The 983,064-nt window shown below is 42.6% G+C and overlaps 5 protein-coding genes and 3 long non-coding RNA genes across 21 annotated transcripts; 3 read left to right on the top strand and 5 right to left on the bottom strand.

Annotated features, from left to right (window-relative positions):
- Positions 1 to 40,591: 40,591 nt before the first annotated feature.
- flt1 (fms related receptor tyrosine kinase 1) lies at positions 40,592 to 225,151 on the bottom strand. 3 transcript variants are annotated; one of them, XM_087988200.1, is made up of 30 exons: positions 224,402 to 225,151; positions 200,663 to 200,750; positions 195,173 to 195,390; positions 188,800 to 188,924; positions 184,579 to 184,738; positions 181,061 to 181,197; positions 176,648 to 176,822; positions 174,783 to 174,900; positions 167,056 to 167,225; positions 162,808 to 162,964; positions 137,465 to 137,585; positions 123,202 to 123,310; positions 106,085 to 106,144; positions 100,132 to 100,278; positions 98,828 to 98,959; positions 95,804 to 95,910; positions 89,452 to 89,587; positions 82,250 to 82,354; positions 81,476 to 81,589; positions 80,753 to 80,841; positions 78,484 to 78,634; positions 76,881 to 76,978; positions 74,187 to 74,309; positions 73,976 to 74,087; positions 69,721 to 69,820; positions 66,012 to 66,117; positions 63,835 to 63,974; positions 59,784 to 59,868; positions 51,677 to 51,771; positions 40,592 to 42,703 (listed from the first exon to the last, which is right to left on the bottom strand). In XM_087988200.1, the coding sequence occupies exons 1-30, from the start codon at positions 224,460 to 224,462 to the stop codon at positions 42,487 to 42,489; spliced, it is 3,756 nt and encodes a 1,251-aa protein (XP_087844326.1). In that variant the 5' UTR covers positions 224,463 to 225,151; the 3' UTR covers positions 40,592 to 42,486. The 3 variants fall into 3 exon arrangements, with proteins under 3 accessions (XP_087844326.1, XP_043547949.2, XP_087844325.1); XM_043692014.2 differs by having other exon boundaries at positions 105,833 to 106,144; XM_087988199.1 differs by lacking the exon at positions 81,476 to 81,589 and having other exon boundaries at positions 105,833 to 106,144.
- On the top strand, positions 223,304 to 239,110 carry LOC148149809 (uncharacterized). The gene is made up of 3 exons (XR_015757447.1): positions 223,304 to 223,855; positions 224,027 to 224,223; positions 238,723 to 239,110. It is a non-coding gene; the product is annotated as an uncharacterized LOC148149809 (long non-coding RNA).
- A 227-nt stretch (positions 239,111 to 239,337) lies between these two features.
- pomp (proteasome maturation protein) lies at positions 239,338 to 257,051 on the top strand. 2 transcript variants are annotated; one of them, XM_043692016.2, is made up of 6 exons: positions 239,338 to 239,465; positions 240,720 to 240,820; positions 243,984 to 244,044; positions 253,550 to 253,651; positions 255,407 to 255,500; positions 255,810 to 257,051. In XM_043692016.2, exons 1-6 carry the CDS (start codon positions 239,463 to 239,465, stop codon positions 255,875 to 255,877), a joined length of 429 nt encoding a protein of 142 aa, XP_043547951.1. In that variant the 5' UTR covers positions 239,338 to 239,462; the 3' UTR covers positions 255,878 to 257,051. The 2 variants fall into 2 exon arrangements, with proteins under 2 accessions (XP_043547951.1, XP_043547950.1); XM_043692015.2 differs by lacking the exon at positions 239,338 to 239,465 and adding an exon at positions 239,828 to 239,890.
- Positions 257,052 to 290,871: 33,820 nt separating this feature from the next.
- LOC122550773 (lysosomal proton-coupled steroid conjugate and bile acid symporter SLC46A3) lies at positions 290,872 to 316,765 on the bottom strand. 6 transcript variants are annotated; one of them, XM_043692017.2, is made up of 7 exons: positions 316,679 to 316,747; positions 313,727 to 313,855; positions 310,729 to 310,940; positions 304,745 to 305,612; positions 301,367 to 301,450; positions 297,782 to 297,938; positions 290,872 to 296,017 (listed from the first exon to the last, which is right to left on the bottom strand). In XM_043692017.2, exons 3-7 carry the CDS (start codon positions 310,918 to 310,920, stop codon positions 295,948 to 295,950), a joined length of 1,371 nt encoding a protein of 456 aa, XP_043547952.2. In that variant the 5' UTR covers positions 310,921 to 310,940; positions 313,727 to 313,855; positions 316,679 to 316,747; the 3' UTR covers positions 290,872 to 295,947. The 6 variants fall into 6 exon arrangements, with proteins under 6 accessions (XP_043547952.2, XP_043547954.2, XP_043547953.2 ...); XM_043692019.2 differs by having other exon boundaries at positions 313,727 to 313,851; positions 316,679 to 316,731; XM_043692018.2 differs by lacking the exon at positions 313,727 to 313,855 and having other exon boundaries at positions 316,679 to 316,765.
- Positions 316,766 to 431,209: 114,444 nt separating this feature from the next.
- On the top strand, positions 431,210 to 887,267 carry LOC122550775 (microtubule-associated tumor suppressor candidate 2-like). 3 transcript variants are annotated; one of them, XM_043692024.2, is made up of 17 exons: positions 431,210 to 431,325; positions 431,893 to 431,959; positions 587,064 to 590,171; positions 616,840 to 617,086; positions 619,431 to 619,475; positions 653,983 to 654,192; positions 729,907 to 730,062; positions 762,737 to 762,835; positions 784,340 to 784,557; positions 831,908 to 831,974; positions 847,690 to 847,904; positions 852,881 to 852,986; positions 858,634 to 858,707; positions 864,729 to 864,827; positions 876,144 to 876,263; positions 878,424 to 878,521; positions 878,968 to 887,267. In XM_043692024.2, the coding sequence occupies exons 3-17, from the start codon at positions 587,466 to 587,468 to the stop codon at positions 879,176 to 879,178; spliced, it is 4,671 nt and encodes a 1,556-aa protein (XP_043547959.2). In that variant the 5' UTR covers positions 431,210 to 431,325; positions 431,893 to 431,959; positions 587,064 to 587,465; the 3' UTR covers positions 879,179 to 887,267. The 3 variants fall into 3 exon arrangements, with proteins under 3 accessions (XP_043547959.2, XP_043547960.2, XP_087844329.1); XM_087988203.1 differs by lacking the exon at positions 431,210 to 431,325 and adding an exon at positions 431,617 to 431,730; XM_043692025.2 differs by lacking the exon at positions 619,431 to 619,475.
- LOC122550776 (uncharacterized) lies at positions 574,364 to 582,569 on the bottom strand. The gene is made up of 3 exons (XR_006311940.2): positions 582,501 to 582,569; positions 581,621 to 581,724; positions 574,364 to 576,729 (listed from the first exon to the last, which is right to left on the bottom strand). It is a non-coding gene; the product is annotated as an uncharacterized LOC122550776 (long non-coding RNA).
- On the bottom strand, positions 625,819 to 636,465 carry LOC122550777 (uncharacterized). Its single transcript, XR_006311941.2, has 3 exons — positions 636,268 to 636,465; positions 633,625 to 633,723; positions 625,819 to 627,176 (listed from the first exon to the last, which is right to left on the bottom strand). It is a non-coding gene; the product is annotated as an uncharacterized LOC122550777 (long non-coding RNA).
- Positions 887,268 to 890,519: 3,252 nt separating the features above from the next.
- Positions 890,520 to 964,053, bottom strand: LOC122550778 (high affinity cationic amino acid transporter 1-like). 4 transcript variants are annotated; one of them, XM_087988204.1, is made up of 14 exons: positions 963,829 to 964,053; positions 951,814 to 951,950; positions 951,626 to 951,712; positions 925,873 to 926,272; positions 924,306 to 924,464; positions 918,673 to 918,847; positions 916,639 to 916,766; positions 913,505 to 913,727; positions 908,891 to 909,030; positions 905,063 to 905,165; positions 904,264 to 904,475; positions 901,831 to 901,997; positions 900,531 to 900,639; positions 890,520 to 897,281 (listed from the first exon to the last, which is right to left on the bottom strand). In XM_087988204.1, exons 4-14 carry the CDS (start codon positions 926,240 to 926,242, stop codon positions 897,082 to 897,084), a joined length of 1,986 nt encoding a protein of 661 aa, XP_087844330.1. In that variant the 5' UTR covers positions 926,243 to 926,272; positions 951,626 to 951,712; positions 951,814 to 951,950; positions 963,829 to 964,053; the 3' UTR covers positions 890,520 to 897,081. The 4 variants fall into 4 exon arrangements, with proteins under 4 accessions (XP_087844330.1, XP_043547966.1, XP_043547962.1 ...); XM_043692031.2 differs by lacking the exons at positions 908,891 to 909,030; positions 951,814 to 951,950 and adding an exon at positions 907,750 to 907,886; XM_043692027.2 differs by lacking the exon at positions 951,814 to 951,950.
- Positions 964,054 to 983,064: the final 19,011 nt, after the last annotated feature.

Below are 983,064 nucleotides of genomic sequence, written 5' to 3' on the forward strand. Positions count from 1 at the left end.
AATGGAGAAGAACAGACAAAGGAAGCACAGGGTGAGGACAGTGCAGGAGAGAGAGAGAGAGAATCTGCACAGTTACTGCCTTTGCTGTTTTGAATTCATAGAGTCACAGAGATGTACAGCATGGAAACAGACCCTTCGGTCCAACCCGTCCATGCCGAACAGATATCCCAACCCAATCTAGTGGACATCGGAGTGTGTCTAGGAAAATTAACAAACAGTGGAATTTACAACTAATCTTGGAGGAACCTGTTTGGGCGAAGTTCTCAGCACAGAATCCGATAAGTTAATCGTTGTTTTAAGTGTGTTCAACAGAAAGGCTGCAGTAGTGAGTAGAGTGGGTTTTTTCTTGTTTAGATGTTTTTGGAGATATGTCTCTTGATTAAACTTCAAATATAAGCCATCACTATTAATTTAACCTGGGGCAGTGTTTTGTAGAGGAATAAGACGGTGTTATTTTCTGTGTCTGTAGATTGTGAAGAAGCAAAAATGGCCTTTAGTACAGTGACATGTTCTACTTGTCAGTGTGAGAGTTTAAGGGTTACTGCAGATTTTATCTGCCATAAATGCTGTTGGATGTGAATCTTATCAGATCGAATGGAGAGACAGAAGCAATGAGGAATTTGCAACAGCAACAGTATGTGATGGATGGCAGTTATAGGAAGGGGGGAAAGTCTCAGATACAGTCACATAAATGGGTTAACTCCAGGAAAGCGAAGAGAGGTAAGCACCTAATGCAGGAGTCTTTTGTGGATATACCCATTTCAAACAGGTATGCTGTTTTGGAAAATGTAGGGGGTGATGGATTCTCAGGGGAACGTAGCACAAACAGCCAAGTTTCTGGTATTGAGATTGGCTCTAATGCAACGAGAAGTTCATTGGCTTCCAAGAGATCAATTGTGTTAGAGGATTGTGTAGTCTGAGGTACAGGCGTATGCTTCTGTGGCCAGCAGTGAAAAAGCAGAATGCTATGTTGCTTCCCTGGTGCCAGGATGAAGGATGTCTCAGAGAGTGTGCAGAATGTTCTCACAGGGGAGAGGGGCCAACCAGAGGTCATTGTCCACATTGGAACCAACAACACAGGAAGGGAAAAGGTTGAGATTCTGAAGGGCGATTACAGAGAATTGGGCAGAAATTTAAAAAGGTCCTCGAGAGTAGTAATATCTGGATTACTCCCAGTGCTACGAGCTAGTGAGGGCAGGAATAGGAGGATAGAGCAGATGAATGCATGGCTGAGCTGGTTTTTGGGAGAAGGATTCACATTTTTTGATCATTGGAATCTTTTTTGGGGTAGAAGTGACCTGTACAGGAAGGATGGATTGCATCTAAATTGGAAAGTGTTTAATATACTGGCAGGGAGATTTGCTAGGGTTGCTCGGGAGGATTTAAACTAGTAATGTGGGGTGGGACCCAGGGAGATAGTGAGGAAAGAGATCAATCTGAGAGTCGTACAGTTGAGAACAGAAGCGAGTCAAACAGGGCAGGCAGGGACAAGGTAGGACTAATAAATTAAATTGCATTTATTTCAATGCAAGGGGCCTAACAGGGAAGGCAGATGAACTCGGGGCATGGTTAGGAACATGGGACTGGGATATCATAGCAATTATAGAAACATGGCTCAGGGATGGGCAGATCTGGCAGTTAATATTCCAAGATAGAAATGCTACAAGAAGGATAGAAAGGGAGGCAAGAGAGGAGGGGGAGTGGCACTTTTGATAAGGGATAGCATCACAGCTGTGCTGAGGGAGGATATTCCCAGAAATACATCCAGGGAAGTTATTTGGGTGGAAGTGAGAAATAAGAAAAGGATGACCACCTTATTGGGATTGTATTATAGACCCCCTAATAGAGGGAAATTGAGAAACAAACTTGTAAGAAGATCACAGTTATCTGTAAGAATAATATGGTGGTTATGGTAGGGGATTTTAACTTTCCAAATATGGGACTGCCATAGTGTTAAAGGTTTAGATAGAGAGGAATTTGTTAAGTGTGTAGAAGATAATTTTCTGATTCAGTATGTGGATGTACCTATGTGACCAGGTGCAAAACTTGACCTACTCTTGGGAAATAAGGCAGGGCAGGTGACTAAGGTGTCAGTGGGGGAGCATTTTGGGGCTAGCGACCATAATTCTATTAGATTTAAAATAGTGATGGAAAAGGATAGATCAGATCTAAAAGTTGAAGTTCTAAATTGGAGAACGGCCAATTTTGACGGTATTAGGCAAGAACTTTCAAAAGCTGATGTTCGCAGGTAAAGGGACGGCTGGAAAATGGGAAGCCTTCAGAAATGAGATAACAAGAATCCAGAGAAAATATATTCCTGTCAGGGTGAAAGGGAAGGCTGGTAGGTATAGGGAATGCTGGATGACTAAAGAAATTGAGGGTTTGGGAAAGAAAAAGAAGGAAACATATGTAAAGTATAGATTGGATAGATCGAGTGAATCCTTAGAAGAGTACAAAGGAAGTAGGAGTATACTTAAGAGGGAAATCAGGAGGGCAAAAAGGGGCATGCGATAGCTTTGGCAAATAGAATTAAAGAGAATCCAGAGTTTTTACAAATACATTAAGGACAAAGGGTAACCAGGGAGAGAATAGGGCCCCTCAAAGATCAGCAAAGCAGCCTTTGTGTGGAGCCGCAGAAAATGGGGGAGATACTAAATGAATATTTTGCATCAGTATTTACTGTGGAAAAGGATATGGAAGATATAGACTGTAGGGAAATAGATGGTGACATCTTGCAAAATGTCCATATTACAGAGGAGGAAGTGCTGGATGTCTTGAAATGGGTAAAGGTGGATAAATCCCCAGGACCTGATCAGATGTACCCGAGAACTCTATGGGAAGCTAGAGAAGTGATTGCTGAGCCTCTTGTTGAGATATTTGTATCATCGATAGTCACAGGTGAGGTGTCGGAAGACTGGAGATTGGAAAACATGGTGCCACTGTTTAAGAAGGGTGGTGAGGACAAGCCAGTGAACTATAGACCAGTGAGCCTGACCTCGGTGGTGGGCAAGTTGTTGGAGGCAATCCTGAGGGACAGGATGTACATGTATTTGGAAAGGCAAGGACTGATTAGGGATAGTCAACATAGCTTTATTCATGGGAAATCATGTCTCACAAACTTGATTGAGTTTTTTGAAGAAGTAACAAAGAGGATTGATGAGGGCAGAGTGGTAGATGTGATCTATATGGACTTCAGTAAGGCGTTTGACAAGGTTCCCCATGGGAGACTGTTTAGCAAAGTTGGATCTTATGGAAAAAGGGAGAACTAGCCATTTGGGTACAGAACTGGCTCAAAGGTAGAAGACAGAGGGTGGTAGTGGAGGGTTGTTTTTCAGACTGGAGGCCTGTGACCAGTGGAGTGCCACAAGGATCGATGCTGGGTCCTCTACTTTTTGTCATTTACATAAATGATTTGGATGCAAGCAAAAAAGGTACAGTTAGTAAGTTTGTAGATGATACCAAAATTGGAGATGTAGTGGACCGCGAAGTGGGTTACCTCAGATTACAACAGGATCTTGACCAGATGGGCAAATGGGCTGAGAAGTGGCAGATGGACTTTAATTCAGATAAATGAGAGGTGCTGCATTCTGGGAAAGAAAATCTTAGCAGGACTTATACACTTAATGGTGAGGTCCTCGGGTTATGCTGAACAAATGGACTTTGGAGTACAGGTTCATAGCTCCTTGAAAGTGGAGTCACAGGTAGATAGGATAGTGAAGAGGCGTTTGGTATGCTTTCCTTTATTGGTCAGAGTATTGAGTACAGGAGTTGGGAGGTCATGTTGCAGCTGTACAGGACATTGGTTAGGCCGCTGTTGGAATATTGCTTGCAATTCTGGTCTCCTTCCTATCGGAAAGATGTTGTGAAGCTTGAAAGGGTTCAGAAAAGATTTACAAGGATGTTGCCAGGGTTGGAGGATTTGAGGTATAGGGAGAGGCTGAACAGGCTGGGGCTGTTTTTCCTGGAGCATTGGAGGCTGAGGGTTGACCTTATAGAGGCTTACCTAATCATGAGGGGCATGGATAGGGTAAATAGGCAAAGTCTTTTCCCTGGCGTCGGGGGAGTCTAGAACTGGAGGGCATAGGTTTAGGGTGAAATGGGAATGATATAAAGGAGACCTATGGGGCAACTTTTTCACACAGTGGTATGTGTATGGAATGAGCTGCCAGAGGAAGTGGTGGAGGCTGGTACAATTGGAACATTTAAAAGACATTTGGATGGGTATATGAATAGGACAGGGTTGGAGGGATATGGGCCAGGTGCTGGCAGGTGGGACTAAATTGGGTTGGGATATCTGGTCTGCATGGACGGGTTGGACCGATGGGTCTGTTTCCAAGCTGTACATCTCTATGACGATGACCTCTCATCCTCCTTTGCTCCAATGAGAAAAGCCCTGGCTACCTCAGCCTTTCTTCATAAGGCATGCCCTCTAGTCCAAGCAGCATCCTGGTAAATCTCCTCTGCACCCTCTCTAAAGCTTCCACATCCTTTCTACAATGAGATGACCAGAACTGAACACAATATTCCAACTAGGGCTTTTTAGAGCTGCAGCATAACCTCATGGCTCTTAAACTCAATCCTCCCCGCTAATGAAAGCCAACACACCAGATGCTTCTTAACAACCCTATCAACTTGGGTGGCAATTTTGAGGGATCAGTGGTCATGGACCCCAAGATCCCTCTGCTTCTCCACACTGCCAAGAATCCTGCCTTTAACCCTGTAGTCTGCATTCAAATTCAACCTTTCAAAATGAGTCACATCACACTTTTCCAGGCTGAACTCCATCTGCCACTTATCAGCTGAGCTCTGCATCCCGTCAATGCCCCGTTGCAACCTACAACAGCCCTCCATGTTATCCACAATTTCACCAACCTTCATGTCATTAGCAAACCCACCCTTCAACTTCCTCATCTAAATCATTTATGAAAATTACAAAGAGCAGAGGTCCCACAACAGATCCCTGCAGAATACTGTTGATCATTTGTCAAGGGGTGAGAGCGAGGAGCGGAGGACTGCTGGGAAGATGAGTAAAACCGTTTAAAAATACTTACCTCAGGCATCAGGGCCTCCATTTGCCGAGAGGTGCGAAGTGGGGTTGGCGGGTGCGGAGGACTGCTGGGACAATGAGTAAAAAACAAAATTTTCAAACAGAGCAGCAAGGAGAGAGGGCAGAAGAAACTAGGGCTGCCAGGAAGCTTTTAAGTGGGTGAGATCTATGTCCTGGATATCTTTGGCACACCCGCACCAATCAACCCCACCACCCCATGGCCGAACATTTCAACTCCCCCTCCCACTCTGCTGAGGACATGCAGGTGCTGGGCATCCTGCATCACCACTCCCTTACCACCCGACGCCTGGAGGAAGAACGCCTTATCTTCTGCCTCGGAAACCTTCAACCCTATGGCATCAATGTGGACTTCACCAGTTTCCTCATTTCCCCTCCTCCACCTTACCCCAGTTCCACCTTCCAGCTCAGCATCGTCTTCATGACCTGTCCCACCTGTCAATCTTCCTCCACACCTATCCACTCCACCCTCCTCTCCGACCTATCACCTTCACCCCCACCTCCATCCACCTATTGCACTCTCAGCTATCTTCCTGGCCCCCCCCACCCCCAGCCCCATCCCCTCCCAACTAGCCATATAAACCTCAGTAAATTTGAACTTATGGTGCAGAATAAGACACAGATGCTGGGTTCTCATTCATTTGTCACCTTGTCTTGACTTCTAATAACCTCAGACCAAGCGGTTGAAAGGCATATCTCTAATATTTGAATTTCTGTAGTCTTGCAACTCCTTCCAATACTATAATCACGTATCCTTTGTTTGCATTCACTCATGTTTCTTCATGACTCACAATTTCTTCTCTCAACTCTTTCTACTTCACTCTTCTTCATACTCAGTTGTTTTGTAAAGATTTTCATCATCTCTCCTCATGTTTACTTTTGCTATTTTCTTTTCCTATTGGGACAATGTGAAATGGCTTGGGATTAAAAACTTTGCATTAATACAAGCTGCTGATGAACATGGCAGTTGGTAATTTTGTTGCTGTTCCTGATTTCTGCCACTAGATGGTGGCAGAGAATCACATCATGGCAAGGTATTAGCAACTAAATTTGGATCATTGCTAAATCATTGTCTGAGTGGACATAGCCTTACAAGAATCTATTCTAAACACGTGCCAAAAAAGTTGATGATAGCTAATAACATGAACTGCTTATGATGTGCTTCAGTATTTTGAACCAATTTTGTTGGTTTGGTGGGAATCCTGTGGTCCTACTTCTGATGGGGCAAGTTATGGGTAGGCAGGATGATGGGCCACCAGAATCCCATTGCCTTCCCCACTGGGTGGATGGGGAAACCAAAGCTGGACTTTCCAAGCCTGCCTTCAGTTGAGACACTCAAATGGATCTTAAAGTGATCATTAATTGACTGCTCACAAGCCCATTCCTGCATGCGTGGTAGGTAACTCAGCTCCAGGTGGAGAAAAGGAGATTCGTTCTCCCGACTGGTAAACCAGTCATGATGCTAAGAGGTTAACGGAGGAGGGTCAGTGGGGGAGGTGAGAGTGACCTCCTGCTCATGATTTTGACTCCCACCCAATTCAAGAGCACATTTGTTTCGCAGATCTCATCTCCATTCTGGGAGCCTGGTGCTTGAATCAGCAGCATCCTTTATGGTACCTGTAAGTGAGACAGACTGGCAGGAGCTCCTTGATCTGTATCCTAATCCTAGTTGAATGCCAAACCCCCAACTCCATCTATTGATTGGAGAGGTGCCCAATTGTCAGAAGATTCAGTAGTCTTTCAGTGTTTAACAGGGTTTAGGTTACTTCCCACATTCAGACCTGATCTGAAAATGAGAAGGTTCTGATCTTGGTTACAAATGTAAGTTTCAGTCCTTCTGCCACTCAGCCATACTTGGAAGAGATCAATGTCAAAACGTTCACATCACCAAAAATAGGGATCATATTTGACAGAGAGGCATAAGTGGCCATAGTGATGACATGTCATGAGATTGAATTTAATGATCTATATTATTCCAATGTGGAGAAATGTGGTAATTTACATTGTGCGGCAGAATGAAGATAAAAGTAAATAAAAGTAAGCCTTCAAGAGGAACAAATGATCAGAATATGTATACCAGATATATAAGCATAAATAGGTGGAAGGAGTTGATTAAAGTTTCAACAAAGCGTATATCTTCTAAGGATGTAAAGTACAAAGGTGTTAAACCTACAGCATCGTTATTGGAGGATAGCAAAAGTATAACACTATGGATGCTGGAGATCTGAAATAAAAACAAGTGCTGGAGAAATTCAGCCAGACTGGCAGCAACTATATAGTGAGAAATAGCTTACAGACTGAATTTTCCGAGCTCCTGAACAACATGGCAATGCTGAATCAGTTAGGAAAATGTGATGAGATTGTACACATGAGATTTCTTGACCTCGCGGGAAAAGCAGTCTGAATTTTCATTGTAAGGTTTGGATATGGAAATAAGAATCTCACTAGTGAATGGCGAGAGGCCTATTTACATGCATTTGCATCTCATTAATCTTAATCTCACCTTGTGTAATTTTGTACTTTCCCATGCAGCGGACAGAAACTTTGTGCTGACAATTCCTAACACCAATGTCTGAGTAGGTGCCTGGCAGCTCCTGCTTTCCACTTGGTCTTCTGATCAGCAGTCTACAACATCTCAATATGTATCCCTGGGCAGCAATCACTTGCAACCCCTATCCATTTTGGCATCGGATATGCCCAGCACCACTTCAATGCTACACTTTGGAGTGCATCAATACTTTTACATTGCATTGCTGTTGCCAGGCTGTTTTGTGTGCATAGACAGGCACCCACTTTGTGCATCAGAACAGAATGCATCTCTGGGCATTCATTCACTTCATCGTACCCTACTTGCCTTTTTGCATGTTACCTCATCATTCAGAATTAATAGATTCACAATTTTTTTTTGTCTTGTCATTGGCAGTTAACACAGAAAGATGACAACTTGTCACGTTTGCCCATAGTGATCAGTCAAAACGTGACATGACATGGTGCTACCTCAATGTTGCATCTGCAACATGTACCAGTAGCTGGTATGGCAAACACAATAATATGGTTCAACCAAATCACTCACTCAAAGTCTAAGTATGGGCAGTTGGCTTCAGTCAAGTCAAGGGCACTGTCTTTATTCTGGGGGTACCAGCATAATAAATCAAATACACCCTGATATTAGTTCAGGGGCTTGGAAACAATCAGTTGAGTCCTCTGGGTGGTCAAGGATAGGTGTTCGATATTATTGCATTCTGCAGATTGGTCTGCAGTCAGACCTGCAGATCCAGTGCAACCAGACAGGGGATTAGTAGTAAGTCAGCTGAGAGCTGCACAGATATCAGTTGGTGCAGGGGCATAGTCAGTCCTGAACAAGGATGACATAGCATACTATTCTGGGCATTAGAGCAGGAGCAACATTCCCTTAAACCCAGTTCTACTCTGGTATGGTACTAAGGATGGGTAGCCTCTGTAACTTGGATTCTGTAGCTACAATTACAGTGACAATCAATCCGACAGTTGATGATGTAAAGTTGCAACACATATACAAAAGTGAGTATCCTTTTCCAATAATGTGTTACCGTGTCACTCGTGCCCATCCAGGTAATTAAACATTAAAGTGGTTTTCAATGATCTGCTCCGCTCTCAAAGATCAGATGGCAGAACATTGTATGAGGCTTTCCTTTTTTTACATCACCCTCACTATGGGGAAGTGATGGTTGAGTGATATTATCACTAGACTATTAATCCAGGCAACTAAGTAGTGTTCTAGGGACCTAGTGTCAAATCCTGCCATAAAGATGTGGAATTTGAATTCAATTTAAAAAACTGTAATTAAGAGTCTAATGATGACCGTGAAACTGTTGTCAATTGTCTGAAAACCCCATACGTTTCACTAATATCCTTTAGGGGGGGAAATCTGCCATCCTAACCTGGTCTGGCCTATATGTAACTGCAGATCTTTCTAAGGTGTTGATTGTCAGCTCCCCTCCCCTCTGGACAATTAGGGTGGGCAATAAATGCTTGCACAAGCCAGTGATGCCCCCCCCCATTCTGTTAATGAATACAAAAGAAAAGTGTACTGTGAAGGGCTGTTCCTGGCTGTCAGCTTTTGGCCTAGTGTGGTGCTTGGCATTAATATGACACTGCCGGTGGAGATCCTGGAAGGTTTCAGCAGTGGTGCATATGTTTGTCGTTGATGAGCATAGGGGTTGCATTACTAAGGCACGGTACATGCCATAATAAAGTGAGTAACATTAAATTGCATGATAAAACTTGCTGGAGCTGACAGAGAAAAAAATGTTCGTGAAACTCCTCAAAATCAACACTGAACTGATGTTTGGTAAAATTCAGCCAATGCTTGAAGTCCAGTGACTCTTCGTTTGGATGGAATGTCTGGTCTTGTGTTTCTTGTTAAAAACTAAATGTTACAATGGAGTGAAGCTGAAATTAATTTGGCTAACATAGTGTTTGAGCAGTTTTTGTTCAGAGGAGAGATTAAAAACTTAGGACTGTTTATTTGGAGCAAAGTGTTAAAATGTGATCTATAAAATGAGTTTAAAATTGAAAAACAAAACATAAATTACTGGAGAAACTGCAGTTTTGGCAACATATGTGGAGAGAAAGCAGAGTTAACGTTCTGAATCCAGCGACTCTTCAGAACAGAGAGATCTCAATAAAATAGATTTAAAAATCTTAATCTCGTTTTTCTGAGTTAGCAACTAAAGTTTATTATTTCTAATAAGACAATGAGAGAAAAAGAAGTTTTGCCTTACAGATAATTGATCAAGTCTATATGGTCCAAAACTCACAATTCCAATAGTCCTTCATGAAACATTTTTTTCCCCTGTGGATAAAATTGACATCAGAAGTTCAATGGCAGCAATAATTACATTTTCCAGGAGAAACTTTGACAAGCCTGTTACTTTCCCAATTTCTCCAAAGGGTTCTGTCTCCAGTAACAAATAGAGTGAAGGATTTTTGCTGAAACAGAATAAATCACAAAGTACAACTTAGACTTTTAAATGAGACAAGAAATGGACACAAAAGTTAAAGAAAAGTTAGTATGGAGGTTTTAAAAGTAAATTCTATAAGTATGAGTCTCCACACTTGGAATTTTTTGGTGTCAATAATTAGGATTTAACACATCATTAAAAATTCACTTACTCCTGAATGCATAAACATTAACGCTAGAGTGTTTATTTGGTGCTTAGTGGGTAGTACAACTAATACAAGTTTCAAGGCTAAGCCTGTTGGCAAGGTACTATCAAAGGGCAACCTGTGGAAGAGCTGGATAACATATAATTAAACCTCTGAATTTCTACAGTTAACTGGCTATGTACTGAGTTGCTATCCAACTTACTCTGTAATGGTAAACACTAACCACATCATTACTCATAACACCCTTTCACAGCAACAGTGGGTCATACATTTCCCACCCAGCCTTCTAAATGAAATAGTTTGCCACTCATGATTTCACGTCCATTCTTGCTTTCTGCATTTCCTCCGTCTGCCTCTCCATTGTGTTCTTCCCTTTCCGATAAGAATTCTAACCTCCTTCGTTGGTACAATTTTCTCTTTTCCCATAACTTACCCAGACCTGAATACTGCATTTGGTTTTGAGCTTCCATATGCAAATTTAAATCACATTAATTAATTATTAACACTCTTTTGATCTTTTAGTTTTAATTAGCTGAAAATATTGACAAGGGGAATATTGTGCTAATAGCATTACTGGGAATTGGTCTGGAAATGTTATTTTGCCCATCATTTTAGTGGAGGATGTGTGGTTAACTCCTTCAAATTGTTAGACTCAGTTGGTGCTGAATAATCCTGGGTTAATCCCTATTTGTAATGAGTTGCCGTCTTAACAGCTAACGTCTGTAACTTTAGTTGTGTTAGCTCTGACTATTCAAGTAAAACAAATAACAAATTGAGTTAAGCAGTAACAAATATTTGTCTTGATTCTGTATAATAATTTGATCTATAGAAAAGTTTCTATATTGTTGCTCATCATGGGATATTCTCTATGAATCATATACATTTTTATGACAGAATGAGACTGTCTGGTTCATAGTGAATGGGCTGTTATGAGCTTCACATCAAAGTACCTATTTCTAATCCTTTTATCCCGCTCTTCCCCTGCACCTTTTAATGTTTTACTTTGTGTTTTTCTCCCTTACACTGATTGTCTGGACTTCAATAGCTATTTTCTGTAATGCATTCATATTCTAAATACGTTGCATGGGAAAGCTTTTAACATCCTCTTTATATTTCTAGTATTCTTAAATTGGCATGCTTTTCACTTGGCATGCTCACAACAAGCAACAGAAATAATCTGTCACTATTTACCCCTTCAAAATTTAAAACATTTTTATTAAATTCTTAATTTTCTGCTATAATTGATACACCTTCAGATTTTTGAGACCCTTTTTAACTAATTCTGCTATTATGGTTTCTAACAGCTTTCTGACTGATTGAAAACTAAATACTTTTCCTGAATTATCCTTCTTCCATGTCTTGAACAATTGTGCAAAATTTGCTAACTATAAGGAATCCTGAATACACCAAAATCTGTTTGCAAATTATGTCTAGTACCACTATTATTTTATCACAAACTTGCTTTGGAATGCTGGAGTGTACACTATAGAAGGAATGTGGTGACTTAAAAAAACTTTACATTAACTATTTTAAAATGGTTTCCTTGTAATTTAGATCAATGTATCTGTTGTTCTCCTGTCTTTCATGTTCCTTTTTAAATGAAGTGAAAATTAAATAGTGATTGAGAACCAGTTAATGGCATGTTGGCCTTTAGGATATTTGATATGCATACCATGCACCTATCCTGGACAAAAAGTAAATGACTGAATGTAGTACTTTAGAAAGGAATAGACAAGTACAGATTTATTCAGTCAAATTCACCATATCTTCTAAAATAATTCATTGTTTGCCTGAGTCCAGCATTTCATTCTGCATTGCATCTGTTTCTCCCAAAACATTCCCAATTCAATAAACTGCAAAATATTAAACATAATTAAAATTATGTTTTATTGTTGAATGTTAATATATGTACAGGTATGAAACAAAGTCAAAGGAGTATTCTTAGTCAATGAGTGGAACTTGTGTCACAAAAGGCATGTAGTTTTAGTAGCTCTTGCTAGAATGAACAATGAACAAAAATAACCATGTTTACATGCTCAAATGATTTTTTTTGTTTGTTGAAATTGAAAATGCCCAAGTCACTTTCTTTGCTGATAATACTTAAAATTTAAATCAATGGATTATAATTTGGAAGTGAGTTAATGAAAGTGTGGCAGTGAGGGAAGGAGCAAGGATTCATCCATCAAACACACAGTCTGAGAACACCAAGGAGTTGGTAAATTTGAATAAATAGAACTATGTCACTCAATTAGGTCATTGTCCAGATCCTGTATTTCTATGGATGTTGTTTAGGAGCCAGTAATTGGTTTCTGAGGATAAGAATTTCTGGTGGTGAGAAAAGAAAAATTTGCACTCCTATAGCAATTGTCCCAACATAAGGCATCCTAAATTACCTTACAGTTAAAGAAGCACTTTTGAACTGTAGTCACTATTACAATATTGAAAAAGCCACAGGCAATTTGGAAGCATCCAAAGCCTGCAATGTGGTAACAACCAGGTCATCTGCCTTATGATTTTTGACTAACAACTAAATGTTGGGCAAGACACTGGGGATAACTCCCTTTCTTTTATTGTAAATATTGCCATGGGCTATTCTATATCTAAGAAAATCAGTTGTGCTTTGGTTTAAGACCTTAAATAGAAGACATCTTCAACAGTAATGCACAGGAGAGTCAACCTTGATTTTTGTGCTCAAATCCTGGAGAAGAACTTGCTACCACGCTCTTCATGCTTGGAGGCAAGCGTGCCACAAACTGAGCCATGGTTGACAGCACTAATTATCTTACACTTCATGATAGCAAATTCTTATGGATAAAAAGGGTTTTTTGAGTATTGCCTGACATTTTGAAAGCTATACAGAGAAACATTTCACTTTTATTTTAGTCAACCTAGTCATCAATGACAAGATTACAAGTATAAAACCAGAGAAAATTTGACCCTGCCAATGACCATTAGTTATTGTAAAATCCAATCCATTTCACTGATGTTCTTCAGAGAAGGCAATCTGCCAGCCTTCCCTGATCAATGTGTGACTCCAGACACAGCAATGTGGTTGATTCAGCTGACTTTGAATCACCCAACAAATCACTTAGTTGAAGGACAATTAAGGAAAGGCAACAAATGTTGGCCTTGAAAGTAACATTCAAATGCTATGAGTTTTTAAAAAATACTTAATCATTTTTCATTATTGGAAAATTCTGTTGAATTTGTGGTATTTGCAGACTCACTAATTTGCGATTAATTTTTTGAAGGTTGAACAATTGAGAGTCTTCAAGGTATTGACCACTTCTTTCAGTAGCTAAAAGTGCTAATAAAATATAGGCCAGTGAAGTAAAATACATTTAGGAAATGAGCATGTCTGTGTTGTGCAACAGTATCTCTTAAAGGGAAGTGATCAGAAAGGAGATGTAAGGATGTGAAATTATCACTTAATAAAGATGTTCTAATGACTGAGACTAATATAAGAAAAGCATGTTGAGTTTTATATTGTGTTGTTGGGGACTTTGAATAATCAATAAAAAATAATACTCAGCATTCTGAGTACTGTAGTTGTTTACATAATAAAAGATGGTGAGACTTTGAAGTGGAGGACAAGAAGGTTGATCACAAATCTTTGAGCTGTGAGCCTTGTTGACTGCCTCCAGTGCAAACTTAGGAAAATGAGGTTTAAATGTTTTAAACTAAAGGAAGATAGGAACCAAACCAAGTAATACCAAGTAACTCAATATTTTGAAACAAACAGGAATAGTGGTAAGAGAAATTATATCAAGCTAGGCTAAATGCCAGAAACCTACTCTGCAACCACCCCAAAGCGACCATGTCCTGAGAACAGAATTGTATGCAATATTCCAAATGTAGCCTAACTGAAGTTTTATATAGCTGTAGCATAACTAGCCAACTTTTATATTCGATGCTCTGACTGATGAAGACAAACATGCTGTATACCTTCTTGACCTCCTTATCCATCTGTGTTGCCACTTTCAGGGATTTGTGAGCCCGTACTCCCAGATCCCTCTGTATGTCAATGCTCCTAAGGGTTCTGCCATTTATTGTATAATCTACACCTGCATTTGATCTTCCAAATTGCATTACCTCACATATAGAAAAGCAGAGAGCTGAGCAATTTAATTGTGTCTCTACTACCACCTTCCCCTATTGATACTAAGTAATAACAAATTTTTAAAAATGTAAATTCAGGATGTTTCGTAAAAAGGACAATTTTCATGGGTCTCATTACATGTTTCTGAACTGAACAGCTTTGTGTAAATAAATTTACTTTGAAATTTGAGTCACTATTTGATCTTCCTTTAAAAGCCAGAATTATCCCACACAAAAAATGTAGCCAGGAACGTAAGAGCATTGCACACTCAGTTGAAATGTTGCCATGCTCTCTGCCAATACATAGTTATTCAACTTATGATATGCCTAGAGAATGCCCCAAAAAACATTGAACTCTTATAGTAAAATGAAACATTTTAACTGTTTTTTGCTTCACAATTGATTGGGTTTTTGACTCATTTCTTTGCTTAACAGTTGACAAATGTTTTTATTTTTTAAAACTTTATTACAAAATTCGGTAACAATTAAATTTAGTCTACATTCAACTTCCAAACCCAGATTTGTAATTATTTGGAAGCTCATTCACATTTTATCCTGTTTCCCTGTCCACTGTACAGAAACATACTTCATTCATGGAAGACTGGTTAGCAAGGTTAGATCTCATGGAATACAGGGAGAACTAGCCATTTGGATACAGAACTGGCTCAAACGTAGAAGATAGAGGTTGGTGGTGGATGATCAGATGGGCCAATGAGCTGAGAAGTGGCAGATGGAGTTTAATTTAGATAAATGCAAGGTGCTGCATTTTGAGAAAGGAAATCTTAGCAGCACTTATACCCTTAATGGTAAGGTCCTCGGGAGTGTTGCTGAACAAAGAGACCTTGGAGTGCAGTGCATAGCTCCTTGAAAGTAGAGATGCAGGTAGATAGGATAGTGAAGAAGGCATTTGGTATGCATTCCTGTATCAGTCAGAGAGTAGAGTACACGAGTTGGGAGGTCATGTTGCAGCTATACAGGACATTGGGTGAGGCCACTTTTGGAATATTGTGTACAATTCTGGTCTCCTTCCTATTGGAAGGATGTTGTGAAGCTTGAAAGGGTTCAGAAAAGATTTACAAGGATGTTGCCAGGGTTGAAGGATTTGAGCTATCGGGAGAGGTTGAATAAGCTGGGGCTGTTTTCCCTGGAGCTTCGGAGGCTGAGGGGTGACCTTGTAGAGTTTTATAAAATCATGAGGGGCATGGATAGGATAAATAGGCAAAATCTCTTCCCCCTGGGGTGGGGGAATCCAGAACTAGAGTGCATAGTTGAGAGGGAAAAGATATAAAAGAGAGCTAAGGGGCATTTTTTTCATGCAGAGGGTGATACATGTATGGAATGAGGCTGCCAGAGGAAGTAGTGGAGGTGAGTACAATTGCAACATTTAAAAGGCATCTGTATGGATATATGAATAGGAAGGGTTTGGAGGGATCTGGGGCAGCTGCTGGTAGGTGGGTCTAATGTTGGGATATCTGGTCGGCATAGATGAGTTGGACTGAATGGTCTGATTCCATGCTGTACATCTCCATGACTCTATCTGTTATCTCCCATTCTGCACCAAGTTCACAGGGACTCTCCTTCTCTGTTTCAATTGATAACTCACAAAGGCATTCTGCATTTCTTCCCCTTCACCACCACCCCCATTCACTCAGCCCAGATGACAAGCTCCTTATGGCCATTCCTGTCTGCAAATCTTGTTTGATGTTATCACTTTGTTCTGGCATCAGTCTCCATTGCAGGCAGGAATTCCTGATTTATAGCCTGACCGAAAACTTACTCACAGAACTGAATACCAGTCCACGGCAAGATAACAGCATGATAGAGCACAAAACAAATTTTGTCTGCAAGCTATCCATTCTGCATTCCAAAAATAAGCTCCAGAAAACCTTCAAGGCATCCACAAGACCTCTCTCTCTAAAACTCCACAGGATGGCTGAAGTACAACCTATGCTCCTATTTGCTAGCTCTATAGAATCTCACAACAATAACCAACTGCTCCCTGTTGACTTTGCTGATTGATTTCCACCCTGACTGTTGCAATCTGCATCACATCTGTGACCTTAATTTGGTACATCCCTGGAGTTAAATTGTAGGAATGCAGTAGCCTAGTGATTATGACACCAGACTAGCCAACTAGAGCCTGTACGTTCATAGGTGGCACAGTGGCACAGTGGTTAGCACTGCTGCCTCATAGCACCAAAGACCTGGGTTCAATTCCCGCCTCAGGCAACTATCTGTGTGGAGTTTGCACATTCTCCCCGTGTCTGCCTGGGTTTCCTCCGGGTGCTCTGGTTTCCTCCCACAGTCCAAAAATGTGCAGGTTAGGTTAATTGGCTATGCTAAATTGCCTGTAGTGTTATGTGTATGGGTATGAGTGGGTTGCTCTTCAGAGGGTCGGTGTGGATTTGTTGGGCCATAGGGCCTGTTTCCACACTGTAATTAATCTTAATCTAATATCGTCTTAGACAGTTGGGGAAAGTAATAATGTAAGCTGTGAGATTGTTGCCACACCTTCATTGGTTCACCAATATCTCAGTGCTTCCACGTGGTCTGAACTGCAAATGACCTAATACCACTCTGAGGTGCCAAGCAACCTAGTTTATAGACAGTTACAACAAATTTTGTAAGAAAGAGGTTTTATCAATAATTTTACAATAATTGTGACCCAATGAACATTGTAACTTTCTCTTCCCTGTAGATTTAAACCCAGGTTAAAAAAGTTGTCCCATGAACTACAGAATCACGTTGCATTATCACCCTAGGTATGTTTGTTCTTACTAGCAAGGCAGACCCATCAGAGGTTGATCTACAATAAGCCATGAGAGTGACCCTGTAGAGTCTTCAATATTGAGTCTGGACCTCAAAATCTCATACCGCAAGTCAGGCAAGATCAGAGCAATCTTTGCAGTAAGCAACTATAGTCTGAAAAACTTCGGCTCAGAGTTCCCACACTGGAGTCTGAGTTGGAGAAAGGCAGAGGTATCTGGATGTTTTGTTCCAGTAGACCTTTTGATATGTCAATGATCAGGGATCACAGGATGTGACTGTGAATGTGGCAAGTATGGGGATCGTGTGATGGAAAAGCCTCAGCCCTTGACTTTGATCACATTGCTTGCTATCTTAGGAGATGAGAAGAGGGATTGCAGGGAGGATGAACAAACTGACCACAACTCCATAGCATAGAATGCTATTTCAGTGGGTGGAGCTCAAAGGAGGTGATCAGGGAAAGTAGAGTCAGGGGACTGGGTATTGTTCTTTACCACTATGTTTGGGAGCTCCAAAGGTTGTGTTACAATGTCCTGCCAGTGTTAAGGACATCTCCTGCAGCTAGAGATGGTATTGGAGGGGATTGATCCAGTTGTCCAGGTCTAAGGGGAACCAACAACACAGGTAGCACTTGATCAAACATATTTGCTTAAGGTTTTTCAATAGTTAGTGACTGATTTAAAATGTAGAGCATCAAAGGTGATCATGGAAATGGAAGATGGCTATGAGCAAACTGCAAATGGCGGACTAATGATTTTTTTTCTGTCTGAATGTGGGGACTCTAACTGTGAGTGATGTGAGGCCCACCAAGGAGCAACTGCATTAATCAGGCATATAGTCCCGGTTCGAGCCATCTGTAATCTCAGTATCCTGAATGTGAATTGCATGCAGTGTCAAACCGTGTGGGACGCAATTCCTGGTCCCAAGCAATCTTGATCATGTCATTGGTCATTACAGGTTGAAGATAATCACTTCATAATCAGAAGCAGTAACTTTAGAGTGTCACCGGCAGGCCACAATTCATGAAGACAATCCAAAATCTCATTGGCTGCACAAGAGCAAGGAACTAATTTCCTCTGTCTTTGAACTGTACTTTTTGCCAACGTATTCTTATACGCAATGCTGTCTTTCTTGGGTGATGTGGGGAGTGAGGCTGAGGAGACATGGTAACAGTAACATGCAGTCTCCTATTATATTTATGTGGCAGGCTGTGTGCTGCATTCATCCCACCAATGTCCCTATGTCTAAGGTCTATAGGAAGATGTTCCATGCCCTCCTTGTCAAAATGCTCGATATCCAATTGTCTGGAGGGCTGTTCTAAATCGCCATTTGTGTGTGATACAAAATGCTAACTGCTCACATTACTAAGAACCTTGTCTGATCCTGATACTCCCCACACAGGATTGCTGAAACAGTGACCACTGGACCCAGCCACAGTAAGGATTATTGTCACTGTGGCCATGGATGCAACAAAGACCGTAAGATCATAAGGTGTGGAGCAGAACTTGGCCGTTTGATCCATCTGCCATTTGATTATGGCTGTTAAATTTCTCAACCCCATTCTCCTGCCTTCTTCCCATAACCCATGATCCTCTTACCAATTAAGAACCTATCTATCTTTGTCTTAAATGCACTCAATGACTTGGCCTCCATAGCTCTCTGTGGCAATGAGTTCCACAGATTAACCATGATTTGGCTGACAAAATTCCTCCTTATCTCAGTTCTAAAGAGTTGTCCCTTCACCATGAGGCTGTGCCCCCGAGTCCTAGTCTCACTTACTCGTGGAAACATATCCTCCACCTCTACTCTATCCATGCCTCTCAGTATTCTGTAAGTTTCAGTCAGATCCCTCCTTCATCCTTCCAAATTCCATCAAGTACAGACCCAGAGTCCTCAACCATTCCACATCTGACAATCATTCTTATAAACCTTCCCTGGGCCCATCCAATACCAGCACAACTTTCCTTAGAAATGAGACCCCAAAACTGCTCACAATATTCCAAATGTAGTCTGACCAGAGCCCTATACAGCCTCAGCAATACATCTCTGCTCTTGTATTTTGGTCTACTTGAAATTAGTGACAACATTGCATTTGCCTTCCTAACTATGAACTGAACCCACATGTTAACCTAAAGAGAATCGTGAACTAGGACTGTCAAGTCCCTTTGCACTTCAGATTTCTGAAGCCTTTCCCCATTTATTCTTTTGAACAAAATGCATAACCTCACACTTTACCACACTGTATTCCATCTACCACTTCTTTGCCCACTCTCCTAACCTGTCTAAATCCTTCTGTAGCCTCCCTGCCACCTCAATACTACTGTCCCTCCACCTAACTTTGTGTCATCTGCAAATTTAGCCACAAAGCCCTTAGTTCTTTTGTGCAGATTGTTACTGTTTAATGTAAATAGTTGTGGTGCCAAAACTGAGAGAAAGTGAGGACTGCAGATGCTGGAGATCAGGGCTGAAAAATGTGTTGCCAAAAAAGCGCAGCAGGTCAGGCAGCATCAAAGGAGCAGGAGAATCGACGTTTCCGGCATAAGCCTTTCTTCAGGAATGAGGAGGGTGTGCCAAGCAGGCTAAGATAAAAGGTAGGGAGGAGGGACTTGGGGGAGGGGCGTTGGGAATGTGGAAGGAGGTTAAGGTGAGGGGTGATAGGCCGGAGAGGGGGTGGGGGCGGAGAGGTCGGGAAGAAGATTGCAGGTCAAGAAGGTGCAATCATCTTCACTCTCCGCCTTCTTGACCTGCAATCTTCTTCCCACCCCCTCTCTGGCTTTTAATGCTATCACCTGTTCCAGCAGTTGATAGCAGCATCCATTAAGCTAAACCTTCAGGGCCACAGTCACCTTGGCAGCCACAGTTACTGCTGCCTTCCACTGGGCTAACCTCTCTTTTCCTCCTTGCTTTGACTGTCTCCTTGTTGAAGCATAATTGCCAAGTGCACTGCTCAGTGCTTGGGTACAGGTAAGAGAAATGCTCTCTGAAAACCATCAACTCATAGATCCCTCATTCTCTTCTCTCTGTGTACAGCTGGTTTTCAGTGCTGCCTCTGCTCCCTCTCTGCCACTGAAGCGCCTGTAAAAGGGAGCAAGTAGTATATTCAAAGACCCTACCTGAAGCAAACAATTCCTTTCAAGCATTCAGCATCATTTTCTTATTGATTTAACCAACATTTCATATCTCCTCCAATATCCTTGTCCTTCTACAATCTAGTAAAAATGCTTGGAGTTGGATGATGTTATTTTTAATTCCTGCTCTTGAGGCTGAATACTATCTGCTCTCTGCATAATTCCAATGCATGCCTGGAACACCCATATTATTATTCTTTACAATGTGGAGATCAATATCAGAAATGATCAGGAGTGGCTCCTAACTCTGCCCCACCCTTATTTTCAACCTCAACTGGTTCCCATCACACTGAAACAATCTGCACTACACAGTCAAGTTTTTTAGATTAGATTTCCTACAGTGTGGAAACAGGCTCTTCGGCCCAACAAGTCCACACCAACCCTCCGAAGAGTAACCCACCTCCTCTCTGACTAAGGCACCTAACAACTATGGACAATTTAGCATGGCCAATTCACCTGACCTGCACATCTTTGGAATGTAGGAGGAAACTGGAGTACCCGGAGGAAACCCATGTAGACATGGGGAGAATGTGCAAACTCCACAAAGACAATCGCCCACGGCTGGAATCGAACCTAGGACCTTGGCGCTGTGAGGCAGCAGTGCTAACCACTGAACCACCGTGCCACCCTTTGCAGGCAAAATCTGGACCACAAGAACACTATCTTCTGTTGTGTGATTCTATGTAGGACTGAATAAGCACGACGAAACTAAATGAGACATGATGCTGAGGGCCATTAATAATGACAAACGTGGAAAGAGTTACAAGCTGTGACTTCATATCCTGAAATGTCTCTAATTACCTGATCACCATGAAGCCATAAGAACATTACTAGTGCAATGAAAAGTGTAGAAGTACGTGCATGAATCAGCAATGATGTATCTTTGACTAAAGTACAAACATTTTACTACAGAGCACTTCCTGCAGACTATTTCTAAAATGCTGAACAGATTATCTTACTTAGATACCATCCAAAAGTGTCCAGCCACTTTGGTTCATTCTACTCAAAATTCAGAAGCAGCTGATAAAATGACTCAGGGGCTTAGCACTTAAGATCAGTGCACCACAACTAGCTTTTTAATATTAACAATTTGGCAGACTGCCCAGATATGTACTTTCCATAGAAACATAGGATAAATGAAATGTGAGGAGACATTATATCTTCATAATGTCAACTCTCCTTTAGATCTACCGATATTTCCAGTCCTTTTTGGTTTTATCTCACTCAAATCTAGCATTGCAAATTTAATTCCATCTTCCTGTCTGTGATTAGCACTTCACAGGTTTCTTCAGTAGGTACCCAAGAAGGCACAGTCAGTGACAGTGCAAAATGAATAAATTTCTCCCACTGTTAGACAGATCATTCTCATGCTTACAATTTTGAGAGTACAAGATACTGTTTACTGTTTGTAATATTCTTGATTTGGAGATGCCGGTGTTGGACTGGGATATACAAAGTTAAACATCACACAACACCAGTCCAACAGGTTTATTTGGAAGCACTAGCTTTCGGAGTGCTACTCCTTCATCAGTTGGTTGTCAATGCTCCGTTCTTCATGATTTTGTTACACAAAGAGTTAAATAATTATATTTTAAAGAGACAACACTTATTCTGAATTTAGATTCCAATTGCAAAGGTTGAAAGGTGGCCAGTAACATTTGTAATCTATAATGACCATCTCCAGTAATAAACAATCGAACCATCACCCCTTGATATTTAATGGCATCCCTGAATCCCCCAGATCTTTATATATCGTATTTATCAACTCACTGTTCAACCACTCAAATATAATTATTTAACTCTTGGTGTAAAAAAATCATGAAGAACGGAGCTAACATAACATATACTCTCATTTCTGTCCGATCCTATTTTCACTGCAATGTAATAGTGTACATAATGAAATCATGCCCATATTTACTTTACAGCAAATTCCAAATAAAAAGAGAATGTAGCTGGAATGTTCCTTTGATGGATTTCTACATTTGAAAAAGAGTACCATATTATGGAAAATTGAGGGGAAAATGCAGGCATTGTTTGCAGTATCCCCAAAATGCGAAATTCCTAATTTTGGCTATATCACAATACAACACTCCCAGGTGGATGCCAGACACAATGAAAACCAAAATCAAAAATAAATTACCACAAACCTCCAGTTGAATTTAATGTGGGGCTCTCAGTTAAGTGAGGATATAGGTTGCTTGGCTACATGAGGGATTGGTCTTTGTCTGGTGATGGAGGCAGAAAGGTCAGGAACATAGAGATACAGAGCCATAGAGATGTACAGCATGGAAACAGACCCTTCGGTCCAAATTGTCCATGCCGATCCAATCTAGTCCCACCTACCAGCACCTGGCCCATATCCCTCCAAATCCTTCCTATTCATAAACCCATCCAGATGCCTCTTAAATATTGCAATTCTACTAGCTTCCACCACTTCCTCTGGCAGCTCATTCCATACATATACCACCCTCTGCATGAAAAAGTTGCCCTTTAGGTCTCTTTTATATCTTCTCCTCTCACCCTAAACCTACGTCCTCTAGTTCTGGACTCCCCCACCCCAGGGAAGAGACTTTGTCTATTTATCTTATCCAAGACCTTCATGATTTTAGAAAGTCACTCCTCAGCCTCTGATGCTCCAGGGAAAACAGCCCCAGCCTATTCAACTCTCCCTGTAACTCAAATCCTCCAACCCTGGCAACATCCTTGTAAATCTTTTCTGAACCCTTTCAAGTTTCACAGCATCCTTCAATAGGAGGGAAACCAGAATTGCATGCAATATTCCAAAAATGGCCTAACCAATGCCCTGTACAGCCGCAACATGACCTCCCAACTCGTGTACTCAATACTCTGACCAATAAAGGAAAGCATACCAAACACCTTCTTCACTATCCTATCTACCTGCAACTCCACTCTCAAGGAGCTATGAACCTGTGAACTCCAAGGTCTATTTGTTCAGCAACACTCCCAAGGACCTTACTATTAAGAATAAGTCCTGCTAAGATTTGCTTTCCCAAAATGCAGCATCTCGCATTAATCTAAACTAAACTCCATCTACCACTTCTCAGCTCATTGGCCTATCTGATCAAGATCTCATTGTAATCTGAGGTAACTTTCTTCACTGTCCACTACACCTCTAATTTTGATGTCATCTGCAAACTTATTAACTATACCTCTTATGCTCACACCCAAATCATTTATATAAATGATGAAAAGTAGTGAACCCAGCACCAATCCCTGTGAAACTCCACTGGGCAAGGGCTTCAGTCTGAAAAACAACCCTCCACCACCACCCTCTGTCTTCTACCTTTGAGCCAGTTCTGCTATCCAGTGTCTCATGGGGAACCTTGTCGAACGCCTTACTGAAGTCCATATAGATCACATCTACCGCTCTGCCCTCATCAATCCGCTTTGTTACTTCTTTGAAAAACTCAATCAAGTTTATGAGACATGATTTCCCACGCACAAAGCCATGTTGACTATCCCTAATCAGTTCTTGCCTTTCCATATACATGTACATCCTGTCCCTCAGGATTCCCTCTTAACCACCACACACATCAGGCTCATTGGTCAATAGTTCCCTGGTTTGTCCTTACCACCCTTGTTAAACAGTGGCATCACGTTAGTCAACTTCCAGTCTTCCAGCACCTCACCTGTGACTATTGATGATACAAATATCTCAGCAAGGGGCCCAGCAATCACTTCCCTAGCTTCCCACAGAATTCTAAGGTACAGGTGATAAGACCCTGGGGATTTATCCACTTTTATGTGTTTCAAGACATCCAGCACTTCCTCCTCTGTAATATGGGCATTTTTCAAGATGTCACCATCTATTTCTCTATATTCTATATCTTCCATGTCCTTTTCCACAGTAAACACTGATGAAGAATACTCGTTTAATATCTCCCCCATTTTCTGTGGCTCCGCACAAAGGCTGCCTTGCTGTTCTTTGAGGGGCCCTATTCTCTCCCTAGTTACCCTTTTGTCCTTGATGTATTTGTAAAAACTCTTTGGATTCTCCTTAATTCTATTTGCCAAAGCTATCTCGTGTCCCCTTTTTGCCCTTCTGATTTCCCTCTTAAGTATACTCCTACTGCCTTTATACTCTTCTGAGGATTAATTCGATCTATCTTGTCTATACTTGACATATGCTTCCTTCCTTTTCCTAACCAAACCCTCAATTTCTTTAGTCATCCAGCATTCCCTACAACTACCAACCTTTCCTTTCACCCTAACAGGAATATAATGTCTCTGAACTTTCATTATCTCATTTCTGAAGGCTTCCCATTTTCCAGCCGTTCCTTTACCTGCGAACATCAGCCCTCAAACAGCTTTTGAAGGTTCTTGCCTAATGCCATCAAAATTAGCCTTCCTCCAATTTAGAACTTTAACTTTTAGATCTATCCTTTTCCATCACAGGGTGGCATGGTGGCTCAGTGGTTAGCACTGCTGCCTCACAGCACCAGTGTCCCAGGTTTGATTCCAGCCTCAGGTGACCATCTGTGTGGAGTTTGCATGTGTGCATAGGTTTCCTCCCACAATCCAAAGGCATGCAGGTCAGGTGGACTGGCCATGCTAAACTGCCCACAGTGTTAGGTGCATTAGTCAGAGGGAAATGGGTCTGAGTGGGTTACTCTTCAGAGGGTCGGTGTGGATTGGTTGGGCTGAAGGGCCTGTTTCCACACTGTAGGGAATCTAATCTAATCACTATTTAAAAACTAACAGAATTATGGCCGCTAGCCCCAAAGTGGTCCCCCACTGACACCTCAGTCACCTGCCCTGCCTTATTTCCCAAGATTTGCAGACGCTGATGTTAGACTGGGGTGTAAAAGTTAACAATCACACAACACCAGGTTATAGGCCAACAGGTTTATTTGGAAGCACTAGCTTTCGGAGCGCTGCTCCTTCATCAGATGATTGTGGAGAATAAGATTATAAGACACAGAATTTATGGCAAAAGTTTATATTGTGATGTAACTGAAATTATATATTGAAAAAGACATGGATTGTTTGTTAAGTCAGTCATCTTTTAGAATGACCATGTTGGTTTCAGTTCTTTCATATATAAATTGCAAAATTTTTTTTAAAAGTTACATTCTCAAGTGAACTTTAACAATTGGTGTCATGACAGGCAACAATGAAAAGTGATCAAGCAAAGGCTGATAGCCAAGTTCAGTACCCATGAGGATGGCCTCAACTGGAACCTTGGGTTCATGTCACACTACAGGTGACCCCATTGCACTATACAGACACACAAACAGACACTCCTACACATGCGTGTGCACACACGCACTCATGCAGACCCTCTTTCATATGCTCACACATATATCCCCGCTCACACCCTCTCACAGACTTATACCCCTTTACACTCACATACACACATTTGCTCACAAACACTCATAACACCTCCCACCCGCCCCAAACACACACATCCATATGCACACATACACATATAAGCTTGTGGGGTAAATCTGTACATGCAGAATTACATTTTACTTTGCTCAAAAGCTGCATGAATCCATGTAAGATTCTGTAAATCAGTTTTTTTAGGTTAGAATCAATCTAATCATTGTAGCACAGATAACCTCATAGGGAAGTTTCAATACATTATCTGGGCCGAAATGACACCAATTGTTAAAGTTCACTTGAGAATGTAACTTTTTTTAAAAAAGTTTTGTGATTTAACACCATAAGAAATAGGAGTGGAAGTAAGGCTATTCAGCCCATTGAGTTCACTCTGCCATTCAATCATGCTGATGGGCATTTCAATGCCACTTACCTGCACTCTCCCCATATCCCTTAATTCCTTGCAAGATTAAGAATTTATCAATCTCTGCTTTGAAGACATTCAACACCCCGGCCTCCACTGCATTCTGTGGCAGTGAATTCCAAGGCCCACCACTCTCTGGCTGAAGAAATGTCTCCTCATTTCCATTCTAAATTAACCCCCTCTAATACTAAGGCTGTGCCCACGGAAACAACTTCCCAGCGGCCACCCTTTCTAAGCCAAGCATTCTCTTGTAAGTTTCTATGAGATCTCCCCATAACCTTCTGAACTCTAATGAATACAATCCCAGGATCCTCAGATGTTAGGCCTACCGTTCCAGGGATCATCCGTGTTAGTGTCCGCTGGACATGCTCCAGTACCAGTACGTCCTTCCTGAGGTGTGGGGTCCAAAACTGGACACAGTATTCTAAGTCAGGCCTAACCAGAGCTTTATAAAGTCTTAGTAGCACTTCACTGCTTTTACATTCCAACCCTCTTGAAATAAATGACAACATTACATTTGCTTTCTTAACCACAGACTCAACCTGCAAGTCAACCTTTAGAGAATCCTGGACTAGCACTCCCAGATCCCTTTGTACTTTGGCTTTATGAATTTTCTCACCGTTTATAAAATAGTCCATGCCTGTGTTCTTTTTGTCCAAAGTCCAAAACCTCACATTTGCTCACATTGAATTTCATCAGCCATTTCTTGGACCATTCTCCTAAACTGTCTAAATCTTTCTGTAGCCTCTTCACCTCCTCAGAACTACCTGCCTGTCCACCTAACTTTGTATCATTGACGAACTTCACCAGAATGCTCCCAGTCTCTTCATCCAGATCATTTACAGATAAAGTGAACAGCTGTGACCCCAACTGAACTCTGTGGGACACCACTTGTCACCAGCTGCCATTCCAAAAAAGAAGCTTTTATCCCAACTCTCTGCCTTCTGTCAGACAGCCAATCCTCAATCCATACCAGTAGCTCACCTCAAACACCATGGGCCCTCACCTTACTCAGCAGCCTCCCGTGAGGTACTTTATCAAAGGCCTTTTAGAAGTCTAGGTAGATAACATCCACGGGGTTTCCCTGGTCTAACCTACTTGTTACCTCTTCAAAGAATTCCAACAGGTTTGTCAGGCACAACCTCCCCTTACTAAATCCATGCTGACTTGTTCTAATTCGACCCTGCACTTCCAAGAATTTAGAAATCTCATCCTTAACGATGAATTCTAGAATTTTACCTACAAACGCGGTTGGCTGATCTGCCTATAATTTTCCATTTTTTGTCTTGATCCTTTTTTGAAAAGGGGGGTTACAACAGTGATTTTCTAATCGTTTGGGACTTTCCCTGACTCCAGTTATTTTTGAAAGATTACAACCAATGCCTCTACTATTTCTTTAGCCACCTTCCTCAGAACCCTGGGATGCAGTCCATCCGGGCCAGGAGGTTTAACAATTTTTAGCCCTTTTAGCTTATCAAGTACTTTCTCCTTTGTAATGGCCACCATACACAATTCTGCCCCTTGACTCTCCTTAATTGTTAGGATATTACTCATGTCTTCCACTGTGAAGACTGACACAAAGTGTTTATTAAGTTCTTCAGCTATTTCCTTATCTCCCATCACTAGCCTTCCTGCATCAATTTGTAGTGGCCTAATCTCTACTTTTGCCTCTCGTTTGTTTCTTATGTATTGAAAGAAACTTTTACTATCATTTCTAATATTACTGATATTGGATCCTCTCTTTCCTTATTTCTCTCTTTGTTATCCTCTGTTTGTTTTTGTAGTCTTCCCAATCTTCTGATTTCCCAGTGCTCTTGGCCACTTTATAGGCTCTCTCTTTCTCTGTGATACATTTCCTGAGCTCCTTCGTCAGCCATGGTTGTCTAATCCCCCCAACAGGGAATCGTACTTTTCTTGGGGATGTACCTTTGTACTGTGTCCTCAATTACACCCAAAAACTCCTGCCATTGTTGCTCTATTGTCTTCCCCACTAGGGTCTGCTTCCAGTCAATTTTCGTCAGTTCCTCTCTCATGCCCCTGTGATTACCTGTATTTAACTGTAACACCATTACATCCGATTTTGCCTTCTCTCTTTCGAACTGCAGATTGAACTCTACCATATTATGATCACTGCCTCCTAAGTGTTCCATTACTTTAAGATCTTTTATAAAGTCTGACTCATTACATAGCACTAGGTCCACAATACCCTGCTTCCTTGTTGGCTCCATCACAAGCTGTTCCAAAAAGCCATCCTGTTAAGCATTCCATGAAGTCCCTTTCTTTGATCCACCGGCAACATAATTCACCCAGTCCATTTGCATATTGAAGTCCTCATGATCACTGTGACCTTACCTTTCTGACATGCCTTATCTATTTTCTGGTACATCTTGCGCCCCTGGTCCTGACCACTGCTGGGAGGTCTGTACATAACTCTCATTATAGTTTTTTTTGCCTTTGTGGTTCCTCAATTCCACCCACACAGACGTCACATCATCTGACCCTATATCATTCAGTGCCATAGATTTAATTTCATTCTTAACCAACAGGGCAACCCCACCCCCTCTGCCCACTTGCCTGTCTTTTTGATATGTTGTAAATCCTTGGATGTTTAACTGCCAGTCCTGAACCCCTTGCAACCACGTCTCTGTGATGCCTACCACATCATAATCATTCACGATGATTTGTGCTGTTAATTCATCTACTTTGTTTCGAATACCACAAGCGTTGAGGTAAAGCACCTTGATGCTAATTTTCTTATCCTCATGACTTACATCACCTTTAGTAATATGTCCTGTTATCCATCCTTTTTGCTTCATTCCTAGTCTGCCTCGAACTTAAACCCTGCACACATGCTAACCTGCTGCTTATCTTTCTACTTGACTCCATACTCCCAGTTGCTTTACCTTTCCCTTGTCCGCCGACTCACAAGTTTAAAGTCCCAGTGACCACCCTATTTATCATTTTCGCCAGAATATTGGTTCCAGATCAGTTCAGGTAGAGATTGTCCCATCAGTACAGAACCCCCTGGTTCCAAAACTGATGCCAATGTTCCATGAAATGGAATCCCTCTTTCCCACACCAATCTCTTAGCCATGTGTTTACTTCCCTAATTTTCTTATCCCTATGCTAATTAGCATGTGGCTTGGGCAGTAATCCAGAGATTATGACCCTCGAGGCCCTGTTCTTCAATTTCCTTTCTAGTGTTTGACAATCCCCAAACAGATCCTCCTTCCTAGCCTTGCCTATGTTGTTAGTGCCAACGTGGACCACAACAACTGGATCCTCCCCCTCCCGCTCCAGTATCCTTTCAATCAGTTTGGCGATGTCCTGCACCCTGGCACCAGGCAGGCAGCAACACACCATGTGGGACTCTCTATCCGGCTCACAAAGGATACTATCTGTCCCCCTAATTATAGAATACTCTATAACAACTACTTGTCTTTTAGCTCTCCCCTCTTGACTGGCCTCCTGACCATGGTGCCGTGCTCAGCTGGCTCAACCTGTCCATAGCCCTTTACCTCATCCGTACAGGGAGGCAAAAATCTCATACCTGTTGGCCAAGGTCGAGGGCTGAGGCTCCTCCACTCCTGAACTCAGAATCCCCCTACCTGCCTCACTTACAGCCATACCCTGTTGTTCCTGATCACTGACTGAATTTGAGTAACTTAATCTACTGGGTGTGACTGCATCCTGAAACAAGGTGTCCTGAAACAAATCTCCCCCTCCCGGATGTACCGCAGAGTTTGAAGCTCAGATTCCAGATCATCAAATCTGATCCGGAGTTCTTCCAGCAACTATTTACGGATGAAAGTACTGAAACCAACATGGTCATTCTAAAAGATGGCAGACTTAACAAACAATCCAGGTCTTTTTCAATATATAATTTCAGTTACATCACACTGTAGGCTTTTGCTATAAATTCTGTGCCTTACAATCTTATTCTCCACAACCACCTGATGAAGGAGCAGCGTTCTGAAAACTAGTGCTTCCAAAAAACCTGTTGGACTATAACCTGGTGTTTTGTGATTTTTAACTTATTTCCCAAGAGTAGGTCAAGTTTTGCACTTTCTCTAGTAGGTACATCCACATACTGAATCAGAAAATTTTCTTGTACACACTTACCAAATTCCACTCCATCTAAACCCTTAACACTACTGCAGACCCAGTCTATGTCTGGAAAGTTAAAAATCCATACCATAACCACCCTATTATTCTTACAGATAACTGAGATTTGTTTCTCAATTTCTGTCTGACTGTTAGGGGGTCTATAATACAATGTTCGAGGAGAAAGTGAGGACTGCAGATGCTGGAGATCAGAGCTGGAAATGTGTTGCTGGAAAAGCCCAGCAGGTCAGGCAGCATCCAAGGAGCAGGAGAATCGACGTTTCGAGCATGAGCCCTTCTTCAGGAATGAGGAAAGTGTGTCCAGCAGGCTAAGATAAAAGGTAGGGAGGAGGGACTTAGGGGAGGGGCGTTGGAAATGCGATAGGTACTTTCATGTACTTACCCCCACACTCTGGGTTCCTCAACTGTTCCAGAATCTTCCATCGGCCTCCAAAATCACTCGGGCGCCATTAACCACGTGGCCGCTGCAGTTCCTGCGGCAGCAACTGCCACCGCGAACCATGACGTCACTTCCGCCCCCACCGACCTTGCAGCCTCTGCGATCGCCGCCCAGACAACCGCCTCCACGATCGCCAGGAAGACCATCGCCGACAGATTCGCAGCCTCCGCGGGGTCCACGGCTATTGGGAATAACACCGTTTCTGTCGTCGCCACAGCCACTTCCGCCCCCTGGGTTGCCGTCACCGCAGCAGTGACATCACTACCCTGCACAACCACCACACCGCATGCATCTCCGCCCCCACGCCGATCTCCGTCACCACGCCTAACCCCGCCACAAGCCGATCTCCGTCCCTGCCCCCACACCCAACCCCACCCCCACTCCCAGCTCCAGCCCCACACCAGGTCCTAGCTCCCATCACTGCCATGTTTTCACCTTCTCTCCAGAACTACCCCTCTCTAAGGATGAAAGATCAGTCCTCAGCAGAGGCTTCACCTTCATTCCCCTACGCTCTCGGATTAACGAGTTCAACACGCGACGAGACATCGAACAATTCTTTTGCCGCCTTCGCCTCCGCGCCTACTTCTTCAACCAGATTTCTCGCCCACCCTCTGACGACCCCTTCTCCCGCCTCCAACACACCCCATCCACCTGGACACCCCATGCTGGCCTCCTACCTGCCCTCGATCTCTTCATAGCCAACTGCCGCCGCGACATTAACCGCCTCAACCTCTCCACCCCGCTCACCCACTCCAACCTCTCACTCTCTCACCCACTCCCTCCGTTCCAGCCCCAACCTCACTATCAAACCAGCAGACAAGGGAGGCACGGTAGTAGTCTGGCGCACCGACCTTTACACTGCTGAGCCAAACGCCAGCTCGCGGACACCTCCTCCTACTGTCCCCTTGACCATGACCCCACCTCCCACCACCAAACCATCATCTCCCAGACCATCCATAACCTCATCACCTCAGGGGATCTCCCATCCACCGCCTCCAACCTCATAGTCCCACAACCCCGCACCGCCTGTTTCTACCTCATGCCCAAAATCCACAAACCTGACTGCCCCGGCCAACCCATTGTCTCAGCCTGCTCCTGCCCCACCGAACTCATCTCTGCATACCTCGACACGGTCCTGTCCCCCTTAATCCAAGAACTCCCCACCTACATTCGGGACACCACCCACGCCCTCCACCTCCTCCATGATTTTCGCTTTCCTGGTCCCCAACGCCTTATTTTCACCATGGACATCCAGTCCCTGTACACCTCCATCCCCCATCACGAAGGACTCAAAACCCTCCGCTTCTTCCTTTCCCGCCGTACCAACAAGTACCCTTCCACTGTCACCCTCCTTCGACTGACTGAACTGGTCCTCACCCTGAACAACTTCTCTTTCCAATCCTCCCACTTCCTCCAAACCAAAGGAGGAGCCATGGGCACCCGCATGGGCCCCAGCTATGCCTGCCTCTTCGTAGGATATGTGGAACAGTCCATCTTCTGCAGCTACACTGGCACCACCCCCCACCTTTTCCTCCGCTACATCGATGACTGTATCGGCGCTGCCTCGTGCTCCCACGAGGAGGTTGAACAGTTCATCCACTTTGCCAACACCTTCCACCCCGACCTCAAATTTACCTGGACTGTCTCAGACTCCTCCCTCCCCTTCCTAGACCTCTCCATTTCTATCTCGGATGACCGAATCAACACAGACATTTACTATAAACCGACCGACTCCCACAGCTACCTAGACTTCACCTCCTCCCACCCTGTGCCCTGTAAAAACGCCATCCCATATTCCCAATTCCTTTGTCTCCGCCGCATCTGCTCCCAGGAGGACCAGTTCCAATACTGTACAACCCAGATGGCCTCCTTTTTCAAAGACCGCAATTTCCCCCTGGACGTGATCGACGATGCTCTCCACCGCATCTCCTCCACTTCCCACTCCTCCGCCCTTGAGCCCCGCCTCTCCAATCGCCACCAGGACAGAACCCCACTGGTCCTCACCTACCACCCCACCAACCTCCATATACATCGTATCATCCGTTGTCATTTCCGCCACCTCCAAACGGACCCCACCACCAGGGATATATTTCCCTCCCCTCTCCTATCAGCGTTCCGAAAAGACCACTCCCTCCATGACTCCCTCGTCAGGTACACACCCCCCAACAACCCAACCTCCACTCCCGGCACCTTCCCCTGCAACCGCAAGAAATGCAAAACTTGCACCGACACCTCCCCCCTCACTTCCCTCCAAAGCCCCAAGGGATCCTTCCATATCCGTCAGAAATTCACCTGCACCTCCACACACATCATTTACTGCATCCGCTGCACCTGATGTGGCCTCCTCTATCTTGGGGAGACAGGCCGCCTACTTGTGGAACGTTTCAGAGAACACCTCTGGGACACCCGCACCAACCAACCCAACCACCCCATGGCTCAACACTTCAACTCCCCCTCCCACTCCACCAAAGACATGCAGGTCCTTGGACTCCTCCATCACCAGACCATAGCAACACGACAGCTGGAGGAAGAGCGCCTCATCTTCCGCCTAGGAACCCTCCAACCACAAGGGATGAACTCAGATTTCTCCAGTTTCCTCATTTCCCTCCCCCACCTTGTCTCAGTCCCAACCCTCGAACTCAGCACCACCTTCCTAACCTGCAATCTTCTTCCTGATCTCACCGCCCCCACCCCCACTCCGGCCTATCACCCTCACCTTAATCTCCTTCCACCTATCGCATTTCCAACGCCCCTCCCCCAAGTCCCTCCTCCCTACCTTTTATCTTAGCCTGCTGGACACACTTTCCTCATTCCTGAAGAAGGGCTCATGCCCGAAACGTTGATTTTCCTGCTCCTTGGATGCTGCCGGACCTGCTGCGCTTTTCCAGCAACACATTTTCAGGTCTATAATACAATCCCAATAAGATGATCATCCCTTTCTTATTTCTCAGTTCAACCCAAATAATTTGCCTGGATGTATTTCCAGAAATATCCTCCCCCAGTACAGCTGTAATGCTATTCCTTATCAAAAACGCCATTCCACCTCCTCTCTTACCTCCCTTGCTGTCCTTCCCATAGCATTTGTACCCTGGAACATGTCCATCCCTGAGCTATATTTCTGTAATTGCTATGATATCCCAGTCCCATGTTCCTAATCATGCCCTGAGTTCATCTATCTTCCCTGTTCTGCCTCTTGCATTGAAATAAATGCAACTTAATTTATCAGTCCTACCTTGTTCTCTGCTTTTTCCCTACCTGCTCTGATTGTTTGACTTTCTTCTGTTCTCAACCATACCAGTCTCACATTGATCTCTTTCCTCACTATCTCCATGGGTCCCACCCACCCACCCCCATCTTACTAGTTTAAACCCTCCTGAGTAGCTCGAGCAAATCTCCCTGGCAGTATATTAGTCCCTTTCCAATTCAGATGCAATCTGTCCTTCTTGTACAGGTCACTTCTACCCCAGAAGAGATTCCAATGATCCAAAAAAATGAATCCTTCTCCCGTACACCAGCTCCTCAGCCATGCATTCATCTGCTCTAACATCCTATTTCTACCCTCACTCACTCGCAGCACTGGGAGTAATCCAGGTATTACTACTCTCAAAGACTTCCTTTTTAAATTCTGGCCTAACTCTCTATATTCCCCCTTCAGAATCTCATCCTTTTCCCTTCCTATGTCATTGGTTCCAATGTGTACAATGACTTCCTGCTGATCCCTCACCCCCTTGAGATCATTCCACACCCTCTCTGAGATATCCTTGATCCTGGCATCAGGGGGGCAACAAACCTATCTGATTTTTCGCTGCTGGCCACAGAAATGTCTGCCTGTGCCTTGGACTAGAGAGTCCCTTAACACAATTGATCTCTTGGAACCTGATGTACCTCTCATTGCGTTAGACCCGGTCTCAGTACCAGAAACTTGGCTGTTCATGCTACATTCCCCTGAGAATCCATCACCCGCTACATTTTCCAAAACAGTATACTTGTTTGAAATGGGGATAGCCACTGAAGACTCGTGCACTACCTACCTATCTGTCTTACCTTTCCTGGAGTTAATCCATTTATGTGGTTGTATCTATGACTTTTCTCCCTTCCTATAACTGCCATCCATCACACCCTCTTGCTCTTGTAAATTCCTCATTGCCTCTAACTGTCTCTCCAACCGATCCATTCGATTTAATAGAATTCGCAACTAACGGCATTTATTGCAGATATAATCCTCGGTAACAAGTAAACTCTCACTAAACTCCCACATCTGACAAGAAGAGCATATCATCCTACTAAAGGCCATTTTTGCTTCTTTCAATCTACAGACCCAGAAAATAGCACTGTCTTATTCCTCTATAAAACACTGCTCCAGGCTAGCTTAATACTTATGGCTTATATTTTTAAGTTTAATCAAGAGACATATCCCAATATAACATATATTCAAGAAAGAACCCACTCTACACACGACTGCAGACTTATTGTAAGACCACGCCTAAAATATTCACTTTTCTGTTTCTGTGCTTTTACCTCTCCCAAACAGGTTCCTCCAAGATCAGTTGTGAATTTCACTGTTTGTTAATTTTCCCAGACACTCTGATGTCCAGTGATACATGAATTCAAACAGCAAAAGCAGTAACTGTGCAGGTTCACTGCTGAGTCAGGGAGCAGTGTGGGTTTCCTTTTCTTTTCCTTTTGCATTTTCTCTCTCTCTCTCTCTCTCTCTCTCCTGCACTGACGTTGCCATGTGCTTCCTTTGTCTGTGCCTCTCCCTTTTAAAAGTGCTGTTGCTTTGACTCTTGTTTTCTTCAAAGTTCCAAAACAATGCAACAGCATATAAAGCAGTAATTGCTGCGCCTGGAACTCAAGGAAATCACCTTCAACGCCTAAAATGCCTCAAAAAAGAAGCAGCCTGTTACAGCCAGAAATTTTTCACAACCTCCATCTCAGATTACCCACAATCCTTGCATTTGTCAGGAATGACAAAAACTACAAATTGCCAAAGTAATTTCAAATTTTCAGTGCTTTTTTGTGTTGTCTTTGTCTATGTTGGGAACACTATACTTTACAATTCCACATGCACCTCGATTCTGCTGTGAAGGTTCTCAATCAGTTGGGAGAGTCTGCTAAGGGGTTAGGTACATGCTGGCAGGTAAATGTTAAATATTTTAACAATTTTTAATGTCATTATTATATGATGAATTGTAATGTAGATTTCTTTTAACTGTAATTTTTCATTTTAAAGCTTAGTTCTTAAAAGTAATTTGACTATTGTATTAATCTACATAGTTAAATCTTTGAAATGCATTGGAGTATTTTCCCCATTGGGAAAAGTGCTCTTATGTAATCAAGCTGAAGAAAATGCTGTTAAAGATCTCTACATTAATGATATAAAGTGTTGGTAAACCTTTTAAATTGAAATAGAAAATTTACCAAGTTTGTCTTTAGGAAAAGAAATAAAACTTACTCTTCTGACCAGACAACTATAATTGTCATATAGCTAGCATTGCTAAGAAGGAAAGCTATCTGTTTCAACAATTCTATTATTTATATTTTCAAAACTGTTTTGATAGCTGAGACTGTTAGAATTAGAATTAGGTTTTTTGTCACGTGTTCTCAAGTACAGAAAAACAGGAGTAGAGCAAAAGGTGTACAAAGTCGCCATTCCTAGCGCCTTCTTTCATAAAAAGATATCTCAATATAAAACCTTGGGCACAAAATAGAAAAATAAAGAAAAAAATTAAATGTTCAACATTACTTTTTTACTTGATACTAAGTAGAACTGTAAAGAAATACAGTTAATGGTCCAACATTACAATCCTTCTATAGCCATGCAGTGGGCCTGCAGTAGCCCGACAAGTGCTTACTCCCTCCTGGGCCCACAATCCCCATGAAGGATAACTCTCCCCCACGCTGAGCTGAGTCCCTCACTGCCGACTGCCGTTCGAGCTTGCCATCTGCTTTGTCGGGGAATGACATCGGGGTTTGCCAGTCTCCTCATTGCTGACTGCCATCTAGATTCACCAATCATTTTGTGGCCTATCACCATCTAGGCTTACTAGCCGACTGTCAAAATCCTGCCAGCCCCAGCCGCTGCCACACTCCAGTACTTTGTTTGAATTTCAAAAGCTCCAGAATGAAGTGTTTTAGCAGGAGGTACTGTGTCATAGCTTTATTCAGTTTTAAGAGCTTCTTAAAGGTTTATCAGTCTTTGACATGATATGTCAATGTGTTTGTTTTAACAATTGAGGGTATATGAATGAACGTTTCAGTATCATGTGTGTTAGGTTATTAGGTTTTTATCAAAAAAATGTCCATTTCACAGACATTGGCTACTGAAGTCTGTCCATGGTGAATATTGGATAAGATACCATGCAGCTACATGGAAGGCTCAAGAAATAACAAACAACCCTGCAGTATTCTCAGCACACCTAATATAATGCCTACAATTAAGAGCAAGGCTTTCTAAATTGTGGGCTCATGTGAGATGTTATTCCAGGGTTGCACAATTCAAGGTAGTGATCATTGTCATGGAGTTCTGACTAGTTGTTAACAGATGTATGGCTTCCTAAATGTTTGACTTATTTTTAAAATGATGTCCATGGCTTACCTCATTTATCTTTCAAGCCTAATTCTCATTGCAGGATCATAGCAATTCTTAAGCTTTCAACTGGAATTGCAGTGGTAACAAGTTTGTGAAGGATCACTTAAGAGTTTGGATTATGAAGAAAATATTTTATGACTTTGTTATGTGGAATGGTTCTATTAAAAATATAACTAAATATTTCTGTATGTTTCTTTATCCTCCACCAAAAAATGTTATTAGGAATACAGGATAATGTGGAAATTCTTTATACTATTCATTTACTTTAGTTGCTTTGTTAGATTTTCCAGCTCATCAAAGCACATTTTTGGAGAAGTTAAGAGTCTTTTGAGATTCTACTTTTAGCAAGATTACATATTAAAATAAAAGACAGTGAATAATAAATTTTATTAAACTACAAATATACTTCTGATATTATATAAAACAATTTATTGCAGTTACTTTGGAAATATATCTTCATATTTGCTGGAAGGATATAACAGTTTTAATGCATTTAACAATATCTTAAATTTCTCTCTTCCTAACTTTCAGTTGGCACCTAAACTCAGCAAATAGCATTGTTTTGAATGCTTTACCAATTCTTAGTACATTTGATTCTTAAAGGATTTGAGGTCCAGTAATACTGATGTGGCCCTTTTACTAGACTATATCACCACTTCTAACATATGGTATCATTCAACAGTTATGAAAGGCATTGCAAATCTTCATATTCTGAAAAATACTAACATTTCTATTTGTAAAGTAAAGCTAGTACAATAGCATAAAACAGAAATTGCTAGAGAAACTCAGCAGGTCTTGTCGCATCTGTGGTAAAAGAGCAGAGTTATCATTTCAAGTCCAGTGGTTAAGAGAAATATTAACTCTGCTTTCCCTGCATAGATGCTGCCAGAACGGCTGAGTTTCTGCAGCAATTTCTGTTTTTGTTTCCAATCTCCAGCATCTGCAGTTCTTTGTTTTGTTACAATGACACTGTCATCTTGTATTTTTTTAACATCAAGTTCTACTACAGTTATCTGTGTAATCACAGAACTAATGATTTGATAGTTGGTAGACTGTAATTTCATCAGGGACAAAAAAAACTTCAGATGCCAGAATCCAAAGTATACAAACAGGAGGCTGGAAGAATACAGCAAGCCGGGCAGCATCAGGAGATGGAGAAGTCAACGTTTTGGATATAACCCTTCTTCAGGACTAGATATGGGGGTAGGGCGAGCCATCGTGTTTTTTAACTTATTTATACACGAACCACTACATCAGAGTCAAAAAAAGTAATATATGTCACTCAAATTTCGACAAATGGATTAACAAAGCTAACATAATTGAAATATTTTATCAACTTGCATTGATGTTATCCAAATTTATATTAATTCCAAAAGAAGTTCATTTTGTTTTAAAAGATAATAGAATTAAATAATATGCTATCCAAGGCATTGTAGACAGAATTCCATTGTTACAAATAAGAAATACATAAAGTATTAAACCAAGTAAATTCTGCTATTCAATGGATTTAAGTTCTTCAGTGTTAATGACAGCATACCAATTAATAAGTTTACATTAATTTCCTGTCTATGATATTCTAGCACAATAGTGCTGTACATGGGGAATTATGTAGCACTAAGCTTAATGTTTGCATATTCATACATCTTAAGACATAACTTCTTATTGGAGAGTTTACATAGCTTTTATCAAAATATAAAACTGCCCATTCCTGATTTTAGAGTACTTGTGAGGTGTAATATTGTGATAAGGAATAGCATATAAGTTTTTAAAATCTCGATACTATATTACCTATGTAAACTTCAGGTAGAAGGTGCAAAACATGTAAAAAGAAAGTTTCTGTGTTAAAATAAAAGGACATACAGTGTTAGACTTGATTCAGTGATAGCACTCTTAGAATTTGGAGACTGTGTATTCATCCTGAAGTCTTGGACCTTAGTCAGGCTGATTCAGAACAGTACTAAGAATTCTGCATGAATCATCACAGGCATTTTTTTCAGATGAAATATCAAACAGAGGCGCCATTGATCTCCTCAGCTGCATGTAAATGATCCAATTGGTCTATTTCAAGATATGGAGAGTTTATCAAGTGCCCTGGCCAACTGTTCTTCCTCAAGCAGCATCACAACTAAACACCAGATTAACTGGTCATTTAGCTACTTGGCTACATTACAACAGTGACCATACTTTAAAGGTAAATCATTGGCTGTGAAATGTTTTGGAATGTTCTGGGGAAATGCATTATACAAGGTAAATTCAAATTCTTTCTTTCAATTAATTTAGCATTTCAGGCTGCTGACTTGTAATGTTGTAAAGCCCTGGGTGGCATGGTGGCTCAGTGGTTAGCACTGCTGCCTCATAGCACCAGATTCCCAGATTCGATTCCAACCTCGGGCAGACTGTCTGTGTGGAGTTTGCACATTCTCCCTGTGTCTGCATGAGTTTCCTCCAGGTACTCCAGTTTCTTCCCACAGTCCAAAGACGTGCAGGTCAGGTGGATTGGCCATGCTAAATGGCCCATACTGTCCAGTTAAATGCAGAGGGAAATGGGTCTGGGTGGGTTACTTTTCGGAGGGTCAGTGTGGACTTGTTGGGCCGAAGGGCCTGACTCCACACTGTAGGGAATCTAATCTAATCAAATAAGCAATAGTCCTGCAATAAATCTGGTAGATAAAAAATCTAACAGATTTTTGAAACAGTCACAATTCATGGAAGCAGTAATTTAGCTTTATATTGACAGTAGTTTTACTAATATCTATTGTGTGCACTAAAATGAACCTGCATTTACATTTAATCATATATCTGGAATAGTAGTGAAGATGATACAATATTGAAATTAGACAGGGCAGGTGAAATATAATTGTTAGGGTACTCAGATCCAAACTAACCTTGACAAACCACTGATGCCTCATTATTTCAGAAGTGCCTAGTACAGAAAATCTAGATATTAAGTAACAGGAAATTGAGTTTTGTATGAGGTTTTGGTGCTTTTATGGATATGATTTTTTGACAGTGCTAGGAAAGCTGAAACCCCAACAATTTGTGATTGTAGTTGTAAAAGCTGTACAATAGATAGCCATGACATGTTCACGCTACAACATGGAAAGAGTAAAATTCCATTGTGTTGCACCCAATTTAACAATCTCAATATTTCCCCAAATTAGCTTGGATTTTGCAAGAACAGCAAAAGTATAAGTAATTGTTGCCATTACTCATCTGAAATTGACAGCAGCTACTGGAATCTGCACACCTCCAGTTAAATGCAGAAGTTTAGAAGTTGTGCTTAGTGATTCGAACACTGTTGTGTTCCCCCTGAATGTCAACATCACTTCAATCACATAGATGTCATGGAAATTATGAGGCCGTGGCCTTTTTCGCAATTAGCTTCATCATCAAAAACATTGAAATGTCACAATGACCGTTAATGATGTAATAAGTTCACTTCTGAAAAAAATGACACTGGAAATTAATTTTCATGTTTATGGAAATTTTGTTATGATAAAAATGTCTTCACATTTCAAAAAATATATCAATGATATTTCACCTTATACATTTTTAATTGAGGCTGTACTATATTGTCAATCAATAATTATGTTTGAGAAGGTGATGGTGAGTCCTTATCTCGCATGCAACAGAATGACTTATTGGGCTATTTCAGAAGACAGTCAGCTTATTTCTAGGGGTCTGGAGTCGCATATAAAGCAGACTAGGTAAGGGCAGCAGATTTTATAAGTGATAATATGCACTCTTATTTCATCATTCATGAGATGTGAGTATCACTGGCTGAGTCAGTATTTATTGCCCATCCTTAGCTGCCCTTGAGAAGGTGATGATAAGCTGCATTCTTGAACTGCTATAGCGATGCCTGTGTATGGACCCACAATGACGTTAGGGAAAGAGTTCTAGGATTTTGACCCAATGACACTGAATGAGCAGTGATATATTTCCAAGTCAGCATAGTGAGTAGCTTGGAGAGGAACTTGCAGGTAGGGGTGTTCCCATGTATTTGCTGCTCTTGCCCTTCTAAATAGATATGGTTGTTTATGAAGATGCTGTCTAAGGAGCCTTTGTGAATCAGTGCATTGTAGGACAATGATATTTGTCACTTTTCAGCCCAACCCTTCATATTGTCTGGGTTTTGCTGAATTTACACATGGACTGCTTCAGTTTCTGAGGAGTCGTGAATGGTGCTGAACACTGTACAATCATCGGAGGGAAGGTCACTGATGTAACGGCTGAAATGGTGATGTCTAGGACATTACCTGAAGAACTCCTGCAGAGATGTCCTGGGAAGAGGATGATTGCTCTCCAAATGCAGCCTTGATGTTAAAGGTGGTAACTCTCACCATCTCTGTAATTCAGCACTTTTGTCCTTGTTTGAATCAATAAGGTCAGGAGCTGAGTGGTCTGGTGGAATCCAAACTGGGCACTGACATCAGCCATCATTTTACTGATGATTGACAGTAGACTGCGGGATGATAATTGGCATGTTTTGTTTTGTCATTTTATTGGTGTATAGTACATACCTAGGGCCATTTTTCACATTGCTGGGGAGATGCCAATACTGTAGCTGCACTGGAACAGCTTGGCTAGAGGGGCAACAAGTTCTGGAGCATGTCTTCATTACTATTGCTGGAATGTTGTCAGGCCCCATAGCGTTGAAAGTATCCACTGTTTCCAGCTGTTTCTTGATATCACACAGAGTGAATTGAATTACAGTAATTAGTTGTAGTGATTTGTAGTTAGTTGTTTTTACATCTGGTAGTCACATGGTCACCAATATTAACACTAGCTTTTTATTTGATATTAAGAATCCAGGATTTGACCTCATCTTCGTACATCAGTTCAGGCCTCTGGATTACTAGCCCAGGAATGTACCCACCATGCTACCATACCCCAATATTCCACATATATATAATATGGGATATAATGTAATCATTTGCATTGATCTCTACAAGATGTGGCAGTGATGAAGGATTATAGATGCAAATTTATCGCATGTGATGCCATCTCTGTCATTGGATGCCTAAAGGTCTGCTTGATATGATGTCAGATTTAAACTGGCTTCAGGAAAGGGAAAACACATGGTGCAGAGATTGCTACGTCTTTAGGGCAAGCTTTCCTTGAGGTAATTTAAAAGTTCTGTTCTTTCACCACTGACCATGAAAAGTGGCCATTGCTGTCCGCACATCAGCATTTGGGTATGTTTAACATCTGATGTCTGTGAGTGAGTAGCGCATTATGTTCTAATATTGGTCAAGGCAATAAGCAGAATAAGTAGAATGGTTCCTTCAAGGTGTGTTACAATGGGCATGAATGGGCAGATTTTCTATGCAGCCATGTTGATGAAATGACCATTCTTTAAACTGGTGGTGAAGTATAAAAAGTTAGTGAATTGTAGTCTGGTGGAGGTGTACAGCGACTCATTTTTGTCTCGAAGGAATCAAGCAAGCTCAAACTCTCATGGTCAGGCATTTGATTGCTGTCATCTCCCAGTTGGTAATCAGTACTGTTAGTGCTTTTCTGATTGATAGTTTCAGTAAAAACTGACTCTTCACTCTTCCTTGCTGCTTTCAAGCTATGAAAAGAAAACAAAAGCATGCTCAATGACAGATACACTCGGAGAATGCATGCATAGTTCATGCAATCAGTCAAACAAACCATGATGTAACAAACCTGCAAGATAGCAAATTTCTGATATCAACATGAGAACAAATTACTGAAACAAAGTTATTAAAAAATTATCATTAGATAAGATAAATTGTTAACAGTATGAGGAGAAGCCTGTCGGGATAAACAGAACATATAAGATTTAAGCTGTCTCATCATTACAAGTATCAACGCTTTACAGCTATTCTACAGGTGTATAATTCATAGTTTCTCATTTATAATATTTTGTTCAAGTTTACAGTCATCTTAGCCATGTATTTTTCATAATAACGCAAACATTTTTTTTGAGCTCAGATACTCCCAACTTTCAAATCTTGAAAAAGACTAGAGAAGGATGAAGGAGGAGATGGTGGTGTAGTGATATTACTGGTAGATTACTTCAGAGACCCAGGCTGATGGTTTAAGGATATGGGATCAAATTCCACAATGGCAGGTGATTCAACTAACAAAACCTGGAATGTCAAGCTAGTCTTCAGTCATGGTGATCATGAGACCGTCATCAAAACCAATACATTGACAAGTGTTATTTAAAAATCTTATATTTATCTGGTCTGGCCTAAGTGTGACTCCACACTGACAACAATGTGCTTGACTCTTAACCACTCAATGAAATGATCTGAAAAACCACTCAATTCACAGGCAATCAGCCTGGGCAACAAATGTCAGCTTGCCTAGTGATACCTGCATCCTACAAAAGAACAAATTGTTAATAGGAAGGTAGAACAGAATGCTGAAAATCCTGCTCATAAGGTATCAGCAAGTTTGATTCTTGATGTTATCAATTATGCATTTTGTTTGTGTTGTAAATATATGTCAATTTAACAATCAGGCTTGTTTAATTAGAATCCTTATCGCTAAGTTGTAAGGTTCTTTCCAGAGCATCCAAGTTGGATCCCACTGTCTAGCTTTTAATGCTGATTAATTTCAAATGTTGAGCATATTTTATGGCAACTACATGATAGCTTAAACTGAAGCTTCAGATGTGATTCAGCTTCTCCATATCATTTGCCCTAGATTTTAGCTTTTATGTTAAAGAAAGTACTATTTTTAGATTAATCATTACAGAGGTGAAACATACATTCACAATTAATTTTCAAAAAAACATTTAACTTCAGGGTCATTGGTATCACTGATTTTTAGTATGATCCTTTTTGTATTTAACAGATCAACATTTATTCCTGAACTCGCCTCTTAAGTTTGCAGAATTTTGCTAGTTTATGGTCTTTCTTCGGCACAGGGTACCAGAGCACCCTGACATTTAATATTCTGATCAGGATAGCATCATTTTTCTTTTTGACTATATTGGAATGAAGTAAACGCAGATTAGCAGATTCTCAGTGACTTTGGTGATCTGGTTTATTCTAAGCTAATTTGCTCTTTCAAGCCGTACCTGAATACTGAGGCATTCCTCACTTCTGCTGGGTATTGAAATTCTATACATTTTAGGCCTTTGAGAAGCAAATTTTAAGGTCTGTGGATTGTTTTTAAAGAGCAGATTCCTATTCAAATTGAAATAATAGCTCCATCAATTGTTCTATTCAAAACTTGAAATCAGAATACAAAGAAAGAATTATTATTTTTTAATGCCCAACATAATTTAAGAATGTATAGAGTCATAGAGACATACAGCATGGAAACAGACCCTTCGGTCCAACTTGTCCATGCAGACCAGATATCCCAACCCAATCTAGTTCCACCTGCCAACACCTGGCATATATCCCTCCAAATCCTACCTACTCATATACCCATTCAGATCCTTTTAAATATTACAATTGTACCAGCCTCCACCACTTCCTCTGGCAGCTCATTCCATACACGTACCACCCTCTGAGTGAAAAACGTTGCCCCTTAGGTCTCTTTTATATCTTGCCCCTCTCACCCTAAAATTATGCCTTCTAGTTCTGGACTCTCCAACCCCAGGGAAAAGACTTTGTCTATTTATCCTATCCAAGCCCCTCATGATTTTATAAACCTTTATAAGGTCACCCCTCAGCCTCCGACGCTCCAGGGAAAACAGCCCCAGCCTGTTCAGCCTCTCCTTACAGCTCAAATCCTCCAACCTTGGCAACATCCTTGTAAATCTTTACTGAACCCTTTCAAGTTTCACAACATCTTTCCGATAGGAAAGAGACCAGAATTGCATGCAATATTCCAACAGTATGATTGCTCTTCGTGGCCAATGAAGAACTTTTGTTTTCATGCAGAAAGTTCCCACAAATAACAATGATATGAAGACAATCTGATTTCAGTTTTGCTTGAGCAATAAGTACCGACCTGACCAGAATACTGAGTGAATTCTCCCTTTCTTTTGCAGATGGTGCTTTTATACCTTTAATATTTACTTTAGAGGGCATATAGGACTCAGTTTAATGGTCCATTTTGAAGGATGAGACCTTTGACTGAGCAGCCCTCCCTCAGTACTGGTCTAAGTAGAGAATATGTTACATGCTTAGGTCTCTGTAATGAGACTTGAATCTACAGAACCTGACTCAAAAACATGAGTAGGAGCATTGAACCAAACTTGATAACTAATATTATTGAAAAACTAAGCAATTCAAAAAATTCAATTTAAATGGTACTGCTTTTAAACCTTTGTATCCACAGAACTACAGAAGTTCTCACTGACCAACTGTAAAGAGCAGGGTCAGTGTGAGGGAGCCTTTGCTAAGCGAGTGAGACAGCAGTCCATTAAGTATATCTGGGAATTGGTTCAAAGTGGCAATTCTGTGCAGAAGGTCATAGAGGTGCTTTAATTAAAGTTTACTGTAATAGCGATCTCTCTTTTTCTTAGGAAATAAATGTACTTTTCATTGCAACTGTGGTTTACTCAGAGATTGCCTCACAGCCTAAAATTAGCAATACAGTAATATACTAAAGATGGTGTTGGGAGAGGATAAATGGCTAGTATCAAAACACCTAACTTTAGTGAGATCAGCACCAGAGAGCCATTCCAAACTTCAACATGACTCAATCTGCGGGTGGCAGGGAGGCTCAGTGGTTAGCACTGCTGCCTCACAGTGCAAAGGACCCAGGTTCTCTTGTGTGGAGTTTGCACATTCTTCCCGTGTCTGCGTGGGTTTCCTCCGGGTGCACCAGTTTCTTCCTACAATCCAAAGATGTGCAGGTCAGGTGAATTGGCTATGCTAAATTGTCCATAGTGTTAGGTGCATTAGTCAAGGGTAAATATAGGGATCTGGGTGGGTTACTTTTCAGAGGGTCAGTGTGGACTTGTTGGGCCGAAGGGCCAGTTTCCACACTATACTGATTCTAATTTTAATTCAATTGCAGGGAAAGCAGTTGATTGGTGAGTCTTTAAACTAAAAAAGCTGGGTCATTAAAGTATAATCATGGCTGAGATAGAGATGTTTTTAATCAGTCAGAGAATCAAGGGCTATGAGAAAAAGATAGGAAAGTGGAGTTGAGGATTAGCAGATCATCCACACTCTCACTGAGTTGCAGAGCAGACTCATTTGGCAGAATAGCCTGATATGCTTCATGTCTATGGTCTTTTAACTGAGTCTGAACCCTGTATACTCTTGAATGCTGAAGAAGTATGAATCTTTAATGATTCATATCTCTTATTCCTAATTCAGTCTTTAGGATATCATCAATTGATGATATGGTCATGTGAACCTGTCTGGACAGAGTTTACTGCATGTCAATCAGCTTACAGATAACTATCTCACTATCACTGAATGAATTATACAATTGGTTTCTTTTGGACCTTCCATATTTTCTTGATTGTTTTAAATTAGAGATCTTTTATAACAATAAATGTAGTGTATCATTACAATAATGGTGGTAAAAACAAGGACTGCAGATGCTGGAAACCAGATTCTAGATTAGAGTGGTGCTGGAAAAGCACAGCAGGTCAGGCAGCATCCGAGGAGCAGGAAAATCGACATTTTGGGCAAAAGCCCTTCATTGTCCGAAACGTTGATTTTCCTGCCTCTATTCCTGATGAAGGGTTTTTGCCTGAAACATCAATTTTCCTGCTCCTCGGATGCTGCCTGAACTGCTGTGCTTTTCCAGCACCACTCTAATCTACAATAATGGTGGTGACAGGATTTCAGCATCTAGTGATCCTTCCATATATTTTGCTTCTGTACTTGGTTTGACTGTACTGGCATTTATTTCTTAAGGTTGTCATGTTTATCATTAATATAGGGGTTGAACCTAACTTTCCTGTCACAGACTCTTTGATACTTCATGGAAGTCATCTAAGTCAATGACCTTCTATAGTGTATTACTGCATTGCTAATTTTAGGGGGTGAGACAATCTCTGGCCCAGAGTCCCTTTGAGTAAAACACAGTTGCAATGAAAATTACATTTATTTCCTAAGAATCAGGAAATCAGGAATAAGAAGGGAAATTAGCTGAACTTTTTTTATATACATCAAGTTAACAGACTTTTGTATAAGTTATCTGGAAATGCCATTATAGTGAATAATGTAAATTTAGTAATGAGAAGCTTTTCAACAGAGAACAGATTGCAGGATATGATCAGAACATAAATATTGGGGGTTAAAAGTCTGTATTTGATCAAGGACATTTTCCAGTCCTTAAACATACATGTGCTGGTCAGTTGGCTACCTGTATCTGAACAAGACCTGAGTACTCCAGTAAATTTTCTCTAGTACACCTTAGGCTTTTTTCTCCATTCGTGGGATATGGGTGTTGCTGCAAGGCCAAGGTTTATTACTAATCACTAATTACCTTGGAAATGGTAGCAGTTAGCAGCCTTCTTGGACTATTGCAAGTTGTTACCCTTGTGGGAGAGTCTCAGAGAAAGAAAGTTCCAGAATTTTGACCCAGCAACACTGAAGGAATGGTGATATATTTCTGAGGCAGAATAATGCATGGCTTGGAGGGGAACTTGCAAGTCATGATGTTCCCTTGATTATGTATCCCTGATCCTTAAAAATGGTATAGGTTTGGAAGATATTCTCTAAGGAGCCTTGATGTGTTACTGCAATTCATCTTGTAGATAGTAAATACTGTGTGTCTATGATGCGGGGAGTGAATATTGATGTTGGTGCCAACCAAACACGTTACTTTGTCCTGGAAGATTTCAAGCTTCCTCAGTGCAGTTGAAGTTGCCCTTATCCAGGCAAGTGGGGGTATTCCAACACACTCCCGACTTGTGTCTTGTTGGTGGTGGACATGCATTGAGGAGACAGGCAGTGAGTTACTCGCTAACTTCTGACCTACTTTTGTAGCCACATTAGTTGTATGGCTAGCCCAGTACACATTTTTAGCCAATTGTAACCCCCAGGATGTTGTTAGGGGAGAATTAAAAAATAGAAATGTGGAACCTCTGCATTTGTGTGTCACCCTACTTTATATGATCGTACTGGAATCATAAATGTACAAATACCATCTTTTTTGATATAATGTATTGCCAGTTTAACTGTCTAAATTTGAGTAACCAGTTTGGCAGCAGTTAGGCCACATTTGACATAAACAAACACATAATCTAGGCTGACATGTCAATGAAATACTGAGGAAGGATTGTAGGTTGTGTTCCCCGACTGATAATACTGGTAAACAAAGACTGTGCCTGTCCAATCAAGAGGATATAAAAGAGCTTGTGACATAATTAGAGGAAGTGTGGAGTGTTCTCCTGTAAAAACAGAGAAAATGCTAGAGAAAATCTGTAGGCTTGGGAGCATCCATAGAGAGAGGAACAGGTTTAACTTTTCAAACTGGTATGAACCTTCAGCCGAACTCCTTTTTCAGTAATGGTGTTATGGACAATATTCCTCAATCAACACCACCAAGACAGCCCATTTGGTCATTCTTTTCTTTCGCTGTTTATGGAGCCTTGCTGTGCAGAAATTGGATAGCACTTTACAAAGATAGACTAGCATTGGAGACAGTACAGAGAAGGTTCACTAGGTTGTTCCCAGATATGGCGGGACTATCTTATGAAGAGAGATTGAGTAGATTGGGCCTATACACATTGGAATTTAGAAGAATGTAAGGCAATCTAATTGAAACATGCAATATGTTTAGGGGGCTTGACAGAGTAGATGGGCAGAAGTTGCTTTCCCTTCTGGGAGAGTCTAGGACAGAAGGCATAAAGTCAGAGTAATGGAGACACACATATAAGGCAAAGATGAGGAGGAATTTCTTCTCTCAGAAGGTAGTAAATCTGTGGAATTCTTTATGACAGAGGGCTGGGTCATTAAGGTATAATCAAGATAGATTTTAATGAGAAAGAAAATCATGTCTCATGGGGGAAAAGCAGGAAAGTGGAGCTGAGGATTATCACAGCTGCCATAATCTCATTGATTGCTGGAGCAGACTTGATGGGTTGAATGGCCTTCTTCTATTCCTGCTTCTTGCAATCTCATTCTGAGAACCAGAAGTTATTGCACTTGTGAAGCAATGAAGTACTTTGTCTGGGACATAATAGAGTCATAGCCATAGAGATGTACAGCATGGAAACAGATTCTTCGGTCCAACCGGTCCATGCCGACCAGATATCCCAACCCTATCTAATCCCACCTGCCAGCACCCGGCCCATATCCCTCCAAACCCTTCCTATTCATATACCCATCCAAATGCCTTTTAAATGTTGCAATTGTACCAGCCTCCACCACTTCTTCTGGCAGCTCATTCTATACACGTACCACCTTCTGCGTGAAAACAGTTGCCCCTTAGGGCACTTTTATATCTTTCCCCTCTCACCCTAAACCTATGCCCTCTAGTTCTGAACTCTCCCACCCCAGGGAAAAGACTTTGTTTATTTATCCTATCCAAGCCCCTCATAATTTTGTAAACTCCTCAGTCTCTGATGCTCCAAGAAAAACAGCCCCAGCCTGTTCAGCCTCTCCCTATAGCTCAAATCCTCCAACCCTGGCAACATCCTTGTAAATCTTTTCTGAACCCTTTCAAATTTCACAACATCTTTCCGATAGGAAGGAGGCCAGAATTGCACGCAATATTCCATTGACCAGCTTTGCAAACACAACCCAGGAGGAAGTGTCTGGAACTACAGATTTTCATTTTGAGCTTTGGATTTTCTTGGCAAAGAAATGATCCTGTCAACAGTGTGAAGCTGCAGCGTGCAGATGCACTTTAAATGAAACATTTTTAGAAAATCAATACATCAAAATATAGCATTACGGTGTTCACCCCTCACACCCTCACTCACCTTTCTTGCCCAACTATATTAAACTATGACCACACCCACCCTTCACGGCCCTTTATTCTCTCCATGTCAACCTATCCACCCCCCACCCCACCATGCACCCCTAAAGCTCATAATAACCCAGACGTCAACCCAACCAGTATCCATTTTGGGCCGTTCTCAGGGCCCATGCTAAGATTTAATGCAATTCCTAAATGTCCAAAGGTGACGTTTTAAAAAAAATGGCAGATAACATTTTGAAATATATAAAAGGCAGCTTCTTTAAATGACTTTATGGATCCCTTTTACAGTTGTTCCTGATAGTTCCCTCAACCGTTCCAAAACCGTTTATGCATTTTTACACACAATCCTGTCTACCTTTAGCAAACCCAAAAAGCAATTTACTTTTTTTCAAAAGGCCCCTGAGAGAGCACCTGGCCACCCCAAAATGTGGCCAGGGACTATATCCAAAATAATAGCTAATCCATTCAAAAATATACCCTATCTACCCAAGCAACTTAACTGGTCCTCTTAACAGGTCCTCTTAACAGGTCCAAACTGCACACAACCTGTTTTCCACTTCTAGCTGATGAAGATCAGATATGACTGGAGGCAGCCACTACTTTATAATTGCAGCTGCCTGTGTGAACCACGGATGTGCAACTTGGAATTGTACTCCATTCCATTCACTGCCAATCCCTGATGTTGTGAAAATGTAGGCCTTTCAGTACATTTCAAAAGCAAGTAGTTTCTTTTTTTAATGATGGATTGGTTTGCATAACATCTAACAATTATAGATTTTAAAAAAATTATCTTACCCCTGTTACGTGCTGTGCTTTGCTTTTTTGTGTAAGTTAGTTTAGAAAAAGAAGTCACTTGGGAGAACAACCTGTTAGGATATCCTTTATTTCAACTCTCGCCAAAATATAAAAGTAAAATTGTTTAAATTGTTTATGAATGTTGTGCAATGTACACAAGGCTAATTCTTTTACATTACACCAGGGACCAGTGGGCAGAACTATGTACCAAAATGCATGCTTTCACCAACTATCGTACTCACTGTCCTACTATTGTTTGTTACTTCTGAAATATTTCACATTATTTCTTACATTTGTAAAAACAATTGTTACTTTGCTTTACTAAAGTCTCACCACTTTACGTCAATCTTTCCTCAACATTTTGACTGCTTTAGTCTTTTCAGTTCTGCTTTAAGCATATCATTTTATTAAAAACCCAATCATGTCTTTCTATAGTAACTCAGCTGTTTAAAAACTCTACAAACTGAATCTATTTCTGTTTTACAGAGAAAGAAAGCTTTCGGAAACAGGAAAGTGCAGGAAGTATTTCATGTGAAAAACGTGCCAGTACTTTTATTCTAAATTTTGCAACCTAATTAAGTTAGAATGAATGTCAGAGACACCACATAATTAATGGGATACTCATAAATAGCAGAAGTTTACTGAGGAATTAAGCTGCTACTGCAAGTTTGCTTCACCATCACTATTTGAAATGATGTTTATACTGCATAATGTAGCTATACTCAAAACACATTTCATCACAAAAATCACTTCCTACTTAATTACTTGCCTGTAAATTCAGTGCAATCGAACACAAAGTGCTACACTGCAACATTTCCTGCTCTGGTCATTTAAGTTTCTGAAACATGTCTTATTTTTTCCTGGTCTCAACTGTTACAATTACAGCTTTTAACAAATATGTTGCATATTTAATATTGTGTTGATTTACCCAAAAGAATACAAATGCCTTGGTTTGATATCTGCCCACATTGGATGATCCAATTCTTCTGATGTCAACACCATTCCACTATCAGTCTGATAATCCTGAAAAATAAATAACAGTTGGCTCATGCAGCTTTGCTATTTAACTTGGTTATTTGCTGTACAATCAAATGGACCCTTCTAATATTCTGAAATATGATTAAATCATTCTGAATACCACTTCTCTTTTAAATAGTAGAAGTGGGAGCGGCATTCATTATGCGTTGTTATCCTTTTGACCACTGTCCTATATGATATAATATCTTAAAATAATACAATTTTACAATATTCATATGTATTCAATCTCTTCTGCCTAGGACGAAGCGGGACAGATTAGTGTTTACAGCTAGTCCTTTCAAGAGTGATATTGGAACACACTTCTACATACAAAGGTTAATAGACATTTGGAACTCTCATTTGCAAATGCAACTAAGGCTAGATTTGTAACAAATTTTAGATTTGAGATTAATGGATTCAGTGGGGAAAAGGTCAATGGCACAAAGAGATGGCAATAGGTCATAGGACATTTATGACTAAACAATGAACCGCTCAGGGGACTAAAAGGCCTGCTTCAAATCTATGATGCCAAATGGGAAGGTACACAATAAATTATGTTGGGCTTGCACATAGTGCATGGAATACATTACTTACTTACTTAAAATAGCTACTTAGTTTACAAAGATCTCAATATACAAATGAAGGCCATTCAACCCATCTTAAATGACCGATCAACCTCTCCTCTGCTTGTATAATTGCTTCTCAATGATTCAGTGTTGTCCTTCTAGTTCTGAATGGAATTTCCTTTTCCCTCTTAGAGTAAAAAGGCAAATCACTGATCTTTTTTCATAAATCATACTGATTCTTGTGTGCTCATTCTGGGTAAGATTTTTAAATTTACTGTGTGGAGTTTAGCAGTTGTTGGTGGCATTGTGGTAATGTCACCGGATGAATAGTCCAGAGTCTCAGAATGACATCTTGAGGATGCAGGTTCAAATTTCACCATGCCAGCGGTCAGTATTTACATTTAATTAATAAATCTAAATAAAAAAAAAATAAGTTGTAGTATTGGCAACAATGACAGCATTGTAGAGTGCTAACGTAGGGAAGGAAATCTACCATCCTTACCTGGTCTGGCCTACATGTAACTCCAGAGCTATAGTAATGTGATTAACTTAAAACTGCCCTCTGAAAGTCCAAAGGTGTGCAGGGTAGGTGGATTAGCCAGGGAAAATGTGGGGTTATGGGGATATGGTAGGAGAGTGGTCTGGAGAGTGGTTTGGAGGGTTGGTGTGGGTTCAATGGACCAAATGGCCAGCTTCCACACTGCAGGGATTCTATTATTCTATGAAACAGCCTAGAAAATCACTCAGATCAATGCAGTTAGGGATAAATAACAAATGCTAATGATGCCCATGGTCAATGAAAGGATAAAGAGAAGCTGAATGGGACAAGGCCATGTCCTAGTGATAGGAATTCAGCAGCTTTCTGATGTCAAACCATTTTATCAAGACAAGGGCATCGTTCCAATGTAAGAATTTTTTTTTTTAAATAGTTTAAGGGATAGTAGTTAAAGGTCAATTACAGGTTAGGGAAGGATCTAGAATTAAAAATCCCAGTGGTTCAGGTTTTATCTGGTATCACATGAGTATTATAGCAGTGTTCTTAGCTGTTTGGACTCCAGAATCAGGACTAGGAAAGGTACACTTAGAAATTGGTGCAAGGAGCAGGACACTATACAGGATGTGTATAGCACCAGGCAATAAAAGGCGAAAGGAGAGGGTTAAGAGACATGAGGATGAATGAGATGCCACCTGACTACAAGATCTAAAGCGAGAGGCAGAAGCACCTGCAGATATCTGGATGAGTGACAGAGGAGACTGTGAGTCTGTGTGAAGATGGCCAAACTGTATACACATTGTCATCTGTGAATCTTTATCACATCCTTCATTATGCATTATATATCCACTTGGACTGACAAGTGGCAAGTAAAATTTGTACCACACAAATGGCAGACAATGACCATCTCCAATAAGAGACAATCTAATCACTGTCCTGATTATTCAGTGGTGTTACTATTACTGAATCTCTACTGTCATCTTTCTGGGGGTTACCTTTGACCAGAAACTCAACTGGACTCATTGTACAAGCACAAGATTGAAGAAGGGTTTATGCCCGAAGCGTCGATTCTCCTGTTCCCTGGATGCTGCCTGACCTGCTGCGCTTTTCCAGCAACACATTTTCAGCTCTGATCTCCAGCATCTGCAGACCTCACTTTCTCCCACTATAAGAGCAGGTCAAAGACTAGGAATACTGCAACAAGTGGTGGCTGAAGCCCTGGGAAATTAATATTGATGTTTTGAGAACAGTGTACATTACAGAGGAGGAAATGCTGAGGTGGGTGGGGGTGGGGGGGGGGGGGGAGTGGAAATCTTAGAAAACATAAACATTGATAAATCTCTGGGACTTGATCAAATGTATCACAGGGAAGTTAGGGAAGAAATTACAGGGCCCTGTATCATCTATGACCATGGATGAGGAGCCAGAGGACTGGAGGGTGGCTAATGTTGTGCTTTTATTTAAGAAAGGCTGTAAGGAGAAGCCTGGGAAGTACAAATCTATGAGTCTGACATTGGTGGTAGGTAAAGTGTTGGAGATAATTCTGGAAGATAGAATTTATATGCGTTTGGAGAAGCAAGGAATGATTAGGAATAGTCAGCATGGTTTTGTGCAAAGGAATTCATGTCTCACACACTTGATTGAGTTTTTTGAAAAATTAAAAAGAATGATGAAGGCAGAGTGGTAGACATTGTTTACGTGAACTTTAGTAAAGCTTTTGACAAGGTTCCTCATGGTAGACATTTAATCAAGTTAGATCACATGGGATTCAGGGAGGGCTTGTCAACTGAATAAAAAATTGGCTTGATGGTAGGAGATAGAGGGTGGTGGTGGAGGGTTGTTTCTCGGACTGGAGGCTGGAGACTAGCGGTATTCCACAGGGATTAGTGCTGGATTCACTTTTATTTACCATTTATATAAAAATTTGGATGATGATTTAGGAGGCATGATTACTAAGTTTGTGGAATGGTCCCAAAACTGAAGAAGGTTACTAAGATTACAAAGAGATCTTGATCAATTGGGTCTATGAGCTGAGGAGCAGCAGATGGAGTTTAATTTGGATAAATGCATGATATTGCATTTTGTTAAAACAAACAAGGGCAGGACTTATACAATTAATGGCAGGGGTATGAATAGTGTTGTAGAACAGAGAGACCTAAGTGTTCAGGTACATAGTTCTTTGAAATCTGTGTCACAGATATACAGGATAAGTATGATGGCATTTAGCATACTTGTCTTGATTGCTCAAACCTTGGAGTACAGGAGTTGGGACATCATGTTGAGTTTGTACAGGACATTGGTGAGGCCTATTCTGGAGTACTGTGCACACTTCTGATCATGTTGCTATTCAAAGGATATTATTAAATTGGAGAGGGTTCAGAAAATATTTTCCAGATGTTGCCAAGAATGGAAGGTTTGAGTTATAATGTTTGGCTGGAAAGGTTGGAGCTTTATGCACTGCAGCACAGGAAATTGAGGGGTGACCTTATTGAGGTTTACAAAATCATAACGGACATAGATAAAGCAAATAGCAAGGGTCTTTTCCCTAAGGTGGGGGAGTTCAAAACAAGGGAGCATATTTTTAAGGTGAGAGATGGAATATTTGGTTTAGAGAATGCTGAATGACTAAAGAAATTGAGGGTTTGGTTAAGAAAAAGAAAGAAGCATATGTCAGGTATAGACAGGGTAGATCGAGTGATTCCTTAGAAGGATATAAAGGCAGGAGGAATAGGAAATGCTGAATGATTTAAAGAAATTGAGGGTTTGGTTAAGAAAAAAAAGGAAGCTTATGTCAGGTATAGACCGAGTGAATCCTTAGAGTATAAAAGAAGTAGGAGTATACTTAAGAGGGAAATCAGGAGGGCAAAAAGGGGACATGAGATAGCTTTGGTAAATAGAATTAAGGAGAATAAAAAAGGTTTTCACAAACACATTAAGGACAAAAGGGTAACTGGGGAGAGAATAAGGCCCCTCAAAGATCAGCAAGGAGGCCTTTGTGTGGAGCCACAGAAAATGGGGGAGATACTAAACGAGTATTTTGCATCAGTAGTTACTGCGGAAAAGGATCTGGAAGATATAGGATGTAGGGAAATAGATGGTGACATCTTGAAAAAATGCCCATATTACAGAGAAGGAAGTGTTCGATGTCTTGAAATGTATAAATGTTGATAAACCCCCAGGACTTGATCAGGTGTACCCTAGAACTCTGTGGGAAGCTAGGGAAGTGATTGCTGGGCCTCTTGCTGATATACTTGTATCATCAATAGTCACAGGTGAGGTGCTGGAAGACTGGAGGTTGGCTAATGTGGTGCCACTGTTTAAGAAGGGTGGTAAGGACAAGCTAGGGAATTATAGACCAGTGAGCCTGATGTTGGTGGTGGGCAAGTTGTTGGAGAGAATCCTGAGGGACAGGATGTACATGTATTTGGAAAAGCATGGACTGATTAGGGATAGTCAATATGGCTTTGTGCGTGGGAAATCATGTCTCACAAACTTGATTGAGTTTTTTGAAGAAGTAACAAAGAGGATTGATGAGGGCAGATGTGATCTGTATGGACTTAAGTAAGGCGTTCGGCAAGGTTCCCCATGGGAGACTGATTAGCAAGGTTCGATCTCACGGAATACAGGGAGAACTAGCCATTTGGATACAGAACTGGCTCAAAGGTAGAAGATAGACAGTGTTGGTGGAGGGTTGTTTTTCAGACCGGAGGCCTGTGACCATTGGAGTGCCACAAGGATCAGTGCTGGGTATACTGCTTTTCGTCATTTTTATAAATGATTTTGATTTGAGCATAAGAGATATAGTTAGTAAGTTTGCAGATGACACCAAAATTGGAAGTGTAGTGGACAGCAAAGAAAGTTACCTCAGATTATAACAGGATCTTGATCAGATGGGCCAATGGGCCGAGAAGTGGCAGATAGATTTTAATTCAGTTAAATGCGAGGTGCTGCATTTTGGGAAAGCAAATCTTAGCAGGATTTATACACTTAATAGTAAGGTCCTAGGGAGTGTTGCTGAACAAAGAGACCTTGGAGTGTAGGTTCATAGCTCTTTGATAGTGGAGTCGCAGGTAGATAGGATAACGAAGAAGGCATTTGGTATGCTTTCTTTATCGGTCAGAGTATTGAGTACAGGAGTTGGGAGGTCATGTTGTGGCTGTACAGGACATTGGTTAGACCACTGTTGGAATATTGCATCCAATTCTGGTCTCCTTCCTATCAGAAAGATGTTGAGAAACTTGAAAGGGTTCAGAAAAGATTTACAAGGAGTTGAGAAGGATCCTGAAGAAGGGCTAATGCCCGAAACGTCGATTCTCCTGTTCCCTAGATGCTGCCTGACCTGCTGCGCTTTTCCAGCAACACATTTCCATCTCTGATCTCCAGCATCTGCAGACCTCACTTTCTCCTTTACAAGGATGTTGCCAAGGTTGGAGGCTTTCAGCTATAGGGAGAGGCTGAATAGGCTGGGGCTGTTTTCCCTGGAGCGTCGGAGGCTGAGGGGTGACCTTATAGAGGTTTATAAAATTATGAGGGGTATGGAAAGGGTAAATAGTCAAAATCTTTTCCCTGGGATGGGGGAGTCCAGAACTAGAGGGCATAGGTTTAGGGTGAGACCTACGGGACAACTTTTTCATGCAGAGGGAGGTACGTGTATAAAATGAGCTGGCAGAGGAAGTGGTTAAGGCTGGTACAATTGGAAGGCATTTGGATGGATATATGAATAGGAAGGGTTTGGAGGGATATGGGCCGGGTGCTGGCAAGTGGGACTAGATTGGGTTGGGATATCTGGTTGGTATGGACGGGTTGGAATGAAAGGTCTGTTTCCGTGCTGTACATCTCTATGACTCTATGACATGAGGGGCAATATTTTTTTACAGAGACTGGTTCATATGTGGAATGAACCTCAAGAGCATGGCGAATGAAGGTACAGTTACGACACTGAAAAGACATTTGGATAAGTTGATGAATAGGAAAGTTTTGGAGGAATGTGGGCCAAACATAGGCAAGTGGGACTAATTTAGTTTAGGAACAGAGTCAGCGTGGACTAGTTGGACCGAAAGGTGTTTCCATGCAGATGACTCTATGACCTCAGACTGTCAGGAGTGGGATGGAGTACACCCATTTGCTGGAAGAGTGCAGTGCTAATATCACTCAGAAGCTTAACACCATTCAGGACAAAAGTAGCCCACTTGCTTGGCACCACATTGACAAGCATCCACTCCTTTCACTACTGACACTCAGTAACAGCAGTGGGTACTATCTATAAGATACACTGCAGAAATTCATCAAGGCTCCTTAGACAGCACCTTCCAAACTCACGACTACTTTCATTGAGAGGGCCAAGAGCAGTAGATACATTGGAACACCACCACTAGCAAGTTCCCCTCCAAGCCACTGACCATCCTGACTTGGAAATATATCATTGCTCCTTCAGTGACACAGGTCCAAACATTGGAATTCCCTCCCTAAGGGCATTGTGGGTCTATCCATAGCACATGGACTGCGGCGGCTCAAGAAGTCAGCTCGTCACCATGTTCTTAAGGGCAAGATGGGCAATAAATGCTGCCACTCAGCGATGCCCATGTCCCAGAAGTGTATAAAAAATAAAAAAGACATAATAAAACCCCTGTTAACAATGCTAGCAGGGAATCCATGGTTGAGGAGAAAGGAAGGCACCCCAAATCTACTAACACAAGTTGTGGCATCACCCAAACAAATGCAACAGATGTGGATCAAGTGATACTATTTTCATTTCTAATTTTTTTCTGTATGAGCTTTCTTTCACCATTGTTGCCGCTATTCATATTTTGCTCAATTTATTAAATATTTTCAATGCTTCATTTTCAATTTTCTAGGACTTTTTAGTGTTTTTATTGTCTGTAAATGCAATCAATTTGGATAAATATTTAAATCAATTATCTAGTTGTTTGTGCAGGAAAAGTGAATTAAGATAGACATCTATTTGTAATAATTCTTCAAGCTTTCCCAAATAAGTGCGTACTGTAAAAGACTAGGTTTTTAATCAGATAGTTACAGAACTGATCCATCAAGGAAACTGTATTTAATATCAATAGGCACAGTAATGAGAAACACGTTTTCCAAAATATTGTGTAATACCTTCTCATATTTTCTTCTTATCTTACTCTTCAAACAATCCCATTCAACTGGACAATGTAAATGAAAAGGAGGGAGCAAGTGATCACCAAAATTAAAAAAAAGCCTGATGATATGTTGCCACTTGTCCTTCATTCTCTGTCCTATCTGTTTCATTCCACTGTGTAATTCTTTGATTAACATTTCTTCTCATTAACCTGCCATCTTGAGATGTTGTTATGTCTGGTTCAGTTCCTTCCCTCTGTCATTTTAAATCTTTTAACTCTTTTGTACCTAATGATAATTTTGGCTACAGACTCCATTTGGTTCAATTTCAATTGAAGTGGATTAAATTTTGAAAGGAAAACTAACACATTATTGCTGAGAATGAATCATTTTCAATTGTTGTAATAATACTGTCAATAAAGATGGAAATCAATTTACCACAAAGGGATTACTCACATTTGACTCAAGTAGTGAACAAAGAAGAGCATAGCATATTTTAGAAGAACTTTCAGAGTTTAAGCCAGACATAAGCTCAATCAGTCCATCTTCTTCTATTTGATTAAAACTAACTTACAAATCCTTAAATGTGAAATAATATTAGAGAGTACAGGTTGTCACTTTAAGTTATATTTCATTAATTTATCATGCTTGAGGTGTTCATAAATTCAAAAGGGAAGAGGCAAAGATTCAGAAGGAAACCAAATGTATTTTGTGAAGTTTATCATAACATGGTTGATAACATCTATCCATTGTATTGTGGGGAAGGATGCTTGCAAAGCTGTATTGTAACTCTTAAGTTTTGAAACAGAGCCAAAGCTATCAAACAGTGCATAACAGTGTACATTCATAAGAAAACTTACATCTGTTAATGTTGTAAGCTGAAGTGGTAAGTCTTCAAAGGTCTTTACATTCTGTGGTTGTTTCTTCATACCAGTGTTAATATATCTACAGTGAAAGCAACATTACACATTTAAATTAGTCTACAAAACAGAGTTAAGCAAAGATAAAAGGATTTCTTCATAATTCTGTTTGATATATGGGAATATGAAAGCATTTAAATATGAGCAAAATCTAATCATTAAATTTTGTTTAATGATCTTCAATGTCTGATGCATAATATACAGTAATGACATCAATATAGGTATGTAAGAAGAATGTTTAAAATTGCACATGGCACAAACTGATGTGGGTTTATGTGGACACTGGACATTTGAGTTTGATTGGAAACAAATTTACAATGTACAAACAAAATGGAAAATGGGAGTTAACATTGAAATTTGATGTAAGGATTATCTTTAACGACTGAAATAGTTCGAGTAATTATCAAATCAGAATTTACAAGTAAATCTATAGATCTAACTAGATAATAGGTTAAAAGAACAGCAAGCATATGGTAGACCATAAGACAAAGGTATAAAAGCAAACCATTCAATCCATTGACTGTGCTCCACCATTTAATGAGATTATATCTAATCCAATACCTCCACTTTCTTGCCTGTTCTCTAATAACCCTTGATTCCCTTACTGATTAATAATCTGTTTATCACAGCCTTGAACATACTTAATGACCCAGCCTTGAAAGCCCTTTGTCATAAGGAAGTCTACAAATTCACTACCCTTTGACAGAAAAAAGTCCTCCTTATCTCTGTCTTAAATATGCAACCTCATATTCTGAGTTTATGTACTCTGGTCCAAGTCTCTCCCACAAGGGAAAACAACATTTCTGTGTCTACTCTGTCAAGGCCCTTGAGAATTGTGAATGTTTCAATGAGATTCCCTCTTAAGCTTCTAAATTCCAATAAGTACAGGCCCAATCTCCTCCTATGACAGTCTCTCCACACCCAGTAGCATCCAACTTGTACCTTCTCTGGACTGTCTTCAATGCCAGTATTCCTTACCTTTGATAAGGGGCCCAAAACTGTTCACTGTATTCCAGCTGTGATCGACATGTACCTTGTAAAGTATTAACAAAATATCCCTACTTTTAAACTTCATTCCATCTTGAAATAAATGCCAACATTCCACTTGTCTTCCCTATTACCCTCTGAGCTTGGATGCTACCTTTTTGTGATTCAATGATGAGAATTCCCCACATCCCTCTGTTCTGTAACTTTTGTCCATTTAAATAATATTAAACTCACCTGTTCTTCACGCTAAAGTGCATAAGCTCACATCTTCCCACATTATATTCCATCTGCCAAGTTTTTTTCCACCCACTTAATCTGTTTCTATTCCTTTGCAGACTATTTGTATCATCCTCACCATTTGCCTTCACGTATTTTTGTGGTGATTTGCAAACTTGGCTATAGTATGTTCACTTCACTCATCCAAGTCATTAACAAATATAGTAAATAATTGTGGACCCAGCAAGGAATCCTATGGTACTCCACTAGTTATGGGTTGCCGTCCTGAAAGTATCATACTTATCTCAACTCTCTCTGTCTATTAGTTAGCCAATCCTCTATCCATGCTACTATCTTATCTCCAACATCATGGGCTGTTATCTTACCATATAGTTTAACACATGGTACCTTATCAAAGATTTTCAGAAAAGCCAAATATATTCCATCCACTGCTTATCCTTTATCTATTCTACTTGTTGCTTATCGTAAATTTGTCAGACGTCATATCCAATCCTTGAAACCATGCTGACTCTGCTCCATCACATTATGTATTTCTAAAGGCTTTGCTATTAAATCCTTTATAATAGGCTCTAACAGTTCTTCAATAACAGGTGTTAAGTTCATTGGCCTATAGTAACCTGTTTTTCATTTCCTTCCCTTTTTAAGAAAAGTTCTTACATTGGCAGTTTTCCAATCCTCTGGAACTTTTCCAGAACTAAGGACTTCTGGAAGATTTCAACCAGCATGACCATTATCTCTGGAGCTGCTTCCTTTAATACTCTATGCTGCATCCCATCAGATTCAGGGGACCTATCAACCTTTAGTAACATTACTTTCCCGAGCACTTTTTCACTAGTGGTAGTTATTGTATTTATTTTCTTTCCTCCTTTACCTCTTGATTAGTTAGAAATTTTAGAATTCTATTTATATATTCTACTGTGAAGACTGATACAAAGTATTTGTTGAACTCCTCTGCCATTTCTTGATTCCTCATTATTATTTCCCTAGCCTTATATGAAGTCGATATTAAATGCATCTAATGCCCTTCATTTAGTGGGAATAGTGATTGGGAGGGATTAAAATTGATCTCGATCATTGACCTTATTGACTGCGGGCTGAATCATTTCTACCCAGCAACATCTTATCACAACTGACTTCAAGGTCAGTCACGGCTTCTGCTGCCAGCAGTTGAGCATCTAAAATTGATTTGTGACATCATTGATGACAAAAATGATTTTTACAACTCTGAAAGAGGCCCTCCTGCACTCCAATCTGCTAGAAAAGGTCCTGGCTGAAAGCATCTAAGATGCCAGAAAACTAGGTAAGCAATATTTTCTGCTCTTCGGTAGAATCAATAGTACACTGCCTCTTTCTTTCACTTCCACACTTGGATGTATTTGGTACAGCCTTTCTAGCACACTTGCTAGCTTTTGGTGGGAGACAGATTTCAAATATGAAAATGAGGCTAGTCAGCTAAAAGTTTGTCTCCTTCAGAATGTCGAGCTCTGCTATCTTTTCAAGTCTCCCATGTACTACTGTTACCATCCCTTTAAAAGCTCCCCCTCACTTGTTATGCTGAGTCATTTGGGATGTTTTACTTCTGAAAGATATGAAGTAATTGGGAAGCCAGCCAATGAGAATGACTTAGTTCATAAATCAATGTATTATAAAGGGGTATATACATTATGTTTTACAAATTATGTATCATATTTAACAATACAGAAACAAAAACTGAATGATATAACTGGAAGTTGCCAAAACCAAAGGTTAAAGGCAAGCTTAGGAATGGTTTTGCACTTTGATTAAATCTAAGGGATAAACAGACAAATAGCATTGTATATTTTCAAAGTTCAAACATAAGCGTAACAGATTCCAGATTCAACATGGATTTCAGAAATACAGGCATATGTTTTCTCTCCATAACTATATAGCAGGCACTTAACTAGCTTTTTTCCCAAATGCAGAGACAGCCACCTGCCAGCGATGACCCTGACAATGTTGTTGCATGATACACAGGAATGGACATTACAACTTTATGTCATTTTTTTTCAGTCCAGCTCTTAACTAAAGTTAGTAACACAGCTACTACCAAGAATTCAGCTGAGGATCTGATTCACACTGGGTTCTCTACCTAATCATTCGCTTTTAAGAAAAAATATATGGGTTGATTTAAGCTCAATCTTTCTAGTCAGAGTGATTTAATAACTGCTGTTTCCTGCATTAGTATTTTAGGGTAGCCAGTATTAAACATTTTGACTGTGCAAAAATTAGGCAATTTTTAAATCTCATTTCTGTCTCAAGTGAAATAATTGTAAATGGTGTTAAAATTGGATTAAAACTTGTCTCATCTTATCACAGTTTTGAGGATGAAATCAATCTTAATTGTCATATCTAAACTTAATTTCCTTTTCCATTTACATTTACTGACTTAAGAATTAACTTGAGAAATGATGATAAATGTGATAGAACTAAACCTGCATGCATGCTGGGAAATCTTAGAGTATCCTTTGTATATTGCCTTTGTACTTACAACAATTGTAGTTTCACTGTTAATCCTTGAGCTTGGACAGAATTAATTCTCGCAAAACAGATACCACCACTACAGTCTGCCTGTCTTAGGTACTAGCCCCGAGATCCACTAAACTGGGAAAAGCTGAAAATCAGGTATATATTCTGACCCAATTCTCCCACGCTGCCTAACATCATACATGCTCCAGGGGGCTACATTAAATTTAGCCCCTTTTCAGTAGGTATTTTCATTTTTCAGATAAAGAACAATATATTTTACCCAAAGCTTCCTGTATGTTCATAATTAAATTTTGAATTCTCCATTTCATCTCCCAAGCAGGAATCTGGTGATGTTGGGATCAAAAAGTGAAAGCTATTTGTTACCAGTTTGGTACTCAGTGGGATGTAGTCTTTTCCATCCTGCAAAAGAGAACATATCTTTTGTTTTATACGTAAAAAAACCCTTATATTCAGAAGTGGTGGAAGAGTTGCTCTTTGCAGCTAATAATGACAATAATAGCTTACTGAAGCAGTCCACGTTCAAATGTGACATGATCTGGACAATATCTAGGCTTGGGCTTACAAGTGGCAAGCAACATTTGTGCCACACAAATGTCTAATAATGACCATGTCCAATAAGAGACAATCTAACAATAATCCCTTGACATTCATCACTCAATTCCCCCATTACTAACACCAATGACCAGAAGCTAAATTGGGGGTTACCAATGACCAGAAGCTAAATTGGACTTGCCATATAAATACAGGGGCTACAAAAGCAAGTCAGAAGCTCAGAATACTGTGGTAAGTAACTAACCTCCTGACTCCCCAGAGCTTGTCACCTACAATGCACAAGTCAGGAGTGTGATGGAGTATGCTTCACTTGCCTGGATAGATGCAGCTCCTATACCACCCAAGCAGCTTTACACCATCCAAGATAAAGCATTCGTAATTGGCACCACATCCATAAATATTTAGTCACTCTCACTGATTTTCAGTTGTGTGTTCTGTCTACAAGATGCACTGCAGAAATTCACAAAGAACCTTAAATAGCATCTTCCAAACTCATGACCACTTCCATCTAGAAGGACAAGGACAGCAGTTACATGGGAACACCACCACCTGCAAATTTCTTTCTAAGCCACTCACCATTCTGACCTGGAAATATATCACTGCTCCTTCAGTGACACTGGGTCAAAACCCTGGAATTCCCTCCCTAAAGGCATTGTGGGTCTATATATACAGCACATGTACTTTCTTAAATTGACTCATGAGCTGTGGACATTGCTGGTTGAGCAGCAATTATTGCCCGTCTCTAGTTGCCCTTGAACTGCTGCAGTCCATATACTGTAGGTTGACCCACAATGCCTTTCGGGAAGGAATTCCAGAATTTTGACCTAGAGATATTGAGGTAATGGTGATACATTTCCAAGGCAGGGGGCAGTATTCCTATGTAAAGTTGCCCTTGCCCTTCTGGGTGGAAGTGATCATGGATGTGCAAGGTGCTATCTAAATAGACTTGGTAAATTTCTGTTGATAGTACACACTGATACTACTGAGTGTTAAGGGAGTGTTTCCTTGTTAGCAAACGTTGAAGAAGATGGCTCACCATCACCTTCTCAAGGGCAACTAGGGATGGGCAATAAATGCTGCCCAAGGCCCACAAGTAAACAAAGAAAAAAGCTTGTGACCTTAGGTTGAAGTTAACGGATTCTGTTCCTGGTTATATGTATCTGGTATAAGCACTATATGTTGCATAAAATATAGAACATCCACTTGTCTGAATAAACCTAAGTTACAAGAAAATTATTGTAAATAGTCCTTTGGTAATACAGAACTTGAGTATTGCGGAGAAAAGACATATTTTGTTGAAGGTTTTGGTCTACCCTTTGAATTGATATTCATTTGAAATGTCCTGATGAATAAATGACAAAAAGCTTTGACAATATTTGCCTTTTCAGCATTATTATCAGAATTTAAATCACCACAAAAAATTAGTGGCATAGACGTGACAGAGAGAGGCATGCCAGCTTAATGGTCAGCACTGCTGCCTCACAGCGCCAGGGACCTGGGTTCGATTCCACCCTCAGGTGACAGTCTGTGTGGAGTTTGTGTTTTCCCGCCATGTCTGTGTTGGTTGTCTCCGGGTGTTCAGGCTTCCTCCCACAGTCCAAAGATATGCACATTAGGTGAATTGCCTATGCTAAATTGTCCATTGTGTCCCGGGATGTGCTGGATAGGTAGATCAATCATGAGATATGCAGGGTTAGAGGGATAGGATGGGGGGGTGGTTCTGGATGCCTTGCTCTACAGAGGGTCAGTGCGGACTCGATGGACCAAATGGAATCTTTTATTTTTATAACAGTTCAATCTTGAATCTTAAAACATTCCAACTCAAATATTTGTTATTAACAATAACCGAAATCCAGTGCATGGGCAGAAAAACAAACACAATACCTGTTGGGCATTTGCTTGTAATAAATCTCCAAGCCTTTTCACAAGCTCTGTGAACGTCGGGCGTTCTTTGGGATCAACATGCCAGCAGTCAAGTAATGTTTGATAACTAGAACAGATCCAACAAACAATTAATTGTTCGACTTTAAAATAAATAATGATGTCAGTTATGTTTTTAGTGACATTGTGAAATAAATATTAAGAGGCATCTATAAACACTATGTGTTTTGAATTGAATCTCATTTTTACAGTTGATTTGTCCAATGAGGAGTCTACATTAATTCTGAGGAAGAATTATGCCAGACGCAAATTGTTAACTCTGTTTTTCTCTCTCCTAAGATTCTGCCAGACCTACTGAGTTTCTCCATCATTCTCTGTGTTTGTTTCAGATTTCCAGTGTCACTGGTATTTTACTTTTTGTCTATTTTAAGTTGGGTTTAGTATTAATTGACTTGGAAGACACTAAAATATTGGAGAAAATCTGCTACATAGCACAACATAGGAACATGAGTCAGTCATTCAGTCTGTTCTGCCATTCAATTAGATCGACACCTCAATTTCCTTTACTCACCTATACTTCATACCTCAGTTTAGAGATGTTCAGTTGACCTGGGGCCAAAATTCAGCGATTTAAGTAGGTAGTTTATATTGGAAAATTTCCTAACTCACTGAGCTGTTTTCAGAAAGCAGTATCACAAATCACTTCTCTATTGCTCGGGTGAATGGGTGCACAGGCCTAGTTACCATAGAGACAGAGAGCGGGAGGCCATTGGGATAGTCAAATGCTGTGATAAACTGGTTAGAATGCCTGCCTCAGTTCTCAGAAGCAGTTAAACCCTCTATCCCTCACCCTCACAAGCACCCTACATGCCAACTAATGCCCATGGCCCCTAATATCACCCATGTTGCCTTCAAAGTCACTCACCAACATCAAGCATTGGCAGAACTTGGGAACCAAATGCAGGTGAAAAAAAAATTACGATCAAATATAGGTGTCACTTCTAACACGTTTCCTCTTCCAGACCTAGGAGACATGGTTTAACAACTGGTTCTGGAAGAGGAAACATCCTTTTCATGTCAAGATCAATTAAGAGATCCCTCAGTCCTCTAAACTCCAATGGAAACAGGCTCAGTCTGTCTAACCTAGCATCATAAATTAACCTGCAGGTCCAGGTATCAATCTAGTAAACCTCCTCTAAACTGTCTCCCTTGACATTCCTTAAATAAAGAAACCAAAACAGTACTCAATATTCAAGATGTGGTCAAACCAATAACTTGTGTCACTGAAGCATTATCTCTTACTTTTAAGTGGAATTCCTCTCGTAATAAAGGGATAGCTTCCCATTAGTCTTCTTGATTACAAGTGCTACTAAATTTTGCAATTCATGCACTAGAAATCCTCTACAGCTTAGAATTCTACAGTCTCTCTCTCTCTTTCTCTCTATTTTGACCACACAATCAAGCTTCCTCTATCCATCTGCATCTTCAAATGTCCTTTTCACAACACACTTTCTTACCTATCTGTGTCGCCTACAAATTTAGAATCCTAGGCTCTCCATAGTGCAGTTAGAAGTCATTTGGTCCATCGAGTCACATCGACCCATTGAAGAGCATTCCACCAGATCCCATAATCATACATTTACCATGGCTACTCCCCAGAGCCTGCACATGCCTGGACACTATGGGCAATTTAACATGGCCAATTCACCTATCCTATACATCTTTGGACTATGGGAGGAAATCGGACCACCTGGCAGAAACCCACACAGACTAAGGGAGAACATTCAAATTCCACACGGTCGCCCAAAGCTGGAATCAAACATGGGTCCCTGGCACTGTGAGACAGCAGTTCTAACTATTGTGTGGCTGTGCTGCCCTTTAGCTACCATGTCTTTGCTTCCCTCATCTGAATCATTGGTATAAATTATCCAAAGTTGAAGCCAAAGCACAGACCTCTACAGGACTCCACTCATTACATCCTCCCAAGCAGAAAAAAATCGATTTATGCATACAGTACTTCTATTTTCAGAAGACCAGCTAACTAATCTTCTATCCATATTAATTGTGTTGCTCCCTACACCATGAGCTCTAAATCTGTGCAAAGACCTTTTATGTGTCAACTTGTCAAATGCGTTTTGGAATTTCAGGTACCGTATGTCCACAGGCTCTCCTTTATCCACATCACATGATATCCTTTCAAAGAACTCCAATAAGTTGGCAAAACATGATTTCCCTTTGACAAAGCCATACTCACTCTTCCTGATTACCTTGTGCTTTTCTAAAGTACCCAGATATAAACTCCTTAATGATGGATTTGAAACCTTACCCACAGACAGTCAGCAAAGCTAACTAACCTATAGATTCCTGCTTTCTGCCCCCTATTCCTGCTGGAAAAGAGGGGTTATGTTTGCCATATTCCAGTCTGATGGAATCTTTCCACAACTAACAACTGTTTGAAAATTGATGACACATCTACAAATCTCATTAGCCACATCTTATAATATTTTGAGATGAAGACTGGGGGCACATTTCTAAGGTGAGAGGACAGAGATTTAAAAAAGACATGAGAGGCAAATTTTTTTCACAAGAAAACATGGCTAACTCCCCTCTTCTCTTTCAAAGTATTGGACAAGTAATCATTTACGTCCACCTTTGAGACCGGATGGGGTCTTAGTTTAATGCCTCAACTGAAGTATAGTCATATCAACTTTCTCAGCAGTGCACTGGAATGACAGCTTAAACTGTTGTGCCCAAGTTCTGATCTGACATTAGATCCATAATCTCCTTATTCAGAGGTGAACTATTACTAAATAAGGCATTGTAGGGCTGAAGCTTGTTTGCCTCTTTCTAACCTGTTGCAACCATTCATTATTATAGATGTAACTATTAAATCACTCCACATAACCACTGCGTTTTAATGAAAATAACACCAATCTTTGGTGTTGCAGAAGAAACTTAACTTTCTGCTACAAAAACAGAAATTGCTGGAAAATCTCAGCAAGTCTGGCAGCATCTATGGCGAGAAAGTAGAATTAACATTACAGATCCAGTGACCCTTCTTCAGAACACGTTCTACTTTCTCTGCCACACCTCTGAATTTTTTAGCAATTTCTCTTTTTATTTCTAATCTCCAGCATCTGCAGTTTTTCAGTTTTTTAAACCTTCTGTTAACCCATTTAGCAGGTAGTTCCCAATAATTTCTTCAGTGGTACTATGAAACCATATTATATGCATAATAATCAGGATTATTTTTATTGGTTTTCCAACACTTTCACATCCAAGTGTGTCCAACTGTAAATTAATGATGTAATTTCTACCTTGGCCAGTTATTGATTCATTGGAACATTCAGTAATAAGGTCCCATTACATAATCAGATAATTAGTGAGTCAAGAATATGGTGATGGAAAAGCACAGCAGGTCAGGCAGTATCCGAGAAGCAGGAAAATTCAGAGGGCTTATGCCCGAAAAGTTGATTCTCCTGCTCCTTGGATGCTGCCTGACCTGCTGTGCTTTTCCAGCACCACACTCTGCACTCTGATCTCCAGCATCTGCAGTCCTCACTTTCCCCTAGGTTTTAGTGAGTAAAAAGGTTGAATTTTTGTTCAGAGGACAGTTGTGAATAAATCGTTGTCCCTTGCAACTATCAGGATGTGAGTTGTGACCTTGTCTTTTGCAGTTTAGAAACTCCTAGATTTCTGTCAGTCAACTTACATTTCTGGAGTTGAATATTCAGGAGCTCGCATCCTTGTGCCCTCCCTTAGTCGTCTGCAAAAGTCCTCATCAATCTGAACTCCTGGGTATGGTGATGCTCCTGAATTCAACATGCAGATATATCCATATTTGAAAAATAACTACAATAGTGACATGTAATTCTGTCATTTCTACCATGAATACAGCTTATAACACTGTGCTGAATGAGAGCTGTTTGTGACTATTATCTTTGAACTGAATTATTTTTTCAGTGTCAGATCTGACAAGGAAATGGATATCAGTAAAATTTGTGGGAAGGTGACAGAAATGTCAACTTTAAACATCAAGAAAATGTGCAGATATTTGGTGCAGGGAATTGTTGATTTCAAGAATCCAATATATAAAATGTCAAGAAACAATGCATTCTCACAGCTTAATACAGATATGTACCACTCAAAGTCCTATAATTGTGACCAGTACAGACCACTTGTAAAGCTCACAAGAGTTGAGAAATGACCATAAAATAGAAGACTTAAATTATAACATACAAAATACGAGCAGTCCTAAATTAAGGTATAAGATCAAGTCCACTGCATCGAGACAACTAAATAATTTAAAATCCTACATAGCATATTGAAATCCTGAATTTTAGTCATGTTTTGGCAGCATGGGGCAGAAATGTTTTCTGTGACACCTTATTTATGATATGCAAAGCAGCAGCAATATATGATATTGCTATTTCTTAAACTTGTCATGGCTTATATTACAAATATATTCAATATTCCACCTGTTATACTCGTGTGCAGTAATACATACAGCTATTAACCAGCTGCTTTTGTCACAGCTCTCATCTTCATTTGGACCTATCTAAAGCTTTTTACATAAATGATTTGGATGCAAGCCTAAGGGGTACAGTTAGTAAGTTTGCAGATGACACCAAAATTGGAGGTGCAGTGGACAGCGAAGAAGGTTACCTCAGATTACAACAGGATCTTGACCAGATGGGCCAATGGGTTGAGATGTGGCAGATGGAGTTTAACTCAGATAAATGCGAGGTGCTACATTTTGGGAAAGCAAATCTTAGCAGGACTTATACACTTAATGGTAAGGTCCTAGGGAGTGTTGCTGAAGAAAGAGACCTTGGAGAGCAGGTTCATAGCTCCTTGAAAGTGGAGTCGCAGGTAGATAGGATAGTGAAGAAGGCGTTTAGTATGTTTTCTTTCATTGGTCAGAGTATTGAGTACAGGAATTGGGAGGTCAAGTTGTGGCTGTACAGGACATTGGTTAGGCCACTGTTAGAATATTGCATGCAATTCTGCTCTCCTTCCTATCGGAAAGATGTTGTGAAGCTTGAAAGGGTTCAAAAAGGATTTACAAGGGTGTTGCCAGGGTTGGAGGCATTCAGCTATAGGAAGAGGCTGAATAGGCTGGGGCTGTTTTCCCTGGAGCATCGGAGGCTGAGGGGTGACCTTATAAAGGTTTACAAAATTATGAGGGGCATGGATAGGATAAATAGACAAAGTATTTTCTCTGGGGTCAGGGAGTCCAGAACTAAAGGGCATAGGTTTAAGGTGAGAGGGGAAAGATAATAAAGAAACCTATGGGGCAACTTTTTCACAGGGAGGGTGGTGTGTGTAAGTAATGAGCTGCTAGAGGAAGTGGTGGAGGCTGGTACAATTGGAACATTTAAAAGGCATTTGGATGGATATATCAATAGGTAGGGTTTGGAGTAATGTGGACTGGGTGCTGGCAGGTGGGACTAGATTGGGTTGGGATATCTGGTTGGCATGGACAGGTTGGACCAAAGGGTCTGTTTCCATGCTGTACATCTCTATGACTCTATGACTCTGAGTTACTTTGAACAATAGATTGGTTTCTGTCATAGAGATGGTTGTTTAAGAATGAAGCATCATTATCCTTCATCTTAAAATGACAAACTTTGACTGGCAGCTCCTATCATTCAATCCCAATCAGGTTTGAATAATGATCCTGTACTGCAGACCAATAGGAAATGAATTCCAGGAAAGAGCAGTGCAAATAAGGACATCTGGGAAGCTTCTAGAATGGAATGAGTAAACCAAGAGTAGTGCATACCTGGATACACTGAAAAAAGATAGAATCAAAAACTCTCTGACCTCTAATTGTGTCCCATAGTTTATTTGGTCATTCCACAAATACATCTCTATAATTTCTACCATCATCCCAAATCTACTTCTATATCCATCCTCCATTGATAAGTTATGAACATCGATGGCCTAGGTCAAATAGCCAACCCAAATTATAGCACTGGATGATTCAAGCTACAATCACTGCATAGAATCACAGAATCCCTATAGTGAGGAAACAGGCCCCTTTGGCCCAACAAGTCCACACTGACCCTGCGAAGAGTAACTTACCCAGACCTAATATCCTATATTTACCCCTGAGTAATGCATCTAATCTACACATCCCTGAATACCATTGGCAATTTAGAATGGCCAGTTCAGTTAATCTGCACATCTTTGGATTGTGGGAGGAAACTGGGGCACTCAGTGGAAACCCACGCAGACATGGAGAAAATGTGCAAACTCCACACAGTTGCCCAAGACGGGAATTGAACCTGGGTCTCTGGCACTGTAAGGCAGCAGTGAGCCTCCGTGCTGCCCCAAAAAATGGTCATTTTAGAATTGGGAATAAGAGACTTATGTCACACAAAATACCCCATTTGCCATAAATTGCTGTTTCCACGAGGCAGAAAAAACTATATTTTTGAGTTGCCAGAGCAAGTGGTGGAGACTGGTACAATTACAGCATTTAAAAGGCACCTAGATGGGTATATGAATTGGATGGGTTTAGAGGGGTATGGGCCAAGTGCTGGCAAATGGGATTAGATTAGGTTAGGATATCTGGTCGGCATGGACAAGTTGGACTGAAGGGTCTGTTTTCGTGCTGCACATCTGTATGACTCTATATTCTAGACGTTATATAGGAGCTGATTTTCTGCTTAAAATGCAAACAGCTATCAATAACGCGTTGCAATACAGAACAGACTGTCAGAATTAATAAATGGTCAACATGTCATAATCCATTACTCGGTACAATGTATTAAACTTAGATTTTAAATTATTTACTCTTTATATTCAGTCGAGCTATTGAAGTATTCTTTATATTTTGTTGGAAGGGGCCTTAAAATTCAAATGCTTTTCATCTCTCTATGTCCTAGGATCAGCTCATCAGTTATTTCTTCCAATGTTGACTCCTCATTTCAACAATTTTGACAGGAGGCCATACCCTTTAGGTTCATAACCCAACATACTAGAGGGGTTAGCATTTCACAGTCCCTTAACTTTATGCAGGCAACATTTAAGATGGTCAGTAGCTATAGAATGGCATATTCAACTTCTGTGCTAATTGCTGAACAAAAAGTAACAAAAAGTTTATGTTCAATAGAAAATGCAAAATGTGGACTTGATATAATGGCTGTAAGCTATGGAAATACTGTTTGGTGGAATTCAATGGTTTCCATAATTTTTTGAACTAACAAAAGTTAAGAAATGACAGGAATGGTTCTCAGGTGTGAACTGTACTTAGTTCTCAGATCTGGTTCATCAAAGTTCCTTTATCATCTTTTATCCTTCATTTCATCAATTCTGACTCACCCCAAATTTTAAATGGATGGATTTCATGATGAACTTGCTAATTTCATTAAAGTGATAGAATGCAATACAGACCAAAATAAAAACAATAAAGTGTAGCAACACACTAGTCGCATTTGTAAAATGAAAACATTGGCTCACATTTAAAATCCAGAATACTTTTATGCCCATGCATCCTTACCTCTCCTTCCTTGGCTTAATGTATCTCTCTCCATGTATCGGTTTTGAAAGTTTCTCCACAGTAAAGGTGACATATAAATAGAAACTTTGTTTACTGCTAGAACTGACTAAATTTGCATTTGAGATGTTAATATATCTTTTCCCTTTGAGGATGTTTATGAAGCTTCTGCCTCATTCCTGTCTCCTTCCCACATCCGCTACTGCCAAACAGGCAGTAAATGCAGTTCTTGGTCAGTTAAGGAGTTTGCATATGAAACTTGCAACGTGTGTATGTTTCTACATCAGTTCATGGTTGCACACTGGGAGTCATCACAACATTGTGACTCTGACATAAGAGTCAAAAAACTATTTGTACAAATAAACTTATCTTCCTTTAAAATGAATATCCTTGTATGTCAATATGTTGTCCTGAAGTATCCTGTGTTCTATTGACAGTGATATACGTAGATATTATGACATACCTAAGGAAAATATTTCCCATAGCAAAACTCCATAAGACCAGACATCACTTTGAGTATTGTAGATTTTGTCAAATATGGATTCAGGGGCCATCCATTTCAGAGGGAGCCTTGCCTGTAAATAATGATGAATAAGTTATTGACATGACTAGCTTCTTAGCTAAGTTCACTTTTAGCTGTCACATTAACATGCAATGTCATTAAATGAACTTACATCTCCTTTTCGTACATAATCGGGATCTTTGTAAATATCTCGTGCAAGTCCGAAGTCACAAATCTTAACTACATTGTTCTCAGATAAAAGGACATTTCTTGCTGCCAGATCTCGATGGATGCACTGTAATAAAAGAGTTGCACTCTCAAAACTCATTTCCTCAATCTTTCCCATGAATTTCCTGACATCATTATTTATACTAAAGTTTTTTTAGTAAAACCTCTTCCTTAATGATTCAAAAAAATAAAAATTTAACAATTTTCCTGGGAAATAAGTAGGAAGTCTGCTCGAGTTCCTTAGAACATACGTAAGAAATGTACTTGTTTTCAGAAATCGCAGCTTGAAATCAAGTCATTAAATGTAATAATCATTCAATGTAGGTCGGGATGTGAGGAAGAGCTGGCGTCACGTGTCGGGTCTCACAATGTGCCTTTAAGTGTTATAGCTTGGTTTACATAAATGTTCTAAATTGGCAAGTGGACAACAGGTAAGAAAACAAATGAAAATATTTGCACTCTGATCTTTCCATGACGCTTTCGTAGTGGTTCACAACAAAGCACAGGATCTCCTACACATGATGAAAAACAATGATAATTGATAATAGAGCACATACTGAGCAGGGTGTGACATTCATTGTACTGACTATTAACTCAACTATACTAACTAAATTAAAGAGAGCACTACATCTTCAGATTTGCTCCAAACTATTGAGATCTGTAGGTACATGCTAATAAATGATCTTTTAGCTAAGATTTCTAAAGTGAAAGTTATAAATGCTGAATACATAATAGATCAATATACAATGTTTCACTTCAGATATTTATTCATATTTGTTTGTGGCATTTCTGTTTTTAATTTTATAATTTTATTAAAAGGTTACTATATTGGTTAATCAATTAAAAATTCATAAGTTCTATTGAAGTCATTAATATATAACAGGACTAATGTTGGTATTCTTAAAGTCTTATGGCCTTTTAATAAGTAGATTTTCAACACTGAGTTTTTAAATTAAAATGTATTTTTGTTAACTAATTAATTAATTAAATATAAGCCATATTAATTGGGTGAATAGAATTCCTGAACCTTTGGTACTAAACTTTATCACATTTGCTCAATGTAGATGTCAGAATCACACAGGGTTAATTACCATTCATAACTGGTCAGTTTGTGCTCATATGCAGCAAGATCTGGCCAACATTCAGACATGGGGTTGTAAATGGTATTGGTACCACAAAAGCTACAAGTTCTGGGGAATGAGCATACCCAGAAAGAATTTAACCATCACCCTCTTTGACATTCAATTGCATTACTATTACTGGATTTCTCACTATCAACATCCTGAAACTTATAATTTACCAAACACTTGATTGAACCAGGTGGGAATTCTGCACAATGTACTAACCTTTGCAGTCCCATCCACTATCTAGAAGACACAAGTCTAGAGTGTCTAGAGTGTAATGAAATGCTTTCCACATGCTTGGATGGGTGCCCCCCAACAACATCAAGAAGTTCAACACCAGAACAAAGAAACCTGTTTGATCAGCATCCCATCCAACTTCAACACACACAAGCTGCAGTGTGTGCCTTATACAAGATGCACTGCAGCAACCCAGCAAGTCTCCTTCGATGGAATTTCACAAACCCATGATCACTGCCAATTATAAAAAAAGGGCAGCAGATGCATGAGAAGCACCACTATTTCCAAACCACAATCTGTTGTAACTTGGAAATATATGGCTATTCCTTCACTATTATTGGGGAAAAGCTTAGAATTCCCTCCCTAACAGTACTATGAGTGTGTCTACACCATCTGGACTGCAGAGGTTCAATGGCGTGACTGACATCACTTTCTTATTATGGAAAGAAAACAAATGGTCTTGCCACATTCACAACCAATGAACAAATGATTTAAAAATGTGTTCTGGAATTTTTAGGACTTCTTGTTTGTCTGTTTTGGTTCAATAGCTACTGCATTTGATCATTTCATTTTAAATTGAAACATTCAGATTTTGTAAACATTTTAAAGATAATATGTTTAAGAATCTATTACATGAATGAGTTCAAACTTTTCCCATTCCATTGATATAGCATGTGCCGTATGGTGTTTGTTCATAACATAATAATTTAAACTCAGTATTATCAGCAAATGGTAATATCGAATTAGCATGACAAACTATAACATTTCAATGGGAAAAATAATCTGTTTATTTAAAATACAATCATGAAGCAATATTCATTATATCATTGAAATAAAAGCAAAATTCTGTGGTTGCTGTAGATCTGAAGTAAAAGCAGAAAGTGCTGAAGAAACTCAACAAATCTGGCAGCATCGGTGGCGAGAGAAAGAGAGTGAGCAGTTTGAGTCCCATTGACTTACTCCAGAACTGTTTTTATAAAAATCAAAAGAACTGCAGATGCTGGAAATCTGAAACAAAAACAGAAATTGCTGGAACATTCTAAACAAGAGTCATTGGACTCTAAATGTTAACTCTGATTTCCTCTCCATAAATGCTGCCAGACCTGCTGAGACTTTCCAGCAATTTCTGTTTTTCTTTTAGTTATTTAGTTCATTATAACATTCAGGCTTTTGCTATATTGGGCCAGTTATGGTGACAAATTACAAAAGTGAAAAAAAAAGATCCCTAATTTCAATCAACCAGAGTTTCAGAATTTCACTCAGTATTGTGTTCAAACCTTTCTTGATGCCAGGAATTCCATGCCTCGGGCCACTTGGAAACTGTAACTGATCAGGTCCTCCATGGTAATTGGCCCTATGTACAACTCATCAGCATCTACAAATTATGTTTTGAAAAGAAAATTTTAATGTTAACTTTGACTTGTTGCTACAATCAGTGGTGCAGTAATAAAACAGTTAACATACAAATTACAAGCTGTAAGATTTAACTGAATAGTGTATCTGTAAACTTTAAGTTACTATTCTGAAGAGAATACATTAGTGGTTATCTGTATATTAACAGGCAGTAGGTCAGCAGGGAAACCTCACCAATTCCATTGTACACTATTGTCCCCCTGAACTAGGATGTGAGCAAAAATAATTCTGATGCAATATTCAGGCATTACGTTTTTGCCTTTTCTCCAGTGATGCAGTTTGGCCTGCTGGGTGGTACCACCATTTCTGGGTTTTGTTTCAGAATTCAAGCCTTTGTGGTTTGTTATGTCATGACCAACAATAATATTGGTCTGGTTGACTTAACTGGAAACATGGGGTCAGCATTACCAATTCAAAGAATTCATATATACGCTCCTATCAGTGTACTTAACTTGGTGGTTCACAACAGCAACAACTAAATCCTTCTTAGCAAGTCAATGTGATTTACAAGCATTAGTGGTTTATAATGTCAAGTGTTAGTGATTTGTTATGCCAAGTATTATTTCTTTTTATCCTCTCCAGTATTCCTGGAAGCTGTAAATTAGAATTGAACAGAAAGAATCGATTCTTACCATGCTGTTTTGCAATGGCCTTTCTTTTTAGCAGTTCTGACAATATTTTCATCACCATCAAAATAGCAAGTGAACTGAAGCTTCGGGTCATACTTACAAACGATTTTTTATTGATTAGCTTAAAGCAGTGAGTGCCATGTTCAAATCAACTGGACTTGTGACACCCACTGCTTTAGACTCAAACATGAAGGTTAGCATTAATTAAAATGGCTGGTAATCAAAATCATCTATTTCACTGAGATACAATATAATACCCTTTTCTGAAACACCATTTGCCACCAGAGTTTGAACCTATTTAGTTTTCTCATAGAAATAGTACGCATGAGAAGCATAATATTTCTCAGAACTTTCAGATATTTGCAAATGTGTAATTTGAGCAGGCTAACACTACAATGTATATTTGGCAGCCTCAATGAGGAAATATCATCAACAAGGAAATTTTCTCCCAAATATTGTCATCATTGACAGTCTGTTGAGTTGGCGAGTTACTGCAGTAAAACCTCAGATCATGTGGTGAAGCTCCAGCAAGTTGCAGTACTGTTGATGTTTGTTAACTCCTTTTCACCTCGCAGAGTCAATTAGTGGCAAAATAATAAGGTGAGGTTTCCTCCCTACTGTTCTGAAAACCTCAAGATAATCTGATAAGAACTATAATTGTCATTCATAGCACACCATGTATTTTTATTCCTTCCCAAAACTGAAAGGTGTGCCTCCTCCTATTAAGAATATCCCACGGATGTTTATTACATAGATAATCAGCAAGGACATCAAAGATAGTCAATCCGGTGTAAAAATAACTTTGAAGGCTGTAAATCAGGAAGGAATCCGTTCATACCCTCCTCTTCCTCTTCAACATCACTTAGGGTTTTGTCTTCATCAAACCCAGAGCTGGTGGAGCTCTCAGAGCTTGTGACGCTAGCCAGCCTTTTTTTTTTACCCTCCATGGCAGTCCTTTCTTGAATGGGGTCAGCCTGCAGTTTAGTTTCCTATACAGATGGAGCACATGAAGAAAGCTTGGTAAAACAATATGTTTTGAAAATAAATAGCAACTCTTTACGAAAGAGAAAGTCTTGCATTTTCTTGTGTTTTACCCTCTCCCCATTACCTCTCAGTTCACTCTGCAGCCAAGGGAAACAGTTAAACGGAAGAGTAATTCCTTTAGTAGCATCAGTTCTAAATCACTGAAAGGAGCTAATCTTAGAAAGGCAAATTTAGTGTGAACCCAGTGAATACTTGATATAAGTGATTGTATAATTTCACAAGATAAATAACTTCAGCCCTAATCCCAACCCAGCTTTATAGAGTTAATTTTTTTTCAGCATCACTGAAGGAGTTTTAGTTCTGGATGGCACAAAAGATTGTGCAAATGAAACCCAATTGCAATTCTAATGTTGCGCACCCCTCAGAAGGCCAAAAAAAATGTCCCATCAGGAAATTGGTTGAATCCTACTCGAGATGCCCAAGTAAGACTCCTCGAAAGGGATGCTGCCTGAGCTGGGGGAGCTGCAATATAAGGGAGGATCAGATAGATTGGGTTTGTTTTCCTTGGAGCAGGGAATGTTGAAGGGACACCTGATAGACGTTTACAGATCGGGAATCCTTTGTCTGAAAACCTTGTTTTTCAGATAAAAGATATTTTTGGTTTTCAGATAAACTTACCATATAGGATCATTTGGAAAAAAAGGCTTTGCTTGGCTTGAACGCACCTGAATGGGCCTAAAAGCAATGTTTTGTTTTTTCCAAAGAGCCTGAACCCAGTGTGTCTATTCAGGTCCACTAGATATATGGACACCCCCTGCTTTAGATTCAAACCTGGAGGTTAGCACTAATCAAAATGGCTGGTAATCAAGATCATCTATTGCACTGAATTAAAGTATAACACCTTTTCCCGTGACAGCAGTTGCCATCAGAGTTTGATCTCATTTAGTTTTTCGATAGAAATAGTACATGTTAAAGTATATTGAAGCACAAGTTTTCTCAAAACTTTCAGATGTTTGCAAGTGTGCAATGTGTAATTTGAGAAGGATAACATTACAGTTTATAGTTGACAGGCCCAATGAGGAGATATCATCAACACGGGGGTTTTCTCCAGCGTATGGTCATCACTGACAGCCTGTTGACTTGGTGAGTCACTGCAGTTTTTGGACGTGGGGAGAAAGAGTAGCCAGCCTGTAGAGGCTAATAAGGGCACAGGAACTTTTTCCATTAGAAGAGGAGTCAATATCAGGAAGCATCGATTTAAGGCAAAAGACAGAGGCTAAGAAGGGAGCTGTCAAAAATCTTTTTTCACCCAGAGGTTGGTGGGGGTCTGCCTTAACCATCCTTACAGGCAGTGAGCAAGTCAGAAACTCTCGTAACATTTGAGCAGCATTTATATATTTACATGGATTGCCATGTATGGGCTAAGAGCTAAAGTATTAGTGGAGTCAGATTTTTGATGACTGGTGTGGAACAATGGGTTGGAATGTGTCCTTCTGTGCTGTAGACATCTCTGAATCTTTATACATGCTCATGATGTGCTCGTGAATTTGTGATGCCTTGAGGACAGTGGGTGTAAGGCTTGCACTGCTACATTTTTTTCAGCTGTAGATGTGGCACTGGCAGCATCCTCCACATGGATGATAAGTATAATTTTTGTTTTAAATTAATATGGAGCCAGAAGGACAAGGAGAAACTAGTCCCCTAGTTATTTGGATGAGGCCTGATCATAGCTTTTTTTTTCCAATCTTTAAGCCTATGCCAATAGGTGCAGGGATTTTACCGGTGACAATTTGATGCCAGAAAGAAGCCGAAACAAATTCAATCCTGTTTCTAAAGTGGTGTGACACATGTTTTGGCACACTCTTCTACATGAAATGGTAGTGAATTCCTGCTCATACCTTTAGCAAGTGTTGAACATGTAAAGCAAATATTATCTTTCTGTCATCACTTATATTATATTTTAAGTTTAAAACCTCTTGTGTGTGGCAAACTAGAAACAAATGCATCATGGAGAATTCCCCTGCTGTACACAAAACATACCACCTGTGGACATCTATTTCCAGTAATAACATGAGATCTCAGTAGTTCAGTATTTAAAATAAAAATCTTAAAGTTGCAATCACCTTATGCAGGACAAAGTTATTTCTCTTGCTCTTCAGGTAGTTGGAGAGATTGCCATATTTACAGTATTCAACAATTACCATCAAAGGACCTATAAATGGAAAAATTAGACATTATGTAAATCAAATATTACTCTTTAAAACAATTCCCTAGAATAAGACATGGACTAATTCTCTAAGTTTCGAGAGCGTGGTGCTGGAAAAGCACAGCAGGTGAGGAAGCATCCGAGGAGCAGGAGAGTAGACGTTTTGGGCAAAAACCCTTCATCAGGAATGGGGGTTGGGGTGAGGATGGTGGTGGTGGGGGCAGGGAAGGTGGGGAGGGTCACCATTACCTAAAGATTGGTATAATATATCAAAAGCCTGAGTGTTATAATGAAGTAAATAACTAAAAGAAAAACAGAAGTTGCTGGAAAGTCTCAGCAAGTCTGGCAGTCTTTTTGGAGAGGAAATCAGAGTTAACATTTCGGGTCCAATGACCTTTCTTTAGAACTTTCCAGCAATTTCTGTTTTTGTTTCATATTTCCAGCATCTGCAGTTCTTTTGATTTTTATAAAATGTTCTTCCCAAAATTTCCACTTTCACACCAAATAGAGCAAACCATCCACACTGATTTAGTTCACTAGAGGTTCTCCTAATAAAACAAACCAGTTTTGAACTCAAACTTTATTGAATGTTTTGCTTTGTGCTATTAATAAATTCCATTACAATTATAAAATTACGAACCTCCATGTCTGGTGCATGCTCCCAACAAATTCACCACATTCAAATGATGTCCGATATGAATCAAGATCTTTAGTTCTGACATTAAAGCTTTGTATTCACTGGCTGTTGCCCCCTCTGGGAAGAAAATAATCTTAAATCATTTAAAACACCAGAATAAGAATATTTAATTTGGTCATTTTCAAAATCCTGCTGATAAAAGTAAAGTAGTGACGGTTTTAATTGTCCTCTATAGATATGCAAATACTAATGCAAATATGAAACATACACATAAAGAACTGGAAAAATACTGTAACCATCATCAATAGTAATGGCATTTAACATTTGCTATTTTCCCATTCTTTAATTTCCTGTCCATAAATGGACAAACTTCATTTAGGAATACACAGGGCCCTAAATTGCACAGAGATTCTGCTGGTAATCCCCAGGAAAACATTTGTACTCTAGATATTTGTTGTTACTGAGAGGATCCTGGTTTTCTTGTAAAGGCACAACTTCCATCCATCCACTGCAAGGTAGATGATGGTGGGGAAGCAAAACAAAGGGCACTTAGCAATAGCGTTGCTGGAGGCTCTCCGGGTTTAACTGTTGTAAATTGCAAGCTGAAGGACTTGAGGCCAACATATTTTTGCAGCAGAATCTCAAACACTTTCAGACACTTAACTAAGAAGGAATTTATTCCTTAAATGGCAAAAAAGCAAACTGGTTCAATATGTGTCAAATCTTTTTTATTATCGCAATCATTATCACTATCCAACATGATCAGAATCACATTACCTTTCAGCATTTTAATAGCAACAGTCTTGCATGTGGATGATTTATGAATACCAAAAGCAGAAGCTTCCACAACCTTCCCAAAAGCCCCACGACCAAGAGTTTTACCTGTTGATCAAGACAAAGACAAACAGGTAATAAAATAAATATTCAAATAAAGTTATTCCTATCCTGTCTAGAATTTACAAAGCAATAATCAGGCTCAGAACATTTGCATAATAGTTCAGCTAAACACTGGCATTCCAGTGACAGAGTGATATTTGCATGGTCCTCTTCTTGAAATATAGATACTGTAACAGAAATCTTAACATATTATCTATGAAGCAATGCTTTCATCAGATCTCCAAAAAAGATTTTCCTATCATCTTCTTGAAATAAGTGGATATGGAGAGAGTGGTGGCAGTAATTGTACTAAAAATGGTTAGTTATAAGGAAATTAACATAACAGTAAAGGCAACTACATGTATATAATTTCATATATGGACGAGAAATGAATGAAAATATTTAAGTATCCATATTGTTGATTCTTAATTTTTATTGGCTCCTGTAGAGTAACACTGATCAGCTTCAGTTCCAATTAAGAAGGAGGACAAAGCCAAAGCAAAGTCTATCAGTCAGCTTCGTAAAGACCAGTGGTCTCAGATTCTAAAGTGTGAAAAAAGAGAAAACTTTTGAATGGTTCTGTTATACTTGGACCATGAGTGACAATACCTCCAACCTATAAGCTAGAAACATTTAATATCAAGAAAATCAAAACACACTTTAGCTATAGGTTCATTCATTAGCAAACATTGAACACAACAAAGTTTCAAGCAAGTTACTAAGTCAGTGCTATTGCACTCTGCCTTGAGTGAATCTCAACAAACAGTGATGTTAGGAATGTATTTGCAACTACCTTATTTGGCAGCAGTTCTAGTCAAATAAATGGATAATGCCTTCTCTTTGAAAGGCAGCAGAATATTAATTTATTGAATTAAGAGGAAATAATTATCAGAGAGCTAAAATTTGTCAGTGCACCTCCACTGTAACTTTAGGGTAATGGAAAGACAGAGAAATTATTTGAGAAACAGATTTAGGAGATCTTTTATCAATTCTTTTTATATGTAAGGTCACGATAATGAGGGGACAGGGAACCAAGTTGAACTGCTCACAATGTGAATTCCAATGATCTCAATACTACAGAAAGCTGGGAACATCTTCAGAGGCCAGGACAGAGCATGTTTTGAAGTGTACCGGCTTCTGCTCTGGCTGAACTGGCTAATCATGCAATACCTTACTTGCTGCCCATAAACCTCTCAAGGAGCAGGGAATCAGTAGCACAAGCATGCTGAGTACTTTTTAGCTAAGAATTGAAATTTCATTCTGAATTTAACAAACTGTCGGCTCTTAATGACAGTGAAAACTTAAGTCAAAGTCAATGTGGTTTTATTGACTCCAACTTATTCATCTTCTGCACATTCTGCTTTGTTTCTGTAATACATAGTCACAGGAATTAATAAAATACAGGGAACAACCATGATTCTCACCCAAACAAACAGAATACGGTTCTGTTATCAATTTAACCTATAACTTAAGCTTCCTGTCTTAAAATAAATGAAGGAACTAACTTTGCTTTGACAAGGAAAACAGTTCAAAGTACTGCTGACTTCAATTAAACATATATCTGATTGAGTTATGCAATGCAGGTCCTAGGTTCAGTTATCTTTTTACTGTGTTAACTGGTTCTAACCAAGGAAACAACTGCTCTTGGATTAACAAGGGAAAAGTCAGCAATGACTCCCACTCACTATGATTATTCAGAACAAGATCTACTGAAATTACATCTTGCATCATCAGGCCTGGGTGTGAATGTACTGCAGAATCTATGGACTGCTGTACAGTGTGAGTCTTTCTGGATTTTTCACATAGTTGCTATATTGCAAGTCTACCACTAAAAGTAGCCATCACAATTTTGCACCCATGACTCACTTTGATCCAAATCTGCCCTGCCCTGCCCAGAAGACATGCAAATTACCATAACTATGGGACTGCTGGGAATACACGGTGGCCTACATTTGGGAAGAGATCTGTAGTAGGGAAAATACTAAAATCTATTTTAAAGGATGTGAGTACTGGATATTTAGAAAATAATTTCCTGTTTGGACAGAATCAACATGGAATTATGAAAATAATATCATGTTTGAGATTTTTGAGGATGTTGTGGTGACTTTGGTTTTTGAAAGACTTTTGATAAAGTCCCACATAGGTTAATAGAGAAAATGGAAGTGCATGGCAGCAAGAGGATTAAATTAGCATAGGCAAAATTAGCATACGCTGAGGATTGGTTAACAGCAGAGAACAGTCTATATTAATGATTTAGATTTGGAGGTCAATTTGTAATATTTCCAAATTTGCAGATGATATAAAACTTGGTGAAAATGTTAGTTCTGAAGAGTTTGCTAAGATGCTTCAAGAGGATTTAAATAAGTTAAATGTGGGAACAGGAGCATAGCAGGTGGAACATAGTGTGGCTATCTTTGAAGCTATTTCTGAAATAGTGAAAGATTGGAAAGTGTTGGCGTCATTGTTCATAAATCATTGAAAATCAGCATGCAGGTGTAGCAAGAAATTTGGAAGGTAAACAGTATGAAGGTCTTTATCACAAGTGGTTTTAAGTACAGGAGTAAAGAAGTAATCTTTCAATTAAATAGAACATTAGTGTGACTATGCCTGAAATATTACGTCCAATGTGGACCCTTGCCTAAGGAAGGATATACTTTTCATTAAGGAGTGCGGTGGAGGTTCACCAGACTGAGAGGGATGGAGAAGAGTTATATTGAAATGTTAACTCTGTTCCTCCCTCCACAGATGCTGCCAGACCTGCTGTGTTTCTCCAGCATTTTCTCCCTTTATTTCAGATCTCATTCATCCACAGTACTTTGCTTTCATCTGGGTTGGAGGGGTTATCCTATATGGAGAGATTGTGGAAACTGAACCTGTATTCTGTTAAGTTCAGAAGAAAGAAAGTGATTGCATAGAAACATAATTTTTCTTTTAAAAGGAATAGACATAGTAGATGCAGAAAACATGTCCCCTGGCTATACATGGTAATAGGGGCTAGAATCAGGGAACACAGTATCAGAAAAAAAGACAACCTATTTAGGCCTGAGATGTGGGGAGAACTAGGTAAAAGTGAGGACTGCAGACGCTGGAAACCAGAGTTTAGATTAGAGTGGTGCTGGAAAAGCACAGCAGGTCAGGCAGCATCCGAGGAGCAGGATAATCGATGTTTCAGGCAAAAGCCCTACAGGAAGTGGAGGAAGGTGTCAGAGATAGTCCAGGTGAATTTAAGGTTGGGGTGGAATGTGTTGGTGAAGTTGATGAACTGCTCAACCTCCTCGCAGGAGCACTTTCCACCGTACCAACCTTCACATTAACCACATCATCCGCTGACATTTCCGCCACCTCCAAACGGACCCCACCACCTGGGATATATTTCCCACCCCACCCCTTTCCGCTTTCTGCAAAGACCATTCCCTCTGTGACTACCTGGTCAGGTCCACGCCCCCCAACAACCCACTCTCCTGTCCTGGCACCTTCCCCAACCACCGCAGGAATTGCAAAACCTGCGCCCCCACCTCCTTCCTCATCTCCATCCAAGTCCCCAAAGGAGCCTTCCACACCCATCAAAGTTTCACCTGCACATCCACCAATATCATTTATTGTATCTGCTGCTCCCGATGCAGTCTCCTCTACATTGGGGAGACTGGACGCCTCCTCGCAGAGCGCTTTAGGGAACATCTCTGGGACACCCACACCAATCAACTCCACACTCTGTGGCCCAACATTTCAACTCCCCCTCTCACTCTGCCAAGAACATACAGGCCCTGGGCCTCCTCCACCACCATTCCCTCACCACCCGATGCCTGAAGAAAGAACGCCTCATCTTCCGTCTTGGAACACTTCAACCCCAGGGCATCAATGTGGACTTCACCAGTTTCCTCATTTCCCCTCCCCCCACCTTATCCCAGTTCCAACCTTCCAGCTCAACACCATCTTCATGTCCCACCTGTCAATCTTCCTCCACACCTATCTTCTCCACCCTCTCCTTTGACCTATCACCTCCATCCCCAAACCCATTCACCTATTGTACTCTTTTGCTACCTTCTCTCAAGCCCCCCCCCCCGCCCCACCTTATCTCTCCATGTGGGAAGAACCTTTTACTCAGAGTGGTACATCTTTGGATTACTTTATCCCATAGGACCATCAAAGCTCAGACATTAAATAGTTTAAGTGAGAGGTTTTTAGATTTCTACTCACTGCTAACATCAAGGGATATGAAGCGGTATGGGAATGTGGGGGCATTGATGTAGATGATTAGCCACAATTGAGCATGGCGGAGTAAGTTCAAGGGGCTGAATGGCCTACTTCTGTTGTGTTCCTGCAACAGACACTGGCTAGATTCTGAAATACCGCTTTGAGTTGCTGTAATTTGACACGCTGCCTTTTTTTCTACTGAGACATTGTCTTTCTGATAACTATGAAAGTGTTAACAACACACAACTTTATGTGTATCACAGCTCCACAAAGCATCTGATTATAATCGGTTATGACAGTCAGTCAGCAGCTCATTTCTACATAACACAACCTCCACCCTCCTGCTTATCTGTCAACCCCCTTACTTCACTATATTCCTGACGAAGGGCTTATGTCCGAAACATCCACTCTCCTGCTCCTTGGATGCTGCCTGACCTGCTGTGCTTTTCCAGTGCCATACTTTTTGACTCTGACTCTCCAGCATCTGCAGTCTTCACTTTCTCTCACATCTCATGGTTGCCCTGGTTGGGTACATTTTTGATGTGTTGCAGTTTCACTGCAGACTCAGATCTGAAGTGGCCTTGTAATTTTTAATAGGTGATATTGTTATTGGGGTGGCTGGGTGAGTCACTCAAAATAATGAACTTATGGTGGAAAATGGTGAACTTATCATGGAGTTACAAAAAATGGACATTGATTTAAGCATACAGGGAAATGAAACTCAGTCTTGACCAAAGTGACTGTTCGAATAAACATGCTACAGAATCCAGATAGGCTGCAGCTGCCAACAGACAGTTTGCAACTAAACTGGTAGCTGGAAACCCTACAAAACACACCTGGATTTGGGTTTGAATGGAGGCAATGGACATCATCCTCAGGGCAATGTGCATCAGACATGAATATGCCACAGACCCTTATTTAGAGGAGGCTATATGCACCCAGCATCTCCAGTAATGGATACTTAAGGACACCCTGCCATCAACGCCCAACCTTGTTGGGTCTGGTCAATCAAGGTGGTTGAACCTGATTGATCTGTTAAAAGATACTCAAGACCATCCTAAAAAGGCGCGATGACTTTGGAGTACAAGAATCACTGCAAAACCACACTCAGTGTGGTAACGAGAATAGATTAGATTAGATTCCCAACAGTGTGGAAACAGGCCCTTTGGGCCAACAAGTCCACACTGACCCTTCGAAAAGAAACCCACCCAGACCCAATCCCCACCCCTATATTTACCCACGACTAATGCACCTAACACTATGGGCAATTTAGCATGGCCAATTCACTTGACCTGCACAACTTTGGATTGTGGGAGGAAACCGGAGCACCTGGAGGAAGCCCACGCAGACACGGGGAAAATGTGCAAACTCCACACAGCCAGTCACCCAAAGTGGGAATCAAACCCGGGTCCCTGTCGCTGTGAGGTAGTAGTGATAATCACTGAACCACTGTACTGGCCCCTGGAATAACCACTGAAAGAGAAGACACCTCCAAAACTATCAGAAGAAGACCAGACAACATCACCACATGGAACCTGACCAAGTTCTAGGGTGGTGGTATATGGTCATCCAAAGTTAAGTTAAAGCATAAGATAGATTTGTAGTGTTTATCATTAGTTCATAGTGTATTCATTGTTCTATTATTAATTTTGTCAAATAAAAGAATATTATTGTTTTACTATTATGAAAAGTCGACTCACAGTTCTTTTGCTGGATAAAGAGTGTTCAAACACATTGTGTAGCAGGCACAACATTGGATTCCAATAACAGAGGCTGAAAATCAATTCAGCATTGAGTACCACCAGGAATATTGTGGAACAGACCATAAGAATGTTCAAGTTGCATATCTGGTGCCTGGACAGGTCAGTCAGATCTCTACAGTTAAAACCACCAAGGCTTGTGACAATTGTAGTGCCTTGCTTGATGATGGCACTTCTAAGAACAGAATATGAAGGAGGGGAGCATTCTTGAGCCACAGTTCCATGTTCATAACAAATAATCTCAATACTCAGAAGTTATAATAACCTATCAGTGGCACGTACGATCAGATAAGATATTATCAACTTCATCCTTTAAAAGAGTATCTTCAGATGCATTGAATTGCATACAGTCTTCATCCCAGAATCAGACGATTCTATTCAATTGGTCTAAGCCCGCATTTATTCTGTGCACAAATCTCCTTTCATTCCAATTATATCTTTTCAACTTGCCTGATATCTAATTTCCTTTTTTCTTATTTATGTGCCCATTCCTTAAAATGTAGAAACGCTTTTAACAATTCCAAGGGACAGCAAGTTCCATGTGTTTAGTGCTTTTGTGTGTAAAAGAAATTCCTCTTCAATTCTTTATTCGATCTACTGGAGCTAAGTTTTTATTGATGCACCCTTGTTTCAAACTCAGACAAAAGTGAAGGCAGTTTTCCATGCTCATCAATTCAAAACCCTTTATAATTTTAAGGAACTAGATGACACAGAGAAAATAGTTCCATCCTGTTTAATTTTTACTGTTCATTCAAAGCTCCCTAGGTGGGAGACCAGCCAGGACAGCACTGAAATAGCTGAGTTTGGCAATGACAAGAGCATTGTTGAGGATTTGTACCAGCAAAAGGCCTGAGGCAGCAACAGAATTGGTATTACAGAAGAGTAAGCATGTGTTCATTGTTTTTGCATACTTTTATGTTGGATCTGAACATAGTATCAGTTGACACTTTGAGATTGAGGCTGGAATTGAACGTGAAGTTGAATGGCCTGCATTTATTCGTATGTGGCCTTTTAATGTGCTGATATGTGAATAAAATGTAGTGACATTTTGACTGATTTGTTGCGAAAAAGAAATATAGATGACTGTCACAAATTTTGAAACATATCATCATACCTTTTCCAAACAGTGTTACAATTTTGTGCACATACCTAGTTTCAGCCTGTCTCGAGGAAACTCCCATTTATTATCATCATAAGGAAGGTGTTCACATTGCTCATCGAGTGGTACTTCATCTGGATCCATTATGATTGACAGGTAATCTGTTTTTATTTCTGCTGATCGTGGCTGGAAAATCAAAACATGAGAAATCACGTTCATGCAAGGTGGACATTTGTCCTGCAGATTTTTACAGTCTCCATGCCAATACTCATCATCTTAATGGTTAGTAGTTGGAAAGAAAAACATTGTATCATTATGCATTATGTCTGAAGTAACCTTTAGGGTTCAACAGACTACAACAAAACCACCAGTGTGATTCATTCAAAACTAAATGGCATCTTTCACTGGACTAATTAGCAGTAAGTTATGTAGCCTGTCAAGTGTGTCTTGATTAAACAGCAGGCATTGACAAAATAATCATGCAGTGTTAGGGCTTATTTAACAAGAACAATTATAGAGTTATATCTTTTTCTGGAAACAAAATTGAAAGTGTTTTCAGTAAGAAAGTTAACCTTCTGCAGAATACTGTAAATGTTTGCTTTAGAATTATATCTATTAAAAATTAGCACATGATTATTTTTAGGTAACATTTTAATATTTATTTCAATTCAAGTTAACTTCAGAAGCTTTACCTAATAGATACATTCTGAAAATATCTGCCTAATAAAGATCTTGAATATTGCAGATAAAAGACATATTTTGTCCAACCTTTTTGTCTTGAACTCATCAGGATAATTTGTAGGAATACCAATGTTAAGGGAAACATTTGTAATGTTTGGTTGGAGAATGCTAATGGATTGGCAAACACACTCAGATTGGTAAAGACATTGTTATGGATAATGCACTTGGTAGGTGACAAGTAGCAGTTGACTGACAAGCTTTGTTTGAATTTTAATCAAGCAGATTGACTGATTGGTCAGGTATTACTCTGAGAAATGCACCAGAGAATGGGCATCACCAATTTTGTTGAAATGAATCAGGTGCAGTGTGTACATGTTCATTCTGTCTGCAGGGAACATGGCCTTGTGTATGAACATGTACAGCTTCCTGACAGGTCTAAACAAGAATTGTATCTTCTAAATCCCAATTGCACCCTGCTGACCAGATAGAACTAATTGTATCACTTCTGCCTTTGACTCTTTTAGATGGATCAATAATCATTTCTACAAAAAATTTCCGTTGTCCATGAGGATCCATTTACACAAATTATGGACAATGTGAGGCAGACTGGTAGATTGGTAGAGGATGAAATAGCCATGGTAGCTGCCAGAAAAGTGTGCATTCATGTGGAAGAAGTACTTATTATGGTCACAGTTGGGACTGACTTCCAGAGAATGAAAGCCCTTTTTGTTGACGGTTCTCATTGCTAATCAATGGAGTTTCTTTCCTGATGCCCTGAACCTGGTGGAATCCAGCCAAATGGAGGCAAAACCCACATTTAATAAGGACAGTTTAATTGACCAGCAAGATGCAGTAATCTGCAGTTGCTTCTGACATGATAGGAAGGTCAGCAGCTCATCCTTGCAAGGATCCAGGACTGAAGTCCAAGGCCACGGTGAGCATATGGAGAGTATTCCTTAACATGGTATGAGGTGTTCAGTGTTGAGGAACAAATATCTGCACACCTAGCTTCATCCAGCACTGGCTCATGATCATCTCCAGGTAGTTCCATCTTCAACAACAAGTCTACATTGAAGATTGGGTGTTAGATGTCCTTCTGCTCTCCTTTCCTCTGCATGCCCTCCCGAGGCCACTCTGTTCATCCTTTTGCTGCTCATGATCAGGGACCCAGAATTAGACTGCTCGCTTCTATTGCCAACTGCAGCCTTCCTTCTAGGCAGATGGCTGCCTAATTGTTTTTGTAAGTCTTGACCCCTGTTCCTCTGCCCACCTCCCATTCTACCTGTCTTCTTTCTATTTTTCAACCCCTTGATAATTACCCAGACCCCATTTCAGCCTGACTCATCAACAGAGCCAAGAGTCTGTAGCGGTCATGACCGAGTCCTCACTCAACCCACCTGCTAGTAGGTTTCGATTGATTTTAAATGACGTGTTTGTATATTGTTGTCTGTGCTTTGGGCACTTTGACCAGTTTATATATTAACAACGCTTTATCCAAGCACTCTTGTCAGTGAGGAGCACAAAGGGACACATAATTCTTTTTGATGCTCAAATCAATTTTATTAACAAAGTATTCCATATTTAAAAAATCAGATCAACATTTCTCAAATTCCCATAATATTTACTGTCTATCTAGCACAATGCATCTAAGAAAGGATATTACCTAAACAATCCATGTGCCTGAGCTGGGCCATTTGAATCTCTTTCCTCTCTGACATAGGGCTGGCACTCTTCCATGAAGGTGGGTCTCACAGGGGTCAGGGCAAATCTTCTGTCTGTCTGTCTGTCTCTCTCTCTCTCTCTCTCCACCACGCGCCCCCGCCCCCCATCCCCTCAAACTTCCCACCCCCCAACCTCCCTCTCTCTCTCTCTCTATTGCTGGGTTAGATTGAGTCTTTGCTGAGGGGCTGGTTTCCGTCTGTGTTCTTTTATTCCCTCATCCCTCATCCCCGACCTTCCAGAATGTTCTGTGCCTTTGGCCAATGGGGTCATGAGCTGTGTTCAAATCATCCAATGGGGTCACTGTTGCCATGCTGGTAGGAGTAAAGTGCATGTCTGCAGGCAATCAGAATGTCACAACCCTTGGGCTGTTTTTGTCTGGTGTGCCTTTGCCTAACTCCCTAAGTATCTGGATTCCCCATTGTAAATAGATTGTAATTTCTGAGATATTAACAATTTTGCTTATACACATCATCAAGCATAAAGGGATTCAGTCTGGGCTAGAATGGCACCTCGGACACTTTCTTGGGCTGAGTGGCTCTATTCATCACTTCCTGGTCAGGCCTGTCTCCTCTGGCTGGAGTTGGTGGGACTAGCTGTATTTCAATTCCTGAGGTTGAGGCCTTAGCAGAGATAGTGTCCAGGACTGGTGCAAAACTGGTCTGGATCAATAACTGGGGCTGATCCTGGATTGGAAGTGGGAATTTGGATTGTATTGGTCCAGGGTCTGAATCAGGACTCAGGTTAGGGTCCACTTCCCCTCCAGTTCTCCTAGAAGCATGTAGAGTTTGTGACTGCTGCATTGGGCTCTGTAAGCCTTTCACTGATTAATGTATCACCTAGTGTAAAGTAGTGTTAGTTATTTGTCACAACTACCCTTTTTTTTAGCAGAGACTGTAGATCACAATGGCATGGCTAAAATGGAGATCTGGGCTCAGATGGTAATGTTGGGAGTTGATGGCTAAAATGGAAGAGTTGGGTGAGAACGTGCGAAAGCTCGGACAAATGTGATTGACAGGGAGTGTCAGAGATAAAAGAGACATGAAGGTTTGGATGGGGGGAGGGGTCACCTAGATTACCAGACTAAGCCTGTGACTCACCTCAGTGAACTGTGACCTCTGTTGTCTTCCATCTTCATCTGAATTGCAAATAAATAATGGAAATGAAAACAATGGCTGCCATTACACCTGCTGTGTACAGATTAGGTGCTCTTGTCTGTCTAAGGTTGGGAACGCTACATGTGAGACCCTTCAAGAGGCAATTGCTTTCATCAGGCACTTACATTGTAAAGGTTAAAGACATCTGTAATCATAGAATCCAGCATGTGAAATGCATGGTGGACAAATCCTAGTCATAAGCAATTTTGACCCTGTCACTACAAATTGATCACAGTCATCTCTATGAAGCAGAAATAATCACAGTTGACCTTAAAAGTGTCCTCCTGTTGGATCACAATTCACAAAGACTGTTGTAAGACTTTGTGAATTGTGCTGCTGCAGACTGAATTTGTCCCGGGACACTGTCACAGAGCTACGTCATCTGCTGAAGTGGGATCTGTGACCTGAAGGAGGGGGTGGCCATCCCCTCCCAGGGGACCTGTGTGGGATCTCTCAATCCTCCACCCATCAATGTACTGAGGTTGTTACTGGTGTAAATTGTGACAGATTACCCCACTTCATTTCCCTGTGATGAGGTCAGTGCTGCAGTCCAGGCTGTTGGCATGGCCAATGGAACTGGCACCCCTCCCAGATACAGGGCACTATAGACTGTACACCCATCACGGTGAAAGCATCATCACAACATGGCTGGCTTCATCACCAGAAAAGAGTTCCATTCCATCATTGTACAAGTCATCAGTGATCAACCATGCCACATTCTAGACATCCAGGTCAGGTATCCTGGGAGCAGCCATGATCCTTAAGAACTCTCATGTTTGTTCTGATGTCTTACAATGATGGTTACTGGGAGACAAGGTCTACCCTCTGCAACCATGGCTGATGATCTGTGACACAAGCCCCTGAAAACGGCTGAGTGTAAATATAATGCTCCCATTCTTCATCCTGGGCCATCGTGGAGCAGACGATAATCCTCCTGAAGGTGAAATTCTGGATTGGTCTGGAGGAGCTTGTAGTACACTCCATACTACAATCTTCTTTCTTTTGCCCTCTTTGGTACTTCCAAAACTAGGTCCATTGGTCAACCTACCACCCTTGCTTTCCAAGTCTAAATCCACCCCCAATACACTATTTACTTTCAGCCAGAAGGTTAGTTCCTTTTCTGGTCATGTGAAACCATTTCTTCTGAACAGCTTTCTCCTTTCTCAAATGTGATCTCAATGTCCCAAAAATCAAAACCCTCCCTTTTACACTATTACCCAATCCTCACATTTACCACCCTGATCTGTCATGTCCAAATGGTGACGTTCGTTGCACAGGTAGTATTTCTGAGAGTACTACTACCCTGGACGTCCTGTTTGTTGAATTTGCTGAGTTGAATTAGGTTTTATTGTCACATGCACTCAAACAAGTACAATGAAAAGAGTGCAAGTTGCTACTTATGGCGCCATTTTAGATACAAAGTCACTCAGTACAGCTTTTCCAGTTGCAGTTTTTGGAAAAAGAAGTACAAGGAGTTCAGCATTGCAGATTTAGGAATAAATTATAAAATGGGGAAAAGAAGTATGGAGAAATGGTCTTCCGACTGAGTCCATGTTGACACCTAACCTCCAGTCGGCACTGTGTCTTGTACTAGACTGCGTCTGACTTCACCTCAGGGCTCACTAGGCTGGGAGATCACTCTGGTATCACCTCGAGACTGCAAGTCACTTAATAATTTCTGAGACTGATCTTGCAATTCATGTTGTTGTTTCTCACATGAGCCACAACTCGCTTTTCGGAAGTTTACTCAACAGTTTCGTTATGTCCTGAACCTTTGGACCTGGGAGGTAACAGACCATATGTGACTCATGATTTTGGCTGTAAACTAGACTTTTTTTAATGCCCTGAACTATTGAGTCATCCATTACTACCTTACTAATCTGCCGACCAGCCTTTTACTCTTTTCCCAGAATAGCCTCTGGCACCATGGTACTGTGGTTTTCCCTCGTGTCATCCACTACCCAACTCAGTCATGTTGCTTCGTTGCCTGCACATGGCTTTCTCATAACATTGCGGAACCCCCATAGCAAGGAGGAGTAAATGGTGCAATTAAAATTGTTACACTGCCTCACAGTTTGGCTGATTTCAAAGACCAGAAATCTCCAACACACTTGAAGTACTTTTAAGATATAAACTTATGGTAGGATTCAAAAAGGCTGCCAGAACATAAAAATAGGTCACCTATGCTATTCGAGAAGAGGGACAGTAAATGTGCAGCTAAATACATAGACAAGGTAGGATTAATCAGACCTGGCTCCACTTAAGCAAAGAAACATGTCACCAAGCACGTACGCAATCTACGTTAGGTTACTGAAACTTGTCCCAACCGCAACTTGTGCCAGTCAAATGAGACAAGAGGAAGTTATAAACCACATTCAACCTGTGGTATAGATGTTTAAAGTACATGATCTAATGCTAAGTACCACAAACCCAAAGTGGATTCTGACTGGTCTATTGTTTTGCAAAGGATTGAAAATCACTATGTAATTGGTCAATGAGAAGAAACCGATATAAGATTGATGTGGATTTGAGAATAAAAATATAATTGTATTTGCCAAAAGGCAGACTGTCTAGGCAAAGAGGATCGCTGATCCTACCCCCAGTTGAACCTCTTTACACTGTGAGTAATAAAGGAGATGAGTAAAAATGTACCATCGTCTGGCTGGTCATTTTCTTCCACAAACTGGCCCTTAGACTGTACCCTACGGTTTACTTCTAACAAGCATGTTCTTGAAACAGAAACTGAATGCGCTGGAAACAGCCAGCTGGATGGCTGTGGAAGAAGGAGCAAACATTAAGGTTTCAGATTTTATGACTCTCCATTAGAACAGTGATTGGGACTTACCTTTTTGAGTTTACGAATGAAGAGAGTTAGAAGCAGCCAGAAGAGCGCAGCAGCTACACAGGTACATGTCAGTGTGATCAGCTCCAGGTTCGAATTCTCTGTCGGTCCTGGAAATATACAGTAAACACTGGGAACCACTTTCCTCTAAAACCTTTGGAAGCTTCTGGAGTTTTGCATCTCTGATTATGTTAGAAAATATAAGTTCTATAATTTTATTTTCCATAAGACCCTTAGACATACGGGCAGAAATCAGGCCATTCAGCTCTTTGAGCCTGCTCCATCATTCAATCCTGGCTGATACGTTTCTCAACCTCATTCTCCCACTTTCTCCCCATAACCCTTAATCCTCTTGATACTCAAGAACCTATCTATCTCAGTCTTAAACGTACTCAATGACCTGGCCTCCACAGCCTTCTGTAGCAACGAATTCCATAGGTTCACCACTCTCTGGCTGAAGAAGTTTCTCCTTATCTCCGTTCTAAAAGGTTTTCCCTTTACTCTAAGTTTTCTATAGTTCATTTTTGATAAAGTATACGCTGGAATTTTGACTTTACAAGTACAATTATCCAGCAGTAAACTTGCGAGGCATAATCTTGTGCCCTTGGTCATGGTAGGTTTGGTGGTGGGGAACTCTGAGTCATGAGGAATGAAGCTGGTGAGGATCCCACCTTTTTTGCCTCCACTCAATTTAAGTCTAGGGCAGGAAGAGGAAATCAAAGCCGCAGTTAATTGACCTCCCAAATAGGCAAATAATTCCCAAATGAAGGTCTCATCTTGTCACCACTGGTATTAATCCAGTGCCAGATGGCAAGGGAGGTGGAATTTGCCATGCAGGACCATGACAAGCAAGGGTTACTTGCTGGCATCTGGGAGGGTGCTTTACTTAAATGTTTCAGCGCCTGAATTAGGGACCTAGCACTGAGAAGGGCAGAGGGGTCTGACTACAAACCACTCATTACCCTCACTACTAACCCACTCTGCCATTACTCACTCTGGCCTGGAACCCCGTGAGCATCCTAACTTTCAGGATGGTTGGGAGCTGGCGATAAGGGAATTTGGCAGTGAACAGTCAACAATCACTGTCATTACTCTTCTAAAGGTGACTACGTTTTCAGGAGATGAGACATTGAACTTAGTGTGAAAATCCAGACATTGCAGTCTGTCACTCAGAATTCTGTTGTAAAGTTGTCTTGTGGTCCTCCAACCACCAGGGTGGGTAGTTACGGAAGTCATGAGAATTTCAACTTCACTGCACAGGTTCACTTTCTGCTCCAACAACATTGCTGTCTGTCATCTCTTTAAAAGGGCAATGATTTGCAGCAATAAGAAAAAATCTGATAACACAAGGGAAAACCTTTTTATACAGTGAGTGGTTTAAATCTGGAATGTACTGCCTAAGGTGATGGTGGAGGGAGATTCAATTGTTTCGAAAGGGCAAATGATAACCATCTGAACAGAGAGAAAAACAATGAGGTGAGAGGGAAATGACAGAGGAATGAAACTCGTTGAGTGGGTCTTGCATTGATAACTGAAAATGTGTTGCTGGAAAAGCGCAGCAGGTCAGGCAGCATCCAAGGAGCAGGAGAATTAACGTTTTGGGCATGAGCCTTCTTCAGGAAGGGCTCATGCCTGAAACGTCGATTCTCCTGCTCCTTGGATGCTGCCTGACCTGCTGCGCTTTTCCAGCAACACATTTTCAGCTCTGATCTCCAGCATCTGCAGTCCTCACTTTCTCCTCTTTCATTGATAAGCCAATTTGGAGGTGGGCTAAATGGAGTCTTTCTACTCTGTATTCATTCCTTGATTTGATGAAAGTCTATCAGGGTTCTTGAGAAGATGAAGGCTAATATTTTAATTGTGTTTTTTCTGCTTGCCCATTAGTGCTTCGACTGCTAAATCTATCTTCATAGTGATGACATTGTTCTTCTCTGCATTGCGTTCCATCTGCCATCAAATTCCTTTCATAACTTTTAGCTTCCATCTACAAACCTCAGCTCAGTACTTTCAGTGAAGTGGAAAATTGTACTTTCTTCTGTTTATTCAATATAAGTTATTGATAAAGTGAAACCTAAAGGCTCCTGTACAGATTCCTCACAGACACCATAGATCACATCAATGTCAATTGACAAGAATACCAATTAGGCAAAAGTGAGGACTGCAGATGCTGGAGATCAGAGTCAAGATAAGAGTGGGTCTGGAAAAGCACAACAGGTCAGGCAGCATCTGAGGAGCAGGAAAATCAATGTTTCGGGCAAAAGCCCTTCATCAGTAATGAGGCAGAGAGCCTCTGAGGTGGAGAGGTAAATGGAAGGGGGTGGGGCTGGGGAGAAGATAGCTAAGAGTACAATAGGAAGACAGAAGTGGGGAGGTGATAGGTCAAAGAGGAGGGTGGAGCGGATAGGTGGGAAGGAAGATTGGCAGGTAGGACAGGTCATGAGGATGGTGCTGAGCTGGCAGGTTGGAACAGGGGTAAGGTGGGGGGAGGGGAAATGAGGAAACTGGTGAAGTCCACATTGATGCCCTGGGGTTGAAGTGTTCCGAAGCGGAAGATGAGGCATTCTTCCTCCAGGCATTGGGTGGTGAGGGAGTGGCGGTGGAGGAGGCCCTGGACCTGTATGTCCTTGGCAGAGTGGGAGGGGGAGTTGAAATGTTCGGCCACGGGGCGGTGAGGTTGATTGGTGCGGGTGTCCCTGAGATGTTCCCTAGAGCGCTCTGCGAGAATGCCAATTATCCTCACTCTCTGTTTTCTACCTCCTCTCCAAAATGCTGCCAGTATAAGAACGTGCTACCAATAGTTCAATATCTGAAAGAAATAGTTGTTAAAGCATCAACAATGAAAAATCAGTCACAGTACAGAAGCTCAAGTAAATAAGGTGAAGCTACTGAGATGGATATTTAAGTAGCATTCTTCCCAAAATGTTTCTCCTAAACGATATAAAATTTAGATGCAAGGGTTATAACTTGTAGTTTCATTAAAACACATTTAAAATGAAGTTAACATGTCTCATATCTTCTGCACATTACCTCGAACAGTGATGTAAGCAGAAGTCTCCACAAACCCTTTCCTGTTTGTGGCATGGCACTGATATAAACCTTCATCCTCTTCTTTGACTCTTTCAATAATTAAGGTTTTGCTTCTTGGTCCCAGGGTAATACCTTTGTATGAAGTATATGTGACAGAAATTAGACTCAAGTATTTCACACAGCCTTATCTTGTTTATAGTTAGGTTCCATTTACTTCGATATACGCTGAACAGCCAGACAGCAATCTAATACTATGACATCCTGCATGATACAGATACACTGCTATAAAAACACTGTCTTTATGGGAAAAAAAAGACAACTTCCTATTTAGTCTATTCTTAATGATATTGTCCGAATCATTCAGGAGTTAAAGATAGTATCGGATTTGGGTGGTTTTGCCCGTATGTTGGTGCATTAATTAAGTTCAAAGTCAATCAAATTTTTGGCTGTTTGCTTTATATAGACATAGAAGATGTCAGCAGAAACAAAAACAAGAAAAAATTAATCATGCTAGTGGATGAATTTCAGAAATTACCATGCTATTTTATCAGCTCAACCAGAACACATCATGTTACGCAAAAAACTCAGGTTTCTATATCTTTTGAAAATGCCTACTGTAATTTTTTTTTCCAATTCATTGCTCTTTCCTATTCCCATTCCTTTTACATGTGAGAATGGGGCTTAAGTGGCATATCACTTCAGTTGTACACCAGGGGTTGGAGGTACGCTGGTGTGACTCAGTGATCAATTTCCTCCAGCTTGTGGGAAAAGTATCAAACGCTAACTCATAGACAATACCATGAACACGCAGCATGGGAACAGTAGCCATAAATCCATTTCCTAAATGGCGCAGCATTTTGAGCTATTCATACATTGTACCATTTCCCCAATCTGAATTTCACCTTAGAAAAACAATTACATTTAATCCTAAACATTAAGCAATAATACACTTAGTATGAAAAAGACAAGAAGCAAAATGATTATTGTGAAAACCATCTTTAACATAGCTTCATAATTCTGAAGCAGTTGAGTTTCCAACATGGCCCTAAAGTGCCAGTATTCTATATATTCAATTTTTTAATGACAGTCACAAAAGCTAAACTCATCACTTTAATAATATTGCTCAACTTTGTGAAAATAATTGCTGGAAAATTTAAAAATATAAAGTTGAAAGGCTATATTAGTTTTGACTGGTTAAGGCATCAAAAGAGTATTATAAATATATTGAGCATTCACACGCTGGTCTCGACAATACTAATTCCCAGATCCATATTATAAAGTTGTAACCTTTGTAGAAACCACACCTGATTCCACAAGTAACCTCCGGTTGTTTTTGTACCATATAATTTGTGGCATTGGTCTTCCCTCTACGTGGCACTCCAAAGTAATTGAACTACTGACATTCACCTCTTGGTTACTTAGGTTGCGCAACAGATATGGGACTTCCTGAGCTGAAATTGAAGAATTCATAGCCATAAGTTAAAAAGGTAGTACTGGATAACACTACAAAATATATTTTCTATGAAGAACGCCAAATATTTTACATGATACCTCTGATAGAAGGTTATTGCACCTTGCCTTTCAGATTATATATGGCAAATTATATCACCTAGAATGCTAGATTTTCAGTGTCCAAGTTAAAATAAGAATATAATGCAAGTCCTTCAATTAGGTAAATGTAAATAAATCTTTAAAAGGCAATATTTAAATTAAAGAAGAGGTTTAAAAATTTATGGATCAAAAAATGTGTGTATTTCAGTATAGTTGATGTTCTATTTTGTATTACTCCCTGGACAAAATCAAAACAAAGAGAGTGACCAGTTTGAAAATAGACATTTTCTGAAGCCGAAGAGAAGGTGATGAGTGTGGTGACTGTGAAAGGACTATGTATCCACTTAAGCATAATACCAAAAAGATTGATGCCACCTGTAAAATTATGCAGAGAGAGGGGCAAGGGAATCAATACGTTACTTGTAAGTATGAAACTTGTACATTTGCTTGGTTTAAGTAAAACTGACATGCTTGGAACATAATTAAAAACGTGCCAATTTTTTGCACAGAAACTTTCACAATTACTGCCTACAGTTTTCCCCTTCAAGAATATATTCCCTGTGAACCTGGTATCAAGGGGGGAAATTCTATTGTTTACTTTCTACCCTCCACAAAAGCTATTCCCATGTGAAAGATAAGTTCAGTTTCAGGGCATTGTGCCACTTTTTAAAGGAGGAAGTCCGCTCAGAAGTTCACAAGCACGAGAAACTGTTTGGATTTCGTCAGTCTAGTTCCACTTCTCTCAAATGAGTAGCTATGTTTTTATGGGACATGCCTTACTACGTGCTACTGAAGGCTTTCATTCACAACAATGTTCAGAACTATAAAGTTTGTTTTTATCTACCACGTTTTAAGCACTAGAGTTCAGATACATTTAACAAAAAGATGATAAGAGGGACGTGATTTCCAGCATGTAATAACATTCACGTAGAAATGAAGCCAGAGCAACTAATTGCCAATCTGCCAATTAATCTTGCTTTTTTTTAAACTGATGCAAAATGGAATAACATATTAATCAGCTTGTCACAAAGCCAACTGGCATAGTGTAGTACCACACATTTCTGAGACAACTGTACAAACCCTCACTGCTGAAGACTGCTGCTATTGTTTCATTAATAAAACAAACATGGTCTAAAATATAATGCTTCTGAGCAGCAATCCTAACAGCGGATACAATGTGTACATTTGTTAGTAAAATAATAAAGATTCACAAGCACCCAGGAGGAAACAAAAACAGACAATTTGTGGAGTCTTGCAGTGTGACAAGGGCAGTCTGTGTGTAATAAACACATCTGAAAGAACAACTACTGTATCTTTACCCACACTCTTTAAAAATCAGTTTAAAATAAAATGACAATAATCCCTGTCACATGTTCTTTTTGCTGTTTTTAGTCACCTTTCAGCAGCAGCTTCTGGATTGGAGGAGTTCTGTTCAGAAAAGGAGCCAAGTTAACAAAGGTTGAAGTAATGCTATCAATCCTCACTAGATTTTATCTCCACCAGACTGCCTGTACCAGTGACTCAATATTCAGATAATCATTAGAAAGAGAAAAAAGGCTTTTTCTGATAATATATACCACTTAATTAATAAATTAAGTACACATTGATATGTCATCTTATGAACATATTGATAAAAATAATTTTTCATTTACAAGGAGATTTCTGAAGCATATACTGCACATGCCCACCATAGTTCCTTCCTGGTTCTTGGAATTTCTGGGCAGTATTCATAAACAGTTTACCAAAGTTATGTTATTTTTCGCTTTATAGTATGATGGATTCTGAAAGATAACTGTTGTCTTATTCATAAGGGATGCTTTTTTACCATTCTGTGATGATGTATTTGAAGGTAAGTACCAGTTTTAAGCAGAAAATGTTTCCCTTTTGACTTATGCAAAATCATGCCCTGGATTAGTAAACCAAACATCCAGGACTAGTTTCAAATCTCACCAAAGTACATGGTGGAGTCTGAATGCAATAAAGAATATGGAATTAAAAGACTAATGATGAAACCCATCTGATACATGGACCTCCTTTAAGCAAGGAAATCTGTCCTCCTTAGCTGGCCTGGCTGATATGTAACTCCAGATGCATAGCAATGAGATTAACTCTTAACTGCATTTGAAATGGTCTAACAAGTCAATCAGTTGTACCAAACTGCTAAAAGTCACAAAAAAAGTTACAAAAAGAAAAGATAGATCATCTGGATTCAACCTATATACCAGAAACAACAACTGCAAATTCATACCCTGCAAAGTCTTCCTTGTCAACATCTGGGAGCTTGTGCTCAATATTGGAGAGCTATCTCACAGACTAGTCAAGCAACAGCCTGACGTAGTCTTATTCATGAAATTATACCTTATAAACAATGTCCCAAACAACGTCATAACATTCCGTGGAAATGTCCTGTCCCACCAGCAGGACAGATCCAACAGAAAGTGATAGGACAGAGGGACATCGAGGTGCAGGTACATAATTCTTTCATATTTGTGTCACATACAGACAGGGTGGTTAAAAAGGTATTTGGCACACTTGCCTTCATTGCTCCTTTGAATACAGCAGTTGGGAGGTCATATTGAGGTTCTATGGGATCTGGATGAGGCCTCTTCTGGACTACTGTGTCCAGTTCTGGTTGCCCAGTTATAGGAAGGATATTATTAAGCTGGAGAGGGTTCAGAAAAGATTTACCAGGATGGTGCCAGGTATGGAAGGTTTGAGTTATAAAGAAAGGCTGGATGGGCTGAGAGGCAACCTGATACATTTATACAATAATGAGAGGTAGAGATAGAGTTAATGGTTGTTTATTTTCCCGAGGATGGGGGATTGCAAGACACAGGGGCACATTTTTAAGACGAGAGCAGAGAGATTTAAAAAAGACATAAGAGGTAAATCTTTTACATGAAGGGTGGTTCGTGTATGGAATGAACTTCCTGAGGAAGTGATGGATGTAGGTTCAATTACAATGTTTAAAAGACATTTGGATAGATACACGAATAGGAAAGATTTGGAGGGATATGGAATAGGAGCAGACAGGTGAGACTAGTTTAGTTTGAGATTATGTTCAGCATGGACTGGTTAGACCAAAGGGTCTGTTTCCGTGCTGTATGACTAAGTCAGGATGGAATTGCCCTGGGAGTCCTTAACATTTATTCCAGACACCATGAAGTCTCATGGCATCAGGTTCAACATGGGCAAGAAAACTTCCTGCAGATTACCATTTACCATCTTTCCTCAGCTGATGGGTCAATGCTCCTCCAGGTTGAACTCCACTTGAAGGCAGCACTGAATGTGTCATCAAAGATCCCTAGCAAAACTGGAGTCAGTTGGAGTCAGGGAAAGCTCTCCACTCATTGTCATGCCTGGCATAAAGAAACATGATTATGGTTCTTGGAGGTCAGTCATCTTAGCTCAGGTCATCTCTGCAAGAGTTCCTCAGGGTAATGTTCAAAGCCAATCATCTCCACCTTCATCTGCTCCATCAATGATCTTCCCTCCATCATTAAGACAGAAGTGGGGATTTTTGTTGACTGCTGCATAATGTTCAGCACTGTTCACCAGATACTGAAACAGTCTATGTCCAAGTACATGATCAAATCAAGGTCTTGGGCTGACCAATGGTAATTAATATTCACTCAACACAAATAACAGGCAATAACTATTTCGAAAATGGAAGATCTAACCATTGCCTTCTGACAATCAATGGCATTACCATGTCTGAATCATTCATTGTCAATATCCTGGGGGCTACCATGAACAATGAATAACAGCTTTGACCACAAATCCATCAGGAAATATTATTCTCAAGATATTATATAGAAGCAGCAGTGGAGGTGGGTACAATCATAACATTTAAAAGGCATTTGGATGGGTAAATGAATAGGAAGGATTTAGAAGCATTTGGGCCATATGCTGGTGAATGGGACTAGGTGAGATTGGGTTGTCTGGTCAGTATGGACGAGTTGGACTGAAGGGATCTGTTTCCATGCTGTATGACTCTATGGAAAAAAGAAGAGGGCTGATCCTGTCAGGAGTTCCCTGAGTTGGCTGTCAAAGCCATTTGGCAGAATCTCTCAACATCAGAACTTTTCAACAAGCAGAAGACATAGCTTGGCTGGTAGTAAGGAAATACTGTTTGACAGATCCTTCATGCACACATATTTGCTGTACGCTACCATATATTGTGTTGGTGAAGAGATTATCATGCATCTCCTTCTGGAAGCTCTGAGGAATGTCAAATTGCAATGTAGTGTTAGTTTATTCTCTACAAAGAACTGATTAGAACCTTTTGTATGTACTTACAAATAATATTTATATCTAAGTATATTTTTGAAATTAAAAAAAACCATGACTAACTCACCAATTGCCTCTCAAAGCCTGTCCACTATCTTGCCTGGGTGAGTGCAGTTCCAATAACACTCAAGGAGCTCAACTCCATCCAGGATAAAGCAATCCCTCACTTGGTACCATATCTTCAAACAATGAGAATCTCCACTACCAGTGCACATTGACAGCAATGTGTATCATCCACAAGGCACTACAGTAACTCACCAAAGCTCCTCCAACCTTCCTAATTCGTGACTTCTAAAACTTAGAAGGACCCAGGGCAGCAGATGCACGACAATGGCACCTTCTGCATGTTGTCCTCTGAGACACACATCTTCCTGATTTGAAACTATATCACCCTTCCTTCAGTGTTGTTGGGTCAACATCCTGAAAATCCCTTCCTAACAGCATTGTTGGTCTGCCGTTACAAAATGGACTGCAGTAGTTCAAGAGGCAGCTCACCACCACCTTCTCAAGGACATTGTGGATAGGCAATAAATGTTAGTCCAGCCAGTGATCTCCACATCCCATGAATGAATAAATGAAAGACTATTCTTTGTAACTTGGTGATTGAAGAAGAGTCATGTTGAACTTGAAACAAACTGTTTCTCTCTACTGTTACTGCCAGACTGCTTGGGTTTTCTAGCATTTTCAATCTTTAGTTCAAAATTACTAGCATTTGCAGCATTTTGGTTTTAAAACATGACTGTTGTTTCATCACAGGTTTCAACACCTTTAACAAATAGATACTTCACCCTGAGATAGTTACAGGTGTACAGGATTGCATGCCATGAACCTCAGGAATCATCTTTTATATAGCTTCCTATTTCTGTTTGTATTTTGCAAACTATCTCTGTGGAGAACTGAGTTTAAGTGAATTAACAACAATAGTATTGTTCAACCAATTTTCCCCTGAGTTTTGGTGACAGTGAATTTAACAGTATATAACTGATAAACATCATAATAAATACAATGCCAAAGTAATCCAGTGTAAAGTTGTCTATTTTAAGAATAGTTTTTAGTGACAAACATACAATCTTTTCAACAGATAGTCAGTCACAAAACCTTTTTATTTAGCTACTGGCATTGTTTATGTCCTATTCACACCAAAAGAACTGCATACATACTTACCTCTAATATAAATCCTCTGCCTCTGAATTGTTTCTTTCTGTGTGATAATGTTTTCGGCTGTGCATTCATAAGTTCCAGATTGATCCAGAGACACACTTTTGATTGTAAAGTTCAAAGCTATTGAATATTCTTTGGTGTTTATCTCATTCATGCTGAGGTGATGCACTGTATGATTGTCCCTGCTCAGAAGACGGCAGGTAATGTTAGAGTATAAAAACTTGTTGGCTCGGCAGAATAGAATCAGGTCATCACCTTCAGTAGGCATTGCATCATGTTCCACTCCAATCTCAAATCCAAATTCATTGGGTATATCTAATAGGCCAAACAAAAACACATGGTCAATAAAATAGACATTTTCAATATCAGCATTATGGAGTACAATTAAAATTACAATAAAGCTGCTATAATGGTCTAGTTGGTCAATTCACCTGGTAGTCAAGTCTCTAAGCCCTGGAGTATTATTAATATTAATCCTCAAACTAAATCTAAGTTAGCTAATTTCAATGATTGCAGTAGTTAGCTACAGTGTTTAGGACTTCTAAGATAAAAGTCAGCCAAGGTCTTCCCCACCGAATCTTCACCACATTCCCACCAAAAAGTATTTCCAAAGATTCCTATTACAAAAGAATGTCAATTGAGGATAAGAAATAGACTTGGCTGCAATAGCTTTTAAATTTGAAAGGCACTTTAACAGATTCAACAGAGCTTCCTACAAAAATATACCTGTACATCAGCAAGAACCACAGATAAGATCATTGCAAGGAGAGATCATGATGGACCTGATATTTTGTTCAAAAAGAACAGTTTTTAATACAGTATCTGTGATAGCAGGCCTTAATAATGACTCATGAAAAATGTGGTCACATTGGAAGATGCTATAATTATACTTTGTGTGGTGCACGCTTGTGTGCAGAGGAGACAAGTTCTAAATACACACAAGAATAATACAATAATACTGTTGTATCTTGATAAAGTTTTGACTAGTTTGCCAAGAAATGTTGTGCTTGGATCAGGATTGCGCTCAGATAAGAAGTCCTGTAACCTACAGATAAAAATAGGCAAGTGGCTAGCCTTTGCACCACTGCTGCCATTTAATTGTTCATTCAGCAATTCAGCATAAACACAACAGAAAACTCACAACAAAAATAAATAAACTGATACAGAAGTGATTAAATGTCTGAAGTTTGCAACTTGCTGTGGATGGAATTTGGCAGTGTTTGACCTGTGTTTACATGATAAAGTGAAGCATATAAAACTATATAATTTTATGCCAGGGTCAGAATTTTGCAATTTATGGACTTGGATCAGGAGGTTTGTACAAAACTGGTGGTGGGCTGGAGTTTTCAGCATGTAACAGAAATATGCTTAGATTTAGGTGCACATTCATTTGGAATGGACTGTACCTGCAAATATAAATGGAAAGTATTGCAAATATCATACAAAAACTAACAGGAATCAGGGTACAAGTGTACAGTTGCTTCATTTTCAATATTGCCTCTTAGGTGTAACTCTTTCCCACTGTTTATCGTTCATTTGTACCATTCTTTTTTTTAGGTTAATTTATTCATAATAACGAGATGTGAAAAATCTGTATTGAGTTAATTATGTTTTACATGTCTTTGTGATTCAACTTACTTTGAATTAATCCACTCCTCGTGCAATTAAAAATGTAAAAGAGAATCAATAAAAAGCAATTATATGACCATTGTGACAAAAAAAGGGGCTTTAAACAATCCTGAAAACAAAGCATCATTAAATGAAAATCACGATGTCGATGTAGACAAAGTAATCTACAAGCTGAAATTAATGGCCTGTTTTAAATATAAGCTAAAAAACAGAATTTAAATACTTTTGAGGGATTCAGAAGTGCAACTCAACCCTTTGGAATTTTAACCCATGACTTATACCCAAGAATAGTATGAATCAATTTGTTCAACACTTAGAAAAAAGCTGGTATGTTTGGACCATTCACAGATTTTAGGTTAACTATGAAACAGGCTTCACTGAAGGAAAAAACAACAGCCCTATTGCTTTTGACAATCTTCCTGCAAACTAACCAACACACTTTGAAATAATTTAAAGGGAATTTATTTACTTAAGTGATTTGAAACTTCCTCTGGAAATAGCTCACAGGTTTCCTGATGGAAGATATTGTTTATCTTTGCCAAGCGCCATCAAGAATCTCAAAACAAAATGCATTTAGTGACACTGGAAAATCTCTGAGATAAGGCAGTCCTGTTCCTGTCTCACCCATAATAATTACTAACACACCCACAGCCATGCTGAGTGCCAGCAGAGAAGGAGGGCTATGAACTGGAAGCTGAGAACTTGTTCTGTATGAAAACATAAGATCAACAGTACAACAAACACTGAAGACCAAGTGACCGGATTTGAAATCTGTCCTACATGTCACACTATTTCATCCGTCCTGTAACTTTGGGTCCATACCTGATCTTCAGGTTAAAGCCAATGCACAAAGGTGACACATAAAATTCTTATTTTTCTTGTCCTTTTCTAAAAGTGCTGGATTCCTTTGAGGTATGGTTTCTTAGGGATCAAGAGATCTTGGCATCCCAAAGAAATGAACATTCTTTTGGAACCTACAGAGTGGATTGGGTGGGGGAACTTCCACTTCCTCACTCTTGGTACACACTGGGAAAACATTTTGGGAAATTGCACAAGCTGAGTTCGTGATTTTCCACCCGTAAATTTTAGTGGATGGAAACCTCCCATGTGTTATTTCCTGCAACGCAATCCCAGCCTGAACCAGAAGCAGAACATCCTACCTGAGTGTTCACAGCCATAGCCAAGTGCAAGTTAGTCCTCACTCAGAATATATCCAGCAAACAATACCGCTAAATTGTTTTGCAAACATCTTAAAGAAAAAATGGCAGGTGAATGATCCATCTCAGCATCCTGCCCAGTTACCACCATTGTAGAAGTCAGTTGGTTTGATTTATTCCAAATGATATCAGTAAACTATGCAAAGATTCATCAATGTTATGGACACCTACAACATCCCAACTCTGATGTTGAAGATTTGAGTTCCTGTCCTAGCCAAGCTCTTCCAGTACAGTCACAATACTGGAATTTTACCAACAGAGTGGAAATTTGCTTAAGTTTGTCCTGTCCACATAAAGAACGTCAAACTTAATCCAATCCAATCCAGGCAGTTACCATCCCAACAGCTTACTCTTAAACACCAGCAAAGTGATGGAAGGAGTTTGTAACAACTTCCTTGCTCATGTTCAGTTTGGGTTCTGCCAGGGCCATGCCTCCAGACACCATTGCAGCCTGTTCCAAACCCAAACATTAGAAGTGAATTTTAGAAGACACGGGTTCTTACTGCCTTGATATTAATTTGATCAAGGAACCTATGCAAAACTGAAGGAATTAGGAATCAGGAGAAAATTCTCCAGTGGTTGGAGCCATGTCTGCAGACAAGATATTCGCTATGCTTGTTGAAAGCCAATCATTTCAATGTCATCACCAGAATATCACTGCACAAGTTCTTTGTCAGTGTCCTAGGCCCAACAATTTTCAGCTGTTTTATCAATGATCTTGCCTCCATTATGGTCTACTCCTGCCCTGATTTGTTATAAGGTCTAAAGCAGAGAGATTTGCTGATGATTGTTTCCTGTTCAGTTCTGTTGACCATTCCTCAAACAATGAAGCAATGTGTGTCCTTTTGGCTAATACCTGTCCATTACCCAGAATTGTGCTGAAAAGTGACAAGTAAATAAGTGACAGGCAATTCCCATTTCCAAAATGAGAGAGTCTGTCAAGATGTTAGTGGTATTATAACCAAACCTGGGTATTATCAAACTGAGTTAGATCAGTTACATAAGTATTGCGGTTCAAACAGCAGGTGGAAGCAGGAAATTCTACAGGAGGTAACTCACCTCCTGATTCCCTAAAATTGTCCACCATCTCAAAGGCACAAGTTAGAAGTGTTACTGGGAATATTCCAACTTGCTTGGATGAGTGCAGCTCCAATAAAATTCACAAAACTCAATACCATCTGGGATAAAATAGCCCATTTAATTGGCATATCATTCAGCAGCAGAAACGTTTATCCCCTCAAACAAATTGCACTATGGCCGCAGTCTGAACCAACGACCATATATGATGCCCTGCAGCAATTCTTTTTTTTTTAAGACAGCCAAATCCATGACTTTTATTACCCATTTGAACAAGAACAGCAGATGCACTGAAATACTAGCACTACTATCTTCCTCTTCATGTTGCACATCATGCTGACTTGGATATATATTCATTCCCTGACAATGCATCGAAATCCTGGAATTCCCTCCTGAATAGTACTTTGAAATTCCCTTTCCACAAAGATTCCAGAAGGTGGCTGACCATCATTATTACATCTTCCTGCCTCCTGCTCATACTCTGACATCTGTTGTCTGTGCATCACCTCTAACTGTTCTTCCATCTGCCATCATTGTACTCAATCACACTTTTTATCTTGACATAGAGAAAATTGACACACAGCTACACTGAGAAGTAAAATACCAGCAGCAGAGAATGGACACAAAACTCCTGATGCCTTGAGGTAAATACCATGGATTTGACTGGGACAAAAATATAATTGCTCATCCAGAGAGACCTCCATTGTGCTTGGTTGCGCTGCTGTCCCATTAACACCAATGTTAACTCATTCTTTATCTGAATACATTTTTATCCCTCTTGCACAGTCAGCTGTTGACGCTGAGTCATTCAGGACATTCAAGGCTGCAATGGGCAGATTTTTAATTATTAAGGGAATCAAAGGTTATAGGGAACAAGCAGTAAAGTGGAGTTGAGGATTATTAGATCAGCCATGATCTCATTGAATGCTGGAACAGATCCTACATCTGATGGTCTTATTGTGAAAACACATAGATAAATGCAGGAAAAGTTGAATAAGGAACTGAAATTGGCCTGTCGCAAAGGTGTTACTACAATTGTTATGGGGGATTTCAACATGCAGGTAGACTGGGAGAATCAGGATGCTATCGGATCTCAAGAAAGAGACTTTGTGGAGTGCCTCTGAGATGGATTCTTAGAACAGCTGGTGCTGGAGCCTACCAGGGAAAGGCAATTCTGGAACTGGTATTGTGCAACGAACCAGAATTGATCAGGGACCTCGAAGTGAAGGAGCCATTAGGAGGTAGTGACCATAATACAATAAGCTTCAATCTGCAATTTGAAAGGGAGAGGGTACAATCGATAGTGACAATATTTCAGTTGAATAAAGGGAACTATGGAGCTATGAGGGAGGAGCTGGCCAAAGTTCAATGGTGCAATACCTTAGCAGGGATGACAGTGGAGGAACAATGGCAGATATTTCTGGGTATAATGCAGAAAATGCAGGATCAGTTCATTCCAAAAAGGAAGAAAGATCCCAGGAGGAGGCAGGGTAGCCGTGGCTGACGAGGGAAGTTAAGGAACATATAAAGTCAAAAGAGAAAAAGTATAACATAGCAAAGATGAGTGGGAAAATGGAGGACTGGGAAGCTTTTAAAGAACAACAGAGGATTACTAAGAAGGAAATATGCAGAGAAAATTGAGGTACGAAGGTAAACTGGCCAAAAATATAAAGGAAGATTGTAAAAGCTTTTTTAGATATGTGAAAGGGAAAAAAATGGTTAAGACTAAAATTGGGCCCTTGAAGACAGAAACAGGGGAATATATTATGGGGAACAAAGAACTGGCAAAAGAATTGAATTGGTACTTCAGATCTGTGTTCACTGGGGAAGACATAAGCAATCTCCCAGAGGTAACAGTGGCTGAAGGACCTGAACTGAAGGGAATTTATATTTGCCAGGAATTGGTGTTGGAGAGACTGTTAGGTCTGAAGGCTGATTAGTCCCCGGGGCCTGATGGTCTACATCCCAGGGTACTGAAGGAGGTGGCTCGAGAAATCGTGGATGAGTTGGTGATTATTTTCCAGAGTTCGATAGATTCAGGATCAGTTCCTGAGGATTGGAGGGTGGCTAATGTTGTACCACTTTTTAAGGAAGGAGCGAGAGAGAAAGCAGGAAATTATAGACCAGTTAGTCTGACCTCAGTGGTGGAAAAGATGCTGGAATCAATTATAAAGGATGAAATTACGACACATCTGGATAGTAGAAACAGGATAGGTCAGAGTCAGCATGGATTTATGAAGGGGAAATCATGCTTGACTAATCTTCTGGAATTTTTTGAGGATGTAACTCTGAATATGGACAAGGGAGATCCAGTGGATGTAGTGTACCTGGACTTTCAGAAAGCCTTTGATAAAGTCCCACATAGGAGGTTAGTGAGCAAAATTAGGGCGCAAGGTATTGGGGGCAAAGTACTGGCTTGGATTGAAAATTGGTTGGCTGACAGGAAACAAAGAGTAGTGATGAACGGCTCCCTTTCGGATTGGCAGGCGGTGACCAGTGGGGTACCGCAGGGATCTGTGCTGGGACCGCAGCTTTTTACAATATGTATTAATGATATAGAAGATGGTATTAATAGTGACATTAGCAAATTTGCTGATGATACAAAGCTGGGTGGCAGGGTGAAATGTGAGGAGGATATTAGGAGATTACAGGGTGACCTGGACAGGTTAGGTGAGTGGACAGATGCATGGCAGATGCAGTTTAATGTGGATAAGTGTATGGTCATCCACTTTGGTGGCAAGAACAGGAAGGCAGATTGCTACCTAAATGGAGTTGAGTTAGGAAAAGGGGCAGTACAAAGAGATCTGGGTGTTCTTGTACACCAGTCAATGCAGGTACAGCAGGTAGTGAAGAAAGCTAATAGCATGCTGGCCTTCATAACAAGAGGGATTGAGTATAGAAGCAAAGAGGTTCTTCTGCAGCTGTACAGGGCCCTGGTGAGACCACACCTGGAATATTGTGTGCAGTTCTAGTCTCCAAATTTGAGGAAAAACATTCTGGCTGTTGAGGGAGTGCAGCGTAGGTTCACGAGGTCAATTCCTGGAATGGTGGGACTATCTTATGTTGAAAGATTGGAGCGACTGGGCTTGTATACCCTTGAGTTTAGAAGACTGAGAGGGGATCTGATTGAGACGTATAAGATTATTAAAGGATTGGACACTCTGGAGGCAGGAAACATGTTTCCGCTGATGGGTGAGTGCCGAACCAGAGGACACAGCTTAAAAATAAGGGGTAGGACATTTAGGACAGAGATGAGGAGAAACTTCTTCACCCAGAGAGTGGTGGGTGTGTGGAATGCTCTGCCCCAGAAGGCAGTGGAGGTCCAGTCTCTGGATTAGTTTAAGAAAGAGTTGGATAGAGCTCTCAAGGATAGTGGAATCAAGGGTTATGGAGATAAGGCAGGAACAGGATACTGATTGAGGATGATCAGCCATGATCATAATGAATGGTGGTGCAGGCTCGAAGGGCAGAATGGCCTACTCCTGCACCTATTGTCTATTGTCTATTGTCTATAATAGCAGGCTAGTTCATCAGAAGCAGTTGGTAAATTGGATGGAAGGATGATAGAGTCTAATGTTATCAGTACTGTGCTGGCCCTGCATTCATGTGTAACAGGCTGCCTCTATGGACAGCGTGGCAACTGTCAGACAGAGCCAAGTCCAGGGCACTTAGTGCCTGCCAGTTACATGGACAGACCTGCATTCCATGCTGTACAGACTGGTTTCCCAGCATCAATAGCAAAGTGAGTGGGAGATGAGGGACTTTGACTTCCCTCCAAGTCCGCCTAACTCTCAGGAGGACAAGGCAGTGCCAGCAAATACTCACAGGGAGAAACCATAAACACCATTTGTAAAGATTCTGTTTTGGACAGTCCAGAGGTGCTTGGTCCCACCACCCCCCTGTTGTCTGTGATGTTGAAGCCTGCAGAAATCCCTCATTCTCCGTTCTGGATCTGACCCCTCTCCTCTCAATCCGAACCAGGCCTGCCCAGGTCCTGCTCGAGCTCAACACTCCTTCCCCTCCTCCAGAGCAGACTGAAACCCACACTGCACAGCCCCTGCATCCCCATCAGAACTGATATTTCCCACACACCCTGACCCATCCTGAACACTCCATCACCTACCTAGTGCCACTTGCTAACTTGCACCGTTCCACCCTTCTTACCTGGCACCTTACCAATCTGGCACCTTACTTAACTAGCAGCCTACCCCCTTATACATCTGGCACTTTACCCTCCTGACTAACTTTACACCTACTTTATGTAGCTAACGTTGCACAGGAGCTGACAAAGTGGCTGTCTGTGATACTGGGCCTAATTCCAAAATGGTATAATTGATGCTCTAAAACAGAGGGCATGGTTTGGTTTCCCCCAACTATTCTATACTACAAGGGATCTCCATCGGAATGGAAGTAAAGCTCCACGTTTCTGCAAGATCCCTGATCAAAATTTCCCGTCAAACATGAGGAGCTCTTTCATCGTGTAATAAAAGAGTCTATGGCAATATGTGAGAGATTGTTACTCCTTAGAAAATCCAGCCCATCACTAGCTCAAGTATCTTACACTTCTGTAAATATAAATGCACTTGCATTCACAAAATGTCTGTTCCAGTGTCTGTGTCACTGTTTAAGCAACTCTGGTCTCCAGCATCTACAGTCCTCACTTTCTCCCACTGTTTAAGCTATGACCACATAAGAGATAAGCAGTTTCCTCAAACATCCCAAGGGGTAAAAGGTACCAAAATTATCAAGCATTGTGCTTCTCTCACAAGTAAAAACTTCCAGACTGCAGACAGCCTCAGACATGAACTGTGACATTAATGGTGGTGGCCAAGGCAATGCACCCTAGTGTGGCAAAACTCAGGCTAACAGCAATATGCAGGGATTGTGCTAAAGCCTGGTTGATAATTGTCTTTAATCTATGCTTGCTTTGTCTTCCCAAGAGCTGTGGAAACTGATAGCTAGTTCTGTAGATGCATGGTCACATCATTCTCTTCTACCACCTCAAGGGATCTTCTCTCTCAAAGTTGTGTGGCAGCTGCTGAAGACATTGAAATTGCTCTTTCTTCAGATGTTGTTTTTGCATTTGAAGCAACACCACAAGGACTCCAGCCACATGAATGAGCTGATAATGAATGAGCTGATAATCCGTGGAGAATGTCAGAAAGAGAACACCAGTTCACTAACAGCTCTCCTGAGTCCTCATGTCAATCACAATGAAGCCATATAATATCCTAATATAGTGTGACATGGATGATTCACACAAAGGTCATGCCTCAATATGGAGCTCTGAGAGCTCATCCTGGACTGATGTTTCCATATCACCAAGTGATGTACTTGTAATCCCCAACAGGTTGCACTTAACCTACAGGACCAACCATCCCAAACTTTGCTATGATCAAGCCTCTGAATGACCATGGCCAGCACCCTAGCCTGGAAATGGAGAGGCCTTTTGGCTGTCTGTGACTAAACATAATCCCGTTTGACCCCATTCAGGATTGATCACCTTTGACCTTTTTAAATTTATTCAGGGGAATGTGATATTCACTGGCTGGGCTCACATTTATTGCCGTCAAGAAATTGGTGGTGAGCTGCCTTCTGGAACTGTGTCAGAAGTCAGACTTCACCTGATGAAGGAGCAGCGGTCTGAAAGCTTGTGATTTTAAATAAATCTGTTGGACTACAACTTGGTGTCATGTGACATCTGACTTTGTCCACCTCAGTCCAACACCAGCATCTCCACTTCTTCAACTGTTGCAGTCTATTTGCTGTAGGTAGACTCTCAAATCTGTTAGGGAGGAAGTTCCAGGATTTTCACAAGGCAACAGTGAAATACAATACAATTTATTTCCAAGTCAGGATAATGAGTGGCTTGGAGGAGAGATGTGTGGGTAGTTTTGTTACCATGTATCTGCTGCCTTTTTCTTCTAAATAGTGGTCATGGGTTTAGAAGATACTGTGTAAGGAGCCTAGGTGACTTTCAGCAATTAATTTTCTAGATGATACACATTGCTCGTCTGAACATTGATGGTACAGGGAGTGATATGGTCAATCAAGAGAGTTATTTTGTCCTGGATGGTGTCAAGCTTCTTGAGTATTGTTGGAGCTGCACTCATCCAGGCACATGGGGAGTATTCCATTATAGTTAGCATTGAAATTCATATACCATCTTACTCATTTGTGTGAGAGGAAGAGTAGATTTTTGACTTGATCGTCACATCCTGTTAGTGACAAACACCACTCTTGATGCCACTGCATAGCAGCATTGAGGGACAGCTGGCTTCACTGTTGCTTAAACTTTGGGAATGCCTTCTAGGGTAGATTGGGAATTTTGCAGGACCAAGAATGGTCACCTTGGGTGATTCAAGATGTGCACTACCTTAAACAGTCGCTTGCTTAATCACTGGCACACACATAGTGACAGCAGTGTGTACCATGTACAAGTGCACTCCTGCAATTTGTCAAGCCTCTTTTGATAGTACCTTTCAAACCCAGGAGCTCTATCACCGAGAAGGACAGCAGACACATGGGTGTACCTCTACCTGTAAGTTCCTTTCCAAATGACACATCCTTCCTAACAGCGTTGTAGGTGTACTAACACTAGCTGGAGGGTTTGAGCTACAGGGAGAGGCTGAATAGGCTGGGGCTGTTTTCCCTGGAGTGTCGGAGGCTGATGGGTAACCTTATAGACATTTATAAAATCATGAAGGGCATGGATAGGATGAATAGTCAAGGATGTTTCCCCAGACTAGGGGAGTTCAAAACTAGAGGGCACAGATTTCTATTGAGAAGGGGAAAACTTAAAAGGGACCTAAGAGGGAACTTTTTCACGCAGAGGGTGATGTGTGTATGGCATGACCTGCCAGAGGAAGTGGTGAAGGCTGGTACAATTACAACATTTAAAAGGCATCTGGATGGATATATGACTAGGAAGGATTGAGAGGGATATGGGCCAATTGCTGGCAAATGGGACTTGATTAATTTAGATTATCTGGTTGGCATGGATGAGTAGGACTGAAGGGTCTGTTTCCATGCTTACTTTTCTATGACTCTATGACACCACCATGTGCAATGAGGGATGGTCAATGCATTTTGATATTGTCAATCATGCTCACATTCCATGAAAGAAAATGAATAAATTGTTAGTGATGATTTTCTTCAGAAAGAAAGATATTGAAATCAGTGATTTGATGGCTACATTTGAAGGCATCTTGAGACCGCACAAAAAGTGATTCACCTGTACAAGAGGCTCCAGAACATTGGATGAACAATAAAGAAAAAAAGAGTTCTCCACATATTCTGATCACTCTTGTTTCAGCCATCAAAATTCACAATTAATTGATCATTCAGTTCTTGGGATATAACTGTATAAAAAATCTCTGTTTCATGGGGTAGTTACATTTCAAAGTATTTTAACATTTCAAAAATTTAATACATTTTACGTGCTTACAAAATTGCCCAAGGGAATGGCATAAAATGCTGTTTAAACACATGCGTTTCTCTCAGATATCAATCAGCAATTCATTGCTGATGTCTAGGCAAACAATGTTGGTTGTTTATCACTCCATTTCAACCAGTAGCTTTCTATGATTTGTCCTTGTATTTAAAGCATACCTTTCCTCCTATTCATTGTGGCCTTTGAGGAAACTGCAATTTTTTAACCTCCTTCCTTCCCGTTATCTTAAGTGCCATTTGACATAGTTGAGGTGAATTTGTATATCATCTGGACTCTCCAACTGATATGATAAATTGAGCAATACTACTAGCGCAGTTAGTGTTGAATAAGTGGTTTTTTAAAAAAGATGTCCAAATGTTCACGTATGAAATTTAATCTGGAATTTATTGGTCAGCAAACTCTTTGCAGGCATTGACTTTTCTTTCAATTTGAGCCACTTGCTCTTACTAGTTAACACTTCGGGGCAAGAATGGAGGTGGGCAGGAGATGAAGAAAACAGTGTTGGCCTGCATGCTCATTTCCTATCACCTGCTTCTTGCCCTGGGACCAAAGGGAATCCATGAGAAGCTACTTGATCTGATAAAAGATGCTGGTCATTGATTCCAATTTTGCAAATTACAATTCTTGAAGGATAAGACCTGCAGGCAGAAAGTGTAGTGGGTTTCACCTCCACTGCTGCACTCCCTCAGGTACAGGCATCACCAATAGCTGCCAGCATGTCTTCAATTTCAGTCAGTGTGAACTGCTTCAGCTCTTCGTTCCATCATGAGTTCCAAAACCTAGCCTGGCTAGGTATTGCTTTGCAGTACATTCCTGAAGAGGCCTCACACATGGTAAAACTGGTCTACTGCTCTCTACATGGCTCTTCAGAGAGCTGTGGATGTTGAGGATGACTAGGCCCTGGAAAGATGCAGCTTTACAGAGCAAGAGATGGAGCAGGATGTGGAAGATGAGACAAAGATGATGCACTGCATTGTCATCACCATCCCCAAAATGGATATCTATCTCATTTTGGTCAATCTTCTTATCCTCTGTGACCTTGGTGAAGTTCATATCTTCCTACTCCCTGCAGAGCACAGGGGATATGGTAGTGCAATGTTACCGGACTAATAGTCCAGCATTCTGCACTAGGAACAAGGGTTCAAACTTGGCCATCCCACTCCAGCCCTGTGACCACTGGCCATCCTGCTCAGTTCAGGCCTACCAACTGCTGGCCTTCCCACTTGGCCCTGGTCACTGACTGTCCGACTCCACACCAGCTTGCCAACCACTAGCTGTTAGATAGGCAAGAACATGGCAGATGGAATGTAATGTGATAAAATGTGAAGTCATCCACTTTAATAGAAGGAACAGATGGCAGAATATTTCTTAAATGGTAAGAGTTTGGAAAGTGCAGATGTACAAAGGGACCTAGATGTCCTTGTCAATGAACCAATGAAGGTGGGTGAAGCAAGGTATGAGGAAGGTTAATGGAATGTTAGCCTTTATCACAAGTAAATTTGAGTACAGGAGTAAGGAAGTGTTCTTTCAATTGTATAGGAGCTGAGTTAGGCCACACCTATCTACAGTTTTAGACTCCTTATCTCAGGAAGGATATTGTTGCACTTTTAGGGAAACAAAGGTTCACCACATTGTTTTGCAAGATGGCGGGACTGTCCAATGAAGAGAGTTTGGGCAAACCAGGCCTGTATTCTCTCAAGGTTTGAAGAATCAGAAGTCATCTCAATGAAGCCTACAAAATCCTTAAAGGGATAAAGTTAAAAATCACACAACACCAGGTTATAGTCCAACAGGTTTAATTGGAAGCACACTAGTTTCCAATTCATGACTTAAAGGGATAGACAGAGTAGATGCAGGAAAGACATTTCCCCTTGTTAGAGAGGCGAAAACTAGGGGCCCAATTTCTAAATTACAGGAATGCCACTTAAGACCAAGATAAAGAGAAATTCTTTCACTCAGAGGGTTGTAAACCTTTGGAATGCTCTACGCTGTGAAAACTGAAACTTGGGTATTTTTAAAGTGAAGATTGAAAGATGTCTGTGGTGTAAAGGGCTATGGGGATGCAGTTGGTTAAAGGCATTGTAGTGTTTGATCAGCCTTGATCATATTAAATGACAGAGCAGGTTTAACTGGCTGAATGGCCTCCTGTACTTCTGTTCCTAAAAAGAAAGGTATGGAACCTCTCTTCTAGTATTTGTCCTTTCTTGGCCATTTAGTTAGTTTTTCTCCTGTAGGATAAAGGAGTCTGCATGAACAACACTGTTGGCCTCAATACCAACTGCTCTATTTGTCTGAAGCTGAACGTCAGTGCTAGCAAATTTTAAACAGCATTATGCTGTGAACCTCACTGAGGAGTCAGTACACATCCTGTGTATACACTCCTCCCATGTTGAGGAGCAACACATGTCCTCAGGTTTCTCAGCTAGAGTGTTTACTGGGGTTACAAAAAGCTTCTGGAAGCTTGTCTTGTGGGTTTGGCATTGCACTCACCTTGCCAGGTCATGTAAAACTATTGAATTTCTTTCAATACTGGATCCCATTCCTGCTCATCACACCTCTTTTGCTCAAAGTATCAGCGACCTTTAGCCAGGACAGCTTGCTTTATAAGCGTGGTATTTTCCTGCTTCAGTGAGGACCTCCAGGTCACCATTTGCAAAATGGTGGTGGTGGGGGGGGGGGGGGGGTTGCCCTGCCCTGCCCCAAGTTCCAAGCCTCTACTTCTTCTGAGACATCTAGCTGGTAATGGCAGCTGCATTTCTTCAATCCTGTCTTTGTTTCTCCTATGATAGTCTGATTCTATAAAAAATCAGGGGCTGATTCTCTCTGGGGGCAGGGAGGGTGGGTGTACAGTCAGGACCTGAAAGACCCGAAGTCCATGTTCCATCCCCAGAAGGATAATCCTGCCCTTATTTTCAACAGAAAAAATCCACGTGCCAAGTTCTCCCTAGCATTGCATGTCAGGTTTCGAGGACAGCATTCCTTATTTTTAAAGAGATTCTGGTAGCTGTAGCAATCTTGATTTCATATTCACAATTGACATTTGCACTTGTGCTTCCTACTGGGACCAGTTTCAAGATTTGACTAGGTCATCCATGAGAGGAAAGGAAAAAGTGATGGGGTGGAGTTCCTTCCGACATCACTTTAGCATGCCTGTTGGGCAGTTGATCAAGGAGTAGTGATGATCAGTCTAGTGGCTGCAACTACTCAGGTATTCTGATAATGTGCATGAAGGAAATTCATTGGGTAAGAGAAAACAAATTGAAAAAAAAATTAACAAGATCTTATTAGATTTAAATTAATAATGTTTTTTTTCCACTGTGGATTGAGCTCAAATGTTTTTCCTTAATTTAGCTAATAGGGGTTTTATCAATTTTTTTAAAACCAAACCAGGGGACACTGGTCTGAAAAGAAATTCCATTAAAGTCGTTGTCTTCTGTTCAGAAAAAATTGACACTTTGAGCCTCTGAATTGTTTGAATTTAGAGGAGGTCACTCATTTTTAAATTAAAAATATTTGAATTACAGTTTAATTTTCAGATTGATTAGATTAGATTACAGTGTGGAAACAGGCCCTTCGGCCCAACAAGTCCACACCGACCCGCCGAAGCGAAACCCACCCATACCCCTACATTTACCCCTTACCTAACACTACGGGCAATTTAGTATGGCCAATTCACCTGACCCTGCACATCTTTGGACTGTGGGAGGAAACCGGAGCACCCAGAGGAAACCCACGCAGACACGGGGAGAACGTGCAAACTCCACACAGTCAGTCGCCTGAGGCGGGAATTGAACCCGGGTCTCTGGCGCTGTGAGGCAGCAGTGCTAACCACTGTGCCACCGTGCCACCCACGGCAGGTCCATGATTTATCAAATACAATTACCACATTTAGCCAATGCAAAACTCCGATTCATTTTAAAAATGAGAGACTATTCTAGTATATAAATTGGGAATTACTGCATAACCTTTGTACAACCCATGATGAATCAATGACTTAAATGAAATGGAAATTGATAGAGAATGTACATTAGGCAGATATTTCAGTCCATTCGGTTCTGACCAACTATCACAGTTTACAATCATTCCCAAGAGATTCAAGAGGGTATTAATGGTACATGTCCATTCCAGCCTCCCAGATTGTCTTGATACACTACAATTCACCGACAGTCACAATAAATCCATGACAGACAACATCTTCCTGGTCCCACACACATTCATGAAACATCTGGATACCAAAGACACCTATGTCAGACTTCTATTTATTGACCTTAGCTCCATCTCCAATGCCATAATTCCAACAAAACTCATTTCCAAACTCTGAGATTGAGGACTCTGCTCTCGCCTCTACAACTGGATCTTTGACTTTGACCCTCAGGCTGCAATCAGTAATGATAAGTGACAACACCTACTCGACAATAATCCTCAACAGCAGTGCCCCACTAGACTGCATACTCAGTCCCTTACTCTACTCCTTGTAAGCTTTATTCCTGATGAAGGGCTTTTGCCCGAAACGTTGATTTTGCTGCTCCTCGGATGCTGCCTGAACTGCTGTGCTCTTCCAGCACCACTAATCCAAAATCCTTGTAAACTCACAACCGTGTGGCCAAATTCAGTTCTAACCCTATTTATAAATTTGCTGATGACACCACCATAATGGATCTCAAATAATGACAAGACAGAGTACAGAAAAGATAGACAGCTTAGTGGCATGGTGTAAAGACAACAACCTCTCCCTCAATATCAACAAAAGGAAGAAGCTAGTCATTGACTTCAGGAAGCTGAGTGGAGGATACACCCCTGAATGTATCAATGGTGATGATGTGGAGATGGTTGAAAGCTTCAAGTTCCTAAGAATAAATGTCACCAATTATCTGTCCTGGCCTAACTAATCAAGGGTACAGTCAAGAAAACACACCGATGCTTCTACTTCCTCAGAAGGCTAAGGAAAATTCAGCATGCCCACAATGACTATTACCAATTTTTATAGTTGCACCATAGAAAGCATCCTATCTTGATTCATCATGGCTTGGTATGGCAACTGCTCTGCCCAAGGCTGCTAGGGATTGCAGAGAGTTGTGAATGCAGCCCAGTCCATCACGAAAACCAACCCTTCTTCCACTGATGCCACTTACATTTTGCGCTGCTGGGAAAGCAGCCATTACAATTAAAGACCCCTCCCACCTCAGTTATACCCTCCTCCACGCTCTTCCATTGGACAGAAGGTACAAAAGTTTGAAAACACATACCAAGAGATTTAAGAACAGCTTATTCCCCACTGTTAATAGACTTATGAACAGACCTCTCATATATTAGAGTTGACCTTTCTCTGTACCTTCCCTGTAGCTGAAACATTATATTCTACATTCTGTTCCATTACTCTAATGTACTGATGTGAAGTATGATTTGCCTGGTTTCACTGTATCTCAGTACATGTGACAATAATAAATCAAATCCATTGTAGTCTTTGCCAACAACCACCATCTATCAATTCCAACTTACTCCAACTCAAATATTTTTACCTGCACTATACACAAATCTACTTTCCCATTAAGAGTGAAGTAAAATGTCACCAAACCCATAAGATCTACCTTTCCAAGATCCATCCATGATCTCAACAACCCCTTCAATTTGAGAGCCCATCAAACTGCCTTAATTTTCCGACTTTAATGACTTTCCTATTTGTGTATCTACTTCCCTTACCCTCAAACCTCCCAGTCTATATCTGTCATGATTTATTTCTTGGTTTTCCTCCCTAAATTCCTTAATTTCTTTCTCCACATTTAAACATGCTTTTAAACAACATGCTTTTGCTCACTATTTTAGCTCACCTCCCCTTGTGTTTTTCCTCTTGCTATTTTAGATTTTCCTTTCACACACCCCCTCCTCCAGCCTCTCTTTAAAATGCCATGGGATGTTTTATCTTTGAAGTTAACATACAAATACAACTTGCCATTCTTTTTAAAATATGCAATTTAATTCCTGTTTCAGTCTCTTACCTGTAATAAAAAAGTTAATATTTCGTTCATCTTTTCCTACTTTGTTTTCAGCTAAGCAGCGATAAATTCCAGAAATATTAGCTTCAGCCACCACCAGAGTGCTAACAGTCTGAAAAAGAGGAAAAACACAATTACATCCTATGCATCTATTCAAATGGAAAATTTCCTTTTGTAATGGTATGACAGGTACAATTATTCAATGGTTCCAGTTATTCATTGGCATAATAATATAACTGTTACATTTCAACTCTTTGAAAATACTTTATTCCAAAACAATGGTATTGGTAGAATAACAGGAAAGCTCTCCCTGTGGAACCATTTACGTCTTTATTGTACTATTCCTGCCTTTGAATGTGCAGGCAGATGTGCAGGCTGGTTTTGTAGTTCAGTTCCAGCCAGGTAGTGCTTTATTTATATTGATTTTGAGTCTTTCTCCTCAGAAGAGAGTGCTGCTTACTTGAGATGTGGATCCAGGCAGGAATGATTCCACTCCAAACCTTGTTACCAACTCTGGTTAGGTTGAAGAAAGTTTAAGACTATACATCCCCGCAATTTGAAACACAGATGATGTGAGGCAACCTCATCCAAAGGGTTTCAGACTGCTATCCTCGGAAATTATGCTTCATGCAGTTCTATAATTATACTGTAATTTCATCATCCTCCTTCCTCAAAAGACAGCTCTCAGAGTGAGCAGAACCCTTGACACTCCTGCTTATATCTGTCAGCCTTGGCACCCTGATTAGACCAGATTAACATGTCCCAATCAGGGAAGTCATATTCTGTGACGTTCATGTGGCTGACTTTGTTACATAGAACATAGAATATTACAGCGCAGTACAGGACCTTTGGCCCTCAATGTCACACTGACCTGTGAAACCAATCTGAAACCCATCTAACACAATTACATTTTCATCTGTATGTCTTTTCCAATTACCATTTAAATGCCCTTAAAGTTGGCAAGTCTACAGGCAGGGTTTTCCACACCCCTACTACTCTCTGAGTAAAGAAATTACCTCTGATATTTGTCCTATATCTATCACCCCTCAATTTAAAGCTATGTCCCCTCATGCTAGCCATCACCATCTGAGGAAAAAGGCTCTCACTGTCCACTCTGTCTAACCCTCTGATTATCCAAGATGGAGGACAGGAAAAATTTATAGCTGTAACAGCTGCTCCTTTTTGAGGTATTTTACGTGTTGGAGGTGATTTCCTCTAATTCCAGGAGTAGCAATTACTGTTTTATATGCTGTTGCAATTGTTTTGGAACATTGGAGAAAAAAAAGTCAAAACAACAGCGGCACGGTGGCACAGTGGTTAGCACTGCTGCCTCACAGCGCCGGAGACCCGGGTTCAATTTCCGCCTCAGGCGACTGACTGTGTGGAGTTTGCACATTCTCCCCGTGTCTGCGTGGGTTTCCTCCGGGTGCTCCGGTTTCCTCCCACAATCCAAAGATGTGCAGGTCAGGTGAATTGGCCATGCTAAATTGCCCGTAGTGTTAGGTAAGGGGTAAATGTAGGGGTATGGGTGGGTTGCGCTTCGGCGGGTCGGTGTGGACTTGTTGGGCCGAAGGACCTGTTTCCACACTGTAATGTAATCTAATCTAAAATCTAATCTAATCTAAACAGCACTTTTAAAGGGAGAAAGACAGACAAAGGCACGAGCACATAGTCTGATAACGGAGACAGGGATGAAACCTACACTGCTAAGTGACACAGCAGTGGATCTTCGCAGTTACAGCCTTTTGGTGTTTGAATTCATGTATTGCTGGACACTGGAGTGTGTCTAGGAAAACTTAATAAACAGTGAAATTTACAACTGATCTTGGAGGAACCTGTCTGGGAGAGGTCACAGCACAGAAATAGATAAGTGAATAGTTTTAAGTGTAGCCTTACTGTAAATGTACAATAGTGAGTAGGGTTGGTTCTTTCTTGATTATATGTTTTTATGGGATCTGTCTCTTGAGTAAAATTTAATAATATAAGCCATAAGTATTAAATTAGCCTGGAGCAGTGTTTTGTAGAGCAATAAGACAGTGTAAGAAGCAAAATGTCCTTTAGAAGAGTGATATGCTCTTCTTGTCGAATGTGGCTGTTTCAAGAGAGTTCGGGCTACTGAGGATTATATCTGCAATAAATGTCATTGGTTGTGAATCCTGCCAGATCGAATGGATCGATTGGAGCAACAGTTAGAGGCAATGAGGAATTTACAAGAGCTAGAGGGTGTGATGAATGGCAGTTATAGGAAGGGAGAAACAGTCAGGTGGATGGGCTAACTCCAAGTTAGGAGAGGTAGGCAGGTAGTATAGGAGCTTTCTGTGGCTATCCCCATTTCAAACAAGTATGCTGTTTTGGAAAATGTAGGGGGTGATGAATTATCAGGGGAATGTAGGACGAACAGCCAGGTTTCTGGTATCAAGACATGCTCTAATGTAATGAGGGGTACGTCGAGTTTGAAGCAATCGACTGTGTTAGGGGACTCTCTAGTCAAAAGCATAGACAGACATTTCTGCGGTTAGCAGGGTAAAATCAGAATGGTGTGTTGCCTCCCTGGTGCTAGGATCAAGGATATCTCAAAGAGGGTGCAGAATGTTTTCAAGGGGGAGACAGACCAACAGGAGGTCATTGTACACATTGGTAAGAAAGACATAGGAAGGGAAAATGCTTAGATTCTAAAGGGAGAATACAGAAAGTTGGGCAGGAATTTAAAAAGGAGGTCCTCGAGAGTAGTAATTTCTGGATTACTCCCGGTGCTACAAGCTAGTGAGGGTAGGAATAGGAGGATTAAACAGATGAATGCATGGCTGAGGAGCTGGTGTATGGGAGAAGGATTCACCTTTTTGGTTCATTGGAATCCCTTCTGGGGTAGAAGTGACCTGTACAAGAAGGATGGATTGCATCTTAATTGGAAGGGAACTAATATACTGTCAGGGAGATTTGCTAGAGCTGCTCAGGAGGATTTAAGCTAGTAAGAAGAGCATGTGGCACTCAGGGAGATACTGAGGAAAAAGATCAATCTGAGACTGGTACAGTTGAGAAAAGAAGCGAGTCAAACAGTCAGGGCAGGCAGGAACAAAGCAGAGATCAAGGTAGGACTGATAAATGAAACTGCATTTATTTTAATGCAAGAGACCTAACAGGGAAGATAGATGATTTCAAGGCATGATTAGGAACATGGGGACCTGGATATCATAGCAATTACAGAGACATGGCTCAGGGATGGACAGGACTGGCAGCTTAATATTCAGGAATACAAATACAGGAAGGATAGAAAGGGAGGCAAGAGAGGAGGGGAAGTGGTGTCTTTGATAAGGGATACCATTACAGCTGTACTGAGGGAGGATATTCCCAGAAATACATCCAGGAAGATTATTTGGGTGGAACTGAGAAATAGGAAAGGGATGATAACCTGATTGGGATTTATTATAGACCCCCTAATAGTTAGCAGAAAACTGAGAAACAAATTTGTAAGGAAATTCCAGTTATCTGGAAGAATAATAGGGTGGTTATGGTAGAGGATTTTAACTTTCCAAACATAGACTGGTACTGCCATAGTGTTAAGGGTTTAGACGGAAAGGAATTTGTTAAGAGTGTACAAGAAAATTTTCTAAGTCAGTATGTGGAAGAACCTACTGAAGAAGGTGCAAAACGTGACCTACTCTTGGGAAATAAGGCAGGGCAGGTGACTGAGGTGTCAGTGGGGGAGTACTTTGGGGCCAGTGACCATAATTCTAATAGTTTTAAAGTAATGATGGAAAAGGATAGATCAGATCTAACAGCTGAAGTTCTAAATTGGAGGAAGGCTAATTTTGACAGTATTAGGCAAGAACTTTCAAAAGCTGATTGGAGGCAGATGTTCGCAGGTAAAGGGACAGCTGGAAAATGGGAAGCCTTCAGAAATGAGGTAATGAGAGTCCAGGGACAGTATATTCCTGTGATGGTGAAATGAAAGGCTGGTAGGTGTAGGGAATGCGATATGGACAGTAGAGATCACATCATTCCTTAGAAGGGTATAAAAGCAGTAGGAGTATACTTAAGAGGAATATCAGGAGGGCAAGAAGGAGACATGAGATAAGTTTGGCAAATAGGGTTAAGGAGAATCCAAATGGTTTTTACAAATATATTTTATAAATTAAGGATAAAAGGGTAACTGGAGAGCGAATACACCCCCTCAAATATCAGCAAGGCAGCCTTTGTGTGGAGCCGCAAGAGATGGGGGAGATACTAAACGAGTATTTTGCATCAGAGTTTACTGTGGAAAAGGACATGGAAGATACAGAATGTAGGGAAATAGATGGTGACATCTTGAAAAATGACCATATTAAAGAGGAGGAAGTGCTGGATGTCTTGAAACACATAAACATGGATAGATCCCCAGGACCTGATCAGGTGTACCCTAGAATTCTTTGGAAAGCTATGGAAGTGATTGCTTGGTCCCTTGCTGGGATATTTATTTCATCGATAGTCACGGATGAGGTGCCGGAAGACTGGAGATTGGCTAACATGGTGCCACTATTTAAGAAAGGTGGTAAAGACAAGCCAGAGAACTATAGATTGGTGAGCTTGATGTCGATGGCGGACAAGTTGTTGGAGGGAATTCTGTGGGACAGGATGTACGTGTATTTGGAAAGGCAAGGATTGATCAGGGAGAGTCAATATGGCTTTGTGTGGGGGAAGTCATGTCTCACAAACTTGATTGAGTTTTTTGAAAGAAGTAACAAAGAGAATTGATGAAGTCAGAGCAATGGGCATGATCTAAATGGACTTCAGTAAGGAGTTCGACAAGGTTCCCCATGGGAGACTAGCTAGCAAGGTTAGATCTCAGGGAGAACTTGCCATTTGGATGCAGAACTGGCTTGAAGGTAGAAGACAGAGGGTGGTGGTGGAGGGTTGTTTTTCAGACTGCAGGCCCGCGACCAGTGGAGTGCCACAAGGATCAGTGCTGTCTCCACTACTTTTGTCATTTATATATGGTTTGGATATGAACAGAGGTGTGGTTAGCATGTTTGCAGATGACACCAAAATTGGAGGTGTAGTGGACAGGGAAGAAGGTTATTTCAGAATACAACAGGATCTTGATCAGATGGGCCAATGCCTGAGAAGTGCCAGATGGAGTTTAATTCAGATAAATGTGAAGTGCTGTACCTTGTGAAAGCAAATCTTAGCAGGACTTGTACACTTAATGGTAAGGTCCTAGGGAGTGTTGCTGAACAAAGAGACCTTGGAGTGCAGGTCTCCTTAAAAGTAGAGTAACAGTTAGATCGGATACTGAAGGCAGATTTGGTATACTTTCCCTGCTTAGTCAGAGCATTGAGTATTGGAGTTGGGAGGTCATGTTGCGGCTGTACAGGATGTTGGTTAGGCCACTTTTGGAATATTCCGTGCAATTCTAGTCTCCTTCCTATTGGAAATATGTTGTGAAGCTTGAAAGGGTTCAGAAAAGGCTTACAAGGATGTTGCCAGGGTTGGAGGATTTGAGCTACAGGGAGAGGCTGAATAGGCTGGGGCTGTTTTCCCTGGAGGGTCGGAGGCTGAGGGGTGACCTCATAGAGATTTATAAAATGAGGGGCATGGATAGGATAAATAGACCAAGTCTTTTCCCTGGGGTCGGGGAGTCCAGAACTAGAAGGCGTAGGTTTAGGATGAGAGGGGAAAGATATAAAAGGGACCTTAGGGGCAACCTTTTAACGCAGAGGGTGGTACGTGTATGGAATGAGCTGCCAGAGGAAGTGGTAGAAGCTGGTACAGCTATGATATTTAAAAGGCATCTGGATGGGTATATGAATACGAAGGGTTTGGAGGGATCTGGGCTGGGTGCTGGCAAATGGGACTAGATTGGGTTGGGATAGCTGGTCGGCATGGACAGGTTGGACCAAAGGGTCTGTTTCCATGCTGTACGTTTCTATGACTCCATGACGCTAAGTCACCTTTCAACCTTCTTCTCTTTAACGAAAACAGCCTCAAGTCCCTCAGCCTTTCCTCATAAGACCTTCCCTTTATACCAGGCAACATCCTAGTAAATGTCCTCTGAACTCTTTCCAAAGCTTCCACGTCCTTCCTATAATGCAGTGACCATAACTGTATGCAATATTCCAAGTGCAGCTGCACCAGAGTTTTGTACAGTTGCAGCAAGGCCTCATGGCTCCGATACTCAATCCCTCTACTCATAAAAGCAAACATACTGTATGCCTTCTAAACAACCTATCAACCTGGGTGGCAATTTTCAGGGATCTATGTACATGGGCACAGAAATCTCTCTGTTCATCTACATTACCACAAATCCTACTAGCACTCTGCATTCCTGTTACTCCTTCCAAAGTGAATCACCTCACACTTTTCCACATTAAACTCCATTTGCCACCTCTCAACCAGCTCTGCAGCTTATCTATGGCCCTCGGTAACCTATAACATGCTTCGGCACTATCCACAGCTCCACCAACCTTAGTGTCATCCACATATTTACTAACGCATCCTTCTCTGCTCTCAACCATGTCATTTCTAAAAATGACAAATAGCAGTGACCCCAAAACAGATCCTTGCAGTACACCACTAGCAAGCGAACTCCAGGATGAATATTTCCCATCAACCATTCAGTTAATCAATTTCTTATCCAAAACGCTAAATCACCCTCAATCCCATGCCTCCGTATTTTGTGCAATAGCTTAAGATGGGAAAACCTTATCAAACACCTTACTGAAATCCAGATACATCACATTGACTGCTTTACTCTCATCCACCTGTTTGGTCACCTTCTCAAAGAATTCAATAAGGTTTGTGAGGCATAACCTACCCTTCACAAAACCGTGTTGACTATTCCTAATCAACTTATTCCTTTCTAGATGATTATAAATCCTATCTCTTATAACCTTTTCCAACCCTTCACCCACAACCGAAGTAAGGCTCACTGGTCTATAGTTACCACGGTTGTCCCTACTCCCCTTCTTGAACAAGGGAACAACATTTGCTATCCTCCAGTTTTCTGGCACTATTCCTATCGACAATGACAAAATAAAGATCAAAGACAAAGTCTCTGCTCCCTAGCTTCCCAAACAATCCTAGGATAAATCCCATCCAGCCCACAGGACTTATCTATTTTCACACTTCCCAGAATTGCTATTGCCTCCTCCATATGAGCCTAAATCCTATGTAGTCTAGTCGCCTGTATCTCAGTATTCTCCTTGATCACATTGTCAGTTTCCAGTGTGAATACTGATGAAAAATATTCATTTAGTGCCTCTTCTATCTGACTCCACACACAACTTCCCACTACTATCCTTGATTGGCTTAAATCTTACTCTAGTCATTCTTTTATTCCTGACATACCTATAGAAAGCGTTAGGGTTTTCCTTGATCTTATCCGCCAATGACATCTCATGTCTCCTCCTGGCTCTTCTGAGCTCTCTCTTTATGTCTTTCCTGGCTAACCTGTAACTCTCAAGTGCCTTAACTGAGCCTTCACGTCTCTTCCTACCATAATCCTTCTTCTTCCTCTTGACAAGAGCTCCAACTTCTTTAGTAAACCACAGCTCCCTCACTCGACAATTTCCTCCCTGCCAGACTGGTACATACTTATCAAGGACATGCAGTAGCTGTTCCTTGAAAAAACTCCACATTTCAATTGTGCCCATCCCCTGCAGTCTCCTTCCCTATCCTATGCATCCTAAATCTTGCCTAATCACATCGTAATTGCCCTTCCCCCCACTATAACTCTTGCCCTGCAGAATCCTGATGAAGGGCTTTTGTCCGAAATGTTGATTCCCCTGCGGTATATACCTATCCTTTTCCATCGCTCAAGTAAACATAATCAAATTGTGGTCACTAACACCAAAGTGTTCACCTACCTCCAAATCTAACACCTGGCCGGGTTCATTACCTAGTACCAAATCCAATGTGGCCTTTCCCCTTGTTGGTCTGTCTACATATTGTGTCAATAAACCCTCCTGTACACATTGGACAAAATCTGACCCATCTGAAGTACTTGAACTTGTTCCCAGTCAATATTTGAAAAGTTAAAGTACCCCATAACAACTGCTCTGTCACTCTCGCTCCTATCAAGAATCATCTTTGCAAGCCTTTCTTTTTCATCTCTGGAACTATTCAGAGGCCTATAGAAAACTCCCAACAAGAGTTTTGTATACTCACTACAATAGAATACAAAGTAATGACAAGTTGAATGTTTAATCTGTAAAAAAACTTATGTTTTAGGGAATACTGTGGTTACTTTATTGGAAACTTGTTTTCATCAATGTCCCTCTTTTTTTTTAACCATCAACCCCTGTAACCAAAACAAATTGCTGGATTGGCCAAAAATAAATAAAATGAAATGAAAAGAAACAAACATCTGAAAAATGTTGCTCATAAACTCAGACATTCACTTGAGAATGAATAAAAGTATTTTTAAAGCTCTTAATGTCTTAAAGACTTTGGTTGCAACTATTCAGTACATGGACCGTTGCTCAACCAGTGCTGAAACTATTTCATAATCAATCACTAAAAGACAGTTCTGATGAAGCTGTCTGGATAACATTTGTTTGAAACCCCCAATCCACAAGCTATCTGTCCAAGACCGATTGAAATTCATCTAATGGGTGGTAGATAGATTTTAGTGACCAGCAGCGCTGGACCTTGAACCTGAAAGCATTTAATTATAATTTACAATGACAATGGACTGGCTGTTTTGGTAACTGAATGAACCACAACATTAAAATGCTTTAATCATATATTCTGTATCTCTAGCAGAATGGCATGACCTTTGGGGTGTGGGGTATGGAAACCTTATCTCTCAGGAAAACAGTGATAGAACTTTTTAAATAAAGTTTAATAATTTAAGGGCACTATCTTTGCCATCCTACAATTACTTTGTTCAACTCTAATTTATAAAGTAGTTTATACGGAAATGTTGCTGAAACATTACAATCATCATTCAGTTTTAATGAGAATGAATTTTTTCTTATTTCCTGTACTTCCCTTCAACCCCGATATGTACAATCTTTAATTAATAGAGGGATCATACTAAGGAGAACATTAATTACATTACCATTATTATGTTATCTATTTTGATACATCCTTTGACCTACAATTCCTTGATTTCAGGGACTCAGCCTCATACAACATTTTACAATGGGTGATAACAAATTGTTTGTGATTTTGAGTAAGTCTAAACCATCTAAAACTTGTATATACAAAGTAAAGTTTAATTTCATTCTGTAACATAAATGTTGTTAGAACAATATATAGCTTACTGCAATAATCATGCATTACAGAGATAACTAAAGTCAACTTGATCTCCAATTTCCAATGTGAAACCCAGAACATTTTTTTAAAAAAATGCTATGTTACTGTCAACAAGATTTTATTTCTTCAAACGATTTCTGCTTTAAAAAAAATCACAAATTTCTAAGAAAATTAAATGTTTAAACATTCTATAGAAAGATTATTTAAGATTCTTAGAAAGTCATGTTATTTATTTGATACCCCTCTAATATAACTCCGTCAATCATTTAGAAAATAAAATAAGTTATTTATCTCAATGAGCATTATGTCTGGGACTCAAGCGATGAAATAAGAAAATAAAGGCAACATTTGATTAATTGAGTAGTCAGACGTCATGGCTCCAAGTTTCATTAAATACGTAAGCATATTATCTAGACTGAGTTTTCAGTACATTAATCAGAGGGTGATGCATTCTCAAAGGTATTGCCTTTTTTTATTCACTCATGGAGTGTGCTTTGCCAGCATTTACAGCCCATTCCTAGCTGCTCTTGAGAAGATGGCAGTGAGCTGCCTTCTTGAGCTGCTGCAGTTCATTGCTGTAGGTAGACTTACATTGCTGGAATTCCAGGATTTTAAACCAGTGACAATGAAGGAACAGTGATATGTTTCCAAGTTAGGATGGTAAGTGGCTTGGAGGGGAATTTGCAGATGGCAGTGTTCCCTTGTATCTGTTGCGCATGTCCTTCTAGATGGAATTGGTCATGTGCCTTGAAGTTGCTATCAAAGGATCTTTGGTGAATTTCTGCAGTGCATCTTGTAAATAGTACACACTGCTGTTGCTGTGTCGGTGGTGGAGAGATTAGATGCTTGCAGATGTGGTGCCAATCAAGCGAGCTGCTTTGTCCTGGATGGTGTCAAGTTTCTTGTATATTGTTAGAACTGGAGTCATCAAGGAAAATGGGGAGTCTTCCATCACATCTAACTTGTTGCAAGTTATCTCTTATTGTAGATGGTCATAGTCTGGCATTTGTGTGGTGCGAATGTTACTTGCCACTTGTCAGTCCAAACCTGGATATTGTCCGGATCTTGTTGCATTTGAACATGGACTGTTTCAGTATTTGCAGAGTTGCAAATGGTGCTGAACATTGTGCAATCTTTGGCAAACATTCCCAGTTCTGGCTTTATAATGGAGAGAAGGTCATTGATGAAGCAACTGAAAATGGTTGGGCGTAGGACAGTACTCTGAGGAATGTCTGCAGAGATAACCTGTAGCTGAGATGACTGTCATCCAAAAACCACAACCACCTTCCTATGTGTCAGGTATGACTGCCACGAGTGGAGAGTTTGCCTCCTTTTATATATTGATTCTAGTTTGTTTTAGGGATTCTTATGTATTTAGCTTAGTGGGATTGCTGCACATTACATTAGAGAATATCCTCACTGTAAATGTGGAGATAAAGCCAATATTGACTCTAAAAAGAATCATTCCAGACTTGAAATATTAACTCTGTTCCCTCTCTATAGATGCTGCCTGACCTGCTGAGTTTCAACAACATTTTCTTGTTTTTTCTTCAGATTGGAAGCATTAGCAGTATTTTCCTTTATCTTGCGGTCCTGTTTGAAGTGTTGTCATTATTGTAATATCAGAATCTGTGCTCAGCATAGTCCCATAAACAACTATGCCCAGATAATCCGCATTGACAACGTTACTCGAGGAATGTGTGTTGTTCAGGACACTGGGGGAGCACTCCCCAGATCATTTTCAAAGAGTTCATGGAATCAATTGTGGGAACCAGAGACACCAGATCGAATCTTAGCTTAATGTTTCATAATCTTAGTTTAATGTTTCATATGAAAGAAGATCTCTCCAACAGTGCAGCATTCCTTCATTACTACACTTACGTGTTAACATGACTGTTGTGTTCAAATGTCTGGTGTAGTTATAAAACCCTGTGGAAGTATTTTTTTGATTATCTTGCTTCTTTCTACTAACACAAAGTAATTTTTATGATTTGCACAACCACCTGATGAAGGAGCGACGCTCTGAAAGCTAGTGCTTCCAATTAAACCTGTTGGACTATAACCTGGTGTTGTGTGATTTTTAACAAAGTAATTTTTGTAATTATGTTTCAGTACAATTATAATGAAAAAGGAAATTAATTACAGCTTGCGTAGTCGGTGAGAATTTGGGACATACCTTCCAAAGAAGACTGTAATTCCTCAACCAAGAACGGAACCAATCTATAAAAAGGTATATTAAATAAATCAAGGCCAAGAGAGTCTCCTGGATTAGTTTGGATTGCGTGAGAATTTTTTAGTTATTTTTCTCTCTGAATTGGTTTGATTTAGCCTCTCCAATGAGCACAGCTACTCACTAAATGTAGGGTAACGTATAATAAAGCCAAAGGCATAATGTAACAAGCTCAATGGATCAGGAGAGCTTATCGGCGTGTCATCTTAGCATCCAACACAAGGCTTTTGTCATAAGACAATAAGATACAGGAGCAGAAATAGGCAATTTGGCTCATCAATTCAACTTTCAATGAGATCATTGTTAATCTGATAAACTCACCTCCACTTTCTTGCCTTCTCCCTATACTGCTTGATTCCCTTACAAATTATAAACCTATTTATCACAGCCTTGAGTATGTTCAATGATCCAGCTCTGATAGCACTCTGCGGTAAAGAATTTCATAGATTCATCAACATCTGAAAGAAGTGGTTCCTCCTCATCTTGGTCTTAAATTTGTGACTCCTTACTCTGACATTATGCCCTGTCATCCTAGACTCTCCCACCTGGAGAAGCAACCTTTCTTCACCTACCCTGTCAAGTCCTCTTCTTGTATGTTTTAATAAGGTCTCCTCTCTTTCACCTGAGCTCCAATGGGGACAAGCCCAACTTACTAAACCTCTCCTCATAAAAAAGTCTCTTGATATCTGGGATCAACATAGTGGACCTTCCCTGGACCGCCTTCAATGCCAATATATCTTTCCTTAGGTAAGGGGACCAAAACTGTATGCAGTATTCCAGCTGTGGTCTGATTTGTTCCTTGTGTAGTTTTAGCAAGACCTCTCCAGTTTTATTCCCTTTGAAATAAAAGGCAACATTCCGTTTGCTTTCCCTATTACCTGTTAAACTTGGATGCTAGCTTTTTGTGATTCATACCAATTCCACTCTAATGCAGCTTTCTGCAGTCATTTATTCTTCCGGTCAAAGTTCATAACTTCACGTTTTCTAATAGTATATTCCATTGTCAAGTCTTTGCCACATAACTAGTCAAAACCCCTCTCTGTATATTCCTTGTATCATCCTCATAACTTGCCATTCCACCTATTATTGTGTCATTTGCAAATATGGTGATGGTACATACATTTCCATCATCTAAGTCATCAATGCGTACTTAAATAATAGCTCCACCACTCTGGCACTCTACTAGTTACAGGTTGCATCCTGAAAATGCCCACTTTATCCGAACTCCCTGCCTGCTATTAGTTAGCCTTTCGTCTATTCATGCTAATATACTAATGTCAATATCATGGATTCTGAAGAAACGTCATAGCAGACTCCAAATATTAACTCTATTTCTCTCCCCACTGTTCTGCTAGACCTGCTGAGTTTCTTCAGCATTCTCTATGTTTGTTTCAGATTTCCAGAATCTGCATTTGAAGTAGCTTCATGTGTGCTACCTTATCAAATGCCTTTTGCAAATTCAAATATACCACATCTGCTGGTTCCCCTTTATGTACCCTTCTTGTCACCTCCTCAAAGAACTGTCTTACATTTGCCAGAATGATATCCCCTTCGTGAAGCTATGCTGATTCTACTTGATTATATTCAGTATTTCTAAATACTCCACCTTTACATTCCTTATAATAGGCTAATGTTTTCTGAATGACAAATCTTAAGATAACTGATCCTTAGTTAACTGTCTGTTTTTATATTCTTCCTTTTTTAAATAAGGATGTTACATTAGCAATTTTCCATTCCTCTGGGCCCTTTTAGAATCTCAGCATTTTCAAAAGATTACTACCAATGTGCCCATGTCTGCAGCTACTTCCTTTAAAATTCAAGAATGCAACCCTTTAGGTCTAGGGGAATTATCAGCTTTTAGTTCCATTAGTTTCCTAAGCATGTTTCTTCTAGTGATAGTTGTTGTGTTTATTTCCACTTTCCTGCATTTGTAAGCCCCTTGATTATTCAGTATTTTTGTTAAACTAAGGTATTATCCTCTACCAGGAAGACTGGTGCTAAGTATATGGTCAACTCTTCTGCCACTTCCTGGCTCCCCATAATTATTTCCCCAGGTTCATTCTCCAAGGGCCTTATGTTCATTGTTGCCTTTCTCTTCCTTTGAAATATTTAAAGAAGCTCCCACTGTCTATTTTTATGTTACTCACTTGTTTACCCTCATAGTTTATTTTCCCCTTTCCTTTGGTTCTCGTTTGTTGGCGTTTAAAACTTTTTGAATTCTGTAATTTACTGGTATGTTGTATGTTTTTTTGTTTCAATTTGATAATGTCCTTAACTTCTCAGAGCCAAGTACTATTCAAGATAGGTAGCTTCTGGTTCTCTGCTGTATCTTCAAACAAATTTGCAATTGTGTTGAGATGAGCTAACCGCATTTCATATACATGCCTTTATAGTCAGTGATAAGTGAAATATTTATCTCCATTTATAAAAATTGGATTAAATCCCATCCCAAGAGAGAATAGACAAGTAGTAACCCAAAAAAAACTCAAAAAAGTTCCAAAAACACTAAGACCCATTCATCAAAAATGTTGTACGTTTATACACAGATACAACAGGAAGCTTTTCTGTGATAACGATGTAATTGCTTTTTGTACCTGGTAATGGTTGGTTTTGAATGGCTTAAGCATGGGTCTTCAATAGCTTCGCTATTTTCTCAGTAAGACAAGCACATGAGAAGTTAAAAGCCATTGTGATGCTCTGAACAATTCCACTTGCAGAGAAAGTACAATATTTGTAAAAGTATTGAACACAACCTTAATCAGAATTAGTACATTTGTAGGTACACATTAATTCTTCAAATACCTTATATTTTCCATCCAGTAATTCTATTCTTTCACTGATACCATGAATCTTATTTCCGGTCACGTTGCTGCCAAATGCATCCAGAAAAACAATGCTGCTTTCAGCCAGTGGTGTTTTACATCTGAAAACAACATTTAAAATTCATTACAGCCTTGATACAATGTTTACATGATTTCACTTAAGAGTAGGTCACTTTGCAGTGAATGGAAACTGCTGTATCATTTAAAAAGAAGCTAATTTTAAGAAAACTAATCTATGAAAGTTACCAAGAATGCTGAAAACTCTAGAGAAAGAATTTCTGCACTCATACATGAACAAATGGTTTCCAACAGTTAAAAATTCCAGATATCCGATATTCCTTCTTCCCATATTTGTTCTACCTACACGTTGTGGCTGAACTTTTGATGAAACATCCCTCAACCCATTAGTGCATTTTTTTTTTGTCCAGTGAAAGGGAATTCAAAGTAGATACTCCAATTCTCTCAAAGAACACACATTTAAACAAGTAGATCAAAGAATGAAGGTCCTCTTTCACTTTAATTTTCCTGATTGAATTTTGTGAAAGGGTGCCTAAAGTAATGCATAGGGTGAGGTTCAGATAGCAATTGATAAAATCCTTCATAAGACACTGTTGGAAGCTCATGAAACTGATATGAAGGTAAACTATTGACCTAGTTACAAAATTGGCTGAGTGAAAGGAGGCAAAGGATGGCGAAAATGAACAGGAATCGTCATTGGCAAGACATAGCAATCATATCTTGCAAAGTGACCAGTGGAGTGCCACAAGGATTGGTGCTGGGTCCTCTACTTTTCATCATTTACATAAATGATTTGGATGCGAGCATAAGAAGTACAGTTAGTGAGTTTGCAGATGACACCAAAATTGGAGGTGTATTGGACAGCGAAGTGGGTTACCTCAGATTACAACAGGATCTTGATCAGATGGGCCAATGGGCTGAGAAGTGGCAGATGGAGTTTAATTCAGATAAATGAGAGGTGCTGCATTTTGGGCAAGCAAATCTTAGCAGGATTTATATACTTAATAGTAAGGTCCTAGAGAGTGTTGCTGAACAAAGAGACCTTGGATTGCAGGTTCATAGCTCCTTGAAAGTGGAGTCGCATGTAGATAGTATAGTGAGGAAGGCGTTTGGTATGCTTTCCTTTATTGATCAGAGTATTGAGTACAGGAATTGGGAGGTCCTGTTGCTGCTGTACAGCACATTGGTTAGGCCACTGTTGGAATATTGTGTGCAATTCTGGTCTCCTTCTTATCGGAAAGATGTTGTGAAACTTGAAAAGGTTCAGAAAAGATTTCCAAGGACGTTGCCAGGGTTGGAGGATTTGAGCTACAGGGAGAGGCTGAACAGGCTGGGGCTGTTTTCTCTGGAGCGTCGGAGGCTGAGGGGTGACCTTATAGAGGTTTACAAAATAATGAGGGGCATGGATAGGGTAAATAGGCAAAGTCTTTTCCCTGGGTGGGGGAGTCCAGAACTAGAGGGCATAGGTTTAGGGTGAGAGGGGAAAGATATAAAAGAGACCTCAGGGGCAACTTTTTCACGCAGAAGATGGTACGTGTATTGAATGAGCTGCCAGAGGATGTGTTGGAGACTGGTACAATTGCAACATTTAAGAGGCATTTGGATGGGTATGTGAATAGGAAGGGTTTGGAGGGATATGGGCCGGATGCTGGCAGGTGGGACTAGATTGGGCTGGGATATGTGGTCGGCATGGACGAGTTGGACCGAAGGGTCTGTTCCCATGCTGTACATCTCTATGACTCTATCTGTATTAGAACATAGAACATAGAACATTACAGCATAGTACAGGCCCTTTGGCCCTCAATGCTGCGCCGAACTGTGAAATCAATCTGAAGCCCATCTAACCTATACTATTCCATTCTCATCCATATGTCTATCCAACGGCTATTTGAAATGCCCCTACTACTCAGAGTAAAGACACTACCTCTGACATCTGTCCTATATCTAATAATAATGTAACCTGCTCATTATTTATGACAAGACAAATCACCATATTTCACAGGAGAAGCATAAGACAGACTTTTAGACCATTTAAGCAATATGATTAGACAGTGCTTTTCACATCATCTTCTAAAAACCTAAATTATTGTTAACCTTGCTTTGACAAACAACAATCACAATGAGATAAATTCCTGATGCTCAATTTTAGCGACACTATTCAAGGGATAGATACTGAGAAGAGGCCGGGACTCCCTGTTTTTCTGACTTAAGCAATGCACCTTTAGCGCCGAATTCAGCAGTGATTTTCTCTGTACTTTCTTTGCAACAATTATTCCTCACATAGGAAGTTACAAGGTCATTTCTGTTCTTAAGAGAACCGATTGAGTAAAGATCTCTGTTATGATGATCCTAGCTAACTGCATGAGGCAGATTCAAGAACAAAGTCCAACTTGATAAATGAGTTTTATTGATGCAGTTTGTCAAGCACCAAATATATCCATTTAAAGCTACCAATGTACTTTTAAAAAAGAAACAAATTGTATTACACAAAAAAGAACAACTATGATGCACTACCTGAGAACTGCTTGAAACAGTACTGCTACAAATACAAGAAAAATCCAACCCTTTTACCCCCACAACAACACAAACTCCAGAGAAGGGCCACCAGGTTTAGACTTTAGCTCCCTGAACCTGGTGGCAGCATCAGAATTGGTTTCCTCATAAGCAAGAAGCCAAACTTTCAACAATAACATCATGAACCATCATCAGATCTCGGTTATAACAAAACCCTTACTTATTGAGACCTTAAATATTTAGCATATTTATTGTTGGCCTAGAAAACTACAAATTTCACCTTATCAAATGCCTTCTGAAAATCCAAATAAATTACATCTACTACTTCTCTTTCATCTATTAAGCTCGTTACCTCCTCAAAGAATTCTACTAAATTTATCAGACATGATTTCCTCTTTTTGAAGCCAAGCCAGAAAAGGATTTAAGGGTAGCTCAGTAATGGCACATCCATCTATTTAACCTCAGTGGTGGGCAAGCTTTTAGAAGCAATGATTTGAGTCAAAATTAAGTCACTTGGAGAAATGCATGTTAATAAAGGAAGGTCAGTATAGGTTTGTTAAGAGGTAAATTGTGTTCAATTGACATACTTGAGTTTTTTGATAAGAACAGAGCGGATTGATGAGGATAATGAGTTTGACGTGGCGCTCCTGAACTTCGGAAAGGTATTTGTCAAAGTTCTTTGTAGCAGATTTGACTTAAAATAAGTTGGAACTCATGGAATACAAATGACAGTCGCAAAATATATACAAAATTGACTGAGTGATCGGAAACAGACATTAGTGGTGAATCGTGTAGACTGGTGGCATGTTTAGAAGGGAATTCTACAAGGATCAGTGTTAGGGCCCGCACTTTTCCTGATATGTAAGAATAACTTGGACTTAGTGTTCAGAGCACAACTTCAAAATTCTACGCACACACAACATGGAAGTATTGCAGTCTGTGAAGAGGGTAGTGTCAAAAGGAGATTGAAAGTTTGGTGGTCTGGGCTGTCAAGTGGAAGATGAAGCTGCATGTGAAGACATATGACATTATTCAGTTTGGTAGGAAGAATATGGAGACACAACATATAATAAAGGTAGTAAGTCAGAGGCTAGGACTCCTGCAGTGAATTACTCATCTCCTGACTCCCCAAAGCCTGTCCATCATCTCTAAGGCACAAGTCAGGAGTGTGACAGAATACCGGATGCCTGGATGAGAGCAAGCTTAAACGACACTCTAGAAACTTGTCACCATTCAGGATAAAGCACTTGATTGGCAGTACATCCACAAACATTCACTCCTTCCACCACCGATGCTCAATGGCAGTAGTATGTACTAGCTATAAGATGCACTGCAGAACTTCACCGAGGCTCCTTGCACGGCACCTTCTAAATCCATAACTGCTTCCATCTTGAAGGGCAAGGATAGCAAATACATGGGGAAATATTCACCTTCAAGTTCCCCTCCAAGCCATTCACCATCCTGACTTAAAAATACATTGCTGTTTCTTCATTGTCACTAGGTCAATATCCTCGAACTCTCTTCCATTATGTGCTTACGTACAAAATATGGGCTGCAGCAGTTCAAGAAGACAGCTCGACACTACCTTCTGTGAGCATGTAGGGATGGGCAATAATTGCTGGACTAGCCATTGTGTGATTGAATAAAACATGATCTAATATGTTCCTCCCCTCTTCATTCAATTTATCGAAATAACATAAATACTGAGGAATTCCCATAAAGTCCTGTGTCACTGGCTAAGTTGCTTGAAAATGTGTGCACTGAAAGTGTTTCAAAATCTTTTTCAGGCAGTATTGTCCATAAAACAAATTGCAAAAGTAATACAAAATGACAATTTTAAATTGCACCTGAGAGGGCTGCTGGTACCTTTAAGACACCTTTTTTGAAAGCAGTCTATCCTGCACTTCCAATACATTTCAGTGAAATTGAAAGCATGTATTAATATTATAATGAAGTCTCCACCTAGTTCTGGCAGGAGCTTCTGGCGCCTGATGATATCCTGACCGGAAATACAAGTCAAGCACAAAAAGGGAAGAGACTTGGCACGACTGATCTACACTCATTTGTTCCAATATATGCTGTGTCTGCCCACTTGGGGTCATAAGGGACAAGGTTAATACTTCTATGAATACTTCTGTGACTCTGATTGTCAATTGCAGTTTCTTACTGTTACACAAAATCTAGAACTTTAATATTCTGTAAACTAAATGTGATGAGGTTGATGTTGGAAAAAAAAACCCATAAAAGCCTACTTATTCATTGTATTTGGGAATGTATTATTATCTTTATTGTACCACAGATTTATAATATGGGTTTAACGTAAAGTCAGTTGTAAACACCTGAAATTTTAAATTTGGGAAGTATCACCAGCAGCACAGTTTAATTTAAATAACTTCTTATACATGCTGATAGGGCATTTGATCAGGCAATGTTCTTAAATTTTTTCATTTAAAGTTACAAGTGATCTTTTGGCTCATGATTCTATTTCTATTCTACCTAATCAAAATAAATGATGCACTAACCACATTTGAATAAGCAAAGGTGAATTCAAACTGTGTGGTTGGGTGCATAATGATTTTGCTTCAAATTGATGCTGCATCTATTGCGCAAACTCATCCTGAATCTATAGTCAGATTCCAAGCTGACAACTGAATCGATCAATTTAGCTCAGGAGACCCCAATTTGAACTCAACAAGTTTAGCATTGGTGTAAAGCTGAAATTGTTTCTAGCAAGCACTAAACTTACAGTGTAAATGGATTAGACCACTAAAAGATAAGAACTTAACAACTAGGAGCAGAGTAGATAGTTTAACCCCTTCAGCCAGCTCTGCCATTCAATACAACCATGGCTGATCTCATCTCATCTCAGCCTCAACTCCACTTTCCTGCCTGCTCTCCGTAACCCTTCAATCTGTTACTAATAAAAAATCTGTCTATCTCCTCTTTAAATTTACTCAATGTCCCAGCACCCACCAAACTCTAGGCAGTGAATTCCATAAATTCATAACAGTTTGAGAGAATAATTTCTCCTCATATCTGTTTTAAATCTGGTGACCCTAATTCTAAAATTATGACCTCTTTTTGTAGATTGACCCACAGGAGGAAACAATCTCTCTCTGTCTACCTTGTCAATCGCCTTTAATTAGATCTCCTCTTATTCTTCTAAACTCCAAACAGAATATGCTTAAGCTGCTCAATCTCTCTTCATAGGACAAATCCCTTATCTCTGGAATCAATCTAGTGACCGTCATCTGAATTGCCTTCACTGCAACTACATTCCTCCTCAGTAAGGGGACCAAGACTATATGCAATACTCCAGGTGCTATCTCACAAATGGAGATAGCCACAAGGTTGCTTGAAAGGTTGCCACAATACTTCCCACTTTTTTTCTCTATTCCTTTTGTAATAAATGCCAAAATTACATTTGCCTTCCTAATTACTTGCTGTACCTGCATTCTAGTTTCCTACAATGCATGCATGAGGAAACGTAGATCTCTCAGCACCAAAGCACTCTAAAGTTTCTCTACATTTAGAAAATAAGTTGCTTTTATAGTTCTCTGACCAAAATAGATAATTAGATTAGATTAGATTACTTACAGTGTGGAAACAGGCCCTTCGGCCCAACAAGTCCACACCGACCCGCCGAAGCACAACCCACCCATACCCCTACATTTACCCCTTTAACCTAACACTATGGGCAATTTAGCATGGCCAATTCACCTGACCTGCACATCTTTGGACTGTGGGAGGAAACCGGAGCACCCGGAGGAAACCCACACAGACACGGGAGAATGTGCAAACTCCACACAGTCAGTCGCCTGAGTCGGGAATTGAACCCGGGTCTCTGGCGCTGTGAGGCAGCAGTGCTAACCACTGTGCCACCGTGCCGCCCACTAATTCCCTACAGTGTGGAAACAGGCCCTTCAGCCCAACCAGTCCACACCGACCCTCCAAAGGGTAACCCACCCAGACCCATTTCCCTCTGACTAATACACCTAACACTATGGGCAATTTAACATGGCCAATTCACCTGACCTGCACATCTTTGGACTGTGGGAGGAAACTGGAGCACCCAGAGGAAACCCACACAGACACGGGGAGAATGTGCAAACTCCACATTGACATTCACCCGAGGCTGGAATTAAACCTGGAGACCCTAGTGCTGTGAGGTAGCAGTGCTAACCACTGAGCCACCGTGCTACCCATAATGTCCATGTTAAACTTCATCTGCCAAATTCTGGCCCACTCACCTGACCTATCCATATCCATTTTTAAATTTCTTATTTCTTCATTGCAACTTAAGTTCCCACCTATTTCATTATCATCTGCAAATGTGGCTGTGGTATGTTCTGTCCTTGCAGTCAAGTCATTAATAATAACTATAAATAATTGAGCTCTGAGAACTGAACTCTGTGGCATCCTGCAAGTTACAATTGCCAACCAGAAAAGACCAATTTATCCCAACTCTCTGCTTTCTGTTGATTAGGTAATGCTGTATCCAGATTAATAAATTACCCCTAACCCAATGTGAACCACATGGAAATGATGGATATCAGGCAGTACTTGGTGTCTCCTTTTAGCTTTTCCCAGATCAGAAGTAATCTAGCGGAGCAGATTGCCTGCCTTTACAGAAACTGTTCAATTTTCCTTATATTGAAATCGGCACAAACATTGGGCAAATTTTATAAAGTGTAAAGACGGTATTGGTGAAAGAATATTATATGAAAACTATAACAAATTTTTAAAATTTTATTAGAACAAGCCCTACACATTATGAAATATCTAACATTCACTGGAATTAAAAGAAACAAACTTCAAGATGATTATTATCCACAGCATTTGTATTGGATTAGAATGGACCGTAAGGTGCAAAAATATCACCTGAGGATTTTTGACATATCTAGAAACTTATCATTATTGGAATGATGATATTCAGAATTGAGGTATGAATACAGAGAATATTAATATTGCCCTTTCCTGGTTGAAGCTGAATAATTTTGCATGAATTATTATACAATCTGAACCAATTGAGTGCTAGTAAAATTTTGATCGACATTTTTTTTTCAAATTCAGCATTATTAATCCATCTAATAAGCAAATTATGCTCCTTAAGAATCAAAGTTTATCTTTACTGCCCATCATTTAGCTACATAACAGCATGATTCAAGGCTGTACCAATTCAATTCTCCTGTGTTCATCCAACAATGTGATCTTGCTAATGTCTCCACTTACCTTTCTCTTATCTTAGCAAAGGCAGCCTATTAAACAGTTAAATAAGACAATTTGAAAGGAAGTTCTTTACTCAATGAGAGTGAGAATATTGGTCTTGCTCTAACAGGTAGTGGGTGAATACATGCGTTTTAAAGGAGAAATGAAACCAACACAAGAAGGGAAAGGGAATGATGATAAATTGAGATGACAAAAGAAGTGAGGGTTCTTGAGTGGAGAATAAAGGCCAGCATGGAGAGATCAAAGGGGCCATTTTTATTCTGTATATTCTTTGCAATGATGTTATCACAATATTTAGAGGCCAAATGTTTGCTGAAAGTCTGTTTTAATAGAAAATATGCAAACAGAAAAATTTTCACATTGAATTTTGATCTTAATAATTCTCCTTATTAAAAAGTATTCAGTCTGTGGTTTCCTATCATTATCAGTGAGCTGTCTGCTGTTTCTTATGAGCAAAGTCTTCGAAATTAGTATATACTTAAACTTAGTAGAAAGCTCTCACAATGTTTTTGATTTCTTTATAAGATCTTGGTAGTCAATTATTTTCCCCTGTAGTTTTTACCTTTATAACTTCACAGTCCTCAAAACTGTCAAGCCTGTCTATGCACTGAATTTGATCACACACATTACTTATTCTAGCTATTTAATTATCTGATATTCTAATTATATGGTGAATAAATGGACCAGCAAATCCCATATTTAAACTATTCCATTAAATGCGCTGCTTATTATAACAACTTTGTGACACATATAAGTTAATCAATTTTGGATGAAAGAGTTTAAAAGCACTGTCATAAAAAAAACTTTCTACAATTCTCTCTCTATTGCCCGAGTAGGTTTACAAAATAAATATGAACCAAGTATATTTAATTTTCTAGGAGTTTGAGCTGTCTCTCTATAGAGTTATCTCAGTGCAATTTCAATTTAATTGTAATAGATATCCCTTCATGTCCATAACATACTAAATGGATGCAAAACCAAGTCATAGTGTTTGTTCTTGTAGCCAATAGGAAACTCCGAGGCCAAAACATATGTCCAGAATCCTGCGGTTTAAAGCCCAGCTCCTTGAATGCATTGATGAATAGCATAATTGCCAGTTCAGTAGGAAATAATTCCCTTGATTTTATTTGTTATAATAGTCTTTAGAATCCCATAAAATTCTGTAATAGATCTAGATTTTGTTACATAATAGTTAACTGGTTAGTTCTTGGTTTCTACATTGCAGCAGTGGCAATGGCTTCAGGAATGCTGATATTTTATCCAATGATTAAATACTGATAATTCTGGGTTCTGGTTGCAGTTTATAGTAGAGTGATGCGATTACTTGAATTATGCAGGAGGCTATTTCCTATAATGTTGGAATGAGAAGAACCAAGTGGTAGGTGATCCAAGTTGGTCTTAATTGCTTAACACTGTGGTAAAATGGCAACTGTTAGTGCTGCATTTTGCCATTACATCTTACAGCATTCACAAGATTAGAATGTTCAGGTCACAGATCTTGTGCTGTGAACACAAATAGACTTGGGAGGCAGCCAAATTGTAACAATTAGTAGCCATCAAACTGGATATGCATCGACTGCCAAATAACAAGTTTTTCAAAATTTATAACAAGTCATCAGCAGTAAGTACCAGACTTCAGGAAAGTGCAATTTGAGAAGTAGGATTGGCCTTTCAACACAGCATAGGGCCAATTCATGCCAGTTAAAAATGCTTTCTTGTAAAACAGAATTACGCTGAAAAGGTGACAGGGTGGTGGTGTGGACGTGATGCAAACAAAATTTTCATTCTTGTGAAACCCATGGAAAAATCACCATTGCAAACCAAGACAAGAGTGCTAACAGAAGTAATAAGGTCTACATTTGTTAATGTCCTGTTTTTGTCTACCCCCAATATGCATGTACACTGACAGACCTGAGACACAATTGGGCTCTGGGTTTCATGGTATTAATCATGTCAAGTCCTTGTTACATATTCCTTCCAGCTTTTCCAGCTCAAAAGTAGTCTTGCAGTGGTGGTGATTATGTGGGGTGATTACCTGTCAGGTTAAATCATACCTCCAGAGACATCTTGCCCATGTATGTGGATGGAACATATACTTTGCCTTGTAGTGAAGGTGTATACAGAGTGGGACGTTGTGGTGGTGGAGGAGGTAGTGAAAATACTGGTTGCAAACAATCTACAGTAGAGCTAGAACAAGTTATTCTGTTCCACTTGGTGCACTTGAGACTTGAAGAAATAACTTGCTTGGTGTGGTGACAGCTGAAGATTACATAGCAATAAGCTCCCATGATAATGTGGAATGGAGCAAGCTATGCACCCACCTTATAACAGAAAGGCAAAGTACTGTGGATGCTAGAAATCTGAAATAAAAATAGGAAATACTGGAGAAACTCAGCAGATCTGGCAGCATGTGTGGAGAGTGAAACAGAGTGAACGTTAAGAGTCCAACATGACTTCTTCTGAACTGTAGGTGATATCGGATTTAAAACATTAACTCTCTTTCTCTCTTCACAGATGTTGGCACACCTGCTGAGTTTCCCCAGAGCATCCCGTTTCTATTCCAGGTGATATTAATTTTCAGCATCTGCAATATTTTGCTTTTATTTGAGTGATTCTTCTTCAGAACTGTTCAAAAGAAGATCATATTGGATTTGAAATATTAACTCTGTTTGTCTCTCCACACAGATTTGTCACACTGTTGTGTTTCTCGTGCATTCTCTCTTTTTATTGCCTACCTTGTAAGCACTAAACAAGGACTCCAATGGGCACTTAAATAGCCATTGGACTTCTTGATGTTATATTGGAGGCCAATCTGTAAAAGCCCTGATGAATTAAGCAATCTGTCAGACAAATATTCAGCTTGGACGCAGCCACATTACTACATTTGTTATTACATGTATTTTACGCCAGTAATACTGACGCAAATCGTTGGATATCTGTTCCATTTTTACACCACTATTATAGATTTTGTTTTGGCTGAGAGTGACCTGAAGCAATGAGGAAAATCAATATGAGAGAAACCAGTTGGAAGGAAAATCTAATTTTAGATTTTAGATTGAGCAGATATGTAGGCCATTGAACATTGATATTAGATTTCAAGCCTATATATAATTCAATTTCAAAAACCTGTCACCACCATATGGGAATTTTACAAATGGCACATGGAACATTAATAGGCATTTTAAAAAGATTAGAAGTTCTATTATTGCCATTGGAGTTTGTCTAGGACTTTTCAAACTACAGTTTTTCTCATGCAGCCTAAAAATTCTAGCACTCCCTTCTGGAGGAAACATCTGAAAGATTTATAATATTTTTATCGACAATGAAAAAAAATGGACAAAGGATAATTGTGATATTTTAAATAGATTGTAAAAACATGTTAATAAAAGCATAGCCAAGAACGTGCTGTTAAATATATAACACAATCTAATTTTGTTCCAATACCAGTTTCTCATGGTACTGTTAAAGGGCATGGCTGTCATAGTAATTTAAACCTTGAAAAAATATTTGTCACCATTGTAGTTGTGATGGAATGTTTAGGATTGATTGGGTCTCAAGCACTAATCAGGCATTCAAGGGAAGTACATTGCACCACATTTGAAGAGGGAGAGACAATTGTGCTGCTGGGAATGATGTTGTAGCGGGGGTAGGAAACTAAAACAACAAGAGGAAAGCAGCATATACTGTGATTTTGCACAGGAAACCAGCAGCACCTTCTGCTAGAGTGAGATAAGAAAACTCCCATGGCCCAAGCAGGAGAAGGCCACTGCTATCTGCCTGCCAATGTGTTTAAGAACCACCTCTTAGCAATGGAACTTGCACAAAGGCTGTCAATTCAAATGAACTCCAAAGTAGGACATGATTCTGAATTTCTGAACAGTAAAAGGTCTTTAGCTGGATTCAAAATTCACCCTGACTGTAGAGAAATTCTCTCCAAATTGTCTCAAACATGAATTCAGATTGCGTCATCTAAACTCAGTGATTCAATGTACCAGAAAATTCAATAATTTTCTCAACATTTTTCTTGAGCCAAAAAGCCTTCTTGAGAATAAAAGAAATAGCATAAAGAGACGTACATACAGATTATGATATTTTAGAAAGCTTACCTCCAAACTTTTGTTTGATTTCTGACTAAAAAGACTAAGTGCCATTCAGTTAACACAAACTTCCTTTAATCCATTTTTAACTTTTATCTTCAAAAGCTTGCTGTTCACACTCAGACACCATGTGGCAGATTTTCAATTATAAAGCACAGCAGTAGTTGGAACAGTTGCGCCACCCACTCAGTGCAACAGCAAGAGCCTTGAATCCATTCATGCCTGGGCCCCAATGAAAATATTTATGAATGCTCCTGCTTGCTTCAGTCAGTGCATAGGGCATCCACTTCAAGTAGTTTACACATGGAGTCAAGTAGGCCTATTGTATCTTTTGAGCATGACCAATTTAAAAACATATTCAGCTCCCTATCTCCTTCTATTTTAACACAAACACATGGTGGTTGGAATTCAAAAAATGTCTTCATTCCAATACTTATTAACTAGAAATGAAGGGAATAAAATTTACCTGGGACTCCAGTTCTTTTGATTGCTATACAATGATTATCCTGAAAAACATCAGTGTGGCTTTAGCTATGATGCTTCCTAGAGTTTAACAGCCTGTCACCTAGGATTACAAATTAAGCATTTGAGCCAACCAATAAAATGTGACCAAGACCAACAGAGGCAATGTGGACCATTGCCTTCGGAAAAGATCAGATAAGGGAGGAGACTAATTCTTTTCCTCTCAAGCAGTATTGGATTTGCTGGGGAGCACATTTTAACTTTTAAATAGCATACCTACATAAAAAAAATCTGATAGCCAAGTTGGTAAGAATTTTGTGTTTCAACTCCCTGCAGCAAATGACAAATTCTAAAATTAAGTAAATACAATAACTTTCAATGAATTGAAAGATAAAATAAAAAGACTGGAATTATACCATAGCCTGTTAAATTATATCTATACCTCTAAGATCTTCTGAGTTTCAAGTTTGGAATTTGGACTTGTGAAAATTATTCATTTGTTCTCGCTGCACTTTGATTCTTCCCACTGTTTGAACAGAAAGCAATGCCACAAAAGTATAATAATACTTTCCCCTTAAAAGAGAACTATTGGATAGTGAATATTTGCAAAGTGTGCACCTTACATTACCACCCATATTTCAAGTGTAATGTATCGTGACTTTTCTCGAGTTTTTAGATTGTCTGTTTACCTTGAGCCAAACAGAGTGCATTGTCTTTCAATTTGCACTTCAGCCTGGCTGTTGTGTTGAAATAAGCTTGGATCACACAGTATGCATGGTTTTTTTGTTTTTCAAGTCAGCAGTTAAGTTTAATTAAAACCAAATTAACATCTGCCAGAAAAACAAGCTTGCTTATTTTGTTTCTGAATATATTCAAGGTATGCCAATTAGCTTTTCTTAATCCAAATTCCTTTTGACATCCTAGGAGAGGACTTTTTTCTGATTGATCTTTGGAAGAATTAGGATATATTTTCCTATTATTACCAATCAAGAAAAGTTGCAGCTGGTAGTTGTTCTCCTTCTATCAATTGTGAAATCCCAATTTGACACCACCATTAACATTCACTCGCTCCACCACCGACACACAGCAGGAGTAATATTTACCATCTGTAAGATGAACTGCAGTAAAATACCAAGACTCCTAGGACAGCTCCTTCCAAACCCACAATGCCACCACCTATAAAGACGAGGGCAGCTGATACATGGGAACAGCACTGGGTGTACCAACATCCATGGTCTGCCGCAATTCAAGGTGACATCACCTTCTCAAGGGCAATTGGATATCTAACAAATACTGACCAAACCAGCAACACGCACATCCTATGAACAAATAATAAAAGAAAACAATAGTAGAAAACTGGTTAATCATAACCAGACAGTTTTAACATAAATTGCTACATAATTGGGAAAACTGACTGAAATGCTCTCTAGCTTCTGTTAAGGAAGCATAGAAAAAGATGATTTAATGCTTGATTTCCTAACTCACATTGCTGGCTATAAGCATTGGTAACATCAGCAATTATAAGATTACCAACTTTTTACCATAAATTACGAGATCAATGTATTGTATTCAATTTCTTCCTAGTTTGTGAAAACAGATTTATCACCAAATCTATTCTACTCATCCACCATACATCTCTATGACTCTATGTCCCCATTGCTATAGCCCTGTACTCATGTCTTTCTCTGATTTCTCTGCTTTCACCCTTCATAGAATTATAGAATCATCCAGCACTGGAAAATACCCTAGAGTCCAACTCGTCCATACTGCCAAGTTTCGCAATCTAAAATAGTCCCATTTGCCACCATTGAGCCCATAACTCTCTTAACATTTCCCATTAATGTACCTATCCGAATGTCTTTCAAACATTGTAACTGTACCTGCAGCTACCACTTCCTCTGGCAGTTCATTCTATATATTCAACTCATGTCCTCTTCAAGTTCATCTTACCTAAGAGAACCACTTTCAGTTCCCTCAATTCTATTTTGTAACTTGTAACAAAACCCTCCAATAGGAAGGATGTTGTGAAACTTGAAAGGGTTCGGAAAACTTTTACAAGGATGTTGCCAGGATTGGAGGGTTTGAGCTCCTGGGACAGACTGAATAGATTGGGGCTAATTTCCCTGGAGTGTCAGTGGCTGAGGGGTGACCTTATAGAGGTTTAATAAATCATGAGAGGCAATGATAGGATATTTTCCCTGAGGTGGGGGAGTCCAAAACTAGAGGGCATAGGTTTAAGGTGAGAAGGCAAAGATTTAGAAGGGACCTAAAGTGACAACTTTTTCATGCAGAGGGTGGTGTATGTATGGAATGAGCTGCAGAGGAAGTGGTGGAGGCTGGTACAATTACAACACTTAAAGGCATCTGGATGGGTGTATGAATCAGAAGAGTTTAAAGGGATAAGGGCCAAATGCTGGCAAATGGGACTAGATTAATTTACAATCATTTATGATGTTCGGCATGGATGAGTTGGGCTGAAGGATCTGCTTCCATGCTGTTCATCTCTGTGATTCTATGGCTCTAATTGCCCATCCAGGACCCTATATCAGTTGTTAATGGCTCTGTCTCTTCCATTATTGTCACTCTCTTCCTTACATCTACCAACATCACCCTATTGCAGCATTCTGTGTTTAATTTCAGATTTTCAGAATCTTTCACTACAAAGTGTACTAAAATAAAGCACCATTCCAAAAATATTAAAGGATATGTGGCAAAATAATACTTACGCATTTGTTTATAGATCATACTTAGTTATGCTGAGTGGCAGATCAGATCTGAGGGGTTGAATAGCCTATCTCTTTGTTTACAGAGGAACATCAGTATCTGTAAGATTACGAGGTCAAAATCCTGGAACTTCTGTACTAACAGCACTGTAGGAGTATTGTTGCCGCACATTGGAATTTAGGACATAGAAATAGGAGCAGGAGTAATCCAATGGCTCTTTGAACTTTATCATTTGCTTTTACAACATTCTTCCCCAGTTTCTCCATGTCCACATTTGCCAAGAACATGCTTAACAATTGAGCTTCCACAGTCTTGTGGGGTAGAGAATTCCAAAGATTCACCAATCTTGGAGTGAAGACGTTCCTCTTCATCTCAACGGATTGCCTGCTTATTCTGAGACTGCATCCCCAGTTGTAGAATTGCCAGCCAATAGAAATTCTATTCCACAAATAACTTCTGTAAATTTCCCTAATATCTTAGGGGCTGCACAGTGGTCAGCACAGCTGCCTCACAATGTCAGGGACCCAGATTCAATTCCAGCCTTAGGCAACTGTTTGTGTGGAGTTTACACATTCTCTCCACTTCTGCGTGGGTTTCCACCAGGTGCTCCGGTTTCCTCCTACAGTCCAAAAATGTGCAGGTTAGGTGAATTGGCCTTGCTAAATTACCCATAGTATTCAGGGATGTATAGGTTAGGTGGATTAGCCATGGGAAATGCAGGTTGATAGGTAGGGGGTGAGTCTGAGTGGGATGCTGTTTGAAGAATCAGAATGGACTTTTTGGACTGAGGTTTCCAGCATCTGCAGTCCTTGTTTTTACCTAGTTGTTTTTAACCCTATTGCGAATCCTCTTGCAAGGATGCCTGCCCTGAAGAAGTTTTCCTCCTCTCTCTACAAGCTCTCCACTCTGCAGGCACCCTGCCTCTATTCTTGATGAAGGGCTTTTGCCCGAAACGTCGATTTTCCTCCTCCTCGGATCTTGTCTGACTTGCTGTGCTTTTCCAGCACCCCTTTTTGGGCTGATTAGCCTATTTCCATATTGTAGGGATTCTATGGAATAGCAAGTGGAAGGATGATCTATGATCCAATAATGTCTTGTTGTTTGAATTATTGAAGAAACAGTCTCCATTTCTTTAAACTGCTCTCATAAAATAATGGTGCCTAGCCTAATTATGCCAGTGAATGTATGTTGCACTCGCAAGTGCATCCTTCCTTTGATAAGGAGACTAAATATATTCACAATCTAACAAAAGGTGGTGTCATCAGAGCTGTATACAATTACATCATTCCTTGTGTAACAGAAATCCCTTGCAATGATGACCAACATATTATTTGCTGCTTTAATCACTTGCTGCATCTGCAAGCTAGCTTTTAGTGTGATGAACTAATGAACAGAGACACCGAGGACACTTTGGACATCAACTTGTCTGAACCTCTCATCATTTAACAAATGTTCTGCCTGTGGAAGGTGGATAAGTACACTTACAATATATTCCAACGGTGATGTTCTTGTCTTTAATGTACATATCCCCTAAATGGCTTCTTACACCTCCTCATAACTCACATTTACAGATAGTTGTGGTTAATTAGCAATTTTGGAAACAATTACATTTGGTTCCTATGTTCAAATCATTTATATAAATTGTAGGAGTTATAGTTCAATCACTAAGCATTTGCAATGATATTAAACCTTTAGTTCCTATTCTCTGTTAGCCAATTTCCAATCTATACCAGTATATTGCTCCAATGTGATCTAATTTTGTTTACTAACTTCCTATGTGGGACCTTACAAAAAGTTAAATATTTTCTAAATGTCCCCATTGCTATAGCCTTGTACTCATGTCTTTCTCTGGTTTCTCTGCTTTCACCCTTCATAGAGTCATAGAATCATATAGTACTGAAAAAGAAGCACTGAAATACACCACACCAACTGTAGTCCTTTATGATATCAGTAACATCCTCAAAAAAATCCAATAGGTTCAGTGTGGGTTCAGCATGGGACTCAGCGTCTGCGAGATGGGCCCACTGGCAAAGAGATGGCACCTAAACAGTGGCAACTCCTACGTTGGGGGGGGGGGGGGCGGGGGGGGGGGGGGGGGTGGGTGACAGCGCAGACGACTGCAAGGCGGTGAAGGAGATGTTGCACTGCAGGTGTCATGGGTGAGCTGGTTTGGGACTCATGGTGAGGGCAGTGGAATGACAATAGACTCTCTTCAGTCATATCTTTTAATTCTTTTTATTCTTAAACTATTCAAAATGGCACCAGATTGTGGTGGTGGTTGAAACCTTTCACTGTATTTTACATTTATTATTCACCGTAAAATGCAAATACCAATAAGTCAAATCTCTCTTCAAATCTCTATCACACCCACACTTTAACAAGCTTTCACACACGCAAACACACACTATCATGTGCACTCACACTCACTACTCACATGCACTCTCTCTCATGCATGCACACACACATAAGTCTACAGGGTGAATTTTTATTTGCAGAATTATATTTGCAGATGCACTCTATTTTGCTCAAAAAATGTACAATCTGCAGACAGTCAATACATGTAACATTTTGTAAATTCCACTTTGGAAATAGAACCAGTCTGAGTCAAAATTAGGATACAGACAGACTCTGATCTTTAATACATTGTCTGAGCTGAGATGTCATCTTTTGTTATGAAACTTTAAGTTATCTTGAGAAGGTGACTTAAAAGAAGTTTTGGGATTTATATATTAATGAACCGAAACTGCAACCCATTCTAAAAGATGAATGACTTAACAATCCTGGTTTGTTCAATATATCATTTCAGCTCATGACACTGCAATCTTTTGCTATAAATTCTGTGTTTTATGATCTGAAACTCCACAACCATCTGATGAAGGAGCAGTGGTCTGAAAGTTAGTGCTTTGAAATAAACCTGTTGGACTATAATCTGGTGTTGTGTGATTTTTAACTTTGTCATCCATATCATGATCTCCCTTGATTTGGAGATGCTGGTGTTGGACTGGGGTGGACAAAGTTAAAAATCACACAACACCGGGTTATAGTTCCAACAGGTTTAATTGGAAGCACTAGCTTTCGGAGCACTGCTCCTTCATCAGGTGGTTGTGGAGTACAAGATAGTAGGACACAGAATTTATAACAGAAGCTTGCAGTGTGATGTAACTGAAATTATACATTGAAAAATACCTGGAATGTTTTTTAAGTCTCTCATGTGTTAGAATGTCCATGTTAGTTTCACTTCTTTCATATGTAAATCACAAAACGTTTTTTTTTTTAAAGTTACATTCTCAGGTTAACTTTAACAATTGGTGTCTGGGCTGACACCAATTGTTAAAGTTAACCTGAGAATGTAACTTTTAAAAAAAGTTTGTGATTTACGTATGAAAGAAGTGAAACTAACATGGTCATTCTAACAGATGAGAGATTTAACAAAAAAATCCAGGTATTTTTCAATGTTTAATTTCAGTTACATCACACTGTAAACTTTTGCTATAAATTCTATGTCTTACAATTGTGTACTCCACAACCACCTGATGAAGGAGCAGTGCTCCGAAAGCTAGTGCTTCCAATTAAACCTGTTGGACCTTAACCTGGTGTTGTGTGATTTTTAACTATGCTCTCCCTTGTGTTGGTTCTGTCCATCCTGAAGGATATTAATATTTTCAAAGTGTCCAATAAACACATACTTAGAAGACACTGTAATATTTTCCCTCTTAGTGATGCCAAGTTAATAGGGAACACAAATGGAGTGTTGGATTTTATTTCAAAGGGAGTGGAGTATTCAAAGTTTGTGAGAAGATTTGTAGCTCGGGTGCTCGTTGCTGTGGTTCTGTTCGCCGAGCTGGAAGTTTTTGTTGCAAACGTTTCGTCCCCTGTCTAGGTGACATCCTCAGTGCTTGGGAGCCTCCTGTGAAGCGCTTCTGTGGTGTTTCCTCCGGTGTTTATAGTGGCCTGTCCCTGCCGCTTCCGTTTGTCAGTTTCAGCTGTCCGCTGTAGTGGCCGGTATATTGGGTCCAGGTCTATGTATTTGTTGATGGAGTGTGTGGATGAGTGCCATGCTTCTAGGAATTCCCTGGCTGTTCTTTGTTTGGCTTGCCCTATAATGGTAGTGTTGTCCCAGTCAAATTCATGTTGCTTGTCGTCTGCGTGTGTGGCTACTAGGGATAGCTGGTCGTGTCGTTTCGTGGGTAGTTGATGTTTGTGGATGCGGATCGTTAGCTGTCTTCCTGTTTGTCCTATATAGTGTTTTGTGCAGTCGTTGCATGGGATTTTGTACACTACGTTAGTTTTGCTCATGCTGGGTATCGCGTCGTTAGTTTTGGTGAGTTGTTGTCTGAGAGTGGCTGTTGGTTTGTGTGCTGTTATAAGTCCTAGTGGTCGCAGTAGTCTGGCTGTCCACAACTCACCAAAACTAAGGACCCTATACCCAGCATGAGCAAAACTAACGTAGTGTATAAAATCCCATGCAACGACTGCACAAAACACTATATAGGACAAACAGGAAGACAGCTAACGATCCGCATCCACAAATATCAACTAGCCACGAAACGACACGACCAGCTATCCCTAGTAGCCACACACGCAGACGACAAGCAACATGAATTTGACTGGGACAACACTACCATTATAGGGCAAGCCAAACAAAGAACAGCCAGGGAATTCCTAGAAGCATGGCACTCATCCACAAACACCATCAACAAACACATAGACCTGGACCCAATATACCGGCCACTACAGCGGACAGCTGAAACTGACAACCGGAAGCGGCAAGGACAGGCCACTATAAATGCCGGAGGAAACACCACAGAAGCGCTTCACAGGAGGCTCCCAAGCACTGAGGATGTCACCTAGACAGGGGACGAAACGTTTGCAACAAAAACTTCTAGTTCGGCGAACAGAACCACAGCAAGGAGTGGAGTATAGAGAGGTTTTGTAAAAACTGTAAGGCACTAGTCAGACTACAGCTAGAATACTGCGAACAGTTTTGTGCCTTTATTTCAGGGAAAGCATACTGGCAATGGAGAAGTTCAGAGAAGGTTCACAAGGCTGATACCAGGTATGGAGGGACTGTCTTATGAGGATAGACTGAGTAGATTGGGCCTGTATAATTTAGAAAATAGAAGACTGAGAGGTGATCGTATTAAAACTTACAAGATTCTGAGGGAACTGGACAGGTTAGATGTGGAAAGGTTGTTTGTGAGTGTGTATAGGACCAGAGGGCGTAATCTCAGAAAAAGGGGCTATACATTTTACTTTGAGACGCAGCGGAAAGTTTTCTCTTAGAGGGTTGTGAATTTGTGAAATTCCTTACCACACAGGGCTGTAGAGGTTGGGTTATTCAGTATATTCAAGGCTGACATAGATACATTTGTAATCAGCAAGGTGAATTGAGAATGATAGGGAAAAAGGCAGGAAAGTGGAGTTGAGGATTATCAGATCAGCCATGACCTAATTGAATGGCAAAGCAGACTTAATGGGCTGAATGGCCTATTTCTACTCCTATATCTTATGGTATTATGTGATTCATCTGGTCCAGGGGAATTATCAACTTTCTATCCAATTATTTTTGAGTTCTACCGCTTTATTAATACTGATTTATTTTAGCTCTTCATTTCATAAGATCTTTGATGGGGGGTGGTTTCTATGCCTATTCTGTGATGATAGATACAAAGAAATTGTTTCATTTCTCTGCCAATTTCTTATTTGTTATAAATTTGCTGTAATGTGATTGCTAAATTGGGAACAATGTTTGTACACTGCAAGATTTTAATGCGTGTATTGATTATAAAGCGATTCTTGCCCCATTGGTTTAAATGGTGCTGCGACTATACAATTTTCTTATCACACGGGATTGCACAAGAATGTAACTACTGTGTTATAGTAGAACTGACTGTACATTGATGTTGCTCCTTATTACTGTATTCCCTATGTTGCATGCAGCTTTAATTCCTTACTTTTGTATACTCAAGATTACCATTACAAGTTCATGGCCTATAAATAACTCATGTAAATTTTTATTATTCCTTGCTGTTTGTTAACACCACTGAAACTGATTGATGGATCAAGATGTCCAATCTAAAATTCTCCTACTAACTTACCAATCTTTTTCTTTATTTAGCCTACCATTTATTCCTTCAGCCTATCCTTCCGAAATGATAAACATCTCGAATATTCAATTCCCATTTGTAGTCACATTATAATCCAAAATGGCAATTAATCATACCCATTTACTTCTACTTGGACTTTCAAAACATTTATATCATTGTGAATGTTGGTGTGTATTCTGATAAAGTGTTCTTAACTTTGACTGTTTAAACTTTATTCCACATTGTACACATATTTGATGATGAACTTCATTTTATGTCTTCCTATTTCACTTCTACTTTTGTACAACTATTTTTGCTTTCTTCCTAACTGAGCTCTCTCTCAGGTTACCAACTCTAGCCTAGTTTAAATCCTCCTGAACAGCAATAGCACATCTTGCTGTGAGGGCGTTAGTCCTGGTCCTGTTAAGATCCATCTCATTTGGCTTGTATGAGACCCCGGATTAGAATGCCTCAGAACTGGCCTGAAAGCCTCAGAAATCTGATACCATTTCTCTTGGATTAATTGTCCAGCCACATAGCATCCCTACAGTGTGGAAAGAGGCCTATCGAGTCTCAACCAACCTAGAAAAGCATCCCACCTAGACTCAAACACTATGGGGCATTTGAGCATGACCAATCCATCTAACCTGCACATCTTTGGATTGTGGGAGGAAGCCAGAGAACCTGGTGGAAAACTCAGGTTCCTGGCACTGTGAGGCAGTAGCGCTAACCACTGAGCCACAAGCAACCCTAATGTTTAGTCACTCAATCCTCCTATTCCTATGCTAAATTACTACCCTAAAAAGGTCCTGCATTTTAATTTTTTTCCTAATGCCCCAAAACATGCTTCCAGGGATCTCATCCCCCTTTCTATCTATGTCATTGTTGCCCATGTGGACTATGGCCTCTGCCTGTTCACCTTCCATCCTCTCCACCCCACATCTGGCTGCAGTTCAATGATGCCTTAACAGTAATTACCAATAGGCAGTAATGCTGGCATCATGTGAAAGAAAGAAGCTCTGTAATTGCAACTCTAACAACTTTTTGAGTTGGTTGGAAATATGAAGTAAATGCCTTCATGTTCAATTTCTGTTCAGAAGATTTGGAACTCCTTTTTGCCCTTAAGAGCAAAGTCTTGTATGTGTTTTATGTGTAGGACTTATATTGTTCTATACCAAAAGAGTTCAAGAGTGATTATTACAAGGTAAAATCTATATATTGCGGCCAGGCAATGATTATTCCTAAAAATGCATGCAACCAATTGTTGAATAATTATTTTTTTCTGTATTTTAACCTAACAGCAAATATATTTGCACACATATTTATTTTCCATAGAGTAACTTTAAAAATTTGTAACTGAGATAGTAAAAACTCTGTCTTGTTCCAGTAGCAATAAAAATACATGAAATCATATCAGAATTAAATATGGACGGGCCCAAACAAAGAAAGCTGGAGACATTCACTTCTGTTTTGGATGGGGTAAAAAAATAGAACAGCCAGAAAAATCTCTCAAAGCCAGCACTCATGCTGAAGATCTGACTGAAAATCTAAAAACAAAAATCACTGCCTCAACTTTTAATTGAAATTAATTTAGCAGAAGATTTTAAATACCTGTATGAGTGGAGTTTGTACTTAGCAATGTGCAAGTGAAGAAAATACCCAAAGTCAGCCTCAGTGTGCTTCGCCCCCCGCTGCTCAATGTGTCTTAAACTGGACCTCAATGCCAAACAATGATCAATTTTCTCTTGAAAGTGACTGCTGTGTCTTCCTGGTATGAGGAACAGGCAGAAGTTTTCTGAGAAACCACACCACCAGTCAGCCCTCACATGCAGTGCGTGAATATCTGGAAAGATCTTTGTGTCATGCATGATCTTCTGGGAAGTGATCTGTGCCCATGCAAGGCCCTGCCCTTGATCCCAGCTCTTGAAAAAAAATTAACTTATTCCTTCCCTACATGAGGCCCCAAATACTGATGATCTCTGAGCCATCGATTGCTGTGAGATCACTTTCACTGTGATTCAACTCCAAATCATACAGATGAAAGTATAATTAATGTTGCCATGCCTCCTTACACCACATGAACTAGTAAACCTCAGTTTATGCAAAGTCAGATGTAGCACAAAGCCTTGTTCAACACAAAAGCGACCGAAAGCTGCACTGTTCAGTGTCAGGTGCACATTGGGAGATGTTCCAATTTGTCAGGAGCACCAACGCTGAAATTAGCATAACACATTGAATTCAAATGGATTACAAGACTTTATTTAAGTTAAGTAATAAACAGCTTAATAAAGTGGCAAAAAACAGCAGATATACATCAAAGCTCTCTTTATCATTGAACAATAATTCTGCCAAATCTTTATACAAACACAATGGGGAGATGAAGCGCATAAAAAAACCCAGAGAATTAGCAGAAATAATGTAGATTAAATTTTCAGCGTTTATAGATAAGCATATGTCCACACTTAAACTGTTAAGTATATAGGGCAGGGTTTTTACTACCAGGGTGGGTAGTTGAAGTCAGGACATTTCCTGGCTCACCAGACCTGCCAGGCCCTGATACACACAAATTTTGCCCCAGTGGGGCCAGGCATGGTGTGGAGTCGGGCCTGCCGACTGCAGAGCATCGACGGCCAAGGTGGTAGGTGAGTGCTGAGCTGGCCTGGTTTGAACGTTCACCTTGGTCTCTGGGAGCACTCCCAGTTGTACTACAAAATTTTAGGCTGTCGATCCCTCATGATCCTATCCACTCCCCATGACCCCTTCTATTTCCATTCCAACTTCTGCCCAACCTTCAGCTCTTACGCTCTCCATGCCAACTCAATGCCAATACATGTCTTCAAGCCTCTAGTATTGGCACTTTAATGATCTGTCTGATTGTCACGTGTACAGGGTTGTTTTTAAAGTTATGAGATTTGCAAACAGATTTTTTTTTGTCTTAGCAGTTCCACACTTGTATGACTCCATGATTACGTAAATATTGCAGATACCGTTCAAATAAGCATGGAAGGGGTACAAGTTTATTTTGAGCCAGAAAGGATGCTATTGGGAGCCATGCTATTGTCTGGAGGGCAAGTGTGGGCACTAAATTGAAATGGAAATGGCATTGAAGGGCATGAGTAAGACCTTTTGAATTTACCTTCCAGACTACGGCTCCTGGCTCTTCTGAGGGACCATGAACCACAAGGCAGAAGTAAACTGCACAAATTCCATTAAAATTTGCAGAGGACTAGGCAATATCAACCCTTACAAAGAGTCAGCCAGGTCAGGATTACAGTGTGGGGCTTCATGAGAATGAGGGGCAGGAATCCTAGAATCGGGTTCCAGTCATCTTTTTAAAACGCTTCGGAGTTCTTCCATCTCCGCATTAGTCTGGGCCACACTAACAAATTTCTAAACAAGGCACTATATATTTCTTGCATCAACAATAAAACACTGTCATAGAAAATGATAAGATACACAAAAAACAAACCTTCATAAATGTTTAACCATGATTAATTCTACATAAAGAGATTCACATTAATCTTTGACTATTTAAATACATGCCTCCTGAAAATACCGTAAGTGCAAACAGAAAGTGCTTATCATAGGCAGTTTGCCAACAGCTTCTAAATGTGAAACATTGTCTATTTAAAAATCCCAGTCAAACACTATTGTGTGCAATTCTTACCATTAATCGGCTGTATAGACTTTTCCAACTAGTGGGCAAAAATGAATTCAAAAGTCAAAGGTGGGGAGCAGCTTTGAGAAAAGAAGAACCAGCCTCTAAACAGATTTAAATACACTTTGTACTATAGAATCTTTAAAAGAATGCTTAATGGAGGTGTCTGAATAAAATGATACTCGATGTCATTCCATTTCTGATAATTTACTGCAATGAAAAAGCCTATTTAGGTAAACAAAACATCTAAGTTTTTAAAATGCTGACTGCCCTGAGGATTTTATTTATAGTTAACACTGTTCTATTTCTTTTTATTTTGTGTTTGGTATATATGCATTTATAAAAATATTCATTTCAATTTGTAGCTAGCCACAATTATAAGGCATGAGAAATTACTATAATGAAATATATATTAAACATGTTGACATTTTTATTAAATAAATGTAAGTAAACCCAAAGCCTGCACTTAACCCATATTGTTAATAGTATTTAACAATGTAAATAAGTGAAAGGTCAAACAAACAAATCTACTTACTGTGCTTTTGAACTACTTTGGGCACAAGGTTGCCATCCCCATAGAAATCTAGGAATAGGGATGCCATAGGCAGTGCATGATAGAGTCTGTTTGCTGCCCAATTGGAAGAGATCAAAGTTCTGATTGGACACTGCCTTTTCACATATATGTGGTTTTACTGCAAAAACAAATTAATGAGAAAACCAAAAGCCAAATAAAAAAAAAGGAATTTAAAAAAAAGACACAATTCATCTCATTACATACTAAGGCCTTATTCACATATTCAAAAGCTAAGTGAAGACAGTACCATCCTTGCAGTGTGATATATTCATGCTTCTCCTGTTTGTCTCATCACAATTCATTTTTATGTATGAGAGTAAAATCAAATTCTTCACAGTTATCTGTGAAGATGCAATCTCAAGAAAAAAAATGCTGCCCTACAAAAAGTGTTTGAACAATCCTCAGAAGAGATATTACAGCATTAAAACAAATGAATGGTTGAATGAATAACAAATACGTGATCTATGTCCCAATTAGTTCAGCTTTTTGCTGTCAAATGTCCACTCTTGGTGAAGATTGGATCTCTTCTATTAACGATTTTGAAGGTTCTCCATACGTATTAAAAATGTTCATCTTCCGATTTTAGCATTGTCACAAGTTTGTCAAGATTGTTAAATTGCTGGATAGGAAAGCAAAAGTATGGGATTCATACTTTTAGACTGTGTTCAGTCTCTGGCCACAGTGGTCCTTGGATTCAGTTCTGCATTTCTGTGGTACCCACTTGAGCAGCTGAACATTTTTTTCTGTTTCAAAGCAGAATCTCACAGTTTTAGCAAAGTTACAATTAGCAAGGTCCTGCTGCTACGTTGCAGGTGTCTGTACAGTAAACTGCACTCACATGTCCCTGCTGAACCTTAATAAACTTTTACGGTTGATTTTTCTGTTTTGTTTGACCTTTTTCCTCAAGGAATGATGGGCTTTGCCATGGATCTTCTTTGCTTTCTCTGGGCAGGATTTATTGTCTACATTGCTTCTCTTCCTGTACTTGTTGATAATGAAGTTCACAGACGACTTTGGTATCCCAGTTCTTCTGGATATTTCGTGGGCAGACTTTTTACACAAGTGATAGTCAATAATGATAGCTTTTTGAAACTCTGAGAGTTGCTTCAGTTTTTCCATTCTGGGTAAAGCTGAGGCACCTAGGATGCAAGAATGCGTTTTTTTTTAGCGTCCACAGTTGCTCTAGAACATTCCCTAACATGGTATTATGTCACTGGCTAACTATAAAGGGATTGTCCAAATACATTTTGTAGGGCAGTATATAACATTACAATTAAACATGCAATATTATACTTATATTATACTTATATTTAAATTCAAAATATTGCTTTTAATACACAACTATGGTAAACTGATATTTACCAAGAACTTTGCTAATATCTGAAAAGATTTAAGAACTTGTGATCCTGATCTCTAAGAATTCTGCTTATTTGTGTTTCTGTTGCTATATTTGCCTGACTGTATCATTAACCTTATACAGTGAAATCTGTCAACAGCAACCATCCATGCTTCCCTAAACAACTCTATGTTCAAAGCTTGTCTTCTTATACAGTTAAGAAACTGCTCGTCTGGCACAATATACTCCACCATTACCTGGCCCTTTATCAATAAACAGGTATTATGACAGGAAGGTTCATACTTCTTCTCTGATCCTTCTTTTTCCATGTGGTTCAGTTACTTTTATTATATCATTCAACATCAAGAGACTTCTTGTGCCATCAGGAATTTGAGTGCACATTTTTTGAAAGGATGTACAGTCAGTACTATCTGCCAAGTTAGATTCCATGGTGTTCACTGGTTTAAAATCCAGTGATAAAACTCCAAATACATGGCGACAATTACATCTCATGCCATCACTACAAAGACATTTTTCAACAATGTTAGTAAATGGGCATTTTACTGTTCCCAAAGTTTTGTAATCATTTTATTGACAAGCAGTTGTTACTCAAAGATGGTTGCTAATGCTGATTTCACTGTATGAAGAAATGCTATCAGCTAGTCTACACTTTTACATGCAGTAAGTTTCAAATGTGCTAGTATCAACATGCTAAAACTAAGTTTCTTTTAAAAATTTCAATATCCTGTATATCATCTAAAGCAACTAACCACATGTTCTGCCAATTTTTACAAAATACCATTCTTAAATTTAACTTCCTTTTTCCAAAACCCCCTGTGTACATGCTGTTTATTTATGATATGACGGGTGTTGTGAAATTCCATTCCACACTCAGAATCACATCCAATGCAAGTGTAGACTGGAGAATCATGCCCCAATTCAGAAGATCCCAAAATTTCCAGTGATTAGACTTATTCACTGGAAATTCAGGAGCTCTACAAAGAGTGAGAGTCAGCACACCTATTTCTCCTTTGTCTCATTAATTGAGAATTATTGCCAGAAATAGATGCTTACAAAATTTATTATACTAAACTATAATGAAATAAATATAATTCACATCATTACTAATTAACAGTGAAATAACTGGAGCATCACCACACAATTTAAATTCCCTCTCTAGTAAATGAGAGAGTATGAATTAAATAAAGATTCCAATGGTCACATTTTGGTGCGATATTCAAGGAGTCATGGTACCATGGAATCAGACTTATAAAAAAGTGAATGCCTACTTAAGAAGGACCCAGGAAATGGACTCCATCAAATTATCAATTCCAAAGCAATTTGCAAAATTGCTCTAATTGACCAGATGGTGATTAGCCTAGTATTGGGCAAATTGATCGTTAAGGTGGCTGGCACATTGCTTGTTCCCTATATGGGCTTTTCCAAAAGAAAATGCCCTTCATCTAGCATTGACACTTGGATAGACATAATCTGGAAGATGGTACTCGCATCTAGCGCAAAAGATTGTGTGTGTATATCTAGAGTTCAGTAGCTATTGTACTTGAGTACTGAACCTCAACATCTCTACCCGTTTCAGCACTAGTTAATACGATAGTTCTAAATATACACCTAGCAAAAGCCGACCAGTACTCCATATGAGGAAGACTGAAATTACTTGCATAAACTTTTCTCAATAGCTTGGTTTGGACACGTATTTTGGACTCAGTACTGGTGCTCTAAAGGCAGGACTTCTGCACAATCCAATTCCAACCTTGAAATCCTTTGCACTGTCCCTGAGCTTGCCTGGCTTAAACTAAAAGGAATATCCCTACTTCTGGGCCTGGAGATGTTCAAAGTCTGCAGTCTTAGCCTGGCACCAGAGGTTCACGCTTCCAGTGGCAGCTAACCACCAACTTCACAAAGGCCAAGCGATACCTGGGTTAATTTAACTAACTATTTAAAATAATTTCATAATTATTGAGGTGACTAAAAAGTTTTTCTGCAATGCAGTGTTTATATTCACCTGCAAAACTTTCACTTGGCAAAAACAGTGAAATTTCACCTCAAGCCTCCTTGCATGTACAGATCATCCATCAGACTAACCTCATCATTTACTTTCCTTGTGAATTTATAATGCTTAGTGTTTTTATGTGTTCCATCCAATGTTGGCTTTGACAGAACCCAATCTAAGAGTTTGGATTGTTGGAAATACTCTTTCCTATAAAATTAATGGTGATCTCTTGCATGCGGGCAAATTAGATTCTTTAACCACAATAATTGGAGGAATATTGGATCAGGAAAATGGCTGCTTTCATAAAGAGTCCATATATTTTATGTCAATATCAATCTTTAGATGGAGAATTGAACAGACTCTTTTGCAAGAAGGCATTCTTTCTCACCTCTAAGTTAGCCTGTGAATGCAGAATATTTGTATCAATTTCTTTATTGGTATTATGCTTTTACATTAGTGACACCATCTACTGAAAGGGCAGCAAGTATCTAGTTCTAGGGTCTTAAATGTGAAAGGGAGCAAAACACAACAATTGACAGCTCTATATAAGGTATAATGATACAATGTACCAGCCTCCAGCACTGCCAGTGAATTTTCAATTGACCCAAAGGAAATAATGGCCCGATCTTTTCAATTAATATACAGGTACAGGTGACTGTATAAATTTTGACATTAAACAATTTTGCAACAGCTGCAGATATCAATACAACACACGTTCGATTGTCTTGTTTAAATTGATGCTTTAACTTCTTGCATTTCTGAAACCAATGTGATCCAAAAGTGTAGAATTTTTACTGAGGTGGATTCTGGAGCTCTTTGATCAGAATGAGAATACAGAAATTTATAGTCTTCATTTACTTACCATTTACATTAAGAGAGAATGTGATATTCTTGTAAAGGTTCCACTGTTTGAGCTCTAGTATAATACTATAACTCCCAGTATCCTCTTCTGAAATGTCTCTTATAGTCAGTACATAGCCAGTGATCTTATAGCGAGTAGATCTTTCAGCAATAGGTTGCCCATTCTTTAACCTGTTGACAGAAAGAGATTTCATTACATTACACTAAGTAGCATTGAGACAACTATGTAAGCTTGGATTGTATGGTCAGTGGTAAAGCAACTACACTTTCCAATGATCTCAAAGGAAGATCTGAAAAGATCTAGCAATGGCTGTGGCATGGACTCCCTTTACTGATGTGAATTTAAATCTGCTGCCAAGTCAAAGTTCCAGATGTCTACCAACAGTGATGTCATCAATGTAAATCAGGAAGCACAGAATCACAGACTTTTCTTCACACAATAATATCATTTTACAGACAGCAAAATAAAGATTGGGTTCACCACCATTTCAAGGCAATCAGCGTTGAACAAAAATACAGGCTGTGTTCGTGATGCTCACATCGCACTAAAGGATAAAAGATGGAATTAAGGAAATGCTAAGATAATGCTGAAATGCTAAGAGATTATGGTGACTACACAGAAGGAAGCCATTTTCTCCACCATGTTTATGCTGGTTTCCTGAAAGAGCCACTAAGCCATTCCCAATCTACCAACTTTTCTCAATAGCCCTACAATTTTTTTCTTCTGTTCAGATAATTATCAAAATCCTCTTTGAAAGCAAAGATAGAATTTGTTTCCACCACATTCTCAGAAAATATCATCTTATCCTAACCACTCATTACACAAAGAAAAAGTGTCCTCTTATTGCTATTGGATCTTTTGCCGCTAACCTGAAATCAATGCCTGCTGTTTTCGGACTCTTCCACCAATTTGAACAGTTCCTCCCATTCTAGAACACCCTCCCCAGGGTGGCATTCCAATGCTATGACAAAATTGTTCTCCTCCTATTTAATTATTGAGTTACCACAGATTTGCAGCGTGTTCACAGGCAATGGGCATCAATTAGTTAGTTAAGTAACCTAATTAATATTCAGGAACTGGTAATCAGGAATCCTGGATCAGCCTCTCCTTGCCCCCCTGTCCTCCACTTAATCAGGGCAGGCCAGGCTGGGGGAGTTGGTTGTTGCCAGGAAACTGATGCTGTTCATCTCTAATTAACTGGATGCAGCTGCCACACTTCCTTGACAACTACATTGAATTTAGTTCAGCGTGTCAGAACACAAAGAGGCTTCTTTGCCCTACAGTGTCTTTGCCACATGCAAGGCTCCACACCATGCAATCTCCAGATGATCTAGGAATTTATTCCCCATGTGTATTCTCACGGTATATCCAGCTGACCACTTTGCACGAACACATGATTTAAATGAGGGCCCCAGGTCAGGCAGTTATTATCATCTGGAGTACCAAATAATAAAAAAAGAATTTAAGGCAGACAATTCATTAAAGCCAGTTGGTGAGGAATTACACTTTCTGCTTTCTCAACTCCAATTTAAATTAAATAGTCTGAAAGTAGGTTTAAAGCATAGCAGGACAGCTGTGCAGCATGAAATGCTAATTCTGTGGATGCTTTCTATGGCCTAGATGATGTTTTCTAGCTGCAAAAGCATAAGCTTCAAGTTTTAGAATTTGAGCATCACAATGCTGCATCTTCAAAGTTGAGAACTACATGGATGTCACATTTAACAAAGCAATCACACCACAGATTAAAAGCCTGCAGGGAAAGAAGGAGTGGGTGACAACTAGGCAGGCTAGAGAGAGAGAGAGACAGTGCAGAGTTCCCAGAGTCTCTCTTACTCGTCCATTTTGGAGACTGGTGTGGGTGGTCGTACTTCAGAACAATGTATTGACAGCGAACCATCTGGCATTGCAAGTGGCTCAATTGTAGAGCTAGGGTGGGTGGAAAGAAGAAGAGTGAAAGGGCAAAAGTGGTAGGTGTTTTGATAGTTTCGGGAACAGACAGGAGTTTTTGTGGTCATGCCTCCATAATGGCATGCTGCCTCTCTCTGATGTCAGGGTCAAGGATCTCACAGAATGGCTGCAAAATATTCTTTTAGGAGAGAGTAAAGCCCCAGTAACCATGGTCCATATTGGCACCGATGATGTGTAGAGAGAGAGGTTGTGATCTTGAAAATCGACTTTTGGATGCAAGGCAAGACCTCAGTAATCTCAGGATTGCTCCTGTACCGTGTGCGTATTGAAAGTGAAAAATTGAGCAACTGACCACAAAACTGAGAAAAGTATGGGAGCAGAAGGACTTTTGATTTTTGGCTAAGGTGAGATGTGTACAAGTAAACTAGTGTGCTTGGTTCCCTGCTGTTCACAATCAATAATTTAGATGTGCAGGCCAGTTGTAATCTTTCCAAGTTTACAGGTGATACAAACCTTGGTGAGAAATTGAGTTGTGAGGAGAATGCAAAATAAGCTTCAAAAAAATCTAGACAGACTGAGTGACTGCGCAGATGGAATGAATTGAAGATAAGTGTGAGGTCAGAGGAATATAGAAAATAGGAGCAGAAGTGCTTATTCTGTCAATCAAGCCTGCTGTGCCATTTTTATCCAATTTGGCAGGGGCAACAGAACAGTAGAGTGTTTCTTAAATGGGGAGAGAATGAAAAGTGTTAATATCCAGGTGTCCTTGTTCAAAAGTCATTGGAAGCTCATACAAAGAAACAGTGACCAGTTCAGAATACAAATGGTATGTTAGCCATTACTGTAACATAATTTGAGTACGGGACCAAAGAGGTCTTGCTTCAATAGCATGGAACTTTTGTTAGACTGCACCTAGAGTACTGTTAGCAGTTGTTCACTCCTTGCCTAAAGAAGGATGTACATGCCGCAGAAGGTGTGCAGACGAGGATCACCAAACTGATTTCTGCAATGGTAGAACTGTCTCATGAGGAGAGTTGAAGACTGGGCCTGTGTTTTCTGAAGTTCAGTAGAATGCATGGGGATCAGATGGAAATGAATAGAATTCCGAAAAAGGACAGACAGAATACATGCTTCCCTTGGACAAGGGACCTTGGAGTGCAAGTTCATAGCTCCTTGAAAGTGGAGTCGCAGGGAGATAGGATAGTGAAGAAGGCGTTTGGTATGCTTTCCTTTATTGGTCAGAGGATTGAGTACAGGAGTTGGGAGGTCATGTTGCTGCTGTACAGGACATTGGTTAGGCCACTGTTGGAATATTGTGTGCAATTCTGGTCTCCTTCCTATTGGAAAGATGTTGTGAAACTTGAAAGGGTTCAGAAAAGATTTACAAGGATGTTGCCAGGTTTGGATGATGTGAGCTATTAGAAGAGGCTGAACAGGCTGTGGCTATTTTCCCTCGAGCATCAGAGGCTGAGGGGTGACCTAATAGAGATTTACAAAATAATGAGGGGCATGGATAGGGTAAATAGGCAAAGTCTTTTCCCTGGGGTCAGGGAGTCCAGAACTGGAGGGCATAGGTTTAGGGTAAGAGAGGAAAGATGTAAAAGAGACCTACGGGGCAACTTTTTCACGTAGAGGGTGGTACATGTATGGAATGAGCTGCCAGAGGAAGTGGTGGAGGCTGGTAGAATTGCAACATTTAAAAGGCATTTGGATGGGTAAATGAATAGGAAGGGTTTGGAGGGATATCTGGGCTGGGTGCTTGCAGGTGGGACTAGATTGGGTTGGGATATCTGGGCGGCATGGATGGGTTGGACCGAAGGGTCTGTTTCCATGCTGTACATCTCTATGACTCTAAAGCTCTAAGGGGGTCTAGAACAGGGCACACAGTCTCAGAATAAAAGGCAAGCCATTTAGGATTGAGATGAAGAGGCACCTCTGCACTCAAAGCTGTAAAATACCCTACTCAAAAGAATTATGAAAGCTCAGGCATTAAATTGTTAATATTTCTAGACATCAAGGGATATGGGGACAGCACATGAATAGATGGCAATGCATGATCTAGAATGGTGGAGAATAATTGAGAGGGATAGAATAATTTACTTCTGCCCCATGTTCCTATCGACCTAGCCTTACTAATCTAGATGAACACAACATATTAAGTTCACAATCTTTGCTCTTTTTCCGGATTTACTCTCCTGCTTCATGTTATCCTGTTCTGAAACTTCAGACTCTGAATCACAGCCCCAATCTTTTGCATCTGGAGTTCTGTGCATTTGTTATTCCTTACTCTATAGTGAGGCAATGAGCATAACCTGCTGTTTGTCATTCACTTTGGTAGATTGTTAACAGGTACAAAGTTAATACAGGTCATGAGGGCTATTCAGTTTTGCTTAGTTCAACTGTATAGAGAGATCCTAATTCACACCCATTGAATCATCAAATTGTTGCTTAAATGCTTCTCGGCTGTTTGATGTTGATTCTACAACTTGATCATTCTGTGTGAAGACATTTTTCCTTATTTTAACAACAATTGTCTGAACTTTTGATCCCAATTCTAAATTATCAATTTAATATAGTTTCATTTATATAGGTAAATTTAAATTATTCCACAGAATCTCTACAGTGTAGAAGCAGGCCATTCAGCTCAACAAGTCACACCAACCCTCCCATTCACCCCTGAGGCTCTGCATTTTTCATGGCCCACTCACCTAGCCTGCAAATCTTTGGAATGTGGGAGGAAACCAGAGCACCTGGAGGAAACCCATGCAGACATGGGGAGAATGTGCAAATTCCACACAGCCTGAGAGTGGAATTGAACTCAGTCCTTGGTGCTGTGGGACTGCAGTGCTTATCCCACTGTGCCACCATGCCATTCAGGCCAATCATTTTTCTTAATACGTATTACTTTCTAAGACCAAATTTTAGAGTATTGTTTCTAGACTGTAAAGTCCTACTTTCTCCAGTCTTCTCTCTGAAGTCTGTTCCTTAACACTGTATTCTTCTCTGCACTATCTCTACTGCTAGGATGTCACTTTCTTGACAGTAAAAACAGGATACATTGTTCAACTTGCAGTCGGAGCAGAACCTTATCAACTTTGTTCACTGCTTCCTCTAATTTGTAGTCTATGGCTTTGATAAAATAGTTAAACTTCCCACTGCCTTTTCTCTTACAGATGCACACTGGTTAGATAATTTCAAACCAGTAGGACTCAGAGGCTTCTTTCAGATTTTTTAAAAAAATTCATTCATAGCATGTGGATGTCATTCACTGGGCCAACAATTAATGCCCATCCTTAATTACCCTTGAGAAGGTAATGATAGACCCATAATACCACAGCACATGGACTTCATTAACTAACTTGGAGCAAATTACTGCAGATACTGGTAACTATACTGAAAAAAGTATGCTGGGAATCACAGTGGCTCAGGCCGCATCCGTGGAGAGAAAGCAAGCTAACGTTTTCATTAACTAGCTTCTTCAGATGTCAGTCACAAAAAAAAGTCATCTAATTTTTCATCCTTTGTGTAACACATCATAGCTTCTGCAATAAGTTTTGTCACCAATAGTTCGATTCGCTAACATATTTAGATTGAGTAGAGTCATAGAGATGTACAGCATGGAAACAGACCCTTCAGTTTACAAGTAAAGCAACAGGGTCAGACGATTACCAAATCTTGAGATTTGCTTGCAAAATCATTATTATTCAGTAGTTTCTAGATATCTCCAAAGCATTTCAGAGTTTGGAATCATAAGCAAATTCAACTCGTTTGCATTATCTTTAAACCTTACTTCACTTTTATAAATTGCAAACAGTATTGATCTTAACACAAAGCCTTCAGGCACCCTGCTCAATACTTTCCCACAATCTGATATTAAAACTTCAATCCAAACTTCTGACTGAACTTTCCCAATTTTAAACCCACTCCCTGGCATTTAATGCAAATTTGTATAGTTTAATTTGTAGAATTCCAGGTGAAATTTTATCATAGGGAGATAGTGACATCGTGGTACAAAAGTGAACTGGTAATCCAGAGGCCCTGGCTAGTTCTCAAAGGATATTGGTTCAAGTCCCACATGATTCAATTGATAAATCTGAAATCAAAAGCTAATGTCAGAAATACTGATTGCTGTAAACCCCACTTGGCTCACTAATGTTTTTCACAGAAGGAAATCTGTCATCCTTCCCTGGTCTGGCCAGGTCCACAGCAATGTGATTGGCTTATAAATGTCCTCTGAAATAGCCCAATAAACCAAATCAGCACAAGGGCAATTAGCAATGGGTAACAAATACTGGCCTTGCCCAAAATATCCACATCACATTAAAGAATAAAAATAAATGCCAAACCCAAATAAGAGCTAATTTTATTAAGCTGTATAAAATTCTTAATGATTTGGCAGGAGTTGGTTCTTCTATCTGGGACATCATGAACTGGGGATCACAGACTCTGAACAAGGGGTTGACCATTTGAGATTGAGATGAAGATAAACAATCTTTGGAATTACCTATGCTGAGGAGTTGCAGATGCTCAATTGTTGAGTATATTCAAGTGAGAGCAATAGGTTTTGGGTGCTAGTGGAATCAAAGGATATGGGGATTGTTGTATTATTTGTTCTTAACACAAATAAATGTACCAAGAATGAATGATAAACTAAATAAATGGTTCTTTATTGAATAATAACAGGATTGTAGGGCAATTCTTCATATATGTGTTAACTCTAGATCAACACTTCTCTAACTATTACATCACATTCTAACATACATTGTTTCTGATAATATATAACAAACTGTGTATATATTCAATAGTACATTAATTAGTATGTTAGACAACATGTAGAATCATAGAATCTCTAGAGTGCAAAAAAAGGCCATTCAGCCCATCGAGTCCACACCAATTCTCCAAAGAGTATCCTACCCAGATCTATCACCCCATCCCATCCCCATAACCCAGTGTGAACTTGGATATCCCTGGAGATTACAGGGCAACTTTTAGCATGGCCAATTCACCTAACCTGTACATCTTTAGACTGTGGGAGGAAACTGGAACACCTGGAGGAAACCCACATAGACATTGTTGCAAAAGATTGAAGTTAAAACATTCAAGGGTCTTATAGCATATTTTCCTTAGCTCCAACACAATGAATGCAATACATTGTGCTCTTTCAGTACATCTTTCCTTATCTTTGATCGGGAATCCCAATTTAAGTTTAATTTTGGCAGATATTAAATACCAATCAGATTCTAACAACAATAAAGCACATTTTGTTTATATTTAAGTACTCATCATTTTTTACCACTTCCCTCAAACACTTTTCTTGTGTCTTCTCAAAGTGATTCAAAATAATAAAATAGTAGGCAGTAATACAAAGAGGCAGAGGGTAACATGCTTTCCTCTGAGCCAGATGTGCTGGTTTTGAGTCCCAGCCTGGGAACATTCAAAACATGGCCTGGTCATTTGTGTGATGGAGCCTCCACTATCATTATCTGGAGCTTCAGAGAACAAAATAAACATACAATACATGTTGTCAGAGCAACTCCAGCTGCAACTGCACAGTAACACACCACTACCAAAGCAAGAATGCAAAGCACAGACCCTGTATTTAGCTTTCGGAAATTTCCCACCCACGCCTGACATGAGTAAGTTTAAGATTTTGCATTGCAACATTGCATTGTGAATTACAGACTTTCAATTCTACAAACTGTTTTGCCTCCAGTCCCCATGTCTGATTCAGTGGCATAGTCATATAAAGACAATTAGCTCCCTTTAGGCAATACTTCTTGTGGTCAGTTTTCAAATTAGTTTGTTAATTTTAATCTTACCATAAAACCTCTGGTGGTGGAAATGCTTTGACTTTTACTGGAAAACGATAGGCTCCCTGCCCAGCAAGAACATCCGCAATGCATGATTTCCGGCATCTGGCATTAATAAATGGTTTTGCTATTTGGAGAAGAATAAACAAGGAATGCAAATATTTTTAGTGATAGTAACAGTTCCTTTTAGAAGTAATTTACATGATTTATGATGTGTAATGATGACTATCCTATATTCATGCAGTACCAAATGCTGGTAACATGGATTTCAAATTCTGCTGTAATCAATTTAAGACAAAAGTACAAAGAAAAGAAGTGTTGGTTTTATGTGTACATAGAAGTTACATTGCAGAATATCTGTAAACCTTGACGTATACCTGAGAATTTACTTGTGTTTCTTCAAAACAGAAACTAGGACCAAACGATTTTGTAGCAGTAACAGACTTCATAAAATAATGATTAAACAAAGGGTTTGTTAATTAAATAGGGATCATTACCTGTACCAAAAATGCAAAGTCCACACTTTTAAAAAATTAAAAATATTTACCAGATGCGATATTGCATTAACATTCATTGTTTCACATCATATGTGTGGTATATTGGCAAAAAATAGTACTATAGCTCCTCCTATTATTTAAATTTCTTTTCTGGAATATAGAATGCCTAATAAACAACTTTTTTATTGAATGAGAGCCCCACTTTTATAGGATCTCTCCAGTATAGAAGCAGGTCATTCAGCCCATCAAGTCCACACTGCCCCTGCGAAAACATCCCACCCAGAACCGTACCCTATCCCTGTAACCCTGATTTTTCCCATGGCTAATCCACTTAGCCTATACATCCCTGGACACTATGGGCAATTTAGCATGACCAATTCACCTAACCAGCACATCTTTGCACTGTGGGAGGAAACCTGAGCACCCAGAGGAAATTCACACAGACACAGGGAGAACGTGTAACCTCCACACAGACAGTCACCTAGGGCTGGAATTGAACCCAGGACCTGTGAGGCAGCAGTGCAAAACACTAAGCCACGGTCTGATGTGTCAACTTTTGGATGTGCCATAAAAACTCTAACATTAATTGGAAAAGCTGTCTGTTTGTTCAGGCAACAATACAATCACATGAAGCTGTCCAAATAAGAGGTGGGTGTTTCTCTTAGCATCTTGGAGAGCTTCTATCCTTCAACAAACACAAGCCAAAATAGATTAACTGGTCGTTTGTATGCATGACATTTGTGGAACCTTGTGGTCTGCAAATTGGCTGCTCTATAAAGCAGTAGTAATTATATAGGCTGCAAAGATCAGTGTGGTATTTTAATATCATAAGTCACATTATTAAAGAAAAGCAAAAAGACCTATTCATATCAAACTAATGTACAAATGTTGTTAGCATTTAATTGTAAATTATTATCTTTTCATTATAGTTTCTTAGAAGTTTTACATCATCAGGGAGTAGAATTCCACATGCATTTATTCTGAAGGAAGATTTGCTTGTTTCCTATAACATTAAAAATTGCCCTATAATAATGAGGAAAATAATTTGCATATTTGATTTGGAGAAATAAAATGCATTCAATCTGGCTAAATCTAATCTAAACACTCTCTAAAATTAATTTAAACACAGAAAATGGAAAGGTTTCTTTCAAAATGCTCTTGGAATTGCAGTTTACACTGTCTTGAGTATGTCAAACATCAGCAAGTAAATGTTCCCAGCACCCTTGCAGACATCATGTTTGCTGACTTACATAAAGGACTTACATAACACTATTACATGTGTGTAGCATTTAGAGCACAAGAAGGAAGATATTCGAGGACTAATGGATAAATGAATACTTTTACTTAGAGAAATGATTTTATCTGACTATTTCTTACCATAAACATTGACTGTTGCTTTCCTTTTTTTCATAGCGTCCCCACTTTTCACTTGACATATGTAGTTCCCCTTATCAAATGTAAGAACATTGTCTATAACAAATGTGCTGTAAAAAGTATTTATTCTAGGGTCTGTCTGGTCAATTCTAGTGGTTATAGATGCATTTCTACTTTCCTGGAAGAAACAGAAATAATTAAAATTGTAATTTCAACCAGTGATGTCATTTCATTTAACTTTTACAATAATTGTCAATGGGGCATAAGTGCTGGCCTAGTTCCTCAATCACACTTGTTAATGCTAATTGCAAATGCTGACTGGTTAGGGTTCAGAAGTAGTAAATTTGACTTTTCACTGTCTTAATTTGGGTTGAAGATAATTCCAATATTTTCATTAATATTCATCTGAGGACAGATAACTGAGCATTTTCCATTGATCCAACATACAGTTCAGTGTCATAGTTTGCCACACGTTTCTGAACTGAGTCATCAAGTAAGACTATGCAAATTTTGTATTATTTTCAGTAATGGAACATGGATGTCACTGACAAGGTCAGTTCTTACTATTCATCCTGAATTGCACTTGAAAGTCATTCCAGTAAACTTGCTTCGATTGTTGTAGTGTGTTGTATATACAGAATGGAGCTATTTGTGAAGAATTTCAAAGATTTTGACCTAGTGAGAATCAGAGAACTGAAATATCATTCCAATTTAGGAGTGTGGGTGAATTGAATCCCATGCAAAGGGGTAGAGGTTGCAGGTTTGGAAACTTGTGATTTGCAGGATCACACAAGATTGGGTGCTGAATATTAAAAAGGTACCTTACATTTAGGAAGATCCGGAAATGAGGAAAACATGGAGAAGTGGCTACATTTATTAAATTATTGCATTAGTACAATAACATGGGATGATCCAAGTTCAGGAAACCAGGACGGATAAGTAGTTGGAGTAGTGGAGTAGTGTTAGGTAAAGGGTAAATGTAGGGGGTATGGGTGGGTTGCGCTTCGGCGGGGCGGTGTGGACTTGTTGGGCCGAAGGGCCTGTTTCCACACTGTAAGTAATCTAATCTAATCTAACAACAAAGGCAAGAAGCCACTTGTGGAAGTTTGCACATTTTCCCCGTGTCTGCGTGGGTTTCCTCCGGGTGCTCCGGTTTCCTCCCACAGTCCAAAGATGTGCAGGTTAGGTGAATTGGCCATGCTAAATTGCCCATAGTGTAAGGTGCATTAGTCAGAGGGAAAAGGGTCTGAGTGGCTTACTCTTTGGAGGGTTGGTGTGGACTGGTTGGGCCGAAGGGCCTGTTTCCACACTGTAGGGAATCTAATCTAATCTAATCTAATCTAATCTCTAATATCTAATCTAATATCTAATCTAATCTAATATCTAATTTAATCTAATCTATTCTAATCTAGTATTGGTCACCTTATTTAAGAAAGTATATAAATGTGTTGGAAACAGTTTAGGAAAGTTAACCAGACTAATACCTGGTAAATATACCTCAAATAGACCGGTTGTTTGATGAAGAAAGGTTGGAGAGAAGAGGTTTATATCCTTTGGACTTTAAAAGAGTAAGAAGCCACCTAATTGAAACATCCTGAAGGGTCTTGATAGGGCAAATGTAGAGAGGACATTTTCTGTTCTGGGAGAATCTGATACCAGGGGTCATTGTAAGGGTTAGCCCACTTAAGACAGAGATAAATAGAAGTTTTCTTGGAGAGTCTTTGGAACTTTCTTCTTTAGAAGGTAGTGGAAGCAAGCATTTGGGTATTTTTATGATAGAGGTAGCTAGATTCTTGGTTAGCAGGGGTGTGAAAGGTTATTGCGAGTAGATGGGAAGGTGAAGGATTCAGATCACTCGTGACCTTGCTGAATGGTGGGTAGGCTCTGAGTGACCTGCATGTGCTCCTGTTCCTGTTAAAAGGGTTTTGACGGAATGCTGATAAAGTGAACAGCTTTATTTGAGATGGAATCAAGCTTCATGAGTATTACTGGAGCTGCATGCATCAAAGCAAATGGAAGTATTCCATCACACTGCTAACATGTGCCTTGTAGACGATGGAGAGAGTTCGGGGAGTCAGAAGAAGAGGTATTCATTGCAGAATTTCTAACCACTAGCATGCTTTTGTTGCTACAACATGTATGTGGCTGATCTAGATGGGTTTCTGGATAAAGATAATCAATAGGATGTTGATGGTGGTGAATTCAGTTGTGATAATGTAATTAAACATCAAGTGAAGATGTTAGATTCTTTCTTGTTAAAGCTGGTCATTGTTCGGCACTTATGTGATGGAAATGTTATTTGCTGCTTGTCAGCCCAAGGTGGAATGTTTAGATCCCATAATGAAAAGAAAAACCAATGAGTAATTCTGGACTTTAAAGAGAATAATTGTAACCATTTATAGAACAGATGGTGTAGAATCTGTATTCTAACCATCAATTCTCATTGTAACAAAATGTTAATTATAAGACAAGATGGAACTAATACTATTTCCAAGAAAAGTCATTATAAATACAAATCAGAAACAATTGTTATCCAGCAGCATTAAAGACAACAATAGATTATTTGCATTCAAAGGATCAAGCAACAAACTAAAGGAATGTAACATTGTTCCTGAAAAAAAACATTTCCTTTGTAATACAGGGTAATGTAGTATAGTACTTTTGACCTAGTATGGATTTTGTTTAATTAAATATACATTTCATGAGGTGGTAGATTTTTCCAGAGCACAAAAACTGCAATTTGCTACACTCAGTGGGGTACAGAACATAAGACTTTTTTTTCCAGTAGGACATTTAATAATGCTCTGCACGTCCATTTCAACAGGGAGAGGAGAAAATATGAATTTCATGACTGAATCAGGCAATTTGCAATGATTTGCATACAACCTAGTTCCTAAAATGAAAACAAAACTAAAAAGAAAATTCTTGTAGCATGTTTTACACAGAATTAACCAAATAACTTATTTGTGATGTTGACTATTCATTATGTAGCTTCCCATTTGAATAATAAAAGGTGTGAATAATTTTTACAGCAATAATATGTACTTTCTTGATATTTTATCAATGAGAAGGTGATTAATAACATCTTAATAACTTTCCCAAAATGCATCCAGTGTTGTAGTGTGTTTACCTGAGAGTCTCTTTGATGAATGAGTTGAAAGAAAATATTGTGCTAAGAATCATTACAAAATAATGTACTCAATGTCTAGTACAAGGTAGATTTCTAGCAATTGAGGAGGTCTTTACAGTAAAGCAAGGGCTATAAAACAGAATTTAAAATCCCTAAATATAAACATATGTTTTTATTATGTGTCTGGAAGTTGAACTCAGTTTAAAAAGTCTGCACTTTAAATAATTTTATTTTCAAGAATAGTTTCCTATTGAAAAGGATAAGAACAAAACATTTCAGCTTACACTGTTAATAATAATGCAACGGTTTGTGCCTTTAAGATGGATTTGTCTGACCTGGTTCTTTTGAAGTGAGCTATTGTAAATCTAATGCCAAGGTGTTTGCTCCATGAAAAGCAGAGGAACTAGCTTTAGATTTCTTGAAAATTAGACAAAATGACATGAATGGGTGGAGTCAGGCTCAGACAGATCAATGATTTTAGTTTTGTTTTCAGTTGTAGAAGTTGAGGTTTTGGTGTTGAACCTGCTCAATGCAGTTCTCTCTCTGCTGCTGCAAAAGCTTGAGTTCTGTCTGTGCTGCTAGATTCATTCCATTGGCATTCCTTTTCCTGGACTGGATAAGACAGCAAGTGACGGAAATCTATTTTACTGATTTTGCCTTTGCCAAGGTTGTTGGGTTGCTGCTATATTGAAACAGTTGTTTAGTAGTTGTTAAATAATATATTATTTTGTTAAGTATTTTGATAGAGTTAAAATCATGCCAATTCTTATTCTTTGGTTTGTATTTTACCTGGCATGTAAGAAAAAAAAGTGTATTTTGCTTAACGCATAATAGTTTGACCAACCAAATCACATCTGGAATACAGTGCCTCTAAATAAGATAAAAGTTAGGATCGAGACTGTTTCCTTGTTGTTTTGAGGTCTGCTCCATAACAATAGAGATGTGCAAACAATGATCAGTAAATTTTTTTCTGTTTATTTAAATTTATCTAAAAAGTTATTATATATATTGGCTGAGTTTTGTTTTGCTTTTAAAGCTGTGGAGAAATGTCACTGTGTAAAAGATTTTAAAAGTAAAATTAAAGGGATTGCAATATCTTTTCAGTTTCCTGGCTCTCTGCCGATCTAAATTATACAATCATACTTTTGATCTTTAAGTACAACATCTTTCAACATTTCCTGGTAATTCTGAAGGGCAAAAGACACATCCAGAAACAAAGGCTGAATTATCAACTAGACTGTGTCTTTCAATGCCTTTGAAGTATATATCCTGCTTAAGAAACTTACTTTGCCAGGGAAATCCCAAACAATTTCAACTCTTGAATTCAGTTTTGCTGTCACTGTGCACTTGATTACAAGTGTTTTTCCACTCAGCATCTTGACTGGATTGGTCACATTGAGCTGTACATTCTTGATGCTATTGACTGTATTTTAAACAATGATAAAATATAATTAATAGTGTAACATTGTAAAACAAGCTTTGGCATTGGATATCATACATAGTTCATGTATCACTTCATATTCCTCTGTATACAAACAATTTTGTTCTATCATTCTATAAGTTAACTGAATACTACATCAGTAACTAGTAAGTACCGCATCACTCCCCATTGTGATATGCAACAGTTTTCACTTTCTACTAAACTGCAGATTTGTTTACTTATTGACAGCAGAACTTATGTTGTCAAATCATAACAATCTCTGTGCATTGTTATGAAGTTGAAGGTGTGTACTGTACCTTTACGAGAGCATGAATGCTGCTCTGAACTGAGAGCTTACAACCACATGTGTATATGACTAGAAGGCAGGTTCAGAGTGTATTGGAAAATTGAAAATATGTAACATTTAGCTGTGAAATGGATACCTAAGTTTTGGTTGCTGTTTTGACAAGAATTCAAATTTAACCAATCAGTTCAAACTATGTCCCAGAATACTAAGACTAATCAAATTTGAATTTATTATTTTGCCAACATCCAACCAATGAGACGATCTGATGTTGATGGGGGTATAAAATGTGGATCTTTTGAAAATTGATCAGAGAGAGCAACTGCTATCAAGACAGAAATACGTGGAGATCTAACATCTTGCTTGCCAAGAAATTAGGAATGACTCTCTATCAAAGATACCTTTTCATATGAAACATACTTGCTGTAAAAAGAAAGATGACAACCCAGGGAGATCCTCAGCTGCAAGAGGGGAGACAGAAGAAAACAGCGGCTGTGTGGTTTTAAAATTAAGTTGATGTAATTGTAATAAGTGCTTTATTGGAACAGCATATTGTTATGGAGTTGGAAGCAGGTAATAAACAGTTAAGAGAAAGTGGGGGGGGGGGGGGCTTAGAGTTGTGAATAGTTGTTTAATGTTCACTTTTAGAGTTTAAAAAAATTGATGTTTTTTCTTTAACCACTGGAATTTGGGAGTTCTATTTTAACAGATTACGAGCGGAATTGAGCTTTACTGAGTGTTTGGTTTAATTAACAGAGGGGTTCACCTCCATTGTAATGTATATAGAATGGACTTTCTCTCCATAACTGAACATTGTACAGTGCCTCATCAGCTTCTACAGGAAAAAAGTGTTGATTGGAGCAAAACAACAGAATAGCTCTTCTGCTCTGCATATTACAACAGAATAAGATTTTTTCAAAATGTATTACTTAATAAATTATAGGAACTTAGGAAAATAAGAGCAGGAGTAGGCTATTTAGCCATTCTAGCACAATCCATTGTTCAATAAAATCATTGCTAATCTGGTTCTAGTCTCATCTCCATTTTTCTGACTGCACCTCATAACCTCCTACTCTTTTGACTGTCAAAATCTATCAAAATAAGGCTTGAATAAATTTAAGAAACTATCCTTTATTTTCTTCTGTTGAAGAGAATTTCATACTCTTGTGACCCTTTGAGAAAAATAAATTCTCCTCAATTGTGTCAGAAAGATCTCTTTTTCTTCAACTACGTCCCTAATTTTACTCACCCTAAAAGAAGGATTACTGATTGAATCGTGGGTTGTTTAGGGGCATTCCCCAAAATCTAAATCCAATTTCTCAGAATGATTAGTGGTTTCATTTCTACTACTAATTTATTCCAAAATGTTGTGCATAACAGAGATGGTAAAGCAATCTGCAGTTGTTGTCATTACAATCACAGATGGACAGGGTGGTTAAGAAGATATTTAATATGTTTGCCTTAATTGCTCAGACCTTTAAGTATAGGACTTCGGATATTATGTTGAGATTGTGCAGGATGTTGGTGAGACGTCCCCTGGAGCATCGTGTCCAGTTCTGGTCGCCCTTTTATAGGGAGGACATTATTAAGTTGGAGAGGGTTCAGGAAAGACTTACCTGGATGTTGCCAGGAATGGAGGGTTTGAGTTATAAGGAGAGGCTGTATAGACTGATACTTTTTTCACTGGAGGATAGGAGGTGGAGTGGTGACCATATAGAGGTTTATAAAATCATGAGGGGCATAGATAAGGTGAATGGCAAATGTCTTTTTTTGCAGAGTGGGAGATTTCAAGACTGGGGCATGTTTTTTAAGGTGAGAGGAGAAAGATTTTAAAAAGGCATGAGGGGCAATTATTTCACACAGGGAGTGGTTCATGTGTGGAATGAACTTCCAGAGAAAGTGATGGATGTGGGTACAGTTACAACATTTAAAATTCATTTGGAAAAGTACATGAGTAATAAATGTTTGGAGGGATATGGGCCAAGAGCAGACAGGTGAGACTAGTTTAGTTTGGGATTATGGTCGGCATGGACTGGTCTGTTTCCATGCTGTATGACTCTGTGACTCTCTGACTTTAAAATTGACAGAAACCTTCAATGTCCTCCCAGCAAGTAAGTGTCAAAATCAAGATATATTGACAGAGTGGGTAGCAAAGCACTTTAGATCTTGGGATTCATATATATAGGCATTAAGTAAAAAAGCAGAGAAGTTTCAGTGAATTTTCATAAATGTCTTATTAGACTACAACTAAAATATTGCATTCATTTCTGGTCAACAACTTTAGAATGGATGCAAAGGTTCTCAACAGTTTACAGAGATTTCCCAGAATTATTTCAGCGGTGAGAGATGCTAACTGCAAAGTTAGGTTTGAGAAGCTAAGACTGTTCTTCTTGAAACAAAAGAGATTGGGAAGGTTTAATAGAGATGTACAAGATTAGTACAGGTTTGGAAAAAGGTAAATAAAGAAGAAATATTCCAATGTCTGATGGCACAGGATAGGGGGACATAGATTGAAGGTAAAATTAAACAAAGAACTGCAGATACTGGAAATCTGAAACAGAAACAGAAATTACTGGAGAAATTCAGCAGATCTGAGCATCTGTGGAGAAAAAGCAAATTTAATGTTTCGGGTCCACTGACACTTTTTCAGAACTGGATTCAAGGCTTTGGGAAAGAGATGTAGTGGAATGTGAAGAAGAAATCTTTTTACATACACAACAATAATGAATTTGAATTTTTTTACCCATAGAGTTTCTGGAAGCAGAGAAAATCCATGATTTCAGCAGAAAATAGGATAGGCACTTTAATGAAAGAAATGTTTAGGGTTACAGGAATAAACCAGGGGAATGAGACTGACTGGAATCCTCCATTGGAAAGCTGGCATACGTTTGACAGGCAGAATGTCTCTTTATGTGCTATATGTTACTCTACAATGTCATCGCTAATTGTCTAGCACATTAGCGTTTGTGGCTAAGTCATCAGCAAAGGTATGTCTTGTGGATATTAAAGTACAATATAATGAATATACATAGACTTCTTATAATATTAGCTAATAAGAAAAGGGAAGTGCAGCTACTAACCCTGTCTATGTGTTAAATAAATAGAACGAAACGTCTTGCCATTCACACTGGTTTCACATGTCAGCAGACCAATATGTTTGAACATGGGTTTGGGAATAACAAAGCCTTGTTTGCTGTCCCATATAAGTTCCTTTCCATCAACAATAAAGGGCTCAGAATTCTAAAAGTAAAATACAGAAGTTATATTATACAGTGAATTATCTCAGGGCAGGAAGAAATCGACGCGCACATTTCTGTGATAAAAGGAAAAGCGACTAAAATATTGCCTCAAATTTCATTAATTTCTGTGTAGACAAAAGCAATAATTTTCGAACAGTATAGCAGTTTGATAGCATGAAAATGAAAATCAACATTGTCCCTGTAGGTCAAAACCTGTTCTCTCATTAGAGAGAGAGATAATAAGGTAGTGGGTTTAACCAGAGGGTCGCCACTCTTCAGACAAGATTGAGAAGACCTTCGTGGTTACCTCAGTCAGTATAGGAATTGAACCAACACTGTCTGCATTGTAAACCAGCCAACTAGCTAATCAAACCCTAGAAAGCCGATTTAAATAAATTTTCACTCTTTTACAGATGCCTACTAATACATTGTGGAAGTTATCCAAAAGGGGTATGGTTACTCTACAAAAAGAAAGCTACCAGTGTTCATCAATCACACATTGGGCAAATATCTATCTGAAGAGAATTTCTGTGTGTCCTTTTCCCAGTCTCTTCAATTTTAGGTTGTACTTCAAAATACAACTTACACTTGTTTATTTCATGGAAGATTTCTTTATTATGGTGAAAATCTTTTGAGGTATATTAAAGTACAATAATATTTTGAGGAATAATTAGCAGGAAAATACAAAATGATCATTTTATTGAGTATGGCATATTTCAAATGCACTGGAAATGCAATTTTATTTCCTGAAAGATTGTTGTTTGTCTTTGAATGTTTGCAACAGAACCAGTTAATTCCACAAGTGGATCAAAATTCCTGAACTTTTGTTTTGTAAATAGCACAAATATGCCTTTTTGATTAATTTGAATTATTTCAAGCCATTTCTTTTGAATCTAATTGTCCTGTTTAATTTTTCAGTTATAAAACATTGCCGTCTAATTATATGTCCCATATGATTCAATGTTATCCATTCTTATCTATACTTTCATTTTTCTCTTCCATGTATCATCCACTATTTTCCTTATCCAACTACATTTTCAGTCCCCATGGTTTCACCCTAATAAAGGCAGAAAGGTTGATGCATCATGCACTCATTTTTTTTTCTCAACTGTATTGAAACAGGTATTTCTCACTCTTCAATAGTCTTTGAATATAATGAGAAATGTTCATTGTCTTTAACCTTTCTTTACTGAAACACAAGCAATGCTCTATGTAGCCAAGGTGATCTTGACCTTTCCTCCACATTTGATTCCAGTTGACATGAATCAAAGCTTAAGCTAGCAATTTGGCAGTTTATATTTTGTTTACTTTAAGTCACCTCAGAATGTATTAAAATATTCTGGTGTTCTTTAACGTGATTTATAACACATAAGAATTCTGTCTAAAATTCTAAGTTAATTATTTTAACAGTGAGTTCATTCAAATTTTTATTTTAGATAACCTATATTTAAATAAAAGCTTTTTTAAGTTATAAATTCCATGGCAAAATTCTGCAAAACAACTTTCTCCTTTGCACAATAAGCATTAAACACTTTCTTAATTAATTCTAAAATGAACCAGTTTGTCAAATGAATCAGACTGATAGGAAGATACATTTCAAGAACGCTTGCCTGGCCTCATCTAACATATTTAATTTGGGTGATAAACAGCTAAAGGACCTGGTAAGCTGTATACTGACATGAGCCTATACTGACCATACTCATTCAGCACACCCATATGTTCTCCCACCAAACAAGATGCACTACCCACAAAAAAAATGCTCTCTTGAGGATTTTTGATGACTTGGTCAGATACTTCAGCAACTAGCATTATATTTTCCCCTCCCAAAAGTAATAATCCTGGTTCTATTAACTTAGCAGGGACTGGCATAAAAGACAGTTAAAGAAAAGTTTACGTAACAGAGAATTCCACCCTCTCAGCGGAAAGCAGTTTCATTGTGGTAAGTAGCTCTCATGGGAAGAGGGGCAAAAAAAAATAAAGTCCCATAAAGTTGACTTTGCCAACTAAGTGCTTTGATGCAAAAGGAAAGAACAATATGAAACAAATGTTATTGCATAGACTTGTCTCATGTAAAGAATTCTACAGGATGGGACAGGAGGGATGCTTCGAGTAGGATATAATAATTGTGACTATGGTCCTATCTCACTCACTTCCTGTCAACACAGGATACAGACCTACTGTCTCTGCTTTTTGCTGCCAACTTGGGCATTATATGGAAACTCCTCCTTGTGGATTATGCTCCTTAATAGGAAATACTTTCAACCTATTACCCAAGATTTTAACATATCCTTTTAAAACATATAAATACACTTACATCTGCAAAAAAGGTGCTGATTTAAATGCACTTTAAGATTGTTGTAGTTCAAGTTATTTGCAAAAAAGTGATGTTCATTGCAGCGTATGTTATAAATTTACTTTACAACCATATGCCTGGCAAATTCTGCAATTTAAATTTGGTTTAAATAATAATTGTATGGAGATTAATTAAACTAATTGTTTAAGATTACTAAAAGGTGCAAAACATTTTTCACTCAAATTTACTTAATATGGCCAGGAATAAATAATTGCATCAAAAATATCACTTCATTTTTATTGATTGGTGATTTTTTTTTAAATTTCACATTTATATTAATTTCACTCTTGCTTTCTACTTAGTTATGCATTTTTCTTTTCTACTATTCCCACTGTTTCTCTGGTAATTTTACATTTCCTACCTTCCACATTGTAAAAATATTTGGCTAGATGACAGTCATAGCATCACAAAACAATTCACTGCATGAGAAGCACGGTAAGGATGTGTTAAAATACAATGTGAATTCAAATTCTTCTTCAAATTTCTTCATCTGATTTCTTACTTTCTTTAAGATTTCTTTTGTTACTTTAACTTCTTGATGGCAGTGAAACAATTGAATTAGGTGTTAAAGGTGGTGAATGGTGGGAAAACAACAGAAAGAATCAGAAAAAGGAGGAACATTCATGGAATGTTCATATCGATGCAGGTCTGATCCCTAGTTAAAATGCTGCACTGCGCCACAAATGCAGTACTTCATCACAAACACTGCACAGTCTCTGTGTTCTCTGAATCTTCTAAGATCTGATATTACTTGTAGCTGACACAGAAGAACTTTGCCAGAATTTGAACTGAAGATCTTTTGGCACCAGTATAATATTCAAATCATTGACTTAACTAACCTGGAAGAAGAGTCACAAGTCAAGGTGAGTGAACAAATAAGAGAAGATTGGAAAGACAGCAGAAGAAATTTGTGGTTGGAAAGAATGGAGATGGGAGAGCCATTTCAAAATGACTGAGGAGAAACTTTAGAGCTACAATTGTCCCAAGTGATCCTACATTCAACCCAATGGCATACTTGGTGTCACAGTTAAATGCTAGAATCTTTCAATACATTGGCCCATTTGTCTCAAAAATACATGCACTGCATTTGCTCAAAATGGATTAAAGCTACAAAATGCTCTTATGAGGAGGCGTAATGACCAATGTGTACACATGCACACTCACACATCCCTTAACTAAAATACACTTGTTAAATCTTGAAGAGAATACATTTAAGGACAAAAAATTAAAACATTTTCAACTAATCAAAGACTACTAATAATAAGTAATTTACAATTTACAACATAACTTATTTTTAAAACATTCCTTAAACAGTAAACAGTTGAATATACATTTTAAAAGTTGCAAAGACAAATCAGTACTCAAAAAATTAAATGATCATTCAAAATCAAGAACTGATTTCCAAATCAAATAGAAATCGGTAGGCGGTATAATTGGTGTACAAAGCTGAAAGTAACCGAACCAAATGACTGGTTTGTTACAATTTTCAGTTTTGTTTTATTATTATTTTGACGCTTCATAATTTGTCTTTCAGTCAATTGTGCCATTTGTCCTGATCTCTTCACGCACCAAACCACTTAAACAGCTTAATAAATAAATTTTAATAAGCACCAATATATATTTTGAAAACAATTCATGGAATAAGTGCTTGAGGTACTAATGTACTTCTGGTTGTTAGCTATGCTATGTAAATACTGCATCCAACCTACTGTTTTCAAAGTGACGGTGAGATCTGGGGCTGTGACCCTGCATGGTATAATTAGCGTCTTTCCTTCTGTCATGTACACGACTTTGGGAACATCTGTGTGTTGCTCAACAAAGGGACTGTGTTTGTCTGAAATGAAATCAACATTTTTATTCAATTGAAACTTAAGGAAACGGTTTTGCAATGCATAAAATTACCAGCCCAAACACAGACTAGTTAAGAGTTCACTTAAGTCCACATGGAAGTGTATACAACTTAACTTACAGAATTAAAAAGACTTTTTTTCAAAGATCTATCAGAATAAAAGCTGAAGCTTGCTTTTGTGTCAATGTTTTTCACTAAATATGACATTTGTTTTTAAAACAATCCACATCTGCAACATATTCATTTTGCAGATAAATAGTGTTGAGTGAAGAACATCTTTAAAATAGTTTTTCAAGCATACCATTTACATGTATTGTGAATTCTCACAGACATTACTCTTGCCATGTTTGTGAATCTCGTTGACACAGACACTTCTTCTATCAATGATTTCAATAATCCACTGTTACTGAAAATACTAAGTAGGTATCAGATTTGATTTCCATTATAGTTTCAATAAGAACATGTGCCAGGAATAGAACATAATGCTGTTGTACATCGAATGGTACAATGGGGCATATACATGAAGCAATTTTGCTGACCTATTTATTTCTTCATAACAGGAGTAATCTTATAACTGCTTTGCCTAATATACTGGAATATTATTAGGTTATGAAATGTGAGCAAAAGCATACGCAGTTCTATGATATGGTTGTTCTGAGGAGGATGTTCTGAAATTTAGCACCCAATATATGCCTTGTATCTTTGAATACAGTGATTCTACAAAGATAGCTAATGGCAATCTGAAAATATTAGCCCTCAATTATGTTGTTGGGTCAAAATTGCTGCCAAGCAAGAAAATCAAGCTCTCTGTAATAGTATTTGCTAATTTGTGCAGATGTTTGCTCATTGTCATACATGCACTGGTTAAAGTTTAAGAATCACCCATAGGCTTTCAACCAAACACTCAGCATCTCTGCTGTTATTCTGTTCCCCTCCACAAACAGAAACTGCATTTAAGTGTTTTTGTTTGGTACAGCTTTTTCCCCTTTATGCCTTATCTTGAGCAGACTGTCCATTTGCAACCACAGTCTTGGGAAATTGTCTAAGAGGTTTCTTTGTGTTAACTTCTCTAACAGTAGAAGCTGCTAATAAACTGTTTCATATGATTGCTTTATTTACAAGTTATACAATCGTGTAAAGCCTGAATCACTCTTTAGCAAGGCAAAAAAACTGCAGTTTAATTGGTTAATTTCATAATTCTCAACCAAACTAGGAACACATGATACCACAATTGTGGCAACTTAAACTATGGAATGCCAATAATATTCAAAACTACACATCTGTCTAATCTTTCTCGCTGTGGAATATGCTGTTCATGTTCTAATCAGATCATTCCCAAATTTGTCTGACAGATGTTGTCTCACAACGTTTTAGTGTATTTTGAGTAAGATGTTTCTATTGACGTGATCCCACACAAAGAAGAAAATCAAAAGGAAAAATTTGCCCTGAGAACCTCTTAATTAGAAGGAGGGCTGGAGTTTTCCTTTTGTTTGAGGAATGTTGTATTCTTGAATTTTTTTAAAAAATGTTTGTGACATAACACACACCCTCAATGACTACTAGCAAGGAGCAAAAATAATTGCTCCCTTGTGGACCATTCAGAAATGGTAAGGGATGAAGAAAAGAGCTACTTCCACGCAAAAGATTATTGCCATGTGGTTTCCTGAAACTCACCATCTCATTGTGGCGATCATGAGAAATATTAGGAAAAGTTGCTGAATATTGCTGCACACAGACATAGTGTCACCAGCAACCAAAGCTATGGGACTGCTACTTACATTAAGTTCAAAGCCATCAGTGCTGAGAACTGGAACATATCACCATACATAGCCATTAGTTCAGTGTACTATTCAAAGTATACAAAGTAAAATTAAACTGAAAATAATTAATACAGGTAGATATCATTCTTATTTTTGTGTAAATGGAAGAAGTTACTTTGTTTTAATTTATTTTGAAACTTTATTAAGGCTGGTTTAAATTCAAATAATTTACAACTGAGTGATGTTTTTAATCCTGGGATTACGGATCTCAAATAGGGCAGCAATGGAGACATTGTAATTGTCTTCAATATTCTTAAGCTATGGTAAAATCAATCAGTGTTTCCTTCATCATTGTTATCCAATGATGTCTGTTAGAAATACATATGTGGAACAATGGATTAAAATAGGGCTGGGTTTAACTGTACTGTTTCCTGTGGTTAAAATTATTAACACAATACAACTCACTGTATTGCTCTGGGAAAGTTCCTACGTCCTAGAGGATAATGATTCAAATAAGTAACAACAACTTGCATTTGTACAGCACTTTTAACATGGATAGATGCTTCACATGGGCTTAATCAGACAAAAACTGGCACAAGCTTGCTCAAAGAAGGATATTTTAAAGACGATTTTGAAGGAGGAGAAAGAGGTGGAGAGACAGAGAGGTTTAAGAAAGGGAAATTAGAGTTTAGTTTAAATGGCTAAAGACATTGCCACAATGTTTGGGATGTAGAACAGAGCTGAGCTGGGGTAACTGAATTCTTGGAGGGCTGTGGGAATGGAAGATTACAGAGATAGAGGAGGGGCTAGGCCTTGGGAAAATTTAAATAGTAGATGAGAATATTCACTATTGCCCATTACTTTATTTTCGAAAACAGCTTTATTTAAAACAAAATAAACAGCCCCCAATTGCCGCAAATTTTTAATCAGTCAATAGTTGATACATGAAGACCATGAAAATCCTGGATTTGAACATCAGTCTGCATTAAAGTAATTGATTTCCACCCAGGTACTTATTAGTGTGTTGCAATTGACTTTTTATTGTCATGGAGTTAAGGAAAGGAGTATTGGTAAAGATTTCAGCTCATTGTCACTTTCCATTACAAATACATGGACATGTAATGATGGTAGTATCAGAAATAGCTGGAGTGTTTACCACAATCAATGGGATACCATTGTTCATTAGCAAGGTTTAGACATTAATAGTAAATGATTGAACACATATGGAACCATAGGCCAGCAAGGAGCATTCAGAAAAGAATAGGAATAAAGGACAGAATATCATTTTCTTGTTATTTAAAGATTAAAAACCCTATGCAAGTCCCATAGACAATTTAGATCAGATTCAGTACAAAGGAGGAAATTTGTTAACCACATTGTTGATTCGGTGAAACCATATTTTAATGCAGTAGAAACAAGTCCAGCATTTAATAAATATAAATAAACATAAAAGTGATTGCAAATTATCCAGAAGGACAGAAGTTTTCATTACCTTAATACCAGTAACTGCATAATATTAAAATAAAAAATACATATTGATAAGAACAGTAATTTTTAAGACATGCATAACACTTTCTCACCAAACTGAAGGTACCTTTGGTGTCATTTATGAGCTTAGAAACAATACAAACTCAAAATTTGCACTTTACATCTGGGAAAATAGCAGATCGGTGGCCCTCATGGAGCTAATTTGGGAAGTTGAATAAACAATGTCCTGCCACAGGAAACAATAGAGAACTACTAATGAATCTAATTCAACCAACTTCTGTTTCCCAAGCACTATTGAAAACCCTGGAGGGATTATTTTTAATCAAAATCAATATTGAATTCATAGCTATTTTTCAAGCTTAAGATCTGCTGGTAACGTTATAATATTCATGAATTAGGTGTCTCACAAGACCCTTGTCAGAGATACTCAAGTGTGTTTTCTTTTCATTATCCGCTTTCAAGATAGGTAGTCACTGGCCACAAACTGGTATGTCCTTGTAAAGGATGCGGTGCATCTTCTTCTTGATGCACTAAGTGCCTTTGCATGGGTTTACCCCCACCAGAAGTCAACAAGCAATCCTAATTGGATTTGCTATTTACACTTCCTGAATGCCTGGAAAAATAGAGTGCCCCTCCCCTTGTCAGTAAGTGGTGGGGGAGCATTTGATCAGATAGTAGGGACCCTACAGCATTCTGATATCAGCCCCAATTAAGTGCAGAATCAGAAGACTTATGAAAAACATTTCTGTAGGATCACCAACTAAGGCTCATTTAAAGATGTCATTCCATTACTGGCTACCATTCCAATAAGATAAGTGTTGAAATTTTCAGCTAGGCAGTCACATTTTAGCAACTGCCTGACCTCAAACTGGCTGCGTGAAATGCTTCTCAAAATTGCAGAAGTAGATAAAATTTCTGGTGGAGGTGTTGACAATAGACTAGTGGCTGGAAGAGTTCAAATGCAGATAAACATAAGTTTTAACATTTAAATGGCTTATTTGTTTGTAGTTAAGAGTTCACGGTACGACATTTTTCCAGACATTCAGGAAGTGTGAATAGTAAAATCTGGTTAGGATTGCTTGTTGGCAGGGGTTCATGACTCATTGGAGGAGCCTTAAGAAATTATGAAATTAGGGGCTCCTTTGCATCACCTCGCCCAAGAAACGGATATTTGCTCATGGATACCATGCAACTCAAAATCATGAGAAATTTGGACAGAATGGAGGGGGAGACACTCAAACAGATCAAGAACTAGAGGGTATTGCTTTAAAATGTTTTCAGAAAAGAAGCAAATGTGAAGTGAGGAAGGGAAACTTTCGGATAGCAAGTAGTAAGTGTATGGAGTGCACTGCTTGGAAGCATCATGGAGGCAGTTTCAATTAAGACATTCAAGAGGGCATTTGATTGTTTCTATTTAAATAATGTGGGAAGTTATGAGTCAGAGACAGGAGATTGGCACAAGTTTGTGATTCTTTGAATTCAGCATGATCACAAATGACTGGGCATCGCAGCTCAGAGATAGCAGAGTTCAGTACCAAGGTAAGTCAGCTGGTGCCCTGCAAACCCCTTCAGCCCCAAGACAGCAACACCTCTGCTGCACAATAAGGTGGCTGGTACACTCCAGAAGATGACCACCTTCCTTTCTCTCTTGTTGCTGGACCTCCAATTCCCCTGTGCCATCTGGGCTCCATGTTATGCAGTGGTAGGCCCTGGCACAAACTCTATCCCTTATTACAAGTAGCAGCCAGTGATAATCTCCTTAAGTGATGGTACCCCCATGACTTTAATTGGCTAGAAACCCACCTCCATGTGAGGGCTCAGTCCTGGGAAAATTGCAGAAGTAGGTACAATTTCTGGTGGAGATGTTTCTGATCCCCCAAAACAAGTCCACCTCCTGTTTCCTGCCTCAAGTGGAAAATTTTGCCCAATGCCTCAAAACCCTTCTATGCTCTTGATTTGTCAGGTGTTAAAAATTTAGTGTCATACTTACCTGTTTCCTTGTTTCTCCTAGTCATTTTTTAAACAGTTTATTTCTAACAGAATAAATATCTATTGAATGTAAGGTATTGTAAACTTAACAGAAACAAAGGGGATCTTTAAGCCAGTAACAACTATGATGTTTATCTTACCTTTGCTGTGGTTCTGTTCGCCGAGCTGGAAGTTTTTGTTGCAAACGTTTCGTCCCCTGGCTAGGTGACATCATCAGTGCTTGGGAGCCTCCTGCGAAGCGCTTCTTTGATGTTTCCTCCGGTGTTTATAGTGGTCTGTCCCTGCCGCTTCCGGTTGTCAGTTTCAGCTGTCCGCTGTAGTGGTTGGTATATTGGGTCCAGGTCGATGTGTTTGTTGATGGAGTTTGTGGATGAATGCCATGCCTCTAGGAATTCCCTGGCTGTTCTCTGTCTGGCTTGCCCTATGATAGTAGTGTTGTCCCAGTCGAATTCATGTTGCTTGTTGTCTGCGTGTGTGGCTACTAAGGATAGCTGGTCGTGGCGTTTCGTGGCTAGTTGATGTTCATGTATGCGGATTGTTAGCTGTCTTCCTGTTTGTCCTATATAGTGTTTTGTGCAGTCCTTGCATGGTATTTTGTACACTACCTATCCTTAGTAGCCACACACGCAGACAACAAGCAACATGAATTCGACTGGGACAACACTACTATCATAGGGCAAGCCAGACAGAGAACAGCCAGGGAATTCCTAGAGGCATGGCATTCATCCACAAACTCCATCAACAAACACATCGACCTGGACCCAATATACCAACCACTACAGCGGACAGCTGAAACTGACAACCGGAAGCGGCAGGGACAGACCACTATAAACACCGGAGGAAACATCAAAGAAGCGCTTCGCAGGAGGCTCCCAAGCACTGATGATGTCGCCTAGCCAGGGGACGAAACGTTTGCAACAAAAACTTCCAGCTCGGCGAACAGAACCACAGCAACGAGTACCCGAGCTACAAATCTTCTCACAAACTTTATCTTACCTTTAACAAATATATAGAGTGCAGTCTTTCTTTGTCGAGCATTTGATGATGAGCTATTGCAGTAATAGTATCCTGTGTCTTTAGCCTGAGTTTTGCTTAAAGTCAGGTTACTCCAGAAAGGTCTATTTCTGACCCCACTGTTAAAATTAATTATACTCAGTCTTTCATTTCCATTAATTACATGATTTGGCCAGGACCATGACACATGTGATGATCCCCTGTGAAAATAAAAAAGGTAAAACATTACACAATCCAGTTTATCTTTTTATCGAAGTAAAACCAGATTACTTAGAAATATCATTTGTATGTAAGCTTCAATGTTACTAGTGTCATCTTAAACCAAAAGGATGGAAATGTTGAAACAAAACCCGAGAACGTTTAAAATAAATGTCAGATTAGTCAAAAGTTGTAAACTGAAAATGCTAATTTAGAAATCTCTTAGCTAGTTTTAATCCCCTGCAATTAATGAAAGGAAGTTGGCATGGAGAAGTGCATAGGAGGGTAGGAATCAGATCTATAGCAGTGAGAAAACTGTAAATGATTAGGGGGAATTGGTGGTATAATGATAATGTCGCTAGACTAGTAATCTATACTAGAACTAAAAACGAATGTTGTGTTATTCATAAATATTCAATTTAAAAATTGCAATTGTAGGCTAGTTTAATGGTGATTGTCAATTATCATAAAACCCGCTTGGTTCACTAATGTCCTTCAAGGAATGAAATCTGCTGACCTTACCTTGATTGGCCTAGACCCAACTCTAGAACCACAGCAATGAGGTTGACTCTTAAGTACCTCTGAAATGGCCCTACAAACCACTATAAAATTTGAAGAAAATGAACAACTGGACAGACTATCTGGCATCAATCTAGATACCAGCAATGAAAATGACAAGCAAAGCTGTATCAAAACTGCAAACCTCTCCTCATCAACATCTGAAATATTGTGCCAAAATTGGGAAAGCTGTACCACAGATTAGTCAGGCAACAGACTTATATAGTCATACTTATGAAATCATACCTAACAGACAGCATTCTGGACACTACCATCACCATCTCTGGGTTTGTCGTGTTCTATTGCCAGGACAGATTGACCAGAGGTGGAAGCATAATTGTACACAGTTAGGACAGAATTGCCCTGGGAGTCCTCAACATGGGGTCTAGATTCCATGAAGTTTCATGGCATGTGATCAAACATGGTCATTACCACCTACTGTCCCCACCTTGGCTGATGAGTCATCACTCCTCCATGTTGAATAGCACTTGGTGGAAGAATTTCAGGTTTCTCTAGATGGGCAACTTTATGTCCATCACAAAAGGTGGCTCAGTCATACCACTGCTGACTGAGGTGGTCAAGTTCTCAAGGACAAAGCAACCAGACTGAGCCTGTGGCAAATGTTGAGGGAACCAATAAAAGGGAAAAATCTACTTAATATCATCCTTACCAATCTACCTGTAGTAAACCCTAACCCTAACCTTCATCTTTCCATGGCAGTATTTGTCGAATTAATCACTGTACAGTCCTTGTGAAGGCAAAGTGCGGTCGTCACATTGGGGATACCCTCCATTGTGTTGTGTGACATGATTATGCTAAATGGGACAGACTTCAAAAGATCTAGCAAGTAAAAACAAGTATCCACAAAATGCTGTAGGCCATCAATAGCAGCAGAATCTCAGATGAACCACAATCTATAATTTCATGGTCCTTCTTGGTCACTGATGCTCAGTTTGGTTCCTACCATGTTAGCTAAGCTCCTGAACTCACTACAGCAATAGTTCAAACGTAGACAATAAAAGATTGTAGTGTGAGACAAATTTGACTGACTGTGGCCTTGATGATCTCTAGCATTAACTGAACTCAGTAGAATTAGGGACAAAGCACTCTGTTTATTTGAATCATATCTAGCATAAAGGATGATGGTTGTGGTTAACAGTTAATCATCTCAACTCCAGGACATCTCTGCAGGAGTTCCTTAAGGTACTGTCCTAGGCTCAAATACCTTTAGATACTTCATTAATAAATTTCCATCTATTACAAGGTCAGAATAGGCTGTTCATGATGAATGCACAATGTTCAGCACCATTCACAATTCCTCACAAATAGAAGAAGTTCCTGTCCATATGCATAAGACTCAGTCAACAATCAGGTTAGGGTGATAAGGGCTAAGCAGCATTCATGTCACACAAGTGCTGAGCAATGAACATTTCCAATAATAGACAATCTATCCATCTATCTATCACCCCTTGATATACAATGGCATTACCAACACCGAAACCCCGTTATCAAAATCCTTTGGATTACCACTGACCAAATTGAACTGGACCAGCCAATATAAACACTGTGGTTATAGAGGCTAGGAGTCATGCAATGCATAACTCACCTGCTGAGTCCCAATGTCTGTCCATCATCTACAAGGTACAAGTGACGAGTATGATGTAATACTACCCACTTGCTGGATTAGTGCAGCCCCAACAATGGAAGAAGCTTGACAGTATACAGGACAAAGTGGGCCACTTCATCAGTACCCCATCATCACCTCTATATTTCAATACCTTCACCCTCAAAGTACATTGACACTGTGTGTATCATCTGCAAAATGTACTGCAGGAACTAACCCAGACTTCTCCAACAGTAACTTCCAAACTCACAACTTCTTCTCCCAAGAAAGACAAGGGCAGTAGATGAATGGAAAGATCCCTTCCAAATTACACACCATCGTGACTTGGCTGGACAGTGATTCTCAGACCTTAGGTAAACCTATTGATGCCACTGAATGATTTTGTATGGTAGTGGAAGAATCTTAAGTCTGAACTTTGGAATTTCTTAATTAAAGCAACAAAAATTCAATAATTGAGATTTAAACTGCAGAAATGGATTACAAAGGTTGCAAAATGATTTCCACTCCCTCACGCAAACCTGGCTGCCATTTAAAATGATTGCAGCTCCTACATGGCCATGAGATGCGGGCATCCTAACGTTTGAGCTGTTCCCTGCCACAGAGTTTGGCAGTAAGCCCACCTCACCTATGTTTACAAACGTGCTGCCACACAATCAGCTTCAGCCAACTGCCATGATCCCACACCAGATTTCTAACAACCTCTAGGCCTGCCAACCAATGCTACAACAGAAGGACAATATTCAACCCCACTGTGTCCAAGACATGTTCACATCATGTGCAATTTTAACAAGTGTGCTAGAAGCAGCATTGGAGTTTAAGTCAGCTAAGAGCTTCACTGAAACCCAAGCTTGAGGTCTAATGACATAACCCAGATTAAATGTTAATATGCAGGGACCAGCAGCAGAATCAGGAGAGAGCTTCCAAAACATACAAATAAATATTGGGCCTCTCTTACCCCTGATCATGATTGCAACCAGCATATAATTACAAGGATCATTTCCCTCAGTTTTTACAGCATCGCCTCACTTTTCATGCCTTTTTAAATAAGAATTATTCTTTTAATTAGGAAAAGAGGACCTGAAGTTTAAATGGACCAGTTTGACTCTTTTCATAGGTAAAAATTGAGTCTATTGTGTATTCCTTGCAACTTCTTTTTTGAATTACTTTTCACTTGAAAGGATGTTGTTGCGATTGCTTTAAACTACAGTAATCAAGGACTATAACTTCAAATTGAGTTCCTGCACTTCATAAATATTTGCAATAATTTTTCTTTTGACTAAAAACCATTCATACAATTCAGATTAATGTTTTGTGATTAAAAGGTAGTGTGATGACATGGATGGTTGCTGGCAGTCCTTTACAAATGGAATTAAGTAATGGAATCAATTGATATTGCAGACTGTCAGTTATCTATGGAAATATTAAAATCGTGAATGAATTCCCTGACGTACAAGATACCATCTCCCTACCTCTTTGAATTTCAAAATGAAATGATAACACCATCTGTGAAGCGTTCAATCATGCTGTCAACATATATCTTTTACTACCTTGCAGACTAAAATGAACAGACTTAAAATAGACTGTATGCTAGAAAACACAATGCATGTTAAGGTGCACAATGGTAACCTATATAGCTTGCAAGACAATGTTTACAATTAACGATTTTCAAATTAATATTGGTCAATTATACCTCTAGGCAACAACACAGAATTGCACTTTTATTGGGAGAAATTTCTTCATCTCCTCATGAAATGCTCTATGAAAGGGTAAAGGTATCTAACTATACAGAGAAGTGCATGTCATCATGAATGAGACCGCGCAGCTTTGGTGGACAATCGTCTTTCCCAAAATCCTGCTGATGGCAGCGAGTGCCTTAGTGAGATTTATGAAAGTAAGTAAAGCAAGGAGTATGGCCTTGGAGTACAGAGAAGATCATTTCCACAATAGAACTCCCGGAAAGAAAACTGCAATATGTTTCTGTGTGCACTCAGACTGCAAGTATACAGTCTTTTAAGTACGACCCTAACCAAACCTTTTCCCATGACACTAATATGTGAAAAGCCTGTGTGATTTGAAGGACAAAATCAGGACACAGTGATCCTCTCAAAAGCAGAGCTCCCATGTTTTTCTAGTGTTTAAACAGGTGTTTTTTTTTGCCTTGGTCAATTTTGGAGGATGGAAGATAGTCACAGGGACAAGGATTTCTGCATTGGCAAAATTGCTAGACCCAAGCAACCAATAGGATGCCAAGGTCCACTTCCAGGATGCTGGCTGGCCTGACATGAAGGCCCTAGATATTGATGATCAGACATGGGAGGTCATAAGCTGACAATAGAGGAATATGGTAAACTCTCATGTGGACCTGCCATGCACCACATTATTGAGCATTATTACAGTGGGATGGTAATGTAACAGTATTGAACAGAACAACCAACAATGACATTTGAAAGCTTCATGTTCAGCATATGGAAGACACTGCTTCTCAAGAATTAGCATCTTTAGATAGCAACAAAGAAGTGCCATATGAAAACACCCCATCTAGAAATGGGTCATTGCTGTATGTCCATCATCGTTACTGAATGGAAAGATGCTAATGATGTTACCAGAGAGCACAAGCAATGTAAAACCAGGAAACTGGCAAATATATCTCTGGCTCCCTCTGTAACACATGCAAATACAACTGTAGTTTAATAGGTGGGTTCTAAAAAAGGTACAACATACAAGAAAACTATGGATAGCCTTCTAAAACTAGAAATCATGAAATCAATTGCCACCCAAATTTCCTTTTCCCAAAATTTATTACTGTATTTATATACTAATACTGCACAAAATAGTGAAGTAGATCTCTATCCCTTTATGAAATTCACCTCAATAGTGCCCTTGATATAAATATTTAAAGACCCATAAATAGAGCAAGTAGCTTATGTTTATGACATAAAGGAATTTTTAATATGCTGTTTTTCACATATATAGTTTCATTATATGTCACAATCTAATTTCTTTCTTAATGCTTTTAATATTCAGTACTAGGATAGCCTAATGTAAAATAATTCCAATTAAAATGCTTAATATGTTGACATTTCTTTAATTACCTGCATGTCACATGTAGTGTCTGGTTAATGCTAATGACATATTGCTTAGCTCTTATGCTAAGTATAGGACTTAGGAGGTCAGGTGAGCCTGTAAAACAGAAAAAAACAAAATTATTTTCTTCATTGGTCCAAGCTAATGAAACAATTCTAGAGACAGACTATGATGGAGACAATGGGAATTTTGGCCACCAAAGTCAGGAGTTGGGAGTTGGGAGAGCTGCACATCTCCTCTTTTAAAGGAAAACCTGTGACCTCATGTGCTAATCAGGCACTTAAGAGGCCAGAAATAAGCATTTGCCCCAGATAAAGGACCCCAGGAATAGATGTTCCATCCATTGGATGCTGCTGGCTAAACAGTAGCAAAGGTGAGTAATGGTGAGAGGGAGCTCATGTGGGCACTTGGGTGTTAGAGGTTTTTAAGGAAGGGGATGGATAAAGGCAGGGTGTAATTTTTCAGCCTACCCCTTCCTAAGCTGTGCTCCTCAATCAAGCACAGAGTGTCTTTACACGAGTGTCTTCCTTCCACCTTGGAGTCTGCAAACAACCCTGCACAGATTTGGGTGCCTTGTTCCCCACATGGTGAGCCCCCACTGGGTTAATAACAGTGGTACAGAATAAAGCCCGAAGAATGCATTTATTCCCTACTTAAGGGTCTCAATTGTCAATGAACAGGAAGACCAGCCACAGGCCCTCCTATCCTGGACTCAAATTGAGATCGAAAGGTGGTGGAGCTCTCTTACACAACTCTTTTGCCTGATTAAATGATCCACCAAACCCGCCGCGGGGGCAGGCGCAGATTTCGACCCAGGTTTTTATTCCAGTTCTAAAAATCCAGTTCCTACTGAGATTCTAAAGATTCCAACTTTAGAAATGTTTAAGTATTGAATACAGAGTCGATATGCATCTTTAAGTAAGGATTGTTTTACAGTTCCATAAAAAATACAATTAATCACAGGTTGAATATTTTTAAATTGGTTGCACAATTATAGCAATGTAAACAATACCAACAAATTGTGATATCTAGGTTCTATGATCTAGATCAATTATGAAACCATGATTTGCAATGTTCACAATAGATTCATTCCAGGAAGTCTTAAAATACTGTACTTCCTTGCATCCCAAAGAGTTGGCAAAAGATACAAATCTAAATTCAATACAGGGAGTTCAATTTAATAGGTTTGCTGTAACAAAGATGAAATATTGTTTCATTTTCAGTGTAATTATATTCAAGGTCCTTAATCAAGCTATTGTTCTCCTTACAACTGCTTTGACTTTGTACTAAAGAATTCAAGAATTTAAGCTGTTTGTTCCATAGCTAGAGATACAATTGTCAAATGCATTAAAATAAAGTTTTTAATATATTGTTAAATGTTTTATCATAATACTTTTAAATGAAAAATCAACATCTAATATAACAAATGTTCTCCACTCACTTGAAAAGAATTGTATCATGCATTAAAAATATACTTATTACCTTTTAAATATGAAGTAACCTTCATAATAATCTTGTTCTTCAAAATCTATATGTGTTCATTAAATTTAAATTAGATCCTTCAATAAAATTTTGCTTCCTAACTTAAATATTGGCTTCAATTGATTTTGATATTCATGTGTTATCATTGACTTGTCATTGATTTTTAAATCACAAGTCAGAGAAACATCATTTGATGATTGTTGGCAAAACATGTTAGTGCGATGTGTGCAAAAATCACTTTCAAAGATTTCTTTGGAGGGTTTCCTTTCATTTCAATATCAGAAATGCAGCATTTGTCAGAAATCAGTGACATAGCATCATTCTATCACCAGTTTAATTGATTTCCATTACTGTACACTTTAAGATGTAAATGTGCTTTGACAATCACTCACCATTGTGGTAGTGTCTGACTATCTCGACAGAATCAAGAGTGTGGTGCTGGAAAAGCACAGCAGGTCAGGCAGCATCTGAGGAGCAGGAGAATTGACATTTCAGGCGTAAGTCCTTCATCATGAAGGGCTGATGAAGGGCTTATGCCTGAAATGTTGATTCTTCTGCTCCTTGGATGCTGCCTGACCTGCTTTGCCTTACACTCTCGACTCTGATCTCCAGCATCTGCAGTCCTCACTTTCATCTCTACAGGAAGGATTTTTATCAGACACTATGTTCCCACCATCCCCTTGCACCCGTAACTTTAAAATGTTGAAAGATAATGCACAGAAAATTCAAATTCCCTGCAGTTATTTTAGGTGAAGCATAAATTGCTCAGGGTAAGACTTCTGGTCACATTTGGTAAGAAAGTCCCAACTTCAGCCAATCCAACTGACCGCCAGCTATGTGATGCCAGCAGCACCAGTTTCAAATGGTGATCACAATTACATTCACAGGAAGAACCCAAAGAGGGGAAAAATTACAAAAGCTAGGCTGAAGTTAAATTCAGGCAAAAGTAGGGACTGCAGATGCTGGAAAACAGACTAGATTAGAGTGGTGCTGGAAAAGCATAACAGGTCAAGCAGCATTCAAGGAGCAGGAAAATCGATGTTTTGGGCAAAAGTCCTTCATCAGGAATAAGGCTGGGAGCCTCCGTGGGGGAGAGATAAATAGGAGGTGGGTAGGGCTGTGTTGAAGGTAGCTAAGAGTGCAGTGGGTGGATGGTTTGGGGATGAAAGTGCTAGGTCAGAGAGGAGGGTGGAGCAGGTAGGTGGGAAAGAAGACTGGCAGGTAATGAGGGTGGTGCTGAGCTGGAAGGTTGGAACTGGGGTAAGGTGGGGGGAGGGGAAAGGAGGAAACTGGTGAAGTCCACATTGATGCCCTGGGATTGAAGTATTCCAAGACGGAAAATGAGGCGTTCTTCGTCCAGGCATCGGGTGGTGAGGGAGTGGCAGTGGAGGAGGCCCAGGACCTGCATGTCCTCAGCAGAGTGGGAGGGGGAATTGAAATGTTGGGTCACGGGGCGGTGGAGTTGATTAGTGCGGGTGTCCTGGAGATGTTTCCTGAAGCGCTCTGCAGGAAGGCGTCCAGACTCACCAATGTAGAGGAGACCACATCGGGAGCGACGGATACAATAAATGACATTGGTGGATGTGCAGGTGATGGATATGGAAGACTCCTTTGGGGCCTTGGATGGAAGTGAGGGGGGATGTGTGGGTGCAGGTTTTGCAATTCCTGTAGTGGCAGGGTGGAGCCTGTCTGTTAGGTCCCAGTGAAAGATTTGAGGGAGGTGGGAGTCAGGTATGAAAAGTCAGACAGTGGGGATTAAAGAGAGGAATGACCTGCAGGCAGTCACTCAGATGGACACAAGGGATCCCTCCAATGTGCAAGGTTTAGCTACCTATAGATTTTACAAATAAAATATTGTTCTTCTTTCATCTTATATATGCGTTACTTAAAATGACTCAAATTTAAAGCTTAAAGCCAGAATATTTTTATATTAGCTCTTTCTCTTTATTAATCTAAAAATGCCGTTCTTCCAATATATTTCTTACTCTATCATCTTTAATCTCTTTTGCCTAAGGTAGCCTGCAAGGGAAGCCACTCAGCTGCCTGATCAATGTTTTTTTGAACATAACTCATGAGTTGCAAAAACAATGATTTTCTTTCCAGTTTTCCTTTACCCCCTGAAGGGAAGCACCTGTCATCAGCTAAGCATCTCTGAGACAAGACTGCAATTAGAAATTTAGCACATGGTGAAGCTATGAGTCCAGATCTGTTTTTTTTACTTCATGGCGCAGCAAATTAAAGTTGTGCCTGTGCACAGTCGTCATCATAAATTATTGAAGATCTTCCTCATTGTGTTTATGACTTTTTCAGATTACACCAACAGCACAGTAATTTGCAAAAATAATATTGTTTTATATTATTTCAATATTATTTAAAATACAGATATTGTTTTAGACACTAAAGACCTTCACATGTGAAACTACTTGAATGTCTGTGTGAAAGAAATTAACTTTTTGTGTGAGAGGTGCCAGTCAATTGAATTCATTAGGGGTTTTCTTATCTGCTAATTGACAAAGTTCTACTGGAATTTGCTGTGGCTTACCTGGAGTTCAAAATGTTTATTAGTAAAATGGAGAAAGCACTTTTATGTTTGCATATTTAGTGATGAAACATGACTGAGTGCAAAATAAAGAAAAGTACTCAATTTTGAATCATTCATTGGAAATAGCATATCAATATCAGACTTCTTACAAATGCAATGTTATTACGCACAGTCACGACAATATAAGTGAAAATTACATAAATTGGAATTAAAAGTGCTCAAGGAAAAACTGGAAGTAGCTTTCAACCAACAGCTCAATATAAATGAATAGACAAACACGTGTTATAACAGGAATGCAAGAAAATGCAGTATTAAAAGTGAGAGGTAATAATATTAAAAACAAAATGGATACATTGAGGACATCTGATAAAATGAAGGTAGCACTAACAATTTCATAGAAATTAAGATCAACACCTGCTTAATAAGACAATGAAACCAAAAATGAAGAGAGTGATTACATTAGGTACAACATTTTCAGTACACCAGAACTGGTCGATAACTAGAATCACAAATGATTCTCAAGGGCAAATAGAAATGGGCACAATAATGTTAGCCTTGCCAGCAACATCTATAACCCCCTGTAAGAATTCAAGGTATAATTCCTATGAAAAGAAGAAGAAATATAGCAAAATCAAGAGTGTAGTGCTGCTTCGTGGTGTCAACATTGATCCAAATGGTAAGTAGAAATATTCAGAGATAGCAAGAAATAGAAAGTGAAGGTCATACAAAGCATTAAGTACATAGAATTAATTCAGCACAAAAGAAATGGGAGCAGGTGTAACCTACATGAACAGAGCAATCAGCCCAATTAGTCTATGTTGGTGTTTATGTTCAGCAAAGGTCTTTTCTCACTATTCTTCATAACTTCATCAATTGTTACTTTCTCCCTCATATATTAATCTAATTCACCTTAACAATTCCATGCTAAGAAGTTTCACATTCTTAACTTCCTTACCTTATTTGCATGTAATTATTATGCATGGTCCCCAGTTTTGATCATGCCCCATTTGGAAGTAGCTTCCCTGTGTCTATTTATTAAAGCATTCCATAATCTTAAAGATTTCTGTCAAGTTTGTTGACTAGCTCGCTGAGCTGGTAGAATTTGTTTGCAGATGTTTCATCACTATACTAAATCACACCATCCGTGCATCTCCGATGGACCATTGGTATTCTGTCCCGCTTGCTATTTCTGTGTCCCGGTTTGCTGGCGTGGGTGGTGTCATTTCTGGCTTTGTTTCTCTGTGGTTGGTATTTGGGGGCTAACTCTACATGTTTGTTAAAGGAGTTCAGGTTGAGTGCCAGGCTTCCAGGAATTCCTGTGCATGTCTCTGTTTGGCTTGTCCTAGGATGGATAAGTTGTCCCTGCCGGGTTTGTGTTTCTTCGTCTCTGTGTATGGATACAAGTGATAGCTGATCATGTCTTTTGGTGGCTAGTGGTTCGTGTACCTTGATGGTTAATTTCCTTCCTATTTGCACTATGTAATGTTTGTGGCAGTCTTTACATAGTATTTTGTATATAAGGTTGGTTCTGCTGGTTGTGCATATGGCATCCTTTATACTCATCAGGAGCTGTTGTAGTGGGCGACCATGATACCCAGGGCTCAGAGTAGTCTGGTCATCTCTGTTATGTCCTTGATGTATGACAGTGTGTCTGTTCGTGTTGTATCTCCCTGTTGTAGTCTGGCGTATAAGTACTGATGGACTATGCTTTTTGGGTACCTGTTGTTTCTGAAGATGCAGTATAGGAGTTGTTCTTCAGATTTGCACAGCTCCATGGTGCTGCAGTGTGTTATGGCTCATTTGAGCAATGTTCTGTTTATGGGTGTTGGGATGGTTGCTGTTGTAGCTGAGTACTTGTTCTGTATGGGTGGCCTACACTAGTCTGGAGCTCAACACTGGCCTTGCATTCGCCCACTACGTCCAGGGAGTGAAATCGGTTGTTGTTCTCTTCCTTGCTGAATTTTATGCTGGTGAGGATGTTGTTTATGAGTTGATGGATTTCCTACGTTGTGCAAGTTTGGTAATGACAAAAGTGACATCTACATATTCAATCCAAAGTTTAGGCTGAATGGTGGGAAAAGCTATCCGACCTGCCTTTGCTTTACAGCTTCTGCTATTAGTCCTGATAGCAGTGATCCCATGGCTGCTCCTTTTATTTGCTTGTATACCTAGTCATTGAAGATGAAGTGGGTTGTGAGGCACGGATCCAGTAGTTTAGGGGTGCTGTCCTTGCTAATGGTGTTGGTGTTGTAGGGTGTCTGCATCCCTCGTCTGTCTAGTTGCGAGGCTAGTGTTTCTACTAGGTGTTTCAGTCTTTGTTGTAGTTGTTTTGCTAGTGAATCATACAAGAATCATAGAATCTCTACAGTGTGGAAATAGGCCCTTCAGTCCAACAAGTCCACACTGACCCTCCGAAAGTAACCCACCCAGACACATTCCCCCTACCCTATATTTACCCTGATAGCTCAACCCACTTAATCAACTCTGCCCAAGAATTCCTCAACATCATCAAGGACACCAATATAAGACAAGATTATGTTCTTCTTCATTGTGACACTACTATTTACCTCCATAGACCACCCCCCCCCCCTCCCCCACCCCTTCCCAACCCCAGCCAAGGAAACATTAGCCTCGCAACTAGACAGACCAGGGATGCAGACACCCTACAACACCAACACCATTAGCAAGGACAGCACGCCTGAACCTTGGGTAGTCCATAGAAGCGGGGTTTGTTGGATCCCTCTGGCTTTGTTTTTTGGTAACCAGTCTTGTTAATTTCACCCGTCTTGTGTCAATTTTTCAGGGAAACTGTGATGTGGGCTTCTAGTTCTGATGTCGGGTCTTTCGCCATCTGTTGGTAAATGTCAGAATGTTCTAGTAGTGTGTTCGCTTTCTCAATGTATTGCGCTCTGTCCAGCATGACAGTCATGTGCCCTTTCTCCACTGGTAGGATTACAATGTTCTTGTCTCTCCTGACTTCTTCTAGGGCTTTCCTCTCTAGTGTGTTGAGGGTCTTCAGTCCCTCTTTCTGCTCAGCATTAGGGCTACCATCTGCCTGATGGTGTGTTGAGTTTCTTCTATGAGTCCATTTTTAATAGAATGGATTCTAATGCTGTCAGGAAGTCATTTTTATTGGTGCCTCTATGGTTGTAGACAGATTACAGTCAAGTCACATTTTAATTCTTCATTTTACTGACAGAAAAGCACCAACCTGTTCAAACTCTTTTAAAGTAATTAAAATTCAACTAGAAACAATGAGGGCAGTAGAAAGCCAAACTACAGACAGTGGTAAGAGTGGTCAAACTTATTTTAAATAAAAGCTATGTACACATTAAGAAAATGAGAAAATAAAGAGGAAGGGTATTTGTGGTAGTAATTTGTAGATCATGAAATGCCAAAATGTTTTAAATGAATTGTTCACACTGGTCTTCACAAATGAAGGCTTTGACAGTTACACTGGAACAGAAGCCTATAATACAAGTAGACATTAGTAAAGTATTATGTCTAGAAACAATCCAGGCTGGGTGAAAATAACCAAAAAAGGAAAGTTTGCACTAAAGCCAGTACAAAGATCAAGGCCAAAGGACAGGACATAAATATTGGAGAGGATATCCCGTAAATCAAAAGGAAGCATATCCAGCATGAAGACAGTAGTTGTCTGACTACAAGAAGTTCAATCACTTTTCATGCAAGTGCCTAGCTGGAAAGAAACAGAGTAAGTGGATAAATATAGCTGTTGGAAAGATGCCAGCCAATGTCTGAGGAGTCATACAAGTTGGCATGTTCAGATCTAAAGGTGATACTGGTTTCTTTTTGTTAGAATGAAGACTGCAGAACGGGAGAATAAAGTGAACATGAAATGTCAGTTAGTCACTAGAGCTGTGTGCAATATCATGAGCTTTACCTATCTGTACAAAGTCACTCAAGGTGATAACTCAACAATGAGACCCTGAAAGGTAATATCGAGGCTATATGATGGAGTGAAACTCATCCCAAGAGGCTAAATTAAGTCAAGAACCCATTGCAATGGGAAGATTAAAGGAGTGAAGTTCCAGATATTGAGTGTTCAGCAAAATGCAATTACTTCAGCTGAAGCAAGTCTAAAACCTGGACTCAATTCTATACATGCCAAAAGAGATTTTCAGTGTTTTACAAGTCAGTAAAACAATAACTGATGAACTGATCCTAAAAGATTAGAGAGATGTTTTTCTAGGGTTTGTGCTCATTCCTCATGTCACCACCAAGTGGATGATAATGTGAAACCAGCACAGCAGCTATCAAGCCTGAACAGTAAAGCTGGAAAAGAAGGAAGTAATCAAAAAGTGACAGTGCCTACAGACTGGATTAGTAGCATAGTACTAGCACAAAACAGAAATCTAAGAGTATGCATAGATTCAAATGATCTCAATAAAACATTCGACAGTTCTCAATACCCCATATTGAGGAATACCCCATTGAAGGAATGTTGTCACAGCTTACCAAAGCAGAGGTCTTTAGTACCCTAGATGCAGTTCCATATGCTGTTTGACATTTCCACTGTTCAAGGAGAGTATCAATGCAGATTACATGAGATTTTCTGAGATCTTTCCACCGTGGAAACTATTATGGCTGGCCTGCTTGTCCATGGATGTGGAGAAATGGTGGAAGAAGCCATCATGGATCACAGTCAGAGTTTGGTACAACTGTTGAAAACAGTTCACCACATGAACCAGAAATTGAACAAGAAAAAGATGCAACTAAATTGCCTGAAGTCAAATAGATTAGATCATGTGCAAAAGGACTTCACCGAGAACTTGAGAAGGCAAGAGCTAAAGCAAAAATACTATTATCAACAGATGATATTGCAGTGCACTGATTTATTGGATTGCTCAGACCTTTGAATTAAGAGTTGGGACTTTCTGTTGAGGTTGTCCAGAACATTCGTGAGACATCTTCTAGAGTACAGTATCCAGTTCTGGTTGCCCTGTTATAGGAAGGATATTATTAAGCTGGAGAGGATTCAGAAGAGATTTACCAGAATGTTGCCAAGAATTGGAAGATTTGAGTTATGGAGAGATGCTGGATAGGCTGGGACATTTTCACTGGAATGTAGGAGGTTGAGAGGTGACCTTATAGAGGTTTATAAAATTACGAGGAGTATAGATAAGGTGAATGGCAGACATCTTTTCCCTAGGGTGGAAAGTTTCAACACTAAGGTGCATATTTTTATGGTGAGAGGAAAAAGATTTTAAAAAGTCATGAGGGGCAATACCTTTACAAAGAGAGTGGTTTGTGTGGAATGAACTTCCAGAGGAAGTGATGGATGTGGCTACAGTTACAATGTTTCAAAAACATTTAGTTAAGTACATGAATGAGAAATGTTTGGAGGGATACAGAACCAAGTGTAAGTAGGTGGAACAAGTTTAGTTTGGGATTATGGTTGGCGTGGACTGGTTGGACTGAAGGATCTGTTTCTGAGTTCTATGACTATAACTATTTAGTGAAGTTCTTGCCTAATTTGTCGTACAGTGTGAACCTCTACACAAAGCTAACCACTAAGGATGTGCAGTCCTGGGACACAGAACAAGAAACATTTTCATTAGAATGAAACAATGAGTGACAATGATACCAGTGCTGATGCATTATGATGTCAATTATAAATTCACCTTGCAGTATGATGTTACTGAGACAGACTTGGAGTGTTTGGGGTGAGATTTGGGTATGACATGAGTCAAGTTATAAATCCATATGAAGCTCTAGTTGGGATTACAATGAGGTGGAGAGTTTTAGTTAACTTCGTAAGCAATAATTAAAGAAGTCATTGAAGATTCATTTTCATTTAAAAGTCAGTTAAACTGAGTAAACATGCTCAGATGCAGCAAAGATTTTGTGAAAATAAAACATGACTGAACCAGCATTAACCTTAAGGCCTTATTTGGAAATGAAATATAAGGACGATGCCACACGCTGCCAAGAAAGACAAACCAATGAAGTTTAGTCAAGGAAGGAAATGAAGCACAGGATTTGGAGAGAAGATAGGATAGCACTTGGGATGATAGGGAGTGGTGAGACCAGAGGTAACTTGGGCCTTGCTACTTTGGAATGTGTGAAAAGCAAGGTTTTTGTCTAAAACAGACAATTTCAGAATCCAAGTAATGTACTGTTCCACATGGCTTATGATGTATAAATATTTATGATTCCTCGTTGAGTTACAGTGCTATCTCAGAGTCTTTTCTGGAGTAACTACCTATACCTTAAGACTCCTGAGATTACTTTGTAACCTACCACAACAGGAGCAATCCTTCACCTGCATGGACAAGCAATTATATTTGCATCCAGGGTGTTAATGCAAGCAGAATGAAATTATTCCCAAATAGAAAAGGCGTGCCTGACCACTGTCTTTGCTTGTGAGCATTTTAATCAATATTTGCTTGGCAGAAATGAAGTGACAGTGGAGTCTGACCCCAAACCACTTCAAAGGATCTTCCCCAAATTACTTTCATCTTTTCTAAAGTGTCACAAAGAATGTTACTTCACTTGCACAGATGCCTGAAAATTGTGATGACGTTACAGACATCGTGGTGAGTGTAAATGGCCCTCAATTCATAAGTGAAGAACTCAGCCCCTCGACAAAAGGTTGGGAAATTCAACACCAAACATCTTCTCCATGCTATCCCCATTAAATTGAAAGAGCTGAGGCAGCACTGAAAATTACCAAAGGGATCTTTAAAAAATTTAGCGAATCTAGCTCAGACAATCCTTGAATGGGAAAATATATCTTGTTAAGATGTGGAAAATAATCCAGTACAAAGACTAAAATCATGGCCCAGCCAAGCTATATGTCCAACAGCAAAAGAAGCTACTGAAATTAGAAGATATAATAGGCTTCTTGACAAAACCAAAGTGAAATGAAAGGAAGCCAAACATTTCTTTGACAAAAGTACCACATTATTACCAGTGATAAACATTGAAGAGCCACTCAGTGCGCAAATGAATGGTGCTCTTAACAAGAATCAGCACACAAGATAACTTGGGACCTGTGGAGCAGTTGTCACCTTGATCATAAACAGGTTATATGAAACTAGGGAAGCTGTACTTCCACTTCAGGCAGCTGGTCAGGAATGTGGGCTTTCACTATCTATACAGAGCACAGACCAACCGTCTTTCCCAGAGATCCACTGTTTCCCAGCAATGGAAGTGGATTGGTAAATGTTACCATAGCAATTTGCCAAGGGAATAAAACTTTCCAGAGAAGGAACATCCACCCTACAAATATATAGATACTAGATGAATAGCCAATGACAACATACACATGTACCATTACGAAACCAATACAATTTAAAGGCTATGATGCAATGCATGTGCAGAGATTGACAAAAATGAAATTGATTAAAGTTAACACACCATTTTGCTAATGAATTATACTTTTATTTGTAACCATGTATATTGGGTAATTTGCATAATTTAAACTTGTAAATGATAGTGCATGGAAATTTATTTTACAAAAATGTGAAAAGAGGTATGTTGGAGAAATGCCAACCTGCTACATGTACTGGCCTGTTCACTGTCATGTGAACTCTACCTCTTCTGTAGGTACCTTCGTGTGGTCTATGACAACTGTTAAACATGTATCATTTGGAATAAGGGAACACTATTTAAAATAGCGCATTAACTGACTTTGTTTGAGCATCTTTTTTTTCTCCTGTCTTGTTTTTCAGCAGATCCACATTAACCCTCAAAGGGATTTAAATAAAAAGCATTTTAATGATATACGTTGCAATAATCTACATTGAATACTACTCATATCATCAATTTATCAGAACACAGAATGTCCTTGTCTACCAAGAAATACTGTGATACAAGCAAAGTAAATGGTATTACATATAGGTTTAATTTAAATGGTATAATGACATTGACTGATACTTTCTTTTCCAAAGTGGAAATTTAATTACCAAATTACACACACTGAAAATATCAAACGTTTCAAAAATTCAAGTAATTATAATATCTTCCCGTTCATATTTTGTAGTGTATTTTAAATGTGTACTGGCTTTAACAGAAGGTATTTTTTCAAGCTAAAAATCACTGCAGTCAGGCACACAGAACATTTTATGGAAGCAGGACAATTCCACAATATTCAAGTCATCATTAATCAGATAGCCACAGCTGCTGATTTAGGACAACAAACTTTTAACCTCCAGATTTCTAGATGTTTGATCTGTAATTCTCAGAACAATCCTTGCTAAAGTACATTAATCATTTCATACAGTTATAGCACAAATTAGCTGTAGGCTGTTGCTTATCTCTTCCCACTATAGCTTCCAATGGTGAAACAAAGCACCTGTTAAGCATCACCAGTAGGATAAGAGTCAAATTCATTCAGAGCTGCACCGTCCTATCAATTTATTCCTCCAAGTAACTGATAAACATGGAAATTTCACAACACCTGGGTGATAAACTGAAAGAATAGATTAACTATTATAGAACCTGCTGGATTTTTGTTCTACTGAAATACATAGAGCAGAAATAAGCTGTATTCTACACTAGGGAGCTGACCCACTCCACAAGACAATAAATGTGAAAATGTGACCCAAAATATTTTATATTCTATTCAACAAAACCTCCAAAGCAATGCCACTAAAATAGAATGAAAATATTTAATGTAAATCCATTTGTATTTCAACACCACCAATGTGGGATGGGCTGGGGTATGAAATTACGCTACCTTTACAGTGAAATAGCTTCCACAGGAAGATACTGTGCAGTAGGAAATCTCTCATACATTACTTTTCAAAGAGTGGATCTTTTGATTTCATCTGTATGATTTTCTCATTTGCCTAAATATTTGGAGCGTCAATATTTCCAAAATAATAATCCTCCCTCTTCCCAACACGGTAACTAGTTGTATCCTGGCATCAGACACTAGTCCTTGCACCTATCCCACTTCTTGAGCATTTTGTGTGCAAAGGAACACAAGAATCATTATTTAATGCATGTCTGAAATTGTAAACAAATGTACAACAAAACCACAATTATCCAATGTTAAAAATCAATCTGTTTGTAGAAAAATGGTGGCCATAAAGGCAGCAATATTGAATGGAGATATGTTGTGCTATTATCCACCACTACCTCTCCGCACCACACACAGACACACAGAGACACACACACAACCTTAGGAGAGCTACGTAGTAGGGTGGATCCTGGCTTCAGGTCAGAAAAGGTTTCATGAGGAACTATTTCTTCTTACAAAACAAAAACACAGGCAAATATGGGTTAAAACACCATGACAGGTATGGCACAGGAGATCAAAAGAGTTTTTTTTTAAAAAGAGAAGTTGATTCTAGAACTATTTATTGCATCAAAACTTTAATCATGATAGAAGCTGAGATGGATTAATCTCTATCTGACTCCCTTTTCACCATAAACCATAATTGATAAGATGTGTAATCAGCACGAGATAAACATTTTGTAATTTTATATTTGGCCTTACAGATATTGACTTTACCACTTACATTTGAACAATCTGATTATTTAGACTTCAGGACTCTACCTCACCTTTGGACGAATCTGAAGACATTACTCCTGTACCAGGTAATAAGACAGGTGTGGTCAGTGGAAAACAACGTTTGCAAAATACAGACTAAAGGTTTTCTTCTAATAATTTAATTATTCGTTCTTTAAATTAGACACTACACCAAAATATTATTACATGCTTTGCTTACTAAAAAGAACATATATTCAGCAAAACTTCAGCCAGTTAAAGAAATGCTGTTGGTTGCAAATATAAATGCTGTTGGTTGCGAATCATATCAGACCGAATGGATCAGTTGGAGAAACAAATTAGAGGCAATGAGGAATTTGCAACAGCAACAGTATGTGATGGATGGCAGTTATAAGGGAGGGGAAAAGTCAACAATACAGCCACATAGATGGGTTAACTCCAGGAAAGATAAGAGAGGTAGGTAGTTAGTGCAGGAGTCTTCTGTGGATATCCCCATTTCAAACAAGTATACTGTTTTGATTCACAGGGGAATGTAGTACGAACAGCCAAGTTTCTGGTACTGAGACTGGCTCTGATGCAATGAGGGATACGTCGGGTTCCAAGAGGTCAATTGTGTTAGAGGACTCTCTAGTCCGAGGTACAGGCAGACGTTTCTGTGGCAAGCAGCAAAAAATCAGAATGGTGTGTTGTTTCCCTGGTGCCAGGATAAAGGATGTCTCAGAGAGGATGCAGGATGTTCTCAGGGGGAAGAGGGGCCAGCAAGAGGTCATTGTCCACATTGGAACCAAAGACATAGGAAGGGAAAAGGTTGAGAATCTGAAGGGAGAATAGAGAGAGTTAGGCCAGGAAGTTAAAAAGGAGGTCCTCAAGAATAGTAATATCTGAATTACTCCTGGTGCTACGAGCTAGTCAGGGCAGGAATAGGAGGATAGAGCAGATGAATGCACGGTTGAGGAGCTGGTGCATGGGAGAAGGATTCACATTTTTGGATCATTGGAATCTCTTTTGGGGTAGAAGTGACCTGTACAAGAAGGACAGATGGCACCTAAATTGGAAGGGGACTAATTTACTGGCAGGGAAATTTGCTAGAGCTGCTCGGGAGGATTTAAACTAGTAAGATGGGGAAGGTGGGACCCAGGGAGATTGTGAGGAAAGAGATCAATCTGAGACTGGTACAGTTGAGAACAGAAGCAACTCAAACAGTCAGGGCAGGCAGGGACAAGGTACGACTAATAAACTAAACTGCATTTATTTCAATGCAAGGGGCCTAACAGGGAAGGCAGATGAACTCAGGGCATGGTTAGGAATATATCATAGCAGTAAAAGTCATAAGAGGTGTTGGACATAATAAATTGGCATGGTTACAGGATTGGCTAATGGGTTCCATTTCAATGCAAGGGGATAATGGATTCTTTTCCTGTTGATGATCTGTAACCAGTGGGGTTCCACAGGGGTCAGTGTTGGGATTGCAAGTCTTTCCAATGCCAACAATGTATATTAATGACTTGGAGGGAAGAAATTAATGTCTGTAGCCAAATTTGCAAACAACATGAAAATAGGTGGATAGGCAAATTGCAAGTGGTATACAGTTTACAGAGAGATATTGATAGGTTAAGGAAGTGGGTAAAAAGTTGTCAAATGGAGTACAATGTAGGAAAATGTGAAGTTGTCCATTTTGGAAGGGAGGATAAAAGAAGAGTATTATTCAAATTGAGAAAAAGTGCAGAAAGCTGCAACACAAAGGGACTTGTGCATGAAACACAGAAACTAGCACACTCGTGCAGCTAGTAACCAGGAAGGCTAATGGAATGTTGGCCCTCACTTCAAGGGGGTTGGAGTATCAGAGTAGGGAAGTCTTACTGCAACTGTACAAATTGCTGGTGAGACCATATCTGGAGTACTGTGAGCAGTTTTAATCCCCTTGATTAAGATAGATATTATTTAATTGGAGGCAGTTCAGAGAAGATTCCCTCGAATGATCCTTGGTAGAGAGTAGTTGTCTTATGAGCCAAAGCTGCACAGATTGGGACTGTACTAATTGGAATTTAACAGAATGAAAGGTGATCTCATTAAAACATCAATTCTTAAGACACTTGACAGGATAAATGCTGAGAGGATGTTTCCCCTCATGGTAGAGTCTCAGACCAGATGGCATTGTCTCAGAAAGGGGCACCAATTTAAGACTGAGATGAGGAGAATTTCCCATCCCAGAGGACTGAGAGTCTTTGGAAGTTCTTTCCACAGTTAGATGCGGGGGCAGAGTCCTTGTGCACATTTAAGGCTGGGATATTTAGATTCTTAATCAATAGGGCAATCAAAAGTTACTGGGAACAGAGTGGAAAGTGAACATAAGGAATGTAGGATAGCCACGATCCTACTGAATTGTGGAGTAGGCACGAGCGGACAAACAGCTTTCTACGGTTCCTATTTCTTACAATCTTATATAACAAAATTGAACATTCCCCAATATACCTTGCCAAGATTGCAGTTCTACGCAACAGAGCTGCCAACAATGCTGTCAACAATGAATTGGCCTCCTTTTTCCCCAGCTGTATGGAGGTTCTTCCTCAGTAAGGGTGAAGAACTTGAGAACCTCACTCTTTACTTTTGATTATGAGCCACTAATGAAATTCTGCCCACTGTTCCTAACTGAGGTTCAGATTGGTGAATTGCACCCTGATACCTTCAAATATAGCCTCCTCCTCCTCCCTCTTCCAATAGCTTGTACTGCTTTGTCTTGCCTTTGCCCACTCTCACTATCATGCTGTGTCAAAGAGGAATATAGTATCCTTAAAGGCAAACCTGATTTTTCTTTTAGCACATACTACATCATACCCTGCAGTCTTCAGCAACTTTAAACAACACTGTAAATCAGTAAACACTTCTTATATTAGACAGCAACCAATGAATATCAGCATGTGCCACACAAGACCATTTTGAAGGCAAAGAACACTTGCGGTGTTGAAGCTAAGGAGCCAAATTTCACAGCCAGTATTATGAATTATGCTTTCTCTCACCTGCTGAACTCTTACAATGAAAGCTTGAAGTGGAAAAGAATTCAATTTCCCAGCAGTGATCTCCTGATCTTTACCTTGATAATCAGTATTGCCTGAGAATAATTCTTGAAAAATTTCCAAAGTGTGCAGCTTCTGGTAACTGCTTTCATGTTACCACTATCTACTTCCAAAATGTCCAAATCTCTTGCAAATCTTTTAAAAATGTAAGATGCATACTTTTGAACTGTATACAATATGTAGTGTCAATTGTTTTCACTCATTTAATGTGTGCTGAAAGTTTGTAGAGATTATTTGTGTATATATTATATAATCATCATTTTAAGTAGCATTCCTAACAGTACAACTTAAATTAAGTTCAAACTTATTCCAACAAATAAGCTTAGGTCTACTATTAAGTTATTCATCTATGCCACAAAATGACATGAAATGCTATACTTCTTTCAACGTGGTTTAATTATTGTTTTAACAGCGAGGCAAGAAATCAATCAGAACTTTGAAAAGCCTTTTAAACAATTGAGTACAGTCATTGATAACTCAATTAATTATCCTTTGTTCAACAATTTGTAGCTATCCTAGCAATTATTTAATACAATTTATATTCTGTTACACCGAGAACACTATCACCTTAGAAAATGTTGATGCATATCAATGTATTTCTTATGTAATATGTCAGCAGAAACATGTAACTGTGATGAATGGATTCTAAAAGTGTGTTTTTTTGTAAATACAATCCATATTCTACATATATTCGCGTGTGCAAACTATTTTTTTACACCAGTACAGTGATGATCAAATTTAGAAATCAGCTTAGCTGTATAATTAGTAGCTTTAAGATGATATTTCTACTGTCAATATCTCCAACAGGATAAATTCTACCCTCCATATTCTTTAACATGTCTCTTTAAAGGGTCACTGCCTGAAAATGCATTGTAATTTATCAACTTGTCTGTCACTAAGAGACCATCAGGAGCCTACACTGCAATGACCTACACCCAACTGGGACTACTTTTTGTGACTGTGACATTAAAAAAAGGCTGAGAAAAACACAAAATGTTTGAAGACAAATAGATTCCCATATCATAGGCTTTTTAAAAGAAAACTTCATGGGCATATTAACTCTTTGTTACTCGTGCAAGCCCTTCAGCATATATGTAAAAATACAAATCTTCTCAAAATGAAAATGGTAGGAAAGATTTGTGCAGAGATTCCCTACAAGTGCCACATCATTTGAGAGATGGCAAATTGTAAAGTTAGGCAGTTACCCTTAGAATTATAGGTAATATTATTCAATTGCAAATAGGTTCAGATGGAAGCAATTATATAAGTAAACACTTATTCTTCTAGAAATATACTGTTTTTAAAAGTATCAAGGGGCAAGTGATAAAACCATCTTAAAATGAAACAATTCTCTGTATAGCTATTGGTTTAAAATACACTACAATGTAATCCCAAACTATAGAAAGATAACCACACAATCAGAAATTTCCCTGCCAAAATTCTCATAAATATGATATCAATGCATATTATTACCTTTTCTGTCAAACTTTGAATTAACTGCAGTAAGCGATGCACTTCTGAGAAGATATTCACTTCCAAATCAGGTTGGCATGTAATTATTTAATTATATGGTGAATTATTGCAGATATGATCAAATCTTCAGAACAGCCTCAATTTTATTAAAAACTATGATTTAGTGAATCACACTGATAAAGGGTGAAAGTTTGTATGGAAGAAAGAATGTAAGTGACTGATGAGAAAATTTGACATCATTCAAAATACACTATTTATTACTGCCTTGCTAACAAATTCATTAAGTAAAAATAACTGACTTAAATTACAAAGTTCATATAATTTTACAATATGTGCAATCTCTGTGAGATACTGACGTTTTTGTCAATCAATGTACTTTGAATCACATTAACGTAGTACTAAGGAAGACAAATCTAATACACTTTAACAAATCATGATGTGTACAGAGCTCCTGACCTTTAAGATCTAAATAGCCTTCAGCTTGCAATAAAGTTATCAATCATGCCGCAATGGTTTTGCATAGTCTTTCTGCATATATTTCAAGCCTCATTAGCCATTTACTCATGCATTGTTCCATGTATTGTCAAATATAAATCCTTCAGAAATGATAAAGATGAAAAGCTATCAAAGTTCTATAACTGATAAAAAAAAAGGTGTCTCCATTTACATCTTAGCCTCCATAAACCTAAAAGGCCAACAGGTATATGTTCATTGACACAATGCTACCAAAAATAGGCAAATAAGTATTTATATGCATTATGGTAGCTAGCACCCCTGTAGCTTTGGCTCAAAGCTTTGCAATGGAGTAAGATGAATCCTTCTGAACCACTCAAGAGATATAAAAGAAAGACCTAAGGTCTTAGAACAGAACAATCTGAAGTGAAAAGCAATGATATACATTGACATACTAAAAAGGCCCTTTTACATAGTGTGAAGTTTTTAGATGCAGTGACCTCCAATTTAGGGTCAATGTTGATAAGTTTGAACAACATGCTGCAGCTCTATGTATAATAAAGCCAAAAAAAGGACATACAAATTTTGGCGATTGTCACCCACACTAGTTAAGTGCAGCATCTCGCATGCAGGGAAATGCTGAAAGGAAAACACACTAAACTCTGAGTAAATATTAAGAATGTCCATTTTAAATTAACTTATTTGTTGTATAATCAGCATGGAACCAATTGTTTGCCTTAATCCGTTTTGCCTGGGTGCACTTGATTACTACAATGGAACTGAAGAAGAGTAAAAGTGTGTTTTATTACTGTCGTGACTATGCTGATCAATCACTCATTAATTTACCAAGATTTTGCTCTCAGACAACTAAACAATGCTCCCGCTGTGACTGTGCTTCAGAATGGAGACTGTGGCTCCGCGTTTCCTGGTTCCAAAGTAAAGTTTCTCTTCTTCCTTTTGTTAAAGTTCATTATGACACTATGCATTTTAAGATGAATGGTGAAAGTGCCACTATAGCAAAAAGTGTTGCAGCAAATAAAATGTTGGAGCTATTATTTGAATATCGAATTTGTAATACTAAAATGTAAAAGCTGAATGTTGACTTATCAAAAAAGGAGCTTTCAGATCATTACTGGCCAGCTAGAGATTTGCTTTCAGCTAATTGATGATCCCAAGAAGTGATTTAAGATGTTCGGTTGTGAAGGACAATCCTACAGCCAAAAATGTCAAATTTATCGAAAAAAATGTAGTTTCTTCTTTCATAATCAGCATCTGTCTTCGGTTGTGATAGCGAATTATGCGATCACAATGGCATTACGATCGAAATGAAAATGCCTTCTTTAATGTAGGGCAGTTATTATCTTTGAACAATCGTTATTTAATTATACGTTTCGCCGCTCAGTATCCGACCTGCCTCCATTCCTCGATGCAGTTAATACAATCACTTTTGCATTTGTAGCCCAAGTTATTGGAGGAAAACGGTTCTCACAGGCCCCCTTGAGGAAACCCTTGCACATTGCCTGAGTTTGTAAGTATAAACTCATAGCGTCATACCTGGTTCAAAACACATTTAGGTTTTAGCGACATTTTAGAAAATTTGATGCAGAATTGCTTTGAAAAAGCCTTTGAACATGCATCCTTAGAACGTTCTAGTGGTCCTGAAAGATCAATTCGCAACCAAAGCAGCACAAATTAGATTCCGGCAGTCAGGGATAGATTCTGCACCGTGGCTAATTTTATAGACACGCCGAAATTTACTGAACTTAGTGCTTTATTTTCCATTTTCATTACTGAAGCATAAATATGTTATGCGCATGAAATTACATTTTATGAACGTTCATATTGTTCCCAGACCCCTGCGCTAAGAAACTTAACCAACATACAGAAAATACATTACAGTAACATTACTATACTCCCTGTATAAATTATCACAAAATGCCAACATTCTATTTATTCAAGTTATGAGTTTGTTCTTTCGTTTATTCAGTTTAGTTCCACTTTACTCCAATACAAAATAATACAAAGTGGATTCAATTGGAATTAACACATTTTATAGAAGAATCAGGGGATTGTTAGGATGTAGAAAGACGCTGTTCCGCACATCGTGCCCGCAAAAGCTATTCAAACGAGGAGCAGTACCTAGCTGCAATTTGAAACATAAACATAAACAGGTCTGGCAGCATCTGTGAAGAGAAACCAGTGACCGTTTCGGGTCCAGTGACCGCTAATTCTGATTTCTGTCCACAGATTCTGCAAGACCTGCTGAGATTTTCCATCGATTATGTTTTTGCTTCAGATTTCCAGCATCCGCTGGATTTTTTTTTTGCCAACCTCCAATATCTCTTGCTTTTTCTCCGTACCCTTGCAAATTATTTCTATCCAAACGATTGTGCAATGCCGTCTTGAATGCTTCAGTTGAACCTAATTGCCCCCCCCCCCCACACACACACACACATCCAGGCAGATTTTTGCAAAGCACTTTAAATCAGAGTTATAGAGGTCAAAACGGAAAAATGCTCTTCGACCCAACGAATCTTAGCCTGTCAAAACAACCCACCTAACTATTCTAATTCCACATTCCAGCACTTGGCCCATGCCCTTGGATACCTTGGTATCTTCCGTGCAGATCTAAATACTTCTTCAATGTTATGAAGGTAACACCTTCCACCCTTACAAGCACTGAGTTCCAAATTTCAACCACCCTCTGGGTGAACATGTTTTTCCTCACATTAAATCCTTAAACCTACGCCCTCCAGTTCTTGAACCTTTTACTGACAAGTACAGTTTCTTCCGATCTATTCTATCAAACACACTCATAGAGGAGTCATAGAGCACGGAAACAGACCATTCGGTCCACTCAGTCCAATCTGACCATAGTCCCAAACTAAACTAGTCCCACCTGTCTATGCTTGGCCCATATTCCTCCAAACATTTCTTATTCGTGTATATGATTTTGAAACGCTCTGTCAGATCTTCTCTCAGCCCTTCTCTTCAAAGAGAAACGTCCTAACGTCTTGGATTTATCCACATAACTAAAATCAAACATTGGCAGGGGGTCTGGAATTGCTCGTCCAGTGGTATTAACATCAAAACATAGATTCCTATTTCCTTCCTTGTCATGTCTGAACCAAATAAAATCATTCAGGAAGAAGCGCTGAAGAAAGACATTTACTGATTTCTTATTTTAAGTTGATCGCTGTATTAATATACTTTATATTTTTGTGAGGGATGTAAGCGTTATATATTACTGGTGAACCCTGTACATAACTCACATTTTATTCTATCATGGTATTACAACTCAAGCTGTCACTTAGTAAAGCATTTTTATTGATGTCACATAGCTGCCGGAATCATGATTTTGTTTAGACTTTACATTAATTTGATGCGAATATGATCTGGGCCAACTGTTCATCTTCCATTCATTCTATTTCCTGCCCACTTCGTGCCTAAGGTCATGCACAAACAGTTCTCTCAATGTAGACCACCTGAGCTGTGCCCGAGCATTCAACAGCTACAAAAGGAGCTGCGGTAGGTTGGCTTTGAAACGACCATGAAGAGGGCGTGAGGACGAGCTACTGAGCACCTCCTGTCTTCGTGCGGGGCAGAACCGCGCCGCTTCTTCAACCCCCCCCCCCCCCGCCCCCCATCACACTGCTCCGGAAAGGTTTGTGCTATCTCTCAGTAGACCAGGCGGGAGGTTCTGAACCTGCCTAATTACATCCATTCCACAGTTACGTTACCGAAAAGTTTAAAAAACACAGAACATGCAGAAAATACACAACAGGTCAGGCATTATGTGTCTTCATTTCAGACAGCTTTCATTAGAATTTTCGACTTGTGAACTCTAAGTGAAATCACTGACGCAAATAACGAAAATACATAGAATCTCTACAGTGTGGAAGCAGGCCATTCGGCCCCTCGACCAACATCGACCCTCTGAAGAGCACCCCACCCAAATCCACCCTTTCCCGGTTACCCTGCATTTTCCACGACCAACCCACCTTGCCCATCCCTAGACATTACAGGGCAATTTAGCAAGGTCAATCCACCTAGCCTGTACATCTTCGGACTGTGGGAAGAAACCGGAGCACCCGGAGGAAACCCGCGCAAACACGGGGATAATGTGCAAGTTTGCCCGTGACTGGCATGGAACCCGACTCCCAGGCGCTGTGAGGCAGCAGTGCTAACCATTGATCCACCCCAATCCCACTGTTAACCAGTTATATGTGCACTATTGCTCATGTTAGAGATTAGGAATCATTAATTAATTTCCCACATTGTCGAATTACAAGGGTGTCAGGACAAATACCAAAGAGTCTATGTTCCGCTTTATCTGCAATCCCGTTTTCAGAAAGTGGGAGCTACGTTTGCAAACTGATGGAGCTGTCCATCATCTCCGAAAATGGAGCGAGATTCGCTATACCACAATCCAGCGCATGTGAATGATTAAAAGAGTCAAGAGAGAGCCCGAAAGAGAACTGCTGCCTCTGCTGGAATCGCAAATCAACGTGCGACCTTTAGAAACGCAGAGAGCGAACCTGGAGGTGAGGCGAGTGGAGAACAGCATTGAGCTCCCCAGAAGGGAATTTGAGAACAACAGTCCTGGATCACTGCACTATGTGACATTACTTCCAGAATCACACCCATTGTCCTCTTGTTGCTCCGCAGCAACCCGGAGTGGCCTGCTCTATCTCAGGTACTCTAACAGGAAATTTTCGCGCACTGCCACTGAGGAAATGTAATCTCGAATTCAGAACGCGTCACAGGGGAATGAAGGGCACCTACTGCGCTCCTTGTTTATCTCATTGTTATAATTAACCTTTACCTTGTTGGATACAATTCACTAAGATTTTTTTTCTTAAAACAGGCTACTGTCGCGAGAAGGATTGCTTTCCCAGAACAGCTTCTTCGTAAATTCAAAACTGGTTTAGCCAATTCATCCCTTTTTCAGGAGGATACTCACACCTCCAACACTGAGAGAGCTTTCACTTCCAGCAAGTGATGGTTCGCCGGAAACCGTGGGGACATCCCGCTGAAGATGAAGCAATCAGTTCTCTGTAACCGGTATGAATCAGAATGAATCCTTTCAATAAATGAATAGTTGGTTAAACATTTGGCTAAAGCGCCTAAAGACAAGACAATCGATTTGCAATATGCCAGAAGAAACTACAAATCTTCTTTCTCTTTACGGTTGCCATGGTTTTTAGAATTTGTAGAATGTGTAAATTCGAATATTACTTACGCGCTGCAGTTATATTTTCAATCTGGCTATAGAGTATAAATGCTATTAAAATGTAAGACATCTTGAAGTGAAGCAAGTGCCGTGTTCTGGTTCAGCGCGGAATGATGGACGCTTTCGTCAATGAAGACGGCTTTTCTCCAGATGCTATGAACGTATCGGTTCTCTATGTCAGCCCAATGTTGTCACACAGACAGCTCCAATGTGAAGCCCTCTACATGTTCAGTACCAACACTGCCCGACTTCAGTAAAGCCGTGCCCTTCAGGCAAACCAGCGCAAGTTTCACAAATCACTGGATGTTAATAATAAATCTCAGCCCATGAATAATGTATCCAATACAATTCAGACAAGACTACACTCCGGTCATTTCTACTGTGTATTCAGTGTCCCGTGTTTTTATACCACTCCGGTGAACTTCCCCTCGGAAATGTTACACCCCAGTGACGTCGCAGGAATCTTGGCAGACAGACTGCCTTCCAGAATCTGGTCCTGTCCACTACCAGTTTGCTCCTTCTCTCTGTACGAATTAATTTCAAATTAGTCAGCCAGCTTGGTAACGTTACAAACCGCGGACATCGCTTAACTGTTCTGAAAAACGGCATCGCCTGTCATCTATATTCTCAATTGATAGAAAACTAACATCGGACAATTATAGAAAAATTTTACAGTTTTCTCGCTGAATAAGTCAAAATAGAAGTTTCAGAAGTGGGGGAAACACCAATGACATTATTTTGATTTGCAACCCCTCCCCCACCATGATTTTGTAAAACAGGACCACTAGAGTGGGTCTAACAGTAGTGGTTAATGTGGATAAAAATGAGCTTTTGTGTCTTATAAAGCTACCAACACCCCCTCCCCCCCCCCCCCCCCCACAGTCGCTTATTCCTGTTTCCAAAACTGACCACCAACATCTGATCAGTTTGTCACCCACACTTAAAACATTGAAGCACTTCCAATTACAGCAATAACCGATTTCCAGCAGATATTCGCTGTAATCCTGACATTGCCCAGCATTCAAGATTATGTATTAATTCGCCAAGTTTGTTATAAATATCTACTTTTATGCCCAACACATGAACAGTTGGACGCACATTTGGCTGTACGATGAGTCACTTTGTTTCTGGCTTGGTGTCGTGATAGATGTCACGCTGGGAGCAGAGTGTAATTTCGATTTAGAGGTAATGGACACGTTTCGTTGTGCGTTTCCTCATGTGCTTGATTTTCCTGTCGGAACTTTTGCCATTCTCACGGTTGGCAGGAAGGAAACAACCTTATTTGCGTGTTGAGAAGCATTTAAACATTACACAAATGGGGATGGAAGGTCTTGAGGAAGCTGCTACACATATCAGATATCTAACGCTCAAGTTGAACCCGATGTGACACATATTTTTACACCACGCTTGCCTTTCGGGCGCTGACGGGTTTCCAGCTGGTCATCACATTGAGCATATAATACTGCGCTGCAAATACACAACAAGGGACGCTGAACGCTGGGCCTATCTCTTGTTTGCTTTAAATGGGGTCAAGATTCTACTGGGGCTCACCGTTAGGAACTTAAGAACATTAAGTAGAAGGTCATAAAACCAAAAGAAGGGATCTATGACTGCACAATGTTTAGCAGCCAAGAAGGAAGCAGTGTGGATGTCCACATGCAGGAAGATCTGGACCACATTCAGGCTTGGGCAGATATGTAGCAAGTTACATTCCTAACACTCAATGACTCTCTTCAACAGAAAAGATTTTATCTTTTCGATGGCATCACCACTGAATCCCACCCACACTGACATCCCAGGAGATACCATTAACCAGAAACTGAACTGCACTGGACTAGTCATATAAATACCGTGGCTACAACTGCAGGACAGAGGCTGGGAATTCTGTGATTAATTCTGGCAATTAATCAGAGTCAGGGCAAGTTATCATGGGGAACAATTAATATACATACTTTGGTTCTGTGTTCACAAAGTAAGACAAATCATATCCCAACACGTCAGGCAATGCGGGCTCCAGTCAGAAGGAGAAGCTGAAGGAAGCCACTGTTAGTAGGGAAGTGGTGTTGGGGAAATGTATAGGATCAAAGGCTAATAAATTCCCAGACCTTGATAAGTACCAGCTTATTTATGGAATGATCTTGGAAATAGTTGATGCTTTGGTGATCATTTTGACTGACACAGTTTCAGTGTATTGGGGACAGCTAATGTAACCACACTATTTAGAAAAGGAGGTAGAGAGAAATCAGGTAATTAAAGACTAGTCAGCTGGACATCGATAATGGGGAGAATGTTACAGATAATTCCAAAGGACTTCGTAGTGGAGCACTTGTAAAACTGTGACAGGAGCAGACAGACTCAGCATGGATTTATGAAAGTGAAAACGCTTCAAAAATATAACTAGTAGAATTGATAAGGGGATCCAGTGGATGTGATTTACTTGGACTTTCAGAATGTTTTTGATAAGGTCCCACATAAGAGATTAGTATGTACAAATAAAGCATTTAGGATTGGGATAGTGTACTGGCATATATAGAGAACTGGAAGGCTGACAGGTAAGAAAGGGTTGGGAATAAAAGGATCCTTTTCCAAATAGTAGACACTGCCAAGCCAGATACTACAGGAATCAGTGATTTGGCCTGAGCTATTAACATTATATATTAATGATTTAGATGAGGAAACTAAATGTAATATCTCCAAGTTTGTAGACTACACATAGCTGAGTGGGACAGTGAGCTGTGAGAAGAGTGCTGAGATTCAGTGTGATTTGGACAATACGTCCAATTGTAGCAATGTGTGCCATCTACATGATGCACTTCAGTAACTCACCAAGCTTTCTTCAATCTAGCACCTCTAGCAGCTACAAGGACAAGAACAAAAAACAAAGAAAATTTACAGCCCTCCAAGCCTGAGCTAATCCAAATCTTTTGTCCAAACTTATCACCCAATTCCTAAACATCTGTATCCCTCTGCTCCCCACCTAGTCATGCATCTGTCCAGACGCATCTTAAATGAATCTACTGTGCCTGCCTCTACCACCTGTGCTGGCAACACGTTCCAGACACCCACCACCCTCTGTGTAAAGTGCTTGCCGCGTGTATCCCCCTTAAACTTTTCACCTCTCACCTTGAAAGTGTGACTTCTCATTATTGAATCCTTCAACCTGGGGAAAATCTTATTTCTATCTACCCTGTTTATACCCTTCATGATTTTGTAAACCTCAATCAAGTCCCCCCTCAATCTCCTTTTTTCTAATGAAAACAAACCTAACCTACTCAACCTCTCTTCATAGCTAGCACCTTCCATACCAGGCAACATCCTCGTAAACCTTCTCTGCACCCTCTCCAAAGCGTCCACATCCTTTTGGTAATGTGGCGACTAGAACTGTACACAGTATTCTAAATGTGGCTGAACCAATGTCCTGTACAATTTTAACATAACCTGCCAGCTCTTACACTCAATACCCTGTCCAATGAAGGCGAGCAAACCGTATGCCTTCTTGACCACTCTAGCCACTTGTGCAGCAACCTTCAGGATACAATAGACCTGCGCTCCCAGATCTTTCTGCCTATCAACTTTTCCCAAGGCTCTTTCATTCATTGTATAATTTGCTCTAGAATTAGACTTGCCTAAATGCATTACCTCACATTTGTCTGGATTGAACTCCATCTGCCACTTTTCCGCCCAACTCTCCAGTCTATCCATATTCTCCTGTATTCTTTGACAGTCTTTTATGCTTTCTGCTACTCCACAAATATTCATCTGCAAACTTGCTGATCATATCAACATGCCCTCTTCCAGATTATTTATGTATTCACAAACAACAGTGGCCCCAACACCGACCACTGCGGAACACCACTGGTCACCTTTCTCCATTTCAAGAAACTCCCTTCAATTACTACTCTCTGTCTCTTGTTGCTCAACCAGTTCTTTATCCACCTAGCTAGAACACCCTGCACACCATGTGACTTCACTTTCTCTATTAGTTTACCATAGGGAACCTTATCAAACGCCTTAATAAAGTCCATGTATATGACATCTACAGCCCTTCCTTCATCTATCAATTTGGTCATTTCCTCGAAGAACTCTATTAAGTTGGTATGGCACGATCTCCCCCTACTTATGTCAATGTGATCCAGACTAATCAAACTTCTATCTCTAATCTCAACATTCATCATGTTCCTCTCCTCAGTGAACACTGATGCAAAGTAATCATTCAGAAGCTCATCCATTCTCTCAGGTTCAACACACAGCCTTCCTTAATTATCCTTTAGTGGACCAATCCTTTCTCTAGTTATCCACTTGCTTCTTATATAAAAATAAAATGCTTTGGGGTTCTTCTTAATTCTGCTCGCTAAAGCTATTTCATGATCCATTTTAGCCCTCTTGATTTCTCCTTTAAGACTGGTCCTACTCTTCCGATGTTCATCCAGGGCCCATTCTGTTCTTAGCTGCCTGAACCTTATGGACGCTTCCCTTTTCCTCTTGGCTAGTCGTACGATTTCCCCTGTCATCCACGGTTCACGAATCTTGCCTTTCCTATCCTTTGCCTTCAACGGGACATGTCTATCCTGCACTATCTTTAAACTATCTTTGAAAGCCTCCCACATATCAAATGTGGACTTCCCTTCAAATAGCTGTGTCCAATCCACATTTCTCAGGTCCTGCCTAATTTTGATATAATTGGCCTTGGCCCACTTTAGTACCTACCCTTAGGACCACTCTCATCTTTGTCTACGAGTATTCCTAAACTTACAGAATTATGGTCATTGTTCCCAAAGGCAAGGGCAGAAGATGCGTGGGAAAACCATCACCTGAATGTTCCCATCCAAGTCACACCACATCCTTACTTGGAATTACATCACCATCCCTTCACTTTCACTGTGCCAGCATCTTAAAACACCCTTTCTTGTAGCACTTTAGATGTCTCTACATCTCATATACTGTTCAAGAAGGTGGTTCACCAATACCTTCTTTAAGGACATTTGAAATGGTCAATAAATGAATGCTGACCTGGGCAGCGATGCCCACAAATCGTCAAAGAATGAAAAAAAGAGTGACTGTTCTGCCCGTCAATATGTTCATGGCTGATCTTAGAGCTTCACCCCATGTTTCTTGATTCTCTGTGAAACAAACTAAAATCCACCTGAGCCTTAAATATATTCAATAATGGGACATTCACAACCCTCTGGGGTAGAGGATTCTAAAGATTCATAATCTTTTGAAGGAAGACATGTCTTAATCACAATCTAAAATGATCCACTCTTTCCTCTGAAACTGTCCACCCTTGTTCTAGATTCCCCAGCGAGGAGAAACAACCATTCAGTCTCTACATTGTCAAATATTCCTTCCAAACCCAAGATCATTCTGTCTCGAAGGTCAAGGTTAGCAGATACATAGGAACATGTTTTGCTCTAAGCCACTCACCATTCTGATTTGGAAATATGTGGTCTCACCAAAGCCCTGTGCAATTGCAGCAAGACATGCTAATGTATAACACCCAACTCCATGAGCTCTTATCTTGTACATATACTTTTTATGGGGCATCTTACTGAATGCCTTATTGAAATTCAAGTATACTACATGAACTGCTTCCCCTACTACTTACATTGTCAAAAAATAATGAGTCTGTAAAACTAAGGTCTCCAAAATAGTTTTCACGACGTTAGTTGAGAGAGAAATATTGGCAAATACAACAGTATTCTTCTTCAAAGTAGTGCCTTGGAATCTTTTGTGTCCATCTGAGAGGGCAGGCAGGACCCTTGATTTAAAGTCCCTTCTGAAAGACATGTGAATCTCTTTTGATCACACTCCTAGACTTTTGAGTCTAGATATTAACTATTCCTGTGTAAAAAAGATTTTCCTCATATTACTGTTGCTCTTTTGTCTATCAGCTTAGTGTCCTCTGACTCTCAAGCTTCTGCCAATTAATTAGTTTCTCTCGATCTATTGCCTAACCTGCTCCCAAGTCATTTTGAACACCTATCAAACCTCCTCTCAACTTTTATTTTAAAAGAGAAAAACATCTGCTTCTCCAATCTGTCAATGCAGCTGAAATTCTTAATGCTTGAACCATTTATTTTCACTACCTCTCTAAAACTATCATCTTTTCTTCCTAGAACTGGACCCAATACATCAGTTAGGCTCATTATAACTTCCTTTCACATACTTACGTATATCTCAATTTATGAAGTATATAGGTCCATATACATCTAAGCACTTTCTCTTCATGTCTCATCATCTTCAACATACCCCTTTGTTTAGTCTGGCTGGGAAAAGGCTCGCTTGTCTTCCAGTTTCCAATTCAAGGTTTAACATCCAAAATGTAAAGCTGTCTTTTCTCTTTATCTAAGTGACTGGATCACATTAGGAGAGTGACAAATAAAATATAGTTATTTGAGACCTTTAATCATGGGCAAGGAAGACATGGACAATTAGCAAAATCCCTTCATTCGGTAAGCTGTGATTAATAATTGCCTAGTTCCATGTGTATGAAAAAAGTGCTGTAGTAAGGAAAGACAATAATATGAGAATAGATTATACATGAAGTGAATGCACAAACAATTAATGTATTTTTAAAAACAGAATCTATGATTCACAGAACAAAGGGACATTGATGAGAGTAAACCACTGTCCACAGTTGTTCTATGACTGGCACAATTCAAGTTGAACTCACTGATAACTACATCATGTGCTGAAGTACTTAAGGCATGATAATGTTGATGTAATGTAGAAATTACATCATGCTAAACAAAGTATAACTTCAGCAAAACATATCAGAAAATGGTATCAACAAGATTAACTAGGATTTGGAAGTACTGGACTTTTCATCATATGAAGCACGCTGAATGAACTGTGATTGGGTAGAATTCATGTTCATAGCATAGAGTCATAGAGGTCTAGAGTACAGAAAAAGGGCCTTTGGCCTGATTCTGCACTGGTCAAAAATAACCACCTAACCATTCTAACCCCACTTTCTGGGACTTGACCCATAGCCTAGTATTCCTTGGTATCGCAAGTGCAGACCTAAATATTTCTTCAACGTTCTGAGGGATTCTGCCTATATCACCCATACAGGCACTGAGTTGCAGATTCCCACCACCCTTTGGGCGAAAAATGCGTTTCCTTACATCCATTCTTGACCTTCTGCCCTTTACCTTAAATGTATGACCCTGGTCATCGATCCCTCCACCAAGGGAAAAATTTTCGGTCTACCCCAAAAATGCCTCTCATAATTTTATGCATCTCAATCATGTTCCACCCACTCCCCTAATTCCTCTACTCCAAGGAAAACAATCCTACTGCATTCATTCTCTCTTCATAACTAAAACTCTCCAGCTCAGGCAACATTCTGATAAATCTCCTCTGCACCCTTTCCAGTACAACTGCATCACTCCTATAATATAGATTTCAGAAGTGAACACAATATTCTAGCTATGATGTAACCAATTTTTTTGCAGTTCCAGCATAACCCCCCTGCTATAAAACTCTATGCCTCGACTCATAGAGGCAAATATTCCAAATGCCTTTTTAACCATTTTAAGTACCTGTCCAGTTGCCTTAAGGGACTTTGGACATGCACACCAAGGTTTCTTTGATCCTTGGTGCTTCCTAGAGTCCCACCATTCACCATATATTCCCCTGCCTTGTTTGTCTGACCCAACTGCATCACTTCACATTTAGATTAGATTACTTACAGTTTGGAAAGGGCCCTTCGGCCCAACAAGTCCACACCGACCCGCCAAACAGCAACCCATCCAGACCCATTCCCCTACATTTACCCCTTCACCTAACACTATGGGCAATTTAGCATGGCCAATTCACTTAACCTGCACATCTTTGGACTGTGGGAGGAAACCGGAGCTCCCAGAGGAAATCCACGCAGACACGGGGAGAATGTGCAAACTCCATACAGACAATTGCCCGAGGCGGGAATTGAACCCGGGTCTCTGGCGCTGTGAGGCAGCAGAGCTAACCACTGTGCCACCTTGCTGCCCATTATCTTCATTGAATTCCATTTGCCATTAATCAGCCCATTTGGCCAGACCACATATATTGTCCTGTAAATCTAAGGTTATTCCTCCTATTTACCACCCCAAAAATGTTCATATTACCCAGTCAACTTAATGATCAACCCTCATACCCAGCTTTGACAAAGAGTCAGTTAGACTCGAAACATCAGCTCTTTTCTCTCCTTACGGATGCTGCCAGACCTGCTGAGATTTTCCAGCATTTTCTCTTTTGGTCTCATACATTCAAGTCTAAATTATTTACATATACCACAAACAGCAAGGGCCTCAGCATCTGATCCCTGTGGAACCTCATTGGACACAGGCTTCCAGTCACAAGAGACTCAACACAGCTTGATTATCACTCTCTGCTTCTTGCCACTTGCCAATTCTGGATCCAATCAGCCACATTTCATTGTATTCTATGGGCTCTTATCTTCACTCTCAGTCTCCTATACGGGACCTTATCAAAAATCTTGCTCAAGTCCAAGTAGACTATATTGAATACATTTCCCTCATTTAAAACCTTCTTAACTTTTCAAAAAATATAATCAAGTTGAGCAGACTGACCCCCATTTAATAAAATCATGTTTACTCTTCCTGGATAAACACTGCCTCTACAAGTGCAGATTAATTCTGTCACTCTGAATTGCATGCAATAGTTTCCCCATCATTGAGGTTAGATTGTAGTTTCCCAGTTGATTTCTTGTTCCCTTCTTGAATAAAGACACTACATTGGCTATCCTCCAATTTGCTGGCACCTCTCCTGTGGTCAGCGAAAAATTGAAAATTGTTGCCAGGACCCTGCTATTTCCTCTCTTGTCTCACTCTACATTTCATTTGGCCCTGGAGATGTATCTACCTCTGAGCCTGCCAAACCACACAAAACCTCCTCTCTATCTATGCTAATTTATTTAAGTATATCACAGTCCTTCTCCCTAACTCTCTACCCATATCATCCCTCTCACTAATGACACTGATACAAGTATTCATTTTGAACCTTACCTACATACTGGGGTCCTTAATAGGTCCAACCTTTTTGCTAGTTATCCTTTTATCCTTGATGTACATGTAAAATACCTTAGGCTCTTCCTTTATTTTCCTTGCCATTGTTCTTCATGCTCTCCTCATTTTCTTTCTACCTTTCTCTGTGCACCTTCTATACTCCTCTTGGGTGTCTGCTGTTTTGACCCCTTGGTATCTACCATAAACATTTTCTCTCTTTATCAATGCCTGTTTCTCCCTCGATATCTACGCTTCACAGGATTTTTTGGGAACATTTTGGCTCTGTACTCTCCCCATTTACTTATGTCCTACTGTTCTGACACAGATTTACCCAGAAGCGTCTGTTCCAAGTCCACCCTAGCCAAATCATACCTGACCTTATTAAAACTTTGATTTCATGTCCATCTCGAGTAATGTTTCCATAATCATCTTGAATCTAATGGAGTTACAATCACTGTCTTCAAAATGCTCCCCACTGACACTTCAATCACTTGCCTAGCTTCATTACCTAAATTTAAATTCAGGATCACCTCCTCTCTTGTAGGCCCTTCTACATATTGGCTTAAAAATGGATGCAATTTAAGAATTCTGCTTCCTCTAAACGTTTTACACTGTAAGAACCCCAGTTAATATTATATAAGTTGAAATCCCCTACGGTGGCACAGTAGTTAGCATTGCTGCCTTACAGCGCCAGAGACCCGGGCTCAATTCCCGCCTCAGGTGACTCTCTGTGTGGAGTTTGCACATTCTCCCCGCGTCTGCTTGGGTTTCCTCTGGGTGCTCCGGTTTCCTCCCACAGTGCAAAAATGTTCAGGTTAGGTGAATTGGCCACGCTAAATTGCCCATAGTGTTAGGTGAAGGGGTAAATGTAGGGGAATGGGCCTGGGTGGGTTATGTTTCGGCGGGTTGGTGTGGACTTGTTGGGCCGAAGGGCCTGTTTCCACACTGTAAGTAATCTAATCTAATCTAATCTGTTCCTTTACATGGACTGTTTAGGGGCTAATAGTACACCTCTAGCAATGTGATTGCTCCTCTTTGATTTTTAAGTTCTGTTCATATGGCTTCATTTGAGAAGCTTTTGAATATGTCATCCCTCCTTACTGCTGTAACTGATTTTCTGATCAATATTGTGACACCCCTTTCTCTATAACTCCTTCCTTATCTTGCCTGAAACCTACATATCCTGGAATGTTCAGCTGTCAATCCTGCCCCTCTCTTTCAACTATGTCTCAGTGATAGCTATTACATCACACTCCATGTTTTAATTTATGTCCTTGACTTATCTGCCTTGAACGTCAGACTCCTTGCATTAAAACTTTGCCAACTCCCTTGTGCCTTAACTGTCCAGAATTTCTACGTCTTCTTCACTCCCTTGTTGTCTCTTCTAATTTTAACTGCACATCTCCCCCATTGAACCTCCTCTCTGGATCCCACCCCTGGCCAAGTTAGTTCAAATTCTCCCCAACAGTAACAGCAAATCTTCCAGTGAGGATACAGGTCCAATTCTGGCTGATTTTTTACAGATTCCACTGACCCCAAAACCCAGTTTCTCTGACATTACCTACAACAATAGCTGTGATTCAATCTTACCAGTCTGCTATTCTTAAGGTTACCACTGAGTAAGTGCAACTGACTGGAACAGCTTTCTATGGCTCCCATGTAAGGGACAGGGAATTCTGCAGTCAGCATCTCACCTCTTTTCTCCCTATAGTCAAAGCACAGATCAGGAGTGCAATGTATACTCTCCACTTGCATGGACAACTGCAGTTCCAATGCCACTCAAGAAGCTAAACTATCTAACACAAGACAGCCCACTTGATTAGTACCCCATTCGTCACCTTAATCATTCACGTCCTCCACCATTGATGTTGAGTGCAGCAATTTGCCAAACCACCTTCAAAAACACCTTACAAACTCATAACCTCGGCAATCTAAAAGGATAAAAGCAGTATATACAAGGGAATACTGCCACATATAAGTTCACTTCAAAGCTACACATCATCCTTACTTGGAACCATGTCATTGTCCATTCACTGTTGTTGGATTAAAACGTTGGAACCTCTTTTCCTAACAAAGTTGTAGGTGTATGTATTCTAAATGGATTGCAGCAGTTCACACGATAGCTCAACACCACCTTTCTCAAGGGCAATTAGTGATGGGCAACAAAAGATTGGCCACCAGACTCCTACAAAAGATCAAAAAAATGAGTGGACATTGGACTAGATTATGGTACAAATGGTGTTGGGCAGGATAAGCAACTCAATATAGTAGGAGACACAGATTGGACAAGATATGAAAAAAAAATCCACAATCGGTATCTTCACCAGGGAGAAATCTTCCAGAATTGGGTGGCTTTTCTGAACACCACGAGGAGGCAGTGGTGTAATAGCAATATCACTACACTAGTAATCTGTAACCCCAGGCTAATGCTCTGGGCACATGAGTTCAAATCAACCATTGCAAATGTGAAATTTGAGTTCAATTTTTAAAATGTCTGAAATTGGATTAGGAGTTGGCTGGCTGGAAGAAGACAGAGGGTAGTAGTTGATGGCAAAGGTTCATCTTGGAATGCCGTCACTAGCGGTGTTCCGCAAGGATCTGTTTTGGGCCCATTGCTGTTTGTCATTTTTATAAATGACCTGGAGGAGCGATTAGAAGGTTGGGTGAGCAAGTTTGCGGATGATACGAAAGTCGGAGGAGTTGTAGACAGTGAGGAAGGATGTGGCAGGTTACAGCGGGATATAGATAAGCTGTAGAACTGGGCAGAAAGGTGGCAAATGGAGTTCAATGTAGCTAAGTGTGAGGTGATTCACTTTGGTAAGAGTAATAAAAAAATGGGGTACTGGGCTAATGGTCGGATACTTGGTAGTGTGGATGAGCAGAGGGATCTTGGTGTCCATGTACACAGATCTTTGAAAGTTGCCACCCAGGTAAATAGTGCGGTGAAGAAGACATATGGCGTACTGGCTTTTATTGGTAGAGGAATTGAGTTCCGGAGTCCTGAGGTCATATTGCAGTTGTATAAGACTCTGGTGCGGCCGCATCTGGAGTATTGTGTGCAGTTTTGGTCGCCATACTATAGGAAGGATGTGGAGGCACTGGAACGGGTGCAGAGGAGGTTTACCAGGATGTTGCCTGGTATGGTAGAAAGATCGTATGAGGAAAGGCTGAGGCACTTGGGGTTGTTTTCATTGGAGTGACTTGGTAGAGGTGTACAAGATGATTAGGGGTTTAGATAGGGTCGACAGTGAGAATCTTTTTCCATGTATGGAGTCAGCTATTACAAGGGGGCATAGCTTTAAATTAAGGGGGGTAGGTATAGGACAGATGTTAGGGGTAGGTTCTTTACTCAGCGAGTCGTGAGTTCATGGAATGCCCTGTCAGTAGCAGTGGTGGACTCTCCCTCATTATGGGCATTTAAGTGAGCATTGGATAGGCATTTGGAGGATAGTGGGCTCGTGTAGGTTAGGTGGGCTTGGATCGGTGCAACATCGAGGGCCGAAGGGCCTGTACTGCGCTGTATTCTTCTATGTTCTATGAAATTAAAAGCCAACCTAATAACAACCATGTAACCACGGTCAATTTTCATTAAAAAAAAACCCATCTAGTTCACTAATTCAGGAAAGGAAATTGGATGTCCTTGTCTTGTCTGGCCTATGTGAATTCCAGACCTATAGCAATATGGCTGTCGCTTAACCAACCTCAGAAATGGTCCTTGCAATGCATTCAGATCAAGGGGTAATTAGAGATGTTCAAATGCCAGGAATGAATTAAAGAACATAATGGGAACTACCTAGAGACATCAAACCTCCCAGACTCTTTCCTAAGACAATAGCAGTGGATTTGAGTGTTTATTTTGAACAAGGAAACTTCACCTTTGTTCTTTTCCTCCTCTCACATAGAACTGGTAGTCCCTTCTGAATCCTCAGAGGAACGGTTCTGTGCGCTTTTTAGGAAATGAATGTTATCTTTTTTTCTTCCTGGTGAACTTCAGAAAGTCTGATTCTAACAGACGTGTTATTTGTCACTCCATTATAGGAAGGAAATTATTGTCTTCGACAGGGTACAGTGCCAGACACACAAAGATTCCTGGTTACCAGGAATTTAAGGAAAAATTGTTATATTTTTTGGTTGAAAACAAAGTGATTTCCCTGATATTTTCAAGATTATTAAGATAATTCACCAATCTAATAAAGATATTTAAATTAATTAAACAACATTTGACATCAAACCTGAGGAGGTATTACAGCAGTTGACTAAAAGCTTAATAAAGAGGTAGGTTTTAATGATTATCTTCATGGTCAAAGAAAGGCAGCTTTTTTGGGGGGGGAGGAGTCTCAGAGCATGACACTTTGGCAGTCAAGGAAATGGGAATCACTGGTGGATCAATTTAAATCAGCAATGCTTAAGAAGTCAGAATTAAAGGTGGGCAGATGTCTTGGAGGATTTCGGTTTTCCATTCATGAATCAAATGGGATTTCCCCCTGACAGGTGACAACAGTTTTGTCATTATCAGTATTAGTCTTTTATTGAATTCAAATTCTACCATCTGCCATGGTGGGATTCAAACATTATCTGGGTCTCTGAATTAACAGTCTAGTGGTTATATCACTAGGCCATCATCTATCTCCCATGTTAGAGATGTTACAGAGGTATGGTGTGGCAAGGCCATAGTGAGATTAGAAAAGAGGATGATTTTAAAATTGACATCCTACTTTATCAATGGATTACTTTTTAGATACAATTATCATTATGTCGCAATCTCCCTAAAGTTGTCAGGTTTGCACCACATAATACACGATGCTGCTGAGTGTATTCACCAGTAACAATCCAAATAAACATAATTTCAATATTCTTGTCATATTTATGCCTTTTTGACATAAATTCGGTTTGCGCCTTGAGTCATCATGTCACTTCTACTTATTGATATTTGTATGCTAAATCTACAGATATTGTTTTATTTGAAATTTCAGCAAGTGCACCAGCTCGGAGAAAACAAATTTTACTTTTCTGTTTCTCAGTTCTGATATATTCCCAACAACATTGAGCAAAGTTCAAAAGTATTTAATTTGCCACAAAATCATCCAGTAGTCAATAAAGTGGTGTATTAGTGAATATTTTTCTTTTGCATTTTCTTATCATCCTTAACCATCCGTCCAGAGTTTTCATGCTTATTTTGGGTAGCTTATTATAAAAATGCAATAAATAGTAAAATGTGTTAGATGATTTTCCCTGGTATCATCTGGAGATGTCTTTAACTGTTTGCAGTTTGGAAATTGTTGTTCTGAAAATAAATCTTTTGTCTCTCATAATATTCAGGAGCAGTTCCCTCTTTGGAGTTCTCCGCATCTGCATCTCTCCTCCTTTAAAAAAAACCCACCTCTTACCTTCCGACTGTCTCATTGTTGGTTCAGTGTAACTTTCTGGTCTGATTTACTCTCTGTGAAGCACCTTGGCACAGCTTTAATGAAGTTAACAGTGCTACAGAAATACAATTTATTGTGTGAGTGATCTAAATTGGTCGTAATGTTTGAATGAAACCATTTGGTTCTCCTTTTCTTTATAGCACTTATTTTTTCTTTGATTAGCAGTGGAAGAGAGATACTTGGCAATTTTCCCCTTGATGGGAATGGTGTGTTGATGTCTGGTATTTGAATTTGAGACTAAAGGCTGTGCGCCTCTTGAGATATTTTCTCTCAAAATAAAATCAAGACTTTCACTAATCTTGAGATGCATTGAAGAAGAATCAATGAAGACGTTCGCTGTGCTTTCTTACTGAAGATGCTGCCAAGCCTGCTGAGTTTCACCAGCAATTTCTGTTTCAAGTCCAGCATCCGCAGTTCTTTTGTTTGAGTTTAGTTCAGAGATCACACACCTCTTGAAGAGATGGGACATGTACCCGGGTGTCCGGGGTCAGAGGGAGGGACACTACCACAACGGCTCTGACTGACCCTGCACTCAGCACAGCCGCAGGAAGTGACGACATTCTGAGCAGGTCACGAGGGTGGAAGTTGTCGCTGAGCCGGGACGGAGGGTGAAAAATCGGGCTGTGAGCGGAGATGGTGAGGGGCTTCGTTGGACACAGACACGTTTTACTGGGATTGGGCCTGGGCCTGGGCCTGGGCCTAGGCCTGGGCCTGGGACAGGGACAGGGACTGACTGATGCCGGTTTGCATTCTGATGAGTCACCGGCTCCGGGCCGACTGCAGGCCCCAGGCCTGCTCGCACAGAGCCAGGCCCGGGAGAAGGAGCCAGGCCCGGGAGTCCCGTCAGACGCTATCATTCACCTCACCGCTCCTCTTCCAGTGGTGCCCCGAGAGCGCTCCCCTTCATACAGCGCCGTATTAAAGTGTCGTGGGCACGGCTTCATCGTTTTTGTTTCACTTCCTGTCGGGTTCAGCAGATCCGCTCTGTCCCGTGCTCTTGTGTGTAGCATCTCATGTACACAACACCTTTCAGGCTGTCGAGATACTGTGCAGCCAATTTGGTACTTTTGAGACTCTGCGTGGGTTACCTCCCACAGGCCAAAGATATCCAGCTTAGTTAGAATGGCCATTGCCCACAATGACCCGGGATAGACTGGCTAGCTTAGAGTCAAGATTAGAGTGGTGCTGGAAAAGCACAGCAGGTTAGGCAGCATCCGAACCTGACCTGTTGTGCTTTTCCAGCACCACTCTAATCTTGACTCTAATCTCTAGCATCTGCAATCCTCACTTTAGCCTATGGGAAATGCAGGGTTGTCTGCATAGGGTAGGGGGTGAGTCTGGGTGCGATGCTCTTTGGAGGGTGAGGGTGGACTCAATGGACTGGTCTGCTTCCACAATAGGTATTCTATGAGTTAAGGTAGTCACAGTCAACCTGTTCAAAATCTTTCATGATCTGTTGTGTATGACATCCTAAGATTTGGGGCATGAATAGATAGAACTTTGTGACAAGTAATGAGAGCAGCAGGCTCTACTTACCATGTCAGGTGCCATATTCCAGTTGTTTAAGGTTCAGAATCTGTACATTAGCAACTTTGGATCTTTATCACTATTCCTTCACTGGGTCAAAATCTTGAAAGTCCCTTCCTAATAGTGCTGTGGGTCTACCTACAGCACATGGACTGCAGTGGTTCAAGAAGACAACTCACCTTTGTCATCACAATTTGGAATGTGTAATGAATGCTGATCTAGCCAATAATCTTGCATTTTGTGCATATAACATATAAAGAAAGGAGAGCCCCATCTGAAGATTGAACAGTACCACATAACATTTCACTCTTCTGATTATAAACTATGTTACATTTTAAGCATTTGCAATATTGTTTCTTACAGTATTCCAGAGGACTTAAATCTCAGTTGAAGGACAGTGTTCCTGTTGGTGAACTAGCTCCTAATGCAGGACCCTATGGTGTGCATGATACATTGCGTCGGGGGTAAGTGCTGTATATCTTGAGTAGCTACTGATTGCCAAAGTTATTGCTGAATAATGTTGAAGTTGCTCAGTTACAGTATGAGGTAGTCATGTGTTTGGAAGCAATTAACTGTGTGGTAAGATAGCCCGTTCATTAACTATTTAGATAGTTATTTTCAGGTTATCCCATTACTACATGTTCTTGTTCTTTGCCACTTTATTCTGTTTTTATGATATGGGGACAAACCGTTACTCTGTAGGGTGAACATAGAGTTTATTAATCAGAACCAATTCAAGCTTTCCTTTATACTATACTGCTGTTATGAAATGACTGAATTGATGAGTGTGCTTTCTGTATCAGTGATTGCTGTTGGAGCTGGCAAACTTCCTTTACTCTGCAGTCCCAAACCAGTCTGCTCCAATTAGTGTCCAAAACAACTTATTTATCCTTTGGATTTATATTGTTTTGATGTTTTGCTTCCCAACAATAAGTGTCAGACTTTGAAACAGTATTGTCTTAAAAGCATGAGAAAAAAGTGATGTGTTCAGTGTAACATTTATGATAGTATTGTCCTTATAATGGGTGTTTTGTGATTCCTCTGTGATAATCCAAATGATACTAATACTGGACCAGTCAGATATGCGTGAAACCTGTCATGATAAGCCTAAGTTTTTTATTTTTGTAATTTGGTTACTTTTGTAGTCAGTCACTGAATATATTCTCATGAGGCTGCCAAGGAAAAATGCAAAACTGTGGCAAACAGTGCAAAGAAAGATTCAACCCTTTTTCCCATCAATATCCTTTACAGACATTTAACCTCCGTGAAGTCTCAGTCATATCCTCAACTGACTATGTCACAAATATTTTGTTTTTATCTTATCACAAAGTTATATTCACCAGGTGTGCTTCCCTCCATTTCTCCCAAAATAAAGTTTTGAAATAGTCCTTGAAGCATATGCTACTGAAAAGGCAATTTTTAAAACTGCCTATTCTTAGTTTCTGAGAAAATGCTAGTGAGCCACTTCTCAGAATGCTGTATGGTAGGAAGTTCCAGGATTTTGACCCAATGATGAAAGGATGTTTACTGATTGAGATTGTGGGGAACTTAACAGACATTGAGTATAGGTCTTTGAAGGCAGCAGTGTTCATTTCACAGCATCCTTTTCCTTCTGAATTTTGGACTCTCTGGTTTGGGACATGTTGTCAAGGAAGTCTTGGCAAGTTGATTCACGACATTTTGTAAATAGTACACACTAAAATGCTGGTTTATTGGTGGCAGAGGGGTGAGGGTTTAGGCAAATGGATCAAGCGTCTGATATGCAGATTGCCTTAGCCTAGATGGTTTCAAGCTTTTGAGTGTTGCAGTGGTAATGATCCAGCCAAGTACTCTAGTCCACTCCTGACTAGTTTTATTCCTGATGTTTTAACATCAGGGGCCTACAAAACATTTTCTGCTCTAAAGAAATGCACTTGTAATTCTACAGAGAGGCTTGACATGTAATGCAATCAAACAGGATTGTCCTTCAAATGGCTTGGGAGCTGCAGTCCAGCCTACCAAAGACTGCATCAAAAAATGTGTTGTATCGTGCCATTGCCTTAAATTCTGAATTTCTGTGATTATTCAGGAATTTTCCTTCCAGTTTTTTCCAATGCCAGTACTTAGAAGTACTGAGAACAGGGGCCAAATATGTGCTGTCGGTGCCAGCTAATGACCAAGACAGGGAACAGGAACCAGTGGGGAATTGAGCGGGGATTCGAGTGATCGTGAAAATGGCCAACTCCATGAAAAATAGAAAAGCTGGGATGGTGAAGACTCATCATTCAATGCTACAGCCCCCAGTTACCAGATCAAAGCAAGACAGCAAATGTGATCAGGGGAAAAATTGAAATGTGACCCCTCGTAACAGAAATGAGATCAGAAACAAGCAGCAGATCAGAATTTCTTTTAATATACTAATGCCTTAATATTTTGGTATCCTCGTTTCGGCAAAGTATACCTTCGTTGGATGGATTGTAATTTTGTAAAACAGTTAACTGGAACAGAGGATGTTAATTGTACGTGAAACTATTTTGTTATTCAAAGAATCAAATTTTAGTACTTTGTCTTTCCTGGTTGTGGAGCCAAAAACATCAGTTCTGCAGAAATAAACAATGAATGCTTACTCTGGAAAATTAATTAGTGGTTCCTGGAAATGGGATAGGCAATCAGTATTTATAGTTACACATTTGTGTTACAGATTTGTTGATAAGATTAAAAACCTACATTTTCAATTATTCATTTGATATCTTAATCATTTTTAATGTTCTGGGTGACTAGTTCATGTTTTAGTAAGGTTAAAAAAGAGTGGACTATTTAGTCCTTTGAACTTGTCCCACCATATTCTTAGAGCATGTAATTAAATTTCAATGACTTCTATACTGAAGGAAATAAAAACACTTAATGCCAGGGCTTCCCAAAGTGGAGGTAAAAGTTTAGGCCGTCAAACTCCAAGGCAGCAATTCCCCTTCTGCCTGCTCTAATAGGTATTCTCCTGCATCCTCATTGCTGTCAAGGGATTGCAACATTTTTCAAGCCTTAAAATGGGGGTCATAGTGGGAAAAGTATAGAAACATTGGATTAAGGAACTAAATTTGAGCGAATGTATATCAGATCCTCTTCAGAATCAGAATATTACTCCTGTGATTATGTCCAAACATTAGCACATAAGATTCAGCAGAACATTATTAAATAGTGAATTTTTTTTAGCAATAGATTTGAAGAAACCTCTGGTTCTTTTGAATGTTGGTAAACCTACAAATATGGGGGGAGGGGGTGGGGTGGGTGGTCAGTTAGCTCAGTTGGCTAGATGGCTGATTTGCAATGCAGAGCATGAGTTCAGTTTCCATACCATCAAACATTCTCCTTTTCAACCTCGCCCCTCGCCTGAGGTGTGGTGAGCCTCAAGTTAAACCACCACTAGTTGTCTATCACTAATGAGAGAGCAGCCTTATGGTTTGGTAAGACTACAGTGACATTTTACCTTCAAATGGGAGAATATGTTAGGAAGCATAAAAGTTAGCGAGGATTAAAGACTTAACAATTAGAAACACAACCTGCTACTAAGTCAGAATCCATCAAGCATCAAATAACATGTAAATTGTGATTACAGTCCTTAAAATAAGTTCAATTTTTTTTGTCTTTAAGATTCTCCAATGTTAAGTCTGAACTTTTGCCAAGTCATCCCCTGGAAATTTTGGAAAACAATGTAAGTCCAGACACTTCTATGTTTTACTTAAAATCATTTTAATGCGGTATATATTTATTTTCCTCAATGGTATAGTAAGTACTGTATAAGCATGGTACAGTGTGATGCCGTGTCACAGAGATCGTTAGCTCCCAGACTTCATTGCTGCTTATTCAGTTTACTGATCTGTGAGGACAGCAGTTGGGGTGCTTTGCTTAGTTTGAATGCATTTGGGCTTGAGAGGAAAATGGTTGTGCTTCCTGTTCTTGCTTTTTATTGCTGTGAGCTGAAAATGTGTTGCTGGAAAACGCAGCAGGTCAGGCAGCATCCAAGGAACAGGAGAATCGACGTTTCGGGCATAAGCCCTTCTTCAGGATTGCTGTGATGCATGCTCAAAAGTGCATGGGTGAGAGCCTCATGAGGTCTGGGTCAACAGTTCAGTGAGAAGAAATGTGAACAGTTTATTTCAACTTTTTGTTTAGGCATGCAAGGTATTTAAATATTAGTGTCATACTTCCTCATAGTCAAAAAAAAAACCTTCAAGGCCAAAGTTCACGTGTAAAACAGCCATCTAGTTAAGAATTTGCAATTGAAAAATAAAATTATAGCCCATTTCAAACTTTAATTACTAAACGTTTTGGCATGGCCCATGCCCACTGATATTTGGCATTCAGTCCTAAACCTCTGATCATTACCTCAGTGGTCATTCAGTTAATGTATGGAGAAAAAGTTTTTATCTAATACAAATTAGCGTTGTGGTTATACAATTAAGTAAGAGACAGTAAATTTGGAAAATTACCAATTTAAAAATGTTGGCTTGAAATCAATGATTTAGTTTCCCTCATCAAGTTGAAGCTGTATATTTGCATTTCCAATGATGGACTTTGGTGTTGATGATGATCATGTTTCAGTGGATGAGAAATAAAGACAATATCTCAGACAGACAGTGGGAAATTCCTATGCTTAATCCCTGATTAGAATCATTGGGGTCTTGACAGAGCAGGTAGAAGAAAATTGTTCTCATTGGTGGAAAAATTGAAATCAGTGGGCATAGGTTTAAAATATTTGACAAAAGAGGAAGTGGAGATATGAGAAACTTCCATGTAGTGAGTCATTGGGATTTGCAATATGTTATCTTATAATTTAGTGGAGGCAGGTTCAATTGAGGCATTGAAGAATTGCATTATTATCTGAAAGAAAAATTGCAGTGCTAGGGGGAGAAGGTTGTGGACTGGAGCAAGAATGGTCAAATAATCACTGCCTGTGCTGTATGCTTTTTAATTGTTCATTCATGGGATGAGGGCATCATTGGCTGGGCCAGTATTTATTGCCCATCCAAGAGGACAGTTAAGAGTCAACCACATTGCTGTGGTCTGGAGTCACATGTAGGCCAGACCAGATAAGGATGGCAGTTTCCTTCCCTAAAGGACATGAGTGAACCAGATGGGTTTTTTCAACAATTGACAATGGACTCTTAATTCCAGATTTTTATTGAACTTAAATTCTACCTTCTGCCTTGGCAGGATTTGAACATAGGTCCCCAGAGCATCAGCTGTATCTTTGGATTAAGGGTCCAGCGATAATACCACTAGGTCATCGTTTCACTTTTAATAAATTCTGAGATTAAGAACTGGATTTGCTAGAATTGGCTGTAGAGCCCTTTTTGGTAATCAGTGACTCCTACTCTGGGTTGTTGTTGAACTTTTTTTAAAAAATTACTTGGTAGAAGTGCAAATGCTGCCTGCTGTAGTAGAAAATTACAAGCAACAGAGGAGTTGTGTTAACTGTCTTGAAAAGGGGATGATTATATGTACACAGTGGGTGGAAACACTTTTATTTAGAAATGTATTAAAAATCTCCCTGACCTTCTGCCTCTTAGAAATGCTTTCTATGTTCACGTATACATCAATTCCTTTGATGCTTTGTAATGCTGCGATGTGTGCTTGAAGTCTTGCAGGCCATTGAAAAAAATTAAAGGAGCAGGTATAGGCCATTTGGCCCTTCATGGCTTCTCAGACACTCAACAAGATTTTGGGTGGTAAAAACAATGACTGCAGATGCTGGAAACCAGGTTCTGGATCAGTGGTGCTGGAAGAGCACAGCAGTTCAGGCAGCATCCAAAGATTTTGGGTGGTGTTCACCTCCAGTTTTCTGCACAATTCCCATTTTCTTTATTTCTCTGATCAAAGACTGATGATGGAACGTGTGCAAGGATTAACAAACAGAGAGTAGAGTTGAGGATTTGTTATGGAAATGTTAAAACTTAATGCATGATAGATGCACTGTTCTTTTGCTTTCTCTGGCATTGAAGCACAGTCCAATGCAGAATATTGCAGAAGCAATGCAACAAACTTCTACCTCAGTCTCACAACATTTTCCTGAAACAAGCCTGTGTCATAAGAGCTTAATAAATAGAAACAGTTGTCAAACACAGAGCCCCTCAAGGCAGCTGCAAAATTTAATATAACCATAGCTGATCTTGGACATCAACTCCACTTTCTTTCTTGATCTCTATATTCTTTCATTCCCAGAATTAAAAAAAATGATCTTCTAAAGATAAGATAGTCAAAAGAAAGCTCTTTCTGCTAGCTGATGGTAAAAGTATTATGATTCCTGCTGATGTTAACACCAGACAAGTCAAATCCTGGACAGAAACCTGGCTTGATAGATCATGGTTTGATTTGTTTGCTGAAAAGTAGCATGCAATGCTCCAGTTATTTTTATACTGATAAAAGACAAGTTTATTAGTAAAAATAATGAAGATAAAATAGAATAAACTAAACCGCATACAAATTCAAAAGATTTTTAAACACATGGTGAAAGTATAATCCTATTAATCCCAAAACATTCGTTTATAAATTAAAAGAAAAAAATGATAGTATTTAAATAGTACTCAAAATACATCCCTGGTATGCTACCCAACCACCACTTTTATCATACTCTAACCAGAATCCTTTAACTAAAACGTCAGTAGGTTTAAGTCACGTGTGATTTCAACCTTCCTGGAGTTATCACATATTTGCTTAATTGTGCTGTGCTTTTTAAGTAACCTCTTCAGGGTTTTATCCCAACACTGCTTGTCTGGGACTAACAATAATACCTCACTAGTATAACCTAGTTCACCATATATCCTTCCCCTCTCAGGAACATGATTCCACATAGTCATTTTATTCCAAGGACTTCACACACCTACTTTACTCAAAGTAAAAATTGGAACCTGAAAGTTTCCCAGTCGAAGCTTTGGGCATTCCCCTGCCCTTTAAAAGACTAGTCTGATAAACCTTTAATAAACTTTAATAATTAACCATTATTTACATTGTTTGGTCACAAAACAGTTTAACATAAACTAAAAGTACATTAGTGGTTCACGATACCCATTCATTCTAAAGACAGTCCTCAAAAACGTTTTTAACAAATCACCAGGATGACAGAAATTCTTTAGTCAAATTAATTATTAACTTCCGTAACATCAAAATCCTACCAGTTGCTAATTCAAAATCCATAAACCTAAACTTAGAATGATATATTACAAGTTACAGCGCAAGGATGAAATAAAGATTTTGAGCCAGAGTACCGGGAGTTAATGAAGTGCAGTGTTTTTATGCAACAAATGGTAACGATAAGGAACGTGTTATCTACGCTGATGATATCATGGGAGATGAATGATTATTTAGGCACTAAAGGGAAATATACTTCCAGGGCTACAAGAATAGTTCAGGGAAATGGGACAGATTGGATTATTCGACAGAGAGTTGGTATCTTGATTGGCTAAACATCTTCCTTCTGTACTGTGACCCTACCTCCACTGTACTCTGAACATTATCAGCTTTCTTAGACACAAAATTCTGAATATTCACCACGCTTTGAGTGAAGCAGTTTCTCTTTATCCTAATCCAAAAGGCTTCCTTTAGAGTCATGCTGCACAAAAACAGATCCTTCAGTCCAACCAATCCATGCCAAACATTATCCTAAACTATACTAGGCTCACCTGCCTGCTCCTGGCCCATATCACTCCAAACATTTACTATGCATGTTTGTAAATGTCTTGTAAACATTGTAATTGTATCCACATCCACCACTTCCTCAGGCAGTTCATTCCACACATAAACTACCCTCTGCTTAAAACAGTTGCCCTTCATTTTTTTTTAAACTCTTTCTCCTATCACCTTGAAATGTGCCCCTTAGTCTTGCAATCCCATTTCCTAGGGAAAAGGCAACTATCATTAACTCTATCCATACTCCTCATTATGTTAAAAGCTTCAATCAAGTCACCTCTCAACCTCCTATGCTCCAGTGAAAAAAGTTGCAACCTATCTAGCCTTCCTTTATAATTCAAACTTTCCACACCCAGCAACGTCCTGGTAAGTCTCCTCTGAACCCTCTCCAGCTTAATAATATCCTTCCTATAACTGGGTGATCATAACTGGACACAATATTCCAGAAGGGGCCTCACCAATGTCCTGTACAACATCAACATGACTTCCCAACTCCTATGGACTGCGCAATGAAGGCAAGCAGGTGAAACGCCTTTTTAACCACCCTATATGTAATGCAAACTTGAAAGAATTATGTACCTAAATCCCTAGGTCACTCTGTGCTACAACACTACCCAAAGACCTACCATTGGTTGTATAAGCCCTACCCTTGCATTTATCCAAATTGAACTGCATCTGCCATTTTTTAGTCCATTAACCTATTTGATCAAGATCCCTTTATAGTCTTAGAAAACCTTCCTCACTGTCTAATTTGCCACTAATTTTGTTGTTGTCTGCAACCTTACTAAAATGCTTTCTATATTCTCATCCAAATAATTTATATAAACAAAAGAGGACCCAGAACCGAACCCTGTGGATATCCTGAAACACTGCATACCGGCTCTAGTTGTGCATCTAAGGGAAACCGCCTCTCAAAAATATCTGTTCAAACAGATCAAAAGGTTCATTCTAGTGAAACTTCAGTACTACTCCCTCTAAGGCAGGTATATTCTGCAATACAATGCACAAAGTTGTACACAGTGCTCCATGTGATTTCAGTAAAACTTTGAACAATTGTAGCAAGATTGTTGCTCTTGTATTCCAACCCTCTTGTACTAAAGACTAAAGTCACTTAAAAGTCCCTAATGACTCTGCTTCCACCACCACCGCTGGCAACGCATTCCATTCACTCTCAATTCTTTGCATCAAGAACCTACCTCTGACGTCTCCTCTATACCTTCCTTCTAACACCAAAACTATGACCCCTCGTGGCAGTCAGTCCTGCCCTGGGCAAAAATCTCTGGCTATCGACTCTATCCAGGCCTCTCATTACCTTGTACACCTCAATCAGGTCACCTCTCTTCCTCTCCAGAGAGAACAGTCAACCTGTCCTCATAAGACAAGCCCTCCAGTCGTGGCAGCATTCTGGTAAACTTCCTTTGCACCATTTTTCCTATAATAGGGCGACCAGAACTGGACACAATATTCCAAGTGTGGACTCTCCAGGGTTTTGTAGAGCTGCAGCAAAACCTCACAGTTCTTAAGGTCAACCCCCCTGTTAATGAAAGCCAAAACACCATATTCATTCTTAACAACCCTATCCACTTGGGTGGCAACTTGAGGGATCTGTGCACTTGAACACCCAGATCCCTCTGTTCCTCCACGCTGCCTTTAATCCTATATTCAGCATTCAAATTCAACCTTCCAAAATGCATCACTTCCCTTTTATCTAGATTGAACTCCATCTACCATTTCTCAGCCCAGCTCTGCATCCTGTCAATGTCAAGCTGCAGCCTGCAAAAGCTCTCGATACTATCAATGGCACATCCAATCTTTGTGTCATCAGCAAACCTACTAACCTGCCCCACAACCTCCTCATCCAAGTCATTTATAAAAACTACAAAGAGCAGAGGCCCAAGAACAGAGCCGTTTGGGACGCCACTCACTACTGACCTCCAGGCAGAATACTTTTCATCAACAACCACTCTCTACTTTCTGTCAGCCAACCAATTCTGAATCCAAAGAGCCAAATCTTGTTGTATCGCATACCTCCTGACTTTATGAGCCTACCGTGGGGAGCCTTATCAAATGCCTTGCTGCACACCATGTCCACTGCTCAACGTATATCGTCACCTCCTCAAAGAACTCAATAAGATTTGTGAGGCATGACCTGTCCCTCACAAAGCCAGGCTGACTGCCTTTAATCACGCTATACTTTTCCAAATTGTCATAAATCCTATCCTTCAGAATTCTTTGCCAAACTTTGCTGACCACAGATGTATCACTGACTGGTCTGTAATTGCCAGGGATTTCCCTATTGCCCTTCTTGAAAAGGGGAGCAACATTTGCCTCCCTCCGATCCTCCAGTACGATCCCTGTGAGAATGAGGAAGCAAAGATCTTCACCAGCAGCTTAGCAACCTTCTTTCTCGCTTCCCGGAGGAACCTGTGATAAATCTGGTCTGGCCCTGGGGACTTATCAATCTTAATGTTTGCCAAAATTTTCTGCACATCAACTTCCTCAAGCTTGATCTGTTCAAGCTTGCTCCACAAAGTTCTCATTCACAAAAAGTCCCTTTCCTTAGTGAAAACCGAAGCAAAAAACTCATTTAGGGCTTCCCCTATCTGCTCAGACTCCACACACAAGTTCCCTCTGCTATCCCTGCCTACCTTTTCCCTGATTATTCTCTTATTCCTCACGTATGAGTAAAATACCTTTGGCTTCTCCCTAATCCATCCTGCCAAGCCTTTTTCGTGCCCCCTCCTGGATCTCCTCAGTCCATTTTTGAGCTCCTTCCTCACAAGCCTGTAATCCTCTAAAGGTGTGTGCTAGACCCTTACTTCCTCCACTCTGCCTTCTTTTTGATGAGAAGCTCCTCTGTTCTCATCACCCAAGGCTCCTTAACCTTCCCATTTTGCCTGTCTCAGAGGAATAAATTGATGCATCACTCGCAACAACTGCTCCTTAAACGGTCTTCACATGTCTGTTGTGTCCTTTCTGTGGAACAATTGCTTCCAATCTGTACTTCCAAACTCCTGTCTCATAGCTTCATAATTTCCTTTTCCCCAATTAAATATTTTCCCATGGTAACTGCGTCTTTCCCTCTCCATTGCTATGGTAAATGTGAGGCAGTTGTGGTCACTGCCAACAAAATGTTCTCCCACTGCAAGATCTGACATCTATCCTGGCTCATTGCTGAGCACCAAATCCAAAATGACCTGTCCATTTGTCAGCCTGTCCACATACTGAGTAAGGAAATCCTCCTGAACACCTGACAAAAGTGGCTCCATCCAAACCATCTGCAGCATGGAGATTCCAGTCAATATTTGGGAAAGTTGAAGCCACCCATAACAACAACCCTGTTACCTCTGCATTTTTCCAAAATCTGCTGGCCTATGAATTATTTGATCTCCCTACTGCTATTTGGGGGTCTGTAGAAGACCTCCCAATGAGGTAGCTGCTCCCTTGCTGTTCCTAACTTCCACCCATAATGATTCAGTAGACAAGCCTTCCTCGACATCCTTCATTTCTGTAGCTGTGATGCACTCTCTGATTAGCAATGCTACACCCCACTCCTTTTTTTCCCCTCCCTGTTTTTTTAAAATGTTCTAAACCCTGGAACTTCTAGTAACTGTTCCTGTGAAACCCAAGTCTCCATTATGGCTACAACATCTTAGTCCCAAGTACTGATCCATGCTCTAAGTTCATCACTCTTATTTCTGACACTCCTTACATTAAAGCTGGCACACTTTAACCGATCCTTTTGTTCCATCACATACAAAACAATCACGATAGATTCAATACATCCTATCACTGCCTCATCTACAACTACCCCCTGCTCAGATGTGTAACTCTGGTTCCCACCCCCTGCCAAACTAGTTTAAACCCTTCCAAACCATTCGAGCAAGTCTCCCACCCAGGACATTTGTACCCCTCCAGTTCAGGTGCAACCCATCTTTCATGTACAGGTCTCACCTTCCCCTAAGGCATCTTAATGGTCTAAGTATCTGAAGCCCTCCCTCCTGCACTAGCCACGCAGCCATGTGTTAAGCTGCACTTGCTGACTATTCCCCACCTCACTGTCTTGTGGCCCTGGTAGCAGACCTGAGAATACTACTCTACTTATCCTGCTCTTCAGCTTCCATCCTAGCTCTCTGTAGTCACTTTTCAGATGCTCAATCCTTTCCAGGCTAAGTCATTGGTGCCAATATGTACCGCGATTTCTGGCTGCTCACTCCTGCTTCAGAATCTTGTAAACTCAATCGGCGACATCCTGGACCCTGGCATCTGGGAGGCAACATACTTTCCGGGAGTCCCGTTCCTGACCACAAAATCCGTCTAACTATTGAGTCCCCTAGCACTAGCCCTTTTCTATTCTCCCCCATTTCCCTTCTGAGCCACAGTGCTAGACTCAGTGCCAGAGACCTGACAACCATGGCTTTCCTTTGGTAGGCTGTCCCCACCAGCAGTATCCAAAGCGGTATACTTTTGCTGAGGGGAACAGCCACAGGGGATCCCTGCTCTGTCTGTCAGTTCTCCTTCTGCCCCCTGACTGTAAGCCAGCTGTCCTTATCCTGAGTCTGAGGAGTGACCACCTCCCTGAACATCCTCTCAATTTCCCCCTCAACCTCCCAGATGATCTGCAGTTCATCCAACTCCAGTTCCCGAACTCTGTTTTCAAGGAGCTGGAGTTGGGTGCACTTGCTGCAGATGTGGCCAGCAGAGACATGAGTCATGTCTTTCACCTGCCATGTTCTGGGGGAGGAACGTGCAACTGCCCTATCATTTGTACCCCGCTACTCTGAAAGCCCACACAGGACTAAACAAGGAAGAGAAAAACTGAAAAACATAGCAAGTCTACAGACTCTTATTAAGGTTAGAGGAGATGGGTGGGAGGAAACCCCTCTGGTGTAGGGTCTCGGGTTTAGATCTCACCCACTTTAAAAAATAAACAATCACTTACTTTCCCAGCAGGTGCCACTTCTTCCATTTTCTGCTCCCGCTGTCCGAACTCGAAAAGGTCGTTTCTGATGCTTCCATTTGCTGGTTCCGGTTTTGCTGTAGTAGCCAGTATATTGGGTCTAGATCATTGTGCTTGTTGGTAGAGTCCATGGATGAATGTCATACTTCTAGGAATTCTCTGGCTGTCCGCTGTTTAGCTTGTCCTATGATTGTAATTTACAAGATTCCATGCAAAGACTGGAGCAAACAACTGGAACCGGTAACCAGGAGCAGCAAAAACTAAACAAATAAGTTCCAGAAGACAGGAAAGTATAGCTGCGCTTCACAGGAGGCTCCAAAGCACTGAATATGTCCCCTAGACAGGGGATGAAACGTCTGCAAATCAACTTCCTAGCTCAGCAAACATACCCACAGCCATGACAACTGGCACCTGAGCTACAAATCTTTGCACAAACCTTGAATATATGTATGTATGTTTTATAACTTAAAAAATCTAGTTGAACAGGAGTAGCTTATTGAAAGCATGAATTTAAATTCAGAAAATTTTGACTTCACAGTTTGAGAAATATTAATGTATTTTTTGTATTCAGTTTCGGCTCAATCAAGACAAAATGAATTTTGCTACATTGAGAAATATTCAAGGACTGCATGCTCCACTAAAGTTGCAAATGGAATGCAAAGCAGTAAAACAGGTAAGCTGGTCTGTTTGATCACTTTCTCTATTAAAAATAATTGCATTATGGGTTTTTATTAGTTTACAGGAATAGTGCATGGGTAGGCTAGTCCTGATACTCTTTCTGAAAGCAGGAACACTGAAGGCTTACTATATATGTTCAAATTCACCTGCAGTTGAATTCAGAATTTGCATGTACATCACTAATAATGTCACCTATAGATTAGTTTTTTTACTAGCTTATGTTTCTTTGCAAGGAAAATAGAATGTGATTACGTGATTGAAGTAATATTAACAATCTTAAAGCATGAGAGAAATGAAAGACAATCACAAGACAGAAAGTCACCAAAAACTGACCTAAATAGTCATCTGTATTATTCTGTAGAAGAGTACGGATGTTTGTCTGTTTAAGAATAGTGTGTATTTGATACATTAGTTGCATCCTCATCTGGCTCTCTAAGCTGTTTTTCAGCAGAGAGTGCAGCAAGTGTTTCAAGTTATTTCTGTCTACCGATATCAGGTGTTGCTATTTTCTTTTTGACACTGTGGATGTTTGAATAGGTCATTACTCTATTGACTTTAGTTCAGGTTTCCACTGCTAGTTAAAAATTAAAATATGCAGGGCAGGCATATCTGAGGTGCCTTCTGACCATTTAGTGTGGAGCTGGGTTTATATTACATCAGACTGACTAAGAATCCCTTCAATGACTAGTTGAGATTTTTGGTACTCTTCTGCACATTGACAAATTTTCTGAATTTAATTTGTGACCTATTCACTTTTTGTTCTGTATCATTACCTCTCAGAAGTAGGCTTGCTAGGCCAATGATGTAAGAGATATAAATTAAATATGAAACCTAGAGAATAATTTTGAATCATCCAACAGAGAGGACTTTCCAAATAATATGTCCGTAGTTGTGCATTATGTGATGATGTCAAAAGAAGTTTATTCATTGAGTAAATAATCAGAAAGTCCCTTCCAACTCCTTGTGGTAGACTAAGCTGTTAATCATAACTTGCGGGTACAAGATTCATTACTTGAGTACATTGAGCTACCCTGAACATGCTGTGCCTTAGAAATATTATTCTTTTTGTGAAACATTATACAAAAACCCTTCATATTGTTCAGGCATGTTCTAAAGACCCAATAGTACTGTTTGTAAGGAGAAAGCAGCATGGTGGCTCAGTGGTTAGCACAGCTGCCTCACAGCACTGGGTTCGATTCCAGCCTTGGGTGACTATGCAGTTTTCAAGTACTCCCCATATTTGTGTGGGTTTCTGAGTGTTCCAGTTTTCTCCCACATTCTAAAGATGTGCAGGTTAGGTCTATTGACCGCACTAAATTACTCTGTCATGTCCATGACTGTGTAGGTTAGCCATGGGAAAATGCAGGGTTATGGGGATAGGGTGAGGGGCTGGATTTGAGTGGATGCTTTTCAGAGGGTAGGTACAGAGTTGATGGACCAAATGGCCTCTTTCCACACTGTACGGATTCTATGAAAGAGAGTTTTCTTAATTTTGGCCAAGATGTTAACATCAAAATAATCTGGTTATTCATTTCATTTCCAGTTAGAGGACAATATCTTGCACAAAATGGGTTATAATGCTTAAAGAATTGCTTGGACTTGAATGCAATTGCATTAAAAATATCAAAAGTATTTTGAGCAGTATGGTTTAAAAAAAATGCTTGTTTTCTTACCCTCATTTTGGATGGATAACAGTTATCTCAAAATACTTTTCCAGTAGTCAACCATATGTAACTCTACTTTCAATTAGGCACAGCGCTTGCCTTTCCTCATTAGTTCAAACATTGCACTGGAAACTCTTCAAGGGAATGATGAATACATTGGCTTTGAAGACATATTGAATGGTAAATAATTTTATTAAGGCTTAGTATGTTTTTTGTTTTAATTACTATCTAAAATTCATAGTTGTACAACAAATAAAAATAAAACTTAAAGCTTTATGTAAAAGTAAAGAATAATTAGTGTAAATATATTAAGATATTCATTAAGCAGAAAAGCATATCGAATGCCTGAACATCAATAATTTCATCATTTCAATTACAGTAAAATTATTCAATAATCAGTTCATGTTGAAGCATCCTTATTGCCTTAATCTTAATATGAAATATTGTAGATATTGTGAGAACTGTCACTTAATTTGTTTTTCTTTTTAGACCCAGCCCAGAGTGAAGTTATGGGTGAACCACATCTTATGATGGAATACAAACTTGGTTTACTGTAATTCACTGACATCAATGAATATTTTAAAGAGACAAGTATTGCTTCCTGTTGCTGTGAATAGGCTATTCTGAATATTTCAGGAACATCGAAAACACAAACCCTTCTAGCAAGTGACTGATCCAAATGAAGAGTCATTTAACACCTGCGGATTTCAACATCAGAAAAAAATTGGCAAACGTTAAGTTGTTAATTAAACAAAAGTGAACTATCAGCAAAGTCTTTAAGAAATAATTATTCTGGAAAGGTAACTTAAAATCTATTTGCATAAGTGTGAGAACATAGCAACCCAATTTTGTTGCACACTCTAAAATGTCTTGTCATTTGTGGTATGCCCAAGATGTTAAAAAGGTAGAACTAAGGCTATCAGTTATTTCAGATATACCTTTTTGTCATTAAAACATTCAGTATCCAGTAGGGCTTAATTGTTATCATTCAGTCATGTTTGCAGAAGATCAAAGATTTTATACCAGAACAAAGACTGTGAAATGCTTTGGTCTGGAAATACAATGCAACTATTTGTTGAAAACTGCATTAGTTATGCATTTTGTTTAACAGCAACATTATTTCCTATTGAACAACAAAAGGTTGTATCATTAAGTAGCTCAATTTATCCAGATTTATGGCTATTTCATGACTTATTTACTTGGTATTTCAACCTTTAAATCATATCGAGGGAGATAACACTCACTCAATGTGACTTAAAGGTAGGAATACGAAGTAAACAAGACTGTCGTATTTAGGGAATGTTGTCTTCTTAACATGTATCTTTATTGAAAACTCACCTGCTACAATTAGACATATAGATTTTGACAAACAAAGCTCAAGAATCCATAATTTAAAAAAAAACTAACCTGGCATGAATCTTTAAAGTTCAATAAAAACATGAAAATTAGTAGGCTAACAAAGATTCTGTCCGAAAGGGAAGTCAAGGAATACTTAAAATAGCATTACTGATTTTGCAAGATGTTTTGCTTCCTTCACTTTCACACTCATGTACTTTGATCTCTAATTTTGTTAAACATATAAAAATGCATCAACCAGAGGATAAACAAACACCTTAAGTTTATTTCACAAATGATAATGTTTGTTTGGTTTGCAATATTGTCACTATGAGCAGAAATGCAGTTAATCTGTACTTTTTAAAATTCATATAATAAAAATGGATATAAAATGTTTGAATTTGACTATTTGCTAATTTCAGTTTAAGTAGTTAATTGTTACAAGGAGTTATGGTATGAAGCAGTAAGTTGCTCAACATATTTTACATGAAGGTTGGGTGTGAGAGAATGTCAGTTATATAAATTTATTATAAATTATATTATACTTATAAGTGTAAATATAGATAACTTACAACATAGGGTGCTCTCCAGAACAACCTACAGTTCTTCCGTCTACTAACAGCCATTATGGTGGCCATATCTACTTTATTTAATTTTGCTTGAAAAAGCATTTTAAAGAGCATGTACCCCCTCTGGATCTGTCTGAATTTTCACCTGAAGGAAGTGATCAATACACAGAGAAAATAGAAGAGGCTAAAAGGCTTAAACAACAGTGAAAATGCGCCCTAGAAAATTGGCTTAGTATTTGTACTCCAAACCTCATTAAATGCATTAAATAATGATTACAAACTGTTGACTGTATTGTTGAGATGGGTCATGGATTTTGAGGTGAAAATGTGAATACTGTTCTAATCGCTTGGAGTTGATGATGTGAAGTTGCCGATGTTGGCCTGGGGTGGAATTGGCAACATGGCAGTAGCCCCTTTTCAGCACAGATGTCTGTGCTAACTTTCTGAAAGACCAATAAATCAATTTCCCTGCTGTATCCACAGAGTCTTTCAGTTTCCTTTCCTTTCAAGTACTTATCCAATTTCCTTTGAAAATGCATCACTTAATCTGCATCCACAATCCTTTTCATATTAATGTGTTGTTTCAACCACAACAGAAAATCTTGTTTGTAGTTCTCTTGTTTGTATTATGCCCTTCATCTTTCTTGTACTAAGAGCTATCCTAGTTTCTTTAGTCTCTCTACATAATTGTACTTGGTCCTCACCAAACCCCATCTCTCTCTCCCTGGCAACTAGTCCTTGGAGTCACAATTGAACCTGAGATGAATTCTGATGACATAATGCCCTCACTAAAACTGCCAGTTCTAATTCTGTAATATTACCTGGCATGACCACTGACTCAGCCTTTAATGTTTAGGCTGAACTATTCCAATTTATTTCTACTGGCTTCCAATGTTGCTCCCTCATATAAGCTTGAGGGCATTCAAAACTCATTAAATCTACCCAGTCCTGTTCACCACCATCTGTGCTTGTTGACCTCATGCTTCAATTGTAAAATTTTCATCCTTTTCAATACCTTATATGCAGAAATGACAGCTAGAGTGCTAAGACCCCTCGGAATCCTAGTAGCACACAAACTCACCAACACTCTCAAACAAAAACTAACAAACCTAAAAGACCCAGTATAACCCATGAACAAAACCAACATCGTCTACAAAATTCCATGCAAGGACTGCCACAAACACTATGTAGGACAAACAGGAAGAAAGTTAGCCACCAGGATACACGAACACCAGCTAGCCACAAAAAAGACTCGACCATCTCTCTCTCGTAGCCCTACACACGGAGGAAAGAAACACCATTTCGACTGGGACAACACATCTATATTGGGACAGGCTAAGCAAAGACATGCCAGAGAATTCCTAGAGGCCTGGCACTCCAACCACAACGCCATAAACAAACACACAGATCTCGATGCCATCTATCAACCACTCAGAAAACGAACAGGAAATGACATCACCAGAAACCCCATCCAGGGCAAACATATAAATAGGAAGCAGGAGACAATAGCTTCGCTTCACTTGGAGGTCGCCACTGATGATGTTACCTAGCCAGGTAATGAAACATCTGGATACCTACAGCTCAGTGAGCAAACCTAAACCTTCTATGCACTTAGCCCTTCTCATCTTTCATTTCCTATCCTAAAGCCCTTTAAAATATTTGTGCTCCACTAGTTCTGGCACTTTGTGCATTATCAACTTTTACTGTTATGCCATTAGTGGCTATACCATAAACTGCAATGAACCCAAATTCTGAATTTCCTCTCTGGATTTCTTTTTTCTAAAACATCATTCCTTAAAACCAATGTCCTTGAATAAGCTGTTGACCTTCTTTTCCCAATAACCTATTTGAATTTTCTTTCTTAGAAAGAGCTTTGCCATGTTTTACTTTGTTAATTGTGTTGTGTGAATACAAGGTTTTGGTGTAAACTATGGTCTCAATAGGGTGAAGTGCTGCAGATGCTATAAATTGGAAATAAGAACAAAGTGCTGGAGAAACTTAGCAGGCCTAGTATCATCTGTGCAGAGAGAAACAGCTCCAAAGTAGAGTCATATTATACTCAATGCTCATTCTCTTTCCCTGTCCATAGATGCTGTCAGATCTATTGAGTTTCTCCAGCATTTTGATTTTGAAAAGCGTAATAATTCAGTGGCTTTTACTATTGTTTAAAACGTTTTTTCTTTTTAAAATCTGTTTTCATATCCTTTTGTTTTAAGCATTTCAATTACTTGAACACAATATATATTCTCTTTAAAATTTTTAAAAACCTGTACCAAATACTATTCAGTGAACACTCCCAATTTTTCATATCTTCCTTTCTACTTTCTAACAAACTGGTCAACATTCCAGTGAATCTATGCTGTACTTTCTCAAATACCACAACATCTATTATGTGGTGTCTGAACTACAGAGTACTTCATTTGTGGCTTTATTCCACTGAATATTCCAAAGGAAATATTTGCAGTTTTCAACATTTTCTCTACATCTGAGTTACTTTTAAGAAAAGAAAATTGTGCAAGCTATTTAGGTGCCTTCGTTCAGAACAAACATCTCAAAACAATGGCTGGAATATTGTCAAAAAATGTGGCACTGGAAAAGCACAGCAGGTCAGGCAGCATCTGAAGAGCAGCAGAGTTGACCTTTCGGGCATAAGCCCTTCATCAGGAATGGCTAAAATATTGATGGTAATTGGCAATGAAACTGTTAAAAATGTTGGCCATGATTTCCCTGGAACAGTAACTTCTTGAATCTGCACATGCAGTAGTTTATATATTAAGATAAAGTTACCAAAGTCCTACTGGAAAATTGAGAAAGATAATTGGTGGTTATTTAATCTGAGAGTCATCACACAGTAGCTGAGGAGAGAGGTTGAGACGGAAGACCCTTCACTGTCTGATGTTGGAGATTGAGCCCACACTGTTGTTATTGTTATGTATTGCAAACCAGCTGTCAGCCAACAGAACTTATTAAAACCCTGACTGCAGAAGGCATTGTGGCTTATTGAGCCTGTGTTTGCTTTTTCAAAGAGCAATTAAGTTAATCACATTCACGCACTCCCCCCCCCCCCCCCCCCCGTTCCTTTCTTCAGATATTTATCCGATTCCCCCTTGAAAGGAATTAATCTTTGAATCTGCATCCATCATGCTTTCAAATAGTGCATTCCAATACTAAATAACCTACCACATAAGAAAAGCTTTTCCTTACGTTTCTCTGGTTTTTGACTAATTTCTGCTGGTTGTTAATGCAGAACAAATCACGTCAAAAGTTTGCACTGACAAACTATCAGTGTTATTAAACTGTGTTTAATTTGGGGCAGCAATGTATGCCTGTGAAGGTGTTATGCAGTCAGTTCCTGTGTGTTGCAACTCACAGGAAACGTGCACTGGAACTCAAGCTATATTACTCAACAAATCATATCAAAAGTCTAAATGTCTTTTTGAATCAGCAAAAAAGGTCAATTTGTTGGTCTTTATTACTTTTCATTAGAAATCAGATTTTCACTAGGCTTTTCAATAAACTCAAAAGTAACACATTTAATGCAGACAAACTTATTCTTGAAACAAATGGCAAACTGGTTAGCAAATAAGTTGCTATATGGATTGAACTATATCCCATTATTCCCTAACATGCACATGTTCATAGACAGGACAGTGATCGACCCCACTCTATACAGATTATTCTGCTATAAAGTGTGTTTTGTTAACTTAAATATGCTGTAAAATGATTGATGAACTGGGGACACTGTTTCTAAAGGGGGAACTTTTAAAATGTGTGTTGGCTGTAATGCGATTACATTGCCAACACTTTAAGCGCGTTTTTAAAGTGCGATATTTCTATAATGCGAGGTTGCACAAGAAAAGGACTTAAAAGGACTTGTCTCAGGGGTCAGCAGCCTCCATTTTTGGGAGCAGCAAAAATGAGGCCCATGGGGCTGCCGGGAAGGTAAATTTCCTTCTTAAAAGGACTCACCTTGAACCTCAGCTGCCTCCATTTTCAGCAGCAGTGGGAGCAGCAAGAGCGAAGACCAGGGGGCTGCTGGGAAGGTGAATTACCCTCTTAAAAGGAGCAGGAGCATCCACGGGACTGCTGAGTAAGTGAGATAGTATACTTGGGTGGATGCTTTACCCGAAATACTACTTAGGCAGTGTCTCTCACCCATCTTCCTCCTCTAACCAAAAAAAAAGATTCTGTGCACTGGATTGGCAAGATTACTAGTTTTTTTCAACAGTCTCTTTGGGAATTCAGAACAATGGGAATGGATGTTAGGACAGTTGAATGTTCCTCCTGTAGAATGTGGGAGGTAAGGATCACTACTAGTGTCACCATTGATGTCATCTGTGGGAAGTGCACCCAACTCCAGCTCCTTGGGTACCATGTGAGGGAGCTGGAGCTAGAGCTGGATGGACTTTGGATAATTCAGGAGGCTGAGGGGGTAATTAAGAGGAGTTACAGGGAGGTAGTCACACCTCAGGTACAGGAAAAAGGAGATGGGAAAGTGAACAAGCAGACAGTGCAGGGATCCCCTGTGACCGCTCCCCTCAATAACAAATATATCTTTTTAGATACTGTTGGGGATGGGAACGTACCAGGGGTAAGCCATGGGGTACAGGTCTCAGAAGGGAAGGGGGAGAGGAGTAGAGTATTAGTCATTGGGGACTCCATAGTTAGGGGGACAGATAGGAGATTCTGTGGGAACAAGAGAGACTCATGGTTGGTGTGTTGCCAGGGTTCATGAAGTCTTGCATCGTGTTTTCGGGATCCTTAAGGGGGAGGGGGTGGGGGAGCAGCATAGGTCCACTTAGGCACCAATGACATTGGTAGGAAAAGGGTTGGGGATGTAAGGCAGAAATTCAGGGTGGAAGCCAGGAGCTACAACAAACAGAGTTGTTACCTCTAGTTTCTTATCCGTGCCACCTCCTAGCTAGGTGAGGAATAGGGAGAGAGTGCAGTTGAACACTTGGCTACAGGGGTGGTGCAGGATGGAGGGATTTGGATAACTGGATAATTGTAGAGATGGGACCTCTACAAATGGGATGGTCTACACTTGAACAATAGGGGTACCAATTTCTTGGGGGGATAATTTGCCAATGCTCTTCGGGAGGGTTTAAACTAATTCAGCAGGGGATGGGAAACTGAATTGTAGTTCTAGTGTACAGGAGGTTGTGAGTAGTGAGGTCATAAATAAGGTTTCAAGATTGCAAGTGTGTACTGGCAGGCAGGAAGTTGGTTTGAAATGTGTCTACTTCCATGCCAGGAGCATCCAGAATAAGGTGGGTGAACTTGCAGTATGGGTTAGAACCTGAGACTTAGATGTTGTGGCCATTTCAGAGACATGGATAGAGCAGGGACAGGAATGGTTGTTGCAGGTTCCGGAGTTTAAACGTTTCAGTAAGAACAAGGAAAGTGGTAAAAGAGGGGAAGCTGTGGCATTGTTAGTCAAGGACAGTATTATGGTGGCAGAAAGGATGTTTGATAAGGACTCATCTACTGAGGTAGTATGGGCTTAGGTTAGAAATAGGAAAGGAGAGGTCACCCTGTTGGGAGTTTTCTATAGAAGAAGGAGGCTTATGTACAGATGAGACGTGAAGTTAAGGTGCTTGAGAGTTACAAGTTAGCCAGGAAGGACCTAAAGAGAGAGCTAAGAAGAGCCAGGAGGGGATATGAGAAGTCTTTGGCAGGTAGGCTCAAGGAAAACCGTAAACTGTTCTATAGGTATGTCAGGAATAAAAGAATACCTGGAGTAAGATTAGTAACAGTAGTGGGAAGTTGTGTGTGGAGTCTGAGGAGATAGGAGAGGTGCTAAATGAATTTTTTTTATCAGTATTCACACTGGAAAAAGACAATGTTGTCAAGGAGAATACTGAGATACAGGCTATTAGACTGGACGGGATTGAGGTTCATAAGGAGGATGTGTTAGCAATTCTGGAAAGTGTGAAAATAGATAAGTCCCCTGGGACAGATGAGATTTATTCTAGGATCTCTGGGAAACTAAGGAGGAGATTGCAGAACCACTGGCTTTGATCTTTATGTCATCATTATCTACAGGAACAGTGCTAGAAGACTGGAGGATAGCAAATGTTGTCCCCTTGTTCAGAGTAGAGACAACCCTGGTAATTGTACTTCGGTTATGGGTAAAGTGTTGGAAAGGATTATAAGAGATAGGATTTATAATCATCCAGAAAGGAATAAGTTGATTAGGGATAGTCAACACAGTTTTGTGAAGGGTATGCTGTGCCTCACAAACCTTATTGAGTTCTTTGAGAAGGTGACCAAACAGGTGGACGAGGGTAAAGCGTTTGATGTGGTGTAAATGGATTTCAGTAAAGCATTTGATAAGGTTCCCACCGTAAGCTATTGCACAAAATACAGAGGCATGGGATTGAGGGTGATTTAGGGGTTTGGATCAGAAATTGGCTAGCTGAAAGAAGACAGAGGGTGGTGGTTGATGGGAAATGTTCATCCTGGAGTTCTGTTACTAATGATGTACTGCAATTGTTTTGGGGCTACTGCTGTTTGTCATTTTTATAAATGACCTGGATGAGGGCATGGAAGGATGGTTTAGTAAATTTGCAGATCACACTAAGGTCGGTGGAGTTGTGGACAGTGCAGAAGAATGTTGCAGGTTACAGAGGGACATAGATAAGCTGCAGAGCTGGACTGAGGTGGCAAATGGAGTTTAATGTGGAACACTGTAAAGTAATTCAGTTTGGAAGGAGTAACAGGAATACAGAGTACTTGGCTAATGGTGAGATTCTTGGTAGTGTGAATGAGCAAAGAGATCTTGGTGTCCATGTGCATAGATCCCTGAACGTTGCCACCAGGTTGATAGAGTGGTTAAGAAGGCATATGGTGTGTTAGCTTTTATTGGTAGAGGGATTGGGTTTCGGAGCCATGAGGTTATGTTGCAGCTGTACAAAATTCTAGTGTGGCCGCACTTGGAGTATTGCGTACAGTTCTAGTCGCTGTATTATAGGAAGTATGTGGAACGATTGGAACGGGTGCAGAGGAGCTTTCCCAGGATGTTGCCTGGTATCAAGGGAAGGTCTTATAAAGTCTGAGGGACTTGAGGCTGTTTTCGTTAGAGAGATGAAGGCTGAGAAGTGACTAAATACAGACATACAAGATGATCAGAGGATTAGATAAGGTGGACAGTGAGAGCCTTTTTCCTCAGATGGTGATGGCTAGCATGAGGGGACATAGCTTTAAATTGAGGGGTGATAGGTGTAAGACAGATGTCAGAGGTAGGTTCTTTACTCAGACAGTAATAAGGGCGTGGAACTCCCTACCTGCAAAGGTAATAGGCCAGCCAACTTTAAGGGCATTTAAATGATCATTGGATAAACCTATGGATGATAATGGAATAAAGCTGGTTAGACGGGCTTCACCTTTGGTTTCCCAGGTTGGCGCAACATCGAGGGCCGAAAGGCCTGTACTGTGCTGTAATGTTCTATGTTCTATGTAAGAACACAACCATTGCATTATAGAAGAACTACCTGTAGAGCTAGTAAGGGTGGTGGAGAGACCTACCATTCATTGTGTAAATCCTTCCCTTATTAGACCTCCCAAAATGCATCACCTCACACTTATCAGCATTAAATTCCATCTGCCATTGCTCTGCCCAATTTACCAGCTGATCAGTATCAGACTGTAGCCTGAAACCACTCTCCTCATTAACAATACCACTACCAATTTTCATGTCTTTATAGAAGAATAGAACGCCTACAGTGTGGAAACAGGTCATTTGGTCACCTTTTCAGACCCATTCCATGACTCATACACCTAACCTACACATTCTTGAACACATTGGCAATTTAGCACAGCAAATTCACCTGACCTGCACATCTTTGGATTGTGGGAGGAAACCCACACAGATACGGGGAGAATGTGCAAACTCTACACAGACAGTCGCCTGAGGGTGGAATCGAACCCAGGTTCCTGATGCTTTGAGGCAATAGTGCTAACCACTGAGCCACCATGCTGCTCTGCCATCTGCAATCTTACTCATTACACCTTCTACATTCACTTTGCACACTCAATGCAAATGGATTTTCACTCCTGTTTAAAATCTTTAATTTCTGAAAGAAACTCATCAACACATCTGATCAGTCTGCTATATCTTCCTGTAATCTACATTGAATGAATTGCCCTCATCTATTACCTGATTATCTCTTCAATAGTTCAATCAAGTTAGTCAGACATGATCCCGGGTAATTTGAGTTTTTTTGGAGAGATTCTCACCGTGAGGCTCAGTGAGGTCTCTCACCACATCTTAACAAACAAACTTCATCTACTACATACCCCACTCCTATGGTATCCCTCACATCTGATTCTATCCCTGCCTTAGGGCACATGCTGTTCCTGGAACAACTTGGCACATGCCAGTTATCCGGTTATTCACTGAAAGATCAGAATCCCTTGCAACTGCACAAGCTTTAAACGCACACCGTGAATCCAAATATTACTGTTAGTCCGGAGTGCCCTGCATGGTTGCTGGACATGGCAAATAGAGGGAGATGGGTGCTCTGCTTTCTGAGTAGAGACCTGGAGTTCATATTGAACAGGGTAGCGCAGACATGAGATATCATCTTCCCTCTGGACTTGTATGTATTCTGGTATATGCATACATACAAGTGGCCACAAGAAGGTGCTGTTACAATTAGAAGGGATTCAACTCCAAACCTACTGGTTTGAAGAAACCCGTGAATTGTTGGATCATTACTACCATACCTCCTTCACTATTACCTGGACTGAACAATGCATGAGGGATAGAACAAAATAATGTTAGCCATCCTTTGTTGTTGGTCTGGAAAAGAAGAAAATGACCCTATTAAGTACAATATATTGTTTTTTGTGTTCCTGTATTTTCCATATCTAATTTGAATAGGCCAAGTAATGTTAGGTAGAAACGAATAGTTTTTATTCTACACTGTCATTGTGGTTATGTAAGTACAACAGCTGTTAAGGTTACAACTGGACACAAGACCAAGAATTTTCTGTTGGTGAATGCAGCCACAGACTGAAAAATGATTATTCAATTAATATAAATAATCAAAATGAATATTTAAGAAATAAGAGGTTCTAATTATAAATATGATGTGGTTCTCTGGTGACTACCTGGGCTGAGATACTGAGATGTAGCTGTTCTTGTTTTCATCAATGGAACATGGGCATCCCTATCCAGCATTGATTACCCAACCCTAATAGCCCTGAACAAGGTGGGGGTGAGCTGCTTTCTTGCAGTCTTTGAGGATACAGCATGCTTTTGGGATGAGATTTCCAGGATTCTGACCCAAAGACCCTAAAGGAAGAGCAATATATTTCCATGCTTAGGTAGAGAGTGGCTTGGAGGGGAACTTGCAGTTGGTGCTGTTCTCCTGTACCTGCTGCCCTTATCCATGTAAGTTTTGGATGGTGCTGTTAGAGGAACCTTGGTTTGTTCCTGCAGTGCAACCTGAAGCTGATGCACATTGCTGCCACTGTGTGTCAGCAATGATGAGAATGAACTTTGAAGATGGTGGTTGTGGTCCCAAACAAATTGACTACTATGTCCTGTTTGGTGTCAAGCCTCTTGAGTGTTGTTGGAGCTGAATTCATCCAGACAAACGGGGAGTATTCCATCACAGCCCTAACTTGTGCCTAGTCAATTGTAGATAGGCTTTGGGGAATCACGAGGTGAGTTACTTGCTGCAGAACTCCTAGCCTAGTCAAAGTTTTTACATAGTTGGTCCAGGTTAGTTTCTTGTCAATGGTAAACACCAGGCTGTTGGTATTGTATTAGGTGGTAATCAGAATAAAGGTTGCCTTGTCCATGTTTGATCTGATGCCATCTGACCATGGGGTCCTTCCCAACTGTCCACCATTGTTCTGTCACTTCTGGCAGATCTGTCAAGCCGTGGACAGGACATTCCCAAGGATGGCATTGGTGGCATCTGGAATATTTTCTGTAATGTATGATTCCATAAACATGTTTGTCAAGTCTATGGGACAGCTCTCCCAATTTTGATACTAGACTCCAGATATTGGTCAGGAAGACTGTAAGGTTGACAAGCTGGGTTTGCCATTGTCATTTCCAGTGTCTAGTTTGATGCCAAGTTTGGGCCATTTGGTTTTATTCCTTTGGTTAGAGTTTGCAGTTGCTTGATACAATTTAGTGACTTGCTTGGACACTTAAGAAGGAAGTTAGGAATCAGTTCCATTGAAGTTTGTATGCTCAAGACATGCTATTTGCATGAATAAAAAAGCTCAGTCAAATAGTATGCATTCTGGCTCAGACTGACTGGCATATCCTACTGATAATCTCTATTTGCAGGATAGAATCAAATTCAAATCTTGGACTGTAACTACTTGAGCTTCCCTTGGTCTATTTCCATACACTCTTTGGCTGCGACTCCAGATCCAAGCCAGTTATATCTAGGCTATTCCCTTCGTTTTCTTTTTTTTAACCTGTCTTAGACCTAGTGTCATACCTGGTTGCATTTCCCCCCATCTTGGGTATATCCCTCCCGCTCCCCACTATTCAAATTCTCTACTTCAAAATTTCTCACTACTTAACTGCCTACTCCTGCTGTTGGCTCCTCCTTTGAAGTTTGTTGCCTCTCCTCTCAGAGACTCATGAAGGCCATAATTCCTACCTCTTTATGAGTAGTAAACCTGACATGTCCCAACTTGTTGACTTCCTGAATTCTCCACTTAGCAAACCTGCTGGCAACCTACGCCAATCTCCTTTCTTTCTCATTCCTCTCAATGTTAACCCTCCAAAATCTGCCAGCAAGTTGGTTATCTCCACCCTTCTCTCTCAGTGTTCACTGGTGGATAAGATTCTTGGCGTCCTTGGCCTTATTGTGGAACATTGTATGGTGCCCTTTACAAATGAGATGTTAAAATTAAATCCAGTCTATCTTCATAGTTGCTTTTAAAAGATTCTGTGGCATTATTTTGAAGAACAGGAGCATTTTCCTTAGTACCCTGATCAATATTTCTCAATATCACGGAAACAGTTTGTGGAACTTGCTGTGTACAAATTAACTGCTAGGCTTCTTAAATTATGGTGTGGACTACAGTTCCAAAAGTACTATATTGGCTGAAAAGTGCTTCAAAAAACTGCTACCTAAATGCAAATCTTTTATTCATAGTAGTTCCCAAATTATTGGGTAGAGTGAAATCTAGAATATCAAGTCTTTGCTTAGCCTTGGGCTTCAAACTAACCAGCAACAATTTACATCCTTGAAGTTTATTTTACAGTAAAATGTCTTTAATTACAGAAAGGGGGGCATTTTTTTTTCCTTTCCAATATGCTGTCACCAGCCATTTTGCAAAAACCTACCATTGACCCCTGTGTCTCCAGACCATCTCCAAACATCTGTAACACAAAAGATCTGCACTACGTTTCTCATAATCACTGGACATCTTAAAATGGTTTATAGCAAATTAAATACCTTAGAATAGTAGTCATTGTTGTAATGTAGGAACAACAGCAGGCAAATTGTATTCAACAAACTGAGAGTGTGGAATTTAATCCAAGGCATGCTATTCCTGATGGCCAAACTGAATGAATTTGGGTGTCTAAGTGAATCACGCAACAATTTATAAGGATGCTGGCAGGCACATAAAAGATAAGAAATTGTGTGGCAGTGCTTAGTTTAAGAATCCTAATGTTGAGTGACATTAGGTGTGACCATGTGGACATGTTAGGTGTCCTGCATCAAAGTCTCAACTTTCATTTTGTTAGAGTTCTGAGACAATTGTTCATTCATCCCTTCAAATTCCTTTGCATTCAAACATTTCCCCAAGTCATCACTCCCACCCATTGCCACTATTACCTTCAAACCCTTTCATGTCACTATGGAGATGTCACAACCAAGGTGGAGGCCATTTGTTCTGCAGAGCGGCAATTCCCTGCAGATTCTCCTTCTGAACATCATGGCTCACCACAACTCCACTCTACCAAATTGCTTCTAACATTGCAATTAACCTCGCAGCACAACAGTGGATACCATCTCACTGGCCCTACTCTCATTCCTAGAACATCTGGATAACAAAGATACCTATGTCTGGCTCCTACCTATTGACTACAGCTCTGCTTTCAACACCATAATTCCAAACAAACTCATCTCTAAACTACAAGACTTAGATCTCAGTCTCCCCTCATAAGTGGATCCTTGATTTCCTGATCCATAGATCATAATCAGTAAGGATAGGTGTTAACACCTCCTCCACTAAAATCCTCAACAGTGATGCCCCGCAAGGCTACGTATTCAGCCCCCTACTATACTTCTTACACACTCACTCGACTGTGTGGCCAAATTCCGCCCCATTTGCAAGTTTGCTGATGACACCACCATTGTAGATCGGATGTCAAACAACGACAAGACAGAACACAGGAAAGAGATTGAGTGCTTAGTGGCATGGTGGAAGGAAAACAATCTTTCCATCAACATCAGCCAAATGAAGGTGCTGGAAAAGCACAGCACATCAGGCAGCATCCAAGGAGCAGGACAAAAGTCCTTCATTAGGAATGAATCTGGGAGCCTCGGGGTGGAGAGATAAATGGGAGAAGGGTGGGGTTGGGGAGTAGGTAGCTGAGAGTGCAATAGGTGGATAGAGGTGGGGGCCTTTGACAGAAACGTCAATTTTCCTGCTCCTCGGATGTTGCCTGACCTGCTGTGCTTTTCCAGCACTACACTCTTGACTCTAACCTCCAGCATCTGCAGCACTCACTTTCGCCAAAATGAAGGAGCTGGTCATTGACTTCAGGAAGCAGAGTTAAGGCACCACTCCCCCACCCCTCCCACCCCCCCAAAAAAATCTGCATCAATGGCACTGAGGTGGAGATGATCAAGAGAGTCAAGTTCCTGGGTGTGATGATATCAACAATCTGTCCTGGGCCACCCGCATCGACCCGACGATCAAGAAAGCATGACAATACTTCCTCAGGAGGCTAAGAAAATCCAGTATGCCCACAGTGACTCTTATCAATTTTTATAGATGTACCATAGAAAGCATCCTACCTGGATGGATTGCGATGTGGTTTGGTAACTGGCCTTCCCAAGTCTGCAAGAAACTACAGAGAGTCGTGAACACAGCCCAGTTCATTATGCCAATCAGCCTTCCATCCATTGACTCCATCTATACTTCCCACTGTCTCAGGAAAGCAGCCAACATAATCAAAGACCCCTCCCAAACCAGTTATACTCTCTTCCACCCTCTTCTGTCAGGCAGAAGGTACAAATGTTTGAACAGATTCAAGGACAGCTTCTATCTACTGTTATCAGACTTTTGAATAGGCCTCTCAAATGTTGATTCTGGTCTCTCTCTCTTTGTTTCTGTACCTTCTCTGTGGCTGTAACACTGTACTCTGCTACCTTGAAACACTTTGTATGGTATAATTTGCCTGTATAAGTATCCTCTTAGAGACTTGTGAAGGCCATAATTCCTACCTCTTTATGATTAATAATCCTGACAAACCCAATTTTTTGACTTCCTGAATTCTCCACTGAGCAAACCTGCTGGCGAACTATACCAATCTCCTTTCTTTCTCATTCCTCTCAGTGTTAACTGCCAGCAGTAGCACTATTCTTCACTCTGTTCTGCTACCCTGAAGCATTTTGTATGGTACAATCTGCCTGTGTAGCTTGCAAAACAACACTTTTCACTGTCTCTTGGTACATGCGACAATAATAAATCAAAGCCAAGCTCATGTACTCTTCCTGAGCAAGGCAAAAGGAGAATTTTCAACATGACAAAGGTAGCTGGGACAAAGATCACGGGTGCATTTGAAGAAAAAAAGATAATGGCTTCCTCCAATCTCTCCAGGTAAATGTTGAGTTGACTCTCATGGGCGACTAAAATAGAAATTGCTGGTAAAGCTCATCAGATCTGGCAGCATCTGTGGAGAGAAACCAGAGTTGACGTTCAGTCCTGAGAAAAGTCACTTGATCCGAAATGTTAACTCTGATTTTTCTCCACAGTTGCTGCCAGAGCTGCTGAGTTTTTCCAGCATTTCCTGGTTTTGTTTCTGATTACAGATTCCACAGTTCATTTGGTTTTTGTCTCTCATGGGATTTTCTTATTTGGATGAAAGGCTTTGCACTTGTGCAAGTGTGCAGCAGATCTACAATGTGTGCTCAACTTCAGAACCACGTGGCAGTTCATGATAAAGCATGTGACAGTTCGGCATGAGCGAAAAATTGCATGTAACCTAATACATTGACAGGCTGGTATGTGAGTTGGAACGGCAAGCAGACAAGAGGGTCAGTTGACATTTATCAAGTCACTAAATCCCCACTTTCTCTCATAGGAAAGGCAAACCAGTGACCAGAAGCAAAGGGTGAAGATGGGCAGAGGGATGCCAGATGTCAAGGTGCTTGCCATTGCTAATAATGAACCCTTCAGATTGCTGGAGAACGAGGAGGCCAATCTGTTGTTGCCAGGCAATGCATCAGAGTGAGAGTACAACTGATGTGGGCTGCCATTAGGATGTGGTTGCAGGACACATCAGAGGCTAGGAATCCTTGGAATGTAGTGACACCCACAGTGGTATTAGGAAGACAATTCCAGGATTTCAACCTGGTAACGATGAAAAACTGATGATATAGGTTCAAGTCAAGATAATGTGAGACCTGGAACACAACTTCCAGGTAGTGGTGTCCCCAAGCATCTTATGTCTTAGTCCTTCAAGTTTGTAGAGATTATGGATTTGAAAGGAAATATTGAAGAAACCATGGTGGGTTGCTCCAGGGCATCATGGAGATGGTCCAGATAACTACCACAGTATATCAATGGGGAGAGGGGGAATGTTGAAGATGAAGATGGAGTGCTGACCCAGTGAGCTACACCAATGACTGAGGAACATGCGCGTTTAGAAGTCAGGACCCGTACCAATCTCCAGCAGAGGTGGAGCTATCCCCTATTCCAGTTCTACCAGCCATAGGTGCCCTCATGATGCAGTCAAGATGCAGGACAGCCACCAGTGCCCAGCTTTCACAGAATGCTGGACAGATATGAGAGTTGCAGTGGTGCATATCCTACTCAGAATTGCTGATTAGAACACGATGTTACACTGTTTAGTGTATCTGCAATGCACCACTTTCTTACACTGGGGCCATGTTGGCCATAGGTTGACCCTTCCACATCAGGTCATTTCCATACCGGTCAAATCCGGGTCTTTGTACTGATACAGACAGAGGACACTGCATAATCCACAGAGTCTCTGCTCCAGACAACTGGAGCCTACACACCGAGGTGATGGGATGGATGATGGGGTCTGTGAGAGCCACCATATTATGGCAGTGAAGAACATGAGATCACTTTTCAAAAGGAACAGCATCCGACAGCACAGCAGCATCAGCCAGATCTAAGCAGGCAGGATTTCCCTTTCACCGACATCAAATACTTTGATGCTGCTGAGAGCAGCATTCCCCGTGTAATCACAACTGAATGCTCTGGTCTTTCTCTGCAGTTCATACTGTTGAATATAGATAAGGTAACAAATGGAGGGAAGCCTTCATGCCAGTACAAGCACTATTGAAAGGCGAGATTTCAACCACACAGGGTTAGAATATGGTGTGGTATGTAGGTTGGCTAGCCTCTGTAACTCCCCCCTGTAGTTGCAGCTAAACTCACATTCAATCACACATCAGATGATGAAGGGTGAACTTATTTCTACATAGATTTGAGAAGGGATTGGCAATCCCTCTCACTATGGAGTCATTGCCTTCCCTCTCACTATAGGCTCAGTGCAATCTCTCCCATTACGGGCTCAGTGCATAGCCCTCTCAGTATGGGCTTGGTGCAGTCCCTCTCACTACGGGCCTCAGTGCAATCCCTCTCACTACGGCCTCGGTACAATCTCTCTCACTACGGGCTCGATGCAATCCCTCTCACTACGGGCTTGATGCAAGCTCTCTCCCTACGGGGTCGGTGCAGCCCTCTCACTATGGGCTCGGTGCAATCTCTCTCACTACGGGCTCGATGCAATCTCTCTCACTACGGGGTCGGTGTAATCCCTCTCACTAGGGGCTCGATGCAATCCCTCTCACTATGGGCTCGGTGCAATCTCTCTCACTACGGGCTCGATGCAATCTCTCTCACTACGGGGTCGGTGTAATCCCTCTCACTAGGGGCTCGATGCAATCCCTTTCACTAGGGGCTCGGTGCAATCTCTCTCATTAAGGGCTCGGTACAATCTCTCTCACTACCGGCTCGATGCAATCCCTCTCACTACGGGCTCGGTGCAGTCCCTCTCACTGTAGGCTCAGTGTAATCTCTCTCACTACGGGCTCGGTGAATATTCCTCTCACTATGGGCTCAGTGCAATCGCTCTCACTCGAGGCTCGGTGCAGTCTCTCTCACTATAGCCTCGGTGTAATCTGTCCCAGTATGGACTCAGTGCAGTGTCTCTTACTATGGGCTCGATGCAATCCCTCTCACTACGGGCTCGATGCAAGCTCTCTCACTACGGGCTCGGTACAATCACTCTCACTACGGGCTCGGTGCATATCCCTCTCACTACAGGCGCGGTGCAATCTCTCTCACTACGGGCTCAGAGCAGTCCTCTCACTATGGGCTCGGTGCATATCTCTCTCATTATGGGCTTCGTGCAATCTCTCTCATTATGGGCTTAGTGCAGTCCGTCTCACTATGGGTTCGGTGCGATCCCTCTCATAGTGGGCTCGATGTAATCTCTCTCACTATGGGCTCGGTGTAATCTCTCTCACTATGAGACGGTGCATTCTCTCGCACGATGGGCTCAGTGCAGTCCGTCTCACTATGGGCCCAGTGCAGTCCCTCTCATTATGGGCTCAGTGCAGTCCATCTCACTATGGGTTCGGTGCAGTCCCTCTCACTATGGGCTCGGTGTAATCTCTCTCACTCTGGGCTTGGTGCAGTCCCTCTCACTATGGGCTCAGTGTAATCCCTCTCACTATGGGCTGGGTGTAATCTCCCTCACTATGGACTCGGTGTAATCTCTCTCACTATGGGCTCGGTGTAATCTCTCTCACTATGGGCTCGGTGTAATCCCTCTCACTATGGGCTTGGTGCAGTCCCTCTCACTACAGGCACGGTGCAATCTCTCTCACTAGGGGTTTAGTGCAATCCCTCTCACTATGGGCTCAGTGCATTCCGTCTTACTATGGGCCCGGTGCAGTCCCTCTCATTATGGGCTCAGTGCAGTCTGTCTCACTATGGGCCCGGTTTAATCGCTCTCCCTGTGGGCCCGTTGCAGTCCCTCTCACTATGGACCTGGTGTAATCCCTCTCACAATAGGCTCGGTGCAATCCCTCTCACTACAGGCTCGGTGCAATCTCTCTCACTACAGGCTCAGTGCAGTTCCTCTCACTATGGGTTTGGTGCATATCCCTCTCACTATGGACTCGGTGCAGTCCCTCTCACTATGGGCTTAGTGCAATCTCTCTCACAATGGGCTCAGTACAGTCCGTCTCACTATGGGCTTGGTGCAGTCCCTCTCATTATGGGGTCAGTGCAGTCCCTCTGACTATGGGATCTGCGTAATATCTTTCACTATGGGCGCGGTGTAATCTCTCTCACTATGGAACGGTGCATTCTCTCGCACTATGGGCTCAGTACAGTCCGTCTCACTATGGGCCCAGTGCAGTCCCTCTCATTATGGGCTCAGTGCAGTCCGTCTCACTTTGGGCTCGGTACAGTCCCTCTCATTATGGGCTCGGTCTAATCTCTCTCACTATGGGCTCGGTGCAGTCCCTCTCACTATGGGCTCGGTGTAATCACTCTCACTCTGGGCTCGGTGCAGTCCCTCTCACTATGGACTCAGTGGAATCTCTCTCACTATGGACTCAGTGGAATCTCTCTCACTATGGGCTCAGCGTAATCCCTCACACTATGGATTCAGTGTAATCTCCCTCACTATGGACTCAGTGCAGTCCATCTCATTATGGGATCAGTGCAGTCCCTCTCACTATGGGCTCGGTGTAATCTCTCTCACTATGGACTCAGTGCAGTCCGTCTCATTATGGGCTCAGTGCAGTCTGTCTCACTATGGGCTCGGTGCAGACCCTCTCACTCTGGCTCGGTGCACATACCTCTCACTATGGGCTTAGTGCAATCTCTCTCACTAATGGCTCAGAGCAGTCCCTCTCACTATGTGCTTGGTGCATATCCCTCTCACTATAGGCTTAGTGCAATCTCTCTCACTATGGGCTCAGTGCAGTCCTTCTCACTTTGAGCTCAGTGTAATCTCTCTCACTATGGGATCAGTGCAGTCCCTCTCACTATGGGCTCGGTGTAATCTCTCTCACTATGGGCTCAGTGCAGTCCGTCTCACTATGGGCTCAGTGCAGTCCCTCTCATTATGGGCTCAGTGTAATCTCTCTCATTATGGACTCGGTGTAATCCCACTCACTATGGGCTTGGTGTAATCCCTCTCACTATAGGCTCGGTGTACTCTCTCTCACTATGGGCTCAGTGCAGTCGCTCTCACTATGGGCCCGATGTAATTTCTCTCAATATGGGCTCGATGCAGTCCCTCTCACTATGGCCTCGGTGCAATCTCTCTCACTCTGGGCTCAGTGCAATCTCTCTCACTCTGGGCTCAGTGCAATCTCTCTCACTATGGGTTCAGTGCAGTCCGTCTCACTATGGGCCTGGTGCAGTCCCTCTCATTATGGGCTCGGTGTAATCTCTCTCACTATGGGCTCGGTGTAATCCCTCTCACTATGCACTCGGTGTAATCCCTCTCAATGTGGGCTTGGTGCAATTTCTCTCATTGTGGGCTCGGTGTAATCCCTCTCACTGTGGGCTCGGTGCACTCCCTCTCACTGTGGGCTTGGTATAGTCCCTCTCACTATGGTCTCCGTGCAGTCCCTCTCACTATGGGCTCGGTGTAATCCCTCTCACTATGGGCTCAGCGTAATACCTCTCACTATGGGCTCGGTGTAATCTCCCTCACTATGGGCTTGGTGTAGTCCTTCTCTCTATAGGCTTGGTGCAGTCTGTCTCATTATGGGCTTGGTGTAATCCTTCTCACTATGGACGCAGTGTAATCTCCCTCACTATGTACTCGGTGTAATCTCTCTCACTATGGGATGGCACATTCTCTCGCACTATGAGCTCGGTGCAGTCCGTGTCACTATGGGCCCTGTGCAGTCCCTCTCATTATGGACTCAGTGCAGTCCGTGTCACTATGGGCTCGATGCAGTCCCTCTCACTATGGGCTCGGTGTAATTTCTCTCACTATGGGCTCGGTGCAGTCCCTCTCACTATGGGCTCGGTGTAATCTCTCTCACTATGGGCTCAATGTAATCCCTCTCACTATGGGCTTGGTGTAATCTCTCTCACTATGCGCTCGGTGCAGACCCTCTCACTATGGGCTTGGTGTAATCCCCCTCACTATGGGCTCGGTGTAATCCCTCTCACTATGGGCTTGATGTAATCCCTCTCACTATGGGCTCGGTGCAGTCCCTCTCACTACAGGCTCAGTGCAATCTCTCTCACTACGGGCTCAGTGTAGTTCCTCTCACTATGGGCTCGGTGCAGTCCCTCTCACTATAGGCTCAGTGCAATCCCTCTCACTATGGGTTTAGTGCAATCCCTCTCACTATGAGCTTAGTGCAGTCCGTCTTACTATGGGCCCAGTGCAGTCCCACTCACTATGGGCTTAGTGCAGTCCGCCTCCCTATGGGCCCGGTGTAATCTCTCTCCCTATGGGCCCGTTGCAGTCCCTCTCACTATGGACCTGGTGTAATCCCTCTCACTGTGGGCTCAGTGCAGTCCCCCTCACTACAGGCTCGGTGCAATCTCTCTCACTACGGGCTCAGTGTAGTTCCTCTCACTATGGGCTCGGTGCATATCCCTCTCACTATGGGCTTAGTGCAATCTCTCTCACTATGGGCTCAGTACAGTCCGTCTCACTATGGGCTGGGTGCAGTCCCTCTCATTATGGGCTCGGTGCAGTCCCTCTGACTATGGGATCTGCGTAATATCTTTCACTATGGGCTCGGTGTAATCTCTGTCACGATGGAACAGTGCATTCTCTCTCACTATGGGCTCAGTACAGTCCTTTCACTATGGGCCAAGTGCAGTCCCTCTCATTATGGGCTCAGTGCAGTCCGTCTCACTTTGGGCCCAGTGCAGTCCCTCTCATTATGGGCTAGGTGCAGTCCCTCTGACTATGGTCTCGGCATAATATGTTTCACTATGGGCTCGGTGTAATCTCTCTCACTATGGGACAGTGCATTCTCTCGCACTATGGGCTCAGTGCAGTCGGTCTCACTATGGGCCCAGTGCAGTCCCTCTCATTATGGGCTCATGCAGTCCCTCTGACTATGGGCTCGGCATAATATCTTTCACTATGGGCTCGGTGTAATCTCTCTCGCTATGGGACGGTGCATTCTCTCGCACTATGGGCTCAGGGCAGTCGGTCTCACTATGGGCCCAGTGCAGTCCCTCTCATTATGGGCTCAGTGCTGTCCATCTCACTATGGGCTCGGTGCAGTCCCTCTCACTATGGGCTCGGTGGAATCTCTCTCACTATGGGCTCAGTGTAATCCCTCTCACTATGGGCTCGATGTAATCTCCCTCACTATGGACTCAGTGCAGTCCGTCTCATTATGGGCTCAGTGCAGTCTGTCTCACTATGGGCTCGGTGCAGTCCCTCTCACTCTGGTTTCGGTGCAATCTCTCTCACTATGGGCTTGGTGCTGTCCCTATCACTATGGGCTTGGTGTAATCCCCCTCACTATGGGCTAAGTGCAAACTCTGTCACCATGGGCTCGGTGTAATCCCTCTCACTATGTGCTCGGTGCATATCCCTCTCACTATAGGCTTAGTGCAATCTCTCTCACTATGGGCTCAATGCAGTCTGTCTCACTTTGGGCTTGGTGTAATCTCTTTCATTATGGGATCGGTGCAGTCCCTCTCACTATGGGCTCAGTGCAGTCCCTCTCATTATGGCCTGAGTGTAATCTCTCTCATTATGGGCTCGGTGTAATCCCACTCACTATGGGCTCGGTGTAATCCTTCTCACTATGGGCTCAGTGTACTCTCTCTCACTATGGCCTCGGTGCAATCTCTCTCATTCTGGGCTCAGTGCAATCTCTCACACTATGGGTTCAGTGCAGTCCATCTCACTATGGGCCCAGTGTAATCACTCTCACTATGGGCTCGGTGTAATCCCTCTCACTATGCGCTCGGTGTAATCCCTCTCAATATGGGCTTGGTGCAATCTCTCTCATTGTGGGCTCGGTGTAATCCCTCTCACTATGCGCTCGGTGTAATCCCTCTCAATATGGGCTTGGTGCAATCTCTCTCATTGTGGGCTCGGTGTAATCCCTCTCACTATGGGTTCAGTGCAGTCCGTCTCACTATGGGCTCAGTGTAATCTCTCTCACTATGGGCGGCGTAATCCCTCTCACTGTGGGCTCGGTGTAATCTCCCTCACTATGGGCTTGGTGTAATCCTTCTCTCTATAGGCTTCGTGCAGTCTCTCTCACAATGGGCTTGGTGTAATCCTTCTAACGATGGGATCGGTGTAATCTCCCTCACTATGGACTCAGTGCAGTCTGTCTCACTATGGGCTCGGTGTAATTTCTCTCACTATGGGCTCGGTGCAGTCCCTCTCAGTATGGGCTCGGTGTAATCTCTCTCATGATGGGCTCGGTGTAATCCCTCTCACTACAGGCTCGGTGCAATCTCGCTCACTACGGGCTCAGTGCAGTTCTTCTCACTATGGGCTCGGTGCATATCCCTCTCACTATGGGTATAGTGCAATCTCTCTCACTATGGGCTCAGTGCTGTCCGTCTCACTATGGGCTCAGTGTAATCTTTCTCACTATGGGCTCGGTGTAATCCCTCTCACTATGGGCTCGGTGTAATCCCTCTCACTATGGGCTCGGTGTAATCCCTCTCACTATGGGCCCGATGTAATCCCTCTCACTATCGGCTTGGTGCAATCTTGCTCACTACGGGCTGAGTGCAGTTCCTCTCACTATGGGCTCAGTGCATATCCCTCCCACTATGGGTTTAGTGCAAGCTCGCTCACTATGGGCTCAGTGCTGTCCGTCTCACTATGGGCCCGGTGCAGTCCCTCTCACTATGGACTCAGTGCAGTCCGTCTCACTATGGGCTCGGTGTAATCTCTCTCAGTATGGACTTAGTGTAATCCCTCTCACTATGGGATCGGTGTAATCTCCCTCACAATGGGATCGGTGTAATCTCTCTCAGTATGGGCTTAGTGTAATCCCTCTCACTATGGGATTGGTGTAATCTCCCTCGCTACGGGCTCGCTGTAATCCCTCTCACTATGGGCCTGATGTAATCCCTCTCACTATGGGCTTGGTGCAGTCCCTCTTGCTATGAACTCAGTGCAGTCCCTCTCACTATGGGCTCAGTGCAGTCCCTCTCACTATGGGCTCGGTGCATATCCCTCTCACTATGGGTTTAGTGCAATCTCCCTCACTATGGGCTTAGTGCATTCCGTCTCACTATGGGCTCGGTGTAGTCTTTCTCATTGTGGGCTCACTGCAATTTGGCTCACTATGGGCCCGGTGAAGTCCCTTTCATTATGGGCTTGGTGTAATCTCCCTCATTATGGGCTCGGTGTAATCTCTCTCAGTATGGGCTTGGTGTAAGCTCTCTCACTATGGGTTTGGTGTAATCTCTCTCACTATGGGCTCGGTGTAGTCCCTCTCACTATGGGCCCGATGTAATCCCTCTCACTATCGGCTTGGTGCAATCTCTCTCACTATGGGTTCGGTGCAGTCGCTCTTACTATGGGCTCAGTGCAGTCCCTGTCACTGTGGGCTTGGTGCATTCCCTCTAACTACAGGCTCGGTGCAATCTCTCTCACTACGGGCTCAAAGCAGTCCGTCTCACTATGGGCTTGGTGCAATCTCTCTCACCACGGGTTCAGAGCAGTCCCTCATTATGGGCCTGGTGCATATCCCTCTCACTATGGGCTTGGTGCATTCCCTCTCAGTATGGGCTCAGTAGAGTCCCTCTCGCTACAAGCTCAGTGCAATCTCTCTCACTATGTGCCGGGTGCAGTCCCTCTCACTATGGGCTCAGTGCTGTCTACCTCACTTTGGGCTCGGTGCAGTCCCTCTCACTATGGGCTCAGTGTAATCTGTCTCACTATGGGCTCGGTGCAGTCCCTCTCACTATGTGCCCGGTTCAGTCCCTCTCACTATGGCTTGGTGTAATCTCTCTCACTATGGGCTCGGCGCAGTCCCTCTCACTATGGGCTCAGTGTAGTCCCTCTCACTATGGGTTCGGTGCAGTCCCTCTCGCTATGAGCTCAGTGCAGTCCCTCTCACTATGGGCTCGGTGCAGTTCCTGTCACTACAGGCTCGTTGCAATCTCTCTCACTACGGGCTCAGAGCAGTCCCTCTCACTATGGGCTCGGTGCATATCCCTCTCACTATGGGCTTAGTGCAATCTCCCTCACTATGGGCTTAGTGCAGTCCGTCTCACTATGGGCTCGGTGTAGTCTCTCTCATTGTGGGCTCAGTGCAGTTTGTCTCACTAGGGGCCCGGTGAAGTCCCTTTCATTATGGGCTTGGTGTAATCTCCCTTACTATGGGCTCGGTGTAATCCCTCTTACTATGGGTTTGGTGTAATCCCTCTCACTATGGGCTCAGTGCAGTCCCTCTCACTATGGGCTCGGTGCATATCCCTCTCACTATGGGCTTGCTGTAATATCTCTCACTATGGGCTCGGTGCAGTCCTTCTCACTATGGGCTGGGTGTAATCTCTCTCACTATGGGCTCGCTGTAAGATCTCTCACTATGGGCTCGGTGCAGTCCCTCTCACTATGGGCTCGGTGTAATCTTTCTCACTATGGGCTCGGTGCAGTTCCTCTCGCTATGAGCTTGGTGCAGTCTCTCTCACTATGGGCTCGGTGTAATCTTTTTCACTATGGGCTCGGTGCAGTCCCTCTCACTATGGGCTCGGTACAGTCCCTCTCACATTCGTTCGGTGTAATCTCTCTCATTTTGGGCTCGGTGCAGTCTCTCTCACTATGGGCTTGGTGTAATTCCTCTCACTATGGGCCCGGTGTAATCCTTTTCACTATGGGCCCAGTGCAGTCCCTCTCACTATGGGCCCGGTGTAATCCTTCTCACTCTGTGCCCTGTGTAATCTCTCTCACTATGGTTTGGTGCAGTCCAGTGTCTGCATCTTGGATGGAAGGACCGTGCTTTATACAGGAGTCTGTTGGTCTTGCATCTCTTCAGGTGACCCATGAGGGCATTTCTGGCTTGAGGACCCTGATGTGCTGAATGTGTCCTGTGCACGTTTGCCCCTCCTCCGTTGAATGCCCTGGGCTTCGGTCTTCTTGGCTTATGCACTTTAGTGTAGTCCGTAATGACTGACATTACAGGTCCTTCTCCTGCCCGGTGCTGAGCAGGTGCCTGGTCTCCAGCTGTCTTCTGAATGCCAGTGATGTGGGCAGTTTCTTCCTCTGCCATCTTCAGAGACATGGCAGAAATGTGCTTACCTGAAAGTGTTGCACTCGAAGTAACATACTTACCTCAGGATTCCTTGTTAGTTTTCTTTCCTCTGCTTCCTATCTGAGCTGTGTCAGTGTCTGTGCTGGTGTAGGGAGCAGCTTTGATAGTTTCCTGTTAGACCTCTGTTAATTCTTTCTCAGAGAAACAGGAAGAGGTGATGTACAGAGGAGTTGGTCTTTTCAGGGCAGCAGCCATACAGATGTTACTGGTGCCTGCAGGAGACAAGAGATTAAATCAGTAATGAAGCAGCAGGAGAAGTTTGGACTTGTTAAGAATACATTTAAAGTAGTGGTAACAGGACAGCAGTGCAACAACTGGCAGTGAATCTCACTTGACTGCTGAGACATGGAGGTCTTGGCATCACCACACCCTCACCTAATAGGGCAAGGATTTGCTTCTTGCAGGGGGTGAGGAGTCAGAGGTAGGGCATACCACCACACATCATGGCTTTTTCTAGCCTATTGTGGGATTGAGTGACATGAATGTGGTCGGTACGTGTGTTGGTGCAGTGGGGGGAAAGCTGGTGAATAGTCCCGAGTGAGTGAGTACGCAGCACAGAGGGCATGCAGGCTTAGGATCTGGGGGCTTTAATGGGTCATGGAAAACTGAGGGAAGATGCTGTAAACAATAGTAAGTGTGTTAGACCATGAGCCTTGTTGGGAGATAGATTCTGTAGATGATTTAGTGCACGCATGAAATAGAAAGGAATAGATGGCAGCACCTGCTCCCATGGAGTGTAGATACCCTCATGGAGTCCCGGAGATACAGAATCATACAGTACAGGAGAGTCCCAATGGTCAATTGAGTTTGTACCAACAAACCAAATGAATATAACAGACTTTTTAAAAAGTAAAATAAAATAAAAATGTAATTAAAAATACATTACTAAAAATAGGAAAGACATTATGTGTCTACAATAATCCCACACCATACTGGCAGGATCTGATGTTGTCAACTCATCTGCTGGTCCGAAGGAGAGAGGTTAGCCCTCTTTTCCACCATCCCATCCAACAGGATCTCCTGCTAGGTGCCAACCTGCCTCTGTGCACCATTCTGGGAGCAACTCTTCCCACACTGTACCTACAAAGGGCTCCTGACTGATAGCACTTTACCTGGAAACAGCTGGGATATAAATTTAGCACCAGTAGCAGGAATCCTGATGACTCCTGACAGTGGGCCAGACTTATGCCAGTGATCAGAACACTATAGAGTGAGCATGGTGCCACAGAGACCGAGTGCATACATAATGAAGGTGAGCTGAGTAAAATGATGTGAGAAAACCTGCTAGGACTTATGGAGAGAAAGCTTCTGTGAAATTCACTGACATTGACACTTAATCAGTGTTTGGTAAAAATCAGCTCCAGGTCTTTATTGAAGTGAGCTTCAGATTTCTGCCTATCTAGGACATTTGTGCATGTTTACAGTTCACTCAAATAGGTGTCGTGGTAAATCTCTGGGAAAATAAAATCAGAAAGTGCTGAACAACTCAACAGGTCTAGCAATGTCTGCGGAGAGAGAAACAGAGTTAATGTTTCAAGTCCAATGACTCTTTTTTCAGAATCAGTGATCATAAATACATAAATTCCCTATTCCTGTCACCCACTTTGACCTCTCCCCTTCTGAAATTGCTGTACTTTGCTCTCTTAGGTCCAACCGTAACTTTGTTATCAAACCTGCCAATAAAATGGTGCTGTTGTAGTCTGGCCCACTGATCTTTACTTTGTGGAGGCTCAATGCCAACTCTTGGACACTTCTTCCTACAGCTCCTTGGATCATGACCCCATAGCCAAACATCAAGCTGTTGTTTTCAGGACTGTCACTGACCTCATTAGCTCTGGAGATCTTACCCGCGCCCCCCTCCCCCCCACCACTCCAACCCCACTGCCACCAAGTTTATAGTCTCCCAATCCCAGACAGCTGCTTCTACCTCCTTCCCAGAATCCACAAACTAGACTGCCCTAGTAGGCCCATTCTATCAGCCTGTTCCTGCCCCACTGAGCTCAATTCCTCCTACCTGACCTCATCCTCTCTCCACTTGTCTGGACCTTGCCCACTTACATCCGCGATTGTTCTGATGTCCTCCATCATATTGACAATTTCCAGTTCCCTGTCCCCAGTGGCCTTCTGTTCACAATGGATGTCCAATCCCTCTTTACCTCCATTCCCCACCAGGATGGTCTGAGAATTCCTGGCTTCTTCCTCAACCAGAGATCTGAACAATTCCCATCCACCACCACTCTCCTTTGCTTGTCTGAATTTGTTCTCTCACTGAACAATTTCTCCTTTAGTTCATCTCACTTCTGCCAAGTCAAAGGAGTGGCTTTGGGCACCTGCCTTGATCCCAGTTATGCCTGGCTCATTATGGGGTATATGGAACAATCCTTGTTCCAGTCTTACATTGGACCCCTTCCACAACTCTTTTCTCAGTACAACAACAACTGCTTCAGTGCTGCTTCATGCTCTCACCGGGACCTTGAAGAGTTTGTTCATTTTGCCTCCAATTTCCACCCCTCTATATTTTCCTTCTTCCTACATTCCAATCCATTTCCAACATTTCCTTTCCTTTCCTTTTCTTGACCTCTCTGTCTCCATTTCGGGGAATAAACTGTCCACTGCCATCCACGGCAGAGCCACTGATTCCCACAACTACAGCTCGTCACACCCCACTTCCTGTACAGACTCCATCCCATACTCCCAGTTCCTTCACCAACGTCATTTCTGTTCAGCTGATGCCACCTTCCAAATCAGCGCTGCTGACATGGCTTACTTCTTCCATGATTGTGGTTTCCCACCCATTGTGGTTGACAGGGCCCTCAACTGCATCCAACCTATCACCTGTGCTTCCATTCTTGCCCCTTCCCAATAACAGCGGGATCGGGTTCCCCTTGTCCTCACTTTTCATCCCAACAGCCTCTGCATTCAAAGGATCATTCTCCATCATTTCAGACAACTCCAGCAGAACGCCACCCCAAACACAACTTCCCCTCACTCCCCCATCTACATTTTGCAGGGATTGTTCCCTCCAGGACACCCTAGTCCATTCATCAGCCGCACCCCGCCCTCCCCTCACGGCACCTTCCCATGTAACCGCAGAAGTTACAACACCTGCCCCTTCACCTCCTCCTTGCTCACTATCCAAGGGCCTAAACAATCTTTCCAGGTGAAGCAGCATTTCACCTGTACCTCCTCCAATCTTGTGTATTGTATTCACTGCACCCAGTGTGACCTTTTCTGCACTGGAGAAACCAAACACAGACTGGGTGACCAATTTGCAGAACATCTCTAATCTGTGTGCAAGCAGGACCCTGACCTTCCCGTAGCCAGTCATTCTAACACAGTGTCCTGTTCGCTTGCCCACTTGTCTGTCCTCAGCGTGCTGCAATGCTCCACTGAATCACAGACTAGGCACTTTACACTCTTATGGACTTAATATTGAGTTCAACACCTTCAAATTGTGAACCAATTCGCAATCTTTCCACTTCTTTTACTTGTATCATGTCCTGTCTCCCCTCCCTCCACTCCAGTGGGACTGTCTGTTCTTTCAAATCTGGCAGTTAGACACACCATCGTTTTGCCATTCTCACATTCTAATCACTTAAACTGAACTATCAATATCCTTTCTCCCCCAGCACTCTACACGCCATCCCCACTCACTCCTCCAACTATTGCAAAAATGTTGATCCCTCCAAACTTCAAGTCAGCTTTGATGAAGAGTCATCTAGATTTGAAATGTTGGCTTGCTCTCTCTCTCATTAGATGATCCCTGACCCTCTGTGATTTCCAACATTTGTTGTTTTCAGATCATAAATACAAGATGGAATTCAACAAGATCCACCCTCCAATTCTTTCTCATAGGTCTAGAAACATTTCCCCTTGGAAAATTATTACTGAATCTAAATCCCTCATGCTTTCAATCAGTTCATTCCAGCTCAAGACCCGCTGCAGAAAATAATATTTCCCAATGTTGTTCATCCACCAATTACCTTAAATATGTAATTTTCACAACACAATATTACACTATTAATCATAATTGTATTTAATTTATTTGAAATTTGATTTGCTTCCTGTCTGTTGCAAGAGGATTAACAGTCCTCCGAGATCTGTCTCTGTCAAAACTGGAAATAGGGGAGTTGGAGACAGACTGGGCTTAGGTTTCAAATTTTAGCTCCTTCGACTGGATCGGAATACATCTGCGTTTTGGTGTTAAAACTCCCCTCTGTCATTTTATGTAATACTGGCATTAAAGCAATTCCATTTAACTGACGAACTATGGAAATGTTCTGCTGTGTGAGTAATGTCAGGACCGGAAATAGGCTATGAATCTAATACCACAGAATATGTTGCTCTCATAAATTGTCGCTACCATGTGGGTAAAATGAGAGCTAACCTTGACAGCCGATTATTTTATTTTAAACTTATCACAGTTGAACCTGACCCCGTTTTGTAAAACCTATTTTTACGCATGCAAACTTCCGGCAGGATTGAAAAGTGTGGTGCTGAAAAAGTACAACAGATCAGGCAGCATTTGAGGAGCAGGAGAGTTGATGTTTTGAGCATAAGCCCTCAGCCCCCTCCACCCTCTAGATTCCTGATGTAGTAAGTAATATTAAATTATTTAGCAATCAGCCACTGTTGGAATATTGTGTGCAGTTCTGGTCTCCTTCTTATTGGAAAGATGTTGTGAAACTTGAAAGGGTTCAGAAAAGATCTACAAGGATGTTCCAGGGTTGGAGGATTTGAGCTACAGGGAGAGGCTGAACAGGATGGGGCTATTTTCCCTGAGCATCGGAGGCTGAGGGGTGACCTTATAGAGGTTTACAAAATTATGAGGGGCATGGATAGGGTATATAGGCAAAGTCTTTTCCCTGTGGTCGGGGAGTCCAGAACTAGAGGGCAAAGGTTTAGGGTAAGAGGGGAAAGATATAAAAGAGACCTAAGGGGCAACTTTTTCACGCAGAGAGTGGTACATGTATGGAATAAGCTGCCAGAGGAAGTGGTGGAGGCTGGGACAATTGCAACATTTAAGAGGCATTTGGATGGGTATATGAATAGGAGGGGTTTGGAGGGATATGAGCCAGGTGCTGGCAGGTGGGACTAGATTGGATTGGGATATCTGGTCGGCATGGACGGGTTGGACCGAAGGGTCTGTTTCCATGCTGTACATCTCTATGACTCTATTCAACTTCAAAATACCGTCTAAGTAAGAACCCAACCTTTTTGGTGTATGTTACTTAGGCTAACACGCAGAAAACCACATTGCATCAGTTACTGGATCTTCTACAAATACTGCTACAGGTCTATGTAGCAAGTCAACTAAGTAAACTCACTGAGGTCAATTTATGAATGCCATCACAAGGCTTTTTTTGTCATTTTTAATAAATGCAGTTCTGTAAAATTAAGCCAAAATATTCATCAAGGGAGCAGATGAAATGATTTATAAAATCTTATACTCTGTCTTTTCAAATTATCACATTTCTTAGCTTAAATGTATTTGCTTGAGGTTTGACCTCCACAAGTATACTCAACTATTGGATAATGCGATAAAACTACTTAATTAGCCAAGTTGCACAAACCAATCCCACAGTGGTTAGTAGCAGTTCAATGCATGCATTGTTGCAAGCAGCTTGCGCCATTCTGAACATAAAGTGCAAGATCAGTCAGATACAAGCTCTTTAAGATGAACTTGTTAGTAATGAGCTTCTACTGCCAAGTATGATGTAATAATGGGAACTATAACAGAGCAAGAAGATCAAATATAGGAGAGATATGTAAGCTTCACAGTGGAGGGAGGGTAAGGGTGAGGGTGAGGGGGTGGGAAAATCTGAAAAATAATGTGACCAAGTACAAGCTGCTATGCGAGGGAGCAAAATAAGTAATTGGGAATATTAATGGATAGCCCGTTAAAAATGTGATAATGTGTGACAGTCAGAAAGGTAGCAAACAAATTATGTAAGATAATTACAGATCTGGAAAACTAATTCAGCCTATTAGGAATTTTAGAGAAAATAAGTTTTTATTTAGTTTTTCAACTTATGTTCAAGACTCCATGTTGCAGATGAAAGTTTTTAAAAACTTTATTGAAACAGGCACCAACTGTTGAATATCAGAAAATCTCCAAGTCTGCACACAGGCAGAAAGTCAAATCTGGAACTTAGTAAGACAATAACACTAAAAAGTCATGGGTAGACTCAATGTTCCCTTCAGCCAAGCTGTGAATGAGTTAATGATGTTGTGAGGGTCCTTTCAAGACAGAAGAGTCTGATGCAGGATAGGCATCTAAGTAACTGTGCATTCTGTTTTTTTTTAAAGGTATTGTTATACCATTTGATTAAACATTAGAGCCTGAGAGAGGATATGGACAAAGGCAGTGTACATATCTTTCAAAATATTAATTCGGCATGCTTGATTCAAAAGGGGAACTTAGTGGATCAAACAAGATAGAATTGTACCAGATTTGTTATGGGTATGGCAAACAGGAAAGTGACTGTTAACAGAATAAACCTCAAGCTACAAAAATAAGTCTAAACCATATGGCCTTTTTGCTGCAGCTGTGCTCCTTTTCCAACCTCCATAGACTCTTTCAGTTCTACAAACTTCACAAGATTTGAACCTCTCTAATTCTGACCATTCTTGTTCTGATCCTTGCAAATACGCAATTTTCACCTCTTTTCTGTGTAATGTGCCTGAAGGAATTTTGGTCTTAAGCTCTGGAAATCTGTCAAGAGGCTTCTGAGGATCTAATTCCTCAACCAAGACATGGTCTAATATATGGAACTGTCCCTGGACCCAAAATGTTAACTTTGATTTCTCTCCACAGACCTGCTGAGCTTTTCCAGCATCTTCTGGTTTTGTTTCTGATTTACAGAGTCTGCACTTATTTCGATTTTTATATAGTCTAATATCTCCCTACATGGCTCAGCCTTGTGTTGCAAATAAAGAGAAATTAACCATCGCCCTCTTGCAATCAATGGCATTACCCTTGTGGAATCCTCCATTACCAGCATCCTGGAGGTTATCATTAACTAGAACATGAACTTGATTAGCTACATAAATACTATGGCCAAGATCAGGCCAGGGCAAGGAATACTGTCATGTTAGGATTCAAATGCAAGTCCCCAAAGATGACTTGGGTATCTAGATTACTTGCCCAATGACAATATCACTATGGCATTATCTCCCCAACTTTGGAGATCTTTTAAGAAGTAAGAGAGTTGATGATGGTAATGATATTTAGTACAGTGAAATAGGTACAATACAATAGATTTCAATTAGTATTAATAGTGAAAGATAGTTTGCCTTCTTTCCTGGTGTCATTTTGCTGCTGTTCCTGCTCTCTCCTAATTTTCTTGCTGCTACCTAATCCTCTAACTCTAAAGGCAGATCTACTGGACCACATGGAGCTGCAAACTGTTAGAAAAACTGTGCAGTACCAGTAAGGTCAGTCTGAATTAAGTTCCTCCAGTCAGAAAACAGACCAAAAAATGTGAGTGAACCTTGCAGCAGAAAGTAGTGGATAAAAGAACTACTCTAAACAACACTGCTGAAAGCTGCTTCTCCACTGAAATGAATTGAGATTCAACATTCATTTGCAAGTCCAATAATGGAGCACTGCAATCCCTGCAAGAAACGTCACCTGAAACAAACTGCTCTTAGGATGCCAGTAAAAAAAGTGTGCTCATATATAATTGCTGGCATCTAACACAAGGCAAATAAACTTACCATGAACATTGTTTAAATAAACTGTAATCAAACAATGGCCATGATAAAAGATTTCCCTGCCTCACCCCAAACATTGAAATTATTGTGACAAGATTAAATTAGATTACTTACAGTGTCAAAACAGGCCCTTCGGCCCAACAAGTCCACACCGTCCCGCCGAACTGCAACCCACCCAGACCCATTCCCCTACATTTACCCCTTCACCTAACACTACGGGCAATTTAGCGTGTCCATTTCACCTAACCTGCACATCTTTTGACTGTGGGAGTAAACCCACGCAGACACGGGGAGAATGTGCAAACTCCACACAGTCAGTTGCTTAAGGTGGGAATTGAACCCGGGTCTCTGCTAACCACTGTGCCACCCACAAGTATGAGAAAAAGAATGCAAAATGTATTTTGTTACAGCATGTAAATGTTTCATACATGGCTTTATAAAGCTATAAGAACTTGTTAATTTTGTAATTCACAATTATTGATCATACATTAATCATACAGTTGACTTCTCAAAGTTTGTTTACTTTTACTACATAATCAAGAAAGAAGTATTTCTGGAGTCTCTGTGAAAATAATTATTAACTGAGTTGTAATATATCGTAAATCTGAAAATAAATGCTTTATGTTATAACAATGTTTATCTATTTAAGTCTGAAACTATTTATGATGTGTTGCCATATTTAGAACCAGAAAATAACATGAAAAAAAGTGTTTTATATTTGATGACAGTGGCATTGGAACACAGTATATATGGTTTAATTTTGTGAACCTAAAATACGAGCAAAACAATAATGCAATTTAACACCAGTTGGTCAATTGGAGGAAATGGAAAAAAAGCATTCAGCAAGTTTCGTGGAACTAACAAGAGTTACTTCAGGATTCTCTCAAGCAGTACTTTATTTCAGATTAATGATAAATGTTCTTACATCTCAAAACAATTATTTGCTGATTTTACATGTTGCACATCCTCTTAAGGGCAATGCTAGCAACACTCACATGAAATTTTTTTTAAAAATATTAAAGGAATAGACCTGAATTTATCCTGCAGCACATGTACACTCAACACTAAACACAATAATTTAACCTTCATCAAGCGATTGTTTGTTCCTAGTTGGAATAACATACCTGCTGGGCATTACACAATAGGAAGGTGATAGTTTTGCAGAGGGTGTAGTATTGATTATTTAAAATGGTTCAAGGGATGAAAGATTAGAGTTACTTTGATAGTCTGGAGATGCTGGAGCTGTACTACCTACAGCAGACAAGTCTGGAAGAAGATTTGATGGTGGAGTTTAATATTGCGGGCGGTATAAATAGAATGAATATAAAGAAACTGTTTCAAAATAACTGGAGGGTTGATACCCACTGGCCACAGAACCCAGAATAGGCTGCCCCCAAACTGATATGGAGTTAATTAAAAAGTTCAAGTTTAAGATAGAAATAGCACACATTTATATTCTCAGGAAGCATTTAATATTACATTTAAATTATATTAATTCTGTAGTTAACAAACATTGATCATACATAATAACCATACACTTGACCTCTAAAGCTTAGTTATTTACTCCTCAATTGTGAAATAAAAGTATTTTTGATGTTACTGTTAAAATTACTTGCTGAGATGTAATATACTGAAAACTTGAAAATAAATGTTTTACATTCTGAAGAACATTTATCTATTTACTTGTCTAAAACTATTCATAACTTGTTCACATTTAGAAATGATGAACAATGTAAAAAGAATAAATGTTTTACATTTGAACAACATGGCATTATAACACAGTAAATATTGTTTTATTTTGTGAACCTAAAAATTATCAAAACAGTAACACAATTTAACATGAGGAAAATCATTGTTACACAATAAGTGGTTAGGATGTGGAATACACTGGCTGATAAGTTGGTGAAAGCAGATTCAATAGTGGATTTGAAAACAAAACTGAATAAATATTTGGAGAAGGAATTGAGCAATGCTATTTCTACACATAGCTAGAAAATTGTTCACATTAACACTGGATGTCTGAAATTGGAATTTGTCCCTCTACTAACATGATGGACAAAGAAACACATTTATATTCTTGACTTTTAGTAAATATTTATGTCAAGGATGCACACTGGTGATGGCTGAGTTAAAGAGTAACATGATTGACAGTAAGCTGTGGCAATGAGTACAATACTGGCTAATTGTGAACTCTGAACTTGAAAAAGATTACAAGTTAAGTCCATGCTGTGACTGTAGCTATTTAAAAATATTCATTAATAACTTAAGGTACATTATTGTGCATTGAGCAAAATCTTTTGTACTTCTTGTAATTTCGAGTTTAAATTGTTTTCACCCTCAGACTGTACACCTAAATGCATTTTGGAATTTTGTTTTTATTTGTTCAGTGGATAGGGGTGTCACTGGCAAGATCAGCACTTATTATCCATCCTGAATTGCTCAGAGGACAGTTAAGAGTCAACCACATTGCAATGGTCTGGTGGTACATATGGACCAAGGGGCATTAGTTAACCAGACGGTTTCTATGACAAACAACAGTGGCCACTATTAGGCTAGCTTTTCATTTCAGATTTTTTTATTGAGTTCATATTATTCCCCCAAACATTAACCTGAGGATAGGATTACTAGTCCAGTGACATTACCACTATGCTATTGCCTCCTCTTAAATATTATATCTATTAAAATCACATTAAATGGAACATATTGTAATGGGACAAGTTGAAGACTATTGTAAACTCTGTAACATTCAAGTTGGAATTTTTAAATAATTGTTTACATGTATATTTTTGGCAATTAAAGATTTATTAATAAATTAACAATGGTATAATATGCAATTTTTTCAGTATGGAAATATATTTGGAAGTATATCAATAGGAGGCAGAGCAAATGAAAAAGGTCATTCCAACCAGTTTATGATGGATATATCTTTCAGGGTATTGATCCTATTGATGATTGAATCAATTTAATGTTCACCAAATCACATTTGCATAAATGTGACTTTGATAAATTTGTTAGCAGCTTTTTCATTTAAAATTCCATGCAAAAAATCAAAAACTTCTGCTCCTTTGTTTCAATTAATATAGATGTTGTTTAATCCTCTGAAACTGGGTTGAAAGTGCGTAAAACCCATTAAAAATAGATTTTTTAAATCCCATCAGTCAGTATAGTGAAACAAAGTGCTCAAACATCCTTCCCTCACTACCCAATCCTTCTGACAATTAATTGAAAACCATTTTCTAAGAAGAATGTAACATAGAAAATTTCCTCACATCTGTATAAAATAGACTGGCTTGTTTTTCCATAGATTCATATCTTCGGCCCATCGAGTCTGTACCAACATAACTACAACTAAAAGTGCGTGAATCCCAATTTCCTGCAGGTGTCCCATATCCTTGAATATTATGATATTTGAAGTACTCATCCAAATATTTTTTTCAAAGGTTGTAAGGATTCCAATATCCACTGCTTTCCCAGGCAGCGCATTCCAGATTCCCACCACCTTTCTAGTAAAAACGCTTTTTTGTCCAAATTCTCTCTGACTTTGCTGCTCCTTTACCCTACAACTGTGTCCTCTTGTGATCAAACCCTCAACCAAGAGGAACAACTGCTATCTATTAACCCTGTCCACACCTCTCATGATCTTATATACCTCCATCCCCCCTTAGTCTTCTCTGCTTTAAAGAAAACTAACCAAACCTGTCTAGTCACTCCTTATAGATCAATTTCTCCATCCTAGGCAACATCCTGGTGACCCCCTTCTGTACCTCCTCAAGTGCAATCGCACCCTTCTTGGAGTGAGATGACTAGAATTGCATACACTAAGTAAGCAAGTGTCCCAAATGCCTTAACTATCATATTCGTGTGCTGTGCCGACTTCAGGGATCTGTGAATAATTACCCTAAGATCCCTCTCTTTCTCTAAGCTACCCAATGTCCTGCCATTCACTAAATACTCCCTCATCTTGTTTCTTCTTCCAAAGTGCATTACCTTGCATTTATCAGGGAGGTGATGGCCAAGTGGTATGACTGCTGTACTGTTAATCCAGAGACCAAGGTAATGTTCTGGGAAGCAGAGTTTGAATCCCACTGTGACATATAGTAGAATCTGAATTCAACAAAAATTTGGAATTAAGAGTCTAATGGTGACTGTGAATTCATTGTCAACTGTTGGAAAAACCCATCTAGTTTACTAATGTCCTTTAGGAAAGGAAACTGCCATCCTTACGTGGTCTGTCCTCATGCGACTCCAGATCCACAGCAATGTGGTTGACTCTTAACTGTCCTCTGGGCAATTAGGGACGGGCAACAAATGCTGTTCTTGTCGGTGAACAATTTCATCTCATGAATGAATAAAAAAATTGTTTGCCCACCTGACCAACCTATTTATATCTTTTACCCATCTGACCAACTTATTTATATCTTTTACCCATCTAGTCAACCTATTTATATCTTCTTGTAACCTACAATCATCTTCTTTACTATTAACCACTCTACCAGTCTTGATGTTGTCTGCAAATATCCTTAATAATCCCCCCACATTTTCAAATATATCATTTATGTATGTAACGAACAATAAGGGTCCCAGTACCCATCCTTGTGGTAGACCACTGGACACTGGTCTCCAGTCACTCAAACAGCCTTCTACCACTACCCTTTGTCCTATTATTAAGTCAGTTTCTGATCCATCTCACCAAGTTTTTCTCAATTTCAACTTTCTCCAATCAGTTTCCCATGTGGGACCTTGTCAAAAGCTTTGCTAAAGTCCATATTAACTACATCAAGTGAACTTCCCTCATCCACACACTTGATCACATTTTCAAAAATTCTAACAAATTTGTTAGGTATGACCTCCCTCTGACAAAGTCACGCTGACTATTCCTAATTAAGTGGGTGTAAATTCACTCCTTCAGAATTTTCTCCAGTAGTTTTCCTACCACTGATGGGAGACTCACTGGTCTGTAATTTCCTGGTTAATCTCTACCATCCTCTTAAAAAGTGGAACCACATTAGCCGTCCTCTGGCACCTACCCTCTGGCCAGAGAGGAATTAAACATTATGTCAAAGCTCCTGCAATTTCCTGCTTCGCCTCCCACAGCAGCCTGAGATGTAATTCATCCAGGCCAGGGGATTTATCTGTTTTTTTAAGGCTGACAAAGCCACCAATACTTCCCCATTTCCAATGTCAAACTGTGCAAGTTCCTCACAGTCCCTTTTCCTGAATTGCGTATCTACATTCTCCTTTTCGAGAGTGAAGACTGAAGAGAAGGATTCATTCAACACCCTTCCAACATCCTGTGGCTTCACACACAGATTCTCCCCTTGGTCCCTAATGGGCCCTACTCTTTCCCAGGTTAACTTCTTCCCTTTAAGTACTTATAAAATATCTTAGTATCCTCTCTAATCCTGTTTGCAAGTCCTTCCTTATGCCCCCTTTTTGCTTTTCTAACTGCTCCGAGTCCCCTCCTGCACTTCCTGTATTTCTCTATGGCTGCAGCTGAATTGCTTCCTTTGGACTTGCTGAAAGCAATACTCTTCTTCTTTATCCAGACCTGAACTGTCCTAGACGTCCCGGGTTCTCTGAACGTATTGCTCCTATGTAAAGGGTACATGTATCCATTTAAAGGGTACATATTGGACCTATAATCTTCCCAGCTCCCTTTTGAAGGCCACCCCCCTACCCCAGGAAGGAGCTGTTCCCAGAGCCTGGTGGTCAGATCCTGCTTTATTTTAATAAATGCTGCCTTCTCCCAATCTAGTGCTTTTGCGCACCATGTTTTTCCTTGTCCAGTACAACTTTGAACCATACTGTGTTGTAGTCACTATCACCTAAATACTCCCCCACTGTCGCATCAAACACTTGTCCGGCTTTTTTCCCCAGAACCAGATCCAACACTGCACTGTGCCTCGTTGGGCCTTCTACATATTGATTAAAAAAATCCCCCAGATACATTTCAAGAAATCTGCTACCTCCAAACTCTTAACACTATGACTATCTGATTTGTGTTGGACAGGATAAAATCCCCGAGTATAAATACCCGATTATTACTCTTGCACACCTCTGAACTCTCTACCTATTTGTTCCTCTATTTCCCACTGACTCTTTGCGAGCCTATATATATCCCAGTCAAATAGCTACCCCCTTAACCTTCCTAAGTTCTACCCACAAAGCCTTGTTTGAGGCCCTTTCTAAGATACCTTCTCTCCTTATTGCAGTTTTGGTTTGAGAATTCCAACATTTAGCATTCGGCTTTTGGTCACATTCTAATTATTCTGTCTCAGCAATTTCATATACTCTTTGAAAGGGGTAGTGCTAAATGAATCAGACTAGATTGAATTGAATACGTATTGGATACTGTGAGTACCTACTACCTAGTGGTAATAATGGTATTGCTCGAAATCTCAGTTTTGAATTGTATGCAAAACTGTATAAACATCCTATTTTTGTGTAATATGAACAAGCAAATAGATTGGCACATGGAGAGGCTTTGAAAATGATCAGTCAAGATAACCAAAGCTTGCATGAGAACTAACTGCTGTCTTCATTGGTTGACAGTCCAGCATAATCTTCCTCTTGAGGCCTCCACCAGAATAAGAAACTGAAAGAGCAGATAATATAACATATTGTTAGTGATAAAGCAATTTCACAATACCTCAAGTTCAAATATTAAAAATAGCTGGGGTAGAGCTTCTGCCAATCAACAATTCCAGCGCAAATCACAATTATTTAGAGAAGCATTTTTCACTCTTCCAAGTTTCCAGACAATTTCATTTGGATGTTACCAATGCAAAACTTGCCCTGAACTAAGTTGTGTCATGTGCTAAAGTAAATCAGAACAACAAATCCTTGATCTAAGCAAGAATGGCAAATTGGTAAATGGTTAAGCATTGCCTTTGAGCAACTTCAAGATATTAATATTAGTTTTAAAAATGAATACTGGAGAAGCTAAAGGGACTTAAAATACATAAATTTGTTGGACCTGATGATCTATATCTGGGACTGTTGGTTGATGTGGCTGTGGAAATTTTGATGCATGTGGCCATGTTTCAATATGCTCTAGACTCTCGAATGGTTTCTGCTGCTTGCAAGCCGGAAAATGTAAGCCCATTACTTAAGTAAAGAGGGAGAAAGGAAACAAGGAGTTACAGAACTATTGGTTGAGCATTAGTCATAGGGGAAGTGTAAGAATCTATAGGAAAAGAATCTAATGACAGGACACTTAGAAAATACTGGTAGGACAGTACAGAGTGAATATGGATTAAGAAAGGAAAATCATATTTAATAAATCTGGAATTTTTAAAGCACAGAATAAATAAAGAGAAATTTGGATGTGGTCTATCCAGAGATTCAGAAAGCTTTGATAAAGCTCCACATGAGGTAAAGAAAAAAAATTAGACATGGGATTATTTGGGGAAGGCGGGGGAGCAAAACTCATAAAGGGTCACTTGACAGTATATTCCAAACTAACAATCTGATGCACCGAGAATGACAAGGAAAGTAATGCATATGAGTGTCACCTGCAAGATCCCTTCATCAGGCAGAGCTTATGCTTGAAACATTGACTCTCTTGCTCCTCGGATGCTGCCTGATCACCTGCAACATCCCTTTTAAGTTACACAGCATTGTTTATATTGGAATTATATTGTCCCCAGGTCAAAAGTCTGGAACTCCCTTCTGAACAGGAGGTATCTCCACCACAACAAGGCAGCTCACTATTATATTCTCAAAGGCAATTAGGGATCAGCAATAAATGCTAAAAAGGTCAGCCATGCTCCCATCCTCAAACATAAATAAATAGCTTTTATTATAAATGTTGATATATGAATGTAAAATGTAAAGTGGATGTAATTTCTATTGGGATGTTTGGATTGACAGGCAGGTAAATAGCCATAATGCACAGATTCAAGATAATTGATAAAAAGCACAAAAAGGAGTTAAGAAAACTTGAGAAAAAAACCAGTTGTTTCATTGTGAATACACAACTTGGAAGAATGATGGAGGCTGGCACAATACCAAGTTTAAAGGGAAACATTTGCATGAAAATGAAAAAAGAATAAGGGAGCTGCCAGAGGAAGTGATAGAGGCTGGTACAATTGCAACATTTAAGAGGCATTTGGATGGGTATATGAATAGGAGGGGTTTGGAGGGATATAGGCCGGGTGCTGGCAGGTGGGACTAGATTGGGTTGGGATATCTGGTCGGCATGGACGGGTTGGACTGAAGGGTCTGTTTCCATGCTGTACATCTCTATGACTCTATGAGTGGCACTAATTATATAACTCTCTCAAAGAGCCAATGGGTCACCTGGCTTCCTTCTGTGTTCTAAGACCCTCTGATTCAGATACATCACACTAGAACTTACCACATAATACAAATTGGAATGAGGCATAAACAAGCTGCCAGCATAAAGCTGAAGCCTGTAAATCCATGGATGGTGGCAGCATAAACATTATTGAAAACTATGGAGGAAACGGTAGCGCTTAAATTTTCAAGACAAGCAACACAGGCAAACAGAACACCTGTAAATGAACAATGAAGAATAAAACTATGTTAATGATGGCACAAAGAAAGAATCTCTTGAAAAATCACTAATTCACTGTAATTACTTCTTCAACAGAAAACAACTTTCTTTTGTGAAAAATAGAACAAGGGAGAAGGTACTCTGAATATAAAACTGGCATAATCCAGTTAGGCTGACTGGCCTGTTTGCCTTGTGGATAAAAAAAAACCACTAGAAGTTTCTGCACTGGATCATGATGTCATTGGGGCAGCATGGTGGCTCAGTGGTTAGCACTGCTGCCTCACAGCACCAGGGACCCAGGTTCAATTTCAGCCTCTGGCGACTGTCTGCATGGAGTTTGTACATTTTCCCCATGTCTGTGTGGGTTTCCTCTGGGTGCTTCGGGTTTCCTCCCACAGTCCAAAGATGTGCAGGTTAGGTGAATTGGCCATGCTAAATTGCCCATAGTGATAGGTGCATGAGTAGGGGAATGGGTCTGGGTGGGTTACTCTTCGGAGGGTCGGTGAGGACTTGTTGGGCTGAAGGGCCTGTTTCTGCACTGTAGGGATTCTCATCTAATCTAATCTAAAGGGCTCCCGATGGCTTCAACAGTAGCCATCAAGATAGTGCTACTTCTTACCTAAAGGCAGTAATTTTACAAAACTGTGCTCCTAGCATAGAGTTTCCTCAAGTAGGAGGCATAGCAAATACACTTGTTATTTATTTATCATCAAGAAATGAAAAAATCATATGCAGCACATAGCCAAACCTCTAATATATGTTCCAGGATCTAAAGCTGTATGTCAGTGACTTTTTTATTTAATGAAGCTAATCACCATACTGTCAAACAAAATTAAATATTTAAAACTAAAACGTCAAGCTATAGATATATTGTAATTATGCAGCACATTTTCTTATGATAAAACGTATAAAAGGATAGGCAGATGGCACAGTTAAACATAGCATACTCCTTACTGTTTAAAGTTAAAAGTCAGACAACACCAGGTTATAGTCCAACAGGTTTAATTGGAAGCACACTAGCTTTCGGAGCGTCACTCCTTCATCAGGTGATTGTGAGCGTCGCTCCGAAAGCTAGTGTGCTTCCAATTAAACCTGTTGGACTATAACCTGGTGTTGTGTGACTTTTAACTTTGTACACCCCAGTCCAACACCGAATCATCCTTACTGTTTAGACAGCAAAAATAGGTTGCAAACACACACTGAGGTCAGTGTACTATTCTACAGATTTTAGTAGGTTAAAGTATGTTTTTCATTGGACGGAGGTAATGCTGGGTTCCTACTCTGCACTTGGCATCAATCTATGTAAAACTGTTTAATCAGGTTTCTGAAACTTTATCGGTGATATTCTATGCAGCTTGACAAGGAAAGTAATTTATGCTTGGTACTTTCTCTGACCTGGCAGGACTCTGTATTTTACATGATTCATATGTGACATATGTGCTTGATCCAGAACTTATTGGCAGAGTGTGTATGACTTTGGAGTGAGTAAAAGCAGCTGTTTACTGTTAACACTGAAAATTTACATTTACTCACATGGTACAGACAACTATAGCATCCTGAAAACAGGACCAGAAAACAAGTCCAGTGAGCAAGGAGTTAATACTTCGCTGGCCCAGGTGAAATAGCAGATGACTGGAGGATAACTAACCTGGTTCCTTTGTTCAGGAAGGGCAGCAGGATAGGCCAGGAAATTACAGACCAGTTAGTCTGGCATCAGAAATTATTGGAAAACATTCTGAGGGGCAGGATTGGTCAACACTTGGAAAGGTAGGGATTTATCAGGGATAGTCAATACAAATTTCTTAGAGGGAGATCCTGCCTAATTGTAATGAGTTGTTTGAAAAGGTGACTAAACAAAATTATGAGGGTTATGCAATTGATGTGGTTACATGTACTTCAGTAAGGCCTTTGACAAGGTTCCACATGGAAGGGTGGTCCAAAAGCTAAGAGCTCATGGGATCCACAACAAGTTAGCAAGCTGAATTCAAGACAGGCTTGCAAATATGAGGCAAAGGGTGATGCTGGAGCAATGTTTTTGTGATTGAAGCCTGTGACCAGCAGTGCACCACAGAAATCAGTACTGGGGCCCCTGTTGCTTATTATGTATGTCAAGGAGGTATAATTAGTATGTTTGCAGATTATATGAAAATTTATCATGTTGTTGATAGTGAGGTGAATGGACTCTGGCTACAATCTGACATTGATCAATAGGTAAATTGCAAAAATGGAATTTAATTGTGATAGTGTGAGATGATGCATTCTGGGAGGTCTAGTAAAGGAAGGATATACACAACAGTGCCTAGGGAGTACTGAGGAACAAAGGGGCCTTGGTGTACAAGTCCATAGTTCCCTGAAGGTGTCAGCACAGGTAGACAAGATGGTGAAGAAGCCATGTAGGTGCTTGTCTTCATTAGCCAGAATGTAGAATTCACGAACAAGGAAATCTTGTTAAAACTTTATAAGGCACTGGTCATGCCACAGATGGAATGCAGTATATGCAGTTATAATTACCATGCTACCGGAAGGACATTATTGCAGTGGAGAAAGTGCAGAAGAGACTCATCAGGATGTTGCCTGCAATAAAAAGTCTCAGTTGTGAAGACAGATTGGATAGACTGGGCTTGTTTTCCTTGGAGCAGAGGTGGCTGAGGGGAAACCTGACTGAGATATTAACTGTGACAGGCACAGACAGAGTAGATTGTGAGAATCTTTTCCCTATAGCAGACTTTTTTAAGACCAAAGGCATCAGTTTAAGGTGGTTTAGATAAAATCGGAGTAAAAAACCTTACCCAGCAAGTAGTAGAAAAATGGAATGTGCTGCCTGACGGGGAGATGGAGGCACTCTCATAACATTAAAAAGCATCTTAAAATGCCAGGGTATAGCAGGCTATGGACCAATGTAGACAAATGTAAGTTAGTGTAATTCAGTGATTGTTGGTCAGTAGAGACATGGTGGGCCAAAGAGCCTGTTTCTATGCTGTATGACTCTATGATATTTAACAAATATGCCATTCACCTTCCAGGTTCCTTGAAGCTGTTTTGTAATAATTATGAACTCAGTGCTTTGTTACGAACATAATTACACATCGACCAGAATATATAAATTTTTAATTTCCCTTACAGTGAGACTAATAATTTTAAGAAAGGAAACTTTTGTTGGTTCAATGAATTTCCCTTCACTTGCAGCTTTTGGGGAGCAATGTCAGAAGTGCATCTTCCAGATAAGCGTAAATGACATCTTATAGATTCCCCTGTTTAATGGCACATATGTAGACTCTACTAGGCACTATCACTTTCAAAGATAGTTTCAGAATTATTATTACCACAATATCCACACGCCTCTGAATGGAAACCAACATGTCCCATGCATTTATTGATACAAACTACACAAAACATGTGACGCATGAAGTATGTTAAATAATTGACCTTGATCCTTAGGTGAGACTATCTTGGACATCATTGATCGTAGGACAGGGAGTGGCATGACAGCAAAAAGACAAACCAGTCTCACTGTAAAAAAAAATGTCAACAATGATCAGACACCAGATGATACTCATTGTGCAGTTTCAAAAATCATAATCTTACTTCTGTTCAATTATATACATACATTGTAACCTCATTAAAATATCTTATACTACTTATTTTGTGAAAATTTTGGGATTTATTCAACTATTCTGAACTTGACTCTACACATACACTGCTGGCTTCTCAATTTCTGTGCATTGCAAAGGTCATCTAAAACTCTGCTGCTCCTGTCCAACCTGAAGTAAATCCTGGTCTTTCACTATTATATTGCTTGCTGACCTGTACCGGCTCATAGTTACACAACATCTGACTTGAAAATACTCATACTCATTTTCAAATCAATCTGTGGCTCAAAGTCGCTAACCCCATTGTCTTGTCCAGCCTTATAGCTCTCTGAGCTGTCTGCATTTGCTTCATTTTGAACTCTGGAACATCCCTGATTTCAAGTCATTCCAACACTAGCAACTGTGCCTTCAATTACCAAGGCAGTACACTTCCTGCTTCTCTGCATATCTTTTTCCTTTAAGATGTTTGATTAAACTTATGTTTTGACCAAGCTCTTGGTGCTTTGCTTTAATATCTCTTTATATAATTGACCCCTTGCTTGGGACACGTGGTGCAAATGTTTAGATGACAATGTATCTAAACAACAAAGCAAACTTATAAATTATTTTTAAATAAAGCTTCTGTGAATCACATTGTGACATTTTATTACGTTTGAGGTGCAATAGAAGTACAAGTTATTATTGTGGTACTGATTAATATTGTCTTAGCTGGGATTTTGAGCTCTCATAAGGGATTTCTGCATTTCAAAGGCAGTTGAGCACAGGAACCCACACAACTGGAGTCTTCAGATTGGAAGTAAAGACAATCTGAAAGGCACTCTCAGAGCCTGAAAGCGAGATTCTAATATATTTAGGGGGAAAAAAAACTATCTTTGAACAAAACCAAATGGAAAATTCTGTCATCAAACAAATTCAATATTTGAGAAGAGCAGAGCCAAATATCTTCAGGTTAAGCAAGCAAAGCACAAAGCCAATGACAACCATTGCTAAAACACTGATTTCAGAGTCATCAGTTGCAATCAGTTACGCAAATCAAGACTTGGCCTAAAGTCTCATGAACTTAGGCTTAAATTGATCATTTTTTTCCTCACTTGTTGAAAACTCATCAATCAAAGTGATGGGTGAATCCATTAGAGAGGACATGCTGACTAAATTAAGGAAGCTTATATATGGTCTGGAGAAGCTACCCAACAGATTTCACTAGAATTACTTAAGTGCCTATGTTAAAACGCTTCACTCTGGTCACAATGCTTACTACAAATTTTAACAATCATCCCTTTAAATTAAATTTGTGTGTGTATCTGCTTTGCATCTATTAAAACATAAAATTGACATATGGACATCTTGCAGCATACACAGGAATATAGAAAATAGGAGCAGCAGTAGGCTATTTGACCCTTCAAGCCTGCTTCATCATTCATTCGGATCATGGCTGATCTTCCAACACAGTACCCTGTTCCTGCTTTCTCCTTGTACCCTCTGATCCCCTTAATCCTAAGGAATATATCAAACTCCTTTTTGAAAACATTCAATGTTATGGCTTCTATTACTTTCTGTGATGGAGAATTCCAAAGGTTCACCACTATTGGGGTGAAGCAATTTCTCATCTCAATCCAAAATAGCTCACTTTTTTTCCTTCAAATACCTGGTGAGATTCACTCTTTCCATTCACTGCATTCATATTCCTTTTATCTTTGATTCAGGCTATAATTGAGCATATCTGAGTTAGCATTCAGGAAGCTCATAATATCATTGATGGTGAAATGCATTTGGCCCATCTAAACCCTACTGACCTAAGAGCCTTCTGGGATGAGTGAAAGGGAAAATCTGAGTATGAGAAGACAAAAATGAAGGAGTGATGAGACAAAAAGGGAAACAGACAGAAAAGATGAAAAGCAAACAAAAAAAGAAAAAAATGCTACCAGCATGGTTGATGAATCTGGAAACACTTACTGAGGTGAACAGAATTAGCGTTCTGGTTGATGACCGAAAATTGGAAGAAGTTTGAGATATGATACATTTAGTGATTAAAAGGGCAGTGAATGCCAATATCAAAAACAACAATCCAAAATGGCACCTGATAGCTTTATGTGCACTTGTGATTGGCCACTAAAATTGACCTCTTCAACCAATAGCATATATTCACCACATGAAGACAACCCATCAGAAATAGATACTTTCACTGCCATCCTTTGTAGATGGAAAGATGCTGGAACAGAAGCACAGGGAGAAGCTAGAGAAAGTTAGAACAAATGAGAAGGTATACTATTGGGTGGAAATACGAGAAAATCATTGATAACAAAATGGAGGAATATAAAAGAGATAGAAGGTAACAAAAAATGAAATGCATGTATACAGGAAGTGGAAATGAGACACCAGAATCATGACCACAAGCAAAACCAGCAATATAAAACAAAAAGATGGTAGAGGATTTGATCTGAAAATTTTAACTCAAATTTGAACCCAGAAAACTACAAGAAGAATTGGAAGAAGAGTTGCTGTTCTTAGAGTTTACTTTCGTTAGAATCTGACATTACTCCAGATATTCTCAAGTAGTAGCATGTCATCTATCAGTCCAATGAAGCTCACTGCTGCAATAAATGAATAGAACTCAATTTTGGTCAATGATAATCATTAGTTTACTGTGTGCTTTATATAGCTCTGCCATTGCTTGACTAAAGTTATTTCCTCTAAATTGTTTCTCCTCCTTCTGCCAAATTCTTTAGTTTTTATAAATACTTACCCAATTACAGTTAAGTAGTGAGATTAACCAGTATATCATCAGTCAGTTTTGGTTTAAAAAAATGAACTAATAACAGAGTGAAAATATAATTCAATCTGGTCTTTTGTTCTGAGATTTATTACAATCTCTGTTCTCTGTGTCATTTAACAAAGTTTCAACTTGCAACGACTGCCCATTCCAAAACAATTTGTTTGGAGTTATGTGGATACCATATGAATAAGCATTATTTTAACATTCAATTTGCAGTTTGAAGTTTTGCGATAATACTTATAACATTACGGCTTTGTTTAAACCCCCCAACTTATAATTTATAAGCAGTTACATAATAATTGGATTCATAATAGAACTGAGACTACTTTAATGAAATTTTGAAATTTGACTCCTTTATGATTAGCCATCCTGATTGATTTATTTATGTAAATACTTAATTCCAGTCACATTTAATTTAAAGAATATTAAAGCTTAACATACCCAGAAACATGACCAGTGTAGTAGTGGCAAAGACAGCCACGATCATTCCTCCAGCCAAGGATAATGTCCCAATAAGAACGATAAAATGGTCTTCAAGATAGCGGGAAAATAGAGCCACTCCCAGAAAACTCGTAAGAAATGTAATTAGTCCAGTTGCAGAGCCATATCCAATAAGTACCGCATTCCAACAAAGAGGCGCATTCAATTCATAAAGAGTAAAAAGTCCACCAGAACCAAATGAAGCAAGTGCATAGACTGAAAAAGTAAGAAGCATGAGACTAATTTGAACACGTTTTCTAAAATTAGAACTAGTCCATAGATTTAAAATTCCAGCAAATATTTCTCGGAATTTTCCATTGCCTGATCCTTCATTTTGCTCATTTCTTGACACTTGGACACTCTCATCAAGGAAAAAGATGATATACACAACATTGGCAAAATTAATTAATGAGGCAATCAAGAATAACCAATTAAAGCCTAATGTGTTTAACAAGTATCCAGATGTTATTGTCCCGATACCACCCATTAGGCCAACGATCATGTCCAGCAATGCCATGCGCATATTTTTGTGCTCACTAGAGCTCACATCTGCTACATAGGCAAAAGCTCCTCCAAACACAGTTGTGAAGCCACCAAAACATGCACTTAGTGCAACGGGTATAAAAAGAAAGTGAATAGGCCAAGAAAAGTAGGTCATTGCTAAAAAAGCCAGGCTGCTAATCAGAGCCCCAATAGTAGGGAGGAGGAGAGATAATCTGCGTCCGTAGTGATCACTGTACGAGCCCAATATGAAGGTAACGATGAAGTTGGGTAGGAACTGAATCAAAGTCACGTACATAAAGAAGTGAGATGATAATCTCTGGACCACCTAAAGGAAAGAAAGTGAATAACATATCAAAGAAAATCACCAATTGAACCTTTTTAAACAATATTTAAACATTTCAATTAAATTCAGCAACTATCTTCCATCACTATTTATGCTATTTATGTATTCTTAATCAGTGACACCAAACTTTGGTAATTTTTAAAATAGCTCAAAGCTTCCAATCACAATTTGGAATCCTATTTCCGATTCTCAAAGAAAATCACACTTTTATCTTTTCCCTAATTTTTTCTAAAGATCTTCCATTGGCAAGTCCTTCAGACTGAACTCGGTGTAGCAAATATCAGAGGGAGGAGCACAGAGAAACCATGCCCACTTTGTTTCCAGTGATAATTGCTGTCGTATTTTGGTAAGCAAAGGAGTTTGAATATACCAAAGCTTACTATATATAGAGAGAGGGTAAGGCAAGTTGGGAAGGAGGTGGGATGGGAGCTGGAATAATTAGGTTGGTGGGAGGTGGTAGTTGAGTTGGGTTGGGAGGGGAGCCCGATTGTGATGCTGGGGGAAGAGAGTTGAGAAGTTAAGCGGTTCAGAACGAGTAATTGGGATGTCAGCTGTATAGCTACCCAGGTGTTACATAAGAATTTTTCTACCTAACGCTTTTGGGTGTAACTATCCAGGTAAGGAAGATGGAACTGTCTGAATTCTTCCATACTAGCTTAGTGTCAGAGACATTTTCACAGGGTCCTGGGGGGCAGGGTAATTGCTCATCAGAATTTCAACTTCTGGGCAATGTCCATGGAGTCAGTGCATCAGGACTTCTGAGAGGTGCTCTGACATATCTTTCCGGCTATGTCTGGTCTCCAACACCTATAGGCCAGAAGATCTTTAATAAAAATATTAGGAAGAAATCATTGATTATCACATTAAAATTAAGGCAGAGATTTGTTTTACTTTGAATGTCCATAAATATACTGTTGTATCATGTAGCTAATGAGGGAAGGTGCCATATAAGTGCAACATGTTTATTTATACAATAATATGATAAAATATATCATATTTGTTTGCTTTTGTTTCAGTTTAATTTACTTCTTCACAAGGTTGATATGTGATTTGTAGCCTGAAATATCTGGTTCATCACCGTATTATCCAGCAGTGTGTATTATCTACTAGATACACTGCAGAAATTCACCAAAGATCCTTAGACAGCACCTTCCAAACCCACGACCACTTCAACCTAGAAGGACAATGGCAACAGGTACTTGGGAACCACTACCTGCAAGTTCCCCTCCAAGCCACTCACCACCTTGACTTGGAAATATATCGCTGTTCCTTCACAGTCATTGGGTTAAAATCCTGGAATTCCCTCGCTATCAGCATTGTGGGTCAACCCACAGCAAGTGGACTGCAGCGATTCAAGAAGGCAGCTCACCACCACCTTCTCAAGGGCAAATAGGGATTAGCTGTCAATGCTGGCCCAGCCAACAATGCCCAGATCCCACAAACAAATAAAAAAAGTGATCAGTAGGAACCTATATTTTTTCTAGTGAGTACATCATTGAAACCTGGACATATTTTTCACACTGTGATCTTCTAAACCCAAGACAACTTTACACATAAGGTCAGATTTTAGTCATTGGCTGGACGGCAATGACTTGGGTTGATTCATGACAAGTAATGGGAGAAAGTGAAGACTGCAGATGCTGGGATCAGAGCCAAAACGTGCCAGCACCTTCCCTTGCCATCGCAAGAGTTGTAAAACCTGCACCCATCCCTCACCCCCATCCAAAGCCCCAAAGGATCCTTTCACATCCGGCACAGATTTTCCTGCACATCCAGAAATCTCATCCACTGTGTCTGTTGCTGTCAATGTGGTCTCCTCAACATTGGAGAGACAGGACACAAACTTGTGGAACGTTTCAGAAAGCATCTCCAGGATACATGCACACCCTGAGCAACCCCACTGCCCTGTGGCTGATCACCTCAACTCCCCCTCCCACTCCACCGAGAAGAAGCAAGTCCTGGGCCTCCTCCACCATCAAATTCTAGCCACATGACAACTGGGGGAAGAACACCTTATCTTCCTCCTCCAATCACAAGGATTCAATGTCGATTTCACCTGTTTCCTCATCTCCCCTCCCTCCACCTGTCCCGCATCCTACCCTCCAACTTGGCACCTCTTGAACTGTCCTACCTGTCCATCTTCCTTCCCCCCTATCCGCTCCACTGACCTATCACCTTCACCCCACTTTCATCTACCTTTCACATTCCCAGCTACCTTCCCTGCAGCCTCACCCCCTCCCATTTATCTCTCAGTCCTCTTGGCCCCCCGCATTCCTGATGAAGAGCTTATGCCCGAAACATTGACTCTCCTGCTCCTCGGAAGCTACCTGATTGGCTGTGCTTTTCCAGAGCCACACATTTTGATTCGTGACAAGTACTGTTCACTCCCCAATTGACATTGAATAACTGGGGTGATCATTAACATCCTCACCAACAAAATACTGAGAAGGGTGGTGGGGTGATCATTACTGATCAGAATATGAATACGAGCTATCAGAAAAATACCCTGACCTTATTGGAGCAGGTCAGAGGTTGGTCAAAGCTCATTTTCTGATTCACCCAATCTCCAACATTAGCAAGAGTCACAAGTGTGAGATTATACTCTCCATCTTCCCCGAATAGATATAACTAATACTTAAGAAAACCAATGCATACAGAACAATATGACTGGTATTTCATTCATTGTTTAAACATCAACACTCTCTCCCACTGTGGCTACAATCCATGCTTTCAACAGGTTGCAACAAAACAAGTCCACAAGGCATCTCTGCAGCACCTCGCAGACTCTCAACACTTTCCCACTACCAAGTTCCCCTCTCAGTCACACATTACCCAGAACTTGGATATATCACACCATTCCTTCATCATTTCTTAATCAAGATCCTAGAACTACTTAATTGTATTATGAAAGTATCTTCACCATAGACTTCACCAAAGCCTTTTAAGCATTACAGTTCACAATACCAGGCCCATCCATACGCAAAAGAAGCCTCAGGCAAGTGAAACACCAATCTATAATCGCTTTATCGTCATTGCCTGGCACTTGAGCAGCATGAATGTTACTTGTCACTTATCAGTCCAAACATAAGTATTGTCCAGGTCTTGCTGTTATGGAGCCCTGCAGTATCCAATGCATCGCAAATGAAGCTAAACATTGTGTAATTATCAGCAAACATTCTCACTTCTCATGATAGAGGCAAGGGCATACAAACTTACAAACTAGGAGAATCAGCAAGCCACAGGGTCTCTTGAACCTTGATAACCTTTGTTTATCTAGAACTTATCTCCCCTGGTTTTTGAAAAATATTCAAAGACTCTCATTTCACTACCTACTGAGGAAGGGCATTCCAAATACTCATGACCCTCAGGTGAGAAGCAAACTATCTGCATCTCTGACCCTCTCTTCCACAAAAGGAAACATCCTTTGCACATCCGCTATCATAACCCTTCAGGATTTTATGTGTTTCAATCAGGTCACCTTTTACTCCTCTAAACTCCAGTGGATGAGCCTAACTCATCCAACCTTTACACATAAGACACCCCACTCGTTACAGATGCTAGTCTAATAAAATATATCACAATTGCTTCCAATGCTTTTACATCTGACCTTAAATCAGGCGATCGAACTGTAAACAGTACTCCAAATAAGGTCTCACTTGTATATCTGAAGCATAATTTCCTTATCTTTAATTACAATCCCCTCGCACAACATTAAAATTCTATTCCCTTTCCTGGTTATTTGTTGAAGTTTCTGTAACTTTGTATATGCATCTGCAGTCCTCACTTTCTCCTAGTAACGCTGTATATACCAACAAATTGCAACTCATGCACTTTGAGAGTCAGATCCCTTTGCATCACAGAGTTCCTCAATCTCTCATCAATGAGATAATGTATACTTTTATTCCTTCTGCCAAAGTGGAGACTTTCACATTTCCCCACAATGTATTCCATTTGCCAGATATTTAACTACTCAAATATACCTACTTATCACTGTGTAGCCTCCTTATGTCCACTTTATAACTTAGTTTCCAACCTATCTTTGTGTCATCAGCAAGTTTAACAAGCATATCTTTGGTCCCTTCATCCAAGTCAATTCAGACAAAATATAAGAAATTGACACCCAAGCACTGATTCATCATGGCACAGCACTTGTTACATCTTGCCAACAAAAAAACAAAAACATTTAGGTCTACTCTGTTTGCTGTTAGCCATCCAATCTTCTATCTATCCACTCAGTTACCACCAATACCATGAAATTTCGTTTTCTGCAATAACCTATGATGTGACACCTTATCAGAGGCGTTCTGGAAATCCAAGTAAAATACATCTACTGGTTCCCCTTTATCCACAGCATATGCTATTTCTCCAAAGAACTCCAATTAATTCAGTACACATTATTTACTATCACAACATGAGATGATAAGCCTCCAACAACCACAACCATTTTCCTTTGAGCTAAACGTGTCTCTTTGATGTCAAAGGCAGACACTTACATCTCATTCTTGAGTTCATGTCTTTTGTTCATGTTCAGACCAAAGCCGTAATGAGCTTCAGAGCCAAGTGGTTCCAGCAGAACCAAAACTGAACATTAATGGACAGGTTATCAGTGAGTGCTTGCTGCTTGATAGTACTGTCAGTGAAACTTCTGATCATTTTATTGATAAATTAAGGCAAACTGATTGGGCACTAATAGGTTACTTGCTGATGACACAAGTAATTGGGTACCTGGCAATTTGCCACTTTGTTGGGTGGATACCAATGTCATGGCCAAAGGATAACAGCTTGTTTAGGGATGTGGTTAGTTCTGAAGTGTGAGTCTTCTCCACTTTGGTTGTCATGTGGTCTGCACCCAAAGGCTATACTGACTCCAGTGCATATTCTTCTTCTGTTTTTGTATTGTAAACTTCAATTTGTTTTCATTTTACATATAACCCATTTTCTAACCAAAGATGGATTGTTTAATTAAAACAATTTCATTTTAAAATGATTACTAATAAGAAGGTGCCACATCTTGCAATGACAAATATAGCTTTTATTCTGGAAAGTGATTTACAATTGCATTTTGTAAGTTATTAGGGGATCCGTTAGTAACACTGACCTCTTGTTTGAAGTACACTGGGTCACTGTGGTTCTGGTAGCAGTAAGAATTATTTTCATTCTGAACATAGCTGCTGTTAGTTTCCCTTGTCCATATCCTACGATAAATATATTGCTGCATTAAGAGTTCGTCTGCCAAATTAGGCAGAGTGTATAGGGCAACCACAGGTTCAACAAGAAACAGCCTCTTCATTGTTCTCAGAAAACAAACCCCTGTGTGGAAATCAAAGAAAACCATTGATACTGAAATAATGCAAACGTAAATGGTAAAGTAAACTCAACTTAAACCTAATGAAGTGGAACACAAATGAAAACTTGAGAAGCTTGCTTCCGTTTTGTTTATTGTATGCACAACTAAATAATTACAACTGACAATAAGACAACATCCAACTTGCATGTTGTTCATATGGGATGGAATTAGTATAACAGCAATAAATGATTTTGGATTGGAAGATGTAGAATTTTGTTTACAGCTCAAGGAACTTTCGTTCCATGTTGAGGAGTTCGGGTCTGAATTGTAGACGTTGCACCATATCAGGAAAGGAGAAAGTTACTTGAACACTTTGCTCCAGGAGCCAGTCTTGGCCCTCATTTGGCAAAATGAAAACTTTAGTTAGTGATCAGGGACAGGAGGGTGTGATTGCAGGGAAGCTCGGTATGTGGACCCAGGCACTGCATTTGAGGAGCTACGGCCTCTGCAGTTGCTCAACAGTTACAAAGTGCTTGAAACTAGTGCAGACGAAGGTAGGGACTACAGGGAGGATAAATGGGATGCTGTCACTTATTGGAGAGGCTAGGACCAGAGGGCATAACCTCAGAATAAGAAGTTTCCCGGTTTGGCCAAAGGTGAGGACGAATTTCTTCTGTCACACAGCAGTGAATCCAGGGATTTTTTTTCCATGAATAGATGTACAGGCTGAGTTATTATGTATATTCAATGCTGAGATAGATAGATTTTTAAACTAGGGTTAAGAAGGAATAGCACGACAATGAAGTTGAGGATAATCAGATTTTATTGATTGTAAATTCAGCAGGCCAAATAGCGTACTCCTGCTCTTGTGTCTTACAGTCAATCAGATAATCATCCCTACATTTTTCAGAATAATGCCAGTTTTTCAGTGGTCAATTAAGAATAGTTACCCAACATTATAATAGTTTACTACTGTTATTATTATAAAAGTTTACCATATTTTATTACCGCTGAAAAGAGAGATATATTACCAAATAATTTCATCATGCACTTATTAAGACAAACACAAAAAAGCTAAAATTTATACTATAGGAGGGATAATGGATAGCAACTCTAGTCCTGATAATGCCAGCTAGGACAGGTGAACACTGCTGGGTCTGCAGATAGTCCCACTATACCAGAGAGGCCAAATATGTCCATGGTCATGGGTTTCAGTGAGGAGCTGGAGAGCTAGATTTACAAGGTCAGGGGATGACTTTGAAGGATAGGGCTGATGCTGGCAGGCCAAGGGAATCTGCAAAAGAGTTACTCACAGTTGCCTGTAACCAGTCTGTGCAGCTAACGATACTAATCTTGCCACATGGCATGGGCATCCCCATTCTACAAGAAATATCATAATTGAGGTTGGATGAAACTATCAGAAGAACAAAAAATGATCTATAAAAATACATAATTCAGATAGAGCATGGTGGGATACATGCAGAGAGGATTTTTCCTGTCCGAGAGGAAAGTTGAAAAATTCACAGCACAGTTTAAAAACAAGGAGCTCTCATTTAGGAGAGAGACCTGGAAGAATTCCTTCTCTGAGAATCATTAGTCTTTAAGATTCACTTCCACAGATAGCAGCAAAGCATGGGTCATTAAGAATATTTTTGATTTGGAAGCAAGTACAGGTTTATGGAGTCAGGCCAAATTCAGGAAAATGGAGTCAGGCCAAATTCAGACCAGCTATGCTTTTATTTATTGACCAAGCACGTTTGATGGGTTGAATGTTGTATTGCTACTACATCTTCTTATGATCCTATTCTCAAACTTTCAATTGAAGATTCAAGGATTGATGCAGTCCAATCACTTTTCTAAGACTAGTGGTGGAATCCACAAGAGTAATATGTCAACTAACCCTTTTAAAGGAGTGCTGTCACCAAAAATGAACTGTCTCCTTCCTTCAGGAACAATCTGAAGCTGGTGAGAGCTCACGAGAGTCGCACTTTCTCCAACCGCGAAACGTTTTTTCTCCTATTTGAAATTACTTTCCACAAATAGCAAAAAGATGACTGACCAAATAATCTTTAGTGCCATTAGCTGAGGGAAAAATATTGACTCGCACACTACACTTTAGAGAGGTTTGCAAATTCATGAGCTTGTTGGACAAAGTAGATAGGTTCCTGCTCATAATAGTAAACAAAAGAAGAAGACAGCATAGATTTAAAGTGATGTGCAAACGAAACAAGTGTGATGTAAGGAAAATATGTTTCACACAGTAACAAGTTTGGATATGGAATGCACTGCCCAGAAATATGGTGGAGGCAGGTTCAATTGAAGCATTCAAAAGGGAGCACTAGATGATTATTTAACAGAGATAATGTGCAGGGACATGGGGAAAGATCTGTCATAGAATCCCTACAGTGTAGAAACAGGCCCTTCTGCCCAACAAGTCCGCACTGGACCTCCGAAGAGTAACCCACCCAGACCCATTCCCCTGACCCTATATTTACCCTTGACTAAAGCATCTAACCTACACATCCCTGGACATTATGAGCAATTTAGCATGGCCAATTCACCAAATCTGCACATCTTTGGATTGTGGGAGAAAACTGGAGCACCTGGAGGAAACCCAAGCAGACATGGGGAGAATGTGCAAACTCCACACAGACAGTCGCCCGAGGCTGGAATTGAACCCGGGTCCCTGGTGCTGTGGCGCTTGGGAGATTGGCGCTAGGTAAAAGGATTAGAGAAGGCACAATGGACCAAATAACCCCCTTTTACATAGTAACAATTCTTTGATTTAATGCACTTCTTCAGATAATACCAAGGCATCTGCTGCAGTTGTCAGAGATGAGAGATCTGTTTTTGTTTAATTTCCACCTGAAAGTTAGCTCCTGTGTTAATTTGCCTTTCCTCAGCACGAAAGAGGTGGCTTGAACCAAGGGCTTCCTGACTTAGAAAATATAAAAAAAACACTGGATTAAGGCAAAACCTAACAATCTCTACAATCATATATACAATCATAATCTCTACACAAATACACCGTCCACAGCTCGATAATAAGCAATTTGTGTGTTTATATGTTTAGCATTGAGTAACTTTATCAATTGGTAGGGAACTACAGGGCATTCCACACTTTCTGTATGCTCCTTCCCAACTGTAGCCGGTGTGTGGAGTGGCTTACATAGTCACGCACACACACACCGTAACTATATATTCTCATGCATCAAAACCGAAAGTACAATGGGCATACAACTACTTCCTCCCACCTCCTCCATTTTTATTTGGCACATTTTACTTTTTGCTTAGTCTGTTTGTGGTTGTCAAAGTGACAGGATATTCTCCCCTGAAGGCGTGGGCTACAGAGTCATCCACCTTGTGAAACCCCCTCCACAAGCCTGCTTATTCTGTCTGCTCCTGTACTCCTTTTAGAATTGTTTCATTGTCCCCATGTGGGGACTGCTCGCTAGGCCAGATTTTACCATTCAGCCCTAATTACTCACAGGTCAGTTAAGAATTTTTACCCCAAAATTATTTAATATTTTATTTATAAAATTTACAAAGCATATTACATAGCTGTTCAGATTTTACCTAAAGTGCAGCAACTATCAGCTTTTTTCAGCATTGCATATTATTCATTACCTTTCCAGTTAGCATTTATAACATTCCTCAAACATAGTGCCTGAGAGGTTTTACAGTTTTCAGTCTATGCATTACAGTGAGAGGACATTAGGCTCTGACATTCCCCCATTTTGCATTTGATAAAACTGCTCCAAGCTATCCGTTGCTCCCGATGCAGTCTCCTCTACACTGGGGAGACTTGACGCCTCCTTGCAGAGCGCTTCAGGGAACATCTCCAGGACTCCCGCACCAATCAACCCCACCACCTCATGGCCCAATATTTCAACTCCCCCTCCCACTCTGCCGAAGATATGCAGGTCCTGGGCCTCCTTCACCACCGCTTCCTCACCACCCAACGCCTGGAAGAAGAACGCCTCATCTTCCGCCTCGGAACACTTCAACCCCAGGGCATCAATGTGGACTTTATCAGTTTCCTCATTTCCCCTCCCCCCACCTTACCCCAGTTCCAACTTTACAGCTCAGCACTGTCCTCATGACCTGTCCTACCTGCCAATCTCCCTTCCCACCTATCCGCTCCACCCTCCTCTCTGACCTATCACCTCCATCCCCACCCCCATTCACCTATTGTACTCTTTGCTCCCCAGTCCCACTCCCCCATTTATCTCTCCACCCTGGAGGCTTCCTGCCTCTATTTCTTATGAAGAGCTTTTGCCCGAAAGATCAATTTTCTTGGCTCCTCGGATGCTGCCTGACCTGCTGTGCTTTTCCAGCACCACTCTGATCTAAACTCTGCTCCAAGCTTTAGGTCAGTCACTCAGCAGGTAGTCTGAGATCTTGGAAAATGGCAGTCTGCAGCTTGGTCAAAGTCATGGACTGGAAGACATCAAGTTTTGGGGCAGACCAAAGAACTGCCCCCATAAACCTGAACTCCCTTCCTACTTAAATATATTCAAGGACTCATGCTTTAGTGTTATCTGTGGAAGTGAATCTTAAAGACTAATGATTCTGTGAGAGATTGAATTCTTCCAGATCTTTCTCTTAAATGGGGACCCCTTATTTTTAAACTGTGCTGTAAATGTTTTTAACTCCTCCAGGACAGGAAAAATCCTCTCAGCATCTATCCCATCAAGCTATGTCAGAATCTTGAGTTTTCTTAAGTTCATTTTCTGTTCTTCTAATAGTTTTATCCAACCTCAACTATCATATTTCTTGTAACTCTTTTGCAGATTCTCTTTTCAGAGTCGATGGTCCTTCAACTGCAATTCATATATATCAGAGTGTTTAGCAGAGACCCATAGAATACAAGAGTATAGAACCGCGAGGGATGCACCTTGATAAAATCTATTGCATCTTTTTCTAGACCTGCTCTGCAAAATCACGAACACTGATAGCCAGACTTCTCTACATTAAAGTTCCATCCACCTTATCTATCAGCCTTTATAAAAATTTCACAGACGCCCCCCCTTACACCTCACAATGTTGTCCTGTCAACTGCCCACAGTGAAATATTGTGCGAACAGAAGACAAAGTCGCTAATGCCTATAGAACTAATCGTGGCCTCAACTTTTCCCTGATCATTTTTGAATATACGTGCGGTTTAATTATTCAATTAATACAAAAATGGAAGTTAGTAACGACTGTTCTTCGTTCCTTGTTTGTTTACTTTTAGAAATCGGTGACCATGCACTTTGACAAGGGACTGCCCTCCCATCATGAGTCTCTTGTCAAAGTGCACATGATGAGACAGCAGTCCCTTGTCAATCTGCATGGTCATTGATTTCTAAAAGTAAACAAACAGTCGTTACTAACTTCCATTCTTGTATTAATTGAATAATTAAACCGCACGTATATTCAAAAACGATAAGGGAAAGGTTGCGGTCACGATTAGTTCTATAGGCATTAGCGACTGTCTTCAGTTCAAGGTTCACAGTCTGTCATTGACCTGACAGCTATAAGGGGGATACATGTGGATCTTTTTAAAAGCCGGATAGTTATGGTGGATGCAGCTTAATGTAGGGAAGTCTGGTTTTCCGTGTTCGCAGGAAGCTCAAAACGCAATTTGAAAAGTGATCGCCTTCGCAGACAGAGCAATGTCTGACTTGAGAAGCGAGGCTCTTCGCGTGGAGCGCAGAGCGCAATGTGCAATTTGAGAAGGGACCCCTATCGCGAAGAGCACACAGAGTAACAGCCTCACCTGCAGCTGCGAAGCAGCGCCCGCGGCGTAAACACTCGCAGAGCCCGGGATGTCCACAAGCAGGACCTTCACATCGCCCTTTGTGAAGTCATAGCTCCGACCCACCCTCTTCCGCTCGCTGGCGGCTACAATTGGTGATTGCGGCTGTCCATCAGCCGTGGAGGGGCGTGGTCAGGTAGCCGGGGTTCTGGGCAGTGAGGGTTTGAGCTTGCTCGCTGCCTGTCCTTGTCACTGCGTTACTGTTTGTTTACTCAGAGTGAGTGCATGTGGCCTTTCATTGGGCTGACCTGCAGCAATCTAGGCCAATGTGAAAGAGAGAATTTCATAACCTGACAAACCTCACTGATTAGCCTGGTCAATCCAACAACTCCTGTCGAACGCAGTACAGGAGAAAAACCTTAGGAGTATTCAAAACGTTGTATTTCATTTATGGAATACTATGATTTTTATTTGTTATAAAATTGTATGCAGATATAGGGAAAAAATAGGTGGAGTGGTTCACAGAAGGAAATCATGTGACGACAGCTCTGGAAATTAAATCCAGCGCATTTGGCAATGAACAAAAGCACTAGGATCAACATTAGGCAATTCAGCTCCAAAGTTTGTTCGCCATTTAATACGATTTTGGCTGATCTCATCTCAGCCTCAGCTCCACTTTCTCCCCGTTACCATTTAACCCTCTACTGGCTGCATTTTGATTTTTTTCTTGGAATGTCAGCTTCAATGTCCAGGCAAGTATTGCTTGCTCTGGAGAAGGTGGTGATGAGCTGCGTTCTTGATGTTTACAGTCCTTAGGGGGTACAGACACCCAAAGTGATGTTAGGGAGGGAGTTCCAAGTCTTTGACCCACTCACAGTGAAGGAACATTGATGTATTTCCAAATCTGGATGATGAGTGGCCTATAAGGAAATTGCAGATGGTGTTCCCATGTACATGCTTTCCTTGTCCTTCTGGTTGTTAGAGATAGTGGGTTAGGAAGGTACTCTTGAAGAATTCTTGTTGAGTTAATGCAGTACGTTTTGTAGGTGGTACATTCTACTGTGTCACTGGTAGTGAGAGTGCATGCCAGTGGATGTGGTGCTAATTAAGCAGCTGCTTTGTCCTTGATAAGCTTCTTTTGAGCTGTTGAGGCTGTACACATCCAGCCAAGTAGAAATTATTCTATTTCATTCCTGACCTGTGCCTTGTAGATGGTAGGCAGGCTTTGGGAATATTGGAGGTGAGTTATGCACTGCAGAAATCTTAGCCTCTGAGCTGCTCTTGCAGGCAGAGTATTTGCATAGAGTCATAGAGATGTACAGCATGGAAACAGACCCTTCGGTCCAACCCATCCAGATATCCCAACCCAATCGAGTCTCACCTGCCAGCACCCAGCCCATATCCCTCCAAACCCTTCCTATTCATATACCCATCCAAATACCTCTTAAATGTTGCAATTGTACCAGCCTCCACTACTTACTCTGGCAGCTTATTCCATAAATGTACCACCCTCTGTGTGAAAAAGTTGCCCCTTAGGTCTCGTTTAAATCTTTCCCTTCTCAACCTAATCCTATGCCTTCTAGTTCTGGACTCCCTGACCCCAGGGAAAAGACTTTGCCTATTTACCCTATCCATGCCCCTCATAATTTTGTAAACCTCTGTAAGGTCACCCCTCAGCCTCCGACGCTCCAGGGAAAACAGCCCCAGCCTGTTCAGCCTCTCCCTGTTCAGGAGCTCAAATCCTCCAATCCTGGCAGCATCCTTGTAAATCTTTTATGAACCCTTTCAAGTTTCACAACATCTTTCCGATAGGAAGGAGAGCAGAATTGCATGCAATATTCCAACAGTAGCTTAACCAATGTCCTGTACAGCTGTAACATGACCTCCCAACTCCTGTACTCAATACTCTGACCAATAAAGGAAAGCATACCAAACGCCTTCTTCTCTATCCTATCTACCTGCGACTCAACTTTCAAGGAGCTATGAACTTGCACTCCAAGGTCTCTTTGTTCAGCAACATTCCTTAGGACCTTACCATTAAGTGTATAAGTCCTGCTAAGATTTGCTGTCTCAAAATGCAGCACCTCGCATTTATCTGAATTAAACTCCATCTGCCACTTCTCAGCCCATTGGCCCATCTGGTCCAGATCCTGTTGTAATCTGAGGTAACCCTCTTCACTGTCCACTATACCTCCAATTTTGGTGTCACCTGCAAACTTACTAACTGTACCTCTTATGCTCGCATCCAAATCATTTATGTAAATGACAAAAACTGGAGGACCCAGCACCAATCCTTGTGGCACTCCACTGGCCACAGGCCTCCAGTCTGAAAAACAATCCTCCACCACAACCCTCTGTCTTCTACCTTTGAGCCAGTTCTGTATCCAAATGGCTAGTTTTCCCTGTATTCCATGAGATCTAACCTTGTTAATCAGTCTCCCATGGAGAACCTTGTCAAACGCCTTACTGAAGTCCATATAGATCACATCGACTGCTCTGCCCTCATCAATCCTCTTTGTTGCTTCTTCAAAAAACTCAATCAAGTTTGTGAGACATGATTTCCCACGCACAAAGCCATGTTGACTATCCCTAATCAGTCCTTGCCTTTCCAAATACATGTACATCCTGTCCCTCAGGATTCCCTCCAACAACTTGCCCACCACCAAGGTCAGGCTCACTGGTCTATAGTTCCCTGGCTTGTCTTTACAGCCCTTCTTAAACAGTGGCACCATGTTTGCCAACCTCCAGTCTTCCGGCACCTCCCCTGTGACTATCAATGATACAAATATCTCAGCAAGAGGCCCAGCAATCACTTCTCTAGCTTCCCACAGAGTTCTCGGGTACACCTGATCAGGTCCTGGTGGTTTATCAACATTTATCCATTTCAAGACATCCAGCACTTCCTCCTCTGTAATCTGGACATTTTGCAAGATGTCACCATTGAGTCCAGTTTAGTTTCTGATCTATGGTAACTCCCAGGATATTGCAAGTGAGGAATTAACCAACGGTAATGCCATTAAACATGAAGGGTAGATGGTTAGGTTCTCTTGTTTGAAATCGTTGTCACCTGGCACTTGAACAGTGCAAATGGCACATGCCACTTATCAACACAAACCTGACTGTTGACTAGGTTTGGTTCCATTGGAACACAAGCTGCTTCAGCATCTGAGGAGTTGTGAATGATGATGAACAGTTTGAAATTATCAGTGGTTCCCCGCTTCTGACATTGTGAAGAAAGGAAGGTCATTGATGAAGAGTTGTAGATGGTTAGGCCCAAGACACTAGCCTGAATAACACCTGCTGTGATGTTGTGGGATCGAGATGATTGCTAAAAACCACAGTCATCTTCCTGTGTGCTAGGTGTGATATGCCCAGTTTAAGGATTCCCATTGACTTAAATTGTGCTAGTGTTCCTTAATGTTATACTCAGTCAAGTGCATCTGGGATGTCAAGAGCAGTCACCTTCACCTCACCATTGCATTTCAACTCTTTTGTCCATGTCTGAATAAAGGCTGCAATGTGTCAAGAGCTGAGTGGCTCTGGTGGAATCCAATGAGAGTATCAGTAAGCAGTTTATTCCATTGCAAGTGCCACTTATTAGCACTGTAGACGTCCCCTTCCATCACTTTGCTGATGACTGGTAGGGTCGTAATTGGCCAGGCTGAATTTGTCCTGCGTTTTGTGAATAGACATAACCTAGACAATTTTCCATATTGTCAGTTAAATACATCTGTTGTAGCAATACTGAAACAGTTTAGCTCAAGGAGCTGCTAGTTATGGAGCACATGCCTTCAGTATTATTGCTGGAATGATATCAGAGGCCAGAGCCATTGCAATATGCAATGGCTTCAGTCTTTCCTTGATACCACATGGACAGAATCAAATTGCTTGAAGATTTGCATCTGTGATGATGTGGATATTCAGATGGATCATCAGCTTGGCACGTTTGGGTAAAAATGTATGCAAATACTTCAACCTTGTCTTTTTTACTGATGATCTGGGCTTGTGGATTCTCCACTCCCCACTAGTTAAATAATTATATACCACCATTTCTGAATTGTTGTGGAAGCCCTACTGAATTTAGATCTGATTTGTTGTTCGTGGGATCACTCAGCCTTGTTTACTGCATGCTACTCCTGCTGTTTGGCATGAAGGCAGTTCTGTGTTAAGTTTAATCTCGTCAAAATCTCATTGTTAGGTGTGCTAGGTGTTGTCCTGGCATTTTCTTCTGCCTTCTTTGCAAAACTGGAATTGATGTCCCCGTTTGACAGTAATGGCAGAATGGGCAATATGCCAGACCATGAGGTTATAGGGTCAGAGACATCTACAGCACAGGAAAAGGCCATTCAGTCCATCAAATCTGTATCAGTCAAAAACAACCACCTTACTGTTCAATACGGAAACTGGATGGACCACTGGGCATCAAACTAGATACTGACAACAGCAAAATCAGACCTCTCGTACCCTACAAAGCCCTCCTCATTAACATCTGGGAGCTAGTGCCAAAATTGAAGAGCTACCTCACAGACTAATCAAGCAACAGCCTGATACAGTCATCTCATCGGATCATACCTTACAGACAGTGTCTCAGACACCATCATCACTATTCCTGGATATATCTTGTCACACTCACTGGACAGGCTCAGCAGCAGTGGTGGCACAAGTGGTATACAGTAAGGAAGGAATTACCTGGAGTCCTCACCATTGACTCCAGACCTGTGAAGTCTCATGGCATCAGCTTAAACATGGGAAAGGAACCTTCCTGTTGATTACCACATACCGCCTTCCCTCCACTGATGCATCAGTGGTCCTCTGTGTTGAACAAAACTCCGAGGAAACAATGAGCCTGGCAAGCAAGTAGAATGCACTATGGGTGGTGAATTTCAATGTTCACCATTAAAAGTGGCTTGACAGCAGCTCTACTGATTGTACTGGTTGGGTCCTAAAGGACATAGCTGTTAGACTGGGTCTGAGGCAGGTGGTGAAGGAACCAACAAGAGGAAAAACCATACTTGACCATTCACATCAATCTGCTTGCAAAACTGGAATCTATGGGGACAGGGGGGAAACTTCTGCTGGTTAGACTCATTCCTGGCATTGTGATTGTGATTGTTCAGGTCCAGGACATCTCTGGACATCTTCAGGAGTTCCTCAGGCTAGTGTCCTAGGCCCAACCATCTTCAGCTGCTCCATCAACAACCTTCCCTCCATTAAAAGATCAAAAGTGCTGATATTAGCTGATGATTGCGCAATGTTCAGCACTATTTGCAAATCCACAGATACTGAAGCAGTGCATGTTCAAATGCAACAAGAGCTGAACAATATGCAGGTTTGGGCAGATAAGTGGCAAGTAACATTCACACCACACAAATGCCAGACAATGACCATCTCCAATAAGAGACAATCTATCCACTACCCCTTGACATTCAATAATGTTACCATCACTGAACCCCTCATTATAACATGCTGGAGGTTACTATCGACCATAAAATCAATTGGACTCACCATGTAAATACTGTGATTACAAGAGCAGGTAAGACACTGAGAATACTACAACAAGTAACTCACCTCCTGACTCTTCAAAACCTGTCAATCATCGACAAGGCACAAGTCAGGAGTGTGATAGAATATATCCCACCTGCGTGGATGAGTGCAGCTCCAACAACGCTGAAGAAGCTTGACACCATTTAGGCCAAAGCAGCCCACTTGAATGGCACTCCCTCCACCATTGATGCTTAGTTGCAGCAGTGTGTACTATATACAAGATGCACTGCAAAAAGTTCCCAAAGATCTTTAGACTCACTTTACAAACACACAACCACTTCCATCTTGAAGGACAAGAACAGCGGATACATGGGAACAACACCACCTGCAAGTTGTCCTCTGAGCCAGTCACCATCCTGACTTGGAAATATATCACCATTCTTTCACTGTCGCCAGGTCAAAGTCCTGGAACTCCCTCCTTAAGAGCATTGTGGGTCTATTTACAGCACATGGGACTGAAGTGGTTCAAGAAGTCATTTCCCAATCACCTTCTCAAGGGCAGCTAGATGTGGGCAATATATGCTGGCCAGTCACACCCACATCTCACAAGTGGATAAAAACAATCTCATTTTCTTGTATTTGTCTACAGTCTGGTACGCCTTGACATCACAGGTGTATCTCTAAATTAATCTTAAATGTTTTGAGGGTTTCTGCTTCTACTACCGTTCACCCTTTGGATGAAAAAACATTTCCTCACATCACTTCTAAACTTCCTGCTGCTGACTTTAAATTTCTGCCCCTGGTCATTGATCCCTCCAACAAAAGGAACATGTTTCTTCCTGTCTGTGCCCCTCACAATTTTATATATCTCGATAATATCCCCCCCCTCAGTCTCCTCTGCTATAGGAAAAAGAACCACATTCTGTCTAATCCCTCTTCATAACTGAAACTCTCCAGCCCAGGCAACATCCTGGTAAATCTCCTTTACACCCCTCTTTAGTGCTATCACATCCCTCTTAGAATGTAGATTTCAGAACTGCATACAATATGGCCTCACCAATGTTTTCCACAGTTCCAGCATGACCTCCCTGCTCTTAACCATACACTTTCTTAACTACTTTATCTTTCTCTTTCCACTTATCCACCTGACAGGTAGATTGGTGAGGATGAGGTCAGGTAGATTTTTTCGTTTTGTTGGTTCTCTCACCCAATCTAGCAGCTAGGACTTGACTATAGCTTGGTCAGTAATGTTTCCAGGAACCACTCTTCATGGTGAATGTTGCAGTTTTTCACTCAGAGTAACATTCTGTGCCCTTAATGCTTCAACACACAAGTACTGATTCGTCAGCCAAGGTGAGTCATGGTCTAAGGTACGAATCAACAGGAGGTTTCTGTGCCAGTGTTTGACCTGATACTTTGAAAATTCCCATTTTAACTTTAGATTTAACAATTGAAATCAGATTTCACCAACTGCTCTGGTGGGATTCAAATCCATGTCCCCCGAACAAAAGCTGAGGATCCTGGATTGCTGGCCTTGTGAAATGCCACTACCTGACTCTCTCACTATATTCAGCAGCATAGTACAGCAAATCCAGAGTTGTCTCCAACATTCCAGTGTTAAGAAAGGCTCTTTGTTTTTCTTATGATCATTAGATTCACCACGCTTGCTATGCCTCAACACATAATTATGATTATAAATCAATAAGGGGAAAGTCTCAAAAATATTAGATTTCAACTGGATTTGAAATTGAAATATTCAGATCTTCCACAAATAAAGGTATTTTCTCAAACATTTTCTGTATCAGGATGACGCTTGATTGAACAGAGAAGATCTTTAACTGGCTCATAGTGAACTATTTGTTTTATATATAATATTTTGTAACCTCAGTACAATTTGGACTTCCCATTGCTGCTGTGGGACATGTTTCATCTCACTGACCACACTGCTCCTCCTGGGTAACTCAATGTCTACTGCCACTCCTCCCCAGTTACTCACTGACCACACTGCTCATCCCTGGTCACTCACTGACCACAGTGCTCCTCCTGGTCACTCACTGACCACATTGCTCATCCCAGTCATTCACTGACCAAACCACTCCCCCCGGTCACTCACTGACCACACTGCTCACCCTGGTCATTCACTGATCACACTGCTCCTCCTGGTCACTCACTGACCACACTGCTCATCCCTGGTCACTCACTGACCACACTGCTCATCCCTGGTCACTCACTGACCACAGTGCTCCTCCTGGTCACTCACTGACCACATTGCTCATCCCAGTCATTCACTGACCACACTACTCCCCCTGGTCACTCACTGATCGCACTGCTCCTTCATGGTCACTCACTGACCACATTACTCCCCCCAGTCACTCACTGACCACAGTGCTCACCCCTGGTCACTAACTGACCACTGCCGCTCCTTCCTGGTCACTCAATGACCACACTGCTCCCCCAGTCACTCACTGACCACAGTGCTCCTCCTGGTCACTCACTGACCACACTGCTCCACCAGTCACTCACTGACCACAGTGCTCCTCCTGGTCACTCACTGACCACACTGCTCCCCCAGTCACTCACTGACCACAGTGCTCCTCCAGGTCACTCACTGACCACAGCGCTCCTCCCGGTCACTCACTGATCACACTACTCCCCCCGGTCACTCACTGACCACAGCGCTCCCCCCGGTCACTCACTGACCACACTGCTCACCCCTGGTTGCTCACTGACCACACTGCACCACCCTGGTCACTCACTGACCACACTGCACCACCCTGGTCACTCACTGACCACACTGCTTCACCCAGTCACTCACTGACCACACTGCACCACCCTGGTCACTCACTGACCACAATGCTTCACCTGGTCACTCACTGACCATACTGCTCCCCAATCACTCACAGACCACACTGCTCCTCCGGTCACTCACTGACCACACTGCTCCCCCCAGTCACTCACTGGCCATACTGCTCACCCCTGGTCACTCACTGACCACAGTGCTCCCCCTATCACTCACTGACCACACTGCTCCCCCCAGTCACTCACTGACCACACTGCTCCCCCATCACTCGCTGACCACAATGCACCCCCCGGTCACTCACTGACGACACTGCTCCCGCCAGTCACTCACTGACCACAGTGCCCCTCCCAGTCACTCACTGGCCACACTGCTCCCCCCGGTCAGTCACTGACCACAGCACTGCCCCCGGTCACTCACTGACCACCCTGTTCACTCCTGGTTACTCACTGACCACACTGCTTCACCCGGTCACTCACTGACCACACTGCACCCCCCGATCACTCACTGACCACACTGCTCCCCACTGGTCACTCACTGATCACACTGCTCTCTCCGCAGTCACTCACTGACCACACTGCTCCCCCAGTCACTCACTGACCACAGTGCTCTTCCTGGTCACTCACTGACCACACTGCTCCACCCGGTCACTCACTGACCACACTGCTCCCCCCTTCACTCACTGACCACACTGCTCCTCTCCCATCACTCACTGACCACACTGCTCCCCCCAGTCACTCACTGACCACACTGCTCCCCCCATCACTTATTGACCACACTGCTCCCCCCAGTCACTCACTGACCACACTGCTCCCCCCAGTCACTCACTGACCACACTGCTCCACCGCGGCCACCCACTGATCATGCTGCTCCCCCCAAGTCACTCACTGACCACACTGCTCCCCCAGTCACTCACTGATCACAGTGCTCTCCTGGTCACTCACTGACCACACTGCTCCACCCGGACACTCACAGACCACACTGCTCCCCCAGTCACTCACTGACCACACTGCTCGCCCCAGTCACTCACTGACCACACTACTCCCCCCGGTCACTCACTGACCAAATCGTTCCCCGGTCACTCACTGACAACACTGCTCATCCCTGGTCACTCACTGACCACACAGCTCCCCACGGTCACTCACAGATCACACTGCTCCCCCAGTCACTCACTGACCACACTGCTCCCCACGGTCACTCACAGACCACACTGCTCCCCCAGTCACTCACTGACCACACTGCTCGCCCCAGTCACTCACTGACCACACTACTCCCCCCGGTCACTCACTGACCACATCATTCCCCGGTCACTCACTGACAACACTGCTCATCCCTGGTCACTCACTGGCCACACTGCTCCCCACGGTCACTCACAGACCACACAGCTCCCCCCGATCACTCACTGACTACAATGCTCACCCCAGTCACTTACTGACCACACTGCTCCCACCGTTCACCCTCTGACTACAATGTTCCCCTCCGGTCACTCACTGACCACACTGCTCCCCACGGTAACCCGCAGACCACACTGCTCCCTAGTCACTCACAGACTACAATGCCTACCCCTGGTCACTCACGTACCACACTGCTCCCCCACTTCACTCACTGACCACACGGTTCCCCTCCCCTCACTCACTGACCACACTGCTCCCCCCTCACACACTGACCACACTGCTCCCCCAGTCACTCACTGACCACACTGCTCCTCCCGGTCACTCACTGACCACACTGCTCACCCCTGGTTACTCACTGACCACACTGCTCCCCAGTAACTCACTGACCACACTGCTCCCCCCGGTCACTCACTGACCACACTGCACCCCCGTGGTCACTCACTGGCCACACTGCTTCCCCCGGTCACTCACTGACCATACTGCTACCCTATCACTCACGGACCACACTGCTCCCTCCTCCACCCACTGACCACACTGCTCCTCTCCCATCACTCACTGACCACACTGCTCCACCCAGTCACTCACTGTCCACACTGCTACCCCCCCACGCACTGACCACACTGCTTCCCCCCTCACCCACTGACCACTCTGCTCCCCCCGGTCACTCACAGACCACACTGCTCCCCCCATCATTCATTGACCATATTGCCCCCCCCAGTCACTCACTGACCACACTGCTCCCCCCAGTCACTCACTGACCACACTGCTCCACCCCAGTCACCCACTGATCATGCTGCTCCCCCCAGGTCACTCACTGACCACACTGCTCCCCCAGTCACTCACTGACCACAGTGCTCTTCCTGGTCACTCACTGACCACACTGCTCCACCCAGTCACTCACTGACCACACTGCTCCCCCAGTCACTCACTGACCACACTATTCCCCCCGGTCACTCACTGACCACACTGCTCCACCCCGGTTACCCACTGATCATGCTGCTTCCCCCAGGTCAATCACTGACCACACTGCTCCCCCAGTCACTCACTGACCACAGTGCTCTTCCTGGTCACTCACTGACCACACTGCTCCACCCAGTCACTCACTGACCACACTACTCCCCCCGGTCACTCACTGACCACACTATTACCCCCGGTCACTCACTGACCACACTGCTCCACCCCGGTCACCCACTGATCATGCTGCTTCCCCCAGGTCAATCACTGACCACACTGCTCCCCCAGTCACTCACTGACCACAGTGCTCTTCCTGGTCACTCACTGACCACACTGCTCCACCCAGTCGCTCACTGACCACACTACTCCCCCCGGTCACTCACTGACCACATCGTTCCCCGGTCACTCACTGACCACACTGCTCCATCCGGTCACTCACTGACCACACTGCTCACCCCTGGTAACTAACTGACCACTGCCGCTCCTTCCTGTCACTCATGGACCACTCAGCTCCCCCCTTCACTCACTGACCACACTGCTCCCCCCAGTCACTCACTGACCACACTGCTCCTCCCAGTCACTCACTGACTACACTGCTCGCCCCAGTCACTCACTGACCACACTACTCCCCCCGGTCACTCACTGACCACACTGCTCCATCCGGTCACTCACTGACAACACTGCTCATCCCTGGTCACTCACTGACCACATAGCTCCCCACGGTCACTCACAGATCACACTGCTCCCCCAGTCACTCACTGACCACACTGCTCCACCCGGACACTCACAGACCACACTGCTCCCCCAGTCACTCACTGACCACACTGCTCGCCCCAGTCACTCACTGACCACACTACTCCCCCCGGTCACTCACTGACCAAATCGTTCCCCGGTCACTCACTGACAACACTGCTCATCCCTGGTCACTCACTGACCACATAGCTCCCCACGGTCACTCACAGATCACACTGCTCCCCCAGTCACTCACTGACCACACTGCTCCCCACGGTCACTCACAGACCACACTGCTCCCCCAGTCACTCACTGACCACACTGCTCGCCCCAGTCACTCACTGACCACACTACTCCCCCCGGTCACTCACTGACCACATCATTCCCCGGTCACTCACTGACAACACTGCTCATCCCTGGTCACTCACTGACCACACTATTCCCCCCGGTCACTCACTGACCACACTGCTCCACCCCGGTTACCCACTGATCATGCTGCTTCCCCCAGGTCAATCACTGACCACACTGCTCCCCCAGTCACTCACTGACCACAGTGCTCTTCCTGGTCACTCACTGACCACACTGCTCCACCCAGTCACTCACTGACCACACTACTCCCCCCGGTCACTCACTGACCACACTATTACCCCCGGTCACTCACTGACCACACTGCTCCACCCCGGTCACCCACTGATCATGCTGCTTCCCCCAGGTCAATCACTGACCACACTGCTCCCCCAGTCACTCACTGACCACAGTGCTCTTCCTGGTCACTCACTGACCACACTGCTCCACCCAGTCGCTCACTGACCACACTACTCCCCCCGGTCACTCACTGACCACATCGTTCCCCGGTCACTCACTGACCACACTGCTCCATCCGGTCACTCACTGACCACACTGCTCACCCCTGGTAACTAACTGACCACTGCCGCTCCTTCCTGTCACTCATGGACCACTCAGCTCCCCCCTTCACTCACTGACCACACTGCTCCCCCCAGTCACTCACTGACCACACTGCTCCTCCCAGTCACTCACTGACTACACTGCTCGCCCCAGTCACTCACTGACCACACTACTCCCCCCGGTCACTCACTGACCACACTGCTCCATCCGGTCACTCACTGACAACACTGCTCATCCCTGGTCACTCACTGACCACATAGCTCCCCACGGTCACTCACAGATCACACTGCTCCCCCAGTCACTCACTGACCACACTGCTCCACCCGGACACTCACAGACCACACTGCTCCCCCAGTCACTCACTGACCACACTGCTCGCCCCAGTCACTCACTGACCACACTACTCCCCCCGGTCACTCACTGACCAAATCGTTCCCCGGTCACTCACTGACAACACTGCTCATCCCTGGTCACTCACTGACCACATAGCTCCCCACGGTCACTCACAGATCACACTGCTCCCCCAGTCACTCACTGACCACACTGCTCCCCACGGTCACTCACAGACCACACTGCTCCCCCAGTCACTCACTGACCACACTGCTCGCCCCAGTCACTCACTGACCACACTACTCCCCCCGGTCACTCACTGACCACATCATTCCCCGGTCACTCACTGACAACACTGCTCATCCCTGGTCACTCACTGGCCACACTGCTCCCCACGGTCACTCACAGACCACACAGCTCCCCCCGATCACTCACTGACTACAATGCTCACCCCAGTCACTTACTGACCACACTGCTCCCACCGTTCACCCTCTGACTACAATGTTCCCCTCCGGTCACTCACTGACCACACTGCTCCCCACGGTAACCCGCAGACCACACTGCTCCCTAGTCACTCACAGACTACAATGCCTACCCCTGGTCACTCACGTACCACACTGCTCCCCCACTTCACTCACTGACCACACGGTTCCCCTCCCCTCACTCACTGACCACACTGCTCCCCCCTCACACACTGACCACACTGCTCCCCCAGTCACTCACTGACCACACTGCTCCTCCCGGTCACTCACTGACCACACTGCTCACCCCTGGTTACTCACTGACCACACTGCTCCCCAGTAACTCACTGACCACACTGCTCCCCCCGGTCACTCACTGACCACACTGCACCCCCGTGGTCACTCACTGGCCACACTGCTTCCCCCGGTCACTCACTGACCATACTGCTACCCTATCACTCACGGACCACACTGCTCCCTCCTCCACCCACTGACCACACTGCTCCTCTCCCATCACTCACTGACCACACTGCTCCACCCAGTCACTCACTGTCCACACTGCTACCCCCCCACGCACTGACCATACTGCTTCCCCCCTCACCCACTGACCACTCTGCTCCCCCCGGTCACTCACAGACCACACTGCTCCCCCCATCATTCATTGACCATACTGCCCCCCCCAGTCACTCACTGACCACACTGCTCCACCCAGTCACTCACTGACCACACTGCTCCCCCAGTCACTCACTGACCACACTATTCCCCCCGGTCACTCACTGACCACACTGCTCCACCCCGGTCACCCACTGATCATGCTGCTTCCCCCAGGTCAATCACTGACCACACTGCTCCCCCAGTCACTCACTGACCACAGTGCTCTTCCTGGTCACTCACTGACCACACTGCTCCACCCAGTCACTCACTGACCACACTACTCCCCCCGGTCACTCACTGACCACACTATTACCCCCGGTCACTCACTGACCACACTGCTCCACCCCGGTCACCCACTGATCATGCTGCTTCCCCCAGGTCAATCACTGACCACACTGCTCCCCCAGTCACTCACTGACCACAGTGCTCTTCCTGGTCACTCACTGACTACACTGCTCCACCCAGTCGCTCACTGACCACACTACTCCCCCCGGTCACTCACTGACCACATCGTTCCCCGGTCACTCACTGACCACACTGCTCCATCCGGTCACTCACTGACCACACTGCTCACCCCTGGTAACTAACTGACCACTGCCGCTCCTTCCTGTCACTCATGGACCACTCAGCTCCCCCCTTCACTCACTGACCACACTGCTCCCCCCAGTCACTCACTGACCACACTGCTCCTCCCAGTCACTCACTGACTACACAGTTCCCCCCATCACTCACTGACCACACTGCTCCCCCCATCACTCACAGACCACACTGTTCCCCCCAGTCACACACTGACCACACTGCTCCTCCCAGTCACTCACTGACTACGCAGTTCCCCCCATCACTCACTGACCACACTGCTCCCACCATCACTCACTGACCACACTGTACCCCCTGGTCACTCACTGACCACACTGCTCCCCCCGGTCACTCATGGACCACTCAGCTCCCCCCTTCACTCACTGACCACACTGCTCCCCCCCTCACCCACTGACCACACTGCTCCCCCCATCACTCACTGACCACACTGCTCCACCTAGTCACTCACTGACCAGACTGCTCCCGCCCGATCACTCACTGACTACAATGCTCACCCCAGTCACTTACTGACCACACTGCTCCCACCGTTCACCCTCTGATTACAATGTTCCCCTCCGGTCACTCACTGACCACACTGCTCCCCACGGTAACTCGCGGACCACACTGCTCCCTAGTCACTCACAGACTACAATGCCTCCCCCTGGTCACTCACGTACCACACTGCTCCCTCACTTCACTCACTGACCACACTGCTCCCCCCTCACCCACTGACCACACTGCTCCCCCAGTCACTCACTGACCACAGTGCTCCTCCCGGTCACTCACTGACCACACTGCTCACCCCTGGTTACTCACTGACCACACTGCTCCCCAGTAACTCACTGACCACACTGCTCCCCCCAGTCACTCACTGACCACACTGCACCCCCGTGGTCACTCACTGACCACAGTGCTCCTCCCGGTCACTCACTGACCACACTGCTCACCCCTGGTTACTCACTGACCACACTGCTCCCCAGTAACTCACTGACCACTCTGCTCCCCCCGGTCACTCACAGACCACACTGCTCCCCCCATCATTCATTGACCATACTGCCCCCCCCAGTCACTCACTGACCACACTGCTCCACCCAGTCACTCACTGACCACACTGCTCCCCCAGTCACTCACTGACCACACTATTCCCCCCGGTCACTCACTGACCACACTGCTCCACCCCGGTCACCCACTGATCATGCTGCTTCCCCCAGGTCAATCACTGACCACACTGCTCCCCCAGTCACTCACTGACCACAGTGCTCTTCCTGGTCACTCACTGACCACACTGCTCCACCCAGTCACTCACTGACCACTCTACTCCCCCCGGTCACTCACTGACCACACTATTACCCCCGGTCACTCACTGACCACACTGCTCCACCCCGGTCACCCACTGATCATGCTGCTTCCCCCAGGTCAATCACTGACCACACTGCTCCCCCAGTCACTCACTGACCACAGTGCTCTTCCTGGTCACTCACTGACTACACTGCTCCACCCAGTCGCTCACTGACCACACTACTCCCCCCGGTCACTCACTGACCACATCGTTCCCCGGTCACTCACTGACCACACTGCTCCATCCGGTCACTCACTGACCACACTGCTCACCCCTGGTAACTAACTGACCACTGCCGCTCCTTCCTGTCACTCATGGACCACTCAGCTCCCCCCTTCACTCACTGACCACACTGCTCCCCCCAGTCACTCACTGACCACACTGCTCCTCCCAGTCATTCACTGACTACACAGTTCCCCCCATCACTCACTGACCACACTGCTCCCCCCATCACTCACAGACCACACTGTTCCCCCCAGTCACACACTGACCACACTGCTCCTCCCAGTCACTCACTGACTACGCAGTTCCCCCCATCACTCACTGACCACACTGCTCCCACCATCACTCACTGACCACACTGTACCCCCTGGTCACTCACTGACCACACTGCTCCCCCCGGTCACTCATGGACCACTCAGCTCCCCCCTTCACTCACTGACCACACTGCTCCCCCCATCACTCACTGACCACACTGCTCCACCTAGTCACTCACTGACCAGACTGCTCCCGCCCGATCACTCACTGACTACAATGCTCACCCCAGTCACTTACTGACCACACTGCTCCCACCGTTCACCCTCTGATTACAATGTTCCCCTCCGGTCACTCACTGACCACACTGCTCCCCACGGTAACTCGCGGACCACACTGCTCCCTAGTCACTCACAGACTACAATGCCTCCCCCTGGTCACTCACGTACCACACTGCTCCCTCACTTCACTCACTGACCACACTGCTCCCCCCTCACCCACTGACCACACTGCTCCCCCAGTCACTCACTGACCACAGTGCTCCTCCCGGTCACTCACTGACCACACTGCTCACCCCTGGTTACTCACTGACCACACTGCTCCCCAGTAACTCACTGACCACACTGCCCCCCCCAGTCACTCACTGACCACACTGCACCCCCGTGGTCACTCACTGGCCACACTGCTTCCCCCGGTCACTCACTGACCACACTGCTACCCTATCACTCACGGACCACACTGCTCCCCCCAGTCACTCACTGACCACACTGCTCACCCCTGGTCACTCACTGACCACACTGCTCCCATCCCACACTCACTGACCACACTGCTCCCCCCTGGTCACCCACTGACCACACTGCTCCCCCATCACTCGCTGACCACAATGCTCCACCCGGTCACTCACTGATGACACTGCTCCCCCCAGTTACTCACTGACCACATTGCTCACTCCTGGTTACTCACTGACTAGACTGCTTCACCCGGTCACTCACGTACCACACTGCTCCCTCCTCCACTCACTGACCACACTGCTCCCCTCCCATCACTCACTGACCACACTGCTCCCCCCAGTCACTCAGTGTCCACACTGCTACCCCCCCACTCACTGACCACACTGCTCCCCACCCTCCACTGACCACTATGCTCCCCCCGTCACTCATTGACCACATTCCCCCCCCCCAGTCACTCACTGACCACACTGCTCCACCCCTGTCACCCAGTGATAATGCTGCTCCCCTCAGGTCACTCACTGACCACACTGCTCCCCCAGTCACTCACTGACTACAGTACTCTTCCTGGTCACTCACTGACAACACTGCTCATCCCTGGTCACTCACTGACCACACAGCTCACCACGGTCACTCACAGACCACACTGCTCCCCCAGTCACTCACTGACCACACTGCTCCCCACGGTCACTCACAGACCACACTGCTCCCCCAGTCACTCACTGACCACACTGCTCGCCCCAGTCACTCACTGACCACACTACTCCCCCCGGTCACTCACTGACCACACCATTCCCCGGTCACTCACTGACAACACTGCTCATCCCTGGTCACTCACTGGCCACACTGCTCCCCACGGTCACTCACAGACCACACAGCTCCCCACGATCACTCATTGACTACAATGCTCACCCCAGTCACTTACTGACCACACTGCTCCCACCGTTCACCCTCTGACTACAATGTTCCCCTCCGGTCACTCACTGACCACACTGCTCCCCACGGTAACCCGCAGACCACACTGCTCCCTAGTCACTCACAGACTACAATGCCTACCTCTGGTCACTCACGTACCACACTGCTCCCCCACTTCACTCACTGACCACACGGTTCCCCTCCCCTCACTCACTGACCACACTGCTCCCCCCTCACACACTGACCACACTGCTCCCCCAGTCACTCACTGACCACAGTGCTCCTTCCGGTCACTCACTGACCACACTGCTCACCCCTGGTTACTCACTGACCACACTGCTCCCCAGTAACTCACTGACCACACTGCTCCCCCCGGTCACTCACTGACCACACTGCACCCCCGTGGTCACTCACTGGCCACACTGCTTCCCCCGGTCACTCACTGACCACACTGCTACCCTATCACTCACGGAGCACACTGCTCCCCCCAGTCACTCACTGACCACACTGCTCCCCCCCCCACACTCACTGACCACACTGCTCCCCCTGGTCACCCACTGACCACACTGCTCCCCCATCACTCACTGACCACACTGCTCACCCCTGGTTACTCACTGACCACACTGCTCCCCCGTAACTCACTGACCACACTGCTCCCCCCCCGGTCACTCACTGACCACACTGCACCCCCGTGGTCACTCACTGGCCACACTGCTCACCCCAGTCACTCACTGACCACACTGCTACCCCATCACTCACTGACCACACTGCTCACCCCTGGTTACTCACTGACCACACTGCTCCCCAGTAACTCACTGACCACACTGCTCCCCCCGGTCACTCACTGACCACACTGCACCCCTGTGGTCACTCACTGGCCACACTGCTCACCCCAGTCACTCACTGACCACACTGCTACCCTATCACTCACGGACCACACTGCTCCCCCCAGTCACTCACTGACCACACTGCACCCCCGTGGTCACTCACGGACCACACTGCTCCCCCCAGTCACTCACTGACCACACTGCTACCCTATCACTCACGGACCACACTGCTCCCCCCAGTCACTCACTGACCACACTGCTCCCCCCCCACACTCACTGACCACACTGCTCCCCCCGGTCACCCACTGACCACACTGCTCACCCCAGTCACTCACTGACCACACTGCTACCCCATCACTCGCTGACCACAATGCTCCACCCGGTCACTCACTGACGACACTGCTCCCCCCAGTTACTCACTGACCACACTGCTCACTCCTGGTTACTCACTGACCAGACTGCTTCACCTGGTCACCCACGTACCACACTGCTCCCTCCTCCACCCACTGACCACACTGCTCCTCTCCCATCACTCACTGACCACACTGCTCCCCCCAGTCACTCACTGTCCACACTGCTACCCCCCCACGCACTGACCACACTGCTTCCCCCCTCACCCACTGACCACTCTGCTCCCCCCATCATTCATTGATCATACTGCCCCCCCCAGTCACTCACTGACCACACTGCTCCCCCCAGTCACTCACTGACCACACTGCTCCACCCCAGTCACCCACTGATCATGCTGCTCCCCCCAGGTCACTCACTGACCACACTGCTCCCCCAGTCACTCACTGACCACAGTGCTCTTCCTGGTCACTCACTGACCACACTGCTCCACCCAGTCACTCACTGACCACACTGCTCCCCCAGTCACTCACTGACCACACTATTCCCCCCGGTCACTCACTGACCACACTGCTCCACCCCGGTCACCCACTGATCATGCTGCTTCCCCTAGGTCAATCACTGACCACACTGCTCCCCCAGTCACTCACTGACCACACTGCTCCACCCAGTCACTCACTGACCACACTGCTCCACCCAGTCGCTCACTGACCACACTACTCCCCCCGGTCACTCACTGACCACATCGTTCCCCGGTCACTCACTGACCACACTGCTCCATCCGGTCACTCACTGACCACACTGCTCACCCCTGGTCACTAACTGACCACTGCCGCTCCTTCCTGTCACTCATGGACCACTCAGCTCCCCCCTTCACTCACTGACCACACTGCTCCCCCCAGTCACTCACTGACCACACTGCTCCTCCCAGTCACTCACTGACCACACTGTTCCCCCCAGTCACACACTGACCACACTGCTCCTCCCAGTCACTCACTGACTACGCAGTACCCCCCATCACTCACTGACCACACTGCTCCCACCATCACTCACTGACCACACTGTACCCCCTGGTCACTCACTGACCACACTGCTCCCCCCGGTCACTCATGGACCACTCAGCTCCCCCCTTCACTCACTGACCACACTGCTCCCCCCCTCACCCACTGACCACACTGCTCCCCCCATCACTCACTGACCACACTGCTCCATCTAGTCACTCACTGACCAGACTGCTCCCCCCCGATCACTCACTGACTACAATGCTCACCCCAGTCACTTACTGACCACACTGCTCCCACCGTTCACCCTCTGATTACAATGTTCCCCTCCGGTCACTCACTGACCACACTGCTCCCCACGGTAACTCGCGGACCACACTGCTCCCTAGTCACTCACAGACTACAATGCCTCCCCCTGGTCACTCACGTACCACACTGCTCCCTCACTTCACTCACTGACCACACGGTTCCCCTCCCCTCACTCACTGACCACACTGCTCCCCCCTCACACACTGACCACACTGCTCCCCCAGTCACTCACTGACCACAGTGCTCCTCCCGGTCACTCACTGACCACACTGCTCACCCCTGGTTACTCACTGACCACACTGCTCCCCAGTAACTCACTGACCACACTGCTCCCCCCAGTCACTCACTGACCACACTGCACCCCCGTGGTCACTCACTGGCCACACTGCTTCCCCCGGTCACTCACTGACCACACTGCTACCCTATCACTCACGGACCACACTGCTCCCCCCAGTCACTCACTGACCACACTGCTCACCCCTGGTCACTCACTGACCACACTGCTCCCATCCCACACTCACTGACCACACTGCTCCCCCCTGGTCACCCACTGACCACACTGCTCCCCCATTACTCGCTGACCACAATGCTCCACCCGGTCACTCACTGATGACACTGCTCCCCAAAGTTACTCACTGAACACATTGCTCACTCCTGGTTACTCACTGACTAGACTGCTTCACCCGGTCACTCACGTACCACACTGCTCCCTCCTCCACTCACTGACCACACTGCTCCCCTCCCATCACTCACTGACCACACTGCTCCCCCCAGTCACTCAGTGTCCACACTGCTACCCCCCCCACTCACTGACCACACTGCTCCCCACCCTCCACTGACCACTATGCTCCCCCCGTCACTCATTGACCACATTCCCCCCCCAGTCACTCACTGACCACACTGCTCCACCCCTGTCACCCAGTGATAATGCTGCTCCCCTCAGCTCACTCACTGACCACACTGCTCCCCCAGTCACTCACTGACTACAGTGCTCTTCCTGGTCACTCACTGACAACAATGCTCATCCCTGGTCACTCACTGACCACACAGCTCCCCACGGTCACTCACAGACCACACTGCTCCCCCAGTCACTCACTGACCACACTGCTCCCCACGGTCACTCACAGACCACACTGCTCCCCCAGTCACTCACTGACCACACTGCTCCCCCCAGTCACTCACTGACCACACTACTCCCCCCGGTCACTCACTGACCACATCATTCCCCGGTCACTCACTGACAACACTGCTCATCCCTGGTCACTCACTGGCCACACTGCTCCCCACGGTCACTCACAGACCACACAGCTCCCCACGATCACTCACTGACTACAATGCTCACCCCAGTCACTTACTGACCACACTGCTCCCACCGTTCACCCTCTGACTACAATGTTCCCCTCCGGTCACTCACTGACCACACTGCTCCCCACGGTAACCCGCAGACCACACTGCTCCCTAGTCACTCACAGACTACAATGCCTACCCCTGGTCACTCACGTACCACACTGCTCCCCCACTTCACTCACTGACCACACGGTTCCCCTCCCCTCACTCACTGACCACACTGCTCCCCCCTCACACACTGACCACACTGCTCCCCCAGTCACTCACTGACCACAGTGCTCCTCCCGGTCACTCACTGACCACACTGCTCACCCCTCGTTACTCACTGACCACACTGCTCCCCAGTAACTCACTGACCACACTGCTCCCCCCGGTCACTCACTGACCACACTGCACCCCCGTGGTCACTCACTGGCCACACTGCTTCCCCCGGTCACTCACTGACCACATGCTACCCTATCACTCACGGACCACACTGCTCCCCCCAGTCACTCACTGACCACACTGCTCCCCCCCCCCACACTCACTGACCACACTGCTCCCCCCTGGTCACCCACTGACCACACTGCTCACCCCAGTCACTCACTGACCACACTGCTACCCCATCACTCACTGACCACACTGCTCACTCCTGGTTACTCACTGACCACACTGCTCCCCAGTAACTCACTGACCACACTGCTCCCCCCGGTCATTCACTGACCACACTGCACCCCCGTGGTCACTCACTGGCCACACTGCTCACCCCAGTCACTCACTGACCACACTGCTACCCTATCACTCACGGACCACACTGCTCCCCCCAGTCACTCACTGACCACACTGCACCCCCGTGGTCACTCACGGACCACACTGCTCCCCCGAGTCACTCACTGACCACACTGCTACCCTATCACTCACGGACCACACTGCTCCCTCCAGTCACTCACTGACCACACTGCTCCCCCCCCACACTCACTGACCACACTGCTCCCCCCGGTCACCCACTGACCACACTGCTCACCCCAGTCACTCACTGACCACACTGCTACCCCATCACTCGCTGACCACAATGCTCCACCCGGTCACTCACTGACGACACTGCTCCCCCCAGTTACTCACTGACCACACTGCTCACTCCTGGTTACTCACTGACCAGACTGCTTCACCTGGTCACCCACGTACCACACTGCTCCCTCCTCCACCCACTGACCACACTGCTCCTCTCCCATCACTCACTGACCACACTGCTCCCCCCAGTCACTCACTGTCCACACTGCTACCCCCCCACGCACTGACCACACTGCGTCCCCCCTCACCCACTGACCACTCTGCTCCCCCCGGTCACTCACAGACCACACTGCTCCCCCCATCATTCATTGACCATACTGCCCCCCCAGTCACTCACTGACCACACTGCTCCCCCCAGTCACTCACTGACCACACTGCTCCACCCCAGTCACCCACTGATCATGCTGCTCCCCCCAGGTCACTCACTGACCACACTGCTCCCCCAGTCACTCACTGACCACAGTGCTCTTCCTGGTCACTCACTGACCACACTGCTCCACCCAGTCACTCACTGACCACACTGCTCCCCCAGTCACTCACTGACCACACTATTCCCCCCGGTCACTCACTGACCACACTGCACCACCCCGGTCACCCACTGATCATGCTGCTTCCCCCAGGTCAATCACTGACCACACTGCTCCCCCAGTCACTCACTGACCACAGTGTTCTTCCTGGTCACTCACTGACCACACTGCTCCACCCAGTCACTCACTGACCACACTGCTCCACCCAGTCGCTCACTAACCACACTACTCCCCCCGGTCACTCACTGACCACATCGTTCCCCGGTCACTCACTGACCACACTGCTCCATCCGGTCACTCACTGACCACACTGCTCACCCCTGGTCACTAACTGACCACTGCCGCTCCTTCCTGTCACTCATGGACCACTCAGCTCCCCCCTTCACTCACTGACCACACTGCTCCCCCCAGTCACTCACTGACCACACTGCTCCTCCCAGTCACTCACTGACTACACAGTTCCCCCCATCACTCACTGACCACACTGCTCCCCCATCACTCACTGACCACACTGTTCCCCCCAGTCACACACTGACCACACTGCTCCTCCCAGTCACTCACTGACTACGCAGTTCCCCCCATCACTCACTGACCACACTGCTCCCACCATCACTCACTGACCACACTGTACCCCCCGGTCACTCACTGACCACACTGCTCCCCCCGGTCACTCATGGACCACTCAGCTCCCCCCTTCACTCACTGACCACACTGCTCCCCCCCTCACCCACTGACCACACTGCTCCCCCCATCACTCACTGACCACACTGCTCCACCTAGTCACTCACTGACCAGACTGCTCCCGCCCGATCACTCACTGACTACAATGCTCACCCCAGTCACTTACTGACCACACTGCTCCCACCGTTCACCCTCTGATTACAATGTTCCCCTCCGGTCACTCACTGACCACACTGCTCCCCACGGTAACTCGCGGATCACACTGCTCCCTAGTCACTCACAGACTACAATGCCTCCCCCTGGTCACTCACGTACCACACTGCTCCCTCACTTCACTCACTGACCACACGGTTCCCCTCCCCTCACTCACTGACCACACTGCTCCCCCCTCACCCACTGACCACACTGCTCCCCCAGTCACTCACTGACCACAGTGCTCCTCCCGGTCACTCACTGACCACACTGCTCACCCCTGGTTACTCACTGACCACACTGCTCCCCAGTAACTCACTGACCACACTGCTCCCCCCAGTCACTCACTGACCACACTGCACCCCCGTGGTCACTCACTGGCCACACTGCTTCCCCCGGTCACTCACTGACCACACTGCTACCCTATCACTCACGGACCACACTGCTCCTCCCGGTCACTCACTGACCACACTGCTCACCCCTGGTCACTCACTGACCACACTGCTCCCATCCCACACTCACTGACCACACTGCTCCCCCCTGGTCACCCACTGACCACACTGCTCCCCCATCACTCGCTGACCACAATGCTCCACCCGGTCACTCACTGATGACACTGCTCCCCCCAGTTACTCACTGACCACATTGCTCACTCCTGGTTACTCACTGACTAGACTGCTTCACCCGGTCACTCACGTACCACACTGCTCCCTCCTCCACTCACTGACCACACTGCTCCCCTCCCATCACTCACTGACCACACTGCTCCCCCCAGTCACTCAGTGTCCACACTGCTACCCCCCCCACTCACTGACCACACTGCTCTCCACCCTCCACTGACCACTATGCTCCCCCCGTCACTCATTGACCACATTCCCCCCCCAGTCACTCACTGACCACACTGCTCCACCCCTGTCACCCAGTGATAATGCTGCTCCCCTCAGGTCACTCACTGACCACACTGCTCCCCCAGTCACTCACTGACTACAGTGCTCTTCCTGGTCACTCACTGACCACACTGCTCCACCCAGTCACTCACTGACCACACTGCTCCCCCAGTCACTCACTGACCACACTATTCCCCCCGGTCACTCACTGACCACACTGCTCCACGCCGGTCACCCACTGATCATGCTGCTCCCCCCAGGTCAATCACTGACCACACTGCTCCCCCAGTCACTCACTGACCACAGTGCTCTTCCTGGTCACTCACTGACCACACTGCTCCACCCAGTCACTCACTGACCACACTACTCCCCCGGTCACTCACTGACCACATCGTTCCCCGGTCACTCACTGACCACACTGCTCCATCCGGTCACTAACTGACCACTGCCGCTCCTTCCTGTCACTCATGGACCAGTCAGCTCCCCCCATCACTCACTGACCACACTGCACCCCCCATCACTCACTGACCACACTGTTCCCCCCAGTCACACACTGACCACACTATTCCCCCCGGTCACTCACTGACCACATTGCTACTCCCCGGTCACCCACTGATCATGCTGCTCCCCCCAGGTCAATCACTGACCACACTGCTCCCCCAGTCACTCACTGACCACAGTGCTCTTCCTGGTCACTCACTGACCACACTGCTCCACCCAGTCACTCACTGACCACACTGCTCCCCCAGTCACTCATTGACCACACTACTCCCCCCGGTCACTCACGGACCACTTTGTTCCCCGGTCACTCACTGACCACACTGCTCACCCCTGGTCACTAACTGACCACTGCCGCTCCTTCCTGTCACTCATGGACCACTCAGCTCCCCCCATCACTCACTGACCACACTGCTCTCCCCATCACTCACTGACCACACTGTTCCCCACAGTCACACACTGACCACACTGCTCCTCCCAGTCACTCACTGACTACGCAGTTCCCCCCATCCCTCACTGACCACACTGCTCCCCCCATCACTCACTGACCACACTGTACCCCCGGTCACTCACTGACCACACTGCTCCCCCCGGTCACTCATGGACCACTCAGCTCCCCCCTTCACTCACTGACCACACTGCTCCCCCCCTCACCCACTGACCACACTGCTCTCCCCATCACTCACTGACCACACTGCTCGACCTAGTCACTCACTGACCAGACTGCTCCCCCTCACCCACTGACCACACTGCTCCCCCAGTCACTCACTGACCACACTGCTTCCCCGGGCACTCACTGACCACAGTGCTTCCCCCCACTCACTGACCAGACTGCTCTCCCCCTAACCCATGACCACACTGCTCCCCAAAGTCACTCACTGACCACACTACTCCCCCCATCACTCACTGACTGCACTGCTCCCCCCAGTCATTCACTCACCACACTGCTACTCCCCGGTCACCCACTGATCATGCTGCTCCCCCCAGGTCACTCACTGACCACACGACTCTCCCTGATCACTCACTGACCAAATCATTCCCCAGTCACTCACTGACCACACTGCTACTCCCCGGTCACCCACTGATCATGCTGCTCCCCCCTGGTCACTCACTGACCACACTGCTCCCCCCGGTCACTCACAGACCACACAGCTCCTCACGATCCCTCACTGACTACAATGTTCCCCTCCGGTCACTCACTGACCATACTGCTCCCCCCCTCACCCACTGACCACACTGCTCCCCCAGTCACTCACTGACCACACTGCTCCCCCCATCACTCACTGACCACACTGCTCCACCCAGTAACTCACTGTCCACACTGTTCCTCCCCGGTCACCCACTGATCATGCTGCTCCCCCCAGGTCGCTCACTGACCACAATGCTCCCACCCTCACTCACTGACCACAGTGGTCCCCCTCTCACGCACTGACTGCACTGCTCCCATCCCTCACTCACTGACCACACTGCTCCAACCCTCACCCACTGACCAGACTGAACCCCCCACCACTCACTGACTACACTGTTCCCCCGAGTCACTCACTGACCACACAGCTTCCCCCCTCAATCACTGATCACACTGCTCCCTCCTTCACCCACTGACCGCACTGCTCCCCACCCACTCACTGACCACACTGCTCCCCACGGTAACCTGCGGACCACACTGCTCCCGAGTCACTCACTGACCACACTGCTCCCCCCTTCACTCACTGACCACACTGCTCCCCTCCCCTCACTCACTGACCACACTGTCCACCCCTTCACTCACTGACCACACTGTTCCCCTCCCCTCACTCACTGACCACACTGCTCCCCCCAGTCACTCACTGACCACACTGCTCCCCCACTCACCCGCTGACCACACTGCTCCCCCCATTCATCACTGACCACACTGCTCCCCCCTGTCACTCACTGACCACACTGCTCCCCCCAGTAACTCACTGTACACACTGCTCCTCCCCGGTCACCCACTGTACACACTGCTCCTCCCCGGTCACCCACTGATCATGCTGCTCCCCCCAGGTTGCTCACTGACCACACTGCTCCCCCCCTCACTCACTAACCATAGTGCTCCCCCCCTCATGCAGTGACTGCACTGTTCCCCTTCACTCACTGACCACACTGATCCTCCCATCACTCACTGACCACACTGCTCCCCCCCACTCACAGACCACACTGCTGCCCCCGTCACTCACTGACTACGCAGTTTCCCCCATCACTCAATGACCACACTGCTCCCCCTCGTCACTCACTGACTACGCAGTTTCCCCCATCACTCACTGACCACACTGCTCCCCCCCTCCCCCACTGACCACACTGCTCCCCCATCACTCATTGACCACACTGCTCTCCCCAGTCACTCACTGATCACACTGCTCCCACCGGTCACTCACTGACTACAATGTTCCCCGCTGGTAACTCACGGACCACACTGCTCCTCCCTCACCCACTGACCACACTGCTCCCCCCATCATTCACTGACCACTCTGCTCGCCCCAGTCACTCACTGACCACACTGTTCTCCCCGGTCACTCACGGACCACACAGCTCCCCCCCGATCACTCACTGAGTACAACGCTCCCCCTGGTCTCTCACTGACTACAATGTTCCCCTCCGGTCACTCACTGATCACACTGCTCCACCCCCCTCACTCACTGACGACACTGCTCCTCCCTGGGTCACTCACTGACCACACTGCTCTCCCTGTCACTCACTAACGACACTGCTCCACCGGTCACTCACTGACCACACTGTTCCCCCCAGTCACACACTGACCACACTGCTCTCCCCAGTCACTCACTGACCACGCAGTTCCGCCCATCACTCACTGACCACACTGCTCCCCCCAGTCACTCACTGACCACACTGCTCCCCCCAGTAACTCACTGTACACACTGCTCCTCCCCGGTCACCCACTGTACACACTGCTCCTCCCCGGTCACCCACTGATCATGCTGCTCCCCCCAGGTTGCTCACTGACCACACTGCTCCCCCCCCTCACTCACTAACCATAGTGCTCCCCCCTCATGCAGTTACTGCACTGCTCCCCTTCACTCACTGACCACACTGATCCTCCCATCAGTCATTGACCACACTGCTCCCCCTCGTCACACTGACTACGCAGTTTCCCCCATCACTCACTGACCACACTGCTCCCCCCATCACTCACAGACCACACTGCTCCTGCCTGGGTCACTCACTGACCACACTGCTCTCCCTGTCACTCACTAACGACACTGCTCCACCGGTCACTCACTGACCACACTACTACCCCCGTCACTCACTGACCACACTGCTCCCCCCAGTCACACACTGACCACACTGCTCTCCCCAGTCACTCACTGACCACGCAGTTCCGCCCATCACTCACTGACCAGACTGCTCTCCCCCACTCACTGACCAGACTGCTCTCCCCCTCACCCATGACCACACTGCTCCCCAAAGTCACTCACTGACCACACTACTCCCTCCATCACTCACTGACCACACTGCTCCCCCCAGTCACTCACTGACCACACTGCTCCTCCCAGTCACTCACTGACCACACTGTTCCCCCTGTCTCACTGACCACGCTGCTACCCCCCGGTCACTCACTGACCACACTGTTCCCTCCAGTCACACACTGACCACACTGCTCTCCCCAGTCACTCACTGACCACGCAGTTCTCCCCATCACTCACTGACCACACTGCTCCACCCCATCACTCACTGACCACACTGCTCCCCCTAGTCACTCACTGACCACACTGCTCCCCCCTTACCCACTGACCACACTGCTCCCCCAGTCACTCACTGACAACACTGCTTCCCCGGGCACTCACTGATAACACTGCTCCCCCCCATCACTGACCACACTGCTCTCCCCCTCACCCATGACCACACTGCTCCCCAAAGTCACTCACTGACCACACTACCCCCCCATCACTCACTGACCACACTGCTCCTCCCAGTCACTCACTGACCACACTGCTCCTCCCAGTCACTCACTGACCACGCTGCTCCTCCCCGGTCACCCACTGATCATGCTGCTCCCCCCAGGTCACTCACTGACCACACTGTTTCCGGGCCACTCACTGACAACACTGCTCCCCCAGTCACTCACTGACCACAGTGCTCCCCCCAGTCACTCACTGACCACACTGGTACCCCCCTCACCCACTGACCACACTGCTCCCCCATCACTCACTGACCACACTGCTCCCCCCAGTCACTCACTGACCACACTGCTCCCCCCAGTAACTCACTGTACACACTGCTCCTCCCTGGTCACCCACTGATCATGCTGCTCCCCCCAGGTCGCTCACTGACCATACTGCTACCCCACTCACTCACTAACCATAGTGCTCCCCCCCCTCATGCACTGACCGCACTGCTCCCCCTTCACTCACTGACCACACTTCTCCACCCTTCACCCACTGACCACACTGCTCCCCCCCTCACTCACTGACCACACCGCTCCCCTCAGTCACTCACTGACCACACTGCTCCCCCCAGTCACTCATGGATCACATAGGTCCCCACGATCACTCACTGACTACAATGCTCCCCCGCCCCCCGGTCATTCACTGACCACACTGCTCCCCCCCAACTCACTGACCACAATGCTCCCCCAGTCACTCACTGACTACGCAGTTCCCCCCATCACTCACTGACCACACTGCTCACCCCTGGTCACTTACTGACCACACTGCTCTCCCCAGTCACTCACTGACCACACTGCTCCCCCTAGTCACTCACTGACTACGCAGTTCCCCCCATCACTCACTGACCACACTGCTCTCCCCAGTCACTCACTGACCACACTGCTCACCCCTGGTCACTCACTGACCACACTGCTCACCCGGTCACTCACGGATCACATAGCTCCCCACGATCACTCACTGACTACAATGCTCCCCCCCGGTCATTTACTGACCACACTGGTCCCCCCGGTCACTCACTGACTGCAATGTTCCCCTCCGGTCACTCACTGACCACACTGCTCCCCGCGGTAAATCACGGAACACACTGCTCCCCTAGTCACTCACTGACTACAATGCTCCCCCCGGTCACTCACGAAACGCATTGCTCCCCTCCCCTCACTCACTGACGACACTGCTCCCTCCCTCTCCCACTGACCACACTGCTCCCTCCAGTCTCTCACTGACCACACTGCTCCCCCCCTCACCCACTGACCACGCTGCTCCCCCCCTCACTTACTGACCACACTGCTCCCCCCAGTCTCTCACTGACCACACTGCTCCCCCCCTCACCCACTGACAACGCTGCTCCCCCCTTCACTTACTGACCACACTGCTCCCCCCAGTCACTCACTGACCACACTGCTCCCACCGGTCACTCACTGACCACATTGCTCTCCCAGTCACTCACTGACCACACTGATCCCCCTGGTTACTCACTGGCCACACTACTCTCCCTGGTCACTCACTGACCAAATCATTCCCCCCAGTCACTCACTGACCACACTGTTCACCCCTGGTCACTCACTGACCACACTGCTCCTCCCAGTAATTCACTGTACACACTGCTCCTCCCCGGTCACCCACTGATCATGCTGCTCCCCCCAGGTTGCTCACTGACCACACTGCTCCCCCCCTCACTCACTGACCACAGTGCTCCCCCCTCATGCACTGACCGCACTGCTCCCCCCTCACTCACTGAGCACACTGCTCCACCCCTCACCCACTAACCACACTGATACCCCCATCACTCACTGACCACACTGCTCCGCCCCTCACCCATGACCACACTGCTCCCCCCATCACTCACTGACCACACTGCTCCCCCCTCACGCACTGACCGCACTGCTCCCCCCTTACTCACTGACCACACTGCTCCCCCCATCACTCACTGACCACACTGCTCCCTCCTCACTCACTGACCACACTGCTACACCCTCACCCATGACCACACTGCTCCCCCATCACTCACTGACCACACTGCTCCCCCCTCACGCATGACCACACTGATCCCCCCAGTCACTCACTGACCACACTGCTCCCCCCCCCACTCACTGATCACACTGCTCCCCCCAGTCTCTCACTGACCACACTGCTCCTCCCAGTCACTCACTGACTACGCATTTCCCCCCATCACTCACTGACCACACTGCTCCCCCCAGTCACTCACTGACCACACTGCTCTCCCCAGTCACTCACTAATCACACTGCTCCCCCCTTCACCCACTGACCACACTGCTCCACTCAGTAACTCACTGTCCACACTGCTCCTCCACGGTCACCCACTGATCATGCTGCTCCCCCCAGGTCGCTCACTGACCATACTGCTCCCCCCCCTCACTCACTGACCACAGTGCCCCCAACTCACGCACTGACCGCACTGCTCCCCCCCCTCACTCACTGACCACACTGCTCCACCCCTCACCCACTGACCAGACTGAACACCCCCTCACTCACTGACCGCACTGTTCCCCCCAGTCACTCAGTAACCACACTGCTCCCCCCCTCAATCACTGACCACACTGCTCCCCCGGTCACCCACTGACCGCACTGCTCCCCATCCACCCACACACTGACCACACTGCTCCCCACGGTAACCTGCGGACCACACTGCTCCCGAGTCACTCACAGACTACAATGCTCCCCCCGGTCACTCACTGACCACACTGCGCCCCCCTTCACTCACTGACCACACTGCTCCCCTTCCCTCACTCAGTGACCACACTGCTCCCCCCAGTCACTCACTGACCGCACTGCTCCCCCAGTCACTCACTGACCACACTGCTCCCACCCTTCACTCACTGACCACACTGCTCCCCTCCCCTCACTCACTGACCACACTGTCCCCCCCTCACGCACTGACCGTACTGCTCACCCCTCATTCACTGAAAACACTGCTGCACCCCGGTCACCCACTGACCACACTGCTCCCACATCACTCACTGACCACACTGTTCACCCCGGTCACTCACTGACCACACTGCTCCCCCCCTCACTCACTGGCCACACTGCTCCCCCCCAGTCACTCACTGACCACACTGCTTCCCCCAGTCACTCACTGACCACGCAGTTCACCCCATTACTCCCTGACCACACTGCTCACCCCTGGTCACTCACTGACCATGCAGTTCCCCCCATCACTCACTGACCACACTGTTCCCCCAGTCACTCACTGACCACACTGCTCCCCCCTCACCCACTGACCACACTGCTCCCCCCAGTCACTCACTGACCACACTGTTTCCCCGGGCACTCACTGACCACACTGCTCCCCCCTCACCCACTGACCACACTGCTCCCCCCAGTCACTCACTGACCACACTGTTTCCCCGTGGACTCACTAACCACACTGCTCCCCCCCACTCACTGACCACACTGCTCCCCCCCACTCACTGACCACACTGCTCTCCCCCTCACCCATGACCACACTGCTCCCCAAAGTCACTCATTGACCACACTACTCCCCCCATCACTCACTGACCACACTGCTCCCCCCAGTCACTCACAGACCACACTGCTCCTCCTGGTCACTCACTGACCACACTGCTCCTCCCTGGGTCACTCACTGACCACACTGCTCCCCCCGTCTCCCTGACCACACTGCTCCCCCAGTCACTCATTGACCACAGTGCTCCCCCCAGTCACTCACTGACCACACTGCTCTCCTCCTCACCCATGACCACACTGCTCCCCAAAGTCACTCATTGACCACACTACTCCCCCCATCACTCACTGACCACACTGCTCCCCCCAGTCACTCACAGACCACACTGCTCCTCCTGGTCACTCACTGACCACACTGCTCCTCCGGGTCACTCACTGACCACACTGCTCCTCTCCATCACTCACTGACCACACTGCTCCCCCCGTCACTCACAGACCACACTGCTCCTCCTGGTCACTCACTGACCACACTGCTCCTCCCTGGGTCACTCACTGACCACACTGCTCCCCCCGTCTTCCTGACCACACTGCTCCCCCAGTCACTCATTGACCACAGTGCTCCCCCCAGTCACTCACTGACCACACTGGTCCCCCCCTCACCCACTGACCACACTGCTCCCCCATCACTCACTGACCACACTGCTCCCCCCAGTCATTCACTGACCACACTGCTCCCCCCAGTAACTCACTGTACACACTGCTCCTCCCCAGTCACCCACTGATCATGCTGCTCCCCCACTCACTCACTAACCATAGTGCTCCCCCCCTCATGCACTGACCACACTGCTCCCCCTTCACTCACTGACCACACTTCTCCACCCTTCACCCACTGACCACACTGCTCCCCCATCACTCACTAACCACTCTGCTACCCCCTGGTCACTCACTGACCACACTGCTCCCCCATCACTCACTAACCACTCTGCTATCCCCTGGTCACTCACTGACCACACTGCTCCTCCCTGGGTCACTCACCGACCACACTGCTCCCCCTGTCACTCACTAACGACACTGCTCCACCGGTCACTCACTGACCACACTACTACCCCCGTCACTCACTGACCACACTGTTCCCCCCAGTCACACACTGACCACACTGCTCCCCCCAGTCACTCACTGACCATGCAGTTCCCCCCATCACTCACTGACCACACTGTTTCCCCCCAGTCACTCACTGACCACACTGCTCCCCCCTCACCCACTGACCACACTGCTCCCCCCAGTCACTCACTGACCACACTGTTTCCCCAGGCACTCACTAACCACACTGCTCCCCCCCACTCACTGACCACACTGCTCCCCCCATCACTCACTGACCACACTGCTCCCCCCAGTCACTCACTGACCACACTGCTCCTCCGGGTCACTCACTGACCACACTGCTCCTCTCCATCACTCACTGACCACACTGCTCCCCCCGTCACTCACAGACCACACTGCTCCTCCTGGTCACTCACTGACCACACTGCTCCTCCCTGGGTCACTCACTGACCACACTGCTCCCCCCCGTCTCCCTGAACACACTGCTCCCCCAGTCACTCATTGACCACACTGCTCCCCCCAGTCACTCACTGACCACACTGCTCCCCCCCTCACCCACTGACCACACTGCTCCCCCATCACTCACTGACCACACTGCTCCCCCAGTCATTCACTGACCACACTGCTCCCCCCAGTAACTCACTGTACACACTGCTCCTCCCCGGTCACCCACTGATCATGCTGCTCCCCCCAGGTCGCTCACTGACCACACTGCTACCCCATTCACTCACTAACCATAGTGCTCCCCCCCTCATGCACTGACCGCACTGCTCCCCCTTTACTCACTGACCACACTTCTCCACCCTTCACCCACTGACCACACTGATCCCCCCATCACTCACTGACCACACTGCTCCCCCCCTCACTCACTGACCACACGGCTCCCCTCAGTCACTCACTGACCACACTGCTCCCCCCAGTCACTCATGGATCACATAGGTCCCCACGATCACTCACTGACTACAATGCTCCCCCCCCCGCCCGGTCATTCACTGACCACACTGCTCCCCCCCCACTCACTGACCACAATGCTCCCCCAGTCACTCACTGACCACACTGCTCCCCCTAGTCACTCACTGACTACGCAGTTCCCCCCATCACTCACTGACCACACTGCTCACCCCTGGTCACTCACTGACCACACTGCTCTCCCCAGTCACTCACTGACCACACTGCTCCCCCTAGTCACTCACTGACTACGCAGTTCCTCCCATCACTCACTGACCACACTGCTCTCCCCAGTCACTCACTGACCACGCAGTTCCCCCCATCACTCACTGACCACACTGCTCACCCCTGGTCACTCACTGACCACACTGCTCACCCGGTCACTCACGGATCACATAGCTCCCCACGATCACTCACTGACTACAATGCTCCCCCCCGGTCATTCACTGACCACACTGGTCCCCCCGGTCACTCACTGACTGCAATGTTCCCCTCCGGTCACTCACTGACCACACTGCTCCCCGCGGTAAATCACGGAACACACTGCTCCCCTAGTCACTCACTGACTACAATGCTCCCCCCGGTCACTCACGAAACGCATTGCTCCCCTCCCCTCACTCACTGACGACACTGCTCCCTCCCTCTCCCACTGACCACACTGCTCCCTCAAGTCTCTCACTGACCACACTGCTCCCCCCCCTCACCCACTGACCACGCTGCTCCCCCCCTCACTTACTGACCACACTGCTCCCCCCAGTCACTCACTGACCACACTGCTCCCACCGGTCACTCACTGACCACATTGCTCTCCCAGTCACTCACTGACCACACTGATCCCCCTGGTTACTCACTGGCCGCACTGCTCCCCCTTTACTCACTGACCACACTTCTCCACCCTTCACCCACTGACCACACTGCTCCCCCCTCACCCATGACCACATTGCTCCCCCCATCACCCACTGACCACACTGCTCCCACCGGTCACTCACTGACTACAATGTTCCCCTCCGGTCACTCACTGACCACACTGCTCCTACCGGTCACTCACTGACTACAATATTCCCCTCCAGTCACTCACTGACCACGCTGCTCCCCGCGGTAAATCACGGAACACACTGCTCCCCTAGTCACTCACTGACTACAATGCTCCCCCCGGTCACTCACGAAACGCATTGCTCCCCTCCCCTCACTCACTGACGACACTGCTCCCTCCCTCTCCCACTGACCACACTGCTCCCTCCAGTCTCTCACTGACCACACTGCTCCCCCCCTCACCCACTGACCACGCTGCTCCCCCCCTCACTTACTGACCACACTGCTCCCCCCAGTCACTCACTGACCACACTGCTCCCACCGGTCACTCACTGACCACATTGCTCTCCCAGTCACTCACTGACCACACTGATCCCCCTGGTTACTCACTGGCCACACTACTCTCCCTGGTCACTCACTGACCAAATCATTCCCCCCAGTCACTCACTGACCACACTGTTCACCCCTGGTCACTCACTGACCACACTGCTCCTCCCAGTAACTCACTGTACACACTGCTCCTCCCCGGTCACCCACTGATCATGCTGCTCCCCCCAGGTCGCTCACTGACCACACTGCTCCCCCCCTCACTCACTGACCACAGTGCTCCCCCCTCACGCACTGACCGCACTGCTCCCCCCTCACTCACTGAGCACACTGCTCCACCCCTCACCCACTAACCACACTGATCCCCCCATCACTCACTGACCACACTGCTCCCTCCTCACTCACTGACCACACTGCTACACCCTCACCCATGACCACACTGCTCCCCCATCACTCACTGACCACACTGCTCTCCCCTCATGCATGACCACACTGATCCCCCCAGTCACTCACTGACCACACTGCTCCCCCCCACTCACTGATCACACTGCTCCCCCCAGTCTCTCACTGACCACACTGCTCCTCCCAGTCACTCACTGACTACGCATTTCCCCCCATCATTCACTGACCACACTGCTCCCCCCAGTCACTCACTGACCACACTGCTCTCCCCAGTCACTCACTGATCACACTGCTCCCCCCCTCACCCACTGACCACACTGCTCCCCCCATCACTCACTGACCACACTGCTCTCCCCAGTCACTCATTGACCACACTTTCCCCCCCATCACTCATTGACCACACTGCTCCCCTCAGTCACTCACTGACCACTCTGCTCCTGCTGTCACTCACTGACCACACTGCTCCCCCATCCCTCACTGACCACACTGTTCCCCCTGGTCACTCATGGATCACACAGATCACCCCGATTGCTCACTGAGTACAATGCTCCCCCCGGTCACTCTGTGACCACACATCTCCCACCGGTTACTCACTGACTACAATGTTCCCCTCTGGTCACTCACTGACCTCAATGCTCCCTGCGGTAAATTACGGACCACACTGCTCCCCATTGTAACTCACGGTCCACACTGCTCCCTAGTCACACACTGACTACAATGCTCCCTCTGGTCACTCACGTACCACACTGCACCCCCTTCAATCATTGACCACACTGCTCCCCACCCCTCATTCACTGACCACACTGCTACCTCCTCACCCACTGACCACACTGTTCCCCCAGTTACTCACTGACCAAACTGCTCCTCCCAGTCAGTCACTGACCACACTGCTCCCTCCAGGTCACTCACTGACCAAACTGCTCCTCCCAGTCAGTCACTGACCACACTGCTCCCTCCAGGTCACTCACTAACCACACTGCTCCACCTGGTCACTCACTGACCAAATCATTCCCGGGTCACTCACTGACCACACTGTTCACCCCTGGTCACTCACTGACCACACTGCTCCCCCCGGTCACTCACGGACCTCACAGCTCCCCACGATCACTCACTGACTACAATGCTCCCACCGGTCACTCACTGACCACACTGCTCCCGCCAGTCACTCACTGACCACACTGCTCCCCCCCTCACCCACTGACCACACTGCTCCCCCATCACTCACTGATGACACTGCTCCCCCCATCACTCACTGACCACACTGCTCCCCCAGTCACTCACTGACCACACTGTGACCCCCATCACTCACTGACCACACAGCTCCCCTTCACTGACCAAACTGTTCCCCCCATCACTCACTGACCACACTGCTCCCCTCAGTCACTCACTGACCACACTGTTCCCCCCATCACTCACTGACCACACTGCTCCCCTTCACTGACCACACTGTTCCCCCCATCACTCACTGACCACACTGCTCCCCTCAGTCACTCACTGACTACAATGCTCCTGCCAGTCACTCACTGACCACACTGCTCACCCCCTCACCCACTGACCACACTGCTCCCCCCATCACTCACTGACCACACTGCTCCCCTTCACTGACCACACTGTTCCCCCCATCACTCACTGACCACACTGCTCCCCTCAGTCACTCACTGAGTACAATGCTCCCCCTGTCACTCACTGACCACACTTCTCCCCCATCCCTCACTGACCACACTGCTCCCCCCATCACTCACTGACCACACTGCTCCCCTCAGTCACTCACTGACCACACTGCTTCCCCTGTCACTCACTGACCACACTTCTCCCCCATCCCTCACTGACCACACTGCTCCCCCCGGTCACTCACGGACCAGACAGCTCCCCCCGATCACTCACTGACTACAATGCTCCCTCTGGTCACTCATTGACCTCACTGCTCCCTGCGGTAAATCACGGGCCACACTGCTCCCCATGGTAACTCACGTACCACACTGCTCCCTAGTCACACACTGACTACAATGCCATCCGCTGGTCACTCATGTACCACACTGCTCCACCCTCACCCACTGACCACACTGCCCCCCCCATTCACTCACTGACTACAGTGTTCGGCCCCTCACTCACTGACTACACTGCTCCCCCTAGTCACTCACTGACCACACTGATCCCCCCTCACCTACTGACCACACTGCTTCCCCAGGCACTCACTGACCACACTGCTCTCCCCTCAATCACTGACCACACTGCTCCCTCCTTCACCCACTGACTGCACTGCTCCCCCCCTCGCCAACTGACCACACTGCTCCTTCTATCACTCATTTACCACACTACTCCCCCCATCACTCACTGACCACGCTGCTCCCCCCAGTCACTCATTGACCACACTGCTCCACCTGGTCACTCACTGACCACACTGCTCCCCCAGTCACTCACTGGCCACACTGCTCCCACCACTCACTCACTGACCACACTGCTCCCCCTCAATCACTGACCACACTGCTCCCCCCTTCACCCACTGACCGCACTGCTCCCCCCAGTCTCCCACTGACCACACTGCTCCCCTCAGTCACTCACTGACCACGCAGTTCCACCATCACTCACTGACCACACTGTTCCCCCCGGTCAATCACGGACCACACAACTCCCCCCGATCACTCACTGAGTACAATGCTCCACCCGGTCACTCACTGACCACACTGCTCCCATGGTCACTCACTGATCACACTGCTCCCCCCCTCACCCACTGACCACACTGCTCCCCCTGTCACCCACTGCCAAACTGCTCCTCCCTGGGTCTCTCACTGACCACACCGCTCCCCCTGTCTCACTGACCACACTGCTCCCCCATCACTCACTAACCACTCTGCTACCCCCTGGTCACTCACTGACCACACTGCTCCTCCCTGGGTCACTCACTGACCACACCGCTCCCCCTGTCACTCACTAACGACACTGCTCCACCGGTCACTCACTGACCACACTACTACCCCCGTCACTCACTGACCACACTGTTCCCCCCAGTCACACAATGACCACACTGCTCCCCCCAGTCACTCACTGACCATGCAGTTCCCCCCATCACTCACTGACCACACTGTTCCCCCCAGTCACTCACTGACCACACTGCTCCCCCCTCACCCACTGACCACACTGCTCCCCCCAGTCACTCACTGACCACACTGTTTCCCCGGGCACTCACTAACCACACTGCTCCCCCCCACTCACTGACCACACTGCTCCCCCCCACTCACTGACCACACTGCTCTCCCCCTCACACATGACCACACTGCTCCCCAAAGTCACTCATTGACCACACTACTCCCCCAATCACTCACTGACCACACTGCTCCCCCCGTCACTCACAGACCACACTGCTCCCCCATCACTCACTGACCACACTGCTCCACCCTGGATCACTCACTGACTACAATGCTCCCCCTGGTCACTCACTGACCACACTGCTCACACCGGTCACTCAGTGACTACAATGTTCCCCTCCGGTCACTCACTGATCACACTGCTCCCCCCTCACCCACTGACCACACTGCTCCCCCCGTCACTCACTAACCACACTGTTCCCCCCAGTCACACACTGACCACACTGCTCCCCCTAGTTACTCACTGACCACGCAGTTCCCCCCATCACTCACTGACCACACTGCTCCCCCACCATCAATCACTGACCACACTGCTCCCCCGAGTCACTCACTGACCACACTGCTCCCCCCTCACCCACTGACCACATTGCTCCCCCAGTCACACACTGACCACACTCCTCCCCCCCAATCACTGACCATACTGCTCTCCCCCTCACCCACTGACCACACTGCTCCCCCCCAGTCACTCACTGACCACACTGCACCCCACCCAATCACTGACCACACTGCTCCCTCCTTTACCCACTGACCGCACTGCTCCCCCCCTCACCAACTGACCACACTGCTCCTCCAATCACTCATTGAACACACTGCTCCCTCCAGTCACTCACTGACCACACTGCTCCCCCCCTCACTCACTGACCACACTGCTCCCCCCTCACCCATGACCACACTGCTCCCCACATCACCCACTGACCACACTGCTCCCTCCATTCACTCACTAACCACACTGCTCCCCCCAGTCACTCACTGACCACGCAGTTCCCCCATCATTCACTGACCACACTGCTCCTCTCCATCACTCACTGACCACACTGCTCCCACCGGTCATTCACTGACTACAATGATCCCCTCCGGTCACTCACTGATCACACTGCTCCCCCCTCACCCACTGACCACATTGCTCCACCTCTCACTCAGTGACCACACGGCTCCCCCCTCACCCATGACCACACTGCTCCCCCCATCATTCACTGACCACACTGCTCCCCCCAGTCACTCACTGACCACACTGCACCCCACCCAATCACTGACCACACTGCTCCCTCCTTCACCCACTGACCGCACTGCTCCCCCCGTCACCAACTGACCACACTGCTCCTCCAATCACTCATTGAACACACTGCTCCCTCCAGTCACTCACTGACCACACTGATCCCCCCCTCACTCACTGACCACACTGCTCCCCCCTCACCCATGACCACATTGCTCCCCCCATCACCCACTGACCACACTGCTCCCTCCAGTCACTCACTAACCACACTGCTCCCCCCAGTCACTCACTGACCACGCAGTTCCCCATCATTCACTGACCACACTGCTCCTCTCCATCACTCACTGACCACACTGCTCCCACCGGTCACTCACTGACTACAATGTTCCCCTCCGGTCACTCACTGACCACACTGCTCCTACCGGTCACTCACTGACTACAATATTCCCCTCCAGTCACTCACTGACCACACTGCTCCCCACGGTAAATCACGGAACACACTGCTCCCCTAGTCACTCACTGACTACAATGCTCCCCCCGGTCACTCACGAAACGCATTGCTCCCCTCCCCTCACTCACTGACGACACTGCTCCCTCCCTCTCCCACTGACCACACTGCTCCCTCCAGTCTCTCACTGACCACACTGCTCCCCCCCTCACCCACTGACCACGCTGCTCCCCCCCTCACTTACTGACCACACTGCTCCCCCCAGTCACTCACTGACCACACTGCTCCCACCGGTCACTCACTGACCACATTGCTCTCCCAGTCACTCACTGACCACACTGATCCCCCTGGTTACTCACTGGCCACACTACTCTCCCTGGTCACTCACTGACCAAATCATTCCCCCCAGTCACTCACTGACCACACTGTTCACCCCTGGTCACTCACTGACCACACTGCTCCTCCCAGTAACTCACTGTACACACTGCTCCTCCCCGGTCACCCACTGATCATGCTGCTCCCCCCAGGTCGCTCACTGACCACACTGCTCCCCCCCTCACTCACTGACCACAGTGCTCCCCCCTCACGCACTGACCGCACTGCTCCCCCCTCACTCACTGACCACAGTGCTCCCCCCTCACGCACTGACCGCACTGCTCCCCCCTCACTCACTGAGCACACTGCTCCACCCCTCACCCACTAACCACACTGATCCCCCCATCACTCACTGACCACACTGCTCCGCCCCTCACCCATGACCACACTGCTCCCCCCCTCACTCACTGACCACAGTGCTCCCCCCTCACGCACTGACCGCACTGCTCCCCCCTCACTCACTGAGCACACTGCTCCACCCCTCACCCACTAACCACACTGATCCCCCCATCACTCACTGACCACACTGCTCCGCCCCTCAACCATGACCACACTGCTCCCCCCATCACTCACTGACCACACTGCTCCCCCCTCACGCACTGACCGCACTGCTCCCCCCTTACTCACTGACCACACTGCTCACCCCATCACTCACTGACCACACTGCTCCCTCCTCACTCACTGACCACACTGCTACACCCTCACCCATGACCACACTGCTCCCCCATCACCCACTGACCACACCGCTCCCTCCAGTCACTCACTAACCACACTGCTCCCCCCAGTCACTCACTGACCACGCAGTTCCCCATCATTCACTGACCACACTGCTCCTCTCCATCACTCACAGACCACACTGCTCCCACCGGTCACTCACTGACTACAATGTTCCCCTCCGGTCACTCACTGATCACACTGCTCCCCCCCTCACCCACTGACCATATTGCTCCACCTCTCACTCAGTGACCACACTGCTCACCCCTCACCCATGACCACACTGCTCCCCCCATCATTCACTGACCACACTGCTGCCCCCAGTCACTCAATGACCACACTGCTCCCCCCAGTCACTCACTGACCACACTGCTCCCCCCAGTCACTAACTGACCACGCAGTTCCCCCATCACTCACTGACCACACTGCTCCTCTCCATCCCTCACTGACCACACTGTTCTCCCCGGTTACTCACGGACCACACAGCTCTCCCCGATCACTCACTGAGTACAATGCTCCCCCCGGTCACTCACTGACCACACTGCTCCTACCGGTCACTCACTGACTACAATGTTCCCCTCCAGTCACTCACTGACCACACTGCTCCTCCCAGACACTCACTGACCTCACTGCTCCTCCAGGGTCACCCACTGATCATGCTGCTCCCCCCAGGTCACTCACTGACCACACTGCTCCAACTGGTCACTCACTGACCACATTGCTCCCCCAATCTCCCTGACCACACTGCTCCCCCATCACTCACTGACCACACTGCTCCTCCCTGGATCACTCACTGACTACAATGCTGCCCCTGGTCACTCACTGACCACACTGCTCACACCGGTCACTCAGTGACTACAATGTTCCCCTCCGGTCACTCACTGATCACACTGCTCCCCCCTCACCCACTGACCACACTGCTCCCCCCGTCACTCACTAACCACACTGTTCCCCCCAGTCACACACTGACCACACTGCTCCCCCTAGTTACTCACTGACCACGCAATTCCCCCATCACTCACTGACCACACTGCTCCCCCACCATCAATCACTGACCACACTGCTCCCCCACCATCACTCACTGACCACACTGCTCCCCCCTCACCCACTGACCACATTGCTCCCCCAGTCACTCATGGACCACACTCCTCCCCCCCAATCACTGACCATACTGCTCTCCCCCTCACCCACTGACCACACTGCTCCCCCCAGTCACTCACTGACCACACTGCACCCCACCCAATCACTGACCACACTGCTCCCTCCTTCACCCACTGACCGCACTGCTCCCCCCCTCACCAACTGACCACACTGCTCCTCCAATCACTCATTGAACACACTGCTCCCTCCAGTCACTCACTGACCACACTGCTCCCCCCCTCACTCACTGACCACACTGCTCCCCCCTCACCCATGACCACATTGCTCCCCCCATCACCCACTGACCACACTGCTCCCTCCAGTCACTCACTAACCACACTGCTCCCCCCAGTCACTCACTGACCACGCAGTTCCCCCATCATTCACTGACCACACTGCTCCTCTCCATCACTCACTGACCACACTGCTCCCACCGGTCACTCACTGACTACAATGTCCCCTCCGGTCACTCACTGATCACACTGCTCCCCCCCTCACCCACTGACCACATTGCTCCACCTCTCACTCAGTGACCACACGGCTCCCCCCTCACCCATGACCACACTGCTCCCCCCATCATTCACTGACCACACTGCTCCCCCCAGTCACTCACTGACCACACTGCTCCCCCCAGTCACTCACTGACCACACTGCTCCCCCCAGTCACTAACTGACCACGCAGTTCCCCCATCACTCACTGACCACACTGCTCCTCTCCATCCTTCACTGACCACACTGTTCTCCCCGGTTACTCACGGACCACACAGCTCTCCCCGATCACTCACTGAGTACAATGCTCCCCCCGGTCACTCACTGACCACACTGCTCCTACCGGTCACTCACTGACTACAATGTTCCCCTCCAGTCACTCACTGACCACACTGCTCCTCCCAGACACTCACTGACCTCACTGCTCCTCCACGGTCACCCACTGATCATGCTGCTCCCCCCAGGTCACTCACGGACCACACTGCTCCAACTGGTCACTCACTGACCACACTGCTGCCCCCAGTCACTCACTGACCACACTACTCTGCCCGGTCACTCACTGACCACACTGCTTCTCCCGGTCACTCACAGACCACACTGCTCCCCCTAGTCACTCACTGACCACACTGCTTCCCCCCTCACCCACTGACCACACTGCCCCCCCAGTCACTCACTGACCACACTGTTTCCCCGGGCACTCACTGACCACACTGCTCCCCCCCATCACTGACCACACTGCTCTCCCCCTCACCCATGACCACACTGCTCCCCAAAGTCACTCACTGACCACACTACTCCCCCCATCACTCACTGACCACACTGCTCCCCCCAGTCACTCACTGACCACACTGCTCCTCCCAGTCACTCACTGACCACACTGCTCCTCCCCGGTCACCCACTGATCATGCTGCTCCCCCCAGGTCACTCACTGACCACACTGCTCCCCCCAGTTACTCACTGACCACACTACTCTCCCTGATCACTCACTGACCAAACCGTTCCCCGGTCACTCACGGACCACACAGCTCCTCGTGATCACTCACTGACTACAATGTTCCCCTCCGGTCACTCACTGACCACACTGCTTCCCCCGTCACTCACAGACCACACTGCTGCTCCCTGGGTCACTCACTGACCACACTGCTCCCCCCGTCTCACTGACCACACTGCTCCACCATCACTCACTGACCACACTGCTCCTCCCTCGGTCACTCACTGACCACAATGCTCCCCCATCACTCACTGACCACACTGCTCCTCTCTGAGTCACTCACTGATCACACTACTACCCCCGTCACTCACTGACCACACTGTTCCCCCCAGTCACACACTGACCACACTGCTCCCCCGAGTCACTCACTGACCACGCAGTTCCCCCATCACTCACTGACCACACTGCTCCCCTCAGTCACTCACTGAGTACAATGCTCCCCCTGTCACTCACTGACCACACTTCTCCCCAATCCCTCACTGACCACACTGCTCCCCCCATCACTCACTGACCACACTGCTCCCCTCTGTCACTCACTGACCACACTGCTTCCCCTGTCACTCACTGACCACACTTCTCCCCCATCCCTCACTGACCACACTGCTCCCCCCGGTCACTCACGGACCAGACAGCTCCCCCCGATCACTCACTGACTACAATGCTCCCTCTGGTCACTCATTGACCTCACTGCTCCCTGCGGTAAATCACGGACCACACTGCTCCCCATGGTAACTCACGTACCACACTGCTCCCTAGTCACACACTGACTACAATGCCATCCGCTGGTCACTCATGTACCACACTGCTCCACCCTCACCCACTGACCACACTGCTCCCCCCATTCACTCACTGACTACAGTGTTCGGCCCCTCACTCACTGACCACACTGCTCCCCCTAGTCACTCACTGACCACACTGATCCCCCCTCACCTACTGACCACACTGCTTCCCCAGGCACTCACTGACCACACTGCTCTCCCCTCAATCACTGACCACACTGCTCCCTCCTTCACCCACTGACTGCACTGCTCCCCACCTCGCCAACTGACCACACTGCTCCTTCTATCACTCATTTACCACACTACTCCCCCCATCACTCACTGACCACGCTGCTCCCCCCAGTCACTCATTGACCACACTGCTCCACCTGGTCACTCACTGACCACACTGCTCCCCCAGTCACTCACTGGCCACACTGCTCCCGCCACTCACTCACTGACCACACTGCTCCCCCTCAATCACTGACCACACTGCTCCCCCCTTCACCCACTGACCGCACTGCTCCCCCCAGTCTCCCACTGACCACACTGCTCCCCTCAGTCACTCACTGACCACGCAGTTCCCCCATCACTCACTGACCACACTGTTCCCCCCGGTCAATCACGGACCACACAGCTCCCCCCGATCACTCACTGAGTACAATGCTCCACCCGGTCACTCACTGACCACACTGCTCCCATGGTCACTCACTGATCACACTGCTCCCCCCCTCACCCACTGACCACACTGCTCCCCCTGTCACCCACTGACCACACTGCTCCTCCCTGGGTCTCTCACTGACCACACCGCTCCCCCTGTCTCACTGACCACACTGCTCCCCCATCACTCACTAACCACTCTGCAACCCCCTGGTCACTCACTGACCACACTGCTCCTCCCTGGGTCACTCACTGACCACACCGCTCCCCCTGTCACTCACTAACGACACTGCTCCACCGGTCACTCACTGACCACACTACTACCCCCGTCACTCACTGACCACGCAGTTCCCCCCATCACTCACTGACCACACTGCTCCCCACGGTAAATCACGGAACACACTGCTCCCCTAGTCACTCACTGACTACAATGCTCCCCCCGGTCACTCACGAAACGCATTGCTCCCCTCCCCTCACTCACTGACGACACTGCTCCCTCCCTCTCCCACTGACCACACTGCTCCCTCCAGTCTCTCACTGACCACACTGCTCCCCCCCTCACCCACTGACCACGCTGCTCCCCCCCTCACTTACTGACCACACTGCTCCCCCCAGTCACTCACTGACCACACTGCTCCCACCGGTCACTCACTGACCACATTGCTCTCCCAGTCACTCACTGACCACACTGATCCCCCTGGTTACTCACTGGCCACATTACTCTCCCTGGTCACTCACTGACCAAATCATTCCCCCCAGTCACTCACTGACCACACTGTTCACCCCTGGTCACTCACTGACCACACTGCTCCTCCCAGTAACTCACTGTACACACTGCTCCTCCCCGGTCACCCACTGATCATGCTGCTCCCCCCAGGTCGCTCACTGACCACACTGCTCCCCCCCTCACTCACTGACCACAGTGCTCCCCCCTCACGCACTGACCGCACTGCTCCCCCCTCACTCACTGAGCACACTGCTCCACCCCTCAGCCACTAACCACACTGATACCCCCATCACTCACTGACCACACTGCTCCGCCCCTCACCCATGACCACACTGCTCCTCCCATCACTCACTGACCACACTGCTCCCCCCTCATGCACTGACCGCACTGCTCCCCCCTTACTCACTGACCACACTGCTCCCCCCATCACTCACTGACCACACTGCTCCCTCCTCACTCACTGACCACACTGCTACACCCTCACCCATGACCACACTGCTCCCCCATCACCCACTGACCACACTGCTCCCCCCTCACGCATGACCACACTGATCCCCCCAGTCACTCACTGATCACACTGCTCCCCCCCTCACCCACTGACCACACTGCTCCCCCCATCACTCACTGACCACACTGCTCTCCCCAGTCACTCATTGACCACACTTTCCCCCCCATCACTCATTGACCACACTGCTCCCCTCAGTCACTCACTGACCACTCTGCTCCTGCTGTCACTCACTGACCACACTGCTCGCCCATTCCTCACTGACCACACTGTTCCCCCTGGTCACTCATGGATCACACAGATCACCCCGATTGCTCACTGAGTACAATGCTCCCCCCGGTCACTCTGTGACCACACATCTCCCACCGGTTACTCACTGACTACAATGTTCCCCTCTGGTCACTCACTGACCTCAATGCTCCCTGCGGTAAATTACGGACCACACTGCTCCCCATTGTAACTCACGGACCACACTGCTCCCTAGTCACACACTGACTACAATGCTCCCTCTGGTCACTCACGTACCACACTGCACCCCCTTCAATCACTGACCACACTGCTCCCCACCCCTCATTCACTGACCACACTGCTACCTCCTCACCCACTGACCACACTGTTCCCCCAGTCACTCACTGACCAAACTGCTCCTCCCAGTCAGTCACTGACCACACTGCTCCCTCCAGGTCACTCACTGACCAAACTGCTCCTCCCAGTCAGTCACTGACCACACTGCTCCCTCCAGGTCACTCACTAACCACACTGCTCCACCTGGTCACTCACTGACCAAATCATTCCCGGGTCACTCACTGACCACACTGTTCACCCCTGGTCACTCACTGACCACACTGCTCCCCCCGGTCACTCACGGACCTCACAGCTCCCCACGATCACTCACTGACTACAATGCTCCCACCGGTCACTCACTGACCACACTGCTCCCGCCAGTCACTCACTGACCACACTGCTCCCCCCCTCACCCACTGACCACACTGCTCCCCCATCACTCACTGATGACACTGCTCCCCCCCATCACTCACTGACCACACTGCTCCCCCAGTCACTCACTGACCACACTGTGACCCCCATCACTCACTGACCACACTGCTCCCCTTCACTGACCAAACTGTTCCCCCCATCACTCACTGACCACACTGCTCCCCTCAGTCACTCACTGACCACACTGTTCCCCCCATCACTCACTGACCACACTGCTCCCCTTCACTGACCACACTGTTCCCCCCATCACTCACTGACCACAATGCTCCCCTCAGTCACTCACTGACTACAATGCTCCCGCCAGTCACTCACTGACCACACTGCTCACCCCCTCACCCACTGGCCACACTGCTCCCCCCATCACTCACTGACCACACTGCTCCCCTTCACTGACCACACTGTTCCCCCCATCACTCACTGACCACACTGCTCCCCTCAGTCACTCACTGAGTACAATGCTCCCCCTGTCACTCACTGACCACACTTCTCCCCCATCCCTCACTGACCACACTGCTCCCCCCATCACTCACTGACCACACTGCTCCCCTCAGTCACTCACTGACCACACCGCTTCCCCTGTCACTCACTGACCACACTTCTCCCCCATCCCTCACTGACCACACTGCTCCCCCCGGTCACTCACGGACCAGACAGCTCCCCCCGATCACTCACTGACTGCAATGCTCCCTCTGGTCACTCATTGACCTCACTGCTCCCTGCGGTAAATCACGGGCCACACTGCTCCCCATGGTAACTCACGTACCACACTGCTCCCTAGTCACACACTGACTACAATGCCATCCGCTGGTCACTCATGTACCACACTGCTCCACCCTCACCCACTGACCACACTGCTCCCCCCATTCACTCACTGACTACAGTGTTCGGCCCCTCACTCACTGACCACACTGCTCCCCCTAGTCACTCACTGACCACACTGATCCCCCCTCACCTACTGACCACACTGCTTCCCCAGGCACTCACTGACCACACTGCTATCCCCTCAATCACTGACCACACTGCTCCCTCCTTCACCCACTGACTGCACTGCTCCCCCCCTCGCCAACTGACCACACTGCTCCTTCTATCACTCATTTACCACACTACTCCCCCCATCACTCACTGACCACGCTGCTCCCCCCAGTCACTCATTGACCACACTGCTCCACCTGGTCACTCACTGACCACACTGCTCCCCCAGTCACTCACTGGCCACACTGCTCCCGCCACTCACTGACCACACTGCTCCCCCTCAATCACTGACCACACTGCTCCCCCCTTCACCCACTGACCGCACTGCTCCCCCCAGTCTCCCACTGACCACACTGCTCCCCTCAGTCACTCACTGACCACGCAGTTCCCCCATCACTCACTGACCACACTGTTCCCCCCGGTCAATCACGGACCACACAGCTCCCCCCGATCACTCACTGAGTACAATGCTCCACCCGGTCACTCACTGACCACACTGCTCCCATGGTCACTCACTGATCACACTGCTCCCCCCCTCACCCACTGACCACACTGCTCCCCCTGTCACCCACTGACCACACTGCTCCTCCCTGGGTCTCTCACTGACCACACCGCTCCCCCTGTCTCATTGACCACACTGCTCCCCCATCACTCACTAACCACTCTGCTACCCCCTGGTCACTCACTGACCACACTGCTCCTCCCTGGGTCACTCACTGACCACACCGCTCCCCCTGTCACTCACTAACGACACTGCTCCACCGGTCACTCACTGACCACACTACTACCCCCGTCACTCACTGACCACACTGTTCCCCCCAGTCACACACTGACCACACTGCTCCCCCCAGTCACTCACTGACCATGCAGTTCCCCCCATCACTCACTGACCACACTGTTCCCCCCAGTCACTCACTGACCACACTGCTCCCCCCTCACCCATTGACCACACTGCTCCCCCCAGTCACTCACTGACCACACTGTTTCCCCGGGCACTCACTAACCACACTGCTCCCCCCCACTCACTGACCACACTGCTCCCCCCCACTCACTGACCACACTGCTCTCCCCCTCACCCATGACCACACTGCTCCCCAAAGTCACTCATTGACCACACTACTCCCCAAATCACTCACTGACCACACTGCTCCCCCCGTCACTCACAGACCACACTGCTCCCCCATCACTCACTGACCACACTGCTCCACCCTGGATCACTCACTGACTACAATGCTGCCCCTGGTCACTCACTGACCACACTGCTCACACCGGTCACTCAGTGACTACAATGTTCCCCTCCGGTCACTCACTGATCACACTGCTCCCCCCTCACCCACTGACCACACTGCTCCCCCCGTCACTCACTAACCACACTGTTCCCCCCAGTCACACACTGACCACACTGCTCCCCCTAGTTACTCACTGACCACGCAGTTCCCCCCATCACTCACTGACCACACTGCTCCCCCACCATCAATCACTGACCACACTGCTCCCCCGAGTCACTCACTGACCACACTGCTCCCGCCTCACCCACTGACCACATTGCTCCCCCAGTCACACACTGACCACACTCCTCCCCCCCAATCACTGACCATACTGCTCTCCCCCTCACCCACTGACCACACTGCTCCCCCCAGTCACTCACTGACCACACTGCACCCCACCCAATCACTGACCACACTGCTCCCTCCTTTACCCACTGACCGCACTGCTCCCCCCCTCACCAACTGACCACACTGCTCCTCCAATCACTCATTGAACACACTGCTCCCTCCAGTCACTCACTGACCACACTACTCCCCCCCTCACTCACTGACCACACTGCTCCCCCCTCACCCATGACCACACTGCTCCCCACATCACCCACTGACCACACTGCTCCCTCCAGTCACTCACTAACCACACTGCTCCCCCCAGTCACTCACTGACCACGCAGTTCCCCCATCATTCACTGACCACACTGCTCCTCTCCATCACTCACTGACCACACTGCCCCCCCCACTCACTGACTACACTACTCCCCCAGTCACTCACTGACCACACTGCTTCCCAGAGCACTCACTAACCACACTGCTCCCCCCCACTCACTGACCACACTGCTCCCCCCCACTCACTGACCACACTGCTCTCCCCCTCACCCATGACCACACTGCTCCCCAAAGTCACTCATTGACCACACTACTCCCCCAATCACTCACTGACCACACTGCTCCCCCCGTCACTCACAGACCACACTGCTCCCCCATCACTCACTGACCACACTGCTCCACCCTGGATCACTCACTGACTACAATGCTCCCCCTGGTCACTCACTGACCACACTGCTCACACCGGTCACTCAGTGACTACAATGTTCCCCTCCGGTCACTCACTGATCACACTGCTCCCCCCTCACCCACTGACCACACTGCTCCCCCCGTCACTCACTAACCACACTGTTCCCCCCAGTCACACACTGACCACACTGCTCCCCCTAGTTACTCACTGACCACGCAGTTCCCCCCATCACTCACTGACCACACTGCTCCCCCACCATCAATCACTGACCACACTGCTCCCCCGAGTCACTCACTGACCACACTGCTCCCCCCTCACCCACTGACCACATTGCTCCCCCAGTCACACACTGACCACACTCCTCCCCCCCAATCACTGACCATACTGCTCTCCCCCTCACCCACTGACCACACTGCTCCCCCCCAGTCACTCACTGACCACACTGCACCCCACCCAATCACTGACCACACTGCTCCCTCCTTTACCCACTGACCGCACTGCTCCCCCCCTCACCAACTGACCACACTGCTCCTCCAATCACTCATTGAACACACTGCTCCCTCCAGTCACTCACTGACCACACTGCTCCCCCCCTCACTCACTGACCACACTGCTCCCCCCTCACCCATGACCACACTGCTCCCCACATCACCCACTGACCACACTGCTCCCTCCAGTCACTCACTAACCACACTGCTCCCCCCAGTCACTCACTGACCACGCAGTTCCCCCATCATTCACTGACCACACTGCTCCTCTCCATCACTCACTGACCACACTGCTCCCACTGGTCATTCACTGACTACAATGTTCCCCTCCGGTCACTCACTGATCACACTGCTCCCCCCTCACCCACTGACCACATTGCTCCACCTCTCACTCAGTGACCACACGGCTCCCCCCTCACCCATGACCACACTGCTCCTCCCATCATTCACTGACCACACTGCTCCCCCCAGTCACTCACTGACCACACTGCACCCCACCCAATCACTGACCACACTGCTCCCTCCTTTACCCACTGACCGCACTGCTCCCCCCCTCACCAACTGACCACACTGCTCCTCCAATCACTCATTGAACACACTGCTCCCTCCAGTCACTCACTGACCACACTGCTCCCCCCCTCACTCACTGACCACACTGCTCCCCCCTCACCCATGACCACACTGCTCCCCACATCACCCACTGACCACACTGCTCCCTCCAGTCACTCACTAACCACACTGCTCCCCCCAGTCACTCACTGACCACGCAGTTCCCCCATCATTCACTGACCACACTGCTCCTCTCCATCACTCACTGACCACACTGCCCCCCCCCACTCACTGACTACACTACTCCCCCAGTCACTCACTGACCACACTGCTTCCCAGAGCACTCACTAACCACACTGCTCCCCCCCACTCACTGACCACACTGCTCCCCCCCACTCACTGACCACACTGCTCTCCCCCTCACCCATGACCACACTGCTCCCCAAAGTCACTCATTGACCACACTACTCCCCCAATCACTCACTGACCACACTGCTCCCCCCGTCACTCACAGACCACACCGCTCCCCCATCACTCACTGACCACACTGCTCCACCCTGGATCACTCACTGACTACAATGCTCCCCCTGGTCACTCACTGACCACACTGCTCACACCGGTCACTCAGTGACTACAATGTTCCCCTCCGGTCACTCACTGATCACACTGCTCCCCCCTCACCCACTGACCACACTGCTCCCCCCGTCACTCACTAACCACACTGTTCCCCCCAGTCACACACTGACCACACTGCTCCCCCTAGTTACTCACTGACCACGCAGTTCCCCCCATCACTCACTGACCACACTGCTCCCCCACCATCAATCACTGACCACACTGCTCCCCCGAGTCACTCACTGACCACACTGCTCCCCCCTCACCCACTGACCACATTGCTCCCCCAGTCACACACTGACCACACTCCTCCCCCCCAATCACTGACCATACTGCTCTCCCCCTCACCCACTGACCACACTGCTCCCCCCCAGTCACTCACTGACCACACTGCACCCCACCCAATCACTGACCACACTGCTCCCTCCTTTACCCACTGACCGCACTGCTCCCCCCCTCACCAACTGACCACACTGCTCCTCCAATCACTCATTGAACACACTGCTCCCTCCAGTCACTCACTGACCACACTGCTCCCCCCCTCACTCACTGACCACACTGCTCCCCCCTCACCCATGACCACACTGCTCCCCACATCACCCACTGACCACACTGCTCCCTCCAGTCACTCACTAACCACACTGCTCCCCCCAGTCACTCACTGACCACGCAGTTCCCCCATCATTCACTGACCACACTGCTCCTCTCCATCACTCACTGACCACACTGCTCCCACCGGTCATTCACTGACTACAATGTTCCCCTCCGGTCACTCACTGATCACACTGCTCCCCCCTCACCCACTGACCACATTGCTCCACCTCTCACTCAGTGACCACACGGCTCCCCCCTCACCCATGACCACACTGCTCCTCCCATCATTCACTGACCACACTGCTCCCCCCAGTCACTCACTGACCACACTGCACCCCACCCAATCACTGACCACACTGCTCCCTCCTTCACCCACTGACCGCACTGCTCCCCCCCTCACCAACTGACCACACTGCTCCTCCAATCACTCATTGAACACACTGCTCCCTCCAGTCACTCACTGACCACACTGATCCCCCCCTCACTCACTGACCACACTGCTCCCCCCTCACCCATGACCACATTGCTCCCCCCATCACCCACTGACCACACTGCTCCCACCGGTCACTCACTGACTACAATGTTCCCCTCCGGTCACTCACTGACCACACTGCTCCTACCGGTCACTCACTGACTACAATATTCCCCTCCAGTCACTCACTGACCACACTGCTCCCCGCGGTAAATCACGGAACACACTGCTCCCCTAGTCACTCACTGACTACAATGCTCCCCCCGGTCACTCACGAAACGCATTGCTCCCCTCCCCTCACTCACTGACGACACTGCTCCCTCCCTCTCCCACTGACCACACTGCTCCCTCCAGTCTCTCACTGACCACACTGCTCCCCCCCTCACCCACTGACCACGCTGCTCCCCCCCTCACTTACTGACCACACTGCTCCCCCCAGTCACTCACTGACCACACTGCTCCCACCGGTCACTCACTGACCACATTGCTCTCCCAGTCACTCACTGACCACACTGATCCCCCTGGTTACTCACTGGCCACACTACTCTCCCTGGTCACTCACTGACCAAATCATTCCCCCCAGTCACTCACTGACCACACTGTTCACCCCTGGTCACTCACTGACCACACTGCTCCTCCCAGTAACTCACTGTACACACTGCTCCTCCCCGGTCACCCACTGATCATGCTGCTCCCCCCAGGTCGCTCACTGACCACACTGCTCCCCCCCTCACTCACTGACCACAGTACTCCCCCCTCACGCACTGACCGCACTGCTCCCCCCTCACTCACTGAGCACACTGCTCCACCCCTCACCCACTAACCACACTGATCCCCCCATCACTCACTGACCACACTGCTCTGCCCCTCACCCATGACCACACTGCTCCTCCCATCACTCACTGACCACACTGCTCCCCTCTCATGCACTGACCGCACTGCTCCCCCCTTACTCACTGACCACACTGCTCCCCCCATCACTCACTGACCACACTGCTCCCTCCTCACTCACTGACCACACTGCTACACCCTCACCCATGACCACACTGCTCCCCCATCACCCACTGACCACACCGCTCCCTCCAGTCACTCACTAACCACACTGCTCCCCCCAGTCACTCACTGACCACGCAGTTCCCCATCATTCACTGACCACACTGCTCCTCCCATCACTCACTGACAACACTGCTCCCCCCTCATGCACTGACCGCACTGCTCCCCCCTTACTCACTGACCACACTGCTCCCCCCATCACTCACTGACCACACTGCTCCCTCCTCACTCACTGACCACACTGCTCCCACCGGTCACTCACTGACTACAATGTTCCCCTCCGGTCACTCACTGATCACACTGCTCCCCCCCTCACCCACTGACCATATTGCTCCACCTCTCACTCAGTGACCACACTGCTACACCCTCACCCATGACCACACTGCTCCCCCAACACCCACTGACCACACCGCTCCCTCCAGTCACTCACTAACCACACTGCTCCCCCCAGTCACTCACTGACCACGCAGTTCCCCATCATTCACTGACCACACTGCTCCTCTCCATCACTCACAGACCACACTGCTCCCACCGGTCACTCACTGACTACAATGTTCCCCTCCGGTCACTCACTGATCACACTGCTCCCCCCCTCACCCACTGACCATATTGCTCCACCTCTCACTCAGTGACCACACTGCTCACCCCTCACCCATGACCACACTGCTCCCCCCATCATTCACTGACCACACTGCTGCCCCCAGTCACTCAATGACCACACTGCTCCCCCCAGTCACTCACTGACCACACTGCTCCCCCCAGTCACTAACTGACCACGCAGTTCCCTCATCACTCACTGACCACACTGCTCCTCTCCATCCCTCACTGACCACACTGTTCTCCCCGGTTACTCACGGACCACACAGCTCTCCCCGATCACTCACTGAGTACAATGCTCCCCCCGGTCACTCACTGACCACACTGCTCCTACCGGTCACTCACTGACTACAATGTTCCCCTCCAGTCACTCACTGACCACACTGCTCCTCCCAGACACTCACTGACCTCACTGCTCCTCCACGGTCACCCACTGATCATGCTGCTCCCCCCAGGTCACTCACTGACCACACTGCTCCAACTGGTCACTCACTGACCACATTGCTCCCCCAATCTCCCTGACCACACTGCTCCCCCACCACTCACTGACCACACTGCTCCTCCCTGGATCACTCACTGACTACAATGCTGCCCCTGGTCACTCACTGACCACACTGCTCACACCGGTCACTCAGTGACTACAATGTTCCCCTCCGGTCACTCACTGATCACACTGCTCCCCCCTCACCCACTGACCACACTGCTCCCCCCGTCACTCACTAACCACACTATTCCCCCCAGTCACACACTGACCACACTGCTCCCCCTAGTTACTCACTGACCACGCAGTTCCCCCATCACTCACTGACCACACTGCTCCCCCACCATCAATCACTGACCACACTGCTCCCCCACCATCACTCACTGACCACACTGCTCCCCCCTCACCCACTGACCACATTGCTCCCCCAGTCACTCATGGACCACACTCCTCCCCCCCACTCACTGACCATACTGCTCTCCCCCTCACCCACTGACCACACTGCTCCCCCCAGTCACTCACTGACCACACTGCACCCCACCCAATCACTGACCACACTGCTCCCTCCTTCACCCACTGACCGCACTGCTCCCCCCCTCACCAACTGACCACACTGCTCCTCCAATCACTCATTGAACACACTGCTCCCTCCAGTCACTCACTGACCACACTGCTCCCCCCCTCACTCACTGACCACACTGCTCCCCCCTCACCCATGACCACATTGCTCCCCCCATCACCCACTGACCACACTGCTCCCTCCAGTCACTCACTAACCACACTGCTCCCCCCAGTCACTCACTGACCACGCAGTTCCCCCATCATTCACTGACCACACTGCTCCTCTCCATCACTCACTGACCACACTGCTCCCACCGGTCACTCACTGACTACAATGTCCCCTCCGGTCACTCACTGATCACACTGCTCCCCCCCTCACCCACTGACCACATTGCTCCACCTCTCACTCAGTGACCACACGGCTCCCCCCTCACCCATGACCACACTGCTCCCCCCATCATTCACTGACCACACTGCTCCCCCCAGTCACTCACTGACCACACTGCTCCCCCCAGTCACTAACTGACCACGCAGTTCCCCCATCACTCACTGACCACACTGCTCCTCTCCATCCTTCACTGACCACACTGTTCTCCCCGGTTACTCACGGACCACACAGCTCTCCCCGATCACTCACTGAGTACAATGCTCCCCCCGGTCACTCACTGACCACACTGCTCCTACCGGTCACTCACTGACTACAATGTTCCCCTCCAGTCACTCACTGACCACACTGCTCCTCCCAGACACTCACTGACCTTACTGCTCCTCCACGGTCACCCACTGATCATGCTGCTCCCCCCAGGTCACTCACGGACCACACTGCTCCAACTGGTCACTCACTGACCACACTGCTGCCCCCAGTCACTCACTGACCACACTACTCTGCCCGGTCACTCACTGACCACACTGCTTCTCCCGGTCACTCACAGACCACACTGCTCCCCCTAGTCACTCACTGACCACACTGCTTCCCCCCTCACCCACTGACCACACTGCCCCCCCAGTCACTCACTGACCACACTGTTTCCCCGGGCACTCACTGACCACACTGCTCCCCCCCATCACTGACCACACTGCTCTCCCCCTCACCCATGACCACACTGCTCCCCAAAGTCACTCACTGACCACACTACTCCCCCCATCACTCACTGACCACACTGCTCCCCCCAGTCACTCACTGACCACACTGCTCCTCCCAGTCACTCACTGACCACACTGCTCCTCCCCGGTCACCCACTGATCATGCTGCTCCCCCCAGGTCACTCACTGACCACACTGCTCCCCCCAGTCACTCACTGACCACACTACTCTCCCTGATCACTCACTGACCAAACCGTTCCCCGGTCACTCACGGACCACACTGCTCCAACTGGTCACTCACTGACCACACTGCTGCCCCCAGTCACTCACTGACCACACTACTCTGCCCGGTCACTCACTGACCACACTGCTTCTCCCGGTCACTCACAGACCACACTGCTCCCCCTAGTCACTCACTGACCACACTGCTTCCCCCCTCACCCACTGACCACACTGCCCCCCCAGTCACTCACTGACCACACTGTTTCCCTGGGCACTCACTGACCACACTGCTCCCCCCCATCACTGACCACACTGCTCTCCCCCTCACCCATGACCACACTGCTCCCCTAAGTCACTCACTGACCACACTACTCCCCCCATCACTCACTGACCACACTGCTCCCCCCAGTCACTCACTGACCACACTGCTCCTCCCAGTCACTCACTGACCACACTGCTCCCCCATCACTCACTGACCACACTGCTGCTCCCTGGGTCACTCACTGACCACACTGCTCCCCCCGTCACTCACAGACCACACTGCTGCTCCCTGGGTCACTCACTGACCACACTGCTCCCCCCGTCTCACTGACCACACTGCTCCACCATCACTCACTGACCACACTGCTCCTCCCTCGGTCACTCACTGACCACAATGCTCCCCCATCACTCACTGACCACACTGCTCCTCTCTGAGTCACTCACTGATCACACTACTACCCCCGTCACTCACTGACCACACTGTTCCCCCCAGTCACACACTGACCACACTGCTCCCCCGAGTCACTCACTGACCACGCAGTTCCCCCATCACTCACTGACCACACTGCTCCCCCACCATCACTCACTGACCACACTGCTCCCCCTAGTCACTCACTGACCACACTGCCCCCCCCACTCACTGACTACACTACTCCCCCAGTCACTCACTGACCACACTGCTTCCCAGAGCACTCACTGACCACACTGCTCCCCCCCCACTCACTGACCGCACTGCTCTCCCCCTCACCCACTGACCACACTGCTCCCCCCCTCACTCACTGACCACACTGCTCCCCCCTCACCCATGACCACACTGCTCCCCCCTCACCCACTGACCACACTGCTCCCCCAGTCACTCACTGACCACATTGCTCACCCCTACTCACTGACCAGACTGCTCTCCCCCTCACCTATGACCACACTGCTCCCCCGTCACCCACTGATCATGCTGCTCCCCCCAGTCACTCACTGACCACACAGCTTCTCCCAGTCACTCACTGACCACACTGCTACTCCCCGGTCACCCACTGATCATGCTGCTCCCCTCAGGTCACTCACTGACCACACTGCTCCCCCAGTCACTCACTGACCACATTGCTCCTCCTGGTCACTCACTGACCATACTGCTCCACCTGGTCACTCACTGACCACATTGCTCCCCCAGTCACTCACTGACCACACTGCTCCCCCAGTCACTCACTGACCACACTGCTCCCCCAGTCACTCACTGACCACACTACTCTCTCTGATCACTCACTGACCAAATCGTTCCCCAGTCACTCACTGACCACAGTGCTCACCCCTGGTCACTCAATGACCACACTGCTCCCGCCGGTCACTCATGGACCACACAGCTCCTCACGATCACTCACTGACTACAATGTTCCCCTCCGGTCACTCACTGACCAGACTACTCCCCACGGTAACTCACGGACCACACTGCTCCCTCGTCACTCACTGACTACAATGCTCCCCCCTTGTCACTCACGTACCACACTGCTCCCCACTTCACTCACTGACCACACTGCTCCCCCTGTCACTCACTGACCACACTGTCCCCTGGGTCACTCACTGACCACACTGCACTCCCCCTCACTCACTGACCACACTGCTCCCCCTGTCACTCACTGACCACACTGTCCCCTGGGTCACTCACTGACCACACTGCTCCTCCCTGGGTCACTCACTGACCACACTGCTCACCCGGTCACTCACTGATGACACTGCTCCCCCCCATCATTCACTGACCACACTGCTCCCCCAGTCACTCACTGACCACACTGTGACCCCCATCACTCACTGACCACACTGCTCCCCTTCACTGACCAAACTGTTCCCCCCATCACTCACTGACCACACTGCTCCCCCATCACTCACTGATGACACTGCTCCCCCCCCATCATTCACTGACCACACTGCTCCCCCAGTCACTCACTGACCACACTGTGACCCCCATCACTCACTGACCACACTGCTCCCCTTCACTGACCAAACTGTTCCCCCCATCACTCACTGACCACACTGCTCCCCTTCACTGACCACACTGTTCCCCCATCACTCACTGACCACACTGCTCCCCCCATCACTCACTGACCACACTGTTCCCCCCATCACTCACTGACCACACTGCTCCCCTTCACTGACCACACTGTTCCCCCCATCACTCACTGACCACACTGCTCCCCTCAGTCACTCACTGACTACAATGCTCCCGCCAGTCACTCACTGACCACACTGCTCACCCCCTCACCCACTGATCACACTGCTCCCCCCATCACTCACTGACCACACTGCTCCCCTTCACTGACCACACTGTTCCCCCCATCACTCACTGACCGCACTGCTCCCCTCAGTCACTCACTGAGTACAATGCTCCCCCTGTCACTCACTGACCACACTTCTCCCCCATCCCTCACTGACCACACTGCTCCCCCCATCACTCACTGACCACACTGCTCCCCTCAGTCACTCACTGACCACACTGCTTCCCCTGTCACTCACTGACCACACTTCTCCCCCATCCCTCACTGACCACACTGCTCCCCCCGGTAACTCACGGACCAGACAGCTCCCCCCGATCACTCACTGACTACAATGCTCCCTCTGGTCACTCATTGACCTCACTGCTCCCTGCGGTAAATCACGGGCCACACTGCTCCCCATGGTAACTCACGTACCACACTGCTCCCTAGTCACACACTGACTACAATGCCATCCGCTGGTCACTCATGTACCACACTGCTCCACCCTCACCCACTGACCACACTGCTCCCCTCATTCACTCACTGACTACAGTGTTCGGCCCCTCACTCACTGACCACACTGCTCCCCCTAGTCACTCACTGACCACACTGATCCCCCCTCACCTACTGACCACACTGCTTCCCCAGGCACTCACTGACCACACTGCTCTCCCCTCAATCACTGACCACACTGCTCCCTCCTTCACCCACTGACTGCACTGCTCCCCCCCTCGCCAACTGACCACACTGCTCCTTCTATCACTCATTTACCACACTACTCCCCCCATCACTCACTGACCACGCTGCTCCCCCCAGTCACTCATTGACCACACTGCTCCACCTGGTCACTCACTGACCACACTGCTCCCCCAGTCACTCACTGGCCACACTGCTCCCGCCACTCACTCACTGACCACACTGCTCCCCCTCAATCACTGACCACACTGCTCCCCCCTTCACCCACTGACCGCACTGCTCCCCCCAGTCTCCCACTGACCACACTGCTCCCCTCAGTCACTCACTGACCACGCAGTTCCCCCATCACTCACTGACCACACTGTTCCCCCCGGTCAATCACGGACCACACAGCTCCCCCCGATCACTCACTGAGTACAATGCTCCACCCGGTCACTCACTGACCACACTGCTCCCATGGTCACTCACTGATCACACTGCTCCCCCCCTCACCCACTGACCACACTGCTCCCCCTGTCACCCACTGCCAAACTGCTCCTCCCTGGGTCTCTCACTGACCACACCGCTCCCCCTGTCTCACTGACCACACTGCTCCCCCATCACTCACTAACCACTCTGCTACCCCCTGGTCACTCACTGACCACACTGCTCCTCCCTGGGTCACTCACTGACCACACCGCTCCCCCTGTCACTCACTAACGACACTGCTCCACCGGTCACTCACTGACCACACTACTACCCCCGTCACTCACTGACCACACTGTTCCCCCCAGTCACACACTGACCACACTGCTCCCCCCAGTCACTCACTGACCATGCAGTTCCCCCCATCACTCACTGACCACACTGTTCCCCCCAGTCACTCACTGACCACACTGCTCCCCCCTCACCCACTGACCACACTGCTCCCCCCAGTCACTCACTGACCACACTGTTTCCCCGGGCACTCACTAACCACACTGCTCCCCCCCACTCACTGACCACACTGCTCCCCCCCACTCACTGACCACACTGCTCTCCCCCTCACCCATGACCACACTGCTCCCCAAAGTCACTCATTGACCACACTACTCCCCCAATCACTCACTGACCACACTGCTCCCCCCGTCACTCACAGACCACACTGCTCCCCCATCACTCACTGACCACACTGCTCCACCCTGGATCACTCACTGACTACAATGCTCCCCCTGGTCACTCACTGACCACACTGCTCACACCGGTCACTCAGTGACTACAATGTTCCCCTCCGGTCACTCACTGATCACACTGCTCCCCCCTCACCCACTGACCACACTGCTCCCCCCGTCACTCACTAACCACACTGTTCCCCCCAGTCACACACTGACCACACTGCTCCCCCTAGTTACTCACTGACCACGCAGTTCCCCCCATCACTCACTGACCACACTGCTCCCCCACCATCAATCACTGACCACACTGCTCCCCCGAGTCACTCACTGACCACACTGCTCCCCCCTCACCCACTGACCACATTGCTCCCTCAGTCACACACTGACCACACTCCTCCCCCCCAATCACTGACCATACTGCTCTCCCCCTCACCCACTGACCACACTGCTCCCCCCAGTCACTCACTGACCACACTGCACCCCACCCAATCACTGACCACACTGCTCCCTCCTTTACCCACTGACCGCACTGCTCCCCCCCTCACCAACAGACCACACTGCTCCTCCAATCACTCATTGAACACACTGCTCCCTCCAGTCACTCACTGACCACACTGCTCCCCCCTTCACTCACTGACCACACTGCTCCCCCCTCACCCATGACCACACTGCTCCCCACATCACCCACTGACCACACTGCTCCCTCCAGTCACTCACTAACCACACTGCTCCCCCCAGTCACTCACTGACCACGCAGTTCCCCCATCATTCACTGACCACACTGCTCCTCTCCATCACTCACTGACCACACTGCTCCCACCGGTCATTCACTGACTACAATGTTCCCCTCCGGTCACTCACTGATCACACTGCTCCCCCCTCACCCACTGACCACATTGCTCCACCTCTCACTCAGTGACCACACGGCTCCCCCCTCACCCATGACCACACTGCTCCTCCCATCATTCACTGACCACACTGCTCCCCCCAGTCACTCACTGACCACACTGCACCCCACCCAATCACTGACCACACTGCTCCCTCCTTCACCCACTGACCGCACTGCTCCCCCCCTCACCAACTGACCACACTGCTCCTCCAATCACTCATTGAACACACTGCTCCCTCCAGTCACTCACTGACCACACTGATCCCCCCCTCACTCACTGACCACACTGCTCCCCCCTCACCCATGACCACATTGCTCCCCCCATCACCCACTGACCACACTGCTCCCTCCAGTCACTCACTAACCACACTGCTCCCCCCAGTCACTCACTGACCACGCAGTTCCCCATCATTCACTGACCACACTGCTCCTCTCCATCACTCACTGACCACACTGCTCCCACCGGTCACTCACTGACTACAATGTTCCCCTCCGGTCACTAACTGACCACACTGCTCCTACCGGTCACTCACTGACTACAATATTCCCCTCCAGTCACTCACTGACCACACTGCTCCCCGCGGTAAATCACGGAACACACTGCTCCCCTAGTCACTCACTGACTACAATGCTCCCCCCGGTCACTCACGAAACGCATTGCTCCCCTCCCCTCACTCACTGACGACACTGCTCCCTCCCTCTCCCACTGACCACACTGCTCCCTCCAGTCTCTCACTGACCACACTGCTCCCCCCCTCACCCACTGACCACGCTGCTCCCCCCCTCACTTACTGACCACACTGCTCCCCCCAGTCACTCACTGACCACACTGCTCCCACCGGTCACTCACTGACCACATTGCTCTCCCAGTCACTCACTGACTACACTGATCCCCCTGGTTACTCACTGGCCACACTAGTCTCCATGGTCACTCACTGACCAAATCATTCCCCCCAGTCACTCACTGACCACACTGTTCACCCCTGGTCACTCACTGACCACACTGCTCCTCCCAGTAACTCACTGTACACACTGCTCCTCCCCGGTCACCCACTGATCATGCTGCTCCCCCCAGGTCGCTCACTGACCACACTGCTCCCCCCCTCACTCACTGACCACAGTGCTCCCCCCTCACGCACTGACCGCACTGCTCCCCCCTCACTCACTGAGCACACTGCTCCACCCCTCACCCACTAACCACACTGATCCCCCCATCACTCACTGACCACACTGCTCCGCCCCTCACCCATGACCACACTGCTCCCCCCATCACTCACTGACCACACTGCTCCCCCCTCACGCACTGACCGCACTGCTCCCCCCTTACTCACTGACCACACTGCTCCCCCCATCACTCACTGACCACACTGCTCCCTCCTCACTCACTGACCACACTGCTACACCCTCACCCATGACCACACTGCTCCCCCATCACCCACTGACCACACCGCTCCCTCCAGTCACTCACTAACCACACTGCTCCCCCCAGTCACTCACTGACCACGCAGTTCCCCATCATTCACTGACCACACTGCTCCTCTCCATCACTCACAGACCACACTGCTCCCACCGGTCACTCACTGACTACAATGTTCCCCTCCGGTCACTCACTGATCACACTGCTCCCCCCCTCACCCACTGACCATATTGCTCCACCTCTCACTCAGTGACCACACTGCTCACCCCTCACCCATGACCACACTGCTCCCCCCATCATTCACTGACCACACTGCTGCCCCCAGTCACTCAATGACCACACTGCTCCCCCCAGTCACTCACTGACCACACTGCTCCCCCCAGTCACTAACTGACCACGCAGTTCCCCCATCACTCACTGACCACACTGCTCCTCTCCATCCCTCACTGACCACACTGTTCTCCCCGGTTACTCACGGACCACACAGCTCTACCCGATCACTCACTGAGTACAATGCTCCCCCTGGTCACTCACTGACCACACTGCTCCTACCGGTCACTCACTGACTACAATGTTCCCCTCCAGTCACTCACTGACCACACTGCTCCTCCCAGACACTCACTGACCTCACTGCTCCTCCAGGGTCACCCACTGATCATGCTGCTCCCCCCAGGTCACTCACTGACCACACTGCTCCAACTGGTCACTCACTGACCACATTGCTCCCCCAATCTCCCTGACCACACTGCTCCCCCATCACTCACTGACCACACTGCTCCTCCCTGGATCACTCACTGACTACAATGCTGCCCCTGGTCACTCACTGACCACACTGCTCACACCGGTCACTCAGTGACTACAATGTTCCCCTCCGGTCACTCACTGATCACACTGCTCCCCCCTCACCCACTGACCACACTGCTCCCCCCGTCACTCACTAACCACACTGTTCCCCCCAGTCACACACTGACCACACTGCTCCCCCTAGTTACTCACTGACCACGCAGTTCCCCCATCACTCACTGACCACACTGCTCCCCCACCATCAATCACTGACCACACTGCTCCCCCACCATCACTCACTGACCACACTGCTCCCCCCTCACCCACTGACCACATTGCTCCCCCAGTCACTCATGGACCACACTCCTCCCCCCCAATCACTGACCATACTGCTCTCCCCCTCACCCACTGACCACACTGCTCCCCCCAGTCACTCACTGACCACACTGCACCCCACCCAATCACTGACCACACTGCTCCCTCCTTCACCCACTGACCGCACTGCTCCCCCCCTCACCAACTGACCACACTGCTCCTCCAATCACTCATTGAACACACTGCTCCCTCCAGTCACTCACTGACCACACTGCTCCCCCCCTCACTCACTGACCACACTGCTCCCCCCTCACCCATGACCACATTGCTCCCCCCATTACCCACTGACCACACTGCTCCCTCCAGTCACTCACTAACCACACTGCTCCCCCCAGTCACTCACTGACCACGCAGTTCCCCCATCATTCACTGACCACACTGCTCCTCTCCATCACTCACTGACCACACTGCTCCCACCGGTCACTCACTGACTACAATGTCCCCTCCGGTCACTCACTGATCACACTGCTCCCCCCCTCACCCACTGACCACATTGCTCCACCTCTCACTCAGTGACCACACGGCTCCCCCCTCACCCATGACCACACTGCTCCCCCCATCATTCACTGACCACACTGCTCCCCCCAGTCACTCACTGACCACACTGCTCCCCCCAGTCACTAACTGACCACGCAGTTCCCCCATCACTCACTGACCACACTGCTCCTCTCCATCCCTCACTGACCACACTGTTCTCCCCGGTTACTCACGGACCACACAGCTCTCCCCGATCACTCACTGAGTACAATGCTCCCCCCGGTCACTCACTGACCACACTGCTCCTACCGGTCACTCACTGACTACAATGTTCCCCTCCAGTCACTCACTGACCACACTGCTCCTCCCAGACACTCACTGACCTCACTGCTCCTCCACGGTCACCCACTGATCATGCTGCTCCCCCCAGGTCACTCACGGACCACACTGCTCCAACTGGTCACTCACTGACCACACTGCTGCCCCCAGTCACTCACTGACCACACTACTCTGCCCGGTCACTCACTGACCACACTGCTTCTCCCGGTCACTCACAGACCACACTGCTCCCCCTAGTCACTCACTGACCACACTGCTTCCCCCCTCACCCACTGACCACACTGCCCCCCCAGTCACTCACTGACCACACTGTTTCCCTGGGCACTCACTGACCACACTGCTCCCCCCCATCACTGACCACACTGCTCTCCCCCTCACCCATGACCACACTGCTCCCCAAAGTCACTCACTGACCACACTACTCCCCCCATCACTCACTGACCACACTGCTCCCCCCAGTCACTCACTGACCACACTGCTCCTCCCAGTCACTCACTGACCACACTGCTCCTCCCCGGTCACCCACTGATCATGCTGCTCCCCCCAGGTCACTCACTGACCACACTGCTCCCCCCAGTTACTCACTGACCACACTACTCTCCCTGATCACTCACTGACCAAACCGTTCCCCGGTCACTCACGGACCACACAGCTCCTCATGATCACTCACTGACTACAATGTTCCCCTCCGGTCACTCACTGACCACACTGCTTCCCCCGTCACTCACAGACCACACTGCTGGTCCCTGGGTCACTCACTGACCACACTGCTCCCCCCGTCTCACTGACCACACTGCTCCACCATCACTCACTGACCACACTGCTCCTCCCTCGGTCACTCACTGACCACAATGCTCCCCCATCACTCACTGACCACACTGCTCCTCTCTGAGTCACTCACTGATCACACTACTACCCCCGTCACTCACTGACCACACTGTTCCCCCCAGTCACACACTGACCACACTGCTCCCCCGAGTCACTCACTGACCACGCAGTTCCCCCATCACTCACTGACCACACTGCTCCCCCACCATCACTCACTGACCACACTGCTCCCCCTAGTCACTCACTGACCACACTGCCCCCCCCACTCACTGACTACACTACTCCCCCAGTCACTCACTGACCACACTGCTTCCCAGAGCACTCACTGACCACACTGCTCCCCCCCCACTCACTGACCGCACTGCTCTCCCCCTCACCCACTGACCACACTGCTCCCCCCTCACTCACTGACCACACTGCTCCCCCCTCACCCATGACCACACTGCTCCCCCCTCACTCACTGACCACACTGCTCCCCCAGTCACTCACTGACCACATTGCTCACCCCTACTCACTGACCAGACTGCTCTCCCCCTCACCTATGACCACACTGCTCCCCCGTCACCCACTGATCATGCTGCTCCCCCCAGTCACTCACTGACCACACTGCTACTCCCCGGTCACCCACTGATCATGCTGCTCCCCTCAGGTCACTCACTGACCACACTGCTCCCCCAGTCACTCACTGACCACACTGCTCCCCCAGTCACTCACTGACCACACTACTCTCTCTGATCACTCACTGACCAAATCGTTCCCCAGTCACTCACTGACCACAGTGCTCACCCCTGGTCACTCAATGACCACACTGCTCCCGCCGGTCACTCACGGACCACACAGCTCCTCACGATCACTCACTGACTACAATGTTCCCCTCCGGTCACTCACTGACCAGACTACTCCCCACGGTAACTCACGGACCACACTGCTCCCTCGTCACTCACTGACTACAATGCTCCCCCCTTGTCACTCACGTATCACACTGCTCCCCACTTCACTCACTGACCACACTGCTCCCCCTGTCACTCACTGACCACACTGTCCCCTGGGTCACTCACTGACCACACTGCACTCCCCCTCACTCACTGACCACACTGCTCCCCCTGTCACTCACTGACCACACTGTCCCCTGGGTCACTCACTGACCACACTGCTCCTCCCTGGGTCACTCACTGACCACACTGCTCACCCAGTCACTCACTGACCACACTGCTCACCCTGTCACTCACTGACCACACTGCTCACCCGGTCACTCACTGCCCACACTGCTCCTCCTGTCCCTCACTGACCACACTGCTCCCTGGTCACTCACTGACCACACTGATCCTCCCTGGGTCACTCACTGACCTCACTGCTCCCCCCTGATTATTCACTGACCACACTGCTCAGCCCGTCACTCACTGACCCTACTGATCCCCCGGTCACTCACTGACCACTCTGCTCCTCCCTAGCTCACTTACTGACCACACTGCTCCCTCGGTCATTCACTGACCACACTGCTACCCCCGTCACTCACTGACCACACTGCTCCTCCCTGGGTCCTGGGTCACTCACTGACCACACTGCTCCCTGTATCGCTCATTGACCACATTGCCCCCCCGGTCACTCACTGACCACCCTGCTCCCCCGGTCACTCACTGACCTCACTGCTCTTCTCTGGGTCACTCACTGTCCACACTGCCTCCCTGGGTCACTGACTGACCACACTGCTCCTCCCTGGGTCACTCACTGACCACACTGCTCTCCCCCTCACTTACTGACCACATTGCTCCCCCTGTCACTTACTGACCACACTGCCCCCCAGGCCCCCAGGTCACTCACTGACCACACTGCCCCCCTGGGTCACTCACTGACCACAATGCCCCTCCCACCCCTCCCCCGGGTTACACACTGACCACACTGCTTTTCTCTGGGTCACTCACTGACCACAATCCCCCCCCCCGGGTCACTCACTGACCATACTGCACTTCGCTGGGTCACTCACTGACCACCCTGCCCCCCGGGTCACTCACTGTCCAGTCTGCCCGCCTGGGTCACTCACTGACCAAACTGCCCCCCTGGGTCACTCACTGACCACACTGCTCCCCCCGCACCCCTTCCCCCCCCCACCCACCCTCCGGGTCACACAATGACTCACTGGCCACAATGGTCCTTCCTAGTCACTTACTGACCACACTTCCCACCCTCCCCACCACACCCAGCCACTCACTGACCACACTGTTCCTCGCGGTCACTCACAGACCACACTGCTCCTCCCTGGGTCACTTACTGACCACACTGCACCCCGCGCCACTCACTGACCAATCATCTCCCCCTGTCATTCACTGACCACACTGCTTCCCCTGTCACTCACTGACGACACTGCCCCCCAGGCCCCCTGGTCACTCACTGAGCACACTGCCCCCCTGAGTCACTCACTGACCACACTGCTATTCTCTGGGTCACTCACTGTCCACACTGCCCCCCTGGGTCACTCACTGACAAAACTGCTCCTACCTGGGTCACACAATGACCACATTGCTATTCTCTGGGTCACTCACTGTCTACACTGCCCCTAGGGCACTCACTGACCACACTGCTCCCCCCAGTCATTCACTGACCACGCAGTTCCCCCATCATTCACTGACCACACTGCTCCTCTCCATCACTCACTGACCACACTGTTCCACCCAGTCACTCACGGACCACACAGCTCTCCCCGATCACTCACTGAGTACAATGCTCCCCCCGGTCACTCACTGACCAGACTGCTCCCACCGGTCACTCACTGACTACAATGTTCCCCTCCGGTCACTCACTGATAACACTGCTCCCCCCTCAATCACTGACCACACTGCTCCTCCCTGGGTCACTCACTGACCACACTGCTCCCCCTGTCTCACTGACAACGCTGCTACCCCCCGGTCACTCACTGACCACACTGCTCCTCCCTGGGTACTCACTGACCACACTGCTCCCCCTGTCACTCACTAACGACACTGCTCCCCCGGTCACTCACTGACCACACTTCTACCCCCGTCACTCACTGACCACGCAGTACCCCCTATCGTCACTGACAACACTGCTCCCCCTCACCCACTGACCACACTGCTCCCCCAGTCACTCACTGACCACATTGCTCACCCCCACTCACTGACCAGACTGCTCTCCCCCTCACCTATGACCACACTGCTCCCCCGTCACCCACTGATCATGCTGCTCCCCCCAGGTCACTCACTGACCACACTGCTCCTCCCAGTCACTCACTGACCACATTGCTCCCCCAGTCACTCACAGACCACACTGCTCCCCCAGTCACTCACTGACCACACTACTCTCCCTGATCACTCACTGACCAAATCGTTCCCCAGTCACTCACTGACCACAGTGCTCACCCCTGGTCACTCAATGACCACACTGCTCCCGCCGGTCACTCACGGACCACACAGCTCCTCACGATCACTCACTGACTACAATGTTCCCCTCCGGTCACTCACTGACCAGACTACTCCCCACGGTAACTCACGGACCACACTGCTCCCTCGTCACTCACTGACTACAATGCTCCCCCCTTGTCACTCACGTACCACACTGCTCCCCACTTCACTCACTGACCACACTGCTCCCCCTGTCACTCACTGACCACACTGTCCCCTGGGTCACTCACTGACCACACTGCACTCCCCCTCACTCACTGACCACACTGCTCCCCCTGTCACTCACTGACCACACTGTCCCCTGGGTCACTCACTGACCACACTGCTCCTCCCTGGGTCACTCACTGACCACACTGCTCACCCGGTCACTCACTGACCACACTGCTCACCCTGTCACTCACTGACCACACTGCTCACCCGGTCACTCACTGCCCACACTGCTCCTCCTGTCCCTCACTGACCACACTGCTCCCTGGTCACTCACTGACCACACTGCTCCTCCCTGGGTCACTCACTGACCTCACTGCTCCCCCCTGGTTATTCACTGACCACACTGCTCGGCCCGTCACTCACTGACCCCACTGATCCCCCGGTCACTCACTGACCACTCTGCTCCTCCCTGGCTCACTTACTGACCACACTGCTCCCTCGGTCATTCACTGACCACACTGCTACCCCCGTCACTCACTGACCACACTGCTCCTCCCTGGGTCCTGGGTCACTCACTGACCACACTGCTCCCTGTATCGCTCATTGACCACATTGCCCCCCCGGTCACTCACTGACCACACTGCTCCTCCCTGGGTCCTGGGTCACTCACTGACCACACTGCTCCCTGTATCGCTCATTGACCACATTGCCCCCCCGGTCACTCACTGACCACCCTGCTCCCCCGGTCACTCACTGACCTCACTGCTCTTCTCTGGGTCACTCACTGTCCATTGCCTCCCTGGGTCACTGACTGACCACACTGCTCCTCCCTGGGTCACTCACTGACCACACTGCTCTCCCCCTCACTTACTGACCACATTGCTCCCCCTGTCACTTACTGACCACACTGCCCCCCAGGCCCCCAGGTCACTCACTGACCACACTGCCCCCCTGGGTCACTCACTGACCACAATGCCCCTCCCACCCCTTCCCCGGGTTACACACTGACCACACTGCTTTTCTCTGGGTCACTCACTGACCACACTCCCCCCCCGGGTCACTCACTGACCATACTGCACTTCGCTGGGTCACTCACTGACCACCCTGCCCCCCGGGTCACTCACTGTCCAGTCTGCCCGCCTGGGTCACTCACTGACCAAACTGCCCCCCTGGGTCACTCACTGACCACACTGCTCCCCCCGCTCCCCTTCCCCCCCCCACCCACCCTCCGGGTCACACAATGACTCATTGGCCACAATGGTCCTTCCTAGTCACTTACTGACCACACTTCCCACCCTCCCCACCACACCTAGCCACTCACTGACCACACTGTTCCTCGCGGTCACTCACAGACCACACTGCTCCTCCCTGGGTCACTTACTGACCACACTGCACCCCGCGCCACTCACTGACCAATCATCTCCCCCTGTCATTCACTGACCACACTGCTTCCCCTGTCACTCACTGACGACACTGCCCCCCAGGCCCCCTGGTCACTCACTGAGCACACTGCCCCCCTGAGTCACTCACTGACCACACTGCTATTCTCTGGGTCACTCACTGTCCACACTGCCCCCCTGGGTCACTCACTGACAAAACTGCTCCTACCTGGGTCACACAATGACCACATTGCTATTCTCTGGGTCACTCACTGTCTACACTGCCCCTAGGGCACTCACTGACCACACTGCTCCTCCCTGTGTCACTCACTGACCACACTGCTCACCCGGTCACTCACTGCCCACACTGCTCCCTGGTCACTCACTGACCACACTGCTCCTCCCTGGGTCACTCACTGACCTCACTGCTCCCCCCTGGTTATTCACTAACCACACTGCTCGGCCCGTCACTCACTGACCCCACTATCCCCCGGTCACTCACTGACCACTCTGCTCCTCCCTGGGTCACTTACTGACCTCACTACTCCCCCCGCTCACTCACTGACCAAACTGCTACCCCCGTCACTCACTGACCACACTGCTCCTCCCTGGGTCCTGGGTCACTCACTGACCACACTGCTCCTCCCTGGGTCCTGGGTCACTCACTGACCACACTGCTCCCTGTATCACTCATTGACCACATTGCTCCCCCGGTCACTCACTGACCACCCTGCTCTCCCGGTCACTCACTGACCTCACTGCTACCCCCGTCACTCACTGACCACACTGCTCTTCTCTGGGTCACTCACTGTCCACACTGCCCCCCTGGGTCACTGACTGACCACACTGCTCCTCCCTGGGTCACTCACTGACCACACTGCTCTTCTCTGGGTCACTCACTGTCCACACTGCCCCCCTGGGTCACTGACTGACCACACTGCTCCTCCCTGGGTGACTCACTGACCACACTGCTCTCCCCCTCACTTACTGACCACATTGCTCCCCCTGTCACTAACTGACCACACTACCCCCCAGGCCCTCAGGTCACTCACTGACCACACTGCCCCCCTGGGTCACTCACTGACCACAATGCCCCTCCCACCCCTCCCCTGGGTTACACACTGACCACACTGCTTTTCTCTGGGTCACTCACTGACCACACTACCCCCCCCCACCCCCGCGGGTCACTCACTGATCATACTGCACTTCGCCTGGGTCACTCACTGACCACCCTGCCCCCCTGGGTCACTCACTGACCACACTGCTCCCCCCGCACCCCTTCCCCCACCCTCCGGGTCACACAATGACTCACTGGCTACAATGGTCCTTCCTAGTCACTTACTGACCACATTTCCCACCCTCCCCAACACAGCCAGCCACTCACTGACCGCACTGTTCCTCGCGGTCACTCACTGACCACACTGCTCTCCCGGTCACTCACTGACCACACTGCCCCCCCTGTCACTCACTGACCACACTGCCCCCCAGGCCCTCAGGTCACTCACTGAGCACACTGCCCCCCTGGGTCACTCACTGACAACACTGCTCCTCCCTGGGTCACTCACTGACCACATTGCTATTCTCTGGGTCACTCACTGTCCACACTGCCCCCCCGGGGCACTCACTGACAACACTGCTCCTCCCTGCGTCACTCACTGGCCACATTGCTCACCCTGTCACTCACTGTCCACACTGCTCCCCCTGTCACTCACTGACCACATTGCTCCCCCGGTCACTCACTGACCACATTGCTCCCCCGGTCACTCGCTGAACACACTGCTCCTCCCTGGGTCACTCACTGACCACACTGTTCTTTGGGTCACTCACTGACAACACCGCTCCCCCGTGGTCACTCGCTGGCCACACTGGTCCTTCCCAGTCACTCACTGACCACACTTCGCACCCTCCCTCCCCACCACACCCAGCCACTCACTGACCACACAGTTCGTCCCGGTCACTCAGTGACCACACTGCTCCTCCCTGGGTCACTTACTGACCACACTGCACCCCCGTCACTCACTGACCACACTGCTCCCCCTGTCCCTCACTGACCACACTGCTCCCCCGGTCACTCACAGAACACACTGCTCCTCCCTGGGTCACTCACTGACCTCACTGCTCACCCCTGGTCATTCACTGAGCACACTGGTCCTTCCCAGTCACACACTGACCACACTTCCCCCCCCCCCCCCCCCCCCCCCCACCACAACCAGCCACTCACTGACCACACTGCTCCCTCCTGGCCACTCACTGACCAGACTGTTCCCCCCAGTCACTAATTGGTCACATTGCTCCCCACAGTCACACACTGACCACACTGCTCCCACCTGGTCACTCACTGACAACACAGTTCCCCCTGGTCACCTACTGACCACACTGCTCCCCCGGACACTTATTGACCATACTGCTTCTCCCTGGGTCACTCACTGACCACACTGCTCCTCCCTGTTCGGGGTCACTCACTGAGCACACTGCTCCCGTGACACTCATTGACCACATTGCTCCCCCGGTCACTCACTGACCACACTGCTCCCCCGGTCACTCACTGACCTCACTGCTACCCCTGTCACTCACTGACCACATTGCTCCCCCACTCACTCACTGACAACACTCCCCTCTGGGTTACTCACTGACCATACTGCTCTTCTCTGGGTCACTCACTGACCACACCACCCCCCTGGTCACTCACTGACCACACTGCTCCCCCTGCCCCCCTTCTCCCCACCCTCCGGGTCACACAATGACTCACTGGCTACAATGGTCCTTCCTAGTCACTTGCTGACCACACTTCCCACCCTCCCCACCACACCCAGCCACTCACTGACCACACTGTTCCCCCCGGTCACTCACTGACCACACTGCCCCAATGGGTCACTCACTGACCCACTGGGTCACTCACTGACCACACTGCTCTTCTCTGGGTCATTCACTGACCACACTGCTCCCCCTGTCACTCACTGACCACATTGCTCCCCAGGTCTCTCACTGATCACACTGCTCCTCCCTGGGTTACTCACTGACCACACTGCTCTTCTCTGGGTCACTCACTGACAACACAGCTCCCCCATGGTCACTCACTGGCCAAACTTGGCCTTTCCAGTCACTCACTGACCACATTTCCCACCCTCCCCCACACCACACCCAGCCACTCACTGACCACACAGTTCCGCCCGGTCACTCACTGACCACACTACTCCTCCCTGGGTCACTTACTGACCACACTGCATGCCCCGTCACTCACTGACTACACTGCTCCCCCCGTCCCTCACTGACCACACTGCTCCCCTGGTCACTCACTGACCACACTGCTCCTCCCTGGGTCACTCACTGACCTCACTGCTCCCCCCTGGTCATTCACTGACCACACTGCTCCCCCCCCGTCTCTCACTGACCACACTGCTCCTCCCTGGGTCACTCACTGACCACAGTACTCCCCCATCCCTCACTGACCACACTGCTCCTCCCTGGGTCACTCACTGACCACACTACTCCCCCCATCCCTCACTGACCACACAGCTCCCCTGGTCACTCACTGACCACACTGCCCCCCAGGTCACTCACTGACCACACTGCTCCTCCCTGAGTCACTCACTGACCTCACTGCACCCCCAGTCATTCACTGACCACACTGCTACCCCCATCCCTCACCGACCACACAGCTCCCCCGGTCACTCATTGACCGCACTGCTCCGCCCCGGTCATTCACTGACCACACTGCTACCCCCGTCACTCACTGACCACACTGCTCCTCTCTGGGTTCTGGGTCACTCACTGAGCATACTGCTCCCGTGTCACTCATTGACCACATTGCTCCCCCGGTCACTCCTTGACCTCACTGCTATCCCCGTCACTCACTGACCACACTGCCCCCCTGGGTCACTCACTGACCACACTGCTCTTCTCTGGGTCACTCACTGTCCACACTGTCCCCCTGGGTCACTCACTGACCACACTGCTCCTCCCTGGGTCACTCACTGATCACACTGCTCTCCTCCTCAATCACTGACCACACTGGTCCCACTGTCACTCACTGACCACACTCCTCCCCCTGTCACTCACTGACCACACTGCACCCCCTGGGTAACTTAATGACCACACTGCTCTTCTCTGGGTCACTCACTGATAACACCGCTCCCCCGTGGTCACTCACTGGCCACACTGGTCCTTCCCAGTCACTCACTGACCACACTTCCCACCCGCTCACCCACCACACCCAGCCACTCACTGACCACACAGTTCCTCCCGGTCACTCACTGACCACACTGCTCCTCCCTGGGCACTTACTGACCCCACTGCAACCCCGTCACTCACTGACCACACTGCTCCCCCGGTCACTCACTGACCACACTGCTCCCCCGGTCACTCACTGACCACACTGCTCCCCCCCGTCCCTCACTGACCACACTGCTCCCCTGGTCACTCACTGACCACACTGCTCCCCCCTGGGTCACTCACTGGCCTCACTGGTACCCCCGTCACTCACTGACCACACTGCCCCCCCGGGTCACTCACTGACCAAACTGCACCCCGGTTACTCACTGACCACACTGCTCCCCCGTCACTCACTGACCTCACTGGTACCCCCGTCACTCACTGACCACACTGCCCCCTTGGGTCACTCACTGACCAAACTGCACCCCGGTTACTCACTGACCACACTGCTCCTCCCTGGGTCACTCACTGGCCACACTGCTCCCCTGTCACTCACTGACCACACTGTCGCCTGGATCACTCACTGACCACACTGCTCCTCCCTGGTCACTCACTAACCACACTGCTCCCGCTGTCACTCACTGACCAAATTGCTCCCCCTGTCACTCACTGACCACACTGCCCCCCTGGATCACTCACTGACCATACTGCTCCCCCCGCCTCCCCTGGGTTACACACTGACCACACTGCTCTTCTCTGGGTCACTCACTGACCACACTGCCCCCCAGGTCACTCACTGGCCAAGTTGCTCCCCCTGACACTCACTGACCACACTGCTCCTCCCTGGGTCACTCACTGACCTCACTGCTCTCCCCTGGTCATTCACTGACCACACTGCTCCCCCCCCCCGTCTCTCACTGACCACACTGCTCCTCCCTGGGTCACTCACTGACCACAGTACTCCCCCATCCCTCACTGACCACACAGCTCCCCTGGTCACTCACTGACCACACTGCCCCCCAGGTCACTCACTGACCACACTGCTCCCCCCATCCCTCACTGACCACACAGCTCCCCTGGTCACTCACTGACCACACTGCCCCCCAGGTCACTCACTGACCACACTGCTCCTCCCTGGGTCACTCACTGACCTCACTGCTCCCCCCTGGTCATTCACTGACCACACTGCTCCCCCCCCGTCTCTCACTGACCACACTGCTCCTCCCTGGGTCACTCACTGACCACAGTACTCCCCCATCCCTCACTGACCACACTGCTCCTCCCTGGGTCACTCACTGACCACACTACTCCCCCCATCCCTCACTGACCACACAGCTCCCCTGGTCACTCACTGACCACACTGCCCCCCTGGATCACTCACTGACCATACTGCTCCCCCCGCCTCCCCTGGGTTACACACTGACCACACTGCTCTTCTCTGGGTCACTCACTGACCACACTGCCCCCCAGGTCACTCACTGGCCAAGTTGCTCCCCCTGACACTCACTGACCACACTGCCCCCAGGTCACTCACTGACCACACTGCTCTTCTCTGGGTCACACACTGACAACACCGCTCCCCCGTGGTCACTCACTGGCCACACTGGTCCTTCCCAGTGGTCACTCACTGACAACACTCCCCTCTGGGTTACTCACTGACCATACTGCTCTTCTCTGGGTCACTCACGGAGCACACTGCCCCCTCTGGGTCACTCACTGACCACACTGCGCTCCCTGCCCCCCTCCCCCCCACCCTCCGGGTCACACAATGACCACTCTGCTCCCCTTTGGTAACTCACTGGCCACACTGGTCCTTCCTAGTCACTCACTGTCCACACTTCCCACCCTGCCCACCACACCCAGCCACTCACTGACCACACTGTTCCTCCCGGTCACTCACTGACCACACTGCTCCTCCCTGGGTCACTTACTGACCACACTGCACCCCGCCCCACTCACTGACCAATCTTCTCCCCCTGTCATTCACTGACCACACTGCTCCCCCTGTCACTCACTGACCACACTGTCACCTGGGTCACTGACTGACCACACTGCTCCTCCCTGGGTCACTCACTGGCCACACTGCTCCCCCTGTCACTCACTGACCACACTGTCGCCTGGGTCACTCACTGACCACACTGCTCCTCCCTGGGTCACTCACTGACCACACTGTTCTTCTCTGCGTCACTCACTAACCACAATGCTCCCGCTGTCACTCACTGGCCAAATTGCTCCCCCTGTCACTCACTGACCACACTGCCCCCAGGTCACTCACTGACTACACTGCCCCCCTGGGTCACTCACTGACCACTCTGCACGCCCCCCCTCCCCGGGTTACACACTGACCACACTGCTCTTCTCTGGGTCACTCACTGACCACACTGCTCCCCCTGTCACTCGCTGACCACACTGTCGCCTGGGTCACTCACTGACCACACTGCTCCTCCCTGGGTCACTCACTGACCACACTGCTCTTCTCTGCGTCACTCACTAACCACAATGCTCCCGCTGTCACTCACTGGCCAAATTGCTCCCCCTGTCACTCACTGACCACACTGCCCCCAGGTCACTCACTGACCACACTGCCCCCCAGGTCACTCACTGACCACACTGCCCCCCTGGGTCACTCACTGACCACACTGCCCCCCAGGTCACTCACTGACCACACTGCTCCTCCCTGAGTCACTCACTGACCACACTGCACCCCCAGTCATTCACTGACCACACTGCTACCCCCATCCCTCACCGACCACACAGCTCCCCCGGTCACTCACTGACCGCACTGCTCCGCCCCGGTCATTCACTGACCACACTGCTATCCCCGTCACTCACTGACCACACTGCTCCTCTCTGGGTTCTGGGTCACTCACTGAGCACACTGCTCCCGTGTCACTCATTGACCACATTGCTCCCCCGGTCACTCCCTGACCTCACTGCTATCCCCGTCACTCACTGACCACACTGCCCCCCTGGGTCACTCACTGACCACACTGCTCTTCTCTGGGTCACTCACTGTCCACACTGTCCCCCTGGGTCACTCACTGACCACACTGCTCCTCCCTGGGTCACTCACTGATCACACTGCTCTCCTCCTCAATCACTGACCACACTGGTCCCACTGTCACTCACTGACCACACTCCTCCCCCTGTCACTCACTGACCACACTGCACCCCCTGGGTAACTTAATGACCACACTGCTCTTCTCTGGGTCACTCACTGACATCACCGCTTCCCCGTGGTCACTCACTGGCCACACTGGTCCTTCCCAGTCACTCACTGACCACACTTCCCACCCGCTCCCCCACCAAACCCAGCCACTCACTGACCACACAGTTCCTCCCGGTCACTCACTGACCACACTGCTCCTCCCTGGGCACTTACTGACCACACTGCAACCCCGTCACTCACTGACCACACTGCTCCCCCGGTCACTCACTGACCACACTGCTCCCCCCTGTCCCTCACTGACCACACTGCTCCCCTGGTCACTCACTGACCACACTGCTCCCCCCTGGGTCACTCACTGACCTCACTGGTACCCCCGTCACTCACTGACCACACTGCCTCCCCTGGGTCACTCACTGACCAAACTGCACCCCGGTTACTCACTGACCACACTGCTCCCCCGGTCACTCACTGACCTCACTGGTACCCCCGTCACTCACTGACCACACTGCCCCCCTGGGTCACTCACTGACCAAACTGCACCCCGGTTACTCACTGACCACACTGCTCCTCCCTGGGTCACTCACTGGCCACACTGCTCCCCTGTCACTCACTGACCACACTGTCGCCTGGGTCACTCACTGACCACACTGCTCCTCCCTGGTCACTCACTAACCACACTGCTCCCGCTGTCACTCACTGACCAAATTGCTCCCCCTGTCACTCACTGACCACACTGCCCCCCAGGTCACTCACTGACCACACTGCCCCCCTGGGTCACTCACTGACCATACTGCTCCCCCCCCCTCCCCTGGGTTACACACTGACCACACTGCTCTTCTCTGGGTCACTCACTGACCACACTGCCCCCCAGGTCACTCACTGGCCAAATTGCTCCCCCTGACACTCACTGACCACACTGCCCCCAGGTCACTCACTGACCACACTGCTCTTCTCTGGGTCACACACTGACAACACCGCTCCCCCGTGGTCACTCACTGGCCACACTGGTCCTTCCCAGTGGTCACTCACTGACAACACTCCCCTCTGGGTTACTCACTGACCATACTGCTCTTCTCTGGGTCACTCACGGAGCACACTGCCCCCCCCCCCCCGGGTCACTCACTGACCACACTGCTCCTCCCTGAGTCACTCACTGACCACACTGTTCTGCTCTGCGTCACTCACGAACCACAATGCTCCCGCTGTCACTCACTGGCCAAATTGCTCCCCCTGTCACTCACTGACCACACTGCCCGCAAGGTCACTCACTGACCACACTGCTCTTCTCTGGGTCACTCACTGACCACGCTGCGCCCCCTGCCCCCCTCCCCCCCCACCCTCTGGGTCCCACAATGACCACTCTGCTCCCCTTTGGTAACTCACTGGCCACACTGGTCCTTCCTAGTCACTCACTGACCACACTTCCCACCCTCCCCACCACACCCAGCCACTCACTGACCACACTGTTCCTCCCGGTCACTCACTGACCACACTGCTCCTTCCTGGGTCACTTACTGACCACACTGCACCCCGCGTCACTCACTGACCAATCTTCTCCCCCTGTCACTCACTGACCACACTGCTCCCACTGTCACTCACTGATCACACTGTCGCCTGGGTCACTCACTGACCACACTGCTCCTCCCTGGGTCACTCACTGGCCACACTGCTCCCCCTGTCACTCACTGACCACACTGTCACCTGGGTCACTCACTGACCACACTGCTCCTCCCTGGGTCACTCACTGACCACACTGCTCCTCCCTGGGTCACTCACTGACCACACTGCTCTTCTATGCGTCACTCACTAACCACAATGCTCCCGCTGTCACTCACTGGCCAAGTTGCTCCCCCTGTCACTCACTGACCACACTGCCCGCAAGGTCACTCACTGACTACACTGCTCTTCTCTGGGTCACACACTGCTCCCCCGTGGTCACTCACTGGCCACACTGGTCCTTCCCAGTGGTCACTCACTGACCACACTGCTCCTCCCTGGGTCACTCACTGGCCACACTGCTCCCCCTGTCACTCACTGACCACACTGTCACCTGGGTCACTCACTGACCACACTGCTCCTCCCTGGGTCACTCACTGACCACACTGCTCTTCTCTGCGTCACTCACTAATCACACTACTCCCGCTGTCACTCACTGGCCAAATTGCTCCCCCTGTCACTCACTGACCACACTGCCCCAAGGTCACTCACTGACCACACTGCTCTTCTCTGGCTCACACACTGACAACACCGCTCCCCCGTGGTCACTCGCTGGCCACACTGGTCCTTCCCAGTGGTCACTCACTGACCACACTGCTCCCACCCTCCCCCCCACCACACCCAGCCACTCACTGACCACACAGTTCCTCCCTGGTCACTCACTGACCACACTGCTCTTCTCTGCATCACTCGCTGACCACACTGCTCCCGCTGTCACTCACTGACCAAATTGCTCCCACTGTCACTCACTGACCACACTGCCACCCAGGTCACTCACTGACCACACTGCCCCCCTGGGTCACTCACTGACCATACTGCTCCCCCCCTCCCCTGGGTTACACATAGACCACACTGTTCTTCCATGGGTCACTCACTGACCACACTGCCCCCCAGGTCACTCACTGGCCAAATTGCTCCCACTGTCACTCACTGACCACACTGCCCCCCAGGTCACTCACTGACCACACTGCCCCCCTGGGTCACTCACTGACCATACTGCTCCTCCCCTCCCCTGGGTTACACACTGACCACACTGCTCTTCTCTGGGTCACTCACTGACCACACTGCCCCGCAGGTCACTCACTGGCCAAATTGCTCCCCCTGTCACTCACTGACCACACTGCCCCTCTGGGTCACTCACTGACGAACTAACCCCCCCTCCCCCGGGTTACACACTGACCACACTGATTTTCTTATGGGTCACTCACTGACAACACTGCTCCCCCTGTCACTCACTGACAACACTCCCCTCTGGGTTACTCACTGACCATCCTGCTCTTCTCTGGGTCACTGACGGAGCAGACTGCCCCCGACCCCGGGTCACTCACTGACCACACTGCGCCCCCTACCCCCCTTCCCCCCCCACCCTCCGGGTCACACAATGACCACACTGCTCCCCCTGTCACTCACTGACCACACTGTGGCCTGGGTCACTCACTGACCACACTGCCCCTCCTTGGGTCACTCACTGACCACACTGTCACTCACTGACCACACTGTCGCCTGGGTCACTCACTGACCACACTGCTCCTCCCTCGGTCACTCACTGACCACACTGCTCTTCTCTGCGTCACTCACTAACCACAATGCTCCCGCTGTCACTCACTGGCCAAATTGCTCCCCCTGTCTCTCACTGACCACACTGCCCGCAAGGTCTCTCACTGACCACACTGCCCCCCTGGGTCATTCACTGACCACACTGCACCGCCCCTCCCCTGGGTTACACACTGACCACACTGCTCTTCTCTGGGTCACTCACTGACCGCACTGCTCCCCTTGTCACTCACTGACCAAATTGCTCCCCTGTCACTCACTGACCACACTGCCCCCCAGGTCACTCACTGACCACACTGCCCCCCCGGGTCACTCACTGACCACACTGACACCCCCTCCCCCGGGTTACACACTGACCACACTGCTCTTCTATGGGTCACTCACTGACCACACTGCTCTTCTATGGGTCACTCACTGACAACACTGCTCCCCCTGTCACTCACTGACCACATTGCTCCCCGCTCACTCACTGACAACACTCCCCTCTGGGTTACTCACTGACCATATTGCTCTTCTCTGGGTCACTCACGGAGCACACTGCCCCCCCCACCCCGGGTCACTCACTGACCTCACTGCTCTCCCCCTCAATCACTGACCACACTGCTCCCACTGTCACTCACTGACCACACTGCCCCCCAGTTACTCACTGACCACACTCCTCCCACTGTCACTCACTGACCACACTGCCCCCCTGGGTCACTCAATGACCACACTGTTCTTCTCTGGGTCACTCACTGACCACACTGCACCCCCTGTCACTCACTGACCACATTGCTCCTTCTGTCACTCACTGACCACACTGCCCCCCAGGTCACTCACTGACCACACTGCTCTTCTCTGGGTCACTCACTGACAACACCGCTCTCCCGTGGTCACTCACTGGCCACACTGGTCCTTCCCAGTGGTCACTCACTGACCACACTTCCCACCCTCCCCCCCCCCCACCACACCCAGCCACTCACTGACCACACAGTTCCTCCCGGTCACTCAGTGACCACACTGCTCCTCCCTGGGTCACTTACTGACCACACTGCACCCCCCGTCACTCACTGACCACACTGCTCCCCCCGTCCCTCACTGACCACACTGCTCCCCCCTGGGTCACTCACTGACCTCACTGCTACCCCCGTCACTCACTGACCACACTGCCCCTCGGGTCACTCACTGACCACACTGCTCCCCCTGTCACTCACTGACCAAACTGCACCCCGGTTACTCACTGACCACACTTCTCCCCCTGTCACTCACTGACCACACTGCTCCCCCCCTCACCCACTGGCCACACTGCTCCCCCCATCACTCACTGACCACACTGTCGCCTGGGTCACTCACTGACCACACTGCTCCTCCCTGGGTCACTCACTGGCCACACTGCTCCACTGTCACTCACTGACCAAACTGCATCCCGGTTACTCACTGACCACACTTCTCCCTCTGTCACTCACTGACCACACTGCTCCCCTCCTCACCCACTGACCACACAGCTCCCCCCATCACTCACTGACCACACTGTCACCTGGGTCACTCACTGACCACACTGCTCCTCCCTGGGTCACTCACTGACCACACTGCTCCTCCCTGGTCACTCACTGACCACACTGCTCTTCTCTGCGTCACTCACTAACCACACTTCTCCCGCTGTCACTCACTGACCAAATTGCTCCCCCTGTCACTCACTGACCACACTGCCCCCCAGGTCACTCACTGACCACACTGCTCTTCTCTGGGTCACACACTGACAACACCGCTCCCCTGTGGTCACTCACTGGCCACACTGGTCCTTATCAGTGGTCACTCACTGACCACACTGCTCCCACCCTCCCCCCCACCACACCCAGCCACTCACTGACCACACTGTTCCTCCCGGTCACTCACTGAACACACTGCTCCTCCCTGGGTTACTTACTGACCACACTACATCCCCCGTCACTCACTGACCACACTGCTCCCCCGGTCACTCACTGACCTCACTGCTACCCCCGTCACTCACTGACCACATTGCCCCCCTGGGTCACTCACTGACCAAACTGCACCCCGGTTACTCACTGACCACACTTCTCCCCCTGTCGCTCACTGACCACACTGTCGCCTGTGTCACTCACTGAACACACTGCTCCTCCCTGGGTTACTTACTGACCACACTACATCCCCCGTCACTCACTGACCACACTGCTACCCCCGTCACTCACTGACCACATTGCCCCCCTGGGTCACTCACTGACCAAACTGCACCCCGGTTACTCACTGACCACACTTCTCCCCCTGTCGCTCACTGACCACACTGTCGCCTGTGTCACTCACTGACCACACTGCTCCTCCCTGGGTCACTCACTGGCCACACTGCTCCCCCTGTCACTCACTGACCAAACTGCACCCCGGTTACTCACTGACCACACTTCTCCCCCTGTCGCTGACTGACCACACTGCTTCCCCTGTCACTCACTGACCACGCTGTCGCCTGTGTCACTCACTGACCACACTGCTCCTCCCTGGTCACTCACTGACCACACTGCTCTTCTCTGCGTCACTCACTAACCACACTGCTCCTGCTGTCACTCACTGACCAAATTGCTCCCCCTGTCACTCACTGACCACACTGCCCGCAAGGTCACTCACTGACCACACTGTCCCCCAGGTCACTCACTGACCACACTGCCCCCCTGGGTCACTCACTGACCATACTGCTCCCCCCCCCTCCCCTGGGTCACACACTGACCACACTGCTCTTCTCTGGGTCACTCACTGACCACACTGCCCCCCAGGTCACTCACTGGCCAAATTGCTCCCCCTGTCACTCACTGACCACACTGCCCCCAGGTCACTCACTGACCACACTGCTCTTCTCTGGGTCACACACTGACAACACCGCTCCCCCTTGGTCACTCACTGGCCACACTGGTCCTTCCCAGTGGTCACTCACTGACAACACTCCCCTCTGGGTTACTCACTGACCATACTGCTCTTCTCTGGGTCACTCACGGAGCACACTGCCCCCTCCGGGTCACTCACTGACCACACTGCGCCCCCTGTCCCCCTCCCCCCCACCCTCCGGGTCACACAATGACTACTCTGCTCCCCTTTGGTAACTCACTGGCCACACTGGTCCTTCCTAGTCACTCACTGACCACACTTCCCACCCTCCCCACCACACCCAGCCACTCACTGACCACACTGTTCCTCCCGGTCACTCACTGACCACACTGCTCCTCCCTGGGTCACTTACTGGCCACACTGCACCCCGCCCCACTCACTGACCAATCTTCTTCCCCTGTCATTCACTGACCACACTGCTCCCCCTGTCACTCACTGACCACACTGTCACCTGGGTCACTCACTGACCACACTGCTCCTCCCTGGGTCACTCACTGGCCACACTGCTCCCCCTGTCACTCACTGACCACACTGTCGCCTGGGTCACACACTGACCACACTGCTCCTCCCTGGGTCACTCACTGACCACACTGCTCTTCTCTGCGTCACTCACTAACCACAATGCTCCCGCTGTCACTCACTGGCCAAATAGCTCCCCCTGTCACTCACTGACCACACTGCCCCCAGGTCACTCACTGACTACACAGCCCCCCGTGTCACTCACTGACCACACTGCTCCCCCCCCCTCCCCTGGGTCACACACTGACCACACTGCTCTTCTCTGGGTCACTCACTGACCACACTGCTCCCCCTGTCACTCACTGACAAAATTGCTCCCCCTGTCACTCACTGACCACACTGCCCCCCAGGTCACTCACTGACCACACTGCCCCCCCTGGGTCACTCACTGACCACACTGCTCTTCTCTGGGTCACTCACTGACCACACTGCTCCCCCTGTCACTCACTGACAAAATTGCTCCCCCTGTCACTCACTGACCACACTGCCCCCCGGGTCACTCACTGACCACACTGCCCCCCCTGGGTCACTCACTGACCACACTGGCACCCCCTCCCCTGGGTTACACACTGACCACACTGCTTTTCTTATGGGTCACTCACTGACAACACTGCTCCCCCTGTCACTCACTGACCACATTGCTCCCCGCTCGCTCACTGACAACACTCCCCTCTGGGTTACTCACTGACCATACTGCTTTTCTCTGGGTCACTCGCTGACCACACTGCCCCCCACCCCGGGTCACACACTGACCACACTGCGCCCCCTGCCCCCACCCTCCGGGTCACAAAATGACCACAATGCTTCCCCGTGGTAACTCACTGGCCACACTGGTCCTTCCTAGTCACTCACTGACCACACTTCCCACCCTGCCCACCACGCCCAGCCACTCACTGACCACACTGTTCCTCCCGGTCACTCACTGACCACACAGCTTCTCCTTGTGTCACTCACTGACCATACTGCTCCCCCTGTCACTGACTGACCACACTGCTCCCCTCGTCACTCACTGACCACACTGCTCCTCCCTGGGTCACTCACTGACCACACTGCTCCCCCGTCCCTCACTGACCACACTGCTCCCCCGATCACTCACTGACCACACTGTTCCTCCTGGGTCACTCACTGACCTCACTGCTCCCCCCTGTCATTCACTGACCACACTGCTACCCCCGTCACTCATGACCACACTGCTCCTCCCTGGGTCCTGGGTCAGTCACTGACCACACTGCTCCCCGTGCCACTCACTGACCACATTGCTCCCCTGGTCACTCACTGACTACACTGCTCCCCCGGTCACTCACTGACCCCATTGCTCCCCCCTAGGTCACTCACTGACCACACTGCTCTCCATGTCACTCACTGACCACATTGCTCCCCCGGTCACTCACTGACCACACTGCTCCCCCCTTCACTCACTGACCACACTGCTCCTCCCTGGGTCTCTCACTGACCTCACTGCTCCCCCCGGTCACTCACTGACCACACTGCTCCCTTGGGTCACTCACTGACCACACTGCTCCGCCTGTCACTCACTGACCACACTGCTCCCCCTGGGTCACTCACTGACCACACTGCTCCCCCTGCCACTCACTGACCAGACTGCCCCCCTGGTCACTCACTGACCACACTGTTCCTCCCTGGGTCACTCACTGACCACACTGCTCCCCTCGTCACTCACTGACCACACTGCTCCCCCGGTCACTCACTCACGACACTGCTCCCCCTTTCACTCACTGACCACATTGCTCCCCTGTCACTCACTGACCACATTGCTCCCCTGTCACTCACTGACCACATTGCCCTCCCCCGGGTCACTCATTGATCACACTGCTCTTCTCTTGGTCACTCACTGACCACACTGCTCCCCCTGTCACTCACTGACGACATTGCTCCCCGGGTCACTCACTGACCACACTGCCCCCGCTTCTGGATCAGTGGTGCTGGTGCTGGAATTCCTGATGAAGGGCTTTTGCCAGAAACGTCGCTTTTCGGATGCTGCCTGAATTGCTGTGCTCTTCCAGCACCACTGATCCAGAATCTGGTTTCCCGCATCTGCAGTCATTGTTTTTACCACACTGCTCCCGCTGTCACTCACTGACCACACTGCCCCCTGTGTCACTCACAGATCACACTGTTCCTCCCTGGGTCACTCACTGACCACACTGCTCTTCTCTGTGTCACTCACTGACCACACTGCTCCCCCTGTCACTCACTGACGACATTGCTCCCCCTGTTACTCACTGACCACACTCCTCCCCCGGTCACTCACTGACCACACTGCCCCCCTGGGTCACTCACTGACCATACTGCTCCCCCCCTCCCCTGGGTTACACATAGACCACACTGTTCTTCCATGGGTCACTCACTGACCACACTGCCCCCCAGGTCACTCACTGGCCAAATTGCTCCCACTGTCACTCACTGACCACACTGCCCCCCAGGTCACTCACTGACCACATTGCCCCCCTGGGTCACTCACTGACCATACTGCTCCTCCCCTCCCCTGGGTTACACACTGACCACACTGCTCTTCTCTGGGTCACTCACTGACCACACTGCCCCGCAGGTCACTCACTGGCCAAATTGCTCCCCCTGTCACTCACTGACCACACTGCCCCTCTGGGTCACTCACTGACGAACTAACCCCCCCTCCCCCGGGTTACACACTGACCACACTGATTTTCTTATGGGTCACTCACTGACAACACTGCTCCCCCTGTCACTCACTGACAACACTCCCCTCTGGGTTACTCACTGACCATCCTGCTCTTCTCTGGGTCACTGACGGAGCAGACTGCCCCCGACCCCGGGTCACTCACTGACCACACTGCGCCCCCTACCCCCCTTCCCCCCCCACCCTCCGGGTCACACAATGACCACACTGCTCCCCCTGTCACTCACTGACCACACTGTGGCCTGGGTCACTCACTGACCACACTGCCCCTCCTTGGGTCACTCACTGACCACACTGTCACTCACTGACCACACTGTCGCCTGGGTCACTCACTGACCACACTGCTCCTCCCTCGGTCACTCACTGACCACACTGCTCTTCTCTGCGTCACTCACTAACCACAATGCTCCCGCTGTCACTCACTGGCCAAATTGCTCCCCCTGTCTCTCACTGACCACACTGCCCGCAAGGTCTCTCACTGACCACACTGCCCCCCTGGGTCATTCACTGACCACACTGCACCGCCCCTCCCCTGGGTTACACACTGACCACACTGCTCTTCTCTGGGTCACTCACTGACCGCACTGCTCCCCTTGTCACTCACTGACCAAATTGCTCCCCTGTCACTCACTGACCACACTGCCCCCCAGGTCACTCACTGACCACACTGCCCCCCCGGGTCACTCACTGACCACACTGACACCCCCTCCCCCGGGTTACACACTGACCACACTGCTCTTCTATGGGTCACTCACTGACCACACTGCTCTTCTATGGGTCACTCACTGACAACACTGCTCCCCCTGTCACTCACTGACCACATTGCTCCCCGCTCACTCACTGACAACACTCCCCTCTGGGTTACTCACTGACCATACTGCTCTTCTCTGGGTCACTCACGGAGCACACTGCCCCCCCCACCCCGGGTCACTCACTGACCTCACTGCTCTCCCCCTCAATCACTGACCACACTGCTCCCACTGTCACTCACTGACCACACTGCCCCCCAGTTACTCACTGACCACACTCCTCCCACTGTCACTCACTGACCACACTGCCCCCCTGGGTCACTCAATGACCACACTGTTCTTCTCTGGGTCACTCACTGACCACACTGCACCCCCTGTCACTCACTGACCACATTGCTCCTTCTGTCACTCACTGACCACACTGCCCCCCAGGTCACTCACTGACCACACTGCTCTTCTCTGGGTCACTCACTGACAACACCGCTCTCCCGTGGTCACTCACTGGCCACACTGGTCCTTCCCAGTGGTCACTCACTGACCACACTTCCCACCCTCCCCCCCCCCACCACACCCAGCCACTCACTGACCACACAGTTCCTCCCGGTCACTCAGTGACCACACTGCTCCTCCCTGGGTCACTTACTGACCACACTGCACCCCCCGTCACTCACTGACCACACTGCTCCCCCAGTCACTCACTGACCACACTGCTCCCCCCGTCCCTCACTGACCACACTGCTCCCCCCGGGTCACTCACTGACCTCACTGCTACCCCCGTCACTCACTGACCACACTGCCCCTCGGGTCACTCACTGACCACACTGCTCCCCCTGTCACTCACTGACCAAACTGCACCCCGGTTACTCACTGACCACACTTCTCCCCCTGTCACTCACTGACCACACTGCTCCCCCCCTCACCCACTGGCCACACTGCTCCCCCCATCACTCACTGACCACACTGTCGCCTGGGTCACTCACTGACCACACTGCTCCTCCCTGGGTCACTCACTGGCCACACTGCTCCACTGTCACTCACTGACCAAACTGCATCCCGGTTACTCACTGACCACACTTCTCCCTCTGTCACTCACTGACCACACTGCTCCCCTCCTCACCCACTGACCACACAGCTCCCCCCATCACTCACTGACCACACTGTCACCTGGGTCACTCACTGACCACACTGCTCCTCCCTGGGTCACTCACTGACCACACTGCTCCTCCCTGGTCACTCACTGACCACACTGCTCTTCTCTGCGTCACTCACTAACCACACTTCTCCCGCTGTCACTCACTGACCAAATTGCTCCCCCTGTCACTCACTGACCACACTGCCCCCCAGGTCACTCACTGACCACACTGCTCTTCTCTGGGTCACACACTGACAATACCGCTCCCCTGTGGTCACTCACTGGCCACACTGGTCCTTATCAGTGGTCACTCACTGACCACACTGCTCCCACCCTCCCCCCCACCACACCCAGCCACTCACTGACCACACTGTTCCTCCCGGTCACTCACTGAACACACTGCTCCTCCCTGGGTTACTTACTGACCACACTACATCCCCCGTCACTCACTGACCACACTGCTACCCCCGTCACTCACTGACCACATTGCCCCCCTGGGTCACTCACTGACCAAACTGCACCCCGGTTACTCACTGACCACACTTCTCCCCCTGTCGCTCACTGACCACACTGTCGCCTGTGTCACTCACTGACCACACTGCTCCTCCCTGGGTCACTCACTGGCCACACTGCTCCCCCTGTCACTCACTGACCAAACTGCACCCCGGTTACTCACTGACCACACTTCTCCCCCTGTCGCTGACTGACCACACTGCTTCCCCTGTCACTCACTGACCACGCTGTCGCCTGTGTCACTCACTGACCACACTGCTCCTCCCTGGTCACTCACTGACCACACTGCTCTTCTCTGCGTCACTCACTAACCACACTGCTCCTGCTGTCACTCACTGACCAAATTGCTCCCCCTGTCACTCACTGACCACACTGCCCGCAAGGTCACTCACTGACCACACTGTCCCCCAGGTCACTCACTGACCACACTGCCCCCCTGGGTCACTCACTGACCATACTGCTCCCCCCCCTCCCCTGGGTCACACACTGACCACACTGCTCTTCTCTGGGTCACTCACTGACCACACTGCCCCCCAGGTCACTCACTGGCCAAATTGCTCCCCCTGTCACTCACTGACCACACTGCCCCCAGGTCACTCACTGACCACACTGCTCTTCTCTGGGTCACACACTGACAACACCGCTCCCCCTTGGTCACTCACTGGCCACACTGGTCCTTCCCAGTGGTCACTCACTGACAACACTCCCCTCTGGGTTACTCACTGACCATACTGCTCTTCTCTGGGTCACTCACGGAGCACACTGCCCCCTCCGGGTCACTCACTGACCACACTGCGCTCCCTGCCCCCCTCCCCCCCACCCTCCGGGTCACACAATGACTACTCTGCTCCCCTTTGGTAACTCACTGGCCACACTGGTCCTTCCTAGTCACTCACTGACCACACTTCCCACCCTCCCCACCACACCCAGCCACTCACTGACCACACTGTTCCTCCCGGTCACTCACTGACCACACTGCTCCTCCCTGGGTCACTTACTGGCCACACTGCACCCCGCCCCACTCACTGACCAATCTTCTCCCCCTGTCATTCACTGACCACACTGCTCCCCCTGTCACTCACTGACCACACTGTCGCCTGGGTCACTCACTGACCACACTGCTCCTCCCTGGGTCACTCACTGGCCACACTGCTCCCCCTGTCACTCACTGACCACACTGTCGCCTGGGTCACACACTGACCACACTGCTCCTCCCTGGGTCACTCACTGACCACACTGCTCTTCTCTGCGTCACTCACTAACCACAATGCTCCCGCTGTCACTCACTGGCCAAATTGCTCCCCCTGTCACTCACTGACCACACTGCCCCAAGGTCACTCACTGACTACACAGCCCCCCGTGTCACTCACTGACCACACTGCTCCCCCCCCCTCCCCTGGGTCACACACTGACCACACTGCTCTTCTCTGGGTCACTCACTGACCACACTGCTCCCCCTGTCACTCACTGACAAAATTGCTCCCCCTGTCACTCACTGACCACACTGCCCCCCAGGTCACTCACTGACCACACTGCCCCCCCTGGGTCACTCACTGACCACACTGCTCTTCTCTGGGTCACTCACTGACCACACTGCTCCCCCTGTCACTCACTGACAAAATTGCTCCCCCTGTCACTCACTGACCACACTGCCCCCCGGGTCACTCACTGACCACACTGCCCCCCCTGGGTCACTCACTGACCACACTGGCACCCCCTCCCCTGGGTTACACACTGACCACACTGCTTTTCTTATGGGTCACTCACTGACAACACTGCTCCCCCTGTCACTCACTGACCACATTGCTCCCCGCTCGCTCACTGACAACACTCCCCTCTGGGTTACTCACTGACCATACTGCTTTTCTCTGGGTCACTCGCTGACCACACTGCCCCCCACCCCGGGTCACACACTGACCACACTGCGCCCCCTGCCCCCACCCTCCGGGTCACAAAATGACCACAATGCTTCCCCGTGGTAACTCACTGGCCACACTGGTCCTTCCTAGTCACTCACTGACCACACTTCCCACCCTGCCCACCACGCCCAGCCACTCACTGACCACACTGTTCCTCCCGGTCACTCACTGACCACACAGCTTCTCCTTGTGTCACTCACTGACCACACTGCTCCCCCTGTCACTGACTGACCACACTGCTCCCCTCGTCACTCACTGACCACACTGCTCCTCCCTGGGTCACTCACTGACCACACTGCTCCCCCGTCCCTCACTGACCACACTGCTCCCCCGATCACTCACTGACCACACTGTTCCTCCTGGGTCACTCACTGACCTCACTGCTCCCCCCTGTCATTCACTGACCACACTGCTACCCCCGTCACTCATGACCACACTGCTCCTCCCTGGGTCCTGGGTCAGTCACTGACCACACTGCTCCCCGTGCCACTCACTGACCACATTGCTCCCCTGGTCACTCACTGACTACACTGCTCCCCCGGTCACTCACTGACCCCATTGCTCCCCCCTAGGTCACTCACTGACCACACTGCTCTCCATGTCACTCACTGACCACATTGCTCCCCCGGTCACTCACTGACCACACTGCTCCCCCCTTCACTCACTGACCACACTGCTCCTCCCTGGGTCTCTCACTGACCTCACTGCTCCCCCCGGTCACTCACTGACCACACTGCTCCCTTGGGTCACTCACTGACCACACTGCTCCGCCTGTCACTCACTGACCACACTGCTCCCCCTGGGTCACTCACTGACCACACTGCTCCCCCTGCCACTCACTGACCAGACTGCCCCCCTGGTCACTCACTGACCACACTGTTCCTCCCTGGGTCACTCACTGACCACACTGCTCCCCTCGTCACTCACTGACCACACTGCTCCCCCGGTCACTCACTCACGACACTGCTCCCCCTTTCACTCACTGACCACATTGCTCCCCTGTCACTCACTGACCACATTGCTCCCCTGTCACTCACTGACCACATTGCCCTCCCCCGGGTCACTCATTGATCACACTGCTCTTCTCTTGGTCACTCACTGACCACACTGCTCCCCCTGTCACTCACTGACGACATTGCTCCCCGGGTCACTCACTGACCACACTGCCCCCGCTTCTGGATCAGTGGTGCTGGTGCTGGAATTCCTGATGAAGGGCTTTTGCCAGAAATGTCGCTTTTCGGATGCTGCCTGAATTGCTGTGCTCTTCCAGCACCACTGATCCAGAATCTGGTTTCCAGCATCTGCAGTCATTGTTTTTACCACACTGCTCCCGCTGTCACTCACTGACCACACTGCCCCCTGTGTCACTCACAGATCACACTGTTCCTCCCTGGGTCACTCACTGACCACACTGCTCTTCTCTGTGTCACTCACTGACCACACTGCTCCCCCTGTCACTCACTGACGACATTGCTCCCCCTGTTACTCACTGACCACACTCCTCCCCCGGTCACTCACTGACCACACTGCCCCCCTGGGTCACTCACTGACCATACTGCTCTTCTCTGGATCACTCACTGACAACACTGCTCCCCCACTCGGGTCACACACTGACCACACTGCTTCCCCATGGTCACTCACTGGCCACACTGTTCCTTCCCAGTTACTCACTGACCACTCTTCCCACCCCCCCACCACACCCAACCACTCACTGACCACACTGCTTCCCCCAGTCACTCACTGACCCCACTGCTCCCCCCGTCACTCACCGACCACACTGCTCCCCCATCACTCACTGACCACACTGCTCCCCCATCACTCACTGACCACACTGCTCCCACCTGGTCACTCACTGACCACATGGTTCCCCCAGGTCACTCACTGGCCACTTAGATCAGACTGAACACTCTGCTACTATCGCAGCTTTCCCTTTTCCATCTCTTACTGCCTCTCCAATCATAGATTCTGTCTCTTGGGGTACAGTAAGTGAAGGTGAGACGGAATCTCTGACTGGAGCAGCAAACTGGAACAGTTGTCTCTCTGGCCTCCAAACCTACCAATCCACTCACTCCTTCTTCCCCGAATTCCTATCATCAGCATAAATACCACCTTTTTGTAACTACCATCAGTTCTGATGAAGGGTCATTGGACTCAAAACATATACTCTGCTTTCTCTCTTCACAGATGCTGCCCGACCTGCTGAGTTTCTCCAGTTTAACAACTACAGCATGGGTTCAATTCCGACACTGGTTGAAGATTACGATGATGGACTCTCCTCCTTTACCTCTCCCTTCACCTGAAACAGCTCAGCAAATTAATAGATGATGTTGATGTAAAAGAGATAGCCATGAAGTCCAAAGCAGAGTTAACAGTATGTATGTGAATGCACAATGTGGACTAAATGAAATCAGGGAGTTACAGACACAGCTTGCTATGTGGAATTATGATTTTGTGGTGATAACAGACACTTGGCTCAAGGAAGAGCTAAACTAGGTGTTAAATATTTCCTGGGTATACGTTTTTCAGGAAAGATAGAAAAGAAAAGAAAGGAGGAGGGGCAGCAGTATTGGTTAAGGAAAAGAGGATGATTCAGAGGGTTCAAGGACAGAGTGAGTTTGGCTTGAGCTAAGGATTAGAAAAGATACCAATGAGCAGAAAGGATGTAGAGGAACAAATCTGCAGGGAAATTACAGAGAAATAACAATTTTACAGTGTAGTTATCATGGGGGACTACATTCACCCAAATATAGACTGGCATACTGGTAGCATAACAGGCAGCCTTAACTGTCCCTGGATTATCCTCAGAAGAGTTTCCAATAGCATTATGTTGTACTTTTAATAGAAGAGACTCATGAAACAAACACAGAGAATGCTGGAGTAACTCAGCCGGTCTGGCAGAGTGAAAGATGTTGTTTCAAGAACACATTCTGAATCAGACTTGATTTCCAGCATCTGCAGTATTTTGATTAGATTTGCTACAGTGCAGAAACAGGCTCTTCAACCCTCCGAAGAGTAACCCACCCAGACCCATTCCCCTACTCCCTACTAATGTACCTAACACTACGGGCAATTTAGCATGGCCAATTCACCTGACCTGCACATGTTTGGACCGTGGGAGGAAACCGGAGCACCCGGAGGAAACCCACGCAGACACGGGGAGAATGTGCAAACTCCACACAGACAGTCGCCCAAGGCTGGAATCGAACCCGGGTCCCTGGTGCTGCGAGGCAGTAGTGCTAACCACTGAGCCACCATGCCGCCCTGGTTTTATTGTAAGAAAGGAAGAATTGTTAGACATGGTCCTTGGAATTAAGTGCACCATGTGGATCAAGTGTCAGTGGGGGAACATTTAGGAGATTGTGACCTTGTGTTATAAGGTTTGGGATGGTGTTGGAGAATGACATGCAGCAATCCAGTGTAAGAAAGACCAAATGCTCTGGTTTCTTCCCTCAGTCCCTCAGTCCATATGTTCGGTGGATTAGCCATGCTAAATTGCCCATAGTGTCCAGGGAAATGTAGGTTAGGTGGATTGGCCATGGGAAATGCAGGGTTACAGGGATGGGATAGGAGGGTGAGTCTGGGTGGAATGCTTTTCAGAGAGTCAGTGTGGACTTGTTGGGCTGAATAGCCTGGTTCCACACTGTAGGGATTCTATCATTCTATGAATTATTGAAGAACCAAACTTCAATGGGACATGAGCCGAGTTGGGCAGGATCGACTGAGATTGGTGGGAAAAACAGTCACTGAACACCACCATCAAAGGGCAGACGGTTCAACTATAGCTGAGGTATATTCCTCAAATGGAAAAGTTTGGATAAACATATTCAAAGTCACTGGAAGACAAAGGAGATAGAAATGAACATTAGAAAGAAGATTGTGCTTATGACAAGTGTAAGGTAGAAACTTCAATTGAGAGTCAAGAGGATTACTGAAGGTTTCAGAAGGGAAGACGATAAAGCAAATAAGGGAAACAAAGAGGAATGATGAAAAAAAAGACTGGCAGCTAAACATAAAGGGGAATTCCAAAATCTCCAACACTGATTTCGGTGGAGGGCAAGTTGTTGGAGGGAATCCTGAGGGATTTGGAAAGACAAGGACTGATTAGGGATAGTCAATATGGCTTTCTGTGTGGGAAATCATGCCTCACAAACTTGATTGAGTTTTTTGAAGAAGTAACAAAGAAGATTGATGAGGGCAGAGCAGTAGATGTGATCTTTATGGACTTCAGCAAGGCTTTCGACAAGGTTCCCCATGGGAGACTGATTAGCAAGGTTAGATCTCATGGAATACAGGGGGAACTAGCCATTTGGATACAGAACTGGCTCAGCGGGTGGTGGTGGAGGGTTGTTTTTCAGACTGGAGGCCTGTGACCAGTGGAGTGCCACACGATCGGTCCTCTACCTTTTGTCAGTTACATAAATGATTTGGATGCGAGCATAGGTTAGTAAGTTTGCAGATGACACTAAAATTGGAGGTGTAGTGGACAGCGAAGAGGGTTACCTCAGATTACAACAGGATCTGGACCAGATGGGCTAACAGGCTGAGAAGCGGCAGATGGAGTTTAATTCAGATAAATGCGAGGTGCTGCATTTTGGGAAAGCAAATCTTAGCAGGACTTATACACTTAATGGTAAGGTCCTCGGGAGTGTTGCTGAACAAAGAGATCTTGGAGTCGCAGGTAGATAGGATAGTGAAGAAGGCGGTTGGTATGCTTTCCTTTATTGATCAGAGTGTTGAGTACAGGAGTTGGGAGGTCATGTTGAGCCTGTACAGGACATTGGTTAGGCCACTGTTGGAATATTGCATGCAATTCTGGTCTCCTTCCTATCGGAAAGATGTTGTGAAACTTGAAAGGGTTCAGAAAAGATTTACAAGGATGTTGCCAGGGTTGGAGGATCTGAGCTACAGGGAGAGGCTGAACAGGCTGGGGCTGTTTTCCCTGGACCGTCGGAGGTTGAAGGGTGACCTTATAATGGCTTACAAAATTATGAGGGGCATGGATAGGATAAGTAGACAAAGTCTTTTCCCTGGGGTCGGGGACTCCAGAACTCGAGGGCATAGGTTTAGGGTGAGAGGGGAAAGATATAAAAGAGACCTAAGGGGCAACTTTTTCACGCAGAGGGTGGTACGTGTATGGAATGAGCTGCCAGAGGATGTGGTGGAGGCTGGTACAATTGCAACATTTAAGAGGCATTTGGATGTGTATATGAATAGGAAGGGTTTGGAGGGATATGGGCCGGGTGCTGGCAGGTGGGACGAGATTGGGCTGGGATATCTGGTTGGCATGGACGGGTTGGACCGAAGGTTTTTTTCCATGCTGTACATCTCTATGACTCTATGATATGTTATTACACACCTTTGAAGCTTGTGAAATTTGAAACTAAACTGGCTCAGAGTTAGTCACAGCCACTGAACTACAAGAAGCCTCTAAGCAAATCCACTCTATTATGTCAGTGTTTAATTGTCTTAATTGTTATTAGAGCATTAATCTGAAAGATAATATTTTGCAAGTCTTCTCAATAGTGATTTCTAAAAATAGAGTGGACTTTGACACAGGTATGGAAATGTGTTGCTGGAAAAGCGCAGCAGGTCAGGCAGCATCTAGGGAACAGGAGAATCGACGTTTCGGGCATTAGCCCTTCTTCAGGAATGTTTGACACAGGTATGTTAAGTATGCATGTGAAAGCTGCATCAATGATTGCTTCTACATGTTCTTAAAGGAAGTTGGCAATGCTCCTGAACGGAATTTCTCAGTGGGAATATCCCTTTGTGGATTTGCATTTACATGTGAAAGTCCTCACGATAACAGCTTTACAAGAATTATTCATGGAGACAGCGGGAATTCTACTAAGCACACATTAAATCTCAAAATAGAAGCTGGGCTGTTCAATAAATATATCAAGAGAATTGCACATAATCTGAATAATCCATCCACTGAAATTTTTACTAATGCCAAAACATTTCACTTCATAAAGATGTAATCCCACTTCATGCAATTAATTGCTTTATCTGTAGTCAACAGCAACATTAACACATAGAACTCATAAGTGAGCCTTAAAAAAACCAGTCATTTTATTGAGAGACCTAAGATTATTATTTAGCACACATTAACCAATTTTACTCTTCCTATTGTAATGGTTCTGATATAAGCGAACAAAATAAAATTTTGAAAAAAAATAATAGATCACATAGTTTGTTAATTTATTTAACGAGCATACTTAGTTGATAAATAATGTGAACTCATGTGAAACATGGAGGAAGGGAAGCAGAAGGAAAACTGTATCTTTTTGCAAAATTCCAATTTTATCATTAAATAAAACACAAGCATAACCTGACATGCTGTCACCCCCACAAAACTACAGGCCAATTAGAGTCATAAAGAGGCATAGAGTTTTCCAGCATAGAATGCTGGCCTTCAGCCCATCATGTCTGTGCTGACCATTAGACATCCATCTATTCAAATACTATTCTTGCCACTAAGCCAAGTTTGCTTCTAAATTGAAAATTGTCCTGGATCGCATGGGCTCCTGGCCTCCTGCCTTGTGAGACCTTGTCAAGAGCATTATTGAAGTCCATGTGGACTACATCACTACACTATCCTCATCTGCACACTTAGTTGCCACCTTGAAAAATTCAAATTCATGATTTCCCGCTTACAAAGCCAGACTGAGTGATCTTTGAGTGACATTTGCTCTCTTATGCTCGCATCCAAATCACTTATGTAAATGACAAAAATTCGAAGGTCCAGCACTGATCCTTGTGGCACTCCACTGGTCACAGGTCTCCTGTCTGAAAAACAACCCTCCACCACCACCCTCTGTCTTCTACTTTTGAGTCAGTTCTGTATCCAAATGGCTAGTTCTCCCTGTACTCCATGAGATCTAACCTTGCTAATCAGTCTCCCATGGGGAACCTTGTCGAACGCCTTACTGAAGTCCATAAAGATCACATCTACTGCTCTGCCCTCATCAATCTTCTTTGTTACTTCTTCAAAAAACTCAATCAAGTTTGTGAGACATGATTTCCAACTCACAAAGCCATGTTGACTATTCCGAATCAATCCTTGCCTTTCCAAATACATGTACACCCTGTCCCTCAGGATTCCCTCCAACAACTTGCCCACCTCCAAGGTCAGGCTCGCTGGTCTATAGTTCCCTGGCTTGTCTTTACAGCCCTTCTTAAACAGTGGCACCACGTTTGCCAACCTCCAGTCTTTCGACACCTCACCTGTGACTATCGATGATACAAATATCTCAGCAAGAGGCCCAGCAATCACTTCTCTAGCTTCCCACAGAGTTCTCGGATACACCTGATCAGGTCCTGGGGATTTATCCACTTTTAACCATTTCAAGATATTCCAGCACTTCCTCCTCTGTAATCTGGACATTTTGCAAGATGTCGCTATCTATTTCCCTACCGTCTATATCTTCCATATCCTTTTCCACAGTAAATACTGATGCAAAATATTCATTTAGTATCTCCCCCATTTTCTGTGGCTCCACACAAAGGACGCCTTGCTGATCTTTGAGGGGCCCTATTCTCTCCCTTGTTACCCTTTTGTTCTTAATATATTTGTAAAAACCCTTTGGATTCTCCTTAATTCTATTTGCCAAAGCTATCTCATGACCCCATTTTGCCCTCCTGATTTCCCTCTTAAGTATACTCCTACTTTCTTTATATTCTTCTAAGGATTCACTTGATCTATCCTGTCTATACCTGACATATACTTCCTTCTTTTTCTTAACCAAACCCTCAATCTCTTTAGTCATCCAGCATTCCCTATACCTACCAGCCTTCCCTTTCACCCTGACAGGGATATACCTTCTCTGAATTCTTGTTATCTCATTTCTGAAGGCTTCCCATTTTCCAGCCGTCCCTTTACCTGCGAACATCTACCTCCAGTCAGCTTCTGGTCTCCTCCCCCACTGACACCTCAGTCACCTGCCCTGCCTTATTTCCCAAGAGTAGGTCTAGTTTTTCACCTTCTCTAGTAGGTACATCCACATACTGAATCAGAAAATTGTCTTGTACACACTTAAGAAATTCCTTAACACTATGGCAATCTCAGTCTATGTTTGGAAAGTTAAAATCCTCTACCATAACTACCCTATTATTCTTACAGATAGCTGATATCTCCTTGCAAGTTTGTTTCTCAATTTTCCTCTGACTATTAGGGGGTCTATAATACAATCCCAATAAGGTGATCATCCCTTTCTTATTTCTCAGTTCCACCTAAATAACTTCCCTGGATGTATTTCCAGGAATATCTTCCCTCAGCACAGCTGTAATGCTATCCCTTATCAAAAATGCCACTCCCCCTCCTCTCTTGCCTCCCTTTCTATCCTTCCTGTAGCATTTGTATCCTGGAACATTAAGCTGCCAGTCCTGCCCATCCCTGAGCCATATCAGGGGATTAGAAAATGTAAAACAGATTTGCCAGGCTATTTTTAAAAAATATAACAATGAGCAATTTTACGAAATGTTCCAGGAAGCATGAACCAAAATGTGATTATACAGAAGCAACTTTATCCTGATAAAAAGTCATTATAACAATTCCTAACTCACAGAATAAAATTGATCTTTTGTTCATTCATTCAGTGGGAGTGTTGCCAAACAAAGAGACTTTTGTGTGCAGGTTCGTAGGTCTTTGCAGGTGGAGTCGCATGTAGACATGGTAATGAAGAAGGCATTTGGTGCACCTGCCTTTTTAGGTCAATGTATTCAGTATAGGAGTTGAGAGGTCGTGTTGCAGTTGTACAGGACATTGGTTAGGCCACTTTTGGAATACTGCACTCACTTCTGGTCTCGCTGTTAAAAGAAAGATGTTGTTAAAATTGAAAGAGTGCAGAAAAGATTTATAAGAATGTTTCCAGGATTGGAGCGTTTGAACTATGGGATAAGGCTGAATAGGCTGGGTTTATTTTCTCTGGCGTGTCAGAAGCTAAAGAGTGACCTAGTAGAGCTTTACAAAATCATCAAGAGCATGGACAGGGTAAATAGCCAAAGTCTTTTTCCCACGGTAGGGGAATCCAAAAGTAGAGAGCACGGGTTTAAGATGAGAGGGGAAAGATTTAAGAGGATCTTAAGTGCAACATTTTCATGCAGAGGGTGCTACATGTATGGAGTGAGAGAGACTGATACAATACAACATTTAAAAGGCATCTGGATGGGTACATGAACTGGAAGGGTTTAGAATGATATGAGCCAAATGCTGGTAAATGGGACTAGATTAATTTAAGGTATCTGGTCAGCATGGACGAATTGTTTTTTTCCATGCTGTACAACTCTATGATATGCATTTCTGCAGATTCCTAATTGCCCTTCAGAAAGTAGTGATGAGCTACCTCCTTGAACCATTGCAGCCAATTTGGTGTAGATACATCAACCACGCTGTTAAAGAAGATCCCCTCTATTTTGTCTCAGTGACACTGAATGATCATCAACATAGCTCCAAGTCTGGAAGGTGAGTGGTTTGCGAGAGGGTTAGTTGCAGGTGGTGGTGTTCCCATGTTTTTGCTGCCTTTATCCATCTAGATGCCAATGGTTGTGGATCTGGAAGGAACTGTCTAAGGAGGCCTGGTAAATTTCTGCAGTGCATCTTGTTGATGATGTCCATTGTTGCTGTTGAGCATCAGTGGTTGTGGGAGTGGATATTTGTGGATGTGATGTCAAACAAGTGGGCTGCTTTGTCAAGCTTTTTCAATGTTGGAGCTGCTCTCAGCCAGGCAAATAGGAAATATCCCACAACATTCCTAAATTGTGTCTTTTAGATGGTGGACAGGCTCTGGGGAGTCAGGAGGTGAGTTACTCACTACACTGTATTTCTAGTTTGATGACACTATTATATGGCTAGTCCAGTTCAGTTTCGAGTTAACAGTAAACCTGAGGATGTTATTGTACATGATTCACTGAGTATCAAGGGACAATGATTAGATGCTCTTGTCAGTGACTATCATTGCCTAGCACTTTTGCGGCAAGAATATTTATTGTAAACTGTAAGCCCAAGCTTGGATATTTTCCACGTCTCACTGCATTTGGGCATAGACCACTTCAGCGTCTGAGGAATCATGAATGGTGCTGAAAAATGTGTAATCATCAGTGAACATCCCACTTCTGACTTTACGATGGAGGAAGGTTATTGATGAAGCAGCTGAAGATGGTTGGGCATAGGACACTATCCTGAGGAACTCCTGCAGAGATGTGCTGTGGTCAACATGACTAACCTCCACAAATATAACCATCTTGTTTTGTGCCAGGTATGATGGTAACCAGTAGCGAGTTTACCACCTGATTTCCATTGAGTATAATTTTGACAGGCCTTGTGGCCTTGATGTCAAAGGCACTCACTTCTGGTCTCCTCTTCCACAATGTCCCAGGTTAGGCTGAGGATAGAAAGCTAATGAATACATAAGGTATATCATTTCATTTTAGGGGTGTGCAGCTTAACATGCAATAATTTCCTCTCTCAGCTAAACAGATGATTTGCTTAAATTATTCTATCCATTCATGCAGCTTTTGAAAGGAATTATAACCTCATTTTGTTTTATTGAAAATATCCTGAGGTGATGAATGTTATATGACCACCGATTTCAGTATCTACAAAAACCTTCTCAGAGACTCATAGAGGTCTACGGCACAGAGAAAAAGGCCCTTTGGCCCATTGAATCAGTGTCAGTCAAAAACAAGCACCTAACTATTCTAATCCCTTTTTCCAGCACTTGCCCCATAGTCTTATGTGCCTTGGCATTGTAAATGTATATCTAAATAGTTTTTTTACTATGAGCATTTCTGTCTTTAGTACTCTCACAGGCAGTGACTTCTGGACTCTCACCACCCTGTGGGTGAATTTATTAGCTCAGAAGCACAGGCTAACAACAAATTGAGGTAACGGCAAATAAGAGAGCACAGGTTAGTAGGTCATTATGGAGGGAATTCTGAGGGTGGGCAGCTTGGATATTGACAGATTGATAAGCATATGGACACTAGTCAATTCTGGTAATAACATTTCGTGAATGAACATACAATGCCACTTTGAGATTTACAGAGAGTGTTGATTGAATTTTTCACTGAGGCACCTGGGAATTTAGCAAATCAAAGTGCCACTCTGCTAAGACAGGCAGAACTCCAAATTAAAATACTCATGGAGATGTATGAACACACGTCAGCCAACCCTATAGTCAGAATACAAAAGCAATATATCACAGATGCTGGAAATATTTCCTGACCTGAAACGTTAACTCTGTTTTTCTTTTGACCCTGCCTGACTGACATGTTGAGTATTTTCAACACTTTTCTAATTTCCCCTGTATCATTTGAATGTTAATCCTGGTGTGAAGTATCATCAGCCATAGATACTTATCACAAAATCATAGACATATTCTCCTGAGGTTTTCCAAACACAGCAGATAGATAGCACAATCTTAACAGAGTCTGAGCAATATAGGTTTTGGTGTGGCAGAATTGGACAAAGTGCTCAGTAAGGGTTATCTCAACCTTGAGGCCATCTCACTGCATCTTTTACACTTTTCTCAAGCGTAGCAAGATTCTTACTGGCAGCAAAGGATTCTCAGTTGACACTTATTATTGCTTGTTAATCACCTTGTTAATAGCCCAATTTGCCACTGGTTTGATCTTTCCAATCCCACCCTACAAGCTAGCTGCTGGGAAGCTTCATATGGAAACTGGAATGGGTTCTTGGCAGCTTCAACTCGCTGTTTATTTCCAAAAGACGTCCATGTTGGACACTAGGCAACAACATCTTAAGGCATGCTCCCTGGGCACTGGTCACACACACCCCACATCCACAGACATGGCTTCCACCATTTGCCACCCTCTGAAAATTCTCATGACACCTCTCTGATCTAGTTCTGCACTTCAACGCTATAGCTCAGCCAACTATCATTATAGTGCTGCAGTAAGGACATTTTGCTCTCCAGGTCACACACCCAGCTCAGGGACTGGACCAGGCTACATCAGTAGGTTCTTCACTCATTGTCTTAGCGCTCACTCGTTCTGATGCTCACAGCATCTCTGCTTCACACTTTTGAGCCTTTCAAAGCCAGAAAGCTTGCCACAATGGTCAGCAGGTCTCAGTCCCAACAAGGGGGTTAACCTTCACACAGCGATTCAGGCAGAGTCTCCGATAGGAGTCCAGGACCCGCTCTGGATGGTCAGAGGCAGATCTCCTGAAAAGGGTGAGTGGTCAAATGATGGGCAGCACATCACCTGCCTTGATAGTTTCTGTTCTGTTTTTCTCCTGAATTTTTAAAAATTAATTCGAGAGATGAGAGTGTCACTGGCTACAGCATCATTTGTTGCCCATTCCTAATTGCCCAGAAGGCAGTTGTGACTGTGTCAACCACATTGCTATGGATCTGAAGTCACATGTAGACCAAACATGGTAAGGATTGAATGAGAAAACCCATTTCACCTTGTGGCAGTTTCCTTCCCTACAGGACATTGATGAACCAGATTGGTTATTCCAAAAATCGGCAACGGATTCCTGGTCATCAATAGATTCTTAATTTCAGATTTTTATTGAATTCAAATTCTACCATCTGCCATGGTGAGATTCCAAACCTAGGTCCCCAGATCATCCAGTGATAATACCACTAAGAATGAGACAGACACAGGTATTACAGGTATTACAGCTATTACTATTGGTGCAGATGAGGAGGCCATCTGAATGAATGAGTAGGCAGCACAGACAGTGTGTGATGTGGCAGGATTGAGTGAGTACAGACAGGAGTGAGAGTCTAAATCTTGGTGGGAGGTGTATTTAGCAGCACGGCGAGTGTGTGGTATTGGAGAGAAGATGGTGGCACTTACACTGGTGGGTTGGAGAAAGGAAGTGACCTTCTTCCTATGGTGCTGGATATTCATTGAGATGGCAACCCTTGGTTTAGACTGGCATTGGTCTGGTATTGTGGCTTTTCACAGGTGGTCCTGAGGGAAGAGGAAATCCTGCCTGTGCACCACCCCAGCAGGATCTCCATGGTAGTGTCCATAAAGCAGGGCACCCATATCCCCTGCCTGTCATGTCCGGGGCAAATCTCCAGATCCATACTGGGTGCAGGTCTGGGCTGATGGTGCTTGTCCCTTTTAAAGATGGGGCCACCGCAATGGATTTGATCAATTCCAGGATCTCTGGGATTGCAGAGTTGCTCGGAATGGTGTGTAGTAAGATGGGCAGAAATCAGTCTTGAAACTGACCATTGGGGTGGGAATACCAACTAATATGGTGAGTTTGCTAGGAAAGAATGAGAAAACCCACTCCAGCTTGTGGTGAAAATCACAAACAAACTCAATGTGACTCGAAACACCAAAAAATGTACGATTCATCCCAAACTGATGTTGTTGTATATTAGTTGTATATGTGTTATTATCAGAGAAATGTAAAGATTGATTTTTAGTTCAGGAGCAGTAATAGCCAACACATAACTGTGTGGATACATTTTGTGCTAGATCCGAATGGTGAGTTTTAGCAAGTCTTGCTAATATCTGTCAGCCCTCTTGGCCCACAAGCCTCATGACTGATAAAGGGCTTATGCTCAAAACGTCGATTCTCTTGTTCCTTGGATGCTGCCTGATGGGCTGTGCTTTTCCAGTACCACACTCTCGACTATGATCTCCAGCATCTGCAGTCCTCACTTTCTCCTCCTTGCTAATATAAATAATGATCATAGACTCCCACTGTGGATTGAGCCATGCACTTGGTGTGTCTGAGTCAGGAAGCCAGGATATCTGGGGAAGCAATAGATTTGAAGAGCTGCTGATCTAACTCAAATGGGGAAACCTAACTGTAAGAATTCCAGCAAGAAACTAGAATGAACTGACACATTTACCTTGGAAATGGCACTGATGGAAGATTAACAAATAAGAGTTGCCGTCTTTGGGCCATGAAAGGGCTGGTCAGGTGAATGCAATTTCTCAAGCGAAGGTCACTGACACAAATAGGGAGACAATTTGTGAATCCTGAATGTAGTTTTGTCAAGTGTAGTGCAAAGTGACTACAACATACTCCATAACCACTGACAACTCGACTTTGAATGCAGATCCATCATTTGGGAACACTTTAGCCTTTCTCACACATTCACCAAACTTCCCATAATAATGCAGAGGGTTGTGCAGTTTATCATCTTGGATTTATGGGGAGATAATACTGGTTTCTGTGGAAGGCCTCAACAATGTTTGTTGTGGCTAGAGATGTTGGGAGAGTTATGTGACAAGTTCAATAAGGCAGCTCTTGATGTAAGTCACAACTTGCTGCATCTTCTAACTAAGTTCTGGGCATCAAGACAAGATTTTCCCTAGGCAGTGGGGAGTTGCTTATTGAGGGGGATTATTGCTTGTTAAGATTATTGCTTATTAACTGCAGATCTCGCTTTATTAATATATAGCTTTCAATCTTATCACTTGCCGCAAACAAATTTGACACCATGATTTCTTGACATAGAAGTCAGAATGTGCACCTACAACTTCAGCTCGCTGTTATTCCAAAGGACTACTGTGATGAACACCAATATCACAGGGCATGCACCATGGAAACTGGCCACATGTGCCCTGTATCCTTTGACATTGATATCCGACATGAGCTAGCCTCTAACAATCCTCATGCACATTTCTGATTCTCAGTAAACTTCTGCACTTCAATGCTGCACCTTGGGCTGCACTGGCAACTCTCATTCTAATGCTGCAGCAAGGACACTGTGTGCTCAGTCACACATAACCAGCTCGTGGACTGAACCAGGCTGCATCACTGGGCTTTTCATTCACTGCCATAGCACTCACACTCTGAGCCTATCTGGATGCTCGCAGAATCCCAGCCTTGCCTTGTCTTGATGTGCCTTGCCCCTCAATCGGAGATACCAGGTTCACAATATTGCAGTATCGCTGTGCCATTTAGCACAGACACAAAGCCAGGAGGCTTGTTATCATTGTCATCAGTCCTCAGTCAAATCAAAGGAGAGTATTTTCTGTCAGGGTGTCCCAGCGCAGTAAATTAAGAGCAACTTCCAACATCAGTCTAGTGGCTTAGAAACAGTCAGTCAGCTGCTCGGGGTGTTAGAGTCAGGATGCTCTACTCTTTCGGAGGGAAGAGTTGAATGCTGACAGCACACCACAAGTCCTGATTCTTCCTGCCCTCTTGTGGGCTGTTTTCCTCCTGGAATGAGAAACAGGTAGATATAAGAGAGCTTGTGGGAGTTGAAAGTGATGGCACAGTTATTCCTGTTGGTGCAGATGGGGAGGGCTCCTGAATCGGGGAGTGCAGAGGGTCTGTAGGTTTAGATTTGATTGGGTGACAATGAATGAGGGAAGATGCTGCATGTAATAGTGAGAGTGATTGAGCATGAGCTTTGGTGGCATATGGCTGTAGTACCGGAGATAGAACAAGTGTGAGTTATTGGAGAGAAGACAGTGGTACTAAGAGTGATACAGTCAGAGAGGTCTACAGCCCAATGAGTCAGTGCCAGTCAAAAACACCCACCTAACTTTTCTAATCTCATTTTATATGCTTGAGCCATAGTGTAATATGGCTTGGCATCACAAGCTTCTTCGATGTTATGAGGACTTCTGCCTCTACCACCCTTACAGGCACTGAGTTCTAGATTCTGATCACCCTCTGGGTGAAAATATTTTTTCTCACATTCACTCTAACCCTTCTATCCCTTACCAAAAATTTGTGCCCCCTTGGCCAATAATCCCTCCACTAAGGGAAAATGTTCCTCTCTATCTACCCTGTCTATGCCCCCCTTAATTTTATGCATCTCAAATATGCCCCCCTCAGTCTCCTCTGCTCCTAAAACCAATCTCTCTTCATAACTCAAACTGTCCAGCACAGGCAACATCTTAGTCAATCTCCTCTGCACTCTCTCCAGCGCAATTATATACCTCTTATAATGTGGATTCCTGAACTGCAAACAATACTTTAACTGTGGCCCAACCAATGTTTAATACAGCATAACCTCCCTGCTCTTCAACTCAATGCCTTGGCTAATAAAGGCAAGTATCCCATAAGCCTTCTTAATGACTTTATCCACTACAACCTTATTTTCTGCTAAAGCAGGTGGAGAGGAGGCCATTGACCTTCTTCCTCCTGTGTTGTGCACTATTCTAGATGGTGAGACTGCACTGACTGGGTGGCTGGTCTGGTGTTGTGGCCTGCACGGCCAGTTCTGGGCAAAGGGCATGTCCTGCCTCTGCACCACCAGGATTTTCAAGTCCCTGCCCAGAAAGCAGGGTGCCAATTTTTTTACTTGTCTGGGTCAAATGTCTATATATGTGCAGGGAAACCCTGTACAAATGATGTTTGTCAAGGTGTGCCACAGTATTTTAAAGATGGTGTTAGATCCAGGATATTCGTTCTATGACATCTGGCAGTGGGAATGCTGTTCTGGATACAGTAGGTGGTATAATGTGGCCAGGATCGATGAGAGGACAACTCGAGAGCTGGGCAGGCAGGTAATTTGGCATATTTGATAAGTCACAATGAGAAAACTCCCTTGGCCTTACAGAGAGACAAAGCCTCTGTGAAACTCAACCAAACTGACCTTTTTTGAAAATGAGTGAGATTCAGCCCTATGTGTGTAACAGGTTTTATTCACAACGCTTTAAAATGTCTTCTCTGTGCTGACAGTTCTAGCGACCAACTCTTTTTTCAGATTATTGATTTTTCTCTGAGTCCACACACAGGCTTAACTGATAAAGTCTTGTGTACATAAATGATTCACATAATCAAATACATAACAACTGAAATACATAACACATTGCACATCTCTAAAAGAAATAATCTTAACAATATTGATTGTTAGCAAAGCTAGTATTTATTGCTCATCCCTAGACTCCCTTGAAATGATTGACTTCCCCGGCTATTTCAGGGGCCAATTAATGGTCAATTATATTCATACAGGTCCTGGAATCACTCGAGACCAGACCAGGTAAAGACATTAGTGAACCATTTGGGTTTTTATGACAATCATTGTTACACGTTCACACAATCACTATTAGGCTAGCTTTTAATTCCAGAGATTATCAAATTCAAATGCCATTATCTGGAATGGTGGGTTTCAAGCTCATATTCCCAGAACATTAGCCTGAATCTCTGAATTACTAGTCATGTGATTTTACTACTATGCCACCTACATTGTCCGAGACTAGAACTTTGGAATGTCTTATGAGTACATGGTCATAAACAAACAAAGAAGATGGATTCATCCTTACTGAATGTATCTGGCTAGCTAGGCCACCCCAGGTGCCAGTTAAGAGTCAATCTCATTGTTGTGGGTCTGGAGTCACAGGACATTAGTGAATCAGATGGATTTTTAAATAATGACTACATGGTCACCATTTGACTAGCTTAAGATTTTTTTTATTGAATTCAAATTTCATCATCTGCCCTGATGGGATTTGAAGTCATGACTATTAGATTAGGCCTCTGAATTAACAGCCCAGTGGCATCACCCCTAAACCACTGCTTCCCCTCAGCGTTTACCATGTATGGCAGAATTCGGGGTGGCATGGTGGCTCAGTGGTTAGCACTGCTGCCTCACAGCACCAGTGACTTGAGTTCGATTCCAGCCTTGGGTGACTGTCTGTGTGGAGTTTGCACTTTCTCCCCGTGTCTGCATTGGTTTCCTCCCACAATCCAAGATGTGCAGATTAGGTGAATTGGTCATGCTAAATTGCCCATCGTGTTCAGGTATGTGTAGGTTAGGTGCATTAGTCAGGAGTAAATGTAGGGAAATGGGTCTGGGTGGGACACTCTGCAGAGGATCGGTGTGGACTTTATGGCCTGTTTCCACACTGTAGGGATTCTGTGATTAGTATTCATATGTAACAAATAGTGTCACTTTGAAGTGCAAACCACATGTTATTTCTTGACTTTGCCTTCTCCTTGACCAGTTTGTCGTGAACCTAACCTAGTCTTTACCAGTGTGGCATCAAACCACACTGTAAAAGATTGTACACATTAACTTTCACCTCGTAAGTTATAAAATGAGATCTAATCATTCAGTAAAACTATTGCATTAAATGGCCCACTCTGGGAAGGTAGTGATAAGTTCCTAAAAACATCAGCATATCAGAGGTAGATGGTTACATACAATAGTGTCCTCTCTTTCACTCTGATTCCTATTGTTTACTCACTAAGTTCCCAGGGTCTATATTGAGGACATCAGTATTAGTATATTTTGAACTTTGGGACATTTCTTCCATTTTTAAAGTCCCATGGTGGTTCTGTCTATGTTCTCCTTTGAACTTGGTGTGAGGAAGTTCTGCTGGTGGGATGGGCTGTAAATAGTGAAGCCTAGCCAAAGAGAAAGGGTCAGGATAATGCAGATTGAGAGAGATGAGGGAAAATCACCATGGTGCAAACATCAATTAGGAAACCAGCCCAAGCGTGGGGTTTGAATCTCATTCGCATTATTTGCACAACCTGTCACTTTGCAACAGATAGCTCATACATTCTGAAAAGGTTGGGCAACTTGCTTTATGACATGTCCCTTGCTTTGAGGTGAATGTCTCCTCAGGGTTGTGAGATTCTCCAATGGATGTTTATGTGAGGGCCAAAGGTAACTAGCATCAAGTGGCAATCGCTGCAAGTCAGGAGAGATGATGCATGCTCTCCTTGATCAAACCTAAGGTATAAATGTCAGTTTCTTTTTGTGTGGCAGCTGCTTTCTCAACCACATCCAAACCTAGAGAAACCACATTCCAATTTTCGTTAAGGGTCTGATGCATGTTCAAGACCAGTGCTCCTTATGGCTGAAACTTTCTCTAACCCAAGAGCAGCCTTAGTCTTTGGTCCCTAAAATTGGTCCCCATTCAATTTTGCCACTGAGGACAAAATTCTCCCTGTCTGAATCCACATTCCTGATGAAGAGCTTATGTCCAAAACATCGATTATCCTGCTCCTCGAATGCTGCCTGACCTGCTGTGCTTTTCCAGCATTATACTTTTTGACTCCAGTTCGTTTATGCAAATTAGAAATAGTAGTGGTTCAGGAATAAAATGATCCTTATTCAAATATAGTGCCTCTCTCAGGTTACTGTTTTCACCCTCTGAGTTATTTTTTTAATCAACTGTTCAAAGTTCAATTATACATATATTAGTTAATAACCTTTTGTGTGCAATTTACATATGAATGTTGGAATCAAGGAAATTTATGACACTGACTGAGGCCATTTGGCTGAGCTAGCTGACAAAGAGCAATCCAACATCATCCCACTTCCTAGCTCTTTGAACATAGCTTTTAGGCTGTAGTATTTCAAGTGCGTACCTTGGCACTTTTTAAATGCCATGGGACTTTTTGCTTCTATCATCCCTTCAGCAGTGAGTTCCAGAACCTCATCACCCTGTAGATGAAGACATTTTTCAACTCCCTCCTAATCCTTCTACAAATAGCATTGCTCTATGCCCAATTAGTTATTGACCTTTCACTAGAGATACCTTGCCCCATCAAAATTATTTTTCTCAACTAATGTTCTCCTGGAAGTCAGGTACACTTCATCATAAGGCTTTCCAGTCCACTCTGCTTGGCAACGCAGCTGATACAGTTGGCCAGATAGAATCATTTTTTTCTGAATCCATATCAACTATTTCCAAGTTATTGTACAAATAATCTTCAATCATAATCCTGATAATGAATTTCAAGCTTTATGGAGAGGAATTAGGATAAATTCGTTTGTAGTTGTCTGTACCTGTTGTATCACAGTCGGTTTCACGAGAACTATCACACCAGTTATTCACTCAGTCCCTCACAATGGTTGTCAATATTACACAGCTTTCCCTCAGAACTCTAGACTTCATTCATTTTGAGCTTTTGAGGACTTCTAACTCCTTATAATTATAATGGCTTATATTGAAGAGCTTGATTTTACTTGGGATACCTTCAGAGAAAAGGCATGCAGCTCCTGTTTTCCGTTTTGAATACTTGCAGGAAATAATCATTCAGGACATTTACTATGTTGTATTCAGCCTCAGAGTCAAGACTAAGTTGCATCTTCTATTGCTTCAATCTTGGCTGAATTCTCGCTCTTAGACATCCATTTAATGGGTGTCTCTCTATCTCTCATCTCAGTGAATCCCTTCGCGTTGTTTGTCAATCCATTTAGGATCATCTTTATTCAGTGAGTTGCTCAAGCTGATACGGTAGGGAACACCTTAAACATTTTGAATAAACTTAAGTATTTGTAGGCGTTAATTTAATGATAGATAGATTTTTTTTCCCCATCTATGTAGTTGAAGCCACTAAACAAATTTTAATCTCTCGCCAAGTAAAAGTTTCATCTTTGCACTCATATCCTTATTTAATAGTAACTCAACCTGCAAAATATATATCCTGATACTAAATGCATTATTTATCCGTGACTTAATTGAAACCCTGAGTAAGTCGCTAGGAGACGCTGTTGTTCGCAACTTACTTTGCGGCGTTTGTTGGATGCAGGAGAGAGCGCGGACCGAGAAGGTACAAACTGCTGCCGATCCGATTGAATCCGGTCCGGTCTTTGCTTACCGGTCTTCGCAGTACCGGCTACTGGGGTGTGCATGTGAAAGCTCGGCACCGGAGCGCAGCCAGGTCGCTGCACTTCCTACAGATCTCGGCTCGTCCACGGTGCAAGGTATGTCCACGCTGTTGTGTTGAAATAGGAAAGGAAGCCGGAGCCGGGAAGCAAGCATTGATGTGTGTAAGCGGAATCGAAGGTGGCAGTCCGGGCGGGAGCAACATCTGCACAAACACCACAGCTGTCAGCTGAGATGCTTTGTGGGCAGATGTGCAATAAGTGTAGCAATAACTCAATTCCGTTCCCTGTGTCATTTATTGCAGGGAAGCAGTAATTTTGTCTTCCAGTCGTGTTTGCAGTACGTAGAGGTGAAATGTGGCTGATTTTTTTGCATCTCGGATTTCTAGGCGAGAACCGCAGTTTCAAAACCGCAGTTGATTTTCTTCAAATATTGAAAAGTTATAATGGTTTTCGAGAAAGGCAAACAAAAGCACAGAGGAAAGCCTGAAGAAACAGTTACTTGTGAGAATAATTTGTATTTTCCTGACATTGGAGGGAAAATAGAAAGGACAAGCACTTTAAAAATACTCTTCTGGCTATTAGATACATTCATTTATCCTATTGCACTTTTTGGAGTTTTGACCATCAACTTCAACACCAATAACATATTCACTTTTGTTACAGGAACAATACCTTGTTTAAGGATCATGAGACTGTTCCTCACCGTTAAACATCCTTTGTACCATTAATGGTAAGTTGTTTCTTGTCACTTAAGTAGGGATTTGTCTGGACTCTAACTGCATTTTGTAATTCTCATGAAACTAAGGTGTAGTCCAGTACTGTACTTGAGATGTAAAAGGCTCAAATTATCTAACACTTAGATCAGCAACTCTGATTTGGTTTGGTAGGGAATTGTTTTTATTCTGGTAGGTGTAGGTCATGGTCTGTTTGATGTATACTGTAGCTTCAAAATAAGAGAATTAGTTTGGCACAGCACTAGTGTAGCAGTTTTAAAGGGTAAGTGTCAACATGTTTAATTTTAGTGTAGGGATGTTAAATATAGAAGTGTTAACTGTGTAGCTGTAGTGAAGTAATGAAACATTGAAATAAAATTCTCAAGTGAGATCATTTCCCAGCTGCATGAAATGTCCAATTATTATCCAATAAAGAACACAAATATATAAGGTGTTTTCTAACTTGTTAAACTCTTTAGTTCAATATCAATGTTGATAGAAGATTTAATTAAAGCTGTTGAAATGTCAGTGACAATACTCACCAGTATTTGTTTACAAGTCTTGTGACAATTGTGGAAGATGTGATAAATGTCACATCTTTTTAAAAAACTTTTATAGAGATTCTGTCCACCAACACAGCACATGAATTAAGGGAACTGTGAATGAAAAATAATTTATTTCAACAAACAGTTTTCTGATAGGAACTTGCCAGAGTACTTTCAAAAGCTTCTCTTTTGAAAATATTTCAGGTTTATTTAATCTGTGGACACAATGGTTCAAAATTTTGAAACTGTGATGGTGCATGGTACAGAGTTACACAATGTACTTGTGCCTGTCTTTTTCCCACCGAGAAGATGGTAAACTAGTGATAAGTCACTGTGGGGCACTCTCATCCATACTTCAGTACCCAGGGTAAAAGTTGACAAAGATCAGAAGTAGGTGAAAGTGAGGACTGCAGATGCTGGAGGTTAGAGTCGAGAGTGTGGTGCTGAAATAGCACAGCAGGTCAGGCAGCATCCAAGGAGCAGGAGAGCCTGATGAAGGGCTTTTGCCCAAAACATCGACTCTCCTGTTCCTTGGAAGCCGCCTGACCTGCTGTGCTTTTCCAGAACCACACTCTCAACAAAGATCAGAAGTAGTTGACCTCCCCACTCACTTGGCTTCAGGACATGTTGAACAGACTACATTCAGAAAATGTTTGAAAAGAACAAGATGCTTTTTAAATAATACAGAATCTCCACTCTAGGAAGCAAATTCTTTTGAGGTATGCCAATAATCAGATTTGTTTGTAAGTAGAGACTTTCCTCTTCTGTCTTAATCAGTATGACCTCTACTCAGCATAAAAAACTTTGTCATAAAGGAAGTATTTGTTCATCTGCTGTTCCCCACTTCCTCTTCCCATTAAGCCAAACTTCCCATGTTGTCTTTCATCATAGCCAAAAACCCATTTTCTCTCGTTTAACTCCTATATCCATACTTGCCTTCATCAAGCTTATCTCATCCATGAATCCATTTAAATCCATTCATATTATATTGCTTACTAAACCCAGTTTCCTGTTGAACTCCCCATGGTAGCTGACATTATAAATGGGCTGCTTTTCTTGAGTACTGTTTTGGTATCATTCAATGCTGCCATTATCAGTCTGCTTTAAAAAAAAATCCATCCTCACTTCCTCTATCTTTGCAAACTATCACCCCAAGTAAAACCTCTACGTTCTCTCCAAAAATCTTTAATCGTTGTTGCCTCCAAGAGCCACATCCATACTATCCATAATTCGGTTTGACTCTCCACAAACTTATTTTTCCCTCCTATGGATCCCTAGTGTCTGTGAATTGGATAACGTCCTCTAGTTATGAGACAGATTTTACTGATAAACAATTATAAAAGTTGCCATTTTATGAATTATTTTGGAATCTCCCATTAGTCAGGGAATGTGTATCCAACAGATGCAGACATTTCAAATGAAAGGAACCTGCATCTTTCATAAATGATGCACATTATGATACTGTCTCAAGGCATTTTGTAAAAATATGAAAATTTTGATTTATTCGGGTGATAAAAGTGTTTCTGTTGCTTTTTTTTTGGTTATTTTAAGTAAGTTTGAAGGATGTTAAAAACTCATTGTGAACCACAGCTTAATTCAATTCTTGCTGTATTAAACAATGTTGTTTTAAAAAAAAGGATGGTTATCATATTTTAGCTAACCAGATGCAATGGAGAAAGGACCTGTTAACATTCTTTCACTAAAGGCCCCTTTAAAAGAAAATCTTCTGTTCAATCAGTATCCAACTGCACTCAATTACCAAATGGGAATCAGAGTCAGCAACCATTTGAATTCAATTTAACCTTAAATTAAGCAAATGCAATGTAAACATCCAAAACCCAGAAACACCTTTGAATATCACCTTTCACCAGGCATAAATTAACTAAGCAGCCAGATTGGCCAGCAAGTCAAAATATCTTGCAGATGTGTTTTTGTGAGGAATATAAAATGAAACACAATTAGGTTCTCTTACAATCCTCTTAGGTTTGTAGATTAATCTGTCACACGTTTAAATGCAATGAAGAAGGATGGCTCTTGAACCCTGTTCGACTTGGATCTTAGCTTCTGACAAGAGTGGCTATCTCTAATAACAAGCCAGCTCATGTTTATGTATCTTGAATATCGAGGTACATTCTTGTTGTAATTTGGAACTCTCCCTTGTATATAAACAGCCATGTGATAAATTGTCCATCACCCATGCTGTATATATTTATATAAGCTTTAGTCTTTTGGAAACTTCTGTTTTAGCCAGCTGACAAAATTGCTGAGAAAAGCAGCTTAGGATGAAGCATCAGCATCAAAATGGACTGAATTCCTGTCTTCAGGCAGATTCAGCCCAAATGTCATGCCATGTTTTGAGTAAAATGCCTCCAAATTGGTTTAGAATGACTATTGTCAATTTGTGATCCATATCTGATAGCTCCCAAGCACAGGAATCACAGTGCAGGGCACGCGCCCATTTTGTGCTGTCTGCTTATTTAACTAACTAATGCATGCAGCTAGTGTGAACCACTGTATTCATTACCCGCATGAAATGGTCCCAAAATTGTAACTCCCTACTACTGTTTAAAACTAACTGGAACTTTTTAAAGTGGAGGTATATTGTGATTGGAGTAGCCAGTGGCAGCCTTACAAGAAGTGACACTGACTTGGAAAACAGTGAGGTATTGGACAATGTGTGAGGAAGTGGAATTTGATGCAGCAGAGAAGACATTGGTGAAGGAGATGGGAAATAGAAGAGAGATTCTGTAGTTGCATGTTGCCAGGAATCCTTTCAGACATGCACTTAAAGGCTATGAGTGTAGATAACAGTAGAAGTCAAGTGAGGCACAATGACATGAATGCAGTGTCACAAAAAATGCAGTGATACAATTTGTGAGTCAAGGCCAGTGAATGGCTTTCTAATTGTCACATATCCTATCAACTTTACGTTTAGCCTCAAAGACTGCTCAAATCACCACACCATCCACGTCTGTATCAACAATCTCTATCAATCAGGAGTCATACCTATTACTCAAAACCATTACCTGACTCCCATACACTGAACACTACTTTACTTTAACCCAGGAACTTGCACTTCAAAACGTACATGCTACCATTTATTCATTTGTTGTATATATCGACTCAAAAGATGGCCTGACACTTGCTGAAACATTTCCTGCTTTCTTGAAAGGTTAGATGCACATTACAAAGCACAATTTTGAAGCTAAAGTGCACGTATACCATCCAGAAAGTGAACACACGAGCCTAACTTCTCACTTGCAGAGTCTAAACCATAAGGTACGAGTAAGAATGTTTATTTCAATGCCAACTAATCTATGGAAAGAGAAAAAGAAAAAAGAATTAAGAGAGAAACATAAAGTGGACAGAAAGAAAAGTTTAAAAAGTTTTTTTTTAAATCTCCAGGAATGATTAAAATGTGAAGGAATGAGACTCCATCATTGTAAAAGTTAATTTTCAATGACAGAGGCGTTATTTGATAGAAATTGGAACTTATCACACAATTACAAATTTACTTAATTGACAGGCCATAACTACGTCTGACATGTTTAGTGGATGTTTAGCATGTGATTATTACAACTTCATGCCTTTGCATGTGTTTCAATGTCAGGACTCTGTGAGAGAGTCCTCCTTTGGAGGAAAACTTTAACTTAGGTGGCAGCTTCCTGATTTCTGTCTTCAGCTGAATGAGAAGTTGCTGTGTGATTTACTCTTTAATCATGGTGACTGCAGGCAGCCTTGCTGTTCCCTTTACTGCAGAATCTGAATTATTCTAAATTCACAACATTTTGAGTCAATTTAATCTGGTTTAATTTGATGGTTCAATATATTTTTACATGCACTTCTGATTTCTTAACGTAGTAGGGAAGGGCTACATATGGTGACATCAATTTACCAGGTGTTCTTCTGTAGTTGCTGCTAGTCAAGTGCTTTCTATTTCTCTGTTTAAATGCTTACCCGGCTATTATTTTGATAACAGGTTTGCAAATAAGTCTGATCATCCTAGTTCACTCCTGTGGTTAAAAATAAAATCCCATGTAAGTTGAATTTAGCCTGTTTTGAATACTGAGATAAAGCAGTAAGTGCTGTAAATATTCAGCAGGTCTGTTAGCTTTTATGGAGAGAAACAGAAGTATTCAGAACTAAAGAAATAAGAAAAATGGGAGGTTTTAAGACAGTGTAAGAACAAATGGTCTGTAATTGCATGGTTGGCAGGGGAGGTTAAATGACTAAAGGTCTCTTGGTATAAAAGCCAACAAGAGTGCTAATGAGTATTATAAAGTAACTAAAGATGTGTTTGGATGAGATGTGAATGGATAGTGTCTGAAAATAAAGTGAAGAAATAAGGAAAGAAATTAAACAAAGCTGAATTAGCACACAAAAAAAAGAATGAGATGGGGGCAGGGTTTATGACCTGAAATTGTGAAGTCAGTGCTGAATCCGAAAGGCTGTAGAAGGAAAGGGAGGTGCTGTTTCTCAAGCTTGCTCTCAGCTTTGTTGGAACACTATGTTAAGTCGAGGATGTAAAGTTCAGAGTGGGAGAAAGCTGGGGAATTGTAATGACAAACAATAAGAAGTTCCAGGTCATGTTTGCAGTAGAGTGGAGGTGTTCCACAAAGAGGATGGTCGGTCCCCAAAGTAGAGAGGATCACACTGTGGTCAGTGAATACAACATTGTAAATTGAAATAAATATAAGTCAATCATTGTTTTAAATTGGAAGAAGACGGCACGATGACTCAGTGGTTAGCACAGCTGCCTCACAGTGCCAGGGACCCGGGTTCAATTCCAGCCTCGGGTGGCTGTCTGTGTGGAGTTTGCACATTCTCCCCGTGTCTGCGTGGGTTTCTTCCGGGTGCTCTGGTTTCCTCCCACAGATCAAAGATGTGCAGGTCAGGTGAATTGGCCATGCTAAATGGACCATTGATCAGGGACAAAAATAGGGGAGGGGAATGCGTCTGACCCTCTTCAGAGGGTCGGTGTGGACGACTTCTTGGGCCGAAGGGCCTGTTTCCACACTGTAGGGATTCTATCACAAGTGTGCTTTGGCCCCGTATATTGGGAAGGCAAGAGGTAAAAGAACAGGTGCTATATCTCTTATGTTTCTGTCGGAGAGAGAGGGAGTGGTACGGATGATTAAGGTGTGCTCTATTGAGGTATGACCCCCTTCATAATTCTGAAAGTGGAGGGTGCTTCTTTGGTGGCATCATCGTGCAGAATGTGATGGACATATGTTGTCAAAAGGTATCATGAAGACGTGCCATGAGGCAAGATTCCAGAAAGACACAAGGTTGGGGGGCAGAAGAGTAGAGGAGGAAAGATCTGAAAGAATATTGGTATGGAGTTGGTGAATCTTGGGATCCTTCACACTTCAAGGAAGTTCAAAGGTTTTTGTTAAAGGAACGAATGTCATAAAAGATGAGATGAAACTGTGGAGCAGGACACCTTTAAGATAGGGCAAGTTGGTGTTGCTTAAGGGAGGGATCAAGAGTATGAACCATGTGGTACCTAGCATTTGAGAATGCATTTTAGAATGCAGCGAGAACAGCAAATCCTGGAGTTCTGGATGTCTTAAAGATGGTTATTGTCACATCATGAAGTGTGGAATTTCGGTTGAAATTTGTGTGGAATAAGTTGAAGTTTGAGATAATGGCTGGGGAAATACTTTTTGCGATAGGTTTTGAATGTAGAGGTAATTACTTGAATTGCTTAACAACAGAAAAATTACTGTGTACAAATTGAGGATAAGGACTCTTGAGGCTCAGTGGCAGTGTCCCTATCTTTGAGCCAGAAGGCCCAAATCCAAGTCTCACCTGCTCCTGAGTTTGAAAATGTTGATTTAAAAAAAAAAATGTACAACTTCAGGATACTATAACATTTGAAAATCTTATTACTGATGTGCCACAAAGTGGGCAAATAATTTGTATTACTGTACGCCAAATAAGATGAGACTATTTTCCTGGTGTTGAAAAACCTCTTTATCTGATGAAATTGCCTGGTTCCTCCACCTTGGTAAATATGTTTCCTGAATTTATAAGTTTTGATAAAAATATCCCTTCAGTTGAACTATTGGAGACTTGGCAGGAAATACAAGTGATTTTTCATCGGTCTAAGCAAGCTTTTCTTAACTTTTAAACATCACTGGTTAGGCCTAAGCTATTGTGTCCAGTTCAGGACAATGTGCTTTAAGAAGAATGATATTGTTTTAGTTAGAGTGCAGAAGTCTTATCAGAATGATATCAGAGATAAGAAAATTCCACGTTATATAGAGAGAGTGAAGCTGGTGTTTTTCTCCCAGTGCAAAAGGCATCTTGGAAGAGGTAATAAACATGCTTAAAATTATGAGAGGTTTTGAAGAGCAAAATGCGGAGGAGCCATTTCTTTGTTACAGGGACAGTCAACAGAAGACACACGTTTATGATTATTTGGTAAATGTAAAACAACTCAATGCAAATTATACACCTCACCTTTGTCTTATTCTTAGATGTAATGTGAATCTACTGTCTGGGCCAATATTTATTGATTTCTTAGTGGGAGTTAGGATGGGCAAAAAATGTCGGCCTAACAAGTGACGTCCATATCCTATGCAAGCATAAACAAAAGAGCTGAAGAGCGTACCTTCGTATTGTGAGTTTCTAATAATAGGGAATCGAAGTTTGGGAGAAGATTTGTAGCTCGGGTGCTTGTTGCTGTGGTTCTGTTCGCCGAGCTGGAAATGTTTGTTGCAAACGTTTCGTCCCCTGTCTAGGTGACATCCTCAGTGCTTGGGAGCCTCCTGTGAAGCGCTTCTGTGGTGTTTCCTCCAGCATTCATAGTGGCCTGTCCCTGCCGCTTCCGGTTGTCAGTTTCAGCTGTCCGCTGTAGTGGCCGGTATATTGGGTCCAGGTCGATGTGTTTGTTGATGGAGTTTGTGGATGAGTGCCATGCTTCTAGGAATTCCTTGGCTGTTCTTTGTTTGGCTTGCCCTATAATGGTAGTGTTGTCCCAGTCCACACACACAGACCAAGTCCTGAACTATGAAAGCAACCACCCCAACACACACAAACGAAGTTGCATCAAGACACTATTCAAAAGGGCCACAACACACTGCAGCACACCAGAACTGCAAAAAGAGGAAGAGGAACACCTGTACAAGGTATTCGCCAAAAACGGATACCCACGCAATTTCATCAACAGATGCCTAAGAGAAAGACAACGGAACGAGGACTTGCCGCAACCCAAAGGACTAGCCACCCTACCATACATCAGGAGCATTCCAGAACTGACAGCCAGACTACTGCCACCACTAGGACTTATAACAGCACACAAACCAACAGCCACCCTCAGACAACAACTCACCAGAACGAAGGACCCGATACCCAGCATGAGCAAAACTAATGTAGTGTACAAAATCCCATGCAAGGACTGCACAAAACACTATATAGGACAAACAGGAAGACAGCTAACCATCCGCATCCATGAACATCAACTAGCCACGAAACGCCACGACCAGCTATCCTTAGTAGCCACACACGCAGACGACAAGCAACATGAATTTGACTGGGACAACACTACCATTATAGGGCAAGCCAAACAAAGAACAGCCAGGGAATTCCTAGAAGCATGGCACTCATCCACAAACTCCATCAACAAACACATCGACCTGGACCCAATATACCGGCCACTACAGCGGACAGCTGAAACTGACAACCGGAAGCGGCAGGGACAGGCCACTTTAAATGCCGGAGGAAACACCACAGAAGTGCTTCACAGGAGGCTCCCAAGCACTGAGGATGTCACCTAGACAGGGGACGAAACGTTTGCAATAAAAATTTCCAGCTCGGCGAACAGAACCACAACAATAATAGGGAAAGCAGTAATTTCAAGGATGCTTGGTGGAGATGTATTCGTAATTTTCAAAATGAATAGAACTTGAAAAGGACCAAAAAATGGCATGGCTTCAGAGAAGTACTATGGACCAGGGAGTTGGACTAATTGGGTAGATTCTTCAAAGAGCTATCACAGCTCTCTTGGGCTACATGATCTTTGTACTATATGAGTCTATGAATATCATTATCATTTTAGATAACTTTGGGCAAAATATTTTTTCCACTATATTTGAAACAACAGTTTCCTATTATTTTGCAGTATATTCAACTCCAGGTAGAAATACTGGGCAGAAACTAACTAGACACTTAACAACGTGGAATCAACGAGAAAGTTGGAAAAAACGCATGAGAAGTCTAGCAAAGAGTTTTTAATGTTGTGTGCAAAAAGCCCCATTTTCCAACTGAGTGTTGAACAATGAGACAAGATTCCCATTAGTGATCAGTGAAAGGCTTGTTTGCATGTATTAACATCTCATTATTAGTTTATTTCATCTCGTTGATAAGCAATTCCCTGTTGTCTAACCCACTGGATAAAAACAAAATGACACCAATACCTGATATGAAAGCCAGAATGGTAATCTGGTGATTCCTGCTCGTTGCTTGTTTCTCTGGACCTCCATCTTGGAAACCAGTCACCAATATCTCAAGCATGCACCCTAGGTATTCCTAGCATGGACCTCCTGTCCACAGACATTGCTATTTGACACACATCCACCTCATTGCACCCTCAAGTACATCTCCACTCTACCTGCAAGACCATTCTGCACCTTAGTGCTGCACTTTGGAGAGCACCAGTAGCTGTCTTTGTAATGCTGCTGCCAGGACACTAGGCACCCAGTTTATTGATTGTATCTGGCAGGCTCTCAGTGCTTCTGTCTTGCTCTCTTAGCAGTCAGTAACCTTTTGCCTACTTGGATGTTTGCTGCCTCTCTGCCAATTTTGCCTTACCCATGCCTTTTTACACTTCGCCCTCTCAGCCCGAGCTTAAAGGCTGACAATTCTTCACGCTTGATTTGCCTTCTACTGTGAGCACAAAGTCAGGTAGCATGTCCTAGTTGTCAGCTGTCAATTGTCAAGTGGAGAACGTTGTGTTACAGCACCATGTTATGTCAATTTCACCATTTGCCAGCAACTTACACAGCAAACAATGTGTGTGTGCTTCAACCAAATGACCATGTCCTGAAGTTTATGTGGAATAGTCCTTAGTCAGGACAAGGGAGACACCTGCAGTTAGGAGTAAGTCAAGGGCAGCCTACAATATGAATCCAAGGACGTGTGTACGATGTGCGGCCACTCAGGGCAGTCAGGGTCAAGGTCCTCTCCTTATATTGAGTGATAAGCTAAATGATGAGTACCTCACTGCTAATCTTGACTCCCTTGGCCCTACTGTAGGCTGGAATAAGACAAAAGGAGTGATAATATAAGGTGATATTGGCAAGGGTGTTAGTACTGGAGAAGGTGCAGGAAAGCTGATGAGGCGTCCTGATTGAGTGAGTTGGCAGTGCAGACGCTATACAGGATTAGAAGTGTGGGAGGTTGAGAGTAAGCAAGAATGGATGATGCATGTGACCGTGAGAGTGGAAGAGCATGAACCTTGGGAGGAGCTGGGAGCAGTACAAGTAATTGGTTAAGTGTGAAGTAGTAGTAGAAAGATGATGGAGCAGGGAAGGTAATTGATTTTTCCTCGCATTGCTGGGCATTTGTTCAGAATGTGGATCTGGGTGACAACCTCACACTGGGTTGGCAGTGTCTGGTATTGTCTCTTTTTGTGCTCCTGAGGAAAGTGGAGAGGTGTCTCCTGCAACACCATGTTCATCACAACCTCCTGAGTCTCATCTGCAAAGCGGAGAGTCAGTGCTCTTTTTGGCACGTGCAGGGAAATGGTACACACGGTACAGGGCAGTTCTGGACTATAAAGAGGTGCGGACAGTGATGAATACCTCTACCCTATAGTGAGTGAGAGAATGAGTGGGGTACTATCGGGAATATAGTGCACAGGTAATAAAATGAGTCTGGGAAGGTCATGTGAGAAAACTCGCTATGTCTTGCAGAGAGAAATCCTCTGAAACTTTTCAAAACTTACACAAAGCTAATTTCTCACAACACTCAGTCCAACATTTTTTATATGACTGAGGCCTTTACAAGGTGTTGAGTTAAGGTTTTAAACGTCAATCATGAAATCCCTTGTCATTTTATTTCAACTTTAGTAAACATCAGAATTGTTCTGTAATTTGGAAGTATAAATGATTTTCAGTAAAAATTTGAATTGCTTTGCTTTTTGAGGCACAGAACATTAAAAGGTTTGTGATGTAGTTACTCGGGAAATGGACAATGTCTTTGCAAAGCTCACCATTCAGCTTGCAGCCTGAACATTCACAGCAGCTTTTTTATTATTTTTGTCATGGAGTTCATTTAAGCTTGTGTGGAGTTGATGCTGGCGTTACACACACAAAGCATAATGTCAGGAGGTTATCAAAGCTCTGATGGTACATTCATTTTGCTTTGTTTGTCTTCCTGGAGAAACAGAAACATTTGTCAAGGCTGCACGCTATAAGAAAATTCCCGGTAGCATTGTCAACTATACTCTTATACAATGCAATTCACTTCTATAATCCCATGGTTTGAGGATGTGATAAGTACTTCTACTCCTTTTTATCAGCCTGGAGATCTTTGATACGTATTGTGTTAATGGTTATAGCTCAGTTCTATTATTCCATATATGGTTGTTTAATTATTTATTAATCATGTATTCGTGCACGAATTAAAAACCGCTTGCATTTGTGTAGCACCTTTAATATCGTAAAAATACTCCAAGGGCCTTCCCAGGAGAGGTATCAAATGCAGTTTGATGCCAGGAGAGTTATAGTGAGATATTTGGGTGAATTTAAATTGCAGGATTTGACAGCACTTCAGGAATTTGGCTCCAACCTGCTATTTTCCATAACTAACTGCAGCGGGTTAGACTGTGTGTGAACAACTTCCACTCAAGGCGCAGCTTGTCAGTTTTACTCTGTCGATAGTCATGTTCTTATGTTCCTATGTTCGATTACTGCACTGTTAATAACCCTTTTGGAATTTAACCACGCAGTTATTGATTTCCTGGGCATCAAGCATCTATCTACTCTAATCCCATTTTCCGGTACTTGACTTCTAGCTTTGTATACGGATGTTTCAAGATTTAGGTTTCATGTTTTTATATAAACACTTCTAAGGTTTTGGGGGTTCCTGCCTCTACCACACTTACGGGCAGAAAGTTCAGATACCCAGCACTCTCTGAGATGTTATTTCCTTAAATCCAGTCTGATCCTCATGGTCCTTGCTCTTAGAGTCCTCTAATAAGTGGAAGAGTTTGTTTTCCTATTTACTCTATCTATGCCCGTCATTATCTTGTAAACCTCAATTAGACCCCCATCTCAGCATTCTCTATTCTATAGAAAGTTGTTGCATCCACTCAACCTAAATTTTCTATTAACTGGGACAGGTGACCAAAAGCTTGGTCAAAGCTTGGGTTTTAAGGTTGACTGAAGGAGAAATGAGACAATGGGAAGAAATTCTAGAGCCTGAGGCCTAGGTAGGAAAAGCATAGTCACCAGTGATGAAGCTATGAAAACCAAGAAAGCACAAAGGCCAGAATTGGAACAGGGAAGCAACTTCCAAGCATGGAAGAATTGGGAGGAGATTACAGTTATGGACAGAGGCAAAGCATGGAGCAATTTGAATACAAAAGTTTTAAAACTGAGTTTTGCTGGTCCAGATGCCAATATAGATCAGTGAGCACAGTGACAGGGAAGATATCCAACTGTTAGAATGACTGTTGGGAGACCAAGAAAACTACTTCAGAATACTGAGCGTAATTAGAAACATGAATAGAAAATCATAAAGCTGGCTGTTGTACCTACTTTTAAAATACTGAAACAGAAATGGAGCTCTCTTGATCATTTTCCCTGCTGCTAATTTTATGATCCAATATGAAACATTCTTGTAGTTTAATAAATGTTGTATAATTATGCAACACATAAATGATTGCAGCTGCAAATTCACAAGAGATATGTGCATGTAGTACATTTCAAGTCATAGAACCTCAGCAACCACTGCAGAAGATAATCTCACAATAATAGTAAGGAAATACGTAACAAAATTTGAGAAAACTACTGTAGTGGTTATTTCCTCAATGAAAGAAATAAGCTATTCTATACTGGTATGGATTGTTATTGGGATACAATGATATTGTACAAGTATTTCTTACTCCTTTATTTTGAATTATATGGAATAGCCACCTAACACATATCAACAAGAATTAAATGTCTGACAACCATTATGACAGAGCAATGTTTCATTCATTTCATATAGCATGCATATTATGTACATTTCGAGCTTTTAAAGAACAAGTGATAAACAGCATATGAGAAATTAAGTGAGAAATCACAGTTACAAATATATAAAATTAATTAGTAAGAAATCTAGTAATCTCTTGCCTTTTTTTGTTAACAAATGTTCAATAAAAGATGTGATTCTGCTTAAGCCCTGTCAGATCATTGCTACCTGAAGGAATAGTTCTGTCACAGGTGAAGATTAGTTTATGGGCTATGCATAATGGATATGATGGCTGCTTTGCGTTGATGTTAATGCATTAGATTAATAGCTATATCTTCAAGCATCTGTATGGAGGCTTCAGTATTTGATCTTGATGCTTCCATGATTATGAAGTGTGAGCTAACCATCATTGGTGACAAATAGTTCATGTAAATATCATCATTCTACCTGAAAAATCCAACTATTTGTTCCATATTTCCACCTAGTCTGATTGGTGTCTTTAATTTCTGACAAACCTTTCCTCATTGCTGACTGCCAGCAATCCCTTCTCCAGAGCTGATGCCAAGTCACCCACACGATGATGACAGAACCTCTCCAGAGGTTATAATGTTGCATGAATTACCATTTATAATGGATTTGACTGAGACATTTTTGGAGTGTAATGCCTCATTTGGATCACTCAACATTCTGGCAAACATCCTATTATTGGAAAATAACATCCGTTTTTGAGGAATGTCTCCCACCATCTGTATGCACATTATTCTGATCTTGTTTCTGCTATCTATGCTGTGGACAATTGTACTTCACCCTCTTTAGCTGATGGTGTCAATTCTTCTGAGTCGGTTTATATTTCTACTTATGGACTGTAAGCAGTGTTTGTGAAGACGGTGAAACTGTGACCTGAGAAATACTGAGTAATACAGGAGCAGGAGCAGGAGTCGACCATTCGTGCCATTGAGCCTGCTCTGCCATTCCAATAAAGCATGGCTGATCATCAACCTCAGCAACATTCTTCTGCAATATCCTCATATCCTTTGATGCCTTATTATCCAGAAATCTATCAATTTCTGTCTTGTACACACTCGATGATTACAGAAAGAAGCATCTTGGCCCAGGAATTCGACATGCTCAGTTGCACCACATTTGAATCAGTGGATTAGGTCTTGCATCTGATTTTGCTTTGCTGAGCTCCATTGTCATAATTTGCAAGTTAAACATGATGAGAATTAACTAATGATTTTCTAGTGAAAATCCAAAAAAGAATTCTGTAGCACAATTCTGATTACTCTTGGAGATCAATGTACATCCATTTAAAAAGTCGACACTGTTTAAACATTACAGCACTAGACTGGGGCAGAAATAGGAGGTCTTTTTAATTCTTTCACAGGATGTGGGCATTGCTGGGAAAGATCATCATAAATTGCCCTTGCACAATAAAACTGTAAGGTCATGAGGTATAGGAGCAGAATTAGATCAATTAGCCTGTTGAGTTTGCTCTGGTTTTTGATCAAGGCTGGTATGTTTCTCCACCCCATTCTCCTGCATTCACTTTTGATCTCCTTACCAATCAAAGACCTATTTATATCTCTGTCTCAAACTCACTCAATGACTTGGTCTCCACAGCCCTCAGCGGCATTGAGTTTCACAGATTCACCTCCCTCTGACTGAAGGATATCCTCCTCATTTCAGTCCTAAAGAATCTTCCCTGAACTCTGATGCTGTGCCCTTTAGGTCCTAGTCTCTCCTACTCGTGGAAACATTTTTTCCATGTCCACTCTATCCAGGCCTCTCAGTATTTTTGTAAGTTTCAAGCAGGTTCCCCACCCCCATCCTTCTAAACCTGATCGAGTACAGACCCACAGTCCTTAACCACACCTTGTATGACAATCTCTTCATCCCCAGGATCATTCTTATACACCATCTGCGGACTCCCTCCAAGTCAGCACCCAGATCATGTTCTAAGGAATGGGGTTTAAATCCAGCCCTGGCATGCTAATTGAATTCCATTTAAAAATCTGAATTTAAGTGTCTAATTATGAAGTCATTGTTATGAAAAAAAAAATTGGTTCATAGAATCCTTTAGGGAAGGATATGTGACTCCTGATTCAGAGCAGCTTGGTTGATCCTTAATTGGTCTCTGGACAATCAGGGGTGGGCAATAAATGTTGACCTAACTAGTGATGCTCACCTAAATAAAAAAAACTGAAGGTAGGCAATTTTCTTCATGGATCATGGTCAAGACTTTGCACAAAGTGAGATGGTGGTATTGAGGGAGTGAATAAAAGCTGGCTCACTTAGGCCTTGGATAAGATTCAGCCTCTACATTTCTCTGTCAGCATTAAAACAAACTCACATTTATATACTGCTTTTAACACAGTCAGAAAATCCACAAAGAGATTGGGGACCAAACGGAGAAGTTTGAAGAAAGAGGTAGAGAGGCAGAAAGTTTTAAGGAGGGAATTCTAGAGCTTACAGCTTAGGTAACTAAAGTATGGCTGCCTCTGGTAGAGTGATAAAAATTGGAGATGTAGAGCAGATTAAAAAGAGTTCCAAGATTGGGAAAGGTTGGAGGATTGGAGAAAACTGCAGATATAGGCATAGGGAGTTACTTGGCCAAAAAGATGAACATTTCAATATGAAAGGTTGCTTACTGGGAATTACCTCAGGGCTGAGAAGTAAATGTTCTAGATATGAGTAGTACAATTTTTGTGAGCTCAAGTTTGTAGAGGATTGAAATGGGAAACTAGGAGAGCATTGGAATATTCAGGCCTTGAGATAACTGAGATATGGATGGTCATCTCAGTAGCAGACAAGCTAAAGCAATCTTTGGCTTCTTCATACATCTGCTGTAATACTCACGTGGGTTGGATACAATCATTTAGTGCTGGTGAGGATGGGGCATGGACGAATCACAGAACACAACAGGATGCCTAAGGCTTCAGAGCTGTGGAATCTGTAAATTGACTGAAACGAATATTTGAGAAATATATTTATGTTCAGCTCTGAGCTTAGTCATTGAGGATATGGAGCAAATGTGACTATGAAACTTACTGTTCATAGTTGGAGCAACATCAATGGAAGGTTTGTCCCTTTGTAGGCGTCAGTGGACCATATGACAGCTACACTGAAATCTGCAACCGTCTGGTTTCTAAAAATAATCCTGGAACCAATCTGTGCTTCCTGTACCACAGAAATGCAGGCTGCTGAATGAGGCTAGTTTTCCCACCTAGGGAACTGGTTTGCAACACCTATCTCTTAAGACTCTCAAGATTTGAAAGTTGCCATTGGATATTCCAAACTTGAGATCAGTGGGAGCACAGATCCAGGGCTCAGTGAAATAACAAAAGCTGGAGATGAGTTGTATGAGGCTGCAAATTCTGACAACAGCAACATATCTGTCCAATAAAGCATCAGGAAAGTTGAAGCTGTTTTGCTTGGCTTTCTGCCACCATCTCCATAGCCCTGGTATCTGATTCTATCCAAGCCACTGCCTAAGATGCTGTCACTATCAATATAGCACTTCTCTGAGGTGCAGCTTGACGTGCAAGACGATCTTCAAACTTCATATCCTTTCCATCACAAACACTGCCTCCTTCTGTCTCTGTAACATTCCATCTATACCTCAGCCCAGCTGCTGCTGAAACTATCATTCATAACTTTCCCAGCTCCGGATGTAACTATTCCAATGTTCTCCCAGCTGGTCTGCTGTCCTCCAATCAAAATAAACATCAACTTGACCAAAATGTTGGAGCCTGCATCCTATCTTTCATCAAACCTCTACACTTCTGCCCATACCGACCTCTGTTCGCTCCTGATTTCCCCAAATGAAATTTTTTTGGGGTAGGATATTTTGCATGGCATGGTTTCCTGCTTCCCCCCCCCCCCCCCCCGCCATTCAAAGGATTGGCATAGAACACGTACCTGCTGATCAAATCAGCATCGTGGCCATTTAATGCTCCAAGGATTGTTAATTGGAATGTGACAGAGTTCCCAGATGTAACTTGAGCCAAAGTCCAAGGTTCTGATTGTCCAGTGACTCTGTGGTCCCAGCAGCACTGGCAATAACTTTGGCAAGGACTGGGACTACAATCAGCAGCCAGACTCTAGGCACTGGAGTCCAGGCTCTCATAGATGCTGGGGAGGGAGGTGAAGCCTGAGAGAGATGGGGAGAAGTGTAGTCACCTTGATGGAGGGGTTTATGGTGGGGTAGTGTTGGAGGGGCTGGGGAGAGACCACTCATGGGTGGCAGATTTTGGAGCTTTTTTAAAGGGTTCTGCTTTTTCTTTTTTGTATTTTTGCACTGATCACTCTGTTATGGCCCATGCTTTCAGCTTCTCCCATCCTGTCATTTCAATTCGATTATACTAGCCTTTAGGACCGATTCCAGTTTAATAAGAAATATACCTTGTCATCTGTAGCTGGTTGGTTTTGTTGGATAACCCTATACTTTCAACTATTTGGATTCTGCAGTCCATGAAAGTCTCCTTCCCACTCCTCAAATCGTTCCTACTAATGATGTTCTGTGAAAGGACTGCCCCTGAGAAAAGCTTGAAATATAATGCATGAAATTTGATCTTTTTCACTAACCCTCCAAGCTTTCAGTTTCTTCCACCCTATCATTTAAATTAGATTTATACTAGCCCTTAGGAAAGATTTAAATTTAATAGGAAATATAGGTTGTCATCTGTAGCCAGTCGATAGTCATGCAGCTTCACTTAATAATTTCATTTAAAGGCTCAGTTAATGAGAATTTATTTAGCTTGATTATGCAGATTAGATGCTAGGGTTTGAGGAAGTAGAAACATATTAGCTGTTGAAGGATTAACAACTGAACAATATGCCTCTACGTTTAATGAAACAATAGTTGCTTTTAACATTTATGTTCTCCTATGCAATATCTGTCACTACCTAATTCCACTGTAGCAAATAGTTAATGTAATATGTAACATCAAATAGTCTAAACAAGGAATTCAAATATCACTTGTCTTTGATGTTGAATTGCATATTTTCCCAATAGTAGGAAAATTATTGCAGAGATAGCAGAAAGCTTAGTACTGTGTATGCATAATATTATGACACAAAGGGACAAGATTAGCAATTCTAGCACCTTAAGTTAAAATATTTTCTTGGTTAAAGGACTAGTCCACATTGTCCATTAAAATGACCTTCTAAATTATTATTTTAATTTAACTCAGATGGATTAGTTTTAATTTTGAAATATGCAGCATTGACATATTTAATTGCATCTATTTTCTGTTAAAATGCTGTAAAGATTATGCTAGCTAGGGATCATTTCTATTCTGTTTTGAGCAGTTCAATTTTTAATGAACAGTCCTATTTAATACCTGCTTTTTGGTGGCCAGGATGCTAATTAGAAAAGGAAATGTTTGGTGGTTATACCACAAGGGACATGTACTCACCACTCCCCAATTTTACAAACGATGGAAGCTAGCATAATTATTGTTGTCTAGGGGTTGCAATCTGTTTTGAAGTAATATGCAAAGATAGAATCATTAACATATTAGGGCAAGCATAGTACTGTAAATTAATGCTTACTTTGAGTGCTGGATGCTTATGCTGATCTTAAAGTCGTATATATTATATCTTTATATATATGCAGTTTCAAATAAACTAGTTAATTGAAAACTTGGAGCTCTTGATTGACAATATTTATTGTTTGCTGTTTATTGCTATATTGGCATGCTCTGTTAAAGGAGTTTTCTTCAAAAATATTTTTTGAAGTTCATGCAACAATATGAACTAAATGTTAAACAATATTAGAGGAATTACTTTGGTGTTCTTTCTTTTTGTTCATCTATCAGGAGAGTGGAATTGAAAATGAATTATAACACGATGACTTGCTGCCACATCATGTTGATTCTTTAGATAATTGTGGTCAATGCATGATTTTTCATGCTCTGTTGATGATTGTTGATGTGTAGGTGGGTATAATGCTCCTTGTATTGTTTTAAATGTTTATTTATTTATTTATATAAATTATTCACTGTTGGGAATTGTTGAATGAGTGATACAGATGCGTCATACATCTTAAAAAGTATGTTGGAATTTCCCTGCTATGAACACCTTTCTTTCATTTGCCAAGACCTTCTATCATAAGGATGTTGTTAAACTTGAGAGGGTGTAGATTTACAAGGATGTTGCTGGGACTAGAGGGTTTGAGATATATGGAGAACCTGAATAGGCTGGGACTTCTTTTTCCCAGAGCGTCGGAGGCTGCCGTGTGACCTTACAGAGGTTTATAAAATCATGAGGGACATGGATATGGTGAATAGCCAAGATCATATTCCTAGGATGGGGAGTCCAAAACTAGAGGACATAGGTTTAAGGTGAGAGGGGAAATATTTAAAAAGGACCCGAGAGATAACTTTTTTTCACACAGAGGGTGCTGTTTCTATGGAATGAGCTGCCAGAGGAAGTGGTGAAGGCATCTGGACTATAAATAGTATGGGCCGAATACTGGCAAATGGGTCTAGGTCAAATTGGGATTTCTGGTTGGTGCAGACGAGTTGGATCGAAGGGTCTGTTTCCATGCTGTGTGACTGTATGACTCTGTATTCTATGAACTTGCTGAGTTGATATTTAGTGCTGATACATTTTTAAAGAGGTAAGAAACATATGGGGATATTTGAAAAATCATGTAACAGTCAGTTCGATGGAATCACTTCCAAATTCAGAGCGAAATCTTTCTGAAATCTTAGACGTCCTGCCTGCCTGCTGGAAAGACTGGCACTGCCCCTTATCTGGAATGCCAAACGAACCGCAAGCCAGTCAGACACTGATGAGCTCACCAGCAGGCATTCCCCTGGAATCAAGGGCTCGGTGGCAGAAGTTGCACCTGACGAGAGCTGCTGGCAAATCAGAGTCTGGCAAGTCTAGTGCTGTACGGTGCCACAGGTGAGACTGAGGTTGCTATCAGAAACACACCCACTATGTATGGAATGAGCTGCCAGAGGAAGTGGTGGAGGCTGATACAATTGCAACATTTAAGAGGCATTTGGATGTGTATATGAATAGGAAGGGTTTAGAGGGATATGGGCCAGATGTTGGCAGGTGGGACTAGATTGGGTTGGGACATCTGGTCAGCATGGACGGGTTGGACCAAAGGGTCTGTTTCCATGCTGTACATCTCTATGACTCTATGAAGCCACAGGACTGTCAACCGAGCCCCATACAAGTGATGTTAGAAGGAGGAGGTGGACGTTTGTGAATCCAGGACCACAGGGAAAGGGGCAGCCATCGATCAACGAAAGCTCCACGCTCACCACTCCAAACTGTTGGTAATGTGTAATAAACTAGCTGTGCTTGCCACATGGTGACAGGCCTAAATGCAGCTGTGCTAATTACAGTAGCGCAGGATGAGGCAATTAAGTGATCATTCATTGGCTACTTATTGATAGAGAGATAGAGTCTCTGGGCGGCATGGTGGCACAGTGGTTAGCACTGCTGCCTCACAGTGCCAGAGACCCAGGTTCAATTCCCGACTCAGGCGACTGTCTGTGTGGAGTTTGCACATTCTCCCCGTGTCTGCGTGGGTTTCCTCCGGGTGCTCCGGTTTCCTTCCACAGTCCAAAGATGTGCGGGTCAGGTGAATTGGCCATGCTAAATTGCCCATAGAGTTAGGTTAAAGGGGCAAATGTAGGGGTATGGGTGGGTTGTGCTTCGGCGGGTCGGTGTGGACTTGTTGGGCCGAAGGGCCTGTTTCCACACTGTAAGTAATCTAATCTAATCTAGAGTCATTAGAGATGTATAGTATGGAAACAGAACCTTCGGTCCAACTCATCCTTGCAGATCAAATATCCCAAGCTAATCTAGTCCCACTTGCCGGCACCCGGCCCATATACCTCCAAACCCTTCCTATTCATATACCCATTCAGATTCCTTTTAAATGTTGTAATTGAACCAGTCTCCACCACTTCCTCTGGCAGCCCATTCTACATACGCACCACCCTCTGCATGAAAAGTTGCCCCACAGGTCTCTTTTATATCTTTCCCCTCACCCTAAACCTATGCCCTCTAGTTCTGGACTCCCCCACCCCAGGGAAAAGACTTTGTCTATTTATCCTATCCATGCCCCTCTTTTATCAATCTTTATAAGGTCACCCCTTAGCCTCTCCACACAGAACGTAATGCTGGTAGAGGTGAGTAGATGTCATATTTCAGGTACCTATGATCCTGCTGAATAAATTTCTCTTCCCATTTCCAAGCTCATCACCAGCTAGAGCAGAAGATTCCACCATAAACTGCTCTAGAGGCATAATTTGTTTTTGCATAATGTGAGTATCACAACAGTACGTTTACTTGTGGTTCAGCGGCAGTGTCCCCAAATGTCTCTCCCAGAGGCAAGATTAAAATCCCACTTCAAGACTTAATTGTGATGGAAGGTGTGTCATAGCACAACCCAATAAGGTTAAAATCAATCTGTAAATCCTTTAGATAAGCCACACAGAAGGTAAGAATGTGAGAAATTCCTGGTCAACCAGAACTACACGGTAACTGCTGTACAACAGCCTGTCTGTAACAAAAGATTTCATGTATAAGTCATAACCATGAGCAAGCATCATTGTGAGTAACTACCACACACATAAGTTTGAAATATATATTTTGTGTTTTTATATTGTTTTGACTTCTAGGTGATTCTCATCAATTATATGCTGCCGTATAGACAAACTAACAAAATTGTTAGGTAATTTATGTTTCAAATAGATAGATTTGTCTTTGCCAAAACTGCTGTATTAAATATTTGGCATTTTTTATATGTTATATGTGATGTGCATCATCATTGCATAACTGCATGATGATTAATGCAGATTATACTTGGTCTAGCCAACAAGCTGCCAGCTTGTACAATGTCAGCTCCATCAACCAGCAGGTATAACAAAATATGGTAAATAGATTGAATCTACAGTTGCAGATTAATCTTTATGCCAGTATATTCAGAAATAAGTCCATGCAATAACAGTAATATTTGTGGTTCCGCATGTTTTTCAATGTGGTGTAAAAGTATTCAGTGAAAAATATGAAAAGAAAGGCTGCCACAATAAAACTGCTCATAAAATTGTTGCATATACAAAGCATGATATATTCCTGTCAAATAATAGTCCACTAAAATTTTAATATTATTTTGGATGATGTTGGGATCCTGTTGCAGCTGTGTTTCGTCATATAGTTTAAGATGTCTGTGTACAGGACATTCACCACTTTACTGCCTGAATTTTTTCATCAGACGACGTATTTCTTTTTATGCCCTATAAAAATTGCTTTCAAAGCAGTAGCCCAGTTTTGATTTGTCTTAAGATACATTGCCATTCATTTTTTGCTCAATTCATAGTCCAGCAGGTTCACAACTGTCCATTCTATATTTAACACCTTCATAATCAAAGGCCAGAGACTCTCACAATGTGGAAAATAATCTATGACAAAAGAGGTTAATTTTCCAAACTATGCCTCTGGTTGAACTCTGTTTTGATATGTCAGTGTTTACTTAAACATTTTAACCAATACATTTTGAAAATTTGGGATCATGATAATTACTGGAAGGTTTGTCTTGCAATACTTTAAGCATTGTATTCTTGTAAATGCATGGAACTGATACTGTTGGAAGGAAGCTGCATGATGCTGTATTGCCAGGCTATGTCATGTCATTGGTTTTATGACCGAGCTTTAGAATCACATTCACCCCAGTCCAAGAAACTGATCTTGTAAGTGAACAATAAGGCAACAGACACTCCCATTGATATGACTTTAGACATAAAATCTGAAAAGGTAGAACAATAGAGAATGAAATGTTTACAAAATTAAAGTCACTTCCACATTCTTATTTTTACAGAATGAAAGGGTGAATAATTTAGATTGAACTATGATTTAAAGCATTCCTTTTTTACCTTTTAATAGCAACTTAAATTCAAATTGAATTATCCTTAGTGACCAGTGGTAAGCCGCAAGGTTCGGTGATGGATCCACTGCTTTTCATTAGCTATATTAATGATTTGAATGTGAATATAGGAGGTATGGTTAGTAAGTTTGCAGATGACACCAAAGTAGGTGGTGTAATCGATAGTGAAGAAGATTATCACGGAGTAAAATGGAAGCTTGATCAGATGGGCCAATGGGCCGAGAAGTGGAAGATGGTTTTTAATTTGGATAAATGTGAGATGTTGCATTTTGTTCAGGCAAACCGGGGCAGGTGTTTTATACTGAGTGGTGGGGCCCTGGGGAGTGTTGACAAACAATGAAACCTTGAGATATAGGTGTGTAGTCCCTTGAAAGTGGAGTCGCAGATGGACAGGGTGGTGAAGAAGGTGATTGGCATGCTTGCCTTTATTGGTCAGAACACTTGAGTATAGGAATTGAGACTTTTAGAATACTGCATGTAAGGATGTTGCTGGGACTGGAGGGTTTGTGTTATGGGCAGAGGCTGGGGCTTTTACTGTGGAGCATTGAAGGCTGAGGGGTGAAGTTACAGAAGTTTATAAAATCATGAGGGGCATGAATAGGGTGAATAGCCAAGTTCTTTTTCCTAGAGTTGGGGAGTCCAAATCTAGAATGCGTAGATTTAAGGTGAGAGGAGAAAGATTTAAAAAAGACCTGAAGAGCAACTTTTTCAGGCAAAGGGTGGTGTGTGTGTGGAATGAGCTGCCAGAGGATGTGGTAGAGGCGGGTACAATTACAACATTTGAAAGGCATCTGCATGAGTATTTGAATAGAAGGGGTTAGAGGGATATGGGCCAAATGCTGGCAAATGGGACTTGGTCTGGTCAGCGCGGATGAGTTGGACTCTATGACTCTAGCAATAGCCGACAGTTAAGTGACATTTAAAGAATGTTCATTATTGAATAAATGTTCACTTTAACAACTTTTGCTTTGTAACATTAGTAAAATAACAGAATAACTAGGCAGAGGATGTGCAAATAAGTAAAGTATCAATTATCTTGTGGTTACAGTTGTAGATTTAAGGAGATTTTGATTTAGCTAATGAGTTCTCACTGACTAGCCAGTGGCTGCGGAATGATTTTACCATATGCGATTGTGCTAGCTTCTCCAGTAGTCACAGGTCACAACTACAATTAATATCTTTGTTCCTTGCTGGTGCCAGTTCTAAGTTGGAATTATTTGGGAATCTGTAAAGCAAGTATGTCAAATGTATACAAAACATTATTGCTAAGGAGGGCATTACATTACAAATATATTTCAAAAATAGTGAAAGCTGCGAAGATTTAGAATTTATCTGATTTTCACACAATGAACAGTTTACTAAAATAATAGGTGCTGCGTAGTGTATACAATATTGTACTTGTCAATATTCATTTCATGTATACTTGTTTTATTTGGCATAATTTGGCCATCCAAAAGCTTTGTTAGGTCCTGGCTAAGTATACTTCTGAATTAAGTTACCATCATATCGTCCTTATTTGAAGCAATGTTTAAAGCAAGCTAGTTTCCTCCAAATTGCTGCTTTTGATGACATAAATCATCCCACTTTTCTCATTAACTCAGAGGATCTCCAGAGCCTTGTTCTCCCTCAGAGTTGGATCATTCACCACATTATCATCTTATTTGTTCATCATTCAATCATAACCAGTTTTATGATGATTTGTCTTTGCATTCAATTTCTTTCCGATTGTAGGACTAAAGTACAGCCAATTTCTACTCCTGCTTACCTCTTTAATTGTAGTTTCTTTTCCTTCACTGGGATCTAGAGATTTGTATCTGGAAGTATAAATCTCTCCACCACTTGACAATTTCTAATCTCCAGCCATTAAGGGAAATTAAGTGCTCTTTGCTTGGATCATGTGATTATATCTAAAGTGGGATGTATGTGTACCCCAGGCTTGACTTTCAAAATCAATTTCTACAGTTGAAGCCATTTTAGATTTATTCACTGCATTTTAATACGGTTACATTGAATCAGAGGATTATGTCCTGAATTTTTGCATTACGGTCATTTTCCATCTAGGAAATTCAAGCACCTTTGTTCATATTTTGAGTTTCTTAATTTGATGCATACAGAAGAGGTACCGTTTTTTGTTGGTGATTCCACTTCTTAACAAAATATGTGTCTGCGGTCACTGGATGCAGTGTTGCAATGACTCACTGAGTGAAGAGTGATTCATCTGGATTCTGTATTTCTTTGATGCTTTAGCTAAATGCATTAAGTTTGTTTCTCTGTTGTTATGCTAGTATTGCCATATCCTTCTAGGTATTAAGAACTTAAATGGCCTGATCAAGTGGTATATGTTTCAAGTGCTATCTTTTGATTAGTTCCCACAGATTGCACACATTGAATCAGGCCCTTCAGCCCAATAAGTCCATACCAACCCTCTGAACAATAACCCACCCAGACCTATTTCCCTACCCTGTTATCCTATATTTACCCTGACTTAACCTACACATCCCTGAACACTATGGACAATTTAGCATGGCCAATTCACCTGACCTGCACATCTTTGGACTGTGGCAGGAAATTGGAACACTCCGGAGGAAACCCATGCAGACATGGGGAGAATGTGCAAACTCCACACACACACTACACAAAGGCACTTACAGCAGAGGTAAAGGTCACAAGACTACTGCAAGACAAAAACACTTAAATACAATTCTATTTCTCCAAATATTCCCCTTTTACATAACAAAATGCACTGCAACTTGGCAGCTATAATTAGTCAAATTATCCAATATACTTGATCAATTAAATGAATCATTAGTCAGTCTCATTTCTGTCAGTCTCTGCATGTGGATTGCATACATAATGTTTAAATTGTGCAAATCTACTAGGAGTATGTGTGTGCATTGTCATTTGCCATTTGTTTGATATCTGACCATTCCTAGGCTGATGTTCCTTATTTGGCATGTGTTTGCATAGTAGGTGTGCTGTTGTCATGCTAACTTGGGCCAAATGGCATGCTTCCATGCTGTAAACCTATATGACTCGATAACTGTTGTTTTTAATCCATTTCTGTTCAGGAGGACAGCAGACCTCTGGGATGGATGGTCAGTCCATATCTTATACAGGTGGTGAGATCGCTTTTTTTTCTGATCTGCTGCCCATTGTGAATTGATTTACTGATGCACAATAAATTCTCTCAGGCTCTTCAGTCAGTGCCTTTGAAACCCATGAGAACACAGGCAACACATGGGAAAACACAGGGGCAAGCTCCCTTCCAAGTGATACACCATCGTCACTTGGTTTAATTAAGACAATATGTCTGGTCATTCATAGTCACCATATATAATGGGAGTGACAACTGATCAACACAGGTTCCAAGTCATCATTTGGGCTGAGTCTCGCTGATAGCATTGAACTTTCCAGTGCACAGCTCTAGCATACTTAAAGTAAAATTTGGCTTTCTATCATCTTGCTTGATTTGTCACACATGTCTGTTGCTACTTCCTGCTTCAGTAGCTTTTCTTGTCATCAGAAGAGTAGTTTAGGTGTGCCATGACCTTAGCCTTTGTGCTATATGACTTTCTATACTGTTAGTAGGTGTATTTTTCAGCTTAAGGATTGCCTGTACAGGTATGCACTAGACATATTCAATTCCATTATGATCCCTTTACTGATTCTCAGTGCCACTTCAGCCTTTCTATTTGACTAGGGATAATGGGGAAATGATATCTGGTGTTGAATTACCAAATCCTTTATGAAGTGGCTGAATTCTTCACTCATCGATAGAGGGCTGTTGCCACTCATCACAATGTTTGCAATACCAACTGGGGTGTGATTTCAGGCATTCTACAATCTCACTCATAGTTATTGACATCAGTTGCTCTAAATCCCAGTTGTCAGTATTGTGGTCAACAGTGACAAGATTCCTATGAGCATAAAGAGATCTGCTGTGAGTGTGATATATTTCCAAGTCAGGATGGTGTGTTACTTGGAGGGGAGCTTGCCCATGTGTATTCCCATATATTTACTGCTGTATCCTCATGGGTTTCAAAGATGCTGTCTGAAGAGCCTTAGAGAATTTACTGTGCATCAGTGATGGAGGGAGTGAATGTTAGTGGATGTGGTGCTAATTACGTGGGACACATTTTCCTGGATGATGGTGTCAAGCTTCTTGAATGCTGGTGGATCTGCACTCATCCAGGCAAGTGAGGAGTATTCCATCACAGCCCTGACTCGTGCCTTGTAGGTGGTGGACAGGCTCTGGGGAGTCAAGATTTGAACTACTTGTTGCAAGAATCCTGGTCTTTGACTTGCTGTTGTAGCTACAATACCTAGATGGCTAGTGTAGCTCTTTTTCTGGACAGTACTGATAGTGGGAGATTCAGCCATGGTAATGCCATTGGAAGTTAAGGGATAATGGTTATATTCTGCCCTCTTGGGGATGGTTATTGCCTGGCACATTTATGGCATGAATGTTACTTGCCATTTGTCAGCCCAAACCTGTAAGAAACTGTCAGTGACTGAACAAATATAAGCCCGAATCCCATCTGTTCCACAGTTCTGAAGTGCGATCAGTTCTATTCAGGAACTTTGGACAGGAATCGGTGATTAAATAAATGAGCCTCGCAGAGGTCTTTGTGTTAATTTGCATTGAAGCAGGGGGAAGTAAGAAACTGCTTGAATGTGCAACACCAGCCTAGTGATGTCTAACGTTTTGTTTGGATGCCTGTGATATAACAGAAGAAGATAAAAACAACACCCTCTCCAGAACTGACCCACTTGAAATCATTTTCTGTATGGAGCAGCAGAGCTTGAAGAAACCATGGGTGTAAGCTACTTCATCCAGCATTAAACCTCACCAAGGTATTTAAGATAGCTCTTTATACATTGCTTCTTGTGACAGAGACATCAGTCACATTTTATAACAATATAGTTACAAAAGCCAATGTATATTTCAATTTGCCTCTAGTCTCTAAAAGCATTTGTAATTACGGCAGCCAGTCACTTCGTGTTTAAACATTCTAGTGCCTCGACCAACTTGCAAGTCCATTTAAAAAAAGATCTTCGAGGAGAAAGTGAGGACTGTAGATGCTGGAGATCAGAGCTGAAAATGTGTTGCTGGAAAAGCGCAGCAGGTCAGGCAGCATCCAAGGAGCAGGAGAATCGACGTTTCGGGCATGAGCCTTTCTTCAGGAATGAGGAAAGTGTGTCCAGCAGGCTAAGATAAAAGGTAGGGAGGAGGGACTTGGGGGAGGGGCATTGGAAATGCGATAGGTGGAAGGAGGTCAAGGTGAGGGTGATAGGCTGGAGTGGGGTGGGGGCGGAGAGGTCAGGAAGAAGATTGCAGGTTAGGAAGGTGGTGCTGAGTTCTAGGGATTTGACTGAGACAAGGTGAGGGGAGGGAACATGAGGAAACTGGAGAAATCTGAGTTCATCCCTTGTGGTTGGAGGGTTCCTAGGCGGAAGATGAGGCGCTCTTCCTCCAACTGTCGGTTTATAGTAAATGTACAGATTTGGAACTGGTCCTCCTGGGAGCAGATGCGGCGGAGACGAAGGAATTGGGAATATGGGATGGCATTACTATAAACCGACCGACTCCCACAGCTACCTAGACTACACCTCCTCCCACCCTGCCCCCTGTAAAAACGCCATCCCATATTCCCAATTCCTTCGTCTCCGCTGCATCTGCTCCCAGGAGGACCAGTTCCAAATCCGTACAACCCAGATGGCCTCCTTCTTCAAAGACCGCAATTTCCCCCCAGACGTGGTCGACGATGCCCTCCACTTCATCTCTTCCACTTCCCGCTCCTCCGCCCTTGAGCCCCGCCCCTCCAACCACCACAAGGACAGAACCCCACTGGTCCTCACCTCTCACCCCACCAACCTCCATGTACAGCGGATCATCCGTCGTCATTTCCACCACCTCCAAACAGACCACACCACCAGGGATATATTTCCCTCCCCTCCCCTATCAGCGTTCCGAAAAGACCACTCACTCCGTGACTCCCTCGTCAGATCCACACCCCCCACCAACCCAACCTCCACTCCCGGCAACTTCCCCTGCAACCGCAAGAAATGCAAAACTTGCGCCCACACCTCCCCCCTTACTTCCCTCCAAGGTCCCAAGGGATACTTCCATATCCGCCACAAATTTACCTGCACCTCCACACACATCATCTATTGCATCCGCTGCACCCGATGTGGCCTCCTCTATATTGGGGAGACAGGCCGCCTACTTGTGGAACGATTCAGAGAACACCTCTGGGACACCGGACCAACCAACCCAACCACCCCATGGCTCAACACTTCAACTCCCCCTCCCACTCCACCAAGGACATGCAGGTCCTTGGACTCCTCCATCGCCAGACCATAGCAACATGACGGTTGGAGGAAGAGCGCCTCATCTTCCGCCTAGGAACCCTCCAACCACAAGGGATGAACTCAGATTTCTCCAGTTTCCTCATTTCCCCTCCCCCCACCTTGTCTCAGTCAAATCCCTCGAACTCAGCACCGCCTTCCTAACCTGCAATCTTCTTCCTGACCTCTCCGCCCCCACCCCACTCCGGCCTATCACCCTCACCTTTACCTCCTTCTACCTATCGCATTTCCAATGCCGGTCCCCCAAGTCCCTCCTCACTACCTTTTATCTTAGCCTGCTGGGCACACTTTCCTTATTCCTGAAGAAGGGCTTATGCCCAAAACGTCGATTCTCCTGTTCCTTGGATGCTGCCTGAGCTGCTGCGCTTTTCCAGCAACACATTTTCAGCATTAAAAAAACATGTAAGGTTCACAACGTGGAATTAATCTCTGTCTTTTTGTTATTACATAGGCAGCACAGAAAATGTGCTCTGCCTGGTAATTTAGCTGATACTGCTGTGTAGAATAGCATGAAACACTGCTGAGAGGCTGCATGCCTTACCCACGTTTGTGCAGAATGAGCACCAGTTAGAACCAGCCTGCACCACTTAGAGTGAATGCGGCCTGGTTGCAGGTATGCTGAATGTGGCTCCCGGACATGATTTTACCAACAAGGTGGAAATGGCACATCTGGCCCAAGATTTTGCTCCAGGGTTCTCTGACACAGCACTGGTGACTTTCATGCATTGTAGTACAAGAGGAGAGGGCTTTAGACACTGAGAAGGCTGTTGGAGTAGATCACCATCATTGCTAATGTAAGCAGTCTAGCCCTGAAAATCTTAGTGAGAGATGTTTACTTACCTTACAGGAGTGGTCATGTCTTCAATGAATCTATCATCACCAACAACATAACGACTAGCCATACACATCAGTTATCCATCATCATCCATGTGCACCCAACTGTTATACAGTATCTGAAGGCCAATGCCTCAGCTTCCTTTGCAGATCAAGCAGAAGTCACCCAAAGAGTAACTAGATTGTTTTTGTTCTCTCATGGGACATGGCTAGCCAGCATTTATTCCCCATTTCTCAATGCCCTTAAGGTGGTGGTGAGCTGCTTTCTTCAACTGCTGCACATGTGTACCAACAATGCCTCTAGGGAGGGAATTCCAGGATTTTGACCCAGTGACAGTAAAAGAATGGTGATATTTTCAAGTTGGGATGGTGAGTAGTTTGGAGGGGAAATTGCAGGTGGTAGTGTTCCCATTGTGTTTCAAGATGGAAGTGGTTGTGGGTTTGGAAGGTGTTTTATTTTAAGGATTTTTGAATTTCTGCAGTGCATCTTGTAGATAGTGCACACTGCTGCTACTGAGTGTCAGTGGTGGAAGGGATGGATGGTTGTGGGTGTAGCACCAATCAAGTGGGCTACGTTGTCCTGGATGATGTCAAGCTTTTTGAATGTTGCTGCAGCTGCACCCATCCAGGCAAGTGAGGAGTATTCCATCACACTCCTGACTTATGCCTTGTAGATGATGGACAGGCTTTGGACAGTCAGGAAATGAATTACTTACTACAGTATTCCTAGCCTCTGACCTGCTCGTTTAACCATTGTTTTATGTGGCGAGTCCAATTGAGTTTCTGGGTCAATGGTAATTCCTGGAACATTGATAGTGAGGGATTCAGTAATGGTAACATCATTCAATCCAGGGCCAGTGGTTAGATTGTCCCTGATTGAAGATAATCATTGTCTGACATTTGTGTGACATGAATGTTACTTGCCAGTTGTTAGCCGAAGCCTGGATATTGTCCAGATCTTGTTGTATTTGAACATGGACTGCTTCAGTATCTGACGAGTTGCAAATGTTGAACATTGTGCAATCATCAGCGAACATCCCCACTTGATGTGGGGAAAGTATTTGATGGAGCAGCTGGAGATGGTTGAGCCTAGGACACTACCCTGAGGAACTCCACTTTCTCCTTTTTGATCCGAGGAAAGATAAGAGACTCCCTTCTCCAATAAAGAGCATTGGTCAGCTTGAAGGTGTTACAAACATCAGATTTGGTGTACATATTCAAAGGCAAGAGGAATGGTGGGTGAGGTGGTTAAGAAGGCATAGTTATTAATTGAGGAATTCATTACAAAAGCAAGGAGGATATGATGGAGCTGAATAACACATTAGGCCACAATTGGATTACTCAGTGCAGTTATAGTTGCCACTATAGGAAGAATGTACTTGTACTCAAGTGTGCAGAGGTAATGGACATTACAAAGAACCGCGGATGTTGGAAATCTGAAATAAAAGCACTGAATGCTCAATTAAATGCAGCAAGTCTGGCAGCATTTATAGAGATAGCAACAAATGTAATGTTTCAAGTCCAGTAATGAAGGGTCTGACGGAGGGTCACTTGACTTGAAACGTTAATTCTGATTTTCTCTTAACAGATGCTGCCTGACCTGCTGAATTTCTCCAGCAATCTTGTTTCACCAGGATGTTGCTGGGGCTGGAGAGACTCGGCTATGAAGAGACACTAGATAGACTGAGATTGTTTGAGGAGAAAGTGAGGTCTGCAGATGCTGGAGATCAAAGTTGAAACTTTATTGCTGGAACAGCACAGCAGGTCAGGCAGCATCCAGGGAACAGGAGATTCGACGTTTCGGGCACAGGCCCTTCCTGAGGAAGGGCCTGTGCCCGAAACGTCGAATCTCCTGTTCCCTGGATGCTGCCTGACCTGCTGTGCTGTTCCAGCAATAAAGTTTCAACTCAAGACTGAGATTGTTTCCCCTACAGCAGAGAAGACTGAGGTGGTGGAATCTGATTGAGATGCACAAAATTAGGAGGGTCACAGAGTAGATAGAGAGAAATATTTCAGTAGAGAGCTCAATAACCATGAGATATAGATTTAAGGTGAAAGGCAAAAGTCTTAGTGGAGATTTATGGAAGAATTTTTCATCCAGATGATGGTAGGTATCTAGAACTCGCTTTCTCAAGGGTAGTAGAAGATTTAAGAAGCCTTTAGATGATCACATAAAATGCCCTAGAATACAAGACAACAGTTGAAGAGCTGGAATATGGGATTAGAGTAGATTGGTGCTTGATAACCAGTGTGGATGTGATGGTCCAAAGGACGATTTTGCATGCTGTAAAGCTCTATGACACCATATCGCTGAGTTCAGCCAGAAATAGTGTAATAGAGTTGTACAGCATGGAAACAGACCCCTTGGTCCAACTGGTCCATGCTGATCAGTTATCCTAAATTAATCTAGTCCCATTTGTCAGCATTTGGCTCATATCCCACTTAAACCCTTTCTATTCATGAACCCATCCAGATGTCTTTTAAATGTTATAAGTGTACCAGTCTCCACCACTTCTTCCAGAAGCTCATTCCATACACGCACCATCCTCTGTGTGAAAAAATAAACTCCTTTGGTCACTTTTAAACCTTTTTTTTCTCTCATCTTTAAACCTATACCCTTTAGTTTTGGATTTTCCCACCGCTTCTCTCCCCCCCTCTCCCACCCCCCCCCCCCCCCCCCCCCCCAGAGGAAAAGATCCTGTCTATTTACCTTATCCATGTCCTTCATGATTTTATAAAGATTTCTGGAGTCACCCCTCCGCCTCCAACACTCCAGGGAAAATAACCCCAGCCTATTCAACCTCTCACTATAGCTCAAACCCTCCAATCCTGGCAACTTCCTTGTAAATCCTTTCTGAACTCTATCAAGTTTCACAACATCCTTCCTAGAGTATGGAGACCAGAACTGCACAAGTATTCCAAAAGTGGCTTAACCAATGTCCCATACAGCTGCAACATGACCTCCCAACTCTAATACTCAACGCACTGACTAATAAAGCCAAGCATACTGAACGCCTTCTTCACTTTCCTGTCTGGAGGAGAAAGTGAGGTCTGCAGATGCTGGAGATCAGAGCTGAAAATGTGTTGCTGGAAAAGCGCAGCAGGTCAGGCAGCATCCAGGGAACAGGAGAATCGACGTTTCGGGCATAAGGGAAGAAGGGCTTATGCCCAAAACGTCGATTCTCCTGTTCCCTGGATGCTGCCTGACCTGCTGCGCTTTTCCAGCAACACATTTTCAGCTCACTTTCCTGTCTATCTGGGACTCCACTTTCAAAGAACTATGAACCTGCACTCCAAGGTCTCTTTGTTTAGCAACACTTCCCAGGACCTTACTGTTCAAGCCAGTTCTGTATCCAAGTTGCTAGTTCTCCCTGTATTCCATGTGATCTAACCTTGCTAACCAGTTTACCTTGTCAAATACCTGAATGAAGTCCATATAGATCTCAATGAACCCAACATAAAACAACTCAGGGCCACTGTTCATAGTCAGTAATAGCACATCCTTGCCTGGCTGTGTAACTGTAGGTCTGCACGAAGGAGACAGCAGACATACATGAATATCTTTGGTAAATTAGAGTCAATGTACACACTGTTCCTAGCTCAGACTGAGATAAGCCAAATGCTCCTGGATAACACTGGATAGGTAACAGCCCCTGTAGATAGCCCAGTTTCCTTGAATCTAAATCAACCTCCTCCTGTTCTCTCTGCAAGCAACATTGCCTGTTCAATGCTGGTTCTCCCTGCTCTCTTGTCATGCTGTAACTCAAAGAGGGGCTAACTATAGCCCCCATGACTAAGAAACAAGTGATCTCGGCAGAAATCTTGAAATGAGAACCCCATATTTTCTGCACTTGCATTTGTCTCCTTGTAGATTTCACTAACTTGAAACAGTTCTGCAAACACTAAGCACTTCTGCAAGCTTTTAATGTGGAATATTGTCCTTTTAAAAGTTATTGAGCCATGGGACCATCTCTGGAGCCTGACCCTTCTCTGTTTGTCAAGGCATCAACCTGGAAACATTTCCCTGATGTGGCAAATTGAAAGGATGGCTCTGAGCCTCCTGTCTATTTCAGGATAAAGCTTTGCCCTTAATATCTATTCTGAGGCTACCTATCCTATCAGAGGCTTAACCAGCCTTGGAAGGGTGGTGGCCCACTATCAGAAGAAAGCTTCTCACAAAATGATCTCTGTTATCTGGCTATCGGGAATTGTGAGGTTGCAATCTACACTTAATTTCACCACTGTGTGTAAATGGGCACTATGGAAGCCCACATTTTTTATGAATTGAAACTAGATTGTGGTGAGATTTATCTTTGTTTAACAACAAGACATACAGATGTATGTATTTAATTATCTGTTAAGATAAGTGCTGTTTGCTGCTCAGCAACTTTTAGACTATATTGACAATGATGTACTAGTTGTGACATTTATCCTTGCTTCACTATCATTTTTATTGTCTTTGGTTAAATCTTTTGCATTATACAGTTGGAACATCACCTCTCACTGAAGCGTAGACTTTCAGTCTTAATTATGACCAAAGAGCCTGCAAAGCTAAATTTAATGACTGCAAGAGAATGCGTGCAGCTTTTCTCAAGAGAAAAATATTTTGGTTTTAAAAGCATCTTCAACTAACCTAAAAGCCACTATCGCATTTGATGTTTCTGTAGATAGTTTCGATCTTTCAATTGTCTCACTGTTCAAGATTGTGTTTTCTTCATTGTATATGCATGTGCAGATGGTCTGGAGGATTGAATGGTAACGTTGTAGCTTTAATCAGTAAACATTTATTGTGACACCCCCACCCCCCCCCCCCCCCCCCAGCTTTGATCTCATGTCACAGAGAGTGGCAGTCCATTAGATAAAAAATGATCAATTACACCTGCCACTACTGAATAAAATAAATCTGTGGCAGCAACATCCTGCTGCTGCAGTTTCCAGCTGCAGAACTATGCGATTGGCTTTACATTTGAGGAAAATTCATACCCTATATCTCCTTTATTGTGTAAAGTGTATTTACTTTGGAATAGAAGCTGAAAATAAGTATAAACTGATTTTGCGATGAAGTTGAAAGATGACGATGACGGAACCATCCATTCTGTAGTTTGTTAACATTTGTCATGTGTGTAGATAATCAATAAAATCTGAGGCATTTATAAGAGGACCTGATATGCTACAGTGTTTTAATGCATTTATTTTTTCTGCCCAGAAGCCATTTTAGAAGTGCAGAATATGCTTTATTAGATTTTAGTAAATTTAACAACTCTACTGAATGCCTCATAAATCTATTCAGTTTTTTTTTGTATAATAACTAATAGAACTAGAAAAATATCTCTTATATAAAGTGATATTGGTGACTGTATTTGCCGAGGGTGAAAGCATGTGTATTGTTTAATTTTCCTCCTCTCTGCTTGATGAGATCACTGTTTTAACTCGGTCGGATAATTCACTGTTAACATGCAGTCCTAAGCAGAGATTGTTGACAGTGTCTGCCACACACAGTTAGTGAGGATTCTTTAGAGTGGAGTTTGACCCTGGTCTCATGTGCCATGCACTTTTGAGTTGGCGTCACTGGCGAATGATCGGGGCAGGAGATCCTGAGTGATTTTCACTTTCTCCAAACTCCCGCAATGCTGAGACTTGTATCAGTTGTGTTGCTCACCTAGCTGAGATCCTCTAATGCTGTAGGTTAAACTTGCATCCTCTTGATCTAATTTAATTGGTGATCAATAGCACACCAAAGGGATACTGGGAAAGTTTCAATTGATAGAAACAATCTATATTCATTGATGTGAGAAACACTGGATAGTGTGTACTGATTCCTTTCCCTAGAAAATGGTGGTATAACTGTAAAGATGGGAAAGAGTCACTACGTTATGATCATAAAGATCCGAGCAGCAGTGTAAGTACCACTTTATGTTTTCTACTGATGAAAATAGAAAATGCTGGATCTACCACAACCAACCTAACCTGTCAGAATCTGAAAAGCATGTCAGCTAATGGTGAGCACTGCTGCCTCACAGTGCTACGGACCCAGGCTCAATTCCAACGTTGGGTGACTGTGTGGACTATCTTTGCACTTTCTCCCCGTGTCTGTGTAGGTTTCCTCCAGGTGCTCCGGATTCCTTCCACAGTCTAAAGATGAGCAGGTTAGGTGGATTGACCATGCTAACTTCCCTGTAGTGACCATGGATGTTTAGGCTAGGTGGGTTAGCCACAAGAAATACAGAGTGACAGGGGTAGTGGGATGGGTGTGATGTTCTTTGGACGGATTGTATAAACCCAATGGGCCAAATGGCCTGCTTCCACACTGTAGGGATTCAATCATTCTTCTTTGATTGTAGTGATTTTGGTCGAGTCTTAACCCAATAAATTGCGAAGTTCCTTAGGCAGTGGGGTAATGCTGTGGGTTGTAAACCAATATAATAGGAACAGAGATTTTTGTCTGAAGGAGAGTGGAGCATCAAGAGGAAGGATAGGTGGAAGTGACTCAAAGTAAAGGTGAGGGAGTGGAGGAGGTTAACTGTTGGACTGGAGGCCTGAACATCAAAAATTGGCTGCTTTCCAGCCTGAGTTTCTTCTGGTTGCTTACAGCTGTACTTGGGAAACCTATTCTGAATGCTACTGAATAGAGAAAAGAAATGCTATCTGTCCTCACTCATTGTTCAATTTTGGTAGGATTCACTGGGTAGCAAACAGGCCAGAGAATTCTGGTGGCTTTTATTCTTCCTGCTCTAGCGCACAAACTCGCTGCCCTTCCATCAGTAATTTCTGCAGGACAGACCAGAAATTAAACTTGCATCTGATAGGATTTTTTGCTTCAGTGAAATCTGAGTGTAACTTGGCAGGGTCAGCTTTGCTCCTGCCTCATGCTCTAGTTTCTGGTCAAGGCAGTTTAAATTCTCACCACCACAGTAAAGACTACCTCTGCAGAGAATGAAAAGACACAGTGAGCAGGCTTCAGGCCTTTGCTACTTCAACACCTGGTTAGTGACTCCTGCTGTTTACCAAAATTATTTTCCTTTTAGGCGAGGAACAGGTTATCCTGACAATACGTCAGACTCTGAATTAGTGGTGCTGGAAGAGCACAGCAGTTCAGGCAGCATCCGAGGACAGGCAAAATCCGAGGTCAGGCAAAATCGATGTTTCGGGCAAAAGCCCTTCATCAGGAATAAAGGCAGAGACCCCACCACCAGGGATATATTTCCCTCCCCACCCCTCTCCGCCTTCCGCAAAGACCACTCCCTCCGTGACTACCTGGTCAGGTCCACGCCCCCCTACGACCCACCCTCCCATCCTGGCACTTTCCCCTGCCACTGCAGGAAATGTAAAACCTGTGCCCACACCTCCTCCCTCACCTCCATCCAAGGCCCTAAAGGAGCCTTCCACATCCATCAAAGTTTTACCTGCACATCCACCAATATCATTTATTGTATCCGTTGCTCCCGATGCGGTTTCCTCTACATCGGGGAGACTGGGTGCCTCCTAGCAGAGCGCTTCAGGGAATATCTCCGAGACACCCGCACCAATCAACCAAACCGCCCCGTGGCCCAACATTTCAACTCCCCCTCCCACTCTGCCGAGGATATGGAGGTGCTGGGCCTCCTCCACCGCCGCTCCCTCACTACCAGACGCATGGAAGAAGAACGCCTCATCTTCCACCTCGGAACACTTCAACCCCAGGGCATCAATGTGGACTTCAACAGCTTCCTCATTTCCCCTTCCCCCACCTCCTCCTAGTTTCTAACCTCCAGCTCAACACTGTCTCCTTGACTTGTCCGGACTTGTCCGACCTGCCTAGCTCCTTTTCCACCTATCCACTCCACCCTCTCCTCCCTGACCTATCACCTTCATCTCCTCCCCCACTGACCTATTGTACTCTATGCTACTCTCTCCCCACCCCCACCCTCCTCTAGCTTATCTCTCCACGCTTCAGGCTCTCTGCCTTTATTCCTGATGAAGGGCTTTTGCCCGAAACGTCGATTTTGCCTGTCCTCGGATTTTGCCTGTCCTCGGATGCTGCCTGAACTGCTGTGCTCTTCCAGCACCACTAATCCAGAATCTGGTTTCCAGCATCTGCAGTCATTGTTTTAACCTTTTTATAGTTCAGACTATTTGACTCATTTTATACCCTGTAACCCATTCTACGCCATTTCCCTTAACAGCCCATGATGCTGGGCATAAAGCAATACTCCAAATTACAATGTTGCCAATGCTAAAGAGCTATAATATTTTCTCAATGTTTGGGTATTTTGATTGCTCACATTAGGATAGTCCTGTTCTTACTTCCCCTGACCTTTGATAGAAACTTTTATAGACATGGTGAAACCCATGAGTAGTCAGTGAAATAGATCCCTGATCAATTTTCCAGTCTCCTCTTATTGCAGCCAATTTCATGTCTGCCTGGCTCAGTACAGTGTACAGGCAGAATCCTCCCAGGCCCTGGCTAGTATGGGCTACCGTGAGAAACTTGGGAAAATTGAATGAAACATCGAGCAAGTCCCTTCTTGGTGATAGGACCAAAACATCATATTTCCCAAACAAGTCTTGGACATTGAGATGAGATTCTCACTAGTGAGCAGTGGAAAGCCTGCCAACAGGGATTATTGCTCATTATCAGCCTTATTAATAATTAATTACACCTCATTGACATGCAGCTTCCCATTCTTCCACCCACTGGATAGAAAGTAGCAGCTTGGGTGTGGGTATTTGCACTCCCTTTTTTGATTTCCTTAAAAACCTTTCTTCTCTGTTTTTGGTTGCACTTCAGTCCCATGGTCCCGATCTTTGGGCACCCGGTGTGGAGGAGGGTGAGTAGGTCAGAGGACCTCCTCGTGGGTCTGCTCCTGGGCCTGGCCAAACTGTCCATTAACAGGTCCAGGCAGCGGGCCGTGGAGGGGGTCGTTAGGGCCAACTGCATGCCCCTCTTCCGCGGTTACGTTAGGGCCCGGGTGTCCTTGGAGAAGGAGCACGCGGTGTCCACCAACACCCTCAAGATTTTCAGGGAAAGGTGGGCACTGCAGGGAGTGGAGTGCATTATTTCCCCTCCAACTTTATTTTGATTTAATCTCTGCCCTCCCCTTCACTGTTTGATCTCACAGCATTGCTCTTTGTTGTGAAGGGCTCTGCTTGTCACTGGCCACCCGGGTGTTTTCCTATCTTCCTGGTGGTGGAACCTGAATAAAGCTTCGTGCACCTTGTGTCTCTCACTGTGTCTCGCACCTGCACACACACAGCATGGGTCCTGGGGAAAAAATAAGCACTACCGCAGTTAGGCGGCCGTGTCGGGGAAGACAAGAAAGAAGAAAGAAAGAAAGAAAATATATAACCAGGAGATTTAGAGTCTCCTCAGTTTAGAGCACTGAAAAAAAACAAAAGAAAAGAAAGGTAGAAGGTAGATGCTGAGAATTCCCAACATGAAAGTCCAAGTGGTGATCAAGCTCGCTACTTGCTCTCTGGATCTCTGTCTTTGACAACCAGCACTAAGATTGCAGAGCACACCCCATTGGCAGCAACTGCACATAGTCCACATCCACAGATGCTAGTACCAGCCTCAACACACCCACATGGTTTATCTCAATCCACTACAGTACACCTCTGCAATTCAATACAACATTGTGGAGTGTACCAGCACCTTTTATTACATTGCTGCTGCTGCCAGGACACTCAGTCAATGGGACAGGGACTCACAGACTGGGTCTGCAAGCATCTCAAGATTGCTCATTTGCTCTCTTTATGCACACTCACTTTGCATTTAATGGGATGCTCCCCTTGGATGGCCTTGCCTTACCATGCTTCTAGCTGAAAATGTGTTGCTGGAAAAGCACAGCAGGTCAGGCAGCATCCAGGAAACAGGAGAATCGACGTTTTGGGCATAAGCCCTTCTTCAGGAATGGGGCTTCGGATTTGTTGTAGGTACTGGTTGTCCTGGTTGGGTCCAAGTTTTGTTGGTCGGAACGTAGTCCGGAGTCCGTGCGGGATAAGTCGGTTCCGTAGGCAGGTGCTGAGGAAAGAGATATGGCTGTGGTAGCGAGTCTGTTTGAGAATGTGGCTGAAGAGCTTCTGTGCAGAGGAGATGACCTGGGGGGTGCAGTGAGAGAGGGACTCACTGAAATCTTTGTAGAGGGAGGAAGAGAGCTTCTTCAAGGAAGGCATCCTTGTAAGAGGATTCGCAGTAGGTTGAAATCTTTGAGGAAAAAGTGAGGTCTGCAGATGCTGGAGATCAGAGCTGAAAATGTGTTGCTGGAAAAGCACAGCAGGTCAGGCGGCATCCAGGGAACAGGAGAATCGACGTTTCGGGCATAAGCCCTTCTTCAGGAATCATGCTTCTATCTTACCTTGCCGTTCAGCACAGACAGAAAGCCAGGCAGCTTGCCATGGTTATCAGCAACTATCAATCAAGGGGTCAGACATGTTTCTATATGACACTGTGCTACATTGATTTCACATCTACCTCATGGGTCAGCAGCTTACATGGCAAACCCACAAAGTACTTGAAGCAAATGGCAATGATTGAAGGTGTAAGGGAAGTAGCCATTAGTCAAGGCCAAGGGGACTACTGCTGTCAGGAGATCCTGGGACAGTCATTCAAGTACTTCACCCGACATCAGAGCAAGGGTGTGGACATGGTCAGAATGGAGATATGGCTAGGCCTTGGGCATGGTCAGATGGCAAAGGGAGAGATTGATTGATTGAAATGGGAGTGAATGTTAGTGCTGGTACAGTGTGGAGAAAGGTAGTGAGGTAATTAATGTAGAGTCCATGTGGGGTTTAGTGAATGCAGGAGAAATTGATGGGTGGGAGAAAGTGAGGAAAGATGTATGCAATACTGAGAATGGTAGAGCATGAACCTTGGGGGGAAGTGTATGCAGAGGCAGAGATAGAGTGAGTGTGAGAGATGGTGCCACTTATCCTGGTGGAGTGGAGATGATTATTGATGTTCTGGCAGGATTGCTGTGGATTCCTCAAGATCATGGGCACTGCACTGACTCAGGTGGTAAGGTGATGGGGTCTGGTGTCATGGTGTCCTCTGCCAGCAGGAAGAGGACAGCCCTCTTTTGAAGCCCCTCATTCACCAGGAACTCCAGGTCATAACCTGTAAGTGGCACATGGATTTCCCTTTTACCTGCCAAGTCCAGGGCAAGTCTCACCAACCATGCAAGGTTGGTGAACTGTAGAGCTTGACCTAACACTATTTGGCCTTTTAAGATAAACATAAAAGGGTTTAGAAGACTGGAAGGCAGGTGATCTCATAGAACCCTCTAAAAATCTGACAGGATTATACAGGATAAATGCAGTAAGGGTGATCCTGATGACTGGGGAGTCCTGAACCGGAGCTTACAGTCCAAAGATACAGAGTAAGCCATTTAGGACTAAGATGAAAAGAAATTTCTTCACCCAAAGAATGGTGAGCCTGTGGAATACTCTGCCACAGAAAGTAGTTGAAGCCAAAGCATTGAATGTTTTGAAGAAGTTAGATATAATTCCTAGGATGAAAAGAAACAAATCCTCAGGGGAGAAAGCAGGAGCAGGGTGCTGAATTGGATGATCAGCCATGATCATTTTGAATGGCAGAGCAGGATTGAAGAGCCAAATTTTGTTCCCAATTTCCATGTTTCTATGGTATTGGAACCAGGAATCTTGGGATATCCTAAAAGTGGTGAGTACTTGTGTGTATGGTGAGTGGAAAAATTAGGCTACCATAACGAGGGAGGTTCCACAGAGACATGGTACCTGGTTAATGAGATGAGTCAGGGATAGTAATGTGTGAAAAGTGCTCGGACTGATGGAGAGAAACCCTCCATGAAACCTGATGAAATTGACACTTAGCCAATTTCTGGTAAGGGCTTCTGCCATCTGTATCTCATTTTCCTTTAGGTCACTGGGATCTTCATGTTATTCTGCACAATAATAAATAACTAAAGGTCAGGGTCATCACTGTCACATTGAAATTCCTAATCTGATTGTGCTTTGTGTGCTGAGGTCAGGACCTGCACTGATTCATAACGTTTTATCTCACTGTTTGATATTTATAATGGATTGCGTTAGGCATTGAGATGAACAGTGATGATACTGAAAGAGAAAAATAATAATGGGAGAAATGTACTTTACTATTTGCTGCTGGACATTTGATCCAGGATTAAATTTTGTTCAGTAAGGCAGCTCATATTCATTGTGCTTATATGGCCGTGTGCACTGGCAAGTGGTCATTAATATGACTTGGCTCACAGTGCCAATGTTATTTTGTTTCTTCAGCAGCTCACAGGCATCAGTCATGATTATGTCCTCTGTAATGATGTGTCAATTTTCTTATGTTACTGACTTATAAAAAGTTGAGTAGTAAAAGGATCCTTAGTGGGAAAAGCTTTAGAGTAGCTTTGTATTGCATCCTCCGCAAAACATTTAAAAGTAAATTTGTTACAACTTAATCTGGAGGAGAGGTGCTGAACGAATGGCCATTTTTACTGCTAACATTAAGTGTAGCTGTGTTTGTCTTTGGTTCTTCTGAGGCTTTCGCATCAAATTTAGAATGTAAACCCTTTGATGGTGATCTGGGAGTCTCCAGGAATTAAAAATTAATCAGCTGGACACTGCAGCAAACCACTGTGAGAAAAATCGCGATAAAATGCACATCTTCTTTGGAATCCTTTTCATTAACAATGATGTGTGAATAGGTAGGATGAGGAAATCTTACATCAAATATGTGAAAGAACATTTCAAACCAGACTGTAATTTCCCAATGCAATGAACACTAAAACGCACATTGTGCTTTCATTTCCGATGCATTGATAGCACAGTACTGTACAGAAATGATCTTCTATGTGAACATTTCCAGCAATAATGAAATCTTACTGATTGTGCATTTATATCTGCAAATGCTTCACTATACATCAAGACGACAGGAGAAGTTTGATGGAATAGCTCAAGTTAATAAATACTGATTGTCTTAAGAGTAGACAGTAGGTATTAAATGAGTTATTTTCAGGTTCTCAAGCTCTAAGCAGCCCAGGGTTCGGTGCTGTGGCCTCATCTATTTATAAGTTGTACAAGGTGAAGGGACCAAATATATAGTTGCTAGATTTGCTGATGATGTGAAGACAGGGAAAAAGGTATGTCGTGAAGAAGATGTAAGAGGTGCAATTTTCCCAAGCATTGATTAACTTTGGCTTTCGTGAGAAAGTTGGGAAAATCGCATGAGAGCAGCAGTGAGGCACTTCTTGACATTGAGAGCAAAAGGCCTGACCAAGTGTTGAACAGTGAGAAAAGCTTCTTGCTAATGAAGATGACAGGCTGTTTGCATACATTAACATGTACTATCATCTCATTATTAGTTAGTCTTGTCTTATTCAAATCTATATTTGCATTCTCCCACTTGCCAGAAAGAGTCACATAGAGATGTATAGCACAGAAACAGAACCTTTTGTTCAACTCATCCATGCTGACCAGATATTAAAAATTAATTAAGCTCCATTTGCCAGCACTTTGCCCATATCTTTCTAAACCCTTCCTATTCATATACCCATCTTTTAACTGTTGTAATTGTACTAGCCTCCATGACTTTCTCTGGCAGCTCATTCCACACACGTACCGCCCTTTGTGTGAAAAAGTTGCCCCTTAGATCCCTTTTAAATCTTTACCCTATCACTCTAAACTTACATCCTCTAGTTTTGGACTCCTCATCCCAGGAAGACAGTGACAATTCCGATGTGAAAGTCAGAGTGGTAAGAGGGATTTATCAGGAGCCACTGTGACAGGACGGAATGTGGGACACTCAGTTGTGGACACTGGGGCAGTGTGCTGAAATGCAGTGGGGATAACATTTGAAAAGGTTGATAGTGGTGGTGCAACTCAACATAGAAGGAGGGGAGACAATAGAGCAAGGGAAGGGAAGGAAAGGAGCAATGTGGGAAGAGGGTCATCAACAGCCAGCACCACCTTGGCTTTGGTAGGGGGATAGTGCATTGCTCTGTCTGATATGGTGACCCAATATGCTGGGACTGAGGGATGAAGTGTTGACATTAACAGATTGGGAAAGTCCTCACTGCCACACAATCCATATTCCTCTATTGCCTGCTGATTCATGTTTCTTTCAAGATGCCTCTTAAAGGTTGCTATTGTATCTGCTTCTACCACCTCCTCTGGCAACACATTCCAGGTATTTACTAACCTCTGTGTAAAAGAAAAACTTGCCTCTTACATCTCATTTTAAACTTTCCCCTTATACTTTAAATTAATGTCCCCTAGTAATTGACATTTCTAACCTGGGAAAAAGACTCTCTGACTGTCTAACCTATCCATACCCCTCGTAATTTCGTAAACCTTTTTCTGGTCGCTTCTCAGCCTTGGATATTCAAATGAAAACAAACAAAGTTTGTCCAATCTCTCTTCATAGCCAATACCCTCCAATCCAAACAATATCCTGGTAAACCATTTCTGTACTCTCTCTAAAGCCTCCACGTCCTTCTGGTAGCCTGGCAACCAGAACTGTACACAGTATTCTAGTTGTGACCTCACTAAAATTCTGTACAGCTGCAAAATGACTTGCCAATTTTGATATTGTCTGCCCTGAAGGCAAGCATGCTATATGCCTTCTTGATTGCCTTATCCACTTGTGTTGCTATTTTCAGGAACTGCGACCTGTATGCCTGCATCCCTCTGTATGTTGATGCTACTGAGGGTTTTTCCATTTACTGTATACTTGCCTCTTGCATTAGATGTTCCAAAATGCAGCAACTCACTTTTGTCCAGATTGAATTCCATCTGCCATTTCTTGGCCAAGTCTCCAGCCTATCTATATCCTTCTGCATCCTCTGGCAATCTTCCTCACTATCTGTAACTCCCTCAGTCTTTGTGTCATCTGCAAACTTACCAATCAGCCCACCTACATTCTCCTCCAAATCATTTACAATCATTCCTCCATATTCATCAAGGTTCCCTTCCTGAGAACCCCCACGAGCTCGTTTAAAAATCACAGACACCTGAAATTTGCCTGCGGATGTTGGATTATGTTGTTACTTACTTTTTGGCATGGATAGGCGAATTTGTGAGTCATGATCTCGTGGATACAGAGGATTTACTGTATGTGTATTACAAACAAGAGGTCCCAGCACCGATCCCTGTGGAACACCACTGGTCCCAAACTCCAGTCAGAAAAGCACCTTCCTACTGCTACTCTCTTGTCTTTTATGACCAAGCCAGTTCTGCGTGCATCTTACCAGCTCACCACAGATCCCATGTAGCCTCACCTTCTATATTAGCTTGCCATGAGCAACCTTAACAAAGGCCTTGCTAAAGACCACGTAGATAACATTCACCACCTGCCCTCATCAATCAGATTTCTCACCTCCTCAAAAAGAAGCAATAATTTTGTGAGATACCACCTTCCCCACGCAAAGCTGTGCTGTCTATCATTAATAAGTCAATATTTTTCCAAATATAAATAAATCCTGTCCCTAAAAACTTTCTCCAATAATTTCCTTAACACTGACCTAAGGCTCACCAGCCTGTAATTTACTGGATTATCCCTGTTGCCCTTCTTAGACAAAGGAAGAACGTTGGCTGTTCTCCAGTCCTCTGGGATCTCTCCTGTGACAAAAGAGGATGAAAAGATTTTGTACAAGGCACCTGCAATTTCCTCCCTTGCCTCTCTCAGCATTTTGGGATATACCCCATCAGGACCTGGGAACCTTCCTACCTTAATGCTTTTAAAACACCCAACATCACCTCTGTTTTTATATCAACATGCCCTAGAATATTAATTTACCGTTCCCGAGACTCCGCATCAACAATATCCTTCACCTTTGTGAATACGGATGGGAAGTATTCATTAAGGACCTCGCCCACTTACTCTGGCTCCATGCATAAATTCCCTCCTTTGTCCTTGAGTGGACCTACCCTTTCACTAGCTACCATCTTGGTCCTTTTATACCTATAAAAATACCTTGGGATTTTCCTTAGTTCTGTTTGCCAAGGATATTTCATGGCCTCTTTTAGCCCTTCTAACTCCTTGTTTAAGTTCATTAAGATGAAGAGAAATCTTTTTTTCCTAGAGGGCCTTTGGAATCCTCTTCCCCAGAGAACGGTTAAGGCAGAGCCACTTAATAGTTTTAAGGCAGAGGTAAATGGATTATTGACTAACAATGGAGCTGTTGGTAGGCTTGAATGTGGAGTTGAGGCCACAGTCAACTCACCCCGTAGCGTAATGAACCATGGAGCAGACATGCAGAGCTGATTAGCCTTCCCCTGCTTCTAATATATAGGTTTGTATGTATCATGATCTGTTATACAGTTGTACACTTTTCAAAATGTTCGTGATGATGAACCCTTCTACTCTTGAATGTTGAAACTGTTCATTGCTTCAATAGTTTTATAAGTAAGGTAAATGTTGAAATAAGTAATGTGAAAATAATACTGGTAATCCCAATAATACATTGTGAAAAATCCCTAATAGCATGCTCAAAGGTTCTTTTCAAAAATAATTCCAGTGCCTGGTTGAGCAGGAATAGTAATCCAATCTTTAAAATATGATTGATTTAATAAGCACAGGAGTAGGAGCCAAAGAGTCTGGGTTGCAGTACTGATACGTCCATTCAAAGTGGTACAACTCTAAGCATTAAATTGCATTTGGATATGCAGTTATAATTACAACATAAAATATCACTATAATATGGTATTTGTACTTGTATAAGGAAACAATGTGAAATAAGATGATAATGAAGTTATCAAGCAGTGGCTTGATCCACAGTTTATGAGTAAGTGACATAAGGAGACTGTGTGTTTCAAAGTAAAAGCAATGATGTGGAGTAATGGGTAACTATATCTTTACTCTAATATTAGCAACTGAGTACTGTATATCCATAAGGAGCTATCTCAGTGATGTCAGGTCACATTCAACCGGGACCCAAGTCTGAGAGTTTCCGAAGATATCCTTTCTCGCTATCCCTTGTATACAGTTATGTCCAATTAGTCCTGTTAAAGTTCACTACATAGAATATAGAACATAGAACATAACAGCTTCAGCCCTCAATATTGTGCTAACAGTGGAACTGATCTGAAGCCCATCTAACTTACACTATTCCATTTTCATCCATGTGTTTATCAAATGACCATTCATATGCCCTTAAAGTTGGCAAGTCTGCTGCTGTTGCAGGCAGGGCGTTCCACACCCCTACTACTCTCTGAGTAAATAAACTACCTCTGACATCTGTCCTATATCTATCACCCCTCAATTTAAAGTTCTGTCCCCACATGCTAGCCATCACCATCTGAGGGAAAGGTTCTCACTATCCATCTTATCTAACCCTCTGATTATCTTATATGTCACAATTAAGTCACCTCTCAACCTTCTTCACTCTAACGAAAACAGCCTCAAGTCCCTTGGCCTTTCCTCATAAGACCTTTCCTCCATACCAAGCAACATCCTATTAAATCTCCTCTGAACTCTTTCTAAAGCTTTCACGTCCTTCCAAAATGCAATGACCAGAACTGTACGCAATACACCATGTGCAGTCACACCAGAGTTTTGTATAGGTACAACATGACCTCATGGCTCTGAAACTCAATCCCTCTGCCAGTAAATACTAACACACTGTATGCCTTCTTAACAACCCTGTCAACCTGGGTGGCGACTTTAGGGATCTATGTACATGGACACTGAGATCTTTTTGCTCATCTACACTCCCAAGAATTTTACCGTTAGTGCAGTACTCTTTATTCCTATTGCTCCTTCTAAAGTAAATCACCTCACTCTTTTCTGCAATAAATTTCATTTGCCATCTCTCATCCCAACTCTGCAGCTTATCTATGTCCCTCCATAAACTGCAACCTCCTTCAGCACTATTCACAATTCCACCGACCTTAGTGTCATCTGCAAATTTACTAACCCATCCTTCTATACCTTCATCCAGGTCATTTATAAAACTGACAAACAGCAGTGGCCCCAAAACACATCCTTATGGTATACCACTAGTAACTGAACTCCAGGATGAACATTTCCCATCAACCACCGCTCTCTGTCTTCTTTCAGCTAGCCAATTTCTGATCCAAAGTGCTAAATCACCCTCAATCCCATGCCTCCATATTTTATGCAATAGCCTACCATGGGGAACCTTATCACTAATGTAAGTACAGACCTTATCTTGCTATATAGTAACAGTGGTGGTGAGAGCCACAGAACCAGAGACAAATGACAAGGAGTGCCAGTGGCATTACAACATTATGGTGAAGGACCAAGGCTATCTGACCAAAGAAAGTGATGGATAAATCGAAACAGTGGCCCAGCAGCAGTACAGTGGGTGCTGGAATTCAATGCCCATTTAGGCATCGAATCATGGAAACGCAAAGCCTACACAAAGCTGACAAACCCTGCTCCTCTGATCTGTTTGCTTTCTAAATTGCACATTCTCATCCATCCTGGGTAACCTTTGATTCCTTTGCCTAACACAAAATCATCTACCTCTGCCCTAAAAATATTCAATGACTCTGCCTTCATTGTCTTCTGAGAGAGAGTTCCTCAGCTTCACAGCTGTCTCAGACAAAAGGTCATCCCCAGCTACTCTGAAAGAGTGACCCCTAATTTTAAAACTGTGCCCCTTAGTTATGGACTCACTCACAAGGGGAAACATCCTTTCAGCATCCACTTGATTAAGATGAATCAGGATCCTTATAAATGTCAGTCAAACTACCCTTTGCTCTTCTGTATTACAATGAAAACAAGAGCAAAACATTACAGTGGATGGGATGTCAAGTGTCCAAACATTTAAAAAGTCTGATGAGCAGGATGAATTCTTTGCGAGGGGTGTAACAGGCCCACTGTCAGCTTTTGGTCCTGTTTGCAACTCCACAAAATAAATTCTGGTGTGCAGATATCATGGGTAATGGTAAGAAAATTAATTTTAAATTGGATACTGGGAGACAAGAATTGATTCTTCAGGATAACACACCATGGTTGAGACCCCAAAGTTTTCAGACTGTTTTCCATTCAACTTAGGAACACATTAGGCATTAGAATCAGAAGGAGAGGGCAGATACATGCTGCATTTTGCGACAATGAGACAGAAATCATTGAAATTCCTAACCTTTGTTCACCTTCATTAAGTGGAAATGCTGGAACGGCTTTGAATATTTTTTGTTTAGCATCCACAGATGACGCTGACGTTAGCTCAGTGTGTCAGGACTCACTCTCCACTCCAAAATCTCCATCCTCAGTATTACAAAAAGATAATACACGTCCTTCACCTCTCTCAGAAAAGAGGCTGCAAATGATGGGAAAGAAAGATGCCAAAGATGAGGGTGATCGGCCTAAAGAGGCATCCCAGATTATAATTTTCTCTCTCAACACAGAGAGGCACTGAACTGGCGGTATTGAAACATTAGCTCTGTTTCTCTCTGCACAGATGCCATCAGACCTGCTGAGTTTCTCCAGCATTCTCTATGGATAGTATCCCATGAGCAACATGCAACAAATCCTTATAAGAATGTGCAAAGAAGGCCAAGGTGAATATGATGCATTTTTATGAAATACTTGAAACCTTAGAAATAGCGTATCAAGAGGTTATTCAACAACTGCAAGCAGCTAATGATAAGCCATCCCAACAAAATGAAATGCTTCATCCAATTGGGAATTGACTGTTCCCAAGTTGGTAACCTGCATAAATGACAGCTGGAATGTGAATTTGAGACTAATCAACAAGCCAGGAAATACTTGAGAACTTTTTCATGAAACAAGGAGAGGTCCAAACTAGCGCTTCAAGAGCTGAGGAATACCTTGGAGAAATTCATGATTGAGCATCAACTGAGCTCAACATATTAAAATAAAGGATGTAGATGTTGGTCTGTGTCTGGTGAGGGGACCAAGAAACAGGAAAAGCATTATTGATTTTATACGCATCATTCTGCCTTGCATAGGTGAATCTACACATGATAACACTAATAAGAGTGACCTGTGGAAATGAAGACCCAACTATACACTGAGGGTTCTGTCCATTGTGTTCTGTTGCACCATCACTGTGCTAAATGGGATAGATTTCAGGTAGATCTAGCAGCTAAGACTGGGCATCCTTGAGGTTCTGTGAACCTTCAGCAGCTGCAGAATTATACTCAAACATGGCCCAGATTAGCCCCCACTCTACTATTACCATCAATCCAGGGGATCATCCTGGTTCAATCAATGAAAGTGCAGGAGTCTATGCCAAAAGTATCACCAATTTGGAACTGAGTTTGGAAAAAAATCATTCATTTCCCAGAAATACCTAATTTTTTAAAAGTACCTGAATTCCAGAGGTGAGGTAGGAGAGTCATACCTGGCACAAAAAGAGACAGTTGTGCTTTCTGGAATTCAGTCATCTCAGCTCCAGGACATCTCTGCAGGAGTGGTGTCCCTAAACCCAACCACCTTCAGCTGCATTATCAATGACCTTCCCTCCATCATAAGATCAGAAGTGGGCATGTACACTGGTGATTGTATAATGTTCAGCACCATTCGCAAATCCTCAGATACTGAAGCAGTCCATGACCAAATGCAACAAGATTTGGACAATATTCAGGCTTAGGCTGACAAGTAGGAGGTAACATTTATACCATACAAGTACCAGGCAATGACTATTTGCAACAGAATCTAAAGATCACCCTTTGATGTTCAATGGCATTACCATCACAGAAACTCCCACTATTAACACCTTAGGAGTTATTGAACTAGCCTTATAAATACTATGGTGACAAGAACAGGTCGAAAGCTAGGAATACTTTAGTGAGTACCTCACCTCCTGACATGCCAAATCCTGTCTACCATCTCCACAGTGCAAGTCAGGAGTGCGATGGAATACTCCATTCTTGCTTGGATTGGTGAAGCTCCAACAACACTCAAGAAGCCTCTCACCATCCAGAACAAAACAGTCCACTCGATTGGTACCATATCCACAAACATTGGACCAGAGGAACACAAGCGAGCTGTTCAGCCTATTGAACCTCCTGTATTCAGTATCATGGCTGATCAAATATTTCACTGCCTTTTACCCACACAATTCCATGACCATGTACACCATTAGCAATCAGAAATCTATCAATCTCTTCCTTAAACATACTTGAAACTAAAAACTAAACTTCCACAGCCCTCTGTACTAAAGAATTCCAAATTTCACAACCCTCTAAGTAAAATAATTTCTCCTCATCTCAGACCTAAGTGGCATCATCCCTTATTTTTAAATTATACCTTCTGATCCGAGATTCCCCAATCAAAGGAAACAATATTGTGTCTACTTCTACCTTGTCTATCCCTTTAGGTACTGAATAAGGTTCAATGCGATCACCTCTCACTCTTTTAAACGCTAGAGAATACAGGGCCTGTTTACCCAACCTCTCTTCATAGGACAGTTCTGACATCCTACAAACATCTCTGGTGAACCTCTGCTGCACTCCCTCTTTAGCAATGATATCCTTCCTGAGATAAGGAGACCGAAACTACATATAGTACTCCAAAACTCCAAACATTCATTCCGTTCACAACTGATGCACAGTAGCAACATTGTGTATCATCTACATGATGCACTGAAAAAATACACTAAGGCTTTTCAGATAGCACCTTCCAAACCCATGACTGCTACCATCTAGAAGGACAAAGGCAGCAGAGACATTGACATACCATCACCTGAAATTTCCCTTCAAACCATCCTGACCTGGATACATATCTCTATTCCTTCAGTGTTGCTGGGTCAAAATTCTGGATCTCCCTCCCTTGCAACACTGTGGGACTACCTACACCAAATGGACTGCAGTGTTTCAAGAAAGCAGCTCACCAGCAGCTTCTCCAGGGCAATTAATGATGGGCATTGAATGCTAGCCCAGCCAAAAAATGATCTAGTAACTGGTTCTGTATACTCTTTTAAGTTATTTTAAGTATTTATTCCATTGCTAGTGAACACGTTTGTTTATTTTTAGTGATGAAACCAGGTTCAGATGTATTGATAGAACTACACCAAGTGCAGATTCGCCACAGTGACTCCAAACCATGAAGCTCAAAGTTCTACAGCCTTTGAAGCTTCCTACACATGTACTGATCTTGGTCACATGAAGTGTTCATGAATTCCCACATGCCACAGATGGGCACTGTAAATGGCTGAGCTGTCCTTCCATAGCTTAAGCTAAAAACTGAGATGGATGCATTACATTTCATATAATGAAAACATAGCAGTCGATTGAGTGGTGAAGCTAGGTAGGAATGAACAATAAGCATGATGAAGATGAATGGAGAGTCTGTTGGAGTCATTGCAGAACTGGCAGATGTTTCAGATGTAGTATTGAGTGAATTAATAAACATTAATACCAAGAAATTATTTAAAATTTGTATGTTGTTAGGGCTGAGGGTGGGAGAGGGAGTAGCTGGGTTGGAAGCCCATGTAGGTTATTGAAGAGGGTCTTCTTGAATGAACCAGATTTGGAATAAAATATTGGGAGCAGAAGGTTGTGTAATGTTTATAGAGGGTGGAGAATAGGTGGCCAGCTAAGAGAACGAATTTACAAGTGACAATACCAGGTTTCATTGGAAGATTGACAGAAGTTAGGGGCAGAGACCGGCAATGTTATTAAGATGATGTTTGATGATCTTTAGAGGAGGTGGGGTCTTAAACTCATATGGGATTGAACAGGAAGCAAATAATTGGGTTCAGTTGGGGACTATTGACAAGGAAAAGAGTTGCATTTGGGACAAGAGTACAAAATAAATTGGGAGGTGCAATTAATCTCACAATACCACCTCTAACTCAAGATGGTCAGCTTCTTGGTTTTTCTGAGAGTCCACCCCTGTATGGTCTGGATGCAGGTGTGCGGTGGACAGAGTCCAGAGTAAGAATGTTAAAAAGTCTATCGCTGATACCAAAAAGCCTTGGCCTTGTACTTCTGTGCCAGTCAGTGATTCATCTGTACATAAGACCTACTGACCATTTTAAAACTGTCCCTCACCCTATCCCCACAGCCCTGTCACTCTCACTCTCTCATCCTCTTACCTTCATTGCCCTCAATCATCATCTACTTTCTAAGCAGAGCTCACAAGCCATATATTACCAAGTAGAGGCCTTTGAATAGTCTATAAGACTTCTTGACTAAACAAAGTTAAAAATCACACAACACCAGGTTATAGTCCAACAGGTTTAATTGGAAGCACACTAGGTTTCAGAGCGACGCTCCTTCATCAGGTGAAGGATCGTCGCTCCGAAAGCTAGTGTGCTTCCAATTAAACCTGTTGGACTATAACCTGGTGTTGTGTGATTTTTAACTTTGTACATCCCAGTCCAACACCGGCATCTCCGAATCATGACTAAACAAAAGCCTCTTCAATGCAATGAAACAAGGTGGATGCTGGAGATCTGAAACAAAACTGACATTTGCTGAAGCAAATCTGCATGTCATGTCAGAAGGGTCACTGGTCTTGAAATATTAACTCTGTTTACTCTCACACATGCTACAAGACTTGCTGATTTTCTCCATCCATTTCTGTTCTATTTATTTCAGACCCCCTCTTCAAAGCATTTTCAGAGCATTCATGTAAACAATGTCAAGCATGTGTAAAATGTTTAAGTATGCAGTCAAGAGCCAGTAAAACCCCCAGAGTAAACAGACTTCAGAACTCCTATCTCAAGAGATGGCTGAATTGAATACATAAACAGAATGGGAGAAGATGAAGCATTTGCATTTGGTTACTATACTAGGCTACCTTTTTAATAATGTGAAATATACTCTACTTTTTTATCCATTAGATTCATTGTTTAAAAACTCATCTGAAGACTTTTCTGCACTTACAATATTGATTCTTCACTTAGCTGATTCGCTAATTCACAGAAAGAACAATCTGGCCAACACAATATTCAATCTACCAATCTTACAGCACTATAATAACTGACACAACTCATGTTACATCATTTCATGATGAATTATAAAGGAAACAAAATAATTTAACTCGCCTTTTAAACACTGCCTATCTCTAATCCCAGGTTTATGCCTCATGTCGCTGGGATAAATCCAAAAGCTGCTGAATTTTGGCCACCTCTATGAAAATTAACAAGCTTAGTTGGTGTGAGCTCTAAATGAGCCCTCTTTCATTAGAGTGAATGAGTCCCTGAGCATTCTCCCTCTCCCGTCCTCAGGAAAATTGATATAGGAGGGCTACGAAGTGGGATCTCCAGCCACTGCGTTTAGTAGCCATTTTTTCCTCAGTCCTGTCTCCATTTGGAACCATGAAGATCTGGCTCCAGATCTTCAGCTATCCCAATATATAGTTCAAAGCATTTATGAAATGATCAAGATTGGATATAATACCAACAAATGCAATGGAGGAGTCGGGGCAGGTGAGAGTTTTAGAACTCAGTATTATCTGAATACAAGTGAAGCAAATTTTTTTGGTGCTGTCACCAACGGGAACCAGAGACAAGCTGAAGAAGAGGCGAGGACTATGGAAGAATAGAAACCATACAGTGGGGGAAGAGTTTCACATAATATCCTCTAATACAATGACCGCAGTGCTTTATCCATTCTCATGCTTCTGGACCTGTGCGGTTGAAATCGTTAGTTACACATCTCTCTTTAATGCCTCCTCTCTGTTGTTCTGCTCATTGAAACTGCCTTAATTTGGTTCCATTCTTATCTATTCAATTGTTGCTAAAGTAACTTTGGGGTTATTACCTCAGGTTTCAATCAAGCACCTAATTTTGTGTCTTCTTTCTCATTGGTACTCTGTATCTTGGTGGCATTAGCTGCAGACATTGAGTCAGCTTCCAAATTTATATTGATGACACTCTCATCTTATCTATATTTCTCCTCACTGCATCACTGCTGACTTGTGGAAAGAGCCAATCATCCTACAACTGAAAACTGGGACATATGAAATCTTTGGCTTCAGCAATTACCACAAACTTTATACTCTTGTCATTAATTCCTCTCTCGTCTCAGGGTGAACCGAACGTTGCACGGCCATGGTCGTCTATCTGACTGAGAGCTGAGCTTTCAATCCCCATCTTCTCTGTCACAAATATTGCCTATTTTCACCTCTATTGTTTGCCTGCTTCTACTTCTGCCTCAGCCTTTCAACTGCTGAAACTCATATCCAAGTATGAGACCTGATGAAAAGTCATGAATCTGAATTATTAGCTTTTACATATGACATAGACAGTTGAAACACCTTCAGTCACAATTAATTTTAAAATATATACAGGAATTTCTTTTGGTATGCTACTTTCTGCCATTCAAAGTTGTTTTTGCTCAACTTTTCCTACTTTGATCATTTTTGCTGTCATTGTTCTCTATGGTTTCATATGTGGGTGGCAAGGTGGCTTAACAGTTAGCGCTGCTGCCTCATGGTGTTAGGTGCTCTCGTTCGATTCCAACTTTGGGTTTCCTCTGGGTGCTTTGGTTTCCTCCCACACTCCAACAATGTGGAGGTTAGGTGGATTGGCCATGCTAAATTGCCCATAGAGTCCAGAGATGTGCAGGCTAGGTGGATTAGCCATAGGAAATGCAGGATTATAGATTAGTGGGGTGAGTCTGAGTGGGATGAACTTTGGAGGGTTGATATGGATCCAAAAGGCCTGCTTCCGCACTCTAGGGATTTAATGCGGGAAGCAAATGTCTTTTACAGGAAAATGTGAATGTATGTGGGACCTATATACATTAACATATTGTGCTTTAACTGGATATTTATATCTGTTAAAAATTATATACTTGTACACCTGTTTGTTGATTGCTTTAGGATACTTTACAAGAATGTTGTACTTTAGTAGCATGCTGGTATGTTACAATAATTGCTTTGTTTGTCTAAGTTAGTTGTTAACATGTGATTCAAATATGACTCGTGATCATTTATTATTCTTCTCTTCTTGTGCTTTTATGAAAAGGATGTGATTTTGCTGCACCCTTGTGTTGACCTTCAAAGTAATATGAATATGGAAATGATTAATTTTAAGAATCCATAATAATAACATTGAAGGGAATTGCATAATATTTAAACCATTCCTGTTTGAGCTGTGACAAAAAAAAAAGCCATGATTCAAATGATTGGTTTGGCAACTTACTAAATTAAAGAAAAATTTTGCTTTACAGCCAAGGCCACAGGCGGAAAGAATTCTATAAATGAAACATTCATGCTTCAACACAGTAAGCCCACCATCTGCCAACAAGTGTATAAGGGACAGCTGATCCGAGCTACACTCCTGCCAATGTATGATCGTATCAAAGAATTATCTATTTAATGCATCTGTTGAAGAGTTTCCATCTTGTGCTGAGGTTGTCAGTGCTCTGGAATCAGTCCCATTTATTCTACAGGGCAAAGTTCATATCACTTGCACTTACAGAAAGCATTGCACATTCAGAGGCCTCCAAAGATGCAGTTGTTCTGGCTGCTAACTTCCCCAATCAGTGGTGAAATGGCTTTTTTAAAAAAACATACCACTTTTGGTCTGGCCTAGCAGAAATGTTTGACACTGATTACTGCGCTTTATGGCTTTGTAACTATGGCAGGATATCATTTTAAATCAGAATATGTAACGTGGAGAAAGTCTCGACTGAAGACTAAGTGATCATGAATCAGGAGACAAGTTTGAATATGATCATTTATGTATGCAGGCATATAGACAACAAAGACAAATTCCTACATTTTATGCTATAAATAAAGATATTCAAATGTTAGCCCATATTTTCAGAATCATTCCCACTCTCTCCATTTCAATTGACATGCTCCCCTTCCTCCTAATCATTCTCTGGAGCCTCTGTGTCCAACCTGCCAAGTTGATATCTTGGCCTCTCTGTCAGGGTGACTCACTCTGGGCAAAGAAGATGAGAAGTTTCAACAGTGAAATGGGGCCAGGAGTAATATCATAATTTGTCCTAATGTTTATGCAATTACCATACAGAGGAATGGAATGTATGTAATGGAAAATGAGAGCTAGGTCCTCACCAATTGCCAAGGCTCCATTAAAAACACCTTCTGTACCCATGAGCTCTATTACATCGGGCCATAAGCCATCTGATTCCACTCACCATCTTGTTTTTGGTACAATTCTTTTGCTGTCGCTGAGTTGAAATTCTGGAACTCCCTCCATCTGCTTGTTGTTCTTCCAGTGCATCTACTACAAGTTACAAGTCAGGAGTTTGATGAAACACTCTCCAATTGTCTGGAAGATTACAGTCTTTGCCTGCACCTTCCAGATGGATGCAATGGCATTGCTTATTTATATGAAGTGCAAGGAATGTTGTACTGTTAGAAGAAAATGTAGAATGTGAAGTGCAGATACCAGATTGCTTTTATAATAGTCCTACCACTTGAGAAATTCTTTATTCCTGCTATTGAATACAACATTGATTATCATAATCAACACTTTCCATTGACTTCTCAGTCTTGAGACTCTGACAATGAGATTGTACAGTATTCAGTATGCAACACACTCCAATCAAAATATTTCCATAACATTTACACTGACAACTTTGCAGTGTTATGAAAATAACCCCTGTGCTATTATTTGATATGTACATTATAGGTTAATTCACTTTATTTTAAATGACCCTGGCCTGCATATCTAGAGATAAGGAGAAGTTGAGTCAGATTTTTGCTCCTGAGGCCAATAGCTTGGGAAGTTTCCTAGTTCATTGACCTGGTATGAAATTGAAGACCGCGTTATGTGCAATATTAATTTGAGGGGGGGGGGGGGGGGGGGAGGTGCCATATTGAAATGGACTCACTGACACTGGAAGCAAATCAGAAGCGAACACACTGTTGGGCAAGTGGTAAGACAGCCTGTCTCAGCTCTCTGAGACTCCAACCAAGATGAATAAAAGGCTTTTCAGTCCTCCAGCTTTTACCCTTCACCCTCCCCTCCGTGACCCATGTGCCCTCATGCCCCTCTCCATGGCTTCTCAGTCTCCCATGCCATCTCCATGCTCAATTATCCTGCTAATAACCCTGAATGCCCTCACATGCACTGTGCCAGCTCCATGTTTCCTCATAATCCCCAAACCCTTTCAATAGCCTTTCACCCAGCATCCACTATGGCTAGGTCCCAGGAGCCATGAGGAAATGACAAATGCTTGAATATATAACAAGTTGGGAGAGCTCTCACCCATACACACCTGGTTACAGAATCACAGATCAGGGCATTGTTCGGGTGTAGAAGGATGCTGTTCAGCCCACAGGGTCTGCTCTGGCCCTCCTGAATGAGCAGTGTGATTTTTCAGCCACTCTCCTCTTCTTTCCCTATAACCTTTCACATTATTTCTGATTAAAAATCATCTAACCCTCTTGAATGCCTCGATTGAAACTGTCTCCACCACGTTTCCAGACACTGCATTCCATACCTGATACACTCACCGTGTGAAAAAGATTTTTCTCACACTGCATTTGCTTCTTTTAAAAATCTCGTTCCCCTCTCAAGCTACCTGCAGCACAAATCAGACCCAAAGTCATCTTGCCTACAGATATGTGGGGAAGGGTCACTTAAAATAAAATTAATCAACCTCTGACACTCATAACCGAATAATAGCACATGGGTGATTTTCATAACATCCCAAAATTGTCAGTGTAAATGCAATGGAAATATTTTGATTCAAAAATGCTGAATACTAATAGAGTCATAGAGATGTACAGCATGGAAACAGACCCTTCGGACCAACCCTTCAGTCCATGCTGACCAGATATCCCAATCCTATCTAGTCCCACCTGCCAGCGCCCGGCCCATTTCCCTCCAAACTCTTCCTATTCATATACCTATCCAAATGCCTCTTAAATGTTGCAATTGTACCAGCCTCCACCACATCCTCTGGCAGCTCATTCCATACACGTACCACCCTCTGCGTGAAAAAGTTGCCCCTTAGGTCTCTTTTATATCTTTCCCTTCTCACCCTAAACCTATGCCCTCTAGTTCTGGACTCCTGACCTCAGGGAAAAGACTTTGTCTATTTATCCTATCCATGCCCCTCATAATTTTGTAAACCTTTTTAAGGTCACCCCTCAGCCTCCGACGCTCCAGGGAAAACAGCCCCAGCCTGTTCAGCCTCTCCCTGTAGCTCAGATCCTCCAACATCCTTGTAAATCTTTTCTGAACCCTTTCAAATTTCACAACATCTTTCCGATAGGAAGGAGACCAGGATTGCACGCAATATTCCAACAGTGGCCTAACCAATGTCCTGTACAGCCGCAACATGACCTCCCAACTCCTGTACTCAATACTCTGACCAATAAAGGAAAGCACACCAAACACATTCTTCACTATCCTGTCTACCTGCGACTCCACTTTCAAGGAGCTATGAACCTGCACTCCAAGGTCTCTTTGTTCAGCAACACTCCCTAGGACCTTACCATTAAGTGTATAAATCCTGCTAAGATTTGCTTTCCCAAAATGCAGCACCTCGCATTTATCTGAATTAAATTCCATCTGCCACTTCTTAGCCCATTGGCCCATCTGGTCCAGATCCTTTTGTAATCTGAGGTAACCCTCTTCGCTGTCCACTACACCTCCAATTTTGGTGTCATCTGCAAACTTACTAAATGTACCTCTTATGCTCGCATCCAAATCATTTATGTAAATGACAAAAAGTCGAGGGCCCAGCACCGATCCTTGTGGCACTCCACTGGTCACAGGCCTCCAGTCTGAAAAACAACCCTTCATCACCACCCTCTGTCTTCTACCTTTGAGCCAGTTCTGTATCCAAATGGCTAGTTCTCCCCGTATTCCATGAGATCTAACCTTGCTAATCAGTCTCCTATGGGGAACCTTATCAAACGCCTTACTGAAGTCCATATAGATCACATCTACTGCTCTGCCCTCATCAATCTTCTTTGTTACTTCTTCAAAAAACTCAATCAAGTTTGTGAGATGTGATTTCCCATGCACACAGCCATGTTGACTATCCCAATAGCAATGCAAAATAATTATCAGAGCCTAATTATTCTTTTATGAGGAGGAACAATTTCTCACTGTTAACCTGTCCAGACCTCTCATGATTTTAAAAATATCATTCCTATCTCTTCTTAGCCTTCTGATCTGCAAGACAACCAGTCCCAACTTCTCCAGTCTAACTGCATGGCTGAGGTTTCTCCTCCCTGGATCCATTCTCAGGAACTCCTGCATTATCTCCAATGCATTCACATCTGTACACAATGCACCATGTAAGATTTACCGCATGTCTTATACAGGTTAGGCTGAAGATGGTGCGGCAATTCACTTGTACTTCACTCAATCTAGTCTACTATATTCCCTGCTCACAACGAAGTCTTCCCTGCATTGGGGAGACCACTTGCAGGCTAGGTCACTGCTTTGCAGAACACCTCTGCTCTGACTGCAGAAAAGATCCCAATCCTCTGGTCACTTACCAGTTCAATACAACATTTTGCTGTCAGTTGTTGTGCTGTTTTAGTGATGCCCAACACAAACTTGGGGGACAAACACTCATTTTCTACCTAAGTATTTATACCCTTCAGGTCTCAACATGGAGTTAAAGAACAGAAATCTCTGGTGAAAATCAGCACATCTGACCTCATCTGTGGGAAGAAAACAGAGTTAACATTTCGAGCCCAGTGACTCTTCATCAGAAGTGATCATAGCCAGGAAAATGTAGTATTTATGTTGAAGATGAAGTTGTGGGATGGGGAGAAGGGGCAAGGTGAATAGATAGGTGGAGATAGACCCCAGAGAGAGAGAGAGAGAGAGAGATATGAAAGGGGTAGATAAACAAGGAGATTATGGATTGCGGGCCAGGACAGATAAAAAGCTGAATAAGTGATAATAAGAGCTAAGAGTAGGGGAAAATGGGTGAGCTGTACTGAAAGCAGCCCATATAATGCCATAAAAAAGCTAGGTGGTCGGCGGAAAAACACATGCCATAACAGGACCAGGTGTGGGGTGAGTAAAAAACATGAAAAGATGGAACCAGGTTCTAAAGTTGTTGAACTTGATGTTGAGTCCAGAGGCTGTGGATCTCCAAGTGGAAATGAGGTACTGTTCTTCAAGCTTGTGCTGAGGCTCAGTGGAACACTGTAGCAGGCCTCAGATAACATTGTTGGCATAGGAACATGGTGGTGTGTTGATGTGGCAGGCAATTGGAAGCTCAGGGTCTTTCTTGCGGACAGAATGTAGGTTTTTTACAAAATGGTCACCCAGTCTACGTTTTGTCTCCACAGGATAGTACAATGAATACTGAAGATTAGAACAAAGGAAGTGCAGGTAAATTGCTACTTCACCTGCAAGGTGTGTCTGGATACTGAGGAAGGAGGAAGTAAATGGGATGGTGCTATGGGGGTGTGGGGAGACTTTGGGAGTGGAAGAGGAATGGACTAAGTTGTCCCAGGGTGAATGGTACCTATGGAAGGCTGACAAGGGAGGGAATGGGAATATGTGTCTGGTGGTCGCATCCTACTGGGAGTAACAGAAATGGCAGTTAATGCTTCCGAGATGTGGATGTTGATGGGATGAAATGAGGACCAGGTGGGACACTATCCTTTTTATTGGAGGGAAGAGAAAGGGTGAGGGTAGAAGTGCGGGAGATGGGTCAGACATGGTTGAAGGCCCTGTTAACCACAGTGGTCAGGAATCCTCGGTTGAGCAAGAAGTGGGAGATTTCGGAGGGCCTCTTGTTGAAACTGCATCATTAGAACTGATTTGACGGACATGGAGAAACTGGGAGAATGGAATAGAGTCTTTAAAAGAAGTAAAGTGTGAGGATATATAACTACAAGGACCCTGGTTAGGTCCTACTCTGAACAAGAGCGTATGAGGCTGAGGGGTGACCTTCCAAAAGTTTATAAACTGAGGGGCATAGATAAGGTGAATAGCAAAGGTCTTTTCACTAGTACTAGGGAGTTCAAAACTAGATGGCGTAATTTTAAGGTGAGAGGAGAAAGATTTTAAAGGGACCTGATGGGCAATCTTTTAATATAGAGGGTGGTTCATATGTGGAATGAACTGCCAGAGGTAGTGGTAGTTGGAGACACAGTTACAACATTTGAGATATTTGGATAGGTGAATGAATATGAAAGATTTAGAAGAATATGGGCCAAGTGCAGGCAAATGGGACTAATTTGGTTTGGGAAGCTTGGTCAGCCATAGAAGAGTTGCTTAAAAGGGTTTTGTTTCAATACTGATGACACTTATAACTCTCTGACTGTATTTAGGCACCACACCTTAGGAAGGATATATTGGTCTTGGAGGGATTACATCATAATATCTGGTCTTTGAGGGTTAAGTTATGAGGATAAATTACTACTGCTCCTCCACTTTTACTCCTTTCCTCCTGATTCACGCGTGAAGCCATGGAGCTGATGCTTGCTGCACTCCCCAGAGGAGCCATTGGCCTCACCAGTATCTAAAGTGGAAAACCAATTCTTGAGCAGGAGCTTTCTGCCTGCAAACCCAGTGATTTGACCATCTTTCAGAACATGCTGCCCATGTAAATTTCCATTTTGTGGATGCATCACAGTCTGTCCAATTGCCCCTCAGGTTTTGAAACCCAGAGCTCAGGTTTCTATGGTTGGTGACATTCCCTACAGATGTGTTCACAAAGGTCATGTGATGTGTCTACAGTTCTCCACATGCCTCAGGATGGGCATTTTGCATGACTGAGCTTCCCTGCCATACTGTTAACATAAACGGAAGAATAAAGACTGATGAACATACAGTTCTCCTATGAACGCACTCTTTTGATTCCTTTTTAAATTCAACCTTCTTGAGCAGCTTTTCAACATCCTGTTTCAGGAGGCTGACAAAGATACAAATTGAACATGCTAAAGGCATGTCCCTTCCTCACCAAACTTACAATGGTTTCATTCTGTCCCACTATCCTAAACACTCACAAACTTCCATTCAGCAAACATAGCAAGCATAGCATAATTCTTTGATAGCCTCTGTCAACAACATGTGAACTCAGCCCCCTTTCCCCCTACAGAAAGAAGTGATATTGGAGCTTTTGAAAACTACTGAAAATGTGTTGCTGGAAAAGCACAGCAGGTCAGGAGCAGGAGCAGGAGAATCGACGTTTCAGGCATGAGCCCTTCTTCATTCCCGCTCCTTGGATGCTGCCTGACCTGCTGCGCTTTTCCAGCGACACATTTTCAGCCCTGATCTCTAGCATCTGCAGTCCTCACTTTCTCCTTTTGAAAACTAACCAAGCATTCATAATGTGCTCAGTTTTAAGAATGACTCTAGGGAAATGTCAGTGAAGACAACTTTTCAAACTACAGGAACAGATGCCTGTTGGCCTTTTCTACTGATTGACAAATGGCCTGTCTGTCAGTACACTCCAGAAGCAAGTGCAATTTTTACTCCAAGTGAAAGCTGCTGCATGTTTTTATTTTAACTTTTAGTCGGGGTTGCAGTTTTAACTAACTTCAGAGCATGACATTTAAATCAATCTTATTCACTCTTACTCTTATATAAATTTCTACAATTTGATGTCCTTGCAAAGGTGAAAATGCAGTCTGTTTTAATTTAGCGCACAATTCAAATGGCTCTGCTAAGTTCGTGTTTCACGTCTCTGTAATTTACGACTGTTTTCTTCCTGGGCTGGCAAAACTGGGATCTGCCGGAAATGAAGCTGAACATCAGAGTCCTGCTATTTTTAAGGGCCTTTGGATTTGGCAAGCTCTGCGGCCTTCTATTGTCACATCATTTAAAATGATGCCAATGGTAGACTAAGTAAATCTGAGCAAAATCTAACAGCCGTTATTTTAGACAAGTAAGGATGATTTGCGATTTTGTTTCCTTCACTTTGAGGGGGAGGGATATAGGAAATTTGCAGAACAATTCATCATGAGACTAAATAGTTTGGTAATATTCCATGTTGTACATGGCTTGATAGGCCAGTTTCTTGTAACTAATTTTGTAACGTAAGGAACAACAATACTATTTATAACTGTCTAAACTCACATGAGATGCTGACTGAAACAATGTTTAATGCAGTTATTTAAAGCAGGTTAAGCTGGTGATATAGCTGTTTGGAAAATAACTGGTTCAGGAAAATGCAGAACATTTATGTTTAGTGTCACACAGTCATATTGGCGTTCTGAAGCTCATTCACATGGGAATGTGACTGTTGGAACACATTTAAAGCAACAAGAGTCCGTAGCTGAGTATTTTCATTCGTTAATAGCGGAGTGTAGTTTCTGGACAGGATTGTAGTTTGTAAGTCAATTGTAATGCTGAATCAACTCCAACATTTATTGAACTGTGGTCAGATTAATTCTTTGAAGGTTGTGATTGGCTTCCAAGTCAGCAGGGGTGACAAATATCCAAGGATGTCCGAATGTGCAATGCATTTTTTTCTGCTTTGTCATGTTGCTAGAATTCTTGTTTTACGATTTTAGTTTCAATTGAATGTTGAAGTATTTCCATGTAGCTTGTACTTGTTTTTTTTGCACACGACATGAATGAGAAATGGTTTATGGATACACTTGTGTCGAAAGCCCAACAGTTGTTATTGTTTAGCGACTATCAAATCTTATCATATTTATACAGTAGCGGTGACTTCCAGCATAGTGTGATAATCCATGCGAAGCCGTTTTTCATAAGGCTACTTAACATTCCTTAAGCTGTACTGCGCAACTAGGTTTTTCGCTTTGTAATCACTCACCTGCAAAGTCTACTTTTAAGGGACCTTTGATAAGCCATATTGTTGCTACAATAAGAATCAGGGTTATCTGTGACCAGGTAAAAACAAGGACTGCAGATGCTGGAAGCCAGAGTCTAGATTAGAGTGGTGCTGTGATCATTCTGTGACCATTCCATGCTGCTACAGGTACCGAGCAAAGTCTCACTTGAGTTAATAGTATCCTAAAGAACACCTCAATGGGTAAAATTAAATCTCAAAAGCTGTCAGTTATGTTCTTTCTTGAAAATATATGAAAATAACCATTTCTGCATACCTGAGACAGCACTTGCTTGTAGATGATACACTTGAGGTAGGCTATAATGTAACTGTGACCTCAGTAATAGTATGTTGTACCCTGCTGGAAGGTTCGATCTTCCACAGCACAAATCATGGTACTGTGCATGAGCCTGATTCCTGATGAAGGGCTTTTGCTTGAAATGTCAACTCCTCCTGCTCCTTGGACGCTGCCTGATCTGCTGTGCTTTTCCAGCACCTGACTCATGACTCTGATTTCCAGCATCTGCAGTCCTCACCTTCTCCTGTGCTACTCCCGTCATGTGGCTGTAAATTCTGTCTGGAGGTTATACGCAGATTCAAAGAACCCATTCTGTACCATGGTAGCAGCAGTGGAGGAACCAGTTTAAGGTTCACAGTGTTTTTCTCAGAAGAATCTGACGAGCCACAGGGCAAGGTTGAATGACCGTGGGGCAAGATTGATCAACCCAAGGCAAGGATAAAGAACCAAGAGGAAAACATTCCGGAGCGCAGTGACTTGAGGATTTGCCCAGAGTATGGTGAAGTAGTTGAAGACTTAGCCAAGTGACATAAACTAAGACATAACATTTAAAAAGCAACTTGGTTTAGTGAGCCCAGAAGTACCTTCCTTTCATAAGCCTTTTGATGTTGTTGAAGGAGTGATATAAGCATTAAGATGGAAGTGGTGGAAACCCTGTTGCACATATATAGAACAGCCTTTGAAGTGGCAACAGCTCCAGATCAACGCTTTCTTAAATATACTGGGTTCCATTGCTGAGGCGATCCTGATCAGATAAGGTTCCAGTGAAACCTCATCAGACTTTTAGTCAGACCTAGTGGCTTTGATGCCATTTTTAGTCCCAAGTACCTTTATTTAATGTGCCTAGACCAACCAGGCTTCCCAACAGCCAGTGGTCCATGGCAGTATACAATGGCCATTTCAAGCAATGATGTAACATTGGGAGTGAGCTCTTTTACATGTTTACAACATACAGACTGATTTATTGCTCTGCGAACAAGAAGTGCCGTTATTAAAGAAGATTCACCATAGAAAATGAAAACTCTTGCGGTGCAGTGGTAGTATCCCTAACTCTAAGCCTGGAGGTTAGGTTTAAGTCCCTTCTGATCCAGAAGTGTGTAACATCATTTCTGAACAGTGTGAATAGAAAATAGCTACAGTACAGGCAAGAGACAAAGCGTGGCACCAGGAGATGATTTTTCAAAAATCCAGTGATCAATCCAAGCCCAAAATTGTCTGCCAGCCAACAATGAGAAAAAAGATGGTTCAAAGGGTTGGTAATGTGTTGCAAGAAGGTGATGTTTCTCCAAGGGTGTGCTTGGAATGAGTAAAATATAATAATGGAATTGTTTGATGAGATGGAGAAAGCAGACGTGCCCAATGGATTGACGACTCATTTCCCATACTGGCTGAGGTTACAATGAAGGATTCTCCCCTTACCTGAGACGTGGTGACCCTCAGGTTAGACCACTACCAGTCCTCTCTGTCTCTGTATAATTTAAGAGCAGCCCTATGATCAGGTAGGACTGTGGCGACTTTTCTTTTTATCAACATTGGAGCTGGGCACAGAAGATACCCCTGTTTGCAACGTGCATCCTGCATTATGTCAGAAAATATGACAAAGCAATAATAGGAGCCAGAATGTTGAGGACAAAATCTGAGAGTCCTGTAAACAATTCAACCCATGAACTGACCTAAACCTGACGGCTTTTCACCAACTTCTTCATTTTCTATTTTCTCTTCGATGTTTATCAAGAGGTTGTATGTATATTTCCTCTTTTCAAAGGAAAAAAAAGCATTTTAAACATCCTATTAACTAGTATGCAAAGTTACAAATTATATCTCAAATTTTTCTTCTTCTGTTTTCCAAATGTTTTGCTTCCCCTCCTCCTTGATCTTTCTCCATTCTTCTCCCTCGCCTATTTCTTCCTTTCCCTCTCTCTTTTGAATTGGGCGGCACGGTAGCACAGTGGTTAGCACTGCTGCTTCACAGCGCCAGAGACCCGGGTTCAATTCCCGCCTCAGGCGACTCTCTGTGTGGAGTTTGCACATTCTCCCCGTGTCTGCGTGGGTTTCCTCCGGGTGCTCCGGTTTCCTCCCACAATCCAAAAATGTGCAGGGGTTAGGTGAATTGGCCATGCTAAATTGCCCGTAGTGTTAGGTGAAGGGGTAAATGTAGGAGAATGGGTCTGGGTGGGTTACGCTTCGGCGGGTCGGTGTGGACTTGTTGGGCCGAAGGGCCTGTTTCCACACTGTACGTAATCTAATCTAATCTAATCTAATCTAAACTCAAACACTATAACATAACACTCTTTATTGTCAAAACCAGTCACTCCAGAATCACGGAGAGCTCAGGTCATCCACTGTTACTTTTCTCCACTGCCAAGAATCTCCCTCCTTAATGCTCCTACAATCCTATCTTGAACAGATGCCACCAGCTTAGATTTCTTTGTCCCTAAGGTTGAGTTAGCTGTCTCTTTTGCAGGTACAGGTACACTCGTTAATGGAAAAGGGAGATATGATTTGGCATTTATTGTGAAAGAAACGGAATATATAATTAGGGAGGCAAAGCTACAACAGGGCAAGGCATTGGTAAGACCGCACCTCAAGTATTGTGTACAATTTTGGTCCCCTGACTTGTGGAGAGATATGGTTGTATTGGAGCTAGTTCACAGAAATTTCCCCAGATTGATTCTAGGGATGAGGGGCTTGTCTAATGAAGAGAGATTGAGTAGTTTAGGTCTAGAGTGTCTGGAGTTTAGAAGAATTAGAGGAAATCAAATTGAGGTATAGAGATGCAAAAGGGGATTGCCACAGTGACACAGTGGGGATGTTTCCTCATGTGGAGCAATGAGTAAAAGGTATCAGATTCAAGATAGAGATGAGGAGAAATGACTTCTCTCAAAGGATTGTGCATTTGTGGTGGATGCTGGGACATTGACTAAATTTATAGAGGAGATAGATCTTTTATTAGTAAACGGTTGATGAGTTATGGAGAGTGGGTGGGAAAGTGGAGTTGAGGACGATGAGCTCATCCATGATTGTATTACCTGGCAGAGCAGGCTTGAGGGGCTGGATGCCTAGTCTGGCTCCTGGTTCTTATGTTTCTTCCCCCCCAGATTCCTGGATGCTGTCTCTGAGTTCATCCTGTCCATGGGGCACCCTTCTCCATTTTACTCCCATTCCAATTCCTATGAAACTGAAGATCACTCAACTTTAATTACTTCACTCTACACTAGCTGCATTGTAAATAGTTTCTATCAAGAGACTGCTTACCTCCTTTTAAAATCCCCCAACATCACCACCACCTGCAACAAAATTTCAGATTCAATTCAGCTCTCTTTTGAAATTACTGTAACAGTTTTAAATTATCTTTTCATACCAAAGTCCTTGATCATGATTATACCTTCTTATTTTGTGACTGTATGCAATGCTATACTTTTCACTGTACAATAACGATTGCTTGTTTCAATGTATTTCAGCATCCGTTGGCTAAATGAAATCTCTTCAGCAATGAAATTTAAATCAGCATAGATTCTCTGATTATAAATTTCTCCCTGCTACTCCTTTATGCCTGAGGTTCATAGCTACTCATATGCACTCTTTATTTACATTGCAGCTGGCTTCTCTCTCCCACACTTAACCCCTACCCCAGCCTGGTTTTCTTGTATATAGGATTCATGGGTGTGGGCTTATGCTCATACGTTGCTCATGTTTTAACCTACGGTATTCCTGCTGTGGGTTGAGGCAGAAGGTAACAATCCATACTGAGTACTAGCATTTATTCTGACAGTATCCTAGAGTGAAAACTAATTAGCTTGTGTCATAGCACAGATAGAGGGAAATAGATTAGCTGAATGTTGTGATGACTCTACCCACCATACATGGCTTCACACTTCAGAAATAAAACCAAGGGAGTCACATATTTTAGACGAAATGTCTTTCACTGCAAGTTTATTATCTGCAGCAGGATCAAAATGACAGTTTTAATGCTATTCTGTTCTTTCCTTCTACCTGACATTTAGTGGTGCTTAATAAATTCCATCTTGGTAGTGAGCAAAACGCTCTCCAAACAAAAAAATTATTAGTTTAGCAGCTTCTGGTTTGATTTCATATAGAGGATTTCTAATCAAGTTTTTACATTACCCTGGTGAGCTCCCCGTGGCTTTCCGTAACAAGTTAATCAATAAATTGCAAAGTGTCTGTCACTAGATTCCAGTAAGCTTCAATAGATTTTAATGAACTTAGGACTAATTATCATTTTAACTCTTTATATAAGGAAACCTGATGATATTTTTGTCTGAGTATGGTTAAATGTTTTAACTATTACGTAGCCAGAGATTTAATGTCAGTATTCTTGTTTTTCTGGCTAAATGTTACGAATTTTACCGACTTTCTTCACGTTTACTTATTCAGTTTTCAGTGATAAAGGATGGTTTCTTAAAAATGCCAGCAAAAAAGGAAAAGAAAGAATCTTTTTCCTGATGGATCTGAGCTGTTTTTATATGTCTTTATAAGGCCCAGGCAGCATCGCTTTTCACATCACAGCCGGAAACTGACACTAAACCAGCAATGCACAATGAAATATGATGAGTTTTTTTAGCAAATTCTGTTCATTTAGAACACGCTACTTTGCTGTTCATGACCTCAAATGAGATTGTGGTTCAGATGAATTTCATAACTTTAAGGTTTTTTTATATGCAGCGTATTCAGCCCTTTTCCCAAAGGCATTGCACTCATAAGTAGTGCTAGGAGTACTGTTATGTATCATAAGGTTATATGACAGGGTTACCTAAAGGAAAAAGTATTTACTATGATGGATAGGAGAAATACAATGAATGTTACATATGTGGGTGGCTGTTGTATCTCTAGATGTGCAGAAAGCCTTTGTCAAGATATTTCATAGAAATCTGTTGAAGACTATAAAGGCTGTGGCATCAGAGGAGCAAAGTGAATGGGAAATTGGATTAAAAACTTGTCAGAAGGGAGAAGGCAGAGAGTATGATTTGAGGAAATGTGTTCATAATACTTAGAAGGGGATTGTAGCATCCCAAACGGTTCTGATCTGAGATTGCTTTTGCACATTGCTTATATACATAATGTGGATTTAAGGCTAGGGACTGGTGTCCAAAGTTGTTGATATTAAAATAGGAGAGACAGTGAATAGTTTTAGGGGGCAAAGAAGTTGCAAAAGCATAGTGGCAAGATGGTGAATCAGGCAAAAACAAAATTGGCAGTTGAACTTGATGTCAGTCAGTGTAAGGATTTCTTTTATTCACTTGTAGAATGTGGGCACTGCTGTCTGGGCCAGCCTTTATTGCCTACCTCTCGTTACCCTTGAGAAGGTCGTGGTGAGCTGTCTACTTGACTTGCTGCAGTGCACATGCTGTAGGTAGACCCACAATACGGGTAGGGAGGAAATTCAAAGATTTTGACCCAGCAACAGTGAAATAATACAATATATTGCAGTTAAACAGAATTGATGTAACTATTATCCTATGAATGGGAAAAAAACACGTTAAAGGAGGACCTTGAGTGACCAAATCTATTTAAAACTTCTTGGAATACTGAATTTTCTGTCAAGAGGTCTTGAGTATGAAAAAAGAGATCTACTGGTGAGTCTATGTAGAATCTTAAATCATAATTTAATATAATTTGTACGTGATATTAAGTACGACAATTTGAGGGTCTATAGTGTAGTAATGTTGTTAACGGAATAAAGAGATTACAAACGCAACTCATTGCTATGAGGAAATGTAAATACACAGGAAAACCTGATTTAATAAAACTGCTTAACATGTCAAAGGGTGGGGCAGACTAAATAGAACCAGACAGTTCGCAGTGATCAGGGAGTTTGGAAGAAGAGATTTTGAATATATATTTATAAGTCAACAGTTTAAGGAGCAGGAGAAACTGTTTTACAGACTTAAGTTGTAAGGACTTGGAAGGCTCAATGTTAGTTTGGCTTGTACTGAAACCGGACAGTGTATTCTGGCTGCCAGAAGTATGAAAGAATTTGGTGAAATGATAAAGTTAATCTTTCTCACACCAACTTGTAAGACAAGAACCACTAATTGCAAACAGAACAGGTAAAAGATTAAAAGCAAAGTACAAATACACATGGACTGAAATGCTTCAGTACAGGAAAGAGAAGGTTAAAAGATAGGCTGGAACTCAAGAGTCAAATGCAGATTAAACAAAGCAGTTAACATTGTCCCTATTCTCTATGGGAGCTTAATACCTCTCACCCCACAACTCGGACATAAATCTTGTCAAGGCTTCCCAAATTTAGGCATTGATAAGAACATGCCAACCTGAAGGAGCATTCAAACAAAAATCAACACCCAATTTCAAGATGTGCTCACACATTGAAGCAAAAATTGGACCTAAACAATCTGTGTCCAAGAGATGGAAACCTAAGAATAGCAACACTCCCAGGGCAAAAAAAACTGACAACCAGTGAGACCATGAATTCAAAGAAAGTTAATTATTAGTAACCAGAGATTCTTCAGACAGAAAATGAGGTAAAAAGATAGAATTTTGAGCTGTTTTTTCATAACTCCAAATACACAATTCACCAGATAATCTTTTTCAGTGGTGTTAGCGGAGTGAAAAATATTGACCGACACATCACCCTTGACGTATGGTTAACTGTCTCATCTAAGTGGCAGCTCTTTGGACAAAGCAGTAAAGCATTAGTCGTCCAAGAAAATGTCAGTCTAAATTATACTCTTATTTCTACGGTGGGTCTTGAGCCTATGACTTTCAAATTCAAAGGCAAGAATACTACAAACAAACCAAAGCTGACAGTAGTCTAGGAGCTTCTTTTTCGAAGTTACTATGTAGCTAAATCTCAGGAAACCTGGGGGATTCCAGTGGAGTCTGTTAAGTCTGGTGTAACAATCTGGAAATTCCTGGGTCCCTGTTCTAATGGTATAAGCATACAAAGCAGAACTGAAGTCTACAGAAATCAGAGATGGATGAGCCCATCAGAAAAACAAATTAATAATGTTGTCAGGATAAATGCAGGATGCAATCAGCATAGGACCAGATCTGCCAAAAGAGTTTGGAACATGTGTGCTGTGAGTTGATCAAAAATAAAAATTATCGATTTAAAGATCTACTTGCAAATATGATGCCAAGGGAGGTTTTTGGCAGAGGAACTAGAATTACTGGAGCAAGAGTAGAGAATGTGATCATCTAATTTGTCCAAGATGTTCAAAGGCTGCTGACTCAAAACTGAGAGTGGAAAAGAGGCATTTTTGTGGTGCCGGGGAAGAGGCTGGTACTTGCGAGAGCCTGAAACAGGTGGAAGGAAGTGTGTGCTGTGGCTGTGAGCCAATGCTCCTTAATCTAAGAACACCACTGAAAATCATGACTTTATTGTCTACTCTACTTCTGACAACACTGGTGACACCTCATTCATGTCTTCATTCATCTTCACTCTTGCAAGAAGATCCGAGTCACGTCATCAAATGGGAGAGATATGTAGAGGACAAGTTGAAAGGGGATGGAACACAGAGCCCTATGATGACCTGAGAGACATTCTACATGTTGCAGGGAAGCTGGAGGAGGAGGGAGCTGCAGCAACATCTGTAAACATGCCCCAATTTCACGAGAGATCCAAGAAGGTTAGTCATCAGGTTTAGTAGGGGTTGTGGGGAGAGGGGGATCATCTGGAATGATTGTCAACAGAATTATTAAGTATGCAGAGCAGTATAAAAATGTAAGAATTGCTTGACAATGAAAGAGCCAGGTGGTCCATTTTGTTTGAATACCAGCCATCTTGGCAGAAACATGTAGTAGTGATAATTGTGATACTAATTAACAATGGTATTGATTATTTAGTTTATAGCAGATCCAGGCAGGAGATGAGCAAACCCCCAGTGGTGGAAAGCTTTGGAAATTATTGGCCCAAAAGTACCCTGTTCCTCCAAAATATGCTTCTTGTATATTATGTCTCATCGAACTAAAGAATACTTTATTTACTCTTTAAGATTTTTCTGACTCTGTTCATCTATGCATGCAGAGTTCTTTCCTAGGGACTGATTTTTATGTCTCAGAGGTTGTTTGTCCAGAGGACGATAGCACAGTGATGTCATGTATCAGCTGTTACAGAAGCCTTCAATCTTTCCCGGGTTTAGCTGCTAATGGCCCCATGATGATGATTCTGGATTAGTGGTGCTGGAAGAGCACAGCAGTTCAGGCAGCATCCAAGGAGCAGCGAAATCGACGTTTCGGGCAAAAGCCCTTCATCAGGAATAAAGGCAGTGAGCCTGAAGCATGGAGAGATAAGCTAAAGGAGGGTGGGGGTGGGGAGAAAGTAGCATAGAGTACAATGGGTGAGTGGGGGAGGGGATGAAGGTGATAGGTCAGGGAGGAGAGGGTGAAGTGGATAGGTGGAAAAAGAGATAGGCAGGTAGGACAGGTCCGGACAAGTCATGGGGACAGTACTGAGCTGGAAGTTTGGAACTAGGGTGAGGTGGGGGAAGGGTAAATGAGGAACTGTTGAAGTCCACGTTGATGCCCTGGGGTTGAAGTGTTCCGAGGCGGAAGATGAGGCGTTCTTCCTCCAGGCGTCTGGTGGTGAGGGAGCGGCGGTGAAGGAGGCCCAGGACCTCCATGTCCTCGGCAGAGTGGGAGAGGGAGTTGAAATGTTGGGCCATGGGGCGGTGTGGTTGATTGGTGCGGGTGTCCCGGAGATGTTCCCTAAAGCGCTCTGCTAGGAGGCGCCCAGTCTCCCCAATGTAGAAGAGACCGCATCAGGAGCAATGGATACAATAAATGATATTAGTGGATGTGCAAGTAAAACTTTGATGGATGTGGAAGGCTTGGATGGAGGTGAGGGAGGAGGTGTGGGCGCAGGTTTTACAGTTGTTGCGGTGGCAGGGGAAGGTGCCAGGATGGGAGGGAGGATTGTAGGAGGGTGTGGACCTGACCAGATAGTCACGGAGGGAACGGTCTTTGCGGAAAGCGGAAAGGGGTGGGGAGGGAAATATATCCCTGGTGGTGGGGTCTGTTTGGAGGTTGCGGAAATGTCGGCGGATGATTTGGTTTATGGGAAGGTTGGTAGGGTGGAAGGTGAGCACCAGGGGCGTTCTGTCCTTGTTATGGTTGGAGGGGTGGGGTCTGAGGGCAGAGGTGCGGGATATGGACGAGATGCGTTGGAGGGCATCTTTAACCACGTGGGAAGGGAAATTGCGGTCTCGAAAGGAGGAGGCCATCTGGTTTGTTCTGTGGTGGAACTGGTCCGCATGGGAGCAGATATGGCGGAGGCGGAGGAATTGGGAATACGGGATGGCATTTTTGCAGGAGGTAGGGTGGGAAGAGGTATAATCCAGGTAGCTGTGGGAGTCGGTGGGTTTGTAAAAAATGTCAGTGTCAAGTCGGTCGTCATTAATGGAATTGGAGAGGTCCAGGAAGGGGAGGGAGGTGTCAGAGATGGTCCAGGTAAATTTAAGGTCAGGGCCATCCCAATTCCTCCATTTTGATAATATGCAGACAAAATGGCACAATTTGGTGAGAAAAGAAAAATCGCGTCCACGTAAAGGGTTGCTATATTAACAGAACCGAAGTAATTTGTCGTTATTAATCTTGCTTCGTTCCCTGCTATGACAGTGGATAATACATAATATGCTGATGTTGACACTTAATGTTTGGATGTGATGTCTATCTCTGAGGAATAATGCTTTGTTTCTCATAGTTTAGTGAGAGAAAGGAGACTTTTGGTGGCCTGATATTAGTACTCTCTGTTAAAGCATGTCAGATGAGTCTGCCTCTTGAGTCTGTTGCAGCTGTTTCCATTGTCTGGGAAGGCTGGTGCTTTTTCAATTCACCCTGAAGTTGAATAGAATTTTGTCATGCTGGCTCCCAGAGACACCTGGCCTATCAGTCCTGGGTGGGGATTTTCTACAGACCACCCAATAGCAATAGAGAGATTGAAGATCTCATAGGCAGGCAGATTCTGGAAAATTGCAAAAGTAGCACGTTGTGGTTATGGGTGCTTTCAACTTTGCCAATATCGACTGGAACTTCCGAAGTGCAGATGGTTTGGATGGAACCATTTTTGTCAGGTGTGTTCAGGAGGGTTTCCTTACTCAGTATGTAGACAGACTGATGAGGGGAGAGGCCATTTTGGATTTGTTGCTCGGCAAAGAGCCAGGACAGGTGTCAGATCTCGCGGTGGGAGAGCACTTTGGTGAAAGTGATCACAACTGCCTCACATTTAGCATAGCCTTGGAGAGTGAAAGGAGCAGTTACTGAGGGAAGATATTTAATTGGGGAAAAGGAAATTATGATGCTATCAGACAGGAGTTGGGAAGTACAGACTGGGAGCAATTGTTCCACAGAAAAGGCACAGCAGACATGTGGAGACTATTTAAGGAGCAGTTGTTGCGAGTGATGCACAAATTTATTCCTCTGAGACAGGTAAGAAAGGGTAAGGTTAAGGAACCTTGGATGAAGAGAACAGAGGAACTTCTTGTCAAAAGGAAGAAGGCAGCTTACATAGGGTGGACGAAGCAAGGATCTAGCACAGCTTTACAGGATTACAGGCTTGCTAGAAAGGAGCTCAGAAATGGACTGAGGAGAGCCAGGAAGGGGCACGAAAAAGGCTTGGCAAGATGAAGTAGGGAGAACCCAAAAGTGTTTTATTCATACGTGAGGAATAAAAGAATGCTCAGGGAGAACGTAGGGCCGATCAGGGATAGTGGAGGGAACTTGTGTGTGGAGTCTGAGCAGATAGAGGAAGCCCTAAATGAGTTTTTTGCTTTGGTTTTCACCAAGGAAAGGGAACTTGTTGTAAATGAAAACTTGGAGGAGCTGGGATACAGTCTTGACCAGATCAAAATTGATGAAGTTGATGTGCTAGAAATTTTGGAAAATATTAAGATTGATAAGCCCCCAGGTCCAGACCAGATTTATCCTAGGCTGCTCCGGGAAGCGAGAAAGGAGGTTGCTAAGCCGCTGGCGAGGATATTTGCCTCCTCACTCTCCACGGGAGTCGTTCTGGAGGATTGGAAGGAGGCGAATGTTGTTTCTCTTTTCAAGAAGGGTAATAGGGAAATCCCTTGCAATTACAGACCAGTCAGTCTCACATCTGTGCTCAGCAAAGTTGTGGAAAGAATTCTGAGGGATAGGATTTATGACTATTTGGCAAAGCATACTGTCATTAAAGGCAGTCAGCATGGCTTTGTGAGGGGCAGGTCATGCCTCACAAATCTTATTGAGTTCTTTGAGGAGGTGTCAAGACAGGTCAACGACGGTAGAGCAGTGGATGTGGTGTGTATGGATTTCAGCAAGGCATTTGATCGGATTCCCCACGGTAGGCTCATTCATAAAGTCAGGAAGTATGGGATACAGGGATATTTGGCTATCTGGATTCAGAATTGGCTGGCTGACAGAAGGCAGAGACTGGTTGTAGATGGAAAGTATTCTGCCTGGAGGACCATGTTGAGTGGGGTTCCGCAGGGCTATGTTGTTGGGCCTCTGCTCTTTATAGTTTTTTATAAATGATGTGGATGAGGAGGTTAAGTTGTGGGTTAGTAAATTTGTAGATGAAACAAAGATTGGAGGTGTCGTCGATAGTACAGAGGGCTATTGCGGGCTGCTGCATGACATAGACAGGATGCAGAGTTGGGCTGAGAAATGACAGATGGAGTTCAACCTGGATAAATGCAAATTGATGCATTTTGGAAGGTCGAACTCGAATGGTGAATATAGGATTAAAGACAGGATTCTTGGCAGTGTGGAGGAACAGAGGGATCTGGGTGTGCAAGTACATAGATCCCTCAGAGTTGCCACCCAAGTGGGTAGGGCTGTTAAGAAAGCATATGGTATTTTGGCTTTCATTAACAGGGGGATCGAGTTTAAGAGCCGCGAGGTTTTGCTGCAGCTCTACAAGTCCATGGTGAGACCACACTTAGAATATTGTGTCCAGTTCTGGTTGTCTTACTATAGGAAAGATACAGAGGTTTTGGAGAGGGTACAAAGAAAGTTTACCAGGATGCTGCTTGGACTGGAGGGCCTGCCTTGTGAAGAAAGATTGAATAAGCTCGGACCTTTCTCTCTGGAGAGAAGGAGGAAGAGAGTAGACCTGATCGAGGTGTACAAAATAATGAGAGGAATAGATAGAGCCAATATCCAGTGACTTTTCCCCAGGGCAGGATTGACTCGTATGAGAAGTCATAATTTGAAGATATTAGGAGGAAGCTATAAAAGAGATGTCAGAGGTAGGTTCTTTCCGCAGAGAGTTGTGAATGCATGGAATGCGTTGCCAGCTGAGGTGGTGAGGACATTTAAGCAACTGCTGGACATGCACATGGATAGCAGTGAGTTGAGGGGTTAAGTTACTATATTTTATATTAGGATTAAGTCTCGGCACAACATTGTGGGCCTTAGGGCCTGTTCTGTGCTGGGCTTTTTTATGTTCTATGTTCTATCAGAAATTCCTGGGCTGGTAAAAGGTGTGAAAGTTAGTCAAAGGCTGGTAAAGGTTATGCCCTGCCCTGACCCATACATTTCTCTATCCCTTTTCCTGTTCACTGCAAATGCCATGTTAGTTCCCAAACAAATCCATCCTACCACCACTTAGTTATTCATAGCGATGTTTCAAACCATGTACTTGCTGTTTGCAAATGACAGGGCTCTGTATCTGAATACACATACCTTTTAATGTGTGTAAATGAGTGCATCAATTAACATGTCGGTTCAGCTATTTGCAACAGGCACAGTACTGACCTTATTCAATCTGACCAGGCTTGCAAAAAACATCCAAACGTAGTTGCCAATATTAGCTGTGACTCTGTGACTAGCAACATATGCTAATCAATATTGATTACACTAAGAATTACATTGACAACTAATTGATGATTATCTGTCAGACTTTCAGTGCGTCTCACCCGTGCATGCTAGAAGTCACGTAAATGTAACGTTCTTTTGCAGACAGAAAGAACATGTCTGAGTATTGTGCCTTTTTCAACCAAACAAAACTTTCAAAGACAACCATTGCGTGGTGCGTTCCCTATGGTATAAGTGATTATTCCTTTTGAGATTACGTGATCTTGTCATTCTGTCCTGATGAGTTCAAAGTTTGATTGCTTGGCTTTTTTTTTGTTCAGCAATGTTCTGGTTCTGTGCTGCCTATTAATCATATTAATTGCTTGTAAGTGCAAGATCTTTCAGTTGCAGGTACATTTAACCCAAAGTAAATGGTTATTTTTTACATTCTAGCTATTCCATCCAGAAAAATCTACCATCCCTTTTCATAGCTTCTAGTTTTCTCCTAGCTTCTCTTTAACTTTTCTCTGAACCGTGACAACCCTCTATTTCTACTGAAAGGCAAATGTAAATTTTGTTTTGTGAATTTTTTGCATTGATTGTTGGAACAATAACAAATTGTATATTCAGCAGAAATGTCTGATCCAATGTGAACATCTCTTGGCAAAAATTCACCTGAAAGTTCATAGTTTAACCTATTAATAAATGTCAGCTTCTCTGATGTGGCAGAATATTTGCTTGAATGGCATATTTTATAATTGCTTATGTTTATGTGTATTTATTTCAGGACATCAATTAAACTACCACTTATTCCACTTGTTCTTGGTTTTAATTTCAGTAGTTGGAACTGATTAGTCCAATTGAACTCAGGTTTTGGATACGGAGGAAGAAAAATAATTAGAGTAGGACAAAATCATTCCAGTCTGTAGCTGAAAGAACGCATCAGTTTTACGTGCTCCAGGCATTCTTTAGCAACTGATAAAAGTTCTGGACAGTTGACAAAAGTGAAAACCACCCGTGAATAACGTTATTTCAAAATGGTGCGGCATAGTGGTTAGCACTCCTGACTCTCAGCACTAGTTCAATTCCAGCCTTGGGTGACTATCTGAGTGGAACTTATACATTCTCCCCGTGTCTGTGTGGGTTTCCTCTTGCTGCTCCGGTTTCCTCTGACTGCTCCGGTTTCCTCCCACAGTACAAAGATGTGCAGGTTAGGTGGATTGGCCATGCTAAATTGCCCGCAGTATCCAGGGGTGTGCAGGCTAAGTGATTTAGCTATGGGATATGCGGGATTACAGGGATAGGGTAGGGATTCTCTTCAGTAGGTTGGTGTGGACTGAATGGTCTGCTTCCACACTGTAGGGATTCAATGAAAAGGACTGTTATTTACTCTGTACCCATCAAAAGAATTGCATGCTTTTAAATAGATGCAAGTTAGATGTGTTTCATACCCTTGCATCTCTTGAGTGTAGGTGCTTTGAGGGGATAAATGAAAGTTTATTATTTTTATTGTTAGTAAATTTTTCAGAAATGTTGCCTACATCTACGTGTGATTCCACAGACATAGATGTGGATACATTATATTTATTTTTCTTTGGTACTGTATTCCAAGTTTATTTTTATTCTGAATGTATTCTGTTGCAAATTAAATTGTCAGAAATATGACTACTAAATTGGTAAAAAGACAAACCAGATTGGTCTGCTCTTTAATAAAAACAGAAAGTGCTGGAGAATCTCAGCGGGTCTTGCATTATCTGTGAGGAGAGAAACAGTGTTGGAGTTGCTGTTGGTATCATGCTTCCTCTCCTAAGGAATATCTTTTGCCAATGAGACATTTCCATGCTTGGCAGTGCCACAGAAGATCAATCTAGGAATTCCAGAGAGAGGGGATGTTTGGGCTTAGAAATAAAACCAAGCTCCCCCCCCCCCCCCCCCCCCCGCACCACCAAAGTATGTCCCTATCCAATGCCCTTGCTCTTATGTCATGATAAATATGGATATTAGCCAGACTAATTAAACACCTTTTCAGCATTTTACCTCACTAAGTCCTGGAGCAGAACATTAAGCCTTCTCAGTGGGAATAAAGGAACAGAGGAATTGAAAAATCAACAAAGAGATTCCAAAGAAGATTGAAATTGGACAGGGCATTAACAGGTTCTGAAAGAGGGTCGTAAGTCTGAAACATTAAGTCTGTTTTCTCTTGACAGACACTGCCAGACCTGCTGAGTTTTCCTTGTAATATCTCTTTTTGTCTTTTAACAGAGCAATGTTCTCTTTAGGCTGTGGAAGGTAGTTCAATTTGTGCATCACTATGTAGTTAATTCCCTCTCAGATGTCCTATCAGAAAGCAAGTCTCAGTGTTTATTTGTTTCAGCTCAGCCTATTTGTAGGTCTGAACTTTTTTTTCTGAGTCCGAGAGTCATGGGTTCAAGCCCAAATTGATTGTTAGGCCCATTAACATTAGATCTCGTATAGCCAGACTGTGAGTAATAGACAACTGGAGGCTAGTTGTTATACATTAGTAAACTTTTTTTTACATAGACGCATATTTTGTTTATAACTGTATTTATATACAGGTCATTCTGCTATAAAAGCACGTTTCATCAGCACAGATTGGTTATAACACGATTGACCAATTGTGGACATTGTTTGGATAACACAAAGTTTCTACTGAGTGGGTATAGTGATTTTCTGTTAGCGATCTTCTACAGTGTGTTTTTCTTTAGTGGCTTTTCATAGCATGAAGTTGCAGAGGAACACAATTGTCACATTATAGAAGAATGACCTGTATACAATATATTATATTGAATACAGATGAGTCCCAATTAATCTGAATTATCTGAATATAATTCACACTCAACTGAGATATGCAATTAATAATTGATATTTCTTGAGTATTGCTGAAAAGAATAAATTTTGTCAAAGCTTTACATCTTGCACTTATTAGAATGATTCAAAAGAGTACAAATTTAACAGAAAAACAACATTCATATTTCATGAAAGGATTAATTGGCAAGTGGACTCTGATTGATGACTGGAGGGTCATCCCTTTAGCTGTTCACAATGCCAAAGTACTTGTTACAACCTGCCCATACTTGCAAAGGGCAACGCAGTGTCAAACATTAAATGTGATTCTGCAGCTGGGCAACATTTGCTGGATAATCTTGAGTTTGCAAGGAATTACACATACAGCAAATTTAGGCTTATCAGTTGAGCCCACAGTATGGTACACTTGTATATACTAGAAGCTATTGATACAAAGGGACCTGTTCCTTTGAGAATGCACCCAATAATGCTGATTGACAGTTAATAGTCAAACTTTGTTTAAATTTTAAAATCAGACAGGTTGATGTTGATTCATTAGGGCACTATCCTGAGGAATAAACCCTTGATTGGCTGTGACTTATTAGTTGAGTCCAGATTCGCACAGTGCGTGTCCATGTTCTTTATGTCTGCAAGGAGCAGGTCCCTGTGTATCAATAGCTTCTAGTATATACAAGTGCACCATACTATGGGCTCAACTGATAATCCTAAATTCGAGATCTGTGTAATTCCTTGCAAACTCAGGATTATCCAGCAAATGTTGCCCAGTTGCAGAATCACATTTAATTTCGACACTGCATTGCTTTTTGCAAGTATGGGCTGGTTGTAACAAGTACTTTGTCATTGTGAACAGCTAAAAGGATGATCCTCTAGTCATTAGCATGTGCAGCCCTGGCATCACTCTGGCACTGAAATCCATATATCATATGCTGACGTTTACGTGTGTTAGGTATTGTGATGTCTTCTTCACGGCTGCATCCTTTAGTAATGTGTTGCGACAGCATAATAGCAGTGTGTGTTACAGTGAGCTTCAGTTGTTGCTCAAACTTGTGAGATACCTTATCCTTCCAGGATGATCTGAGATAGACTGGGCACTCAGGAACAAGAAGGTCTTGGGGCTTCCCAGGAGTTTTCACAATAGCAGTGCAAAATGTCATTTCTTCTCAGACTGGTTTTAATGCACCCTTTTTCAGCATCAACTCACACATTGTACAAATTGACCTGACCTTATTTAGCTAGTTTCTCCTTTATCAAGGCCATTCTTATGGTGTGAATTCGCTGGCTGAGTACAAGATGGAAAACCTCAAAAAATGTTATTTTTTTTCAAGGATGCTCAGATTCTACCAAATAACTACAGTTGGTTCTGCTGTAACACGTGTTTGTTCAATGCAAATTGGCTTTAATGTGATTGAAGAATTTAGACCATTATTTGTAGAACATGAACTTTCCTTATCTGTATTGGCTATAATGCGATTCCGGCCCCATTAGTTTAAATGATGTGGCTATTGCATGATTTTCTTATAACGCAAGATTGCACAAGAACAGAACTGTCGCATTATCAGAACCAACTGTAATAATATTTCAGTGTGATAGTAAGGCATTGGTACAGTGCCAGAAATGCTGCTATTTGGGTTACATGTTAAAACCTAATCTCGTGGGTGGAAAGGATACTTGGTTCAGGACAGGGAGTTTATCTAACCAATGCACCTGTTTTTAACAGTAGCGTTAAAAGAAGAATAACTGGTTACTCATTTTATGTGATGGGATTGGAACCTTCCTATTTATAACAGGCTTCGTTATACATAGTGACTCACTTGTACTTTGCAAAGTCCTCAGATTTAAAGAGATTTATTCTTCTTTGCCAAAGTTGCTAGAGCAATGTAAGATTTTGCATTCTGTCAAATGGTTCTTGCATTATGTCAAATGTTTTCAATCCAGGGAATTATGGGGGAGGTGGCGACGTGACTTAGATAAAGGTCTTCCTGTATTGTCACAATATTGATTCTTTTCAATTCGTTGTATAAATGTATGAGACTCTAGGGCATGTAATGTAGGGCAGATATCTTCAATCGTTGGAATTGCGAGGGTTATCCCTGACTTCAGAAGTACCCATCACCTGTTTCAAAACTGTGACATTTATCTATTTTCTATTCCAGGCAACGACAGATTTTTGGCCTTTTTGAGTGAGCTTAATTAATCAGAGCTGAATTGTAGGCTGTTTTATGTTGCGGACTTGTGTCTGCTGGGAACCGAATTGAATCTGCCTGGACTGATTTTAATTTAGCTGGTCAGACATCAGAGCATGAAGGCTGTATCCAGTGAACTGGATTCACATTCAGGCCTAAGAAACTGTAGAATGATATTCTGCAGTGCAGTTGCACTTTGTCCATCAAGATTCATTCATCTGAGATTCTTCACATCTATTATTGAAGGCAAATCTTATCCATCACTGCTGTCAGGAGTACATTTTAATGTGGATAGATCGTTAGGTAAAGGGTGGATTGTAATCTAATATTAACAAAGTACCCCCACACAGAAATAGTGATAATTTTTACTATCTGTTGACTATGATTGTCATCAGTTTCTTTACTATTCTTGCAGTTGTGGATATGGTGCATTAGAAAAGAAATAATCAATGCCACCATGTTTAAGCAAGCTCATTACAATGTTGGCTCCCAGAGGTGTCATGTGAAAGTCTTTTCTTTTGTATACAGTATTGCTGTGAATTTTGCATGCCACTGGAGTTGCCTTACTTTATCCAGGTGATAAGCATCTTAGATGAGCTCTTTAATGTTAGTCTAAAAGAAGAAGAGAGACAGAGAAGAGTCAATGGTTTGGTGAGTACACAGAAAACAATCTGTGCAAAATGCTCAGTAACTCTAGAGATTTCTGTTTCAATGCAATGCTGGAATTGACATTACTTCATTGCTGTGCATTTTCTGCAAAAAAATCCTAGCATGATGCAAACCTAATAATGAGAATTTGAAATTGTAATATAAACCACAATAACACTATGGTATAATAATTATTCGAAACAGACGGTGGGTGCTGTCTATTTGACAGTTTATGGCCAGAGTAGCTAGTGGCAAATCCCTTTCTCATTCAAAATTCACTAATTCCCAATCACTGATGCAGGGATCAGAAGTTTTTTAAAGTTATTTATGCTTGGGTTATGGCATCTCTGGTATGCTACCATTTATGAATAGTTCATCATGTACAATGTGAAATTGCCAACACTAGTTGCAAATACTACAATATTATCCATTTATACAAACATCTCAGGGCCTATGTAAACTTTGTTGACATAAACAGGTTGTTGCTTACCAATCCAAGATGGCGGTGGTCTGTTGGTATATGGGAAAATGCGGCTGTCAAAAATTCTTCCTTTTCTGATCCTAATTTTGAGAAGAGAGTAATAATGTCACATGGTGAAAATCCATTGAAGCTGTTAGCATTAGCTTCAAATAAGATTGCATGCAGCAAGCAATTCTGGATTGTTTGCTGCTTGCTGCTTTACCATATCCCAGACTTTCTTCAGACTATTTATTGCTTGAATCAAATCTACAATTACGTTTTTACCAATTTTTCATTTTCACAGATGATTTTTATATGGACAAGCATCATGCAGCAAAAGCATTTGCAATTTCTAATGATACACTGGACAATCACTGAGTAATTAAAGTTGAATTGAGTGGGAGAGAAAGCAGTCATATGGCTTTTAGTCCTTTGACATTAGGATGGGTAACAGAGTTATCTTTAAGTAACGGCATTCTGTGTTTTTGAAAGTGCATACAACATTCAAGTTGTTGAACCCGCAAAGTAAAAATTGTTGTTCAAAGTTTGTGAGAAGATTTGTAGCTCAGGTGCTCGTTGTTGTGGTTCTGTTCGCCGAGCTGGGAATTTGTGTTGCAGACGTTTCGTCCCCTGTCTAGGTGACATCCTCAGTGCTTGGGAGCCTCCTGTGAAGCGCTTCTGTGATGTTTCCTCCGCATTTATAGTGGTTTGAATCTGCCGTTTCCGGTTGTCAGTTCCAGCTGTCCGTTGCAGTAGCCGGTATATTGGGTCCAGGTCGATGTGCTTATTGATTGAATCTGTGGATGAGTGCCATGCCTCTTGGAATTCCCTGGCTGTTCTCTGTTTGGCTTGTCCTATAATAGTAGTGTTGTTGTCAACAAAAATTGTTGTTGTCAGCTCTAGGCCTTTTGGTTTGCTTCGTAGCTGACTGGCACACTGCTGATGTGGTTCAAGTACCTTGGCTCTTTGAACTTGCTAATGAGTAACCACCATGTTTTATAGGTCTGGATATGCATGTGGCAACCATAAGTGACAGCCCATCATTTAGTTGCTTAACACCAACTACAGCTTAGCCCTTGGCATAGTAGGTTTTATCCGGTGTGCATTTGTAAAAGTGGGCAGTTTTGTCTGCATTAAAGATAACTGTGGCATTACATTCTTGAATAAGTTCTTGATTATGCCGATGTCAGCCATCCAAATGTGAAGTATCTATAGGTGAACCTTGCCCACAAAGCGAGTTGTAAATGTGGTTGTGTCACGACTTAAACTGCAAAACCCCCAGCCATTGCTAAGGGTAAAATCATCTCTATCCATTTACATTGCAAAGCTTTCAGTTTTCTCCATAAAATCTTCTTTTGTCAATGCAATGCTTGGGTCACCTTTAACTGTATTGTTATACCAAGTGAAGAGCACCTCCTTCCAATCATGGATTTTATTTTATAAGTTGTATCGTTTTAGTGTTAATATTCCATTTTACGTTATCGTCTTTGATTATTTTTTCATTGCCTTTGTTCAATCATTCAGTGTATTATGTTTGACATTGAATTCAGCAAGAATTTCTTTGTGTGTTATTCCTCCATCGAGAGCCCTTGATGCTTGGTTTCAAGTTCCTGAGAGTTAATTTTTTTTGCCAGTTAACTGGAAAAACTGGAACTGGAAATAACTAAAACTGCTGCCTTTTTAACTGCAGCATGTGCTTCAGTCTTCAGAGGATTAGTGTGCCTTTTTATTCTTTAAATTGTTATTAATTTTTATTTGAAACATTAACTCTGTTGACCTGTATGTGTTGTTTCAAATAGAGGATATTATGATAGGAACAAACACTGCTTATCTACTCAACGGGTTATTCCTGTATGTCAGCACTGAGAAAGTGAGGTACAAATTGCAAAGGCAAAGAGAAAATGGATTAGGATTTTTTTTTGTGTGGTCAACACAAACAAAATATTGACTAAAGGCATAACATTTTCATGCAGAGAGTGGTGCATGTATGGAACGAGCTGCCAAAGGAAGTCGTATTAGAACATTTAAAAGGCATTGGGATGGGTATATGTATAGGAAACCTTTAGAGGGATATGGGCCAAGTGCTGGCAGATGGTACTTGGTCAGATAGAGATGTCTGATAGGTGAATTGAAGGGCCTGGTTCTATCCTTTATGACTCTATTAAGTGAACTTGAAATAACTGGATAGCCATGGGAAGGTGGTATATAAACCTTATGGCATTTGCTCATTTCAAGGGCCAAACACTGCTAACAGACATGATCATAACATTAGGACAAATGAGTAGCCATTTAGACCATCTTAGTTCATCTGCTTAGAGAGACCTAAGATGACATTCACAGGATTCAACCAGATCATTGTGAATCCTTCCATTTCAACCTCCCAGAAGAGGTTTGGAACTTTGTATAATAGGATTCTGAATATTAGACCATAAGACCATAAGACATAGGAGTGGAAGTAAGACCATTCGGCCCATCGAGTCCACTCCGCCATTCAATCATGGCTGATGCGCATTTCAGCTCCACTTACCAGCGTTCTCCCCGTAGCCCTTAATTCCTCTAGACAACAAGAATCTATCAATCTCGGCCTTGAAGACATTTAGCGTCCCGGCTTCCACTGCACTCCGTGGCAATGAATTCCACAGGCCCACCACTCTCTGGCTGAAGAGATGTCTCCGCATTTCTGTTCTGAAATGACCCCCTCTAATTCTAAGGCTGTGTCCACGGGTCCTAGTCTCCTCGTTTAACTGAAACAATTTCCTAGCATCTACCTTTTCCAAGCCATGTATTATTTTGTATGTCTCTATTAAGTCTCCCCTTAATCTTCTAAACTCCAACGAATACAATCCCAGTATCCTCAGCCGTTCCTCATATGTTAGACCTGTCATTCCAGGGATCATCCGTGTGAATCTCCGCTGGACACGTTCCAGTGCCAGTATGTCCTTCCTGAGGTGTGGGGACCAAAACTGGACACAGTACTCCAAATGGGGCCTAACCAGAGCTTTATAAAGTCTTAGTAGTACATCTCTGCTTTTATATTCCAACCCTCTTGAGATAAGAGACAACACTGCATTCGCTTTCTTAATCACGGACTCAACCTGCATGTTTACCTTTAGAGAATCCTCGACTAGCACTCCCAGATCCCTTTGTGCTTTGGCTTTATTAATTTTCTCACCATTTAGAAGGTAGTCTATGCTTTTATTCTTTTTGCCAAAGTGCAAGACCTCGCACTTGCTCACGTTAAATTCCATCAGCCATTTCCTGGACCACTCTCCCAACCTGTCTAGATCCTTCTGTAGCCTCCCCACTTCCTCAGTACTACCTGCCTGTCCACCTAACTTCGTATCATCGGCAAACTTCGCTAGAATGCCCCCGGTTCCCTCATCCAAATCATTAATATATAATGCGAACAGTTGTGGCCCCAGCACCGAACCCTGCGGGACACCGCTCGTCACCGGCTGCCATTCTGAAAAAGAACCTTTTATCCCAACTCTCTGCCTTCTGTTAGACAGCCAATCCTCAATCCATCCCAGCAGCTCACCTCGAACACCATGGGCCCTCACCTTGCTCAGCAGCCTCCCATGTGGCACCTTATCAAAGGCCTTTTGAAAGTCTAGATAGAACACATCCACTGGGTTTCCCTGGTCTAACCTAAAAGTTACCTCTTCAAAAAATTCCAACAGGTTTGTCAGGCATGACCTCCCTTTACTAAATCCATGTTGACTTGTTCTAATCAGACTCTGCTCTTCCAAGAATTTAGAAACCTCATCCTTAATGATGGATTCTAGAATTTTACCAACAACCGAGGTTAAGCTGATTGGCCTATAATTTTCCATCTTTTGCCTTGATCCTTTCTTGAACAAGAGGGTTACAACAGCCATCTTCCAATCATCCGGGACCTTTCCTGACTCCAGTGACTCTTGAAAGATCTCAACCAATGCCTCTGCTATTTCCTCAGCCACCTCTCTCAGAACTCTAGGGTGTATCCCATCGGGGCCAGGAGATTTATCAATTTTAAGACTTTTTAACTTTTCTAGCACTATCTCTTTCGTAATGGCAACCATACTCAACTCAGCCCCGTGACACCCTTTAATTTTTGGGATATTACTCATGTCTTCCACTGTGAAAACTGATGCAAAGTACTTGTTAAGTTCTCCTGCTATTTCCTTATCTCCCATCACTAGGCTTCCTGCATCAGTTTGAAGTGGCCCAATGTCTACTTTTGCCTGTCGTTTGTTTCTTATGTACTGAAAGAAACTTTTACTATTATTTCTAATATTACTGGCTAGCCTACCTTCATATTTGATCCTCTCATTTCTTATTACACTCTTTGTTATCCTCTGTTTGCTTTTGTATCCTTCCCAATCTTCTGATTTCCCACTGTTCTTAGCCACTTTATAGGATCTCTCTTTTTCTTTAATACATTTCCTGACTTCCTTTGTCAGCCAAGGTTGTCTAATCCCTCCCCGGTTAATCTTTCTTTTCTTGGGAATGAACCTCTGTACAGTGTCCTCAATTATACCTACAAACTCCTGCCATTTTTGCTCTACTGTCTTCCCGGTTAGCCTCTGCTTCCAGTCTATTTTAGTCAGTTCCTCTCTCATGCCCTCATAATTACCTTTATTCAACTGTAACACCATTACATCCGATTTTGCCTTCTCCCTTTCAAATTCCAGACTGAACTCTACCATATTATGGTCGCTACTTCCTAAGGGTTCCCTTACTTTAAGATCTTTTATAGAGTCTGGTTCATTGCAAAGCACTAGGTCCAGAATAGCCTGCTCTCTTGTGGGCTCCATGACAAGCTGTTCCAAAAAGCCATCCTGTAAGCATTCCATGAATTCCCTTTCTTTAGATCCACTAACAACATTATTTACCCAGTCCACCTGCATATTGAAGTCTCCCATGATCAATGTAACCTTGCCTTTCTGACATGCCTTCTCTATTTCCCGGTACATGTTGCGTCCCTGGTCCTGACCACTGTTAGGAGGTCTATACACAACTCCAATTATGTTTTTTTTGCCTTTGTCGTTCCTCAATTCCACCCACACAGACTCCACATCATCCGACGCTATGTCATTCAATACCATAGATTTAATTTTGTTCTTAACTAACAAGGCAACCCCACCCCCTCTGCCCACCTCTCTGTCTTTTCGATAAGTTGAAAAACCATGGAGGTTTAACTGCCAGTCCTGACCCCCCTGTAACCAAGTCTCTGTGATGCCTACTACATCATAATCATTCACTATTATCTGTGCCATTAGTTCATCGGCTTTGTTATGAATGCTACGAGCATTCAGGTAAAGTGCCTTAATGCTAACTTCCTTATCATTAGAGATGTTGGAAGTCATATGTCCTAAGTTATCCTTGCTTTTTACTACATTCTCAGTCTGCCTCAATTTTAAATCCGCCTGGAAACATGCTATCCTGCTGCTTATCTTGCCATTTACCTCCATACTCCCTGTCGCTTTCACTTTCCCTTCCCCCCGACTCAGAAGTTTAAAGTCCTACTGACCACCCTATTTATCCTCTTCGCGAGAACATTGGTACCTGATCAGTCCCAACAGTACAGATCCCCCCTGTTCCAAAACTGATGCCAATGCCCCATGAAGTGGAATCCCTCTTTCCCACACCAATCCCTTAGCCACGTGTTTACTTGCCTAATTTTCTTGTCCCTATGCCAATTGGCACGTGGCTCGGGCAGTAATCCGGAGATTATGACCCTTGAGGACCTGTGCTTCAATTTCCTGCCTAGTGCTTCGTAATGCCCAAACAGGTCCTCCACCCTAGTCTTGCCTATGTTGTTGGTACCAACGTGGACCACAACAACTGGATCCTCCCCCTCCCGCTCCATTATCCTTTCAAGCCGGTCGGAGATGTCTCGCACCCTGGCACCGGGCAGGCAACACACCATGCGAGACTCCCGATCCGGCTTGCAAAGGATACTATCTGTCCCCCTAATTATAGAATCCCCTATAACCACTACTTGTCTATTAGCTCCCCCCTCTTGAATGGCCTTCTGCACCATGGTGCCTTGGTCAATTGGCTCATCCTGTCCAGAGCCCTTTTCCTCATCCGAACAGGGAGCAAGAATCTCGTACCTGTTGGACAAGGTCAAGGGCTGAGGCTCCTCTACTCCTGAACTCCGGTTCCCCCTACCTGCCTCACTTACAGTCACACTCTTTTGTGCCTGATCACTAGCTGAATGTGAATTACTTAATCTCCCAGGTGTGACTGCCTCCTGAAACAAAGCATCCAGGTAACTCTCCCCCTCCCGGATGTGCCGCAGTGTTTGAAGCTCAGATTCCAGATCATCAACTCTGATCCGGAGTTCTTCCAGCAACCAACACTTGCTGCAGATGTGGTCACTGCCGTTCACAATGGGATCAGCCAGCTCCCACATCATACAGCAACAGCACATCACCTGCCCAGCCATCTCTGCTTAGTTAGTTAATTACTTACTTTGTACAAGTATGAGTTAGAATACCTTCTGATACCTCTCTGCTATAGTTTTTTTTTACCCAAAATAAGGACTTGATGTATACACACACAAAAAAAAACGAAGTAAATTTTTAACTAGTCCCTGGTAAAGAAATAAAAATCCTTACCTTAAAAGAAAAAGCAGAGTAGTTAAGAAGGTTAGAGGAGGAGGGTGGGTGGGAGATACTACAGGTGTAGAATCTCGGGTTTAGCCGCCTTCCTGACTTATATACTCACTTTTCCTTCCCGGCTGCCCCTCTGCTTGCCGTCACTTCCTCTGCTGCTCCCGCTCTTTCTGTGGAGAGAGAGTAAAAAAAAACACACCGCTGCCCGCTACAGGTAAGCAATTTTAAAACAAACTGTCTTACCTTTGCTGTAGTCTCCCGGGTTCGCTTTTACTTCTTCGCTGCTCCCACTCAAAATGCAGTATCTCTGACTCCAACGTTTTGGACATTCACCTTCACTTCTCATTATGATTGGCATTAAGACTTTCACCTCCTGTGGCTACATTCTCCAAGACATTCTTCTTAAATGTTTCAGTGTTTCTCCTTATACAGTGCTCAATTCAGCATTCCATTGAGTTCCAGACTATTAATTCTTGGTTTGAAGTAATTTTCTGTACTTTATTTCTTAAAGTTGTCATTTTAATTGCACTAATTGATTTCAAAAAGTTCAAATGATGAGGGTTAGCTTCTTCTTTCCAGTTGCAATCAGCAATTTTACAATCAGTAGTTCATGCTGAGTTGTTTCTTTATATGTGGCTATCTCATTAACTTAACAAAGGGATTTAACAAGGTATAATGGTGGGGGCATTGGCTACCATTCTCCATCAAACACCACAGCCCCACAATATATGATCCAAATATGCAAAGACCAAACTTTTTGTCTCTATTTAACCAAGCTGCCAATGTTAAAGGCCCATTAGCTGTGAATTGGTAGTACTTGGGAACTGAATTTAACTTGGATCTCAACTGTACTCATGTATGTAAGAACAGGCTATAACTGCAGTTATTGGGTTTGAGGTGCACAATATGTGTGCATTTGCAAATGAAATCTTGTAAGCATATAAATACTTAGTTCCAGATCTACTCTTCACTGCCTCGATATCTGAGATCTAATATCCCACCATGTGGTCTTAAACCATGATTCTGACTTAGAGGTGGGACGCTATATGATTGAGCCAAGGTTTACTCCTCTGTTAGGAGTTTTATGTTTTTAAGGTAAATTGTTGGTCCGTTAAGGAACTCATAATTCCTCTTGACAATCCCTGAAGAATTCCATTTAAAGTTCCTTTAAAAGAAAGCTTTCTGAAATTAATTCAGAACTTGTCTTTTTATGAATGTGCTCATTGTCCTACATTGACTTTGAAGTAGTGCCCCCTTCACCTTGTATGCCATGTTTAATGCACTTCTAAAACCAATATTATTGTGAAGTGGGAGACACAGGCAAGCTAGTTTTTCTCATCTCTAATTGTTCCAAGAATAGTAACAGTCAATCTTCTCATCTCTTCCCTGAAAGAAAACATACAGTCATAATACTAAAGGAATTTTTTCACTGTTATACTAGAGTATACAACAAAACTATTACTATTATCAACCTATTAAACTATTATTAGTATTCTTCCTTTTGTATGTTGATCTTTTCTTTCTGATGGCCTGACTACTTCTAACCCATTTGTCTATTCTTTCTAGTTTTCTCTCCTCACCTTTCTTTATGATAATCTTGTATTTCCCTTTATTATTTCACTTCCCATCACCTTTGAAACATTTGAAGTCCAGTTTGTTTATTCTGCTTGTATAATCATTGCTTATATAGCTACCTGATGCATGCTGAGCATTAATGCTGTTAAAGCTATTGAATTTTTCTACAATAGTTGAAATGTTAAATATTGTCCCAAACACCACCCCATTCAATTTGTTGACTCAATTTCTTGAATTTTGTCTTTTTGAGATTGGTAGCTGGGCATTAGCTTCTGGAGCATCCAATCTCAGATCATATCAAACATACTTGTGTGATGATTATTATCAGTTAAAGATTAGATTAGCCTGATTGTTCCATCTGGCTCCTTATTTCTGAAAGCACAGATTTATAGAACCTGTGAAACTACAGAAATGATTTGAACACTGGTCAACTTAATGCACTTTGAGATAAACAACCAGCCTTCCCAACAACAGCAATACTTTTAGATAAAATACGGCAAAGGCTAAAAATCTGAAATAAAAGCAAAACATGTGGCAAGTCCATCAGTGTCTGTGGATTGAACAGGTAATATTTAGGGCCTGTGCCTTTGATCTAAAAACTAGTTTCAGTTTGTTATTTGTTCACTGTCCAAAGCATTATTTAATTGTTAATATGCCAATGTCGATCTATTGAATATGGATTTAAACAATTAATGGAATGGCTCCGCTCTATTAAAGATGCCTTTAATAAACTTGGTGGAAATTTGGATGGGGCTGGAAAATGTTAGGGGCATAATTCTCTGAGGTTGTAGATCAGAGCTGAGAATCTTTTTTGTAAAATGCAGTCATTGCACACAGAGCTTCTAGTTACTTAAGAGGAATTCTCCCTGAAGACACTGAAATAAAAATACAATATTGCAGAAGCTGGAAATCTGGTGTAAAAAGGGAAAATGCTGGGGAAACTCAGCAGGTCTGGCAGTGCCAGAGTTAATGTTTCGAGTCCAAAACTCACCTTCTGAAGAACAGTAGAAAGTCAACCGGTAAAACAAAACAATAGAAACAGTGGAAGAGTAGAAATCTAACCAATAGATATTAGTAAACAACTAACCTGAGAGTGATTGCTGATCCTTTAAATGGGGTGACCACTCCCCCTTCACCTCAGTTGAGAGAGTTTTCTATAAATGGTGAGGGTTGGGGGAATTCTGCATGTTGTTGAACAAAAGTTTAGCTATGTATGTTTAAGAAAAAGTGTTAAATAGTTGAAAATGGCAGTACTTGTACGTTGACAGATGTCACAGTCCACCTTCCCTGCATACTTCTGGTACACGCTCCTAATTCCCATGGTAATGCCATTAGCTGGATAGAAGTTGATGTGTATTGTGTTGGAACTATGTGTGAGTAGTGCAAACAATAATTTTTGTATTAAATTGACATCTGAAATGCCAAAACTACACCCAGTTTTATGGTCACAAACAAAAATAGAAGTTGCTGGAAAAGCTCAGCAGCTCTGGCAGCACCTGTGGAGAGAAATCAAGTGACCCTTCCTCAGAACCAATCCCAGTTTTATGATCCTGGACTACAGATTCTGATTACTGTTCTCAATTTATTCAGAAGGAAAGTACAAATATTTCTGGTTGAGAGCGATTTTCCTTTCAAATTCTGCTATATGTCTGATTTGTGGTTTGCGGGTTTTACATTTAGTAACTTGAATGTGCATTTCCAGCTCTGTGTTGGGAGCACTAAAGATTAAACTTTACCCAAAGTTCTTTTAAATATTTTGCTCAAGCATTTCCCTTCTGTACCTCAAACCCAGGCCAGAGCTCAGTTACCAAGGACTTCTTAGTTTCCTTTTTTCTGAGGATCAATGGCCAGCAACTAATAAGTAGTTCTCATTCTGTGCACAGCCATGTTGCTTTTTAAACTAGGACAGTTGTGGTTCCAGCCACAAGCTTAAACTACTCACTCAATGTCCTTCATGAAATTTGGGAAACATGCTGTGGTGAATGCAAAATATAATGGTCATAAAACAGAGGGATAATTATACTTGCCTAAATGAATTTTGGGGTTTGGGGTGAGGGAGTCATATCCAACTTTAGATCACATCAGGTACTTATTTAGATTCAGTGCTTACCCTCAGTGTAAGCAGTCTGATTTCAATTCTGGTATTTCTCCACAGATGATTGTGACATTAACCAGTACATTCCTTATATTGTAATTTGATGTTGTCCAATTTACATTTGGTTTCCTGACTCATTAATTTCCTAATTACCACGAGAGATTTGTAGATAGTGGAAAAAAATTTTAGAAAGAAAAATTCCTTCTATAATTCCTCCAATTTGCATTGTTATCCTTCATTCCTGAGGTATCCCAGGATCTTAACCTACCCTGAGGACAGTTAAATTTAATTAGCAATTTAAATGGCATGCAAAAACTGATTTTTTTTTCTCCAAAGTAGGTTGGTAGTTGTGAAAAAATAGGTTCAGTGTTTATGATTTTCTTTTCAGTATATGTTCATTGAAATGAAAGGCTTGATTAAGTGTTCTCCTGCAGTCAAAGTGAAGGAGGGCTTATGTTGTTTAAATATATTGATTGCAATTAATTTGCATTTGCACCTTATACCAAATGAACTCGAAAATGTTTACAGCATTATCTGATGAATTATGTTCCTATTATTAGTAGCTGTCTTAATCTTAATATCATACCGGTTTAGTGTTTGTCCACATTTCACTGCTGCTGTTACATTTGGGTATCAGGGAGGTATCAGTGTAAAATTTCAATGTCACCCATGCTCAAAGTGATTTGCTTGTGCTGCCTAGTGATTGCGTGCATATCTCTGGGATCAGCTTTCTTAATGCACCTTATTTGTAGTTGGCCAAACATGGAAAGGGTACTGTTCCATCACATCCAAGGTGACCCAAAAGGTATAACAGATCAGTTAGCTATGGGAAGTCAAACATATAATCCTGTTGGTAGCATTTGGCAAGCTGCATCAAAGGGAAAGCATCTACCCTGCTGAATATTTCAATGCGTTACAGAAAATCTATCTCACCTTTCATGGGAGGAGGGGCCAGTCTCTGTTTATATGCTGTTAAACAACCTAAGCTCCATATGTCATGGTATAAAATTATTTTAGGAGCAGTGTAACTGAAGCAGAGCTCTGGCCACTGTGCTTAACATTAACTTGATGATTACTGATTGCTAACCACTGCACTGGTTTCTATCTATGAATGCTTTGTGTTGTTTTATTTAATAGATAAACTTTACAATAAAGCAATTCCACTATTTTAGAGAATCAGTGACTGAATTAACTGATGTGTTACATTTTTAGGAAGTGTGGTGACATTAACTCTTTGTACACCCAGAAACGTTTATCTATGTACATGTTGTTCCACAATATCTGTATCATAAAAGTTTATTTTTGTAAATATCTGACCCATGGAATTGGAAATCTATAAACTGCAATGTATCAATCATGTTTTGCAGCTGAATATGGAATGCTGCATCTGGGTAGTTATATCCATGTACTGTTGAATGCTTGTACCACCACCTGTCAGTTCCACTCCAAACCATACCCAGTCCTGATTTGGTAATGCGTTGCCATTTTTCAATTGCCATTGGGTCAAAATCCTGTATCACCCTTTCTAACAGCACCGTGGGTGTACCGAAACCATCTGGATTTCTGCAGTTCAACTAGGCAGCTTGATCCAATCTGTCAAGGCAATTAGGGATGAGCAATAAATGCTTCCCTAGCCAGCAATCCCCACAACCCTTGAACAATTACAGTACAAAAAATGACAGGGCTGCAAAAACCACAGGGCAAGCCGGGATTGTTGGGACAGACACTGGAACCTTGGTATGATGTTACAGATGAAATAGTTGCCTTCAAATTGCATTCTTGCATAAGAGCAACTTCTTTCTCTCAGGGCCATGTAGCCTCAGACCTCACTACAGCTTTGTGTTAATCATGCAGTAAAAGCTATATTCAAGCGTTGAGGTGAAATTGACTACCCCTAGTTGAGTATGGCATCAAAAAACTGCAGCAGAAATGAAGTCAATGCGCATGGAAAAACAAGCCAAAATCATAGTCATTATTGTGTTTTATAGAGGCCAAATATCTTATCCTCAGGACCTCACTGCAGGACTTCCTCGGGATGGAGGATGTTCACTGATGACAGCGCAATGTTCACACACCTCGGCTACTGCACATGTTTGATGTGGACAAGTGGAAAGAAACATTTGTCCAGATGTATGACAGGAAATGACTATCTCCAACAAAAACAGAGCCTGTGCAACTTTTTTGTGATGCTCAATAATATTACAATTGCTGAATTACTTCTCACCATTTGCTCCAGGTCATCCCAGTGACCAGAAACTAAACTGGATCAGCAGTGCAAGGAGAGATGTGGCTAGAAGAGCAGGTCAGAGATTGGGGAGTTTTGCAGTGAGTAATTCAGGACATGATCCCCCAAAGCTGTCTACTATATGCAATAATTCATGACCATGACGGGATGCTCTCCACGAGGTGGATGAGTATAATTTCAAAAACACTAAAGAAAGTTGACGCCATCCAGGAGGACTAGGTGGCTTTGATTGGCCATCTGCTATCTTTAACAGTCATTCCCTCTATCACTGGAATACACTCTATAGTATTTCCAAATTACACTGCAGCAACTCACCATGCTCCTTCTATAGCCCATGCAAGGAGAAAGGCAACAAATGCATGGGAAGAACACTAGCTCCCAAGTTCCCTTTTAAGCTACACACTATCATTACTTGGAGCTATATCCTTGACTATCACCTGAGTCAATGTTCTGTAATTTCCTGATATACCTGCAGCAGATAAACTACAATAATTCAAGAAGGTGGCTCCCCACCCCCCCCCCCCCCCCTCGCTGCCGAAGGACAAATTAAGGATGGTCACCAAATACTAGTCTTGCCATTGGCATTGACATTTACATCCCATTAAAAGAATTAAGAATGGAATTTATAATGTCTGCTTTATTTGACTATGTGATATTGTTGTTTCAGACCCATCCCCTTCCTTAGCTGGGTAATGTAAGCTAATCTAATTAATGAACTCTGTAGATGTAGAGCTTCAATTTAAGTAAAAATGTAAACGGTGTTTTTGAATTAAGATTGGTTTCTGGTACAAATGAAATAAGGTGTCCCCTAACTTTTTTGGCAACCATTCTTGCCCCTGAGTCAGAAGCTTATGTCAGATTTTGAGGATATAGTCTAGGTTGCCATGCCAATGCAGTAATGTGGAAGTGCTGCACTATCAGCGGAGCGCACCTTTTGAATGAGATATTAAGTGGTGATCTCACCTACCTGTGCCAGTGAAAGGAAATAACTCCAAGGCCCAAATTGATAAGAGCGATGGCAGTACATAACAATTAACTGGAAATTCATTTTATTTGTTGTTTTATAGGATTTTTCTGTCTAAAATCGGCTGCAGGTTTACCTACAGAACATTTCTATTTCTTTAAAATCTAGGAAAGTGGACCTCACGAATTGTTTGTTTAACTCAGAGTCTACGTTTACACATGGCAGGAAAGAATGAATAGATTGTTAGATGCCTTAATGGATAGTAGGAAGGAGTGTGCATTCGTTGTGTGAAACAGCTCTACCTCTGTTCTGAGGGCTAAGGCTGCTTTTCACTTTCAAATTGAACTGGATACAGCTCTGCTGTAATATAACTGATTTCAGGTGACATGCTGCAATGTGTAATAGGATATGACAACATCGAAATAGATGCATTATTGTTACCAGTCACATGCATGTGCCTAGTTCTGAGAATTTGCACCAGTATGGCCTTTTCATGAAATACACCTTTGTATTCTCTGGTGGTAGAAAGAAACTGATGGCTAGAAAATGGCACTTTTGTCAATTTGCAAGAGGTTTCACATTTTGCAAGCCACCAGTAGGCCCTCTTTCACAGAAAATGAAAAAGCAAGAAGGGAAGTAAGATAGCAGCAGAAGCAGACTTGGCTGCATCAGACCAAGGCATACCTATTGGCAGTGATGGGAAAGAACTCACTCCACAGGCTCTGGTTCAGTAGGGACGTATTGCCATCTGTTGTGCGGAGTCCTGCAGCCAAACTCTATCTGAAGGCCAATACTGCCTGTAATAACTGATTTTGGCACTTACACATTATACCTCTGCCATAAGGGGAGTTTGAAATATCAGCCAATTTGTTGTTCAATGATATATCAAACATCTGACAGATAATTACTCAAAACTGGCATATTCATACTCTGTGAACATCAATGCTCGCATGATAGGGCTGTCTTATTTAACCATGCTGCTGTACAGTTACATTAAGGGAAGTAGGCCGCAAAATCAGCACTGTAGTGAAACTAGTTTTGGTGCAATGTTTGCTTCAAATTATGTCCCCTTGGCATGCATATGTTCATGTCAGCATTTCAGTTTGTTTTATTATTCCAAGATATAGTGAAAAGTATTCTTCTTTGTACTATTGAGACAAATCATACCTTACATAAGTACATCAGGGTAATAGAACTGAATGCAGAGTATCGTGTTACAGCTACAGAAAGCTGCACAGAAAGATCAACTCTAATAGATGAGAGGTCCATGTATTCATCTCATAACAGCAGGGAAGAAGCTGTTCTTAAATCTGATGGTACATGTTTTCAAACGTTTATAGCTTCTACCCAAATGAAGAGAGTATAACTGGGATGGGAGGGGTCTTTGGTTATGTTGGCTGTTTTCCTGAGGCAGCGGGAAGTGTAGACAGAGTCAATGGAAGGAAGACTGTTTTTTGAGATGGACTGGAATGTGTTCACAACTCTGTATTTATTTTGCTGTCGTGGGCAAAGCATTTGCCATTCCAAGCTGTAATGCATCCAGATAGGATATTTTCTATGGTGCATCTCTAAAAATTGGTAAGACTCATTGTGGACGTGCTGAATTTTCTTTTCCTTTTGACCTAAGCATTGGTATGCTCGTGATAGATACCATTTTGAGGAGGTGTGGAAGCATAGGCCAAATTGTAATATCAGCATGCAACAAAACATTGATGCCAGTGCTGTTATTTTCAACAGCACTACTACAGCTAACATCCTTTCTTAGACATGCTCAACTCAAAATGATTATAAGATTCATACTGAACTTGAAATGTTAACTCTGTTTCTTGTTCCACAGATGCTGCCAGACATGCTGAGTTTCTCGAGCATGTACTGAGTTTACAATTGAAAATGTGTTTGGCAGAAGAAAGGAACCCACACTCTAATCAGAACAGTTTTCAGGGAATTTTTAAATACTGTCAGGTTAGTTAATGATTCATTTAAGTGAAATCCACTGCTTAAATTCTAAAGTTTCCAGCCTTAAGCAGGATTTAGTAAAGTCGCCAGTGAGCTTAGTTAATTAAAGACAGGCCTTTAAATGATTCCTCTGTAATTGGTTCAGCTTGGGCCTAAGTGTTAGTTACATATAAAACTAGCCAACTTTGTGTGACTTACAAAGCATGCTGAGAATTGGTCATTAAGGACATTTGGGGAAGCAGGGAAAGAGACGTTCCTTTAATTTTGCTTTGCTTTTTCAAAGGTTTACAGCCTCCAGGTATTGGTTCTTACTCTGCTGTAAGTGAAGGTGCTACTCATTTGGTAAATATTTATGAATTGACTAAGGTTTCTTCTGTTCCCAAGTTCAAAATAGTATAGCAACTGGTAGTAAGATTAATACAATGTATAAAACCAAAAGTAAATACATCCTTGAAAATAATAATTAAGTAGTTAATTAAAACACATTAAGGATGGCAAGAGGGTAATGTGTCACAGCTGCAGGGTATGGGAATTCCTGGATCCCAGTGTGGTGTAGGGCAAATACATCTGCAGTAAATGTTTAAAGTTTGAATAGCTTTGATCAGAGTTTATGAGCTGGAGGCTGAATTACAGACACTACAATACTTAGGAAGGGGGAATGTTTCATGGGTGCTTCAGAACACGTCTTAGTATAGCATCATCTGATTTGGTCAGTATTTAGAGATAGGGGAGTGAGATTGCAAATGAGGCAGTTAAGGGGACCCTGAGGTCAAAAGTGCAAGAACTTCTTCCTTTGTTTCCATCCAATAGGTTTGCAGTTCTTTCTACCTGTTTGGATGAGATGGGAATTAACCATGGAACCCTGGTACAGGAAGCCATTCAAGTAGGGAAACAAAAATAAATGTAGTAGTTGTGGGGGATAGTATCATCAGGAATTGACTCAGTTCTCCTGAGAAAAGAGTGGGAGTACAGATTACTTTGTTGCCTGGCAAGTGTTAGGGTTCAGACATCTGCTCAGGGTTAGAAAGGAACATGTATTGGCTGGGAAGGATCACTATCTAGTGCCAAAGACAAAGACAGGCCTAAGAAGAAGTGAGAAACTAGGCACCAAATTAAGGAGTAGAACCTTAAAGAACAAATCTTCTGAATGCCGGGCCATGCACAAATTGACACAGTCAAATCAGAATAGCGAGGTGAATGCGCGGCTCAAAGCCTGGTGGGGAAGGAGTAGGTTACAGTTCATGGGGCACTGGTCTAGGACTGGCAAAATTGGGATTGGAACTGTTGGGAGGGTCTCCATCTGAACCATATTCAGGTCGCTGTTCTTGTGAGCTACATAACTAGGGAATTAGGGAGAATAACAAACCAAATAGGGATCTAATTTTAGAAGGTGTGCTAATCAAAGAATGGAGGCAATACAAAGAGAGCTCTGAACCTGACTCTTTTGGGCTCTGTCCGAGTTGTGTTGGGACTATCTTGAATGATTGTCTCTGCGAAACCTAGCAAGTTCTCTCACTGAATCTAACCAAACTCACCTCATCTCAGCCCATGGTGTGTCTCACATCTGATTTCCATACACTGTGCCCAGAACAACTCGCCACTCAGCGGATATCCCGGAATTCACTGGCATCCTGTGTGCCTCCATGATCTTTAAAAGCTCACTGTGAAGCTAATCAAGCACTGTCAGCCCAGAGCTGCCCTGCACAGTTAACTACATTGACCCGAACAGGGGAATTTGGCAACTTGCTTTGCGGGTAGGGTTCGAGAGGTCCTTCTCGCTGCAGTGTTGCTAACATGGGACTTGGTGCTCTCCCAGGCCCTCTGAATGCTTCTTTCTCATCCAGTTACTGTAGAAAGATTTTCACCAGATTGTCTCCCCATACTTTTTATTGAGGTGTCAGTATCTGGACTGAATGGTAGGTGTGCAGGAGCCAACCTTGCCAATGCTTCCTCCGAGGCTCCAAGGGGTTGCCTTTTGGGGAGCTGGCCATCTCCATGGGAGTAGTGGAGATGCTGACTGTACATGCAAAAAGAGAGAGAATTTACGTGCAGTAAATGACGTGTGATGTTCAATGTAATAAAGAAGGTGCTTAGTTACTAGAACATGGATATCTCAGCATCCCAGCAGGAGTGGTCCTAGTTTTCTCCTGCAAGGGCAAGGATTCTCTGCTTGTAGGGGTGAGGAGTCTAAAGTCAGGCACTCCTCCACCTCCAGGCCTTTCCTGCCTTGCTGTGGCCTGTCTTCTCCTGGAATGAGAGAAAGGCAGGGATTGAGTGAAGTGAAGCTGTTAGTGCTGGTGCAAGGAGGGTGAGGTGAAGAGGTGTTCCGAGGTATTGAGGAGGTATTGCAGAGGCCACACAGGGCTAGTGCTGTGGGAGGTTGGGAATGGGAAGAACAAGTGAGGGAAAATGTTGGAGGGAACAGTGAGAGTGGCAGAGCATGAACCTTTCAAGGAGGTGTGTGCATTAACAGAGAGCGAATGTGAGGTTGCAGAGAGAAGAGTGTGTCTCTTGCCGGGCCACAGAGGGGGATGGCCAATGACTTTCCTAAGCCAATGCTACTGTTTCTCCAGACCAAGGAGACAGCATTGATCCATCTGGGCCCAAGTTGCCAGCATCTAGTGGCATAACCTCCACTGCCAGACCACTGGGAAGACAATGCCTCTCTCCTGCTCCACCTTGTTGATCAGGACCTCCAGGACTCAGTCAGAGAACGGGTGACATGGTAGCTCTGTGGTTAGCACTGCTGCCTCACAGTGCCAGGGACCCAGGTTTGACTCCAGCCTTGGGCGACTGTCTGTGTGGAGTTTGTACATTCTCCCCATGTCTGTGTGAGTTTCGTCCGGGTGCTCCGGTTTCCTCCCACAGTTCAAAGATGTGTAGGTCAGGTGAATTGGCCATTCTAAATTGCCCGTAGTGTTAGGTGCATTAGTCAGAGGGAAATGGGTCTGGGTGGGTTACTCTTCAGAGGGTCAAGGTGGACTTGTTGGGTTGAAGGGCCTGTTTCCACATTGTAGGGAATCTAATCTAATCTAATTGCGTTGCCATTTTTTCCTTCTCAGACATATTCGGAAAGCGTTCCTGACCGAACACGGCAATTTTGGAATGCCAATGCTCGTCCAGGTGCACAGCAGAGTTTTAGAGATAGTGTGGGCTGTGATGATGTTGTGGTTTTAAGAGCTGTTCCTATCCTGGTTTCTTTTAGAGAGAGATTGAAGGGGAGAACTGATGAGCGGTCTATGAGAACATAAAGAATTTGTGAGTCCTAGGGGTTTTTTTAAGTTGGAACAATAGTAGCAGCCTGACTGGGTGTGGTTAAGCTCTCTCAGATCCAGGAGTTTTCGTTGGCTTTCAGCAGTTGCTGTTGTGGGCTTGAAGAAGTGGAAGGTATCCTTCCCTTTCTTGATAACAGACAAAAGCTGGTGATTCTCATTCTAGACAGCTGATTGCATGTAAAACAAAACTTGTTTTCTAAATTTTCCTTTTTTGCCAAACAGTGTGTTTAAGGGATGTTACTATACACAACAGCAGGTGAGACTTGAATTCGGGCCAGAGGTATGTACACTACCATTGTGTAACAAGACAAACACAAACTATTAGGCATATGATGAGCATTTTAGAGCAGGAGAATGTAAAGGAAGAGCAGAATGAATGGAAGGGGCCAGCACCTCTCTTTCCATTCAGATTTCTTTGATCTCCTCGTTTGATTATGAGCTCACTTACTTCCTTCTACAGCCTGAAGGCCTTAGCAGAGGTGTAGCTGGGTTGTACATGGTATAGGCTGGTTTTGTAATACTGACCTGGTTCTAGCCCCCTGCTGAGGCAGGATGCCACTCAGGAGCACATGTAACACTGGGCTGCACATTGCTACCATTTAGTTTAGCAAATAGTGTGAACTCTGTCTGGTTAACAAGAATGAGCCATAAGTTAATCATACAATCCCTACAGTGTGAAAATAGGCCATTTCGCCCAACAGTTCACACCAACCCTCCAGAGAGTAACCCACCCAGACCCATTCCCCTCCCCTATTACTGTACGTTTCCCCCAACTAATGCACCTCACCTACACATCCCTGAACTCTATGGGCAATTTAGCATGGCCAATTCTCCTAACCTGTACATCTTTGGACTGCAGAAGGAAATCAGAGCACCTGGAGGAAACTCACACAGACACGGGGGGATTGTGCAAACTCCACACAGATAGTCAACCAAGGCTGGTATTGAACCTGGGTCCCTTAAGCTGTGAGGCAGCAGTGCTAACCACTAAACCACCATGCCATCAGGCATCACAATTCCTGCACTGGATTTCTGGTCTTATCCAATATTTTCTCCAGCAGATTAACCATTCACTAACATATGTGTTTGAAGAAAAAGATAGCAGAACTCATATAGTGTCTTTCAAAAATTTCAGGATGCTCAAGCTATTTCGGCACCAAGGGGATACCTTTGAAGGATATCACTTGTTGTAAATTAGGGAATGCTTAAGGCCGTTACTTGGTATGGTAAAGTTAAGCAGATTTCCTCAAGACTGCCATCTCCTTTATTATTCTCCTCCCTACCCACTACTTCATGAGAAGGTTCTCTGAAAGTGACACGCAGCACCACTCTATTTTACCTTAATTCTCAGGACATGAACTGAAGTGCTTCTTCCGTCAATATAAAAGGATGCTATTCAGAACTCATCATTTCATTGCAGTCATTCACCTTCAGTCACCTGAGATCGTTGGTCTGTGAAAAATGCAGCCCTTTAAAAATTCCTGACAACTTTCTGACTGCCCAGACAGGCAGCTCATTGTGGTGAGTAAAAGCTCAACTTGATTTCATCATTCGGCTCAAACCTTGAAATTGTGGTAGTACCATCTGTACCTCCAGTAGCTTGGCTGAATCCCCAGTGTAGATAAAAATGTAAACTGTATTTTCAACAGGAAAACCACCATTCCTTGAAAGATTAAAGAAATATCATCTGCACTTCTGATTGACTACATTCTTCAAAGAGCTTCAGTTTATAGCTATCATAAAGGAGTTGTGAACTTACTAATTACAATTTTCAGTTCTAAACATGTGATTTACTGACTGCTAGTTGTTTTTTGCTGAATATCACAACAGGAGAAAAGTGAAATGCTGATGGAGAAAACTGAACACTGGAAACTATATGTAGCAATATCTGTGCTTAGCATTTAATGACAACTTTGAAAATATAGTACCTGGGCAATCTATAGTTATTAAAGAATTTCCCCATGTGGATGGATTAAAAAAAACGCAATTAAAATGCAGTAGTGAAATGCTTATGCATAATGTAAGATAAACAGTCTGAAATATATCATGGAGCACATGGGTTGATGTCATAAACCACAGTGTAAAGTGAGGCCACTTCTAAAAACATCACCTCTTCACTGTCACCTTTATTTTCTGGTATAAGCACGATCCTAAATATCTCCCATAAATTCATAACATGATTCTGTCTGATCCTGCAAGCAGACATTTATGATGAATTTTTCTTTTTGCAAGGTTTTTATTTGTACTGGGAAAGCTAGCAAACTGTGAATTATACCATTTGGAGCACCAGAGTTCTCTGGTTTGCTCAATGCTCTGATTCCAGCTGATGTTATTGCTGGACAAGTCAGATGGCAAACTGAAATCTGGCTTGTTAGATCATAATAAGGTGGTCTCTCGCTGAACGTATGCAATGTTCCTGATTTGGTTTCAACCAAGTAATAAAACTGAAGTTTATTATGCAGAAGAAATAAAGCTTTACAGTAGAATAATCCAAATTGTTTATATATAATACACCTTTAAAGACTTTAAAATATACAATAGAAATATAGCAAAATAAAAAGAAGAACTGCAGATGCTGGACATCTGAGACAGAAACAGGAATTGCTCAAAAAGCTCAACAGGCCTGGCAGCATCTGTGGAAAGAAAGCAGAGTTAACATTTTGGGTGTAGTAACTCTTCTTCAGAACTGACAATAGCAGGGAAAGATGCTGAAGGCAGGGGTTGAGAGTGGATGTAAAGGAGTGAGTGATAGGTGGAAACGGGACAGAGGACAGTTAGGCAGACAAAGGCATGGCTAATGGTAAGCCAGGGAAGGAGATAATGAGGGACTATGAGTGGGTGAAAATGAGTTGGCAGTGCTGAAAGCAGCCCATGTGATGGCAAGGCCAGGGTTGTGAGAGTGGGCAAAGGGCGTAGAAGAAAGTATTCAGACCCTAAAATTATTGAACTCTATCGTGAAGGCTGCAGGGTTCCCAAGTGGAAAATGGGTGCTGTTCTTCCAACTTGTGCTAAGCCTCACTGGAGCACTGGAGCAAACCTGAGACAGCAATGTTGGCCGGACAATATGGGGTGCATTGAAGTGGCAGGTAACTAGATGCTCAGAGTCATTGTTGGGGACAGAGCATAAGGGTTCCACAAAGTAGTCACCCAAGTCTGCACTTTGTCACCCCAGTGTAGCAGCGGACTAGATTACGTGAAGTGCAGGTAAATCCCTGGAAAGTGTGTCTGGGGCCTTGGATGGTGAGGAGGGAGGAAGTAAATGGGCAAGTGTTGTACCTTCTGTGATTGCATGGGAAGGTGCTGTGGGGTACAGGAAGGTGTTGGTAATGGAGGAGGTGTATACCTCATGGATACCTGACAAGGGAGAGGACTATGTGTTCAGTGGAGGCCTCCCAGCATTTCTGCCATCTCTGGAGGGATGTTAAACTGACCAATGGCAGAATTGTCAGCATTCACTGGCACCAATTGCTTCCATTTTCTAATTGGGTGTGGAGAAGGGCACAAAATGTTTTTTTTTGAGGGCCTTCTAAAAACAATTTCTCAGATGCTCCATTTTGATGTTTGAGGACTTTTTTATTCTTGATCATTCACTTATTAAATGATGCAGTTCAGCCGTGACAGTGTCTTCCGCATTTCTGTTGACATATAGGATGTGTTTTGTGTAAGAATGGTGGACTGTAGCTTTAAAAGTCTCATCATGTTGCATCATTAGCTATTTTGGGCGGGAAATGGCTTAGTCTAAAGTTGCGGCCTTTAGAGTGAATTGCTCAATAATAAAGCTCCTGCTGTATAACACTTCAGCCTCCTGCTCCTTCCTGGAATGTAACAGTATATTTGGACTCACACAGAAGCAGAATTAGAATAATTAATAATTATCCTAAATAATTATCAACCCTCTCCAATAAACATAAAACAATAAGACACAGGCATGAGTTTCTTTGACCCCACAGTATTTAGAGTCATAGAGATGTACAGCACGGAAACAGACCCTTTGGTCCAACTCGCCCGTGCCGGCCAGATATCCCAACCCAATCTAGTACCACAATGAGTTATGAATCACAGATTTATTACAGTACAGAAGGAGGTCATTTGGCCCATTGTGTGCCTACGCCAACTTTATTGTTTAGTCTGGCACCATTACCTAGTGCCAATCTCTTCACACTGTTTCTGTCCAATTCCATCTTGAATACTGCAATTGAAGTGGCCTCCAGTACATTTCCAGGTAGTGTATTCCTTGGCATAAGTTAACAGAGATGCATTAGCCACGAAAGTTTTTTTTAAAATAAATGAGATACAAAAAGCCATCAACCCGACACTTCTCCCACAGACTGGTGAGGTCATAGCTAAAGCGTTTCTTTCTCATATACACAAAGCTGAAAGATTTCAATTAACACAGTGTTCATTATAATAGCATCCACTACCTTTTTGCTTCATATGGTAGCTCCTGAGCATATGAATTAAGCAGGAAGTTTCACATTCTTTTGCAAGGAATTCATTACTGTAGTGATTTCAAGTATTCCTCATTAGTTGAGTATTCATTTATGGCCACGGTTAAAACTGTTTCTCTCCTTTGTAGCCTCCCTCTCACAATCTTGCAGCTTCACTCTTTTCTTGCTGCCACTTCTCTCTTGCTACCTCCTCTCTTTTTGTCGCTACCTCTCCTCCCCCACTTGTAGTTCCCCCTTTCACTTTTCAGCCTCTCCCACTTTTCCCTCCTTGCAATCTAGAACACTTTAGCCCTCTCACAGCCTCACCCTTATCTCCTTCGCATTCTCCCCTCTCCTCAATGCTGTTGCGGCCTCTTCCTCTTCCATTCTTGCAACCTCATCTCCTTCCCCCTTACAGATACACCCTTTTCTTTGCTGCGTCCATCTCTTTCACTTTATAGGGTTCACATTTGTCCCTGATTTGCAACCTGCAAATCTATATCCTCCACTATCCCACCCCACAGCTCTCACATCCACTCCTTGTCCACCCTATCATCATCACACTCTCTCAATCCTGAAGCATCTCCCTTTTTTTGCAGCCTCCCTTTTTGTGGTATCTTTTCTCTACTTCCACCCCTAACCTCAGTGCAGAGGTGTGTAGATGCTGAACTTGAATCAGGCAAGTCAGTCAGAGAAATGATGAAACTTGTCAGTGAAGAAGCAGATTTTGGAGATATTTTTCATAATCTGGCGATATGGAGTAAGCCATGTAGGCTTAAGTGGAAATGCAGTGCTCTGATAGTGGAAGGTTTCTATCACATAGTGAAACAGAGGCAAAAGGCTGCTTAGTGAGCCAGATGGAGAAGACTAAGAGAGCAAGCTGAGATGTTGAACTGGAGGAAATTGGAAATGATGGTCTGACAGAGCTATTTGTAATAAAAACATAAACTTATAACTAATCTTTGGAGAGTCAATACTAACCAATACTTTTGATATGAAATCCAATATGTTACATCCTTGATTTTTTTGTAGCCAGGAGCACTTACTATTGTAGATAATTGTCTCTATACTAATAGCACTAATTATTATTTTTGCTTTGAAATATTTTTCCGAATCACCCATATTTGAATTCTGTTCTGCTGAGTTTACTTTTTTTTGTTTCAAAATTGTAAATTTTAATAATTGTATTTAGTTGCTCAAATATATCAAAGAAACCACAAAACTTTACAAAGGAATTTTAATTAAAAACAATTCAAATAATTTCTCACATTGTAATGAAAGTGAATCTGCAGGAGTATTAGGAGCAATTACTGCAAATGCTGGAATCTGTACTGAAAAACAACAAATGCTGGAGATCACAGCTTCAGCTAATATGAAGAGTCATCTACACTTGAAACGTTAGCTTGCTGTCTCTCCATGGATGCTGTCTGAGCTGCTGTGAAATCCAGCATTTGTTGTTTTCAGCATAAGTATTATACATGTACAATTACATTTAATGAAGATTATTGCTGCTAGGTGTGGATTTTATTAAGAATGTTCTGTCCCATGCAGTAATAAGTCACATATTTAAACCTGTGATTTTCCAGGTGGCAAGTCCTTGATCTTAAACTTATACAGGGATGAGGAAAACCCCAAAGGTCATTCAGTTGGCTTGTGAACAACTAAAACAGAACATTAACAGAGGCCTGAAAGCAGACAGGGTAAACACAGGCAACAAAGAGACTTTGACAAAGTAATAGGAAATAAATTTCAATAAAAGTGGTTGAGTTAAAAAGTAAAAAATCACAAATTGAGGCTAACTTTGATGCACTTTGAATCGTATTTCCAAACATCAGCTCATTTAAGACCTCAATCAGAATGAAGATGTGCTGAATGAAAAATACTGGCACTTTTACCTCCTGACAAGCAAGTTATTCTATATTGACAAAATGTTGTGAAATTTGTGTTAAGAATGACTAACACAGCTGAATTAATTCTGTTTTTGTTCAGGACCTCACCAGCATGTAGCACTTTCTGCCTCAGAGGACAAGCTACTAATAAGCACTAGGGGGCTTTTATCAATGCTCTTTTTGAATAAAATAACAAATTAGTTCACTAGATGGCTACCAGGAGGGTAAGCAGTTGATTTGACAAGCTTAGCTTATTACTTTGATGTTTTCTTTCTGCTTCTGGGAAAACTCTTTGTACATGATTTGAATATTTCCTGGTGACATATGGTGAATAAGAGAGTAGGAATGGTTTGATTGCAAGAGGGACAGAATGAAGAGTCTTTGCTGTATCGCTATAAAGCATCCACACAATATCACAGCAGCTTATTTAAAAGAGATGACTGACTGTGGAAACTGAGCTCAAAAATAAACAGAAAGCCCATGTAATATACCACCTAATAATAAAATGTGCATAATGCTAGTGTGCAGATATGGTTTCTAGACCACGGCAAGCACATAAAATTGTTAGAAGAAGTGACTGACAGGATGAAGAATGGAAATGCCTTTCAAAGCTGTTCAGATGAGAGAAGGAATTTTAAGTCATCACTCTTGTCTGGCAGTATTGTATGAAGCAATAGATAACTCCAGCACTGATGAAATTAAAGCAGAAGAACCATTTGTTGCTGTGGGACTGCTGACACATTTCTCAGTATGTTTGGGTCTCAGCCTGATGACAACAACAATACTACCTTATGAGGAAGGCATTGGAATACAGTCCATGGTCTATTTCTTTTTCTCAAAACTGTCAAAGTTGCTGTATTATCCAAGAAATTTCAGTTACTAACCAGGTCATAATAATTTAACTTTTTAAAAAATTTCCTATTGGTCTTTTATTTTGTAATCTGTAAATATTTCTCCTATTTACCTTCCATTTGAAAATACCCGATGAACAATAGTCAAATTAGCAGCTATTACCAACCAACAAACTTAGTTTTCCTGTGAGGTGCCTCTTTGATTTGTATTGGCCCATGATCCAATTTATTCTGGGCTGTGTCTGACTCTGAATGTGATCTCCCTTTCCTGACCACATGAAACTTATTGATCAAACATATAGGACTGAGATAAAGAAAAATTTCTTCACTCATTGAGAGTGGTGAGACTGTGAAATTCTCTACCACATTAAGGCTGTGGTAGGTCAGGAAAGTAAATATATTTAAGAAAGACTTTTCTAGGTACTAAAGGCATCAAGGGGTCAGGGTAGAGAGGAGTAGTATGATGTTGAGATGAAGACGATCAGACACGACCGTATTGAAGGGAAGAAAAGGTTCAGTGAGCCAAATGGCCTTCTCATGCTCTTATTTTCGATGTTCCTATATTTCCACAACAGTCCTTATGACATCAAACCAGTGGGTGGTGCTTATGGCACTCAATCAGTATGTGCCCTTTCAGATCCTTTTAGAACCACATACAATATTTATCCCCAAGCTTTGCTGCTTGTCACATTATTGTGATATATTTGTTTATATAATTATATTTACCACGATCCTATCTCCTTGCCAAGTCTGACTTTACAAATGTAGATGACCTGAATGTTTTAATATTCTCCCTGAATAAGTTCACTTTATACTTGGAAGACTGGTAGCTTGTTGGGCAGAAGATAATTGTCTTTAACTCTCTTTCTTATAGCCGAAGCCCTTCAGGTTTCTTTGATCTAGAAGAGCTTAATCTCTTGGATTCTTTTCACACAGCACATCATCCTTGCCAGTTTTTTGTAGTAAAATCTTTGGACGTTATTGATCTCTTCTTCTGATGGTGTTGTGTGCATCATATCTTCGGTCTTTGTCAGTGAAATTTTTTCTCAATTTGCTTGCAGATTGCACTGAAGAAGACAGCCTTATTATTTAAATTTGTTGATCAGTTTGGACTTTCTCTTCCTTCTTCAGCAATCGAACTACTGTTGAAACTAACAGCAGAAATCTGAAATGATCACAGAGATTGCTGGAGAAACCCAAAAGGTATGGCAGCATTGGTGGAGAGAGAAACAGAGTTGACATTTTGAGTCCAGTATGACTCTTCTTCAGAACACTTACTAGTTGTTTGGCGAGTGACTGGGAAGTGGCAAAATTCTGCATAGGGACAGGAAAAGACCAGACGGGTCATCAAACCTGCTCCAGCACTCAGATCATGGCTGACCTGCGACCTCAATGCCACTTTCCCACATTATATCCATGCTACTTAATGTCATTAGTCTCCAGAAACCTATCAATTTCTGTCTTGAATATACTCAATGATTATGCTTCTACAGCCCTCTGCAGTAAATACCAAAGATTACCACCCTCTGGGTAAAAAAAAATCCCTTTTCATTTCCATCTCAAACCCTGTCTGCTGAGATTATTTCCCCTGGTTCTTGAGTCACCAACCAGGGAAAACATCCTGTCTACTTCCATCCTGTTACACCCTGTAAGGATTTAATAAGCTTCAATGAAATCATCTTTCATCCTTTGAAACTCTATGGAATACAGTCCCATTTTCTTCAATCTGTTTTCAGAAAACTATCCTACCACCCCAGGAGTTAATCTGAACATCCATTGCACTACCTCTATGGCAATTGGACTATAAAATCACAAGACATAGGTGTAGAAATTAGGCATCAAGAGTGCTCCACCATTCAATCATAGCGATAGGTTTCTCAACCTCATTCTCCCCCTTTCTTCCTGTAACTTTCGATTCCCTCGGAAATCAAGAACTACTGTCTTAAATATACTCAATGACGTGGCCACCCCTGCTTCTGTGGCAATGAATTCTATAGATTCACCACTCTCTGGCTAAAGAAGTTTTTCCTTATCTCTGTTCTAAAAGATCTTCCCTTTACTCTAAAGCTATGCTCTTGGGTCCTAGTCTCTCCTGCTAATAGAAACATCTTTCAAACATCCTTTCTGTCCAAGCTGTTCAGTATTCTGTAAACTTCAATTAGATTCCCCCATTCCCTGATACATGACCCTAAGCAATGAGGAACATTTCATTCAGCCAGATTGGGTTGGAAATACTGACCTGACTTATGCTAGAACATAGAACATAGAAGAATACAGCACAGTGCAGGCCCTTCGGCCCTCGATGTTGCGCCGATCCAAGCCCACCTAACCTACATTAGCCCACTATCCTCCATATGCCTATCCAATGCCCGCTTAAATGCCCATAATGAGGGAGAGTCCACCACTGCTACTGGCAGGGCATTCCATGAACTCACGACTCGCTGAGTAAAGAACCTACCCCTAACATCTGTCCTATACCTACCCCCCATTAATTTAAAGCTATGCCCCTTTGTAATAGCTGACTCCATACGTGGAAAAAGATTCTCACTGTCGACCCTATCTAAACCCCTAATCATCTTGTACACCTCTATCAAGTCACCCCTAAACTTTCTTTTCTCCAATCAAAACAACTCCAAGTGCCTCAGCCTTTCCTCATACGATCTTTCTACCATACCAGGCAACATCCTGGTAAACCTCCTCTGCACCCGTTCCAGTGCCTCCACATCCTTCCTATAGTATGGCGACCAAAACTGCACACAATACTCCAGATGCGGCTGCACCAGAGTCTTATACAACTGCAACATGACCTCAGTACTCCGGAACTCAATTCCTCTACCAATAAAAGCCAGTACGCCATATGCCTTCTTCACCGCACTATTTACCTGGGTGGCAACTTTCAAAGATCTGTGTACATGGACACCAAGATCCCTCTGCTCATCCACACTACCAAGTATCCGTCCATTAGCCCAGTACCCCATCTTTTTATTACTCTTACCAAAGTGAATCACCTCACACTTAGCTACATTGAACTCCATTTGCCACCTTTCTGCCCAGTTCTGCAGCTTATCTATATCCCGCTGTAACCTGCCACATCCTTCCTCACTGTCTACAACTCCTCCGACTTTCGTATCATCCGCAAACTTGCTCACCCAACCTTCTAACCCCTCCTCCAGGTCATTTATAAAAATGACAAACAGCAATGGTCCCAAAACAGATCCTTGCGGAATACCGCTAGTGACGGCACTCCAAGATGAACCTTTGCCATCAACTACTACCCTCTGTCTTCTTCCAGCCAGCCAACTCCTAATCCAATCCTCCAACTCACCCTCAATGCCATACCTCCGTATTTTTTCCAGTAGTCTACCATGGGGAACCTTATCAAACGCCTTACTAAAATCCATATACACCACATCTACCGCTTTCCACTCATCCACCTCATTAGTCACCTTCTCAAAGAATTCAATAAGGTTTGTGAGGCACGACCTGCCCTTCACAAAACCATGCTGACTATCCTTGATCACATTATTCCTATCCAGATGTTCATAAATCCTATCCCTTACAATTCTCTCTAAGACTTTGCCCACAACAGAAGTGAGACTCACCGGCCTATAGTTACTAGGGTTATCCCTACTCCCCTTCTTGAACAAGGGAACCACATTTGCTAGCCTCCAATCTTCTGGCACTACTCCTGTAGACAATGAGGACATAAAAATGAAGGCCAATGGCTCTGCAATCTCCTCCCTTGCTTCCCAGAGAATCCTAGGATAAATGCCATCAGGCCCAGGGGACTTATCTATTTTCACCCTTTCCAGAATTTCCAACACCTCTTCTCTACATATCTCAAAGCCATCCATTCTACTTAATTGTGACTCAGTATTCACATTGACAACAATGTCCTGTTCCTGATTGAATACTGACGAAAAGTATTCATTCAATGTCTCCCCAATCTCTTCAGCCTCCACACGCAACTTCCCACTACTATCCTTGACTGGACCTATTCCTACCCTAGTCATTCTTTTATTCCTGACATACCTATAGAAAGCCTTAGGGTTTCCCTAATCCTACCAACTAAGGACCTTTCATGTCCCTTCCTTGCTGCTCTTAGCTCTCTCTTCAGGTCCTTCCTGGCTACCTTATAACTCTCAATCGCCCCAATTGAACCTTCACGCTTCATCTTTACATAGGCTGCCCTCTTCCATTTAACAAGGGATTCCAATTCCTTATTAAACCACGGCTCCCTCACACGACCCTTTTCTCCCTGCCTGACGGGTACATATTAATCAAGGACACTCAATAGTTGCTCCTTGAACAAGCTCCACATATCAATTACGCCCTTGCCTTGAAGCTTACTTTTCCAAGCCACACATCCTAAGTCATGCCTCACCGCATCATAATTTCCCTGCCCCCAGCTATAACTCTTGCCCTGTAGTGCACACTTATCCCTCTCCATCACTAGAGTAAAAGTCACCGAATTGTGGTCACTGTCCCCAAAGTGCTCACCTACCTCTAATTCTAACACCTGGCCTGGTTCATTACCCAGAACCAAATCCAGTATGGCCTCACCTCTTGTTGGCCTATCTACATATTGTGTCAGGAAACCCTCCTGCACACATTGGACAAACACTGACCCATCTAACGAACTTGAGCTATAGCTTTCCCAATCAATATCAGGAAAGTTAAAGTCCCCCATAACAACCACCCTATTACTTTCACTCTTCTCTTGAATCATCCTCGCAATCCTTTCTTCTACATTTCTAGGACTATTAGGAGGCCTGTAAAAAACTCCTAACAGGGTGAGCTCACCTTTCCTATTCCTAACCTCAACCCAAACTACCTCAGATGGCGAGTCTTCATCCATCGTCCTTTCCACAGCTGTAATACTATCTTTGACAAGCAATGCCACACCTCCCCCTCTTTTACCCCCACCTCTGACCCTACTAAAACATTTAAACCCTGGAACCTGCAACAGCCAATCCTGTCCCTGTTCTACCCATGTCTCCGTAATAACCACAACATCGAAGTCCCAGGTACCAACCCACGCTGCAAGTTCACCTACCTTATTTTGTATACTTCTTGCATTGAAGTATACACACTTCAAGCCACTTTCCTGTTTACAGGCACCCTCCTTTGAAATTGATGCCATGTTCCTAACCTCCCTACACTCCAGGTCCTGCACCCTAAAGCTACAGTCTGGGTTCCCATGCCCCTGCAGAGTTAGTTTAAACCCCCCCCCCCCCCCCCCCCCCAAGAGCACTAGCAAACCTCCCACCAAGGATACTGGTGCCCCTCAGGTTCAGGTGCAGACCATCCTGTTTATAGAGGTCCCACCTTGCCCAGAAAGAACCCCAGTTATCCAAATACCGGAATCCCTCCCTCCTGCACCATCCCTGTAGCCACGCATTTAACTGTTCTCTCTCCCTATTCCTCGACTCTCTATCACATGGCACGGGTAACAAACCAGAGACAACAACTCTGTTCGTTCTAACTTTGAGCTTCCAACCTAGCTCCCTGAAAGCCTGCCTAACATCCTCAGTGCTCCTCCTACCTATGTCATTGGTGCCAATGTGGACCACGACTTCGGGCTGCTCCCCCTCCCCCTTAAGGACCCGGAAAACACGATCAGAGACATCACGTACCCTTGCACCTGGGAGGCAACATACCAAACGTGAGTCTCTCTCGTTCCCACAAAACCGCCTATCTGTGCCCCGAACTATCGAGTCCCCAATTACTATTGCTCTGCTCTTCTCCACCCTTCCCTTCTGAGTAACGGGGACAGGCTCCGTGCCAGAGGCCTATAGTTACTAGGGCTGTGTTAGTTTCCTTGATGGTCACCCTCAACCATCATAATACGTGGTCCTAGATGATGTCCCATATAGTGAATGTGTGCCTATTCACATTATCCTTTGCCTTTCACTCATCAACAGCACAAAGAACATGAAACTGAGCTTTTATAATGGCGATTGATCATAATACAGTAAGAGGTTTGACCACAACATTGTAACTTATACTTTGTGGTGTCATTCACAAAGCTGCTTTCACTGCCATTGTTTATAATCATTGACTCATCTACATTTGATGCCTTGATGGAGAGAGTGCAGCACTAGTGAAGGATTATGAATGACCTGGTCATCCTGCTCCATAACACAGGCTCATTGAGTTCTTCAATGTTGCACAGCATGCCAGGTGGGAAGAAATGATAACAGTGCTCAATTTCACAGCAATCGGAAGTGCTGGAACTTGATTTACTATCTTAGAGCAACCCAAAAAGCAGCTACACCATTCTACCCATCAGTCACCCCCAAAAAGAATTGCTCTTCTTCTGCTCAATAAAGCGAGAAAACTGTTAGAAAATAAAACGAGACGCATCATCGACAGCAAACTAAAAGTGGACTCTGGTTGAGGTGTTAGCGTGGTGAAAATAACCATTAATGTTGATTGAAGGTTAACAGCTTGGCTTTGTTATAATTTCAACCTGGTCATTTGACTCTGATTACTCCAAGTATTGCTCAGAGGAATGAGTCAGCGAATGTCAGGCACCTATTTTGTTGATTCAAAACAGATGCAGTGCACCAACATGTTCCTTCTATCTGAAAGGAGCAGGGCCAGTGTATTCACATATGCAGCTTTCAGTACACCCAAGTGCACCACACTGTGATCCCAACTGACATTTCCACAATGGTCATCACTTCTCTCATATTCAGGATTATCCACCAAATATTGTCAAATTTCAGAATCCTGTTTAATTTTGAATTGAATTGAATTGAATTTATTGTCACGTGTACTGAGGCACAGTGAAAAGCTTTGTCTTGTGAGCAATACAGGCAGATCACAGAGTTAAGTAGCATAGATAAGTAAATAATAGATAAACAGTGGCAAAAACAAAAACACAGATACAGGCGAATGTTAAGAGTTTGTGAGTCCATTCAGTATTCTAACAACAGTAGGGTGGGAACTGTTTCAAAACCAGCTGGTGCGTGTGTTCAGGTTTCTGTACCTTCTCCCCGATGGTAGAGGTTGTAGAAAAACATTGCCAGGGTGGGATGGAACTTTGAGAATGCTGGCAGCCTTTCCTTGACAGCGAGACTGGTAGATGGATTCAGTAGATGGGAGGTTGGCTTTTGTGATTGTCTGGGCCGGTTCACCACTCTCCGTAAGCGTATCCAATGTTGAATGGTACAGTTGCCATACCAAGTAGTGGTACATCCAGACAGAATGCTCTTGATGGCATACCTATAAAAGTTGGCAAGGGTATTCGCTGTCATGCCAAATTTCCTCAGCTGCCTGAGGAAGAAGAGATGTTGTTGGGCCTTTGTAATCAGTGCATCCACATGGAGAGTCCAAGAAAGCTTGCTGTGGATGACCACTCCCAGGAACTTGACTCTCTCCACTCATTCCACCTCAATGCTGTTAATGTGTAGGGGGCATGAGTAACATCCCGCTGAAAATCAATAAAGAGTTCCTTGGTTTTGTTGGCATTGAGAGCTAGGTTGTTCTCAGTACACCATTTTTCCAGGTCTTCCACCTCCCATCGGTAGTCTGTTGTAGTCTCCCGTTGCCATCTGAGATTGGACCGACCGACTATGGTGATGTCATCAGCGAACCTGTAAATGGCATTAATCTGATATTTGGTGACGCAGTCATGGGTATACAGTAAGTATAGTAGGGGGCTGAGTACGCACCCCTGGGGGCCTCCAGTGTTGAGTGTTAGTGAATGAAATATTGTCCCCAATCTTCACAGATTGTGGCCTGTGGTTTGTGTGTTTTTATACTACTGACTCTTGATTTCCAATACTCTCTTCCCATCAGAGTCATAACAAAGTAAGGAGGCTGGAATATCCACTTACCTCCATGTGACCATGGTGTTGTCATTCCCCTCCTGATTGCCACTAGCACTGTCTCCTCCAATGGTGAAACCTCATAGAATTGTGCCTTTCTCTTTCCGGTTAGTAGTAACGTGTACTGAAAGAGAAAGATTGTGATTGTAACTGAGTGAATAAGCAGGTATGTTTGTGACTATGTGATGCCTTATAGAGGCAACTTTTCCATGCAAAGGATGTTGTGTGTATGGAATGAGCTGTCAGAGGCAATGGTGGAGGCTGGTACAATTACAACATTTAAAAGGTATCTGGATGGCTTTATAAATTGGAAGGGTTTACAGAAATATGGGCCAAGTGCTGGCAAATGGGACTAGATTAGGTTGGGATATCTGGTTGGCATGGACGAGTTGGACCGAAGGGTCTGTTTCTGTGCTGTACATCTCTATGACACTATTGAGGAATGGTGAAATATGCCTGAGGGTTCAGTACTGCCTGTGAAGGCTACAATAATGTGGGCTGTGTGAATGTTAATGTATAGTCAGATGAAGTGCCTTAAAGTTGAGATGCTGGTGGGGATGCAGTTAAAAAATGTGTTCGTGAAATAGAATCTTGATTACTTGAGACAAATGGCTAATTCTTTGTGGTAGTAGATCCATGTCCTGGAATCAGGGCCCATGGCTACAAGCATTCTTGGTGATCTGACATGTTATTTGCCGCTGCAGCCTCCTTCATCTCTGTGCATACGGGCCTTCTTTCCTCTACCTGCCTCTCCGAACCTTCCCTTGGTCCTTGAGGAATCCTGATAGGAGCTTTATGTCAGTCAGCCCATTCCACATTTTTGGTGTAAGAAAATTGCTTGTAACCGGTACTTGAGTGCGAAACGTATATTTAAATAATAGTAATTAACAATCAGACCCCAAAACGTGGGTTAAAATCAGAATTTTATGGCTTTCCCCCAATCCTCAGAATACCCCTCCTGGATTTAATGTGATTATAAATATAAATTATGCTCATCAATCAAGTAGAATATGTCAATTTCTGGAATTTTTGACATCCATTTAGGTTAGATACATCACTGATGTATGGATGAAGTGTAATGCAAGCACACATTTTTTATTCTTCCATGGAACAAGGCCAATATTTATTGCCCAGAGAAGGCGACGGTGGTCTATGTATTTGAATCGCTTCATTGTAGAGGTTTGACATTAGGCACTGTCTAACTAGGCCACTATAGGCAAAAGTTTAAAAATAAACCATATTTGTGTCAAATTTGACTTACATAAAAGCTAGACTGGGTAATGGTGACAAGATTCCTTCCCTAAAAGAGATCAGTGAATCCATTTTTTATTTACAACTTTTCCAACTGTTTTACAGCCACTGTCACTGATTCTAACCATTTTGTCACAATTCATATTCTCACTGAGCCATGTCACGTTGTGTTTTCTCAGTTATTTGTCCAGAATTCTGGATTATTCATGGAGTCATAGTGTCATAGAGATGTACAGCACGGAAACAGACCCTTCGGTCCAACTCGTCCATGCCAACCAGATATCCCAATCTAATCCAGTCCCATTTGCTAGCACTTGGCCCATATTTCTGTAAACCCTTCCAATTTGTAAACCCATCCAGATACCTTTTAAATGTTGTAATTGTACCAGCCTCCACCATTGCCTCTGACAGCTCATTCCATACACGCACCACCCTCTGTATGGAAAAGTTGCCCCTTAGGTCCCTTTTATATCTTTCTCCCCTCAACCTAAACCTATGCCCTTTAGTTCTGGACTCCCCCACCCCAGGGAAAAGACTTTGTCTATTTATCCTATCCATGCCCCTCACAATTTCCAGTTACATAACCACTGCAAAGCATCATTAGGTGATACTGGGTATTTTCCTGTATGCTTTTAGCTGGCAGAAAAACAATCGGATGGCATCAGCTGTGATGCCAGCACTCTGCCATATAACATCATATGACTGCAGATGTCCAGTGAGAATGCTGACTGTGCAGATTCTTGGTCTACTAGCATGGAGTGTTCTCAACTTCTAGATAGCTAGAAGGACAGAGTATTTTTCTCCTTCAACTACTAAAGTGGTATTTTCTGTTTAGCAACAGTCTTCCCAAAAAAATGACTATGATCATACAGCTCATCGCATACATTCTCAGAGAGCTAATTGATGTGGGATCTCATGACTGTAAAAATGAGGTGGAGTAATGAGCTATTATTTCAAGTCTTGTCTTTGCTTTCTATTGCACTTTACATTGAGAATCCGCAAAAGAATTAGAAATTGTTACAAACATGCTCTTTACATTTTAGGTATTTTTGTCAGCTCATTATTTATTCAGATAAGAATTTCACATCACATTGTCCTCTGACAATCATTCTGGATATGAATTAGGAAGAATGGGATCTTTGAGATGTCATGCTGGGGTTTTCTGGATGGAACACTTCCTCTCCAGGTTGTTGTTAGGTTATTTTCCAGTACACAGTGAAATGGTAGAATCAAATAGACTCTGATTTCTAACATGTTGAGAGTGTGTTGCTGGAAAAGCATAGCAGGTCGGGTAGCATCCGAGGAGCAGGGAAATCGACTGGAATGATGAAGGGCTCTGGCCCGAAATGTCGATTTTCCTGCTTCTTGGATGCTGCCTGACCTGTTGTCCTTTTCCAGCAACACACTCTCAACTTTGATCTCCAGCATCTGCAGACCTCACTGTCTCCTATCTGATTTCTAACATGTGGAGTTTACTCACCATTCTAACGGGGTTAGAGCACCAGAATCCTGGGGATAAATTTCCATGAGAGAGAGCTATGCAGGTTGAGTCCGTGATTAAGAAAGCGAATGCAATGTTGTCTCTTATCTCAAGAGGGTTGGAATATAAAAGCAGAGATGTACTACTAAGACTTTATAAAGCTCTGGTTAGGCCCCATTTGGAGTACTGTGTCCAGTTTTGGTCCCCACACCTCAGGAAGGACATACTGGCACTGGAACGTGTCCAGCGGAGATTCACACGGATGATCCCTGGAATGACAGGTCTAACATATGAGGAACGGCTGAGGATACTGGGATTGTATTCGTTGGAGTTTAGAAGATTAAGGGGAGACTTAATAGAGACATACAAAATAATACATGGCTTGGAAAAGGTAGATGCTAGGAAATTGTTTCAGTTAAACGAGGAGACTAGGACCCGTGGACACAGCCTTAGAATTAGAGGGGGTCATTTCAGAACAGAAATGTGGAGACATTTCTTCAGCCAGAGAGTGGTGGGCCTGTGGAATTCATTGCCACGGAGTGCAGTGGAAGCCGGGACGCTAAATGTCTTCAAGGCCGAGATTGATAGATTCTTGTTGTCTCGAGGAATTAAGGGCTACGGGGAGAACACTGGTAAGTGGAGCTGAAATGCGCATCAGCCATGATTGAATGGCGGAGTGGACTCGATGGGCCGAATGGCCTTACTTCCACTCCTATGTCTTATGGTCTTATGGTCTTATGCACTGACCAAGAGTGCATATTAACTGTGAGAGAGAGAGAGAGAGAGATGAAGTTTTACTGAGCAAGAGACAACTAAATGATGACAGAGGGGATTTGGACGGAATAAGAGTACCACAAACCAATGGAAAGATACAGATTGAGGGTGAGACAATGAGAGAGAGCTAAACATCAAATGGACAGAGGTAAACATTGACTAGAACTTATTCTAACACAAAGTCATGTATCCTCTCTACCTGTCAAAGGAGTTTCACTGAGAAAGATAATGACAAATTTAGTGCACCTTGCTTATTTGGTGAGGTTATTGGCTAAAAAATTTACTTCAAATGCTGGATTTTTAGCATAATGTTGCACTGGATTTATCCCTCTCCTTATGATGGAAATGGAGTGGATGAACAGTTAAAATTAGGGAAAATGCTAATTTCTAACCTGATGATGAAGGTTGAGATATTAATAGGTAACTCAGTGGGAAATACACTAATGAGATTATGATCAGAGCGAGGAGTTAAAATAACCAGAGTCTGTTCCTCCTGAGTTTCAATTCTATTAAAATTGACCCTCCAAATTCACCAGGAATTAAAGTTGGGTTGAGGTCTTACAGAAAGAGACTTCTGTGGAAGGATGTGGAAACAAAAACTTGAGGCATAAATGCAGTCCTATTTGCAGTTTGCAGTCCTATTCCATCACACAGGCATGCTGTTGTCAACGATACTGATGCTGCGAAATGTGACATAATGCACTCTGGTAAGGAATAAGTACTGTTCTCCAATTCTTCCTTGCAGCTAGCACATAATGAGATTAACAGAGGTTTAGGAGGGTTTACCCACATACACACTTTGCAACAGATTAAGGATGTCCAAGTGAATGAAAGACTGGAGATAGAACAGAAAAGATATGTATACTAATCGATTGTATTAAATCAGAGAGCATCCAATGAATGAAAAGAGACCCCAGTATGCCTCACAGGACATAACCAGGTTGGTAGAATGGGTAACCAAGTGGCAAAGGAAATTTAAGAAATTATAATGTGTGAAGCGATTTATTTTGGTAGGAGAATGATTTGATTTGATTTGATTTGATTTGATTGATTTATTGTCATGTATACCAAGGTATGCAGTCGATATAAAATTAAGGTCACAATTCTTAAGGAGATGCAGGAGCAGAGGGAGCTGAACGTATATCTGCGTAAGTCATTAAATGCGACAAGACAGATTGAGAGAATGTTCAATCAAATGCACAGTTCTTAGGTTTAATTAATTAGAGTGTAGTGTACAAAAACAAAAAAGCATAGAACACTGATTCAGGAAAAAGTGAGGGCTGCAGATGCTGGAGATCAGAATCCCGAGTGTGGTGCTGGAAAAGCACAGCAGGTCAGGCAGCATCTGAGGAGCAGGAGAATCAATGCTTTGGGCATAAGCCCTTCATTAGGACTCCTGGTGAAGGGTTTATGCCCGAAACATCGATTCTCCTTCTCCTCAGATACTGACCTGCTGTGCTTTTCCAGCACCATACTCTTAACTAGAACACTGATTCAGCCTCAGCTGAAGTATTTCCTCTAGTTCAGGGTGTCACTTTAAGAAAGACTGAAGAGTGGAAGACCTGCAGGAAACAAATCACAAGATTGGTTTGAGGGATCGGAAATCTTAGCTACAGTGTTAGATCAAGAATGTTTGGTCTGTTTTCCATGGAGAAGAAACAATTGCAAGGAGGTTTAATGGAGATATTTAAAATAATGCAGCAGTTGGACAGAGTAGATAGAGAGAAACTGTTCCCAATGATGGGAGCGTCAAGCACAAGAGGACACAAATTTAAGATAATCGTCAAAGGAAGCAGTGGAGACATGAGGAGAAACGTTGATGTAGAGTTTAGGATTTGGAATACACTACCTTCAACAATTCCAAGGGACCAAATTTCAGTCGAGGCATTTAAGAGACATTGCATTATTATCTGAAAAGGAGAACTACAAGCAGAAGACAGAGCAGTAGGACTTGATAAATTGCTCTGTTAGGAAGCTAGTATAGATATGACAGGCTGAATAGCCTCCGGCTGCACTAGAACAATTTTGTGATCTTGTGTTTTGCTGCAAGAAAATATAATAGACTCTGTTGAATGTAAAACATGTTCCACAGTACCATTCCAATTTATCAATGTTCAAAAAAAACTAACCTGTCCTCTTTTTAGGTTCATTCTGGGAAGTTGGTGCTACTGGAAAAGACAACATTAATTGTCCAAACCCAGTTTTTTTTTAAAATTGTCTTTTCTGAGATTTGGATATCAGTACTGCTAGACTAACATTTATTGCCCATCCCTAATTGATCTTGAGTAGGCAGTAGTGAACAGTTTTCTTGAACTGCTGTAGTCTATTCTGCTGTAGGTATACATACACTCACAGTGCTGAAAGGAAGTGAACTCCAGGATCAGCTATGGCTGGCTGAATTTACATTTTTCTGGAGACAGGCTGAGATACTTTAAATTTTCCCTTTAAGCTGTCCACTTATGATAATAGGATCTTTCTTCGGGTTTGCAACTTAGAAAATTTGATGTCAGGGGTTTCAGGGAACAGAGAGAAGTGAAGACGTTTGTTTCAGGTGAATTGTCTCTTTGACGTCTTGTGTTCAAAATCAGCATCTTTCTTCACCCACAAGCTGGTCATGTCTCCTGTCTGTGATAATGTTACAGACTTGATATCTTCACCCAAGCAGCCTGTTCTTTGTAAAATGAAATATTGTTGCTGTTGAAGCCAGAGACTTCTGTTTTGTCAAGTAATCTTTCCAAAACGTTAAATATATATATATATATATATATATATATAGACATATGACAGTCAATGATAATATTTTGGATTGCACATCTCAAGAAGTGAGTTATCTTTGATACTTTTCACGATAATCTTTAACAACTAAAAATTAATGAATCTTAAATGCATTCTACATATCTATTTCTAGTTGTTTAGTACCACAGAATTTTAGTAATATTGAAAAAGACACATTTGCCAAAGCTTTTCATATTACACTCGTGGGGACATTTCACAAGAATACAAATTTAGGACAAAACCAACATTTACATTGCATGAGAAGAAAGTGATGATTGGTTGATAAGTAGACTGGCAGAAGTGCTATGGATATTGTACACATTCACACTGACTGATAGGTAACAGCTAGACTTTTGGAGTATTGTGCTCTGTTCTGGGCACCTTACTTAATGAAGGATGCTAAAGTCCTGGAGAAAATGCAAAGGAGATTCATAGAACTATACGAGGAATGAGGGATTTTAGATACAAGGAGAGATTAAGGAAATTGGGCTTACAGCAGAGAAGATTAAGAGCTAACCTATTGAGGCGTTCCAAATTCTGAACAATTTTGACAGAATAAAGAGGATATTTTGTTTCCACCATTTAGTATGTCAGTAACTATTTTGATGGTCTTACACAAGAGCCTTTGAAAAGTTGATTGGGAGAGACTGTTTGCAGGCTGTCAAAAGTGAATTAATGAGAGCTCAAGGCCAGTATGTTCCTATTAGAATAAGGCTGTTAGGAGGAGAGAACCCTGGATGACAAGAGTTACTGAGGCCCTGGTCTTGAATATGAAGGAGACATTTGGCATGTACAGACAGCTGGGATCAAGTGAGTTCCTTGAAGAGCATGGAGCGTGTTGGAGTACACTTAAAAGAGATCATGAGGGCTAAAAGGGGAAATGGCATTGACAGATAGGGTAAAGGAGAATCTAAAGCGATTCTACAAGTATATGAAGGGCAAAAGAGTAACTAGGGAGAAAGTAGGGCCTCCTAAAGATCAGCGAGTTCATCTAATGTGGAGCCATTAGATGGTATTTAGGTATCTTCGGTATTTAGGGTCGAGAAAATTCTGGATGCTAAGGAACTTGGGGAAATAATTAGTGATGTCTTGAAGAGTGTCTACATTACAGAAGAGGAGGTGCTCGAAATCTTAAAACATCTCGAGTCCTAGAGTCATAGAGTTGTACAGAATAGAAACAGACTCTTCGGTCCAATTCATCCATACCGACCAGATATTCTAATTTAATCTTGCCCCATTTACCAGCATTTGGCCTGTGTCCTGTTAAACCCTTCCAATTCATGTATCCATCCAGATGCCTTTTAAATGTTGTACTTGTATCAGTCTCCACCACTTCCTCTGACAGCTCATTCCATACACTCACCACCCTCTGTGTGGCAAAGTTGCCCCTTAGGTCTCTTTTAAATCTTTCCCCTCTCACAAACCGATGCCCTCTAATTCTTGACTCCCTCACTGCAGAAAAGATCTTCTCTATTTACCCTATCCTGCCCCTCATGATTTTATAAACCTCTATAAGGTCACCCCTTATCATCCGACACTCCAGGGTAAAGAGCCCCTGCCTATTCAAATTCTCCAACCCTGGTAACATTCTTATAAATCTTTTTAGAACTCTTTCAAGTTTCACAACATCCTTCCTATAGCAGGGAGACGAGAATTGCACGCAGTATTCCAAGAGCGTGACTAATATCCTGTACAGCCACAACATGACCTCCCAACTCCTATACTCAATGCACTGACCAATAAAGGAAAGTGTACCAAATGTCTTCTTCACTATCCTATCAACCTGCGATTCCACTTTCAAGGAGCTATGAATCTGCACTCCTGATGAGTCTGTCTTTTTGTTCAGCAACACTCCCCAGGACCCTACCATTAAGTGTATGAGTCCTGACTTGATTTGCTTTTACACAATGCAGCACCTCCCATTTGTCTAAATTAAATTCCATCTGTCACTTCTTGGCCCGTTGGCCCATCAGATCAAGATCCTGTTGTACTCTGAGGTAACCTTCTTCGCTGTCCACTACACCTCCAATTTTGGTGTCCCCTGCAAACTTACTAACTATACCTCCTATATTCACATCTGAATCATTTATATAAATGACAAAAACTAGTGGACCCAGCACCATTCCTCGTGGCGTACCACTGGTCACAGGCCTCCAGTATGAAAAGAAACCGTCCACCACAACCCTCTGACTTCGACCTTTGAACCAGTTTTGTATCCAAATGGCTAGTTCTCACTGTATTCCATATGATCTAACCTTGCTAACCAGTCTCCCATGAGGAACCTTACTGATGTACATATTGATCATGTCCACCGCTCTGCCCTCATCAATCCTCTTTGTTACTTCTTCAAAAAACTCAATCAATTTAGTGAGATGTGATTTCCCACATTGTTGACTATCCCTAATTGAGATAGATAAATCCCCAGGACTTTGTTGGAAGCTAGGGACAAAATTGCAGGGCCCCTAGCTGAGGTATTTGTATCATCGAAAGCCACAGGTGAAGTGCCTGAAGATTGGAGGGTGGCTAATATTATGTCATTATTTAAGAAAGGCTGCAGGAAATGCCTGGGAACTACGAACTGGTAAGCCTTACGTCCGTGGTGGGTAAGTTGTTATACAGGATTCTGAAAGACATACAACCATTTGGAGAGGTAAGGACTCACTTGGGATAGTCAGCATGGCTTTCTGCATGGGAAATCGTGTCAACAAATTTAATTGAGTTTTTTAAAGGGGTGACCAAGAAAGTAAATGAGGGCAATCTGGTCGATGTTATCTGCATGGACTTTACCAAGGCCTTTGACAAGGTACCACATGGTAGATTGTTGAGTAAGGTTAGATCTCATAGGATCCAGGGAGAGTTAACCAATTGGATACAAAGTTGGCTTGACAGTAGAAGACAGATGGTGGTGGTAGAGAGTTGTTTTTCAGACTGGAGGCCTGTGACCAGTGGTGTGCTGAGCACACTGTTAGTCGTGATTTATATAAATGATTTGGATGTGAACATAGGTGGTATGGTTAGTGACTTTGCAGATGACACCAAGATTGGTGGTATAGTGGCAGTGAAGAAGGTTATCTGGGAAAGCTGCGAAGTCTTGATCAACTGGACCAGTGGGCTGAGGAATAGCAGATGGAGCTTAATTTAGATAAATGGAAGGTGTTGTATTTTGGCAAAGCAAACCAGGATAGGACTTACACAGCCAATGGTTGGGCCCTGTGGAGTGTTATCAAACCAAATAATCGAGGGTGTACAGGTTTATAGCACCTTGAAAGTGGAGTCCCAGGAAGACTGGGTGGTGAAGAAGACTTTCAGTATACTTGCTTTCAGTGGTCAGAGCAGTGAGTACAGGAGTTGGGATGTCTTGTTGTAGCTATACAAGATGTTGGAGAGGCCACATTTGGAGAACTGCATGCAGTCCTGATCGCCCTACTATAGAAAGGATATTATTAAACTAGAAAGAGTGCAGAAAAGATTTACCAGGATACTACCTGGACTGGAAGATTTGTGTTATAAGGAGAGGTTGGATAGGCTGGCGCGTAGGAGACTACGGGATGATCTTACAGAGGCGTATAAAATTATGAGAGGCCTAGATAATGTAGATAATGCACAGCTTTTCTCCATGTTAGGGGAGTCTAAAACTAGAAGACATAGGTTTTAAGGTGAGAGGGAGGGATACAAAAGGGTACAGAGAGGCAATATTTTCACATAGAGGGTGGTGAGTGTCTGGAATGTGCTGTCAGAGGTAGTGATGGAAGCGAGTACAATGTCATCATGTAAGAAGCATTTAACAGGTACATAGACAGGATAGGTATGGAGGGATATGGACCAAACGGAGGCAAATGGGATTAGTTTAAATCATGAAAACTGGGCAGCATTGGCAAGTTGGGCTGAAGGACCTGTTTTCATGTTGTAGACCTCTATGGCTCTATAACTAGGGGCCACAATTACAAGATTATCAGCGAGAGATTTAGGAGTGAGAATGAGGAAAAACTTCTTTACTCAGAGTACTGTTAGAATTTGGAATGTGCTGCCTGGAAAATTGGTGGAGGTGGATTACTAGGCGGTTTCAAAAGAGAGCTGATATATATTTGAAAATGATAAAGGTCGGGGGCAACAGAGATAGGGTTTGAGAATGGGACTCACTGGGTAGCTCTTTCAGGAGCTGGTACTGATATGGTGGGCTGACTGGTTCCTTTCTGTACTGTAAAATTCTATGATTCTAGTTTGTTCAATTTTAATCCTGGAAGGCTCACTTTGATTGGTCAAGGGTATTGCCCTGAGAAGTGAGCCTGTCAATGGCTGTCACCTATTTTGTTGAGTTGAAGCAGGTGTAGTGCATGTCTGCAAAGGAAGGGCCCTGTGTATTAACATGTGGAGCTTCCAGTAGACAAAAATGTGCCACACTACAAGCCGGACTGACAATGCTAAATGGATTATCAGCATAATTTCTCACACATCCAGAATTATTTCGCAAATGTTGACCAGTTGTAGAATCACATCTAATGTTGGACACTGCTGTGAGTTTTGCAAGTATGGACTGGTGAGGGACAGTCAGTACCTTGTTTGTTGTGAACAACTGAAGGGATATGCTGATTAATATGATCCACCAGTCTTTGAGACATATGGCCTATTATCTGGTATCACACTGGCACTGGAATTCATATACAATACTGCATGACTCACTTGTACAATAGGCAGAACATCTCTTTGGCTTAATGGTCGCGTTCTGTTAATGGCAACAATTGCTTGTGGTGCTCTTGCATGGTAGCAGTGTGAAACAGTTAGCTTCACCTGTTGCTCCAACCATTGAAATACCTACCCTTCCAGGGTAATCTGGGGTAGACTGGGCAGTTCTCAGACTAAGAAAGGCTGTCTTGCATGAGTTTGGGTGTTAAACAGTGAGAAATGACCTGATTAGGACAGCATTACGTTGCAGGGTGGCTTTCATGCAACCAATTGCAGCATCAAGTTTGAACAGTGAACAAACGGCTGAAGCCCAATTTTTGAGGTTTCTGATAAGACCAATCTTAGATCACGAAGAACTTTTGGAAACTCAACTTGTATATTGACCAGTGAAGGTAGGTTTCTATTGAACATCTGATCAACTTCTCAACCAAGTCATTGAAGAAAGGCAGCTCATCTAATCACACACTACCTGCCAACCAATCAGCATTCTCCTCTCACACAGTATTGTATGAATGTTGGTGTTCCCCTTGAACTTGTTCTTATGAAAAGTCCTGATGAGTGCAAGATGAGAACCTTTGACAAAATGTTTCTGTTCCTATTTCTGTAGAAACTGAATGCTTAACAAGAATGATGGAAAACTCAATTTGTTTTGGTTGAGAGAAAAATCTTCATCTATCAGATGTAGAATTTCACAGCTAATTAACTGCAATTATTTATTGATAAACGGTGCATTTTTTTTTTGTTTTGGAGGCCCGTACATCAAATGTATGGGAAGCACACAACCCCTGAGCTATCAAACACTGATGGCATTAGAATTGACTGAGGCAGACTGCACGCATGACAATTAAAACCATATATATTGTGTACTTTTAGTTTGACAAGGCTGCAATATAATCCCAAGGTTCAGGTGACAAATTTTAACAGATAACTCCTTGGGTTTGTGAACTCATATGAGGTTCAATCAAATTAGAGTTTTGCAGTCATTCTCAGATATTTATTGTTCCATATATAACTATCAGACCTTTACTACATTTCAGTTATGAGGCCTTCCTGTCATGGTTTGAGTTTGACATTCCCCACCGATCTCAGACAGGCCATAGGGAGGCTATATCTGAGGGAAGATATTTCAGCATGAGGGGAAAACTCAGTGCAAAAACTACCTGCACATTTTTCCTAGTATCTTAAACGAAGGTCTGCAGCAGACTAACTGACTGATCTCTGGAAATGGTGTGTGACAGTGGTGGATGGAATGCAACTTATTGTATACAATATGAATTCTCTAGCTTATACCAGTTAATTTACATTATGTTGGTCCTTGGGCAGATGATTCCTGTGAAGTATTGGGAAGAAAAAGATGGAAATTACTGCAGCCACACTACTTTTTATCTGTCTGGTATTATAATTCCGATGAGAAACTAATCAACCCAAATAATAATACCAAACAGCACCCAAATTAAGAAATTACCAAAACGATTATATTTTTCATAACTGTCATTTTAACACAAATCAAAACTAGTGAAAATTTGGTTTGTATTTATTGGCAAATAATATTTAAAGTAAAAGGTTACATCTGCTTTTAAGTAGCTGATACAATAAAAATGCATGTTGCACAATCACAAGCACTGACATTGATCTCCACAGAGTAACACCACGTGTCGTTTCAAAGTTCTCCAACATGGCCATTTGTCAGTTGGATGTTGTACTTTCCCACTCAATCAGTTTAAGCATTTGATAGATGCAGTTTATCTCCAGAGACAGTTATTATCTGAATGGCACAACCCTGCAGAACTTACTTAGTTTGGTTCATGATAATTTTGATGGTATTCCTTATTTCAGAACATTACTAAACCCTATTAAACTGTGGTGCACTCTGGCAAATCTGTAGGAGCGGCATTAAAATAGTCCAGTTTGCAATTTCTGCTCCTGTCTTCAGCTTTCTGGTATGTTCAACTACATTACACATGTACAACTCCTTGTACATTTGAATTCTCTGTTCTCCTCTCTGCTGCAGCTCCCCTTTGTCAGCAGCTATTCTTTGTATCTAGAAGCCTAGCAGGAAAGACAGTGGAACAACAATGGCAGGAGTTTCTGGGAGTAATTCAGGATACACAGCAAAAATTCATCCCAAGTAAAAAGAAGCGTGGTACAGGGAGGATGAGGTAACTATTGCTGAGTAGGGAAGTCAGGGATAGAATAAAAGCAAAAAAAACATATATTGTGGCAAAGGGTAATGGGAAACTAGAGGATTGGGAAGCTTACAAAGACTAGCAGAGGGCAACAAAAAAAGAAATAAGGAAGGAGAAGATTAAATATGAGGATAAGCTAGCCAGTAATATAAAGGAGGACTGTGAGAGTTTCTTTAGATATCTTAAGGGCAGAACAGAGGTAAAAGTGGACATTGGACTGCTGGAAAATGACACTGGAGCGATAGTAGTGGGTAACAAAGAAATGGCTTAGGAACTGAAGAAGACACGAGTAATATCCCAAAAATTTGAGAGTGAGGGGGCAGAGCTGAGTATGTCGCCATCACTAAGGAGGAGGAGCTAGAAAAACTGAATGGCCTGAAGGTGGATAAGTCACCTGGACCAGATGGACTACACCCCTGAGCTCTAAGGGAGATAGCTGAAGAGAGAGTGCTGGAATCGCTAGAATTAGGGAGTATACCAGAGGACTGGAAAATCGCTAACATGATATCCCTGTTTAAAAAGGGAGTCAGGCAAAATATGGAAAATTACAGACTAATTAGCCTAACCATATTCGTGGGTAAGATCCTGGAATCCATTGTGAAGGATGAGATTTCTGAATACTTGGAAGTGTATGGTAAAATAGGGCAAAGTCAGCTTGGCTTCATCAAGGCGAGATCATAGAGTCATACCCGTCCATACTTCGGTCCAACCCGTCCATGCCGACCAGATATCCCAACCCAATCTAGTCCCACCTGCCAGCATCCGGCCCATATCCCTCCAAACCCTTCCTATTCATATACCCATCCAAATGCCTTTTAAATGTTGCAATTGTACCAACCTCCACCACTTCCTCTGGCAGCTCATTCCACACATGTACCACCCTCAGCATGAAAAAGTTGCCCCTTAGGTCTCTTTTATATCTTTCCTCTCTCACCCTAAACCTATGCCCTCTCGTTCTGGACTCCACAACCCTAGGAAAAAGACTTTGCCTATTTATCCTATCCATGCCCCTCATAATTTTGTAAACCTCTATAAGGTCACCCCTCAGCCTCCGACGCTCCAGGGAAAACAGCCCCAGCCTGTTCAGTCTCTCCCTATAGCTCAAATCCTCCAACCCTGGCAACATCCTTTTCTGGACCCTTTCAAGTTTCACAACATCTTTCTGCATGCCTGCCAAATCTGCTAAAATTCTATGAGAAAGTAACAAGCAGGTTAGACCAAGGAGACGCAATGGATGTTATCTATCTGGACTTCAAGAAGGCCTTTGACAAGGTGCCGCACAGGAGGCTACTGAGTAAGATAAGGGCCCATGGTGTTAGAGGCAAGGTGCTAGCATGAATAGAGTCTTGGCTGTCTGGCAGAAAGCAGAGAGTGAGGATAAAAGGGTCCTTCTCAGGATGGTAATCATTGACAAGTGCTGTTTTGCAAGGCTCAGTGTTGGGACCACAACTTTTCACTTTATGCATTAACAATTTAGATGAAGGAATTGAGGACTTTATGGCTAAGTTTGCAGATGATACAAAGATAGGTAGAAGGACAGTAGCATTGAGGAGGTGGGGAGGCTGCAGATTAGGAGAGTGGGCAAAGAAGTGGCAGATGGAGTTCAATGTGGGAAAGTGTGAGGTCATGCACTTTGGCAGGAAGAATAGAGGCATGGACTATTTTCTAAATGGGGAGAAAATTCAGAAGTCTGAAGTGCAAGGAGACTTGGGAGTTCTAGTCCAGGACACACTCAAGGTAAACTTGCAGGTTGAGTCAGTAGTTAGGAAGGCAAATGCAGTGATGGTATTTGTTTTGAGAGGACTTGAATGTAAAGGCAGGGATGTACTTCTGGGGCTTTAAAAGGTTCTGTTCAGACCACATTTGGAGTATTGTAAGCAATTTTGGGTCCCATACCTCAGGAAGGATCAACACTCCATGAAGTGGGTCCAGTAGGGGTTCACAAGAATGATGCCAGGAATGAATGGCTTAACATATGAGGAATGTTTGAGGACGGGGGGCGGGGGGATCTATTTGAAGGTTACAGAATACTGAACAGCTTGGATAGAATGGATGTTTGAAAGATGTTTCCATTAGCATGAGAGACTAGGTCCCGAGGGCATAGCTTTAGAGTAAAGGGAAAACCTTATGGAAGGGAGATAAGGAGAAACCTCTTCAGCCAGACAGTGGTGAATCTGTGGAATTCATTGCCACAGAAGACTGTGGAGGCCAGGTCATTGAGTATATTTAAGACTGAGATGGATAGGTTCTAGAGTATCAAGGGAATCGATGGTTATGGGGAGAAATTGGGAGAATGGGGATGAGAAACTTATCAACCATGATCGAATGGTGGAGCAGACTCGATGGGCTGAATGGCCTAATTTCTGCTCCTATGTCTTGTGGTCTTATGGTCTGTCTCAACTTTCTTTCTGATGATACTCCTTCTAGGTTGCCAGTCCATCAATGTATGCTCATATTGGTAGTTAGGTATAAGTTGTAAATTAGTTCCATCATATTTTAAGTGTCATATGCTCCATGAAAATTTCTGTGCTGTACTTAAATATATTTTTTAAAAATGATAAATTTCTGCTGATTTCTTAAAACCTTCAACTGTTGACACCATAAGTTGTTATGCTCCAATTAATCCCTGATAAGCTTAAACCTAATAATGAGATTGTCTGGCTCTCAGGGAATAGGTTACATTAAAAGATATTTAGACTTCACAATTGAATGATCTGTTGTGCATTACACAAACTATTGCTATTAAAGAGTAGGATCAGATAATTATCCAAAGTACTCAGACATCTACTATTTTAATTACATATTTGGCTGCTATTTTCTTCATGCTGGTTCTGTTGACTCTCGATGATTGTCTTACAATGTAGTCTTCTTAGATTATGTTTTCTTTTTCTGATACTTTTTTTAAAACATGGAGTTCTCTTTTTAGAAGGTTTTTTAAAAATTGTATGTTCTTTGTGATGCTCAAATGGGGTTCATATGGTGTAAAAATGAATTATACTATTCACTGATCTGATGCTCTTCCTATTGGCAATCTGCTTTAATCAGCATACAGAATTTATTTTCTCAGGTGAGGCAAATTGTTCTTGAATATTAAATAAAAGGAAGCCCTTTAGAACTAACAGCACTTTCCAGTTGAAGCAGCAGGCATTTTGTTCAGATTGGGTTTGATCTCTGCAGACTATTGTTCACTATGTTGATTAAGTGCTCAAGAAACCTTGACAAACATCTGTTAACTTCAATTGAATGTAAATTCCAATGAACCAGCAGCAAAGGGTTTTTATTGGCTGTGCAAAATGGTGAAAGTGAAAAATGGTAACATTTTTAAGCCTCAGTACAATTTGTTGAGTCAGTTTCTTTACAGAATCACTGTTGCAGATTGTTGACTTTGATTCTTAAATTTGGTCACTTGTGGTGAATGAATGAGAAAATTTGTAATAATGAAATAGAAAAGAGGGTAACATCTTTATTAATTTACTGGACATCTACATAGCTGTTTGGTAAGGTTTATGCCATTCTCTGTTTATTGTTAGTTAATATTGCCCAGTATATGTTTCATTGAGACCGGATGGAATATGTATTAAATTGAAAATGTTGAGACAAATACAAAGATTTAAAATGATATTGTTATAAAGGCTAGAAATTGGTACCTCAGATATTTTTGTTAAAATTGATGAACTAAGAAGAATGACCAAAGTTCATAGTGTAGAACAGTACTGATGCTAAACAGATTAATGATTAAATTACACTGGACTTTAAATTCACAAAGACTATTAAAGTTATGAACAACTGACAAAATTCCATGCATGCTACAGTTTTAGGAACATTACAACATAAGGTTTGCTATCAAATTTGCTGCTCCAGGATTTATTTAGATCATGATTGATCTATATCTCTATATACAGCTTTTGGTCTGCTTCTCTCAGTATCCTGATCTGACAAAAATTCAATCGTTAGTTCTGGAAGCTTCAATTATTCCAGCATTTCGACATGAGGGATGAGTTCTGCTGCTGTCTATGTGAAAGAATGCTATTTGGGTTTAATTCTGAATGACCTCACTCCATTTTCTTTCTTCGTTCTTGCTCTGGATCGCCCCAGTAAAAGTAGTACCTTCTCTTTAACTACATATCTAACAGCTCAATTAGATCAACCCTCAATCTTCTATACTTCAACAAATAGAAACAATGTTCTTGTAGCCTGTATAGTATGCTGTCCCCTGCCCAAAGCAAAAATTTACTGCAAAACTAAATACTGCAAAAATTTAAGCAAAACTAAATATCCACAGATGGGGTCTGACCAAGGTTCCATACAAGGTTTTATCTTGCTCTCTCTTTTGAATTCCAGTGCCCTTGAGCTAAAGGTATCTCCAGTGGGAGACAGTGGCATAGCAATGATATCATTGAACTGGTAATGAACCCAGTTCTGGGACATGGGTTTGAATCCCACCACAGCAGATGGTGAAATGTGAATAAAATCAAACAATCCGGAATTAAGAACTAGCTTAATGGCTGTGTAATCAACATTAGTTATTGCAAAGATCCACTAATGTCCTTTCACAAAGAAAATCTGCCATCCTTACCTGATCTGGTCTACATGTGACTCTGAACTGGCCAAACAAGCTGCTCAGTTCAAGGGAATTAAGGATAGGCAGTGAATGCTGACCTAGCCAGTGACACCCACATCCATAAACGAATCCAAAGCAACCATTTTTAACTGCTTATTATAACTTGTAGATGTACCTAGACTTCAATAATATATGATGTAAAATTCAATATAATATTCAATTTTCATTTGTTCTTAAACTGCCATATAGAAGCATACAATTACTTCCATTTAGAATAATGAGAAAATATTGCTATGAACATAACACTGTGCAGGAGAGTTAAATTGTTTGGATGCTGGCCAGATGGTCTGCAGTGTTTTTTTTTGTGGTACATTCTTATCTTTAACAAAGAGGAAGAGTGCATTCAGCCCCATCACAATATTCAATGATTAAATCTTTTATTTATTTACATTTTAGTCTAATCACTTCTGACATTCCATATTATTTTATGGTTGTACTGATTCCATTTTGCTGCTTCTCAGTCTGTGGGCCCAAGTGCTCTCCCTGTATTAAACACTTAAGCATATTTAATCAATTACCTCTTTGTTGCTAACCTATTTTTCAGACACAAAGTAGTACTGAAATTACTCAGCTAATTCAGCAGACGTCTGCTTTAACTATGATGGAAATAGGGGGGACTATGCTGAGATCCAGGTTTACTAAGTTGTGAAATTACATGGAGGTTTCTGGTTAGAAGGGAACTTGCAGAGGCAGGGCTCAGGGCATGGACTCTTCCACCAACTTGCAGGTTAAAAATTCTCACTCTTACAGGAACCTGGCAAAATTTTGCCAAATGAGTGAAAGTATATTAGCCTCCTGAAGACTACACATGGCTGACATATGAAGGATCCAGATATGGAATGTGGCTTGCTTCTCTGGAGAATCTTGAGGACTTCTGTGTTAGAAGGGGCTTTCTGAAGGTGGGTGGGTTGCCTGCAGATAGTTCTTAGATCTGTCTATTCTTAGAATTGCCTGTTCTTAGATCCCTGCATTTCTGACAGAGTCACCATTCTAGCTTTCAGCAGGTACAATTCTGTCATAACTGCCTGGAGCATGGCCCATGAAAATATTGGGACCAACCTCTCTGCTAATGTGTGCTGCTTTATTTTTGATATTGTAAGACAAAATCAGTTGAACGACATTTATTTGCAAGGAATTCATTATCATAGTGATTTGAAGTTTTCTTGACTCCTATTTCCTGAAGAAGGGCCTGTGCCCGAAACGCGAATCTCCTGTTCCCTGGATGCTGCCTGACCTGCTGTGCTGTTCCAGCAATAAAGTTTCAACCTTGACTCCTAATTAGCCAAGTATTCATTTGTTGACAGGTTTCAAATTGTCCTGTCTCCACCTCCCCTTTCCCTGAAACAAGCAACTTCCCTGCCAACCTTGCAACCTTTTGCAGCTTCCTCCTACCTCCTTACACGTCTATCAATGTCCTTCTCTCCATACTCCTCTGTTATAGGCCAGACATCAGATATTAGATATCCTTTTCAATACTCCAAGCAAAAAAACCTCACAGACGTGAACAGTGCCCAGTTATTAAAACTGCTTTGTTTTGTAAAACAATAAGCCATTTTCAGAAAATGTGTAGAAGCAGCGCACAACTATAGACAAGTAAAGTACCCACATAAAGAAGTAAATGAGATAAAATAGTAGAAGCCAAACTCAAAGATTTCCAGTGGAAGTTATTGACCTAGACCAAATACTTTGGCAAGTGAGTCTTGGTTGATAAAACACTGCTTACAGCTGACAGGAATTCAACCACAAAATCCAGGGGCATTGCACATTATGTTAAAAATATGCTGCAGGCAACCTCCCATCATAGGAGACATTAAAGGTATTAGGAAACCTATATTTTCTTCACAACCAGAAATTCTAACTTCTAAGTAGAAAGGCATGCAATGACCTCAATCTTTTTCAATAGCTGACAGTGGTTAAATAACAAAAGGTCAACATGCAACCAGTCAAGGAATAGTTAGTTGAAACATAGCTGATTGAGAAATAGCTGCTTCTAGAAGATTTTACAGGGTCCCATAATCTCATGGCAGATCTTCAACAAAAATGCAGAATCTCTTGAGATTAATTACATTGGAGTAAGAAATTTGTTGCAGACCCTCAAAGAGGTTGATGGAAATATTTTCCATGGCTATTAACACTTAGTAGATTTCACATTCCAAGTGCAGGAAAGTTTGGGAAGAAAGGCAAACAAAGAGGCAAGAAATGAACACTACTACCTAAGACAATTGAAACATCGGCAGCTGAATTGAGTCAAATTGCAGTATAGCACAATGAGCAAATGGTTAGGACAAATTCAATTCACACTTTAGTTGCTGAGATAACTCGAAGGGACAAGTTCAAGTAGAATATTCAAGCTCCGTCCCTTCTGAAGAAGAAGACTAAGTCCTCTTGACTGTCTTTCTCGTAATGTCGAGTTAATTCTTACAATCCAACTTGACAAGATTCTTCTCTTTACTCTTGCACACTCTGGACCATATAACACTCTAAGCAATCCACACACTTAGAAGTTATGGACAACAACTCTCAACTTTCATGTAGTTACTAGTCCTATCATTAGTTTGTTGGAGAAAAGGTCACATGCTTTCAGCTATATCCTGTTATTTCAATAATATCCATCTCTCTAACACAGAAAATAATTCGGAGTGAAATATAAATCACACCTTGGTGTGAATGCAGAACTCTGAGAAACTGTGGAATATCTTCCATCTTATACTGAATTTACATGGAAATTTGATAGTGTTGTAAACAATTTTATAGTATCAGATTCCAAATCAATCCATTTTGTATTTTATGGTGGTAAGCACATGCTTATGACTTGGAAGGAAAGCAAATACTGATCTGTCATGCTGCACTATATGTTGATCCTTACAAGTGAGGTAATCACATTGATGGATTATGGAATGAGCCAAAAGGTCAATATTAAATTTAAAGAGTCAATATTAATCTTAAAGGATTGCTATTCAACAAGTTGCATTTTAATGCTGTAAAGACTTGCGCAGATTTCCAATGTCTAAACATAACTTTGATTTTGAGTTGATTTTGGTCAATGTAAGAGTTATGTTGCCATCTTTACAAATGTGTTTTATATTTTTATATAAAATTAAACAACTAGATGGGACTTTGCGTTACGATTTACTCACCACCTTTGCCAAGAGAAAACCAAGAGATGGCTGAATAGTTTTAAGGGATCCAGTGATATATATGCACCAGAACAAAACAAAACAGAAAAACACTGATGGTTCAGGTTATGAGACAAGGATCCCATAAAGGTGGATTTTGTGGAATGTAACTGCTCCAACTTACTTTGGTTCAAAATTGTCACTCATTTACCATTTCCCCACATGTTGCTGATGAAAAATGATGAGCACATGATTAGCATTGCACATGGGAAGAGACAAGATCTTGAGGTGGAGTGATCCTGAGACGTCCTCATGCACCCCTGAAAAGACATCATAAATGGGTTAACAAAAAAGGTGAAGACACCTCCTGTTGACTTGCTTAAAGAATAGAATAAGAAAGAGGAGGCAAGACAGCAAAGTGTCCGCTAAGAGAGAAGTTCATTTCTAATGATTAATGATGTAAAAAGCTTATTTATTTTAGTTTGTAAATTCAAGCTTGGCTCCCCACAATGCTTCACTCCTCTGCAGTGGAAACTCCCACAATGCAATCCCCTCCTTCCTTCTGATGGGACTAATTCAGGTTCCAATGTTAGGCCTTTGATCCACTCCTCAGCTGCCTTCCCACTGTGAAAGTTGTAACGGAGATAAATGTTAAGGAATTTGTAAAAGATCTTGATTTTAAATTTGGCAGGAAATCATTAGTTCAAGGTTAATGGATTTGCGTTACGATTTACTCACCACCTTTGCCAACTAATCCTTTCCTTGCATTCCCTTCCAAACTTGCAGTTAAAAGCAGTGTAAATTTTATGTTTGGAATGCTTGTTTTTTAATGCTGCAGGTAGCCAGCTCTTTTGAGTTACTGCAAAAAAAAGTGTTGAATTTTGTTTTGCAAACCGCAATATGCATTCAAAGTACTCTCCGGATAAAATAAGTAATTATTCAGAACTCAGCAGTTCTTAATATAGGATGCCGATCACAAGCTTATGAATGGCATTCCAGCAAAAGATTCAGAGAACACATAAAATGGAAGGAATGCTGTCCATGTTCTATGTGTATATGATTCAAACAGAAATTATTTTTATGTTAGATTTTTATGCCTTTCCCTGTGGAGGGTTTGCTGATGGAAGCATTTAATCAGCTGGGCCATTCTGTCTTTCTGTCAAGACTAGAGTGGTGCTGGAAAAGCACAGCAGGTCGGGCAGCATCCAAGGAACAGGAAAATTGATGTTTCGGGCAAAAGCCCTTCATCAGGAAAGCTCTTCATTCTTCTTTCTTTCTGCCCTGTCCCTGATTATGTGTGGACCATAATTGTTCACGGATGGTCATCATGTCACACTGAAAATTGAGTGTCTAGATTGGTACACGGTGGGCAGCACGGTGGCACAATGGTTAGCACTGCTGCCTCACAGTGCCAGAGACCCGAGTTCAATTCCCGCCTCGGGCGATTCTCTGTGCGGAATTGCACATTCTCCCCATGTCTGCGTGGGTTTCCTCCAGGTGCTCCAGTTTCCCCCCACAATCCAAAAATGTGCAGGTAAGGTGAATTGGCCATGCTAAATTGCCCGTAGTGTTAGGTGAAGGAGTAAATGTAGGGGAATGGGTCTGGGTGGGTTGCACTTCGGCGGGTCGGTGTGGACTTGTTGGGCCGAAGGGCCTGTTTCCACACTGTAAGTAATCTAAATCTAATCTAATCTAATCTAACTCCAACAACACAAGAAGCTTGATACAATCCCGGAGAAAGCAGCCTGCTGGATTGGCACAACTTCCACTACCTTCAACATTCACTCCCTTCACCACAGTGGCAACAGTGTGCACTACCTACAAAATACACAGAAATAACTCCCAACACTCCCATGACAGCACCTTTCAAACGCGTGACTACTCCCATCTTGAAGTACAAGGGTAGCAGATATGTGGGAATGCCATCCATCTGCACGTTTTCTTCCAAGTCACACACCATCCTGACTTACAATTATATCCTTGTTTCTTCATTCTCACTGAATCATAATCCTGGAACACCCTTCCAAACTCCACTGTACTCCAACAGTTGCAGCAGTTCAAGAAAGCAGCTTACCACTACCTTCTCCAGAACAATTAGGAATGGGCAATAAATGCTGCATAACAAGCGATGTCCAAATCCCACGAGCTAATAAAAAAGTATCTGTGACCCATTTCAATGAGTTAAAAGTAAACTCTCCCTTATTCTTGGCATGATTGCATCTAGACTTGTCCAAATGTGTCACCACATGTCGCTCCCAACTCTATGCTAGCCTCTCACTGCCCTGATGTTCATTTGGCAATAATTTCTGTAGTGCAGTAACATTTTTGTGTCACTGTTTCACATGGCCTGCACAATATTTCTGGCACTCCTGCTGAGCACAGGAGCTTTAAGCAGATTGGAACTACAGACAGCAACAAAGGATCGCTCACTTGACCCTACCAGATTTGCATCCTTCCCTTCTCTATCTGCATAAAACATGCCAGCTTTCTCACGTCTGCCCCAAGGAGATTCACTGATAAGTTTTACCCTTTGGGAGTACTTACAAATTGGACCAAGAAGATCGAGCTCCCCATGGGTTTCTCTCTCTTCTCGTGTTTTGAAAAGATAATGAAGACATCAAAGAGCCATATTGGAGCAGCTTAAAGTGAATTCTCACTGAAGATATTTCCAACACGTTGATACCCACTCCACAGGATTTTCAGACCACTGAGGTCTTGTATAGATTTCTCAGTCTGTCAATTATGCAGAGGTTTGCACTTTTCTCTGTAGATTTATGGGGAGGTGTACCATCTGTTCACTGATGACCCAGAGCCCACTCCCAGCATAATGCGTAGCAGTCAAAATGCCTTGAATTATTTCGACACTGGATTGTTCCTGCTAACTGCAGATGATTGTTGTGACAATAGTCAGGCTGCAGCATGGTGTTGTGAGAAGAAGTCATTAATGCTGCGTTTGTGCAGGGCTCTTGATTCATTTGTTTCTACGAGAAACAAAGAACAAGTAACGCAATGTTATAGTTCAGCAAGGACCCCAGCTCCAAAGACCAACTAATAGCACACATCTGGCTCCGACAGTGACCCCCTCTCCCCCACCCTGCTCAATTATATTAAGAGGAAAGGATTTATTTTTATTAATGCATGGCTAGTGTGTGATACTAATACATTATCCGGTACCTTAATGTGCACTGCCAGGAAGGCTCTTATGTGCCAATCCGTAATACCATCAGGAATCCTAGATTACATATCAGAAAGATTTCTCTGAACTAATCGATGTCCCCTAGTACTATTGACTGAGTTGCTCCAAAAGACTGGAAAGATTTCAAATATACAGAAGTAATCTGAAGTGATCTTAAAAATCATTTAAAATATTAATTGGTGTAGAAAGGATTAATCCAGTATATTACTTTTAAACAAATGGTAGGAATTGGACATCAGAACAAAGGTTCAAACCAGTAAACTTTAACTGTGGGACTGATGTCTCTTCAATCGGTGAGTTGCCAACACTAGAAATTGCTGTCTGGGCACAGAAAATTAACAAAAATCTTGGAATCATTGAAGAAATAGTTAGATGCTGCAATAGGTCAAATGTAAAATCACCATAGCCCTGGCAGACTATAGGGCTGTTTTATCATTAAAGAGAGAGAACTGGTGATGATTTAACCTGAAGTTCACACAATTCAGGCAAGGGGAGAAGTTGAGGAGAGTCCTTCACAGTAACTTCAGCCAGTACAGGGATTAAACCAGCATAGTTGACACTATTCTGCACTACAAACTAGCCATCCCACTAACTGAGCTGTATCACGACCAACACACATTGTTCCTGCTTTTTGAAACTACCTGATCAATCTAATGATTGAGGACAGTGCTTCTTATGGCAGTTAACTTGTTTGGAAAGTGACTTACTTGCTCAAATAAAAACTGAAGGGAATACTGATTTGGAGCCAAATTAGTATTGGAAAACAAACTCAGATTTACTCCTGGACATGTTGCTTTCAGTAACACGCGTGTTGGAACAAAAGCAGAAATTGCTGGAGAAATGTACAGGTCTGGCAGTGAAAGCAAAGCTAATGTTTTGAGTCTGGTCACTCATCATCAGATGAAGAGTATGCTGATATACCTCAATCCAATTAAACAGAAACAATAAGAAGCCAACTGCAAGATGTTCTTGATTGAAAGGGAAAGCAATATTATTATTTGCTAGCCCTGAAAAAAACAATAATGGTGTAACATCAAATACATACGTACAAATGCAAGTAAAAGTTAAAAAGGGGAGAAAGTTCATTACAAAGAGGAAGACAAAAGAATATGCAGCATAAGGTCTTTATTGTGTTCTTGAAGTATTAGGTTTGAACCTGAGAATATGGTCAGTTCGGGACATTTTGGATCAATGGTTGCAGTGAATATTCTAGATCTCTTAGAATTCTTTTGTGTTCAGATGTTTCTCCAATTTGTTTTGTAACTGGTTGCTTTATCCTTTTTGATAGAGAAGAAAGAGAAAGCTTTCTCTACTTCCTGTCATCGATCTATTTCCTTAGCTCTCTAAAGCAGTTGTTTGAAATAATTTCATGCATGTATTGCTGCGACTGGATTTATTGTCCCAAAGCTGGATAATTGTTGTCGACTTGTTTTAAAACAGATGTACCTCCCCTGAAGGTGTAAATCAGACATGAACTATAGGATGTCCTTATGTCCAACTGCTTTCCATCTATTCTGAAAAAAATATTAATTTCAGTACAGACTGGTTTCCATTTTGTTTTGATGAGTAATGTTATAGGTCATAATATAAAAGAGGCAGTAGCAACATTGGTATAAAATTGACTGAGAAAATAGAGAGCAATGGACAATGAATATTTTTCATAGTATAGTAGAGTTCCATAGGGGGTGGTATTGGGACCCTTACTTTTCCTGATAGATCTGGATCTTAATGTGTAAGAGACATTTTAAAAGTTCGAAGTTGATATGAAACTTGGAAGAATTGTAAACTGTGAGGACAATAGTATGGAACTCCAAAAGGACATAGACAAGTTGATGGAGTGGTAGCAGATAAGGTCCAAGGCAGAGAATTGTGAGGTGGTGTACTTTAGTAGGAAGAAGATCAAAAGATAATATGAAATAGGGAGTACAATTCTAAAGGGTACAGCAGCAGAGGTACCTGAGTGTATATGCTCACAGATCATTGAAGGTGACATGACAGTTGAGCAGAGCAATTAATAAAACATACATAGTGCTTGACTATTAATAGGGGCATAGAGTTCAAGAACAAGAATGTGATGCTGAACATGTACAGATACAAGAAATGTTAGATCATGGTTGAAGTAATGTATATAGTCATAGGTGCCACATTATAGGAAAGTTGGGAATACATTGGAGAAAGGGCAGAAGTGATCTACAACAATGATTCAAGGGCTGAGAAACTTCAGTTATGAGAATAGATTAAATATGTTGGTGTTCTTGGATAGAATTAGGCTGAACCAAGAGTGGATAAATGTTTTCTAAATTATGAATGGGCTGGGTAGAGTAGATAGGGAGAAGCTGTTCCCGCTCATTTAAAAAAAAACAAGAATGAGACAGCATAGATTTATAGTGATGTGCAAAAGGAGCAAAGCTTTTTCACACAGCGAGTAGTTAGGGTATGGAATGCAAAACCTGTAAGTGTGGTGGAGGTCGGTTCAATTGAGACATTCAAGAGGGCGTTGGATGATTATTTGGATAGAAATGGTTTGCAAGGTATGATGACAAAGCAGGAGATTGGTGCTAAATAATGATTCCCCTTTGAAGAGCAGGCACGATGGGCTGGGTGGTCTGTTTCTACACCAGAACGATTCTATGATTATGAATTCATGGTTTCATGAAGCTTGCCTCAGCCTGTGTTAACTACGGACACTTTTACACCAGAGTTTTCTCATTTTTGAAACCACTTCTGTCCATGATATTAAAATCTTATCAATAGTTAATATTGAAAATCAATGGTCCAACTTTTATCATATTCATAATAGTTTTCACCTAGCATTGAGGCCAATAGAAGAGAATGATTTTATTATTCATCTACAGTGACCAGTAAGTATTGACATATTTAGATTTTTTAAGAAAGCTGATAGTAATTGCATGGCATTTGGGTTGATGAGACTCCGTGCTGTCCTTAGTAGAAGAAGATCGGAATGGGTCACAGTGCTTTATATAGCAGCAGAAATGCCATGTATTAAACACTATTATTACAGTGATATTCATGAACTGACTAACAATAAATAAATCCACTTATTACAGTATATACTCGAGTCATAGTCAATCTCATGTAAATGCAGACCCCTATTTTTGGCCAAATAACCTGAAATTTTCCACATATCTCATGTAAAAGTTGACTTTAGTTCTTCACAGATAATAGATCACCTCTGGTTTATGAGTCAGTGTGCCGGCTGTCACGTCCCGCTCCAGATTTACAGTCTGCCGGTTGTTCCGCTCTGCTCCCGGTCTTCCAGTCCGCTGGCTGTCGAGATCCACTCCGGGTTTTCAGAATTACCATAATTCATTGTTTATTTCTCTTTATTCGTTCAGAGATCAGTTAAGCTTCTGCTAATGATACAGTATGAATTTGACAGGCATGAATTTCAACCCCTCAAAAGTAGCATCCATGTAATAGTTGACCCCATAAATTTAACCTTAAAAAGTAGTAAACATTTTTGATTATTACTCAAGTATATACGGTATTTATTTTAAAAAAAGTACGTTCCTTCTTATGCTGTGGACATGAAATATTTACTATTGTCCAATTGTAGAGCTGAGAAACAGTACTCATTTATGTATGCAGTAAATCATTCACACATTCACCTTTATCAATATTTCCTTCATTTCAGACCATCAAACAATGCAGAGAAGTTTACTACTCTGTTGCCTGGTTGATGTTTTGGAGTATATCATTTATTTGTTCCAGGATTTTACATGGCAAATTTTAAAATCATTTAATTTATGAAAGAGACTGCAGTAAATGTAAATAAAACAATTCTTGCACTTCTTTTAGTTGCCATGTGTACATCTGAATCTATAATACCCAATAAACAAATTAGAACCTTTAGTGGGAAATGAGTGCTTTGCGGTAGGAGAAATACAATCTGATTATAAATGCAATTTACAGATTAACAGGCAAAGACTACTGACGATAAAGATGCATTGAATTTACACAGTCTGAGTTCAGATCTCAGGCCATGTGGCATGAAACTTGCAATTATCATGTTGCTTACCCAGATCATAGAATAACTGCTATGTGAAGTGTATCAGGTCATTGCTGAGCAGGTGCTGAGCTTTGTTGATGACACCTTCCATCATTTTACTGATCAGAATAGACTGATGGGGCTGGGATTGGCCAAGTTGGATTTGTCCTACTTTTTATGTACAGGACATACCTGAGCAGTTTTCCACATTGTTGGGTAGCTGTCAGTATTATACCTGTACTGGAGAGCTTGGCTAGGGGAGCCAGAAGTTCTGAAGTTCTGCTACTATTGCTGGAATGTTGACAAGGCCCATAACCCTTGTGGTATCCAATGTCTCCAACTGTTTCATGATATCACATGGAGCAAATTAAATTGGCTACTACTGGCATCCGTGATATTGGGGACCACTGGAGGAGATCAAAATAGATCATTCACTCGGCACTTCAGCCTGAAGATTGTTGCAGTAAGTTATTTAATTGGCCATCGCCATTCCTGACAGGATGTGCCAGGACTAAAGAGCTTGGATCTGATCTGTTGGTTGTGGGATCATTTAGCTCTGTCTATCACTTGCTGCTTATGCTGTTTGGCATGCAAGTAGTCCTGTTTGGTGTCTTCACCAGGTTGACACCTCATCTTCAGGTATGCATGGTTCTGCCCTTGGCATGTCTTTCCTGCACTCTGTATTGAACCAGAGTTGATCTCTTGGCTTGATGGTAATGGTTGAGTGGGGGATATAGCATGAGATTACAAATTGTGCTGAAATACAATTTTGCTGCTGTTGATGGTCCACAGTGCCTCATGGATACCCAGTCTTGAGTTGTTAGCTCTGTTTGAAGTCTGCGAGGAGAAAGTGAGGTCTGCAGATGCTGGAGATCAAAGTTGAAACTTTATTGCTGGAACAGCACAGCAGGTCAGGCAGCATCCAGGGAACAGGAGATTCGACGTTTCGGGCACAGGCCCTTCTTCCTGAAGAAGGGCCTGTGCCCGAAACGTCGAATCTCCTGTTCCCTGGATGCTGCCTGACCTGCTGTGCTGTTCCAGCAATAAAGTTTCAACTGTTTGAAGTCTGGCCCATTCAGCCTTGTGGTGGCACCACACAACATGATTGATGTTATTCTCAATGTAAAGACAGGCCTTCATCTCCACAAGGACTGTGTGGTGGTTGCTATTACCGATACTGTCATAGAGACATTCAAGAGGGCATTGGATGATTATTTGGATAGAAATGGTTTGCAAGGTATGATGACAAAGCAGGAGATTGGTGCTAAATAATGATGCTATTACCGATACTGTCATAGACTGATACAATTGCAACCAGCAGATTGGTAGGGATGAGGTCAAGTATGAGGGCAGCACAGTGACTCAGTGGTTAGCACTGTTGCCTCACAGCACCAGGGACCTGTGTTCGATTCCAGCCTTGGGTGACTGTGTGGAGTTTGCACATTCTCCCCGTGTCTGCATGGGTTTCCTCCAGGTGCTCCAATTTCCTCTCTCAATCCAAAGATGTGCATGTCAGGTGGATTGGCCAAGCTAAATTGCCCATAGTGTTCAGGGATGTCTAGGTTAGGTTCATTAGTCAGGGGTAAATGTAGGGGAATGGGTCTGCATGGGATACTCTTCGGGGATTTGGTGTGGACTTGTTGGGCTGAAGGGCCTGTTTCCTTGCTGTAGGGATTCTTCTTCTATATTTTCTCTCTAGTTGGACCTGCCACAGACATAGTCTAGCAGCTGTGTCCTTTAGGATCTGACCAGATCAATCAAAGTGCTGCTGCCGAGCCACACTCGGTGATGGACATTGAAATCCCCCACGTGGACACCCTTGCCAACTTCAGTGCTTCCTCCAAGTGTGGTTCAACATGGAGGATTGATTCATCAGCTGAGGGATAATGTTCCATGGTAATCAACAGGAGGTTTCCTTGTTCGTGTTTAACCTGAAGCCACAAGACTTCATGAGGTCTGGAGTCAATGTTGAAGACTCCTAGGGCAATTCCCTCCTGACTGTATACCACTGTCCTCCCACCTCTGCTGGGTCTGTCCTTCCGGTAGGACAGAACATATCCAGGGATGGTGATGGTGGTGTCTGGGACTCTGTCTGTAAGGTTTGCTGTGGCAAAGACAAAGACTTGAAACAACAAGTATACACACATTAAATTATGACATAATTAGCTTGCAGTGGCATGGTGGCTCAGTGGTTAGCACTGCTGTCTCAGGTCTGGGACCCAGGTCTGATTCTAGCCTCGGGCAACTGTCTGTGTGGAGTTTGCACGTTCTCTCCATGTTTGTGTGGATTTTCTCCAGGTGCTTTCCTTGCACACTCCAAAGATGTGCAGGCTAGGTGGATTTGCCATGCTAAATTGCCCTGTAGCATCCAGGGATGTGTAGGCTTGGATGGGTTAACCATGGGAAATGTGGGGTGAGTCTGGGTGGGATGCTTTTTGGAGGGTTGTTGTAAACTCGATGGGCTGAATGGCCTGCTTCTACACTGTAGGGATTCTATGGTTAACTGTGCTGGATATGGGGCTAGAATAAGCTAATAGCAAGTTAAAAGGAGTGGTAGAGTGGTTTTGTTCACGAGGAGTATAAGGCTCAAGTGATTTTGGGGAACAAAATGCCAAATCTTATTTCAGTGAAGAAAGAAATGAAAGTGTTTGCCTTGGTGAATTGTGTCGAGTCATTTGCTTAATATATCTATAAACTGAAGATTAATTGATTTTCTACGGCACCTTGGGATGAGCCATTCGTGTCAAAGCTCACAACTCTGATAGCCTTGACAAGAAGTGGTGAAGGGAGCTGGAGGTCAGATTCCACAAGACAGCATCACTTTCTTTGCCTCTGTAGTACAGTGGAACCTGCAAAGGTTTTCCCTTGAGCATGCCAAGGATGGTGTACCTCTGACTATTGACAGAGCTCATGGACAAGGGCTGATGCATGGTTGTTGTGCTGGGCTGCAGTTAAGATGTGCTTGCTATTCATGTACGTTGCTATGGTGACATGAAACAGATTAGTGCTGTTGCTCTGGTTTATACTGAGTGTGTGCAGTTTGAACGGTTTCCACTGAGTGAGGTAATTTATCATTGATGCTTCACCAGTTGATTTATTGTGTGCTTTCATGCTGAAAAATTAGTGCCATTTTTTAAAAAAGTTATTGCCTTGTAGTCTACAGTTTGGAAAACATACATAATGCAAGTGATGTTTGCAAGGTATTGTACAATGCAGAATAGTTACTTTTGTGCTTTTGATAGATAGAATCAAAATCTACAAAACATTGGAGTGCTTTTGATAAGCACAGATTGCTATTCAGTTACATCTTGGGTGACCTGTATCTCAATTCCATTCACCAACATTCCATGATACATCAAGTGAATAGATTTGTACCTAACTCAGTCTTGAGAGCTCCAATTATTCTTACATCCATAATCTTTTGGGAAGATTTTTACCACCTTTTTGTAAAAGAATTAGTGTTTTCTAATCTTCCTTCTGAATTATCGAGATCTATTTTGCGGTTATAACTGGAGGGGGTGTTGCCACAGTATTCAGCTATGAGGAGAGGCTGAATAATTTCAGATTTTTTCTTTAGTGCAGAAAAGGTTATGTGAGACATGAGCAGGGTGAGTAGAAAGCAGTCATTCCCCTTAGTTGAATGGTCAGAAGTGCAAAGCAAGAGGATTAGAGGGAATTTGAGGAAAAACCCATTTTGATCCAAAGGGTGGTGGGATCTGGAATGCATTGCCTGTGAGGGTAGCTGTGGTGGGAAAGCTTTAAAATGTACTTGGATGAGAACTTGTAGTGTCATAACATTCAAGGCTATGGGACAAGTGTGGGAAAATTCGACTGGTGTAGGTAGTAATATATATTGACAGTGCAAACTTGATGAGCTGAAGGGCCTTTTCTGTACAATATGATCCCATGAACCCCTGTTCATGACTCCTGTGCCTGCTGATATCCTTTCTCTTCATCTACCCTTTAAGTTCCTTGATCAGATCGGCTCACAATCCTCTAGAGTGAAGCTAAGCATATGCAACCTATCATCAAAATTTAACCAATTTAAGAGATTTGTATAATACCTAAAACAGGTGATCACTTTAGATACATGACAATAGATCTGTTTTAAACTGGAGCGGTTGCATTGTCAGTTTTGAGATCATTACCTGTACAATTCATTGAAATCGAGACCACTGTACAACTTCCTGATTGATGGATGAATTGTCCAAACCAGTGTCACCTATCTTTATAGATAAATCTGGAGCTTAACCAACCTGTGGCTCGAGCAAATTGACATCCAAACTGTTGCAAAGTTGGCTGTAGAGCTGTTTTTTGTAGCTGGTAGTATCTTGATTCAACTTGCTCCATCACAGCCCATCTGGAAGTCATATTATAAAACTAGCTAAAATATTGATTACACCGATTGATAAATCTGTGTTGGGGTCATTCAGTTTTCTCAGGCAATATTTTAATGGGTATCATCAGGACTAGACATTTAAACAATTGTTTTAAATTGAAGAGATCAGTCAAAATAAATCTACCAGATATTAATCTTTTTAACAGTTTGATCGTTAGCATAAACATTGCAGCTGCAGTTGATTTCAAATTTCAAGCATCAAGACCAACTGATTACTGCTTCTGGCTGTGCTACAAATGTACAATGTATGGCAGCAAGCAAAAAGTATTCCTGGATGTAGTACAGTCTGTAATTTGTGCCCACTCTTCAATATGTCTTTCCTGTGGAATAGTAAATGTTAAAATTGTGCAGATAAGAAATATTCGAATTTATTTTAGACACCTGGCTGACGGCCAAAGTTATGGAATAAATGAGGGGGCCAGAATAACAAGTAGTGAAAGAAACGTCCAATTTGCAAAGGCAGCAACTGATGAGTGATAAGCAAACAAGATATAGAAAAAGAAGTACATTGTTTTCTGCTGTTTTGCCTGGTTGTAGAATTTTAATGAAATATTTGTAAGGTTTGCTTTCTATAAATACATCGTACTCCACTGCGGTAGCTGACAATTCCCTTCCAGCAGCCCCAACACTTACCCCACCCCCACCCCAACAGCAGATGTCCCCCACACCCCCCACATCCACACATACATGTATACATCTACTCATGCACATAGGCACCCTGCATCTTTTTTTTTTACCTTGAAACATCCTCCCAAGAGATTGCTCAGCATTCAATTAGAAGTTGCCAGGAAGGGAAGAGGGCAGAGCTGACCTCTTCTTTTTCCTCATGCTGAATTGCCTTCTCTGTTGAAATCACAGTAGATTTATTCTTCGAGTAAGGAAGTGACGTAAATTTCAAAACAAAAATATCTTTGCTGTATTGAGGAAGAATGTGTTGTTTTTAAAATGAAAATGATTCAAATCTAATCAGCTCTCTTGGAAGTGTCTATTCTGAGTTGCATTCTTACTATGAAATGTGTTTGAAATTTTGGAGCTGGTAGAGAAGATATATCACAGTGTAAATGTATTTAGTGATTAGGTAATCACCATGGATGCAATCTGTCTTTTGCACTTATGTTGCATATGCGTGGGTCTACATAAGACACAAAGGAAATTAAATACATTCACTGTGAAATATGATTTATGAAAATCTATTTTTGAAAATATTTAGAATTTTCTATTCATGTTGAAGGATAAATTAATTACCTGGATTGTTGAAGCAAAATTCCTTTTTTTTGAACTGGAAAAGAAAGTGTTTTGCCATAGTCCATTATTCTAGCAAAAAGAAAATTATAATTTCTTCACATGGCTGAGACAATGAGGCTGCCTTGATCCTATACCAACTGTATCATTTGAACATGATTGGTACTTCAAGCACAAATTAAAAGGTGTTTTTTTTTCTATTCAGTGCCGTTTCAGATAAAAATCATTTTCAATATATTTCCTAGGAAAATTATTAAATCAGATACTTTGGCCATATAGATACATATTCAAAGGGAGGGATACCCCCTACTGTATGAGGGTGAAGATTTACAAAAGAATAGATCAAATGTGATGAGACTTTCTCAAGTCAAGTTTAAGTCCCAGGCTATAATATGATCTCAAGTGATCATCCCAGAAAATATTTTAAGACCGAGGCCCAACAAAAAGAAACCAGGACCCTGGATCTGTTCTTATTTTTGATAGATTCTATTTTTGCTGAATGGGAGAGGGAAAGGGATAGGGAGTGATGCACAGGTCTAATCCTGCAAGGGGATTTGATTTCCGCGCAGAGTTTAAATAGATGCTATATTTGTTGGAGAGAGGTCTGCTTCCTACAGTGTGTACATTACGATTTGTAAGATCAGGCATGAATGTGCAGCAATCAAGCTGCAAACTAATTTAAAACCTCTATTCTTTAAATTTAGAAAATAAAAGCCAGCTGTAATTTAAAGTTGAAAGAAAAACACAGCATTGGCAATTTCAATAGCTATTTGTTGATAGAAGCCTTCGGCTGTCATTACAATATTGTCGTTGCTTGACTGCTTCTATAATCCTCCGGTATCACAGTGGGGGCCTGATTATTTATAGTTTAACTGATAGCTCCAAGAGTTTGTTAAGGGATTGGTTTTCTTTAATGTGGGGCTATATACATGATGTGTGTTTTCTTGGAATGAAAATCTGATCATTTGGAACTGTTTCTTTCAAGGAAGGTGTTCCTAGTCTGGAATCTTTCCAACATTGTGTATGTGGCTCCATAGTGAACATTTGAATCCAGGTTTCTGAATTGACCCTTTCCTGGACAGTGATATTTACAGAGAGGGCATTAACAGGAATCCTCGGCACAAAGTATATTTCTTTTGTCCATTCAACGGTCATCAAAGGTGTTTGCTCTGATGAAAACTGATGTTGAATAGGGTGGGCACAGAAATAATAGCTTGAATAGACGATTTGGTCTCTCAAGGCTGCCCTCCCACTCAATATAATTATGTTTCATCCTCTACCTCAGCCTCACTCAATCTTTCCTCCTTGTTCCCCATATCCCTTGATTCTCTGAGAAAAGTTAAGAAAATCTATTTTTCTCAGTCTTGAGTATACTCAGCGAAGGAACATCCGTAACCTTCAAGGGTAGATTCATGACTCTTTGAAAAAAAAATTTCCCTCATCACATTCCTAAGCCTCTTACCCTGAAAGTGTGCTTCTTTATTCCAGATTCCCCAGTCAAGAAAAACAACCTTTCAGTCTCTATTCTGTTCAGCCTCTTCATAATCTTGAAGGTTTCAATTACCGATTAACTCTCTGTCTTTTGAACCTTTAAGAATGTTACCCAATTTTCTCAGCCTCTCATCCTAGGACAAACTTTCCAACCCTGGACCAATCTTGTGAAACAGATCAGGGCAATCAGCCCGTTCCCAGTGAATCGCCTTTAATAAAGTTATTGCAATGTTGGGAGTAGTATTATTAGCTATAAATAACAAAAATACACACATAAGAAACTCTCAATGGTGGATCCTAATGTTCAAAACTGTCCAGATAAGGGGAGTAGCAGCTTTGCAGGAATTGCCAAGGGGCCAGACGTGTGACAGGAACGAATTTCTGTCTGGTGATGATCTTGACACAGATACCAGGTTTGAAATAATTTATAAATCTGGAGAGAATATGCTGTGCCTGTAAACACCTTTAATCTAATAATTACCACTGAGCATGTGCATAAGGAGTTACGTCACAAGGACATTAAATCACATGGAACAAGGGCCTGAGTCTGGAAAGCTCCAGAGATGTCCTTTTTTACCATATCCTGTGAATATAGTGAGTTAATATTTATTATTAAACAAAACCACTGACATGGGTATGAACCAGCTTCCATCATCACACCTGACCTGACCTGACCTGACCTGATCTTTGTCCCTGTATTGCTGCCGAAAACTTGGATTAACACTATGCCTTTTGCAAAATGGAAGCATGAGGCACAGAGTATCACAATAATTTAGATAGCATCCTGTGCTATCACTTTGGAAAGTGATCAATTCCTTAGACTCCTGAGACTGGTTCGTTAGACCCAGCAGTGAGGCTTGTGCTGGACTGAGCAGGCATAGGGACCAGTGAGTTTAATCAGTGTTTCTATCAGAAATCTTATGGTAACTCTGAAATCTTTCAGAGCTTTCCCCAAATTGCGGCCGGGTGCTTACTCCTTTACTCCCCACATGGTTTGGAGCATGCAACTTAGGTGGAAACTTGCTTATTTCATGCTCTTGTGAAATTGCAACAGTCCCAAAGCAATTAACCGTCAGAAATAGGAACAGGAGAAGACTGGTCAGCCTTTCAAGACTGCACCACCCTTCAATAGGATCATGGCTGACCCAATGTTCTTCATCCTCACTTTCTTGTCTTGCCCATAACCCCTGATTTCCCACTAATCAAAAATCTATCTACCTCAACCTTATCTCTGTGGCAAGGAGCTCCAAAGACTCTCAACCCTCTGAGAAGAAATTCCTCCTTATCTCAATCCTAAAGTGGTGCCCCTTTATTCTGAGGCTATGCCCACTGTTATCTATGAGGGAAAACATCCTCTCAGCCTGTCAAGCCCCTTAAAAATCCTGCATGTTTCAATGAGATCACCTCTCGTTCTTCTAAACTCCAGTGAGTACAAAACCAACCTGTTTAACCTTTACTCATGAGACAATCCTTCCATATCAGAGGTCTTCCTGTTGAACCTCCTCTCAACTGCCTCCAAGGTAAAGACTTCTTTCCCTAAATAAGGGGACCAAAACTGCTCACAGTACGACAGATGCGGTCTCACTAGCACCTTGCACAATTGCAGTAAAACGTCCCTGTTCTAATACATCAATCCCCTTGAAATAAGGATCAACATTCCATTAGCCTTCCTGATTACCTGCTGCACCTTTGTGTTAACCTTCTGCACTGAGATTAAGAAACACTGAGATTCAGTAAACCGCGGAACCAACGTTTTCTACCCAATGAATGGTTTTAAATAAGAATTCAAACTAAATGTTGACAGGGGTATTTTCTTTTGTCACTGGCAAAACTTTAACTCTAGTCAAAAATGCTCAGCAGGTCTTTAGTGACACCCCCCCACCCCCTCCCCAGCATAATCCGCATTATGGCCATGTTCTGCCCTTCATTTGGGAGAGGGCAGCTATGGATTTTTAAGTGCTGAATAAATACTTTGTTAGTTTGATCTGAGGCAGTGACATTTTCGGGGTTACACTGCAAAAGCTCAAGCGTTGTAGTTGCATTTAATTATTTATTCATTGTGGCACTACTGTATATTGTTGTCAGCACAGCTGCTCTTTGACATTCTAGAGATGTCTTTGCTGTGTTCAGAAAGGTACTGCATTAAAAAGAAAAGGAAACTAAGAGAGGTAACCAAAAGCCACAACAACAACGATTTAAAATGTAACTGGTGGACTTTGAATTCTAGTACAAGGTAAATCACAGTAAAATTTTACTGATATTGCATCAAAATTGAAAATTATCTGATCTTGCCATGATCAGAGGTGAGTTGGTGATGCATGAATAACCAAGGGATGGTTTCTGTTTCTGTACTAGAGTTTACAGTCGAGGCTTATTTTCCTGGCTGTTGGTCTTTTAGGTTGGGTGTTAGAGCATGAAATTAAAGCTGATTCTGTACCTATAGTTTTAAATTCCACTGGGTTCATCAGGTATTTTCTTGCAAGATGGTGGGTAAAAATAGTTTGTACACTTGGCTAACGCTCTGAACGGAGAGATTGATGGTCTGTTTCTGTATATGCTTTTTACAGGTTCCACAAACCAACTGGTCACTTTTTGAAAGAATCTGAGAAAATCTTACAAGAGGAAGTGGAGCGAAAAGGACAAATAAACTGGTTTGTTGTGGAGTGCAAAATTAGCATTTAAGGGATGGCAAAGTGAACAAATGAATATGAAAGAAAAGATACATGAGTGAAAAAATCCACAGTGAGAAAAAGTTTAAAACTCTTGTAAAGCTCCATGTTGGCTGAGAAAAGAACATTTTATCAGTACATTCTGTCTCATGAGCTACTTTTATTAACAAGTTATCATTGTCAAGGCGAAGCATATATTACTTTCCATTTTAGGGAAATCGAGACATTGGAGACTTTTTCATCACTAACAATTCACAAGTAATCAAGAATATAAAACTGAAAAGGGAAGGAAGACAGAAAATGACTTCTTCAGTTCAGAATAGCACATTCTGCACTGACAAAGAAGGCAACACAAAGGAAGCAGAGAATAACAATCAACAGCCAGTAGGAACAGATGGAGACACCAATGCAAATGAAATAGCATCACAGACTCTTCTAACGGAAGAAAGACAAGAGAGCCCTAACCTAACAGCTGGTATTGTGAATGAGCATCTCCACATCACACGGAACACAACAATACCAGAAGAATTTCTGGAAGACCCTGTGAGCCAAGGTAGGGAGTCTCAATCAGCTGAGGGCGGGAATCAATCAAACAGAAGCAGAGATCTGGAGTTTTCAGAGCTTCGTATGTGTGATAAAATTGAAACTGTTGAATTGGACAATACAGAATATGCCCAGCACCATGAAAAAGTTTGCAGCTTGCAGTTCCCCGCAAAAGAAGATCAGAAATCTGGTACAAGTAAAATAATTAGTGTTTCTCAAATTCAAAAGGAATGGTATACCCTGCGAAGGCAGCCTTATGCTGCTGGATCTGCTGCAGAGCATCAATGGCTAAAGAAAGATGTGTCAGATGATGATGAAAAAATGCACAGTATGCAGTTTCCACACAAGGAATCTTCATCTTGCAGTTCACTACAGAAAGCTACTAAGATGGATGGATCAGTAGAGACCACTGCATCCAAAGACAATGGTATTGGGTGTTTGCCAGATGGTGTCACAGTGACTGACCGTTGTACTGGTTCATTGAACTTTCAGGAATTCTACATAGATATCGATAGGAGCACTCATGATTCACAAAGGGAATCAGAAGATCTATTCAAAACTATTTCTCCATCTGATCCATCTGACTTGACCTCAGTTGAAACAACTGGATTTCATATCAACTCAGTTACCTCAGAAAATAGAATGTCAGTCCCAAAACTGCAAGCAAATGTAGCAAGGCCACTTAACCTTGTCAATGTAAGTCCATCACATTGTGAAAATATAATATCTACCACAGCTTCAGGCAATGATCTATTGGTGGCTATAAATAAACCAGAAACCCAGACAAACCTGAAAGTATTATCTGATCAATGTAACACAATTGATGCACACAGTCAGATCGCTAAAGTTAACCAGCAGGAGACTGGTGAATTTTTGCCTGAAATAACAGTTCAGAGCAGGAGAAATATTTCTGAAGTAAAGGAGGGAATTGATCCTTGTGATGTTAGCCAGCAGTCACTCACTCTGCTTCCTGCAGAGACAGCCAAAATAGAGAGCTCAAAAGAACAATGTCTTATAAGTCCCAGTGTTGAAGAAGACCAGCCCTTAGTCCAACAGGTGGAATGTTATACTGGTGATAATCCAGTACCTGGAAACAATTCTTCAGTATTAATGAGACCGGGTTATAAAAACAGAATTGTCAGTCCATTACAAAATGAATTATATAGTATTCACGATTTCACAGAAGCAGCTGAACATCTTGGAAGTTCCATTTCCAGTGCTACTAGTAATGTGGCCAGCATGAAATCTACTGTTTCCACAGCTCCAAGCACTACCCACCAGGCAGATAATGACATTGAAAGGGATAAACTGCCAGTGACAGGAACTAATGACCTTTCAAAGCAAGAATTTATCAGCCTTCATGAAGCATTTGAAATTATTGATGGCAGGAAAGAAGACAGAAGGCAATCTTTTGGGAGTGGCAACATTTCATCAGAACACAAAGCAGTTGAAATGAAAAGCATTTCTAGTGTGACAGCAAAGGACAATTCTGAAACCCTTAACATTGCACAATCAGAACTGTCAAAGCACCATCCTTCTGTGTTAGGTAGAGATACAGGCATGGGTGGATTGCCAAGACAAGGAGTTAGTCTTGATCAGAATGATGGTGATTGTTCTGTGAAAAAGATAGACAGCTTTTCGCAAAGGAAAAAAAATGAAATAAATAGCAATGTTATAATAATTGGAGAAAAGCAGCTCACAAAGATTTCTGAAGAGCTCCAGCACTCTGAGAGCCCAGTAGTCTCTCAGACTGTAAACCCTGCAATTGCTACTTGTACAGAGGTTCAGCAGTTGGTAAATATGAAAGCTACCAGTCGGTCCTCAGATTCTGGTTTTAAGGAAACCTCGCTGCTTAATGCTGGGACATCGTCAGAATCTTCGCTACCACACCCAATAGGGGACATGCAGACAATGAATTCATTCTCTAAAGCTTCTGATAAAGTTGTTTGCAGCAGTGGAATCCCAAAACCAATACTACAGCATCCCAGGACTGTTCTAACAGATAAAGGAGAGATAGAAACAAATTACCAACCTATGTCTGAAGGAAAGACTGAAACTAAACCCATTCCTAAGCCCAAATATGTAAGACCTAAAATTATAACATACATTCGAAAGCCACTTCAGGTAAAACCACTTGATGCTATCCATGATGCTCTGGGACTACCTCCAAAACTTTCTACGTGGACTGAATCAATTTCTAAACCTTGCATTTCTAAAGAACACAAGACCTCTGTGTGTGAAAATAAACCTCTCTCTGTGCTCAGTGTTCCTGGGTCTGCTCATGACAGATACAGACCAGAGTTGCAAAGAACTAAGATATATACAACTGGATTAATGGTGTCTGGAATCAAACCTCCTACTCAACAGACATTTCCCAGAATGATGGGAAAACCATTTCCTTCTTGCAGTGATGTTGCACCACAGAAAGTTCCTGAAACATTTACTCAGGAACGCATTTCTGAGGTAAGCTCAGTCGTGAACACGTTAAATTATGGGTGTTTGAGTTATCAAAGACAAATTTCAATTGGTTAACTTGCCATTTTTCTTTTCACATTATCATCTTGTTAAGACAATAAGTGTTAGCTGGGTATTAGGATTATTCAGCCTGCCATACAAAAAGCATCAGCTGCATTAGGTAGCTAGATGGGAAAGTAGTGAAAAGCAAAATACTGCAAATGTTGGAAGTCTGAAACAGTTTCAGAACAAAACATTAACTTTGTCACTGTCTTCTCAGATACTGCTTGAAGTGCTGAGCATTTTCAGCATTTTCTGAAGTCATTGGTACTATATTAAAGTGACTTGGTTAGACTGGGGTCAATTCAAAATGGGAGAAAGTGAGGTCTGCAGATGCTGGAGATCAGAGCTGAAAATGTGTTGCTGGAACAGCGCAGCAGGTCAGGCAGCATCCAAGGAACAGGAGAATCGACGTTTCGGGCATAAGCCCTTCTTCAGGAATTCCTGAAGAAGGGCTTATGCCTGAAACGTCGATTCTCCTGTTCCCTGGATGCTGCCTGACCTGCTGCGGTGTTCCAGCAACACATTTTCAGGTCAATTCAAAATGTCCAGCTTTGCAGGCAAGATGGGAGAAATGCCAGATAATGAGAACCACATTCAGGAGAAATTGGAGATAGTCAGTTTATTTGCAACAAATGGCAGAGAAAGTAAATTACAGGTAGTTCTAAAATGGCAAGAAATGGTGGTATACAGGTAGGTACTTTACTGACAATGTGTTAGAATGGGAGAGAAGCCTTGGGATTTTGATGCACTAGTTAACCGGAGCCCAGTGTTTCTATGGAATAAAATAAGGCAAATAAACTGTTAGAATTCAGAGTAATTGTCAGAATATTTAAATTGATATAAAAAAAAACTATAAGATTCCATAAGGCTTATGTGTGTGGTTGGCATGTGTAGAACTGCTCATTGGCAAATTCATAGGTAAATGCTTATCAAAGGGTTCTTAAAATCAGGTTACTCACAGTTCGTGGACTCAGCCTTCCAATTAAAGATAGGCCACATTGTGTTTTATTATCAAAATCAAACTTTTTAACATGTTAATGAGTAAATGGATGCACATGGTTCTCTTGCTACTCACTAGCAAGGTTCTTGCCTTACTGCTCAAAACCTATTTGAAGAAATGGACCTTGACAATCTCATTTCTGCCGATCTACCCTGTGTTTTTTAATTGACTCACCAATGCCCTTGTTGTCAAAGTCTGGGAAGATTTTGCCCACTGTCTCTTTCGGTCTATCACAGGGCTCATCCAGAGGGTAGGTTTAAAAACAACTAATTTCATTGATTTGATCAAACAATAAAAATCAATCAAAAAAACAGCAAGCCTGAAATCTCAGTTATTAAATAATACTTAAAAGAATCCCAAGCTTCCTAGGTCAGAGGAACAAAATATAATGTGAGCAAAAATATTATTTCTTTCAGGGAAAAAAAAAGTCAAATTTTGTTTTACAGAAAAGAATAAACAAAAGGATTTTCTTTGGGCTGGAGGATTTTTTTTTAAAACTAGTTATTAATAAACTAGAACTAACAAATAGCCAATTTCTTGAAAAATATTTGTCAAATAAAAAGGTTCGAAACCAGTTTCAGCAACAGGGTTTATTGCTATTGATCAGTTCCTATATAGGAGAAAGTGAGGACTGCAGATGCTGGAGATCAGAGCTGAAAATGTGTTGCTGGAAAAGCGCAGCAGGTCAGGCAGCATCCAGGGAACAGGAGAATCGACGTTTCGGTTCTCCTGTTCCCTGGATGCTGCCTGACCTGCTGCGCTTTTCCAGCAACACATTTTCAGATCAGTTCATATACATGCAACATACCTGGAAAAGGCATTTTCTGTACAGGCACCCCTCCCCCAACGTGAATGATGGTAAATTTCCTCCTGAATTGTTTGTTACAGCTTTTCTTTTTGTATTTTATTTTCCCTTCGATGAACTTGAATGCTGGTGAATGAAAGAGATTCAACTACTCCAAACATCTTCATTGTATCATAAAATATTACATCCATGTCAAACATAGATTTTTACATATGTTGTTAATCTTTTTATAAAAGTTGTCTGAAAACAAACCTTGTTGAAATTCTGTTATAGAGGCAACTACACCCCCCTAAGTTTTGTGTTGTAAACAATTCAATTACATTATGTAAAAAAAGGTAATCCCTGAGAAAGCAACACAAAATAATAAAATAGAACAGGCATTGCAATCTGGAAACAGTCAAGTAACATCAGGTAGAAGATATAATGGCTTGATTTTTCTGATCTGTTTGGGCATCCCTACTTCGAACCCAGTTCAGATAAATTCCTGTCCATTTGCATGCCCAGAATATTTCTGGCCAAACTTGTGATGCAGAATCCATCACAACAGATGGAGTCCAGTAAACCATGCAAGCAGCTTTGGAGTGTCCCAGCCCAGCCATTGTGCCCACTTATTGCACTATAGCTGCTGTAAACTGGTAAGCAAATGGTTCAATGACCCAAAGCCTTTTTGACAGCTACTGAGAGAAGGTACGTGTGTAAGGTAAGTGAGTGAGTGGATTGGTGGCAGGCAGTGTTCCCTGTAAGCTACACCCGAAGGTTCTGCATTCACTGATCAGCCAGCTGACCCATTGGCTTTCGTTTGGGGAAACCAGAGTACACAGAGGTCAGTCCAATAGAAAGTATAATGGGAGGGAATAACAGTGTCAGGTAGGTAGAATAGCACATTTGATGAGAAGATAGGATGGCAGATGGGTAAAGAAACAAGGTGGTAGATGGATTGATGGGAGGTTATAATGGCAGATGGTTGAGGGGTACAAATGACAGTGGGTTAAAAGGTAGGAGAGGTCAGGTGCCAGGGGCTGAGGTCAGGGTGAGCTGCTGGTAGTATATTCAGGATGGGATTGGGTGTGAAGAATTGTTTGTTAGGTGTCTACAGTGGGTTGAGGAGTGGTTGTGTGTTATCGGAAGCTGAGTTTTATAGTGAGCCAGAATTCAGGTTAAAATCATAAGTTCATAAGACGATAAGACACAGGAGCAGAATTAGGCCATTTAGTCCATCGTATTTTCTCTGACATTTGTTCATGGCTGATATGTTTCTCAGTCCCAATCTCCTACCTTCTCTCCATAACTATTGAGCCTCCTTTCAGTCAAAAACGTATCTATCTCTGTCTTAAATACACTCAATGACTTGGCCTCTACAGCTCTCTACAGCAACTAGTTCCATAGATTCACAACTGCTTGGCTGAAGAAATTCCTCAACATCTCAGTTCAAAAGGGTCATCCCTTCACTTTGAGGCTGTGCCCTTGGGTCCTAATCTCTTTGACTAATGGAAACATCTTCTCCACACGTAATCAATCCAGGCCTCTCAGTATTCTGTAAGTTTCAATCAGATCCCTCCTCATCCTTCAAAACTCCATTGAGTACAAACCCAGAGGTCTCAACCGCTCCTCCTTTTCATCCCTTTGATCAATCTTATAAACCTCCTCTGGACCCCTCCAATGCCAGCACATCCTTCTTTACATATGGACCCCTCCAATGCCAGCACATCCTTCTTTACATATGGAGCCCAAAACTGCTCACTCCAAATGCAGACTGACCAGAGCCTTATATGGCCTCAGTAATGGATCTCTTCTCTTGTATTGTTGCCCTCTTGAAATGAATGCTGACATTGCATTTGCATTTCTAACTGGCAACTGAACTTGCATGTTAACCTTAAGAGAATCCTGAACTGGGACTCCCAGGTCAACTGTGTTTCAGATTTCTGAAGCCTTTCCCAGCTTAGAAAATAGTTATGCCTCTATACTTCCCATCAAAGTTCATACCTCACTTTCCCACGTTGTATTACATCTGCCACTTCTTTGTCCACACTCCTCACCTGTCCAAATCTTTCTGCAGCCTCCCCATTTTCTCAACACTTTCCTGTCTCTCCAACTAACTTTGTGTTATCAGCAAATTTAGCAACAATGTCTTCTGTTCCTTCAACCCGATCGTTAATTTATAATTTAAATGTGAATAGGTGTGGTCCCAACACAAACCCCTTGCAGAACTCCCATAGTCACCAGCTGCCATCTTGAGAAAGAACTTTTTATTGCCACTCTCTGTCTTCTGCCAGTCAGCCAGTCCATGCCGGAACCTTTCCCTTACCGCTATGGGCTCTTAAGTCATAACCTCTTGTGCAGCATCTTGTCAAAAGCCTCTGGAAATCCAAATAGATCATGTCTACTGGCTCTCCATTGTCTAACCTTCTCATTACCTGCTCAAAGAATTCTAACAGATTTGTCAGGCATGATGTCCCCTTGATGAAGCTATGCCTTACCTTACAATGCACTTCCAAGTACTTTGCAGTCTTATCCTTAATAACGGACTCTTAAAATCTTACCAAGAACCAAGGTCAGGCTATCTGGCTTATAGTTTCCTATCTTCTGCCTCCCTCCCTCCTTAAACAAGGGTATCCTTTGGGACCTTCCCTGACTCCAGTGATTCCTGAAAGATCATCACCAGTGCCTCTACAATCTTCTCAGCTATCTCCTTCAGAACTCTTGAGTGCAGTCCATCTGATCCGGGTGACTTAGCCACCTTCAGACCTTTTCAGCTCCCCCAGCACCTTCTCCTTATTGATGGCACTACACTCATCTCTGTCCCCTGACTCTCTTGAAGTTTTGGCATGCTGCTGATACCTTCCACTGTGAAAGCAGATGCGAAGTATCCATTTAGTTCCTCTGCCATTTTTTTATTCCTCATTATATTTTTCCAGCCTCATTTTTTAAGCCTGATTTTCATTGTCCACTCTTGCCTCTCTCTTATCTTTTTGCTATCTAAAAAAGCTCTTGCAATCTTCATTCATATTATTAGCTAGTTTACTCTCATATTTTGTCTACTCCCCCTTACTGCCTTTCTTGGTCATCCTCTGCTGGTTTTTAAAGGCTTCCCAATCCTATGGCTTCCCACTAGTCTTCAGCACATTGTATGCTTTTTGTTTTGCTTTTGTCCTGTCCCCAACTTCCCTTGTCAGCCACGGTTGCCTCATCCTCCCATTGGCACTCTTCGTCTTCCTTGGAATGATTTTCTGCTTTGCCTCCTGAATTATCCCCAGAAACCTCTGCTATTGCTGCTCCACCATCATTGCTACGTACGTGGATGACAACAACTAGTTCTTTCCCCCTCCCACTCCAAGATCCTCTGTGGCCCAGAAGAGAGATCCTATAGCCGTGGACCAGACAGGCAACACAGCCTTTGGGACTCTAGATCCTGACCACAGCAAACAATGTCGGTTCCACTGACTGAATTATTATAGATTACAATGACATTTCTCTTTTCCCACTGATCTTGAATCACTCCCTGTACCACAGTGCTATGGTCAGTTTGTTCATCCTCCCTACAGCCCCCAATCTTGTCCAGACAGGGAGCAAAAACCTCAACACCTGTTAGACCATGGAATCTTGAAGGACAGGATCTACATGTATTTGGAAAGGCAAGGACTGATTAGGGATAAATGATTTGGAAATGTACATAGGAGATATGACGAGTAAGTTTTCAGATGACACCAAAATTGGAGGTGTAGTGGACAGCGAAGAGGATTACCTCTGAGTACAATGGGATCTTGATCAGATAGACCAATGGGCTAAGGAGTGGCAGATGAAGTTTAATTTAGATAAATATGAGGTGCTACATATTAGAAAGCCAAATCAGGGCAGGATGTATACTTAATGGTAAGGTCCTGGGGAGTGTTGCTGAATAAAGAGACCTTGGAGTGCAAGTTCATAGCCCTTTGAACGTGGAGTCGCATGTAGACAGGATAGTGATAGTGAAGAAGGTGTTTGGTATGTTTTCCTTTATTGGTCAGTGCACTGAGTACAGGAGTTGTAAGGTCATGTTGTGTCTGTACAAGACATTGGTTCAGCCACTTTTGGAATACTGTGTGCAGTTCTGGCCTCCCTGCTATAGGAAGCATACTGTGAAACTTGAAAAGCTTCAGAAAAGATTTACAAGGATATTGTCAGGGATGGAAGGTTTGAGCTATAGGGAGAGGCTGAATAGGCTGGGGCTATTTTCCCTGGAGCATTGGAGGCTGAGGGGTGACTTGGTGGAGGGCATGGATAGGGAGAATTGACAAGGTGTTTTCCCCAGGGTGGGGGAGTCCCAAAACTAGAGAGCATAGGGTTAAGGTGAGAGGGGAAAGATTTAAAAAGAACCTAAGGAGTAACTTTATTATGCAGAGGGTGATTGGAATGAGCTGCCAGAGGAAGTGGTAGAGTCTGGTATTTAAATTACAACATTTAAAAGGCATCTGGATGGGTTTAAGAATAGGAAGGGTTTAGAGGGATATAGGCCAAATGTTGGCAAATGGGACTAGATCAGTTTAGGATATCTGTTCAGCATGGATGAGTTGGTCTAAGAGTCTGTTTCCGTACTGTACAGCTCTATGACTCTTGTGATTCAAAGCTCAAGGACTGAAGCTCCTTCAGCACTACCGACTGGATCGCCCTACCTGCCTCCCTGGTAATCACACCCTCCTGGCCCTGATCACTGACTGAATTTGAGATAGTTAATCGATTGGGTGTGACTGCCTCCTGAAACATGGTATTCAAGTAACTCTCCCCCTCCCAGACGTGTTGCAGTGTTTGAAGTTCAGACTCCAGATCATCAACTCTGAGGTTCCTCAAGTAACCAACATTTGCTACAGCTGTGGTCACTCTGAACCACAGTGGGGTCCACCAGCTCCCACATCAGGCACAACACATCCCCTAGCCTCACACCTTTATTTTAACTACTTAGTTTTTAGTTTGGTTTTTAAAAAAATTCATACTGGTCTTTTAGTTTGTAATCTTTAAAATATCATCTACTTACCTTCAGTCTGGAAATAACCTAGAAACAAAAGCTATCATCAAACAGTGAAATTATAGTTTACCTTTCATATCACTCTTTTGTGCTGGGTCCCTCATCCTGTGCTTCAATTTATCCTGTTAAAAAAAACTTACAAACAAGAGCTAAGCAATAAGCACTTCTTCCCCTCTGTACCAAATTCCCACGTTCCTTCCAAATTCCATGAACTATATACAGACTTGGGCAGTATCTCACTCTCGGTCTGATCTCTTCTTTTTGACCGTGTGAAGCTAACTCCGTTGAATTCCCCTCAAATTCCCTGCCTAATCTTTAATGTAAGTAATTTGGAATCCTCTGAAAAGTCTCTGACTCTAACTGTAACTCGGCATTGGGAACCTTATTTTGCAGGGTGCCACATGTCAAGTAATTGTCCAATGGAAGTTGAAATTTCCTGGGAAATTCCCTCGTAGTCCATGCATCAGGTCCTCCAAGAGGAATCCCGATGCACATTTTTAAGGGTATGTCCAGTTTCTGACTATCTGACATCTCGAAGATCTGGACTAACATTTCACATTGGGCGGCACGGTGGCACAGTGGTTAGCACTGCTGCCTCACAGCGCCAGAGACCCGGGTTCAATTCCCGACTCAGGCGACTGACTGTGTGGAGTTTGCACATTCTCCCCGTGTCTGCGTGGGTTTCCTCCGGGTGCTCCGGTTTCCTCCCACAGTCCAAAGATGTGCAGGTCAGGTGAATTGGCCATGCTAAATTGCCCGTAGTGTTAGGTTAAAGGGGTAAATGTAGGGGTATGGGTGGGTTGCACTTCGGTGGGTCGGTGTGGACTTGTTAGAACATAGAACATAGAACATAGAAGAATACAGCGCAGTACAGGCCCTTTGGCCCTCGATGTTGCGCCGATCCAAGCCCACCTAACCTATACTAACCCACTATCCTCCACATACCTATCCAATGCCCGCTTAAATGCCCATAAAGAGGGAGAGTCCACCACTGCTACTGGCAGGGCATTCCATGAACTTACGACTCGCTGAGTAAAGAACCTACCCCTAACTTCAGTCCTATATCTACCCCCCCTTAATTTAAAGCTATGCCCCCTTGTAATACCCGACTCCATACGCGGGAAAAGGTTCACACTGTCAACCCTATCTAACCCCCTAATCATCTTGTACACCTCAATCAAGTCACCCCTAAACCTTCTTTTCTCTAATGAAAACAGCCCCAAGTGTCTCAGTCTTTCCTCATACGATCTTCCTTCCATACCAGGCAACATCCTGGTAAACCTCCTCTGCACCCTTTCCAGTGCCTCCACGTCCTTCCTATAGTATGGCGACCAAAACTGCACACAATATTCCAGATGCGGCCGCACCAGAGTCTTATACAACTGCATCATGACCTCAGGACTCCGGAACTCAATTCCTCTACCAATAAAAGCCAGTACGCCATATGCCTTCCTCACCGCACTATTTACCTGGGTGGCAACTTTCAGAGATCTGTGTACATGGACACCAAGATCCCTCTGCTCATCCACACTACCAAGTATCCGACCATTAGCCCAGTACCCCATCTTTTTGTTATTCTTCCCAAAGTGAATCACCTCACACTTAGCTACGTTGAATTCCATTTGCCACCTTTCTGCCCAGCTCTGCAGCTTCTCTATATCCTGCTGTAACCTGCCACATCCTTCCTCACTGTCAACAATTCCTCCGACTTTCGTATCATCCGCAAACTTGCTCACCCAACCTTCTAACCCCTCTTCCAGGTCATTTATAAAAATGACAAACAGCAATGGTCCCAAAACAGATCCTTGCGGAACACCGCTAGTGACGGCACTCCATGAAGAAACTTTGCCATCAACTACTACCCTCTGTCTTCTTCCATCCAGCCAATTCCTAATCCAAACCTCCAACTCACCCTCAATGCCATATCTCCGTATTTTCTGCAGTAGCCTACCATGGGGAACCTTATCAAACGCCTTACTAAAATCCATATATACCACATCTACCGCTTTCCCCTCATCAACCTCCTTCGTCACCTTTTCAAAGAATTCAATAAGGTTTGTGAGGCACGACCTGCCCTTCACAAAACCATGCTGACTATCCTTAATCACATTATTCCTATCCAGATGTGCATAAATCCTATCCCTTACAATTCTCTCTAAGACTTTGCCCACAACAGAAGTGAGACTCACCGGCCTATAGTTGTTGGGCCGAAGGGCCTGTTTCCACACTGTAAGTAATCTAATCTAATCTAATCTAATCTAATCTAATCTAATCTAATCTAATTAAGCTCATTAAAATCCAATCCATTCTCATGAAGGACTATGCCTGAAATTTCACATTTTCCTTTCTTTCCAGACCTTGCCTGATGTGCTGAGTGCTTTCAACATATTCTATTTTTTTAAAAAAACAAATGGAATGACTTAAATTTTTAAAAATTAACTTTAATTTTGGAGTATGTCTTGCTAAATATTTATTGGATACAGTAAATTATTAATCCACTTTTTGCCAGATCTTTGTGGAATGGTTTTCAAGAGAATGTTCTAATATTTGGAAGAATTAAACCCTGATCCTGCGCTTATTGGATTTATTGATGTCTACCAAAAATGCAAATTACAGATGCTGGAAATCTGAAATAAAAACTTAAAGTTTGGGTTTTCAGGCTGCTGTCAGAAATAGGTTTACTATTTTGTGGGATATGTAAAACGTTCTGCACAGTAGTTAAAGTGTAACCTGTCAAAATAAAATGGGAGAAAGTGAGGAATGCAGGTGCTGGTCAGAAAGTGTGGTGCTGGAAAAGCACAGCAAGTCAGGTAGCATCCAAGGAGCAGGAGAGTTGGCATAAGCTCTTCATCAGGAATGTTAGGGAGGGGGTGCGGGGTGGGGAGGTTAAGGGAGCTGGGGGATTAATAGGAAGGTGGGGCTGGGGGAAGGTGGCTGGGAAGGCAATAGGTGGATGCAGGTGGAGGATGCTTGTGATAGGTCGGTGGGGAGGGTGGAGCGAATAGGTGGGAAGGAAGAGGGACAGGTGGGACAAATCAGGAGGGTGGTATTGAGTTGGATCTAGGATGAGGTGGGGCAAGGGGAGATTTGGAAACTAGTGAAGTCGACATTGATTCTGTATGGTCGATGGTCCCAAGGCAGAAGATGAGGTGTGCTTCCTCCAGTCATCAAATGGCATGGATTTGGTGGTGGAGGAGGCCCAGGACTTGCATGTCCTTGGGGGAGTGGGAAGAGGAGTTGAAACGGTTCGCCACAGTGCTGTGGAATTGTTGGGTGCATGTGTCCCCAGAGATGTTCCCTGAAATGCTCTGTGAGTTGACGTCCTGTCTCCTCGATGTAGAGGAGACCACATCGAGAGCAACGGACACAGTAGATGGTGCGAGTGGATGTCCAGGAAAATCTCTGCTGGTTGTGGAAGGATCCTTTGGGGCCTTGGATGGTGGCCTCCACTGCCAAATCCAAGCCACCTGACGACTGGAGGAAAATGCCTCACCTTTCGCCTTGGGACCCATCAACCATGTGGCATCGACATCGACATCGACCTTACTAGTTTCTAAATCTTCCCTTCCAGCACCTCATCCCAGATTCATCCCTACACCACCCTCTTGACCTATCCCACCTGTCCAGCTTCCTTCCCACCTATTCGCTCCACCCTCCCCACCATCACTCCCTACCTGCATCCACCTATCACCTTCTCAGTCTCCCCCAGCCCCACCCCCACACCCACCTATTGCCTTCCCAGTCACCCCCACACCCACCTATTGCCTTCCCAGTCACCCCCACACCCACCTATTGCCTTCCCAGTCACCCCCACACCCACCCTTCCCCATTCCTGATGAAAAGCTTATGCTTGAAAAGTCGATTCTCCTGCACCTCAGATGCTGCCTGAACTGCTGTACTTTCCAGTGCCATGCTTTTCAACATAAACTGGGTGTAGGGAACAACCCCTACATCTCAAAACAGAGGCCAAGAATCAAAATCAAAAGATCTTTACCTCTTAGCTAAATGTTCAGGGCAAGCTTTACCAATATGAATAGCTCTTACAATGGAAGTGTGCAATTTTGAGCCCACTGCTTCATCAACAGTTTCCCTGAGATAAGCCTCAGTAGGTGGAAGAACAACAGGAGGAGGATGATTGAGGCTGGCAAATATAATCAGAGGTACATTGGCGGAGAGAGGGGATCACTTGCTGCTACTAGGCTTTCACAATTTTTCAAAGAAGTATGCTTTTTCTTAACTTTGTGGGGGTAGGCACTGACTGGGCTCCCACCATATCCCAACTTTCTAAATGGAATAAGACCAGCACTCAGGTCAACCTGATTTTTCATAAAGCTCCTAAAATAATCATACTGTCTCTCAGATGTAAGTAGTTGACATAAGCTCAATTTATAGTACGTTTAGGGTGTTAATCCAGCATGTCCTGTAATATTGGATTAAGATGCCAGGACTCACTCCTGTTCTGTTTAATGAACAGAATATTAATCCAGGCCTTTTATGTTATCATGAAGTTAATATGAGAGAACTTTATTCAGGATAAAGGTTAATTTAATTCTCCAGGATATAGTATTTCTTCATTTGCTCATGGGCTGTAGGTATCCCAGCCTAAGGCAGCAATTATTACAAATATTAAAATTAGATTTCACCATGTGATTTTAACCAATGTCCCCAGATTATTAGCCTGAGATTCTAGAATACTAGTTGACTGATACTACCACTACACCACCTCTTCCTTCCCATTGCTGTTCAAGATATGCCAGGACAATCCTGCTGCTGAGAACTACATAAAACAACTAGAGGCTTATGTTCAGATGTACCTCTTAGACAATTGCCTCACAGTACTCCTTGAATGTAATATTTTCTTCAGTGATACAATTATTAAATTCACACAGATATTGGAAGAAATATTTAAACCCTAACTAGAAGACAACATTCTCTGAGAATGAGCTTTTAAATGTAAATGTAGTCATCATTCTTACTGGTCTTCCCTCTACACCTTAATAAGATATCAACATTTCCTTTCTCCTTGAAAAACTCAAATAGTGTACGAGAAAGATTCCACCTACATAGAAATCCTTCATGAGCTAACTCATCTCCATACAGCTACATATATATAATGTTTTTCACAAAGTACAAAATGTGTGTCATAGGAATTTAGTAGACAGTTAATGAGTCTTCATCTTTAGCTGTATAAAAAATATGCAGAATTAGAAATGTTAAAAAAAAACTCTTCTCAAATCATTGCAAAGCCATTTAATTCCATTTAGCCAAATGATGCTTTCTGAAATACTTTGCCTTATGCGAGGTACAGTGACTTCTATTATTTTTCGGCAACATTGCAAAACAAAGGATGTCTCTGTAATCTTTTTGAACGTTTGTCAAGAAAGTGTTTAATGGATGAGATACAAACTACTTCAGCTGCTATATTTTACTGCAAGAGAACATACATCGTTCTGAACTATCTGCTCACTTCATGTATACTGTCACCTCACTAGGAACAACCTAAAAACTTGATTTTCTTTAATAAAATAGCAATATTTCCCAGATCATTCTTGACATAAAATAATCTCCAGTTACCTTTAATGCCTTTAAATCTCCTGAACCAGGTGAAAATCCACCCTCTCAATTTGGGTTTTAAAAATCTGACCAACTGCTCCTTTTTTTAAATCTCCCTTAGTTCACAACCCAAAAGAATCTCTCTTAAAAAAAGGTTGCTGCCAATGCAACTGTCAGGAGCACATTACTGCACAAGGTATAGCTGCAGAATCTGGGATGTACCTTATACACATCACCAGTAAACAAACCAGTCAAAGGAGTGAGGAGTGTAGAATGGGAGTGAGGGGATTGGAGAATGGGGTAGCTAGAAGACTGGAAAACTGAATGACGGGCAGCAGGGCCATGAACTGTAGAGAAGGAGGAGGTAAACAGTGCGCCAAACAAGAGGCAGCAATAATGGTTGCACTGCTTTAGCCTCTGGTTCCAACTCTGGCTGCAGTGCGGCCACACAAGAGGTTGTCTGCAAGGGCACTGGGCTGTCTGTCTATGCCATTTGATGGCAATGCTTAGCTCTCGTGCAACTGCAGTGAAATGGATGGTGATCTCATGTGATCCATGGTCCGTGCTGCAACAAAACACAGAAATAGTTCTTTGTTCTCTTAAACTGCACTCTGATCTGAAATTAGAAATCATATTATGCAATTCAGAGCCATCGCCTCTGAATGGGGCCTTCCTTGATCTCTGTGAATATTCCGGTTCAACCACCCTTGGTGGAGGGAGCATTTCATTCATATACAACCCCACCCTCGAGGAAGTTTCCGTTGTATCTGCCAACTACTCTTGGTCCCTGAAGCTGGTCATCCCTACTGTGAAACCATTCATCGGGCTCTGCAATTATTTCATTTAGGTGCTGTCTCTCCAGCTATTCTTGCCCTTCCATTGAATAATGGAAATTTAAGATTATATTTTAGGCACTGAGTTGAGGTGTACAGTAATGTAGACCATGAGCCAACTGCACTTCAATGCGCTCTTCATCTGTATGATTCAGGTCAAAGCATCATCAACACTGTCCAACTCCACCCACAGCTACCCTAAATGGAACACAGCAGCAACCTGTACTTAGCCTTTCTGACCTTATCTTGTAGGAGGCCTACATTTGGCAATGGGATGCACAGAATTTTTATTTGATGGTCTCATGATTGGTACAAGTTGCTATGTTGAATGCAGGCTTGGCTGTGCTTTGAAGATTGCAAGGGTTTCTATAAATTGATAATCGATAAATACCATAAAATTGTAGTCCTCCAACTTGACAACATCTGCTTGGATCCTTTGAACCAAACAACCTGCTATGATCATGGGACAGTAGTTTGAATCTTTGGGACACAATTACCCAGCTTTTAAGTGCAATCATTATATTTTTAAAAAATGAAAATATAAGATTGCTTCACCACAGCTTGATTGGCTGTTCCAATTAAAACTATTTAAACCCCAGGTTTATACTGTTCCCTTTCCCCCAAAGGTTTACATGATCACTGAGTTCACAGTTGCAGCCAAGGCCATGGAGCAGTGACCTGACAGCCAGACTTATAAATCCTATGAGATTTAAAGATACATACAGCCCAGAGATCATGAAGCAGGGATCCATTACTCCACTATCATTGGGTTATGACAAACATGAAGGAAAGCCAAGGGTCCACAGTAAATGCATTATGTGCAGAGAAAGACCATATGAGCTACATTGGACTGTGGGTTTGCTTTGTCTCCCTGCCTCCCAGTCAGTGCCCTCCACCATGGACCATTTGTTGTCTTCCTCAGTGAGAGCTGTTTGACTGCTCCAGCTGCTATTCCTCACCATCACTGCCCCCCCTAGTGGAGGTCGTGTTATATGTGTACAAAGACATGTGAACTAGCCAATTATTGAACAGTACTGGTTGCTGTTGACGAATCAGCATGAGGTCTGGGTGGATTTCCAGATCGGAACTTGCTGTGCAAAAGGGCAGTTAGTACCATTGTCATGGGGAGGGTCCCAGCAAGGTGAGAAAATAAATCACCTTTGTGAAATCCAGTGCTTATTTTGCCTTTGTGGGCAGGGAGAATGTGGGTGAAGATTATGCCAAATCTTCTTTGCCCTAAAATGGCATTTTTAAACTGGAAACAGTAATTTCAGTGGCTTTGGATCTGAACAGCCTGACCTGACCATGTTAATTTCAAAAGATTATGCACAGACAGCAGAACTACTCGGGTATTTCATTCATTTTTTTCCCTCTTTTTATACATGTTTTATATTCTCTCTCTCTCTCTCTCTCTCTGTCTTTGTTAATTTCTCAGTTTATCACTCTGCCTGAAGATGTTAAATTTGCTGGGAATAGTGCTGACAGTGCTGAAGGATATAAACCACTTCAGAGCTGCTAGCATTACAATGATGTAGCAAGGACACTAAGTACTGTGGTACATGGACTGCGTTGCCAGCGGTGGTTGTGGAAGCAGGGACATTAGGGACATTTAAGCACCTGCTGGACATGCACATGGACAGCAGTGAGTTGGAGAGTGCATAGGTAAGGTTATTTTATTTTAGATTAGGATTAATCCTTGGCACAACATTGTAGGCCGAAGGGCCTGTTGTGTGCTGTACTTTTCTATGTTCTATGACATGCACACAGCTCATGGACTGGACCAGGCTCCATCTGTGGGCTGAAAAGTGTGGTGCTGGAAAAGCGCAGTGGGCCAGGCAGCATCCGAGGAGCAGGATAATCGATGTTTCACTGTGAGTGCTATGTTGAGGCTCAGCATCCCAGCCTTTTTTGTTTGCCTTGCTTTTTTGCACAGAACTGTTCTGAGGAAGGGTCACTGAACCCAAATCATGAACTCTGATTTCTCTCCACAGAGGCTGCCAGATTTGCTTAGTTTTTCCAGCAATTTCTGGTTTTGTTTCTGATTTCCAACATTCAGAGATCTTTCAATATTTATTAGCACAGATACAAAGTCATTGTTGTAGCTTATCATTGTTGCCAGCAGGCCTCAGTCATGTCAAGGGGAATCGCCCTCACTCGGGAATGCCTGCACTTGAAATGAAGGGCACACCTCCCTTATTTGTCCAGGCTTTGCTTGGGTCAGTCAGAGTTAGGATACCATCTTGATGAGGGGAGAGAGCCAAATGATGGGCACCTATATTTCTTCCCTATTAGGGGCTATTTTCTTCCTGGCATGAGAGAGAGGCAGGAATTAAGGGGAATGAAAGTGGGTGGCATGGCTGGTACTGTTGGTGCAGGTAGAGAGGCATCCTGAGTGAGTGAGTAGACAGTGCAGAGGACATGCAGCATTAGTGGCATGTAGAAGGTTAGGGTGAATGGGAACAACGTTACAGGCAATATCAATGTTGTACAGTATGGGTAGATGGTGGCAGAGATAGATTGAGTGTGAGGTATTTGAGAGAAGATGTTGGCACTTACACTGGTGAAATGGAGAAGGACTTCTTCCTACAGTGTGGACGTTCCTCCAGATGGCAGAGACTGCTTTAACCGAGGAGCTACCTCGGACCAGGCAGGCATGGTCTGGTGTCATTGTCCTCCACTGTTAGTCCTGGCAGAGGAGGTGGTCCTGCCTGTGCACCATTCTGTCCAGTAGTATCTCCTCCCAGACTCTTGCCTGTAATATGCTGGGGGAAATGTCAGGGACCATGCAGGGCTGTTCCGGACCGATAGCACTTGTCCGGGTAGACAATAGGCTTTTAAAGATGACGTGGTGTAAGGTTTGCTGGTCCGTGATGTTGCTGACAGACATGTCATCCTGAGTACAGTGGATCATAAGATGGGCGGCAATGAGATGTGAGAGATAATTAATATGGTGAGTTTGATAAGAGATAGCAAGAAAACTCACTTCTCCAAAACACTTGATGCCACTAGGATTGAGCCAAAAGAATATGATTTAGCCCTTTGTTTTCAATGTTCTACGAATATCTCTTCTTTAGTACTTGAGCCCTTTGGAAAGTAACACAAAGTCCTGAAGCTTAACGTTAAAGTTTTAGGCAAGAAAAGTGCAATTATTTCTTGACTCTAGCAAGTGCTGATTCAGTGAGTGCTGACTGGGCAGGTACTGATTCACATTGTAATGGGCAGTAATTAATGTGTCAGTGAATTTTATTTATTTATAGGATGTGGGCATCTGTGGCGAGTCCAGCATTTGTTTCTTATTCCTATTGCCCTTGAGAAGGTGATGCTGAGCTGTATCCTTGAAGCTCTGCAGTCTGTTGGTGTAGACATATCGACAGTGTTTATGAAGGAAGTTCCAGGATTTGACAGCTAACAATACAGCGACAACATTATAGCTCCAGTCAGGAAGTGTGTGGTTTTGAAGGGAACTTGCAGGTGGTGATGTTCCCAATCATCTGCACTCTGTTCTCCTAGGTGGTAGAAGTTGTTACTGTCTGGTGGGACTGGGAGGAATGAATGCTTATGAATGGCTCTGTGCTGTCAACATTCTTAAGTCTTGTTAAAGCTGCACTCATCTAGGCAAGTGGAAAGTTTGCCATTACACTCCTGGTGTGTTGCACACGGTGAACAGGATTTGAGGGGTCAGCAGAAGAATTACTCACCACAGAATTCCCAGTGGATTGTTTCAATACATGAGTCCCAAGTCATGCTGTACATCTTCTAATCGAACATTGTGCAATCATCAGTAAAGGGTCCATTTCTCTAGTCTTCTGGAAGAGGGTCATTGAAGAAGCGGTTGAAGATGGTTGGGTCAGGTTCACTACAACAAAGATTGAATTATTGTTGGTTGGGTGAATGACAACTCGATGATTGATTGGTTTGTGCATCTTGACTCCAAGGCTGTTCACATTAGTGAATGCTGACTCATGAAACAGTGAGTCTGAATTAGTATTTCTGAAAATGCTGACTCAGCTGACTTCATGAGTTCATTGATAACTGATTCAGCAGATAACCAATCAGCAAATACATACAGTGAACACTGACAGAGTAGGTTCTGACTTAGCGAATGGTGGCTGAGTGACACTAGTTTAATGCCTGGCACAAGCACTTAGAAAGCTTGAGGCAGCATTAAGATGAGGGAGACCTAGTGCCATGTGACCTTGGCGATGAGTAACTACTGGCGTCTCGGTAACAGAGAATGGAATCTTGAATGCTAACTCAATGAATAATATCTTGGTGGATGCTAACGCAGAGAATAATGACAAACTCAATGCAAGGCTAAATTCGTTGCTGATCTTGAGGCTTTTATACAAACTCGTTGCTTCTAGACATTAGTGCACTGAGCAGGCATCCCACATGAAAGCAGTATGACTTGAAGGATAAATAGAGGTCACAGAGAGTAGTACGAGCTGGTGTAAGAGGAGGAGTAGTGGGGAAAGGCTGTCAGTAGGGGACCAGGTGTCTGCCAGATGGTCAGGAAGTAATTTTCCTTCCTAATCCTCAGTGAGGAATAATGTCAGTGCATCAGTGAAGAACATGCCTGTGCTTTAGTGAGGATATCCTCAATGAAAACTACCACGTGCAGCTGGGACAGCTCCAATCTCCGGATGGTGAAGGGATTATATTGCTGCTGGTTGTCAAGGAGACCGGAGTAATGAATGATGTCTGGCTCCCTCCAGGCCTGAACCGGAAATAACTTTACCATTGTGAGACATTAGCTCTTTCAATCAGATATGCCATGAGTATGGAGGAGCAGGATTATGGAGAGGAGGAGTGTGAGAAGTGGGAGGAAGAGGAGGAGGCAATGTAGATGCTCCCTTAATTCTCACATTATCTGTGAGGAACTCATCTGACTATGATGCCAGTACCTGTAATCCCAATTCTCAATTTACCATCAGTCCCATTCTTTATTCTGTCACTGACAGTCACTAGTCGGCTGAGCCATAATACAAGAATAAAAAACACCATAAAATCAATATTCCAGACTCTAGTTTTAAATGAAATCATGCCATATTGCAGAGAGAAGTCAATGAACAATCGTGTACGTTCAGTCAGTATGTGTCTTCTGTGTGCTTTTGCCTGTCCCAATGCTCCTACCCAGTGTTATCCCAGGCTGTACAGCACCTGTCCATTGACAGCTACTGGCAGCTGCACTATCCTGTCCCCTGCCCTGGCTGCAGTCCATAGTGCCCAAAGTCTCACCATGAGCAGATCTTACTTCTAATCAGTTGGCTAAGATAGGTGTCAGTATTAGTATCTGAGCTAATTGTTGAACTCTAGTGATTGTACTGATTATAAATGATTAATTGTGTCTTCATTACCTTGTTCTCTTGGTGATATCTGGCCGAGTTGCACCTCTTGAGTATCTGAACAAAGAAAACCTCAAAGGGTAAGGTTTTGCAGAGGTGAAGATGTTAGTAAGTAATAAGCGCAAAAAAAAAATCAGAAGAGAATGGGGAGTGCGGGGTAAGGAGGAGAGGTAGATGTGAGGATTTAACGTCTTTGATTTTAGTTCAGTTGATCTCACTGTGTGTTGGCATTGGGCATTTAAATACAGCCAACACCTTCATGGGAGAGGTCAGATATTCAAGTGTGCCAGACCAACTCTGGTTATCTCCTGCTGCTTTTATTTGTGAATCACCTTTTTGTGATAAAGAGGGAGGAGTGTTTTGGCTGTTGAAACTGTTTGTAATGAACAGGGTTTGAGGTTGTGCTAGTTTGTATGATATCATCATAGTAATTATAGCAGTTCAGGATTAACCCTTTCAGACCCATAAGCAACAAATACAAGTCATGGGTCCTGGATGTTAAAGATTGCAGGTAGGTAAGTTATCAAGGGGGTTGGGATGAGATATGGTGCAGAGAAATACGGTTATAATTTGGACAGTGTCTGAGGCTGCTGGTACAGTTGGAACAATATAACAATTTACTTAATTCACTGAGTTTGACCAATCCTTAAATTTCTTGCAACAGTGCATTCTTGGGGCTTGACTAATGACAATGATCTCCATGGTTATCAGCTCCCACTCCTTTTGACCCTGTACGTGTAAGATGGCTCTCTGTAGATACAGGAAATGTACCTCTGGCCCCTGCACTATAGATGAGTAATTGTGTATTCCTGAGACTGAAACATTCTGGTAATGCACGAATGAAAATATAAAATCAGTTATCTGTTCCCAGAAACAGTCTTTTATGTCCTGATGGGTAGAGCTTATCTCATGATGTCAGATAACATTTTTCATATATGATACATTGAACACATGTGGTTTACCTGTAATAATGCACCCCAATACCTATGCCCAATCTTCAGGGGCTATCCAATTGAACCTCAATTTTTATCAAAACTCAGACAAACAATTTGATACATCAAAGGATTATACTTTGGGATGTTGCTCTTTTGTACTACAGTATTCTGCTGTTGTAATTTTCTCTGAGCACTCTTTAAATTAGTTCATATGCCACTTAATGTTTTAAATTGTCTAAAATGAGTACTGAAGGAAAGTATGTTAACAGTACAGTAACATAAATAAAGGCAGAAAATGTGGAAAGTAAACAGCAAAACTTTTTTTTTCAGATGCTATTTGTATAATTCAAATATTTGCTGTCCACTCTCCAGACTTACAGATCTACACGTTTTTTTCTTTTTAAAACTCTACAGTTGGGTGATATGATGGTATTTCAATTGTGGGTTTGAGCTAAATTCAACCCAGGTTAATGGAATAAAAGCGTCTTTTGTGTTAAAATACCAGGCACAATCTGTGAATCTCAAAATAAATCCTAGAGGACCCAGATGCACAGTGCAACATATCTCACTCTTCGTAAAAATTCAGAATATCTATGATAGCTGAGTATAAATTGGATGCAAAAATCAAAGTACTGTATGAAGTTGTGATTTCTCACTTTGATTTGGCTGCATTTCTTTCACTGGCATCCATCTTAGTTGTTAGTCTGGCATTACCAGTACATCAGTTGCTTTGCTTCCGATATAACAGCTTGAACTGACACAAGATCCCGGATATTGCTGTGTAAAGTAGTGCCACGTATTGAAATGCAGTACTTGTCCACATAAGTCCAACCCCTTGGGCTGAACGACTGTTAAGATATAAAGCATTAATAACCAAATTATATTTCCAGCATGAAGTTAGTATTTTAGTTGCAATTTTGAGTGCACGTGTTTTGAGTATCTGCTGCTAGCTGTGGTAACCGCTTTACAGGAGGAAAATGGAGCCCTGATGTATAGCATAAGCATGTACAAATTGATTGGTTTATTTAGTATTTGCCATTACTGGGCCAGCCAGACAGGTTTAATGGCAACGTAAGAAAGGTCACAGGCAGTTATTGTAGGATGGGGAGGAATTTGGGTTGAGGCAGTAATGGCTACTCCTCTGAAATTGTATTTGTGGCATAATATTGGGAGCTTAATTTTGAAGTCTAACACGCTATAGAGGCTTCTATCAAAATTCCTTATTCCAAAATTCTGAGAACCACTCTTTACTGCATCAGTTTGATCTTTCTCAAATCCCGGACAAGAGGCCTCTCATCTGGCTTTGCTCTAAATAGCCAGCAGACCAGACAGAAACTCATTAAATCATCGCTTTCACTTCTTCCTACCTCTTCCTGAAAATACCTTCTATTTATATTTCTAAACAAAGCATTATTTCCTTCCAATAGTCACCTTATTTAAAAATAAGAAACAAAATTAAAATGAAGAAAGAAACTTCTATCTATTTGTGTCTTTCTTGCTTTCTTTCTGTCTGCCGTATATGTAATAGAAATGAAAAAAAATGCCTGACAGTTTTGATTCTTTCCTAATAGTTAACAAAATACAGCTAAAGTCATTAGTTAACTTTAAATTAAACTTGTTTGTTTTTATTTAAATCCTGATTCCCTTACTGATTTTAAAATCTCGATCCCAGCCTTTAGAGCTTTTTGAGGTTAAGAATTCTACACTTTTAATACACTCAGAGAGAAGAAATTCTTCCTCATCTCTTTTCTTACTGGATGACCCCTTCTTTGGAAATCATGCCCCCTGGTCCAAGGCGCTCAGCGTCTACCTCGTCAAACTTTCTAAAAACCTTGAATATTTCAATATTGAAAACATAGCATTTTTCTATGCTTCAGTGAGCACAGCCCTCAACCTTTCCTCATAAGACAGTAATGCCAATGGCAGTATATCGTTCCTTATATTAGGTGACCAAAACCATTCATGGTATTCCAGCTGTGGTGTATGGTTTTAGCAAGATTCCCCAACTTTGGTACCATTCCTTCTGAAATAAAGGTCAGCATTACATTTGCCTTCCCTATTATTTGGATGCTAGCTTATTGTGAATTATGCATGAGGACTCCCAAATCCCTCTGTTCAGTAGCTTTCTGCGTCGTTCTCCATTTAAATCCTATTCAGCTCCTTTATTCTTCCTGCCAATAACCTCAGATTCTCCCACATTAGATTCAATCTTCCCAAATTTTTGCCCACTTTCTTAATCCATCTGTATTTCTCTGCAGACTTCCCAGTTGCTTTTGCATCTTTATTTTTGTGTTATCTGCAAACTTGGCAATAGTATTCCTTATGTTATTCATCCAAATCATTAAGATATATTGTAAATGATTGTTCCCCCAGCATTGATCCCTGTGTCATGCTGCTAGTTTCTGGTCAACATCTTGAAAATGCCCCATTTTCTCAACCCTCTGTCTTCTATTAATTAGCCAATCCACAGCACCATGGGCTCTTGTCTTATGAAGTAGCTTTTTATATGGTACCTAATTGAATGTCTTTTGGAAATCCAAATACATTATATCTACAGATTCCTCTTTATCTACTTTGCTTGTTACCTCCATAAAGAACTGTAATAACTTTGTCAGGCTTGGTTTTTCCCTTATGAAGCCATGTTTTATGTTATTTAAAGTTCTGCTATTGCATCCTTTATAACAGACTCTATTTTCCGAACAACAGATATTAAGCTAACTGGTATATGGTTAACTTTTTTCTTGTCCACTTCCACTTTTGGATAAGTGTGTTATGCTGGCAGTTTTCCAGGCCTCTGGGACTTTTCCTATAATCTAAGGATTCTTTGAAGATTCTTCACCTTATTTAAGAAAGGATGAAAATGCATAGTGAGCAGTTCAGAAATATTTTATCAGATAACTAGCTTAAATCGTTAAATTGTCTTATGAGGGAAGGTTGGACAGGTTAGTCACTGGAGTTTTGAAGAGTCAGAGGTGATTTGATTGAAATGTGTAAGATCCTGAGGTGTCATGTTTCCCTTTGTGGGATAACCTAGAGCTAGAACTGGAGCCAAATGGTTTTTAAAAAAGGTGAGTCTTTCAATCTCTCTTCCTGAAAGGTGATGGAAGCAGGGAGTTTGAATACTTTTGAGGCAGAAATAGATTGATTCTTGATAAACAAGGGGGTAAAATGTTGCTCTGGACTGACTTGATTGTAACCTCATTTTTGCTATGATCTAATTAAATACAAGAGCAGGCTTGAGGGCTAAATGGCATACTTGTGTTCCACGTTTTTATGTAATAAACACTCATTATTTAAGACAATTATCTCTTCTGTATTGACTCGAGTGGTCCATCCTCTACCACTGACAATCAGGCCCTTGCCTCAGCATAGAAAATGGAGAATTAATGAAAGCGATCTACCCAAACTAGAATATGACTTGTATGTAGCACTAGTGTCTGAAACTAGGACATGGCAATCAATGGTAGGTAGACAGAACTAATATGACCCTGAAGAAAAAAGAAAAAATAATTTTGAAGAATATTGAATTTACCTCTTCAAGAGCATTACCATTTTGAGAAATATATAGATACTCAGTATTTGAAACTTGAAAGTTGTCAACAGCAACTGTCAGAGGATCACTAGTGCGAGTTCAGCACTCCAAAGGCATGCCTTTACTAAGCAGCTGGGAAGAGATGTAAGAAGAACTATACAAGCTGGGGGAGGAGAAAAAAATTGTGGACAGAGTGTGATTAGTGCAAGCTCCTTTGGGAATGAAGAAACCTCCAGAAGTAAAGTTTTTTTTAAAAAAAGGGGGAAATCTTTATGAAAATGGTTGAAAGAGCAGAAAGGAAAGACAAGAAAGTAAAAAAGTAGTTCTCAATTCTCAGAAATAAGATGCCAGTCATGAGTGCACTCCACAAAAAAACAGCTGCAAGGGATAGTGAAACAGCCGGTAAAGTAATTTTGATCAGAGCTCCAGTATTCAGAATGCCTTGAAATTTATTTCAAAATCAAAAGAGCAAAATTTGGAGAAATTTGAGGAACAAGTCGAGCAGAAGAAGAAACGTCAGAAGAAATTAAGATTTAAAAGGACCCAGTGACTCAGTAACTTGTGATGTTGGAAAGCAAATTTGAAAAGGCACCAACTACTGTAATCTGCATGGTGCCTAAAAGTCCTGAAGAATTATGCATGTTGCTTTCATACATTAAACAGTCGTGTTACCTAAAACAAGTACTACTTCTGTTCAGATGGTCCAAATTCAACTCAGTGTATCACAGCTCTGAACAGAAGTAACAATTCCATTTCCATATTTTGGAGATGGGATGGAGCGTTCAAGTTAAAAACTGTAATGCGGATATTAAAACAAAACAAATTACCAAATTAATCACATAATGAGAAATATTTTTTATTTTAAGTTTTGTTGCACCATTATTTGGGATATGGAAGTTTTGATTACTGAGGAAAGAGTGACAGATAGCAAAAGATTTCAGGAAACACTTCATTGAGTTGAGAGTATTTACGACCAGACTGTAGAGCTTAATTGCACAATTAGAGTGTACATCATTGATGCAATGAGGAGAAGTAAGTTTATTATGGAAAATCTGTCTCAGAAAATGGGCCAGCGTGACAACAGGCTCACACAGTTCAATGTACGTTCTGTCTTACTGGGGCTGTTACTTGCAGAATGTTCTTTGCAGTTATGTGAGGGCTTTCCAAACATTTTGAGTAGTTAAAACATGAACAAGACTGCTCTGCTACTACTAAAAGCTTCAATACATAATTCTTCTTTTTAAATTTGCAGTTTATTTTCCCAATGCTGTCAGCCATTGCTTTTGATATTGATGGATAAATGTAGCGTTGTCTGCTCTGACTGAGAAATGTTTTATCAATATCAGAACACTTGCTGTAACCAGCGAAATACACTACAGAGTACCCTAGGAATGATACTGATTTATGTGGAGTGTCAGGACCAAACATCAATTAACTCATTACCCAAATAATGATGGCTTCTAATCAATAAGTCATAAATCACTGAGTCATCAGAATAGTTATCAGCAGCAGAAGACTAAGTTTAAACTATGATATTTGGGAGTTGTTGGTGCAGAGTTCTTGTCTGGATACCCTGCTTGTTGAACAGAAAGAATAGCCTGAATCTTAACTGGTAGGCTAAGACTATAGCGCCTTTAATTTCTGAAAGTGGAGGGAAACATGGTGGAAATTCATATGATGTGGAAGCTGCTCAGTAACAACTGATAAATGACAGGAGTGGTTACAGGAATGGTTCTGCATAGAAACATAGGGGCAGGAGTAGGTCCTTTGGCCCCTCAAGTCTACTTCACCATTCAATATGATCATGGCTGATCATTGAGCTCAATACCAAATCTCATCCTCCCCCCTTAACCCTTTATCCCTTTAAGTACAAGAACTATAGCTTCCTCCTTCTTGAAAACACAATACCTTGGCCTCAAACACCTTCTGTGGTAGTGAATTCCAAAGTCTCACCATTCACTGGGTGACATAATTTCTCCCATAATACCTCTTATCCTCAAGTAATGACTCCCTGGTTCTGGATTCCCCCATCACTTTTTTCCTGCACGTAACCTGTTAGAATTTTTATAGTTTTCTCTGAGATTACCCCTTCATTCTACTAAACACCAGTGAGTACAATCCTAACTGACTCAGTTTCTCCTCATACTATCAGTTCTGCCATTCCAGGAATTGATTTAGTAAACCTCCGCTGTACTGCCTCTATAGCAGGAACATGCAGTGTGGAATTGATGATGAGTACCATCTGGAGGGGTGGTTTTGCGGGAATAGGAGAAAGTTTTCAGTTCCTTTGCGAATTCAAGAGGAGAATTCCTACTGCAACTGACCCCATAAGGGCAGAAAAAAAAATTAGTAAGAAGCTTACCTACTGATCTCAAATGCCTTCACACCTTTGGTCTACCAGAACAATATCTCTAGCACCCTGCTTATGCTGTTGTGTTAAATTTCAGTCCAATACCAAAGCTACTTCTGGACCTGACGTTTGTGTAGAAGAGAAGACATCAGACTTGGGATGGTCCTTAGGATGCTTACTGCCTGCTCCATTGAGCAGGTTTACATTTAGTCAGCTCCAGGGTGGCTTAGTACTTGTGCATTTTTAGCTTCCCACCACCTGAAATCTGTAAGACTTATAAGATTAAATATCAGAAAGAAAAGATCACCGTCGATGTGGTGCTTCATGACCACTGGATGTCTGAAAGTGCACTGAAGTACAATTAAAATGTAAGAACTATTGTATTGTAGGATACGCAACAGCCAATTTATACATACAAAACTTCCACAGACAGCAATGTGATAATGATCAGAAATTCTGTTTGCTTCTGATGTTGTTGAGAGATCAATATTGGTCATGACAGAAGAGATGACTATGCTCATCTTCTTTAGGCGGTGGTTAGTTCAGTTGGTCGGATGCAAGAACAGTGATGCTGAAAATGCAGGTTCAGTCCTGTACCAGCTGAAGTCACCATGATGATTCACCTTCTCAAACCTATTTCTCACCTGAGGTTAAACTCACCACCAATCCTCTCTCTCTTTAATGAGTTAGCGGACTCTGGTGACTTGCACTGTCCTTTTATGTGCACCGAAGGAGCCAGATGTGGCCTCAGTTTTACACTTTTGTCAAGGACAACACTTCTGACAGGATAGTTTTTAAAAAAAAAACTCAGAAATGAACATGTCTAGTCTGAACTGAGTTCCATTTTCAGGTTTACAATTTGGAACAATTTACGCTATTTCCAAGTTTTGTTTTTTTTTTCCTTTCTGATGTTGAACTTTATCATAGAATCTTATGACTCTGAAGCAAAGTGGTATCAACTGAGTTGTAACTGACACTCGACTCAAAAGTGAAAATAGACATTGGTTGATGTAAAACTGAAATGAATGTAAAATTCAATGAAATCAAGCCACCTCACGTAAAAATATATTCTGTCATAAATGTTATTTTAAAGAATAGTTTTGTTTATGTTGTGTGTGTGTGTTTCAGGGGTGTTATTTGTTAGCCTGTTGATTTTGTTTAGTGATATAGTCCAATGTACATGTCACTTAGTACAAACTGCACTAATAAGCATATTTACTTCAAAGTTATGTGATGAAATATTTATCTTGCTTACTTTTCAGACGGACACCCCTTCTCTTGGTCAATTTACTTCTGGACAGAATGTGGCTTCAGTTCCGGAAGAGTGCTTCAATCCTGCAACCCATACAGCTGTTTCTAGGCTACCCAAAACTCTTAGGCCACCATTAGGTCTAGGTGCAATCTCGAGACTTCCTGCAGCAAAAAGCAGGCTTGCATTGCAGAGCCAGAGAACTTCGCTAAATTCCAGTGCACTTCAAATTCAAGGGCAAGCTGACCAGGAAATTGCAGGTAAATAACCAATAATTTTGTTTCTTTTTATGTTAAAAAGACTTGTTAGTATCTGCTGAGAGTCATTTTTACTCTCCTCTTACTCCCTTTACTCTCTGATCATTTTGGCCTGTATTCATTGTCTAAGACATGACTGAAGGGTCTGTTTCCGTGCGGTACATCTCTATGACTCTATGACATGTAGATTGCCTACCAATGATGAGAGCAACTAACTTGATCAGAAAGAATACTTCAAAATCTCTCAGCACCTTGCCACACCACTTGCGATATCAAAGTACCAAACATTTCTAGAACTAAAGCAAACAGACAGAGAATAAACATCAACCAGCAACTGACCTAAGGATAGTTGATAATCCCTGTAAATATTGCTTGTGTAGAGGTCCTTCCTGCTGCAGAAATGTAATAATGCATAGATGTCAAATCACATTGAGTTTAAGATCTGCCTCTCTGTACACATCCCAAAGTGCCTTCAACTTAATGGCATCACCATGCCCATTTACAGTTGACTCAGTTGATGTTGTATTGCTTTAATATCATTAATAATAGTGAGTGTATTTGTGTAACATTGTGAGTCTCAGTTTATCGTTGTTTGTCAGACTTCCTGTTCTATGGCCTGCCTGCTTTCAAAACATTCTCCTCAAGCTTCAGGTCTCACATTCAGTCCTCCAAGCTTTCCTTCTGTACCTACCCTTGCTTTAAATCCCTCTTCACTCCCACATTCAATGCCACCCTGTCCTCTGTTCTTACTTTTAATGTCCATTTCTATCCTGCTGTCTTTCTGAACTTGCAATTAATGTCTGTGGGCAGAACCGAGCATCCTCTGCCATTGATGCCAGTGTTCTGCTATAGGTGAGTGTATTTTTAACATTTACAGTGTTAGGAGGGACTTGTATGTTGCAGTGGTACTGTCCCTACCTCTGGACCAAGAGGACGTGGTTCAAGTCCCATCTACTCCAGGGGTGTGTAGTAATATAGGCGAAAGTGAGGACTGCAGATGCTGGAGGTCAGAGTCAAGATTAGAGTGGCGCAGGAAAAGCACAGCAGGTCAGGCAGCATCCAAGGAACTGGAAGATTGACGTTTCGGGCAGGAGCCCTTCAGCAGGAAGCTGTAATATGTCTGCGCAAGTTGATTAAAAATAATTGTTTATATTATTTGTGCATGTACTTACATAGCTTTAAACGTATTTATTTTAAAACTTATTATTTATTCCATTTGGGAACTTCTTTTGAGCAAACACTGCATGGAAGAACTTAACTCTGACTTTAACATTGATTCCAATGGGAAGCCACACATCACTTAAAGTTGTGATTTTCAGGAACGTAACAATGATTTGAAAAACGCGTTACTGGATGGCATCCGGCATGATCCACTTCCAGAAGTGTCTGTGCACATCACACAGAGCCTTAATAGTATTCATAACACTCAGCATATAGTCATAAACAAGCAATTTCTCACCATATCAAAGCCCTCATCATACATGGTACTTTATTTTACTTTGCTCTCTCTTTTCCAAGGGAGCAAAAGGCTTGTTTAATTATTCCTGATTATTGCATCCCTCAATTCTGATAATATCCTGATAAATATTTTCCGCACCAATGCTTCCATGTTGTAGTATGGAAACCAGAATTACGCAATGCTTCCCTGTTCGGGTGTGACCAAGTTTTAATTTCAATTTAACATTACGTCCTTAATTCATGGATGTAGTCCATAATTTATCTGGACCTGGATTTTGTCAACCTTCATTTTGACTAGTTTGACTAATATCTGGCCTCCTTGCATGTCGTAACCATTCTATGGTTCTGTCGCTGTTCTTGTTGTTTTAACTGTTGAAATATTTCTTCCGCATTGATGTTTTCTGTGTTAGTTTTGTCAGTGAGAGCGAAGGCAAAGGTCTCCAAAGGCACGATTGGGGCCTGATCTATGACTTTAACAAGAAATTGTGAGGAAGGAAATCAGGGCAGCATCGATCCTGATGGTTTTCTCGGGTGATTACCAATGTAGCACTGCTTCTCATTGACTTCTCGGCCCCATTTTGATCAGCATGAGGCCGTGACTGTTAGTTGGGATGGACAGTATACTCTCTTCATTACATTCTTACTTGGGAATAAAGATTCGGGCAAAGTGTTTATTCTGTATCACTGCTATTTCAGTATCAACTGTGTGTTGATCTTGTTCATCTTTTAGCAGTTTTATATCTGTGAATTCTCTTTTTGATAACTCTGTACTTCTAGAATACTTCAATTCCTTCTCTGTGCTTTAATATTTTCATTTCTTACATCTCACTTTTTCTTTTTGTTTCTTAATGCCTCAATATTTTTTATTTGTTTTCCTTTCTTTTCCCAGTTGTCACTTTGCCTTTTCTCCTAAAGGATTTGGCTCTTTACTGGGGTAAGGTTCTATGGCATCAGCACCCTCTAATTTCTAGGTGTAATCACCATTACCAAGTTTTCATGCTTGGTGTGTATGGCTTAACATATTATTAGTAGGCGGTTTTTCTAACAGAGCATTAGCATCAACCATCTGGATTTGCATGATATCATGAGACATACAGGGTATACACAAATTATGAACACACTGGGTGCAGACACAAATGAGATGCTCACAGATAAATATGCATATACATCCATGATAGTTTACAAAAATACATAGAAACTCACATGCAGATAGATATACACATGCAGATACAAATAAACACAGATGACACAGACACTTAGACCGATATCTGTTTGTAAATACACACATACAGACACAGATAAAGACAAATGGACTGGGATGCACATGTACACAGATATATGCACACGTGGATACACCCACACACAAACACAGATATTCACACACTTATACAAACAAATAGAGCTACACACACATAACATACACACGTTTAATTGGATTAAATTGCTTTAGTTAAAGAGCTAACACAACACAGTGAGCTGAATGTACACCTGCTGTACTGTTGTATTGATAGCTTTAACTTATTTCCTGATCTAAATTTATCAGCATAACATGATGCTTGAACCAAGAGGTTTGTGACTTGGTTTTGCTGAAAAACTTACAGGATTAACTTTGCAAATTAACAGCGATCTCCTATCAATAAAAACATTAAATACTGCAAGCACTCAGCAGGTCTGACAGTTTCTGTTGAGAGAAAGACAGATAACAAGTGGAACCTGACTATTTATAAAATGTTTCTGCCTTCAGAATCAAGTACTGATGCCGAAGTGTGGTGTCAGTGTTTCTCTAGGGTCACATAGCAGAGCAATCATACTGAAGGCAGCCCATTTAACAGGCTGCTTCCTCTGTAACTTTCTAATTAAACACAGTGAGTGGATTTCCAAGGTCAGAATCCCAATCAGAAAGCCCTGAATGCCTGGTAACCCCACTGGGAATGGTGCGCACAGCTGATGCAGTAAAGGAAGGTGAGGGTGCCTCAGCATATAGGCAGTCACTGAAACAATTTAGAAAGAAAGGAAGAATGACTGTAGCTTGTAGGCCATCATTATGGGGGGGGTCTCCTGCACATGATGGCTTATAGTTGTGGATTCAGTTTTCTCATCCTCATGGCTTTGGGGTAGTGTTGATGATTCCTTGTCCTACCACTAGGAGGCCCCATCTACGTGTTTACCAGGCTCTGTGCTCACTTGGAGACCTATCTGAGCTTGGGAATTTACCTTAAGTTTGTCCTTTAACAGGCTGCATTGACTATCCTCCATTTCTGGGTGTTAACAATGACCAAAATGACCCACCTTTGTCAATATTTTTCAGAGTTTGAAATATAACTGAGACTCACCTCTTTGGGCCCAGGGGGATTCAGATGTTTTAAGTGGCAACCCTTCACCAGAATAGGGAATGTTCAGAGATCTAACAATTTGTAAGTTACAGCCAACAAGAGGGAAGAAGGAAGGAAAGACTGGACAAGTCAAAATGTCTGTGATAGAATGGGTGGGCAACAAGTAAAGGAGCCAGAGATATGTCTAGAGAAGTTGTAAGTGGAAACTAACAGAACATGACCAACAACTGCCATCCAAAAAAAAGATGGAGATTGCAATCTGAACTGATGGACCTCATTGTTGAGGCTGGGCTTTAAGCTGCTTTATTGAATGATGAGGTTCTGCTCCTGAGCTTATGATGAGCCTCATTAGAACAATGGAGGAGTCCAAGGCCAGAGAGGTCAGAGTGGAGGGTGTAGTGATTGCAGTGAGGTCAGCCAGATGGACAACTTAAATTGAGATTCCTGAGTGGGGCTGGTAACTTGGCCCAATCAGGGAGTCCTGGCTGACAGATATAAATTGGAGTGCCAGAGATTCTGTGCTAGGAACCAGCTCTGAGCTAGCTTAGTCAATGTCATGTACTATGCACGTGTAAATAAGGGGTGACTTGGTGATGGGACACTGGCCTTCTGAGAGTTATTTCAGAGGGGAGAACTAAAATGAGTGGTTACTGGAAGCTCAGGATCATCCTCTAAACTGAATGACCGTTCACTGCAAACTAATTACCCAGTCTGCATTTGGTGTTCTCTTTAAAGAATAGACTGCATCATGAGGAATGGATACATGGTGTTAATTGAAAGAAGCACAAATAAATTGATGTGCACCTTGGAAGGTGTGTTTGAATATTTTGGCTGATAAGAAGATGGGAGGTAAAACAACAAGAATTGCAATTCCTGTACAAATCCAGCTTCCAGCATTTCCATTCAATTCTTTGCTCCACATCCAATCTGACCCCTCTGTTCTTGATCTCCTACAGTGTCCAGTGAAGCTCAATATAAACTCAAACAATAGGACCTTCACCTTTTGATAGGCATTTTACAACCTTCTGGGTTCAAAATTGAGTTCATAACTGCAACCATGTGTTTTGGATGGCAGCTACTGGTGGTGACTCTACATGTCCATTTACACATCCTCACTGCTGTCATTTATCCTTTCCAGCTTTTGAACTCCATCACAGACCTTCCTAATTGCCATTAAACATCTGAACACTCCCTGTTCTGATGAAGGTTACCAACATGAAACAATAATTCTGTTTGTCTCTCCACAGATATAGCCAAAACTTGACAGGACTTTCAGCATTCACATTTTATTTTATCTTCAGTGTCCTCAATGCTCTTGTAGGGATCTAATGTTTTTGTTGCTAAAGCTGTTTGGCAAGACTATTGTGCTGGTTTGTGTGAACTACCAGGGCTGCTTGGCATTGCTAATTTCTTCTGAATAGTAAAGAGTCACCAATGACATATAATAATACCTTCATTCTAGTTCAAGCTCTAGGTCACTACTTTCTCTCCCTTCCGTTTCAGGATTCTGAACTATGTGCACGTCGTGCAATATTTTGAAAGCTGTTATTTTATCTCTTTACAACAAAACTTTTAAAGTGCTTCTATAATAATATTGTTTCTGATTGCATCTTTGCATTATGATTTGATCTAATTTGCATGTGAGCCTCATTCACTGATGTACAGTCTCTCCTGCTCCCTGGCTTTCTAACTCCACAGTCTTGGCTACTGGGTATTTGACAAGTGAAAGGAAGGATAACGTAATAAACCTTCTCAAAGTCATTCACAAGAGCGTTCTGAAGCGGTATTTGACTCCAAATTAAGTAAGACAACATTTAGACAGATTGTTAAAGAGGTCTAACTGCTGTTTATTCTTCACTTTATCTTCTTCTGATTTTTTTTCGCGTCTCAATCTAATTGAAATTAAATGAAAAATACACTTCAAATTGGGAAGGAAGGCTGAAAAAGCCAGAATTAAAGGAGCACAGGTTTTATGGAGAATATGAAACTGGAGGAAATTACAGAGATGGGAGGGGCAATGTCATGGAGGGATTTGAAAACAAGGATGCCAAGTGCAAACTCAAGACATTGCTTGACCCCAAGCAAGTGTAGATCAAGGATAATGGATGAATTGAACTTGTTGCATATTAGGATTAGGCATCTAAGGTTTGGATGACCTCAAGTGTTTGGGATTGGGATTGAAGGTGTTTCTTAATGGGAGGACATTTCTGCTCGTTATTGGATGTTGTACATGCAGCCTGATAAGTTACTGACATCTTGCATTGAAACATGGAATCTAGGAGCAGGGATAGGCTATTGGCTGTTCACTTAGAGTCAGGGAGATGTACAGCATGGAAACAGGTCCTTCGATCCAATTCATCCATGCCAACCAGGTATCCTAAATTAATTTAGTCCCATTTGCCAGCATGTGGTCCATATCCCTATAACCCCTTCCTATTCATGTACCCATCCAGATGCCTTTTAAATGTTGCAATTGTACCAGCCTCCACCACTTCGTCTGGCAGTTCATTCCATACACGCATCACACTCTGCATGAAATAATTGCCCCTTGGGTCCCTTTTAAATCTTTCCCTTCTCACCTTGAACCTGTGCTCTCTTGTTTTGGACTTTCCCTCCCCAGAGAAATCACCATGGCTGTTCACTCTATCCATGCCCCTCGTGATTTTATAAACCTCTATAAGGTCACTTTTCAGCCTCCAATAGTCCAGAGAAAATAGTTCCAGACTATTCAGCCTCTCCCTATAGCTCAAACCCTCCAACATCCTTGTACATTTTGTCAGAACCTTTTCGAGTTTCACAATATCCTTCCTATAACAGGGAGTCCAGAATTGAACACGGTATTCCAAAACTGGCCTAACCAATGTACTATACAGCCACAACATGACCTGCCAACTCCTATACTCAGTGCTCTGACCAATAAAGGCAAGTATCCCAAATGCCTTACTCACTACCCTAGCTACCTGTGACTCCACTTTCAAGGGACTATGAACCTGCTTTCCAAGGTCTCTTTGTTTGGCAATATTCTTCAGAATCCTACTATTAAGTGTATAATACCTGTCCTGATTTGTCTTACCAAAAGACAGCACCTCACATTTATCTAAAACTCCACTGCCACTCCTTGACCCATTGGCCCATCTGATCAATGTCCTGTTGTGCTCTGAGGTAACCTTCTACGCTGTCTACTACACCTCCAATTTTGGTGTCATCTGCAAACTTATCACCTGATCTCCTATCCAACTCAGTACCCTGTTCCCTCTTTCTCCCAATATCCTTTGATCCCTTTAGCCCTCAGAACTGCATCTACATTTTCCTTGAAAGTCCTTAATGTTTTGGCCTCAACAGTCTCCTGTTCTAGACAATCCCACATGCTTACACTCTCTGAATGAAGAAATTACTCCTCATCTTCCTTCTCCAGGCCTTATCCTTTGACTGTCACCCCTGATCCTGGCCTCCGTGGATATTGAGAACATTCTTCCTGCATCTATCCTGTCCAATCCTATTCTAATTTTATATGTCTCTGAGATTCCCCCCTAATTCTTCTAAACTCTAGTGAATATACTCCTAACCAATTTAGTCTCTCCCTGAACATCAGTCCCACCATTGTAGAATTCAGTTTACTTCACAGCACTCCCTCAGTCAGATCATCCTCCCTCAGATAAGGAGACCAAAACTGCACACAATACTCCGTGTGGTATCACCCAAGGCGCTGTACAATTGCAGCAAGACATCCCTGCTCCTGTACTTGAATCCTCTCACTACGAAGGCCAACATACTGCTTGCCTTCTTCATTGCCTGCTTACTTTCACTGACTGATGTACAAGAACTCCTAGGTCTCGTTGCACCCCCCCCTTGTCCAATCCATTGCCATCCAGGTAATAATCTGCCTGATTATTTTTGTTCCCAAATTGGATAATCTCACATTTATCCAGCATTATGTTGCATATGCCATGCATTTGCCCATTTATTTAACTTGTCTAATTCACACTGATGCTTCTCTGCATCCTCCTTGCAGTTTACCCTCCCAAGTAGCTTTGTGTCACCTGAAAACTCACAGCTAAGACATGTAGTCTCCTCATTTGAATCATTATTTACAAACTGTTTGCTTGCATAAAAGCAGTGACTGCCCTTCATAAATGACTGTGACATACTTCAAAACATTCTGAGAATAGGAAATAATAATACAAATCCTCACTCTTCCTCTAACATTGACTAGGTATAACTTCAGAGACTGTAAGAGCTCTGACAATATCTTAAGCCCGTTGATCAGCACAATCTGATAGTTTCGGTTGAATAGTGTAAAGGAGTATGTGCTGGCTAAGTGATGTCAGGAAATGGATTTAGTGCCACTTTCAGCAGCTTCTGTGTGTAAATTAAGACTGAGGTAATTAAAGCACATGGTGATGGCTGAGGATTCATTTACTCAGATGCAGCACATTCATATTTTATTTAAGACCATTTATTTATATTGTATATTTGATGGTAATATTTATTGTATAATTAGTTTGGGATCCACTAAACTGAGGCCCAATATTAATATAAATAATAGGTTTAGCTTTTACTTATTAGTCAATAGATAAAATGTTCAACTTCAGCCTTACAAAAGTAACCCATCTCTTCAGCATTTGGATGGGTATATGAATAGGGAGGGTTTGGAGGAATATGGGTCAGGTGCTGGCAGGTGGGACTAGATTGGGTTGGGATTTCTGGCCGACATGGACGGGTTGGACCGAAGGGTCTGTTTCCATGCTGTACATTTCTATGACTCTATGACTATAATCATGTTAAGTTCTCATCTGATTGCATAAGGTTTCCTTCTGGTGTGTGGAGACATAAGCATCTAATCAGTAGATAATGACATTGTGGGCTGTGTAAACTAAATTGGTGGGGTTACTGGTCAACATTTTTATTCTGCTCATAAATGACTTGTTTCTCAGATCATTGCTGTAAACGATTTATTATAAATAATGAACATCAGAAATATTCCTCCAAAAGTATCTTCAGTTACATTATTGACAGGGTTATGCACTAAATATGATCATAGTCCACTTTGATATAGATTGTCATTTTGCAATATTTGGCACAAATGATCATCATTGGCATTTGGAAAATGCTGCACGTTGATATACAGTCTGTTCTGCTATAACATGATAGTTACATTCTCGTTCGAGCTCGTGTCACAGAAATAACTGGGCCTGTGGGAAAAACAGGGTTAGGGGCAAACCACCAGAAATATCAGTAAAAATCAAAACAAAAATAATATATAGTCTAACACAAATGATAGTACAATCTAAGTAAATGTTAAAATCATATATTTTAATGAAATAATACACTAAATTTAACACTTTAAGGAATTTCTGAGTTTGCTGAGTTACAGTACTGAATGAAGACGGGGCTGAGGGTCATCATCAGCATCATCATTACTTTCAGGTGCAGTTCTGGGTGCAGGGTTATGATGAAAAGATATGTTTAGTCCAAAAGTGGATAGCTGTGGTTCATTGTCCTCAGAGTGTTTCTTGGAAGTTGGCTTAAAAAAGGCTTCTAGTTTTTGCTGCTTTTCCATCTTTTGTCTTTCATGAAGAAGCTGTTCATAGGATGCCAGATAAAGCTTTATCCCTCAAACTGCTATCCTGTTGCATTCTACATTGTAGTCATTGTCTTCTAAGAGTTGCAACTGCTTCTCAATTTCCCTCAGGATAGAAGACAAAAGATAAGTAGAAAGTTCTCGTGGTGGTGCATCCTGGATTTTGTTGTCTTCATCTAGAGGTTCAGTTTCCCCTGCAGCCACAAGCTGTTGTAGATCAGCTGTGGAGAGGTCTTCACAATGGGACTCGTGCAGTCCCTAGACATCCTCAGTCTCCACTTCAAATCCAACTTGCTTTGCAAGAGCAACACAATGATCCCTGATTGCTGGAAGCTCTTCTGACAGTTCAACACCTTTAAAATCATGAAGAAAATCTGGAAGAAGCTTCCACCAAACTGCATGTAAGCAGTCCGTACCGATATCACCCCAGGCCTCCACAATAATGTCAATAGCATTCTTAATGTTAAAGCTCTTTCAAAATTGAAGAACACACTGTCGTCATTATCCCCTTCAGAAGCTGCAATCGGTTTCCTGAATGTCCACCTTAAATAATAAACTTTAAATGCTGCTATTGCACCCTGGTCCATGGGTTGAATGAGAGAGAATAGCACTTGGATGTTTTCAGAAAGCTCAAGGTGGAAGGATGGCTTGGTGCATTGTCCAGAATGAGGTGAATCTTGAAAACCAAATCTCTTCTCTTGCAATAATTTCTAAAAACATCCTGGAAAACATCAACAATAAAGTCAGAAAAAAATTGCTCTGTTATCCAATTTTTTTTTTACTTGACCTGAAGTAAACAATTAGAGTGGGCTTAAGGTAACTGGGAATGGAGTTGAGTAATAAGTAATGGGAGTTCGCCTTTTAAGAAAATTGTTCACTAATTCACCAATCACGTTACAGCCAAATTGCATTGATGAAACGCACGTTGTAGGAAAATAACCTGTATTGCAAACTGACTGGACATTCTGTAATTTTGACTCCTTTCAACAAGATTTGTAACAGTCTGACTGCTTTTAAAACTCCTGAATTCATAGTAAAGACATAACCATACTATAATGCAAAGCAGAAGATCAGTGGAAAGAGCATTGCTAAAGGCAAGTACAGAATATTTGAGAACTATGGGGATTCAGGCTTTGAAGGCACTAATATTGTAATACATGATTTAAAGTCTTATGTAAATTGGAAACATAAATGAAAGAAACATGGACACATCGCTCTGTAACTTCCCTTTCTTTCTCATTACATTTCATGTCAAGTATTGTGTTGAACCCTGGAGCATTTTTCAAGACATGGGGCAGAGTGGAGACAATTCTGACTAGCACTCAGCTAGTTGTATATAATAGGTTCTATCTAGACGGAAATATAATCATTGCAAATAAAACATCAAGAGATATAGGGTGGAAAATTAAGCGGTGGTGGAGGGGTTGATGGATGATTCAACCCCAGAAGAAAATTCTGTCTGGCTGGATAGAAGCCCCCCCTCCACACCCCGACAGCCAGAAAGTAGGTCCACAAGTCGTGGAAGCACTTGGCTTCTGTAGTGGGGGTTGCTGGGCAGCGAGCTACGGCCACACATGAGGCCTCATGGGCTGCGTGGGCAGAGATGAAAAGAATGTGCAGTTGTAAGGATGAGAGGGCACTATGTTCCTTGGGGATGCCCCTGATGGGCATGGGGCACTCAGGCTCCACTTCTTTCCTGTTCTTTTAAACACTTCTTAAAATAAAATTGTGCATCCAATTGCCACCCAACTGTCCATGTAAATCACATTACGATGTAGGTGATGTGACATTGGGGTCAGGAACTTTTAGCAAGCTCAATTGACCCTTGATAATTTATTTATTTGTGGTCAATTTGCTGCTGATTTTAGTGCTCACCCTTCACTGTAATGTGGGGATGAGTATTTTTATGGGCACCACCCCACCACTGAAATCAAACCAAGTAGAAATCTGTAGTATCTGTAGGCTGTTATCTCCCTCACTCACAAGTCCTGTTGTTTTGCAGATTACCTGTAATTCACCTTTCTTGCACTACAGTTCAGTTTTAAGGTTTGGATTTCTCTTCTGTCCATTTTGCAGATGGCTAACAGATGCCAGATCTTCCAAATTAGTTGGCAGCATATACATTCCAGTGTGAAAATGAACTGACTGCATTTTTGCTAAATGCAGGGAAAAAGTAATGGTGGGCTCAGTAATGGAATCAAGGATTATGGAGTAAGGGCAGGAAAGTGGACGTGAGGAATGTCGGAACAGCCGTGATACTATTGACTGAAGAAGCAGGCTTGAGGGACCGAATGGCCTACTCCTGTCTGTATCCTTATGCTCTATGGCAAGCACCCATAACCTGCATTAGCACTTGTGCACTTGCAGGTAAGGGGCTACGGCCTGTTTAAGACCTCCTCTGCAAAATTGATCTGCCACATGTATACTCTCACCTCCAAGTGGGAGTCACACATCAATCCTTCAATGAGACTACCAAGAATTGGCTGTGCTAGATGCCCAGATTTTGCAGGGGAGGTTTAGATGCTGTTTGTACTGATTACTATCGTCTCATATACAATAGGTTTTAAAGAGGCAAATGAATCCATATCCTGTCAGGTGAGGCCTACTTCTGTTTCTGTTCCTACCATGATGCAGTTACTGGCTACCAGGGTTTATGTAGGGATGGCTCCTTGGTTGGAACTAAATAGCATAAATCTCAGAATTGAGGCATTTCTGAATTGACCATTGATGCCCTTGGACAACATATAGGAACATTTTGTAAGATGGAACTTAGTGAGAAAAGTACTGCTCTTGTGCAAGTTCCTGCTGTGGATGCCTTGAATTTCCACGTGCTCCATGGTGCTCTGAGGGTTCATGATTATCTATGTTGGATTAGTATTGTTGTATTGTTCCGGTTTTTCATTCTGGAAGCTCTGATGATTCTAGATGACTGGTCAAAGAGTTTCTACTGAGTCCACTTGGTTAGCTAGTTCCATGGACTTCGTGTGACATAACTCTCCCTTTCTTCTTTTGCTGTGTGTTTGCAGATAGGTTATCAGAAGCTTTCTCCTTTACAGATTACAGATTACTTACAGTGTGGAAACAGGCCCTTCGGCCCAACAAGTCCACACCGACCCGCCGAAGCGCAACCCACCCATACCCCTACATCCACCCCTTTAACCTAACACTACGGGCAATTTAGCATGGCCAATTCACCTGACCCGCACATCTTTGGACTGTGGGAGGAAACCTTTCATCCTGTGAAAGGTGAGTTACAAAACCATTTGAGCATTAAGAGATAACACATAAGGTATACATTGAGGGCCACACATTATACACCTGATGTGGAAGGATGAGCAGACAGAATGCAATAAGATCTAGAAGCTGTATGCTGCATTGGTTAAAGAAAGCAACTGAGTTTCTGTGGCAGCCACCAAGTAAGAGATTGAAGCAGTCAGAGATTTGCAAATTACTTTGCAGATGTCAAGCATACTGTATGTTGAGAGTCTCTTGCGTGCATTATAGGGTCACCCTTTATTTTAATAGGCATCTATCATTGTCCCTTACCTGAGTAGGCTTCCTTCATCTAAGGGACTTCTTTCTCATATGCAACTATGTGTTGAGACAGCATTCAGCTGGTTGGCTGCCTCCTGCTTGATTTCTGTACGCTGGCTCTATTAGGGTAATCTCCTTTGATACATTCCTCAGGGCTGTTTTCTCCATTGAAATCTCTTTTGCCACAAGGACACACTGTAAAGTATTCTAACCATTTTGTTTGATTAGTCAGCTTCCAAAACAAATCTTGCCTCTCTTAAAAATATAGCAGTAGTTTAAGAACCACTGAACCTCAATTCCTAACTTGGAAATTCAGAACTCTCCCTGCTTATCGGGAAACCACACAGGCAGGTTAATTGAATCATTGTTGTTAAGTACCCCTGTGGAATTTAAGGGAGATCCTGTGGTGCACTGCTGATGTCCCTACCTCTGAGCCAGGAGGCCAAAGTTCATGCCCCACCTGCTTCAAAGGTGTTTGAAAACCTGTCTGAACAGGTTGGTTGAGTTTTTTTTTAAAGGAAGAGCCCAGGTGAGTTTAATGAGTGTCCGTGCACCACTCAATTATAGGTGAACTTTATAATGTTGAAAACATGGACATTTAATGGCTTAACTGTAGAATAGTCCTTAAAAATGGCCAAATTACATTCAATATCCATTCAAGGGGTAGGTTGTTAGTGTTCAAGTAAGCAACATTATGAGATACTTAAACAGACATTTGATTTTGGTCTCACTGAAATAGCGTGGCTCCTTTCAAATTTTAAAAAATATATTTTTAGAATATTAACTGATAACATGCAGGATCAAAATAAGAGAGCTACAAGCTGCTTTGACAGGAACTCCAGATGCCATAATGACAGAAAGCTTAAGAACACAGCTTGAACAGATTAAAAGGTCAAATAACCATGAGATTATCATTATAACTCTCGCCTAATGTTCCCTTTTTAATCTGTTCTATCTTTTGAAGACATACCTTTTTAATTTTCTCTGCTCATGGCTCTCTGGATCATGCACTGTCGCCCCATCTAGGGGTACGGTCTAGGCAACTGCTATAAGTTTACTAGGTTCCAGTTTTGAGTTGGCTGTATTATTTTGCCGAGAAAGTTCCGAGGCTCCATTTCGTGCCTCCTGTTGACTGACAGCTTAAATCAGGAATTTGCAAGTATGCATTTGTGGCTTGCACTATGTAAACTTTAAGCTGTGTTTGTCTCCTCAGCGTATTGGTCATAGGACCATTTGAGAAAGAGATTCTCCAGATGCTTATATTAAAAGATCTGCAGGTTGCATCTTGTTTACTGTAACATTTCCATCTCTCGCTTTACATGACTATTATTTCCCACTTAGTGTTGTTGAGAGTGAGAATTGACTGAAGTGAACGTGTCAGTATGAAAGTAGATGCTTCTCCATATATTGTGATATTCTGACTGTAATGATAAGTCATCATGCAAGTTCTGATTAGTTTGAAGTTTAAAGACATTGAAGGCCATAACAAATGGCCTACTGCATGTAGCTAATTGGTTTCATACTGTAAGCCATTTCACAATGGATTGGTAAGAAATTAGCATGTATGAGTGTAGGAACACCTGCTGAAAACTCTGTATCAGTCATTGAAATAGGCTCAGAACCATGTCAGTTTTTTCACTTCTCTGTGCCTTTGGCAGTTCTGGGTTATCTTTGGTGCTGTTAAAAAGAACATTGGATTTCAAATCTATTCTTGGTACATGTCCTGATGTTCCTGAATTTTAGTGCAAGGGTTTGGAGTAGGAGAGTCTGCTTTTCAAAATCACAAGATCCCTCTAGCTGCACACTCGTGAATGTCTGGAGCACAACCAAACATCTACCTTCATAACCTCAATGTTATGCTTGTGTAAAGTAGGTATGAAGACTATTGCATGTTTGCTGTTTGTGGATACAGTTTTGGTCACTATTTGGTGAATGTACACAATTTAGCGCATGTTCTGATTTTACAATGTTGAGAGTGGCTTGGGCCACTTTGTGACCTAATCTACATTCACACGATGCTAGTAAACTGTAGTGTCATTTAGTTGCTTGCCAGTTATGTCACTACAGAAATGGAGTATGTGTTCTCAATGGAGGCGATACATCACCATCATTATAAATGACTGCCATAATCCTTGGAGCACGCACAAAAATACAATCACTCCTGGTTGGAGTTATTACTTATTTCACTGTCAACATGGGCAATTTCACAATCGAGAGAAGAAAACTTTGAGTTATTTTGATCTGCCACTGTCATATGGGCTCTTCATGATCAATCCCAAATTTGTTATTCCAGACAGGATACTCCAAACTCTTCAGCCCCCAGATGTGAAGGGATTTCTTTATTCACTCATCCTCCTCACTTGGTTCCAACAAGGTTAATTTAAAAAGAATACCTTCAGTTTTGCTAACCTTTCTCCAGATTGAAGTCAGGTTTTTTTAAGAAAAAATCAATTCAACCAGACTTCTTTGAATTTATAAGAAGTGAATGCACCAATCACTAAACATGAGAAACATTAGTAATGGAACACACATACACACAGCTTAGAAGTAAGGGGTGGTTTCAAAACAATAAAAGTTTAAAAAGACACAGATACTTCTGTTGAAGATGGCAGCCAAGTAGGAGCACCTCCCCCCTTATGTTTTCTTTCTCTTTACCTGTTTTGGTTTCTCGGTGGGTCAGGGCCTGGTCTGCTAACAGCTTGCTGCAGGTCCTGGGCCTAGTCTGTCAGTGACTCTCAGCCTGGTCTCTTGGCAGTATATCGGCCGGTGTGTTGGCGACTCATGGCTCAGCGTGTGTGTGAATCCTGCCTGGGCGTGTTCTCAAGGCACTGGGACAGAATGGAGAGGCAGCAGCTTCAGCAGCAGCAAAGGTGTCTGCAGCAGCTGCTTCAAGAACAGGCAGCTGAGGTCTCCCAGAGAGTGAGAGAAGCAGAGGACTCTCTTTAAAAAAAACTGTTGAACTTTTAGCTTATTCCTTTATTTTCTTTATTTAAACTACAAAAGACTTTAATGTAAACTGTAACCTATTCCTCTATGTTTCAATTATTCTATGAAACCGCGCTTAACTCTTGTTTCTCTGCTTTATACCTAAGCCTTTTTTTGTACCTAGGTACTTTGGTACCTAAGATGGTGCCATGTGCGGCAAAAGTATACACTTTTCACTGCACTCTTGTACTTGAGTACATGTGACAATAAAATCTAAAAGTGTACTGATGGGTCTCTGTGAAGAGTAGGTAGTTGAATGCTCTGTCTGTCGCAGTGGAAGTGTTGCCATGGGTAAACAGATGACTTCTGAGATTCTTGGTTTGGTAAGCTGATTGAACTTCTGTTGTCCTAATTCTATTTTTTAAACTGATTTGGAGCAGTCAGAGTGAGAAAGGGTCTTTACCTTGAACAGAGGGGCAACAGGGTACCGTTCTTTAATCGTACCATTTATCATTCTTCATAGCACAATAACTCAGGCAGGTACACGGAACAGCTTTCAGTCCAGAAGAATTGAAATTGGCTTTTTAACCTCTGTCCTTAAATTCTTCAAATGGAAAAAACACAAAATGTGTCTGTAGTTTGGGACATAATCCATAAAGTGTAGCTTACAGTTAAGCACGGGTCTGTCAAACTCTTATCTTTGTACTCACAAAAGATCACAGTCCAGTCTGTTTGAAGTTTCTTTGATACCTTTAGGTGTTGCACAGTCTTTATTTTCCACTTACAGTTATCTTGTCTCTGTCGCAGTCCTGTTGAAAAAAATCACATTTGGAATTAAGGGCTGTATATGCTCATAATACTTTGGGTTCTGATCTGTCATTGTAACAGGTCTTTGCCTCCAGCAATGTATTTGTCTCTAATATTATATTAGACAAAAACTCAGCTAGATAGTTCACCACTCCCACAAATTGCTGCACTGCTTTCCGAGCTTTCCAGTCACTGCATCACTGAAACAAATCTCTCCTTGTTAGGATCCGGGAGATGTCCTGTTGCCATCAGTACATGACCTATATACCTGACCTCCAGCATCTTCAGTTGCATGATTTTCTTGTTCAGCTTCAGGTTCCTGGCAGACTCTGTCGAGCCGTTATATGAGATCTCTGTTGCCTTTCACATTTATCCACAATAGCTTCCACTCTAGGAAAATCATTGATTATCTCATACTGTCTGTGTTAATACTGTTCTGGAGCAGTGGAAATGCCAAAAAGCATGTGCAACCAACTATATCTCCTGAATGTTATGTAAAGTGGATTTGGAAAACTATTCTTATCCAACTTCACTTGCCAATAACTGTCCTCATTGAGGGGAGTAAAGACCTTTATCTGAGAGAGGCATGGCAAAATTTCTTCAGTGTTTTTCTTGGGATATTGAGATCGCTTCAAAACTTTATTGAGATCCTGGAGTTCTGTGCACTCTCTCACATTTTCAAGATTTTCTCCACGTTACTAGTACGCAGGAGCTGTCACTTCTTTTCCAGTTCTGTCTTGGCTTTCAGGTGGACTTTACATTTAGGTTATATTTACCAGGAAAACATTCAAGATCTGTAAAATAATTCCTCTAATCTTTTAGGAACTGTTCAGCAGTCACTGTCTTAGAAGCCTGTGAAAAGCTGCAAATCTCTTTTGGCACATGTAGAGTTACTACTCCAAGCTTTAGACCTTTTTTGTTAGCTGAGATACGTAGATTTTATTTAATGTGGAACTTCAGATCTTCTTTCTTCCCATTGCATTGGGCTTTCCACTTACTCATCCCAAGAGGGAAAAGATGTTCATTCCATCATTTGGCGTTTGAGGTCTTCATTTTTGGTTCATTATCTTGAGCCACTTCACACAGGCTAATGAAATTCATGATGTCGTACATAGTCCAAATGTTTATCTGGAATTTCACATTCGCTTGATGAATCTCCTTCTGCAGTCATCATTCTGTCTCAGACCATTTACCACATTTAGACCTGACAATGCCAACCTCTTCCTCGAAGTGTGGTGCTGGAAAAGCACAGCAGATCAGGCAGCATCCGAGGAGCAGGAGAATCGACGTTTCAGGCAAGACCCCTTCACGGTGGCTCAGTGGTTAGCACTGCTGCCTCACAGTACCAGGGTCCCAGGTTCGATTCCAACCTCGGGTGACTGTCTGTGTGGAGTTTGCACATTCTCCGTGTCTGGGTGGGTTTCCTCCAAGTGCTCTGGTTTCGTCCCACAGTCCAAAGATGTGCAGGTTAGGTGAATTGACCATGCTAAGTTGCCCATAGTTTAGGTGCGTTAGTCAGAGGGGCATGGGTCTAGGTGGGTTCCTCTTTGGAGGGTCAGTGTGGACTTGTTGGGCTGAAGGGCCAGTAGGGAATCTATTCTAATCAGATGCCAACCTCTTGTTGACTGTCTTGGTCTCAGACAACAGTTTACCTCAATGAAAGTGAGCTTAGAAGACACAGAGAATCCTTTAACTTAATTCACTCTTTAATTCTCAAAAGTATCAAGTATCAAAAATATCCAAATATCACATTATTCCCAAATTGTAAACAGTCAAAGGAAACCACACAAGTCACCCTTCTGCTAACTCAATACTTGGCTTAATCAAAGCACATTATCCAGGAATGTGTAGCTGGCCAGGCTTCACAGTTCCTTTGTTCACCACACTACACCACAGGGCAAGGGGTTGCTCATGCGCTGCTTCTCTCCAGGAGTTATACTAGAGGGCTCTATCCCTGATCTCTTATCAGTTTCCATCCAATCAGAGATGTCCACATTGCGTTTCAAAGCGGCAATCCTTTCAAACACGTACCAGAACTGCTTCCCTTCTGCTTGATTGGCCTGCGCAGTGCCCATTGTGTACGTAATGTAGAACATCCACTCGTTCAGCTTGAGCAACTCTCAGTCCCTTTTAACCCTTTCCAGCCCTGGCCAACACTCTCTCGTATGGTGTAGAGTGATTTGTCAGCATCATCTCTCCATCAGCCATCTTTATTAGCTTGTTTTGCTTCTTTCTAGCCAGATATCTGCAGATAAAAAAATTCAACTTCCCCAATTGGACCACTGCTTTCCCACACTGGACAGATTTTCTTTTCTTATTGTGCAGTGCCCTCTGCAATATTCACATCCTATCATCTAACCTTATTCTTTCTGCTTGCCCTTCTACTAATAGTTTGATTCCAGTTTTAGCCAGTCTCACTGCAGAGGAAGTGGTAGACAATATTGCTGTGTACTTCAAATTCACAATGGAATGAGTGACTGGGTGTCTTATGCTGTGACCACATGGCTCATGAGCAGTTTAGTTTCTGTGTAAATGTTCATACTTACTTGCCTCTTCCCTGTGGGATCCCTAAATACTTTATAACATCACATCCAGGTTCTTGGCATGGTACAAATGCTGGCCAGTGCACTTCTTGCCAAGCTTAACATGACACTGCTTTCATGGATCGGAAATGGAACATTCCTCTTCTGTTTAACGTCAGCTCAATAACCTTGTTGTTAAGTCAGGGTGACGGTATGACTAGCCTGCTTGCTGGCCAACTAATGGATTACAATGGGTTTTAACGACTGCCATAAATAATTTATAAAACACATTTGAGGATATTTGACATCAAGCAAAAAATTTATATATTTTAATTCACGTTTGCCTGATTCCTCTTCAGTAATTCCCAAACCCAAGCTGCACAAATCCCTGGGAGCCTTTAAGGATTCCACAGCACTGTGTTTCACATGATTGTGCCCAACCAATAAGAAGTCTTGGTATGCTACGGCCAATCATGCCCCCCGCTAGATAGAATTTCGGTGCGCTCGAATTTCCTATCAGATGTCCTAATGTGCTGCCCCCACACGTTAATTTTATACACACCCAAAAGATTACCTCATTGTCTTTTGATTGTCATACGGTTTTATGCAAAGAAATCTGTGATCACAATCATACATGATATAATCATTGTGGTAGGAAAGAAATCCCAAGATAGCATGGAGTTATTTGAAAATTTTAACGTAAGGAGTTTCCGATGGAAATGATGGAGCTGAGAAGGAATTACTACTTATTGTGTTGCTAATCTTTGAAATTCTCTACCCCAGAGTGAGTCGAGGGTGGATCAATGAATATACGTAAGACTGAGTTAGACTGGATTTTGCCATACAAGAGACTCATGAGTTATCGGAGGGAGGGGCAGGCAGTAAAGTTAACCTCACATTCAGATCAGATCAGTGAACTGACTGAATGGCAAAACAGGTTTGATGCACTGATGGCTACCCCGTTCCTATTTCTTATGCTCTGATTATGTGTTTATTGCGATCTTGGGTGTGAACTATAATTTAACAAAGTGGAGAATAGTGCTGTGTATATGAAAAAGAACAAAACAGGATGAGAAAATCATACTTGGTCCATTGAAACTTATCCCCAGGATCTTATTCTCCCATAAGAAGATCTGACTTTTTTGAAGAACCCTGATATTTATATCTTTACTGTTCACTCTGGTACATGACTTTAGAAGTGTGTAATGCTTTGAGAAATGAAATTCTTTGATAACGTATTTAAATATTCTGTTTGTAAGAGAAAGCCTTTTAAAAACTATTGGCAACAACGGGAACTTGAATCAAGTTTCCTTTGTCAAAGCAGTAGGTTTGTGGTGTAAATTCGACAATGGTCAAAAAACATACAAAGAGATTGTGACACACCATTAATCCACGCTATTAATTATAACATAGGCATCATGCTAACTTTGTGCTCCCTGCTCATTCTGGTGATTTCAATAGCTAACAGCACTGACAATGGCTGGATACTTTAGAGGGATGCTGATATCATGGCTTCTATTTGCAATATGATAGAAGCTGTTAAAACTAATTTGATAAAGCAGTGGAGGGGATTAGAGGTGTCAAATTAGGGATGGATCGGTGAAAGATGGGAATAGATAAACCCTGAACTGCCTGAATTCCGAGATAGTAAAAACAATTCCATTTGGGAGATAAAGAATTCAGGACCAAATCCAGTTTTCTGAGGTTCCACCCCATTCATGCTGCCCCTTAAAACTGAGTGGGGAGGGCAGAATAAGTGGAAGGAGCAAATGACTGCAGATGCTGGAATCTGTACTGAAGACAACAAATGCTGGACATCACAACGGGTCAGACAGCAACCATGGAGCGACAGCAAGCTAACGTTTAGAGTCTAGGTGACTTTTCATCAGAGCTGAAGCATTTGTTGTTTTCAGAATAAGTGGTATTTCTGCTTCCAACCGAAGGCTGGATTTCCTGGCTGTCCTATCCATTCTGGCCTCAGTAATCATTAGGGCAACTGAGAGCTGATATTATTACTGATGAGGCTTTTTGAAACACACACACATCCGTTGCTGCTGAAGATAATTAATCCTGGAGGGGATTGAATACTTTAAAAGATGCTTTGCTGGTTCCATTAGGAACTGATGATGAAGAGAACCTACTAGTTCATGTCTTACCATGTGTTCAAGTTAATATCAAAAGCAAATTCATAATTACAGCATCCTTGTGATTATGATCATGCTGTGTCATCCCTTCCTGTTTCTTTTTGACTTCTCTTTGAAACTTGGCACAATTAGCAACAGCACTTTGCTTTATTATCATTGCTGAGCTTCTAATTCCCAGAAATGGCTTCTCCACACTGTTATCTTGCAAATCCTCTAGCAACTGTGGTTGACTCCCTTTGCATCCTCATTAAAATTCTAGCCCCTGAATGACATCCTTCCCAGGCCCTGTGCCATCTTTCTGATGTTAAGTGATGGCACCCTGTTTGTTCTCTGCACCAGCACCCGCCGTTCCTCAGCAGCTTTCATACTATTGGAAAGATTGGCTGACATTTAATCATAATGGGTCATAGCATATGCCAGATCAACATTAGGAAAAGCAAAGCCACTCCAACAATATCCACCCTGCTCCCTAGCCATTGTATCTACCACCCTCTTCCCCTCATGTGATGGATGTCAATGTCTTCCCGAGGTGGGTTTAGTGGTGAGACGGGTATTTAATTGAGTAGGAGGGTGATGGGTAGGAACCCCATTGTCTACCCAATTCAATCCCATCTCACCCTGCAACAATTGAGGTCCCTAATTGGACAATTAATCCAGCCATATGTGGAGCAGTCACCAAATGGGGAGTCTGATGAACGGACCCTAATGGGGTTGCTTGTAGACTCCTGAGAAGTGAGTGGGAGTTGGCAGTTCCTTGTTGAAAGGCACTGCATGCCTGATTTGAGAAATTCACCATGAGGAAGGCTGAGCTCATTAAGTGTCTGGACCATGACCTTGCAGCTGAACTAACCCCTACAGCACAACCGCAATCCCACTGTTACCCACCCTAGGTTCATTGTTGGGCTTCGATTGGTACATTATTGGCTGCAGCCACCACTTCCTCAGTGGTGTTGCCAAGCAATGTCTAGTTGTTATCCTCTGGTTGGCAACTCTGAGGGTAGGATTTCCTCTCCTGGGCAAGGCTTGCCACTACCCAGTTAAGTACCTGAATTGTGGTTTTAACTTTGTGGGGCTTCCAAAAGGATGCAATGAGCAACTTCCACAAGACCTCCAGTCAGGCATGAGATCCCCATCCTCTACACTAACAGTCACCCACTCTCTCAGGTTGTACCAAATAGTTTGCACCTCCAACATTGAAGGATTTTTTTGAATTGTTCTAGTGAGCCAAGTATGATTACATGCAAAGGTCCTTGATGTGAAACGTGATCACACACATATTTAACTCTGAAGCAAAATGCCATCAACTGAAACAAGCTGACATCGCTGAGACATGTAGTCTCCAGTTTTCTTTCCCCTGGAGATGTGATAGGAAATTTATGGTGACTGTCTGTGTGGAGTTTGCACGTTCTCCCCGTGTCTGCATAGGTTTTCTCCCACAGTCCAAAGATGTGCAGGTCAGGTGAATTGGCCACGCTAAATTGCCCATAGTGTTAGGTGCATTAGTCAGAGGGAAATGGGTCTGGGTTACTTGTCGGAGGGTCGGTGTGGACTGTAGGGAATCTAATCTAATCTAAAAAGATGTTAAATTACATTGTTTCAGGATGTAATAGTATTTACTTATAGGGCAGTAGCATTTTACTGAAATTGAGTAGATACTTTGTGAGCTTCCAATTTTGTTAATACAGTAGAATGCTACATTTGAGTTCTCCCTTATGCGGAGAATTCTTTGTATTCTTTTAATGATCATATAACCTTTGTTAATTTTGAGTTACTATTCAGTGATTTATTTGGACTGATATAGAAAACAAACAATGCCCCGTCATTTTACATTTTGAAAATTTTGATTAAAAGTGATCAAGGAAACAGGAATTGTTTCAGGCATTTAAGAAATGCTGTAATTGATTTTTTTAAAACTAAATTTGAAGAGCATTGAAGAAACATCAAATAATCAGAAAAGCTGTAATGAGTGGCAAGTAAAAATGTTGCTGTGACTTGCACTTTATTTGGGCTCGCTTCAGGCCAGAGCGTGCTACATTTCAGATATCCTTTCATGTGTGGCCAGTTAACATTCTGAAGTGCCCGGGTAATTTTTTTGACAGCACAGCTGAAGGTATAATGCATTTAGGGTTCAAAGTGAACCTGTGGATCACTGCAGTCTTTGAGCAAATGATTGTTGGGATTTAGTTTAAAAGTTATGTTAATCTTGAAAACAAGAGTATACAATAGGCAATAATATAAATGTAGTGCTAGTCGGTTTCATTTCATTTGGAGAACCAATTAATGAACTAATTCTCACTGTAGTTCTGCAATGTTTTCAGTCTTTCCTGAATTTATGTCTCTTAGATAATTATTTTTCTCTCATATTTTACTTATAGCTACATTAAACATGTTGTCACGTAATATTTGATTTGGGTAATATTAGCTTGTTCCTTTCTCTGTATGAATGAAAATATACAATGTTTGAACCTTCCACAAAAACTATAATATCTCATCACAGAATAGTTCTCCAGATACTTCAATACTTCCCAAATCAGAAGGTGCCTAGAACTACATATGCTGTTCCAAATTGGTCCCAACCAGTTGTTGGAAAAATAGGCATCTTTTTCTTACTTTTATGTCTCAATAGCATTTTCCATGTGCATTTCCAGGTTGAAAGTCTTGAATATATGCATGTCGAGCTTCTATTTGATTGATCCTCTTTATGTTTGTAGTATTTATGGTTGCTGCTCCAGGTCCTCAGTTGTGCATGTGTGAGTTGAGCAGTCTGCAGCTTGCACAAGTAAAGTTTGAACTCCAATGAATCTTGCTCCATTTCTGTGGCCATTTGCAAGATGTCTATGGGCCCCAGATTGGACGGTACACTCTTGCATTTGGTACTGCCTCAATAAGGGATACAGATGGTTGCAAATTACTGCAAGGATAAGGGAATTTAACATTTTTTTTAATTCATTCATTCATGGAATGTGGATGTCACTGGCTGGGCCACCACATAGTGTCCATCCCTAGTTGTTGTTGAGAAAGTAATGGTGTCCTACGCTATTGAACTGTTGGAATCCATTTACTATGGGTAGACTCACAATACAGTTGGTGAGGGAGTTCCAGGGTTGACCCAGTGACACTGAAAGATCGCTGCTATATTTTCATGGCAGGATGGTGATTGGTTTGGAGAGAAACTTGCAGGTAGTGGTGTTGCCATAAACTGTTGTCCTTGTCCTTCTAGACTGTAGTGTTTGTGGGTTTGGAAGGTGCTATCTGAAGAGCTTTAGTGAATTTTGATTGTGCATCTTGCAGATGGTACACAGTGCTGCTGCTCAGTGTTGGTGACAGAAGGAGTGAATGTTTGTGGATGTGGTGCCAGTCAAGTGGCTGCTTTGTCTTGAGTGTTGTCTACTTTTTGGTTTATGTTTGCACAGCAGCTAAATCCCATAAAAACTCAGCAAAGGATTATTGCAACAAAGAATTTTCCCCTTGAACAGCTAAATAAAATTACAGCAGAAGTTGTTGATTTCCCCTTTGATGGATCATTACATTTAGTAATGCAAAAATCTGGTTTCTGATTGACTGGGAAAATATCAGAAAGGCTGCAAGACATTGTCAGCATTCTAATGTGATCTTGTCAAACTGACATGTTAATTGCCTTTTCTGTCTCCACCTCTGCTGAGCATTCTCCCTATTTGTTCCAGCAGGAGGAGGTAGCTGGGCAGAATCTATGAGGATGCTATTATCTCATCCCCGATGTGGTGTGGGCAATGGTGAGAAAAGTAACAAAGTACAGCAAGAATGAAACAAAATCAAAATCTTGACATCAAAAAGGTTTTCTAATTTTTCCCTTAAACTTCAGAATCTCACTGTTGAGTCGCAGCTACTTAATTTCCATGTATTTGCATCACATTATGAACCTGATTCACTGTGTTTCTACATCATTTCCAATTTGCTTCCTCTTCCCAGAGAAAGTAGAAGGCACAAACTTCCCTCAGCAAATCAGTGTGCAGCTCACTGCTTGTCCTGGCCATTATCTGATGTATCTGTACACAATCAAATATTTATTGATTTATTGTAGTCACGTGTACCTACGTACAGGGAAGAGCTTTGTTTGCAAACAGTACAGGTAGCTCATAATAAGTAAGGACATACCAATTACAGTGCTTAAAGTGAGGCATACAGGTTACACTGCGCAGGAGGTGCATGAAGCAAGATTCACATTATTTGAAGTTAGACAGTCCATTCATCAGTCTAATAACAGCAGGGAAGAGGATGTTCTTGAACCTTTTGGTGTATGTGTTCAGGCGTATGTATCTTCTGCTTGACAGAACAGGTTGTAGGAGAGCATTACCTGAATGGGAGGGGTGTTTGATGGCAGTTTTTCTGCAGCAACAACAAGTCTAAATGGAGTCCATTGATGGAAGACTGTCTTCCGTGATCTGCACACAACCTTCTGTAGTTTCTTCTGGTTCTGGGCAGAGCAGTTGCTGAATCAGGCCCTTACACACCAGACAGTATGCTTTCTGTATTGCATCTGTAAAAGTTGGTGAGCGCCCTTATGGACATGCCAAATTTCCTAAACCACCTGAGGAAGAATTATTGTTGTGCCTTCTTGACCATCACACCAGGGCAGGTTGTCCATTATTGTCACTCCTAGAAAATTGACACTGTCAACCCTTCCAACCTTTGCACCTTGATGTAGGTTGGGGGTGTGTTCACCTCCTTTCTTTCTGAAGTCAAGGTTCAATTCTGTTGTTTTGCCCAACACTGAGAGAGATCCCTGCGTTCTCCATGGTCACCATCCTTCTCCACATATTTTCCACACCAGTCAGCAGCAAAAAAACCCACCAACCTCACTATAATCATCTTGATCCAACTCTCACCCCACTTCAACTGTTCAGTACTTCACTTTGGAACACAGCAAGATTTATAACATAGTATGCTTCTGCCAGGTCATTTAGTGTGCAGGGATGTACACATGTTTCTTACATCAATGCCGCTGTATCTCATGGCTCTTGGTTTGGAAGCGTAGCACTCGTTCACTTAGCACTTACCTAGAGGCTTCCAGCTCTTGCATTGTATTTTAGTGCACAGGCTCTTCAATCCTTGGTTCCTGGCTGCCTGCCTCTGTCGTGCATTGCTTTTTAACACTAACTGAGTCAGGCAGCTTGTTGTGATTGGGAGTACTGAACACTCAAAGGTGGGTGGATATATCGCTGGACAGCACTGAGCTACAACAATGACACACCAGCATTTGCCAGCAACTTATATGGCAAATGCAAATGCATATGCATGTGCTTCAAGCAAGAGAAAATGTGTGAAAATGAATGGAGATCATTCATCAGTGGGATCAAGGAGGACTGTGGCCTGTGGGCGGGTCAGTCGGGACACTCCTCTGATTCCAGTCCAAGGCTTTGCTCATAGTCCATTAGGCAATTAGTCCTCACCAGAGTTTGGGAATGGGTGTCCTTACAGTCCAACAATTTGGCTAAAGTCAGTCCTGCAGGTCAAATTAATGTGGGATGGCAGGTAGGCCTCACTATTTCATATAGTCCGGATGAGCAAATAAACTTAAAGCCAATGTAGATCAGCATGCTTAGTGGTGATGGGCAAATAGAACTTAATTATGGGCAGTGATGTTTTGAATAGGCTCATGTTGTCCAAAGTCAGGAGAACGTTGGACTAATTGAGTCTCGTGTAACAAATGCATGGAAGAGAGTTGTCGATTTCAGAGCCATGTTTTTCCTGGGCTAATGAGATTCCACACTGTTCTCCCTGTTAGGTTAAGTATATCCCAGGCTTGTTGAGGGTGAAGGTACTGTGGGCCTTAGTCAGGGGTGGTGATGGTGGGTGGGGTAAATTTTCTTCCAGAATGTTTAATCCTAAGGTTGCTTCTTCCAAGACATCATTTTTAAAACTTAAATCATTTACAGTTTTTGTATTATTGGTTAAGCCAATTCCTAACTGCCCTTAAAGTGGTGGTGAGCAACTTTCTTGAACTGCTGTGGTTTTTCTGATGTAGATGCACTCATAGTGCTGTCAGGAAGGGAGTTCCAAAATTTTGGCCCAGTGACAATGAAGGAATGGCTGTATAGTGTGGCTTTGAGGGAACTTGCAAATATTGATGTTCCTATGCATCTGCTGCCATTCTCCTTTGAGATGGTAGAGGTTGCAGATTTGGAAAGTGTTATTGAAGGATCTTTAGTGAGCCGCTGCAGTGAATCTTGTAGATGGTATACATTGCTGAATGGGGTATTTGGTGGAAGTTTCATCATATTTGGGGAAACTCTTGTTGCCCTGACAATGATCTCTGGCTTCATTTTTCAGAGTGATATAGTGTGGTCCATTTTCTTTATCAGCATCATGGGTCAAGTACCCTCAATTGGATACCTATAAATGCAGGCATGTCTGCAGAATATGATCGGTCAAACTGGCTGATTAAAATTCTGTCCAGCCATATTTCAGCCCTCCAAAATTTTGGACTCTTGTTTTCTGATCCCATGAAGAGTGACAGTCTTGGAAAGATATTTGAAATTTGTGACTGACAAAAAGTATCAATTGACAAGATTTTAAATTTTAGCCATTTTACTGTCACAAACTACATTAAAAACAATGTTAATAAAATGTTTTTTTTAGCAGTTAACTTCTTTTTAAACTACTGAAAAATATCCCCATTTAACTTTTAAAAGGACTACACATCTGTCTTCATGGTTAAATTGTACTCTGTCCCTGAACTGGACCCTTCATTCTCTGGCAGCCAGTCCAAAGCGATTCTCAGATCCTTTTTCTTTTTTCAGCTGTATAACCTATAATCACTGCGTTCACCTTTTAACGATGAGGGTTCCTTTTGAGATTCCTCCTTTTAGCCAAAGCTAGACAAACCTACCAGCCTCATTTAAATCCTCACAAACCTGGCCTGTACAATCTGAGCGCAAGTCTCACCCACATTCACATATGTGAAGAAAGTTGTAAGGTGATCACACAAAAGCTCGATATAGACTCTTCCCTTCTGGAAGCCATGTATCCATGTAACAATGCTAATTAACTATTCTCTAGATACACATTCTATTCAATCTTGAAATTAGGTGCACAGTTTAAAATATAACTGTGTACAAACCCAGCCTTCTTCACACCTTACTGTGTGACTTGGAGACTGCTATGACCTTGGTGAGAATGCCAAAATATTAAGGATATTTTGAACTTGTATGCCCCAAAATGTGTTTTTTTTAAAAAGAGCGCTTGACAGCCAAAAAGGCTATAAATATCAACACTGCTGGATTTCATTAGTAGTATTGAATGTTGCCCTGTGTGTCAATCTGGGTTCAAGCAAATATATGCTCTGGAGGTCACACATGAAATACTGCCCCAAGTTTCCCCATGTTGCAGGCAAAGACACTCACTCCTAAAGCTGTAAACTAGTTAAAAAAGGAACAGGACAGCAAAGGATACTTTCTCACCCAGAATGCTGTAATTCAATCATAGGTTGAAAGGAATTAGAAATACAGAATCTCACCCAATCTACAAAGCTAAGTATTATGAAACCAACATCACCTCTATTGGTAACCTCTCAAGAAAGTCTGGTTAATTTGGCTCCTTTTTAAATCATTTATGTCCATTAGAAAGATATGCCTGAGGGAAGGGATCCTTGTTGAATTAACCTTCCTGCAACCGCCATTTGGGGAGTGGGGTGAATAAAGAAGTGAAGCCAGTTCATCATATCTTCACAGGGAGCTTCACATTTGGGATATCTGTCTCCAACAGTAGCATGTTTGGAGAATCCTACTGAGGTCTGATCGTAACAAGACTAATAGTCTTTAAGTCATCAGCACTTCTGCTGTGGTCATTGTTAATATTGTTAATATCTTGTACCTTCTTCCCAGTAAAGCAACTTGGCCCCACATTTAATCTTTATCATCTAAACCATCCAAACTTGTTGTCGGGCAGAATTTAAAACAGGTCATATGACCTTCTTTATTCCTCTATTTTTACCCTAAGTTAAAGGGACTATCCTAAAACATCATAATCTAATGCATCTCAGATTTGGTATTGAAGGATTTTGCAGGAAAGCAGTGCACATATGACTTTTGAAGTACCTCTGCATGGAAATTAGTTGAATGACCAATTTCTTTTCCTTTTAAGTGGTAAGAAAGTTCACACACAAAGCCATCTTCAAAGCGGCAGGTATTTTTAATCAAACAATTCAGACATGTAATGACTCATGCCTGGGGCAGTTGGGACTTGAACTCCGACCTCCTGAAGTCAGAACACTACCATTGCATCACAAGGGCATCTACCTTCAAAGCTGTGTTTTGACATCAGCCTTTACAGTGAAGCCCTGCACATTTTAAATGACTTCTATCTGTACTTTGTATATGTTTGCAGGCAATCAATTATTTCCTTCTATTGCAAACAAACATATGAAGGGCCAATATGATTTGTTTTAATAAAAAATGCATTACCAAAGCTTATTATACTATGTCGAACTCATGCAACACATCACATTACCCAATGGACTATAGTTTGTATAAAAACAACTCCAATGAAATTATAAATTATCTATAATTTATAAATAGATTGGAGCCTTGATACACACTTGAACATACCAGAATGAAAACTGATATTTAGAACGTTTGATCTCAGTGGGACACTTAAGTAGTATCTACATTATGAGAATTCTATTTAAAGAATATTATTTTGATCTTAGTTTTCACAACCATCAACGCAAACTGTGAGGTAAATAACCCAAAATATAGCGAACCTACACAATCTGTCCTTTTAATTGCAAACATTGCCTATTACGTGCTAAATAAACATACACAGAAAAAATGTGGCCCAAGATATCTGCTTATATGAACCATTTCATTAATACTTTCTGTCACAATCAATATATAATGCTCTGAAATTTTGTAGAGTTGGGGAGATTTTGCAGTCTTTTGAAAATGGATGTGTCCCAATTCCTGTCCCCATTCAGACACTCCAAATTCTCCTTGGTGCAAAGGATGATGAAGTAGTTCACATCCTACTATTTAAACTTGGCCTGCTCTATTGCAAGGGTAGGCATCTCTTAGCTCTCCTACAGTTTTAATAGAGTCAAACCAGCTTTTGGATGACTTGGGATTCATGACCACTCATGCACATCCACCTCCCCCCAGTGGTCCCTCATATCCTGCAATCAAGCCATAACCTTCCAACCCCCACAACTCTAATCTATTCCCTGTCATGTTCCTTCCCTGATCCTTCACGCTGTCTATGCAAATCCATACCCCTACAACCGCCTAACAGTGGGCCCTCACATCTTCCCTGTGGAACCATAATACTTCCTTGCCAACCCATAATACTTCCCTGCCTATACACTCTGTACAATACCAGTGAACATTACAGTAACAGTGGCATTTGTGAAAAAGCTTAAACCAGCTATTCATGAGTTTAGTTGAAAAGCTGCTGTTACCATAATCTGATAAAAGTGGAATAGAAGCAGATATTTTTGACAGCAGAAACTGTAACCATTTCACAATGCTTTAACTTCCACTCATTTATTCTTTCATGGTATGTGAGCATTGCTGACAAGGCCAACATTTGTTGCTGATCCTGAAATTACTGCTCGACTATTTCAAAGGTTGGTTAGGAGTCCGCCATATGACTGCAAATTGAGTGTCACATTTGACAGGCCAGTTGAGGAAGGCAGATTTCCTTCTCTGAGAGACATTATTGAACCAAGCACAAAACATGGCTGAGAGTCCAGACTTCTAGTTTATAGAACACAATGCATGGAAGGGATCACATTGCTTGATTGACACTTTTTCAGTGACTCGATGTGTGTTCACACAAGACAAAGAGGTGACAAATGTTTACAATTTTACATATTCACCGCACCCACCCTCTGCTCAAATGGAGTGAAAAGCAGATATTTCCCAGAAGCTTTTTCCAAGCCAAGTGCACTCAACCATGTGATTTCCCAACTTCTGTTATTCACCGCTGAAATGAAAATCCTACCTGATTGTTGATTAGAGAGACACAGCAGTGGTACCCAGTTACCGTGTCGTGGGTGGCACGGTGGCACAGTGGTTAGCACTGCTGCCTCACAGCACCAGAGACCCGGGTTCAATTCCTGCCTCAGGCGACTGACTGTGTGGAGTTTGCACATTCTCCCCGTGTCTGCGTGGGTTTCCTCCGGGTGCTCCGGTTTCCTCCCACAGTCCAAAGATGTGCAGGTCAGGTGAATTGGCCATGCTAAATTGCCTGTAGTGTTAGGTAAGGGGTAAATGTAGGGGTATGGGTGGGTTGCGCTTCGGCGGGTCGGTGTGGACTTGTTGGGCTGAAGGGCCTGTTTCCACACTAAGTAATCTAATCTAATCTAATCTAAATATCTTTATGACAATTACTTAAATCGAAGAAGGTGGTCTATATAGTTAAAACAAATATTGAAGCTCATTCATTAGATGCCGCTACTGCAATGAATGGAAAGCTATCAGATTTATAATATATCTGATTTTTGGTAAATTAATTATCCGCCTTCATTCAGTAACAGCCTTCTCAGTCTAAATCAGCAAACTGGTTTTAATCCCAGTCCAGAGACATGAATGCACAATTTTAGGCAATTTCATTCTTCGATTTAGTTCTATTCAATGCAAGTAAATTGTGGTGCCTGGGACTAATTTGTGAGTTATTCTGAATAATGGCCTAAGGTCTGATGCAGACAATGTAGGAGCCAGGCGAGCACTTAGGCAAAGACGTAACCATAAACAAGTTGCTTATTTTCAAAAATGTGTACTTATCGAAGGTTCAGTCCTTCAACTGCTATTCAATTGTCCTAGAGTCTTTTCTGCATTATTCTAAAAGTAGCATGGCTTCTTACTGCTGCTGTGTTCCTGACCAGGTGCAAACAGTATTGTCTACAATGTGTGAAGTCTTTGTAAGATGCTGGTATTGTAGGGCTTTAAATTACATGTTGTAAATTCTCTGTGTGCCTTGCTGCAATAGGAATATGTGTAGTCGCAATGAAGCAGATAACATGCTGTGTAAAGTCTTGCTATATTCAAGCAGGAAAAAATATGAGATTGATAACAACCATATATGTGAAATTCTGGACAAGTTACTTGATTATATGGTATTGTTAGGCATTCTGACTTTGCTAGATTACCCCTAGCATTCCTTCCCATGTTGTACAGGTACTGTCACCATTGTTAATCCGGGTAGTTCTGAATGCCATCCCATGCTCAGTTTGATGCACTTCATCTTTTGACTTGTCAAATGGGGCATTGTTCTCATCCCGATCTTACACTGCAGAAACTCCATTTCATGAGCATGATCCTATTATAAACCCTTTATGCCTCCAGGTTGCTTATTTCCAAATTGTGGCATTGCCATAATTTCTTTTATATCAAACAGCAGACCTCCTGCAGCTTTTCAATCAAACTTTGCAAAGGCTCGCTCCCTTTTTATCGCAGTACTGTTTGGCCCTTTAATTTTGAGCAGTGATTCTTTAAGAGCAGAAACCCTCTCAAGGCTCAGAGTTGCACAGGGAGAGTGCCCAAGAAAAATTCATGAGCTGTAAGGATGAAATTTCTGTCACCTGCAACCAGAGCTTTCAGTCAGAAGGCTGATCTTATGAATGTAAATAAAATTTAATTGAATTGAAACTGAAAATGCAGTGTAAAGTATTTGTTTAAGTTATCTGGTTTGCCCAGGATGGAGAAGACTCCAGCTGTTACATCTTATGTAGAACTCTTAACCTTGGAGAAAGCGATAGATTATATTACGTGGCAAACCCTTTGATGGCTAAGGTATCGTGCTGCAGTTTGTTTTCCCCTGTGATCCGTCACCCAGTTCCCGGCATCTATTATTGTCAAAATATAGTTGCCTTTTCGATTTCTGTGTTTTCTGAGAAGCAGCCAGCTGACCAGTTTATTACTGTTTCCCTACTGCATCCCATAACTTCAATTCCATCATTGTGAAGTCATGAATCGATTTTTATGGTTGTTATATTTATTGTTGATTTGAGTTGTTGTTTCCTTCACCAGATGGCAGCCAATTTGTTAAGCTAGAAATAGAAACATAATTCCTTAAACGAGTTTTTCTTTGTGATTTCTTTAGCTTTGATTGTACCCCGTAGTACTCCTAATGGCTTTGTACAGAATATTCCTGGAAATCCAGTTTATTGATGACTTTTGTTGTTTTAAAATATGGATTTCCTCCCGCTGTTAACAATTCACTTTTTCACTGGAAATGTGTTAACCATGCAGAGCCATTGTATTTAAACCTTTGATTACATTTACTGTGCTACCCTGAATCCTGCCTGTTTTATTTTAGAAGTGCAATGAGCATAGATGGTTTGGTGTCTCTGATATTTGTTTAACCACTAAGAATGGGTGGATGTTAACATTTTCAAATCATAAATTTGAACTCCACTTGCCTCAAAGCTGTCCACTTTTTGTTTTGATGTGCTGAGTGTGTCCTTGCCAGAAGCACATGTGCCCCCTTAATTTGACTTCCCACACGTGTGAGGCAGAGTGGAGATGGAAGGCCCTAGCATGTCTGGAGACCCCTGAGAGGAAGCTTCTGAGGGTGACTTTACTGTGATCCTGACTCCGCATGAAGATATGGCACAAAGTGGCCCCAGTACCCACCCAGCCTTGCTGTAGCTGCTAAGGACCAATGGGGCAAGTACTGGACGTGGCTCGCCATGGTAGCCACCAGTGTCTCCATGGAGGTAGCCAGAGGATCATGTGTTTATGACAGCTGAGTCCCTGTAGCTGTAATGACATAGCCTCTGGGCTACAATGGCCACTGCAACCCCCCCACCCTCCCCTCCCCCACCAACATTCCTCCAGTCCTCTCCTGCCTAGTGGTCCTGTATTTGCTTGTCAATTCACACAAAGTCCCTGACAGGTGACACCACAGAGTCCTCCTGCTTGACACTGAACAGCTGCCAGGTCTCTGGCAGTCCTCCCAGTGCCCACAACCCAGACTTTTTTTCCTCAGCCAATTGCGGAGTTGCAGCAGTGATGTGTTCACCAGCAGGTGCTCTTGATCCTAATCTAGCTAAAGTACCCACCAAATGGCACGGGTTGTGCTGCCTTCTTGGATACGGTCCCTCTATCAAAGGTCCATGTCGAGATATTCCATGGCCCCACTTGTTAGAGTGTTCCTTATCCCATTTATGCTACGCTGCCATTGTGTGTTACACAATGCTGACTCCTCGCCTTTCGAAGAACCTGTTTTGTATTTGATATTCCCCACATTGGTTCATTGGAAGCTTGACCAATGGCTGCGGCCACATCAGGGGTTATTGTCACTGTGTCTGTGGAACAATAACACTGCAGAACAGAGGGTTACTGCCAATCAATCTCCACATGAAGAGGTCACAGTGAAAGGCCCCCTCAGGTGCACAGCCGACATACAATCTATCACCCTTGTTGCTAATTTCTGCACTGATTAAGGCATGGTGTTGCTGCAGACTGAGGATATCCCAGGACATCATTACCGAAAAAGGCCAGCTACCGGAGCAAGACCTGGGATCTGAACAAGTGGGTGGCCATTTATAACAATGGTCATCAAGGTAACAGCTGCCTTCACCTTTAATGATGTAACTGATTGCTTCCAAGGATCCACTGGGGACCTGTAAGGGATCTCTCAATCCTTGACCCAGGAAAGTATCAAGACTGCTACTGATGTAATTTGTGCAGGATCACACTGATCCAACCCATTCCCTCGAGACAAAGACAGTACTGCAGAACCCAGCTGGCTGTTTGCATGTAGGTTTTGCCAAACTAATGTCCTCAGGTGCAGAGACTGGACACATTGAGAGCACTATAACATAACAGGATGACCAAAAACAGGTACAGGTCATCAGCATCGCAGGTACCTGGTACCTACAGGCTGCCAAAATGCCTATATTCTTGACAGCACTCAAGTTACTGTTTCAGTTGAAGGGCTGGATCCCTTGCAACAATGGTTACTGGGAAACTTGGGCTGCTCTCTGTAACCATGGTTGATGATCCCATTACACGGTTCCTTGAACTAAGGTGAAGGGTAAATACAAAGTAGCCCATTATTCACCAGGGTCATTGTGGAGCAGACGATTGATTTCCTGAAGGTCAGGTTCTGATGTTTGGATCAGTCTAGGTGGGAGGTCTTGCAGTACACCCTAGTCAGGGTGTATCGTGCAATCCAGGCATACAGTGCTCTCCACAGTTGGAGCAAACAAAGAGGGAATATGATGGAGGTTGAAGAGCTGGGAGAGAAACAGCAGTCTTCTGAGGAGGAAGATCGGGACATTGACCAGGAGAAACATCACCTTCACCATGATAGAGTGGTGCAGCATCAGGGATGACAAGCCAGACAGGACTTCATTGACACCTGGTTCCAGTTAGATGGGAGCTGAGTGCAGTAATCACTCATTGACTGTAAATTTATCCCTGCTCAAAAGCCAAAATGTGCCTGTCAGTTCCCAAGAGCAAATGTAGCTTTTGTATGTTTGTTTTTTTGCTTTTGCTGTTACTGAATACAAGTGAATATTTCCAATTATTTGAACACTTTCCAGTATGTGATTGTTTACTGTGGGACCATGACAGAATGTTAGACTTCATTGAATAGGGAAACCATAGCAACACAGAAACTTGGAACAGGAGTAGGCCATTCATCTCTTCAAGCCTGCTCTACCATTCACTATGATCATGGCTGATCATCCGACTCAGTACCCTGTCCTCGCTTTCTCCTGATGTCCTTTGATCGCTTTAATCATAAGAACTATATCTAACTCCTTCTTGAAAACATTCAATGTTTTGGTCACAATGATTTTCTCTGGCAGAGAATTCCACAGGCCCACCACTCTCTGGATGAAGAAATATCTCCTCATCTCTATCATACCTGGCCTAACATGTATCCTTACACTGTGACCCCTGGTTCTGGTTTTTCCAAAAAAACTCCCTAAGACATGGTTCTAACAGGGCATGGGTAACGTTCATACCTTGGCCTTAAACAGCGATGTATTTTTGAAGGTGCACTTGTAATAGCAATGAAGTGTCAGCTGTGCCCATTTGTTTTTGGTTCTGCTCTCGTTACTTGGATGGTGTAGGGCAACTCCCAGCTGGCAATGCTTGATCTCGGCTTTAAAAAGACATCAATATGGGGAATTCCCGGAGGTCCTGGCATAGGTGGCTACTTGCAACTCTGAGAGAAGATTGGACGAATGGTTGCCATGGAGACATAGATAATAAGGGAACGACCTGTGATTAATTGCTAAAACTCATGGAGAAAAATGCTGCACTAAACTCAACAAAATTAACACATTGCCAATATCTGGTAAAAATTAACCCAATACTCCAGAATTCAATACAGCAGGAGAGCAACAGAGGGTTAGTGCTCTATTCACTTTGTATTGTTGGCATATAATTACTAACATGGAACAGTAATCACAGAACTGTTTCACTTTGTCATGTTTTCCTGTCATGATGTATTTATTTAATTGAGTACTCAGACAATGAGAATTATGAATAAAGGACTGACAAACTTCATATCATTACAACAAGCAGTCACATTCTAGAGATATCTAATGTATAGATTCCTGTTATAGCTCAAAAATGATATGTTTTTCTTTCTCCCAATATTTTAGTGGAACAGAAGAAAAATACTATCCCAATTGTCCAAAGATCAAGTCTCCCAAAGTATCCTGGGCATTCTGGACTCCGTCCTCCTGGTTACTCGCGACTGCCAGCCGCTAAACTCGTGGCTTTCGGATTTGTTCGGAGTTCAAGTGTGTCATCCGTCTCCAGCAACCAATCAAATGACAGCGCTCATAGTGACCACAGCAAAGCTGCAAATCGTAAGCTATAATTTAATAGTTTCTCTTTTGGATGTAGGCAATTGTCCCCAATATCTTTCATCATCTTTCACTTTAAAATGCAAGAACTCAGAGTAGCCGGTTTGAATATTAGAGGGGAAAGGTTGCACATGGAGATGATGCAGTTAAATTGAATAACCGCTTGGTATATAACCATTGAACACTTTGTTGCAATGCATTTTTAAAAAAATGCCCTACTCCAAATGTAACGAGGTTATACTAAACATGATAAAACATGTAAGCTGTCAGGGACATTTTTCACCAATTCTATAATAGACACTTAAAACTAAATGTCTTGAGCTGCAGTTATATTACATCTCCACTCGCAGCCCAATATCCATGAAATGTATGGTACAGCCATCTGTGTTAAATGATATTGTTGATTATATATTACTGAAGAGCATGCCATGGTTAGTTATAGAGCAACTGTGTGCATACGTCTAGGCATGCAAATGCCAAACTCTGCTCACCAGCTGATTAATTTTCAATGATGAGAGAGTTCTGCCAGGTAAATACATTTGGAATGAAATCAAATTTTAGAGGTTAAAAACATTACATTAGGCTGAATTATTCAGGAAAAAGAAGCAAATTGCTGGCACAATTCAGCAGATCTGGTAGCATATGTGGGGGTAACTGGTAACTCTTTATCAGAATGTCAGAAATCATGCTTCGCTGCTGTGAATGTTAACCAGTTGATATAGCCTCACAAGGTAGACTCTTATCTTGTATCAATTCTCCCTCTGAACCACTTTCCATTGATACAAGAGTGGCAATTTAAGTGTCTATATTTAAATGGACGCATAGTAAATGATGTAAGCAGGAGAATAAAATGAGGAAAGTAATTTTGTCATTTTCCACATAGCCTAAATCAAAAACTGCTGACTGTGAACTCCAGATGTAAATTATCTTTAATCTCTCATTTGTTATAGAGAAATGTAATGTTTGCAGATCGAGAATTACCATTGTTAATCAGTATGTCTCTGTCACAATGCCTTCAACCTTGCTCTCAACCCTTTGTCAGAGAATTGTAGTTCACACAATTGACTCTCAAAAACTAGGCTATTTTTACTGAACAAAAGAAAGTGGGAAAAGACGTGATCCACATTTTTAGGAGAGTGAAGGGAATTGATAATGAATACATTGTTTCTCAGGTTTATCTGTAAACTCTAATGAAGAGGATATGAGTATATAATTGATGGGCTTTAAGATTGGGATCAGAAACATTTTCTTCTGCAGCATGATATGCAGTTAATGCACATGTTCTTAGGAAGGCGTTGATTAATATTTGGTAATGAGTGATATTGAAGTTTGGGAAAATAAGTGCAGATATGTAGGATGAAATTATATACAATATGAAATTAATTGTTCTGAATTTTAGGAGGAAAATTAAGGAATTTAAGTGAGCTGCTATGGCAATTTCTGCTATATCAGCCCCCCCCCCCCCCCGCTTAATTTTGCACTGCAGAATTAAATCTTCTTTAATCCTCTGTTTCAAGAAAACAACACCAGCTTCTCCAGCCTTTCATCATAACTGAAATTCTTCAGTCTGGCAACATCCTCGTAAATCTCCTCTATCCCTTTGAGTGCAATTACACCCTTCTGTAAAGCTGTACTCAGGACTCTGGCTGTGGTCTCATAGCATTTTTTTTAGAGTTGTTCTAGCATGACCTCCTGCTTATTGCTAGTCCTTAGCTAAAAATAAAAGTATCCTCCATGTCGTATTAAACATTTCTTGTACTTGTTTTTCTATCTTCAGGGATTTGTGAACATGTAATCCAAGGTCTGTCTGTTCCTGTCCACTTGTCAATATCCTAGCAGTTTTTTTTTAACATTACTCTGTCTTGTCTTCCTAAATGCAATGCCTCACACTTCTCTGGATTGAATTTGAATCACCACATTTTTCCCCAACTGATTGTGCAGATGTCATCTGCAAACGTCTTAATCATTCCTTTCTTGTTCCAGTCTAAATCACTGATGCATTCTGCAAGAAAGAAAGGCATGAATTCAGTAGCTTAAGGATAACGTGAAACTGCTTTACAGGCAATGAATTACCTTTGAACTACCATTATTACACAGAAGCCAGTTTTTCAAATATAATGGTCCGACATTATTATAATATATTTTAATATGGGATAATATGATAAGCAATGAATTTGTTCTTGTGTTGGTTGATGGTGTAAGTTTGACGACAGTGTGAGCAGAATGTCCTTTTTGTGAGTATTGATGTTGTATCTTCCATCTCCACCGGAATGGATAGACAGCAGTGTTTAACTTTTCATCTGCACACCAACATTTCCAGCAATGTAGCTGGATGTCAGTATTGTACCAAAGTGTAAGGACAGATCCAACTCAGCCAATTACTGCCTCATCAGTCTATTCTCATCACTAAAGTGATGAAAAATGTCATCAACAGTACTATCAAGCAGCACTTGCTCAGCCACAGGCTGCACACTGATGCCTAGTTTGGGCTCCTCCACGGCCATGCAGCTCTTGACCTCATTACAGCCTTAGTTCAAAAATGGACAAAAGAGCTGAATGCCAGAGGTGAGGTGAGAGTGACAGCCCTTCACATCAACGCTGCACATGACCAATTGTGGTATCAAGTAGCCCTGATAAAAGTGGAAAACACTGGGAATCGGGGCAAACTTTCCACTAATTGGAGTCAAACATGGCACATAAGAAAATGATTGTGGTTCAAGGAGTTCAGAGACGATTCCTGATGAAGAGCTTATGCTCGAAATGTTGATTCTCCTGCTCCTTGGATGCTGTCTGACCACCTGTGCTTTTCCAGCACCACACTCTCGATGCTGATCTCCAGAATCTGCAGTCCTCACTTTCTCTGAGTGGAGATCAGTCACCTCAGCTTCAGGACATCTCTGTGGGATTTTCTCAGAGTAGTGTCCTAAGTCCAATCATGTTTAGCTGTTTCGTCAATGACCTTCCTTCCATCAGAAGTCATGGAATCATAGAGATGTACAGCATGGAATTTGACTGTTTTGTCCAACTTATGCATACTGACCAGATATCCTAAATTAATCTAGTCCCATTTGCCAGCACTTGGCCCATTCCCTCCAAACCCTTCCTATTCATATACCCATCCAGATGCCTATTAAATGTTGCAATTGTACCAGCCTCCACCACTTCCTCTAGCAGCTCATTCCATACACGCACCACCCTTTGCATGAAAAAGTTGCCACTTAGGTCCCTTTTAAATCTTTCTGCTCACACCCCAAAACTATGCCATCTAATCGTGGACTCCCCTACCCAGGGAAAAGACTTTGTTTGTTTAATTTATCCATGCCTCTCATTTTATAAACCTCTATAACGTCCACCCCTCAGCCCTCAACACGCCAGGGAAAACAGCTCCAGCCTAGTCAGATTCTCCATTACAGCTCAGACCTTCCTACCCTGGCAACATCCTTGTAAATCTTTTCTGAACCCTTTCAAGTTTTGCAACATCCTTCCTATAGGAGAGAGAGCAGGATTGCACCTAATATTACAAAAGTGACCTAGTGGGGATTTTTGCTGATGATTGCACCAAGTTTAGTATCATTCGTGACTCCTCAGATACTGGAGCAGTCTGTGTTCAAATACAAGAAGCTCTGGGCGATATCCAGACTTGGGCTGACAAGTGGCAAATAACATTTGCACCACACAAATGTCAAGCATTACCATCTCCAATAAGAGTTGAGTGTGTGTTGCTGGAAAAGCACAATAGGTCAGGCAGCGTCCAAAGAGCAGGAAAATCGACGTTTCGGGTCAGAGTCCTTCATCGGGAATTAGTCATTCTTGATAAAGGGCTCCAGCCCGAAACGTCAATTTTCCTGGTCTTTGGATGCTGCCTGACCTGCTGTGCTTTTCCAGCAACACACTCTCAACTCTGAGCTACAGCATCTGCAGACCTCACTGTCTCTTACTGGAGATTGAGACAATCTAAGCACTGCCCCTTGACACTGAATAGTGCTACTGCATAGCCCACTAACATCCTTGGAGTTACCATTAATGGGAAACACAGCTGGGCTCACCATATAAACACAATGGCAAGAAGAGGAGGTCAGAGGCTAGAAACATGACAGTGAGTGACTCACCTCCTGACTCCCCAAAGCTGTCTCCGATCTACAAGGCACAAGTCAGGACTATGGTGCAGTACTTCCCACTTGCCTGGATGAATTCAGCTCTAACAACACTCAAGAAGCTTGATGCCATCCAGGACAAAGCAACACGCTCGATTGGCAGCACATCCAGAGCATCCACTCCTTCCATCACTGACACTGAGTAGCAGCAGTGTGTACTACCTACAATATGTACTGGAGCAATTCACCAAAGATCCTCGTACAATGCCTTCCAAACCCACAGCCATTTCTATCTAGAAGGCCAAGGGCAACAGATTCATGGGAATACCACCACATAAGATCTCCTTGAAGCCACTCACCATCCTGACTTGGAAACATATCACCATTCCTTCACTGTCACTAGGACAAAATCGTGGAATTCCCTCCCTAAGGGCATTGTGGGTGCACCTGCAGCAGTGTTCAAAAAGGCAGCTCATCACCACCATCTCAAGAACACCTGGGGACGGGGAATAAATGTTGGCCAGCCAGCAACGTCAATGTCTCATGAGAGAGCTAGAAAAAGAAATTATGCCATAATGGGCGACATGAATCTATAACTGTTTCTCTCAAAGGAAGAGGTGCTGCCAATTGGATGAAAATGATTTCATTTGAAGCTTTATTAAAAGTATTTGTTATTTGCATTAATCACTCTTTTCTTTGCAACAAGGACATCTTACAAGTGAGTAATTTTGTAGAAGGTAATGTAAGTAGGCATTTCAATATAGTGTCAAAAAGTGTGTTGCTGGAAAAAGGCTGTGCTTTTCCAGCACCACACATTTTGACTCTGACTGCATCTGAAGTTCTCAATTTGTCCCATTTAAATCCAGTGACCCATCTAGAGAATGACAGAGTGATCCATGAAGTGGTGAAGCTCATAACTAATCTGGAGTCACACTGCACCCATATAGGGCCTTGCCAACTCATCAGGATAAGTTTTTTTTAAAAAAAACTTTACTTAAATTAAAATTAGTGTATGGATGATTATAAAATTTACAGACACTTTAGGTTTCAGGTAGCTGGATTTGAGGAACTCTACCTGTATCAACAAATTGCATAAATGAATTTTCACATTTGCCTTGAAATGTATAGTGACTGTGGACAGAAAATTACAGGACAAGAGCGGACTGCTTGTACCCCAGAAGGACAGTCAGTGGCAAGATGACAGAACAGAAAGAAGCTCAAACGACAGCCATAGTTTGGACCACCAGACTGCCACCCCTCACTGGGGAAGAGGTTGGAGCTGCCAATCTGAATGGCCAGCAGTGCCAGTAATGCCAGCACTCAGTAGTGGGCACTGCTGAAACCGTAGGCAGACTCACCCAGGACATCCACTGCATCCCAGTGTGAGGTAAGTCAGCTGTATTGGGCAGTGAGTGTTTGTCAGCCTTAGGGTGGGGCTTGTTTTGAAGTGTGTCGGTGAGCAGGAAGAAAGAATGGTACTATACTCTCAAGCGGTGCCTCTGCTGGGTGAACAGCATCCTTCAAAGACAGTAATCCTCCTTTTTTCCTGCCAACCTGCCCATTCCAATCACATTATGATGTGGGCAGGATAATATTGGGGTCCGTTGAGTTCTTAAACAAGGTCAGTTGATCTTTTAAATATGTATTATGTACGTTTGGGGGCTGCTGATTTCAATGGCCAATCAGCCTCCGTAAGATTGGGATGAGCTTAGTGGTAGGCAGGAAGGTGGTGGACTGGATAACTTGGTAAAATTGGTGAATTAGCTATGAAGCATTTGGACAGTCATGAGATTACAAAAGGCAGAAAGGCAATATAAGTTCTTTTTTAAAATGCCTAGCTGAATTATTTCTGACTATTCTCTTTCATCAGGGGCATGGGCAGAATAAGATTGACTCTGTATATGTAGAATGACATCTAGTGTCAGCACAAGAATTGAAAAAAAAATCACAGCAAAGAGAATGGACTTGCATTGTTGTCTTATTAAATATTAATAGCTCAGGGACAAAGCTATGTGATTAAGTGAGATTCCACATGGGAAATATTACCAAGGGATTTTGTGAAGCCTGATTGGGGGGTCTGTGGGGAGAAGATAGGGCTATGGGGTATTTGGCTGCTTTCAATGTTATCAATCAGCCAGCTAAAAAGTGTATTGGCACCATCTCTCATAATGACCTAAAAACAGTAACAGTCCATTTGTCCATCTAGCATGCTGCATCATTTTGTTAGTTGTGACAGCTTGATCTTTTTAATCTTAATTTTTTGCCTTTTCTCCAGCACCTTTAATATCCTTAATTATAGCTCTAGTTTTAGCACTCAGTTGATTCTGCATCCAACAGTTTTGATTGGTATCCACAGGAGAATTTGCCATAGATTTCAATCGATTTAGCTCATACTCTAATAGGTGGAATAGTTGTCTATCCAATAAATTCTCTTAATTTATTTGCCAACTGTCATCAAGCTTTAAAATGGTTTGATCAGCTCACTGCTTAACAAGTGTATGAGAAATGTAATGCAAATTTTCCCAAGACCAGTGCAAAGTCCTAACATAGTGACCTAGGACAGAAAACAACAGTTTAAATAATGTCAGTTTTTAACATTATTGCAATGTATTTTAATATTCAATAATCCTAGAATCTCAGGGGAGGGTTCCATGGTTTTCAGTTAAATTTATAGCAAGACAAATATTTCCATTGATTTCTTTTCCTACTCATGAGCGAGCTTTTAATCTCTTAGGAGGTAAATTCTCCTTTTGAGAAAGAAGTCACATTCCTGATTCTGAATGTCTACTCATGTCCTCACATGTACTTCTTCTGGAGTTGGTGTTGGGCTGGAGTCAGAGCCACAGTTTCCTGATATTGCCCTCAAGCTGGGAGCTGAATCAGGATATGCTGAGACCAGCAGTTTAGAATGCCCACCTCTGTATACTGGGAGATCGGTGCAGTTCTCTCGACCCTAACTGGAGTTCTTATTATTCATTCCTCATCCCCTCCTCACTGCTCTTGCGGCTCCTCCTTGTCCCTGTACCCCTCCATGTCCCTGTACCCCTCCATATCCCATCGTATCTCCATGCCCTTTTCATATTTCCAACATCCCATCCACAGCCTTTTGCATCCTCCATGACTGTCATGACCTATGTATCTTTGCTACAAACTGACCCAGTATCAGTTATGTACAGAACTCAAAACCTATATCATTATTTAGGGAACCTTTGAAATTAGAGAAATGAAAGAAAATCAGCCATTAAAATTGTAGTTGAAAAACGTGGCTGTCTTAGCGGGTCATAAAATAATCTGTCACACTGCATATTGCAACATTCTTAAAATAACATTCTTTAATCTCATGCTTGTTAATCTGTCAACAAATAAATAACTACTCAAAATTTTTTCAAAATATTTGATCCTATTATAATTCCAAATAAATGTCAATCAAATAAAACAACCTGCTTCATAGCTGTGTCAGCAAATCTTGCTGAGTTCAATCCATTAATGGTATTTGGAACTCAGTAATATACTTATAATGGAATTACTTTGCACAGTGTAATCACATGCTGAGGAGTTCAATAAATTTTAGAACATAGAAACTAGGGGCAGGAGTAGACCTTCAGACTTTCAAGCCTGCTTCACCATTCAGTATGACTGTGACTAATCCTCTACCTCAAGGCCATTTTTCTACTTATTCCTTGTATGTATTAGTGCCTTTAAAATCTATCTCTCTCTTGAATGTATTCTTTGAAGTTGCCTGATCAGATATCTTGCCATCTGGTCCTTTTTTGGTTCAAAGACTTCATGGAGTTCCTATTGAAGAAGTCTGCATTTGGTCAGAATTTTTCAAACTCTCAACAGATCTTTGGCTTCAAATCAATTTTCAGGTTAAACCAAGAATATCATATTCCCAATTTGATTGAATGCATTAAGAGGACTTATTCACGAAATATGTGGAAATATTGTAGTTACCACCATTTGCTTCGAGTCCAGCACAGATTTTGCTGCCCTTTATTTATAAAGTCAGAACAATTTGAGCCTGAACTGTATTAAAACTATGGACTTATGGGCATTTAAAATGTAAATAATAGAGCATATACACAATAATTATATCACAAAATTTGTCCTAATGCATCTGGGCATATCAAAGATAGAGCTATCTGACCTAATCCCACCTGCCAGATGTTAGTACACGGGTAACAATATTCAAAATGTATCTGTGTGTTTCATTTCAGGTCCATATTGGACATTTTGATACCATTATTCTAAGATAGGCAGAGCTCCAAAGTTAGACATTTAAATTAGTTTTGTGTCAAATAATGCAAGATGGCTATGAATATGCGAGCTTGGGGGCTATGGGATCTACAAAATAAAACTACTCCCAACAGCTGAATACATGCTATAAAATGACAAACATATCCATACTTTATGTCCTCACGTTTGTGGTAAAACCACTGTGTGCTATTGCAAACTACATGCTTCTATTCAAATGTGATGAGCATCATAAAATAATACCCAATCTCAATATGAATAGTGAAATTAAAATGTTACGAGTTTCATACAGAGAGGTTAGAGGGGAAAAAGCCTTAGCCTTGGCTTTTCAGGATTTGAATTTGGATGAAGTGAGATATTGTAAATAATCTACAATGACTTGGGTTAAAATTGATATTTTCTAATGATAAATTATTCTGAATGGACATAAAATTTTATTTAGTATACATTCTACGTTTCCAACTTTCAGCCTGTTAATGTTCCTTCTTGAGTCATAATTTTAACAAAGAGAAGCTAAGTGGAAGTCAAAACATCCAATGTATCATTAAAATCATATCCACTCCCAAATCTGTAGAAAGCACTGCTTTGGCTCAGCTGCAATATTGCGTCCACTTCTGGACACCACACTTTAGGAAGGATGTGAGGGAATATGAAAAAGATTTGTGTGCATGCTTCCAGGGAAAGAGCACCTTCGCTTATGGAGAATGATTAAAGAAGTTGGTATTGTTTTCCATGGACAAGAGAAGATTGTGATGAGATTTGATAAATGAATTAAAAATCATAATCTAGAAAGAGAATATAGGGATGCACTATGGTGGAAGGATGAAGAATTAGATGGAAGAAATACAAGGTAAAGCTGCAATGGTCAAATAAAAATCTTTTTCAGGCAATGATTGTTTAGGATCTGGGATGCACTGCCTGAGACTATGGTGAAGTCAAGATCAATTGATGCATTCAAGAGAAAATTGGATTATTATCTAAAAATGAAGCAAGTGCAAAGTTACTAGGTGAAATGTAGGAGGATCTTTTAATTCACCTGAGTGAGCAGCTCATTCAAAAGATAGTACCTTCATTAGTGGAGCACTTCCAACACAGGAATAATCAGCCTAGATTATCAGTTTAAATGGAGTGGAACAAACCCCTGACTGAGAGGTGATAATGCTAACAGTAAACCAGCAGAGATCATGTAACAAAGCAATGCACTGAAAACAAAGGTTATTATTTGATTCTACTTATGTTCCCAGCTGTACTGCGGATCACTCGGATGCACCATTGCCAGAAATGTCAGAACATAACGCACAATTAGTCATATTTTCCTTCCAGTTTATAAAATTCAACAAGATCAATTAAGTAAATACTTTTAATTTCTTAAAATTGACAAGAATTATTAGTTTTCATGTTCCTCTGATGTTAAAAAGAAAAGCTACATTTGGAATCAATAGACATTCTGAAACGCGAGTCTCCAGCCTCCATCCATCAAGTTCTGTTAATACATTGTGGCAGCTATAGAATGTAAGACATTTCAAGATTCGTATAATTTCCCTATTTACATTCCATCTAGACTATTACATAATATGGAACAAATTATCTATGGCCGTAGGTACAAATCATGGGTAATATGTTGCTATTCAATATTAGATTGTTAGCGATAACTGAAGGGGGGAATCTAATAACATTGTAAAATACAATAAACGTGCAGCACTGTGCTGAGTCCTCCCCACATCTGAAAAGTGCTCATTTGTTGTAATGTGGAGTAACTGATTGAATGTACAGACTTGCGAAGCAGTAATCTAATAGACTGGCTTGGGGAATGCTATGAACCACACAAAATCAACTGAAGTGAACATCATTTGAACTCCTATATGGACTTATTCCTTTAACTCATATTACACTTATTTAATTTAATCAGTTTCCTTTCTTATCAGGGAACAGCTAGAGATTAATGTCTGGTAATTTTGGTAATGTCAAGGTGAGAGCCATGCAGCTTCTATCTGAACTGAAGAATCACAACAAATGACAAATTCTGTTTAATATAGTGGAGAGAAACCGTCCACATTAATGTTGCCCAACAGAAATCTGTGAATTCTGTTAAATCCCTCTTGGATTATAATAAAATTTAAGATCACTGCTGTTAAAAAAAGATGGATAACAAAAAGGATAGAACCACCTAAACACACTGCACATGACCATACATGATAAATAAAAATAGTGTGTTTCAAACCAATGTGGCATTCCATATTCCAAATTGTTTTGACAAACCAAGCTCTCTCAATTACTCTTTTAGTACTGCTGGCACATTATATAAGTCTAGGAGATAAGAGTGTACTAGCTTTCAGTGCCTGCCTGTGGGATGTGGGACATTGTGATTGATAGCCACTTCCTACCAAATTCTCCCTGTTACCCTGTTCCCAGAATGAACCTTGACCACCATCTCTTACACACACACCACACACCTCACACCCATTCTGTCACGCACTCACACACTCACACATGCAGTCACATGCATATGCACTCTCTCTCACACACGCATGCACACTCACAAACACACATGCACTTAGGTGCACATTCACGCATGCACTGTTACACATTTACATGCGCGCTCTCACACTCGAGCATGTTCTCACACTCGCATACTTACACATGCATGATCTCACTTGCACACACCCACTCTCTCCCCAGCTGGCTTCACTATGTCTGATTGATACTAGGTTTAGCAGACCTTGCCTGGATGAAATGGCTCAGGACGCTTGCTAGTTCTCCAGCTGGTTGAGGAGACCCCTGCCCACTGCCCCCACAACAAGATTCCACTCCATGACCGGAAACCGGGAGGACTACAAAAAGCAAAGTCTGTGAGGCAGCGTCTGAAATGAGAATTGACAAGAAAAAGATACAAGAGTCCAACTTTTGATAAGGGGACAAAAGTGGAAGGAGGGAAATTGAGCCTTAAAAATCAGGCGCACAAACTCACAGACATACAAACATGCACATGCACGCAGATCAATGCCACTTTCACGGTAAATGTGATCTTCATCTCAGGTTTATAGAGCTGTCACAAAATTATGGGCGTGTATTTAATCTAATTACCAATCTGTTTCATTTAAATACAACACAATTTACCATCTGCTTAGGACAAACTAATATTGTGTTTATTTGGATTGGGTATGAGGGACTCTTGTAGGCATTTGAGATTATTCTACTGTTATATATTACACTTTTCCATGCTTCTTGTAAAAATTCCTCTAAGCCCTTTTGTGACACAGTTTTCCATCTCACTTTCATTAAGGTTCAATGCCATATAAAGGAAGTTGAAACAGTAGTGAGAGTATTTCACAAATTGGGTAGTAAGAGAAATATCCTATAGGAAGATCTGGAAGCTTTGATTGATATTCATTCTTGGGATCTGTGTGTGTCGGTGGTTTGGCCGATTATTTATTGTCCTCTCCAGTTGCTCTGAAATTCAATGCAACCGAGTAGCTTAGTAGACTAGTTCAGAGGACACTTAAAAGCCAATTGTATTGCTTAGGAACAGGAGTCACACATGAGCCATACTGGATAATGAAGGCAGGTGTCTTCCATAAAGGGTACTAATAAATCAGTTGGCTGTTTTCACTATCATGGATGTGGTTACGAGGCGGCTTAGTTGCCATGTTAAAAGTTATGCAAGCACGGGGCTGTGTAGACTGAAACAGATTGTTTGTTTCAAATTGATGAAAGAAAGGCCATGGATATGAGACGAGGAGAAAGTGAGGACTGCAGATGCTGGAGATCAGAGCTGAAAATGTGTTGCTGGAAAAGCACAGCAGGTCAGGCAGCATCCAAGGAACAGGAGAATCGACGTTTCGGGCATAAACCCTTCTTCAGGAAACCATTGGGAAAGGGAAATTGGAGGCACAGACAGAAGGATGGCTTTCAGTGACTCTCCAGATCGGACCATTTGGAGATCATCCCCAACAGGTTGAAAAATGGCTGCTATTCTTGTCCACCAGGAAGGCAGCTCATCAGGGAGGTGGCAAAGTAAGGCCTTTGAGCAACCAGTTAAGGCTTTTAATGGGAAGTGGGTCGGCAAAGTCCCGAATCAACCTTCTGACTCAGAATTTAATTGATGAACTGTAAATAAATCTCCAGATTTGGCGCATTTGAATGTGCCCCAATGCACCTGAATATGCTCCACATTCCTAACAAATGCTTATCCCCGAGAACGTTTTGATGAAAATAAAACTGAACCCCTGATAACAAGGAGCGCCCCTATCGAAATCACTTTCATGTGTTACTACGGTACACATTAAATTGTTAATAACGGTAAAAAGACACAGATTTGAGGAAGGTTTTTTGTCACATTTTGAGAATTTGGGTTTTTAAAGAAATATAGTGGAGTTGTAGCAATAAAAGCCGCAAGAGGAAATCAATAGCCAGCGTCAGTTGTCACACTGCATAATGTGGAGCTGTCTTAGGCTTCTGAGTGTGCTCCTTATTAAGTTACATGAAGGGACAGCCCCCTTGTTGTGCTATGGTAGCGTCCGTACCTTTGGACCAAGTGACCAAGGTTCAAGTCCTACCTGCTCCGGATGTATATATTAACATCTCTCATTAGGAGAAATAGTGTAAGTTCATTATAACTTAAAAGAGGAATACGTTACTGCTGGTTGTAAGTTTAGCTGCACTATAACAAAACTATTAAAAAGAGTTGTGACCATTTTTTCTACCCAGATGGGTTGCGGTGGAATCTTAGACAGGGGAGTATCTGAGGTGAGATGTGAGTTCATCTACCTACAGATCTCGGATTAGCATGGTTGACCAGCTTAGCGTCACTTTACTGAGGAGACATTCTGTCAATGACCTGGAAGCAAAGCTTAAGCTAGATAAATGTGAGGTGCTGTATTTTGGGAAAGCAAATCTTAGCAGGACTTATGCACTTAATGGTAAGGTCCTATGGAATATTGCTGAACAAAGAGACCTTGGAGTGCAGGTTCATAGCTCCTTGAAAGTGGAGTCGCAAGTAGATAGGATAGTGAAGAAGGTGTTTGGTATGCTTTCCTTTATTGGTCAGAGTATTGAGTATAGGGGTTGGGAAGTCATGTTGCGGCTGTACAGGACATTGGTAAGGCCACTGTTGGAATATTGTGTGCAATTCTGGTCTCCTTCCTATTGGAAGGATGTTGTGAAACTTGAAAGGGTTCAGAAAAGATTTGCCAGGGTTGGAGAATTCGAGCTATAGGGAGAGGTTGAATAGACTAAGACTTTTTTCCCTGGAGCATCGGAAGCTGAGAGGTGACCTTATAGAGGTTTACAAAATCATGAGGGGCATGGATAGGATAAATAGACAAAGTCTTTTCGCTAGGGTGTGGGAGTCCAGAGCTAGATGGCATAGGTTTAGGGTGAGAGGGGAAAGATATAAAAGAGATTTAAGAGGCAACTTTTTCACTCAGAGGGTGGTACGTGTATGGAATGAGCTGCCAGAGGAAGTGATGGAGGCTGGCACAATTGCAACATTTAAAAGGCATTTGGATGGGTATATGAATAGGAAGGATTTGGAGGCATATGGGCCAGGTGCTGGCAGGTGGGACTAGATTGGGTTAGGATATTTGGTCAGCACGGGCGGGTTGGACCGAAGAATCTGTTTCCTTGCTGTACATCTCTATGACTCTATAATAAGAGTGTGATGACTGCAATCCTGTTTTATTCCATAGTGAATCTGTTTTCTCATGTTGTCCCATTTGCTGATCTTACGTTATGTTGCCATTGGAAGAAGAATTATTGTGTAACTGTGGTGGACTGCCAATTTTCTCTATCCTAAATAGAGTACCTCTGCTTGTGTGGTCAAATGCCAGACTGGTGAAGAGGATATATGTGGTTCACAGCATTTCTGTTGCAGTTGCCAAATTGAGAGGATGATATCAATTGTAGAGCTTCTCATTGTGAAAACACACTGGGATTTGAGGTGGATATCTTCAGCTAGCTTTGCAGTGGGATAAAGGAAACTTGGGCAATTATGTTTCCTTTTTGTACTGAAGAAGGATCATTGGACTCAAAGCATTGACTCTACTTTCTGTCCATAGTTGCTGCCAGACCTGCTGAGTTTCTCCAGCAATTTCTGTTTTTGCTTGTTTCAGATCGCAAGCAACTACAATTCTTTGCTTTATATTACCCATGGTGCTCAGCAAGGAGATACCTCAATGTTTGTTGAACTGCTGTGATCCTCCTTGTTCTTGCTCAGTGGTCACAGTCTTTGTATCAAATACATTGTGATACATTATCCCTTACATCCAACAGAGACTTAAAGTTTGTGGAAATTTGGCGAAAGTGCTGGTTTTCTGTGCTCAGTGAGTTCAGGTTCAGCACCAGAAGCTTTGCTCATGTCAAGTGAGTCAATATTTTTGCTAAGCTCCACCATTAGAAGTTTGATGTCCAGCTCTGCAGTGTCAGCCATGCTTTCTAGGGTGTTTAGAACTTTCTGGATGATCGTATTCTCCCTGCAATACAACTCCAGGGAACAGAGTCCAGCCACCTCCACAATGTTTTTTTTTTGCAGTCAGTTATAACCTTCCCTGTCTTTGTTTTCAAGGAAACCATTTTCTTCTTGATGGGCCAGAAGCTTTTCTGAATCCATCATGCATGCCCCTGGAGTTTACTGAGTGGAAGAATATTTTCATATTCTGGCAAAGTTATAACCATCTGTGATAGACACAGCTGCCTAGTTGTCTGATGGATTTTACTTGCAGTGGATCTTACAAAGTATTCAGAATACAAAGTACTTCAATGGCTATCTCTTAGAATTCATGACATTGGATCCCTTGGGTTCAATGGCAGCTTTCATCAGAGTGACATTAGCCCTGAACCAGTCAACATTCTCACTTTGCTTTCCGTATGTTGAGAGTGCCAAATTGTAGGTGGAGGTATGTTCCATTTTGCTTCTGCACTCTGTGCTGAAATGTTGAATTGTCTGATCAATTGAGTTGAGTGACAATAGATTTTTATTTGGGCAGGCAGTATGGAGAGTGTTGATATGAGGACTGTATTTGTGTTTTTGAATTTCAAAACTTCGAAGGTTGCATTTGAACTGTAGTACACGCCTGGAAGTGATATGTTATCTCACTCAGAGCAGTGATTGCTTCATATGTTAGGAATGATGTTCAGTCATATATGATGGGAATCTGATGGGTGCCAATGACCTATCCTCAGATGTTTTTGAGAACACCTTGTGGCATGGTTTGTTTGAAAAGAAGTTGTTCATTACACAAGTCTCATGGTAACAGAAAAGCTCAAGTAGTCTCTGTTCATTGTCATTTATCTTTCCCAGGCTATGATGTTTGTGGCAGAAGAGCTTGTGTCCACCCTTATACTGAGGTCCCTCTTGTAGGTAAAAATATCCTGGAGATTTGCACATTCAGCTGATAACATGGAATCATTTGAAACAAGGGCAGTATAAAGGACTTGAAAATCAGAAACAGAATTAAAACTTTATTGTGCCAAAAAGGCATGGAAGTTCTATGTAGAGGATTCTGGGGATTTGGGCATTTAGCTGATAGCATTGTCAAGCTCCTCAAAGAATTGATCTATTACCTCAGTGGTGGAGTAGCATTGGAGCATAGATACTTTTGCAGTTAACTGACCCAATGTTTGAGTGAGAGGCACAGACAAGAATATATTCTGAACCTGGTTGTGGGACAGTATATCATCGTGCGCTGTAATTTCCTTACAGTGAAGCCTCCGACTATGTATTTCCTCTGGACTGTTACCCTTCTCCATGAATGTGTAATGTTTTTCCTTGAATTATAGTTTCTGCAGTGAGCTGAGTCTGTTGTTCGAGTTCCTTGTCACTCACAGCTGTCTCACAAACTTTATCAACCAGCTTTAACTTGTCTGTCAATCCCCAGTACATGCTTCTGATGATCTCACATATCAATCAGAGTTGACACTTCCTTTGTTTTGATTGTTTGCCTGTGTAATGCAATCCAATCACTTGTTGAACTGTGCATAAAAAAAAATCATTTGATCACAGATATGCTGTTTCTTCGTGGTATTTGACATGTACATCATTAGTGTGACAGAAAGAATATTAAGCTTGAATATTCATCCTGAAAGCTTTTGAACTCCTTGATGCAAAGCTCAAGCTGCACTCAGTTCAGTTCTCCCTGCCACTATCAACCAGCAACATTTCCTTTCAGTTTATAAAGTACATTTTCTGATCTGAGGCAGATGAAAGAAAAGAAACTAATGAATTCATGTGTATATTGCTCTGCCAATGCCAGCAGTTAAAACTAAACTTCTGTAGCATCTGTCATGGAGTAAAACAGGGAAACAAAACTAATAACATAGGTTTTTTTAGTTACCATTTGCCACTGAGTATCTCCAGGGTGCGGAGCAGAAAGGAATGTTTGTTGGGGAGGCTGCAGGTGATAGGACGTAGCTTGTACAATAAACCTCTGCCATCACTCCCATTGGGTTCCTTAGCTAAGGCTGGGTGGTGCGCCAAAAAGATTGAGATCATCGTGCAACTACCAAATTGGATAAGGTTTGATTTAGATTAGATTTCCTACGGTGTGGAAACAGGCCCTTCGACCCAACCAGTCCACACCAACCCTCCGAAGAGTAACCCACCCAGATCCATTTCCCTCTGACTAATGCACCTAACACTACAAACAATTTAACATGGCCAATTCACCTGACCTGCACATCTTTAGTTTGTGGGAGGAAACCGGAGCACCCAGGAGAAACCTACGCAGACGCAAGGAGAATGTGCAAACTCCACACAGACAGTCACCCGAGGCTGGAATTGAACCTGGGATCCTGGTGCTGTGATGCAGCAGTGTTAACCACTGTGCCATCGTTAAGCATCTACGTTTTATGCCAGGCAGATGTCCTACTTCAATTCTGCAAAGTTGGATGTTCTGGACTATTATACATAATTTTGAATGATAAATCAATCCATGGTTTTGGAAGTTGTTGGTAACTGACCATCCTGACTCTGTGATCAGATGTGGAAATATAGACCTGTCACTGCAGTCTGGGATTCTTTTAACACCACTTTTGATAATCTAATGAGCTAATGTTCAGATAGGCAGCTGGTCCAAATACAGAGGTAAACTTATTGTCACCCTGTGTTTTATTTTTAAGCTTTGTGATTAAGACTGCTTAAATCGCAGCAGAGCTTTTAAGTATCCTGCAGCTTAGTGGGTAGCATTTTTGATTCTAAATCAGTAGTACACAGGTTCAAATCCCATTGCAGTGACTTGCCCACAGAAACTTGGGTTGATAGCTATTTCCGTCCTGAAGGAGAACTGCATTGTTAGGGATGCTATCTTTCAAATTCGATAGAAGCCGATGTACCCTGTCAATTATATACAAGTGTGATTCCATGATACTATTTTGAAGAAGAATAGGCCAAGTTATCTCTGATGTTTTGGCCAATATTTATATCTCGATCAACATCACCAAAGAAAAGTTACCTGAACATCATCACGTTACTTCTTGTGAGAGTTGTCTTTAATCCAATTGGCTGCTGTGCTTCCTTCGTTACAATTACATTTCATAAGTACTTCGTTGGCTTTAATGAGCTTTGGGAGATTTTGAGGTCATGAAAGATAGTATACAAAAGCTGGTGTATATTTTATTACATTTATGGCTCTTTTAAGCCTGCACCTAATTTTTCTGGGCTTGGGTAATTGAGGGTGTCCTGACAGAGACAATGCACACTCAGTTTTGGCCAATTAAACGGATTCTCCATACTTTTGGCTTCAAATATTTTACAGGGATAGCATTTGTCAGATGTCAAAGTGATCCAAAAATAAAAGCTTGGAAATGGTCACAGATGTATTTTGCACTTACTTTCAAGTTGATAAATACAATGACAAAATATTGCCAAGAACAATTTTCTGCCTAAAGTTAGGATTAATTCAGATTGATTAGAATTGTTATATGGAAGCTATTGTGCTGCTTTATTGACTCGTATGTACTCCCATTGTTTTCATTAGGGAACAAAAAAAAGTGATGAGAGATCCTTTCATCATTCATTTTGAAAATTGAACAGTGAGCAATCCCACTATGATATAGTTATGTGGTTTGAACTTAATACAGTTAAATTTCTAAACGTTTCAGAACTTGCTTGCTTTTTGATCTGTTGTCATTGATTGCATCTTTTTAAATATTTGTGATAATTCTTCAAGCTTACTGTGCTGATGTTATCCAACTGAAGGATGAGTGAAAAATTACTTTGTCAGTAACTGCGCAGTGACAAAGGAAATTTAAATTCCCTGTCTGCAATTTGACACTTTAATTTCGGTTTAATTTATATGATTTAAGATAATGATTTGTCAAACAAAGTGCTATTGTCAGCTTACTGACAAATTGATTAGCTGTACTTTTGGTGTCAAGAAATAAGTCACTCAAAATTTGTGAGCATTGTGCTGCATCAAAGTAATCTTCGTTATATCCTGCACAGTGACATCAATGCATGTAAACTAACATGATCTCTACAAAGTACAAGAATAACAGAATATACTGCAAATACTCATCACATCAGGCAAAGAAAATCCATTTCATGGTGGGCTGGGAGGTGGTATGGCAAATAGAAGGCCTGTAAGGGGATCAAATGTAATAGGGAGGAAACAGGAGAATGGGATTGAGAAACATTTCAGCCATCGTTGAATGGCAGACCAGAGCTAATGAGTCAAATAACTTAATTCTACTCCTATTTTATGGTCATATTCCTGATGGAACTGAAAGTTGATACGTCATAGAATCCCTTTGAGTGGGGTGAAGCAAATTGGCCCATCAAGTCTGTACCAATCCTCTGAAGAGCATCGCACCAACATCCAGCCTCCACCACTTTATCCCCACATTTCCAATTGCTAACCCACCTAACCTACACATCCATGGACACTACAGGGCAATTTAATATGGTCATTCCATCTAGCCTGCACATCTTTGGACTGTAGCATCCAGCAGAAACACACAGATGGGGGAGAATGTGCAAACTTCACACAGACTGTCACCCAAGGATGGAATCAAATCCACATCCCTGGTGCTGTGAGGCAGCAGCGCTGGCCACTGAGCCATCATGCCTTTCATTTGCTGGGAGATAAAAATGAACTACCCAGAGTGTTCAGAGAAGTGGCTTGAGATAGTTGATCTAGTGATGACCATCTTACAAAATTCTATTGATTCTGAAATGATCCCTGCAGATTGGAAGCTTTTAAATGTCACCTCACGATTTAAGAAGAGAGCAAGAGATAAATCAGGGAATCCTAGTCCTGTCTGTCTTCCATTTAAAGAAGGAAAAATACCAGAATGTTTTCTGAAGGATGTTGTAAAAAGACAGTTGGATGATAATGATCTGGTTGGGCACAGTCAGCATTTGTTTTTGAATGGAAAATCACATTTGATCTTGTTGGAGTTTTTTTGAAGATGTTAGTAACAAAATTGATAAAAGAGAGCTGACAGATGTAGGATACTTCAATTCTCAGAAAACGTTTGGATGGGGTCCCTCACAGGAGGTTGGTTAGCAAAATTAAGCATATGGGATAGGCAGTATTGTGTTGGGATGGATTAAGGATTGGCTAACGGACAGAGAATGGTAATAAATGGGTCATTCTCGCACTGGCAGGGTAGTGGAGTACTGCAAGGATCTGTATTTGAACCCCAGCTGTGTTCAATATGTATCAATTATTTGGATGTGGGGACCAAATGTAATATTTCTAGATTTGCAAATCTTGCTAAGTGAGAATGTATAGATAATAGACAATAGGTGCAGGAGTAGGCCAGTGTGCCCTTCGAGCCAGCACCACCATTCATTATGATCATGGCTGATCATCCTCAATCAGTATCCTGTTCCTGCCTTATCCCCATAACCCTTGATTCCACTATCCTTAAGAGCTCTATCCAACTCTTTCTTGAAAGTATCCAGAGATTTGGCTTCCACAGCCTTCTGGGGCAGAGCATTCCATACACCCACCATTCTCTGGGTGAAGATGTTTCTCCTCAACTCTGTTCTAAGTGGCCTACCCCTTATTTTTAAACTGTGTCCTCTGGTTCGGGACTCACCCATCAGCGGAAACATGCTTCCTGCCTCCAGAGTGTCCAATCCTTTAATAATCTTATACATCTCAATTAGATTCCCTCTCAGCCTTCTAAACTCAAGCGTATACAAGCCCAGTTGCTCCAAGCTTTCAGCGTAAGATAGTCCCACCATTCCGGGAATTGACCTTGTGAACCTACGTTGCACTCCCTCAATAGCCAGAATGTCTTTCCTCAAATTTGGAGACCAAAACTGCGCACAATATTCCAGGTCCGGTCTCACCAGGGCCCTGTACAGCTGCAGAAGGACCTCTTTGCTTTTATACTCAATTCCTCTTTTTATGAATCTGGATTAGTGGTGCTGGAAGAGCACAGCAGTTCAGGCAGCATCCGAGAAGCAGTAAAATCAATGTTTCGGGCAAAAGCCCTTCATCAGGAATAAAGGATTCCTCTTGTTATGAAGGCTAGCATGCTATTAGCTTTCTTCACTGTCTGCTGTACCTGCATGCTTGCTTTCATTGACTGATGTACAAGAACACCTAGATCTCATTGTACTGCCTCTTTACCTAACTTGACTCCATTTAGGTAGTAATCTGCCTTCCTATTCTTGCCACCAAAGTGGATAACCACACATTTATCCACATTAAACTGCATCTGCCATGCATCCGTCCACTCACCTAGCATGTCCAGGTCACACTGTATTCTCCTAACATACTCCTCACATTTCACCCTGCCACCCAGCATTGTGTCATCAGCAAATTTGCTAATATTACTTTTAATACTTTCATCTATATCATTAATGTACATGTAAAATGCTGCGGGCCCAGCACTGATCCCTACGGCACACCACTGGTCACCGCCTGCCATTCCGAAACGGAGACGTTTATCACTACTCTTTGTTTCCTGTCAGCCACCCAATTTTCAATCCAGTTGTGAGAAAGACGTAAAATTGTTTCAACCTGCTTTGGACAAGCTTAGTGAGTGGGCAAGAGCAGGACAGATGGATATAATGTGCAAAAAAATGAAGTTGTCCATTTTTGTTGGAGGAATAAATTCAATAAAAGTTCTGCAAATAGTAAGGGTTTGGAAAATGTATGTGTCTGCGCAAGACAGTAAGGCAAGACAGTAGTAATGTCAGCTAGGCGTCTCTCTGGCTGAGGGGCAATGTGCAAGGCAAGGTATGACAATGCAAGACAAGAGTGCTGTGAGCGTTCAGATAGACTCTTAGTGAGTGAGTGCAAGTGAACTGACTCGAGATCATAGAATCCCGACAGTGCAGAAACAAGCCATTCAGCTCATCGAGTCCACACCGACCCTCCAAAAAGGAGCCCACCCTGATCCAGCCCTTTACCTTATCCATATAACCCTGAAATTCTCATGGCTAACCCACCTAGTCTGCACATCCCTGAGCACTATAGGCAAGTTGGCATGACCAATCCACCTAACCTGCACATCTTTGGGCTGAGGGAGGAAACTGGAAGATCCAGAGGAAACCCACACAAACACTGGGAGAGTGCGCAACCTCCACACAGACAGTCGCCCGAGGGTGGAATTGAAGCCAGGTCCCTGGTGCTATGAAGCAGCAGTATTAACCACTGAGCCACCATGCTGTCCCAGTGCAGCCTGGTTCAGCCCATCAGCTGGGCGTGTGTCCCTGAGTGCACAGTGACCTTGCAGCAGCATTAAAATGATAATTGCCAGAACAGCTTTGAAGCACAGAAGTATCCTGTTTGTGGATTGGATATGGGGCATGTGGATTCTTAGAAGGGGAAAGTGAGAATTGCAGATGCTGGAGATCAGAGTCAAGATTAGAGTGGTGCTGGAAAAGCACAGCAGGTCAGGCAGCATCTGAGGAGCAGGAAAATCGACGTTTCGGGCCAAAGCCCTTCTTCAGGATTCTTAGAGGCTAGCACGTCAGATGTCTGTTGAAGGTGGGTATGTGGGGCTGGTGCCTATAGAACATGCTCAGAGATGTTGGTGCTTCACATCCAGCAGGAAGATCATGCAGAGCAAGTAGCAATTTGATTCTGACAGGTACCATCTCTACTTTCCTTGCCATGTCAAACTTGTTTGGTGAAATGGGAGGCTGAATATTAATGAGTTGAGTTGTAGGTTAATAAGGCATTTCACAAACCATAACCTCCCTTCAATTGGCAATTCGCTGCTGCCCACCAAGAAACTTGCCATGCAACTCGGCATAAGCACGCAGCAAGGTGCTGTCAGGGTCAGAATGGGTGTCTTGACTGATGCTGCCCCAAATCTCAACATTGCCCACATCACTCAGAATTCAACAAAATTCCACCTATTATGTGAAAACACATCTGTGGGGATGACTTCAGATGACTATTGCTGTCTTCTTTACGTAGTAAATGTACATACTAAATATTTAAAGTTCATAGAATAAACTGGCTTACACTAGGATTATATAAAATGAAAATGGATCTTTAAAACTTACATGTATTGAATCTTTTATAGATATTTGTTTATCCCAGCAGCAGGTGTTAGATGGGTGGGAACAAAGCAAGTGGAAAATGTGCTAACTAAGTTCCAGACCCAGCATATGATGACTTCATTTAAATATCGCCAGTTCACTTTCCATTCAGAACAATAGGGAAAGTTACAAAATAATTACTCGTAAGGCAGCCCTGAACTGTCTGCTCAATTTGCAGGTAAGTAGCAGTGTGGGGTCTTGGAGAAACAGTGCATTTGTCCAAGGCCAACGAAGCTGAGGGCTTGAATTGTTGATCCAAGAAAAACACTCTTGCTCTGCTTCTGTCATACTCACAAAAAAAAGTCTATGCTTCTTCAGGAGGATCAGATCATCCTTCTGAAAAACCAGCAGGTCATCTACTTAGCCTAGACGAAAATGCCATGGATATAATTTACCCTGGTTTACATAAAACCTCATGTTCTTGTCTACTTCAGGTTGGTGCCCCATTCACAGTTTAATATTTAATTGGTGGAAGCAAGTAAACAATCTCCTGGTTAAAATTGGCCCCATTATTCTTGTTACTTTAGAAAAATAATTGTTACCTTTTTCCCTTATGTGACTAATAATACATGTTAGTGTCTGATATTAAAAGAAAACTACATCATGGAGAATTACAATCTCCCTTAAAAGCCAAAAATCTTTCCCAATCTGGGAAAGCATTTTTATTATGGAACATGACAGTTCTCCAGTAAATCTTGTTTGGCTATGCAGTGTTTTATAATATTGCCTTGTAAAAGGTACTGAGTGCAACAACACTCAGTAATCATTTGGTTCAATTGTTGGTGATGGCTTTTTTTAGAACTGAATGGCCTTCAAACCCATGTCAATAAGTAAATGAAAATTGCTAACACATGAGGATCAAATGGAATTAGTAATGTAGGACTTCTGCCACTAATAGCATTTAAATGGAACTATTATAAATATTTATTAAAAGTTAAAATTTTGCACATTAGAAAAACATAGCACACAATTTGTCTACTTTCCAGTCTCATAACTTGGCCTTAAGCTATGAATATATATACTTCATACACTCACTTTAGAGAGAACCATTCTTCCTGGCAACACAAGGTACATGGATAGTTTCACAAATTAAAAATAGCATCTGTTCCTCTGCTTTCTTTTCTACTTTCATGTAGACATCAGAGTATATTTTTCAATGTGGATATAAATTGTGTGATCCCAATTTAAAAATGCAAGCCTTTTATAGCTTAATTCTTTGTGTACTCTGCACTTTCCATAGCAGAAACCGACATAAATGTTACTGAATTTAGGCAGTATATTTGCAGCATTTTAGATTAGATTCCCTACAGTGTGGAAACAGGGCCTTCAGCCCAATAAGTCCACACTGACCTTCCGAAATGTAATCCACCCAGACCCATTTCCCTCTGACTAATGCACCTAACACTACGGGCAATTTAGCATGGCCAATTCACCTGGCCTGCACATCTTTGGATTGTGGAAGGAAACAAGAGCACCCAGAGGAAACCCACGCAGACAGGGGGAAAGAATGTGCAAACTGCATACAGACAGTCCCTTGAGGCCAGAATCGAACTGGGTCCCTGGCGTTGTGAGGCAGCAGTACTAACCACTGAGCCACCGCACCGCCCATTTTCTAATGCTTCAGTGAGTGTTACTCTGATTTTCACACCAATGGTACAATAGATCTCAGGGATTATTAGCATTATGGTGAAAGTATGACCAGTTAGATTATTGAGGCAAAGATGATTTCAGTAACTGCGAAGGATAATTATGCGGCATGATAGGAAGGTATAGTGGTATGCAATAAAAACTTCTTGAGAAAAGGTTTCCAATTGCCGGATAGTCACTTCTGCAGCAAGCATGGGAATTGTTGTTGGGTCTCAGGTTCATGGGCAGTGTATTGGATCCTGGGCTTAGGGGAGAGTGTCAAGTCTAGTGGCAGATGGGAGAATGCTGGTTCCTTGAGAAATCACTATATCATCAATTTCCCAGGCAATATTTTGGTTTCTGTCTTGTCAGGAGTCCACAGGGTCACCATGTGCAATCTGGGTCTATATATTGAGAGCTTATTTTTTTCTCAAAAAAAGATTGTCACAAATATCATCACTGTAGTTGAATGCACTTGGTACAGTATGGCCCTCCAGAAAGGTGAATATTAAGGGTAACCTATTACAGGAAACACGAACAGCAAGTGATCGAGAAGGAGGGATTGGAGTCTGAGGGAGATGATGCTGGATGTAGTTTCCAACTGAAGTGGGTTCCTGACCTACCAGCTGTTTCCCATCTTTGTGATAAAAGTGCAGTCCCTGATATCAATGCGTATGTAGTTATAGGTAGAATCACTGGATAGCATTTAGGAAATTAACTCGTACTCATATTTGGCATTCTGAGGTCAATAGCAACACCACCACTAATACCATAATTGAAAAGAAAACCAAAAAAAAACTGCAGATGCTGGAAACCAGAAACAAAAATGGAAATTGCTGGAAAAACTCAGTAAACAATGCAGAGTTAATATTCCAGGTCCAGCGACCCTTCTTCAAAACTGATTATAGCTGGGAAAACGCAGATATATATGCTAAAGGTGGGGCAGGGGGAGGAGGAAGCGATAGGTGGAGATGAACAAAGGAAGATAGTTGGGGAGGCAACAGCATGGGTAAGGGTCAGTCTGGGAGAAAGAATAGCTGCTAATGAGGACCATTATGTGAAAAGATGCTCAAGCACTGAAATTGTTGAACTCAATAATATTGAGTCCAGAAGGTTGCAGGGTTCCCAAGCAGAAAATGAGGTGCTGCTGTTCCAGTTTGCACTGAGCTTTGGAGCACTGCAGCAAGCCTGAGACAGAGATGTTGGCCAGGGAACAAGATGCTGTGTTGAAAGGAAGGCAACCGGAAGCTCATGGGCAATTTTTGCGGACAAAACATAGACGTTCTGCAAAATGCGCTCCATTAAGATTTAAATTAAGATTTGCGAAGGGATCAGGCATCAAACGTGAGCCTGAGCTGACCTGTATTTATCAACTGCATTCTCATTTACTTAAATTTAAACTGCCGTAGAAATAAAAATATTTGCCATTTAAGTTTGCACTCTACTAAGTAAACAGCTTTAGTTTAATCCCTTGTGCTGCCAAAAAGAAAACCAGGTATTGCATTTGAATAGGCTTTAAAATAATTTAAACAGCAATGTAAGTAGCTCTCTCCGTTAACAAACTTAAAGTACTTGAAATGAACAGATACCAATGAGATTGAATGGATTGTACCCATGGGAAATTGCCCCATCCAAGTAAGTGCATGGCAGGCTTTATTCCACGTGAAACCGCTCCATGTGTTTGCTCCACCACATGTACAAGGTTAGGTATATTATTAAAGCGCAGCAACAATAAACTTTTCCTTTTTTTTTCTCTGAACAATATTTATTATAAAAGATGGTGCTTGAAGGATGCTTAAGTGAACACTGTTGTGTACAATTAAGTACTCAACCCACCTATGATGTAACTTAAAATAAACTTCCAAGGATAGAACATTCAAGCATTCTCTTTTTCTTTCTATGGTTATGCAACATTCCTTTCCTCCACTTTAACAATGTCAGTTACTCGGAGCGACTCCAGTTCATTCCTGTAGTCCACATGTTAGGAGAAATATGCCTGGGTGTTGATCCAGGAAGACAGGAAACTATATAAACAGATGTCTAATTTTTGTTGTTTATTTGTGGTACATGGCCAGATGGATTCCTGTACAACTATAGATTGTTGCAATGCCTTCTACATGACTACATAATAGGAAAGAGATGTTTTACTAGAAACATTTGTACCAAGTCCAATTTGTTACATCATCTGATTTATTTTTATAAAGTTTGTTGCAATTGCCCATTGAGATTCCTGTGATTGGTTTTTTTTTCTCCCCTATTTACTCTTTCATGCTGTTAAACATACCTCCAGATTTAACTCCTGAAGGTATGGTCCTAATTGCCCTCTTGTCTTGTATACTTTTTTTAAGTTTGACTTTATTTCAAAATCCTTGTAATTTTTCTTCATCTTCATATGTGTTCACTTGATTCTGCTAAACAATCTGGCATCGTTTAGTGGCTGAGTAGTGATAAATGGGCTATTTTTCATGCATCTGTGATATGACCATGGAACAATTAAAATGCCTGAAATAGTTTTGCATGTGAGATCATCTAAAGAGCATGAAGTAGTTACCCTGTTAAAATCTGTCAGATTGAACCTTTTGTATTTATAAAAATGTGAACGTATAGATTATTGAACAAAAGATAAGTTAATGTTATTAAGGCCTCAGCAATAAACATGAAATTCCTTCAAAAAAAGTATTATGATATCATAACAGACATTTTGTATCATATATAAGATTAACTGTATATAATTCTGTTTACCAGGCACTGCTCAGCTTAGTTTTATAGTAAATGAAGAACTCTATCAATAATCTTCTCCAACTTGTTTTAGTGACATTAGACATCAGTTTTAGGAATGCTGTCCTAACAATTATTACAGCTAGTTTCTCACTAACATATGTAAGGACAAATCGAATCAAATTGATTCTTGGCACAGAAGGTTTTCCTCCAGAGTGTGACTTTTCTCAGAGGCATTTTACTTGGCGGCAGGATGAAAATAGATCTATTTCTGCAACTTTCTCTTTGTGACACTGGCAGATCTCCATGTCAGCTACTGAACATGTAGGCTAGTGGGCTGCTTCATTGTCTGAAGTGTTGTGAATGGAACTGAATATTATAGCATCATCAGTATGCCTAACCGTAAAACATGAAAGGTCAATGATAAAACAGATAAAATTGCTTGCAACAGTGTGCTGTTCAGCCACTGAGAACCAAGATAATCATTCTGTATGTTCAGATCTAATTGCAGCTACTGGAATGGTTTTGTTCACTCAAATGTTATATCATTGCATTCTTGTGACTGGCAGTGGAACACGACAGATCTGTGATGATGGTGGATAAAATATATAACTCAAATATATAACTTAACACGCACTCCATGTTGCTACTTGACTCATATGTAGGCCAACTCTGTTAATTGGGTGCCAGATTCCAGCTGTAAATGAGGAAAGCTGTGCAGGAATTCTCGGACTGGAACGCCCTGAGATTTGTTATAATGTGATGTCTAAGTCACTGCAAATATTTCTGTTTTGTTGTTGTTTTGTAGTTAACTTGTTAACAAAACTACATAAGACTGCACTGTTATGGGACCAAAGTTGAAAACTTCTGCCAAGATGTTTGCATCAAATTTTACAGAAGATATTAACCTATTTTAAATAACCCATTTTGTAAATGGATTAACTCTCAAGTTAACATTTCAAAAAGAAGGATTTCACACAAAAATACTAATCATTTGTTTCTTGATATCTGTTAAAGGCATATCTGTACAATAGCTCTTGAGGCTAGTTAAGTGTAACAGCAAACATTCAATCATTCATGCCCTGCACAAAGTCAGGTCCTTGACTCTTTGTCTGGTGGTGTTTTGGTCAGTTGTGTTTTGCCACTACCTTCCCTTCCTGGAGCAAGGTGAGAATACAGGTCCCAAATGTATCCCCCAAACCAGAATAGCAGAAGCCAAAAAAGAAATTAGTATGTGGGTACTGTGACAAATCCCAATTGTGATTTTATCACAACACTTATTCCCACCACACACTTTCAGGTAAAGAAGTGAAATGACAATGTAGCGATTAGTGGGATCTTAGATGTTTTGATAATATATACATGAAAAAAACAACATTTTTTGGATTATATCGGCCTCGTATTCAGTAAAAATTGCTTCTGCAAAATGAACATTGATCATGAGATACTCTGTGTCTGCTCATGAAATGAGTGTGAAAATGTGAAGTGGATAATTGCTATTTTTAAGATTAAAATGCAATAAAAAAAGGGTTTTTATTCAAAGCTATTGAATATTTGATGCATGCTGATATTATCCATAGCTGAATCTCTGTTTGATTTTAAATTTTTAACTCGATTCTGTGTTTTTACATCTGGAAATATGATTCACAGACGGTTGATATACGGCCTTTTCTGATATGACCTTTGTACTCTGCTCAAATCTAGCTAATTCCCAGGGATCTTTATCACAAAGCCTGACCTGCGGGACAATATTCCTAACCTGTCACAGTTAGGTTGTACAACAGCTGCCTTAAAAGTTTCAATGGATTCACCTTGTCATTAACTCTCTGCATTTTCCTGTTTATAACTTCTAGACATGGAAAATACAGTTAACATACTAGGTTACTAGACGATCAGTGTCCTGCTGAGGAATTTGTTTGGAGGCCTGTTATTTTCATTGATCAAAATGAACTTTTTGTCATGCTCAACACTTCCTGGCTTCATACTGTGTACATAAGAATGTGCCTATTAAATAGGGCAAGTACCAAGCAGTGCCTTCAGAGTTAACAGCTTTCAAAGGAGTCCTGTCAGAAAGATTGGACTATGATGCTTGTCAGTAATGTTGCCTCCAATTCCTTATTGTATGAAGTAGTAGGAATTCTGATTTATCTGATATTTTGTTATGGTGTATCCTTGCTTTCAATGGCTTACAGAAGAGGTTTTCCTGGAAGCATAAAGCCTCTGAGCCAAAAATGTAAGTGCTGATTGTTTTGCTGTTGCCAGTAAGTGACTTTTGTAGTTGTTTGTTTAAGACTAAAGTTTTGATCCCTTTCTATTATTGCTCATAAGATATTAGTTACATTTTTGTGACTTTTGGCTATTTTTGAAATTAGAGTTATCTTATAATGATACTCTTTACATAAATGGTGATGAACAGGTTTGAACAAGTACAGCTTGATTGTAATACTGACTGCTGACTTGAATTCTTGATTTTGTGATATGTTTTAGCGTAGAAAATCAGTTAATGATTAAGAGTATATGTAAAAACTTTTCCAGAACTTTGAAATGTCCTTCAATCTGCATCTCTGAGGAATGGAGGTGTCAAATTATTTTCCCAACCAAAATACCTTTTAACATGTTACAACATTCTCAACTGTCATCATCTAAGGGTTTAGACCTAGGCAAAACTGCAGTCCAGGACTCATGAATCTGTAAGGTCAATTAGATTTTACCTATTTTGTTAATTTAATGGCTTGTTAATTGCATGGCTATACAGTAAGCCCAGCTCCATTTAGGCAGTTAGAGTGTCTGTTCTTTTGAGTGTTTGACATTGTTTTTTGGTTTTTGGGATATTCCAGGAGTGACAACACTGCAGTGGTAACCTACACAGAAAGTTTGGAAACCACCATTGAGAAATTGGTTCCCCTGTATTTTCTGTCAAGGAATGTGGATGAATACTCCACTTTCCTGTATTACTTCTCATTTCCCGAAGGAGTTTGGAACTACTTCTGTTGGTTTGGGCAATATATAGGCAAACACAGACAGCTGTCCAATACAAGCATTTGACCTTCTGATGTGTTAATGACGGGCTTATATTCATTCAAGAGATATGGACTCCAGCTGGGCCAGGATTCATTCCCCATCCCTAATTCATAGAATGGGAGAATCCCTAGAGTGCAGAAGAGGCCATTCAGCCCTTTTGAGTCTGCATCACCCCCATCCCACTCAGAACCCACTCCCCCTATCCCCGTATTTCCAATAGCTAATCCATCTAATCTGCACATCCCTGGGTGCTATGGGCAATTTAGCGTGGCCAATCCAATTTAAACTGCACAACTTTGTACTGGGGGAGGAAACTGGAGCATCCGCCAGAAACTCGCGCAGATGCAGGGAGAATGTGAAAGCTACACACAAACCCAAGGCTGGAGTTGAGCCTGGTCCCTGATGCTGTGAGGCAGCAGTGTTAACCACTGTGCCAATCTTGAGACAGTGTTGGTGCACTGCTTTCTTGAAATGCTGCAATTAGCCCTACACTGTTGCTAGGGAGGGAATTCCCAGGATTTTATCCCTTAACTCTGCTTTTTTGTCTAATCCTTTGTCAATCAAAAATCTATCTAACCCAGCCTTGAATATATTCAATGATTCAGCCTCCACTGCTGACTGTGGAAGGGAATTCCAAAGAGTAAAGACCCTCCCTCTGAGAAATTCCACAACTCCATTGTACATGGGAGACCCTTAGTTTTAAACCTTACCCTTCATTGTAGACTCCCTTATGAGAAGAATCAGCCTCTGTTAAGCTCCCACCGAGTCGTACATATTTCAATAAGATTTACGGGGCGGCACGGTGGCACAGTGGTTAGCACTGCTGCCTCACAGCTCCTGAGACCCGGGTTCAATTCCCGCCTCAGGCGACTGACTGTGTGGAGTTTGCACGTTCTCCCCGTGTCTGCGTGGGTTTCCTCCAGGTGCTCCGGTTTCCTCCCACTATCCAAAGATGTGCAGGTCAGGTGAATTGGCCATGCTAAATTGCCCTTAGCATTAGGTAAGGGGTAAATGTATGGGTGGGTTGCGCTTCGGCGGGTCAGTGTGGACTTGTTGGGCCGAAGGGCCTGTTTCCACACTGTAATCTAATCTAATCTAATCTAATCTAATCGTTTCTTATTCTCCTAAATCTCAATGAGTAGAGACCCAACCGGCTTACAAGGCTCACAGAGTCACAGATATCTTACAGCGCAGATGAAGGCCATTCAGTTTTGGTGACAACCTTTTTATCCCAGGAATCAGCCTTTTGAGCCCTGAACTACCTCCAATGCAAGTTTATTGCAGTTTAAGTAAGTAGACCAGAACTGTATACGGTATTCCAGACACAGTCTCACCCATGCCTTGTATGGCTTTTTCAAGAATTCCATCCGCCCATCCCCCTTGCAAAAATGGCCACCGTTGCATTTGCTTTCCCAATTATTTGCTGAACCTTGATCCATTGTTAGTGTGTCTGCACCACGTTTGCCTCCAGTGGCAGTTCACCACTACCTTCTCAAGGGCAATTAGAGATGGGCAAAAATGCTGGCCTTGTCAGTGACACCCACGCCCTGTGAATGAATACAAAGACACATAGGTTTCTCCTACCACAGATATTTCTGCAGGTTCTCACCATTTAAATTATCGGTCTTTTCATCCTGCAAAAATTAACAATGTTACACTTACTTTCCCATATTATACTTGAAGACCTGTTAGTCTTTAAAAATACATATGTGTAAGTTGTCACAGAAAGGACACCACTATAGGGTCCAGTATTTTGAATGAAGTTCTGAGTCTTATTATTTTTGCAGGAGAAAATCCAAATGAGGCAAAAATGTATTAAAAAGTACAATATATTAATAAGCAACTTCTGTTACACAAATATATATCACCAACATTTATTCAACATCTTAAATATCAGAAGAGAGTACATGACCAGAACCAGTTAAATTAAATACTGTATCTGTTGAACCTATAAATAACATTACCAAATATTGTGCGTGCAATGGGAAAACATCTACCTTACCTCACTGTGCTGCTATGTAGTCATGTCAAACACAGCCAATCTGTATTTATTGCTTAGGTTGATCTCTTGCTCTCCTACCTACTTTTTCAAAGATCATCTAACAAACATGAAACCATATTTGGTTGAATAATGACTGGTGAATAATTTGTAGACTCCCGTAATACTTTCCCTCGCATGATTTTTATGGTGCAGCCTTCAGCTTTTAAATGCATTAAGTGTTGCTGGAAAACCTCCTTCTCCAACAAGACCTTTACTGTGGGAAAAATAGTTAAAACCTGTGCCTGAAAATAAAGACGGAGGAGGACTTTGGCACTTATACTTTGTCGAAGTTCATAACATTTCAGTTATGCAAGTATAAAATTGACTTAATTACCTAGTCAGATTTCCAAAACTTCTATCGCATAGTTTATTTTTGAAAACAAGATTTTTAAAAATTTAGATATTCCTGCCCTACTGTCAGCAGGTGGGAGACTTGTTGGAGGCCTTTGCTAATATCTTTTTACAGTCACCAATGAAAAGGTTTTCAGAGCAATTTTGGGTAAAAGTTTGGTACCTAAGGAAAAGTGACTGCTCGGTGTATCTCCATAGCAACTCTGCTAAAGTTAGTGAGCCCTAGTATGTGGGCATATTGGCATAAACACATCTGCCACCATTGCTTTGTGAAACATAATCCTGTGCCTAGGAGAAAGTGAGGACTGCAGATGCTGGAGATCAGAGCTGAAAATGTGTTGCTGGAAAAGCGCAGCAGGTCAGGCAGCATCCAGGGAACAGGAGAATCGACATCTCGGGCATGAGCCCTTGTTCAGGAATGAGGAAAGTGTGCCCGCAGGCTAAGATAAAAGGTAGGGAGGAGGGACTTGGGGGAGGGGCGTCGGAAATGTGCCTGCCAGAATTTTGAAATAAAGACTGTTCGAAGAATATTTCAAATAAAGAAAAATCATTTGGACTACTCATTTACAGGACAAATTTAAATCCATGTAAAGGATAGATTTGGATTAGTTTTATCTCCCTGATATTTCAGCAGTTCTTGAAGCTTGATTGGTATAGATTATGGTTTCTCAATATTTGGAATCTCTGCAATGTTCTACATTACCTACCCAAACTTTGCATGGTGCTTTATACATTTGAAGATGTCGCCAAAATGAATTGCATCAGAAATAACTTAGGCATTTACAACACCTTCTCCCAACATTGAAATTAAGGCTGCTTTATCAATGTATATATAAATTCAGCAATACAGAGTCTCTACGGTGCAGATAGAGACCATTCAGCCTATTGGGTCTGCACCAGCCCACTGAAGAGCATCCCACCCAGACCACCACCACCCCCATTAATCCCATAATCCAGCATTTACCATGGCCAATCCACCTAACCTGCACATCTTTGGACTGTGGGAGGAAACTAAAGCACCCAGCAGAAATCTGCATGAACACAGGGAGAATGTGCAAATTCCACATAGACAGTAGCCCAAGGGCTGGAATCGAATGCGGGTCTCTAGCACTGTGAGGCAGTAGTGCTAACCACTATACCTCCATGGAGCCTAAAATGTTGGTGTCTACCCTATTTCCCTTTTCCTATCAGCAGCCTAAGTTTTCCAGAGGTTTTTTTCTTTGTTGTTGTGCAGTCATTGAATACAAGCTTTGCCGGTTAAGTCATCATTAATTGGACATTACTAGTTATCCATTAATAGGTGGTCGTAAGCTGCCTTCTTGAACTGCAGCAGTCCTTGTGCGTAGATAAGACCATGATGCTGCTAAGGAATAAATTCCAAGATTTTGATCCAGAGATGCTGAAGGAATGGCAATATATTTCCAAGTTAGGATGATGAGTGGCTTGGAGGGGAACTTGCAGATTCTTCTAGATGGTAGTGGCCACTGGTTTGGAAGGTGCTGTCTAAAAGTCTTTGTCAAGTGTTAGTTGTTTTCTTGATAAGTGGGGGAATGAAGGATGGAGCAAAAGGGCTGGAAAGTGGCTGTGAGGAATGTTGGATCACCCAATGTCCTATTGAATGGTGGAGCAGGTTTGAGGAGCCGAACACCCTACTCCTGTTCCTAGTTCTTATGGACTTATCGTGCATCTTGTTGGTGGTAACACTGTTGCCACTGTGCATCAGTGATGGAGGAATTGAATGTTTCTGGATTTCCCTTCTGGCTCTTCTTTTAAAAAAAATTCAAACCCTGAAAATCTCCAGGGTGTCATCCGAGCAATTATACCATAATCGATGGCAATACCTGCCAACATGATGCTGTGGGATCCTCCCTTTTATGGGATCAGTGGGCACTGAACCATTCTACAGGTCTATTCTGTGTTTGTCTGACTGTCTGTCTATCAATGAGGAATGTTGTGGTTCTGTTCGCCGAGCTGGAAATTTTTGTTGCAAACGTTTCGTCCCCTGTCTAGGTGACATCCTCAGTGCTTGGGAGCCTCCTGTGAAGCGCTTCTGTGGTGTTTCCTCTGGCATTTATAGTGGCCTGTCCCTGCCGCTTCCGGTTGTCAGTTTCAGCTGTCCGCTGTAGTGGCCAGTATATTGGGTCCAGGTCGATGTGTTTGTTGATGGAGTTTGTGGATGAGTGCCATGCTTCTAGGAATTCCCTAGGAATTGTTTGGCTTGCCCTATAATGGTAGTGTTGTCCCAGTCAAATTCATGTTGCTTGTCGTCTGCATGTGTGGCTACTAAGGATAGCTGGTCGTGGCGTTTCGTGGCTAGTTGATGTTCATGGATGCGGATAGTTAGCTGTCTTCCTGTTTGTCCTATGTAGTGTTTTGTGCAGTCCTTGCATGGGATTTTCATGAGCAAAACTAATGTAGTGTACAAAATCCCATGCAAGGACTGCACAAAACACTATATAGGACAAACAGGAAGACAGCTAACGATCCGCATCCATGAACATCAACTAGCCACGAAACGCCACGACCAGCTATCCTTAGTAGCCACACATGCAGACGACAAGCAACATGAATTTGACTGGGACAACACTACCATTATAGGGCAAGCCAAACAAAGAACAGCCAGGGAATTCCTAGAAGCATGGCACTCATCCACAAACTCCATCAACAAACACATCGACCTGGACCCAATATACCGGCCACTACAGCAGACAGCTGAAACTGACAACCGGAAGCGGCAGGGACAGGCCACTTTAAATGCCAGAGGAAACACCACAGAAGCGCTTCACAGGAGGCTCCCAAGCACTGAGGATGTCACCTAGACAGGGGACGAAACGTTTGCAACAAACATTTCCTGCTCGGCGAACAGAACCACAACAACGAGCACCCGAGCTACAAATCTTCACCCAAACTTTGATCAATGAGGAATGTGGATGTGAAGGACAATCTGGTGAAACAATACCGGGGTTGTCTTAGTTCATCTATGCAAGGGATGATTTTGGCATTTTTTGTTTGAATGTTTATGCAGGTTCCATGCTGCTTTTATTACATGGACTTTCCAACTGGCGGAGCATCCCCATTTGGGGTTGATTTGTCCGACATCAACTGCATCTCCAATATCACACTGGGTCCCTCCAGAGCCAGGGTATTGGAATCTCTGGGAAACGGGGCTTCCATGTTCCTGGTTGAGTTCTCTTAGCTATTGTTCATTCCTGTTGCGGGGCTGTTGAAAATCTCCCAAAAGTTGATGGGGGCCCTGACTTCCTTCTACTGGATTATGCGGCCCCATCCCTCAGCCTGATAGAGTTACAGCAGGAGTCCAGGAAAGCCATTGAGTAAATAAAGGGAATTAATGAGCATGATAGTTTAAAATCTCTGGTGTTTTTTATTTATTCATCATTGGAGTCCACATTTTCTACCATCTTGATAAATATGTGGGAGCATACATTAGTCAGGTTGTTCAAAAAGAAATGTTTTTGAATATTGTTTGTGTTCTTTTTTTAAATCTTTAAAGTTTTTTTAAAATCTGAAAAGTTAGGCTGGCATTGTCTATCAGGAGAAAGTGAGGTCTGCAGATGCTGGAGATCAGAGATGGAAATGTGTTGCTGGAAAAGCGCAGCAGGTCAGGTAGCATCTAGGGAACAGGAGAATCGACGTTTCGGGCATTAGCCCTTCTTCCTGAAGAAGGGCTAATGCCCGAAACGTTGATTCTCCTGTTCCCTAGATGCTGCCTGACCTGCTGCGCTTTTCCAGCAACACATTTCCATATCTGGCATTGTCTATTCCCAGCAGGTGGCTGGGACTGAGAGGTTGGCTGTGTTTGCATCCCTTCTGCCTTCACTGATACTTCACGCTAATGTACATGTTATGTATTTTCATTTTGATATTTGGCATGCTGTGATACTGACCTGTTGGATGAGGTAGATGACTCAAGGAATTGACTTCATATGGGAGGATACTCTATTTAAAAGAATAACTGTTCTTGAATAGAAATAATGATTTTGCTTTAATCTGGACATGACAATATCTCACAATACCCTCCATCCAGCATGTGTACAGAGGAGCTTTGCACTAATCTTCACCAAAGGAGCCCAATAATCTTCCAATGTTTTCACTGATATCACTTACACTTTTCTCGAACTGACAGTGACATTCAGCTGATGGCTTTTATCATGGCTTTTATCTCCAACTAGAAGATTGCTTTTGAATCTGATATCCTGCCTCAATGCTTAAGAACCAGGTGGGTGGTAGATAGAAATGCACAGAGGCCATTTATCAAACCCCAGAACACCAACTATTTAATATAAGCAGTTAGAATTTTCCATTTAAGCAAGAAGAGATAAAAAATACAATCTTTAATGATACGGAGAAACACAGTGCATTCATTATTTTGTATGCAGACAGAAATAAATCCGTGATTTACTTGTTGAGAAAAGAGTTTGCAATTTTTCTTTGTGAATTCAATTGCAAATTGAAAATGGGCCACTTATTTTTCACAGTGTGCAGTTTCATTTTGTCCTGCAGTATGACAATCTTGCCTGCTTTGTAGATTGCAGCGTTGTATGTCAGGGAAAACAGCACGGTTCAGCATACATTAATATAAACCATTTAGAAAAGTCGTGTGGTGAAATGCACCAATGTGTGGAATTCTAATTTTTGTCTTGTCTAACCAACTGTACCTTATTAATAAGCCAGTTTTAAATAGCAAAGCCATTACTTTCATGATAGAAGTTTTTAACATGATGCTTGCACAACATGGACACAAACATCAGCTAGAAAGAGAAAGTTATCCAAGCCTATTATAACATTCTTGATTTTGATATTATAGTAGGGCTCAGTAATTGAGATCTTGTTTCCAAGAAGTTCAACTGTGATTGTTTTTTGTGCACCATTTAGTCCTTGCAGCTGGGACTGGAACACAACAGGATTAGAGCTTCCCAAAATCTCATGGGATATGGGCAATCCTGGTTAGACCTTGTAATGTAGGTACACCCATAGTGCCAGTTGGAAGAGTATTCCAGGAATCTGACAAGTGACAATGACAAACTATTGATGCAGTTCCAAATCAGAGTAGTGTCTGGATGGAAGGAGAACTTGTAGATGATGGTGTTCCCATGAATCTGCATTCCTTTTTCTTCAAGATGGCTGATGTCTGAAAGTTGTATATGGAAGATTTCTTTGCCTGTCTCTGAAGAAATGCCCTCAAATCAATTCAAATTGCAACTTTCGAAATCTCAAAAATGTAACCTTTGCCCTCGTTTAATCACAACATTTTTGCAGCTACTGATTTGCTCAACCTTACTGTGGAACTTAACTGAGAGATTGGGGCAATTTATTGCAGATGCTGGAATCTGTACTGAAACCAAAAAAAAAAGCATTTTTGTTTTCTGAGAGTCCTGTATGGTCTCACCAAATCCCCGTACAGCTGCAGTACTTGCTCCTGTATTTAAACCCTCTTGTCAAGAAGTCTAAACTTCTATTTGCCTTCCTGTTAACTGCACCTGCATGCTTGCTTTCAGTGACCACTGTGGAAGGATAACCAGAGCCCTTGAACATCAATGCTTCCCCATCACCATTCTGGGTTAATTTTTCCTACCAGAGTGGACAACATCAACTTATCCACTGTATCTGCCGTGTTTTTCCTACTCATTCCACTTGTCTAAATCATTTTTCCACCCTCCTCATGGCATCCAATTCCGTCCACTTTTATATCATCAGCGAACTTGGAAATATTACATTTGATTTCCTCATTCAAGCTGTTGATATATGTTGTGAATAGCACGAGCTCTTATCCTTGCAGTAACCCACTTGATACCACCTTCCACACTGAAAAAGATCAATTTATTTATGTTTGCTGTTTTGTGTCTGCTAACCAATTTTCAATCCATACTAATATATTACCCCCAATCCCATATGCTTTGATTTTGTACATTTATCTCTTAAAGTGGGGATGCTATCAAAAGGTTTCTGAAAATGCAAATACAACACATCCACTAGTTCTCTCTTATCTAATATACTATCTGTGTCCTCAATAATCTCCAGTAGGCTATTTCCCTTTCATAAATCCATGCTGTTGCTATTTTCTAAGGATCCTTTCTTCATATGCTTTATCATAAAATCCAGCAGTTTTCCAATGTTAAGCTAGCTGATACTTAATCCACGTTTTGGCCCTTCTTCCTTTTTAAATAGTGGGGTTACCTTTACAAGAAATGTAGGACTTCCTCATTTTGCCACCAAGTTTGTAGGTAGAAAGCTACAGGATGTTGCCTGGTATGGTAGAAAGATCGTATGAGGAAAGGCTGAGGCACTTGGGGTTGTTTTCATTGGAGAAAAGAAGGTTTAGGGGTGACTTGATAGAGGTGTATAAGATGATTAGGGGTTTAGATAGGGTCGACAGTGAGAATCTTTTTCCACGTATGGAGTCAGCTATTACAAGGGGGCATAGCTTTAAATTAAGGGGGGGTAGGTATAGGACAGATGTTAGGGGTAGGTTCTTTACTCAGCGAGTCGTGAGTTTATGGAATGCCCTGCCAGTAGCAGTGGTGGACTTTCCCTCATTATGGGCATTTAAGCGGGCATTGGATAGGCATATGGAGGATAGTGGGCTAGTGTAGGTTAGGTGGGCTTGGATCGGCGCAACATCGAGGGCCGAAGGGCCTGTACTGCGCTGTATTCTTCTATGTTCTATGTTCTATGTTCTATGGTCTTAGAAACAACGAATCAATTGTTTGTTTGATGTTTCCAACTGCTGTGAATTAATGTTGTTGACCTGTTTTGCAAGAGCTTGTATTGAACCTTGGTGTAGCTGTACAAAGTTGCGGTAACTTTGACTGAAACTATGGGCGACATGGTGGCACAGTGGTTAGCCGGGTGACCCAGGTTCAATTCCTGCCTCAGGCAACTGTCTGTGTGGAGTTTGCACATTCTCCCCGTGTCTGCGTGGGTATTCTCTGGGTGCTCCGGTTTCCTCCCACAGTCCAAAGATGTGCAGATTAGATAAATTGGCCATGCTGAAGGGGTAAATGTAGGGGAATGGGTATGGGTGTGTTGCTCTTCGGAGGGTCGGTGTGGACTTGTTGGGACGAAGGGCCTGTTTCCACGCTGTAAGTAATCTAATCTAATCTGAAACCTGTGTTGGAAGCTGTCTGCCATTCACATTTAAACAGTAAAGCAAACAAAACTGCTGTGTTCTGAAAACACCAAATACTGGCGATCACAGCGGGCAGCATCCATGGAGAGAGAGCAAGCTAACGTTTCAAGCATAGATGACTCTTCATCAGAGCTTCTCTGTTATTGCCTCCCAAAGGAAGTGTCAATTTTTGTCTGATACTTCCCTCGTTATCTTTGTCAGTAGCTTAGATCTTTGAAACCCTGAGTACAATTTCACATGAGTATATTGTTCAAACACTTGGATTGTTAGTGGTTGCATGAATGGCATTAATTAGGGCTCATTTACAAACCATCTTCAGCAGTTAATGCCAGAAATAAATGCAATCAAAAATTTATATCAGTTACTAAATAGGCGAAGATATTTCTCCATCCAAATTTCAGATGGTTTTGTCCACAATATGCACAATTTCTTGGCAAAACTAGGAAAATCTCAGCTATTATTTGCAAATATGAAAGATTTTATCTGTTTATTAATGGCACTCTTGATGATTAAGATTGTTTGGCAAGCCTTAACAAATGAAATTTAGCTTTCATAATAATGATTAACATTTAAGGTGCATGTGCTTTAGTCAATAGTATCGCTAAGTATAAGCCAACGTTAGTAATAGCTGTCAGGAGCATCATGAAGGGAGTCACTGAGAATTTGGTTGCCTCCTAACCCTTGTGTTGCATGCTACTTTGGATTGCACTTTTTTGTGGTGGAGATTAGGTTTAAAAACCTATTTCAACAATGACCATCTGAGCAGGAGTAAGTAAATCATTGCTGAGGATTACACCTTGAGCTGCTCACTCACTGCAGAGTGGTGGTATTCCCACACATCTGCTACCCTGATCTTCCTTGGCGATTGTGGGTTTGGAAGATGCTGTCTAAAGGGTTTTGGTGAATTCCTGCTGTGCATCTTTTAGATGTACACACTGCTGCTCCTGCGCATCAGTGGTGGAAGGAGTGAATATTTGCAGATGTAATGCTAGTCAAGTGGACTGTTTTGTTCTAGATGGTGTTGAGTTCTTGGGTGTTGTTGGGCCTGCACCCATCACACTCCCGACTAGTGCCTTCGTGATGGTGAGCAGGCTTTGGTGAACCAGGAGGGGAATTGCAAGTTGCAAGATTCCAGCCTTTGAACTGCTTTTGTAGTTATTATAGCTAGTGCAGTTCAGTTTCTGATCAAAATTAACCCCCAGAATATGGATAATGGAGGAATTCAACAATAGTAATGCTATTGAATGCCAAGGGACAGTAGTTTGATTCATTTTTGTTGGAGATGGCACAGTATGGCACATAGATGGAGGTGAGATGACTGAAATCAAACAACAACCATTTTTATTTATGTCTGGCTCTGACTTCAAACATTATGTTTGTTGGAGCTCCTTGATGGTACACTTGGTTGAATGCATCCTTGATATCAATGGCAGTTATTCTTCCCTCACCTCTGGAATTAAGCTCATTTGTCCATGTTTTGACTGAGGCCATAATGAGGAACTCGCTTGGGTGTCACTGAGCAAGTTACTGCTGAGAAGGTGCTACTTGATAGTGCTGGTGATGACACATTCCATCGCTTGATCAAGAGTAGATTGATGTAATTGGCTGGGTTTGATTTGTCCTTTCTTTTGTGTAGAGGATATACATGGGCAATTTTCCAGATTGCCGGGTAAATGCCAGTGTTGTAGCTGTATTGGAATATCTTGTTGAGTTGTGTGACAAATTCTGGAACACAAGTTTAGTACTGCTGTTGGAGTATACTCAAAGGCCCATAGCCTTTGCAGTATTCAGTACCTTTGGCTATTTCTTGATATGACATGAAGGTAATTGAATTAGCTAAAGGCTGATGATGTTGGGGACCACTGGAGGAGGCTGAGATGGATCATCTACTCAGCATTTCTGGCTGAAGAGTGTTGCGAGCTCTTCAGCCTTATCTTTTGCACTGATGTACCAGGCTCCCCAATATTGAGGATGGGGACATTTGTGAAAGCTTCTTCTCTAGTCAGTTGTTTAATTGTCCACCACCATTCACGACTAGATGTGTCAGGACTGTAGGGCATAAATCTGATCCGTTGTTTATGGAATCACTTAGCCTTGTCTATTGAGGTGGTGAGGCTGTAGAATTCACTACCAGAGAAAGCAGTTGAGGCCAAAACATTGTATGATTTCAAGGAGTTATATGGCGCTTGGAGTTAAAGGGTTGAAAGGATTTGAGGGAAAAGCAACAACAGGCTATTCAATTGGATGATCAGCATGATCATAATGAATGGTGGAGCACGCTTGAAGGGCTGAATAGCCTACTCCTGTTCCTGAATTCTATGTTTCTATCACTTGCTGCTTACAATATTTGGCATGTGAGTAGTCCAGATTGACAGCTCATATTTTTGGTCAGTCTGATGATGTTCCTAGCATGCACTCCTGCTCTCTTCATTCAACCAGGATTGATCCTTGGTTTAATTGTAAATTTTTAAAGAGTTTATTCCTGGTGTGTGGATGTCACTGGCTGAGCCAGTGTTCTATTGCCCGACCTCAGTTGCCCTCAAGGTGGTGGTATGCTGCATCCCTAATGGTTGAGAGGGGAATATTAGGGGTCATGCGATTGCAGATTGTGTTTATCTGCTGACCCACGGTGCCTCATGGATGCCCAGTTTTGAGTTGCTCGAATTGTTGTGGTAATGTTTGGAGACTTTGTGTTTGTGACATTGATGGATAAGTGCCCTAAGATAACCTCCCTGGTCTCTTTCAAAGTAACGGAAACATGGACACCTCTCTGAGAAGGCCTGAACCCCTTCAACAGCCTGGCCCACATTGGGGCATCAACCTTGATTTGTTTCGGCATTTATGTCTTGGATTGTGGCTTAAACCCACAACTTTCAGACTCAAGAGATAGGAATTCTATCAACTAAGCTAAAAATACCATGCTGTTTTTAAAAGTGTCTGCTGCAAATGTTGTGCTGACACTTTTTGTTGTGCTGAGCAACATTAATGAAGTCTGATTTCCTCAATTTTGAGCAGTATTTGCACATTAGTTCACATGAGCTTTGGACTACAGACATTCTGTTCATTTATCATGTGTAGCAGGCATTGTTGAATATCAACTGAATTCTAAAGGTTCTCCCAGCACAAAAACAGCCATTAACTACAGCAAATCCTCTGACCTTTTTTAGGTATAGCTCTTGGTATAGCTCCAATCATTTTTAGTGACCACACTTAACCTCTCTCACAAATCACTTTGAATACAGAGACACATTAACAGCTCCTGCACTCAGGATTCCTAACATTTTCAAGCCTTGCGTCACATTAAAAAATGTTTATGGATTTAAACAAAATGCTTTAATGAACTGACTCCGAAGGAATGGAATAGGGTTAGTCCACTATGCAACCCTTGTAGTATTATAGTGCATATCCAGACATTGAGTGCAGGCCATCAGTCCTTTAGTTTATTATGTAGCATGAGCAATAATTGCTAGCTGAGGTTTGTTTACTCTGCAACTGTTCCAGCAAACGACAATCTGTATTTTGTTTATTGGAACAGTATGGTTAGCTGGTAAGGTTATTTGGCAATTGCTGGTGGAGCTATTAATCAAGCTCTGTCATGAGTTCTTTAAATAGTCAGAACTCCTTGGATTTACTTATAATTTCTTCTGAATGTTATCTGAGGTGACACCAAGTTTACACACATTCCTTTGAGTGCATTCTTGATGCACATACCTTTCTGTATATGTTGTGGATGGTGAATGACACTGGGCAATACATCCTTCTCCCTTAATGTAATGCACTGAACAAAATAAATACTGTGGGCCCCAGAATTATTTAGTGTGAATTAGCTCAGTGATGACAGGGCTATAATAGATCTCCTAAAGGCCGAGGAAGCGATGGGCTTGTCACCCCAGCCCTCCAATCTGACCTCACCAGCGTCCATGAGGCTATTGGGAATCAATTTGTTTATATAATATAAAGTAGGCAAGTGTCCTCATTGCTTGAGGTATGACTTGGGAATTCTACTTTCTTTTGGGTGGGAGGTGGGGGAATGTGAGTGGTAATATGATTATAAAGACTCACTGAAGTTTCTTATGAGTCTTGGGTGAATGAGTATCCTTTAGAGTTACAGGTGTATGTTGAGACAGTCACTGTTTATTTTCTTCATAGAGAGCGATGCCACTTATTCCTGGCAATTTCTGCTTGTTGTAACTGAGTGACACTACATCTACACTCAAATTCAGTATTCTCTTTCACAAAATATCAAAAGGTGCCAACGGAATGACAAAGCTGGGTGGGAGGGTGAGCTGTGTTGACAACAGAGATGCTTGAGAATGACTTTAAACAAGTTGAGTGAGTGGGCGAATGCATGGCAGATGAAGTGTAACGTGAATAAATGTGAGGTTATCCACTTTGGTAGCAAAAACAAGAAGACAAATAATTATTATATGAATGACGATAGACTAGGAAATTGGGAGATGCAATAAGACCCTGGGTGTCCTTGTACACCAGTTGGTGAAAGTAAGCATGTAGATACAGGAGCAGGGATATCTTTTTGTAATTGTATAGGGCCTTGAGAGGGACCATGCCTAGAGTACTGTGTGCAGTTTTGGTCTCCTAATCTGAGGGAAGATATTCTGGCTATGGAAGGAATGTGACAAAGATTTACCAGACTAAACCCTGTGATGGAGGGATTGACGTATGAAGAGAGACTGGATTTGTTAAGATTATATTCACTGAAGTTTGGAAGAAGGAGGGAGTCTCGTCGAAACATAAAAATTCTAAAAGGACTAGATGGGATAAAAACAGGCAGTAAGGTGGCTCAGTGGTTAGCACTGCTGCCTCAGCACCAGGGACCCTGGTTCGATTCCTGCCTCGGGCAACTGTCTGTGTGGAGTTTGCACATTCTCCCCGTGTCTGCGTGGGTTTCCTCCAGATAAATACAGGAGGGAAGTTCCTGATGACCAGGGAGTCCAGATCCAGGCTCACAGTTTAAAGAATAATAAATGCAACAGCATTTAAGACTGAGATGAGGAGAAATTTCTTCACTCGGGGAACTGTGAACCTGTCACAGAGAGCAGCTGAGGCTAAAATAGTGAATGTTTTCAAGAAGCAGTTAGACATACTTCTTAGGGCTAACGGGATTGTAGGAAAAAGTAGGAGCAGGGTATCAAGTTGTATGATTGGCCTTGATCATGTTAAATGGCAATGCAGAGTCGGAAAGGCTGAATAGCCTACTCCTGTTCCTATTTTCTATGAACCATCCACATCATCACGAATAGGACTGAAAAGAGAAAAGTGAAAATGTGCTGGAAAATAGCATCAGAAAAATAATAGAGTTATATTTATGTAGAGTTTTTAATGCCCAAGTGAGTCATTATAGGCTCAATCTGAGCGATGAGTTGACCTTGAGAAGTGGAAAAACCGAGGGAAATGGAAGGTTTTCACTGGGTTATTCATCTTCATAATCACATATTCAATGATTACGCCTCCACTGCCCTTTGGAAGATAATTCGAAAGAATAATGATCTTCTGAGAGAAGTTTCACTTCATTATGATCTTCTTTGGGAGGCCACTTGTTTTTCAGACTGTGTCTGTTGTCAGACCACTGCTGGTGACTTACAGGTTGAGGCCGTGATTAAAAAAGCAAATGTAAAGTTGTCATTTATCTCAAGAGGGTTGGAATGTAAAAGCAGTGACATGCTACTGAGACTTTATAAAGCTCCGGTTAGGCCCCACTTAGAATACTGTGTCCAGTTTTGGGCCCCGCACCTCAGGAAGGATATACTGGCACTGGAGCGTGTCCAGCAGAGGTTCACACGGATCATCCCTGGAATGGTAGGCCTAACATATGATGAACGGCTGAGGATCCTTGGATTGTATTCATTGGAATTTAGAAGGTTGAGGGGAGATCTAATAGAAACTTACAAGATAATGCATGGTTTAGAAAGGGTGGACGCTGGGAAATTGTTTCCGTCAGGCGGGGATACTAGGACTCATGGGCACAGCCTTAGAATTAGAGGGGGTCAATTTAGAACAGAAATGAAGAGACATTTCTTCAGCCAGAGAGTGGTGGGCCTGTGGAATTCATTGCCATGGAGCGCAGAGGAGACCGGGATGTTAAATGTCTTCAAGGCAGAGATTGATAATCTCGCAAGGAATTTAGGGATACCGGGAGTGTGTGGGTAAGTGGCATTTTAATGCCCATCAACCATGATTGAATGGTGGAGTGGACTTGATGGCCCGAATGGGTAGCACATTGGCTACTGACTCACGGAAACACAAGCTTGCGGTGCCACATTACTACCAAGCAATGTAAGGGCAGCTGCCAGGAAGAAGAGTGGCACTATCCATATAATCACATAATACTAATATACAACAAAGGACAGTGGGAAGCTGGAGTTCTGAAACATAAACAGAAGTTACTGCAGAAACTCAGCAGGTCTGGCAGCATCTATAGAGAGAAAAGCAGAGTTAATAGTTTGAGTCCAGTGGCTCCTCGTCAGAACTAGAAATAACTGAGAAATCAGCTGGGTATTTATGCTGATAAAGGGAATGGATAGGATTAGTAGGGAGGGGGAGGGAGGAGTGACTAGAATACGGAGACTGGACAGAGACAGAGAGAAACACAAAGGGATTGCTGATGATAAGGCAGGAGGGAGATAAATGCTGAATGGGAGTGAACAAAATGTGTGAGTAGTTGAAAATGGGTTGGCTGTGCTGGGGAATAAACCATACAGAAGAGGCCCTAGGCGTGTGAGGGCAGATGAAAACATGGAGGAGTGTTCACGTTTTTAAATTGATATCCTCAAGGTGGAGTCCTGAAGACTGTAAGGTATCTAGATGGTGGAAAATGAGGTAATATTCTTCCAGCTTATGTTGAGCCTTGCTGGAGCAGTGTAGTAGGCCTGAGACAGAAATGCTGGCGTGGGAACATGGCAAGCATCAGGAAGCCGAGGGTCATTTTTGTGGACAGAACATAGGTGTTCTGCAAAGCGGTCACCCAGTCTGAGTTTTGCCTCTCCAGTGTAGAGCAGACCACATGATGAATAGTGAACACAGTGGACTAGATTGAGTGAAGTGCAGGTAAATTGCTGCTTCCCCTGGATGGTGTGTCTGGGGCTTGGATAGTGAAGAGAGAGGAAGTAAACAGACAGATCTTGCAGCTTCTGTCATTACATGGAAAGGTGCATTAGGGTTGTGGGGGGGTCTAAGGAGTGGAGGAGAAGTGGACCAAGGTGAATGGCCCCTGCAGAATGTTGACAAGGGAGGGGAGGGGAATATGTGTCTGATGATGGCATCCTGCTGGGGGTGGCAGAAGTGATAGAGTATGCTCCTATTGATGTGGATACTTGTGGAAAGTGAGGATATGAGTCCTGGTATTGATGTGTGGGAGGGGAGGGAAAGGCTGAGGGCTGAAGTGCAGGAAATGGGTCAGTCACAGCTAAGTGCCTGATGAACCATGGTAGTAGGGAATCGTCAGTTGAGGAATAAGATGGACATGTGTGAGAACCCCCCCAAAGAAAGGTGGCATCATCAAAACAGATGCGATGGAGAATGGAAGAACTGGGAGAACAGAGTAGAGTCTTTACAGGAAGTAGAGTATGAGGATGTATAGTCAAGGTAACTGTTAGAGTTGGTGGGTTTATAGTGGATATTGGTGGTCAGCCTATCCCCAGAAATGGAAACAGATGTTGAGGAAGGGAGGCGTGAGAGATGAACCAGATGAAGGTAAGATAAGGGTGGAAGTGAAATTGACAAAATTTTCCAATACTGGATGAGAGGGGGAAGCAGCAACGATAATGTTATTGATGTACATTGTGTGAACTTTGGGTCATCTTATCCAGGGAATGATGTTCCTGCTGTAGAGGGAGTGCAGCGGTTTATTCCCATATGGCAGAACTGACGTATGAGGTGAAACTGGTTAGGATTGTATTCCCTGGAGTTCTGAAAAATAAGGGGAAAGCTGGTGGAACTCTGTAAAATTCCAACAGGGCTAGATAAAGGCAGGAAGGATATTCTCAATGATGGGAGAATCTAGAAACAGGGGTCACAGTCTAAGGATACAGGATAAACTATTTAGGGTTGAGATGAGGATAAATATCTTCTCCCATGGTGACCCTGCAGATTCGCTCCCACAGAAAGTAGTTAAGACCAAAACATTGTATAATTTCAACAAAGTTTGGATATAGTACTTGGGGCTAAAGGCATCAAAGGACATGGGGGGAAAAGCAGGAACTATTGATGATCAGCCATGGTCATAATGAATGGGGGAGTAGGCTCAAAGAGCCAAATGGGCTATTGCTGCTTCTATTTTCTATGTTTCAATATTTCTATGAAGAAGAGTTGTGGGTGGGGGCCAGAATAGGAGTGGAACAAGGAATGTTCCACATACCCCACAAAGAGACAGGTATAACTGGAGCCCATGCAGGTACCCATGGCCACACCTTTGACTTGAAGTAAATGAGAGAAGTTAAAGGAGAAGTTGTTCAGGGTGAGGATGAGCTTGGCCAGACATAGGTGGGTGGTGATTGATGGCACCATTCAGGCCTCCTTTCCAGGAAGAAGTGAAGAGCCCTGAGACCATCCTGATGGAGGACAGATGTGTACAGGGTTTGCACATCCATGGTAAAGGGAAGGTGGCTGGAGCCCGCGAACTGGAAATTCTGAAGCTGACATAAAGCATGAGAGGAATCATGGATGTAAGTGGCAAGAAACTGAGAAGAAGGGGGAAAAGGTAGGAAGCAATACATTCTGTGGGGCAAGAACAGGCAGAAACAGCTGGTCGACTCAAGTAGTCCTGTTTGTGGAGTTTGGGACACAAGTAGAAGCGCGCTGTGTGGGGCTGGGGTTTGATAAGGTAAGGGGAGACTCCCACATGAAATGAGGTTAGTGACTGTTGTGGAAACAATTGCTTGATATCTGATAATGGACTCTTAATCTTGTGGAGGTGAGGTGGGATGGAGGGGGGGGAGGGGCAGGCAATGTGCCTGAGAGGGGGCACCTCAGTGTAGAGGTCAGTTCACCACACAAGCACAGTACCAGCCCTCTCGGCAGGCCTGATTACAAAGTCAGGTTGGAACTGAGAGCATGGAGTACATTCAATTCAGAGGGAGGAAGGTAGAATGGTTGAGGGGAGCTGAGAAATTAAAGTGACCGATGTGATGTTGACAGTTCCCAATGAACAGGTCAAGTGCATCTGAGGGACGGGTTACACCTGAACGAAAGGGAGACCAATCCCTTGGCAGCCAGGTTTGCTCGTGCAGCAAGGGAGGGTTTAAACCTGATTAGCGGGGGGTGGGGGTTGGGATCATCAACAGCACAGAGGCAAGTGGAAGGCTGGAAGGAGGTACAGTAATCAGAAATAGTAAAGTGAAGAGGCAGGTCAGGCTAGAACACGACACGGAGCAAGAAATGCCTATTGGATTAAATTGCATCTATTTCAATGCAATAGGGCTGACAGATAAGGCCGATGAACTCAGAGCATGGATAGGTGTGTGGAACTGGGATATTATAGCCATTACAGAAACATGGCTAAGGCAAGGAGAGGACTACCAGCTTAATGTGCCAGGGTACAGGTGCTTTAGGCAGGATAGAGGTGGTGAAAAGAAAGGAGGGGGAGTTGTATTTTTTATCAAGACAAGTATCACAGTCAGAGATGAAATAACTGAAGGATCATCCAGTGAGGTTTTGTGGGTAGAGCTAAGAAATAAGAACGGGATAGCGACATTATTGGGATTATATTATAGGCCTGAAAATGTGTTGCTGGAAAAGCGCAGCAGGTCAGGCAGCATCCAAGGAACAGGAGAATCGACGTTTCGGGCATGAGCCCTTCTTCAGGAGTCAGGCATGAGCCCTTCTTCAGGATTCCTGAAGAAGGGCTCATGCCCGAAACGTCGATTCTCCTGCTCCTTGGATGCTGCCTGACCTGCTGCGCTTTTCCAGCAACACATTTTCAGCTCTGATCTCCAGCATCTGCAGTCCTCACTTTCTCCTCGATTATATTATAGGCCCCCCAAACAGTCAATGGGAATTAGAGCAACAATTATGTAGGGAGACTGGAGAGACAGACAGGAGCAATTGGGCTGTCATGGTAGAGGATTTTAATTTTCCTAACATAGACTGGGACTGCCAGAGTGTTAAGGGCTTAGATGGAGTGAAATTTAAGTGCATTCATGAAAGTTTCCTCAAGCAGTATATAGAGGGTCATACTCAGGGAGGGTCAAAACTCGACCTACTGTGGGAAATAGGGCAGGACAGGTGACTGAAGTGACAGTGGGGGAGCACTTTGGGACCAGTGACCATAGTTCTATGAATGTTAAAATAGCTATGAAGAGGGACAAAACTGTCCAGAGGTTCAAGTTCTAAATTGGGCAAGGAGAATTTTGATGTATTTAGACAGGAGCTTGCAGGGGCTGTTGGGAGTAGTTTGTTTGCAGGCGAAGGGACCTCTGGCAAGTGGGAGGCCTTTAAAAGTGAGATAGCTAGAGTTCAAGGTCTATATGTTCTTGTGAGGATGAAGAGCAAGGTTGGCAGGAAAAGAGAACCCTTGGTGATATGAGATATTGAGGCTTTGACCAGAAAAAAGATGGAGATATGACTCAGGTTCAAGCAGCTGGGCTCAAGGTAATCCCTGGAGGTATACAGGAGTTTACTGAAGAAGGAAATCAAGAGGGCAAAAAAGGGGGTACGGGATAGCCTTAGCTTGTGAACATTTGGGTGAATCCAAAGAGGCTGTTTAAGTATATTAAGGAAAAAGAATAATTAGAGAGAGAATAGGACCTCTTGAGGACCAAAGTAGACATGTATGTGTAGAACCGCAAGTGATAGGCAAGGTCCTCAAGGAATATTTCTCCTCTGTGTTTACCTTGGAGAAAGACATGAAGACTTGGGAACTTGGGGAAGTCAGTGGTCACATCTTGTGGACAGTCCATTATCACAATAGAGGAAGTGTTGGATGTATTAGGTGGATAGTACATGAACATAGAACATAGAAGAATACAGCGCAGTACAGGCCCTTTGGCCCTCGATGTTGCGCCGATCCAAGCCCACCTAACCTATACTAACCCACTATCCTCCATATACCTATCCAATGCCCGCTTAAATGCCCATAAAGAGGGAGAGTCCACCACTGCTGCTGGCAGGGCATTCCATGAACTTACGACTCGCTGAGTGAAGAACCTACCCCTAACTTCAGTCCTATATCTACCCCCCCTTAATTTAAAGCTATGCCCCCTTGTAATACCCAACTCCATACGCGGGAAAAGGTTCACACTGTCAACCCTATCTAACCCCCTAATCATCTTGTACACCTCAATCAAGTCACCCCTAAACCTTCTTTTCTCTAATGAAAACAGCCCCAAGTGTCTCAGTCTTTCCTCATACGATCTTCCTTCCATACCAGGCAACATCCTGGTAAACCTCCTCTGCACCCGTTCCAGTGCCTCCACATCCTTCCTATAGTATGGCAACCAAAACTGCACACAATATTCCAGATGCGGCCGCACCAGAGTCTTATACAACTGCATCATGACCTCAGGACTCCGGAACTCAATTCCTCTACCAATAAAAGCCAGTACGCCATATGCCTTCCTCACCGCACTATTTACCTGGGTGGCAACTTTCAGAGATCTGTGTACATGGACACCAAGATCCCTCTGCTCATCCACACTACCAAGTATCCGACCATTAGCCCAGTACCCCATCTTTTTGTTATTCTTCCCAAAGTGAATCACCTCACATTTAGCTACATTGAATTCCATTTGCCACCTTTCTGCCCAGCTCTGCAGCTTCTCTATATCCTGCTGTAACCTGCCACATCCTTCCTCACTGTCAACAACTCCTCCGACTTTCGTATCATCCGCAAACTTGCTCACCCAACCTTCTAACCCCTCTTCCAGGTCATTTATAAAAATGACAAACAGAAATGAAGGTGGCTAAATCTCCTGATCCTGACCAGATATATCCAAAAACACTGCAAGAGGCTGGAGAACAAATTGTGGGTGCCCTGGCTGTGGGTGAGGTCCTGAAGACAGGAGGGTAGCGAATGTTTTAGATTACTTACAGTGTGGAAACAGGCCCTTTGTCCCAACAAGTCCACATGACCCGCCGAAGCGCAACCCACCCAGACCCATTCCCCTACACCTAACAATACGGGCAAATTAGCATGGCACACTGGCCTTTATCAGTTAGGGCATTGAGTAAAGAAGTTGGGAAGTTGTGTTGCAGTTGTATAGGACATTGTTGAGCCCGCAATTGGAGTATTGTGTTCGGTTTTGGTCACCTTGTGATAGAAAGGATGTTATTAAACTGGAAAGAGTGTAGAAGAAATTTACAAGGATGTTGCCAGGGCTCTACTTGAACAAGCTAGAAATGTATAAGATCATGAGAGGCGTGGATAGGGTGAACGCACTCAGTCTTTTTCTCAGGGTTTAGTAATCAAGGACTAGAGGTCATGAGTTTAAAGGTAGAGGGGAAAGAATAAAAGGGAACCTGAGGGGCAACATTTTTTACACAGGATAGTACACATCTGGTCTGAGCTGTCAGTGGAAGTGGTTGAGGTGGGTACATTAACGATGTTTAAGAGGCACTTGGACAACTCCAGGAATAGGAAAGGTTTAGAAGGATACGGATCAAGTGCAGGGAAATTGGGTTAGCGTTGATGGACATTTTGGTTGGCATGGATCTATCTCCGTGCTGTAGGACGCAGGGGTACTTCAGAAAATATAGTTACTTTTTTATATTGTCAAGGTGTATCACAAAGGTGCACATTCTGTCTGAAAATGCAGGCCTACACATCGTTGAATAGATTGTTCAGTACCCTCATTTTGTCCAAATGTTGTGGTCCCAAAGACTATCTATGTTTTCTTGTAAGGGAGTTGAATAACCATTGGTGAAGAAAGAAGAATTGTGAAAACTCTCCCTAAACAAGCAATCTAATCATGAAAATAATGTACAATTATCACAAACTTTAAAGTTCTAGCTACCAGCACTGGACCAGTGATATTTCCATGGCTACATCAGCACTTTGGATCCATAAAAATACTTAGTCTTCTGCATGCAGTCTTACATTGAAGGAATGCATTGAAGAAAACCTGTGTCCAAAATGCTATACATACACTGTCAATGTCATCCTCTACTATAAAGAAGGGAAATCCCATTGTCCCACCATTGTGACCACACAGAATTTCAAAATCTGTCAGATTTTGATTTTTAGCGAAACGTATGGAGTTTCCTTCAATTTTTTCATCCATCTATCATATCATTCTCTGGCCTCCAGCAAACCTTCATGTTGAGTAACAGCAGCAGAGAAAGAAATTCACTTGATACAAATGCTTGGGTAAATGTTGAGCACTGCTCACCATTTGGCCCACACTTGTTTTATGTCTAAAATCATTCCGATGACTTTCAATCCAATTCCAATCAGGAAAAACATTGTTGACGTAACTCTTTTAGCCAATCAGAACAGCAATACTAATATTTTTAGAACATGTTCACTGCTCTAAGGAAAAGTTTTTTCTGGGCCTTGATTTTCTTCTTGAGGCCTGATCTGAGGCTCCAGATGGATTCTGTGCACTGAGGAGGAAGGTGCTCACTATTTTCCCAGCTTGAGTTATTTGCATGGTCTGGGCTGACACTCAGCATTAATTTGCTCTCACAGGGATTAGCTGAAGGAGCTACATGGAGGCTTGCAATGTTGACCACTGACACTGGTGACTTCCGGCATGGAGCGAAAATGTTCCAGTACATCCAGCAGTTCAGAGGAGGAATTACGATTGTTGTGCATCCTACAAAAATCCAAATTTCTAGTATCTTTTGAGCCAGCTTTGTGATGTTCTTGGTACTTTGCAGACCAATTAGCCTGTGACAGATCCCAGTGTAATCCCCATTTCCAATTTCCTTTGATGCACTCCTCTGGTGCTCCCCATGAACAATAAATGGGCAAACGATACTGGAATTATTATGAAGGGAAAGTGAAAGTAATTACAAAGGAATATCTAATCTCAGCACATTTCAATGCTCTTACTGGGTATGTAGGAACCAATTCTGGTCTGCAGCCCCAATTCCTCTTCACTCTGCAGGGAAACTGACTGTGTGCTTCCAAGAGCAGTGACAAAAGAGAATCTCCCCAAAAGTTTCTAGTCTCTCTGAAGGCTTGTTAATTCCTAACTGTATCCTCTAATACCCCAGATAATGGTTCAGTGCCTGTGTACATCAGTTAAGCAGGGCGGAGGTGGGTACTGCAGATGCTGGAGATTAGAGTCAAGATTAGAGTGATGCTGGAAAAGCACAGCAGGTCAGGCAGCATCTGAGGAACAGGAAAATTGATGTTTTGGGCAAAAGCCCTTCATCAGGGCCCTTCCTCATGTTTTTTAAGAAGCATTTAAGCATTCAAAATCGATGGCAGAGCAGAACCTTTAGTTTTAGTACAAGTTATTTTGTATTTTCTTCCCGCCCGCCGCCCCCCCTCCCATATCTTTAAGTCTCTCCTCAGGATGGAACTCATCCTGCTTTTCTGTTAGTGCTTGTCAATTAAGGACCCCTGGGATTTACAGGAAAGTGTCCGGAAGTGATTGTCCCTGCGATTTTTGCGCCTGCCTCCTTGTAATCTCAGCAAAACTGAGATTAGTTTTTATAATGTGCAACACTTTGCACAATATTGCATGGGCCCAGCATTTGAATCAACTCTTATTGTCGCTCAGTGTAAGGGAGTGCCTTTGTAGCTACCTTCACTTTCCCTTCATAATAAACCGTGGCTAAATGAAGAGATGACAACCTGCTGTCTTAAAAAAAATTAAAATGGAGTCTAAAGATATTAGAGTTGCTGTAACAGCTTCCTTGTTCTGCTGACATGTTCTATCCATACATATTTTTTAATGAGTGGTACAGCAGCTGTCATCTAATTATGTGGGATCCCTTTGTTCACATTAGTCATAATGGGAATTGTCTGTAGTGTTAATTATAATGGCGCCTGAGCTAATTTCATTGCTGTGAGTTATACTTCACGTTATAGCAACAGAAAAGGCTTACTGTGAAATTTAGCTCCGTAACACCTTTGGTGCTGGTGCTACGGAAATCTAATGCAAGAAAATGGCACCTCTAAGTTTCCTAGTCACTCCTGAAATGGTATAGTGCCCCATAAAGGAGAGGACAATAACTAATGTGGGTGTGCAGTTACTGCACTGGTTTGGAATGGTGCTGTCATGTTCTGGGTGATTTAATGTTGTCTGTGTGCATGTTTGTGGATAATGATGATCTGTGCTGATCACTCCCTATTAAACAGGTGTTGAGTAGCACAAGGGATCCCCAACAGTGATAATTAAAGGGTCAGGCAATAACTTGCAGTTAAGATGCTTTTTGCTTACTCAGTACTGGGGAGGATTTCAAGAAATTATAGAAAGGCATTAATAAACTGGGCTAAGTTTAAAAAGTCACAAACAATTACTGATAAAGTTATACATTTTGGTAAGAAAAACAGGGAGATCGTTTATTACTTGAAAGTTGCATGTCTGGGTGGAGTATGGGATTTCTGATTACAAATACATTAAAATGTTGAACCATAAGGTAGTAAATTCACAGAACTCTCAGCCGTATCTGACCCATTTCCCACACTTATACCCTCACCCCTTCCCTCCCTTCCCACAACAATGATAGAGTCCCTCTCACCCTCACTTATCATCCACCAGCCTGTGTATTCAAAGGATCATAAGCCACCATTTGTACTATCTCCAGCGGGATGCCACCACCAGACAAACATTCCTCCCTGAAACATCAACATTCCACAGGGACCGTTCCCTCTGGAACATCTTGATCTACTCCTCCTCCATTCCCAACACCTCGCCACTGTCCCACAGCACCTTCCCATGCAATTGCAGAGGGTGTAACACCTGCTAGTTTACCTCTTCCTTCCTCACTATCTACAGCTCCAGACAGATGAAGCAGCAATTGTCTGCACTTCACTCGATCGAATTTATTGTATTCGCAGCTCACAATTTGGAGAAAGGAAACACAAATTGGGCAACTGCTTTGTAGAAAACTCTGTCTCTATCTATAAAAATGACTCTAAGTTTCCAGTTTCCTGCCACTTCAATGAAACACAGTGTTCCTGTGTGAACATTTCTGTCTCAGGCCTGCTGCAGTTCTCCAGCAAGGCTCAACACAAGCTGGAGGAACATTACCTCATCTTCCACCTAGGTACCTCACAGTCTTCAGGACCTAACAATGAGTTTAACAATTTCAGAATGTGAACCCTCTCTATGTCTGTTACCCACTCCCACGCCCCTAGGGTCTGCATTGTATTGGTTGCTCCCCACATATTCAACCCATTTTCAACTATTCACACTTCTCATGACCACCCTACCCAGCATTTATATCTCTCTCAACTTATCATCAACTATTTCTTTATTTGTCTATCCCTTTTCTCTCTTCTCCACCCTCTCTCTCTCTTTTCCTGTCTGTCTCTGGGCTCTATCTCCATGTACTTTATACACTTCCTCCTCCCACACCCCATCATCAGCATAAATTTAACCTTCCCTAGCTATTTTCAGTTCTGATGAAGGATCATTGGACTCAACATGACCTCTGTTTTTGTCTCGGCAGATGTTGCTAGATCTGCTGTGGTCATTCTTAGTTTTTGTTTGATTTTCAGCCTCTCCAGGTCTTTGTGTTTATCATTGAAAAAAAAAAGCAGACTCAGTTGTGGTATTTTATTTCTAAAACAATAGAATTGAAAAATAGGGGGCAAATGCCAAATCTTATTTAGACAACAGTAATGTTAGAAAAGGAGTTCCTGGATTTACAGTTTGAAGATAAATGCTCTACAAATAAGATGAAGATGGGAAAGTATTTCTTGTTTCAGAGGGCACAGTTTTTGGAATGCAATATTTAGAAAGTTATGAAGGCTTGATGGTTGAATTTATCCAAATTGGACAAGGGAGTCAAGCAATTGTGGATAGGCAGGAAGGTAGCATTAAATCCTCAATAATGGGTCTGACCTTGATGAGTTAATGGTCTACTTCTACTTCTGTTTCTTATGCTCTTATAGGTTTGATCCAGCAAACATGAAGGAGCAATGATATGGTTCCCATCACAACGATGTGTGTCTTAATAGGGAATTTTTAGTGGGTGTTGTTTCCATTTATCTGTTGCCCTAGTCCTTCGAGGTAGTAGAGACTGTAAGTTTGAAAAGTGTAGCCAGAAGATGCTTGAATAATTGCTGTAGTTCATTGTGTATGTGATAGACACTTGTGCTATGATATGACAGTGAGGGAAGGAGTGAATGTTTGAGATAGTGGAGTACTGAGCTGCTTTGTTCTCCATATGATACAGGGCTTTATCACCTACCAGCTTGTGGCCGTACCCTGGGTGGGCTGGAAGGGAACATTATCTCAGATTCAGCTTTCTGTAACTTTGCTTCCCCTCCATGGATCTTGTCTCACCATTCCATCCATCTGAGAGACCCCTGATACCTTTGCAAATATCCAACAATTCCATCCCTAATGGCATTGTGGGTCAGCCTGCAGCACTTGGACTGTAGCAGTTCAAGAAGGCAGCTCACCACCACCTTCTCAAGGGCAACTAATGATGGGCAATAAATGCTGGCCACCCAGCAATGCCCCCATCGCATAAGTGAATTTCTTTTAAAAATCCATAAATATATTGGGATAAATGTACTCAATCAACAACACATCTGATTACCTAAGCATAAATGAACTATTGACCTTACTGCTTGTCTTCTGGTTGTCTTTGGCTTTCCCATTGCTCTAGAGTGTGTTAGTCCAGTGACTACAACAGAGCTGGTGGAAGTATGTTCATTTTCATTGTGGGGGGAGATGGCAGATGGCCTTTCAATATAGTCTTGAGCAGCTCTGGGCCTTGGGAGCCCAATCAAAGACTGCACCAACCTGGGGGAATGAGGAGGATAAACAGTCTAGGCTAGCTGATGGAGAGCAAGGACATTAGTGGAATTGCACTATGGGAGGAGGAATCCTGTCATCCTGAGGGAAGGTAGCAGGTTAATGCCTCTTCGAGCTATGACTACACCCGATCCACAGTAGCTCAGCAATTCTATACTTGAGCATGGATTGCTGGACTGTTGTGAAACTTTGCAGACATTTTAAAATGCTGAAATCTACAGCCAGGATGACAGCAGTCTGAGTCCATATGAATATCCAGATCTCTGTCTGAGCTTCCCTCTGTAGTACTGAGATGTTGAATGCTTTTGGCCGGTATGTCAATGGAAACTGAGGTAGCAAAACCAGATCCAGCATCTTGACTGTGTCTGCTAGTGCTACCTTGGAGCTGGCTGCCATGTTCACTGTGGAAAGAATAATCACCAGAATCTGGAGAATATCGTCTGCCATATTGAAATTGACTTTTTCAATATCCTTGACAGTGACAGGAGGCTATCTGGCTAATACTGAAAATACCTCAATGTGCATGCTCATCAACATTGTTCAATCATCAAAGTGTGACTTCACCCTTTAGGAGCTGGCACATGTGAACCTCTTCCACCTCAGCTCAGTGACTCATCATGAGCTAATCCTCACTCTACACTAACCTCTAAAGTATGTCCTGCACCAATATTTGAGTTGGTAGCTGTGAGAATGTTTCTTAACCACAGGCATAGGGTTACTCCCACTCTTTCTACTGTGACTGACCAGGTAGCAGCTCCCATGTATCTGAAAGCATAAAATCAAAAGGGGAAGATTGGGATATGAAGCAGGAGATCCGTGGCCAGACCATCAGCAGCTTACATATGATGCTGTATAGAAGGATGAGGGTGAGCTTGGTGCTGAGAAGGCATTAAGACAGTGATATACCATCATCACAGGTAATTTTGGCAACACTGCTGGTTATGGACTCTGTTACTTCATGGTTTGTAGGTGCATCTCTTTTGTTAGATCTGTGAATGAATGTGTGCTTAGCTCCATTGGGTTATCTGCTGCTCTCTTCTATTTGGTCTGACTTTGTCCTGCAAGAGAGCAATGGCAGATTCTCAATTATTGTAATACACCCTGTTTAAGCTGAATCAGAGGCAGTGAGTGTGAGTTAGAGACCGTTTTAATAAGTGTTAGGGTGAGGTGCAACATGTGAATGTTAAAGGCTTGAATTTGAAGTATTTGGGGCCATTGCTGGGTGGGTTATGGGGGTGGTTTGATTAGCACGAAAATGGAGTAAGAGATGTTGGGAGTTATCTATAGGCCCCTAAACAATAGTGGACATTTCATGAGAAGACATTAAACCAGAGATGCATGCAATAAGGGTCCATCTATAATCATGGATAACTTTAATTTACATATAGATTGGACAAATTAGGCATAGTTTTGTGGAGGAGAATTTACTGGAGTGTGTACATTGATGATTTTTTTAAGACTAATACATTAAGGGGCCAACTGGAAAACAGGTCATAACTGGTTATTCTGGGATGCGAGCAGTGCAGTGGGAAAGGATTAATTAACGCTCTTGTTGTGCACGTTCCATTGGGGAGGAGCAATTGACAGTAGTTAGGTAATGATCATACTTAGAGAATGTTTGCATGAATTACAACAATCATTCATTCCTGTCTGGTACAAAAATAAGTGAAAAGGTGGCTCAACCATAAATTACGTACAGTGTTAAATCCGAAGAGAAGGCATAAAATTTCAGAAGTTTGAAACAGTGCCAGTGAAGGAATAGTAAAGGGTGATCTAGAAGTGGTCTTGAAAATTATGAACAATTTGGTTGGAATCGTTGCAGAAAGAATGTTTGCTCTTGTGGGGGAAAAAAAGCATAACTCGAAAAGATCAATACAAAATATTCATCTCTAGAAGTCCAATAGAGATTTTCCTTTTACTTAGAATGGTGAGAATGTGGAACTCCCTACCACAATGAATGGTTAATGTTTATAGAAGAGGTGCATTTAAAGGGGGAAGTTAAATATGCATCTGAATGAGAAGGGAATAGTTAATTATAATGGTAGATTTAGATGAAGAAAGATGGGTGAAAACTCATTTGAAGAGTCATTTTGGTGAGTTTGGAGGTTTTCAACTCCAATGAAAATTTTGGCTAGAATTTTGGATTAACATTACATATGAAATATAGCACCACCATCAGTATTTCATTAAAGTTCAAGACAGGAAGGTGCACTCAGGACTTTAGATCAGGGTTGAAACCCCATGATCTTCTGACTCAGAGATGCAAGTACTATCACCGAACTGAGGTTAGGTAATATCCAGCCTCTAACTGTAGAAGTGATTGGGTAGTTGAGATTGCAATTCGATCAGCCATGATCTTTCTGAATGGGAAAGTATGGTTTGAGGGACCAAATGGACTAACCCAGCACCTAATCTGTATGTTTGCACATTCTTTTTGTGTTTCTTGTACCAATTTTGAGCTTCTGCATCCTTGTTAATGATTGACCAAAGAATAGATATAACCTTTCATCATTTCCTAGCTCAGGCTCTTTAATAATTCTGAGCACGTTGATTGAAACTTCCTTGTGTTGACTGTGCACTTGTACATTATGACAATGGTTTGTTTCTCTGGTAATTACATCTTCTCATCCTTGTCGTATTCTCATGAAATTATGCTATAACTTTCCCGTCACTTCAGTATCCTTGTCTTGTCCAGATATATCATCGGTTCCTGACCTTTATATTCAACGTTCCATGTATTGACTGCAGAATTCTCTTTATGTGACATTTTGAGATCTGTGTACATTCCTGAGAGCTCCAGTGATTTTGTTTTTTAGTTTTATGGTGTATTTTCATTTTTTTAACTTTCCAAAATTGCACAAGTTGAAATTTATCTATGTTGAACTATAATTGAAGAAAATTTAAAGGAAGTAGTTTTCCCACTTTTGTAATCAGCAGTACTCACTCAGCTGTCATCAGTGAGAGTTTAACTCACACAATTGCTGATAGCAGAAGCTTGTGAGCACAAAATGATTATGGGATTTAACCTTGTATCGACAAAATTTAGTCAAACATTTGTGCATCTATTGATTTAGCTATCTCACTTGTGGGATGCACAGGCCAATGTATAAGTCACAGTGCAAGAGTTATGGAAAGCGGAGTCCAAAAATTGGCCGTGTTTTGATAAGTTATGGACTTCTCATTACAAACAGAATGCAGTCTTATAACAAATCTTCTAGCATTTTACTGCGCCTTAATTATAAAATTTAAAATTTATGATAGCAGACCGTTATAAATTTCTGTTTACCATTTACTGACCATTTCTTTATTCAACATTTCTTACTCTAGCAGTAGAAACCTAAAACATTCCACATTCAGGCTTGAGATCTTTCTACTAATTGAGGAATAACAGAATCCAGTCACAGCCAAGTAGATAGACGCAGCTCAGTTGGGCTAAAAAAGAGATGTAACTCCATAATTGAACAAACAATGACTTGTTGCAGACCAGTTAGCTTCTGCCTGTTATTGGGAAAAGTACAGTTATTTTGTTTTCAGTTATTCTGTTCAGTGATGTCATTGCACACCGCTGGAGCAAGTGGGATTTGAACTCAGGTCTCCTATCTCAGGAAGTAGGGACACTATCACTGTGCTACAAGAGCCCTATACAATGGTAGAGTTTGCTATAAAGGATGTTTTAAACAGAGCATTTAGAAACATATAATATAATCAAGCAGAGTCAGCATGGCTTCATGAGGAGACAGTCATGTCGGATTAATTTACAAGGATTCTTTTGAGGAGGTAACAAACAGAATAGATAAAGAGGTTGAAATTGATATAATATATTTAGATTTTAAGGAAGTGTTTGATAAGGTGCTACAAATTAGGCTACTTAATAAGAAAAGAGCCCAGGGTGCTGGAGATGGTTCATTAGCATGGACAGAGTGCTAGCTAACTAATAGAAGACAGAGAGTTGGGATAAGTGGGGCATTTTCAGGCTGGTAACTTGTAACTTGTAGAGTGCCACAGGGATCAGTGCATGTACTATAGCTATGTTTATGGATGATGCAAAGATAGGTGAGAAGGGAAGAGAAGAGGATGGTACAGAATTTCAGACAGATATGGAAAGGTTAAGTGAGTGGACACAGAGGAAATATAAGAACATCAGAGATTATGAATTTTGGCAGGAAAAACTGACAACCCAAATATTATTTAAATGGAGAAGGACTACAGAAATATACAGAACAGAGGGATTTCGGAGTAATCAACAATGATCCTCAAAAAGCTAGCATCCAAGTTTAGCAGATAATCAGGAAGGCAAATGGAATGTTGGCCTTTATTTCAAAGACAATGGAACATAAAAGTAGAGAGGTTTTGCTAAAACTGTACAAGGTACTGATCTTCGGAAGATATACCAGCACAGGCGACAGTACAGAGAAAGTGACAAGGCTGATACCAGGTCTGAAGGGACTGTCTTCTGAGGAGACTTATGTACATTGGGCCGGTATTCAGTGGAATATAGAAGCATGATGCGTGATCTTGTTGGACCATACAAGATTCTTAGTCAACATGATAGAGTTGCTTTATCTTCTGGGAGAGAATAAGATCAGAGGGCATAACGTCAGAATAAGATGTTACATATTTAAGACCGAGATGAAGATGAATTTCTTCTCTCAGAGGGTTGTGAAAATATCGAATTCATTACCATAAAGCGTTGTTAAGGCTGGGTCATTAAGTAAATTCAAGGCTGAGTTAAACCAATTTTTAATCAGCAAGGGAATCCAGGATTATGAGGAAAAGGCAGGAAAGTGAAGTTGTGGATTATCAGATCGTCCATGATCTCATTGAACGGCAGGGCAGACTTGATGGGCTGAATAGCCTACTTCTGCTCCTATGCCACAACATCTTATGGTTTTATAGATCACAAGTGTGATAATAATCACTGCTGGACGAAATCAAAAATCAGGTCTACTGTGATCATTCAAAAGATTGCATTTCTTAGGTCTGCCAATGTTATGAGGAATTTGGTACTGTTAAAGGAACATTATCATTTTAGAGAACTCTGAGTAGGCTTGATGCACTGGATCAGCTCACTCACATTGCATTTATTACATTGTTCCAACAGACACCTTGAGAATTGTTATTTCCTTTGCAACAGCAGCATTAATCAGCAAACAGAACGCCCATTGGGCAATTTATAACCTTAGATCCCATGTAGACCAACACACTGAATATCTGGTGCCAAACTTCACCTCGCATCAGTACAAAACTCTGTAACCAAAGCAGTAACATCATGGATGTGAATTTTCAGCAATTCGAAATATGTTACCTGATATAGTTGACGTTTTCTTTCTCGTGCTCAGTGTTCTGATATCTGTTTTACAATGTGCATACAGACAAAAAAACTGCAGATGCTGGAATCCAAAGTAGACAGACAGGAGGCTAGAAAAACACAGCAAGGCAGGCAGATCAGGAGGTGGAGAAGTCAATGTTTCGGGTGTAACCCTTCTTCAGAGCTGGGAGTAGGTGTGGGGGAACTGCAGATAAAGGGGGAGGCAGGTGCAGGGTGGTGATGTGGGGATAGATGAAGACAGGTAGAGGAATGAATCCGGCTGGTGGCAGGGAGCAGTGGCAGTGAGGGGGAGGGGCTGGGAAGGGGGTTGGGAGATGGGAGGGAGGTTATTTGAAATTGGAGAACTCAGTGTTGAGTTGTCCGGGCTGTAGGATGTCCAGGCGGAAAATAAGGTGTTGTTCCTCCAATAGGTGCTGTGGTTTATTTTGGCAATGGAGCAGACCGTGAAAGGGGAGGGAGGTGTCCGTGATGGACCAAGTCAATTTGAGGAAGTTGTGGGCAGAACAAGAGCAGTTCATCGACTTCACCCACACCTCCAGATGCTGCCCAGCTTGCTGTGTTCTTCCAGCCTCCTGCCTGTCGAATTACAATGTGCATATGACAGACTTGAAAGCACCATAATCTGCTGAGGTCCGGGAAAACTATGGAGAAAGAGACACTGCAGTACTCACTATTAAAAATTACTGTTTGAAATATTAACCGATGCTTAATGCATTTGTGTAAGTTTCTTCTCTACCCTTTTAAGGGAGATACTGGCTTTGGTCAATTGTTTTGTGAAAGTAGTGGAAGAAAGAATTCCATAGGAGCGTGTTAATATTCAGAATTAAAATCGCAAATATTGTGCTGTCTGCTGGAGTATTGTAAGAACTGTTAAATAACAGGAAAATTCTGTTATTTAAATGGAAAGTTAAGAAATTTAATTGGCCTCAAACAGTTTCCCATGCCAATCCCAGAACATGAATTACTAAAATCAACAAATTCAGTGTAGCATCCCTGTGGTTGTAAATGTGAAATTCTTTTAAAGCATAACACTATAGATTGAATGGATTAAGTTTTTTTTAATTATAATTCCATTTTGCTTTCCCAAGACAGATGACATGCAGAAGGAGTGCACTTCGTTAAGTGAGGAAAGTGATTTACTGCATTGATTTTATTGGGATAGCAGACAGCCCACCTCAGGTGTTTGGCGTACCACTGCCACAATTTAGGCTCATTGTGAAGGTAATGAGCACCCCTTGAGTCATCCACCCTTTAAAACTCAAGAGCTGCTGGTTAATCAGAGGGCTGGCAGCGATAAGACCATAATCTGGAGGAACAGAAGTAGGTTTTTTGGTCCATGGAGTTTGTTCTGCCATTCAATGAAATCGTGGCTGATCTGTTAATCCTCAACTCCACTTTCCTGCTTTATTTCCTATAACTCTTCATTCCCATACTGATTGATAATCTATTGATCTCCGCCCTGAATGTACTTGACCATTGTCAATCCCAGCAATGCCACCAAGGTGCTGGCCCAGTGGGACAGGAGCCAGCTGAGCAAAGTATTATTGGATGTTACTATCAGATCAAGCATGGTCAGGGATCACTGTGGCCTGCCAGGTGGCTCCTGGCAAAGGAGGGATTGGTAACGGCAAGGAGGTGTTGTTGCAAAGGGAAGGCATTGCAAGCAGGGGCTCCCACTATGGGCCACTGCCATGGAGTGCCTGATGAAGACATCTTCCTATCCTCCACGGCCCCCACTGCACCGCTCCCCAACACACACAGACGTGCATACACACAGAAACACAGACACAGACACGTGCACACACACACTCGCGCTAACAGGTTTCAACAGGTAATCACCTAATGGTCTTCCCAGCAGGAAGTAACTACTTAGTTGGCTCTGCACTTAAATGGTACAGTTAGCCTCTCGGTGGACCTGTGCTGTTGGTGAAATGGCATGATGTTGCATATAGGCATGCACAATCACAGTGCCTCTGATGGCTTCCAGAGCGCGGCAGCAACATCTTTGGGACTCAGGCCATCTTTGTGCTTTCCAGGTTGGGGAGATACATATTACAAATGGAGGCATGGACAAGAGTGATGAATCTACCATCCAGGCTATACAGGAAAAAATTAATGGAAAAATAAGAAGGATAATTTTAGAGATTTGTGAAAAAAAATTGTAATGGAAGGTTCAAGTGCAAAAAGTTTATTGAGAAGTAATTCAATACATCAAGTCAGAACATCATCAGAATTAAAAAAAACAGTGGCTTTTACTGAATGACGTATGGGTGCTATTTTAGATGTTAAATCAAAATTGATTGTATCATTGGTTTAAGGACCATCCTTAGGGAATGGTCAATAGACCAAAGAATGGCAGATGGAGTTTAATTTAGATAAATGCAAGGCGCTGCATTTTGGAAATCAAGGCAGGACCTATACACTTAATGGTAAGGTCCTGGGGAGTGTTGCTGAAAAAAGAGACCCTTGGAGTGCAGGTACATTGTTCCTTGAAAGTGGAGTCGCAGGTTGATAGGATAGTGAAGAAGACATTTGGTATGCTTTCCTTTATTAGTTAGTGCATTGAGTATAGGAGTTGGGAGGTCATGTTGCAGTTGTACAGGACATTGCTTAGGCCTAATCTGGAATATGCTGTTCAATTCTGATCTCCTTCCTATCAGAAGAATGTTGTGAAACTTGAAAGGGTTCAGAAAAGATTTACAAGGATGTTGCCAGTGTTGGAGGGTTTGGGCTGTAGGGAGAGGCTGAATCGATTGAGGCTATTTTCCCTGGTGCGTTGGAGGCTGAGGGGTGACCTTATGGAGGGTTATAAAATCATGAGGGGCTTGGATAGGATAAATAGACAAAGTGTTTTCCCTAGGGTCGGGGACTCCAAAACTAGAGGGCATAGGTTTATGGTGAGAGGGGAAAGATACAAAAGGGACCTAAGGAGCAACTGTTTCACGCAGAGCGTGGTGCGTGTATGGAATGAGCTGCCAGAGGAAGTGATGGAGGCTGGTACAATGACAACATTTAAAAGGCATCTGGATGGGTATATGAATATGAAGGGTTTAGAAGGGTATGTGCCAACTGAAGGGTCTGTTTCCATGCTGTACATCTCTATGACTCTGAGTCTATGACTAAATATGTGCAAATGGTAGGGCTGTGGGAAGAAATTTTCTGCTGAAATAAAATGATACCAAACTATCCTTTTTACAAGAATGTTTCTGCTTTTTGAAGTCATTGTTTTATTCCGTGAGAATTTTGACAGTGGAAATTGTTTTGTACTCATGGTATCATTCTGTTTTGAGCAATATTAATGTTACCAGTCTCCAAAATTACACTTTCGGACATTCAAAATGTATGCAGTGAATTTGCTACTAGCTGTTGCTACCCTACAAATTAACAGCTATGATGCATTATTGATTTGACCTGCTCTGGATATAAGTTTCTTCCTTTTAAAAATGCAAAGACTGAACTAGTAAAGCATTCAACCAGTGCTTCTATGAAATATAAATGCCGACACCATAAGTTCAAACAGCTTTTCAATCTTTCAGATGAATTGAATTCATGTAATGAGAATTTTCTTTCCTGGAATTTGATAAAAGTAAGTGGCTGTCAGAAAATAGCATTGATCAGTAGAAACTGGCATGCTTTAGTTCTGACAAACTTTATTTATTATAAAATAATGGCGTTTGTACTGTTTTAACTGGAGTAACTATTTAGGAGACGGCTGATGAATGTAAAGGAATATAGTTGATGTATATTCTAGCATTGACAAATACATTTCATCGTTTGAAATACTTTGGGCTTAATTTTTCTTTCAGTTAAATGCAAGTTCAAAGAGTTGTTTAAAAGAATTCCTGCCATGAGGCCCATCAAGATTTTTCAGCATATCTTACCAAATGCCCAAATTAACAACCTGTCTGGCCTCATGCTATCTGTGTCCAATTCTCCCTTAACAATGCCCAAATCCAAGAACAACTCAGTACTCACTGAATATCCTCCATAGTGATTGATATCCCTTGCAGCATCTTTAAAAGCCTGCTGTGCATCTGGACAAGCACTCTCACACAGAGCTGCCCTGCTCATTTCCTGATATCTGCTCTGGGCATGGAAGAAGGTGGAAATTGTCACCTTACTTTTTGAGCAGGGACCTGGTATCCTTGCTAATGAGGTGATGCAGAAGCAGGATGCCCCCTTCCCTCAGGACTAACAATGGAATGCCTGTCTAGTCCCAGGTTGCCATCCAACCTACTTCAATCTCAGACGACTGGAGGAACACCCAGCACTTGGTGACCAATGTCAATGTCCTTCACCATTCCAACAATGGAGGTGCCTCCATCTTCTCCTACTATGTCTTTGCTACTGTACACACCTTCATCAAGGCTCATTCTCTACTGCTCTCACTATCACCTGCAACATCTTCCCTCATCCACCCCAATCTGCAACAGCACTAATCCTGCATGCCCTTAACAGTGCATACTCACTCACCCACCTGCACCGACAGTAACAGCTCTGCCAACCGCTTTCATCTTTCTTAATATCTGTCTGTCTCTTAGTCCAGGAGGAAAAGAATCCACAAATGGAAGAAAGAGTCAGGATGCCCGACATTCAGCTCCTCACCCCTAATGTGGAAAACATCTTGATTCTGACTGCTCTGAGTGGCTAAATGATCGTGTCCAAGTCCCTGGACAGTTATCAGAGACTGTGGCAGGATCCACTGACCAAAGGCTCTCATCCTTGACATCATTGAGGCTTTATGTCAACCGACACCCTTCCTGCCTTTGTGCAGGAAGGGTACAATAAGACAGAAATAAATGAATCTGACTGAAGAGTAAAGAGCAAAAAGGCAAGGCAAGGAAATGGAAAGCAGGGATGCTGTTATCATCAGAGTGAATGCTGTGACAACAAACAAAGGGCTTGGAGATGCCACCTGGTCTAGTCCCTTGAGCACACCATGTCTTTGTTGCAGCATTGTGGTGGTGCAGCCCAACATACAACATTGAAGCCCAACCCGCAACAGGGAAGTGCAGAAGCTTCCTGTTAGTGGATCAGAGATGTGTCATAAGGGCTCATAGACGCAGGCACATGCCTGATGCTAATGTCCAATGATCATGGATGCATGTCGCCAATGGCTATGGAGTGTGGCCAGAGGTCCTGGTGTCCAATACGGATATCCTTTGGAGCAAGTGGTGAACTGAAGTCACCAGGTACCAGATCTGATTTCCATGCTGAGATTTCTTCATGCCTAGCTTGTTTGGTAAGAAGAGAAGCTGAATATTGATGAGATGAATGGTGCCACTAACAAGATATTTAACAAGCTATAATCTTCCTTAACTGGCAAATCACTGCTGCCTATTGAGGAACTTACCACACCACTTGCCAAACGCATAAAAGATGGAGCAAGATGCTATCGACAATGAAAGCGGCCACATCGAACATGTCATCCGACTCTATGACCCATTCCACCATTACCCACGTTGCTCAGACCCCTGTCCATTCTGTGTATTATTCACAGGAATTAACTCCATTGTCATTCATGTATGTTCCATGTGACATTTGCCTGCAAATACACAAAGAGGCTGATTGCCTCATGAATGTGATATCTCTCCAGCCATTGGATCCAATGGAATAAAATCTGAGTTTAGCAATTTAACAAAATCTGTCCACTCAGATAATTTCACACAGAATGGTAACGCAAGTGAAAAATTAATGACAAAAAAATGTTTTTCTTAAGGTCTTTAAATCAGTCAAAGCAGTGAAGCTTGCAATCTGTACAATTTGCTCTTGAACTCTATTTCATTATACAGTATTTACACTTAGATTTGTAATCAATAATGTCTTTCAATTAGACAGCAGAAGCTGCAAAGTGTACCATAGCTGCTGAGTCAGTAAATACACTGCTTTCCACAACACCGACTCCATTGAAACCTGAGTACAGCAAATCTACAACTTCATTTTCCACAAAAGTATCTGCATGAAGTCTAAGACTAGTTAATTCTTGTTTGCATATTTTATCAGTATCTGATTGTCAAAAGAATACAATGTTTGTCAACGTGGAATAATTTATAGTCTTATGTACACATGTGGGAATTAATGCTTGGCTTTTAAATTCGGTTCCTCTACTGCTAAAGTCTATTTGCTATTGATCCCATAGTTAATTGTTTTGTTTGGATAATCTGTATGGAGCAGAAAAAAATGCTAATGAAAATGAAATAATAAAATCACTCTTTACCTTGGAGCATTCCTGGATATTGCCTCCACATTCTGTTAATTAAAGGGTCTCTGGTGGATACACAATGACATAAAACATGTGAAATCCTACATATAATTATACCTGAATTTAACCATATTTCATGCAAACCATCTCAGGGAACTGACAATGTTTTAGGAAAGTTGAAGAAGTCATTAAATTTGGTATAACAGCAATATAACCCAGATGGCTTTATCACTTAGCCAGGATCCCTAAAGTGAAGGATGCAATAAGTGATATTTGTATCTCTCTGCAAGCTCTGACTACCTATCAACCCTTTCAACATCCCTAATGCTTGTTAAGAGTACAGACTGCATGTGGTCAGATGCAAAGATTAGTTCATGTCAATGAGAAAGGCACATGTCACTCTACAGAATGATCAGTGAGAGCATTCCAAATGTCTTAAAGGAGTGTTTTTACTGCTTTAATATATCAGCCTGGAGCCTTGGAATAGGACTTGAATCAGCAACATTTTGTCTTGGAGGTGAAAGTGCTGCCAAATGAGCCACGGTTGACAGCTGACACAGAAGAAGACAGACTGGCCTTTGTGTTACCTTGCATGCCTTTGACAAGTCATTGAGCTTTTTTCTGGCCCAATCAAACATTCCATCGTAGGGATGGAAAAGGTGGTGCACTGCCAGTTCCTGTGTGGAATACAAGATATTTCTCAGAGATTTCCTTGCATGGAATTGCAACACTTTTTCTCTCCTTTGCTTTCATCCTTGATAATTTCAAAAACCTATGCACTTCTCTTTTCTGCTCATTGCCAATTGCTGCTTCCTTCTTGTCACAAAGTCATACATTGCACATCATTTATAGCTTCCGCATTATCAACTCAATCTCACAAAATGTGCACTACTTATGTGAAACTTGCTTTATTTTTCTAATTTATTTCTGTGATCTATACCGCTGGACTTTTCGTTTCTTTACTTTTCTAATTCTTTTTTGTTTGCCATGAATTTGATTTCAAATGTCTGTACCTAACATGGCCCTGTAATATGGCGACTGTAAAATTTTCACTGTACTCAATTGAATACATGTGACAATAAAGCTAATTCAATTCAAGCACTAGCCATTTCCTCTAAGAGAATCTAACCATCGGCTCTTAACATTCAATGGCATTACAATCGCTGAATCCCCACTATCAACATCCTGGGAGTTACAATGGACAAGAAATTGAACTCGACTCACCATATAAACACAGTGGCTACATGAGCAGGTCAGAGGTTAGGAATCCTGCAGTGAGTAACTCCCCTCTTGACTCTACAAAACCTGTCTATCATCTACAAGGTTAGGAGCGTGGTGAAATACTCCCCACTTGCCTGGATGATTCCAGCTCCACTGACACTCAAGAAGCCTGGCACCAACCAGGACAACGCAACTGCAATTGGCACCACAACCACAAACATTTGCTTTCTCCACCACTGACACTTCCACCAGTGCAATAGATAAATCAGAATGCGACCACTTGCAAGTTCCTCTCCAAGCCATTCACCATCCTGACTTGGAAATATATTACTGTTCCTTCTCTGCTGGGTCAAAATCCTGGAATTCTGTCCCCAAAAGCAGTATGGGTCTACTTCCAGCATATGGACTGCAGCAGTTCAAGAGGCAGCACGCCACCCTCTTTCAAAGGCAACTAGGGATGATGAGAAATACTGGCCTAGTATGTGATTCCCTCTTCTCATTAATAAATAAAAGAATAATGTTCCTTGATTCCCCTCGCAGCCTGGATGAATTAACAAACCTATTCTATATGGACATTTGAATGGGCCAAACTTTGGGTCTTTTTGTTTGCAAAAACCAAAAATTGCAACCATTTTTGTCATAATGCCACTGCAACAAGGTGAGAGATTTGTGATAATGAGTTTTGAGAAGATTTGTAGCTTATGTTGAGGTTTTGGATGTAGGTTTGCTCGCTGAGCTGGAAGGTTCATTTCCAGACGTTTCGTCACGCTACTAGGTAACCTCTTCAGTGGGCCTCAGGTGAAGCACTGCTGATAATTCCTGCTTTGTATTATATGTTTGGGTTGGTGATGTCATTTCTTGTGGTGATGTTATTTCCTGTCCCTTTTCTCAGGGGTGTAGATGGGGGCTAACTCGATATGTTTGTTGATAAAGTCCAGTTGGAATGCCATGCTTCTAGGAATTCTCGTGCGTGTCTTTGTTTGGCTTGTCCTAGGATGGATATATTGTCCCAGCCGAAGTGGTGTCCTTCCTCATCCGTATGTGAGGATACTAGTGAGAGAAGGTCATGTCTTTTGTGGCTAGTTGGTGTTCATGTATCCTGGTGGCTAGTTTTCTGCCTGTTTGTCCAATGTAGTGTTTGTTAGTCTTGCAAGGTATTTTGTAAATGACATTAGTTTTGCTTGTTGTCTGTATAGGGTCTTTCAAGTTCATTAGCTGCTGTTTTAGTGTGTTGGTGGGTTTATGGGCTACCATGATGCTAAGGGGTCTGAGTAGTGTGGCAGTCATTTCTGATATGTCTTTAATGTAGGCTAGGGTTTCTGGATGTGTTTTGTCTACTTGTTTGGGTTTGTTGCTGAGAAATCGGTGGATTGTGTTCGTTTGTGATAACATGAAAATGCAGCACAGTGCCTTTGAAGAAATGATCCATGTGTACATACTTCCAGAACACCTGCTGAGGCCTTGCTAAGTGCTGCTGCAATCGTTATAAAAAGCTATCGTTCCAAGGGGTCAGAAAGTCCCCTTACAAAGTCTGGCAGCTGGCAGATGTATTCCACTTGGTACTGCTAGATATAAAAATTAATGAATAAGCACAGATTATTGGCAACAGGAGGACTCTTATGGTGTAGGTCGCAGGGCGCTCATCAGCAAAAAGCAGTTTGAATTAGCATTTTCTGCAAACATCAAGTTGACTAAACTTTGTGTTTCCCCTATTTGTTACCTTTTTTCTGAAAAAGTGCTTGAGTCAGATTCCAACACTGGCAGTACGCTCCTCAAAAGTAGCTCATCTAAAATGTCTAATTCTTTATGCTCAGGTCCAGATAGTACATACTGGCTAATTATCTCACCATGATGGCAATCATAGCTGATATTCCACCAACTTCACTGGATATTGAGCAGTAACAGAAACCCTGGAAGACCTTTCCTTCACAAGCCTAAGGCACTGAGATAATTGCAGTATCAGTGCTGCTGTCCTAACTGTGACTAGTTAGTTCACTATTCTTAGTTAAAATCTTCTAATAGAGCTCTGTACAAATTGGCCAAATCCCATCACATCTTGGTCGAGACATGAGTTCCACTGGTCCTGATCCCAACTATTTCTTTTTCCCCAGGATCTGGCTCACTTGAAATTATTTCGATATTTTCCACTCAGCGTTTCCTTTCTGTCAGAAAGGCAAGTGGAGGATAGTGAGGTAATTGGCTACAGCAAGGCTTAGAGAAAAAAAAACCCAATCTTGTACAGTCAACAGCTTATATGCTGGCCAACAAGATTTCATTATTTTCTCAAAGGTACTTTTTGTCTATGCTGTCCATCACGGAAATGTCACAGGCTCAGGCAGAATATTAATTTTTGAAACATCACATTGCTTTCCTTACCTGAATGCAAAGAAGGAACAAATGCTTCCAGAAGATGATATTGCTAGGATGAAAGTAACAGGTTGTTTCTACAATTTACACAGTGTTGTAATAAATGTTCCTATATTTGGGCAGACTTATCGATAGATAAACCTTGTAATGGTGCAGAGTGACTTCTGGTCATCTGTAATTATGATGGGGAAACTCTGCCTGTTGCCCTAGAACTTCTGTAGGTGTATATTGGAATGCAGTATTTCAGGGATAATTAAAATCGAGAGGGACTGACATTCTTGAGAGAGGAGAGAGAGCTTAACAGATGCATTTCAGGAATGCTCAGGAATTTGGGATGGCTGTGAGGTTCCTTCTTGAACTAGGATTCAGCCACCTGCCCCCTCCTACTTTGCACAAATCGTTGGGGGCAATTCTGGGCACCTTTTCAGGCTTACTGTTAAGACCCTCCTCGATGGCGCAGAAGCCAATTGTACTGAGAACAGGAACTTGTTCAATTGGGAGCAGCACAGAGTTCAGACACACTGAATCAGAAGGTTATCTGTTTGATTCCCAGCAGAAGTAAAGTCTTTGTTTTACATTCACCTTTGGCTTGTTAAAGGTGTGTGGCTGCACCCATCAAGAGTTCTCTCTGCCATGTGTCTGACAGTGGAGCAAGTGCCCTGCAATTTTGAGTCTTTAATAATGAAAGGGTTATTCTGCTTGACATGTACCGAAATCTCAGAACATGCCATGCAATTTTGCATTTCTTAATTCAACTTCTGTGGGCCCACATATCATCCACATAATGTGCCTTATTGTAGAGAGGAGCACTGCAGAATGAATGGCTCCATGCACCCTTTATATCATTGATCTGTTTCAGAAAGTGATTCACTTTCTCTCTTTTTTTTGGGGGAGTTAAAGTTAGGCCCTATTCTACAGTAAAGATTTTTACGTAAAGGAAACAGAATTGCTAGATCAATGCACCTCATCCATGGGCAGAATCTTACTTTTTATTGGCTAAGTCTCAGTTTAATGGAGGGTTTCTCTCTATGAGGTCCAGCGAGTTTTCTCGTTGCCCTTACCTTACCAACCCTGCCTCATTAACTACCTACCTACCCTTTGACATCCCTCTTGACCAATTCTAGCCCTATCCTACCACTTGCCAGACCCAGAACAATGCCAATCAGCAGATATCCTGGAATCGAATAGTTTCCCTGGCACCACATTATCTTTAAAAGGTCACTGTGCATCCAGGCAAGCACTGTTTCTCCAGAGCTGATCTGCCAGGTGAACATGGCACAAAAGGGAAAGTTGGTACCTCAGTCTATGGGCAGGGACCTGGAGGCTCTGGTTGTTGGAGATGTGCATACGCTGGATGTTCTTTGCCCCAGGGCTTGCAGTAGAAACCACAAAACCAGACCATGTCAGCCTGGTTTCAAGATTGCCAACCAGATCAGGGCAGTCTCGGCTGTCTGGAGGACTGCTCAGCACTGCAGGAAGAAAGTCAATGACTTTCTCCACTCTACCAGCATTGGTACCACCATTTTCTCTCTGATACCTCACACTCACTCTGTTCCTGCTACTGCACACACTTCCCATCAAGATTCATACTCTACCACTCTCACTGTTTCCTTCCCTCACTCACCAGCATCCACATTAAGTCCCAGTATCCCAAAATCTGTGTGGCTATTCATTCAAGACACCTTTCCACCTGCAATAACACTAACAATTGCACTTCCCACTTCCATTTCCCTTACCTACCTATTCCATGAGGAAACAGCCCATTATAGGGCAGAGTGAGTCAAAACTATTGATGTGCTGACAACACCCAGCTCCTCACTCTTTATGAGGAATGGAACCTGTCTTTGCCTGCTCTGAGGGGCTGACTGACTGTGTTCGAGCCCCTGGACTGATTTCAGAGACTGCTCTTGACTTAGCCCTGCCTTAGGACCACTGACCAGAGACTATCTCCCTTCACCTGATTCAGGCCTACTGACAACCATGAAAAGCTTCCTGACTTTGGGTCTGCATTAAACAGGAAGACAAGACAGAAGTAATACAAGTCTGTTATCGCTGGCTGAAGAGCAAATCATAGAGGCAAGGCAAGGAATATCTGATCATTCGGGTAAGCTCAGAGTGAGTGAGCACGAAGAGATCAAGCAAATGGGCCAGAGATGCTGATGGCTCTGTCCATGATCTGGATGTATGTCACTGAGCACAAAGTGTCCTTGCTGCTGTATTCCAATGATAATAGCCAGTGAAGTGCACAAGTGTACTGTAAGTGGATCGGAGATGTGCCATGACTGTTCTATTGGATGCCAATATCTGTGGATGTGGAGTGCATGTGGCCGGTGCCCATATATCGTGTGTGGAAATGTTGTCATGTGGAGACCAACATGGAGTTCTTCACAGCCAGCAGTGAGCTGAAGTCTGCAAGTAGCTGCTCCCATGTTGAGAATTTGCAGCATTTAGTTTGTTCATAGCGAGCAATACGACAGGAAGCTGCATATTAATGAGGGAAGATTTGCAGTTGTTCACGAGCAATATTCCTCCTTAAAGCTGTTTTACCTCATTTTAGTTAAAAGATGTTGATTGAGATAGGCCACACTGCCAATTCTGTCACATTTCTCATCTGAAACCATATTGTTTAGGCCCCTCTATGATTCTGTCCCATATTATGAAAGACTTGCAAGACAAATACTTTGCAGATTGAATTAAAGAATGTTGCACAGTTGGATAGATAATACTGTATAGCCAGAAAAACTGACAGGCTCCCAATAGTTTACTAGCAAATGTAACTACAGGTGTTGCAACACAAAGAGAAAAGGAAGCCAATCACAACTCTATAGTTTCATCTTTTTGTTAATTTATCTTTTAAAAACTGTATAGTTTTGATTGTGTGATTGAGACTCAAAGTTGTTGTGAAATTCTGAAGTAATTATTGTTATAGTAACTGTGAACTTTTTGCAGGTTCCAATAGTGGAAGTGAAGAGAAAGTCACTTTAAAGACAGGAGTCTCAGTCAGTGATGTTTCCAAAAGGACTGGTAAGATTGGACGGCAGCCTTCGAGCAGTTCAACAACGTGCTGGAGTCTACTTCCTGCATCAAAATCCAAGCCAGCGGGCAGTGAGTGTTTACTTATTTCTTGTAAAATGGCTAGAACAGTCTGCATGCAGCTTGTGTTATAAAATGTATCAGGTCTAGAAATGACCCGAGGGGAATTATAATCCTCCAGAATCTACTTTGAGCACTGATAAATTTCATTCATTGAATTAAAGTAAGTGACTGAAATATATCTGTATCTTAGTTGAGATATATTTAATAAATATACACTATGTAAATATTTCACCAAAATTGTATTTCCCAAATGTTATTTCATATGCAGTAATTTTTAAAAAATTTTAAAAGTCAACAATTGATCTTAGAATATCTGATCTAAATTGACGTTCTGTGCAGTACTGCATGTTGAGAGTAAACCTTCACTGTCACTAATGTTCAAGAGCACAAATGTCAAGAAAGACTTTAAAATTTCTTCTAGCACTGGAAAGTTTAATTGTCTGAAAGTCTTCCCCTGAGCCTCAGTAGAAATGTGAGTCATTGCAATTTGAGGCTGGAGTTAATGACCTGGAGTTTATGCCTCACTTTTCCATATAAGTGATTCAGAAGCTGGTGATAAAGCTCATGGTTCCAATGGTGTTGAGTATATCTGGTTACAGGTTCTACCTCCCTTATCTAGCACCTACTGGTCTTGCTGCCTCTGCATGTTTGAATCGAAATGCAATTATGTACAAAGGTCTGCTCTAGTCTGTCATAGTCATGTGACCTCTACTGTGTGGCCCATACCCTGGCGGAAGACATCTCAACAAAGTCCTCGTTTTGAACACATAGCTGTCTTATACAATTGTACCAATGTTCCAGCCTCCATAGAGACTGTTTCAGTTTCAGCTTTGGTCCATGTAAAGTCACTATTTGGGTCACAATGTCATGATATATACATAGCCAATCTGCACTAGCATTTATTTTGAAGTATAATTCTTTTATGGAATAATTCATACTGTACACGTTGCATCCTTCAGTAAGAAAGATTTAGTTTGCTCGCAGTTGGGTATGGGAACTGTTTCTCACAAAGGGAGAAATTCGAACACCTCAGTGCTGACCCTGTCACATGACTTTCTGCCTGACAAATTTTCTGGTCCAGCAAAGATCCGATCCCATGGCTACTGGATTGCAGAGGTACAACCTGTATTAACCAATTGATTGGTTTTCATGCTAATTCAGATTTTTGGACTGGCCCAGATTTTCATTCCCAGTGCAGATGTGTCAGCACAATGGCTCAGTGGTTAGCAATGCTGCCTCACAGTGCCAGGGACCTGGTTTCAACACCAGCCTTGGCTAACTACGTGTGTGGAGTTTGCACATTCTCCTTGTGTATATGTGGGTTTCCTCCGGGTGCTCTGGTTTCCTCCCAAAGTCAAAGGTGTGCACGTAAGGTGGATTGGCCATGCTAAATTGCTCTTAGTGTTCAGGGATGTGCAGACTAGGTAGATTAGCCGCAGGAATCTTTGTTTTATTCATGCAAGGGATGTGGGCATCATTGGCTTGACCAGCATTTATTACCCATTCCTGTCACCGCATTGCTGTGGGTCTGGAGTAACGTGTCGGCCAGACCAGGTAAGGATGGCAGCAGCCTTCCATAAAGGGACATTAGTTAACCAGATGGGTTTTTCCTGACAATCAGCAATGGTTTCATGGTCACCATTAGTCTCTTAATTCCAGGTTATTATTGAATTCGGGATTCAAATCCAAATTTCCAGAACATTACCTGGATCTCTGATAGTCTAGCAATAACACCATTAGCCCATCGCCTATAGGATAATAGGGTGAGATGCTGTTTGGAGGGTTGGTATACATTTGGTGGACTGGATAGTCTGCTTCCAGACTGTAGGAATTCTTCAATCTATGATTCTAGGTGTGCAGAATCAGGAAACAGTCCAGCTTGGTGTACATGCCTCTGGGGGCAAAACAAGCTGACTGGCTGGATTTTAATTCCAAGGTCCATTCATGTGAGCTGGAATCATGCCTACCACCCAGATTAAAAACGTGAGGCAGGGGTTTAAAATGCCGGTTATTATAAACCTTGATAAGTCTTCAAGCTGTCACTCCTCACATACTCTTCCCCTCTTCTGGCACACTCTCCAGCCCCATCCATTTCCTCATCAATCCCCCATAATCTCTCATACACTCAATGCCAACCCATGACCCTTCACCCACCCCATCACCTGTTATGGCTCCTTTAGTGCCAACTCATGTCAAACCATGACCTCTGTTCTCACAAACTTTCCCTTTATACTGACCATGCCAATTCACCCAGTACCTAACGTGGACAATCTTTATATGAGTGTGTTATATAAAAAGTCTAAAAGGATTAATACTAAGGAATGCCTTAAATGATGTCATACAGACCTGGCAGAAGAACAGCTGATCCTGAAGGAGTGAGACTATGTTTGGATCTTCCTCACAGTCTCAACAACAATGTCGATCAGATGCGTTCAACTTGTAATAGTTGCTTTCGCACAATGAACTACGTCTTGTTGAAAGTAAGAGCTTCCTTGCAACAGGCTACCAAGTGATTTTCCACTCCCAAGCTAAACCAAGCATGCTGTGTAGATCCCTACCTCAAAAGAGCAAGGTGGCAGCAAGCATACCTTATAGTGAGCTGCAATGCTAGTTGGTTCAGATTCGATTTCACTACCTCACACCACACAAAGTGGTAGAAGTCTGAAGATTTATTCAAACACAGCTGTAAAAATTCTACTGAAGCAGACAGACAGCACTAGGAAGATCTGAACATTTGAGACCCCTACAGAAGAGAACTTCATCAAGACAAAATCTACAAGCAATAATAAAAGCATTTCAGACTCAGTAAGAGTTTAGCAGGTGGAGAATGTTCAGGACTATATGAAGCCAGAGTACAAATCACTCAAGGCAGTTGTGTATTCCATTGGGTGCTGGTAGGAGCAGACCCCATGGTTCAGCTAAAGAGCAGCAGATAAAACTTACAAGAAAATGGTCCAGACTTAGAGAATGGAAAAGCAAAAAGTGAGGGAGCGTGCAGCTCATCATAATAAGTAGGTAACAGGAAACACAGCGACAGTAATGGAAATCAAAAGCCACATAAGCAATTCAAACCAAGGTTAAAGACCCATGGCTTTGCAGAGGCAGCACTGAAGCAGTAAAAGGGCATATTTGAAGCCTCAGCAGACAGGGATTGACAGGAGGAGAAAGTTGGAAGATGTTATAAAAGTCCCAGAAAAGCTAGAAGTCTCATTATTGAAACTACAGTAAAGGCAGGAAGCATTTATTGTTACTGCAGTCAGCTGGAACCATTCCAGGAAACTGAGAAAGAAATGTGGATTATTATTAGATCTGCAGACAGTGAGAGTTGGCCAGGTAAAGCCACAATTAAAGTAGGCATTGATATTAAAGCTGCAGGCAGTGATTGTTATTCAATAAAGCCATTGAGAAAAAGGCTGTAATTAGGAAATTCACATCCCCAGAGAGCCCGAAAATAGGCTGGAATCCTCCATTTAACCTGCAAAAGTTCATAACTCTCTCTTTTGGCCATAGAAGGCAGAAATTCATGATTTTGATCAAATTAATGTTGGAAAATGCTCCAGAATAGAGCAAATAACATTTTTGAAAGAACAAGATTTGGCAGATGAAGTCAGGAACCAAAGGAATTAAAAGATAATGTCATTAAAGATCTCTGTGTGTTAATGGAATTTATCAGAGATCAACTGATCAGCAATTTCAACAACGATTCTTTGTCCAATTTACTACAACCAAGTGAAGCTTGACTCTAGAGAAAGATATACAGGTAGTGACTGAAGTCGCATAGATCATTGCTAAGAGAAGAAAACCAACATTATCACAGAAGATCAGAATCCATTCAGATGTTAAGGTCGAAACCACATAGAGACATTTGAGAAACCAGGACAACAAGTGAAAGAGACAAAAGGTAACAGATACCCTTATCAGTGCTATGGAGCATGGAAACCTCACAAGCACAGACAGTGCCCAGCTACCTTAGTACAACAGGTCACCTTCAGAAAATGTGCCACATTAGCATTCAGTCACAGAAAGGCAAGAAGTTACATAGCTAATGAGGTAGCAGGGTCTACAGTAGAATAAAGGCCGACAGTACTCTCATGGAAATTAGGTGATCCAGGCATTGATTTTCAGCAAGTCAATGGACATTTTATTAATTTTAAATTTGATATAGTGGTGTCATTATATTATATCAGATTATGTACCGTAGTTGTTGAAACACTGTCTTCCACTGACAACATGTTCTAGTAAGTATATCACATAAGATTAAGAGTATTCTACAAACAACTCTGCAACTTAGGGGTTGACGAATAGTAGATAACCTATACACACTTAGCAATAAAGTACTCATACTCTTGACCACAATGACTTCAAGTGGTGGAATGAGTCAAATTGTTTAAAGTTAACAAATAACTGTCCAGAAACACCCAGTGACGGCATAAACGAACTTGCTTTACAGGCTCAGCAGCTCTGATAGTGTCTATTGAGAGAAAGAGTTAACATTTTGTGTCTGGTGACCCTCCTTCAGAAGAGACTATTTCATCAGGCTCCCTACACTCATGGTGAGACCAAACAAAAATCAGAAACCAATGAGATTAGTTATGTTGAAAAGAAATTTGCTTCATTCTAGAAGGAACCTTGCAATTTTACTGGATTGGTCAAAATGTTTTCCGCTGCTTTCAACACTGAAGAGAGTTCAGATTGCAAGGATCAGGGATCTTGCCCAGTTTGGCCAATGGGCTGAGGATTGATAGATGAGTTTAATTTGGATAAATGTGTGGTATTGCATTTCAGTAAGATCAACAAGGGCAGGGTTTAAACAGTTAATACAGGTCGGGCCCTAGGTAGTGTTATCGAACAGAAAGACCGAGGGATTCAGGTACATAGCTCTTTGAAAGTTGTATCACAGGTAGACAGGGTGGTTAAAGAAGGCTTTTGGCACACTTTCCTTCATTGCTCAAACTATTGAGTGTAGGAGCTGGGATGTCATGTTGAGGTTATACAAGACGTTAATGAGGCCATTTTTGGAATACTATGTGCAGTTCTCATCAGCCTGCTATAGGAAGGATATTATTAAATTGGAGAAGGTTCAGAAATATTTACCAGGATACTGCTGGGACTGAAGGGTTTGAGTTATAATGTTAGATTTGATAGGCTGAAACTTTTTTCACTGGTGCATAGGAGGTTGAAGGGTGACCATATAGAGGTTTATAAGATCATGAGGAGTATTGATAAGGTGAATGTAAAGGTCTTTTCCCTTGGGTTGGGGAGTTCAAAACTAGGGAGCATATTTTTACAGTGAAAAGAGAAAGATCTTAAAAGGGACCTGAGAGGCAACTCTTTCACACACCAGGAGGTTTGTATGTGGAATGAACTGTCAGAGGAAGTGTCAGATGCTAGTACAGTTACAGTATTTAAAAGGCATTTGGACAGGTATATGAACAGGTTTAAAGGAACATGAGCCAAACTCAGGCAAGTGGGACTACTTTAGTTTGGGGAACTTGGTTGGTGTGGGTGAGTTGTACAGAAGGGTCTGTCTCTGAGCTGTCTGACTCCATCAGTGAGGTTCACTGCAAACAGGAGCAACCAATCAACTGAGGAACAATTGACCCTACCTGAGCTCACTTCTTCATCTTCGCTTAGGTGCATTTTCATCTGAGTGCAACACAGCTTGATGGACAAATATAACAACTTTACTGATTTTAGTCTGATGTCAGATGCTGAGATGATTTGGAAAACACAACTTTTAACTCGAGAACTTAATTTCCTTAATTTGCCAGTAGAGCTGTAACACTGGCATTTACCCAACAATGTGGAAAATTGCCCAGTATGTCTTGTACACGGAAAGGTTTCCCTAATAACCATCTGCGTCCTGATTTGGAACAATATTGCCATTCCTTTACCGTTGCTGGATCATATTCCTTGAATTCTGTTCCTATGAGATCCATGCATATACCTGCACCCCAAAAACTACAGCAATTCTAGAAGACAGCTAACTACCACCTTCTCAAGAGCATTTACTGATGAACGGTAGATTTTTATCTTGCCATGATGCTCATACCCCTGGAGCGAATAAAAACCCACTATGATTTCCATGAGTACATCATTGCCTACATCTTTATCACCTTTGTTGCTGAATTCTGTGATTTCTGACTTCCAACTTTCATTATTCTTGTCCTTTCTGGCATTTCATTTTCAATAACTATCAGATTCTCAATACACAGCAACACTTAGGTGATACTGTACTAAATATTGTATTTAGAGTTATCAAGTCAAAGAGATCTACAGCTTAGAAATAGACCCTTCGGTCCAACCCGTCCAGATATCCCAATCCTATCTAGTCCCACCTGCCAGCACCCGGCCCATGTCTCTCCAAATCCTTCCTATTCATATACCCATCCAAATGCCTTTTAAATGTTGCAATTTTACCAGCCTCCACCACTTCCTCAGGCAGCTCATTCCATACACGTACCACCCTCTGCGTGAAAAAGTTGGCCCTTAGATCTCTCTTATATCTTTCCCCTCTCACCCTAAACCTATGCCCTCTAGTTCTGACTCCCCCACCCCAGGGAAAACACTTTGTCTAATTATCCTATCCATGCCCCTCATGATTTTATAAACCTCTATAAGGTCACCCCTCAGCTCCAGGGAAAACAGCCCCAACCTGTTCAGCCTCTTCCTATACCTCAAATCCTCCAACCCTGGCAACATCCTTGCGAATCTTTTCTGAACCCTTTCAAGTTTCACAACATCTTTCCGATAGGAAGGAGACAAGAATTGCATGCAATATTCCAACAGTGGCCTGACCAATGTCCTGTACAGCTGCAACATGACCTCCCAACTCCTGTACTCAATACTCTGACCAATAAAGGAAAGCATACCAAACGCCTTCTTCACTATCCTATCTACCTGCGACTCCACTTTCAAGGAGCTATGAACCTGCACTCCAAGGTCTCTTTGTTCAGCAACACTCCCTAGGACCTTACCATTAACTGTATATGTCCTGCTAAGATTTGCTTTCCCAAAATGTAACACCTCTCATTTATCTGAATTAAACTCCATCTGCCACCCCTCAGCCCATTGGCCCATTGGACCATCTGATCAAGATCCTGTTGTAATCTGATGTAACCTTCTTCGCTGTCCATTACAGCTCCAATTTTGGTGTCATCTGCAAACTTACTAACTCTTATGCCCGCATCCAAATCATTTATGTAAATGACAAAAAGTAGAGAACCCAGCACCGATCCTTGTGGCGCACCACTGGTCACAGGCCTCCAATCTGAAAAACAACCCTCCACCACCACCCTCTGTCTTCTACCTTTGAGCCAGTTCTGTATCCACATGGCTAGTTCTCCCTGTATTCTGTGAGATCTAAACTTGCTAACCAGTCTCCCATGGGGAACCTTGTCGAGCGTCTTACTGAAGTCCATATAGAGCACATCTACCGCTCTGCCCTCATCGATCCTCTGTGTTACTTCTTCAAAAAACTCAATCAAGTTTCCCATGCACAAAGCCATGTTGACTATCCCTAATCAGGCCTTGCCTTTTCAAATACATGTACTTCCCGTCCTTCAGAATTCCCTCCAATAACTTGCCCACCACTGACGTCAGGCTCACTGGTCCATAGTTCCCTGGATTGTCCTTACCACCCTTCTTAAAGAGTGGCACCACATTAGCCAACCTGCAATCTTCCGGCACCTTATCTGTGACTATCGAGGATACAAATATTTCAGCAAGAGGCACAGCAATCTCTTCTCTAGCTTCCCACAGAGTTCTAGGATATACCTGGTCAAGTCCTGGGGATTTATCCACCTTTCTGTGTTTCAAGACATCCAGCACTTCCTCCTATGCAATATGGACATTTTTCAAGGTGTCACCATCTATTTCCCTACATTCTATATCTTTCATGTCCTTTTCCGCAGTAAATACTGATACAAAATATTCGTTTAGTATCTCCCCCATTTTCTGCAGCTCCACACGAAGGCCACCTTGCTGATCTTTGGGGGGCCCTATTCTCTCCCTAGTTACCCTTTTTGTCTTAATGTACTTGTAAAAACCCTTTGGATTATTCTTAATTCTATTTGCCAAAGCTATCTCATGTTCCCTTTTTGCCTCCCGGATTTCCCTCTTAAGTATACTCCTACTGCCTTTATACTCTTCTAAGGATTCACTCCATCTATCCTGTCTATACCTGACATATGCTTCTCTCCTTTTCTTAACCAAACCCTCAATTTCTTTCGTCATCCAGCATTCCCTATACCTACCAGCCTTCCCTTTCACCCTGACAGGAATATATTTTCTCTGGATTCTCGTTATCTCATTTCTGAAGGCTTTCCATTTTCCAGCCGTCCCTTTACCTGCGAACATCTGCACCCAATCAACTTTTGAAAGTTCTTGCCTAATACCATCAAAATTGGCCTTTCTCCAGTTTAGAACTTCAACTTTTCAATCTGGTCTCACCTTTTCCATCACTATTTTAAATCTAATAGAATTATGGTCGCTGTCCCCAAAGTGCTCCCCCACTGATACCTCAGTCACCTGCCCTGCTTTATTTCCCAAGAGTAGGTCAAGTTTTGCATCTTCTCTAGTAGGTACATCCACATACTGAATCAGAAAATTGTCTTGTACACACTTAACAAATTCCTCTTCATCTAAACACATAACATTATGGCAGTCCCAGTCAATGTTCGGAAAGTTAAAATCTCCGACCATAACCACCCTGTTATTCTTACAGATAGCTGAAATCTCCTTACAAGTTTGTTTCTCAATTTCCCTTTGACTATTGGGGCGTCTATAATACAATCCCAATAAGGTGATCAGGCCTTTCTTATTTCTCAGTTCCACCCAAATAACTTCCCTGGATGTATTTCTGGGAATATCCTCCTTCAGTACAGCTGTAATGCTATCCCTTATCAAAAATGCCACTCCCCCTCCTCTTTTGCCTCCCTTTCTGTCCTTTCTGTAGCATTTGTATCCTGGAACATTAAGCTGCCAGTCCTGCCCATCCTTGAGCCATGTTTCTGTAATTGCTATGATATCCCAGTCCCATGTTCCTAACCATGCCCTGAGTCCATCTGCCTTTCCTGTTAGGCCCCTTGCATTGAAATAAATGCAGTTTAATTTATTAGTCTTACCTTGTCCCTGCCTGCCCTGGCTGTTTGACTCGCTTCTGTTCTCAACTGTATCAGTCTCAGATTGATCTCTTTCCTCACTATCTCCCTGGGTCCCCCCTCCGCCCCACCTTACTAGTTTAAATTCTTCCGAGCAGCTCTCGCTAATCTCCCTGCCAGAATATTAGTCCCCTTCCAATGAATCTCAACCTTTTCCCTTCCAATGTCATTGGTTCCAATGTGGACAATGACCTCTTGCTGGCCCCTCTCCCCTGTGAGAACATTCTTCAACCTCTCTGAGACATCCTTGATCCTGGCGAAGCGACACACCATTCTGAGTTTTTTGCTGCTGGCCACAGAAACGTCTGTCTGTACCTCGGACTAGAGAATCCCCTAACACAATTGATCTCTGGAACCTGACATACCCCTCATTGCATAAGAGCCAGTCTCAATACAAGAAACTTGGCTGTTCGTGCTATGTTCCCCTGTGAATCAATCACCCCCTACATTTTCCAAAACAGCATACTTGTTTGAAATAGGGATAGCCACAGAAAGCTCCTGCACTAGCTGCCTATGTCTCTCACTTTTCCTGGAGTCAACCCATCTATGTGACTGTATCTGAGACTGTCCCCTCTTCCTATAGCTGCCATCCATCACATAGAACATAGAACATAGAACAATACAGCACAGAACAGGCCTTTCAGCCCACGATGTTGTGCTGAACATTTGTCCTAGCTTAAGCATCCATCTATGTACCTATCCAATTGCCGCTTAAAGGTCACCAATGATTCTGACTCTGCCACTCCCACAGGCAGTGCATTCCATGCCACCACCACTCTCTGGGTAAAGAACCTACCCCTGACATCCCCCCTATACCTTCCACCCTTCACCTTAAATTTATGTCCCCTTGTAACACTCTGTTGTACCTGGGGAAAAAGTTTCTGACTGTCTACTCTATCTATTCCTCTGATCATCTTATAAATCTCTATCAAGTCGCCCCTAATCCTTCGCCGTTCCAATGAGAAAAGGCCTAGCACTCTCAACCTATCCTCGTACGACGTATTCTCCATTCCAGGCAACATCCTGGTAATTCTTCTCTGCACCCTCTCCAAAGCTTCCACATCTTTCCTAAAGTGAGGCGACCAGAACTGCACACAGTACTCCAAATGTGGCCTAACCAAGGTCCTGTACAGCTGCAACATCACTTCACGACTCTTGAATTCAATCCCTCTGTTAATGAACGCTAATACACCATAGGCCTTCTTACAAGCTCTATCCACCTGAGTGGCAACTTTCAAAGATCTATGAACATAGACCTCAAGATCCTTCTGCTCCTCCACCTTACTAAGAACCCTACCGTTAACCCTGTATTCCGCATTCTTATTTGTCCTTCCAAAATGGACAACCTCACACTTGACAGGGTTGAACTCCATCTGCCACTCCTCAGTCCATTTCTGCATCATATCTAAGTCCCTTTGCAGCCGACAACAGCCCTCCTCGCTATCCACAACTCCACCAATCTTCGTATCATCTGCAAATTTACTGACCCACCCTTTGACTCCCTCTTCCAAGTCATTAATAAAAATTACAAACAGCAGAGGACCCAGAACTGATCTCTGCGGAACTCCACTTGTAACTGGGCTCCAGGCTGAATATTTACCATCTACCACCACTCTCTGACTTTGACCGGTTAGCCAGTTTTCTATCCAACTGGCCAAATTTCCCTCTATCCCATGCCTCCTGACTTTCCGCATAAGCCTACCATGGGGAACCTTATCAAATGCCTTACTAAAATCCATGTACACTACATCCACTGCCCTACCCTCATGCTTGGTCACCTCCTCAAAGAATTCAATAAGACTTGTAAGGCAAGACATACCCCTCACAAATCCGTGCTGGCTGTCCCTAATCAAGCAGTGTCTTTCCAGATACTCATAAATCCTATCCCTCAGTACCCTTTCCATTACTTTGCCTACCACCGAAGTAAGACTAACTGGCCTGTAATTCCCAGGGTTATCCCTATTCCCTTTTTGAACAGGGGCACAACATTCGCCACTCTCCAGTCCCCTGGTACCACCCCTGTTGACATACTGTTGCTGTTGCAAATTCTTCTTTGCCTCTAACTGTGTCTCCAACCGATCCATTTGATCTGATAGGATTCGCAACCAAGAGCATTTATTGCAGATATAATCCGCAGTAACCCTTAAACTCTCTTTAAACTCCCACATCTGACAAGAAGCGCATATCACACTACTAAAGGCCATTTTTGCTCCTTCACCAGACCCAGAAAATAACACCGTCTTATTCCTCTACAAAACACTGCCCCAGGTTAAATTAATAGTTATGGCTTATATTTAAGTTTAATCAAGAGTCATATCTCAAAAAACATATAATCAAGAAAGATCCCACTCTACTCACTACTGCAGACTTTCTGTAGGTCACACTTAAAACAATTCACTTATCTGATTCTGTTCTGTGAACTTTGCCCAAACATTTCCTCCAAGATCAGTTGTGAATTTTACTGTTTGTTAATTTTTGCCCAGACGTACTCCGATGTCCGGCGATGCATGAATTCAAACAGCAAAGGCAGTAACTGTGCAGGTACACTGTAGTGTCAGATTCTTTCTCTCTCTCTCTCCTGCACTGATTTCACCATATGCTGCCTTTGTCTGTTCTTCTTCCTTTTAAAACTGCTGTTGTTTTGACTTTTTTTTCCCAAAGTTCCAAAACAATGCAACAACATATAAAACAGTAAGTGCTGCTCCTGGAATTTGAGGAAATCACCTCCAGCACCTAAAATACCTCAAAAAAAAAAGGAGCAGCTGTTACAGCCAGAAATTTTTTCCATCCTCCATTTTGGATTACCCAGCCTTTAGATGGATCAGTTTTTGTCCAATGTGTGCAGGAGGGATTCCTGACACAATTTGCAGATAAGCCAATAAGGGTTGAGGCCACATTAGATTTGGTACTGGGTAATGAACCTGGCCAGGTGTTGGATTTGGAAACAGGTGAGCATTTTGGTGATAGTAACCACAATTCAGTTATGTTTACTTTAGTGATGGAAAGGGGTAGGTATATATCGCAGGGCAAGAGTTATAGCTGAGGAAAAGGCAATTATGATGCGATTATGCAAGATTTAGAATGCATAGGATGGGGAAGGAAACTGCAGCAAATGGGCGCAATTGAAATGTCAAATTTATTCAAGGATCAGCTACTGCGGGTCCTTAATAAATATGTACCTGTCAGGCAGGGAAGAAATTGTCAAGCGCAGGAGCCGTTGTTTATTAAGGAAGTTGAATCTCTTTTCAAGAGGAAGGAGAAGGCTTATGTTAGGATGAGATGTGATGGCTCAGATAGGGCACTTGAGAGTTACAAGTTAGCCAGGAAAGACCTAAAAAGAGAGCTAAGAAGAGTCAGGAGGGGACATGAGAAGTCATTGGTGGAGAGGATCAAGGAAAGCCCTAGGCTTTCTATAGCTATATCGGGAATGAAAGAAAGACTAGAGTAACATTAGGGCCAATCAAGCATAGTAGTGGGAAGTTGTGAGTGAAGTCCGAAGAGATAGGGGAAGTGCTAAATGAATAATTTTCATCAGTATTCACAATGTGGTCGAGGAGAATACTGGGATTGAGGCTACCAGACTAGATGGGATTGAGGTGCATAAGGAGGAGGTGTTAGCAATTCTAGAAAGTGTAAAAATAGATAAATCCCCTGGGCCAGATAGGATTTATCCGAGGATTCTCTGGGAAGCCAGGGAGGAGATTGCTGAGCCTTTGGCTTTGATCTTTATGTCGTCATTGTCTGCAGGAATAGTGCCAGAAGACTGGAGGATAGCAAATGTTCCCTTGTTCAAGAAGGGGAGCAGAGACAGCCCTGGTAATTATAAACCAGTGAGCCTTACTTCGGTTGTGGGTAAAGTGTTGGCAAGTGTTTTAAGAGATAGGATTTATAATCATCTGGAGATGAATAAGTTGATTGGGGTAGTCAACATGGTTTTGTGAAGAGTCATGCCTCACAAACCTTATTGAGTTCTTTGAGAAGTGTGACCAACAGGTGGATGAGGGAAAAGTGGTTGATGTGGTCTATATGGATTTCATTAGGTGTTTGATAAGGTTCCCCATGGTGGGCTGCTGCACAAAATACAGAAGCATGGGATCGAGGATGATTTAGCAGTTTGGATAAGAAATTCCTGATGAAGGGCTTTTACCCGAAACGTCGATTTTCCTGCTCCTCAGATGTTGCCTGAACTGCTGTGCTTTTCCAGCACCACTCTGATATGGAGGGAAGGTCTTACAAGGAAAGGCAGAGGGACTTGAGGCTGTTTCAATTAGAGAGGAGAAGGTTGAGAGGTGACTTAATTGAGACATATAAGATAATCAGAAGTTTAGATAAGTGTTTTCCTTGGATGGTGATGGCTAGCACAAGGCAACATAGCTTTAAATTGAGGAATGATAGATATAGGATAGATGTCAGAGATAGTTTCTTTACTCAGCGAGTAGCAGGGGCATGGAGTGCACTGCCTGCAACTATAGTAGACTCGCCAACTTTAAGGGCATTTAAATGGTCATTGGATAGGCATATGGAGGAGAATGTAGTAGTGTAGGTTAGATGGGCTTCAGTTTGGTTTCACAGGTTGGCACAACATTGAGGGCTGAAGGGCCTGTACTCACTGTAATGTTCTATGTTATAGATTTATTCTCTCACCCATCACCGATAAACAAGAAAAATCTTTATTTGACTAGCTCTCTTAATGTTGGAAGATACCTCAAACTACTTCACAGGAGCTTTGGGTCTGGACACAAATTCACGGTCACAATTTGTAGAGGAGTGAACTGAAACTTCATTATGCTCCTACTCTGGTTTTCTATGTTTTGTTCAGTTTCTTGCTGGCAGATTTGCTGTGGGATTTAAAAAAAGCTTTTAAGCACAGAATTATTATGAAATAAAATTGGGTAAATTATGTTGACATAAATAAGAAATGGTGTGATCTTTGGGAAATCTATGATTGTAAGCGGCTGAGGTAAAACAATTTTATGAAATCCATATTGATTTACAATTATAATTTGCCCTTACATGTTTGTAATAAATATCCCATGTTTGTCTCCTGTTACCAAGTCTGCTGTGAAATATATCTCTTCATCCCAATACGCTATCTTGAAACAAATTAAAACAAACGCTTCCAGAGCAATTGTTAAAATCATTCCTGTTTGAAGTGCTAAATCAGTGGTCCATGACAAGGGAATGTAATTAGCTGCTTTATTATTTACTCTATTGCTTTTACATCTGTTTGCATTTGGAGAGAAAGCGGCACAAGCATTATCTTTTGATACCAACAGTATCAAGGGATATCTCAATCGTTAAAGTAAATGGTTCACTTGTACTTTTAGTGCTGATAACATCATCATTCTGCAGGTTACTTCAAAGATAAGATTTATTAAACCTTAACACTACATTACAAATCAACTATCTAACTTAGGCTGGACATATTCCGATATCGGTGGAATTGATGTTACCCAGGGTCTCTTCAATTTTTAATTCTGGCTTCCAAAGTTTAACATCCCAACACTTGAAGAAAACAAATAAAACAACACTCATACTACATTCACTGTTCATAAAATTAAGCAACAATTACAATTGATATAATCCAAAGCGTTATAAAATCCTTGGACAGCCCTCCGAAATCAATTCAGCAAGGAGACAAACTCTGCCTCAGGTCGGACAGATCTATTTAAACTATATTTGAAAAGTCGACATTAGTGTTCAGTAAACCAGCCTCAGCTTAGGATCGGTCCCTTCGGTGAGCTTGCTTGCTACCGTTGTGCATTCTACAGTCTTTGTCACATTTATCAATCAGATTTTCCAAGCACTGAGTGAACTATTTATCTTTTAAAATCTCCAGATTGCTTTTAAAAACTTGCCACAGATTGATAACAAACCTGGCGGAATTTCAGGCATTCTGGGAGGTTTCCCAATTGTTGTGGAAGATCTGCAGTAACCTTCAGCAAACATGTGATTAGTCATGACTGTGCTCTTCACTGGGCATAAATAGCACAGTGTAGGTGGGGCTAAAAGGAAAGAGTGAAACACGTAGGGCCAAATCTTACCTTCTTTGGCTAAATGTTAGTATCATTGAGACACATGGACAGTTTCACACCTCAAGGCTGAGTAAGATTTCTTGCCACAGTTTATCAAACTTATCTCATTTATTACCTACCCTGCCCTTATGGCACCACTCTCTAATTCTAGCCCCGTTCTACCTGTTGCTGTACCCGGCACAACTCTCTATTGCCAAGATATCTTGAAATCGACTGACAGATCTGGCTCGAGTGCCATTCTTAAAAAACTGTCTTGTGCCCAGAAAAGTGCTGTCTTGAATCACCCACATCTTTCTCTGATACCTCACACTCTCTCTCTCTCTACACGTGTATCCGTATTCAACCAAGCCTCATGCTCTACCACTCTCACTATTTCCTGAAGTGATATTTGCCCTGGGCAAGGCAGATTGGGGGAAATCTGCACCTCATTTATGGGCAGTGATGTGGAGATCCTGGTGGAAAGGGTGATGCATAGGCAGGACGTCTTCTTCCCCCAGGGGCCAGGAGTGGCTCCAGGCCATGTCAGCCTGTTTTGAGGTTTCCACCCAAGTCAGTGCTGTCTCAACCTCATGGAAAAATGCACAGCCCTGCAGGGAGAATGTCAGCGTCCTTCTTCACACTGCCCACCATCTTTCTCTGATACCTCACACTCACTCTATCTCTACAATTGTACCCGTATCCCACCAAGCCTCATGCTCTACCATTCTCATTATTTCCTGCAGTATCTTCCCTCACTCAGTCACTTAATCCGAAGCAGAAAGGGTTTCCTCCCTTTTGTACCTGCAGTGATGAGGTGAGACTCAAGCTCCTTTGTTATCGATTCTGTTCAAGCATATGCAATAGGAACTGAACAGTTCCACTGAACAACTAAACAGACCTTTACATAGAGTCAAGGAAAGAGAAATCATGGCAGTGTCTTCCTGCTCACAAATACTACAGGCATTCAAAGTGTCACTAATATAAAGCAACATGGCTTCCTGACTTAGAAATAAATGGCATTCTTTAATCACCAGTGAGTTGAAATCCTGATGTTGATTACCTTCCAGCATGATAGAAATACCTTCATCAAATGAACTGCAATTCTTTCAGGAGATTGTCTTCTCTATGACCCGAGGATAGAAAATTATCGAGTCATACAGCATAGAAACAGGCCCTTTGGCCCACCATGTCCGTGATGACCAACAAACACCTAAACTATACCAATTCCATTTACTTGTACATGGGCCTACTGCGTCCTGGCATTTTAAGTGTTCATCTGGATGCTTCTTAAATATTGAGAGAGTACCTGTCTCCATCACTCTCTGCAGCAGTGTGTTCCATATTTTTACCATCCTCTGGGTGGAAAATCGTTCATGACATCCTCACTAAACCACTTACTCATCACCTTAAACTTGTGCTGTCTGTACTTAGATACATCTTCGATGAGGAAAAGATTCTCATGATCTATCTTATCGATGCCTCTCATAATTTTGTATACCTCAATCAGCTCCCCCTTCAGCCTCCTCTGCTCCAAGGATGCGAACCCAGACTATTCAGTCTCTCCTAATAACTGAGACTTATCAACCAGGCAACATTGTGGTGAAGCAAAAACAGAAGTTCTGGAAAAGCTCAGCAGGTCTGGCAGCATCTGTGAAGAGAAATCAAAGTTAACGTTTCAAGTGTGGGGTGATTCTTCCTCAGAACCAGCCCTGAAATATTAACTCTTGATTTCTCTTCACAGATGCTGCCACACCTGCTGAGCTTTTCCAGCCACTTCTGTTTTTATTTCTGATTTGCAGCATCCGCAGTTCTCTCGGTTTTTAACATCCTGGTGAATCTCCTTTGCAACCCTCTCCCATGCAGTGACATCCTCCCGATGGTGTGGTGATCAGACCTGCACACAGTATTACATCTGTTGCCTAACCAATGTTTTATAAAGTTGTAAAAAGACTTCCTTGCTCTTATATTCTTTGCGTTAGCTAATGAAGACAAGCCTTCCTTATGCCGCCTCCTTCAGCACTCTGTGTACTTGTGCTAATATCTTCAGGGATCTATGTGTTTGTAAACCAAGGTCCCTTTGTTCTTCAGTACACCCTGAGGATCTATTATTCATTGTGTGTACCCTTCCCTTAATAGAGTTCCCTATCTTTGTCTTTTCAGTAGCATCCACCTCCATAGTAAGATAAAAGTTCAAATACCTAAGGAATGTGATTTAGAGAGTTACTCTGAAGATTGTAAATGCTATTGGATTCACAATATTTGCATCCAGAATATCAGGCATTAGAATTGGTCGATTCATCCATGTTTGCAACATTGTGATAATGGACAGAAGCACAAAAGGAAAATACAGGGAGACAATTGCAGTACAGAAGTTCTCCAGCTGGCACTAAATTCCATGGCCATGTAATTGCAAAGTATTAGGAGCCTCGTTTAAAGTGAACTTTGATTTTATAGGGAAAAGATACTGTGTGTTCATTCAATTACAATGCAAATGAATGTGAATCCTCTTTTAGGAAAATTACTTTGTGTTTAAAGTACATGTTGGAGCAATAATCCTGTATAATCAAACCTATAAGAAGCAGTGGAGCACATCAAATAGATTAATGGAAATCAGTGCTTCTGGTCATATATAATTAAAATGGGGAAATTACACTACACAACAATGAATACCTTCACTGTTTTCATTGAAGAAAGTAACATAATTATCTTGAATTTCCTAATGTCTCTGCTAAATTTGTGGCAAAGAAATTTAATGGAACATATCTATTTGGGTGTTAGCTGATTATCTCACATTCACCGTAATTGTTACACTGTCTCGACTTCCCTGTTTTCTTTAGCATTTTCTGACCAGCAGGTGACAGTGTGATCTGATCCCAGGTCACCACAAGCTGACTGGTGTGAGGTGTACATGAATAACCCACAGTTAACCCTTACTTCCATTTGCATTTCTCCGAATAGTGGCGAAGCATCTATGCAGTTAATTCTGGAATAGTGCATCTGATATTAGAAAAGTGCCTGTATGTGAGATTGTTGAATTAACTGCACTTTATTCTCCAAATAACCTCTCGTAGAATCACAACCATTTTCACATGGTATCATACCATTGGCTTCAAATCAGAACAACACTCGGTGCTTTGTGTTTGTGAGTCTGAATCGGTTTTTGAATTCAGCCCAGTTGTACTCTGGGAACAAAATTGGGTTTCCAATCTTCCCAACATTGTGTTTGTTGGTGTCCAGATTAAAAATGTCAATGTCCATTATTATGAATTAAGTTACTATTTTCCTATTATTCCTTAAGTTTCTGCTGCTGTTTGCAAAAGTGAGTGGACCAGCCCCTTCCTTTCTTTGCTGGAATTTAAGAAGTTTACCTTTCCTGGTGTGTTCTGAGTAGAAATGGAGGTGGAGGTGAGGACTGGCCCAGATACAAGGCAGGAATCCTGGAAGTCATTTTAACTGCACAACCTGTGGATGATATCACCAATTGGCTCTTGGCACTGGTGATTGACAGGCTTCGCTCCAATCAGACCAGAAGCAGGGCCAAGTCAGTTCACAGCTGATTGGTGAGGCTGGTAGAGAATAGTGGTTGAGAGACTGGAGGCCTGAGTTCAGAGTCAGGGTCAGGAAGGATTGAAGGCCTTGGGAGGAAATCAAAGGTAAGGGGATGAAGATGGTGAAGTGGTTTGAAGGGTAGTGGGTAGTGATTGAAGACGTAAGGATTGGGGAAAGCGTCCAGACGACCGAGGAGGAGATGTGCAAGGGGTAATTAGAGACTATTGGAAGAGGTCAGAAATCTTTGGGAAGGTCAGAAACCCAGGGAGTTTGAAGTTCGAGGTATGAGCATGCATGTCACGTGGGGCTAATCAGTAAGAGAAAGTGGACAGGAAACTGGGGATCTGAATGTGAGGATACTGGATTCAGCTGGTAATTGGAAAGGCATCTAAAGCTTGACATAGGAATCTTTTTGCCTCAGCTCAGCAGATTTGTTTCCCAAAGCCAAGGAAATCTGCTTGCTCAGGGTTAAGTATTAAGTGGTTAGTACGAGTGAGGCTTTTGACCTGTTTACAATAGTTGAAGTGCCAGTCCACCTTATGGGAATGGGTTGGGTATGGATATCTGTTCCCCATTCACTCTGCCTCCTTTCAAAGCAAAACTGGGTGGGGTGCACTAGCCATGGGATTGGGACTCAGTATTTAACACATTAGTGATCAACATTTGAACCAAATCTCCACCTTTTCTAGAATTAAAATACCCTCCAATGTTTCCAATACAGCCAACCAGGATCATTTGAAGATATTAATGAGAGTTAGTCTTTCTGATCTGACAGGAAGAGATCAGCTCTTCTGAGACCACGGCTCCAAACCCATTTATTTATTAGGAACTTACAGCCTTGTCTACAAAATAGATAAAATATGAAGGCAAATGCAATGTTAGCAATCATTTCATGAGGGTTAGAACACAGGAGTGGAAATGTACTGCTGAGGCTATATAATGCGCTGGTCAGATCACATTTGGAGTATTGTGTGCAGTTTTGGGTCCCATTACTATAGAAGGATGTGGAGGGGTTGAGAGGAAGTTCACAAGAATAATCTGGGAAATGAAGGGCTTGTCATGTAAGGAACGGCTCTGGGTCTGTACTCAACGGAGTTTAGAAGAATGAGGGAGGATCTGATTGAAACATACAGGGTACTGAGGAGCTTGAATAGAGTAGATGTGGAGATGATGTTTCCACTAGTAGGAGGAGGCTAGAACTTGAGGGCACAACCTCAGGGTGAAGGGATGACCCTTTACAAATGAGGTGAGAAGGAACGTCTTCAGCCAGAGGGTGGTGAATATGTGAAGCCTATGCAGGCCAAGTCATTGAGTGTCTTTAAGACAGAGGTAGATAGGGTCTTGATTAGTAAGGGGATCAAGGGTTACAGGGAGAAGGCAGGTGAATGGAGTTGAGAAACATATCAGTCAGGCTCGATGGGCTGTAAAACCCAATTCTGCTCCTATATCTGATGGTCTTATAGTAATGAAGACATTACCTTAATCATGGGTAACTTTAATCTTCATGCCAATGGGGAAAATTAAATTTACAGAGGTAGCTAAAGGAAGAATTTATAAAATGTATTCAGGAGAGTTTCCTAGAGTACTCTGATGACTGAGGATATTGACAAGAAAAAAAGGAAGAAAATGTAGGTATGTGATCCATTCTGGAATAATAATAGCAATAGAAATCAGGAAGAATATCTCAAATGCAGGAGAGAGGCTAAGCCTGGAATCAGGAAGACCAAGGGTCTGAATGAGGAAAGGATGGCAGGTTGTACAAACAGAAATAGTGAAATGTTCTTCAAACATATTAATAGCGAAAGTTAAGGATAGAATGGGCCCATAAGGAACAAGCTGGGTAAGCCACTCACTGAAGCAAATGGCATGGAAGAGATACTAAAAGGGAACTTTGTATCTGTCTTTACCAAATTACAAGATGGTGTCAACGGCCGAGTTAAAATGTGGGTGTTGAGCAACTGAGTGATATAATGATAGATACAGAAGAATAACTGAAAAGGCTAGCAGCACTCCAGGTAGAGAAGTCTACAGCCCCAGGTAGGATGTGTCCTAGATTACTGAGAGAGGTAAGGAAGCAAATTGCAGAAACATTGACAGAAATTTTCCAGGCTTCCCTAAACATAGGATTAGTCCCGAAGGACTGGAGGAGTGTGGATGTAATGCCGGTGTTTAAGAAAGGGGCAAAGAATAACACAGGAAACTACAGACCTGTCAATTTTGATGTCAGTAATGGGCAAATTGGTTGAGGCCATATTATGGGATAAGCTAAATATACATTTAGAGAAAAGTAAGTAATGACTAGGCAATCAGCATGACTTTGCCAAGGGCAGGTCATGTCTGTAGAATTTGATTGAATTCTTTGACAAGTTGGCACAGGCAGTAAGTGAGGGTAGTGCTGTGGATGCTGTGTATTTGATCTTTTTGGAGCATTTGACATAGTGCCACATGGCAGGTTGGTTAGCAAATTAGAAATTGTTAGGCTTGATGGGTCCTTGGCAGCATGGATTAGAAATCAGAATTTATATAAACAGTTCGAAGATGGTGTTGAGGGCAAAAACTCTAAATTTGCAAATGGTAATAAGCTAGTAAATAGTGCATTGTGAGAACAATGCTGAGCAACTTCAGAGGGACATTGACGTGTTGGCCAAATGGACAGACTCTTGATCCTCACCTTCTACCCCATTAATATCCAGATACAGCACATTACCCTGCGCCATTTCTGCCACCTACTTCCCTCCCCACCCCTTCTGCGTTCTGCAGAGACCATTTCCTCCGTCACTCCCTCATTAGGTCTACGCCCCCACCAACCCATCCTGGCACCTTCCCTTGCCACCACATGAGGTGTAAAACCTACGTCCACACCTCCTCCCTCACTCCGTCCAAGACCCCAAAGGGTCTTTTCACGTCTGGCAGAGATTTTCCTGCACATCTATACACCTCATCTCCTGTGTCTGTTGCTCTCGATGTGGTCTCCTCTACGTCAAGGAGATAGAACGCCAACTTGTGGAGCATTTCAGGGAACATCTCTGGGACACTACACCCAACAACCCCACCACCCTGGGGCTGGCTGACCACTCTATCAAGGACATACAAGTTCTTAGCCTCCTCCACCACCAAATGCAAGCCACCTGACAACTGGAGGAAGAAAGTTTCATCTTCCACCTTGGTACCCTTCAACCTAGTTTCTATATCTTCCCTCCCGCCACCTCATCCCAGATCTGACCCTCCAACTCAGCACCGTCCTCTTGACCTGTCCATCTTCCTTCCCACCTATCCTCTCCACCCGCCCCATCAATGTAACACAATTAACCCCCACCTGCATCAACTTATTGCCTTCCCAGCTACCTACCAACACCCCCACCCTCCTATTTATATCTCAGCCCACATCACCCCAGCACCTCCCACCTCCTCCCACCCCACCCCCCACCCCATGCGCAAATTATTGACTCTCCTGCTCCTTGGATGCTCCTGACCTGACCTAATGTGCTTTTCCAGTGCCACACTTTTCCAGATGAATTTCAATGCAGAGAAACATAAGGTAGTGCATTTTGGCAGAAGAAACTCAGAGAGACAATACAGGCTCAATGGGGCAACTTTGAGAGAGGTACCCAAGCAAAGGGACCTCGGGGTTCACACACATAATTCTCTGAAGGTGGCCAGGCAAGTTGAAACAGTCATTTAGAAGGCTTATAGGATTCTTTAGGGTTTATTAAAAGAGGCATAGAGTCAAAAAACAAGGAAGTGATGCTACACTGTTACAAATCATTGGTCAGACCATATTTGGAGTATTGTATTCAGTTCTGGGCACCTTATTTGAGGAAGGATGTTCAAGCCTTGGAAGAGTGCAAAGGAGATTTACTAGAATGAAACCAGGAATTAGGAATTTTTGATACAAGGAAAGATTAGAGAAATTGGATTTATTCTCCTTGGAGCAGAGAAAATTAAGTGGTAACCTCATTGAATTGTTCAAAATATGAACACTTTTGACAGGGTAAACCCACTGGTTGGTATGTCAGTAACTAGGAGTCCCAGTTTCAAGATTGTCAGCAAGAGTGAGATGAGTAGAAATGTCTTCACTGGGAGAGTTGTTAGGATTTGGAATGTACTGCCTGGGAGAGTGGTGAAAGTGGATTCCATAGGAGGTATGAAAAAAGAACTGGATACATATTTGAAAGTGAAGTTAGACGGCTAAGGAGATAGGGCTGGAGAATGGGACTGGCTGGGTAGCTGTTTTGGGAGCCAATACAGACATAATGGATCAAATGGCCTCCTTCTATCCTGTAAACTTCTAAGCTTCCAATATGTGATGGATCCAACCAGGGATCAGGCTATTTTGGATCTGGTACTGTGTAATAAGGTTAGTTTAGTAAAATATGTCAGTAAAAGATTTTGGAGGAAACTGTGACTATAACATGATAAAGTTTCACTTTCAGTTTGACAGAGAGAAAATTGTGTCAGAAACAACTGTGCTACAGTTAAAAAAGGGTGATTACAGGCAAAAGAGCATAGAGTTGGCTGGAGTGGACTGGGAAAGGAGGTTAGCAGAAAAGATGGTTGATGCTGTCACAAAGCTAGTCCCTTTTCTTCTAAAAGCTGTTCCTTAGCACAAGGAGACTTTGTCCTTGATTTTTTTCAGAGGGGCAATAATCCAGGCCAGACTCCGATCAGTCTGGTTTGGTACAGAGATGAAAAAGATTTGAGAGTCCTTCTGTTTATATGTAAACAGATGAGACTTCAGGCCAAAGTGGTCATTCTTTAGAAGTGACCTATATAAACAGAGGGGAGTGGTCAGCTCTTTAGCTAGCTGAGCTGTTTTTAGTTCAGTCTTGAACTGGGAAGTTCAACAGGGAATTGTGTGGAAACTCTCTTTTCTGCCCTTCAACTTCAGCCTGTACGCATGTGTTCCATTTATACTGGGGGGGTTTTAAAGGGAGTTTGCTTATTGGGACTGTTGTGTGTATTCGAAACAGCATAATTAAGTCTAGCTGGATAGGTTGAGTTCTGTAGGTGTTCTTTGTGTTTCATTGTGTAATTTTGTGAACAACCTTTTTGTCTGTTTTAAAATCTAGTAGTCCACCTCGCTAACTTAAACTGGGTAATTTTCACTGTACACTTATCGAAACAACTTGCAAAGTTATGGTCTAGGGCTGCCTGCTTCAGAATGGTCCGGCCTAGTCCATAACAGATTTGGGGGCTCTTTGCGGGATTTTAAACAGTGACTGGTAGGTGCTGGTGTCTTTATTTCGGGTGTTGGTTTGGTTGGATATACAAAGCTTGGGACAGTAATGGCTCTTTCAGTTGCCAGAAGTTTTCTGGACGTGGAAGGTTTGTAAAATGTGAGTAAGACCAAGTTGCAATAATTAGCAGAGAAGCTGGAATTGGAACTGCTTGCTTCTGTGAGGAAAGAAGAGATAATTACAGCAGTAGCTCAGCATTTAAACATGCCGGAGGAACCATCAAAATCTATTGAGATGGCAAGAATTCAATTGTAAACGAAGCAGCTTGAGTTGAGAGATAAGGAGAGGGTAGCAGAAATGAAACAGTTTGAGTTACAATTAAAAGCAGAAGAGAGGGAAAAAGAGAGAGCAAAGAAAAAGAACTTTTGAACTTCAAAAACTGACACTTAAAAAGGAAAGTCATCTTAAAAAGCTGGAGATAAAGGCTGAGGGTAGACTTAGTGAGGAAGAGAGTGAGGATGAGCAAGCCCCTGGTAGTCAGGAGCCTAGGGGAGAAACTGTTTAAATGTGTTCAAGCATTGCCTAAATATGATGAGAAGGATGTGGAAGCCTTTTTCATCTCATTTGAAAAGGTGGCTAAACAAATGCAGTGGCCAGTGGCAATGTGAGTTTTGTTGATCCAAACAAAGCTTGTAGATAGGGCTGGTGAGGTATTTGCATCACTATTAGAGGAGGTATCTGGGAAGTATGAAGAGTTGAAGAAAGCCATTCTAAGTGCATATGAACTTGGACCAGAAGCCGATAAACAATGTTTCAGGAATCTGAGCAGGGACTCTGATCAAACCTATGTGGAGTTTGAAAAGATCAAACCGAGTAATTTCGATAGATGGATAAGAATTTTAAAAATCAAGCAAATCTATGATGCCCTTAGAGAGGTAATTATTTTGGAGGAATACAAAAATTCAGTGCCTGAAGTAGTGTGAACTCATGTGGAAGAGCAGAGAGTTAAAACAGCAAGGTTAGCAGTTGAAGTGACTGATAATTATGAGCTGGTCCATAAAACTTGGTTTGGCTTCCAGAATCAATTTCAGTCCATGAGGGATAGAAATTGGGGCAAAGAGAAATCCTCACGTGGAAAGGGAAAGGTAGATCTCAGTGAAGATCATAAGGATAACTTACCACAGGGTAAAAGAAGAAGCTATTGAGGGGGACAAAGAATTTAAAAGGCTCCGGTGTTTTTATTATAATAAAGTGGGCCACACGAAATCACAGTGCTGATGGGCTAGGAGAAAGCCAGATGTAGGGAAACCAGACAAGTCTGGAAGTTTTGCTGGACAAGTAACAAGGGAAGTTAGACAACTGCCTCAGAGTGTACAAGATGATCAGAGGTTGATTAAGGAAGAAGGCTCTAGTAGGCTATAGAAAGGAGATACTGCAAGTGGCGCATGAGCTATCACTTGGATGTCATTTAGGGGCAAGGAAAACACAGGCTAAAATACAAAGACGTTTTTACTGGCCTGGACTACACAAAGATGTAGTTGAATCTTGTCAGACGTGACATACATGTCAGCTAATCGGAAAACCAGAGGCAGTAATAAGACCTGCACCTTTGATACCTATTCCAGCATTTGAGGAACTTTTCACAAGAGTCTTGATGGATTGCGTAGGTCCCCACCTCAAACAAAAAGTGGGAATAAGCATTTATTAACAATAATGGATGTGTCAACTAGATTTCCAGAGGCAATCCCATTATGCAACATCACAGCTAAAAGGGTTGTAGAAGAATTACTTAAATTTTTTACTAGATACGGACTACCAATAAAGATCCAGGCAGGTCAAGGATCAAACCTCACATCCAAACTATTTAAGGAGGTCATGGATAACTTGAGAATAAATCAATTCAAATCTACTTTGCACCATCCGGAACCGCAGGGAGCACTGGAGAGATGGCATCAAACACTAAAGACCATGTTGAGGGCTTATGGTCAGGATTATCCAGATGGAATAAGGCAGTTCTGTTTGTACTTTTTGCGATCAGAGATACACCAACTGAATCAACCAAATTCAGTCCATTTGAATTAATTTTTGGGCATGAAGCAAGGGGACAATTAAAATTGATTAAGGAGAAATTAATAAGTCAGAATTCAGAGATCACCCATTTGGACTATGTGTCAAATTTTAGAGAACGATTAAATAGAGCTGGAAAGTTGGCTACACAGCATTTACAAGTATCATGGCACACAATCAAACAGGAAGTGGATAAGAAATCACAATTTCACAATTTTGAAATTAGGGCTAAGGTATTGGTGTTACTTCCAGTGACAGGTGAACCTTTAAAAGCAAGATTTAATGGGCCATATCAAATTGAGAAGAAATTGAGTAATGTGAACTACTTCATAAGCATTCCAGACAGGAAGAAATCTCACAGAGTGTGTCATGTGAATATGTGAAAAGGTATTTTGATAGGGAAGGAAAGCAAGAGGAGAAGGTGTTAATGATTACAGCACAGAAGGAAGAACCAAGATCAGAGCATTCTGAATTGGACATTCCTCAAATCACATTGGACAATGAGGAAGTTGTCAAAAAGGGGGATAAATAACTGAGTTACCTTCCACAAGAAAATCAAAATGACCTGAAAGAGTTATTACTATCTCATGGGGAGATATGCAGAAATAAACTGGGAAGTACTAACCTAATTGTGCATGACGTAGATATAGGAGATGCTGTTCCAATTAAGCAACATCCTTATAGGCATAATACTCTAAATTTGGCACAGGTTCAGAAGGAGACAGAGCGCATGCCCCAAGATGGCATAATCAAATTGAGTTACAGTGACTGGAGCTCACCCGTAGTCATGATGCCAAAGCCAGATGGTACCCAACGGTTATGTGTGGACTATCACAAAGTCAACGCCATTACAAAGACTGATGCATATCCAATTCCACAGTTGAAGGACTATTTTGAAAAAGTGGGACAAGCAACTTACATTTCTAAGTTAGACTTGCTCAGATGCTACTAGCAAGTACCTCTATCAGAGAGAGCAAAGGCAATTTTGGCTTTCGGAACGCCAGATGAACTGTATCAGTTCAAAGTCATGCCATTTGGAATAAAAAATCCTCCAGCCACATTTCAGAGACTGACTAATAACGTCATTGCCAGATTACCCAACTGTGTGGTGTATATTGATGACCTGGTGATTTTTAGTCACTCATGGAAGGAACATTTACAGCATTTATCGGACTTGTTCAATCGACTTCAGAAGGCAGGCTTGGTGGTAAACCTAGCTAAAGGTAAATTTGCTAAAGCCCAAGTCACATGTTATTGGATCTGGACAAATGCCCCCACGAGATGCAAAAACGAAAGTAATTGTGGAATTTCCCATACTGTCAACAAAGAAAGTAGTGCTACGGTTCCTGGGATTGAGTCAATTTTATCGAATGTTTGTGTCAAACTTTAGCAGTGTGGTTGCTCCACTCCCCGGGTTGTTAAAAAAGGGCAAGAAGTTTCAGTGGATAGTGCACTGTCAAAAGGCATTTGACAGCCTGAAAGCTGTGTTAACCACTGCCCCAGTATTAGCCACACTGGATTACATGAAGCTTTTCAAGGTGGCTATCGATGCCAGTGATGTGGGTGTCGGACCGGTCCTCCTGCAGGAGGATGACGAGCGTATCGAAAGACCCATCGGGTATTTTTCCAGGAAGTTGAACATTCATCAACAGAAATATTCAACGGTGGAGAAAGAGACTTTAAGCTTGGTGTTAGCCTTACATTTCAGTGTTTATATTACCAGCAATGCAGCTGAGACAATCGTATACAGTGATCACAACCCATTGACATTTGTGGAAACATTTAAGGACAAAATGCCAGCCTGTTTAGATGGAGCTTTTTGCATGTGGCAGTTCGCGAAAATGTGATTGTCGATGCATTATCAAGACTCGAATGAGATACGGAGGCGTTTGGTGGCGGGTGTGCCATGGCCTGAATTTGCATGTGGTTGTGCATGTTTGCATGTTTATAGTTAGTATAGTGTATATGTGTGTTTAGACTACTAACCGGGTTTTGAAGGATTAAAAATGAAGCCACCTTTTGGTATTGATGGTTCATTTTTTTAAGGGGGGAGGTGTCACAAAGCTAGTCCTTTTTTGCTAAAAGCTGTTCCTTGGCTCAAGGAGACTGTCCTTGATTTTTTTCAGAGGGGCAAGAAACCAGGCCAGGCTCCAATCAACTAGGAGAAAGTGAGGACTGCAGATGCTGAAGACCAGAGTTGAAAAATGTGGTGCTGGAAAAACACAGCAGGCCAGGCAGCATCCGAGGAACAGGAGAACAAGGGGTTATGCCCGAAACGTCGCTTCTCCTGCTCCTCGGATGCTGCCTGGCCTGCTGTGTTTTTCCAGCACCACATTTTTCAACTCCAGGCTCCGATCAGTCTGGTTTGGGACAGAGCTGAAAAGGATTTTGAGAGGCTTTTTGTTTAAATGTAAACAGATGAGACTTCAGGCCAAAGTGGTCATGTTTTTGAAGTGACCTGTATAAAGAGAGGGGAGTGGTCAGCTCTTTAGCTGAGATGAGCTGTTTTTAGTTCAGTCTTGAACTGGGAAGTTCAACAGGGAACTGTGGGGAAACTCTCTCTCTTTACTGCCCTTCAGCTTCAACCTGTATGCATGTGTTCCATTTAACTGGTTATTAAAGGGAGTTTGTTTATTGGGACTGTTGTATGTTTTCAGAACAGCATAATTAAGTCTAGCTGGATAGGTTGAGTTCTGCAGGGGTTCTTTATTCTGTTCTTTGTGTTTCATTGTGTAATTTTGTGAATTTTTTTTTGTCTGCTTTAAAATCTATTAGTCAACCTAGCTATCTTACTCTTGGTAATTTTGACTGTACACTTCCTGAAACAAATTGCAAAGTTAGGTCTAGGGCTGCCTGCTTAAGAATGTTTTGAGTGGTCTGGCCCTAATCCATAACAATGCGCAGTGGCAAATGTTTAAGAAAATGGTTCGTGGCCTATAACAAAGCATACCAAAGTGAGAAAGGAGAATTCTAGGGAATAACCCAACTATGGTGAACCAAGAAAGTTCAGGATAGCAACAAATTGAAAAAAAATACAATGTTGCAAAGATTGGTGTTGACCAGAGAATGGGAATCTTTTAAAAACTGAAAAGAAGTGGGAACAAATAAACTTAGAGTATAGGAACATAGCGAATAGCAGCAGGAGTAGCCCATTTGTTCCTTTGAGCCTGCTTTACCATTCAGTATGATCATGGCTGATCATCCAACTCAGTATCCTGTTCCCATTTTCTCCACATTCCCTTTGATACCTGTAGAATTATATTTAATTCCCTCTTAAAAACATTCCATGCTTTGTCCACAAGAGAATTTCACATGTTGGCCATTTATATTAATGAAAAGGATTGTAAGAGTTTCTTAAAACATATAAAATGGGAGAGAGAGGCCAAGTGAACATAAGCCCATTAGGGAGCGTGGTGCTGGGGAAATAAGGTGGAAGTAGGAAATGGTAGAGGTGTTGACTAAATAGTTTGTATCAATTTTCATAATAGACAACACAAATAACAGTTCAAAAATATTAAATAACCAAGAAGCAGAAGGTAGGATGTCATATAGATAATAATTATCATGGGAGAAAAAGTGCTAGGGAAACCAATGGGGCTAAAGTACAGTCCCCTTGATCTGATGGGATGCATCCTAGGATATTAAAGGAAGTAACTGCAGACATAGTAGATGCACTACTCTTAGTGCATCTTTCTAGCATCCTTTGATACTAAAAAAAGGTCCCAAAGGATTGGAAAAATGCCAATGTAACACCGTTATTTAAAAAAGGAAGATGATGAGAAACCAATAACTATATGCTGGTTAGTTAAACAATTGTTACTGAGAAAATGTTCAAGTCTATTGTAAAGGATGCAATAGCAGAGCATATAGAATCCCACAATATAATAATTGCTTCAGAAGGGGAAATCATGCCTGACAAATTTATTGGAATTCTAAGATGAGGTAACAGGCAGAATAGATAAAAGAGAAGTAGCAGATATAATATATCTGGATTTCTACGAGGCACTGGATGGGCCAGCATGTATGGACTTATCTTATTAAGTAGCCCCATTGTGTTAGCTATAGTTTATTAGCATGGTTAGAAAATTGGCTAACTAATGAAAGACAGAGTTTGGATAAAGGAATGCTGAATTTACCACAAGTCTGTTACATATCCTGTTATTCTTTCTTGGGTCATCGCTAAAGCCATAATTATTCATGATATATAAGAACATCTTGGATATGGAAAGTACGTGTATAATCACAAGTTTACAAAATAATTGGAGGTGAAATATATTGTGGGAAAAAAAATGAAATTAAGCACATTTACAGGAGGAATAGAGGAGCTGAATATCATTGAAATGTACTAAGACTGCAAAAAAGCAGTAGCACGGAAGGACTTGGCTATCCTCCTGCATAAATCACAAGTGGGTAATAGGGAAGGCAAGTGGAATGTTGGCTTTTATTTCAAAGGGAATAGAATATGAAAAGGGAAGTCTTGCTAAAACTCTGCAAGGCACTCGTTAGACTAAGCTGCAATATTGTGAACAGTTTTGGCCCCCTTACTCAGTAAAAGATATACAATCCAGAAAATATTCACTGGGTTCATCTTAGACAGAGAGGAGTAGCTTTATGAGGAGGGCTGAGTGAGTTGGGACTGTACTCATTGCAGTTTTGATGAATGAGAAGTAAGCTTACTGAACCATATAAGATTCTTAGAGGCATGACAGAGTGGATGCTGAGAGATAGTATCCATCCATCCTTGCATCTATCTGTTTGTCCTGGGACCAACTAGAGAGGGCTATCATGTTTGACTTTGGGATGTTCAAGGTTGAGGTAGACAGACTTTTAATTGGTAAAGGAATCGAGAATTATCAGACACTCTCATTGAATGGTGGAGCAGACCTGATGGGCCAAATGGCCAGTACGTCTGCACCAAAGAGCCACCACACACTAAAGCACAGACAAACCTCGGAAAACAGAGGAGAACCACCTATACAACGTATTCGAGAAGAACGGATACTCAAAAAATACAGTCCACAAATTCCTCAAGAACAAATCACGACAAGCAGACCAAACACAGCCAGAAACCCTAACCACCTTACCATACATCAAAGAAGTTTCAGAAATGACAGCCAGACTACTAAGACCCATCAGAATCTGAGTAGCACAAAAACCCACCAACACTCTCAAGCAAAAACTAACAAACTTAAAAGACCCAGTCCAACCCATGGACAAAACCAACGTCGTCTACAAAATTCCACGCAAGGACTGCCACAAACACTACGTAGGACAAACAGGAAGAAAGTTAGACACCAGGATACATGAACACCAGCTAGCCACAAAAAGACACGACCCTCTCTCCCTCATAGCCCTACACACGGATGTAAAAAACCACCAATTTGACTGGGACAAGACATCTATCCTGGGACAGACCAAGCAAAGACATGCCAGAGAATTCCTAGAGGCCTGGCACTCCATCCACAATGCCATAAACAAACACATAGATCTAGATATCATCTATCAACCCCTCAGAAAACGAACAGGAAATGGCATCACCACAAACCTAGGAACCCCATCCAGGACAAACATATAAGTAGAAAGCAGAAGACAACAGCTTCGCTTCACTTGGAGGTCGCCACTGATGATGTTACCTAGCCAGGTAATGAAACGTCTGGATATCAAACCTACAGCTCAACGAGCAAACCTACACCCTAAACCTCAACCTGAGCTACAAACCTTCACAAACCTTGCAAAAAGCACTTATATCTTAGTTAAACAGGTTCTTCACATATGGGGCTGAGATATAAATTGTTTGGATCAGAATCTGTCTGAACTTGTTTCAGACTAATTTAATTTTCTGTAATTTACCATGGGATTATAGAGGAAAACAGCAAAGCCTGAAATCTATTGCAACAATTAATTTTCTTCAAAATACTGTACATTTATTTAATCCATTTCTATCACTGTCAAACTTGATCATGTTTGTCTCTTAAACCTGTGTCTTAAGAGCAAAAAGAAACTGGATTTTATTTTGTTAATTCTATGTAACGTAATATGGAATTTTTAAGATCAGGATATATTTACATATTATTTATTATACAGTATATATTTATATTTTATATTTGACATTTTCTACCCTTTTTTTAGCATTGTCCTGTGAGTGTGCTGAGATGCTTTTCATACAAACAGAAATGTAATATGTGCATCCTGTGGTGGTCTGTTAATAAGATTCAATTTCTATGCCATTACCAAACTGCTCTATTTTGGAAATGTAAATACTGTGATGAAAACCGTATCTATTTGATTGTCTGTAATCGAGCAACAGTGGCCAAAAATACAGCAAAGCTGATGGATTAGATCATTCTTTTTGCAAACCAAAAATAATGCTAAAAACCTTAATTTTAGCTGGAGAACAATCAATGTGTAAGCTTGAAACATGATATTTTTGTCTAAAAACAAGTGTATCACAATGTTCTTGATAATGTATTATTTTCGATAACTTCAGTGCAAATTAGATCTCTGAAACTGTTGAAAACATTGATGTGAGCTTTAAAGATGTGTCCATAGGTTTATCATCTTCCAGCTTCATAAATATTTATTGAGCATGAATTTTTTGTCACCTTTAAAAATATTGCCAAACATCATTTGAGAGAAAGAACTGACATTAGCTCATAAGAGTTTTAATGAGAAAGAGACACGGTCTAACAAATTAATTCTTAAACTCTCAAAACAGCCATGAAGAAAGAAGTTCATAAAGATCATGATGTTCCAAAACCTGTGAATTCTTCACCCAAAAGGCATGTTACACCTGCAAGCAAGCTTCACCCAGCAGGTAAGGAATGTTTGTGTACCACTGAAGTGGAGTAACGTATTCTTAGAAAAGAAAGAATAACAAGAAATGTAGCAGACTTGTGGAAAATGTCCAAGACTTGTGGCAAATGTAACCTCTTTTCCAGGTCATAGAGTCATAGAGCTGTACAGAATGGAAACAGACCCTTCGGTTCAACTCACCCATGCTGACTAGATATCCTAAATTAATCTAGTCCCATTTGCCAGCATTTGACCCAATCCCTTTAAAGCCTTCCTACGCCTCATCTTCCATCTTGGGACCTTTCAACCACACAGCATCAATATCAATTTCACCAGTTTCCTGATCTCTCCTCCCCCCACCGTGTCTCAGATCCAACCTTTAAATTCGACACTGCCCTCTTAAACTGTCCTACCTGTCCATCTTCCTTGCCACCTATCCACTCCACCCTCCTTGTGACCTATTACCATCATTCCGCTCCCCCCCTCCGCATCTACCTATCCCTACCCTCCTATTCATCTCGCAAGGCCCCCCTCCAATTCCTAAGTCTTTTAGATTAGACTAGATTCCTTACAGTGTGGAAACAGGCCGTTCGGCCCAACCAGTCCACACCAACCCTCCGAACAGTAACCTACCCAGAACCATTTCCCTCCTAACACTAACACTAGTGGGCAATTTAGCATGGCCAATTCATCTAACCTGCACATCTTTGAATTGTGGGAGGAAACCGGAGCAGCTGGAGGAAACCCACGCAAATACGGGGAGAATGTGCAAACTCCACACAGTCACCCAAGGCTGGAATGGAACCTAGGACCCTGGTGCTAACCACTGAGCCACCATGCTGCCCCTGAAGGGTTTATATCCGAAACGGCGACTCTCCTGTTCTTCAGGTGCTGCCTGACGTGTTGTGCTTTTCCAGCACCACGTTTTTCGACAATATTCACGTACCCATCCAGGTGCCTTTTTAATATTGTAATTGTACCAGCCTCCACCATTTCTTCCGGTAGCTCATTCCATCAATGCAGCGTACAAGATGTTTAGTTGTAAACACAGAAATATTCTATTAAAATGGCACATGCCTAAAAGGTACAGTCATTTACTTTCCTTGCATTTTCTTGCAGAGCAAATTACTCTTAGTCCATAGGTGAATTATAAGCAATCACTAAATGTTTCTCATGGTAAAAATAAGTTTGCATTTGTTTCTTCATCAGATTAACATTTTTCCAGACCTGTAGCTGTCCAATTATCATTGACGTTATGATGTTTTCTGATTCTTAACAGATCCCACATCTCATTAAAATACAACCAATTTCAAAAGCGTGAATCTCTCCCAGCTGATCATCTAATTACACTTTTCTAACTTGTAGCTGCTCACTACTGGAGAGGCAGTGACATTCTGTAGAGAGGTTTCAAGTTACAACAGCCACTGATTATTCTGTCAATTGCTTGGGTTGCCTCTATATGAAATTAGAACTCATTTGGGAAAAAGAGCTCATTCTCATCATTAGAAATAGTCTCCAAGACTCAAGTGGTGTGTTAGTGCACCAGCATTTTGCAACTTCTTCAGGGTTAGGAATTCATGATCTGAAAACTTGAAACAAGTGGTTCATTAAATCTAGCCAAATAACCACTGAAGCTTTACCCGTGAAAAGAAAGACTTGCATTTATTTGGTACGAGACATCTCAAATACCCGTTGAAATACCTTTGAAATATAATCACCCATGTAATATAGGTAACGCAGTAGCTACTATGTGCACCGCAACCTCCTACATTAAGCAATGTGATAATGATTGGATAACCTGTATTGTTTTTGTGTGATGTGAACTCACGGAATAACATTTGCCAGGATAGCATGAGAACTCCCCCCTTTTTAAAATTGGCTCATGAAATTTTTTATATCCTGTCAAACAGGCAGATGGGGATTTGGTTTAATATCTTATCCAAAAGATAGCATTCCAACAGTACAGCACACCCTCAGCACTGACATCAGCTTTGATTTCTGGACTGGGATTTAAAGGCATAAATGCGATTAAAACCTGTCACTCTATATGCATTATAATCATTGCTGTGTACGTAGTTTCACTTCATAATAAGACATTGTAAGACCATCTCATTGGATATGCAATAGTCCTCAACAAATCACAAACTTGATCCTGTCTTCCACTGAGAGGTCAGAAAAACTACTGTAGGACTATTTTGTCAGAGCAAATTTGACCATGTCATCTTTTCAAAGCATGTTGACAGCAGGTTCATCGATTTCAACTGAGTTGGGGAGCACCTATGTACTGCTCCTATGATCACCTAACAGAGAACAGGAAGAATATGTAGACGTAGTTTGCTAAAGAACATCTGTGAACCAACTCAAGAATGACATTGGTAGAGAGCTGGAAGCTGGTCACCTATTCAACTTATTGACAGCAGCAAGAGAAAAGCAAGAAAATTGAGTGCTTAGTTAAGGTAAAAAAACATGGATACACTTTGGGCAAACTGATATAAACACACATGGGAGAAAGAAGGAGCACTGATGGAATCAGATGAAGGAGGGTTGTGTAGCAAAACCATAGCATTGGCCTCTTAGGCCAAATGGCCTATGTACGTCCTAGAATGGAACTATAGAAAGCAATGAACACTGTAAACACTTTTAAAAATAAGTTCTAAATCCACATGTCAACTCTTGGAGTCATAGAGTCATAGAAATGTATAGCACGGAAATAGACGCTTTCGTCCAACTCATTCATGCTGACCAGATATCTTAACCTAATCTAGTTCCCAGCAATTGACCTATATCCCCCTAAACCTTTCCTATTCATATACCCATCAAGATGCCTTTTAAATAATGCAGTTGTAATAGTCTCCACCACTTCCACTGGCAGCTCATTCCATACACGCACCAGCTTCTGCGTGAAAAAATTGCCCCTTAGGTCCCTTTTATATCTTTCTCCTCTTACCCTAAACCTATGCCCTCTAGTTCTGGACTCCCCCACCCCAGAGAAAAGACTTTGTCTATTTACCCTATCCATGCCCTTCATCATTTTATAAATTCTGAGGTCATCCCTGAGCCTTCGACACTCCAGAGAAAACAACCCCAGACTATTCAACCTCTCCCTATAGTTCAAATCCTCCACGTCTGGCAACATCCTTGTAAATCTTTTCTGAACCATTTCAAATTTCACACCATTCTTCCATTAGGAAGGAGACCAGAATTGCATGCAATATTCCAAAAGCGGCCTAACCGTCGTCCTGTACAGCAGCAACATGACCTCCCAACTCCTGTACTCAATACTCTGACCAATAAAGGAAAGCATACCAAACACCTTCTTCACTATCCTATCTACCTGCGACTCCACTTTCAAGGAGCTATGAACCTACACTCCAAGGTCTCTTTGTTCAGCAACACTCCCTAGGACCTCACCATGAAGAATAAGTCCTGCTAAGATTTGCTTTCCCAAAATGTAGCACCCCGCATTCTTACAATACCTTTCTCAACACTATCTAGATAGGACAGTAAAGAAGGCGTTTGGTATGCTTTCTTTTATTGGTCAGAGTATTGAGTACAGGAGTTGGGACGTCATGTTGCAGCTGTACAGGACATTGGTTAGGCTACTATTGGAATATTGCGTGCAGTTCTGGACTCCTTCCTATCGGAAAGATGTTGTGAAACTTGAAAGGGTTCAGAAAAGATTTACAAGGATGTGAGCTATAGGGAGAGGCTGAACAGACTGGGGCTGTTTTCCCTGGACCGTCGGAGGCTGAGGTTTGACCTTATAGAGGTTTACAAAATTATGAGGGGCATGGATAGGGTAAAGAGTCAAAGTCTTTTCCCCAGGGTGGGGGAGTCCAGAACTAGAGGGCATAGGTTTAGGGTGAAATGGGAAAGATATAATAGAGACCTAAGGGGCAACTTTTTCACGCAGAAGGTGGTACATGTATGGAATGAGCTGCCAGAGGAAGTGGTGGAGGCTGATACAATTGCAACATTTAAGAGGCATTTGGATGGGTATATGAATAGGAAGGGTTTGCAGGGATATGGGCTGGGTGCTGGCAGGTGGGACTGGATTGGGTTGGGATACCTGGTCAGCATGGACGGGTTGGACTGAAGGCTCTGTTTCCATGCTGTACATCTCTATGACTATCTCCTTGTTCACTGTATGGATGTGTTTTCCATCTTGGTAGAGCTTTCAATGTAACTTAGCTGCTGTGACATACATTGAAAGACTCAGATTTGAGTCAACAGCTTCAAAGCCTATGTTTGAATAATAATAAGTGCTTTTTATTGTTTAATGTACATATTGTTAAATACGATAACTGTATCAGACAATTAGATTCAATGTTTGATCTAAAAGTTGCTTTAAATTGGCAAGTTATGTTTCCTCCCAAGAGTTTGATGAATGAGCATACCAGTCTTCCCACGTAGTTCTGTAAAAACAAAAGGTTGCTATTTCAAAGAGTTGGCACATTCATGAGTAACAATGGAAATTTTGAGTTGCTTGACTATGTTGCATAGAAATTAAAACTATTATCTATTGTTGTCTTGCCAAGGATGAAGTCATGATGCTTTACAAAGTTCATACTACATTGTATCTGGAGTTAGACTGTTACTTATTGAGGAACTATGTGGGAGGCATTTCAACATGAGTTTTCTCAGAAATGTGTATAAAAAACTTGAATTCATAATAATTAAGTATTAAAAATTGGGAATAAATATAACGGTTTTGTTGTAAATGAGTCAACTATTTAGATAACCCTGACTTAGTTGCATACTAGAGCAAGTACAGCAATGGTACTAAACTCAATTACCACTGCTGCAAAGCACAATCATCTTCTGGTCTCTATGTAATGCAATGTGCGATAAGGAAGGTTAAAATTGGACACAGTCATCTGAACAGGTGTGTCCCATAATGTCAGTGCAAATTACACAGGGTACATAGAGAGATGAAGAATCATATTTCGAGGCTAGATAAGTAGAAACTGAAACAAGTTCCATGGTTTGGTTTAGTGCACCTCATTAGAGTTCAGAATGAAGCTGCCATTGGAGAGTCTGCATGGGATAGGGTCTGATTTCTTTTCAGCCTGAAATGGCTTCAAGAATAATAATAAGCAAACAAATCAGTAAGGAACCAAGATTTTTGAGTTGTAGATACCAGGAGTGTTTTGGAAGCTATCTTTCTCCTCCTTGTTAACTACATTTCTGGCAAATTTGGTTTCCCGAGATGGTAATGGCAACTCTTTAGATCAATCATTTTGATCTATAATGGAGTTCATTATGTGCTAATCAGAAAACCATCAGCTGTCATTCTGCAGTTCAGCAACGCATCACAGATGTACAGTCTGGCCCCACAAGGGCCACTGTTGCACTTTATTTTCATTAAATTCCAATGTTTGACAAAAAGCAAAGTTAAATATGCATAGTGTAGCAACTTTAATTCTTATTAATCAAATACTTTGTTTCTGGACCTGGCATAAAGAATAGACACTGGATTTTACGGGATACCTGCACAGACCCTCACCAATTAAACTAGTACTGTCAGAAGTCTGCCCACTATAAAAATACCTACCCTGCAACTACTTTATAACATGAATTGGCTCAATAGGAGACCTCATCTGCAGAGACATCCCACTAATCAAAGTGGTCAGCAACTCTGGATCCCAGCAGTGCCAGTTCAAGTGGTAGCCACTGCTGGGTCTGCAGGGAGTCCTGAAAAAGAAGAGCCAGGCTTCAAGATTAAGTCTGGGTTGACACGGCCTGGCTGGCAGACACCAGTGAGGGAGATTTTCCATGTTGGCAAGTCCAAGAGGGATGGTTATTGCAGGGAGATAGAGGGGGTTGCTGTTTGAGTTCTGGACCCTCCTCAAACGAGAAATATCCCTTCCCACAATACCTGCCAGCCCATCCACTCTGCAGGCCTGCCCCCGGTCACAGGTAAAATAGTGGAGTTGGGAGAGTGAGGTACTTGAATAGATATTATTTGGCCATGTAAGGGGCTCAATGGGCCCAAGGGTGGGAAGGCTACCTACTGTCTCCACTGCACCTGTTAAATATTATCAGGGTATGGGTACCTTTCTAATATTTTCATAATTTGAACTGTATGACCAGGGGAAAATGAAGTGGAGGTGTAGTGTTATGAACCAGACCAAACCCCCCTCAGAATATACTAAGAAGATAGCCTAGACCCTAACGTTTTCTTATTTTCATGGTAAGTGTAAGGTGTTGTATTTTACTACACTTTAAGCAAAACACACTTTATTTTTACACAACTGTTCAAGTACAGACAAAATAAAAAGGAAAGTAAAGAGTTGGCTGAACTGTAACTATCGAAATGCTTAACAAAATTATATAATACTACTAATTAACAGTCTCAATATAGTAATATACCATAAACACACCCTGTGCAAAAGTAAATTTAGTAAAATAGATTGTCTCATATGCAATTCTAGCAGCAGCAAGAGAATCCTGGCTTTTAGCTGGAACAGAGGGGAATACAAGTTTCCACATCCAGCTTCAAGACCTCAGCAACTAAAACTAAAAATTCAGGTTCTGTGGGAACTTAATGTCAATCATTCAGGCAGCTTTTATTGTTCTAACTTGGGAAAAAAACAGGGCTTCCTAAACTGTTTAATTTATTGACTTTAAGCAGTCTACCTGGCACTTCTGTCATAATGTTTCTTCATTTAAAAAAAACCCAGGACAAAATATATCTTTTAAAGCCATCGTATAGTCACAGTAGGCATGAGTTAGGCTCATACCCAGGAAAAACAAGGCGCACTCTTGGCAATGTCACTTCCTAACAAAGTGAAATCAGGAAGTGTTTTTTGTGGATTAGTTGGATACTAGTGGAAGTTTAAATGTGCTATTAAGTTGCATAGCAGAATTTTATAAGTAAAACAATTTATAGTAATGCCTTATGAAACACAGTCAGACTTTAATAGATTTGGAAAAGCATTCCCTGGAGGAATATATCTTGCAATTTTGCAGAATGTAACAGAATGAACAAATTCAGTTTAGAAGTTCCTGTTTCAATGTCAGCATTTTAATTGCTGGATAGTCACATTTGGATGGGTTCCTGGTTCTAACTTAAAATCTGTTCTCTGAGAGAAACTCCCTGTTAGGATCAGATGTATACTGCCCTATAAAAAGATTCCTGGGCAGGAAGTCATTTCTGGCAGTCTTGGTACAACAAATAGCACATTCCATGGTGTCACAAGAATAGAAAACTTAGTGACTGCTGCATTTCAGGATTGGCCAGATGCAGGCTTCAGTGCAGCACAGTGAAAGAACTAAAAATGGGAAGAACAAAGCTGTAAATGATTTTTAGTAGAGCTGGATATCACAGCAGCAGACAGAATTAGAACAGTAATAATATATGAATGAACTGCTCGCAGAAGAGTTAGCAGGTGCTAAGATATGTTTCAAAATATCATTATGCAAATATCTGCCCAAAGTGGAAGGGGAAATCTTTGAAATGATGCATGACATGAGAATTCTGAGGCTGAAGAAAATGATAATGATCGATCAAAAGGAATTGTACTAGTCACAAAGAGCTTTATTCAGTTGATGAATGGGGCAAACCACGGACTCATTCAACTGTGCTGTTTTAGATTTTGGTTGCATCTCAACAGTATGTGTAACAATTGGTTAAAATATTACCTGGATTTGTTTGGTAGTGAGGAACATTACAAGGTTAAGGGCTACAAAAGTTGTACTTGAATTAGGTTTGACAATGACAAAACATTGAAATCAATAAAAAGAATGGTGATTCATGCAAAATAGTCGGAGGGACACCAGTTGTCGATACTAATGTGGTCTCCAGTGAGAAAAGCTTTGCTGTTGAGCAAGCCTTCCATGAAAAGAAGTACAAATCAAACTGGACACGAAATAGTTGATTGAATACAAGGTAGTTGTTTTTGGAAAATTGGTGACTTTGCGGTTTACTCAAACAGGGCATAATTACATTCACCTCATAGCGTCTGATAAGACCATAAGACATAGGAGTGGAAGTAAAACCATTTGGCCTATCGAGTCCACTCCGCCATTCAATCATGGCTGATGGGCATTTCAACGCCACCTACCTGCACTCTCCCCGTATCCCTTTAATGTTTTAATCAAAGTGCTAGAGACTTGGTAGTGGCATAAGATGTTAAGGATCAGAGAGAGAAAAAGCAAGTTGTATTAGATATTACCCTGCTTGACAAAGGTTAAAAATGCTGCCAAAATATGTGATTAATGAAGTGTGTTCAAACTTCATTGCTATGATCAAGGCTGGAGGAGTGTACCATATTTCTGATTAGTTCCCTGTTGCACCAGCCACAACATGAATGTAAATGTGTTACCCAGTTATAAATATGTCCAAGTAGTTTATTTTTTAATTTTGTCTATATTAAGTTTAAAATAAAATCCATCAAGCAGGTTTCTTTTCAAAACAACAAAATTATTGATGTTTTAAAAAACCAAGACATCCTTTGAAAAGATGTAGAGTTACTTAATATACTGATTGAAATGTAGAAGTGCAAATGTCTACACTTCTAAATACCCCAAACCGCACACAAGCCGACAGATCCATTCACACCAGCAATGCAAAGATTCACTTTTAGGAAAAAAAATAGAAAATATGGGAGGCCTTCATTCCTGATGAAGGGCTTTTGCCCGAAACGTCGATTTTCCTGCTCCTTGGATGCCGCCTGATCTGCTGTGCTTTTCCAGCACCGCTCTAATCTAAACGCTGATAATGGTGGCCAATGTTAATTCTCGAAGATGAAGAAATGTTTCAATGGCTATTATTCTACTATTCTAACATATGTCAACCAGTATCTCCAAATGTAGACAGTTATCCCTGGAATCTTTGTAAATGCAGCTGTCCCAGGAAACCTAGAAAATTTTAATGAGGATTTTTCAGGATTCATTTCGAGAGGACAATCTGGCTTCACACTGGAGTCATGACAAGAATTTTATTTAGAAACAGGAGAGTGAAGCTGGGAAGCTCCTTTCCTTCAACCACTCCACACAAGATCCAAAACAAAACTGAAAGCTGACAGGCATAAACCCAGGCAGGCTGTAAACAAACAATTCGTACAGGACATTTGACTTGTAAGACTTCCATGCCTTATAAAATAAAAGTTCTGATGTACTTTCACTGACAACTTAATAAACAATGTAGGTGTCCGCAATCTTTCAAAGTAAAGTTCACAATAATATTAAATATGAAGCTTTCAAGGAGGATGTTAGTGCCAAGGTATTTGCCATGGATCTAAGGGCATAGAAGAAAAGACAAACATAATTTCATTCAGCATTTTATTGACATGGCAGTCAGAGCTAGTCTTTCTACAGGTATGATTTCTGACTATAATTGAGAGGAATTTTCAAATGAAGAGTTTAGAGACCTGTGTCAAACCACAAATACTATGATCATCAACACCATTACTGAAAAGGGTCCTTTCTATAACAGACTCCGTGAAAGGAATTACACAGTAAGAGATGAAATGATTCATAAAATCTTATTAGATCAACCAAACTGCAAGTTGATAACTGATGTGACATTGATGGTTCAAGTCCTAATTAGTTTATTTTGGTTGAGGGCTCTAATCTCTATCAGTCGGTCTATGGGGAGAATACCAAATTGCTTTCTGAGCTGTCAGAATCCATTTCACTTTATCGGCATATTTGAATGCTTTACATGCAAGTGTGAGATATTGTGTTAATAGATATTGTGTTATAGGTTATCTTTATTAACTCACTCACCAGCTTGCTATATTCATTAAATACTGGGTTCCCATTCATTCATTCATACCCTTTACTAATCCGTTTTTTACAATAACCCGGTTTCATTTATTCATTCATAAAATCATTGTTCTATCCTATATTTTACTATCCAAATTTAAAACACCCCTTTGTAATCAAAACCCTTTCAAACCCATTACTACATATTCACACTTTATCAGCCCTTGCTACAAGCAGTGTTTACCTCTGAATAAGTGTTGCATAAGAACAATACCATCCCCATCCACAAAACGTTATAATATTAATCAGCCCTTGCCAACCTAAGCTCCTGGACCTTAATAGATTCCCCAGTTAAACTAACTGATAAAATAGCACTTACATGAAATTGCATGAATGAATGAAACTCATACCAGCAAATAGTAAATAAATCTCACAACCCAGCTGCAGTACAGGTGTGATCAGTTTAATATCCTTCATTTTTTTTTTAATAAGTATAGGTACAATTTTTAACTTATGTAGAGCATATAGGCCTAGTAGTTTTACTAACAGTTACGAACTTAAAAGACAAAAGGACTAACACCTCCTAATTATGCAGGAGAGGTAAAACAAAGGAAGTGGTGATTGGAAGGAATTGGAGTTCTGAAGTATCAGATATGGGACAGCTAATCTTGTTACAGATGGACGGACGCAAAACAAATCCTTGCAGATGGGATTTATAAGGTTGGTGAGGCTAGTTACTCAGTGTTTTGATGATACAGATGTTTAATTGGGTTCTCCCAATACTGGAAAAGTAATCCTGGCAATCTGTTTAGCTTTTTTTTCTACATATTCTTGGAAGTAGATTGATGATGTAAAAACTTTCAGAAAAATTTGTTTCTGAAGCCACCTAAAGAGGCAAGTGATGCAGAAGGAAAACCATGCAATTTTTTTTCATGAAATCTATTTTCAACCGTGTTCAACTCAAAGCAGATCCTGTAAGGTTTTATTTCCAGGTATCTTCATGGTGTATATTAATTTCTTATGGGGTGATAATGCAGAGTTTAGGAAATGTTTAATTATTTGAATTAAAGAGATTTTGCTGATTGGAAGTAAGGCTGCTTTTAAATATATTTATTGAATATTCAGCGCAGTAGGTCTGGAATAACTTCAAATTAGCAAATCTATTTACACTAAATTATTCCCAGTTAATTGTACTGAGTTGTCATGGCACAGTGGCTGTGTGGTTAACACTGCTGTGTCACAGCACCAGGAACCCAGGTTTGATTCCACTGTTTGAGCAACTGTCTGTGTGGAGTTTGCACATTATCCCAGTGTCTGCTTGGGTTTCCTCCGAGAGCTCCGGTTTCCTCCCACAGTTCAAAGATGTGCAGGTTAGGTGAATTGGCTGTGCTAAATTGCCTGTAGTATTCAGGGATGTGCAGGCAAGCTGGATTAGCCAGGCTTACAGGGTAAGGGGGGGGGGGAGGTGAATCTGGGTGGGATGCTCTTTGCAGGACGAGTATGGACTCAATGGACAGACTGAAAATGTGTTGCTGGAAAAGCGCAGCAGGTCAGGCAGCATCCAAGGAACAGGAGAATCGACGTTTCGGGCATAAGCCCTTCTTCCTGAAGAAGGGCTTATGCCCGAAACGTCGATTCTCCTGTTCCTTGGATGCTGCCTGACCTGCTGCGCTTTTCCAGCAACACATTTTCAGCTCTGATCTCCAGCATCTGCAGTCCTCACTTTCTCTCAATGGACAGACTGGCCTGCTTCTACACTGTAGGGATTCTATGATCACAGAAAGCTGACATTTCCATCTTTGGAATGAAAGAACATGAAATTTGACATTTGAAGTGGTGACTTCCCTCATTAATTGTTCTGAATGAGTATGAAAATGGGAAATGCTGTCCTTTGGCTTAGAAAGCTTAGTAAATAAGTGTGTTTTAGAAGTAGTGGAAATCACATATATAAGCTGATTCAAAATATAAGACAACTTCTTTACAATATCAAAAATCATGTTTTTTGCATTTTTTAAATGTACATTCATGGATGTGGGCATTACTAACCGAAGCAGAATCTATTGTCCATTCCTAATTGTCATTGAGAAAGTGGTGATGAACTGTCTTCTGAACTGCTGCAGTTTATTTGAAGTAAGTACGCCCACAAAATGTTAGGGAGAGAGTTCCAGGATTTTGACCCAGTAACATTGAAAGAATGGTGTTGCTTTTGCAAATCAAGATCTGAGTGGCTTGGAAGGGAACTAGCAGATGCTAGTTAGTGATTGTAGGTTTGGAAGATGGTGCCTAAGGAGTGTTTGTGACTTTCTGCAGTGTATCTTGTAGATAGTTTATACTGTTGGTGATGGAGGACTGCATGTTTATGGATGTGGTGCCTATCAAGTGAGTTGCTTTGTTCTAAATGGTATCAAGCTTCTTATGTGTTATTGGAACGGCACTTATTCAAGCAAGTGTGGAGTGTTCCATAACATTCCTAACTTGTGCCTTGGTGGTGGTAGGCAAGCCTTGGGAAATCAGGATGTGAGTCACTTGCTGCAAAACTCTGGTGTCTGACCTGCTGTTGTAGTCAAAGTATTGATATGGCTAGTCCAGTTCAGTTTCTGCTCAACAATAATCCTTAAGATGTGATAGTCAGGAATTCAGTGATGGTAATGCCAATGAATGTCACTGGGCAATTATTAGATTCTGTTTTATTTGGAGATGTGATTGCCTGATAGCAGTTTAGTGCAAATATTGCTTGTTACTTGAGCCCAAGCCTGGATGTTTCCAGGTCTTGCTGCATTTGGACACCGACTACTTCAGTATCTGAGGACCGATTCTTAACATTGTGTAATCATCAGCAAACATCCCTACTTCTGACTTTATGATGGAGGCAAGATCATTGATTCAGCAACTGAAGATGTTTGGGGACTACTCTAACAAACTCCTGCAGAGATGCCCTGGATCTAGGATGACTGACCTCCAAAAACCACAGACATCTATTTATGCACCAGCCATGACTCCAACCTGTAAAGAATTTCCTCCTGGTTCCCATTAATGCCAGTTTTGCTAAGGCTTCTTGATGATGTTCTCGGTCAAATGCAGCCTTAATTTCAGGGACAGTTACTCTCACCTCTCCTCTGGAATTCAGCTCTTTTCTCCATGTTTTACCCTTTTTTTTCTGAATCAACCTGTTCAGAGACCTAATAGCTCTGGAATGGGTGGAACTTGAAACTGGGTCTCTTGGTCCATGAGTATGGACACTGCCACTGTGCCATAGGAGGGCCCCAGTAATGAGGTTAAGGTTGAGTGACCTGGCAGAACCTGAACTGGATGTCAGTGTGCAGGTTTTTCTGAGCAAGTGCTGCATGAGAGCAATGTTCTTCACTCTTTCCATCACTTTACTGATGATCAAGAGTGGACTGATGGATGGTAAGTGACAGGTTCCTATTTGTCCTGCTTTTTCTGTACATGTAATCCTTAATTAATGTGGATTCAATTAAGAATTAATAATTTTATTTACCCGTGTTTTTAATAATGTGCACCTCATTCTCAATAACCCGACTTCCCAATGCAGATGAATAAATATGTGCCAAAAGTCAGCATTCCTGGGCACGTTCCTGTTTGTTCATTTTGTTTTGGCCATTGTCTATCTGAATGACATCCCTGTCTAGCATGGCTCCGAAGTACTCTAACCATGAAACCAGAGAGATTGTGGCGAAGGGAAGCAGGAAATGAAGTCCACTAAGTGTTAAATTAATGTGGTTTCTAGATTCAAGTTTGCCAGAAACATGGTGATCCAAACAGCTTTGAGTCTCACTGATCTGACTTGGTGTACAATTCAATGTAATGCTGATAAAGTAGAAGCAAGTAGCAAAAATGTAACTTGTTTACTTGTAACTTTAAGCTACAGGGAGAGGCTGAAGAGACTGGGGTTATTTCCCCTAGAGTGCCAGAGGCTGAGGGTTGACCTTGTAGACATTTATAAAATCATGAGGGTAATAGATAGGGTAAGCAGAGAAGGTCTTTCTCCCAGGCTAGCCCAAAGTCAGATGGCATAGGTTTAAGGTAAAGGGGAAAGATAAAAGGGACCTGAGGGTAACTTTTTCACATAGAGGGTGGATTGAGCTGCCAGAGGAGGTGGCGAAGGCTGATACAATTACAACATTTATAAGGCATCTGGATGGGTACATGAATAGGAAGGGTTTAGAAAGATGTGGGCCAAATGCTGGCAAATTTAGGATATCTGGTTGACATGAACAAGTTGGACTGAAGGCTCTGTTTCCATTCTCTAAATCTCTATGACTCTATAACTCAATTCATGTGCACTCTCAGATAATGCAGGATTTGGTAAAGACTTTTGGCATAATTTAAGGCATCAAGTAAACTACCCACAAATACTTGTTTAATAAAACTACATCTGCAAACGTCCCAATATTAAATGAGAAGAGAAACCGCAAACCGATCTATATGTGGTTTGGTATAATTCAAGACAGGGAAGGCATGCTTAAATTATTATAAAAATCAAATTTAAGGCTTGCCAAATCTAATACAGTCTACAAAGAAAATGTGAAAGGAAGAATGATGAGTTCTCAGTTTGGTTTTACGGTACACTTTGCAGTTTCATATAACATTTTGAATCAGAAGCCCAATGGGAAACATAATCATCTTGGTTACTGATTCTCTGAACAGTAATAATACGAACAGTTAATGTCTGCAGTTCAATCTTAGAGCTCCTGGCAAAAAGGCGAGGTCAAGTTTCAACAAAATGAAAGGGAGAACTGGAATCAATTGAATAGCAGGAAATGATTATCATATTGAAGACTGGACAGTTATTTTTTGCTCCTTTTGTTTCTATAACGGGAGATGGGTCAAGGTAACGTAAGGAGTAATTAGTTGTGGCTTGGCTGTTCAAATCATTTTATAATTAGAATCATTAATCGCTCATGCCTAATTATGCATCGTCAGCTCTAATTATTATGAGGATGCAAATGACATACCAGAATTGGGAAACACTGGGTTTAGTAAGAGGGAAGTACTGGAGGAAATCAGTATTAGTAGGGAAAAAATGTTGGGGAAATATTGTGTGGATTGGCAGGAGATGGGTGAAATACTAAATAGATATTTTGCCTCAGTGTCTATTGTCAAGAAGGACATGGAAGCTAGAGAACTTAAGGAAATACATAGTGAGATCTTGAAAAGTGTCCATATTACACCTGGATGTCTTAAGATGCATAAAGCTGGATAAATCCCGGGGACCTGATCAGGTGCACCCTAAAACTCTGTGGGAAGCTAAGGCAGTGATTGCTAGTCCCTTTGCTGAGATATTTATGTCATCGATAGCCACAGGTGAGATGCTGGAAGAGTGGAGGTTGGCTAACATGGTGCCATTATTTAAGAAAGGTGGTAAGGACAAACCAAAGAATGAGAGGATGGCGAGCCTGACATCAGTGGTGGGTAACTTGTTGGAGGGAATTCTGAAGGACAGGATTTACATGTATTTGGAAAGGCAAGGACCGATTAGGGATCATTAAAATGGCTTTGTGCATGGGAAATTGGGTCTCACTAACTTTATTCAATGTTTTTGAAGAAGTGACGAAGAAGATGTGATGAAGGCAGAGCGGTAGATGTTGTCTATATGGACTTCAGTGGTTAATTTGACAAGGTTCCTCATGGCAGACTGGTTAACAAGGTTAGATCACATGGAATCCAGGGATAGATATCCATTTGGATACAAAATTGGCTCGAAGGTAGGAGACAGAGCATGGTGGTAGAGGGTTGCTTTTCAGACTGGAGGCCTACGACCAGTGGTGTGCCACAAGGATTGGTGCTGGGTCCATTGCTTTTCATCATTTATATAAATGATTTGGATGTGAACAGAGGAGGTATGGTTAGTAAGTTGATGACACCATTATTGGTGGTATAGTGGACAGCGAAGAACATTACCTCAAAGTACAGTGGGACCTTGATCAGTTGGGCCAATGGGTCAAGTTTAATTTAGACAAATGTGAGATGCTGCATTTTTGGAAATGCAAATCAGAGCAGGACTCATACACTTAATGGTAAGGTCTTGGGCAGTGTTGCCGAACAAAGGTTCATAATTCTATGAAAGTGGAGTCACAGGTAGACAGGGTAGTGAAGAGGACGTTTGGTATGCTTGCCTTTATTGGTTAGTGCATTGAGTATAGAGGTTGAGAGGTCATGCTGCAGCTGTACTGGGCATTGGTTAGGCCATTTTTGGAATACTGAGTGCAATTCCAGTCTCCCTGCTATAGGAAAGATGTTGTGAAACTTGAATGGGTTCAGAAAAAATTTACAAGGATGTTGCCAGGGATGGAGTGTTTGAGCTATCAGCAGAGGCTGAATAGGCTGGGGCTGTTTTCCCTGGAGCGCCAGAGGCTGAGGAGTGACCTTTTATTAAGAAAATCATGAGGGGCATGGATAGGGTGAATAATCAAGGTCTTTTCCATGGAGTAGGGAAGTTCAAAACTAGAGGGCATAGATTTATAGTGAGAGGGGAAAGATTTAAAAGGGACCTAAGGAGCAACTTCTGCATGCAGAGGGTGGGATATGTATGGAACGAGTGGCCAGAGGAAGTGGTGGAGGCTGGTACAATTACAACATTTAAAAGGGCATCTGGATGGGTATATGAATAGGAAGGGTTTAGAGGGATATGTGCCAAGTACAGGCAAATGGACGAGATTAATGGCATGGATGAATTGGACTGAAGGGTCTGTTTCCATGCTATACAGCTGTATGACTTTATGACTCTAAATGGATGGGATCGAAGATGATTAAATCCTCAAACCCTGATAACTCTATCGCAAGGTATTTAAGGAAGTGACTGTAGAAATAGCAGATGCATTAGTGGTAATCTTGCAAGATTCTATAGACTCTCGAACAGTTCCTACAGATTGGGCAATAGCTAATTAACCCCTCTATTTCAGAAGGAAAGTAGAGAGCAAACAAATAATTATAGACCAGTCAGTGTGACATGATTTCATTACGACTAGAAATTTCTATCGAGAGTAGTTCTTTCTGTGGCTTATTCATTTTCATAGAAAACCTTCAACCACAATATCTGTTCAGAATTGTATGCAGTCATTGTTATGGACACCAATTGTTGTTGGAAAGGTTTCCTCCCTGATAAAGTTTGGTATTTTAGTGTCACAGAGTTTTTACAACGTGGAAAGAGGCCTTTCAGCCAATTGCATCCATGCCAGTCATCAAGCATCCATGTATTCTCATCTTGTTTATACATTTTAGCACCATATTATTTAATTGCAAGCTACAAGTAAGAAAGAAATTGATATGTATGTCTAGAAACATTTTACCACACTAGTCACTGGGCATGTATGAGAGAAAGGGTGCATTTATTGAATATGAGTAAAAATCTGAGAAACCCATTTTACAATTTAACTTTGAAAGCACTGATAATTCTATCATTTCTGACCAACCTAAACAATATATCTATCCAGACTGGGGGAAATGGTGGTGTAGTGATAATGTGGTAATCCCAAACGCCAGGCTACCTTTCTGGGGGCGTGCTTTCAAATTCCAACATCGCAGATTGTGAAATCTGAATTTTAAAACTGTCAAACATCGTATAAAACCTGTCTGGAAATCAACTGCCCTTGTCTGGCCTACACATGACTCTAGACCCATGGCAATGTGGCTGACTCTTAACTGCCCTCTGGACAATTAGGGCTGGGTGTAGGCGGCACGGTGGCACAGTGGGTGGCACGGTGGCACAGTGGGCGGCACGGTGGCATAGTGGGCGGCACGGTGGCACAGTGGTTAGCACTGCTGCCTCGCAGCGCCAGAGACCCGGGTTCAATTCCCGCCTCAGGCGACTGACTGTGTGGAGTTTGCACGTTCTTCCCGTGTTTGCGTGGGTTTCTTCCGGGTGCTCCGGTTTCCTCCCATAGTCCAAAGATGTGCAGGTCAGGTGAATGGGCCATGCTAAATTGCCCGTAGTGTTAGGTAAGGGGTAAATGTAGGGGTATGGGTGGGTTACGCTTCGGCGGGTCGGTGTGGACTTGTTGGGCCGAAGGGCCTGTTTCCACACTGTAAAGTAATCTAATCTAATCTAATTAGCCCTGCCGAAGACACCCACACCCCATGAATGATTTTTTTACAAAGTCATGATGGTGACTATTCACCACTCAAACGCTTGTTGGATAACCATTTTGTTCCAAAACAAAAGCATTACTTATGAATTAACAATGCTGTTTATCACCGCTGGTACCCCTTGTACACTAAATTTCTATGCACAAATCTTCCTCGGATAGGTGATGTATTAAAAAACAAAACGCCAAGGACATTTCCCAGACACAAGTATTTTTAATTAGAACAATGTGTTTGTTCAACTTCCCTTTCCAAAGAAACAGATACCATTTAAACAGGAAACCTGATTTTTTTTTTGATTGGGATGATCTTGTGAAGTTGCATCACAAGAAACCAAACTGGAACCATTTTGTTTTCATTTTTGTAGGATTTCAGTGCTTGATCTAATCGGTGGGGCAAGGTGTTGTACCAGGGAAGCTGGTGAGAAGGGATCCTTAGTTGCCTGAGTGATGAGATCCTGGAAAATATTTCATATTTTTGGCTCTTAGGAGCCTATTCTTGATGAAGACAAGAAATTCGTCATCAGCTTGAATATGCCTGTTGACTCTGAAGGAAAGATATTTGAGGACCAGGATATCAAACCCAAGACTAACATCATAGTTTACTGTGCAGCAATTCAAATTCCCATTCCTCTATGTGCTTAGCAAATCCAATGAACTTCTGTATGCACCTCACAGCCCTGAAGAAATACCACCAATGCACCCTCACAAGATCCTCCAAATCCAACAGTAAGAAAGGTGGACAAACAGTAGCATCCTCTGCCAAGCATACATGTCCAGCACTGGGGAGCTAACCACTCAAAATCAGCTTTGCTGACCATTTTGGATGCTGGACCCTAGACCTCTGAAGCCTTTGGAACTCTGTCATGACAGGAAATGCCCAGGGTGGAGTGGAAATGCTTCATAGATATCTTCAATGCATCTCTGAAAAGGTCATACACTCCTACCAAGTCATGGGGGTCCCTGGCTTGCAACAGACCAAAATGGAAAGGTCTCACCCAAAAAGCACCATGAAGAAATTTCGCTGGGATTATAGAGAGGTAAACATGTGATACCAAAATGGAACACACAAACCTGCAAACAACTCATCTACCCAACCCTTAAAGCACGAGCAACTCCAATGTGGTAGATTCTGCAGATCATGCTGTAGATTTGCTAGTCATCTCCAAATTCTTCACACTCGAGCCAAAGCAAAACAGCCTCAATCCCAAGGCAGTGGGTGCAATATAAAATAATATCTAACTAGTTCAGCATACAGATTAAAGAAACCACTTGGTATTGATAAATAATGTGGAAGTAATGAAAAAAAATTATATTCTTTGTATAAAACCAGAACAAGGGATCAATTATGAATAGAATGAGGAAATTTAAATTGAACAAATCAAAGTATAAAAATTATTAGACATATTAACCTGCAGCTGTTCAAAGTGGGATTGTTATGTAAGCTTTATACAAATGAGGTGTACTGAGATAACAAGGCAGCTGGGTAATGCATGCTTCAGAAAAGTTGTAGCTATTTCCCATTTAGAGTGCTATAACTGATGAGGTGCTCATTGTCTCAGACCCATTCAAAAAATATACCAAAGTGGCATCTGGTTCAGGTGTGACCGAGGACAGGCATAAAGAAAACCGTGCAAATTTCAGAGCCTCATTGTGAGAATTATGGTTCATTTTAACTTTAATTTAGAGAGAGAATGAGGAAAAAAGGTTTACTTTTTTTTTGAAATTCATTTCCGAAATGCTGGCTAGATCAGCATTTATTGCCCATTCCTAATTGCCTGGAGAGCAATTAAGAATCAACCACATGTGGAATCACGTTTAGGCCAGACCAGGCAATAATGACCTTCTTTGGAGGATATTAAAGAGCTAGACGGGTTTTCCCAATGATCAACCACAGTTTCATGGCCGTCATTGGATTTTTAATTCCAGACTTCTGTCAAGTTCAAATCCCACCATATGCCATGTGAGATTTGAATCAGTGTCTTGAGAACATTATCTGGGTCTCTGGATTAACAGCCCAGCAATAATACTTCTGAGCCATCACCCCATCACTTCGCCAGTATGAATGTCTCGATTAGATGCAAGGATCATTCCAGGTACAAGTATGTGTCTACAAGTTTCAAAGGATTTATTAAGTTGATCAAAACAAGTACAAAAGAAGCGATACTTCAAGAAAAATAATGATTTTTTTGTGGATCCACTTCAGGATACCAGCTCACATTTTCTGGCTGACTGAACACATGTTGATTTGTTTACTTTTGGTGACTGAAGCTGTCTTGTTGCCTTTGGACTTTTCTGTGCATCAAACTACTCAGAATCTCTGCGTATTAATTCTTGTTAGCCACTATGCCTGTACATGATTAGAGACAGCATAAAAACAACTTGGTTTGTCAACGCATAATGAACATACAATCAATCTTTGCCTGGCAAGGTGATGTATACCCAATACCTAATTTCTTTTCCAAAGTGATGGTCATTTTATGGATATCACTTCCTACTTTTTCCTGATTAGATCTTTGAAATGTCCCTTTTATGACTGAATTCCCTCTTAGCTTACTAATGTCATAGATCTCTACCAAGAAAATATAACACCAACAGAGTAATTTATGCATCAGTGTAAGAGTATTCAGTGGTACACCCTAGTGATTAACTATCATCCCAAATATCCCAACATTCAGGAAAATTACAAAGCCTACTAACATCCTTTTAATTAAAAAAGCCATGTGTGACTCCCACAATGACTGTTGTGTTAACACAGGTTACAAAACACCATTGCAAGATACAGCAAAACATATAAAGCTTAAAATAACCGTGCAAAACTAATAGTTGTACAATTAAGCCATTTTAAAATCTGGCTGTTTCTTTTGGTCAAAGCTATTTTTCTCAAAGCATTTGCACATCTGTTAGGCTAAGTGTACATTAGCTTGAGCCTTAAGTTATAATTTGTTTAATCGTGGTTAGTTGTAAACTGCTTTCTATAGGAGTAGCCATATGGCCCACATCAAAAAAAAAGTCATGAATTTATAATTTTATTTCCTCTTGTTTAAACAAATCAAAACTATTGAAAAATACCTCAGTCCTATATCACCCATTTTACAGGTGCGAAACAGTTGGCTATAAGTGGAATCTGAAGAGTGTTATCAATTTCAACCTAGTCTTATCCTCGTTCAAAGAATGAGAAGTATTAGACTGTAACATAAGGAATATGATGTTGTTGGATGCAAGTAGGTTCTGAATAAGAAGACTTCACAGAGGATACAGTATATATTGTCAGACATCTGAGAAGCTGAGGGCTTTGAAGTCATTGATTCTTTGTTCCACTTTGTATTATTTGCTTTGGATGATGAGTATGTCTATTCATGAGTTTACTCTTCCTTAAATAACTAATCACGTGGGTACTTCAATTAAATCACATTTTCACCTCAGCCAGTTTATTTGCTATATCTTGCTCAGCTGGAAACTTGAGTGCTGTATAGTCTTTAACAGACCGTGACCAATAAAATCAATTATATTCTCTGTAGAAATGACTTCAGTTTTAATGACCACTGACATTTAATCTTACTTAATTGGATGTAATTATTAATGAAACCTTGTCTATCCAATACTGCAGGATGCAGAATAAAGAAAGGTGATTACGCTTTGTGGGTTTGAGTTTTAAACTTGATGAAAACCTTTGTCTAAAATCTCTAATATTTGCTTTACCTGTCCCCAAGGGATAAGCAAGCTAAGGAGTGCTGCAGGTATTACAAGAAATGGATTTTCAGCAAAGACTGACCTCCAGTCTCGAGAGACTGAACGGCAGACTATCCAGCGTCTCAAGGACAAATGTAAGAAGCAGGCCAAGCAGTTACAATCTTTTCATGACCAATTACAAAGAGCAAGCCTTAGCATTGAGGTTCTTGCTGTCACAACACAGCATTTCCATCAGAAAGTAAGTACATCATTTCACCCCATAGAAAATTGTAAAACATTATTAATTTTGTTGATTAAGAGAATCCTAACTTAAACAACTATTTTTAACAGTTTATGCACATATTTATTACTTTATGAACAACGTTATACCAAAACCTCTGCCTATTTGGTCTCAATCTGCAATAATTGTAATTAATTTGTTGTGAATTAGATGTGGAGGTTATTTTCCTCCATTGAATTCAATATGACCTCCATTTTACAACATTGCACGAGGATAATGACTTTAGCACTAGATTTGTTGTTTATTTATATTTGATTTGCAATAAAATTGCCAGTGCAAAAATTGCTTGCACCATTTCAAAGTGACTATGAATTCACATCGTTAAATTCAGGTCCACATCCTTAAAAATCTGCATTCAACTTTCTATGGCTTGGATTAAATTGTTTTGTTCCTGATTGCCAAAAGGTCATTTCAAATTAGGTTGCACCCAAGTTGGAGCATGATGTTGGTACAGCGGATGATGCATGTAACCGAATCTGGCCACAGGCAGAGCCATGCACAATTGGTTAGTCTACCAGCCTGTCTGTTCAAAATTGGTGAAAGTAAACACCCCAGGAATAACAGAAAGGTCCTTGGGTCAAAAGGATATCAATCAGTTTGATACACCAGTAAAGATGATAGTGAGGGTGTGGGGATGAGTGGAAGGGGAGAGAAGCAATCAGGAGGGAGAAAGGTGAATGTCAGAACACAGAAGCTTGTTCCTTCTGACTCCATGATAAGTAAATAGAAACTTACGTTTCAGATAGCAACTTTGTTTGCTCTTTAAAGGGTACGATTTTTATTCTTTTGCGGGATGTGGCAAGACCAGCATTTATTTGTCATTTCTAATTGCCCTTGAGAAGTTGGTTGAGAATTGCCTTTGTGAACTGCTACAGTCCAGATAGTGAAGACATACCTACAGTATTTTTTTCAAAAGGAAGAACCAGGCTTTTGATCCAGTAACAGAAAAGCAGTGATAATCATAGTTTCCAAGTGATGATGGATTGTGGCCTGAAACAAAACTTGTGGAAGGTCATTTTCATGCAAATGCTTCTCTTGCACTTTGAGACGGTGAGTTTGAAAGATGTTGTGAAAGGAGAACTTGTTGAGTTGCTGTAATGCATCGTGAATGTGGTACACCCTTGCTGCCACTGTACATTGTTGCTGAAGGGTGTTCAAAGTGGTGGCTGAGGGACCATTCGGGACCAGGCTGCTTTGCCCTGGATAGTTTTGAACATTTTAGTTGTTGCTGCAATCATTCAGGAAAGTGGAACATCTTCCGTTTCTCTCCTGAATTGTCCCTCATAAATAGTGTACTTAGATAGTGGATAGACTTTGGGGAGTCTAGAGGTGAGTTACTCATGACAGCATTCTCTGCAGCTGACCTACTGTTCTAGCCATTATGTTTACATTGCTGGTCATGGGTCGGTTAGCTCAGTTGCCTGGACAGCTGCTCAGTGACACCAACAGCGCAGGTTCATTTCCTGCACTGACTGAGGTTACCATAAAGGACTCTCCTTCTCAACCACTCCCCTGATGTGACCTTCAGATTAAACTCAACAGGTTGTGCATTAGAACCAGACACAGCCGACATGGAGTAATCCTTACGATTGACTGATATCTTTAGTACTTTGTAATAAGCTACCAATGACTAAGGGGCTGTGATGGTGCCAGTGGTAGTGACTCTTCCTCTTGGCCAGAGGACCAGGTTCAAGACTCTCACGCCCTGGACGTGCGTCATGTTAGAACACATTGATTAAAATAACTCAACTGATGTCTGCCAATCTAATTTGTCTGTTGTTCTACTCATCCTGGCAGTGTCCAGAGCTCAGTGATGGCTGCTGCCAGATTGTAAGAAGGAACACGAAGTAGGTCCAATGGATCTTGGATTGAGGTAGTTTAGGCAGCAAGGCTTCGGTCACCTGGGGAAAGAGGGGGAGTGGGAGGAGTTTGGACTGTGGGTGGGTTGGGAGAAAGAGGGAGTATTAGGTGTGCAAAGAGCACTCATCTCCCTGAAGTTATGCCTTCCCACCTTTTTTAAAAGCTTATTTAAAAAAAGAACTGGCTGCCCAATTTTCACACACCTGAAAATACCAATTGTACACTGGTATGGGAAAACTATTATCGGTATCAATTGACCATGAATTATTGTTTAAATGTGTTGGGTGGAGTGAGCTCAGGTGTATGTGAGAAGGTGGTGGTCGCCAATTTTCACCCGACTACTTCCTGTTTATGCCTGAGAATGCATGGATTATGCAATGAAAAATTGCAATAAATAACCTGCTTGCTGCTTCTGGTACGTGCATGATCATTTTCAGAGAGAGGTCAATTTAAAAGCCAATTCACCCCTTGGAAAACAACAGATCTCCTTACTGTATGCCATTGGTGGTCAACTAATGGTATCAGGATGCCTGAACTACTTTCAGGTCAATCAGTACTGCTGCTGCTATTTCCTGAAGCCAGCAATAAACTGTAGGTCAGAATATTGGGAGCGGTCCGTAACAGTGTCATTAACTGCAGTTTGGAAAAGCTGCAAGTGGGTCTGACACTCATTTTCTTGCAGTATCTTGAGAGTTTTGAAGCTTTAAAGTAAATCTTCTTGCAGTTACATAAGCTTATGAAATTTCCCTGCCACTAAAATCTCCTGTTCCATTTAACCATTTTGCTCTGGAGTGGAGAATTGTAAACACTGATCCATTCCTGAAGAAGGAAGGGGCATGCATTCAAGGTGAGAGGGGGAAAGTTCAAAGGAGGTGTTAAGGCCAAGTTTTTTTTACACAGAGTGTGGTAGAAGTCTGGAACACACTGACACAGGTGGTAATTGAGGAAGATACAATAAGGGCATATATGCAAGGAATGGTGGGATATGGACTAAGGACAGGCAGAAGGGATTTGTTTCATTTGGCGCCATGTTCAGCACAACATCATGAGCTAAAGGATTCACTTCTGTGCTGTACTGATCTATATTTTTAAGTGAGGGAGGAATAAATTCAGGAGCTTAAAGAATTTGTTAGTTTACAATCTTTGGTGAGAAAGATGCTGAGATCTAACATCAGAGACAGAATAACTGAGACTTGCTCTCATTGATCTCTGATTGAAGAAAGTCAGCATGGATTTGTGAAGTGTAGATACGTTCCATTTTTAGGGGATACTATAGCACATGTGGCAGTTTTTTGATGTTGATAAGATTCTTCATGACAGATGTTGAAATCACTTAAAGTTGGAGTTAATCTTGAAACATAGCTGGTAACTTATTAGGAAGTTGGGGGTGGGGTTTTTTGGATGAGGGGAACATTTGCCAGTATTTGTTCCAGGACCTCACTTTTTTCACCATCTAGGTTAATGATTTGAATAAAGAAATAGAGAATTCTATGTCCAAGTTTGCAGATAACACTGTGATGATGCCTAGTTTGTTGTACTGATGGGAGCCAGAGGGATGTATAAGCCTGTGCCTTCTCTCTTTCTCTCTCTCTGCCTCTCTGCCTCCTTGTCAAAATCATCTCTGTATTTCTAGTTCACCATGAGCAATGCCACAGGAGATCCAGTCGTAGTGCATTATTTAAGGGTCATGTTGCTTATGAGAAAATGCTCTCATAATATTATCCAAATAACTTGTCATTTAAAACAAGGGTTAAGTCAGATTCAGTAATCATAGCATCTGGATATTTAAGTGAACTGAACAACATTGACTTCAGTTTTCAAACGCATTTAATGGGAGACAGTAACTCAATCAGCATTCTGAATGTACATGGTGCTCTTGTGCCTATTCAAAGTAGTGCCATGAGATATTTTACATTCAACTGAGGGTAGATTGAGTCTTGGTGTAACTTTTCATCCACAGCACAGTGCATCTGACAAGACCAACTCTCCCTCAGAGAATGTCAGCCTTGATTTTCTACTCAACTCTCTGGAGTGGAACTTGAATCCACAAATCTTTTTTCAGAGGCAAGGGTGTGATCACAATCAAGGCTAGTACACAATGAAAACATAACACAATATGGCATTTCCCACATAAACATTGAATAATCTGTTTTAGATTCTAACAGTGCCGTACATCAGTTTGATAATTTTTGTGTGACTAATGTGCCATCTACTGCCTTTTAAAGTAATTACCAGCAACTTGTCTTTTGTTTTATTTTACTAAGTGGCAATCTATTTGTATATTGCTTTGTAATTATAGCACTATCTTACTAATCAGCAAAATTGATTGCAGTGGACAGATTAATTCTGTGGGTGTACTACTGAAGTAGAAGAAACTAGTTTTGGATCGTGGGAGTATTTACTAACATTTTACAGATGGTTATATTGTTGCATTGTTCAAAGATAAATCTCTATTCATTTCTCTTTGTTGCAGCTGGCATTTCCAAGTTTGATGTCCCTCTTTGAATTCCTTCTCTCAATCCCCGATAATCCTGACTTAAATAATAAGCACTTGCTGTTTCCATTCTATTCTGAGTCTGTTATTGTACACTTTGTTGGGGACAATTTCTATCTCATCTGCAGCATGTTTTCCACAAACACTGTTAAGGCCAGTAATATTTTGCAGCAGAAATACAAGGTGTGCATCCTAGATATTTATTTTCTGCTCAAAAATCCATGCTAATGCATTTCCATTTGCTATTTGGCTCTACTCATGATCTTCCTGCATGTTCCAAGTGATTTCACTAGAGGGGGTGCAGAGGAGATTCATTGCAATATTGCCTGGGATGGAGCAGTCCAGCTCTGAACAGAAGCTGGATAAGCTCTGGTTGTTTTCTTTAGAGCAGAAAGGACTGGGGTGGGCGGGGGGGAAATCTGCTTAGAAGGTTATGAAGGGCTGGACAAGGTGGACAGAAAGCAACCGTTCCCCTGAAGAGTCAATAACAGGAAACATATTTTTAAGATGAAAGACAAGAGGTTTAGTGGGGATTTGAGGAAAAATAAAAATCCATGGTTGGAATTATCATGCACTGCCTTGGGGAATAATTGAAGTGGGAAACCTCACAAGCTTTTAAAAAACAGTATTTGGTTGAGCGTTTGAAATGTCATAAAATTAATGGCTACGGGCCAAGTTTTGGAAAATGGGACTGGCATAGATTTAGAGTAGTTTTCTGTCAGTACAGACTCGATAGGCCGAAAGGCCTCTTCTGTACTGCATGTTTCTATGAATAAAAGTGAAGACCAACACATGAAGATATCCTTTCCTGACACATGCCTCCCTTTGAGACTGCACATACCTTTGAAATGTCTCTTACTTCTCATGGGCACAACATTCACATCTGTAACATGAGAGGTGTTGCTTACTCTTGCAATGAGAAAGGCTTCTGGGACTGAGGTGATCCTCCTGTTAGATCAGTTTGCTTCTGGTATGATCTCAAGTGCTTGTTCTTAGCCGACCTGATTTTGTGTCTTAAATTCCATTCATATTGGGCTCTGAGAGAAAAGACCAGAGGACTTCACAGAAAAGGGAAGGGAAATCCAGAACTCCCTGCCCCCAAAAAGGTATGAGAATGTTCAAAGATAGATTGATAGATTTTTGCTCGGCAAGTCAATCCAGGAATATGGAACAAAGGCAGGCAAATAGAATGGAGATGCATAACAGCCAGCAGTTATAGCATGGCAGAAGATATTGGCGATTTTGACTGGTGTACAGTTCCCAAGTACTGTATTGCCATTCCTGGGAAACATGGAGTCCTGGCTGTGTACCTCACTAGTCAGCAGGGGATGCTGCAAGTTGCAGACGATAGCCAAATGCACTCTCATCACCAGGATCCCTGAAATCCAGAAATCTCAAAATGCAGAATTCTTCATAGGGCAGGGATCTGCTGCAAGTTTCAGTGATTTCCACAGTCTCCATTGCTACCTTGATGATGAAAAATCTTTCCTGACATTTCATTATTACAAATGGGAGTTATGGACTCGAGAGTTGCACCTGTCACTTGCTTAAACCTGTGGGAGCTGGCTTCAAAATCAAGTTACATGTAAGCACTATCTCCTTCCAGCACTCTTCTTTTCAGTTTCAAAGTAATTTCCTATAACATGAGATTCGAGAACATAGACAGCCCAAAGTTCATGAAACAGGGTTTCTTTATTCTGCTGGTATTAGCTTATTTACAAACATGAAGGGAAATTAATATTAAACAAGGAAGTATTTAGATGAAATTAAGCCTATTTTTCTCATTGGGTTGAGGATTTCATTGTCTCTCTTTTCCCTCTTCCCATGAGATTATCCTTCCTCCTTTCCGACACTATCACAACAGAGGAGAACTGATTTAAGTGAACATGGTGTCCCACTTCTGCAACCTATAATAACCTACTTCAGGCTTCCTGTAAAAGTAATGACCCAAGAAACTCAACAATAATGTCCATTCCAAGACTCTGCTCAGAGCTGTTGACGCCATCATTGGAACAAAGCCTCAAGACACACAGATTTCTAAGCCTTTGCAAAGGGATTCCAGATCCATGTGCCACGATGATTGACTGCTCCATATACAATGAAAATGCTTTGAGCTCAAGCAGAAAGCTGACCAAACATCACATTCAACGCCTTCACCTTTTTTGTGACAGAACATTTCCTGTTCTTGCAGAAACATTCAATCACACTTTCACAACATCAGCATTGCCTGTACTTGCAAGTTACAAGAATGTAGAACTTTGTGTTATTAGTTATTAATTTCAATAATTTGTGTGAAAATTGCACATTTTAAAAAAAGCTATATTTTGAATTATCAAAATGACTCACAGCCTTTAAGTGAAATGCTTCCAGACATAACTATGGGATATATTAGTTTTTGACAGCATTCTGTCCATTTTTCCCTTGAGACTTATAACAAATGCAAACCAGCTGTGTAGAAACAAGTTAATTCCCAATTAGGCAAAATATTGAACCCTCCACCTCCCCGCCCCTGCAGAAAAGACTCGGGTGTACAAATTGTCTGCAACCTGTAGATGTCCGACTATCTTTTCTGGTGTAAACTGCTCCATTTCCCCCTTCTACTGCTTAACCTTGTTTTCCTCTCTTACAGTCAATAATCATTATGTCTTCTCCACTCTGACCCCTGCTCCTCATTGTGCCTCAACAGCTTTTCCGTCCATCTCCATCCCCACTGGGAATACTGCAGCAATTATACTTTCAGCTATCATTTCTATCTCTGCTTCTGTGGCCACTGCCAAATCTCTTACTGAAACCAGGTACAAATCAATTGCTGCCGCCATCTTTGATTTCCATATGAATGAAATAAAAGTCTTAGACAGCATTTAACAATAATTCTTGCTTTGTTCATCTATTGTTGCCTCCTTGGACTCGTCCAGCAAATCTTTCATTAATAAGCCTCTCTCTCTTTCCGTTGTTATGATCTCAGCGATGTTATTACCAGACAAGTCAAATCCTAGATTGAAATCTGGTTTGATAGGTCAGTTTTGTTTTATTTTTGGTTTTATCAAGGTGGTCTCTCGCTGAACTGTAAGCACACAATATTGCAGGTTTAGAATAAAACTGACATTTAAGCTGAAATAAAATAGAGTAAGTCAAACTATTTATATTTAGAAACAAATTTAAAGATTTTGAAACACACGATAAGAATATAATCCCAAAAGCACCCCCATGCAATACTCACATCAGAAAGAGTTTCCTTCTCCAATACAACCATAGACTTAGCTTAACTTTGGCTTCAACTGCAGTTGCTGTGGGTATGTTCGCCAAGCTGGAAAGTTGATTTGCAGACATTTCTTCCCTTTCTCAGTGATGTCCTCAGTGCTGCGGAGCCACTTATGAAGCACTGCTGTTCTGTGTCAGTTAGAATTTATTTGAGTTTATGCCCACTGCGTCCAATTGTCAGTTCTGGTTGTTCATTGCAGTGGTCGGTATATTGGGTCTAGGTCAATGTGTTTATTGATGGAATCTGTGGATGAGTGCCATGCTTCTAGAAGTTCTCTGATGGTCCTCTGTTTGTTTTGACGTATTATCGTTGTGCTGTCCCAGTCAAATTTGAGGTCCTTGTCAACTGTGTCTCTAGATATGAAATACAGTTGGTCGTGGAGTTTAGTGGCTAGTTGCTGTTCATGGATGTGCATCACTAGTTGACTGCCTGTCCTATATAGTGTATCGTGCTATCTCTGCATGGAATCTTGTAGATCACGTTTGTCCTGCACACGATGGGTATTGGGTCCTTTGTTCTGCTGAGTTGTTGTCTGAGCGTGCCTAACAGTTTATGGGCCATCATGAATCTCAGTGGGTGGAGAAGTCTGGCTATTAGTTCCAAAACGTTTTACATAAGGTGGAGTGGTCAGTGTGTTGGGTCATAGCATGTCCTCGTGTTGTTTGTCTGCTAAGTATCTGTGGATGAAGTTGCGGGGATATCCATTCTTGGCAAAGATTTTGTAGAGGTGTTCTTCTTCTCTTCACAGATTGGAAGTCTGCAGTGTGTTGTAGCCCTTTTGAACAGGGTCCAAATGCAGCTTTTGTTGTGTGTGTTTGGGTGGTTGCTGTTACAATTCAGGATCTTGTCTGCGTGTGTGACTTTTCTGTACACCTTTTGTTGTGCATTCTCCATTTTGTGCTCTTTCTACCATCACATGTGGGAGTGCGAGTTGGTTGGTAATTTCCTTCTCTCTCGTAAATTTGATCCCTGTGAATATGGTGTTGATAATCTGGCTTCAACTCTCATTCTGGAGAATCTGATAGCTTTTGTCTTGAAGCCTACAGCCCACTGAATTTAAATTTTCTCAGCTTCAAGTAACCTTTCAGGGTGTTAACCAAACGCTTCTAATCTGGAGCTACCAATAACCTCCACAAACTGAGGTAATCTACTTTAACAATTCAAAACTATCTCCACTGATACTCAGGAGATTTTTTCCCATCCACCTTCAACTAAGAACCTGCAGAACTGCCCTGAAATTGAAATTAAAAAGCTTTGTTCCAAGCTAAGGAAATTTATCTGAAAGCTTTATGTACTTACAAACACTCCCAATGTAAACAAATTCACTTTAGCTTCCAAAACTATCCCTGTCAAACTGTTTTTAAAAGATATCACTATGGCTACAGAAATATGTGCAAGTTAAACTTTAAACCCCTTGAGGCACACAGAAAATCCATATGCCACTTGTTCAAATTCAGAAGTGCAAGTCAAAAGTAATTAAAACATATACAAATCAACAACTTCGACTGGAACAATACTACTATTATCTGACAAGCCAAACACAGAACAGCCAGGGAATTCCTCGAGGCATGGCACTCATCCACAGATTCAATCAATAAGCACATCGACCTGGACCCAATATACCGACCACTGCAGCGGACAGCTGGAACTGACAACCGGAAGCGGCAGATTCAAACCACTACAAATGCTGGAGGAAACAACACAGAAGCGCTTCACAGGAGGCTCCCAAGCACTGAGGATGTCACCTAGACACGGGACGAAACGTCTGCAACACAAATTCCCAGCTCGGCGAACAGAACCACAACAACGGGCACCCGAGCTACAAATCTTCTCACAGACTTTCAACAACTTACATCACCCCCTTCAAGAGTCCAGTAACTCAAAAAAAAAAAGTCCTTGCCATGCATTGGCATACTAGGCAGGCAGGTTGGCAAAGAAGAAAGATGAGGAAGTAACACAGAAAGATTTGAAGCACAGTTGTCTTAATGTGCACTTTACAAAATGCCAAGAGATGAGAGCTGTGAGCTAATTCAAATGGAAATTCAAACCTAGGATAGGGGCAAGATGATCAAGAGACAGAGACGTAATAGCGGATTGTCATGGGCATGAGTTGTGGTGAGAGGGATAAAAATGCACAGTGGAGAGACAGGAAACAAAGACAGAAGAAAAAGCCGAAAGACATATAAGAGAAAGGAAGGGCATTGGAGTAATGGATTTTTGTTTGAACTGAAATGAGTAATCATAAGGACACAGAGAATTATGATCCGAGGGAAGGATCACAAGTTTTACATCATACATTTGCTTACTGCCTGTAAAATATAGCCAACTTAATCATTTATCTCAGGCTTCGTGTCACTAAAGTCATCTCAATTAGTACAATTAACACAGTTGAAGTCTTGGATAAGCAAAACAAAAATAAATTATCAAGATAAGCTGACTCTTTGATAAAATATCTGCTTGCTTAGGAATAAATTTTAAAGCTAATACTTTCTTAAAGAAGTCTGTAGTTCTGACAGAGAAAGACTTCTTGTTTACATGAATGACATTTTACCCATAAATTTGAAACTGAGTTTCATCTTTTTATTGATTTGTTTCCACCTGAAAGCATTGGCAGTCGGAGCAATGTCGGAGTGAGTAGTCTAAATGACGGAATCAGGTGGACCTCTTTCTTGTACATTGACACATGATTGTGAGCAGAAAGGCCAGCATTTATTGCCCAGCTTTAATTGTCCTTGAGAAGGTGATAGGGGACAGTTATGTAAAGCATCACAGTCCATTTTGTATGGTTATCATCGTCAGTCCCTCAGAATGATATATGCTAGGCTTCATAACCTGTGTATGTTCAGATCACTTAGCAGGCCAATCCTGGAGTTATAGGCCTTAGAGCAGAGAGGACAAAAATTGCCCTGAGAAAAATGGGGTGGGGGATGGTTCTCACACAGGGTTCTATTGTCTCTCCTTCCCCACAGGAGAGTTTCAGTGTTTAGACTCTGACTGTGCTGCAGCTTGTTGGATGAGGTGCTGCCACATGGTACAGTTGGTTGCAAATTCTTCTGTCACAAAATCAAATTGCCTTCTTTTTAATAAGGTCTTCAAAATGCCCAGACCAGTGATCATGGTTGCTGTACTTTGTTGGGCTGATTTCCCGTTTGACTTTGAGTATCCTGTGGCATACTGTTGCTGGAAATTTTCCAGCACTCCGAGGTGTTATTGGCAGGTGACCAGAGTCTCACCACCATGTAGAAGGCTGGTGAAGCACAGCATTGTAGACAGAAGCCTTTTGTCCTGTTATGGTAATTTCTGTTATCAAAGACCCCATTGGGCAATTTTTAGCAGGTTGCACTAACACAGCTCATTGTTAGCTGGGTGTGCTCTTCCGTGGTAACTCCTGTATTGGGATGTAAAGTTCTAAAAGAGTACATGCTGAAATGTGCAATCAGCATCACCCAATATGATGATGTGCTCTTACCCAAGCTCTCAGACCTTCTTATAAACGCCTAAGTGAAGACTACATCCCAATTTCCACAACACCATCACTGCTTCACTTTCAAGAAGAGTGGTGATAAGCCCATTCATAAACATGTGGGGATATATTCCTTCTGTCCATTGTACGGGTGATTCTTGTGTGATTCCTCTTGGACCACTTGCTACCCATCAGTGAAGACATGCTTCCAGAAACCGGATGTGTTTCTGGCCCTCCAGGTGAACCACAGACGCAATCTTTCTCACTTGACAAACCCAGGTATATGGAACAAGACGAAGAGCTCTACATGGCAATTTTTATGAACAGCTTCTGGATTTGTCAACTGCAAGCAAGTCCTTCAGAGATTTTGATGTTCAGCAAAATTTGATAGTGGTATAATTACACCCACGTGCATGAGGGAGGGAATTCCTGGCTTTTTGATCCAGTAACATGGAAGGGAGTAATATGTGCTGTGGATAAAAAGGATCTTTCCTCCCTAACTGGACCGTGAGTGTACTTTTACCAGTAATAAATTTTGCTGAACATCCAAGTCTCTGAAGGACTTCTTTGCAGTTGACAAGTTCAGAGATTCTTCATAGATATAGCCATGTAGAGCTCTTGGTCTTGTTCCATACATTTCTCTTGGATTTGTCAAGTGAGTGAGATCATACTCTATATGGGGTTCCCAGAAAACATTTGTCAAGGTACTAGATAAAAAGTCATTGCTCAAAGTGGACAGACATGCTGATGAATGGAACATATTAACACGGGTTGCAGATTTGCTGGCTGGCAGAAAACAGAGTAATCATAAATGGGTCTTCTTTGGATTGGCAGGATGCAACAATGGGATCTCACAGGAGTCTGTGCTGGAGCCTCAGCATTTTACAATTTGTATTAATAATTTAGATGAGGGGAGCAGAGTCATACTGCACAGGAACAGACCATTCAGTCCAACTCGTTCGAGCCAACCAGACATTCCAATCTGACCTCGCCCCACTTGCCAACATGGTATGGTAACAAAATTTGTAGATGACCCAAAGATAAATAGGCAGGTATGATGTGCAGAGAACATGAAGGACCAACATACAGTTTGTTCTGTTATAACATGCGTTTTGCCAACACGAATTCACTGTAACACAATTGATGAATTGTGGACGTTATTTCTACAGTGCAAACATTTTAAATGTGTTGGCTGTAACAATATTATGTCGCCAACACTTCAGGCACTGTTTCTAAAGCACGTTGTTTTCCAGAATGCAGGGTTGCACAAGAATGTAACCATCATGTTATAGAGGAACTGACTGTAGATAGGTTGAGCGATTGGACAGAAATCGGGCAGTTGGAGTATATCATGGGAAAATGGGAAGTTGTCCACTTTGGCAGGAAAAATGAAAGAACTGTATTATCTAAACAGAGAATGACAACAGGATTCAGAGGGATCTAGTACATTTGTATGCAATTTAACAAGTGTTTAAGAAAGTTAATGGAATGATATCTTTTATTGTGATAGGAATTGAACATAGAAGTAAGCATCAAGCATCCTTCATTTGTATCTCTCCTCTATTACTATTAGCACTGCACTCTCCTTTTCCTAGGGGCACCTTCACCAACTGTCCCACATGCTCCTCCCCCCCCTCAAGTTATAGCAAAAAAACCATTATTTTTCCATTCTCTTCATTTCTGAAGAAGAGCATATTGGAGTCTAAACATTAGTTATGACTCTCTCTCCACAGATGCTACTTGATCTGTTGAGTTTCTCCAGTACTTTGTGTTTTTATTTCAGATCTCCAGAATCTGCAGTACTTTGGTTTTATAAAAGTAAGGACTTGAATTATACAGGGCATTATCAAGATCACATCTTAAACACTGTGTACAGGGTTCGCCTCTTAAGCAAAGATGTGAATGCACAGCAGACAGTTCAGTGGAGGCTTACCTGATGGCATGAAGAATTTGTCTTGTTTTCACTGGCATTTCAAAGAGTGAGGGTTGACTTGATTGATGTCTACAGGTCCTGAAGGATGTCACAAGATGGACAGTAGAAAAGAGGTTTAATGTTGTGGGTGTCCAGAACGAGGGACACTGTTTTAAAATGAAGTGTCAACCTTTTAGGACACAGGGATTTTTTTGTCTCTCTTGGAGTGTTGTATGACTTTGAAATTCTGCCTTAGGGGGTGGTGGAGGCAGGTTCATTGAATATTTGTAAGGTAGAAATGGATTTTTGTTCAGCAAGACAATCAAAGATTATTCGGAATAGTTGGGAATATGAAAATTTGAGACACAAACAGATCAGTCTTGATTGTATGGAGTGATGGAGCAGGATGAAAGGAGAAAAACAGCCACTGCTGCTCCTAATTTGTATGTTTGTGTAGCTTCATGATAGAAAATATGTCGCAGCCACCTGGCAACTTCAGCCCACCACTGAGTGCCAGGAGGCTCCATATTCCTCAACACCAAACCATGTCTCAGGACATGACCCATGTGCACCAGCCGCATGCATCCCCTTGTCTACAAATTGGCATCCTCTCAGGACCATCAAGGCACTGCTCTAATACAGTCAGAAGGTACAGACTATACTGCAGGACACACCAGCCACTCACATTGAAAGGCAGTGATAGGGTTGCGTGCAAGGACAAAGCACCAAGCTCATTAATTGGATCAAGGTTCTGTTTCCTAGCGAGTATTTTAGCTCTTGCTCACTTAGTGCAAGCATGAAAATATGCACTATGCTTGACCTTACCATGCATAGACCATTAATGGTTCAGCAAGTACAAAGGGATGACTTGTTGTAACATATTTAAAGGATGTGTCAGCTGCCTGCGAGGCAAATACACTGCACCTTTATTCAGCCAAATGGCCAGGTCAGAAACTGGCTGGATGCTAGTCCTCTGTCTAGTTGATGCTGTCAGTCAGGGAATTCTGGCATTGTAAGAAAAAGGCAGAGTCCAGAGGCTTGGCCGTCGTCCATTTGGTCTGCTCACAGTCAAGGGATTTGCCTGCCTGCAGTTCAGGAGTGGGCAGCGGTCAGTCCATCAGGCCCAGCACTATCAGTCAGGGGAATCGCACATCATCGGTTGGGGAGCTACAATGCCAATGGTCAGGGGTCTGCTCAGTTATGTCTAAGGGCTGCTCATCAAAGTTGGTCAGTGGTCGAGGGGACATATGGTCTTAGGGGTCCATCACTGACTGATGAAGGGTGTGCAACAGGGTCCGTGTGGAGGTAACTACCACAAAGGATGAGAGAGAAAAATGCTGGATGGCAAGAATGGCAAAGCAGGAACAAAGACAGTGATAGGGGATTTACAAGTTATTTGGAGGAAGTTTGAAGAACATTGTTAGAGGGCATGGTAAGCTATAGGAGAAGGAGTTATTGGCAGTGACCACCACCACGGCCTCCACTGGAAGAGCATAGAGGAGTAAGGTGGGTATCATCATGTTCCTGACCTTAGGACGTTGAAAAATGTTCATGGAGTTAAGAGGTGAAGCACTTGCTGTAGAATAATCACCCTCTGATCTGCTCTTGCACTCACAGTATGGTTCGGTTAAATATATAGTCAGTGATGACTTCCAAGATAATGTTCTTGGAGGAATCGCCAGTGGTGATACTGTTGACTGCCAAGGGGAGATAGTTGGATCCTCTCATTTTGGAGATGGTTATTGCGTATCACTTGCATTGGTATAAGTGGTACTCATTTCACATTAATTCAAGTCCAAACATATCCAAGTGCCCTTATTATGCAGGGAGACAGGTGAGGTTATTGAAACTTGGACTACCCTGAAGAATTAGGTGCTCATGCATCATAGTGATGATGTCCGTACCTCTGACCCAGGAGAGGCGTGTTCAAGTCCCACCGGAGCTGTGTCATAACATCTCTCTGCAGGCTGATTAAAAAACCCGACACTTAGGAGGTTCTGCAGTGATGTCCTGTGACTGAGGTGACTGACCTCCAGTGACCACACCTGCCTTCCTTTGTGACACCAAACAGTGGAGAGGTTTCCAAATGATTCCAATTGCCTTAAGCTCTTGCAAGGTTTCCTTGATGTTAAGGACAGATATCCCATCTCTTCCCCAAAATTCAGCTCTTGTGTCCAAGGGTGGAATGGGGATAGGTTCTAATTGGTTCTTGGAGCAGCTTTCTGGCTGGCTGGAAGGAGTGTGGAACGGTGTGGCACAGTGACTCAGTGGTTAGCACTGCTGCCTCACAGCACCAGGGACCTGGGCTCGATTCCCACCTTGGGTGACCGTCTGTGTGGAGTTTGCACATTCTCCCCGTGACTGCGTGGGTTTCCTCCGGGCGCTCCGGTTTCCTCCCACAGTCCAAAGATGTGCAGGTTAGGTGAATTGGCCATACTAAATTGCCCGTAGTGTTAGGTCCCTTAGTCAGTGGATCTGGGTGGGTTGCTCTTTAGAGGGTCAATGTGGACTTGTTGGGCCAAAGGGCCTGTTTCCACACTGTAGGGAATCTAATCTAGTATGTACAATATACATTTCACCTCAGTCCATCTCATTATCAATAATTGTCAGCCCTGCTTAGAGACCTCAAGTTGGGAGATAGCAATTTCCAGCAGAATTAATGTGACTCTGAACACATTTGCTGCTAAAATCTCTTTTATGCCTTTGTCATCTTTGGGTGTGAACCTTCCAATAAACCGTGCTGGTCTCTCACATCCACTGTCTTAAATTTGAGATTGCCAAAATTCTGCTGCACAAGCCCTAAGTCACATCAGGTTCCATTTATTCCTCACCCCTCCACTCACAGAATTACATTGACTCCTAATTTAACAACAACGATGTTAGAACTTTCAGCCTTAATTTCCAATCATTTAATGTTCTTGCCCTTTTTATCTATGTAACTTCACCTGACTCTTCAATCCTCCAATAGTCTACATTTCAGTTCTGGCTGCTTGTATATGCCTGATTTTACTAGCAATTTTCATAGCTCCACAAAGGCTTGCAATTTCAGGCACTAAGGCTTGCAATTTACACACTAAACCTCTCTGCCTTTCCTTCATTCTTTAATATTCTTTGTAAAAACAACCTCTTTGGTCAGCACTTATCTCTTCGTTGGACTTGGTGTCACCTTTTGCTTAGCCGTGTTACTGTGAAGCACCTTGAGGTGTTTATACAGAAATTTTGCATAAACCCCAGTTGTCTTTTTTATTACAGCTAGGAGAAATTGGGAACATATCTATATTCATTATTTTTTCAAATGTCCTTGTTCAAGTTAAAAATCAAACAACGCCAGGTTATAGTCCAACAGGCTTATCTGGAAGCACTAGCATCCAAATAAACCTATTTGTTTAAAGTTGTGAAGTCCTCCATTATTCAATTTTCTTCCTTCCGATGCAATGAAAAACATTCCCAGCCTGTGCAATGTTGCCCCATTAATCCCCCTCACTTCCCTTCAATTGGAGACCCCTTGCATTTTCCTAACCCTCCCAAATGGTAGGCAGTTTTAACAAGCAGTTAACACTGTTAGCTTGCCTGGTGCACACAGCTGAGGGATAATAATCTGAATTGGCGACGCTACACATCAACATCGCCAGATGAATATATATTTAAACAAAAATCACCCAGACTAGTTTAGACCTCTCCAAGTAACAATGTTTGATTATAAAAGTGAATTACTTGCCTACCAACATGTTTTAGTTTCATCTGCCACTGTGCAGCATGGATTGTAATTAAACCATAAATAAATTTTTAACCAATAAACATTCAACAACAAAAGGTTGCATGGCTAATTCATAACCAGTTTAAGTTTATGAATAAAACATGACCTGTCTCAGTTGTGAGCCCAAGTGGTTAGCCCGTGCAAATTATTCTGTAAATATTAAATTACTTCACTGCCTAATGTTTTCTGGAGGCTTTGCTACATATCAAAACATCAGCTATGTTTGTTATTTATAAATCAAATTGTTATATTATGCTTGTGAAACACTGATTAAACTTAGGTATTAGCTTTGCATTGCTGACACCTTCTGGAAGACTTAAGTAAATTCAACTCTGTATTTCCCAAAATATTACTGTTGCCCAGATTATACAGGAAAGTTCCATTAATCTAGTTGTCGATATTGTTAATTTGATTATTGTTGTGGACAAGACCTTATTTAGTTTGTGTCAGCAAAATTCTTCTTATTTGAAAGTTTTTGCTTAGCTCCTGGCAATTTTTAAAAATTGCTCAAAATTAAGCATAAATCAGCATGTATAATTACCAATTATAAGGAATTATGCTGTTGTTATTTTAACCTGTTAGTATTTTTAATGTATCCTAGGTAATGTTGCCATTACATATTATCCTGTGGTAAACTAATCAAAACAATTAAGTGTTTCATAAGGAAGCTAAAGCGTACTTTGTGTGATTGGGAATTAGTTAATTTAGTAAAGACCTTTGTGTTTAAGGTATGGTCAAATGTTCACCTACTGACCCTTCAATTAAGGGTTTAAAGAAATCTTATGAAAAGGACATTTCTTAGTTGTAGTCTACAAATGTGCACTGAGGGTAGGTTACATATATCTGATTAAATTACCAATTGGGACAGAGCATCAAAATTGAGCAGCATGTTTATGCTAATATTTTATTGAAGCTTACCATGAAAACAGGATTTTATTGAGGATTTTCTAGTAGATGCTTCCCCATATAAAATAGTATATTTCAGTTGCTAAGTGTTCATGTGGCTGTAAAAACTACAGAGACCTGTGCCATAAAACTCAGTTGATTTTTAAAAATTATTTGCTTTTTATAAGGTTGCAAGGCTGGTTAGAGTAGTTTTGTTGCAAGAATATAAAGGGAATTATCAAAGAACTGGTGAACCAATTTGATTTTTTTTTAATCATTCATGGACATTACTGCCTAGAGCAGTATTTATTGCCCAAAGGGCAGTTAAGATTCAACCGCATTTCTTTGGATCTGCAGTTGTATGTAGACTAGACTACGTAAGGACAACAGGGTATATCCCTAAAGGGAATTATTGAACTGGATAGGTTTTTCTTCCCCCCAACAATTGATAATTGTTTCATGGTCAGAATTAGACTTTCAATTCCAGATTTTGTTTTTATATTGAATTCAAATTTTACCATCTGCCATTTACCAGGATTTAAACACAGGTCCAAACACCACTATTTGAGACTCTGGATTAATTAAACAAAAAAATTGCAGATGCGGAAATCTGAGCCAAAAGCAGAAATTGCTGGAAAGACTCAGCAGGTCTGGCAGTATCTGTGGAGAGGAAGCAGAGTTACCGTTTTGAGTCCAGAACTGCCAGACCTGCTGAGTTCCTCCTGTAATTTCAGGTTTTGTTTCTAGAGTAATAGAGTCAAGATTAGAGTGGTGCTGGAAAAGCACAGCAGGTCAGGCAATATCCAAAGAGCAGGAAAAATCGACATTTTGGGCAAAAGCCCTTCATGAGGCCTTATTCTGATGAAGGACGTTTGCCTGAAATGTCGAGTTTTTTTTTCCTGCTCCTCAGATGCTGCCTGACCTACTGTGCTTTTCCAGCACCACTCTAGTCTTGATCGAATCTCCAGCATCTGCAGTACCCACTTCTGCCTTTCTGGAGTAATAGTGCAGTGATAATATCACTAAGCCATTGTCTTCCCGAGGCAACTGGGAGAAAGAATGGGGCTCTCTATTTCCAAATACATTATAACATTTATGAAAGATTTACAAATCTGATTTTAAATAGCAGGGCATACTGTCAAATGTTGAACTGTACTTTGCATATTCATGACATCAGTCACATTACTAGTTCATGAATTATACTTTAAATATAGTAAAGAAAAACTTTTCCTTGAAAGGAATCCTAAAGTTGTTAATGCTGGCAAAATAAATCACACATAAAGAGAAAAATTCTTTTGGACACCATGTCTAATAGGTAAATGCATTTGTAGCAATTACCTCAATTCATGGTTGCTGTGGTTCTGTTCGCCGAGCTGGAAGTTTTTGTTGCAAACGTTTCATCCCCTGTCTAGGTGACATCCTCAGTGCTTGGGAGCCTCCTGTGAAGTGCTTCTGTGGTGTTTCCTCCGGCATTTATAGTGGCCTGTCCCTGCTGCTTCCGGTTGTCAGTTTCAGCTGTCCGCTGTAGTGGCCGGTATATTGGGTCCAGGTCCAAGTGTTTGTTGATGGAGTTTGTGGATGAGTGCCATGCTTCTAGGAATTCCCTGGCTGTTCTTTGTTTGGCTTGCCCTATAATGGTAGTGTTGTCCCAGTCAAATTCATGTTGCTTGTCATCTGCGTGTGTGGCTACTAAGGATAGCTGGTCGTGTCGTTTCGTGGCTAGTTGATGTTCGTGGATGCGGATCGTTAGCTGTCTTCCTGTTTGTCCTATATAGTGTTTTGTGCAGTCCTTGCATGGGATTTTGTACACTACATTAGTTTTGCTCATGCTGGGTATCGGGTCCTTCGTTTTGGTGAGTTGTTGTCTGAGAGTGGCTGTTGGTTTGTGTGCTGTTATAAGTCCTACTGGTCGCAGTAGTCTGGCTGTCATTTCAGAGATGTTCTTGATGTATGGTAGTGTGGCTAGACCTTTGGGTTGCGGCATGTCCTCGTTCTGTTGTCTTTCTCTTAGGCATCTGTTGATGAAATTGCGCGGATATCTATTTTTTGCGAATACCTTGTATAGGTGTTCCTCTTCCTCTTTTTGCAGTTCTGGTATGCTGCAGTGTGTTGTAGTCCTTTTGATAGTGTCTTGATGCAACTTCGTTTGTGTGTATTGGGGTGGTTGTTTTCATAGTTCAGGACTTGGTCTGTGTGTGTGGCTTTCCTGTGTACCTTTGTGGTGAATTCTCCATTTGGTGTTCTCTGTAACCTCACGTATAGGAATGGGAGTTGGTTGTCCTTTTCTTCCTCTCTCGTGAATCGGATTCCTGTTAGTGTGGCGTTGATGATCCGGTGTGTATTCTCTATTTCCGTGTTTTTAATGATTACAAAGGTGTCATCCACGTATCTGACCCAGAGTTTGGGTTGAATTTGTGGTAAGACTGTTTGTTCTAACCTTTGCATTACTACTTCTGCTATGAGTCCAGAGATCGGTGAGCCCATGGGTATTCCGTTGATTTGTTTGTATATCTGGTTGTTGAATGTGAAGTGTGTTGTGAGGCACAAATCCAGTAGTTTAAGTATGCCGTCTTTGTTGATGGGTTCAACATCCTGTTGTCTGTTCAAAAGGGCCACAACACACTGCAGCACACCAGAACTGCAAAAAGATGAAGAGGAACACCTGTACAATGTATTCGCAAAAAACAGAAATTCGCGCAATTTCATCAACAGATGCCTAAGAGAAAGACAACGGAATGAGGACATGCCGCAACCCAAAGGTCTAGCCACACTACCATACATCAAGAACATCTCTGAAATGACAGCCAGACTACTGCGACCACTAGGACTTATAACAGCACACAAACCAACAGCCACTCTCAGACAACAACTCACCAAAACGAAGGACCCGATACCCAGCATGAGCAAAACTAATGTAGTGTACAAAATCCCATGCAAGGACTGCACAAAACACTATATAGGACAAACAGGAAGACAGCTAACGATCCGCATCCACGAACATCAACTAGCCACGAAACGACACGACCAGCTATCCTTAGTAGCCACACACGCAGATGACAAGCAACATGAATTTGACTGGGACAACACTACCATTAGATTAGATTAGATTACTTAGATTAGATTACTTACAGTGTGGAAACAGGCCCTTCGGCCCAACAAGTCCACACCGCCCCGCCGAAGCGCCACCCACCCATACCCCTACGTTTACCCCTTACCTAACACTACGGGCAATTTAGCATGGCCAATTCACCTGACCTGCACATCTTTGGACTGTGGGAGGAAACCGGAGCACCCGGAGGAAACCCACGCAGACACGGGGAGAACATGCAAACTCCACACAGTTAGTCGCCTGAGGCGGGAATTGAACCCGGGTCTCTGGCGCTGTGAGGCAGCAGTGCTAACCACTGTGCCACCGTGCCGCCCATATAGGGCAAGCCAAACAAAGAACAGCCAGGGAATTCCTAGAAGCATGGCACTCATCCACAAACTCCATCAACAAACACTTGGACCTGGACCCAATATACCGGCCACTACAGCGGACAGCTGAAACTGACAACCGGAAGCGGCAGGACAGGCCACTATAAATGCCGGAGGAAACACCACAGAAGCGCTTCACAGGAGGCTCCCAAGCACTGAGGATGTCACCTAGACAGGGGACGAAACGTTTGCAACAAAAACTTCCAGCTCGGCGAACAGAACCACAGCAACAAGCACCCGAGCTACAAATCTTCTCACAAACTTTGATCAATTCATGGTTCCTAACAGTGTAATCATGTCTTTTGAAAATGTGTTTACAATTTGTTAGAAATACTGTCCAGAGGAAATTTGAAATATATACTTACTCTGTGGCTATGCCCAAGTCTAGATTCCCAATTGATTTTACATCAACATTGTTAACTTACTTTAAGTGGGTTAATGATAGCCTTAAAACCTCAGCACCAGGAAAATCAAGGCTACAATAACCATTGGAATATATATCCTAAACCGGTGATATAAACTAGCCTATTCCCATAACTTTTCAGAAATGAAACTATGATTCCAGATTTGAAGAAGTAGAAATCACCATTGTTATTCAATTATACAGTTTTAATCATTAACACAGAAAGAGAAAAATATGTATATTTAAAGGTCAGGTTTTGTATTTACTGATCTGAATCTTTGTTCTGATGTTTTGTTAGCAATGGTCCAAAACATTTGAGAATAATTTGTGTCAATGTTACTATCAGTCAGTAATTCAAAAGGCATTGGACTCAATTTATTGCTTTGTTGATCTCTTCGTACACATTTGTGTAATCTTGGTAGCCTACTGCAACTAAAAGATATGCATCTCATTAGATGTTGCTTTATAAAAATTGTCTGTGGCTACGCATTCAGACAAGGCACGTTAATCTAAAAGTGGCTTTCTAAAATGTCATCAACCTGCAGCTTCTTACTGATTAGACTGAATCTTGTGGGTTTTTTTGTTCAGGTAGGCAGAGTTATGACAAGGCTTTTGAAGACATGCTTGCCATGAGGCCTGGCATGATTTTGTACCGTATCCTACCAAATGCATCTTATTAACTACCATCCTGTGCCTCACATCTGATCCTAGCTCCATTTTACCTTGGGGATGTTCGCCAATGGTTGCACAGTATTCAGCACCATTCGCGACTCCTCAGATACTGAAGCAGTCCGGACTCAAATGCAACAAGATCTGGACGATATCCAGGCTTGGGCCAACAAGTGGCAAGTAACATTTGTGTCCCACAAATGCCAGGCAATGATCATCACCAATAAGAGACACTCTAACCACCGCCCCTGGACATTCAACAATAGTACCATCACTGAAACCTCCACTGTCAACATCCTTGGGTTACCATTGACCAGAAACTTACCACATAAATACAGTGGATACAAGAGCAGGTCAGAGACTAGATTAGATTCCCTACAGTGTGAAAACAGGCCCTTTGGCCCAACAGGTCCACACCGACCCTCCGAAGAGTAACCCACCCAAACCCTTTTTCTCTCTGAGTAATGCACCTAATTGACAATTTAAGCATGACCAATTCACCTGGCCTGCACATCCTTGGATTGTGGGAGGAAACCAGAGCACCCAGAGGAAACCCATGCCATGTGGGGATACAGCGGTGAGTAACTCAACTCCTGACACCCCAAAGTCTATCCACCATTTACAAGGCACAAATCAGGAGTGTGATGGAATACTCCCAACTTGCCTGGATGGGTGCAGCTCCAACAACACTCAAGAAGCTTGACACTATCCAGGACAAAGCAACCCACTTGATTGGCACCACATCTACAAACATTCAATCCGTCCACCACCAGCACTCAGTAGCAGCAATGTGTACTATCTGCGAGATGCACTGCAGAAATTCATCAAAGATCCTTTGACAGCACCTTCCAAATCCAGGACCACTTCCACCTAGAAGGACAAGGGCAGCAGGTGCTTGGGAACACCACCACCTGGAATTTCCCCTCCAAGCCACTCATCATCCTGACTTGGAAATATACTGCCATTCCTACACAGTCGTTGGGTCAATATCCTGGAATTCTCTCCCTACTGGCATTGTGGGTTAACCCACAGCAAGTGGACTGCAGTGATCCAAGCAGGCAGCTCACCACCACATCCTCAAGGGAAAATAGAGATGGGCTACCAAAGACGGCCAGCCAGTGACATCCAAGACCCACTAATGAATTTTAAAAATTCCATCTTTCCTTGGGATGTTTCCAGAACAACTTGCCAATCAGCAGATATCTAGGACAGCACGGTGGCTCTGTGGTTATCACTGTAGCCTCACAGCACCAGGATTCCAGGTTCAATTCCAGCCTCGGGTGACTGTGTGGAGTTTTCACATTCTCCCCCTGTCTGCGTGGGTTTCCTCCGGGTGCTCCGGTTTCCTCCCACAGTCCAAAGATGTGCAGGTCAGGTGAATCGGCCATGGCAAATTGCCCGTAGTGTTAGATGCATTAGTCAGAGGGAGATGGGTCTGGGTGGGTTACTCTTTGGAGGGTCGGTGAGGACTTGAGTCGAAGGGCCTGTTTCCACACTGTAGGGTATCTAATCTAATCTACTGGAAGACCAGCCTCCACTGCATTTACACCATCTCTAAAAGTACTTGATGGGCAAGGGTTGGCAATATGGCATTGCCCCTGTCTTCACTCCTCACTGGGCATCTGCATTTTGTCCAGTAGGAGACCATCACATACAGGCTAGCAATTAGACAATTCCAACCAGGGGCATTTACTTACAGCCGCCAAAAAGGGGCAGAATGAAAATGAAAGAGGCTGCAATTCGCCCACACATTGCAAATCCAGTGCTGGATTCATGACTTTAACAGTCCTATTGCATCCAGGTCTCATCGACTGAAACAAAGTGTCAATGAGGTCCTATCTGGCTTTGAGCACCCAGTGTAGCTGAGTTCTGACATACACCAGCAGAGCTTTCTGCAGGTCAATACCTCACTTTTCCCCTCGATGACTGCTCCCTCTGGCCTGGCTCTATCACATTACCTTGCTGCCTGCTCCAACTGAGCAGAGAATGTCAGGATTGTGTGCAAGTTTTGTCCAGAAATCATTAGAGGGTCCCCCTGCTTGGATCCAAGCTGGACTTTGCAAAGCCATGCTTCTTCATGTACTTGTCTCTTCAGTATCTATTGTACAGCAAACATGGATCTTGCAATCTCACCCAACAAATTGACACTGACTCATCCCACCTTGGACATTGTCCCAGTCACATCTAGAGAATGGGGGGAGTGATGGGAGAGAACACAGACTATTAACACCACGTAACTCCTGCTTGGAGTCGAAAAGTGTGGCACTGGAAAGGCCCAGCAGGTCAGGTGCTTCCAAGGAGCAGGAGAGTCGAGGTTTCAGGCATAAGCCCTTCATCAGGAATGTGGGTTTGGGGGGAGGGGACTGAGAGATAAATAAGAGGTGGGGGAAGCTGGGGGGACAATTGCTGTACAGAATGGAAACAGACCTTTTGGTCCAACTCATCCATTCCACCCAGATATCCTAAATTAATGTAGTTCAATTTGCCAGCATTTGGCCCATATCCCTCTAAAGCTTTTGTATGCCTCACCTTCTACCTTGGGACCTTGGGACCTTCCAATCTCACAGATCAACATCAATTTCACCGGTTTCCTCATCTTCCATTCCCCCAGATCCAACCTTCCAACTTGGCACCGCCCTCTTGAACTGTCCTACCTGTCCATTTTCCTTCCCACCTATCCACTCCACCCTCTGCTCCGACCTATCATCATCACCCCCACTTTCACCTACCAATTGCTTTTCCAGCTACCTTACCCCCAGTACCCCCCCACTCTCATATTTATCTCTCAGCCCTCTTCCCGTCGATTATCCCGCTCCTCAGATGCTGCCTGGCCTGCTGTGCTTTTCCAGCACCACACTCTTGACCCTGATCTCCAGCATCTGCAGTCCTCACTTTCTCCTAGCCCCTGCTTGGACCCTTTTTACCATTCATTTCCACCCATCCCCCAGGTGTGGAGACCCACCACATTGAACTTCACCTCCAATTGCCCTGTCTGCCCCGAACCCTGATATCACGTGGAAATAATGTTCCTCTATGCCCTCCAAAGCTGTACTGCAGAAGTCCCATTCACCTTGTGTTTCCTTCCATTGCCACCCTTGTCACCACCTTCACACAAGTCTCTGTTTCCCCTTGTGACTCCACTACCCTTTTGACAGTGAAATCCCCCACGACCCCTACCCCCTGCTTGCACCCACCTTAATGATCAATGACCTATGACTGTATTAATTCCAGATAATTGAGTGACCATGAGAAGCAGCCTTGAGACATGATTGGCCACAGCCTTAATGGCTGTCCTTGCAGCTCCCTGCCTGATGGTACCTGATTGCCCTGACTGTTGGAGTTGGCTCCAAAATACTGGCTGACTGACCATGACTGGCTCAAGTGGTTGGCTAATCCTTACACTGTATGCATGTTGTGCCCCTGACTGAAGCGACTGGAATTCCCTGACACATAGCTGCACTGGCTTTATCTGCGCTCAGTACCAGCCTGTAGCCAGTGTCTGACATCGTCATTTGGATGAATTCATGTGTAGTGTGTTAGTGTTACAGGCAGCTGGGACAGGCTGTCAATGTTGGACTGAAGTCTCGGTACACCACACAGCAAGATGTGCCCCCAGCTACTGACAAGCATGAGCTGCAGTCTGTATGGTTATGCTAAAGAATACTTCAATACATAGTACTGATTGTCTTTGGTGCCAATGTGCTTAGAGACAGAGCATGACATGGAGACTGCAAGAATGCGGGTAGATGCAAAGTGAGTGAGTGCCTAGAGGGAAAACAACTAATCCTATGGTTCAGCCTGGCCCACTGTCTGTGAGCTGGCTGTCTATCCCTGTGCACAGAGTGTCCCTGCTGCAGCCTGTCAATATTCATTGCTGGTGCAGGTCGGTAGTTCCTGAGTGGCCTCCAATCTCCAGTGGATTGGAGAGATGCCATGATGGTCCTGAGGGGTTGATAAATATCAGATGCCAATGTGCATAGTCAAGGGGTGCTTGGGGCTGGTGCCTGTGGATTGCTGAGTGTTCCTGAGCAACATGGACCCTGTTTGCAGCCAGTGGTGAGCAGGCTGAACAAGCAACAATCACCCTAATTGACAACTTGTGGCATAAAAGATGCAGCAAATTGCTCCTGCCACAGATCTCACCTTAGCCCACGTTCATTCAGAACCCTGTAAGGTTTTACCCATTGTTTCTGATGATGATATAATGATTAGAACGAGGTCAGCCAGGAGGACCTCATAGAAGAGATACTGACCTTTGTGGGGTTATTTCCGAGGTGACAAGAGAAAAACGCGCCTGAAGAGATTCACTTGCAACAGTCATCTTTGAATTAGGTTAGGCATTTCTGGAATCATGCCACTATTTGGGAAGATTGACTCGATCAATTCTGCCATCAAAGTCTGGGCCCAGTATGTGGAAAGGTTTCTTTCCAGGCAAACTACTTTGGGCCAGATGTAAAACAATGAATAATTCTCCAGACAGCTTTGTGGACTCAGAGCTTTCTCAGTTATTAGGAACCTAACATTCTCTGATACACCAGATACCTTTCAAGACGGATTTAGCTAAGGAATATTACAACCTCAAGTTGCCTCTAATTCTGAGATGTCATTGACTTTACTCAGCAGTTCAAGATGCAATGCAATCCGTATCAGATTAAGATGGTTGGCAGAGGCTTGTAATTTTGGCTTAACCCTTAGTGAGATGCTGAGAGACCATTTGGTATGTGAGATTAATGATGTAACCATACAAAACTGCTTATTAGCTGAAGCCCATCTGGACTTCAAACAGGCTCCACAACTGACTTTATCATTGGAAAATGCAGCAAGTGGAACTTACGAGTGACAGTGTATTTAGACAGAAGTGGACACCCTCACCAGGCCAGCTGAGCTTGGGAAACACCGCTGGAGTGAAGGCAATTGCATAGCCTCACACAGGACAGATTTTGAACAGAGGGAGTCTGTCAGCCCATAGCAAAACCCCAAAGCAAAGCCAATCTGGCCAAATGGTTAAAATATTCTCGAGGATCTGGGCCAACAGGGCACCGTAGCTGCTGTCGGTATGCAGACTTGTGACAGCAAACTTGGGCCAAATTGAGTAAGAGAACTCACAGGTTGTTATCCAGGAGAGTGCACACCGTAGAAAGTCCACCTACAGCTGCTTTGGAACAGTTAAATTGCTTAGCAATGTCCAAATCAGAACCAATCAAAATGAGCATCTGGTTAAATGGTTACCCAGTTCTAATGGCGGTCGATGCCTGTGTGACTCTGTCTGTGATTGTGGGACTAGTCTTTATCAAAATTCACTTTGGGCTCCAACACTTAAGTTCGCATAAGACCACAACCAAGCTGAGAACCCATAGCGGGGAATCCTTACAGATTAAGGTTCCAACTTCAGTTTCTGTCTCATCTGAGAAGCAGTTGGTTCCATTACCACTGATTGCAGTAAAAGGCTCAGGCCCAAGCTTGATGAGGTGAAATTGGTTGAGAAAGATTCATCTTCATTTCTCAATGAAAAATCGCCTGCCTGAGTGAAGTCCTAATTAAATACCCGGACGTTTCACAGGAAGGTTGAGGGCCTATCAAAGAGGCCAAGGCCACCTTACACGATAATCAGGAAGCAATTCCATGATTCTGCAAGGCCTGCCCAGTGCCTTTTGCCTTACGGACAAAAGTAGAGGCAGAAATCAGAAGGATGGAAAGTGAAGGAATGGTTAAAGCAGTCCAGTTTGCAGAGTGGGCAACACCAGTTGTACCGATTCTGAAGACTGACAGGTCTGTTAGCCTTTGTGGGAATTTTAAACAAAGAGTGAACCACTTTTCACAGCTGGATAAATACCCAATCCCTTGCAGAGGGGGAATTATACACAAAGCTGGCAGGGGGGACAGTCCTTCAGGAAGCTGGACCTGAACCATGTATACCTACAATTGCAATTAGATGAGGGCCTGAACACTGTGGTGTGTGGGAAGCAGTCACTCTTTGGTTTATTCATTCAGGGGACATGGTCTTTATTGGTTTAGCAAGTATTTATTGTCCATCTCTAGTTACCTTTAAGGTGGTGATGAGTTGCTTTCTTGAAACACTGCAATCCATTTAGTGTAGGTGTTAAGGAGAGAGTCCCAGGATCTTGATCAGACAACACTAAAGTGATGATAATATATTTCCAAGTCAAGACAGTGAGTAGCTTGAAGGGAAGCTTGCAGAAGGTGGTATGCCCATATACCTTCTAGATGGTCCTTCTAGATGGTTGTAGGTTAAGAAGGTGCTGTCTGAGGAGTCTTGATGAATTTCTGCAGTGCACCTTGCAGATGGTACACACTGCTGCATTGATACTGAAGGGAGGGAATGTTTGTGGATGTGGTGCCAATCTCTCTCAATCCAAGGATGTGCAGGTTAGGTGAATCGGTCATGAGAAATGCAGGCTTATAGTGAGAGGATTCCTAGAAGTATGCTACAATTAATTTTTACAAGCGTTTTACCAATATACGAGATTGCCATTCGGGGTATCATCAACCTGACCATTTTCTAGTGGATGATGGAGAACACTTTACAAGGTCTACCCCAGGTTGCCAATTATCTGGATGACATGCTAATAACAGGGAAGACCTATACAGAGCATTTAGAGACCTTTGGCATAGTGCTTAGAAGGAAAGATATGTGTTCCAATCACCCCATGTGACTTGGGCTACAGAGTCGCCAAGACCAGGTTACACTCATGGAGGATAGAGTAAGAGCAATCAAATGTGCTCTGGCTCCTATGACTCTACTAGAGCTTCAGTCTTTCCTTGGGCTGGTACCTCATATGTGATCTGGCACCCATACTCTGCTATTGAAAAGGGTCAGCCTTGGAAATAAATGGTCTCATAGCCAGAATGTAGCCTTTAGGGAAGTGAAGAAGCAGCTATCATCATCTAAGGTGATAGCCCACTATGATCCCAAGCAAGATGTGATGCTGAGGTACCGTAGCTCCCTGTGCACTATCGAGGTGGTGTTGGCTCACCGATGATCCAGCGCAGAGTAATGCCCGATGGCATATGTTTCCTGGACTTTGGCTGATGTTGAATGAAAATATACCCAGATAGAGAAGGAAGGTTTGGCAGTCATCTTTGGTGTGAGAAAGTTCCACCAATATCTTTACGAATGTAAATTTGTAATAGTCACAGACCACAAACCCCTACTAGGGCTACTCAAGAGGACAAGACAGTGCTGCCCATAGCTAGAGGTCAAATTCAGCTCTTATTCAATTACATGTCAGAACACTGTCAGTGAGGCCAAGTGGCAAATGTGGATACATTGAGCTGCCTGCTGTTGGCAGCTACACTGCCAGTGGTTCTACTACCAGAAGGGTCCATTCTGGTTTTAAACTTTCCAGACAGCCTTCCAATCACTGCTGACAATATCAGACTCTGGATGCAAGAAGATTCCCACCTCAACGAAATTGAACCAGCTGGTGGTGATGGGGACAACAACAGGGTCATCACACCAAGAAATGAAACCTCTCTGGACCCGGAGAGACCAGATCACCATCGAGGACAGTGTAATATTATGGGGAGAAGAAGTAATCGTCCCAAGATATAGTTGCCACCCGTTGCTGGCTGAACTCCTCCAGGGTTTTCCAAGGGTTTCCAAAATGAACAAGCAGGTAGACCACATGAAAGCTGCAGTGTAACAAACTGGACAGGAGCAAAATGTATCCACCCCCACTGAAGGCTATCAGAGCCCATTGATTCTCCCCCTCCACCTAGCATCAAAGAAACCTCTGAGGACAAGATGGACGCATCAGATGTCACAGCCTCGATGTCATTACCGCCTGAAGCAGAGGATGAATTTCTACTGAGATGCTCCAGGTACAAGAGGTAGGAAACTGTCTGGCATGTGTCACCAGTATCTGAGGCAGAGTTGGAGGAACCGGACCTGGTGCAAATACACCCCAGAGGAAACTACAGGTAAAAGAACGGGCCTACATCCCAGGACTTAGAGAAGGAGGGATGTAGTGATTGGAATGAGGTTCAGCCAGGTGGACCTCATAGAATATGAGTTCCCTGAGTGGATCAGATTAACAGCCTCAATCAAGGAGTCTTGGCTGACAGATAAAAACAGGAATATCATAGGTTCTGCTCACTCTAGGATTCTACTCTGCTAGCTGCGTCAGTGTCATGTACTAAGCACTTATAAGTAAAGGGTGACTTGGTGACAGGATACTGTCCTTTGTGGAGTTATTTCAGACTGCACTTCTACAACTTGTCACAAAGTTTGCTGACCAAAGCATTAGACGTATTGTGTAAAAATGTTGCCCACTACCTCAATATAAATGTCAAAGATCATTGCCTTCATGGGAGTACATTATGATTTGGGGATCAATTGAATTAATCTCTTTAAATTGGTAGCATATAGTTTTCTGGTCATCAGACCACTTTGTTTTTCCTTTTGCTTTTAAACCTCTTTATGTTAAACATTTCTAGTGACAGTTGTTTGTCATGTTTATAAATTAAATAATATGGAAAGAAGGTCTTTGTCTTCATATGAAGAAGAGGTGTCCCTTGTTCAAAAAATCCAGTCTTTATGCTCCATGTACAGGGTGAGCACCGTATCCATGGAATTGTTTTCCGCAGTTTCAGTTACCCACGGTTTACTGCGGCCCGAACATTTTATAGGGAACCTTCCAGAACCAGGGACCAGAGGTTGCTGGGAAGGTAAATTTCCTATTTGCATGAGTGGGTTCACTCCTATCCGTGGTTTCGGGCTTCCAAAGTAAGTCTTGGAATGTATGCCCCACAGGTAAGGGGGGTCTACTGTATTTGATTTGGTAGCTGTAGGGAGTTTCCCCTTTATTTTCTTGATGAAAGGTCAGGGGATTCTATTCTGTTATGTAGGATCAATTTTAAAAGAAGTCTTGTAATAAAAGTTTGAAAAAAATTACTGTTGAGTAAGGCCGCAAGGCTTTGGAGCATCCTTATAAATACGTTGTAGAGTTACGTTTTACGAGCAGAAAGACCACAGTGTGGCCTGTTTCTGTAAAATGTATTCTAGGGAGCTCTATTTGCTGTAATACTTTGTAGAGGTTTGAGAAGGTCACAATGACACTCGTGGGCTAGTCAGCCCATCTAATGCATGCTGGTTCTCTGTGGTTACTCTACAGTCAGACCCAGTTCTCCACTCTATCCCCATATCCAACAAGATTGCTTCACTCATGTATCCACCTAATGATCGTCATGAAAGAAAATTCTCACATCCCCCTGGATCTGCTGTCCAAAGCCTTAAAACCGAGGGCATGAAGGCAAGTAGGGGGACACATTGGAGATGCCCTAACTACATTTGTTTAGAGTTCCTTAGATACAGAAGTCATCCCTCTGGTTGGAAAATTGCATATGTCATTGAACACTTTTAAAAAGGAAAACCAGAATTACAGACCAGTTAGCCTAAAGTCTGAAGTGGGGAAATTGTTGGCGTCTATAATCAATGATGAGGTAACCGAACATCTTGAAAATTTTAATTGATCAGAGAGCCAGCTTGGATTCATGACAGATAGGTTAAAAGGAAACTTATATTTACATAGCACCTTTCATAATGTTAGCTTTTCCAAAGTGGTATGCACAGATGTACATTTATACTTTCTGTTTAATATACAAAAACATGGCAGCCAATTTACAAACAGAGAGGTATCACCAGCAATAACATAAATCTCTAGATAATCTTTATTTTAGTGAGATTGTTTCTGGAATAAATATTTGTTATTGGCACCTTTTCTGCTTTGAATGAGTGTCATGAAATGATTTTATATTCATCTGAGAGGGTGTCCTTGGTTTAACTTCTGAAAAGCAGGATCCTGTCAGTTCTGTGATTACAGAAAAAGGAGCAGGTTGTTGTAGCATCTCAACCCCTGTGTTGGTATTCAGTAAGGTCATGGCTGATCTGTAGCTTATCCCCATCTGCTCACCTCAGTTCTGAAACTCTTATCAAATCCTAGCCTCAGCGGGGCTTTTGTGGTGCAATGTGGGAGACAATGTTTCCTATAAATTTCTGAACCCGATTGTCAGGCTCAAGTTTGAATCTGAGCACTGTCGGAAGCAGTCACTCTTTGTTTTATTCATTCAGGGGATATGGCCTTCATTGGCCAGTATTTATTGCCCATCTCTAGTTACCTTTAAGGTGGTGGTGAGTTGCTTTCTTGAAATGCTGCAACCCACTTAGTGTAGGTATTAGGGAGAGAATCCCAGGATCTTGATCAGGCAACATTAAAGCGATGATAATATATTTCCAAGTCACGACAGTGAGTAGTTTGAAAGGGGAGCTTGCAGAAGGTGGTGTGCTCATGTGTCTACTGCACTACCCTTCTAGATAGGGGTGATTGTAGGTTAAGAAGGTGCTAGATTAGATTAGATTAGATTAGATTACTTACAGTGTGGAAACAGGCCCTTCGGCCCAACAAGTCCACACCGACCCGCCGAAGCGTAACCCACCCAGACCCATTCTCCTACATTTACCCCTTCACCTAACACTACGGGCAATTTAGCATGGCCAATTCACCTAACCCCTGCACATTTTTGGACTGTGGGAGGAAACCGGAGCACCCGGAGGAAACCCACGCAGACACTGGGAGAATGTGCAAACTCCACACAGAGAGTCGCCTGAGGCGGGAATTGAACCCGGATCTCTGGCGCTGTGAGGCAGCAGTGCTAACCACTGTGCTACCGTGCCGCCCGTGCTGTCGGAGGATTCTTGGTGAACTTCTGCTGAGCGTCTTGCAGGTGGTACGCATTGCTGCACTGGTACTGGAAGGAATAAATGTTTGTGAATGTGGTGTCAATCTCTCACAATCCAGGGATGTGCAGGTTAAATAGATTGGCCATGAGAAATGCAAGCTTACAGGGAGAGGGTAGAGGGGTGGGTCTGGGTGAGATGCTGTTTGGATGGTCAGTGTGGACTCGATGGGCTGAATTCCTGCTTCTACATTGCAGGGATTCCATGGTTCTATAAGTGGACTGCTTTGTCATGGATGGTACCAAGCACCTTTAGTACTATTAGAGTTGGACTCATCCAGGGAAATAGGGAATATTCCAGCCTGCTCCTCGGATGCTGCCTGACCTGCAGTGCTTTTCCAGCACCAGTCTAATCTTGACTTTGATCTCCAGCATCTGTAGTCCTCACTTTCGCCACTCCTGGTTTGTGCCTTGTATATGGTGGACAGGCTGTGGAGGGTTAGGAGATAAATTGATCTCTACAGAATTCCTCACTTGTGTTGTGTACTTATAGCCACAGTGTTTATATGGTTACTCTAGTTTGTAGTCAATGGTAACCCCGAGGATGTACTTAATGAGGGATCCAGCAATGGTAACGTAGTTAATTGTCAAGGCACGATGGTTAGATTTTCTGGCTGGAGGTGGTCTATGGCTGGCATTTATGTGATACAAATGTTACTTGTGACTCATCAGCCCAAACCTGATTATTGTCCAGGTCTCATTTGGTCATGGGCTGCCTCAGTATCTGAGGAGTTGTGAATGGTGCTCAACATTGTGTAGTCATCAGCAAGCATCCTCACTTCTGAACTTAAGATGGAGAGAAAGTCATTGATGAAGCAGCTGAAGATATTTGAGACTCTGATGCTACCCTGAGGAGTTCCTGCAGAGATGCCCTGAAACTGGAATGGTTGACCTCCAACAATCTCAACCATATTCCTTTGTGACATGTATGACTCTATCCAGTGATCACCTGTCATTTTCCTGGTAGCTGTTATAAATGGTTAGAGAGGGGGCTCGCAGTCCAATTAAGGCAGGTTTTATGACCTCAACTGATGTTAATACTGGACAAGTCAGATCCCAGAGTGAAAGTTAACATAAATAAAACCAATAACTGCAGATGCCGGAGATCTGAACAAAACAAAAGCACACAAATTGCTGGAGAAACTCAGCAGGTCCAGCAACATCTGTGGAGAGAGAAACAGAGTTCATGCTTTGTCTCCAGAGATTTCTCAACAAGGTGGTGGATGGCTGCTGCAGGTTGGTAAGGAATGTCTCCAGGCCTGGCCCAGTCCTCACTTTCTCCTTATACCTGCTGTCAAGACACTACCTCCAGGCAGTTCAATAATCGTTGTTGCCTAAGGGAAGCTGGAGGCTGATTGGGAAATCCAAGTAATTAGCTGTAAGTTCCTGTTAACTAACTGCATTCCTGACAGTGCATCCACTCACCCCTCCTCCAATCTAACCTCTGAAGAGTTAGCCCACGGGCAAATTGGAATCAGCTAAATGGCACACAGGCTGGCAGAGCAACGTTTAGCCCATGGCCCCCTGCACTCATGGCTGTAATGGGGGCAAACAGGTACCAGTATTTTCTGACATCAATTCTGAATGTGTGAATTCGAAGCTAATGCCTCATTGTTCCAGATTGATTTAATCTTTATCAACTCTTTTCAAATTCTTGAGCCATCATATACAGCCTAATCAGATCTCCTCTTCAACTTTTACACTCTAGGAAGTACAATCTTAGTCTGTGCTTAATTTAGCCCTTCTATCCCCGCACCATTTTAGGAAATCCGTGCTGCACCTTTGCCAAGTTTTCATTTCATGCTCAAGTGCTGGGGTAAGACTTGAACCAATAGCCTCCTGACTCAGAGACAAGCAGGTGTGTCATTCTGATACTCTTTCATTCTTAATTTCGTCCTTTCTTCCTGACACAACATACTCTTCACAAACTCATCTCTGCTCTGCTCATGTATGTTCACATGTTCAGCAATTCTGCCCCAATAACAGACTTGCTCCCATAAAGAGTTATTAAGGCATACTGCATTGATGTATTTCATGAAAAGCTAGATAGCAGAATGAATTCTGCCTCACAACGAATGTTATTCTGATAGGCCTGCTATTTCTTAATTTATCTCTGACTTTTCTGAAATAACGGAATGACATTATCAGCTTTCCAATCCTAGGGGACAGTTTAGGAATTGATAATTATTAAGATTGTGAGTAAGCATCAACATTCTTTTCACCACCACCTTTGTTTGAAATCCAGAGGTGAAAACCATGGGAATTTTACTATCTTTCATCTTATTAGTTTCTCCATCACCAATTTTTACTTCTATTTAATGCAGTTAGCCCTCGTTTGATTTATTTATGTTCTTTCTTGTAACTTTGGTACTTGATGCTCGTTTTGGATTGGGACAAAGCTGTTTATTAACTCTGCCACTTTCTCATTTCCATTTACAATGTCAGCTGATAATAAAGGGCTTGGTAACCCCTTTTTTACCTCATAGATTTGTAAAAGCCTTCAGTGTTGTCCTTGATATCCCTCACAAGCTTTCCCACAGATTCTTTCTGTTAATTGTTGTCACTTTCTTTGTTTCCCTTTGCAGTTTTGCCTCTCCTTCAGTAATGCTGTGGAGGGCCTACCTACATTGTGTTCAAGTCTCTGGAATTGAGCTTGACCCTTCAACCCTCTGACTGAGATATGAGCCAAGGTTGACATGATATTACGCTGGAGCAGTTAATGGAAGGCTTAGTGGAGCCCACTGGGTGGAAAATGTGGCAGGCGGGTAATTTAATTGGACATGATATGAAATTTCAATTTCTCAAAATTGGGACACAGGTTAAAGACAGAGGCACATTTGCTGCATGTTAACCTCCAACCAGCATGTGGGGTCAATGCTTATAATGCATTCATTTGTATTCTATGAATATTCATCAGTGTAAAACCATTTTTAATGATGTTCCACCCTTGGGATAAAGGATATGTACAAGAATCTCTTGACACCTAATTCACCGCCTGTTTAAATGTGTTGTCCTTGTGCAGTCCATTGATTTAACTCTACAGGGTATAGAAAGGGAGCAAAATAGCAGCTTGCATGGAAGCTCAAGACTGGCAAGGGAGAGTTCGTGCTGAGGGAGTTGTGGAATGGAGTCAGGACATAGAGGAGTGGAAATGAAATCCAGAGAGGGAAAAAGGTGGCATCACAGGCTTGGAGGAGAAATTGGAAATGTGTGGAGGGGTTGATGGGAAGTCTGGGGTGAGTAATTCAGGGCAGAAATTGAGGAGCCTGGTCATGGTGGTTGTACGGTGTTGGTTGACAGTGATCTCTGACAATCTTCTTTACGATGCAAAGAAGAGCCAGCTGATCCTGTAAGTATGGCCATGTCCAATAGAATAGTGAGTACAAGGGGTAGGCCACTTAGAACAGAGTTGAGGAGAAACCTCTTCACCCAGAGAGTGATGGGTGTATGGAATGCTCTGCCCCAGAAGGCTGAGAATGCCCAGTCTCTGGATACTTTCAAGAAAGAGTTGGATAGAGCTCTTAAGGATAGTGGAATCAAGGGTTATGGGGATAAGGCAGGAACAGGATACTGATTGAGGATGATCAGCTATGATCATAATGAATGGTGGTGCTGGCTCGAAGGGCAGAATGGCCTACTCCTGCACCTATTGTCTAATGTTTCTGTTCCATATGAACTTCCTGCCACTCTCCTTCATTAGAACCTCACATTATATCCTTCTGTTCCTTTTTCCCCTCATCTGCTATCTAGCTTTTCATGAAATACATCAATGCAGTATGCCTTAATAACTCTTTATGGGAGCAAGTCTGTATTCTAACTACTCAGTAGCTAATCAAACAACCTCCTTATGTGCCAAACAGCATAAGCTGCAAGTGAAAGACTGACCTAAATGATCCCACAACCAACGGATCAGATCTAGACTGTGCAGCCCTGCCACATACAATTGTGAATGGTGATGGACAATTAAACAACTCATTGGATGAGGAGGCTCCACAAATATCCCCATTCTCCATGATGGAAGAGCACAGCACATCAGCACAAAAGATAAGGCTAAAGCTTTAGCTGCAATCTTCAGCCAGAAATGCCAAGTAGATGATCCATCTTGGCCTCCTCCAGTGGTCCCCAGCATCACAGATGCCAGTCTTCAGCCAATTCAATTTAATTTATAAGATATCAAAAAATAGTTAGAGACACTGGATACTGCAAAGGCTACGGACCCTGACAACATTCCAGCAATAGTACTGAAGACTTGTGCTTCAGAACTTGCCGCTCCCCTAGCCAAGCTGTTCCACTGCAGTTACAACACTGGCATCTACTTAGCAATGTGGAAAATTGACCAGACGTGCCCCACAAATAAATTCAGGACACATCTAACCCAGCCAATTACCGCCCCATCAGTCTACTCTCAATCATCAGTGAAGTGATGGAAGGTGCCTTCAACATGCTATCAAGCAGCACCTGCTCAGCAATAACCATTTGATAAGGTTCCCCATGGTAGGCTCATTCAGAAGGTCAGGAGGAATGGGATACAGGGGAACTTAGCTGTCTGGATACAGAATTGGCTGGCCAACAGAAGACAGCGACTGGTAGTAGAAGGAAAATATTCTGCCTGGAAGTCAGTGGTGAGTGGTGTTCCACAGGGCTCTGTCCTTGGGCCTCTACTGTTTGTAATTTTTATTAATGACTTGGATGAGGGGATTGAAGGATGGGTCAGCAAGTTTGCAGACGACACAAAGGTTGGAGGTGTCGTTGACAGTATAGAGGGCTGTTGTCGGCTGCAGCAGGACATTGACAGGATGCAGAGATGGGCTGAGAGGTGGCAGATGGAGTTCAACTTGGATAAATGCGAGGTGATGCATTTTGGAAGGTCGAATTTGAAAGCTGAGTACAGGATTAAGGATAGGATTCTTGGCAAATTGGAGGAATAGAGGGATCTTGGTGTGCAGGTACATAGATCCCATAAAATGGTCACCCAAGTGGACAGGGTTGTTAAGAAAGCATATGGTGTTTTGGCTTTCATTAACAGGGGGATTGAGTTTAAGAGTCATGAGATCTTGTTGCAGCTCTATAAAACTTTGGCTAGACCGCACTTGGAATACTGCATCCAGTTCTGGTCGCCCTATTATAGGAAAGATGTGGATGCTTTGGAGAGGGTTCAGAGGAGGTTTACCAGGATGCTGCCTGGACTGGAGGGCTTATCTTATGAAGAGAGGTCGACTGAGCTCGGACTTTTTTCATTGGAGAAAAGGAGGAGGAGAGGGGACCTAATTGAGGTATACAAGATAATGAGAGGCATAGATAGAGTCAATAGCCAGAGACTATTTCCCAGGGCAGAAATGGCTAACTCAAGGGGTCATAGTTTTAAGCTGGTTGGAGGAAAGTATAGAGGGGATGTCAGAGGCGGGTTCCTTACACAGAGAGTTGTGAGAGCATGGAATGCGTTGCCAGCAGCAGTTCTGGAAGCAAGGTCATTGGGGACATTTAAGAGACTGCTGGACATGCATATGGTCACAGAAATTTGAGGGTGCATACATGAGGATCAGTGGTCGGCACAACATCATGGGCTGAAGGGCCTGTTCTGTGCTGTACTGTTCTATGTTCTATGTTCTAACTCTGACACTGAAATGAACACTCAATAGGAAACATTGTTTCTTTCATGATAAAGAAAGAGAATTTCTCATAACATCCTTGAGACTTTCTCAGTACACAGGCATAATATGCGCACAAACAGTAGCAGTGCCAGAACTGCAATTACGTTAGTCTATCCCAGTCACTTATACTTGTTATGTTTATTTGGAGGCACCACATTTTTTATTTGCAGAGTGTTTAGCACTCACAGACCATGTTAGGGGGTCATGAGACACAGCCATTAAGAAAACGTCCCCTGTATCCATCAATGTTTGCTAAGTCTGAGGTTTACCAGTTCATCTAACTCTGGTTAGTCTCACCAAATAATGATGCATATACAAATAAAGTGAAACCGATATAATTTGAAATCTTTCCAGATGAAATTTAAATTTGAAAAATATCTGTGCCATCACTGAGCTCTCAAATCTTATGCTGATGACAATGTAGTTAGGCAGGAGTAATTTGGCTATAATGTTGTGTCTCTCAATTTGGTCAGGATACACTGTTGCAATGTACCCATTGTCAGCTGATGGGAGGGTTTTGTGAATGAAAAGCTACCCCTACTGTTGAATTGCTAGTGTATTCCGCGCATGCTGCTAGTGCTTTGAATATCCATTATAAATCACGTGTGAGGTGGGATAAAGAGAGAGCAGAAGCAATTCCAGTTATGACATCAGGAATAGTACACTGTTGCCGAAATCCGGTCAGCGTGACTAATGTTGCGAAATCTGAGAAGGAAATTGCTATAGGGAACTTCATCAGCCTATTACTGTCTCCATACTCCCTGAACCTGGTTTCCTTGGTTACGTGCCACAAAGGAACAGGCAGTGATGAGCTGCCTGCTGCTGCAATTTACCACAAAGGAGTAAAGCACCAGTATAAAGATAATTAGTGTTTTATATTCAACTATTTTTTTTAATACAAAAGGCCATAGCTTCATAATGCCAATATCAATAATGCAGGTGCCAACATGAAACTCTCAAAAAGCTTCTATGCTGCTCCTGCTTTCTGTTTCGGTGCAGTAATAATGAGAGTCTTCGTGCAGGCAATGCCAGTTTGCTTTATATGTATGCAGAGCAGGCAGATAATGTCAGTCAATGATCCTCACTATTTTAATCGTACCTTGCAACTTGAGTTGACACCTCTTAATCAACACGCAACTAAACATCTCCTCAGTAGCATAAAGATTCCCCATTAGCATTATTTTGTAAAATTACTAGCAACTTGCAGATTAGTGTCTCTGTCTTTCTATGTGTTCAGTTTGAGTTTGTTGAAGTCCTGGGATGTGGTGAGGAGTTGGTTACTGTCTGTGAACTCTGCAGGAAGTACGATATTATATACCAAAAATGTTTACTATGAGGGATCTGGGCACATCAGATTTTCTCAATAATCAGCGCCGTATAGAAGCAGCTCCCCTTTGGACTGCAAACTAAGAGGGAAATAGTACACAGGCAGCAAATAAGAAAAGCAGTTTACTGACAGAGGAGGAGGAGAGGTGAAAGGTTCTCAACAGAAACCCTTAACCATCCAGAATCTTCCAGGAGCATTTCTCCAACATTTACCTTAACCTGGGCAATGTATTCATCATCTGTGGTTCACAAAGCATGTCCTTACAGAACTCCACCATTTTTTGGTGCACCCAGTGGTTATGAAGGATGTAATGTGACCCTAAATTTCTAAGCTTCAGGATCCTTCCTAACTGGCATCATAGGCAGCGTACCAATTTGACATCCATTGCTGCATTATCATAGGTATAGGGGCTCTTTATGTGAGGAGAGGGGCTTTATTGTGTTCTCTCTGGACAGAGAGAAGTAAGTAGAATTCATATGTGGTTCTGCCAGAATAGTGAGCTACTCTGTAGTACAGGTGCCATTAGCTGCACACATCTGTCTTGGTAGAGACCTCAATTAATACTATTGACTGAATGTGAGCCAGATTACCAAAATCCTTGCACAAAAAGACAAAGACATTAACACCACCACTGTACTTCTTGCAGAACCAGCAAACCTATCTGCTCAAATCTAGGCTTTATGTGCAAAGTGAACGGGGTAACGCAAGAACAATGGTTGACTAGGCTGCCGAGCAAGACTTGGTGCTCATCTCTGAGATAGAAGTGTACACTTCAACAAGACCAAAAACCCTAGTAGACTTGGGGAACAAATAGAGCAGCACATTTGGAGAACGTATTCAGGTCAGGCCATACTACCAAAAGATTAGCAATTAGGCCTTTAAGTGTCTTTGGAACTTTCTTCCATTTCCTGGAAGTACAGTCCTTGAACATTTTTAAGGCAAAGGTAGATCACTTCTTGTTAAGCAAGAGAATAAAAGGTTATCGGGATGGACTGGAATGCAGAGATTATAATCAGAGCAGCCTGATCTAATTGAGTGGCGGAGCAGACACGAGGGGCTAAATAGCTTACTCCTTCTCCTAATTGATATGTTCAGATATAGGCTTATCTTCCGAGATTACAGGCTTGCATATCGCTCAAGCAATCGGGTGCTAAAACAATATTGCAAGTAGAGGACACATTTGACAAGAAATGAGGACCTTTGAGTCTTCAATGACAGACAAATGATTATGAGAGCTCTGACAGGAGATATTCCCTCAAGTCATTTCAGCAAAATGAAATGAAGGGTTGGGGCACATCAGTCTATATGGTGGCAGGGCACCTCATTCTTAGACACATATGGCATACCTCCTGGCACAGGAGTCTTGAATCAGCCTTGATCCCCTGGCTTGATGGTAATATAGTGTGAGATATGACAGGTTACAGATTGGAATTGAATACAACTCTGCTGCCACTCATTGCCCACAGTATCTCATGGATGCCAAGTTTTCAAGTGCCAGATCTGCTCTGAATCAAACCTGTTTAGCTTGTGCTAGTGCCACACACATGATGAAAACAAAACATTGACTCAACAAGAACTGTTCAATGATCACTTGTACTGATATTATCTTGTCAGAAGCATTTGGAACAAATAGATTGTTAAAGGTGAGGTCAAGTAGGTTTTTCCCACTTACTGGTGAACTCACTACCTGTGCCTGGCAGGTATGTTCTTCAAGACTTAGCCACCTTGGTTAGTAATGGTCTTATTGAGCCACTCTTTGTGATGGACATTGAATTCCCTCACTCAGAATGCATTATGATTAGATTAGATTCCCTACAGTATGGAAACAGGCCCTTCGGCCCAACAAGTCCACACCGACCCGCCGAAGAATAACCCACCCAGACCCATTCTCCAAGTGAACAACTCACTGTACGTCCCTCATAAACCAACAGAAGGATTCAGAGAGAGATAATGGAGTACCAAAGGCTGGGCCAGCTGTAAAATTATCATCTTGACATTGGAATTATGAAGCAAAGACCACTGAACCGACTTTCCATATCTTCTACCTCTGCCCTTCTTCCTTTTTGTTTGTGTGTCTGTGTGTGTTGGGTGGGTTTATAAGGATATTCAAATTTTCATCTATAATGTTATATGCCAAGATTTATATATGTTTACCATAAGTTATTGTGTAATTACTTGTAATAAACAGTAATATTTATTCAGTACAGAAACCTGATCCTTGCTTTCTTTCAACCTTCGTCTGAAAGCCATGTAAATTGGGGCAAATGAGTACTTTTAAAAAAAAAACTTCAAGATTTACATGGTTGTGGGTATGAGTCAAAAAGTGTGGCGCTGGAAAAGCACAGCCGGTCAGTCAGCATTGAGGAGCAGGAGAATCGAAGTTTTGAGCCCAAGCTCTTCATCAGGAATGCTTATCAGCTTATGCTCGAAACGTCGACTCTCCTGCTCCTCAATGCTGACTGACCGGCTGTGCTTTTCCAGCGCCACACTTTTTGACTCTGATCTCCAGCATCTGCAGTCCTCACTTTCTCCCTGTGGTTGTGGGCATGTCCACCACGCTGGGAAGTTGATTGCATCCTCCGTCCAGGTGACATCTTCGCTGCTTTGGAGCCTCCTGGGAAGCACAGTTGTACTGTGTCTTCTGGAATTTATTTGGTTCTGTTTCTGCTGCTTCCGGTTGCTGGTTCAGATTGTTTATTGTAGTGGCCGATATATTGGGTCTCAGTCAATGTCATTGTTGATGGAGTCTATAAATGAGTGCCATGCTTCAAAGAGTTCTCTGGCTGTCCTCTGTTTAGCTTGTCCTATGATTGTTGTGTTGGCCCAGTCGCTTTTGTGATCCCTGTCATCTGTGTGTATGGCTACTGGGTGCAGCTGGTCATTTAGTGGCTAGTTTATGGATACCGATTTGCTCGTTGTCTGCCTGTTTGCCCTGTATAGTGTTTCATGCAGATGTGCATGGAATCTTGTAAATAATGTTTGTCTTGCACATGATGGATATCAGGTCTTTTGTTCTGGTGAGTTGTCTGAGTATACCTGTTGGTTTATGGGCTGTCATTAATCCCAGTGGACAGAGAAGTCTGGCTGTCAGTTCCGAGACTTTTTTTATGTAAGGTAGTGTTGCGAGTGAGTTAGGTCGTGTCACGTTGTTTGTCTGTTAGACGTCTGCGGATGAAGTTGCGAGGATATTCGTTCCTGGTGAATATGCTGTAGAGGTGTTCTCCTTCTCCCCTTCATAGTTTGGGAGTGCTGTAGCGTGGTGTAGCCCTTTTGAACAGGGTCCTAATGCAGCTTCTCTTGTGTGTGTTTGGATGGTTGCTGTTGTAATTCAGGAGCTGGTTTGCTGTGTGTAACTTTCCTCGGCACTTTTGTGGTGTATTCACCACTCTGTGTTCTTTGTACCATCACATCCAGGAATAGGAGTTGATTGTTGGTTTCCATCTGTCTCATAGATCTGAGCATAATGTTGCTGATCTGGTGTGTGTGCTCAATCTCTGTTCTTGTAATGATAACAAAAGTGTTGTCTATGTATCTGATCCAGAGTTTGGCTTGGATTTGTGGTAGAACTGTTTGTTCCAATCTTTGCATCACTGCTTCAGCTATGAGCCCAGAGGTGGGTGAGCCCATAGAAAGAAGAAGAACACAAACATTTTGGAAACACTTAATTGAAACAGCAAAGGATTTCCTGAAGGTGGCAGAGTTGTTCCTTAGCAGCCTTAAAGGAAATCTCAAAACCAAAGTTGATTGACTTGGTGGGTAAACTGAAGGTAACATTGTCTGACAGAGCCAAGGAAGGCCAACATAATTGAGGCACTAACACAACACTTGGGTTTAGAGGAAATACAAAAAAGGGCCAAGGACTACAGTTGGGAAATGTTGGAATTAAGTGACATTCGGTCACAGTTAAAGCAGCTTGAATATAAGGAAAGAATGAAAATAACTGCAAATGAAATTCCAAAGGGCAGCAAAAGATAAGGAAAGGGAAATGAAATTGAAATGAGGAAACTACAATTAGAATTTCAAAGAAATTTTCAAGCAAGGCAGTAGATAATTAATATAAACTTAAAATGGCACAGTTGAAACAGAACACACCAAATCCCTGTGCAGCCTATGTTGGGGAGAATCTGAGTCATAATTTGAAGTCCGGTAAGGAAAAGTGTAAGTTTGCACAGGCCTGAGCAAAATTTGCGGAAAAGGGTGGTGGAAGCCTTCCTCATGTCGTTTATGGAAATGGTGAGGCAAATGTATTGGGCAAAAGAAGACTGGGCACTGTTTATGCAAAGACAAAATTAGAGTGGTGCTGGAAAAGCACAGCAGGTCAGGCAGCATCCGAGAAGCAGGAAAATCGACCTTTTGGATAGGAGTCCTTCTCCTGCCCGAAACGTCAATTTTCCTGTTCCTTGGATGCTGCCTGACCTGCTGTGCTTTTCCAGCACCACTCTAGTTTTGTCTCTGACCTCCAGCATCTGCAGTCCTCACTTTCACACTTTTTATGCGAAGTAAATTGATAGGTAAAGCACTGGAAATTTATGCTTCGTTGTCAGGGGAGATTTCTCAGGATGATGACACAGTGAAGAAGACTATATTGGCTGCCTACATAATAGTGCTGGGGTACATACGCAAAGGTTTTGGAATGTAAGGAATAAACCTGGAAAAACCGATATTATGTTTGAAAGAGTTGTTCAAAGTAATTTTGACGGGTGGATAAGAGTATTAGAAGATGAAACCATGTACGGTTATTCCCTGAGAGGAATCTAAAAACCCACTGTAATAAAAAGATTAAAGACAAAAAGATTGCAACTACTGGACTGGCATCAGTAATGACATCTCCAGGGCAGGTGATGGTAGCATCTGGGACATTGCAAGCTATGAATCCAAGAGTATGACTGTGTTGAGCTGTTTCTTTACTGGTGTGTGAGATAGCTCTCCCATGTTTAGCACAAGTCCCCAGATGTTACTTAAAGGACTTTGCAGGGTCAGCAGGGCTAAGTTTGCATTTGTCATTACTGTACCTTGGTCAATGCCACATGTTCCGTCCAATTTCACTCCATTTTTTTCAGACTTTTGAACAGTTATATCAATTAACTCAGTTTCGAAGTCATTTCAGAGGGCAGTTTGGAGTCAATCACATCTTGGACTCTCTAGAATCACATATAAGCAACAGCAGATAAGGATGGCAGATTTCCTTCCCTGAAGGACATTACTGAACCAGATGGGTTTCTATGACAATTGACAATGGTTGCATAGTCATCATTAAGTTTTTTTTAATTTAAATTTTACATCAGTGGTGCTAGGATTTAAGCCTGGGCCCCCAAAACATTACCATAGTCTTTAGATTGTGACTCCAATGTGCCATCCACTCCCTTCTACATAAGAGTTACTGCATGTAGAAATTATTCCCTTGTCTGAAAAACTGCTTTTAATGGGAAGATAGTGTATGAATGTAAGCTCTTTTTTCTTATTAATGCACATTCTTGTGTTATGTGTCAGAATTTTTTTTTAACTTTACATTATTCTCATTACATTTCATAATAAATGAGTGTTACCTCATTCAACTTAGGTAGAGATAAAAAGAAAAACACTGTGAATATTGCCAACCTGAAATAAAAACTGAAAATAAATCTGTATGCAAAAAAAAACTAAAATGTGAGCCAGAAATCAGTTCACATAAAATGTTTCTGTGAAACCTTAACCTATCTTTTTGTTTCTCATGCTGATACAGTTGGCTGTATATTTCTTTTGCTGTGGTTTTAAATGGAACAGATTAAATTGAAAGAACAAACCTGAACTGTTTGATGTACTATGCAGTACCACTTTGGTTCTTATTCATAGTCTAAACAGAGGTATCTTGCACATGTCTAGCTTTGAATTATTGTAATCCCACCCATTACCACAATGAAGCTAATGGCTGTGTAATGAAACAGTGACTATTTAAAGGGACCTATTTTAAAGACATGACTAGGTGCTTCAGTAAAGTTCCAGGAATGTAGACTTCTATCAGCTACAAATGTTAAAATAAACTACTTTCTTCATAAGATCAGTGATTTATATACTTTTAGCAATGAATTTTTTTTCTTTTCCTTTGTGTGTTAAATTTGAAAATCTCCATGGTGCTGTTATGCTGTCAGCTTTAAGAGTCATGGCATCAGTGACACATTCTTATTGATCAGCCTCACTCTGATGCTGTTTGTACTGGCAAAGTAACCTCCTCCTGAGCAAGATGTCGATAATGTCCTTGTATCTTTCTTTCCCTTTTCTGAGTCTCTGGAAATATTAGGAGAAATAAGGTAGTTTGTGGTGCCACATGCAGGTAGGGGTAGCTGTTGCCTGTGGGCAACATTTAATAAAAATCATTGCAGCAAAGGACTTTTGAGCAGACCGACTGAATGAAGCAGGCTTGTGTATCAGCAAGCCTGCTAGGATGGGCCATTGCTGTTGCAAGCTGTATTACTGCTTTGGTTGTCTGGACGAGAGGGTAATAGCTTCGTTGTTTCTTTTTGTTCCAATGACACAGGGTGGTGACGGAAGTCATGATGCAGCCCAAGTTGAAATAATTTAGGGGTTGACTTTATGATTTTCTATGTGTTTATGAGAAGGAATGTCCTATTTTATAGCAGCCTTGTATGTTTGCATTAATATATTGTGAATATTGAAGACCTAGGACACACACTAAGTTGCAATTTAATTTACAACTCTATCCACTGCAATAACTTAATCTCATCATTTTCTGTCTTAAAGAAGCAACATTATGATTTGAGGTCAACTCCACCAAAGAGGTTTCGTTTTGTTCACGACTGTAGCTCACGTTTTAATAATGTTGCACTATCATTGTTTTTCTTCCTTTGAAAAAAATGGGAGAGTCAGCGTGGTTGCATTTAATTCCCTTAAAATTACTTGTGCATTCTCAAATTTGTAGCTTTCCAGTGTTAAGTCAAGTTTGTTTATTTTGGTGCTAGACATGATTTGAATATTATTGTCAAGCCTGTGGAACAGTTCGTAACTTACTAATTTCCTGCAACTATTTGGTGTTTCACAACTCAGATAAGTGACTGAAAAGATAGCTTCTGAGTTGGTGGCTATTAAGGTTTACTGAGTTACTGCAATAACCCAGTAGATTGAGGTCTTTGTGGAAAATATATTAAATAAAATCTGGTAAATAATTATGGTTGTGAACTTAGCTCAAAACAGTCGCTTGTCAGGAAATAAAGAATACAGGGGTGAATTTCCCTCTTCAGTGTTTGAGCAACAATTAAAGTGGATTGGGTCACCCACCTGCTAGAGTCTGCCTTCTTTATGTCCTACTGATATCACCATGTGGATACAGTTCAAATTGCTCTGTTTACTACAATTCCCTACTATTTTGAATTCTAAATTTTTATGTTCTTATTTGCAGAATGAAAGTGCCCTTATCAAAGAGAAAGAACTGTCCATTGAGCTTGCTCATATCAGAGAGGAAGTAGGTAAGATGTACAAGAAACGTACAAGTAATGCTGTCTATCCTTTGAGTGTGTTTATTTGACTGTATAATTCCTACAAAAGCAATGCACCAAAATATTCTTTGTGTCTGCTGGCTGCTTTAATCCCAGTGGGAAAATACAGAGCAATAATTCATCTTACTGTTATAATGATAAGGTCATGACTTGTTTGTGTCCTAGTCTGAGTGTCATCAAGTGGTGTTCTCACCAAACGTGTAAATTATGTATGCATACTCTCCTTACGTGACTCATGGGACTTAATTTCACTGTTTAATGAATATCTACAATTTTGTTACAACTTTCCTTCCTATGAATGGATGTTTTCAGGTCTCATTTGGTTAACACAGCTTAATTGAAGTAATTGTTTAAATGTAGTAATACTTGCTATCTGAATCATTTGTGAGTCATTTCCAAATACGGTGTGTCATTCCTTTAGGCTGAGGTGCAGACAGGAATTTAATAAATTGAATAAAATAAACATCTAAAAGTTCATGTGCATCAATTAGGCATGGGAGATAAATAGTGCTTAGTTAATTTGCACATTTATCTGTGTATTGGTAATAAGGTTGGTAATTTACAGACAGTTGTCTCTCTTGGAGAGAGACAATGGTTATCTAGCCAAAGGAGCTCCACCCCACATCAAACAAAGGGCAAAACGAGGAGGCAGATCCCAAATCTAGAGGTAAAAACAATGACTGCAGATGCTGGAAACCAGATTCTGGTTTGGCCGAACTGGTCCTCACCCTTAACAATTTCTCCTTTGGTCTGGAGGAAGTGGGAGGATTCAAAGGGGTAGCCATGGGCACACGTATGGGCCCCAGCTATGCCTGTCTCTTTGTTGGCTACGTAGAGCAGTTGATCTTCCGTAATTACACCGGCACCACTCCCCACCTCTTCCTCCGCTACATTGATGACTGCATTGGCGCCAGCTCGTGCTCCCGCGAGGAGGTTGAGCAATTCATCAACTTCACCAACACATTCCACCCTGACCTTAAATTTACCTGGACCATCTCTGACACCTCCCTCCCCTTCCTGGACCTCTCCATCTCCATCAGTGACGACCGACTTGACACTGACATTTTCTACAAACCCACCGACTCCCACAGCTACCTGGATTACACCTCTTCCCATCCTACCTCTTGCAAAAATGCCATCCCGTATTCCCAATTCCTCCGCCTCCGCCGTATCTGCTCCCAGGAGGAGCAGTTCCACCATAGAACACACCAGATGGCCTCCTTCTTTAGAGACCGCAATTTCCCTTCCCACGTGGTTAAAGATGCCCTCCAACGCATCTCATCCACATCCCGCACCTCCGCCCTCAGACCCAACCCCTCCAACCGCAACAAGGAGAGAACGCCCCTGGTGCTCACCTTCCACCCTACCAACCTTCGCATAAACCAAATCATTCGCCGACATTTCCGCCACCTCCAAACAGACCCCACCACCAGGGATATATTTCCCTCCCCACCCCTCTCCGCCTTCCGCAAAGACCGTTCCCTCCGTGACTACCTGGTCAGGTCCACGCCCCCCTACGACCCACCCTCCCATCCTGGCACTTTCCCCTGCCACCGCAGGAACTGTAAAACCTGTGCCCACACCTCCTCCCTCACCTCCATCCAAGGCCCTAAAGGAGCCTTCCACATCCATCAAAGTTTTACCTGCACATCCACTAATATCATCTATTGTATCCGTTGCTCCTGATGCGGTCTCCTCGACATTAGGGAGACTGGGCGCCTCCCAGCAGAGCGCTTTAGGGAACATCTCCGAGACACCCGCACCAATCAACCAAATCGCCCCGTGGCTCAACATTTCAACTCCCCCTCCCACTCTGCCGAGGATATGGAGGTGCTGGGCCTCCTCCACCGCCGCTCCCTCACCACCAGACGCCTGGAGGAAGAACGCCTCATCTTCCGCCTCGGAACACTTCAACCCCAGGGCATCAATGTGGATTTCAACAGTTTCCTCATTTCCCCTTCCCCCACCTCATCCTAGTTTCTAACCTCCAGCAACTCGATCCCCTGACTTGTCCGGACTTGTCCGACCTGCCCAGCTCCTTTTCCACCTATCCACTCCACCCTCTCCTCCCTGACCTATCACCTTCATCTCCTTCCCCACTGACCTATTGTACTCTATGCTACTCTCTCCCCACCCCCACCCTCCTCTAGCTTATCTCTCCACGCTTCAGGCTCTCTGCCTTTATTCCTGATGAAGGGCTTTTGCCCGAAACGTCGATTTTGCCTGTCCTCGGATGCTGCCTGAATTGCTGTGCTCTTCCAGATCCCAAATCTAGCTCAGCAGCATTGGAAATGTTAGCCCATGGCATTATTCTGTACCACAGGCTAGCTATTTAACCACCCCACAGGTAGTAAACAATAATGTAAACACTCCACTTAAGAAACATAAAAGCTGATTATTGTGAGCTCAATATTATTTGAGAACCAAGTGAAGAGTTAGAATAATGTAAAGCATGTGACCCACTTAATTCAATACATTTCCAACTATTTCACTTTGAACAATCAGGGCCTGAATTTAACACACTGTGGTTGTTTTGGTTGAGTTAAAATCTTGCCCCCAGTGTCTGTTCAGAAGGAGAGGGCAGCTTGCATGTGCTCTGAAAGTGAGAGGTCCACCCACTATATACAGCACCATTTCATGTTTTCAGTTGGGGACGGAGGGACTGAAAGGTACAGTTGTAAACATATTTCTAATCAGCTGTTGCAGAACAGCATTAGCAGATTGCAGACTGAACCACAGTCAGAATGACCCTACTCTTTCCAAAGAGTAGTTCATTATTGGCCACGAGGACAAAATTATCTTAAAATAATCAGACACTTTCCCTTTCATAATCATAAGTGTCATTTCATTTCATTTCATCTTTATATAAAGCCTAGAGGGTAGCACTTGTAGCACCAGCACAAAAGCATGATGATAGTGTAAGACACTGAGTAAAACATGGGCAATAATAGCAAAATGAAACAGCAACGTAATGGAAATACATTTTTACAGACAGCCAGAATGTGTATGCGTACCTAGGTACAGCCATTCTGTGGTTCATTATGCAGGCCAGTGTCTTGTTCAGTTGGAACCAACCAGGCTTATTTAATATTTAAAGAAATATAGCAGTTAACTGTTCTTCATCACAAAATGGTACGTACTCCATGACAATGCCTCTACCAATCCGAGTCCACTCTCCAACCAATCATCATACTCCCCTCATGCAATATAAAATAATGTTTTTGCTTTATTTTGGCATTTCTTGGAAATTGTCTTGTTGAGTGCAAATGTCCTTTTCAGCAATACTCACAATACCTAATGAAAAAGGAGACAAGGGCCACAGATACATATGAACACAGCCACTTGCAAGTCCCCTCCCAAGTCACTCATCACCATGACTTGAAAATACATCACCATTCCTTCAGTGTCACTGGTCAAAATCCTGGAACTCTCTTTCTATCAGTATTGCGGCCATATCTACACCCAATGGATTGCAGTGAATCAAGAAGACAGCTCATCACCACCTGCCCAAGTACACCTAGCCCGAAGTGATTTAAAGGGAAGAGAACCTCCATGACAAACGTAAACAGAGAATCTCACCAGCTCAGCCTTTTTAAAATAAACTGTTTTTGGTTAAACAGTTGTAGATGGCAGGGAATGTTTCTGGAAAAAAAACAAAATGGCTGCAGAACATGCAGAACCAGCTTTTAGTTTCTTCAGTTCTGCTGTGGAGATCCAGGCTGGAGGGATTTTGATTCTACCACAGAGCAAAATGCACTCCAGGCTGAACTGTTGGCAACGGGAAGAGATTCTAGTGGATGTTGATGCCAGGATCTTAGCTCCCAACTCATGGCTGCAATGGTTAATAAAGTTACCTTAGCTCTCCAAAATTATCTCTGAAAGAATGCCACTGTCCTCACCTCGCCATAATCAGTCACTCACCCTTGTATTGCCCCTAAAATTGGAGCCCTAATTTCCCCACACACCGAGCTTCCACAGTACTAACAAAATATTTGATTGTGGCAGGTTCAATTCTGTAAACACTGCAGATGGACACAATCAATACAGCTCTCCTTTCTGCAGGAGAAGGTTGTGTGTAACATGAGGCAGGAGTTGGTTTTCATAGATTAAAAATCACACAATGCTTTCGGAGCGCCACGAAGGAGCAGTGCTCCAAAAGCTAGTGCTGCCAAATTAACCTGTTGGACTATAACCTGGTGTTGTGTGATTTTTAACTTTGTCCAACCCAGTCCAACACCGGCTCCTCCAAATCATGGTTTTCTGAGGCTGTTGAGTCTGCCTGCACCCTGCTGTGGAAGGAGCCACGCAGGTCCCCATGGTCAGGCAGAAGAGGCATGGCCACTCTGGGAAACTTCACGAGAGGAGATATTGCATTGCATTCCTCAGGAAATAGAAGCAACTTGTAATTTCTTTTTCCTTTGCTTCAGGATCTTACACCATCTGCTTCACAAACTGTAGCTTCTTTCACCAGTCACTCAGCTCTCAAGTTCTCCCTTCACACTCGAATCTATACTTTGTGAATCCCTTTGATTTCAGGTCCACAAAATGTGTATTTTTTTCTGCCACTTTATAGGGACAAAGCACATTCTGAACACTCCCCCCCCACCCCCCACCCAACCCAGAGACTGGCACTATTGTGCTAGAGGAGGAAAGGGTTTGCACGAGGTGATTTGTTAGGCCCAAGTGTGGGAACAGGTCAAGAGGAAATCATAAATGCCAGCTCTCTGGAGGATGGGATTGCACAGCTCCAATGCAGATGATGCAGAAACTGACTTTCAGGGCCCAGGCAACCAAAGAAGGTTATGGGCACCCATCTTCAAACTCTGAGAAGCTGGTGAATGAGATATTGTGGTGCATGGAGGAGTGGAATTCCAGCCTGTGTCAGGACTTTGCACAGAATATAGGGACCATGTCATTCACCATAGAGGAGAGTGATCCGTTTCATCAACACCATTGTGCACTCAGCCATGATAGAGGCTCAACAATTCTGACATCTGCCCATGTAGATCCAAATGGCTGTTATCATGGCTTTGGAGGCTAAGGTGAATGGAGTATTTGGTATGTCTGCACACTCCAGAACTCCTTTCTTGCGTGAAATCATTGGAGTAATGAACCCCAGTTCTTTGATAGAGGCCTCGGATCGATGGGGTAGGCAGAAGCTCCTGTCTCTTTGACTCAAAGTGTGCTACCCAACCACTCAGTTCCCCAGTGTCCTTTTTGGTGCCCCACAGCCAGCTGGGCCACACGTCTCACACCCACATCTACAGCCAGGCCCTAAGGCCTAGAGCTGCATATGATTGTTCTCCAGGGCTGCCTGAAGTGCCCTTAGTGGAAGCTGAGAATAGGCTTAGTGCGATCTAGTGTTGAATACTTTTTATTTAAATGATCATTGTTTATCACATGATTAGAACGGGTTCTGCACCTGACACTGTGAGGGTGTTGAAAGAGCTTAAACAGTTGATTCTCAGGCAGTGATTGCACTTACTGATGTTTATTCAGCTCCTTCACATTACTGGCCCAAATAAATTGTTTCAGACACTCTTCCACCTCCATTGTGGTCAGCATCACCTCTGAAATTGCTTAAAAAAAGGCACAAAAATCATTCAACCAATGTTGATGTCAGGCATTTTTTTTCCACAGAATTTTGAAGATGGATTCTGTGAATAAGACTTTTGCTTCTGTGCCTCATAATTATTCTGATTAAATGTAATGTGCTTCATATCTGCTCAGCCAGTATAATGTATTCATATCATATTTTTTTAATGGAGGTGATATTTTAATAAAAAATGTTTTCAATTCATTTTACAGTGGTTATAGCTTTTCCCAGTCAAGGCTCATTTTGTAATGATATTGAAATTTCAATACTTCCATGAAATGGTTCTGGTTATTACTTTATTTCTAACGACAGTTAAGTGACATGAGATACTTAGATAGAATTGTCTCCCGAAGTTCATTTATCGAATAATATATAATCATAAATTGTAATTATACATTCTCAAACTCAAAATATAATCCCTGAAAGACCTTTTTACCCCCAAAATGCACAAAAAATTACTTCTGGCTCTATTTCCATCAAATATGGTGACTAGCAACATGGCTTAAATTATTTATTATCGCAGCTTTGAATTAAACATTACTGCATATAAGCGTAGACATTATGCTAGATAATTTTCAGCATTTGGTTGAAAGAATTTTCAATAGAGGTCGAAAGCTGACAGTAACAGTAAAAGTGAGTGGGGTATGTAAGTGGTAACGTATTCAATATTACCAATTTTAAAATCCTTATCCTTTATTTTAATTTCAAATCCCTCTATGTCATGCTCCTCCTTATCTGTGTGACCTTACATAGCCCTACAATCTTCCTCAGATTTTGTCTCTTGTGTTTCTCAGACTTCCAGTGCTTCACCATTGGGAATCAAAGCTTCAACTGCCTGGGCTTTAATATCTGGAATTCCCTCCCTTCGGATAGTATCTTGCTCCCTTGCCTGTGGTGAGGGGATATTTAATTAGGTGGTTGGATGGTAGGAGGTAGCCCAAATACCTTGCCACTCTAGCCTAAGCAAGTCCAGGGCAGAAAGTTCTGTGAATAACCTTCCCTTCTGCCACCAAATGAGGCCTTTTAGTTGATAATTAATTTTTGCTGAAAGACTTCAGCCTCATTGCTACATAGGCAGCATGATAAACAAACACTAGCATTTTTACTTGCAGTTTCATGGTGAGGTCCTTCTTTCAAAGTCATTCACTATCTGATTGAGGGATGCAGCTTGGGAGATGGAACGTACCTACTGAAAGCTAGCTCTACTTTTGCTGCTATCCTTTCGCATTCCAGCACCCCCCACCCCATGACCCAAATCTGCAAACTCATTTTTGTTAATACCTACTTGTGTCTGAGTCTGTCTTCAACTTGAGGCTCTAGTGGATGTAGTACCAGAAGAAGTCAGTACCTCCCCTGTAGCACTGCCAAGCAGTGGAGGTCAGCTGGCCTTGGATTGCCAGGCATTTCTCAGTGGCTGGGACTTTCACCCCTGGTTTCCTTGATCGTGAGGCAAAACCTACTTGCAGTGAAATGCTGAGTGGAACAAAATGTGGTGGGCCTTCTGTAACTTGTGTTTCTAGCTGGCTCTCGAGCTAGTAGATGAGACCTCTGCTCCTTGGATTCTGCCCTAACACTCTTTACCTGTTTATCTAGCTTTCCTCCTTTGGTTCAAACCTTTGGTTGCCTGCAGTAATATAAAGTCATAGAATCATACAGCATGGAAACAGATCCTTCAGTCCAACCAGTCCAAGCCAAACATAATCCCAAACTAAAATAGTCCCACCTGCCTGCTCCTGGCCCACATCCCTCCAAACCTTTTCTATTCATGTACTTATCAGTGTCTTTTAAATGTTTTAACTGTGCCCGCATCCACCACTTCAACAGGAAATTCATTCCACATGTAAACAACTGTCTGTATAAAAAAGTTTCCCTCATGTCTTTTTTTAATCTCTCTCCCTTCACTTTAAAAATATGCCCCTCATCTTGAAATCCCCCATCCTAGGGAAAATACACAAATCACAAACTCTATCTATACCTCTCCTGATTTTATAAACCTCTATAAAGTTGACTCTCAACCTCCTACTCTCCAGTGAAAAATCCAATCTATCCAGCCTTTCTTTAAAACTTAAACCTTCCATACTGGGCAACATCCTGGTAAATCTCTTCTGAACCCGCTCCAGCTTAAGAACATCCTTTCTATAACAGGGCGACTAGAACTGGACACAGTATTCCAGAAAAGGCCTCGCCAATGTCCTGTACAAACTCAACATGACTTCCAAACTTGTGTACTCAAAGGACTAACCAATAAAGGCAAGTGTGCTAATTGCTTTTTTAACCTTCCTGTCTATATGTGGCACAAACGTCAGAGAATTATGTACCTGAACAGCTAGATCACTCTGTTCTACAACACTACTCAAGGCTCTGCCATTAATTGTATAAGTCTTGCCCCATTTGTTGTACCAAAATGCCATACTTCGCATTTATCCAGATTGAACTTCATCTGCCATTTTGCAGCCCATTGACCCATTTGATCAAGATCCTTTTGTGATCTTAGAAAATCTTCTTCACTGTCTACAATGCCACCAGTTTTGTGATTCACTATCTAATTTTATTTTGATAATTACTCCTAGGAAGAGTTTCAGGAGGTTGATGACATGAAAGATATGAGTGTTGATGTTTTCCACTCCCATTGAAGTTGAAATCCATCCCCTTTGTTTCTGTTTTTGATTTCATATGAGCCCATTTATGTCCATGGTGTCAAAGGGAGGCTAATTCATGAAATAAACTGGTTAATACCTCCATAAAATATACCAAAGAACTCTCACACAACTTGTACAAGCCTTAGCTATGGCTCCTTTTTTATTGGATATGCCCCCCTGCGCAGTTCCCCGTTTTTATTCCCTGTACATTGATTGTATCAGTGCTATTTTCTTATCCAATCTGAACTGAAAATGTTATGAACTTTGCTGTCAATGTCTAACATTCTTCAATTTGACTTAATCCCTCTCCTCCCTGTCCCTTTCTCATGTTTTCTGTCTCTAAGTCTGGAGATGAACTAACAACCAATTTTGACTTTAAAAGTGCAAAATTAAAGCAAGATATTGAAAATGATAATTCCAAAATAAAAATGTAAAATGCAGAAATACTTAGCAGATATGAGAGCATCCATGGTGGGAGAAAAATAACTAATATTTTGTGTTAAGTATGACTTTCCTTCAAGAGAGATTTTCCCGATGATTCTCCCTGCAGTACAAGCTAGGTGAATCTTCCAGCCTTGGTTTCTAATCTGCATGAATTTGGTTATATTAAACTAAGCTTGTGGTCCCGCCCATATCCCTGCATGATGAACCATGGGGATATTTGGCCTGCAGCAGGTTCCTCTCTCTCCTCTATCTGAGTTTCATAGGAACAGAAGTAGGCCATTCAGCCCCTTGAGTCCACCCTGCCGTTCATCAAGACCAAAGCTGATCTGTGGCTTAACTCCACATGTCTGTCTTGAGCCCATAGCCCTGATACCCTTGCTTAATAAACATTTGTCTATATCAATTTAAAATTTAACACTTGAATTAGCATTGACCACCATTTGAGGAAGAGAGTTCCAAACCTCCACTACTCTTTGCATCTAGAAGTGCTTTCTAACAGCTTTCCTGAATGCTCTGGTCCTAATTCATAGACTATGTCCCCTGGTTCTAGAACCCACAATCAATTTAAATAGTTTCCCTTTAACCACCCGTTGTTTTCCTGTAAATATCCTGAAAATCTGATTAGATCACCCCTTAATCTTCTAAATTCTAGAGAATAAAGGCCTAGTTTGCTTAAGTTCTCCTCGTGACCTAACCCCTGAAGTCATATGCAGTGATTGTAATGAGGTCAGCCAAGTGGATCTCATAGTATGAGTTCCCGAATTGTGGGTGACACGGTGGCTCAATGGTTAGCGCTGCTATCTCACAGCACCAGGGACCCAGGGTCAATTCCAGCCTCAGGTGACTGTGTGGAGTTTGCACATTCTCCCCTTTTCTGCGTGGATTTCCTCCAGATGCTCTGGTTTCCTTCCACAGTCCAAAGATGTGCAGGTTAGGTGAATTGGCCATGCTAAATTGCCCGTAGTGTTCAGGGATGTGTAGGTTAGAGGCATTAGTCAGGGATAAATGTACAGTAAGAGGGTAGGGGAATGAGTCTGGGTTGGTTACTCTTCAGAGGGTCAGTGTAGACTTGTTGGGCCAAATGGCCTGTTTTCACACTGCAGAGATTCAATGATGACACCTGATCCAGTCAGGGAATCCCGGCTGATGATATAAAAAGGAGTGTCAGGCATCCTGTTCACTCTGAGAGCTGGCTCTGACGGAGCTAGAAAAGTGTTGTGTACTATGCAAGTGTGAATAAAGCATAATTTGGTGACAGGATAGCAGCCTTTGGGGAGTTATTTCAACTTGATGATGGGATAACTGCCTCTGTCGAGATACTTCACCGTGTGTCTTCCTTGTGTATTTATGTTGAACTCCCTCCAAGACCAAAACAAGGTGTGGTGTTAAATCCTTGTCTAACTAGGGTTTTGTATAACTGCAGTATCATGTCTGCATCCCTATACTCCAGTCCTATAGATAGGAAGGCCAGCAATCCATGAGCCTTCCTGACTATTTTCTGTACCTGTTTGTGCCATTTTAAAGAGTTATGCGCCTAAAACCCCAAATCTCATTATACATACACTGTATTTAACTTTATGCCTTCTAAAACAATACCTTGATCTATCTTTTCCTGGTTTAAAATAGATAACCTCACACTTATATTAAGATACATCTGCCACATCTTTGCCCATTCACTTAATCTATCAATATCCTTTTGTAATGTTATGCTGTCATCATCACTGTCCACAATGTTGCCCAAATTTGTGTCATCAGCAAATTTGGATGTTTGAGCTCTTGTGCCATTACCTATGTCATTCGTAAGTATTGATGTAGAGGTGTTGATATTGGACTGGAGTGGGCAGAAATCACATAACACCAGGTTATAGTCGAACAGGTTTATCTGAAATCACAAGTTTCTGGAGTGCTGCTCCTTCATTGGGTGAAGTGAAGAGAAGTGCGTAGATATAGAACTTATAGGCAGAGAGATCGTACAAATGGTATAGGTGGAGTGTTGATACTCTGAATAACCAAGTCTCTGCAGCTGATCAAAAGTGTGAGTAAAATGTCAACAGCTGAATAGCAAGTGAAATAATAACCTATGATCTGATTAATTGAGGCAGAGAGAAATTACAAAAATTTGAAAAAGACGATGGCGCTGAAGACAAACCGAATGGTTAGAATGACACAATGGGTATGAGAGACACATGCCGAGGGTCTAACCAAAATAACAAACAATCCAAAACTGTACAGACTAATTAAGGTAGCGAGATCATGACAAATCATCAATGTGATGATGTCAAAACAGGACAGCAAGGATGATTTTACAAATACTGAACAATATAGTGGGGTTATGTGTAACGCGACATGAACCCAAGGTCAGGGGTGAGGCTGTCTACATGAAGCATGTGATTTCAAATAACCTATTGGACTACAACCTGGTGATGTGTGACTTCTGATCTAGTTAATAAATACTGTAAATAATTGAGACCCCAGCACAGATTCCTGCAGGACACATGCTGCCAATTTCAGCACTTACCCATTATTCCAACTCTCTTTCCTGCTACTCAACCATTTTCCTATCCATGTCAGTAATTCCATGGGCTTCCACCCCAGTTTGCCCTCAATTCTAGGGGGTGAGGTAAATCACATGACCCTGGTATCCTGGTAGAAATACTGATCGGCTCTTCTTTCAATCCCAATTATATTCTACCTTGGAATTTTATGGACCATTTAAAGCATAATTGTTTATAATTTGATATACTCATAATCTTCCTGAGATTCACTGGAAATGCTGCTTTGAATGTAACTCCCTTATGCCTTCTTTCCAGCGAAACAATCCTGTCCCCGATTTGCCCTTCAGCCATGCCTCTTGTCAGGGAGACTTGCAAACAGGTCTCGTGAAACACTTCATCCTAGTTAAAGACACAGTCCCAGACCTCAGAAATTTAACAGTGTAACAAGAGAAAATGTCGATTATATTACTATAAAATGTTGCTTTACTGGTTTCCTTTTACTATAAAAATACCACAACACTTAATCTAGAAATGGTCAACTAAATTATGAACCCTTATCGTGAATGAATTAAATGTCCATCCTCCAAACCACCAGGGTGCAAGTTTCATTTGTTCTAAGCACTGTAACCTTTTGAAATATAATAACTTCTTATAACTTTGATCAAATTTTACCATTGAAATTCCCTCATGAAAGAAAACATATTTATCAGAAGGTTTTGCTTTCTTCCATTAACTTGGTACTTGTTCTCCCTCATACCACTGGACTGCTGTACATGACATCCATATTTAGAACAAAAATTTCATCTTCAACCGTTTTCAGGTGTGGAAGGTATTTGTTGTGTTGCCTGCTCCTATCTGAAATGATCGAAGTTAAGTAGAGCAGTGCCAGAAATCTGAAAAATAAACAGAAGATACTGAAGTAATTTGACTCATCTGGCAACACCTGTGGAGAGAGAAACAGAGTTAGCTTTTCAAGGCCAGTATGACTCTCCTTTGGAACTGACTGACTCTGCTTCTCTCTCCACTGACGCTGCCAGGCCAGCTAGGTTTCTCTTAAACTTTCTTTTTATAGTATAGAAGTTTAATGCAAGTATGACTCTTACAGCCACTGGACTTCACCAGTTTCCTCATTTCCCCTCCCCCCACCTTACCCCAGTTCCAAACGTCCAGCTCAGCACCGTCCTCATGACCTGTCCTACCTGCCAATCTCCCTTCCCACCCTCCCCTCTGACCTATCACCTCCATCCCCATCCCCCACTCGCCTATTGTACTCTTTGCTACCTTCCCCCACCCTCCCCTCTGACCTATCACCTCCATCCCCATCCCCCATTCACCGATTGTACTCTTTGCTACCTTCTACCCAGCCTCCCCCCATCTCACCACCCTGGAGGCTCCCTGCCTCCATTCCTGCTGAAGGGCTTTTGGCTGAAATGTTGATTTTCCTGCTCCTCAGATGCTGCCTGACCTGCTGTGCTTTTCCAGTGCCACTCTAATCTAGACTTTGGTTTCCAGCATCTGCAGTCCTCACTTTTGCCTCTTACAGCCATTGGACCCTGTCACATTTACTTTGATGTGAGGTTGCATGTCCTCTGCAAGGAGGTTATTGCTTTTAGAACTACCACCTCCTCGAAACTAAATCAGGCATTGTTCCTGAGTGAGGTGGAAATATAAGAGTTGCTCTTTGAAAACCCATGGTCTTCTGAGAAGATCCTCCTCTTTTGCTTTTCTCTTTATAGAGCTTTCCCTATGTGTGCACTCTGTTCCATTTGTCTATCAGGCCCAGAACCACTGTATCCACAGAGCAACTTTTTCACGCAGAGAGTGGTACGTTTATGGAATGAGCTGCCAGAGGAAGTGGTGGAGGCTGGTACAATTACAGCATTTAAAAGACATCTGGATGGATATCAGAATAGGAAGGGTTTAGAGATGCTGGCAAATGGGACTAGGTTAGGTTAGGCGTGGACAAGTTGGACCAAGAGGTCTGTTTCCATGCTACATATCTCTATGACTGTATGATTCTAACCCATATCTAATAAAGATCTCAGGCTGTTATTTTGGGGTCCTACTGATGTCATGAACGAAGTAGAGCTTTCTAGCCTTGTTCCCCACATCATAATGGCAGATAATTAGGCTTGTTAAAAACCTTGCTAACGTTAGGTAATGGAGGACTAATTTGAATTTTAAAGCCATCTCCCAAATTCCTCTCACGGTGTTCTACATATTTTACAACATTGGGCTTGTTTCCAATTAATTTCGGTAACCAGTTAATGGTTACCCCGTTTTGTGAAAATATATTTGTTAAACAATCAGAATGTTGAAATAAATGCTGAGAAGACTGCTAGTAATTGTATCTGGTGAAATATTTAATAGCAAAATGTATTATTGGTGATGACCAGTTGTATGTTAAGGAGCTGGATAGATCACAAAATTTTACAATACTTTTATTAACCCTGTATACGTTTACTAAATCCATGATGCTTCTTCCGAGATGGACAATTTATTTCAGGGTCTTTACATCACAGTGTTGTCTCAGATAGGTCAGAGATCTGCGACTAAGATGATGCCTGAGGATTGCTAAAAATTAAGCCACTCACTCTCTTGGGATTAAATGCTTCAACATGATGTCTGTTTTTCTCTAGAAGTGTACATGTATTTTAAGTGTTTAAAATGAGTCCATCCTAAAACATTCCAGACATCAGTTAATCCTGTGAAGTCCAAAATATTTGCAGAACATCTGGTTAAAATCATTGACTCTTAAGTGGGGCTAGATATATATCTGCCCACTCCTATGGCCTTTGATCTAAGAGGTGGAAGCAGGATCTCCTAAGCACAGAATTACCGATCCTCTGTCCTTATGATCCGATGTGGAGTCAGCACAAGTGTGCCTGTCTTCATTCAATCTTTATAAAATTCAGGCGGATTACTGTGCCAGAGTTCTGTGCCAGCACAATGCCAGCGTAACTGCCAGAATCCTATCCTGTGGATTTTCCAGGCCCTTGTTTACTCCAGTGATATTTTGTATTGGAGAGTACAATGTCTCACTATTTCTCATACAATCTGAAGAGAAGGGATAGTTTGTTGACATGTTAAATGACAATGTGCACGTTGACCAGTTTGTGCGGTAGAATAAGTATGCATGAATATAGAATAAAAAAAATGCATTTGGAATATTGCCTTTGGAGTTTGAATTCTGTCCCCTGTTTCTTCATTGGTATGATGCTGTTGGTCTTTCCAGCTTTAGGTTCAGTATCACAAAACTGATGCACCCAGGTATTTTAAATGCATCCAGGTTTACTTTATATTTTGAGTTTAAGATCAGGATAAGCTTGTTCTCACATAGATGTGTAACAAGCACACTGACCTTCTAAGATGCTACAAGAGTGCAAACATTCAATCCATAAACCTTGTTTTGGGCTCCAGTTGCTAATGCTGGTGGTTTGTGGCCGGGGTCGCTCACTGCCACCTATCCTCCTTTCTAATCTTTTCATAAATAAGTGAGACAGTCTCATTTGGGGCACAGTAACAAAAACAAAAATGAAGTAGTTGATAGCAACTTATAAAACCTAAATTAAAATGTCACTTCTGGGGTTGGATGTGGGGTCTTGCTTTTGATGCAATGTACTCCAGTCCCTGAAGAAAGCACCAATCTTTGGTGACCTGTACTGTGCCGGAATATTTTCTTACTTAATCTGTTTGAATACATTCTCTCTGAATGCCATATTCCTCACATGTTGAGGTGAGAATTGAACCCAGACCTCCTGGTCTTTCCTCCTTTCTACGCCAAGACTAAGGACCTGTCTAATCAATGGTAGAGGTTAAGCCATTAGAGAAGAGCCACTTGTCTTGCAAATTGGGTGTGGTTTATTGTTGGACAACAAGCAGTGCAATTAACGTTAACTGATCAGGAACAAGAAAATCTCTATTGAGACATCATGCAAGACTCATGCAAATGTAAATAAACAGAGAAAGTGCTGGAGAAACTCAGCACGTTCTGGCAGTATTTGTGGGCGAAGCAACACAATGTTTCAAATCCAGTGACCCTTCTTCAGAACTGAAAGGAGCTGGAAAAAGATGGTAGTTATACTGTTAACATAGGAAAAGGAATAGAATAGTTAATGAAGACACCCAGATCAAAAGACAAAGGATGTAGTTAACATATAGATCTAGCAGTCAGTGGATGTTACATGGAGTGCTATTGCTACACCTTTTTCAGCTTATTAATTACAATAGTCTGTAGTAAGAAACTTTCAAAGATAAATTTCATCATTACGTTGATACGCATTTTCTGTGATACTTTATGTTCAGGTGCAATGGATATCAAAGGTTACAGACCATAAACTATCAGTACTTCTTCATAATTGTTGTGCAGCTTAAAGGATGTTCTCCAAATGTAACCAAGGTTTTGAGATAATCTAAAGATTTTATTATTTTTATTTTCTTATTGTTATTATTTGGGATCCCAATCTTGAACAATAATCAGCACTTTTAGCTTGTTGTACTGTTTGTTTCAGCCCTCAATACAACACGATGTGAAAAGCTGCAAAAGGAGAAGGAGGAGCTGGAGAGGAGATTTGAGAACGAGCTACAGAGGCTGCATTTGCAACAACAAGAGGAGCTCCTAGACCTTGAAGAAAGACTGAAGGCTCATTATGCTTCAGAGAAAGAGCGTCTCATGCAGGAACACCAGGAATACCTCAAGAAAATTCAGTCTCAGCATGAGGAACAGGTCAGTGCAATAACCTATGTTATAATCTGTTTACGGTAGGGGGTAATGGGCCTGAAAATTCATAGTCTCTCCAGTGCACTCCCAACTTGAACATTCTCTTTTATTATGTTGCGCCTCTTACACTAAACCTATACCCTCTAGTTCTGGACTCCCCCAGCCCAAGGAAAAGACTTTGTCTATTTATCTTATCCATGCCCCTCATGATTTTATAAACCTCTGAGGTCTTCCCTCAGCCTCTGATGCTCCGGGGAAAACAGCCCCAGCCTACTCTACTTCTCCCTGTAGCTCAAATCCTCTAAACCTGGCAACATCCTTGTAAATCTTTTCTGAACCCTTTTAAGTTTCACAACATCCTTACAATAGGAAGGAGACCAGAATTGCATGCAATATTCCAAAAGTGGCCTAACGAACGCCCTGTACAGTCTCAACATGACCTCCCAACTCCTGTACTCAATCCACTGAACAATAAAGGAAAGCATACCAAACGTCGTCTTCTCGATCCTATCTACCTGCGACTCCACTTTCCCATCTCGATGAAATGGTGACCTGGGGTAGACCTTGTAAAATATTCTCCATCGCTCAATGAAAAATTGCACACACTGACAATACGCCAAATAATAGTCTCATATAGTGGTACAGACCCTTATTTTTATTAATTGTAGCATACTCCTGGGAATCGTCATCTAACCATAATTGCAAGTATGTATGGCTCATGTCCAGCTTTGTGAAGGATAGCCCCACTACCAGCTTTCCATATAGATCCTCTATGTAAGGCCTTGGGTATTTATCCAGCTGCGAAAAGTGGTTTACTGTTTGTTTAAAATCCTTACAAAATTGAACCAACCTGTCAGGCTTCTTGGTTGGTACAACTGGTGCTGCCCATTCCACAAACTGGACTGGTTTAATGATCCCTTCGTTTTCTAGCCTTCTTACTTCTGCCTTTACTTTTGCCCGTAAGACAAATCTCACTGAACAGCCTTGCTGAATCATGGAATTGCTTCCTGCTCAACATGTACGATGGCCTTGTCTCCATTGATAATCCCTAGACATTCCTGAAAACGTCTGGATATTTAATTAGATCGTCATTCAGGCAGCCATTTTCTAACTGAAAAATGTTGAGCCCATCGAGGTGAATCTTTCTCAAACAATTTTGCCTCATGAAGTCTGGGCCCGAGCCTTTTACTACAATCAGTTGGAACTGAACCAGCTGCTTCTCATAACAGACTGGAACTGAAGTTGTACCCTTAACCAATATAGGTTCCCCGGCTTTGGTTCTCAGTCTAGCAGAGGTCTTGTGCAAACTTAAAGGTTGGATTCCAGAATAAATTTTGTTAAAGATTGGTCCTGCAACCACTGAAACAGCCCCTTGGTGTTGACCTCCATTAGATCTGGGTGACCATTTAACCAGACAGTTATTTTGATTGGTTCTGATTTGGATGTTGCTAAGCAATTTAACTGTGCTGAACCAGATCTAGGTGGACTTTCCAAGGTGTGCACCCTCCTGGATACTGGCCTATGAGTTCTGTTACTCACTCAGGCCTAGTGGGATTCTTCTGCTGTCGCAAGTGTGCATACCAACTGCTACTACAATGGCCTGCCGGCCCAGACCTTGAAGAAAATTTTAACTGTTTGGCTGAGGCTTGGCTTTGTTTTGGGGTTTTGCTGTGGGCTGACCTAGAGTCCCTCTGTTCAAGATATGTCCTAACTGAGGCTATGAAGTTGCCTTCACTCCAATGGTGTTCCCCAAGCTCAGTCGGACTGGCAAGGGTGTCAACCTCCATTGAAAACCCAGCAACTCATGCTCTGTTTGCCACATTTTCCAATGGTGAAGCCAGTTGTGGTGCCTGTTTGAAGTCCAGTTGGGTTTCAGATATAAGGCACTTTTGCATGGTTACATCATTAATCCCAAATACCAAATGGTCCCTCAGCATCTCTTTAAGGGTTAAACCAAAGTCACATGTCTCTGCTAATTGTCTTAACCTAGTCAAAAATGCCTATATGGATTCCCCTGGTTGTTGAATTGACAAGTAAAGCCAATAGCATCTCAGAGGAGGCTTGGGTTTATAATATTCCTTAACTAAATCTGCTTATGCTTGAAAGGTTTTAGTATTTGGTCCCTCAAGAAAAGTCAGTCTCCGAATAACCAAAAAAAAACTGTAGGTCCACAAGCTGCCAGGAGAATTATTTGGTGGCGGCACGGTGGCTCAGTGGTTAGCACTGCTGCCTCACAGTGCCAGAGACCCAGGTACAATTCCCGCCTCGGGCAACTGTCTGTTTGGACTTTGCACATTCTCCCCGTGTCTGCGTGGGTTTCCTCCGGGTGCTCCGGTTTCCTCCCACATTCACAAAGATGTGCAGGTTAAGCGAATTGGCCATGCTAAATTGCCCGTAGTGTTACGTGAAGGGGGTAAATGTAGGGGAATGGATCTGGGTGGGTTGCTCTTCGGAGGGTCAGTGTGAAGGACCCTCTGAATTGGGCTGAAGGACCTGGTTCCACACTGTAAGTAATCTAATCTATTCATCTGCCCCAATATCATTTGGTCAGAAAAAATAACGCATTCTTTCTGAATACTGGACCCAGTTTTTGATGGCAGGATCAAACGAGTTAAGCTTCTCAAATAATGGCATGATGCCAGAAATGTTTACCCTAACTCAAACTCTGTTGTTGCAAGTGAATTTCTTCAGAAGCGTGTTTTGCTCTCGTTGCCACTGAAATAACTCAACAGAGGCCGGAATCCTGTCACCAGATCACCCTTTATTTACACATGGAGAGTCATAGAGCTGTCCAGCATGAAAACAGGTCCTTTGGTCCAACTTGTCCATGCCAACCAGGTATCTTAAATTAATGTAGTCCCATTTGCCATTACTTTATCCATACTTTTAAACCCTTCCGATTCATATACCCATCAGATGCCTTTTAAATGTTGTAATTGTACCAAACTCCATCACTTCCTCTGGTAGTTCATTCCATACACTCATCACCCTCTGCATGAAAACGTTGCCCCTTAGATCCCTTTTAAATCTTTCCCCCTCTCACCTTAAATCTATGCCCTCTAGTTTTGGGCTCCACTACCCTGGGAAAAAGACCTTGCCTATTTTACTTATCTATACCACTCATGATCTTATAGAGGTTTATATGACCACCCCTCAGCTTCCAATCCTGTAGGGAGAACAGCCCCAGATTTTTCAGCCTCTGCCTATAGCTCAAACCTTCCAACCCTGGCAACATCCTTGTAAATCTTTCCTGAACTCTGCCAGGTTTCACAATATCCTTCCTATAGTAGGGATCCAGCTCCCTCAGAGCCAGCTCTCAGAGTGAACAGAACCTTTGACATTCCTGTTCTTATCTGTCAGCCAGGGCTCCCTGACAAGTTAACAGTCCCAATCAGGGAACTCGCGCTGTATGAGGTTTATGTGGCTGACCTTGTTACAATCACTGCACAAACCAGAAAGAATGATCGGCTTCTCAGAGTGCATCCATCCCCACCACCCCACCGGCACCCCCACCCCACCTGGGAAATGCTGTTTCCTATCCAGTTTATTTAAATTAAGTTACATACTCTCACCTCCCCTGCTTCAGTAGTGTTTTATGTGAGCCCATCCTTGCATGTTATGACAGATAGCTGGTACATCTTGAGATGCATTGTCCTTATAGGCAAAAGAAAGCACTTAATTTCAGCCTATACTGTGTTTTCCTTCTCCTCATACTTGTTGAGTGTTGTGTATGATTACATTGGAGTACTTGAACAATGGTCTAAGGAGTGTGTAGCAAACTTATTATCTAAAAATTGACACTAATTGGCTATTCTCATACAGTTATTGTAAGAATATCAAACCAGTACAGCAAATGATGCACTTTTCAGAGTGGGACTAAATCATTATTTTGCAGGAAATAGGAAGAGGTGGTGTACAATATGAACAAATGTATTACTAGATTTATATCCTTTATGACAAAGCTGTAACTGCTCCCAGACATGGATGAATTCTGAACATATACTTTACAAGTGAAATAAGTTAAATCATCTATTCTACTACTTTATGGACTCAGTTTCATAAAGAGATATGGTTAATATAAAAATGTATTTATCTATAATATTTTGTGCAATTGTTACAACCAGCTGCTATCTTGAAACTGCCATACAGAAATGAAGACTAATTTTATTTAGCTCTTTTAGCCCCAAATATTAGAATAGCTCATTCACTGTTGAGTGCCAAGATGGCAACTGAATAAAATACAACAAAATTTAAACAAGTATTGAAAATTCACCTGGTCTAACTGTGTCTTTATCAATAAGAAAGTAAATTGTGAAGCAATTTATATCTCATCAAGATTAGAGAATGTCTGTTGAAAAAAAATTCCCAAGTGTGTAATAAGACAAATTAGATACAAAGTAAATGCTTTCATCTTCTTCCCCAATAATGTACTTTATGCTTAATTTCAAATACATAACACCATTGCTTTACAGGAAAATTTCAATTTCTCACACCATTTAAAGTGACTGGCATTGCTTCCCATTTAATTCTGTACAGTAGCTTGCCACCTTTTCTTAAAAGTCAGAGAAGACTATTGTCCCATCAGTTTTAGCTTCATTGAAACCCAGCTGTTAAAGATAAAGTGACAGTCTGCTAATAACCTACACCACATAGGCCCACTGACACATTTTCAATGTTTCTAACAAATCAATGCATATTTGTGGCAGAGTTGTAATCATAACATTTTTGTCACAATTGGTGTATCATTAAATTATCATATTGGGACATCGCCAGTAAAACATTTGAGCTTCAGATATTTAGCTCATTATACCAGAAATGTTCACACTCTAATGTTCTAATATGAGTTATTGTTTGTATATCACAAATTAGTAAAAACTGTTTTGTTGCAAGTGTAGGAGGAACTGTGTTGCTATGAAATAGTCACAAATTGGGACTTCAGAGTGAAATTGTTCAGCAGTTGCTGTATTCTTGTGTTCTATCAGATGGAAGATTTGGTGGCTAACCATAGCAGTGCCATCACAGAAATGGAGAACAATCAAACTGTTACAATAACTATTCTGCAAGATGAGCATGAAAAGAAAATTGAAGGTAATCCAAATGTTTGATTTAAACTTGCTGTGTGACATACTGCTTGTATAAAAGGACAAAGAAAATAACCTGAGAAATACTCATTAAGCAGTTGTTGAAAGAAACATGAGTAAGACTTGTCGTAGAGAAGTCTAACATTGTGCAAGTAATATTTTGGACAGAATTTGGCAGTGACCTGGTGTGGAATGAGCAGCATCAGGTAAAGCGAGAAATTCTGGGGAGAAAGGAAAAATCCAAATCTTGATGTCAAGAAATATTTTGGAGACTTTTTCACTTCAGCTTTAAATAGTGACTTCAGAATCTCACCATCTTTTTTCCATGCATTTAATTCTCATAAAAGCTCTGACTTGTCTTATTTCTACACTACATCCAAATCTCCTCTCCTACAACAGGCTAGATGACACAACTTCCGAGTAGAATGGGGACCTGGCAGCTGCAGCTCACCTGTCCCGGCCACCATGTAACTGCTTCTTCATCCCAATTTCCATGCCTGCCCCATGACCACCATCTCTCTCCATCCTTCACCCTCCATGACTTGGAGGGTGCCAACAGGTTTATAATTTGCAGTGCTTTCTTAGTACACACTCATTAACTTCTGCGCTGACTGACAGACTACCTGCACCGAAGAGTGTAGTGCTGGAGAAGCACAGCCTGCTCAGGCAGCATCCAAGGACCAGGAGAGTTGACTTTTCAAGCATAACTCTTCATCAGGACCTCATTCCTAATGAAGAGCTTATGCTTGAAACGTCAAATCTTGAGAGGGTGCGTTAGGTGGGGGAATCAGGCTACATGCTGATGGTGAGCAGTGAGAGGGTGTGTTAGGTTGTGGGAGAGGCTACATGCTGAGGGTGAGCAGTGAGAGGGTGTGTTAGATGGGGGTTGGGGGTATATGCTGAGGGTGAACAATGAGAGAGTGTGTTAGCTGGTGGAAGAGGGTACATGCTGAGGGTGAGCAGTGAAAGGGTGTGTTAGGTGGGGGAAAGGGGTATATGCTGAGGGTGAGCAGTGAGAGGATGTGATAGGTGGGTAACGGGGGTACGTGCTGAGGGTGAGCAGTGAGAGTGTGTGTTAGGTGGTGGGAGAGGGTAAATGCTGAGGGTAAGCAGTGAGAGGGTGTGTTAGGTGGGGGACGGGGTATATGCTGAGGGTGAGCAATGGGAGGGTGAGTTAGCTGGTGGGAGAGGGTACATGCTGAGGGTGAGTAGTGAGAGGGTGCGATAGGTGGGGGAAGGGGGTACTTGCTGAGGCTGAGCAGTGAGAGGGTGTGTTAAGTGGGGGACAGGGGTATATGCTGAGAGTGAGCAATGAGAGAATGTGTTAGCTGGTGGGAGAGGGTACATGCTGAGGGTGAGCAGTGAGAGGCTATGTTAGGTGGTGGAAGAGGGTACATGTTGAGGGTAATGTGAGAGGGTGTATTAGGTGGGGGAAGGGGGGTACATGCTGAGGACGAGCAGTGAAGGGATGTGTTAGGTGGGGGAAGAGACGACATGTTGAAGGTGAGCAATGAGAGGGTGAGTTGGTAGGGGAAGAGAGTACAAGCTGAGGGTGAGCAGTGAGAGGGTGTGTTAGGTTGGGGAAGAGGGTACATGCTGAGGGTGAGCAGTGAGAGGGTGTGTTAGGTAGGGGAAGAGGGTACATGCTGAGGGTGAGCAGTGAGAGGGTGTGTTAGGTAGGGAAGAGGGTACATGCTGAGGGTGAGCAGTGAGAGGGTGTGTTGGCTGGGGCAAGGGGGTACGTGCTGAGGGTGAGCAGTGAAAGTGTGTGTTAGGTGGGGGAAAGGGGTATGTGCTGAGGGTGAGCAGTGAGAGAGTGTGTTAGGTGGGGGAAGGGGGTATGTGTTGAGGGTGAGCAGTGAGAGAGTGTGTTAGGTGAGGGAAGGGAGTACGTGTTGAGGGTGAGCAATGAGAAGGTGTATTAGGTTCGGGAAGAGACGACATGCTGAGGGTAATGTGAGAGTGTGTGTTAGGTTGGGGAAGGGGGTACTTGCTGAGAGTGAACTGTGAGAAGGTGTGTTAGGTTGGGGAAGGGGGTACTTGCTGAGAGTGAGCTGTGAGAAGGTGTGTTAGGTGGGGGAAAGGGGTAGTTGCTGAGGGTGAGTAGTGAGAGGATGTGTTCGGTGGGTGAAGGGGGTACTTGCTGACGGTGAGTGGTGAGAGGGTGTGTTAGGTGGGGAAATGGGGTATATGCTGAGGGTGAGCAGTGAGAGTGTGTGTTAGGTTGGGAAGGGGGGTATTTGCTGAGGGTGAGTAGTGAGAAGGTGTGTTAGGTAGGGCAAGGGTGTACGTGCTGAGGGTGAGCAGTGAGAGGGTGTGTTATGTTGGGGAAGAGGGTACTTGCTGAGGGTTAGCTGTGAGCGGGTGTGTTAGGTTGGGGAAGGGGGTACTTGCTGAGGGTTAGCTGTGAGCGGGTGTGTTAGGTTGGGGAAGGGGGTACTTGCTGAGGGTTAGCTGTGAGCGGGTGTGTTAGGTTGGGGAATGGGGTACTTGCTGAAGGTGAGCAGTGAGTGTGTGTGTTAGGTGGGCGAAAGGGGCAGTTGCTGAGGGTGAGCAGTGAGCGGGTGTTTTAGGTTGGGGAAGCGGGGTATATGCTGAGGGTGAGTAGTGAGAAGGTGTGTAGGTGGGGCAAGGGGGTTCGTGCTGAGGGTGAGCAGTGAGAGGATGTGTTAGGTGGGGGAAAGGGGTATGTGCTGAGGGTGAGCAGTGAGAGGGTGTGTTAGGTGGGGGAAAGGGGTATGTGCTGAGGGTGAGCAGTGAGAGGGTGTGTTAGGTGGGGGAAAGGGATTCGTGCTGAGGGTGAGCAGTGAGAGGCTGTGTTAGGTGGGGGAAAGGGATTCGTGCTGAGGGTGAGCAGTGAGAGGGTGTGTTAGGTGGGGGAAAGGGATTCGTGCTGAAGGTGAGCAGTGAGAGGGTGTTTTAGGTTGGGCAAGGGGGTACGTGCTGAGGGTGAGCAGTGAGAGAGTGTGTTAGGTTGGGCAAGGGGGGTATATGCTGAGGGTGAGTAGTGAGAAGGTGTGTAGGTGGGGCAAGGGGGTTCGTGCTGAGGGTGAGCAGTGAGAGGGTGTGTTAGGTGGGGGAAAGGGGTATGTGCTGAGGGTGAGCAGTGAGAGGGTGCGTTAGGTGGGGGAAAGGGATTCGTGCTGAGGGTGAGTAGTGAGAGGGTGTGTTAGGTGGGGGAAAGGGATTCGTGCTGAGGGTGAGTAGTGAGAGAGTGTGTTAGGTTGGGCAAGGGGGGTATATGCTGAGGGTGAGTAGTGAGAGGGTGTGTTAGGTGGGGGAAAGTGGTACGTGCTGAGGGTGAGTAGTGAGAGGGTGTGTTAGGTGGGGGAAAGGGGTATGTGCTGAGGGTGAGCAGTGAGAGGGTGCGTTAGGTGGGGGAAAGGGATTCGTGCTGAGGGTGAGTAGTGAGAGGGTGTGTTAGGTGGGGGAAAGTGGTACGTGCTGAGGGTGAGCAGTGAGAGGGTGTGTTAGGTTGGTGAAGGGGGGTATATGCTGAGGGTGAGCAGTGAGAGGGTGTGTTAGGTTGGGCAAGGGGGGTATATGCTGAGGGTGAGTAGTGAGAAGGTGTGTAGGTGGGGGAAAGTGGTACGTGCTGAGGGTGAGCAGTGAGAGGCTGTGTTAGGTGGGGGAAATGGGTACGTACTGAGGGTGAGCAGTGAGAGGGGTGTTAGGTGGGTGAAAGGAGTACGTGCTGAGCGTGAGCAGTGAGAGGGTGTGTTAGGTCGGGGCAGGGTGGTATATGCTGAGGGTGAGTAGTGAGAAGGTGTGTTAGGTGTGGGAATGGGGTATGTGGTGAGAATGAGCAGTGAGAAGGTGTGTTACGTGGGGCAAGGGGGTACTTGCTGAGGGTGAGCAGTGAGAGAGTGTGTTAGGTCGCGGAAGGGGGGTATATGCTGGGGGTGAGTAGTGAGAAGGTGTGTTAGGTTGGGCAAGGGGGGTATATGTTGAGGGTAAGTAGTGAGAAGGTGTGTTAGGTACGGCAACGGGGTACGTGCTGAGCGTGAGCAGTGAGTGTGTGTGTTAGGTGAGTGAAAAGGGTACATGCTGAGGGTGAGCAATGAGAAGGTGTATTAGGTTGGGGAAGAGACAACATGCTCAGCGTAATGTGAGAGGGTGTGTTAGGTGGTGGGAGGGGATACTTGCTGAGGGTGAGCAGTGAGAGGGTGTGTTAGGTGGGGGAAAGGGGTACGTGCTGAGGGTGAGCAGTGAGAGTGTGTGTTAGGTGGGGGAAAGGGGTACGTGCTGAGGGTGAGCAGTGAGAGGGTGTGTTAGGTGGGGCAAGGGGGTATATGCTGAGGGTGAGCAGTGAGAGGGTGTGTTAGGTGGGGCAAGGGGGTATATGCTGAGGGTGAGCAGTGAGGGGGGTGTTAGGTGGGGCAAGGGGGTTCGTGCTGAGGGTGAGCAGTGAGAGGGTGTGTTAGGTGGGGGAAGGGGGTTCGTGCTGAGGGTGAGCAGTGAGAGGGTGTGTTAGGTGGGGGAATGGGGTATGTGCTGAGGGTGAGCAGTGAGAGGGTGTGTTAGGTGGGGGAATGGGGTATGTGCTGAGGGTGAGCTGTGGGTGAGTGTGTTAGGTGGGGGAATGGGGTATGTGCTGAGGGTGAGCAGTGTGTGCGTGTTAGGTGGGGGAAGAGTGTACTTGCTGAGGGTGAGCTGTGGGTGAGTGTGTTAGGTGGGGGAATGGGGTATGTGCTGAGGGTGAGCAGTGAGAGGGTGTGTTAGGTGGGGGAAGAGGGTACTTGCTGAGGGTGAGCTGTGGGTGAGTGTGTTAGGTGGGGGAATGGGGTATGTGCTGAGGGTGAGCAGTGAGAGGGTGTGTTAGGTGGGGGAAGGGGTTTGTGCTGAGGGTGAGCAGTGAGAGGGTGTGTTATATGGGGGAAAGGGGTATATGCTGAGGGTGAGCAGTGAGAGGGAAGTTAGGTGGGGGAAGGGGTTTGTGCTGAGGGTGAGCAGTGAACGGGTGTGTTAGGTGGAGGGAGAGGTTAAAATCTAAAAGTATGTTAGGGAAGGGGAGAGGCCACTCCTAATAGCACCATTTGATTCATAAGACCCTATATGTGAAAGCACAAAACAAATTTAAAACAAAACCCTCGTCAATAAAAGAAAATAGATCTCCCAGTAAATGATCAACATTAAAGAAAATCTTGTAAAATATGCCAATGTAATAAAGAGGTTGACTGACTGACTGTACTTGGCATGTTGTGCATCATCAGTTCCTTTTAAGGTCTGCAGATTTGGCCAGGGTGGGGGGGTGTTGGGGAGGAGGTCACGCAGAGAACTTGCTTCAGCAATCAAGCGCCAAAGATTCTTCCGAGTCTGAAATATAATGTAGGAACTGGACACAAGCCTATTTAAAGTTCTCTCTTTTGTTTTGCAGTGGAGTATAGATTGCCCATTGCATGGGCCATTTGAAAACACTGTTGGATGAGCCTCTGCTGGCTACTTCGCAGAAGTTTCCTTTTTAAATAAACTAATCTCTGATGCCTCCCTTCCAGCATTACTGCGGCAATAGAGAGACCAAATAATTCCTTTGTTTTGAGCAAGCAATCACATTTTTTTTTCAATATTTCCAAGCTCATCCTCACTTAAGGAAATTGGATCTTTTCAAAAGCATTTGTTCAGTGAAATTTCACTTTGCGGCATTTTTCTTTCAGACCTAAAAGCCATCCATGAATTGGAGAGATCGGCATTAGAAGAAGATTTTGAAAAACTAAGACTTTCTCTGCAGGTTAGTATTAAGAATGGCCACATATCGAAATGTTTTGGAGGTATCGGTGTTGGACTGGGGTATACAAAATTTAAAATCACACAACACCAGGTTATAGTCCATCAGGTTTATTTGGAAGCACTTGCTTTCGGAGTGCTGCTTCTTCATATGTAGACTAACCACATATAGAAACCACGTTTGTTTGTGTATGTTTTATCTCGTAATTAGGGACTGAGTTTCTGAGAGAAAAGAAACAATCTCATAGAGTCATAGAGATATACAGCACGGAAACAGACTCTTCGGTCCAACCTGTCCATGCTGACCAAATATCCCAACCCAATCTAGTCCCACCTGCCAGCACCCGGCCCATATCCCTCCAAACCCTTCCTATTCATATACACATCCAAATGCCTTTTAAATGTTGCAATTGTGCCAGCCTCCACCACTTCCTCTGGCAGCTCATTTCATACACGTACCGTCCTCTGTGTGAAAAAGTTGCCCCTTAGGTCTCTTCTAGATCTTTCCCCTCTCACCCTAAACCTATGCCCTCTAGTTCTGGACTCCCCTGACCCCAAGGAAAAGACTTTGTCTATTTATCCTATCCATGGCCCTCATAATTTTGTAAACCTCTATTAGGTCACCACTCAGCCTCCAACGCTCCGGGGAAAACAGCCCCAGCCTGTTCAGCCTCTCCATGGAGCTCAAATCCTCAAACCTGGCAACATCCTTGTAAATCTTTTCTGAACCCTTTCAAACTTCACAACATCTTTCCAATAGGAAGGAGACCAGAATTGCACGTAATATTCCAAAAGCGGCCTAACCAATGTCCTGTACAGCCGCAACATGACCTCCCAACTCCTGTACTCAATACTCTGACCAATAAAGGAAAGCATACCAAACACCTTCTTCACTATCCTAACTACCTACGACTCCACTATCAGGAGCTATGAACCTGCACTCCAAGGTCTCTTTGTTCAGCAACACTCCCTAGGACCTTACCATTAAGTGTATACGTCCTGCTAAGATTTGCTTTCCCAAAATGCAGCAGCTTGCATTTATCTGAATTAAACTCCATCTGCCACTTCTCAACCTATTGGCCCATCTGGTCAAGATCCTTTTGTAATCTGAGGTAACCCTCTTCGCTGTCCACTACACCTCCAATTTTGGTGTCATCTGCATGTTTACAAAGAACTGGATAGCGAAAGTCATTTTGTAATTTGTATGTGATTCCATGACTAGGAGAACCCAGGTTGCTTTTCATTCTTGAAACATTTTAATCTTGAAGGTGGAAACCTTTGGAATGTACAGATAGCATATTCTATGTGCTGTATTATCTAATTGTAGGCTTGTGCGCATGTTCTGCACATTGCGATTTCCTCACCTTAACACTGCATCAGTAAAGGTGAGGGAAAAGCAGGAAAGCAAACTTTCAAGCCCAGGTAATTCTGGATGATACTTTCACATGAGCTGGTGCTTGTACCAAGCATTGGCACAACCTCAATCAATGGGCTGGATCTTCATCCCCAAGATAGGCGGTGGGAGTTGAGAAATTTCTCAGCCTCACACAACCGCTTAGGAATATCCGAGTTCTGGAAGCATAATCCTGAGTACTGGCTGGGGTGTTGGCGATGTGCAGGCAACTGACCCAGATTCAGAGGCAAAGCTGACTGCAGAGTTTAAAGAGCCATCTCTGTGCCGAGGGACTTCATGCCAATGAGAAAGGAAACAGGAAGGCCCTCAATCCTTCAACACCAAAACCACCCACCACCCCACCCATGCCACCAGGTTTCTCCCATCCAAACTAACTTCCAATGTCTGTCATGCACCCTATATCCAACAGCCCCATGGCTTCTCATCTCTCTGCCATGGTATGACCCAGCAAAGCAGCTCCCATGTCCTCTATGCACCCAAGCCAAGCTATGGCACTTACAGACGAATCATTCACCTGTAGATACTGTAGATAAGCAATGAACCCTACAGAGACATATAAAAATAGCTTTAAGAGATAGTTCTTCATTTAAATCTTTCTATGACAGGACAATACAAATATCAAGCATCCAAATTGTTTCTGTCGCTGAAATTGCACGCACTTGTGAATAAAGGCTCTGAAATTGACAATAATTATTGAATGTCTGGAGCTGTCAACCAAGCAGGGGTTGAATTGTTTTAATAGAGTAATAGATTCCTGAGCTCTGAACAATACATCATTTGAGACTGCAAATCTTTGTATCTATCTCTCTCTTCCTTTAAGAGTTCCTTAAAACGACCTAAAGGCTGCACGCTGGCTCAGTGGTTAGCACTGCTGCCTCAAATCATCAGGGACCCAGGTTCAATTCTACCCTCGGGCAACTGTCTATGTGGAGTTTGCACATTCTCCCCGTGTCTGCATGGATTTCCTCCAGGTATTCCAGTTTCTTCCCACAGTCCAAAAGTGCGCAGGATTGGCCATGCTAAATTGCCCATACTGTTCAGTATTGTGCTGGATAAATGAGTTAGCCTTGGAAATGCAGGGTTACATGGATAGGGTAGGGGGTTGGCTCTGGGTGTGATGTTCCTTGGAGGGTTGGTGTGGACTCAATGGGCCAAATGGCCTGCTTCCACGCTGTAGAGATTAGATTAGATTAGATTCCCTACAGTGTGGAAACAGGTCCTTCGGCCCTACAAGTCCGCACCAACCCTCCGAAGAGTAACCCACCCAGACCCATTCCCCTACCCTATATTAACCTATATACTACCCTGCCTAATGTACCTAACACTATGGGCAATTTAGCATGGCCAATTCACCTGACCGGCACATCTTTGGACTGTGGGAGGAATCCGGAGCACCCGGAGGAAACCCACGCAGACACGGGGAAAATGTGCAAACTCCACACAGACAGTCGCCCAAAACTGGAAACGATTCTACCTGTTTAACCCATCTTAGATTTGATTTATTAGATTACTTACAGTGTGGAAACAGGCCCTTCGGCCCAACAAGTTCACACCGACCCGCCGAAGCGCAACCCACGCATACCGATTCCCCTACATTTACCCCTTCACCTAACACTTCGGGCAATTTAGCACAGCCAATTCACCTAACCTGCACATTTTTGGATTGTGGGAGGAAACCGGAGCAGCCAGAGGAAACCCATGCAGACACAGGGAGAATGTACAAACTCCATACAGGGAGTCGCCTGAGGTGGGAATTGAACCCGGGTCTCTGGCGCTGTAAGGCAGCAATGCTAACTACTGTGCCACCGTGCCACCCCTTAGTATAGCTTTATCTGGCTCAGTGTCAAATTTTGTTTGATCATGCTTTCAATATGTTAAAGGCAGTAAATAAATGTCAGTTATTGTCCTCGTTATCAGTAGTGATATAAAGGCTGAGTAATTTTTAAAACTGTGATATTGCAGTAATGCAGTCAAACCTTTGATCTTGAAGAGTTAGAGTTTCTGAAGAGGATCAGGCAAATGAGGTAATTTGAGCTATAGGGAGAGGCTGAACAGGCTGGGGCTGTTTTCTCTGGAGCGTTGGAGGCTGAGGGGGTGACCTTATAGAGGTTTACAAAATTATGAAGGCCATGGATAGGATAAATAGACAAAGTCTTTTTCCTGGGGTTGGGGAGTCCAGAACTAGAGGGCATAGGTTTAAGGTGAGAGGGGAAAGATATAAAAGAGACCTAAGGGGTAACTTTTTCACACAGATGGTGGTTCGTGTATGGAATGAGCTGCCAGAGGAAGTGGTGGAGGCTGGTACAATTGCAACATTTAAAAGGCATTTTATATGAATAGGAAGGGTATATGAATAGGAAACGTTTGGAGGGATATGGGCCGGGTGCTGACAGGTGGGACTGGATTGGGTTGGGATATCTGGTCAGCGTGGACGGGTTGGACCGAACGGTCTGTTTCCATGCTGTACATCTCTATGATCTAAGTGAGGCTCAATGCTATTCTTTAGTAAAATCAAAGATAAAATTTGAAATCTAATTACTGCAGAAGCTGGATATTTTATGTAAAACCAGAAAACGTGCGAAATAATGATGCATGCAGCACAAGAGCGAGTGATAAAGGAAATAACAGCAATGACTGTGCTTGGAATGTTTTTCTTGGCTATGGTACCCTTAGGGGTGTCTGAAGGCTTTTAAAGGCCTTGTACAAATAAACGTTTATTTTTAAAGTGATGTGCAAAAGCAAAAAGGGTCATGTGAGAAAAAACGTCTTCATACAGAGAGTAGTTTGGGTGTGGAATGCACTGCCTGGGAATGTGATGGAAACAGGTTCAATTGAGGCATTCGAGAGCACATTAAATGATTATTCGGATGCAAATGGTATGCAAGGGAAAGGCAGGAGATTGTCATTAGGTAATAGAACCAGTGCATGTGTGATTGACCAAACAGCCTCCTCCTGCACTGCAGCAATTCTCTGAAAGGTCACAGATCTGAGACATTGATCGGCATTTTTTCAGGTAAAGGTTGACCATGTGAAATAGGAGCAGAAGGAGGCTATTCAGCCCATTGAATTTGCTCCACTATTCAGGGAGATCATCAACGCACTTTCCTGACTTTTCCCCTTAAATCTCTGACTGATTTAAAAATGCCTTTCTCAGTCTTGAATATACCTAATGATGAAGTCCCTACAGCCCTCTGCGATAATGAATTCCACAGATTCACTACCGTTTTTTTAAAAACAAAATCTCATTATCTCTATCTTAAATGAGTGACGCCTTATTCTGAGATTGTGCCCTCTGGTCTTAGATTCTCCCACAAGGTGAAACAAGCATCTATCCTGTGAAGATCCTCATAATCTTATATATTCCAGTAAGATCTCCTCTCATTTTTCCAAATTCCAATGAGTACAAGCCCAACCTACTCAATGTTTCCTCAAAAGAAAACCCCTCCATACCCAGAAATTAACCTTCTTGGATCTCCAATGCCACAGTATCTTTCCTTCGATGAGACACCAAAACTGTTCACAATGTTATAACTAAGGTCGGATTAGTGATGCGCATAATTTTAACCAAACTTTGCTACTTTTATACTACGATCCCCTTAAAGTAAAGACCAACATTGCCTTTGCATTTCCTATTACCTGCTGAACTTTGGTGCTAGTTTTTTGTGATTCATGTGTGAGGATTGCCAAATCCTTCTGTGACGCAGCTTTCCGCAGCCTTACCCCATTTAAATAATATTCACCTCTTCCATTCTTTCTACCAATGTGCATAATCTCACACGTTCCCACATTATATTCCATTCAAAGTAATGATTCAATTCCAACCAAATTAATCTAGTCATGCAGGTACAGCAAACTTTGTTTTAACTGGCACCTTGTGAACTGGCAAAAATTAAATACCTCAAATATTGTGATGTTTATCATTTTATTCTGTCCAATTATTATAGATTTTTAAAATTTATTTACCTCAATGTAAATATACTTGTCATTCAATTGAATGGCCATACCACACATCAACAGTCGATTCAATTTCAAGTCAATTTCCGTGATGTCCAAGTAGTCAGTTGAGGTTGCATGTCAGTAAAATTTATTTAAGGCAGTGTTGCATTATTATGTAACTGATTCATGCTGTAAATAAAATATAACAGTGATGTGTATACCCACTGCATATGTTTCTATCACTTAGTGCGTGTTTTTACATTGATTACATGGACCTCTTGATTATCTGCAATATTTGATTAATTGGTCCCATCAGTGCCAGATAATAAAAAGTTTACTGTATTTGATACATGACTCTATATTAGAAAGAGATTTGCTACGAAGTTACAGGCAGTGATATTTGCACATGTTTCCTGATCAAGCTTTTATTGACATGTCCTATGTTACGCAGTTCACTGAAGGTAAAAAAAAAGTCAGGATCCTGTTCAACTTTGTCACGAGCTAATAATTGCCAAAGCTTGCGCAGCACACATTCTATTCAGTCCAAAAATAGCAGCTGATATCCTAATTGATAACATAGGGATCACAATTGCTGCTTCAAAATATAACCATTTCCATAATTTGCCAGATCAAATTTCCAAAGAAATCATTTTGATTTTGTTTTCTGTATTAAAGGATCAAGTTGACACGTTGACATTTCAGAATCATTCCCTGAAGGACAAAGCAAAACGATTTGAAGAGGCCTTAAGGAGAAGTACGGATGAGCAAGTTGAGGTAAATATTGACTGAAATACGCGTTCTGAGAATAACTACAAAATATGGAGAAATGGAACAATTATCCTAATTTCATTTTCAATTTTTTCTTGCATTTCTCTTTCCATGTCTGACACCAATTGTAACCACGAGGGTGATTTGTAACTCACTGCTTAACGTCCACAATTGAACCCATTATGATCTCTCTTTCTGCAGGCTATCTCCTGTGCTGAAAATAATGAGCAGCTACGTTTTTTTTTTAACTGTCATGATCTGAAATTATTTAAATCCCGGCACTTTAAAAATGTGATGAACAGGCTGCAGGTTACAGTGCTAATAAAAATGACTCTGCTGTATTGCTTTGTCAGGTCTGGTGTATAGTATCTTTCCATGCATCAAAGCTGTTTTTTTTAAACTATCAAGTCTATAAAGCAGGCATTGCATTGGATTTTTAAAACCTTATTTAATCTCCACATGGCTCCTGAGATCTGCTTAGGGAGTATTCTGGGTACATTGTTGTGAGTTAGCATTGTAAGCTGTGACGAATGAGGTACTTTGTACAAGGATCAGCACTTGTGTCCCAGCTGTTTACAATATATTTCAATGATTTGGATGTAGGGACCAAATATACTTTGTCCAAATTTGCAGAAGCTAAACTAAGCTGGATTGTGTATTGTGAATTGTGAGGAAGATGTGAAAAGTTTTCAGGAGGATTTATTAAGGCTACAGATGGGTAAGAATAAGACAGAATATAATATGGAAAAATATGGAGTTGTCCACTTTGGTGGGAAGAACAGATGTGCTGTATATTTCTCAAATGGTAAGACGTTGGAAAGATGTACAAAGAAACTTAGGTAAACTTGTTGATAAGTCATTGGAGGCTAACATACAGGTATTGCAAGTTATCAGGAAGGCTAAAGAATTGGAAGACTAGAGTAGTTAAGTCTTGCTTCCAAGTGGCACTTGCCTATCAAACACTTGATACTCCTTGCCTGAATTAGGTGGTGAACACTGTGGAAGGAAGTTAGAAAAGACAAGGGTCTCATCAGAACTCTCTGTAACAGAAGGGCTTGCTCAAAGTGCATGGTCAGAGTCCGCTGCATACTCAGAGTGAGCAAGACTTTGCTGGAATAAGACGGAGTCAGTGACTAAGTGGAAATTTGCAGCAAAGTGGGAATCCCAGACCAGAGGAGGAAAGAGCTGCTTTAATTAAGATTTGTGGTCAGAAGTAAAATTGGTGGATTGATTACAGAAAACTGGGTGGGATTGTGCATTGTTGGGAGGATGCAAAGAGGATTCAAAGTTAGACAAGCTGAGGAAACATGTGAGCAAAAATATGGCAGATGTAGTACTATGTGGCTAAATGTGAAGTATACACTTCAGTGTGAAAAACAGAAAGGTAGAGTTTTATTTAAATGATAGTCGTGGTCGAGTGGTTAAGATGATGGATTTGACATCCATTTGGATTTTCCTGTGCAGGTTTGAATCCTGCCAATTGCATTGGGGCAGCACGGTGGCTCAGTTGTTAGCACTGCTGCCTCACAGCACCAGGGTCCCAGATTCAATTCCAGCCTCTGGCAACTGTCTGTGTGGAGTTTGCACATTCTCCCCATGTCTGCGTGAGTTTCCTCTGGATGCTCCGGTTTCCTCCCACAGTCCAAAGATGTGCAGGTGAATTGGCCATGTTAAATTGCCCATAGTGTTAGATGCACTAGTCAGAGGAAAATGGGACTGGGTGGGTTACTCTTCAGACGGTCAGTGTGGACTGGTTGAACCGAAGGGCCTGTTTCCACGCTGTAGGGAATCTAATCTAATCTAATATATTGGGAAATAGAGAACTACATTTGGATACTAGACAATGAAAGTGGATAGGCAGATTTAATAAGCAATTACTTTGACCTTCATTGCAAGGGGAATTGAGATCAGAAGTAGGAAATGTTTTCATGCAGTTATATCAGGTCTTGGTAAGACCACATCTGAAGAACAGCGTGCAGTTTTGGTGTCCCTACCTAGGAAGGGTCACAAAGAGTCTGCAACTGTGGTTCACTGGGCCCATACTTGAGATGGCAGGACAGTCCTATGAGGAGAGATTGGTTCAACTAGTCCTGCATTCACCAGAGATTAAAAGGGTGAGAAGGGATACGATTGAAACATATAAAATTCTGACAGGGCTGGACGGACTGGATGCAGGGAGGATGATTTTCTAGACTGCGGAGTCTAGACTCAGTGAAAACAGCCTCAGGATACAGGGGACTATTTTGGACTGAGATGAGAAAATATTTCTTTGAGAAGGAGTAGCGAACCTGTAGAATTCTCTACTGTAGAATGCTGTGAAGGCTACATCACTAAACATGTTCAAGAAAAAGACAGACTTTATGTGTCTAAAGGCACCAAGGGGTATCAGGAGCAAATAGCAATGAGACAGAGGATCAGCCATGATGGTATTGAATCGGGGAGCAGGATCAGTGGGGTGAATTCTTCTGTTCCTTGTTTCTATTAGATCTCTCACACGGCCTTCGGGGCCTTTCTCCCGGGGGTTTGGCGATTCAGGTGAGTTCCCAGCTTGAGCTACTCACCTCAGCAGTGAAACTCCAGCCCTACATCTTCCCGTTCAAAGTTATTGTTAAAATTTAGCAGCAGCATTCCCTAAGTGAGGAGGGGAGTTCCTAAACATACATGGCTACTTTTTTCAAGGCAACATTTTATTAACATGTAGTTTGCTTTCATTATGTTGTTACCAAAGGTTGAAGAAAAAACAGATACAATAAGATATGGTATGAAGATGAGATAAGATCAGAGTTATTAATGTTACCAAGCTGATCTACAACACGGTCTTCCCAGTGATCACAGTAATGAACTTCCTCTAATTGCATAGCCATGTGATGTATTGTGCACAGCACGCCTTACAATCTCTTCCTTTACCAGGATATTTAAAGTCATCTTCTTCCTCACCTCTTAAGCCTCTGTTTCCTCCCAAGTCACAGGTCATCCGTAGGAATTTCCTTTTCAAACAGTAAATATGTATCAGATAACAGAAGTGTTTCTCTTCAAGGTCAAATGCTGCAGCATGTTTTCTGACTGAATAGCAACAGCAGTTTAGCACAGCTCCCAAATGTGGTTACATTATGTTTCGGAGCATGCTCAGTTCTCTGTCAGAGGATAGTGGGCTTCCTCCCTATTCCAGGACCTCAATGTTTAACTTAGATGACACGTCAGTACTGAGAGATTCTTAGATTTCAGAAGGTGCTAATTTCTGAATCAAGAAGCTTAAACTGAAGCCCATTGACTTGACCAAAGAGTTACGTGGATATTAAAAATGACTTTGCATTAACATCTCATTACCGCAGAGTCACTAGTTCAGGGACTGGTCCTGCCAAATGCACCCTGCCAAAAGGAGCCAAAAATGTTTTCTAAATGAATTCAGAAATTCTGAATTTGTTAGATAATAATCTCCATGCAACAGCCATTAATTTCTTTACATTAAGTTCATCAAATACATCAAATTCATCACAGACAAAAGCCAGACAATTTAATATAATTTCACTCAGTTATTTTATAGGACAGAAAGGAATGCTACTTAGCAACAGAGATTTCACTGAACGTGCTTCAAAATAGATCACTCCCATCCCCATCTCCAGAACAAAATAACAACTCCAATTGGCTTCTTGAATGACAGCACCAACATTACCTTCAGCATCAGCAATATCATTCCAAACTAATCATCTCTGTCCCAGCAAGTGTACTGGATATCCCATGCTTCTTGTATGTTTTTCTGGCAGGTTCCATCCTGATTTAAACCCAGGCATCCACAACTCATTCATACAGGGTCAGAGTGCATATGTTACTTTCCTTCATGAATGTTCTATTTCTGCCAAGCACCCAGCTGTTCCACTATTTTCTAATACTATCCTTGGAGGGCTTGTTTAGAAAGACATCCAATAATTCAATAAGACTGGTTTGATCACCAGAAATCATTATAATGTCATTGTTTTGGGATTGGATTTCAGCAATAGCATCGCTGCCAAGTTGATCATCTTGCCATGGCAGATGATGGAGTTCAAATTCAGCAGAAATCTGGAATTAATAGCCTAATGACCACCATGAAACCATTGTTGATTGTCGGAAAAATAATCGATCTTCAGTAAGGCATTCGACAAGGTTCCCTATGGGAGGCTGATTAGCAAGGTTAGATCTCATGGAATAAAGGGAGAACTAGCCATTTGGATACACAACTGGCTCAAAGGTAGAAGACTGAGGGTGGTGATGGAGGGTTGTTTTTCAGACTGGAGGCCTGTGAGCAGTGGAATCGGGTGCTGGGTCCTCTACTTTTTGTCATTTACATAAATGATTTGGATGCGAGCATGGGAGGTACAGTTAGTAAGCTTACAGATGACACCAAAAAGCAGCACCTACTTCACAATAATTTGCTCTCTGAAGTTTTGTTTATTTTACATCAGGACTAATCTGTCTCTGACCTTATTCTGGCCTTAGTCCAAACATGGACATGCATCAAGGGTTCACAGAGCTAGATGGTAGATTAAGAAGCAGCCCCTCAAAGGTTTCAATCACAGGTGCCCCTGCTGAACTAATTTAAACCCCTCCCAACAGCACTAGCAAACCCTCCTGTAGGAATGTTGGTCCCATTCTGACTCAATGCTAACAAAGCTCATGTAGAGATTCAATAGTCCCCAGAAATGACCTCTGTAATCCAGAAATCCTTCCTGCATCCCCAACTCTTGAGCCATGCAGTCATCAGCCCTAGTCTCCTGGATTTCAGCAAGACCTTTGACTAAGTTCCATATGGAAAACTGATAAAGACGGTAAAAGCAAATGGGATCCATTGTAACTTGGCAGGTTGGATCCAAAGTTGGCTAATGGCAGGAGGCAGAGCATGATTGTGGAAGGCTGTTTGTGTGACTGGATGCTGGTGTCCAGTGGCATTCTACAGGGATCAGTGCTGGATCCCTTATGGTTTGTGATATGCATAAGTGATGTAAATAAGAATGACCACATGCTGATAAGCAGATTACATAATGATTGTTTAGGTGATTGACAGGGAGGAGACAGGTCTTAGGTTACATGAAGATAAAGCAAGGTTGGTCAGATAGGCAGATCAGTGGCAAACAGAATTTAACCCTGAACAGTGTGAGGTAATGCACTTTGGAAAAAGTAACATGATAAGCGAGTACTCAGTGAATGAGAAAACACTAGGAGGCTCAGAGGAACAGAGAGATTTTGGAACACTTGTCCACAGATCCCGAAAGGTGGCAGAACAGGTTAATAGGATAGTTGGGAAGGCATACAGGACACTTGCATTTATCAGTTAAGGCATAGGTTAAAAGAGCATAGGAATAATGTTGGAACTGTACAGAACTTTGGTGAGCGGAACTACACTCCAGGAGTGGTCTAACCAAACTATAGGAAGGATGTGACTACATTGGAGGGGGTGCAGAGGCGATTCACCAAAATATTGGCTGGAATGGAACATGTGTTGCTGGAAAGGCGCAGCAGGTCAGGCAGCATCCAAGGAACAGGAGAATCGACGTTTCTGGCATAAGCCCTTCTTTCAGGCTTATGCCCGAAACGTCGATTCTCCTGCTCCTTTGATGCTGCCTGACCTGCTGCGCTTTTCCAGCAACACATTTTCAGCTCTGATCTCTAGCATCTGCAGTCCTCACTTTCTCCTGGAATGGAACATGTCAGCTGTGAAGAGAGGCTGGATAAGCTAAGGTTGTTTTATTTGGAGTAAAGAAGATTGAGGGGTGGGGAAACGGGATAGAGGTGTACAAGACTATGAGGGGCATGAACAGGGTGGGTGGAATACAGCCGGTCCCCTTAGTTGAAGGGACAAGAACAAGAAGAACAAACTTTCAAAGTGTAAGGTGGGAGGCTAGGGGGGATTTGAGGAAAGGATTTTTCACCCAGAGCTTGGTGAGTGTTTGGAATGCACTGCCTGGTAGGGTAGTTGAGGCAGGTAACATCACAACTTTTAAAAAGTACTTGGATGAACTCGTGAAGGGTCATTATACTCGAGGCTAAGAGCCTAGTTTGGGACTATTGTAGGTGGTTGTGTAGTTTTGGCTGAAGGTCCTCTTCTATACTGTATAATTCTGTTGAAAGGTGAGCCGATTTCCAGAAGTGAGTGAGAGTGACAGCCCTTGATATCAAGGTTGTACATGACTGAGTGTGCATCAAGGAGCCCGAGCAAAACTGCAGTCAATGGGAATCGGAGAGAAAACTCTCTGATGATTTGAGTCATACCTGGCACATAGGAATATAGTATTGGTTGTCGGAGTTCAGTCATCTCAGCTCCAGGACGTCTCTGCAGGATTCCTTGGGATAGGACCTACCATCTTCAGCTGCTTCATCAATGAGTTTCCCTCCATCATAAGGTCAGAAATAGGTATGGTCACTGATAACTGAGCAATGTCCAACATCATTTGCAACATCTTAAAATACTGAAGCAATCCATGTTAAAATGCAACAAGGTCTGAACAATATCCAGATTCGGGCTGACAAGTAGAAAATAATACTTACACCATACGAATACCAGGCAATGACCATCTCAGTAAAGAGACAATTTAAACATCATCCCTTGGCATTCAGAGGCATTGTCATCACTGAATCTCATACTATCAACATCCTAAGGATTAACATTGATGAGAAACTCAACTGGACTAGCAATATAAATAAAGTAGTTGCAAAGGCAGTTCAGAGGCTAGGAGTACTGTGGTGAGTAACTCACCTCCTGACTACCCATCCACCATCTACAAAGCACAAATCAGGAATGTGGTGGAATACTCCCCACTTGCCTAGATGGTGCATTTCCAACAACATTCGAGAAGCTTAATATCATCTAGGACAAAGTAACCAGCAGCACGTCCACAACATCCAATCCCTCCACCACTCAGTAGCAGCAGTATATATCATCTCCAAGATACACTGCAGTAATTTAGGCTCCTTAAGCAGCACCTTCCAATTCCAAACCACTTCCATCTAGAAGGACAAGGGCAGCAGGTACAGGGTATCCCACCACCCACCAGTTCCTTTCCAAGCCACTCGCATTCCTGACTTGGAAATATATCACCATTCCATCAGTGTTACTGAGTAAAAATCCGAGAACTCCCTCCTTAAATGTATTGTCAGTCTATCTATAGCAAATGACTGCAGCAGGTAAAAAGGCAGCTGACCAGGCACCTTCTCAGAATAAATTCTGGCCCAGCCAGCAAGACTATACATGCCACGAATGAATAAAAAGCAATGTCCCCAAAGAGTAGATTGTTTTCTTTACGTAATTCTCCTGGTCTAAACATTCCTCAAACAGATTTTGAAGCCATCTTCATGCATCCATCATTTATCATGAACATAGATGACTACTCCTTTTGAAAAGTACTGTTTTGAGATGGTTTTTCTCTTGAATATCTGAACTCTCTTAATCTGTGTCCTTTCAGAAATGCAGAAAGCATGAGTGAACTTACTCTATTTATGAATAGCCCTAACATCTCTAACTTTGCTGTCCATCTGGCTGGCAGGCATGTCAATGTTTATCAGATTCTCACCCACATTCTGATTCAGGCTAATCAATACCCAATCTTTCGTCAGTGTTGTTTACTGGAAGACTCTATGAAATCCTGACCTTCTGTTTCTCTTCACAAGAACCTGATACACCATCCAAAGCTGACTTTGAAATCTGCAATATCTAATTTACTCGCTTGTCTGAAAGTGAAGATTCTGATTGATCTTTGAGAAAATGACAGCCTATTGTGGTGATTTTCACTGATACATTTTTCAAATTAATGTTCTAACTGCAACCACAAGCTAGGCTTTCCTCTGTCTGCACATTTACTCTTCAGAATCTGCCTAAGCTGTGTAATAAGCTTACCCTGATCGTAATGTTATTCTCTAGAACCTTTTATTCTGTAGTTGGTCCAGTCTGCAATCTCAATGACTTGCTGCTTTAACTGCACTGTGTATCTGCTACTCTTTCTCGATATCACGTGACCATATTAGGGAGTGGAATTGGCATGCAGCAGTGAGGAGGTAGGATCGAGGCAGCATCTGAGAAGCAGGAGAATCGACGTTTCGGACCAAAGCCCTTCTTCAGTACTATTGCCCAAAACATTGATGCTCCTGCTCCTCAGATGCTGCCTGACCCGCTGTGCTTTTTCCGCACCATACTCTCGACTCTAGTCTCCAGCATCTGCAGGCCTCACTTTCGCCGCAGTGAGGGGGTAACCTTAGCAACACATGTTGATGCAGGCAGACTTCAGGAGCTCAACAGATGTCTTCAAATGGGTAGAGGATCAACTAAGGTCAGTTTAACTTCAGCGGGTAGTGAGTAGAAAGAGTTTGGATATTTTAGCCAAAGTCAAGGTTTGACATATACACAGGAAATGTAAAAAAAAGGATTGGTGGATGAAAGATTTAGGATTGACTTATACATAATCATCGATGATTCAAATGCGCGTACGTCTCTAGGTCTCACTAGTCATTGCCCAAAGATGGGAAAAATGCTAACTTCAGTAACATGGTGTAATTCACACTTTTTGATATCAGGGTAACACTTAACTGAATGTGACATCAAGTCAGGCCGAACCCTGACTTGACCCCCTCAAAATGTATTAAGAAGATAGCCTAGACCCTAACTTTTTTCCATTCCAGTTTCAATTTGATTGGCCAAACTACTTGATGTTCAGCACTATACACTTTATTCATACACATTAGTTAAAGTATAACAAAAGAAAGAAAAAATTGGAATAAGTATTCTATTGGTTAACTTAACAGAATAATAGATTATTTAACTACTAAACAGTAACTGTTCCAGTATGGTAGCATCCATAAATGCACCAGCAGCAAAGGCAAATTCAGTAAAATGCATTGCCTCACAGACGATTCTCTAGGAATAGAATCATAAAGATGTACAACATGGAAACAGACCCTCAGTCCAACTTGTCCATGCTGACCAGATATCCTAAATTAATCTAGTCCCATTTGCCAGCAATTGACCCATATCCTTCTAAACCCTTCCTATTTGTATACCCATCCAGATGCTTTTTAAATGTTGTAATTGTACCAGCCTCCACCACTCTCTGTGGCAACTCATTCCATACATGAACTGTCTCCTGCATGAAAATGTTGCCCGCTAAGTCCCTTTTAAATCTTTCCACTCTCGCTTTAAACCTGGGAAAAAAGACCTTGGCTATTCACCCTATTCATGCTGCTCATGATTTTATAAAGTTCTATCAGGTCACCTCTCAGCCTCCAAAGCTCCAGGGAAAATAGCCCCAGCCTATTCAGCCTCTCCCAATGGCTCATACCCTCCATGGCAACATCTTTATAAATCTTTTCCGAACCTTTTTCAAGTTTAACAACATCTTTCAGAAAGCAGAGAGACCAGAATTGAACAGAGCATTCCAAAACTAATGTCCTGTACAGCTGCAACATGACCTCCCAACTCCTGTACTCAATGCACTGACAAATAAAGGTAAGCATACCAAATGCCGCCTTCACCACCCTGTCTACCTGTGACTCTACTTTCAAGGAATTATGAAGGTGTACTCCAAGATCTGTTCTGCAACACTCCCCAGGACCTTTCTATTTAGTGCCCTGATTTGCCTTTCCAAATGTAGCACTTCATATTTATCTAGTTTAAACTCCATCTGCCACTTGTCAGCCCATCTGACCAAGATCTCATTGTACTCTGAGGTAACCTTCTTCGCTGTTCACTACACCTCCAACTTTGATGTCATCTGCAAGCTTACTAACCATGACTCCTATATTCACATCCAAATCATTTATATAAATGACAGTCCAGGAAGAAAAACGTTAAAACTCAGAGAGAGAGTATGTAGCAGGGAAAGATGTACTATAGCTTCCAAACCAGTTTCAAGATTGCAGCAACTGCTACTGAAAAACTCAAACTAAAAATCCAGATTCTATGACCTCACCCATTCAGGCTACTTGTATTGTTCCAATTTTAAAAAAGCCCAAAGCCTCACAAGCTGTTTATTTTATTGGATTCAAAGGGACAGCCTCACACCACTGTCTTTAAACCAATCTTCAAAAAAAAGAATCATGACAAAATGCATGTCTTAAAACAATAGTTTCATCGCAAGTCACACTTGCAAAACATGAGTTAATGGGAATCACGGGGAAAACTCTGCTGGTTGACGGTGTATTGAGTGTAAATGAAGGGTGGTGGTGGTGGTGGTGGATTTTGGAGGTCAAACATCTCAGCCCCAGGACATCACTTCAGGAGTTCCTCAGGGTAGAATCCCAGGCCTGATCATCTTTAGCTGCTTCATCAATGAGTTTCCCTCCATTATAAGATCAGAAGAGGGGATGTTTGCTGATGATAGTACATATTTCACACTGCCCATGGCACCTCAGAAGCAGAAACAGTTGTGCTAATGCGCAGTAAAATCTAGATAATATCCAGGCCAAAGCTCGTAAATGGTAAGCAATATTCGTGCCACAGTCAAATGACCAGCTCCAATAAGCTAATAAATAATTTAATTGTCGCCCCTTAATGTTTACCATGTCGAATCTGCTACTGTTAACATCCTGGTAGTCACCACAGACCAGAAACCGAATGAGACCAACCATATTAATATGATGGCTATAGGAGTAGGTAAGAGGCTAGGAATTGGCTGCTGGTCAAGATTTAAAACTTTCATACTAGTATTCACATCCCTCCGTGGACCAACAGCTCGTGATTTTGACAACCTGTATTTATTTCAGTGCTCACACTTTCAGAGCCATGGTTATATTGCCTCCTTGTTGTAGCAGGGTTTTTTTTCAATTAATACCCCATTATTTCATTGTAATGGGTTTCTGCCATTTGTATGTGTGTGTGTAGGGGTATGTGTATATTTTGAACCTGCCTGTGTGAAAAATACATGAGGTAGGCTGCATTCATAAATAGAGCCTCAGTATCATTTCTTATAATCCTGCCATACATGGAGCTGCTGCAGATGATGTGGAAATTGACAGATGCAATGGTATGATTGTAATATTATTCAATTGACTGAAACTGACAGGAAGCTTCAGAGGACTAATAATCCAGAATCCCATGCTAATATTCTGCAGATGTGGGTTTAAATCCACCCGAGGTAGATGGCAACATTTGAATAAATTATATGAAATAAAAAGCTTGTCTAATGTTGGCCATGTAATCATTGTCAAAGTTCATAAAAATCCATCTGGTTCACTAATGTCTGTTAGAGAAGAAAAACAAACCTAGTGTGGCTTCAGTGAGACCCAAGATCCTCTTAAAGAGTTGTTGCTCCAGTATTTTCCTGTCCTTTGAATTTTATTCATTTTTATTCTATTTCACAGATTGCCCTGGCACCATACCAGCACCTGGAGGAAGATATGAACAGTCTAAAACATGTTCTTGAAATGAAAAATCAACAAATCCATCAGCAGGAAAAGAAAATTATCGAATTGGAAAAACTGGTTAGAAGAATAACTAGAGTTGTGTTCATGACATTTCAGTGCATCAGATCTGATGTTTCAGCTTGCCAAATCTGTGCAGTTTTTTTGGAAGCACCTCATTGCAGGAACAATGCCATATTGTGTATATACAGCATCCTGTTGCTCAGATTTTGTTGAATGTTAATATTCTACTTTAAGATGGGAGCAATCTGATTTAATATTGCCAACTATGCAGAAATAGTGCTGGCTGTGACTTTAAAGTCAATTATGTTCAAAGGTATACAATATGTTGCTTTCTTTTTCCTGTTTTCACAAAGGGAAACTCCCATTGGTTTTGACAAAATACTCAGTATAACTTTTTCTCTTCAGCCCTCATAAGAGATTTTCAGACATATCCCATCTCTTCATAATTTTCTGGCCATAATGTGAGAGATTACAGGGTAGAGTGCCCAAAGCCTGAGTGCTGTTTTGAAATGTAATGTCACATGCCTAGACTACAATTGCCCTTGTCACCTTCAAGCTAATTCTTTCATTATAGGAAGGACGTGGAAGCTTTAGAGAGGGTGGAGAGGAAATTTACCAGGATGCTGCCTAGACTGGAGGGCATGTCTTATGAAGAAAGGTTGAGGGAGCTAGGGCTTTTCTCTTTGGAGAGAAGAAGGATGAGAGGTGACTTGATAAAGGTGTACTAGATGTTGAGAGGCATAGATAGAATGGATAGCCAGAGGGATTTTCCCATGGCCGTAAAGGCTATCATGAGGGGGCATAATTTTAAGGTGATTGGAGGAAGGTTTAGGGAAGATGTCAGAGGTAGGTCCTCTACTCAGAGCCAGTAGTGGTAGTATAGACAGAGACATTAGGGACATTTAAGCGACTCTTAGATAAGCACATGGAAGTTAGTATACTTAAGTGGGTTAGAGTAGGATAAAAGGCCAGCACAACATTGAGGGCCAAACGGCTGTACTGTTCTATGTTTTAAATAGATCTGGAAGGCCCAGTTTCAATCACTACTTTGTGCCTTGGGTTGAGGAAGGGAAAATTGTATTGGTACAGTTTATTTCTGCTGGGAGTATATGAGTGCAGATCGGGGCTAAGACAGGATCAGGATCATATGTGATGCTCTGAGTAATATAACTTGCTGACATTTAGCAGTACTTTGAACTTTCCTCACATGACAAGGAACTGATGAGATTAGATTTACTGCCGTTCTTGCACTCCACCCCGTTTTATCTTCCATTTTACTGATTCAGTCTGGTTAGTTTCCCACTAGGCAAATTAGCTGATGGATATATATTTGTCCACCATCCAGTACACAAACCGTATTAAGAGTCATGAAATCGTGGAAGTTCTAGATTTTTTTTCCATGTTCCCCTTATGACCACAGATTAGATATTTCTTTCCAGTTGTTTTAAGAAACAGAAAAATAAACACACTTTAAAAAGAGAGAAAAGGTGGGAGAAGTCAAAAATAAAAATGGAGACAAAAGTTAGCAGTTGCATTTGTTTAAACATGGTGCAGCTACACATGAGAGATACACAAGTTACATTTATGTGCCTTAAAGAACACTTACATTGTATGGTCCTGTTTTATTTCTGTCATGCTAATGTATGTTTGGACCCCACACATCGAATACATATGTGCAGTGCAGAATCTCACTTCCTGGGAGCCCCTCTCAGGATTTTGTAAACAGAACCTTTTAATCTCTAATGAATAGAAAATGGTGTGGATCATGTGCATGATTTGTGAGTATGTAACCTCAACATTCATTTGAAAAAACATCTACCCACCAAGTCTGCTTATTCGCTATATTTACCAAGGCATTGTTCTGAACAAACACAGAAAATGCTGAAGCAACTCAGCAATTCTGACAGATCTGGAGAAAGAAAAATAGGGTTAATGTTTTGGGTAAAATATAACTTTGCATCAGAACTTCTGCAAATGCTCCTATATCTGCTGAGTTTCTCCAGCATTTTATGTGTTTGTTTCAGATTTCCAACTCCTGCAGTTTTTTGCATTTATTTGATTGTTCTGAACATTTTTTAATAACAATATCACAATAAAACCCAGAACAATGGCCTTCTTGCTATGTCGGCTGTCTGTAAGACTATTAGATCAATGTTTCTACATAATAGCATGATACGTCTTCATTTATAAAACAGTGTTATTATCCCATCCATGTAGGCTGAGAAGAACGTGGTATTAGAAGAAAAAGTTCAAGTTCTTCAGCAACAGAATGAAGACCTGAAAGCCAGAATTGACAATAATGTTGCCTTAACAAGGTGAATAGTCACACCTTATAATAAAAAAGGCTTTATAGCTACCGATGGCAAGCAACTAGTGGGTCCCTTGAGATGATGAGTAGCATTACAGCTATGTCACACTCCCGGTCAAGACTAGTCACTGGAAGGATACCATTGAGCACTGGCTTCTGCGTGGAATATGGAGCTGACCATCAGTTTTTGAAATCCTTGTTATTACTTTACTTGCATCTGTTACTATTTTGTACTGAAACATGGTCCATCAGGTGACTTTACTGAGATTGAGGCCATTGAGCCAAAGGATAAGACAAAACACTCTTTAATTTTAAATTAAACTCTTTTCAAATTTCCTTTGGGCTACTAATGTGCTATGTAGGGAGGAGGGGGAATGTTAACTGTATCTTCACAATAAACTAACTGATAGACTATTCAGAACAAATATATTTATTTTCTATTTGTTCTTACAGACAACTGTCTGAGGAAAATGCAACGCTGCATGAATATGTTGAAAAGGAAAGCAAGGAAATGAAAAGGCTCAGCCGAACAAACGAGGAGCTGGTCTGGAGACTCCAGACGGGAGAACCTGTTAGTCCAGTCAAAATATCCTCCTCATCGTCAAATTTCCAGTCTTCTCAGGGCACACTTTTTCCATCAGCTGTGAGTGCTAACCCAAGATGATGAAAAGGCATCAGAATGAAAACACATGGGCCATCTTTATGTTACTCAGCTCAGCTTTAATTGCTGAATATTATGCTTGGTTTTGCTCAAAGAGTCAGCATTTGTAAATGATAGATTTACAGAAGTTGCTTTGAGCATGCTTATTGGCATACAGCAGCCAGCAAGAGGATTTTCTATTGAATCCCCAGTAGTCCTTGCTATTGAAATCCGAGGAATGCATTTTCAGTGCATTAGTTCTTAAGATGAACCCTGTACAGTTGATGGCTGGAAACTGTTTCAAGGTGTACCTACTATTGATCAGGTATGCAGAAATCAAGAATGGAGATTTTCCTTGACTAGTTGGGTTTTTTTAAAAAAAAAATTGAACCCAAACTTTTTGGGTTCTCCAACAACAGTTTGAAGATAATTCTTGTAACTGAGAGTTCAGGATTTTGCTTTTTGCTGTTAGTATTGGACAGAAGTGCAGAATTATATATTTTTACACATTTGTTGAAATATCTTAGCCTGGTGCCTCTTTTGAAATATGTCCTGAACAGATTGTGATGATCACTTCTACAAATAAACCTCCACATCTCTAAACCACTGAATTGAGGGGGAAACAAATGCAATTGGATATCTCTAGGTGGTGCTACAGATTGATGATGTGTGCACCAGCAGCTTGAGATGGAACAAAACTACTGTCCTTGACTCAACAGCAGTTTTTAAGCTACACTCCAAAGCTGCCTTTACTTTTTGTATTGTGTAACAGGAAAGGTTATTCTGTAGCAGAAGGTCAGTATTAAGTAACCTGAAATCTTTTTCTGCTGTTGGTATTTTCCTTCTCCACCCAAATGATGGTTAAGGTGGTGAATGCACTGCCAGTTGTATAGCTCTAGCACGTACCTCATGCAGTGAATGTAAATAGTTACGAACTTTGGAAATATAGAAATAAAGACTCGTATTAGTTTTTTCAGTATTGAGATGCAGGCACTCTACCTACAGGGCATTTAATTCAAAAACCTTAAGCAGATTGCGACAAAAGCCCTTCCTCAAAGGCTCACCAAGGCCAGAAAATCAAACCAGTCCTGCGTGCTGACATTTGCTGAGCTCAGTTGTTCAGGTTGTACTGCATGCCTGAATCTAGGTAAGCCACATACCAGTGTGAACTGAAGTCTTCTATCTACTGGTTAAATTTTAACAAACGGCAGAATGTTTCTAAATGTCCAGAAAGCATCAGCGATATTCAACACAAGAGCTGGAACAAAACTTGGAAACTCGAAAAGAAATTTAATTAGTGGCGTTAACAGTTGCTGTTATGGATGTAGAAGTGATTGGTGATACTGTCTGAGGGCTAGGCCAGGAACAAAGAACATCTGGAGTTCAATCAGATTAAGCTTGCTCACCAAAATCATAAACTAAAGCATATAGTCACAGTACCAATTAAGAGATTATGGAGTGAAGAGAATATGCATTTTGTACGCAATAGTTACGTTGTGCAGAATTGATGAAGTTTAAGAAATAGTCCATGTTTTCAGTGTTTTGTTCATGTCTGTCAAATTCTGCATGTCAGGAAACCATAGGCCAAAATCAGTCATCGACGTTTCGGGCATAAGCCCTTCTTCAGAAGAAGGGCTTATGCCCGAAACGTCGATTCTCCTGTTCCTTGGATGCTGCCTGACCTGCTGCGCTTTTCCAGCAACACATTTTCAGCTCTGATCTCCAGTATCTGCAGCCCTCATTTTCTCCTCAAAATCAGTCATCATTTGACATCGAAAATAACGAATCAACTGTATTCCCAAAACACATCATATCTTTCAGAAATTTGTTTCAAGAGGAATTATTGTTGAAGCTGGTTGATATTTTTACAATATTGAGACAAATTAACAGCTTTATCATTCTGATAATTTATGTAGCTGTTGTATAATATTGCGTCCCTTTGCCACATTCAGAAGCAAATTGAGACAACATAAGGACAGCGAGAGAGCAATAGGTAAAGTGATAGCTATACTGTATTTTCTCTGGCAGTTATGGATATTTATTTTTAAAAATAACTTACATTTGGAGTCTCAATACAGATTGCCTACAGACGTGTACTAAGTCAATTTTTTCCTAAGATTTACTTATGCTAAATTAATTCCCAGTTCAGTGTCTTCCTATTTTTCTCAAATCTGGGAATTCTTCAAGACAAAGTGGCTCCCTTTTGAAATTGCTTTATTCTACAGGATGCAACCTTATCTGAATTTATCCACAGACTCCATCTCCTGAGTAAAGTGTTGGGTCGATACCAATAAAATGCCAGCAGCAGAGGCAAAAGACCCATAGTTGGTAATTAAGTGGTTCAGTTGGCCTGTGGATGGGAGGACTGTCCTCAGTTCCTCAATAGATAGAATGCCATGGCAGCAAGGAGGTGATAGACACTCTGCCCCACCCACCCATACCTTCTCTCGTCATTTTATGGTTCCATCAGCCAACCTCCATCTTGGGGCTGTTAAAGCTCAGTCCTCAGTTTGTGACATTTGGAGACTGTGAATGCAGAATGCATGATGGGAGAAACAAGACAATGCAAATGGGATTACTCTCAGGTGCAGGTCATAGAAATTTAAACCCAAACAGCAATTGGATCCATTTTACACTCATAATGCACTCTACTTTATCCTCTAAGACTCTGTTTTGACAAGATGCAATATTTACAATCATTCCATATATTTTATTGCATTCAACAACTAAATTGAATTAACTTGATTTTCATTATCACATTCAGAATTGTAGAGCTACCCTTTTTGTTGGTAAATCCTCTAATATACTTTACAAGGTTTGGGGCCCAGAGCTAATAATGGGTATTTGTTTTTGCTTTGAAATGAACTAACCAATTAATGCCAATGACATATTTTACCTAAAAATTTCTCTGAAACATAACTTTAATCAGGACATGTATACTATAAATATTAAAGATTTTTCAGCTTAATCTCATTACTCTTGAGTAGGTAGTCCTGGCCTTTGGAATCATTTGGAATGTGCTGGATCCCTAAAACACCAGTTCTGTTTTGTCCAAACCCTGTTTTGTCCAAATCTATAATCATGTAGATTTCTCATTCTCAAGTACCTTCCATCAGCTTTTCAGGTGGAACCATCCATCTCCCTACTATTCTGAATGAAACAAATTTTGATCTCCCTTCTAAATCTTTTGCTGATGATGTTGAATCCATGACTTCTGTTACTGGCCAGTTGGATTTTCTCTTTCAAAACCACTCATCATCATAAAAATTATTATTGGTCACCTGTTCAAATTGGAATAGACAAGGCTAACTTTTCCAGCCTCCCCTAGAATTCAGGTCCCTCATTACTGATTACATCTTGGTAAACAATCTCTATCTTCTCTAAGTCCTTTGATTTTTCTGGAATTCCCTAGATGTTACAATGATCTCTGTTGATTGAAAGATAGCAAACACAATCCCACTGTTCACAGACAGAGGGAAGGAGAAAAAGGGGAATTATTGGCTAGATAGTCTAACATTGATAGAAAAATTGCTGTGTAGTAACAGGACAATTGAAAGATCATAATTTGATGGAATGACATTGACATGGATTTATGAAAGGAAAATCATGTTTGACAAATCAATTAGTGTTTCTTGAGGTTGTGACAAACAGGATGGATCAGGGAATCACTCCATTTAGATTTTCAAAAAGCATTCTTACATACATAATTATCGATTAGAAACAGAATTAGGACATTTGGTCCGTCGATACTGCTTTGCTATTCAGTAAATTCATGGCTCAGCAATTTTGTGCATTCCCAGTTCCACATATCCACCTAGCCCCAATAACCTTGATTCTCTAGCCCAACAAATATCTATCTCTGCCTTAAATTACTCAAGGACCACCCACACCCACAGTCTTATCAGGCAGAGAGTTCCAAAGGTGCAGTTTGCTCTGAGAGAAAAGATAATTCTAATCATCGCTGTCCCAAAAGGGCAACACCTAATTTTTAAATGGTGCCCCTGTTTCCTGACTGGCTCACAAGAGGAAAAAGTCTTCCCATATCCAGCTTCTCATAACTTTTCAGCAGAATGATGTCTTATTCACTATACTTCAATCAAAACACAACTCAAAAACTCGTGGAAATAAGCCTCGTTTTTCCATCTCATCCTCATAGGATGATCTGCTTTTTCCAAGTGCCAGTCTAGTAAACGTTCTCTAAACTGCCTCCAATGCATTTGTGTCCTTCCTTAAATAAGGACAAAAATGAACACAGAATTCAAGATGTAGCCTTGCCAATGTCCTGTGTGACTGAGGCACAACATTTAAACATTTTTTTTTTAACTTTCTCTCATATTAAAGCATAGGATCCTGTTAGCCTTCTTAATTACTTGCTGTACCCACAAACCAGCTTTTTATGATTTATACATTAGGTCAACAGCTAGGAATTTTGTAGTTGTTCTTCATTTAAGTAATACTCTTTTTAAAAATTCTTTCTACCAATGAATTTCAGTTGAATTTCAATGAAAAACTTCAGTTTTTCCTACTTCATCGTCAATCTGCCAGAATTTTATCCACTCACTCATCCTATCTATATCCCTCTGCCACTTTATTTTCTCTTCACTACAAAATTTTCTGCCTAACTTTGTGCCATACTGTTTGCTCCCCTTTTCCAAATCATTGATATAAGTTATAAAATACAGAAGACGCAGCAGAAGCTCTTAGGGAACTCTACTCATCACATCCTGCCAATCCGATAAAGACCCATCTATTCATACTCTCTGTTTTTTGACAGCCAGTTAATCTTCTTTCCATTCTAATAAGTTACCTCCTACATCATAAGCAACTTTGCGTGATAACCTTTGTATGATCTTGTCAAATGCCTTTTGGAGATCGTGTAGAGTATATCACCAGACTTCCCTTTATCCACAACGCATGTTACTCCTTGAAAGAATGCAAATCAATTGATTAAATATGATTTCCTTTTCACAAAATTAGATTGTTCTCAATTACCTTCAGTTTTTTAATAAGTTCCCAGTTATAACCTCCTTAATGATTGATTCCAGTTCCTTCTCCACAAAGGACATTGATGATAGATAAGTTATATTTGTTGCTTTCCAATCTGATGGAACACCTTTAAAAAATCTAGTGAATTTTGAAAAAGTAACAACAACTCATCTGCTATCTCATTGGCCTTCTCTTTTAAGACCCTAGGATGAAGTCTATCTGGATCCCTGCAGTTGTCAACCTGCAGCTCTGTTGCATTGTTCAATACCTAGGGATTGGAATTTAACCACATTTCTCTCTTTCTTCCACCTCCTGATTTACAGTTATCACTAGAATATTTTTGTATCATTTACAGTGAATAAGAAGCAAAATATTTGTTGATAACATTCACCATTTCCTTATTATTCCATTCTGACTGTCTAGAGGACCAACATTCACTCAATCTATTCCTTTTTCAATATTGTATAAATTTTTGCCAGCCATTTTTATGTTACTAGATGACTTCCTCTCATACTGTAATTTCTTTCATGATACATCTTCCAGTCATTCTCTGTTGCTCTTTATATTATGTCCAATTATCAGGCTTACCACTTTGGGTCAGCACGGTGGCTCAGTGTTAGCAGTGCTGCCTCACAGCGCCAGGGACCCAGGTTTGATTCCAGCCTCAGGCGACTGTGTGGAATTTGCACATTCTCCCAGTGTCTGCCTGGGTTTCCTCCAGGTGCTCCAGTTTCCTCCCACAGTCCAAAGATGTGCAGGTTAGGTGAATTAGCCATGCTAAATTGCCCATAGTGTTCAGGGAAGTGTAGATTAGGTGCATTAGTCAATGGAAATGTAGAGTAATAGGGTAGGGAAATAGAGTCTGGGTGGGATACTCTTTGGAGTGTGGTTGTGGATTTGTTGAGCCAGATGACCTGTTTCCACACTGTAGGGATTCAATAGTTTGTCCTTGTGTAGTTATATACTTTTTTTCCTTTGACGCTTTTCTTAATATCTTTAGTTACCTATGGATGGTGGATCCTCCCTTTAGAATTTTTTTTGATAGTTTAGAATCCCATTTCACTTCATCTAACTTGACTTCTGATAAGATTATTTTCAGGTCTCCAGATTGTAAATGATGGCAACCAATAACTTCAGCACTTGTAATCTTTCTCAATAATTTGGAGGAGGGAACCAGTAGTAATGTTTCCAAGTGAACAATACAAAGTATGGTGGAAACATAAACTTAGACAATTTAAATGGGAAAGGATGTGACAAATGAACATTATATATAATGGAGAATTGTGATTTTACTGACTTTGCTAGGACAATAGAAAAATAAATTAAAATTATGAGAGAATGAGAAGTGTCATGGAGAACTTGTTCATCGATCGTAGAAAGTCAATATACAGGTACAGTAAGCATTTAGAAAAGTAAATGATAGGTTTGCCTTTCTTACAAAAAGGGAATAAGAAATTCTACTTCAATTATATAGGACTGTGGTGAGTCCCTACATGGAGTATGGTGTGCAGTTTTGTTCTCCTTATCGTAACAAAGTGCAACTAACTCTTGAGGGGAGTTTAAATCAAGTGAAGATAAATACTGTAGAGTTTATAAGAATGAGGTAATCCAACTGTAACAAAATTCTCAAGAACCTTGAAAGAGTAGATGCTGGGAGAATGTTTTCCCCGGCTGAGGAATCTTGAACCAGGGACGACAGTTGGAGAATAAGGGTTGACTACTTAGGATTGAGCTGCGGAGAAACGCGTTCACTCAGAATGTTATGAATCTTTGCAATTCTGTGCCCTGATGAGTTGGGAATATCCACTTATGGAATAAGTTCAAAATTGAGATCAACAGATTTTTGGATACAAGGGTATATTAGGGCAGTTGGAACTAAAAGTGAAAATAAACTTGCCATAGTCTTACCAGACCATAGGGCTGTTCTCTCTCATTAGTGAGAGAGAGACCAGAGGGTCACCATGCCTCAGGTGAGAGGAGAGGTTGACAAGGAAAGTCCTTCATGGTAATCTTAGCCAGTGAGGAAATTGAACCTTTACTATTGGTGTCACTCTGCATCACAGATCAGCCATCTAGCCAACTGAGCCCTTCATAAGTCTTGACCTCTCCGTTGTCCAGTCAGTCTAGAAGAGTCAAATGGTCCACTCCTGTACCTACTTCTTCTATTACAATAGTAAGCTATGCACACATAATTAGCTTTTCTTACAATCAGTACCTTCTGTCATATAAAAATACCAGCCGAAATTATCACTTTTTCTTATTTTTGTTTAACAAAATGTTCCGTTCCACTCCTAAAGGTGTTGTCTTTCGCTGTATTATAGTTCTTTGGATGCTGACTGTCCTCCTGTAGTTCCTCCACATGGTCAACATGAACCACAGTCTGCAGAGGCTGTTTATTTTTCCAGGAGGGCATTAAAATTGAGGCAAATGGAGTCATCACCTGAATGACTATGCACATGCTTCGAGCAGAATTGACCAAAAGGTGGTCTGCAGTGACAATCCTGAATTTCCTCCCTTATTAGCGTTGTTATTGACAGTTGGAGGGCTATGCCATTAATAACTAGTTAACTCAAACCAACCTACTGCTTGAATTTGTGTCTGTTCTTGGTATGTGTAAGGCTGTACCATAATGGATGATATCAAGTCATTAGGAGAACATAAAAGTATTTTTTATTGCAAATTGTTTCTGTTCTGGGACAGCTTTTACTGGTGCAGTAACATGAGAGCAGCAGTACTCTGTACTTCTGAACTGTAGATCAGAAATTCAGCTATTATTTAAATACAAGTTACACTGATATTTCTGGACAATTTCAGTACTGATTGCTTTCTATTTAACTCAAATGTTGATCTGATAAGTATCTGAAAGAATTTGTATAATGTAACACAAACATCAGGTATTTAAAGTCCACACTGATTGGATGTGTCCTGTGGACACACAGAACATAGTTTGTTTGATACGTAGAATAACACAAGTGTCATTTAGTTCTAGTGTTTGATGAGCTGTGAAGATTTTGTATTTATTTCCGCTGGTTGCATTGGATTCTGAGAATTGAGTGTAATACTGCACTGCATTCTGTAAGTATAGCCATGCTCCTGCACAATTAAAGATGGAAGCATGCAAAGCCCATTCCTAGTGTCCTGTGTTGCTTACATTTCGAATCCTCAATGAATGGGAAAATGACATAACTTGAAATGATTGATATATTCTTATGAAAGCTGAAAATGTGTTGCTGGAAAAGCGCAGCAGGTCAGGCAGCATCCAGGGAACAGGAGAATCGACATTTCGGGCATAAGCCCTTCTTCAGGCTTATGCCCGAAACGTCGATTCTCCTGTTCCCTGGATGCTGCCTGACCTGCTGCGCTTTTCCAGCAACACATTTTCAGCTCTGATCTCCAGCATCTGCAGACCTCACATTCTCCTCATATTCTTATGAAAGACAAGTCAAGGACTTTTGCATCTTGCATGACATTACAATTCTGTCTCGTTAAAGCTAAATTTGGAAAGTAACTGAATTACTTTTGAAAATCGATTTTTTTTTAAATGATTTCAATATATGGAAGTTGATGACCTTATTTAGAAGCAGGGAATTAGTAAGTTCATTCGGAGTAAATATATGGCCAGCCCATGCTGAGTTGGAATAAATGTGTCAATCAAGTCACAGGCCTAAGTTAAAAATCACACAACACCTGGTTATAGTCCAACAGGTTTATTTGGAAGCCCTAGCTTTCAGAGTGCTTCTCCTTCATCAGGTGGTTGTGGAGAATAAGATTGTAAGACACAGAATTTGTAGCAAACGTTTTAACAAACCTGTTCGACTATAACCTGGTGTTCTGTGATTTTTAACTTTGTACACCGCATTGTAACACCGGCATCTCCAATTCAAGTCACAGGCCAGCCACTTAGCAACGAGGGAACCCAGGCACAGTCAGACAGCAGGGCTGGAATGAGAGCTCCGCTGCCAATAGAAGCACATTGAGCCTTGCATGCTCAGGAACTTTCAATGCCTGAACCAGTCAAGAGGAACAATGCTTTGCATCCTATCTGCATTTCCAGATAGGAACTCGAAGCCCTTATTCTGCAGTATCCTGTTCTGCTACTTCATTGGTTTATTGCTCATTAATACTGATAGCTCCACTGCATTTATCAATAAGTTTTAGTGCTCAGGTTATAAAACTGGGATTTTCGTCATATCAGGATGGTTCAGAAAACTGAAACTTTGCAGGAAGGACTCTCATTTCTGTGAGAAAATGGTGTAACAGGAATATCGCTGGTAATCTAGGAACACTAGCTAATCCTCTAAAGAACATGGGCTTGAATTGGCAACTGGTGGAATTTTCAATTCCAGATTTTTAAAAAATTTAAATCTAGTGTTAGTGAAACTGATCAGGAAACTATCAATTGTTGTAAAAACCCATCTAGTTTCCCATTATCTGCTGTCCTTACCTCCTCCGGCTGCAAATCTCACTAATTGACTCCACAAGCCTCAGATGTCACCTTGTAAATCATTCCGTTGCACAAGTGGGGTGGATGATAAATGCTATCAATACAAACATAATGCTCAAGCTTTTATACTCAATACAATTGATGGGTTGGCTGGGGGGCAGAGTTAATGGGCTAGTGTGGTTGCAATGTTTTCAAATCTGTTTTTCTTGACAACCCACTCCCAAGGCAGGAGGAGGAAAAAGAAAGAGCTTGAGCCCCAAGACCCATTTCTGTCAGCTGCCGAATCACAGCGAGGGGTCACTTGCAAATCTCAGCAGGAGGTACCATCATGGCCTTACACCTGACTCTTCACCATTACAGGGACATTCACCTTGATGCATTATCTATTATAGAGTGGCTCAGTGTTGTAGTGAGCCCATTCTGATGCAAGCTGGAGGAGGACGAAATGACAGCAGTTTCTGACGTTTAGAGGATGGTTGGAAAATAGGGTCCTGCCTGAACCCAGTACAATTGAAGAACTTCTGGACTTGTTCATTAATGAGCTCGTGGAGTTGAACAGGGAGGAGGTGCTCCAAAGGGGGTGCAGAACAGAAGACTGTGTCCAGAACAGTTTCTGATGAGGTTTTGACATGTAGATGCATGGCTGCCTGTCTGGAACTGAATGACTGCTGGGGAAAGCCAGATCCAGCAGAACCATCATAATCTGCTGGAAATGCATAGGGGCCCTCATGTTATTGCTCAAACCATGGCTGCATTCATTCACTGGCTTTGTGAAAAGCAACAAATAACTTCAACCTCCCTCCATGGGCCCCATCACTTGATGGGTGAGGAAAATAACTCTGGTGCCCTCTGGGTGCACCTCCTGTGATCTGCTAGTGCCCAAAGGTAACCTGCTAGACCATATTCTGTTTGCCAGGCACCCAAATACCTAAAGGAAATTGCATCAGCATCTGTGCAGGGGATCCTCAGTAGACCAAAGAGAGGTCTTGGACCACCAGAGGAAATCATGTCAAAGTTATACCAGTAAAGCAAAGATGTGATCATGTTTCAACAGTCAGGGTGGCACCAAAGATTAACAACACCCATGTCATTCTGGGGACACACAAGTCAACTTTCTATGCAAGTACTTTGGTCTCTTTCAACTTCAGGTGTCTATAAAAGAAACCTAAATCTAGACTATCTTGAAGAATACTGATCAAGGAGTATTCACATGTGCCATCATATGGAGCACTGGAGACTGCTAAGGCTGTCATTCTCTGCTGTCCAAGGTGAGGAACATAGCTTTTAGAATGCAGGAACTCTGAACTGGATGTTTGGGTTTCAAGAGTCGATCACTTCTACATCTGGACAACTTGTTCCTTGCAAACAGAGTTTTGATTCATAAAAGCATAGCGCTCACATAACCACTTAGGTTTGCCAATGGGGCAATTAGTGGCAAATAATGAACTTAATGTTTAAGATATAATTTAAGCAGTGCCATTATTAGCTTATCATTTGAAGCATCCAAATTTGTTAATGCAGTCGTTCAACTTCAAATCTAGTCTCAATCAGTTTCTCCCAGTTTGGTCTTCCTTGTCTCAGTACAGCCCTCGCTTCTTTAGCATCCTCATTATCAGTGTCAGCTTGCCCAACATCTCCATCAATCATCCATCTCTGCCTCTTGCAAGTTCACATTACTGCACAGCTCGCTGTGCAAGCCAAAATGAACAAAGTGAATGCTCTGAAGACCCAGTACAGTGAAAACTGGAGTGCTCCTCTTGAGCAGTCCAGGCAACAGGAGGACAGGATCAGAAGATGAAATGTTTGTCCAATGATGCTCCTAAAGGATGCGTGGACAGCGCTGTAACTGTTCGATATCACTCTGCACTCAGGGCCATTAACTGAGTAATGTACACACATCATTTACTAAACGATAAAGTCTTCAAGAAACTAAAATACCATTAAAAAAATGCTCTTTATTATTTACATTATAAGTCAGCAAAAGCAAATAATGCCAAAACAACCTATTTGTTACAGAAAAGGAATAAGATGCACATTCAAAACAACAAAATAATACTAAGTCAAATATCTGCCTTTAAAAACAATAAAAACATGCGATCAAAACTGATATATTGTAACACCCATTGATTGAAAGCCAACTGCTCCAGTCAATAACTTGCTATAAAGGGAAAACAAAAGACAAATGTATGATTTAGATTTTTTTTACATAAATACAGATCCTCAACCACCTGACTATATACAGTAGACCATTTCTTTTAGTATTGACAAATAAGGCTATTTACATGATATCACTAAACAGTCAAAGTAATTTGAAAATATAATAGTTCATGTTTGCTTCAATTTTGTATATAGTCAACTTTTTAAAAAAAAGGCATTTTTGTCTCAGAAAATGACATGCTTACATATTGATAAAACATAAGTGAATCAATGTTGAAAACTTTAATATACTATCAATATGTAGTGATTCAATCATAGATAATTATTGTACTGCAACATATTGTAACTCAACCACATTTTATTTTCATTCAAATGGTGAAGTATTAGTATGTTGTGTGAATTATGTATCTTGTCCCAGAATTATTATACACCAATACTTCAACATCCATCATTAATATTCCAAACATTTATGCAGTGATTTCAATTAAACAGCCATACTTGGTGTTGAAAATATTCACAAATCATTTAAAAAGAAACTGTATCTTAAAGTTATAGTAGTCAAACTTTTATGGTCAATGTAAAGCTACTGTATTGTAATTTAAAATGATATGGCTAATCGGACTCTGGTCCTAAATCTACTCTCTTGCCTAACACTATAACCCTTGACCACCTTGTTAAATATAAAAAAAACTGGTTTAACTTCGCCTTGAATATATTCAACCAGCCTCTACTGGTTGCTGGAAAATGCAATCCCAAGGACTAAATGCATTTAGGCAAGAAATGTTTCCTTATCTCTGCTTAAATAGGATGCCCCTTATTTTGGAATCTTGCCCCATAGTTGTGGAATCCCATGACAGAAACAACATTGACCCTGTCAAGCTCCCTCAGTCTTCCAAACTGACGAGGATAAGCCCAACTTGCTTGATCTCTTCTGATGCCACAGACTTTTAAATCCAAGAATACTCTGCATCATTAAGGTCAGATCACTTAAGTAAGCCTAATGCACCACTAGTGTAGATTCACCATTTAGAAAGGGCTCACTCTGGAAAGAGGACAGGAGACACGCTCCTATTTCAAGTTTGTGCAAACTGAATGCAAGGAAGGCTCATTGTCAGTTGATACTATTCCATTTGTACCTTCTAAAAATGGATGCCCAGGTATATGCGGGAGATAGGTCATGACCCCATTTGCATGGGCTTACCCCTTTCCTCCAGAGATATACAATTGTACCTGTACTGGGCCTTGGTGAGACCACACCTGGAGTACTGTGTGCAGCTTTGGTCTTCTCATTTGAGGTAGGATGTTCTAGCTATGGATGGAGTGGAATGAAGGTTACCAGACTAAGTCCCATGATGGCAGGCCCAACATAAGGACAGACTGGATCAGTTAGGACAATATTCACTGGGAGTTTAGAAGAATGAGGAGGAATCACTTAGAAACGTATAAAATTCTAAACAGGGCTAGGCTGGGTACATGAAGGACGGACCATGGATTCCAGAACAAGAGGTCACATTCTAAGGATATGGGGTAGGCCCTTTAGGACTGAGAGAAGGAGAATTTTTTTTCTCCCAGAGAATGGGGAGCCAGTGGAATTCTCTGCCACAGAATGTGGTTAAGGCCATAACATTGAATGGTTTCAAGAATGAGTTCTAAGAGCTATAGGCATCAAAGCAGATGGGGCAAAAGCAGAAACAGGGTACTGAAATAGAATGCTCAGCCATGATCATTTTAAACGGTGGAGCACGCTTGAAAGGCCAAAAGGTCTACTCCTGCTCCAATTTTCTATATTCCACACCAACCAAGAAATCTAAATGGGACAGAGACTAATCTCCATGTTTTCTAAACCCTTTGTACCCAGAATTTTAAACACAAATATCCAACTTGTAAGTTGGCATCTTGAAGTCTTATCAATGGACAGACTTTTTTCTTTCAAGTAATAAATTATTTGGATTAAACTATTTTAGGGAGAATGAACACCCCCTAGAGACAACCTCCTAGCACATCATAGTTCCACAAAGTCTGCAACTTCAGCAGAGTTTTTAACAAGTGGGCAAAGGCAGGATTTCTCAAGAGCTCTGCTTGTAACAAGCAAGTAAAATGTAGTTTCCAGAACTTCTTATATATTTTATTAAAACGCCATCATACCTTATCATAAGGCAGATAGTGTTCTCACTGATAAGCAACAGCCACTTTCTTAGCAACTCCAATGACATTCACACAAGAAATGTTAAGGCTAACTTTCCTTTAGGTTATACCCAGTGAGATGTCTCCTTAGTTTTAATAGGTTCCTAATAAATAACCATAAAAGTCTGACCATGTTATATTTTGTGCTACTCAAAATTTCTTTTAAGGCTGAAGGCATAGCACAGCAGTAGCCGATTGCACATTATCTATCTGTTATACTCTGCATGCAGAGTTAGCACCAAGCAAAGCACTCCACCCACTGCTATTAAAATAAAATGTTATTAAACCACACTTCTGTATCATCTTCAGTTTTATCATCATCATCATCAGAACAGAGGAAGAGCAATATTTTCTTCCTTATTTCATCTTTATGGTAATTCCTGCAATCCCAATTGAACTGAATATCTTGCAATATGTCAAAATGACCATTATTTAAAAAAGGAAAAATAAATAAAACAAAAATAACAGATTGGTGCCATTCATTTTATTGAGTTCAAACTTTCCTGAATCTAGTGGTACTTGTGTTTGATTGTTTGTGCACTTGTAGGCATTTTTTGTTTTATAAAGAGATGCAATTACATAATTATTGATTAAAGATTATAATTCTGAACATCTACAATGAAATTTGCCTCTTGGAAAATAACAGAACGGTGCATAAACATTAAAGGCATATCATCCAAGACATCACACCAACTTGATATGTCCCAGTTATGTACTTTTTCCAATTTAAAATAAGAAACCATAATCAGAGTCTGATATATTTGAGAACCATAATTTTCAATCAAGAATAACTTCGCTGATCCTGTACCCCTAAATTATATAATTACTCTTTTAGTGGTACTAATCTGCAAACTACCATATTCCACAGGGATCAGAATCTCTGTGCTGCTTCCCCACCGAAAAACAAGCATTTATATTAAAATGTCCACAAATTAGAAATGCTGTAGCTGCATTCATTTATTTTCAAATACAGCCAGGGTCTCAATTTTCAGAATATGAATAGCATATTAACTCAGTTCAACAAACTGATATATATTTATTAGACCAGGATAGAAACACTGTGCTAATTCTACATGTTCGCACTGACTGAAGGTCATGCCTGCTAGGTGGTCTCAGGGTTGCTTTCCTTGATTTTCCAATATGCTAGTTAAACTCACAGTTAACAATCAATCAATCTTTGGCCCTCCTAACATTTTCTCCCTAGATGCAATCTGATCTGTTGCATTGTTCTGACATTTTATAATTCTAGGACAGATACATATCTTTACATAATATGCATTACCTAGTTACAACCACATGATAGCCATGGTCATCCTTTGTATTTCATATGTGTTAGTCATATTTCCAAGTATCTTCATTACAGTAATTATTAGCTGATTGAAAACTGACCTCTTAAAATTCAGCTTAAACCAAAAGTTGACATGTAGAACTTCCACATTGGGAGAGTTTTTTTCCAGAGTGAAAATTCTGCTTGCAATTTATGTCCGGCTGATGCAATGCACTATTTCCTGATGAAAACCCTAAGATTCAGCCTAAAAAGCAGGAGTTGTGCAAACATGTTTTTGCCTGATGTGCCTTCACTCTTAGTCAAGATTCTTACAGAGAATTATGAGTACTGGTCACCTTCAGCTTTATGTTTTGTGATAAAAATTTAATATTATGACTTGAAAAAAGTGAACAGTATTACTTATTCCCTGATTATATTATAGCAATAATAGTTACCACTGGTGGATCATAGAAGTAATTTAGTTAATCAATGAACTATGACTATAATGTCTCCAACTGTTCAATGCTACAGCAATCTAAAACTATTCCCATTGACCTGCTCTCCCCAGACAGCTTACTGTCCTAGATCATGGGGTTGGCTTCAAACAGGTCATTAATACTTACCTAGAGTCCCCATTTTCCAATAATATAATGCATCATAATTGTAGACAAAGTCAGAGATGTACATGATACCAGGTGGAGTTCAAAGTATTGTTTAAGGTAATTTATTACACAGTATTTAATTATAATCTAAATGTTCAATGTGATACAAAAAACAAACTGATCTTTTTGCAATCTCCAGTGGCGTCACTCCAATTCTTTCCAGATTTTCTACCAAAAACCCTCTCTTTCTAAATACGATTTGGAGTGTAACGTGACTTCTCAAAATCAACTGAATGCACTGAATGATCTGCATGGGCTTTGGTAAGAATTTTTGCAGAAAACTAAAGATGGATTTTAATGCTATAATCATGAGGGTATTAATTACCAAGTCCTGCTACTTTGGCTTTACAGCAGGCAGTATAGCTATGTTACTTACTCTGCTAAAGTCTCAACAAGAATTGTTGCAACTCACATTGATATAATGCAGCAGTGTAAACGGTCATTCAGTACCTTTAGTGATGATTGCTTCTATAGCCCAAACTTCCCTGGGCAAGTTAATGGCCATGTGGATTATAATCCAGCAACTGAGGTTCTGTCACGTTAAATATGGTGGGAAGAACATTTTTTTAAAGTGAGAGAGATCTGTCCTTCACATCATTAGAAGTGTCCACTGCTTTAATTATAGATGCTAAGAAATCTTTTAGAAAATCTATTTATTATCACAATGGCCCACAATGTTTTGTTAAGAGTAATCAAAACCTTAACTGGTATTTCTTGATATTGTGGTTGATTCTGTAATTCCTTCCACAAAAACGTTTGAAAAAGGCACTAAATCCACTATACATACGTTGTAAGTCCACTTCTACTGTTCAAACTATTTGATTTCAATTTCAGAAGCCTGTACAATTACATTCTTCAATCTTAGTATCTAAACAGTTCAAGCTCATTTAGGGCCAGTCTTGGGGTGCTAGGTGCAAAAGAAAGCATGGAACAAGAAAAGACCATGCTATTTAACAAAGCTTGGACAGATTCAACAGCCTCTATCCAATTCATGTTAATTCCTGTGAAAAGCTCTTCCAGGTTTTTATTGCTCTACAAATATACATTATAACGCTATTCCAATTTGAGAGTTCACATAATTGATCTTTCACGGCTGGACCCAATGTTCATCAAGCTATTTCTAAAGGTGTTGACAATGACTGCCTTTGGCTGAACTCTGTTCGATAGATCCATTAGGAGAGGAAATATGTGCTTGTAGTAGCTTTGAGATTAGATTCCTTTGCCACTTTTAGCTAAAGACAAGACACTGCATCCTTTTTCAACTTATTGGGATTCACTACCATAAGTAATCTATACAATTATCCATTGTAGGGATAACATTGAGGAGGTCAATGCAACAACATAATTTTTGTTTCTGCAGAAATGCATTTAAAGGCAAGCAGGTGTAACATTCCCTATCTGAAAGGGAAAATTAATATGGATTATAGGACTAAACATTGAGGTGATAAATTAAATCAGAGGGATAATTAACTACCTAATCAGCAGAACAACTGCTTCTGAACATTTTTTTTTTAAAAAGAATTACTGATAGATTCCTTTCTTTGACAATATAAAGAAAGATTTTAAACAGTGTTTCAGAAATTTTGTGTGTCTTAAAATAGAGGAAATAATCTGCAACTGAACCTACAATGGATTGAAATTTAAAGTATTCACTTTTGGACACCGTGTCCTGCACTGTCAAAACTGCAACGAAATTATGGAAATGTAATGTACAGAGATTCTTAAGCCCAAATAAAAATAGATACTATTACTCTTGCTAGAAAAAGCTATCTAATAAGCACTCACTCAACCAGGAAAATATTTTTGCAAAAAATATATATCCAACCACATTTTCTGTATACATCACCAGCTGGAAATTAGCATTTTTAACATTTCAGCAATTATCAAAGTTAATTACCAATAAATACCTAAATCTGACCAGCTCTGAATCTGTATTAAGCCTTTATTTAAATCAGTTAGTCCTTGTATGCGGAGTAATCAATGCTACCATTGTTTTGGAGGGTGTAAAAAAAAACAAGAAAATGAAATCACATAGCAGCAGTGTTGGCCTGTAAAGCACACCAATGGTCAGCAAAACAACTTAATTAAAACCTTCACCAGTGTGCACGTGGGGGAAGAAAAGACCTTCTCCCTGTGTAATGCAAGCAGCATTCATTCAGCTGCGTTCCTTTTTCAAATTTCTAAGATGTATACTGGTTGCATATTTGCAATAGATCCCTCCATTGTTTTAAACATTAACCTCGCCATTGCCACTTTCCGCAACATATTCTGTGTTATTCTGCAGAAAAGCTTCCTTCTCTGGAGGTAATGCTTCCCTATTAGATGCGCCCGTATCCTTAAAGCCGCCTGCAGTTCTGTCAGCTGACAAACTGGAAGAGTTGGATTCTGAGCTGTTCCACATTCCATAACTAAAGTAAATGACACAGCCTGGCAGAAAAAAAAGAGACAAAAGATTCTTACTTTAAAATAATAAAATGAAGAATGAGACCTCAAAAGACTCTCCCAGTAGGATTAATTTAAATAAAGTGTCAATTTCTTAACAGCAATTGCAGCTAGAAGATTAAAGAATGCATCAAAGCTAACTATTTGGATGAATTGATTCTGCTCTACTTTCCTTTCAAGGTGGGATACTACCTCAAGAAACATTCTGAGGCAATTAATTACACTGAAGGTATTAGTCCAAAAATCCATGTTGTTATCTACTCATCTGAAATTAATTTCCCCAAGGAGATATAACTGGAAATCTTCAGTGCCTGTAAGGTCTTCCAATGGATTAGGAATTTTTCTTGGAATTGCTAAATTCAAATTTTGTGCTCTGTGCCAACTGGATCCAATTTTATCTGGCAATATTCTGTTGCATTTTTTTCCAACTTTGGCAATTTGCAATTTTGTAGCTAGTTATTAAAAGTTGAATTCAGAATGCAGTTACTGCGGTAGTTACAATGAACTGCATTCCTTGAAATAATTTATGCATTCTACAGCTGTTTGAGTTTTAATTCTACTAAATGTAGGATTTGCCAGGACATTTGCAGTGAATAATTGCACTCTGAAAGGAAAGTTAGGCAAGTGTCCAAGGGCCATCGGTTATTTACAAATGGTAACAACTGAGATCAACAGGAATGATTATACGCAGGTTTGCTAATGATATAAAAGTGGGTGGAAATATAAGCAATGAGAACGACACAGAGGCTGCAAAGAATTGTCAACAGATTAAGATAAGTGGGCAACATGGTGGCAGATAGCCTGGGAACAGATTAAGTTGCTCACTTTAGAAAAACATTTTTTAAAAAAAGATATGAAACTTGTAAATGTTGATACTTGAGAGATTTCAGTTTACTCCTACAAGGAATATAATGTTAGCATGTAAGTACATAAACCAATTATTGAAACAAATTGCACGCTTGCCTTAATTGCAAAGGGTTAAAGTATAAAAATAAAAAAATTTTCTTACAAACATCCAGGGCTTTGGTATGTCTACACCTGGGGTACAGAGTGTAATTTTAATCTCTACATTTAAGGAAGAATGTACTTGCATTGGAGGCAGTGGAACAAAGACTTACTGGATAGGTCCTTGCAGTGGACAGGATTATTCTATGATGAGAGTCTGAGTAAATTAGGCCAATATCATTTGACATTTACAAGTGTGACAGGCAATCTCATTGAAACATACAAGCTTACGAAGGGGTTTGATAGGACACACAAGTTTTTTTCCTTGTCCAGGTAATCTAGAACAAAGGGTTAGAGTTTTGGAAAAAGGGACAATCATTTACGACTAAGATGAGGATCAATTTCTTCACTCAAAGGATTGAGGGTGTTTGGAATTCTCAAGCAAGAAGGTTGGCAGATGCTCCATCACATGATACATTTAAGGCTCTCAAGGGGTTGAAGGGGAGAAAGTGCAGCTGTAGCACAAGAACAGGTATGACTGTAATGAATGGCAGAATAGACTCGATGGACCTCATGGCCTGACCAGCTTCTATTTCTTACGTTCATATGAACAGGTACACATTGACAGGATAGGACAAAACAGAGTGGAAAGAGGTTAGTGTGGAGACGAACCTGTGTCTGTACTGTACAATCTACGTAATTCTATGACTACAGTGGAAATAGAACCATATTTTATGATGTGTTATTGTGATGAAAGACATCATAATCTTCAGTGCAATTACACTTTCAAAATAGAGGTTTGAAGTACTCTGGTCATAGAATTATCTAGAATATAGCGTTACGGCCTACAACGGAAATTTCTTCCTGCCAATCATCTCCACTGTTGACCGGTCAACAGGCCAAGAACCACAATACTTAGAAAATCGGACTACAATATTTAAAAAGCTAAGAATGGGCAGATTGTGCAAATAGCACCAGGAATAAGCATTAGGAACACACAGAACTGACTACTGGGTAGTAATAAGATGACTCTGTGGCACTTTTGAAGCCTCTGTTTAAATGTAAGACTTGGCAAAGGTTTTCTGAAGGAACAGATTAATGCCTCAAACAAGTACAAAATAATAATGATTTTCTGACATCTCCTGGAAGAAATACAACAAAAAAGAATGAAAAAAAAAATGTTAAAAGAGCTCAGGTGGCAGTACATGGAGAGGATAGCAATGTCTGATCATATTGGGGGGGGGTGGGGGTGATTGCCTAGTGGTTTTATCACTGGACTGTTAGCCTAGAGACCCAAATAATGTTCTAGGGACTGGGGTTCGAATCCAACCATGGCAGATGGTGGAATTTGAATTCAATAAAAAATACACAGAATTGAGTCTAATGATGACCATAAAACCATTGCCGATTGTCAGGAAAAACTGATCTGGTTCACTAAGGACACTTCTAACCTTACCTGGTCAGGCCTACATGTGACTCCAGACCCACAGCACTGTGGTTGACTCAACTGCTCTCTGGGCAATTAGGAATGGGCAATAAATGCTTGCCATGCCTGCAATACCCTCATCCCGTGAAAGAATAAAACAAAATCCTCTCAACACAAGCAGCAGACAAATACCCCAAAATATTCAAGGCAGGGTTGGACCGCATTGGGGGCGAGTTGGGGGCGGGCCCGGTTGGGGGCAGGGCCTTGCACGCTGTATGCTGTAGTCTCCTGAACGTGGAGTAGACTTTAAAAACTCCGAGCCCCAGAGGAAAGGCATTTAATCGATTTTCCGCATAATCAACTATCCGAATGAAATACTGCCCGCCCATCACGTTCAGATAATCAAGTTTCCACTGTATTTTTAAGGCAGAGGCAGATGGTTTTTTGGTCGGCTGGTGGAGGAGTGTGGTGTGGTTATCAGGGGTAGACAAGAATGGGGCTTTGGAGATTACAATCAGATCAGTCATGATATTACCGAATAGCAGAGAAGGTTCAATGGACTGAATGGCCTCCTCCCAACTTATATGCTCATATGGAGGTTCAGGGGACACAAATGATACAATTATACAAAGAGAAAATTGAAGATGGGGTGCCCTAGATAAAATTCACTCTTGAGTAAGTGCCCCAAAACAAAATCAACTAATTCTTGATCTCACTCTAGTTTATGAGATGTTTGTGCACTTAATTTAGTTACAAAGTATCAGTAACCACACTTCACACAAACTGAATGGCCTGTGAAGAGGTTTCAGGTGGATTTAGCGATCTGAAAGGCAATTTGTAAATGCAAATAGTTTCTTTCTCACCTATCGCCATCCAGATAGAAAAGCGGATCCAAGTGCCTCGATCCAGTTGCATCATGAGGTACATATTCACGAGAATGCTGACAATCGGTAAACAGGGCAGAAGAGGTACCTGAAAAATCAGGACAGTAGCTTATAGAAACACAGAAAACCCAAGCGCAACCATACTAGATTGGGGCTGATCATCCAACCCAACATTTTATCGTGTCATTCCCATATCCCTTGACGACCTAAAAAACCATAAATCTATTTTTTCCTGTCTTGAACATACTTGCTTTCTTTCTGTTAGCCATTTTCAATCCACGCCTTTACATTGTCCTTTATGCAATGTGCTCTAAATTTCTTCAGTAATCTCAAAAGCCACCTGAAAATCCAAATTGGATACATCCATTGGTTGGCCCTCAACTACCGTGCTGCTCATCTCCTCAAAAGAAAACTCCCAAGGACGTTTATTGAAAACAATTTCGCTTGTATTAATCCATTTTATAGTGTCACAGAGTCATACACTACAGAAACAAACCCTTTGGTCCAACCAGTCCACGCTGACCATAATCCCAAACTAAACTAGTCCCATCTGCCTGCATTTGACCTAATCCCTCTCTTATTCACGCACTTATCCAAATATCTTTTAAACACTAACTATGCATACATCCACCACTTCCTCTGGAAGTTCATTCCACACATAAACCATTGTGTGAAATATTTGCCTCCGACGTCCTTTTTAAATCTTTCTCCTCTCACCTCAACAATATTTCCCTCACCCTTGGGAAACAACATCTTCCATTCACCTTCTTTGTACCCCTCAATTTTAAAAACCTTGAGGTGGTCACCCCTCAACCTCCTACGCTCTAGTGAAACAAAGTTTGGGCGGCACGGTGGCACAGTGGTTAGCACTGCTGCCTCGCAGCGCCAGAGACCTGGGTTCAATTCCCGACTCAGCCGACTGACTGTGTGGAGTTTGCACGTTCTCCCCGTGTCTGCGTGGGTTTCCTCCGGGGGCTCCGGTTTCCTCCCACAGTCCAAAGATGTGCAAGTCAGGTGAATTGGCCATGCTAAATTGCCCGTAGTGTTAGGTAAAGGGGTAAATGTAGCGGTATGGGTGGGTTACGCTTCGGCGGGTCGGTGTGGACTTGTTGGGCCGAAGGGCCTGTTTCCACACTGTAAGTAATCTAATCTAATCTAACCTAAAGTCCCACCTTATCCAGGCTCTCTGTTTAACCCTCCAATGTTGACTCTGCCTAAATCAGAAAAAAGGCCTAACTTAAATCAAAATAATTAAGCAAACATTAAAAGAAGCGATTACCTTAAACGACAGTTTTGTTTTGCTTTCTGGCTGCCTCCAGATGATACCAGTTGAAGTCGCACACAGAAGAATCAAAACAACAACTAAGCCTATACACCAGGCTTTCCCTTCCAGCAAAGGATCTTTTGCATAGACAGCCAGTAGACAAAAAAATAGGATAAGAATACCTGCAACAAAAAGCATAGTGTATTACACAAACACATCAGCAAAATTGCTCACGTGGGGCTTGCTTAAACCTTTGGTGCTGGCCCTTGATTTTCTTTCACAGACACGAAGGCAGGAGACTATTTCAATATTTTACTTTGCTTTTACATTAGTCACAGCATCAATTATCCATTTTAATCCTAATGCTATATTCATTAAGCCTTAATATCTTACTATCACCTCTTGCAAATAGACTGATTGATTTTGCATTTACTACTATTTAGAGAAGTATATTTCACATGCTTCAACACAATGTGAACAATTCCTTGCAATCAGATGTAATTCTAATTTTAAGATTATGTTCCCTTTCCCTAACAGGAGCAAGAGGAAGAGTTGGGAGCAATCAAATTTAAACTTTTTTCTTATTTCAAACACTTTGATCAAATTATTGCTTGGTCTCATCATTTTGAATAATTGTAACCCTAATTTCATCTGCTCTTTGATTACTTTTATTTCCACTATATCATCTTGGTTATTTCTCACTCCAGTTCTTCCAACAAAGCCAATAATTCTGCCTAAATGTTTTTGGGGGGGAAATCAAGTCAGAAACCCAAGCACTATTCCAAATCAGATGCGGAAAATATTTTCATGGATGACCTTAACTTCCTCGTTTTAATGTTTCATATCTCATTTGGTGAAGTTTAACAACTTTTCAATTCATAGCTGTAAACTAGCCTTTAACAGTTTATATACGCAAAACTTAAATCACCTTAATTGATCCATTTAACATCAAGGTACCAACGTTCCTCAGAACCACTTTGCTACTGTACTTTATGCCTCTACTTATAAAATTAAGGACCACTACATTTAATGATCTGTGCACATATATTCCAGTCCCTCTGCTTCTCCCCCCTTCTTGTTTTTCTGACCAAAATGTAACCATTTATCTTTCTCTACAGTACATTTCTGTTGTGTCTGCCCATTTCCATCAACCTGTCTATGCTCTCTTGAGAATCTATCACTGTCCTAGTCACTGTTCACAATTCTTTCAAGTTTTATATCACCTGCAAGTTCTAAAATTAAGCCTTGAACATCCAAACCCACAGGTCAAGGAAAGCAGTTGTGGTAATAGTGATCCCTGGGGAAAGGGACATCTCTAGCCTGAAAAAAAGCTTGGTTTCCTGTTACTCAGTAAACATGTATCCATGCTATCACTGCTCCGTTTACTCTACGGAATCAAACTTCGTTGACAAGTTTATCACACGTCGTCAACTTTTGCAAATTCAGGTACACATCAACCCTGTCAGTTACCTCATCATAAAAACTCAATCATCAAGTGAGTTAAACACAATTTGTCTTTAACAAACTCGTGCCATCTTGTCACATTAGAGCAAGCAGCTGTTATTTCAGCCCTAATTTCTTATTGAACAATGACTGTTTGAGATATTTTAGAGGTTACGTAGAAAGTGGAACAAGTTTCCAATGCATCTTAATTATCCAACATAATATCTAGGATCAGGAATGGGCCATATGGATGCCATCTAGCATCGTTAGTTATTTGTATTTTAGGGAGAACCAAAACCTCGAAAAATGTTATGCTCTCTACGCTCCTGGAGAGTTTACTTTCAGAAACTATGCATACGCCATTTACTGGAAGCATTGATGAATTGCAGACAAACAAATTTGGTAAATAGTATCCAGTGGCATTGATGACTGCCAACACTTTGAGTGTTACAAGTGAACAGTCCATACTGTCGAGATTATCTGCAGGGCTGACCAAACTTTTGTAAACTAAACAGAGCAACAACAGATTTCCTCCAACTCACTCAGATAGAATTCTTTGGATAAAGGGAAAATAAAGCCAGTCTGCTTAAAGCATTCCTGATGAAGGGCTTTTGCCCAAAACGTCGATTTTCCTGCTCCTTGGATGCTGCCTGACCTGCTGTGCTTTTCCAGCACCACTCTAATCTAGACACTTGAAGCAATCCTGCCTATCCACAACTGTGCCTCAGTCACACTTTATATTTCAAAAGCAACATTGCTGCTATTGAATCAAGGCAATAAAATTAGTGAAATAGAATCCAGTTCTGAAGAAAGGTCACTACACTCAAAACATTAACTCTGCTTTCTCTCCATAGATGCTGCTAAATTTGCTAAGTTACACCAGCATTTCTATTTCAAATCCAACATCCCAGTTCTTTGGTTTTTTTTATAAAACAAAGGTAACTTTGGTTAAAAGTAGCTTTGAATCTAAATCAATCAGAAACAATTTAAAACATGGTAACTTACCAATTAAACACACACATGTATTAACAATAAATCCCGATTGTTTGGTAGGGAGACTACTTTCAGGGAATAACAAGGCGTTCAATGAAAATTTTTCACTTCCCGGTAAAACGCCTACTTGAGAGTCACTAGTACTGACTGATTCATTCATATCAGCATCATCAGTTGTGTTTGCCATTTGATATGTTGCACTAGAAAACTGGTCAGGTTGATATCTGCAAAAAAGAATGAGCCATTTTAATCATTCCAGAAATCTTGATAATGCAGTAACTAAATACAACACAGTCTTGCTTTACTTTAAAATGGAATGGCAGAGTGTGAAGTGAAAAACTTTACAACTGGTTTCTTCAACAACTTATGAGGAAACACACTGTCCAATAGCACTGAGCTATTAAAATCAGGAAAGGGTGAAGTTGGGTTCCTGGGATGTGCCAGACAGAATAGATAGGGCATTATAATATCTGTACTCCTACATAAAAGGGGGATTTAAAAAGGCATATGGCAAGGCCACTACAGAGTGCGCAAACTAGAACACCAGGGAAGGTTAGAATCAAGTCTGCAACATTATCATCTCCAGTTAGCCCCGATAACTGAATATCATGCAAAAGCTCACTGCCTGGTCCCATCCTATAAAAACATGATGATATACCTGAGGGTTTAATCATCCACAGCTTCACAAGTCAACCTGAATCACAGCTTCAAGGACAGTGGAGCTGGGAGAAGATTAAAGGGTTGATACAGGAAACAAAAAAACGAATGGGAGAGTTGACAAAATCATTGGCTCCTGAAGAAACACAATTACCTGAGCACCAAAACACAAGCAGCCACCAGAGAATAGGCAAGAAGGGTTCCAATTGACATCAGATCCACAAGGTCCTTGAGGTCAAACAAGAACGCCATGATTGCTGCAGTAACAGAGCAAAGGAACTTTGAATTTCTACAGAACAACAAAAATGTTCTAAAACACATCAGTACTAACAATAAAATCAGTGTAACATTTCAGTACAACTTAGCTTTCCCACTGGTGAGTTAACCAGCTGCCAGCTCATTTCAACTGGAATACAACTAGAACAATACCAGTAGGATAACTAGCAGCTGACTCAAGCTTAGACATATCGCCACATCCAGCTTTTGACTTAGACCTTGTTAGGAAGTAAGGAATCGAGATAGACTATAGACTCAAATGTTTGTATTGTGAAAATTAAATTCATAGGGAAAATTTTTTTAGAGGTATAAGAAATAAATTTGCTTTAACAACAGAAAACAAATCAATTTCAAGCCTTTCTGCAGCAAGAATTCTTCTACAATTCAGCATTTGTTCAATTTTTGTTTATAATTGCTTCTTCTTAATTTAGTTCACGCATAGGATATGGGCATTGCTGGCTAGGTCAGTTTTGATAGTCAATCACTAACTGCTGTGGAGTAAGCAGTGGTGAACTGCCTTCTTGAACTGCTGCAGTCCTTACAGTGTAGGGAGACCCACAAGCTAATAGGGAGGTAAACTCAGGATTTTGACTCAACGACACTTAAGGAACAGTAATATATTTCCAAATCAGAATGGTGGATGGTTTGGAGGGGAACTTGCAGGTGGTGACATTTCCATATATCTGCTGCTCTTGGCCACTTGGACGGTAGTGGTCATGGTTTCAGAAGGTACTGTCTAAGGAATCTTAAATCAATTTCTGTAATGCATCCTGAAGAAAGTACACACTAATGCTACTGAGCCTCAGTGGAGGTGGGAGTGGTTGTTGAAGATGGAGGTGGGAGTGGTTGTTGAAGATGGTGGATTGGGTACCAATAAAGCAGACTGTGTTCTGGATGGTGTCAAGCTTCGTATGTGGTTGGAGCTGCACATATCCAGGCAAGTGGGGAATATTCCATTACCTGCCTGACTGTCTTGTACATGATGGACAAGATTTGGGAAGATGAGGGGTGAGTTACTCACCACAGAATTCAGAACCTTTGACCTGCTCATGTAGCCACAATGGAAAACCCCAAGGATGCAGATTGTAATGGTGAATGTTGGGGGTGGGAACTAACAATTACAGCCTCTCTTATTGGAAATGGTCACTGCCTGACACTTGCACATTACTTGCATCTCACTGAGAATTGGACGTCGTGCAGGTCTTGCATTTGGACATGGACTGCTTCAGTACCTGAGGAGTTACGAACGGTGTTGAACGCCATGTCATCACAAGCGAGCATTCCCAGTTCTGCCCTGATGATAGAATGAAGGTCACTGATGAAGTAACCAAAGGTGGTTGGGCCTAGGACACAACTAGAGTTTCTGAGGCAGTGTTTTAGGCCCATCTATCCTAAGCTGCTTCATCAATGATGCCACAGCAATTACATCCGGAGGAATTTAACAGTATCAAACAAGTTTGCAACAAGAAATACATACTCACATGTACTTCATTGGACACATTAAAGCATCACACAATTATTTTAGACAACCAAAGCAGCCATTCTGCATTAGCAACATCCTGTAAGCAGTGACGTGAGAAATAACTCTTGTTTATGATGTTGATTAAAGGAGGAATATTGACTAGGCTACCATGAGAGTTCCCTGCTCTTCAGTGATCAATGCCCTCAACTATTTAGCATCCACCTGGAGCAGTGCAAATTTGGTTCAAGTAGTCCGATGAGTGCAGCCCAATTTTCCAAAATGACAAGTAAATCCTGATTTTGAAACAAAAATATTTTTAAAAAACTGTAGTGCATTCACAAGCACTCTTTAACTGGTCAGAATAAAAGAAACAAGAGAAGACCATTGAGCCCCTTCTCCATTTGATACGACTGCAGATGATCTGGGACGTCAGCACCACTTTTCCACTTGCTCCCTATATCCAACGTGTCCCTAAGAGATCTAAAAGCTGCCTGCTTCAACATTAAATACAACAAAACTTGAACTGATTCATTAGCAGCAGCATTTTGAAAAATGCCACCATGTTTTGGCAGGCGACTTGCATTAATACATATAATACAGATAGAACATTTGTTGTTTTCTGAAAGATTGCTGCATTTTTATAAGTAAACCTGCTTTAAGACGGACATGATGCACTGGCCTCCAAAATAAATTACTGGCAACTAAACCCAGCCTTGAGCCTGTCATAGTTTCAGTGCAGACTTTAGCTGATCAGGACAATTTTACCATCAGCTACTGGTAGTAGAGTGACCAACTTAGAAATTCAGAGTTCCAATTAGTAACTAGAGGGGTGTTAACCATACTTGTGTAATCGTCCACAGTACAACTGGCTCTGCCTCTTTCGAAAGGAGGCTACTTCATGGCAAGAAATTCCTGTGGGAGGTGGAACTCGGAAAATATACATGTGTGAAGTATACTACTCTTGAGAAGTTGTATTTCTAAAGTTTGTTAAGCTGATGCTCACAAAAACGTTAGATATGCAACCAGAGTGCAAGGTTAGAGGCTCAGTCGGTTGAGAAGCACACTTCAGCCCAGGCCTTACAGCTTATAATGGGACAGCTTACCAGAAAGAGACCCAGCTGTAATAGTGGAAACTATTGGAACTTTTCTCTCACTCACTCCAGACAGAAATCTGAATAGTAGACCATCCCGTGCCATAGCAAACACGATTCTTGGCAATGGAAACATTGAACCCAAAAGGCTGCAAGGGAGAAATCAATTACATGATTCATGTGGTTGTGATTAGACAGGGAAAGTAAACATATTGATACCAAAATGTGGGTAACCGGCCTTAAACATCATTGAACCACATCGGATTGCTTCTTCTCAGCAACATTAAACTACTTTTGAATTTATACCCTCGCTCATTCAAAAAGGACTCCATGTTAGAAAGTGTCCTTGGGACTGGCACAGAGCTGGGCACGTGGTGAAAACGGGAGCTCACACACATAGTTAAGACAGTTCTGCCACGGAAAGATGTCAAACAGCATCTGGTATTCCCGCCTCAGGCGACTGACTGTGTGGAGTTTGCATATTCTCCCCGTGTCTGCGTGGGTTTCCTCTGGGTGCTCCGGTTTCCTCCCACAATCACAAAGATGTGCAGGTCAGGTGAATTGGCCATGCTAAATTGCCCGTAGTGTTAGGTAAGAGGTAAATGTAGGGGTATGGGTGGGTTGCGCTTCGGCAGGGCGGTGTGGACTTGTTGGGCCGAAGGGCCTGTTTCCACACTGTAAGTAATCTAATCTAATCTAATCTAATTTCTGCAGAGTGGGTACAGGGAAATTTAAAAGGCAACGATGGCTGCAACAACTCTACCAATTGGCTCCAAGGCTGTATCGGTGGAGGTCAGAATACAATGCTCCTCACTCTATTCGAACAATGGTTCGAGCTAATGGCAAAAAAAAAGAGACAGACAAATAACCGGGCTACATATCTTAAAATCAAAACTTACCACTTTATATTAAAACAAAAAGGAAAAAAGTTGAAAAGCAAGAGCTTGAGCATGTGCCAGTACTAAGAAGCTGCATTTGTAGCCCTCAAAGGAGCACTGAAGGAAATAAAGAAAAGCATTTTGCAAATAGAAACTTAAAAGCTAGAGAAGCAAGTTTGAAAATCTTGATTTAAGTCAGAGGCCAGATGGCAACACATTTGGTAGAATACGTTTACTGCCCCTGCTATTTCTTTTTGTAGGTGACTGCTCCTTACCTGCTACAACCCCTGAGACAACTGTAGCAATAAGTGGTGTTTTAGTCTTTTCGTTGATTCTGGCCAACACTCTAAACAGCAGTCCGTCCTCTGCCATAGCATAAATTACTCGTGGCATTGGAAAAATGGAACCCAGAAGACTAACAGAAAAAAGTCCATCCCACATTAGTATTGGGCAGTCAAAGCCACAAACAGTTAATTGAAACAACAAAGCCACAAAACAGCTAAAGTCTTATTAAAATTACTTACTGCCTTTAATAATGTGAATACTTTTTTAAAATCACTTCAATATTGTCAAACATGCTGAGAAGTATCATCACTAGTCAAAAATCAGAGAAAGACTTGGCCTTTGCCTCTTCAGAAAGTAACAAAGAGATGGAAAATTGTTTGCAAATTATAAAACTGTTACATTTAAACAAGCACAATCCTTCCTTGAAATAGAATATGATGTTCAGAGACTGGATGCAACATTCTTTTGCTCACTTGCACTGCATTTTTAACATTTCCTGTGTGCAACTGTGGCAATAAAAAGACCTGTGCAGGGAACTTCTGGGCTGCTGCATAACTGTGCAATTAGACAAAACAATGGCTGGAAATGTTGGAGGTTCCTTTATCTTAATCAGCAAGCATTTACAAATCAAACACAATAATCTGAAATCCAAATCATTTTTTGGCAATCTCCAATTCAATGCATAGAATTTGAGGATGGTTTCCCAATTTGATATAGGCAATGGAGGCCGTCAAACCAGTGGGACATCTCAGGTGCCCACGGGCTCAATATCCCACTATATTTTGCCGATTAGCTCATATCTCCAATTTTTCCAAATATGACATTTGTGCTGGAAGAACTTTTAATTTGTTTGATTTTCAGTTCAAAGCTTATGCAAGTTTCTGTCTGTGCCCATCATATGACTTTTATACACTTTCTTCAAAATTTTCTCATATGTCTCAAAAACATGGGTTTCTGTGCTGTGTTTCAGAGAGCTGTCACTTAATACTTAGTCACAGTGATGTCAATGAGCAGTGCTTCAAGCACAGAGCCTTATAGTCACACAGCTTGGAAACATTCGCTCCAACTTGTCCATGCCAACCACGATTCCCAGACTAAACTAGTCCCACTTGCCTACATTTGGCCCATATCCCTCTAAACATTCCCTGTTCGTGTAAGTGCCCAAACCTCTTTTAAATACTATAACTATCCACAACTTCCACTGGCAGTTCATTTCACATACCCTCTGTGAAAAACTGCCCCTCATCTTAAAAATATGAACTCCCCAACCTTAGGAAAAAGACCATTGCTTTATCTATGCCCCACTTCACTGCTGCCTCACAGTGCCAGAGACCCAGGTTCAATTCCCACCTCAGGTGACTATCTGTGTGGAGTTTGCACATTCTCCTCGTGTCTGCGTGGGTTTCCTCCAGGTGCTCTGGTTTCCTCCCACAGTCCAAAAGAAAACGTGCAGGTTAGGTGAATTGGCCATGCTAAATTGCCCGTAGGTGTTAGGTGAAGGGGTAAATGTAGGGGAATGGGTCTGGGTGGGTTGCGTTTCTGCAGGTCAGTGTAGACTTGTTGGGCCGAAGGGCCTGTTTCCACACTAAGTAATCTAATCTAATTAATTTATATCCCTCTAAGGTCACCCCTCAACCTCCAGCCTCTCCTTATAACTCAAACTTTCCATACCTGGCAACATCCTTGTAAATTGTTTCTGAACCCTCTCCAATTTAATAACATACTTTCTATATCAGAGTAACCATAACCATATACCGTATTCCTAAAGTGACCTCACCAACATCCTGTATAGCCTCAGCAGGACGTCCCAACTCCTATACTCAATGCTCTGGACAATGAAGATGACCGAGCCAAGTACCTTCTTGACCTCCCTGTATGGGAGGCAACGTTTGAAAGAACTATGTATCTGAATCCCTAGGTCTCTCTGTTCAATAACACCATCAACTGTAAAAGTCCTGCCCTTGTTTGGAACTCGAGCATACGCATACTGAATTGGGCAAATAGTGAAGGAATTCAGTCCTTGTCAAAAATATCAGAGCCACACTTACATTCTGTATGGAGACTACAAGTAGACGGCATAAGTTTAGGGTGAGGGGAGAAAGATCTAAAAGGGACCTAAGAGGTTGGTGTATGTATGGAGTGAGCTGCCAGAGGAAGTGGTCAAGTCTGGGACAATTACAACATTTAAAAGGCATCTGGATGGGTATATGAATAGGAAGGGTTTACAGGGATATGGGGCAGGTGCTGACAAATGGGACTTGATTAGTTTTGGATATCTGGTTGGCATGGACGAGTTGGATTGAAGGGTCTGTTTCTATGTTCATCTCTATGACTCCACGAAAAAAGATCTGCGACAGTAAGATGTATGTTTGTTCCTTGATCCTTCTGAGTCTAATTCTACAGATGTAAAAAAAAAATCAGTAACAGCTGATCCAAACAATTAAACTACTAGAAATCTGAATGGCTCAATTTCATTGCTCAGACTGCAATTTACCGAACAATTGCAAGTACTTTTTGTTGAGTATTCCCTATACAGTTCAAAAACTATTTGAAGATAAATGGTGCACACAATAGCACAGCTGTAGTGGGTGGAGGTATACAAGTGGAGTGGAGTTCAAGCCATCAATCCTACTGTGCACCATAATACATTACAGTGCAAGTTCAGCTGATTCAAATAAAAAATGAGATGGGGTGAAGACCCAATCAATCATCCTCTAAGAGAAAGAACCGGAAATGGTATCACACACCCTAAGAAACCAAGGCTCTAATAGAATGTGGGACAAAACAACAATACTTCACCAGAGGCTCACTGATGACGGTGCCTAGCATGGTGACAAAACATCTGGAAACAAACTTTCCAGCTCAGCGAACAAACTTACATCCAGAATTATCACAAGATGCAAGAAGGCAAAAGCAGAGAAGCAGGAGGACATTATTCATGGTTTTGCTTTAAAACGGTGCTGTGACAAAATTGATCTTTTGTGAGGAAAAGGGCAATCTCTAATAAAGAACATAGTGCAAGTCCAATATTAAACAGATCAATTCACTTTTAGCATTGAGGTCTCATGGCTCCTCCCAAAAACGTCGTCACCATCTGGGTCAGTGAACGGGCACCTATTTCGATATGAATATTTGGTCAGCTGGGCAAGAATGGAGCAATAGCAGTTATTAAATTGTTACCACATTTCTTAGCATCCTGTTTTCAACCCAACCCCTCTGACTGCTGCTTTGCCCAGGACAATTATATTTATAATGACAGTCAGGATACTTGTCTAAACACTGGAGAATGAGAACGATGTGTACACTGCCCTTTGTAGCTCATCTTATAGACAGTATTATACTTTACATCCACAATCAACCAAGAGGGCAGGTTTTGGGAAGATTGCTCATTGATTGAGTTATTATGTCTCTACTTGCTACACCAAATGCTTTAAGTAAATTCTTGTTACACAAATCTGATGAATTCTGTAGCAATATTATGCATGCACTTGACACAAGGTCAGGCCAATTTAATTATTATTTGATTATCTGAGACATTCAGCTGGAACACAGCTATGAGGCGGTTCCATCAAATCCCAGCACCCCATTCTATGTCAGTTTCCACTGCACAGTTAAGGATAAGGGGACAAATTCACACTCCACTATGGTCCACAACCAAAGACAGATGAGCAAGACATTTGTAAAGCAATGCGCAAAATTGATGTGATGCTGTTATTATGTGTAATGTAGCAGCAGCATCTTCAAAGATATTTTATTAGATCTCAGACGTATCCCTAAGAGAGTGTCTCGCTCTCCAGCAACAAATGGCCTCCTCACAGAAAGATCTTCAGAGCAAGTGGCCAACAAAAATGTAACTGCTGGAGTTGGCCTGGATAATTGAGATACGTCTCAGGGTGATATTATAGCTGTAATAGCCAGCAATCCCATTCAAGTTAACACGGATGTTACTCTCCAGCCATCATGTGTGTGGGACTGTGCCATTATAGGGCAATTACAGTTCCAGTGTAAAGAGAGAGACAGACAGACAGACAGAACGAACAAAAGAACAAGAGAGAGCACGATGATTCCTGATGCATACTCCAAGTGTACTGCAGCTACACACCAGGAACTTTGGAAACACAGGTAAACTTTACCTCAAGTGACTATTCTTAAACGTTTCATGCTGGAATGAAAGAGCTTAGCTTTGTTTTGTGCTGATTTCAGCTCTGCATCCTCCAAATCCAGCATTAAGCATGACTGAACATTCATCAACCAAACAAACAATCATAGTGCACTTTCTAAATCATGAAACAGAGAAAATAAAAACTCATTCGTGTATGTTCATGAAATGCATCTGTTAATGTAATGGCCCTGTGGCATTACAAACAATTCAAATGATTTCAAAATTTAACTGCTTCAATGTTAATCGAACATAAAACTTAACCAGCTGGCTAGAATCTATAATCTCTAGAATTTATAAAGGAGGACAGGAGAGAGATAGCCAAAGTAAGAGATTTCTTCTTCTTGCTCATGTGTACAACGTATAATTATTCTTCCATTAAAAATGGCACATGCATTTGAAGAAAAATACTAATGCTTGGTTCCGAAGAAGAACCGTGCAATACCTAGTGGACAGAGCACAGAGAGATCCAACAGCCACGGCGTATCTCGCCCCATCCCATCCGACATAGTTAAAGGCAACTGGTAATGGGCTATTCTTGTCCAATAAATAATATGGCATCATCAACGTAAGGGCAGCGGACACTCCAAAATAGGCAACGAAACAGATCAAAAGGGAAGCAACAATTCCAATTGGAATGGCTCGCTGAGGATTTTTCACTTCCTCTCCTGAAAAACATACAGGTATAAGAATTCATAACATGATGTCACATTACACATGGTTCTCATTAAAAACAGCTCAGTACCCACATTCAAAAGTTCAAGCAACCTGACTTAATTGTATAGTTTTTGTGGCACTACCTGGTTTCCACTTGCTTCCTGACACTGCTTACTTACCCTGGGATACATTCAGCTGTCTCTTGCGGTTTACCAAGTGGTCATTCTTCATGAGTGGTCCATGATTGCAAGTCTTGACAGTTAGTCAATTGTAGCAGAATATCGTAGTTAAACCTGATCCTACGCTGACCTGACGTCCATGTAGACTTGCCAGCAGGCATTATTTGACATTAAAACACAAATGTGATATTATTTAACAATATTTGAAAACAATCTGTAGAATACCAACTTTCGTGAAAGTGTTGAGGAATACTTGACATAGAACATAGGACAAAAGGACATGCTTTGTCAATCAAAATTTCTATCAAGCAGATTGTTATTTACACAACTCGTTGACTCAGTCATTATGGCAAAGGAGAAGCCATTCAGCCAAGTGAGTTCATGCTAGCTCTCTGTCAAGCAACCCAATCAATCCAATTTCCATCGGTCTATCCCTGGGGGCCTCCAAGATTATTTCCCTCAAGGGCTGATTCAATTGCCTGCCTCATTACTGCTTCCAATTCTCTCGTCAGCAGCAAATTCGAACTAATCATTAGCACTCACTGCCTATAGAGATTCGTCCTCAGATCCCTCATGTCATTTTTCCAAACCTTCAACCTTGGAAGCCCTTAATTCTATAACATCAGCTAATACCTGATCAAACAGCCCGCATTAAATTTTATGTCATTGTTCACCCGTCGCTTGCCCCAACCACATTCAATTCCGAATTTGAGAGTTGCATCCTAGTCTGGTGCTTCAACAATTTAAATTTCTTTTAATCCTGATCAGGTGGGCGGCACGGTGGTGCAGTGGTTAGCACTGCTGCCTTCACAGCGCCAGAGACCCGGGTTCAATTCCCGACTCAGGCGACTGACTGTGTAGAGTTTGCACATTCTCCCCGTGTCTGCGTGGGTTTCCTCCGGGTGCTCTGGTTTCCTCCCACAGTCACAAAGATGTGCGGGTTAGGTGAATTGGCCATGCTAAATTGCCCGTAGTGTTAGGCTAAAAGGGGTAAATGTAGGGGTATGGGTGGGTTGCGCTTCGGCGGGTCGGTGTGGACTTGTTGGGCCGAAGGGCCTGTTTCCACACTGTAAGCAATCTAATCTAATCTAATCAAACTTGTAAATCAGAAACAGTTGTCACCCCAAGGTCAAACCATCCTTAAAAACACACACAGATAATTCTGCAGAAACTCAGCTGCATGTGTCAATAGAGCCATATCAGACCCGAAACAATCAATATTTCTGTCTCACAGAAATGCTGCAGACTTGCTGAGTTTCTCCAGAATCCTCTGGGATGCGTTTTTATTCGTGTACATCCTCAGACCTGATGTAACATTATACACTTCATGGAGTTTTAGACAAATGAGCCAATATTTTCCCCATTCCAATGGCCCTGAAGCTCTATGCTGTGTGTGAAATATCCAGCATTTCTGTGACTAAGTTTAAAATCAGATCAGATTGAGAAAATGAAAACTTTCCCCATGTGGATCATACATGAAATCAATTTTGACAGTCCTCATATAGTTACAAAGGAGCACAGACGTACAAGACAAAACGGTCCCTTTTCCTATATTCTCACTGGTGGACATTTTATGTGGGATATGGGAAAGTTGCCACATTGTTAATATACAGGGCTGCTGGACAGAATACAGTGAGCATCTCACTGCATCTGACCTTGGAGTTCAGGGAACTGCTTGAAATGAGAAGACTTCCATGTTGTAGAATGAGCATCATTCCTGTTGGTAAGCTAAAAAAAATGCAATTAGAGTACAGAATACATCCAGATGGACCACTGGACCACTAAGTAGATGCAATATAGGACAGATTTTCAAATGAGGAGATTCCTAATTGCACATTCCTAGAGTAATCATAATTCTGAATTTCTCTCATGCTGCTGCTTTTCTGAGGTTCTCCCTGCAGGTTCTAAATTTCCTGTAAATAGTTCGCTGTTTCATTCGGCAGCTGCCACTGTCCTTCAGAAGCTTGAACTTTGTTCAACTTGGACCGCCCAAATTTGACAGCAGTTTGCCAGTCTGAAGAATGGACTGTAGTTATCAGTATTAATAAGACAACATACAAAACAAGTCAGTCTGATATGTGCAAATAGCCTATTATCAAAGTCAAGACACCATTGATTTAAATAAGCTAAACAAACATGTGCAATCAAATTGCGACTGAACCAGCAAAGATTCTATAGAGTTTCTCTTGTCCTCTTAAAAATCATGAATATAATTTTTGGATGAGGTGTATGGAATTTTCAATTATTTCATCGGATTTTTTTTTTAAAAAAAGATTTCCTACTATTGTAAATGGCACTGGCATTTTGCAGTCGGAAAGCATTTTGGGTTTAGCACACCATTACAAAATGACGACTGGCCAATGTCCTCCCATATGGCTCCTTTTTGGGCTATGCTGGCTTGGAAACACATTGTTGGAGACTTCATGCATTAGCTCTGTCAGATATTCAATAGATTACAGAGCTTCCATTTAAATCAAGCCAGTGCTGCTAGGCCAAATAAGAAGACATTCCCCCAGCTGTAACTTGCTGCTTCACCAGGCAACACCCAGCATGGTGCATGGTTCTCAACATTGTTGTCAGTCATCACCAAAAGTTAGATGTTTCTCTATCAAATCAGCTATAGGGAATACAGGCAAATAGTTTCTGTTCCCATGATTATGACATTGCAACTGGTTAAAACAACATGCAATGATTAAGCTGACTTTCAACGTGGGGAATCCCATGGCCAAAACATTTTCCTCACCTGTGGTGGCAATACAGTCAAATCCTACAAAGGCATAGAAGCAAGTGGCTGCGCCTGAAAGCACTCCTGTGAAACCATAGGGCATGAATCCCCCAGAGCCATAATTCCAGTTAGATACTTGTGTGTGACTGCAGGGAAAAAAAAAGACATTGTGAATAAGTAACCAGGAATCTTGGTTAAATGGCCGCCCAAGTCTTCTCATGCCAAGTTGAGCAACACAGCATTGCATAAATTGAGCCCAACATATATGGACAGCATGGTGGCTCAGTGGTTACTATGCTGCCTCACAGAACCAGGAACTTTGGTTCGATTCCAGCATTGGGCGACTGTCTGTGTGGAGTTTGCACATTCTTCCAGTGTCTCCGTGGGTTTTCTCCAGGTGCTCCGGTTTCCTCCCACAATCCAAAGATGTGCACGTTAGGTGAATTGCCCATGCCAAATTGCCCATACTTTCAGGGATGTGTAGGTTAGGTGCATTAGTCAGGGGCAAATACAAGGTAGGGAAATGGGTCTGGGTGGGTCACTCTTCGGAGAGTCAGTGTGGACTTGTTGGGTCAAACAGCCTGTTTCCACACTGCAGAGATTCTAATTCTAATATCCCAACTGCCCCTTGCAACAAGATCGCGCACACTCTCAAGGAGAATCGCCCAACCCTGTTGAGTCACAGAGCTGTACAACAGAGAAAAAGACCTTTCCATCTAACTCGTCTATGCTGACCAGCTATCCTAAATTAATCTATCCCATTTGCAAGCACTTAGCCCAAATCGCTCGAAACTCTAATTCATATACCCATGCAGATGCCTTTTAAATGTTGTAATTGTACCAACATCCATCACTTCCTCTGGCAGCTCATTCCACACACGCACCACCCTCTGCATCAAAAAGTTGCCCCTTGGGTCCCTTTTAAATCCTTCCTCATATTTATTTAACTTAAACTCCATCTACCACTCTTCAGCCCATTGACCCATCTAATCAAGGTGCGACTATAATTGGAGGTAACCTTCTTCGCTGCCCACGACACCTCAAATTTTGGTGTCATCTGCAAACTTACTAACTATACTTCCTATGTTCACATCCAAATCATTTGTATAAAATGACCAAAAAAAAAAAGCAGTAGACACAGCAGCAATCCTTGAGATACACCACTGCTCATGGGCCTCCAGTCTGAAAAATCAACCCTCCACCACCTTCCCTGCCCTCTATCTTCAAGCCAGTTCTCTCTGTATTCCATGTGATCTAACCTTGTTAACCAGTCTCCCATGAGAAACCTTGTACGCCTTACTGAATTCCATAGAGACCATCCTTAAGCTACATTTAAGTGAAGGATATTGATTGATATATACATGGACAGATCTATGGTGACACTTACTGACATAGGAGCAGAGTAGAATCAGGAGGCGTATACCTGTCATGTTTCACTGCATGAATAAAACTTTTCCAAGTGAGGATTGTTCCTTCAGCAAGTCGGTTATCAGAATTCAACAACTGTCTTCATTTTTTTGATCCATCAACTGTTTCCCTGCTATCGCCACCCTGCAGCTCTTAATTTTCAGGATATTGTATCCCAAATGTAATCAACATTTTCATTTAACTAAGTTGACCAAAAAAAAAGGTCTGAACATTATTAATAGTATTATTTCACGTAATCCAGCTTTACTATCTGTTCTGTTTAATTAACAAAAACATTACTAATATAGTTTCTCTCTAATTTCCTTCATAATATTGTCACTTATAGTTCTGTATTCTAATTGATTACAGATCTTTTTCGCCACTAAATTTTCTATAGCCTTTCTAATTTTGATTATCTACATTTTTATCTGCGCAAAGTTCTGTCATATTCCTGCTCAGCCTTTGCAGTTTTTAAACGCCCTCTTTTTTAACTCCTCCCCTCAGTCACTCGACCGAAGGTCAGCTCCTGTGCTGTATGGTTCTTGGAAAGTTCTATGCTGCCTGTCACTCCTACTGATGAGAAAGACAGGAAAGATATCACCATTCCCAACAGGTCATTGTCAAAGTCTGTATCTCTGGACTCACTTTTCCAAGTCAGAACCATTTGTCCCGTTAATCAGGGCATCTTCGGAGAGCTGCCAGTTCTTGAGTGTCCCTTTCACAAAGCCAGAGACCATGACAAAACACAGCACAAGCACATTGATGCATGTGAAGACTTTGTTCACCAATGCTGACTCCTTCACACCGAAAGACAATAAACCTGAATAAATAAAAAGATGGTCATCAGAAACAAACCTTAAAATTTTTTTCAAATCTCTGGTTATTTTATTACAAAGAATTCCATACTCATGACTGAAATTAATCTGTAAAGGTTCTTCTGTGCTTGCCTAGTGTCAGAACGTTACCTAGTAGAGGCACAAAGTGAGAAAGTTTTGCTGAGCCTGTTTAATATGATCAGACCTTACCATGACTAATGGTTTCCAACTGTGGCTATCAGAAGCGTGAGAAAACTTTCTAGACAAACCAAAGGAGGTTCTGTAGATTAGCATTACAAGGAAACGGAGGTTGTTGTCTTTACAGCCAAGAGGATTTGATGGTGATGTATAACATGATGAAAAGTTAGACAGAATAAATAGAATCCTGTTCAATGGCTGAAGAATAAATAGATGACCCAGATGTAATTACAATTAAACTGATTAGCATAAGCACCAAGGGCAACAAGAAGAAAAAACTCTTTACACAAAGAATGGTTGGGCTTCGGAACACAGCCCTCGCTCGGAGACAGTAAGGATTGCAGATCCTGACAAAGGGTTTTGGCCTGAAACATTAACGTTCCTGCTCCTCAGATGCTGTCTGACCTGCTGTGCTCTTCCAGCTTCCATCTATTGACTCAGACTCCTCCCTACTCTGTGACCAACACAGATTCAAATGCAAATTCAAATGCAAACTGTATAAACATTTGGGGCAGATAACAAAAGGAAAGAACAAATTCAGGGAGTGAAAGGGGGGCAGAGAGCACAATCGACAGTGAGAGCGAGAGAGAGTGCAAGACAGAGAAAGGCAAACAGTGAGAGAGAGAGAAAGAAAGCATGTCCAGTGGATCGACTGATCAAATTTCTCTTTGAATGCACTGGCAGAGTTTCAATGGGCTGATGTCCTCCATGTTGTACTACATGGCATCGCCAAAGCCCTCAACTGAAGCTGATGAAAGGCTGGGAGCGTCCAGGGATAAGGAGCCTGAAAGTAAGTAAAACACCAAGGCCCAGAACCTTTTCTCCTCGTCCTGCTTGGTTTGGTCTGAACCATTAGCCTATAATTTGAAAACAGACTCAATGCCATCGCTCTTAAGTAGTAGCAGCAAAAAACACAACGTAGGATGATGCAAGCAGAAAGCGAACTGAGAAACAGCTGCCAAGATACTATGTTTAGCAGAATGGAGCAATCATTAATCAGAAAGATCAAGTGCACTGCTGAAAAGGCAGTGATGGGACACCAATGCTGCAGAGAAGATCATGCCGAATATAAATAACTATTGCTACATTAACAGACACTGTCTGCCCGAAAGTTACCTCAATCATATAGCTGCACGACATGCCAACAATCCCCCTTCAACAATGTGTTTAAGTGTAAATGTAACTATATCAATATAGGAAAACTTTAGATAGGCACACTAAAACATGCAGCCAGTTCACACTACACCAATTTTCCCTCAGTTGCACTGATCTTCAGGAATACAGAACAAAAACAAACCAGTTATGCAGCTACAAATAACAAAAATTTTCACCTGTGGGACAAGGCAGCAAAATACAGAAGAGGGGGGCATAGTGGAAATGGGGAACAAGAAATGGCTACATAAATTTTAATTAAATGCTAGTCTTATTATTCTAGTTATGAGAGATTAAAATTACAGACAAGTTTATTCTTGATTTTATTGAGTGAATATCAGCATCTTTTTGTACTGTACGTAACCTAATTAGAGAAAACATGGTCTGGCAGCCAACCATCAAATTTACCTGTCAACATGGCTGTCAGAGTCTGGAATTCTAAAAGTCAGAATTGTGATGAAGTTGAAGGTGTGTACTGTACCTTTAAGACAGACGGAATGCTATTCTGAACCGAGAGCTTACAAGCACCTGTGTGTATGACTAGATGGCAGTTTCAGATTGTACTGGAAAATTGAAAATATGTAACATTTGGTTGTGAAATGGATACCTGAGTTGGTTGCTATTTTGACAACAATTCAAATTTAACCAGTTTAAATTGTGCCCCAGGATATTAAAACCCAATCGAGTTTGAATTTGTTGTTTAGCCAACATCAAACCAATGAGACTATTCGATGTTGGGAATGCAAAAATGTGGAGATTTCAAAAATTGCAGAGAGCAACTGCCATCAAGAGAGATCCAAGAAATTAGGAAATCAAAAAGTTATCTTTTAATATGAAACATATTTGCAGTAAAAAGATAAACGACAACCCAGGGAGATCTTCAGCTGGAAGAAGACAGATACTGAAGATGACAGCGGTTGCATGGTTTTGAAACGAAATTGATGTAATTTTAATAAATGTTTTATTGGAACAGCATACTTTGCAGAGTTGGAAGCAAGTAATAAGCACTTAAGGGAAAGGGAGGCTTAGAGTTGTGAACAGTTATTGTTTAATGTTCAGTTTTAGAGTTAAAAGATAAATTGATATTATTTTCTTTAAATAATGGAATTTGGGAGTTCTCTGTCAATCATATTTTGTCAGATTACGAGATAAGGTGAGCTTTTCTGGGTGTTGGGTTTAATTAACAGAGGGGTTCACCTCTGTGTCGTAACAGAATGCAGCAACCAACTGCCACGAAAAAGGCAGCGCTGTTCATCTTCCCCAACTGTGAGGGACCTCTCAGAATGGTAGCTCTACACCATGTTTCTAATAGAGATCAACTGGAATCTCAGGTCAAAATCCCAGCTTTTTTTGTGGAAAAACAACAGCAGAGATGGAAACTCTGAGTGATTGCCACTCCTTGGCAAATCCAGCCTAATATTCTAACCCCACTCTAACAAATGAAATATAATATTCCACCTTTCAATGCAGTCTGAACAAGCTTCATTGTCTTCTGGTTGTCCAGCTGGCTGCTCACCTATGGATCAATTTCCTTACTGCCCTGTTCAAAATAATTCCCTAACCATTCCTTCCACCCCTTTCAATCCTCACTTCCACTCTCCCCTTGCTCTGGTGAGAAAGCACATACAAACCAGCATGGCAATAGGCTGTAGCTCCAACTCCTGTACAACATGCAAACGTCTATAGGAACTGTCACCATAGTAACAATGTTTAAAAGTGTTTCTGGTTTTATCAAAAATTATAAAATTAAGAATTCTGAATGCAGTGTGTACACACAATAATTGTGACTTTTTCAGTTACTGAAAGCTGGGGCTTGTTTGGCCATTAATGGAAATGTTTGGAACAGGAACTGTGAGCCATTGAGCCTGACCAATCAGCCACCATGACAATGACTGATCTTCAACTCTTAATCCAATTTCTAATCTGGACCCTATAGCTCCCCAAGATCAAACGTATGTGAGGAATGTGATACACAACCAAGTCTGATGTGTGTACTGGAGGGAGCATTTCTTAGGTGTCAAGCTTTTAATGGTAAAAAGGGGGAGGAGGCTTTTGTCCCTCAAGGAAACGTCCTGTCTCAGAGCTGCGGGACAATGGGATGGAATAGGGTCCATCGCACTGTACTACAGGAGCCCTGGACAAAGGGAAACCAGGATAACCCAAACCATCAGGACATCGGAGGTTTGCAGGGGCTGCCACTGAGGGTGGGGGACACATTGCAGGCAGGGTGGACACACAGATGGAGGCAACAGGATAGGGGACGGTGGGGTAGGCACTGTGCCAGTAGTGAGGTACATGATCCCCTTTCACTTGAGGATCAAACCTACTGTACTTCAGGTTGGACACAGCTCTTTCACGCTACATGTTAAATGAACACGGCAGTGAGACGAGACCTGTAGGTGGGCATTAAGTGCCCATTTAAAGGTCTCAATCAGTCCACAGGCAGCTGCCTCCCTCGCAGGAGTAAAACTGTAGTGGGAACGGGATGGCACCCAATGTTACAGATCCACCCACCTGCTCTCCAGCCCAGCAATGGCCTGTACATGTTTTATTATCTATTACATATACACATTTAAAGACACTTGGGCTGGGAACTGGTTTGGTTGTCTGTCTCCAGTAATAAAGGATCTGATAAGTGATCAGAGGTGACTCTTGCCAACCTAGATTGCTCCTATGTGGAGGAGAATTCCAGCTCACTTTTCATAACTGCCACCAATCTCGAAGTAACACGTAATAATACTCAGTTATTTTAAAGGCGCCATAATTCTTAGTTAATTTTGGATTTGGATTAAGAAAGGCACATGGTTAGCACTGTTGCCTCACAGCACCAGGATCCCAGGTTCGATTCCAGTCTCGGGTGACTGTCTGTGTGGATCTTACATATTCTCCCCGTGTCTGCGTAGGTTTCCTCCAGGTGCTCCGGTTTCCTCTCACAGTCCAAAGATGTGCAAGTCAGGTAAATTGGCCATGTTAAATCGCCCATATTAGTCAGAGGGAAATGGGTCTGAGTAGGTTACTCTTCAGAGGGTCAGTGTGGACTGGTTGGGCTTAAGGGCCTGTTCCCACACTGTAGGGAATCTAATGTAATCTATAATAACAGACAGTAGCTTCCACATACATAATGAGGCCTAATTTGAGGCTGTACATTTGGTGGACCCAGTGAAATGACATGGGCCAGGAAGGCACAACAGGATCCCGATGTTGGTCTCAGAGTAGAACAGCCCAGACTACAGATATCCAGGTAGTGTTTGTCAATATCACCGTCTGCAATGTGCAGAAACTTGTTTTCTCTGAGGTCTAGTGGAACTGGGTATTCTCTTCATCGCCACCTTGTAAACAAGGCACTCTGAGAATCTCTTAGCAAGTTGGGGTTGGTGAGAATCCTAGATGCCTGTGACGGCACAGACACCCAGTTGAGGTATACACATATTCCACAAAGGAGAAAGTGAGGTCTGCAGATGCTGGAGATCAGAGCTGAAAATGTGTTGCTGAAAAAGCACAGGTGGTCAGGCAGCATCCAGGGAACAGGAGAATCGATGTTTCGGGCATAAGCCCTTCTTCACAAACATCAGCAATGGACAGCCCTAAAAAGATACAATCCTGGTCCATCTGCTGATATTATAATGACAGACTTTTCTGAGGGGGCCACAGTGTGGAATCATTGATGTCAGAGGTTTGGCTCAATCAACTGCCCATTGATATGAGCTCTGGCCTCAATCTCAAACACTGAAAATAAGAACAGACTATATTAAAAAAAAATAAATCGGCTTTACATTTGCCTGTTAATTTTGTAGCTTGCATGTTAACTTTGTCAGAACAGGTACTCAAACAATTGGCATCAAGACCAAAACAAAGGAAAATTACAAATTGTCAAAAAAACATGGAGGAAGTCCAAGCAAAAGTTACAACTAACAATGTAGATTGTTATCTTCCTTATGACCCTCACCTAACCCCAACCAGCCACAGAAAGTGTCAATTAAACTCTAATGTAATAAAACAGCAAAAAAAAATCAGACCCCTAATTAAACCATCATTAGAGATGTGTTGATGGTAGCTCAGTCAGTACAATTAAAACAATGTAATAACAGATTTGTAAAATAAAAGTGTACATGCCTGTTAGTAGTAAAATTATAAATACAGCAAAGATATCTGGATACTCTGCCAGTATACCAGGAGCATTCATTGCCATATAGTGACGGCAAAACACCTCAATGCGTTTCTTGATAAGCTCATCAAATGTAGCACTCCACGCTCTTGCGACACTTGAAGTTCCTGTATAGTGAGACAGGAAAGTTATTAAATGCTGCCAAATATCACATTAAGTTCAAATGAACAGATCGTCTTCATAGAAACGGGCATTAGGTAAATGGTCTAAGTGACAGCAGATTTAAATTTCTCAACTGTACATCTTGCACAGCATTTCTGTTCATTAAACCTATTTGCTTTCTTCATTCTGCAGCCGAAATGCAATCATTTATACAATATTTCAGAAAAAGTAAACATTTTTCTACTTCAAATAAGCTGACTCCCAAAATATATTACTTCCTCTCAAGACAATTGTTGTTTCTAAGTGCTCTGTTAGTTCAAAGATTTTTAAACAAAACATTCTGCAACATAAGACTAGTCCCAGCAATTGCTGTACAGTACGTTGTACAACAAATCATTCCACTTGAAACTAGTACAACGGCGTTGCACAACAGACAAAAGGAGATTGTTTTAGTTTCCCATTATACTTAACATTTTAACACATTCACATGACTTATATTTTAAAAAAAAGGATACCAAGAAACCTTATCTTTGAGAACCAAAAATTAGTAGGAGAGTCTGATTTTATACAGATGGTCTTACAATTAACAATGATATTTCAGAAAGAGAGAAATCATTAATGCTTGGAAAACAAGAATATCAAGGACTCGACATAAACAATATTGACAAAGTATGACAAAGGAGTGTATACAGTTCAGATGTTATAATAGGCTCAATAAAAAAAATTCTGGTGTTATTTTATATTAAAAACTCTTGAGTCTCCCCACATTCTAATGTGGGGCTCACGTCGCAATTTCAGCTTAATTGTGCGACTTACTAAACTTTATGGCATTCTATTTACCACTGCGGGGGGGTTAACCAACTGATTTATCCCTCGTCAGGAAAATCTGGATGCGATTCCTAACTTTGTACATGAAGATGCGCTGCAGTACAATCGCTCTTTCAAGAGCAATGGGAACTTTGCTAAGATGGTCTCAAGGTAAGTGTACCAAGATCCCTCAAAACATAAATAGGACAAAAAATATTAGAGCTGGAACAGCAGATTGCTAAATTTTCCAAAACTGAAAAGCTTGCTAAATTCATCACGAAACTGAATGTTGGACATCATGCAGGTTAGTGTGCTACATCCTCGATGTCCCAATCTGATATTCAGCTCCTTTACAGGGCTAATCACTGAATTGTGACAAAAAGCCAAGACTTGCCTCAGATTTCCCATCCTACGTCTAAATGAAATGATAACCGTAGCACCTCAACAGCGGAGATGAGGGAACTGATCCAGCACAATGCTGGGATCTTTGTACCATGTAGACTATCTAAGGGGTTCACTACACTTCTTTGGTCACAAAGGCAGTTCAGTCCAACACTAAATATATCACTGGTCATTCAATAATTTCTACAGCAAGATAGCACTTACCAATTACATATGAAAGGATTAGATTCCAGCCGGTGATGAAGGCCCATAGTTCCCCAACTGTAACATAACTGTATAGGTAAGCAGAGCCGGTCTTAGGGACTCTAGCACCAAACTCTGCATAACAGAGGCCTGCAAGCACAGAGGCCAAAGCAGCAATCAAGAAACAGATAACAATAGCGGGGCCAGCATTCTCTCGGGCTACAGCTCCAGCCAGTACATAGACACCGGCTCCAAGGGTACTGCCAACGCCAAGGGCAACCAAGTCCACTGTAGACAAACATCGAGCGAGTCTGGTTTCTTCACTGGTGCAGTCCACATATTTACGGCGAACCAGCTGACGCCCAAAATAAATAAGCCGTTTACAATCCATCTTGCTGAAACTTTGCTACACGAGCCTAATCTAGAATGGAGAGAAATACACCGATGAGAACAAACTTACTTTGTCATTCAAGGTACATTTGCTTTACATGTTTCATTCATAACCAAGACTGAAGGGTGCATTTAAGCTATTAATGGAGATGCAGCATGGCGAAACAACGTACTGCACATTTGGAGAAACAATCAGCAATAACACACTGAGCTGTGACAAGACCCAATCCCAATCTTATCTTAAATCATTCTGACTGAAAGCTTTTTTTTCTTCAAAATTATGTTACCTTGAACTTATCAGAAAGCAGACTAAACAATCCAATTAATACGTCAACCACATTAGCTTCATTAGTAACGTCGTGAAGATTGTACCATCTGATATGTTTAAATTGGAGCATTTTAAAATATTTATTCTCGATTTAAAACACATACATTTTGCTGGCCTTTTGAAGACCAACAGATTGCAACAAATGGATACTTAACTGCTCAACTTCGAGCCAGAAAGCAATTGGTGTGTAATATATCAGCCAAAGGAATCTACTGAACAGTGTGTTTGATGACACTTCACCTTTCAACATTCTATTTTCAAAGACCCCCAAGTGGCTCTTCATCAAATAGACATGGTACTAGTAGCTGTGCAGAATACCTCCTTAGCAGACCAGTTCTTAAAACCAACACGTTCTGGCGTGGAATATTGGAGCACCAACTCTCATTGACATTATACCCTCCAAACAACAAGATAGTGTGGTACGCAGCCCACTGCCCCATCATCTTTCTGCTAGCAGCAGTTTGATCCAACCAGCAGAATCAATTGCCTTAAAAGTAGACTGGCCCTGACAGCTAGCAAAAAGAGGTAAGGTGACAGAGTCGGAGAAAAAGGATTTGGGGTTCTTACTGGGCATTGGGTAGAAGGCAATAACCAGATCCATTCTGTCCCACTGGGGTGAATGTCCTGTATCTGGAGACATCAGATGAGAACCTCGTCACAGGGCAAATCTGAAGCATGAACGCCACCATCCCATTGTGAGGCACAGTTCATCGATTGGCGATTAACCAGATGATCATTTAAAATGAGTGATGCTGCGCCAAATCAGGCTAAGGGAAGGCCAAGAAGAGGAAGAATATCAACGCCCTCGGTTACTTGCAACATTAGCCACAACACGATGACAATGGAGCCGCCGATGAGGTGTGGTGGTGATGTCAATAAGGCATTGATAAATGCAAGTTGATCATAGAAAAGCATTCAAAGATTCTTCAGAGATGTCAGCAAAATAGGCAAGATTGAAGTTGAGATTTAAAGAAAATTCACAGGGGAGAGAGAAAAGTGTAAAAACACCTCCAGGAATTTAAAAGAGACATTCTTGAGTGTGCAACATGGGCAGCTGAAAATATAGTAGCAAAGCAAAGGGAGAGCAGTGGTGTTAGACTAGAACACAGCTTCACTCTTCAACTTGCCTACATTCTATTTGACCTGACAGCCAAAGCAGAAAGGAGAAATTCACAGACACACAAGTTGCAACAAAGGACGAAGCAATTTGGCATCATCAGTCCATCTCAGCCTTGGGACTTCAGTTGAGTCAACAGTTTTAATCACATATTCCCATTTCAGTGTTACCATTTCCCCAGGAACCATTATTCTCGTGATGTTTACATGCAAACTCTGTTCCTTCCTCAACCACCAACACTGCAAGGAATGCTTGACACTCTCAATGCATTACTTCAAAGAAAAAAGGTGCCCCCCGTTAGTATTGTGGCCTGGGAGTTCTTAGCTCTGGCATTTTTTTCTAACACAATTGACCCTAAAGCAGTGATGGCAGCACGAAAACAAAACCATGTAGTTATTTGCACAAATTATATTCAGGACAACTCTGTGCTCTGCAATCTCTTGGACAAATTTCAGCAACACCAAGGGATGCAGGGTCCACTCAGCAGACTGACCACACCCCCAGGAAGTACTAATCCCCAATTGGAGCCTCGGGTAATGACACTTACTTGCTCACCTCCAAAGAGATGCTTGACATTTACTGGAAATTTGAGGAATTAACTGCAAATGGAACTTCTGCGTATCACAGAAGAAAACAGAAGTCAAACTTGCGAGTGACACACACTACCCGACTTCCAAACAGTATGCTCGTTGCCAAATACAACATCTTTTTTAAAAAAAACTTAACTTTTCTTTTTAAAGTCCCCACCTCCAGGATACTGACTGGTGAGTTTTGAAAATAAATTTAAACTTACTAAGAAAACCAGTATTCTGGTGTCATCTAACCAGTTTGCAGATAAAGCAGAAACATTATTCGCTGACAATGCTGAATCTTGTATCCACAGAAGGTAATTCTGGATTCTTAAGTGACTTACAGGAAAGTCAGAAATAGGAGCAGGAAAAGACCATATCACCCCACAAGGCTGCAAGAAGATTCAAATGATTGTGGTTGATGTCTCAACTCCACTTCTTTGTATGCTCCCATAACCCTCAATTCCCTCAGAGATCAAAAATCTGTCTCTTGCCAGCCTTCAATGTCTTCAAATCATGGAGCAGCCAGAAACCCTTGGATTAGGAAATTCCAAAGGCTCAGAAATTTGGGATAAGAAATTTCCCCTCAACTAAGCTCTAAATAGTCATGCCCTTATCCGGTGGCTCTGCCTTCTTGTTCTCTATTCCCCAGCATGGGAAAGCAACCCCTCAGCATCAACACTATCAAGCTCCTTCAAAATCTTATATGTTTCTATGAGAACTACCTCTCATTCTTCTAAAAATGAAGAGAAAATGGACCCAATTTACACCCACTCATCCCTGGGACTGGCCTAATGATCATTCACTGTCCCTTAGTTTCCTTATGTATGGGGAATAAAACTGCAGTGTTCAGACACTGTCTCACAAATGCCCTGCATAATTGGAATAAAAATATTCTGCTTTTCTATTCTGAATACATTACACTTTTCCTCCTCTTTCCATAATTTCACGTAACCCTCACTGTTATGGCTTTCATGAAAAGAACATTCACTTTGCAGAGCATAATACATACAATTGGGAACGTCTGAAAGAGTTCAAACCAATTTATCATCATGCCATTACCCGAAACTTAGCAATATTTAGCCATTACTTAAATTACAAAAGACAAGCAGCTAGAATCAGTCAGCAACTGCTTGAGAAAATTGCAGCATTTCTTCTCGCTCCCGGAATTTCTCAATCTGCTTCTTCTGATTTGATATAACGTACACCACATTCACTCAGCACACTACAAAACAAAATGGCTCTTCAAAAGAACAAAAGTTCTTAGGAGAAAATAAGTAGAGAAAGGCGTGAAACTATTACACAGGACATAGCAAAACCAAAAATCTGCAAGTGAATCAACCCAAGTTACTGACATGTACCTCCAAGGAGTGGGTAAATAAAAAGGTTGACCAGCGAGAGTGGTGAGATTATCATTTGGAAGAGATTAAAAATGTTGAAAACGTAACACTAATCTGTTCTCAGACAGTATTTGTGATAATATAAGCAGGTTTTATCTACACAGCCTTGAGGCAAACAATGAGAAACCCACACCCACTGGTATATATGATGCACTTTCAGAGTGAAAAAGGACCAGAGCAACAAGTTTCAGAAACAGATGTTACACAAATTAACTTTCTCAACTCGCAGAATAGCTCTTTCCACAAAGGTACAATACTTACCCTGTTGAAAGTCATTTGGGAAGCTTTTGTTGGAGGTAACCTACACCCAATTTCAGGGAATTTATAGCAAATGCATGCACCATTTAGCACATGCTCTACGAAAGAGCATTTGTTCCAGCAGATTCAGAACAATTATCTTACCATCGATTTGGATATGCTCTAAATGCATAAGGTTCTGAGGAAGGGTCACAGAGTTCTGGAGTCATACATCACAGATACCGACTCTTCGGTCCAACCAGTATACGTCGACCATAATCCTAACCTAAAGTAGTCCCACCTGCCCACATCCCTGCAAAGCTTGCCTTTTCATGTACTTATCCAAGTATCTTTTAAAAGTTGTAACTGTAGTCACATCCACCACTTTGAATGGAAGTTCATTCCACAGACAAACCACCCTGTGTAAAAAAAAAATTACCCCTCGTGTCTTTTTTAAATTCTCTCTCATCTCACCTTAAAAATGTGCTTCCCTAGTCTTGAGGAAGGGTCACTTGACCAGAAACATTCTGAATTCTCACCCCAGATGCAGCCAGACCTGCTGAGCTTTCCCAGCAATTTCTGTTTTGGTTTCTAATTTACAGCATCTGCAGTTCTTTCGGTTTTTATAATTCTGAGGTGGTCTGACAGGGTCAAAACAAGATATTGAGGTTGACATCACAAACAGTCAGAGGCCCTTTAGGCCAGAGAGTCTGTGCCAGTCAAAAACAACCACAATCAAGCCTCATTTGCCTTAACATCACAAGTGTACATCTAAATACTTCTTAAATGTTTAGAGTTTCTGCCTCTATCCCCCTTACAGGTGGTGATTTATGGATTCCCGACACCTCTGGATGAAAAATAATTCCTCACATCCCCGCTAAACCTCCTTTCCCCTACCTTAAACCTATGCCCCATGGTCATTGATGTCTCGACCAAGTGGTGAAGTTACTACCCTTTCTATGTCCTTTGTAATTTTATACATCTCAGTTATGTCCCCCTTCTGTCTCCTCTGCTTGAAGGAAAACAACTCCCAGTCTAATTAATTCCCATTTGTTTCTGAAATGCTCCAGCCCAGGCAAATCTCCTCTGCACCCTCACCAATGCGCACACATTCCTCCTATAATGTCGATTCCAGAAATGCGCACAATTCTCTCGCTGTGTCCTAACCAACGTTTTGTACAGTTTCAGCACAACCTTCCTACTCTTAAATACTTACCTCAGCTAACAATAAAAAAAAAATCAAGTATCCCATGTACCTTCTTAATCACTTTATCCAGCTGTCTTGCTATTGTAAGGGAACAGTGGACATTCACACCCAATCCCTCGAATCCTTATTGCTTCCTACTGTTCATGTATTCCCTTGCGTTGTTAGTCTTCTCCAAGTGCATCACTTCACACTTATCCTCACTAAATTCTATTTGCCTCTGACCAGCCCATCAATATCCATCTGTAACTATGCTCCTCACTATTTACTATCCCCCAATGTTCATGTCATAAAAGGTAGATGATTAGGTGTTTCCACCAGTGGGAATATCTTGAACTAGGGGCACAGTTATAGAATAAGAAATACTCATTTAAAACAGAGGTGCAAAGGCAGATCAGCCATATTCATTGACAGGGCAGCTTTCAGGGGTTGAACTTCTCCTGCTTTTGTTCCTTATGGAAATTAGAAACCGACATGCTCCAAAGTCTTGCCAGAAGTGCAAAAGTAAAAGGCTTGGACATTAAAGAAGCAAATCTGAACCAACATTTTTTATTCTTTGAATGAGTTGATATGGGTTGACAGATCAACAGTCAGTGCACAAGTTTTGACAACAAACAAGTAATATAATAAATACCTGTATCTCCATCTACTTGGCTGGCATTGCAATAAGTGCACATGATTCACATACAAACAATTTAAATATCAGGGGACGATTACCGGAATCAGCCAGTTCCAACTGGTTAAGTGTCACTTACTTCACTGCCCAATTATTGAGAAATATGACACCAAATTAAACTGAACAAAAACTGTATTACAGATTTTGTAATTCTGAGAATAAGCAGAATGCACTGGCTCGTGTACAGTCAGGTACCGCTTATGAAAATATAAGCCATCCTTTCAGACACGGAAATAAAAACTGAAAATAACAGAATTATTCGGCAGGCCTGGTTGCATCCTTGGAAACAGGAAACAAAAAGAAACACTTCAGATCGATGACCTCACAGAATGGGAAAAACTAGAAACACAATTGGTTTTACCCGCGTGAAAGGAATGGGGAAAAACAAATTAAAAAGTAGCAATGTGGTCAGACGGAAGAGGAGCGAGATTAAATTGTGAATGGGCAGGGCCTGACAGGGTGGTAATGGGACAAGTAAACAAACAGGAGAAAGTGAGGACTGCAGATGCTGGAGATCAGAGCTGAAAAAATGTGTTGCTGGAAAAGCGCAGCAGGTCAGGCAGCATCCAAGGAACAGGAGAATCGACGTTTCGGGCATGAGCCCTTCTTCAGGAATCCTGAAGAAGGGCTCATGCCCGAAACGTCGATTTTCCTGCTCCTTGGATGCTGCCTGACCTGCTGCGCTTTTTCAGCAACACATTTTCAGCAAGTAAACAAACACAAAAGTGTCCAGAAGAGGTCTGATTAGCAGATTAAACTATCAGAGGGCCATTCTCTCTCTCTCTCTCTCTCTCTTCGGCAAACAGAGGGAATAGTGGTGAAACATATGGCTCCAATGCAAGGAAGATATACTGAACATTATTCTATTTCCCAATACTGAAGCTGGAAGCCTCCCAGGTGAATTAGGTGAAAGATTAGATGCACTACCTTTTTTTTTTGTTTTTGTTCCAGGTTTCATGGGTGCTAGTTATAACTTTGGGAGCATGCCCAGTCAGCTATTGTTCAGAGGGCAAAAGTAAAATAGCGCAGATGTCTAAAATAAAAGTAGCAAATGCAGTAAAATACTCAGGAGTTCAAGCAGCATCTGTGTAATGTGAGAAAGAATTCATGATTCAGGTAGATCCACTGACAACAGGTCATTGACCGAAACATCAATTCAGTTACAGTCATAGAGTCATACAGCACAGAAATAGACCCTTTGGTCCAACTCATCCATGCCGACCAAGTTTCCCAAACTAAACTAATACCATCTGCCTAAAGTTGGTCCCTGTCCCTCTAAACTTTTCCTATTAGTCTACCTGTCCAAACATCTTTAAAATATTGTACCTGTACCTGCATCTCAGTTTCTCTAGCAGTTCATTCCACATACGAACCACCCTGTGGGTGAAAACGTTGTCCCTCAGGTCCCTAATAAATCTTATTTCTCACACCATTTTCCCCTTCACAGACATTGCCTGACTTACTGTGCATTTTAATACTTAATTCATACTGAAAACCTTGACGTTGAATGTCAGCAGGATAATAAGAGTCATAGAATAATAAGAAATGTACAGCATGCAAACAAACCCTACGGTCCAACCCGTCCATGCCGACCAGATATCCCAACTCAATCTAGTCCCACCTGCCAGCACCCGGCCCATATCCCTCCAAACCCTTCCTATTCATATACCCATCCAAATGCCTTTTAAATATTGCAATTGTACCAGCCTCCACCACTTCCTCTGGCAGCTCATTCCATACACATACCACCCTCTGCGTGAAAAAGTTGCCCCGTGGGTCTCTTTTATATCTTTCCCCTCTCACCCTAAACTATTTAGGGCTGGAAGGGAGGGAAACAAGAAGAAATATGGTAAAAAGGCATTAAAACAGCATGTTTTCCTGTTCTAATCCCAAATCAGGCAGGAAAGCACAGAATTTAGATCAGAAACTTTGCCCGCAGAATGCAGATTAAAAAGCAGTGGTGATGTACTCACTAGCAATGCTGGAGAAAGTTGCCACCAGAGATCCAGTGATTTGTGGCTAGGAGTTCTCATTTCCCAGCATCAGTTTTAAACCAGTGCCAGGGTGATCTGCAGGCATCCAGCAATTTGCATCTCACCAAATGGAGCACACAGCCAATCACCATGACGTTGTCTCACAGAGAAGCCACCAAGAAAAACACACCAATTTTGTCAACATTCAGGATGGCACAGTAGTGTAGTGGTTAGTACTGCTGCCTCACAGTGTCATAGACCCCGGTTCGATTCCACTCTCGGGTGACCGCCTGTGTGGAGTTTGCACATTCCCCCAGTATCTGCAATGGTTTCTGCCTGGTAATCTGGTTTCCTCCCACAGTGCAATAATGTGCAGGTTAGGTAGATTGGCAATGCTAAATTACCTACAGTGTTCAGGGATATGTAAGTTAGATGTGTTAGCCATGGAAAATTCAGGGATAGGATAGTGTAGGAAGATGGGTCTGGGTGGGATGCTCTTCAGAGGGTCGGCGTGGACTTGATGGGCCAAATGGCCTGCTTCTACACTGTAGAGATTCTATTCTACTTTAAAGATGTTTGGGACATAACGTTGACATGTTAGCATAGTGCAAAAATTTGCTTTCGCGCAACAAAAAAAAAGTTTTACAAAAGGAGCAGAAAGTCTTTTTTTTTCTGCAGTAACTATAAACTTAGTATGCTGCATGAACAGCACATCAAAACTGGTAATCTTGGGACTGAGTCCAGACTTGATTTCAGGTCTTGCCAACATAATGATTGCCTTCAGCCTTATGCACATTAAAAGATGTCTCTTTCTACGTGCTGATCCGTTCCTTACTGGTTTTGTTTGGCTGTCCAGGCTATTCCTTTCTGCCACGTTGTAACACATTAAGCTACAATATTTAAATGATCTTTATAGTATAATTGGGAACTTTTTTTGTCAGCTGATTTCCACTCATCTGCTGCGAAAGGGTGACTGCAACAGCACACTCAATGAGAAATGAGGTCCTAGATTAGTTTGCTGAACTGATGTAGTTTTCTGCAGATGTTTTATCACCTCACTAGGTGAACCTCCAGTGAAGCATTGGCTGTCTGCCTCGCCTGGTATTTGTGTTTCTCGGTCTCCTGGTATTTCTGGTTCTGTATCTGAGTGGTTTGTATATCAGTGTGGAATCTCTGATATCAATACAGATTCCTGATGTTTCTGCAATTTTCCAAGGAACAAAATGCGGACTATTAGCTTTTTTCTAAATCCTGAGCCACCACACTGCCTTTAATTTACTACTATCTAGCAAAACTTAAAATTTGACAGATGTAATGTGCAGAAAAATATTCAAAGTCCGACTATCAGCACTGTATATGAAAGGAGACTAGAGAGAGAAAAAAACTGAACTATCGCATATTCAGGGATGGAATGCCTGGATTTACACTCAGCCCTCTTAATCTAAACAACTTTAATGCTCATTTTGAAAGGAGGGATCCTTTTCCAAAATTGCCAACTTCCACAACAGAGTCACCCACAACAAACAGGGAGGGTGGATTCCAAGAGCAGTGCAGACACACAATTCTCACCATCTTCATTAACAAAGAACAAACTTCTGAGAACAACTCCCTTACCAGTATTATCAGCCAATGAAACTGCTGCTCCCATGTCCAGGTTTTAGCAAAGTTACTGAACACTAAGCTCGTGGCAAAGGTAATTCAAGGGCAAGCTAGGCATGTCCTCCTGATGGTACACAATTCACACATACCGAACAATGTAACAGGAGTCTAATACTTGCTTCAGACAAAAAAATAGGCTTGTATTTATATGGTATCTTTTTCATAAGGCCAGCATTCCTCAAAACACTTCATAACAAGTCAGGAGCATTTTTTTTGGGAAATGTTGGAATTGTTATAATATTAGAAGCATGGCAGTCAATTTGCATACACCAAGGCCCCTCAAACAGCACCACACCATTGGTCACAACACCTTTGCACTTCTTTGAAGAGTGACACAGTATGTTTTACACCCACCCAGGACTGAAGAGAAAGCCTCGATAAAAGTCTCTTTTATAATGAAGTACCAGCCTGGACCTCATGTTCAGATCTCAGGAGTGAGGTTAAATCAATGACCTTTCAACTCAGAGTTAGAAGTGTTCACTGAGTTGTACCTGCTCTCTTGCAAATTTTGACCTTTTTTTTTTTGAAAAGAAAAATATAACCAGCAGTAACCTGGTAAGATATCAAACCTTTCCAATATTGAGCTGCCAGCAGATAAGGCGTTCTTGTTAATACTGATGTCATTCCTCCTTCTTCTGTGGAGGGGGTGTGTGTAAACCCAATGAAACAAAAGTCTGTCACATAAAATTTCAAATCCAACAGGGTAAAAACTTCACAAGCAAAAACCAAATCAGTAAGTTGCCAGTTATGATTGAAGCCGAAAACTGGTGCACTTTAGGATGGTCTCTCTTATCTAAATGTAAAAGGCTGAGAATTTTACTGGCTACAAAATAAAATCAAATTGAAAAGAAAACTAAACAAAAACAAATCTCAGTTGGGTGGTTGTTCTTCACTTTCAGTTTTCGCCAGCATACAACTTTGTTGCTGGATGTTTCCTCAAGTTTCACCACCACCACCACCACCACAACAGAAACACCAGTGAACCAGATTAATGACACAAATCAGAGTGGCCAAGCAGAAAAAGTACAGAACATACAAAGGCAGATGGAATAATCTTGTTAAAAGCCAAAATAAAACCACCAGCTGCAAATGCTGGAAATCTGAAATGAAAAGCAGAGGTTGCTGGAGAAACTCAGTAGGTCAGGCAGTATCTCAGGACAGGAAGTGGAGTTAACCTTTTGAGTCCTTCTTCACTTTGTACTCTTCAACTTGTTGAGTTCCTCCAGCAATTTTAGCTTCTGTTCAAAGCCAAAAGAGTTGTACTACAAGTATAATTCAGATTGAGTGCATTAATCCTTGGAAGAGAGTTCAAATTGAGTACCATTTGTTGATAAATGTGTTTCAAGAATAGGAAGCTCCCACAAGTCTATGTACAGGTAAAAGATACTTTAGAATCAGTTATACTGCAGTAATACATTTACAAAGTTGAACAGCAAAGGATATATTGACACAACACAACAGCTTATGAAACTTGCTGGAATCAAATGTGGAAAATCTATATATAAGCACTGCATTTCAAACAGATTTACTCATGGCATTACAACAACCTTTGAAGCTCAAAGAGAGATTTAAAATAGCCAGGAATTTAATCTGATCTCGTCTAAACAACATTACGTACCTAGAAGATTCTAGATTACCGCTGCATGATTTATCTGCTCACTTGTGACGCAGGGTCAACCAGATTTTAAAAAGTGGGTAAGGTAGGGGTGTTTCAACTATAAACCAATCAATAGCCGGTCTGGTAGAGACAGGAAACACTGCCAGACAGCAACAAAACAAGAGCATGCTGAGTGCTCATTACAAATAGCAGAGCGAGGATAGAATTATGGAAAAACACATTATTCAAATTCTCCTGCCACCCAGTCACAGAAGTTATTACATTATTGTTGCCAATATTTAGATCAGACAAATGAATTTATTTGCGATGCTGTTTCAATTCTCAGCATCCACTATAGAGGGAACAGAGGAGTCTTTCTAAATGCATGTTATCCATACCTCCGGATCAGTTTGCACTGGTGGGCATCCAAGACATGCAGCACACTCAGAAGATGCAATTTTAACACCTGTCTCAACTGGTGAAGCGGCTGGCTGATTCCATTCGCAGAAGGTCACCCACCCCTCTTCTACTTAAGCACCGACAGTTACTCTGAGTATCCTCATAGGATCAATGCATCCCTTACAAGGAGATTGCACTGACAGAATTTCAACACATTGTGCTGAATTTGGAACATGGCTGGAAGAAGAGGATGAGGGGTGGTACAGAGGCTCATTTGTTAGCAATGCTGCCAAACAGGATTGATGTTTGATTCCACTCTTGGGCGACTGCGCACATTCTCCCCACGTCTGTGAGAGTTTCCTCCAGCTGCTCGATTTTCTCTCTCAATCCCAGAGTGTTCAGGCCAAGTGAATTAGCCATGGGAAATGCAGGGTTACAGGGTCAGGGTATAGGGCGAGATGCTCTTTGAAGAGTTGGTGTGGACCCAATGGGCCTGTTTCCACACTGCAGGGGATTCTACAAAAAATTGGCCCCATCACGCCGAGGTGTGGATGGTGACGGTGACAGAATACTTTTCTCACAATATAAGATGATAGTGCCCTGACATTTTGTTGGCTGTAGTGTGACTACAGCTTGGTGGGGGGAGTAACCAACCCCTCCAGTGTAGGATAGATACAAAATCACTTCACTAACCCCTTGCCCACCTCTCAAACTGTAACTGGTCAGAGTTATTCCAACTAAGCATTAAGAACAATGATGAAGAGGACATATTGCATTATTGCTGACTCTCTTCAAATGACACATTGAGAAAAGTGAAACCCCTAAAGTTGATTACCATCCTGGCTCACCCTGATCCCAGATGGCAACATAGATGCAGTTAAGATAGCCTTTAACAGAAGGCAGGTATTGTAGCAGACCCCAGTGCTTCTTCGTTTTGAGGGTTGTTGTCAATGGTTATCAACCTTTTGGCCTGGCTAATGCTGCATTGGTCACCTGATCAACGGATCACCAACAACTATATCCTCCTAACTGGACAGTTGCCCCCTTTATAGTTACTGACACGGCACAGACCTTCTTTTAAACAGGAACTGAAGCAGTGCTTACAATATCAGAGCAACCTCCGGAGACATATGGAGAAAAGATCAGCTTTGGCCTAAAAACCTTGCTCAATTTGGTGAGCTGGTTCCTCACTTGCAGAGGACACTTTCAGCAACTCATACATTAAAAGTGCTGCTGTTCTTTAACTTCTCTTATTGGGCAAGATTCAGTGAGGAAACCGCTGCTCAGAAATCTTCACTTTCTTGTAACCAAAGGGAACATCAGAAAAATACAAAGCTTAATAAGTCGCTAATGACAGTGATCAGGATACCGTGCAGGTCCTTGCCTCAAAACCCTGCTTCTGGAACCAGTCTCACTCGGTTTCATTTAACAAGTTTGGATCTCAACAGATATTGTAATCTTTTTATATATAAATAGTCAAAATCTGGTTATATTAAGGTCTGAATTGCAAACGCACAGACAATACCTTACGATTTTATATTTTTGATTACGAACTGAATCGAGAAAAAGGTGTTTCTAAAATTAAAGAACATGGAAAGGATTGCTGTACTGTTTAAAAAGAAGTTACAGAAACTCACTGCTAGTGGTGTTTGCATTGTTGCTTTGTGCCAGCAGTAAAAGATGCTGGCTGCAGATGGACTGGCAGCAAGGGACATGCACAAATTTAGCCGGCAGCAAGTAACTGACTTGCAGTCAGCTGTGGATGATAAAGGCCACCTCCCTACCAACTACAACATGACTGGCTCCTAGCTAGCTGAACAACTTGTGGGTGTCAATGATACTGGCAGAAGCCTTTGGACTCCAGGAGGGGAGGTGGCGTGTCTCTCTGCAGTAGAAGATAACTGGTTTCCTACAGCCACGAGGTATCTTCTCCCACCAGTTTCTGTAAGTGATGCTTTTATCCAATAAGTCAGAGACTTACTAATCTGTGAACCCATCACTCTGTCTCCTGTAAAAAAAAAGGTGAAAAAAAAAAGAGATTCTCTTGGCTGTCTGTAAGAGAATCTGTGGATGCCTAGAAAGCCTGGAAAATTAAAAAGCCACTGAACAGAAAGTGATCAACATCAGGCCAAGAAGTAAACTCATCCTGTGGGAAAGGGAATTCAAGAACAGCAAGTCTTGACAAGTAGTGAATTGGAACAACTGAACTACTTTGCCATATTTTTTCCCATTCACTCACAACACCAATGCTTTTTGTCAGGCTATGTGGGTATATGTAGGAGGAATTTAATAAGGTGGTTAGTGTTTCAACTCATCGAGTTATATGTTGACACTTCATAATTGTTTAGCTGTTGCACGAATCTATTTGGAATAAACAGCCATTTCTGTTAGCTGCATGCTCTCTGTTTACCTGGGTCTGAACAGACAGGGAAATTGAGGATTTTTAAAAAAAATAAAAGTAGTTTGATCATTGTTTTAACCTTTCAGATGATTATGGAATTAATAGGGCTTTATTGTGGTACATTAACCTAATGAAGTGACACAACCTATGAGGGATTCATGCCTGCCTGCAAGAGGATCTGTGGATGCCTAGAAAGTCTGGAAAATTAAAAGGCCACTGAACAGAAACTGTAAGCAACATCAGGCCAAGAAGTAAACTTATTTGACTTTAACCTCTGTCACAATGTGCCCACCTTGAGAAGCACATTAATCTAACTTTCACATGCCCAGTTGGGCAGATAGATGTCAGATGAAGTTGAATGTAGAGGGGAATAAGGTGACATATTTTAGCAGCAACAATAAGAAAGGATGCGCAGGAGCAGAGACACACAGGTGTGCGCATGCATAAGTCACTGAAGGTAGTAGGACAGGTAGAGTCAGCAGTTAAAGCTCGCAGTATCGCATGCTATATTAAACTGCGCACAGGAGCAAAGAAATTATACTGAACTAGTATTGTGCACTTTTAGACTCCAACTGGAGTATGGCATAAAGTTGTGCACACAATGCTTTAGGAAGTATATGAACACAGCAAAGAGTGCACAAAAGGTTTATGAGAATGACCGCAGGGATGTTTAGTTGCGAGAAACTTTAAAGAAGTTGAGACAGTCGAAAGAGGCTTCCAAAATCATGACTGGACAAGGCAGAGAGAGGGCGAAACTACTCCCTGACACAAAAGGATTCAGAACAAGAGGTAAAATGTGCAAAGCAACAAATGAGGTTGGAAGAAATACAAAACATTAATTTATTCACCCAGCAAGTAATTAGGGTCTGGAATGCATTTTCTGGAAAAATGGTGGAGACAGGTTCAATTGAAGCATTCACAAGGACATTGGCTAATTAGTTAAATTGAAACAATACTCAGGTTAAGAGGAAAAGGCAAGACAAATACTGGTCATTCTGCTATAATGCGACAATTGTGTTCCTCTGCAACCTTGCTATAGAAAACTGTTATAGAAAATCGCTCTGTAGAAGACCTCGAATAGAAACTTGCTATACCCATTCAGTAGACACTTACAAGTTATCCAAACCACGTTCACAATTTATCAATAACGTTACTGCCAATTCATGCTGATGAAATGTGCACCACAACAGAATAGTCTGTACATTAAGTCATAATTATTCAGGGTGCAAACACAACAAGCTGAACAGCACCTTGACAATTCTGTGAACTTGCTGCACCAGTGACAATTGCACCTCCAGCTGGTTAGGCCCATCACTCAGGAATTCCCTCCTCAAATCCCTACAACTCTACTACTTTGTGCTCCTGGCCCTTTACAAAACCTAATTTAAAAATAAACACTTCTGACCAGTTTTTTGCTCACCCATTTTTCTTTGATTCCGTGCAACTTGTGCTTGACAACATTTCAGTTCAACACCTTGAAACATTAACCACAGGAGCATGGAAAGAAGCCCTTTGTCCAACTCGTTCATGCTGACCAAATTTCCCCCAAAGTAAGCCAATCCCATTTACCTGCATTTGGCCCATATCCCCCTAAACCTTTCCTATTCATGTACTTGTCCAATGTCTTTGAAATGTTGCATCTACCACTTCCTCTGGTAGTTCATTCCATACACAGACTACCCAGTGTGTGAAAACATTGTCCCTCAGGTCACTTTTAGATCTTTCCCCTCTCACGTTAAAACTATACCTTCTAGTTTTGAATTCCCCAATTTAAGGAAAAGACCTTTGCTATCCATTTTACCTATGCTCTTCATGATTTTTATAAACCTCGATAAGGTCATTCCTCAGCTTTCTAAGCTCCAGTTATAAGCTCCTTACAACTCAAGCCCTCCAGTCCCAGTACCATTCTTTGTATGACTCCATGGAAGAGTCTAAGTAAATGCCGCTCTAATTGCTAAATGTGGTGTTCTGATATTATTCCTCGAAAGGTTTTACCTACTACCATGCACAAAAACTTGGTCATTTCTTTGCAGATTCATAAAAACTGCATATGAACATGTCTATCTGGAGATTACTGTATTGCTCATGCAAAACAAAATAGCTAATTTGCTGCCTTTTTGTATCTGCTGTAACTGACAATGTATCCAAAAGTAAATCTCTCTCCTTGTATTATACTTGGAATTTAAATATAAAGAGAGCCATCTGAACCTGGAGACAGATAGTATTATTAAGAAGGACAGCACAAATTACAAAACATCAATAAACTTGCATAATCGGCATATGATGATTTCAGCTCAGAAGTGCGAGATACTGCATTTTTTGTGCAAGAAGCAAAGAAATCAAATATTAGTTGGAAAGCAAGAATTTAAAAGGAACAACAGGATCTGGGAGTACAAATCTGCAAATGAAAGGCCACAGAACAAAACAAACCAAATCAAGAATTTACTTCTGGGGGATTTGTGGAGAAGTTATTAGACTTGTACTTCCACTCAGATAGACCGCACTTGGGAGTAGTGCGTAATTCTGGTCATTATATCATACTTTTCACTGTAGCTTCAAGATGTGTGACAATAAACAAATGATTCACCAATAAGAATGTAAGACAGTGCAGAGGAGATGCACATTATGGTTACAATGACACATGCAGCCTCGTGTTTCTGGTGCTATCAGGGAAGGATGAACCAGTAGGGTCTCTTCGGTCAGGATGGGGTGAGAGGTGTTTAGAACGTTGAAAGCTCCTCATGGAGGGGATACAGAGAATATCTCCATGTGGGAAAAAGCGCAACTTAAGAGAGCACAAACAGAAGATATTCACGGAGAAATCCAAAGAATGGAAAGAATCTGCAACCCGCTACCACAGACACTGGTGGAGGTGAATGGTATAGATACATTTCTGAGGGAGCCAGATAAACAGTTATGCTGACAGCTAGATGAGGAAGTATGGATGGTGATTTAAGTACAAAATTAATGCTAGTATGAACTGATTGGGCTAAATGGATTGCTTCTGCACTGCATATTCTATGTAATTTCTATGAATAGCTGATTAGGTTACAGAAATTAAAATTGAATCCTCTGCCTTGTATTAGAAATCACTCCTTTCAACACTTGTCAGGAGGGTGTGTCTGTGCAGCAAATAATATTTTAAGATGCAAAAAATGTTAAGCATTCTTTTGCCCTTTAGGGAAATTCTCTTCTATGAGGAGGCTTCGCCCACACACATGCCAGAAAATCATACACATGCCTGAATTTCCAGGTGTCTTCAATCCAATTCCCTACTGGAACTGCAAAGTCAACCAATTACCTAATCATCTCAAGGAGAGAAACTATAAATGCAGCGAGTTTCATCAAACTCCATGGTTTTCAAGCAATCAAAAATAAGTATTTGGTGGATTTTGAAAACATCAAAAAAAAACTTCCTTTAGAAGCTCATTTGTGAATCTTTCTTCATTCAGCCATCAGCTTGGGCTCTGTAATAACTGCCTTGCAAGAGGCACAGTTCTGCTTGAATCACTTGAACATCTACTCTCTCCACCAAAACCATGCCCCCACCATGAAGAACAGAAGAAAGACTGTATTGAGAGAGTTTTCATCTTTCAGAAGAGTTGTTTAACTGAATTCTGTTTACCCATCTAATGTAGATACAAATTCTCCAGTTGTACAACTTTTCACGAAACATTGCGAGAATAGAATATGTTTCACATATCTCAGCACAGTTGGTGGTGGACACACTCCCAGCTACCATCCCGTTTCCCTCCTCTCACAGGAGGCACATTTGTCGCTCTTCAATTATGAGCAGACAGGAACCCATATTAACCACAAAACCACCTGCAACACCCAAAAGCTCCTTGCTTTTCATTACGTTAGGCCTATTCTGCAACTATATAGAACCTTGCGTCAGTGTTGTCAAATGGTTTCCAGAAGGAATTATACTTTGTCTTAAAACTTCATACACAAATGGACAGCATACATCTTTATGTTTTGTCAATATTTCTAGTGACAATACTAATCATGACCCAGCTTTAAGACCTAGGATATTCTTAGTCCAACTCTTTGCACCCACTCCAATTGACTATTGTACTTTGGATAGTAAGAATGCCAAGAACAGAATGCAATACTGAAAAATATGTTTACCAACAAGAAACACTGGGGATTAAGTAAACTATTCCAAAAATTAAACATGCAAAGCACATCCTTGATACTTGTTTTGTTGGCAATGAATTCAATTTGGCTGAACAATTTCACAAACTGATCAATTAAACGCATGATGCAACTTTAATTTAAAAACAGAAATCTGGATAAATTCTGGCCACCTATTTCAAACCGCTGTCAATTTTACTTTCTGATTAAATGTGATCTCTTCTCATTGGCAGTCAACATCTGTCAAAATATTTCATAACACCCATATCAACGTGTGAAGTCTTACACATGCCCACATTAAAATTCGTTCCGCAATCCTCTTTACTCAGACTCCCATGAATGCTACTAATCTCCCTTGACTGTATGGCCTGTTACCATAGCAATTGTGATATTGTTCGCACGGAACAAACTCTAGAAAAACATAAGTCACTCATCTCAGACAGGATTGGTAAAATTTCCCACTGTCTACTATTTCAAAGTTTCTTTCAAATTCAACCAGTTCATTAGTTATTAATTACACGTACTTTAACATTATTTAAAACTGCAAATCTGGAACATTACCAAAAGGCTTCGAAAAAAATCATAATTAAATCAAAGAACCGGAGCAAGCTTGTCCCCAGATTTACTCCTGACCTCTCAGAATTCCAGCATTTTTATGAATCATGACTTAATGCTTCCAAGCTACTTTGACAAACTATTATGACCTCTATAGTTTTAATAACAAGGTTTCCCTTAAGTTGTTTGATCATTTTCCCAGTATTGACACGAGACACTATTTCTTCTACAATCTTTTGAATTGACTACAAACCTGTGTTGAAGGCACTAGGTAATGTCCAGACTTTATGAAAGGCATATCCTGAAGTTGATAACTGAATGAATGCAAACTTTCAAAAGGACAAAGTTAAAAAAATCACACAACACCAGGTTATAGTCCAACAGGTTTATTTGGAAGCACTACCTCTTCATTAGGTGATTGTCACCTGATTAAGAAGCACCTGATTAAGAAACAGTGTTCCGAAAGCTAGTGTTTCCAAATAAACCTGTTGGACTATAACCTGGTGTTGTGTGATTTTTTAAACTTTGTACACCCCAGTCCAACACCGACACCTTCAAATCATTTCAAAAGGACATTCAACTAAACTGTTGTTATGTGCTTAATGACCATTTAGGGTAAGGATGGAAATCCTACAGACAAACTTTTCAGCAATTGTCATTTGTGATCATTCCAGAAATGGAATCCAAATAGTGGCACAGTTCATCGATGGATTAACTCTCCATCAACTAATTTTCAAGTTCTCTTTGTGGAAATGTTGTTGGTCCAGGTGGAAGAACAGTTTTGAAACCTGTCTTTGTTAATGTCTTAATCATCCACCTCAATGATGATGTTATTTAACTTCCACCAAATCAATGGCCACATTCAAAAATCTCTCTGGCAATGAACAAGATAAGAGCAAGGAATAAGCTTCTATCAAAGGAAGCTGTCATCAAGCTCAGCACCTGCAATACTGAAAGTCAGCTTTCATGAATGGCTTAAAGCAAGAGCTATTCTAAGTCACAAAGACCTGTGTGGTTTCTGCCTAGTTTATTGCCAGATGACATCTAGACTGCTCCAAGGCATTTCATATATAATGATCTACAGATTATTCCATAAAACCTTAGGATGGGGAATTTCAAGACTAGGGGGCACATTTTTAAAGGTGAGAGGAAAGATTTATAAACGACATAAAAAGGCTAGCTGTCCAAATTACAGAGATGTCTCAAGTCATACAGCAAGGAAACAGACCCTTCAGTCCAACCAGTCCATAATCCCAAGCTAAACTAGTCCCACCTGCCTGCTCCCTTCAAACTTTTCTTATTCATTTACTTATCCAAATGCTTTTTAAACACTAATTGTGTCCACATCCACCATTTCCTCAGCAAGTTCACTCCACACATGAATCACCCTGTGGGTATGAAATTCTTACCCAGAGGGTGGTTCACATGTGGAATGAACTTCCTGAGGAAGTGGTGGATGCAGATACAATGACAGTGTTTAAAAGGCCTTTGGTTAAGAACATGAATAGAAAGGTTTGAAGGGATATGGGCCAGGAGCAGGTAGGTGCAACTACTTTATCTTGGGATTATGATCAGCACGGACTGGTTGGACTGAAGGGTCTGTTTCTATGCTGTATGACTCAAAGCATCTCTAATTTTGACAGCACTCTCTGACATTGAATAGGCAGGCTAAACTCCAAGAAGCTACATAACTTAGTCAATTATCCAACATATTTTTCTTAAGATCATTCTTTCACAATTTGTTCACAATTAACAACATGAAACATTGCTGATAGCATTGCTACGAGTAAATGGGAGAATTGCCCATGCATATCTCTCAGTAAATAAAAATCACATGACACTGAGTTACAGTCCAACAGGTTTATTGGAAACCACAAGCTTTCGGAGCCCAGCTCTTTCTTCACTGGCTACCTGAAGCAGCAGGGCCCTGAAAGCTTGTGGTTTCAAATAAACCTGTTGGACTATAACCCAATGTCATATGATTTTTGACTTTATCCATCCCAGCCCAACACTGGCATTCCACATCATCAGTAGATAAAAACATACAATTAATATTCCAATAATTGCTCACTACAAGATAAAAGTGTAAAAGTTTCCAATGTGCTGTTGCTGAAAACTGCCAAAAGAGACAGTTTGGAAAAAGTTTTAAACAAGAAATCACCAGAAAGATAATTCTAAATCTGGATGCTGACAACTAATGGCATGGATTGGTTAAAAAAAATTGTAAAGGTTTTTCCAAAGATTTGCAAACATTCTTTATTTACTTTCATAAGGTTATCCAAATGTTTAAAGACTTTCCTGTGTGTTGTATGATCCAACTGAATTACTCCAATGATGAGAGTGAATGTTACACTGCCTCATAAGAAGTTGACCTTACAAAGTACTAACTGAAGAAAAACGATTCTTGCTTCAATTGACTGATTGTTAGACCACAATTATGCGCAGTTGTCTCCTTATCTCAGAAAACATTTTATCACTATAGAATGAAACAAAGATTCACCAGATTTGTTTCCAGGACTTCAGGACTGTCCAATGGAGAGAGATTGTGTAAACTTGGCAGGTATTCTTAGAATTGAGAAATGGAAGATGACGTCATTGGAATAACAAAATGCCTGAATGGATGGACAGAATAGGTGGGGGGTAATGATTGGGGAATCTCGAACTATAGATCATTATTTAAAAATAAGGAGGACCAAGATGGGGAGAATGGTTTGTGCTCGGGGGTGATGGATTTTTTTTACCCATCGGACCTGTGGAAGTTTAGTCCGAGTATATTTACAGGAGATCTGGATACATTTTTGATTATCAATGGCATAAAGGGTTAAAAGGTTGGTGTAGGTAAAAGACATTGAAGCGTTTGATCAGCCATGATCATACTAAACAGCTGAGGTGCCTCAACTGGCAGAATGGCCTTCCCTTATTGTGTTCACAACCTCACATTAGTTTAACTGAACCAAAGTTTGCAACTCGGAACCTAACTTGTGCCACATACCCATCACCTCAATGCTTGCAGAGTTTCCTTCAATTTTCAGACTCTCCTGCTCCTTTTCAATTCCCTTGTGGGCACTCACTTCTGTATTCTGCAGTCTTCTGAAGTAACAGGGCCCACCATAATCTCCGCACTCTTTCTCTTGCATCACCTCAATTTCAGCACGCTATTGGTGACAACTCTACTTTCATCTACCTGAATGCTCAGCTCTGAAGTCCAGTCTTTAAATCTCTCCATCCCACTCTCCTCCTTGAAGATATAGGAACCAATATAGGAACAATATAGGAAACAGCAAGTTCAGGAAGGGAACTGAACAAGGGGAAGATGCGTGCAACATAGGCCAGATGTTGGGGTATGGGATCCGGAGGAGAATCATAGCATCCTGAATCTGTTATGTGCCAGCTAGGAAAGGTTTGGAAGAGTCAACTCTGGCAGTGATGAAGGCATGGATAAGATTATAAGACACAGCAGTAGAAGTAGGCCATTTGGCCCATCATCATGGCCCTATTCTGACATTGGCTGAGCTGAATTCTCAACTCCAATTTCTTGCTTTTCCCTGTAAATCTCGGTTGTCTTACTGATTAAAAATCTATCTCCGCCTCAAACATACTAGCGATCCAGTATCAACAGCCCTCTGAAGTAAATAATTCCACAGATTCACTACTGTCAGACAAGAAATTTCAGCAACTTGTCTTAAACGGGCAACTCCTTAATTCTGATTCTCTACTTGGCTATTTCCAAAAATAATATAAACATTAAAACAAAAAGTAACAACCACCACCAGACAACCAAATTCTTCAACTCGCAAAAAGGTAAAAAGACAGAAACACATGGACAGAAAAGGGATAAAGAGAAGAAAATTCAACTGCTTAAAAGTAGAGTCGTAGAGATGTACAGCATGGAAACAGACCCTTCGGTCCAACCCACCCATGCCGACCAGATATCCCAACCCAATCTAGTCCCACCTGCCAGCACCCAGCCCATATCCCTCCAAACCCTTCCTACTCATATACCCATCTAAATGCTTCTTAAATGTTACAACTGTATCAGCCTCCACCATTCCTCTGGCAGCTCATTCCATATAGGTACCACCCTCTGTGTGAATGCCAGTGTTAGTTAATAAAATAACAATTTATTTTATTACATTTCCTCACACACGGTGTACACTTATCAGTGAAGACATTTTGACCCAAATGGACATTTTTCACTAAGTTCTATTTTTCTAAAAAACAGATATGAAGAATGATATCGATGAGAAACATAAGGTAATCTTAGGCAAATTGCTTGATGATGACCAGACTAGAAAAAAAGCAGAAAGACTAGGGCACAAAATTGAACTAAAGCAGAAATCAGAAAGGTAAAGAGCAATGATGAGAACATTAACAGACTCAACCGTACGGCAATACAAGAAACATCCAAAAGTTCAGAGAAAACCTTCTACCTAAAAGAAATGGAAAATTGCAATTATTTATCATGTCCTTACACTGAAGTTCAAAACTAATAAGATCAGGCGTGAACTCTACAGTGGTTGAGGGGGCAAGACAAGTGAATATGAAGATGGATACAATCAATATTTTAGATACATTATTTATTTAGAAAATAAAACCCCAGGATGAACTAGGAAACATCCTAAGATTATACAAATGATGAGGGAAGAAACTTTCAAGGCCAAAACAATATTTTTAAGGTTTGATTGAGCAAGAACTCTTGCAAAGCTCAGGAATATGAAAATACTTGTATTAATTATTAACAAGGAAATCAATTAATTAGCAGAAGTACAAGTTATCTATGGTGAGGAGAAAGTCCTTAATGTAAAGTTACTTTCTGTTTATTTAAATAAATGGCAAATATTTACAAATGGGAAAACTACACTTAGAACTTACAAAGCATTCACTGAGGATGCAACATAATGCAGGGGGCATGTTAGAATGCCTAACACCATCAATCAGGAGATGTTTGGAATTAGTACAAAGCAGATTCACTGGAATATTGTATAAATAAATGCAAATATAAATGAAGGACTTAAAAGTCTTCTTGAAGCACAGGGATAGTGTCCTAGGCTGGAAATGTGTTGCTGGAAAAGCGCAGCAGGTCAGGCAGCATCCAGGGAACAGGAGAATCAACGTTTCGGGCATAAGCCCTTCTTCAGGAATGGGGAAAGTTTGTCCAGCAGGCTAAGATAAAAGGTAGGGAGGAGGGACTAGGGGGAGGGGCATCGGAAATGTGATAGGTGGAAAGAGGTCAAGGTGAGGGTGATAGGTCAGACTGGAGTGGGGGCGGAGAGGTCGGGAAGAAGATTGCAGGTTAGGAAGGCGGTGCTGAATTCGATTGATTTGACTGAGACAGGGTGGGGGGAGGGGAAATGAGGAAACTGGTGAAATCCGAGTTCATCCCTTGTGCTTGGAGGGTTCCTAGGCTCAAGTCCCACCTGCTCTACGGGTGCGTTATAACATCTCTGAACAGGCTGATTAGAAACATAGGTACAATGAAGGACTTCAAAATTTGGTGATTTTTTTTATTCAAACAGAATAGAGGTCAATAAATAATTGAATATTATATTTCAAGAATAAAAAAAGGATAGAAAGGAATCTAGAACATAAGTTAGTAGTTCAGGCAGAACTGTGCCAATACAGACTCTCCAAATGAAGAAAAACTTCTTAAAAGTAAATGGGAATACAATGGTAAATGTAATTAGAACCATTTCCTTTTGGGGAAGACAAAGTGGTTGGGTCAAATAGGAGTTAATAATAAATAGAGAGAGGATATTTACATCAGGAAGGAAGGGAAACAAGGAGAATAAAGCAGCAACTCAGAAAGGAACACTCAAATGCTTTGAGTATTGGATCCCGTGGCAATAACTACAACTTTTAAAAGTCAGATGCAATGGCAAATCTACAGACAAACATTAACATGGCTACAACTGGGGGTCTCAAATTTAAATTTCTAATCCTTTTTTAAATTCATTTTGTGGTGCTGCCTCTTACTGTCTCTACAGCCAATACTGTGAAATCTCTGTCCTCCAATGACTGTTTCTTGTATATCCCTCGTGGTGATGCCTTCAGCCATCAGAGCTCTCTGCTCTAGAATTTCCTCCTTAAACTTCTCTGTCTCATTTTCCACAAGGGCCTATTAAAATCCAGCTCTTGTCTTTCACCCTAATATTCCCCTCTTTTGCTCAGTGTTAATATGTTCCAAATTAGATGCTGATGAAGTATGTTGGGACATTTTATTGACAAGAAAGCATTCCATAAATGAGTGCTGATGTTAGGGTCATGTACACAGCTCTATGCACCGTGTACTGGATAGATGTCAAAGTAATAGAAAGGGTACAACACAGATTTCAATTGTTGCTGCCAAACATAAGAAAATATAAATACAAAGATTTGAAAAATTGGATCTATTTTCATTAACATGGAAGATTTGAGTAATTTGATAAAAGATGGATGAAGAAACCATTAGGGTTGAGAACAATGGGCATGGCTAAAACATTAAACACAAGAGATTCAGAATAGGGGGGCTCAGTGAGTGACCAATAGAAACAGTGCCCACATTTAAGAGTAAGTTAAATATGTGGTTAAAGGAAGGAGAAATATGGGATTGGGACCATAGCTCATATGGAAGCCAAACAGCAACATATTTGTGTACTTTAATTCTTATTTAACTTCTATAGGAAAGCCCTACATTAAAAGTCCTGTAGGGCTTTAGAATATTTGTTACTTGGCTAAAATGATAATGAGACCATAAAAAAAAAAAATCAATGTTTCTAAGACAGTGTTTCATCTGTGGACAACAAGTGAGTATGATAAGCTGGAGTTGCAGGTGAACGCGTCACATCCCAATCCATCAGGGAAGGAAGAGTCAGAAGGCTACCAAGTGCTTTCAATTGCCCTGACAGAAGGAAATTCAAAGTTAAATTTAACACTTGCTATACAGTTTTGGCTTCGGGAAGAATCGCGACATCAGGCATCCGTAACCCAAAAGAGGAAAACCGAGGCAGAAGGCCGGGTATCTCTTCCACACAATCCCAACTTTTTTGGAGACACAGGTCGATTGACTGGAGAAGCTCCAAAATAGCACAATAGCAATGCACTTCAGTTCTGCTGAAAGAGAGAGAGGAAGAAAGGTTATATTTACATGACTTACCAGATGTGGAGCCAAGAGACTGCTGCAGGCTTGAAGTGGGGAAAGTCAGAGAAAATTACAGTAGCAGCCAGGAATGAAGATTCATTTCTGTTTGGAAATACAAATGTACACAAAACTAATATTGTTGAGATATTGTAGTCTTATCACTGTTTGTACCTATTACCAAAATAATAATTGAAACACTTAACTATGTGATTTGCCTGTACTGCTCGCAAGACAAAGCTTCTCACTCTGCTTCGGTACACTTGACATTCAATTCAATGACTTTGAGCCAAGGTCCAGTCAATTTGTATTCTTCAGCAGATTTGTAACTTTGCAATTGCATCTGTTTGATGAATAAGTGTCAAATAATTTAATAACACTCAAAGGTTATTCCATTAAAGGATTACCAGGTCCCACTTCTTCCCAGCCATGGAGGCAGAGCTGTGGAATCAGCTACTTTAAATATGTGTCTAAGAGATCCTGATCTGCAATCAATGCCAATCAGCAGTCATCACTACTACAACCGTGTGCAGATGTCAGCACTTTTATAGGCTCTATATTTAATCCCCTTACCTCATTAGGTATTGTAAAAATGCATCCCATCCCCAATGAGTGCTTCCAGCTTTCCTCTTTTCAAAGCTGTTTCAGGATGTTCATTGTTGGTCATCCCATCCCCATATCAAGGTGCCAAATCAGAGAATTAACATAACTAAGTACAATCCTAGTCGTTCTTAAAGGCAGGATGATGTTAAACTCAAGAGGGTTCAGAAAATATTTCCAAGGATGCTGCCAAGACTAGAAGGTTTGCGCTACAGGGAGGGTTGGATAGACTGGAGCTTTTATCCCGTGCGAGTCAAACGCTGAGGGGTGACCTTATAGAGGTTCATAAGATCATCAAGGACATGGACAGGGTGAACAGCCAATGCTTTTTTTCCTAGGGCAGGGGATTACATAGGCTAAAGGAGAGAGTGGGAAGATTTAAAAGGAACCTAAGGAGCAGATTTTTCACACATAGGGTGATGAGTGGATAGAATGAGCTACTAGAGGAAGCAGTAGAGGCTAGTACTTTTATAACATTTAAAAGGCATCTGGCTGGGTATTTAAACAGGAAGGATTTACAGGAATACAGGCCAAATGCTGGCAGATGGGACTAGGTCAGATTGGAATATCTGGTTAGCACAGACAAGTTGAACCAAAACGTCTGTTTCCATATGTAATGACTAAGTCCCAACCTGATTTCTTTGGATGGGTACAGTATTCAACCTACAATTCTGCTTAGTCAATTTACATTGGAAATAAAAATAATCTTAGCAATGAATTGAGCAGAAAGGAACCTACTTTAGTTCATTTTGGAACTGACTAGTAGTATTTTGGTTTGTCCTACTCAGGATACCAGATGTGGGCAGAGAGTTGAGTTTATGAAAGATAAAAGTGTCACACTCATTCCACAAGACAACAATGAGTAGGAACAGACACAAAAAGTATGGCATGCATTTCATTCTAGGAATTTAGTTAATTTGATAAAGCGCAATGGCATTTCTCCCTCATTCCCTCCTTTGATCTCCCCTTGGCATGGGATGCCAGAGCCACACGCAAGATCAACATTCAATACCCAGGTAATAAATTCCCCCCAGCTTGGCCACTTGTCGGGGAGTTCTTTAACATAAATAAAAATACTTATTTATGGCATGGCATCCCTGACCAATAGCATTTCACATTGCTAGCTACTGCCCACTTTTGTTTACTTCACTAAAATCACGAGTCAAATTACAACCCATGTTTGAAGGTCAACAGCAAACAATTTGGAATATCAAACGGCCACTTCCCTTATGCCATACTTCATATAGCACTAAAGCACATTATGCTGCGCAGCATTCCTGTTACAAAGATTCTGCACTGGGTTACTTCATTTGTCTTTCTAATACTCTTCTTGTAGGTTTGTTTAGGGATAAATGATTATCATCATTATTATATGTATTTTGTTCTATTACACATTCCTTCCTTCAGTTCTCTCCCACTATCCATGCTCAGTTAGCTGGATGGCTAGTCTGTGACACAATGATGTCAACTGGCTTCATGGGTTCCATTCCTACACCAACTGACATTACCATGAAGGTTCACCTTCGCAACCTTACCCCTCAGAATAAACTCACCAATCATCTTGCTTTCTGTGATGAAGCAGCCCTCTTGTCTGGTAGGACTGTGGTGACTTTACTTTTACATTATTTTAGTTAATCCTACTGCATCTAGTTCCTCCATACAGGACAATCCTTCCAGTTCTACCATTCTTTTTAGGATTCCTTATAAGCAAGTTAATTTACTTAACTAGCTGTTAGACACATTTATTTTTAAATTGTGATTTTATGCTTATTTTCTATAATTGTATCTGTCCTTCATTGTTACCAACCAAACATCTGAGCATAGCCGAAGATAAAGGAAAGTGAAGTGTAAATCTTCTCACAAGATTTCTCTCTCCGTCTTATTCGATTAAATTGCTTCCCATAGTACCACTTATACTGTCGACTAGGATACTAATACTATTCTGTTTCAGGTTCCAGCAGTACAGTATGAAAACCAAAATAACTGTAGGTACTGTAAGTCAGAGACAAAAACAGAAATTGCGAGAAAATCTCAGCAGGTGTGGAGAAAAATCAGAGTTTCAGTTCGAGTGATCCTTCCTTAGAATTATTTTTCTCCAGTAGTACAGTTCCTTCCTGTCCTAATTCTGCTACCATCCTTCCATAGTCTTTCATCCATGAAACCATATTCCTGATCTGTCCAATCTAGGTTACCATCCTCAACCTTCTTTTCTTTTAAACGGAGTTCCTAACTTCTGACTTCACTGACACTTTCTTTCTTTGTTAGGAGGACTCTTTTAACTTGTTTCCTCAACTAAGCTGGGCGGTTGCTGCAGGTTACTGTCTACCTCAAGGGATGAACATGACCCAACGTCTGTCCGTCTCTCTCTCTCTCTTTGTCTCATCCCCCTCCACCCCCTCGAACTGTAATAGCCCTATAATGGCACAGTCCCGGGCCACATGATGGCTGAAGAGTAACATCCGTGTTAACTTGAATGGGACGGCTGGTTATTACAGCTATAATATCACCCTGAGACATCTCAATCATCCAGGCCAACTCCTTAGAGTCAGAGATGTACAGCATAGAAACAGACCCTTCGGTCCAACCCATCCATGCCAAGCAGATATTCCAGCCCAATCTAGTCCCACCTGCCAGCACCCGGCCCATATCCCTGCAAACCCTTCCTATTCATATACCCATCCAAATGAATTTTAAATATTGCAATTATACCAGCCTCCACCACATCCTCTGGCAGCTCATTCCCTACACGTACCACCTCTTACATGAAAAAGCTGCCCCTTAGGTCCTTTTATATCTTTCCCCTCTCACCCTAAACCTATGCCCTCTAGTTCTGGACTCCCCGACCCCAGGGAAAAATCTTTGCCTATTTATCCTATCCATGACCCCCATAATTTTGTAAACCACTATAAGGTCACCCCTCAGCCTCCGATGCTGCAGGGAAAACAGCCCCAGCCTGTTCAGCCTCTCCCTGTAGCTCAAATCCTCCAACCCTGGCAACACCTTGTAAATCTTTTCTGAACCCTTTCAAGTTTCACAACATCTTTCGGATAGGAAGGAGACCAGAATTGCACGCAATATTCCAACAGTGGCCTAACCAATGTCCTGCACAGCTGCAACATGACCTCCCAACTCCTGTACTCAATACTCTGACCAATAAAGGAAAGCATACCAAACACCTTCTTCACTATCCTATCTGCCTGCGACTCCACTTTCAAGGAACTAGGAAGCTGCACTCCAAGGTCTCTTTGTTCAGCAACACTCTCTCGGACCTTACCATTAAATGTATAAGTCCTGCAAAGATTTGCTTTCCCAAAATGCAGCACCTCGCATTTATCAAAATTAAACACCATCTGCCACTTCTCGGCCCACTGGCCCATGTTATCAAGACTCTGTTGTAATCGGAGGTAACCCTCTTCGCTGTCCACTACACCTCCAATTTTGGTGTCATCTGCAAACTTACTAACCATACCTCTTATGCTCAGATCCAAATCATTTATGTAAATGACAAAAAAGTAGAGGACCCAGCACCGATCCTTGTGGCACTCCACTGGTCACAGGCCTCCAGTCTGAAAAACAACCCTGTCTTTTACCTTTGAGCCAGTTCTGTATCCAAATGGCTAGTTCTCCCTATATTCAGTGAGATCTAACCTTGCTAATCAGTCTCCCATGGGGAACCTTGTTGAACGCCTTACTGAAGATCACATCTACCGCTCTGCCCTCATCAATCCTCTTTGTTACTTCTTCAAAAAGCTCAATCAAGTTTGTGAGACATGATTTCCCACGAACAAAGCCATGTTGACTATCCCTGATCTGTCCTTGCCTTTTCAAATACATGTATATCCTGTCCCTCAGGATTCTCTCCAACAACTTGCCCAACACTGACGTCAGGCTCACTGGTCTATAGTTCCCTGGCTTGTCCTTACTACCTTTCTTAAACAGTGGCACCACGTTAGCCAACCTCTAGTCTTCTGGCACCTTACCTGGGACTATCGATGATACAAATATCTCAGCAAGAGGCCCAACAATCACTTCTCTAGCTTCCCACAGAGTTCCAGGGTACACCTGATCAGGTCCTGGGGATTTATCCACCTTTACCCATTTCAAGACATCCAGCACTTCCTCCTCTGTAATATGGACACTTTGCAAGGTGTCACCATCTATTTCGCTACTTTCTATATCTTCTACATCCTTTTCCACAGTAAATACTGATGCAAAATACTCGTTTAGTATCTCCCCCATCTCCTGCGGCTCCACACAAAGGCTGCCTTGCTGATCTTTGAGGGGCCCTATTCTCTCCCTAGTTACCCTTTTGTCCTTAAATGAATTTGCAAAAACCCTTTGGATTCTCCTTAAGTCTATTTGCCAAAGCTATCTCATGTCCCCTTTTTGCCCTCCTGATTTCCCTCTGAAGTATACTCCTACTGCCTTTATATTCTAAGGATTCACTCAAACTATCCTGTCTATACCTGACATACACTTTTTCTTAACCAAACCCTCGATTTCTTTAGTCATCCAGCATTCCCTATACCTACCAGCCTTTCATTTCACCCTAACAGGTATATATTTTCTCTGGATTTCTCGTTATCTCATTTCTGAAGGCTTTCCATTTTCTAGCCGTCCCTTTACCTGTGAACATCTGCCTCCAATCAGCTTTCGAAAGTTCTTGCCTAATACTGTCAAAATTGGCCTTTCTCCAATTTAGAACTTCAACTATTAGATTAGATTACTTACAGTGTGGAAACAGGCCCTTCAGCCCAACAAGTCCGCACCAACCCTCCGAAGAGTAACCCACCCAGACCCATTCCCCTACATTTACCCCTGCACCTAACACTACGGGCAATTAGCATGGTCAATTCACCTAACCTGGTGAATTTTCTTGGACTGTGGGAGGAAACCAGAGCACACAGAGGAAACCCACGCAGACACGGGGAGAATGTGCAAACTCCACACAGTCAGTCGCCTGAGGCGGGAATTGAACCCAGGTCTCTGGCATTGTGAGGCAGCAGTGCTAACCACTGTGCCACCGTGCTGGCCTTTCTCCAATTTAGAACTTCAACTTTTAGATCTGGTCTATCCTTTTCCATCACTATTTTAAATCTAATAGAATTATGGTCGCTGGCCCCAAAGTGCTCCCCCATTGACACCTCAGTCACTTGCCCTGCCTTATTTCCCAAGAGTAGGTCAAGTTTTGCACCTTCTCTAGTAGGTACATCCACATACTGAATCAGAAAATTTTCTTGTACGCACTTAACAAATTCCTCTCCATCTAAACCCTTAACACTAGGGCAGTCCCAGTCTATGTTCGGAAAGTTAAAATTCTCTACCATAACCACGCTATTGTTCTTACAGATAGCTGAGATCTCCTTACAAGTTTGTTTCTCAATTTCCCTCTGACTATTAGAGGGTCTATAATACAATCGCAATAAGGTGATCATCCCTTTCTTATTTCTCAGTTCCACCCAAATAACTTCCCTGGATGTATTTCTGGGAATATCCTCCCTCAGCACAGCTGTAATGCTATCCCTTATCAAAAATGCCACTCCCCCTCCTCTCTTGCCTCCCTTTCTGTAGCATTTATATCCTGGAACATTAAGCTGCTGGTCCTGCCCATCCCTGAGCCATATTTCCGTAATTACCATAATATCCCAGTCCCATGTTCCTAACCATGCCCTTCCCTCATCGGCCTTCCCTCTTAGGCCCCTTGCATTGAAATAAATGCAGTTTAGTTTATTAGTCCTACCTTGTCCCTGCCTGCCCTGACTGTTTGACTCGCTTCTGTTCTCAACTGTACCAGTCTCAGATTGATTTCTTTCCTCACTATCCCCCGGGTCCCACCCCCCCCACCTTACTAGTTTAAATCCTCCCAAGCAGCTCTAGCAAATCTCTCTGCCAGTATATTAGTCCCCTTCCAATTTAGGTGCAAACCGTCCTTCTTGTACAGGAGACTTCTACCCCAAAAGAGATTCCAATGGTCAAAAAAATGTGAATCCTTCTCCTATAGACCAGCTCCTCAGCCATGCATTCATCTGCTCTATGCTCCTATTCCTGCCCTCACTAGCTCATAGCACGGGGAGTAATCCAGATATTACTATTCTCGAGGACCTCCTTTATAAATTCCTGCCTCACTCTCTGTAATCTCCCTTCAGAATCTCAACCCTTTTCCTTCCTATGTCATTGGTTCCAATGTGGACAATGACCTCTTGCTGGCCCCCCTCCCCCGGAGAACATTCTGCATCCTCTGAGACATACTTGATCCTGGCACCAGGGAAGCAACACACCATTCTGATTTTTCGCTGCTGGCCACAGGAACATCTGTCTGTACCTCGGACTACAGAATCCTCTAACACAATTGATCTCTTGGAACCCTCGTTGCATTAGAGCCAGTCTCAATAGCAGAAACTTAACTGTTCGTGCTACGTTCCCCTAAGAATCCGTCACTCCCTACGTTTTCCAAAACAGCATACTTGTTTGAAATGGGTATATCCACAAAAGACTCCTGCACTAGCTGCATACCTCTCTTACCTTCCCTGGAGTTAACCCATCTATGTGACTGTATCTCAGACTTTCCCCCCTTCCTATAACTGCCATCCATCACATACCGTTGCTGTTGCAAATTCCTCATTGCTTCTAACTGTCTCTCCAACCGATCCATTAGATCTGATAAGATTCGCAACCAACAGCATTTATAACAGATATAATCCGCAGTAACCCTTAAACTCTTTTAAACTCCCACACCTGACAAGAAGCGCATATCACTCTACTAAATGCCATTTTTGCTGCTTCACAATCTACAGACCCAGAAAATAACACTGTCTTATTCCTCTACAAAACACTGCCCCAGGTTAAATTAATAGTTATGGCTTATATTTTAAGTTAAATCAAGAGACATATTTCAAAAAACATAAAATTAAGAAAGAACCCACTGTACTCACTACTGCACACTTTCTGTATGTCCCACCTAAAAACAATTAACTTATCTGCTTCCGTGTTGTGAACTTCACCCAAACAATTCCTCCAAGATTAGTTGTGAATTTCACTGTTTGTTAATTTTCCCAGATGCACTCTGATGTCCAGCGATACATGAATTCAAACAGCAAAGGCAGTAACTGTGCAGGTTCACTGCTGTGTCAGTTTCTCTCTCTCTTTCTCCTGCACTGTCCTCACCATGTGCTTCCTTTGTCTGTTCTTCTCCCTTTTGAAACTGCTGTTGTTTTGACTTTGTTTTTCCCCAAAGTTCAGCAGTTACATTTTTGTTGGCCACTTGCTCCGAAGATCTTTCTGTGAGGAGGCCATTTGTTGCTGGAGAGCTAGACACTCTCTTAGGGATACGTCTGAGATCTAATAAAATACCTTTGAAGATGCTGCTGCTACATTACACATAATAACAGCATCTCAACAATTTTGCGCATTGCTTTACAAATGTCTTGCTCATCTGTCTTTGGTTGTGGACCATAGTGGAGTGTGAATTTGTCCCCTTATCCTTAACTGTGCAGTGGAAACTGACATAGCATGGGGTGGTGGGATCTGATGGAACCGCCTCATAGCTGTGTTCCAGCTGAACGTCTCAGATAATCAAGTAATAATTGAATTGGCGTTACCTCTTGTCAAGTGAATGCATAATTGATCAGATTTAGGAGTCACAAGAATTTGATGAAAAACATTTGGTGTTGCAAGTAGAGACATGAATAACTTCATCAGTAAGCACATCTTCCCAAAACTTGCCCTTTCGGTTGAGTCACATTGGTGAAACATGATCGGTCTAATATCGCAGAACCGCCTTTGTGATCTCCCTTTGATGACTAATGAGTCACTGTTGCCCAGTCCGGCAGCTTTCCCTCAAGGTGGGACTTCCCCTGGAGTTTGATTGAAACCAACCAGAAATTCTGGCTCCACCCACCCACCCCTATTAACATGATCAGAGTATCAGAGGACAAGTGGATAAGGTGGTAAAGGAGGAGTGTCTGCTTGCTACCTTCATCAGTCAGAGCACAGAGTACAAAATTTGGCAAGTCATGTTGCAGCTGTACCAGACTTTACTCAGGCCACATTTCAGGTAGTGTGCACAGTCCTGGGTCACCACACTACTGAAAACATGTGGAGGCTTTGGAGAGGGTGAAAAAGAGATTTATCACTATGTTTCTTGGATTGGAGTGTATTAGCTTCAAGAACAGTTTGGGCAAACTTGGATTGTTTTCGTTGGTGCACCGGAGGCTGAAGGGCAACCAGATGGAAGCATATAAAATTATGAAAAGGTGTGGTTAAGGTGGAATGTCTAGGTCTTTTTCCCCAGGGTTGAAACATCAAATTCTAGAGGGCATAGATTAAAGGTGCGAGGTGGCAAGTTTGAAAAAAAATGGGCGAGAGGGCAGGAGATACCTGAAACACGTTGCCAAGGGTTACGATAGCAAAATTTAAGTGGCACTTAGACAGACACATGAACAGGCAGGTATAGACCATGTGTAGGCAGATGGGATTAGTTTAGAATAGTTTTGTGGTCAGCACAGACATGATGGGTCAAACAGCTTGTTCCCGTGCTGTACTCTTCCATGTAAAAATTCACCACAGTGTCGGACTGAGGACTGGTGCAAGTGGTCAGCAGCTTGCAAGCCCAGTCAGACCACACGTGGAAGTCCTCTGCATTGATCTACTGCAGGCATTTTATGCAGAGTGCAATGTTTTATTAGTAACTTTATTTCTTATTTTACTAACTTTTACTATGAATAACTGTAGGTTAAGGTATCTTTTTCCTTTATTTCTCCATTTCGTACCTAAGATTTGTACCTAGCTACCTAGCACCTAAGATGTCGCCTTGTAGGGCAACATTGTAAACTTTTCACTTTAAATACTTCTGTACTTGAGTACATATAACAATAAACCTAATTCTAAATTCTAAGGCAGCGGTTATTAAGCCCATCAAAGTCTGTACTGACTCTTTCAAAGTACAATCCATTTGACCCTGCTATTTTCCCACATTCCTGCACTTTAAAATTTCAAGTATTTAACCAACTCCTTTCTGAGAAAGGACAATGGGATCTGTTTCGACCTGCCCGTCAGATAGTGTGTTCCAAATCCTAACCACTGATTGTATAAGAACATGGTTCCCTATGCCAACTTGGATTCATTTCCAATCATCTCAAACCTGTGCCTTCACATTATTGTCCCCTCATCTACTGGAGAGGTTCTCTTCATTTTGTGATTTTAAACACTTCTATTAAATCTTCTGTTAACCCTCAATATCTGAAGTAGCTTAGTCTACCGTACAACTGCAAACCAGTCCCTCTCCTTAATGACACTGCTGACAGAATAAATTTGAATGCTAGTTAGAGGCAATTTGGCAGCACCAGAGTGACTCCAAGCAGAGATACTCTCCACACAGCAGGCATTCAGTTTCCAGAGGTGTATCATAACAGTATTGATTTATAACATACACAGAAACCCTTCAGTGAGAAAACTGGCCGTTCAGGCCATCAGGTCCACTTCGGAGAGCATCACACCCAGGCCCTTCCTCCTACCCCCGTAACTCCCATCGCTAACCCATCTACTTGCACATCCCCTGGGCACTATAAATAATTTAGCATGGCCAATCCATCTAACCTACACATCTTTGGACTATGGGAGGAAACTACAGCACATAGCAGAAACTCATGCAAAAACGGGAAGAACATGCAAAATCCACACAGTCACCCGAGACAGAAATCAAACCTGGTTTCTGGGTGCTGAGAGGCAGCAGTGCTAACCACTGAGCCACTGTGCCACTCCTTAAACAACTTGCAATAATATCTACAATATTTTCAACCTCTCTGGCAATTGTTCTTGATATGCAATACCGATACGGAATAGAACTTTGTCAGGAATTTTACCAACCACATCTGCAAGCCAAGTTTAAAATCAGCGTATTTTGAGAAAATGAAAACTTTCCCTATTTACAGCTATGTGGATCACACATGAAATAAATTTTGACAGTTCTCATGTAGTTACAAAAGAGTACAGATCTACAAGATAAAATTGTCCGTTTTCCTGTATTATCACTGATGGACATTTTGCATGGGAAATGGGAAAGTTGCCACATTGTCCAGCAGTCCTGTATATTACCAGAGTACAGTGAGCATTTCGCTGTATGTGACCTTGGAGTTCAGAGAACTGCTTGAAATGAGAAGATTTCCAATGCCTAGAATGTGCATCATCCCTGTTGCTAAACTCAAAAAAATGCAATTAAAGTACAGAATACTCTCCGTGGACCACTGTGATGATACAGTATGGGTCTTCAAATTTCAGATTTTCAAATAAGATTAGCCTTGGATTGCACATTCCTACAGTAATCATAATTCTAAATTTCTCTCTGAGGTTATCTCTGCAGGTACTAAGTTTTCTGTAAATAGACTGCTGTTTCACTCAGGCAGCTGCTACTGTCCTTCAGAAACTTGGACAGTGCTCAACTGGGAATGCCTTAATTTGACAGCAGTTAGCCAGACTAAAAAATGTACGCTGTGGTTTTCAGCATTAGGAGAAGAAAACGTACAAAGCAAGGCACTCCACTTGTAATGCAACTCTCAACTTTCTGTTTTTGGGTTACTGCTACATTATTAGTTTTAGAAAATGCAACTAAAATAATACATATACACAAATCTTGTTGGAAAGAAAAATGACATCTGATCTCTAACCAACACTGAATCTAGTTCTAAATTAAAAACATTAAAAGCAAACCACTAGTAATATGGCATTACAATAATATTCATGACTTGATTTGCAGGCTTAAATTCACACTTTTATTCCCGGTAATCTGAATCAAATGGAAAAAAAAGCACAAGTTGTTTTTTATTTCCGATTGCCAATAACAATATTTTGCTTTTTATTCATAAAATACAAATCAAATTGCAAACAAAATTAATTTGTTGGATTGCTTTTATAACAGAATAACATAAAAAAACTGTACTAAATATTTTAGTTTTAAATATTTTTTCAGTCTTAGCACATTTAGGTTTTATATGTCTAACACTAAGAGTTGTGGCTGAGATCCTCATGTTCAACACAGGTCAATATTCAGAATGCAAACTTATTTTGTTGGCATAATCCAACTGCAAGTCCACGTCCCATGAATGAATAAATAAAAAAGCAGAAAAAACCCCCACAGTATCTGGCCCACCGAATGGATCTTTCACTCCATCTGGAAAGCGAGTCATTAACTGTAAGCTGAATAAACTAACATCTAATCGATTCTTTCGAATAATAATGGTTGTAATTGTTCAAAAAGACGATTGAGGTGAAATAGTAACCCCCCCCACAGACACCTGAACAAACATACTCCTTTGCCTGAAGTGTGGGGAAGTTTGACTCGTTGTGTTTACATTGAGCAATTCTTGCATCATCCTCCTCACTGAGACTCACAGCCATGTGGCGACTGCAACTTCTCCATTGAAGCGTTCCGAAAACATCCATTTACGGGCAAACCCCCCCCCACCCCACCACCCCCCGACCCAACAAAACCCAGTCAGGGGAAAGGAAGAGTCTCTTAACTAAACTCTCTCGAAAGCTGATGATCGGGCGGCACTCGAGCTTCTTCAGAATCCCGTGCACACACACACACACACAAAAAGAAGGTCGGATTAAAACGTGGCGCTTACCTTCCCCGAGCGGAAAAGGGCTTGGCTCCAGTGAAACAGCAGCTCTCCCCCAGAGCACCCGGGCTTTACATACAAGCGGCGACAGTGCAGGAGCGAGCAATGTTCACACGCTGTCCAGAAAAAAAATACAGACAGACAGACATACACAGACACACACACGGGAAGATATTAACTAAAATGCTGCATTGCTGAGTCCGGCCGGCCCGCCCGCGTTAAGCAGAGGCGGTTCCCAGGGGCTCTGCATCATATCAATGGCAGCGTGACCTCGCCTTCTGCGTACAGCGCTTAACGTATAGGCGCTTCCCCCCCCCCGCCAGCTTTATCAGCGTATACTTTAAGGAACCTGCAATCTTCTTCCCCCTCACTCCGGCCTATCACCCTCACCTTGACCTCCCTCCACCTATCGCATTTCCGACGCCCCTCCCCCAAGTCCCTCCTCCCTACCTTTTATCTTAGCCTGCTGGACACACTTTCCTCATTCCTGAAGAAGGCCTTATGCCCGAAACGTCGATTCTCCTGTTCCCTGGATGCTGCCTGACCTGCTGCGCTTTTCCAGCAACACATTTTCAGCGTATACTTTAGCCTGTGTTTGGACACCTGACTTCAGCTGCTGTCGTCTCTCTTGCCAATACAATCAATCGGAATGGAGGAGGCCAGGTTTTCAGTTCTGATGGGGGAAATTAACTTAAACCTAATTCTTGTCTTTCTACATGTACTGTACATAAAAGCACTGGATCCTTTTCAACAGATTCCCAACATATTCAATGTCCTTGAAGAGGTCAAACTTGACTCATGGGGAGGAGGGAATGGGGGGTTCCTGACTCCTGGCTGACCAAAATGGCTCATCAAAGAAGGAACTGAACACATCGAAAGAATGTGACCAGAGGAAATCATCATTCATCACTGGTGGTCTTTCACAGATCACCATGACTCTCTTCCACTCTCACAGTGAGTCCAGAGGTGGCTGTACAGCTTCCACAGGCTCTACTATACCTAGGGCAGGTGGTGGTCATGGGGAGTGGGGTGTTGGTATGGCAGTGCGCTCCTTATCCTGTTTTCGCCTGGGACTTCCATTAGTTCCAAGTGACAAGTCTCAAGGTGCTCATTGCCTTCCCGGATGCTCCTTATCCACTTTGGACGGTCTTGGACCAGTGACTCCCAGGTGTCTGTGGGAATACTGCACTTTGCCAGTGAGGCCTTGTTGGGTATCACTGAAACACTTCCTCTGTCCAGCTTGCGTTCACCTGCTGTTTGGGAGCTGGGAGTAGAGCATTTGCTTGGGGTGTCTCATGTCAGTAATGCAGACAATGCGCCCAGCCCATCAAGCTGATCAAAGTTGGTCAGTGCTTCGTTGATGGGGATGTTGGCCTGGTCAAGGACACTGGTGTTGGTGAATCTTTCTTCCCAGTGGATTCGCAGGATCTTGCGCAGGCAGTGATGGTACTGCTTCAGCACCTTGTGTCTGCTATAGACAGACCATGTCTCAGAGCCATATATGAGAGTGGGAATCACCACCGCTCTGTAAACCATGAGCATGGTGTCAGATCTGATGCTGTTATCCTCAAAGACCCTTCTCTACAGATGGCTGAAGGCTGAGCTAGTACACAAGAGACAGTGCTGGCTCTCTTCATTTATAGCTGTTTTGGTTGACAGGACACTCCAGAGGTACTGGAAGTGGCCAACGTTCTCGAAGGCCTCCTGTGGACCTCGCAATGCTGGACCAGGTTGGTGGAGGACTTTCGTCTTGTAGACGGTGAGGGTGAGACCTGTGCTATCACATGCTTACGTAAAGGTGCTGACAATGGTCTGGAGTACATCCTCTGAGATTTCACATTCTTGATGACGTTATTTGGGATGACTTTGGTTTTGGCTTAAAGGTGGTGAAGATTGAATAATTTCCCGCAACTTCTGTAAGTTAGCTTCACTCTAGCTGGGAGCTTGTCAGTTATAAGGTGAAGCATCGCCAATATATCGAGAAGATTTACAAGGATGTTGCCAGGGTTGGAGGATTTGAGCTACAGGGAGAGGTTGAATAGGCTAGGGCTGTTTTCCCTGGAGCGTTGGAGGCTGAGGGGTGATCTTATAGCGATTTATAAAATCATGAGGGGCATGGATAGGATAAATAGACAAAGTCTTTTCTCTGGGGTGGGGGAGTCCAGAACTAGAGGTCATAGGTTTAGGGTGAGAGGGGAAAGATATAAAAGAGAACTAAGGGGCAACATTTTCATGCAGAGGCTGGCCCGTGTATGGAATGAGCTGCCAGAGGAAGTGCTGGAGGCTAGTACAATTGCAACATTTAAAATACATCTGGATGGATATATGAAGGGTGTGGAGGGATATGAGTCGGGTGCTGGCAGGTGGAACTTGATTGGATTGAGATTCTGGTCGGCATGGACAAGTTGGACCAAAGGGTCTGTTTCCATGCTGTACATCTCTATGACTCTATAACAGTGCTGGGTTGATGACACAGCCCAGCTCGACACTGGTCCAAATGGAGAATGGGTCGGTGATGGAGCCATTTGTCATCATGGAGCAGCCGAAGGATGGTGACAAACTTCATGTTGCAACCAAAGCAGAGGAGGATGTTCCATAATACTACCTGACTGACAGTGTCAAAGGCCTTTCCCAGGTTGAAGAAGGCCTTGTGCAAGGGTAGGTTCTTTTCTCTGCGTTTCTTCTGCAGCTATGTGCAGTGAAAATTATGTATGTTTGCCCCTCTGTAGTCGAAAGTCACACTATGTGAGTCTGGGAGGGGCTTTTCAGCAACAGGGAGGAGATGGTTGTGGAGGACCTTGGCAATTACTTTTCCAAAGGTTAACAGTGGGAGACTTTCCTGTAGTTACCAAAGTTGTGCCTGTTCCCTTTTTCGAAAATACTCACGACTCTGGTATCTTGGAGCTCTCTCAGGATGCTGTCCTCCTTCCAGATATGGCAGACAAGGGCATGTAGCTGCAGCAGGAGTTCTTTGCCTCAGTACTTCCATGCCTTAGTAGGGATACCATCTGCTCCAGCAGCCTTGTTGTTCTTGACCTGGTGGATAGCCTTCCCTACTTGGTTCAGGGCTGGGGTGTTGCAGAGCTCGTGGTGTGTATTGTGCTCTAGAATGTTACCAAGGATGTTCAGATCGATGACAGAGCCTTGATTGAGGTCTCTGAGGTGCTCCCTGCAGTACTGTTTGATGGCTTCTTTTTGAAATCCTTTGTCTGCAGTAGTGTGGGGCCTTGGGTATTTGGTCCTTAACTGGTCTTGACAGCACAGAAGAAACCCTGCATATCAAGATTGTCAGCCATTCAGTGGGTATGCAGTGCTTTCTCCATCTACACCTGTCCTTTATATTGTGGGTTTGTTGTTGGATCTTGGCCTGTAATGCCTGCCTTTTCTCTTCGGCGTGCTGTTGTGGTTTTACACTCATAAATGTCATGTGCTTCTGACTTATCAGTTCTTGGATCTCACGGCATCAGAGGAAGCACACAAACCTCCAAACAAATCATCTAACCTAGTCCTTCAAGCACTATTATACATCTGCAGATCACACACTGAAATTATCAGCCTTCTTGAAACTCACTGAGCCGAAAGTGAAATAAGCCATCCCCAAGGCACTGCCCTAAGAAGAAGGAGATTTATATAAGCATTGGAACCTATATATTGGCTCATAATATATTACCGAGATGATCTTTCTTTGTACATTCTTTACTAGAACTTCCTGAATAGCTACCTGTACCATAGTACAATGGCCAGTTAGCTCATCCATCCTGCAGCCCTCACTCTCATATAGAAAGCGTCACGCCTGTTGCAAAGGCTGAGGCTCCTGTGTGCTTACCCTTAGGTCTCTTTACCTGCTTCATTTACAGTTACATCCTCCTGTCCCTGGCTACTGATTAAGTCAGAAGTCGCTATCCTGATAGGTGTGGTCACCTCCTGGAATAAAGTGTCATGGTATCTTACCACCCCCCACCGCCAAAGTGCTGCAATATCCGCAGCTCAACCTCTCGCTCAATAACTCTGAGCCAGAGTTCCTGCAGGTGCAAACACTGTCTACCCAACTGTTTGTGCTGGATCATAGCAGCATCCTGAAGTACACACCTTCTGCAACTGTGGCACCTCACCTGCTATGACATCTTGAACATGTGTTTGTTAATTCATCATGACAAATTAATTCACTTATTATAAAGACCACATCTTTTCACTTTATCTTTATTTCGGATTGAGGATCAAACTTGGAAAAGGATACTGCTTTCAGCCAAGGACTAGAAAGAAATGTTGCTGTTTTAAAACGTGTTACTGGAACCCATTGTGAGTTGAATTGTCACTGCTGCCTTGTTCGGGTAGTCGGGGAAGAAGCTAGAGACTCACTGGCAGTGTGTGTTCAGGCAGCTTTGCCCAGAGACAGTCTGGATTTTCAGTGACACCGTGGGTCAGCAGTGCACAGCCTGACAACAACTCTCTGCTTGATACTTGGTTAGGGGGGATAGTGTGTGTATGTGTATACAGTACAGCAGCAGAGAGCCTCCAGACTCTAAAAATGCAACATCCTTTCTATCCATGTAGAGAAGTAACAAAGAATTGGAAGATAGCTAGCTATTCTGACTTACCTTTTATTTTCGGGTCACTCGACCTGAAATGTTAACTCTATTTCTGTCCACAGATGCTGCCAGATCTGCTGAGCTTTTCTAGCAATTTCTATTTTTGTCACTTTTTTTAAAAACTGTTGCTTCTAACCAATGACTGAAAAACTGGACAATGTGTGTGCAGCAGCCCCATGATTTCAGTAAAGAACTAAGAAGACTTGGAATGAAGAAAAGCAGTGGTTGGAAGAATCCTGTTTGTTGGTGCTGTTGAACTGTCTTCCTTTCAGATTTTTCCTCCGAGTATAACATTCTTTTTGGATCTGTCTGCATGTCTGTAGCAGCTTATGAAGGGGCAGAGAATAAAAGTTGGAGAGTTATAAATGGATAATTAATACTTTGTTTGCCTGTGGTTAAACTGATGTGTTTTTAATAAATAATAGTTTCTTATTAAGTGCAGAAACCTGGGCAGTTTTTCTATTAACCTGACTTCACCAGGCAGTAAGATCGAGGACTTCAATTGAACCTTAATTGTTGTGATGACTGCAGGAGTGGACTCAAATGTCAGTGTCCTTTCCCAAGTGGATCATGATATCCTAATTAACACAACCTACGCCTTCCTAAAAGTTTTACTGCTGCCAGTAAACTTTACAATACAGATAAAACATACATTTTATCTGTAGTTAAAGTATTGTATGTTATCTAATCAGACAAGTTCCTGGCTTACATGTTACTTTTGCTGCACAATATTGGAAACTAAATGTGTGAAGCTGAAAAAAAGAGTGGTAGAAAAGAGCACCTCCTCCTGCCATTCACCAAACACCCCCTTCAACACAATTTACTTCATGCAGTAAACCTTGCTTAAAGTACCTCTTTCTCCCATGCACCAAGTTCCCACATCGAACCAACTTCCAAATATACTCACTCAGTCTGTTTCTCACTCAAAGTCTTGCTCACATTTACAATCTGTCCTTACTCTGCTACTCTTGAAAGTGTATTGGCATTCTCTTGTGAATTATGTTCAAGTGTCTGACACACTTGATAAATGAAAAGAAATAACACTCATGGGTTATGAAGTCTGGTTTCACTCTGGGATCTAGTTTGTTCAGACCTTCTGTTGGGAAATAAGGCAGGGCTAGTGACTGAGGTGTCAGTGGGGGAGCACTTTGAGGCCAGTGATCATAAATCTATTAGTTTAAAATAATTATGGAAAAGGATAAACCTGATCTAAAAGTTAAAGTTCAAAATTGGAGTAAGGCCAACCTTGGTGGTATTCGGCAAGAACTTTTGAAAGTTGATTGGGAGCAGCTATTTGCAGGTAAAGGATGGTTGGAAAGTGGGAGGCCTTCAAAAGTAAGATAACGAGAGTGCAGAGAAAGGGTTTTCCTGTTAGGGTGAAGGGCAAAGCTGGTAGGGAATACTGGATGACTAGAGAAATTGAGACTCTGGTCAAGAAAAAGAAAGAAACATATGTCAGGTTTGGACAGCTGGGACCAAGTGAACCCCTCGAGAAGTATAAGGCAGTAACGGTATACTCAGAGGGGAAATCAGGACGGCAAAAATGAGACATGAGATATCTTTGGCAAATAGGGTTAAGGAGATTCCAAAGAAATTCTGTAAAGACAAATTGATTCTATAAATGCATTAAGGGCAAAAGAGTAACTAGAGAGAGAAAAGGGCCCCTTAAAGATCAAAAAGGCCATCTATGTGTGGAACGGCAGGAGATGGGTGACATACTAAACGAGTATTTCACATTAGTATTTACCGTGGAGAAGGATGTGGAAGCTAGAAACCTGGAGGAATAAATAGTGATGTCTTGAAAAGTGTTCATATTATAGAAGAGGATGTGCTGGACTGAAAGGTGGACAAATCCCCGGAACCAGATCAGGTATATCCCAGAACTTTGTGGGAAACCAGGGAAGTGATTGCTGGGCCCATTGCTGAGATATTTCTGTCAATAGCCACGGTTGAGATGCCAGAAGACTGGAGGTTGGCTAACATGGTGCCACTATTTAAGGAAGGTGGCAAGGAAAAGCAAGGGAACTATAGACCGATGTGCCTGACATCAGTAGTGGGCAAGATGTTGAACAGAATTCTGAGGGACAGAATTGACATGTATTTGAAAAATCAAGGACTGATTAGGAACAGTCAGCATGGCTTTGTGCATGGGAAATCATGTCTCACTAACTTGGTTTGGTTTTTTTTGAAGAAGTGACAAAGAACACTGATGAGGGAAGAGCAGTGGATGTTATCTGTATGAATTTCACCAAAGCTTCAACAACATTCCTCACGGTAGACTAGTTAGCAAGGTTAGATCACATGCAATCCTAGGAGAGTTAGCCACTTGTATACAAAAATGGCTTGAAGGTAGGAGAGAGGCTGGTGAGGGAGGGTTGTTTTTTGGACTGTAGACCTGTGACCAAGGATCAGTACTGGGTCCATTGCTTTTTGTCATTTATATAAATGATTTGGATGTGAATGTGGAAATATGGTTAGTACGTATGCAGAAGACACCAAAATTGGTGGTATACTGGACAATGAAGAAGCTTAACTCAGAGTATGAAGCGACCGTGATTAGATGGACCAATTGGCCAAGGAGTGGCAGATGGATTTTAATTTTTAGATAACTGTGAGGTGTTGTCTTTTGATAAGGCAAACCAGGGCAGGATTGACACACAAGGTAGGGTCCTGGTGAGTGCTGCCGAACAAAGAGACCTTGGGGTGCATAGTTCCTTGAAGGTGCAGTCGCAGGTAGATAGCATAGTGAAGAAGGTGTTTGGTATGCTTGCCTTTATTGGTCAGTGCATTGACTATAGGAGTTGGGAGGTCATGTTACGGCTGTACAGGATATTGGTTAGGCCACTTTTGGAATATTGTGTGCAATTCTGGTCTCCCTGCTGTAGGAAAGATGTTGTTAAACTTGAAGGGGTTCAGAAAAGATTTACAAGGATGTTGCCAGGGTTGGAGGGTTTGAACTATAGGGTGAGTCTGAATAGGCTGGGGCTATTTTCCCTGGAGTGTCAGAGGGAAAAGGGTGACATTATGGAGGTTTATAAAGCATGAGGGGCATGGATCAAGTGAACAGACAAGGTCTTTTCTACAGGGTAGGGGAGTCCAAAACTAGAGGACATAGGTTTAGGGTGAGAGGGGAAAGATTTAAAAGGAACTAAAGGGGCAACTTTTTTATGCAGAGGCTGGAGCGTGTATGGAATGAGCTGCCAGAGGAAATGGTGGAGGCTGGTACATTACAAAATTTAAAAGGCATTTGAATGGGTTTATGAATAGGAAGTGTTTAGAGGGATATGAGCCAAATGCTGGCAAATGGGACTAGATTAATTTAGGGTGTCTGGGCGGCATGGATGAGTTGGACTGAAGGGTTTGTTTCCGTAGCTGTACATCTGTATGAACCTATCTCTATCAGCTGTGGTTGTAGTATATATCCACACTACATAGAGAGATATATAAAGTAACTGGAAACTATGTATATCTAAAAATGCATGCAAATGTACAAGTTAGGAACAGGAATAGGTTATTCACTCTTTCAATCATGTCTGAATGAATTGTAGCCCCAGTTTTACTTTTCAGTTTATGCCTTTGCCTCCCTTATTAATCTAGAATGCAGTAACACTCCCTGGTAAATTTAGAATCTATTTAAACTAATAAAGATATATATGGATCTTAGGTCCTCAGGATGTCACATATTTTTCTCAGACAATATTTTGACAAGCACTTCTGTTCTGGCTAAATATATTACAGTCAGTTAACACACACAAAACTCCCACAAACAGTAATAGATAGATAGAGGTAGGTAACTAGACAATCCAGATAGCCACTATTACAAGGTAATCTAGTGTCAGCTGAGGGATTAATGTTCAAGTCGTGCGTTATGATCTTTTACAATAACAAATAGGCTTCATTTTAACATCTCATCCAAAAGACAGCACCTCGGACTCTGAATCACAAAGGTCTATAGATATATGATACTTTTAACGTATTAAAAAGTCTCAATATATTTCACAGGAATATTTTCAAAAAGCCACAGAGGATGATATTAGGACAGATGATGAAAATCTTGGTCAACATTGTAGACTTTGATGAGTATTTTAAAATAGGAAAGTGGGATAGAGAGGTGACAAAGAAGAATTCCAGAGCTCAGCAACTAAGGCACAGTACCACTGATGGAGTAATTAAAATCAGGAATGCTCAAAAGACCAGAATTAAGGAAGTACAGTTATTGAATCAGAATTGTTGTAGCTCAGAAGTCTATTCAACCCATTGTGACCATACCAGCCATCCTAAGGAGCAGTTCATATGTTTCCTGTATATTCCTCCCATAAATATTTAGAATACATAGAAAATGTAGAAACAGTTGTGGCATCTAAGGAGGCCACTCTGCCCTCATATCTCTGTTGAAAAACAAATAAACCTAGCCTAATCACATTTCCCAGCACTTAGTTCATATCCCTGAGGAGTATTGAGCTTCAGCTGCAAAGTTTAAGTGAGTTGACAGATTTTGCCTCTTTCAATCTCTCAGGCAGCGAGTTCCAGACTTCAATCATACTCTGGATAAAAAAAATTTTCCTCATCTCTAATCCTTCTACCAGTCATTTTAATTTACGTTCCTTGGTCACTGACCCTACTGCTTAGGGAAGTAGGTGTGCTTCTAACCCACTCTATCCAGATCACTCAAAACCTCATGCAACTCAATCAAATCTCCCATGATGCCTCTCTGTTCCAAAGCCGACAGCACCAATCTATCCCATCTTTCCTCATGGCCATGATCTTCCTGTTCACATTCTCATAACTCTCCTCTGTACTCTCTAGTTAGATCCTTTCTGTAATGAGGCGACCAGAGCTGCACCAAGTACTTAAGCTGTGTTCTAACTAGTGTTTTGTATAGGTCCAGAATTGTGCCTCTGCTCTTACTCTGTATGTTTTAGTTAATAAAGTATTCAATATACTTTCTTAGCCATCCTAGGAACTTGTCCTGTTACCTTCATGGATTTTTTGTTGTGTGCTCCAACATCTCTTACTTCCTCTGCATCCCTCAGTATCCACTCATTTGTTGTGTATTTCTTTGCCATATTTGATCTCCTTAAGTGAGCCACATTGTTCTGATGCTTTTCTGCCCATCTGACCAGTCCATTGATATCTTCCTGCAGTCTACAGCTTCCCTCCTCACTATCAATTAACTGCCGTTTTTGTGTCATCTGCAAACTTCTTGATCATGCTCCCTATATTTAAATCTAAATTACTAATGTGTACCACAAAAAGTGGGGGATCGTTATATTGAATCATGCAGAGACACACGGGAAACAGTCTCTGAGCCACAAAAATGCATATCAACCATTACCCTTTGTAACTTGCCACAGAGGCGACATCATCCTGATTCCATGGCTTTTATTTGTTTAACTAGTCTGTCATGTGGGACTTCATCAAAAGCCTCGCAAAAACCTATCTAGATCCCATCAATTACAATACCCTTATCAACCCTCCTCAAAAATATTAATCAAGTTAGTCAGACACAATCTTACTTTAAAAATTGATGCTGATTTCTTGATTACTCTTTCTAAGCGACAGTTAATCCGGTCTCTCAGAACTAATGCCATTTATTTGCCCACTACTAAGTTTAGACTGATTAGCTTGTCTAGAAGGGATGTAGTTCTGGAAGAGATTACAATAGAGAAACAGTTTTGTTTTTTGAGTTTTAGATCTAATGCTGTTTGATATCCATTGCAGATGTTCACTGTAATACATTTCAGCTCACAACTCACTTACATTCATCTCAGAAGTAAAATAATATATGTTCTCAAAATTTGGAAGAAAAAGCTGAAGACACTGAAAATACTCAACTCTTCAGGCAGCATCTATAGAGTATTACGTCACAGCAAGTGCCCCTCAGTCCACTGTGTCCATGTGATCATCAAGCACCAAGATGCCATACAGTCATTGAGTCATAGAGCTGTACAGCACGGAAATAGCTCTTTCGGTCCAACTCTCACCCATGTCAACCAGATATCATAAACTAAACCAGTCCTGTTTGCCAGCATTTGGCCATATCCCTCTAAACCTTTCCTAATCATATACCCATCCAGATGCATTTTAAATGTTTTAATTGTACCCAGCTCCACCACTTCCTCTAGCAGCTTACTGCACAGGCACGCCATCCTCTGCTAGAAAAAGTTGCCCCTCAGGTCCCTTTTAAGTTTTACCTCTCTCACCTTAACCTTATGCCCTCAAGGTTTGGACCCCTACCCTGTGGAAAAGATATTGGCTATTCACCCTATCCACGCCCGTCATGATTTTATAAATCTCTATAAGGTCACCCCTCAGCCCCCAACGTTCCAGGAAAATAGCTCTAGCTTATTCAGCCTATTCCTATAGCTCAAACCCTGGCAACATCCTTTTAAATCTTTTTTAAATCCTTTTAAGTCTAACAATATGTATCCTATAGAAGGGTGAGTAGAATTGCATGCAGTATTCCAAAAGTAGTCTAACCAAATGTCCTGTACAGCAGCAACATGACCTCCCAAATTCTATACTCAATGCTCTGACCAATAAAGGCAAGAGTATCACTGTTCACTAGGTGTGATGTTCAATTAGCACCCTCTGTCTCCTATCAATATGTCAAGGTTGGATTTAATTTGCCAATTTGCCCAGGATCCCAACAGCTCATACCTTCTTGACCAACCTTATACGTGGTATCTTGTCAAAAGTTTGACTGAAGTCCATGTTGACCCCATCAACAACATTATCCTCATCCAAACACCTGGTTATCTTTTAAAAAAAAACTCAATTCAATTTCTCCAAAATTGATTTCCATCTGACAAATCCATGTTGACTATTCCTGGGTAATCCTTGTCTCTCCAAGTGAACATAACTTCTGTTCCTCAGAGTTTTTTTCCAATTATTTCCCTATCACTGATGATATGGTCACTGGCCTGTAATTCCCTTGTTTGTCTCTATCACCCATCCTGAGAACGGTCCCAAATTAGCTAACATCTAATATTCTGGTACTTCTCCAGTATCCCAGAGAGGGTTTGAAAATTAGTGTCAAGCCACTTGCAATGTCCTCCTTTCCCTCCTACAGCAGCCTGGGAGACATTTATACAGTCATAGAGCTGTACAGCATGGAAACAGACCCTACAGTCATCCATGCTGATCAGATATCCTAAATTAATCTCGTCCCATTTTCCAGCATTTAGCCCATAAACCATTCCTATTCATATACCCATCCAGATGCCTTTTAAATGTTGTAATTGTACCAGCCTCCACCACTTCCTCTGGCAGCTCATTCCATACACGCTCCAGCCTCTGCATGAAGAAGTTGCCCCTTATTTTGCTTTTAAATCTTACCTCTCTCACCTTAAACCTATGCCATCTGGTTCTGGACTCCCCCATACTAGGGAAAAGACCTTGACTATTCACCCTCTCCATGCCCCTCATGATTTTATAAACCTCTATAAGGTCACCCCTATGCCTCCGATGCTCCAGGGGAAATAGCCCCAGCCTATTCAGCCTCTTTCTGTAGCTCAAACCTTCCAACCCCAGCAAGGGCCTTGTAAATTTTTTCTGAACCATTTCATGTTTCACAACATTCCTCCTATAGCAGGGAACCCAGAATTACACTCAGTATTCCAAAAGTGGCCTTTGAGGAAGTGTCACCAGACCGGAAACAACTTCTCTTCACAGATGCTGCTAGACCTGCTGTGCTTTTCCAGCAATTTCTATTTTTGTTTCTGATTTACAGCATCTGCAGTTCTTTTGGATTTTACGTCTTATCTGAGGTTCAGTGATTAAAATTGAATGCAGTAATCCCGGTGAACCCCCTAAAACAGAAGCCTTATTTTAGCACTGTTGCCCCACCTTCTTTGATATCAAGTTCCATTAGCCTTTCTTGTTTTCCCTGTGGCTGTTTTGAGTGATTTGTCTACAGAAACCCCAAATAGTTACAGTCCTCCATGGAGCCTGGCTATTGATAAAATGTTCTATTTTGTTTTTCTCAAATTTAAAACGATAACCACATACCTCCCACCTGGAATGTCCTCTTTACAATGAAAGGTTATGACTCCAACAGACAGCCCTGTGCAGGTCATATCCTGCCAACTGGAGAATCTTCTCTCTATCCCGACTGCATCTTCTATCTCCCAAACAATTACCGACTCATGTGAAAAGGCTATCTCCATTTCAAAGCCGTGTATTATTTGCTAATGGTCTCTTATTAAGAACTTTATTCTGGATGTAGGTTTGCTCACTGAGCTGGAAGGTTCATTTCCAGATGTTTCATCACCCTACTAGGTAACATCTTCAGTGGGCCTCAGGCAAAGCACTACTGATAATTCCTGCTTTCTATTTATATGTTTGGGTTTCTTTGGGTTGGTGATGTCATTTCCAGTGGTGAAGTCACTTCCTGTTCTGTTTCTCAATGGGTGGTAGATGGGGTCTAACTCAATGTGTTTATTGATAGAATTCCAGTTGGAATGCCATGCTTCGAGGAATTTTCGTGTGTGTCTTTTTATGGTTCGTCCTAGGATGATGTGTTGTCCCAGTCAAAGTGGTGTCCTTCCTCATCCATATGTGAAGATACTAGTGAGAGAGGGTCATGTCATTTTGTAGCTAGTTGGTGTTCATGTATCCTGATGGCTAGTTTTCTGCCTGTTTCTCCAATGTAGTGTTTGTTACAGTCCTTGCATGGTATTTTGTAAATGACATTAGTTTGCTTGTTGTTTTATATAGGGTCTTTCAAGTTCATTAGCTGCTGTTTTACAGTGTTGGTATGTTTGTGGGCTACCATCATGCCAAGAGGTCTGAGTAGGTCAGGCAGCATCCAAGGAGCAGGAGAATCGACATTTCGGGCATGAGCCCTTCTTCAGGAATGCCCGAAACGTCGATTCTCCTGCTCCTTGGATGCTGCCTGACCTGCTGCGCCTTTCCAGCAACACATTTTCAGCTCTGATCTCCAGCATCTGCAGTCCTCACTTTCCCCCCCAAGACGTCTGAGTAGTCTGACAGTAATTTCCAAGATGTCTTTGATGTAGGTAGGGGAGAGCAGCTAGGATTTCTGGACATGGTTTGTCTGCTTGTTTGGGTTTGTTGCTGAGAATTTGGCAGTCTGTGTTCATTGGGTACCCATTCCTTTTGAATACACGGTATAGGTGATTTTCTTCTGCTCTGTGTCGTTCCTCTGTGCTGCAGTGTGTGTTGGCTCGTTGAAATAATATTCTGATGCAGCTTCATTTGTGGATGTTGGGATGATTGCTTCTGTAGTTCAGTATTTGGTCCATATGTGTTGTTTTCCTGTAGACGCTGGTTTGAAGTTCCCCATTGGCTGTTCACGCTACTGTGACATCTAGGAATGGCTGCTTGTTGTTGTTTTACTCCCCTTTAGTGAATTTTATGCCACTAAGGGTATTATTGATAGTCTTGAAGGTTTCCTCCGAACATTATTTCAATAATCCAACACACTACAGCACAGAGGAATATGTCGAGCAGAGGAAAATCACCTATACCATGTATTCAAAAAGAATGGGTACCCAATGAACACAGTCCGCCACTTCTCAGCAATAAACACCAACAAGCAGAAAAAACATATCCAGAAACCCTAGCCATTCTCCCCTACATCAAAGACATCTCGGAAATGACTGCCAGACTACTCAGACCCCTTGACATCATGGTAGCTGACAAACCCAACAACAGCAGCTAATTAACTTGAAAGACTCTATACAAACATCAAGCAAAACTAATGTCATTTACAAAATACCGTGCAAGGACTGCAACAAACACTATATTGGACAAACAGGCAGAAAACTAGCCACCAGGATACATAAACACCAACTAGCTATAAAACGACATGACCCTCTCTTACACACAGATGTGGAAGCACATCACTTCAACTGGGACAACACATCCATCCTAGGACAAGCCAAACAAAGACACGCACGAGAATTCCTAGAAGCATGGCATTCCAACCAGAACTCTATCAACAAACATATCTACTATCCCCTGAGAAAAAGAACAGGAAGTAACTTCACCACAAGAAATGACATCACCAACCCAAAGAAACCCAAACATAAATAGAAAGCAGGAAATATCAGCAGTGCTTCATCTGAGGCTCACTGAAAATGTTACCTAGTAGGGTGACGAAACGTCTAGAAATGAATGTTCCAGCTCAGTGAGCAAACCTATATCCAAAACCTCAATCTGAGCTAAGAACTTTATTAAGTACTTCTGGAAGGCCACATGAACAAATAAGTTTCACTCTGAACTGAATAAAAGGGTTCTTTTCAGAAACATGGGAGATGAGTTGGGCAGCCCAACTTCTCCTCAGTTAATTTAAGATACAAAAACACTCTCCATCCAGTCACTGCTCAAACAGCCTCAACCGAGATCTGTGACATAACAAGCAGAGAACATCAGGCATGCAAATTCAAGGAAACCTTACTTAAAAAAAATCTTCAATGTCCACAGTATCCTTTAAAAAACCTATTTTAAAGACACCACTCCTGAAACTTCTACAAAACTTGAAGTAAGTCCAATTTCCGAAGTCCTTCAAAATCTAAGTCTTCCGAGAGGAGGCAATGGCGTAGGCGTACAGTTAGGGGACTGACAATCCAGAGACCCAAGTCATGTGCAGATCTGTGTTTAACTTCCACCCTGGCTGATGATGGAATTTGAATTCAATAAAAAAAATCCAGAATTAAAAGCTTCATGATGACCATGAAGCCATTGCCAATTGTTGTAAAAACCTATCAGGTTCAGTAATATTTTCCATCCTTACATAGCCTACCTTCTGAAAGCCACTGAGTTGCAGCAAACTCTACAAGATCTTAAAAAATGAATGAAACAGACAGACAACTTTGTATCGACTAAAGCGCTGGAAACAGCAATAACAAACTGAGCCATTCAACCCTACAAAGTCCTCCTTAGTAATATCTGGGACAGCTGTCTCACAGATTAGTCAAACATAATACGTTACACACAATGTTTCAGACAAGACCATCACTATCCCTGGGTGTGTCCAGTCTCACCTTGCAGGGGTGGCAGCACAATGGTATACAGTCAGGAAAATGTTCCCCTGGGAGCCTGTGACATTGAATCTGGACCCATGAAATCTCATGACTTCAGGGTAAACATGGACAAGGAAGCTTCCTGCTGATTACCATGTACCACGCCCCCTCAATTGGGGAATCAGTCCCCCGCCATTTGAACACCACTTTGAGGAATACATCGAAAAGGCAAAAATCAGGAGTGTAGTGGAATACTTCCCACTGGCCTGGGTGAGTGCAGCTTGAACAACACTCAGAATCTTCACACCATCCAGGAAAAGGCAGCCAGCTTGACAGGCATCATATTCATAAACATTCACTCGCTCCACCACCAATACCCCAGAGCAGCAGAGTGTACATTGTGTAAGATGTGCTGTGGAAAATCACCAAAGCTCCTTAGACGACACCTTCCACACTCACGACCACTTCCATTTAAAAGGACAAGAGCAGCAAATACATGGGAATGCCACTCCTTGAAAGTTCCCCTTCAAGCCGCTCGTCAAATTTACGTGGAAATATATCAACAGTTTGTTCCGTGTCTCTAGGTCAAAATCATGGACCGTTGTCCTTAATGGCATTGTGAATCTACCTACAGCAAGTGGATTGCGACAGTTCAAGAAGGCAGGTAAAAACAATGACTGCAGATGCTGGAAACGAGATTCTGGATTAGTGGTGCTGGAAGAGCACAGCAGTTCAGGCAGCGTCCAAGGAGCTTCGAAATCGACGTTTCGGGCAAAAGCCCTTCATTAGGAAGGGCTTTTGCCCGAAACGTCGATTTCGAAGCTCCTTGGATGCTGCCTGAACTGCTGTGCAGTTCAAGAAGGCAGCTCATCAACCCCTTCTCAAGGGCAACTAGGGATGGACAATAAGTGCTGGCCAAGCGATGCCCATATCCCAGATTAAATTTTGAAACGAAAACATTAAATATGTAGCATTTCATTACACAAGAGACTTTTTCAAAAAATTCAACTAGATTAGTCGGATATAACGTACAAGTCACGAATGCACATTGATGATTTGATAAGTTCATATATGTTTCAGCTCCAAGTCCCTTTGTCTCTGATAACCGATTCCTGGTGAATTGTTTATAGTTGATGACAAAGCATTGGCTTTGAATTTATAAGCACTCCTCCTCCCTCCTTTATTAAATAATTCAATTAATTGGTGTTATTTCTAGAGAACTAGGAAGTCCAGAAAATTCTGTCTCACATGTCGATCATTTCTTTATATATTTCCTTCAGTGTTCTGGAATGTAAACCGTCAATTGCTGTAAATTTGTTTACATTAAATATCATGGCTTTCACTATTACCATTCTCTTTTATTTATATAAAATCCGTCTAAGTTGGATCTTGTTAACTTGGGCTGAAACTTAAATTATTTTTGCTAAGAATCAGTTTCATTGAGATTCGCGGAACAATTCCTCATCCCGTCTTAGGAACCTCACCTCATTTAGTACCTACCCTCTCCTATGGTGCACCTATGGGTCATTGTGAAAATGATGTTTATTTTAATGGGAGAATCTTTAAGTGGGAGACACTATTTAAAAATAATTGGTCTTCCATTTAAGATAGAGATTATATTTTTTCTCATGAGGATAGTGAGTTTTTGGAATTGTCTTCCACAAAGGCATTTTTGAATATTTTTAAGACAAAGGCTGATAGATTCTTGATAAGCAAGTGAATTATAGAATCCCGACAGTGTGGAAGCAGGCCATTCAGCCCATCAAGTCCACAATGACTGTCCGAAGGAATTGCATTCCTCTACCCTGAACATCCCTTGACACTGAGGGCAATTTAGCAGGGCCAAACCACCTAACCTGCACTTCTTGAGACTGTGGGAGGAAACCCACGCAGATACTGGGAGAATGTGCAAACGCAAGGTTGGATTCAAACCTGGGTCCCTGGCGTTGTGAGGCAGCAGTGCTGACCGCTGAGCCAGCATGCTGCAAAGTGATGAAAATGGTGAAAGATGTCATTCTATTGCTTATCCACTCATCATTTCTCTGTAATTTGTCAACTGTTCTAAATTTGCAATAATAATGTCTTGTTATTTTACATAAATTAAAATTAGGATTAGTGCTACAATATCCAAAGAGTGACAAATCATTTCTTGTGGATCTAATATTTAAATGCCCTAACTGTAATCTGAATGAATTCTCCAGGAATAATACTGTTCATTATGTAACTATTTAAAAATGCTTTCATGATACATGTTTAGACACTTATCTTCAACCTTTGACTGTGCACTAATTTACCACAAAGGAAAGTTTTCCAATTTTGTATTGTTCATTCATGGGATGTAGGCATCACTAGGTCAGAATTTGTCTGTGATGTACCTTGAGAGAGTGCTGGTTGAGTTGCCTTTTAGAGCTGCAGCAACCCTTAATGAAATCCTTTGCATTGTATGGAAGGTTGTGATATGAGGCAAGCTTAATTTGATTATGTTATGACACGCAAACTGATTGAGTTGTTTTAAAAAGAATATTAAACTTCCAACGAATAGTTGAACAGATGATAACAGACGCTTTCACATCCCAATACTTGTGTCCCGCATTGACAATCTTGCATTTCCAAAACATAGGACCCACCTGTCAGTGTTCACAAATCTCGAAACCTTATATTTCGGTACTCCCAGACCTTCGTTTGCTGAAAACTGATTTGGGAACAATACAAGATGCTGTTTTGAGCATAAATTACTTGAATTTGTACTAGTTAACCACAGTAGAAAGTGAGGACTGCAGATGTTGGAGATCAGAGTCAAAAAGTGTGGTGCTGGAAAAGCCCAGCCCGTCAGGCAGCGTCCGAGGAGCGGGAGAATCGATGTTTCGCACAGGAGCTCTTCATCAGGGGAACTGGCAGGTGGTGATATTCCTATGTATCTGCTGCCATGGTCCTTCTCGATGGAAATGGCCATGGGTTTGGAAGGTGCTGTTTAAGGATCTTTGGTGAAATTCTACTGTGTATCTTGTAGAGAGTACACACAGCTGCTACTGAGCGTCGGTAGTGGAGGCAGTGGATGCTTGTGGATTTGGTGCCAATCAAGCGGGGGCTGCTTTGTCCTGGATGGTGTCAAGCTCCTTGAGTGTTTTTGGAGCTGCACCCATCCAGGCAGGTGGGGAGTATTCCACCACATTCCTGACTTGTGTCTTGTAGATGCTGGACAGCTTTTGGAGAGTCAAGGAGTGAATTATTTGCCAAAATATTCCTAACATCTAACCTACTCTTGTTGTCACTGTGTTTACGTGGTGAGTCCAGTTGAGTTTCTGGTCAATGATACCCCCCAGGAAGTTGATAGTGGGGGATTCAGTGATGGTAATACCGTTGAACATCGGGGGGGTTGATTAGATTTTCTGGTTGAATTAAGGAGCACCACATTAATCATATTCAATAGGGTTCCATTCCTAATTAAACGGCCCTGCTCCACAACACATGGCATCAAATTCAAATAAGATCCAACGAAATCTTGGAGTCAGAGCACATTGTGAAGGAGCACTCAGCAGGGGCCTGGAGCACTGCGAGTTGGAGGTTGTTCCTCTGTCTCTCCCCATGCAGTCCTTCACAAGCTCCTACACCCCTGACAAGATTGGGCTGTGCTCAGATACCAACCCTGAGCAGAATAAACACCT

Source organism: Chiloscyllium plagiosum, unplaced genomic scaffold, assembly GCF_037043375.1.
Source record: "Chiloscyllium plagiosum isolate Xiang-an unplaced genomic scaffold, Cpla_swu_hap1 HiC_scaffold_6, whole genome shotgun sequence".
NCBI lineage: Eukaryota > Metazoa > Chordata > Chondrichthyes > Orectolobiformes > Hemiscylliidae > Chiloscyllium > Chiloscyllium plagiosum.

Coding starts and splice junctions, on each gene's coding strand:
- flt1 (XM_043692014.2), bottom strand. CDS start 224,462: ATGTCTTACATTTTAATAGCATTTATACTCTATAGCCAGATTGAAAAT. Junction 89,588..95,803: donor TCATTCGTAAACTCAAAAAG/GTAAGTCCCAAT, acceptor TTGATTTTCCAG/CCACGATCAGCAGAAATAAA. Junction 82,355..89,451: donor TCGAGACAGGCTGAAACTAG/GTATGTGCACAA, acceptor CTTGATCAACAG/GTAAAACTCTTGGTCGTGGG.
- pomp (XM_043692015.2), top strand. CDS start 239,843: ATGTACACAACACCTTTCAGGCTGTCGAGATACTGTGCAGCCAATTTG. Junction 239,891..240,719: donor GATACTGTGCAGCCAATTTG/GTACTTTTGAGA, acceptor TGTTTCTTACAG/TATTCCAGAGGACTTAAATC. Junction 244,045..253,549: donor TGGAAATTTTGGAAAACAAT/GTAAGTCCAGAC, acceptor TTTTGTATTCAG/TTTCGGCTCAATCAAGACAA.
- LOC122550773 (XM_043692018.2), bottom strand. CDS start 310,920: ATGAAGAGGCTGTTTCTTGTTGAACCTGTGGTTGCCCTATACACTCTG. Junction 305,613..310,728: donor CAGTGTACTTCAAACAAGAG/GTCAGTGTTACT, acceptor TCTTTCCTTTAG/GTGGTCCAGAGATTATCATC. Junction 296,018..297,781: donor ATTCCAATTTGTATTATGTG/GTAAGTTCTAGT, acceptor CTGCTCTTTCAG/TTTCTTATTCTGGTGGAGGC.
- LOC122550775 (XM_043692024.2), top strand. CDS start 587,466: ATGACTTCTTCAGTTCAGAATAGCACATTCTGCACTGACAAAGAAGGC. Junction 730,063..762,736: donor AAAATCCAAGCCAGCGGGCA/GTGAGTGTTTAC, acceptor CTCTCAAAACAG/CCATGAAGAAAGAAGTTCAT. Junction 847,905..852,880: donor AGTCTCAGCATGAGGAACAG/GTCAGTGCAATA, acceptor GTGTTCTATCAG/ATGGAAGATTTGGTGGCTAA.
- LOC122550778 (XM_043692030.2), bottom strand. CDS start 926,242: ATGGATTGTAAACGGCTTATTTATTTTGGGCGTCAGCTGGTTCGCCGT. Junction 918,848..924,305: donor TATAATTTTACTACTAACAG/GCATGTACACTT, acceptor TTATTTATTCAG/GTTTATTGTCTTTCGGTGTG. Junction 905,166..908,890: donor TGTCTCAGGGGTTGTAGCAG/GTAAGGAGCAGT, acceptor CTGTTACTGCAG/CAATCATGGCGTTCTTGTTT.